This window comes from Harmonia axyridis, chromosome 4 (genome assembly GCF_914767665.1).
Source record: "Harmonia axyridis chromosome 4, icHarAxyr1.1, whole genome shotgun sequence".
Classification (NCBI taxonomy): domain Eukaryota; kingdom Metazoa; phylum Arthropoda; class Insecta; order Coleoptera; family Coccinellidae; genus Harmonia; species Harmonia axyridis.
The window spans coordinates 17297378-18160298 of NC_059504.1; the positions used below are offsets into that span (position 1 = coordinate 17297378).

Here is an 862921-nt window from a genome sequence, read left to right on the forward strand (position 1 = left end):
AGAATAACTTTATGATGCAGACACAAATCGACTAATATTTCGATGGCGTTATGTTAACAAATACCTAAGCTTATTGTAAGACTTCCACGGTCTATTTATTTTGACTTACCGCTACAGCCATCTATATTGCAAAACGGCGGAAGCAAAGTTAATTCTTGCCAAATGTCAAAAGATTACAGTTTCAAAAGTGACAGCTGCCCAGATACCGGACTATTCAAAATAAAACCTATCATTGGAAAACCCTTTATGACAATATGTGTGAGGTTTCAAATGCCGTAAGTTTTCAATGACCTTTCTTTATAGAAAATGAATACGTTGGATCTCTCAAAATAGCAGATGTCGAAATCCACAGTAAAATACTTAATGCAAAGGAACGAAAATGCAAATAAAACACATGTTCACCTCAAATTGACGTCATCATTAATTCGTCCAATCCAGTAGATTTCTCATGGGATTATAGGTTTGAATTACTCGTGTTTTTAGAGCTTTCTTCGTGCATTTATTAACATATCTTTCTTGTAAAATCGATTTATATAGTTCTTAAAACCTTAATTTATAAAGATGTCGATAAATAAAATACTGTCCAATAGCCATCACTTCATATGAATGTTTGCTTCAGTTGGGACAACAAACTTATTTATTAGCATAAAATTTATTCCTCCTCATGTTGCACCTATTTTAGTTCAAGTAGGTTTAACTTTAACGAAGCAAGCAAAATCTGCTTCTTCAGAAATTGTCACGTTACAAGGCGATAAGTTGAAAATTAACATATATCAAATTCACGTTACGGTTCTGTTTCAATGCCAGGATTCAACACAAAGCTCCTAATTCAAACGTATTGGAACCGATGAAACAACGCAGTTTGATGAGCCTGAGACTAATTGCAAATAATGTAAGAAATGAAAAATTAAACAATCAATGCGAGAAGAATAAGTCGATATGTTTTTTTTTCGAAAACATCAATTACGTGGATCTATTATGAATTGCTCTGCCAGACGCTATCATTAATTCTTTATCGTTTGAGATCTGGCTGATTTTAAGAATTCTTGAGGAAAGATCATATCCTCCTGAGAGGAGTAAATGGGAGAGGGATCTTGGTATTTATAGTTATAAATAGGAGATGATTTTGTCAGAGTTAAGTGTTAGGATATATCCATAAGAGTACCTCTTGTTTATTACCTGAAATTGTTATTTTACAAGTTTTTTTCTGAATAAGTGTAACGTCGATAGTTTTGAACATGGTGAATAGATTCATCAGTGGAATTGTGAGTCTTATTTTATTAATTGTGACAACCGAATTTTCGAAAATTTATCTACAAAATTCTTGAGAAGCATATCTTACTTAAAAGTCTTAGTTGCTTGCGCTTGAAACTAATTCAAATATACAAAATTTGTGGAAATGAATATACAGGGTGAGTCAATAGTGCTCGATCGTCAATAATTGTTGGCAATTTTGGGCAAGCAGAATGATTCAAATTTTGACAAAATCGACAGTACTCATCAGCGCATAATTTAATTATTTTTGAGTCTACAGGCTGGTCTGAATGTGGTGAAACACAATACCACCCTATTTGTTAAATGAAAATCTCCAATTTTAAAATCATATTCATAATCTCAATAAAATTATGATTTCGTATTATCCCATTTGTCATCAATTATCTTCGATACTTTTTGACGTAGGAACTTTTTTCGAAAAATTTCAGGTATATAAAAGATTAAACTAAAGATCATATATTGAAAACAATTCAAGATAATTGTATTATTTCTTTTTCATTGGATTCCCGAAAATTTCCAAGTCTTCTGCAAATTTACGTATTTACTGCAAATTTTTAAAAAATGATCTTCAAAAATGTCAAAATTTTTTTTTGCTTGTCGGATAGCCCATTTTTTGTTGAAAAATATTGTGCCGAAAATAAATAGTTTTCAAAATGCAATGATTTCATATTTTATACGTGGTCTGGTAGTAGATACTTTGAACTCATACATTTTCAAAGGGATAATATTACTCAGATCTACTAATACCTACTAATAATATCAATTAAAGATCAGCCAAATCAAAGAAATCATCAACATATTTGGAAACATTAATTTTGAACAAATGAAATTGAGACCACGTGAAAAAAAAAGAAAAATAGTCTGAATTCTCTTGATGAGTTCGAAATGACTGTATATTTTCCGCTGAAAAAGTCTCATCGATATTTTCGCTCATATAATCTTTTCAGATGTGAGCAAATGTTTTCAAATCTAACTACACATCATTTCAATCACATTGATATTATTAAAAAGTTTGCAGATATCTGAGCAGACTATATGAGCGATAAATATTGATCAGACTGTTTCAGCTGAAAATTTGCAATCATTAAGATAATTCAGACAGTTTCTGGTTTTTCACGTGATCTCCATTTTATTTCGAAAAGATTGTTTCCAAATATTTTTATTCCAAATTTTTCGAAAGTTATAGATCGATCGAGCACTATAGACTCACCCTAATATTTTTCAGTTAATTTCTAGTAAAGTTGAACGTAAGGGAGTTTTCAAAGTGTACTGAAAAGAATTGCGAAAGCATCAATTTTAAAAAATTATAACTAAAGAATGCAATTTGATGGCATTGGCTTAAGTGAATACTTAAAACCTATTGACGCTTTGAACTTAATGATAATTTGTGAATGAGTTCCATCATCAATTAATTATTTGCCCATTAATCATTTTAAGGTTGCTTTCATCAATTCAATTTTTATTACAAATCTTTATTATTTGTAAATCACATTCCGCCTATTGATGAATATTATAATATACATACTTATTTAACGTTCAGCTATTGCATATTTTATTATTCTTCAAACATTGATCAATAATTTCATTATATGTACAAGATATTTCATAATAGGTGAACTGAGTAGAATTTCCAAGACATACAATACATCGTAAACTATAGGTAGTTTGTTCTATAAAATCATTGACAAGCAATGGATATTATCATTATTCATTTTCAATAATGCATATCTTATTAAATACACCTAAACCGTCGTTTTCTATGAAACAATTCGAAGTATACCTTCATGAAATTTTGTACAAGGTCATAGCTTCAAAGCTTTAGCCATTATTTATGGGTTTATGAACAAAGATCTATATTCGTCTAGTCTTTTCGGGAAATATGTGTAGGTAATATCAGGTATTTTTTCTTCTTCGTGATTTCAATTTCAACATTGTGTTGATAATAAAAAATGAAACCCCATTCTTAATGTCTTCATCAATTCCAGAAATAGTATCAGTATATTCCCAAATAAGTGAAGAAAGTTCAATATCGATCCTTTCAGAACAAGATATTCCTAGAAGATGGTATTTAACTCATCTCAAAGAGAATGAATGAAATGCCTCAGAATGACACCTTTCCCTATACTGAAAGTGAACTTCATTCTCTCCAAATAAGGTGGAATTGTTATCATTCTTCAGTGAAGAATTGAAGCACTTGAGATTTACCTCTATAAACTCATGTAATTTTTGCTTTCAACTTACAGAAGTCAAATAAGGAAATAATTATTTTAAAGTTGAGTGGAAATGAATTTGCTTTCGTTCATTCGTGATGAGTTCCACTCAAAAAGGATTAAATTAAAAAAATATTACAGTTACAAAATAGCATCGGCTCTTTTCTCATTTTCCTGATTAATCATCTTGATAATTCTGATTGAGAATAAATACAATTTGCAGTTACTTCTGGGCGTTATATCCCTATCCCTACAAGAAGACATCAATCTACCCGATTTAGATCCACAAGATGCCCAACAGATCATCGAACAACAAGATAACTCCTTGAAATATGCCCCAAAAATAGAATCCAATGTTCCAGCTGTGAGATATCTTGGAAATGAACCACACAATGTAGTTGAAGACATCTACTTGGCCAACCAGTATCATGGTCAAGATGGTTTGGGCGGATATTTGTACGGATATTCAGTACCAGACATTTCAAAAACGGAGAAGAAAAAAGCTGGTGGAGATTTGAGAGGAGCTTACAACTACATCGCAGGAAATGGTCAGGAGATAAAAGTAAATACATTTCAGTTGGTTCGTTATCAGTCATAATATTTTATGTTTATCATTATAGGTTGAATATTGGGACGATGGTACAGGTTTCCATCAAATAGACAACGTACCAAAGAACCTTCCAGAGGATCTGCCTGCTGTTAAAGCCGAAAAGGAGCGGTTCCTGAAAAGATGGCAGGAGGAAGCTGAGAGAAATTCACGCCCTGTTGAGTAAGTACCTCGCAAACTATAGTTCAATTCATATTAATTGAGTCTTCATTACCTTCTCAGAGATCCCTACAACAGCGAAGGTCAGTACAAAGAAGGACCACTCTCACCTCAAGGACAGTTGCAACGACAACAACAATTCGCAGCTCAATTCGGAAAATCAACAGCTTATAAACAACCACAAGGAGCAGCATCACAGCAGAGTGCCATCTACCAGTCCAACTTGGAGAGGACTCAACCTTACAGCTCGAACTACCAACCTTACCAAGGAAAAGACCAACAGAACCAAGGTGCCTACAAATCTGAAAAGTTGACCGCTCTCCCTAAAGGTCCTCAAGCAGCTACTGGATATGGCCAAACTAGTGGAGGGTATGGAGCTCAACCTTCAGGGGGATATGGTTCCACTGGTGGATATGGAGCTCAACCTTCAGGAGGATATGGAGCTCAACCTTCAGGAGGATATGGTTCAACCTCAGGAGGTCAATCGGGATATGGTGCGCAAAGACCAGTAGTTTCCTCAGGATATGGTGGACAGGGTAACTCTGGTTATGGTGGTTCTACTGGAGGTTATGGTACTCAGACCTCAGCACCAGCATATGGCAGTCCTAGTACTTCAGGATATGGCGGACAATCCGGATATGGTAGTTCTGGAGGATATGGCAGCCAACCTTCAGGTGGACAAACAGGATATGGTGGTTCTGGGGGTTATGGAAGTCAACCTTCAAGCAGCGGATCTGCATACGGTGGTCAAGGTGCTTCAGGTTATGGAGCCAAGCCTTCAGGTAGTGGATCTGCATACGGTGGTCAAGGTGCTTCAGGTTATGGAGCCAAGCCTTCAGGTAGTGGATCTGGATATGGAGGACAAACTACTACAGGTTATGGAGGTTCTGGGGGATATGGAGCCAGGCCAACAGGTGCTTATGGATTGGTTTCCGGAGGTTATGTGGGACAGTCTAGCCAAAATATTAACAAATACGCAGCATTACAATCTGCTCCATATGGACAAGGTTCTGAAACTCACAGTAAATACATTTCGAGCCAAGGAGAAGAAGATGACGGCTCTTATAAACCAGAAAAAGATGAAGAACAAGGTCCACCCAGAGGTTTCTTCTACAAGTTCGATTATCCTGTTGGTATTATTGTTTCCAAGCAAGGCCCAGCACAAGGTGGTTACCAAGATCAACAGAAAAAGCTTGGTTCATACTGAAAATTATACGAAATAAATCCTGGGTTTTCCTAAAAAGTTTACATTATTGCAAACAGGAAATAAATTGAACGTTTTATTTATAATTGTACATATCATATTTTCATCGGTGTTCATAAATTAAGTACAGATGATTCCTAGTTATTTAAACACAACATTCTTGATCTTAGTAATTAAATAATAAATAAATACATTAAATTATGCAACGTTTCAATCAAATGACTAATATACTAGCGATTATGTAAAGAGAATTATCAAAGGATTAATCAATGATTGATTGGAAGTTTTGTTCTGAGGATTATTCTGATCTTTAATTTGAGGATGTTCACAATTACTCGTAATCTTGATTTTAATTAATGGTTGAAACGATAATTGTATTGCATATCACAAAACTACACTGGAAATTAAGGTAAGTATATCGAAAATTACAAAAATTAGATAATAGATGAGATCATCTCTCTCTCTTTATGATATCCATCTAAAAAAAAGTTAATAAATCATCATTTTTGTTTGATCAGTCGATAAGAATTACATTGTTGTTGCCTTCAACAACGAATCAGAGGATTTTTGCATCCTAAAATAAAAAGATTCCGTTTAAGGATATGTGAAAAGTTCAGCAGGATCTGGAATGCTATCAACATCATCTTCTGGTTTCAAAAGGAAAAACTTTTGTGGAGGTTTCGCATTATTATTACCAATTATTGGTAGTCTATTTATTATTGGAAAGCGTTGTCCAAGAGATGACATCCAATTCTGGAAGTTTTGTCCAACGTTCTGTCCAACAGTTTGAATACCTTGTCCTACATTTTGTCCGAACTGTTGAACACCGCTGGAGACGTTTGAGACTACTTGAGGAACGTTGACTTCTATTGGGAAGAATTGGGAATTCTGTATCCAGCCTGCAATTATGCCTTGTCTGGCTCCTGATTCTTGGACGCGCCTGTAAAAATAAATATGTTTCAATTTATTCATCATTTTGAAGTTTTTTTGTGACTGTAGAACGAAACAATCGCAATTTTGCAAAAACAGTTTCCTAGCCGTGTTATTTCTCGAAGAGGTGAGACGTGATCACAATGGCCACCGAGATCTTGTGATTCAACACCTTTAGACTTTTTTCTTTAAGGCCACGTGAAATATAATGCTCCACAATAGATTTAAGTATTTAAAGATGGAATTGGTGAAATTATCGAAGACATACAGCCACAAATCTGCGAATTGATCATGGAAAGGATATGATGCTGCAACCGTAGCATTGGAGGCCATTTGGCTGATATCTTTTTCCTCCGTTAATGGCATACCTTCCACTTTACAATGAAATAAACTTCCTTTGATTTTTTTTTTGAATATACTTGTTTTTTTATATCAAAATGAAAACTTTCATTGGAAAACCCTTTATAATAAAACCTTCGGTATAGGGTTACTTCTGCAACTGAGAAATTATGAGGGTTGTAATTTTTCAGTATTAATTTATATTCAGTATCACCTTATGTAAAGATCTATTTAATTTCATGATTATTTGTCCTGTTTTTTTGAGAAATCCTTTTTTTTATCAATTCCCTTCATTATCAGCTTCTAAACCAAAGCAAGCAATCTTCGCATAAAATTCTGTGTAGATAGTTCTATCATGATAATTATAAAATTGGTTATGCAAGCTTCGCAGAATTTGATCATATTCTAAAATGAAAATAAAAATAGTAAAGCAAATTTTATTTAGTTTCCTAGATATATGTAGTTACCGAAATTATGACCCTACTTTTATATTCGAATTCAAAAATTTTAAAAGGTAATATCAAATATAGGTGAATTCAATATAATGTGAAATGAAATTTGATCATACCCGATTGGTACTAAAACATATCCTTTCTGCATCAATGGCACTGCACTTGTCGTTGAACTAAGGAAAATTGAAGATAACAATACAATGAACATATTTGCGAAAAACATTTTACGCATATTACAATTAAAAGAACTTCTACTCAAATATCGATAAGATTATTGAATACAAGAGTCAAAAATGGCAGTAAGATATAAGAGTATGTCCGAAAATTCAGTACACCAATCTTGACCGAATGAATACTACCAGTTTTGGTCAAGCTACTTATCATACAAGAAGTGCTCTTCCTCAAGAGATCATTGGAAACAGTTAAGTTAAAAGAGGCGATGAGAGTCCGTAAGACCAAATTAAGATCAAGAAGTTTGTGTTTGACCCAAAAGGATGAGGATATCAATGAGGTTTTCGACCAGAGGCGTGCAACGCAAATTTTGATGTCCGATTTCGAAATTTCCCTTCGCAAAATCCATTTCAGAACATTTTGAACAACTTTAGTTTCGTGACTGTATATGTGTGCGCGAATTAATGCTAATTTTATTATCTTCGACAATATTTATCCATTATTTAGTGTTGAACCTGCCAAAATTAGAAGAAGAATCAACCAAATCAAGGATTGTTTTATAGCCATTTTCAATGTCTTTAAATAATTACACTGTTAAATACGCTAATGATTTCCGAAAATATTTCTAGATGTTTGATTTGTTACATTTCAATTATATTCAATCCCGCCAAAACTACAAAATTCACCTAAATGAAAGATTCCTCCTTTCATGTTTCGTCATTTTTGCTACTCAGATTTTCTAACAGACATTTCAAAATGTACCTAATCAATTACACAGTACATTGTAAGCTACGCTACTGATCTTCAGTATGCTACTTATTTGTTACCAACGAAAGTGTTTTAAATACTCTAATGAAGTTTTCTATTTGTTGACTTAATTTCCAATTTGTTTGAATAACAGATGCCACATATGAAGATGTCTTTTTTTGGGCATAATATAAATAAATCGAAAGAGAAAGTGATGTATTTTCTGAAAGTTTATATCAAAATTTTTTTCTACTAAATTAACAAACCAATTTGAACTCTCGTTCTTCGGAAAGAAAGGTATATTAATGATCATTTTGAAACTAGAATTTCAAAAATATCAAATCTTTTCGTTACATCAGGCTGAAATTTATTTTGTATGTACAGGATGATTGTTTATATTTAGCTACATTATAGCTGTCTCAGTTGATATTGGTCTTACAAAAACGTTTAAATGGGCAAATATGAAGTATTTTTATGAGAATTCGAAATTCAGTACTACGAAATGCAAAGAAGCATTAAAAACCTACAAATTTTAAGTGAATTGGTATTTTTATGGAACAAATATATTCTTTATTGAGGTTCTCCTTATCAGTCTACGAAAAATATATGAATGTTTTTGTCTGGATCTAAGGTAGCTGTAGAACGCCACAGGACAATACTGCGATTTCTCTTTTGAAAAAATATGTGCATAGATTAAAAAAAAAGATATCAATAAAAAAATAAATCAAATCGGATTTCTTATATCTATGAAACTAGACAAATTTCAACAGAAGATTTTCAATAAATTTTCATTAAATTTTCAACCATCAATTTTCAGCAAATTTTCAACAATAAATTTTCAATGAATTTTCAGCGAAAAAATTTCAATGAATATTATAGAATCACAGCGTTGTCATGTGGAGTTCTACAGCTACCTTAGATTTAAACGAAAAAAGTCTATATTTTTCGAAAACTGATAATGATAACCTCAACGGTTTACATACCTATATAGGTACCTATATTCAAAATCATGAGAAAAAGCTTTAGCGATAAATTTTTATGTTTATAATGCTTTTTTGCATTTCCTGGTACTGAATTCTGTATCCCTTTAAAAATACTTCATATTGATCCATTTAAACGTTTTTGTAAGACCAATATTAACTGAGATGGATATTGAGTAAAACATAAACAATCACCCTGTACATGTGAAAGAACCACAAAACTCTTCATGCCAAATTCAGGAGGACTTTGTCATTAGAACCATATATTTTTTTTTCAGAGAACAAGCATTTCAAAGTCCCAGCTTTCTAATTTCTGATTGATTAGGTATCAGAAGTAAACAACGAAATATGATGAAATAAAAACTTCTTACAACTTACCAATTTTGTAGATAACATACTGGTTGTTATTTATCGATAACGGTGGACTTCCCTCAGTAATTTTCTCGAACAACAATTCTGTAGAAGTAGAATTATCTTCGTCCACATACTCAAAATTGTCGTATTTACTGGTAGTCGTCACAATCTCATCTTCTTCAACCAAAGCTTCTTGCACAGGTGTAGTTGTTGAAGGAGTACCATAAAACATCTCCTGTTCCGCTGGACTCAAGGTGTACACAGGCTTGTCCCAGGTTTGAGGTCTGCTGAGGTCCTCGTGGACGTAATTTGAATTCGCTGCCTGAATCCTTTGCAGAAAATACTCCAAAATTGGCGGTAGCTTACTTACAGAAGTTGTGTCAGTGTTACCGAATAACTTAACAGGGCCTACTACGATCAATTTGGCCGCGGAGCATGTTTGCAACAGGAATACCCAAGAAATTATCGACTTCATTTCTGCGCTAATAGACGATATGTCTGATTGCTGTTTATTTGGGAGTCTGAGGATTTCACATCAAGTTGTAGAAGAGTGCGTGTAAAAGTGGAACAAACTTATGTTACCGGTTCATCCGGATTTCTCAACGAAGTATCTTCGTGAACATTTCCGAAAAGGGAAATGAACATAATAATAGATGATCTTTTCGGAGTGAATCAGGTTTCAAGGGAAATGAAAGATTATAAAAAGAATATACTTACACTGGACTTTTCTATTGAACTCAGATTGTTCCTGACGAATAATTATTATTTGAGTTGGGTTTCGCTCTCTATTCGTTTTACCAGATGGATTATTTTCACAAAATACTAAAAAACCCTCGGGCGCATCCACCATTTCAAATAAAAAACTAGAAGAGCATCGTCGTGAAGTTAGAAGCTTTTGCGGATTTGTTGAAATTCGTATTCATCTTATTTTTCCATATGAAATTTCTATAAATCAACTTGAATCACTTTAAATCATAACAAAATAAAAAATAATGAAAAAATAAAGATAAAGGATCTAAGACTGAGGCATCTAATAGATTTTTCACTTAACCTATTGCGAGTTATTGTAACTGTAAGACAAGCTCTGGAAAATTGTCTTTCAACAGGAACTGAAGATGCTGGCGTTGACAAAAAACCCTTGGCCATTTTGGCCAAGTTTGGAAAGATATTTCTGAAACTACCAAAATCTACCAATAGATTTCATAGAAATATGATAAAACTACTAATAAAGTCACACTGGCGAATGCTTTTGTCTCTCGGCGCTCGGGGAATCCCCTTATTTAGTCCTAGCGCGCACGAGATTGCAGAAATATATGCCATGCGACGCATACATATCAAGTTCAAGTAATATCTAGTAGCTTGATATCAAGTCAAGCAATAAATATCTAAAATCAAGTCAAGTATGTAATTTTTCACGAGCTCGATTTAAAAGTCAAGTAGCTGGTTAAAATGTCAAGCTCCTTCGCTTGTTGAATCCCTAATCAGAGAAATATCTCTTCTTCAATTTCTCTAGTGAAACCTCTTAACTCAGAATTATGCAGTACTTAAAAAATCATTTCATTTGAATAATGTATGGAATAAAATCGGTGTATTCAATAAAATTCACAAATCAAAAAAATAAATACCGCATTTTCTTGCCAAAAACTCAACGACGATAAAAACCTACGAGAATTCGGTCTTTTGTATAACCTTTTGAATCTTGGAATTTTTTCGTTCCTCCTTGCAAATAACCGATAAAATTTCAAATAAAATAAGTCAGTTTAGATATTCGTTTAGGTCAGAAAAACTTAATGATACGACACTGACGAAATTTCGCATTAACATTTTTTTCAACACTTTGCTACCGGTTCCTAAATTACAGTTCCATCGAATATTTTTTTTAAATTTTAGAAAACTAGAACCTTATACGTGTATGGCCCCGCAACAAAATATTGTATTTTACTCTTTAGCTTTCTCAGCCGATCTATTCAGATCCTGAAACTGCTCTGAAAACTTCAAGTCTCTTGGACATTCCTTTCGAGAGTTATCGATTACACGACGATGGTAGACCTAGAGCCTAGACGGACAGATATAATTTTGATTATGACGAATTATTCTTCAGTGAGTGGATCCCAATTTTTCGAATAAGTTACACTCTAAGACTTCTGTAAAGAGCATAAGTCATAGAAATATAATATAACTATATAATTATATTATATTTCTATGGCATAAGTTCAATAATATTCAACAAGTGTCTAATCCAGGATAATTCTCCAATCATTGATATCTGCAACTCCTTCTCCGCAACCAACAAAACATTTATATGCTGCGCGGATCCCAGTATAATTCGATCACGCAATTTTGGCCTTATTGCATCATTTCATTTCGCGTTTGGGTGTTCTAACTCGCGCAGAAAATGAAAAGCCCTCTCTTCAGTCTATAACTTGCATTCCAAAATGAGCATTTAAAGGTGATTGTCATTTGGAATTGGTTAAAACCTCTTTTATCGCCGGTTTTGATGTTTCAGTATTGCCACGCAAAGGGTCATTGATAATAATATCTTCAGTTGTTAATCGTGTGCATCAGCATTGAGGTGAGTGAGTTTATCTTCTTCAATTGGGAATTTTTTTTTTTAGAGTTTTCCAAAATTTGTTTAATTGGAAATATATAGTTATTTGCACTAACATAAACAAATGTTTACAGTTTTCTGTAATTCCATTTGTGGAACCGGTTTTATACATATATAAACATACATGGATCTATAAAAAAAAGGGTTTTCAAGCAGTATTTTGAATTTTTCTGACAATATATTCTATTAAGGAAGTTCTGATATGAGGTATCTTTTGGAGAGTATTATTGAAGACTTATGCATTTTTAAATGTATTACATGTTTACCTGAAGTGATTATAGCGCATCCACCTATTTGAATTTTTTTATATTTTCTAATAAAATGAAAATAGAACATACTATTTTGGTTAATGACGGAGTTTTGATTATATCTAAGACTGTTATTCGATTCCTCGAGATGAATAATGTGATTTTCAGATTAGAATTCAAACTCAAAGAAATGACCAGGCAGCAGCCTAATGGAAAAAATTGTTTTCTGAATTTTTCGTATTTTGTAGAATGAGACCTCCTGAACAAGAAAGTGTATGGGTCCCACTTAATCGACTAGTTTTCGAGATACAGGGGTGTGGAAGTTGGAAAAAGAAAAATTTCTTCAAAGTATCATTTCTCTGAGGAAAATGAAAATATCTTGAAAGAAACACGACAAATATTTTTTATCCATAAGGTATTACTTTAGACTGGTTTTTTAATAGAAATTATTCTTAGATACGAGGTGATAGATACTTTTTTCAAAATTAAATTAGTTTAGTTCATAATTCACCTTATAATTGAAATTTTTCAATTCTTTATCATTACTCTCAGTTCGAGTACACTATTATAATAATAATAATAAGAGGGGTGACCGTTATTACAAAAGTTGTCAAAAAATCGTAAACAATGAAAATTTCATTCAGAGTAACGACGGTAAGAGACACGTTGGCATAAATTTATTGTTATTTTGAAGTACATTGTACAGGGTGTCCCAAATTCGATGCTCACTGAGAGCAACTCAAGAACTATAAGACTCGGAGAAAAAACTCCCCCATCCCTTTTTTTTGGAATAGATATCAGAAAGCAAATCATAGATATCTTGAAACTGGTGAGCAAAATCAATATTGTGTGACATTAATTATAAAAGTGTACCCGAACTGAGGGTAATGACAAAAATTGGAAAAATTCCATGGACGACTTTTTCAATTGGATGGTGAGTTATGAACTAAACGAATTCAACAATATTTGTTGCTCAAATATGTTTCATTCAAGATTTTTTCCTATGAGAAATGTTATTTTAAAGATGTGCCATTTTCCAAAATTCGACACCCTGTATCTCGAAAACTAGTTATATGATTGAGTTGAACCCATAGACTTTCTTGTTCAGGAGGTCATATTCTACAAAATACGAAAAATTTACCGGTGACAATTCTTGCACTAGATTGGTGCCATTAAAAGTATTCTAAAAAGGAAAATCAACTAATCTTTATAAGAATTGACATTCTCTCCATATTAGGGTCCTTTCAGTGCTTTTTCTGTTCATTTAATGTTATGTCAATCAAAAGTTCGATGTTCTCAAATCCTTAATCGTAATATTCTTATTCATTGCTATAGAAGTTGAAAAAAAAAAGAAATATTCTACTGCTATGTATCGCTCGTAATATTTTGGTATAATAAGTATAAATACGATTGATTTGTTACAGGATTCATATTATGATATCAGAAGAAGGCTTAAATCATATCCTGCTATTCCATAGATAGACTAATCAATAATGCAATTAAAATAATCGTGAATGCTAATAATGAAATATCGAATTTCATTAATATTTACCTGTGCTCATCCATAATTATTTTACTTATCTCAGTGCTTCTGCTTTTTCATATTCGTGATTCCATAAATATGACAGCGATATAAATTATCTGCCAATATTTCATAACAAGATTTGAAGAATTGATTCATTGAATTTATTCGTTACACACTCATTGTTATACTTATATCTTATATTTTTTGCTTTACAGAAATAAAAATGTGTGGAATTTGGGCAATTTTCGGTGTAGAAAACCCACCGAAATTTTGCGCATGTACTTTTCCTAAAATTGGACACAGAGGACCCGATGCTTTTCGCATAGAATGCGATAGGATACTGAAGGTAAAATAATTTTGTCTCCATAGAAAATACATCTTGAAAACCTAAGGTCAAAGATCAATTTCAATGAGTAGGTCTGGTTTTCTTTCAAAATGATCACAGAAAAGTTTTTTGGTGGATGCGCTTCAATTGGGGAACATCTCAAATGCAAAATATATAGACGGAAGAAAATTAATAAGTACTTTTTTACATAGGATACGAAAGAATTTTTTTTCGACTTTGGACTTATTTTTAAAGAACAAATTATATTGAATGAGCATCTTTACAGAGTGCTCCTAAATTGGAGATACAAACGAATATGACAGATTCCTCGGATCATTTTAAAAAGAAAAGTCCTATGAACATAGGCTCGCAAAGGCTCTGTTTTCGAGAAACAGGATACAGGGTGTTAATGTTTAATTTTTTTTTTATTTTTCTCACAGCACCTTCCCTTCCTGAGATATTGAACTCAAATTTGGCATAGATATTCCAAAGATTTTAAATGCAGATCTACAGGGTGATTTTTTTTTGGAACATTGTCCGCTTATTTCTTCCAGAACTTCTTTTGGTGGAGCACTGGTTGATTAGAAAAATGTAAAAAGGAACTTTCCTGTACTACTCTTTTTGGTTTCTTGTAGTTTTGTCGTATCTGCTACCAATTTCGAGAACGAAATTTCTAAAAATTTCTCTAGTAATCCTCAGGAGAATGGAAATTATTATAAAGGTTCAGTGAGTAAGCTTGATGATAAAATTAATTATTTTAAGTATATCGGGTGTCCCAAGGTGAGTGGCCTATTAGATTATTATGGAAACTATTGATGGTAAAGATTTCAAATTTTGTGGATAGATATTTGGCCATGTAAGGTACATTTTCAAAATAATTTCACATTTTCAGTGTTGCCGGATGTACGACAATTTGGCAACAACTTTGTTATTTTGAATGGGACATCCGGTATTTCTATTTTTTTTATGATACTCCATAAAATATTGAATCTATTCACTCTTACTTTTCCATCCCTATCTTCGACGGTTTTTGAGTTATTAATTATTTTTCGAAATTTTAGATCAAATTGGCGTATTACGAAAATGACTCTAGTTCGCTCAATATTTGAGATTTGAGTCAGAAATTTTGCAAGTCGTTAGATAGTGATCTGATCTGTGTCACTGCTTTTGAATTATGGTTGCCAATAATACAGGACGGACCAGAAAAAATCATCATTTGCCAAGTTACAAAATTTTAAAAAAGTCTATTTTTTCAAATTAGACACCTAGTATATTTTTCAATTTTTGAAATCAGTACAACACACTCTACAATTTTTCTATTCACGTCCCTATACCTATCTCAACTGGATTCCGAGTTATATGCGTTTATTAGATTTTACATTGATTCAATAAGCGTTAATTTCTTTTATATTGTTATTTTCTCTATGTCGTTCATAGATCGATATATCAATGAATCAGTTCAATCCATAAATGTCAAAATAAACAATTATTGCCTAACAGGTGTTTTGTTCCGAGGTTTTTCTATAAATAATGGCTCAAGAAAGATATACACATATAACGCATATAACTCGGAATCCAGTTGAGATAGGTATAGGGACGTGAAAAGAAAAATTGTAGAGTGTGTTCTACTGATTCCAAAAATTGAAAAATATACTAGGTGTCTAATTTGAAAAAATAGACTTTTTTACAATTTCGTAACTTGACAAATGATGATTTTTTTGGTCCGTCCTGTATTATTGACAACCATAATTCAAAAGCAGTGACACAGATCAGATCAATATCTAACGACTTGCAAAATTTCTGACTTAAATCTCAAATATTGAGCGAACTAGAGTCATTTTCGTAATACGCCAATTTGATCTAAAATTTCGAAAAATAATTAATAACTCAAAAACCGTTAAAGATAGAGATGGAAAAGTAAGAGTGAATAGATTTAATATTTTATGGAGTATCATAAAAAAAATAGAAATACCGGATGTCCGATTTAAAATAACAAAGTTGTTGCCAAATTGTCGTACATCCGGCAACACTGGAAATGTGAAATTATTTTAAAAATGTACCTTACACGGCCAAATATCTATCCACAAAATTTTAAATCTTTACCATCAATAGTTTCCATAATAATCTAATAGGCCACTCACCTTGGGACACCCGATATTATAAATTTTGGTACTTATTTTCCCAATCTGAAGCGAAGATCAATAAAGATTCGATAATATGGTAAAATTATCATAAAAAATTAGGACTTTATGAAGGCTTTATGTTTATAGGACTATTTTTCCTAAAATTATTATAATCATAGAAGGAATCTCTCATTTTCCTTTGCACCTCCAATTAAAAACACCCTGTATATCAAGTTCGAATAAATCTATGAACACACATTAGTGTCCCAAACTCTTTCGAAGTTTCATAGACGTAAAATTTTGTTGCAGTGTTTCATTTCAGCAAATCATGATTGTTGAGTGGTTCTATAATACTATTAATTATTTTCCTGAAAATGGTATCTAATTGGCTGTTTTTTAAAGAATTCTTGCCTTGGATTCCACCGTCTTGCCATTGTCGATCCAATATGGGGTATGCAACCCCTAAGATTGCACCTATACCCACACATAATGCTGATATGCAACGGAGAAATATACAATTACAAATCCGTAAGTGAATCTTCAAAATACCTTTCAAAAACTAAAATCATCTTTTTTTCGACCACAGTTAAAAGAAGAATTCGACTTCAAATATGAAACTGCAGTAGACGTCGAGTCAATAGTCCATCTGTATGAAACATTTGGAATCGAGGGTGTTGTTAAGAACTTAGATGGAGTCTTCGCATTCTGTTTGGTGGACCTCAAAAAGAAGAAAATCTTTTTGGCCAGAGATCCTTATGGAGTTAGACCTTTATTCAAATTGATCAGCAAATCTGGCGTTCTTGGTATTTGCTCCGAAGCTAAAGGTGAGTGGAATTTCTCTTTTGAAATTCGCCCTATCAAGTATTTAATGTTTTTATTTGAACAAGGTTTGGTTGACGTGGAACACGACCTTAATGGTGAAGAAAAATCATTAGCTCCTTTTAAACCTGGAACCTTCGAGGAGTATCAAGTTTTGGATAGTGGCAAAGTTAAATTAATTCAACAATCCAATTTTCATAAGCCTGGGGATAAACCTAGTTTCAAAACATATGTGCCATACGAGAGTTTAGCTAATAATGATGTCCTCAGCAACATAAGAACTTTACTGACTGCAGCCGTTAAGAAAAGACTGATGGCAGATAGAAGAATTGGTTGTCTCTTATCTGGAGGTCTCGATTCTTCTCTTATTGCTTCTCTTTTAGTTAGAGAAGCCAAAAAAGCAAACATTCCTTACAAAGTACAGGTATGTATATCAATTCCAAATTTCAATAATTCATCATATGAAAATAATAATAAGAATAAACTGCATACATACATTGAACAATAAATCAAAAAAATCAGGGTAATATGTTGTTGTGATAAAATTTATTAGTAAAGAATTAGAAGTATCAAAGCAATACCTTCAGTCACAAAAATAAAGAACCCTTGAAATAAAAAGAAAAAAGAATTCTTGTTAATCATCATCTTTTTTTAAAAGTCATCATCATTTAGTTAGGCCACTCATTCTCAAAAGCAATATGACATTCTGATAAAGCAAGAGCACTTTGGTTTTGATCTCAATTGTTATGTCCTTTGAATTTCTTTTATCTATACTAAGAATAATTTAAAAACGTTGTGTTTTTCAGTCTTTTGCAATTGGTATGGGAGACAGTCCAGACTTGAAAGCAGCCAGAAAAGTGGCTGACTTCATAGGAACCGAACACCATGAGATCACTTTCACTGAAGAGGACGTAGAAAAAGTTTTAGACGATGTAATTTACACACTGGAAACTCCGGATATAACAACAATTAGGGCATCAATTCCAATGTACCTTCTCGCAAAATACATTCAGGAAAACACTGATACTACAGTTATCCTTAGCGGCGAAGGAGCAGATGAAGTTGCTCAAGGGTATATTTATTTCAGGGATGCACCAGATGCATCTAGTGCGCATAAAGAAAGTTTAAGACTTCTGAGTGAAATTTATATGTTTGATGGTCTTAGGGCGGATAGGACGACATCATCACAAAGGTAATGTTATCATAATGGGTATATTTTCAATGGTTCACAAGATTAGCTGATAAAGAATTCTAATGCGCTATCTTAACTCCTTATTACCCTTTTTTGTGTCTGAGCCTGAGCTTGAGATGCGCATGGCCGTCTTTTCAATACGTTTTCCTCTGAAATGTCAAAGTGCAGGTCGACCAACACAATTTAGTGTCTATAACAGTAACAAGTATTAGGTGTACAACTTTGCTTCCGCCGTTTTGCAATAGATAACTGTAGCGGTAAGTGGGAGTCGAAATAAATATATCGTAAATGTCATACAATAAGCTTAGACATTTATAAACATAACGCCATCGAAATATTAGTCGATTTGTGTCTGCATCATAAAGTTATTCTCGATTAAACATGTCAACTCACGAGCCACATTCTCGTCATTTGCGGGAGGTTCTAATTTTCTGCTTCAATATGAAGAAATCTGTGGCTGAGGCTCATCGAATGATCTCAAATACCTATGGTGAGTCCGCTATTAGTGAAAGAACGTGCCGAGAGTGGTTTCAACGCTTCAAGAACGGTGATATTGACGTCGAAGACCAGCATGGAAGAGAGAAAACGCACAATTGGAGTCATTACATGATTAAGACTCGCAACAAGAATTGGCAGGATCATTGGGAGTAACGCAACAAGCCATTTCAAAACGCCTGAAAGTCATGGAAATGACTTGCTGCTTGCAAGGCAAAGACGGAAGGGATTTCTGCATCGTAATGTGACTGGAAACGAAAAATGGGTTCATTACGATAATCCTAAGCGCAGAAAATCATGGGGATATACTGGCTATTCTTCCACTTCGATGGCAAAACCGAATATTCACGGTTCCAAGATCATGCTCAGTATTTGGTGGGACCAGCTAGGCGTAGTGTATTATGAGTTTCGATCAATGCTACACGGCCAGGCTGACCCGCACTTCCGGTCTTATGAAGAAGTAAAAAATTGGATTGATTCCAAAGATGACCAGTTTTTTCAACGCGGGATTCGTACGCTGCCCGATAGATGGGAGAAAGTAGTGGCCAGCGATGGACAAATACTTTACAATACATAAATGTATAACCAGTTTTTTACAATAAAGCCTCGAATTTCGGAAAAAAACGGCGGAAGCAAAGTTGTACGCCTATTTAGCAGAACAATTAATTAATAGACAAGAAAAAGGAGGTGAGGGGTTCATGGTTCCTTTTCCTCAATGTCTACCCTTCTTCTACTTTTACAATGGTTCATATAAATTTCATATTTTATGCTTACCTGGCTTCATTCAATCTCCCAGGCCTAACCAGTAAAAACATATTCTTTCATAAAAATTTGACTTTATTAGTCAACATAGTCACCATCAAAAGTCATACTCGTACTCCAACGCTTCTCTAACTTTTCAATAGCCTTTTTGTAGAAAGATCCATCCTTGCTTTCGAAACATGCTTCAACCTCGATAATATCTTCTTCATAACAGTCAAATTTCTCACCCAGAAGCATTCTTCTGAGGTCTGTAAAATGCTAGTGATGACTGGGGGCCATATCTCAAGAATAAACTGGGAGGTCAAACAGTTGAAAGCGCAATTCGAACAAAATGGTCATGGTGTCCATCGATTTGTTACAAAGCGAATTGCCAATACACGAAACTCGTTTTTAACTTTACTTTCAATATCTCGATCCAGATTTAACATTATGTTCTAAAATTTTGACATGCATCTTTTGAAGCGTAGAGAAAAAAAGTCATATTGCGTTACTTCCTGTGTGCCAGACCAGGGGACTCATTGAGTGATATGCTATCACACAGCATAAGATCTATTTCTGAAACATGTATTCTTCCATGTACCTAAACCAAAATTTTTCTAACTAAAAAATTCATATACAAAATAAAATTACTGAATATTGAAATAAATATAAAAGTTTATTTGATGTAGCAATATATGATTGAAAAAGAGTTAATATATTTTATTTTTTTAGTTTGGAGCTCAGAGTGCCATTTTTGGATTTACAATTCACAAACTACTACCTGAGTACAGAAGAACATTCAAGGCAACCTAAGGACAAATCCATAGAAAAGTATCTGCTTCGATCAGCCTTTGACAGTGACAACTTATTACCCCATGATATACTTTGGAGGCATAAAGAAGCTTTCAGGTTGATAAACTCATTCAATTCGAAAGTTATATTTTTCCGTTCCTAATTTTTTTAAATGCTAATATGCTTTTCCCTGTTTCAGTGACGGCGTTGCTTCTCAGAAGAAATCATTATTCGTAATTCTTCAAGAAATTGTAGATAAGAGAATGAGCGAGAAATACGATAAAAATTCTGCAGCAGAAAAATACCCACATTGTACCCCAACTACCAAGGAATCTCTTTATTATAGAAAAATTTTCGAGAAGAGTTTTGAGAACTTAGCAGATAACTTTTTACCATATTACTGGATGCCTAGATGGGTTAAAGGAGTCACAGATCCATCTGCCAGATTTATACAGCATTATGATGCCAAGGAGTGAAACATTAAACAAAAAATTAAATTATCAGGATTTTTTTTTATTTATTGAAACTGAATTTATTTTTTCTATAAATTTCAAAACTACAGTTCAAATTTTGTGCTTAGTAGGAGAATGACACATTCGAGATTCATACACAATTTTATTCCGATAGCGCTTCATCAGAACGATGAAAATTCAATCAGAATATCGAAAAAAAATTTACGTTACTACGAATTCAAGGGAGTGCAAATTTTGCGTGTAGATACAAAATGATAATTTTAAGCTCAATGCAAAATTTCGTGTTGTTAGCTGCACGAAATTCATTCAAGATATCGAGAAAAAGCCTAATATTTCATTTAGAATAGAACCGACTAGATTGAAATTTACTTTGAATGGTTTGTAAAATGAGAACTTGATTGTTTATACCAACTTTCTGAAAGATTGTGTCATGATTATCATAAAATTTCATTTCTGATTACCGAGCTCTTTCTAAGAATTTGCCATGAATTTTTTATAGCCTTTTTAACTCAATTTTTCAAGGCAAATAATATTTTTATATGAAACCGTTGTGAAATGTATAAATGTTGTTTATTCCGGATAAGCAATGCTTGCAATTTGAATGAACAAGACTATGTCCTAGAAATGTTGGCACACAAATACGGATCATCTTGTATATTAATAAAAAAGTGGGGTGAAAATTTGAGAAAGCATATGTAGGTACTAACTTACTTGTATACATACCATATGTATTATAAATACGGAAGTTGATTATTGTATCGCATATTTTGGGATAATGGTTCTAATCTTGTTTATTATCAACATAAGATAAAAGTATTTTCGATAAAAGAGATAGTGAAACAAATATACGAGGTAAGTATATGTTAACTTTTACGACGATTATGAAATATGTTGCAATGAAAAACATAATAATAATATTAATACAATTAATAATTGTAAATATCGATTTACACTCTGACTTTACCCTGTTATTTTAATTTTTATTTATCGTAAAAAAAATGCATGAAAAAATTTGTTGCCATGCTCATCCATAATTTTCTTTCATAATTGGTACATCTGAAATAATTTCGTTCAGTTCTGTTCACAAAGGAAAAATATAACAAAAATAAGGAAAGAACTTTATCATAAGGTTGAAAAGCAATCAAGAATTAAACATTAAAAATTTCACGTTATGGTTTTTTATTTCTACTCATCTCATATGATATCCCATTGCACAAGAAAAAATTTTAAAATATTTATGACGCTTTGGTATTTGAACTCAAAGGTTATGAATACCGAAATAAAAAAAATTCCTTGATCCAAAAGTATTGAGGTTACGACTTCGCGGTGAAAATATTTTATTAAATATTTTAGTATCATAACAATAGATGTTTCAAATTTTACTGATGCACGTTTATCAGAATTGATTCTTTTGAAATATTTTTGCCCTTTGAAATTGAAGGATTGAATTCTCAAAACAATCTTCATACGAAATTTCGTAAGAATAAATCATTCTGAAACGTTGAGAAACGTTCTGAACGTCTAAAATGACATACCATTTCATATATAGAAAATTTAATTGACTGACCCTGTATTTAATGAGGTTTCTGAATCATCGAATGAACAGATATTTCTACGATAATTCTTCAGACTTTACTCGGAACGCAGCGCAGTCATACATCGAAGCTGTTCGCATCGACTCTTTATAAGAGGATGTCCTTGTCAATTTCTACTTCATTGTCAAAGTAGATATCTGTGGTTGCTCGTGATTTCCGGGGATTCCCCTTTTCATATTATTCTGTGATATATAAAGTGAAGAGTGAGGTATTTGCAGAAAAACTGCCGAGTAATAATCATGTTGAAACTTGAAGACTATATAAGTGAAAGAAACAGAATTCTGAAGAAGGAACAAAACCTCTTTCTGGGGTCAACATTAGAACTAAATGAGAAAGAAAGTAAGTTGGATTCGCACATTATCCAGCTCAAGTGCGATGAACTCGATGTATCATATCAGAATAGTGAAGATTTCATTCCGAGAAGACATTTTTTCAAGTGCAAGAATGAGATTGAAAACTCGAAGATTTTTAAAATTTTGAGGGATCTACCCAAAGGAAATTCACTTCATACCCATTTACTAGCATCTGTATCTATTGATTTTATTATTAAGAATATTACGTACCGAGATAATGCTTATGGAAAAGTTATTAACAGTGTGTTCAAAATCAAATTTTTGAAGCGAGAAGATGCAGAAAAAGATGGATGGGTATCTCTGAAAGAAATGAGAAGTAAACAACTAAACTTCGACGATTGGCTTGAGAAACAACTTAGCTTAATAGTTGACTGTCCTCAAGATTCTTACCCATCCCTAGAATCTGTGTGGAAAAAATTCAAAGGAACATTTTCAGCTGTGTATGACATGCTTTGCTATAAACCAGCATTCGAAGAATATTATTATCAATCACTCAAAGAGCTTTTCGAAGATAATATAATGTATGGTGAATTTAGAGCTACTCCAATGCCACTTTATGACTTAGAAGGAACCCATTACAAGACTGAAGACTTTTTTGAATCCATGTTAAAGGTAGAGAAGAAGTTTAAAAAAGATCACAAAGATTTTATAGGAGCTCGCTACATACACTCCGTATATAGAAGAATATCTTCCGACGATCTCAAAAAAGATTTAGAAGAAATTATCCTGATGAAAGCTAAATTTCCGAAACTAATTGTTGGATTAGACTTTGTGGGATTTGAAGACGAAGGTTATAGCTTGTTGAATTTCTACAATGATTTGGTCAGTGTTAGAGAAAAGTTGGATTTCTTCTTCCACGCCGGTGAAACCAATTGGTTCGGTCATACTGACAGCAACTTGGTAGATGCCATCCTGATGAAGTCCAGGAGAATCGGTCATGGTTTCGCCCTTTCTAGACATCCTCAGCTCATGAGTTTAGTGCGGGAACAGAACATAGCCATAGAGGTTTGTCCGATTTCGAATCAAGTTCTTCTTCTCAATGAGGATCCAAGGAATCATCCTGCTGTGCCTTTGCTATCTCAAGGATTTCCAGTGGTTATTTGTAGTGATGATCCTGCAACTTGGGGGGCATCTGGACTTAGTTACGATTGGTATGTCGCATTTATGGCAATGACACCGAAGGATTGTGGGTTGAAAGTATTGAAGCAATTTGCTTTGAATTCGATACAGTTCAGTGCACTTGATGACGTTGATAAAAAGGAGGCTATGGATGTATGGACCAAGCGTTGGGATGACTTTATTTCGAAAATGCTGATCAACCTTTAGATTTTTGTTTATCATACGATTTGAATATTAGGTAGATATTACTTTTTTCCATATTTAGATAAGATTGTATCCAATTAATATGGATTTCGATAGAATGATATCTGATAGAAAAAATTTATACCTAATTTCTTTATCGAACCGATGTATGATTATTTCATTCTTTTATGAAATAAAAACAATTTTTTAATCAATAAACAGGATCGAAGGTGTAAATCTTTTATTTGAACTATGTTTTATTCAGCAATAAATAGAGATGATAAATAGTATAAAAACTTTTTACGTTGTTGTTATCAATATCTTATTGTATATTGAAATGAACAATGATTTGACAAGGTTTATTATATCAGGTCAAGAATAGGGTAATAAATATGGACCAAGACTATTTGAATTCGAGAATATGGTCAAGGATACTTGTTCAATGACCTGATGATGAATGAAATTTGGCAAGATAACATGTTTTTATAATAATTGTGTAAGAGTTAGTATTTAATTTTTGAATAGAATGCAGAAGTTTTCAATTAGTCTTTTTCAATATCTATTTTGGGAGTAAAAATAAACTCAATTCAATAATGAGTAAAATAGGTTCTATATAATACTAATCGATAAAACTCGGAAGTTGAATTTTCTGAGTTTTTTTTCGGTCATTGGCAATGAAGAAATATCAATTCACGCTTCGAAAGAAAAAATACTAAATTTTCTGACATAACATTCATTTTCTGGCAACGAAATATAGTCTAATTCCAGTTAATTTGCAAAGGAACAGGCAGCAGCTTAATGAAAAAATTTTAACCGGTAAATGTTACTGAATTTTCCCGTATGATGAAGAATATGAGCTTCTGAACAATGAATTGTTACTTTGAAGAAATGCCATTTCGACACCCTGTATTTCGAAAAATATTTCTGAATTTTCCGTATGTTGTAGAATATGAGGGTGTCGAAATGGCATTTTTTCAAAGTTACATTTCTCGTAGGAAAATATCTTGAATGAAACACTTTTGCGCGACAAATATTGCTTACCCATAAGGTAATAATTTTAGACTGGTTTTTAATTCAAATAATTGTCAGATACGGGGTGAGTCAAACGTTATTCAAAATGAAATTCGTTTAGTTCATAATTCGTCCGTGGAATTTTTCCAATTTTTGGTCATTTCCTTCAGTTCCAGTACACTATTATAATGTCAAACAATATTGGTTTTTCTATAACAAATTTCTGAGATACACAGGGTAATATACACTCATCGTCAAAAAAACCCGGCCACCTAAAATTTTGCTGAATTTTGTTATCCAAGAACTTTCGTAATTTCAATTATTTCAACGCCAAATTGAATATAAATTCTTTGGTATTTAACAAATTCCAGAAAAATATTCCAGAAATGATAGCTTATTTATACATGGCGAAAAAAAATTTGCCCTTTTTCTTATTTTTTCAGTTGTTACTTTCGGCCTGAAAGTTACTGTCAATTTTCTCGCTGCTTCGTTTATTCTAACGTTGTTAAATCCGGACTGCTAGCTGGCTACGAAAATAACACAAAATCATAATCAAATTTGGTCAACGTAAAAAACAATTGACGAAAAATGAAATACGGTAAGAAATTTTTTGAAAATCACAAGAACTCAAACAGTAAAAATCTAGTAACTAGTAAAAATCGCTACAGATGGTGTACCACGGACACCACGTCCCTCAGAAAGACTTCCAAAGAGATGGAAAGATTCGTAGTCTTCAATATCTCAGGAGAACTGATAGTTAGAGAATACAGGCCTAAGGCCTACAATACGTGGAAAAAGAAGAAGACAAGAACTCAAATATTTCGTGAACTGTTGATTTTTGGTTATCACTAAAAATCGCTCAAATGACAGCAATGAGTCCTACTAACACGTCCTCCAAGGTTCACGTCTAATTTGGAAAGATCCTATATATACCAACTGACAAAGAAACAGCAACACCCAGAAGGAGCTGTTTAAAAAGAAAAAGAAGTACAATTTCCAATAGTGTAATAATAACATACGATATTAATTATTTATCTGGTTAATGTATCAGCAAAATGCCATCAACATAACCATTGTCAGACAGAAGGTCTCCACGCTATTACGTAGGAAGCGTATCTGTTTAAATTAAAATTTTTTTTTTTGGGAAAACATAGAAAGTGTAGCAAGGAGTAAATTATTGAATTTAGAGAAAAAAGTCGTGAAGGATTTTTCATTCAAACAATTTTTGTTACTTAAATATTGTAGTCGTTTTTTGCAAGTTTTTTAAAATTTACAACGAACCAGCTGTTCGAGGTGATCCAAAGTCGATGTTTAGTTGTTGTTAAAATGCTTAGAACAGGTGTACGTGGAATTTATCGCTAGCTAAGTGAATTTGAAAGAGGTCGAATTATTGGTCTACGGGAGGCGGGGTTGTCATTTCGAGAAACCGTACAGAAATCCAATTACTGTTATGAGATGTTGTCAAGCGTGGTTTGATAATGTCCAAAATCGAAGAAGAGTAGGCACTGGACGTCGAAGGGGCACAAATGAAGTTCAAGATCGACGTCTGAGACTTATGGCCATTATATAGAGACTGATTTGCGACAATTCGTTCTTTGGCTGATGAGAGGTTAGGAGAACAAGGCCATCCTGTAACTGTCCGAACGTTTTAACGCCGGATAAGGTCTTTTGGACTGCAGCATTATCGACCCCTTCTTCTGTTACCTTTGATGGTTGAGCATCGCTGGCAACGATTACAGTGAGAAAACATTGGAATGTGGAATGGCATCAGGTTGTCTTTTCCGATGAATCTCGATTCTCCATGGGTGAACACGATGGCTGAAGAAGGGAGAGATGATATCGGGGAGAAAGACAAGGCGAACCTCAGTTTGAAGTTGAGCGTCATGTACACTGGGCAGTAGGCTTTATGGTGTGGGGTGCTTTGCACATGCAAGTAGGTCAACTTTAGTCTTTATTTGAGGTAACATGACAGTGCTGCGTTACCTTCAATAAATAGTGGAGCCATATGTTCTCCCTTACCTTAACCGGCTCGAGAATCCAATATTTCAGCAAAATCATGCCGGATCTCATGTTGCCAGAGTTAGTTTAAATTTTATCGAAGCGATCCATGTGTGCCATGGCCGCCTAGATCCCCCGTTCTTTCGCTCATAGAGCATGTTTGGGACATCATTGGTAGAAGGCTTGGAAATGTGCCTCAGTCCCCACGGACTTTGGCAGCTCTGAGACATGAAATACAGGTAGCTTGGGATAGTATCCCTAAAGAAGAAATATACCATCTTATTGCATCTATGCCGAGACATGTTGGGGAGTGTATGGATAATCGCTGTGGACAAACACATTATTAATAAATTTATTTAAAAAAATTTCTTTTTTTTTCCAAATTTCAATCATTTACTCCTTGCTGTACCTACTATCTATGTTTTACCAAAAAAATTTGAAATTTGAACAGTTCCATCAGGGTGTTGCAGTTTCTTTGCCAGTAAGTATATTATACATTGTACGGTTTCCATGAAGAACACAAAATTTCCACGTATTCGATTTTCTCGAATTCTCCAAAGAATCGAATAATTCAATGTACGAAAACGTTCGAAATGACTTTCAGCCACCAGGTTTTTCCGTTCCATCGAAGCTAATCGGAAAATTCATCTCGTTCCAACTATACGAATGTCATCCAATTTAGCACCGAAGTACAGGGGGGGCAGGGGGTTGAACGTAGGTATTGTGCGTTTAATTTGTAACTTTTATGATGATTCCGAAAGTGAGAACATTACAATTTCTAAATTAACTATCGCGAAGATTGACGAGCAGGGCCTTCGAAATTAAATCGGGAAATCTGGGGTGGGGAAAGCGGAAAAGCCACTCGTTCCTGGTCCCTCTACCGTTCGCTACTGGCAGCACACTGTACCGGCTAAATTGGTTTGTGTGTTTTTATGACTGTGTTTTAGTACCGGCCCCGCGCGCGTTTTGGATTGCTATTGGGTTAACAGGACGAAAATGGACGGTGTTCACCAAAAAGGAGGGAAGCTCAGGTCGATAGGGTGGTTTGCCGGAAAAAAAAAATAAGGAAAGCATTCATGTGAAGTAAGAAGCCCTCCTCATTCTTGTTCTTATATTCAATTCTATGTTCTCCAAGGATGAAATTGGTTCTCAAAAGCTTTCCAATTTTTTTCGATGTTCTTCTTGCTTCTCAATATTAAATAAACTGGTTTTTCCTACAAATAAATTAATCAAATAAACAAAAAATCCTTTCTACTCTGAAGAATTTTAGGTACAGAGAATTTTCGTAATTATCAAAATCATGACATCATTGTGCCCAAAACTTTCAATATTTGATATCTCTTTTTGATATATAATTTTTTGTCTAGAAAAACAATTCCAAATTGACAAAATATTGAAACCAAGCAAGGGAAAAATCAAATTATCCAAAACGGTTAGAATTGAGAAAAGGTTAATAAATTGAATAACTAAATTAACTTAAAGACACTCGTACTTTTTGTATTTTTTAATACATAGGCGTCCAACTTTGCTTCCACCGGTTTTTTTCCGAAATTCGAGGAATTATTGTAAAAAACTGGTAATAAATTCGAAGTATTGTCTGTCGCTGGCCACTACTTTCTCCCATCTTTCAGGCAGCGAACTAATCCCGCGTTAAAACAACAGGACATCTTTTGAAGCGATCCACGAATCGGTCCAATTTTTAACTTCTTCATAAAAACAGAAATGCTGGTCAGCCGGGCTGTGTGTCAGTGATAAAAACAAGTGATAGTCTGAGGGAGCTCTTCCAAGAATGTCTTTCGCAACATGGGGTCGAGTATTGTCATGCTGTAAAATCACTTTATCATGTCTTTCGTTGTATTGCGGCAGTTTGTCTTTTAATGCTCGGCTCAAACGCATTTATTACGTTCGATAACGACCGCCTGTGATTGTTTCCGTTTTAACAACTCATAATACACTACGTCGATCTGGTCCCACCAAATACTGAGCATAACCTTGGAACCGTAAATATTCGGTTTGCTCGGCGACGTGAAAGCATGCAATGCGATGCAGAAATCTCTTCCGTCTTTGCGTTGCAAGCAGCTGTTCACAAACAAACAAACGTCGTTCAACATATCTCGGCACCCAATTTCCTTGTTTCTGAATCATTCTCATTAGTTTCAGGAGTTTTGAAATGGCTTATTACGTCACTTCCAATGATCCTGCCAATTCTTTTTCAATTTTGCCTCCAATTCTGCATCTACGAAAACCTTCTCTCTTCCATCCCCATGCTGGACATCGACGTCAAAATCACCGTTCTTGAAGCGTTGAAACCACTCTCGGCACGTTCTTTCACTAATATCGGCCTCACCATAGGAATTTTAGAGCATTCGATGAGCCTCAGCCGCAGATTTCTTCATATTAAAGGAGAAAATTGAAACCTCCCGCAAATTACGAGAATTTGGCTCGTTAGCTGACATGTTAACTTTATGATGCAGACCCAAATCGACTAATATTTCGATAGCGTTTTGTTTATGAATACCTAAGCTTATTGTACGACGTCTACTACCTATTTATTTCGAATACGACTACAGAGACTCTATATAACATAGTATATAAAGTCACTGTAACTACGACTTATCGCTACAGCCATCTATTGCAAAACGGCGGAATCAAAGTTGTACATCTAATACGAAACTTCCTCATCAGTATCTTATAGTTTAAAAAACTGATTCACTTACTTTCATATTTATTTCACAAAAATTGCATTTTAGGAACCGTAGGATAATTGACAAAAACTGTTTCTCTTTACAGAGATAGCAATTACAACAGGTAGTCTTCGATCTCTCTCTTACTCTTTTCTGTAAAATATAAATACAAATCAACATTTAAAACTGAAAAACAATTTAGAGAGTTTAATTTTATCTGTCGGTTAATGTTGACTAATGACTATCAATAAATGATCTATGGATATTATGTAAGGCATCACGTTCAAACGACTCCACCAAATTGGATAATTCTTTGTTTTTGTATTCATTACTATCATCAGAAGGTTTATACAACAAAATATTTTCAAGAAACCGGAACGGAAAATGGGAAAAAAAGGCTTTCCTTTTTGCACTGACCGAGTGCAATTCAATTCAATCATATACTTTCTGTCAAGCTACCCAGAACACACTCTTCGAAGTGTCAAATTATTTGAATAGATCACAAAGTCAATCCTTACAAATTTATGAAATAAACTTCGAATTGTCCTGTTTTTCGCATGGGCGTTTTTAGGTACGCTGCATGCTCGAGAATAGGTTAACCATCTGCCCTATTTGTTTTCTGGAGAACCAAAAATGTTGTACATTATAAGGCGTTGCAATAAAGTATAATTTAAATATTTGGGTGTTATTTAATTTCAAGATATATTTTGTCAATTTGTTTTCATTATTTTAACCATTCAAGCGAAGCCACTTTAATATAATTATTAAAGTTATGAAGAATTTTCGACTAAAATTTTCACATATCATAATGAAACGAAATTTACCTTTCCAAAAAGCGTCTAAAGCTCCCATCGAACATTCCCAACTCTGAACACAGAAACGACGGTGACGTAACGCACATTCGCCTTACTGGTCGACCCCGTCCCTTTTGTAGGTGTGTAAGCGAGGATACGGCAGAGAAAGAGAAGACGAAGGGTGTAAAAATAAAATAAGAAAATTCAATCTAGTAGCCCCTATGCAACGTTTAGCGCTCATGCGGGACTTGGGGGCTCCACAGGGGCAGTCACATTGGGCTCGCACTTATTCTCTCGGAATTATAAAGATATATTTCATTATAACATAAAAAAGTTTCTGAATAACTTCTTTATGTCACCTTTACTTCTGGTCTCGTTTCTTACTTCGTAAACAGCTGGAAGTGTTCGGAAGTTTTTGTGGGTTGATTTTCGAGAGATGGAATAAAGGGATGCTGTTAACTTGGGGGAGGTGGATTATGTGGAAGTTGGGAAATTATTGTGGAAATTAATAAAACGACATTGAGGGGATCGTTTGAAAAACATGAGGAGGGCACTGACGTGAAGTAAGCAGCTTTTAATCGTTCATTTATTCATGCGACAATTGCACTCTTGGCGATCACATATTTAGTTATGTGCTCTCCAAGGGCGTTAATGGCGCCTTTTTTTCGATATTTGTATGAAATTTTATATGGTACTGACATCTCTATTAACACGAAATTTAGCTCTAAGCTTAGAATCGATGTACTAAACTAGTACTAGTAACTCGGTCGAGTCCCGATTTTTCAAAATGAGTATCCCCAAAGTTCAATCATTATGGAATACAATAACTTAATTAATCTGCAGACTAACATGCTTTAAAAAAAATTAGAATACCTATTTGTAACACAATGTCATTTATCATTTTGTTTGAACAATTTTGTTGAGAAAACGAAAAAGCGTATGAAAGTTTTTGAAAGTATCTCTCTAACTCGAATTATTTTCCTCTTTCGTTAGATAATGAACATACGTTTTAGAAATAATCATTTCTTCAACTATCGTGGTTCAAATTTTGAATCCAAACGTTTCAACCGAGATTGGAGATGGTCGCTACCTGAACCATCGATCGAGGCACATCAGCGGACATCTTTTCAGTGCTTTTTTCTGATGCCGCTGTTTGCATGAAGCTTGGAATACGCTCTATTAGTGTGAGGTCACACACCGCCATTTTTGGTTCTCCTGTCAGTGTTCGGAATCCAAACAAATAAATTGTCTTTCAAATTAGTACGGTGTCGTTGAAGGAATTGGCTTATTTTCATAAATAAGAGTATTTGAGGAACGATTTCAGTATTAATTGATAGACAGAAGGAACGAGGTTAATACCAGTGAGTTTGAATCCTGTATCATTCCCCAGATTTTGTAAAAAGCCGTGTTTATTAGTTGAACTTCAAGTTCGAACTTACTGGCATTAATCTCGTTCCTTCTGTCTATCAATTAATAGTGAAATCGTTCCTTAAATAATCTTCAACGACATAACGTACTAATTTGAATGACAATTTGTTTGTTTGGATTCCGAACACTGACAGGAGAACTAAAATGGCGGTGTGTGACGTCATCACTAATAGAGCGTATTGCTATTCTGTATATACACGCAGAATTTCAACTCTATCGGATCTGTTATTACTTAAATAGGTTTTTGTTTATCGATATTCTTCTTGAATTTTCTTTGGTTCTGGTTATGCTATCCACACAAAATTTTCCACGAAGCTTGAAAAAGGGGAAAGATTTTCAGTATTTAGCATTCAGTTATTCTTTTCTAATATTCTTCATGAATTCTCTATGGTTCTGATGATGATCTCTCTGATTATCAGCAAAACTTTTGCATGGAGTTTGAAAGACTTATTTCATATAAATGCCCAGAATCTCAACTCCTTCGTCTCTGCAGTCACTGAAATATTGGTTAATTTTTTCAATATTCTCGTGAATTTTCTATGGTTCTGATGAAGCGATCAACATATCATTTTCACTATCCTCTGAAGTCCTATTCTACATCCGAATGCAAATTTTCAATCTCGATCTAATATGCACTTTTGAAATTGACAGGAATAGAACATTTCGAACGGCTATATACAGGGTGAGTCGGGAGTAACGCGCCATACTCCAGGAGCGTATTGTACACGTGAAAATAATTCAAAAAAACTCGATTCTCGATTATACGATTCTCATTTAATTTTGAGATACAGGGTGTTGAAGTTTGAATACATTTTTTCAATGATAATACAAGTTTATCGAATCTTAATGAATCATTGGGAAAATAACCATAAAAACTAATAATGAATTTATTCCCCACAGCTTACTAACTGGATTTTTCATGATAATTTCGATTTTTTCAAGGATTTCGAAAGAATCGTTAGCAGATACGACAAAACTAAAAGAGACCAAAAGGTTTAGTATATAAATAGAGATTCTTTTAACATTTTTCCAAATTAACAGTGGCTCACCAAAAAAAAGTTCTGGAGGAAAACAGTGGAGAGTGATTATCTAGTGAAGTGTAGATAATATAAGATAAAAACTTGAAAAAAAATTACAAAAAATAAAAAAAAATTACAATAAAACACACTGTATCTCGAAAACAAATAAGAATCGTATAAGAACATAATTTTTTTTGGAATTATTTTCACGTGTACAATACGCTCCTGGAGTTTGGCCTGTGCCTCTCGACTCACCCTGTATATTTACGGAACCTTTAGTCAGATTAACGAACTTAATCGCAGAGTTCGAGATCCAACTAAACAATTACTTAGAATTGAACTCTAAATCACGCAAATTAAAGTGAAACGAGAAATGAGGGAAACCCTCACACTGTAGGTATGTCAAATTTTTACTCTTATATCTGGAAATGAAAGTCATAATATGCTTATTATTATACTATTTTAGTTATGAATTATTTTTAATGGTCAAGTTTCAGAGGAAAAATGATAGCAGATTCTTCCACAATACTAAAATATTGATAATCTTCGAAAACGTTTCGTTCAAGTTTGGAATTGAGTCTGATAGATCGAATTTTCTTAGAAGTTTTCTACTCAAAGTAGGTATGACTCAGACCAGTTCCTCACAGAAATGAATTCAAAAATTCTAATTTGCCTATCCATACCCTTCAAACTTTCAAATCAAGCGTGAGGAAGTAAATATTTGCATGATAAAAATTTCTCCCTACATCAAAGGCATCTTATACCCTGAAAAAATTGCCGCCTGGATGGTCTTTGTCCACTCTTGGATGTGAATTCGATTTACACCCAGCAATGATCCGATTTCGCAAGTCTTCCACATTTTCTACTGGAGTGGTATAAAAAAACTGGCCGTTTTTAGTAATTGGAATGTTGTTAAACAAATTTAAAAATAAATTGTACCTACTTAGTAAACACAGTGCGGTACGCATTTTTATTTAAACTATTATTAATTTTAAAAATATGAAAAATGTTGTTCGCCCTGTATCTTCGAAACAAAGAGGTTTTTCAAAAATCATCCAAGGGCAAAACATGCTTAAAATAGTCCAAGGAACAACCCCCTGAATTTTTGCCGCATGTTTAGGAAACACCCTGTATATTAATTCAAGTGATTTTAAACACGACTAGAATTTGTACCTCTTTTCAAATTTGAACGTTTCAAAGTTTCTAGTAATAATTTTATCTAACAATATGTTTTCAATCTCACCTTTTATGGTGGATGCGATAAGAGTACTAGAGACAACCGTAGACAGTCCAGACACAGAACTGCATACGCATATACATAGGCGTACAACTTCCGTCGTTTTTTTCAGAAATTCGAGGCTTTATGTTAAAATCTGGTCATCCATTTATGATACAAAGTATTTTCCATCGCTGGCCACTACTTTCTTCCATCAGCGTACGAATCTCGCGTTGAAAAAACAGGTCAACTTTTGAAGCGATTTACGAATCGATCCAATTTTTTACTTCTTCATAAGACCGGAAGTGCTGGTTAGCCAGGCCGTGTTTCATTGATCGAAACAAGTGATAGTCCGAGAGGGCAACGTCTGGATATTACGCGGGTGGGGTAGGACTTCACATTTCAACGTTGTATTGCGGCTGTTTGTCTTTCAATGCTCGGCCCAAACGCATTAATTGCGTTCGATAACGATCACCTGTGTTTCGGTCAGTTTTAACAACTCATAATACACTACACCGAGCTAGTCCCACCAAATACTGAGCATTACCTTGGAACCGTGATGATTCGGTTTGTACGTCGATGTGGAAGCATGGCCGGGATATCCCCATGATTTTTTGCGCTTGAGATTATAGTAATGAATCCATTCTTCGTCTACAGTCACAATGCAATGCCGAAATCCCTTCAGTTTTTGCCTGGCAATCAGCTGTTCACAAGCAAACAAACGCCGTTCAACATCTCTCGGCTTCAACTCGTACGGCACACAATTTCCTTGTTTCTGAATCATTCCCATGACTTTCAGGAGTTTTGAAATGGCTCCAATTCTGCGTCTTCGAAAACCTTCTGCCTTTAACCGCGATGCTGATCTTCGACGTCTATATAACCGTTCTTGAAGCGTTTAAACAACTCTCGGTACCTTTTTCCACCAATATCGGCCTCACTATAGGTATTTGAGAGCATTCGATGAGCCTAAGCCGCAGATGTCTTCATATTAAAGCAGAAAATTGAAACCTCCTGCAAATGACGAGAATTTGGCTCGTAAGCTGACATGTTTTACGAGAATAACTTCATGATGCAGACACAAGTCGACTAATATTTCTATGGCGTTATGTATAAAAATACCTAAGCTTATTGTATGACATATAAGATCTATTTATTTCGACAACCACTTACCGCTACAGCCATCTATTGCAAAATGGCGGAAGCAAAGTTGTACACCTAGATGAGATTATTTTGATATTGTCATAGTTGGTAAGTTCTGCTCTTTTTAGATTACAAGCAGAATTTCAAATCGATAAGATTTGTTGTCATGGGGATTATTTTTCCGAAATTCTGATCGATAGATATATCTTACTGCGCTTCCAAAATCTCACTTCATCTTTTGAAGATCTAACCTTTCACTCAATAATTCCCGAGTCTTAATAGGTTGCATCACTTCTTCATTAGATCCAAATTTCTTTACCTGGAGCGTCTGCAAAAAGCCAGTAAGCCATTTCAAGGTGTTACTTATTAACTACCAATTTGTTACAATTTAAGTGTAACAGAACACAACAATTAGAATATGTACCTACTGAGTACTGACAATGAACTGACAAGTGCATTTACGCTTGTTTTTAATTTAAGCATACTTTTCTGTTATTAATAAATCATATCAATAGAATGAATTAAACTTTTGAAGCTATTTATTTCCTTGAATACTTGAAATCGTTCCCATAATGGTTTTTTGTTAAAATTACATGATCTTTCATATGGAAAAGTTTTCCGGTGAGCACGCTGTATAACCAAAGAAATCTAGATATTGAATCGCGCTAGTTGATAAAATGACATTTTTCCCTTACACCCTTCAAATGAAAAACACCGATCACTTTCCTACCCACCTTATATACGCCACGAAATTCTTTTAACGAGAACTTATACATCGCCCGTTAGTCTTAACAAGCTCCGCAATATCCAATATACGTTCGAAAATTCGTATTGTCCATAGACGTCTTATAACTCAGTGCTAAACCGGCATAACATAAGGCCGTAAGCCGTATAAATATGCGTAACGCACCTCTCACCAGACATCGGGGCCCGAGCTTTAGCACGCTATCTTCGCACAAATGTGACCAGGTCCCCATAACCTATTAAGACGATATACTGCAAAGTGAAAATGTTAAGGTATGGAGGGGCGTACGTTGGAGGCATTGGTCTCAGACGATATAACGTGTAATCCCAAGGGCTCGGCCGTTTAGAAGCACCACTAGCCCCGATATTGAGGCCTCCACTCTGCCGATCTGATCTACGGCCCTACGTGGTCCTATTCACTCACTTCACCCAATTAAACTATTATGGCAACTGCGTGCTGTCTTCTGATACCCAGACGAGGATGCCCGTCCAATAACTTCTTCGGTAAGGTGTCCTTACGAAAAAACATGTTTATGGATTATAGATATTCCCCTCGGAGGCCACTTCGTTCTACCCGTGTGTTGGCCGTATATCTTTTGGATTGTTTCGGTTTATTCGTGAGTGTTTTTGTAATGGATAAATGTGGGTTTTTTTCTACCTTTGAAAGGAGAAGTATGATATTGAGTAGGTTGTTAAGTAGCTTTGGAATTGAAAATGAAGGAAGGGTTTTATGGATTTTTCATCTATCTTTTCGAACGCCAAACTTCTTCTGGATATTCCAGGTCTTCAGCTATGATATGTACAACTTTGCTTACGCTGTTTTGCAATTAATGGCTGTAGCGGTAGTCGAAATAAATAGATCATGGATGTCAAGGTATTTGTTAACATAACGCCATCGAAATATTAGCCGATTTGTGACTGCATCATAAAGTTAATCTCGATTAAACTTGTCAGCTTACAAGCCAAATTCTCGTCATTTGCGGGAGATTTTAAGTTTCTGTTTTGATATGAACAAATCTGCGTCTGAGCTGAGACTCATCGAATGCTCTCAAATACATATGTTGAGGCAGCTATTACTGAAAAAACGTGACGTGGGTGGTTTCAAAGGTTCAAGAACAGTGATTTTGACGTCGAAGACCAGCATGACGGTGGAAGAGAGAAGGTTTTCGGAAATGCAGAATTGGAGACATTACTTGATCAAGACTCGTGTCAAACGCAACAAGAATTGGCAGGATCATTGGGAGTGACGCAACAAGCAATTTCAAAAAGCCTGAAACTCATGGGAATGATTCAGAAACAAGGAAATTGGGTACCGTACGAGTTTAAGCCGGGAGATGTTGAACGGCGTTTGTTTGCTTGTAAACAACTGCTTGCAGGTTCTCGAAGATGCAGAATTGAAAGGCATAACTTGATCAAGACTCGTGTCAAACGCAACAAGATTTGACAGGATCATTAGGAGTGACGAAAGCCATTTTAAAATGCCTGCAAGTAATGAAAATGATTCATAAACAAGGAAATTGGGTGCCGTACGAGTTGAAGCTGAGATGTAGAATGGCGTTTGTTTGCTTGTGAACAGCTATTTGCAAGGCAAAGATGAAAGGGATTTCTGAATCGCATTGTGACTGCAGACGAAAAAGAGGTTCATTACGATTATCCAAAGCGCAGAAAATCAAGGGGGTATCCCATCCATGGTTCCACGTCGACGACCAAACCGAATATTCATGGTTCCAAGGTCATGCTCAGTATTTGATGGGACCAGCTCGACGTAGTGTATAATGAGTTGTTAAAACCGACTGAAACAATCACAGGCGATCATTATCGAACGTAATTAATGCGTTTGAGCGGAGCATTGAAAGACAATCGGCCGCAATACAACGAAAGAAATGATAAAGTGATTTTACAGCATGAAAATGCTCGACCCCATGTTGCGAAAGTGGTCAAGGTATACTTGAAAACGTTGAAATGAGAAGTCCTACTCCAACCGCCGTATTCTCCAGACGTTGCTCCCTCGGACTATCACTTGTTTCGATCAATGGTACACGGCCTGGCTGACCAGCACTAGTGGCCAGCGATGGACAATACTTTGAAACATATATTTATAACCAGTTTTTTTCAATAAATCCTCCTAAATCGGTCTTATGAGGAAGTGAAAAATTGGATGCAAATTTCGAATTACGGAAAAAACCGGCGGAAGCAAAGTTGTACGCCTATGTATATTCACACCATATTCCCTGTTCGGCGTTTAGCATGATTCTATCTATGTATAGCGAATTCAGAAATATATACATATGGATACATTCAATTTAAGCTCACTCAAATTTACAATTGTAGAAACATCCCCTTACGAAATAAATTGTCTATGTACTTCAAAAATTCAGTCTTCCTCATCACATTTTCTGTCGAGAAATACAAAAAAACACGTCAACAAGGCAACTACACAAGATATTCTTTTGAACATTCTATAGATCATCGAAAAATGAAACAACATAAATAATTGATATTTCAAGAGTATCAGCAATTAATATGAAACCTTCTTTCAGTCATCACCAAAGAAGTAAACAACAAAAGTAAACAATACACAAAACTAAAAATTAACTTATAGCATCCTTAACAATGAAGGAATCCCTTTCATCTTGATTTAGGTTCAGAAAACCCTCATTTCCATCCACCTCCTACTCCTCCACATACTCCTCAAATCTCACCCTTCAACCCAGCCACATTTCTTCACTAACCTGACACCCCCTACTGCCAACTTTCATCCTCAGCAACATCACCTTCTGAATAGTAATGGGCCGACAAAAATAAATCAATAAATTATGTAAACAGGCTCTAAAAAAGATATTAATACGGGGCTCATTGCCGATAACCAGCCATAACCCCCCCGTCATCCCCTCTATTATCCTCGCGTAACGAGTTCTCGTAACTTTGACCCAGATATTCATTCGGGAAAAGAATGAGATAAAAATCGTCTGGCCGTTAACTTTCTCTTCCCAAGGAAACATCCCCTTGTTGTCATGGCTTGGTCTGATCGGTTTTTAGAATTTTCCACGCTTGGGTATTGTTGCAATATGTTTCTGGATGGCGTTTATTGATGAACGTCCTTCCTGTCTTTGTTTCAGGTGTGAAGATGAGAATGATGGGGTTTACCTGAATTGGTTTTACGAGGAATAAAATATTTTGGATTTTCTCTCCTTATTATTAAAACTAGTCGCATTTCATACTATTCTGAATAAGTTTGGCGTCGTGTCTGTATTTCTGTCGGTTAATGTGTCCGAAAATCTTTGTAAAAGGCTAAACTTCAACGATCCTTATCTAAGTTCAACGAAATTAAGTCAGAGTATCTTTAGGTACGTTTTTCTCGAGCAGTCTCCGTCGACCGCCACATTGCGGCGACTTTATCTAACCAATCGCAATTCTAGTAATCGCCTAGCTCTGCCCAGCTAAGCGATTACTAGGAGTGCGATTGGTTAGATAAAGTCGTCGAAACGCGGCGGTCGAGGGAAACTGTCCGAGGAAAACGCACCTCAATTTGGATCGTTGATGGCCTCATATAAATTTCAACTAAATGATGGGAAAACTCAAATGTAAAATTCACGGTATTTATATATCTCGTGTTTTACTGGATCGATCTTGGTGAAATTCGGTATTGATTGGGTCGTAAATAGTTTTAGGTTTTCGGGTGTATATAGTGCGTTATGCATATACTCAGAAATGAAATTCCATCTTCATTATTTCGCAATCGAGGCTTTATTGTAAACAACTAGTTAAACATTTATGATTGAAAGTATTGTCTATCGCTGGCCACTACCTTCTCCCATCTTTCGGACAGCGTAAGAATCCCGCGTCGAAAAAACTGGTCATCTCCTGAAGCGATCCACGAATCGATCCAATTTTTACTTCTTCATAAGAACGGAAGTGCTGATCAGCCAGGTCTTGTGTCATTGATCGAAACAAGCTATAGTTCGAGAACGCAATGTCTGGAGAATACGGTATGTGTTTTGACCACTTTCGCAACATAGGGTCGAACATTGTCATGCTGTAAAATCACTTCATCATGTCTCTCGTTGTATTGCGGCCGTTTGTCTTTCAATGCTCGGCTCAAATGCACTAAGTGCGTTCGATAACGATCACCTGTTATTGTTTCAATCGGCATGAACTTGGAACCATTAATATTCGGTTTGGCCGTCGACGTGGAATCATAGCCGGGATATGTCCATGATTTTCTGCGCTTGGGATTATCGTAATGAACCAATTTTTCGTCTCCAGTCACAATGCGATGCAGAAATCCCTTCCGTCTTTGCCTTGCAATCAGCTGTTCACAAGCAAACCAACGCCTTTCAACTTCTATCGGCACCCAATTTCCTGGTTTTTGAATCATTTCCATGACTTTTAAGACGTTTTGAAATGGCTTGTTGTGTCACTCCCCATGATCCTGCCAATTCTTGTTGCGTTTGACACGAGTTGACTGAGAATAACATTATGATGCAGACACAAATCGACTTATATTTTGAGAGTGTTATGTTAACAAATACCTAAGATTATTGTATGACATCTGCGATCTATTTATTTCGAGTACCACTTACCGCTACAGCCGTCTTATTGCAAAACCGCAGAAGCAAAGTTGTACACAAAATATATTATTCAGGAATGATAGTCATTATTATAGACTCGTGGTATAATATACTACATATCGATTGCACCCTAACATGACATTTCTTACGGCTTTTCTTACTTGTACAACTCATTCTAGAACATTCAAAGCATTACATAAGTTATTATTGTTGTTTCGAAGTTGTAGTAGGTGTTGATGGGAAAATGATGACATTTTATTGTCAGATGTTCAGAATTCAGAAATTTTCACAAATAATCCAACGTATATTATTCAAAATTATGACAAGAGCTTGCCAAATCTTTCATAATATGATATATCTTAATGATATTTATGATTTTTATCTTGGAATACAATTCTGAAATTGACAAAATATTAATAACCATAGTATAAGGAAAGGATTCCTCATACTATCTAATAACTAACCAAAAGAAAATTCAATATGTATGTCCAAAACTATACAAATTGAGTACACGGTTAACAAATTGAATAACTTAATAACATAATGGCAGACATACGTTTCGGAATTTTTGTATTTGTTCAAATACAATTTCTCCTCATCATTGTCTTTTAGTTCGGAAGCGTACTGAATTCACCAACTTAAAACTTGTATATATACAAAAATTGCAGTTGAAATATAAATAGAAATCAATATGTACAATTAAGAAAATAATTTTAGAAAGTTTGAATTGAATATCCTTCATCGTGTAGACTCTTTTAACCTTTATAATCTGAGACATTTTAATATAACTGTATATTTACTGAAATTGTATCAGAATTCCAGTTGAATTAAGTGAAAACTTATTGTCCACGCAGCAACGTATATCTTTTATTTCACCAAGTGAAAAATTCGCAGTTATAATCGCTCAAATCAGATCTTTTCAGAATTCACGACACACCAAGATCACACCCAAAATAACCCACCCTCAGACCTTCATCCATTCTCATCGCACATCTCAATAAAACCCTGCAATATTCAACGGACACGCAGATCGCGTAAAACTTTCTCGTTGCGTTCCATAACGCATACGTCAAGAAAGTTATGTCGAATCTTCGAACGTATACATCAACCCCCCCTACCACCCCCCTTAGAAACGATTTTAAATATTTAACGTAATGTATTTTGAAGGGAACGTCCAGAGAAAATACGTGGGCGGCAGAAGGGAGAGCAAGAGAGAGGAAGAGAGAGGAGCAAGAAGACGGTATGCAGAACGGAGAGGTCCTTGGTCCAGCGGAGCAGCTTAGAATTCAATTTCAATACGCGCTCTCAATCATGCATGGAGTTTGGCAGGTGGGGGTTCCGTTGGAAACGCGGGGTGTGGGGGGAGAGAGAGTGAACATCAAAGTCCTGCAGTATTGGCGTCCAAGACGCGTCCCCGCCGCCCCCCGCAAGCGGGATTGACGCGCCTGGCACGCATATACTCAGCTCACGCATAATTTAGGCGCGCGGTCGGAGAATGGACATCGCCCGAGCTCAATCAATACCTCAGATCCAGGACTACATTACGGCCCGAGGCTTTCTAGCCGCTCTCTTGCCTTTGTGCGGACGCTGGCAATAGGAGGACGCCCGCTTGTCGGTCTTGCGTACGGCTAATGGACGCGAATTAAGGAGTATATATGAGTATATCGCGAAAAAATGGGATATATTTTTATGAGTTGATGTGGACTGGTCGTGGGGATTAATGCGGTACGTTCCTGAGGGATATGGATGGGTTTCTGGATGATAATGATGGTTTTAGACTGGCCAACATATGTGGCTGTTTTTCTTATTGGTCGGTTTATATTCTGGTGTAGAATTGGAATTGATTCTAAGACCAGATTTTCCAGATATACTTTTTAAAGTGTATCGGAATGAATATTTCATGTATGAGGTCCTAAATTGATACAAATTCCTTCAAAAATGAATAATATAATTGAAATTATCTAATGAAGCCAGAGTGGTGTGAAATATTGTTTATATTTTACTATGAAAATGTAAAAAACTCGAGTTAACTTGAAAAATCCTCTTTCTTCTGAATATTGAAATTTATTGAGTATCATTATACTATCGACCATGAAATTTTTATTTGCGTTCAACGTCGTTTCGACATCCATTTGTCATCTGTGAAAGTTTTAGTGGAATTAACTTTTGAAAAATGATAAATCGAATGTTAAAAACAACAAACAATAATTTTGTTGTAACAGAAATGTAACAGTGTTCGCTATTTTCCGTGAACATTTGTATATAAGGAAGACAACTCATCGTATAGATTCTGAAGGTTATTTCGAGCTATTTGACTGGAATAAACAAGATTTTTTTCATCGTGCTGTGATATGGAATCATCACTATACTCTTAAATCGAAGAAAGCGTCAGCTGAGTGGATATTAGTCGATGAAAGCCGTCCAAAGTGAACAAAATCTCAAACATCTCTTGGCAAATGAAAAAGAAAGAAATTATCACTTAAGAGCACAATGTTCTTGTCCCAAATCGATGATAGCTTTGAATTACAATTTCAACTACTTGACCACCCTGCTTATTCTTCAGATCTGACTTCCACTGATTCTGGCTTTTTGTAGACTTCAAAAAATGTTCCAGGTGTACAACTTTGCTTTCACCATTTTGCAATAGATGGCTGCAGCGGTAAGTGGAAATCGAAATAGATAGATCGTAGATGTCATACAATAAGATCAGGTATTTCGTCATCAAAATATTAGTCGATTTGTGTCTGCATCATAAAGTTATTCTCGATTAAACATGTCAGCTAACGAGCCAAATTCATTTTGTGGGAGATTTTAATTTTCTGCTTCAATATGAAGATATCTGCGGCTGAGACTCATTAAGTGCTCTAAAAATATCTATGGTGAGGCCACTATTAGTGAAAGAACGTGCCGAGAGTGGTTTCGACGCTTCAAGAACGTTGATTTTGATATCGAAGATCAGCGATGGAAGAGATAAGGTTTTCGAAGATGCAGAATTGGAGGCATTACTTGTTCAAGATTCGTGTCAACCACAACAAGAATTGGCAAAATCATTGGGAGTGACGCAAAAAGTCATTTCAAACCGCCTGAAAGTCATGAAATGATTCAGAAACAAGGAAATTGGGTGCTGTACGAGTTGAAGCCAAGAGATGTTGAACGGCGTTTGTTTGCTTGCTGAAGCATTATGAGACCGAAACAATCACAGGCGATCGTTATCGAACGCAATTGATCCGTTTGAGCCGAGCATTGAAAGACAAATGGCCGCAATACAACGAGAGACCTGATAAAGTGATTTTACAGATTGACAATGCTCGACCCCATGTTGCGAAAGTGCTCAATACATACTTGGAAACGTTGAAATGAGAAGTCCAACCCCACCCGCTTTATTCTCCAGACGTTGGTCCCTAGGATTATCACTTGTTTCGATCAACGGCACACGGCCTGACTGACCAGCACTTCCGGTCTTATGAAGGAGTAAAAAAATTGGATCGATTCGTGGATCGCTTCAGAAGATGACCATTTTTTTCAACGTGGTATTCGTGGCCAGCGATGGACAATACAATAATCATAAATGTATAACCAGTTTTATACAATAAAGACTTGAATTGCGGAAAAAAACGGTGGAAGCAAAGTTATACACCTATATGTAGTTTATCGAATTTTCATTTTTGAATAATTTCATTTTGCATGTAATGTTTTTTATGGTTATTATGATGTGATCTGCTTAAAATTTTGCACTGATCTTGATATTGCTATTTCATACCAACATCCAAAAGGTCAACTCTGACATGCAGCTCGAAACTGTCATTTTATATACAAATGCAAATTTTCATCTCTAGCTGCAGTATCGACATCGACAGGAGAACAAAATTTCGTTAGGAGAACAAAATTTCGTTAGACCATATTAACGGAACCCCTAGTCGGATTATGTCTATTAACAAACTTTATCATGGCATTGTCAATCCGAAATTCGAAAATTCCAACTTTCTAGCTGTTCGAGAGTTATCATGTTTACGGAGAGACAAACTTGAATTTGAGGACGGATGAGCCATCAGTGAATTGAAGCTCATCGTTTAAAACCATTCCCGGCTCAAAATTCTAAAGCTATAGAAATTCCCATGAAGTGATAGAGAAATCTGTTCGGTAAACGAGCAGTATTTTGTGCATCGAAACAAGTATGCATTAGGTTAATAAGGATAATGATTTCTACAGACTTAAATCGAGAAGAACCTTTCTCGCTCTTAAATTGCCCAACAGATCGATGCCATTCGCAGAAATAATTTCTCCCATCTGAATGATTCACGGCGACTGAAAAATTCATACGCTTAATTGCGTGCTGAGGTGATTGACGTTTGTCCCATCCCCATGGTCCCAGCTGCCAACTTGAAATATCAAGTCGGGACCTACGCATCAACGTGGAAACTTCCACAAACCAGTGTTAAAAAATTAACACCCCCATTATAACCTATCTCTGGCTTGGATACTTATCGTGAGGACTCACCCCTCATTCCAGTCGTTGCTAAAACCAATCCTCTAAATATTTCGGCAGTTTCTCCGATTTTGTGATTTCAACGTTCAAGTCAACGTGTGTTTGTTTACTCCTTTCTCTTTTGCCCACGATGCGTCGACTTTGACTAATTTGGGATGTCAGAAATTACAGAAGGATGGAGGATTTGTAAGGGAGGAAATAGGGGTGAAAATATTGGGGGTTCGGTTCGTATGTTTCCTTGAAAGCTGTAGTAGAACTGCACATCCCTCTAGGTTTTTAATTTGAGTTGCGAAGCTGCTGGCGTCGCTATAGTGGCATTGGGTTCTTGACATATCAATTATCATTGGGTCTTCATGGCGTGCTGATGTCAGCACTTTTCGTACAGCAGTTTTGGTCTCGATTTTTTCTGCTGCTGAATACTGTTTTTCAATTTGGTTCAAGAGTGCTCCTGTTCATAAAATTTATGCACAGCTTAACGTTTCTATGAGAATCATCAGTGATCAGTAGATCTGCACCTTTACTTTGGTTACTAGTGCTATCACATACACTTCCCCCTCATATTCGTAGACAGGTCTCAGTCAAGAAATCTTGGGATAAATTTCATTTCTAACCGAACTTATCTGCAATTGTATCTAATCTCCCTGATAATGGAACTGACAGATTAAAGTCACGCAAACCTTTATGGGTTAATATCTTCCTTCAATCTAATGAAAGTGACAAGGAAATTTGGCGTTCGGAATGGAGTTCTTGTAATGTCTTCAACAAAAGTCTAATCGTTGATCCTTCAGATTAAGTTCTAGGTTCCAATCTCCCAAGGAAAGTTTAGAGTATTTAAAATTGACTTAGAACTGGTCTTGTTAGTTGCAATAGTATGGTCTTCAAATGGCATTCTATTGAAAGCCCACTATGTGAGTATGGTGTAGAAGAAACCATTGACCACTTGGTGAATACTTGGTGGTTTCCAAGCTATCCATTCAGGTTCAGATTCTTCTTTAGAATGGGTCGCTAACTAAAAATCAATATAATGGAAACTAACATTTATCACACCTTGCTGGTTCTTTATTTTTTGTTTTCAGATTTAATTATAAAGTCGTCAACCGTTGTGTAGAGAAAGGATGGAAAATATTTTGTTTGGATGAAGAGGAAGCCCTTCAATATAAATATATCAGCTTTTTCTGTAAATAAATGCAGAAACCAGTCACTGCACTATATGGGGAGACTGTTGAGGTTTTTATCTTGCTCTTGTATCACACGTTGAAATGTATGATGCCCCGTTTACATTTCCTCTGCTAATACTTCTAAACATGCTTTGTTGTTTGAAGTTGATAATATATTGGTAGGGAAGACTGGGTACAGTTAAAAGCGAAACTTGCAGTATACAGGGTAGATTTCAAGGAATAAACGAAGAGAACGACAAGTCGGATCTCGAATCGTTGTAGTTTTGTGTAGAAAACCCTACTGAGATTTTAGGAGCAAATGTTAGTGCTTTGTAAATATATTTTTGCAATTACAGAATTTTTATTAACAGTTGCAGTGTTGGTATATTGATGAATTTAGAACGTCAGTAGAGAACTAGAGCTTGAGAAAACTACTACCAATAAAACCTTCAGTTCGATGCGAAGTAGAAAATGAGATTGGGTAAAGGAATCCACAATCCCAGCTCTCGAAAGAATACCCTCAAATGCTACACATATAATTCTTGAACTACGTCACAGACTGGCGTTGGAGTATTCAGGATTGGCACCAAATGCTCAATACCCTTAGGACGTTGTTTTCGAGTAGATATACTTGCAATCAAAAGATGTGTGCAAATGAACCTAGTAAAAAACTATGATATAGCGATTAATTCTGACAGTCAGGCTGCATTCACAGCATAGATCTCACATATCAATGATTCTAAGATGGTAAATAGGCAAAAATAACAAGGTCTGTTTAGTTTGGGTTCTCGGTCACTGAGGATTTAAAGGAATTGAGGAGGCCAACACAATTGCCAAAAAAGTAGCACAAACTCCTTTCATTAGCCCAGAAAATGTCTATGTACAGGTAAAAGTACCAATAAGAAGATCAGATCAGAGTTTAAGAAGAAGGAAACACTTTGGCAGAATCTTCATGGGTTGGATCAATCTGATCAATGTTTTTTTGAAACTGTGATACTGCGAGATCTAAGAATTATCTTGATCTTAGTAAGAATATACTACACCTCCTCACTGGATTCGTTATGGGTCATTGGCGCCTCAGGAAGTATCTCATGAGAATGAGTCTAGCAGAAAACGTCGAGTGTAGATTCTGTGGGTACGAGGAAGAATCTTCGTATAAAAAAATGCTATGGACAAGAGACTCATAGAAGTGAGGAAGTAACTTCTTTGAAGGCATTCCAGATGCAGAGTTCTTTAGAACTCTGGAACTGGAGGGCGCGCTATAGACTACAAAAACTAAATCTCTGATGTGGGGCAAAATATACCATAAATCGCGGTGCAATGAAAACCTCCTTAGATCAACATTTACTACATCACTGTGTAAATAGTATTTATTAGTAGTTATTGTTTTCATTTATGTGAATTATTTTGTGTAAAATGAAGACATGAGGACAGTTGAAACATCATTGTGGATACGATTGAAACAATTTAATTATTTAAATTTTTTCTTATAGGCACAGTAGAAATTTCACGGGGGTCACTATGAGAAAAAGCATGAGTAACATGGAGTGCACTAAGCACTCTTGCATTTTGGTGACCACAAATATCCAGCTATGGCGCATAAGACACACAATCCTATTTTTATTCAATGGATTCGGTCTTTTTTGGGCGGAAATTCATAATAAATAAAAAGAAACAAAATAATTTCCGATAAATTAGTTTATCGGAAATTACATTCTTTTATTTACGGTTCCTTCAATCCACCATTTGTATTTACGTCGGAATCAAAATGTATTGCGATTCTGAAAAGAGAGAAAAAACAAGGAAGTGTACAATCTATACTCATATTTAAAAAAAAATAGATAAGAAAAAAATTAAAAACAGATCGATACGAATTGATTGAAATCAACCAAACTCATAGAAAAGATGGTGAAAGAACCAAAAGTAATACCTAAAACAAAAAGAAAGTTGACAAACGTTATTTATCGCCATGAGAAAAAGAGGAATATAACTAATTTAATTCTAATTCTTGCAGTTTACAGTTTACTTGCAGTTCACCTTTACTATTTTTTTGTACAATCTGTACTGATTCACCAAAAAAAGAAAAGATGAGGAAAGGATGTGAAAACAGATTGCTACAAATTGAAGTCAATCAAGTCCTACTCACAGTAATGGCTATTATTACCTGGGACTATTTCTCGGGAATGATAGCTATCATTATTGACCCACGGTATAATCCACTATTATCAAAATTTTCCTCCCGAAAATTTTAATTCAAATTTTTCTTAACTCAATCTTTCACCAACGGTTCTTTATCTCAAAATCCACCATGTAACGCTGCATGGTCCATCGGTTTTTTCCTAGAGCAGCATCCCTTCTGCTCCTCCCGTACGTATAGGAAATTTCCACCCTTCCCTTAATCCCGGAAAACACGTTCCGCTGCGTCGTGGAAATTCGGCTCCCTTCCTTTACATATGAATTCATAAGCAAGTGGCCGAGTGTCCATCGCACAGTGCTAAGACTACATGAGGAAGCAGTGCAAGATCGATAAAGCGCCCCCTGTGCCCCTCACCGCGGGCTGCCTCGTTTTACACTTCCCGCAGGACTTTCACTTTCCTCCCGGACCTATCTGGACTTTCGGCGTTCTACACTAGGCAGTGGCGTAGCAAGGGGTGGAGACTGAGGAAGGAAGTTTGGGGAGTTGATATAAATATTGAGAATATCACAGAAACTTTGTTTACCCGTTTGATATACAAGGTGTTTCAGGATAAAATGCTGCTCTTTGAGGCTGTGAATCATTAGGTGATTTTAAGAAGATAGATTTAAGAAGACTTTCATGAAATTCTCAACTATAATTTATAATTTATTACAGTCTAGATCTATAGAGGTTCAGGGGCGTATTTTTTAGGTGAAAATAATACTTTTTTTTATAAACATGTGTCCGCAAACACTTCGTTACAGAACTACTGAGCTTTAAAATTTCAAGATTTCTTAGTTTTTTCTTCATAGGTGTTTCATTTTTTGAAATAGCAAGATCAAATTCGAAATATAGGTTCCTTACGTTCCTTTTTTTTCTGAGAAAGCTTGTAATTCAGATCATAAACTAAATACATAGAAGGAGTTTTTTGTTTTTTTTTTATTTTATTTATTGAACATAGGAAAACAAACGGGCATCTCAACCTAACACAGTACTCACATATTAATATTGAGAGTATCATATAACCGTAAAAACTTAATTTATAAAGAGTAACAATAATTTAAGCAAACTAAAAACAAATACCGGAGAAATGACAATAAACTTGAAACCTTTGCAAGACGAGAATATAAAAATTTGAACTATTTAGGAATCAAAGGAGGAATCTTAGCCTCAAATACCTTTTTTTCATAGTGAAAATAGGTTCCTATCTTCCGTTAAAAATTTAAATTAAATGTAGCGAATTAGAAAAATCGATTTTACATTTTTCTCGATAACGATCACAGAGTCAAATTAATTTCTGAACTAAATAGAAAATTCATTTTATATGTTAGAATCCACCAGCTGTATGTATGTATAACCTTAAACGTAACCTTTATTTCAAATTTGATCCTTATATCTCAAAAACTTAAGGAGCAATGAAGAAAGAACTAAAAAATCTTAAAACTTAACGTTCTGTAGTTCGGTAACCCACACTTCAAAATTTGATCTTAATATCTCAAAAGTTGAAAGAGCTATGAAGAATAAAATCTTAACATTTTGCTCTGTAGTTCGGTAACGAAGCGTTTGCAGACATTTGTTTATGGAAAAAAAGTCTTATTTTGACTTGAAAAATACACCTCTGAAATCTTGACACTGGATTTTGAAACACCCTGTAGATAACCACATGGAAACGTTTTGAGTTAGGTATTTATTAGAACTCAAACAACTTCATTGATATTTTTATGATATTGGTACATCCCATAAAATATCAATGGACATTTCTCGATGTGAAAGAGTTTTTTTCTCATTATTTCATATAAATTTGGCTGATTTTCATCAATAGTACGTTCAATATTGATTTCTAATGGCTTAGTTGTTGATGGATTATGGATTATAAGCACAAACTTGTAACTTATCATATCCTCAAAGAAAGAAATCTGAAGGTGTTAAATGTCAGGATCTGACAGGATAATCAACAGAATCAAATCTTGAGATAATTTCATCTCTGAATTTACTTTTGAATAAATCGATTGTAAGAGGGCTGTGTGAAGGTGGCACCTTGTTTGAATCACATATTATCCAGATTATTCTCAACGAAAAAAAATCATTTAATATTGTTTTGTATAATTATCCATTGACTGTTACTGTTCGACCATTATCTTCGAAGAAATATGGACAATCATTACGACAGCATGAATTGTACACTACGCAGTGTATGTATGTAACGGTGACTTAACAGTTTTGTGTAGATTTTCCTCGCTCCAATTCTGTTTGCTTAAATATAATTTAACCAAAAATGAGCTTCATCGATGACTCGATAAAATTGTTCATCATTCTCAGTTTTTTCAGTGGCAAAACCATAAAATAAAAGACTTTTATGGAGGTTTATTGGCTTCAGTTCTTGAACCAGTTGAATTTTAGAAAGATATGAAACCAAAAATTTCCTTGATATTTTCCATGTTGTTGTTTGAGAAAGATGTAATTGTTGAGAACGACGTGGAACTGATAAATTTGTATTTTCTCATAAACTTGCTGCTACTGAATCAATATTTTCTTGTGCATTGCTTTGTTGAATCCTTTCATAATTGAATGGCATAATCTACTGAACACAAATGATATAAGAAATGTCAAAAAATAATACACAGTGTTGCCATTATAACTATTCTTATTTGAAAAGCAGTTGCTATGGTTTATTCTTACATCCTTTTTCATACAATACTTCAAATCATTAAAAAACTGCTCACAAAATGAAAAGAAACCTTGATTTTTCAATTTTGTTGCCCATAAGTTCTATGTTTCAACAGGATCGGCGCATCAACTGATTTTTATACCTAATTTCAAGCAAATAGATTTAGTTGTTTACAAGAAAAGTTATTGAGAGTGGACGTACGGATTTTTCTCAACATTAAAGTTGTTTTTTGCATACTGTGAAAAATTTGTAAGAATCAGAAAACTTTATGGAATCTTAAGTTAACAACAATAATAATAAATCAACATAAAGATTAATCATTATGCAGATACAAATTGGCGAATGCGCCAGTACTGATTTAACTTGGTCGATACGGGTTATTTTATTACATCATTTATTGTTTCGTGGTTTCCGTTTGCGTAAAGAATGGGAAAAGCGTCCTCTTTTCCTGAGAAAATCTCACTGACCCTTTAAATGAGGAAATCAGTAGTAATTTCAGGCAGAGAGCCACTGGGCCAGCAGACTTATCGGAAGATAGTGTTGGCTTGCCAAGTTTGTGGTGGCGGCGTGCTGAATTGCATATTCAGCTATCCGGATCACAGAATACGAAAGAAGTTTTCGTAAGTTGGACGTGATGCAGAAAATTCTAACCAGATTATATTTTCAGGGTATCTTACCAGAATTACTTTTCCAAATTAGGGAAAAAAGGGGAGAATCACTTGCAGATTTTGGATTGTTTCAGTCTTTATTTGATGAAAACTCATTTGAATCGAAATTGAATGACAGGTATTATTCTATTCCACGTTTTAGTGACATGAATAACAATTGTTTCACTACAAAGTAGTTTTTCAAGAACCTATTTATATCATAAAAAAGTGGAAATAGAATAACTGTCATTTAATTTTACTTCCAATTTTGTTTGATAAAATGAATGTCACAAACATTAGAGGTTTGTATGTAAATGAACAAAAAAAAGAAGAGCGAGAAATAGGAATAACAATGTTGATATACAGGGTGAGCCTTCGAGGTCAAAGGAAACACTTTTTTCTTTATAATTTTTTTCGATTCGGCTTGACTGAAAATTGATAAAAAAATTCATTTTTAATTATATCTCACAAATGGAATGAAATCGAAGTAAATGATTTTTGGAATATAGTTTTTATTGATGTGATGATCTTTTCTTTTCTGTACATAAAATATAAGTCCGGTCAACTCCAGATGCCCGTTATACTAAGTGAGAAAAAATATCGAATCGGAAAAAATGGTAAAGGAAAATGGTGTTTCTTCGGTTGAAATATATGTACAAGTCTAAAACTTATCCTGTATACACTTATATTGGAAGAACAGAGTCAAATTGTGAAAAAAAATCTTTAAGGAGATATATTAATAAAGGTTTTCTCAATAAGAAGTTTAATTTTGATTAGCCTGCTATCTTGACAGCTCACACTTTCGGAACTGTTTTCTTTGGACATTTGACAAGTAATGTCATTAAAACACGTTTCAAAAACGCATTGAAATTGTTAAAATTCACAATAAAAATAGTGAAAATTTTGTAGTCACAGTTCGAAAAACTAAAGCACTTTTAGGTCGTCGTGAAGCTCCTAGGCCAGCAATACTGAAACTGATGGGAAGATTGGAGCTGTAGGGAGAAGTTAGTGATTTGAAGAATCGAAACTGTGTGCGTCTCTCGAGACCAACTGAGAATATCGCTGCTGTAGCCTGTCGATCATGGAGAATTAATAATAATAAAATAATAAACAACTTGAAGTAGAACAAAAATTGAATTTGGTCTAAAAATGACTTGTTTTCTTATGGTATAAGAAAATTTCATGGAGTTCATATCAAAAAATTTTTGAAATGGTTGTTCTCGATTAATAATTTGTTAACTTGAGACGAATATTCAATGAAAGATTCAATCAAAAGATGCTAATCTGACATACGATTATGGAGGGAGTTTAATCAGAATTTTTGTTATGTATCTAGTGGGCCGGTAGAAGATTGCTTCTTCTGTCTATTGAAGTTCCAATCAGTATTAATAGATCTGTGAATATTTTAAATATAATGTTTTCAGATTATGGAACTATTCTAGTTTGGCATAATTATATAAGAATCTGTATTTATTTAATTGATGTGATTATACGAAGATTTGATTGAAATAAATATAAATACTTTCATAATTTACGCAGTTTCATAATATAAACACTTTTAATTTTCACATTAAACGTGTTTATATTTATTTTCTTCGAATCGATATGAATTTTCATCAAGTAGAATGAAACAATACTGCCATATAAATTATTTCAAGAAATTAAACTTGGCCTTGAAAAAGTATTTGTCAGATAAGTATTTTTTTCACAATAAAAAAATCATATTTTGTTATTTCTATTCTGGAATTATACCCACGTGGAATTTCTCAATAATTGAGAAAAATACCCCAATGATCGAATATGTCATTTTGAGATCTGTTGCAGTGTACAAAATTTTGTGAGGATTGTTATAGCTGAAATTTCACAAAAAAAAATTCAATTTCGAAATCTCAAAATCTATCCAACAGATTCCACTTAAATTTCATGTAGATAAACAAAATTGAATTGCGAGCTCAAAACCACCACCCACTATACCCTCCACCACCTAAACAAACCCCTTATACAACTGCAGATTCATTACCGGCAATTGAAACCTGGAGGAGAACGCATGCAGATTTCTATTCATCCAGTCCTCCAATCGCTCCCCAAGCCAGCTCGATCAGTTATACCCGGGACACCCCCGAGAAAATCATCTATCAAGCCACCCCTTCCCTACGCCACCCTTAATCATATGCAAAAGACAAGAGTTGCCCGAACGAAATGACCAGCGGCCGTAGGCCTCTAAACTTCACAGTTGAGGGGGACGTTGGGGAGAGAGGGGGCGGCGTAGGACGCGGAGAGAACGAAGGGGCTGTAAACTTTCCCTTCTCAAAGATCAATACCTCTACTTCAGTCCGGCGTCCAGTGGATGCTGGGCCTCTACTTGGACCCGATATCCTCAAGCGTATTCGTGTGTATATATGGATACCCCCTCGTATATACGAGGGCTGTTTCACGATGTACTTCTGATATTATCTGGACTCTCATGCAGAACAAACGATCTGCTATCTTCGCTTTCTTCATAATTGAGAATCTGGGGAGGGAAAAGGGTTTTTGGAGTTGGAGGTGGCTACGAGTGGGGAGAAATAAGTGATTTAATCGTATTAGGAGTTTCCTCCCATTTTAGATATATTCTTATATGCATTTAATCCATTCAACTACCAAAATTTAAAAAAGTATATGCGTGTACAACATAATTATTGAGCGCAAAACTATTTCCTTGAAAGCAAATTCATGCAAAACATATTTTGATAGTTTAATCAATCATTATCAATGTCTTATGCATTTTTGAAGACAAGGACACTTTCCTAAACCTAAAAATACCGACCAACACACCAAAAAACAATGGAACTGATTTTTGCCACCAATTCATCGTCAGAAGAAAACCCAAAATATGTAAATATTTAACAGATTGAAAATGTTCAACAGTTCACCACAGCATTTGAAAACACTATACTATGCAGAATGAGATAAACAAAATTCTGGTAAAAGATGTATCCACTCAGTGGAATAAATTAGGAAGTTTTAACAAACTCTTAAAAATTAATTACACATTTCTCAGATCTTCTTTTTGTTTAAGGTCCAGAATTTACATTCATTTACATTTCATTTCTGCTGTTGTCTGATCGGGAGGCTTTCCTCCCTACTTCATGTCACTTTTTTCTTCTATTTAGTTCTTTGAAAGAGGTATTTCCTCTTATCGGTCTTTCTCACTTTAATTTGTATTATCTTTCTTAATTACATATTCTCGTGCTCTTTCAGCGTCTCTATTGTCTTCTTTCTTTGTTTATTGACTATTTCTTCAATAGTTTCAATTTTCAGTTCTTCTCTGATTTGTTGGTTAGTTATCTACCATGGGGCGCCAACCGGTGTTCTTATTACTGAATCTAGTGTACTTTGCAACTGATCATTATTATTGTCCTATTTTATTTTATAGCACTATTTTTATTATCTTCAGCTTGTTTTCTAAAGAAAGTTTACTTCTAGGGTTGAGCAATAAGTACAATCTGCCGTGCAATTGCCTTGTCTTTATTCTGTTTTCTTCTATCTGTTTGTTAATAGTTATTTATAATACAAGTGCGGAAGGCATTGATATTCTTCCACGAGTTCAAAATTCAAAAACGAGCCACGAAGTGGCGAGTTTTGGAATGAACGAGTGGTAGAATGAGCCTTCTGTACGAGTATTATACATTATTTTCTCTAATTCATTGCATTTTCATTGAAATTAATGAAATATTTCCATAAATATAATTTAGTGATTTTTGCATTGAAAAATGTTGGTTGGCAGAACTGATTTCTTCAAGGCAAATTGATTAATTGACAGATAAAGCCGTGGCGGAAAGTTCGGAGTTCCAACATAGAATAATAAAATATAACCATGAAAACTGTGCGTTTCTGATATATTCTCGCACGATTTTGTTCTACAAGATGTGGAAGAATGAACGGAATAACCACAGAATTAGAGAAAATTCATTCTTTCATCCAGTATCACTCCCAGATATTTTGCTTCCTTTTTCCATTCTATCGTCTGGTTTTCTATTTTGACGTTTCCTGATCTCTCTTTCTTTACTGTTGTTCCTCCGAAGTAGATTGCAACTGTTTTTGATGTGTTCACTTTGAATCTCCATTTATTGAAGTATTCCATCAGTAATTACACATTTTAGGATATTTGTCTATATATGTGAGTATATTTATCGACCACAGTTTCATTTTGAAGCTATTTGACTACTGAACCTAATGAAACTTATTACACAACTCAAATTGCACTACGTAACGCATTTTTTCGGAGAAGAATTCAGAAATTCAGACTCTAAAAGAACTTATACTTAACCAATAATTGGAACTGCTTCTTATATATGGGGTGGAAGCCTTTTGAATCACTCATTTCGATCAAACATGTGAAATCTAGCCGAAAATTTCATTTGTTGTTGTTTACAAATCAACTTGATAGGCGTCAAGTGGTTGTCAATGTAATAATAGTTATTATTATATACAAGTGGGATAAAGGGATCATTACCATATGAGTGTGAAAGTTGCAAACGAGTGCGTAGCACGAGTTATATAAGCACATGAATATAGTAATGATGCTTTATCACACAGGTATAATACAACTTTTATCTACGACTGGTTATAATTGTAACGAATTCGCAAGACCTACGCCACTGCCTCTTTCTAGAAGGTACCGGAAGCACCGAGAGCTCGATAGAAAGATCAAGACGCTTCTAGAGAAAGATGCCAGCGGTATATAACCAATCGAAGCCGCAGAGCAGGGCAGTGCGACAGAAGCGGCGGTCAGTGCCGTACACTCAATTAGATATAAGTTGTAGAAATAAATTAATGTAGTAGTGAACATAAATTAGTGTAATAGTTCAGACAATAAATCATCTGTAAATAGTTATTTATAGTTGTGTACCTGAAATAAATTAGTGTTAGCCAGAAGTACCGATTTAATTAACCGAAAAACGTTACAATTGGTGTCAGATGTGGGGTTCGCGTGTGTTTTCGAACCGAGAGTTAATTAAATCGTGAACATTTCTGTGGATATTTCTGTGGACATTATCGTGGACATTTTTTTAGTGGACATTTTCGTCAAAATTTCTGTGGACAGTAGTGCGAACACTTTTTGTGGCCATATTTTTGAATGCCAGTTACGAGATCGCAGTCAAGTAAAATGGATCAGACAACCTTGGATTTCTTTAAGCAAGCTTTTGAGCAACTAACCAAGCAAATACAGGATAACCATACAGAAATTAAATCCAACAGAACAGCAATAAAGGAAAGCATCAAATCGTTTAAAAATGAAATAAAGGATAATTGTAGAAGAATGATGGATAACACGAAAAGGTTAGAGAATACTAGAAATGAGGTTGAATCGAAGAAACTGGAGGACAATGAAAGGAACCAGAATAATCAGGAAGTGTCAAAAATGATGGAAGCTATACCAGATAGAAAAAAAGAAAGTTTGCAAATGACGGAAGCCAGAAGACTGAAACTGAAAGAATACAGGGCCCTTCAGAAATTCCTGAAGAATGTTTGCAGCGTGGAGATCTGGTTGAAACAAAAGCTTCAAATAACGGCAGATGAGAGCAAAAGGGAACCTCATAACCTGGAAAGTGAAATCCAGAAGCATTCTATATTTGAAGCAGAGGTTATGGACAGCGATGAAAGAGTGCAAAGCGTAATAAACGAGGGACAAGAGTTACTACATTCGAATCACTATGCCAAAGATGAAATAGCCATAAGGCTAGAAGAAATCAAAGAGGATTGGAAGAGACTGTTGGAACTCAAGCAGATCAAACGGGAAAAGCTGAACGAGGCATATCAAGCACTGCTCTTCAGGAGGTCCGTCGAAGAGTTTGAGGTTTGGCTAGGTGAAGTCGAGATTGAAGTTAGTAACGATTTCGGAAACGACTTGGCTTCAGACAACAACATCCTAAGATGCCATCCCGCTTTGGAAAATGACTACCAATAGCACCTAGAGAACTACGAGAGCATCAACGAGATAGATGAGGAGGTACAGTGGTTGAGCGATAGGAAATCGCTGGCAGCGTCTTTGGACATGAGTATCAGTCTTACCGCGGTCCAGAGCTTACAGAAAAAGTATCGGACGCTGGAGGTCGAGCTGAACTCAAGGGAACACATCGTGAAAAGTTTGATGGATAGGGCAGTCAACATGATGAGATCCGGTCATGAGTTCTCCAATGATATCAGTGAGAAGGTGAAGGAATTGGAGAATCGATTTGTGATGGTAAGGGATATGGCCAGTCTGAAGATGTTGAGGTTACAAGATGCCCTTGAATTGGAAAAGTTTTACGAGGAGAGTTCAGAAGCTGAGGCCTGGATTGATGACAAGTTGTTGGCTCTGGCAACAAGTGAGGTTGGTAGAGATGAGATTTCCATTCAGACGTTGCAGGGAGAGCTGAGTATAATAACTGCTGAAGTTGAAGCTTACCAGGAAACGATCGATAAATTATCCCAGAGATGTTGCCATCTTGTGGAAAGAGAGCACTACGATGCAGATAACATCAAGAAAAGAGAGGAAGAAATAGTGCACAAGTTCAAGAAGTTACGTCAGCTAGTGGCTCAGAGGGAAGTTTCCCTCTCTGAAGCCTTCCAGTATTTCGGGTTCCTCCAAGAGTGCACCAAGCTCCAAGAATGGATCAAGGACCAGATGACCAATTCCAAAATTGAAAAGCATGGAGTTGATGTCGAGCATGTGGAACTTCTAATTCATGCCTTCGACACTTTTTACGCTAGTTTAATGAATAGCGAGGCAAGGCTCCAATCATGTTTAATCAGTGGAAATGCTCTGATAGAAGCTAAATGCAGATATAGCGCCAAGATCCAGGAGAAGATGATTGAGGTCGAGACTCAATGGCAGGATCTTTTGGAGCTGGTAAACGGTCTGAATGAACTCTTGGTCGGAGCAAAACATGTGCATATGTTCGATAGAAGAGCTGAAGAAATAATCTCTTGGATAAGCGAGAAAGAAGTTGACTTGTGCTACGATACCAATAGTCAAGACTCGGAAAGTAACCAAGATTTGCTCAGAAAACCTCAGACTTTTGAAGGCGAGTTGGAAGTGATCGAGGACAAGGCGAACTTTAGAGAGCAAGAGGCCAAGAAACTTGTCGAGGAATTCCCAGAAACCAATGAGCACATTGACAGCAAGAGAGAAGATACGCTGGAAGCTTACAAATATCTTGTTGTGTGCGCAGAGAGAAAGAAATATAACTTGCAGCAATTGGAACCATCCCGAGGTTATATTAACCAAGATATTGCCGAGAAGTTCAAGATCCTGAAGCTTGGATTAGGGACTTGGAAGAAGCAAAAGGATATCTGCGATCAGAACCTGGACGTTCAGTTATTCAAGAAGGAGGTGTCCGTATTCGTGAATTGGCTGATAACGAGGGACGACGCTCTCAAGGAAGAGAAACTGGAAGATCTGATCGGGACGTATTGCGACTTTGAGGAGAGGATCAAAGTTCGAGAGAAGACTGTTAGGTATTATTCCTGTGAACGAGGAAATTGCAGAAACGGAGAATCCTGTAGATTTAGCCACCGTGCCAGATATGTTCAGGGACTGAACATCCTAGGAAGGGGGCAGTGTAACGAATTCGCAAGCCCTACGCCACTGCCTCTTTCTAGAAGGTACCGGAAGCACCGAGAGCTCGATAGAAAGATCAAGACGCTTCTAGAGAAAGATGCCAGCGGTATATAACTAATCGAAGCCGCAGAGCAGGGCAGTGCGACAGAAGCGGCGGTCAGTGCCGTACACTCAATTAGATATAAGTTGTAGAAATAAATTAATGTAGTAGTGAACATAAATTAGTGTAATAGTTCAAATAAATCATCTGTAAATAGTTATTTATAGTTGTGTACCTGAAATAAATTAGTGTTAGCCAGAAGTACCGATTTAATTAACTGAAAAACGTTACATAATGAACAAGAAGTGAACAGAACGTTGTACAGATGTTGAAATAATTTCTCTTGAGATCCTCTAAATACATTCACAATCACTTGACGTCTATCAAGTTTGATTGTAAAACAATATCTTTCAAATGTAATTTTCGACTGGTATTCGATGTGTTTGGTCCAAATAAGTGATAGAGAAAGACTTCCATCCTATATAGAAAAAGCAGTGCCGGTTATTGGTTAGTTCCAAATTCATGTATTGTCTGAATTCTTCTCCGAAAAAATGCGTTACGTAATGAAATTTGGGTTCTGTAATGAGTTTCATTACATAACGAAAATGTAGCATTCAATGGTCAAATACCTTCAAAATGAAGCAGACGTAGATAGATATATTTTGTTGATCTCAAGGCAATTGATATCAACTAGAATATTTTCTATTTAGTTTCACAAAATTTAACCACAGTGTTCACAAAGGTAGTTATAGATAAAACGTTCTACTATACATGTGTGATATTGTGATAACACATCATTAATTTATTCATGTGCTTCCATAACTCGTCCTACGCACATTCCTATGGTAATGATTCCTTTATCCCACTTGTATAGTAAATAACTATTATATTTGTCAAATTTGATTAATTCAGTAACTGTTTCAGGTAGGAACATTTTCTATCCTTTGCAGAAACCTCCTGCAAAATTTTGAGAAAATGAATTAATATGAATTAACTTCATAACTCGAGTGGTATAGGTCCTGCTGGATCATTTCCTAAATATCTCGAATTCTAACACATTCTTCTTTGTTTTTTCATAATGATATTGGACATTTCCTAATGTTGTAATTTTCTAGCTGATATGACAATTGGCTAGTTATGCTTGTCTTGATTACACATTCAAACAATTCATTCAAAAAGTCATCTGAGAAGAATTTGCAATCCTCTGTAAATCTTTAGTATTGTCGAAATATTCTTATGAAAGTTCAATCGATATTGGAGTTCTCAAAGGTGAATATCAATTCAGGTCATCCCAACATTTGAAAAATTTATATTTTTCAGAAACTTTCAGCAAAAATTTAGATTAATTGATGTAACATGATGAAAAAAAAACTAAGGACGATAAACAAAAATTAAATCACGATGGAACGGGTTTGCGCCTATTTCTTTGATTTAATATTGCGAAAAATATATTCTATTATGATAGTAGAAAAAAAATATTTTTCGCTTCGCTTAAATTGCAAAACATCGGTCTCAGTCTCGTCACAAAAGTAAAACTTTTTTCCTATTATAAAAACATACCTTTTTCCAATATTTTATCATTCATTTCTGACAATGATAATTGATAAAACAATTTTTTTCAAGAAGAATTTGTGTGTGTCCATAGAAATTGCCTGTTAAATACCGATATATTACATCCAGTTACCCCAATCTTCAGTAATAAAATAACATCGTCAAATTGACACCTCCACAACTTTATTATCCGCTTTTATTGGGGTTTTAAATTTCATTCCTTTCATTTTCCAATGGTTATACTGACCTAAAGAAATTTTATACCCCCAGGAGAAAATAAAAATTATTCGATAAACTCCGGATGATGTAGTTCGAAATATAATAAAAAAATATTTCCTCCGGTTATATAAAAACAAGGAAAGTTAAAATGGTGTGTTCATCGTTGTCACCGTCTATTACAGAAATGATTCAATAAAAAAGTACTTTTCACTAAAAATTACTATACTAAGTTTTCTATCTATAATATGCTATACTATCAAAAAATTGAAATGCAATTATAAAATTCGAATGAATACCTTTTAATGAATATTAATCGATATTGAAAAACTTCCAAAAAATTAACAGCTATTTTGTATGCTCTACAATTATTAGGCCAATTAAAAAGTCCCTGGTCTGATGCACAGGTAGCGGTGCTACTATTAAATCCATATGATTTTTAGTTAGTACCAACCTTCAAACGATACGTGTCAAAATTTGACAGCAGTCCGACCATTAGTTTGTGAGATATTGCTTTGTGAGTGTAGCTACTTTTGTTATTTAAAAAAAAGGTAAAAAAAAATTCGTGTGCTGATAAAATATTGCTTTTTGAAGGGGTAAAATACATCTGAACGTGTATCATTCACGAATATTTGTACCTGAAAAAGCAGTGTGCAAAATAGATGCCGCGCGAGCTCACATTCGGTCAAAAGCAACAACGTTTTAATGATTCGGAGCAGTGTTTAAAGCTGTTCAAGTGCAATAAACCTGAATTTTTTGTCGATATGTGACAATGGATGAAACATGGCTCCATCATTTCACTCCGGAGTCCAATCGACAGTCAACTGAGTGGACTGCACACGATGAACCGAATCCGAATCGAGGAAAAACACAACAGTCAGCTGGCAAGCTTATGGCATTAGTATTCTGGGATGCGCAAGGTATAATATTCATCAACAGCGATTATTATATAGCGTTATTGTATCATTTAAAGGATGAAATCGTTGAGCAACGGCCCCATTTGAAGAAAAAAGGGGCTGTTTAATCAAGACAATGCGCCGTGTCAGAAATCAATTAGAACAATGGTAAAATTGCATGAATTGGGCTTCGAATTGCTTCTGCATCCACCGTATTCTTCAGATCTGGCCCCCAGCGACTTTTTTATGTTCTGAGACCTCAGCAGAATGCTGCTGGAAAGAAATTTAGCGCCAATGAAGAAGTAATCGCCGAAAAATGGGGCCTATTTTGAAGCGAAAGACAAATCGTACTACAAAAATGGTATCGAAAATTTGGAAGATCGCTATAACCACTGTACCGCCCTCGAAAGCAACTATGTTCAATAATAAAATCGAATTTTGCCAAAAAAATGTTTTTCACTATGGTAGACCCGGGACTTTTTAATTGGCCCGTTATATAAAGAGATATCTATCTCTTTTCCTAAAAAATTTTATAACGAAAGATATCATTTGAAGCTTAAACTATATCTCTGAAGTTTCAAAAGTTTCTAAAATTTAATATTTAAATGTTATTTGAGAGGGCAATATAAAATATTTTTAAAACTCGGTGGCTCATTCAAACCCAAACAGACTATTTAAGAACCTGATTGGCTCAACTTAGTTGAAAAAAAGCAACTTAATACGACCAACCTCATCATGAGTGCTCATACAATATTCAAAGCGCTCTAAACTGAAGCCATTCTGAAAAAAAATACGAGCATCGGGGATAGGTGAAGAATACTGAAATTTTATCGACAATAAACCTAGCACCTCTAAATAAGAGGATCAATGTTTTCACCTTAACTTCTTCACTTATTTACTAAGTTTCCGCAGAATTGACTTGATGTTGCTAAGGACTAAGCTGGCATCATACCTTAACGGTTCCGAAGGTCCTGAGGGACGTCGGGAAGGATCTTTGTAACAGGATATCAGGACGAGTGGGGAGATTAACAGGATAATCCAAAGGACTTGACTGGAAAGGAGATCGAGTGGGCTCAAGTGACGAAATGGTGGATGAGATCTGTTTTAGATGTTACTGTTGTAGTATGTAACTCTGGGTTATAAGTATATATTATTTTAGATAATTGAAAGTTGGTGTCGATCGAAGAAAATAACGATGGTGTAGATATTAAAATTAAAAAAATTCATTATTTCTTCTCTCTACCTAAATAAGTTCAGTGCCAACCCAGAAAGGGACAGCTGTTTCTTGAAGATTTTTCTTTATTCGTCAACATCTTCAAGCGTGATACTCCAACGATTCAATAGTATTTTTTTTTAAATATTCGTTCCATAAAAAAACAATGTTTCATCAATTTTTGTGTTACTTTAATTTTCTCGAATGGCATGCCCTGAGTTTTTGATTTTATTTATTTTAGGCTTAACATCTCTTGACAAAAAATGAAGACTACTCACTAGGATATCCGACAAGCAAAAAAATTCAGGACATGCTAATTGAAATAATGAATTTATTGACATTTTTAAAAATTGCAGTGTCTATCGGACCATCTGTAGAGTGATACGTAAAAACTTCGGAAATTCAATAAAAAATAAATCGTGCAATTATATCGAATGGTTTTTAAGATTCAATATTCAGTTCAAACCATAATAACCATGAAATTTTTCGAAAAAGTGTCCTACGTCAAAAAGTACCACAAATAAATGAGGAAAAATATTTCGAAATATATTGAAAAAACATGGTGTTTTTTTTCGGATAGAGTCAAAAATATTTCAGTTTTCAATACCGTCAAATTTTGAATCATTTTTTTATCCCAAAATTTACAAAAATTATCGACCGAACGAGCACTATTGACTCATCCTATAGTACTAGGTGTACAACTTTGCTTCCGCCGTTTTGCAATAGATGGCTTTAGCGGTAAGTGGGAGTCAAAATAAATAGATCCTAGATATCAGGTTTTAATTGTCTGCTTTAATATGAAGGAATCTGTGGCTGAGGCTCATCGAATGCCCTCAAATAGGTATGGTGAGGCCTCTATTAGTGAATGAACGTGTCGAGAGTGGTTTCAACGCTTCAAGAAAAGTGATTTTGACATCGAATACCAGCATCCGGTGGAAGAGAGAAGATTTTCGAAGATGCAGAATTGGAGGCATTACTTGATCAAAATTCGTGTCAAACGCAACAAGAATTGGCAGGATCATTGGGAGTGTCACAACAAGCCATTTTAAAACGCCTGAAGTCATGGGAATGATTCAGATTCAACGAAATTGGGTGCCGAGAGATGTTGAACGGCGTTTGTTTTCTTGTTAACAGCTACTTGCAAGGCAAAGAGTGAAGACGGAAGGTATTCCTCAATCGCATTGTAACTGGAGACGAAAAATGGGTTCATAACGATAATCCCAAGCGCAGAAAATCATGGGGATTCCAGGCCATGCTTCCACGTCGACGGCCAAATCAAATATTCACGGTTCCAAGGTCATGCTCAGTATTTGGTGTGACCAGTTGGCGTAGTGTACTATGAGTTGTTAAAACTGACTGAAACAATCAAAGGAGAACTTAATCGAACGCAATGAATGCGTTTGAACCGAGCATCGACAGACAAAGTTCGCAATACAATAAGAGACATAATAAAGTGATTTTACAGTTTTCATGTTGTGAAAGTGGTCAAGACACACTTGGAAACGTTGAAATTGGTAGTCTTACCCCACACGCCGTATTCTCCAGATGTTGGTCCCTTGGAATATTATTTGTTTCGATCAATGGCACACGGCCTGGCTGACTAGCACTTCCAGTCTTCTAAAGAAGTAAAAAATTGGATCGATTCAAAAGATTACCTGTTTTTTCAACACGAGATTCGTACGCTGCCCGAAAGATGGTAGAAAGTAATGACCAGCGATGGACAATATTTCGAATCATAAATGTATAACTAGTATTTTACAATAAAGCCTCAAATTACAGATAAAAACGGCGGAAGCAAAGTTGTACGCCTATGTATATGGAATTATATCCATCAAAATAACTTTTAATTTTAGTTTGAGTTGTCTAACAGCCTTATTACCATTCAGAATAATTAAGAATTATTAAACGGCGATTTACATATAATAATAGCTGTAACACGATTAACTTACAATGAAAGTAAAATAACAGCTTGAGTTAGTCTCACTAACTATAAAATCACGCTTTCTGAATCACATGCAGTGTCATATGATTTCACATTTTCTTCCTTATCTGAGATCTTTATTATTCCAACAATGCTATCAATTTTTCACATTTTATCGCCAACCACCCATATTTTTCTCTTAGTCAACAACCCCATCGCATGAATCGAAACAATTCGAATTAAGATCATAAACAACCAACGCAAAAAAAATCAACGCCATTCGCGAAATGAATTTGCTTGGAACGCAGCCAGATTTTCCAACGATCTTTTTCTATGAATGAACCTCCATTCGAGTTTAATTCAATAGAAAATCTCCTAGGAAGCAGCAGCGCTTTCTAGTGGAATTAACGAGCTCCGCAAAGGTATCTAAAATTCGATACCGTACACTTGTGCTTTCACAGGGTTTTGTAGCCACAAATCGAGACCCTGTGAATAAGTGACTAACACGAACAGTTACCTAAGCACACAACGAGATGTTCGGTGTTATTGAATCGAAAAAAGAGGTAATTGATGCATGTGTAATTAAGCCAATTAACTGTCACGATAAGCTGGTAATTACCAACTATTTTAGTTCTGCTTTGGTTGTATTCGTAGCTGAAAATTAATCTTGGGATCGTAAATTTCAGTATTCCTCGCTTTTTTATATTTAGCAATATAGGTCGGTTTATAGTGAATATGACTTACATATGTATATGTATGTATGTATACAGGGCGAATAAAAAACGTGTACCGAGCTTTCTGGGGGTGATAGTACATTGAAGAATAAGTAAAGTTTGATGAATGAACTTATGGTCCAAAATGCATATTAAGGGAGATAACAGGCCAATTGAAAAGTCCTCGGTCTACCATAGTAAAATATTTTTTTTTGCAAAATTCGACTTTATGATTCAACATAGTTGCCTTCGAGGGCGATACAGCGATAAAAGCGATCTTCCAACTATTCGATACCATTTTTGTAGAACGATTTGTCTTTGGCTTCAAAATTGGTCTCAGTTTCGGCGCAGTTTCATTGGCGCTAAATTTCTTTACAGCGAGCATTCTTTTAAGGTCTGAGAACAGGAAAAAGTCGCTGAGGGCCAGATTTGGCGAATACGATGGATGCAGAAGCAATTCGAAGCCTAATTCATTCAATTTTGCCATTATTTTCATTGATTTGTGTTATGGCGCATTGTCTTGATGAAACAGCACCTTTTTTTCTTCAAATGGGGCTATTTTTTAATTATAATATATTATATATATTATAGTATATAATTAAATATAATAATCGCTTTTGGAGGTAATCAATGAATATTATACGTTGCTCATCCCAGAATACTGATGCCATAATCTTACCAGCTCTCTGGCCATGTTTTATCCATTGTCACATACCGACGAAGAAATTCAGGTATATTGCACTTAATCAGCTTCAAATAATGCTCAGAATCTTTAACACGTTGTTGATTTTGATCGATTGTGAGCTCACGCGGCACCCATTCAGCAACAATAGTCTCAATTCTTCTTGGGGACGCATACAGTTTCAATTTTAACATCACTGTTGTTCGAACAGCTCAAATTTTTTCACTAGTTCATTACTGCCGGACGTGAAGGTGGTTCACGACTAACAAAAAATGCTTTAGTTTTGCGAACCATTTTTGTAGCGAATTTGAACTATTTCAATGCGTTGTTGAAGCGTGTACTGTTCCTTTTTTAGTAATGTCATAGTTTTGACTTGTGTAATGTTAAAAGATGACAGCTACGTAAGTGACAGCTACCCAGATAGCAAGCTAGTTAAAATAAAACCCTTCATCATATTTATACTCATTTGTTTGCTCAAGAAAGTTTTTTCAAAGAATGTAAATTCTATCTTTTCATGCTATGGTTCACACCAGAAAGTTTTGACTTTCATGAATATGAATTTGAAACAGTTCTCATAGGATCCTGACTTCATTCATATCAGTGCTTTTTTCATTCTTTGCTTTAAAAGCAAAGAATGAAAAAAGCACTGATATGACTGATATGATCAAGACGAGAAATTAGGGAAACTACTAAAAAATTCCTATTCAATTTCTACTGCATACGCATATTGTGTACATATTGCTCGGAGAACTTAAATGAGTTTTTAATGTATGAATGAAAATCTATACGCCAACTCTATGAATGCACCTCAAAGTCCCAAACCCATTCGATATTCGATAAGTCTGAAATTTTATTGAAATCGTCGTTTTTATGATAATTTGCAGTGTTTTATAAATAGTTAAATTTTTTTCAATACCTATCTCGACATCATAAATTAATTGCGAAATCTTTTTCAGAATTCAACGATGAAAGAAGATTTTTCATTCTTTCCATTTGTTGTCTTGGACCATAGAATTGTATTGTTCTTCTTCCTCTTCTTACTCTTTTTTTGAGCCATGTGGCCAGGAATGAAATTGCATTGTTTTGAGACCTACCCAGCACAGAAAACTTGATGCGCAGTTAAATTGTTTCATGCCAACAATCCACTATTCCAATTCATATTCCGGTTTCCTGTTCCGTGACCTTCATAATATGAAACGTATTCATGAAAGAGTAAACGGATTGTCAGGTGGAAATTGCAGCCAGTTGTCCGATATAATTTGTGAGAAATCTTCAAAATTACCGGGAAATTGGATGTCTAAAGCTCTCTAATTTTGATGTTCCTAGTTTTAGGTACCAAGCCGTGGAAGGCTTTTAATTCTTTGCGGGGTAACTATTAAAATAAATCATGTCTGTCGGGAGAATTTGTTCATAATATCGTTATTTATTCAGCGCTTCGTATTTCCGTGGAATTTTTCTTTTTTCTGGTTTATGAGATATTTATTTTTGGGGGTGAAGTTGAATGACTTTTCCGTTTGAGGGAATGCGAATGCATAAATATACATACAAATACATAAGTAATATTTTCTACATTTTCAATTTGAAAGGATTTTCCAATAGAGATCATTCAATTTGATGAAAGTGAGACACAATTTTTTTTATTTGAAAGTAAACATTATACCATTTTCTTTAGAAATCATTCAACTACGTACTGCATTCTGGACCCAACGTCCATGACGTTTTCACATAAATTTGGCTGTATTTCATCAATAGTACTTTCAAAAGGTATAGATATAGGTTTTACCTAGACTCTTTTCTGTAAATAAATGAATAAAGTTTATTTTTTTATTGATCGTTTGTTGTTGAATATCAGCATAAATTGTGACTTGACAGATTCCCCAAGAAACAAATCACAAGGTGTTAAATCACTCTTCCTGGGAGGATAATCCACTGGACCATTTCTTGGAATAATTTAAATCACCAAATGCTGTTCAAGAAATCCATTTTTAAGGTGGCACCTTTTGATGAAACCACATATCTTCCAGAGTATTCTCAACAACAGCAAGAAAAACATTTCATTTAACAATGTTCTGCATCATTCTCTATATTGATTGTTACTTTTCGACCATTTTCTTCAAAGAAATATGGATCAATCACTCCACCAGAATGATAACACACCACATAGTGGCTTGATGTAATGGTGTCTCAACAAATTCGTGTAGATTTTCATCACTCCAAATTAAATTTCTTTGGTTTTCATAATCATTTAAACAATTGAGTTCCTTCACTGAATATGAATTTTTGATGTAATTGTTCATCATTTTCAAGATGTTCAAGAGCAAAACAGAAAACAAACCATATCTATGGTGGTTTAATGGCTTTAGTTCTTGAACCAGTTGAAATTTGTAAAATTTTCCATGTTGTTTGAGACAGATTTAATTTTTGAGAACGACGTGACAAATATAAATTTGGTTTTTCTCGTAAATTTGCTGCTACCAAATTAATATTCTCTTGTATACATTGATTTCTTCATCGTACTGATACTCTTTCAAGTTCAAATTTGTCTATCATGAGAAGTCCTGAAAATATTCTGAATATTCAGCTTTACCTATGTCTAGTTCATTGAAGTAGTTATTATTTCGATAACCAGTAGAATATTGATTGAAAATCAATTTCCGAATTGACATTATTAATTTCCTTGAAACTAACAATACCTATATGATAATTTCCAAACGGTGCCTTGAAGGAGGCATTACCAGTTCATTCAACAAGGATATCCTTTTTCATCAGACTTGAGCGACAACGTCAAATTGTAGGTATAATCAATTGCTTTTGTTGAATATCTTCGTAATTTGATTCATTGTCCGTAGTTAGTCTATAAGACATTTTGTTTTCTAATTTATAAAAAAAAATCCATTCCGATCGAATGTAACTTTCACAAGGAAAAAATATTAGCATATTGTATTTGATAGAATGTTTGAAGGGAGGGATGTCGAAATTACAAAATGTAAGAAGATCCGATGGTGAGGAATATCAGTCACAAGGAACAGTAAGAAGATCATTGGATCTTTTTACATTTTGTAAGAGAAGTCAGTGAGAGACCACCAGTGTCGTACCACTTCTTTCACTTAGTACCAAGTTTTCAAAAGATGCGAGTAGAAATTTCGAAAAATGATCGAATGCAGTTTTTCGAAAAAAACACGCTGTAATGCGAAATTATCCAGTCATTTTGATGCACGAGTGTAATTCGGGGGAATATTTCCCGAATAAACTGTTACATTACTTGTCAAACTGATATAGAATGGAATTGCCATAGATTCGAACTGTGTAAGATGCATAGAAACTATGCATCTATTAAAGGTGCAATTATCGCAGGGCTATTTCGCTTCCCACAATGCAATTATCGTAAGTAATTGCACAAGTGCATCAAAATTACCCATAATTTTGCATGACAGCGTGTTGTCATAAAAACTGCATGAGCCCTCCACCTTCGGTGTCGGGCTCTTTCTCCAAAAATGAAAATGACCGAATGCAGATTTTCAAAGAAAACACGCTGGAATGCGAAATTATCTGGTCATTTTGATGCACGAGTGTAATTCGGGGGAATATTTCCCGAATAAACTGTTACATTACTTGTCAAACTGATGCAAAATGGAATTGCCATAGATTCGAACTGTGTAAGATGAATAGAAACTATGCATCTATGAACAGTACAATTATCGCAGTGCTGTTTCGCTTCCTACAATGCAATTATCGCTGTAATTTTCGATAATTGTTCTCCATATAGATAGAATTTTTGACAGGAGGGAAATATTCGCTGTAATTTTCGATAATTGTTCTCCATTTGAATAGAATTTTTGACAGGAGGGAAATATTCGACAAAACTGCTGCTAAGAAACTGCGTTGGAAAATATAATTTAAAAATCACCAACTCCCCTCTATATTAATCGATTTATATGATCTTATGAGTTTCATATAAACCAAAAAAATTACTGAAAAAAACGTTTTAGAATGTTTGTAATATCTCGAACAGATATAGCGAAATATTTGAAAGCTATTCGTCAGAAACACCCTGTAACTTTAGAACGAATTGAGATATCAATGATCTGCTTTCTGATATCTTATTATTTGAAAAAATAGAACTTGAAATAGTTCCTTGAAGATTGTTTCTCTGAGTTTTATAGTTCGCGAGATGTTTTCAGTATGGATCGAAATTGGAACACCCGTATATGTAGAATTCTTGAAGGTGACTTTATTAAGAAAACATTTTTTTTACTGATTAGACCTGGGACTTATGGAGTGAAGTGTTAAGTATTGAAAAAATAAATGCCTGATCGCGTTTAGTTTTCAAAAGAAACAATTCAGAGTCTCAATATTTTTAGAGCAGGTTTGAGCTAAATTACACAGTACAAATTCTCGAATGAATTTTAAAATTCACCCAATGATTACATAGAAAATTTTATTTCCCCAATATCACCAAAATTATTGAAACGATTGTCTAGAAATCTACTTCTCGCTTGTAGAACTACGGTTCGAAGGCTTCTGGGAAATTTCTTGAATAAAATTACACCAGTGATTTTTTTTTTCATGTTTGCTAATCATTCTAGTAATTCACTAATTACGTCAATTCTATTCTCTCCTCCTGAATATCGCCATATCATGTTCGAATAAAAAAGAATCATCTGTACATTCGAGCTCATCCGTCTTCTCCAACATATCGCTTTCATGGTGGAATCTTCGGCAATAACGTGCATGAAATTTTCAGAGCAGTTGATTGCACGCAAGCAACAGACAACATATCAAATTATAACAGGCAACTGGCAGTTGGGCGTGCTGTTTTGGTTGCGTGCCCCGTAATAAGCAGGCGCTTGCACTTTTTGAAACGATACCTCGCTGGTCTAGTCGCGCCTCTCGATTCCGCGGTAGAATGTGCGAAAAAACAGACCATGCGGTTGGGAAATCTGGAAATGAGGTAGGGAAATTGTTAAAGTTAATTTTCATCGAGGGGTCACTTAGCACCTTTTTGAGATTGGAATATGCACCTTAAACACTTTGGGCTTGTATTTTTCGTTCCGAGGAAACTTCGGGAAAATACTTGATTATCCAGTGAATGATCATGACCAATGCTGGCTTTTTTTTTAAATAATGTTTTAAAAAATTATCATTTCCATTAAATGAATAGGAGAACTGCTTTTGTTGATGAACTTGCACACGAAATTTCAGTAAAAAGTCTGAGTGATATCCTAAGTTGGCAAAAATATATATTTTGAAATTTCCCAATAAAACGATCCTCAATTTCGGATGAACATTCTTCTTACTATTTCACCACTGGCCTCTAAATTTCAGTACGAATAGATGGATTTTTTTTTAATGATCGGGTAAACGAATTTTTATGCGGGTAAAACTTTCAAACTATTTTTCTTCCCTATTTTTAAAGGATATCCCTTTTCATCAGACTTGAACGACAATGTCAAATTGAATAACCAATTGCTTTTGTTAAATATCTTCACATTTTGATTCATTATCTGGAGTCATTCAATACGGCATTTTGTTTTTTCAATAATGAGAAAAGAATTTTGTGTTCGTTCATAAAGTGAGAATGCAGGGGGGATGTCGAAATTACAAAATTCAAGAAGATCCAATATATAGGTGTCAAATTCATGGAAAGACGATGCAGCATATATTTTTCAAATAATTATAAATTCCAATAAAACGTTGAAATCTTGAAAACTTTTTGTGTGTAGAAGCAACATTGATGAATTTTTGGAGAACTCCTTCTGTTGATGAACTTGCACACGAAATTTCAGTAAAAATCTGAGTGATATCCAAAGTTGGCAAAAATATATATTTTAAAATTTCCCAATAATACGATCCTCAATTTCTGGTGAACATTCTTGTTACTATTTTACCACTGGCCTCTAAATTACAGTACGATCAGATTTTATTTTTTCAATGACCGGGTTAACAAAATTTTATGTGGTTGGAACTTCTATTTTCCTTCTCCACGAATATAATCGAGATATTTAGATCCTGAAACCACCTGAAAGGATACTTTATTAGGAAAAATTACCTCCTGTCGAATTGGCTGAATTTTTGATATGTTATAGTCCAAGTCGTTCCAAACAAAAAGTTCAAAAGGCAAAAATTTTTCTATGGGCTAGTTTTGATGCTAGACGCCCCTGAAAACTTTCATTTGTTCTCCATTGTAAAACAACACAAAATGTTATCCTGGATAATCATCACTACTCTGAGTAGGTAATCAAGATGTGAACAGTCATTAATATGAGATACTATTAAAAGCATTGTTCATTGGTCATGTTTCATTTGGTCAATAATACATTGTGTTACAGCAACTCACAATTTTTAAAGTTTAATTATTCGAATATGGTTACAAACCGCCTTAGCGATGTACAATCAAAAAATGTTTAAGAATTCTTTTCTACATATTCGAAAAAATAAACGGAGTGCTCCTTCCAAAAGAAAGATTAAGTGATATTTGAAATGTTCCGTACTGAAAAATATTTTTTGACCATCATAATTTCAAGACATGGAAAAGGATAATAAATATTATATCTGTCTATCAACATTTTTGTTTGGAGTGACTTGGACTATAACATATCAAAAATTCGGCCAATTTGACAAGAGGTAACTTTCTCTAATGAAGTGTGCGGTATCCTTTCAAGTCTCTAGTATTTACCTTTCTTTTGAGAGATATACAGGATGTTCCTTAATTGGAGTTACAAACGAAAGTGACATCTTTCGGACCATCTTAAGAAAAAAGAAGTCCTATAAACATGGGGACTGCAAATGCTTTGTTTTCAAGATACGGAGTGTTAAACTTTTTTTTCTCATAGCACGTTCCCTTCACAAGATATTCAACTTGAATTCGGCATAAGTATTTCAATTTCAAGTTTTAATTATGTGATGCTAATTTTAAATGCAAATCTATAGGGTGATATTTTTTTTCTGGAACAGAGCCCCCTTTTTTCCTCCAGAACTTTTTTTTTTGTTGGACCATAAGAGAAATGTCAAAAAAAACATTGGTCCACTACTACACCTTTGGATTTCTTGTAGTTTTGCCGTATCTGCTACCGATTACGAGAAAAAATTTCGAACAATTCTTTTGTAATTCTCTGAGAAATCTAAATTATTTTGAAGATCCAGTTAGTGCGCTGTGATGAATAACTTAATTGTAAGTTTTAGTACCAAAAGTAGGACTACAAGAAACACACTGTATCTAGAAAACTTCCACCTCCAATTTGGGAACACCCTGTAGTGTACACGGTTAGACATAATTGGTTTTGATCCTCATTTCAGTCATTTCTTGATGAGTGAGACGAGATTTAGGAATATTCTCATAATTCTCTGAAAAAATTTATGATTTTTATTAAATTCATCGATTAAAATGATCATTGTCATAATTTCATAGATCTATAAGAATGATACAAATATTATGGTTGGCACATTCATTAGGGGTTGAATTTTTTCTGTCAAACTCTATTAGTCGAATGTATGTCAGGAATTCAAATAAACTTCTCAATACAATATTTCATATTTATGAACATTTCTAGGGGTATGTGAAACAAACTCTGGAGAAGGATGAAAACCACTCGAGTTTTACTGCACGACAGAGAAAACAAGAAGCCATCCTCTTTCCATAAAATATGCACGTGGGAACATCCCATACCACATTTTGGAAGTGAAAAACTTCATGGGTAAGAAAATTCAAATGATAGGTAAATAAATATTGGGTAATTAGGAACAACAAGAACCATAAATGTGGAAACAACTGGAGAATTGATCAATGCAATACACCAAAAACGTATTATTCATCCATATTGATGCATATTTTTTTTATTACATTGAAAAAATCAAAGAAGTTCCCTCAAATCAACAGAACATAATAATTTCAGAAATCAATAAGTGATTTATGTCTTTCAACTACAGAAAATAGGTGACTCAAAAAGTCAAAAATTATATCAGGATAATACGATTAAATATGCAATTTTGGATATTTGGAATACGATATTTTTCCTAAATGTCGAAATTAAAATGAGCAGAATATTTATTATTTTCTGTATTTACTGGTGAAATCCAATGTTTGCCAACTTTTGCTCTCCTAGTGTCATCGGTTGTTTCACGTCGTGAGGCGCACTTGAAATTTGTCTTCTGAATTCCTGATATATTTAGGTATTTATTTCGACATATTTGGAGTTAATATGAAACGTTGATTCACTATGGGACATAAGAAGTACATTCTTTGTGGAGAAACTCGCGAATTGAGTTGAATATCGTATCACTGATATTTTTCCATTTGCGCGCTTCATGTCAAATTTGATAGTTCATGTTGGGTAAAAAATTTGCTTACTGAAAATAACATATGCTTTCTCTATCCATGTTTATTACTCTGAGCTCGAAATCCAAGATTTTCTATATACAAATCTAGCCTTTCCTTCAAATCAAATTCTTCAAATTTAGCAACAAAATATTATATTCTTGACTGAACGTATTACTGCCAGTGAAATTTGGTTTCATAATAATTTTTTTGCAGATACGACTTCAGTCACATAAGGCTTCCAATAGAACAGTTCGAGTTTCACAAAAGAGAAGTCAAACCAACACACATCTCTCTGCCAACACCACCTGCATCTCCGGAGTTCTGGGGCACATCCCTTCAGAAATGGTATCAGAAGAAACCCCTGTTCACCTTAACCGCCAAGGGTCAAGTGAAGAGGTTGGAGAAGTATCTTCAAATACAGAAAACCTTGGAAATGTGCAAGAGAGAACACGATTTCGTAGTTTACAACGACCATATGAAACAAGCTTACTTGGATTTCGAATTCAGAGAACACCAACCTCTTCTTTACGAAGACAAGGATTATTGTTGTATTTGTCCTTGCAATTCTTCTAGAAGGCACGACATCGATTTCATACCAGCAGATTACATTGCTTGCAGGCCAGCTAAGCCCAAATTTTGCGTTTGTACCGACGATGAAGCTTCAAAAAATGTTCCAAAGAGCGCTACTAAGCCGAAATTGTACAGGGACAATTTGTTTGTAAGAAAATACATATATCCAGGTGAAGAAGGTGAAGAAGAGAAAATAATAGCTCGTACAATAATAAAAGAAGGGGAAATGGATCCCGATGATAAAGGTATATTCAAAATCGTTGTGAAGCAGAAGGAACAACCCGAAAATCAGGATAGCAAGAATGTGAGAATGGATGAAAACATCTATTACATGACTGATAATGTGAATGCTTTTTCCGAAATGCCAAAAAATAAGGTGAAGAGTTCTAGGTCCGGTGTTTCTAGAATAACGCTAGATAATATAGCTTCTCTTCCTTTCGACTATAAAAACATTTACCAGAGAAACTCAAGAAGCAGTAATAGTTACAAAAATCCTTGTCCTAGCTGTCAAAGTTATCAGTTTACTGATTTGAGCTCTTCTAACGAGTATGAAGACAAGTATGATATTAACGAGAACTACATTCTGGATGTTGATTCTTCTGAAATTAATAAATGAATCTCACTCTTTTATGTCAGTAAACCTTAAATTCCCAATGAATATCAGAAAATTTCAATGAACGTGTCATTGTATTCTCTAAGTTGTTTTGATTCAATATACTCCAAGTTGATATAAATTGCTATAACATGAAATAATATTGCTTTTTACATTTTACGTAACCGTTATTGTCTACGAAATAAACTATTTTTCAACCATCTCTAACTTTTCAAGGTTTGAAAAAAAGAAACTAAAATTCATCCTTTCCCACGTTCACAGCTGAAATAACTTTTTCGAAATCTTATATTAGTTCTTGGCGTCATAAAGGAATATTGCTCGGACGCCTAGACAAAATTTGTTGATTATAAACATTATTGCTGCCAAGGCGGCATTTTTGACCAAGCAGACCGACCACCACGGTGTGAGGTCAATTGACAATAAACATTCGAGCAATATTGTCGCATGCTTGCAAAGTGAGTGCAATAAAAACTGTTTTATTTTGGGGTCCTTTCAGACGTATCCTGGCGGTCCTTTTGACATTACCGGAATTCCGACGTTTGACGGAAGTTTATGAAGAGAAGAAAATATTTTTTTTATGAGTATTGATATTCTCGAAATATGTTCAGCTTTGTTCGGAGTTTGAAATATTGCAAAGTTATGCTAATTATACAGGGTGATTCACCGCCATGGTCTTTCAAAAGTTTATGAAAACTAATCATAATTTCGTGTTGAATATTAGCATCTTTAGATTTGAGAATGTATATGGTAGTGTCACAAAACCGTTTTCACCTTTAAACTTTGAATTTGCAGTTTTCTTCAGCTGATGCCTTCGCATTTTTTGCATTTCCTTTTATTTGTGTAACAAAACCAAAAACGAATACCTCACATGACTCATCAGACCTTTAGGGATAACTAATCATAACATTGAGCTGAAAATTTGAATATTGGGGGTTGATACAATGATATTTCTTCTTAAATATTTTTAGAATTCTACAACTTCTGGTTACACCGGAAACATACCAGTAACTTTTTATTTCAAATTGCAAACCTAGTAATTACCTACCGCATCATTAGATAGCTTATTTGATGACAATTTCAGCAATATGTCATAAGTTGAATATAAATACAGGGGTTCATGAGTTAATAAGTTTCTTATGAAAAAAAATGGTTGCGACGAAGTCACATTTTTCTTATTTTCTGCAGACAACTTTTAAAAAAAAAAAGGTTTCTTGTTTACAAAACGGAGATTATTTCGATTATCGATCTGTATTTATTTTAATCGTGATTTTCTGTTCTGTTCCTTCCTTCGGGGTTAGATTCTCCATTTGAGCCCTTAACAAGCAGTTAATTAATTTTAATTTTTATATTTTGGATGTTGATTTGTGTCCATGAGAGACTTTTTCAATAAAATTTTCATTGTTTGTGAAGAAGACTTAGAGACCTCAGCCCCCCTCTTTGATGTACTTATTTTTCGAATTTTGAGCCGGAAATTTTCAAAAACTATAAAGTTCCACTCACTAATGGCGAATAAGCGGTCACACCCAATTAGATTCATTCATCTGGTCGTAAACTCCATAAATCTTGAAAATAAGTAGGTACCTAAACATTTACGGGTAGTATTATCAAAGGTAATACCACGAGTGCTTCAAATATTATCGAATATTTCCCTCCTGTCAAAAATTCTATGTAATTGCAATGTTTATAGATGCATAGTTTATCTGCATCTTACACAGTTCGAATCTAGGGCAATTCCATTCTACATCAGTTTGACAAGTAATGTAACAGTTTATTCGGGAAATATTCCCCCGAATTACACTCGTGTATCAAAATGACCGGATAATTTCGCATTCCAGCGTGTTTTCTTTGAAAAACTGCATGAGTTCATTTTCATTTCATTTCTTTCTCCAAAAATGAAAATGAACTCATGCAAATTTCATGACAACACGCTATCATGCAAAATTATCGGTAATTTTGATGCACTTGTGCAATTATAATACTTACAATATTTCCCTCCTGTCAAAAATTTTATGTATATGGAGAACAATTATAGAAAATTACAGCGATAATTGCATTGTAGGAAGCGAAACAGCACTGCGATAATCGTTCTGTTCATAGATGCATAGTTTCTATGCATCTTACACAGTTCAAATCTATGGCAATTCCATTTTACATCAGTTTGACAAGTGATGTGACAGTTTATTCGGGAAATTTTCCCCCGAATTACACTCGTGCATCAAAATGACCGGATAATTTCGCATTCCAGCGTGTTTTCTTTGAAAAACTGCATTCGGTCATTTTCATTTTTGGAGAAAGAGCCCTCCACCTTCGGTGTCGGGCTCTTTCTCCAAAAATGAAAATGAACTCATGCAGTTTTTATGACAACACGCTGTCATGCAAAATTATCGGTAATTTTGATGCACTTGTGTAATTACTTACGATAATTGCATTATAGGAAGCGAAACTGCACTGCGATAATTGTCCTGTTCATAGATGCATAGTTTCTATGCATCTTACACAGTTCGAATTTATGGCAATTCCTTTCTACATCAGTTTGACAAGTGATGTAACTGTTTATTCGGGAAATATTCCCCCGAATTACACTCGTGCATCAAAATGACCACCTTCGGTGTCGGGCTCTATCTCCAAAAATGAAAATGAACTCATGCAGTTTTTATGACAACACGCTATCATGCAAAATTATCGGTAATTTTGATGCACTTGTGCAATTACTTACGATCATTTTTTCTTTTTCACGAAAAATTGTTTAGTTGGCAAAAACATGAAAACGAATAGATTGATAAAATCACGAGTGCGTTACGACGAGTGATTGAGATGAATACCTAAATATATCTGACATTCATAAAACAAACGCACACAAGGAGAGCGATAGCTGCCAAACCTTGGATTTCAGCAGGTAGATACGGAAAATAATGAATATTCTTCTTATTATAAATTCGACAATTAGGAAAAATATCGGATTACAAATATTCTAATTTGCATATTCAATGGAAAATCACTGGAATAAATATATTTCATTCAATATAATATACATTCATAATGATATTGTAAAATTGTGGATTTGAAAATATATCATAATCCGACAACGTAATCTAACCATGGTGGGGACACGTAAAAATTGCGTATACTCGCTCTATCTACGTTTATTACTCTATGGGGGAAATTAAGACGAGGGAAATGGTCATTAAAAGTTTTTCTCGTTGACATTTTTATATTGTTTCTTCACGAGTCGCAATATCTTTTTCATTGAGAAAGGAAACAATAAACCATAGAGTAAACTTTTAAATAACTCATTTAAATCCTTGTAAATTCAACCTTATCCCAATCCCTTCAATAACAACGCCACAAAGACTGTCAACATCATTCCAATTCCAATCAATAAATAATGAACATCCTCCACCAAAGTCCTCGGCCATGTCCAGAGCTCCCGCTCCGCAGCCGACCGCACGTTAGCCTCGAACTCCTACAATTTTTCGGCCAGCCGTTCCTCGGACGCATGCGAGGCTGTAGATCACCGACCGGAAATGAGGCGAATTCCTCACGCACCCGCGGATTAAATAATTGGAACAGCCCATTAATTTCATTGTTAGTGCAGGTGGAATCCAATGATACGGCGGGGAGATTATGGCATGCCCCGCGCACTGATTTATTCACGGAATTGCATGTGCATTATTCCTCTTCTTCTTCTTCTCTACCATGGCCATTAATTTCGCGCCCGGTCAGTCTAGACAACAAATTGTTATCTGGGTGGTAATTTGCAAATTTCGATTTGACGGTCGACGAACTGCGGAGAGAATTTTTGGGAGTTTTCCGAGAAACGGGAGTGAGAATGGTTAATTCCATCATCTTTTATGATTTCGTGCGGATCACGCGAAATTATTCTGGGAAATCTGGGTTTTCTGGCTGGTTTAGGCGCCACACTATTAGACAATACAGTCCAGGAGCACAATGGGTTTGTATCAGATAATGAAACGTTTGCAAATTAATAGCTATCCATATACAACAATAATTTTAGGTGTACACGCCGTTTTGCAATAGACGGCTGTAGCGATAAGTGGTAGTCGAAATAAATTTCTCTAATTCTGTGGTTATTCCGTTCATTCTTCCACATCTTGTAGAACAAAATCGTGCGAGAATATATCAGAAACGCACAGTTTTCATGGTTATATTTTATTATTCTATGTTGGTACCCCGAACTTTCCGCCACGGCTTTATCTGTCAATTCATCAATTTGCCTTAAATAAATCAGTTCTGCCAACCAACATTTTTCAATGCAAAAATCACTAAATTATATTTATGTAAATATTTCATTAATTTCAATGAAAATGCAATGAATTAGAGAAAATAATGTATAATACTCGTACAGAAGGCTCATTCTACCACTCGTTCATTCCAAAACTCGCCACTTCGTGGCTTGTTTTTGAATTTTGAACTCGTGGAAGAATATAAATGCCTTCTGCACTTGTATTATAAATAACTAATATCGTAGATGACATTCAATAAGCTTATGTATTTGTGAACATAACGCCATCGAAATATTAGTCGATTTGTGTCTGAATCATAAAGTTATTCTTGATTAAAAATGTCAGCTTACGAGCCAAACTCTCGCCATATTCAGGAGGTTTTGATTATATGCTTCAATATGAAGAAATCTGCAGCTGAGGCTCATCGAATGCTCTCAAATACCTATGGTGAGGCCGCTTTCAGTGAAAGAACGTGCCAAGAGTTGTTTCAACGCTTCAAGAACGGTGATTTTACCGTCGAATCTCAGCATGGCGGTGGAAGAGAGAAGGTTTTCGAAGATGTAGAATTGGAGGCATTACTTGATCCAGACTCGTGTCAAACGGAACAAGAATTGGCAGGATCGTTGGGAGTTACGCAACAAGCCATGTCAAAACGCCTGAAAGTCATGGGAATGATTTAGAAACAAGGAAATTGGGTGCGAACGAGTTGAAGCCGACAGATGTTGAAGGAAAGGCTACAACACCTTGGCTCTTGGTTTTTAAAGTCAAAAGAATTGATGAATGTAGCTCCCAGAAAGTTGATAAAGTTCATTGAGATATTACTGTGGGACTGGTAAACAGCGCACAATACTTCTTTAGGCCTTTTTTCCAATTTAATCTAATGGCCTAGATAACTTCACGAATTCCACCTTTAAGGCCTTGAATCGATTGTTGTACATTGAATTGGACCTAATCTATCAAGTGGCCTAAAAGAAAAAAGTCTAAACATGTTAAATCGAGAGAAATAACAAGGTAGGAAACTTTTCTTGCAGAATCGCGATTAATTTGTTGTTTGTGTGGCATGTAGCGCAGTATTGTTTAAAGTAAACTTTCACATCAATATCTTGAATACTGGCCATAAAAAAAAATCATAAATCATAACTCGGTAGCGCAAGCCATTCACCATTTACAGTTGCACCAGCCTCATTTTGGAATAAGTAAAGTCCAATCACACCACCAGGCCAAAAACCGCACTAAACAGTGACACGTTGAGGATGAAGAGGCATTTCAACATTCATTCTTGGATTTTCTGAGCCCCAAAATGCTTATTGACGTAACCTCCGAGGTGAAAATAGGTACCATCACTTAAGGTGATTTATCGATAAAAATCCGGATTATTTTGATGCGTTTCAAGGACCCAATCAGCGAAGATACGACGTTGCTGATGACCGACCATCTTGAGTTCTTATGTGGCCGAAGACTTTATGCAAAATACGGAGTAATGTCTTTTGTGGAATTTCTTATTCCCAAGATCGATGAGGAATCAACAAATATGTGTTTTCATCAACACTAAGGGCTACATCAGCAATATTCCCAGTTATTCTTGAGCAACGCACACGGTTTCGATTCTTCACATCACTAACTTGTATCAATAGCTTAATTTTTTCCAACAGTTTCACTATTGCCGACTGCTTCATGACGACCCAACAGTGCTTCAGTTTTTTGAAATGATATTGCAAAATTTTCACCCTTTTGCAGTGAATTTCAACATTTTCAATGCACTGTTCAAGCGTGTATCTTTCCATTTTTGGTAATGGCGTATTTTTTACTTGATGTCAAAATATGACAGCTTCAAAAATGAAAGCTGCTCAGATAGCGGACTATTCAAAATGATATCTCTTATTGGAAAACCCCATATCACATAAAATGATTTGCTATGAAGTCATTTTTGTCGTGTAGTTTATCTGAATGAGAAAATCGTCCTGGAATTCGGCATGAAGTTCCTAGTGGACTATTACACAGGCCAACACACATTTTGGTGCCTGCGATTTTTTAACTGTTCCTGACTAATTTTTGGATGCAGAGTGTAAAAAAGTTCTCAGATTTTGTCTATCAGATCTAGTTCTTGAGATTTTTAAAAAAATTGTGTATACCTATATAATTTACGTTATAACTGTTATAATATATAATATTACTATTGACAGTTAAAAAAAAACAAAGACACATGGATTTAAGTATTTATTGCAAAAACTTAATTTACATAATTACATTAGTCACTAATCACATAAAAATTTTCTTTTATACGATTTTCTAGAATGGAGTTTACTAGGGCAGTCTCGCTGAAGGCTCCAGCAGTAGTCCGCCATCATGTGGCTATCCCATCGTCCTTGATTACGATCTTCCATAGTTTTAATATCGTGGTGGAATTTTTCCCCCTGTTCTTCACTACAATCACCTAAGTTTTCTGGAAAACGATCTAGGTGGCTGTGGAGGTAGTGAACTTTTATACTCATGTTACAGCCGAGAATATTAAAATTTGAAAGCATATAGTTTCCACTAATTCTACGTAATTCTCTGCTTTATGATTGCCAAGAAAATTTTGTACTACTTGAACAAATGAACTCCAAGCGTTAGATTCAGTCTCGTTCATTGATGTGGTGAATTGTGGATCTTTAACAAGTTGCCTTATTTAAGGACCATCAAATATACCAGCTTTTAGTTTTTCCGTGCTAATGCCAGGAAATTTACGTGACAAATACCAAAAACAATTTCCATCTCGATTTAAGGCCTTCACAAATTGCTTCATTAGGCCTAGCTTGATATGCAAGGGCGGAAGTAAGATTTTTTCTCATGAAACCAAAGGTTCGTTGATCACGTTTTGTATTCCTTGAATCATGACATCTCTTGAAGGCCAATTTTTGTTAACCCAGTGCTCATTTTTAGCTCAGCTGTTCCAAAGGCACAAAAAACAAGGATATTTTGTATAACCACTCTGCTGTCCAAGGAGGAAGTTAACCATTTTTAAATCAACACAAAATGACCACTGATGTTCTTCGTATTTAATTTTTCTCAAAACTAATGCTATTGTTTCATATTCTTCCTTCATGGTAGTAGAATGACCAATAGGAATTGCGCCATATTTGTTACCGTTATGTAAAAGAACACATTTTAAACTACGTTTTGAACTGTCAATAAAAAGGCGCCAATCATCTGGAGTGTATTCAGGCAAACTCATTTTTTCTAAGAGCCCTTTTATATTGTTACAGAATACCAAGTCATTTTCCTGAGTGAAAAAAGGCAGCAGATTCTTATCTCTTTTACGATAAAATGTAATATTAGTACCTCGACAAAGTAGATTTTTTTCTTTTAATCTGGATGCAAGTAATTCAGCGGATTCCTTTGAGAGATTCAGGTCTCTTATAAGATTTAACCTGTAACTCAAAAACTAGAGCTGATAGAATAAATCTGGTGGCATTTTTGGAATCAGCACATTGAAAACATCTAAAATCAGATGTTAGATTTCTGGCACCAAATTTTTTTTTTCATTTTGTTGGCCTGTGCTATAGATCCTTAAACTCTATTTCAACCTAGTCGAATGCATTGTTAAGCCAGGATTGGGCATTTTATTTTAGATCTTCTGATGAAATTGCCGTTATCTACATGAAATTTTCAGGAAACTGTGAAGTGTTAATCTATGTACCTACGCAGAATCTCAACCCGATCGAATCTGTTGTCACAGAAATATTGAGAATTTATTTCTTGATATTCTTCTTGAATTCTTTAAGGTTCTGGTGACGGCTTCAAATTGTTATTTCATCTTCACCCTAAATATCAACTCTGATATATTTGTATTTTTTTCGATATTCTCCTTGAATTTTTTATAGTTCTGGTAACGCGATCGACATGAAATTTTGCAAAAAGCTTGATTTTACATCTCAATGCAACATTCAATTTCGATCGAATTGTAGTTTTGAAATTATTAGTTTAATACAAAAGAATTTCGAACGGCTTTATTTGCGGAACCCCAATTGATAATAATCTACCTTTTCAGTCAGCCGGACGAACAGAATCGAATTAGAGAACAGATTAGTGAGTCGAAACTTGTCGTTTGGGACTATTCCCGGTTGAAAATTTATATTAATGACATTGTAACGAAATGTTCGGGGAACGACCTCCCAAAAATATAAGCCGTATTAAAATTCTGGTGTAAAGATTTCAATACGTTCAGTGAGCGCCAAAAACCTAGGATTATAATGATGACATGTCGTTTATCACAAGACGTTTTGAATAGGCAAAGTGTGCCATAAAATGTTGGTAAGTATGTAACTGTCAATGTCATTCCTTACCTTACTTTCCTGTTTGAAAACCATAAATATTCACATTTCGTCTCACTAACGAATTATAATAAATATTTTGTCTAGATTAGACTGCGTGGTTGGACACAACTTTGACAAATATTGTTAAAGTCCCATAACCTTAAAAAGATCATTTAGCGTGACGTCAAATGTCAGACTTTCTGCGTAACGTCATAACTCTTTTTCATTTTGAACTATTCTGGACAGAGACATATGCAACAAATTGGAGGAAATAAAAATCAGTCCTGACGTTCTTGAGTAATAACTCAACTTTTTTGTTATACAGGGTTAGAACTATTTAGAGGGATACTACAGGGATATAGAAAAACCGTTAGAAATACAGGATGGCTTAAATTACAAAAAAGTTGCGTTATTTAGGGATGAGTGTGTTCGTGTGATTATATCCAAAATAACTCCAATGGTTCCTGAGATATCTCGAGAAACTAAAAATGGAGATTTCCATTTGTTTCTGGAGATAACTTCACGAAATTCAGTTTGTAGCCATTATACAATGTAGAGATTCTAACGGTGTCGTCAGATTTTTTCTGTTTTCCATTGTTTCACAGACACGATAGTCAATTTTTTTCTCATGGATGCCATATTGGTTTTTTATGGGGTGATAAAGAAAAAAAAATACGAATTCAATAATGTATAACGCTCTACAAAAATATTGAGTCTAACTACGCAAAGTTCAACTTCCTTTTAATTTTTTTGTTTAAGTATAGGCTCGTGCCAGAATTGTTAAATAACTTGTTATTTTGTTCTGTTGTTGTGTGAAAGCTCGGTCCCAAGGGAGGTGGTCAAGGGGGTCATGACCCCCTGTCCCCAAAATGGAACAACCCAACACTAAATATCCGTTTCAAGCAGACAATGTACGAAATAGTCCCATAAAAAAAACTTGAAACCCATAACGGTGACTCCCCAAAATTCAAGGCTAGGACCCCCTTGCTTGAATTTTGTAAAAACCTGAATCCTGTTTGATAAGTAACGTCCTATTAATTACATAATATGCTGATACCAACACTCCTAATACTTTAACAAAAAAACTAAAAGGAAGTTCAAATTTGCGTAGCTAGACTCGATTATTTTGTAAGGTTGGTACATGTTTTTTATCATCCCATAAGGAAACTAATATGGCGTCCATAAAAAAAATTTGACTATAGCGTCTCTGAAACAATTGACAGAAAAAATCTGAAGACACCATTACAATCTCTATATGGCTACAAACCGAATTTCGTTATCTCCAGAAACAAATGAGGAAATCTCGATTTGAGTTTTTTCAAGGTATCTCGGGACCAACACAGTCATCCCTGAATACCGCAACTATTTTTGTAATTCAAGCCACCCTGTATTTCTGACGGTTTTCGATATCCTAGTAGTGTCCCTCTAATGGTTCTAACCCTGTATACAGGTGTTCCTAAATTGGAGGTACAAATGAAAATGAGAGATTCCTTGGACAATTTCAAGAAGAAAAGTCTGATATTGAAATTGATTCAAGTTTTTCTCATAGCGTGGTGTTTCTTATTGTCAGAATCTTCATGAATTATTGGTAAAGATCGGGAAAATGAGTACCGAAAATAATAATAACACAGCTGAATTTTCATGATAAGATGATCCTGATGATTTCCAGGGAATAGTTTTGAAATTTTCGGTAGCAGATACGATAAAACTAACAGGAAACCAAAAAGTTTCGTTCTGGATCGAAGTTTCCAAGTTTCGTTTTACATTTCTTCAAACTGCCAGTAGTCCACAAAAATAAACTTCTGGAGGAAAATAGGAATCAGTGGTCCAGAAACATATCATCCTGTAGATTTCATAACAAAATTTATACATCACTTGACGTGAATCCTAAATCAGAATATTTATTATCTATGCTAAATTTCAGTTTAATATCTTCTAAAATGCAGATGCTATGAGAAAAAAACTAAAATCGAATTTTAACATCATCTATCTCGAAAACGAAGCGTCAACTTGACAATATCGACCATAACTAATAAAAAAAATTGGCCAAAATATATCATGAAATAAAATAACACCCAAATATTTGAATTATATTTCATTGCAATGCCCTATAAGGTACAACATTTCTGGTTTTCCTTTCTGGAGTGAAAACAATTAGAGCAAATGGTTGACCAACTCTCGAGCATGCAGCGTCCAACTGCCCCTGCAAAAACCAGGGCAATTCATGGTTTATTTCACAAATTTGTAACGATTGACCTTGTGATTCATTTATATAATTTGACACTTCGAAGGATGTATTTTGGGTTGCCTGACAGAAAACAGATGATTGCATTGAAACGAAAATGATCGTTTCTTATTTTATAGAGGGTTGAGAATAAATTATAACACACAGTTGTCCAGGTTTCTCGAAATCGAATCAGTTTCATTTCAATTCAATCATATAAAGGGTGTTTTTTTTCGAAGTATATAACTTTAAGTTGGCATTACTCTTCAAGATGGCGACTGATTTAACAGCTGTCAAGTGATTTATTCTCAGTTTGGTTTGGCAATTCATCATGAATAGACTCACACCTGAACAACGCTTGCAAATAGTGCAATTTTATTTCGAAAATAATGGTTCTGTGCGAAATACGTATCGCGCACTACGCCCATTAGCGATGAAGCGCACTTCTAGTTGAATGATCACGTCAACAAACAAAACTGCCGCATTTGGAGTGAAGCTTATCCTCAAGTGTATGTCGAAACACCGTTACTCCCAGAAAAACAGACTGTTTGGTGCGCTTTATGGGCTGGTGGAATCATTGGTCCGTACTTTTTCAAAAACGATGATGGCCAGAACGTTACAGTCAATGGTGATTGGTATAGAGCCATGATTACTAACTTTTTCATTTCTGAATTGAACAACCCATTCATCCCATTGAAATCGTGACACATACACGTACTTTTGGATTGTGCAGTATTATTGTGATTTTTTGGGTGATTTATTGAAAATTTATTGATTTAGTGTATTCAGGTGACAGATAAGGGTGTTCCTGTGAGCTTCAGAGTTGTTCTGAGGTGATATGTTTCAATTTATTGCTTCTGATTATTAATTATAAACAACTCAATTTCATTTTTTACTCGTAAGTGGAACGTAAATAATATCCATCTGTACCCAGTCATCTGCGTTTTCTGATAAGCATATCGAGACCCGGTTATTAAGGGAGAACATACACGTTAATGTTTTTCCATTTTCTAGCTGAACATAAATTCGATTGATGTAAATATTTTTGTATTATAACTTCCTTTGTTATTTTCCTTTGTGGGGTTACCTTGCTTTTTCCTAGGCCTACCTGTGTTTGTCTGATCGAAGTCTTTCTGGTCGGCCTCAGAAAGTGAAAAGTGTTTTTCCCTGTGTATTTATATCCGAACATCAGCGAATTTACTCAAAATGCCTGTTTCATGTCCAACTTGCTTCAAAAACGTGGGAACTAAAGAAAATAAACTTGTGTGCTCTACTTGTAATAGAACTTATCATGGAAATTGTGTCGACCTGAAGGACATCGAAGTCGGGGGAAGGGTTTTCTTGCCCCTCGTGTCGGAATACGGTGGGAAAGTTGCGTAGCTACACTTGTAATTCTGGTGGCGTTTCTGCTGCTGAAAAAGCTAGTATGTCGGATCCCTTGGCGTTGATAATTAAAAAACTTTCAAAGCTTGATAAAATCGCGGAAGACATCGAATTAATAAAAAATACTCAAACTGACCTATGTGAACAGATAAAGAAATGTTCCGAACAGGTCGAGAGAAATTCCAGTTTACTGCGTGAGCATGATTCCGCTATTTCCGAGTGTCAGCGGAGTATAACAGATTTGCACACAACTAACAATTCTGTTTTGAGTGAAATCTCATCCTTGAAGTCAAAGATTGGAGAAATTGGCAATATGGTTGTCACTGCGAAAAACTCTGTGAGTGGTGTTGCTTCAGGTAGTTCTGATGCTGTTAGTTCGAGAGAAATCTTGGAAAGGCTTAAGAGATCCTACAATATCATAGTTAAGAACATCCCTGAGGGCAATGATGCTAATGACGTCGAGGTGGTTAAAGGAATCTTGAATGCTATCGATAATTCCGCATGTGATACTGTTGTTTCAGTTACCAGGATCGGTAGAGCTAGTAATAATCGTCGATCAGTTAAGGTATGCTTCAGCAATTTTCATACACCCCTCAAAGTGCTGAAAAGTAGAAGATTGATCTTAGATAATCCTGCCCTGAAGAATTACCATATTTCTGATGATAAATCACGCGAGCAAGTTGGAAAACTCAACCGAACTCGTGAACAACTCAAAAATAGGTTGGATAAAGGTGAAAAGAATATCACAATTAAATATATAAATGGCGAACCCTCCACCGTTTCTTCTCTTGGTGTTTCTTCATCGGGGAGCTTGTAGCTCTCTTCGAGAAATGGACAATCTTGTACACGAATCTGGCCTCTATTATATCTCGGCAAAAAAAAAAATCCAATGCAAATAATATAGGTTAACTTTCAGTGAAGTGTGTCGGTGTTAATTATTTTTTGTTGTGCTCTTTACTCTCTGGGATTTTTAATTTCTGTTATTTAGTTTTCTTTTTAATTTTAGTATATTGATTCTGTTATTTCGTTGTTTAGTCAATGATGTATATGATTATTTTTTGGTGAGTTTCATAGGCTTGAAAGCCTCTACTCTGTATTCAATTGTAATAATAATAATAACCATGATGTCCAGGAGCTGTGGTTCCAACAAGACGGAGCAACATGTCACACAGCTCGTGCCACAATCTATTCATTGAAAGACACGTTTGGTGACCGCCTAATTTCACGTTTTGGACCTGTGAATTGGCCTCCAAGATCTTGTGATTTAACACCGCTAGACTACTTTCTGTGGGGCTATGTAAAGTCATTGGTCTATGCGGATAAGCCACAAACCCTTGACCATTTGGAAGACAACATTCGCCGTGTTATTGCCGATATACGGTGTTTTTTTTTAGAGCTATAGACCTTTAAATTGCAATAAAACAACGATGGATTATTCGATTGGCATGAATTTTATTTATCCACAAGATAATCTTGTGGCATTACACATTAAATATGATTTCTGGCATATGACCGCCACGGCTGGCTCGGATGTAGTCCAATCTGGACGTCCAATTTTCGATGACTTTTTCCAACATTTGTGGCCGTATATCGGCAATAACACGTCGAATGTTATCTTCCAAAAGGTCAAGGGTTTGTGGCTTATCCGCATAGACCAATTACTTTACATAGCCCCACAGAAAGTAGTCTAGCGGTGTTAAATCACAAGATCTTGGAGGCCAATTCACAGGTCCAAAACGTGTCTTTCAATAAATCGATTGTGGCACGAGCTGTGTGACATGTTGCGCCGTCTTGTTGGAACCATAGCTCCTGGACATCATGGTTATTCAATTCAGGAATGAAAAAGTTAGTAATCATGGCTCTATACCTATCACCATTGACTGTAACGTTCTGGCCATCATCGTTTTTGAAGAAGTACGGACCATTGATTCCACCAGCCCATAAAGCGCACCAAACATTATACAGATTTTATTGATGTATTGACGCCCCATGGAAAAAGTTGATGGATTAAAATTATTCACTTGTATTCATTATGAATAAAACAATAAATAGCACTTTTTTCTTAAAATAATTCGAAGACTCTCATTTTCTTTCGTACCTTCAATTTAGGAACATCCTGTATAGGTATATCTTTTTTCTTGCATTAATCATTGTGGAATCACCTATATCGTTAATTTAATATTTTTCCATCTCCATACCAGAGCAATCTCTGCAAAACCGGCAGATCAGTATGATAAATGTTAATTTCGAAGAGTTGGCTCAGGTGAACGAGGTATTTCCGGAGCTTTATTCAGCAAGTCCGGCAACCGAAAGTAAAATGATTTCCGTTGGAGATTCTTGAAATACTGTTCAATGAGTCAAGGCCATTCTCACGCAATCTTCTTAGACGTATCTTCCGACGAAGCGGTGTAACTATAGTGACTCATGGACGAACTTCATTATTCAAATGTGTGTGAATTGTCCACGTTTGTATCGTACATGTTTAATTGATGAATCCTGGTTTGGTTTATTGGTCGTGTCTTAAATCAGTGGTTATGTTTTTAGATAATGAGTTTGCAAAAAAATCTATTTCCTTTGAGAATACTTCGGTGATGGCTTCTCAGGAACACCGAGGTATATAATCGTACTCCTCGTAGATAAATTTTATATTTTGTTGTATATTTATCTATAGGGTGTCCAAATTCGTAGGTTTTACGGGAACTCTTGGTTATGAGTAGAAGTAGACGAATGCGATTTTTGATCAAACCGAAAATATCACAAATGGATTTGTTCTAGCTTTTATTGTTTCTGTGCTACAGGGTGATTTTCAAACCTTGCTAAATTCAGACATCCACTATATCTTGGCTATAGAGGTATATTGAGAAATATTTATGCACATAGAATCTGTATGAATTACTACAACGATTTTGTTATCTCTGTAGGTATATGCAACTTTTTATTTTTCAAAATGAGAACTTCGTTATTGAGATTATATTCATTAAACGCTTATGGAGATTTCGCAGATTACAACTTCATTATAATGTTGTATGTTGATGATTGTAAGTTGTTTCGCCGAATTGGTTCCATCCAGGATTGTTGGGATTTTCAGGATAATATTGATAAACTGATTGATTGGTGTAGAAGAAACTTGCTCTCATTAAATATAAAATAGTGCAAAGTGATATCCTTTGGTCGTGGGAAATCTAAAATTCATTTTCAGTACAACATTGAAGGCAGTGTTTTAAACAGAGTGACTGAATGAAGAGATCTGGAGTTTTATTTGATCAAGGGCTGATTTTTGCTTCCACATGTGGAAGCAGTTGTTTCGGAGAACTCAGGACTCTCGGTCTCATACTTATAAACTCCAAATACCTATTCGAGTCTTGAACTCTTTTTTTACTTTTTACGGCGCTTGTGAGGTCTTAGCTAGAGTATGGATGTGAAGTGTGGAGCACTGGTTATAAAATTCACATTGATAGTTTAGAGAAAATACAGAGATTTCTGGAGTGCGTTTGTTTCAAAATTGATGGCATGTATCAAAATCGTGGCATACCACAGGAATATTTATTCAATAGATTTCATGTGAACTCCCTAGAAGTGCGCCGGATTTACTTGAGATTTCTTTTCCTACATAATATTACAAGTTCTAAAATTGATTGCCCTTACTTGTTTTGTTAGACCAGTGGACTGGCACGTTCCGAGGCTGTCTGTTCGAAATGTAACCCCCTTCTACCTTCCTTTTCCGCGTACTAACGTACTTCGTTTTTCGCCTCAGTTCAGAATGTGTCAAGATTTTTGCAATGTTCAGAATGTTTTGGACATTTTTTTCTGCACTCATTTTGATATAAAAAGGGCTGTTTTAGAGTCGCAATTTCTATAAGATGCTATCTGTGTTTTCTATTTTTGTATTGTTTGTTTTAATTTTGTATTTTTTTCCCATTCTGTAATTGGCTTAGGCTGTAGATGGGTGTAGTAATTAAATAAATGAATAAATAATATTATGCCCCTTCGATGGCCACAAATACATTTATTATTATCATTATGCCCCCAACCGATAAGTCAGAGGATCCCTAGACTAGGACGAATCTTCCACCAGAAACAAGCGTCCGAAGCTTGCATTCCCTATCATATCTTTCGATGACACCTCAAAAGGAGTCAAGACTCCTTCATCCTGATCAAATTGTAAAATTACAAACAGCAGGTTAGGTTTATTGAGTAAGAGTCTTGCACTGTTCGGCCGTTCATAAGGTAATTCGACCATTAGGATTCCACATGCTTTAACGAATGAAAATAATAATTATTATATTATGTCGATTATAAACTCAAAAAACTCTGTATTGAAAGAGTTGAAACAGGTATTTATATCTGCCAAAATACTCGAAGGAACAAGTAATGGATATTTTCATACAGTGTCCCAAAAAAAATTTGACCTGCCATAACTCAGAAAGAAAGAATTTTCAACGATTTTAAAAACACAGGTCAACTTCTGTTTTGGGGGGTCGACTTTCCATCGTGAGTTTGTTCCGGAAAAATCACCCCCATGAAGGTGGCATCACCCCTAACATTTTTTGAATAGAAAAGAGATGTCGAGTGTTGTTGGTTTAAAAGTTATTTCTGTTATGTTCTGTACACAATCCAGTTCAATTTTTCAAAAACCGTTCATTATTCACGAAATAATGTAATATTGAACTTACCGTCGAAAGGTATCGTTGAACAGACAACAAAATCAAGAAACTAGGGGTTTTGAAGAACCCAAAAAGTTGTGCAAACTTAAGTACGTATATCATTAATAATCGAAAAAAATTTCCATCAGGTAAAGGCTGAATTAGTCAAATATTGTTGGCTCTCAGATATTTTATTGAATTTTCCAAATGAATACTCTATTGGTTTTTTTGTATACAATAATGATATAATTCTCATTTTTTTCTTGGAACGTCAGAAACTTTAAAAGCAATAATTTCTATCTGGCGCATCCACTAAATTATTGTTATTTTGATACTCCCCAAAGTGATTTGCGAATAACCTTGAGAATAATGATTAATGCGTAGTTGATTTCCATCAAAAGTGAGGAAAGAGTTATTTTTCTTGTATTCTTTCGTTTCCGATCAGAATCAGGACGAAATGAGGAAGGCTGTGTGAGAGATTGCGTTAACCTGACGTTTCGGTTGAGGAAGGTCAAGACTTCTTGACAACTAGGATAAATAAATACACTGAGAGCAGATAAAGTAGATGGGACCTAAATCTGAAACACACCCGGTTTCTGTACGTATCTTAGAATCGCATCAGAGGCGCAGGAGAAAAAGTAAAAAGGGGTTGTAAATATACTTATTAGGTATTGTTTTGTAAACGAACGCTGAAAAATGGTGGATGCACTCTTGCGATTCAGAGAAGGAAATTAACGTAATTCGAACCATTAATAATAATTTCATTAAAAGGCGATAAGATGCCCGTTTGCTAGAATAATATTTCAAATCTGAATAACCTATTGTAGATTTAGATGGAAATAGATATATTTTCTAGATTCTGATATCATCACATATTATTCTCAAAGACTAGGTAGTATGTGTTATTATAGGCTTTTTATTGCGAGCATTATAATAAAAAAGTACTTAAATATCCATCTCAATATTTAAAGCATATGGTCATCAATTTCGTAAGATTTTTATTTTCGAGATACCTAGTGTACCTATTTGTACTTGTGTATATTGTGGATACCTGAACTTGATGTTAAATATAATCATAATTCAACTCTTTCTCTATATATCTCCAAATTATACATTAATATACCATCTATAACTCAAAAAAATGTAATATACCATTCAAAAAAGAATTTTCAATTAGAATTAACAGACCTATTGGAGCTATACAACCTGATTACCCATTCCATCACCAAGCCTCTTTAGCTCAGTGGCAGAGCACTGGTCTTGTAAACCAGGGGTCGTGAGTTCAATCCTCACAGGAGGCAGAGTTGAGGAAATTTTTTTGTCTTTTTCAAATCCACATTTTCTGAGATAAGTAATCGTTTTGAACTTTTGTCATTCGATACTATAATAAAAAATGCTTCGCTTGCTAATACAGGGTGTCTGGATTTGGCGTTGATATCTCTTTTGAAATAAGTAGCATAGTAATAAAGTGAGAAAAAAACCAAAAAAACTGTTTTTATGTACATTTCAGATCATTACATACGTGTATTGTTCGAAAATTTCAGAGTTCCCTAATTTTGGAAAAGCAGTATATTTTATACCGTGACTCTATAGCTTATATATATATATATGTATTTGAGACTAAAGATAAGCCAACTTGTAGTCGATTACAAAAAAAGATTTATTTATCTCAACCAGAGGCGTAGTTGATTGAGAAAGTTTAATAGAACGATCCCTCATTCTGTTTTAAAGTGATAACTTTTTTCAAGAATGTTGCTTCAGAGGTGTCAGAATCGTTGTATGGCAATTTTTATTGGAAAACGAATATTTTGTGTCTACGAATTTGTGTAGTACGATAATTTTCTTAAGTAAGGTGATAAAAATACCAAAAATCTTAAATATAAATAGGGGTTGAGTGACAAATTCTATTTATGAATATTCTCAAATATTTCTATTTGGTTCTGTTTTAGTGTGAGAAAAGATGTAATGGATGAATTGTAACGGTCGATTTGTTCAACGAATTTCAATTAATATAAGCAGTTCAAATTATCTGGAATTCATTCGAAAACAGCAATAATTTTATAAGTAATAATTCAAAATTTTCTCGTATTCTGTAATTTTATAAATAAAATACTCCTTGCAGATGATAAGTCTGTTGTTATTGTTGATTTTTTGATCTAACTTATATGCTATAAAATAGTGAAAATAACTTGTACATATGACGCCTAAATATCATTTCAATACCTGAGTACTTCTTTCAGAAAGTCTACCACGTAATGCTTTCCATTCCAGCCCCTTCCTCCAACGAGTTTTTCGTTTTTCGAAAAAAACTTATATTTATGGTCGAATCTGGCTGAATCGTTTTCTATGGGCCACTCTGTAGATATAGATTATGTTCTTTGAGAGTCTATAACGAAAGGCATTTGATAAAATGTGGCATCAAGGTCTGATATACAAAACGAATATACAAAACGAAGTTGATGAAATTTCCAACCAAACTTATGAGGTTAATAGATACAATTCTACCTGGCAAATAGAAATTTTAAAGTGAATTTCGATAGTACCAGGTCGATGATTAGAGAAATTGAAGCTGGAGTTCCCCAAGTATCGGTGATAGGACTGCTTCTATTCAACTTATACATGGCAGACATACCAAAAATGAATAGATGCAAGGTAGCCCAGTTTGCAGATGACACCGCTATTTACTACCACAGCTGAATGTAGAAAACAATAACTAGGCAGTTACAGATAGACCTAGACAAACTGATGTAATACTTCAAGACATGAAGATTCAAAATGAATACGATGAAAAAAATCTACTTCGGAGAAACATCAGTAAAGAAAGACAAAGTGGGAAACATCATAATAGAAAATCAAACGATAGAATGGAAAAAGGAAGCAACATATCTGGGAGTAATTCTAAATGAAAGAATGAACAAACAGATAGAAGAAAACTGAAAAAAATGCAAGGCAATTGCACGGGAGACTTTACCCGCTGCTCCACCCAAAGAGTAAACTTTCATTAGAGAACAAGATGAAGATAATAAAAATGGTGCTAATAGCAAGCATTACGTATGCAGGAGTAACCTGGTATAATAAGAAAGCCAATAAGAAGATCAGTTGCAAAATACACTAAATACAGAAATCAGAACAGATAAGAACTAAAAATTGAAACTATTGATGAAATAGTTAACAAACAAAGAAAGAAGACAATTGGGACGCTGAAAAAGCATGAGAATGGGGAATAAAGAAAGTTACTACAAATCAAAATAAGAAAGACAGATAAGAGGAAATATCCCTTTCAAAGAACCAATTAGAAGAAAAAAGTGACATGCAGAAAAGAGAAAAGTCTCACAATTAGACAAGAGTAGCAAATCGGATAAATAAAAGTAGAGGCGTAGGGAATAAAATTCTAGTCCTTATACAAACAGAAGACCTGGGAGAGTCGTCACTTATTATATTTCTTTATTTCGTCGTCCAAAACCCTACTTATCAAACTGACGAAGATTAAAACTAATGAGGAAAAAGTTAACAAAAAAAGCAATAGATACGCTGAAAAAGCATGAGAATAGGGAATAAAGAAAGATACTACAAATCAAAATAAGAAAGACAGATAAGAGGGAATACCTCTTTCAAAGAACCAACTAGAAGAAAAAGTGACATGCAGAAAGGAGAAAAGTCTCCCAATAAGACAACAATAGGAAATCGGAAGAATTAAAGTTGAGGCGTAAGAAATTAAAGTCCAGTCCTCATACAAAAAAGAAGACCTGGGAGAATTTACACTTATTATATTTCTTTATTTCGTCGTCTGAAACCTTACGAATCAAACTGACGGGGATTAAAACTAATGAGGAAATAGTAAACAAACAAAAAAGAAAGCAATAGAGACAATGAAAAAGCAGGAGAATAGGGAATAAAGAAAGATACTACAAATCAAAATAAAAAACACAGATAAGAGGAAATACCTCTTTCAAAGAACCAAAAAGAAGAAAAAGTGACATACAGAAGGGAGAAAATTCTCCCAATAAGACAACAATAGGAAATCGGAAGAATTAAAGTAGAGGCGTAAGGAATTAAATTCCAGTCCTCATACAAAAAGAAGACCTGGGAGAGTCTACACTTATTATATTTCTTTATTTCGTCATCTACAACACTAAGAATCAAACTGACGAAGATTAAAACTAATGAGGAAATAGTGATCAAACAAAGAAAGAAAGCAATAGAGACGCTGAAAAAGCATCAGAATAAATGGGAATAAAGAAAGATACTACAAATCAAAATAAGGAGGACAGATAAGAGGGAATACCTCTTTCAAAGAACCAAATAGAAGAAAAAAGTGACATGTAGAAGGGAGAAAATTCTCACAATTAGACAACAGTAGGAAATCGGAGAAATAAAAGTAGAGGCGTAGGGAATAAAATTTTAGTCCTTATACAAAATAAAAAGACCTGAGAGAGTCTACATTCATTATATTTCTTTATTTCGTCGTCCAAGATCCGACAAATCAAACTGACGAAATGAAAACTCTCAATTCGGAAAAAAGAGTTTGTTACGCCCATGGTTTACGTTCTACTTGGCCCTTTTAGGATTTCATTCAGCCCCGGCAAACTTTTCATTGATGCTGGAGAGTACGGAGTCGCGGGACCCGCGTCCCTCCCCACTTCCACCATACTCTCACTTTTATCCACCATACGCGATCCAAGCCAGCTGTGCGCTGTTATCATTAATAAATTTCCGCGGGCTCTTTCCCGCGGATTTTTCCGACCGCTATAAAACCCGATTTAAAGGCCCTCGTCGTGATTTGTTCGCGAAAATATTTTCCGCAATGGTTTTTCGCGATGATTCTTTGTTTTGGGGACAATTTAACTTTGAAAATTTTTTAGTTAGACAATTAATAAAATATTTTATTTTCAATGATGAATTTTTTTTCTTATTAGGCGTAAAAGTGTTGAAAAGGAAAATTTAACTCTTCTGTGGTTATTCAATTATGACAGAAATGTATTATTATTTCTATGTAAGTCAATTGGATATTGGGATATTGCAAATGGTGTAACACGACATTGTTAAGTTCGGAGGGATTAATTAAATACTTAATAGAAATTCTCAATATTTTATTACAAAGTATCCTAAAACCAACATAAAGAACGCCCAAGGACTACTTGAAAACCCAAGAACCATATTAACGCCTTAATACGCAAATGCTAATTCCAATTCCCATAGAGACTACTTTAACGCCCAAGCACTACATTAACATCCAAGCACTACTTTAACGCCTAAGCACTACTTTATCCCCAAGAGCTACTTTAACGCACAAAGGCAACTTTAGCGTCCAAAGGCTAATTCAAATGCTAATTCAAATTCCCATAGAGACTACTTTAACGCCCAAGCACTACTTTAACATCCAAGCACTACTTTAACGCCTAAGCACTAATAAGGTAATAAGAAGGATTGCTGGAATAGGCAATAGAACATCTTGTAGACAATATTTTCTAAAATATGGTATCCTGACCTTGTATGGCCTGTATATTTTTGAGATGTGTGTATATGTGCATATAAATTTGAATAATTTTGTCCAAATTCATTCCTATCATGAGGTCAATACCAGACAAAGAAATAAGGATATATTACATCAACCTTTTGCAAAGCATTCATTAGCATATAGATCTCCTAATTTTGCAGGACCTCGTTTTTATAATAAGATACCGAATGAGATTAAAAATCTGCCATTGCCTCGATTCAAGAAAAAACTCAAAGATTTCCTTGTGTCAAAATGTATTTATAGTTTAAATGATTTTTTAGGGTAACTTTAGGGATATTTTGTTTCTTCTGTTTTGTTTCATTATTAGAATAATGTTCTGTTCTTGTTATATTGTTTAAATTGACCATTCCTTATACAATGATTTGTAATATTGTCGCTGAGGAAAATAAATAATATTATTATTATTATTATTATCGCCCAAGAGCTACTTTAACGCACAAAGACACTGTAACGCCTAAGGGTTACTTTAACACCTAAGGACTACTTTAACGCCATAGGTCCACTTTGAAGCCTGCCGACATTGAAATAATATAGTTCTTGCAGCTGTCACTTCTTTTTTTGTATTTAGTTCAAATGATGATGATGTATGAAGTTCGAAGCGATAAGGTAGATTTCAGTATTTGTAATTCTAACAATTAAAAAATCATGAGAGTGTTAACTTCATTTGTTGACAAGGGCGTAGAAATGGGGGGTACTGGGGTAATTACCCTTCCCCCCCCAAGATTTCCAAAATATAAAATTGCAGAATTCTCGTAAAGACTAAGAACGAAAATTTTTACATAAAATAAATAATCATTTTACTTTCCTTTGAAATTCACACGAAAGTAAAAAATCCGACCTTTTTACGGTTTATGAGTTTATTATCATTTTCAAGATGAGTACCTACTTTTATTGCACCACGAGCAAGTATATGTCCGAGGTTTATTATTTTCCTTTATCTATTCGCTTTGTCGGCCCCTTATTTGCCATCTGTGATTTTTGCATTCGTCATTGGTATACATTTACCCGTTGTTTTCGGTTTTTTGTATCATTCTTGTACAAAATTTCAATAGTGTAGTTATCAAAGAACTGAACTGAGTAATTCGCATAGAAACATTGTTTGGGATGTGTTGTACAATTTATTGTGTTTCATTCGAATTGCAATTCATTTGTGAATACATCAGTTTTGAATTGACTATATCAACACGGTAATTCTAAATTGGAGATACAAATGAAACTGACAGATTTCTCGGATCATTTGAAGGAAAAAGTCCTATAACATGAGTCACCAAACACTTCGTTCTTGAGATACAGTTGTTAAAGTTTAAGTCCTTTGCTCATAGAACATTCCCTCCACAAGATATTCAATGCCCATAGATATTCCAATTGAAAGTTTTCATCATGTGATATGCTAATTTTGAATGCAAATCTACAGGGTGATATTTTTTTGGAAAGGTGCCTGCTTCTTTCCTCCAGATTTTTTTTTTGGTGAACCACTGGTAGTTCAGAAAAATGTAAAAAGAAACTCTAGTCCAGTACCACACTTTTTGGTTTGTTACAGTTTTGTCGTATCTGCAATCGATTTCGAGAAAAAATTTCAAACAGCTCTCTAGTAATCCTCAGGACAATTCAAATTATTATAAAGTTCCAGCTAGTAAGCTGTAATGAATGAATTAACTATAAGTTTTGGTACATATTTATCCACTTTATAACGAAGATACGAAGATTTGATCTCGGATTTGATAAACTGATACAAGCATCACTAAAATGTACGACATATTAGAAACACCCTATATCTCGAAAACAAAGCGTTTGCGGGCTCATATTAATGAAAGACTTTATTCTTAAAATTATTCAAGGAATCTCTCATTTTCCTTCGTAGCTCTAATTTAGGAACACCCAGTTTAAGGTAAGAACAACCGAATTCGAAATTAAAAAAATTATTTCGAGTAATTTGGTTCAAACTTCGTTATTAAACTTCTTTTTTTCACATTACAGATATAAGTAAACGTTGACGTCAAAAATTTGCTCGATTACGATTTTTCAAAAACAATTGAAGAATTGAAGAAAAAGATGGGTCTTCCGCCAATTTTTGCAGTACAATCACAGCAGGATCGATGAAAATGGGGCTTTAGTTCTTAAATCTTGAATTATATGCAATTACAAACTTTAATCCTTGTCTTCTGAGAAGGAAGTATTCTCACTTCAGGTTGTCATGAGTCGAGTACAATAGCTGAGACGTCTCTGGATTATTGTGTGCAACAACTTCAAAATTGACTACATATTTTTCACATTTTGACACGTTCTTATCTTGGCTTATCTGACAGACTCATTTTTCATAACATTGTGAATTGTCAGTTACGACACTAAACGCAATAAATTAGAAGCAGTGGTGACGAAAGCTTTTAAAAGCAGGGGTGGCCAAGGAAGGGGCCGGTTTATGGTTCTGCTGATCTTTTAATTACTTTAGCCTTGGTATGTCTAATTTAAGGGGGTCCATCAGAATTTTAAGAGGGGTACAGGCCCCCTGGTCCCTCCCTATTTTTAGTTTCAATTAGTTAGATTATCACAATTCACAAAACCTTCAACACCACAAGAACATTTCGAAATTATTAAATTATTTTTATTCTTACGAAGGCAGTATAAAGACAATTTACGTTTAAGTGTGATGTTCGAACACCATAATAGGAATGAAAATAATTTAATAATTTCGAAACGTTCTTGTGAATTGTGATAACCTTACTTATGGAGAATGAAAAATAGTTATCGGTTACTTCTAACTTTATTTCGTTTAGAGGCATAATGCTTAGACATATCCCCTCATTTTATCATAGACCTTGAAGTACCTATAGAGTTATAAATTCCATACATTTCCTAATACCTAAAAGGTAGTATTTTGTTAACATTAAATCCATCTAGAATCCATTATTTTGAAGAATATCAGAAAAACTCACTACTAGACGTCCCAACCCAAGGAACCCTTTCTTAAATTCAAACTGAGTTCGAAGTAGGTATGTTATTATCTGAAAATATTTAGGTTAAGACATTAACACCTCCAACTCAAATTATGAGGGCAATATGATCATCGAATTCATCCACTTAGTTATTAGGTGTTCATCTGAATCAAAATGATAGTGTTTTATGAAGATTGTTATCTTTTCACGAAGAATGTTTTCACAATTTAATTTTGGGTTCATGTAAATAGGATATTGAAGCAGAATCAGTGAACTATTATCAATAGGTAAAGGACATTTTATCTGCCATGTTAAATCACCTGATCCACTTCTTTCTACAATTAAGAGCAAAACCTTTCCACAAATAAAAAACTTATAACAAACAATATCATCACATTTTTCAGTACTTTTTCAGCACGAAAAAAAAAATTTAGCTTATTATTATATATTTATACTAAAGCATGAAAAATACAGAACAACATATCACATCTTATAACAAAGTAGGAACGGAATTAAAATCATTAGCACATAATAATGTTGATGGTAAACATAAATATCTAATCCCACTCCTCTAATATAATAATAAATTGCCTTTTTCGGCCAAACTCCGGGAAGTGCTCACTTCCTGGACGCTTTTTCTCTGAGAAAGTAGCATTTCTCGGCCTAGTCCGGAAAGTACGTACTTCCCGGACTAGGCCGGAAAGAATCATAGAATCCATAGCAACCGAGATAACGGCAGACAGTTCATATGAAATTAGTTGTCAAAAATTTGCATGTTTTTTGATCGCAATCACAATAAAATATGGAAAGCAGCAGCGATAGTGTTATTTTACATGGTTGCCGAAAAAATATTGTACGCAACACGCCCGAAAATGGTTTTTTTTGGACTCACAGACTTCCAGGACGAGCGTAAGCGAGTCATATTCACCGTCGTCATATTGTTGTGCGACAACACCAACTACCCAGTGTTCCCAACGAAGAAATATTGAGTTTACTAGAAAAATTCCACAATATAAAGTTTATAAGTGAAGTTTATGTGTACCTTTTTTGGCTGCTACGTCAAATAGGCTTGTTTGGAACAATATTTCGCAGAAATTTCACCTTTTGGAAATAAAAACATTAGTGAAAGGTGGTTTTATGAACAAATGAACTGTGGCCGAGTGTATAAATGAAGGCTTCGCTCCATTTTTGGAAATAGTCAGTGGAAGAATAATCTCTATGGCAATAGTATTTTTGATATTAGCGGTATTTTTTTAGTGAACTCAATATTTCTCCGTTGGGAACACTGGGTAGTTGGTATTGTCGCACAACAATATGGCGACGGTGAATATGGTCAATTCCCTTACCGTACAAAAATTTGATCGTTGCTTTTAATCCTAGGATTTAAAACGCTACTTTTAATCCTAGGACTAAAAGCACGTCTACTGACGTCTACTTGACAATCAATATTTACCAACAATACCAGATATCGATAACTACCGACTTGCTATTGCTGTTATGATTAATAGGTGTTAAAATTTATTACCTAATCATTAACGATTTTTCAATAAAACTAAATTTATTTTAATTTCGACTTGGTTGGAGGAAAAAAAGTAAATATCATACGGACTAATGCCTATTTTGCACTTTTAATCCTTATAATATGATAAACTATTATTTGGGTGATTCCCGATTAAATATGCAAATTTTAATATTTGGAATCCAATATTTTTCCTAATTGTCGATTTTATAATAAGTACAATATTTATTATTTTCTGTATCTTCCTGCTGTCATGGAGAGCTCTCGCCTGAAGACAGGCACGGCACCGGAAAAAGAAAAGGAAGAAGACCGGCTGAAATCCAAGGTTTGGCAACTTTTGCTCGTCTGAATTTCTGATATATTTAGGATATACTTAGGTGTTTATTTCGATATAGTTTGAGTTGATATGAAACGTTGAATCACTATGGAACATAAGAAGTGCGTTCTTAGTGGAAAAACTCGCGAGTGAAATATCGTATCACTGATATGTTTTCATCTTCGCGCGCTTCATGTCAAATCTGATAGTTCATGTTGGGTACAAAAGTTGTTTATATGCTCTCTCTATCTATGTTTATTAATATGAGGATAAAACCAACTTTCTACATGCAGATCAAACGTTTCCTAAACCAACGACATCTCTCGATTACCACCAAATCCCTAACCTATATCCACAAAAATGAAATCGACTCGTTCGAAACAATCAGGTCGGAGATGAAACAAGAAAGTATGTTGTCACCCTCCGCATTTATCCCAATAACTCATCGCAGGAACCCGTCTAGGACTCTCGGGAGTTGTTTTTGTCCGCAAAACGGGAAAGTTGAAAGAAAGTTACCACCGCAAAAATGAGCCAGGAGCATTTCATCCTCAACCCTGTTGTGGAAGGTCGGGAACAAGGGTTTAGGCGATGACGAAAGGCGACCATGTGATGAGGGACGAGACACGTGCTGCGTTCTTCGGATCTTCTTGTCGGGATGCTTCTTGATTGATTTAATTCCTTCTGGGATGAGGGAATTTCTGATTTCCGCTATGATTTATGATATTTCGGTATCGTATGTTTGGAATCAGATGGCGCCACGTGCGTCAATTTATTTGGTGTCGTTTTTCAAACAACTGTCAAATTGTATTGAGGTTATGATAGTTTGAGATAAGGATTTTTGATAGCTCGTTCTCTGAACTAGGAATGTACAAAACACACAGGTCTTCTTTTTATATAAGGACTGGAATTTTATTTCTTACGCCTCTATTATAATTCCTCCAATTTTCCACAGTTGTTCATTTGGGATCATTTTCCTCTATTTGATTCTTTGAAACAGGTAATTCCCCTTGTCTGTGTTTTTTGTTGTAATGTCTATTATCTTTCTCAATTCTCGTGCGCTTTCAGCGTCTCTATTGTCTTCTTTATTTGTTTGTTTACTATTTCCTCAATAGTTTCGATTTTCAATACTTTTCTGATTCTTTGGTTGCTAATATACCATATGGCGCCAATCGATGTTTTGATTACTGTATTTAGTGTACTAGTTGATTTTTTTTATTGTCTTTTGTATTATACCAGGTTACTCGCTAATACCAAGCATACGTAATGCTTGGTATTAGCACTATATTTATTATCTGTTGCTTGTTCTCTAAGGAAAGTTTACTTTTTGGATTGAGTAGCGGGTAGAGTCTCCCGTGCAATTGTCTTGCCTTTTTTTATCTTCTTCTATCTGTTAGCTAAAGTTTATTCTTTCTTCTAGAATTAGTCCCTATATTTCGTTCTTTTTCGATTATATCGTCTGATTTTCTATTTTGACGTTTCCAGCTTTCTCTTTTTCTACCTTTGTTCCTTCGAAGTAGATTGCAACTGTTTTCTTCGTAATTACTTTGAATGAATCTCCATTTCTTGAATTGGAAGGGATAAGACGCAGGAAACTATCGATATATCGTCGCCTTGGAAGTTAATGGGTCTAATCAATCAATAAATTTAGGTGTCACTTCAAAAGCTGAATACATTGTGAAAAATATATTTTGGCTACTTAAATCCTTTATTTGGAGGAAATATCAGGCGTTTTTTCCTTCCCCATAAACAAAAATGTCATAGGACAAAGAAAGCTCCAATGTGTTTAACTCAAAATTTATGCTAAGAGGATCAGACCCGTTAACGCCCAAGGTGTTATTGAAATACATACTAGGTGGTCTAACGAAAACTACTTTGAAATGAAATTGTGTAAAATCGCTCGGAACCACTTTTTCGCTTTTTTCATCCTCGTAGCATATACCCCCTAACAGGGTTGAGCACAACTCCTTGTCCTTGATTTTGAATAGAGATGAGGGTCGTTTCGATAACTAATTTTGAAGATCGTATCAAGTACTATCTGACCCAAAAATTTCACTTCAAAATACCTTTCCATTGATAATGAAATAACAGCGAAAAAAGTGAAAGAGGCAGAATTTTTCTCGAGAATATTATTCGTATCTGACACATTTCGAAGGTTTTTAGTAGCAAGTACTCTTCTCTGATCCCTATTCAGAATCAAGGGGTTGTACTCACCCCCCGTTGCGGGGATGCGAAGAGCGGAAAAGATGTTCCCCCTCGAATCAGAAATATACAGGTCCGAGTGGTTTTCCACATTTTCATTTTAAAGCCGAAAAATCGAGGTGTTGAGTTTTTGTTGGACCACACTGTAGATATAATAAAATATGGAAATATCGATATTACGATATATTGATATAAATATAAGGAGTTCCTTAATTGAAGGTTCAAAGGAAAATAAATAAATAAGTACCAAAACGTAAAATAGTTATTTATAATACAAGTGCAGAAGGCATTGATATTCTTCCACGAGTTCAAAATTCAAAATCGAGCCACGAAGTGGCGAGTTTTTGAATGAACGAGTGGTAGAATGAGCCTTCTGTACGAGTATTATACATTATTTTCTCTAATTCATTGTATTTTTATTGAAATTAATGAAATATTTCGATAAATATCATGTACTGATTTTTACATTGAAAAATGTTGGTTGGCAGAACTGATTTCTTTAAGGCAAATTGATTAATTGACAGCCGTGGCGGAGAGTTCGGAGTACAAACATATAATAATAAAATATAACCATGAAAACTGTGCGTATCTGATATATTCTCGCACGATTTTGTTCTACAAGATGTGGAAGAATGAAAGGAATAACCACAGAATTAGAGTAATAATATATTTATCACAGCTTACTAACTGAATCTTTATAATTATTTGCTTTTCCAGAAGATTTCTCAAGGGTTGTTTGAAATTTTTTTCTCGAAATCGATAGCAAATACAACAAAACTACAACATCCCAAATAGTGTAGTTCTGAACCAAAGATTTTTTTCACATATTTCTAAACTACCAGTGGTCTTCCAAAAAAAAAAAGTTCAGGAGGAAAGAAGCGGTCGTTCTCCCAGAAAAAAAAATAATGAAAAATTTAAATTGGAATATCTATGCCAAATTTAAGTTGTGAGGGTAACGTGCTATGAGAAATGTTATATTGTTTATAAAACCTTTTTTTCTTGAAATGAGGACTCTGTCATTTTCGATTGTACATTCAATTTGGGAACACCACGTATAGAAGAAACAGAGCCGGTTATTGGTTAAGAGGGAATAATACTACGTAACTGCTAGTGCGAAAAGAAATTATAGATCTTTCCTCTTACAGCCACTAACCACCGATTTTTATGGGGGTTTCACTTAATTTCCTCAAACAATGATCTAAACTAAATGGAAGAAAGTGAATATTTTCATTTTGCGATTGAAAAAAAAATGTTTGCTAACTTTTTGGGTTTCGCATAAAATTGATGATATGTACTTTGACAAAGCACTGATATATTTTTGAAATATTCGAGCAGCAAAACCTACCAGTTATTATTAGAAAAGAGGTAAAATAATCATAATTTCGTAAAAAAATAATTGACTGTCGTACAGTGCTGCTCCGTACTTATATGCTTCGCAAAGAGAAAGAAGATAAAGTGAATGTACAACTTCGTACACCGTACAAAGTTTGATCATCGCAGGAGCGCCAGAGGGAAAATAAATGGGTGCCTAATGTTTGAATAATACGCGGAAAGCCACGTGGAGGTAATACCTCTTAAGAATAAGTTGTGTCTGAATTCTTCTCCAAAAAAAAAGCGTTATGTAATGAAATTTGATTTGTGTAATGAGTTTCATTACCTTACTCAAATGGACCAAAATTAGTAGTCAAATAGCTTCAAAATGAAGCAGTAGTAGATAAAATCAATTAATCTGGCCATATTTTTGGCTAGTTTTATTGATTCGTTATTATTAAGGAAAAATGTCGATGAGAGCAAAACGACCTAATTTGACGGGAATTGCCAGAAATGAAAATGGGCCAACCCCCTGAACGTCAGGCGACGGAGTAACAGGTTGCTGGTTGATCCTTACCCTTAGCAGAATCCTTTGAATCCCTTTTCTTAAGTCTGGTCCCGGGTGGGTCGACCCTGCGAATTCGCAGCCACCATTGATATGTATGTATAACTCGAAAAACTACAAGTGCCTGCGGTCCCGGTTTGGGGTAGGTCGGGGGTGGGAATTTTGGGACGGGGTTTGTTTGGGTGGCGGCGTCATCGCGGGATTGTTTTTGGGACCAGATGCGGGTTATTCTTCCGTGCAGACGTTCAGACTTCCATTCGGACAAATATGAAGGGTGTTGGGATCGTTGATGAGCCATTGGTTGTGTCTGATATACAAAAAATAGAACTATTATTGTTAGAATACTTTATTGTCATATAACGGTTAGCTTAGGTTAGGTAAGGTTAGGACCAGTTAGGACCGAACAAATTGCGATATTATTAGGTGTACAACATATGGCTGTAGCGAAATGCTGGTAGTCGAAATAAATAGATCATTCATTTACTCATCAACTATTTGTAAAAAAAATGTTTCCTGAATCATTATTGCTGCAAGCTACCTTCTCTTGTTTTCAACACTCCTCCTGTGTTTGTCTCTGACCTCCGCTCTGTCGTAGATGTCATACAATAAGCTTAGGTATATGTAAACATAACGCCATCGAAATATTAGTTGATTTGTCTCTGCATCCTAAACTTATTCTCCATTAAACATGCCAGCTTACGAGCCAAATTCTCGTCATTTGCGGGAGGTGTGAGGCCGCTATTAGTGAAAGAACGTGCCTAAAGTGGTTTCAACGCTTCAAGAACGGTGATTTTGGCGTCGAAGACCAGTATGGCGGTGGAGGAGAGAAGGTTGTCGAAGATGCAGAATTGGAGACACTACTTGATCAAGACTCGTGTCAAACGCAACAAGAATTGGCAGGATCATTGGGGGAGATGCAACAAGCCATTTCAAAATCCCTGAAAGTCATGTAAATGATTCAGAAACAAGGAAATTGGGTGCTGTACGAGTTGAAGCCGAGAAATATTGAACGGCGTTTGTTTGCTTGTTAACAGCTGCTTGCAAGGCAAAGACGAAAGGAATTTCTGCATCGCATTGTGACTGGAGACGCAAAAATGGGTTTATTACGATAATCCCAAGCGCAGACAATTATGGGGATATACCGGCCATATTTCTACGTCAAACGTTAAACCGAATAGTCATGGTTCCAAGGTCATGCTCAGTATTGATGGAGCCGGCTCAGCGTTGTGTATTATGAGTTGTTGAAACCGACTGAAACAATCACAGGCGATCGTTATCGAACGGCCTGGCTGACCAGCACTTCCGGTCTAATGAAGAAGTAAAAAATTGGATCGATTCGTGGATCGTTTCAGAGATGACCAATTTTTTCAACACGGGATCCGTACTCAGCCCGAAAGATGGGAGAAAGTAGTGGCCAACGATGGACAATATTTTGAATCATGAATGTATAACTAGTATTTTATAATAAAGCCTCAAATTTCGAAAAATAACGGCGGAAGCAAAGTTACAAACTTAACAAAATGATGGTTTTTTCAACCCTTCATTATAAACAATAACAAAAACTAATTTTTTGCTGTCAATCCGTACTCACCTAGTCCTTATCTGCGTTTGGTATGTACAGTTACTTCTGGGACACCCTGTATAAGTCAGATTTCACTGGAATTTTGTTCACATATAAAGTCCATCATTAATAAGAAGTAACACAAAAGTTAGCCATATATGTTTTACACGGAAAAAAAATCATTTTTTCCAGATAATCATCTGAAACACAGAGTCCTGGACTGAGATATTTTGAATTTTTTCGGTTATGTGCAAAGGAGGTCAACAAAATGTCAAGATGCATGAAGAAATGAGAGAAAATGTTACATTCATATTAAAAAAATTATATTTCAATGAAAAATCAATTTCATTAGAAATACATAAATTTGAATGCAGAATGCACTTGCAATTTGAAATTTTTGCCAATATTTAATGATATATGTATATCGAAACAAAAATAATCTAATATTCCATGATTGCATTCATCATTTTTATATACTTTTTCTTTTTTTTTAATGGTTTATACAGGGTGAGTCAAAAATGTGTACAGAGCTGTCTGGGGGCGAAATTACCATGAAAAATGAGTATAGTTTAAAGAATAAACTCAAGGCCCAAAATGCATATTAAGGGAGATAATCCTTCCAAAGCTGATAAAATCAAAAAACTCCTCCGCATAACTTCTAAATGGAGAATGCCACCAGATTGAAATTCCGTGCATAAATGTATGTTGTTAAAATACATTCTTTTATTACACTTCTACATTTCTGCTATTGTTATAAAGGGTGTTTTCAGAGGGTGAGTCAAAATTAAGAACAGAATTGTTCATGGCCTGCTAAAATATCGTTATCGATTATTTTTGCGATGAATAAATCTGCTGTCATCATGTGACTACAAAAACTCAAATATCTCGAAAACGGTTCAATTTTTTGTATTTGGATAGGAGTATCTTTTTCATGTAATTTTCTCCGATCCGGTGAATGCTCCTATTTTTTCACCAAAACGAATACAACGAAAGAAGTTGTCCCAAAAAATCATGACCCACCCTCTGAAAACACCCTTTATAACACTGTCAGAAATGTAGAAGTATAATACACAAATGAATTTCAACAACATGCATCGATTATTCTCTTTCATATATGGTTGGATTTGAGTTAAATATTGTAAGAATAGTATTCATTTTGTATAATACTAGTCGTAAGTTTTTGAAATGTTTTAAATCCTTGATATGATGTTGCTGAGCTTATATGTATTCACCCAATAACTATGAAATACAATATCTGTTCAAATATATTTATGCACGATATTTCAATTTGGTGGCATTCACTGTTTAGAAGTTATGCGGAGAAATTTTTTAATTTTATCAACTTCGGAAGGATATATCTCCCTTAATATGTATTTTGGGCCATAAGTTTATTCATCAAACTTTACTTCAATGTACTATCACCTCCAGAAAGCTCGATACACATTTTTGACTCACCCTGTATAACATTGTGCTTAAAGTCGTAATTATATGTTTTCATGTTACACATTGGCTTTGCATGAACCCCAAAAAAATCCTGATTGAACAATTTTAAGTGCTTTTCGTCGATATATTTTTAGATTTTACATATTTTGAAGCATTCCAAAGGATATTGAATTTTTCGCTAAAAAGTGTAAATTTGTAATAAGCCGAAACTTCAACCACCTTCAAATTTACACATTTTGAGTTTATTTACCTAAACCAACAAAAATTAACTATTCAACTCTAGAGCAAAACTTAATAGGAACCGACAAATCCCACCACGATCTTCCGAGCAATCTTCCCTTAATAATCCAACACAGTTTTTTTCCATTAAAACCGAAAATTCTAAATCCATAAAACGGTTACGCCACAATACCATTAAGATTCAAATTACAACCAGCAGTCATTCTCAACCGACAGAGCATCAGCGCTTTCACCTCTCGATACATATATCCGAAATAACAAAAGGGGGATGCTTCCATACCTCCGGTAAAAAACACACGTGTTTGAATTTCTCACGGTTATAGAAATCCCAAACATCTCTCTTCTAATGGTGGCCCGTAAGTGTGTTCCAATTTTTCATTGAAATCGAGCGGTATTTTTTTAAGCGGTCACCAACCACCACAATTGACTTCATGGACTCTCCTACCCCCTAATATCCCCGCAAAAAACCATCCCCTAATGTCGAAGAATATCGCATGCAAAATGTGAGGATTTATAAGTTAAGTATAAGGTTCTTTAAACCGCATTTCTGAAACTTTTCGTGATCCTTTTGATGCTGCACGCTTCCATTCATGGCTGCCCCATATTAATTTACATAATGCACGGAATGGATGCAAGAAAAGACATTTCGCCATTTTTTTTTACGTTGGCCTCTTTGACTCTGCCTTATAAACATTTTATCATGCGAGAAGTTGAACAGCTGCCCTTATGTTGATCATGTAAGATTTATACGTTCCTAAAAGTCCGTATTACGACCTATAAAAATTGATTTCTTGTAGTGGCCGTAACGTATTTTATGCCCTTTGTGGATGCGAAAAATTGAAATTTATATCGGCGAGTGGGTTTGTTGTTTCGTATAGATTTTGGCATATCTCGAAATATATGGAAGATATCATTTTTTTTCTTCTGAATTCTATTGTTTCAATACCTATTTACAAAAATAATTTAAATTGTTCTGACTATCGTAACTTACACACGACAAAATTAGGGGAATGGACAAAATCTCAACGAAGTTTGTAATTCATTTTGTCTTGAATCCTTCGGTCGATTTTAGCAATTATTTATTCACATTGTAGTTTGATTCCTCAGGAACATACATATACAGATACCGTCCTCAGTTATTCCGTTTTTTGTCATAATATAGAGACGAACAAAAAAAGTGAAAATTAAGCGTTTATTTTGAACACCCTGTGCAGTGAATCGTTGACATCTGAGAATTTTTACGTGCACTCAGATGTGTTCTCATTTTTTCTGAACACTTCTTCCTTTTATCAATAGCGATATCTTAATATTAAAAGAAATTAATTAATAATCGAAGCTCTTAATGTGAATTTCATTATTACACCTAAACAAAAGTAAGTACATGTTTCACTAGGTAGCAAAGTACTAAATTTGACTGCCGAGCGTACCGAGGCTAGAAATTCAGCCAAGGCAGTCAATCTATTTTGCTGTCGAGTTGACCATATAACTTTTTCTTTGATTGTTCATAATGATATATGTAAAATATTTTAATCGTGAGTTATTAAAATTCCCACAATCTTTTATTTTTCCTGTAGTGATAAATTAAAACGAAATTTGATAGAAATTGCAATTGCTGGAATAGTTCGTATTGTGGACAGAGATAGCGACTTAAAAGTACTTACTCCTCCAGACATAAAGGAGATGGCGAAAAATATTCGCTGTCAGAAAATGTCGAATGTTTTAATCGCATTGAGAATAATCTATTTGCTGCCTATAATAGGCAAGATAGTTGTTACTTTGCTGCCTAGGTAGAAAAAGTAATACACTGCTGATTTATATGTATCTGCAAAATCAATAGTTGCTGTCAATCGTAGAAAAACATCGTTTTCTGAATACTGACGTTCATAATCACCATATTTATATTTTTATTAATTAATTAATTAATTAATTTCATTATATTGCTTAATAATCACCATACTTGCAGCTTCGTGAATGTCTCTAAGTGTGAAGATATCTACTATCTGAACCCATTTGAATATTTCTATTGTTATATTATAGAAAAACTTCGATGCTGATTAGAGATACAAGGCTTGGCTTGATTTTCAAGCTACTTGGCTTGAGCTTGACTTGATTTCAAGTCAAGCTCAACTCAAGTAGTAGTTTTTCAATCTCAAGTTCAGTCAAGTATTTATTTATCAAGTACTTGAATCATATCAAGCTACTTGATTTTTAGCAGTTTTATTGTGTTGTGTCACATCAATAAAAAATGATGGAATGAGAAGGAAAAAAAACTTTTATTTTACAAACTTATTGTATTAAAAAACCGAAAATATCAACTTTTTTGGAATAGAAACATAAATTAAAATCCTATAAATCATAAAAAATAATAAAAAAATTAAGTTTTTTAATATTGAGAAACCTCCAGGCTTTGTTTGATATCATAATTTTCCATCCAGGATCTAAGACACATCAGGCATCTTATAGATTTGTCGCCTAACCTATTACGGGTTTTTGTAACTGTAAGAGCAGCTCTGGAAAATTGTCTTTCAACAGGAGCTGAAGATGCTGGCCTTGATAAAAAATCCTTGGCCAATTTAGCCAAGTTTGGAAAGATAATTCTGAAACTACCAAAATCTACCAACAAATTTCATAGAAATGTGAGAAAACTCAGAAAACTACTAATAAAGTCACAGTGGCGACTGCTTCAGTCTCTCGACGCTCGAGGAATCCCCTTATTTAGTCGAAGCGTGCACGAGATTGCAGAAATATAAGCCGTGCAAGTAGCTTGATATAAAGTCAAGTAATAAATATCTAAAATCAAGTCAAGTCAAGCTCAAATATGCAATTTTTCACGAGCTTGATTTTCAATTCAAGTAGTTTGCTACTTAGCTTGATGAATCCCTAATGCTGATACTCGTGGTATCGCTAAGCCTTGAAGTTTGTCGTAATAAGGATAGATACCACAGAAGCTTCATGGACCACGGTCACAAACAATAAAAATTTTACAATAGTCATAGACAACTATATTTTTTTCACTCAAACCTCATAATTGAAATTAATATTAATTAAAAAAAAAGACAATTCACTGTTCATTACACAACTACGAACTATATTACGCTTACCATTAGTTTTCCTTTGCCAAGACTTAATGACAGAATTATTACCCACAAGAGGTAATAATTTGTTCCATCCCTTCCTACAAATTACTACGTGTAATAACCACTAACTTCGGCCTACGGTTAAATAGACTGGCCTTTCCTGAAAACTGTCGAAACCTAGGTGAAATTTAGATGACCCTAACGACTCATATCATTTCACATTTAATGGAAATGGCCTATGTAAAACTCGAAATTTTCGTTTTAACAATATTTGCTGCTCACCCTTCTGATTTAGAGGCGTGTGTACTTATTTCCTGTGTGGGGGTTATGGAAAGAACTAATTGGACCTGAGGTGGCCCCAAGAGTTCTACAAATATGCGTAACTGCACACCTCTCTTGACAATTTACGCACAATTCTATCAGAACTGTTAATCTTCATTGCAATATTTCGACCAGGTTATTTGTGGTTAGTTGTATCATTGTATTTTGTGTGCTTTAGTTGATGAGGTACATAATATGTCTTTCTTACCTCTGCTTAATAATCAATGCATTTAGAACCTGTGAGGTCATGCAGCGAAGAGCATGAGGTAAAGATTTTTATTTCAGTTGGTATTTACTTAACGTATTTACCTTTTTCACACTTTCATTAGGGAAATGTTATGATTTTTAGTTTGATTTGAATTAAAGTTTCTGTTGTTTTTACCTCACTTTCAAACGTTCCAGGAATATTGAATTAATATGTTTGATAAGCAGGTGTCTCATAAAGAAGAAGCCATTTAGTATATTTCTAACATTGTATAAAATAAAAAAACATGGTCAAATTGAATGGATTGCACTTTTAACTGCTTGACCAGCCAGCTTATGCTCCAGATCTGGCTCCTGGAAGCCAGATCTGGAGCAACAAACAAGTAATCACTGGTGATTACTTGTTTGTTGCACTGTTGCAGACCTCAAAATGATGCTCCAGGGAAATAAATTTGGCTCTAATGAAGAAGTGATTGTCGAGTTTGAAGCATATTTCCAAAACAAAGACGAATCTTTCAATAGTAGTATGAAGATGCCTATGTTGACGAATTAGTCGAATTTTAAAGGAAAAATGTGTTCTTACTGGTCAGGCAAGTAACTTATTGAGTCAAGTTTTAGACACGCAAAATTGCGACCTCTATCAGAACTATGAAAGTGTGAATCTTCACTCTAACGACTCATATCATTTCACATTTAATGGGAATGGCCTATGTAAAACTCGAAATTTTCGTTTCAACAATATTTGCTGCTCACCCTTCTGATTTAGAGGCGTGTGTACTTATTTCCTGTGTGGGGGTTATGGAAAGAACTAATTGGACCTGAGGTGGCCCCAAGAGTTCTACAAATATGCGTAACTGCACACCTCTCTTGACAATTTACGCACAATTCTATCAGAACTGTTAATCTTCATTGCAATATTTCGACCAGGTTATTTGTGGTTAGTTGTATCATTGTATTTTCGTGTGCTTTGGTTGATGAGGTACCTAATGTGTTTTTTGTTACCTGTGCTCAATAATCAATGCATTTAGGACCTGTGAGGTCATGCAGCGATTACAAGAGCTTGAGGTATCTTTACCTCAGAAACTTTCATTTCAGTTTGTGTTTACGTATTTACCTTTTTCACACAAAATGTTATGATTTTTAGTTCGATTTGAATTAAATTTTCTGTTGTCTTTATCATACTTTTAGACGTTCCTGGACTATTGAATTAAAATGGTTAATAAACAAATGTCTCATTAAGAAGAAGCCATTTCGTATATTTCTAATAATGTGTAAAATAGAAAACCATGGTCAAATTGAATGGATTGCACTTTTAACAGCTTAATAATAATTATATATAACCACTCAAGCTCATGCTCCAGATCAGGTCCCCAGTGATAACTGGTTTGTTGCAGACCTCAAAAGAATGATCCAGGGAAAGATATTTGGCTCTAATGATGAAGTGATTGCCTATCGACATTGAAAACTATTTTGAAAACAAAGACGAATCTTTCACAAGAAAGGATTTTGAAATGTTAAAGGAGTGTTGGAGTACAAGTATGAAAGATGCCTATGTTGACGAATAAGATGGTTTTTAAAGGAAAAATGTGTTTCTACTGGTCAGGCATGTGACTTATTGAGTGAAGTTTCATACTCGCAAAATTGCGACTTCTATCAGAACTGTGGAAGTGTGAATCTTCATTGCAATATTTTGACCACCCGTTTGTGGTTAGTTGTATCATTGTATTGTCGTGTGCTTTAGTTGATGAGGTACATAATATGTTTTTTGTTACCTGTGCTCAATAATCAATGCATTTAAAACCTGTGAGATCATGCAGCGAAGAGCTTGAGGTAAAGATTTTTATTTCAGTAGGTAGTTATTCAACGTATTTACCTTTTTCACACTTTCATTAGGGAAATGTTATGATTTGTAGTTTGATTTGAATTAAATTTTCTGTTGTTTTTACCCTACTTTCAAACGTTCCAGGAATATTGAATTGATAGGTTTAATAACCAGATGTCTCATAAAGAAGAAGCCATTTCCTATATTCCTGATAATGTGTAAAATAGAAAACCATGATCAAATTGAATGGATTGCACTATTAACAGCTTAATAATTATATATAATAATAATAATATATAACCACCCAGCTTATGCTCCAGATCAGGTCCCCAGTGATAACTGGTTTGTTGCAGACCTCAAAAGAATGATCCAGGGAAAGATATTTGGCTCTAATGATGAAGTGATTGTCTATCGACATTGAAAACTATTTTGAAGACAAAGACGAATCTTTCACAAGAAAGGATTTTGAAATGTTAAAGGAGTGTTGGAGTACAAGTATGAAAGATGCCTATCTTGACGAATATGATGGATTTTAAAGGAAAAATGTGTTTCTACTGGTCAGGCATGTGACTTATTGAGTGAAGTTTGATACTCGCAAAATTGCGACTTCTATCAGAACTGTGGAAGTGTGAATCTTCATTGCAATATTTTGACCACCCTGTTTGTGGTTAGTTGTACCATTGTATTTTCGTGTGCTTTAATTGATGAGGTACATAATATGTTTTTTGTTACCTGTGCTCAATAATCATCATTTAAGACTGTGAGGTCATGCAGCGAAGAGCTTGAGGTAAAGATTTTGATTTCAGTAGGTATTTACTTAACGTATTTACCTTTTTCACACTTTCATTAGGGAAATGTTATGATTTGTAGTTCGATTTGAATTACATTTTCTGTTGTTTTTACCTTACTTTCAAACATATTGAATTGATATGTTTAATAACCAAATGTCTCATAAAGAAGAAGCCATTTCCTATATTTCTGATAATGTGTAAAATAGAAAACCATGGTCAAATTGAATAGATTGCACTTTTGACCAGCTTATGCTCCAGATCTGGTTACTGTTTTGTTGCAGACCTCAAAATAATACTCCAGGGAAAGAAATTTGCCTCTAATGAAGAAGTGATCGCGGAAATTGAAGCCTATTTTGAAAAAAAAACGATAAGATAAAGTTTTGAAATGATAGAGGAGCAACAAGTACAAGTATGAAGATGCTTATGTGGAGGAATAAGTGGGATTTTAAAGGAAAAATGTGTTTCTACTGCTCAGGCATGTGACTTATTGAGTGAAGTTTCATATACGCAAAATTGCGACTTCTATCAGAATTCTGAAAGTGTGAATCTTCATTGCAATATTTTGACCACCCTGTTTGTGGTTAGTTGTATAATTGTATTTTTGTGTTGTTGATGAGGTACCTAATATGTTTTTTGTTACCTGTGCTTAATAATCAATGGAGTTAGGGCCTGAGAGCTCTTGCAATGATCACAAAAGCTTGAGGTAAAGATTTTATTTCAGTTGGTGTTTATTTTGGGTATTTACCTTTTTCACACTATCATTAGGAGAATGTTATGATTTGAATTAATTTTCTATTGCCTTTACCTAATTCATCTAATTGCGGTATACTTGTCCAACCATCGAATTGCTTCAACCAATTGGAGTGAATAACAGTAGATGGTGCTTTAAACGTACCTGGTGTATTGCCAAGTGTCTCATTACGAACTAGCAATTTCTTTTTTTTTATTTCTTATAATGTGTAAAATGAAAGAAATTCTTGTTAAAATATTAACTTGAAGGTTCTCTTCAATTTTTTGAGGTGACTCACAATTCAATTTTACTCAAACGATCAGAAAATTCATATTTTTCATAAACCCTTGGTATGAATTATGAATCATCACACCAGTGCTTGCTCAATTTTTTTTTTGATATCTTTTTTGTATTTTTTATGATTCTATGACGCTATCAGTACGAAATTGCGTTACAGGCTCTAAATTCTTCATAACATTTCCAGGATGACGTACGGATGACACCACCAGTCTCGCCACCAGTAACATACACTTTTTTTCTTGCTGATCAAAAGCAGCAACACATCGTCGATTTCGAACGCTGTATGGATTTTTCTCGTTGATATATGACAGTGAATAAGACATTAACTACAGACTACACTGCTGAGTCAAAGAAAGCATCAGCTGAGTGAAAAACAGTCCAAAAGCGACCAAAATCTCAATCATCAGCTGGTAAGGTTATGGCATCCACATTTTGGGACGTGCATGGTGAATAATTCATTGACCATCTTGACAAAGGTGAATCTATAAACAGTGATTATCTCATGATGTTATTGGATCGATTGAGATCAGAAATTAAGAAAAAAATTTCCTCAGATGCAAAAAAAAAGTATTCTGTTTCACCAAGATCTCTTCATCATGAATCGATGAAAACCATAGTCAATTGAATGAATTTGCTCTTCAAACTGCTGACCACCCAGCTCATTCTCAGATTTGGATCTTGGTCATTACTGATTATCAACAGAAAATTTTGTACAAAGCTTGATTAGTTTATTCCATTATATAATTTTTATAGCCAGTATAGTATTGGTTATTTCTTTTTCAATAATCCTTTCGAATTTTTATGTTTCTGATAAAGTGATCAGCTTGAAATTGTTATTTCATGTCAGTGCGCAAAATATCAACTTTGTTTAGTCGTTACAGATATATTATGTTATTTTTCTAGATTTTCTTCTTGAATTTTCTATGATTTTCATTAAATGCTAAAATAGTTTTTTTCCTGACAAGTGCGGGAAAGACACTTTCCGCAAGAGTTAGAAACAACATTTTTTTCTACAAGCGCTTGAAATAAATTGAAACTTAAAAAATTTGATTAGTTGACATACACATGAATGACGTTCTTCTGCATGTCTTTACCATAGTTATCTCATCCTTGATGTTAATTGGGCGTTCGGTGCATAGAGACCTGAGTAATTATTCAATTAATTTCTTAATATTTGCGTTCGGAAAAATCAACTGCTTTAGTTATAATCCTGACAGGTGTGAAAAGTTATATTTTTCAGCAAGAGACTGCAGTCTCCGCTTCGCGTCGTTCGGTCAAGCTGTCGAGTGCGGAAAAGGCACTTTCCACACCAGTTAGAAACAATATTTTTCCTACAAGCTTAAATGAAACACTTTAACGGAGAGTTTTCGTCTTGATACCAACTGACGTTATAAGAAATTATATTTTTGTGGGCTCAGCCGCATAGAGAAACTTTTGAATGTTATGATTGGCGCATATAGAGACTTACCAAAATATTATGATTGATGCGACTCTTTAATATTTGCGTGCCGAAAAAACCATTGCTATTCATTTTTCGCATGCATATACGTGCGGAAAGGACTTTTTTCCGCAAGAATTTGGAAAATTACTACTTTCCAAACTTCAATGCGTGTGGAAAGTAATACTTTCGAAACGCTAGTAGGAAAACAATATTTCGAACGGCTATATTCACGGAATTCTACTCGAATTTTGCCCATTAACGAATCAACCTAGCACAAATGCTCTTCTGAAATGTACCTTCATTAAAATTGAGGAATCATTATGAGAATATTCGACTAATATTTCAAACAGCGGCACTTATTGAATTTGAGCCTGGTGCTGACCGTATAAATGATGCAATTACGTGTGCAAATGAGAAAATCATCGAGTGAGCCATGGCCGTACACTGCAATTCGTTATAAATTACATTGTATAAGGTCAGTTTGTTAGAGTAATCCGATATTCCAGATTGTATCATTTATCCAGATAATCTGCACTAGTCAAAACAAGTGCAAATAAACTCCTTATTAAAAGTTACGATTGGCAAATTCCATGGGAAATTATTTCGCGAGTCGTATGCTCAGTCGAATTCAAGGATATTGGGAGATGAAATAATTAGTGCAAGAAGGCTCTCATCTTTCGGGAGTTCTATGGAGTTAGTTGGCGGCTTGTCTAGCTTTTGCATGCGTTATACAGTATGCCAAAAAAGTCACGAAACAAGCCTATAATTTTTGTACGCACTTGTGGATTCTTATTTTCAAAAGCAGGTTACAATATGCATTTTTTAATTTAATATTTGTCATTCCTAAAATTTTTTTTTCAAATGGTAATAATTTGAATTGTGATATATCAAATTAAAGGTCATTCGATTACCCATTCAACGGTGTGACCAAAACGAAAATTGGTTATGCCGTTTCTTCATTGAAACATTAGAAATGAATGAACAATTTTTGATTGTAGCGTACTGCAATCAGGTCATAATTTTTGTACAAATGATTATTGAGGAAAATCCTCCCATATAACTATTCAGGGTGATTCACTGCAATGGTCCATTAAACGTTTATGGAAAACTAATCATTGTTTTGAGCTGAATAGTTGCATATGTTGGGGTTTGAGACAATGATCTTCCTCCCTGAAATATTTTTAGACTTGTATGACCGTTTATGCCAGAAACAGTCTACTACTTCCCTTATTCAAATGGCACACCCATTATATTATTGCATCATTATGTAGCTTATTTGAAGATAATTTCAGCAATATTTCATAACGTTGGTAACTACTCAACGGTTCATGAGTTAGTGGGATTCTAATGAAAAATTGGTGGCGATGAGGACTGACAGTTTTTTGAATATTTCTGTTGTTAGTTTTGACCAAAAATGTACGGGGTGTTAATAAGATGATCATGAACTTGAACAATCCAAATTCAGCAAAACTCAAGGTTTTCAAATTACAAACATACAAACTATATTTTTTATTCCTTTAGACAATTCTACGTATTAAAAGATGGGGTTACTAAAGCAAACCCAATACCTAAAATGGAAACTTTGAGAGTTATAGAGGAAGAACTTTGAATGAGGATAAACTGCAACTTTTAACTGAGTGGAAGGAAGCTGTGACTCCTGGAAAACAAAGAAAGAGATTGATATTCTGTGTTTTGATAACTAAATTGGGCGTTTCATGAATTGTAATTAATTCTTCGTTGAGATTGTTGAGATTCGATAGACCAGTAAAAATTTTCAAACAAAATACGAATGAAAAATCATACATGAAATGTCCGAATTTTAGTTTCTTTCTGTGTTTTTTAGAAGTCACGGGTTGCTTCCACTAAGAAATTACGGTTTATCCTCATTTATTGTTCTTCCTTGATAACTATTAAACTAACTTAATAAGTTTTCATTTTAGATATAGGGTTAGGTTAAGTAGGCCCCCTACGTAGAATTGACTAAAAAAATAAAAAATATAGATTGTAGTTTGTAATTCTTGAGTTTTGATGAATTTGAGATGTCCAAGCCCATAATATCTCATGAACACCTTGCAAATTTTTTATGCAAACCGAAAACAGTCTTATAATAATACGTATTAGCAGAATCGAAAATTAAAAAGAATTTTTCGAAAAGTCCTCCACGAAGCCATTTTTTTCATAAGAATTCCATTAACTCATGACCGTTGATTTTTTACCACAGTTTGGGGCATTTTATAGCTTCGAAGAATTTTTCTCTGACTCAATGAGTCTAATCTTTTTGTTTCTTATATTGTTTGAATTATTTTATAATAATTTTTTTGATATGATGCTTTTCCTTGGATTGTAATATCTTATAAAATCAGTACTCATTTGTTAATTAATGCTAATAGTTAATCAATCCACTATTCGTCGTATTATAGACAAATTTGAAAATAGTTTTACTCACAAGCCTTCAAAAATACTAAAGGCCGTATCGTACAAAATAAGCTGAATTCAGTCTCAGTGACAAAGAATTCTACTTCTCTATTCATTCTATTCTATATGCATTTTCTTATGATTCTTTATGAAAATCTTAATTTCCTATGAACAAATATATAAATATTTGCTAATATCTAATTCATGTTTAAATTCAGTCAAGATTTCATCATTGAATATTGACTATTCACTCTAATGAAATGTTGAACATTTTTAGTATGGTTGTCAATTCACTGAAATAAACTACTAGCAAATTTTCAGAAGTATTAATGTTTTGAATGAGTAATCAGTAAATAATTCAGTAACTTATCACCTTGTCAGTTGTCGCTGTATTGAAATCGTAATATGTATTTATATAAAAAAACACTGCAGAGATAACTGAAAGATTATATTTATGAAGGTTGGAAAACCAGATGGACGTTTTTGCGGCCTCATATTCCTGAATTTAAACAGAGTATATTTCAGGTATTTTGACGATCCCAAATAATAAAGTAGTAATGAAGAAAATTTAAAACATTGTCCCAACAAAATTAGTGTCATCTTAACAACACCAACAAACCAATTGTCTCTACAATGTTGCAAACTAATCTGAACCAACCCAAAACGGCATAAAACCATCATCATTTACGTTAGCACGATCGTTCTCGCACAAAGGTAGCTAAAGTCTATTCCACCAACAACCTGAGAACATCAACGAAATCGATTCCAGCAAACCCTAACATCATCAACGCCATTCTTCCTCCATTTCCGCTCAGGTGCCCAAAATGTGCGACCATCTTCTACCATTTAAGCATAACAACAATCACAATATTAAAAGTAACTCATTTCTACATTTTGCCGTATAAAAACACACATTATACCTTCCACCTCCCTTCGGCGTCCGTATATATCCATGGCACACCATCATCAAATTTCGAAGGGCACGTAGTTATTAATCAGGGCGATATTAGGAAGACGTGATTATTTTTGAATTCTCGTATAATTTTATGGAGCAACAGGTTTTCTCTCTCGTGGCGCTTGTGACGTCACGGGGTGAGGGGGTGGTTCGGCAAACCAGTGGCGGGGAGCGAAATTTGGGAATGTGATGGAACTGGTTTCTCATTGACGTCCCTTTAGGGGTGCGATTTCGGAGAACCAAGCGGTTTTGTTGTATCTATTTTAAAGACAAACTGTTTAACAGTTTCTTTTTGTTGGTGGATACGGTAATGATTACGGATTATGTAGGTTTCAGATTTTTTTGTCCTCTCGAGCTTGATGTAATGGCGCCTGATTCTGGGAATTTTCGACCAGGTGTAATGAATATTTTGTTGACTTGAATCAATACAATAAGACGATGATGGTTTCCGTTTTTGTTGCATGGTTTCAATAATTCATTAGACAACGAACGATGTTAGTGATTGGACTAAATAAAATGGAATTCAGCCATTAAGCCAATATTATTAATTCATTTTAATTATTACGATTTAACGATATACACGGTGAGTCAAAAATGTGTATCGATCTTTCTGGGGGGTGATAGTACCTTGAAAAATAAGTATAGTTAGATGAATAAACTTATGACCCAAAATGCATCCTAGGGAAGATATATTCTTCCAAAGTTAATAAAATTAAAAACATTCTTCGCATTACTTCTAAACTAAACGATGAATGCCACCAGATTGAAATTTCGTGCATAAATGTATGTTGTAGAAATACATTTTTTTAACACTTATCCATTTCTGATATTGTTATAAAGGGTGTTTTTAGAGGATGAGTCATGATTTTTTCGGAACAACTTCTATGGTTGTCAATGAATCTGCTGATATCATGTGATTACAAAAACTCGAATATCTTGAAAACGGATTAATTTTTGGTATTTGGTTATTATCAGTACCTTTTTCATGTAATTTTCTTCGATCCGTCGAATGCTTCTATTTTTTCGCCATCAAAAAGATGTCCAAGAAATCATTTCTCACCCCCTAAAAAAAAATCCCTTTCAACAATATCAGAAATGTAGAAGTGTAATAAACAATGTATCTTAACAACATACATTTATGCATGAAATTTCGATCTGGTGGCTTCACCGTTTAGAAGTTATGAGGAGAATTTTTTCAAATTTCATCAACTTTGGAAGGATATTTCCCCCTCAATATGGATATTGGGCCATAAGTTTTTCCATCAAACTATACTTATTTTTTAATGTTCTAGCTCGGTACACATTTTTGACTGTCCCCGTATTTCTTTCATCAGAAAGCAGAGAATTTATCATTACATTATCTGACAGTAGACTTGCCAATTTGATTATTGAAGTCAATTGGAATCAAATTTCTGATGATTACATTCTTCGTATTTCCGATGTGAAAATCCATTCTCTAAGAACAGCTTATGTAGGTATCTAATAAAAAATTCAAATGGTACCCAAAAATTAATAACGTATGTAAGCTATAAATACAGAAGTTGCTGCTATTGTTGGCGTTGAAAATTTGACAAAAAAAATACGATTATTGATTTCTCGATTAGGCCGAATAAAGGCGTCCTATGGGCCACTTCCGAGTGGTACCGGTGCCACTTGCACTTCTGGAACCACCTCCGCCCATGGCCGGTGCATCTACTGCACAAAACAGGCTTTTAGAAATAGAGATTTACAAACTATACTACCCGACTCGAAAACGTGGGGCCCTGTACGAAAAAATGCACTTCGTTTTCGGCACACAAGAAGCACCATCATCTTCCTCACCGTCAAATATGTTGTACCAGAAAATGTCAGGTGTTTCTCCGATTGGAATGGAATCAGATGCGATAGGACCGGCAATGAATTTCAATTTCCGACATTCTGAATGGTGCAAATTGGATAGGGTCGATTGTTTTGGTAGTTTTTTAATCTTGTTTTAAACCTTTTTTTTCTCGGCAGTGAGTTTGAAGGTGGATTATTCGATCGGCCGGTGGCAGTATTAATCCAATGGTTGATGGGTTACAGTTATTTTTGTGTACAGCATAAGAATTTTTTTTTTTATGAATCAGAATAATTTGAATTTGAATTAATTTCTTTAGATCTTGGAATAGGACAATCAATAATAATAATAATAAATAATAATAAACAAATGATTAAATTCTATTACCTGCAATTTTAGCTTTCGGTCATTTTCGTGCTATATGATACGAATATTGGTAATAGCTTAAAAATTTGAACCTGCCGTTTGAAGGCTAAAAATTAGTTGATTGAATTAAAAATTCTCAATGAGTACAGCAGAATATCTCATTTTCGGCCTAGTTACTACATTATTATACGCATGCAGTGTATTCAAAAAAGCTGAAATAACTATGGAATATTTAATGTCCTAACCAGAATCTTTATACTAAATTTCATTAAAATCGGACTATAGTAATATATTGAGATTCCTGGTATTTCACGTTTATTGTTTGATCATGATTTTTGAAAGAGATGAAATTTCAAAGCAACCACTTAGTGCACTGACTTTTAGCAACATCAGACTAGTAGAATGCGAAATATGAAAATAGAGAATAATTCATGTTAGCGTAATGTGATCGAGACATTATCTGGAATAGTTGAATATTCTATAGGAGTATCTACGACTCAAACTGGATATACAAAATTTCTTTAAAAATTAATGAGAATTATCGTAAGTAAAGCTGTACAGAATGTGAGACACACAGACCGACAAACATGCAGACCTAGACTAAACCAAAGTTGTTCAGGATGGTCTTCATTTTCTCAAATCAGAGACCAAAATTTTATTCATTCCACCTTTAGGAAAGATAATAATTCTTCAAAAACCTATGATATAACAGCATAAAATTTGGAACATATATTTTTAAGGTTAAAAAAATTTTATTCTCGGACCAATAACCCTTAGTGCAAAACCTACCGTACGGTGAACAATTAATTTTATTATTTTTTTCTAATAGTTTCAGATAAAAAGAAATAATTTTATTCACACCTATTCTTTTTATAGTGAAGGGGTTTCCATTAGGAATGATATGGCAATACTGTGCCTTATTTATTGATATTTCTTATGTAATTCGTGTTCAGTAGGTTATGCCATTTGATCATGGAGAGATACACGCTTCAACATCGTTTAGAAATAGTTTCATCATTTCATCAGTGATATTTGTGAATATTGAGAAAATAATTCAGTTAATCGTTTCACTATTCGTCGTATTGTAGACAAATTTGAAAGTGGTAACAACTAACAAGTACAACTTGGTACTTTTGTGTAATAGCGTCCATAAATTCTTCTAAAATTGCTTTCAGTATCCACAAATGATTTGATTTTTATAATAAAACAAATCAAAGGTTTCTAAACGTTGTTAAAGTGTGTATCCCTCCATCATCAAATGGCTTAACTCGCAAATGATATAAGAAATGAAAAAAAATAATCAGAGTGTGGCCATTATAACTAGTTTCAATTGCATAATTCCTAATGAATAACCCTATATTTACTACTACCAATATGTACATTATTTTATCTTTGAAACTGAGATTTTGGATATTTGAAAAAGCTCAAACACATCCCTCGAAATTATTAGATATATAGAGGTTTAACATTTAGATCGTTTTTTTTTTAATGAATGTCATTATGCATGATGAATTTCTGTTGCTTTCAATACCTTCAAACAAACAATAGTCAAGGTTCAACAATAATTATTACTATTCCTAATGTGTATTAATATGTATGTATTATTAAATGCATATGAGTCTAGACTCTAGTATGTAACAATTCATCAGAGGCTATGTGAAGTGAAATTTCAGTTGTGTAGTTAACTTTTTTTTTTTTTTTTCATCCTTGAAATTTCGTTTTACCCGCTCCGCTAATTCCACACAGTGAAACAATAGCATGCGATTTATTTCACACAGTTTTACAGTCATTTATCTTCTTGCACAATGCTAGAGCAAATCTTTTCTTCTATTCCTCATAATTCAAAATTCGACAATGGTTCTCTTATTCCATCTCCCGATGTTACGAACAGAGAAGAATAGCAAATACCATTGTGGAGCTTTCTAAAGACCGAAAATAGTAAAGTTATCAAATGGGTAGTATATTCTACCCTCAATAAGCGACCTTGAGGCAAGATGTTATTTCAGGGTTTGGAACGAACGGCCCAAAGCTGAAAAATGAGATGGTAGGTGACTTAAAGAATAGAGATGAGAGAGATGGGGAGGTTCCGGAATTTTTCACGTGGTTTTTTCAGCTAAGCCAGTGCAGCTTTGTGAAATGGGGAATTCACGCAGATATTCTCGGTTTTTTACTATTTTATTTTATTTAATTTTTTGTTCCTGTTGTTTTTATTTTTTCAATGAAATTTCGATATAACTGACATAAAACAACAAGGAATTCGAACGAATATTCAACATTGCGTGGAAGATCAGGTTTAAGGGATGCTTCCAAATGTGTGTCAACTATTCCACGAATAAGATGCAGTGGCGTATCATTCAATATTGAAGGAGAATTGAAAGAAATCAAAGAGGATTTTAAGTAGTATTTTCGTTTATTGAAGTCTTTAAGATAGAGAAAAATTCAGGGAATGATTTTGAACAAACAAATCAACCTCGGTTTCCAATACTATTCAAAACACTGAATAGGAATACCCCTGCATTATACTCTCTTCTTTTATCAAATATATCATAGATAGCACCTGGTTGTTTTGCAGTGTAAAACTGAAACTTTTGATAATTTTTATGGTTTGATAAGTTTATATATCGCGTTATATATTTTTCAAAAAGGAAAAAAGCGATTTTATTTGTTGAGGATATGGTTTACATTCAACAAAACACAAGTAATAACTTCAAAACTAATTGCACATAAAAAAACAAGATAACATCAATGGATTTTATCGAAAAAAATTCCTGTAGTATGATAAATTTTTTTACATGCGAGTTGCCAATTTTCTCTTATAGCTTGAAAATAGTTGAACTTATAAGGTTGGGTGTTTCACCAAATTAATTCTCTCAAAAATCGAGCCCAAAAATGTGGCACTTGGAATTCTTATAACATGGCTATACATGATTTCATATACATATAGGGTTTTCCAATATGAGGTTTCATTTTGATTAAAAAAAAGTATTTTAAGGAAATCTATGGCTGTTCATTTCATTGTGAGGAAGAATGTAAGATGGAGGAAGATATCAGTCATATGGCCGCCACGACTAGAGTTGCAACCACCTTCAAGGAACCGGACATGATTCTGACAATAATTTTGAAGTGCTCCATAAAGAACATAAAGGCAATGGACTGAACCTTCTAGAAGCACTAAAAATAAACATAAATCATAAAAAAAACACATTTTGCTTAATGACCAGACAGACTTAAGCAGATCACCGTTACTTAACCCTTTTTAAATTCAGGGAATTCCCAAAATATACCTTCTTTTGGTCACGTTTCTTTTTTCTTATTGTTGCTCAATTGGTTTTTAGGGAGACCGATATTGTAAGAGTAGTTAGTTACCATACTCAGCTGAAGAAGTCAAAATGTAATTTGACGAAACAATTGTTGAAAAATCAATAAATATAAGCGGAAATAAAGTGTTTTACTTTTTAATCTTATCAACTTCTTTGCTTTTATGACTTAAAGCATATTTGGAAAACCCATTCGTAGCTAGTTCATCAACGAGCAATTTTTGATTTGCCATATCCTATTCCTTTTTGCAATCTCTTTATATTGTATTGAGCAGCAGAAAACCTTGCTCTATTGCAGTATTGATTCAGCTGCAAGTTCGGTGGAACAACCAATATCTCGGTTAAGTTAGTAAGGGAGAAATAAAGAACATTAAATGGTTTCGATGTTATCCCCATATATGAATTTTTTTGTCAATAAGGACAAGCGGCCAAAAATGAATAAAAAAAATACTAAATATTCAAAAAAGTTTTGATGTTTGAGCTGTAGCAGCAATCTTCAATCCCTCCATTCAATAGCACCTCTCAAGAACGAAAGCTAACGGTCATCCAAAACAAATAGTTATAAATGTGCCTAATACCTACAAAAAAATGCTCTCTGTGCGAAATAAACCGCACAAAGCTAGATTCGTTCCTCTAAACGCCTCTGTAATGGAACCTGAATGTAATTTCGTTCATTTTTCCTTTGATTTTGACCGTTAAAAATTCGCGTCATTAATTTTACCTTGTCTTCATCGGCGCAGCCTGAGTACTGAAAAGATCATTTATTTAGTCCTATTGACACTTGGATCGTTACAGACTGTTGAGGCCTCGCTCTTTCTGGCTGCAGAAATGAATTGAAGAACTTTGCAATTAACTCGGGTTTCATCGGTTATTGCTTCGTTCCTCTAGGAAAATGAGCAGCTTTCTCGTAGGTAAGGGGGGTTTGGTTCTTTGAGAATATTTTTCATATATCGGGAAGTGTATAATGGAGGATTGTATCAGAGGGATCAAAGAAACTGTGACTAAAAATGTAAAAAAAAAATTTTTATGCACTCTCATTTCTTCCACACAAAGTTGATTTTCTGTGGTGTCCGTTAATATAATGAATTTCAATATAAATGAACACTTGCAATGTTTTCTTATTTTTTTTCTCTAATTTTATGTCAACATATATGCAATCAAAGTTTCTATATGTTTTCAGGACAATATTGAGGAGACTGAAGAGCATATAAAAAAAGGGTATTTGCTTCAAAGATTCGATGTTCAGCTTTCCGATGTGCTATTACACATTACAAGTTGAATCTGAAACGTCGAGCAAAAAGAGTTGATATAACACAGAAAAAAGTGGGTTTTTCTGATGATCTTATGTATAAACCGTTTTTCAAATGTGCACAGAAAACACTCCTTTGAAGATGCCTTTCAATAATGTCTAACTTTTGAAAGGAGTAACATAAGTGATTCAAATTTTGGGTATTAAATGAGAGTAGCAAAATAAGTTTTGCATTTATTACTTTGAATCTTTATATTCTCTGAGTGTAGTTTTCAAGGGGGGTTTCACCCTTTTTTGATAATAATTTTCTAGTAGAGCATATTGAAATAATATTCTCAGAATTGTTTTTTGAAAAAAGGCACTTTTGAAGATTCATCGAAGAATCAATTGAAGTTTGAAGAGAGACCATTTTTCAATGGTTTAACGTAACTAAATTAAGTTATGACATAGATAAATACATATCTTCATTTAAAACGATATTTTCCACAAAAGAAAAGGCAAAATGAAACCATCCCCAAGTTGTAGCCAAATAATCTTCAAAAAAATATAACTTTAGCTCTACTAACAATTTCTAGCTTTTAGTGTTTTATTGTATTTGTATTTGTTATATTTGTATATATTATTATATAACATTAGGCATTCAAGCAAACACAAGCCATAAGCTGCCAAAAAACCATGTCTATTGTCTCAATTTTTCTCTGCATGATAATCTGAAGCTCATATTCATTATTAATCTGAGGAGTCTCTTCTGAATATTGGAAATAGACTTCACTGTTTGAAGAATGGAAACGTCTGTTTTCAAAATTAAATTACTCGAAAACGGTTGTTTCTGATGATTCATCAAAAGAACCATACTTCAAGAAAACACTTCAGAGAATAATATTTCAATTTAATACTCTTGAAAAAAATATGGCAAAATAAATATGGCTGAAAAAGTGTAACCCCTTGACAACTACCCTCAGTAAATTTAAAGTTTCAAAGTAGTGCATGCAAATAAATTATATCTTTGTACCCTCAAATAATATACCCAATTTTGAATCGATTATGTTACTCCGTTCAAAAGGTATTTATGAAAAACGATCAAACTTAGGCCTCTTCTAAGGGTTCCAGCACCCTTAATAAGCGGTTTTAAGTTCATAGGATGAGCCATACTTATTTTTGGTGTTATATCAACACTTAAAATATTGTTCTTCATTTCAGAGTCACCTTGTAAAAATAAATTAAATCATGAAATGGTGAGTCACTAGAAATAATTATTTTGGGAGTTATTGCCCGATACTTCTTATACAGAATAAAAAACTTTCGAAGACGAAAATTTCCATACTTGCACCTCGAATTTTTCATTTACAGTTCTTGGGCAATTTTTCGAAAGAAGTTATTGCGGTGTAATTTCGAGATTCACAAAATTAGGAGTTCTGTAGACAGAAGACCTATTCAAGTGATCATCCTTTTTACTATTTTACAACTGATTTTTAAATTCTAGAGACTTTTAACAATTCATTTTCATATTGATATAACTCATACAGATTTTGCACAATAACAAATTTAACCAAAATATTCGTACCCTGGATCTACCCTGAAAATTTCATGTCTCTACTACATTCCGTTCGCGAGTTATCTTGTCCACGACGACCGGGTGCAATTGACTTTGATCTCAAATTCTTCATCACATTATAGACATTTCGGCCCACTGATTGTCCTCCGTTCCTCTGAGACCAGCTCACAACAATACATACATAATTAAAATAGATTTCAAGGATTAATCACTGCAACAATTAAACTTATGTATGCAATCCTCTATGTTCCCCCTTCCAGATTTTACCTCTTCTTCTTCTTTTTGTCCAGGGTGGCCTCAGCATCCAAATTAATTACTTTCTCACGTGTCTGGATTCGAGACGCGTTGAAGACTTGATGCACGATAGGTTTGGGATTCTTTTTCGTTTTCATTTAACACGAACAAGATTCCATTGATTCTGGTTTCGTTGGTGAATCACTCATTTGGACTCTACGTCATCGAGTCAACCGGACGCAGACTCTGATGTGACCTTCGCGTTCGCTGGGCAGATTTCGGTGGTTCACAGTTCATGGTCTTCGATGCTCGGTAGGTCAGTAATAAAAGATGGATTAAATTTGATAGGTGGCTATTTGGGTCTTTCGTTTCTATTTGTGGGTTACTATTAGAGACGCAGTGTGGGTGCTCATGATTTCTGTTATAGGCGAATTGATTTGGAATATGTGAGAGAAAAAGGTTTTAACTTGATTATTTTCCTAACAGTTAAATGGACTAAACAGAGACCACCATTTTTTTAATGAGTTCAAAACCCTTTTGTGCGTTCGTTTCCTGAACGTATCAATTTATCCATTCATCACAATGTCTGAATTTTTTTATATTCTGAGTTGAGAATGACGAAAATGCCAGATTTCTGGGATTTCTTTTAAAAAAAAAGTTCTATAAATATGCTCCCAAACGTTTTGATATTGAGGGTGTTAAATCTTTTTAAATTTTCTTTCTCATAGCACCTTCACAAGATATTTAACTTATATTAAATAAAGATATTTCATTTCAAAGTTTTCATCATGTGATATGCTAATTTTGAATGCAAATCTACAGGGTGATATTTTTCTTTCCTCCAGATTTTTTTGTTGGTGGACCACTGGTATGTATTTTAGAAAAATGTGAGAAGAAACTTTGGTCCAGTATTACACTTTTTAGATTCTTGTAGTTTTGTCGTATCTACTACCGATTTCGAGAAAAGAAATTCAAACAATTATCTAGTAATCCTCAGGAAAATACAAATTATTATTGAGATCCAGTTAGGGAGTTGAGATGAATGAATTGATAATAAGTTTTGGTACTTATTCACCCAATCCATATCGAAAATTAATGAAAATTTGATAAACTGGAACAATCACCACCAAAAAGTGGGATTGCAAGAAATACCCTGTACATCGAAAACAAAGCGTTTGCGGGCCCATGTTTATAGGACTGTTTCTTCTCCAAATGATCTGAGAAATCTCTTATTTTTCTTTGTTCCTCCAATTTAGGAACAACCTGTTCGCGATAACTTTCGAACAGAAGATCCTAGAAATTGGAAATTTGCACGATGACCTTAACTGGCAGATAAGGCTGTTCGAAGTTTGGTTTTTCTGTTAATTTTAAAACTGTAGATTCGATCGAGATGGAAATTCGTATTTGGATGAAAATAGAATAAAGATATAAACCTTAGAATATACAAAAATTCAAGAAGAATATCGAGCAAAAAAATATTCAATATATCCTTGACCACAAACCTGATTTAGAGCTTCTTTGCAGAATTTTAAGATGATGATACTCTCAGAACCAAAGAAAATTCGAGGGAAAAGAAATATCCAACATTTCCGTTTACTAGTACGATGACATTGAGATTATGCACGTACTTATGTAGAGAATCAACATTTAAAACTTCTTACAAAATTTCGTGATGATAGTGTCCTCACAACCTTATAAAATTCAAGGAGAATATAGAAAGAAAAAACAATATTTCAGTAATAACAATGTTGGATTTGCAGCCTGTTGCGAAATTTTGTACTGATCATCATATTCATAAAAAATTCAAGAATATTGAAAAAAATGAGAAAAGCACTGAAGTAAGTAGATTTTGATCGTTCTCTAATTCATGCGTCAATTTCACCCCTGGATATGAGATACCTGTATATAGGTTCACGTATTACATGTGGTCTCCTAGGGTTCAATTGGTTCAATTTGGATATATTTTGTTAAGAGGTTATTAAGTTATTATACTTGCTGGTATGTTGAATAAAGATTGAGTTCTTGTTGGCATACCTAAGTACTTTCAGTTAATTTCAAAATTTCCTTTGAATTCTTGATTTTGGCTATCCACACATCTAAGCACCGTTCGTTTCTCAATGTAAATATGACCTTGGTTTATCCGGTAATTCGTGATCATGACTAAGACTTCAGTTAATTTTCAACATATCATCGAAATTCGCGGTTTTAAAATACGAGTTCATATATTAGTTTATAAGGCAAATAAAATCTTGGAAATATTATTGAAGTCAATGTTACTGAGGTTCCTCAGGGATCAGCTTAGGGAACTCCCCTTTTCATACTATTTTTAATGATACACCACATCATATGAATATTGAACAAACGAAAATATTTGTCAATACAGAATGATGATCGCGGAGGAAAAACTACTTTTATCAATTAATCTTCAAATTAATTTAAATGAAATATGTATGATGATACAATAATAGTAAGACTCGTTGAATTATTTGAATAATTAGAAATATTTCAACTTCCAAAATTAAGAAGAGATAATAGAACTTTGGTTATGACAAATTCCTTCGTAAATCTCAACGTTTCATCTTATAGATTTCAAACCAAATTATCCTCTCAAAACAAGGTATTAACGTTATTCAACTAGTTAATATAATAGCACACGCTATCAATCTGAAGACGAATTAATCATCTCCATGAAATACCAACTTGAAATTTCACGCATGGTTGATATTTTAAGAATTATATTCATCTCTAAATAATTCGATGATGAATAACCTTCATTCCATTCTCTCTCTTCTTAGATTTTCCTCATGATCATTCTGAACCGTGTGTATCAAGCAAGTTTCCGAAGATCGAATCTAGGCGCATCGAAAAAAAATTTCCAGCTATCGAATCAGCCTCTTTCTTTTTCAGTTGTCTTCGATTCTGTGGCGGAGAATGAATCATATGCGAATACCTAGAAGAAAGAAGATGAATGACCCGAGTACAAGTTTATCGTGAAATCATTATCATGGTGCGTCCCAGCACGCTGGGTTTTCGATGCGTCGGATTCTCCAATTTCGTTTTATATCAAATTGGTCATCATTTTGGCTCATCACAAAAAGTTTATCTTCGTGATATATCGAAATAATACAAAAATTGATAATGACCATAATATATTAGGGATTCACAATGTATTTGTCAATTGATTGATTAAGTTATTATCATATTTGGTTTACTTGTTTACACATTTATTCTTCAACATATTGTTTTATTTCACGAATCAATTAATTGAGGAATTTTGTTTTTACATACTTTTCATTTAGTTACCTATTGAATGTTTATTTGATTCATTCATTCTATATTATTGATTTATTTGTTTATTAATTCAAAGTTTGGTGCTTATATGTTTAACTTATTTTATAATTAAGAAAATTCCTCTTGAAAATATTATTCATTTCTTATTCAATTCTTGGTTAATTACTTCTTTCATCATATATGACATATTCTTGATAGATATCTATAACTTGCGTACAAGGACACAATTCTAATTGAAAAAAATTTTTACTATAATATGTATCTACGAAAAATATACCTACAATAAAATTTTTCAATGCTATTTCTTAAGGTGAACCAAGTAAAAACCTTCTTATCTCCCTCTACCTTGATCCTAGAACACACGCACAGTTGAGTGACGTTGTGTTTCTAGCTCATATGACTAGATTAGTGTGTCATCACCTGTTTTGATATCGAATACCTTTCAATCTCAAAGAACCTTAGTTGAATTTCTGAAGCATATTTTCGCTCCAATAGATGCGGTCCCTTTTTGTTGTTTTTGGAATCGCCCCCTAGAATATTATTTTACATATTTAGACATTACAACTGAGAAAATTGTGAAATATTATACCCTTATGGTTTTTTATCTTTTATGCAATCAAATATAATTTATATATATGATGACGTAAAACGTAAAACACAGACGATGTTATAGGAGGGCGAAATAATTATTGTATTTTATCAAAAATTAATTAAATTGATCATTAGTTCAAGGAAACATTGTGTAGAAGGTAGATTAACTAACAAATTACCAAGAAAATCAAGTTAAGAATGACTCTCTGGCTTTAGTAGGGTAGTTTCCTGAAGGCTCCAACATTAGTTGGCTATCATGTTTATATCCTATCGTTCCTGATAGTTATCTTTCATAAGTTTACCCACCCAATTTTTCTGGAGGTAGAAAATTTTGGGATGTAACAATCGAGAATTCTAAAATTTGCAAAAATAGTTTTCACTTATTCTACATAATTATCTGCTTCTCTTGTAACCAAAGCTCGTTGATTACATTTTGATTTTCTTGAATCATAACATCTCCTGAAGGTCAATTTCTGTTAATCCAGTGTTCATTTTTTTTTCCTGTCCCAAAGGCGTAAAAACAAGAATATTCTGTATATCCACTTTGCTGTACAAGGAATAAGTTTAACACAAAAACTTGATGATCTTCGTATTTGATTTTTGTCAAAACTAGTGCAATTGTTTCATATTTTTCTTTTTTGGTACTCAAATGACCAATAGGAATTAAACCATTTTGCTACCATTATGAAGAAAATATATTTTAAACTACCTCTTGAACTGTCAATACAAAAGGTGCCAATCACCTTGGGTGTATTCTCTCAAAACAATTGAGAGTCTGCTCTTAGTGCTTTTATATTATTATATAATATTCAGGTATATACAGGGTGGTCCTAAATTCTCTAATTTAGGAACACAAATCATGCAGCAAATCTATTTTATCATTTTCCTTTGTACAGATTACAGAGGTACAAAGGAAAAAGAGATTTGTTGGAAAATTTTAAGAAGAAAAGTCTCATAAACATGAGCCCGCATATGAGATACAGTTTCTTGTAGTTTTACTTTTTTGTGATGACTATTCCAGCTTATCGAATCTTTATTAATTTTCGAAACAGATTGGGTAAAAGTACCAACTCTTATAATTGATTTACTCATCATACCTTCCTAACCGGACCTTTAAATTAATTTGGATTTTCCTGGGGATTACAAGAGAATAGTTTGAAATTTTTTCTCTTCACATTTCTTTGAACTACCAAAAAAAAGTTCTGGAGGAAAGAAGCGGGCACTGTTTCAGAAAAAAGATCACCCTGTGGAGTTGCATTGAAAATCCGCAATGTCTTGCCAAGGAAAGATGCTTTGAGAAAAAAATTGATTAAATCAAACTCTCTGTATATCGGAAACAAAACGTTTACTGATCTGATCTGGGGAATCTGTCATTATCGTTTTTACCTCAGATTTTTAATCAGATTCCAACTTTCAATTATTCAATTATTATGTTGGCCGTTGAACATATAATCATTTCTTTATTTTTGGGTAGTATCAGGACTAAAATAAATCAACGTGTATCTCAAAAACAAGCGCTAATAGGAAAAATCTGAAGGCGTTTTTTTAAATCACCACATTACAAACATGTAATAGTATATTCTAAAAGAAGTTGCAGAATGGACTCCTATTACAATACGAATGCGAAATTCGAACTCATGTGTGTTGGAATTGCCTTCCGCAACGAGTATTAGACGATATTTTCTCTATTCCAGTCAAGTTTTGTGAATTATTGTCGAAATTCAATGAAAAAGTCAGATTATACATCCTAGTGACATTTGCATTGAATTTCGGCAGTTGGTGTGACTGTTATGAAAATTGACAGATTACGGAATATGAATTAGAATCGTACGTTTCGAATTTTGAAATAATTTATAATTACACGTTACTACGTTGATTACGAATTATTTCTGCCGAAATCGATTTAACACCAACATGATTAAGAGAAATTGCGAATAATGTCGCAAATTATTTCACTTGTTCCAAATTATATTATATTGACAATTGATGTGTGTTGAATTTTGACAGGATTGTAAGTCTGTGTAGACAACCACAAAACGAAAAATATAACTTGATAACGATGCTGTAATGAGTTCATTACAGCACTGTTTTCAGAACTGTAATGATCTCATTACGATACTGAAATAGAGAAAATCAATTATTGGGTTTCCAGCACCAATTTATTTCATTTTGTAAGCCTGTGTAATTGATTGGACAAAACGCATTAGCGAAAATTGACAGCCATAAATCGAACCACCCTGTATATTCGAAAACAATTCTTGTGTGCACAAACCTCCGAAACCAGCTTAATGATCATTATATTGCATTTGGAGAACAACACTTCAGACTGGAACATAAAATTGGTCGAACAAGGCGCGAGACCGCTTTAATATCTTTTAAATCGCGATGAAAATAAATAAAACAATAAAAGACGACCGAAAAATAAATCTAGACACCGGACATAGCGGACGTGGAAGGTTAAGCGGTCAGTGATACAAAGATTCGAAGAAACGCCGCAAAATCTAATTATATGGCGCTCGACTTCATTCATAATCAACATCAAACATATCTGGCCGCACCGTCGACCGCCCGGACTCGGTATATCTCTGCTGTGGGCGCGAGAAGAAGAAGAGTAAAGGGTTGGGTGGGCGCGTACAAGTTCGCCTCTTATTCTGTGAACGGGGGGTCATAAGGGGTTTTCTGTGGTTTCGCGGAATTTCTTCTTCTTATTGTTGATGGGTTCGCCGATCCGTTTGAAAGTTTAGACGGTATCGTTGTTTAAATATTAATTGTGAGATATGGTTTTTTGTTTTGGAATGCTGGACAAAATGAGATAGTGAAGCGGGGGTGTAGGAAAAATAGCAGTCTGATTGGTTATCAGTAAATAATCTGTCTTAAAGGAACTTGATAAGTATTTCTGAAGAAGATAAACACAGTTGTGTAGAAGTTATAATTTTCCTGAAAATATCGATTATACAGGGTGAGTCGAGAGGAACGCACCAATCTCCGTATTGTACACGTAAAAAAAATCAAAATAATCTTATATGTTCTCATACGATTCTCATTTGTTTTCGAGATAAAGTGTGTTAAAGTTAGAACATTTTTCAAGTTACTCTTATAGTATCTGCACTTCACAAGATACTCAACTCAAAGGCATAAATATTATCATTGATAGTTCACACCATGTGACATGCCAATTTTGATAGCAAATCCACAGGGTGATATTTTCTCTGGAACACTATCCACTGTTTTCCTCCAGAACTTTTTTTTTGGTGAGCCACTGTTAATTTGAAAAAAACATAAAAAGAATCTCTGTTCATATACTAAACTTTATGATCTCTTGTAGTTTTGTCGTATCTGCTACCGATTTCGAGAAAATATCCTCAGAAAAATCCAAATTGTCAATTCAGTCAATTGAAAAATTCAGTTAGTAAGCTGTGATCAATAAATTCATTATTAGTTTTTATGGTTATATTCCCGATCTGTAGGAATGATTCATAAAGAATCGGTAAACTCGTAAAATCATTACAAAATATTAATTCAAACTCAAACACTTTGTATCTCGAAAACAAATGAGAATCGTACAAGAACATATGAGTTTTTTCGAATTATTTCACGTGTACAATATGGAGTTTGGCCCGTTCCCCCGACTCACTCTGTAACGACATGTAATCAAAAAATGAAGATGAATTTTAGTTCCATGGAAAATTCTCTAAATTTTTTTTGTTTCTAATTTTCGTGCAATTTTAAATTTAATACAATTTAGGAACATAGATTCTAACGTTTTTTGCCGATTTTTGGTAGGACTCGCAATTTCGGAAGTATCTAAATCGAAAATAAGAAAAAAATTATAAAAATTGAACTCTACAAGAAACTTTAAAACGCCGAAACATATCTCTAAAATGAAACATATTTTATACTAATGTACTAATATTGCAAGAGAGTATCCTGTCCCACCGGGATACTCGAAACTGACAAAAAAAATCAAAATTTCAATTTTCCTACTATAATTTTTGAAATAATAGACTGATCTTATAACTGATAATCTTCTTCGTCGAAGTGATAAATGTGATATTATGGTACCACATAAGAACCCTGACCCCTAAAAGACCTTTAAAATAGGCACAACATAGAAAAACCAGGATGGAATCATTTGCCAGGAAATTTTCCACAGAGAGAATATTAGATAGAATTAGATAAGATAGAAGGTGAACTTTGATTTCTGATGGAAAATCCTAATCAATGAACTCCCAATTAATGTTGAATCAAGACCAAATCTTGAAATTACCCAATGCGTCCTCGTTTTTCGCAAACAATGCTTTCTAGAATTCTGAATGAGGGGACTTGGAACATCAAATTACAGTAAATTATATAGTTGGAACGAGATCTATATAATTAATCTTATTTAACTGCTTATTGAGGTGCGGCGTTCATCAATGATCAAAGAATTTCACTCAGGTTAATTTTTTTTTTGGGGATTTGTTCGACGAAAGAAACGCAGTGGTGAAAAAACCTTGTGCGTGGATGTGAGGACATTAGGAACTATTATGGAACGCATGTACAACCACAAAACCGCAAAGAAACTGAGTGTTAAGAATTGAAAGCGTTTGAAAATTGCGAAATTCCTAAATTTGGCCAATGGCCATCGTAGTAGTGAATATGATAACTTTCGAACAAAATAAATGAGAAATTGAAATTTTCGATATGAGGTTCATTGTTTGAATATCTCGATTAAAAGTTCGTCTATGAGCAAATCAGTTCGATGGTTCTGGAGTCACACCACTCATACCCATACAAAATTTTGTTTTCTCAATAATCGGAAAAATACCCAACCGAACAAACTGAAATTTAGAAATCAGCTGCAAAATAGTAAAATGAATGTTCACGTTAAATTTCGTGAGTTATATAGAGATATTGTGAAATTTCGGTATCTATATACGAATTTTTTGAGAGATGATCAAATAAATGCAAGCTGCAAGAAGATATAAAAAAAATCATGAGGAGTTAATTTTATATTATTTCAACAATTTCAATACATTACAGTACCCAGCGAGAGGCAGAGAGGGGCTGCTGCCCACCCCTTCTGAAAGCAAAAAAAATATTACATTTTAATGCTGGAATACATTAAAATTTTCGAAATAACTTTTTTAATAATAAATAAAATAATTACAATATTAAAAATGATGACATTACAGTAATTTATCGTTTTTTTTTGTTACAACCTGAGTCAATTGTGCTCGATCGGTCCTTAGCTGTTGGAATTTTTGGCTAGGAATGATTCAAATTTTGACGAAATCGACTGTACTCAGCGCGTAAGCTTAAATTATTTTTGAATCTATAGGCTGGTCCGAAAGTGATGAAATTGGAATACCACCCTGTTTTTTTAAATGAGAATGTCCAATTTTTATATCATACATTTCTTTCGAAATATCCCACTTTTCATAATTCATCTGTAGTCTTTATTGACGTAAACATGTTTTTTTGACAAATTTCATGGATATAATGTTTTAAACTAACTATAATAAACTCTTATCTTGAAAACTGTTGAAGATAATTGTACGATTTTTTCATTGAATTCCTGAAAAGTTTTTAAGCCTTCTGCAAATTTATGGATCATTCTACAGTTGTTCTGAAAAACACTGTAATTAAAAAAAACCTTTTTTTGCCTGTCGGAATCACTGCCTAAAATGAATAGTTTTCAAAATGTTTCGCATTTCATGTTTTGTACTGGGGCCGGCAGTATAATCTCTATGCATATAGTTTCGAAGGGATATAATAATAATAATAATAATAAAATGGTTTATTCTGTAAGCTACAGGGTATAAACATATAGACATACAGGCGTGAGCCTGTACGTGACTTCTAAATAAACAAAATATAATGCAGTAGCCAGTATTCAAATAAATTCACAAATCAAGATCAAATTCTTTTAACATATTTCAATAAAAATATAAAAATCAACAAAAACTAGCACAAAAATAGCACAGTAATGATCACAGATAAGTGCCCATTCTATACATACAATAATATATCATAGACTCAGGGGCGCACTCATTCGGTCATGTCCACCATATGAGTACCTACTCAACTCTACTTGATAACTACTAATGATATCAATTAAGGATAAGCTAAATAAAAAAAAATCATCAAAATATTCGGAAACATGGAGATCACGTGAAATAACAGAAATATAGTCTGAGTTGTCTTGGGGAGTTCGAAATCACTGCATATGTCTGCAAACTTTTTTCAAATTGAACTGCAATCATGTTGAAATTATCAAAAAAATTTGCAGAAATTCGAACAGATCGTATGAGCGATAAATACTGATGTCAGCAAAAAATATACTATCAATTCGAATTCGAATTTAGAATATCTTTCTGGTTTTCTCCATTTCATTTTGGCAAAATGATTTTTTAATATTTTGACAATTTTTTGGATTGGCTTATCTTTAATTTAATAAGAATTTATAACTGGGGCCTCTCCATTTGGGTCATCTTTGTACTTCTGTCTTGTTTGTTCACTTACAAGTGATATTATTAGTAATCGACCAATCGAGCACTCTTGATGCACCCTGTATATACGTAAGATTCTAACCCGAACGGATCTGATATGACGGAAATTTTGGGTATTTTTTAACCAATAATCTTCTTGAAATTTTAAGGTTGTGATGATGTGATCACCTTGAAATTTTGCACGGTACTGGCAATTGTTATTTCATATCAATAGTTCAAATATAAACTCCGTCGATTTTGGGGCCACAGAAATGTTGAGTTATTTGTTTTACATATTTTTCTTCAATTTACGTCATTGCCCAAAATCCGTTCGACGGTTCAGAACTTATATCCATATCAATTACCTGAAATTCGTAAATCATAATCGAAATTAAATCACCCTAAACAAATTTTTGGAACATCCCCTTATTTTCCCCCAAAAATACCCCCTCTCGTCACTTTCACACGTGATAATGAGGTGAATAAAGATCTATTAAAAAATCAGGCCGGGCACAGTGCAGTCCCCCCACTCAGAAGGGAGGGTTGTGGTTGGATGCCCTCAGGGCCAAACCGCACTCAGTGGGTGGTGATTTGGGCCACGTAGGGTCGCTAAAAAAGAATATTATGCCCAGTTTTTTTTTTCGGCAACGCAACAGGTTATCAAAAGCTGGCATGCGAATGGTTTATGGTTCGACAATGAATCTTTTTCGGTGTTTAGACTTGGGGATTTCGCGAACTCGTGAAAATATATGGTCTGGTTTTTATCAGTGACACAACTCTGTTTTCAGGTTGTGGATTTTTCGATTTAGGCGGTGTTGATAACATTTGCGTTTTCACTTTCAACTTTGGAATGTTGTGCTCATTGTTTTGACTGTTGCTTGTTCCATATTTATTCAAAATTAGGAGGTAAATGCTCGTATGAAATTAAGATGGGTCTTTTCTATAACAAAACTTCCTCAGCCCACCCCTTTCGGCGATATCACCCTTCAAAGGTGGTGACTTAAATTCAGTTCTAATTTTTTTTCTGAAATTCTAGTGGATCTAGAATCTTGAAATTTCGTAATCAAAAACAAGGTAGAGGTGTTCATCTCCAGCATTTATTATGAATCCTTACACATTTTACATTCTTACTGTTTTCTACTCAATTTATTAAAATAATTATAAAATATGGTTTTCCTCTTCACACTATTCTTCTTTCACGATTAAAAAAAATTGTAAACAAAACAAGGATTTTAATCTATAATTTCATTTCATGAAACTTTATCTCGAAAAGAAGTTTTGATATGAGATGAAGTAAGGGTTGCTGATTTCACCCCCATGTAATGTAACAGGAATATTGGAAAAATACCCGTGGTTAGTCCTTTATGAGTGCACGAACATAAAGAATTTCAAGTTTCTAGCTATACTGGAATTTTAGAAAAAAAATTAAAACCTTTTAAGAGTGATATTTCGGAAAGGGGTGGACTGAGGAAATTTTCTTATAGGAAAGGCCCATCTTAATTTCATACGAGCATTCACCTCATGAATTTAGGAACACTCAATATATATAACAGAAAGTGGCCCTATAAAAGGAGCATATTTACAATAATAAAAACCAAAGAAAAAGATATACATCGATAATGAATCGGATAAGAAAAAAAAATACAGATATGCAATCTTTTAGTTCTTCAATGCACGGCTCACCGATCTCCTGAACTGAGATAATTATGAGAAAAATATGTCAACATTTCTGAGATTGTTATAACTCCTGCAAATTGTTGTTAGCGGACAGATAAGGTAATGATACGAATTAGGTACTTTGATATGAAATGTTGTATGTGATGTCGAATTGAAACGAGGAAGACTAAATTGCAGTGATGAGATCAAAACCATTGAAACTACCTGATTGTGTATAATTTCATTCAGGAATATCCTCAGGAATATTAAATCATTGATTACACAGATTTCTTTAAGTGGAGCGATCTCAAGCTCATTCAGAAGAGATTCATAATATAACCGTAGTTTCTATTTGTAAAAGAACTATGTTTTTTCAGGAATTGAAATTCAATGAATTATCTATGTAGTTACCTTTTCAATTAACGTATTTTTTATGACAAGGATTCCATAATACACTGCAATATGTCAATTTAGTTTCAACAAGAGCTTGATATTATTGTATTAATTACTTAGTTATTTTTATTATTTTATTTATTTATCTAAGAGAATATCTGAATTATTCGAATAAAAATGTGTTTATGAAATAATTAAAAATTATCTCCCTCCCGATTTGAACCTGCGAAATTGTGATAGGGTCATATCAAAGCAATCAATCAAAATATTTATTCACACATTTACAAACATATCATAAAAAGCAAGCATATAATTTTTGTTTTTAAGTTTATCTTACAATAATGATTTAGTTCCTTCTTTATATTAAGTGAAATCACGGTTATTACTATTTCATGATTGTGATAAGCCAAAAATCTTTAGGTAATTTTCGAATTTTGTTTTCTGTTATATTTAGGTATAATGAAAGTTAACGAGTACAGGAAAATACGTGAAAAATCGTGTTTTAATCATAGCAACGCATTGAACAATCGGCCATTAAGGCTTGCGGTAGATTTTAATTATTATTATTATTTACTCTGCGGTAAAAAAAAATTATATTCATGTGACACTACTTGTTTCACTACATCTTTTTATGATTTGCTAAGTTACTGGAATTTTTTTTCAATTGTATTTTCGACTTTTTGCCTCAAAAATTCATGGATCGTATTTCCGAGCTTGGCGGATTGGTGCGATGTTACAAGCGATTTTTTTAGTAAATTGCTTCTCTATAGCTGTTATAATTTCGGATAAAAGCTCTGAATGGCGGAAGGACTAAATTTTTCCATTCGATTTTTGGATTGTTTACATCTGAGAACGTTAACAATGAAAATTTCGGAGAGTTATAAAATTTATTCCTCCACCGATTATAAAGGTCTATCATCGGAAATAAAGAACCAAAAGTACTGATGGATGATACCGGCGGCACAATTGATTTCGAAAATAAGAACTCGACGTTCATACGTCGAAATCCCAGAATTTCATAGCAAAAATAAAATTTTCACCTACTTTAAAATGCACAATAGTATATTATTTCACAAGGAGGAGAAGTGTCACTTTTCATGGCGAGCTTATGTTTCCCCGCCGAACGGAGTGAGGCGGGGAATTTAAGCGAGCCATGAAAAGTCACTTCAACTCCGAATGAAATATGCTATTTTTTTTTCAAACGTTTTGTAATTCATACAATCAAATTCTGAACAAAATCGTACGAGAATATATCAGATTTGCACAGCTTTCATGGTTATATTTCATTATCATATGTTGGTACTCCGAACTCTCCGTCAGCCGTCACGGATTTATCTGTCACTTCATCGTTTATTTTCATTTCTGCTCAGAAGTCAAGTCGTGAACAATAACAAATACAATATCTACTCTACACCTATAGTAATATCGAAATTCCTGGAACTTGCCTAAATAGAAATATAGCAAGTAGATCCTATGTTATCTCGAACTTATCTAATAGTATAGAAGAAGTTGTTTCATAAAATGGAAGGTAGAATCAAGCAAAATTATTACATCTCGTATGACTACTATTTACATTTATTTTGCAGAATTGTTGAACTCTCCAGGGTGAAAAAAAATCGAAAATTCTGATATGTACAATCCACACATACTTATTTATATATTTAATAACTGCATTGGATAACCAAAAGGATTGAAATAACTAGAAATATTTTCGATGAAGAATATTGTTTACAATGTTTTCTTTACGGATAAGTTATGGAAAGGCATTGATGAAATATATTGTAATATAACTAACCTAAAAATTTTAGCATAAATATCATTAGTGTTCAGAAAAAATGATTGAGAGAATTATTATTTTCATCAACAATATTAATGCACTTATATTTTTGATTACTAAAGAAGAATTACTGCAATTGTGCTAATATGTGATTTTATGAAAATAAATGAGATTTGTTTTGATATGCATATTCTATTCATTCTATAATAATTTGAAGATTGAATGAACTCTCAGTCCATATCATTGAAAGTACAATTATTGAAAACTTTGATTGTTACATTAGAATGCATAATGCATCCCTACATGGAATGATAGTCCAGGTATGTAGTGGTTACGTTTGTAGTACCTTTGCAAATTGTATTTATAATGGGAACGTTCAAATTTTGACTACTCGATGCAGGAATATAGCTAGCCAAGATTTCAGAAATAACCTTATTTGCCAGGTGAGAGGCAGATGATTGATTATTTATAATCATGCTGCTCATCTCGATTCTTCTGCATGCACTAGAATATCTGATAATTAATATTATCTGCAATTTTGTTCCAAAATTATGAAATGTCAGATAAGATGTGATAACATCGAAGATAATGTACATAACTTGACATCAACAAATTCAAAAACTGTTCAATGTATTCAAATTCTAAAACCTTAGATTTTTTTGGGATATATTTTCTTTACAATAAAGCTTGTCATTTTGAATGATTTGTCGAAATCAATATAACGTTACAGGTTGAGTATACAACATAACATCGTTCTTTTTCCATAAAGCTGAACTTTCATGAATTTTGCTTAAACATTCAAAATATGCGATAACAACGTTTTCTATTGTAAAAAGGATGATTTTTCCTGGTCCATTAGTTGAATTTTGTATGTTCGTTCTCCCAATATTTTTTTGACTTCTGGGGAATTATTCTATTTCGTGCTTCTATCGCAATGCTTTTATTTCTGGAGGAATCTAGTTCATTCCAAAATCAGATATTTAAATGTATTCATTGATAATTGCGTCTTCAACACTTATTGAATTTTGAGTTTGTGATACAGACATCTGTTGTGCCAACCAACATTTTCCAATGCAAAAATCAGTAAATGATATTTATTGAAAATATTCCATTAAATTCGATAAGAATGCAGTGAATTGTGAATTAGAGAAAATAATGTATAATTTTAGTACAGAAGGCTCATTCCAACACTCGTTAGTTCTAATAATGACGTTTAAATCAGAATTATTTATTCTTGTCCATGGTAACTAATTAATCGTTTCCGTAGCAACCACTTTTCCCTCCGCCGGAGGGAAAAGTATTTTTCCCTCCGGCGGAGGAAAAGTAGAACTTTTCGATGATCCTGTCAGTCGAGAAATGACGTTATTATGGTACGTTTGAAAAAAAAAACGTTTTCGGTACTATTGCATTCCACCGCGTTCTATGATAAAGAGCCAATAAAATGAACTGACGTTAATCTGTATTTAGCTACTTGCCATCGATTGTCAAATTTGAAATATGACCTATCCTGACGTCTACTGTCAGATGATATTACGACGCCAGAGTGTTCCATGAGTTGAAATATTTTATGGTATCTCTAATTATCAGTATTTGCAGAAAGCGTAATCCTATTCCGTTCTATTATCAGCAGTCAAACTAACGTCAACCTACCTTCACCAACCTGACATTGACTGTCGAAGAATCATAAGTAAATACACTTTTGTTACGGATGATAGCCTTTGAAATATAACATATGCTGGCATCTTAAGGGCCATAATGTTGGCCATAAATTTTCTGATTATTGGAATAATCTGAATTTCCGGGAACTGTCGTTTCTACACCGTCCGGAGTCTTCTATTTTTATTGTATATTAATCCATTGATGATTGATGATGACGACTTGGTATTGACTAAAACTAGGGGTTCATCAAGCCAAGTAGCTTGACATGTTAACCAACTACTCGACTTGAGAATCAAGCTCGTAAAAAATTACAAACTTGATCTTGACTTGACTTAATTTTAGATATTTATAGCTTGATTTGATATCAAGGTACTTAATATTACTTGAGCTTGATATATATTTCTGCAATCTCTTGCGCGCTTAGACTAAATAAGAGATTCCGCGAGCGCTCAGAGACTGAAACATTCGCCAGTGTGAATTTATTAGTAGTTTTCTCTCAATTCTATGAAATCTATTGGTAGATTTTGATAGTCTTAGAAATATCTTCATAAGCTTGGCCAAAATGGCCAAGGAGTTTTATCAACGCCAGCATCTTCAGCTCCTGTTGAACGACAATTTTCGAGAGCTGCTCTTACAGTTACAAAAACCCGCAATAGGTTAGGCGACAAATCTATAGGATGCCTCATGTGTCTTAGATCCTAGATGGAAAATTATGAAATCAAACAAAGCCTGGAGGTTTCTCAATATCAAGAAATTTTATTTTTCCATTTAATTTTATTTTGTTATTATTATAGTTATTTAATTCATGTTTCCATTTCAAGAAAGTTGATATTTTCGGTTTCTTTATACAATAAGTTCAATAAATAAAAGTGTTTTTTGCAAGGTTCCTTCTCATTTTATTAATTTTTTGATGATGTGGCACTACGCGATAAAACTGCTAAAATTCAAGTAGCTTGATATGATTCAAGTACTCGATAAATAAATACTTGACTTGACTTGAGATTGAAAAACTACTACTTGACTTGAAATTAAGTCAAGCCGTAAATCCCGAACTGAAACTGATTTAGCAGTAATATCACGTTTATGCAGGATCATAACTCATGATGCCGAACATTAAATTTAATCATAAATTCTTCTTATCAAATAAAATTCTTTCTAGTCCGAGACACTTCACCAACTCCTTAGAATTTATGTAAAATAAAAATTTAACAAATATTCAGGCTCGGTCTGGCCAGGTCGGCAGGTCGGCGATCGCCGAGGGCCCCCGGCCAAGGGGGCCCCCAGCTGAATAAAACTAAACTAAAAAAAATTTTTGAAAAGATGTTTTTTGGCAAGTTTATTTCATTTAAAGGTTAAGGTAGACTTTACCAAAGATATAGGAAGCAGTTATGGACCAATTGGCTATTTTCGTACGGTATATCATTAGATAAAAAGTTTATGAAAGGCTTCTAGAAAATACTGTAGTTGAAGACTCGAGTGGACTTGCATTGTAAAGGGTGTTTTTTTTCGAGGTATATAACTTTCAGTTGGCATTACTGTTCAAGATGGCGACCGATTTAACAGCCGTCAAGTGATTTATTCTCAATTTGGTTTGGCAATTCATCAAATTCAGCCAAACGATCATCAAGTAAGGCGTAGATTCGTCCAATGGGCCCAAAAGGAGATTGCCGTTGTTCCCGATTTTCATAAGCGAATTTTGTTTAGCGATGAAGCGCACTTCTGGTTGAATGGCTACGTTAACAAACAAAACTGCCGCATTTGGAGTGAAGCTAAACCTCAAGTGTATGTCGAAACACCGTTATATCCAGAAAAACTGACTGTTACACTCAATGGTGATCGGTATAGAGCCATGATTACTGACTTTTTCATTACTGAATTGAACAACCATGATGTCCAGGAGCTGTGGTTCCAACAAGACGGCGCAACATGTAACACAGCTCGTGCCACAATCGATTTATTGAATGACACGTTTGGTGACTGCCTAATTTCACGTTCTGGACCTGTGAATTGGCCTCCAAGATCTTGTGATTTAACACCGCTAGACTACTTTCTGTGGGGCTATGTAAAGTCATTGGTCTATGCGGATAAGCTACAAACCCTTGACCATTTGGAAGACAGCATTCGCCGTGTTATTGCCGATATACGGCCACAAATGTTGGAAAAAGTCATCGAAAATTGGACGTCCAGATTGGACTACATCCGAGCCAGCCGTGGCGGTCAAATGCCAGAAATCATATTTAAAATGTAATGCCACAAGATTATCTTGCGGATGAATAAAATTCATGTCAATCGAATAATCCATCGTTGTTTTATTGCAATTTAAAGTTCTATAGCTCTAAAAAAACACCCTTTATAAGCGTGTAACTTCAGAATTAAAAATTATTCAAGAGCCCGGTTTCGTTGCTGGGGAGGTTCTCGTCTTATTTCCTGAAGGGGGGCCTCAAATCAGCATCTAGCCGAGGGCCTTCAATGGAGCCAGACCGGGCCTGCAAATATTTGTCCGTTTATTTAGCGAACTATATCAAAAAATTAATTTAATACTGTGTTATCAAAGTTTTGAATTCAAATAAATATCTGATTTTATTTATTTCAATACCGTAATGTGTTCATTACAGTTCTAAAAACAGTGCTGTATTGCTGTAATGAACTTATTACAGCATTGTTTTCAGTTATATTTTTCGTTTTGTGTTTGTCTACACAGACTTCCAATCCTATCAAAATTCAACACACGTCAATGGTCAATATAATATGATTTGGATTAAGTGAAATGATTTGCGACATTATTCGCAATTTCTCTTAATTCTGTTGATGTTGAATAGATTTCTTCAGACATAATTCGCGAATTTAATGCGTAATTATAAATTATTTCGAAATTCGAAACGAACGATTCAAATTCAAATTCAATTCTCGTAAAAGTAACACCAACTGCCAAGATACAATACAAATTTGACTAGGATGTTTAATCTGAATTTTTCATTGAATTTCGACAATATTTCATGAAACTTGACTGAAATAGAGAAAATATCGTCTAATACTCGTTGCAGAAGGCAATTCCAACACTCATGCGTTCCAAAACTCGCTCCTTCGTCGCTCGTTTTCGAATTTCACATTCGTGTTGGAATAGGAGCCCATTCTGCAACTTTTGTTAAAATATACTATTCTAGTTCGGTTTTACAAAAACCGAGATTTAAATCATATTTTCTTCTCAACATTTGGTTCATAAGTTTCAACATAAGAAGTCTTAGATTTCACTTCCAATATCTAACATAATAAATCTCGAACCAGTCGAGATTCCCCCCAAAAATCATTTCCTCAATCCCATCTAAATCCTGAAACACAAGAAATAAATTTTTTCCAGAACAATGCCCCGATAAAGAACATCGGTCCGAAAATTTAATTTAAAAACCGTCACGCAGAAAGCACCCTCGACTAATGGCAGAAACGCCAAATTCCGAACGTACAAAATGCATATATTTCTCAATATTTCAGAGAGAATTGACAAGGACAATGGATTCCCAAAGATGCAGCTTTCGGCCGTCATGCTGTGCTGGTCCAGCCGCCCACCTGGGGCCTGGCTGCGTCCGTTGCGGAACACAAAAGATTCGCGTCCAGGCTCCATCTGGCCGACTGGAATGTCCAGGGTGAGTTCAAGCATCTCATATGACGTTTGTGTGGCGTTACGGAACACCCGCCGGGGTATAACGACTTGAGGCTAATCAGATGGACAATCGCTCCTCCACTTGCGAAATCCACGGCACTCTTGGATTTCAGGAGATTCCGATCTGCGTCACTAATTGTCTCCAGGAAGAAAAAAACTTGTGACGGAACGGAACAACGGGTAGGAAGGATGTGCGTGAAATCCCCCACAGCTTCAGAAAAGTTGGTAGTATGATAGTCCATGCGCACCTTTAGAGTTAAATATGATCGTGCATGGGTACCTTTAGAAATTAATATGATCGTCCATGTATACCTTTAAAATTGAACTTGATCGTCGATACATACCTTTAAAGTTGGATATGATCGTCCGTAGATACCTTTAAAATAAACGGTACTTTTTAGATTTTTTCAGTTAATTGTTGATACTACCTTAACATGCTGATGAATCATAATTTTTACTTCTATGAGGTGTTTAATATCTATCCGAAAATGATTCAAAATTCGACTAGGGGTTCCGTAATTATCCTATATTTGAGCAATGTGGTCTCTACTTTTTTGTACGCTTTAGCTATATTTTTCTCCATTCTGCTTATTTAATATCTTAATTTTGACACTCGAAAGTGAAATTGATATATTCCTTTCAAAATTTAAATTATACTTTCAGTTCTTTTGTGAAAAGTACTCGATAAGAATACTATCATTAGGTTACAAATCACTTTTAATGCACTAACCATCAAACTGAGAAGATTCTACATTGTTTGGTCTTTAATTATTGTGGGCACTAAATACTCATTTTATTTGATTCTTTTGTTCACTTCTATATCTGAACTCTGAATTATAATTGTGAATAAAACCCATACTTTACACAACTTTCAAAAAAAATTTTGAACATCTTGTTTTGTATAGATTGAAGTCATATACTTATCAAACGTTTCTGGGGAATATTTACAAAAGTTGACGTAGATGATGGTGACACATTTTCAATGTTCGTGAAATATGGGTATAAATGATTCATGAGATAAACACGTTGATTGAAAAATTCAGAAATTAAATTCAGAAGGTTTTCCGATGATTTATCTTTTTCCATCTTCAAAAAAACAAAAATATTTCTACAAAAACAAATGCAATTATCTTTTTGCGATTATTTTATATAAGATAGCATCAATTCACACAACCCTTTGATTGTAGGATATACATAGTAATTTATTGGTTTATTAGTCCCAAATGTAAATTTAATATTGAAATAATAAATGAGCGAAGTTTCAACTACAATGCAATTTTTACAAATCACAAATACAAATTACAAATACGAATGTTTTAGTCGCTGTTCGACAGATTAAAATGAACAATTATAACTAGTTATTTATTTTCATATTAATGTTTTAACAGTTTATTGTAATCTACAAGTAGAATGAAAACATCGACAAAAATTATAGAAATGTGTATATAATTTGCTATCGTTATCGACTATTCCAACCTATCATATATTTATCATTGTAACAATTGGTCCATTCTATTCTCCTTTTCAGTCATCACATCGACAGAAACTCTAATCGCAGTGTTAGAAATTTTTGTACACCTGAGCGCTGCTGTCGGTTTTGTAGGAAACATCAAAGGAGACTAGGGCGTATCGTATTTCAACTTCGTCGCAAGATTTATATTGGCGCCGTAGGTTTATTGTACTAAAATGAGCATGTTAAAGGCGGACGTCTCTGCTTTTCCATTATCGATAATGCATAGAGAAAATGCCGCCTATTCTTTGATGCCAAAATACAAAACACTAATAGAAAATTGCGATAAGAAATCCTTCATATGATGACGGAACTGAGATAGTTGAGATTGGGAATCTTTCAAATGTTAAAACGCTGAAAATATTAGATGAATGTACTAGGACTACTAGATATATTATTATATAGAATATATTAATGTCACATATTTTTTATTTTGTTAATTTTATATGGTGCAATTTGTAGGAATAAATAACTTCTACATATTTGAGCTTACAATTGAAAGCCTTTGAAATTCGTAGACTAGTTTTTCAAGTTGGATCGTCGAAAGCTTTTGGTCGTTTGTTCTTTAATGCGCCAATTGCGCCCTTGGAGATCACAGAACTTTATATATGTTTGTTACTCCACAACATTATTAACAGGAAATTATGCACGAAACTTGTTATGGTTATTATTAACATGGAAACTTTACCCTCGAATTTACCTACCTGTAGAAGATCTGTAATGACTGAGATATTGTGTATTTTTCTTCAAATATTTTTCTTGAATTTTCCATGATTCTGATTAAGTGATCTGCTTGGAATTGTCATTTCATACCAATTCCCAAAATCTCAACACTTCGGTCTTTTAGTTAAGGAAATATACGGCTAATTTTTCTCGGTTTTCTTTTTGAATTTTAAATGGTTTTGAAATTTTGCACGTGGCTTGAGATTGTCATCCTATATCCAAATGAAAATTTCCATTTTGATGAAAACTGCAGTTTTGTAATGACAAGAATCACAACATTTCGAACTCAAGGTCTTATATACAAAATGAAGTTGATGAAATTTCCATCCAAACTTAAGAGGTTGATAAAATCGTACCTGGAAAATAGAAAATTTAGAGTGAATATCGGTAGTACCAGATCGACAATCAGAGAAATTGAAGCTGGAGTTCCCCAAGGACCGGTGATAGGACCGCTGTTGTTCAACTTTTACATGGCAGATATATCGAAAATGAATAGATGCAAGATAGCCCAGTTTGCACATGACACTGCTATATATTATCACACTAGAATGTCAAATATCTCGAAAACGGTTCAATTTTTTGTATTTGGATAAGAGTACCATTTTCATGTAGGGGAGACTGGGGAGGTTTGATACATTTTTTACAAAATTGTTAATAAAAAATTTGTTTTTAACATTTACCAATCAATTTATGTCAGAGTAAAATTTGAGGACTTCGCTTAGACATTAAGCAATATTCAATTACTGAAAATGGAAATTTCAACCTTGATTATGAGTTCTTGAAATTGTTGGTGCAAAGTGTCTCAAACCTCCCTATACATGGGAGGCTTCATACACTAAAAGGGAGGTTTGATACAATAAGAGATAAGGTACAAGCCATAATAAGACATCAATATTTTATCAACATAACACTACCTAATTCCTACATAATTCGCAAGTTAACATTTTTATTTTACTACTGACACTTGCACAGGCTGAATGCTCCAATCTTTGCTGAAGATGACGATCCAGCTTGCATCTAGGTACTGCAATTAATTATTTTCGGCGTCTCGTCTTCGAGAAACATGGATTCGTTGCCTGCAATGTTTGAAATGTCAGTTCGTAACTTCTGCTGCTGCGAAATATATAGAGAGGTTTAATACGTGTACCATCCCTCCCGACACAGATTGTATCTAATCTCCCTAGAAGATAAATTTAGAAAATATATGTCGTGAACATATTATGATATTCGATTGAAGATCTGTACTACTTGCCTATATGTTCTCAATGAAAAACGCAGAATAAAGTAACGAATTTCGTTAGTTTTTGTTGATAAAGAGATAAAGCCTTACGTTTGTTATGCAATTTCTTACATCGAATATGTAGAAAACTTACTTAATGCTTAAAAACTCTTGTTCGTGACGCCATCGTTGCTAGATTTTTACTGATACTATTTCGACACTGATAGAGGTTCTGCACGCGATTACGCCTTCTTTGGAGAACCGAGGCGCGAAATTTGACCGTGTATCAAACCTCCTCTTGTATCAACCCTCCTCAGTCTCCCCTACTATCACCCCCAGAAAGCTCGGTACACATTTCCGACTCACCCTGTATAAGACTATTCTCGACAGAAAATTAAAAGAATTGAGACATTTGCGCTAACTTATATCCCGAAAAAAATAAAAAAGAAAAAAATATAAATGAATAAAAAAAAAGAGCAAAAAGACGAATTATTAAACGAAGTTTAAAGTCGTTGTGTGTGGCCCCATCAGCATTAAAAACGAATGTTAACCTATAGCCAACGTACTTCCATTGAACATCTCAAATCTAGAAGTACGTAACGCGACAACAAAAAGTTATTTACATACGCACAAAACCACAATGTCCCGATTAGCGTAGCGAAAATCTTCGACGGGGTGTCTCGGACACGAATCACAACGGCTGCCTTCAAAAATCAACCCTCTACCCCCGACTTGTAACACCTTCAGTCGAACAGGAGGAAGTAAAAAGAGTTCCTTTCTTCTCCTATTACCGAAATAACACAGATGTGGGGCGTACGCGAGTTTATTAACAATTACGCTTTGCCCTTTCATCGAGGCTGCGTCATGTGAAATCGAAATTAATTTCAGGTTGTGAAAAGAAACTGTTGCGCTGTTTTGTTGCGGTTGGGAAAAAAAGGGTGAGCCAGCCTTTTGAATATTGGTTTTCGATTTGCCACATATAAACCAAAATTATAGCTTTGGTCGGGGTCCCGATCGGTTTTTAACGGAAACTCTAAATTTTAGAGAAGGGTGGTGGTTGGTTCTAATTCTGGAACGATCTGATTCTCAGGGGTATTACAGGTTGAACGGGCTGTGTTATTAAGAGGGTGGTTGTTTTTATATGTCTCAAAAGTTTTGAAATAAATTTAAACTGAATGAAAAAAATTGAGAAATGGAAAATTTCTGGTATGCTTTGGAAAAACAGTCATATGATTTGTCGTTTTAATGACAGTTCAGTTTACGAAATCTTAATGGCTAATAAATTGGAGCTTAGAAAAACCGTTTATAATTCAGTTGGGCAGATGCCTAAAGCTCAAATAGTTCCACTTTTGAATCGTCATTAGGTAATCTTGGCTACATCTTGGTACTATGTTGTTAACAAAGTACCGAAACTCATCATTCATCACTACTTATTAGCTGGATCTTTGTGATAGTTTTTACACGATAGAATGACTTTTGGTGTTTACCGCATTTGTTGCTAGATCGGTAGATTATTTTTACTGGTTGCTAAGATAAACAGCACAGTAATTGAATCATTTACCGTTTAGCCAACTTTAAGTGAGAATGACTAAATATTTATTGAAATAATTTAATAATTCAGACACAATTTGAATTCAATTCATTTAACATTGAAGATGAAAGTACAATTATTACAATTTCTGATGGAAACACCACAGGCTTGAGTAGTAGCTTAATTCACAGATACTGCTGCTGAATTCAACATTCGTTGTTTCAAATCACTACGTTCCGTAGTATGCAATTTTTTTCAGCAAAGTCGTGTTTATTTTCCAGGGAATCCGACACGGCACTGACATTAAAATCACGAATGACTTTTATAATTTTTTGGTAAATTATATTGTAGTAAAAAGTGTGTATAATATTCAAAAAACGCTATAAGTATCTCGAACGTTAAGGACTAACAATCTCAGACAATATTTGAAGTCGTGGCTGCGCTCCTCCTCCAAACTATTGTCTTCGATCGGTAAAATATCCTTACCGCTCTCGGTAATATACTATTGGATTTTCATAAGGATTACTAGAGAATTGTTCGACATTTTTTTCTCGAAATCGGCATCAGATAAGACAAATCTACAAGCAACCGAAAGGTGTAGAGTTGGACCAAAGTTTCTTTTTCCATTTTTCTAAACTACCAGTGGTCCAACAAAAAAAAAGTTCTGGAGGAAATAAACGGGCACTGTTCCAGAAAAATATCACCCTGTAGATTTGCATTCAAAATAAGCATATCACATGATGAAAATTTTGAATTGGAATATCTTTCGAAGGGAAGGTGCTATGAGAAAAAAACTCAAAAAAAAATCAACCTGCATCACGAGAACTAATCGTTCCCGGCCATGTTCATACAACTTTTTTTCCTTAAAATAATCCGAGGAATCTGTCGTTTTTGTTTGTACCTCCAATTCAGGAACAACCTGTAGTATACACATTGGCAAAAGTTTGTAGTTCATTTCAGATTTTAGCAATCCTTTTTTTGAATTCGAGCTTACTTCCTTGACAACGTCACTGTTCAGATAACGTCCTCAGTTTCTTGGGTTTTTTTATTATACAGGGGCGAAAAAAAAGTGAAATGTATAAGTGTTTTTTCAGAACACTCTGATTTGGAGTGAATCGTTGAAAGCCGATAATGTTTACGAATGCTCTAATGTTGCTTCACTTTTTCTGAACATTTTTTTTTATTAATTGCGACAATGATGGCATATGAACAATTATGTTCCTAAGGATTCAATTTACAATGTGAAAATTAATTGCTAAAAAAATCGGCCTGAGGATTCAAGAAAATGGACCACATCTTCGTTCAGATTTTGGCCGTTCGCACAATTTTGTAGCAAAATGAAGCAAAAATGAAAATACGAAATTTCATGCTTCAACTTATTGGAAATTGAACGATCAAATAAAGGATAATCCGAACAAAAATTCTTCACAGCCACAATTTCTTGAACTCTAAAAAACATTTCTAAGAATCACCAATTCCCGAATAAATGGAACTGAAACTCGAAAAAACCACCCTATTCATCCCCAATAATTCCTGTCGACATGTCATATCTCCAGCATCATCTTCAAACGTTCCATATCGAAGGACACACTGAAAAACGAATCAAAGAAGCAATTAAAAACAGATAAAGAGCGTAGAAGAGAACAAAGATCGACATAAACAAATACACACAATAGCACGTCATCGGAGGACACAAATCAAAAGGTATTATCCCATTAGCGTAGCATGGGAGAGACAGAGAGGGTGCAGGATGGACTTACATGTAAGAAAGAGAGTATAAATAAGAAGCATTGTCAACACATTTTGTGAACTTGGCTACCAGGTGCGTATACATAGTTCCCGAACTCTGCTCTCTGAATGGTTTCAGATATGTGAAGCTTGGTTTCACATGAATCTGGCGGCTATGGGAATAATAGGAAAAGGTGTATTGGTTCTTCCTCACAAATAACATATGCACTCACAGATCCATGTAGGATTATTCGAAATTCAACAAAATAGAATTCTATAAATCGATAGTAATTCAAAATTTGGAACGTATTAACGAATCAGTTGGCCAGAATTGCCTTCTTCATATTCTACCACTAAGTACTGATATAAAAAGTTAAATTAGACATACAGGGTGTCCCAAAAAACCGAATGTAAATCAGTTCTACCTAATGTAAAACAATCGTTTACATGAAATTCTCACAGTTTTCAAGATATTTGATGTTTTATGAAAATGTTGAATTTTATCACTTTAAATACTTTCTTTCGTGCTATAAGTAGCTACAATAAATTAATCGTTTTTTTTCATGAATATTGTGAATTGAATGACTGCTTTAATTTATGCACTGAAAATAGAAAAAAAAATATTATACCTACAGGGATTCTGAAAAAAATGTTTTAATTTCACGTTTTGGAGAAAAAGTTCGATCAAAATATTGAGTTGAAAAGTTGCGTATTCTGTGAAGATTTTGAAAAGGTAATATAAAAGTAACCTTATTCAGAAAAAAAGAAATTCAAATGTTTATCGAAAATGGATCATTTCTGTGAAAAACTGATTTTGTCACCTTTTCTACAAAATCTTTAATTTTGTACACCCTGCTGAAAATAATCAATCAATTCATTAATAAAAATGTTATTTAAGTGCTAATTCACTTTGTTACTACTTGTGATTCACAGATCCATGTAGGATTATTCGAAATTCAACAAAATAGAATTCTATAAGTCGATAGTACCTAATTCAAAATTAACGTATTAACGAATCAGTTGGTCAGAATCTCCTTCTTCATATTCTACCTCAAAATACTTATATAAAAAGTTAAATTAGACATACAGAGTGTCCCAAAAAGACTACTTCAAACGAAAACGGAATGTAAATCAGAATGTGCTCTACCTTATGTCAAAAAATCGTTTATATGAAAGTCTCACAGTTTTCCAGATATTTGATGTTTTATGAAAATGTTCAATTTTTCCACTTTGAATACTTTCTCTCATGCCATAGGTACAATTAAATACTTTTCGAATCGGTTTTTCCCATGAATATTGTTGAATGATTGCTTCAATTTATGCACTGAAAAATAGCACAAAATATTATACAGGGATTCTGAAAAAACAATTTTAAATTTTACGTTTTTGAGTTTTTTTTGTACCTAATTCTATCTGAGGTGGTGTAAAAAAAAAGCACTGGATCTTTTCTGCATATTAAAGGGTTGCCTAGTCTGTGAGGATTTCGAAAAGTTAAAATACAGGTTATAACCTTATTCAGAAAAAAAGAAATTCAAATGTTTATCGAAAATGGAAAATTTTTGTGAAAAACTGATTTTGTCACCTTTTCCACAAAATCTTTCATTTTGCTCACCTTGCTGAAAATAATAAATCGATTCATTAATAAAAATGTTACTTAGGAGCCAATTCACTCAGTGAGTTGATATTAGTTACTACTTGCGATGAACTACACATATCCTCCACGGTGGATAGAAGGGGCGGTGAAATTTTGTGGCCTCCCCGCTCACCAGATCTTCTGGATTTTTTTTGTTGGGGTTATTTAAAAAATTAAAATCATTCCAATCCTATAAGAGATGAAAACTAAGGTCATGTATTCGCGAAGGGAGTGGTCATTTTGAACGTATGCTCTAATAATAATTGCGAATTATCTTTCTCACCACATTATTCATTGTACTGATTTTTATAAAGTGACTTCACAATACACCTGTTGATATTGGAGCTCCTGTGCGCATATTATTGCAATTGATGAATAATTTCATTTTATAAGTAATTTAAGGAGTAACTAACATTTTTCAATATATTTAATATGTTACAGCAGAATGTGCAGAAAAAAAGATTTGGGGAAAAGGTGAAAAAATCGGTTTCTCACAGAAATATTCCATTTTTGATGAATATTTGAATATCTTTTTTTCTGACTAGGGTAATCACCTGATGTATTTTACCTTTTCGAAATACTAATAGAATTGGTAACTTTTCAACTTGATATGCAGAAAGGGTCTAGTGCTTTTTTTTACACCACCTCAGATCGAATTCGGTACAAAAAAACACTTTCTCCTGAACGAGAAATCCAATTTTTTTTTCAGAATCCCTGTATGATATTGTGTGCTATTATTCAGTGCATAAATTGAAGCAATCATTCAACAATATTCATAGGAAAAACCGATTCGAAAAATATTCAATTCTACCTATGGCATTAGAGAAAGTATTTGAAGTGATAAAATTCAATATTATCATAAAACATCAAATATCTCGAGAACTTTGAGGCTTCCATATTAACGATTTTTTCATATCAGGTAGAACACATTCTGATCTTCATTACGTTTTCGTTCGACGTGGTCTTTTTGGGACACCCTGTATATTTCCTGTGATATAGGAACATTATTCATTATTGAAAATGTTTCTTTAAAAAAAATTGGAATAGTAGCACATTTGGATTCAACAGTGATCGTAAGTGCTTGGTACTGAGTATTTCTAAATCTGAAATAAAAATTTGTGTAAAAATTCAGTTCAGAATTTATTGAATTCTTAACTCAAAATTGTTGTTGATTTAAGTTAAACCGATTATGGTGACATGAGTAATGGGAAGTAGATTTTCAATAATGAAATTTGAAATAGAAATAAATCCTAGAATTATTGTATTGAAAAGGGTCATAAAAATGCCAAATGACTCTCTCAAGTTGTGAATAACGATTCGCAAGTAATTATATATGACGAAGTTTCTTTCAGTTACTTTTACTGTCAGTTTGGAGTCTAAGGATTAAAGAATAGTTATTTATAATACAAGTGCAGAAGGCATTGATATTCTTCCACGAGTTCAAAATTCAAAAACGAGCCACGAAGTGGCGAGTTTTGGAATGAACGAGTGGTAGAATGAGCCTTCTGTACGAGTATTATACATTATTTTCTCTAATTCATGGCATTTTCATTGAAATTAATGAAATATTTCCATAAATATAATTTAGTGATTTTTGAATTGGAAAATGTTGGTTGGCAGAACTGATTTCTTTAAGGCAATTTGATGAATTGACAGCTAAAGCCGTGGCGGAAAGTTCGGAGTGCCAACATAGAATAATAAAATATAACCATGAAAACTGTGCGTTTCTGATATATTCTCGCACGATTTTGTTCTACAAGATGTGGAAGAATGAACGGAATAACCACAGAATTAGAGAAATATATTACTTCCTAGATCTTTGTATTTTATTGAAACGTTGAGTTTGAATAATTTTCAATTGTCTTCTCGAAAACCAACGTTTTTCATAATTATGGGTATACATTTAGAAACGCCTCATTTGGATACTATCTATATTTTAAATCTCGTTACTTTTAGGTGCTTGCGGTTACTGTCTGAATACTCAATTTTGTGGTCAATTCAAACCACAAACATTCCTCCTACTGAAAGCTGAACCTCACAAAAATGTACCAATTTAAATTTTTTCTTTACTATGTTTTTCTATGTTAAACACGATTATAGGCCTAACGATGGGAGTTATTGGGGACATAACCCCCTCATTGATTAGAAGCAATAAAAAATTGTGAGTTAAAATATAAAAAATTTTGCTTTTTCAAAATGGGGGTAAACCTCCCCTCCCTCCATGAGGCAACTCATGTTACGCCACAGAACACCTTTTTTTTTCAATTAGATCCTTTGATTTTGAACTTCCAAAAGTTAATTTTATGAGAGTATCCAACGCTAACATGATTAATACAGGACACAACACCGTAGTGGCTTTAGAGATGTTCTCTACTGATTTTCACTTTATGATTTTTTTCATGAATCTGTCTCACAGTTATATTTGTTAATTCTTGGAATGCCTACTATCTTCGGTTTTGTATTTTGTCATTCAAAATAGTAACGGGAAAAAAAGATTTAATTTCGGTGATAATGATGAAAGATCCTTCAGAGTTAAGATTTTGTGGGTTATATAAAATAACAATTTCAACTCCGTACAACATTTTGTGTTGATAACGACGTCAGAACCATGGAAAAGTCAAACAGAATATCGAAAAGAATTACCTAATAGATTAGTTTGTAAAATAATCACGCAATATCCCTAGTTCTGTGGAAGAATCCCTAAACCTGACATCGCTGCTCAAATTCTATCTTTCGCATATGCCAAACGAGAAGTGAAATCGTGACATCGTAAAAACCCAGGGCCTAAAATTTCACCCCTTTTGTCCAGCTTCTTGTGAGGTTGGGAGAATTTTCTCCTGAGGGCATATCTTCTCTGAGTTATTGCAAGTCACGCCTGAGGCAGATGTTCGCTTGTTTACAGAGTAGAAACAACTGCATCCCTTAGACTTCGTGATTCTTCATCATCAATTATTTGAACGTTCATTGATAGAATATAATCTCAGTTTTAATGCTGGTAAAGCTTCGTTTACCTACGTTTTTTCAGCGCTCGTTTCCTGAATACGTCGCTCTATAATTTCAGATAATTCTGGATCTTCTTCGACTCAAACACGCATTGCTTTCAAAATAATTACCACACTCATTATTACAGTGTGAGCTGCAAAGTTCCAAATGGATAAAAAAATTTTAAACTTTCAAAAGGCTGAATGAAACATTTTACAAATTTCAAATCCGTTTCAACCGGAAATTCTTCAACAACTTACTGTCGTTGAGTAGGAATGAAGATGACTCGAAGGAAAGATAAATAAGAAACACAAAAACAGACTTAAAAAAACACACGCAGCTTGTCAAAATAATATTCTGAATCGTCTTTAAAATGAGAGGGATTGTCAAACAGGGTGAATCAACCTTTCGTCCAAGAACTTTGTCATGGGACAGTAAATGCAATTTTGATTAAAAAGGAATGTGAATACATCGAAGAGGAAGAATGTTGTATTTTAATTCCTTACTGAAAAATGCTGATATAAAAATATAAATTGGACATATATTTTCTGAGATACAGGGTGTTAATGTTTAATTTTTAGAGCTTTTCTCATAGCACTTGCCCTTCACAACATATTCAAGTTTAATTTGGCATAGATATTCCAATTTGAAGTTTTCATTACGCGATATGCTAATTTTGAATGCAAATCTTACAAATCTACAGGGTGATAATAGTTTTTTTTGGAACAGTGCCCGCTTCTTTCGTCCAGAACTTTTTTTGTCGAATTATTGGTAGTTTAGAAAAATTTAAAAATGAACTTTGGTCCAGTACTACAGTTTTTGGTTTCTTGTAGTTTTGTTGTATCTGCTACCGATTTCGAAAGAAACATTTTAAACAATTCTTTCGTAATCCAAGGTAAATCCAAATTATTATAAAGATCCAGTTAGTTAGCTATGATGAATAAATTAATTATAAGTTGTGGTACCCATTTACCCAATATGTTGCCGAGATCAATAAAGATTCAATAAACTGGTATAATCATCACAAAAAAGTAGGACTATAAGAAACACCCTGTATCAGAAAACAAAGTAGTTGCGGCTCATGTTTAAAGGACTGCTTTTTCTTAAAATTATCATTTTCTTTCGTACCTTCAATTTAAGAACTTCCTGTATATATTGCATATTTTTTCGATATATTGTGCTTGATTTTCTTGCTGGTTAAATACTAACGTAATCGATATGAAATTTCAAATTATTATTAAACATTTACATCCAAAATTTCAATTCAGTCGGAACTGTTGCTCTTGAAATTTTTTGTTTGTTATTCCGCTTGAATTTGCTGTGTTTATTTTGATGAAGCTGTAAAATGTTAATACATCGAAAAGAGAGTATGTTGTATTTAAATTCCTTACTAAACAATTGATTACTCTGAAATATTGACAATTATTTTATTCCATGTACGGAATATGTATGGAATTGAAAGATTACTTTTTTTGCAGATGATACTATGATATATGTTTCTGGATATGATGTTGAAATTTTGTTCAAATTAATTAATGAGGATTTGGATAGGTTGTTCATTTGGCTTTGCGACAATAACTCGAAAGTCAATATAAAAAAATCGAAATATATGTTAATAGATAGTGAATATAGGACACGTAGTACCGACATAAGTAATTTCAGAATTAATATTGATAAAGATGAAATAGAGAGGGTAACTAAAATGAAATACTCAGGATTGATATTAGACGAGAATTTAAAGTTCCAGTTTCACGTGGATTATATTGCAAATAAAATGTCCAAAAAGGTCGGTTTCATTTCTAGAATAAGGGGTAAAATTGATATGAATACGTCACTGATGTTGTTTAGATCATTGGTACTTCCTCATGTGGATTATTGCTCGTCAGTAATGTTTAATTTAAATAAAGGTAGCACAGATAAGTTACAAAAAGTACAAAATAGAGGTATGAGAATTATTTTGAAATGTAATAAAAAAACTCCCATAAGAAATATGTTCAATTGTTTGAAATTGATGAGTGTCAATCGAAGAATTATTTATAGAACATTAGATTTAATATTCAAAGCAAGGAATGAAATGTTACCTGAATATTTGAGTGAAAACCTAAATTTTGCTTTTGAGATACATAATTATAATACACGACGTCGAAATGATTTTCACATAGAAAAAGTTAATACTACATTAATGAATAAATCCACATTTAGCAGGGGATTAGTTATCTTCAATAAACTACCTGAAAAGATCCAATATTGCAATAATTATAGAGAATTTAAAAAATGTTCAATGAGTTATATTCATAAAGAATTTAATTAAGTTAGTGGATTACATTTGTATTGTTTTCAATAGCCGAGTGCTAAATGAAGTTTATTATTATTGTTATTATTATTTCATCCTGTCGATCCATCTCAAAAAGAATGACTGAATAGATATCGATTAATAACGAAGCATCTTCAACTTCCTGGTTACGAATCTCCAATAGCCTGAAAAAGGTCAAGTGGCGCATAAATTAATTTTATAACCCAAATAGCGCTTCGACAACAGAGGAGAAAAAAAGGGGAACGAATTACTTGCTTTTAACGGTATCATTTCCTTTTTTAACAAGGGTTGACCGAACCATATTCAATTACACATTAGAAAGGTCGGAGAAGGGTCGTCTGGTCAGCTTTTGGGGCAGGTCAAGGGTCAGGTAACTTACAACTTAATAGTTGGGTTGAAGGAAACCGGATACTGCTGCACCTTGCACTTCCGTATCTTGATTGATTCCGGATAGCTCAACAATGATATGCAGGATCAGGTTCATTGCGAACATTTTGTAGGCAATTGAATTATGTAGTTTTGATTGGACAAGTTGTTTTTGAACGATCGTTCCCCGAACAGATTTATTGACCATGACTGTAATTTTCGAATTTTGAGCCGTTAATTCTTTCAAATGATAAGGTATGACTCATTGAAATGATTCGGCAATAAAACAGTAAGAAAAAGGCCAAATATAAGAATTTTTGCTCATTAAAAAATGGATATAGTACAATTTTTTTGATGTTTTTGTAAGGACCTATGAAAAGAATTGGACTGAAAACCGTTATATGCTTCCGGGAAACATTTTTTTCGGCAACCGTCCGGGAAGTGCTCTCTTCCCGGACGCTTTTTCTCTGAGAAAGTAGCATTTCCCGGCCTAGTCCGGAAAGTACGTACTTCCCGGACTAGGCCGGAAAAGAATCATAGAATCCATAGCAACCGAGATAACGGCTGACAGTTCATATGAAATTAGTTGTCAAAAATTTGCATGTTTTTTGATCGCAATCGCAATAAAATATGGAAAGCAGCAGCGATAGTGTTATTTTACATGGTTGCCGAAAAAATATTGTACGCAACACGCCCGAAAATGGTTTTTTTGGACTCACAGACTTCCAGGACTCGCTTACGCTCGTCCTGGAATTTTGTCTATTCGTCCAAAAAAACCCTATTTTCCGGACTTGTTACGTAAATTACTATTTTGTTGAATAAATTACAACTCCAATCTGAACATTGTATTATTTGAAATTAACTAATTTTTTTCGAAGAAATGTTTGCAGCTTATTCCTTCCTAGTCAATAATAAATATTAATACAATCTTCAGGCAATGATAATGTATATTATACATATGTATATGAAACACCAACAAAAATTTGTTACTTGCCATTATTTTGTTGTACTGATGTTTATGTTGTTAACTTTTACAATGAAAGTTACCATTGTAAGAGTGCAAAAATCTATCGTGAAAATTGGTGAAGAATTTATGTCTGCCTGTTCGTTTACACACAACCACAATAAACCACGAACGGTCAAAATATGACTAAACGTTTAGTAAATATGGCTGTTTGAAATTTTGTTTTCTTGGTGCTTTCAAAACAACCGATTAGATGGAAATAAAATGCAAAATTTCAAACTGATTGCATCATCATAATAATGTCATATCATATATTATAAAAAAAGGATAATGGAAAAATGCCCAATATTTCAGTTATAATAAATCCAAGATTTTGCATGTATATAGGGAGATTAATTAAGAATGTCCGATCTCTGGAATATGATGATCCTGTCAAATATGCTACAAAGCTGGTTTCCAAAATACTGGATCCTTAAAGATTAAACATGCATTTGGATTTTCGCAATAATTTTGTATGTTTCTATAATTTCTGTTTTGAAATTAGCAATTTAATTTAATTAGTTTTTTGGCATAAGAATTGTTAATTTAATTTAGCATTGCTCATAGAGGCACTGGTTACACTTGGTTGTGTATCATAGCAATTTTTTTTTCTGTTGAACTTACTCTTGTTTGATTTATTTAACTTTAATGGTTATCGAGTTATTTGTTTCTGAAAAGTTTCTGTTAAGTTTAATGTTATAAGAAATGTTATTCTATGAGTATCTAACAAAAATAAACTAAAAAACGGAAATAAAAAACTTCGGAATAAATGTTATAAATATCCACCATTAACGTCGATACATTTTAAAATCAGCTTTAGCAGAGATTGATTAATATTGAATAACTTTTGCCTATTATTTTTTCTAATTCTGTGGCAAATCCGTTCAATCTGCCATACCTTTTAGAACAAAACCGTGAGGGAATATCTCGGTTTCACACAGATTTCTAATTATACATTCATTTCTTCATTACTCTATGTTGATTTCAATACAAAAATCAGTAAACAATATTTATAGAAATATGGAAGAATATCAATGCCTTCTGAACTTGTATTATAAATAACTTTTTGAATGTATTCGCGGCTTTTTCTATTTTTCTGTCGTAATTCTAGAAGAGATTTAATTTTTTTTGGAAATATAAAGCTGAATTGAAAAAATGCATAGGATTGAAAGAAAGATTTATAGGTGGCAAAGCAAACTCACTTCCACGACAATCCATCGATGTGAGAACTATTTTGATTGTAAACTGTTTAGGTATGGACCAACTGGTAGAGAATGAAGTGTTGGTGTCCCATCGTGCGAAAACACATGTTCAATTTTTAGGCGAGAGGTATATCCTCTAGTGATGCGTGTATATTGCCACATTTTCAAATAGAAGTTGTGAAAACATGAAAAAATAAATGATGTAAACTTTAAACACCTTGTAGCCCAAAAACCGGCAATATTTGTATAAGGCATGTTGGAGATGATCATTATATTCTGAGGGCTAGAATCTACAATTAAGGTATTGGACCGTATGTATGTGTATAAGATGCAAACTTTATATTGAAAACGTCGCCAGCAGCTAAGAACCCTAGATCTGAATTAATAAACTGACAAGAATGAAGAATTTTCCTTCATTAGAATGAAGATTTATGACTTTATACAATTTCCTCCCTATAATCATATTCATTTAAAACATTCTTTCAAAACATCTGACTCAAGTTATGTATATTTTGGGCGGTTTCCTCCTACTTGTATCGAAAATGACAAGTTTTTCAATTACGCACATCACACCCCAAGGGAAACGACACAAGAAACAACCTCAAACTCTCAAAATTAATATTCTATTTATAGCGTATTTCCGTCAAAGCCATATATAATATAGCGGAAAATCGCACAGACAGACGTACATACCAACAGACGTTGGATATCGCTCTTATATATATTCTGTTAAATAACGCGAATTGAATAGGTACAGGAAACGTAATCTTAAACTCCCGTACAAGTGTATTGTGCATTTCTGTTTGTCTGTTCAGAAAGGACTTCCTGTTCTAAAAAAAATTGTGCTCCGAATTCGGCAGCAGGTTCATTAAATCCTTTCAGTCTCAGAGAGGAGGGAGGTGATGCGAATCGTATGGCGGAAAGATGTTTGGAATTTGTGACATTCGCAATATGTACCTATTCAGGAAGATATGGGAATATGTCACTTTTTCATGAAAAAAAAATTGTATCCGCTGTTTTTGTTTTTGATTTCTTACGTGAAGTTCTGAATTTTGGATGAGTGACAAAATGAGGATCGCTGGAAAATTCTTATTTATAATTCACAAATTTTTTTATAACCTACGTTTAAGAAAATTTGTGAATTGGGACACGATAACTTTTGAAGAAACGACTAAGAAAACTTGTGTTTTCTGGGAAGTTTAAGTTCTATTGAATGGTTTCGAAGATATAACATTCCGAACTCTTCTTCGAACTTATTTAAAAATTAATATTCGATCTAATTGGAACATAGTAGTAAGGTATATCCAAAGTCACTTGGAGGAAGCCAGAATATTTGGATTATACAAGGGTGGTCCAAGTCTCTAGAAATTCTCTTGGCGTTTGTGAATTTATTGCCTAACAATACTTTCAAATAAACCCCGGTAATAAGCGGATAGCGGTATTCATTTTAAATTCAAAGGGACATCTGGCCAAGCGTTTTTATGGACTAGTTCAAGTGATTTTGGATATACTATACCAAGTTGTAGAACAATACCTATTAAAGGTAAACCGGTACTGAATTAAAACCAATAATAGATAATGATCTATATAAAAATGAGAGTTTCCTTCATTGCATCCTGTAATGAGCATAAATAACTAGAATATTCCTTTGAAAAAGATTTAAAAAGATCGATATTCACGAACATCATTAATATTATGTGTTAACAATGTTAACAAAGAGAACCTTGAAAAAAATTACTTGTCCAAAAATTTAGCTTCATAGCCGAAAATAAAATAAAAATTTTCTGAATATTGCAATTTCTTTGTCAAGTATTTATCGACTATCTTGACATTTTCGCAATAAAGGAATAAGATGTCACTTTGTCATGTATCAACGAAATTAGTTTATGCGTAGGAATAAAACAAAGGATACATTTTCTAAATTCAACTGCAATATAACTTTCAAAATATCAGCGAAATCAACAAACGAAAGAAGTATAGTAGACTACGTCCTTTTTCAGAAGTTTCACTCTTTTAGGAATCAGATAATTTATGACCAATATGGCAATATGGTTCTGTCATATCATTTGACAGTAGACGTCCGAATAGGAATTTCTTCAATGTTAATGGAACTTCAACAATCAATGCCAACTTATAAAATATAGATAAACGTCAATTTGACAGACATGTTGTCCATAAAGTTCTGCATTCTGCATTCGAGGATTTTGACATAAATGTATCATGCGACTATTTAATGAGTTTTTTCTACATTCATGCAAAAAACAAAACTTTATTGAACTATATTTAGTGGAAAAAGAAGTTCTTTATTGCACTAGTGCAATAAAGTTTTTATTGCACTCATCTGTCATTCTACTTCAACGTGCTGTCATCATGAGAAACAAATATTTCAGCCTGAAGGAAATAACGATGTACAGTTACCAAGTACTAGTACGTTTACAGCAGTAACAAATCAAGAAGTGGATTTAAAAAGTACTTCACTATGAAATATTCATATTGAAAATTGCACCAATTGTTCATTCACTTTCAACATTGAGTGTAAAAATATGAGTTAAATTGTTCGTAACGTATTAGTTCCTGTTTCAATGCAAATCGATATTAATAATAAAGTATTCAAGTTGCGCTTTTCATTTTCCTACACCTAGTGCCGCACCTCAATAAATCATTTTTTGCTTTTTGCATGAACGTAGAAAAAATGTTGTATGCAACTCGTTCAAAAATTGTTTATTGCACTTGACGTGAATTGTCCGACGAGGCCATCAGGCCGAGTTGGACAACACGTCGAGTGTTGTCACTTTTTGCACTTGTTGCATGAACTATTAAATTTAAACTAAAAACAAATGAGTTTAAAAAAAATGCCAACGTAATCAAGAAACAGACATAAAAGTCTATAATAGGAAATTTTAATTGATATTATTCATTGATTGTGAGAAACATCATAAATGAAATATACCAAAACCAGGTTTTTTATAATTCAGAAGATTGTCGTATTTTTTGCTTTTCGACTAGTAGAATTTTTTTGGATTGTAAACTTAAATTAAATTTTTCTATTGCAACGCTCAGGCGTTTTTCTAAAAGATTCCCATGAATAAAAAAATTGCTAAAATAAATAAGACACACACCCCTCTCACTTCCGAATGTACGAAATTCACAACAAAGCCCCGAAAGCCCAAATGAAATTTCTTGATAATGATAGACGAGTCCAAATAACGGTAATAAAAAAATTCCAACCTCTATCTCTCTTTCTCCCTCGGAGATACGAAATCTTTTAATTATGATATTTTTAATTAAGGACCAGGGGCAGGGTGAATAGAGGATGTTTTGGTGGAGAGCATCATCTCATCTCAGTCTCCGAGAACAGAAAAGAGAGGGTTGCAGCTGCCGGTGTTTGCCTCAGCTACCCTTGCAGTTCCCACGATTCAACCCTTGATGTGGATCTTCATATTCCTTTCGCTCTTCTACCCCCCTCCCCCCACTTTATAGCATTCTTTTCGCCGAACTATCTACATTCTACATTTCCGCGTTTTACACCTTTCCCCATTTTGAACGTTTGATGCGTGTATTTCTTTAGAATTAGCGCATTGTGCCCCAAAATCGTTTTAGTGCACTGCATCAGTGAAAGGGGAAACTGGAAAGATTCATGTGAAACGAGAATAATCCGTGAACTGATTCTGTTTGGACCGTTATTTGCGAATTTCGTGGATCTTGACGATTTTGGGGATGGAAGACTTTCCCATACTAGAATGACGAATAACGATTTTTAGCAGAAAAATACTAGAAATGACGAATAACGATTTTTAGCAAAAAAATCGTCGTTATGCGTTATACTTTACAGTTACACCTTCTCCCTTTTTTATAATCAATTTATATAATTTTTTCAAATATTTTTTAATTCAAAATAAATAGATATTTGATTATTGAAATATTCGAATTATTATAATAATTAAAATCATTCAATAATTCTTATATAATTCATTTAAGGTTAAACATCAGAAAATATATAGATTTTAGGATTGATGATTTTCAAATTTTCATTATATGACGTCCTATATTGGTCGTCCCATATAATTTTTTCAAATATTTTTATAATTCATAATAAATAGGTATTTAATTATTGAAATATTAGAATCATTATAATAATAGAAATTATTCAATAATTCATATATAATTCATTTAGAGTTGAATATTAGAAAATATATTGATTTTAGGATTGATGATTTTCAAATTTTTATTATATGACGTCCTATATTGGTGAAGTGTAGATCGAAATAACTGTTTGGTCTCAATGTTCTGTACACCCACAAATGTGTAAACGGAATAATTTTGTATATCGAGTATATTAAATGAAACCTATATATTCATTAGAATTTAAGTTTACATCTCAAATTTTTACGAATGTTTTAATGGAGCAATTTCAAATATATACCACATTGAATTGAGCCTATATATATTTCTTGGTGTTTAATTTAATATGTTCAATATTCACATATTTCTTAATGGAATGAGTTTGTAACGTATTCAGCATTTTAAATTAAACCTATATTTCAGTTGGAGTTTAACTTAGTATGCTCACAAATGTGTTAATTTTGTATATTGATCATATTAAATAAAATCTTTATATTCGTTGGAGGTAACTTTGTAGGTGCTTGGCTCATCAATACCAAATAGTTCTTCCGATCTACATTACATCAATATAGGATTTTGAATATTAAAATTTGAAAATCATTTTAAAGTAGTGTGATATTAAGGTTGAATTTAAATTACATATTGTAATTCAACTATTTCAATGTTCAAATATTTACTCACAATTCATCGACAAAATTAAAAAAAAATTAAAAAAAGTAAATACATAACACCAAAAATATGGTGTTTTTCTGTGATGAAAATTAAGGTGGATATTTGGTATGAATTTTTCTGTAAATCACCCCCCGAAAAATTTCACGGCTCCGAAGATCAACAAAAAAAATTATCAACAAATTTTATATGTCGATTATTGTCGATATTCGACATGCTTTTTTCATTGTTTAAGTTGTAGAAGTCTTAGCCTAGTAGAATCAAAATTTGGTTGGCTCTTGTTCAATAAAATGCTATTTAAAATGAGCTTGCACATTTATGTTTTTCTCGTAAATGTTCAAGTTTTTGAAAAAACTTGTTGATAAAAAAATGTAAGTTAATAAATTGGCCTTTTCAGACATGTTGTTTTAAAAGGTAAATTTCCATCCAAAAAAAAGTTGTAACACGAAAAATTTTAGGGGTTGACTATTTCAACCCCTTCTAAGTATACTTCAAAGTTGAAAAATTCTATTGACAAATAATATTTACTAAGTTTTGTGTATTCAGCTCAATAAACATGGAAAATAAATATAAAAAATATTTTTTTTGTTAATCTTCGGATGGGTGTAACTTTTCCGGGGAAAGTTTTTCAAAAAATTTATACCAAATACGTACCTAAAATTTCATCACAGAATCACCCCTTACAATTTTTCGGTGTTATTCTTAGTTACTATGAATTGTGGGTATATGAATTTTATTTGAAACTGATGTGATCTTCATGAGTAGTATCTCATTTGATCACACTGATTTATTCAATTTTATTATAGGCAATAATTTGATATAGCTTAACGCTTCAAAACGCTTTGAATATTGAAGCTGTATTTACTAGCTACTAGAGTTCATAGAGATTACACTCAATAGATTTTAAAGTGATAGCGATATTATGATACTGTTATATAGTGGGATGACATAAATACGATGAATTAATGAGCGTTCAGAAATTACAGACTTCACGTTAATGCTTTTGAATGAAGTTTGCACGAAGCTAGACATTATTTTTCTATATATAACAAAAATTTCAACTCGATCGGACACTTATACAGAAAAATATTGGGTATTTCTTTTCCAATATTGCTCTCGAATTTTCGATTTATGATTTTGCGGTCAGCTTGAAACGGTTATGTTCTATAAACACACAAAATCTCAACTTTTCCGGTCTTAAACATTGGATAATTTATTTTTTAATATAGTTATTGAATTTTTAATGGTTCTGGTTTCGCGATCAACATGAAGTTCTGCACGAGGCTTGAAATTGGCATTTTACATCCAAATGTCAACCTCATCCTTTGAGGGCATGTCCTCACCTCAAATTCGAAAATTACAGACGTTGTAATGAAAAGATAGAAGTTAAAAATTACCCAAAAAAACTTTTAGAAATTTCGAAATATCTCAAACAGAAACGAAGTTATAGCGAAAATACCAACCACCAAAAGTGCCAACCTCATCTAGGTACACAAGATAATATGGGAAAAGGCTTTCTAGTCTCCCCCAGATGTCGTCCAAGAGTGAAGGTGTTTTTTTCGTAATTCATCAGTGTCCCAATTAAATTGAAAATTAAAATGCGCGACCACTTACACGAACGGATGATCAAGAACATGATTGAAGCGTGGGCAGCCAACCTGATGCAGCCTGTCTCGCATTGTTCCCATGAGACTGCACCGAGCGCCACCTGTTTCATCTCATTACCCCATTTCCTGTGATAAATCAGCGAAGATCAATCTTCCATGGGGTGCATCTCAGACCCAGACAATTTCCTTATTCAGGAAATCCGAAAATACTCCGACACCCTTTCTTCGATTACGTAGTCGAAAGTTCTGGTGACATCTCCGGGTGGTGATGTTGGTACTTTGTGAAGATTAATCTTGAGGAAGATGTTCAACATTAGATTTTTTATGGAGTGTTCAGATTTTCCAAGTTAGGGTATAACCCGAATAGATTCTTTATAGACTTTTTGAAACTACTTCATAATTTTGAAAATATTGATTTTATAGTAATAATTTCGATGGCTGTAGATAGTCTCATCATTTAAGATGAATTACTGTTTTTTTTTTGACCTAGCAATTACAGATTTTACAAAATTTGCCTTTTTGTGGAACACTTTTTTTGGGGATAGATACCTACAGCAATGGATAGTTGTCCCAAAATGAAAATACTGAGAAGGTCGAGAAGGATATATGACGTTCGGATTTTGTGAACGAAAAACCATAATTTATGAGATTTTCTACGCCTCAAGCAGCAAATTTCTTCAAAAAACATGGGTCGACTTAAAAAAACATTTTGCATTCTTTGATCTTCAAACTGTAATAAATAAGCATAATTACTTATAACATTTATTCAACGAAAATTTAAATTTTTATAATATTATAAAACCTTTAATAATGAATCTATAGAAAATAGTTGGAAACCGACAACAAGTGGGTATTTAAATAATAGCTTGTATTTTCTTGTTCCTAGTTATACTTTATCATCAAAATATGTATAGGCAGGTCCACCGCCAAGACAGGCAAACTGAACATTTTGCCGGGGCGCCAAATTTTATGGGCGCAAAGTCAGTTAATAAAACAAGACATTCCGTTTGACACAGAAATGTTTTCTCAGTTGTAAAATTGACAGACATGTCCATAAAGTTCTGAACTTTGCATTCGAGGATTTTGACATAAATGTATCATGCGACTATTTAATGAGTTTTAAATTTACACTAAAAATAAATGAATTTAAAAAAAATGCCAACGTAATCAAGAAACAGACATAAAAGTCTTTAATAGAAATTTGCAATTGATATTATTCATTGATTGTGAGAAACATCATAAATGAAATATATCAAAACCACGTTTTTTATAATTCAGAAGATTGTCGTATTTTTTGCCTTTCGACTAGTAGAATTTTTTTGGTTTGTAAACTTAAATTAAATTTCTCTATTGCAACTCTCAGACGTTATTCTAACAGATTCTCATGAATAAAAAAATAACTTAAATAAATAAGACACACACCCCTCTCACTTCCGAATGTACGAAATTCCCAACAAAGCCCCGAAAGCCCAAATGAAATTTCTTGATAGTGATAGACGAGTCCAAATAACGATAATAAAAAAAGTAGGTATTTAAATAAGAGCTTGTATTTTCTTGTTCCTAGTTATACCGTATCATCAAAATATGTATAGGCAGGGCCACCGCCAAGACAGGCAAACTGAAAATTTTGCCGGGGCGCCAAATTTTATGGGCGCAAAGTCAGTTAATAAAACGAGACATTCTTTTTGACACAAAAATGTTTTCTCAGTATTTTTTTTTAATCAAATTAGCGTTCTCAACTATAGTTATGAAAATACGAATAGGTACTGAAATGCTCCTTTAAGAACTACGTCATCTTTTAACAATGGAGTTATAGAATGTCGTACTTTTAAAAAATTCAGTTTTTTGATGAAATTGACAAAACGTCCTTCGATAAATTCGACAAGGTAATTTTGAGTTAAAAAAGACGATTTCATATGAAATTGAAAAAGATATCTGAGAGGAATAACAGAGACTCCTTCAAAGATAATTCAGATAAATAAGGCAATGCAGGGCGGTGAAATTTTATTTTGCCGGGGCGCCAAAATGTCTGGCGCCGGCTCTGTGTACAGGTATTCAGTGTGAAAATTGTATTTATCAACATAACGCTTTTGCAATGTTTTGAATAGTTGGAATTTCAAATTGTTGGGATATTTCGTTAAATCCCACGGTTTTTTATATATCTCATTGAAAGCAGCTTCTAGTTGTTGTGTGGTCCGAGCTTATACTCCTTTTTCCTATTTCACTTGGCTCTGCTATAATCAGTTAAAGGTTCAAATCGGAAACCATAAAATATAACAGAACAATAAAATTATCTTCAAAAAATTAGCACTCACCCACCACTCATAAACCAGTGTATGGATGGTTAGATAAGGCATCTGTACCTACCTATAAAAACCAGGGCAACCATCCTTTTGGATAGAGATAGATGCCCACGCATTTTTTATATAAACTAAAAACAAAAAAGCAACCAATTTAGATGCACACTTAATGAACCATTATATTGACGTTGAAAAAAATATGCTTATAATAATAATTTTCAGTCAGTGGGAAGTTAGGTACATATTTTGGAAATGATGCCATCTATCCGGGTTTTACTCTAATAATGCAAAAACTAATTTTAAAGGCGTACCACAGGGCACTATTTAAGGACCTATATTATTTATAATTCACATCAATAATCCACATAAATCATTCAAATTGGAAAACTAAGTTTCCACGCATATTCTAAGGAGAAAGTTGGCATAATTTGAAAAGTTTTGACGAATTCTTCTCGATATAAGAAGTGTCAAAAAACACTTGATGTATAATAATTCTTATTTGATAACCCTTCATTAGACTGATTTAGTTTCGATGAAAAGTCATTTGATATGAAAATAACGATTTAAATTTTCACAAATTATTATCTTCCAGAGTCGTTTATGATAACTGTCAAATTATCCAAATCAAACGCACTGAAAGTTCTTGTATAACAGAAAAAAAAATAGACAGATGAGAAAAGTTGTGCGTCTAATTTGAAGCCTCAATGCAAATTTTCCTACACATTTGAATAATAATCAGTATTTAAATTATAATTATACATACGCATCTCACTGCGAAGAAAACGTCCTACCATCGAATATTTTTTGCTTTTAATAATCACAAGAATTAAATCGTAATAATATCGATACTTACCTATATTTATCATAATTCTGGATTAATAATTATAGGTCCTTATCAGCATTTTGAAACCAATATCATGTATTCCCCTTCTACTTTGAAAAACGTCTAGATTTGTGTTCATATTTGTAGATCATTCAGAACGGAATAAAAATTTTACGGTAAAATTTTTAATAGAACGTTCTGCCAGTAAGTAATAGTTGATTATATGTTCACCGAATTGGAATTGTCAGTTGATTCAAGGATTTTCCGATTTGAATAATTAATGATTTTTTTCAGTATCAAGTAGTTGTTCTGAACTTTAAAAAGTGATTCTGGTTTAATAAATGGTTGGTATTTCAAATGAAGAATACTTATGAAATGAAGCGAGCAAATTTAGTTGCAATTCTACGTCACCCAGACATAATTAATTTTGGAATATTCCCATTTATGATAGCTTGAATTAATTTTTCAAACTTATGAGCGCTTGTTCAAGCGGAATATTTTTGCCTGTTATTTTTTAATTTTGATATGAGAATGATCTTAAATGATTGGATTAGATTCACTAAAGTCGAGGTCAACATCAATTCTGTCCGTCCGTCCGTCCATCTCTCCATTTCATCAATAGACATATCTGTTTGATAGTTATGGAGTTAAATTCATATAACATTTCGTTTTCAATATGATTGAAAAAACATCAAAATCAAACTCAAAAATTATAAATCAGTAGCCAAATATTGAGGAATGTTGCTATGAAATTTCTGTAGGGTGATTCAAAATTGGAGGTACAAACGAAAAAAGAAGGAGATTCCTTGAATTATTATTAAGGAAAAAGTTCTATGAACATGCTTTCGATATACGGATATACAGGGTGGTTCTTATATTCTTCCTTTTTTTCTGATGAATATGCGAGTTCATCGAATCTTCATGAATTATGGATACAGATCGGTAAAATAAGCACCAAAATTAATTTATTCATCACAGCTTATTAACTGGATTTTTATGATAATTTGGTTACCTCTGAGCGTTTGGTGAGTATTATTTGGAGTTTTTTCGAAATCGTATCACATACGACAAAACTAAAGAAACCGAAAAGTTTCAATTTAGATTAATGTTTCTTTTTATAATTTTTTGAACTACCAGTTGTACACAAAAAAACTTTTCGAAGAAAAAATTCCACCCTGTAGATTTAAAATCAAAAGTGGCATATCACGCAATGTTAACTCTAATTTGGAACATCTATGTCAATGGACCAGGTAGCAGGCTAGTGGAAAAATTGTCACCGGCTTAGTATTCTGAATTTTTCGTAGCCTAAAATTACCACCTAATGGATAATTAACATAACAATATTTGTCGCGCAAAAGTGTTTCATTCAAGATTTTTTCGTACTAGAAATGCCATTCTCCAACTTCGACATCCTGTATTTCGAAAATAACTTCTTTAAAAATTTTTTGTATAGATATATGCAGGGCTGCCGCCTGAACCGGCATATCGGACATTTTGCCGGGGCGGCAAATTTTATACTTTATAGTTAAATAAGAAATCGACTGGTATCAATTTTATTGAATGGAATAGGCGCTCTCGAATAATTATGAAAATACAAATAGGTACTGAAACGCACCTTTGAGAACTGCAACTGAAAGAATTTTTTTATGGAGTTGACAAAAAGACCTTCGATAAAAACAAGGTGATTTTAAGTTAAAAATACTATTTCATATGAAATTGAAAAGATGTTCGGGAGCAATTACAGAGCCTCAAAGAAAATTTGGATTAATTGGATAAAGCAGAGCGGCGAAATTTTATTTTGTCGGGACACCAAAATGTTTGGCGGCATTCCTGGATATATGAAATTTATCGATAAAATAATTATAAAACGTGAAGCGATTAGCTTGTTAATGAAAAAAAAAAATAATTCACTTACCAAAATGTGAACCATAAATATTTCTACCTATACCTATATGAATAACATTGATTTTTTTTCTAAAAGCGATACACAGGTGCTACCTCTCTGTTTATCAATCGTATCGGAGATATAATAGACTATCAATTTTGGGAAAGCGGATATCAAAAGCTATAACGACAGGTATATTAACAAGGTGTTAAAGGCCCGACACGTGCTGACACAGGTAAATAAAACAAGTTCAAAAACCTCACCATCAACAAATAGATGAATAAAATTACCTGCGAATCTAACTACTTACATCCTTCATCAGAGGTAGCTTGTGCCTCCGATACAATCGAAATGATTCCCACGACGGTTCATTTTAAAAAAGGAACTTACCTTTTTAGTCTGAACTATCGGTTTGCAAGGAAACTAAGGATATGCAGTGGAAATGGCTAAAATGTCCATCGTGCCAAATAAGTAGGTAATGTAACTCGTCAATAATTCTTGTACGAAGAATTATTGAGGAAAATCCTCGCACCCATCGATTTTTAATTTCAAAAGCAATTTATCGTTTACTTTTTGAATTTGATATGTCTCACACCCTACGCCTTGCACCCCTCTACTTAATTTTTTCAAATAGCAATACATGGATTGTAATACATCAAATGAAAGGTAATTTGATTACCTACTCAACGGTGCCAATGAAAGGAAAATTGGTTGCGCCGTTTTTTTTTTTATTGAAACATTAGAAAAAATCAATTGGGTATGGTTACTCGATGTTTGAAATCGATGAGTTTCCTATTCAAGAATAGGAAATAATTTTATTATATTAAATGTTCGAATCGAGCGCACACTGCTTGACAATGTGCAAGCCGTTCTTTAAAACTCCTCAATGAATCATTCAACGCAGCAATAGATATTCTTCCGACTTCTCTCTGAATTTCAAGTCGCAGGTTCACCAAATTAGCTGGCTGATTTCAGTAGACAGTACTCTTCAAATGGCCCCACAGAAAATAGTCGAGAGGGTTCAAATCTGGAGATCGGGGTGGCCATTCAACTGATCCTCTTTTACCAATCCATTTCTCAGGAAATGTACCATTAAGATACATCCTCACTCCAATTCCATAATGCGGAGGTGCACCATCTTGTTGGAACCAAAAATTGTTGAGGGTTAAGGGTATAAAGTTTATACCCTTAACCCTATACTATATTTTATACTATTTATACTATAAACCCTCAACTTCAAAACTGCATGCATTTCTCAAACTTCTAAAATAGAAATCGGCGGGCGGGTAGGAGGATACTTCTCAATATTTATTATTTCATGAATAAGAACCTGACACCAATACCAAATTGTTAATTCAGTAATAAATATATAGCTCAACAAATTCTTTTTTCAGTCACACCGCTCAATGTGCAATCGAATGTCCTTTCATTTGATATATCACAATCCATATATTCCTATTGAAAAAACAGTAGAGGGATGTGAAGCGTGAATTCAAAAAAGCATAGGGAGACCTGCTTTTGAAATTAAAAATCCATGGATTCGAGGATTTCCCTTAATAATAATTAGTAAAACAATAAATGGTCTGATTGCAGTGACTCTCTAATCATAAATTGTAAATTATTTTCTAATTTTTTAATGGAAACTGCACAATCAATTCAGCCACATCGATGAAAAGGTAACAAAATTACCTTTCATTTGATGTATCACAATCCATATATTCCCTTTTGAAAATATAAAGTAGTAGGGTTCGGGGCGTAGAAGGTGAGAAATATTAAATTCAAAAAACACAGGATACATTGATTTTGAAATTAAAAATCGACGAGTGCGAGGATAATATTTTATAATTCTTCGTACAAGAATACGTTACTTGTTTGGCACGCTGTATATCTTTCTTAATCGACTCGGCCACCTTTTTGACTTTTGTCGACTGAAAACAGGTACTAGAAAGTGGTCATTTGAGTTTTGCAAGGAGAAAAAAGTCCACAGAAGCAGATGCGGATGTACAGATTTGCCGCCTGTAGGCTACTCAACTTTTGCCGCCTTTGAATTTTGACACCCTGGTTCACAATCATAACAATTACCAGTGGCGACGCTGAGGGGGAGGAAAAGGGGTGCCCGGGCACCCCTAAAATTTGACATACTAAGGCTAAAAGTTTAGCAGAACTTCAATTAACCTTTACTTTGGTCCTACCAAAAAAATTTCGGCCTCCTCTTGGCCACAGGGGCAATGCTAGGGGGGTCTAAACACCCCCTGAAATTCTGTTGGCCCCCCTAAAATTTGACATACTAAGGTTAAAATAATTACAGAATTGGCACAACTATAATTTCGATCAACTTTGGCCCCCCCAAAAAAATTCGGCCCCTACTTGGACACCCCGGTTTTGGAAAGCTGACATACTAAGGTTAAAATAATTACAGAATTGGCACAACTATAATTTCGATCAACTTTGGCCCCCCCAAAAAAAATCCGGCCCCCCCTTGGACACCCCTGTTTTGGAAAGCTGGCGTCGCCACTGCTTGGCCACCCCTGTTTTTGAAAGTTGGCGTCGCCACTGAATGACATTTTCAAAGATTGATATTAATCTTTGAAATTAGTTGATCGGCGCCTAGTTTTGAAGATATCTACCCTATAACACACTTAATATTTTGTCATGAAATGCATTCTTTGCAATCCAAATATATTGGAATATCATTAAGGAGTCCAATTTTTTTTCAACAATTTTGAAATTATGTTTGATTATTTTGATTGGGAATACTTAATCTAAACTTGTGAAAATTAATTCATTCTCACAATAGGTCATTTTTAAGGACAGCTTTGAATGGCAACGACAAATTTTTGTATTTTGAATACCACCAATTAAATAAAAAGAGTATTCTCTTCCAATTATGTATAAGAATATCAAAATGCTGTTTGATGGGATTAAGTTCACATTGAAGTCATCAAGTGAATTTTATAACAACTAGAAAAGTTATAGAATGCCCTATAATTCAGTTGTTTTTTGAGAGAACAGTTACTACCTAGATAACAATCGTACTTCAAAGTAGAGCATAACCTTAAGAAACACTGAAAACTTTACTCATAATTTTATTAATTCTTCAATTTCCAGAAAACATTCATTCTCCGAAAAAATATACTACTCGCAATATAAGAATTTGAAGACAGTCAGACAATCATCTAATTTAAAAGATATATGTAATTCATAATTTATTCTACCCTCAAGTATTAGAAATTGTTCTTCCATCATTTCAATGAAAGAGAGTGGTAATTTTTGAAATTTTGACTAAACATTGCATTAGTGATTCCAAAATATTTCAAGCTTGAAGAGACCGTTATTAAAACACTATCCTTTTTCTGAGAACTACCTACCTCTTCTATGCACTTAAGTTGTTTCGAAATACTTCTTCCTGGAAGTACAATCTACTGAACTTGGAAAAGATAATTTACAACTTTCGGAACACTTTTACAGTTGTTCAAGAAATGCTTTAAGTTTAGAGAAATTCTGACACTGAAAAGCACAAGGTATATCAAAAAAGGAAGAAAGAAAGGCATTTTTTAAAACCAGTATAATATTTATTTGTTCATTGGTATGTCAACAGAAAATGGTTTATTAACAAAAGACCCTCGCAATTATACATTTAATATATACAATTAAAATAACAAAATACAAAGATACAAATATAAAGTCAGTCTAAGAAAAGTTTTACAATGGCGGTAACGTCTTAAATACAAAGAACCGCAGGAAAATATGCGCCAGAAAAGTCATACGAATTAAATTAACATAGATCACATATTCAACTATCAAAAAACAGAAAAGTTTTTTCTGGTAACTCTCACAGATCCTGGCGCATAACATTGAAATTGCACATTCGTTTTTTTGCCACCTTACGAGAAGTTGACACATACAAAAAATACTTTTCACTACACCAATAAAAATATCACATATCGACCAACGTATTCACCCTAATAAATCAAAGTCTTCAGGTTCCTTTTCTGGCAATTACCTAGGTAATGGGTGAGAGCATCAAAAAGTTTTTCATCGGTTAATTAGTATTACAAAGTAAGTGTCAAAGTCGTTGGTGGCAATACCCTGAGAGGGTTATAACATAAAACACTCAATTGGCACCAAATTCAAGTAATGTGGATTCGTAACTGAGGTAGATTCGTCATTAATGATAGATCTAAAAGAAAATATTTACACATTTTGTAAACGGGTTTCTTGAACAAATATCAAAATATGCGTTGTTACATTATTGCGTATTATTACTTCAATTCACGGACAAACACCCTTTTTTCAGTTGAAAAATTGGAAAACATTAAATTCTCGTTTTGAAATTTTCGTTAATCAACAAACGTTTCACAAAAAAATGTTTTCGGCAGTTTCAAAAGTTCAAGTTGAGGTTTCATATATTTACAATTTTAGGCAGTATCCTATTTGAAAATATGATTGATTCTCATCGGCAACATCACAGAAGAATTGATTTTTTCCTGAGTTGGCATTATTAAAAAAAAAACAAAAATAATTGAAGATTGCGATGGAATTCCAAGGCCGATAGTTCAAGGTGCAAATATCAACATTTTTTTGTGAAAAGCGAAAAACTGACAAAATTCTAAAATCTATCATTTATACAATATCAATATATTTCAATCTAAAGTTTTGTACATCCACTTGATAATATAATCTGATATAAATATTTAATATTTCTATTTCATCTGAGATTCTGAGGTATTGCTGTTCTGAGTTAGGTATTGAATTGAATTATTGTGAATAATCAATGTTGAGCAATTCAAGTTACATTTACTCTGTAATCCTTAAGATCTTTCGAAAATGTTAGGAATAATTCACGAGGTCTGTTATATAAAATTATATGTACAAGTAATAAAAATATTGAACTAGATTTACAACATTTAGAAAGAAAGTGCCAAAGTGCTAGAATTCTAGAAGATCACCGTCTCCTCTTGGACGATGAACCTCCGGCCTTCATCATCGCCCTACGTTTGTGAGTCTCGTAGTGTTTGAGCATGTGATCCTTCCTAATAAAACCTTTATGGCAGGTTTCACAATAATGCGGTTTGATTCCAGCGTGACAAAACATGTGTCGTCTCAAATCGGTCTTGTGATTGAACATTTTCCTGCACTTGTGGCATTTGTGCGGTTTGTCATCACCATGTTTGGATATATGGGTCTCGTAAGCAGCCTGGTCGTGGTATCTCTTTCCACACCTGGTGCACTTGAAGGGTTTTTCTCCAGAGTGCGAATTCTTGTTGTGCTGGGTCAAGTAGCAAGCTTTATTGAATTTCTTATCACACTCAACACATACAAACTCTCCGACAGGCTTCTCTTTAGCCGGCTTCGCTTTGGAAGTGCTTTCTACCGGGATTTCCTCTTTGGGCATCAAAATTTCTAGTTCGGGACTCCATTTGGTGCCCTCCAAATTGTTGTTGTTGGCCAAGTCGAGGTAAGGGGAGTCGGCAAGCACGTACAACGTATCGGCTGGATATACGTATATGCCTCCATCAGTCTCGGTCAGTCGATTGTCGTCGAACTGATTCTCCTTGTTGAAGTCCTCTGGTATGGCCACCGCGTTTTCATAACTTTCATTCATGAAGAGATAAGGGTTCGTTGCCGAAGCCCCGCCCCCCACGTTCGCATCATCGTAACTCCTATGTCCGTAGCGCAGAGATTGGATCTCGTCGAAACTCGGCAATATCTGCGAAGTACGGTTGAAGCTGGTGTTGATAAACTCCTCACCAGTAGTATTGAGGCTGTTGATAGCCATATCCTGCGTAACGTGGGGGGCCTCCTCGTTTGGGTAGATCTGAAACTGGCTGGGCTCCATAGGCATTAGATGGGGCGCCATACTGAAACCAGGGGGGATAGTGTGAGAATTGGTACTGATTGGGAGCAGACCCCTCGACTCCATGTTCATTGCTGTTGAGGGGCCTGCTTCCCCGTTTGGGGAATTGCCATTAGATGTCAGATTGTTCAAGCTTAGCATTGGGCTCACCAGGGTTGGGCTCTGGAGAAAGCTCGGTGGAACTGCGGGCTGTCGGTCGTATGGTCCATTTGGTGGTTGTTGGAGGTGACCAGACATGGTTGCCGGCCTATCGAGATGAGGCTGAGGCATGTGTGGGTTGCTTCCATCGTCCAATCTTGAATCGCCGTTAGGGCTGTTCGAGGTGCTTCCATCCCTACTGTTGGCGTTATCTCTAGCTGGGTGATGATGAGCGCTGATCGGAAGAGACGCTGGATCAGGTTGACCACTGGATTTAACTGCGTTCTTGTGCAGCGTGGTGTTGTAGTGTCTCTTTAAATGGCCAGAACTTGTGAACCATTTATTGCAAGCGGTGCAATTGTAGGTTTTTGGTCTTCTGGCTTCGTTTGACTTCCAACTAGCACTTTTTGTTGTCGGTGCTGTAGGGGGAGCAGTAGGTGGCGCAGTAGGAACTTGTTGTGACGGAGACATAACGGAAGTTGTTGGCGGAGATGATAAGTGCTCGTAGCCTCCGAAACTAGACGTAGGTGATAATCTTTGAGTTAGCGCTGATCCATTGGATAGGAAATCCGGAACATGATGAACAGCTGGGTCGAATCTCTTGATGTGTTCACTTACCATAGCCATTCTATCTTGGTGTTGAGCTTGCATGTTATCGTTAGGCTGGGACCAATTTCCCACCAACGACGAAATATTGTGTGGAATCTGGCTCTGGTTGGAACCGTTTCTCTTATCATCTTTCGAGAAAACTTGATGCGAGTCCAAATCTAAGATCTCGCTTTGCTCCTCTACTTTAATCTGACTATGCATTTGCTGACCCTCATTGCCAAACAAATAATGTGGATTTCCTTGATACGAATTCAGATGAGGGGCAGGTGTTGGCGGATGTGCCATGTTGATGTGGTCCACCAACTGGGATGCTGAGTTGCATACGTAGCCACATTTATCACAGGTTTGTGGACTTGGAGATGGGGTGGGTTGAGGAGGGTACACTTGACCGGAAGAGAGTTGAACTGACGAAATTTGGGATTGCGAAGGTCGTTGATATGGATTGTATCGATAAGAATTAAGAGAGCTGGACTGATGATAATCTTGTTCGTAAACTTGATTTTGATTAACTGAATCTAATTGAGGGATGGGGTAGAACGATTGTTGTTCATTGATATGGGGGTAGTTAGAATGATATTGATGATTGGGGGATAATTGCTCGACTTTCACTTGTTGATAATGTTGATAATGAGGGGAGAATGCTGAATTTTCGTGACTTTGATAAGGGGATGAACTATGATTTGATTGGGGTGTAGGCGGATGCCCATAAACAGGGGAGGTTCTACTATAATCAACTTCTGATTTGGCAACGGAATCAGAATTATCTGAAGAATTACTGTTATTCATTGCGAACTCACGTTTCAACATGCTTGATTTTGCATTGTTGTTTTCCTCTTGTTTAATAATACCACCACTACTCCATTTAGTGAGCACATTCTCTTTATGGGTGTACTGGAGATGGACATCCAAAGATTCGGCCGAATTCAGGAACAATCCACATTCTTTGCATTGGTATGGATTGTTAGTCTGCTGCTGTTGTTGTTGTGGTTGCGCGTAATGCACAGCTCCTCCACTAGTATTAGCCATATCACTTATGTCTTTGAAAATAAATAAAAGTTCTAAACTAAACAAACACACAAAACACTTGTACTTCTGTCATTAACTACAAGTTCGTAGTCTCGGTGGTTTACAGTTCGAAATAAACACGGATAAAACAGGTGTATACGATTGATACATCACTCGAAAAAACTTATAAGCAACGAAAAATAAAACGTCCACAGGGTTTAACTTAGCCCATGTCGCCGATCTGTGTACTGAGAGGAATAAATTTCTAACAGTTCTGTCCTCTTTTAAACACTGGTAAACCGTAACGTGAAATGTTGATCTCGGAACAAGATTATATGGAAGACAGACAACCTTCCACCAACAGAGAGCAGCGCAAACTGAAGACACAGATTCCAGATCTGTTCTAGTGAAATTACAAGCCCCGCCCTACTCGAAACTCCGACCAATCGTAGGGCACCGTTTGATGTACTCAGGGTGGAAGGGGGTAAGATGCTGCATTTTTGAACATAGATTGGTTTTGGATTTAAACTGTGTACGTTTACGTCACCGTTTTCTCAACGAAAGTGCGAATTTGGTCATAAAACAAGTCACAAATTTTTCCCTAGAAAAAACAATCATTCATAACCGATTTTCGATAAAAATGAATTCGATTTCACCACAATTATTGAATATCTATAAACAATTCGAATTTGAACTCACTAACTTTTTCAGTTTTAGTATCTAAGTATTTGCAATTCAATTTCGTATTTATTTTTGTTTGTCCCTTTTGTCATTTTTTTTTGTCAGTAGGTACAAAATATTACAATGAAATAGTATCTTCTTATGAATTATGCATGATTGATTGATTGAATATCATGGAATTCAAAAGAATTATTAATTCCTTTAATTGTCTTGATTTTTATTTCAAAGGTTTCTATCTTTCCAAACACTTCAATTTCTTTAAAATTAATTAATAATTTTCTTCTATTATTATATTCTATACCTTTGAAATATACATATAATACTTACCTATTCACTCTAAATTAGGTATTTATCGTACCTACGTAAATCAATGCTTCTGTCTCCTTAAGTAATTATAATCTCATTTTTAGTTATAATTAGCTAATACAATAGACAACCATTAAGGTGTGGTCAACAACAACAATGGATTTGGACATAAGAACTTATTGCTGTATGAATGTATACAAAGTGTTTTCTAATAAGAATTTTTCAAAACACTTTTTGCTCGAATGATAAGATTAACAATTTGATGAGTCGTTTTACCGTAATAACCTGAAAAGTTGATTCTTTGATGTTTTCATCATTTAAATTTATTATTATTATTATTATTTCTCAAAAACTGGCAGTAGGTATATATAGGTTTCGATGAAATAGAAAAAAAAGAAATATGATTAAAAAAATCCGATTAAAACTATTTTCAAACAATTCAACGTCCAATTTTTATTGTTTTCAGTCAAAATTTCATTAGGATTAGGAAGAATTATTTCAGATCAATTATTGTTGGAATTTCCAGGATTCCTTGTACCTACTCATACCTATACATAAGGGATACTTAGTTACATTTTAATAATTAAGTTATTCAAAATATCAAATCTGAAGTAGCTGGTGTGTAGCGAAACAATTGTTTTTTAAATAATAAATGGGAATAGAATACCGGTCATTCAATTTCGATTATACCTACATAAACGGTCCAAAGTCACTTGGAGGAAGCCATAATATTTCGATTATACAAGGGTTGTCAAAGTTTCCCGAAATTCTTTTGGGGCCAGTGAATTCATTGCCTAACAATACTTTCAAATAAACCCCGGTATTTAGCGGATTGCGGTATCCACTTCAAAGTGACATCTGTCCAAGCGTTTTTGTGGACTAGTTCAAGATCATCGTTTGGAATTAGGTAAGATACCTACAAGTGCAATCGTTCTTTATAAATAAGATTGTAAAAGGGGTTTAATAGAAAACTATTGAAATATGATAGATAATGAGCATTTACATGTCCACTTTTTTGCAGTCCGAGCAAGAATTTTTTTTGCAATTTTGTTCAAAAATATATTAGGTGAAAAAGGATATCAGATACGTGTAGGTTTTTTGCAATGTCGAAAAATCACTGAAATTTTTTCAAAATAATTACCCACTAACAATCTTGGCATGCAAACTTCAGTTCGCCAAGATAGGAACCAAGTATTTTTTGCCGTTGCATTTCGTTTTTTACTAATACAATTTTAATTCGTTCGTAATTAATGAGAAGGATCCTGATTATGAATTTGTGTGAATAATATATAATTACGACGGTTGTTCGAATGAGGTTTCTCAGAAACTCCAAAATCTAAAACGATCCAGCTGCATTAGAAATCGCACTTATTGGGATATTGCATGCTTGACAGGCAACAATTAAAATTTGGCGAATTAAAAGTGACACCCTAGGTCACGTCATTCGAAGATAATTCGAACAGACCAGACGTGAGTTCAGACGAAATGTCAATGCCAACTTTTCGAAATCGCTTTTAATTGCCGAATTACAAGAATTGCATCCTCAGCTTCAGTCACATGGAAACAGCACATTCTGTGTGAGGGATCTTTCGGCTTTTATCAAATGATTATGCTAAGCAGTTTTTTACGGGTTTTCGGCAATAAAAATTATGTTCGAGAACTAATTTTCGATGCGAAATATTCCGTACGACCTTATGTCTAGCTCGGATTTGAATATTTGGAAGTAGACAGTGGCGGATGCTGAGCCACTAATCTGCAGAACTATGCATTTTTTCGGGAATCGCTCGATATGTTTACGAGATGCATTCGACATGTCCTAGTTCCCAGCAATGCTGTTTTATAACGACTTTGATTTAATTAGTTTGGAATTTGAAATTGGAAACTGATTTATAGACGTTCCTGTCGTTTGGAATTGGCGGTAAAAAATATACCGGGAAAGAAATCCTTGGGAGTCAACTTTCACCTTCTGGTAATTGCCTAGTTGAAAAAAAAAAGATTCCAGAACTGTAATTAATTTAAACGAGCAAAAATTTATCTATTAAAGAAATTGACATCGACGAATTTAGCTCTCTTACCATATTGATCCAAATTTTATTATGTTTTTTTAATTCGTGAGTTAATTCTATACAGGTATTGTTTTATCTTAATCGCAATGGGAGGTATTGAAATAAAATACTGCAAATGTGACACCGATTTGAAAACTCATAACAGGTGAAATAGATATCATTAGGCAGTATAAAGTTTAAAAACGACTCAAAAAATAATCAAAATAAAAATTACACCCTAGAACTAAAAATATCGTGGCAGACTTTGAAATGTTCTTCACCTCTTTAACTTTGGTAATTCGTCTATTTGATAAAATAACGAACTTGGTAATTATACAGGGCGATTTATCAGCACACCGACAAACTTTGTCATATGAAAGGTCATGTAATTTTAACAAAAACATTATGGAAACATATATCCAATTGAAATTTTTTAAGGAAATAAATGCCTTCAAAAGTTTCATTCATTTCAATTGGTATAATTTATTAAAATCGAAATAGTATGCTTAGAAAAAAGCGTAGATACACAGTCAATTCATTGTAAGTAGGTAGGTATTCTAATCTAATTGCAAAAACCATAAATGAATATAATATTGTATACTCTTATGTAGTGAAAATATGCATTTTAAGGTGTAATTTATGAACAAAGTATCTGATCGTTTTGGAAAAATATTCACTTGAAGACATTGCTTTTTTTATTCGGCACTTTGAATTTTGAACATTCGAAGTTTTGTTCGTGAAGTAGGACGCTGTGACCGAATCTAGGTACCCTAAAATTGCATACGTACCTGAAATAAACACTATTTTTTTATCAAATTACATGACCTTTCACATGGCAAAGTTTGTCGTTTAGCTAATAAATGACCTTGAAAATTGTTTTTTATTGATGAATAATTTTTCTGTGATAATATTTCATCGTTTAACTTCTAGAGAAATTAATTTTTCGAAATCTGATTTCAAGATTGTTTCCCTTCAAAATTCTTAGATCATATTTTAACGCTTGTGGAATTAATGCAATATAACAAGTGATTTAGGTACAGAGAAAAAGACAACCTCTTCATCAATTTATTTTTAGTTTATTTTATCTTCGAACTCAATTGTTTCTGTTGTTTACCCTGGACTGGACATTTTTTCGCGGGTCGAGGTTCACCTCTTATTTCCGCCATATCTTCGATTTTTTTTGTATGTTTTTTTTATTTGAATTTCCTCCTACCTATTGTGTTCATTGGCATGATGATACCACGGTGCACTAAGGGCTTGTTTCACTGAAATATTCTGTATCGTTTTTTGATTGTTATGTTGGATGTGGATTGTTCAGTTTGCATTCTTTTATTTTTCTTGCTTTTTTGCTAATATTTTTCATATGTTCGTTGAAATTGAGGTTTCCATCCAGTGTAACTACTAGGTATTTTATGCTTTTACTCCAGGGAGTTGTCGTCTTGAATTTACAGACTTTATCTGTTGTTCTTCTTTTTGTTCTTCTCATATATATATGATATATAAGGGTTCTTTCTATGTTGTTTGCTGGAAAATATTTTTTTTTATATATTTCATAATGAATTCATTGCCTACTTTCTGTTTTTCTTGAAAAATTAATAAAACCCATTTCTTTTTGAGAAATTTGATTTATGACTTCTCCTAGGAAACTACTAGTCAATATAACTTCATAATCCTCTTGGCGTCATAAATGTTAATGGGATCAAATCACATTGTTTATCAACAATACTTTCTTGTGTGTCTTTTGTGATGAGGAAAACTGCTTCATTTTTGATTGACAGGTAATAAACTATTCAAACTGTATTAACATAATGGTTTCTTCGACTCATTTCCAAATTTTAAGGTACATTAGGTTCTAGTATTTAATGATGATAATTTTGCTGGGGCGAGAAAGATATGGAATATTGTTTTTAAATATCGAGACCATTATATCAGTCAATCATGTGATGTATGAATCAGACTTTTTTGCAGGGAACTAATACTAAATTAGTTCTCCGACGTTATTGAAAATATTTTTTCCAATCTTCAGGGCTCTGCTCTACAACTTGTAACTAATTAATAGAAATAACATAAAATAAAAAAAAGTAAAGAGCGTGGAATAGCATTGAGGTGAAAATTAATTGAACTTTACAATATTAGACAGATTTGAAAAATATCTAAAATTAGACTTTATAACACAATCAATAAAAATATTAAATTATTTTATGCACATTTACTTACAAGCTAACCTAGAAGAATATGTCTTTCCTCAAATTCATAGGCATATTAGTACACATATGTACTAGTCGTAAAGATTGGCTAAGCTAACCAATTTGTTTCTTAAGTCATACTTATAAAGATTCGTATTTGAGTAGTTTTGTTACTAAATATATCTGCGACTTTTCTTATTTTCGTTTCTAAATTTTCAAGAAATTAAGTAATTCAGGCATCGGTGAAATACTTTACCTAGCAACTCGGAAACTAAAGGGCGGATTCAGATCTGCAATGTAACCTTTCAAGTCACCAAATTTTTACCTAGTCGTGCTGTGAGGTGGTTCTCTAATACAGGTTGAACTTAACTTGATCATTGTTTTCGCACATTACTAATAGTATTATACAATATATCAATTCTTCCTAATATGCTATTATGAGAGGCAAAACCACGAAGCTAGCTTAAGAAGGTTCGTGCTGCTTGTTATTTCTCACAAATGTTAAGGTAGCTTTACATCTTTAGTGCTTATAACACCAGTGATCAGATCGAAATCCGATCGATACTTAACGCAAAATGATAAGTAAAATAATAAGACAAAGTTATTTTCACTAGTCTTAATTGAACCTTAATGAAGCAAAATTGTTGGCGTAACAATTGTCGTAAACAGTTAAAATACTAGTGGAAAATAATGCACTGTCTATCTTTTTCCGATTATGTTCCCAAATTGGAGCCACCTATTGACACTATTGATTCACAAAATGAATGCGGCTAGCGGAATGGCTTTAAGATGGAAATTATCGTTTTGTCTATTATTATCAAATAGTTTAGTGGTGTCGATTGAGTGGTGCTACATGATGACCACGGGTTTCACGAGTTCACATCCCAGCGCACTTTTTTCCTTTTACTGTCTTATTTTGCTATTATTAACAAAATATTGACATTCGTATAAGTACAAAAAGTGGTTGTTTGGACAATCATGAGCTTTATTCGCCAAAACAAATAAATTTTTTGTACTAGTGAAAGAAATAAATATTTCAAAATAAGTCGCTAACTTTTGGAAGAAAGGTGATATGAGCTTTGCTGATGTTGAGAATGTTATTACGAATCGAAATACATGAAAAAATATAGGGTGTTTCATTAAAAAAAAATATCATTTTATGAAATATTTTGACAACGCGACTGTCAATTTTTTTTCGTTTTCGGCGTCGAGAAGACCACTGAAAATACTACTAGTTTGCCCATTTAATCGACATCGTAGCATCAATAATAACGGAGTTAGCAATGATGCCGACTTAATTTGAAACACCCTGTATAATATTTGACCACAAATTCATTCCAATAGGACTCATAACTTCTACATCTTTTACTTTGTGATATCAAATATTCCGAATGAGTAATATTAAATAAAAATAATATGTCTTTTAAATATTTCGAAAACCGTCCATTATGAGAATTTGTATGAAGTATCTTTTATTCTTCATGTAGAAAACGAAAAAGTGAAAAAACCTATTTCCCAATGAAAAAATGGAAAATATTCATATTACGTAAGGCACAAACAATGAGGTAGGTAAGTCTAAAAAGAGATAACCATACGGCATGTACCTAATTCTGAGTTCCCTAGCATAACTTTGCAGGTTGTGTAATTTTAATTCAATATATCATACATCTACAAATCACGTGGAAATTTCTTTTCTCATTTTTTTTACACAATTGTATCAATTCCGTATAGTACCTACCTTTCGATGGGTCCGTCACTGGTATGTATACAAGGACCAGATGTATAAACGTTCTTTTTTGGCCTCGTGGCAGATCATTTAAATCGAAATAACATGACGTAAGCCAAATATAAATGCATCATGCAATTTGTGAGTTCTGCAAGGACAAAAGTACGTTTACCTCATCTCATGATAGACGTTCTATAATTGCCAGACTGGTAGACGATAACTTTATAGTTTCATATTATTCGATTGCCGAAAATCCAATTCGAAATGCAGGAGTAGTTTTACTGTAAGGTTCATTATTTCCTCTTTCATAGAAAATTATGTAATAAATATCAAAATTAAAATATAATAATGAATAATTTGCGGCGTGGTTCGAGCCAGGATCATCTGAAATAAAAAATAAATTATAATTGATAAATTCTTTGTCATTTTCTAGAAATACATATTCTCCATTTTTGATTATGTATCTCCAATTTTCCTGAAAAGGATTATTTTAAGTTTGAATCCTCGAGCTTTTGCTTTCAGAAATTTATTCTCTAGCAACCAAATTTCTGAATTTTTAGTTTTCAGCTCTGGCCAGACAGGTAGTTCTAATTCGATTTTTGGATTATATAATCAATACATTTCAAAAAAAGTAATCTGAAAATTTCATGGCTGTAATTTTTTTTTCTAATAATTCACCTATACCGGGTGTCTTAAGTTATCGTATTCAGGCAATATCTAGCTTATTTGACAAGATAATGAAAAAAGAGAATAATTACTTTGAATAACATCAAAGTACCTTCCCAGTGAAGTATAAAAAAGCATCTTACATTTGACAATCCTGTGTTAGTTACCCCGAAATTTTTATTCTCAAATGGCACACCCTGTATATTGTCAGTGAAATTTGCTATTTGGAACACAACGTTAGCACATACCTAATTGGTATTTTTTTATTCATAACAATAAAAACATTAACATTTTGCGAAGTATGAATTGCAAGTGGAATACCTACCACGCAATTCAAAAAACGAAGAAACATTTGAATTAGTGTTCCAAATTATTCATTATTTTACTATTTCTCGATTTTTCAAAACAAAAAATTCATCTACTTCTTATATGTGAAGTTTGTACAAACATAGGTGTAGGCATTTCATTTTAATAAAGATAATTAAATAACGTAAAATAAGTCACAAATACAGGGGGTGCCATTTAAAATTAAGAAGTGAGGGGTAGCTACCACAGAGCTGTCAAATGTAGGAACATTTTTTATATCATCATTGGGAAGATACTTTGATGTTATTTAAAGCAATTTTTTATTTTCTCGTCGAATGTGCGAGATTTTGTATGTATACAATAACTTGGGAGACCCGGTTTAGTAATTCGACAGAATTTTTGCTCATTTAATTTTTTTCCGAAATTTTCGAAAAAAAATACTGATAACCTATTTTCTTTTCAGAAAATCTGAATTGCAGAAATGTGAACCACAAAGCTGAAACAAATGTATCTTAGTAATTGTCCTTTAGTGACAGTAAAAACGATTATAATCTATCATTATTTTCCATATTAACATTAAAACTGTCAAGCAATCGCCTCATTACATTCAGATTATTCTTCCATTCGGTAAATGTTAGTTTGCTTTCCATGAACCAACTTCGTCACTGTAAATGACACATCTGTAAATGACATTTATTGTCTAATCCCTTGAGTCCTTTAACAAAAGACGGAAAGTACCAATTGGTGGCCAATAACTGGAATTCTTTTTCAAGAGTCATAAAGTCCCAGAAAGTTGCTTTACGCCAGTACCATAAACATCTGCAAACCATATTACAGCAACTGTCGGTATTTTTAGTGTGTCAGTAGAAATATTGGCTATATGGTTTCAGACTATTGTAGTCTGTTCAGTTGACAGATAACACGTAGAATTGTAGCTTGGGAAACAGTTGTATCGCCACTTTTTTCTTTTTTCAAGTTACCGAGTTCGTTCAATATTAAATGTTGATGAGATCAGAAAAGGTGACTTTGGAAAAAAGTGAAATAAAAAGTTTCAGATGCCGATAACACAAAGTAATTTAAACACAAATATCATCTCATCTGACTTTGAGCGATTTGACCCTGAAAAATGTCATTTCATATTTTTTCCAAGTAAAAACCTTGCGTCGATCGAAATAAGATCAAAATGTAAAATTTGCGTAGAAAAGAAAGGGAATTCCAAAAATATTTTTATTTCAAGAGGAAGCAGTTTTCCCATAAACTGTTATACTGTATACACTCAAGGCGTTTACCAAATTTGTATCATTGAAGTACCATGTTTTTTTAAAAGGATTCAAAAATACCCTATATAAAAACAAGGTGAATCACCACGATGGCCTATTAGACGTTTATGGGAAACCAATCATAGTTTTGTGCTGAAAATTTTCATGTTGACGTTTGAGACAATGATCTTTCTCCTTAGAATATTTTCAGATCTCTACAAATTCCGTTTATACCGGAAACAGACTACTACTTCCTTATTTCAAATGGCTTATCCAGGATATTATTGCATCATTACATAGCTTTTTTGACGACAATTTCGACACTATGCCACCTTGGATAAAAACTCAACGGTTCATGGTTCATGAGTTAATGGGATTCTTATGAAAAAAATGCAGGCGACGAGGACTCACATTTTTTCGAATATTTCTGCAGAAAAAGTTATTTTCGAAAAAACCTTTTTAATTTTCGTTTCTGCAAATATTATAAGACTGTTTGCTTTGTGGACCAAAAAAGTACAGGGTGTTTATGATAAGGTTATGAAGTTGAACTACTCAAATTCGTCAAAACTCGAGTATTCAAATGAATATTTCATTATTTCATTATTTCATTCAATCTTACGTATGATAAAGGGGGGTTACTTAAGCAAACCTCATACATGAAATGAATATTATAAGAGTCATCGAGGAAGAACTTTTAATAAGGAAAAACCTAAAATTCGATGTTTCGAAAACTAAATTTGGTATTTCATGAATTGTAATCAATCATTTCTTATTGAGAATTTCATTGGTTCACTGATTTCTCAACAATCTAAACGTACAATTAATTACAATTCATGAAATGTCAACTTTATTTACCGAAACATCGAATTTTAGTTAGTTAGTTTTAGTTATCTTTGAACCTGTAGGAATTATTTATTATTAATTGTCCAAGGTCAATATTGAAAATAACTCATAAAAAATCACAATTCTGCTTATTTTAATGGAGTAAAATAAGTTGTATTCAGAAACTTCAATTCACCTGTAGATATTAATAAGGAATGTTTAGGTTAGTTGAGGTTATGTTAGGTAGGTCATACGTATTCAGAAGCTTCAATTCACCTGTATCAATTCGAAATGGTAATAATAAAATTCAAGTTTGGCGCGAGCATAATATGTTTTATATTCCAAGGTCCCCCATTTCATTCCAAAAAATACTGCACCAATTTTCCGTCAAGTTCAAATACTTTGCATAAATTAAAAGAGTAAATTTGAGTTTAACAACACTGTGTGCCTGATAAATAAGCGAACGCAAGTTCATTGTCAAGGCCAGTGGGTTTTCGAGTCATCCATAAATTGGACGCTGAGATGAAAATCTGGTATTGCCATTTATTGTGGACAGAAATTATAGGATGTGATGTCAACAATCCATAAAAACGATTTGTTATTTTTATGAGGGGACACTCAAAAGATTCGATTTAATGATTAGTAATTAGTAGGTATTGTCTCTTGTAAAATTGGTGTGGGAAAAAAAAGGGTTTTTGATAGGCCACTGAACTTTTCTGCATCGACTTCAGAATTAGGTTGATAAAAGATACAAAAACTTCCAACTTTACAAACTGTTGCGCGTTTGTTTGGATTGGAATTTATGGAATTTTTCACGAAATTTCGAAAGAAACTTTGAACCCCTTGAGTGAAATTACTCAATTAACCTGTAAAATGATGTGTCATGAAAACAGATAATAATTTACCAATTTTATCGAAAAATTTCCATGAGGGAACAAAAAATACATAAAATAAAAATGCAGGCTGAAAAGATTTGATTTTTCGATAAATGACATAAAATTCCGCCATATTAGTATCAAATTATCGAAGAGAAACATCTGTATCTAAGTTTTTCTTCTACATCAACTTCAGAATTAGATTGATAAAAGATGAGAAAAATTCCAACGTTAAACTGGTGCACGTTTGTTTTAATTCGTATTTATATAATTTTGTTACGAAATTTCGAAAGAAATTTGAAACCGTTTAAATGAAATTACTCAATTAACCTGTTAATATAGGTGTCATGAAAACAGAATCATCATATTTCGAACAATTTCCAGGAGGGACCAAAAAAAAAATAAAGGAATATAAAAATGCAGGCTCAAAAAATTTCATTTTTCGATAAATGTCATTAAATGTCGCCATTTCAGCATCAAGTTATCGAAGAGAAACATCTGTATCTAAGTTTTTCTTTTTTTTACGAAATCGATGTTTCACTTGGAGTTAACACGAACTCAATTTTACGAAAATTTCGTATTTCATATTATTTCATCCTCTGAAAGATATTTTACAAAGGGTTAATCATTCCCGTGAAAAAGATGGTAAATTTGGATAACTCACTTCATCGTTGAACTTTATACAAACTGAATTTCCAGTGAAATTCTGATATATCGAAATTTTAACACATAAAATTGTTTTGTTCTGCCAATAATATGATTATCATGAAATTTCGTATAAGTTACGGGTTTATTATTTTACAACTAATTTTTCTTGATTTCAACAGTATCGATTGAGTTTTTTCTAATTGAAAACACAAAATGTCATAAAATTGACAACTTTGACAATGATTTTTGTTGTGGTCAGTTTTAATAGGTACATAATTTCAATTATTCTCGTTTCTCAAAGTCATTCAATGTTATTTCATTTAAACTCGGTGTGGTAAAGTCAATAACCCACTGAAATATAAATATCCAATTTGATGTTTTCAATTTTTTACATCGTAATCTATTGGTTGGACGAAAAAAACGATTAAAAATTCAATAAATAAATTTTGTACATTTGCAATAGGGAATGAAACACCACGTGATATGATCTCTCAATTGAAATAGTAAATTTCAGTAGATGCTACGTAAAAAAAGCTTGAAAAATAACCTTACTTTTACACCCTGTATCTCAAAAACAAATTGTTTGCGCGCCCATGTTTATAGCACTCTTTTTTTAATAACCCGTGAAATCTCTCATTTCCCTTAGTACCACCAATTTAGGAACACGTGTATACAGAGTGTTCTCCTATTGACGCGACGCACTATTACGGTTACAAAAGGGTTGGAAATGCACAGGATGTACCAAAAAAGTGTAAATGACCAAACATATGTTTTGCTTATGGAATACCCTGTTTGTTAGTGAATGTTCTGATTGCATGGAATAAATAAAACCATGTTCGAAGTTTATTGTCAGATGTGACAGAAAACTTCTACAAAGTACAAATTACACAATTTGACTTGGAGTACCTATCCGAACGACGCGACGTCTTTTTGTTCATTTTTTTTATTTATGATTTTATGATGGATAATGATTTTGATTTGGGTGAATGATATTTTTTAACGAATCAAGCCGTTTATTCAAGAAATGAAAAAGTTAATAATTAGGTACTAGTTCGCAATATGCATCGAGATTTCTTTTGATTTTTGACAAAAACAGGTATTGCTCCGTTTTCCGAACTGTTTGTGTGGCGTGAATCTTATTTTGCTGAATTTAATCATTCTTATATGTTTTGATATTTAGAATTTTTATATTTGGCATGTCAAATTATCGAGCAAGATCAAAAAATTTCAATTCAAAATTTATCCAAGAGTGGTGTTAAATTCTATATTCTATATAAAAAGGAGAATTATGTTTGAAATTTACATTCATTTTATCATAATCGGCCCTTATTTAAACATAAATGTCGGGCTCATTCGAAATTGAATTTTATTTTAGATTAGATTTTCAATTGAATTAAACTTAAATTACCAAATTTTATTATCTTCGAAAACATCTCTATCAAATGCAAAAATAAAATATACGGTGCGTCATTTGGAATGAACCCGATATCAACGTTTTAGTAAGTCATCAATGAATCTTCTCATTTCGAACACCCATTAAAATTCTTAATGATTTTTGAAAACACAGCACCTACTTACCTCTAATTTCTAGTTTTCACGATCATATTCTCATTCAATATAATTTATTATTCCGTTATTAGGACTCTCCAATTCATGAAAAAATGGAATTATCCCAAAAATGGTTTATTGCAAACTTGGATTCATTTCTTTGGAGCAATTAGAAAATTCAATAAGAACTAGGGTGTTCCAAATGAAAAAAAAAGAGTCGGATAGCATATAATTAAAAACTACATATCTATCCATCAGTTTTTCCACAATATCAGAAATAAATAGTAACGAAAAAAAAATGTTATAAAAGAAAGCTTGTGCAACAATTCCAAGAAACACCGAATAGAACCTATACATTAGCACGTCAGATGAAGCAAATAAATAACGTGAACTCTGCTTCCTTCTGCCATTAGCTGTCGCGCAGATTATTGTTGCCGCTCTCTAAAAATTCTTCGGAGTTAGATTGCTGTTGCCAAATAGCCCTAGGGCTCCCGGGGGGTTGCAAGACAGGGTGAAGGTCCTAACAAAAGAAATTCATGGATGCATTCGCCGTGAAGATGTTATCTCGTCGAAGAAGCTATTTAGATTCGGCTCCGATTTCGGGAATTACCCTGTATTTAATTACTTTTCATTTTCTTCTTTGCTCGCAGTATCTCATTCCAAACTTGATGTATTGTAAAAGTTTTTGCCGGAACGTTGACAAGCAATGCTCAATTTCGTTTATTGGTACTTTATCATTTTGTGATCATTACTTGCCTCAATGTATATTTAATTGAGTAGTTATATTATATTTAGAAAACTATTTAAAACTCCAAACATGTTCAACTGCTACAGTTACTTCAATCTTTTTTTAATGGTTTTTTTAATTTGCTAGTTATTGATTTAAAATGATTGAAAATCAAATTTAATGATCAATGAGGGATCTTTCTAAATTCATGCGACAAAATTCAGGAGGTGAATGCTCGTATGAAATTGAGATGGGTCTCTATCTCTACACTAACAAAATTTCCTCAGCCCACCCCTTCCGAGATATCTCCCTCAAAAGGTGGTCACTAAAATTCAGTTTTTATTTTTTTATTTAAGTTCCAGTAAAGCTAGAAACTTGAATTTATCTAATTTTGTGTACAAAGAACTAACTACGGATTTTTTTTTTTAATATTCCTGTACATTATTTTATTAATTTATTCCATATCAAAACTTTTTTCGATATGTTTCATGAAATGAAATTATAAATTGAAATTCTTGATTTGTTCACAAATTATTTTTATTCCTCAATTTTTTTTCCAAAACCAATAGCTGGAGAGAAAAACCATATTTTATAATTTTTCAATAAATTGAATGGAGAACATAAAAAATGTAAAATATGGAAGGATTCATAATGAATGCAAATGCAAAATACACGACCGTAGTCTACTCGCATATCATGGATTGCCGTACACCATCGAAGATTTGAGGTATATTTCTTAGGGTGAATTTTAGTCACCACCTATTATCTCGGAAAGGGGTGGGCTGAGGAAATTTTGTTATATGCATTCGCCTTTCGAATTTTGTCGCATGAATTTAGGAACATCCTGTATGTATTCCACCCCACCTACGGAATATTTCAAATCCACAATTTTACTATATCGTTATAAATGTATATTATATTGAATGAAAAATATTTATTTGAGTGATTCTCGATTGAACATGTAAATTTGAATATTTGGAATCCGATATATTTTCTAATTGTCGAATTTAAATTATCAGAATATTTATTATTTTCTTTATCTACCTGCTGAAATCTAAGGTTTGGCAACTTTTGCTCTCCTAGTGTCATCGGTTGTTTCACGTCATTCGGCGCGCTATAAGTTTGTTTTCTGAATTTCTGATATATTTAGGTATTTATTTCAATATATTTTGATTTAATATGAAACATTGATTCACTATGGGATATAAGAAATGCGTTCTTTGTGGAGAAATTCGCGAATTGAGTGAAATATCGTATCACTGATATGTTTCCATTTACGCGCGCTTCTTGTCAAAATTTGATAGTTTAAGTTGAGGACAAAATTTGCTTACTGAAAATGACATATGCTCCCTCTATATAGGTTTATTACTCTGAGGTAGGAATCAAGACGAGGGAAATAGTCAAAGATAAATGAATTCAAGTCATTCGAACAATCAAGAAATTAATGCTTTTTAGGAGCTGCTAAAAGAACAGCGGGAAAGGTACAATCCCACGCTTATTGAAAGGACATATTCACTTATAAATACGCCGTAACTATGAGAAATTCACGGATTCTATTGGTTCATCGAGACATACAGGGTGAGTCTTTGACTTGTACATATATTTTAACCGAAGGTTCTTGAGGTCAAAAGAAACACTTTTTTCATGTACCATTTTTTCCGATTCGGCCCTGTTTAAAAGATATAGCCATTTTAAATTTTCAAAATGAGCTAATTCACCCCTGAAAACCGGAACACTGAAGTTTTCTCAAGCATAAGATATACCTCTTGAACCTTGGAAATAAGCTACTAAATTAGAAAAACCATCATAAACTCACGTTTAACATTCCATTTGTTGAACAAAGTAGTGTTTATAATCAAATAAATGAGTTATTCCAATTTCGTTGACGCTAAAGATTAAATATTCTTCTCTTGATTTCTATTTCATTTTCGATAATTATAACGAATTGAGCTCGCTACCACCCATATTAGCTCTGATACTCATATCCATTCATTCATTATATTTCATTTATATGATATCGTTGTTTATTTTTCGTGCAAGAATTAACCTTAAAATCTCAAATAAATAATATTCATCTATGAAAGATCTAACACAGACTATAGTAATCTGTGGTTTTAAGTTTGAATTTCAAATTTCGAGTGATGCCAAATATAAACACAGCAGTTCGGTTCGAATAATCTATGTTCTAAGTTCTAACCTAAAATTTTCATTTACAGTTTACACTGTTATTGTTATAAGATATTTGTTATGAAATGAAGCATTTGATTTGTTCCAACTATCTCATAAAAATATTGAAATGCATCAATATTTTTGAAACCATCAGTATGAAAATATGGAAATATGTAAAATATTCTGGCTCTGTAATCAATGGAAAATGTTAGACTCCACTTGTAATCAAATTTGTTGTTAATGTGTACCTACATTATAGCCAACTTTACTACTTAATTCATCTTGATTTTGGCATTGAAAATAAATGAGAAGTATTCAATGTAAATATCCACAATAGAATATTTGGTTTCTTTCAAGTCAACTAATTTGTTTTCACATTAAAACAATTATGGCCCTCTTGGAAGTATGTCAATCATAAGCTCTTAGGATGAATTTATGGAATAGCAAAAGAATAAAAGTATTCAATCTCAATCACATGAAAATTTGTCTAGTATGTACCTAGTCCTAGTGATATGTTTCGATGTGAGTTTGAATGAGCCGAAGAAGAATACAGTATTGTTCGATAGCAGCAGTCTTTAGTGGGATATTGATTGTTGTCATTATAATGGGACTATTTTGTGAAAACTTTTTTAAACATGGGTTTTATGAATAATCTGGACTTTTCAAAAAGAATGTTGATTTTAGTGAAGTATCTTCTTATTATCAGAGCTGTGCCAAAGCTCAGTGATTTTTAATCAAATCGAGGAGTTGAGGTGAGCTTATTCAAATAACTTCATTTTCAAACTAAGTTGGCTAGTACTTCAATTCTTAAATCTGAGACATGACTTCATAGTAAATATTCATTTCTGTGGTTTTTTTTTCCACAATAGAACAGAGTTGCATTCAGCCAAACTACCCAATTTTTTGAATTTCACAGATAATTTTTTTTTTTTAAGATCAAGTTATTCGAAAACGGCGCTTTGTACGAGAAAATATGAAGAATACTTTTATTTTTCAAATTAGCCAAATATTCTTCAATGAACGTTCAAATTACTATTAAGAGTTGGTTTCTTTGAATTTCTGGTATTTTTATGGTATGTTATGTTCATAACAAAGAAACAGAAGAATGTGTATGGAATCTGGTGTTCGGAGAAGATGTATCACATCAAAAAAAAGCTATATTTCAAAAATCATTTCCTTCGATACAACCATTTACGAGATATAGCCGAAAATCACATTTTTTTAACGATTTTCAACAGCCTGTATCTTTTTAACCGGGCCGAATCGGAAAAAATGGTAAAGGAAAAAAGTGTTTCTTTTGACCTCAGGAATCTTGGGTTAAAATATATGTACAAGTCAAAGACTCACCCTGTATAGTCAAAGATGAATATGAATTCAAGTCATTCGAACCATCAAGAAATTCATGCTTTTTAAAAAGTGCTAAAAGAATGACGATGGGATGGTCACCTAGTAAAAAAATTAATCGCGATGAAAAGGTTTAATATTAACTAATTTAAACAGAATTAATTCGGAAAATATTAGCCTCCGGTTCATTTCACATCGAGGCAAAATAATAATACCAGCGATTTTTTTGTCATCATTTCAACTAACAGCGGAAAAGAGACAATCCAACGCTTATTGAAAGGGTGTATTCACTTATAAATACGCCGTAACTATGAGAAATTCACGGATTCTATTGGTTCATCGAGCCATGAGTTATATAATCAAAGATAAATATGAATTCAAGTCATTCGAACCATCAAGAAATTCATGCTTTTTAGTATCTGTTAAAAAGACGACGATGGTCACCTATTAAAAAAATTAATCGCGATGAAAAGGTTTAATATTAACCAATTTAAACAGAATTAATTCAGAAAATGTTAGCCTCCGGTTCATTTCACATCGAGGCAAAATAATAATACCAGCGATTTTTTTGTCGGTGTCATAATTCCAACAAACAGGGGGAAATGATAATCCAACGCTTATTGAAAGGGTGTATTCACTTATACAAACGCCGTAACTATGAGAAATTCACGGATTCTATTGGTTCATTGAAGCATGAATTATATAATTAAAGATAAATATGAATTCAAGTCATTCGAACCATCAAAAAAATCCATGCTTTTTAAGAACTGCTAAAAGAATGACGATGGGATGGTCACCTAGTAAAAAAATTAATCGCGATGAAAAGGTTTAATATTAACCAATTTAAACAGAATTAATTCGGAAAATATTAGCCTCCGGTTCATTTCACATCGAGACAAATAATAATACCAGCGATTTTTTTGTCGGTGTCATCATTTCAACTAACAGCGGGAAAAGGACAATCCCACGATCTCCCATAGCCGCGCTTATTGAAAAATAATACATATAATCGTACTAATTCCCTGCCGGTCTCAGCCCCGCTCGACACGTTATCATTTACTGTAAACAAATTTAAGACGATACGTCGGCCCGGCTCACAAAATTCGGCGCGGCAATTCAAGGTGAGATAGTCTGTCTTTTCGGCGCTCTCGCGATAGCATAAACTCCGATGAACCTATTTAGGTATTTTTATTTTGGCCGACGAGACTGGCGGACCCGTCTGCATGCATTAATTGCATCCTCGGGCATCGACAATTTCGGCTTGCAACGCGCTCAAGGTCCCCGGGACCACAGAGTGCGCTCTATACCGCGCGGTGCAACACGGTGACGACGTGCCCCACGCAGACCTGGTGCTATTACTTGACGCGGGCAACCGTGCATCCAAGTTTTTGCTGGGGGTTCCACTTTGCGGTGATTTGTCGGCGGTTCTCGGGTGCTGATTACGCGAAAATTATTTTCTGGAGCGTATTACGCGGTTCTTTGGACTTTAAAAATGTTGGTTACGTTGACCCTAAAGGTGCCTACGCTCGTATCGGCGGGTTGGCGATCCAGAACTGTCGATTTGACGTCATTATGAGAATGCGCTACTAGCGATACGGTTGACATGACAAGCACTAAACGGGCGTTTTGGCGTTTTGATGAAGCGCGTTCACCAGTACAATTTAATAGTTATTTATGCAACAAGTGCAAAAAGTGAATGTTTATTGCATTCGGCGTGAAATTGTCAGACGAGGCCGTTAGGCCGAGTTGCATAACACGTCGAGTGCAATAAACAATTTTTGCACGAGTTGCATACAACATTTTTTCTACGTTCATGCAAAAAGCAAAAAATGATTTATTGAGGAAAATGACGTTTATGTTTGTCATGATGACAGCACGTTGAAGTAGAATTACAGATGAGTGCAATAAAAACTTTATTGCACTAGTGCAATAAAGAACTTCTTTTTCCACTAAATATAGTTCAATAAAGTTTTGATTTCTGCATGAATGTAGAAAAATTTTATTTGAACTAACCCGCGTTTTTATGAAGCGCGCATTGGACGCTGCGTATAAAATGCACGTACTTGTAAGCGCGCGTTGGTAAAACGCGCGTTAGAGCTCAAATGCATCATAAGGAAAATCCAGGTCTGAATGACGGAATTGTAACCTTGAAGAAACACCCTGTATAAAACGAAATTTCGAAAATCCGTTTTTAGATTTGAAAAGAGCACAAAAACTGAACAAAGTCGCGTAATTAGAATTTCCAATCTCCACGCAGACAATTTTGCTGCATCAATTTTCAACTTGAACAGGGCCGGCGAGAGTATTTTTGGTGTCTGAATCAAAGAATTTTAGGCTTTGATTACTTATCACACCACAAGATACAAAGGACGGTAGGGCATGCAAAGTTTCAGTATTGCTTCGAAACCTAATTGGTTTTATAAATATGTGTCCGCTGAAACATTGAGCATTTAACAGCTAACTAGTTTCGAATGCGAAATTGTAGGAATATTCCATATGGTGAATGTGTCGATTAATTTGAAAGCGAAGGTAGTGTTGTTTTTCGTCTTTGTGGAATTCATAATGATTTTATTCCTCTTCCAATGAGGGTTATATGGAATTCTATTTATATTGCTTGGGCTGTTATGAGTTATTCCTTATACAGGCGGCTTAGTAAAGACGGTTTGGACCTTTTTATTGCAAGGAATGTTGAAAAAACGCAGCGGAACGGAACAACCTTATAATGTTTTTAAGAATCAAGGATAAAATATGAAAAGGCGTCCAGCAAACTGGACCGAATTGCCACCCCTCAAATAAAGGCGCCTGAAATATTCGCTTCACTTTTTCACAAAAACTAAAAAAAACCTTTTTTGCGGTTTTTATGAATATAATAGAGGTAAACAATTCTTTAAATTTCGTAGCGATAACTATCGATAACATTCATTCAAAGAAACCAGGAATACAAATGATATGACAGTTTCATGTATCGGGTACAGATTTTCATCAACTTTCTTATTTAGTTGAATATGCAATGTAAAACGCTCTTTGGATTTAAATTCAATGTCCATCTTAATACACTCATACTCAAGAACGTTTTGAAACTCAGGATAGTCGGTTAGATCTGTCGGTATTTCACCACTCACGTGTGCTTAGCGAGCATTCGATCCCGACTGAAGATTTCGACCTGACGATGGCCACAACGTGAGAAACACACAATATACGCGACAGATTGATAATTAGGAAACCTATATTTTCCATAATTTTGTTTGTGCCTTCTCACGTATCTACCGGCGACCTGTCGATCAGAACTGCCGATTTGCAGATTGTCACCGGTTGGATTTCAGCAAAAAAAAGTTATTACGAAATTTATTGAAATATATAGGAATATCAAGTGCCTCTATACGAATAGACGATATGTTTGAAGATTGAGATTCATCAAATTCAAATGTCAATCGACACTTTTAGATCGTCAGGTTGCTGGTATGTAAATAGACTCATGTCAATGTCATTTGAGTTTATGGAATTAAAAGTTCGGATTGCTATTTGTGTTCAAATACAAAAAAAGCATACATATGTTCCGAAAAATAATTAACCACAAATATTAATCTATCATTATCCCCGTAGGCTTTCCATCCATTTTCCCTCTATACAAATGTGAAAATACATTCATATCCAACTCCATCAATTTCAATATGAATACAATAACAGAACAGTTGTGGAGAGAGATTGCCTTCCAGAACCCTAGAGCGTGGTTTGAATATTAATGTGTCAACTCATTTAATTCCAGTGGACAGCTACAGCTCGACTGGAATCCACAGTTGAAGAGGAAACTATCGACTGAAACTATTTTGCAACTTGAACAGGGTGAATTTACAAGACTGGTTGATTTGATAGGATCGTAGATTTATCTTCATTCGAAGAGGGGCATTGAGATTTCTTTCTTCGACGAGTTCTTTTACAATATTATCAAAATATCAATATAAGAATATCGAGCTGTACGTTTTAAAATTCGTTTCATTATTTCTTTGAAAAGATTCAACCCCCTATAAAATTTTGTCTGTTATAAATTTCGTGTAATAAGCGTCATCAGATCCATAAAAAATTCAATCAGAATATTTTTATGATGTCAGGAGCTAGTTGATACATGCGTCAATTGCACATTTTTATATACTTACATTCAGTTATGTGGTCTCCAAGGGCGGAATTGGCGCATGAATGAACGGGCTTTCAAAAGCTTCTGATTTCTCGCCAGTGCTCATTCCTCTCAAAACTGCAGATTCGATCGAGATGAAAATTTGCATTTGGATGTAGAATGACAATTTCAAGTCGTCTGCAAAAGTTCATGTGACATGATAAATTGATATCTTGGATGTTGATAGAAGATAACAATTTCAAGCTCCGTGCAATATTTCAAGCAGATCACCTCTTCAGAAGCATAGAACATTCCGGAAGAATATGGGAAAATTCCCAATTTTTTCAGTGATCACAAATGGGATCGAATTGAAATTTCGGATGTGAATATGGAATCACAATGTCAAGTTTCATGCGGAATTTCATGTTGATAGGGGCGTCGAAACCATAGAAAATTAAAACACAATATAGTTAAAAGAATGGGGAAACCAATTACGTGAAGTCAGGAGCATTTGAGCGCTCGCCATATAGGCTTGAAGTCTGCTATCAACTTAAAATAATTTCCATAAATATTTCAATGTTAATAACAATTATTTTTACTATCCAACCACAACAACAAAGCCCAATCCCCAAATAAATGGATAAACAACAAAACAGTAAAATCAACCCCATCAATAAAATATCTGGAAATTCAAATAGACAACAAAGCTTACCTGAAACTCCACGCGAAAAATGTTAAGAAAATAAGTGTCAGTAGAGCAAAACACCTCAGATGCCTTTCATATAAGGACTAAGGAATCAAAATGAAAACAGCAGTTATTATTTACAAATCCATATGTAGGCCAATACTATAGTATGAGCATCCAAGAGTATGCGAATTGCAGGTAGTCGGTGATGAAAATCCTTGAGGTAGCTGAAACAACATCCCTACCAGCCACATTGAAAAAAGGTACCAACAAGTACAAGTGGGGAAAAATACTCTTACTAGGAACTGTTTAAAAGTGGACTTCCACAAGGATCAATTTTGGTGCCAATTCTTTTTCTGGTATATGTTAATTATCTTCGCGTGAGTGTAGAACAGGTGGATGTGGTTATGTTTGTGAATGACACCAGCTTCCTCAATACGTCCCTCAACCAACTAGAATTAGATGAGAGCACAAGAAATACATTGGCGAAAGCTCAACAATGGTTTAGTGGAAATAGAATGAGGATGAACCCCAAAAAGACACAATCATTGTCCTTCACACCGAGAGACTCTGAGACTTCGTCAAATTCCTGGGAATACAAATCCAGTCAGATCTAAAGTTAAGCTAAAAGTCTCTAGAGGAATCTTCGTCATAAGGAAAAAGAAACTGTTGGCCGGTCAACAGGCAGCAAAAGTGGCATATTTTGGCACTCGGCAATTTCGTATGGATTACTTTCTTGGGGAAGCATGCCTGAAGGGGGCCCATATTCGTCAATCAAAAAATGGCATTACGAATGATATGTAATGCTGAGAAAACATCGAGCTGTAGACAATTATTTAGACAGAAAAACATCCTCTCTTTGACATCCTTATTTATACTCGCCTGTGTCACCTACATTCATGACCATAAAAATGGTTTAGATCTCAATAACTTCAACCATGAGCACAACACCAGAAATTCATCATCACCCACCCAAGACTGGCCGCGACACAACTAAGTATAAACCACCAAGCGGTAAAAATATATAATAGGCTACTGGAAAAATACAAGGAACTGAGCAACAACAAATTACGGATTATACTCAAGATGGAATTGGTGCGAAAAGTCTACTACACAGATCCTAAAAAGTGAAAAAATGGATGTTACTCCTGTAAGAATGTCCATTGTTGTATACCTATACCTCTACAAGTGAATGTTATTTGACTGCTTTTGTATAATTTCAAGAATGTTTTGCTATTTTTGTCTTGTATTCATATGCCTGTATACAGGGTGGCCACTTTTTCAATGGGATTGTATTGGTAACTTTTAAACCATAAGAGTTAGAAGGTCGGTCAAATGGAGAAAAAGTTGCATGCATAGAACCATCATCAAGCAGTTCAAACAAATCGAGATTATCAAGGCCGGTTATTGAGATATCATAAGAAAAGTAAATTCTGTCATTTTGATTTTTCTTTTTTTCCCACTTTATTTCAAATATTATCAAAAAATGTTACAGGAATTTTTTATTCGACAGTAAATTGTTCTCAATTTGACGTAATCAGATTTCGTATCCAACGTTTCGTGCTCTCTGGGACACCCTCAATCTCATTTTTTTCAATACGGACCTGTATATTTTATGACACTTTTCGAAATAACTTTTAACGCTAAATTCAACGATATATCACACAATGTCATTCAAAGTTGATTTTCAGGTGATTTCGACCCTTATCCAAATTTCTTTGGGTCGGATCTGTATTACATTTCGGTACCTTTAGTTTAGTTAACAACAAGCAATACATTTCGATGAGAAAATCAACTTACTCATCTTGAACTAAATGGAACATATCAGAATCAAATCAAGAAACAAGTAATAATTATTTACATATTTAAAATCATAATAATTAAACGAATTATCATTTAATGAAAGAAAAATCGAATGATTATTCGAAAGTAAATGAAAATGATTGAAGTAAGTGTTCGAAATGTCCACCATTCTGTAAAATGCACTTAACGGTTCTGGAACCCATACTTCTTATACATTTGCTTATTTCGTCTTCTTGAATACCTTTTAATACATTCTCAATCTTCTCGCGACAAATCGCTATTGTTGGATTTGTCATTTGTTCCAGAATCGAACTCTATTTTGATATCATTACGATATAAGTTTTGCAAGGCTTGGTATTGAAATTTAAAATAATTGTATTCGCGTCTCTTGACTATTTTATTAACAGCAGTTTTTGATAAATTGCATTCACTACAGATCCGACCCAAAGATAATTGGATAAGGGTCAAAATCACCTGAAAATCAACTTCGAATGACATTGTATGATATATCGTTGAATTCAGCGTTAAAAGTTATTTCGAAAAGTGTCATAAAATATACAGGTCCGTATTGAAAAAAATTAGGTTGAGGGTGTCCCAGAGAGCACGAAAAGTTAGATACGAAATCTGATTACGTCAAATTGAGAACAATTTATTGTCGAATAAAAAACTCCTGTAACATTTTTTGATAATATTTGAAATAAAGTGGGAAAAAAAGAAAAATCAAAATGACAGAATTTACTTTTCTTATGATATCTCAATAACCGGCCCTGATAATCTCGATTTGTTTGAACTGCTTGATAATGCTTCAATGCATACAACTTTTTCTCTATTTGACCGACCTTCTAACTCTTATGGTTTAAAAGTTACCAATACAATCCCATTGAAAAAGTGGCCACCCTGTATACCATTGTATTTATGACACCCCATGTAATTGTAAAATTCGTTGTAAAATTACATTGAATACTATACAAATGAACATATTGTTTCGAAATGTGAATTTTAATTTGAAGAAGCTAATGATATAATTGTTGTCAATATTAGATTACTCGTTTTATTTTATTTGATAATGAATTTTCATCAAGCAAGGACCAATTCAATCAAAAACGATAAAACGTAACAATACATCCCGCCATAGCTTTCAATCCAGAACCAGGTCCTCCAATCCAGACATTTCCAGGTCTTCAGCTCTAAACAGGAAGATCAATCTTGATTGGTGTCGGTGATACGGTATTGGGACACACTCCAAAAAGTAACAGGCGATAATTAAGTGTGTGCCGCTCGCTACGCTAACCCACATACGAAAAGTTCGAAAAGATCCTTATCACCGTGAGGTGTACAACTCTCAGGTAGTTCTATTAATCCCAAACTCTGTGTGCCGCTCCCCGTGGATGGCGTCCCTGGCCCAGAGCTCGACACTTCGCCGTCATCAAGGGATCTCTGCCTCTCTTTTCGAGGCATTAATTCCATCTTTTTCCAACTCGTACGGCCTCAACCGAAAGCCGTGCGCGTAGGTCAGGGATAAGAATCTCTAATATTTTCTCGCAAACGCAGTTAACGGTTCTTCAGACCCTGGCTATGTGTTTTCGGGATCTCCCAGTTGATTAGATTTATTACGGGATCCTTGGGACGGGAAGGATACAACTCTGTGGCAAATGGGAATTATGGCTTTCCTGATTCTGGATGGCTCGGTCGATGCCCGCAAATCTTTACGTTGTTTAGTTCGTTTCCGTTTCGAGGGAAAATCAGGGGAATTTTGCCCAATTTGCAAATGATAACTTAAAATTCAATTATTATCTATATATTATCGTAACATCAATTATAATAATACTTTTATGTTCTTAAGTTTATAATAATACATTAGTTATTAGTTCCTTTTCACGCACCAGCGACCTATCGATCAGAGCCATAAAGTAATAAACATAGATAGAGGAAGTATATGCAATTTTTATATGTCCCCAACATGGTTAGATTACGTTGTCGGATTGTGATATATTTTCAAATCCACAATTTTACCATGTCGTTATGAATGTATGTTATATTGAATGAAATACAGTAGAATCCGTTTATTATGACGCCGGCTATAGTGACCAACCGCTTAATATGACGCAATTGCAGTGTTAAGTTTAGTTTTCATATAAAACTCCTTGTAACATTGTTCGGATATAATGACTTCGCCTATAATGACATGTCGGTTTTTATGACCTAATTCGAAGAATTTTTTTCGGTTATAGTGACGGCTCGATCGTTTTCGCTAACCAATCCATCCCTTTCCATAGGACGTTGAATACGTGATATAGGTACGCGTACCGACATGTTCGTTTTTAATTTTCAGTCTAGTCGATACCGTTGAGAGGTAGCGTTGATAGTGCCGAAATGACATCGCAACGTCGTAAAGCATTTAGTATTGAGGAGAAAGGTGCAATTTTAGCCAGACTAGAAAATGGAGAATCCAATTCAGCTCTCGCAAAAGAATTTGGTGTCGGTCATTCGACAATTTCAATGATTTTGAAAAACAAGGACCGAATCAAGGAATCATTCAATTCAAATGTTTTAAAACCAAAAAAGCTTCGGAAATCACAACATGATAACATTGATCAAGCGTTATTGCAATGGTTCAAAATCACAAGAAATAAAGGAATACCTATCAGCGGCCCTATGCTACAAGAAAAGGCCAATGTTTTCGCCTCTGGTTTTGGCAACCCAAACTTTAATTGCTCTGCTAGCTGGATAAGTCGATTCAAAGTAAGACATAACATTGTTTCGGGCAAAATTGTCGGTGAATCCTCGTCCGTTGATCAGAGTTCCACATATAATTGGCTGACGACTGTATGGCCAAATCTGCGAAGACAGTTCTCTAATGAATAGATTTTTAATGCAGATGAAACAGGCTTTTTCTATAAATTATTGCCAGACAGAACTTTAAAATTTAAAGGAGAAAATTGTTGTGGAGGAAAGTTATCCAAAGAGAGATTAACCGTCATGGTAGCAGCAAATCTCAGCGGCACAGTGAAAAAAAAAATTATTTGTTATTGGCCGATCTCAAAAACCAAGATGTTTCAGTAGTGTTAAGTCGCTTCCAGTTGATTATGCAAACAACCGTAAAGCGTGGATGACGTCTGAACTTTTCGAGAGATGGCTTCGAGATTGGGATCGCAACCTAGTGAAGAAGAAGAAAAAGATTCTATTGCTGGTTGATAATTGCCCGGCGCATCCTAATGTTACAGATTTGAAATCTATAACACTTGCTTTCCTACCACCCAACACAACATCAGTCTTGCAGCCAATGGATCAAGGAATAATAAGGTCTCTTAAATGCAATTTCAGAAAAAATCTTGTGCTTAAAATGATTAATGGCCTTGATTGTAATCAAAACAGTCCTATGAAAATAACAATTCTTGATGCAATTGTTATGATTAATGATGCCTGGAATACTGTTTCAAACATGCAGGACTCATTGAAACCTATGACGATTTACCAGTCCGAGAAATAGAAGAAAACGAATTTGATGATGAAGATGATTTACCCTTATCTTTGTGGGTACGAAATCTAAATTCAGATTTGTTACCAGCACCGGAAGTATGGAAGGATTATGTTGACATTGACAGCAGCCTTATGACATACGAAGAACCCACAGATGAAAATATTGTCAAAAATATAACAGAAAATGAGCAGTATGAAAGTGATGGAGAAGAAGAAATCGAAGAAGATCGAACGCCTACAGCAGAAGAAGCTCTGAAAGCTGCAGACTTACTATCGAAATTTGTTCACAGTCAGATGGAAAGTGATAATTTGAACTGGGCCATGTCTACCTTGCATAATGGTATTAGGAGCTTCTATTATAATTGCAAGAAAAAACAGATGCAAACTAAAATTACAGATTTCTTTAGTAAAAAATAAAAAAAAATTACATATTGTACATATTTAGTATTTTTGTAATAGACGATGTTTTTTTATTATTTTTTTTTATTAAAAGAATCGTACAATTAAGGGCCTTTTTTTCAAACCCCCTAGAAAAAATACCATCTATTTTTCCGAAATTCTTCTTTATATGACGTCCGGTTAATATGACGTCTTTTTAATTTCCCTTCAATGTCATTATAAACGGATTTTACTGTATATTTATTTGAGTGATTCCCGATTGAATATGCTAATTTGATTATTTGGAATCCGATATTTTTTCCAATTGTCGAATTTATATAAGCAGAATATTTATTATTTTCTGTATCTACCGGTTGAAATCCAAGGTTTGGCAACTTTTGCTCTCCTAGTGTCATCGGTTGTTTCACGTCATTTGGCGCCCTTGAAGTTTGTTTTCTGCATTTCTGATATAAAGGGTGTTTTTTTAAGAGCTATAGAACTTTAAATTGCTATAAAACAACGATGGAATATTCGATTGACATGAGTTTTATTTATCCGCAAGATAATCTTGTGGCATTACATTTTAAATATGATTTCTGGCATATGAACGCCACGGCTGGTTCGGATGTAGTCCAATCTGGATGTCCAATTTTCGATGACTTTTTCCAACATTTGTGGCCGTATATCGGCAATAACACGGCGAATGTTGTCTTTCAAATGGTCAAGGGTTTGTGGCTTATCTGCATAGACCAATGACTTTACATAGCCCCACAGAAAGTAGTCTAGCGGTGTTAAATCTCAAGATCTTGGAGGCCAATTCATAGGTCCAAAACGTGAAATTAGGCGGTCACCAAACGTGTCTTTCAATAAATCGATTGTGGCACGAGCTGTGTGACATGTTGCGCCGTCTTGTTGGAACCACAGCTCCTGGACATCATGGTTGTTCAATTCAGGAATGAAAAAGTTAGTAATCATGGCTCTATACCGATCACCATTGACTGTCACGTTCTGGCCATCATCGTTTTTGAAGAAGTACGGACCAATGATTCCACCAGCCCATAAAGCGCACCAAACAGTCAGTTTTTCTGGATGTAACAGTGTTTCGACATACACTTGAGGATTAGCTTCACTTCAAATGCGACAGTTTTGTTTGTTGACGTAGTCATTCAACCAAAAGTGCGCTTCATCGATAAACAAAATAAAATGGACGTAGTGCGCGATACGTATTCCGCACAGAACCATTATTTTCGAAATAAAATTGCACTATTTGCAAGCGTTATTCAGGCGTGAGTCTATTCATGATGAATTGCCAAACCAAATTGATAATAAATCACTTGACAGCTGTTAAATCGGTCGTCATCTTGAACAGTAATGCCAACTTAAAGTTATTTACCTCGAAAAACAACACCCGTTATTTAGGTATTTATTTCAATATATTTTGAGTTCATATGAAACATTGATTCACTCTGGGACATGAGAAGTGCGTTCTTTGTAGAGAAACTCGCGAATTGAGTGAAATATCGTATCACTGATATGTTTTCATTTCCGCGCGATTCATGTCAAATTTGATAGTTCATGTTGGGGATAAAATTTGCTTACTGAAAACAAATATATGTTTATTACTCTGAGATCAGAACTAACGATTTGCTGATCGTCATTTTTCCAGACTACCCACGTTGCGGTATTGTTAGTTTGGATCGAACGTTTGCTCACATATGTTAATGAAAAAGAGGGTCCGATTTAATCGACAGTCCTGTGTATCAAGACGTTTTGAATTTTATCTGTAGCAAATCTTCACGTTGTTGAGTTCGTTTTGGTTTCAAGGGAAATTCTATCAATCGGGGAAAATATCCTCAATTTGCAAATGCTAGATTGAAATTCAAATATAACAAGTCTTATTGTTTCCTCAATTATTATTATAATTTTATGTTATTCAGTTTCTAATAATACATTAGTAGCCAATTCATATAAACAAGTCAAAAAGTCAAAAATGTGTACCCTACTTTCTGGAGGTGATAGTCATTGAAAAATAAGTATAGTTTGATGAATGAACTTATTGCCCAAAATGCATTTTAAGGGAGATATATCTTTCCAAAGTTGATAACATTTTAGAAATTCTCCGCATAACTTCTAAACGTTGAATGCCATCAGATTGAAAGTTCGTGCATAAATGTATGTGGTTGAAATACATTTTTTATTACACTCCTGCATTTCTGATATTGTTTTAAAGAGTTTTTAGAGGGTGAGTCATGATTTTTCTGGAACAACTTCTATGGTTATCGATAAATCTCGCGAAGAATGAATCTGCTGACATCGAAAAATTTCCCTCCGAATATCCCTCCACTCGGTCATTAACATAATTTTATGATAAAATTTCTCATTCTCGTATCAAAGTAACAGTTAGCAAGTACCGAGCTCTCGATTGTCATAAAATTATCTCGTCTATTATCAATGCCCTAGGGATATTACTACAGATCGCCGATCTGTTATCAGTAGCAAGCTTTCACGCATTCGTGGAAGCTTGGAAGTCATGTTTGCTGAATCATCCAAAATTAGTAGCAATAAAGTAAAAAATACTTGGCAATGAAAAACAAAAGAAATCACCTTTAATTCTGTAAATTATCACGATGCGATTTGGCGCCCCAGCAAAATTTCCGGCATGCCGCTCCTGGCGGCGGCCCTGAATATATTGTTTAGTTAAAGTTTAATGAAGTCATAAATTTTTTGTCAAAAAATTTTCCGCCGAATATCCCTCAGGCATTGACAAATGCTACATAATTTTATGACCAATTTCTCAAGCTCGTATCTTTGTTAACAGTTACAAAGTAACGAGTCTTCGATTCTCATAAAATTATCTCATCTATTATCAATGTACTATATTACTACTGATAACACATCAGTTTCAGTCATTACATCCTTATGTTATCACTGAAACTGAAACTTCCACGCATTCGTGGAAGTTTGGAAGTTGAGTTTGCTGAATCATCCAAAATTAATAGCAATAAAGCGAAAAATACTTGGCAATGAGAAACAAACGGAATCACTTTCAATTTTGTAAATTATCAAAAGATTGAAATTTATGTTATTAATGAAAAATAATCCGCATTTCAAAGGATACAGTCATAAATGTGTACCGAGCTTTCTGGGGATGATAGTACATTGAAAAATATGTAGATATAGTTTGATGAATAAACTTCTGACCCAAAATGCATATCAAGGGAGATATATCCTTTCAAAATTTAAATAGTGAATGCCATTAAAATCTCATGCATAAATGTATGTTATTAAAATATATTTTTTATTACACAGTTACATTTCTGTTATCCTTTTTGATATTTTTTGGGAACACCGTTTTTCGTTGTATTCGTTTTGGTGAAAAGATAGAAGCATTCGATGGAGCGAAAAAAATTACATGAAATAGGTACCCTTATCCCAATACAAAAAATTGAACCGTTTTCGAGGTATACTAACTGATAAAGAACCTGCAACACCCAGAAGGAGCTGTTTCAATTTTAATTTTTTTTTAGTAAAACATAGATAGTATAGCAAGAAGAAAATAATCGAATTTGGAGAAAAAAATCGTGAAGGTTTTTTCATGTAAAAATTAGGAATAGAAGTGGTACCAAATTACTGCCCTGAGGGACGCCACTCAGCGCTGAAAAGGATCGCGATTTATGACCTCTAAATTCCACATATAAACTACGATCAGTGAAGTGAGAGTGGAATAGCAGAAGCAGCCGACGATCGAAGCCAAAGTTTTCTAGCTTCTGCAATAAAATATGCATATGAACCCAATACTTAACAACAGTCCACCGTTCTTGTTTTTCAAACTGAACTAAATCCAAAAAAAAATTGTTCGCATTCCAAGCAATTCGAAGCAAATGATCGCCAATTTTTGGCAATGACCGGACATTCGAGTTTTTTAGAAAACGTTGAACAGTAAATACTGAGTGGTATACCACTATTTGTTTAGCGAAAATTCACCATGACACGAGAGCTCTCACAATTCGGTTCGAGCAAGTGAATTTCTGAGTGATCAAAACATCGAATTGATAGGTCATGCATCGTATAGTCCTGATTTAGTATCCTATGACTTTTTCGTTTTTTCGCAATTCCCAACTCCATCGTGAGGCGAACCTACCTCCATTGAAGGAATTTCTTCACGAAATCGCTCTCAAAACTTTTGGGAAGTCGATAAAACACCCCAACAGATTAGTCAGAGACTCTCTGGACTACGACGAATCTTCCACCAGATAAAAGTGCTCAAAGCTTGCTCTTCAAATCGTGTATTTCGAAGACCGTCAGTGAATGGTGCACTGTATCATTTAGCACCCCCCAAAGAGATCGTTCAGCCCATGTATCCTTACTAAAACTCCTCGAAAGGTGACAGGCAATCCCAACTCCCGCCACAACCCACTCAGATCAGGTTAAAGGAGTCTACGACTCGTATATTCCAAAGAGCAGGTTAGGTTTAGTGAGTAAGAGTCTCACACTGTTCTACCTTCCACAAGGTAGTTCGTCCATGAGGATTCCCCCTGCTTTAACAAAACAAAAGACTTTTTCGTGTTCCCTCAAATGAAAAATGAATTGCATGGCGACCAGAAGAGGCAGTTGATGCCTTCAAAATGCATGTTTTGTAGCAACCTGATCAGGAGGGGGAAAATTATCTTGGAAATTGGTTTACACATATGGAAAAGTATATTAGTCTTCATGGACAAGGTTTTGGGATAAATAAAAAATCTGTACAAATGATATCTATAACGTATTCTCCTATACATTTCTGAAATATTAAGGCCAACCCCTGTATTTTGGCTCAAGATATTTGAATAGTCATCGACCTCTCGCACCAGCCTAACAAAACGCAACGAACACCTTAAAACACATCTCCCGAACAGACGAAGACATGAAAAATGGATCCGCAAAGTGGCTGGCTGTACCAGAACGAAAATATTCGTGCCAAATCTAGCGGGCGGCATGCCTGGAACTCCACCTGAAACATTAATTTAACATTAGACCAGAGAGAGCGGGAACATAGAACGACACGGACACGACAAGAGGGAGAATATACACGACACCGGAGCGGTCTCTGTTTAGTATGTGAAACGTGTAAGATGCCCACGGCGCGCATTTACGGATATGTCCCCCAACCCCCAAACCTACACCCCCTCCAACCCGCATTCCGGACGACCGCCACAAGGGGTTGATAATGGATATATTGTATCATCTTCGAGGGACCGATGGACATCTTACTCATCCAGCCGACGCTCACGTCACCTATCGGCGACATATTTCACAGCCGTCTTGGTCTTTTTTCCTCGAATGTTATGACAACCCGATTAATGTTTTCAATGATGGTGCCTTTTCAGAACCTTGGAGTGACAAATGTTTGACGTGGGGGTGGAGGGGTAGGGTGATTTGCATGAGGTTTGGGGATGTTGCTGATGTGCTAGATGGTGTGGAGGATTTTTACAGATTTATGGGGTGGCGATTTTTGAAGTATTAGGTTTAAAAGTGGTGATGTTGACGGTGAAACTTGGTCTGATCTTCGGTTATCTCCTTGTTAGATGAAGGGTCAGTTTCATAAACGAAAGTAAAGTTTCGTTTCCTGTGAGAAGTTTCCTTAAAAAATGAAATGTTTTTCATAAACCAATTTTGAGGTTAGAAAAAGGTTCGAAGTCTCCTTCCTCATGAAGCCCCGATCTTGGCCCTTTATGGCAAGAAAAGGATCCTTTTCTTCACGCATGCTATATGTCTAAAAAACATAACATCATTCTGTTATGTCATTTCCATCAAACATTTTTCCCTACCATACAACTTTTTCATTTAATTCCAATTTATAAACAAAATTACAATTTCTATGAAATATTACCAAATGCAGACAATAAATCACTGGTTCTCAGAGTATCCAACCCTAAGAAATTTAACTCTTCGAATAAAAGAGAGCTTTCTCCAAAAGACGGTCGGAATATGTTCATGAAACCGGAGCCACTTTCATGTTTCAAGCTCCATTTGAAGGCGACTTTTTGATGAAACAGTTTTTACCAAGGGGAGCCTTTTCGGGTGGATTATGAAACTGGTCCTAAGACTTCCTGGCTGAAATTCTCAAAGACATCTGGATCTGGTATTGTTACACTAAGCGTTTCTGAGGCTTGTTTCAGGACTAATAATTTTTAATTTATCAAAACTATCAAGAGTAATTTTTATGTTTGTTCGTAAATTTGTGAGATATTGATATTGTCACGAGAAGCATAATCTCTGAGGAATGCAAGTGATGACATTTATCATGTTAAGATTTCGTGTGATTTCATGTGAGATAAGGTATTAAGCTTGAGGCAAAATCAAATTAAATCAATTTAAGCTGAGTCTAGAGCAGTAGCTTAAAAAAATGTTTCGTGGATTCTGTAGTTTAAAAATTCTGAATGCTATTAAATCTCGTGGTCCGGATGTAACAACCGAAGCGTCATAGATTGAGTTGAAACATTTAACAATATGGATCGCTTTCTACCGCTGAACGTGTAAACTTGTGAAAACTCACTACAAAAATTATGATTCTGTAGTATGTACGTTTCTTGCAGTACGGCAGATTATTGTCGACATAAACGTCCATCTGAGCGTACAATTTGGTGAAATAGTGAAAATGTTCGAAGAGACTAGATCTTCTACTGATGTCTTAAGGCTCATACATCATCGAAATGCAAGCTCGACCGGGTAAGAGAAAGTGTTGTAGAAGTTCCAAATTTCTTGGCGCGAACAACATTTGGGCCTCTGCATCTGGATTTGCATCTTCAAACTTATTCAGATGACACAAGAACTAAAACCAGCTGACTATGGAATGCGTACAGCATATGTCGGCTGAGTGATTAAACAACAACGTTGGGATGGCGATTTTTCGTAGTGAATTTTCTATCTAAACAAGCTGAATTTTCACATAGGTATGGGGCAATGAAAATCCTCATGTAACATCCACAAAAAGTCACTATATGGTGTGCATCATGGTCTGGTGTAGTGATTGGCCCGTGCTTCTTGCAAATGAAGAAGGTGTCACTCAAATCGTCGAGTATGATAGCTGATTTTTTGGCCTGAAATTAATTATATGGAATTGGAAGCGATTTGCTTTCAGCAAGATGGTGCAATACGTTTTGTCATTATTACAAGAAAAATTCCAAGGAGGTCTAATTTCTCGTTTCGGCGATGTGAATTGGCCCCCAAGATTTTGTGATTTATCGTCTTTGGATGTTTTTTGTGCGGTTATGCAAAGAAACGTGTTTATACCAATAATACTCAGAATACTGGCGATCTTAAAACTAACATCCGTCAAGTTATTGGTTAGATATTACCCGAATTGTGCCTGCGAGCTATCGAAAATTACCTGACAAGGATCGAGTCCTGTAAGAGATGAAGCTGAGGACATTTAAATGATGTTTTATTCCACACATAATGGCAGATCCAAGCATTACATTGAATTGAAAATTTGATGGATATTCTAGACGAAAGTGTGTTTTATTCACGTTTACTTTTGTAAACAAAAAAAGGATAAACTTTTAAAAACAGAAAACATTAAACCAAAGTGTAAAATACACAGTTTCTAATGTCTCCAAAAAAAGTGACTCTCCTATAAATCTCAAATTCATCCTAAAGGCCATTTCACCCACGATTTCTCTCGAATTCGAAACAAAACTTTCTCTCTCGACGAAAAGTGACAGTAAATTTTAGAACACACGCATACTTTCCGGTAATCCGATTTCGGGGAGATAACAAGGTTAAATTGTAGATTTTCGGCAGTGTGATCGGTAAAGGGGTCACATATTCGGGATTTCGCGACTACTTTGATGATGAAAAAGAGAGCTCGACTAAGTTGATTTGATTGAATATTCTAGTCAGTGTTCTTTCTTTTAGTTCCCCGAACTGAAGCCCAGTCGTGTGTGTGTGTGTGGAGAGAGAGAGAGATGAGAGTAGGACACACACCCTACATATCAAAGGAAGATACCCTTGCTGGCAATTTGTCGATGAATTCCTTTTCTGATGATGGTGCCTGTCATGGGAAAGGGTATATTGGAATGATATGTTGGTGGAAAACTGTATTCGCCAGTTGGTGTGCTTGACAAACATATTGAAATACCTTTGTAGCATATTGAGCAATATTAAGGATCCAAATCGATGAGCATAATTAATGATATGTTGGAGATCGATAGTTCTTTTATGATGCATAAATAGCTTTTTTCACACGTTTCCATTATTTTCCTTCATTTTAGTATAGTCCGTTTTAAGTGGGATTACCACCACGAGGCATCAGTCAAACATTAGGTACACATGCATTCCGTCTCTGGCGCTCCTGTGATGACCAAGCTTCTGGTAGTTGTACATTCACTTTATCTTCTTTTTCTTGACGGAGCATATGACTAGAGGGCAGCACTGTACGGCGGTCGATTACTTTTTTCACAAAATTATAGTTTTAACTTTTTTGTGGTGATTTTTCTTTATGTTTTTCCCCATATGTTAGTGCTTTGTTCATTGAACATTTCATCAAATCCTCAGCGAAAAATGAAAAGTTACCAATAATTTCTTTCATTGGCAAATTGAAAATTTTGTCGGTCTACTATGTTGATTATTGTTTGAAGAAATTATGTGAAAACCTCACAAAATCGGTGGTTGTAAGAGTGAAAATCTATCATTTTGTTTTGAACTGAGTAATCACATGGTGGTATTCCCTTTCAACTTTAGTAGTGAAAGCGATACTTTCCCAGACGACAATGGTCGAGACCAACAAACCAGGTTTGCCATATTGCTCTATTGAAAATACCCTAGATGATGCTAAATATTCCCCCAAAATCATGATATTTTTCGAAAAATCCCTCAATTTTTCAGAATTATGTTAATTTGTAACATTACTGAACGTCAATAATTGCAGGTAATAATAATTAATTTCCGATCTTTAAAGAATTTGGAAGAAATTTTGAAAGTCTTAATGCATGAAAACACATTACCTATACAGGACTGCGATAAAGTATGGAACCAAGTAAATATCTTTTGAACGAATAGGACAAGATTTATTAAATTTGCGGGTGAGTGCCATTGTACTCAGTGAGTACAATGGCAGAAAATGCATCTGATGTACAATATTTTGTTTATAATATACTTCCGGTTGAACCGGAAATACCCTCAACTTTTCTAATTTATATGGGATATTATAGATGAATATGACTAATACGTGGAGAAGTCTTGGAGAGAATGACTCAAGAATTTGTTAGGATGGAACATTGTGAAGAGGTGAACGGTGGTCATTTTGAACATTTGATCTAATTTTGTTTGAAACATTATTCTCATTAGTCTGCAGTACATGAAATTAGCTACTCTATGAGTAATGGTTAGTTATTCCTCGTTTTTATTATTTTAGATTTTTTACACTGAACCCAGAATGTGAGCATTCGAAATCCAAGCTCTTTCAACATCTGCGAAGATATACAGGAGGTCCCATAAAAATTAAAAAGTAGAGGGTATTTCCTGTTCAACCGGTAGTATATTATCAACAAACAATCGTACATCAGATGCATTTTAAACCATTGCATTTACCTGCAAAATTTCATAAATAGGTTTTGTCCTTTTCGTTCAAAAGATATTTATTTGGTTCCATACTTTCTCCAAACAAATAAAATAAATTTTAAATTACTCTCTAATGTGTGTTTTCTAATGTAGTGGCTCTAATGTACAGTTTTCATTTTGAAAAATCTCAAATTCAAAATTCTTCAAGTCTTTTTCTAATCGGAGTGCAAGCAACTCACTTTCAAGTGAAAAGCTGGATGTTCGATTTGGGAGTCCCAGCGATGGTCCACGGATTCGACAGCTCACATCTTAATTTATTTTGTTTTATTGTTGTTAATGAATGTTAGCGAAAAATTCGACATATAAATAATATTCAATTTGAATACTTCTTTCAGAATAATCCCCAGTCAAAAAACTGAAACCCCAAAAAAATACCCAATGGAATATTTTTCCTCAAACTTCCCCAAGATGCCCTGAAAATCCCTAAAATTTGAGGGACTGTTAACAAAACCTATAATCTCGATATCATACTACTTAAAGCAATCCACAAATCTAAATTGTCCAAAAAATTGCAAAACGAATATTCAATTCAATCATATTTTGGGAGATCATTTTTTTGTTGTAATAATTTCTATATCTCAGAATATATCTATCAGATTTCAGATCAGATGTGTGTTTTTTTGATCTGATGAATAAATATCAAGAGGCAGGAAGATACCTAACGACCGAATCACATGGAGTTCATAGCAAGAAGACTCAGCCTCAATAGAAAAAAAAATCAATTCATTTCATTTAAGAATTGATAAATTTGAATGCAGAATATTTTTCTCGTATGTTTTTGTACCGAGATATAATGGGATATATCGAAAAATCTTACTTTTCAAACGTGCATTAATTATTTTAGATATACTTTTTGTTTTCCCCAAATAAAGTTTTCGATAAAAGTGATATATGTTGAAAGTATCATGTCATTGAGCACGAAGATATGACTTAATTCAATTAAATTAGATACTTACATCGAAACAAAAATCCACATGCGAAATTTGGCGAACAAATTATTAGTTACATTTCGAAAAAAACTGTGCTGTGAAGAACCTAAAAGGCGGTCACTTCTTTCGGACGATTTCAAAGAATTTAATAAAGGTACAGTTGTAAAAGCGGCGGTAATATCTATTTGTCGGCAGAGGGACATCCCAAAGTAAATATTACGACCCCATAATATGAAACAAATGATGATAGTGGGCAATATACTTTCGCATGCCGGGCAATAGGAGTTGTAAGTTGCTGAAAGTTTCTTCAGAAGTTTCCGACAAGTTTAGTAACCGAACAATAAAGTCAAGGATGGGGGAGAAAGCATATTTGAATTTCCTTTCGACAGGAATTTCGTGCGAACAGGTTTTATTTCAGGAAACTGCAGTGATCCCTAATAAACAACACTCATAAAATACATCTGTTTGAATTTTTGAAAAGTCACAATTTTTTACTGGAATTTCTTTATACCAACTCTAAAATTTCATGTTATTGATGAAGCGATGGAGTGTTTTATTTCCAATTGAAAAACACTTTTATTGTCATTAGATTTCACAAATTAATATTCTTATTACTTCCACATTCACAATTCACTTCCATGGTTTCTATTTTTTGAATTATTTTTATACGAAGTCAATAGGTATTATATTTTTTCTCGGAAAGTTTTTGAATTCTTAGTCAACAGACCTATTAGTATAAAAATTTCAAATATTGGATAGAGTAGTCCGTTACTTCACAACGTGATAGTTCAAAACTGTTACAACTTTGGTAATGATAGTACTAAATTATAGTGTTATTTCCGCTACTAGCAATTTTTTACACGATTCACTATTTACGAATCCACTTCACTGGTTATAATTCCTTCTTGATTTGTTGTTTTGAAAATAAACATACCTAATCACCTAAAAAAATCAATAACACTTCTGAAATACTCCTAAAAAAAGTTTGATTTTGACTAATAACTTTCATTTTGTATTATATTGAACTTCAAAAACAATTTTTTTTAATTTTGGTAATTGAGTGTACAACGTCATAAATGTGGACAAAAAAACACCTCTGAATAAAATAGACAAAGTCTGTTTTGCATCATTGATCCTCTCAAGAGTCTCATAAATTGAACATATATTTTAATATATTTTAATTTCATCAACTTTGGAAGGATATATCTTCATTTTGGGCCATAAGTTTATTCATCAAACTATACTTATTTTTCGATGTACCATCTCCCCCAGAAAGCTCGGTACACATTTTTGACTCACCCTGTATCCAGGGTTACATTTTTTTTACATTTCTGAGTTTGTTATGAAGGGCGTTTCTAGAGGGGGTGAGTCATGATTTTTTTGGAACAACTTCTATGGTTATCGATGGATCTCGCGATGAATGAATCTACTAACATCATGTGACTAAAAAAGCTCAAATATCTCGAAAACGGTTCAATTTTTTGTATTTGAATAATAGTTGGTACCATGACTCACCCTTCAAAAACACCCTTTATAACAATATCAGAAATGTAGAAGTGTAATAAAAAATGTATTTCAACAACATATATCATATATGATGATTAAAAAGTAAAATAACTTATTTCCGCTTTATAAAGCGGAAATAAGTTATTTTACTTTTTAATCATCAAGATGAATTTCCGACAAGTAAAGACTGAGACAATCAAACACTTATATATCATATATTTCAATATGCATTTTGGCTTTTGGGCCATAAGTTTATTCATCAAACTATCATATATTTATTTTTCAATGAACGGTACACATCGGTACACATTTTTGACTTGCCCTGTATAAGTATCCATAGCATTTGATATGGCAGCTCAGTTATTTTGAAATGAAAAATTTACAGGAAAAAAAAAACAAAATAAAAATCAACAAGAAAAGAACCATCTATTTAATGAATGCTATAATCAAATAAAAAATCATTTTATTGTTAACCAAACTTTTTCGTATTCTCTTATACTGTCTGACCTCCAATTTGAAAAGATTAATAATTTTAACATTCTTCAGAATATTTGGAATAACATTGTATAACTTCAGACCATAATACAGGAAAGACTTCTGGTTGACTGACTTCCTGACAAATTCACATGAAAGTCCATTTTAAAGCTGATATAATCTAGTTGTACCTTATGCTTTTTGTTTTAAGACTTCATTATTTGTGTATATTCTTGTGGCGCATTGATTTGTAAAAAGAGTTCTTACATTCAATGAGTTGTATTCACTGTACAGTAAGCTAGTTGGAAACAATCTGCCTTTTTTTCAACATGAACTTTACAAACTTTTATAATTTAGAGGAGTGTTTGAAGTATATTCAGCGTGGTAGAGAAAGTTCCCCGCAAAGAATTATAGAATACCTGAGTGTTGATTCAGCAAGACTATTGCATAATTGATTAATTAATTTTGCTAGTGAGAATATCTCCAACAAATGAAATTTATAGTATAATGACCTTGTTCTTTTTGTTACGTGACTAATACGTCATCTCATAAAATTATACGAAAAACGTCTAAAACGCCCATTTTTCAACCCCTAATTCGACATAACCCCCTAAAACACCTGCACGAATATTTCCCCACATAAGGGGTAACTTTTTGTCACTCCACTGTCGAAGAAAAATCTCATCTCTCCTTCACTCCAACTCAAAAAAAAAAATAGAACCCTCCAAACAAAAAACCACGCAGAACACAAAGTGAAACCGTCAAACAAAACCCCTCCAAGCGTATTACTACCTCTCAAGAGCCTTACCTTACATCACCTAAACAACATGCATATTTTTCCTGGAAAATCAAATACGACCCCCGGCTCTCCATTTTTCATCGCGGGAGGGGGTTGGTTTTGGTCAGCGGACCCCCTCAACCCCCACCCCTATCTCTGCTGAGGTAATGTTTGAATACAGAAAGGAAGGCTATTAGCGTCCTGAGTAACGTTGAGGAATTTATATGTATAAGTAATAAATTGTCAGAGCGAGAATGTCCGGCACCGGAGGGGTTGGAGGGTGAGGGGTTGAGAAGATGGGAGGAACGAGGGGGATGGGGAGCCTTGTACAACACGTGCGCCTGGCCTGGACGTCTCCGCATCCGCGACCACAGGATTAAATATATCAGGATAGGCTCAGGGGCTGAAGTAGAGAAGAGCGCAGGAGTGATTCGTGGGGGTGAATCTTTGGGGGTTTCCTGGACTTTAGGGGTTGCATTGTTGGTGTTTTGCCAATTTTGTATGTTTGATATAGTACACTGGTGATCTACTGTCATTAATTCATTAATTAATTAATAACTTGGAGAATTAAGAGCACTGATGTAAGGTCAGGAGCTTTTGGGCGCTCGTTCATTCATGGGCCGATTACATTTTCAGAGCCACACAACTTTATATAGATACAGAGTGTTCCTAAATTGAAAGTACATACGAAAATGAGAGATTCCTCGGATCATTTAGAAGAAAAGTCCTAGAAACATGAGTCCGCAAACGCTTTGTTTTGGGGATACAGGGCGCTGAAGTTTTTTTTTCAAGTTTTTTTCTCATAGAACCTTCCTTTCACAAGATATTCAACTTAAATTCAGCAGAGATTTAAAATTTTCATCATGTGATATGCTAATTTTGAATGCAAATCTACAGGTTGATATTTTTCCTGGAACAGTGCCAGGTTCTTTCATTCGGAATATTTTTTTGGTGAACCAATAGTAGTTTAAAAAATTGTGGAAAAAACATTGGTACAGTACTACAATTTTTGTTTCTTGTAGTTTGGTCCTATCTGCTACCGATTTCGAGAAAAAATTTCAAACAATTCTCTATGTATCCTTGGGAAAATCCAAATTATTATAAATATCCAGTTAGCAAGCTCTGATGATTGAATTAATTATAAATTGTGGCACTTATTCACCTAATATGTAGCGAAAATTCATGAATATTCGATAAACTGGTATAATCATCACAAAAAAGTAGCACTACAAGAAACAACCTGCATCTCGAAAACAAAACGTTTGCGGTCCCATGTTTATAGGACTTTTTTCATGAAATTATCTAAGGAATCTCACAATTTTTTTTGTACTTCCAATTTATAAACACTGTTTATAGTGTGTCAATTTGAAAAGGCATCACCTATTTTATACTAGTGGAATAAATTAAAGGATCAAAACAAAATTCAAGCTTCAAAAAGCTTTTTTTCAAATTGACATACGATCATTGTTATCGAAAATACAGCCATTTGAAAAACCGCTAAAAATTTCGAATTTTATTTTGATCCTTTAATTTATTCCCCTAGTGTATATACATATATAAAACATATTTTGACTGACCCGTTTAATACAATTACATTATATATTATATATATATTATACAATTTAATACAATTACAATATAATATTCAAATAAGCACGAGATGCAATGGTAATAGATCATCTATAGTAGGTTAAGAGCAACAACGAATCTAATGTTTAGTTAAATTGCAAATTAAGGGATATTAAGGGAGATATATCCTTCCCAAGTTGATAAAATTAAACAAATTTCTCAGCGTAACTTCTAAACGGCGAATGCCACCAGATTGAAATTTTATTTATTTTAATTTAACACTTCTACATTTCTTATATTGTTATTTAGGATGTTTTTAGAGGGTGAGTCATGATTTTTTTGGAACAACTTCTATGGTTATCAATGAATCTCGCGAAGAATGAATCTGCTGACATCGAAAAATTTCCCTCGGTCATTAACAAATGCCTAATAATTTTATGACATATTTCTCATGCTCGTACCTTAGTAACAGTTAGCAAGTAACGAGCTCTCGATTGTCATAAAATTATCTCGTCTATTATCAGTGTTCTAGGAATATTACTACTGATAATATCAGTTTCATTCATTACATTATGCGTGGAAACTTGGAAGTCATGTTTGCTGAATCATCCAAAATTAGTAGCAATAAATTAAAAAATACTTGGCAATGAACAACAGAGAAACCACCTTCAATTTTGTAAATTATCAAAAGATTGAAATTCGTGTTATTAATGAAGAATAATTCGCATTAAAATAGGTAGATAAATATAAATTGGCAACTAATGTATTATTAGAAACTGAAGACCATTTAGTCCTAGCTATCCTATATATGTTTTACTGAAAAAAATTAAAATTCAAACAGCTCCTTCTGGGTTTTGAAGTTTCTTTGTCAGTTAGTATGTCTTGGCCCTCATCCAAAATTTAAAAAATGCGAAAAGAAGTATACTGTTGTTCGTAGGGGGACACTTTAACAATTTCTATCAATCCTGTGAGAGCGATGACAACCACCCCTAAAATCTTAAATGGGAAGAGGGGAGGTTATTTGATGGTTCCTTCAAAAATGCCGTACGGCGTACATTCGACCTTTTCTGTTAGTACTTCCGAAAAATAAAACAATTAAGAATAGGTACAACGGCAAGAGTTACAATGAAACATGAAAAAAAAATTTTACCATAAAAGGTTTTCAAAATGTTGTCTTTTGTTTTGTATACAAAAATATAACCTATTTTCAAATTAGGTCCTTTCGTTTTGGAAGATTTCAACTTGAATTTGTCGGCATGCTGTGTATATTCTTACTTTCAATTCTTCTACTTCTCGGGACTGTGTTTTATACAAAACATTCTTTGAATGTCACCTGAGAAAAAAATCTGAAAGTTTCAAGTCTGGGGAGCGTGGGGGCTTTTTCATTATTTTCATATTTCATTGAACTCTTGTTATTGTAACTATTCTATATTTCCTTTTTTGATTGTTTGAAAGTACTAACAAAAAGGATCAAGTGTACTACCCTTCTTATTAATAATAATAATAATGAGAAAGTTTATTCATGAAAATACATCAAAAAAACTCTATAATACTGTAGAGTTTTATTAATTAATTAATAGTTTAGAATATTGCCTGGTGTTCAAAATGAGACGATTCACACTTATTGTAACGTTAATATCTCGCTTATTTCAAATGTAAAATTGATTGAAATATATGGTTATTAGGCACGATAGATCCAACTCATTCTTCGAAGATAATGAAATTTGCTACTTGATAAAAAAATTGAATGTAAATAATAAGCCCGAAAATAACATTCGAATAAATCCTCAATGGAATGTCTCATTTTGAACACCCTGTAGAGTTCTCAATGATTATCAAAATGTCAGAATTTACCTCCGTAATATATAGTATAAATAAATTTCGAAGTTATTAGGTTTTTCTAAAGACCTTCCAATTTAGGAAAAATACGAAAATAACTCGGAAACGATATGTTTTAAGCTTATGAATATTTGAAAGAACTCGGAATCATTTATTCTATGCAATCAGAATATTGAATAAAAACAGGGTGTTCCATAAGAAAAAAATATGTTTGGTCATTTACACATTTAAGGTACACCCTTGACCCTGTGCAATTTGAGAATGTATAGCTCTGATGGGACCTATGAAATGTCGACCCATGATTCGAAAATTTTAGCGCTTAATTATATTAGATCGTCCCGATAATGTTGAAATGCCTTTATATAAATGCAGAGAGAGAAAATTTTTTTAATTTGTTTCTTACATAACCGACTATATTGTTCCAGAATTTAAAGAATTCGCATTATTTTTCTTCCTCGATATTTTTGCTTATAACAGTTTCTTATCTTCAGATGCCGATCTTTCAGGAAGTAACTTATCAACTTGGAAGTTCGGTTATCTCGAATTTGAACCAATCCAACCAGAAAGAAATCTCCCGAAAACCCTCCCTTCAAAACACATAAGTGTTGCAATTTACATACAGCCGACAACGATAATTCCAACGAATTGTAACATTTGACCGGAGAATAATAGCAGGAGACCATTCAGCATAAGGGAAACCAAAGAACATCAAGGACCAGTGGAAAATTTGCATCTCCCTATCTCAGGCCTGATATATGGCAGTGCCTTATCTGCCCTGTCCACCCCTGCCGGCCACTGTAGCAAGTGCTAAAGTTTAATTTATGTCCCGAGCACACTGCATTGTCATGTCTTACAGATCACAGGGACCACCCTTCACTACTAAATCTAACAATTTTTTAGGACGTTCCCCCCTCTTCGTGCCATTGATTAGAATAATTTCTTAGGGGATGCTGGAAGGGCAGTTGAGGAGCGTGATTTTTCTCCAGGAGGACGGTGATTTACGGATCGAGGAGGCTTTTGCGAGCGTCTTATTTTCTGAAAGTTGGGGGTGAATCGACTTTTTTGATGTTTCGGGTTATTTTTGATATTTTGGATTGGCGATTTTGATTAACAACTATGGGAATTAGTATTACATTATTTCTTCACAGGTCCAAATCTGTCATTTTCGTGGTTTCGACTAATATCAGTGCATTATTTCAGCCAATCATTCGGGATTATACTGATAATCTTTTTTAAATAGCACAGAATTTCGGAACAATTAAAATAATAATAAATATTGGCAAGCAATATTTCCCTTGACAACCTACACTTGACTTTTAAATTCGACATTATTCGTCAACATATTCATAGTCAAGTGTGATATATGTATCGTGTATCCCAATTTTGTTGTCCAGTGAGGGAATATGTGAATCCTTTTGAGCTGGAATAAAATTAATGGCATTTGTGGGGTACTAATTTGGTTAAGGTATAAAAGAAAATTTGAAAATAGCGTGAAATGAAAATTTCTCATAACTTCTTCATTACAGGTGCTATAAACATGAAACCAAAGTATTCTACATCAGGCAATTTTTCCAGTTAGTGTAATCAAATTTTTATTGAAATTAGTTTTGAAGTTATAATACAAACTTGTGTTTTTTAAATGTAAACCATATAAATGTCTATAACAAATGTAATCACTTTTTCATTAGAGCCAAAATACTTTACCTGGGGCATTTTTTTGAGGTCTACAAAAGTCTGTTATCACTGGGGCTAGATATAGATAAATGAGCAGGATGGTCGAGAAGTTGTGAGCGTAATTTGACAATGATTTTAATCGATTCGTAACAAGAAGGAGAAGATTTTGTAATGTTTTTCATTTGTTTGTCAATTTAGTAGCAAACTAACGTATGATATTTAAAAATGAAATCAGTTTGTGCGCTCGCATTGATGTGCCTACTGTGATGTGATTCGTAATCACGGAGGTTTAAAGTATCTAATATACAATATTCTACTTCAATTTTCTATGGTCCTATCTACACCAAATTTCTTGAAATTTTACACGTAACTTGAAATTATATTTTCATATCAACACCCATTACTTCAACTTTGTCAGTTTTATAGGCTCAGAAATATGGGGTGATTGTCTTTCGATATTATTATTAAATGTTATATTATTGTTCTGGTTACGCGATCAACATAAATTTGGCACAAGGCTTAGAATACTATTTTTCATCTAAATGCAAATTTTCAACTCGATCGAACATGCAGATTTGAAATTACCAGGAAAAATAATTCAAATGGCCAAATCTACGGAACCCTTAGTGGAACGTTTCCTGGAATTTCGATCTTCTAGGTACTTTTATTTGAAAGTTATCGTGTAAATGAACGGACGGACAGAATCGAATTTGAGGGCAGATTCGTCATCAGTGAGTCGAACATTTTGATGCATGAACGATCTGATGGTATATTTATATTAGTTCTTCAAATCAGAATCACAGTGAGATCTTTTAAAACCAAATCTCCGTTAAATTAAACATCTCAAGTTGTCCCTATGAATTTCTTATCTTTCAATCGAGCTACAAATTGAGTTCGAAGAGAAATAAGTGCTTCTTCATAATCAAAAAGGGGTGCTATCTTCCATTATCTAAGGGTCGAATGATAAAATTGATTTTGTGGTGAGGCTTACGATTATCACATCGGTTTAAAAATATTTATCAACAGAAAAAAAAGGTTTCAAAACTGAAGAATTAGACATCCATATAGACAGGGTGAGTATTCATTTGATAATTTCAAGAAATATTTGAATAAATGACCTCATCTGTCAATAAGGAGATCGATATATAAAATTTGCTTCAAAAATAATATTTCGATAGCTCTGAAATTTGAAAATCGAAGCATGAAATTTATACAGATTGAAGATACAGAACGAATACACTGGTTTAATGAAATGATACATCTTAATGCAATCATGCATTATTTAATTATCAATTAGGAAGAAATTGCAACGGGATAAAAGAAGATAATGAAAACCCCAAAAAAACTAATAACTGCTCATGCATAATACCTACTCCGACTGATAAAACTGACTATCGATGAAATAGAAAGAATAATACATGATAATGAATGAATAAATACTGAATAAAGAATATTCAACTATGTAGTGATGACTGAATAAAGAGAAATAAATTAAAATCATAAAAATTATAGAGACACAAAAACTCGATTAACTTTACAGTAAATGAAGAATATTGCGCACTATATCGAATGATTTTTCTTTAAATTGTTTGAGACTTATTATTACTTATTATACCAAGCATAATAAACCAACCCTTGAATGTCAACGAGTGTGCGAGTATATTTCTCGAACGGAAGACTAATAAAGGAAGTTCATAGTGCGTAGGGGACAAACTTGCTAATTTTATTGCCGAAACGCAGGACTTACACCTGAATACTTTGTGCCCACCGAACTTGTATATTGTTAACATAGTTTCTCAAATTTTGCTTTCGGGAGATGTTTGTCCCCGCTCGCGTAAGAGCTTCAACACGTAAGGGACGATTTAATAAAGTCCTATCTCTCGGAAACTACAGTCTCGCTTCATCGTTACTTATGATATGTGGTCTTGCTTATTACACCCATGAATATTACGTTTCTATATCACTGGAACGCCTATTGTAACTCCTTTCTGTAAGGGGAGATGCAGGATTTTTACAGGCTTATGTTTCCGGTTCGTTGAGAAAATAATGAAAAAAAAAATCTTAACTCGTATGGAGTTTTGAGAATAACTTGATGTGATGAAGTGAAATCATTCTTAGGTTGCGGAAATTTGGTGTTTGGAGTGGAATTTTTGTAATGTCTTCAACAAAAGTCTAATCGTTGATCCTTCACAGAAGCTTCCTAGGAAAATTTGGTGTAATTTGAATCGACTTCTGTTTGGTTCAATAGTGCTCATGTTCGTATTTTCTATGAGAATTATCAGAACTATTAGATCTATACCTTTACATTGGTCACCAGTGCTATCAAACACTTTCGCTTCATATTTGTAGACAGATCTCAGTAAAGAAATCTTAGGAAAAATTTCATTTCTACCCGAACTTATTTCCAATTGTATTTCACCTAGAAACTTTAACTGCCAGAATAAAGTCAAGCAAACCTATATGGATTGATACCTTCCTTCAATCTAATGCAAGTGAGAAGAAAATTTGGCGTTGGGAATGGAGTTCTTTTAATGTCTTCAACAAAAATTAATCGTTGATCCTTCATAGAAAGTTCTAGGTTTCAATCTCCTTAAGAGAATTTGGTGTATTTTAAATCGACCTAGGACTGAACATGGTCGTTGCAATAGTATGATCTTCAAATGGCCTTCTATTGAAAGCTCCACTATGTAAGTGTGACGTAGAAGAAACCATTGACCACTTAGTGAATACTTGTCCAATTTATAAATTTCATGGTGGTTTCCAAGATATATCATTCCACTCTGTTTCAGATACTTTTCTAAAATGAATCGCAAACTTCAATTCAAAATAATGGAAACTATAACATGAATTACCCTTTTTCAGTTCTCTTCTTTTTTGTTTTTAGATTTAATTTCAATATATTCGTTGTCAACTTTTGGTGATAAAAAAGGATGGAAAAGATTTTGTTCCAAAGGAGAAGAAGCCCTTCAATATAAATATGTCAACTTATTCTGTGAAGAAATATACAAACCAATTACTATAACTACACGGGGAGACAGAGTTTCTGCTGAGGTTTTTATCTGTGCTCTTATATAACACGATTCATACGTTGGAATGTATGATGCCCCTTTCACATTTCTTCTGCTAACAGTGCTAACACTGAGATTTATCTATGCATGCTTTATTGTTTGAAGTTTTCCTATTACTCTTTCTCAAAAGAATACAATATTCTTAAGTTTCGTTATTTATTACCATTATAATTTTTTTTGGCACTAACTATTTACAATCGAAATTAACAAGAACTTCATATTTTTTTTCATTCATTACCGGAATTGGCGTTTGGATACACCGATTGAAGTTGGTTGCAGTGTTACATTATATTAATTTATTCCGAGTATGCTTTGTGATTTTTACAGTGTTTGAGAATATCAAAAGTTTATTCTACAAATATAAAAAGAATGCAATTCAGATCAATACAATACAATTTATTTGATTAGGTCTTAGGAGCCTGTGGTCTATTCTACTTACTTATTTTTGTGAATTGGCCCAATTTAAAGATGATAAGTTCAACAAGATGGTCTCAATATTTTAGGATAAAATCATTACATGACAAGAATCCCATCTTATTTTAACCAACCACATTAAGGCTGTAAGATCAGAGATACTCACAAAGGAATGAAAACGCCAATAAGATCTAAAGGTCAAAGAAATGTCTTTTTTAATGACATTTGTGTTCAGTAGGTTATGCAATTTAATCATGGAAATAAACAAGCTGCAACAATTCAAAAATTGTTTTATTAAAATCAGTGCTCATTTGTGAATACTGTGAGAAATTTAAGTAGAATTCATGAATGGCATTATTCAATAAATTAACTCACTTTGAGTCTTAATATAGATAAAGAAAGTGGCATTGTGGTTTACAATACGATGAATAGTGGACTCGATTAACTAAATAATGTAGTCCATGAATTCTTTTTAAATTTCTCTCAGTAGTCACAAATGAGCACTGTTGCCATTATAACTATTTTGAATTGTACCGCTCCTATTGTGAAACCTGTGATAAACGTTGAAACATCAGTAACAGGAAAGTGAGGAGTCAAGGGAATTTGAGTTTAAAACTTTTCAACTGTGCAGAAAACTCCGTTGAAGTAGTGATTAAATCAAGATGTGTGTTTAATTCTTGGGGGGCAACAGCAAATAATTGTAATTTCAACATAGATCATTATTTTACGGCAATAAATGCATAAAGTTCACCTAATATTTATTTTTCCTATTTATTTTCTTCGATTTACTCCTGTGAAAGTAAACAAGAAGATCGTTTTTGCATCTCAAATGAAAATGACGTTGATAAAACCGACATTTGTAGACGTTTGCATAAAAATTTACCTATATATAATAGACATATATTTTCTCAAGGACTTTCCCAAATTCTTCAAGGACTATACCATAACATCCACACAAAATCGAACGTCGCAAAGATAAAAAAAAAGAAATGAAAAATCCGATCATATCCTCTGTCCGAAGCCACCGCGACCAAGACAATGAAATAGTGCTACATACGCGTAAGACTCCCATCGAAGGGAGATATACCCCCCTCTAGCCCTCGGTGAGTGCGTGTCAGCACACATACACACCCTCCTAGGCCTCTAGATCAATACCTCAGGGCAGCGCTGCTGGACCCAGGTCCACCAGCCTACTTTACATTTCCTTCGTCTTTCCTCTCCTTCCCCCCTTCTTCATTCTCCCGATCTCAGTGAAAACGCAGCTTAGCTTTCTGTTCCCGTTGCTCGAGGCAGGAACGGACTGCTGGGGGAAGATCCCAGGGCCGTCAGACTATATTATTGTTTTCTGATTAGCAAGATGTGTCACATTGTGTGATTATTTGTATATAAGTATTATTAAGGTGTTGATACCTACTAGTTTGAGGCATGGGTCAATTTAGACTATTTAGAGCTATAAGGTTCTAATAGTATATTGAGTGGTAACAATGGTATGGATATTTACTGATCGAAGACATTTATTTTTTCAAAAATTATTCATTTCTCAGATCAAATTCAGACCATAAAATACATTATTTCAGTACTCTGATCATTCGATATTCAACCAACATTCCCGGATTGTTTTCGGTCTGGAAATGTTAATTTTCAGGCCCAACCCGACAAAATTTATCCCTACTACCACAAGTTTTAATGAGTACACTTTGGATAATGTGTAAATTCAATTCAATTTACAAATTTCGTAGTGGTTTATTTATTGGAAACCACCATGAAATTTTCAAATTGGACAAATATTTACCAAGTGGTCAATGGTTTTTTCTACGTCACATTTAGGAATTCAAGGGCTTGAGTTGATATTCAAGCTACTTGACTCGGGCTTGACTCGAAATCAACTCAAGTTCAAGTCGAGTAGTAGTTTTTCAATGTCAAGTCAAGTATTTATTTACTCGACCTGACATTGAACTTGAGTTGATTTCGAGTTAAGTAGCTTGAATATCAAGTCAAGCCGAGAATCCCTAGCCACATTCACATAGTGGGCTTTCAATAGAATGCCATGTAAAGAGTATACTATTGCAACGATCATGATCAGTGCTAAGTCGATTCAAAGTAGGTACACCAAATTTTCCTAGGGAGATTGAAACCTGAAACTTTCTCTGAAGAATCAACGATTAAACTTTTGTTGAAGACATTACAAGATCTACATTGTAAATTTCCTTGTCACTTAGATTGACGGAAAGTATTGATTCATAAAGATTTACATTATAGCAGTTCTAATGTCTGGGAGGTAAGATGCAATTAGAGATAAGTTTGGGAAGAAATTAAATTTATCCCAAGATTTCTCGACTTCAACCTGTCTACGAATATGAGGCCAGTATATGTGAAAACACTGATATACAATTTAAAGATGTAGATCTAAAAGTTTCACTGATGATTCTCATAGAAACGTTGAACTGTGAATCAATTTTATGAACATGAGCACTATCGAACCAAAAAGAAACCAAGGCCAAAGCTGCCAAACAAAGAGTGCTAGCATCAGTACCCCATGAAGAGCCAGCTACTTTTTGAAGAATATTATTCCTTAACTTCAATTTCATACGCAAATTTGGGATTATAATTATGATTCCAGACAGAATTATTGAAAGTAACTTTCAATATTCAAACAGAAAAAAAAAGAAACTGCTGTTTAATTTGCCTAAACGGGACCATAAGGCTTTTTTTTCAGTGCTTTGGGCTGAGTTATTGAAATTATACGTTATACGTATGAACACAGCCCAAAAGGGGCCATTAGGCTGTGATTTTGTATGGCTACATACCTGGATTCTTAGTTGGTTGAGATTATAAATACAAGATTTAATGTCATTTCACTCAGCTCGACTTTATTTTTTTTGGCGAACGTCCAAGAATTTTACTAAGGAAATGATCCCAATATGGCAGTTATGGAAAGTTATTTGACAATTCTGGCACAAGCCAATGACTCAAACAAAAAAATGAAAAGGAAGTTCAAATTTGGCAAAATTGACTATCGCTCTGGAACAATAGCAAACAGAAAAAATCTGAAGATAGCATTAGAATTTCTATCTTGAATTATTGCTACAAACCGAATTTAGACTTATCTCCAAAAAACAAATGAGTTATACAGAAGAGAAGAAAATCTCGATTTTTAGTGTTTTCAAGTTCTCTCAGGTACCATTGGAGATATCTGTTCACACCAACGAACTCATACATGAATAACGCAACTTTTTCGTAATTTAAGCCACCCTGTATTTCTAACGGTTTTCGATATGCCCATAGTGTCCCTCTACATAGTTCTAACCCTGTATTCCAACACTGAATCCATCCTGAAAATTTCAATTTATCAATTCATATCAATCACGACTACTTTCGACTCAAAACTCGAAAATACCGGCCAATTGGGCAAAACAATAGCCCGCTGTCTTGTGGAACAATTGCGCCAAATATCGTCTGCCCGCTCTAGGCAGGATCTTGAACTGTACGCAGTCCTGTGCATGCGGACTCGACAATTTCTTGCCCGTGTCCGTGGGATGGTATCCAGTGGTAACGCGCTAGGTGCTAAAACACGAATGCGAGGGAACAAAGGACAGTTTAATAAAGGGAAATAATTACTAGGTCGAGCTTGATGGTGGAACGGGCGAAACTTAAACTTGATTAGATACAGAGCGGAAACTACAAGGAACGTCCGCGTTTCTTGTGGCTTCTGTGTGTGTGTGTGTGTCTTTGGTTTTTGACTCGGTCGATGCCGCGATTTGGTGATATTCAGTTGATGAGAATAGTGGAGATTTTGTTAGATACCTTCTCTATAGGTGACTTATAAATACTGATTTTTCGTTTGAAAATAATTGAGAGAATATATGTATTGGCATAACAGACAGTTTTTAATTCCGGAAAAAGTACCTCCTCAAGCGGGTATCGAACTCGCAACCTCCGAATCACTAGTCCAGTGCTCTCACCAACAGAGCTACCGAGGAAGCTAAAAATTCCAACCGCATATCGAGAAACCCCTTCTCCCAGAATCAAATGTCAGTAGAAAGTTAATGTTGAAAGGGAAGTAATTCATTATAGGTGATCATCACTATTCTATTCACCTTTCCTCCAAGTCGTCGTCGACTTATAGCGACATCAGCAGGATTCAGGTTTTTCGAATCTCCCAAACAATATTATTCAAAAGATGAATTTGATAGTTCATTTTTGTGTTCGAAGAAATTATTTGATTCCGAAAAGACGCATTTGTTTAAAAAAAATTGTTAATCTCAATAAAATTATCAATACAATCTGAAAAGGACAAATTTAACATGACTCAATTGAAGCTATAGATAACAATGGGAGATTTTCCTGATAATTTTAAGGAAAAAGTCCTACGTGGGCTCGAAAACGCTTTGTTTTCGAGATACAGGGTGGTAAGGCTTGATTTTTTTCAGGTTTTTTCCCCGTGGCATCTGTATTTCACAAGATATTCAACTGAAATTTGGAATAGTTATTCCAATTCAGAGTTTGCATCACGTGATATGCCATTTTTTTCAAAATCTATAGGGTGAGATTTTTTCTGAAACAGTGGCCGCTTTTCTTTGCCAGAACTTCAATCACTGGTAGTTTAAAAAAATGTAGAAAAAAACTTTCATCTACATAGGAGTCAAACTTTGCGCTTTCGCCGTTTTTTTCCGAACTGCGAGGCTTCATTCTATAAAACTGGTTATACATTTATGATTCAAAGTATTGTCCATTGATGGCCACTACTTTCTCTCATTTCTCGGGCAGTTTAAGAATCCCGCGTTGAAAAAAAATTGTTAATTTTTGAAGCAATCCACGAATCGATCCAATTTTCACTTCTTCATGAGACCGGAAATGCTGGTCAGCAAATCCGTGTGCCCTTGATCGAAACAAGTGATATTCCGTCTGAAGAATATAGCGAGTGGGATATTTACAAGTATGTCTTGACCACTTTCGCAACATAGGGTCGAGCATTGTCAGCTATAATCACTTCATCAAGTCTCTCGTTCTATTGTGACCGTTTGTCTTTCAATGCTCGGCTCTAACGCATTAATTGCGATCGATAACGATCACCTATGATTGTTTCATTCGGTTTTAAAAACTCATACTACCCAGCAAATACTGAGCATGACCTTGGAACCGTGAATCCCGGTTTAGCCTTCGGGGTGGAAGCTTGGCCGGGATATCCCCATGATTTTTTGCGCTTGAGATCATTGTAATGAACCCATTTTTCGTCTCCAATCACAATGCGATGCAGAAATACCTTCCGTCTTTGCCTTGTAAACAGCAGTTCACAAGCAAACAAACGCCGTTCAACATCTCTCGGCTTCAATTCGTACGGCACCCAATTTCCTTGTTTCTCAATAATTGCCATGACTTTCAGGCGTTTTGAAATGGCTTGTTGCGTCATACCCAATGATCCTGCCAATTCTTGTTTCGTTTGACACGAGTCTTGATCAAGTAATGCCTCCAATTTTGCATTATCTTTGAAAACCCTCCCGCAAATGACGAGAATTTGGCTAGTATGCTGACATGTTCAATAGAGAATATCTTCATGATGCAGACACAAATCGAGTAATATTTCGATGGCTTTATGTTTACAAATACCTAAGCTTATTGTATGACATCTACGATCTATTTATTTCGACTACCACTTACCGCTACAGCCATCTATTGCAAAATTAAAGCGTATGTATACCTAATAGTTTATCTTTTCTAGGAGTTTTATTTTGATCGGATATTGTTTTCATCTTTTTGAAATCTACTGTAGGAAGCAAGTTAAGAGTTTTAATATTATTTGTGATTTATGTAATAATAGTAGTATTAAGAACACTAAATTGGAGACCTCGTGAGACCAGGAGAAGTAGAGGCAGATCACAAAGAAGATGGGTGGACGACATCCGAGAGATAACAGGTAGAAACTTGCTGAGTCAGGCCAGAGGTAGAGGAATGTGGAAGAGTATGGAGGGGGCTTTCATTCAGGAGTGGATGGTCAATAGCTGGAAGAAAAGAAGATGAAGTATTATTAATAATCATTTGAATTTGATGCTCAGCTTAGGAGTTCCATTCAGACAGATCCGTGTAGTATTACCCGAATAAATTCAATTAGATTCGAACTACTCTAGCCCACACATCGAACCCTGTGGAACACCACAAAACCCAATTCCGCGCCGGTCACCATCTCTAGAGCCCATTCCAGATATTAATTAAGTAGTAACAAGAATGTTCCCGTCTTCTCCCTCGCATCCAGAACGGACACTTAAACCGGGAACATTCATAAAAAATCCCGCATCCTGATTTACGTCGCTGATACAAGAGATACCGAGGATCTTCCGGCTTATTTGTCTGTGTAAGGGGTATAAATGTATAACCAGTTTTTCACAATAAATCCTCGAATTTCGGAAAGAAAACGGTGAAAACAAAGTTGTACGCCTATGTAGAATTATTGATAATCATTTGACATTGATGCTACACACCATAAGCTTTTCTCAGGAGTCCCATTCAGACAGATACATGTAGTATTACCCGAATAAATTCAATTCTTTTCGAACTACTCTAGCCCACAGATCGAACCCTGTGGAACTCCACAAAAACCCAATTCCTTGCCGGTCACCATCTCTAGAGCCCATTCCAGATATTAATTAAGTCGTAACAAGAATGTTCCCGTCTTCTCCCTCGCATCCAGAACGGACAATTAAACCGGGAACATTCATTAAAAATCCCGCATCCTGATTTACGTCGCTGATACAAGAGATACGCAAGGATATTCCGGCTTAACTGTCCATGTAAGGGGTATAAATGTATAACCAGTTTTTCACAATGAATCCTCGAATTTTGGAAAAAAACGGTGAAAAGAAAGTTGTACGCCTATGTAGAATTATTGATAATCATTTGACTTTGATGCTACACACCATAAGCTTAGCTGAGCATTTCCATTCAGATAGGTCCATGTAGTATCACACGAATAAATTTAATTCGATTCGAACTACTCTAGCCCACACATCGTACCCTGTGGAACACCACAAAAACCCAATTCCGCGCCGGTCACCATCTCTAGAGCCCATTCCAGATATTAATTAAGTCGTAACAAGAATGTTCCCGTCTTCTCCCTCGCATCCAGAACGGACAATTAAACCGGGAACATTCATTAAAAATCCCGCATCCTGATTTACGTCGCTGATACAAGAGATACGCAAGGATATTCCGGCTTATCTGTCCGTGTAAGGGGTGCATGAACCGTTCGGCGGGCTGCAATGAAACTTCTCCCGCTCGTATGGGGCGTACATTTACATCGCCAAGATAGAAGGGGAGGATAATATATAGGGGGCCAGATTTGCATCGGCCTAACGAGTTCGAATGATGGCCGGACACACGGGCAACTCGACGAACAAGGAACTGTTTTTGAGGAAGTATCCGTACGATACGAGAGATTTATTGGAGATTGCGTCGCTCGGACCTGCGGATATAGAGATTTGCTGTCGTGGATTTATTCAAGGAAATTCGGAATTTGTTTTCTCCGGTTGAGGTCTCGTTCGTTTGATGAGTTGTGGTTGATCTACAGGGTGGTTTTTGACTTCGGATTTGAGATATTAATATCTATTGTGTTTTTTCATTATTTTTTTATGTGGCTGCTCGTCAATATGTCACAAACTTAGACAAAGTTTTACAAAGAGTATTTTTATTATCAGAAATAGACGGCTAGTACTGATAGGTACTTACATCAAAATAATCTTCACACACATATGAAGTAGTTTTAGGTCCAATTAATTCACGCCTCATTAATTTGCACCACTTCTTCCTTTGATTCATGTCTATAGGTACATGAAAAAACAATTTATTGGGGTTTTTAATTGTCGTGCTTGCACACATAGGCACAATACAATATTTGTAGGATTTTTTCTTATTTCAGCCATCGTGTAACGAACAAAACAGGACACGAACGGCACAATTGATTGTACACCAATGAATTCGAAAGCACTCTGCGAATACCAGTCGCCTCGTGTAAGTGGCGTGACGTCACACACTAGACTATGAAATTATTCTTCCAAGCGCAACTTCAAAGTCCCATAACTTTTTCATTTCTAGAGATATTTCAATGATTCTTCCACATTTTTGTTTCATTTTACTTAAATTTTTAGAATTAATCCTTAACAAAAAAATGAAAACTAGTCCATTGCCTTGTGCAACGAGTATTAAACGGATAGACCTGCGCATATAGAGATTTGCTGTCGTGGATTTATACAAGGAAATTCGGAATTTGTTTTCTCCGGTCGAGGTCTCGTTCGTTTGATGAGTCGTGGTTGATTTACAGGGTGGTTTCTGACTTCGGATTTGATATAAAAATCTTATGTTTTATCATTTTTTTTTATGTGGCTGCTCGTCAATTTGTCACAAACTTAGACAAAGTTTTACAAAGAGTATTTTTATTATCAGAAATAGACGGCTAATACTGATAGGTACTTACATCAAAATGATCTTCACACACATATGAAGTAGTTTTAGGTCCAATTAATTCACGCCTCATTAATTTGCACCACTTCTTCCTTTGATTCATGTCATTTGGTACATGAAAAAACAATTTATTGGGGTTTTTAATTGTCGTGCTTGCACACATAGGCACAATACAATATTTGTAGGATTTTTTCTTATTTCAGCCATCGTGTAACGAACAAAACAGGACACGAACGGCACAATTGATTGTACACCAATGAATTCGAAAGCACTCTGCGAATACCAGTCGCCTCGTGTAAGTGGCGTGACGTCACACACTAGACTATGAAATTATTCTTCCAAGCGCAACTTCAAAGTCCCATAACTTTTTCATTTCTAGAGATATTTCAATGATTCTTCCACATTTTTGTTTCATTTTACTTAAATTTTTAGAATTAATCCTTAACAAAAAAATGAAAACTAGTCCATTGCCTTGTGCAACGAGTATTAAACGGATAGACCTGCGCATATAGAGATTTGCTGTCGTGGATTTATACAAGGAAATTCGGAATTTGTTTTCTCCGGTCGAGGTCTCGTTCGTTTGATGAGTCGTGGTTGATTTACAGGGTGGTTTCTGACTTCGGATTTGATATAAAAATCTTATGTTTTATCATTTTTTTTTATGTGGCTGCTCGTCAATTTGTCACAAACTTAGACAAAGTTTTACAAAGAGTATTTTTATTATCAGAAATAGACGGCTAATACTGATAGGTACTTACATCAAAATGATCTTCACACACATATGAAGTAGTTTTAGGTCCAATTAATTCACGCCTCATTAATTTGCACCACTTCTTCCTTTGATTCATGTCATTTGGTACATGAAAAAACAATTTATTGGGGTTTTTAATTGTCGTGCTTGCACACATAGGCACAATACAATATTTGTAGGATTTTTTCTTATTTCAGCCATCGTGTAACGAACAAAACAGGACACGAACGGCACAATTGATTGTACCCCAATGAATTCGAAAGCACTCTGCGAATACCAGTCGCCTCGTGTAAGTGGCGTGACGTCACACACTAGACTATGAAATTATTCTTCCAAGCGCAACTTCAAAGTCCCATAACTTTTTCATTTCTAGAGATATTTCAATGATTCTTCCACATTTTTGTTTCATTTTACTTAAATTTTTAGAATTAATCCTTAACAAAAAAATGAAAACTAGTCCATTGCCTTGTGCAACGAGTATTAGACGGATAGACCTGCGGATATAGAGATTTGCTGTCGTGGATTTATTCAAGGAAATTCGGAATTTGTTTTCTCCGGTTGAGGTCTCGTTCGTTTGATGAGTCGTGGTTGATCTATAGGGTGGTTTCTGACTTCGGATTTGATATAAAATCTTATGTTTTTTTCATTCTTTTTTTATGTGGCTGCTAGTCAATTTGTCACAAAATTCGACATGTGTAAATATAGAATAAATTGAGGTGAACATATAGTAGAGATTTCGCATTCGTCATACAGGGTGTAATTAGAGATTCAAAACTTGACTTGATATTCGAGCTACTTGACTCGTCTTAACTTGAAATCGAATCAAGTCAAGTCAAGTCGAGTATTTATTTCTCAAGTCCTTCTATCAAGCTTACCTAGCATGATAGAATGTACTTGATGAATAAATAATAATTTTTTGTGAAATGTGCACTTCAATGGAAAAATGATGAAACGAGAAGCAACCTTGCACAAAACACTTTTATCTATGAATTTTTTCGTATACAAGAACCAAAAATATCAACTATTTTATAAATGAAACATAACGCCTTCGAAATATTAATCGATTTGTGTCTGCATCATCAAGTTATTCTTGATTGAACATGTCAGCTTACAACTCACATTATCGTCATTTGCGAGAGGTTTTGATTTTTTGCTTCAATATGAAGAAATCTGCGGCTGAGGCTCATAGAATGCTCTTAAATACCTATGGTGAGGCAGCTTTTAGTGGAAGAACGTGCTGATAGTGTTTTCAATGCTTCGACAACGGTGATTTTGATGTCGAAGACCAGCATGGTGGTGAAAAAGAGAAGGTTTTCGAAGATGCAGAATTGGAGGTATTACTTCATCAAGAACGCAACAAAAATTGACAGTATCATTGGGAGTGACGCAACAAATCACTTGAAAACGCCTGAAAGTCATAGGAATTACTCAGAAACAAGAAGATTGGGTGCCGTACGAGTTGAAGCCGTAAGATGTTGAACAGTGTTTGTTTGCTTGTGAACAAATGCTTGCAAGGCAAAAACGGAAGGGACTTCTGAACCGCATGTTGACTGGAGACGAAAAATGGGTTCGTTACTATAATCCCAAGCGCAGAAAATCATAGGGATATCCCGGCTATGCTTCCACGTCGACGACCAAACCGAATTTTCACGGTTTCATTGTCATGCTCACTATCTGGTAGGACCAGCTCGGCGTAGTGTATTATGAGTTATTGAAACCAAATGAAAAAATCTCAGGCAATCGTTATCGAACTCAATTTATGTGTTTGAGACGAGCATTGAAAAATAAACGGCCGCAATACAACGAGGGACATGGTAAAGTGATTTTACAGTATGACAATGCTCGACCTCATGTTGCGAAAGTGGTCAAGACATACTTGGAAACGTTGAAATTGAAAGTCCTACCCTTCCCGCCGTATTTTCTAGAAGTTGCTTCCTCGGACTACCATTTATTCCGATCAAATTTCTGAAAAAATGGCGGAAGCAAAGTTGTAAGCCTATGTAGATGTTGAGAGCTGCATTAATACTCTTTAGTAACCTCCCATTTAACACTTTATCTTTTTGAGAGATCTTCAGCATTCTGCAACTTGAGTGTCTAGGTCTTAATTTCTTAGTAAAGAACAGTGTATATACAGGATGTTTTATCGAAACTGGACAAACATATATAGACAAGTTATGGTTAGTTGCCAGCAATGGAAAATGCTTTGAATCATAAATGTATAACCAGCTTTTTACAAAAAAGTCTCTAATTCCTGGAAAAACAGCGGAAGCAAAATTATACGCCTATGCCTATGTATTAAAGCAAACGTGAAGAATACCAACTCTCATCTTCATTGCATTCAAATTTGAAAGCATCATGTCATTCACGTGACATATTATAGAATTTCAATTTCATATTTGTGTTAAAAAGATTGAATTAAGTATCTTAAAGTAAAAATCACCAACCCTCATCATCCGTCCCACAATCCCTAACGTGTGTACCCAGCCTTAACCAGTAAATACCCCGGCAGTTTCTGACGACTTCCCCCGCGCTGAAGAATAGCAGTATCGGCAATTCCAGTGCGGGATATCGTCCGAAAAGTGTGCTGACCAACATCTGACTGATAAATCCGGTTGGCCATTTTTCCTTGGATCGTTTTCCATTCGACGAACGCGGACTGATCGTTATCCACGAAGTCAATTTGAATACGTCGCAGGAGGAAGTATGAGCGACGCCATGGAGATCTGCTCTTGTTTCCTCGCCCTTTTATTTCTCGAGATTGCCCGGAATGAAGGGACATTATTGAAAAAAGCGAGAAGGAGATTTTTTTTTCTCGGTGGAAGTGAGGCCATTCATTTTTATTCATAATTTTCAGGAGTTGAATGAGGTATGATATTAAATTGGGAAAAATCGTCTTGGTGTTGTGAAGAAGATGTGCGTTTACGTACTGATTGTTTTGATTCTGACCGAATTTTTCTTCAATATTGTCAGATATAGTCTATTCTTGTTATATTTTCGTAACATCTCGTTGATACTTTTATAGAAATAAGCTCCAATGTCTTGTCCAAGAAAATAACTAGAGGGGTGTATTTTATGTTTCACACATATTTATTATAATTATTTATTTTCTGTCGAATTTGAGATAGAGAAAGCTGTTTTGCCAACACACATTTTTCAATGCAAAAACCCCTGAACAATATTCATGGGAATTTCATTCATTCATTTCATTTTTATTCCATTATACTAGCAAATAATTGTTATTCAATTAATTTCAATAAAATTGCAGTGAATTAGAGGAAACAATGTATAAAACTCGAACATCAGAAGGCTCATTCAAACACTCGTTCATTCAAGTGAATTTTGAAGTCTTGGAAAAATATCAATGGCTACTGCACTTATATTATGAATAACTATTCTGGCTTTTAAGGCTCATTTTCACGATGATAGTAATCCCATGATAGTACTATCCTGAAAGTAACAATCGCAGGAACTATCACCATTCAAATTAATTGAAAGTTCTATGCCACGACAGCACTCTCGCACTATCACGATAGTACCTACCTATTATCGTGATTCGTAAGAGTTACTATCATCGTGAAAATGAGCCTTTAGATCTCTTATGAAATTGCAGTGTTAATAAAAACCCAATTTCCTCTGAAAATATATAGATATGAGCAGTTGATCCTTGGCCGCAATATCGAAGATATTTACATTTATTTTTTTATGCTCTGAAATCAGAAGAAATTAGAAAAGATAATTTAAAATATCGGATGTGCTTATTTCGAGATGACCGACTATGGAAAATGGAGGGCTAATAAATGAAAAAAAATTGAAGAATCTTTGATGTTAATGTTTCAATTCCCTAAAATGAGAGACAAGCTTAAAGGAACTGTCAGACAACGGCGCATTCGCCATTTTGCATCACCCAAAGGAACGGAATGATTTTTTCAAATAATTAAGATTCCTCTACAAGTAATGTAGAGGTTCCATTGAGAATCAATACCATTCGAAACATTGAAATTAATAGTGAAATTTGAAGCATAAGGTAGAAGATTAGGACTAGGTTGTATTTGGGACGAATAAGAAGATTTTCCGAATGAAAATTTACCAGAAAAGTTCTGTTACGTAAGTTATGAGACATAGTATTTTTCGTATGACCGCTGTTTTATGTGGTTTTAAATGTATGCGTTGGATGGATACTTCCTTTTCACTCATCAAGAACATTGCAGACATAAATCGGTCACAGCATTTATAGCTTTCCTCAACTGTATGCGTTTCCCTTGATATTCTGATATCATATTACGCCAACAAAACTAGATTGCTGCTGGAAATTCAATAACTTATTCTCATTATTTTCAATTTGCTAATTCCAAAAACGCTACCAGATTTTTTTTTATCAGCTCTTGTTTTTGAGCTACGGGTTAATAGATGCTAGCTCCTAAATTGTGAGTATAAATGAAAATGACAGCTTGGATATATTTGAGAAAAAAAAGACTTAAACATAGGAATGCAAACGCTTTGTTTTGAGATACAGGGTGCTGAAATTTAATTTTTTTTTTCAATTTTTTTATCAAAGCACTTTATTTTTTATTTTTATTTTGGCATTGGATATCACAATATGAAGTTTCCCTAGTGTGACATGAAAATTTTGAATGCAAAACTACAGGGTTATATTTTTCCTCGTAAAATGCCCGCGTTTTCCCTTCGTATTTTTTTTTTGATGACCACTGGTAGTTTAAAAAAATTATAAAGAAATTTATATGCAGTAATACACTTTTTGATTTCTTGTAGTTTTGTCATATTCGCTACCGATTCCAAGAAAAATTTCAAAAAATTCATTATCAATTCTCAAAGAAATCCAAATTATTATACACATTCAGGGAGTAAGCCGCGATGGATGAATCAATTTTAAGCTTTCCAGAAAACTTGATTCCTTTGAAAAACAAATGAAAAGATTCCATGATAGGACATTAAAACTATGAAAGATCGATAACAAAGTCTATGGGAAATCCACATGATGGTTGTGTCGGAGTCTTCAGCGAACTACCCTAGTAAAACTTGCTAGAAAGTCTAGCAAACTAGAAAAAATTGATACTCAAGCTTTCCTTGAGCATGTAGAATATTCCTGACAACTTATCGACAAAAAGAATTCAACCAATACCCCTTGGCACGAACTTAAAAAAAAATATTTTTTTCTACAACAGGAGGTATACATAGTAGGTCAGTGAGTCAAGTACCACCCTTCCTCCTTAAAAAACCTCCCAAAACCCAACCCTCTCCAGGTAAATCTTGTACCCCCTGCGGTCATCTTCCATACATACACAAGTCATCATGTCGCGCGGACGTGGTATTCAATGCTCTGATTGTGATTTGAAAGTCGATAGATCTGATGACTCTATTGAATGTTTAACTTGCAAAAATGAGTTCCATAGTAAGTGTGTGTTCCCATCGATGGAAATTTATTTGAAATTACGAGATGAAAAGAAGTTAAATCAATGGATCTGTGAGGCCTGTATTCGGCGTTCTATTTCGAGCGAAACTGATGTCCTAACTCATCAAAATTTGGATGATTCAGTAGGTACAAGAATACGGGAAAACTCTAACCCAGAGCCAAATCTATCTTGCCAGCAAAGCGTTAATGGGTGTTTAAATAAAAACGACTTATTGAAATTGAAACAAGAAATTGTCGAGGATGTTACTAGATTATTTTCCTCAGAGATTGTTTCATTGAAAGAGATGTTGGTTGCTCAAGAAAAACTAATTCGAAAATTAATATCTGAAAATAACGAGTTAAAAAGACGCGAAAATGTTTTCAAAACAAACAAATCTGGAAATGAAAAACCGCACGGTCGACCTGTGATAAATTCGGGTATATTATCAGCATCTCCACATGCGAATTCTGCGGTGAGAGTATCTCCAAGTGATCCTTGTTCTGCAAATTTCATACAAGAGAAAAAAATTATGAATGATTTGATCTACATTGAGAGGGACGTTGGGTCTGTGAGTGATGCAGGGTCTGCTGGAACGAGATCTCAGTCTGACTGGACTTTAGTGAAATCGAAGAGAGGAGTGAAATCCAACAAACCTCCTGTTAAGTCGATGGATACTGTTGACGGCAAGTCCATTTCACCACAAAAACTACAAGCGGATTCTGGAAAGCTCTACAAACCTGTTGTCGGTACAATGAAATCTAAATCCCTGGTTACGGTGCCCAAAAAGCGTCTCGCACTCATTCACGTATCTAGATTAAGTCCAACAACAAACATCGAAGACCTGGAAAAATACGTTGGATCGAGTATACCTGGTATATCTTGCGAGAAATTGAACTCCAGAAGACCTGACATTTATTCTTCCTTCAAAATCGCTATACCATTTGAGTCGTTAGATCAAGTTATGAACCCATCATTCTGGCCTGAAGGTGCTGCTGTAAAGCGTTTTTTTCTGAAACGTCGTCTGGATGCCACTCTCACCTGAGTCCAGATGCACAGTCATCGGATGACATTGAACCGTTGCCTGAACGGACTGTTCTCAATGCTGGAGTGACTTTAAAGATAATTCAACTCAACGTTCAGTCATTACCAAATAAAATAAATCTGCTTTCACTTTTGTTTTCTGAAAGATCACCTGACATAGTGAGCATAGTTGAGCACTGGTGTGATCCCGATGGGATGACTACTATGGTGATTCCTGGCTATACGTTGGTGTCGTTCTTCTGTAGAACTTCACGTAAGCATGGTGGAACCGCGATTTATGCTAGAATCGGTCTTCAGGTTAGTGACTTGAACATATCGGCAGTGTCACAGGAGTTAGAATGCGAATTCTGTGCCGTGAAGTTCATTCTTGGTGGGGTTAAGTTTGGTGTCATCAGTGTATATAGGCCGCCTACAGGAGATATCCAGGTATTTCTAGAAAAGACCTCATATATTCTCCAGCAGTGCCAGTCAATGGTGAATCACATCTTCCTTTGTGGCGATCTAAATATAGACTTTTTGAAAGATAGTTCCAGACTGAAATCGCTTCTCAATGATTTGTTAGACTGTTTTAAACTAATTGTAACCAACTTAGAGCCAACCCGAGTATTTATCGACAGAAATGGCCGTATATCAGCTACAAAGGTTGACTATATACTAACCAATGTAACCACCGAAAACTGTTCAACGTCAACTTTTGAATCTCATATTGGCGATCACAAAGCACTTTTTCTGAATTTCACCTTCAGTTGTATTTCTGTTAAGCCGCCGAACAAGAGTAAAGTTAATAAATTATGTAGATCTATTTCAGCTAACAATCTGAATGAGCTCAGCTCACTTATTTCTCGAGATTCTTTTCAGACTGTTTATTTGTGCACTGACGTTGACACAGCTTATGATTCTTTCATGGAAATAATAAATTACTACATGGATATCTGCTGTCCATTAAGATATCGAAATGTCTCAAATCGACCAAATTCGGGTTGGGTTACGTCAGATGTTCAAATGGCTAGCCAAAATCTCAAAAATCTTTACTGGCTTCATGTTAATCTTAGGAGTCAACGTTCTTTTGATATATACAGAGACGCTAAAAAACACTTTAGACAGCTTCTAGAATATGCTAAGCTTGAATTTCATACTAAACTCTTATGTTCATCGGATAACCAGAGCAAAACAGCCTGGAACATAGTTAGACGGGAAACTGGCCGGGAACCAAATTATGAGGGATTGAACATAACCTTGAATATAACTGGTGTCCAAGTTTCTGACCCTCTACTTATAGCCGAGTCTTTTGCAGACCACTTTTCGTCTGTAGCAAGCAGAAGTATTGCTGGACGATATGGGAATAATGTATCTTGTTCATGCACAACATCTTCCTTACATGAACATACATTCTTTTTTCATCCCGTAAGTCAGTGCGAAGTCTTAGATACGATCAGGTCATTAAAAAATAAAAAGAGTGTTGGTGCTGATTTCATATCCGTTAAAATATTAAAAGCGATTTCCGAACATATATCTGAGCCCCTCTCTCGATTAATCAATCTCTCGGTATCATCTGGTATTTTTCCAAATTCACTTAAACACTCCTCGGTTATACCAATTCATAAAAAAAATGATGCCGAAGATATCTCCAATTACCGACCGATCTCCATTCTGAGTGTCTTTTCCAAGGTCATAGAAAGAATAGTATTAAATCGCATGTCTGGATTCCTCAATAAGTATAACCTGTTGACGGGATGCCAACATGGATTCAGGGAAAGAAGATCGACCCAGACCGCTTCTGTTGAATTTTTTGAGAGCGTCTATGAGTCTCTCGATAGGGGTCACCACGTGGCAGGTCTGTTTTTCGACCTTTCGAGAGCTTTCGATTGTATTACACCGACGTTCATTCTGAGTAAACTCTATTCTCTGGGCTTTCGAGGAGTTTTCCTGGATTGGATTTGCAGCTTCATTACAGGGCGTACCATGTCTGTAAAGGTGGGCAGCCAGTGGTCAAGCAGGCGTATATGCGACCTAGGAGTTCCGCAGGGTTCTATACTGGGACCACTGCTTTTCATTGTTTTCATAAATGATTTACCCGAACATCTGGTATCAATCTTGATCAAATTGATCATTTTTGTTGATGACACCTCAATTGCTGTCTCTGCTTCAGACCTGAAAGATCTCAAAGCCATCTGCAAGTCTCTAATAGACCAATTTGAAAACTGGTGCAGAGAAAATGCACTAATTATAAACGTTGATAAGACTGAATGTATTCGATTTTCGCTAAGAACTGCGAGTGACAGCACATTTGATATATGCTACAATGACATATCATTGAAAGCGAAAGATGTTGTCAAGTTTTTGGGTGTTTATGTTGACGCAAATTTGAGGTGGTGTCATCATATTGAAAAGATTTGTAAGAAGCTTAGCTCATCTTTCTACATTATATACCGTTTGAAGAATTCCCTCCCCTTTGAAGTTTTGCTAAATCTCTATTATGGCTTGGTATATAGTCATATAGACTATTGCATTCTGATCTGGGGTGATTCTATTGATTTTAACAGAATTCTGGTGTCCCAAAAACGTATAATACGGTTGATTTTTAGTCTGCATCCACGCATTTCTTGCCGACCAACTTTTAAAGACAACAAAATTCTCACTGCTCCTTGTATATATATGTATAGAGCATTGATCTATGTGAAAAATAATATGAATAGATTTACCATCCTGTCTGATTTCCACAATTATTCGACCAGAAGTACTGACACTCTCTCTATTCCAGTGCATAGAACCACCAAATTTAAGTCTTCCATTATGTATAAAGGCATAATACTATACAATCATTTACCACAGAGGGTGAGGGCACTGAATGGTCGAGAGTTTGGGAAAACGGTGAAAGAAATATTGGCGAAAAAAGCCTATTATACTATAAATGAATATTTGATAGATACGAACTTGATGTAGATTTTGATGTTAGCATTGTATATCTGTATTTTTTAGACTTTTTTTAGACTATACACTTTGTGTCAAAGAGGATCAATAAATCATTTCATTTCATTTCATTTCATTTCATTTCATCGATACATACCGAACGTACACAGTCCAGCCTGGTTTCATTACCCACCAATGTTGTTCGAAGGTATAATGAAGAAATATGCAAGTAAATTTAACATAATCTTTATACATCGAAAAATCCATTGAAAAAAATTAAATATCTACTGAATATTGAAGAAGAAGAAGAAATTGAAGAATTGACGTAGAGGTTTTCAGAAAATTCTGACAATTGTGAACAAATTAACAGACAAATGATAACTCAAACTTTACGTGGACATGAAGAACAGTTCTGCCAACTTATCGACAAAAACAATTCAACCAATTCCTCTTGGCGCGGACTAAAAATAAAATAATTTTTGCTACAACAGGAGGTACATAGTGGGTCAGTGAGTCAACTACCACCCTTCCGTTCACTTCTTAAAAAACCTCCCAAAACCCAACCCTCTCCAGGTAAATCTTGTACCCCCTGCGGTCATCTTCCATCGATACATACCGAACGTACACAGTCCAGCCTGGTTTCATTACCCACCAATGTTGTTCGAAGGTATAACGAATATATGCAAGTAAATTTAACAGCTTAATCGCGTATTCAGAAGCGACCTGTCCAAATAGCCCTTGGTCAGCAGGCGGAGAAGAGGTTTTTCTGGAGAACGCAGGGCGGACAACGCAAGGGAGAAGAGCAGGAATGTCGACTAACTAGAGGGGCTAGAGAGGGGCAGAGCGCAAGCCATACATTAGGTTATCCAATATTCCACTCTGGTGGGCGAGCGCTCTAGGCATGCAAATGAAGTTAGTGTCGCTGGAGTCCCAGGGGTGGGGCGGGAGGCTTCAGGGGGGGAGGTGGACGCACACACGACTTGGCTCGTGCTATTGATTAAAGACGGCCGTGGTCCAGCGCGTAATTAGCCCCTTAACTCGGCCGCCCCGCGTTTCGGTAGCGTCCCCCCCTTCACGTATAAGATCGTTTAGCTGGGCTTCTCTCCCGCGTATGTAAACAATTACGCCATCTACCAGGTGGATATTTGATCTGGCGGTGTGCTAACGAAGTGTTGACTCCGCTGTGACTGAATGGTTGGGGTTGATGGATGCGGCCAGATCGGGAGCTAGGGGGAGGTGGGGTAGGGAGATACGGGGGGATGTTGGAGGGGGTTTAAGGTTCGATTGGAAAAATGGTCAAGGAAGTGTATACCGAGTGGTCCGCATATTCCAGCTGTATAAGTTTCAGTATGACAGGACAATTTTTATTTGGAAGGGAATAACAAAAACAGACATTGAAGAAATCAAATAGTCACTCAACACTTCGAAAACTTCTTTTCCCCGACTTTCTTGAATGTTCTTTTAAACAGTCCTTTTCAAGCTCCAGCAGTAATCTGCCATCATGTGCATGTCCTATCTTCCTTGGTAGCGGTCCTCCATAACTTAAATATCTTGGTTAATTCTTTCACCTTGTACCTCACTCATGTCTCCTAAATTTTCTGGAAAACGGTCCAAGTGGCTGTGTTAATAGTGTATTTTAATACTCATATTGCACCCTTAGGAGTTGAAACTATTAAGCATCTTGTTAACCATTTTAACATAGTTTTGAGCTTTATGTTTGTTTAGAAGATTTTCTACAACTGCAATAAATGATGTCCAATCTTCTATGATAGTTCAACTTGATTCATTGAACTTATCTCGCAAACAAAGCGGGCTTTACTTAGGGAATCTCATTTTTCTTCGTAACTCCAATACAGGAACACCCAGTATAAGGTAAAAACAATCGAATTTGTAATAAAAAAAGTTATTTCGAGTATTTGGGTTCAAAGTTTAATATCAAACCTCTTGTTCTTACATTACAGATATGAGTAAGCGTTGTCATCAAAAAAATTTTAAAAAAAAAAACCCAAGCTGGTCAAAAACCAGCATCTTCGTATCTTCGCTGATTTGTTCCTAAAAATGCATCAAAATGATTCGAATTTTCATCGAAAAATCATCTTCAGTGATGTGGCACCTTTTCATTTCGGAGGTGACATTAATAAGCACAATTGTCACATTTGGGGCTCGGAAAATCAAAGAATGAGCCTCTCCATCCTCAAAGTGTGACTGATTCGATTTTTACCTATGGTATGATTGGACCTCATTCATTCGAGAGTGGATGTTTCGGTGAATGGATTGCGCTATCGAGCTATGATTGAGGATGAATTGAAAGATACTTATGTGGACAACGTTCATTTTCAAGGAGACAACATTACGTTCCACATAAGCCACGAAACAATCGTAATTTTGCAAAAAAATTTCCTGAACGTGTTATTTCTAGAAAAGGTAATCACAATTGTCCAAATCTTGTGATTTAACATCTTTAGACATTTTTCTTTGAAGTCTCATGAAAGATAAGGTGTATGCCAGTAATCCACAATGAATTAAAGACCTTAAAGATGGAATTCGTGAAGTTATCGAGGACATATATCTGCAAATGTGCGAATTCTTCATGGAAAGTTTCATGAAAACTGAAAAGTATATGGTGCTGCAACCGTAGCTTTGACGACTTTTTGGCTGATATTGTTTTCCATCATTAATGACATACCTTTCTCTATAAAATAGAATCAACATCAATTGATTTCTCTTTAAATAGACTCGTTTTTATTGAATCTTTTTTTGGAAAACCCTTCATTAGCGGAATAACTTCTAGTGTCCTAGAAAGTTTGGGTTTTTGTAAGGATTTCTCTTCATTGAAAGCGATTTCATCTGTATATCAAGATCTAGTTAAATGTAAACTGATATATTGCAGTGTAGTATGGACACATTGTAATAAAAAATAAAAAAAATACGTTGCTCGCATTGAAAGGATACAAAGAGAATTCCTTGAAAAACCTTGGTTCTTATCCAGATACAAACTACAGTCTTCTGAATGAGTTTGAGTTCGTACACTGAAATGTGTGAAATCAATGATCCCTTTAAAAAACCGTACAAAATCAGATGAATGATATGGCAAAAATTTGCTTGTTTCACTTCGAGATCATATACAACATTTCATATCGAGGTGCCTGATGACTATGATAACTTTTTCTGCTCTCTAATAACAATGTGCAAGAGTTGTAACAATCTCAGGAATGTTGACACATTTGTCTTGTCAATATGTATGTTTTCAGGAGATCAGTGAGCCCTGCAACTAAAAGGCTTACCTAAATGATTTTTTCCGATTGGATTTATATGTATATTTTCTTCCATTTTTATAACATTATGCACCTGCTATGGAGCCACAGCCTGTTGGATATATTTTGCATAAACACACATTGAAAAAAGTTAAATATTCCGGTCCTAATCCTAATATTGGTTTCGTACAAAGGACTACTTATTGAGTACCTCCAGTTTAATTCATCATATTGGCTAATATGTCATATCGAATATTTTTTCTACATTCCCAAATCACTCCGCATTTTACAATATCTTTGGCAGTCCTTATAACCCCAAAGCTTCGTCAGTTTCATCTCCGCACCCCCTGTATACAAGCTCCAAAAGTTAATTTTATGGAAACGGTCCACACCGTCTATTGTTCTTTGTTCTATGGGATCATTGTCATTTTCTCCGCTAAGCAGATTTATATCTCACAAATCCGGATATGACTCCCGTGGACCTAAGATATACGTTGGTCTCTTAGTTAACAAAGTCAAATATTCTGCAGAGAGCAGTGACGAGCTGACATTATTTGTTAGGCAAATGCCCATTACGCAAGTGGAGACCGTGACGCACGTGAAATTTAATTTATCTGTTGTCCGAGTAGTTTAGGCCTACTGCATGCTAATCCACTTGATGCCATAAATCAATTACAAGTCCATGGTAGGGCAACTTCTTGCGCTAACGAACTTCCAGAGCAATGGCGGCCTTATATCAAGATTATTGTTCTGTTCGAACACGAATCGGGTACAGAGTGTGTATATTACGTTTCAACGAAATAAGGGTACCTATATAGGGTGTAAAAGCACGTTCATCGTTAATTCAGATTAAAAATAACCCTGTTCATATTAATATTTATATTAACTATAGAGGGTGAGTCTTTGACTTGTACATTCATTTTAACAGTAGATTTTTGAGGTCAACTTTTACCTTTACCATTTTTTACGATTCGGCCTACATGAAGAGATATAGCCATTTTAGGTTTTCATAATGAGCTATGCCACCCCTGGAAACCGACACACTGAAGTATTTCCAAGCATAAGATATACCATTTTAACCTTGGAAATAAACTACTTTTATCATTCCACCTGTAAAAAGTAGTATTTAATATAAATAATACAATAAATGGGTCATCGCATTTCATTGGCGATAAATATTGAATTTTCTTCTCTCGATTTTCTTTTTAATTTTCGATAATGATAACGAATTGAGCTTACAACCACCCATATTAGCTCTGATATCCATTTCCATTCATTTTTCTATCGTTGTCTATTTCATTTCTTACAAGAGTTACCATTCAACCTCACATTTTCATAAAAATATGTATATAAATAAATGATATTCATCTATGATTGTCCGAAGTTTGAAATTTAAATTTCTAGGCACATGCACCTCTGAGCGTCTAATTATCGAGTTAACCATGTTGAATTATTGTAAATTTTGCCTTATGGTAAGCGAAGCTCATCAATTAGTTCTAACAAAGTTTCAATCTCAGCCAAAGATAAAATCCAGACAGGACAGATCAGGTGAGCAAGGTGGCCATGGAATGAATCCATCTTCCTGGTTAGTTCGAATTAAGCCAATTGCGAACGATTCGCCCATGGTGTGCATTAAATTCGATAATCAATTATTTTTGTGCCATTAATGTCAATTTATATTGTATTTTTTCTGGAATTGGGGTTTTCAACCTATAGAAAAATAGAGCTGTTTACTATTAAAAAAATTAGGTTTTTTCTATTGAATTTCAATTTCCTGTAGATAAACTCAAAACGAAGCCGTTTTTTGTGAAACCACGGATTTGAAATCCGTGGTTGAAGAATAGCGGTTAACCCTGTGGGAAGGGTTTTCTAATAGGAATGATACAATTTGATTGAAATGGTTTCAATGGCAACATTGTGTATTATTTTTCTATATTCCTTGTGTCATTTGTATTCAGTAGGTTGTGGCAATTGATCATGGAAATATATACGCTTCAACAAGGTTTAAAAATTGTTGAAAATTCATCGAGAACTATTCTTCATATTGTAGACGGATATGAATTTTCTTTACAGGACACAAGAGTATAAGCGTCAAGTATTGAGCCGTACTTGGTACCACTTGTCTTCAATACAGTTATAGTTATAGTAAGTCGATTAACTGAATAATATCGACCATGAACTACTTGAATTTCTTTCGTTATTCAAAAATGAGTATTAATTTTGATAAAACATTTCTCCCATTGCAGACTTGAAAATCCACACAGTTGCTCTTAAGAGTATAGAGTTAAAAATAAAGTCATACAAAATGGCGAATGCGCCAATTGAATTTGTCTTTTTCTGAGTAGCACAATAACTGTCAAATTCACAAGGAAAAATTGGAAATTAGGAAACTAGAGACGTTTTCTGAAAATTCTGAATTTTCCAGAAACCAGAAAATTCATCATTAACATAGAAAACCCTTGAACAAATATTATCTGGCAGTAGACGTCAGGATATGTGATTTTTCAAAGGTTAAAGAACTTTGACAATCGATGTTGTGTTACAGATTATAGGTTCATCAAGATATAACAACTGGACCAAAAATATTGTTTTGCATCCTAAAGAAGATAAAACTTAAATTTTAGTATTAAATATTGAGTTTGAGATTTCAACTGAAAACTTCACTCACCTATCTAAATCGCGAATTTTCAATGTTCAGTTGCGTTTCTGTGAGGTCAGTACCCTTACGATAACAGTTTATCGAAGCCCAATGTTGCAACTTAGTTGGAGGATGCAGCATAATTTACCCACCTCTAGAATAGAATGTTTCTAATAGTTGCAAATTTCAAGTAACACCCAAATAATCTGACACTTCACATGAACAGCCCTGAAGCAATTCTGTGGCTGGACCCACAATATAGCGCTGAACCTGATAAGATTCTAATATGATCGGAATGATCTGTTAGTAAATTTCATCTCAAGTTCCATAGTTCCCCAAACTAGAGGAATTTAACGAACCCAGTACAATTGAAGAAATTAAATAATAATACGCAATATTACGATATCTCACCATTTCTATACAAATGAGGAGAGGTATAGAATGTATTTTAATAAATACCTAACTTCCAACAGCAATGAATTCTCTCTGATAATGAATTATTCATTTGATTTTGTTGTTTTGTGGCGTTGACAGCGATGAAAAAGTTTTCACACCAATGAAAAACCTATTGTGCTCAAATTCAATTTGCCCAAGTTTATTTGTTTAGCAACATAACATAAGGCTACCATTAAATTTGAGATTATATTATTGAAAAATCAATTATTGAAAAATCAATTAATTCGATTTCTTGAATTAATCTAGCTTGATATATTTTTGCGATCGAATAAAAAATCTCTTTCACCAAGAAAATACTCCTCGTCACAAATCGATGAAAACCATTGTCAAATTAAACGAATTGCACTTCCAACTGCTTGACTACCCAGCTTATTCTCCAGATTTGGCCTCCAGTGATTACTGGCTTTGTGCAGACCTCGAAAAAATGCTCAGGAAAAGAATTTGAGTCTTATGAAGAAATGATTGCCGCGATCGAATCCTATTCGGAAAGCAAAGATGAATCTTTCTGCCGAAAAACTAGAGGAGCATTAAAATATCAGATGTCCAAATTCGTTGTGTAGTCAGGGGATCTCACCAGGAATATTTGTAAATTTTTTCGGGTATATATCAGTGTAGCATGTTTTTGTTTTTTTATGTTTATAGAAATATTAACTCTTACTGTATGATAATAATAATCCCTCTGAGCTAGAAAAAAATGATTGGCACATTTTCGGGCTCGATTTTTGAGAAAATCTATTTGGTGAAAACCGCAACCTCATTAATTCAACTATTTTCAAGCTATGAGAGACAATTGGAAAATGGTGCGAAATGAAAAGTTCTCATAACTTCTTTATTATAATACTACTGGAATGAATATGAAACAAAAACATTCAACAGGCACTTTATTCAATAAAATCCCATGGATGCTATCAGGGATTCTGAGATACCCTGACTAGTCAACGAATTTGGGACATATGATACACGTATTACTCTTGAAGGTGATTGTCTCGACGAATGAAGTCGAATTTTTGAAGTGTTCTAACTATTTAGGCCCGGAACTTATTGAGTGAAGTGTATTATGTGTCTTCTAAGGGTTCATGAATGGAAAATCTCTCAAAAGTCTTTCAATGCTCGCCTTAACGCATTAATTGCGTTCGATAACGATCGCCTGTGATTGTTTCAGTCGGTTTTAACAACTCATTATACACAACCCCGAGGTGGTCCCAACAAAACTGAGAAAAAATTGGATGCGCTTGTAATAATACTTAAGAAAATTTATTCCTTATTAGTAACAATTGTTATGTATGTATATTTTGTATAATAAATATTCTTAAAAGAATTGTAGCCTATTATTATGTAAATAAAGTAAAGAATCCTCTTTGTAATTCCCTTAGGACCAATAAAAAACACACTCTACCCCAACTTAGTAAATATTTCTCGACATCATAATTCGAGCACACCTCTTTCAGGCATCACTTCACAATGAAAATGAATGATGCAGTGAAAAATACAGCTTAGGTCTTTCGTACAAATATACGGCAAGCAAATAACGTGCGTTATATGACCTCGTAAAATACATTTTATGGCGGTCAGCTGGTAGTCTTGGACATTAATCAAAAAAGGTCGAAAACTGACTATTTTTATTGATGGGACCTGCAAGGAATCATAGGGGTAAGAGGGAGAATTGTGTCACGTTCACTTTTTCGATACACATGCGTAAGGGGGACTCATAGGGTATGGCGAATTTTCCGCATTGATATCTTGAGAGATATGGATATTGCTATTTTATTTTAAGGGTAGGATGTACCGGGTTTTTCACCATAATTTCACCCCCCCCCCCCGTTTAACTTTGTTACTGAAAGAGGTACAAAAAAATGTTTTCTACAAAAGTTTAACGAAATCGACTAGTGTTTTTTAAAATTATTTTACAAAACGTAATATATACAGAGTGGTCAACATATTGATTGCAACTTCATTTTTTCAAATGGAGCATCCTGTATATTTTTCAATATTTGACTAGCTCTTTTTTCCTCATTTCGAATATATAACATTTAATATTTAATATTTATAATTGGCACATCTCTCTTATTCTGAGTACCATAGAGTTTCGAATTTTAAGAACCACCTGGCAAGCTCAGTTATCAGTTTTCAAGTGGAAGGCTGCGATAATTCGAAATGCCGTTTTTTGAGTTATCTCGTTGACAACGATATATGACACACGTTTGTGATTGAATGAAACTATTCATCGAATATGATGACACAGAAGCGGAAAAATTTGAAATATTTTCACTTTATGTGAAGAACAATAAAAATAAGAAAGCTACATGGAGAGAATATATGGAGTTGCATCCATATCATCGAATTCCAATTTATAGTGAAAAACGTATGTTATATTATTGCCATAACTCAAAAAGGGCATTATGACTTATCGCAGCCTACCACTTAAAAACTGATTTCTGATCATGCCAGGAGATAGGCCAAGCATATGTTATATATTCGAAATCAGGGGAAAAAGAACTAGTCAAATATATGAAAATATACAGGGTGTTCCATTTGAAAAAATAAAGTTGCAACCAATATGTTGCCCACTCTGTATATATTTTGTTTTGTGAAATCATTTAAAAAAACACTAGTCGATTTCGTGAAACTTTTGTAGGAAACATTTTTTTGTCCCTCTTTCAGTGCCGTTTGTAATAAATAAATAAATAAACAAAGTTAAATGGGGGGTCAAATTATGGTGAAAAACCCGGTACAACTTTACTCCCGTCGTTTTACAATAGATGCTGTAGCGGTAAGTTGTAGTCGAAATAAATAGATCGTAGATGTCATACAATTAGCTTACGTATTACACCTAATGTGTATTCATTGTACTACATCTATGATCTATTCATTTTGACTACCACTTACCGCTACAGCCATCTATTACAAAACGGCGGAAGCAAAGCTGTACACACTATATTAAACGACTACGGGCTTATTCAGACACGTGGTAGTTGAGAGGTGATCAGTATCAATTGCGTCAGTTGATCATAAAGTGCAAAATATAAGTAAATTAAGGACCAGAAAGGGGACTATACTCCTCGATGAAGAACATCAAAGGCTAGACAGGGATGAATGTCCAGACATAAGGTCACACCTCCCTAACGAGATACGATTCTGCAATTATTGTTGTGCCAATTTTCACAAGAAGAGACCCTGAACGAAAAAAATTAAGGTAATCATGAAATCTTCAAGAAAATATTAGCAACATAGGCTTTAAGCACCAGAATGGTCATTAATAAAAAAATCTCCTGCAACATGAGTTCTTTAGATCTGTAAAGAACATAAAATAAGGTAGCAGGTCCAGCGTTAGGGGTGAAACAGTGAAGCGATTGTTTCAGGCGCCTCTATTCGAGGTCGGCCCATTTTTTGACCGCCTTTTTGTATCTCTGAAAAATACAGACCTGATTCGTAAAAACAAGATGAGGTTGATCCGCTCCGATGAGTTTATCAACATTCCCTGCAGAAAAAAATCTCTAAACCTGTTTTACTAAGCCGCCTGTTCAATAATAAACACATGACAACCCAACGAATATTGCCCTGATTGAAAAAGGGATAAAATGTAATTCCCAATGACGAAAAACAACACTTTCTTCGTTTTCGAATTATGTTTTTTACACATTCAACATATGGAAAGTTCCTACGATTTTGCATTCGAAACTAGTTACTGTTAAATTCCAAATGTTTTTAGCGGAATACATGTTTTTGATCCCATTTAGTTTTCGAAGCTTTCAATTCCCTACCGCCCTTTGTATCTTGTATTATGATAGGTAATCTTTTATCGATCGTATACGCTGTGTATTGTGAAAGTGAATATCAGATATATTTCTTATGCATTGTTGATTGGCGTCGTAGAAATCCAGGAATAAATCAAAATACCTACAGCGTAAGTAGCTGTTTTATTCATTTGAAAAACCTAAAAAAACCCTGCATAATATTATATATTAAAATATTTCAATGTTCTTCATTCACTAGAATTTAATTCTTTTTAAGCACGATTACTAGATTCTTGATTGGAAGTAGTAGGTTCTGCATTTTCATCGGAGCAGGTGATGTTTTTTAGTAGGAGGGGGGGGTTATGAAGGTGGTCATGTTGATATTATTACTTTTTCAACAGGGGCACCAAAAAATTCTTTGCTTCAGGAGCCAAAATTGCTCGCGCTGTCCTTGTAGGGTAGTCCTTTGTATCTTGTTTATTGGTTTTAATTGAGTTTTATTCTACAATAATGTTCCTGTTTATCGTTATTAATTGATGTTATCTGTTGTGATACTGTTAAATTTGTTAATATAGGTATTTATGTATGTACATTCTCTTCAACAACTTTCAAAAAATTTTGCCATCTAAAAATCGAATTTTTCCGATAGAAATCCTCGACAATACACCTGAGTTCCACACGCTCCCTCCCTTCCGAACAACCAATTCTACTTCCAGCTGTAAAATAACCCATCCGCGTTCTTCTGGTGGCACGGTTTCATGACGGTGGTGAGACCCTAACACGCTCCCAAAATCTTCATTTAATTGCAAATCAAGTCCCCCGGAATTTTTAACACTTAAACTGAACAGTTATCCGGGCATTACAGCGGATCCAATTCCGGCCAAATCCTTTGTCAATTAAAATTCAATTTAAAGACGGAATTGACCATCGATCCTCCACATACACAAATGCGTGTCCAACGGGTTTGTCTTTCGATGTTGCGTCTGTTTGGACAAGACACTAGGTCTAGATTGGTACGGAGTGAAAACAACCACATTTCGCAGGTAACAAATTAATTTAAATTAAGTATATCGTTGCGATTATATTTATTTAGGACGCGATGTGCGCAGGCTTTGTGGAGTTTTTAGCGTGATGGATTACACATTTGGAATCGATTTGATCATCTCTTGTTAAATTTTTTTCGTTGTTTGCCCGTGAGGTTTTTTCAAGATGAAGGGTTCACAGAAAAGTATAATATCAATGGTAGGTCTTTACTTCCTCATCGGATTGTTCTTCAATTGTATATTTAATTCGTTTTTTTACGCGCTTGTTGCAGTGGATTTTGCTTAAATTTCAGACAAAACAACCAACAAATTGGAGTGACTCTGTTTGCCCGAGGGATGGCGTTATGGGTGTCGACCCGCGTTGCAGCAGATTCACCTCTCCACGATAGTGTGAGAGTGGGGCTTAGGCAGATCGCTGGATTGCCTACCTGATTACTGAAGAGTCCATCAGCGATCTCGAGACGTAACACTGGGGGCGCACCTACATAAATTGACTCGAGAAAGCCCCGCAAAAAAACTATCGGTCAATAAGCTTACTATCAACGATACGAGTAGTAGATAATATCTGGCCACTAGTTCGGACATAGCAGAGAGCTCTTACCAATACATCAACTGCTACGATTCACCGAACATATAGAGGAGGAAATTGAGATCTCCACAGACACCGCCGACACCAGTGCTATATTTTTGGATATCGAGAAGAAATTAGATAAAATGTGGCACCAAGGGTTGATATTATATGAAACGAAGAAATCCCCAACCAAACTAATGAGGTTGATAAAATCGAACCTGGATGAGAATATTCAGTGTGAATATAAATGTTTGAAGGTCAACGATATGAGAAATAGAAGTTGGAGTACCCTAAGGATCGATAAACATAGATTAACTGATGGAATATTTCAAGAAGTGGATATTCAAATAAATATACGACTAAAACTTGCAGTCAATTTTGACGGCATAATAGTAAAGGAACAGAAAGCAGGAAATACAAGATAGACAATCAGACGAAAAAATGAAAAAAAAAAAGCAAAATATCTGGGAATAACTCTAGATTGCTAAAGTTGATTTTCTCATCTAGCTAGACGGAACCAGGAAAAAGACAATACAATTGCTAGCCACTACTCAACCCAACCAGCAAACTACTCGTATGATTGGAAATAAGTTTAAAACCATAAATACAGTGCTTATACCACGCAATATAATCGAAGGAATTATTTGGTTCTACATTCAAAACTAAAAGACTAGAAGAATAAACTATTGCAAGATACACAAAACGCAGCAATAAGACTAGCATTTGGTGCCCCATGGCATATATAAGCAACCAACAAATCAGGGAAATAATTGAAAAAGCCAACAGAAACATTAAATTTTCACGATAACATTGAATTAAGAAGAATAATAAAAATTCCAATAAAAAAGACAGACAAGAAGATGTACCTTTCCTAAACAAGCGAATAGACGAAAATCATGACAAGTATAAGAAAAGGAAAAGTTCTCTCTAACGATCAATAGTAGACATTTTTTGTGAAATTTCGATATCCCAACATTCATCTATTTGTCAGATTTCACTGAGGTTTTATATGTGGGTATGGCAACTCATAGATAAAATGAATAATCCAAAACAACCTGAAAAATATCAATCAAGTTTTTCTGATAATCCTCTGAAAAACAGAATACGTTTGGAGAACGAATTCAAGTTTTTTTGAATTTAACAAATTCAAGCACTATGAACAACCTAGATTTAGATTCAAAGGGGGGTTCATTGCACTGCAACCTTATGGCTAATTGTGCCCCTATCTGAGCTATTCTTACTATAAGTCGTCGTTATCTACAGCTCGCCCTCCATTTCCAGAGTTCTAATGATCCCCAGTATCTAGGATGACTCAAAGAGGTTAGGTTAGGTTAGGTTAGGATCCCCAGTATCTAGGATGACTCAAAGAGGTTACTTCCTCACTTCTGAAAGTCTTTTGTCCATAAAATTTTTGCGTTGGCTAGCGATGGCGGGGCATTCCGTCACCAGGTGATCCGGAGTTTCTTCCACCTCCCCACAGAATCTGCACTCGTTGTTTTCTGTTAGACCCATTCTCTGAGGTGCTTCCTGAGGTGGCAATTCCCTGTGAGGGTTCTAGAGAGGAGGTGTAGCATATTCTTGCTAAGATCCAGGTACTTCTTAGATCTTGCAGTATCATAGTTTTTTGGAATTATCCAATCCAGGAGAATTTTATCAGAGCATTTCTCTTTCGGTCTTTCCTTCTCCTGGAACTCTTTCTAGCAGATATACCACAGAAGGGTTCTGGGCCAATGGAAGAAGTTTCAGGCTTTTTTTTTGTGGCATGTCTGTTGGCCTCTTTATTTCTTTTATTTGCCGATTATCTGGGAATCCAGACTTAACAGACCTTGTTATTCTTGCCTATATCGTTGAGTTTTCTTCGTAACTCCAAGACTAGTACCATCTTAGAATAGATGATATGTGAGCTCAATGCTTTGATTACAGCCTGAACGTATCTCTATCTGATAGTTTCTTATTAGGTTCATTTCCACACATCTTTCGATTACCTGAAAGACAACTAGAGAAACTTTGCAAAACCACCTATCTGCAACTTAAGCAAGGGTTAGTCTACTTCAAGCGGAAGTACAAGCAGTCTCATTCAATTCACATGCATTAGATCGAGTGATAACATTAATATCATTCCAACAAGTACTTAGGGGGGACTTTGAATACGACTCGACAAAGTAGTTACAATTCTGATAATCCCAGAATACGAGTTCCGGCAGAATCGTTAGTGAAAACTTATACGATGACATCTCGATAAGGAAAATCCTAAACTAGTCCCATTTGTAGTTAATCGTTCGTGAAACTGAACCCGCTGTTTTCCATAATAAATTCCAACGGACAACGTGTATCTTTTCAAGACTCACAACAATAAGACCGAATTTATGTGCTGTATTGTTACAATCCTTTTCCTGGCCTACCTGGCCGAATGGCCGTTCCTCAAACCCAATCGGAAATGTCCAGTGTTTGATTTAGGTCACAACGAAAAGATTACATTTCAATTCACATCCATTTACAGGTTACGCGGGTAAGTTTCGCATTTGAATTTCTAATTGAGTTAACTTCTGCTTTCGGCCGGCGGGGAGGAAATTGATTCTATTTTTCTAGGGTTGAATTGCTTGATGGGAAAATAACGGACTTATTGGCGCGAATATCGGATTCGGGATGTATGCAAACTGGAATGAGTCGTTTTGAAATGAGAGTACGTTGTATGGCCGTAGGACGGATAGGACAAAAAACTGTTCGATTTTAAATAGGGCCGTTTCGGAATATCTCAACCCGTTGACAAAAACGAAATTGAATTTGAGAATGGATATTTTCCCACGGACGACACGATTTATATAAAATTCGGATTTTATAATTTTCGCTGTAAATTCAGTTTGGTTAATACCACAGAGTAATAAACATAGATAGAGGGAGCATATGCTTTCTCCAGTAAGCAAATTTTGTCCCTAATATGAACTATCAAATTTGACATGAAGCGCGCGGGAATGAAAACATATCAGTGATACGATATGACACTCAATTCGTGAGTTTCTCCACAAAGAACGCACTTCTTATGTCCCATAGTGAATCAACGTTTCATATTAACTCGAAATATATTGAAATGAATACCTAAATATATCAGAAATTCAGGAAACAAACTTCAAGCGCGCCAAACGACGTGAAACAACCGATGACACTGGGAGAGCAAAATTTGCCAAACCTTGGATTTCAGCAGGTAGATATAGAAAATAATGAACATTCTGCCTATTATGAATTCGACAATTAGGAAAAATATAGGATTCCAAATATTCAAATTTGCATATTTAATCGGGAACCACTCTTATGAATATATTTGATTCAATATAATATACCTATACATTCATAACGATATAGTGAAATTGAGGATTTGAAAATATACTAGTGGAATAAATTAAAGGATCAAAATAAAATTTGAAATTTTTAGCGGTTTTTCGAATGACAGTATTTTCCATAACAATGGTCGTATCTCAATTTGAAAAATTTTTTTTTGAAGCTTGAAGTTTACAGTTTAGAGATCTCATAATGAAAAAATTTATCAAGCATTGTGTACCGCTCAATCCTAAATGAATACTGTATCTAAAATTTCTGCGAAATTTTTTCAGTTTTCATTTTTGGCATACAGACTTGGAAATTTTTATTCAACTTAACTACTATATGGGTGAGATAACTTGTTCATTCAGCTTCAATATCCTTTATTCAAAATTTCTATGCGAGCACTTCTCGCTGAAATATCGAACTTTGAATTGAAAAGGACCTTTTTGTATTTAACGATCAATATCTCGCCAATCAATGATGGCACAGAAAATTTAAGGGATGTTTTGGAATTATCAATTATTAATTATTATTATTATTAATTCAATTCAATTCAATTTATTCATCAAAATTCTTACAAATTACATTATCATTACAAAAAAATAACAGAAATTCAAAAGTTCTTCCCGGAAAAATGGGAAGAGATAGGCAACTGAATGCCTGTTTTACCCCTCCCATCTCCCCAAAGAGGACAATAAAAACTTAACAAAACATTTCTCCTACAACACATAATGACATGTACGAGGTGCAGAGACAGAGCAGAGGGAGAGAGAGCATTAATCTTGAATGAATTCTCTACAAGAAGTAGCTATTGGATTTTCGGAAAAAAATTCTTTTCGTTCTCTACATTAATTTGAAAAGTTGATAACAAATAGGCTTTTGGAGGTTTTTTGGATATATCACCACAAAAATCCCAGAAAATTTAAATTCAATCCATGGAGCGGTTTTTTTTTATTCGATCGATTTCGAATTAAAGGAATCATTGAAATAAGTAAGAATAACAAGATCTGTTCAGTCTGGACTTCCGATCACTCGAGAATTTTCATACTGCAAGATCTAAGAATTACCTGGATCTTAACAAGAATATGCTACATCTCTTATGGGCATTGCTGCCTCTGGAAACACCTTATGAGAATGAGTCAAGCAGAAAACAACGAGTGCAGATTTTGTGGCGAGAAGGATAAAACTCCAGATAACCTGGTGATGAAATGCCTCGCCATCGTTAGCCAACTCAAAAAATGCTTTGGATAACAGACTTGAAGAGGTGAGGAAGTAACCTCCTTGAAGCCAGCCCAGATACTGGAGTTCATTAGAACTCTCGATCTAGAAATCGGTTTTAAAGAACAGTTTCAGCTTTATATAAAGCTAAAATTGTACCTAAATGTTTATTATTTTCAATATTTATCGGAAGAGCAACACAATGACACATTTCTACCAGTTGGTAGTTTTAATACAAGTTTTCTGGATTTAGTAACTCACAAAATCCTTGAATGTGCTCCTGGAGAATATCTCCCTGATCAAATGACAATTTCCAACTGAATCTCACTGACCTTCCCTAATTGAAAAAGTCAAGAAATTCTCCAATTCAAACCTGCAGTGAAATTTGTGGCCAGAACTAATTCCTTAGTACAACATAAAACGGGAACATAAAAAAAGCGCGCAACCAACTCAACTAGCTGGAATCCTGAAGAGCCCAAATCAACAAAATCCGAAAGAAACATTCTGAATGAGTCAACTTTGAACTTTCGCCTGTAAAAAACTCGTATAATTTCTCTGCGTGTGCCCCAAGTGTGAAACATAAAAGCCCAGCAGTTGGAAATTAAGGGTGAGAGAGGACAGTGGCGCCCTTGGTCAGTCGACCTCTGCACTTGGCACGGGTCACATCGGCTATCCATCCTTTTATAAAGGGATTACAAGGCAGAGAGTGCTCTTGGAGCCCTTCACTCATCTTGTACGATTTATTAACTGACATTAACGCCACTTATGACCACCTTACAACACCGTTTTCGCTGATCGGAGACAATTAATATGCCCTCCACTGGAAAAACAAGATGCGATCCTAATTGCTACTCAGGGATGACTTGTGGAGATGAGATTAACTAACTGGTAACGATTGCTTTATTCGTATTATCTTAGTCGGTCATTTCGTACCATTGCATAAAAATTTTTATTCGTAAAGGATGATTCAAAAGTCCAGGTAATAACTTTATGTCATATTTGACAGGAAGGACGCAAAAAGTAAAATTTGGAAATTTTGTGTCATCAATTGGGAAAAATGAATTTGTTGTACCTCAGGGTATAAATTTAGGAACAATTTTATTTCTTTTGTACATGAATGATGTAGTTAAATATGTATGGAATTGTAAGATTACTTTGTTTATGGATGATACTATGATATATGTTTCTGGATATGATGTTGAAATTTTGTTCAAATTAATTAATGAAGATTTGGATAGGTTTTTCATTTGGCTTTGCGACAATAACTTGAAAATCAATATGAAAAAATCGAAGTATATATTAATAGGTAGTGAGTATAGAACACGTAGTACCGTCATAAGTAATTTCAGAATTAATATTGATAAAGATGAAATAGAGATGGTTACTAAAATGAAATACTTAGGATTGATATTAGACGAGAATTTAAAGTTCCAGTTTCACAAGGATTATCTTCTTCTTGATAGTGCCAATCCGTTATCGGATATTGGAGACCATTCTGGCTATTGTGACCTTATTAACTGCTGCACGAAACAGTCCAATTGTTGTTTCCGAGAACCAGACTCTCAAATTTCTGAGCCACGAAATTCTCCTCCTGCCGGGACCTCTCCTTTCTTCAACCTTGCCTTGTAGTATTAGCTGGAGAAGGCAGTATCTTTGTTCATTCCGCATGATGTGGCCCAAGTACTCCAGTTTCCTCCTCTTCACGGTGTCAACAATTTCAGTTTTCTTGTTGACTAATATTAGCACCCTCTCATTGGTCATGTGCTCTGTCCAACTGATTCGGAGTATTCTTCTGTAGAGCCACATCTCGAATGCAAGGATTATATTGCAAAAAAATTTCCAAAAAGGTCGGTTTCATATCTAGATTAAGGGGTAAAATTGATATGAATAAGTCACTGATGTTGTTTAGATCATTGGTACTTCCTCATGTGGATTAGTGCTCGTCAGTAATGTTTAATTTAAATAAAGGTAGCATAGATAAGTTACAAAAAGTACAAAATAGAGGTATGAGAATTATTTTGAAATGTAATAAAAGAACTCCCATAAGAAATATGTTAAATTGTTTGAAATTGATGAGTGTCAATCAAAGAATTATTTATAGAATATTAGATTTAATATTCAAAGCAAGGAATGAAATGTTACCTGAATATTTGAGTGAAAACTTAAAATTTGCTAATGAGATACATAATTATAATACACGACGTCGAGATGATTTTTACATAGAAAAAGTTAATACTACATTAATGAATAAATCCACATTTAGCAGCGGATTAGTTATCTTCAATGAACTACCTGAAAAGATCAATTATTGTAATAATTATTATAGAAAATTTTAATTTTATATTTATGAAGAATTTGATTAAGTTAGTGGATTACATTTGTATTGTTTTCAATAGCCGAGTGCTAAATAAAGTTTATTATTATTATAGTGATAGTTCTATGTATTTGAAATAAGTTCTTTCTAGTGAAATTTTTGGTACTGGAAGATTTCCAATAATTTCATGTTTCTGTCGAGTTTCTTCAATGCCTCAGTGGCGTAGCTTTCAGGGGTATCGTATTTTCTTATTTTATTTTTCTCATCTTTACGCCAATGAAGATAGGGTCTATTTCGAGTTCTCGAAAAACGTTTTTTCAGTAATTTTTATGGTTTACATGGGTTCATCAATAACTTTTGCGGTTGGATTAGAGAGGGCGTTGCTACTGGTCTAAATTCTTTTATGTTATATTGGTACACTGTTCATATGCACGTGTATGTAGCTTCATTTCAATCTGCCAATTATTTCTTTGTTTAAAAACCGCTTATTATCGACGTGCCACAGTATTTTTTTACAATGGAAAAAATCAGGTATCGTCTTGTGATTGAATTATTTGAAAGGTTTTAAAGCAGATAATCAACGAATGTTGAAAGATGGACTGCTGAATTAAATGTGGTCGTACAAGCCTTGAGGACGGACCACGTCAAGTATGTCCAAAAAGAAGAAGAAAAAATACAGGATATCGTATTGGAAAATCGTCGAGTGAATGAAAGAGATTCAGTTGTGCATATATAGAAATTAGTTCGTATCCAGAAATCTGCCAAGAATGTGTTAGCATCAGTTTTTGGGGATGCGAAAGGAATTTTGTTTATGGATTACATGAAAACTTGTAAAACAATAGATTCTGAATATTATTGTAACATTTTAGACCAGCTGAAGGAAAAAATTCGTTAAAAAAGACTCAGTTTGCAAGACAAACAAGTTATTTTTCATAAGGAGAATGCACCATGTCACAAGTGTCACAAGAGCATTTTGACAATGGCTAAAATCCATGAATTAAAGTTCGAATTATTAGAGCATCCACCGTATTCACCAGATTTGACACCTAGTGACTTCCATCTGTTTCCAAATGTGAACAAATTCATGCATGGAAAGCGTTTTCCATCAAATGATGATGTCATAATAACTGTACTAGTGTATTTTGCAACCCTTCCAGATTCTCACTTCAGGATGGAATTCATAAATTGGAATTTCGTTGGAACAAGTGTATTGATGTTCAGGGAGACTATAGTGAATAATAAAGTCTATTTCAAACCATAAAATTGTGTTTTTCTTATGGAACCGCAATACATATTGAACGACCATTCGTAACAGATCATAAAAATTAATAACTTTTTAGAGATATAGAGGAGAATTGGCGTTTTTTAAATAGGAAAAATTTTACTAGAGAGACCTTCTTATTTCAACTAGAACTTTCACTTCATGAAGTAATGACCTGGACTTTTGAATCGCCCTTAATAATTGTTAGGTATTCACGGCTTGGCTTGATTTTCAAGCTGCTTGGCTTGAGCTTGACTTCATTTAAAGTCAAGCTCAAGTCCAGTAGTAGTTTTTCAATCTCAAGTCAAGTCTAGTATTTATTTATCAAGTACTTGAATCATATCAAGCTACTTGATTTTTAGGAGTTTTATTGTGTAGTGTCACATGATGAAATGAGAAAAAAACACTTTTATTTATCAAACTTTTGTATGAAAAAAACCGAAAATATCAACTTTTTGAAATAGAAACATGAATTGAATCACTATAAATCATAACAAAATAAAAAATAAAGTTTCTTAATATTGAGAAACCTCCAGGGTTTGTTTGATTTCATAATTTTCCATCCAGGATCTAGACACATGAGGCATCTTATAGATTTGTCGCCTAACTTATTGCGGGTTTTAGTAATTGTGAGAGCAGCTCTGGAAAATCGTCTTTCAACAGGAGCTGAAGGTACTGACGTTGATAAGAAAATCCTTGGCCATTTTGGCCAAGTTTGGAAAGGATATTAATGAAATTACCAAAATCTACCAATATATTTCATAGAAATGTGAGAAAACTACTAATAAAGTCAAATGCTTCAGTCTCTCGGCGCTCGAGGAATCCCCTTATTTAGTCTAAGCGCGCAAGAGATTGCAGAAATATATGCCGTGTGACGCGTGCATATCAAGCTCAAGTAATATCAAGTAGCTTGATATCAAGTCAAGCAATAAATATCCAAAATCAAGTCAAGACAAGCTCAAGTATGTAATGTTTCATGAGCTTGATTTTCAAGTCAAGCAACTGCTTGACTTGACTTGGTTGAATGAGTCCCTAATTGTTACAAAATGAAAGACTTTTTGAGCATCAAGCTTAAACCTCTCGTCACTGAAATATTAGGTTTTCTATTCTAAATTCTGCTGAAATATCTATTGTTCTGAAAATACAATCGACACCAAATTTTGCTTTGTATTTGTTCCGATATCCTTTTGAATTTTCTCAATATCGGTATTCAAGATCCGAATCTACATTGGAAGTTTCTAGATTCCTCCGTTCGAGAGTTATCTTGTTTATGACGGATAGACAGAATCGACTTTTAGGACGTATTCGTCATCATAAAATCGAATCTTATCGTTTGAAAACATTCGCGGCTCAAAATTCGACATCATGACGAAATTATACAGCCTATTCGCCCTAAAAAAAGTAACGCTATCATCACAAGGTAGATACCGGGTGAGCCAAGAAAAAAAACCATCCGTCACTTCTCAATTTCAATACCCATCAGATCTCACAGATATCGCCAAGGGTCACTTCTTCTTCCTTATACATCCCCCACGAGGGTGTTGTGTTTGAGAAATTAATGATGGTGTCCGAGGAAGGCCATGACATGTGGTCACGTGATGTACGACCCAAGGCGGCGGATTAGCGATGACAATTTAATTATACGAGGTTTGCTTAAGAGTGGACCTTCGGAATTACTAATGAAAATTTACTCGTTTATTTCGTCCTCTACATTAAACAAGTTGTCATATTTGTTTCGTCAACATTGCCGAATCTGAATTGTAACGTGTTAGAACTTCCAGGAACAGTTTTAATTCGTTGAGGCAATTAAGTTAGGTAAATATAATATCTGGTGCCGGACTGGACGCCGCTGATGGAAATATGATTTGAATATTATCTTCCTGAGGATTTACATAGGATCTGCATAAGAATGGATTCGATGGGGAGGTTTAATAATCTGAAGAGATGGGATTTCGGCTCTATGGACAATGCGATTCTTCAATCAGATAATTGCCTGTGCGTCAGTTTCCTCAAACTAGGTATCTGGGGTTTGTGATCGTCGTTGCAACGATGGAGAGAAAAAATTGATAATCTTTGGTTTGCACAGATGTCGACGCTAAAACAAACCATGTCCAATTTAGAGAAGTGGATGTGAATTGGAGTCGATGTTTATTCAGTTCGTTTCATTGAGTGATACTAATAAAACGCTCTATTCATTTCTGCTGATAAGTCTGTGAATTTGCAAAAAAAAATGTTTTTCATAAATCAGTATGATCATAGTACAACAAACCTAAGAACTCAATGACTAAATAGCTCTCTACATTTTCCTATGTATGATAGACTATGACATCAATTGTCATGAAAATTGATTCTTCTTCTTCTTTTAGAACCTATTTTGGTGATGTGAACCAACCTTTGGACATTCTTTCCTATCTAGTTTCTTATATTTTTCATCCAGGAGAGTAGTATCTTTTCTGGTCCTTGTTTTTCTTCTATTTTACCATTTATGATCAACTGGAGCTATTGATACTGATCAACCCTCAACACATATCAGAAGTAGGTTGTTTTTCGCCTTCTAATAGAAGTTAAAAGCCCTCTATCTCATGAACATTATCTAGCACCCCCTCATTCTACACTATATCTTCATCCGTCCAGGATATCTCAATCATTCTACGGAAGCCATTTCACATTTCAGATTTTTCAATTCGCCAACTTATCCAGGCTTCTTTCGCATATAAAAAAATTAAAGAACAAAGTGTATATAGCATTTAAGCATCCGATGATCTAGTTCCATGTCTAAGGATGCGATACTCAAAAGTTTCTTCATTCACTCAAATGTTGATCTAGCGGACTCTACTCTTGATCTTATTTCGTTGTGTGGGTCTAGCCTGTCAGTTATCCAGCATCCCAAGTATTTCATATTGTTCATTTGTTCAATACCCTCTAGAAGATTGTTATGTTATTGGTGTTACTTAAATTTTTCCTCAATCAGCCTTGAAAACAAAAAAGCAGAGAACAGAATTTTCAGGAAAAAGATGGCCTTTCTAAATTTCCTCCTCATAATACTTAAAAGCTCTCAATTCAATCAATGTTACATTTAGATGTGAAATAAAAATTTTAGACTTAATCAAAAATTACATTGATCGTATTCTAGAAAAAAAAAATATCAAAAAATTTTGCTCAATATTTCCATATAAAAACTCAATCGATGGGATAGAGATTTCAGGAATAGATACCTAACAGAAGATTTTTGGTGAAGAAATACCCAATACTTTCGTGGCAGCAGATTCCATCGAGTTGAGACTTTGCGCGTATATTTAGAATAACAATTTTAAATTTGTACAGAATTTTCTGTCGATAGCGTGGTAAGAATCAGAAAAATTAAGGGGAATGTAGAAGAAAACTAATAATTCAGTGATAAAAAATCCGACCAAGTGAAAAGTTTACTTTTAGAACTATAGTAACAAATTTCATGCATATTTTCATGTTGATCTTTACCAAAGAGCCATAAAAACTCAAGCTAGTTTGAAATTCAGTTTGAATATTTTGTTAAATAGTCACTCGAATGTTCATGTTCAGGAACATCTACAGAAAATCTAGATGAATTAACTGTCACATTCAAATTTGATTATAATGTGACAAATAGTGAGTTGATTGAATGAATAACGTCATTTATGAATTCCTCTTCAATTTCTCTCAGTATTCCCAAATGAGTACTGATCTTAATATAGTTATTTATAATACAAGTGCAGAAGGCATTGATATTCTTCCACGAGTTCAAAATTCAAAAATGAGCCTTCTGTAAAAGTATTATACATTATTTTCTCTAATTCAGTGCATTTTCATTGAAATTAATGAAATATTTCCATAAATATAATTTAGTGATTTTTGCATTGGAAAATGTTGGTTGGCAGAACTGATTTCTTTAAGGCAAATTGATGAATTGACAGATAAAGCCGTGGCGGAAAGTTCGGAGTGCCAACATAGAATAATAAAATATAACCATGAAAACTGTGCGTTTCTGATATATTCTCGCACGATTTTGTTCTACAAGATGTGGAACAATGAACGGAATAACCACAGAATTAGAGAATAGTTATTTATAATACAAGTGCAGAAGGCATTGATATTCTTCCACGAGTTCAAAATTCAAAAACGAGCCACGAAGTGGCGAGTTTTGGAATGAACGAGTGGTAGAATGAGCCTTCTGTACGAGTATTATACATTATTTTCTCTAATTGATTGCATTTTTATTGAAATTAATGAAATATTTCCATAAATATCATTTAGTGATTTTTGCATTGAAAAATGTTGGTTGGCAGAACTGATTTCTTTAAGGCAAATTGATGAATTGACAGATAAAGCCGTGGCGGAAAGTTCGGAGTACCAACATATAATAATGAAATATAACCATGAAAACTGTGCGTTTCTGATATATTCTCGCACGATTTTGTTCTACAAGATGTGGAAGAATGAACGGAATAACCACAGAATTAGAGAAAAGCAATTTAGCTATTTCTAAACATTATTGACCAAAATGCCAAATGAAATTGGAAAATCCTATATTAAGTATGCAGTTCTTTAATTTTCAGGGATGCAATGGGTGCATGAATGAAAGAATGCTCAGAAGGTCAAATGCTCAAAAGTTTTCTTTAAATTCCAATTCACATATTGTCAGATTTTTTGTCAGAAATAAAAAAAAAGTTGACCATTTCACTTCATTTTGATTATGAATGTTTCGAATTAAATAACGATATTTCTCCAGAAAATTCCTCGATAAACCTGGGGATTACCATATAACGGCGCCAAACTAGCCGCAACCTAAAAAAATCACTACCTGGCCCGTAAATTTCCAACAAGCCTCATCCAGACGCGTAGAGAAAATTCGATTCCGATAAAGAATAGACAGAGTCCATCCTCGGGATAACGTATTTCCTTAACAATGAAGGGTTGAAGTAAAGGGTAACGAAGATTACCAGAAGCTTCTCTGCCTCAAGATTTATAATCCAAAAAATAGGGGTGACGTTCGTTTAAACTGGAGTGCGTATCGTAGAAGGCTTTGTATCGGAATTTGGTTACGCGGATGCATATGTGTGATTTATTTACATTCGTTATGGGGATGGAGTTGATCGGAACTCTCAATCGGGGCAATCGGGAAGTTCACATGGAGATTAAATGTAAGAATCCCTGCTGCGGAGATGTTTCATGAATTGTATGCGTAAAGAGATGCATTATGTTTGCTGGAATGGTGTGAGATGCTGGGTGGAGTAAAGCATTGCAATTTGCGGTTTGCTTGTAATATTTGTATTGTTGCAATTATGAAGACAACTTTGGAAATATAAGAAGAATTAAACCATGAAAAATGTAGCATGTACTCTTTAGGTAACGGGTATTACATAGACGTACAACTTTGCTTCCGCCACTACTTTCTCCCATCTTTCGGGCAGCGTATGAATCCCGCGTTGCAAAAACTGGTCATTTATTTTATTTTATTCATTTTCAGCGATTGGGATTATCTAAGTAAACCCAACTCGTACGGCATCCAATTTCCTTGTTTCTGAATCATTCATATGACTTTCAGGCGTTTTGATATGGCTTGTTGCGTCACTCCCAAGATCCTGCCAATTCTTGTTGCGTTTGATACGAGTCTTGATCAAGTAATGCCTCCAATTCTGCATCTTCGAAAACCTTCTCTCTTCCACCACCATGCTGGTCTTTGACGTCAAAATCACCGTTCTTGAAGCGTTGTAACCACTCTCGGTAGGTTCTTTCATTAATAGCGGCCTCACCATAGGTAATTGAGAGCATTCGATGAGCCACAGCCGCAGATTTCTTTATAATGAAGCAGAAAATTGAAACCGCTCGCAAATGACGAGAATTTGTCTCGTGATCTGACATGATGCAGACACAAATCGACTAAAATTTTGATGGCATTATGTTTATAAATACCTAGGGCTGGAAATCATGAATGGATGATTTGAATATTCGAATATTCATGAATATTCACTGAATAGTCGAATATTCAGTGAATAGTTGAGTATTCACTGAATAGTTGAATAATCAGTTACTACTTTCCTATTCATTAAGTGAATAGTCGAGTATTCACTGAATATTTGAATATTCAAGGATTAGTTTTCTATTCATGAATAATCAGTGAATAATTAGTATTCACTGAATAGTTTTCTCTTCAGTGAGTAGTTGGATAATGGATATTTATAAATATTCTTTACTATTCATACTATTCACTGGTGATGAGTAGTTTAGTTATTTGAGTAATTAATCATTTCTGAAGTTACGAATGAAAGTTTGAATGATAACTTAACTCATGATTTCGGAAATAATTGAAACAAGGTTTTGTAATTTACTATGGACAAATCGTTTCATTAATATTGAAATTACTGGAAATTACATATTTTGAAATTGATAGATACAATTAAATTAAAATTATTCAATTAATAGTAAAAACTAGTATTCATCCAAAGAAACTCGAATAGAATTGGGATTTTATCAATAAAAAAAATATAAAATTGAATATAAGATTCTAACATATGAATTTAGCATTAAAGAGTTCTAATGTAATCTAATGCCGTCTTTTTAATCGATTGCAGAGTTTTTTGATAACCTTGCTTTCCTGTTCCGTATGTCAAATTTGAGTATTCGAATATTGTTTGATTCTGAATTGCGAACTGACAAATGTTTCTATTCTTTTCAATCTGGGGTCTAAAAATGTACACATGAATCTACGATCCATTTATTTTGACTACACTTCTTCAGTATTTAATATTCTGAATGTTTTTTCAAATTTGTTATTATAAGTTTGATTTTATTGGATGTCATTACCACAATCACAATAGTACAGTAATGAATCCAAATAAGCACTAGTGCTTATTATGACATTTAGACAAGTGTCAAACCATAATCATTATGTGACAGTTGTTGAATCATTTACTGTCAGTTGTTGAATCATTTGTCATTTACTGACAGTTGTTGAATCATTTACTGTCGCCTTTATCAAAGTAACCAATGAACCAAACCGTAAACCAACAAGAAGATAAATACTATTTGTTCAGCATGTGACACTTAATTCTGCAATTGTTACGTCAAAAATATCGACAAATCAACACAATATTTATGGTCAGTATCATTAAAAGCCTTACATTAGGACTTTCGAGTTCTTGATGCTATGAAGAAGCATTACAAACTATTGTGAAAATGAGCTTCTAGATTATTTTCGTAAATTATCAAACAGACTGCTAACAACGAGTTTAAAAAAGTAGTACCTATCAATATTTCATGACGAAATCCTTATTGAAAAAATTAACAAAGAATAAATGAATCTATGAAGCTAAGAATGAGCAGAAATTAGTCAATATCACCAAAAACTCAGATATGTCATTTTTCGAATGAATTCCTGATAACTCCATAATCCAAAGGTAAACTACACAGTCATAAAAATTCAACATTTTACCCAAAAAAAAAACTGCATCGTTGCTTGTTAAATTTTCCATTTTCAAAGTAAATCCTAAATTCCTTTTGGTTCCGGCTAACCTAAAGAACATCAGCTTCAAGATGAACGACATTCGTCCGTTACAGCTACCCATTTTTTCATCAGAATCTCCCAGGATCATCTTGTTGTCCATGGGAACCTTAGTCCATCTTACGAAGTGAAGCAAAGCTCACAATAGGGCATCATCCTACTTGTCCTGCCAGAAGGGTTATCGACTGTCCCGCAATAAATGACAATTGGCGAATCTGTGGAAGAGGCTACCCTTCCTGTCCCGACATCACCGTTACTATTTAAACAGCACCCTAATCACGCTACCCTCCTCGGTCATTTCTGATTGACCAGGTACAAGCTGGGCAATTTTTTTCGAGGCATAATTCATTTTAAGTGTAGCGTCACAAATTCAGCTACCATTGGTTTCTTGGCAGTAACGATCCTCACAAAAATTTACGTGAAGTTATTTCACAACTAAATATATGAGAGGTTGTTTTCGAAAAATGCAAAAAAAATGGGAGAAAAACACTACTTTTGCAAACCGAAAACAGTCGATGAAATTTCGTTGCAAAGCTACGGATTATAACATTGGATTAGCATATTTTGTCGTCGGAACGATTTTAACGAAAAATTGTTTTCATTCTTACAGTACATTGACGAAGCTTTCTCTTCCTAATGTTGACTTGGAACCATAATATATAAATCGGAAGTTCCATTCATAGTTAGCTTCCAACACTTGGACTTCTATATTCTACCCGTATAGTACTATATTGCATCAAAACTGCAGACATTTTCACGGATTCGTTTGTCTGTGAGATGCTATCATCAATTTCGAGACATTCTGAGGAAAATGTCTTGGCACCCCATTTGTCAGATTATCGAGATTTGTGAGAAACAAATCACATATCATATGTAAATGACATCAATGGTGATCAAAATTGTTATTCCTGATTATCTTTGATTATGATTTTCCCATTTTCTCCCATTACAGCTCGCGATGCCTGGTTATGAACATTTCGGCTAACATATTTGATATTATTGGACATCAGATATATGAGGATTCAGTTATTATGGTCTGTCTTAAAAAAATCTCACAATATGTCGTTTTTCGGTCATGTGAATTATTCTGGCTCATCTTGTGGCATGACAAGATGTATGGAAGATTTTGGATTTTGAATCTCATTTCATAGCCAATGTGGTGCAGTGTATAAAAAATTATCGATGGCGGTGCCTAATATAACCAAGGATGATCATTTCTCAGTCGGGTTCTGGCCGCCGAACATCCAAATTCCATCAAAATCAGAAATGAGGGCTCCCCGATTGATGAGCAAAAACCCCGAAAATTGCAAAATAGTAATTTACGTAACAAGTCCGGAAAATAGGGTTTTTTTGGACAAATAGACAAAATTCCAGAACGAGCGTAAGCGAGTCCTGGAAGTCTGTGAGTCCAAAAAAACCATTTTCGGGCGTGTTGCGTACAATATTTTTTCGGCAACCATGTAAAATAACACTATCGCTGCTGCTTTCCATATTTTATTGCGATTACGATAAAAAAACATGCAAATTTTTGACAACTAATTTCATATGAACTGTCAGTCGTTATCTCGGTTGCTATGGATTCAATGATTCTTTTCCGGCCTAGTCCGGGAAGTATGTACTTTCCGGACTAGGCCGGGAAATGTTACTTTCTCAAAGAAAAAGCGTCCGGGAAGTGAGCACTTCCCGAACGGTTGCTGAAAAAATCCATTTTCAAAGCTCCATATCTCGAAAACTGTCCATTTTTGAGCTTTGTGGCAAAGGACACTTCTGATCAGTTCATCAAGAACTACAACATATCAAAAATTCAGCCAAATTCACGGAAAGCCATTTCCCATACTAAACGTGCGGGGTGCTTTCTTCATACTATTTAAAAAAAGCATGGTTTTACAGCAATGTTTCAAAACAGGTTTAACTGGAAGTTTCATAAACAATAAAATTTTCATTTTAAATTATATGTGAAGGTCGTAAGTAATAACATTTTGCTGTTTGCTGCTTGCAAGGCAAAGACGGAAGGAATTTCTTCATCGCCTTGTGACTAGATACGAAAAATGGGTTCATTACGATAATCCCAAGCGCAGAAAATTATGGGAATATCTCGGGCATGCTTCCACGTCGACAGCCGAACCGAATATTCACGGTTCATAACTTCATGCTCAGTATTTGGTGGGTCCAGCTCGAGGTAGTGTATTATGAGTTGTTAAAACCAACTAAAACAATCACAAGCGATTGTTACAAACGCAATTAATGCATTTGAGCCGACCATTGAAAGACAAACGGCCGCAATACAACGAGAGACATAATAAAGTGATTTTACTGCATGACAATGCTCGACTCCATGTTGCAAAAGTGGTCAAGACATACTTGGAAACGTTGAAATGGGAAGTTCTACAACACTCAGTCTATCGCTTGTTCCAATCAATGGCACATGACCTACCTGACGAGCACTTCCGGTCGTATGAAGAAGTAAAAAATTGGATCGATTCGTGGATCGCTTCAAAAGTTGACCAGTTTTTTCAACGCGGGATTCGTACGCTGCTCTAAAGATGGAAAAAAGAAGTGGCCAGCGATAGACAATACTTTGAATCATAAATGTATATTTTTTATAATGAAGTGTCGATTTTCGGAAAAAAACGGTGGAACCAAAGTTGTACGCCTATGTATCTAATTTTTATTTTTATTTTACCGGAAAGTACCCGTAAACTTAAAGCCTCGTAAGGAATTCAAATTGACAAATATCTTCGTTTTTTCACGACGAATCCAATAAAACTATCATTACATAATTGCAAAACTAATCAAAAGGAAAAAACACGGATAATATCCCAAAATGAATGGACTGATAAGCCCATTCAAATCCATCGGCATAAAACTGAATAGCAACTCTCGAATGAATATGAGCCCGCTTGATATCTCCATTTGTATACTGCTGGTCATCGTTTGGGCACGAGCTCTTTCTAATGACACAGAGAGCGCCAAAGCGAAAGGGTGTGAGCCTTCAAAAGAGGATAAATCTTGAACACACGCCAGAGGTTAGAGGCGAACTGACCACCGGTCAAGCAAATCTTTTATATCATGCTGCAATTTATTCTCCGGTCTTTTATATGAGGCCTTCTTTGTATGAAAATCCCACGATACCTATGCAGATTATATTCGGTTATGTGGTCTAAGATGTGAGGAAGATATAACGGAGTTTGTAATTTGAGAATTGTAGAGGAAATGTTTTGAAAGAACTGATATATGAATCGATGGATATAAAAACTGAAAAAAAGTTGTATTAACTGAATAGTGCTTTCTTATTCGGTAATAATAGAACTAACAGATTTCTCCCCCTTCAAATCTGCTATGTCCACTTCTATTTCTGAAGATTCCTTAATATACAGAGTTTCCCTTAAACCGATGTCTACCCGGCGCATTCTGATAGCTTAGGTCATGCCCGACTAGAATATCCAAATTTGATTTTAGTAAAAGTGTCTTAGTTTTAGAGATATTGACAATTTTATGAGAATCGTCAAAATCTACAACTTAGTCATTGTTCTGAGTACCATAGCAATAATTGTAGGTGTTTTCTTTCCTTTCAATCGAAAATTACAGACGAATCGGCCTACCCAACTAGGGATTACTCAAGCCAAGTAGCTTGACATTTTAACCAACTAGTTATTGACTTGAAAATCAAGCTCGTGAAAAATTACATACTTGACCTTGACTTGACTTGATTTTCAATATTCATTGCTTGACTTGATATCAAGCTAATTGATATTAGTTGAGCTTATATGCACGCGACACACGGCATATATTTCTGAAATCTCGTGCGCGCTTAGACTAAATAAGGGGATTCCTCGAGCGCCGAGAGACTGACGCATTCGCCAGTGTGGCTTTTTAGTAGTTTTCCCACATTTATATGAAATTTATTGGTAGAATTTGGTAGTTTTAAAAATATCTTTCCAAACTTGGCCAAAATGGTCAAGGATTTTTTATCAACGCCAGCATCTTCACCTCCTGTTGAAGAACAATTTTCCAGAGCTGCTTTCACAGATACAAATACCCGCAATAGGTTAGGCGACAAATCTATAAGATGCCTCATGCCCTCACGAGGCTCCCAGTCGGGCAGCTCAGGACACGGCCGCACGACTGTAAATCAGAGAATGAACTTGACGGCCTGACTGGAATCTCTTGGACGCCAGGCGTTCAAAGTCTCGAAAAAACGCTTCGTGAGTGCCGGGCTTTAGATCCTGAATGTAAAATTATTAAATCAAACAAAGCCTGGAGGTTTGTCAATATGAAGACACTTCATTTTTTTATTATTTTTTATTTTGTTATGATTTATAGTCATTTAATTTATGTTTCTATTTCAAATGTGTTGATATTTTCGATTTTTTTATGCAATAAGTTTAATTAATAAAAGTATTCTCTGCAAGATTCATTCTAATTGCATTAGTTTTTTTATTGATATGACACAACTCAATAAAACTGCTAAAAATCAAGTAGCTTGATATGACACAAGTACTTGAAAAATAAATACTTGACTTGAGATTGAAAAACTACTACTTGACTTAAAATCAAGACAAGCTCAAGCCAAGTAGCTTGAAAATCAAGCCAAGTCGGTAATCCCTAAACCCAACATAATCAAAGATTTTCCCAAGGTACCTATGGTATTCTCAGCATAACGGAATGGTTTCCACTTTTTTATTTTTTCAAATTTCATCATCCATGTTTCGGTAAAAGTTAACTTTTTAAATATAATTGTGGAGATTTCAGTACGGTTCACTTTTTGAGATGAATAGAATTAAAAAATCGAATCAAATTTCCATCAAGCTTGAAAACAAAATGTTTTAACTTCATTTCATAAGAACTTATTCATACACCACAGTTGAAATGTTAAAATGCACGAGTGTCACTAGCATCTTACTTTCAAAATATTTATGAGCAAATCCGAAAATTTAGATTCCATATACAGTGTAGTTCTAAATTGGAGGTACAAAAAAAAAAAAAAGAGATTCCTAGGATAATTTTAAGAGAGCAAAAGTCCTATAAACATGGGCCCGAGAATACTTTTTTTTCAAGATACAGGGAGTTTCTTGTGGTGTTACTTTTTTGTGATAATTATCTAAAAAAACTAGTAAACTTATACTAGTTCTAGAATCTTCATGAATATTCGCTATAGGTTTGCTAAAAAGAACCAAAACTCATAATTGATTTATTCATCACTGCTTGCTAATTGGATCTTTACAATATGTAATTGGGATTTTCTTGAGGATTATTAGGGAACTGTATGAAAATTGAAAGCAGATACGACAAAACTACAAGAAACCAAAAAGTGTAGTACGGGGCCAAAGTTCCTTTTTACATTTTTCTGAAATACCAGAGGTCCACCAAAAAGGGTTCTGGAGTAAAGAAGCGGGTACTGTTCCGAAAAAAACATCACCTGTAGATTTGCATTCATAATTAGCAGAATGAAGACTTCAAATTGGAATATCTATGCTAAGTTTGAGTTAAATATCTTATGAAGGGTAGTTTCTATGAGAAAAAAACTTGAAAAAAAAACTAAACTTTAACACTCTTTATCTTGAAAACAAAAAGTTTATGGGTTCATGTTTATGAGACTTTTTTTCTTAAATTGACCCGAAGAATTTGTCGTTTCCGTTTGTACATCCAATTAAGGAACACCATTCTGAGAATAAATGATGAACTATTAAACGAGAACCATTATAAGGACAATTTCCAGCAAATAGAGTTCTAAACATCCAATCAAACAGAATCTGTAACACCATCAGAAAGCCCATAAAAGTGTTCTCTAACACTCTAAAATAAAACTACACATCCAAACCATACTAAACTACCAGTACTCGTATATCCCATCAATCCAGCATAAGAAACCGCCAAATCTCCCTCTTCCTTCATTGCAGATACATCTTTTTAACCCCTTCCCTGTCACCTATCACCTAGAGCATCCTTTGTCTGAATAACGTTCGTTTCTGAATCAGAAGATGATTCCACCGACGGAACCCTTCCGCATCAAGATGCACACAATTAGACGAGGTTCGTTGCTCCTCGCATCGCGGCAAAAACTGGAGTTATCAAAAGGGTTTCCGTGTGCAAAAAGTCCCTGTGTGACGGTATACGTTACACAAGTTCCATAGGGGTTGATTGTCTAGAAAATAATTACCCATTACAGTTAGGTGTTATTAATCTCTCGGTTATGGAGGATTTTTTCTGGTAGGCTCGGCCGGCAGGTTTTGATTTACAAGGTGACCTCGAAAAGTGTTCGGTAATTTCTTGAATTTATGCGTGATTTGGGTCGTCCACTTGTGAGAGGAATTTTGATGCTGGAGGTTGGACCAATAGGCCTTTATTTTAATTATCACGTCAATACCATATATTTACCGATGGAATTCTATAAACTTTTCAGGGTATTAGATAATGTTATTTTCTTTATTTAGAATATACTATTATATCCACACGCAAAACTCAGAACAATAAAACAATGATAAAAATATACTTCTAATATTATTTGTAGGAATAAAAAATCTAATAAACAGTTTTTCAATAAGAAGTTTCATTTTTATATTAAAAAAACTTGAATATTTTAAGAAGAATCAAGGGATGTTAATTCAAAGAAAAATATGAAAAAAAAAAGAAAAATATGCCATCATCGATTTTAAACGATATCAGCCAAATGGCCAACACGACTACGGTTGTAGCATATCTTTTTCATGAAATTTATCTCTCAAATTCGTGCAATTGGGGCTGTATGTCATCCATAACTTCAGGAATTCCATCTTTATAAGGTCCTGAATCGATTGTGGAAAATTGGCATTTGATTCATCTTTCACGTTTCCCAAAAGAACAAAGTCTAAAGGTGTTAAATCACAAGATATCAATGGCCAATTGTGGAATTGTGATCACCTTTTCCAGAAATAACACGAACAGGATACTTTTCTTGCAAAATTGAAATTTTTTCATTGCTTGTGTGGCACGTTACGCAGTACTGTTGAAAATAAACGTCATCCACATCAATATATTTCAATTCCGGTCATGAAAAATCGTTAATCATAGCTGGGTAGCATAATCCATTCACCGTAACTGTTGCACCAGCCCCATTTTCGAATAAGTACACCAATAGCTGTGCCTCGTTGAAAATGGAGAGGCTTCTCAATAATTATTCTAAGATTTTTCGAACCCCAATTGCGACAATTCTGCTTATCAACGTAACATTCGAGGTGAAAATGGGCCTCATCAATGAAGATGAGTTTTTATGGAGTTTATTTTATGATCATTTTCATGATGCATTTCAAGGACCCCAATCAATAATGATACGACATTACTGGTGAAAGATCGGTTTGATTTTTTGTGTTAACTGAACTTTATAAACCTCAAGACCTAATTCTTTATGCAAATTCCGGTGTAATTTCGATTTGTGGAATGCCTTATTCTCAAAATCGTCGAAGAATCTACGAACCTGGGTTTACGTCAACACTTCTGTCTACAGAAGCAATATTCTCAGTTGTTCTTGAGCGACATACAACTTATCCCAACGGCTCAAAATTTTCACCAGTTTCTCTAGTCCCAGAAGGTGCTTCACGACGACCCAGAAGTGCTTTAGTTTGTGAGTGCGACTTAAATTTTCACCACTTTTTAGAGAATTTATACAATTTCAATGTGTTGTTGAAGCGTATGTCGTTCCATGTTTAATAATGGCTTAGTTTTTACTTGTTAAAAGATGACAGCAACAAAAAATGCAGTTTACCCAGATAGTAGGCTAATCAACATGAGATTTTTCAAGTAGTTTGTACCTACTTGTTATGTAACATCTGAAGGTTGTAATTCGATGTTTAATAATTATCAGAAAACAATATTTGGAACGGCCAATATTCCTAAATGAATATTGCTAATAAACGAACCTATACTCTGAAAATATCAAGTATAGTTTTCGTGTTTACGTACTGACAGACAAAATTGAATTTGTGGACGGATTCAACATTATTGAATCTAACCTTTTGAGACCATTCTCGGTACAAAATTCCAAAACAATGACATCGTGACGAAAAATATAACGCTCAAAAGGCATTCAGAAACAGGAACCAAACCAAAAACACGTTGGTATCTTGTTAATACATACACGAACGTGGGAATCATAGAAAGCCATCCGGAAACAACGAAACAGTAAACATATCGCTTTCGCACTTCCTGTTGGTCAAAAACGTCAAACAGAAAACGGCTCCCAAAACAAGTCGTAAACTAGAAGACCCTATTACATCAGAAATCAAGTATGCTGAACGTATTATGAAGACACGAAGTGGCAGAAGGTGAAATAGACAAGGAAATCCTGAATTTCCAGTATTCCCTTGCAGGAAATGAAAACTGGCGCACTTTTAGAGTGGCCACTCGAAAATCGGTTCCGTGCTTATTAGATTGTCACTCCAGGCATAATCCTTGCTGGCCAGAGGTCATTTATCAACGGGAGCAAGTTCTGACCGGGCTAATCCTTCGACGGGTCCTGAATTCCAAAGTTGCTCTTTCTGACCGGCCTTTATTAAATTGTCGTTATTTCATTTGGGGAATAAAACATGCACAATAATAATAATTGGGTGGCCAACACCCCTGACATGTTATACGCTTAAGCTTGACGGTTATGAAATATGATTATCGAGCGTGCCCATATGTGGATGGTCATTTGGACATTTGGCAAATATTTATGATGGGCTTACGCGTGAAATCTTTAAGTCTGTTTGCTACTCGTGCTGTTTGACTTTTTTTGATGAAGGAAACTGGTAATGGTGTTCTGTACTTATTAAAATTTCATCATTTATTCTCGCGGTTTCGTGATTTTTAAATGTGTTCTTCGAAATGGGAATTTATTCAACTTGTTTTCACTTCTTTTCTGCTTGTTTATCCTTTAACTTATGTTAAACAGCTGATTTATGGAAAATACCAATTTTTTGAACTTGTAATTGGTGAATAATACACGAATAGAGTATCATTAATCTATTATGGGTTAAATTGTGACTAATTATTTAACTTCAGTCGGGCCTCACACAGAACATTTTTTCAAAATAATATATTCCTGACATATCCTATACACTAGGTTTACACATTGTTAAGTGTCTTGAAGGATCAATAAATTATTATTATGAAATAAATAATATTTCATAATTATGAAACAAGAAATAAAAAAAATCAATACAAGATATCACATGCTTATCATGCGTACATATTTGCAATATGAAATAAATTACCCAATAATTTCAAATCAAAAATTAATTATAAGCATAACAATAAGTATAAAATAATATTGAAGAATTTTTTATATGGTAAATGTTATTATTCTCTGGGGGAGTTTTTCCTTGAAGAAAATTTTGGGGGATTATAGGAGAAAATTGTTTATTTTGTTAATTATAGAGTATTTGTTGTAAGTTTCATTTGTGACACGATCTACACCTATTGGTATTTGTAAGAAGAGATCAAATAAAGTATATAGTATAGTAGTATAGTATGATATTTTATGCGAACGAGAAGAATATTCTGAAAGGAATACCTAATATTTCTGTGATTACACATCTGATAGAGTTGAGATATTGTGGGTATATATAGAATAATCATTTCAAGCTTGTGCAAAATTTCATGTGGAAAGCGCCAATAGAACCACAGAAAGAGCAAGCAGAAAAAAAATGCAATGATTCCATAACTACATAATCGACCGAGTTTAGATTCGGCAAGTAAATATAAAATAACCATTTTATCTTATCATCAGTTATCATGATCCTTTTATGTTTTTACTTTATTCATAATTATGGGGAACATAATATTAAACCAAATAGAAAAATTCTGTAGTTTATATTAATACATACATAGTTACCTATGTAGATACGTCTTGATGCGAATTATTTTTGATTAATAACATGAATTTCAACCTTTTGTTAATTTTCAAAATTGAGGGTGATTTCTTTGTAAGTCAATGTCAGGTATTCTTTTGCTTCATTGCTACTGATTTAGGATAATTCAGCACCCATAACTTTCAAGCTATCATTTTGCACCCTTCACGTAATTCTTCATATTATATGAAGACTACAACTGATATGCTATCAACACACTAGTATTTGGCAAATTCCTTATCGAAACTTCTCCGATCTGATTCTTCTGCACAATTGCAATTGTTTTCGTCAGATTTTCTTCCGAATATCTCGTGGCAATCTTATACTTGACTCCAAACCAGAGCCAAGTGTCTCCACCAGCACTGACGTTTTTCTCTACAACTCTACAATGGCTAGTGTACATGCTTGAAATTTTGATATGAAGATATCATAGCAATTTCCTCTGGTATTTTAGAAAGGGTGTGACTTCCACAAAGCTTAACTGTGCAAATAATTTTTCTGTTGGATTTAAAGAGTCTTCTGTGTATAATGAGAGTTGATTTGATTCTTAAATATGTTATGTTTCAAGGTCAATGTGACCATTAGATAAAACGGCAAAATATCTTTTTCTGTCAGTTTTTGTGTCTGAAATAATCACAATTATCTTGTTTTTCACAAACTCGACTTCATCTGTAGACATTTTGAGAGGTTATCCGAAACTAAAACTGAGGAAAAAACTAACGTTAGGAAGTTAGAAATGCTAGTTCATTCATGCGCCAATTAAGCCCTTGAAGGCCACAATCCTATATATAGGTATTATGCATATGTGATCTCCAAGAGCTTCCCTGACTTCACCTCATTCAAGTTTTGGAAATCCTCCCAACAAATACACAAGGTGTCCAATCCACACGCCCAGCAACTTGTCACCCTATACAAAGAGCAACATTTTTTCTCTCACAGATCCAACCTAGCAACCTTCACCAGTACCAACGTACACCCTTCCCACACGGTACCATCTGATCAACGTTTCGAAAGGGTAATTTCCTTCCACATCAGCTTCCGGTAACAATACCGGAAGCCACCCCAATTCACATCTCAGCGTTAGGTGGTGCTTCGAGATCAGGTGAATGTATAGAAATGCGTATATACAGGTCCAGAGGGGAAGGGCACATCCCCGCTTGATGGGGGCCCCATACACAAGATGATAGATAACCGTGGATGACGTCCCGTACATCAGGGGGGTTGCGTATGAGAAAATCGGGTAGATATTCTCACTGATTTGTCTGATTTCGGGACATAACTCAACGAGAGAGAAGACCCCTGCTCTATTGTGTTATTAAAACAGCTTTGTCGGAATCGCTTGTTTAAGAGCTCGTTTACTGTTATACACTGTTATCGCGCTAAGAATTTATACGTTGCCGTCTCCTTTTGTGGACTGTCTAACGTTATAATTAGAGGATATTATGTTTCGTGGACTACGGAAAATTGGATTTGGAGAAATTGGTTTTGAATGGTGTTGATCAACGGACATGGATCAATGTCAACGAAACAATAGGGATTGATTGCAGGTTCAGGATTGTTCAGATGTGCTGATAATGATTTTTCCTAATTCTTTGGCAAATAACAGTGTTTTGCCAACCAACTTACATTTTTAAATGCAAAAATCATCGAACAATATTTTTTCAAACGTTTTTTAAGACAATCTGGAGGTCCAACTTTAAATAAGATTTATATTAACGATCGTTATAATTGATTGATCAATGGAAAATTTGCCTAGTTACGGTTGTCATACTAAATTGATTTTGACAGACATTGTAGCATAAGAGTTGATACATGGTTATCATTGCTAAGCTACACTTTTCCCTCCGGCTTGAAAGAAAATTTTTTCATCGTTAGTATAGCAACATTTTCCCCCCGGCTGAGAAAAAGTAGAACATTTCGATCATCTTGTCACTCAAAATATGAATAATTTTCCAAAAGGAATTATACAACTTGAAATGGGTAAAATAGCAATAATATACCAAATTATACGCATGTATTGAATTTGAGTGATACAATTTAAACTATTTTAATGGGGGAATCCGAGCATGAAGAAAAAGTGATAAAATTCTTGAAAAAAAGACACATTTGCTGGGAAAAATATGATATGTTGATGATATGCTTGGATGATTTATTTTTTCGCTTCCAATTCTAGTCATATTCAAAAGTTCTCATTCTAGTCATGCTTATACACCTTGTATTCTAGTCATATTTATACACCTTCATTCTAGTCATATTATTTATACTATTTATTCTAGTCATGTTTTTCTCATATACTGTTTTTTTTTGTGAATTTCGTCGCCGATGTGTGCATATATAGTCTTTTTGAGAAAAATCTACATATCTCTTCACTAGGCTAATGACCGTAGTAGTGAATGCCTTCAACAAAAAGATAAAAAAATGACAACACTGTGTATTATAGTTTCGGTGTTTTCTCTTCCTTGAGCCAACATGTAGAAGTTCAATTTACGGAGTAAGGACCACTGGAATTAGGCGACCAAGTTGGACAAAGTAGTTATGGACGTCTGAAAATATTTTAGGGAGAAAAATCATTGTCTCAAACTCCAACATGCAAATTTTCGGAATATTTGGTTTTGAATATTATGAAGTAATAACCAATATTATATTACAGAATTCAATGCCACTTCAATGAACAACCGTTTAAAAGATTAATGGATTCTTCAGAAAGAAGGATAGACTTGTGTATTCGTGAAAAGAGACATTTTGGACACCTACTCTAATTGAATTTCATTTTATGTTCTAAGTCTTCATTTTAATTTTCTGCTTGTGATTTCTTGTTTGATTAAACTTTATCAATACTTTATACCAGAATCGATTATTACCCATAAATTTCAAATGAAAATATTCCAAGAACGGAACATTGTATCGATTTTCAATGAGAATACCTTTTGAGTGTGAAATTGAATCATTCTTAAATTCACTCGAAATTTTTATTCATGAATCTAACCTTGAAAAAGTTATGTTCAATCCTACTTGGTATGAACCGTGTAACTAGCGTCAACTATGACAATCAGATACAAAACCAAATTCATGAGATGTATCAGCTTCCAAAACATATTCATAGAAAATTTCTTTACCATGTTGCCAGTAGTTTCAGCAAAAAATGTGAATACATTATTATCTTCAATGCCCTTATCTTGAATACGGATGGTGTTACGAAATTTTTATATTGAGCAAAACCCAATTATTTTTACAGTTTTCTACCAATCCCAGAGGCGGAATCACCTCTTTTTGAAGCACCCCGTATACACGCAAAATCTAAACATGATCGAACTGGTAATAACGAAAATATTAGTTATTTCTTTTTCATTATGTTTCTTGAGTTTTCTGATGTTCTGATTATGGGATTAGGTTAACATTCCGCACGGAGCTTGAAATTGTTATTTCATATCAACACTCAAATTTTTTGCGTCGATATGTGACAATGGATGAAACATGGCTCCATCCAATCGACAGTCAGTTGAGTGAACTGCACATGATGAACCGAATCCAAAGCGAGATAAAACACAACAGTCAGCTGGCAAGGTTATGGCATCAGTATTCTGGGATGTGCAAGGTATAATATTCATTGATTACTTCCTAAAGGGCCAGACCATCAACAGTGATTTTTATATAGCGTTATTGGATCGTTTAAAGAATGAAATCGTTAAAAAACGTCCTCTTTTGAAGAAAAAATAGGTGCTGTTTCATCTGAACAATGCGCCGTGTCTCAAATCAATGAAACAATAGCAAAATTGCATGCTTCTGCATCTACCGTATTCGCCATATCTGGCCCCCAGCGACTTTTTCCAGCTCTCAGACCTCAAAACAATGTTCGCTGGAAAGAAATTAAGCGCCAATGAAGAAGTATTCGCCGGAACTGAGGCCTCTTTTGAAGCGAAAGACAAATCGTACAACAAAAATGATATCGAAAAGTTGGAAGATCGCTATAAAGATATTCAGAAAGCAGAAGATCGCTTTGAGGGTGCTGTGCGAGGTGCATGGGTGACAAAGCTGTAGGAAATTGTTCCCGAGGGAAGGCATTCTTACCTTGCCGAGTATTTTCATACTTGCCTGCATACTATATATTTTCGACCATCAAGAAATAATAGAGAGGACAACTGTCATCATGAATATGAAACACGAAATCGTGATAACTTCAAAATACCATATCACAGAGTGAAAGCTGCTCAAGTTAACGTAAATCACTTAGCTATTAAATTATATAATAAGCTACTTCCCAACCTAAAAACGCTTAAGAGGGGACAGATGAAGAGACGACTCAGAGGGATGTTGATGGAGAAAGCCTATCATGTGTAGTTGTTTTTCAACGTGTGTTTGTAAACAATGTAGTAATTTGTCTTATACACATTTTTGTATGATTCTAGTGACTCCCCATGTAAGTTTAACGGGTCAAAAAAAAAACTTATTTATAGAGTTTTTATGTAGATAAGTGAATAAATAAATAAATGCTATATCGCTCTCGAAGGCAACTATGTTGAATAGTAAATTCGAATTTTGCCAAAAAAATGTGTTTCACTATGGTAGACCGGGGACTTTTCAATTGGCACATTACGAAACCCCTAGTCGGATTTGGCCATTAACGAACTTAACCGCGGCATTCGAGATCCGAACATTTCCTGAAAATTCTAAGATTTTAGATCCTTCCGTTCGAAAGTTACCGGGTGTACGGACTAACGGACGGACAGAATTGAATTTTAGGACGGATTCATCATCAATCTCTTCGTTTGAGACCATTTCCGGCACAAAATTTGAAAATAACTGATAGAGCGATCTGCTCGGAGAACTAGCGCTCAAAAACACATCCTTTCAATCCTCCCCAAAACGCAGTTTTCTCAAGAAACAACCGTCAAACCAATAACACCAATTACACCTCCCGCCGACGTCCAAAGTGGCAACCGTTTATCCCCCTCACCCAGTCGAGTCCCGATCATTTAATTCCTAAACAATTTAATGAACACACCTCTATACAGTTCGGGATGACGATCCGCGCATCTGCTAACAAGCGATACGCCCATTCAAAAACCCGGGCCGAGTGTAAAAAACCTATTAAGCGAGAAGAGGAGAGTTATTAAAGGTGCCACATATAACCTAACCCAACATAACAAATAAAAAATCCGCCAACAACGCGTCGTCGACGAAAGTGAAGCAGCGGGGCAAAAGGATGAAAAAAACTGGAACTCCAGACGACGTGCAGCATCTCGGCGAAGGCCAAGGTCAAGCCGGGCCTCGCGAGATGCACCGGTTCGGTTCACTGTCAAGGACGACCGCCGAAAATTCCGCGGGCGCGATTGGGACTTATTCTCACGCGAAGGGTTTATCCCGACGGCGGCCGGATTGTTCCTTAGGATTATATTACTGAATCCTCATTGTATTACGCCTTTCTCGTGACTATTTCGATGCCTACTTGCATGTCTATTTTCGATTTGATAACACCATGCCTTTTTTTAGCGACTTTCAGTCCCTCATTACAGTATGCCTTTTTTCGTGCCTATTTTCATATCTATTTCTTGGCGGAATTTTTCAAAAACGGTGACCACTATTATGCATTTTCGACGCTTTGTTAAGTCCTTATGCCTTTTTTGTGTCTATTTCTTGGGTGAATTTGCCACACAGTGTATTAAAACGCCATACTTTTTTTGCATTTTCAGGACCTCGTTCACTACGCCTTTTCTCGTGTTCATTTCTATACCTATTTCCCGTCTGAATTTCATGCCTTTCTCGTGCCTATTTTGATGTCCGTTTTTTCGCTAAATTCTTCATAACGGTGGAACTCTATTTATCGGGTTTTTCCTTGGGATTATATTCCAGATTCCTCATTATATTAGGCCTCTCTCATGCCTATTTCGATGCCTACTTGCATGTCTATTTCTTAGCTGAATTTGTCACGTGATTTGATAACTTCATGCATTTTTTGGCGCCTTTCAGTCCCTTATCACTCTAGGCGTTTTTACATGCTTTTTTCGTGCCGTTTTCATATATACAGTTTTTGGCTGAATTTTTCACAAACGGTCAACACTATTATATCTTTTTGACGCTTTTTGAATACCTCATTATACTATGTCTTTTTTGTGCCTATTTCAATATCATTTTTTGCCTGAATTTGCCACATGGTCTAAGAACACCATTTTTTGCACTCTTTAGGCGTTCGTTACACTTCTCCTTTTCTCGTATTCATTTTTATTTCTATTTCTCCTCTAAATTTATCACTTTTATCATGCCTATTTCGATGCTAACTCACATGTCTATTTCTTGACTGAATTTTTCACAAACGATGAGCACCTTTTTGACGCTTCTTCAAGAATTTATGGTACTATGCCTTTCTTGTGCCTATTTTAATATCTATTTCTTGGGTGAATTTACCACACTGTGTAATAAAATACCATGCTTTTTTTTGCATTTTAAGGACATCGTTGCACTACGCCTTTTCTCATGTTCATTTTATATCTATTTATCGTCTGATTTTCAAGCCTTTCTCGTGCGTATTTATCGTCTATTTTGATGTCCATTATTTGGCTCCTTTTCTCGTGTCTATTTTCATTATTATTTCCTGGCTAATTTTCCCACAAATGGCAAGCACTAACACTAACCATACGTTTTTTCGATGAGTTAGACTCTTAATACTTTTCTCTTGCCTATTTCAACGTTGATTTATAAGCCTCTGTCATGGCTAAATATTCCACAAATAATAGTAAACACTGCCTTTTTTTGACACTTACTCAGGTCCGTCTTACACAATTATTATTCATGCCTATTTTCACATCTATTTTTAGTTGTGTTGTGCATAAATAGCGACAACTATAATAAAATTTATAATTAATCACCTCAAGTTATTTTTGAGTTTGTGAATTTTTGAGAGTGTATATTACATTTTTGATATTCATGCAATGATACAAGCAACAAATCAGAAATGATTAAAAACAAAAAGTATCTAAAATCATTTCAGCAGAGCCTCCACCAGGTCCTGCATATCGGGCATTTCGTCGGGAAGCCAAATTGTAGGGGCGCAAAGTCATTTAATAAAACAACACACATTTCTTGACACAAAATTTTTTTTCTTAGTGAAAATACCGCACTTTGTAGTAAAATAAAAAAAATTGCCAATTTTATTGAAATCAAACAGGCGCTCTCAACTTGTCATCAGACTTCTAGTGAATCCTTGATATGTTATCACAATTTTGGTCATACAATCCCAAACCTAGTCCTACAAAATCTGATGAATAGGTTCTACTGTCTATATAGCAGGGCGGCGAAATTTTATTTTGCCGGGGCGTCAAAATTACTGGCGGCGGCCCTGCTTTCAGATAATTACACTCTTTACTGTTTTTGAAGCTGTAGCGATATTCACGAGAAATAGTTAAACATAAATTCTGCGGTTTTATTTTCTCTTTCACTTCAATATTTCCACTTGTGCAAAAATCATTCTGATAATAAAATCATATAAAAATGTTTCAATATTGAGATAAGATTTTGCAATCAACATCATCGTTGGGATGATTTTTTTTTAGTTGAACTAAATTTTCAACTATGAACAGGCGTAAATATTATAAGACAAAACTTTATTTATGTTGGATATTTGTTGTGTCTATTCAGCGGTAATGAATGCTGCTCACAAACGTTTTATGAAAGAATTAATCCTTCCGAATTGTATAAGAACGAGGGCTGTTATTATTATGTTTGAAGTAAATATGAAGAAACCGAACATAACATATTTCACAATAAGGAAACAGAATCCATCAGTGCTTCAGAGGAAGTATTGTTGACAATAAAATCATTTCAAGGCAAAAAGTGTTTTCCAATCTCGATCTTGTGTCGACCTTCGCGCCCTTCTTACCGATTTTTGCTTTTTGTGGATTCTTCTTGTGTGGCAAGAATGCTGAAAAGTGAGATTTTGCGTTTGCGATAATTTCCTTTCGACCTACATTATTTGATGCTGTGTTTACAGAATTTTACTTTATTCTTTTTTTATCAACTTATGGAAATCGTTCCACTTCATATAATTCGAGGTTCTAATATACAGGGTGATTTAAATAAGATAAGTGTAGGATTGTAGTTCATTATTGTTTGATAAAAAATTAAGTGGGATCATAGAGTAATAAACATGAATAGAAGGAGTATAAGTAATTTTTACATATCCCCAATATGGTAAGATGACATTGTCGGATTGTGATGTATATTTTCAAATCCACAATTTTACTATATCGTCATGAATGTATTTATATTGAATAAAATATATTTATTTGAGTGATTCCCGTATGAATATGCAAATTTGAATATTTGGGATCCGATATATTTCCTAATTGTCGAATTTATAGTAAGCAGAATATTTATTATCCAAGGTTTGGCAACTCTTGCTCTTCTAGTGTCATCGGTTGTCTCACGTCGTTTGACGCGCTTGAAGTTTCTTTTCTGAATTTCTGATATATTTAGGTATTTATTTCGATATAGTTTCAGTTTATATTAATCGTTGTTTCACTATGGGACATAAGAAGTGCGTTATTTGTGGAGAACCTCGCGGAATGAGTGAAATATCATATCACTGATATGTTTTCATTTCCGCGAGCTTCATGTCAAATTTGATAGTTCATGTTGGGGACAAAATTTGCTTACTGAAAATGACATATGCTCACTCTATCTATGTTTATTACTCTGAGGGCGGGATACAGGATTGACAGGTTCAGAGAAAAAAAATTGAAGAATATTTATAATTCAATAGAAAAAATTATATATTTTGGTAATGCATTGAGTAAGAAATACTCAGTTGGGGACTATTAAATAACCCCAATTTCTTAAATATAAACAAGAAATAATAAAAATATGTTATGTGTTTATGCTATATAAGAATTCGAGCAACAGTTAGATTTTCGGTGTTTTTAGCTCTGATCAAATCGATTGTGAGAAAAGTTCCAATGAGTGGCAAGACAGATGCATATTTTTTTCACACCGTTGGTCACTTCATCAATTTAATTGACTGATATCCCCAAATCTATTCAGACCCAGTCTCAGATACATATAAGACGGTTAAGTCAATCAATCAATCCAGCATCTGTTGCAATCTTTTCGCACCAAACCAGTCAGACACATAAAAAAATAAATTGTTAGAGTTCAAGGACCACAATTCAAAAATAATTTTTCAATAACCAATAATGGCCGAGCGTGCAAGTCGACCGATAAAACTCGTTAAGATTCTTCAACAAAGTTCAAACTCCTAACAGAATGAGAGAACATAAAAAAACAACCGAAAACCTTGAGACGCTCACGAAATCGACTGGGCCAAAAATACTGACTATATAGCGATGCAATTTCATGGGCCATACAAAGATCATAGACTGCAATCCTAGTATTCAAGGGTATAAACTGGAAGGTCACCTGGTTTTTTTTCTCTCGATAAAATATAGCAGTCTTGATGAAGACTTGGAGCATTTTTCACTCTCCAATTGTTTGCAAATTATCTCCGATGCGTGTTGCATTTTTGGCCGTTTATTGGTATGCATAGCGAGGACCCGCTCAAAGATTATTTTGGTCACAAATGAGAAGATCTCTTATCATTTCCGTTTATCTTTGGACCATCTAAATAAATTTGCATTATCTAATTCACTGTCTGATGAATTTTCGGATACTAAATTGTATCGAAACAATAATCTCTTTCTCTAATTCTGTGGCAAATACGTTCAGGTTCATTCTGCCATACACTTTAGAACAAAATTGTGCGGGTATATTAAGTTGCACACAGATTTCGTGATTATCTTTCATTATTATATGTGGGTGCTTGAAACTCTTCTGTCACGGATTTATCTGTCAAATTTGTGATGCAGAACAAAATTCTGCCAACCAAAATTTTTCGATGCAAAAATCACTAAACGATATTTATGGACATATTCTATAAATTTCAATTAAAATTTAGTGGATGAGAGACAATAATCTATAATACGCGTACAGAAGGCATATTCTAACAGTCATTCATTATTTCATGAATTTTTAACCCGTGGAAGAAGAAGAAGCCTTCTACACTTGTATTATAAATAACTTTCAATAATTTATTCATTAATTACTGTTACTAGAAATCCTTTGAAGAAATATGTTAAGTCCACCTCATGCTATAACTGATAGCTAACATCGATTGTTGAAGTCCCATAACCTTTGAAAAATTACCTATCCTGACGTATTTTATCAGATATTCTCTCTGGTTTTTGGAATTCTCAAAATTTTCGGAAAGCGCAGTAGGCACCTTCTCTATGGTTTTCTTATTCTGTAATTTGATTTCCTTTTAGCGGATTGTTCGATATTTCTTTAATGGGTTATCCATCCAGCCGTTCCCAGGTAACCAATGATAAGGTGTAAATAACCCACATTTGGTGTACCTATATATTATTATATTATAGGGCGTTAGGCAGAGATATGTAAACATTCAAGAGGTGATTCTTCGATTCAAAATAATATCGTTTTTCACTATATATTTTTTCAAATTTAACACAATTTTCTTCGCGTTTTTTTTTTTGCTTAAGTTTAATCGGCTGGTCACGGAATTCAACAGACCATCGCCACTGATAAAAACCAATTTTATCATGATTTGCTTTGTTAATTCTATGGAATGCAATTTTTTTCACATTTTCATTTCAGTTTTTTTAAATTATCACTCAAACTTGTTTATTTGGTAAAAATATGAATACAAACCGATTCTAAATTCGGTTTGTTTGAATGTTTTTGCCTTTAATAAACAAGTTTGAGTAATAAAAAATTCTGATAAAATTTGAGGAACGAGTAGTAATTTAGGAGAATATTTTTTCCAAAAATTCAAATATTCAATTTTATCTTGGGTGATGACATTAAATCGGTTTGTGTTCATTTTCCAATAAACTTCGAAGCACTGTAGGCATTCAATAATGACAAAATCAGAGTTAAATTTTTCCGTTTCGATGTGAACGAGGTATTATCGATGATGAAGCAGTTTTATTCATCAAATGTTTTTGAAAGCTGGAAAATTTTCGGAAATGGCAGCAACAACAATTCTTTGACTAATAAATTCGGTAACACCCAGTTGCAGTTCATTAAATTTTAATATCATTAAAATTTCAATTCTTTAGTAGAATAAGCGTATTGGCTACCTGCAGCGTTTGATGGAGGAACTTTCTTAAATTCGTCACCCTTTCTAAGTTAAGTCACTGCAAAATGCGGGTAATTCATTTTTGGTGTCAATAGGGGAAGCTAAATCAAATAATGTTAATGAGGACTGAACAGCTTAATCAATCACCTCCTAAATTATTAATAAACTATTATGAGAGTGGACTCAAACTCAATGCACTCAATATTGAAACCGAAAGAGTATTATGCTTGTAGAAGAATCCAGAAAAAGAATTAATCAGAAATTAATAATTAAGTCTAAAAATAAACACATCGATCGTGGATGTTCTTTAATTTGTTGACTTGTTGTTATAATATCTTCACCAAACTCCCTGTATATTGTTCTAATCACAAGACTAGATAAGAATTCCCTAGTCCAAACAGAGTAAAGATCTCGGTAAAGATACGTAGTCCTAATCACAGTAAATCACAGATTAAAGTTCCCTAATCTAATCAGAGGGTGTGGAGAAACAAACGAAAATGACAACATTTTCGGATAAGAAAAAAATTCTATGAACATGGGATCGTAAAAAATTAATTTTCGTTATACAGTGTGCTTAAGTTGAATTTTTTTCAAGTTTTTTTCTCATAGCACATTCCCTTCTGAACTTGAATTAGGCGTAGATATTCGATTCCAATTCAAAGTGTTCATCATTTGATATACTAATTTTGAATAGAAATCTATAAGGTGCTTTTTTTTCTGAAACAGTGCTTGCTTTTTCCAGAACATTTTTTTGGGAAAAATGAAAAAAAAACTTTGGTCCCGTACTATACTTTTTGGTATCTGCTACCGATTTCGGAAAAAAAATCAAACAATTCTTTAGTTATCCTCAGGAAAGGTGAAATTATAAAGAGCCACTTAGTGAACTGTGATGAACAAACTTATTTTAAGTTTTGGACCCAATTGTAGCATAGATTAATAAATATTCCATAAACTGGTTTAATCATCACAACAAGTGAGATTACAGGAAATACCCTGTATCGGCTGTATTCCAAAAAGAAACCGTTTGTGGGCCCATGTTAATAGGTCTTTTATTATGCAAGGAATCTCTCATTTCGCTTTGTACCTCCAGGAAAACCCTGTAGATACAGGGTGTTCTGATTTGTTTCCGACAAACTGAAATGGGTGATAGACCAAATCATTTTAAGCAAAAAAGTTCCTATGAACATGGGTCCGGAAATGCTTCGTTTCCAAGATACAGGGTGTTAAAGTTGAAAAAATAATTCGCGTTTTCTTTAATATGTTTTGACTTCTTCGCAATCCTTTCATGGAATTATTCCTATTCAAATATTTAATTTAAATTCATTTTGAAAATTTCTAAGGCGAAATGCATGCGGATTTTCTATTGCCCACTAATAAGTAGAAGTGGTATGCTATGTAATTGTTGTTTTTATGTGTTCTGAATATTTTGTTTCCTGAAATATTGAGTTGTTGGGATGCTTTACGAATACTGAGTTTTTATTTTCTTCGAAGGTCTGTAAAATCCTATTTCTCTGTAGATGATTTCTTCTTTGTATGCTTCGTTCGGGCCTTTGGTAACCAAAACCATTTTCTTGTATTTGTTGATAAGCTATTAACTTAGTTAACTATAATTATAATTAATGACATCTGAATCTGACATGATTATTCTGGTTTTCCATGGCAATCACAATAGATTTAAAATGGGTATACACAATGACAGATTTAAAGTGTGTTAGGTTTAGATGTCATTAATTATAATTATAGTTAACTAAGTTGATAGCTTATCAACAAATACAGAAAAATGGTATTGGTTACCAAAAGCCCGAACGAAGCATACAAATAAGAAATCATCTACAGAGAAATAGGATTTTACAGACCTTCGAAGAAAATAAAAAACTCAGTATTCGTAAAGCATCCCAACAACTCAATATTTCAGGAAACAGAATATTCAGAACACTTAAAAACAACAATTACATAGCATACCACTTCTACTTATTAGTGGGCAATAGAAAATCCGCATGCATGTCGCCTTAGAAATTTTCAAAATAAATTTAAATTAAATATTTTAATAGGAATAATTTCATGAAAGGATTTCGAAGCAGTCAAACATATTAAAGAAAACGTGAATTAGTTTTTCAACTTCAACACCCTGTATCTCGGAAACGAAGCATTTCCGGACCAATGTTCATATGAACTTTTTTGCTTAAAATGATGTGATATTTCACCCATTTCATTTTGTCGGAAACAAATCAGAACACCCTGTATATTGTCCTCATCACAGTAGATCACAGACTAGAGTTTCTCATCTAAAGAGAGCACAGATACATTGTCCTAATTACAGTAGATCACAGACTAGTGTTTTTCCATCTGAACAGAGCACAGATACATTGTCCTGATCACAATAGACCACAGACTATAATTCCTCATTCTTCGAATTAAGTCCTATACTTTCCTAAGGTCGATTTTACTAATCAAGAACGCGGAAATTAGTATTCCGTCCACTCAACTTGGCGCCAATTTTTGAAACAGTTTCCTTGACCCATATCCAAACGGGGTTCACTTTAGCAATCGTATCATTTTACTGCGACCTTTGGGTTGTGCCATACGTTGACAAAAACCCAGGTACCTCTGCCTGTTTTAAACGTGTACGGAATACAATTTAAATCATTCAGCACGTGGTTCCGTCCTCTGGAATACCCCTTTGCTGGCGCGGTCAACCCAGCTCGTCAACGTTATGATGGGCATCGTAAGAGTGAAAAATGGCGTTGAGACTTGTAATAGAGGATTATCCTTAGAAGGATGAAGTGCTGATGTTGAGTGATGATTATGCGTTTTTCTAGCGGTCACTGTTTTAATACGCCATTAATTTGCATTAGATTCGGGAGGCATGAGGTGTTTGTAACGGGGCCCTCTTTTCTGTTTTGGTCTCGGGTTTGATTCCGAGTTAACTAGTATAAGAGGCATTTTTTTGGGATGAAAAAAATTGTTGTTCTATGATTTCGACATTTGCACTGGCAAAATGCATTTTAAACAATCCTGAACTACTTTGATTTCGTTTATGCATGTCTCTGGGTCCGTATGTACAGAGTGTCACTCGAAACTCACTGAAAACATCTCGAGACCTAAAAGACTTGAAGAAACAATCTTCAAGGACCCCCGATCTCTTTTTTCGAAATAATAAGATATCAGAAAGCAGATCATAAATATCTTGATTCGTTCTCAAGGTACAGGACGTTTCTGAACAATGACCGTTTTATAGATTTCTGAAAAATGACCGTTTCATAGATTTCGCTATAACTTGGTTCCTATTTAAGATATTCGAAAAAATCTAAAATAATTTTTTCAGAAATTTTTATGATTTATATGATCACAACAGATCATAGAGATCAATTACCGTTTCAGAGATATAGGGGAGAGTTGGTATTTTTTGAATAGGACTCCCTATATTTTTCAACGCAGTTTTTTAGCCGGATTTTTCGAAAAGCATTCCGTTATCGGTTTGTCCAAAATGTCATCAGTTTCAAAGATATTGAGTTTTTCGAGATTTAATTAATTTTGTGTCTATTGTATAAATGTATAAAGTGTACCATTGGATCATTCCAACACTCCTTCACATCTTTAAAATGGAAATTAATTTCTATGATCTGCTATAATTACGTATGACTGAAAAAAATTATTGCAATAAAAAGTTTTTGAATTTCTCGAATATATCGAAAAGAAACCAAGATATAGCGAAATATTTAAAATATTATTTTTTAAACAACGCCTTGTAACTCTAGATTCTAGAACGAAGCAAAATATTTACTAATCGAAGTCTGATCTCTTATAATTTCGAAAAAAGAAAAAGGGACTTAGAAGATTTTTTCTCTAAGTCTTATCTCGAGAGGGCAGATGCTTCCACTGAGAAATTGGGACAACCTGCACAATTATTATCTGATTTTGATCGAATTCGTTGTGAGTATTCAGTTTGGGCTGCCCATGTCATGTGATTTCAGCTTACCAGATAAAGATTGCAAGCATTGTAGGTTCTGTACGAGTCTTAGTTAATAGAGGTTTGTGTTGTTCATGCGTAAATTTGAACTATTAATTCATCAAAATTCTGGGCACAGTTGGACTAATTTACATACAAATGTCCTACGACTCCTTTTTTACTTATTACTGTCACATAAATGTCGACAGAATTTTGACCAATACTAGCTACACTCAGGATCAGTAACAAATGATTAGACCTCCAGATTTTTTTGTAACTTTGTAAATGTCTTTCACTTATTGCAAACATACTCTTCATTTTGCTTTTTCAAATGAGATCGTAATTTTATAACACTCACTCAATAAGTCCCGTGCCTAGCATCCAAATGACATATGTACGACTGTTAGAATCAAGCTCCAAAAGATGCCTGTCAAAATTTTGTAACAAAGAGTTAATCTGCATCGAGAGATCGAAGGTCAAGTGTCGTTGCATTTGATGTTGTTTGAAAAATGATCAAAAACGAGTTTCGTGTTTGCTCCTTGTCACAAAACGATGAAAACTGTCGCCAAATTGAACGAATTATGCTTCCAACTACTTGAACTGACCCTCAGTGATTACTGATTTTTTGCAGACCACAAACTTCATTCAAGATTACTATTTGAGGAAATTATTTGTTCTGCTACTCTCTAGTAACTTTTTTCATTTAAACTTGGAGTTAACAAAACCAAGTCTATTTCCTTCTAAACCCCGCTCAAATATGCAAAAAAAACAACCCCAGCTTTCTTCCTTACGCTCGACAAATCCAACGGTTAACGAAGTACATCCTTCTTCAATTAAGGTAAGATTGACCCCTCCATTAAAATAAATTTACTATAACATTATAGCACGGTCGTTTTAATTTATAATGTAAGGAGTTGGCAAAAAAGCATCAGAAGGACAGGTAAACAAATTTAGTAGGCAGGTCGACAGGCATTCAAATTGTAATTTAGGATGTGTGTAACACTTTTTAGCGAACCTTAAATCATGTAAGTGTCCAATGTCCGGCAAGGGTTGGAAAGACCACCCCTGGGCTGACCACCACAGGTAACGTGCGCCTCACCTATGACCCTTAAGGGTTTCTCTTTCTTGGGTTGATGCAACGAGGAAATAAGGCTCTTCCTTACGGTAATTTATTTCCTCTTGGATGGCTGCATTATTGCTTTACTTGCAGTTGCTGTAGTTGGTATTCCTGATGTGGGAAAAGGAGTGCTGGGAGTATTGTATTGTTTTTGGAACTTACCGTTAATTCATTGTTCTTGAATCCTTGAATATTTGGCTGTCTTGTAGTCAGTGATATATTTGAATCCTTTTAAAAGGAAGGTTTCTCCGTTTTCCATCTGCTGTATTATGAGAAGGTTTCGGGGAGGGTCTTATAGGTGGTCACTAATTCAACAAGAGGACTAAGACTTATTCATTTCTAGTTGACAAATCTCAACTATATGTATGTTTTTCAAACCGAAATAAGTAGAACAAAAATGAAAAAGTACTGCGGTGAAGTCAGGAGCGTTGCCAGTATTTTGAAATAGGTACGTATTACTGAAATTTCATCACAGTAGGTACCTACGCATTAAAATGCAATATTTTATATTAAATCCATCATTTTATTGAAATTCACAAAAATTTTTTATCTTCCGGTCATGAACTAGATACACCAAAAATTGTTTTTTTTGTGTTTTATTATGGGTAAAAATGGAAGTTATTAAAAATTATGTATATTTATCAATAATTAACAACTTTTATATGGCATCTTTTTTATCTGGACTGCTGGTTAACCTTGTGTGAGATATTTGCAAATAATGTTCAAAAAAATTGTGGCCTTTGACCCTTGATTTTAATAGTCGCTGACACCCTAAAATAATATGTAGAATTTTGAGACAATTTTTAGGATATCCCAATACTACAAGTTCATACGTTTCCATTGCTAGAGGCACCTCAAATTCCGAGATTAGTACTTGCTTTTCACCAAGAGATGAATGGACTATTGTTTTTTTTATGTACCAAGCTTCAAAAAATGCGTGTAAAAATTTTAAAACATTGAGTTAAGTCTTGATCGAGATATTGAAGATTACGTGATGCTACATTTGATGTTATTTGAAAAATCGATAAAAACGAATTTTGAGAATTGACAATACTCCTTGCCACAAATGAAAATCATGGTCAAATTGAAAGGATTGTGCTTCTAATTGGCCAGCTTACTCTCCAAATCTGACCTCCAGTGATTATTGGCTTTTGGCAGTCCTCACAAGAATGCTCCAGGGAAAGAAATTTGGCTCTTATGAAAGCAAAGACGAATCTTTCTACAGAAAAGTTATTGAAGAGTTAGAGGAGTGTTTGAGTACATGTATGACCCTTGAAGGTGACTTTATTAAAGCATTTAGTCGAATTTTCAAGAAAACATGGGTTAAACAAGTATTAGCCGAATTTTGGGAAATTCATTTCATATATAGGGTGTTTCATAATATATGCGCAAGACTTCACTCAATACTTCCCAAAAAAATCCAGCAAAACCACATGTTCTCTTAAGAATTGGACTAGAACTAACTCTCTAAGATGTAACATTTTATTGTACAGAAAACAGCTTTCGTGAGCAATCATAATCATAATAAGCTATGTGCGGAATGTTTTTTTTAAGTATTAATTGGTGAAAGTTTTGAAGGGATAGCGGGATGTTTTTCTCTCCAACTTCTACGATAATGAAAAAACACCGTGTTTGAGACTCCCATTTGAACCGCCAATGTTTCCTTCAAAAAAAATGTAGGTACTCTTTTATGTTGAAAAACATGATCTTTACTGATAATCTTTTTTTAAACGACAAAAACTACAGGTTGACAATTTAAAATCATTTTCTGAAGAACCGAAAGCTGTATGATAAAAGATACCGGAAATATTCGCAAAAAACAATTTTTTTTTTAATTTTCAACATCCTGTAGCTTAGAGAGGGTGAGTTAACAGAAACTTGTTTTCATATTTTTGGACGAGCTATCACATCCTTAAGTCCTGCGCATATATTATGAAACACCCTGAAGAGTTCATATACTCACAACATTTCAGTCAAATCTGAAATTATATTGATATTATTTCAATTATTGCCAGAAAAAAAATTTCATGTGGGTATAACTCCGAAACCTTTTTACGAATTTCATCCACAAACAAACTTTACCGAGATATTCGGGTCACGAACCTAGTCACAAAATTTCAGGTCTAATTTCGTTCGAGAGTAAAAGTGTTCACGGCCGGGCGGAAAGAATTAACTTTGAGCACGAATCCTCAATCATTGAATCAAACCTAATCTTTCAAAACAATCTTTTGTTCAAAATTTGCAAATTATAAACATTCTTGTGTTGTTCTTTTTGCATTTTTTTTTCATTTCGTCAAAATGCCTGTATTCTTTCAATTTTGGCCTTCCATCGACTCGATGGAAGGACTCGAAACTTGAAATTTCCGGATAGGTGCAGATCTTGAATGTCACTGCTAAGTTTGTTAATTGGCAAAATCCCACCGCTCAAAAGTTCCTGACTTCCTTTTATCATTTTTTGTTCATTTTTGATCAGATAAGACCAGGAATTAAATTCACTCCTCTCCTAGAAGAGCGCCTAGTTTTGATCGAAGTGAGCTTGGAAGATGAGGGCTAAAATTCGAATAATCTCCCCTCAGATCAGATGCCATTATTACACACACAGTATATAGATCACTGGTGTCGAATAGCCATAGAGGGGATGCGGAGGAAAGCAGAGACGGATTTCTACAATAGCTCAAAGAATCTCACAATGGGACCCTTAAGGTTCTCAGGATGTCAGTTGGGCGCATCCATCATCCACGGACACAATGCACCCTGTTGCACCCCACAACAAATAATCGATATTTATGTCGCTTTCTAAGATTTTTTTAATTGCAACATCGATGAAGATTTCTCTCGGTTGATTGAACATGATCCGTCTTGTATAGATGCTTTCAAAGGTATTACTATTGTAATTTTAAATTAGTTGTATACGAATTCGAAAAAAAATGAACGCTACAATATTTTTCATTTTTTTGAAGAGATAAAAAAAGTATCACGAAATCATATATTGTTTTTCATCTGTTATATTTGAGGAAAGCATGTTCATCAATTGACGATTGTAAAACTGTTCCTTTCTATATCTTCGTCAATCTTAGGTACATCAAAGAATTAGGAATTTAGAATCGTTTATGAAAAGGTCGAGATTGGAATGATACGTAGAAACATATTTCAAAAATCATATTATACATACGATTATTTCTATGGAAATATTTGGTTGTTTGCTAAAAATCATATTATAATATTCTACTTAAGTTGTAGTAACCACACTCTTATAATGTCTTTAATTCACAATGATATTATGAATATAACATAATTATTCATGATGGCTAATAAATTTTATAACTGGGTATCACCTATGAAGTTCTTCCTAAACATCGAGGCCAAATTCAGAATCAAACTGTGGAAAACTATAATCATGGAGCACCATCTATGAACTTTTTATTGAACACATATCTAGTTGAGACATTCATTCATAGATAGCGCTATCATAATCAGACAAGAAAACTATAGTTATTTTCGCGCTACATCTATTGATATTCACTTGAATTTTATCGATTTCAATATAGAAAACTATAATTGAAAAATATTTTTAAGGAAAACCCAGGATACTTGAACAAAATTTTCAGAAAAAACATATTTTTAGACTCAATAAAAATTATAATGATGAAATCTTTCAATTCAACTTAATTAATCTGTTTCAAGAGCAGTGTGACATCACCGGCCGATGTGGTTGTTGTGAATATCTCTCTTTTTCGTTATTTGTTAGTGTTCCAGACTGTTCTATATAAACTTGATGGTATTTGTTGATAGTAATTGCTTATCAACAAGGAATGATATTATTTACCATAACTTTTACATTTCCGATTGTAGTGACACCTACCATCTCCATCACTATGGATAAGGTAACATAAAGTCAAGATGGAAAGATTATACCAGGAAAGGACTGGGATATCGTTCGAGAAACTATCCAAATATATTGTGCACTATGTGAAAAACCTTATTAAAACTTGAGAGGCCGGATGTATTATACCGGGCTGGACAATTCATAATATATTGTGAGAAATCACCTCCTGAAGTTTGTAAAAGTACTTCTGAATCACCCTGTATAAGTCTGAAAGTCTAAATCATAAAGAAATAATTCATTGATATTTCTTAAAATGTATTCAATAACGATACTTTTTAAGGATGAATAATAAAGATTCATCAAACTGCGGGTAGAAAAATAAATTGAAATAAAATTAATAAGAATTATTATTATTTATTGTTATAGTGCTTACTTGTTAACAATTAGTTAATAGAAATAGAAGACAGTATACATTTAAGTTAAAGCACCTAGGGAAATGAAAACCAAATTTCTTGGTGCTCAAAAGACCAATGAATATATTTTCACAACATTTATCATAGATTTGTGCGAGAAATTAAAATATAACTCCATAATTCAAAAATACAATTGCACAGAACTGAAAATCATATTCATATTGAAAATAAGGGAAGGGGGAAAACTATTTCCAAAGTAAGAATTTTTATAGTGTATTCTTACAAGTTTCTAACAATTCTAAAGTTACTAAATCGTATAAAACATACAAAATTGTATGACACAATGGCATAATAAGAGATCTTGTACATCAATATAAAAAATGTTATCATTGATCATAATAAAAGTACACTTACTTCTCAATAATTATGAGCTGTTCATCCTAACAGCGTACGCTTGGAACATTTTTAAACTATATACACAAATATATTACATGACAGAAAATTACAAGAAAAAAATAAATAAACTGACTTCAACCCTGTATCATCAAAAATGAGTAACTGATAGGGCAACCTTTATATAAAATTTATAAACCACACAAAATCAGCTACGTCTATTACTAAATTTCATATCTAACTATTAAGCACCATAAATGTTTGACATTTTTCAATAATTTATTTTACCAACAAAATAACCAGCTAGTCGATTAAATTATATTCATTCTTTAATTATGCAATAAATGATCTTTCATAATTCAATTTAGATTTAATCTTCTACTAAATGGCACATTAATATTTAAAATCACATTGCTTGTTTAGATGAACTTTTTACAATGCTTCTGATTTTGAAAATTTAGTATATGTATCGTGGTATTTAGTTTCGTTTATCAATTTTTGAATATTTTCTATATTTTTTACATTCGACACTGGTATTCGACAAGAGTAGAATAACATCATAAGTTGAGACTATCATGTATGCTATTCTTGCGAAATGTCTTAAAAGCTGGTAAAATACCGAGATATGAATGTAACTTTTATTCCTCAGAGTTCAATGACTGAACTTGATTGTTGAAGTGCAGCAATATCAATTTAACTTTATTCAAAACTAGACTATATTTTGAATAATATTCATGGGAAAACAAGTTTTCTTCAAGAATTCCGGAGGATGCAAGTTATCGAAATTTTCACAATTCGAATACGAAGTGAGTTAAATCAAAATTTCACCCACTGTACCAAGTGTATATCGAAAAAAAAATTCAAAATATGAAATTTCCAAAATTGATAATTTTTCAAAAATCAACGGTTATGATAACTCTTCAACACAATGGAAAAGTTATGAAGGCTACCGATGAAGAATTATTCAATTTTAGGTATGGAAACTGTATTCAAGTTTGAATTTTTAACGAGTGATATATTTCAACTTGGCAGCTAAACTTTACTGTCAATTTTGACACTCCTTGCTGTGTATATTCTTGATTGTAAATAAACTTAAATCCCTTAAAATTTGAAGATGGACATGAAAAATTGAATATTTTTTGCTTTTCGACATGTACAAGTTACCACATTCAAAATCCCGTGAACAGTTTATAAAAAATGAGATATAATTGCTAAAAATTTCAACTAGTGTCAGTTGCGACTTCTAAAATTTCCACTATTATGTAACAACTTTCATACACATACTAAGTTTTCAGTTCACATCAAAGCACAGCATCAATGCATTTTTGAAGTACTCAAATGTGTTGTCTCACTACGTTTTGGGGGAGGTGGTGGGGGCCTTTTAGACCTGCCATAATCACATGATGACCTAATGTCACTATTCCTATGGATGGGGCTAGTTGCGTATTCAACTACGGATTCAGGATTGTCCCTATATACATTCTCATAAACGTTATTTGGTCCATAATGTTCTTTAACCCAATTGGAAACATTGTGCTCTTTATAGTCAGGAAGCAGTGCCGGGGGATCCCTAAAGCCCAACACCTCATGTGGGGTTGTTGCAGGTTCCAACTTGCATTTCTGCGCAACCTGCCACTTTTTCCTCATAACCCTTTGGAGATCCTTTAAAAAATCATGTGGAGGATCTGCTAACTTTTTCGGGCTAGACAATTTGGTAGAATCAGATCTTTTCGGTGGTTGTGGTCTTTTTGGTAACGGAGGTACTTCTTGAGGAGTTAAATTGAAACTAATCTTCTTATTGCTCTTCTTAGGACTCGACGGCTCTTGGAACGCCACTTTCCTCTGCAGATGAGGAGAATTTCTGACTTGGTTTTCGTAAATGGAATTTCCCGAAGAACCAGAACTACTTGAAGCTATACTATTCGAAGAAATTTGTCTAGGTAAGGAAGACTGCCTTAGTGAAGATCTAAGTCCGTTGTTGTTGTTAAAACAAGAGTTTGGCAGGGTATTATTCTGCCTGCTACCGTATTGTGGAGGGTTTACATAAGATGGAGGTTGAGGGATATTATTCGAACCATAAATTGGCTCTGTGCCGTTTCTGTCATGGTTCTGAGCTTGAATTTGACTATTTTGAACGGTGTGGGTGGGACTTAAAATACCAGGCGGGTTCAACTGCGTGGGCGTGCTGCAGTTGGAACCAGAGTTTGAAATGGGCGGGCTGAAGCAAGGCGTGTTCAGTCTGGAGTGTGTTGGAGTTACATCTGGCGACATTTGTGTTGGTGTTCGATTCGGACTCAAGACGTTCGTGGGCGTCGATGCTGAACTGCTGCTTTCTTTCCTGCGCTTGATAGTGCCGTTGTCTTCTCCGGGCGGAGGGGGAAGTGACATAAGTGATAATTGACTTCCTGTCAGTTCTGAACCGGTCATTGGAGGGAGTTCGTTCGGGTTTGGCGGTGGAGGTAAACTATCCAGGGACAGATTTGAGTTGTACACTTCCGGCGGTGGAGGGGGTAGCTGGTATGAAGGAGAATCGCTGATCACATCTTCCGTTGCTTCGGGAGGCGGTGGTGGTGGCAGTGAAATTATTGAATCAGTCTGTAAAGAAGAATTGAGGTTAAAAATCTATCTTGGAAGGGCTAAATTCAAAAATGGTGATGTGGTCATACTCTCCAATGCCATCTGTGCTTACACGTACGGAAATGCAACTTGCTAGATGATTTTGAAATCTCTCAGAGTGATAAGCTTCTACCCAAGAACTGGGAAGAACACATCAAGATGTGAATCAACTGAATCCTAACCAAACTCTTGGACAAAATGCCAACTACATTTGATTTCTTAAGGTGGTCATTCGTACGGGTCATAGTTTGACATCAACTCCACCATATGGTGGACGTTGGATCATGATCAGATAGGGGCACATAGGCAAAGGCATAGGAGTATGTGGGCCTAAATTACGTATATCCTTGCCAATGATCTATAACCCTCTATTTTGCAGGTAGAAACTCTAGTTGTCTGCATAATATGTGGTCAAGAGTATCCCAAAGAGACACACCGTGACCTGACTGTCCGTTTTACAACAATATGGGTGAGCAAAATAGCTATTCCTCTTGGAAAGAAGACAAAGAATCTGTACATATTCTCCTTATGAATTGTGACGCATGGAAGGTAGAGAAGTGTATGTAAGATCTTTCGTAAGTGAAAATCTTACTTACCAAGATCTTAGGAAATAACATGCTAGATCATTATTTTCTTAATTTAAACTTTAAAGACTTGGCGCGAACCAAGAAGTGGAACTTCGAACCAATCTAAGGGTCAACATGCTTTTCAGAAAAGCTTACACACTTGCCAAAAAGTAGACGAAATGCCTTTCATTGGCTCAGAAACTTTGGTATGGGTAAATGTACCTACAAGAAAGAATTTTAGGAGAAGGAAAAAACCAAAAAAAAACAATCTGGCGGAATCTTCCTGGGTTGGATCACCCCAAAAGGTTCTTCGAAGCTTTAATACTGCAAGATCTAAGAAGTATCTGGATCTTAGCAGGAATAAGCTATACCCTCCTTACTGCATTCCTTACAGGGCATTGCCGCCTCAGGAGTCAGGAAGCACCTCATGAGAACGAGTCTAGTAGAAAACGACGAGTGCAAATTATGCAGGGAGGACAAGAGACTTGTAAAAATGAGAAAGTAACCTTCTTGAAGCCATTCTTGTTCATTAGAACACTGGAACTGGAGGGCGAGCTGAATACTACGATGGCGAGAACATCTGTGATGCAGGACACAATAGAGTAATAGACCATAAGGTCACGGTGCAATGAAACCCCTCTTGAATTCAATTCTAACCTAATGGATGGCACAAAAGACCGTGAGGTCGAGGGGTCACAGGGATATTATTATTCTTAAAATATTCACTCACCATTGAAGAAGGTATCTCCATTGCAGGCGACATAGGGCTCACCGGACTCCTCACAGACACCTCACTTGGTGACCTATCTTCAAAAGAAGAATTTCTTTCTCCAAAGGGTGAAGCCCTCTCTCTCACAGGTGTACCGCACAGAGGTGTTGAGTTGCCGCTGCTTCTTCCTCCCATGGATTCCATTGATCCTCTAGATTTGTAGGAGAGTTGCCTTTTGAGTGTTCCAGAATTGGAGGATTCTTCGGAATTGTTAGATTTCCTTCGACTATGCCTTCGGGTGAGTGTTCCTGTGTTGGTGTAGGTGTGGTTCGGTGAAGAGACACAAGTTGAATCTGATTCGTCCCTAGTCTCGCCTACTTCCTTCAGTTGTCTAGTCATATTGGTCAGTGGTAGGTTCGGTTTCATGGAAGGTTTTCTTTTGATTGTGCCTGCAAGTTAATTTTGAATAAGTTTTATGTTTATACATACTACAAGTGGATTATTTATGCGAATGTAGCTGAAATTTATGAGAAGATCTTTTTCTTCAATTGCAGATAACTTTCAATAAATACCCCAGACGAAAAGTTTGGAAAGTTGTTAAAAGAAAAGAATGTTAATATAGCAAATAATTTGATTCCATGATATAAAATAAGACATCAGCAGTATCATCAAAAGGGTGAATATTTGTATTGTATTTGGAAAGATATAATACGGAATTTTCAAACTGAGATAAAAAATCAATACTTTGTGACAATTTCAACAAAAAATTAATAAAACTATACCTGATCTGAACGGACAAAGGGACTTCAATGAAACTACAGATTAATTGAAATGAACTGCTATAAATTAAGTTTGAATAGAGTTAAAGGTTACTTGGAACCTATTCAATGTCTAATTTCATAACGATGTTCTCTTGAACCCTAACGCAAATGTTCAAACTAAATTAGTACTCTTACCCATTGGAAATTCAGAATCGAATGCGTTTTCACAGCTTGATGGTGCCCCATCGCTCATACAACCACTAGAACTGGAACTGCTAGCTCTACTATGTCTCCCTGAACTGATTTCACTTGGAGCTGAATAAGTTTCACTTTGTGTGCCATAGCCAGCTTCACTGCTTTGGTACCTTGAAAAAAAAATGAAAAGATTTACTCTACAAACTTCAATAGTTTATTTTCAAAATTTTCCAGAACGTTATACATACATAAATTTGAAAAAAAATGCTATTAATATAAAAAAAAAAAATTAGGAGAACTACTGGATTAGGCGAACTTTAGTAGATGTGGTGTAGTGAAATATTCATAAACTCACCCTTGGGTTGGGGTTGTAACATTAGATGGTACCGCTATCGAACTGACCGAACAACTTCTTGCATGTGCCAGCTGGTCTAAATCTTCTTGTGCTAATTCTTCCATCAGGCTTCTGTAGTTGTCCATCAGCTGTTTTCCGTATTTGGCAATCCTCATTCCAATCATCCATGCCTCAAGGGATTGCTGGTCTTCCGCGCAAAGATATTTGATATACTTCGACGATTTTGGTTCTTGCAATCTTGGGTGCTTGATAGCGAAACAGTAGTCAGAAGGTGCTTTGTATTTTTTCTTCCAACCTAGGCCATAGTACATCTGAAAAACATGATTCGTTCATAACAAAACCCCACGAAATACACAGAAATTATAGAGTAGTATAGTAGTTGTCAAGCTCGCTTTTATAATGTCTTGAATGAGATTAATTTTTGCTAAAATTTAGATTTTATATTTGGAAGATATTACATTTGCTTCAAAAACCTTTATTTTCGAATATTTCAAAAAACAAACATATTTAAATCAGATTACGTTCATTTTATACTTAAATATTACTAAAGACAACCTGCAGAGGAGATGAAAGAATCGCACTTAGTTGTAGCATTAAATGGTAAACAAAAGTTGCTTTTTCGATTTTAGAAACAGAATATATTCTAATAAGACAAAAAAACTATGAACTCCTCACTTAATGGAATCAAGAAGTAAGATTTTATGTCATATACCACTAGTTTGTTTCAGAACAACCAAATGAACATGCTATTAAGGTTATTTCAATAATCATATATTATCTGAATCAATTCAAAGACATTCATAATTAAATACTGTAATAAATCGATTCATTTATGCTAATACACCTTGGTATCTGTCGACAATGTTCTATAAAAAGTGTAAAACCTTGTGAATTGAAGAAAAATATGAAGGATTATAAGGTAATAAACTAACTACTTGAGTAATTATATTTTTGTTGCCTTGGGTACAATATCACGCTCAAAGAACAATTTATATGAAATGGAAACTTGATGATTTTCCTCAGTAGAATAACTACGAAAGTATTACTTCAAATTCAAGACAAATAGTTCCGTACCTGATTGTTGTCGAAATTGGCCAAGCAGATGAGATCCTTAGCAGATCTGACTTTTTCCTTTGGATAATAATACAATCCAGAGGCTCTAAGTACGAAGTGGTATTTCTTCCACCCTTTCTTGGATTCTGCCTTCAAGTACAATGGTCCTTCGACTTCTGGTATCACAATGGAGGTGGGCGAGAAAAAATCCTCCAACAACATATTTCTTGAGTGTTCATCGAATTCTATATTATCCCGGCGATCGGTAGAAGTTAACAGAAACCTTTCTGGATGGGTGAAGAGTTTGATTTTATCCATTCTCTCTGAGAAATAGACCTTATTTTTCGATTCTCTGGTCCACATCATGAGATTGTCCACGAGGAGTTCGTGGTCTTCGTAAACCCTTTCTGAAAAGTGAAAGGGAAGGTTAAGAAATGAAAATTATGTTATTATAACTTTAATTTTATGGAATTTGATAATTACCCATATAGAGGTCCGGTAAGTTCTCTACTATGGCCCACTTGGGGTCCATTGGTACGTGATTTTTATCAGCTAGCAACCTGGTGACGTAAGAACACAACATCTTCTCGTCTACAAGAAGGGACTTTGCGGAACCATCAACTGTGAAAACTTTCACAAACAGTTTCTGGATGTTGGCTTCTTTGATTTTCTCCATTGCCATCCTGATCTTTTCTGCTTTGATCCTTGTTGCGTCATCCTGAGCACATTATAATTATTAGAATTTTTTTCTTCAAATTTGTTGGCATTGTATTATACATATATTTATTCAGGTGAATGTGCATATGAAAAATATAGAAAAAAGAATTACGAAAAAACTTCGAAAAAAATGAAAGAAATACATAAAAAAAAACTTAAAAGGAACAAGACTTTATATAGCTATAGCAAAAACTATGTGAATAAAATTTAAAAATATCTTTTAGAATATAAATAAATGAAAAATAAATAAACATGAAAATATAATACAAAAACAGTAAACACCAATAAATAGGTTGATGATAAAATATAACATGATTTGAATTATGACAGAAATTTTATTTTTTTTTTGGGTGACAAACAGAAAAAAAGATCTAGAAGTGTATTTAACATGTTATGAACTCACTTGTGATTGTAAAAGTAAAGATTGTGGTTTGTTGCCAGCACTACCGCCACTGCTGGCCGATGATTCGCTGGACAGCATGGACACAGTATCACTGAAGGCAGAATCATTGTCGGGCGATTCTGTGCGAACAGAGTCAGTCTTTAAAATCAAGTCACCGTCACCACCCTGGTCTATTTTGAGCCTAGGGCCCTCCGACGATGTCCTGTTGTGAGCTCTGGACTGATGGAACTTTTGAGCATCTATAGCAAAAAAAATATATATATTAATTGTTTATTTTATTTCACTTCACCAGAGACATAAAAAATTTAAGAAAAATATTGGAAAAGAAACACCCTATATTTTCGTTGTTATTGATTCAATCGAGTTGAAATTTTGCATGTTCATATAGAATAACCATTTTGAGATTCGTGTTGGATTGCGTGTGAATAGCATGACTAGAACCATAAAAATTTCAAGAAGTATATCGAAAAACAAAAACCTGATATTTTATTGACAACAGATCTGACCGAGTTGAAATTTTGCGTTAATATATAAAATAGCAATTTCAAACTGCGTGCAAAATTTCGAGCGGATCACATAATCAAAAAAATAGAAAATAGACTATAGGAAATTTAACCAGAAGACGGAAAATAAGCATTGAAGTGAACTTTGCTTTAGTCCCAGACCCCAGTTGCTAGCTTGACCTTGGAGGAGTCAGGTAACGACTACCTTCCCGATCTTGGCTGAAATTTTTTGACACAAAATTTGATATTAAGAGGGAGATTCTTTCTGGAAACTGTATTGATTGTCTGGCAAAAATTGAGAAATAATATGAGAGATCGACGTAGAATTCTTGATAGGCCAACATCTGTTAATATCACTAATTATAAAATAATAAAACCCCACATTCATTTAAGAGATTGCTTCATCTGTGGTCCATAAAAACCTCAGTGGACAAAGTACATTCAACCATGCGACCATCAAGGAAAACGATTGACACGAATCCTAAACACATTTGCAGGCCTCCGATGACCATGAGACAAACATCGTATCAAAATTCACCGCAAAAAAGTATAGTTTTATCTTGTGCAACAGATACTATCGAGACGATCTCACGCAATGACAATCCAGAATTCAATATCAAACATGTCCGATAATATCATATTTCATGAGAATTCCACGTTGTATGCTGTATCGGATTCCTATGTAGTAATTTCGCTTTTGCAACTTGCAAGTGAACAAGAATACTTCATTATAGGCGCCAACATGGTGCAGGATCTTGAAAGAAAGCATTATCGATATGACCCCCTTCATTTTATCGGTAATGAGAAACGTTTCACGACCCGATATATCGGCAATTATCGATGTTTTTATGATCGACAAGGTGAAAATGGTCCATTTAATCGATTTCAAGACTGATCGGGCGTGATTTCTTCGTGCCGGTTTTGTTCTGAAGATAATGTAGGCTTGATTCTTATAAGAACAACTTTGTTGGAAGGATTCTTCTCATTTTTGTTTTGTTAGGTCAATTTGTTTTGTTGTAGTTTTTATTACCTATAACTTATTATTTTGTATTATTATTTATTATTATCATTTTATCCAGTCAACGTTACAAATATGTTGTCTACAGCTCGTCCTCCAGTAAGAGGGTTCTAATGAACTACAGTATCTGATCTTGGATGGCTTCAAGGTGGTTTCTTCCTCACTTATTGAAATCTCTTGTCAAAAGTTTTTTTGCGTTGACTAGCGATGGCGAGGCTTTCGGTCACCAGGTGATCTGGGGTCTTCTCCTCCTTCCTACAGAATCTGCACTCGTCGTTTTCTGCTTGACTCTTTCCATGAGGTGCTTCCTGAGTCAATGTCCTGTAAGGAATCCAGTGAGGAGGTGTAGCAAATTATTGCTAAGATCCAGATACTACTCACATCTCACAGTATTAAAGTTTCGAACAAACTTTTTGGAATGATCCAACCCTGGAAAATTCCACCAGATTGGTTCTCTTTCGGGTTTTTCCTTCTCCTGAAACTTTTAGGTACCTCTTCCTATACTACAAAAAGATTCTGCTAATGAAAGGAGTTTGTGCTCCATTTCCAACAAGTATACTGGCCTCTTCATTTCCCTCAAATCCTGTGTGACCGGGAATCCAGACTAAACAGGATGAGTTTTTTTCGGCACTCCTATACCTTCTTAGAACCGATGATAGAAGCTCAAAGCTTTGATTACAGCTTGACTGTCAGAATGTATTGATATAGTACATTTCTGTCAGGTTCATTCAACACATCTTTCGTTTGCAATTATCTCTGAATGAAGGACAGATTCTTGGGCAGCGGCATAACAACAGTGAGCAATTGGTGCCAGCCCCAAATAATCCAGCACCAGTCTTCGTTGTTGTTTTCGAACCATCTATGTACCATTTGATGATGTATTTTCTTTGAGAACTGGGATTATGGAATCCCTTTCCCAATATTGTGTTCTACTTAGCATCGTAGTGAAGGTTTTCTCGAATTTTTAAGAGGTATATAATGGCATCATTGTGTATTATTTTTTTAAATTTCTTAAGAACGCTTCAATATCGTTCAGAAATTGTTGAATTGCCTCATCAAAATTATTGCTCATTTCTGAAAACTAAGAGAAATTCAAGAAGAATTCATAGACGACATTATTCAGTTCGTTCACAAATGAACATTGAATTTAATGAAACAATTTAAAAATTTCGAAACTGTTGAAGCTTGTATCTCACCATGATCAAATGGCATTACCTATTGAATACGAATGACATAAGAAATATTAAAAAAGTTATAAACAGTTTTTCCATTATAACCAATTTAAATTGTATTGGAAAACTTTATAAAAACAGATTCAAAAAGTTCTTATTCATTTTTCTATATTCTAAAGCATCTATGAAGAAAAACTAATTGGAAATCCCCTTATCTGAGAGAATATAAAAAAAATTTTTTAAGCGAACATTTCCCGTGACCCATCACTGAATATAGACCAATAAAATTATCTCTTCACCTCCCATCTCTTTGATCCCTCCAAATCCAATACCGTGCCAACCTTGAAATTCGATAAACTCCGACCGAATTACCGTCAGAAATAATAAAGGCATCCTTTGATCGCTCACCTGAATATCGCTTACTGTCTCTGGCCTGTCCAATTTCCCTTTCGCATTCGTTCTCCAGGGCATTGAGCTCCCCCAGGATGGCGTCCAGGTCCACGTCTTGCGAGTCCTCAAGATTCGCCATGGAGAACCTGTAACTGTCTATCCTGGGGGCAGCTATTTCGGAGTTCAGAGGTCGCAGCTGGTTTCCTGAGTTCGTGGGGTCCAGGCCCTGGAAAGAAGAAGAAAATTAAGTCTATGTTCTCTGTGGAGTAAACACAGAACGGTTTTTAAAAATAGTGTCAATGAGTTTTAAAAAGTGCCTCATAATATGACAAAATTATAAGGTTTTACATTTGTAAATATAAAGAAATTGTACAACTAGATGTACATTTTGTTGGTCTATTTTTTTTACTTAGTGGTAATTATAAGTAGCGGAACACATTCTTTGTGCTTTCCTACTGGTCAAAATGCAAACTTTTACGATAAATAAAATAAAACGAAGTAATTTCCACTATGTTATTTAATTGTTAGCAACAATTGTTTCGCCACACTGTGGCTTCATCAGGCTACATTTCTGAACTGATCAGTTCAGAAATGTAGCCTGATGAAGCCACAGTGTGGCGAAACAATTGTTGCTAACAATTAAATAACATAGTGGAAATTACTTCGTTTTATTTTATTTATAATGAATTTCCCCCAAGTAAGGACCGAATCCATTAAACTTTTACGATAATTTATTTATTGTAGTTATTCTAATTTTGATGTTATCGTTGAATGAAACTGTTCCTCAACATGGCATATTAATACATTGGTCGACTATAAAGTTCAAAATGCCCAATAGCATTCTTATATCATGATATAACCTAACATACTTTTATAAATTTCACCCAAGACATTGACGCTCGACTTCTTCATTGAGAAACAAGCATAATTCCATAAATACCACATGGAGATACAAAAAGTCGAGGTAGTCGGTAATAAAGCGATAAAATAAAAATATTTTATAGGCCCTAAGATGTGTGGGAAGCCACACAGTTGAACGAACCTTTGACATAGACCTTAGAATTCGAACTATTTGAAGAAAGAATGAACACTATTTCGATAAAAGAAGGGACTGCAATCTCTACTGAAGGCAAAAGCACATGTGTGTGTTGCCACGTCACTTAAGGCAAATCAATGTCCCATACCGAGGATACCTATTTTTCATATATTTAGTTAATACTCGATCAAACTTATCCAATGTATACTGTCCTCATTGTTTTCCTATAAAAAATTCATGTCTCATAGGCATAGCTAAGGTATCTTTCGTTTCTATTGATTTTTTTCATGTTTTACTTTATAAATTATAAAATACTGAAATTGTGCTTGACCTATTCAAATGTGTAGGCATAGCATGTTCCAGGGTTATTTCTGGCACAATATTAAGACAAAAAAGGTTCGCAGTCTTAGTTTCAGAACTTAAATCCTTTTTGATGAAGTCATATATGAACTATGAAGAAGATTATGTTTAATTGTCTTGAAAATACGTACTTAAGAACATCAAATTTCTGGAAGACACTTCAGAGTAATATATATGTTTATTATGGAAGACACCAAATTTATTGAATGAACTCCAAATTTTTTTTTTTATTCTAATCTATCCTATCCTCCTATAGAAATAGGGGTAAATCACAGAGTAATAAACATAGATAGAGGAAGTATATGCAATTTTCACATGTTCCCAACATGGTTAGATTATGTTGTCGGATTGTGATATAATTTCAAATCCACAATTTTACTAGATCATTATGAATGTATATTATAATGAATGAAATATATTTATTTTAGTGATTCCAGATTAAATATACAAAATTGAATATTTGGAATCCGATATTTTTCCTAACTGTCGAATTTATAATAAGCAGAATATTTATTATTTTCTGTATCTATCTGCTGAAATCTAAGATTTGGCAAGTTTTGCTCTCCTAGTGTCATCGGTTGTTTCACGTCGTTTGGAGCGCTTGAAGTTTGTTTTCTGAATTTTTGATATAGTTAGGTATTTATCTCAATATATTTTCAGTTAATATGAAACGTTGATTCACAATCGGACATAAAAAGTGCGTACTTTGTGGAGAAACTCGCGAATTGAGTGAACTATCGTATCACTGATATGTTGTCATTTCCACACGCTTCATGTCAAATTTGATAGTTCATGTTGGGGACAAAATTTGCTTATTAAAAATGACATTTGCTCCCTCTATCTCTGTGTATTACTCTGAGGGGTGAATAAACCTTACATTACCCATGTATTTTCCGACCCTGACCATTTTTTGGAAGAATTTTCACCAGTTCGTAGAGTTTGAAAAGCTATAACAATGTCTCGAAGGTCATTTTGATATCTTTTGTAGTTTCCAAGATATCAAGCAATTTTTTTTTTCTGAATTAGATTTTTCTAACATATTCAACAATTTCGAATGCCACTAATGTAATAGAAGAGGGCGCAGTATTTTCTTTGCGGGATTTGACTCATTAGCTAACACTGCTTCCCCATTCCATCTTAGAATTCTTTCGAAGAATTGCTTAAATCTTACATTGTTAACTTCCACATACTCAAATATTACAATTCCACCTCAAATATTCGAAGCAGAATACCAAATTTTGCGATTTTTGAATTACATGGCGTGGCGTTGAACAAATATTGACGTGGCATGACGACACACAGGTGTGACCCCCGCTTAAACCCCTTCATCGGTCCAAGTCACGCCAATTTGACAAACGACAGCGCTGGAAAGAAAACTAAATGAAGAGTTGCTGTCCTCAAACGACCACCTTGATTTCCCGAGCTTCTAATGGACCTTCCCTTCCTCTAAATTGAATCTAGATGTCAACCCACCCGGAACAACACCCCCAACCATAGCGTGACACTGAGAAATACTCGTGTCCAAAGTAAAGGGATCGGCAGATTCACCTTCAGTTTGCAATTTATATTTTGGAGGGACTTTTTATGAAACGTCCGTCCGAACTGCTGACAGTTCATTAACTTTGCGGCATTGCCGTGCACGGTTGTAATCTTCTTTGAAGTCGACGGTCTTTTTCTATGGTCTCCTTTGTTCGCGGTGGGCGTGGAAACCGCTTTTGATGAAATGGAGGGGAGTATTATGATTTAATGTTGTTTTTCGTGATACGGGCTGCTACGTCATGCAGTTCGCGACGGGCGTGGACGCCTTTATGTAAATAAGATATTAACCCAAAAATTTTTGTTTGATGTGGAATATCTCAACTGTTAACATGTCACTCAATAGGTTCCGGGCCATGAGCACAGATAGCTCTTCCAACGTCAGATCACTTTTTTTTGTTGTTAGTAACATAGAGTAATAAACATAGATAGATTACGTTGTCGGATTGTGATATATTTCAAAATACACAGAATTTTACTATATCGTCATAAATGCATATTATATTGAACGAAATATATTTATTTGAGTGATTCCCGATTAAATATGCAAATTTCAATATTTGGAATCCGATATTTTTCCTAATTGTCGAATTTATAAAAAGCAGAATATTTATTATTTTCTGTATCTACCTGCTGAAATCCGAGGTTTGGCAACTTTTGCTCTCCTAGTGTCATTCGTTGTTTCACGTCTTTTGGCGCGCTTGAAGTTTGTTTTCTGAATTTCTGATATATTTAGGTATTCATATCCATATATTTTGAGTTGATATGAAACGTTGATTCATTACGGGACATAAGAAGTGCGTTCTTTGTGGAGAAACTCGCGAATTGAGTGAAATATCGTATCACTGATATATTTTCATTTCCGCGCGCTTCATGTCAAATTTGATAGTTCATGTTGGGACAAAATTTGCTTACTGAAAATGACATATGGTTCCTCTATCTAGCAATGACCTAAATTGGTCTTTATGCTTCTTGGTGGAGTTACCATCCCACTTAAAACGATGATCGCACTCCTATGAAGTTGCAATCACTATGTTCCATTCCAAATAAAAATTGACTTGTTTGGGAGTTTTTCGGAAAAACTGATACCTACGGTAATATTCGACTGAACTGTTCTACGAGTTTGTAAAGTCACCAAACAAATTACTAACCTGCAATTCCTACAAAGGGAATATCATCTCTTAGCAAGAATCTAAATTAACTAAGATCCCTAGAAAAGTTTCAACACCCACCGCCTACTTCACAATCTCGTACAATCGATTTCCTTCGATCGTAAAACCAAACCGCATTTATCAGCTCGACAACCTCAGCAGGAACCGTGTCAAGGCTGCCGTGGAAAATTTCCGACTAAAAACTGCCGTAAAAAATTCATAGAACGCTCGACGACAACGCGGTTGGCTTTAGATCATGTTTTCCCCGGAAATCATAAGGGAAAATTTATAGCCGCTAAGTCCTTTCGTATATTTCTTCGCGGAAAGGTGTAGGAAGAGAGCGAGAGAGAGATGGTCACGGCTGTAACACACTTCCTGAAGAAAATATCGCCGTCCGTATCGTGTTGCATACAATTTCCGATAATATTTATGCGTGGGTATACATACAGAACGGATGGATTTTATTTTAATCGATTTGCAAGAAATGGTTCGACATGAGAATGAACAATCGCCGCTTTCATGTTGAGTGAGCTTTCTGCACGGTTAAACCGAGAAAAGAAGTTAAATTTTTATACCTTAGAATAATCTCGATTCTCGATTCATGTAGATATCCAATCTCCTTAGACGAATAAGAACATGGTAGTTATAAAAATTGTAGAAAAGCATTTAGATTAGTTGCAGGAATGTTCATTAAAATTTAATGGCTCATCAAAATTTCAATCCTTCCTTAGACGATGTATTTAGCCAATAGATACCTCCTACTGGAGGATTAAAATTTTAATGACAGTATTAACTTTTAATGAACGTTTTTGCAACTGGGTGTTGTAATGGGTGTTTTTCCAAGAGCTTGAGAAATTTAAGTTATTATACAAGACAAGATACATTGTTGGAAAGAATTTTTTATCATTGCCATCTGGTAGATAATTTCATGGCATTTATTTTTCAAATACTATTTTCGCCGAGGCTACGAGTTACATAATTCCTTCGATCAGTCCAATTTTTCACTATTTTATCCAAAATTGGCTTCCAATGCTTCAAAAGTTGCTGGTTTGTCGGCATAAACCAATGACATAACATAGCCCCATAAAAATAATCAAGTGGCGTTAAGTCGCACGAATGAGGGGGCCAGCTAACAGAACTGCTTCTACAAATAAAGTTGCCACCAAATTGATTTTGCAATAAATTGATGGTTGAGTGTATCAAGTTGTGTCACCTTGTTGGAACCAAATGTCGTCGATGTTTAGCTGATTAATTTTTGCAAAAAATTATCAGTCAGCATGGCTCGATAGCGCTCGCCATTCACTGTAAACGCAGCTCCTTCCTCAATTCGAAAGAAATAAGGACTGATGATGCCTCCAGCGTGTAAACCGAACCGAAAAGTCAATTTTAATGGCGGTAATTGTGATTCGTTAATGGTTTGAGGATTGTCTTTGCTCATCACTAACACAGTTCTTCGGTAAGAATGCCAATTCTTCAGCTAGTTTCAAATTAGCCCGATCAGCAAAAATTCGACGTAAACGATGGTCATTTGGCTTTGATTCTTGCACCAGCTATATTTTATAGGCACCTATCAGGTAGAAAATATGCCGGTTAGGTAGATCTATAGCGTGATTACGTAATTGATGTTCTGCTTCCAAATTGAAAAACGTTATTTTCTAATGGTAAAACTAAACAGTTGAATTTTATCGTACACACAAAGTTTCCAGCGAAATCTGGCAAATAGTGAATATTGAAACACTTCCAATGCTTGTAATCTTAAGAGTGGCCTATAACGTTTGAGCAGCCAGTTCAAAATGAGTGAGGGCCAGTTTCATAATCGAAAGTAAAGTCTCCTTTAGAGATTAAACGTGTTTTAAATATTTATTCTAAGCTTTGGAGTGTCCTTCATCATAAGGAATAGACTCTATCGTTTATTGTACTTGTTTAAACTCCTTTCAGAAATTAAACGTGTTCCAAAAACCAATTTCAAGGTTAAAGGAAGCTTTGGAGTATCCTTCATCATAAGGAATAGAACCTATTGTTTATGAAGGACATTCCGAAGCTCCTTTAACCTTGAAATTGGCTTTCGGAACACGTTTCTTTTTTGAAGGAAAGTTTACTTTCGATTAAGAAACTGGTGAATCAGAGGAACGTTTGAGAATTCTTCACACATCCTGCAAAGTGGTGGAATCTCAAATACCCTGAGGGTAGAGGAGAAGTTAAACTTTGGCAGATCACGAGAATGCCACGTGGTAAAACTCGCTCTTTAGATTTCGCACGAACCTTTCGCCTATAAAATTATGTGCAAAAAGGCACAAACTTTACTTTTTCTCTAGACCCAGATATCGATGATCTCATATAATTTTTTGTGCACGAAGTTTTTCGAACGTCATAATCAGAAGATCCTCTCGAAGGTGCAAATCCACACCACGTTTAGTGAAGAATCGACCGCATAATGCTCGTAACTGGGCGAAAAATGGGTCAGCGATCGATATCAGCGACAAAATAAATGACAGCAGACTGAGCCGGGAGAAGCGGAAAAATATAGACAAAACACGAGTGGTGTCGACCTGCCGGGGGGGCGTTGCTTCTTCCATTATTTCCCAAATCGTGGGTGGAATTTAATTAAATCGGATATACGCGTACGGACCACACGCCGTAATGAATATTCACCACTGTTCGTTTGGAAGCATTAGCCACCCTTTGAATGTCCACGGTTATAAATTTTATACCCTGATTCGAACATAAGCTGCAGCTCCTCATATCGGTTCACTAGAGTGCCACTTTAAAACTATAGGATATAAATCAGGAGAGCTTGCAAGACGTGAAGTAAGTCGGGATAAATTAATCAACCGGCAATCATTGCGATAACTTCCGATCATTGCCGACAATTTCCGACATCGGCAGGTAGTAATTTCATAAGTACGACCATACATTATGATTATATAGTGAAAAAAATTTAGTCTTGTTGAAAATAATCGTCGTCTTTATCAATATCTTTCAATTCCAGCCAAAAAAATCATCAATCATAGCTTGGTACAAGCTAGTAGTGCAATCTATTCACCGTAACAGTTACATCAGTCTCATTTTAGAATAAGCATGGTCAAATCACACCACCAGCTCAAAAACCGCACCAAACAGTGACAAGTTGAGGATGGAAAGGCTTTTCAACAATCATCCTTGAATTTCCGAGCCCCAAATGCAACAATTCTGCTTATTAATGTAGCCTCTAAGAGTCTAAGGTGTAAATCGGCCTCATTATTGATGATGATTTTTAGATAAAAATTCAGGTCATTTTGATGCATTTCAGCCCAATCAGAGAAGATACGACGTTGTTGGTGATCGACCGGCATGAATTCTAGTGGTCAAACTTTAAAAGCCTTAAGACCTAAGTCTTTTTGCAAAACACGGTGTAATTTTTTTTTGTGGAATGTCCAATTCCCAAGATCTACAAACCTGGGTTTTCGTCAACACAACAGACCACAGCAACAATATTCTAAGTTCTTCTTGAGCGACGCACACGGTTTCGATTCTAAACATCACTAACTTGTCCCAATAGTCAGAAGTGCTTTAGTTTTGCAAACTCTGGCTGCAAAATTTTCACCATTTTTTAATGAATTTCAAAAATTTCAATGCGTTGTTGAAGCTTGTATTATTGTAATGGCATGATTTTACTTGTCAAATGTCAAAAGATGACAGCTTCTCAGATAGCGGGTTATTCAAAATGAAACCTCTTCGTGGAAAATCCTTTGTATATATCCGTTAAATCAGGCTATAAATGAAAAATAGTTCCCTGAAAACAATAGAGAATTCATTATATGTATATGAAAAATTGTTCAATGTATTCAGATAATATCATAAACTAAAATCCGTCCTGTTAAACAATTGATTCTAAGATGAATCAGAGAAAATAATAAAACAATAGTGAAACGAAAAGCATTGTATAAAAATTTCCGACAGCGCTCCAAAAAAATCCAAACTTTTTTCCATTGCCGTTCTAGATTAATTCCTTCCTGCATATTTGACACAATAACGACCTAATTCCGTTTCCGTAACTTAATTTAGGAGCCGGCGAGATAGCGAAAGAGGAGATTTTCAACTTTCCGAGAGTTTCGACAAGATATTTCACTGTATCCATTCAATTAATTACGATTCCTCTCCTCTTATCGAGACACCCAAGATGCACCTCAAGGGGGTCATGATGTTAGCCTAATTGAACCGTTAATAGCGAATTCATCGGAGAGTGCATTGAAATGGGGGAGATTTTGGGGGAAAGATTGCATATTTGAATTATATACAGCGGGAAATAGCTCGACGGAGTCGATGAATAAAGATTTCTCACTTCGGGGATGAATATAGATGTACGTTCTACCGACTTTCGACGTCCAGCGGGTTTTTCGTGATCTTAAGAGCTTCTTGCTTGAATTTTGATACGAAACATTGTTTGTATATTGCATTGATAAGAATTTGCCTCCATCTCCAAGGATTCCAAGATACACCTCAAGGGGTCATGATGTTAGCCTAATTGAACCGGTATTAGCGAATTCATTGGAGAGTGCATTGAAATGGGGGAGATTTTGGGGGAAATATTGCATATTTGAATTATATACAGCGGGAAGTAACTCGACGAAGTCGATGAATAAAGATTTCTTACTTCGAGGATGAATATAGATGTACGTTCTAACGACTTTTGACGTCCAGCGGTGTTTTCGTGATCTATGAGAAGAGCTTGAATTTTGGTACAAAACATTTTTCGTATATTGCATTGATAACAATTTGCCTCCACCTTTGGATTCTAGGCCTTGGTGGAGGCTTATCATCCAACGAGGATGCAAGAACTTAAATAAATAAAGAGCTAGGGATTCCAGGCTTGGCTTGATCTTCATGCTACTTGGGTTGAGATTGACTTGGTTTCAAGTCAAGCTCAAGTCAAGTAGTAATTTTTCAATCTCAAGTCAAGTCGAGTATTAATGTGTAGTGTCACATCAACAAAAAACGATTAAATGAGAAGGAACCTTGCAAAAAACACTTTTATTTATTAAAAGAATTATTTATAAAAAAACCAAAAATATCAAATTTTCGAAATAGAAACATAAATGAAATCACTTTAAATCATCATAAACCTCCAGGATTTGTTTGATTTCATAATTTTTCATCCAGGATCTAAGACACATGAGTCATCTTAAAGAGTTGTCGCTCAACCTATTGTGGGTTTTTGTAACTGTAAGAGCAGCTCTGGAAAATTGTCTTGCAACAGGAGCTGAAGATGCTGGCGTTGATAAAACATCCTTGGCCATTTTGGCTAAGTTTGGAAAGATATTTCTCTAATTCTGTGGTTATTCCGTTCATTCTTCCACATCTTGTAGAACAAAATCGTGCGAGAATATATCAGAAACGCACAGTTTTCATGGTTATATTTTATTATTCTATGTTGTCACTCCGAACTTTCCGCTACGGCTTTATCTGTCAATTCATCAAATTGCCTTAAAGAAATCAGTTCTACCAACCAACATTTTTCATTGCAAAAATCACTAAATTATATTTATGGAAATATTTCATTAATTTCAATGAAAATGCAATGAATTAGAGAAAATAATGTATAATACTCGTACAGAAGGCTCATTCTACCACTCGTTCATTCCAAAACTCGCCACTTCGTGGCTCGTTTTTGAATTTTGAACTCGTGGAAGAATATCAATGCCTTCTGCACTAGTATTATAAATAACTATTCTGCAACTACCAAAATCTACCAATATATTTCTCCGCGCTCAAGAAATACCCTTATTTAGTCGAAGCGCGCACGAGATTGCAGAAATATATTCTGTGCGACGCGTGCATATCAAGCTCAAGTAATATCAAGTAGCTTGACATCAAGTCAGGCGATAAATATCTAAAATCAAGTCAAGCTCAAGTATGTAATTTTTCACGAGCTTGATTTTCAAGTCAAGTAGTTGGTTAAAATGTCAAGCGACTTGTCTTGATGAATCCCTAATAAGAGCACCTAGTAATATTATCAGATACACGTATCATCCATTTCAGAGAAGGTACACAAAATACTCCCGAGCAGCCAACTCAACCAGTTCCCTCCAACAAACCTCGAATACAAAAATCCCTCTAATACAAATTTTTATTCGCACGGTAAGGCGTTACTAGACGATCCGAATTCCTTTCTACTCGTTCGCTAAAATGAAAAGAGCTTTTACCTCGGATGCTGGAGGTAATAAAAAGAACCTCGTTACCTGGAAAACCAATTTGAATTTTCCACCACGTAGGAAAGCCGAATCGGAAATATGTAAATTGCAAACGTAGCGTTGCACATTCAGGCTGCTCACCGTTAGTTCTAATCAAAATATTATTGCGAAAATGGCGCTAGTTACGTGGGGCTTCTTCTCGCCCATTGAAAGATCCGTCTCAAAGCGCTCCGTGGGCTACTGCCAGATTATAAACGTCATCTCGTATTCAATGCTTCCAAGTGCTCCGGATGTTGAGCGACTTCCATACGCTTTATGTGTCAGACCTACGGTATCCCGAGGGATGTGTATGGTTACAACGTTCCGAATACTATTATGTGACGTTATCTAAATGTATTTTTATCGTGGATTTTCATCATGTTGCTTCCGGTCTACGTGTGGCTGCTGGAGTCGTGCTTGTTCAATGCATGACGAAGTCTATTACCTGAATGTATGTAATTTGCTGAATATAGATAGTGATTTATCACAAATGATTAAGATAGACACTTCGATAAGAGAATTATATACACATTAATTCATAATATTGTTAACCCAATCTGATTATACGAGGTAATTTTAACTTTCCTTTTGATATTGCATATTACAATGTATTTATGTTGACTTTGCTAAATTGCAGGTGGCTTCTGAGGTCACTTCACTAGGTTTAAGACAATATTATAAATATTTTATGTGTAGTTGTTCCCATCAGTCTAATAACAAATCTCAACTACATTGCTATTGAAACTGTTGGTGCCTCTTCTGTATTCTAAGTAATAAAGTTTGTTTTTAAAAACGAGGTTTTCGTTCCAAAAATCATAATCACAGGGGGATGTAATTTGAAATGGTTATTATGTCAGCACCGTGTATTATTCTTTGACATACCTTATGTCATTTATGGTTAGTAGGTTATTTTATTTAATCATAGAAAAATAAACGCTTCAACAACGTTTAGAAATTGTTAAATTGTTTGAAAAAAATTTATACCACTCCAATACTGAATGATATTTGATTTTTGCACTCTCATTCAGACATGGGTTTCTTCCAAAAGGCACTTATATTCTATATATCACTGTGGGCTAATGAAAGGTCCTAGAAGGGTGTAGTTTTCAGTCTTCATCATGCCGTGGTTTAAAGAGATGTGTGCTACTATTGTACTGACTTTTATTGAAAAGGTCAGTCTATAACAGCCACACAGAGGATATTTCGCATACACTAAGGTTTATTGTCATCTGTGAGTATTCCTCACAGATACACAATTTAATCCAAACTCCGAAAAAGAGGTACAATCAGAACTCATGAAAACATCGCTAGAGTGGGGGTAGTCTCCATTTTGTTTTGCAGGAAATATATTTCTGCTCTTCGAATACATTATAAGCATCACAGTAAGGTGAATTCTATGTACTGACCTCTTCATGCACCAATAGAAAACCATGGTTGGGCAGAAATTGTCTCCAAGATACAGGTATGTTGCTTGTTGCTAGGCATACCTTAATGCAGTGTTGTGGACGAAAATAAAACTCTTATCTATCTTTAAGAGCCTGCTAATAAGCAAAATTTCCATCACTGAGTCACTAACAACTTTCTAAAGCTTATTCAAAAACCCTTTAAAACGTGAAAGCTAGCCATGACGCATCCTGTATCTTAACAGAAATTAATCGAAACAAGAACCAAATCTACCCTTCTTCGCTTCATCATCCATTTTCGGCCAAATAATAACAGACCATTCAACAGGTTGTCGATAGAGACTCAAAGATGACAGGATTTTCAAAAGCCTTCATCGTCTCCAGTAGTTCATCAGAATACCGAGTTATATTGTTCCAAAATCTCATCAATTTTGAACGAAGAAAGAGCAGCATAATTTTTATGGCTGGAACTCCATCATAAACGTTATGCTGAAGTTGATGGCACATGTACTTGAGGATTCATAATGCTCTCCCGATGTCAGTGACTTCATAACCGTGAACATGAAATTTGCATTTTCTTTGTAAAGTAGAGCTTTCAGGCTTTCACATTCGGTAATTCGCTATGATTTATAAGGGGGCTTTTGTGGCAAAACATTTTCAGACGATTTGTGACAAAACAGTCTTTGATGCAATTTACTTCTCTTCTTCGGGGGCTTATTGATCAATAAATTCATGCTGGTAGATACACAGTAGTTGATAACTACTGCATTGGTGGTTTCATATGAATAGAATAGAATAGAATATAATTTATTTGCTCTTAAAACATCACAAATAAATAAAATTAACCTTCAATAATTTACAAGGTGCGTCAAAGTTAAATATTTAAAAAATTGATACAATACATAATAATAATAAGTCACATTGAAAAAACTTCAATAATAAGTCACAATAAAAACTTCAGTAAAAAACCACAATAAAAAACCATAATAAAAAAACCACAATGGCAACTGGCTTACAGATAATAAGTGAACTGCATTATAAAATTCAAAATCTAAAATTTATAATCTAAAAATTCTTTTATTGAATAGAATAAATTTTTTGTCAAAAACCTTTTCATTTGATGGCTGAAGGAAACTTTGCTCAGTTCCAACCAGCCTTGGGGAAGTTTGTTCAGCAACTTGATACCCAAAAAGTTGAAGCTATCTTGGGTTCTCTTTATACGGTGTTGTGGGAGTATCCATTTATGTCGGTTTCTAGTGGAATAATCATGATGAAATGACTCGGTTTTGTCACTCTTGTACAAGGAACATAGACAGGTAAGTATGTATATTGCTGGTAAGGTCATTATTCCATACTGAGAGAACAGCTCCCTGCAGCTTGTTCTCTGTGATACTCCAGCAATTGCTCTTATCGCCTTCTTCTGTTGCAGGAATACTACTGAAGCATCTGGTACAGCTCCCCATAGAATAACGCCATAAGTTAACACGCTGTGGAACAGTGTGAAGTAGGTGAGTAATGCTGCTTCTTCATTTAAGCAATTTTTAATTGTTCTCACATTGTACACTGCCCATGATAATCGTTTCGTCAGCTTTCAGTGGGGCTTCCAGCAGAGTGAACTGTCCAAGGTAACACCCAAAAGAATCACTGTCTCGTCAACTGCACTTTGTTTGGTGGTGAATATTAACCTCTGGGATTTATCTACATTCAACTTCAGTCCGTTTGACTGGAACCATGTTTTTGCCCGTTTTAAGCATAACTCTGCTCTATTCCTCGTATTTTCCACACTCGAATCCCTCACACCAAAACTGGAGTCGTCAGCATACAGGCACTTCAGAACACAACCAACATCATCAAAAGATCGTCGACATACATATGGGATATCAACTCTTAATTATTTGTATTCTAATAGTTTCCACATGATTCTTTCATTTCAGTTCGATTTTTGAATCCTGCAATGTTATTTAGCGATTCTGAAAAAAACCTAAAACCTAACCCGTAATTCATTGCAGCTTCTCTAAGAGTAAACGACTTGGTAACTTGAATTTGACGTTTAGTTGATGATGCATATCAGGAGCTTTCTAGTCTACTCCATCCCAAATTGGATACACACAGCTTCCAGCTTTTGTAGTCAGTTTCATACGTCAGAAGGAACCCCTAGCTGATTAATAATTTAAGAATCATGATGCCTCATCGCCCTAGTGATTAATTTGAAAGCGTTGACAGCTATTGTTTTATTGCTTAAGGAAGGCTTTATGAATGGCTTCTTGGTAAAAGGAATTTTCCCAAGTTAGAAATGGCTTTTAGGAGTTAACAATTGAAAAATGAATTTCAGTAATGACTGCAAGCATTTGAATTGAAGCATCTGAAAGATTCTCACGAAATAAAAATTCATATTTGAAAATTGATTTGCAATTATATTGCGAAATATGACTGAGATCGAAGTTTATACTGAACCAGTTGTCCAATGGGTACCCAGAACATTTCAATAGTGAAATAAATGTCCCACATCATTTCCTCTGAAAATCACCTGATAAAACATTTCAGGAAATGATTCATTAAATTTCAATTATCATTCGATGATTCACGTGGAACATTTCTGGATCCCGAAAACCAATTGGAAGTTTCTTATTCCAATATTTATCATAGCACTTCAGCTAACAGATTTCATCTATTACTATGCAGAGGCTTGAACAGCATAATGCAGTTCTAACAAGTCCTGATTGGAACCCCTAGTTCGCATTCAATTGAACACTGGCGCGAATTAACGTGATTCCACCAAACTAACTCTAATCAGATTTCAATTACCGTCCCTGAATTCGAATACAATTGGCGTGTCAAAATCTGCTATGAATTTGAGGTAAATTGTGCTTGATTTGATGAATTCATAGAGGCATGGAAATTTATGGAAATTGGTTTTGTATATGCCGTTAAAAAGGTATGTCGAAGCCAGGGATGATTTTTTTTATTATGATAGGTGCCTCTCCTCGATTGACTTGTTGGGCTTGTGGAAGCACACAGTAACAAAGCCTACAACAAACAAAAGTGCAACTGTTTACGATTATTTCGTCACAATATCTGTAATTTTCGAATTTTTAGCCGAGAATGGTAGTTTTAGATCTCCAACGACAAAGGCTTCCGTAAATTCGACCGACAAGGTAATTTGCATTTCATGTTGATCGCGTAACGACAAGAGACATAGAAAATTCAAGAAAAATATCGAAAAAAATTACACCATATTTTCGTGATCATAAGATCGACGGAGTTGAAATATTCGGTATTGCTATGAAATAACAGCTTCAAGCTATATGCAAAGAATTGTATTGAAAGCGACACAGAAAATTCAAGCAGAATATCGAGAAAAAGCTGAATATTACGAACACAAACAAAACAACAAAACTTTAAGAGAAAATGGCTTTCCCAGATCTCATAAATGATTTATCCGAAATTCTAATGACCCCTTGTATTCAGCTATGAATTTCGTAACTTAATAATTAATCTATATTCATAACGATGCTAATCCAATTAAATTGGACAAGAATATTATTCTGATGCGAAATATTTGGCCGATTCGAATTCATGATCCTCAGCAAAATCATTAAATCATATCGTTGGCTTGACCAACCAGTGTTCAGCTGTAGATAACATGAATTTCCCACAGCGTGAATTAAACTTTAGTTAAAGCTTCAAGTTTTAATGAACTTTGTTCCAACACTCATTATAGAGTATAGTTTCCTGGGGATAATCTACTGAGGTTATTTGGTATATGATGTTGGGATCAACCGAGGGATCAACGTTAATGATCTTCACAAAATTATGTATTTTCTAGTCGAATCACAAAGTTGGGATCAATAGTTTACTGGTAAAAACTAGACTGAAATCTGAAAAAATAAGCCTATTCAGCTTACCAAACCATTTCGAACACTTTGTTTCTAAATGAAACACCCCGTATAGAATAATATTCAGCAACACCAAGTGGAATTTAGAGCTACTTGCTATATTCTAAATATATTTTTCTTGAATAAAATATTTATAATAATTTTGGATGGTGAAGTACTTCACTGAAATGCCTCCATGATGAATATTATTTTATGCAAATCCCTTGATAATAATCGAAAATTATGAACGCGTTTGGCCCTTATAGGTATTTATCATTCATACCAAATGACTCTTCTCATTTCTGTAAGTAGGTATACATCCTATACTGAAAATGCAAATGACGTTTTAGGAACAACCCTCTACTAACACGTCAAATCAAGACTTCCAGCCAAATTTGGAGTTTCCATTTAGCCAGCAAACAATTCCAAAACTATCAATGAATAAGTTGCCCATCAAATCAAAAAGAAAAAAAAAATTGAATGGAGTTCAATACGTCGTAAGTTTCAAACGTATAAAACATTGAGATCAATGTGATTCTATTGAGCCGAAAGTATATATTCGTTTTTATAGCTTTTTAAATTGAAAAAACCGAAGTATAAAGGATGAGAACGATAATTAATTTTAGAATCATGTGAAAATTTGAAATACAAAGTGTTAAATGAATTAGTTTATACTCAGATGAATAAAGATGAGAAGTATAAGTATGAACCGTTCACAATAAAGACCTATGGCTCTAGAAATTTTATAGCAGCGCTAATTTGATCATTACATACTAATGTGATTCAATTAGAGAATAAATATTTGAACAAGGATATTGTTTGTGCAGTTGTTTCATTTATTAGGAACCTTCAATATCGGAAAATACCACAACAATACTTTTAAAATTCGGTAACAAGGTTCGATGAATTATTTGATTGTCTAACAGGATACGTCTTTATGTGTATCTTTATTAAAAATCAATTATAAAGGAAATAATGAATATTGGGTTGAATGGTTGAACTTTCAAGTTCTCAGTATCAAGAATTAAATTAGAGATTTCTGTCTTGAAAACAAGTAATATCTTCACTACTTTCTATCTTGTTTTTCTATGTTAATACAGTTTGAATATACCCCAATTTATAAATCTCCTGACATAACCACTAAAAAAACAATTTTTGTAACGTAAATCACTCTCACCTTCCCAAATAACCATCCTTTGAACATAATTCAACATGGAAATAACTGTGGTTTTCCAACGCCGATCCAAGACAATACTAGACCGATCCGCACTCACTGCATCCGCCAAATTACAAAGTACAATCTAACACCGGCACCTCCGCCAAAAAAACACGACTGACCGGGATCGAAACTAGGGTTTTTACACCTACAACGTTGGTAACTACGGACGAACCGGCTCGGCACAGCTTCGACGAACGGAGGAATATCGTAGGTAAGGATGCTTCCGTGTATGACGTCACACTGCCAGGGATCCTTCCGCAGCAGCTCGAATCCTGTTCGGGTCAGGAACAGCGTTGCCAGGTCGCGCCGATTTTCCTTATGGGTGGGGGAATGTTTCCGCGACCTTGAACACATGCTACTCAGATGGAATCGGGTTTTCGTGTCAGTGTGGTGTATATTGTGCGTAAATGACGATTTTGTGGGGTTGTTGGAAATCAATGGGGCTTAAAAATGTTTTGGAATATGCAGGGATATGTGGTTTGAGTAGGAATGAAACTGGTTTCGAATTGAACTGACGAAATACAGGACTGACAACTAGAGAACCTATAGAAGACGTACGACGTTTAACGCAAATTCTGACAATTCAAAAAATAAGAAAATTTATCACCGACATGATATCTGAGGTCAGGATAGATTTCAGATTTAAATGCCCAGAAATACTGATATGTGCATTCACTTTGAGATAAAACTCATCCTAAAAACCAAAAAACCCAAAAAAAAAACATTTCTCTCTAGTACTTTGGTGATATGAGTGAAAAAATAGCTAATAGTCTTTTAAATTAAACCTGAATATTGCCTTAAAACCAATAAGAGATTCAATCCCAAATACAAGTGATCAGTAAGCACTTTTATTGTAAGGTGAAATTTGATTTTAGGGTTGTTACTGAATATATTAATTGTTTACGATAAAACTGACATTTGATAGGCAACGTTTCGGGTAGTGCTCTTTTTCAAGTCTGTAAAATATATAGAAAACATACTTAATAAAACATAAAAAAATTTACCTATATTATATACTTGTTCGATTATTGTTAGTTCCATTGTGATGTTTTATTAAGTAAGTTTTTTTTATATATTTTACAGGCTTGAAAAAGGGCACTGCCCGAAACGTTGCCTATGTTAATCCAAAATAATCAACATATTATGGACCTTCGACAATCGTTTTCAAGTTGTAGCATATAGGTTGACGACAGTTGGACAGACATTATATTGACAGTCGATCATAGAACGGTGAGGAACTACAATTGATCTACAAAGGTTGTTTCACATTCGAAAGAAATGGAAATTATTATTTTGATATGAAATTCAGGCATTTCAAACATTAAAAGTCGTACAGTTTGAATTCAAGATAAAGATTTCAACTAAAAATAAACATAACGTATAAACTTGTTCAAAATGCACATGTTATTATAATAGTTCATTTTATGAAAACTTGACTCAGATACACGCTCTGCATATTTCCGAATCAAATTATCCTACCTAAAAAAGCCAAAATTTCTATCGGTTCAAAAAAAAAAAATTGAAATTCTCGACTATCTCCAATCAAGTTACGCCCTCAAAAAAAATCACGAATTATAACAAAAAGACTCTCTCCCACGTCCGCAGTTGTAGACGATGCGGAACCGCACAACCCGGCAACGCCGCCAGGACGGTATTCTCTCAGCCCACGTCGAGCAGGATCACCAGGATTGTGCATCCAGAGAAGTGTGATATTTATTACATCAGCCGCTTCTCTGGAACAACAGAAGGAAGGGTTGAGCTTTTGTTAGCCCTTAGGCCATAGACGAACAGACTCTGAACCACAATTTCAACGGTGACCGACAACTAGTTTCGTTTGTTTGTTTCCACATTTCGGAAATTATGCTACCGTTCCAGCAAGCTTTAGGTATTCGAGAAAACTAATTATAACTATATCAATATCAAGACTATCTGATTCGCTACGTTTACTTTTGCCCGTATTCTGTTAATTTTGGTGCGGAAGGACTATAGAACTTCACATCTCTAGGTATTCGGCACTAAAAACCACTGAATATGGTGAGGTAAAAAAAATTGGCACAAAATATAGGTGAAGTGTGAGAAAAGCTTTAGCTAAACTTTCGCCTAATAAAGACGGTAATTATTATTATTATCAAAATATTGAATTGAGGTAATCTCCACATGGTTATTCAATCTACCCAAAAAAAGGTGAAACCTTCACGATTCTAGGCTAACTGAATTTATTGGTAGAAAAAGTTATGCTATTAAGTATTAATAATTCAACTTCAAAAGCAGAATCATCAATACCATAAACCATATAAGACATTATTCAAGTTATTTCAGTTGTTCTAGTTATGGGATGGAAGCACATAAGCATAGTAAGTACTAATAGTATGGTAATTGTAGCTAATATACCTATACGGTAATCGTACGGTAAGCATATTTTACCGATTAAAACAATTATTGTCGAAAGAAGAGTTTTTAACGTCTGAGAGGCTTATAGCATTTTTTGCAATATCCCATTATCGTTCAACTCGATTTGAATTGATCATAGAGTAATAAACATAGATATAGGGAGTAGGTATACGTAGTTTTTACATGTCCCCAACATGGTTAGATTACGTTGTCGGATTGTGATTTATTTTCAAATTTACAATTTAAATTTATCGTTATGAATGTATATTTTATTGAAAGAAAGAAAAATTTATTTGAGTTATTCCCGATCAAATATGCAATTTGAATATTTGGAATCCGATATTTTTCCTAATTGTCGAATTCATAATAGGCAGAATATTCATTATTTTCTGTCTCTACCTGTTGAAATCCAAGGTTTGGCAACTTTTGCTCTCCTAGTGTCATCGGTTGTTTCACGTCGTTTAGCGCGCTTGAAGTTTGTTTTCTGAATTTATGATATATTTAGGTATTTATTTCAATATATTTTGAGTTGATTTGAAATGTTGATTCACTATGGGATATAAGAAGTGCTCTTTGTGGAGAAATTCACGAATTGAGTGAAATATCGTATCACTGATACGTTTTCATTACCACGCGCTTCATGTCAAATTTGATAATTCATGTTGGGGACAAAATTTGCTTAGGTACCGAAAATGACATATGCTCCCTCTATCTATGTTTATGACTCTGAGGAATTGATTAAATTCCAACCTTAATACTGACAAGTCAAATATAAAGTTAATTCGAAAGTGATATCCCTTCAAAAAATATATGGTAATGTTCTTATTTTCGGACCTTAATTTTGAATTGAATGTATAATTATGTAGATGTCGTTAAATAATTCAGTTATTGTCTAATTGAATATATACTCATGCGAAAATACATCTTTTATTACAATTGTAACAAAAAATTAATTATAACCAAAACAATCAAATTATAATTTGTTCATTCAAAAACACAGAAGCCAAAAACCCCAAAATATCAGACCGAAACCATGAATAAATTAAGATAGGAACGGCAGAACGAAAGAAGATTAAACTGAATCATAATTATGAGATTTACATAGTAAACGCGCAATTTCGTATGAAAAATTTCCCCAAATATTGCCACTCGGAATTGGCATTTATTTTGTTCTTCGTTTACTGCCTAAAAGTTTGGTCAATTCGGGAGGAGCGACATAACTTTGTGAGGAAGTAGGCCGTGTAAGTGGCCAAAGGCAGTGGGTTCGAGTTTCTCGAGGGATTGGGAAAATCTACCCTATCCGAGAGTTTTCAGTTGAAACTTTCACTCATGGGAGAACTGTTCGAATTTTCTTCAGATCGTATTGGAAATGTGAAGTTTCTATTATTTCTGTTTACAATATATATTATATATTATGCATTCAATCTTGGGAAAGTGATCGAAATTTCAAATCAAGATTAAGAATTCAAAATTTAGTATGAAATTTATTATCTATAATATTTTGATCTTCTAAAATTCAAGATAACTCCATATAAGAAGACAGATGCAATGACACAAATATATTTAATTTTCATTTTTTTCACATGAGTGTAAATCTTACATTAGATAACAAGAACTTACTGCCTTAAGCTCAGGTTTGCAGACGTTATTTTTTTTTAGTGTTATATTTTCTTTGAACATTTATCTGTCATGTCATACTTCTGCAAATAAAGAAATTTATTATTTATTATTATTAAATAATAAACCATCAAATGAAAATTTGCAGATTCAAGATTGTCACAGGCAGTTAGGGTTCATCCCTTGTAAAAGGAGGACTACCTAATTCAACAAGCTCTATTCGTGAAATAATGACATTTAGGAAATGAAATTTGCTCTGTTCACATATGGACCCACCATCTCTCAGTTTTGAGTGTGAAAAACCACTTGACGTAGGTAAACCCCATGTCTGTTGCAAGAAATAACCTGTCCAAATTTAGTTCATAGATAATTTAGTCAACCCTTTTCATACCCGAAGTTTGACCAATTCGTTTGATACAACAAACGGTAATTGGCCAGAACTTTTGGGTGTCACAAAATACACTTTGCCCAAAAATTAACGCACCACTAAGAATTAAGCAAAAGTGTAAGATTTTCTAATTTATCGCTTTTGGATTTTTTTAGTGCGTAAACCATAAGCGCATGAAAACCTGCTTCTTTTTATTAAGTTTCGTATTTCGTTGTTAAGTTTGGATCATCATTTTCCATAAAATCTTGTTATGCCAAAATGGTATTTCTCGAGTTATAAGAAAGATAATGAAATGAATCAAAATGACCTGCCACTCAAAAAAAGTCTAAATCTACGAGTAGTTTCGACGAAAATGTATCTTGAACTTTTGCCTTATTTTTAGTGGTTCTTTAATTTATTGGCAAAGTGTAATTTGAAGCGATGAGGATGATTTTCATTGACGGCTCTTGTGATCAAAAATCCATGAATAATTCATTAGAAAGCAATGAATCCATAAAATGCCAATGGTAGGGATTCATTGTGGTTTCAACTGAAAGAATCATTATGTTCTCCTTTCTTATTGGTGTACCCCCCATTCTAAATTCATAAATAAGATTAAGAAACTTGATTAAAACCATATTATCCGCTCAGAAGTATACCTATTAAGTTGGCAATAATTACGAAGATACCAACTGTGAACTGCACATCCGGTCCCAGTCGCCAAAGAATGAATTACCATTAAAACGTGGAAATAACTAGGTGAAAATTGCACGAAATGATAACAAGGTAGATAGCAATAATGAGCCATAAAAAGCAAAGAAACAAGGCCCCCATTGTACTTCACTTCCTATATTAAATTGCTCCGGGTTCGGGTAACGAATAGGCCGAACTAACCCGAAGGCTTCGAGTCTCCATATTCAAATTTATGGGCGAAAAACGTTGTCGAAGAAAAAAACGAAACTCGAAGATCCCAAATTGGATTTCGGAAGGAAATCCGATAGGAGAAGAATAACCTCGTTTATTTGTGCCGGGAATTCACTAATTGAATTTGAAATGTCTTCGCGAGTTTTCTTCCCAGATTCGGCGTCCATTCATAAAATTTCGTTTCTATCTTAATGCGGAAGATTATCGACACCAACTTCTCTTTCGGTAAGTTCGTTTTCAGGATATTATGAAATATGAACTCAGTGACATCAGAAGTTTTACACCCAGAAGACATTGATTTTTTGACTTGATGGTATAGCGACAGAATAACTAAGGATTCACAGATTGGCTTGATTTTCAAGCTACTTGGCTTGAGCTTGACTTGATTTTAAGTCGAGTTCAAATCGAATAGTAGTTTTTCAAAGCCCTAATCAAGTCAAGTATTTATTTGAATTGAATCATTGAATCAAGCTATTTGATTTTAAGAAGTTTTATTGTGTAGTGTCACATCAATAAAAAAATGATGAAATGAGAAGGAACCTTGCAAAAAACACTTTTATTTATTAAACTTTTTATATTAAAAAACCGAAAATATCAACTCTTTTGAAATAGAAACATAAATTAAATGACTCTAAATCATAACAAAAAGAAAAATAATGAAAAAATAAAGTTTCTCAATATTGAGAAATCTCTAGGCTTTGATTGATTTCATAATTTTCTATCAAGGACACATGAGGCATTTTATAGATTTATCGCCTAACCTTTTGCGGGTTTTTGTAACTGTAAGAGCAGCTCTGGAAAATTGTCTTTCAACAGGAGCTGAAGATGATGGCGTTGATAAAAATCTTTGACCATTTTGGCAAAGTTTGGAAAGATATTTCAAAATCTACCACTAGATTTCATGAAAAGGTGAGAAAACTACTAATAAAGTCACACTGGTGAATGCTTCAGTCTCTCGGCGCTCGAGGAATCCCCTTATTTGGTCTGAGCGCACATGATATTGCAGAAATATATGCCGTGCGACGCGTGCATATCGACCTCAAGCAATATCAAATAGCTTGATATCAGGTGAAGCAATAAATATCTAAAACCAAGTCAAGTCAAGCTCAAGTATGTAATTTTTCACGAGCTTGATTTTCAAATCGAGTAGTTAAAATGTCAATCTACTTCGTTTGAAGAATCCCTAAGATAACGTAATCAATTGAATTATAATTGCAAAAAAATTGCATTGAGTGATAATAATAAGTGATTGAAATAGTAGTAATCGTAATATTTATTCACCACCAAATGTTATATGGTTCGTCAAAATAACAATCATATTGAAATTGAAACATAAAAAGTCTTCTAGAAAAAAAGAATAGAATGCACCCTTCACCAGTATTTCATTTATTTTGCTCCTGAAATTCTTTCCCGTTGAGTTCTTCATTTCATCAGGAAGCCTGTGAAAATCTTTATTCCCCAATAACTCGAAGTATTCTGAGTGTTGATTGAATAATAGGTTTGTGCCTTGAGGACAGGGCAAATCAAACAAATCCTTATTGAATTGTCGACGTTTCGATCCCAATTAGGATCTTTTTCAAGGCTTTTCAACTGGATTTATAAGGTAGCAATATGGCATTCGGAGTGTTTTTTTTTCTGTGTAGTAGAGTGAGATCATTCCTTTATCGAGTGTTAGACCTGTGCTAAGTTCCATTTCTTGGGATATCATTTCCTCTGTGATATATATATTCTCTGATGAGTGGACATGAAAAAGTTAATATTTTATGATCTATAAAGAGGAAATTCTACTTGCCACTCTATACATAAATGCTTTTTTTTGCCGGATAAATATTTCATCAGAAGCTTACAGAAGTTACAGGATGAGATGATCAGATCATTTATATAAATAAAGAAAATAATGGGCCCCAGTTCAGATCCTTGAGGTACCCATATTCAACTCCCTGCTTGGTTAAAAAAATATCATTCCACCCGACAATCTGTTTTCTTACGCTCAAATACCACTCTAGCAATGTGAGCACATTTCCCCTGAAACCATAAGCGTGGTTCTCTACTTTTTCTATAAGCATGTTGATTCTCGTGGAAATTAGAAATTTTTCTTTTCCATCCAATATAACATTCTGTTCTTCATAATCGTTTCGAAAATTTTAGATAAACATGGTGAATCAAGTGAACATAATCGAGTTAATTATGAAGAAATGATTTGAGCAGCATTTTGATGATTTCCCTTACTTTTCTCGTGTGGCTTCAACAACAGAAAAGTGAAACCTAGTCCCTGGGAAGTTTTTTAGGTGGAGTAGATAGACAAACTTCGCAGTTAAATTCTCGCTGAGAGCAGAAAAATAAAAAAAAACTGAATAGCTTGCAGTAGACATTCATAAAAACATGGAAGTTTTGCTTCATGAATGAGGCAAAACATGGAGGTAACAAAATAACAAAAATTTTCGCATCAACCGACTGAAAACGATAACGATTTTTCAACCCTTGCTAGATGAAAACCATAAAATTTAATTATTTTCGTTATGAAGAGGACTGGCTTGTTAATTATATTCAACACGTGTAAAGGGGCGCATAAAACGTGATCAAACTGGGGTGTACACTCGGGCAACAGTGGCAGTACGCGAAATCATAAACATCAGGTTCACCAGCCTTTTGAATCAATTTAATCTGGTCGCCATTACAATATTCGATGAATAATCATAAAGGCATATTCGTTTTACAATCATTTGAGTGACTGTTAGCCCATAAAATATATGGACTTAGATCAATGCAGTAAAATATTGAACCCGAATTTTTTTAACCTTCTCTCAACCGAATGTTGAAGTTAATCTTAGAGAACAATGAGTCAAAATTGATTATCTGTCAGTTTGATTTATATCGTGCATATTCTGACAGTAGCAGCAGTTATCGAGTAATCCATTAGGGCGATTAGCATCCCTTGTAACTAATTAACATTTACCACATCCCCTAAATGAGATATCTTGAGAATACAGTCAGGTAAGCCTTGCCTCCAATTGAAATGTTGCTTAATCATTCAACAATTGGGATTACTACATCCCAAGGTAGTATATGTATGAAGGAATATTCCCGTTTCCCTAGATGCTACTGCTATTAAGATATTCAAGAGTTATATGCATAACATTTAGATAGAATATTAGGGGTTGTACTGTTACTAATATATCTTCATATATGAAGTTGAATTGTTGTTAACTTAGTTGTCAAGGTGAATCTTACCCATGCTTGTCTTGAATATATAGATGCAGTACATACCTGTAACAAAAAGAGAGAATATTTAGTAAAATATTAGAATAGAAATGTAAAAGAATAGAAGAAGATAAACAACTTCAATAATAATATAATCCATGATAATGATGGGCCATTTAGACCAAATTCGGAAATTATCAATGGCAAAACAAAGGTACAGTTAGTATTTAAAGACTTCAATGAATCTAATTGAATGAAGCTTTCTCACCAAGCAATACCATGACAAATGGCATCTCGAGTGCATACCAGCGCAACATATAATTTCGCACGATCTGATAACACGTATCCCAGAGAACAGAAGACACAAGATCTATCGAATGTACTTCATTTACGTGAATATCCACGAACTTGAAACAACTGTTAAACGTTAAAGTGCAACGCTGTTCTAGCTCGAGGCCCTATAGCCAACCTATGAATAATGAATCCCACCAGTTTTTTACAAATTAATTCTCTGTTTCTCGTTTTATTCGGTTCAAAGTCGGAAAGTTTTAGAAATGCGGATCTTTATCGTTTCACGTTGTGGCTTGGAGCTCTGCTCTTCGAAAGTGTTGCGAATTTCCTTATTAGATAGATGGTGAGCATTTGGGTCAGATATGAATCGAGAATAATGAGATAATTTCTTGGTTGCCAGCAACAATATCAATGAATTTCATGGAGTACAAGGTGAAAGAGGTGCAAGTACCTATTATACTCGTAGTTTTTGCACCATAATCCCATATAATATACCCCTAGGGAATAATGACGATGGATTAATTGTACTCATTCTCTCTTCTATCGCAATCACAGAATTTCACGGATTAAGTACCACTTGGAAACGAAAGGAACTTATTCAAATACGTCAGTGACAAGCGCTGCTCATGTCCAAGCTCAACGACTCTCTTAATACAGGACTTAACAAGTTCTGCCCCTTATGCCACTGGCCTAAGACACACTTTCTCCCTGATTAAAGGAAGAAAGAAAGAAAGAATGAACACCATTAAAATAAAATAACATCCCCTGATGAGTGGGAATAGTTGGTGCTTACTACGTGTGTAGATGTACTGAGGTGGATGAAAATGGAAAATCTTCTAATTGTAAACCTTTAGGAGTAGTAGAACTATCAGCAGCAGCATCCACCTTTATGCTAGCAGTTTTGAAAACCAACAATGATAAAGCAACACAAACTTATGCTTCACAGCTGTTCTGATAGTCTATTTCTCCAATTTGAGAGCAAAGTATTATTTCTTTTTGAACATCTCATACTAGTTAAGATACGACTTGGTTCACTATAGTTTGTAACCATATTCAATGTTATTGAATGATGAATTAGAGCTTACACCAAAATGATGGCTATAATTATCTCGAAATGTTACCTGCTTAGGTTTTTTGGTAACTCTTCTTCGGTAATAATAGCTATAATTAGTGATATCTATAATCTAGTATTATTCAATAAAATCCAAACCTCACATTTGTCTTCTTCGTCATCTACCAAACCTTGAGGTCTATAAATTATGAAGACTGCCTTGATTTATTAACATCTTCTGCAATGCGCGAATGCAGTTGGTTGCATAATGTAAGTTTTCTTGAGTTACACATGGAGAACAATTTGAAATCCTCGTATTTCATCCTTGCTACTACGATATTCCCTACATACTCTTCTACCTCATTCCTGAAAATCCATAATTCATAGTTCCAATGCAGCAGAACGGTCCATACGGAATCACGTTCGAGATCGATCTTAGTCTGGAACTGAAATAGCTGGAATTCTACCCCATTGATGTCTGTCTGTTATCCCTTAATACTGCAAATCTCTCCCCTATGTCTCCCAGTTAGCAGAATTGAATTGCATTCCCCTCTTCTAATATTTCGGTCTTGCGGTTTTCTGATATCTGACTTGATTAATGTCTGCAAGGATAGTCGTGGAGTTGAAGGACATCCAGAGTTACAAATCTGATACTGTTCAGGCGTGATGTTCTAGTTGGTGGGATTGATGTTGAACGATTTGTTAACGTTGTGTTGTTATCGACGTTCCTTCAAACATTTTCTAATACTTTCTTCCATTCGCAAAACGGAATTGACCTCGAAAATAAAGTTTGATGAATGTGACAAGGAGAAATCTATTAATCTATTCCCGTACAATAATTGACAAAAATGCAATACCGATCACGACAAGGAACGTTATTTCATCTTCAACGTGGACAAAGACGAATGGATATAAATTATATTTCGTGAGGATGAGAAACTTCCTCGTGGGAGACATGCATTTTAACAGTTGTGCGAACATTTGTCTGAAGAAATAAAATGCCATCGATGGAGAACAAGTTTAGTTGTTGTCGTTCGGTGTTGCTTTGTGTTGTCTTGGTTCGAAGAGGGATACACAATGGAGCTTCGGAGCTGTAGGATGTCGAATTTTAATTAAGATGTTCTCTTTGGGTTCCGTATTGAAAAGGCACGGCAGTTGGATTCTGAATTTAAAGGAAAATTGTAGGACGGATTGATAAAATGCAAGATGGAAATCGTTTCGAATATTGACGAGATTCTAATGAAACTTGTCAAAAGGTACGGCTGTAGAAAGGTAGAATGGAAACTGGGAGACTTAGCAAACGATGTCAAGTTTTCTGTATAGGTACAGCTAATCAAATATATTGTTTTGGATGACAAGTAGGTTCAGCAGGAAACCAACATTTACCACGTAGGTGTAGATTTCTTCATCATGGTCTATTGTGCCCCCTATCAGAGCTATTCTCACCATTAGTCATCGTAATCTACAGCTCGTCCTCCAGTTCCAGAGTTCTAATGAACTCTAGTATCTGGTAGGGCTTCAAAAAGGTTACTTCATCACTTCTACAAGTCTCTTGTGCAAAGCATTTTTTTGCGTTGGTTAGCGGTGGTGAGGCATTCCATCACCATGTGATCCGGAGTTTCTTCCTTCTTCCCAGCAGAAACTGTACTCGTCGTTTTCTGATAGACTCGGACTCATTCGCATGAGGAGATCCTGGGCCAGCAATGCTCTGTAAGGAATCCAGTGAGGAGCGGTAGCATATTCTTGCTTAGACCCAGAATCTCCTTAGATCTCACAGTACCAACGTTTCAAACAAACTTTTGTTACTCTTTCGTTTTTTTCTTCTCCTGAAACTCTTTCTTGTAAGTAATATGGGATGCAACTAATACCTTTACTGGATATGCCAAAAGATTACACATGTGCCAACAAAAAAGTGAACCTTTTTTACGAGATGTTCCAGTTATGTAGATCTGCTAGACCTATACTCACTAGTTAATACTAATTGCTTTGAATTCTAAAGTTATTCTCAATTAAACTTGTCAGCTCACGAGCCAAATTATCGTCATTTATTTTGTTTTAGTTTTCTGGTTTAATATTAAGAAAATGCTCTTAAATACCTATTGTAAGGCCGCTATAAATGAAAGAACGTGCCGAAAGTGGTTTTTTTAACGCTTCAAGAACGGTGATTTTGACGTCGAAGACCAGCATGGCGGTGGATGGGAGAAGGTTTTCGAAGATGCACAATTGGAGGCATTACTCGATCAAGACTCGTGTCAAACGCAACAAGAATTGGCAGGATCATTGAGAGTGATGCACCAAGCCATTCCAAAACGCCTGAAAGTCATGGGAATGATTTAGAAAAAAAGGAAATTGGGTGCCGTACGAGTTGAAGCCGAGAGTTTTGCTTGCTTGTGAGTAGTTGCTTGCAAGGCAAAGACGGAAGGGATTCCTGCATCGCATTTTGACTGGAGACAAAAAATTGGTTTATTGCGATAGTTTTGTTCCAGAATTATCGGAAATACTAACAAACTGCAAAACTGGTACATCTCCCTCCCGAAACCAAACAGTATCGCCCAATTCCCAACTTTCAAGAGCAAGGCGAACAACCGCTCGGATCCCAAAAATAAGCAACTTGTTCGTTGTGTTCGTCGAACGAGATCCAGATGGCGGAGAGTTCAAGAGTTCCTAGAGCTCGTTATCCCGGCCCCCCCGAGCGCGAATCGTGAACTTATGATAAAATCGACATTATGCGGACAACGGGACTGCGAAAACGAAACCCGAAAGATACGGAGGGCAAATTGAAACCGAGATCTAGATCTCCAAAAGCTAGATCCGAGAGATTGCTGCTCGTCGAAAAAACGTCTGGGTTTGATGCAACTTGACGAGGCTGCTCGAATTGCCCTGGGGGAGTCAAGTGGGGTGGTGACGTTGCGAAAAAAATTTTGGCGTAGGCGGTTGGGGAATTTGGGGGAGACCGCGTTTGATTGCTACTCGAGATTTTTTCGCGGTTTCGATTATCAGTAGTGAGGTATCGGATGTACCGAATTCGTTGTCTAGTGAGGGGATCTCAGAATCTCTTTGAGGTAGAATAAAATGAGTGCCACATTTTAGGGCTCGATTTTTGGGAGGATTTATTTGGTGAAAACCGTAACCTCATAAATTCAACTGTTTTCAAACTATAAGAGAAAATTGGAAAACGGTGTGGTTATAACTTTTTTATAATAAACATTGCTATAAACATGACACAAAAACATTCTACAGGACCCTTTTTTCTGTAGAATCCATTGGTGTAATCATTTGTTTTCATTGCAAATAGTTTTGAAGTTATAATATAATTTTTTTTAATGTAAATCATAAAAATATCTATTACAAATGAAATCCCTTCTCTCCCTTCTCAAAAATAAATAAAATGATATAATATAAATTTTTTATCAAATTATAAAAATCATTAAAAATTCTAGTTTCACAAATCGAATCAACGAAATGCCTATCTATGATAATCTGTGAAATAATTAAAATATTCAGTGGTCACCAAGGTCTTTGGATTCAACAACGATAGATTTTTCCTATTTGGTCACATTTGAAGAACAGCATTTATCAATTCGAAAATGTTGGAAAAATCTAATCTCAATAAACACTGATTTTGGAACACTCGATACAGTGGCCCTGCCAAGATTTTAGTTTGAGCGGCTTAACTGAGCAATATATGTATGTATAATGTTGAAAGAATATACAGATATATACAAAAGATAAAGAAAAAGAAGAATAAAACGACTTATATTAATATTCAAAATTGAATCTTTTCAATTTCAATTGAATGTTTAGGAAGAAATGAAATTTTGTCAGAGATTTCGCATGCAGATTTTTGCTTCAATATAATTTATTTAGACTAGACTACTGATTACACATTTGAAATCAAAACTTCCAGGGGTTCTATTGTGTGGCGTATCATGAAAACGTAGAATGAGGTTATACTTTCAACACCATGTCATTCAACCACCACTTTTCAGAACAATTTTTTAGATATCAGACAGAAAATCAAATAAAAATAATAAGGAAATATTCCAATCTAGAAACTTCTAACAGAAGAAGTCACATATTTGAATCTTGGTATGATTTACTCTATTCATATACTTTATATAACTATAAATAAATTTTCAACGAAATCTGACTGATAGAACCTGAGGTATCAAAATTTTACGAAAAAAAAAATTATAATAGTGCAATGATACGATCCTCACGAATCACGATATTTAGTAACTGATTTCTAAATTTGAATTCGATAGGATTGATATTTATCCACTACATATTTAGAAAAAAAAGTTATTATAAAGTTAAGATTCTTTTGCCCATCAGTCAAGATCGTTCTCGTCCCAAAATTCTAAAATCACAAAATTGGGGCAAAATGATAGCCCTGTTTTACCCTAGATCAAGCGTGAAAAAAGAAGATAAGACTGGTGGCAACCTTCTTGAAAAGGGGAAGAATCACTCATCTCAAACGCTTACACCTCATTTCATGAATTTAAAATGAGAACACGTAAGAATTTTAAACAGAGATCGGTAGTCGGAGGGTGCAATAATAAACTTTCGGAATCATTCTTCGAGGATACAAAACTGTAACCCCCCTGAAATTATCACAGTTACGTTTTGGGATGTATAGAATTTAAATATCGAGTAAGCAATCCGTCCAACCACCGAGATTTTCTAGAAAACTATGACAGGTATTCGCATGACATTTTTATAATAATTAGTTGTGATGCCGCCTTGACCCCTTAAGCTTGTGATTACGATCCATGAATTTTAAAGGCAGAAAAATCAAGGACTGAAATTTTGAAAAATTTATATTTACAGAAATTTAGAGAAAGAGTTTTGGGGAACCCTATGTCCGACAATGGACGTGCGAGGCTGTATGATAATGATGAGAAATGCATTCCAATTCTCTATTTCTTCCTTTGAAATTATAGTGACAATAATTCCATTATTCCTCAGAACTATTTCTATATTGTAAGAAATGAAATTATTTTTGTTGAAATTGAAATGTCTCTTCAAAAAGTGTTTTCATTAGAAAAAAATACCTATATGGAAATCTCCGTTTTTATTGTACACTTTCCGTTGAAATTCTTCACACAGCTTCGGCAACATCATCCCGCATATATGATCTTTAATCTTTAAACGAATCATTTCGGAGAATGCAAATGTTTCAGAGTCGCCGTTGCCATGGGTTACGACTACATTAATTTTAATATGCATAATTGGAAGATGATAACGTTTCGTTGTGGAAAATAGAAAGTGATGAATTTCCCACAGGCCCTGCACCAATGAAGATTGAGGTAATCATAATGCAGGTATACGTTCAATTTCCGTGATTTAATTTCACCTTAGCATACCTTTCATCAATTTTCAATTATTATTTTTGGCGAAGCACGTATGAGTCACGTTGTGCATCGGTATCATTATATGGGTATAATTCGGTGAATTCAGAGATTTATGCTCTTTCTGAACTATATAAATCGTACATCATCAGATCCGCTAGAAAAAACTGCTTCGAAATAGAGGTATTAAATTAATCTATTATCAGAGCGTTTATCTAAACCTTCAAATATTCCACAAATCTTTCAACTCGTCGCTAAGATAATTCTACCGAAGCATAATAATTTTCACGTCTAACAAGATCAATTTTGGTAATTATTAAAAGATTATTTCGAATCCGACTTACCACAGTTCACACAGGAACCAAATTAAGAGTTGAAATGTATCTATGTTTATTTTAAAAACTGTTACGTTTGATTTTAAGCATTGTCACGTGCCTTGTGGATATAGTTACACGTGTTTATCACCAGAAAATTAGAAAAAACACTATTGCTTCGCATGATACATGATATTTTTAATTTTGGATGAATAAGCGAAAAAACCATATAAATCTGCCATTTTTTAGGTATTCAACGTCATCATTTCCATCCTTCTCTTAAAACAAAAACTGCCTTAAGTTGTGAATGATTCCAGACCGCGAAATATGGTGATTCTGCCGAACATGCCCCAAACAAATATTGCTTTTTTTCCGGGATATCAGGTGTTTAAAAGTTAAAATATTAATTTTGATTTTCGAAATAGTTTTTACCTTTGCTATGTGAAAATTGACCATTTTGCGTTTTCTTTGGCAAAAGTATTGTCAATTTACTATTATTCCACTCATAGCTCAGGTGAAAAAAGTCAGTTTTGATTAAATACAAACAAGTATTACCAGCGTCCTCAATTGGCAATGAACAATTGGAAAATTTGGAAATCCACATACCAAATTACGTAAAATTGTCAATTTTCAAACAAGAATTGTAAAAACATGAGAAATTATGGAGACATTCTAAATTCATTTTTAAACAGCCGGTATGTCGGAAACTACGAATATTATTATATAAAACATGTTAGGCGGAATCATTATATTTTGAGGTCTACAAAGAAGATCCACAATTCGAAGATTGATTAATGAATCAATCATGTATGAAAAATAACAATTACAAGCCTCTTGCAATATTTTGTGCTGAAAGCATCATTCGAACCATAAAAAATTTAAGAATTCAGAAAAAAAAATGAGGAAAGCAGTTCCTAAATGGGAGGTTCAAAAAAAAAGAGAGATATTCCTTGGATAATTTTAAAAAAAACCTATAAACGAGCAAACGCATAGTTTTCGAGATACACAGTGTTTCTTGTAGTCCTACTCTTTGTGATGATATTATATCAGTTTGTCGATTCTCAATTAATCTTCAATACAGATTGAGTAATAATTAAAAAAATTTATTCATCACTTCTTACTAACTGTATCTTAATAATTATTTGGATTTTCCTAAGGATCACTAGAGAATTGTTTGAATTTTTTTCTCGAAATTAGATAGCATATACCACAAAACAACAAGGACCTAAAAAGTGTAATACTGGACCAATGTTTCTTTTTAAATTTAACTACTCGTGGTCCACCAAAAAACAGTTCTGGATTGAAGAATCTTGTGAGAAAAAATTTGAAAAAAAAATCAAACTTTAGCACCCGTATCTTAAATGAAGCGTAAGAACTATTTTTTCTTGAATTGATCCAAGCAACATGTTATTTTCGTTTGTAGCTACTTCCAATTCAGGAACACCCTGTATATCTATCAACAGTTATCTGTTCTCCAAAGTAGTAATCGGAGCATGAATGAAAGAGCCCTCATAAGCTCCTGAGTTCATTTCGGTGCCTTCCCTATATTTTGTCCCAAAAGTGACCGAAAAGCTTCCTCCACTCCAAAGCCATACGTGAATAACTGTCATTTCATAAAGCAAAAATCACAAACTATCAGCCAACTCGTCTTCCGCAAAAAAAAACCCACACAACACCAGGAAGTTACGAATCAAAACACTCCCCAATGCCGGTCGAGTGTGTGCGAGCGCCCTTAGCCCGACACAATATCGTGGCGTGACAGCCTTAATTACGGCATTCTTTCAACTCCGCCAAGGAGCAATTTGGCCGTTTTGCGTTCCCGCAGAGTGTCTCAGATGACGAGTGTGCGAGCACAAACACTCCCGGCTTTGGAATCCCTTCTTCCCGTTTCTCCTAATGAGCCTCGCCGGGAACTGGCGAAAAGGGCACGTCGTCGGCTTTGTTTACGCGCGATTGTTTCGCACTTGACCCCGGCCCAGATATTCGAGCGTTTCGGAACCAGTTCTCTGCCAGGTTCATTAAAGCGCTCATCCTCATTAAGCGCTTCCGCGTTCTCTTGCGATTACGCATCTGGACAACGGGATCCATCGATCTGGATCGTAATCTGTTCCTGTATCTACATATCTTCATCCACATACCATTTGTATATCTATACAGGGTGAATCTTTGACTTGTACATACATATATTTTAACAGTAGATACTTGAGGTCAAAAGGAACACTTTTTTCATTTACCATTTTTTCCGATTCGGCCTAGATGAAAAAATTTAGCCATTTCAAATTTTCATAATGAGCTACGCCACACCTGGAACCTGCACACTGAAGTTTTTCCTAACCTAACTCTATGTACCTTAGAATAATCTGTGCTCAGAGATGTTTCCACCGTTAAGTTTAAGGTTGTTATTCATGACCTTGTTTACTAGGTAAGCTCAATTCGATGCTTAATTATATTTCTCTATTTCAGTATCGTATCGTTCATTACATTACTAAAAACAGTGCTGTAATGAACTCATTACAGCATTTTTTTCAGTTATATTTGTCGTTTTGTGGTTGTCTACACAGGCTTCCAATCATGTCAAAATTCAACACACATCAATTGACAATATATGATATATTTTGGATCAAGTGAAATGATTTGTCTTATTATTCGCAATTTCTCTTAATTCTGTTGGTGTTAAATCGATTTCGGCAGAAATAATTCACGAATTTAATGCGTAATTATAAATTATTTAAAAAAACGTACGATTCAAATTCATATTCCATAATCTGTCAATGTTCGTAAAAGTCACACCACCTGGCAAGATACAATACAAATGTCACTAGGATGTATAATCTGAATTTTTCATTGAATTTCAACAATATTTCATAAAACTTGACTGCAACTTGTTTTAGAATATATTATTAGAAAAACCCAACAAAATATTTAGTTTCCATACATAATTTCAAGAAATTTAAGATAATTGAGTACCACTACCCAAAAAATTGTGTGGATGCAAAATAAATTACCTTGAAATGTACAGTTCATACTTCATCCAGACCGAAAGCAATTCATCTATTAAATGGAAAGAATTTGCGTTGTTACATTTATACTACATAAAAATATTGGTTCACATAACGAGTTCAATATTTCAGTATGAAAATGTGGGTATGAATCGAAAGAATTCAACGATGGATGATTTGGACTCTGATTAAATTGGTTAATAAATGGGTACCTCCTCCCAGTACAGGTGTAGTGGTTGGTTTGTGTAATTTTGTTTACAACTGACATATTTATATTGAAAGGCTTCTCCTTCATCGAAACAAAATCTTTTCTATCCTTCCTTTTCAGCAAAAGTTGATGACGCATATATTATAATCAGATCTGGAAACAGACAGGAGTAATAATTGTTATAGTTTTCATTATGTTGATTCAAAGTAAACGACTCCTTGTAAGAAAGAGTCTGACACTGAATGGATAGCTTTGAAACCACCATAAAATTTATGATTTGGAGAACTATTCACCACGTGGTCATCATTTCTACTACACCACACTCACATGGTGGCCCTTCAATAGAATGACATTTGGAGAACGTACTATTGTTACACCCATGACCTAAGTCAATTTGAAGTACGTACACCAAATCTTCCTAGGAACATTGAAATCTGGAACTATCTTTGAAAGATTAAAGATGATACATCACATCATATAGGTTTGAGAACTAGACCTTGGAAGTAAATGCTCATTTTTAACTCTACTCACGTTTGATGTTAACTTAGTGGTAAATTTAATAGAACCTTTGAACTCGACGTTGTGAAATGAGACCATTCTGAAGCCCTACTAACCCTGAAACTTGACGCACCTTCTTGCAGAAAGTTTCGGCTCCAAGTGTAACAAGTAGGTTGACCATAGGTCTTTAAGAGATTTTTAACACCCTTAATGCTACAGCCTACATAGAATATGATTAACAATTCCTCAACTTAAAGAACGAAAGATCCAGCAAAATAATATAGATTCAATTCCATAAACCAGCATGTATTCTCCGCTGCCTTACTCATACCCTCGCAACTTAACGTTACCCATACCCTATATCCATCGTCTCCTCTTCCGTTACACCTCCCGTCACCTCATAAATCCCACCTCGAAGCAATCCCTGGTCCCTCCTCCATGTACCAGGAAATTCGAAACAGGTTCGCGTCTCTAGCTCTTTCTCCTATCCACAAATCGCGTATTTTTCTATCGGCTCGGTCTGGCATGACTGGAACACAATCGAGTGTTCGAAAGCCGGAGGTCTGAGCCGAGCCCCGCAGCGCCACTAAACACGATTTAATGGTTCAGAGGAGCCCATAAGGTACGGTGTAATCGGCCGGTCGGGTAGGGCTCTACGCCGTCGTGCTTGATTTCGCGTTTTGCATAACAGGACTAGCGCAGGTGGAGCTGTCGATGTATGCATCGGAGATTCGTCCCGGAAGTGTGCAGGGAAAGGAGGCAGAAGAGTCGCCACGATCGAGTACAGTTATGATAAACTGGGTAGATGATGCGATCGAGGCTTAATGGGAACGAGGATGTTCTCATACTCGCCTTCTGCGATCCATCAAGCTTTGAAGGTTCTCTGATCGTCTCAACTCATTCGTCAATGCTCATACTGGAAATCCAGAAGATGCGGCAAGTTTATTTTCTTTATTCCAATTGGACTGGACTCTAAATTATGACTAGTGGAGAAGCAGGGGTCGTTGATAAATGTTTCATAAGTTTTCGGCAGTTCAATGGCGACAAAGTTTTGTTTGTTCACTATTCTTATCAAGTGTTAATGAGCCTGATTACTTGTGAAGATGTTAGCCCTACCATCCTCCTCCAACATATGTTGAATCCCTCCAGCAAAATCATCTTGTTGTTGGTAATCTTTGGCTGGTGGGCGTAGCACATCTTTTGAGGTCTTCAAAATCCTACTCAAGGCTCAATCTAGCCATCCAGCATCAAACTATCATTGAAAAAGTTGCTGTGCTTTCAATAGTCGAGCCATCCCAGGCAACAAACACGTCATATACAAACATACGATGTTATTCGGTCCACTATCCCATTGTTACTGAAATGAGATTTCTTCTCGAAGGTTTCCTTAAGCTTCGATCCTTTACTTCTGATCACAAAACAGCCAGAGGGGATTCCCTTTATGATTAACTTTTGGAGTGAATCTTCAAAACCTCCAATCTCAGTCACAACCAAAGGGTCGTCTGACCTACAAGAAAGAGTATCAGGAGATGGTAAAAGCGAAGGAGAATCACTCTAGCGAAATCTTCCAGGGTTGAATAAGTCCGAATAGTTTCTTCCAAACTTAGATACTGCGAGATCTGAGAAATATCTGCATCTTAGCAAGAATATGCTACAGCTCCTCACTGGATTCCTTACAGATGCCGGCCCAGAAAGCACCTCAAAGAATGAGTCTAGGAGAAAATGACGACTTCAGATTCTGTAAAAGGAATAACCTGTTGACGCAATGCTTGCCATCACTTGTCAACACAAAAAATGCATTGGATAAGAGACTTTTAGAAGTGAGAAAGTAACTTTCTTGAAGCCATCGCAGATACTGGAGTTCCTTAGAACTCTGGAACTTGAGGACGAGCTCTAGACTACGAAGACATATGGCAGGTAAAGATCCGATGGGGGTAGAATTGACTATATAAGATTGCGGTGGAATAAAACCATCCTTAAATCAACAATCTATCAAGGCCACTGTTCTGCCACTGAAATGGCATTAGATCTTGAAGGTTTCAAAAAGTCAAGTTCCGGTGAGACCTCTTATCTGTATGATTAACTTCGGAAATTTCATACTTCAAAGTTTATCTACAATTTCAGCCACTACCAAAGGGTCCTCTCATTGTTTCCAGCGACAAAAACTTTGTGGATAACAAAGTTCAAAGTTCTCGATGGTTCCGTATCCGAAAGTTACGAGAAGCCTTTCAATTATTAATTCAATCGAGAACGGACCAACAGATGACTCCAACCAATTCCCCTAACGTCATAGTCGGATATTTAATTCTATTAGCATTTAATTGATTCTTCAGGGGAACAAAATGTTTTCCCAGAGGAGATAAATCAGTATAAGGAAGGATAAACAATTGGTGGTTAACCTTTTTAATAACCATGCTGCCATCTGCTCTGTCCCTCATTTTCGTTTCAATAAATCCCATTATTAGAACCTATTACGTTGGTTCTCCCGGAAAGTTTGATGAAGAAAATCTTGTCTTCGATAGAGATATGCAGCGATACGGAAGGCTGAACTGACTCCAAATGATGTGCGTCCATATCGTTAGTATGGTAAATATTGAAAGAGGCCTAATCGTTTACATTTGTCGAAATGAGTTTTCATATCGATTTATGGCTGCTGCGCTGTGCACATATTGACCAAAAAGTCAAATAACCTTCACATCAGATTACCAACATTTTCAATACTACCAAAATTTCCGTGTACACAAACAAAAACATCGTCCTACCATATTATTTGTACGCAGCTTGCAAATTACAGATTGAACGAAACCTGCCAATTCGATCTTCTCATTATACATTCACATCCAGCCTTTCTGTTGCATCTGCGCACGTTGATTTATACACACTTATTTTTAGCAGCATCTGGCTCTGACGCCGCCGAGTTGGTAACAATGATAGACCGGAAACGCAGCCTCCTAGGGGAAGAATTAGAGTACATCCGGTCGAAATGGTTGATCACACGCGTTCGCCACGATTTCAATTTGTCATAAAACTGCTGGGAGTAGAAGGAGCGAATGTTTTATCGATCTAGGTTGATTTATGGAGTTGTGGGTGTCGGAGATCAATAATTCTTGGATTTTTTCGCGACGTGCGTTCGCAAAATGACAATACCTAATGGACGTTACGTTCTCCGACTGGTTTATGAGAGTTTCGATGTGGCTTACGGCGTCCAGCATCGCTCGGACTGAAAGAGAGGCTGTAAGAAATGCACGTTATGTTGTGAAGTCGAGCCAGTTATACAAATTAGCCGGCAACATAGAAATTCTCAACAGTAGTTTTGATTAGGTATGTAAATTCGTTGGGATAAGCTTGGCGCCAAAGTCGGACGAAGTTGGTTCACTTTTAACTGGATGTAAATGAGTTGCATCTTGTTAGGAGTGGAGGATGTCAACGAAGTTGTTTCTGCGGAACATGGATGGAGTGTTGTTTTATTCAAATTTCAGGAAAAGCCAGTACTTAATAATAAATTTATTACAACAATTTCTTGTTTACAACAATTTCTTGTTTACGTGGTTAGGTTAATAATTGGAAGAAAGGTTGAAAAGGCTACGTGGTGAAAAATGAATTTTTTTTTAAGGAAAGTCATATGCATCACACTGTAGAACTTATGGTATAGAAGGTATTGCAGGTAACCTTTGGTATTCTTCAGAGGCAAGTTGTATGCCGTGCATTATACCCAGGAGGTGGTGACACACATGCTCTGCCTTCTATCAACCCATTTTACAGGTTAATACGCGACCAAATCCAAATACAGATATAAGTAATAATAGTAATAGTAATAATGTTTATTTCATGATTAGTCTACATTCAAAACAAAATACAGTCATTTTACAATGTAAGAAAATATTGAAAGAAAAAAAAGAAAATCGTGACATGAAACAAACAGAAATCAAATTTTCTCCTCGAAGGTACATTGGCTATTTTGAGAACAATCAAGTCAATTTGTTGACTTGGATCCCTAGATCTCCCGATTTTTCACGTTTGGAAAATTGTAGGGAGGAGATTATTCCGTTCACTTCATTCTCCAAAAACTCTAGCGGCACGAGGTAAAAGAATCCTGAGATACCTCAACAGGAAATCGATCATCTCATTAGGCGTTTGCCCAGATGTATTTCTGAGGGTATAAGACATCCTGAAGGTCCAGCATACCATTACTTTCTCAATTTTTCCACAAAAAAAATATATAAACAAAATTATTAGAAAAAATAAATAATGGAATAAAAATAAAATGTAACTAATTTCAATTCGAGCTTTCGCTTTGGACTTATGTAGGAAAATCATTAAGTGAAAATGAAAATTTTGCGATTCATGAAAGAGAAAAGTTCCAAATAAAGGGGCCCAGTTCCTCCAGAAGTTCCCATTCCTGGTGATACTAATTGAAAACGGAAAATGCAGTTGAATATTTCTCGAGCTTATATATTCCAACTCCTAGAAAACTTCGAAAATTGCTTTCCGCACCGAGGTGAAACAGTTTCCACCGCTACTCTCTAGCTTCGTAAGGATCTAAGTTTTACCGTAGGGATTCTCCACCTTATTATATTTGTTTTTATTTCCGCTCCAGCCGCTTACACGAAAAGGAGCATAGCTTGCAGCAGGAATTATATATTAAACTCACCCACATTCTCTGGAAATGGATTTCTAGGGCGAAATGGGAAATTGTAAGGAAAAGTGTGTGGAAAATGGAAGAAAGCAGCTTGAAATTCATGTAGTAGATGAATAGAATTGCAAATAAATGTTCAATTATGCTATAGTAAAAAAATTCCGAATGTTTTGAACAAAATTCTTTCACAACTTATTATTTGAAACTCACTGAATTGAATGAGAATAAATCTACAGTGAACGTCCATTTATTTTTCAACCTATCTTCAAAAAAAAGTATAAATAGAGTATCATATACTATTTTCGGTATTTCTTCTTTTTTTTATTCTTCCTCCTGCACGATTCTTCATTAAATTAACTCCATTCGTACCACTCAAGAGCTAGAGTTCTTTTAACGCCTGGATTAACATGCCAACACTCTTTTAATTAATCTCCTCCTAATTATGCAGATGAAAAGGCGAGATAATAGGGACTTTTTCAATTAAAAGAGCCTTGATGTCCTTATTACTCGACAAGATATTCGAGTTACATAAAATGCTGGTGGGCCCAGCAGACTTTCTTTTTGATGGCAAAATTGAAATCATGAAGAGCAAGTAATCATCAGAAATTTACTTCTAATAAACTGCCATAAATTCATTCAAGATTTGAACAAATTCACATGGATTGTTTTAACTTCAAACTTTCGAAATGCAGAACAACCTTTTTGAACCAAATCCCATCATGTTCTATGATCGGCAACATAAAATCTATTAAACTGAGGTTAAACTATATTCTGCAACTTGATATTGATTGTCATTCCATAACATAACCTTTCCTGACGTTTAATGTCAGATTTGTTAGATTTTTACGAATATTTTCGTCGCTTCATTTGGTGCGATAATAACAATATTAAAAAATGATTGTCGAATTCGCCTCAAGTTGAGTTTTAGTTACGAATTAAGCGAGGCATCGCCCCACAAACTATTTAGTCATGTGCTCGAAGACCAGGAGTTATCGCTAATGACATTAATAGGTGGAAGTGGCTCCTCCAGTGCTTTCATTATGGTATTAATAATACAACCCGACAGCCCGCATAACTTCGTAAGTGGCAGCACACTAGATCGTCGAGTGTTCTATGTTCATGAACATGTATAATTACAGAAGAAATACGAGGCAGCACACATAGCTGATTGTTGCGTCTGATAAATTACTTGAGTTACTTTGTAAAAGCGGCATTTCGAATTGCAAGAGACCCAGACGAGTTTGATATAATATGGAAGTATTTCGAGAAATAGCTGGGTATTAATGAATTGACTCGAGAAATATTCAGTTGATTGATATTTATGTTGAGATTGTAATGATGCCGACAATATGTAATTAGGAAGTTTGCTAGGGTATTGTTGATCCTCGATTTGAATTTAAAAATGAGTTTATATAAATGTAAGATGTGGGGTACCATCTTGGCAATAAGTAGTTTTAGATTTGCACCACGACCTTATGGTCTATTAGCTGTTCTTGTCATTACTCGTCGTATAGTATACATTTATACATTTTTTTTTCCTTCTTCCAACAGAATCTGCACTTGCCATATTCTACTAGACTCATTCTCATGAGGTGCTTTCTGAGGCGATAATGCCCTGTGAGGAATCCAAGTGACCAGATGTTACATATTCTGGCTAAGATCCAGGTACTTCTTAGATTTCATCTATCTATCAAACCCAGGAAGTGAGGAAGATACCACCTGAGTCTTTCTTTTACTTATATGACCACGGAAATGTTCTGCGCTAATGAAAGGAGTTTGTGCTCCTTTTTTGGCAAGTGTGTTAGCCTATTCATTTCTTTTAATACCCGAGTGACGGTGAACTCAGAATGAGAAGACTTTGTTATTCTTGCCTATTTCAATGAGTTTCCTTCGGCTCTCTAATTCCATCTCAAAATCGATGAAAGGTGAACTCAATGCTTTGAGAACAGGCCAGACTGTCAGAATGTATCGCTAATCGCTATAAAATCACATATCTGATAGTTCCTTACTAGGTTATTACAACTCATCTTTCGATTGCAAGTATCTCTTTAGCAATAAGAAATTGAGTAAACTTAATCGTGCAAAATTTTTATGATTTATGATCTTCAAAAAAACTATTGAAATTGTGGATATAAATTTTACGTGAAAAATTTCTGATGACCTCTGCTGCTTCTCTGCGGTTTTTTTAATGAATGGAAAGGAAAAAAAAGTGAATTTATAATATTACAACGGAGGACTTGATTGTTAAACTGTCTTTCTTCATTCCTCAGATACTGTTGGCTAATTTGCCAGGTAATTGCAAGTGTGGGGCAAGAATATAAAGATGAAGATGGTTATTATTAGCATACGAAATAGCTCCTTCGAAATAATGGGATATGTTTTAGGTATTCAAGTTACGTAATCTCATATCCTCTTCCGGTTCTCCAATGGAAACGAATTCCTTGCCTGAGTGTGTGCTTCGAAACATTCGAAAAGTTTTCAGGGGAAACTTCGAGAGACGCCAGACTGGCAGATGGATTGAATGTTTAAATAAGCAACGAAACTGACAAAAAAAAAGTATTTCATATTTTTCACTATTTCGAAATGAATTCTTGATATATGGTTGAAACTCCGTGGAAATTCAACTTCGAATAGGCTGTTTCATAAATTTCATACAAAGAAACGATATTTTCAATTCGCTTAGTATTTCCAAAAAAAAAAAATAGCAAATAAACATCTAAAATTCAGGCCGTTAAAATGCAATTTCATGTCAAATATGAAATAGCTTGTTTTCATTATTGATTCGATTGTTTTCTTTGGTGAAGATCATTTTGATATAAGTGATAAACATACTACTGTTTAAAATTATTCCATCGAAGTATTACCCACCATCGAAATATGTTTGAAGTTAGATTTTTCAGTGACCTTTCTAAAGAGCAAATGGATCTGTTCAGACCCCGAAAATAAGTGGTATACCCATTGTAACAAAACGCTAAATGCAGGGGATGTAAAATGCATATGATACATACTCTGTCTAGCCTTTTTTGCATTTGTTAAAATATATATTTCTGTCAAATTCTCTTGAAAATCTAATCTATGGTGATATCAATGTATAGAGTACTAAATTATAACTGAAAAATAGTTGATTGCACACTTTTTTCAGCATAAAAGTACTGTAAATTTGGGTTTGGAGGATTTGCTCAGGAAAATTTTCAAAATTTGCTTGTCCTACTTAATCACTGATCTTCATCATCATGATCAAGAAAGATACTACTTGAAGACCTTTCATCCTCCGAAATCTCAATTTCAATTCAATCCATTATGTAGTGATATCGGATATTCTCAAAACAGAAGAACCTGTAACTCCACAAACCACAAGTTTATACCTTCTGTCTTCAAGTTGAAACTCGCAGAATTCTTCGTCGATCCCAAACAACATCCAGTCCCAGCCCACTGCCCGAAAAATTAGAGCGTGATGATATGTTTTGACGTTCGCAGTTCCATCAACTAATTATCCCGATTAAAATCTACACACCTCCGTTTCAACCTTGAAATTAAGCAGGTCAACCACCGCACGCTCTGATGTTATATTTTGGCGTGACTTACTGTTGTTCTGCGTTTTGAATTCGTAGCTCGCAGACTTATGAATCGGAATATTCGATGATGTGCACGAGTAGGAAGAGGTTTATTTTTATCACAGAGAGTTGCTTCTCATTATCGGATAGTCAATTGGCCTTATCGATCTACTGGTTCGATGGCACCTGGCCATGCACATCGAATATCTCAGTGACTCACGAGAAAACTGAATGTGTCATGTTTTCTTAGAAGCAAGTACATCGATTGGGAAATGTTCGATTTAGAATTTACTGGTACTCGGGCGTATAGAATCAGGTTTAAGAGGTTATGTTCGTATTAGTGTCATTCGGTTGGAGTTTATTCGCGGAATCAATCACAAATTCATAATGACATCGCCATTACGAGTAAATACGATTTTATGGGTTCTCATGAATGATATATGAAAGTAGGTTCGTTTCATATATCTATGACATGATCTTAAAGAACGTTTACAGCACTGGAAATAATCTACCAACACGATATATCTGTTTGTTTACTGATATTGCCAAACTGGAGGGTTTTCCAATAAGAGGTTTCATTTCAAATAGTCCCCTATCTAAGCAGTATTTTGCATGACTTAGTTCTTTCGGCTCATTTTCACCTCAGAGGCTACGTTAATGAGCAGAATTGTCACATTTGGGGCTGGGAAACTTCAAGAATGATTGTTGCAAAGCTTCTCCATGCTGAACTTGTCACTGTTTACTGTAGTTTAGTGATGGTGGTGTGATTGGACCTTACTTATTCGGAAATGAGGCTGGTGCAACTGTTACGGTGAAAAGCCACCGAGCTATGATTGATGGTTTTTTTTATGACCGGCATTGGGAAATATTGAAGTGGATGACGTTTATTTTCAATAAGATAGCGCTACGTGTTTCACAAGCAACGAAACAATCTCAATTTTGCAAGAAGAGGTTCCTAGCCGTGTTATTTCTGAAAGAAGTGATCACGAGTGGCTAGGGAGATATTGTGATTTAATAACTTGAGACTTTTTTTAGGAGCCACGTGAAATATAAGATCTATGCTATCCAAGACCGGAATTCGAGAAGTTATCGAGGACCTACAGCCGAAAATGTGCGAATTGGTAAGAAAAAATTGCATGGAAAGGATATAGTGCTGCAAACGTATGTCTTTTTCCATCATCAATGGCATATCTTCCTCTTCACAATGAAATAAAAATCTCATGGATTCTCGCATAAAATTCTTCTTTGAAACCTCTTATTGGAAAACCCTATACCAATAACAAAATAAAAGCAGTAGATAGCACAACTAGTATACAGGTCATCAAATAATCCATTTCTTTTCATTATATCCACTCAGATTCTCAAGATTAGGATTGAAATAACGAATCAAAAATCTAACCCTGAGACATAAAACCGAAAAATTCCAATCTTGAAGAGTGCCACTATAATAGAGTATACACTTCATTAAATTGAACGAATCGTAAATGAATGATATCGAAGAATTGATATATCCAATAGTCTATAAATAAAATATAACGGGTAAACTTCACCGATAAGCGGATAGAGAAGCACAACAATTCTTTGTCACTTCCGACAAACTTCCAATTTTTTCAGTGTCAATTAAATATATTTGCCCAGGAAGAGATAATGTCGACGATAGCGTATCTGTCTGGAGTGAGATCAGCTTCGACTATAACTGTTCGCTACCATTTTGCGAATAGCTGATTTGAAAAAAATCAGTATGCAGAATAGAAGAATAGATTTTTCTTCAACAATCATTCCGTCAATTTTTATTTATTAAACTTATTTTATAAAAGAACCGAAAATATCAACTTTTTTAGAATAGAAACATAAATTAAATAACTATAAATCATTTTTTGTTTGATTTCATAATTTTCCATCCAGGATCTAAGACACATGAGGCTTCTTTATATATTTGTATACTGCGGGTTTTTGTAACTGTAAGAGCAGATCTGAAAAATTGTTTTTCAACAAGAGATGAAATATACCAATATATTTCATAGAAATTTGATAAAAATACTAATAAAGTCACACTAGCGAATGATTCAGTCTTTCGGTGCTCGACACAGCTACATCTTTCTGAAGTGTTTGACCATCAACCGGCCAGTAGCAGTTAATAATTATCTTGTTATTGTATTATGTGGTTCTGATGGTGATCAAATAACGAAAGAAGGACATTTCCTCAACACAATATACATACAATAATACTTATTAAAATGTTGAAAACCCCTACCCTTCTTTTTATTCGAAGAACCTGTACTGCAGCTCTAAGATGACATCCTATATCTAAAGTGAAGTTTCCTTAATTGTTGATGCGCATGAACCCAGCTTGAGCGCATTCCATTCTGAGATAGAATTCCACCCGAAATTATGCAAGTGTACTTTCATAAGTAAACAACCCTTCCTGCTGCAAAAAGCCATCTTAATCCCATAAAACCCACTTTTTTCCGATAAATAAATAAAACCGAATCTTTTCGGAAAATCCAATTCTGGCCGAGTATATTGAAAAGATAAAGTCGGGATAATCTTCCGTAGCTTTGAGAATCACCGACGACCTTAAAATCGCCCAATATCGAGGGAGCAGAGCAGCGTCTACTGCTACTGCCGAAATAGCTGAACGTCCTGCGTAAAATAAGAAATGGGTCCTGAGGCGATATTGCTTCATTCGGGTCTTCGGCTTCAACGGCCCAAATGACAGGATGAGAGAAGAGGGAAGTAGTGGGGGTAGATGCCATCGGCGGAGCGGATCGAAAGGAAGCTTCCGCCCTATCAGATTCCAATCGTGTTTTCGCCTGTTTATCCCATTTTGGCACGCCCGGGAACACAAATGGATGTGTTATACGGCTTCCCCGATTTTCGGCAGCTCGTAATAGGGGCGTTTGACGTATAAATGGACGCAGCATATACATAATTTATTGATGTTCTATACGATGTGAGTACCGTATATAACCTACAGATGGAGTCGAATTGATTATCGTTGATCGTCGATATGGTTTTTGAGGTTATTTCAATTGGCGCAGCAATTGCCAGTACCACTGCGAGTTGAAAATATAAACAATCGGGTACCTGCAGAATTTTAATAGTTACCCATGCCAGTTTAGATTTTCTGTAGAACCAGATTCTCGACAGAGGTATCGTACCGTAGAGCTGGTGAAGATAGGTTAGAATCGAGACATTCCAAAAGCACCAAGCAAGACCCACGGCATTTTTGAGAAGGTACTCGCCAAATGACTAGTTGAGAAAAATGAATTATAGAATTATTTAGGTTCAAACGGATCCCCTGTAATTTATGAAGAGCTCCTGCAAAGATTTGGATTCGTGTGATTACAGATTTCCCCAGAAATTAGTATTAGAATCTAATTGCTCAAATTCAATTAAGGTTATATTCCGTAGAAATAAATGATAGAAAGATGTTTCTTTGAGTCCCTGAAGAAAGAGGCTTCAAAGTATTTCATATCGAGGAAGAAAAAGAATGAGATTATGAAACCTGTTTAAGTTTTGATCTGTAGTCTTGAAGTTCTACATTGAATTCAACCACATATTCCTTTCATCAAATAAAGCACCTTTTTTATACAACATTTTTTCAGATGAAGGCCGTTGAAGTTTAATTTGTTGCTTAGACATGATTATTGAAATGAATTTTAGTATAAAGTTTCCTATAACTAAGACACATCCTTCAATTCTTTTTTTCTCTATTTTTAATAGTTTGCAAGTTACAGCCTCATCGACCCATGAAACTGCAGAAATAGTGAATCATTTAAGAGGATTAAATTTTTCTTTATATTTTCTCTCAAAACGCACGATTTTCATTATAAATGTGGAATCAGTGAAAAATTCGACAAATCACTCCTCAATTATAGATCCAACCCTGAGAAAAAAAGTCTTGAACAAAGTTGTCGCATTTCTTTTTCATAATGAAAGTCACAGATAATTTACTTAAAACTTAAAAATAAACGAGAGACAATCAAAAACAATCAAAGGAATTATATTATATTTTTTCCTTGATGAATAATGTAATACTGTCCTTCATCATAGATTCCATATGATAAGTTTATGCATTTACTAGGAATTTCTGAATACTATTCTGGAAAATGCATTTTCTAGATGAGTAGTTCTGCAGTATACTCTCAAGATTTTCGCTCAAACTGGAGCTTAACATAAAGATTTCATTTGATATTTCGAATATTTTGCTTTTTATTTCAGTATATTGAAACATCTGGCAACCCCCATTAAATAAATAATATAATTCGAAGAATTTTAGAACTATGTTATCTCGATGTGTAAACATGGAAATTACAGGAGAGCATTCGCCCATTTTGAAACCATTAAACGCTTTTAAGTTCTTTCCAGAGCCGAATTTGATAAATGAAATGTTTTAATTGATGAGAGCAGTTTTCGGCTACCTTATCTTCAGAATGGGATTGTCTGCCATATACAGGGTGTTTCCTAAACATGCGGCAAAAATTCAGGGGGTTGTTCCTTGGACTATTCTAAGAATATTTTGTCCTTTGATGATTTTTGAAAAACCTATTTGTTTCGAAGATATAGGGGAAACAAAATTTCAGATAATAACATTTTATTATGAAAAATTACATGAAAATTCAACTCAACCTACAAAAACTGTTGAAAATGACCACCTCTAGCCAGCATACAAGCATCCAATCTTCTCCTCATTGACTGCCGAACCCTTTCAAAAACACCAGGATCATTTCTTATTAAGTTACACCCAGCAAATGAAAACCGTGTTTAATCTGTATTCCTTTACCATCTGCACTTATCAATTTTTAGTCAAAAAACTGGCCGTTTTTAGTAATTGGAATGTTGTTTAACAAATTTAAAAATAAATTGTACCTACTTAGTAAACACAGTGCGGTACGCATTTTTATTTAAACTATTATTAATTTTAAAAATATGAAAAATGTTGTTCGCCCTGTATCTTCGAAACAAAGAGGTTTTTCAAAAATCATCCAAGGACAAAACATGCTTAAAATAGTCCAAGGAACAACCCCCTGAATTTTTGCCGCATGTTTAGGAAACACCCTGTATAAGATGGCATCTGCACAATTGCCAAACATAACGAAATATTATCTAAGGCTCAGACAATTATTGAAGTCATTTGGAGCTCTCTCATCAATCATTGAAAGGTACTGGAAAAATAAAAGATCTCAACGTTTTTACAAGGCTTCATAGACAATTTGTAAACTGTGCAGATTTTGATTCTTTTCATAGCGAAAACGCCCATAACTCAATTCAGAACAGTTTTGACTTCAGATTTGGGTTCAGGATGCCGAAGAGAGGAACGCCCGTCTCAACTTTCGAATTTCACGGTTTCGATATAGATCGACGATATTAGCGAGGTCGTTACCACGAATTTGGCATGCTTTTACCGCCGTAATCGTAGTTGAATGAGATTAGAAACTTCCTGGAGACTCCTAACCCCAGCCATTATCAAGGCTATGGGCGGAGTTCGCGAACTGCGGAGAAGAACTCCTGTTCAGATCAATTTCGGTACGGCTACAGTAATCCATTACAGTCGCGGTTATCTAACTTTGATCACAACCTTTGTTATAAAGGGCCATTATCAAACTGCATGAGAAGTTCGATGGTTGTTGTCTATGATTTGACAGTTGACAGAATGCCAAACTGTGTAGTAATTTCTGTTCAGTAAGGTTCGGCAATTCATCTTAAATCTTTTAATTCCAACATAATGCTTCCAAATTGTGGAGAATTACTTCGAAAAGATAAATCTGTTCGCAAAGATCATAGAACACTTCGCCCATTTTACTGTCAACATAATCGTCCTAGTGAGCAAACAATTAGTGAAGTTATTGATTGTTTTTGCACTAATTTTACTCTTCTCGATTCAAACCATCAACAAGACAAAGAAATGCGAATAAAATATTGCTACTGTAGCGCGAAGTGTTGACTAAGACGCCGAAATGTCCATACGTCACCGTTCTCCACTTGTTGGCCTTTGTCTTTCGACTACGTGAAAAATTTTACGTAAGGATCTTGGCTTAAGTGCCTACAAAATACAGCAAATACGTGCCAGACTTAGAGCCAAATTATCATCGCTTACTTTGCATTTTTGGTGAATATGCTGACTTTAAACTGGTCGAAGATGGGCATTATTACCGAAGAATTGTGTTTAATGATGAAGCTCATTTCTGTTCAAAAGGCTTCGTTAATAAGCAGAATTGCCGTATACGGAGCAAATACAATCCTCAAGCCATTAACATATCACCATTACATCCATTGAAATTGATTTTTTGATCGGGTTTTTGATCATCGGTCCTTATTTCTTTTGAAATGAGGAAGAAGCTGTGGTTACGATGAATGGCGGGCACTATCAAGGCAATCTGACTAATTTTTGTTTCCAAAAAATCAATCAGCTGAACATACACGACATTTGGTTCCAACAAGATGGCACAGATTGCCATACAGCGCACTTAACCATCAATTTATTGCAACTTCAATTGGTCGTGTGACTTCACACATCTAAATTACTTTTTATGGGGCTATGTAAAGGCATTGCTTCATGCCGACAAACCAGCAATTCTTAAAGCATTTGAACCAAATATTCAACCCACCATTGACACCATGCGCCAAGATTTATTGAAAAACGTAGAGAAAAATCTAGACTTATCGAATAGACTATGTAACTCGAGGCCGCGGTGGACTTACACTGCAAGTCATATTTTGAAAATAAATGCAATCGAATTATCTACCAGGTTATAAAAATAAAAATTTATTTCCAACAATATTTCTGTCTTGTATTATACTGAGTCTTAAAAAAACACACATTACTTCAGACCTCAGATGGAGCTCTGGGAAGCATGTTTGGACCATAATTTTTTTTCAAATCTCATCACTCTCATTCTGATAGCTTTCCGGATCGATTAAAATTTTTAAATTTGCACTTACAGTCTTCAAGCTACTGCTGGCTTTCAAAAGCGCCAAACCGGTCTATCTCTACTCACCATCGATGGCAGCATGTTTCCTTGTACTTAACGCTTCACCAAGATTTCGCCCAGTCCGATATTCTTATTTGAATTTAATCGTTTTGTATCGATCAAACGCTCAAATTTCATCGATTATTCGGCCGATACGTCCCTGATTCGTTCAAATAACGAACACAATTTACGACGCTTTCAAAATGAAAAACTGAAACAATGATTAACAGCGGAAGAGGTCGCGTTGTACAGCCAGGGTTGAATATTTATTAATATTATGCATATAACAGGAAAAAATGTTGCTGGAACAATGAAGTTGATTATTCTAGAGCCACAGGATATGGAACACATTTATAAGGCCTACAACTGACGGCGTTTTGATTGTAGCTGAACTCCGATGCGGTTTTTTCCTTCTTCGAATGTTGCTCGTTGAAAACCGTGATAAAACTGATCTACAAACAATTTCAAACAATTCTGAGCTTTCTATAGAGAAATTTGAAAGTGATCCAAATTGCATGGCTTTTGGCAATGTGAAAACTATTTCCATGCATAATTCCAAAATGTCCACCACATTACCCAATAAATATAACCCATTATTATTTCAAATAATTCCCTGTTTAGGAACTCGAAGGCAAAAAAATTGGTGAAATACCGAGGCGCCGAAGTCACCCGGCTGCCAGAAAATAAGTTGGCTGCAATACGTGAACTTTGCAGGGCGTTATACCCATAATTCAAGCTGGCTAATTTTAGATATGGGACTGACATTGTGAGATAGCGCTGTATAATGATTACCGAGGCATCAATTATAAATTGTCCAACCCGAACATTGATTTTATCTTGAACGATATACAGGGCAGCTCTATACTCGTATATATAGGTATAGTCGACATTTTCGATACCGCTCCCTTGTTTACTATCAAAACAGATTTGATGGAATCCCGAAATTGGCGAAAATTGATTAAGTTGTGTTATTGCAGCCCATGGGTTATTTCTGTTCTTCATATGAAATAGTTTCCAAATAAAATTTTGTAATAGAAAACAAATCTCGAAGAAACTATCTGTTTAATAGTTTCAATCAAAATCAACCCAAATGAAATATGTTATTGGAGAACTATCGAATGATCTTGCATGTTGATGTCCTGTCAACAGGAAATACAGAAAGTTGAACTTGATCCATTAACACCAATTCCAGGAGAGGAGATTCCAGTGAGTATATAATTTAATAATATACTTCCGTTTTTTCTAATTATACAACGTATTTTCTTACCTTCCTTCCACTATTGTATATTTCAATGTATATATTTTGCATACTATACTGAATTGCACGTGTGTATTTACCTCAGAGTAATAAACATAGTTAGAGGGAGCATATGTCATTTTCAGTGAGCAAATTTTGTCCCCAATATGAACAATCAGATTTGACATGAAGCGCGCGGAAATGAAAACATATCAGTGATACGATATTTCATTCAATTCGCGAGTTTTTCCACAAAGAACGCACTTCTCATGTCCCATAGTGAATCCACGTTTCATATCAACTCAAAATATTTTGAGATGAATACCTAAATATATCAGAAATTCAGAAGACAAACTTCAAGCGCGTCAAACGACGTGAAACAACCAATGACATTAGGGGAGCAAAAGTTGCCAAACCTTGGTATTCAGCAGGTAGAATTTGCATATTTAATAGAGAATGACACAAATAAATATATTTCATTCAATTTAATATACATTCATAATGATATAGTAAAATTGTGGATTTGAAAATATATCACAATCCGACAACGTTACCTAACCATGTTAGGGACATGTAAAAATTGCGTATACTCCCTCTATTTATATTTATTACTCTATGGTATTTAAGGCTCATCCCACTAATAGATTGAGATGATATTGTTATTTGTATTCATTCTGATTCAGTTCAATACGAGATATTTCAACTGTTGACGCTTTAGCGAAACCAATTCTGAAACCAATCTCGTCTTGACTTCTGGAAAAATGGATTCGATTAACTCGAGACAATCGAACCAAACCCACGATGCGAATGTTTGAAAACGAGAAGAACTGTGAGCAGTAATTGTAGCAGAAATCCAGTTAGGATCCACCCACCCAGAGAGAGCCAACGTACTCGCAGCCAGCCATGGTCTGATGCCATGTTAATATTATGCATACGTAAATATAGCTGGAATCAGTGAACGTTTCTGGTGAATGCAGGTCCAAATAACGCTAATGCGAAAACATTTCAGTTCGTGAACACGAGTAGTTGGCTTTGTTTTGATAACCATACGTGGAAACTGGGTGAATATTTTTCGTATGTAGATTGTAGATAGATGTGTATATGTACCAGAAGACCTGATTTTAATGTTTCTAGTTCGTGCTCCGACGGAAAAGATACACCAGAAGCATTGTTGAGGAAAGCGGTACAGCCAAGTGAATCACCATTTATTTGCATGTTATGGTTCACTGAACATGTATATTTTGATGGTAAATCTAAGCATTCACGTATTTTCTCTGTGAAAAAAAAATGAAACTATCAGAATATTGAGGAGAAAGATTGTTTTAATTTCTAGAATTTTGGATTCAATGGAAAGGTGCTACGTGCTGTACTATTGAATTGCAGATGATTATTGAGCACATAAGAAGTGCTTATTGTCACTTCGTAAATGTTTCTCGAAAATGTATAGGTGTACAACTTTGCTTCTGCTGTTTTGTGATAGATGGTTGTATAGCAGTTAGTGGTAGTCGAAATAAATAGGTCGTAGATGACATACAGTGATCTCAGGTATTCGTAAACATAACGCTATCGAAATATTAGTCAATTTGCGTCTGCATCATAATGTTATTCACGATTAAACATGTCAGCTTACGAGCCATAATTTTCACCATTTACGGGAGGTTTTGTTTTTCTACTTCAATATGGAGAAATCTGCAGCTGAGGCTCATCAAATGCTCTCAAATACCTATGGCGATGCCGCTATTAGTGAAAGATCATGCCGAGAGTGGTTTCAAAGCTTCAAGAACGGTGATTTTGACGTCAAAGACCAGCATGGCGGTGGAAAAGAGAAGGTTTTCGAAGATGCAGAATTGGAGGCATAAGTTGATCAAGACTCGTGTCAAACGCAACAAGAATTGGCAGGATCAATGGAAGTGACGCAACAAGCCATTTCAAAATGTCTGAAAGTCATGGAAATGATTCAGAAACAAGGAAATTGGGTGCCGTACGAGTTGAAGCCGAGAGATGTTGAACGGCGTTTGTTTGAAAATCAAGGGGATATCTCGACAATACTTCCACGACGACGGCCAAACCGAATATTCACGATTCCAAGGTCTTGCTCACTATTTGGTGGGACCAGCTCGGCGTAGTGTTTTATGAGTTGATAAAACCAACTGAAACAATCACAGGCGATCGTTATCGAACGCAAATAATGCGTTTGAGCCGAGCATTGTAAGACATACTTGGAAATGTGAAAGTCCTATCCCACCCGCCTTATTCTCCAGACATTGCTCCCTCGGACTATCACTTGTTGCGATCAATGCCATACGGCCTGGCTGACCAGCACTTCCGATTTTATGAAGAAGTAAAAAATTGGATCGATTCTTGGATCGATGATGACCAGTTTTTTCAACGCGGGATTCGAAGGCTGCCCGAAAGATGGTTGTGCGCATATGTATGTAAAGATTAATTCGATTGATTACATTCTCATGGATGCAATGAGTGTGAGGTTAGAATTCAAGAATGTTTTGAATGTACTAAGCCGAATAGCATGTTCTAGTAGTATATTATTTAAAAAATATTCATTAATTCTTGAAAAAAATGTCAAAGTTCTAGATTTCTTTGAATATCCCGATATTCGCAAGATCTACTAACTATTCAAATTTCGTTAATCTGTAACATTACCCATTGCATTCCACCAGGTCTCCATCAGATAAAACGCTGCAATCGAGCGTTGGCTCCTGAAGCTTCTAACATGCATAATTAACCTAATTAGACGGGCCATTAGAGCTGATAAAATTAATTAATTACGATACAGTCCGTTCGGCTTACTGCTCCTACAGAAACAGGCTTCATTTTCGAAAACTTGCCAGAAATCTTCGCTTTTGTAGCGTAGAAACTAAACGGCGGAATCTTTACATGCAAACTAATAAAAGCAATTGAAGAAATAGCCGATGTCGCCTTGGAATTTTATTGCATCAAACGCCTTGACACCGAACTAACCGCAATTGAACTTTTCTCCCAGATAAGAGAATAATCTTATGTTACAGCTAGTTCGATCTATCGTCCAATGGCAAACAGAGAAGAAGAGACGATAGGAAAACATTGTGTAGCCAAGTATTGAGTAAATAAGGGAATGTTTTCTTCCGAAAGAAAACATTTTGAAACATTTCGTTCTCATAAAGAAGCTGTAAGGCACGGCAGATAAGATTGATGACTTATTCATCTCATTGCATATTATTAAATAATATATTGTATTGAATTCAGGTAGATCATAAATCTTTTAGTTGTATTTGATCTAGTCTCTGATGAAACTCGATGGAAATTAAGAGCTAAAATTATATACTGTTACCAATACATGTTGATTCTCTTTATCCTTAGCTATGTTGGTGGTACATACCTGTAAAAAAAGAATACCATTAGAAAATCACACATCGATGACACTTATGGAAGAAAATATATAATATTCGAAATTGATATCGAAACAAAACAAACGCTTTTTCAGTAAGATATCAAGCTTTCCTGTTTCTTGGAAAGAAATATTCAAACTATGATTTTATAACATCTTTCGTAACATATGGTACGTTGAAGTTTTAAAACTTCAGCTGCATTGAACTTTGTTGGCAGCCAACGTTATACAACTGAGTTTTTCAACAACTGATATTTCCTCGACAATTGTATTGACCTGTGACCTCTCCCATAGGGTTCACAGGAATTAGAAAGCTGTCACGAGTGAGAAATACTGCAATCTAGAATACATTTAATCATTCGTTTCGCTTGCTATTTGTTAACAACGATCTCGACAATGAGGCGTATCGTGGTATTCGAATGAACAGTTCGATGTATTGAGAATATAAAGGTTCCTTTGTTTTATAAAGACATACAGTTCGCGGTCAGTTAAATTAATATAATAATTGACATAACTTTTGGAACTTTCGATATCAAAATTTTGCAATACCAAAAATTCAATGTGATGAAACATTTTCAACGTTCTAAAAATACGTCCCTGAATATCTTGGTGCATCTCCACTTATAACTTGTAAGTTTAAGAATTAACGCGTTTGTTTAGCGCATACTTGTCTGCCTACTCAGAAATACAATTCTACAAAGCTAGTTGAACTCTACTTAACAACTTAGTGTGTTTGCATTATTTACGTTGAAGATAAGGGTTATTTCAAAAGTCAATAAAAACACCATATGTTTTGAATATTTTCTTACATATAGTTCCCACTCGATGGTACCTACCATCTTCGACCCAAATTTCATTGAAATCAGATGAGCATTATGGAAAATGAAGTTGTTATAAGGATGGGCAGAAACATATACAAGGATACGAAACGAAGTTGTTGAAAATCTTGAATGCATTTTGCGAGCAGAAATTTTGAAATGTTTTTCATCTCAAAAGTGATCACAATGCACAACGATCAATATCTTATAAAATGTTGCTGTTATTTCTTTGTGATTTGAAGTATTTCAACGAACAGAAGCATATTAAGAAAATACTTTGATTCGAGCAGTAACCAACTATTTAAATAAAACACACGAATAGCTATAGACGAACGAATTCAGTCTTAATGTTGAAAAAACAAACCTTTCAGTTTTCAGTGCAGAAGTAATGAAATCAAACTAAGCAGCATTAATTTAGAAAAGAAGGTTATCAATATTGAAGAAAGAACTAAATTTCTAAGGGTATTGATAGACTCTGTCATGAATTTTAGAGCACATGTATATTCAAGTCAGATATTGAACTTGAATTATTTTCCATTGAAAGATCCAGAAATTACCTAAATGCTAAATCATCAAAAATGATATATGTACTATGCAGATTTGAAATCTAGATTTTGATTATGAAATTCAGAAGAAATCTTTATAATACCAAAAAAAAAAATAATAAGGGCAATGTTTGAGCGGAAGTATAATAAAACTTGTAGAGAATTGTTCAACACAATAACATTTTCACATTTTGGTGTATTTTCATATAAAAACGAGAAATTCATTCAAGATGATTCCGGTAATAATTTCAATAGGAACAGAATACTTGAATTTTCCAATTCATATATTGACCATAAGTTCATTCAATTCGTTCGTTAATTCAAGGACATTAAAAAGCAAGGTAACATCTTTGAATACGGAACTTGAGCCTTATTAAATGGGAGATTTCTTCAATAAATTGTATTCAGACACTATTTCATCTCAGTTGAGCACCCTATTCGCAAATTTTATTTGAAATAAAGAAGTATTATTATAAAAGAATTGTACAAAGTACTAACATTTCTTCACCAAATATATATTGCTACACGACATAGAACAGTAGAGAAACTTGATAACTAGAGAACTCGCTCCATAAGTAAAATTATAATGGAGTTAAAATAAGCCTTACTTTTCGGAGACCACCCTCGCTTTCAATGAATAACAAAGTTTTCTTCACAAAATTCCTCGAACAACAACAAAATACCGCCCCATCCATTAGCAATATCATTTTTCTAACCTTTCACAATAAGTCATCTCGTCTTTCAACATTCCAGGAATGAGACATCGGCCTCGCACGCCACTGCTCTCCGCCCCCGACGTCGGTGAGTCATCGAATTATTAACCCCTGAGGGGTGTCCGAGGGGGACCTATGCATCATCGTGTCTGTCGCCATGTCACCCCTGCGTCCAACCGATACTCTTATTTATTTTGGAAGAGAATTGTTAAAATGGGTCGTATAAGTTCGAATCACCCACTAAAGCAAGGCTGAAGCACTAAATTTAGAATGCAGGATTGAAGAAGAATCTTAGGTGGAGAGAACAAGAGCAGGGCACGAGGATGCAATTTTAGATTTATTTCTGGTACGTGTTGCAGCAGCTGAAGGGGGAGGCACCCATGGATTCCACAGACGGGCAAGGATGGAAAAAAATGTTAATAGATTTCTGAAGTGTGGAAGATTGGAATGAGGGGAAGCGATAATGAATTCGGTTGATGGATATCTTCATCTTCGAAATGGTGTAAGAGAAAATTAACTCGGAAGAGCAAGTAGAATGCTTGTGTTTCATAGTTTTGATCATATTCCTTTTCACGAAACATAGTTGGGGGGTTTTGTGCACTCAATTACTTATTAATTTCGATGACAAAGTTTCACAAAAAAAAGCTGAAGAATATTCGATTAATCCATAGAGTAATAAACATAGAAAAAGGACGTATACTCAATTTTTACATGTCCCCAACATGGTTAGGTTACGTTATCGAATTATGATATATTTTCAAATCCATTTTACTTTATCATTATGAATGTAGGTATATTATATTGAATGAAATTTATTTACATACCTGAGTGATTTCCGATTGAATATGCAAATTTAAATATTTGTAATCTGATATTTCTCCTAATTGTCGAATTTATAATAAACAGAAGATTTATTATTTTCTGTATCTACCTGATGAAATCCAAGGTTTGGCAACTTTAGCTCTCCTACTGTCATCGGTTTATTTCACGTCATTTGGCGCGCTTGAAGTTTGTTTTCTGAATTTCTGATTAGGTATTTATTTCAATACATTTTGAGTTAATATGAAACGTCGATTCACTATGGGACATAAGAAGTGCGTTCTTTTTGGAGAAACTCCCGAAATGAGTGAAATATCGTATCACTGATATGTTTACATTTTGGCGCGCTTCATTTCAAATTTGATAGTTCATGTTGGGGACAAAATTTGCTTACTGAAACTGATATAATATGCTTCCTCTATCTATGTTTATTACTCTGAGAGTGAGCCAATTTGTGCCCAAATCATGAGTTAATTAATATATTCACACTAGAGGTGAAAATCTGAAATGACTAAATCGGACGATTGAACCTGAAGATTGTGATCTGAAGGCCATGGTGAATTCCACTACACACAGTTCAGATCGTCACGTGTAAAATTCTACAAAATGAAATTAAACAGGAAACAAATGGGCGTTTTTCAATAATTTCATAATTACATAATAATGAAAGAGAAACAAGTTTTTGGGTTAAGGAATGATTCTATTCGTATACTCGTCACTTTTGATCTTCCTATATATTTCAATGAATTCTAACACTTCTAACAAATATAAATCAGAGCGTCTAAAATGTCAGGACTGTCGACTAGATCCACCTCCATGTTTAGCAACGTTCCGAGCAACGTTCGATCCGAGGGGGTAATCACTCCGTGAAAAAATTACATCGATTTCGGAAATCATGATGATTTCCGAGGATTTCGGGCGATTTCGAAGGATTTCGGGGGATTTCGCACGATTTCGAAGGATTTCGGGCGATTTCGGAGGATTTCGAGCGATTTCGGAGGATTTCGGGTGATTTCGGATGATCAGAAATGATTTCTTGGTACTGGTAATTATATAATTTAGAAAATTATTAATTTCAATATTTATTTATTGAAAGGAAAAACCAAGCGAGTAATCACTCAAAAAGTGAAAAAGGTAAATCGATTTCGGAAATCATGGTGATTTCAAGGGATTTCGAATGATTTTTGCGAGAAACTTTTTATTACTTGAAAATATTGGAGGTATGAAAAAAGACTTTATCATCACCATTACTGAAAGGTGACAAGCTCATTTTTTTTTTAATGATTCCTAAAAATGTTGATATTTTATATATAAATATTCCTAACAAAAACAGATACATTCTATAAAAAATATAAGGAAATCCTTCTATCCTGAGTTAAGCAGTCTTTTTGATTTTGTAATCGACATTTACATATTTGGTTACGTTAGTCATACGCTAGTCGGCCGTTTTCGAGAAAAATCAACTTTTATATTGAATAACATGGTCTTTGCTGTTAAACTTTTTTTGAAACGTCAAAAACTACAGGTTAACAATTCAAAATTATTTTCTAAACAACTGAACAATCGAACTCGTGAACAATGCTTACTGAAGCTGGTTTCTGTTCGATAAAAGGTTCCGAAAATATTCGCAAAAAACGATTTTTTTCATTTTCAACAACCTGTATCTCGAAAATGGTGCATTTTTGAGGGTAAGTTAATAAAAACTATTTTTCATATTTTTGTCGAGCTATCACATCCTCAAGTCCTGCGCATATATTATGGAACACCCTGTATATCTTGTGAAAGGGGGGTGCTATAAGAAAACTTGAAAAAATTTAACTTTAACACCCTGTATCTCGAAAACAAAGCGTTTACGAGCCTATATTTATGGACCATTTTTTCCTAAAATGATTCAAGAAATCTGTCATTTTCGTTTGAACCTCCAATTAAAGAACACTCTGTATTGATATGTCTCGAAATTCAGCATCAATATTTCAAGGAAAAAAGTAGACCTCGAAGTAGACTATGTCCATAAACACATGTCAGCAAATATTTCGATACCACTGAGATGCTAGCTGAGATGTATATCGAGATGTTCGTTACCGATATACAAATAATTTCATTCTCGCTTTCATTAAAACTCAAGTTCCGTTAGATTTTTTATTTTTCAGGTAATATGTAAGGAAACCTGCAATCAAGATCATAAACAGAATTCAATAAATAAATGATTCCCAATAACCTTCACAGAAAGGCAAAAATTACAGGGAACAAGAAATATATAAAAAAAAAAAATTATTTTGTATTTCAGAATCCCCAGCAGCGCACCACAAAAAAGTTCAGTGGACGAAAAAAACTTTCCCTTCCTATGCACGTTATCGAAATCCTCGTCGAAATCACTCGGCAAACTGGATGTAAATCCTAAAACGCATGCTCGAATGTATGCTAGCTTTTAAATAAAATATCTTTGAAACTATTCAAAACAGAATGAAATCTTCAACGCTCTGTATATTGGTGACGAAACTCGGTAACAGAAATTGCGACTTATTTTGACCTGAAGAATATAGGTAACCCCAAAAATCTTATTTCTGAATTTTGAAAAACTCTGTATATAAAGTATGGAAATACCCTGCGAACTATTTGCTCGACATTCGTATTTGTGAATTTCATTTTTGATACAGGCAATCATTTGATGCATTAGTTCTATTTAATCGATAGACTCATTTGAAATGAGGAATTTTCAATACTTATTTTATCATTAATTCACACACTTTTTCTGAAAAAGTACTTTATTCACTCGAAAATCGCGGTAAAACTATAACCTGACTTGAATATAAAATACTGGGTATAACGAACGTAGAGCATCGATAGCACGCACGCGCGAGATGGAATAGGTCAGTGCCTATGCCTGTGCGCACACTCCATTGATTGCGAGAAATGTGATTTCGACGGCGCGGCGATTGCGAGATTTCGACAGCGATTGCGAGATTTCGACAGCGATTGCGGGATTTCGGTAGCGATTTCGGGATTTCGACAGCGATTTCGTGATTTCGGTAGCGATTTCGGGATTTCGGAGATGATTTCGTGATTTCGGTGGCGATTTCGGGATTTCGGATGATGATTTCGGGATTTCGTGTTTCAGAATTACATCGATTTCGGAAGTGGTTACCCCCTCGGTTCGATCCAAAATGAAGATCTTGGATTCACGATCGCAGCAGCGTGAGTACTATAGTACGATATGAATATGAATAACTGAGTCGTACTTGGTATTTTCAAATTAATTTGGAATACGACAAATATTGAGTCTATTAAAGAACAATGTCGTACATTTTTCTCAAATATTCCCTTTAATACTCCACAAATGAACTCTGGTTTTGATGAAACAATTTACCAATCCAGAACCTCGTTGGAGCGTGAATTTTTTCATGATTAAATGACATAACCCACTGGACACAAATGACATAAGAAACGTCAAAAAATAACACGCATTGTTGCCGTCATAACCATTTTAAATCGTGTATCATTCCTATGGAGAAACCGTTTACACACAACATCTAAAAACTCTCAAATCCCGTATAACCTACTCCTCCAAAGTAGTTAAAAGATTCCCTAAAGCACCTCTTCAGGACATCCATTAGTCCTCGACACCTCAGAGCTATCCTTCTATACGGAGAGCACCCTGAAGGTGTCTGCCTAACGATATAACACGCCTGTTTGGACTCGATTTCCATATTTCACCCGCTTGTGCTCTATCTCGGTGGTGAGCTCTAAAATCAACGTCCTTCTCGCTTGTGCCGTTGTTATATTTTGGCTGTCATGCGTTCGAAACCCTTTCTATCAAGTTCATGGATTTCGGATGGGGGGGCCAGAGAAGCCCTGGACGTGTCGGGCAGAGTCGTATTCCCAAAAGTGTGTCGAGAATTATGTGGGTTTTACATCATAGCGGTCAGAACTGTTCGGAGAGACAATGGGAATATGAACAATCGAGATATTATTCATGACTGGATATATCCCACACTTGTTGGTTTTGTATGCCATCGTAGCATCGGATTCAATTTGTCGGATTTGAATTTGGAGGTTGGTTTTATGTTTTTTTTTTTCGAGTTGTACAGGATGCTTCGAATTCGGTGTCTAATGAGGGGATCTCCTAAACTACAGCAGTGATGGCTCTTTTTATCGATAAACCAAATAAACTGAAAACCACGTGTCGATAATTGCTTTTATGTACATAATATGAACGTGATATGAATTGAAAATTTCAATTTCTTAAGTAACAGTTGCACCAGCCTCATTTCTAAATCCCAGCAAACTACCAGCCCAAAAACCTCATCGAACTGTGACACGTTGAGGATAGAGAGGCTTTTCAACCATCATTCTAGGATTTTCCAAGCCTCAAATGCTACAATTCTGCTTATTAATGGGCTTCACCTCTGAAGATGATTTTCCGTGAAAATCCAGATCATTTTTATGCATTTCAAGGGCCCAATAGGCGAAGATACGACGTTGCTAGAGATCAACCGGCTTAACTTCTTATGTTAACTGAACTTCAGAAGCCTCAAGCAAGACCCAAGTCTGCAAATTGCGATGTACCTAATGTAGTTTGTGGAATGCCTAATTCCAAGATTGACGAGCAATCGACAAACCCTTGAATAATAATATGCTACAGTTAAAAGAAATTAATTTTCGTATGAAACACGGGAAATTGAGAAGTAAACTAAAGAAACAAGTTTTTGTTCTGTTGTTGAAACTAGCGAAAAAAGTCATCTCTATTTTTCAAATTGCTTCCTTATTCCTACATGGTTGTATTTCTGAAAATACCAGGTAAGGTAAACGAAATATAACTCAGTTAGACTAGATACGCATTAGCATTTTTCAAACGAAACTAGTTTAATTTTAGGTCGAATATCTCCAACTAGTTTTTCGTACTTTTTATGGGAAATGAAGTTCGAGATAAGTCCAATAAACCAACGGAGTTTATGGTCTCGAAAACTGGATCAGCTCTTCTATTCAAATGATCGTGTGACAGATTTTATTTGCTAGGCCATTGGCAGGCAATCCTAAAGAAATAGTTAAAGAAGTTTTTATAATCTACGGAGTACTAAGAGAGCGAATTTTGTGATTCAATGTACGATTCATGTAAGAATCACCCTGTGCATCTGTAGCTGTAGCGAGTATGAACAGTGTAATTGGTTGGCTGTGATACTCTGTGCTTTATTCTCCAATTTTGCTTTACAGGAGGAGTACGCACCCAGCTTTTCAAGGAGACAAATAAAGAAACATCTCCTCTACACAAAGAAGACTCCTAAATTAGCACACACATACGAATAACACACCTTTCAAGCCCATTTTCCGGATCACGCTCATCCTCCTCGTATCGGCAGAATGGAAAAGGAAGATTAATATGGAGCTGAAAATGCTCTTAGATCCCCTTAAGGTTTTTCCTTTCAGGCCATGAATGCGTGCAGGCCAAAATGAGCCCATTCACAGCGCCAGAGTCGGTTTTTGTCCGTTTGAACGTTCAAAGGGAACCGGAAATTCGATTAAAGGTACGAGAGAACGTGAATTTTGAGCTCGAGCATGGTGGATATGATGGCGATTCGGGAAACAAGGTTTATCACTGAATTTATGCCTTGTTAGGGCCGTTTCCAGAGAGCCGTACGCTGGGTAATTTGCTCGCGTTTGGGAACGCGGATTATGAGTCCTTTTTTGCGGGATTAATTTCACTTGTAAATGGATTCTTCTGGTTTCGATGGCTGTATATTCTGCAGTGGAAGTGCTCGTGTTACAACGTACTACGTTTTCGTTTATTGAATCTCATTTGTCCGGTGAAATTGCGTTCAGCTTTTGTGATGGTATGCCATTCTACAAAAATGAAACTTGCTAGTTTTTTTTTTCTTTCGTCTAGGTGTAATGTGAATAGAGTCGTAGGCTTGTGGCCAGTTCAACTGCAAATAATAATCCCTCAACGATTAATAATCCTTTTACATAGATGATAGGATAGAATATAGAGAGTGCAGAAATCATGTTTCATACATGGTGTAAAGAAGTATGATCCTAGTAGTTATAAAATCAGGGATGATGAGAGTCTTTTCATGGAGTCGAGGAGAAATTATCACTTGAGTTCTTTCACCTGTGAGCATCTTTTGAATGCCAATGCTTCCTCAAGAACAAATTCGTTCGTCCTATGGTTCACCCGAGGGTTACAAGATTTCAGGATAAATTTGAAGTGCCGAGACATCTTTATTTCAAAGAAGTTTCTGGTTTGTGGAGGATTGGGTTTGAATAGCAGTGTGCTAGACTTTGCCTTCCGCTGCTAGATGATGGGTTCATGTATTTCTCCACTTTTCTGAGGAATAAAGACGTCTTTTATTTATGTATTTGTCGGCTCGCATAACATGTGGTCCTCTCTTACGACACGTTATCGTGTATGTTTCATCTGGATTCGTATCGCCGTCCTTCCCAAGAACCAAAACCAGCTGACCATGGAATGCGTAGAACATATGCCGATTGGGTGTTTGAACAACAATGTTTGGAAGACGATATTTTGCATCGGTGGCTATGTAGAAAAGCAAAATTGTCACATATGAGACAGTGAAAATCTTCATGTACCTAACTGCTGAGAGATCATTACATCCACAAAAAGTCACTGTGGGCAATTTGGGCTGAGTGATTGGTCCTTACTTCTTTGATAATGAAGAAAGTCACTCAAACCGTCAATTCCCATCGCTATAGCCAAATGATCACCGTTTTTTTGGCCTGGAGTTAATGAAAAGGAATTGAGAGAGATGCGGTTTTAGCAAGATGGTGCAACAAGCCACACAACACGACTAGTTTTGGCTTTATTGCAAGAAAACCCATCAAAATCTTGTGACCTTTGGATTTTTTGTAGAGTTATGCGAAGGATTATGTTTATGCCGATAATGCTCAGGCTATTGACGATCTGAAAACCCATATCCGTCAAGTTATGTAAGAGATCACTCGGAGAACATTTGAAAGATGTTGTATTCCACACATAAAGGCAAGATCCAATCATCATATTGAAATTTAAATTTTTTAAATGAAAATGTCTTTTATTTACTTCCGGAAGCACAAAGTAGATAATCCTTTACCCTGGAAGGAAACTTATTCAACAGTATAAGTCAAAAAAAGTGCGACCGATTAAGTAGACCTATATACTAGGAAGATCTACTATTTAGCTAGGTCTGCCGACTAGGTTTTATCAGCTAGGTAGATAAACGTACTCAGAACGTTTTAACGTTCTAGCGCAAATTTCTTTGTTTGCAGCGCCTTAAAAAATTTATTTTGGCAGGGAAAGTAAATTACTTGAATGAAGCACCCACCAAATCAGCTAGGCAGATCTGCAGACTATATGGATATACCAAAAAAGTGACAAACAAAAGGAATTATGCTAGGTTCTCCAAGTCTCCAGAAATACAATCGAAAACATACTGCAAAAGAAATATCTATCTACCACACAATCCCATCAAACATCGTGACTCCATCAGCATCTCGCAACAACAACATCCATCAAATATGGTCATAATTACATAAAATTTCTTCTACCTACAAGCCATATCCACCAATTTTGGACAAAAACGAGTACACAAAACTGACCCAAAGACCCCAAACGTATCCCATCAGCCGTAATTGCATACGCTGGTTCGTTGCAATGCCTATTTTCGCTAATGGCATTTTTCAATAAGCAATCTACGTAGCGCAGATAACAGCGGTCCGTGTAATACTTCATTACGCCATGCTGGTAGAAAATTAAAGTGGCGAACTTCATTAGGATACCGCGCAACACAATGGAAAAATGAAAAGGCCTTTGACCTGCAGATTTACGATTGTCACGATCTTAACAGGAGGCTGTTGGGAAATACCTTCCGTTGTGAAATCGATCTGCCGGCCAAATTGGATATTCCTAAGACCAAAGACGAAATTAAGCCAGTCGACGAAACGATATTTATCGCTGTGATTAGAGAAACAATGAGAATTGAGCCAGCGTTGTCTTTGAAGAGATACGACGGGCCACCTCGATCAATAAGTTCTTTTAAAGATATGTCGTAAGGTGTGTTACAATCGCTTTAATCTATCTGGGTATACGAGGTGCTTCCGGTTGAAAAATCTAATCGTGTTTATTTATAGCAGTTGGATTTATTGCCCTTTATCTGAGAGACTGATAAGTAGTATCATTGGCTGAAAGTCCATTAAAAAGATTGGGAGTTTTTGAACCTTTCTCTATAACAAAATTGTATGCGACAGCTATTTCTTTGACTTTGATTTTTTATTTTGTGAGAAATGTGAAAACCAACCGTAGAAATTGAAGCGTTATGAACGAGAAATGTCGGAGTATTGAAATCTAAGGAGAAAACGTTCTTCAAAGTTTTCCAATAACAGGTTTCATTTTGAATAGCCCCCTATCTGGGTAGCTGTCAGCTTTTGGGATTTGACAAGTAAAATCTACGCCATTACATGAAAAGAAACGATAAAAGCTACAACAATGCATTGTTAAATTGTTAAAATTCAATACAAACTGCTGATCATTTTGCAACGAAACAACGGCAATTTTGCAAGAAATGTTTCCTAACGGTGTTATTTCTCGAAGAGGTGATCACAGTTGGCCACTTAGATCTTGTGGTTCAAGACCTGTAGACTTTTTTCTTCAGGGCCACGTGAGATATGTGGTCTATGCCAAGGCTCTTCAAACGATTCAAGACCTCAAAGATGAAATTCATGTGGTGATCTAGGACATACATCAGCTAATGTGCAAATTGTCATGAAGAATTTCAAGAGAAGGATATGCTGCTGCAATCGTAACCATGGCTAAAATCGTTTTTCATCGTTAAGGGCACACCTTCCTCTTTGTGAAGAAATAACCATCCATTGATTTTTCTCAAAATATTTGATATAATTTTTTCATTAAAATGATATCTCTTATTGGAGAATCTTTTATATACAATTATTAAATAGCATTGGAAATATTGAATTCCATGAGGTTTTATGGTGAATTCTCTTGTAGGAATTCTTTCATCTTCTCCATACTAGAGGAAGCGTTTTGGTCTCGGTGTTAGTGCAGTAAAATTTTCTGATAGTAATTTCTGGCCGAGTTCTTTGGATCTAAGTAATATGATGAAAGTCTGATCTCTACTCATATACATTCTCATTTTTAGCAACTTCAATCAATAATTTAATCATAAGTTCAGCAGTCATAGTCCAAATTTGATATTTAATGAAAATTGACTTAAAGAAAGTTCTAACAGCCGCACCATATATTGCTGTAACACGAGCTGTAACAGCTTCTTTTAGAGTTATTAGAACATGAAAGAATAATGCATAAAGGGTTTGGAAGGTTGTTTGGTGATTGAAAATGACATATAATTTTTGTTTGTGCATTGTTGTTATGTCGAGAGATCAGGTTTAGTCCCACGTAGAGGTACATAGATTTGGGTTAAATCGTTTAATAGGTAAAAAGTTGCCTTTTCTTCATACAGTCGGTGTCTCTGATAGACTACGACATCTGTTTCATCTCAGCAATATAAAGGTCGATTCACCAAGATACCGCGAAGGCTTATCTGTTCCCAGTTTCCTAATCTTTCAGCTTAGAACACCCATCGAGACGAGAGTTCCAAGTAACACTCTCCTATTTCGTTCTGGCCTCGTATATGTATAGTAAGACAAACCGATATCACAGCCGACTTCCTGTAGGGAACCCGATAACACTCGTCCATTATCTGAAACGCGCTGAGAGGCTTTCAAGTATCTCCGAGAGCTGTATTTTCATAAGTATGCGTAGTTGCGGAGCCGCTGACCCCCAATTAACTTAACTACATAATGAATATTCGCCCGCTCGTGGAAATGAATGGGCAGAGAATAATACGCTTCGAATTGTCCCATGAAAATTGAATGCTTTGCTATTCAGGTTATGGGAACATTACTACATGTCTTCGGATTCCGATACCGTTCTTTGTGCGGGGGACGTGGAAGTAAGAGAACAGTTACGCCACTGAACCTTATTGAAATTTTGCCATGGTCGCGGCATCGATAGTTGTCTTTTTATATTTTGTAAAGAATGGGGTTCCCCAGGGTGCGATTTGAGGGCATTTATTATTCTACATTCAACGTCAAAAGCGACGTTACCACCATGAAGTATAACATTTTTTCGACTTGAAAATCCCATCTTGGCAAGGAAAGAAAATTAATTGAATGAAACCCACCAAACCCACTGTTTATCGCTGGTATAGTGAGTATCGTCGTCGCCATTTGCTCAAGAACGAATTTCGTGAAGGTCGTCTAAAATCAGTTGTTGCGTCAGAAATCATGATTGCTGTGCAAAAACTGATAACGCAACATTGTCGTGTAACATGAGATAGAATCACCCTGTAGAAAAAAAATTGCTGGAATTGGATACCTCAAACTTCACAATTTCTCATAAAGAGTTTCGTGTCAATTGGTGCAAAGAAATACCCAATTTCAAAAGATCTTTTTAAGATCGTGATTGGTGACGAACATTTGATATATGAATATGAACCAGAAACTAAACAGCAGTCGACTGTATGGGTCTTCCAAGATGAACCAAATACAATAAAAGTTGTTCGTTCTTGAAGCACTACGAATAAAATGGTCGCCTGTTTCTTCAGGACAACAATAGAGCAATGTTGAATGGTAAATTCACCAACAAAGGGTGTACATGGAAGAAATGAGGAATATTAAATGAAGTGTTCCACAAGGATCTGTTCTAGGATCCATACTGTTCAATATCATTGTTCAGAAAGTTGGAATAATGAAGAACTTAACTATGAAATTAGCGAGGAAATCAGTATATGGAAAAACGTGGAAAACTCCACATAGGTAATAAAATAATTGGAAATGCCATTGTACGTTTGCGATAAACAGTTAAAAGACGATTTGAGGAACGAAATACTTAATAAAGAGATGATAAAAAAGAAGACAAATAGTTTGTTGAAAGGGATAAAATAACATAAAATAGCAAAATAACCTGAATATTGAAAGTCCTGGTTAGAAAGACCTGCGGATAATCAAAAAAATCCAAAAGAAGGAAATGCCAGTAAAGTTCTAGAGGCCCTCCGACACAAGTGCATCAATACACAATTCTCAAATTAAAGTATTCAAAACAATAATCATGAAAGCCAATTGAGACATCGAAAAACGAAACCGACGAAAAAATTTATATCACTTAAAATAATGAAAAACTGTGGTAATTGTCACCAATTGCCATGAAGGGCGAGCTCTGAAAAAATAGAACAAAAACCCTACTGCCATCATCAACAATAGAAGTCAGAGAGGGGGTGTCTTAATGGTAAAACCACCTGCCGTCTCATTATTTTTATTTCATTCTGATATTAATTTACTTTATCAACTGTTCTTCTATATCTTCCTTTCTATTGACCTGAATAATTGCATAGATGGAACGAAAAAAAAAACCCCCAGTTGTTATTGTTCGTGTTCAGTAGTCATGAAGTTGATACCTATTCACTAGGGTGTCATCGCCCTTCAGTTCAGCGAATACGACCCAAGTCGAATTAACAGTATGGCACCGCATCAAAAGCTTTATTATATCTAGATTCCCCCGCTACAGTGACATCATTATACACCCCGTATTTCCCTGGATTTTTAATTCATGTGCAAAAGTGGAAAACGTATCATCCCCCGATGATCAAATGGGACTGACTGCATTCCGGGCTGACTTGCCCTTATAACTCGCTTTCCAAAAGGTCATTAAACCCCCATGACTAATAATGGGGTGTCATTTGAAACTATCAGCGATCGCCTGAATACGACAAATGTACACGGGGAAGAAATGCCCGAAAAAAAGGATGGCCTTTGGAATGGTGATTAATTATTGTGTCAGTTTGACGCGCATGCCTTGGTTGAGGAAGATTGATAGTCCATTTTAATGATTTTCGGTTGTTTCGATGCTTTCGGGTAAAATGGAATTATATCCGTGAGATGATGCACAGGCGGCTAGATTTAGAATAATCTTCAATTATATTTGGGGGAATCTTTTTGTTACAAATATGCTAGAGATAATTTTCGTTCACGGCGACTTCGGGCGTTCCTCAAGGTTCGAATTTGGGACCACTTTTTTCCGATGACTTCAATATTTTTAGCTAAATAAGGCGTTTACCTTAATTTTTTTTTTGCAAAAAGAGCTCGATAGACTTTACAGATGTCGTGTTGAGAATTAATTACTCCTAAATGTGAGGAAGTATAGTTCACGAGGAGATTGACACCAATTATATTTGATTCAAGTTAATGACTTGGATTTGATGAGAGTAACAGAGGCAAGAGACTTAAGATCGATCAGAAACTAGCGTTTTCTTTCCATCTAAGAGGTATGACTGCTAGTGCCATGAAAAGTTTGTATTTTGAGATACTCAATTCTCAGGAGTTTTTCTTCGTTGAGAGCGATTTTATCCGTATATCATATCATATATCATATATATCTTGTAAGAATTGTAAGAATTGTGACTCGATTTGTCACAAGTTTTTGGTGATCTCCAAGTTTTCATGGAAATGAATGCGGTTGTAGAAAAAGTATAGTAAACAACTCGAGTTGTAAGACAATTGCGGACTTCTAGAATTACTGTGCCCAAGCAAGTAAATTCAATGGCTTTGCTCTCATCACTGCAATCAAGTGTTCGTTTCACTTCACATACAACATTTCATATCGAGGCTTCTATCGATGTATCTAATTCCTATCATAACTTTTTCTGTCCGCTAACAATAATGTGCAGGAGTCAGAAATGTTGACATATTTTTCTTATCTTTCTCTCATATTTTTTTTCTAATTCGATTTACCTATCATCAAAGATGTATAATTTTTATTCGATTTTATTATTGCATGCACCTCCTGTTAAGTCTCGGCCTGTTGTATTTATTTTGAAGGAATGCGTTAGTAGAATGCATGCAATAGAGGTTTTATTACACTCATTGCTTCAACCGAGGATTCAACCAACGGTTGATATTACTAAGAAAAAAAACATCTATCGATATTGGTCCAATTTCAGAATCTCCAAAATCACCAGATCTCAATGCCTTTCGTGTTCATTATTCAATACACTCGAGGATCAATTGGTTGTATTTCGGCAACAAACAAGTACTCCGAATCCAATTCCATAAATCTCCCAAATCCTTCACCTTTAATTGTATTTATTGCAATCGCATCCAAAACCGAAAACAAGTGATATTTCCAAGCCATCTCGGCCGACTAAAAGACATAACTCAAGGTGATTAGCTTGACCCTTTTATCCCAAAAGCCGAATTTACTGCATCCGTCCGATCTGGAGGTCCCATCAAAGGATAAGCGGTAATCCTAAAAAAGACGAGACACACTGTACAATCAAACGCCGGCATAAATCACAATCAACTTCTTCCAATTAATCGTCAACTCTTCTACGAGTTGTCAACACGAATTATGTTGCTTGTACAGCCGGGTCTGGAATAATAAGATTACCTAAAAATACCGCCGACTTATATCGGCCCCAGATTTATCTGGCATGGGCCATCTGAGGGTCTTGAGGGTCCTGGAGCACGTGCTTAGGCAAACAGCTAGATCTCCGAGGCGTGTCCTTCGGGGCTACATAAGCACCTCGTGTAGTAAAGTCAGGGTCGTACGGTTCATGGAAGCATTGATTTGCGGAATCACACAAGAAATCTCGGATTAAAGGTTTCGCAGAATATTCATACAGGGTGGTCATTTGAAAACGAAACAGACGAGATTACAGACGAAATAAAGTTTTTCGATAGAAATGCTCGGACAGGTCGATTTCTGTTTCGAGGGGGACAACTTAAGATGTAGGTTACGGACGCATAGCGCTTCAACCCTTGCTACTACAACCCTCACCCCCAATTTTTGAATAGGGAAGATGGGGTGAGTGATACCTCAATTTCAAGGTATTTTTCTACTGATTTCATTCAATTCCTCCTAAATAATTTCGAGATTTGGGGCTGTTTCAGCGTCGATATGTGGCAGTGGATGGAACATGCACTCATCACAACACACCTGATTCAGAGAGAGTCTCAGTAGAAGGGAAAACAGTCGGCGAAAGCCTTTCAAAGCGACCAAAACTCAAACATAATTTGGCATGTAATGGCATCCGTATTTTGAGAGATGCGTGGTATTCACGTGCATTGACTGCCTTGACAACGGAAAAACCATCAATAGTGAATATAACATAACGTTAATGGGTCAATTCAGAGCAGAAATTAAGGCATAAGTTCCTCAAGTGAAAAGTTATCTTTCACCAAGACGAAGCTTATTGTCACAAATCGATGAAAGCCTTGGTCAAATCGAACGAATTGGCGCTTCCAACTGCTTGACCATCCAGCTCATCCTTCAGATCTGGCCCCCATGATTACTGGATTTTGCAGACCTCAAATGAATGCTCCAGACAAAGAACTCTATCTGTTATGTGATGGCTGAAGTTGAAGCCTATTTTGAAAGCAAAGACTAATCTTTCTACAGAAAAGATACTGAAAAGTTAAAGTAGCGTTGAAGTACATGTATCACTCTTGCCGAGTAATGAAGTTGAATTTTAAGAATTTTTACTGGTTAGGCTAGGCACTTATCGAGTAGAGTATTAAGCATTGGTAATACCACACTTGATGTAAGTTTGACTTATGAGGTCTTCATATCATAGTAAGGGGTGGGATTACAATTGGTGCTCAAATATTGTTCTACAATTTTTGAATCATGTATTCCAACCAAAGCTAAATTTCTGGCAGGACAACCTCTGTTAGGTTTGAAGCCAAAGTTATTCATGTAACGATTGACGCCTCGTAGAACGACCTTATTAGCGAATTATCATTTTATCTTTAACGGAGCTTCAAACGAGTTGGAAAAATTATAGAAGACTCAAACGAAATTATAAAAAAATTGTTCCCTTCATTTAAAATTTCTCCGCGCGCCACTGAAAGGCGTCCCCTATTGCTTCCTCCGATCCCGACTTGAAATATCGAACAAACTGAACGGGAACGAAGTGAAGATGAAACATTGAAGATGGTGGAGAACGATGCCGAGTTTTAGAGGTATACAATGTTTTTTTTTTTGTCGGTATAGCACGTACACTTCGGGAATATAGGTTGCGGTCGTAAAGAAGTATAGGTTAAGATGGGTAGTTATTTGACAGTTTCAATGTTCCCCAGTCTTTTGTATGGATAACGTAGTTGTTTATGGAAATGGCTTCGTGCAAAGAGAATACTCGTTGAGTGTGGAACTAAATGATGCGCGAAATGTGGCAACAATGAACTTCGTGAGGTGCAGATATTTTTCAGGATCAGTTTGAAACTTTTGCATGAAAGTTATTTTTGCAAAAATAAAAACATATATTTTTCTTCGCTCAGCAATTTCTCGAAAAATCTAGATGCATTGAATGCCTTCTTCTTTTTAGACGTCTGACTGTAGAAATGCAATCGATTCCTTCATTTCCTTCTTTTTAGTTGTTTATACTGCCACTTCATCTTTTGTTACTTGTATAATAAATAGAATTGATATTAACAAAAGCATAAAACAAAAAGAAATTGTGAGAAATTTCAAATCTTGTGGGTTGCAGCTCTGAAATTAGACATGAACCAAGCATCAGTAAAGACCAAATGATGTAAAAGTACAAAACATTTGTGAAAAATTCAGCCCAGTAGTAAACATGCCAATAGGCTTTGAAATAGACACGAAAAAGGTATAGTGTAATAAGGGCTTAATATTAAAATAAACAGTAGAATGAAAGCAGTTTCATAGTAGTACACCCTCTAGTACACCCAATTCCAGCTTTTTGCCAATAAATGTTGAAATTCAAGTCGACTGTTATCTAAGCTTTTCAAATGTGTATTGTTTTTCATGGTTGTTGCGTCGCTTGTGCTCAGTAGGTTATGCCATTTAATTAGGGAAATATACAACGTTCGGAAATTGTTGAATTGTTTTAATAAAATCAATGCTCATTTGTGAATACTGAGAGAAATTTAAGAGGAATTCAGAGACGACAATCAATTGATTTACTATTCGATGTATTGCAAAGAAATTTGAAAATGAATTTTCTTTACGTATGTACTAAGAAGTTAGTCGTGCTTGGTACCACTTTAAAATATGTGTACCTACAATACAACAAATAGTGAGTCAATTAACTGAATCATCATGAATTCTTGATTTTTCTCTCAGTTCTCACAAATGAGCCCTGATTTTGTTAAAATAATTTAACAATTTCTGAATGCATTAATCGGCATAATTTACTGAACGCAAAATAATACTACAGTGTTGCCATTATAGCCATTTCAAATTACATCATTCCCATTGTAAAACCTTCTACATAAACCTATTGACATACTCTCCGAGCACTCCAGTCCTAGACAACGGTAGGCAGTCTAGAGAACTCTATTTACGCATATAACCTAATTTACCAACCGGCGCCATACTCGAACTCGAACACGTGTTACAATTCCAAGTACATCAATCAACCCGGCATTTTTTCGCAGGAAACAACCAACGCAGGGCGCGTTCACACACAAGCTAAAGCCCGTCGCACAACACTTTCGCATCATCCGAACCGAACCAGGAACGTCGGATGAGATCAACTTGACCTATTCATCGAGCGTGTCGAAATCGTTTCATCTTGTGGATATTATTATAACCATTTGGCGCCAGTTGCTTGGTGTTAACGACTCCGGGAGATATGTGAATCGTTTGTATCGTGCGGAATGCGCCTAATGAAAAACAGGCGGACGGACTGTTCGTCCGAAGAGAGATCCTACACGTCGAGGAGGTTATCTCTCGGCCAATAAAAGTTATGTCTTGTGTATTGAATATGTGGGAACAGTTTACGACTATCAATTGAATATTGTATAGTGAGATGCGTGGATGTAAATCGACACCGGTGCAGGTTGTCTTCCAGCGGCTATGGTCTTCGGGATTTCGTGATCTTTAGATTGATTTATGATGTATCTGTGGGGATAAATCAACACGTTTCGAATCGACTTGTAGTATTGCAGATGCACCTGATGATTCGTACGTCTGACTGAGATTAACAAAGAAACTAAAGGGTTTCCCAATATGAATTATACAATTAAAAAGTGTTTCAATGGCAACACCGTAAATTACTTTTTTGACATTTCTTGTGTCATTTGTGTTCAGTAGGTTATGTCTAGAGATTCACGGCTTGGCTTGATATTCAAGCTACTTAGCTCAAGCTCAAGTAGCTGGAGCTTGACTTGAAATCAACTCAAGTTCAAGTTTAGTAGTAGTTTTTCAATGTTAAGTCGAGTGCTTAATAAATAAATACTTTTCAATACGATGTCAAGTTTCAGAATATATGTTGACTTAATTTTGACAGACATTATATTGGTTGTTGACAGTGGTGGGATTACAATTGGTCTGAAAAAGCTGTTGTGTAGTGAAATTATAAATTCGATATAAAATTCCAGGTTCCCAACATTCAAACGTCGCATACATCAAACTCAATATGTATAAGCTTGAAATTTTGACTAAAAATTGACATTATTATGAATTTCTTCAAAATTGTCATGCTGGGAGTCAATTGAAATTAAATTCGTGATTATATCTCTCTTTTATCAATTACCTACGTCACTGTGATCAAAGACAGTTTTCCCGCAGGGTTTTTTATTTTTTGATCATAAAATCTAGAATTAATATAACACAAAAAAGTAATAATTTCATATCCATAGTTCAATTCAAGAAAATTGTCCCTGAACGTAACCTGATGTTCCATTTCTATAAATATCGAGTCATCAAGAGAACACAGCGAATAGAGAAAGCTTTGAGTAATGTTCAAAAAAGAAATATCGCACCCTAATCTATATTTGAACAAGAACGAAATTTATGACCTCGGTCGAAATGTCAAAGGAAAAGAATGATGCGATAGAGTGGAATGGAAACAGGAAGAATAAGCGATGCAGAAAAAACGTATAAATATCCGGATAAGGTAAATTTGAATGAGAGCGCAGGAAATTTTTTCCTGATATAATAGACGGGACGAATTCAATTTCTAAATGAGAAGAAACTTCGACGAAATATCCTAGAATTACAAGGACAAACACATAATAAAGGAATTTTCCCGGTTTTATACCGATTGGAGGCTTCCTTTTAGATATGAAAGGGAGAAATGAAACCAATGTAAATGTTAAATATCAAATAATTGTGAAATATCGAAAATTGTTGGTTGAATGAAATGCATGTGATAAGTTTTTATTTTATTCTATTTTAACTGAAGCCTTGAACATCGTCAGCATCGAGGTCAGCATCTAGAAGGCTTCTTTTTATATTTGAGCTGGTTTGGGATGAAAGACATCTGTATACAGGGTGTTAGTGAATGAGTGCGACCAACTTCAGGGGGTGATTCTACATGATAAAATTGTACGCCAATGAGATATTTCAAGCCAAAAATCATTGAAAAATCGTTGAATTTCTCGTTGAATTCGTAATAAAAAATCTCTCACGTTTTTTTTGTATAGGGGGCCTTTTCATGAAAAAAATTAAACATCTCAACGCGTATTGTTCATTTTATTCATTAGATAGTTCTTGATAATGTACTAAAGTTGAGATGTTTCCCTGATAATTATTCCAGAATTTATCGCATACATGACCGACTGAAGTCCCGTAATGCAATCTGACAATAAACGTCAGGATATATAATTTTTTAAGGACTTTAACAATCGATGTCAAGCTGACACTCGAGTTGAGGATAAAGGTTGACAGAAATTGTTTCTAAATTATGAATGAACAAACAGAAGTGTGTTATTCAAATACATATAACAAGGCATTCGAATAATACTTTCAAAACACGACATTTGCATAACGGTGAAAAAAATTTTTATTCCGTCTTTACCGCATTTAAGCCATTTTTTGTACCTGAATTCATATAAATACTAGATCTGTAGAACCTTCACTTTCTGAAGCTGAAGATGAACTTGAAATATATTCGAAACAGCGCGATTATACACAATGTTATCCTCTAATTGCCAATATCCAATTTCATTGGTAGTAAAAAACATAGGAATAATAAAACTTGTATTAATTATGTCAATTAAAAAAATATGCAAATGTAATCAAGGGAATCCATTTCTATTTTCCAAATCAATTGTGCCATCGATACGAAAACCTGCCATAACAAAGTCCGCCGGTTCCTCTAGTAATCGAAAACAATAAATATTTGTTAGATATATCAGATATATGCAATATATCGACCAGCAAGAACATCTATTTGGAATGGATTCGCCAACAAGTGGACTTTCACCTGCCAACACTGTTGCAACCGTTGGATCGAAGATCGCGAAAAAGTGCTGGTCATAACTCATTTTCGAAATGTAAATAAAAGAGCACGTTGTAGGTTGCGATGTTATGAAATCTTGTGATTATATTCCGTTGTAACAACAAACACATGTTCATCAAATTCCATGTCAGGTCCCACCAAGAAGTTCCAAAGTTCGTTGTTTATATTTGGGCTATCGACAACGAAAATGTGGCCTGGCGGAGGTGGAAGCCAGTGTGAACTTCGGCCCCTGCTCTCGTTATCAACTGGTAATCAAAATAAATTGTTTGGGATCGGGTCTGGGACTTCTTTCCGTTCGATATTTATGTGAGAATCTTCGATGTTTTGGAAAGGGAATGTTTTCTTTGATCGAACAGCTGTTTTCTATGATCGGGTAGTATGTCGAGAAATGTCAAGAATATTTCATCTTCTTTTTGGTATTCCCTTCCTTTGAGGTTGGAGATCCATAATGCTAGCAAATATTTTGAAAACTACAATTTTTACAGAATAAATATTACGGAGTATATACAGGGTGTTTCCTAAACATGCGGCAAAAATTCAGGGGGTTGTTCCTTGGACTATTTTAAGCATGTTTTGTCCTTGGATGATTTTTGAAAAACCTCTTTGTTTCGAAGATACAGGGCGAACAACATTTTTCATATTTTTAAAATTAATAATAGTTTAAATAAAAATACGTACCGCACTGTGTTTACTAAGTAGGTACAATTTATTTTTAAATTTGTTTAACAACATTCCAATTACTAAAAACGGCCAGTTTTTTGACTAAAAATTGATAAGTGCAGATGGTAAAGGAATACAGATTAAACACGGTTTTCATTTGAATTCGTTTTGTGATGTATTAGCAATTTTTAGTCAAAAAACTGGCCGTTTTTAGTAATTGGAATGTTGTTAAACAAATTTAAAAATAAATTGTACCTACTTAGTAAACACAGTGCGGTACGCATTTTTATTTAAACTATTATTAATTTTAAAAATATGAAAAATGTTGTTCGCCCTGTATCTTCGAAACAAAGAGGTTTTTCAAAAATCATCCAAGGACAAAACATGCTTAAAATAGTCCAAGGAACAACCCCCTGAATTTTTGCCGCATGTTTAGGAAACACCCTGTAGATAATTATGATCCTCTAAATGAACTATGATATCGACTATTATCATTATAAATTTCATAGCAGAGCAAAAAATGTATGTTTATATGGACTACAGTTTTCTTTTAATATTTATCAAGTCAAGAGTTAAACAAAAAATTCAAAACTCCTGAGATCAAACTCATTTCATTTTGTGTCGAGATGTTTGGTGAAAAAGGTTCAATGATCATTTTCATCATAAGTTTTGTAGTCCAAGTAGGTACTCATCCAGTAATGAATTCGATATTTTTACAAATTCATATTATATCAACTTCTCAAAATCAATGCGTAAATGCATTAGAGTAAAAATAGTTATAGAGGAGTCATGTCATTCACAATTTCACTGACCTCATTATAGATTTATCCTCGGATTTATCGCTCGAAAGTTGAGTCATACATATGTTGATGAAAATTTCTCAGGTTTCCACGAAAAGAATTAAATCAAAGTGTATTTTTATACTGGTGAACGTATCCGAAAAACAATTCAATATATCACTGCAAGCAACACAAATACCCAGAAAAATGTGAATGGTGAACGACAATACAACTGCAAATATAGAGCGCTAGATAATCAACAAATTCTTCAACGACGATTCGCCAATTCCCATCGATATCTTCTAATCCTAATGAGTTTTATCCTAAAGACACTTCCATAATTGATAATATATCAATTTGAATATACCCGAAATAGTAAACTAGACAGAAAACATAAATAGGCATTCATTCATGCTTCGTTATGCACCACACAATTTTGAACGAGAAACAAAAAGTAACAATGAAAGCTATCAACCTTCCAGACAAATAGAAAATTTAACAAAAGCGCCTCTGGAGAACCATTGAAACTCAAGTCGACAACCCACAGAGATAATATACATACCAAACATTTACATAATGGGCATTATCACTACAACAAGCACTGAAACACATTCAAGACTTGATTATGCCAATAACCAAGAATATTTCTGTTTTAATGAGATTAGAAGCAGAACCTCCTTATTCTAGAAATGCATATTATGCTTTCAATTCGCTGCGAAAAAATCTTTATATAACAGGCCAATTGGCAAAATTCGATTTTATTATTCAACATAGTTGCCTTCGAGGGCGATACAGCGATCTTCCAACTTTTCGATACCATTTTTGTAGTACGATTTGTCTTTCGCTCGGTCTTTCGCTTCAAAATAGCCCTGAGTTTCGGCGATTACTTCTTAATTGGCGCTAAATTTCTTTCCAGGGAGCATTCTTTTGAGGTCTGACAACAGGAAAAAGTCGCAGGGGGCCAGATCTGGCGAATACGGTGGATGCAGAAGCAATTCGAAGCTCGATTCATACAATTTTGCCAATGTTTTCATTGACTTGTACACGGCGCATTGTCTTGATGACACAGCACCTTTTTTTCAAATGTGGCCGTTTTTTAACGATTTCATCCTTTAAACGATCCAATAACGCTATATAATAATCGCTGTTGATGGTCTGGCCCTTTTGGAAGTAATCAATGAATATTGTATCTTGCGCATCCCAGAATATTGATGCCATAACCTTGCCAGTTGACAGTTGTGTTTTTCCTCGATTTGGATTCGGTTCATCGTGTGCAGTCCACTCAGCTGATTGTCGATTGAACTCCGAAGAAAAATGATGGAGCCATTTTTGATCCATTGTCACATATCGACGCAAAAATTCAGGTTTATTGCACTTAAACAGCTTCAAACACTGCTCAGAATCATTAACACGTTGTTGCTTTTGATCGATTGTGAGGTAACGCGGCACCCATTTTGCACAAAGCTTTCTCATGTACAATCATTCGTGAATAATATGATCTCGGATATGATGTACACGATCAACTTCACTTTACCGTCAATCCCGCGCCAATCAAAATCAATTTGTGAACTTTTTCGATTTTTTTGTTGGTGACAGCCTCTTTTGGGCGTCCACTGCATTCGCCGTCTTGGGTGCTCATTTCACCACGTTTAAACTTAGCATACCAATCAATGATGGTTGATTTTCCTGTTGCAGATCCCAGAAACTCTTCATCAAGCCAAGATTTTGCGTCAACTGTATTTTTTTTCTTCAAGAAGCAATATTTTTTCAGCACACGAAATTCTTTTTTTTTCATCTTTCTTCGAATAACAAAAGTAGCTATACTCACAACGCAATAGTTCACAAACTAATAGTCGGACTGCTGTCAAATTTTGACACGTATCGTTTGAAGGTAGGTACTAACTAAAAATCAATAAAGTCCTTTATTAGTATTATTATTATTTAATTCTCGTAACGCCATCTGTGCATCAGACCGGGGACTTTTCAATTGGCCTAATATATGCAAGAGTATTCAAGGCATAAAATACCTTTTGAAATCAAGCGGCAATGTAGACAAATTTAAATTCGTGGTCAATACTTAGAGCAATCACTTTCCTTTCAGTTTTGTAACATGTTTAACGATTGAGAATGTTGAATTGAATCAATCACAGATTACACAAATCGACAATTCTTCTGAACTGCTTCAACATTGCTGTTAACTCAACAGTTTCGATAGTTTAACATCACTTTTTTGATCAACCATTCAGACCATCATAAGTGTCATGAATGTGATCCTTAAAATTACCGTGTTATTGATAGCTTGGAATTTCTGGCTGCCATAAGCGATCTTTCCTTGAATCAGTCCCTTGACACCCCTCGACGTCAGACATACGTGTCAATATGCCATGCCAGACGATCTTATTTCGAACAGAAATGGGGACCGGTCACAAAGAAAGACATCGTCCGGCACATATTTGGACCGACACAATTCCTTAAACGGCCCTTCCACATGTGCCATATATGGGAGAATCTCATAAGAAGCAGCGGGGTGGCTTCTCTGAAATAGATTACGATTGAGAGGCATGAGGGGAATTCTTTGTCGACGGTTATTTTTTCAGCGACTCTGATTTCAGGAACGACAGTGGGAATGCCGATGAGATATAATTGGCTGAAAAGGTAACCGACCCCAGAATTGATAAGACAGATCTCTCGGCGAGATGATTACTGTAAAGAAAAAGGAGATGAAGATTGGAACAACCTCGGGCATAACGTACAAGTTGATTGCATTAGATGATCTTGAAATAGGATTTCCTCAAATTCTGAGGCAAATCCGTCCATTCTGCCATATCTTGTAGAACAAGATGATACGGGAATATCTCAGTTTGATACAGATGTCATGGTTATATTTAATTATGTATTATACCTATGTTGGTACTCGGGACTCTCCTGTAAGAACTAAGTTCATTCAAAAACTGGCCATTTCGAGGCTTGTTTTCCAATTTTGAAATCGTGGACGTCGAGGTGGACGTATATCAATGCCTTCTATACTAGTAAAATGAATAACCATTGCAGTATTCCTATTTACGTCGATTTCTAGATCCTCCAAATGTAATCTACAAAACTCCAGAGGTGAAACCTAATTTTACTGAATTCCATTATTGGTAAAAACGTAAATTGCAATTCGACCTTAGCTGAACCCAAAAACAGGGTTTTTTATACCTGAAGTGAAATATGCAAACAGATGTTGCCCATTCAAAAAGAAAGGGCCTGTTGTAAACAAATTCAGTACAGCCATTGTAATTTGACCTGCAGTTCTAAGGATATTCACACCCCCCTTTCAACAATGTAAGTGTAAGGTTTTACAGCTTTACTTTTTCCAATTGCCTATTCTCTTAGCACGTTCATTTTCGAAATCTTTCAACTTTTCAAAATACAACATGTTTTGACATGGGTTTGGTTTTGTTTTTCGCTTTTTAACAACGATAAGGCTTTAGTTGTGAAAGTTTGCAAATAGCATATTCCCATACTTCAACTACTGTTTTACAATTGATAATGGCATAATATACCCATTTTTCGATAAAACATAATGTCTGTTAGACAAGTCATAGGTAACTACAATACACCCAATTAGGTTATGAATTAAGAATTAAGATTTATGAAAAGCTTTCAGTAAAGGAAGATTAAGCGCTAGTTCTTTAACAAAATCTTGGATTAGTTGGATCTGTTGTTAAGGAAGTATTGAGTTCTTTTTTTCGGTATATGCTTGAATATTGTAATTAAATTTTGCATGAAGCTTGTAAAACAATATTTCGAACAGTTATATTGAACCCTTCTACAGATTTTGGCCATTGACAAACTTAACCGCGGCATTCGAGAGTTGATCCTACCCTGATAATTTCAAATTTATAAATCTTTTCATAGAGAATTATCGTGTAAACGGCCAAACATACTTGAATTTGAGGAGGAATTCGTCCTCATTGAGCCAAACATTAATGTTTGAGATCTTTTCCGGCTCAAAATTTGACAACTACTGATATAGCGACGCTCAAAAACGCATGTTTTGCATCAACCCATGGAAAACCTTGAATTTAAGTGGAGTAAATCAATTGAACCTCTACAAAAACCGATCGTAAATACATAACATTCAACTGAGGCTGTTTAAACGACAGGCCAATTGTTCTAACAAAGTGTTTTCAACTCCGCTCAATTGATCAGCTGTTCTCCAACCATCGTCCTTACCGAATCGTCAGAATACGTCGAAATCACATCTTCGTAGTTCCTGCCAGCGTCGTACTCCTTATTCCTAAGCTTGACAGGCTCCGAAGATCGCCTTATCCACGACATGCTCAAATTCAACACCTGAACAGCACCAAGAAACACATACGGCACCAAACAAAAAAAAAATCAAACACTCACTATGTGTTACCGGCGAAGGAGACTATTACTTATGTGTCACTCACGAAAAAAAAATCGATCAGACGGTGACAGAGCCGAGTTGTTCGAACATAAGGCGCATAGCAGGCTGAGACGGCTCTCGCATGCCTCGCTCTTCATTTGTTATAAGCGACGACGCGCTCAAAAGTCGACTAAAACCCGAAACTAAAGTACGACAACAAGATCGGTCGTCGTATAGAGCACCGGGCTGGATGTGCATTAGTCATCCAGGACCGTGTTCGTCATTTTGATGAGTGTGCCGGGGCATTCGGTGGAGGGGGTGCCCTGCCGATCTTATGGGTTTTCGGGGCCCTCGGGGGACGTCCCATTGTTATTGAGACGTTACGGGCTACTTATCGAATAATTCGTCGATATACTAGACGTTTTATTTATTTTCTCATATAGTCGATAGGTCTTGGGAAGTCCGCTGTAGGTCGGATGAAATGTATATTTTCGAATGATTTGACTGAACACTTTGGCGTCCTGGCAAGGGCGTATATATGGGAGATTTGGGGTTTGGAAGTTGTCTGTTAAAATATATTATTTCAGAATTCAGAATCTTGGCTTGATGAAGAGTTTTCGGGGTCAGCACCAGGAAAATCAACCATCATTGATTGGTATGGTGAGTTTAAACGTGGTGATATCAGCACCGAAGACTGCGAACGCAGTGGACTTCCAAAAGAGGCTGTCACCAACGAAAAAATCAAAAAAGTTCACGAAATAATTTTGAATGACCGTTAAGTGAAGTTGATCGAGATAGCAGACATTGTGAAGATATCATCTGAACGTTTACATCATATCAATCACGAATATTTGTACATGAGAAAGCTGTGTGCAAAATGGGTACCGCGCGAGCTCACAATCGATCAAAAGCAACAACGTGTTTATGATTCTGAGCAGTGTTTGAAGCTGTTTAAGTGTAATAAACCTGCATGTTTGCGTCGATATGTACCAATGGATGGAACATGACTCCATCATTTTTCTTCGGAATCCAATCGACAATCAGCTGAGTGGACTGCACACGATGAACCGAATCCAAATCGAGGAAAAACACAACAGTCAGCTGGCAAGGTTATGGCATCAGTATTCTGGGATGCGCAAGGTATAATATTCATTGATTTCCTTCAAAAGAGCCAGACCATCAACAGCGATTATTATATAGCGTTAGTAGATCGTTTAAAGGATGAAATCGTTAAGAAACGACCCATTCGTAAAAAAGTGCTGTTTCATCAAGATAATGCGCCGTGTCACGAATCAATGAAAACAATGGCAAATTGCATGAATTGGGCTTCGAATTGCTTCTGCATCCACCGTATTCGCCAGATCTGACCTCCAGCGACTTTTTCCTGTCTCAGAACTCAAAAGAATGCGCGCTGGAAAGAAATTTAGCGCCAATGGAGAAGTAATCGCCGCAACTGTGACCTATTATGAAGCGAACGGACAAATCGTACTACAAAAATGGTATCGAAAAGTTGGAAGATCGCTATAATCGCTGTATCGCCTTCCAAGGCAACCATGTTGAATAATAAAATCGAATTTTGCCAAAAAAATGTGTTTCACTATGGTAGACCGGGGACTTCAATTGGCCGGTTACTTGTCACACATTCAACGAAACAATCGCAATTTTGCAAAAAACGTTTCCTGACCTTTGTATTTTTCCAATAGGTCACAATTCGCCACCGAAATATTGTGATTTAACACCTTTACACCTAGTTACAGAAACGTTGAATTTTCAATTGGTTACCTGTGCCGTTTAATGGAGGATTAAAAATTCAATGAACGTTTGTGCAACTGGGCTGGGTGTTAGACTTCTTTTTTGGGGCCACGTGAAAGGTAAGGTCTATGACAATGCTCCACAATCGATTCAGAACCTTAAAAAGGAAATTCGTGATGTTATCTAGGACATACAGCCACAAATGTGCGAATTGGGCATGAACATTTTACTGCAACCGTAGCCGTGGAGGCCATTTGGCTGAATCGCTTTTCATCGTTAATGGCATAACTTCTACTTTACAACGAAATGAACATCCAATTATATATCTAAATTCTTATAAACTTATTTTTTTCAATGTCAAAATTAAACCTATTATTTGTTGGAAACCCTTTTCATACACTTAACAAAACGTGTTCTAAAAAACGACGTGCATATAAACCATTATCTTCCCGTATTTCCGCAAGATACAATATTTCCAATCACAGAGACTCAAACACTTCCTGCTTCTTCTTCTTCCCATCTCCGTACCGCAGCTTCATTTTCCGTACCAGCGCGCCCAACAGAGCGACGCAATGATGCATGTGTGATCGATTTGCAATAATGCAATGCGCGTCTTGCAAACCTCCGGATTCCCGTGCAGATCTCATTATATACCTTTCAATATATAAAACACGTCGAGCCCGGGGAGGTGATTTCCAAGATGAACGGATTTAATAGAACATTAATCATTCTTACCGAACAGGTTGGGAGGAAGTTAACGTACCTGAAACAAGAAGAAAATGTGAGAAATTATACCCGCAGTGTATTAGATATATAGGTAAAGCAATAAAAAAAAATCATAATCCGATATTTAAAAGTTATCATTAAAATTATGGTCGGGCATGAAATGGAAGATATAATTCTAGATGTAGTCATAATATTTACTGGGCAAGTTTTCTTCAAAGACTAATGGATATCTCGTGTAGGTACGGGTAATTATAAAAGGAAATAATTGTTCAATGAAAGCAGTTTAGAAATATGATGGGACACTAATACATTAATAATAATAAGTGAAATTATTCTGAAAATGATGGAGATACAGAGATAAATACCTAAAAACTCAATAAATTATTCAATAATTTTATGTATACTGTATACAGGTTATTCGGGTAATCCAGGATGAGTGGTCAAAAATATTGGGGGAAATTATCAAGTTATCAATGAAGATGGTTATATTATAACTTATTTTCCCTGTTACTGACCCAGCAAATTCATGGAATTTGCTATGACTCTTACTTAGGAGCTCTAAGTAGGATTGTGAACATAATATAAAATTTCAATCGGGTGCGTCTCAAACTATGAGCTTTAAGGATGCATTTTTCGTTCATCAATACTTTCAAATTCTGAGTCAACCAAATGTTTTGTACTGAAAAAACAAATCTACTCTTTTTACCTCAAAATTAGAAAATGTTGAAGTACGGAAAAGTTGATGTGAAATTTACCCCTAAAATATGAAAACCTCATTTTGAGGCGCAGCTCAAAAATATTCATAATAATAATAATCCTTTGGGACACAACAATTTATAGATACATAGGATAAGTCAAAAAATAGCTTCTTAAATAATTAACAATTTTTGCAGCGGAGAAAATAAAGATAATCTAATTTAAACGTCGTACATTTTTCGAAAAAAAAAATCTGAACTTTCTCCCATAATTTTTGATAGAAGAACACTGGGGCGAATTATTGATCATTGATTCTGGGACACTCTGTATGATGCACTGATAACGTTGCAACTTTCGAATGAAGAAAAAGAACGTCATGCAGACGGAATAAAATTAATTCGGAAAAAAATGACCTAGTGAATAAATGTAAGTACCTACTCGTATGATTCTGCTTTCTTTTCAAGACCTTATCTCTTCGTCTAAGAAATTAAACATGATACAGACCATTCAAGGAAATGAAACTCCATGATAAGAATTTTTTGAATAACACTAATGCTCCTTATTATTTGAAATAATCAAATTACAGTAAAATCCCCAAATCTTCATACTGTATCAATTGATATTAATTCAGGCTGAACATTGTATCATTTATGACATCTAACTACTAAAAAAACTGAATTCAATTTTCTACTTCCAAAATAGAATTTCTCAAACATTTTCTTTTGTATGAGAAAGTGCGCGGTTATACAATATAAACCACATATTGTTAATATTCAATTTTGGTAGTAAAAACATGGAAAATATAAAACTTGTTTCTCCATTTCAGTATCGTAATGAGTTCATTACAGTTCTGAAAACAGTGCTGGTATGAACTCATTACAGCTTTGTTATATTTTTCGTTTTGTGGTTGTCCACACAGACTGCCAATGTTATCATAATTCAACACGCGTCAAATTGTCAATATAATATAATTTGGATTTCGTGAAAGGATTTGCGACATTATTCGCAATTTCTCTCTATTCTGTTGGTGTTAAATGGATTTCATCAGACATAATTCACGAATTTGATGCGTAATTATAAATTATTTCAAAATTCGAAACATCAGTACAATTCAAATTGAAATTCCGTGTTCTGTCAATTTTCGTAACAGTCATACCAACTGCCAAGATACAATACAAAAGTCACTAGGATGGAAAATCTGAATTTTTCATTGAATTTCGACAATATTTCACAAAACTTGACTGAAATAGAGAAAATATCGTCTGATACTCGTTGCAGAAGGCTATTCCAACACTCATGCGTTCGAAAACTCGCTCCTTCGTCACTCGTTTTCGAATTAGGCATTCGTGTTGGAAAAAAAGTCCATTCTGCAACTGTTGCAGAATACAGCATTCAATCATAATAAACAATTTCCAGTGTTTTCAATTAGATAATAAATCATTGTGTATTATTAAAAATTGGAATCTTTTTCTCCTTCGATCCAATGAACCCGAATTCCTCAGTTGTTTTATCAATTTATCATTCGCAAATGAACCCAATTAAATATCTTGCATGATAAACTCAAATGAAACGAGGCCATCTAAGATATGGCACGACTGGGATAAATGTTTAATCATCATTCTTCGGTTGAAGGTGAACAGCAGGTTGGTAAGCCTGCTTTGCATTTTCGCATTGTTCTCGCGACCAGATAGATTTTCATGAAAAATTATCTAGAACGGAAATGGAGATGACAACAGGATCTACCGCATCATAAACAAGATTAGAGGACTTCGATAAATTTTCGCTGTACTGAGTTCACTTCCTGTTGGAGATCCAAGGACTGCTTTGATGCGAGCAATTTCGCCGGATAATTAGATTTGCAAGGCTATCCACTTCCCGTTAAAATTGTGCTTTTGACACCTGAACAACGACAACAATAATATTTTTGAACTCATTACACCATTGTTTTCAGTTATATTTTTCGTTTTGTGATTGTCTACACTGACTTCCGATCTTATCAATTTTCAACACACGTCAATTTGATATAATTTGGATATAGTGGAATGATTTGCAACATTATTCGCAATTTCTCTTGATTTTGGTGGTCTCAAATCGATTTCGTCAGACATAAGACATAAGATTCACAAATTCAATGCGTAATTGTGAATTACTTCAAAATTCAAAACGTACGATTCAAATTCAAATTCCGTAATCTGTCAATTTCCGCAACAGTCGCACCAACTGCCAAGATACAATACAAAAGTCACTAGGACGTATAATCTGAATTTTTCATTGAATTTCGAGAATATTTCATAAAACTTGACTGAAATAGAGTAAATATCGTCTAATACTCGTTGCATAAGGCAATTCCAACACTCATGCGTTCGAGAACTTGCTCCTTCGTAGCTCGTTTTCAAGTTTTAATATGGCCCCCAAGATCTCCAAATCTCAATCTGGTAGAATATTGTGTTCGGGTATTCAGAAGAACCTTATGTATCCATCTCCTCCCGATTTTTTCTTTCGTTAAAAGAAGAATGAATTTTCGACTTTCATTGAACACATATTCTGATACAAGTTTTGAATAAATCTGAGTTCGGTCCTGTCTCGTCTTTTTTGATAGGGTGCGGGTGACATGAGAAGGAAGGGGTCCTTCGTAGATATTTTAAGACACGACTCGACAACAGTCATAGTGGTACATAGACAGTGAAGGGGAATATATCTGCAGAGAACACGACATAACATCTTTTATTAATCACTTTATGAGATTCTCAATTGAAACTGAACGCTGGCATGTCTGCAAAACAGATAAGAATAGAAATCTCCATGTGAAGATTCGAAAAGATATTCCTAAAAGAAATGAACACCGACAAAATTAATCTGAAAAAAATGAGAAAAACTATGACAAAAATTGAAAATTCCCAAATTACCTAGCATTTGGGCAAAATGTGCACCTGTGGAACATGTGCGAACGAAAATAATATAAGTATATCTACACTCACCGGCAAAAAGACTCGGCCATCTCAAATTTTGCTGAAGTTCATAGACCAAGAACTTTCGTGTTTTCCATCGACTTCAATTGTTTCTAGTTACATTAAAGATTAAAGAAAAATTTTTGGTAGTAAAACAAACTCCCGAAAAGTTTTCCAAAAATATGACACCTTATTCATATAAGATGGAAAAAACCATGTAGTTATAGTTCAATTTCTTAACACCCCGTGGAACAGTTCGGAAAATTTGTAGAATTTACGCTCAGTTCATGACAAATACCATTCTTTTCGCCATCTTTCAGTTTTCATTTCACCTTGATATCTTGATTAATTTTTTAAACATACACATATTCAAATAAAAACCTTAAATATCAGTTTTTATTTCACCTTGATATCTTAATTTCTTTTGAAGATACACATATTCAAATAAAAACCTGAAATTGTTTTAGGGAGAAAATTTAATTGGTAATGTTTTATCAACAGAAATTCGAAAAAAAAAAAACTTAATGGATTTTTCATTGTTTCGTATGCCCACCGCTAGAGGAAATAACTGCACGCAATCGCCAAGACATCAAATTGATAAGACGAATAATGCGATCTTGAGGAATTGCGTCATATTCAGATTGAAACGCAAAACTCAGTTCCTCAAATGTTTCGGGTAGTAAAGGACGACGACAAATTTTCTTTGAATTTCTTTGAATGTTCAATTGGATTAAGATCCGGGCTACATGGAGGCCATTCTAATCGTTGGATTTCAACCTCATGCAAATATTGGTTTACAATATTTTTCACATGCTGTCTTGCATTGTCGTGCATTAAAATGATGTCATCTCCAACAAATGGAGCATAGGGAACAACAGCTTCCTGAAGAACGTCTTGTATGTAACGTTGAGGATTAAGAGATCTGTTATCAATAAAAAAAAGGGTACGTGCTGCTCTTGATATACCGGCCTGTTCCTCAATAGAGCTTGGCGTGTTTATAAAATTCCAGGCTTTAATTTGAATACATGAATCTACATAAGAAATTAAGATATCAAGGTGAAATAAAAACTGAAAGATGGCGAAAAGGATGGTCTTAGTAATAAACTGAACGTAAACTCTACAAATTTCTCGGTCCACAGAATATTAAGAAATAACAAACTACAAATACAAGGTTTTCTTAAACCTGTATAAATGAGCTATCAACAATTTTGAAAAACTTTCTGGAGTTGGTTTTAAAATCAAACAAATTCTTGGACAACAAACTTCAGCAAAATTTTGGGTGGCCGAATTTTTTTGCCGGTGAGTGTATAATGTGATTCAAAGCAGATATTATATCAGGATATTCTTCGAAATCCTTGCCACAACTCTGTCTCAATCCGAATGTCCTCTTGAATAGGAGGATTTCCAGAATCTTACGCCTAAACAAACAATAAAGATCGGTATAAAACGAAGGAGGTATTATTTAAAATGACAAACCACGACATTAGCATATTCTATGGGGATGAGGGAGCTAAAGTCGAGTATCAAGTAAATAATAAAAACGTCATTTGTAGTCGTAACAACAAACCACCCACATTCGTGGAATTGGAGGAAGACCGATAGATAGACTCTTTTACTGCTTCAGGTCATGAGGTAAGCTGACATCTTCCATGCTTTATGGTCGTTCTATGGCCTTTTTCGGGTATACGGCCGCTTTTGTGTCATGAATACTTTATCAAGTTGGGGAACAATGAAGACCGGTAATTTTTTATTGTAGTTTGATTAACGCGGCGTTTCCCGCCCAAGTGGGGGTTTAAATGGGTAAATTGACCCCTTGTTGAACGTTGGGAATCCTTTTAATGTGGGGGTTTTAGGTTAGAATTACCGAGAGTGGTTTGACTGATTTCCAGAGAAATTGGGAGATAAAAAGGATTTTTTCATTCAAATATGCGGAAAACAACACTGACCATTCAAAAATTGACCCTTCATAAAACTGATTATATACAGGATGAATAGAAATTCGACGTGATCCTTCGAACGGGACATACTAGAGATTATTTGCAACAAATTAGGCCCAGTCAGCTAGGGGATGTAAGGTTGCTTAACTATGACGGTTTTCTTCATTGCGTGAAACTTTTATAATTGCAAGTCTAGTTCTTCGATTTTGGTAGAATTTGTCTGAGATAGACCGTAGATTCTAATGACGTATACCATTTTTCCGTAGCTTTTAGAGTTTTCGATATTCCAACCAAAATAGTTTGAAAAAAATTGGTAAAAAATTCCAAGTCCATATCATGCCTCATCAAAAAATGACGGTCTGACGAATATAATCAAAAAATTTTCGAAAATTCCAGTTTTCAAGCTGTAACATCTGGAATAATGGTCTGATTCCATAAACAATAGCATTTTCCTAATCTACAAAATCGAATTAATGACAAAAGTGATATTATAGCATAGAGTAATGAACATATAGATAGAGGGAGTACCTATACGCAATTTTTACATGCCCCTAACATGGTTAGATTACGTTGTCGGATTGTGATATAATTTCAAATCCACAATTTTACTATATCGTTATGAATGTATATTATATTGAATGGAATTTATTTGAGTGATTCCCCATTAAATATGCTAATTTGAATACTTGGAATCCGATATTTTTCCTAATTGTCGAATTTATAAAAAGCAGAATATTTATTGTATTCTGATCTACCTGCTGAAATCCAAGATTTGGCAACTTTTGCTCTCCTAGTGTCATCGGTTGTTTCTCGTCGTTTGGCACGTTAGAAGTTGGTTCTCTGAATTTCAATATATTTTGAGTAAATACGAAACGTTGATTCACTTTGGGACATAAGAAGTGCGCTCTTTGTGGAGAAACTAGTGAATTGATTGAAATATCGTATCACTGATATATTTTAATTTTCATGCCAAATTTGATAGTTGAGGATAAAATTTGCTTACTGAAAATGACATATAATAATAATAATAATATGCACCTTTTATCCATATTCATTACTCTGAGTATTATAGTGTCATGTTGGAACTTGTTATATCAATAGAACTACTTGTCATAGGTCAAGAGTTGATCTTTAAGAAATTTAAAAAAAATTCACAACCGTGTTTTTCCCCATCAGGGGAAAATTATCAAAATATTCTCGAAAATTTCAGTTTACACTCTATAACTTGTAGAACAATAGACAGGTCTCCTAACTGATAGTATGTAATCTCCCACATCGAATTAACTAATAAAGGGGATATAAAGTCCTAAGCTGGAACTTTCCAATGGTACTCATTTTATAAAAAACTGAATTGACAAAAAATGTTGACAAATTTTCATTGAATAGTGTTTGTTTTGATTAAATTATAGTAATCATGAACTTCCAATCCCTATGAGAAAGTTATTTTTAAAACGAAACAAATATAAACGAAGTTAGACTCCAATTTTCAAGTCAAATTTAGTTGAAAAAGCAGAAACCACTCAATAATTGCTATGATAAGAAACCATTAACTATGAAATAAAACGCAATATTAAAATAACGGTAGAAACACTGTAAACAGATTATCATCATCTCGACATTAATTTTCATTGACTTTATTACCCATAAAAATACATAATTTATAAATCAATTTATTTCCCCGACATGCCTTGTTGCCTCAATAAATTGTCAGTAGGTACCACCTCTTCGAATCCAAATCAGCTTGAGTATGCCTTCGAATTTCGTACTACTACTCCGTCTACTTCACATGCACACCCTGTATACGAACTTGGAGGAGTAATGCAGCGAGAAGAGGTCACGTTCCAGATGAAAATTACCGTTGAGGGTGTTCACGATGTCATTAATATCAATAAGCCTCGTATTGGTGAATGCCGTCGGGATTTTTTTTTTCAAGATTGTTGAGCGTTTCGCGCTAAACGTGGGAGTAGGAACTAGATCATTCCGATTTGTAATTCGTCAAGATATTCAGGACGAATTTGCTGCCTACGCTTAGCTCTAATGAATTGATTGCTGTGGAGCGAAATGATTATGAAGTACGCCAGAGATTTCGCAAGCACTTTTCACATAACACACGTGATGCGATAATGGTACTGCCAATCATTACTAATGATACATAGGACTGGTAATGATACCAGGGATATTTTCTCAGTTTATTTTGTGCAGGTTTTGTTTTCGTAAGCAATTCTGATAGAAGGGAATGACAAAAAAATATTGAGATAATATAGGTTGTTACTGAATTCAAGTTACAAATGAAAGTGAGAGATTCCCTGGACGTTTTTAAGAAGAAAAAGTCCTATAAACTTGAGCTCGTAAACGCTTGTTCTCTAGATTCCAACAGATTGTTAAAGTTTGATTTTTTTCAAGTTTTATGCTCATAGCATCTGCAAAACTCAAAGATATTCAACTGAAATTTGCCATAGTTACTCCAATTTAGAGTTTACATGACGTGATATGCCAATTACGATTGCAAATCTAGAGGGTGAGATTTTTTGGAACAGTAACCGCTTTTTTCCTCCAGAACTTTTTTATGGTTGACCACTGGTAGTTTAAAAAAATGTAAAAAGAAAATATAACTGTATACTAAATTTTTCGGTTTTCTGTAGTTTTGTCGTATCTTCCACCAATTTCGAGAAAAAAAATTTCAAACAATTCTCTCGAAATCCTCAGGAAAATTAAAATTATCATAAACGTTTATAAATAGATGGGTTATTAATTTGGTGCTTATTTTCCCGATGGGTAGCACGAAAAGACATTTATCTCGAAAACAAAGCATATTCATAGGAGTTTCATTCTTTGAATTATCCAAGGCATCTCACATTTTCTTTTGTTCCTTCAAATTAGGAACACCCTGTATACGGCGTGTCCCACTCTAAGACAATTGATTTTTTTTGGAGATGGTATCTTGGGATTGTATATTCGTGGGTGTACTATATTAATACCCTTGAGAGGGGTGGCAACCCCTAGAATCTAATGGCAATAGGGTTCGAGTAACACATAATTCTGAAGGCTTCGCAATTATTTTTTTGAAATATATTTGCAGAGTATCATCAAATGGTCGAGTTTTGAACAAATCTCAAGTATGTTGATATTGTGTATCATTTCTTTCTAGATAGTAAATTATTTCTTATTCAATTTATAACAGATTCTTCAATAGGAAGGTTGCAATTTATAATGGCAACACTGTGTATTATTTTTTGACATTTATTATGTCATTTGTGTACAGTGAGTCAACAATGTTGAGAAATTGTTCTATCAAAATCAGTGCTCATTTGGAAATACTTCAATCAACGTTGAACATTGATGAAATGCAGCCAAAGTAATGGAAAAAGTTATGAAAAATTGGGTAGACCACCCTGTTTCAAGAGACAATTGATTTCCGAATAATTATTTCAATTTGAAACCCAAATTTTTTTCTCATATTCTTCAATAAACAGAAATATAAATTAACGGTTTGTTATCAGATTCGAAAAGAGGATCAAAATGTGTTTTATGGAAAATTTTCACTGACAGTTTTGTGCCTGAGTGCTGTTTATTTTTCCACTAGCAATTCTCAAGAGGATACTATTACGAAATGAAATTCGCGAACTAAAAATTATCGTTTTTAACGTGATCCTACGACCAAAACCAAGGTAAGTTGATATATCAATATTTACGAAAATTACATATGCGATATCCTTGTGAACATTGTGAATTGTTGTGATGACGAATATCTGCACATTAACAATTCTAAGAATGGCCTTGCCTGACACTTCATTCCATAATTTAATTGCAAACCTGCTATTTCGCTGGCTACTGTTCATTTTTACAATACTCGATTATTTTCCAAAATCTCATTACGTTTTCATTCTCTAGAGTCTAAAATGAATACGTTCTTTAGAATTTTTGATTCATTTACAATAGTTGACAAGGAAATATAGTTTAGATTATCCCACTTCATTGAACGAACAATAAGAATATTGTTTACGAAATTATTTAGCCATATTCTAATCGCTCAGTATACAGATAAGAAAGATTACTTGCAAATATTAACAACCACTTGTTGTTGATATAATGCTCAGTATTGAATAATTGAAGTAGGAATTGACGCTACCAATGATGAAGATTGTACAACTTTTGAGAGAAATCTCTAGGATTTTCTTCAAATAGGAGCTCCAAAAATAGAGCATACCATTGGATAACGGAATGTTACTTCAAATACCATATTCGGTATTGTAATTCAAGTCGTCTTGATGATTATACCAATATGAATATACGTACTACTTTCTTGGTAAAAATGCAAGGAAATCATTATTCAAGAATGAGGGGAAATCGGAAAAATATCATACATGAGAAGGGTTGCTATTTAATGCAAGTATAAGATTGATTGCACTATGCCAATTTAAAACAAGTCTTATACATACTATATTTTTACTATTGGATATTTCTAATTTGGAGATTACATTGTTTAACCGCGCTGTTTTGAAGTTATTTCAAGTATGTCTTCAGAAACTGAAGGTACTACGAATGGATCAGGATATTATATGAATTCAGGTAGAAAAAAAATGATAAGAGAAACTAAAAAAGAACTATAAAAGGAGAAAACATTTTTGACGGTTATGCAAAAGTCTTGGATTTCAGGTGATATTTGAAATCGTAGAAAATTTTTGAATAACACAGTTCTGTTTGTTCATTAACTATTTCTGCACACAAGCTTATAAAATTCAAGGGAGTCTAAATTGATGAGTCTCGTGCCTTTTGATTCCACATGTATATAATTTTCATGTTGTCATTTGTGGGAAAAGGGTGATCATTTTTTATGCAATATATGTTGTAAGATAGAGAATCGCTATCCTATCAATACACACAGGTGCAAAAAAAAGTTGATATTTGGTGAAATTTTAAGTTTTATAGGTTTCATATTTTCAGCTCAACTTCAAAAATTATTTCGATAGACTGTAGATAAAATTATTAATTTCAACTTGCATATTTTGTAATATGGCTTATTAGTCACTATGCAGGGTTAATCGGAAGTTTGTTGTTAAATCCTTATTTTCAAACCTTCTGTGGAATAATTTCGTAGTGACATTTTTTTAAATTACCAATTTTCGTCAATAACCATTCCTTTTCAGCATATTGTTTTTATGGCTAGTTCATTTTTGAGGGACAAATATAAAGTTTACCCAATTTGAAGAAATGAAGAAATTTTTACGATATAGCTTTGCTTATTGTGCCATAATGATTCAGTAAAATTTGAAGTCTCATAGTGTTCTTATTTTTAGCTCAATTTTTAAAATTGTATACAGTGAACTGTAGATAACATTATTGATTTCAGCTTGCCTAATCAATCTTCTGTTAAGAGCTGGCTAGTCACTATACAGGGTTGATCAGAAGTTTGTTGTTAATCCCAAATTTTGAAACATCCTGTAGAATATTTTCAAATGACTAATTTTCATCAAGATACATTTTTTTTCAAAATTTTGTTTTTGTTTATGATTTCAAGAGTACTAGTTCATTTTTGAGACAGAAATGAACTTGTCATAAACAGTTTACTTTGAGAGATGAAATATAACAATAATAACAGAGATTTATTGATTTCCCATATACATATACAAAGTAGGAAGCAAAATAGGTCATCCAAAATCACACCAAAAAACTCAATGTATTCGGCCGAAATGATAGCCTCTTACTCCCTATTCCAGGCAGATTTAGTATTATATTCTTCATTTCAAAGCTTGAATGAACATCAACAAATCAGCTCATTAGTCTACAATGAAAACATCACGCACTCGATAACACAGATGTCCAACAGACTCCATTCATTCCAGACCATCGAGCCTGCAAAACCTGAAACGTGAACCTCAACCGGCGTAATATTCACAGAATCCGAACATGCGAGCTCAAACACAAACTATGTCGTAAAACGTTTTTCCAAGAACCCCTTTGTGTACCAGTCATCAATGAACTTTGCGGCGTCCGAAGACCGTGGGCGAAACTAAAACGACTTCAAAGCGGGCACGGACGGACCCGACATCGACAGGATTTTACGAGCCGGAGGAGAGAACCTCTAGATTCTAGAAGATCCACCATAACCCATTTTGCGGCTTTGTTCTTCAAGAAGACAGAAGAAACATAGTTGTGTGTTGCCACGCCACGCATCGCTACGCGACGGCAATCTATCTGGTTCTGGTAGCTGCAATTTGGCAACCAAGAAAAAAATGATGAGCCATGTTGAAACTTTTTTTCAGAGTTCTCCACCTCTTCCGATTGATCACTCAAAAAAACTCTGATAAGAGCATAAATCGCAACTTCAAAGGTTATACGTAAAGCTACGGTCTCCTAGGACAGTTTCAGTCGATCGCGGCGGTCGACGACTTTCATCTAACCAATCGCAATTTTAGCAATCCCGTAGCTGGGCGGAACTACGCGATTGCTAGAATTGCGATTGGTTAGATAAAGTCGTCGAAACGAGGCGGTCGACGGAAACTGTTCGACCGCCTTAACTGACGAACACAGCAATAGAATATTGCTCAGAAATGACGTTGAACACCATATATAGGCTGGAGCCAGAATTGTCAAATAACTTTGTTGACAATTGTAACGTGAACTATCACTCGAGTTTTTAAAATTATGTAGAACAATTTCTACAGACTTTGCCAGTTGTACGCTATGTAGAGTGGTAGTATCAGCATGAATATGTAATTAATAGGACGTTACTTATCAAACAGGATTCAGGTTTTTACAAAACTCAAGTGATGACTTCGAATAACAACTGAACAAAGTAACAAGTTATTTGACAATTCTGGCACCAGCCTACCTCTTAAACAAAAAATAAAAAGAAAGTTCAAATTTGCGTAGCTAAACTCGATATTTTTGCAGAGTATGATACGTTGTTGAATTCGAAATTTTTTTCTTTATCGCCTCATATGGAGAACCAATTCATCGTTAATGCTCCAATCACAGCGTAGGAGACCACATGTAGAGAGGCTCCTGGCTTCACGTCAGTACTCTCTTTCATCATTTCGAAATTTCTTTCTTTTATAAATTATTGAATATCTCAATTTACGCTCGACTCATTCTAACGTAAATATGGAATTCATCAACATATTTCGATCTTTCCAACACATTCACCTGGTTGTGAAATTCTCCTATACGCTATCTTTCACGAACAGTGAAAGACAGCAAAATTCTTTGCGGAATTTGTCTCAATACTGCTAGTTTCAGCAGTATTATTCGAGAAGGAAAAAGAACCTGTTTAGGTTTTTTTTCCTTCTCGAATTCATCCGCAGAATTGTCAATGCTCATCGACTCTCTTGGCAATAGTAAAAACCATCAATGGTGGATATTACATAACGTTATTGCATCGATTGGGTGAAGAAATCAAGGCAAAACGACCTTAAATGAAAAAGAAAAGAAATTTTCTTTCACTTTGATAATGCTCTTTTTAACGAATCGATAAAAACGACTTAAGTCCAATCAAAAAAAAAAATTGTTCTTCTGGTTAAGCCCGGAACTTATTGAGTGAAGTGTTGTGCTCACAAGAGCAACCTGACGGTTTGGCTGACGTGTGTCTGAGTGGCTTAACTGCACTCAAGTGTGCCGCCGGCCGGGACGAAGATTGGCCGCGATCTTCGCGAGTCTCGTCGGCAATTAGTTCCATTATAGCGAGTCGCAAAGCGGTAAAACGAAATTAAGTCTTGCAAGAATTCGAAGAGCGTTTCGGAATCCTTTCGGAATCGGGTTAGGGCTTTTTTCGGAGCGTTGACGGACAAAGGAGTCGGATCGGCGATACTGACGTTAATTTTGTAGTCGATTAACTCTTCAAGGGCAGCGTTCGAGGAATGCACACGATTGGGAAAGGTTTAAATTGTCTTTTCGAGTTGGAGATGGACACTCGATATGGAGCTCGACAAGACTGGAAAACTATTGAAAAACTAGAGAAGTGAAATGATTATCTCGCCTGAAAGAATCGATAAAAGTACTAAAGTGGGATTAATTCATCATGAAATTAAAAAAGCTACAGGGGGCGTTTTAACCGAGTTAAGATACAGTGACTTAATAAAAAACAGTACACTATACGTTCAAATTGAGCCTTAAAATGGCTTAGAACTCAAGAATACGATTGACTGAACTGAACTGTCATTTCGTCAAAATTAAAATTATTGAGCCTGATAGATTTGTATATAGACCAAATTAAATGAATCCCAAAAATGAGGAGAACGCAGAATGTGAGCAAAAAGTCGACATATATTGGCTCAGAAACAGTGGCGTACCCAGACATAAGCCTTGGGGGGGATAAAGAAAAAAAAAATTCAAATTTTCCTTCTTTTGAAGAAGTTTTCCAAAGAAGTTTGCTTACTCATAATAAGATTGTGATATATTAGGGTGTTACATATAATGGATATTACTCCGGGGGGGGGGGGGATATATCCCCCTTATCCGCCCCCCTTGGGTACGCCAGTGCTAAGAAACCGACAGCCAATCAAAAGTGAGTCCGTTCGTGTCACCACTGTGTTTTATTAGGTCACTCTAGTTATACGGAACTATTATTGAGAGAACTATGATGTTAAGGTTATTTTTGAAATTATACAAATTATTGTGGTCGGAAAAAAATGCATTTATGGGGTTCCCCAGGGTGCAATTTGAGGGCAGCTATTATTTATTTTAGAAGGGTTTCGAATTATATTTCGGAAATTGGCGTATCTGATTGTAAAACATGCTTTTATTAGCATAAACGTACTCAGAATGTTGCAACATTGAAGCTGATTTTTTTTTATTTGCAGTAATTGAAAAAAATATCTTTGCAGAGATGGAATTAACTTGTGAAGATTTTCGTGCAAAGATTTTTTATAACTTTCGACGTGGTTTAACACAACAATACAACTTAATTCTACTTTTGGGGATGAAGCTCCAACCAAAACAACTGTTTATGGCTGGTATAGTAAGTTCAATTGTGGTTGTTGGGTCAAAAAATATGTATGCTGAGCAAACAATAATAATACAAGATTGTCGTGTAACATACCGTGATTTAGAGGTACGTTTGCCCATTCCACAAGTAAAAACTACGCCATTACTAAAAATGGAACGATACACTCTTCAAAAACGCATTGAAATAGTTGAAATTCACTACAAAAATGCTGAAAATTTTGCAGTCACAGTTCGCGAAACTGAAGCACTTTTGGGTTGTCGTGAAGCACCTTCTAGGTTTGTTAATGCTTCCTCTACTGAGCTATGACTAATGTTTTTTCAAGGCCAGAATTGAAAGTTGTTGATGTGGACGACGATAATTGCCAACAAGACGGTGCTATGTGCCGCACAAGCAACGAAACAATCACAATTTTGCGAGAAAAGCTACCTGTTATTTCTCGAATTGACCACCAAGATCTTGTGATTTAACACCTTTAGACTTTTTTCTTTGGGACTACATGAAATATGAAGTATATGCCAATGCTCCACAATGGATTCAAAACCTCAAAGATAAAATTCGTGAAATCATCGAGACATATAGCAGTAAACAAGCGAATTGGTCATGGAAAATTTTATGAAAAAGATAGAGTGCCACAACCTTAGCCATGGCGGCCATTTGACTGTTATCGCGTTTTGTCGATTATATTAAAGCATAACTTCCTCTTCACAACGCAATAAACATCCGTTGATTTCTCCTGAAATATATTAGTTTTCTTATATCAAAATGGACGTCTTATTGGAAAACCCTATACAAATAGCTTTGAACAATATCTGGGCAGCAAGTCTCCAAACTAAACGGACAACCCCCGTATCCGTTGGAATCCGAAGGAACGGACCCCGGTCTGAGAATACCTCAACTCGTTGCACAGCAACAAGACGACAGGACCATTCGTTTGACAAATTCCAGCAGGATATCGTTGCCTCTAGTTCGGTGGTCTTCGGTAATTAAAATGGAATGCCACTCTGATTAAATTCGCAAAAACCTGCTGGTCCTGCCTCGAAATTCCAGATATTTGGGATTATTTTTTATTTTCTAGATCGTCCTTTCGTTTCAAATGGGACCACAAACGGTGACGTTCTAAGGCATCCACATATCCCAGGGTTTTTTATGAATACTTATTGTCTTATTTGAAGTTTTCGATTGATCTATTCGTCTTGGGTTCATCTCTACGAGATTTTATTATCATGAATTAGCGGGTGCATTTGATAAAAAATCTTAGAGGTTGTTTAAACTGAAATTTCCAATGGACCAATTATTTCTTTATCATCTTCAGTAGTAAGCCATGACAACTTTCTGAGGAAGCTTGCGAACATAAAAAAAATTGCGATACATGCAATTATTCATATAGTACCTATGTAACACCCGAATACTTTTTTTTGTTAAAATGACCACAATGGTGTAGGTAACTATGGACTCTGGTGCAAGCCACTACCTCGTTCTTTGATATCTATTACGCACTTCATTAAAATTCTACGTTAATTCAACCGTATTGAACTTCAGCCTTTTGAAAATATGATTTCAGGACAAGTTTTTTTTTCGTTGGGAATGACTATTGAAACCTAAATTTTCTCTTGATCTATTTCGTATGGAAAAGGTCCGTTCTATATAGGGTCTCCCAATAAGAGGTATCATTTTGAATACCCTGCTATCTGGAAAGCTGTCACTTTTGAAGCTGACATCTTTTGACATTTTACAAGTAAAACTACGCCTTTATAAAAAATGGGAGGATACTCGCTTCAACAACGCATTGAAATTGTTAAATTTCATTACAAAAGTGGTAAAATTTAGCAGTCATATTTCTCACAACTAAAGAACTTCTGGGTCATCTTGAAGCGCCTTCTCGGCCGGCAATATGTAACACTGGTGGAAAAATTTGAGCTGTTCGGACAAGTTAGCAATGTGAAGTAAACAAAAACTATTAAGACTAATGCTGCTGTAATTTCCTGGTATTTCTCCAACAGCTTATCACAATTGGCTTCCGAGATCTTGTGATTCAACACCTTCAGACTTTTTTCTTTGAGCCATGTGAAAGATAAGAAATATGTCAATGCTCCACAATCAATTCTTGAAGATGGAATTCGTGAAACATCCATTGATTTATCGTAAAATATACCTTTTTTCAATATCAAAATGAAATACCCTTATTATCATATTAATTTCACCACCAGTAATCTATCCTTATTAAAACGATTTTCGCAAGATCTGAATAAATTCCTGAATGATCTAGAATAACGTAGATAAGCACGAAAAGATTAAAAAAATTCTACACACGTAGCGACAGAACTCTAGACGTGTGTCCCCACCTTTACGTGCATACCCCGAAGTGAACAGATAAAATAATCGTAATTCAGTATTATCTGAAGGACAGCCTACATGTCTACGTAATATTTACGACACACTTAACCCAGTTTATCCACTTTCCAATGAGTCACATGTATCGGAAGGGTTGCTCACCCTCGATGTTTGAATTGTCATGATTTCGTGAAGGGCCCACACATGCGCGGGCTTGTTATTGGTACGGGGCGGTACAAAAGGCATTTCGTGGAAGAAACCGCCAAAAAGAAACTTTGGAATAAAGGAAAAAATGTGGATTGTTAAAAATGAATTAACAGGTCTTTAGTTGTCGGGTAGGATAATGGCTGTTGACCTGAATGGACCTATAGGGTGATTCAGAGAAAATGAATCACGTTGAGAACGAAAACAATGCATTATTTCAGTGATTGCTTCGACATTCCGTGGTGAATAGGAACACTTACCGATTTGGTTGGCTCAAATGCGGCTTTTGCAGATCCCTCAGGAACTTTGGGCGGCTGAACAAAAACTTTTTTTCCATTAAAAACCTTGTCGTATCCCCTGAAGCTAAGCGATCGGAAAAGTTTCAACTGTCGATTGTTAACTTCGACAATTTTGCAAACGTCATTTTTCTCGACAGTTTTTGCGCGGAAACTTCCGCCACAGAACAACATGTCAAAACTTCTTGAAACACTGAGAAAAATTACTCGAGGAAACTTTGCGTTGTCACACGCGGGTTTGGTAAAGGCGATTTTAGCGCCAGCATTGACCTAACTGTTTAAAGTCACCGAACAAAACAGACACTCGCGTTAACTAAAGTCGACTCTGATTCTGAACGATGGACAAATCTGTTGACCGTGTGGACACGGCGAGTTCCACGGAGCTATGAACGTAGGTACGAAACCTCGACGGCTCTAGCACCGCGTTCTACCTTTACTCCGGCACACCTCATACCTGTGTCGACAGAGGCGTAGATCAGGCGAAGCGCGGAGGATTTCAACATTACGTACCTCGATCGATTTTTAATGGTTTGCAGATTTAGACGTCGTTAAATGTGCATTAGAAAATGCGGGGACGTTTTTCAGTGCGTGAAAAATTCATCGAAAGTGATTTTCGCTTTCGTTGACATCTTTGGATGTTCAATGGATCGTGCAAGAAGTGAAATGGTTTAGGTTTGACAACTGTTATACAATGAGTTGATTACTCAATTGAGGGAGATACGCTTCATTTTATGGAATGATGGATCGTTCCAGAATGAAAATTTCGTAGCAAAATCGTATATTCTTTTTTCTATGAAAAAAAAATGGTGGTGTCGAGGAATATTTCAATAGAAAAAGTTTTTTTCGAAAAATACCTTTAATATTTTCGATTCCGCAAAGACGTAGTAATATAAACCTGTTCGGGGTTTGAACGTAAAATGTACAGGATGTTTATAAGAATATCATGAATTTGGACAACTCAAAATCATTAAAACTCAAGATATTCAAATTAGAACCTATATTTTTTATTATTTCAGTCGATTCTACGTACAAAAATAGTGGGTGTTCCTCAAGCAAACTCTATACTTAAAATGAATATTTCAAGAGTTATCGAGGAAGAACTTAAAATGAAAAAAAACTAATTCTGTGGAGTATAGTTTGTGACTTCCAGAAAACACAGAAAAAAACTAAAATTCGATGTTTCGATAACTGAATTTGACATTTCAAGAATTGTAATGAATTATTGGTATATTATATCCAAAGTCACTTGAACTAGTTCATAAAAACGCTTGGCCCGATGTCCCTTTGAAGTGGATACCGCGATCCCCTAAATACCGGAGCTTATTTGAAAGTATTGTTAGGCAATGAATTCACTGGACCCAAAGGAATTTCTGGAAACTTGGACAACCCTTGTATAATCGTTATATTTTGGCTTCCTCCAAGTGACTTTGGATATAGGTACTATAATGGATAATTGTATTGGTTTATGGATTTCTCAACAATACAAACAAAAAATTAGTTTGCGGTTTTTCCTCATTCAAAGTTCTTCCTCGAACTTTCGAAGTATTCGTTTTAAGAATTGGGCTCGCTTAAGTAACCCCCATTATTTTTGTACGTAGAATCGATTGAAATAATAAAAAATATAGGTTCTAATTTGGAAATCTTGAGTTTTAATGAATTTGAGTTGTCCAAGTTCATAATCTTCTTATAAACCGCGAACAGGTTTATAATACAAGGTCTTTGCAGAATAGCAAAAATTAAAGATTTGAAAACTCATTCTGCAGGAATATTCACAAAAATGTGAGTCCTCGTCGCCACCATTTTTTCCATAAGAATCCCATCAACTCATGAACCGTTGGGTTTTTACCCAAGATATGACATATTGCAGAGATTGTCATCAAAAAAGCTATCTGATGAAGCAATAATATACTGGGTGTGCCATTTGGAATAAGGAAGTAATAGTATGCTTCCGGTATAAATGGAAGTTGTAGAGATTTGAAAATATTTTAGGAAGAAAGATCATTGTATCAAACCCCAAAATGCAAATTTTCAGTATAAAATTATGATCAGTTTTCCATAAACGTCTAATAGGCGGTGAATCACCCTGTATATTGTTTAATACTGCTTCTTTACAAATGAATGTATCATCGAGTAATATTGTGATCTTCGAAATGTTTTACACTTTTCAATAATAATGGCAACTATTTTACATCATAAAATTTATAAATTAACAATCTTAAATTGGGTAGGTAGATATTATCAATTCTTATTTGAATTTTTTAAATTCTCTATTTCCAAATCCGCGATAAATAAATCAAAATATAACGACTATGTTACAATCATTCACAAGGACCATGGATTTGATCTACGTCTCCCGCTTTCAATACAAAACATTTCTATTCCAAGACCCACAATTTCTGAACACCCCACCGATACTCTGTATAAAACCTGTCAACACATCATCGGTACCACAAAAGTATACACATTTCGACACTAAATGCAGATTAGCTATGCTCGAAGCCTTAAGGCCAATGCACGCCACTGCCTCACAAGGGAATCTTTTCCATCTCACGGTGGTGAGAAGGAAATAACCTCATATTCTACAAAACGACGAAAGGAGATGCCCAACACGTCGTTCAATCTGGAAAGAAACAGAACAGGCACTACTTGAAGCATGAACCCATCGTGAAGTTATTCGCCAACGGGGCATAAAATTTGTAGAATGCAAATTATATATGCTAGAATTTTCTTATATTCACTCATATTTCATAGGGATTCCTCAGGAATTTCCGCTTTTTTTATTGGGTTTGAAGAACCGCTACCCATTGTTGTTTAATCGGCGATGCCAAGTTTGGAGATTTGTCCCCAGAACTGAAGAATTTTTATGTGATTTGAATACCAAAAAAAAGAAGCAAAATTTGGGGCAAATTAGAAATAACTTGAGAAGAAAATTTCTGGATATTTCGAACGGTAAAGCTGTTTTATTTATTTATTAGATTGATATTTCTTACACAACAAAACGAGCATGTATACATACATACATAATTCATTGTTGTTTTAAATTTTAGTAATTGCATGATGAGTATTGAAACTAAGATATTAGGTGTAGGTGTACAACTTTGCTTCCTCCGTTTTGTAATAGATGGCTGTAGAGGTAAGTGGTAGTCGAAATAAATAGATCGTAGATAACATACTAATAGCTTAGGCATTTGTAAACATAACGCCATCGAAATATTAGTCGATTTGTGTCTGTATCATAAAGTTATTCTCGATTGAACATGTCAGCTTATGAGCCAAATTCTCGTCATTTGCGGGAGGTTTCAATTTTCTGCTTTAATATGAAGAAATCTGCGGCTGGGGGCTCATCGAATGCTCTCAAATACGTATGTGAAGGCCGATATAAGTGAAAGAAGGTACCGAGAGTGGTTTCAACGATTCAAGAACGATGATTTTGACATCGAAGATAAGCATGGCGTGGAAGAGAGAAGGTTTTCGAAGATGCAAAGTTGGAGGCATTAATTGATCAAGACTCGTGTCAAACGCAACAAGAATTAGTAGGATCATTGAGAGTGGTGCAACAAGCAATTTCAAAACGCCTGAAAGTCATGGGAATCATTTAGAAACAAGAAAATTGGGTTCCGTACGAGTTGAAGCCGAGATGAACAACGTTTGTTTGTTTTTGAACAGCAGCTTGCAATGTAAAGACGGAAGGGATTTCTGCATCGCATTGTGACTAGAGATCCCAAGCGCATAAAATCATGGGAATATCTCGGCAATGCTTCCACATCGACGACCAAACCGAATATTCACGGTTTCCAGACCATGCTCAGTATTTGGTGGGACCAGCTCGGCATAGTGTATTATGAGTTGTTAAAACGTACTGAAACAATCACAGGCGATCGTTATCGAACGCAATTAATGCGTTTGAGCCGAGCATTAAAAGAAAACCGGCCACAATGTAGATAAACATCGATATGGAAAAATAAATGATCAGGAAAGATAATAAAAGTTTGTAGTATAGTAATCCTTGTGAAAGAAATAAATGAAACTAAGTATATCGCTATATGAGTTCTTTTCATTTTCACTCAGAGATGAAAATTTGGTGAAGCCCAAACAGAAACTTTAGAAATATATTCCGAGAAAAATATTTTTTTAGGTCTGGCAACGCTGTGTTGAATATTGAGTTGAACTCGAGTGTGAAAAAGGTTGTAACGGGCAATAAAAATTCATTGAAGACGTGCGGTCGGCAAATTGTTGAATTACCAGTAAATAAAGTTGTCTTTCGTATGTCAACCTGTTCGAGGTGAAATTTGAAGTGCCTATTCAAATGTTGCAAATATGTAAGATCACTTCATCTTGTCAACAGAGTCAGAATTAACACATCGAGGATGAATTTATTGCTTGTTCCATAGAATGTGGAATTTTGATGATCCTGCTCGTAGCTTCTTTTTAATTCATCATTTTGAATGATTGAATGAGATCTGAATATTCAAAATTTTTTCGTTTGTTACTTCATTTTTCTTCTGAAATTAGTTCGTGAAAATTCAATAATGAAATATTTTTGTTGATTTTTTACCGATTTTTTAGGTATAATTTCTTATTTTATATTTTACAGAAATATTTCAGCACATTTTAAATAGTGAAATGTTTCATTTGATATTATATTTTACTTCTACTATTATTCGACAAAAAATTTGTACTAGAGAGTATTCGAAATTTTTTCCACTTTATTATTTTTTTTTTAAATTATATCTCATGGCACATTATTTTACATTCTTTCGTGAAAATATTGTAACATATTCGAGACAAAGGCAAAATATTCAGATTATTCAAATTCAAATCCTCTTGAAAATCTTGTTTTTGCTTTCCGTTAATCCAACTTCCGTTCTGTTGTTTATACAGAGCGATTATAAATTATACGGTTACAAACATAAAAAATGAGTATGACAGTTATGAATTTCGGTCAATTTCGTTGCCGTCCTCTTATACAATTTCGCAGAACTGGTTACGAGCTCTAGAAATTAAAAATTTATGCAAAAATATTCATCAATGTATTGATCGTGGATCTTTATCGAAGTTTTTTTTTGCGAAAATTGAGGTTACTTCGACAGGATTCTAATGGTAGTGTTATTATCTATTATTTTCGTTCGATGACATTATATGTTGAGTAAGGAATAAGAATTGGAATTCATAAGAGAAAGTGCAAGCGACATAATATATAATTGCAAATATTTTTTAGTTTTGGACACACCTCTGTGAACTGTTTTGCTTATAAGATTCTTGTAATTAGTAATTGCAATGAAAAAATATTTTCATTATCATAAATTTTTGAATTTTTTGTTTTCTTTTGTTTAAAATTCCAGTGGATACTTAAATGCATTCTCTATATCATCTTTTTGTGAACTGAGAATGATCTTTGGTCATCGACCTGTCGCATTCCTTTCTTTAGTGGAGAAATGATAATTATTTATTTGTATAGGTCGTAAAGAAAGCATTTAGCACCCGCTGTGTGGGAATAATTACATACAGAGGGCGCCACACATAATTCAGTTTATGAACGAAATGTTAATGTACGATATTTATGTATATACGGCCACCTTCTTGGCTGAAAAATCCTTTGAGTTGTTGAAAATTATATATATTTGACAGTGAATTCTGCTCCCAGAGTAGATAGTGTAAAAAATACATCGAATAAATTGACTGGATGTGTGAACTCAAAAATCCTAAAGAAACTTAATTGAGTTCTCAACCAAGTTTATTGTCTTCGCTTATATGTACATCTTTCGTTAGTTCTACATCTAAACTAACCCATCACCTCGTTTACTCAACCAATTTCAAATTGAAGGCTCCACAAAGACCATTAATTTTAGAATAAAATTAGTGTACTCTTGTACTTATTCAAAACTGATCTCTCAACGTCGTCCCAGTATACAAGCATGAGAAGAATTATGATGGCCATAAGCAACCCTTCCAATTGCCTAATGGACAAGAAAGATATATCATAATCAAGTCTGCATCATGCATATCAGACATGGTAATTGGTCCTCCTCATTCGGATCGAGCCTATTCAGATGGTGGAATCTACTCACAGCGTAATAGGTAACGATGATCATTGGCCAATGACCGAGCGGTGTTCATGAATATTGCAATTTCGAATATTAAGTCCACAAATGATTGGTTGGTGAATCCCAAATGAGCGGATTCAAATGTAATTCCATCGAATGTGTCTGTTTCGATTGGGTTTAGCTGCTGATAATGGGGATTCATATTCAGTAACAGGATGTATTCATTATTGAAAATGAAGGGTTTTCCATTAGGAGGCTATGAATAGCCCGCTATCTGGGCGACTGTCTTTTTTGAATTTGATATTTGACAAGTGAAAACAATACACCCATCAAAAACGCATTGAAATTGTTTAAATTCACTACAAAAATGGTTAGAATTTTGCAGACACACTGCAGTAAAACTAAAGCACTTTTGGGTCGTTTTAAATACACAATCGCCAACAACATCGTATCTTCGCTGAATGGGTCCTTCAAATGCAACAAAATGATTCCAATTTTCATGTGAAAATCATCTTCAGTGAAGTGACACATTTTCACCTAGAAGGCTACGTTAATAAACCTAATTATCGCATTTGGCTCAGAAAATCCAAGCATGATTGTTGAAAAACTTCTCCATCCTAACGTGTCTCTGTTTGGTGCTGTTTTTGAGCTGCTAGTGTGATTGGACTTTACTTATTCGAAAATGAGGGTGGTGCAATGGATTGCGCTATCGAGCTATGTATATTGATGAGGTCGACGCTTCTTTTCAACAAGACGGCGCTAGGTGCCACACAAGCAAAGAAACAATCGCAATTTTGCAGGAAGAGTTTCTTGGCCGTGTTATTTCTCGAAGATATGATCACAATTGGCCACAATTATCTTTTGATTCAACACCTTCAGACTTCTTCTTTAGGACCACGTGGAAGATAAGGTCTATGCCAATACAACACAATCGATTAGAGTCTTAAGAGGGGTCTATACCGTTTCGGCGGACAGTTCAAAAATGAGAACTTTTTTTACTTTAGAGATCATCGATTCATATGAGGTTTTCACTATTATTCATTTTGAGTCTGTCATTGCGGAAACCCCTCATTTATAATTTTGTTGGAATGAAAAAAATCATTAGTTTTATTGAAGAATAAATATATTTATCTACTCCTATCGAATTATATTTTCATTATTCAACTGCTTTTGAGCAATTAATAATAATAATAATAATAATAATAATAATAATTTATTGCCATCAATTTTACATGGTTCGTCAATACAGCAATATTAAAATTGAAAACTGAAAAATTCCTCCACTGAATAAAATTCATTTGCAATCAAGAGCCCATTGATAATGTAAAAGTCATTATTTCCGGTGATTTTAATATAGATTTACTATCCGTATCCAATGATTCAAGGCTTTTTTTTTCAATTTTGGAAACATATAATTTGAAAGTATCTTTATTGCAACCAACGAGAATAACACCAAACTCAGCAACTTGCCTAGATAACGTTATTTCAATCACAACTTTAGTTGAAGGTCATTTATCTGACCACTCTGGACAAATTTTCACATTTTTTCATCAAATTAATGAAGTTAAACCAAAAGAAACTAAAACAAATAGAATATATAATGAGCACAACCATCAGGTTTTTGAGTCGCTTCTATCGGACATAAATTGGTCGAAACTCTATGATATTCCTGTTAATAATATCAATGAAATGTGGAACTTTTTCGGGAACAGGTTTGATGAAACTTTTCAGAGATCATTTCCAGTGCAAACTATTGAAATTAAGAAAAATAAAAAACCGGTACTTACAGCAGAAACTCGATCCATAAAAGAACGTTTGGACTTACTGTTTATATTATCTAGATATAAGCCGGAACTCTTACTTGATTATAGAAATATAAAACGCCAATACGACGCTTCTTTAGTTGAAGACAGAAAAAGATCAAATTCATCTATCATATACAAAGCGGAAAACAAATCTAAAGCAGCATGGAATGTTGTCAGGGAAGCAACAAATACATATAAAAAAACGGAAAATGTATTCCCTACTGTTAATGACAAGGATGATCGTGAACTGTTTCTTTTAGCAAACAGATTTAATGACTTCTTTATTAATATATCAAACCCAAATCATGGATTTAACGCCTGCCCTACCACTGACTGTAATAAACAATCTACAGTATTGAACTCATTTTGTTTGTTCGAAGTCCCAGAGAGTGAGATTTTTTCTGTTGTCAAAATGATGAATAATAAACGCTCTTTTGGATATGATGGTGTTCCGATGACATTGATCAAGCGCCATTTCATACATATAGTGAAGCCAGTTTGTTTTCTGATCAATTCTGCTTTCCGGTCCGGCATATTTCCTGACGCTCTGAAGAAATCAATTGTCATGCCTTCCTACAAAAAGAATGACAAAAATGATCTATCTAATTACAGACCAATTAGTCTTATCACCTCATTCGCTAAAATTTTTGAGAAAATTCTGTCAAATAGGATTCTGAAATTCTTCAGGAAGTTCAATGTTCTCACTACTAAACAACATGGTTTCACTGAAAACAAAAGCACAGACACAGTCATTTTTGAATTTCTCCAATGTATAACACTTTCTCTGGAAAGAGGGGAGATTCCTGCAGGACTATTTGTAGACTTCTCTAAAGCATTCGATTGTGTCGATCATAAAACATTATTATTGAAACTTGAAAGATCTGGTATAAGAGGAATGCCACTTAAACTATTCGAAAGTTACCTCATCAATCGAAAACAGGTAGTTGTATTGCGAAATGGGAAAAGATGTAATATGTCTCAAGAAGGGACAATAGTGAGGGGCGTTCCGCAGGGGACCATATTGGGTCCCATTTTATTCATAGTTTATATAAATGATTTACCTAATATTTTTCAACCACAAGAAGAAAGTCAGCCACTACAGCTCAAACTGACAGCCGAAGAAGTTGTCGATACTTATCTTTATGCTGACGATACCAACATTATAGTATCTTCCAAAGTTATTGAAAGAGTGATGACCAATTTAACAACATCTATGTCTATGATCGAGAACTGGTGTGATGACTGCGGCTTGCGGCTAAACTTGAACAAAACAAGTGTTGTAATATTTTTGAGTAGTCGTTCTAACTTGAAAGTTCCGGACAATATAACTTTTGATAATGGAACAGTTCAGATAGGCTCCCAAACTAAACTACTCGGAGTATATATCGATAAGCATTTGAACTGGTCAGTAAATTGTGAAACGCTTACAACCAGATTAAATTCAATTATATATATGATAAGACCTTTAAGAAACCAAGTGGATCTCAACACATTGAAGATGATATATTTCGCTATTTTTCAATCGATTGTGTCATATGGAATAATTTTTTGGGGGGGCAGTTCTTCTGCGGAGCGTGTTTTCCTCACTCAGAAACTGGCTATAAGAACAATTTTTCACATGAAATTTAGGGAATCTTGCCGTGGAGTATTCAAAGAAAATAATATTCTTACTTTGCCTGGTCTATATATTTATAGAATCTTATTATTTTTTCACAAGAACAAATTATATTTCGAGAGTTGTAAGAATGTAAATTCAACTCGGAGAATATACGAGTATTTTTTTCCACCTCACAAACTGTCAAGTACTGAACATAGTACTTTTTACATGTGCCTTAGACTATTCAACTATCTACCGAGAATACTAAGAAATATATTCGACTTCAAAATTTTCAAAAAGACACTTTTTTCAATGATTATGGATTGTGAACCCTACTCTATAGCAGAGTTCAAGGAATACTGCATATTGAAGTATATTTAGAATTTTGTTGTTTTCTCTTTTTTTGAATTAGGAATTATGGACCTGTTTTCTCTTTGTTATTTATAACAATTTTGGAAATAAATGGATGTTATTATTATTATTATTATTATTATAACCTTCCTGAAAGCTAGCTCTGGTAAATTCTTCATATCGTTGGGTATCTTGTTGAACATCTTAGCACTCCAGTAATAAGCAGCAGAATTCTGAGTGTTTTTCCTTCTATGCAAAGGAGTTCTTAGATCATCTCTATGACGTGTGTTGATCATGTGATAAGTCCCATTTTTACGCAAGTTGACGCCACCACGTCGTATGTACAGCAGACACTCTCTGATATAAAGTGATGGAAAGGTGAGTATCCCATATTTTTTAAAAACAGTTCTACAAGAATCTCTACTACCCATTTCATGCATGATACGCATCGCTTTCTTTTGCAATATGAAAACTCTCACAGCATCTGAGGCATTTCCCCACAGTAGAATTCCATACAGCAGGACACTCTGAAAATTGGCAAAGTATGCTGTTCTACACATCTCATAAGTACCACATTTCCTCAGCTCACGCAACAAATACAGAGATTTAGCAAGTCTATCACAAATATAGTCTATATGTGCAGCCCAATTCAATCTATTGTCTAGGACCACACCCAAGAATTTGGCACTAGCTTGGCTCTGTTTACCACCATATTCCAACTTCACAGTTTTATCTGCATTCAGCTTGAGCGAATTGGCAGCAAACCATGTTTTCACCTCTTCTATGGCTAGTTCTGTTCTATGGGAAAGTTCATCTTTATTTTTAGATTTCACGATGATGGATGTGTCATCACAGTACAAGCACAAGCAGTTACAATGTTTGATTGTGATGTCATTGATGTAAATAATAAAAAGTATCGGTCCAAGTACGGATCCCTGGGGTACACCATATTCCACTGCATGTTCCGTAGACGAGACACCATGCAAAAATACTTTTTGGGACCTATTTTTCAAATAGGACTCCAGTAATCTGAGTACAGTTCCTCTAAACCCATGAGCATATAGTTTTTTAAGCAAGATTGTATGAGAGACTGAATCAAACGCTTTGCTCAAGTCAAAGTTGAGCATCTGCATATATTCGCCATTATCCATTCCGTCTATGACCTCATTTATAGCATTCATGAGGGCTGTAGTGGTACTCCGACCTTTTCTGAATCCATGTTGATTCTCGTTCAATAATTTGTGCTTTTGCAACCATTTCAACATTCTATTTTTTATAATGGACTCGAAAATTTTTGACAGACAAGGAAGTATTGATATGGGTCTATAATTATCACAGCTCTTCTTGTCTCCTTTTCCTTTATAGACCGGAATTATTTTAGCTAATTTAAGTTCATCCGGAAAGTAACCTTCTCTCAAACAGTTATTCACCATTAAGGATATTGGGTTGGCAATTTCTTCACATAGACTTTTCAAAATTTCAGTAGTGACATCGTAAATATCCGCTGTTTTCTTAGATTTCATCGATGTTATTATTTTCTTGACCTCATTTTCTGTACAATCAAAGAAAAAGCAGGATTTTTCATTATTCTTCGGTACGTTTTGCGCAACTTCAACTGGTTCTTGCGTTGTAAATAATTTTTCAGAAATTTTCTTGCCAATGCTAGCAAAGTGTTCATTGAGTTCTTCAGCTTGTAGTTGTTCATTTATTTCTACTTTCTTATTTTTTGAGTTTTTAGATCTTATCACTTTCCATAATGCCTTTTGCTTATTATCCGCCCTTTTTACAAACTCTTCATTTTTTTCTCTAATAGTTTTATTTATTTCTTTCCTGTACTCGTCCTTGTAGGATTTATAAACTCTAAAAGTAGAATCATCTCCCATTGATATAGCTACAGTGTAAAGAGCATCCAAGTTTTTCTTCATTTCTTCAATTTTTGGAGTTTTCCATATTTGCTTCTTTCTTTTATTTATCTTAACTTCAGTTTCCCTTACCGGCATTGTAATGTTCAGAATATTCATAAAATGTTCATGGAATGATGAGAATGATTCCACCGCATTTTTTTGTTCGAAGAATCGTTCCCAAGACATTTGTGATAGGTCTTTTTTCAGCATGTCAGTATCAACTTGAGTTATATCTCTCTGTATAATCTTCTTTTTCATTTCAGGTTCCACTTCAGAAGCTGGAAAAGTTAAAATTTGAGCTAGATGATCAGAAACATGTAATTCTTTTGTTGTACTGTGCGAAGATACACAATTTGTGAATATATTATCAATACACGTTTTAGTTGTTTTGCTGATCCTTGATGCTTCAAAAAATTTCCCCTTCACACCAAACGAATCGCATAAATTCATTACAGATTTACTCTCTTTATTATCAAGCATAAAATTTATATTAAAATCACCGGATACAATTATTCTCTGATTAACAAAATTCTCAGCCAGGAAGAGCAAGACTTCGGTGAACTGACGTAAAAACACATCCATTGTACCTGTTGGTGATCTATATACTCCTACTACTACAGTGTTAATGTTAGTAATGTACATTCCAGCAAATTCAGCATCTTTCTCAATAGATAAGTCTTTTATCTTATCCAATGTAGTCACCTTCCAGTTCTCTCTCGTTGCTAAAATTATACCACCATGTTTATTAATTTTTCTACAGTATTGACCTCCTATCTTGTAGTTACTCAAACCAATATAATTCAATTGATTTTCCCGTAGCCAAGTTTCTGTTAAGCAGATAATGTCTATGTTATTTTCTACCACTTGTAAGTTCAGTTGATCGACTTTATTCAGTATGGATTGTACATTTAAATTCATAATAGAAAATACTTTACCATTTCGAGAATTAAAATTTTCCTGTGCTAGGTTTTGGGTATCGAAAAAATCTATAAGGCCGCACAATTATATTTTCCGGCCATATATCAGGTTGATTTATTCGATCAATTAACGAATAATTACATCCAAGTTTGAAGGATTTATTTTTACTAGTGTTGGAATCATGCTTTCGTAATTCCTCCACCTCAAACTCTTCATTTGTAAACAAGGACTTCAAATAGATGTTCAAATTATCACAGGTGGATTCATTTGATGCCCTACCTATGTAGAACCACGCTTTTTTGCAAGCTCCCTTAAAGCATTCCTCATTTACTATTTTAGCTTTACCTTTAATTACATTCCCATGTCCTTTTTTCATAGCAACAGGGTCTCGGCCAGTATTACCATCTCGCCTCTTCACGTCACCTTTCTTCTCCGCCACTGGTTGCATTGTACGACTGACTTGAGTAGTTTCAGCATACGATGTCGACTTTGATCTACTCCTTTCTCTGTGTGATCCGTCAGTATCAACGTCAATTATTGTTTCTGACTTCTTACTGATATCTTTTATTTTGTTTTTATTAACCTCACTTTTTGAATTTACAGGTTTATATGAATTTTTATCAACATTTCCTTTGCTGAGTACTCCTATTAACATTTCTTGTTCTTCAGTTCTTTTCTCCATTTGGAGTTGAAGCTTTTCCATTAACTTGATAGATGTTACCAAGTTGATATTTTCCATCCGTAGTCTTTGACAGATTTGGTTTGTGCATTCACCATCCTCTTCAGATTCATCGGGAAGTTCCTGGCCATCCACATTCAGTGCTGCACTCAAGGCACTATTTGTTTTTACACTATTTGGTAACTTTTTATTCACTATAAAATCAATTAGTTCGTCCTTTTTCCACTTATTTAACTCGCTATTTAACTGCGCTTTTGACATGGTCGCCATCTTATCTTGATCTGAATAGTATCTATTAACAAACAGCGTGAGTTATAATAACTCACTACTATAACTCACTATAATAAATCGGAAAGTATGAATCTGTGCTTCTATACTTCTCTGCTTCTATTCGATTGGCCGAAAGGGAACATTCCATTATTGTTATTGAGGGGAGGAATGTCCGAGGGAATGTCACTTTAATAATTTTGACGTTTTCAAATTAAATTATCTAATAATTGTGAATATTTTGCTGAAAACGATTAATTCAGATAGTGAAGATGAAATATTATATAGGTATACATTTCCAAAAGACAAACAGCTAATGTTACCATACAGAATTAGTTGCCCGAAAAAATATAAAGGAGTTGAAAAAATTTTCAAGATTGGTGTAGCAGTAAGGTCATTAAGTCATCGTTTACAGGGAATGTTTTTTGGTATAATTTAATACATTTTTATAGGCAACTATTAAGGTTTTTCAATATAGTTCTATGTCTGTATTCTGTACTGGATTCGATCTAGCCGAAGCTAGTTCGATTGTGATTGGCGACACTAAGTTTCCATCTCTCTTGTACTCGGGATCGAGCACATATGTTCATTTCCCGTTCCTTCTGTCTATATTCTAAGTCTGTTTTTTTTTCTTGATATTTATTGATATAGTCGTAAATAAAGTATAGTACCTATTCAACTTGCGGTAATGGTCATAACTCACTTGATGAATTACAGCAAACTGCAAACTTCATCTGCGTGAGTTATGACCTACATTACCGCTCGTTGAATAATATACTAGTATATTTAACTTTCCGAACAAACATTTCCTTATTCATGAATTTTCATAAACATAGAAATAATATAGGAACAGTCTTCTCAAAAGCTGAAAACGCGGTTTTTATAAAATTGAAAATAAAGACGTAAAAACTTATTTTGAATTCTTGCATATGAAGAAAAGGACGGTAAATCAGAGGAATGTTTGAGTTTGCTTCACTCATCCCGAAAAGTGGTGGGATCTCAAAAATGCTGGGGGAAAGGAGTAGTTTAACTTTAGCAGATCATGCAAATGCCACGTGGTATAAACCCCCCTTAAAGATGGAATTCGTGTTTGGGGACATAAGCCTAAGAAGTCGAGGAGCAATGATTTGAGTGCAAAAGGTATACATACCCCTTTGAACAAAAAATGTTTACTAGCTTGTTGGTTTTGATATTATATTATATTATTTTGATATTTTAGTTGTAACTATTCCCCTCGTCTTTATTTCCACCAATCACAAACGCTCAATTTTGAATTAATAGTATATTGTGCAACAAGTGGGGAAAGTCCAACTTTTCTCGCGAGTGTGGAAGTTTGTGGCACGAGCCTGAAAGGCGAGTGCCGCAAACACACGAGCGAGAAAAGGACTTTCTCCACATGTTGCACACTATACTTTTCCTACAACTGCACAAATTTCAATAATTTAAGTAATGGACTTGATTCAAATCAAAATGGCCTTCGTTGACAGTATGTGCTAATTTATTGCGTTTCTATAGAAACGACTCAAATGCCCAATTTCATTGGTCTACCAAGCGAGGTGTGGGCAAAGTGCCGTGGGGAATAATATTTCCCACAGTATGAGCAATACATAGTTTTGGAATTGAGTAAGCTGTGGAGAATACGCTACTTTTCATAGCAGTTGTAGGAAAAAATTGTTTCTACATGGGAAAACTGTATGATAACATCTGTCATTTTCAAGGTTACCCACGGCAAAACTTGACAGATGTTGCCATGAAAAATTATAATAGCTTCGAAGTAACTTTGGTTCCATGAAATAGTTTTGTCAAATACCATTTAATTTTTCCTGTGAAAAAATCGAAATAACGCAATGCAAGTAATATTGTTCAACAAAATGCATTCGTGCAGGTGCAAAATCCTCGTCGTCAATTCGCATTTTTGTTGCCACCAGCACTCAAGCTTTTTGTTACAATATTACTTGACAACGTGTTTTTTCGATTTTTTTCGGAAAAATTAAATGCCCTCATGATATTACTTACGAATAAATATTAAATAGCAACCTATGTACTAAATGAAAACAACCATTTATACCTTTTTTAAGAGACGCTCAATTCATCCAAAAACAAAAGTACATAATTCGCGGCGCAATACAAACCTTTTTTTTTCTCCTAACTCAATCTTCCTACAGCTGACGCTTTTATGAATAATTCATAGGACGAAAATTATACTCCCGGAGCCATTACAATGTATTTCTCGAATTTATCTTCTCAGTTGCACGAAACACACGACCGGTAGTATTTATTTTCAAGAGTGGCTCACAAGATTTTTCGGACATCTGCTCCGTTCTCGGTCTGGCAGCTTGCGTACTGTCTTCTCTCCTCTACCTGACTCGCTTATCATCGCACCTGCCCTGGTTGATTAAGTCCAGAATACACACAAAGTCGAATCACAACAACTGCGTTTAGGTCGATAAAAGGTCATTGTGGGATAATGAAATGTGAAAGCTATGAGGTGGAGATTATAATTGGATGCTGGACGCCCATCTGGGCAAGATGCTGAGTTGCAATTTGCGAAAATTTTGCTGTAACATGAGCGACGATGACACGAAAAATCAGCGATGATTACGCAGTGGTATGGCACATAAAACATCTGCGGAGGACTACAAGTTATCAGATAATAATAATAATAATAGTTTATTGATCCTTTTAGACAAACAAGGTATGTATAGGACAAGTCACAAATGCAAAAATAATAACAATTCAGACATTTTCTAAGCTATCATTATAGTACTCATTAACACTATAAAAACACTTCTTTAGAAGTAAAGACTTAACAACTTTCTTAAATTTAAATAAATTGAGCGACTTAATGTTACTAGGTAGATGGTTAAATAACTTAATACACTGGTACTTAAGTGACATTTCAAATTTTGATGTCTTATGTTTGGGAATTGACAATATTTTCTTATTCCTAGTATTATGGGAATGAAAGCTTGACAATTTTACAAAACTTTCCTCATGTTCCTTTGCAAGAACCAAACATCTCAATATGAAAATGGAAGCCAGTGTCAATATCCTATTTCCTAAGAAAACTGGTCTACAAGAGGATCGTAGAGATACGTTGAATATCATACGTAAAATTCTTTTTTGAATAATAAAGACTCTATCAGTTTCTGTCGAATTACCCCATACCATGATATTATACGATAGGTGACTAAATACTAAACTATAGTATACATTCATAAGTGAGCACAAGGGAAGTAGATACATGACTCGACTTAAAGCATAATAAGAACTGTACAGCTTTTTACATACTTCATCAACGTGTGAATTCCACTTTAAGTGCCTATCGATATAGATACCTAGGAACTTCGTGCAGTTCTTTGATGTAATAATAGAATCTGAATCTCGAACTACAAGGGTACTATCATTATTCGAAATCGAGAAGTAAACGCATTCAGTCTTGTTCACATTTATCATGATAGCATTAACATAGCACCATTCAACGAAGCAATGAACCAATAAATCGCACAACCCCTGTAGCTCCTCCAAAGTATCCGCAGTAACGGCTAATGAAAAATCATCAGCAAACAAGATTGCTCTTAGTATCTTCATTAGATCTGGACAAGTTATAGACTTATTAATAAACAACCTCAACAAATTCTCAGGCAGATCGTTGACAAATATCAAAAACAAGAGCGGACCCAAGACAGAGCCCTGAGGCACACCTAACTTCAAATTATGTTTACTGGATGAAGAATTCTGAACTCTGACGGATGCAACTCTGCCCTCAAAATAACTTCGAATCCAGTTATGAAATACTCCCCTAAATCCAAGATTGTAACATTTGTCTAATATGAATTGAAAGGAGATACTATCAAATGCTTTAGAAAGATCAAAAAATAATCCGGCAACATATGAGCCATTATTCATTATCATTATTCATGATAAATGTAGGTTATTTCCGTGCAAATTTTTTGAAAATTCAAACAACCAATGATTTTTTTTTCCATTTTGTGTCATGTGAAACAATTTCACCCAATCAACATTACACTGAATTTTTCCCTCCTGTCAAAAATTCCATGTAAATGGAGTGCAATTATCGAAAATCACAGCGATAATTGCATTCAGTGCAATTATCAATCCCTATGACAACACGATTGAGTTTGACAACTTAATTTCAAATAAATTTCAAAACGGCATGTTTTGGCAATGCATGTTCAGAGTATAACAAAGTATAAAAGCGCTAATCAAAGAAAAATTCCCAGAAATACATCATAGAGTCACTAATATATTTGGGGAATATTTATGAATTTTTGCTACGAACAAGAATATAAATTGAACATAGGAGCTTAAAAGAATTGACGTTGATACTAAAATACTGGGCGGTCAATATGAGAAAGAACGACGGGACCGAATATAAAGAAGCAACAGTGAAGGCAATGTGAAACGTTTTGTGAAAACTCTCGCAAAATAGTATATTGTGCAACAAGTGGGGAGAGTCCAACTTTTCTCGCTAGTGTGGAAGTTTCGCAAACACACGAGCGAGAAAAGGACTTTTCCTACAACTGCTATGGAAAGTAGCGTATTCTGCACAGCTTACTCAATTTCAAAACTATATATTGCTCATACTGTGGGAAATATAATTCCCCACGGCACTTTGCCCACACCTCGCTTGGTAGACCAATGAAATTAGGCTTTTGAGTCGTTTCAATGGAAACGCAATCAATTAGCACATACTGTCAACGAAGGCCATTTTGATTTGAATCAAGTAAATTACTTAAATTATTGAAATTTGTGCAGTTGTAGGAAAAGTATAGTGTGCAACATGTCGGGAAAGTCCACCTTTTCTCGCGAGTGTGGAAGTTTGCGACACTCGCCTTTCAGGCTCGTGCCACAAACTTCCACACTCGCGAGAAAAGGAAATTCTCCACATGTTGAGGTGTGGGCAAAGTGCTGTGAGAAATAATATTTCGCACAGTATGAGCAATACATTGGTTTGAAAGCTATGAAGAATACGCTACTTTTCATAGCAGTTGTAGGAAAAAGCATTATAATGACTATAACGTTTTGATTGACCCGTTTAACAATTCAGTATTTATATCAGCCCGAGATGACCAAGATGCAATGATAAGAGATCTTGTAACGAATCTAATATTCAGTTAAATTTTTTTCGTCAAAGAATTTTCTGCCGAATATCCCTCGGACATTGACAAATACGTCATAATTTTATGCCAAATTTCTCAAGCTCGTATCCCTAGAATCGAGGAACGAGCTTTCGATTATCATAAAATTATCTTGTCTACTCATCAATGTATCTAGGGATATTTCTACTGAAAACAGATTTGATCGGGTTGAAATTTTGCACGTATGAAAACAGTCACCATTTTGAGCTTTGTGTGAAATTCTTCATTTCATATTTATATTACCATGTTTCACGATATTGTTGATTTTATGTACCTTAATTCGTAGTAAATCCCTGATATTGGGTTTATCCTGTTGGGGTCCAGTAAATAAATTGCATGTCGATAGTGGCATCAAATCAAAGAAATTACAAAAGCATGATTTTGACCAAAAATGACCTGAATCTCCGTAGTTACTCATCCAATCAGGATGAAACTCTGCACATATGATAACAATCTTCCCTCAAAGACTCACTTTCATACTTTTGGCACCACATCCAAAGGAAATATAATAACTCGATTTGGACAAAAAATGTCCTAAATCTCCACTACTCAACTACTCAATCGATCAGGATAAAATTTTGCACATATGATAACAGTCATCCCTAGAAGACTTGTGCTGAATTTCATTTTTTTTGTGGCAACCGAATAAATTAAAATATAATAAATCAGAATCAATTTTAAAGGGTTAAGATCAAGAAAATATTCAGAACTATTATGAGAAATTTTTATAGATTCATTATTTCATGGTGAAAAAGTCATGTTTAGGCGATAAAATCATTAACTAGGGGGACCTTAAATAAACACCCAGTATTTATGCACTTCACAGTGACATAACCTTTCTCATCAGTCAGATAATTATTTGACTGACTGACAATAACTCACAAAATCCATATGATGTTCTCCGACTTAAAACTGTCTTATAACTTCCAAGTTGATGTTTCAGCTGCTGCAGCTTTTAAGAAGAGATGAACAATTTGAACGTGATCCTGCTCAAGGGTATTATTTTTATCGAGTGAGTAACAGCCGTTCCAGCCACTTCAATTCTAGGAGGAAAATTCTAGTTTCATACAGAGCGACATGCTTTTATTTCCTATATTAACCCTATGAAATTTCAGAAATTTTTCAGAAATTCGATAAGATCGAAGGATTTTAAAAGTACAATATGTTTTCTTTACTATTCGATGGGGGTACCAGTGAAAAGGCTGGAAGATGGTAATAATAAATTAAATGTTTACCTACGATAGAATTCATATTCAGAATGTAAGGCATGTATGGCCATAAAAGATTTTGCAAAGTTTTGAAAAAAATCGAATAATAAAATGGTTAACCTCAGCCTTCATAGCAAAGATGGTTATTCAAAATATCCTTTTTATGCCTTTGAGACAACAAAGCTAGAAATGAACACTGGATTAACAAAAATTGGTCTTATGAAAAACAAAACGTAATCATGGAATCTTCACAGCCATTGTTTCCCGAAAACTTGGGTAATTTTATTGAAGAACAGAGGGAAAGATTCCATCAGGACATCAAATCTATGGAAGATCGATATCAAGGATGATGGAATATCCTTCAGCAAAACTATCCTACTACACATTTCTTTGCTAGAAAGTCATATAAAAGAACATTTTTGAATGATAAGTGTATGTGATTTTGAAATAAATATTTAAATCCATGTGTTTTTTTATACTGATAATAGTAATTCATAGTTATGGCGCGGAATATCTACAAGATTGAAATACAAAATGCCAAATTTATTAATCAATTTCTCAAAAGATAGATATGATAGACAAAATTTGAGGGCTCTTTCGGATTCTGCACTCAAAGTGGACCAGGAATAGCTGAAAAATTGCTGGTTCAAAGTTCTAAAGTTCAACTTGTATTCATTTTACCTCATCTTAATAGTTTCATTCCATAGTTGCAATTTTTCAAAAACTGCTTTTTCAATCAAGGATAGAAATCAATGTTCGCACCAAATTCAAGACGAATATATAATATGGATATAGTTGTCTAGAAAAACTCTAGACGGTCGTTTATATTTTGTTTTCGATCCTGGATAATAATAATAATCTAGTATAGTGATAGGGACAGATACTGAACACCCAAAAATTATTTCCTAGAAACCCCATATGAATTCTTAGAAGGACAAGTCAACACATCATCAAACCCTAGGAATTGCTCGAAAGGCAGGTACAGGTGTTCCTATTTAAGTACAATAGAGGGCATAAGTGATATGTTCCTGAAGTGAAAAGGCTTTGATAAATTGAGTATAGGTCATAAATATCGCCTTGAAGACATCCTTCGAGGCAAATAGAGCTGGAATGAATAACTTGATGAGAATAGAGTTTTTAGACCACATAATAGAATCGATTTTTTCTAATTATTTTTTTATGATGATGAAATTTCGTTCAACACTTTAACTCTTTTGGAAATATCACAAAATCATTTTAGGAAGTCTATAATTCAATATCATCACGTTTTCGACCATTTTTATTCCTTAATTCTCAAGCTAGGAAGGCAATAAATTCAATGCGGTATAGCAGCCAATACCTGTGCAAAATTTCAAGAAAATAGCCCATGCAGTTTTTCAGAAAAGGTATACCAACGATTTAAAACTATATTGTGGAAATTCCACTCAACGTATGATAATTTCCATTATTGAGCACAAAAATCGTAGTCTATTATCGGCTAAAAAGGAAGGAACAGAAATGCAAATGGATACAAAAATCAGATAAATGACGTGAACGTTACCAACACTAGAATTTATTGTTCCCTTATCAAGCGTTGGGCGTCTCATCAGTTCGGCAATTGTAAATGTCAAAAACAGAATTAAACAGCAAATTATATTTCAGTGAGTATGTCGAGTTGACATATGGAATAGTTATTTGTAATACAAGGCAGAATGCATTATACATAATTTTCTCTAATTCACTGAATTTTTATTGAAATTAATAGAATAGTTCCATGAATAACGTTAGTGATTTTTGCAGTAAAAAATATTGGTTGGCAGAACTGTTTTCTGTATCACAAATTTGACAGATAATAGATGAAAGCATAACAGGAGAGTTTCAGGCACCAACCTATAGTAATGAAATAGAACCATGAAATCTTTGTGAAAATGTGATAGCCGCGTACAATTTTATTCTTTAAGGTAAGACCGATTAAACAGATTCGCCACAGAATTAGAGAATAGTTATTTATAATACAAGTGCAGAAGGCATTGATATTCTTCCACGAGTTCAAAATTCAAAAACGAGCCACGAAGTGGCGAGTTTTGGAATGAACGAGTGGTAGAATGAGCCTTCTGTACGAGTATTATACATTATTTTCTCTAATTCATTGCATTTTCATTGAAATTAATGAAATATTTCCATGAATATAATTAAGTGATTTTTGCATTGAAAAATGTTGGTTGGCAGAACTGATTTCTTTAAGGCAATTTGATGAATTGACAGATAAAGCCGTAGCGGAAAGTTCGGAGTCCCAACATAGAATAATAAAATATAACCATGAAAACTGTGCGTTTCTGATATATTCTCGCACGATTTTGTTCTACAAGATGTGGAAGAATGAACGGAATAACCACAGAATTAGAGAATAGTATATTCTAAAACAAGTTGCAGAATGGGCTCCTCTTCAAACACGAATGCGAAATTCGAACACATGAGTGTTGGAATTGCCTTCTGCAACGAGTATTATACGATATTTTCCCTTTTTCAGTCACGTTTTGTGAATTATTGTCTAAATTCAATGAAAAATTCAGATTATACATCCTAGTGACATTTGTATTGCATCTTGGCAGTTGGTGTGACTGTTACGAAAATTGACAAATTACGGAATATGAATTTGAATCGTACGATTAGAATTTTGAAATGATTTATAATTTCGCATTAAATTCGAGAATTTTGTTTGCCGAAATCGATTTAACACCAACAGAATTAAGAGAAATTGCAAATAATGTCGCAAATCATTTCATCATCATGTTGAATTTTGGTAGGATTGGAAGTCTGTGCAGACAGCCACAAAACGATAACTAAAAACAATGCTGTAATGAGTTCTTTACAGCACAGTTTGCCTTAACGAATAGCTCAGATCTAGCAGCATATATTTTACGATTGTTATCTGATACTGTCTTATAATTATGTAATTTAACTCTATCTGTTCTGAAACTCTAGCTCTAGCTACGCTCTCGTGATTTTGTCAGAACAACTCTCGATAAATTTACAAGAAAATAAGTATTCGAAAGAAACCGCAAAATTATCCTGCTAAATCTGAGCTCTTATGTTAAACCCCGAAAATTAGTTTTCCCCAATTTATCCAAAACGTTTATCATCAGTAATAATGAAGCAAGGGGATTATCCAAAATAATAAACCAGAAAAAGGGGCAAAAACAAATTCTGATCGATTTCTAAATTGAACTTCTCCGTTTGGCAAATATCTATAGGCAGCATGGTCCATCGATGGGGATGATTCGACAGATGCTAGTCCCCACTCTCTAGCAGCCACATCTTGCGGTTTCCATATGGTTCGACAGCTGTGTTGGATCCCAAACCAAGCCCATTTATATGAATGAGCGAGGCGACAGAAAAAGAAGCTTTGGACTCGTGCTCGATAAAAGCAAATTTCTCCATTTTATGCATAAAACTGTATTAGAAAGAAAAGGGGGGTCGAGTTACTAAACTCGACCCCCCTTTTCTTTCTAGAGGAAGTCACTAGACTTCCTCTTCGATGTCAAAGCAGAGGAACAGGTATAATTACCGGTAAATCACTTGGTACCTGTGCGGTATCATTTGTGAAAAGGAATGGAATGAGTTTCGATCGAAAAATTCTTTTGGATGTTGATCGTAAGAAAGATAACGAAAGAATGTTGCTTTGTTTAGGGGAGGAATTCGTATTATGTTCGTTGACATAAAATACTGAAGATAGTTATCTTCAGATTGATCTCTGCCTTAATATTAAAGGGAGAAAAAACTGGAGACTAACCTTATACCTCAAACATATAATGCATTAAATCATATATTTTTTTCATGTTATGTTTTCTTTCGAAATCGTTTAATCGTTTAATCGTGCTCTAAAAATTACGTGTTGATTTATTTTATTTCAAGAAAATTTTTGCAGGATCTTGTAAAGGCATATATTCATTAACAAAATTATTTGGATACATGTAACGCAATGCATAATCTTTTGTATTCATGAAACTGATGAAGCAGAAATCAAACTTTATATAGATATACTTATGTCATATTAATCGAATTGAAAAGACAAAATAAAATTATGCATAAGCTCCATGAAGGTTAAGAACTATGGATTTCAAACGATTGTGTTCAATGAGTACTTTTTTGATATGTAATATAAAGGGTTTTTCATCAACATGTTTCATTTGGATATAAAAAAACGAGTATATTTTGAGAGAAATCAATGGATGTTTATTCCACTGTAATGAGGAACACGATATCAGCCAAATGACTGCCACGGCTACGGTTGCAGCACCATATATTTGTCAATAAATTTTTCAGAACCAATTCGCACATTTGCAACTGTATGTCCTCGATAACATTACGAATTCCATTTTTAACATCTTGAGTCGATTGTGGAGCATTGGCTCAGAGCTTATCTTTCACGGGACCCCAAAGAAAAAAATCTAAAAGGTGTATAGAATCACAAGATCTCGGTAGCCAATTGTGATCACCACTTCGAGAAATAACACGTCCAGGAAACTTTTCTTGTAATAATGCAATTGTATCTCTACTTATGTGGCACGTAGCGCCGTCTTGTTGAAAAATAAATGTCATCCACATCAATATCTTTCAATTCCGGCCACAATAATATTTAATTATAGCTCGGTAGCGCAATCCATTTGCAGCAAGGTCCAATCACACCGTCAGCCCCAAATCCAAAACGACCATCTAATACACCTAAGTGTGAAGACCTTCAATAAAATGAAAAATCACGTAAACCCCCTTATAAGGATGGCTTGCAACTATGACGAAAATGCCCAGAGGCAACACAAGAGACCAAAGATGGCACTTCCCTCAGCCATACAACAGATTCTGTAATTATTACACAAACACTTTTATTGGCATATTGCCACCTGCTAGAGCAGAACACAATACTTCACCAGAGGTGAATTACATTGAGAAGGAGCAGTAAAATGCTGATAGCCTTACTGCAAAAGAAAAAGTTATTCAAAGTTCATCAGCCCAAAAACCGTACCAAACAGTGACACGTTGAGGATGGAGAGGCTTTTCAATAATCATTTTTGGATTTTCGGAGCTCCAAATGCGAAAATTCTGCTTATTAACGTAGCCTCCAAGGTGCATTTCAAGGATCCAATCAGCGAATATAAGACGTTACTGATGATTGACCGGCTTGAGTTATTGTGTTAAGTTAACTTCAAAACCATAATAATAATAATAATAATTATAATTATTATATTATAATAATCATTCCGTCTGCTAGACATCATGGAACTTGCCCATGGGCAAATTGAATGCCCACGAACATACTTCAAAGACAAATCAGGCACGTCAGAGATCTACAAAGCACTGTTTGAAGCAGACGAATCAACACCTTTACAACTGCACAAGGAGCAATTGTCATACAACCACCAGACAATCCAAGAAAAACTGCAAATATGGAGAGAAAAGCCCCTACATGGACGACATTTCAACGAGGTGAACCAGGATCATGTCGACATTGAAGCGTCGAAATATTGGCTCACATCAGGTGCGATGTATCCAGAAACGGAAGGATTTCTTTTAGCCATCCAAGATCAAGTGATCTCAACAAGAAATTACTGCAAGCATATCATAAAGGATCGAACTATTACTGACGATCGATGCCGTTATGGGTGTCCAACGAATGAGACAATCCAACATATCACGGGAGGATGTCAAATGTTTGCAGGCAATGAATATAAAGAGAGACACGATGCAGTAGGAAAGATACTACACCAAGAGATGGCAACTAAATTAACACTAATTCATTCTGAAAAAGTGCCATACTACAAATACCGACCGGAAACCATCCTGGAAAACGAACGCTATGAACTGTTCTGGGATCGTACAGTTTTGACTGATAAAACAGTCCCTCACAACAGGCCAGATATATTGCTAGTTGATAAACATCAAAAGGCAGCAATACTCATCGACGTAGCAATACCCAATAACAACAACATGCGTCAAAAAGAGGTCGAAAAAATTTCAAAATATAGGGACCTCGAATTTCAGGTAAAGCGCCAGTGGGGAATGACATCAACGAGAACTATTCCAATTATCATCTCAACAACAGGAATAGTACCCAAAAATCTCAAGAGAAATATCAAGCAACTAGGTCTTAGTGAGTATATATGTAATATAATGCAAAAAGCTGTTCTTTTAGGTACTGCAAGGACGGTGAGAAAATTCCTAGGAAGCGAAGGACAGGTCCAAGGATCACATGTGAGAGGACCGGAAGTTCGACGAGAACCAGAGGGACCACAACGACCGGACACGACCGAGCTCTGCCCTTCTGATATTTTAAATATCTGGGATTGAGTGAATGTTCCTCTTAGCGAGGAGTGAGAAGCCGACGGCGAGGAGAAATCCTACGCGTATAGGCAAAAGAGAGTTGAATCTTTAATCTTTATGCAGAATTCGATGTAATGTCGTTTGTGTAATGTATGAATTGCAAGAATGATGAAGAATCGACAACACTACAGGCTACTGCATCAACAAAATTCTCAGTTGTTCTTGAGCGACGCACACGGTTTCAAATCTTCACATGACTAGCTTGTCCCAACAGCTCAAAATTTGTCACCAGTTTTACTAATGCCAGTCGAAAAAATGACTCAAAAGTGCTTGTTTTTCGAACTGTGATTGTAAAATTTTCACCGTTTTTTGTACTGAATTTTCACAATTTCAATGTGTTGTTCAAGCGTGCATCGTTCCATTTTAAGTAATCACATAAATTTAACTTATCAAATGACAGAAGTTTCAAGTTTCAAAGCTGCCCAGATAACCAGCTATTCAAAATGAAACCTGTTATTGCAAAACCCTTTACTATAATGCCCTTTTTAACTTGAATTTCAGACAAGGTTAATAGAGAAAATACAAGTAGCAATTTTTGAATTAATCAAGTAAGTCTAATAAAATTTTGAAATAATGAATTCTGCATCAAAGTAGACCACTCAGCAGAGTTCTAAATGAAACTGCCGCAGACTCAGAATAGATTTTTATGCTTCGCGAGTGGTAAAACCGCATTTGCAAGCTTAGATTTTAATTACCATCCCAGCGTCTAGACGATTATCTATTCCAACAAAAGGATTTCTTCGTTGGATGCCACAAATGGCAAGGATTTGAATAGAAAAAAGTTAAAAAGCATTGATGTTCGCCTAACATTCAGAAGATTAATTAGATCGAACCACATTCAAGGCGAAGTATTCAATTTTATACTGACATCAAAGTTTTATTTCATTACTATACATTTCAAAATAATAATTCCATAATCATGAGCCACAAACACTTTGGTTTCGAGATTTTTATGGTTATAGTTGGATTTTCCTGAGGATTTCGTGGGAAAATTTTTCTTGAAATTACAAAGAAACCAAAAAGTCTAGTACTGGATCGAAGTTTCTCTTTATATCTTTCTAAAGTCAGTGATCCACCAAAAAAAGTTCTAGAGGAAAAACGCGGGCACTATATTCTAGAAGAAACATCACCCTGTAACCATGCCAAATTTCAGTGCATGTGCTAGGAGGAAAGAACTGAAATAAAAATGTATACTCAAACATCCTTTATCTCGAAAACCAATCGTTTGCGAGTCCATATTTATAGGACTTTTTTTCTTAAAATTATACGAGGAATATATCATTTTAACTTTTACCAGCAATTTGGGAACATTCTGTATAAATGCAAAAGATTAATTCCGTTGTGCTTGTGAAATCGCAAAACAGACATATAAGATAATTTGAAAAATGAAGTACTGGAAACCAATTAAATGACAGATGAAGCTGAAACTGCCAGTTAATTTTTTTAATGATCTTCTCGTAATGACAGATTCCTTTTATGTTGAGCTCATCAATTTTAACCTAAAAGTGGAACGGACCTTGAATTTTGTCAGATTTCCACGAAAAATAAATTAATCAGATCAAAGAAAATGATTTCCAATCATCGGAAAATCTATTCACCCCCCTTTTGTCCTCCTGTCAACAAGACGTCACAAAGATATCATTTCATCTGACATTTCGACTAACGGATCAATTAGCCTGTCTGGGCTTTCGACCTTTGCTCCCGAATGTGTTTTAATAGAATAAAGGGAATCAATCAATCGCATGGAAGAGCACGATCAATGACTTCGACATTGTTTTTTGCCCTTTCGTTAGGGTCTAGTGGGCTGCGCACGTGACAGAATGCAAAAACAGGAAACAGCAGCATGGGTGACAAATTCGGATCAATATGTGACATATCGTCGGCTAAGAGTGTAAATCTGCTAAGTCCATTTTGAACAATTTCACAGGAGACCAAAAAAACCGTACAGTACAGTGTTATAATAATAATAATAAGAGAGTTTATTCATGAAAATACATTCAATAAACTCTATTGAATGTATTTTCATGAATAAACTCTCTTATTATTATTATTATAACACTGTACTGTACGGTTTTTTTGGTCTCCTGTGAAATTGTTCAAAATGGACTTAGCAGATTTACACTCTTAGCCGACGATATATTGAAGTGGAAATTAGGAATTTCTGTCAATCGTTGTGATCCAGATGGATGAGATGGATTATATTTTGCTCATATAACGAGGGTTGGGTTATTTGGTAATTACGTCATATGAAATTTTGGGGTCCTGAATTTATCGATTGGATTTTTGCGGTACTTCAGTCCCCGAATTACAAAACTTCAATTGAAAGATTCGAATTTGTTTCAATTTGAAAGTTATCAGCTCACAAAGAGATAGATCCTTATTATCTTTTTTCGCTATAATTGGCTCTACATACTTTCATTGTGGTGATTTTCAGGATCAAATAATTCCGGTGTTCAATTTCAGGTCATTTCTGGATCCACTTTAAAACAGCAAGGAGTAATCTAAAATATCAATAGAAAAAAACCAATATCTCCAAGACGACGTCATTCTCTGCCTGAAAACTAAAAAATTCCCGACAAAAAGTTACTGTCAGAAGTGGGATTCGAACCCACGCCCTCAGAGAGGACCAGAATACCCGTGAACCTGTGTAACAGGCAAGTGAACCTTGAGTCTGGCGCCTTAGACCGCTCGGCCATCCTGACATTGGTGATAGTTGCGAATTTTGTTGTACTGATTCTTAAACGATAACTCAAGTTCGGTATTTCAATATTGAATATGTGCTTTTCTTCTCGAATAACTCATTCGGAAAAATGAATGTGAGTGTATAGTTGTATTTAATACGATAAAAATTCATGATAACAGAAATTGAACAAAAAATTATCAATTTCGTAACAATTGGAGAATGGTTAATCAATTAGCAATAATATACCCAAAGAAAAAACAGTATCGAGGAGCCATTTGTCTTCCAAAAAAATTACTGTCAGAAGTGGGATTCGAACCCACGCCCTCAGAGAGGACCAGAATACCCGTGGACCTGTGTAACAGGCAAGTGAACCTTGAGTCTGGCGCCTTAGACCGCTCGGCCATCCTGACATTGGTGATTTTATCGAATTTCGTTTTAGTGTTACTCATTTGTCGATTCAAAATCGGTATTTCTTTATTGAATTCTAGCTGCCCGCCCGGCTTCGCATGTTCTCTCAGGCAATTCAAAATATATCCTTCGAAATGCCAAATTATACTCTATGATGGAGGAAATAGGAAAGGCTTTTTTTCTTTTCCGTACAATTTTTTCGGAAATATTTTGTTGTATAAACCTCCTCATGACAGAAATAAACACAACAAAAAAAGAATGATCCAATTTGGTGCAAACGTTTGAACGTGATGCCCTAACATAATATCCTTAGATCCTCTTTTATATATACAGAGTGTTTCATAATATATGCGCGTCAGGATGTGATAGCTCGTCCAAAAATATGAACAAAAAGGTTTTTTTTTACACACCCTCTAAAATGCACCATTTTCGAGATAGAGGATGGTGAAATTAAAAAAAAAATCGTTTTTTGTGAATATCTCCGGAACTCTTTATCACGCAGAAAATAGCTTTCGTAAGCATTTTCTAATCATAATAATCTATGTTTATTGCGGAATATCTTTTAAGTCTCAATTGGTGAAAGTTTGGAAGGGGTACGGGTAGTGGGTGATTTTCTCTACACAAATGGTAAAAGTATCGGTAAAACGCCCATGTTTGTAGATAAAAAACGTAATCTTGATCATACGCTTAAAAGGCGACCGTTTTCGAGAAAAATCAAGTTGTATGTTGAAAAACATGGTTTTTACTGTCAACTTTTTTTAAACGTCAAAAACTACAGATTAGCAATTTAAAATTATTTTCTGAACAACCGAACAATGCTCACGAAAGCTGTTTTCTGTACGATAAAACGTTCCAGAGATATTCGCAAGAAAAGATTTAATTTTTCAATTTTAACATCCTGTATCTCGAAAATGGCGCACTCTCTTCGCTGAAGAAATCGATGAATGGAGAAGGTTATCAAATCAAACCCATGAAGAAGAATGTCTAGAAACTATTCATCTTCTAAAAAAATTACTGTCAGAAGTGGGATTCGAACCCACGCCCTCAGAGAGGACCAGAATACCCGTGAACCTGTGTAACAGGCAAGTGAACCTTGAGTCTGGCGCCTTAGACCGCTCGGCCATCCTGACATTGGTGATGGTTGCGAATTTTGTTGTACTGATTCTTAATCCATAATTCAAGTTTGGTATTTCTTAATTGAATATGTTCTTTTCCTTTCAAATAACTCATTCGGAAAAGTTAATGATACTTTAGTTGTATTTAATACGATAACAATCCGGAGATTGAACAAATATTATCGATTTCGTAGTAACCTGAAAAAAAATCGATTGATGGAGAAAGGGTAATAAAAATCAATTAGCAATAATTTACTCAGAGAAAATAAAATATCGAGGAGCTATTGGTCATTAAAAAAATTACTGTCAGAAGTGGGATTCGAACCCACGCCCTCAGAGAGGACCAGAATACCCGAGAACCTGTGTAACAGGCAAGTGAACCTTGAGTCTGGCGCCTTAGACCGCTCGGCCATCCTGACATTGGTGATATTTGCGATTTTTGTCGATAACGAGGATTCTTAATTCGTCATTTCTTCACTGAATAATATATGTTCACATTTTCTCCGAGTGAATAAATCAGAAAAATAAAATATTTATTCGTTATTGTTTTGTTATGTGAATACATACTATAGTCATAACCATTTCGACAATGCTGATAAAAAAGTTGCATACATATAATCAAAGGCAATTAGGTATTAAAAAATTAGAAGCCAGCATAATACAAACAAAAGCAGTACAACTTATCGCGGGTTATTCGATTCTTTCTGACATACATACAAAAGATTCCGCATTTTCTCATAACAGAAAATTATCGTCAAGCGCGCAAAATAAACAAAACCACACAGTTCTATTTTATGCAATGGTATTATTCCTCGTATTATTCCACTCAAAAATATCGACATTGCTATCTGAGTAATCTTCCACTGGGACAAGATACGCACTTGGAATTTCACTTAATATGTTTTGGCTTCAATTCGAAAATATAACGTTTCTTGTTGAGGTCTGATTTTTATCAATTTCTTCATTCATTCAAGTTCAATATTACGAAAACTATGAGAGTTATGAAGGAACGATAATCGGTGCTAGAATCTATAATACTTGATTAGTCAAATTTTGAACTTGATGTCGAAAATCGAAGACACACGATAGTATGAAGCTGCTCCTTTGCATATTAAAATTAGACAATTCAGGTGTGTCCAGATGAAAATATAAAACGTAGGTAATTAATCAGTGGGAAGGAAATGAATACTCATATCAATAATATTATCCCTACATCTAGGTACTGCATGGGTGTTTAATGTTTATGTTATCATAGAATATAAATGGACGTATATTTTGTCGGCAGCTTTGATGTGAAATTGTGAATGCCCTCAGGGATAAACATGCAAAAGATGGGGAATTAAATTGTATTACGAATATGCTAAAACAATTCCGTTTGGCGTTCGTTTCGGTTCAAAAGACACGTGGAATTTTGATTAATAAGATGTTCAAATTGTCTACCGTTTATTTCTGAAGATTTGTATATTTGGATATAAGGGAGGTTTCATTGCACGCATCAGAGCTATTCCCACCATTAGTCATCGTAGTCATCAACTCGCCCTCCATTCTAATATTCTAATGAACTTCTTGACGAGTTCCTTGTCCAAAACATTTTTTTGCCTTGGCTAGCGATCTCGAGGTATTCCATCACCAGATGATCCAGATTTCCTTCTCCTCATTAAAGGATCTGCTTTCGTCGCTTTCTGCTGAACGCATTCTCATTTGGTTCTTCCCGAGGCGATAATGACCTGTAAGGAATACAGTGAGGAGGTGTATCATATTCTAGGTAAGATCTGGATACTTCTTAGATGTTGCAGTATTAAATTTCGAAGAAACTTTTTGGTATGATCCAACCCAGGAAAATTCCACCAGAGGGTTTCTCTTTTGGTTTTTTCTTCCTCCTGAAACTCTTTGTTGCAGATACCTTTACCTGTACCACACAAAAGTTTTGGGCCAATGAAAGGAGTTTGTGCTCCTTTACTGGCAAGTGTGGATGGCGTCTTTATTTCCTCTAAATCCAGAATAACCGAGAACCCAAACTGAACAGACCTTTTTATTTTTGCCTATTTTGTATAGTTTCTTTCGGCTCTCCAATACCATCTTAGAATTGATTTGATGTACAAATGTGAGCTCAATGTTTTGATTGCAGCCATACTGTCAGAATGTATCGCTATATCACATTTCTTATAGTTTCTTAGATTAAATTAGATTTTATTAAGGATGTTTCGTTTCACTGCGACCTAATGGTCTTTTGTGCCCCCCATCAGAGCTATTCTCTCCATAACGTGATTTACAGCTCGCATTCCAGTTCCAGAGTTCTTATTAACTCCAATATCTGGGATGGCTTCAAGGAGGCTAATTCCTCACTTCTACAAGTTTCGTGTCCAATGCAGGTTTTGCGATGACTAGCGATGGCGAGAAATTTCGTCACCAGGTGATCCAGAGTTTCTTCCTCCTTCCCACAGAATCTGCACTCGTCATTTTCTGTTGGGCCCATTCTCATGAGGTGTTTTTTAAGGCGACAATGCACTGTGACGAATCCAGTGAGGAGGTGTAGCATATTTTTACTGAGATTTAGATTCTTTTTGGATCTCGTAGAGTCAAAAAGAATCTGAAAAAACTTTTTGAAGTAAGCCAAACCAGGAAAATTCCGCCAGAGTATTTCACTTTCAGTTACTTGGTTAGTTCCTTCTTCGGAAACTCTTTCTTGTAGGTACATTTGTCTACGCCACAGAAAAGTTCCTGGCAAGTATGTTGGCTTCTTCATTCCCTCTAATTCCCGAGTGGCCGGGACTCATTAAAAAAATTTCTGTCAGAAGTGGGATTCGAACCCACGCCCTCAGAGAGGACCAGAATACCCGAGAACCTGTGTAACAGGCAAGTGAACCTTGAGTCTGGCGCCTTAGACCGCTCGGCCATCCTGACATTGGTGATAGTTGCGAATTTTGTTGTACTGATTCTTAATCGATAATTCAAGTTCGGTACTTCTCTATTGAGTATGTTCTTTTCTTTCCGAATAACTTATTCGGAAAAATGAATGAGACTGTAGTTGTATTCAATACGATAATAATCTATAATAACAATAATTGAACAGAAAATGATCAATTTCGTAATAATTGGAGATGGTTAATCAATCAAATATCCAGGAGCTATTTGTCATCCAAAAAAATTTCTGTCAGAAGTGGGATTCGAACCCACGCCCTCAGAGAGGACCAGAATACCCGAGAACCTGTGTAACAGGCAAGTGAACCTTGAGTCTGGCGCCTTAGACCGCTCGGCCATCCTGACATTGGTGATAGTTGCGAATTTTGTTGTACTGATTCTTAATCGATAATTCAAGTTCGGTACTTCTCTATTGAGTATGTTCTTTTCTTTCCGAATAACTTATTCGGAAAAATGAATGAGACTGTAGTTGTATTCAATACGATAATAATCTATAATAACAATAATTGAACAGAAAATGATCAATTTCGTAGTAATTGGAGATGGTTAATCAATCAAATATCCAGGAGCTATTTGTCATCCAAAAAAATTTCTGTCAGAAGTGGGATTCGAACCCACGCCCTCAGAGAGGACCAGAATACCCGAGAACCTGTGTAACAGGCAAGTTAACCTTGAGTCTGGCGCCTTAGACCGCTCGGCCATCCTGACATTGTTGATAATTGCGATTTTTGTCGATAACGAGGATTCTAATAATTCGGCATTTCTACTGAAGAGTATGTTCACATTTTTTTCGAGTGAACCCAGATTAAAAAGACATTGTTATTCTTGCCTATTTCTTTGAGTTTTCTTCCGAACTCCAATACTATCTAAGAATCAATGATATTTGAGCTCAGTGCTTTGATTGCAGTCAGACTATTAGAATGTATGGCTATATCACATTTCTGATAGTTTCTTGTTAGGCTAATTTCTACACATCTTCCTAATGCAAGTATCTATGCCTGAAAGATACTTAGACAGCGGCCTAGCGATATTGAGCATTTGGTACCAGTCCCGAATACTCCAGCGCTAGTCCCCGTCGTGGTTTTGGAACCATCTGTGTACCATTTGATGGTATTCTTTCTAAGAAGAAGTTTAGCTTTCTACTAGGTTCATTTCTACAAACTAATCACCATCCAGAAGCGAATGAAAAATATTTCAACATCCTTTAAATTCAAGAATGGGATGCCAAGTAATGAATGGTATCGTCCACTTTGCGGCGATGGACGATGACATATTTATTTCATCATGAATAGTTCTTTCTGTCAAACAATATCGCTAGATAAAAGTAACAAAAATCATGTAGGTTTATCCCTCAATAGTGTATAGGGTTGAAGAATTCCAAATATTCACGGAATTCTATGTTAGTGAGCGTTCACCAGATGGCGCCTTCTAACCCATATCAAATTCATTCCTCCGAAAGAGCAACCAATAAACTTTCGTGAAAAATTCTCAGTTTTTTTTAATTCCCAGCCCAACTAACAACCCCTCATTATATAAAACTCCCATCAATCCGATCGGGCACCTGGCAAAAAGAAACATAATGAAATCAGTGGGCCACATATCAAATATGTTATTACAGGCCTGGTGCAGAGCAAAGGTGCAATTATAAAATTGGAACGATTTTTGCATAATAATCCGCGCAGAATGGCAACAGTATTAATTAGTTTTTGAGCGAGTGTGTGCAAAATGGAGACGACAGGTGCCAACAAAATCTGCAAATCAAGGAAAACGTGGCACGTCGTTTCGAGTGAAATACGGAATCGAAATATCCGGAATTTTATATACCTTATTTTGGTAGTTTAGAAAGTCCCTCAGAAGGTGAAAACGAGTTTAGAATAGGTAAAAATACTGATTTTCTAATAATGTTGCAATAGGATGAGAATTTTCTATTTTAAATTTCGTTTTCAAGTTCATGATGCCTTTTTCTGATATTAACTTTTTTTTTTTTTGAATTCATGAAATAATGTCTTTCTAATTACAAAAATCAGAAGTGAGTTATCTATAACAGGTCAATTGAAAAGTCCCCGATCTACCATAGTAAAACACATTTTTTTGGCAAAATTCAAAGATTTTATTATTCAACATAGTTGCCTTTGAGAGCGATACAGCCATTACCTATAGCTATCTTCCAACTTTTCGATGCCATTTTTGTAGTACGATTTGTCTTTCGCTTCAAAATAGTCCTCATTTTCGGCGATTACTTCTTCATTGGCGCTAAATTTCTTTCCAGCGAGCATTCTTTTGAGGCCTGAGAACAGGAAAATGTCGCTGGGGGCCAGATCTGGCGAATATGGTGGATGCAGAAGCAATTCGAAGCCCAATTTATCTAATTTTGCCATTGTTTTCATTGATTTGTGACACCGCGCATTGTCCTGATGAAACAGCACCTTATTTTTCACCTAATGGGGCCGTTTTTCAACGATTTCATCTCCTTAATGATCCAATAACGCTATATAATAATCGCTCTAGATGGTCTGGCCCTTTTGGAGGTAATCAATGAATATTATACGTATCGTTCGAAGGTTGGTACTACCTAAAAATGATATGGATTTAATACCAGCACCGCCATCAGTGCATCAGACCGGAGACTTCTCAATTGGCCTAATAGTGCCGCCTTGTTAAAAAAAAATCCGTCCACATCAATATCTTCCAATTCCGAGCAAAACAAATCATTAATCATAGCTCGGCAGCCTAATCCATTCACCGTAAAAGTGGCACCAATCTTATTTTCGAATAAGTAAGATCCAATCACACTATCAGCCCAAAAACCACACCGAACAGTAACATCTTGAGGATACAGAGGCTTTTCAACAATCATTTCTGGATATTTCGAACCCCAAATATGCGAAGTGTCTCCGAAATGAAAATGGGCCTCATCACTGATGATGATTTTTCGATGAAAATACGGATCATTTTAATGCATTTCGAGGACTTAATGAGCGAAGATACGACGTTGTTGGTGATCGATTGACTTGAGTGCTTGTGTTAACTAAACGTTAAAAGAAAAGCCTCAAGACCTAATTCTTTATGCAAAATATGATGTAATGTCATAGCAATGCCTAATTCACAAGATCAACGAGGAAACGACCTGGTTTTTCGTCAACACTATACTGGCTACAGAAGCAAATTCTCAGTTGTTCTTGGGAGACGCACACGGTTTCGATTCTGCACATCACTAACTAGTTCCAACAGCTAAAATTTTTCCATCACTTTCACCATTGCTGGTCGAAAATTTGCTTCCCGCCTATCCAATTTTGAAAATTGTGACTTCAAATTTTCACTATTTTAATGAATTTCAACAGTTTCATTGCCTTTCTGAAGCATGTATTGTCCCACTTTCATAATGCCGTCAGTTTTACTCTTGAAATGTCAAAAAATTACTTCAAAGTGGAACTTTTTATTGGAAAACCATTTACAATACTTAAACATAGAGCTAGACGCTCTAAATGTATCCATTATATTCATGTGTATTAGCAAAATTTTGAAAAAAGTTGCAGGAATCTGCGGAAAATTGCCAAAATGATGTATTTTCTGTACTTTGACTATGTATTTACATTTTGAAGAAATAACAGTAACTTTGAAACTTTTTCTGAGGTTTTTTTCCTGTGACAATGTGACAGAAATAAATGAGAAACCATTGTGCAAAATTCGCAGTGTTTTTTCCAGGAAATTCACTCGATCAAATTAGCAATCCATGGCCGAATCTCCGAAGGTTCGATATCGATGAGAGAACGCAAAAAAAACGGGGTAAATTGTTATCTCCAGCCATGCAACACCTGCCGACAGCTGGTCCTGAAATTGGTTCCAATCGATGTACGTTGTGGTCCTATTTTGAATCGAAATATAGTTAATTGGTTGGTAATCCTGCACATTTCGCTTTCTTGCGTGGCTGCACTGGGCCGAGAGTTGAATATTGATCTGATTTTGTTGGTATCTTGTGGAAAGGTGTTTGTTACTCCCATAGAGTAATAAACATAGTTAGAGGGAGTATATGCAATAATACTGTTATGAATGTATGTTATATTGAATTTGAATGAAATATACTGGGTGATTCACCGGGATGGCCTATTAGACGTTTATGGAAAACTAATCATAATTTTATGCTGAAAATTTCCATGTTGGGCTTTGAGACAATGTTCTTTCTCCCTAAAATATTTTCAGATCTCTACAACTTTCGATTATACTACTACTAAGTACTTTCTTCTTTCAAATAACTCATACCCATTTCGTACATTTGATGAATTCTAATTAATCATTCGTAATTAAAAATTTTTTCAGTTTATGGATTTCTCAAAAATCCCCACGAACAATTAATTACAATTCATGAATTATCAAATTTAGTTCTTTCGCGATAACTCTTAAATATTTATTTTAGGTATAGGGTTTGCTTAAGTAACTCCCCATCTTTGTATACGTAGAATTGACTAAATAATAAAATATATAGGTTCTAATTTGAAAATCTTGAATTTTCATGAATTTGAGTTTTCCAAGTTCATGATCTTCTGATAAACACTCTGTACATTTTTGTTCCGAACCGCAAACAATCTTATAATTCTACGTATTTTAGAATTGAAAATGAAAAAGGTTTTTTCGAATTTACATTTTCTGCAGAAATATTCAAAAGTCTTGTCGCCACCATTTTTCCATTAGAATCCCATTCACTCAAGAACCGTTGAGTTTTTATTCAAAGTATGGCATATTGTTGAAATTTTCATCGAAAATGCTTTCTTATGATGCAAAAATATATTGGATGTGCCATTTGAAATGAGGAAGTAGTAGCCTGTTTCCGGTATAATCAGACGTTGTAGAGATCTGAAAATTTTGTAGTGAGAAAGAAAATTGTCTCAAACCGCAAAATGCAAATTTTCAGCACAAATATATGATTAGTTTTCCATAAATGTATACAAGGCCATCGCGGTGAATCACCCTATATAATATGTTTATTTGAGTGATTCCTGTTTAAAATTAAAATTTGAATATTCAATATTTTCCCTAATTGCCGAATTTATAGTGAGAAGTAAGTCTATACCTATCTACCTGCTGAAATCCAAGCTTTGGCACCTAAGCGTTATTATTCCGATCCTCCTATCATCTGTTATTTCAAGTGGTTTGAAATTTTTCTGATATGTTTAGGTAAACTTTGATTTACTATGAGTATGAGAAATAATGTGTTCTTTGTGGAGAAATCCGCGAATTGTCTGAAATATGGTATCACTGATAAGTGTTTTCATTTCCCTCCTATTGCAAATTTGATAGTTCATGTTGGGGACAAAATTCGCTTTCTAAAAATGATGTATGCTGCTTCTATCTATGATTATTACTAGGAGGTTACTCCACTGATAAAACACTTCAAATTTTACACTATGGTTTATTATTTATTTATTTTCCAAAGTGTAACAATTTGGGAGGGAGTTAAATTTTTGGCCTTGGCCGATTCTGAAGGCTTATTATTGAAAATATTAAACCAATATTAGAATGATAGGAGGCAAGCTGGACCTAGAAACTGTTCGTCTATTACGATACCTATCATTATTTTTTAGCCGATGGTGCTGTAGACACCTCAGGTGCTATAATCTTCTCGTTGCTTGATTCAATATTGTTAAGCACTAACCATACCTTTCACAAATGATTGGAGATTTCGCCGTAATTTTATTGAAAAATTCCATGATCCTGATTTTTATCGGAACCAGTACTGCTCCAGGTGACAATGAATTAGGCATTTATAAAGCTATAGACTATAGAGGTATAAGAAACAATAAAATATTACGGAAATTCTACATAAACCCTTAAATTGTTATATTTCATGTTATATACATATTTATTTGCTCCTAACTATATTTTCATGAATGAAAATAATTATTCTAACAGTCAAAAAAAAAATATGCCACAAAACTGGAATTCAAGAAAATATCTGATAAATGGAATAACTTCATCAACAATAAATGCGAAATTGATGTGTTTTTTAAACAATTTTCTATGTCAAAGCTTAGTAGCTCAAAAATATTACCAAATATGTAGACTGAAATTTGTAAAGAGTAAGATCATCAACTCGAAATTGTGCGATAGAGTATTTCTTTCACTTTTCAATATTGTGAACATGCATGTTAATATTTTCAGGTATTTATCGTCTGATTTTTTAATAATATCGATTTATATTTTCTGAAAAATAGATAATTTCTAATAATTAGTATTTTATCTAGTTGTTCCATTGACATTTGTTCTCAATAATTAATATCCATAAAAATCTGAATCTTCAGTAAATTTATAGTACATATTCAAAATTTATCATCAGCGAATCTACTCTCAATTCTACTTGCATATTTTCTCTCTTCAAACGACACAATATTGGTTTGCTTGTTTCAATCGACCTTGAAACGTAGTTGTTTATCTATTTATGTTCAGAACTTCTATCCATCATTCTAGCGTTGAGAAAGACATATGTTTCTCATATTGTAAATTGAGTTGATTGCTCCGATGATGAATGATAAAATTTATTGAATTTAAAATTCACACGCGTCCATGGTCTTTTTATAGCTTTCAACTTCGTGAATATTGACTGTATCTGTATCGATATACTCAGTCTCAGAAGAAAGGATTGTTTATTTATTGTTTGGGGTGATGAGATTTCCTGAATCCTTGGATTTTTTGCAAGGAAAAGTTTAATTTTTACAAAAGTATGTTTAATTTCTTAAAACAGGTGCTTATAGCTTACATTACCTGAATTTTTGCGTCGATATGTGACAATGGATGAAACATGGTTCCATCATTTTACTCCGGAGTCCAATCGACAGTACGCTGAGTGGACTACACACGATGAACCGAATCCAAATCGAGGAAAAACACAACAGTCAGCTGGCAAGGTTATGGCATCAGTATTCTGGGATGCGCAAGGTATAATATTCATTGATTACCTCCAAAAGGTCCAGACCATCAACAGCGATAATTATATAGCGTAATTGGATCTTTCGAAGGATGAAATCGTTAAACACGGCCCCATTTGAAGAAAAAAGGTGCTGCTTCATCAGGACAATACGCCGTGTCACAAATCAATGAAAACATTGAATTGGTTTTGCATCTACCGTATTCCCAGATCTGGCCACCAGCGACTTTTTCCTGTTCTAAAAGCTCAAAAGAATGCTCGCTGGAAAGAATTTTAGCGCCAATGAAGAAGTAATCGCCGAAACTGAGGCCTATTTTGAAGCGAAAGACAAATCGTACTACAAAAATGGTAACGAAAATTCGGAAGATCGCTATAATCGCTGTATCGCCCTCGAAGGCAACTACGTTGAATAATAAAATCGAATTTTGCAAAAATAATGTGTTTTACTATGGTAGACCGGGGACTTTTCAATTGGCCTGTTAGGCGGTATAGTGCATTTATACGAATTCAAGATGAGATGGAAGATGGATGAAGAAGCAACATCCGCTGATTGGTTCTTTGAAATGCATCAAAATGATTCGGATTTTCATCGAAAAATTATCTTGAATGATAAGACCCATTTTCACCGTTTATAAGCAGAATTGTCGCATTTGGGGCTCGGAAAATTCAAGAATGATTGTTGGAATGCCTCTCTATTCCTAAGGTGTCACTATTTTGTTCAGTTTTTGATGGTGGTGATGAGATTGAAACTTACTCATTCGAAAATGAGGCTGGTGCAACTGATACAATGAATTATTTTTTAGGCTTTTTTTAGATTTTGATGTGGACGTATGCGTATATGCCACAAAAGTAACGAAACAAGAAAAGTTTCCTGACCGTGTTATTTGTCGAAGAGGTGATAACAATTGGCCACAGAGATCCTGTGATTTAACACTTCTAGACATTTTTTTTTGTGGCCGTTGCCGTGGCCACAATATCCATAAATATCCATTGATTTTTCTAAGAATATGAAGGATGAATGTTGACGGCCTAAGCTGAGGTATCAGAATACTGGATTAGCGTATTTTCTGGTCCAAATTCGCTCCAAGTTTATAAAATAATATCAGAGATGAAGATAAAAAGTCTTTCTGAAATTAAACGTGTTTACAGTTTCTCGAAAACCTCAAACAATAATTCAGAATTCTCTTATAAATAAAAATAAGAGAGGGGCTCTATAATTCAAGACAGAAAGGTCAACTTAAATTTATCTTGGAACATCTGGATTAAAAGGAACATCTTAATAGGATAAACATCTCTTCCTTCAGAGACTAATATCGCGAATATGTCAATAAACATATCAACGCAATGTGAACTTGCAATTTTGCATATGCGAATCAAGTCAGCTATACAATGAAGCAATGATGCCAATTACAGATGGCGAAAACAACGGTGGTCCCACAGCAGGAAATTATAAATCATTACGGGTATATATTTATTACTGATATAACGGTAACGATTATTGCCTTTTAGTGACAAAAATTTTGCATAAATTAGAATGAGCATAATCGAGTTCGGCAAATTACAGATGGCCATTCGTACGAAATAAGAATGAAGTTGTGTATAATGTTGCAGCTGCCGGTGTTGGTACACCTGTTCGGTTGGCGTCGGTGCGAAGGTACAGATAACCAATCGGGGATTCATTTGATTACGTCAAAGCCACTTCGTATAATTACAAGGCTGCGAATGGAAGGTATAAGCAAAAACACTTATGTAGAAATGATTTTGTTGAGTGTTTCTCACTCAGATAATATGAGTTACAACCAGAAGCAATAGGGATTCACGGCTTGGCTTGATTTTCAAGATACTTGGCTTGATCTTGACTTGATTTCAAGTCAAGTAGTAGTTTTTCAATTTCAAGTCAAGTATTTATTTATCAAGTACTTGAATCATATTTGATCTTAAATAGTTTCATTGTGTAGTGTCACATCAATAAAAAAATTATGAACTGAGAAGGAACCTTGCAAAAAACACTTTTATTTATCAAATTATTGTATAAAAGAACTGAAAATATCAACTTTTTTGAAAAAGAAACATAAATCAAATCACTATAAATCATGACAAAATGAAAAATAATAAAAAAATTAAGTTTCATGATATTGAGAAACCTCCAGGTTTAGTTTGCTTTCATAATTTTCTATCCAGGATCTAAAACACACGAGGGATCTTTTAGATTTGTCGCCGAACCTATTGCGGTTGCTGTAACTGTAAGAGCAGTGAGCAGCTCTGGAAAAATGTCTTTCAACAGGAGCTGAAGATACTGGCGTTGATAATAAATTCTTGGCCATTTTGGTTTAGTTCGGAAATATTTTTGAAACTACCAAAATCCACCAATAGATTTCATACAAATGTGAGAAAGCTATTAATAGAGTCACACTGGCGAATGCTTCAGTTTCTCGGTGCTCGAGGAATCCTCTCCAAGCGCGCACGAGATTGCAGAAATATATACCGTACGACGCGTGCATATCAAGCTCAAATAATATCAAGTAGCTTGATATTAAGTCAAGCAATAAATATCTAAAACCAAGTCAAGTCAAGCTCAAGTATGTAATTTTTCACGATCTTGGTTTTCAAGTCAAGTAGTTGATTGAAATGTCAAGCCTCTTGGCTTGATAAATCACTAAGAAGCAACTCGTTCGAATTTTAAGGATATATTGCAGTTATACAGGGTGTTCTTAAATTGGAGGTAGAAACAAAAATAATAGATACCTCGGATAATTTTAAGGAAAAAGTCCTAAGAACATTGTTTCGGAAAAGTTTTTTTTTTGAGGAAAAGGATGTTAATGTTTAATATTTTTTCAAGTTACATTCTCATAGCACCTTCCTTTCCCAAGATTCAATTTGAATTTGGAATGGATACTACAATTGGAAGTTTTTATCGTGTGATTACTAATTTGGAATGCAAGTCTACATGGTAATTATTTTTTTGGAACCGCGCCCGGTTCTTAACTCTAGAACTTTTTTTGGTTGACGAATTGTAGTTTAGGAAAATGTTAAAAAAACTTTGGTCCAGTACTACACTTTTTGGTTTCCTTTAATTTTGTCTTGTCAGTTACCGATTAAAAAAAAAACTTCAAACAATTCTCTAGTGACCTCAGAAAAATTCAAATTATTATGAAGATTAGGTATTATTATATGATGAATAAATTAATTATAAGTTTTGGACGTTTCATTCTTATCCACCCAATCTGTAGGAAAGATTAATAAAGATTCGATAAACTGGTATAAGAATCCTAAAAAAGATGTACTACAACAACACCCTGTATCTCGAAAACAAAGTGTTTGCGAGCTCATGTTTATAGGACCCTATATTGTTATATGTATGCATATGTTTCTTTTGAGATCTAAAATTCTCAAAGTGGATGGTAGAAACTCAAAATAAATATAATCCCTTGAAAAATTCTTTTTTACATCCACGAGAGTCTTGGCTGGACCTCTTCGTTTATTATTTTCCTTTCGTCTTTTCATCAATCATGTAGTCTATCTATAGAATAACCAACATTATAAGAAATAATGAAAACCGGGGCTAATCGAATTAAAGCCATCTTTCCACCAGCTAAAAGGATTCGCAAATAAAGGATACCAGTTCAATACCCTTGCAGGCAAAACTGAGAGGGGTCCCAACGGTGGCGCCCTCTATACCTGACCTGTCGAACTAAAATGCATCGCACGTCGGTAAGGCAGAACCCTATTGGCAATATACAGCAACCGAACTTCGTATTTCTCGTTTTCATTTATAGAGGGCGATACGTGCAAAAATCGATCCATGAGGTTCGAGGGTTGCGTTATTTTCAACTGAAAAGGATCATTATGCGCACTTCCACTGTTTTGAATACAAGTAGACAATTAATTTAATGAATTCAAAATGTGGTTGATATTGTCCACAGAAAACTCCAAATGAATGTCATAAAAAATTTACAACGGGATGGGATTCAATTTGAATGGTTTGGTTTCGGTTGATTTATTCGCTACAAAATTTATGGTGGAATTATTCCCCTCAATTAATAATAACGGTCATTGTGATGACTTCTGATATTTGAGAGTTGCCATGACCAATTGAATATTAAATGAAATGAACATTTCACAATTTCCTACTATAACTGGTAGTTATTTATAAGTTGCCACAAATAATATCAAAAATTGAATCCTAAAATTTCACTTAACTCACTCTGCTGAAGAAAAGACCCTGGTTTGTTCAAAGCAATGTAACTCACCTGCAAAAAAAAACAGTTTCAGTGAAAGAAATTTGTCGACAAAAAAGTTGAAAAAAGGATATTATTTTTATTCACAAATATGGCAAATAAAATATATACAAGTAGACTTAATGCACTATAATGTACTCTTTCTACTTGACAAATGGAAGTCACGACGTTATTGTAAAACTGCAGTGTTCAAGAACACTTATTATGGTAACATTTACAGTAAGTAATCCACTCAAATATAAAAAAAGTGCCATGCAATATAACTATTTTCTGTATAAATGGTATATGTTTCGTTTTCTGAAAATGATCTTGGGTGGTCCGTTTTGTAATAGGCAATTTGGATTAAAAGCTTAATTCTAAAATCTTCAATATCATTCAGATTCAGTTTTAATAGTTCATTCTGGTGACATGTTTCCGCAACACCAAATGTTCAGGCCACATAAAAAGTAAGTCCTATTTAAGAGGGAATGCTACCACTTGACTGCCCAGTTCAAAACTTAAAGGAGAATAACTATTCTTGCAGATCACCGATTTGTATGGGGTTTTCTGATAATTTCTTCAAACAATGATCTGAAAGGCAGGGACGGGCTATTTTTAATTTGCGAATGAAAAAACAAAAAAAAAAGTTGGTAACTTTTCGTTTTCCGCAAAGGAATTGATGATATGTATGAAAGGGCTTATCACTGATTTATTTTAAAATTATTCGTAAAAAAAAAACTACAGAAAAACATTTCAAAAGAGCTGAAATCACTTCGTAATAAAAAAGAATAATCGACCGTCGTATAGTGCTGCCCCTACTGTATAAATTCGCAACGAATCACCAGATTCTTCAATACTACCTACAATTTGATAATTCCGGCAACGTTGCTGCGTTATGAATCAGTTCTCAGTTAGAGTCGTAAACAGTATTAGGTGAATAGAAAGATTTCCAGCTTGTTCGTTTCTTTTCGAACGGTTGAAGGTATGAACAGATCGACGCGGGACTTCGGGAACGGGAGCGATGCGTTCAGCGGGCAGATTGCATAGCATGCACACCTACGCGAAAATAATGAGACACGATTATTAGTATGAATCTAAAATTATCTATGAAAATGACAGTTTTTCGGAGGAAGAAGTTTTACTGCTCAAAGCCGTTGATTTCCATCCCACAAAAGTTTCTTTCCCGCTCCCGCAGTCACGCGTCGGTCTGTTCATACCTTTATTCAGTTTAGTTAGCTGTCAATTCTTTTCGATATGGGTAACAAGAGATTCAAGGATTTATTTATTCTGATCCTATTACTTGCTTTTTGGGAGTATCATGTAAAAATATCAAATTTGATTTCTACAGGAAAACAAGAAAAATCTTATTAGTTCATGGTCATTCTTATGATGATACTATTAGTTTTTTAATCATGCATAATCTGTGTCATCTTTCAGTGTATGGGAAAGAGATTATATGTTCATGCACAACATGATATAACATTTCAGTTGAAATGGTAGATAATTATATGGTAATATTGAAGTTCAGTACTACGATGTTACGATGTGAGTCAATTTCTGAACATGAGAATTTTTTGAAATTTGAGAACCTTTTATTGCCTTCAAAATAAATGGATCGCAATTCTGAGCAAGGAGAATCAATGCGATATTGCGATATAACAACTGATTTTTGTACGTGGTCAATTTTTGAAAATAGGCTTTTTTTTCAAATTCCAGTACTTTTTATGCCTTCAAAATTCATGGATCGTAATCCTGAACATGGAGAATCAATGCGATATAACAACTGTTTTTTGTACGAAGGCAGTTTGTGAAAATAAGAATTTTTGAAAATTTTAGTACTTTTTTTTTGCCTTCAATATAAATGAATCGTAATATTCAGCATGTTGATCAATACGATATAACAACTGACTTGAAATGAATATTGGTCATAAATGACCATGTTCCATCATTCATCCGATATCATATTTGGATGACCATCATATTGATGGTTCATTTTGATTTGGCTAACCATATGTGACCCGCTTATGTGAAAAGTTTCGGTGCATTTGTTTTGATTTTTTTTATTATTCCACTAAATACGTTTTTGAATCAAATTAATTTTCGTAAGAATGAAGGAATCTGAACAAATTTAGCATATACATTTTTTCTCGAACCCATCTGATAATAGTCGATCCTAACTGATATTTCTCACAACCCTCTCTAAAATCGGTTTTATTGCCCATCATAAAAAGCGAGTTATTCCTTTCAAAACATCTGGTCAATCCGTCCTAGAAGATACCTAATACCATCTCTGTACCTGTCTTTCGAGCTCGAAGTTGCTGCATTGCCAAATGTTCGAACAACCGTTCGTACAGTTCACTGCGATTTCATTGGCTGGCGTGTAAGAATTGAATGCCGTCAAACGTATCTGAATTCTTAGATGTGGTAGAAAAGGACGGAAAATCATAAGAACGTTTGAGATTGCTCCACTCATCCTTAAAAGTGATGGCTTCTCAGAGGGGCTGGAGGGAGCTGAATAGGTAAACTTTGACAGATGCGCTCAAACGCACGTGGTACCATTCCGTCTTAAATATCAAGATAGGTAAATTTTTAGATTTTAAAACGTACCTCATTCGATAAGTATTGTTTGTGATAGGTTGCTTGTGTAATAAGTGTATTGATCAATCAAGTGTATCATCAAGCAAAATTGATTTTTTCAGTTCAAATTGGTCATTCTGGACCATTCGAGTGATATATTTTATCCAAATGAAAAGAAATCCGTTTCACAATGAACTTAAATTGAGAAAAAATGCTCATTTTATTAATCCACCTACGAACCGCAATGGTCTTTGTGAATTATTAGAAAGATATTAAAGAAGAAGATAATAAGACAGCAGTAGCCAATGAAATTAACCAAATTGCCATGCGGTGGAACGTGGACTATATCAGCCAAAAGAAATAACCAAATCTACACATTCTGGTTCCAGAGACAAGCCTCTACAATACCAGGGTTTATTTGAAAGTATTGTTGGGCAATAAATACCCTGGCTCCTAATGAATTGCTGGAAACTTGGAAAACACTTCTATAATCAAAATATTCTGGCTTCCTCCAAGTGACTTTGGATATACTATTCCTCGTATTAAAATCACATTTCCGAACTCCAACGTCTGTTGGCATTGGCCTAATGCCTCGCCCAAAAATTTACATTGTTGACAGGGAAAGAATCGCTTTTACTACTAGATAAACAATGCTCTATACTTTCACGACAAATTTTTGACAATTATTGGAAAAGGCTTCATTTATTTTCGAAAAAGTGGCGCTGTTAACTTTACAATGGTAATATTTTAATATTATTATGAGATCCACATCGACCGAAACAGCACAAGTCAACATAATAGAAGAAGCTCGGCCAACGCCGTTCTTGGAAATGTGCGCGATAGTGCTGATGTGCAAATTCTCTCTGTGAACTCATAAAGCTTTCTTTGTAGATTTCAGGACAGACTTTAGTTAGTTATGAATCAGATTTAGAACATCAAGCTTCGTTTTGTAACTCACGTTTTTCCCAAATCTTAATCTGTAGAATTATTAATTATTTATCCAAGTGTTGTAATTCTTAATTCAAAATAGAATAAATCCTTTTTAAAAACAGACTTTAAGATACGGAAAACATAATTGGCGCTGCGAACAGGATATCGCAACGGGGTTTTAGTTCGAAACTGAAATAAGTGTCCGCTACGGATTGTGTCCAAGGAACTCCCGTTGAGTTTCAACTCTTGATGTGATATCCAGAACCATCATCAACCACTTCGATCCAGAAGGAAGCACCACCCCTTCAACACAGAAGGAAGCCAACCACTTCGATCCAGAAGGAAGGACCAACCACTATAGGATGCAAATCTTGGTGTAAGTCCATCAACCCCTTTTTCCCTCATTCTTTCCTAATTTCCTAATTGAAGTCCTAATTTCAAATGACAGATAACTCATCTCAAGAATTAGAAATTATCGCTGAAGACTCAGAAATTCTAGAGCTAGGAGCAAATTTTTTACAAAATCAATCGTTTAGAAATAATAGATTTCAACCTTATCGTAGAAGAACTTTAACACATTCCGAAATGAATAACCAAACTTCTTCTAACGTTATACCTACCGAAGTAATGTCCAGACAGGACTTACAATTACTATTGAATTCCATACCAGAATATTCACCTGGTCAAAATCTATCGATATTCATCAATGAAGTCGATAATTTACTACTACATGTGCAAGGAAGATTAAATCCTGACTTGAACTATGCGTTTAATTTTTCTATAAGATCAAAATTGAAAAATGAAGCCAGAGATTTCATTGCTTTCCAAAATGCCTCTGATTGGCCTACAATCAGAAGAGTTCTCTTGCAAAGGTACGGAGACCAACGTAACGAAGATTTATTAATTTCATCATTAAGTCAATGCGTACAACATAGAAGTGAAAATTATTTAGATTTTTACAGTAGGCTATCAAAAAATTTAAATGATCTCCTTCAACATCTGACCTTAAATATTCAAGATCCAAATTATCTCTTGTACAAAAAGCAGGACATTCAAAAGTTAGCCCTCAAAACATTTCAAATTGGAATTCTAGAACCTTATCGATCCTATCTAAGTAATTTCGATTCAAATACCATCGAAGAATGTATAAATAGATGTAAATTTTTTGATAATAGAAAACAAGAATGGGAATATTGTGAATTCCTACGAAAATCACAAGAAACGCCTAAAAAACCAATTCACATACGCCCACAACCATCAAATTATCCAAATCGTTCAAATCATTACAATAATTTTACTCCAAATTATTTTAATAACCCACCAAATTTTACTAATCCAGCAACAAATTCTCAATTTAATAACAATTCTAGAAACCCACCAGGTTTCCCCCACTCAATAAATAAACCGATTTCAAACAATCAAAGATTCCCCACGAATCGCGAAGTTTTTGGAACCAAACCCGGTTCAAATATTTACAAAAATCAACCAAAACCCACGCCTATGTCAATTTCGACTAGGAATACTTCTAAACAACCACAACAAACACCCATGTCAATATCAACCAGAACATTCCAAAGAAATCCAAATCAATCACAACAACCAAAATTTTATTCGGAAGAATTATTTAATGTTCAAACCGAGAATGACGATCCAGAATGTTATGAAACGGAATATTATAATGCGGAAATTGAACAACAACCTGATTGTGAGAATTATTACGAGGATGACGAAAATTTTCAGATGAATGCCTCGGAATCCCAAGTAACTTAGACTTAAATTGTGTAAAAATTATGTCAAAATTGCCCTATATTTATCTACCCAAAATTGATCTTAAAATTTTAATTGATTCAGGAGCAACAAACTCCGTCATTAATTCGAAACCTGCCTTCGAAAAATTTTTTGAATATTTATACAAAGAAGAATTCAGTGTTTCAGGCTTAGGAAATACTATTAAAGCTGACAATAATTTGAGCATTCCACTTTTATACGAACTAGGAATCTTCGATAATATCCATCTACATGTAGTTGATTGGCATCAGAAATTCGACGCTTTATTAGGTACATCAGATCTACAAAAATTAGGTGCAAACATCGACTATAAAACACATACTTTAGAAATTAATAACATGAAAATTCCATTCAACCTTGCATATTCTTCCACAAAATTAAAACCGAAAAAATTCGAAGCAAATAATTTTGTTAAAGTACCTGTCACTATAGAAAACGGTGATGTTTTATTACCAGAATTAAATTTTCAAGAATTTTCAACTCCAGAATGCATTGCTCATGCGAAAAACGGATTTTGTTTTATACCAACTTCAAAACCAAATCAAAATAACATAGAAATAAATTTTTCTGAAAGAATACCTGTGACATCTCTTTTAGAGACTGAAATATCTACACCTCCATTAGAAAGTCAAAATTTTAGAATTGCTAAAAATATTAGAACCTCACACATGAATTCTGAAGAAAAACGAGAAATTTTGAAACTCTGTAGTAAATTCAAAAATATTTTTTATAATGAAAATTCCGATCTTTCATTCAGCAATAATGTAAAACACAAAATTCGAACAAAAGATGAAGAACCAGTTTATGTTAAATCTTTTAGACACCCCCATCACATGAAAAAAATTATTCAGGAACAAATTCAAAAATTATTAGATGACAAAATTATACGTCCATCGATTTCACCCTACAGTGCCCCAGTTTGGATTGTTGATAAGAAAAAAGACGCATCTGGACAAAAGAAATACAGAATGGTCATTGATTATCGACGTCTTAACGAAAAAACCGTAGAAGATAAATACCCTTTACCGCGTATCGAAGAAATTTTAGATAACTTAGGAAAAAGTTGTTATTTCACAACAATCGACATGGCAAAAGCATTTCATCAAATTGAAATGGACCCCGAATCGATCGAAAAAACCGCGTTTACAGTGAATAATGGCCACTTTGAATATGTTAGAATGCCTTATGGTTTGAAAAACGGCCCAAGTACATTTCAACGTTGTATGGATAACGTACTCAAAGAATATCTCCATAAATTCTGTTTTGTATACATGGACGACGTTGTCGTATTTTCCAAATCCTTACAAGAACACATTAATCACTTAAAATTAATATTTCAAAAAATAAAAGAATTCAACCTAAAAATCGAACTTGACAAATGCGAATTTTTAAGCAAAAATGTAGAATTTTTGGGACATGTGATAACCCCGGAAGGAGTATCCCCCAACCCCTCAAAATTAAACACTATAGAAAATTACCCAATACCTCGTACAGTGAAAGAAATCAAATCATTTCTAGGTTTGGTAGGTTACTACCGCAGATTTATTCAAAATTTCGCACATATTGTCTCACCTTTTACTAAATGCTTGAAAAAAGGCGCAAAAATAAACCCTGATGATCCCGATTACGTACATGCATTCCACTTATGGACAAATGCCCCAATTTTAGTATATCCAGATTTCGAGAAACCATTTAAATTAACCACCGATGCTTCAAATGTTGCTATTGGAAGTGTTTTATCACAATCAAATCGACCTGTAGCTTACTATTCAAGAACTCTAAATTCAGCTGAAAGAAATTATTCGACTAAAGAAAAAGAATTACTTTCAATCCTAGATTCTACAAAACATTTTAGGCCTTATCTTTATGGACAACATTTCACAATTGAAACCGATCATAATCCCCTCGTATGGCTCTCTAAAATCAAAGAACCAAATTCTCGACTCATACGTTGGAAACTGAAATTAGAAGAATTTGATTTCAAAATCATTCACACCAAAGGCAAAGAAAATAAAGTTGCCGATGCTCTTTCTCGTATAGAAATACATAATCGAGAAAATGAACCACTTCTATCTGATGTTGATTTAAATGTAGAACTATCCTCTATTTTACCAAATGTGAGTGAACTCCCTGAATTGGGCGATGAAGAATTAGAAAATATTCTCAATTCCCAAAACGATGAATTATCTATTCCAAATAATAGTGAACAACAAAATTTAAATGATGATCAAAATTCTGATACTGATGCTACCATTCATTCTACCCAAGAAGATAATGGAAAAGTCATTCCAATTACAGAAAAATCAGTCAATATCTATCCCAATCGAGTTATTTTAAACATCGGTGAACAATTCAATTTGAAATTTAGTAAACCCTTCGGAAGAAACACGTATAGCGTATCAATACGACAAAATTGTATTACAGATGATTTTTCTAAACTTTTCAAAGAAATTCTCAGACCAAATGAATCTTACGGAATTTATTTTAGAGACAATAAGCTGCGTTTACCTCTCGTTAGATTTTGTAAAGAATCATTTAACTACTCTGCCAAACTTTTTATTAGCAATATCTACTTATTGGATGTAATTTGCGAGGAAAATCAAAAAGAAATTATTTCCGAATATCACGACAAAAATCATAATGGAATTTCAGAAAGTCACAAATTTTTATCAAAAAAGTATTATTGGCCGAAAATGAAAAACAAAATCACTGAAATCATAAATAAATGTGAACTATGTCTTCAGTCAAAATACGAAAGACACCCTTATAGATTGAAATTTTTTGGCCCTCTTCTTGCAAAAAGACCATTTGAAGTAATACACATCGATACTTTTTCTTTTCTTAATTCCAAATTTTTGACAATAATAGACCTCTTTTCTAAATACGCCCAGTCGTATCTCGTTAAAGATGGTACAGCATTAACAATCCTCAACAAATTACGCCATTATTTGGCACATCATAATATTCCTCAAAAAATTGTTTGTGACGAAGGAAGAGAATTTCATAATAAAACCTTTTTAGAGTATTGTAAGTTGAATAAAATTGATTTACACTTTACTACTGTGAATAACCCAAGTTCAAACTCTCCTATTGAGAGATTTCATTCAACACTATTAGAAAAACTCAGAATTTTGAAATTGAAAAATCCAAATGAAAATCCTTCAAATCTTATGATCACTGCAACTTTGATCTATAATCAATCAATACATTCAACGACCGGATATTCTCCATTTCATTTACTTTACGGTCCGTACGACAAATTACCAGAATTTGACTTGAACATGACAGTTTACGAGCAATACAACGAAAAAAGAAAGAAAGAAATATTACCATTTTTTGACCATATTTACGAACGGAATAAAGAAAAAGGGCAGAAAAATTTGAATAGAATAAATGAGAATAGAAACGATCCCCCAAATCTAGCACAAAGAGAAGTCTACGTTGAAAGAAATAGACCCAGAAAAACTGACCCGCCTTTTGAAAAAGTTACAGTTGAACGACAACAACAAAATAAAATTAGTGGTTTAACTCAAAAATCTAGAGAAACCACAGCTCATATCAAAAAAGTCAAACGACTAAGAAAAAATGTTTGTTCTTTTCAGGATACCAATGATCCTCCTGATACAGACCCAAATCAACCAGGCCCTTCAGGTCAACAAAATAATCAGTAATAGATACTTTGAAGAACCCTTAAGTCAGGCAAAAATTCTTGATCATTACCATAATTTTCTCTTTTTTATAAACATCACGAATTTACAAATCAATTATGATCAACTTAATTACAACTTTAATGCACTGCAGAAAAATCGAACTATTGATGAATTATCTCATAGAATTTACCTTCAATTAAAATCGAATTTAGCCCAAATTGAACAAATACTACATAAATTCATTAACAAAAAAGTTAAAAGAGGTTTGGCTAATTTTATTGGCAAAGGCATAAAATTTATCACAGGAAATCTAGACGACGATGATCTGAAAACTATTAACGAGAACATAGAAAGTCTCCATCAAATTAAAAACTCTGAAATCGAAAGAATTAATAAATTAACTTCTTTTGCAAATCATTTAACACAAAGGTACTCAGAAGATTTAGCTTTATTGAATGATAATATTCAACATACTAAATTACTTTTTCAAAACATAAAATCAACGGAACAATTCAGAATGACTGTTGAATATCAAATACTTCAAGCAGAAGATCTATTGAATACTTTCTTGATGCTTGAAAGAACTATTAGTTTTGCAATGAAAGGAATACCAAATTTAGAACTCATAAAAATCGATGAACTTCTTTTGATTGGAAAGTATCTCGAAAAAATTTATAAACCACAACAATTATCTCCAATCGATCACGTTCATCTCTATAAAACTATAGAGTTTGCTAAAATATCTGTCATAGGAACGGATGAATCCATCACCTTTCTCCTCAAAATTCCTATTCTCAAACAGATCACCACAAACTATTCCAGAGTGTACCCTCTACCTAACCACCAAGATATTGCTGTAATACCTCCGAAAAAGTATTTGGTCAGAATCAACTACGAAGAATACTGGACCAATGAAGCCTGTATTTCCACATTAGGCAGTTCCATTGTCTTATGTCTTCAACCACCAGTCAAAGATGCCTGCATCCTGTCATCACCAGACCAGTGTCAAAAAGTGCTCATCAAAAACAACTATAAGATAATCCATACACTTCAGAACAAACAGCTTCTCACCCTGTTTAAGAATACGCAGACAATACTAGAAGATTGCCATGGTATAATTATGAAGAAATCCATACAAGGAATAAACCTGCTACATTCAGATTGTACCATCATCATCGACAATTCAATATTTGAAAACACTGAACCAATTTTTGAGATGAAATTTGAAAATATTTCGAAACTCCCATTGAGTTACGATTATAAAATGGAACTTCAGTTAAAACACTTAAGAGAACCTACATCAATCCTGCAAGAAGCTGAGAAACTTCAAAATCAACCAATTTATCTACACCCAATAACTCAGCTCACGCATTATACCATAAGCGGAATTTTACTCTGTTTCATAATCATTGGAACAATCACTGTCATGATAAACAGAGTAAGAATTAGAGACCTGTTATACAATCCGAGGAAAATCATTCGCATCGACCTCGAGAACAACCCAGGTGATCCCACTGATAACGAGGACGTTATCTGAACTAAGGGGGGAGGTATTATGAGATCCACATCGACCGAAACAGCACAAGTCAACATAATAGAAGAAGCTCGGCCAACGCCGTTCTTGGAAATGTGCGCGATAGTGCTGATGTGCAAATTCTCTCTGTGAACTCATAAAGCTTTCTTTGTAGATTTCAGGACAGACTTTAGTTAGTTATGAATCAGATTTAGAACATCAAGCTTCGTTTTGTAACTCACGTTTTTCCCAAATCTTAATCTGTAGAATTATTAATTATTTATCCAAGTGTTGTAATTCTTAATTCAAAATAGAATAAATCCTTTTTAAAAACAGACTTTAAGATACGGAAAACATAATTATATAACTCTCCTCCCTAACCTAACCTCACCATTTTTGTTCATATCCTCCGACCACACCACTTTCATATCTGCCAATAATCCGCTCTCCTTCAAGAATGAAACGGTGCAGCACTTTCAATCTCGCAACCCCAAACCACCCCTTCCTTCGTTTCGTAACGACGTTACGCGGAGTGTATCCGCTACAAAACGGATGTAAATGGAGATGGATGACGCGAGCGAGTGGAAGGTGCATCCAATCCGGCCGCGATATTGTTCCAATGCCAGAACCATTGTTGACGTATAATGAGCGGTTCGACCGGTGTAATCTTTGTGGATTCATCCCTCGAACATTAATTCTCTTGTTCGGGATTGACGTGACTAAACTTTCCTCGATTCCCGTAGGAGGCTGGGGGAAGATGGATCGATCGTTGAAGACAGAGTTGGGTTATTGGTGGATATCTATTTGGTAGTTTTGATAGAAGATTACATAGACCAACAAATGTACAAAAAATTAAATGTTACTAATGTACTCATTTCAAAAACGCCAATCGCTTTTTTTTATCAGACCTAGTTTTCGAGACACAGTTTAGTTGATGTAGGTTCTGATACTAGCCAAATATAAAGAAATAAATATATCTTTGATAAGTATAAAGTAAAAATTTCCCAGTTGTAATTGGATTCTTCTTCTCCACAGGTTATGACTTAGTCTTGTTTTTTATAATGCTTCTCATATTTGGGATCCCAACTTTTGGGCCAGCGTTTTGGTGGGCTTCCTGGGAGTCTCGAGGTGTTAGGGCTTTTCTATATTTGCTTATTTGGGTAGTTGGTTATCTGGCATCTTATCTAAGTGGTCTCTCCAATGTCTACGTCTTGTTCTGGCCCATCTTACCGCATCATGTAAACCGCATCTCTATCGTTCTTAGCTGTCTTTTGGTTTAGACCCTTTCGGCTCTTTTATCACGTTTTATTAATTGAAACCTTGCTAGATGTGCTCAAGTGTTTGTCCCTTTCTATAATGGTAGGAATCCTGATGTGACAAAAGCTCTTGCGCTTCTCCTGACGGCATGTCCAATATTCATTTTTCTTGCTTTGTAATTTGACCCTCGATAACCTTTCCACAAATCTTTACCAGGAGTAGGTTTTCACGCAGGTAGCTATAGCTTCCCACGTGGTGATGTTGGTTGTTGCCCGAAAACCCATTGGGTCTTCCTGCGGAAACCATAAATGGACGTCTGGCTTCTGTTGTGGACTCCGTTTGTTTGTTGTTTTTCTTCAAGTGTTGCTCATCTAACACTTTTTCACCGTACTGATGAGGGTCGAAAGCCCGAAACACGTGTCTACGGTTAGCGCTTCTCCTGAGGGCATGCCCAATATTCATTTTCCTTGCTTTGTAATTTGACCTCGATAACCTTTCCACATATCTTTACCAGGAGTAGGTTTTCACGCAGGTAGCTATAGCTTCCCACGTGGTGATGTTGGTTGTTGCCCGAAAACTCATTGGGTCTTCCTGCGGAAACCACAAATGGACGTCTGGCTTCTGTTGTGGACTCCGTTTGTTTGTTGTTTTTCTTCAAGTGTTGCTCATCTAACACTTTTTCACCGTACTGATGAGGGCCGAAAGCCCGAAACACGTGTCTACGGTTAGCGCTTCTCCTGAGGGCATGTCCAATATTCTTCTTCCTTGCTTTGTAATTTGACCCTCGATAACCTTTCCACATTAGTTATTTTGGAACCAAGGTATTCAAATGACATTACTAACTCCATACTCTTGGTATGCGCTGCTAGTTTGCATATCCTCGCTTCTCTTGATATAGAAAGGCATTGGGTTTTTTTAATGGAGGTAATGTTGTTGAAACAGTATTCCTCTCATTCTAAAACATACAGTAGTCTTTGAAGGTCATCTTCCTTTTAAGAAATTATCGTGGTTTTGTTCGCCCAGAAATGTAATTTCTTTTTTTCCATTTCTGTATCCTTGGCCGTTGCTCTTAACCTGTCTTAACAGTGAATTGAAACATAACATCCACAAGCAGACATAGCTGCTGTGCGAATCATACCGATGTTATTCGTTACCTATGTGGAGGATACATTTTGAAAGAATGCAGAAAAATGATTCTTGAGCTTATGTTGCTTGTTTTGACATTCATTTGGGAGATCAGCATAAATCTTGGACCCCACGTAAAATATAAGTTGGGAAAATTGTAGACAATGGACAGTTCGAAAGAGAGAGAGCCTCAAGTTTGGTTTACCAATGTGCATATTCTTCTTTTCACAAATTCCAAAGATAATTGAAATCACGAAAACAAGATGAACTTACTCAAAAACGCCAGTGACAAACGCGTGGATACATGTCTTTGTATTGAGTTGGATGGAAATGGAAAACACTTGTATATCTTTCGAAATTGTATAACTAGCTGCACCAACAACGTTTACCTTGTTACCAGAAAAGGAAACAACTCGAAATATTTTTTCAGAACTGTTCAGTTGGCCTATTCTCATATTAAAAACAAATTTAAAATCCTGCTGGTCGATGCAAAAACTTGTTCACGATAGTTTATTGATTCTGCTATTATAAATTTTGATATTAACGTCATCAAATTGATTATGAATAATCTCCAATAAAATTTGCTCATTGCTATCCAAACAGATGGCGTCGTTGGCTGCGCTTCTCTTGGAAGATCGACACCGTTTGGGATATAAACCCAATCGTTTTACAGCAAAGTCACTGTGCTTCGCTATGGATGTGTATATGACAGGGACAACTGAATGCTATACTGATGATTCCATCAGTCTTCCCAGGATGAACCTCCTTGGTTGACTCAGAGAGAGCGCACCTTCAAAATTGGCTGAGATAGCTACGCAAAAAATTAAGTTGTTTCTAAAGAAAGTAGAGTATGCTACATGCAATAATAGGTATTTTTATCTTGTATCAATTCTTCGGGAATAATTGCTTCTATTATTACAATCGCAATAAACGGTTTCAACAACATGAAATCGAATAACTAAACCACCAATAAGCACAAAATTTTCAATTGATGCAAACGATTAGTCGTAGAACGCCAATTTGTCATAGAAGCTTAGGCACTTGTGGCATGAATATTCAACCAAACATAACCACTATGTCATCTCAACCCAGTTCATCATCTTAAGCACACCCCCTTAAAAGATTAAGCAGAAACTACACAGCGGCGTACACTGACATATCAAAATCGATTTATCAACGTGTTAATCCTCACCCAAAATTTCTATCGAAGGTGTCACCCGCACACTTCCTGGTGTGGCACACGAGCCACTTCAATTTTCTTGAAACCCATTGCATTCTTGATGCAACCCCAACTATCCGACCGAATGGAAACATCGAATAAGACGCCAAGGGGTGGAATTGACAATCCCCTCAAATCGAGGAAGACAGGGGAGGACTTCCGGTGACAGAGACGGGTGGGGGCGATTTTTCTCAATATGCGCTAATTAGGTAAAACCCCGGATTTATAACCTCCTCCGGATGGACGATCGGAACTTAATTGGAGCAACACTCGAGGGAAATTTTCTTAATGGAGGGGATGTGAATGATTGTCTAGGTTTTTCTGGAGAGGGATGATAACTTTGGAAATATGAGGTCAGTTTGTCTGTCTGTCTGGAAGGGAGTTGGAATGGGATAGGAGTTGACACTAAGTGTGATTGAAATAGTGATTGTTGCTTCTTATAGTATTCTGTTTTATTTTCATGGGGGCCTTATCTGCATTTCCAGTTTTTGAACGAATTGAACTCAAGAATATTCTCTTCTTTCGTATTGGTTTTCTTCATCAGAATGATGGTGATGAAAAGATTCGATGATTGTTGTCTATGGTTTGACAGTTAGGAATGTCAAACTGTGTTAACATTTCTCTTCAATAAGGATTGGCAATTAATCATGAATCGTTTAACGTCAGAACAACGCTTTCAAACTGTGGAAATTTATTGTAAGAAAAATAAATCTCTTCGAGAAGTGAGCAAGCAATTGATTGTTATTGAACGTTCTTAATTTTTCTCTTCTCGGTTCAACAACATCAACAAGAGAAAGAAATGGGCGTAGGTACCATAGAATAAATTGTTGCTATAGTACGAAGTATTGAAGAAGAGGTCGATACATCGTCGTTCTCAACTTGTTGGCCTTTGTCGTTCAACTACGTGGATCTCGGCTTACGTGTCTATAGAATACAGCTTGTGTATGAAATGAAAATGACCGTCGTTTACGTTGCATTTTTGCCGATTGGGATAAGGGATTCAAGCTAGCCTATTTGGCTTGAGCTTGACTTGATTTCAAGTCAAGTAGTAGTTTTTCAATTAAAAGTCAAATCAAGTATTTATCAAGCTACTTGATTTTTAGCATTGTGTAGTGTCACGTCAATAAAATATGATGAAATATAATAATAAACTTATTGTATAAAAGAACCGATAATATCTACTTTTTTGAAATAGAAACATAAATTAAATTTACTATTAATCATAACAAAATAAAAAATAATAAAGTTTCTTGATATTGAGAAACCTTCAGGCTTTGTTTGATTTCATAATTTTCCATCCAGGATCTAAAACACATGAGGGATCTAATAGAATAGTCGCCTAACCTATTTTTATAACTATAAGAGCAGCTCTAAAAAATTGTCTTTCAACAGGAGCTGAAGATGCTGGAGTTGTTAAAATATCCTTAGCCATTTTGCCAAGTTTGGAGAGATATTTCTGAAACTACCAAAATCTACCAAGAGATTTCATAGAAATGTGAGAAAACTAATTATAAAGTCACACTGGCGAATGCTTCAGTCCCTCGGCGTTCGAGGAATCCCCTCATTCAGTCTAAGCGCGCACGAGATTGCAGAAATATATGCCGTGCGAGTATCAAGCTCAAGTAAAATCAAGTAGCCTGATATCATATCAAGCAGTGAATATCTAAAATCAAGTCAAATCAAGCTCAAGTATGTAATTTTTCACGAGCTTGATTTTCAAGTCAAGTAGTTAGTTAAAATGTCAAGCTTCTTGGCCTGATGAATCTCTAATTGGGATAATTTGTAACTGACCAAAGATGAGCATTATTACTGAAGAGTTGTGTTTAGTTATGAAGTTCATTTCTCCTTGAATAGCTTTGTTGATAAAAAAAATTGCCGTATATGGACTAAAGAATTGCAATTGTCTCTTTGGTGTGATTTACACGTTGGCGTCATCATCGGTCCTTATTTTGGAATGAGGAAGAATCTGTGGTGAATGGCGAGCGCTATTGAGTCATGCTGACTGGTTTTTTGTTTCCAAAAATTAATCATTCAAACATCGACCAAAAAGCAGAATGCAGAATGATTGCAGTCCACCCTTCAGCCCCATTTGAGGAGATGACTGCCGATCGAGGCATGCCTCAAATCTATTTTATAAGCCGCCTTCAAAGGTGTAGGAATTTTCTCGATTTCTCGTCGCGCCAGACAAGGAAATGCGTTAGGCATGATTCGAGCCGTTTATTTCTCAAAGAAGAGTAAGATTGAGGATGGAATGAATTTATAAAATATTCGATTAATACATGAAATTTTTTCTCTTCTTCTTCCTCTTTCATATATGTCGTAACCTGTTCTTCTTCACGGTGTCTCTGTTGAAGTCGAAAACCAGCTTTTCCTTGGTCTTCCCCAGTCTTTGTTTTCTATTGGTTTCCGATCTCGAGCTATTCTTATGAGTCTCCTCCTGCTCTACTGGATGTGGTCATTCCATTCTCTGCGTCTTTTCCCCACGAATTTACTGATGTCCACTACTCCGCATTTATTACGTGTGTTTTCCAGAACTTATTTGGTGAGGCACTGCCTCACCTACAGGACAAGCCGTCACTGGACCACATACCTAGACGGTGAAGTTCTTAATCTTCACGATTTGATAGCTGAGGCTCCTAAGGTTGTTGTCAGATTTGTCAACATTATAGAAGATTTGCTTAGGTCTGATTGAATAGGGTATAAGAAAAAGAGATCACAGCTTCGTAGTACTGAAAGTCAGAGCCCTATCCACTAGATCCACATTCTAATCTAATCTATAATATGCATTAAACTAAATAGTCTATTACGTATAAACAACAAGCTATAAGAAAGAAAACTGTCCAGAAGACGAAATGAGGCACAGCTTTTTCTATATGCGGTGAATATTTTGAGCTTCATATATTGAAAAAAGTGAATTGAATAGCACAGACATAATTTCAAAAAACGAACATATAACATTTCGAATACACATGGGAAGATGAATTCACCAATCTTCTCACAAAATCGACAACACTCCCAATACATATAAAACGTCCAAGCAGCGAAATAGTAAAAATAACACCGAAGCAACTTCAAAGTCATTCAATTCGAAAGGCTCTACTCTTCCGTCACGTAGAGGAACTATATAGAACGATACGCGATACCGAAAGAGGAGGGTAAATAAATAGGAATGAATAATGCTGTCCACTTCAAGTGATTGCGTGCATCCTCAGGAATTGTATATTTACACGGGCGAGAGAGAAGCCATGAATATATTCAGTTGTTCGGAACCGCCAGCGATTTTTTAGAATTCCCATTGAGCTTTCTATATCACCGACTCATTCGAGAATTCGACTTATGCAATATTTACACTGCAGGTAACAAGATATCACCTTACATAGATGGAGCAGCTTGGTTTAGTTGATCAGATGGCGAAATGGTAATGGTAGAATATTTATAAACAATGTAAATCCTAATAAAGTGATAATTTTCAGAGAACAATGAAATGTTAGTATCCTGATGAGTCACATTCATCACCCTTTTTGAAGGGTTTTCCAATAAGAACTTTCATTTTGAATAGCAGTCCGTTGAAACACAATAAACATCATCTGGGAAATATTGTGAGAACCGTATCGAACAAAATAATGAGATGTTGTCAAGCGTGGTTTGAAAATGTCCAAAATCGAAGGAGAGTATGCACCGGACGTTGAAGGGGCACGCAAGGTGATTTGCGACAAATCTTTGCCTGATGAGTGGTTGGGAGAACAAGGCTATCCTGTAACTGTTACCGCCGGATAAGGTCTTTTGGACTGCAGCATTATCGACCACATCTTGTGTTAACTCTGACGATTGAGCATCGCCGGCAACGATTACAGTGGTGCAAAGAATGTCAACATTGGAATGTGGAGCATCAGGTCGTCATTTCTGATGGATCTTGATTGTCCTTGGGTGCACATGATGGCCGAAGAAGGGTTAGACAACGTCAGGGTGAAAGAATGAACCTCAGTTTGATGTTGAGCGTCATGTACACCGGGCAGTAGGCGTTATGGTATGGGGTGCTATTGCACATGCAAATAGGTCACCTTTAATTTTTTTCCGAGGTAACATGGCAGCGCTGCGTTACCTCCGAGAAATAGTGGAGCCATATGTTCTCCCTTACCTTAACCGGCTCGAGAATCCAATATTAAATGAATAAATAAACTTTATTTAGCACTCGGCTATTGCCCGACCTCATGATGACAACTTTTTCGAAGCCACCCATGTGAATCTTTTGCCATGGCCACCCATATCCCCCGATCTTTCGCCCATAGAGCATTTTTGGAACATCAAGGGTAGAAGGCTTGGAAATTTACCCCAATCTCCACGGATTTTGGTGGCTCTGAGACCTGAAGTACATATAGCTTGGAATAGTATCCCTCCAGAAGAAATAGAACACATTATTGCATCAATTCCGTTGAGACGATTCGTTTTCGAACAGTGATGTACTACCCATGTGAACCTAGCTTTACGATGATAGGATTACGCTTCCGAGCTATGATTAATGATTTTTTATTGCCGGAATTGGAAGGAATAGATGTGGACGACGTACATTTTCGAAAAGATACAATTCCTCAAAAAAGTAGTAATAAATAAGAAATAAACTGATGATAATGATGGATGATCATTTTTCATTTTAACTTTGCATATATTGATAATTGACAATTGAATAATTTTTCATTTAAACTGAATATTTATAACGTAAAGACCGAATAAATTGATGATAAAAATTAAGAATGAAATTCTATATCCACGTTCCTCAATGACAAGTATTATTCCAAATGAATTTTCAATTGCTAATCAAACAATAACAATTGATAGAAACGTCGTTTGAATGAATGCCGAAATCTACAACTTCATTGCCATCCCATTAATGAAGCCCAATAACCACATCAATTCTAAATACTCCTCATAAAATTGGAACAATAAAGTTTATTAGAACAACAAATTGACAACTCAATTATCGACATTTAATGTTTGTCAATTCACCGAATAATCCAGTCATCTATGGATAATCAAAGATGTAAAACATGACCCATTTTGTTTCTCCAATAACATAAATTGAAGTAGGAAAAAAAATGCAGTCGTTACTTCTGAAGAAAAGTGTGAAATTACTTCATAAAAACGAAACGCTTGAGAGGAACGGAATATATGAATAAGTCTTGGAATTAACTGACGGAATGAAATATGGATTCAATTCCGAATCTTGTAAAAAGGGCAAGAATCTGCTTTACTGGAGACTGACGATAAATTTAAGGTTATAACGGGCATGAATTGTAGCTGTTCGAGTTATTTCAGCTTTCACGGACTCGACGAAATGCTCCAATAAGGTGCGAAATTTTATGTGAGAGTCCTTCATCGTGAGTTAAATTAAACAGGTACTAGAGAACAAAATCGTAAATTCAACACTGGCGTTTATAGTTTCGTGTTTCTCACGGAATATATAAACTTCAAAAAAAAAATATTGGGGTAGGAGTAAGCGATACCGAATAGTGAGAGAAATTTCTATGAAAGCATTCGGAAAATGTCAGAATGAGCAGAATTAACAATCTTTTGTGAGAAAAACAATTATTGAACTATTTTCTATAACAAGTGAGATCGAATAAACTGAAACACGTGGGAGATAAGTTGAAAACGTTAAAGAGGGTGGAAACGGTTTTTGAGAATGTACAATAACAAGAGTTGACAAATATTAATAAATTCTGAAAAATAAAACTATAAAATTGTTGTCTGCACCAGGAGAGAAAAAGCTGAAAAACATTTGTTCACATTGAACCCCGAAAGAGTCTCTAGAATATTGAAACAAGAACCTCGTTTGATTCTTGCAATCTGAAGTCGGAAAACACAATCCTGACAATCCAATTATTTTTAAGCTTGTAACCAGAAAGATCAAACAGCAAATATTGGATAACTTCAATAAATGGATGGATCTTGTGTGTTTATTTTTGATGATCTAACAATACAAGAGAAAATTGTTGAAGGAAGCAAAGACATCCTCGGAAATGAAAAATGTTTGGACTTTGAAATGGTGTCCTCTACGATAAAATAAAGAGAAAAATTTCTGAAATAAGTGAATCTGAGGATGTTGTTCGAGTTGTTGCTTTACTGAAATAATATCTTTCATGATGTTTATTTGTTTGTTATTGTCATATTTTGATTCGAAAAGTTAGTTTAACTTCTTTTAGGAGTTTTCTTATCGGATATTGTTTTCAAATATAGTCTAAGGAGCAACTTAAGATGTTTATGTTTTATGTAATACTAGTAATAATATAAATTTTCAAAGGTACTCATTTGATCGTTTCGATTGATGTAACTGTTTAAAAGATGATCCACAACAAAATCTAAGCTTCGTAGTTTCATTCGGACAAATCTGTGAAAACACTGAACAAAAATTCACTCACAATGTTTTTACTTGCTCTATTTAAACTAGGGCTGTGAATCTGCGATCGAATTTACACGACAAATCGTGTTCATAAAATGAAAAATGATGATAATTTAAATTTTGAATAGAATAGACCAAGAAATTGTTTCTAAGTTTCCAGTTGTGCTCTTCGATGCTGAAGGTGATGCCTCAGAAGTAATACCAAGGATGAAAGGTTTAAATGGATTAGTATAGTCTAAAATAAGTTCCAGAATAGGCTCCTATTTCAACGCGAATGCGAAATTCGAGAAGAAGCGAGTTTTCAAACGCATGAGTGTTGGAATTGCCTTCTGCAACGAGTATTAGACAATTTTTTTTTATTTCAGTCATGTTATGGAAAATATTGTCGAAATTCGATAAAAAATTCAGATTATACATCTTTGTGACTGTTGTATTGTATCTTGGCAGTTGTTGTAACTTTTACGAAAATTGACAGATTACGGAATTTGAATTTGAATCGTACGTTTCTAATTTTGAAATAATTTATAATTACGCATCAAATTCGTGAATTATGTTTGACAAAATAGATTTAACATCACCAGAATTATGAGAAATTGAGAATAATATTGCCAATCATTCAGAGTAGACAAGCACAAAACGAAAAATATAACTGAAAACAATGCTGTAATAAGTTCATTACAGCACTGTTTTTAGTTCTGTAATGAACTCATTACGATACTGAAATAGAGAAAAGCATATTACTTCCAAACCAATCCAGTAGATGATGAATTCCCCTCAGCAAGAATTGACTCACAATGCCTTTGGTCTATTTGAACCAACTAACAGTACCAGAATAAATTTGATTTGATTTGAAAATTACCAACTTCGTCAGATGTTTTTCATCTAGTTTGATTCCTATTTTTTTTATATTTCTATTATTTGACTTGAATTATTTTATATTATGATTTTGTTGCCAGCATTTTTTGGTTCAGATTATTTCATTATTTCATAGCAAAGCCACTCACATCCAATGAAAAACGAACCCACCGAAGGGTTCATATCTTCCAATCTGACTTGAACAGAACGTACGATGATTAAAACGCAGCGTATGTATCGAAACACATCGTAAATCGAACAACAATTTCACATTTCATCGTACGTTGTAATAGAGAAAATGACGTTAACCACTATGGATGCGACGTCTGCCTATTGAGTTGAATTATTGCTTCACAACCTTCTGCGATATTGAAATTTGCAGGATTCTGCTGCTGTATCAGAAACTGAATGAACGTGGCTCAGGCTTATTTGCTCCTGGAACCTGTACACATTGTGGTGTAGCCACAAAGAGATTTACGATGTAATGGGATCGTGCTTCAGAATTTTAGGTGAAATTATCACGTGTCACAATTGTACTGATAATGAAGTGCAAACGTTACATTTGGAATTGTGATGCGGTGAAGTGTAATGAAACAGTTGTGATTTCAAATACATATTAACTAGTTTGGATTTATTTCGTCGATAGGAATATTTGATTTACGATTGTTTTAATGTTTGGACATGACATGACATATTATCCAGAAGAAATGTTTCGAGTGTTTAATTCTTTCGAAGAAGTAGCTATAGAATGAAATGAAAATACGAGTTCAGTTTTCTTAGAAACTACGATAAGTTGAGGTAGTACTGTTTTTCAACTTGAGCTGCTCCTACCAAATGATTGTTTCAGTCGGTTTTAACAACTCATTATACACAACGCCGAGCTTGTCCCATCAAATACCGAACATGATCTTGGAATGAAATGAAAACACGAGTTCAGTTTTCTCAGAAACTTAAAAAGTTAAACTATGCGTTAAATATTAAATAAAAGAATCGAATAGCTCCAAAGTTATTCTTGTTTAATTATTTACTGCTAAAAAGTAGAATGAATTTCAATTTAATGAAATAATTCAATTTCTGAATCCGATTCCGCAAGATCTATTCGACGGACTTTTTTGTCAGGTTTTTTTTTCAGTGTCTTTTTAATCAATAGGGCTTATGTTTGATGAATATCGGTATAAAATTGTTTTTTTATTTATTACTTCATTTGTGGGTAAAGAAGATTTTCAGGAGAAAACACTTTTCTGGGTTGCATACAAATTAGTTCCATAAATTGAATGATCAGGAAGTATATCGGAAAATAGACATGAGAAAAAAACAACTGAACATCTGCTGGCACATCACATACCCCAGATAGAGTGAAAATTTCCCGACGCCGACGCAGGGAAAATAGACATTTTTTTTTCTGTCAAATGAATTTTTCTTATAATAATCTCCCTCCCTCAAGTCAGAAAGTGGAATATTGTCATCATCTCACTCTAAGAGTAATACCATTATTTCTTATTGAACTCTGACTTCTGTTTCATTGATTTTAATCTAATTCAAATGATTCTGCCTCATCGAAATTGATCTATATATTTCCAGAAAAAATATTTTCAATTATTGTCAAATAATCTCCATAATCATAATCAATCTCATGTCTCGAAAGAGAAAACAAATAACGTATGTCTTGCTATGATTTACTTTGATTTGAGCACAACCAAGAGTTACTAACGCTATCCAATAGTATTGCTCGATTATAGCTCAAATTGGTAGTCTCTGTGCCAAAAAACGTGAAATTGTCATTTTTCAGATATAAGTTTCATAAAAACTATGACGGAAATAGAAATGAATATTTTGATTTCAACCACCCGGTATCTCGGAATATTTTTTTTTAGGCATGTTTGGAAGAATCATCATATCTTAAACTTAAACAATTTAGACATTTTTGGTGAATCAGTAGGTTTAAATTACTTATACAGAATTAATACCACGAACGCTGATTGTCCTTCTTGAATTAATGAATTCTTAATAGATTTCAGCTGAAAAAAATTACAGAAAGTGCATAAAAAAGTTTCAAACACCCAAAAACGATACTAGTTCGAATAACCAGCGCATTCACCATTTAGCACCTTGACGATTGTTGCGAAATGGCGAAAGCGCTCTTACTCCGCCTCGACCTCTTGATTCTCCTAATGGACCTCTCCTCATTGATGAGATGAAAGTACGGCAAATCAAGCGGAAAACGTTCATCCAAGCGAAGAGCAAATAGAGCCTCTTAATTTTTCAACTCGACGGCAAGGATAATCCGGCGAAAAGCTCTTAATTCAATTAGCCAACCTCAATACGTTCGAACGACGAACAAGCAAGAGCATTACGTTGTTAGTGATTTTCAAGAAAGAGAGATCGAACAACAAATTAGAATTCTTGTCGATCTTTCCATGTTTAGACTTCTTCTCTTTTTCTCGAGGCTGTTGGGATTGAATCGATGAATGGATTCATTTATCGGGTGCCTATTTAGATATTTGGCATGAAGGAGGAGAAAAAGAGGTTTTTATTTTCTCTTCATTTCTTTTGGAGATTACTTTGTATCCAGACCGAGAATATTCTCAGGGGATAGCATCAAAGCACCCCCAATTCGCATGAATAATATTTGAAGATATTTTAGTATTCCACGACGAACGTTTGGGAGAGAATATTTTGAAGTAGATATCTCCAAACATACTAAATGAGAATGAAAGTATGCATCCAACTATAATCCCATATACTTTAAACATATTCGGAAATAAAAATGGTGTTCCCCATTGACGCGATGTTCTATTACGGTTAAGTGCTGAAATTTTCGAATTTACTTTCCACACAGTATCAATAAGATCCAATAGAACTACAATCTCAAATAATTCGAAGATACATACGATGTACCTACCAAAACTGTGTAAATGATCCAACATATGTTTTTTCTTTGAACACCCTGTTTTTTATTGAATTTTCAGATTGCATGGAATGAAAGAACCCAAGTTTGTTCGAAATTTCATATGCTTAAAACTTACCGTTCTCGAGATATTTCGTTTTTTCATAAATTGAAGGATTTTCTGAAAAACCCAAAACTTTGAAACGAATGAATTTATTGAAATGAGATTTAGAAATTGAAAACTAGATGAACGAAGGTAATTACAGACTTCTTGATAATCATTGATAACTCTATTGGGTGTACAAAATGAGACGATTTATTGATTACTTATTCAAACGTTAATAATTCATACCAAATGGGATATATTTTATTCCCTCATCTGGTAGAGAATTTATCGCAGATAATAACATTCACTACCTAATATATATATATATTCTTTTGAGAAAGAGCAATACAAAATATTAATTTCAAACAATCAAGCATATGTGTCGATGAATCTCAGTATTAGCAGAGGAAATGTAACGGGGCATCATACATTTCAACGTATGATACAAGAGAACAGATAAAAACCTCAGCAAAAACTCTGTCTCCCCGTATCGGTGTAGTGACTGGTTTGTGTAAACCAGTAAATATAAGACACAGAGTATGCCATTTGGAATAAGTCCTATATAAACGTTTGAATAATCAAATAAATGAATTACCTCATTTTGAACACCTTGTAGAGTTCACCTTCGAAATCCCATTCAAATAAATTCATTCGTTCCGAAGTAGTTAGGTTTTTCCAAAGAGACTTCAATTCATGAAAAATCGAAATATCTCAATTTGAGGATGAAACTTTGAACAAACTTGGGTTCATTCATTCCATGTTATCTAAAAATTCACTTTTCATGTAGACCACCTGATTTTAATCCCATAGATTATTATATCTGAGGTTATCTAAAATATGTGGTATATTCTACTGAACCTCGGGATAATCTAATTTCAAGAGTACAAGAAGCTAGCAGGAAAATAAGAAACAACTCCAACGTAAATCGTAAGTTAGTTCGAAATATTCTCAAACGAGTACAAAAATGTATTAACCATAATGTTAATGTTGTATCTTTTTGTTCTATTCAATGGATCCTTTCATCATGATGTACATTATTGTATGAACTGGTATTAAATCGATCTTACTCTTTTCATTTATTTCAATGATATATTCGAGCATTCTATTTTGAATTATGTACCGGGTATTTTCACCATAATGTGACCCCCCCTTTAACTTTGTTACTGAAAGAGGTACAAAAAAATGTTTTCTACGAAAGTTTCACGAAATCGAATAGTGTTTTTTGAAATGATTTCACAAAATGAAATATATACAGAGTTGGCAACATATTGATTGCAACTTCATTTTTTCAAATGGAACACCCTGTATATTTTTCTATATTTGACTAGCTCTCTTTCCCCTAATTTCGAATATATAACATGTGTTTGGTCTATCTCTCTTATTCTGAGTACCACAGAGTTTCAAATTTTAAGAACCACCTGGCATGCTCAGTAATCAGTTGTAGTGGTAGGCTGCGATAACTCAAAATGCCTTTTTTGAGTTATCTCGTTGGCAGTATAAGCAGTATCTTTCAATTTCGGATCCCAGATGAAACATTGAAGTAAACGAAAAACCCAGCCAGCAATCTTCTCCATCCTATAACTCTCCGGAACAGATTCCTTCCGGTCCAGAATCAACTCCGCCCAAAAAAAGCCGAAAAAATACAGCTGATTAAAACCCTAAATGACACCCCCATATTGAACCCCCGACGGGCGTCGTTTATACCGAAACCCGAATGGGCGCGAAAAATGGAACTCGTTAAAAAGTTTCTTTACCGCCTCCGCGTCCGTAATTCGGAGTTTTAACATAAAGCATTTACGAGAGTTTCCCACGAGTGCACGACTCGACGACAAATGTGCTGGCTGCTCTTTCTCAATTTTTCAGCCGGCTTGCAGAATCCCCGACAACAACTTTTCCAATACGAATTTTGTTGCACGAAGCGCGAAAAGTTGGAGGTTCGAACATCTGGCGAAAAATTCGGGAAGCACTCGAGTCGATCGTTTGACGCTTTGACGGTCTTAAATTGGGTTGTTTGAAATTTGTCGGAGTTTTGGAGGACGATTGAATTGGTTCGTCATATTCGGATTTGATTCGGTAAAGTGTGAAATGTAAATAGTCGGTTCTTTTTATTACGGTTTGAAGTTTTAAGAGGACGTTTAAATTTTACCTTTCATTTTGTACGTAATCAAACGGTCGGCGCATTCGCCATTTAGAGCCATTTTTAATTTTATAAGAAAGCGGTGTTCGCCGAACCAATCGTTTAATCATTTCGTCACAATGTCTGTTATATTTTGAAATTTTGAGCTGAAGATAATCTCAAACGATAAGGTTACTTACAGTTAAAAAATTCGTACTCAAATTCTATTCTGTACCTCCGTCCATAGACGATAACTTCAATGGAATGAATTTGATATAAGTGAAACTACAGTGATCTTATAGAACACAGTGACGACGTAAGGCCTATTTATTAAGTCACTGTATTAGGTATTCTTCAGTTGAATAAATTAGTTCTATATACAAATCTATCAAGCCCAATAATTTTAATTTCGGTGAAGTGTCAGTTCAGTTCAGTCAATCATATTCTTAAGTTCAATGGTTAAACCCCACATTAACTGCCATTTTTAGGCTCAATTTGAACGTATTGTCTGTCACCACTGTGTTTTATTAAGTCACTGTAAGTAAAACTATAGTGACTTAATTAAACATAGTGGCGACACTTCGTTCAAATTGTGCCTTAAAATGGCAATTGGGGACATAGAACCATATAACTCAAGAATACAATAGATTCAACTCAACTGACATACGTCAAAACCAAAATTATTGTGGTTTATTAATTCACTGTGAGTAAAACCATGGAAAGGCGCCCTCTGATGATCGCTCGCTAATTTATAATTTTGACAATATTAAGGAATAAATTTGGATGATTTTTTTATTATGAGCTAGCGTCGTTAGCGTTAATGTTTGAAACTACTCCATCCATACTTATACTCATTTATTTCACATGGTGTATAAAAATATCAATCAATCAATTTAAAATATTTGTCGAGAAAAACGACGCCATTACTAAAATGGATACACGCTTCAACAATGCAGTTACAAAACTAAAGGATTTTGAATCGTCCTGAATCACCTTCCTGGTCGGCGATAGTTCAACTGGTGACAAAGTTTGAGCTGTTGGGACAAGTTTGTGATACGAAGAATCGAAACCGCGTGAGTCGTTCAAAAACAACTCATAATATTGCTGCTGCAGCTGGTAGTGTTGCCGAAAACACAGGTTTGTCGATTCCTCATTGATCTTGGGAATTAGGCATTCCATGAAAGATATTTCACCTTATTTTGCATAACGACTTAGGTCTTAAGCCTTCAAAAGTTCAGTTAACACAAGAATTCCAACCGATCGAACAACAGCAACGTCGTATCTTCGGTGATTGGGTCCTTGAAATGTATCAAAATGATCTGGCTTTCATCGAAAAATCATCTTATAGATGAGACCATTGTTCACCTCGGAGGTTACGTTAATAAGCAGAATTTTCACGTATGGGCTTCAAGAATGATTGTTGAAAATCCTCAACGTCTAACTGTTTGCTGCGGTTTTTGGTTTTAGGCTAGTGGTGTGATTGGTCCTAACTTATTCCAAAATGAGGGTGGTGCAACTGTTTCGTTGAATGGATTGCGCTACCAAGCTATGCTTAATGATTTTTCATGACTGAAATTGAAAGATATTGATGTGGATGACGTTATCATACAAGCAACGAATCAATCGTAATTTTGAAAGGAAATTTTACTGGCTGCTTTATTTCTCGAAGAGATGATCATAGTTGGCCACCGAGATCTTGTGATTTAATACCTTTAGACTTTCTTCTTTGAGGTCACGTGAAAGATGAGGTATATATCAATGTTTCACGATCGATTTAAGAACTTGAAGATGGATTTTGTGAAGCTATCGACGACATTCAGCTGAAAATCTGCGATTGGTCATAGAAAATTTCATGAAAAGGATATGGTGCTGCAATCGTAGCCGAGGCGATCAATTGGCTGATATCGTTTTTCATCGTTAATGACAGACCTTTCTCTTTGTGATAAAATACACAAGCATACATTTCTGTTAAAATATACTCTATTTTTCAATATCAAAATTAAACTTTTAATTGGGAAACCCTTCATTCATTATTTGTTTTGAAACGAAATGACTTTATTTAATATATGGTACGATAGGCAGTCTATTCCAAGTGGAGGATGCAAATACCCACTTAAATACATACCCTGGCTCGTAGTCACCTGATAAATACAATCAAATCTTGTTCGGACTGATATCAAAGAGAGAAAGAGGCCTAACGGCACTATTCCGTTCTTCAAAGGAATACTAGCCGATTTATCTCCCCTTTCGCACGTTTTCCACCCACTTGAACCGACTATAAATAGGATATTGGGAGGGACAAGCTATATTTTCTTTTTGAGAACGTGAATTTATATCGCCCGTGGGTAACATTTTAACATTTACACGGCATATCACACGACAACCATCTAAGTGATTTGGCGATGCTCGTTCTCTTGGGATGTGCGTAGGTGTACAGTTGCAGCGCATTCGGGTAGGGCGAACAAGCTATTTTTCACAAGAAATGGATTTTTTGTACTTCTTTCAAAAGTGTATATGATATTGCCGTTAACTGTCCTTTTATCATTGATAAAAACTTTTTTTTTAATTTTTAATATTATTAAGTGTACAACTTTGCTTCCGCCGTTTTGCAATAGATGACTGTAGAGGTAAGTGTTAGTCGAAATGAATAGATCGTAGATGTCATACAATAATAAGCTTAGGGATTTGTGAACATAACGCCATCGAAATATTAGTCGATTTGTGTCTGCATTATAAAGTTATTCTTGATTAAACATGTCAGCTTACGAGCCAAATTCTTGTCATTTGCGGAAGGTTTTGATTTTCAGCTTTAATATGAAAAAATCTGCGGTTGAGGCTCATCGAATGCTCTTAAATACTTATGGTGAGACCGCTATTAGTGGAAAAACATGCCCAGAGTGGTTTCAGCGCTTCAAGAACGGTGATATTGACGTCGAAGACCATAATGGCGGTGGAAAAGGAAAGGTTTTCGAATATGCAGAATTGGAGGCATTACTTGATCAAGACCCTTGTCAAACGCAACAAGAATTGGCAGGATCATTAGGAGTGACGCAACAAGCCATTTCAAAACGGCTAAATGTCATGTGAATGATTCAGAAACAAGAAAATTGGATGACGTACGAGTTGAAGCCGAGAGATGTTGAACGGCGTTTGTTTATTTGTGAAGACGGAAGGGATTTCTGCATCGCATTGTGACTGGAAACGAAAATTGGGTTCATTACGATAATCCCAAGAGCAGAAAATCGTGGGAATATCCCGGCTATGCTTCGACGTCGACGACCAACCCGAGTGTTCACGGTTCTAAGGTCATGCTCAGTATTTGGTGGGACCAGCTAAGCGTTGTGTCTTAGAATGAGTTGTTGAAACCGACTAAAACAATCACAGGCGATCGTTATCGTTATCGCAATTAATGCGTTTGAGCCGAGCATTGAAAGACAAACCGGCCGCAAAACAACGATTGACATGATAAAGTGATTTTACAGCATGACAGTGCTCAACCCCATATTTCGAAAGTGGTCAAGACATACTTGTAAACGTTGAAATAGGAAGTCCCTTCCCCACCCGCCGTATTCTCCAATCGTTGCTTCCTCGAACTATATTTTGTTTCGATCAATGGCATACGGCCTGGCTAACCAGCCCTTCCGGTCTTATGAAGAAGTAAAATATTGGGTTGATTCATGGATCGCTTCAAAAGATGGCCAGTTTTTTCAACGCGGAATTCGTACGCTGCCCGAAATGGACAATACTTTGAATCATAAGCAGTTTTTTACAATAAAGCCACGACTTCGGAAAATAAAAGGCGGAAGCAAAGTTGTACGCCTATGTGCTTGTAAACGTTGAGTAATGCCGAGTTCATTATAAATAGTACACATGTCACATATGGTTCTAAAACCACAATGGAACTGATTCTGGAGTATTAGGGGCTGGCACTAAATGCTCACTATCGTTAGGCCTCTGTCCAAGATCAGAGATAGTTGCAACCGAAAGATGTATGGAAATGAACGTAGTAAGAAAATATCAGAAATGAAATATAGCAATACATTCTGAAAAACAGGCTACAATCAAAGCATTGAGCTCACATATAATTGATTCTAAGTTGCCGAACTTGATGAAAAAGGCAAGAATAATAAGATCGATCACTCGAGAATTAATAAAAATGAAGAGGTTAACACAAATGTCAAAAAAAAGCACAAAAACACGTCTTGTTGGCCCAGAACCTTTGAGTGGTATAAGTAAATGTACTTTTAAGAAAGAGTTTCAGGAGATGGAAAGAACCGAAAGAGAAACAATTTGTCAGAATCTTCCTGGGTTGGATAATTTTCTTAGAACTCTGGAACTGGAGGGCGAGCTGTAGACTACTACGATTAATGGCTTGAACAACATTATCAGAAAGAAGCTTTTTTTATGGTTCTATACTAAATTGTTCAACTTTCAGTCTAACAAAAAGATGTCACACTTTACACATATTGAAACGAAATACTCTCTTCATTAATTCGTATTATGATGTTTTTTGTTCATTTCATCTATATGAAAAATTCGATATTAATATTGTGAACTTTCTGAAATTGTTGATATTCGTCAGAAATAGACACATATGGGAAAAACTAAAAATAAAAACAACTAATTGAAGAGACAGAAATATCCCATTTGATAACAATCATAAAAATTTCTACAAACATTTTACCCGATAATAACAGCGAAGGCACGTCCTACCGCTTATGTAATATTGCGTGTATATCATTACCTCATTACATAACTTTACACGACGCGGTAACGCGGTCCGGGACCGTTTCCTCTCTCTCCGAATCACGCTAAAGGGTGAGCCCCACCTCATAAACTTGCCGTACGAGGCCGGCGCTCTCGTGGGGGTCCCGCCTAACGATCGAAATTTCGACGTTCAAGTCCTTAATCGCGACGTAATCGACCATAAGGAGGATGGATGCATTTGGCAAGACGGTAGAACGTGCGGGCGATCGAGCGGAACGATTATTCTAACATAATCAGGAAAATATCACACGATTATGGTTTGTCGTGCTGAATTCAATGAGAACAGATGTGGTCGTCGGGCGTTGTTGCGTTCCATTCGGCCGGTTGGAAGGGAACAGAGTGAAACAAATGGATAAGGCGATTTATCACGAGATCGATAAAATATGTGCCGCCATTATCGATCGGCTATTAGAGGTACTTAGGGTTACGAGGGTGTTTCGAGAATAATATCACAGTAGGCGACCAGATGAAACTTTTCAATTCTAGAAATGACTCGATTCGATGAAACCAAAGTGCAAAATAAACGCATGACGTTCATTGCTTTGTTAAAATAACTGAGACATGTTTGAGAAAAAAAATTAAAAATCCTGAAATATTCACATGACGTCTTAAAAAAGTTTATAAGGTATTTCGACAGTTTGTTCTGACAATGATAGCAATTTTATAGCAGACTTCATTTTTTACGATTTATTTTAAGCGTACCCAAACTGACAAAGAAAGTACACACCCAGAAGGAGGTGATTCAATTTTAATTTTTTTTGGTATAACGTAGATAGTGAATGATTAAGTTTGGAGAAAAAAATTGTTAAGGTATTTTCATGTAAACAATTTCTGTTACTTAAATATTATATAGTCGTTTTTTGCAAGTTTTTTAAATTTTACAACAGCAGTATCGAACCCATCTTTTGTCACCTCTGACGGTTGAGCATCGCCGGTCACGATTACAGTGGTGCAGAGAACGTGTCAACATTGGAATGTGGAATAGCATCTGGTCGTCTTGTCTGATGAATCTCAATGCTCCTTGGGGACACATGATGGCCGAAGAAGGGTAGGACGACGTCGGGGAGAAAGACGTGAACCTCAGTTTGATGTTGAGCGTCATGTTCACCGGACATTAGGCGTTATGGTATGGGTTGCTATTGCAAATGCAAGAAGGTCACCTATAGTCTTTATTCGAGCTATCATGACAGCGCTGCGTTACCTTCAAGAAAAAGTGGAGCCATATGTTCTTCCTTGCCTTAACTGGCTCGAGAATCCAATATTTCAGCAAGATAATGCCCGACCTCATGTTGCCAGAGTTAGTTTAAACTTTTTCGAAGCGACCCATGTGAATATTTTGCCATGGCCACCCAGATCCCCCGATCTTTCGCCCATAGAGCATGTTTGGTATATCATTGGTAGAAAGCTTGGAAATTTACCCCAGACCCCACGGATTTAGGCGGCTCTGAGACATGAAGTACAGGTAGCTTGGGATAGTATCCCTCAAGAAGAAATAGACCAATTTTTGCATCAATACCGAGACGTGTTTGAGGAATGTATAGATGACCACTGTGGACAAACACATTATTTACAATTTTATTAAAAAAAAATGTAAACTCGTCGTTTTCTCTACAAATTTCAACAATATACTCCTATATTATCTATGTTTTACCAGAAAAAAAAAATAAAATTTAAACACCTCCTCCTGGGTGTTGCAGTTTCTTTGTCAGTTAGTGTACCGGCTTTTTCAACATAATTTGACCCCCCCTTTAACTTTGTTACTGAAAGAGGTACAAAAAAAATGATTTCTACAAAAGTTTCACGAAATCGACTTACGTTTTTTAAAATGATTTCACAAAATGAAATATATACAGAGTGGGCAACATAATGATTGCAACTTCATTCTTTCAAATGGAACACCCTGTATATTTTTCTATATTTGACTAGCTCTTTTTCCCCTGATTTCGAATATATAACATATGTTTGGTCTTTCTCTTTTATTCTGAGTACCACAGAGTTTCAAATTTTAAGAACCACCTGGCATGCTCAGTAATCAGTTTTCAAGTGGTAGGCTGCGATAACTCAAAATGCCTTTTTTTCAGTTATCTTGTTGGCAACGATATGACATATAGTCAAATTGCAAACGAGATAACTCAAAAAAGGGCATTTTAATAACCACCTGGCATGCTCAGTAATCAGTTTTCAAGTGGTAGGCTGCGATAACTCAAAATGCCTTTTTTTGAGTTATCTCGTTGTCAACGATATGACATATAGTCAAATTGCCAACGAGATAACTCAAAAAAGGGCATTTTCAGTTATCGCAGCCTACCACTTGAAAACTGATTACTGAGCATGCCAGGTGGTTCTTAAAATTTGAAACTCTGTGGTACTCAGAATAAGATAGATTGGCCAAACATATGTTATATATTCGAAATCAGGGGAAAAAGAGCTAGTCAAATATAGAAAAATATACAGGGTGTTCCATTTGAAAATATGAAGTTGCAATCAATATGTTGCCCACTCTGTATATATTTCGTTTTGTGAAATCATTTTAAAAAACACTAGCCGATTTCGTGAAACTTTTGTAGAAAACATTTTTTGTACCTCTTTTAGTAACAAAGTTAAAGAGGGGGTCAAATTATGGTGAAAAACCCGGTACATAGACAAAACGTTGGCTTAGTCAAAATTGGTCGCATGCTTTTAGAGGTAATAACCCTATTATTTGAACAAACAGAATCGAATTTAAGGACGGATTAGTCTAACCTTATCGTTTGAGACCATTATCGTCTTAAACAATTAGGAAAATACAGAGATTGTGACCCATTATGCAGATGAACTAAGGCTCAAAATATTATCACTTCTTCTTTCAATTTACTTACCCAATCTTGCTATCGGTTTTCGTACCCCAATTCGATTAAACCGAAATAATTATCTGAACGAGCAAGTTTCTTTCTACTCGAAGTAACAACCAGAAAGGTTGAACATTCCTGGAATTCCTGTTGTACGACTCCCCATCCAAATTCCTGGAAACTTGGAACATTACAAACTTTTTTCAAGACCAGCCGGTTAAATTGAGGTAAGCCCGTGGAAATGTCCCAAATGACTTCTTCCTTTATAGGGAAATGTTTTACCCTTGAAAAAAGCATTAATTACGAATTCAAGAACGCATTAAGGAGAGGAAAACAGGTAATACCATTAAAAATTCATCAAATACGCCGTAGGCTACTCTCAGCACAGATTTATTTTCTAATAAAGCGTAACCACAGATTAAACATTAGATTTGTAAAAGGAATAAATTGCACACTTATATGTTTCATCCAACAATATTTTCGATAATAAAAATGTTAATAAGACGATTCCATTAGGTTACTCCGCCAATGGTCAAATTCTCATTTTAAAAAACTTTTGATTGGCTGTTTGTCTTCAGAACAAAGTCTTCCAAGATCATTTATTTCAGAAACAAAAAATTGTCATTGTATTTCTTTATGTGGAAAGAACACCTTGTTCGCAGATTGTTACGTTATAGATTTTCGACTAAATATTATCATTCATGAATTCAAAATATATTACCAATTTTGCATTGGAATAATTGATTTTCATTTTCAAATTTCATATAGTGAAATTTAGATATAATTGAAACATATTGGCAATCTGGAAATTGGCGTATTTATTCATTGAGTGCATAGTCGTATCACTAGTTTTATTTCTGCTTAAACTTTCGTTATTTCATATTCCACTTATTTAGTTTAGAATCTTTTCGAATTATATGCAGATATACTCTTCCATCAGATTTTTCATTGTGATTAGTATTTTTGTGATGAAAAAAAAAATGAGAAAGATACGTTTTGTTGTGAATAAAATCTTACGGTTTAGTACGCCATTGATCATGAATATGTGTGCATGGTGATATTGAAGATATAATATTGGCAGTACGTACCGACAGGCGACAACTAACGATTAATGACGATTGATTGTTTTTTTTTTCTTGAAAAACGCTGCTTAAATACCGATCGTTTCAATTCCTTCCTTCTTTCACATTTTATGCTGTTAGGGTTTGAGAGATACGACACTTTCGAAGTGAAAAATTATACGGAATTGAGTTATTGAAAAGTATATTAATTTCGAAAGTGTGCTGTTTTAGTTTATCGGCTTTGCGGGATTTACCATTTGTTTTCTCAGATTATTATCACCTTCCGACGAGAATTGATACCCACAACTTTTCTTGTTTCTTCTATATAATTGCTACTTTCTATTTTTTTTCGACTTCGAGTTTAGGTAATTTTGAACAAGAAACAAAGAAACAAATTATTGTATTTTTTTTTACATATGACTCTGGTCAGAATTGAATTGTATATATCACAAAATTTATTGTACATATTGATTTTGATCATCTGGCTCTGACTATAGAAGTATTTTTTCAATAAAATAATTGCTAAAACTTTTTTTGAGTATTAGAAATTGAATGGTTGATCAAACGTATCATTTGGCGCCCAACGTGGGGTTCTGCAATATTTTTTATGTGAAAGGTTTCATTTGGATATTGAAAAACTGAGTATATTTTGAGAGAAATCAATGTATGAAACGATGTCAACACAATGACTGTAACGGCTACAGTTGCCTCGATATGAATATGAAAATATATTAACTGGATTTGGTGTTTTCATGTCCTTGAGTGTAGTTGTAGTATTGCAGTTCAAAACACAGGATTAGGAGTGTTAGGACCATTCAAATCAGGAGACCAATTTAGACCCTAATAAAATTGAACATATAGACGAAACGTTAGCTTAGTCCAAATTGATCGTCTGAATTCAATGATCTGAATACTGTAATTCAACATAAATATACAGGTTGTTAGGTAAACATGCAGCAAAAATTCAAGAGGTTAACCTTTGGACTATTTTAAATATTTTATTCTCTAATGATTTTTGAAAAAGTGCTTTGTTGTGAAGATATATGTAGAAAAACATTTTCATTGAATCCAAAATTTTGGTATTTTCAAATTGTTATACGGAGATCACTGGATTGGTCGAGATGGACCTCACGTATGGCCTGCTCGATCCCCGGACCTAAACTCCCTGGATTATTTTCTATGAGGCCATCTAAAGTCATCAGTTTATACAAGGCCCATAGAAAATGTGGACGATTCAAGAGATCAGTTAACTGCTGAGTGTAACTCAATAAAAGGAGGAGAAGATTGGATGTTTGCATCCGAGCTGGAGGTAGCCATTTCCAATAATTTAAAGAAATGTTACATATAATAAATTATTAATATATTACTAGTTTAAGGAATAACCTCTTGAATTTTTGCCGCATGTTTACCTAACACTCTGTATAACCAATAATCATCAATAATACTGTGGCCGTTCCCCTCATGTACATTCTTAGATATTCAAAGTAGAATTTCCATCTATCAAAACGAATATATCTCCCGGGATCATCCTATTTTCAGTCCCGATCTTATCTGGAAAAATCGCAACTTGATGCAAAGCCTGGAAAATGGCATTTTCGAGCGATATGCCCCGAACCGATCTGCGGAAAATGAAGCGAACACATCGAGGCTGCGGAATTTTATTTGAAGATCCGATTCGATGCGTGCAGCACAGAGAAACACCCCCTAATATTGAACTTCCCGTTTCTGATGAAACGTCAAAACAAGGGGTGGATTTCCTTTTGTCTGCGACGTTCGTTTTCTGTGTGTTCACTACGGTTCTGTCGGATTTTGGTATCGAAGAACGTCACGTTCTTGTGTTTACAGTGATTCGTTTGTAGGAAGAATGGGAGTATAATGGGGTGGATTATCGTGAAGGGAAGGATTGGAAGCTTGCTTGGAAAATTATTGAATATCGTGTGAATACTACACTACGTCCAAAATAATACTGGAAAGGAGAAATGGCGGCTAGGCTTGGCTTTCAAACTAATTGGCTAGAGCTTGAATTGATTTCAAGTCAAGCTCAAGTCAAGTAGTAGTTTTTCAATCTAAAGTCAAGTATTTATTTATCAAGTACTCGAATCATATCAAGCTACTTGATTTTTAGCAATTTTATTATGTAGTGTCACATCAATGAAAAAATGATGAAATGAGAAGGAATCTTGCAAAAACCAATTCCATTTATTAAACTTATTGTACAAAAGAAACGAAAATATCAAATTTTTTGAAATAGAAATATAAATTGAGTCATTATAAATCATAACAAAATAAAAAATAATAAAGTTTTTCAATATTAAGAAACCTCCAGGCTTTGTTCGATTTCATAATTTTCCATCCAGAATCTAAGACACATGAGACATCTTATAGATTTGTCGCCTAACCTATTGCGGGTTTTTGTAACTGTAAGAGCAGCTCTGAAAAATTGTCTTTTAACAGGAGCTGAAATGCTGGCGTTGATAAAAAAATCCTTCGCTATTTTGGCCAAGTTTAGAAAGGTATTTCTGAAACTACCAAAATCTACCACTAGATTTCATAGAAATATGAGAAAACTACTGATAAAGTCACACTGGCGAATGCTTCAGTCTCTTGGCGCTCGAGGAATCCACTTATTTAGACGAAGCGCGCACGAGATTGCACAAGTATATATCGTGCGACGCGTGCATATCAATCTCAAGTAATATCAAGTAGCTTGATATCAAGTTGAGCAATAAATATCTCAAATCAAGTCAAGCTCAAGTAAGTAATTTTTCACGAGCGTGATTCTCAAGTCAAGTTGTTGGTTAAAATGTCAAGCTACTTGGCTACTTGATGAAACCCTAGTAACGGCAGAAAGAAGGAATCTAGGCTGAGGAATATCCGAGATTGGACGCATAAACTTGGAAATGAGTTAAAACAGAAAACTTAACATAGAGAAGGTTATGCCATAATGATCGCCAACCTCAACTAGAGAATGCTAGTGCATTCTTCTAGATGGATGAATCACTACGTCCTAGAATCCAATTGTGTCGGTATGGCCGGTCGTAAACATGATAAGTCTCATACAAAAAACTCTTTAAAATTGAAATTTTCAGGGTAGGTAGGTATATAGAAGATGAGTTCATCAATGTACAGAATCGAATAGGGATTTCGTAAATATGGACGTTCGAATTGTTTTTTCTTGATAATTTAGAAACTTAAATTCCATCAGCATAAAGTTTTGCAGTTGGCTGTCAAATAACAATTTCAAGCTTCATGCGAAATTTGATGTCGTTCAACTTAGTAGAACCATAGAAAATTTAGGAAGAAAATCTTCCTATTCCTATTCGTGCCACAAATTTCCACACTTGCGAGAAAAGTTGGACTTTCCCCATTTGTTGCACAATATACTATTATTGGAAAACCCTTTAGATGAACAATATTGAAATTCATGCAAAAAATTGTGTTGTTAGTGTCGTCAAAACCATAAAAAATTCAAGTAGTGCATCGAAAAAAAATAGACAACCACTGACTTGAATTCCAGAGTTTTCAAACGCTCTTTTATTGTTGCATGTTGAAATGTAAGTGAATTCGTTCCTTGAAGTCGCAGAAATTATCTATTGGTGAAGAGTAGGTAAACTTAGAGGGATTATTACCACGTGGTTTTTCGCGTATCAGTCAAACTTCGGTACCCATTCATTTCCCCTCTGGCACTCCTGTGCTGACTAAACTTTGTACGGTATACGAAGTTGTACATTCACTTCATCTTATTTCTTTTCTCGTAGCAAATAAGCGTGGGGTTCCAATTGTACAACGGTTTTCAAAAAATTATAGTTTTACTCCTTTTGTAATGATTTTTGGTAGGTTTATTTTCACGAATATTTTAAAATTATATGAGTGTTTCGTAAAAAGTGCATATTATCATCAATTTTTCAGCGAAAAACGAAAAGTAACCAAAAAAATGTTCTTCCATTCGCAAACTAAAAATATTTACTTTCTTCCATGCAGATTATCATTAAAAGGGGTGAAAACCTAATAAAAATCGGTGATTTTTAGAAAGAAAAATCTCTAATTTCAAATTGAACTGAGCAGCCACGTGGTGGTGTTCCCTCTTAAGATTAAAACACCCTGTAAAAACTCACAAACGACCCCAAATATCCGCAGATTAACAAAACAATAATTCGCTACGGATTAGACAGTTCGTACAGTTTACCGCAACGTATTATTTATACGATTATCCTGATTCGAAACGGTTGCGTATCAGAATAACGGCAGTTATTACCATGCTGTTATTATATTACTTCGGCCCCGTCTGCATCATTCACTCGGATTCGCGTGCAAGATTGCGAAACATGGTGGAAGTTACAGTCGAAATAAATTTGGATGTGTTCGTTCGGCTGCGCCCATTAAATGCCGGAATGAGGTACGGCCGTCTCGATGGCTGAATAATGCACCAATTAATCACGTTAGTTCTGGTGGATCCTCGCCACTGTTACTGACAGTTGTTTGGACAACAGGTCTTGCACATGGCGGAGCTGGTAGTCAATGTAGTCGTTGTGTATTGTTCGAGCGAATCGTTTTCCGGGAGATTATTTAGTCTAAATATAATTTTATGTACAGGGTTTTCCGATAAGAGGCCCACTATCTAGGCTACTGCCAGTCTGAAGTTGTTATCTTTCGGGATTTGAAAAGTAAAAACTACGCCACTGCGGAAAATGGAATGAAACATGCTACTATGAAATGGGAGGAATTTTGCAATCACAGTTAGCAAAACTAAAGCACTTTTGGATCGTCGTGAAGCACCTTCTCAGCCGACAATAGTGCAGCTAGTGTACAAATTTGAACTGTTGGAACAAGTGAGTGGTCTGAAAAATCCGAACAGCGTGCGTCGCTCAAGAACAACTGAGAAATATGCTGTTCTACTTGTAGTGTTGACAAAAACAAAGGTTTGTCGATTCCTCGTCGGTTTTGAGAAATAGGTATTCCACAAACGACGTTCACTGTATTTCGCATGAAGATTTAGGACTTGAGGATTTTAAAGTTCAGTTAACTCAAGAAAAGCTCTCTGGCTGTGTTATTTCTCGAAGAGGCTACCGCGATTTTGTAATTCAACATCTTTAAATTTGAAAGCCAACGCATAAATGCGAAAAAAACGTGAGAATCTCTTTGAAGCCATCCAAGATATCGGAGTCAATCAGAATTCCAGCTGTGAATGGTGTTGATAGCAGCTCTGATAGGTACATGATAGACTTCAAGGTCGCTAGTAGTACAAAGTAACCTCTTACACAAGTCAAGACGCCTCAAAAGTTTATAACTTATGAGCCAACAGGCTTTAAACTTTACAGATTCAAATAATGTTCCTGACCACCAGAGTGTCAATTCTGACCCAACAGCTACGAGTATAATGTTCTAAAATAATTTAATTCTTTTTTTTATCATCAAGGTCCCTACTCTCAGAGTGGTTCTTCATTTTCTGTTTGGTCTTATATTCCCGGAGAAGAGCCCAAAATAGAAGATAGAATGCTTGGACAACTTGTTGGATGCCCTGCAACTTCAAGCAGAGAATAGATTGAATGCCTATCGAAAAATCGATCTTATGGTTTTCGGGAAACACGATAGAGATTTTATTTTTCAGCTATCTTTTGCTTCCAGCTACACTACTTCTTGTAGGAAATTGGAAGTGACGCAACAAGCCATTTCAAAACGCCTGGAGGTCATGGGAATGATTCAGAAACAAGAAAATTTGGTGCCTTACGAGTGGAAGCTGAGAGATGTTGAACCGCGTTTGTTTGCTTGTGAACAGCTGCCAAACTACAGCTGCTCGCGAGGAAAAGACAGAAGGGATTTCTGCATTGTATCATGACTGGAGACGAAAAATGGGTTCATTACGATAATCCCAAGCGCAGAAAATCTTGGCGATATCCCGGCCATGCTTCCACGTCGACGGCCAAACCAAATATTCACGGTTTCAAGTTCATGCCCAGTATCTGGTGGGACCATCTCGGCGTAGTGTATTTTGAGTTGCTAAAACCGACTGAAACAATCACAGACGATCGTTATCGAATGCGATTAATGCGTTTGAGTCTACCATTGAAAGACAAACGGCCGCAATACAACGAGAGACATGATAAAGTGATTTTACTGCATGACAATACTTAACCCCATGTTGCGAGCCATCATTTGTTTCGATAAATGCCACACGGCCTGTCTGACCAGCACTTCTGTTCTTATGAAGAAGTAAAAATAGTATCGATTCGTGTATCGCTTTAAAAGATGATCAGTTTATTCGCACTCTGCCCGAAAGATGGAATAAAGTGTAATAGCCAGTGATGGAGAATGCTTTGAATCATAAATGCATAACCAGTGTTTCGCAATAAAACCTCGAGTTTCGGAAAAAAATGGCTGAAGCAAAGTTGTACGCCTATGTAAGTGAATACACGAAGCAATAGATTCAATATGTTCTAAACGTCTCTATGTACAGGGTGGGCAAATTTCGATGTTTTAGCACTACAACTTTCAAACCAGAGGAGATAGACAAAATCTGATACCCCATTCGCGGTCTCTTTTTCTGAGAAACTAACAAGGGTAGTATTCATTTTGGCCACCTTCTTTTGTTTTCGAGTTATAAGCGAAAATTGTAAAAATGGCGATATCGAAAAACATTTATATCTCCGCTAATACTGATGATAGAGCTCTGAAATTAAAACATTATACAGGCACTTTTTTACGTAGAATCCAGTGGCGTGCTCGTATTTTCAAAAGGGTTTTTAATTACGAAGCTATGACCCTAAGTTATGTTTTTTCAAATGGGAACACTAGATTTCTGTACCATTTTTTGAAAGCTTAATTTTTCCTGATTTCAAAAATATATAACATCGTATGATTCGTATCAATATAAATAATAAAAAGGGCCAAAAACTTTTTTCACCTAAGAGTCTCAATATTTCTATGGTTTCGACTGTTGATGAGCACAGAAAAATTGATCTTTCTATAACAAGAACAGTGTCCTTCCGTTAATCTGATATTTCTATGTTTTTAACTAAAGGTAAAAAAAGGTTTTCGACCATTTTCAGTTATTTATTTTGATACAAACCATACGATGTTATATATTTTTGAAATCAGGAAAAATTTAGCTTTCAAAAAATAGCACAGAAATCTAGTGTTCCCATTTGAAAAAACATAACTTTGGGTCATAGCTTCGTAATTAAATACCCTTTCGAAAAGACGAGCACGCCACTGGATTCTACGTTGAAAAGAGCCTGTATGATATTTTAAATTCAGAGCTCTATCATCAGTACTAACGGAGATATAAATGTTTTCCGATATCGCCATTTTTCCAATTTTCGCTTATAATTCGAAAACAAAAGAAGGTGGCCAAAAATGAATACTACTCTTGTTAGTTTCTCAGAAAAAGAGACCTAGAACAAGCTTAAGAATTTGCTGTCACTAGGATACAATTGAGATGCTACACCCTGTATATACTCCCCCGCATTGAAATTTATTCTTATTTGCCCTCTTCCCCCTACATGCTAAATGACCTCCAGACAAATCCCCTCTCGTTGTTTTCAAACGATGCCAGTCATCAATATCGAATAGGAATCGAAGTTTTCCGTTCAGACGTAATGCCCCGACCGGCTTATATCCCGAGCGGAAATTCCCAAGATCCCGGGAAATTCTATTGAGGTATTGTCGTTCTAAATCACCGGCCACACTGGGGTGGGAGCATCCGCATATTTCCTAAATAAAAACACAAAAGAAAGAACTTCACTTTCTGCACTTGCATCTGGATATGGCGCAGGGGTGGCTGGAAATGGCGTTTCGATAAGGAAAACAGGAAATGTTGAGGGGCAGGCGCGTATTAGGTCCAATTTTTTTATATTTCGATATAATTTCACGAGTATCTACCAGTAAAAGAGATAATTTTGAATGACGTTGGAGCTTGGGAATGTGCTTTTATTACGAGGTATACATACTTTTCTGAAATTGCAATCAATATTACCATAAATCGGTTTGTTTATAGTTATGACAAAAGTACGATAATGGACTAGTTTTCGTTTTTTTGTTAAGGATTAATTAAAAAAATTAAGTAAAATGAAACAAATATGTGGAAGAATCATTGAAATATCTCTAGAAATGAAAAAGTTATGGGACTTTGAAGTTGCGCTTGGAAGAATAATTTCATAGTACGTGTAAGTGGCGTGACGTCACACACTAGACGACTGGTATTCGCAGAGTGCTTACGAATTCATTGGTGTACAATCACTTGTGCCGTTCGTGTCGTATTTTGTTCGTTACACGATGGCTGAAATAACTAACTATATACATACATATAAATTACTTTTTTCTCTTTTTACTTTTTACTCCTCACATAAATATGTTTTGCCATTGATAGACTTCAACAACCAGTACTCAACTACAAACTGTTTATGAAACGTTTTTCAAATAAATCATCGTTATAAGTTGAACTATGATGAAGCAAACTCAAAAGTAGATACTTACTTGAAAAGTTTAACTCCTTTTATTTCAGCACTGACATAAAATGGATTTGAAGAAAAAAACTCAATCACTGCGAATATATCTATTTTAGGCAAATTGTCACTTTGTCCTTTCACGAAGCCTTCTTCCATTATGGTGACATAAAAAAAAACTCAAGTTAAAACTAAACTGTACAACTACAAACGGCGCGAGAGCCTTGGCGCGGCTAAGTATTTAAACGTAATTTATGGTGTAGCGATCACAGGCAAGTTCCGTGACGTCACAGACCAAAGATGTTCCGCGCTAAAATACGTAAATTTAAATAATCTATTTCCCAGTCATTTATTGATGGATTTTCAAAATTTTTTCACTGATTTATCAGTTTTGCTCTATATTTTTATTCTATCATGTCAAATATAGTATTATCAACATCACTGAACTAGTCCATTATTAATATTTCGGTTTGATATCTAGTAATCGACTAATATTTGAAATGTACAGTGAAGGCGATGCTGAAAATGTCATCTCGAATTTGTTGTCGAATATAATATCCAACAAAAATACAAACGTTCCATGGAATATTGTTAAAAGAAAATTACCTCTCAATCTGAAATGTTATGATTTCATACTTCTCCCATTTGTGTACGAAGTTGACCGCATCTGCATTAAAGTTGAATTAGATAATGCTGAAAGCTCCATTCAGTACAAAAGAAGATGCTGATATTTTAGGATATTCTAAATGAATTGATATTTTGAAACGCCCTAATGATGAATATAAATCAAAAATGTATCTGCCTTTGTTAAAAAATCACCCGATCACATCTACTATAAGTACGTTTGAAATTTCAAAGTTACCTAGATATTTATGTGAGGTTTTAGGCATTTTAAGGTATAAGGTAGCACTAATATTTGTTGTGGCTGGAGCATGTCGCCATGATGAATTATATAAACTTTTGATCCAAATACCCTATAATAAAAAAAGCAAGATCAAAGATCATTTGTAATAAACGAAACTTATATGCCACTATACAGATAATATCTTGCAGTTCGTTCGGAAAAGTTTATTCTTTATATATTCAAATGGGATAGGTTGCGAGCAAGTAGAGGAAATACATCGATTTGGCAAAATTCTTCAAATTGTTGCTTTTTTTAAATTCACGTGACACACAACAATTTTTGACAATGCTAGGGCGGATTTAATTACTTTGATGAGGAATGGTAGATGGAAATCCTCAATGCTTGCCGAAGGATATATTGAAGAAAATTTTAGATTTGAAGCTTACATAACAGATAACATATTTGAAAGGAAACAGAAATCCTGTTGACTATTCAGGTAATATAATTGAGTGACTAGCGAAAAAGATAATTACGTTTCAGATATAGGGTTCATTCAAGTTTAATAATTATACAAACTGAAACATATACAGGGTGTTTCCAAATTAGACGTGAACCTTAAAGGAGGAGTTAGTATAACTCATTTGCTATCGATTGAGCCATATTTATTGATTACTGAAAATCAACAATTTCCGAGATAATAGAGTTCTTGAGTTTTTTAAAAAATTTCTCACTTTACTCCATTTTTTGTCATTTTTTTTTATGTTGACCAAGTTTCATTTGAATTTTGCATTATTGTCGTCAAAAAAGGACATGATATGTATGAAAAAAGCAAAACTCTGCTGTATTAGATGATGAAAAAAAAAAAGTATGATTTGAAAGTTGGTATATGAAGAAAAGAATAGTAAATTTCTAGTATAAATTTGTCCGCAACTCTCGAATTCCACAATTTATGTGTGACAAAATTATTTTGAAAACGTGCCAAATACCTTCTTTATTTCCTAAAAGAGTTTTCGTTAGAATACAGGCATTACTTTGTTTCAGCAGATTTTTATTTGAAAAGGAAGAGAAGCAAAAAAAAAGGAAGGTAATGAATTAAATATTTATTTTATCAGTAGAAAACGTAGTCATGAATATAATGTTGGAGATCAACTTCACCATTCCTTATACAAGCACTTGCCCTCTTTCTCATTTCTTCAGTTCTTACTTTCCGTCTGGAATTCACTCTCAAGATTCTAGCTGTTTCATCTATTCTAACGGTGTTAGATCTGGACTTCTCGCTGGCCACGAAGCCATGGCCTCATGAGGTATTTCCTAAGGCGACAATGCCCTGTAAGGAATCCAGTGAGTAGGTGTAGTATATTTTTACTAATATCCAGATACTTCCTGGATCTTCCAAAGTCAAATTTTCGAAGAAAGTTTTTGGAGTGATCCAAACCAGGAAGATTCCGTGTTTCACTTTTGGTTTTTGCTTTCTCTTGAAACTCTTCCTTGTAGGTATATTTGTCTACGCCACAGAAAGGTTCCGGGTCGATGAAAGGAGTTTCTGTTCCTTTTTTGACAAGTGTGTTGGCCTCTTCATGGCACTCCAAATCACAGGTATTCACAGTTCCTCGCCGATAACGTACAAAGTGATAGTGATTCGTGATCACAGTTTACAGCTGTGATATCATATCCTAGTCGGCTCGCGCTAGTACGCGAGACGTACTATCTAATAAGATTTTTCTATATGACGCGCCTTATTGCGAATTCTATTACGATCTAGCCCATTCCCATTTTCCTTACTGAATACTGTGAATAGTGAATCGTGATATTGTGATTGATACTATAAAAAAACAAGTGACCAGATACTCAGTTCTTCATTAAGATTGTGTGTTTTTGGAAGTATGAATAGGCGCAAAACTAGCGAACTTTGGACTTTCTTCACACAGGTCGATGGAATTCTCCTTCCTATTTATCATTAGGGCATTTGTTCTACAACTTTAAAACTCATTTATTCATATGTTCATCATTGATACAAATATAACCAAATCAAGAAATTCTTCGATTTTCATCATTTCCTAAAACCAAAACCTAGGTAGGTGTATCAGAAATTATTTTGAAACCGTGATTTAATCATGGTTTAAAATCACTGTTATTGAAAAATCACAGTCACGATTCACAACGTGATTTTCAAATCACGATATCGCTCATCACTAACTTCGGCTAGCACCATATAATATCGAATTTCAACAGAATGGATTACTCCGGATTCAATTATTCCATCAGTCTCTGCTACCACCCTGTTTATCCAGTTTATCCCGAATCTCCTCTCTCTTTTCATCCCAATCCTTCGGCAGCAATGATGCATGCAGCATCCCGACTTCCGGGATTGCAATATACTATGGGAGAAATTTCTGTGCGTCACTTGTTTTGCCAGACTACGTATAGTATTTGGGTGTTATTGAACTCTTCATGTCCGGTCATTGCAATAAAAGTGCGAGAGGGGTTGCGGTCTGGAAAAAGTTGATCGATAAATTTCGAAAGAGATCCGAAGAATGTTACAGGGAGGGTTGATAACGTCGAGTGCGTTGAGTGGGGTTGAAAGATTTCCACGTTTATTGCATTGCATGATGAATTTTTAGTGGATATTAGTTTGTACGGCTTTAGGTAGAGGTTATATTGCCTTTTTATGTACATGCGCTTTATGAGATGTCGTACACGAATAAGGTTTCGTCATGCATGTTTAGGAATATTTCTATAAGACGTGTACTTGTAGGTTTAATACTTTATTTGCTACGAGTAGGAATGTAATAAATCTTGCAGAATTTTTCATGCTTTGGCTAATATTATGAAGGAGATTGATCTTGAAGTTATTCTTGATGGAAAAAAAGATAAATTTTATATCAAGTGGGATAGTGTTTCAATATTAAACCAGATTCAGATGAATAAAAATTGGTTTTTGAAGTTTTATATATTTTTGTTCAGAGAAAGCTTCGAATCTTACTTTTTTTATTCTTGGAGATTTGCTAGAATGAACATTATGCATATTTCACGTTATAACGAATACTATTGGCAGTTAAAAGAACACATGAATTCTATTGTCAGTAAAATCATGAATTTCAGTATAAGTATTCATTATTAAGGTCAAATGAGTCTACTTGTAGAAGGCAATCTAATACAAATATAAAATTCATTTTGCGAAAATTGTTATTTCAGTTATAAATGATGATTTGCATATCTTTTTCACAGAAGAGTAAGAAAGAAGGTCTATGATTTTTCCTGTTGAGATTACCATCTCTGCAAATATTACCAAAGAATCCTTTCTTTCAGTTAGCATACACTGTTTTGTAATACAAGTTAGTGAAATGAATATACAAGCTGAAAGATTGTGAATTCAGTTGAACTACGAGCACATACAAGGAGCTATCTATCTATTTTTTATTTATTTATCTATTAATTTCTATAAAAAAATACAAATATCTCGAGACGCACGTCTGTCTTCATGTTGATTTAGTTATTCAATATATGAGCCGTTCACTCTATCTTACAGTTTTGGGTAATTTATAATTTTTTGGGATGGTTTTAGTATTTTGCCGGTTGGAACGGTATATCTATACAAAAAGCACAAAATTATATAACAGATTCTGAAGCTGTTTGCACAATTATGTCATCGTTTGGATATTAATATTGATATATATATATATATTTTTTTTTTTTTTTACCTTCACACGCAATGTGGATCAGTCAGATGACCCGGGCATCGCTGCCAAGAGCCATTCCATCTGTTAATGAGGGAAAAGTACTTGCCGTATTATGTTGACCGTTCCCAAAATTACGGCCTTCTGCATCCATGCAATGGTGTTATGGGGGAGATCCATCTCAAGTAGATGTTTTATATATATATATATATATATATATATATATATATATATATATATATATATATATATATATATATATATATATATATATATATATATATATATATATATATATATATATAGACCCTCATTAACAGACGGGGTTGTCCTTGGCGCACGCGTGCCCGGACGATACCAGATAATCCCACGAAAGTGTGAAAAAAAAAAAAAATATAGACAGAAACACATGGATTTGAGTATTTATAATAAAATGTTCATACATTAATCACTTATCACCTGAAAATTGATTTTCGTATGAATCAATCAAGGATGTCTGTGTAGGAAGTTAAATTTTAAAGCATAGTTTTGACTAATTCTATATAATTCTCTGCTATTCGATTCCCAAGCGTTAAATTCAGTGTCGTTCATCAATGTTTATCTTAAACGAGTTGCCTCATTTGAGGGACATTAGGTACATATACTGGATTTAATTATTCCATGCTAATTCTAAGAAATCCTACTGAAAATTATTCAGAAACAATTTCCACCTCGATTTGAAGCTTTCACAATTTGCTTCATCAGCACCAACGTAATGTGCAGAGGCGGAAGTTATTTTTTTTCTCCTGTAACCAAAGTTTCCTTGATTATGTTTTGTTTTAGTTGAATCATTACATCTCTTGAAGGCCAATTTCTGTTTATCCAATGTTCACTTTTAGTTTTGCTCGCCCAAAGGCATAAAAACAAAAATATTTTGCTTATTCTCTTAGCTGTCCGAACAGAAAGTTTATCATTTTGAAATGAACACGAACGATTTTTCAAAAATCCAGTGCAGTTGGTTTATATTCATCCTTTATGATTATGAAATGGCAAATAGGAATTGTACCATATTTGTTACCATTATGTTAGAGAACATATTTCAAACTTTACGAATTGAACTATCGATAATGAGGCGCCGATCATCTGAAATGCATTCTATCAAACTCATTTTTGCTAAGAGTTTTTTATATTCCTACAGAATACCAGGTATTTCAGATATATTTATAGTTATAGAGGGTGAGTATCAATGATAATATTTATGCCAAATTTCAGTTGAACATCTTGTGAAGTGTAGATACTATAAGAGAAAAACTTGAAATAAATTCTAACTTTAACACATTGTATCTCAAAAACAAATGAGAATCGTATAGAAACAAATGAGTTTTTTTGAATTATTTTCACGTGTACAATACATTCCTGGAGTCTGGACCGTTCCTCCCGACTCGCCCTGTATATGAGTATATTCTAATTTTGAGTGTGAAATTTTCAGTTTAGCCGTTGAAAAATATTGATTTGTTTATTTTTGTCTTATTTCTGAACTGTCATCTCAAAAACTGAAGCCGATAGAAAAATTCAGCGATGTTTTTGAAATAAGCGCATTAAAAACATTTAATACAATTTTCGGCTCAACTTTTTTTATTTTGTAGACCTGTGTAAGCTATCTAACTATGAAATGAAGTCAGGTTAGTTAAACAATTTGTAATTGAAAACCAGCTGGACTGATTTTAATATTTGATTTGCTAGATTTTCTCTCGTCCCAAATAACTATTAGTAATTCGTATTCTTTAAGTCAACGGAAGCTAAATATATTGTAGTAGGTACAAAGAACCTTATTTATCTCTGTAGACTTCTGGATGCATTTAGGAACGTCGAAAGAGAAAATAGATTTCTTCGATACATTCGATCCATAGCCATAGTAAATCTACATTAGCCAACCGAAGCTTTCGTAATCCACCAGAAACAAGAAAAGTATCGTAACCATAATAAATTCTTCTTGAGTTACTACGTCTAGAATGATGATTTTTTTCATTCCATGGAGTTCCCATCCATACGAAAGAACCATTTCAGCGTTAGCTGTGATAAATTGACCGTGAAAGAGTGGTTGGAAGAGGCAGATATCAAATGTTTATAAATGGAAGGATGTGGGTGATGTTCACAAATAGATCCCACAGTCGTCTGAAGACATATGGAACGTATTTGTTGTTGATGGCCGTTTTAGATTTAATCTTGACCGCTTTTCTTCCGCGGTCGTAGGCGAAGAAGAAGAAACGGAGGAGTCCTCAATGATGTACCGTTTCATCTTACAGTCTGTTCATGAAGATTGTACAAAATCATCGACTGAAATTAAACAGAGTTAGTCTTTGACTTGTACTTGTATTGCAGCAGTATATTCCTGAGGTAAAAAAAAACTTTTTTCCTTGTTCGTTTTTTTGTCGATTCGACTCGGTTGAAAAGATACAGTAGAAAATCCCTAAAAAAAATATTTTTCAGTTATATCTCTCAAATAGTTCTTTCGAAAGAAATGATTTTTGATTTCATTGACATGGTAAATGTTTCCCAAGACAAAACTCCATTGAACTCTTCTAGTTTATTCATTCTATTTCCATTCAATTCCAAAAAATTTCAGAAATTCAAGGAACCAAATTCTTGAAAGCAATTTGAAAACCCATTGAAGAATATTTGGCCATTCCGAAAAATAAAAGTTTATCCTATATTTTTCTCGTATAATGCGCCATTTTCGAGTCATTTGATCTTAACAAAAAATTATCTGTGAAATGCATAAAATTGGGTATTCTATTTTTCTAATATAGTAGCTCAAGTCCAAGATTGAAATCGTATATCTTATGTTTGGAAAAATTTTACTGTGTTGGTTTCCAGCTCATTATGAAAATTAAAAAATGGTTATGTTTTTTAATCTAGGTCGAATCAGAAGAAATGGTAAAGGAAAAAAGTTTTCCTCAAGAATATGATGTTGAAATATATGTACAAGTCATAGACTCACCCTGTATATGTTTTTAATATACCAAATTTTGAATATAATGTAGAAATTGAAAAGCGGTGCATTCGCCATTTTGTGGACGCATTTCGAATAATACTTAAACTTGAGTCCTACAAGGTGATCTATAGATTATTTTCTCTTTTTGAATATGGAAAACTCAATATTATGTGGAAGATTCTCTCAAGTCACCTTATTCGACAGAACTAAAAAATTTCGTTTTTTCAGCTGTAATCTACGTAGTTGATTTTTCACTTTCGCTTACTACTGTGGTAAGAATCTCCAGAAGTTTCTAGGTAGATTGTAATTCGACGCTGGATTTCCCCGCTGAAAATATCCAGAGAAATCCAACTTTCTCTTATATTTTCAGCGAAGAAATTCAGCGTCGGGTTACAATCTACGATCTAGAGGTGCAATTAATATGAATGAGGCAATGAGCGAGCACTCAAAAGCTGTAGGCTTCACGTCTGTGCTCTTTTTGGATAGTCTACTCGATTTTTTCTATGATTTTACGCTTATAACAGGAAATTTGGCACGAAGTCTGAAATTGTAATTAAATATACAATAAGTTACAATAAGAGGTTCAATTTTGATATTGAAAAAAATAGAGTATAGTTTAAGAGAAATCAATGGACGTTTAATCCATTGTAGAAAGGAAAATATGCCATTTTTGATGGAATAAATATCAGAATGCTACGGTTACGACGGTGGCAGCACCGTATTTTTTTCTGGGGTTCTAGTCATCCAATCAACATTAAATTCCGTTTGAAATTTCTCTCGCTCAAACAAGCAGTTTTGAAGTTGAACAGTAAGACGAAATTCACAGAAATCATAGTCAGATTATGCTTATTAATTAATTCAATGGCGGCAATCGAGATCTGAACCTATCCTTGAAATTTGAAATTTCTAGGACCTTCTGTACGAGAGTCATCGAAACTTATAGTTTCCAATTCAAGCTCAAAATTCGAAAATTACAAACTCAGGTAGGGCGATATGTTCGGAGAACTAGAAAAATGAGCAAAGGATCAATAAAAAAAAAGAATATCTACATCACAATTCACGCCAGAAATCGAATGTTCGAATGAGTTTATCCCTTAGAAGACGGGGACTACCCATTGTCATATCTTCTGCCGTCTTTGATCTGGTGTAAATCTGTGAGGATTAGGGAAACTGAAGAGATTTCGGCAATAAAGGACCCTCCAATGGCTATCAAGACTAGAGGGGTGAATTTGTCGTAAATGTATTGGGTTGTTTCGGTGTTTATATGTCAAGAAGGATCCACAAGAAGGCTAGAAATGTGCTAGAACAAAAAAAGAAATGATGATTTGATTGAGAGAGAATGTGAAGTTTGAATTGAGATTTTCAATTGAATAGTCACAAGGTTCATTAAAAATGTTTGTGGAATCTACTATTTCAATTAATTCCTTAAATGGTGAAATAATATGTTTGAAATGGAAAATTATTATTAATTTTTATTTCTACCCAAACTTATTTACAATTATATCTCACCTCCCAGATACTAGAACTGCCAGATTAAAATCACGAAACCTTTAAGAATTAATACTTTCCTTCAATTCAATGAAAGTGACAAGAAAATTTGGCTTTCGGAATGGAGTTCTTGTAATGTCTTCAACAAAAGTCAAATCGTTGATCCTTCAGAAAAAGTTTTGGGTTCCAATATTCCTAGGAGAATTTAGTGTATTTCAGATCAACTAAGGTCATGGTCGTTGTAATAGTATGCTCTTCAAATGGAATTCTATTGAAAAACCACTAGTGAGTGTGGTGTAGAAGAAACCATTGACCACTTGGTGAATAACTGTCCAATTTATAAAGAAAGAAAAAACCTCTTCTTTGGTACCATTTATAAATTTCATGGTGGTTTCCAAGCTATCCATTCAGTTTAAAATTCTTTATTACAATGAGTCGCCAACTTTAAATCAATATGATGGAATCTATAATATTTATTACTTCTTTCTGGTTATTTTATATTTTGTTTTCAGATTTAATTATAATATATTTGTCATCAACTTTTGGTGAAGAGGAAAGATGTAAAATATTTGGTATGGATGAAGAAGAGGCCATTCAATATAAATATGTCAGCTTAATCTGTAAACAAATACACAAACCAATCACTACACCTATACGGGGAGACAGAGTTTTTGCAGAGGTTTTTATATACAGGGTGGCCATTTGAAAACGAAACAGACGAGATTACAGACGAAATAAAGTTTTTCGATAGAAATGCTCGGACAGGTCGATTTCTGTTTCGAGGGGGACAACTTAAGATGTAGGTTACGGACGCATAGCGCTTCAACCCTTGCTACTACAACCCTCACCCCCAAATTTTGAATAGGGAAGATGGGGTGAGTGATACCTCATTTGAAAGGTATTTTTATACTGATTTCAGCACAGTAATTGTTTTTTCATTTTATGCATTAGTTCTCGAAATATTCTTAACTAAGTATTTGAAAATGAAGTGGTGTTTTCATGGCACTTGTAGTGTTTTGTGAAAAATCGACATTTTGAGCTTCAAAACAACCATGACTGTGGCTTCCTTCCTAACTAACTAACGCATGAATATTTCGAGAACTAATGCATAAAATGAAAAAACAATTACTGTGCTGAAATCAGTCTAAAAATACCTTTAAATTGAGGTATCACTCACCCCATCTTCCCTATTCAAAAATTGGGGGTGGGGGTTGTAGCAGCAAGGGTTGAAGCGCTATGCGTCCGTAACCTACATCTTAAGTTGTCCCCCTCAAAACAGAAAACGACCTGTCCGAGCATTTCTATCGAAAAACTTTATTTCGTCTGTAATCTCGTCTGTTTCGTTTTCAAATGGCCACCCTGTATATTTCTTTAAATATGTGTATATTTTGTATCTATGACATATGTACTCTTGTATCATACTTTGAAATGTATGATACCCCATTTAAATTTCCTCTGCCAATACAGAGATTTTATCTCCACATGCTTTATTGTTTGAAGTTAATAATTTTTGGTATTTCTCTATCTCGAAAGAATATATTAATAATTGATGAAAAAACACTTCATTACTCGGCGAATTTTTTCATTACAGACGTGTTGAGTCATCCGAGTCCTATACTCATAATCATCATTAAAACCAACATAAATCCGGTATCCCAATATACGATGATACGAGTCCTCACATCATATTTTTACGACTGACACATAAAATTCACAATAGCGCTCCACATACACTTCTGTATCATCAAATCCCCTTGATATATGACATACTCGACCAGTGAATGTGAGTAAATTGAGAGTGAAAACCGACGTTGATAGAGTATCTGTCTTTTTATGAACTTCCCTTTGAGGATAAAATGGGGACAGAAGCACTAGAGGAAAGGTGAGAAATTGATGAACAGCACTCGGTTTGAAAATGTTGAAGGTTTTGCTTTGTTGGAACGGCAGGTGGAATTTGGTTGAAAAATCATTGCAAATATAACACGATGGCTTTTATTCCAGAGGGTATTTCTATAGATATTAATGAAATCCGAAAAGAATTTTCATTAAATATTTACAAATATTATTAGAACCCTCCACTTTATAACCAAAAGGTAGAAAAATTTTATTTATTAGGTAATTCAAGATCAGTAGCCAAAACAGTAAAAACTCATGGTCGCCTTCAAGAGTGGTACACTGGTACATCCATTCCAATACTCATCTAACTTTTCAATACCTTTTCTGTAGAAAGATTCATCTGTGCTTTCGAAATAGGCTTCAACCTCGGCAATCACTTTTTCACTAGAGCCCAATTTTTTTCCCTGGAACATTCTTTTGAGGTCTACGTAAAGCCAATAATCACTGGCGGACAGATCTGGAGCATAATCTGTGTGGTCAAGCAGTTGGAAGTGCAAGTCCTTCAATTCGACCATGGTTAACAACGATTGGTGCCAAGCAGCAATTTTACCTTAAAGAACGTTTTTTCTTCATTTCTGCACTTAGTCGATCTATTGTTATGTATTTTATTATTCAATGTTGATAGTTTTATATTTGTGAAGATACCCAAAATACGCTATAACCTTGCCAGCTGATGTTTGACATTTTGACCACCTTGGACAGCTCTCACCAGCTGATGATTTCCATTCAGTTGATGCTTTCTTTGACTCAGAAGTGTAGTGACGAATTCCTGTTTCATCCGCTATCACAAATCTTCTTCGATTTACTTTAGAACTTTTTGTTACATTCCGCTATTTTCTGTCCACTATTTCTTGGGACAGAGAGGTACAACTTTTTTGTAATATTTCAGGTGGTCATTTGGCGTCTGATGGTATTTCTACTTTGGCCAATTTTGCTAACCGTTCGGGGCTCATGAGATATAATTACATGATCTATTATCCACTCTTTACTTCTCACTCTAGCCCATCTTACTACATCTTGAACTCCCACTTTTCTTTGATAATCCCATTTCTGACTCTGATCAGAAGTGCCACACCTTTTATCATTCTTAGCGTTTTCATTTTAGATGTTCTTAATATGCTCACAAAATGACGCAAAGAATACTGTTCACTGATTATTCACAAAATCGATTTGGACATTTTTTGTCTCTGATTGGATCATTCTAAAAAGAGGGAAACAATCCACCAAATCATTCAATTTCTAAAATGATCCCCCAACCAGTGAATAAACTAAAGACAGTTTCCAACTTTTTAATAACTCCCATTCATAAGCTTCAAAAACACCAACGATCAGACATTATCAACTATTCCTCATCTTTGCGAGTGCAACCATTAAACGAGATGAGATCATGAAGTGAAGAAGTAAGAGGGGAGGGAAAATTGGAGTTGGGTAAAGATGGACGAAAATTGTTTAGGCTGTGAGAAATTTGGAAGTTAATAGTAATTAGGTTCTGAGTTTCTTCGCATCTTTCCTGTAAATTATTTTGGTAGATAAGGAATCTGACAGGGTCGTTTTTTGCTTGAATTATATTCAATTGGAACACTCACGGAGGGTGGAGAAAAATGATTTACGATGAAGTTTTCTCAGAGATAAGGCTGCAATGAATATTTTCTTCAGACTTAGAGAGCAAATATTTATGGACTTATGGGATATGTTGATTTGTTGGCTATAAAGATCTATCAGCCATTAATTGAATAAGTAATGAAATATTCATTCGCATTGTGATACAATCCATCATAAAATTTAGAGAAGATTTCACTATCCAATAAATAGTGAAAAAACAAATTGGTTCGAAGCATGTAAAATCAAAGAACCAACATATTTATTCACTGGAACAGAGAGCGTTTCATAATAATGAAAACAACAAAAAGTATTTCCATGGATCAATATTCACTAAATCAGCAGGATCTGAACGAACGTAAAATGAGCAATTTGCTGTTAGCATTAATAAGAGTGCTCCCTTATACCCAATAGTCATTCAATAATTCCCCTAGCAATATAACACCCATAATATTGAATATAACCCTCGATATTCCGTGTTATTTCTACATTTGATTGTGTTTTTCCATTTCCGAAACACATTATCGAAATGTTTCTGAAGATATTCGATTTATTTTTGTTGTATATTATGAGCTTAAGTATATTGTTCATTAAATTGGATAGACAGCTGGGTACCTTTCAGAAGAATATACTTATTTTCACAACTTACAATGTTTTGATGGAAGTACACAGGATGATATAGAAGGTTTGCTATTTACAAGAGCTGGATAACTATAAAAATATCGGAAATCTTAAAAAAAAATTGATAATGATAATACCATTATTATTAATAATTAAAATCAGTACCAAGCTTCAAAAGATGCGTCAGAATTTCGGAACATAGAGTTGAGTCTGTATCGAGATATTGAAGAATTAGAAAGTTAAGTAACGCTACATTTGTAATTGTTTGAAAACTAGATGAACCAAATTCACAATGCTTTTTGTAACAAATCGATGGAAACAAATACATGTTTCCAGCAATTCATTTGGATTTGGTTGTTTCTATTGGCTGATAAAGTTCACTTTCCACCTCATGCTGATTTGGTTACTTTCATCAGCTGTAGCTGTCACTTCATTATTATCCCTCTAATGATTCGCATAGACCAGTGCGGTTCGTATAGGTAGATTAATTTAATGAGCTTTTTTAGTTGGTTTCAGTTCGTTGTATGACTAGTTTTTTCTTTTTATTTGATTGAGGTATATTTAATCTCACTTGATTAGGCCAGAATATTCCTAACATTTGAGAGTTTTCCAAGTCAGCATTAGGGATCAGGGTCCGCAGGGAATGTATTGTCTTACAATTCCTTTTGAATAGATCTCAGTAGGCTAGTTGATCGTCAGATTATATTATATGTCGATTTGATTACTTTCATTACCCAAAATAGTACACGTGCTGTCTCCTGGTAAATTTGATCGCCCTTATTGGTAGGAGATGTGCTCATCTTCCACATCTCATCCTTAAAAATGGATTTGAGAGTTACTACAAGCCATTAAAATAAATTTAATCAAACACAGACGAAAGTTCCTACAGTCATCGAGAAAATGAGAAAGGTTTTAATGATTTCGACCATTATGTTTGGCAAAATTCGGTGACACATGTTAAAAAACTGAAGACGAATATTTTGCGATCAAATATATTTCTCCAGTTACTGTCAAAGTCGGTGATGATACGTTAATGATTTCACATCTAAAGGACCGTCGAACCATAGAACAAAATATTTTTGTTGGAATATAAAAAGCATTAGGTCCGATTAGGCATAAAAATTTCCACTCCATTTCCTGACCAATTTTATTACTGATATTTCTAGTTTGCCCCAACTTTAGACAGAACGACAAAATATTTCCAAGTTGATATAAAATATTTTTTTGCGCTCATTATTTTATGCAATGATCGTTTCATCATAATTGATAATATTTCTTGCTAATATATTAATGATGTGGGAAAAAAGCTATTCACGTCGCAAATCATCTGAAAAAATCGACATCAGAATTCAATACAATCGCATAAATATTATTTTTCGGCAACCGTCCGGGAAGTGAGCACTTCCCGGACGCTTTTTCTCTGAGAAAGTAGCATTTTCCGGCCTAGTCCGGAAAGTACGTACTTCCCGGACTAGGCCGGAAAAGAATCATAGAATCCATAACAACCGAGATAACGGCTGACAGTTCATATGAAATTAGTTGTCAAAAATTTGCATGTTTTTTGATCGCAATCGTAATAAAATATGGAAAGCAGCAGCGATAGTGTTATTTTACATGGTTTCCGAAAAAATATTGTACGCTACACGCCCGAAAATGGTTTTTTTGGACTCACAGACTTCCAGGACTCGCTTACGCTCGTCCTGGAATTTTGTCTATTCGTCCAAAAAAACCCTATTTTCCGGACTTGTTACGTAAATTACTATTCTCTAGTTCAGTATCGTAATGAGTTCATTACAGTTCTAAAACCAGTGCTGTAATGAACTCATTACAGCATTGTTATCAGTTGAATTTTTCGTTTTGTGGTTGTCTACACAGACTTTCAATCCTGTCCAAATTCAACACACACACAATATGATATAATTTGGATAAAGTGCTATTCGCGACATTATTCGCAATTTCTTTCAATTCTGTTGGTGTTCAATCGATTTCGGCAGAAATAATTCACGAAGTTACAGCGTAATTATAAATTATTTCAAAATTCGAAACGTACGATTCTAATTTATATTCCGCAATCTGTCAATTTTCGTAACAGTCACACCAACTGCCAAGATACAATGCAAATGTCACTAGGATGTATAATCTGAATTTTTCATTGAATTTCGACAATATTTTACAAAACTTGACTGAAATAGAGAAAATAGCGTCTAATACTCGTTGCAGAAGGCAATTCCAACACTCATGCATTCGAAATTTTGCATTCGTGTTGGAATAGGAGCCCATTCTGCAACTTGTTTGAGAATACACTATTTCAACGGTAGGACATTGAATGAAAACTGGACAAGCGCTTTTATAGAGTGGTTCAATTAAGATTGGAAGAACCTTACAATTGTCGTTTGGTCTTTATACATTGGGTGAACAAACCCACCCGTTCAAGAAATACTAAAAGAAAATCCTATTAGAATTTTACGTCTCAAAACCTACGAAACGATTATAATAAGACAGCAAACCACGCAGAATAATCCATTTCATTCAAATTTTCCTGATCATACGGTTATAAAGCATACATCATTACCCCAAACCTTTTCTTCCATCACAAACCAGCTTTGGCTTTGTGTGCATTATGCAAACAAATTTTACTATTAACCGGCAGGTTCATACCGCACATTCTGAATGCATCTAACGACTATAACGCGATGGAATTCTTTATGTAGTCATAAATAGAAGACGAATAGGAACGCATTTCTATGCTCCTCAATAAACCATTATTATAAAATCAATATCGCATGCTGAAGACCTTGGGATTTCAACATACGACAATGCATACATAGCCCATCTATTTACATGCTTGTTTTCGTTTCAACTATTGTTGTCTCATATGTTTCCTTTCCTATTTTAGTTGCAGACAATGATGAAAAGAGTATATGTTTATACAATGGGGAATATTGTGACTGGGTTGCTATAGAAAAAAAAACTAACCCATTACATGAGATGACTTTTAGTCGACACATATGTACTATATTCATTCATTCATGCAAGAATCATTGACCCAGGATGTTTCGGTGAAACATAAATTTCAGCCAGGAGTTGTTTTTTTCATGAAATATAATTATTGTAATTAACATGACAGGGTAAAACTACTACTACTAGAAATAGGTACATCAGGTATTAGGCCTATAAAGAAGAAATATAAGCATTTCAACATGAATGAAACCCTTCATGATTGAGTAAATTTAAATTCGCATTCATAGTAAATACTCGAAACTAAGAATTCCCCATTGTATATTGTCTGAGATCAGCATTTCCCAACAATGTAAATATTGTAAATCTTATGGGTTTTTTTTATAGTAGAAATTAGGAATATTACAATTATTTCAACTTTTGTCAAAAGGAAATATTCAACGAGGCATTTTATAAATTTCCACAAAATTAGAGTTTGGCCTCTTTTTGTTACAATTTTTTGAAGAATTCTCTCAGAAATATTTTTGGAATACATCATTGCTTTGTGGGGATACTATATCATCTATTCTTCTGAGTAAAACGAAAAGTAAACGAAATTATAATTCCTTTTTTCATTCGCAAAATGAATGAATAGATGTAATGCTGTCCCAACAGTTTTGCGTTGATTTTCATTACTCCAAATTCTGCGATTCTGTTTGTTTTCATAATCATTCAACTTAAAATGATCTTCATCACTGAATGGAATTTTTCGGTAAAATTGCTTATGATATTCAAGAAAATAAACGATGTTAATGGTGGTCTGATGTAAATGAAGAATTTTTTTTTTTTTTTTTTTTTTTTTTTTTGATTGATTGCTTTGGAGACTTATATGTTTTTTTTGTGTAGTTTGTAGTTGAATTTCAGATGTCTGACGTGTGTAAATACTTTTGTATATTAACACCAATAAAGATGAATGAATGAATGAATGAATGATTTATTTATGGTTTCAATTCTTGTAAGGAATCCAAAAGTTGAATGGAGCAAAATATATATTATTCATCTCTCAACTGATCAAATCAACATAACTTTATTTTTTCAAATATTTTCTTTTCCATAATTTGCATTCTACAAATTCTGAGAAGGGAACTGAAAAGACCTTATGTACGAAAATCTCAGTATTGAAAATTAAAAGCTGAAAACTCCGAGTACCTATAGAAATTAATGATTCAACATCCAAAAACACAAAGGAAAAATTTTTCACCGAATGTTTGGAAAGACATTCAAAGCAAATGACATCAACAAATTTCGGTACCCATAGTCGAACAACGAACGAACTCCAACTCCTCACAATGTAGTAAACTTCACAACTTCAACTCAATGAACTAATCCCTAACTTCACTTACTATTCATAAAATAATTGCTAATCGAACCCGAAGGAATTCTCAAGCCCAAACTCCTATTGTTGCTCCTCTCCTGGACGCTCATCCCCCACATTATCTGGTTAATTCTGAAATCCCGAGGCCCCCGCTCTCGAAGAAGAAGAAGAATAAAGAACCCACAGAATCGCTCGATAACTATGCATCTAGATAAGCGGATATTGCCTCGTCTTGGCGCCAACCGATTATTCCGATAGGCTTGCCTTGATCACATGTACAACGGAGCGTCTGTTAGCTGAGTTAGCTCTGTGTACTCGCTGGATGTTGTACCATCTGTTCGATGTAGTTTGGTCTTTATGGAAATTCGGGAAGCGAGATCACAATTACTGAAAGCTCGAGCTCGATTTGTGCTGGGAAATTTGAATATGGCTCAGTTTCTGTGGATCTTTTCTTACATAAGTGCAAAATTATTGACGACGTTAATTCTGATGAATATAAGATTGATGTTAGTATTTTCAAAATTTGTTTTAGGACGTTCTTCATACTATTAATAATTTCCCATAATCAAATCGCAAATTCGCGGCTGTATATCCTAGATACCTCAACGAATTCCATCCTAAAGGTCCTAAATCGGTTGTAGAGCATTGGCAATGGCATAGACCTTATCTCCACCCAAAAGAATAAAGTCTGAGATTGTTAATAAAGTTTGATGGTCAATTGTGATCACTTCTTCGAGAAATAAAACGGCACGAAATACTTCTTGCAAAATTGCCATTGTTGCACCTATTCCACCTCAATATAATCCAATTCCGGTCATAAAAAAATTATAAATCATGGCTCGGTAGCGCAAACCATTCATGGTAACAGTTGCACCAGCCTCATTTTCAAATAAGTAAGGTCCAATCACGCTACCCGCCCAAAAACTGCACCAAATAATAACAGTAGTGACACGTTGAGGATTGAGAGGCTTTTTACCAATAATTCTTGGATTTTCCGAGCTTATTAACGTAGCTTGCGAGGTGAAAATGGGCCTCATCACTGAGATGACTTTTGAGGGTACATGTCAAGGAAACAATCATCGAAGATACAACGTTGCTGGAGAACGACCGACTTGAGTACTTGTGTTAACTGAACTTTAAAGACTTTATACCTAAATTTTTTGTCAAAATATGCTGTACTTTGGTTTGTAGAATGCTTAATTCCCAAGAGGAACGAGGAATCGACCAAATTGGGTTTTCTTCAACAATAGATGTTACAGTGGCAATATTCTCAGTTGTTCTTGAGTGATGCACACGGTTTGGATTCTTCATATCACTAACTTGTCCCACTAACTCAAAATTTCCACTAGTTCAACTATTGTCGACCAAGAAGGCGTTTCCCCTCGACAGAAAAGTGCATTTGTTTTACGAACTGTGACTGCAATATTTTAATCATTTTTGTAGTAAATTTCAACAATTTCGTGTGCTGATAAAATATTGCATTTTGAATGTCTTGCGTATATGTATTGCAACGATTTTACACGCTTCAATTCATGTTATGCTACTAGAATTTTCGAAGACGTGGTAATTTGTCAATTCATCGTATGCGATTGGTCGCCGAGGAAACGCCAACGGATGCACGTAGCCAGATGAAGAAACAGAGAGAATTTTCTGGAAGATTTTCAATTATTATCGAGTCTTCAGGAAAGATACGTACCTTGTTTTAGATTTCAGCCATAACTAGTTTAATTTGAGATTCAGAATTTAATTTATCGGCGAGAATTGTGTCGGGATTCTCGGTAAGTGTTGACATGAATATTTGCATTCAATAAGTAATAATTTCCAATATCGTTGTTAATTTTCCCAAAGCACCTCCCGGATTGGAACAACAGAAACCTCTTGGGATTGAAAAATATCAAGAAGTACAACCTCTCTTGGGATTAATTAATAGAAATCTCCATTGGGATTGTAATATCGTAAAGAAGAAATTCCCTAAGATATAGAAGTTAGAATAGTACGTACGTTAAACCACTTTAGATCCTGAAACTGAGAGAATACCTGCGTAATACCTGGCGTTATTACAACTTTGCTGGATGGGAACTGGAGTACTATAGCTTCCTGCTAAGGTCTGGTGTTCAGAAGGCAGAAAATAATCTACAGAAGAGGTTCCATCCTAATAGCGCAGCAATTCATTGAAAACTTGTTTAAGTTTTCATTTCAATGCTATTTGTTTAGAATGAAAAGGATCGATCTCTGTATATTTAAATTTTATTGAATTTGTGAAAACCTAGGTAGGAGTTTTGTTGCCAAATAAGCCAAACCACCCCTAGAAGTCAGTCTTAGAGTCTCATGGGCAATAGTAGCGTTGCAGTATATCATTCCATTTTAAGTAATGACGAAGTTTTTCTTTGTCAAGTGTCAAAAGACTATTATTATTTTTTCAAAATGAAAAGAGTTTTCACTCATAAATTCAAAATTTTAAAATGAAATGAAATTCATAAGCTACTACCTATAAATAATAAAAAAAACCCGTACATAAGAACAGTTGCTGAATTAAGTTAGAGACGAATCTGGTCTCGACTGAACTAGTCCAATCGGATTTTTATGTCAGCATCAAAAGCGACAGTTGCCTAGATAGCAGGCTATTCAAAATGAAACATCTCGTTGGAAAACGCTTTACTAGAACTATTTTATTAGCAATAGACAGCACAATAAATAAAAAAGTATCTAGTAATAGAGCAGTACGAAATCGAATCATTCTGAATTAAGTACTCTTATACAAAGGCACCCATAAAGAATTCGTTAATCACAAAGTCAATTTCAAGTTCGATTGGACTCCAAAGACGGGTTCATTTGGATTATTTCGTAAAAAGACGTCTAACCCTACTCCTTCAGTTTACATTATCCATTCTTTATAGACAGAACCCCGTGAATTAAAATTAGAAATGCATAATTCATTCGTGTGTACTTTACCCGAATGAAAAACGATCTTACTCGAAGTTCACCAGAGTTGACATCCCAATATTTCCACTCGAATGTCTGAGTGCATTTCACTTGTAAGTTATGCACCCTCTTATAGTTTCTCTCTGAAAATTTCATATTCGTCCTCGGCCTGTCCTGCTCCAATCCCTTTTTTTTGTTTTTCCCGGAAGTCGTTATGTAAATAGTATTCGAATTTTCGTTCAGACGCAATCCAGGTTATTACGTTTTGATGTAAATTCGGGAAATATTATTTGTATATCAAAAATGTAATAACCGAAGGTCCGTTTTCCTGGATTCACCTCATTATAAGGGGTAAAAACTTTTGATACGGTAGGAATTCTAGCACAAAATGTACACGAGAATCCCGTCGCATGTTACACAGTATACTGCATTTTAAATTGAACCATTTAACTCCGGCTAAAGTTGATGTGATAATTATGAATGTCAGGAAAATAAGTTTCAGCATAAAAAACAAAATCGATATAAAGGGCGAGTCTTCAATTCACACGGTTATTATGTGATGAATTCACTCAAACACTGAAATAATTCTTCTGAATAATAATGTCCTCTACGCTTTGGCCTTTTGTCATTTTGGAATCGACTAAAAGATATATGTTTTCAGAAGGATTAAAATCTATTAGACTCAAATTTAAATGCCTCATTCTTTCGAAGTAACATCTCATACTGCTTTAATAAGAACATTCATTTTAACTATGGAATGACGTCACCGATGACGAAACACAGTTGCTTTGCTAACGGTATCCAAGCACACAAAACCGGGCAATTTTTAGAGTTGTTGTTTTCAACCCTTTGCAGTGTTGCCGATGTACTTATTCTGATTGTGTGTATATATATCTTTGTATTTAAATTTTCCTCTTTCAACTCATGTTTATCAGCATTCATATGAAATATATATTTTATAAGAATTTGGATGAATCATAATCAATATGAATCTATTCCCTTCAAAAGAGAATCTCAATTTGTTTTGTTTTTGCTAAAATGAAGTATAATTTTGAATTTGTGATAAAATCATAGAAAAATGAGATGTTAAGGAAGCGTGAATTCATCTAGCGACTAGATCTTTTTTTGAGACCGGATAAATTGCTATCTTTCGACTCAAACTAGATATCTTTTCTTCAAATCATCTCGAACAAACGATATAAAATAAGAATACCTCTGCTTCACTGTAATCCTATTCGTTCCGGTTGAATTTCCAAGCAATTTTGTTTTCGTAGATGAAAAATTTTTACCTCAAAATTTCTCTATTGTAATATGAAAGTTTGTTTCTTGGCAATTTAGCGAATGATATTTGTATCAAAATCCCAAGCTATCAGGCAAGTGATTTTGGAAGAATTGTCAGAAGAGATTCACCGAAAAGCAACAGATTAGAATATTACAATCGAATTACAAAATTGAAATTTTCTTTACAAACCTTCTGGCTTTTCTTTATCGTAACAGTTGACCATTTTCAAACATTTTTCGGTGGAATAAGCTTTGAAACTTGATTTTCTTTTGTCTGGAAGAGTTTGTAGCTTTTGCGCTTTGAATATTCAACCAAAAGTGCCGATTTGAAAATTAAGCCCAGGAATGGATAAATCATTCTATCATATTTTTTGAAGAACTTTTCTTGAATCAACTTTGCAGTGGTGTTAATCATCAATATTTCACACTGGATTTTTTATAATCTTCAGTGTTTTTTCAGGATTAAAAGCTTAGACTTCTCATTGCTGCAAGTTTTTCTGGATTATTTTCTCAATCTTTTTTCTGTTCAGCAGGAATTCCAGAAACTTATTCCACACAGACGTTCTTGTTTTCTTGGTAGTAAAAAGCAATTTCATTCTGAATTTTGGTCGAGGGAATATTTCCTAAACTATTCTCTTCCTGGTGGCTCATTTTTCTAATGAATAAAAGACAAACATATTTTTGATGCCATCGTAGAAAAATAACAAAACTTTATCGCTGAAAAATCAACTTGTTGGTTTTGACAGCTTTCATGTTTTATCAATGTTAAATGAGCGTCGCCATGGAAACTTCCTCACCGACACTGTATGGAGTGAAAGAGTTTTTACTTTTTACATAATAAAAGTATACACCGTCAAGAGCCTTGCACCTTTCATCTCCCCCTATCAATTCTGAAACCCACCGGGATGCGACAAAGTGCCGGGTTCGAGTCCCGGCGGCTCCCGATAATAATACATTTCCCAAGCGTCTGTGACACGGCACACACAAATATACCAAAGTCACACTGATGAGTCCGGTGTGTGTGCCAGGGACGAAACGCATAAGTAGGCATATGTGAAATCCTACATTGGTGACCCCGACGTGATGGCGGAAAGCTGCGGCGTTGGAGCGCAGAGGTGACTCACTGCCCCGCTCAATGTTACGGCTCCTGGGGTGTCCATCGGACACTAGAGCCGATGGCACGCCGAGCCTCGTGTTTCCGTCGTCACAGCACGCAAGCCCGACGTGATGGGAATGGCCGTCTTAACGATGTGTCCTGGAAAGCAGAAGGTTGATGTGTAGCTCCCATATATCTGCAATTTCCAACGAAACTCTAGACGCCCATTCCCATGACGTGCAATACGTGCTCCTTGGTCTGCCTCGGTATAGCGGACCTGAATAGGCGGCATTCACCGTCCGCACGATGCCGCGAGGTGCAGCTCAGATTAGGCGGCAATCACCCGGCTGCACCGATGACCTCGTAACACGCATAATTTTCGTTCCTCCGTCACTGGGGAGGTAGTCATGTGGCGGCTTCTCATAAAGCTCCACGTAGCAACTATAAACACAGCACTCGGTGGCCTAGTGGGTAAGTGTGTAGACTTACTCACCGAGATGCGACAGGTGCCGGGTTCGAATCCCGGCGGCGCCCGATAATAATAAATTCCCCAAGCGTCTGTGACACGGCACACACAAATATACCAAAGTCACACTGATGAGTCCGGTGTGTGTGCCAGGGACGAAACGCATAAGTAGGCATATGTGCAATCCTACAATTTCATTAATGACTTGATTAATGGGATATGTTTGTGGTTGAATCGATCAACTGTAATTCTATTAAATTGGGATAATGAAACACCGGATTTCTTAACTAATATATTGAATTTGGCTGTACAAGTTATATGTTTACAAGGTAACAGCTACGAGCGTACTCGGCATATGGTACCCCGATTTCCTGGGGATGTTAGGCTCTCTTAGGCAAGACGATATTATAAATTTCCTCTAACCCGAACAATTCATAAAATCATCAATTTCAACACAAAGTTTTCAGTTCTACATCATCACTTCCAGCTCTAATTCGTTATTCTCCTATATCCTTCAACTTTTGTCCACAATCCTTGCTCCAACCCAGAAGTCACGTACCATGCGTCTCCTATAAATCTTGTTTCATTTTCTGTACAGAATTAAATGACGAAAAGCTCCATTCGTTTCGCGAATTTAATTGAGTTTGAATCCTATTAAATTCCCGAGTCACTAATTGAGACATGTGAATGAGTTCATTTCGTGAAATGAACTGTTGGAATTATGAAGTTCCGAACTGATATTTAGGGCAGACTTTGCTGTTTCGAAGCTTTCCGGGGTTTATTGTATGAGAGTTCAAAAGTACCTAGAGCGTTACACATACTGTAAACAAGTGACGAAAAGTTTGGAAAGCCATCTGAAATTCTTTCTGTGGTGATGTGATTAATCCTAATGGAATACCACTTCTCGTGATGTGTCAATACAAGAAGGAGGACAAAAATAATGAGATGGGGAGAAAAAAAATAATGTGCGCTGTTGTCAGAGCGATTGAATGATCAGTAAATTTAGGAATTTCACACGAGTTCCAACTTTCGTTGAAAAGAAGTCATTTACTAGTTTTATTGAATATTTCTCTCCTGTCAAAAATTCTATGTAAATGGAGAACAATTATTGAAAATTACAGCGATAATTGTAGGAAGCGAAACAGCACTGCGATAATTGTTCTGTTCATAGATGCATAGTTTCTATGCATCTTACACAGTTCGAATCTATGGCAATTCCGTTATACATCAGTTTGACAAGTGATGTAACAGTTTATTCGGGAAATATTCCCCCGAATTACACTCGTGCATCAAAATGACGGGATAATTTCGCATTCTAGCGTGTTTTCTTTGAAAAACTGCATTCGGTCATTTTCTTTTTTGGAGAAAGAGCCCTCCACCTTCGGTGTCGGGCTCTTTTTCAAAAAATGAAAATGAACTCATGCAGTTTTTATGACAACACGCTGTCATGCAAAATTATCGGTAATTTTGATGCACTTGTGCAATTACTTACGAAAATTTTCGCAAAATTTCAATTTTGTCTCATTTGCAATGCTTTTTTTTGTAGATTTTTTTTCACGAATATTTTTTACATAAGTTCTTTGTAGGAATACAATAGCATCAATTCTCTTGCGAAAAGCGAAAAGTTAGCATAATTATTATTTTTTTCTCAGTAATTCTGCATCTTCGAGAACCTTCTTTCTTCCACTCCCATTCTGGTCTTCGATGTCAAAATCACCGTTCTTGAAGCGTTGAAACAACTCCAATCACGTTCTTTCACTATATCATCCTCACCATTGGTATTTGAGAGCATTAAATGAGTCCCAGCCGCAAATTTCTTTATTTTGAAACAGAATATTAAAACCTCACCCAAATGACGAGATTTTGGCTCATAAGCTGACATGTTCAATTGAGAATATCATTATGATGCAGACACAAATCGACTAATATTTTGATTGCGTTATGTTCACAAATATCTATAAGCTTATTGTACGGCACTACGATCTATTTATTTCAACTACCACTCACCGTTACAGCCGTCTATTGCAAAACGGCGGAAGCAAAGTTATCCACCAATACAATGTAGATTATTGATGGATGAAATTATTTGAAAATATGATAAAAATCGGTGATTAGTAACAAGAAATATCTCTAATTTCGTTTTGAGCTGAGAAGTCACGTGGTAGTAATAATAATGTTTATTCATTTAAAGAGAAATAAAGTGTGCCCCTTTATAGATTATGGTTGAGCGACTAGAAAAATTTCGACGTTCCTATTTGATATTTTCAAATTAACTTTTTCCTTTTCACTTTTAACGTAATGTAGGTATAGCTTTCTATACTTGAGGTCGATTTGAAAAAGTCCCTGAAAACTGCTATTCAATTTTTTCGTTTCATAAATTCAAAACGTGATATTTAGTTACGAATCATTATTTTTCGAGAGATACAATACAATGGTATTTCACCCGCTCTATAACAAGCTTTGAGGAATTCTTCTGCATTTTTCCAATTCCTTTTCGTGTTGTAACAGTCAAAAATACGATTTTGTTTGAACTTTGGAAATTGAATCAACCTTCGTCCACAATAAACAATAAAAATTGTTCGAAATATCCACCTTCTCTGGCCCGAACGCAATTTTAACATCGAGGAAGGAAAGATTCCATAACTCGATGGATAAGATTTTGGTTGTTTCTTATTTGGTTCGCTGCATCTTGAATTATATCATTTAATTGTTGATGAGATGTGATTTCAATATGACAAACAAGCTGCTTCATATGTTTCCAAAAATAAAAATCTTACGGATTGAGATTCGGTGATAAAGGTGCCATGGCATCACTTCACCTTGACTTATCTATTTTTTCGGGAAATTTTTATTGAACCAAGAAGCTACGTACATTATTTTCAATAGTGTTGAGCTCTAGACCATTATTTAAGTCAAAAAATCTGCATTTAAACATTGATTGGCATCAAATCATTGCTAATAATCCTACCTCAAACGTTTACCCTACAACGTTGCCAAAATCGTGTTGTTCTAATGGCATATGAATTTTGCAGTGCCCATACATGTTTATTTTGTTTGTTGATACCGTGATACCTAGTAAAACAAGCCTCGTAAGAATACATGACAAACGATATAAATCTATTATTTTGTGCATGGTGTTGGAGTAATCATGGAGAAAAATCTATTTGTCAATTGGTATTTTTATTATTCAGAATACAATCAATTCATACTTGAAAATAAATTATTCAAATTCATGTAACTTCTAAACGAAAACGAATTGAATAGGTTATAGGTTCAATACTATTTTGTGTCAAAGTTTGTCATAGAGCAGAGAGCTTGAAGAACACCCTGTATTTTTTATTGAAGGATATGTTCGTTAACACTTGACAACCTAATAATTCTTCCTAGTAATTGTGTTTTTATTACTACAAATTGTTATCGACTTTATGCATCATTTTCGGTTTCGAAATAGATGTCGATACTATTTCTGAAAAGTTCAATGCCCAGCCATCTTACAATATATATATTTACATATTTCGCTAAATTTAGCTCTCCTCGTATCTGATCGAAGTTCACGATGTTCCCTGAGGAGAATCTGGAATCTCCTCTTGTACTTTGTTCCTTTCTGGGATTCCCATGTCTTATAATTTTCAAATGATTTGAAATGTAGAAAATGTGGTTGTTTCGAATTCGAAGTAAAAACAATTCGTATTATTTTCCATACAATGAATAACAATAATCTAATGAAATATGGAATAATTTCCAATTCGATTTCCAGGAAAATTTCATATATTTTGGGTTTTCCCAGCACTATCTATTGAAAATTCTATTCTAATCACAATAAATAACTTGTCATAACTTACTGGGTTATTATCATTTCTTCGATGTGAATAAAATGGAATATCTCCTCATGAAACAGGCTGTTTTTATCAACTTGAATATTTAGTATTCTCATAATATGCAATATCGATCTTTCGGCCAATACCTACCTATTATTTTCCAGGGTAAAAGAAACGTTAATAAACTCTTTCCACTGTGCATTTGTATTGATTCAGCTTACGTTCTTTCTATACACTCTCTCAGAAAGCTCATCTATATTCATGAACAGCCTCATAAAGTTTCGCTTTCATGTATGGGTTCTTAGATTCCGACAAAGGAAGTGCATTGATGCAATACACTAATGCATTGATTGTTTATGAACTTACCGTGCATTTTGCATTGTCATGCCTTCAACAATGGTACTGTCTTAAGTTCCTCGTTTTCGCAGAGCATCTTGATGGATATTCCCCTCTTTTCGAGATACAGGATCACTCTATTTTCGCATTTGGCAAAATCTTGTGAATATATTACTATTGATTCTTTGTTTGTTTTTACCACATAGTGACACGTGGGTAACTGTAATATTATATATCAAAATAGCATTATTATTTGTTGGATATATTTAATCGAATGGCTATGAAATTCTGCAGATATTTACCTCTAATAAAGGCCAATGTTTCAACATTTTTATGATTCATTCTAATATTTCTTCGGGGTGTAACCGCTTCTTCAACCGACATTTTGTACACCCAGAAGGAGCTGTTTAAATTTAAATTATTTTTGGTGCAACATAGATAGTATAGCAAGGAGTGAATGAATGAATTTGGAGAAAAAAACCGTGAAGGTGTTTTCATGTAAACTACTTTTTTTATTTAAATATTGTAGTCGTTTTTTGCAGGTTTTTTTTAATTTAACAATAAACCAGCTGTTTGAGGGGATCCAAAGTCGATGTTTAGTTGTAGTTAAAATGCCTAGAGCACGTGTACGCGGAATTTATCGCCAGCTGAGTGAATGTGAAAGAGGTCGATTTATTGGTCTACGGGAGGCGGAGTTGTCCTTTCGAGAAATCGCTAACCGTACAAACAGAAATCTAACTACCGTGATGAGCTGTTGTCGAGCGTGTTTTGATAATGCCCAAAATCGAAGAAGAGTAGGCACCGGACGTAGAAGGGGCACAAATGAAGTTCAAGATCAACGTCTAAGACTTAAGGCCATAAGAGACCGATTTGCGACCACTCGATCTTTGGCTGATGAGTGGTTAAGAGAACAAGGCCATGCTGAAACTAGCTCAGCAGTGCAAAAAGTAGTTCATGAGCAGTGCTCGTCACTACGCTTAGGCACATTCACATCATTGCTGTCCGGGGAAGAAAAATCTCAGATTAGGCCGAATGCCAGGAGTTGAGGCGACATATAGCGTCAGCCGCGAATGCAGATAAAGGGCCAAAATTATTTCGAGATGAACAGAAATCGTCTATTCTGAGATCCGGCGACTCGAGAATGAATAGACCGTAAATGACCCTGAGGTCACTAAACAAGGGACAGTTTCCAAGGATGTGGTCGCTGAACTGTGGGCGACCACATGGACAATGTTCCTCTTCGACCAGACCCAGCCTGAACAGATTACCTTTGAAGGGACCATGGCCTGAAATGAAACAGGCCAGAGGGAATCTTGGGCGAAACTAAGGGTTATTGGAAATTAAATGAACAGAGGGGATCCAGTCGAAGGTACAACGACCCGAGTCAGACGTCTCCCAGTCCGACTGCCAACAAGAAAAGAAATGGCGCAATTCATCCTGAAACTGTCTGACTGGTTTACCGCCGAAATAGGAGTTTTGAACTGCAGCATTATCGACCTCATCTTGTGTTACCTCTGACGGTTGAGCATCGCCGGCAACAATTACAGTGGTGCAGAGAACGGCAACATAGGAATGTGAAATGGCATTAGGTCGTATTTTCTGATGAATTCCGATTTTCCTGGGGTGCACATGATAGCAGAAGAAGGGTTAGACGACGTCGGGGAGAAATACATGAACCTCAGTTTGATGTTGGGCAATAGACGTAGTGGTATGGGGTGCCAGGGACAATTAAGTCCCTTTAGTTTTTATTCGGGGTAACATGATAGTGCTGTCTCCAAGAAATAGTGGAGCCATATGTTGTCCATTACCTCAACCAGCTCGAGAATTCAATATTTCAGCAAGGTAATCCCTTACCTCTTGTTGCCAGAGTTAGTTTAAACTTTTTCGAATATTTTGCCATGGCCGCCCAGATCCCCCGATCTTTCGCCCAAGGTGCATGTTTGGGACATCATGGGTAGAAGGCTTGGAAAATTACCTCAGCCCCCACGGACTTTGGCGGCTCTGAGACATGAAGTACAGGTAGCTTGAGAAATTATCACTCAGGAAGAAATATACCACCTTATTGCATCAATGCCGAGACGTGTTGGAGAGTGTATAAATAATCGCGGTGGACAAACACATTATTAACAAATTTATTGAAAAAAAATTGTAAAATCTTCGTTTTTTTCTTCAAATTCAATCATTTTACTGCTGCTTCTGGTTATTGCAGTTTCTTTGTCAGTTAGTATAAATCAAAAAAAAAAGCGAATTCGAAAAATGTAATGTTCCTTGTATTTAATTTTTTCATCAATAACAATTCAAACGAACTAACCTCAATCGACACACAGTTTACTGATTTTCATTGATTTGTACTTGATCGACCTTCATTTAAGCATTCATTCAGCAATTCTCGACCTTTACCACGTGTATTACTGTAGCAGACGGTTCTATCGACCGCCAACTTGACATTTCGCTATCATTCGAGGCAATTCAGGCCCTATTGTCGATCATAATGTATTAAATTGCGTACATCCAATTGAATTATCGTTTCGTGCACGTAGGGTTAAATGTCCGATCTGAAGTGGTCATTAAAGCGACCTCTTCCGATTCTGCGAGGCCATTAGTCGCATTCAGTCGCTCAAGGACTCGAATTTATCTGATTGTGGTCAATGGATTGGGTGGAAAAGTGGAGACTTGTTGTCGACGATCGCGTGGTGCTCTATGGTTGAGGATGCTTTTATTGTTAAAGTTAATAGGAGAAGAAGCTATATCGATAATATTTTCATCAATGATCAAGTTTTTGGAGTGTGTTTTCAATATTCGAACATTGTCAAATCTGACGTTGTAAGGCTAGAATCTTGGCTGAGATGCATAGAAAACCTGGTGTATCTACTTATACCTTTAAAACTTTCAGACAAAACGGGAGATTTCTCAGATGTATACCTACTTAAGTTCGAGGGATCGCGTCTGTTTCAGATGGCGCATACATCATTTATATTTGACATTTTTCGCGATTCTCGGCTCTTGTTACCTTTGAATATAGGAACAATAAATTTTATATATTATTCTCGTAACAATATTCTATACACTGTCATTATATTCCATTCATTTCATTAAAAATTTGGTAGGAACTGAATTGTAATTCATTGTGAAAGTTTGTAAAGTCTAAAATCAGTATTTCATTTTTAAACGGCTTCAAGCAGATAGCGGGAATTCGAAAATTTCTGAAGAGCGCCACCTTATAGAACTCTGGTGAAACAGAAAACTAAAGCAATAGGTGGATATATCTCAAAAAGTCTGAAACAAAATCGAATCAATACACAACCCAAGGAATTTTATGCATCTTAATATTGGCTAGCTATATTTCGGAATCAAAAAATAGTGGCTTGATGAGTGTGATTCAAATGTTTCAGAAAACATAGTTGTACACAGTTGTCATTGAATAACTTCACAGTTTTTTCTTTAGTTTATTTGTAGTTTTCGAACCAATGAACTTATCCACGACTTTAGCCTATACGCGTACGATAGAAAAATCTCCTCGCCGTCAGCTTTCTCGCTCCTCGCTATAAGAATCCCTCAATCCCAGATATTTAAAATATCAGAAAGGAAGAGCTCGGTCGTGTCCGGCATTGTGTTCTCTGGTTCTCGTTGAACTTCTGGTCCTCTTACACGCAATCCTTGGACCTGTCTGTCGCTTCCTAGGAATTTTCTTACCGTACCTAAAAGAACAGCTTTCTGCATTATATTACATAATAATATAAATCCGCCAAGTCCTAGTTGCTTGATACTTCTCTTGAGATTTTTTGGAACTTTTCCTGTTGTTGAGATGATAATTGGAATAGTTCTCGTTGATATCATTCCCCACTGGCGCTTTATCTGAAATTCGAGGTCCCTATATTTTGAAATTCTTTCGACCTCCATTTGACGCATGTTGTTGTTATTTAGTAGTGCTACGTCTATGAGTACTGCTGTCTCTTGATGTTTATCGACTAGCAGTATATCTGGCCTGTTGTAAGGTACTGTTTCATCAGTCAAAACTGTACGATCCCAGTACAGTTTATAGCGTTCGTTTTCCAGGATGGTTTCCGGTTGGTACTTGTAGTATGACACTTTTTCAAAATGAATTAGTTTTAATTTGGTTGCCAATTCTTGGTGTAGTATCTTTTTTACTGCATCGTGTCTTTTTTTATATTCATTTCCTGCAAACATTTGACATCCTCCGTGATATATTGGATTGTCTCCTTCGTTGGACACCCAAAACGGCATCGATCGTCAGTAATGGTTCGATCCTTTATGATATGCTTGCAGTAATTTCTCGTTGAGATCACTTGATCTTGGATGGCTGAAAGAAAACCTTCCGTTTCTGGATACATCGCACCAATTGTGAGCCAGTAGTTCGACGCTTCAATGTCGACATGATCCTGGTTTACCCCGTTGATATGCCGTCCATGTAGAGGCTTTTCTCTCCATCTCTGCAGTTTTTCTTGCATTGTCTGGTGGTTGTATGACAATTGCTTCTTGTGCTATTGTAAAGGTGTTGATTCGTCTGCTTCACACAGTTTTTTGTAGACCTCTAACGTGCCTGATTTGTCTTTGAAATACGTTCGTAGGCATTCTAATTGTTCCATGATGTCTAGCAGACCTCGGCAGTGTCGTCCTTTCAATGCAACTTTTCGGATGGTGCTTGTGTGCTTTTGTCATTTTGCGTTTCAGTTTTTCTATATCTGTTTTACTCCATGGAATTATACCGAGATAGTATGTTACAATTCAACATGCATATGTATTAATTGCTCTCGTTATGTTCTTGTTGTTCAGGTTTGTTTTTGAAATTTTGTTGATTCTCTTAATGAACTCAGTTGTTAAGTCTTCCTTCATTCTTTGGTGGTTTTTTCGTCTGTTTGTTTCATTCCTAGGTATTTCTAAAGATCGTCGTATTTCATTGCTTCTATCTCCTCTCCATTGGAAAGAGCGAACCGATCGCTCTTGAATTTTTTCTCGCTGTACGCTAACAGTACGAGGCTTGTCCAGTCCAAATATTATTATTATTAACATAATCGAAAAATTACACGAAATGAAGAAACAGTAATTGAAAGTGATTTGTGAGGAGCATTGAGTTGTCAGATTACTGATGATGGATTACCAGTCTTTATTCCATCTTCTCCAATCGAGACCATCGATCATCTTCCAGAACATTCTTGAAATCTTTTTTTCTCTCGACTCTCCTCTACACCTCACTAGGCCACAACATAAAGACAAAATTCTCATATCCCCCCATCTTCCCAGCATTACATAACAGCTTTCCCATCTGCAATCCAGCAAATCCCCCAATAAAAACCGAATCTTCATATTCATCCATAAAGGGTGGACAGGGCCAATTCAATTTCCTCGATGAGTCTAGCAACAACAACTGAGACAAAGAGATGACAAACTCCAGCCGGGGATCGTGGAAAGCTCCAACGGCCTAATGCAATTTCAAAACAAAGGATCAAAGGAAAATTCCATTTCCACTGACCCCTCTGCATCCCCGGACGTCGCCCCGTTCGCCAAACGTATATATACGGGTCGTGTATATTTTGCGACTGTTCGCATATTTATCCATTCAGAAGGCTCGTTAAGTCCGTCGTTTTTGCAATTTGTTCCGTTTGTCAGTTACGAATGGGGTACACGGGAATCTGTTGATTCGTTCCCTGGTTTCTTTATGCGATATGTCGGATTGTATGCCATCTCGTTTTTTTTTTCGGTTGATATTTTAATTGATCGTTATTCTAGTACGGGTTTGAAGGGATTGTTATGACTCTTTGTATTGTGGATCGGTGATAATTAGAATTGAAAGAGATAATTTCAAGATTTTCTGGGCACTGGTTCTCCTAAATGAACGTCCATTTCGTTATAATTTTAACGTTGTAAATGTGACATAGATAGTTATGGTTGTTTTTTGACTGTCAGAGCAGCCCTTCAGCTGATAATTCGTTAGGTAGATGGCGGTAGTGTTTTTTGTTTGATTACATGTGTCAGCATTTGAGTATTGGTTTAATCCCTCAATTTTCTAGCTTATTATTAGAGGTGTGTGGTATATCTGGAAGAATTAACAGTAAAGAGTTTCGATCTTTTTTTTTATTTCAACATTACTTGGTAGGTTGATAATGTTGAAGGAAGTCTGGGTAGTCTAATAGGGTATTTGTTGTAAATCTTAATCAACCTGGCACCCATTGAACATCTCTTAGGAGCTAATAGGTATCCACTCCTGTCTCCACTGTTAAGCTCAGCCGACAAATAACCACCTGATTTGACAGGATAGTTGACAGGTGAGCCTGTGACCTTGGTAGTGTTGTAGAGTGAGGTCGCATAATGTCTGTAATTTTCGAATTGAGAGTTCTATCAGTGCTTTCTTTTTTTTTGTCATACCTGCATCATAATCCTTGTTCTATGAAAAGAAAGGCACATGAAATGGCGTGTTTTCAAGGTTGCAAGATAATAAAAACAGGTCCAACTTTTTATTTTGAGTCTTCATCCTCATCCATTGCATTTACTTTTCGTTTCATTCACATCTATAGTTTTTTTGGTATCCATTTCGATTCAGTATCTTCGTCTGAATTTCAATTGAGAGTATCAACTATGAACTGCCGAATAAGATTGTCAAGAATTATAAAGATGATCTGAAATCAATTTCTGACATTGTTATTGTAAAGTGTTTCATTTTGAATAGCCCTTCATATAGACAGCTGGCACTTTTGAAGCTGTTATTTTTCGACATTTGACAAGTTAAAACTACGAAATTACGAAACATGGACGGATACACGTTGCAAAAACGCATCAAAATTCTTAAAATTCACTACAAAATGTAAAAATTTTGCAGTTGCAGTTCGCCAAACTAAATCACTTGAAGGACATATTAGTGAATCGAATAGTGCATCGCTCAAGAACAACAGTGAATATTGCTGCTGAACCCCGTAGTGTTGACGAAAACCTAGGTTTATCTATTCCTCGTTGATTTTAGGAATTAGGCATTCCAGACACAACATAACACTATTACACCTTATTGTTCATAAAGACTTAGTTATTGAGGCTTTTAAAGTTCAGTTTACAATAACTCAATCCGGTCAAACATCAGCAACGTCATATCTTCGCTGATTGCGTCCTTGAAATGCATCAAAATCTGGATTTCCATAAAAAAATCATTTTCAATGATGAGGCCCATTTTAAACCTTGGAGGCTACGTTAATAACCAGAATTGTCTTATTTGGGGAACGAAAAATCCAAAAATGATTGTTGAAAAACCTCTCCTTCCTCAACGAGTCACTATTTGATGCGGTTTTTTGGTCTGGTGGTTTTATTAGAACTTAGTAATTTGAGAATAAGACTAGAGGCAACTCTACGATAAATGGATTAAGCTCAAATTAATGATTTTTTTAACGCAGGAAATGAAAGATATTTATGTGTACGGCGTTTAGTCTAATCAAGACAGTGCTACGAGCTACACAAGCAACGAAACAATCGCAAGAGGTGATCACAATTGGCCATCGAGATGTTGTGATTTAACACCTTTAGACTTTTTCCTTTGGGTTACGAGGAAAATGAGGTCTATGCCAATGCTCCACAATCGATTCAAACCCCCAAGATGGAATTCGTGAAGTTGGTCTTGGAAAAATGTATGAAGAGGATGAGGTGCCGCAACTGTAGCCGTGACGGCCATTTGGCTGATATCGTTTCACATTGTTAATGGCATGCAATGAAATAAGCATTCACTGATTACTCTTATTTCAATATTAATAACCTCTTATTGAAACATTTTTACTACTGAACCAAGATATTTCCTCAAAAATATCAAAAAATGCAAAGCATGAAAGTAATTGGGTAATAAAATAAAAACAAGATACTGAAATCAAAAGGATTGGTCCAAACCTTAAAGCTTCCTCTAACTATAAAATGAAAAAGTCCTATCCTAGAACCTCATTTCCTAGATGTTCACATCGGAACTCTCTTCTACACAAAAATACAGAAATACTTTTCTACCCTAAGCTCTTATCAGTTTGAATTATGCCTGAAATAAACGTACCCGCTATGTTCGAAGTTTTTATCTCGTAAGGGGGACTGAAAATAGTCTGTTCCATTGAATGAAGTAGCTGATATTCTCAACAAGAATCTGAAACTTTTTCAAACGAGCACAAGGTCCACATCTACGCTGAATGAGTTTTGTTTTTCATTTCCTCCAATCGATATTTTCGTAGATAAGGAATAATGTTTGGATGAATTTTGAAATTGGAAAGTTATGAATGAAGGTAATTCCATAAAAGCACTGACAGATAGGAGCTACATAAAGAACGCATTTTATCGATGAACTTTATATACACAAAAAGTTTAAGTGAAATCTAATAGATCGAGTCTGACAAATTATATCAATTAAGGGTGAACTCTATCTTTCTTTCTAGGTTCTTTTGCATATTCATTTTGACTATGTGCGGATAGTTTTTGTTCTATATCACTCGAAATTGAAAGTTTTTCGATCGTATTTTAATTATTTCAAATATGAATTTTAAAATTTTTGGCATTTTCACATTCTGCTGAAAAAGTACCTACATACAATCTATTTATAGTTTTTCAAAAGAAAGTTATACGTTCTGGTGTATTTCAATTTGAAAATTCAGAATATCAATAATTGGACATATTACAAAATCAGGGAGTGATAAATGACAATTGGCAGTGAGGAGTTTCATAAAAATTGGTAATTCCATGATAATGAACAATTTTTGAAATTTATCGTTGAAATAATTGAGATACGAAAACTAAAGATTTTCTTGTTGAAAAAATCAGTAATTCACTGCCATAGGATCGTTTCTTTCAAAAATTGGAAATAATCGATAGAGCGATTTCCGCACAGAATCAAAATGAATTTGCACTACAGATCCCACTGAGAAAGGTAGAGTATACCCCTCGGTACACCCTCAAATGATTTTTTTTATGAATAGTACGATCTGAATTTCTTCTGATATTGGAAAAACGAAATTTCATATGGGTATAACTCTGGAACCATCAGTCGGATTTTTCTCATACGAGACATTCCGACACTGAACATACCCTGAATTGATTGAGATGATTCACTCTGTTAGTACTGAAGATGCCAAAATCGTTGTCATGACAGCGTTAAACGCAAATAAAAATTTCTTGAACAAGAAAGTGAGTTACTTCAACCTCAAATAATATAAAATGTCATTGATTTATAATTTGTCGCCTAAGATTACTTACTTTACAGGAAAGTCATCGATATTTCCCAAGAATTGAACATATCCACTCACCTGCAACAAAAAAGAAAATATTAGAAAATAATTATTTACATCAACTAATAAAAATAGAATCAAATATTTTTTTCTCCATTTTTCCATACCATTAGTGTAGTTAGGTTAGATAATCACAATTTTTTCTATTCAAACTAAAATATTATCCTAGTCCCTCTCTCAATATGCGAGTTTTGTGCCTTATATAAATGCACTACCAAATTTGACCTAAGGAAGGAAATGAAAATACATATCAGTGATACGATTTTTTTACAGAGAACACATTTCTAATATCCCATAGTGAACCAAAGGTTCATATTAGGTAACTCAAAATATATTGAAGGGATCAGTGAATATCTAAAAATATCGGAAAAATTTCAAACAACGTGAAACAATGCTGGCAACGATGTCCATAGGATCGAAAAAATAACGCTAAGGTGCCGACTTACTTTCTACTATAAATTCGACAATTATGAAAATTATCGAATTCCAAATACATTCACATTTTTATATTCAATCGGGAATCTCTCAGATATCTATATTTTATTCAATATACCCAATATACTAAGTAAATAAAAATGGCTGACACTTGGTAATGAATAAAAAAAAGAAAGATAAATACTATATCCAAGTGTGTAAATATCTTATCTATCTGGTTAATGTTTCGGCAAAATGCCATCCACATAACCATTGTCAAACAGAAGATTTCCACACTATTACGTAGGAATCCGAATCGAAAGTTACCCAAGGAGAATGCACGCCATCGAAGGAGAGTAGCGATATACCGGTCTCACCCTTGTTAGGGATCATCAGTACCGCATAACACAACCCAAGATGACGAACAAACGAAATAGCAGGCACCTCATTGAACGCTGGCAGACGCAAAGCAGTATGATTACTGTGATGCGCCACCCAGTGGACAAAAACCTAACTACTTCCTCCACGGGTACCTCGAAAAAGTAGACTCCCACGTCAGCTAGGAAAATCTTCTGTGGTTATCAGCCTAATCAACTTACAGCGCGAAATATAATAAATAAAAAAGGCTGACACTTGGTTATGAATGAAGAAAAGAAAAATAAATACTATATCCAAGTGTGTAAATATCTGTGGTGGCGCCTCACAGTAATCTACTGCTTTGCGTCTGTCAGCGTTCAAAAAGGTGCCTGCTATTTCGTTTGTTCGTCATCTTGGGTTGAGTAATACGGTACTGACCCTAACAAGGGTGAAACCGGTATATCGCTACTATCCTTCGATGGCGTGCATTCTCCTTGGTAATTTTCGATTTTTATTCCTACGTGATAGTGTGGAAACCTTCTGTTTGACAATGGTTATGTGGATGGCATTTTTCTTTTCTTCATACCTTATATACTTTCAATATATTATAATGAAATTGTAAATTTAAAAATATATCTCAATCCATTATTCACTAGTCTATGTTCAAGACGTATTACTTTTCGTCAGTAACTCGAATAAGAAAGTCATTTTGACAAAATCTCTAAATTCTCCTATATTCTCTGATAAAGGGTTGATAACCACATCACCAATCCCGGATATTTTCACACCAGGAACAGGAAGCCAAACCAGCCGTGAAGTGAAAGAAGAGGAAGCGTATATACGCTTATAACATATTCAAATTCGCGCGGAATGCAGCAGCGACGACAATCAATAACAAACTATACCGATAAGTAGAGCAGCATACACGCTTCCTGTAAATAAATTAAATTTCGCAAGCCCTCCGCGCACCACAGAGCCACGTTATTATCTCGCCATATGATCGACCACAGACGCCGCAGACACCGGAGGCGCCAAACGATCCCGCGCGCCCCTCTAATTTAATTGGCACGAGCTTTAAACTTTCTTCACCGCTGTTCTTCGACGGTTGCGCCACCACGCAAACAATTATTGCGCACCATAGTTTGTTTATCGACGGCCGTTGCAGGCGTTTAATAAATACGCATCGAGCGTATTTTTAGGGTCCGACGACGTTGTCTGTGGTCTGGGTTTTATTTTCGGCCTTGGTATTCCGGTCGGCTCGCCCAGCTCCTTGTAGGGCAATCGTATATCAGTGAAATTCGACTGTGTGGATTTTCTGATGGGGACGGTGATGAACCGGAGGAGCAGATGAGAATACCAAGTGGTTCGGATGGTCCGAATGGTTATACGGCTGTTTCCGGAAACTATGTTTGATTCTGTTGAATTCCTGACGATATCTAAGATTCCAAGGAATGACGCTTTGGGCGTGATAACCTCACTTTATTCAATTTTAACCACGCACCAATCGATGTTACTCAATTCTGAAAATTTAAATTGAATTTAATTCTTAAAAATATTTAGGTGTACAGCTTTGTTTCCGCCGTTTTGGAATAGATGGCTGTAGCGGTAAGTGGTAGTCGAAATGAATAGATAGCTTAGGTTTTTTAAACATAACACTATCGAAATATTAGTGTATTATTATGTGTCTGCCTCATAAATTTGTTCTTGATTAAAGAAGTCAGCTTACGAGCCAAATTCTCGCCATTGGCGGAAGGTTTTGATTTTCTGCTTATAATGAAGAAACTGCGACTGATGAGGCTCATCAAATGCTCTCTAATACCTATGGCGAGATCGCTATTGGTAAAAAATTTGACGTCGGAGACCAGCATGGCGGTGAAAGAAAAGTCTTCGAAGATGCATAACTGGAGACATTACTCGATCAAGAATCGTGTCAAATGCAACAAGCCATTTCCAAACGCCTTAAAGTCATGGAAATGATTTAGAAACAAGGAAATATTATTGTTTTTGTTGTTGAACGGCGTTTGTGTGCTTGTGAACAGCTGCTTGCAAGGGAAAGACGGAAGGGATTTCTGCATCGCTTTGTGACTGGAGACGAAAAATAGGTTCAATACTAAAATCCCAAGTGCAGAAAATTATGGGGATATTCCGGCGATGCTTCAACGTCGACGGCCAAACCGAATATTCACGGTTCCAAAGTAATGTTCAATATTTGGTGGGACCAGCTCGGCGTAGTGTATTATATGAGTTGTTAAAATCACTGAAACAATCATAGGCGATCCTTATCGAAAGCAATTAATGCGAGAGACATGATAAAAAGATTTTACAGCATGGTCAAGTCATACTTGGAAACGTTGAAATGGGAAGTCACCGTATTCTCCAGAAGTTGCTCCCTCGGACTATAACTTGTTTCGATCAATGGCACACGGTCTGGCTGTTCAACACTTCCGGTCTTATGGAGAACTAAACAATTGGATCGATCAGTGGATCGCTTCGAAAGATGACCAGTTTTTTCAACGCGAGATTCGTACGCTGCCCGAAAGATGGGAGAAAGTAGTGGCCAGCGATGGACAATACTTTGAATCATAAATAAATAGCCAGTTTTTTTACAATAAAGCCTCGAATTTCAGAAAAAAACGGCGGAAGCAAAGTTGTACGCCCTTGTAGTTTCCGGACTTTTTAGATAACCCAAGCATACTATATTATACTCATAGTTAAAAAAGATGAACACATGAATACATCGGAAAAAAGAATAGATTGATGGCTTTGAGAAATTTTTTATCACACCTGTGGATCTAATAGGACTCACGTTGAGCATTCGCAAATGTGAGACTTCAAGGATATTCTCATTTCGTGCTCTAGTAGTCCGATCTTGAAGAAATTTGGTATGGATATGTTGATTGGCTACTAAGTGGTCCTAAAGGAATTTAAACTCTTTGGACCTCTGTCTGAGGAGTTAAAATTCATTGTTGTTCAAATCTGACTCTCGGGCATTTGGAATGAGTAATCAGGAAGGGACATGAATCAAAATGACGTAGTATGGAGAGGACGAGAAAGCTGAGTGTCACACCCACTGGTAGAGTATCAGTTCTTCAAAACAGATTATTTTATTTTGAGCCAGAAGTTTCATGGGTTCCGTAATTTCCCCTGCTCCAATCATCACCACAAATGGAAGAAACCACTAAAAAATAATCAGAAACCACCCCTTATCCAACACATATTCCATACCCGAAAAGATGAAAACCAATTCAATAGGAAAGCGAACCAAAACGGGAAAATCCTCAAACTCGGCCACATAAATCCAAGCCGAACGACAATATTGTTGTATCAATAAGAGCCCAGTTGACACCGACTGATAAATCTGCACCCCCTCGTCTTGAGAACCCTAACGTGGGGAAAGGAACACAATGGAGGCAAAGTGATTTTTTTTCACGCCGTTTTTACAGGGTGCCGGCCTCATTTGGTCCCTCGAAAAGCACTAATGACCTGCTATTATTAATGTAAACCTGGAACACGATAAGCCTCTCTGGTTGTTGAAATACTTCGTGAGATTTTGATCTTTTTCAGTTTGTGATTGAGAAAATTGAATAAACACGTTGTATGTTGAATATGTTATACTTTTGTTTTTCTGTATGTTGACCTTTGAAGACGTAATGCAAACATCATGTTTCTCTACTATTAATTGTCACCACCACTCAGTGTTGCTGCTACTTCATTTAGTTCATTTCCACGCATTTTTTCAATTATTTCTTCATAGTGACGTTGTTTTAACTGCAGATATGGTGTGTAGATTTAGTGTTTGAATGCTCGAAAATTTTAATAAGCTGCTCCTCACCGACACCTTCATTACTAGACTTTAGAGTCTTTAGACAGTTATAGATCATATCGAATGATTAGTTAGTTAACTTCACGTTTTCTGTATTCAGGTCGATTTTTGCTGCTTGATGGGATGTGCAACAGATAATTGTATTCCATCCTACAGGAATATTATTCTTATATCATACTCTGCCTGACTTTCAATAGTGGTTTACAGTTGAAGTGAATTCCCTCTCTACAGAGCTTAAAAACAGTTATCAAAATCCTAGAAGTTTTAAGATCGAAGTGAAACAATTTTTATTAGCGCACCAGAGCTTTTTTAATGAACTTTTCTAGAAATAAAAAAATTTATTTTATATGGTTTCATTCTGGTTTCATTTCCTCCGATCCGTTCCTGCCGCCGGGCTGTTGCCTTCATCTCAAAGCCTATGAATTCAAAGGTAAATTTTTTGGGAAGAGAAAATTGGCACACAAGATACATTTCATTATGTAGCTTAGGTCGATTTTTCTTCCTCAATATATGCTCATAAAATTTTGTTTTATTTTAAAATTTATAAGAGTTTGTAATTGTTGTTACCTACTTCTGAATAAACTTTTCTTTCTTTCTTTCTTTCTTGCTTCTCCTCACATTTTTGTCCAATCGTATAGTGGTATCTACCACTCATGCACAAGATGGGTTTCTACACCTAGAGAGCCTTTGAATACTTGTCGAATCATGCAACAGCGGGTTTTGAACACTTCTGGTGTTTCGGTCGCAATTGAAACATTTCGTCGAAGATTTCGAGGACTTTTGAGGAGAATTTCATTAACTCAAAATCATATGAGACTCCAATTGGAATTGTTCATTGCTGCTTTTCGGCAAATACCCTTGTTTTTGGACAATAATGCATTTCCTCATTGTGCGGAAATTGTCGATGAAGCTATGGTATTCCGCATTTGGCCTCGCCCCTTGACCTCAATTCCATTGAACACGCTTTGAATCATCTACAAAGAGCTTTAGAGTCTCACCAACCACCTCCTCATACGCTTCAAGAACTCAGACGGCTTTTACTGTAACTCTGGAGAGAAATCGATCAAGGCTGCTTCAACAATCTAATCGAAAGTATGCAAACGCATTGTCAAGCTGTGGTTGATGTTCGAGGAGGCCATACTATTCACTGAACTTTATTTTTTCAATTTATTGAATAAACTGATCATATATTGCAAATACTGAAAATAAATTTTCAACTGAATCTGTGAAATTCATAATGAAATGGGCAAAAATGATTCGGATAAGTGAGTAAACATCTATTGTATTCGAAAAACTGCTGAAAAAGTGGAAACTTTTGAACCAGTGTCAAAATCTCTGAACTTCCTAGACTTTTGTGAATCAGTATATATTTCCTCGATCAATTCAATTTTCTGCAGTTAATCTGAAATTTTTTACTATTGTTTGTGGTGCCACAATGAGAAATTCTATGAAATTCCGGGAAGTGCTCACTTCCCGGACGCTTTTTGTCTGAGAAAGTAGCATTTCCCGGCCTAGTCCGGAAAGTACGTACTTCAGAGACTAGGCCGGAAAAGAATCACGTCGTTTGTGTCATTGTGAATATGAAAATCTTGGTAGGTATATTTTTAATAAATGCAGTTGATCATTACCATAGCAACCGAGAAAACGGCTGACAGTTCATATGAAATTAGTTGTCAACAATTTGCGTGTTTTTTTATCGCAATCGCAAAAAATATGGAAAGCAGCAGTAATAGTGTTATTCTACACGGTTGCCGAAAAAACATTGTACGCAACACGCCCGAAAATGGGTTTTTTGGAATTAAAGACTTCCAGGACGAGCGTAAGTGTTATTCATCCAAAAAAAAACACTATTCTCCAGACTTGTTACGTGAATTACTATTGCCGTTCGAAGACTTTGTTTGAAGGAAGAGCGTAAAGATGACTTCTATTGGTAGTTATGAATGTTAGTGATCCTTGCATTTACATTTTGTTGTATGGAAGAATTCCCACCTGATTGCTTAGAAGACAAAAATGGCGTAGTCATATATAGAAGTGATATTTTTGTTACCTCAAATTCAGTGAATATCATTTCCATTAAGACATTACCATGAACAATTATATTAAATATACGATGTGTCCAGGAAATTTTGTTAATGAATGTATCGAATCTTTTGTTCATTTTCGGTCCTTAATTTTTGTGAATTCGATTGTTTTATGATGGAGAGATCGGTAAGTGATTAAGGCGTCGGTAAAATCACCAACCAACGTTTTTGGCCCAGCAACCAAGAACCAAAACTTATCGCCTCGACAACAGATACCGTAAGTCATCCAGAAAGCTGTATACAGCAAAAAATGAGGTTGCTATCCCACGGTAGGACAAGACCGAACCAATTGCCCCAGCATTTCAGCAGATATGCACATGACCCCACAATGGAATCCTGTTTTTGTTCCAATTACAATTCGTAGCCGCCAATATCGGACTTTGTATACACTCCACGTATCAGCGGCCGGACATAAATCAATCATTATTAATTAACGTCAAATTCCATCAATTAGTGTCGCGAAAGAGAAGATAATTCGAGTCATTCTTTCAGGCGGCGTCATTGTTTCTCATATACGAGACAGACGCTCCCGTCTGGCGCACCAGAAGCACAGAACCGGGACATAAAATCGATTTTTTGCGTCGGTATATATATATATACGCAATGAAATAATATGATAACGTAATTTATAATACGCTTATGGCTACAAATTGAAATGCTGGCAGCCTCTGGGAGTCCTGTCGGTATCATACTTGTGTCCGGGGGTAATTTTATTGGCTTGGAATTATACGTGGACGCAGAATGAAAATTGCGTATACGTAGGTTTTCGTTCGTTGAACTGTCGACACATTTTGAGAATCGAGATGGTACTTGATATCGTATCCTACAAGGACTTTTTCCGATAACGTCAAAATATTGGCCGTATTCATAAAAAAAAGGTTATGCTTATACTTACAGAATATAAAGGAAATCCTTCAGCTCGCATTCATAATATTCCGAGTAAAACACTATACTAATAGAGTATGATCATATCCTTCACAAAAAGTATTTGGTTATTCATAAACGTTACCTTTTACTCTGAATGAAAAGGATATCCTTCAATAGAAATAGAAAGAAATACCGTCAAAAAAAAACCATCGAAAATTTTGACTCCTACCGCGGCACAGTCACAAGCCAACATGCCACCAACCATTTACTTATTCTTGGAGGATATTCTTGCAAGTATGAGGTTATCATTATGAATACGAAAAGATAAAATGCTTATACACTTACTTTTTTCTTCAATTCAAAACCTTATACTTACAAGGATATTCTTTAGTTTTATGAATACGGCCCATTGGAATGACTCCGTTGTCACTCGATCGAAATTCATTTCAAATCAAAAATGAAATGACTGTTTTGCTACTTCTTTTTTTATTTGATAAATCACAATTGTTTCGCTATACAGGGTGTTTCCAAATTAGAAGTGAACCTTGAAGGAGGCAACACTCAATTGCTGTCGATTGAACTATATTTAGTGATAACCGAAAATCAACAGTTTCCGAGATATTTGAGTTCTTGTGCTTTTTACATTTCTCACCTTACTTCATTTTCGCCAATTTTTTATACGTTGGCCAAATTTGATTTGAAATTTGGATTATTTTCATCAGAAAAGGATATGATATGTATGGAAAAAGCAAAACTATGCTGTATTGGAAGTTGAATAAGAATCAGTATGATTTAAAATTTGTTATATGAAGAAAAGAATAATAAATTTATAATATAATTTGTCTGCAAGTTTCAAATTTCACAATTTATGTATGACAAAATTATTTTAAAAACTGGCCAAATTCCTTTTTAATTTCCTCAAAAAGTTTTCGTTAGAATTCAGGTCCTAGTTTTGTTTCAGCAGATTTTGATTTTAAAGAGGAAAGAAGCAAAGAGAGGAAAGCAATAAATAAAATATTTTTATTTCAAATAAAATTTTAAAACTTGCCAAATTCCTTCTTTATTTTCTTAAAAAAATTTCTTTAGAATTCAGGCTCTAGTTTTGTTTCAGCAGATTTTTTTTTGAAGGAATCAAAGAAAGGGATTCATTGAGTTAAATAATTTTATTGCAATTAAACTCGAAATTTCAGTAGAAAATGTATCCATACATTATGTTTGAAATGACCTCCACCATTCCTTATAAGAACACGTGACCTCTTTCTTATTTCTTCAGTTGTTGCTTTCCGCCTGAAATTTACTCTCAAACTTTTCGCTGCTTTGTCTATTCTAACGGTGTTAGATCTGGACTTTTCGCTGGCCACAGAAATAATCCAAAATCACAATCAAATTTGGTAAATGTAATAACGTATGAAAAATTGATGAGAAATGTAAGTAAGGTGAGAAATTTATTAAAAATCACAAGAACACAAATATCTCGTAAACTGGTTATTTTTGGTTATCACTAAATATGGCTCAAATGACAGCAAATGAGTCATACTAACACCTCCTCCAAGGTTCACGTCTAATTTAGAAACACCCTTTATACAGTAGCTTCTTCCGATTTCACATTTTGAATAACATACATTCTTAAAACTAAACTAACACTTCTTTTTAATAAATGATTTACCGAAAGGAACTTAAAAGCAGGGAGTAATTTGTTTCCACTCGGTCATTCAATAATATTCCAATTTTGTAGTGAGTATTCATTTCTAGGGTGTCTAGAATTGAATTGAATGTGCCATTGTTACGCTACTGATTAAGCTCAGAGAGTCCTACAATATACGACTTATCATATAACAATGTCTTCCCTTAAGAGGACGTGGTAATTGTTGGAGTACAGTAAGTCTCATTTTCTCTCCTTATTGTTTCAAATGTTTATTTGTGTGTTCCAGTCACGTCCCACGAAGTTCAAATCAGGGGTGTTCTCATTAGATAAAATTACCTACAGCACCTGATGTCATCAAATTATTCTCTTTTTTTTTGTGATTTCGGATATGACTTCAAGATGAGTTTAAATGATAGACACAACATTAATGTATTCGAAATATTCACATTTATATAATAGTTATTTATTGTATAAGTGTTTTAGATACCTTTGTATTTGCGCAAGAATGTTTAAACGCGAGAGCGAAGCTCGAGCGTTTAAATTTCTTAAGCAAATAAAATGTATCTAAAACACGCATGCAATACAACGTTTTATTCACAATCACATTCATTTAGAATCAGAATCGCGGAAATTTTTCATCACAAAATGATTTGACGTTTTGCTCTAACAGCGGCTGTCACCTCAAAAATCATTGAAATAACATACAAAAATATCGGGAGGTGTTGAATGGTTGCTATGTATTTTCGATTGTTTATTGACTCCATTTGAAAAAATTTGCGGAGTTGGTGAAAAATGCAAGAAAATAATTATGTTCCTGATATAACCCTTGAGGAAGCTGAAGAAGCAACACGCCAATTATTGCCTGCCAAGTCCAGGGAACATGATGAAAAAGTATTTTCCGAATTGAATGAATCGAAAGAAGAACGGAGGGTAATGGCAATAAGTGAGGAAGTCATGCTATCGTATTTTTTTAAATTTGAAGAAGAAGAATGCAATTTCATCCATGTGGTCGAAGTACTCGATGCTGAAGGCAGCTATAAAGGTCTATAATAACATAGACATTGGGAAATACAGTAAACTCACTGCTTATCTGAAGAGTGAGCCGAGAGGATACAAGGCGAAGAAAGCTGCAGTATTGAAAAGAGCACACGTGATTTTTGACGAGGTGCTGATCTTACAACAATTAAACGACATGGTGGGTGGAAAAGCTCAGCTGTAGCAGTTATATCGAGGATTCTATATCTAATAAGCTTGATATAGCAAGAAAAATCCAAGGTTCTCCTGGTTTAATCGTTCCTTACAAGAGGATGCATCCATTGATTTTAGAGATTTATCAAAAATTTCGACTATGCGTTCTGGAACCAATGACAACTACAAGCTTGTTATTAATGGAAACGAAGTGGATTATGATAAAACGAAGAACGAAATGTCTATTAATATAAAATTTATCCACAATCATCTTATAATTGAAATTTTATCCACACTTATGAACCGTATAAAGTACCACTTTATCCACTAGTGGAATAATGAAAATACTTTATTCCACTAGTGGAATAATGAAAAATACAATCTTGAATAATCACATTTAACTTATTCATTATTAATATTAACATTAAATAAATATATTTTCAAATAGGATATGACATAAATTCAAGTTCTCTATGATATGTCAACAAGTTGTCATTTTTTCTTGGTATTTTTGTGATGTTTTTTTAATGGAATACAATCAGTATAAATCTATGGGAGATGATTCACCAATATAAGGCATCTATAGCGATCCTAGTAGGTACATCTGAGAATTCGAAAAATCATCATTTAAAAAATCGGTACTGGTTGAAGAAACCCCTCTTGATTTCTGAGCAATATTTGGTACTGGCGGCCTGTCGATCCAGAACTGTCGTCATATGAAATCGTATTTTTGAACTTGTCAACCTTGTCGATTTGATCAAAAATCGCCCTGAATCATTTGAAAGTATCAATCTCTATATTAAAAAGATATCGGGGTATTGAAAGACGTATTTTAGTACTAATTTGTATTTTCATAACTGGTTGAGAGCTCCTATTAGATTTCAATTAAATTGGCGCTTGGCAATTTTTAAATTACTACAAATAGTTGTATTTTCACTAAGAAAATGTGTCTTGTTTCACTAACTTTGCGCCCCTACAATTTGGCGTTCCGGTATTCCGGTCGTGGCGGCAGCCATGTATCCTTCTTTCTTATATAGATATAGCCTTTCCCATAAGAATCCAAGTATGTAGGTTCACCAAATCACAGCCTAAACGGGACCAGCTAGAGCAAAAATGACAAGAATAAGACCCCCCTCGAAATCATCTCGAAACCCCAGGAAAACTTCCAAACTTACGATTTTCCTCGAGGTTTTTGAGTATCAAGTTATTTGCGAGTTATTTTGAAATTCAAGTCTCACTCCTCTATGGGCAATTTGAAATTCCACGACGAAAAATCTACTGGAGGGTCACAATCTCATATTTGAGGTTTGATGTTTTCTTTAATGATAGAAATTTTGATACTCTTTCTTTCAATCATTTTGTCATAATGAAAAGTTATTTGCATGACACATTCTCATGTGGGCAGGGGCCAAACGGTAGGTCCTAGGAAAAAAAGTCATATGGAGTACCCCTCCTAGAATCAAAGGAGTATACCGGGTAGATCGTGTCCGAAAAAAAAGTTTTTCTTGACAGAGTCCAAGGAGCGGATCACCTTCGGCGAGCAAAGCGAGTAGTCAAATAAAGATGATTTGCTGGAAATTAACAGTAACACTGTTAGATGAAGAAAATTGAAGAAAGAACGAAGTTGGCTCAGTCCAAATTGGTCGCATAATTTCAATTCAATGGACTTAACCCTATAATCTGATCTTCAAGTAGTCTTCATCTGAAATATTAAAAATTAACAAGCAAGAACTTTATGTTATATTTTTAACAGTTTTGATTAACACAAAACCCTCTTCAACATAAGATGACTTGCAATATACCGCCTCTCAAGGCTCTGGACTCCAACATCGTACGTTATAAACGCAAAAGTGAATTTTGATTAGCCTTATCGACTTGGAGAAATTCGATCAGAGATTCTTATCTCTTCTCGCTCTCGCAGCAAGTCACGTCCTGCTGCAGCGACCTGCATTACCGACAGGGTTCGGACATTCTCATTTCCTGGTATTAACCTGTCACCCACAATCTGTTTGTGAGATCGATAATGTCTGTGTTACACATTATTCGGCCGGAGTCCTAATAGGAACCCGGCTTTATCGGTTGCATTTTATCTCACTGGAGGGATTAATGTGATTGCTCATCCGTAATACAGATGTAGCCGGCGATTGAATTCTAATGGGTATGTGTGGAATAAAGATCTTGGTTTCGCTTCATGCGTGCACGCCTGTTTCTCTGCTTATATCACTTCGATCGATCGGAAAAGTACCAAGACCAAGATTGAATTCAGACAAAGATTTCTGATAAAATTTGAAATGGTTGTAAGGGCAACACTGTCTGTGTGTTACTTTTGACATTTCATATGTCATTTTTATTCAGAAGGTTATGCCATTTTATCATAGAGAGATACATGCTTCAACAACGTTTACAAATTGTTGAAGTGTTTTATCAGAATCAGTGCTAATTGTGAATACTGAAATCAAGGATCAGGCAGCAGTCTAATGGAAAAATTGTCACCTGTTAATTTTTCGTATGTTGTAGAATATGACCCCTACTGAACAAGAAAGTCAATGGGCCCAACTCAATCCTATGACAAATTTTTGAGATACAGGTTGTCGAAGTTGGAAAATGGTATTTCTTCCTTGAAGTAACATTCCTCGTAGGAATATATCTTGAATGAAACACTTTTGTGCGAAAAATATTGCTTACTCATAAGGTAATAATTTGAGACTGATTTTTTATTGAAGTTATTGTTAGATACAGAGTGAGTCAAACATCATTCAAAATGAAATTTGTTTAGTTCATAATTCACCCTGTATTTGAAAAAGTCAACCGTGTTTCATTTTAGATGATTTTCTCCGATTAACAGCAAATATTAATTTTGCAGACACGAATCAATCAGCAAAGTATTACTTTTCCTGCCTAGACAGAAGAATGATTCTCCTCAATGGGAATAAAACATTCGACATTCTCTGAAAATCAATATTTTTTGCCTCCTCCCCTATTTTTGGAGGAATAAGTACTTCTTAATCGTTATCACTGTACATAATATGAATATATTGGATATTTTTCCAAAAAACTGTCAGATATTTCATAAGTTGTCATGGTTCCATGGCAACTAAGATGCATAGAATATTCTATGCATCTTGATGGCAACCAACCATTTCAACAATTGCGATTTCTGTCAAATTTCGTTTTAATTCATCACTACATGAAAATAAAAATATTGTGGGATTGGTAATGATATATATTAAATATTATTGTAAACAATCGAAGAAAAAATTATATGTTCAACTCGGCAGCAAACTAGATTGACTGCCTTGGCTGAATTATTATCAGCCGCGGCTGTCAATCCACTACTTTGCTGCCTAGAAAAAAATATAACTATTTCCTAAAGGAATGCCATTCAACACCCTGTATCTCGAAAACTAGTCATGATTGAGCTGTCCCATAGACTTTCTTGTTCAGCAGGTAATATTTTACAAAACAGGAAAAATTAACTGGTTACAATTTTTCCATTAGGCTGGTTCCTGGTGTTCTAAGAAGAATTCATAGACGATATAATTCTGTTTTGGCGAGTTGTTCTCGAGTCAAATTACGAGGTGCGCCCTCTTCCAGGGGTTTTATGTTTCGTCCCGAGATCGCTGGTGGACTAATCAATTAGGCAATCCAGCGATCTCTGCCTAAGACACACTTTCTCACAACATCGAGGAGAGGTGACTCTGTTGCAACGCAATGACCACCGGGATCAAAGTACGTGTGGCGCGAAACCCATAACGCTATCTGTGAGCAGACAGAGTCACTACACTGTTAATCGACTCTCAATTCGTCGTATTATAGACCAATTTGAAAGTGGAAACAAGTACAGTTCAGTACTTGATACTTGCATTGAGTACAGAAAATTTCACTTTCAAATTTGTCCACAATACGACGAAAAGTGAGTCAATTAAAAGAATAATGTCGTCCATGAATTTTGACAGATTTGGAAATTGAATTAAGACAATTTCGAGAGACCCAATGACTTCATGGACGCCCCTGATATCCACTTTCAACTCTTTTGCCTTTAATCCCGAAAAAACTCTCCAGATCAATTTTTTCTAAGCCTTTCCCAAGCTTTATGGGAATTACCCTTCCATACGATCATTTCATCCGTTGCTTAAACCGGTCGATTGTCGTGAGATTACCTCGGACGAATGTTTGAGAAGGATCAGACTTTGATTCTGTCTGAGAACGGAATTGGCATAAGCCCAAGAGAACTTCGGCAAATATTGTTTCACCCGATCTCGTCTGAAGGCAAATACCAAGGATTCGACTTCATTTTATAATGAGAGCTTTTTCGGTTTTGAAATGTTATATTTACAGATCGATGAGTTTGCTTGTCACTGTTTTCGATTGTTGTTTTTTCTTCTTATTTTCACGTATAGTTTGTAGTGCATTTATTTTATATACCCTAGCACAGCTTTGCTGGAAAATCTTCGAGAAGCCATCATACGAAACACATTGGAAGACCTTCAAGTTGATGGCAATAATAAATTATTAAGAGAGAACAAAGTTAACCATCTCAACTTTGTAACCGACGATACTGCCTGGACTCCCGCTTCAGAGCAGATAGACTTGCTGGATAGTGTGCCATTCAAGAATGCTGTTATTATATTCTTTTTCCTTTAATATTCCAATTAGAATAGAGAAATAATAAATCAATAATAAAAATAAAATATTGTATTAGAAAAACAGCTAAGTAGACACGTTTTCCGAATAGTCATGTAATTCATGAGTAAAGACGATAAATACTCCTAGAAAAGTTGAAACAAAGCGATCAATTAAGAATTGCCTTTCCAGCTGCAAACTAGCGAAAATATTATTCAAATATGTTCCCTGGTTCAAAAGTTATGGTAATTTTTATCTTAAATCGCTAAGTCTACTTTGAACGCCCTACAAATTATGAACCAGCGTTGACCAGAGTCTTGTGATCAGCTTTTCTTATTAGAGACCTAAAGGTCTAAAAAAAAACAATACTATCATTTGAAATTAACCGGTAACCATTTTTCATATACATTCAGGTGCCTGGTCCTTTAATTACAAAGATATTCGTATTGTTTAGGTACTGTATATTTCCAATTAGTATTAGTGTCTGTGTTCAAAATGTTCTTTCACAATCTGTAATTATGGAAAGCACTACTTTAAGTGGAATAGTATGTTGTTATTGTTGTTTTTTCTGTGTGTTATAAAATTTTGATTCAAACAATAACACAATTTAATATATCGATACCTAGGATTCATTCGGAAATTCTACCAATAACTAGCTTTTCATCCATCATGTTCTTAAAAAAAATTGTATTCAAAATTATATTGCACTTGAACCTTGTTACAATATAGACATTATTTACATAATATTCATCTTCACTTGTATTAATACCGAATAATAGCTTTATACCGGTTACAACGTCTGGAAAAGACTTCCTGTCTGAGTGGTAGCTTCAAACTAAACCCTCCTCAATACAACTTGTAAGAGTATTGCTGGGGGGGAATTGGGGGTGAATTCACTTGAAAGGAAGTAGAGGAAATGGAGTGGCAGCTTCGGCAAAGTTGTTTAACTTGTATCTTCTTCATATGACATGCTGATAAATACGTCTAAGCCCTTCTCCGATTGCACTGAAGCCAACCTCCTCTTGTGACATTATCGAATGGAGGTCTTTAATTGGTACTTTGATGAGACGAAATTCGGGATTACCTCTTGAGGGAATCTATTTGTGAATTAATTCATCCGAGGTAAACGAGAACAAATAAGGCTGCAACCCATGAAATAGGTTGTTAATCATATACTGTAGAGAGTGCCTTCAAATGGAACATTCAGTATCAAAGACGGGAATTATACAAAACTTTAGGGGAACACAGAACAACAAAAAAAAAGGATATTGACTGGAAGAAATATATACATGGTATCAAACTGAGATTTAGCTTTCCTATGCATCCGGAAATATGAACCTTTCTTGTATTACAGAAAAGTGCAATAAGAATGCTAACCAACATGAGATATGACCAGTCAAACACAGGTATGTATATTCAAGGAAACCGGAAAGCTATCCATTTATGCAAAACTATTGCATAAATATAAGAACAGACTATTATTAAACAAGAAATAACAACTTTATATACCCCAAGCCAGAAACAAGCTGTGTAGTGATACCTGGAAATTTACAACTCTTTTCCAAATGATATGACTGTAATTCATCATATTAAAACCCTCAAATCGGTAAGAAATTCAGGAAACTTGGCAATAGATAAGTCATACAGAAGACCAGCGCTGGTTTTCTCTCTCTTCTACCGCCATGGTGGAAGGGAGAAGATTATCGAAGATGCAGAATTGGAGGCATTACTTGATCAAAACCAGTGTCAAACGCAACAAGAATTGACAAAATCATTGACAGTGACGCAACAAGCCATTTCAAAACGCCTGAAAGTCATGGAGATTAAGAAAAAGGAAATTGGGTGCCGTACGAGTTGAAACCGAGAAATGTTGAACAGCGTTTGTTTGCTTGTGAACAGCTGCTGGCGAGGCAGAGACGAAAGGGATTTTTGCATCGCATTGTGGCTGAAGATAAAGAATAGGTTTATTACGATAATTCTAAGCGCATAAAATCATTGGGATATCCCGGCCATGCTTCCACGCCGACGTCCAAACCGAATATTCAGAGCTCCAAGGTCATGCTCAGTCGTTATCAAACGCAAATAATGCGTTTGAGCCGAGCATTGGAAGAAAGACGGCCGCAATACAAAGAGAGACATGATAAATTGATTTTACAGTATGACAATACTCAACTCCATGTTGAATGTGGTCATGATTTAATTGGAAACGTTGAAATGGGAAGTCCTACCCCACCCGCTGTAATCTCCAGAGATTGCTCCCTCGGTCCATCAGTTGCTTCGATCATTTGCACACGGCCTGGTTGACCAGCACTTCCGATTGTATCGATTCGTGGTTCGCTTCAAAAGATGACCAGTTTTTTCAACGCGGAATTCGTAAGTTGCGCGAAAAATGGGAGAAAGTAGTGGCCAGCGATGGACAATAATTTGATTCATAAATGTATAACCAGTTTTTTACAATAAAGCCTCGAATTCATAAAAAAAAACTGCTGAAGAAATATTATACGCCCATGTATAATACAATACCAGAAGGCACTTATATTCTTCACGGGCCACAAAGTGGCGAGTTTTTGAAAAAACGAGTGGTAGACTCAGCCGCCTGTACGAGTATTATACATTATTTTCTCGAATTCACTGAATTTTTATTAAAATCAATGAAATATTTCCATAAGTATCGATTAGTGAGTTTTGCATTGAAAAATGTGGTTTCTTCTATATCACAAATTCGACAGATAATAGTCCGTGGCAGGACAATTCCGAGTATCACCAAATAATAATGAAATATAATCATGAAATCTATGCAACTCTGCGATAATCTCGCACGATTTTATTCTACAAGATGTGGCAGAATGAACGGATAAGCCACAAAATTAGAGAAATCCTATTCTTACGTTTGGCGCCATCTACAATAGCAATATTTGGCGGAGATTTGGCGAACTACATAAACAAGTACAGAATCACCCTGCTTGGCCAGTAAGGTATATTCCGGTAGGCGATACTCGATAAAAAAAAATAACGAGAAATTTCGTCTCGAAAGGTCAAGTAACAACCTTCCGGAACATCTTACATAAACCCAAACGCGAATAACGTGCAACATCAGATCGTGTTCCCGTCGTAAAAAGTGAAACCGTATTCATGACATCACCGCAATCCGAAATAAAGCGAGCAATATTCGTCGCTGGTACAAGACGATACATTATGAATGTTGATGCAAAGAGAAAATACCATCTCCCATATTACATCCGCCATTTATCTTCCTCGGATGTCGCGCGAGTACGAAATTGAATCGAAGAATTCTGACTAATGTCCCGAACATGATCCGAATCGGGGATAGAGCCAGAAATTCCGCGCACTGGGGATATCTATTGGATTCAGGAGAGGAAGTGAGTAATGGTCAGCAAGTTATATCCGCGAGGTTCGTTAGTTTCCAATCTTGCGGAACCGGGAGATACGAAGCGATAGAGAGATTGGATCTTGTCGGGCTTATCGAGTTGCATTTTGCGATTCAAGGAACAGTCCGTTAGTTGCCAATTTTGAGAACTGCTGGTGCTGATTGTTAGAAACAGAGTATTTCACCAAAATGTAGATATTCTAATTAAAAGCTAACATTACCGTTTGTGAGAGCTCGTTCGCCAAACAAAATCAATTCTGACTGTCCGTCCAGCCCTAAACTCGATTAATTTGGCATGGATTTGTCTGCCTTGTTTCCACTTAATACCAACAATCTGAGGGGTCATTGCTACAAGTTACAGAAAGAAAAGTTCAATATCACCCCTCTTCAGATCCTCCTGTTTACTCGAGTGTTCGACTCCTGGAACCTTCGCAGGTCTTTGGTGCTTCTTCTGTAAACATCTTTAAGAATATGTATGACTACTTCATTCGGAGAATGAATTTGGGTTAGGTGTGTGATGGTTTCTAACATTTACCTCTTCGTTTTTCATATTTCTCTTGCTGTGGAGTGTACTATCAAATCAACTGATTATTTAATGTGATTTTGTATATTTAGAGCTACCTATAGGCCTAGCCTCAGCCCCTATCCATAGTTAATAATAATAATTCTTGTAGTAATATTTAAGATGTCTACAACAGTGGTGTGCTCACTTCCTCTTGAAAAACCTCAAGATTAAAGTGGCGACTGTCGAAGAGACTAACATCTTGGATTTCAATGGTATTGGTCCCTTTTTACTTGATTTCCGCACCAGTATTTTAGACATCTTAGTAATATTATAACGGCATCTTGACATCTAATTTTTCCGAAAAAAAAAAACACGCTGCTAAAATGCTAAGTAATATTTCAACGAGAAGCACGAGTGCTGGTGGCAAATAATATCCGAGTCAAAGAAGAGGATTTTTTCACAAGAAGAATTAAAGGCCCTAAAAGTATTTCACAAGACTATTTCATGAGACCATAGTTATTCGTATTGTTATTTTTGGTAACAACAGCTGTCAGGTTTTTCCGCGGGTGTATTCGAAAAAACTGCTGACAGGTGCTGTCATATAGTTTGTCCATCTAGAAACCATGTGTAATTCAAAAGTGAGCGTTTGCGATTGGTGGATATTAAGACGAGGGAAATGGTCTAATGAAAAGTAACATTACCCTTTGTGATCGCTCGTTCCCAAGACAAAAACAATTGTGACTGTCCGTTCAGCTCTAAACAATAATGGTTTCTGTTCAATGAAGGGCAGTTCGAGTCTTCAGTGATGCTTCGCTAACTAACTTGCTTTCTACTCTTGAACGCCGTAAAAAAGTTAGAGGTTCTATAGATATTTTATAGATATTTTCACGGGCAGTGCTCTTCTGAAATATCAACAATCGTTCTTCCTTTTGCGGTCTCTTCGAGGTTGACCCGACAAGTTCAGTCTTCACACCCCTTTGTGGTTACTTTGGAGACCTGCAGAACATCTCTTTTCAAAGACTCGTTCATCCAATTAACCCCGAGGCACTGAAACACATTGCCTAGAGAGGTGTTCCCCGAGGCATATAACCTTCAGAAATTCAAAAAGAACACCAATTCCTACCTTCTAGCTTCCCGTGGTTCTCACAATGTTCTCTGAACCTAACAGGATATCTCCTTTCGTGGAAACCATAACATAAAAACAGAAAATCTCTACGAAAAATACTGAAAACTCGAAATTTTCAAGGAAGTTCGATCTCGAATGTCCCTATTGAATTCATCAATGGATAAAACTCGCCTAGTGATTCCTCAATATTTTTTACATAATGAAAAAATTCAAATAATTGTTGGATGTAGCAAAATCATCTGAAAAAAATTCATTACTCAGGTCACACAAAATAATATCTAGAACATCTTTCATATAATCGAAAAACACAAACGAAATTACCGGCACAAAGTTTATTAGTAGATAAAATGATTGAATTATTGTATCAAAGGTACAAGTGCGATGTCTCAGCATTATACTAGGACGTTTTTACTCAGCAAAAGCTTTTGTCTCCCTTCCTCTCGAAATACAAAGTTGGCCTTATTGATCCGATTCAGAATTTTTTTCCTTTTAAAGTGATATCATAGGGGCATCTCATTGTTTCGAAAAAAATCTAAAAAACTTGCTTAGTAATATTTCAAATGATTCGACAAAAAGTAACCTGATGAAGCCATAGTTTTGGTAGAATAATTGTCGTAAACATCAAAAGACTGGTGGAAATTACCTTGTTTTATTATTTTATCGATAATGAAATTCCATCAAGTAGAAAAATAACCTCTTCTCATTAAAGAAGAAAACATTAATTGGTTTCTTTAATTTTTTTATTATTGTACGTTAGAATGAAAAAATATGTGACAGCCGGGATTCTAGCGTTGCATCAATATCTATCTACCTTCTATCTAGGTATCTCACAAACTAAATATTATATTATAAGCCATACTAACTATACCCAATTAAACAACTGATGAACGTCATCTACTTTGAATCAGACGAAATATTTACGGATTATTTGATGGAAAACTCTTCTCAAATTCTCGAAAGCTCGCCAGGAATGAAGTTGTCAGTGCTTGCGTTAGTTCGAACGCTTTCCTTCGAGTCATATTTATTCATTTTGGTCCATAGTATCATCATTCAATATGCCAAACACTTTTTGTTATCTCGAATGCTTCCAAGAAAATTCGCACCGACGACGTAAAAAATCATTGCAACCTACCCCCCTTTGGTTTGTTGACATACATCCCCCTCCCAAATGAGCAAGTACATTCCATTGCGAGTATATCACGCGGAAAATGGCCGGGGTGGAAAATGCACAAAAGCGCAGCGATAAACTTTTCCACACACGTACGCCTGGGCTCTGTGGAGCCACGCGAAAGCACTCGTCGGTCCACGCATACATAGAAAATGAGGAAAGTCCCCCTTGCCGATGTTGGTAAACACTCGCCCGAAGAGTGGATGGGTAGTTGAGGGTAGGTATAAGCCGGTGAGTATCTATTATAATTCTAAAGTGTTGGGGAGACTTGAAAAGTGCACATATTGATGTTGCCGTCGCGGATTTGTACGACATGGCTGTTTGAGGGAGAAGCGAAAGGAATTAATTTGGGATGAAGGCTTTTGGCCGAGTCATATAGGATGTTTTTTTTTTCTGTGAAATTATGGCATGAAAAGAGATTCCGTTTATTTCTGTAAATACATGGTGATAAGTAAAAAACCGGTTCGATGCAAACTCAAACTGGAAGGAACCGTCATTCAACAGACAATGAGCTCAAAATAACTCGGAGTGGAAACCACCAGCTTTAAAGTTCTCTATGCAGAAGTCCAACAGCTAGCTATTGAGGGAGAGCAAATACTGGAAACCTGAACACAATGCTTTGGAAAAACAAATATATACTCAAAGAAAGTGAGGTGAGAATTTATAAAGCAGTGGTACGCCCAAGTATGACCTACGCCATAGAAATCCGTGTAGAAACAGAGAGAACCAAACAGAAGATCAGACGGTAGAAATGAAAATCTTGAGGAGATAGACAGGCCAGGAGGTGAATAAGAGAAAGGTTAGGTATACAGGATGTTGTCAAATGGAGTAGGCAAAGAAGGAGGGAATGGAGAGGCCATGTTGATAGGATGGCGTCAGATAGAATTGCATATACATCTGCAAACATGAACGACCCAAATACCAGATTTTTTACCCATATGTCAGATGACATATTGCTGAAATTGTCATAAAGAAATTTGAATGATTCCTTAATATACTAGGTGTGCCATTCGAAATAAAGAAGTAGTAGTCTGTGTCCGCTATAACCGGAAGTTGTAGGCATCTGAACATATTTCAGGGAACTAGATCATTGTCTCAAACCCCAACATACAAATTTTCAGCACAAAATTATGATTAGTTTTTCATGAACTTCAAATAGGCTTACATGATAAATTACCATGTTTAAGGTTCTGTAGAAAATTGAATCAAATAATAACAAAAACAACTGTTCTTCATTTATTGTTTTAATGAGAACATGTCTGAATGCAGACCTGCTTGTCATACTTAGATTTCACTCATATATGCCAGTTTGTGGCCGCTTGACTGATCTAAAGCATTATCTCATTCAAATGAAATTATCTCAAATCTTATAACTCCAACAAAGTGGTTTGGTAGGAATCTGTTACAAATTATTCAGAAAAACAATATGTGAAGGTAAATGGATAACTGAGTACCTCAGGTTGTCGATATTGGTATACCACAGGGTACGGTTCTTGAACCGACATTGTTTCTGGTTTCCATAAACAGCTTTTTGAGTAATTCAAATTCAGATGTCGTTTTATTACGCTGAAGTAATTGTGATTCTATTTTTGTCACCATTGTCTTGGTGAAGTAAAATTTTGTCTTTTGAATTTGAGGAAGTTTCTATTGATTTCTTCACTCCAACAACGTTATGTTATATTCACTGTTGATGATTTTGCCTTTATCAAGATAGTCAATGAAAAATAAACTACCCACGTCCCAAAATACGAATGCCTTACAGGCAGATTTCACTTTGGACGGTTATCACTTAGCTCACACTATTTTTGACTCAGGAATGTAGTGATGATTCCATATCACATATCGACGCAAAAAATCCAGTTTATCTTGCTTAAAAAGCTCCATACGGTATTGGAAATATACGATGCATAAAAAAGAGCGACACCCATTTCGAGAAAAGCTTCCTCTTGGGCGACGTTCACGCAAAATAGTGAATAGACGGCATTCTGATATCTTCATTTCTACCGCCATCATACGCAACTTCAATTTACGATGGCTCAAAACCATTTCGTGGACTTTTTTGATATTTTCTGAAACAACTGCCAAATTGTTTCGAACTTCGAATTGTTGCGACCAGAGCATTCAGCATTGGATCTTCCACCACGTTTGAAATCAGAATACTACCTTTCAATCGTTGTTGCCGATGTAGCAGACTCTGAATAACACTTAACAAACTATTGCTAAGCTGGTAGAGTATCTTCTCCCATGAAAAAATAACAGTTTATCAATACTCGAAACTCGTGTTTATTTTGAAGCTTGGCAAAAAAAAAGTTGTATGGCACTGGCGATGGCATCTGTCACTCATTGGGTTCTCTGGCCATCAGTTGTGCCACAACCGACATACATGTCACTTCATTAAGAACTTCAGATTGGACAGACAAAGTTATATCATCAGCAAACAAAATATCCAAATATTTTATCGATTTGATCATTGAAAAAATTATTTCATAATAAGCATTTACGCACACACGTCGATTCTAAATATACTGAGGTATGCGAATGTACGCCGAAGGAGGAGGGCTCTTTCTCCAAAAATGAAAATACAACTGCAAACTAACAACTAACTAACAGCAAATTGAGGGTCTACATTGTGCAGCATTTTTAAGATGTGGCTAGGGATACTCACAGTTAACAGCACTTTGGATCTAACTCGAGTAATATTCTGAAAAGCTTTTTCCCAATTTGATTTTCACTTTCACACATTCCAACCAACGAAAACCAGTACCCAATCCAAAGGAAAGTCTGGGATTATCCTAATTGAACTTCTCGGAAATTTATGTTCCAATCCATCGCACCACGCTGGCGGTTTTTCGAGAAAGTGGCGAACAACACGTCTCATTATTCTTTGAGTGCGTTCATCCTGCCGGTGCAATAATTCAACTGCCATCCTCCCAGTAGACGCCATCATTAATCCATTACCGGCAGCGATGAATATCAAAGAGACAGCTCTAGGCAAGGTAGTCGGCCGATACAACTCTGTGTTCAGTTTGTAATATGGCACTCTAAATCAATTCAGACTTTTCCGTATTGGTATAGGTTTTTATTTATCGACGCTCGATAGTTGTAAGGTAACGGCATTTAATTGTTGTTGAATGAAGTGGATTCGACGATTCTCTTCTCTTCAAAAGTTGTACTTTACAGGTACATTGGACATTTGCTGCCTGGGATTTCCAAACTATCTGGAGTATTGAATGAGTATTCAATGATGAGGATAAGATAGCTAAGGAGGTTTCATTTCACTGCGACCTAATGGTCTATTGTGCCCCCCATCCGAGCTATTCTCTCCATAACGTGATTTACAGATCGCATTCCAGTTCTAGAGTTCTAATGAACTGCAATATCTAAGATGGCTTCAAGGAGGCTAATTCCTCACTTCTACAAGTTTTGTGTCCAAAGCCAGTTTTGCTAGCGATGGCGAGGAATTCTGTCACTAGGTGATCCGGAGTTTTTCTTTCTCCCCACAGAATCTGCACTCGTCAATTTCTGTTAGACCCATTCTTATGAGGTGTTTTCTGAGGCGACAATGCCCTGTGAGGATTCCAGTGAGGAGGTGATGATGAGGATGAGATATTTTCTATTTTAAAAAAGGAATTAGGAATCAGAGAGCTTGGTCCTCTCTGGCCAATTACCATCATCTGACCTTCCCAGCCAGGAGATGATGAAGAAAACTAGCATCAAGAAAACCTTCACTCCGATGCTAAGTAGAGAAGAAAGAAGATTGGAAAAGTCAACAATCCCAGCTCTCAAAAAGAATACAATCAAATGGTATACAGAATTGAGTATTCGGGGCTGTCATCAAGTGTTCTCAATCGTTATAGGCCGCTATTTAAGTGTTTTTCAGACTGAGATCCTGTGAAGTGTGGAAATGAGCCTAGTAAAAAACATCAATGTGATATAGAAATACATTCCGACAGTCAGTCTGCAATCAAAGCATTGAGCTCACATATCATCAATTCTAAAATAGTATTGAAATGCCGAAAAATCTCAACGAAATGCAAAAATTACAAAGTCTGCTCAATCTGAGATCCAGTGACTCAAAAGAAATGGAGAGGCCAACACACTTACGAGAAAAGTAGCACACACTCCTATCATTGATCCAGAGAATTTCTGTGGTATAGATAAATATACCTACAAGAAAGAGTTTCAGGAGAAGTAAAAAAGAAAAATATTTTGGCGTAATCTGCCTAGGTTGGATCATTACCAAAAGCTTCTCTTTAACTTTGCGATATCGAAGAAGTATCTGGTTCTTAGCAAGACTATGCTATATCTCATGAATCTCATGAAAATGATTCTAGCAGAAAACGACGAATTCTGTGGGGAGGAGGAAGGAACTCCGGATCACCTGGTGACGGAATGCCCCGCCATCGCTAGCCAACGCACAAAATTCTTTGAATAAGAGACTTGTCAAGCCTCACTTTGTTGTCCTATTTGGAAATTCCGGTCAATCAGAAATGTGATTCATTCATTCAATGCAACAATGAATTGACGTTCATATGACGTAACATCCGAGGTAACATCCTGATCATCAATTCACTATCAATATGGCATTCCACAGACAGAGGACCCAAAAAAGAAAGAAATATTTTGACGTAGTATTCACTCGCCTTGAACAGATACTTCCATTAATCTGAGCAGAATATTCGACTTTTAATTGCAGGGTTCAACGAATCAATAATATATTCGGGTTTTGTTTGTTTTGGTCAACGAATACAAAGCCGCACCTTATAAAGTAACATTATGAATAGGGTGATAACCGATGCATTCTCATTCTTGACCTGTATCTGTGTTCAAAACTGAACATGCCTGCAGCATTGCCTTGTGGAGTTAGCATTTTACTTTGTCATATTGATTGGTGTTGACTCAGATGCTACAAAATTGATTTTACACCAGAATGCACTTAGGTAGCCAGGAAACAAAGGAATCGAGCAGATATATTTGCCATTAATCAAATACAAATATAAGAAGGTCATGCTACTTATTACTGTTCAACGGATATTTTAATGGTTGGACAAGCCTTGGAGTTAGTCTTCGGGAAAATTGAATATAAATATGTAGAAATGAGCAGTTACTCATCCAAATAATAACCCCAATCGAGAGCTTTTCTTTTACAAGACATAATTTGGCTATGGTCAATACCAATATATATATATATATATATATATATATATATATATATATATATATATATAATATAGGACCATTATTAATAGTGAATTAAAAAGACCAAAGATATAAAAATGTTCTATATGAGAAATTGTATAATCTGAAAATGAATTACAAAAATAAAGCTATCCTTTCGCGGTTATGATATTAATATTGTACTCTCCCATTCACAGGGTGTTGTACAAGCTCTGTGACAAACTTTGACAGATTATAGTAGGGCTCATTTCAATTCGTCTGATTCGTTTTTGTTTTGAAACTTCATGTTTTTATTTCATTGATGGTCTTGAGCTCAGCACTGTTGGAGATACATAGATTGTACCAGTGAGATAAGTAGCTGCTTGGTTAAATGCAAATTTCTCGAATAAATGGGTAGGTTCAAACCTCGTTCACGGGATCCCAATCTCTTAGATTTTTATTCATACGGACATATGAAGGTGGACATTTCGAACAGAAATATTTTTCTTTGTTGAAAAAGGTTGCTACAATATTTAAAGTCGAACATATTTGTGGTTTTAACAAGAAAAATTTTTTTTTTAATTCTTGTAACTTCTAAACGAAAACGAATCAACCCTTCATTCATGGGAAGAAATTTTCGTAAGTAATTGCACAAGTGCATCAAAATTATCGAGGAAATTACCGATAATTTTGCATGACAGCGTTTGTCATAAAAACTGCACGAGTTCATTTTCATTTTTGGAAAAAATGAAAATTTTTTTTTCAAAGAAAACACGCTGGAATGCGAAATTATCTGGTCATTTTGATGCACGAGTGTAATTCGGGGGAATATTTCCCGAATAAACTGTTAACTTGTCAAAGTGACATAGATTCCATAGATTCGAACTGTGTAAGATGCATAGAAACTATGCATCTATGAACAGAACAATTATCGCAGTGCAGTTTCGCTTCCTACAATGCAATTATCGCTGTAATTTTCGATAATTGTTCTCCATATACATAGAATTTTTGACAGGAGGGAAATATTCGCTGTAATTTTCGATAATTGTTCTCCATATACATGGAATTTTTGACAGGAGGGAAATATTCAGAATGAATGCAGCTATCAGGCAATAGAACTTGTACAACATCCTTTATAAGCTGTTAATCGAATGCAACTACGATCTCAACTATTCATCATAACACTATACGACCCGTTTCCAATCGAAATGTAATAACATCACTACATGACAAATATTAACACAGCTCCATATTGATATTGACGGAAACAATGAAGTTCATCGGTTGACAATAGGCTTATGTCATCCAATTTCGGATGATTTATACTCAGATAAGGTCTATAATATTTCACCGTACAGGAGTATGTTATGAGAGATATATACTGAAAAGGTACGTCGAACATTGTGAATTATGTTGTTATGAAGCTACAACGGGGCCTATAAGCTATTAAAGCAAACTGTTGTTTATGCGTTCTCTACCTATTGATCAAGATATTTGTTAGTTTAAAGTTCATTATCACTCTATGCGAATATGTGCGGTATAAAATAACGAATACCTTATAACAATTATAAGTATATTTCAGTTGAAGGTAATGTTCATGATGCCAAACGACCATTATGAATCAGCAAATTAAAGAAAAGAGCGTGTTCAATATTTTCATAAATTTAGATTATATTATAGGTAGAACTTTATTTGTTTATATAAAGTAATTACTGAAATGTTTATACCACCATTCAAATGGATCATTAGATAAGAAATCCTCATCAGATTATAATAATCTCATTAAATGAAATATCACAAAATTCTGTGGTCTCAAATAGGTGCATAATGAACACAGGTTGTTGAAAAAACTTACCCCTGATAAAGTTTTCAGTTCGCCTAACCATTCATTGAGCAACTGTTCGGGATCAGCCTCAGGATCTGAATCAGGATCATCATCGTTGCTGATCTTACTCATCTGGAATGGAATTTGAAATCAGTAAAACCCAGTATCAAATGTGAAATTGTGAAGAAAAACTGCTATAGGGAGAGATTAGGTTGTTTGAATATTATCATCGTATACGGAGATAAAGGGTTTTCTAATAAGAGGTTTTATTTTGAATGGTCCGCTATCTAGCACTACGCCATTTATAAAAATGGAAAGGTACACGCTTCAGCAACTCATTGAAAATGTTAAAATTCACTTAAAAAATGGTGGAAATGTTGGAGTCACAGTTTGCAAAACTTTTGGGTCATAGTCAAGCATCTTCTTCGCCAGCAATAGTAGAACTGTTGAAAAAATTTGAGCAGTTGAGACAAGTTAGTGATGTGAAGAATCTGAATTACTTTTGAGTCGTCGTAAAGCATCTTCTAGACCGGCAATTGTGAACTGGAAAAAAATCTTGAAGGTTTTTCATATCAACAATTTTTGTTACTTAAATATTGTAGACGTTTTCTGCGAGTGTTTTAAATTTTACAACAAGCCAGCTGGTCGAGGTGATCCAAAGTCGATGTACGAACAGAAATCCAACCACTGTTATGAGATGTTTTCACGCATGGTTTGATAATGCCCAAAATCGAAGAAGAGTAGGCACCGGATGTCGAAGGGGCTCAACTGAAGTTCTACATCTGAGACTTATGGTTTTAGAGACCGATTTGCGACATCTCGATCTTTGGCTGATGAGTGGTTAGGAGAACAAGGTCAATCAGTAACTCTTCAAACGATTAACTGCCGGATAAGGTCTTTTGGTTTACAGCATTATCGACCCCATCGTGTGTTACCTCTGACGGTTGAGCATCGCCGGCAACGAATACAGTGGTGCAGATAAAGTCATCATTGAAATGTGGAATAGCATCAGACCGTCTGTTCTGATGGTTCTCGATTCTCTTTGGCCGAAAAATAGTTAGACGGAGAGAAAGACCTAAACCTCAGTTTGATGTTGAGCGTCATGTACACCGGACAGTAGGCTTTATGGTATGGAGTGCTATTGCACATGCAAGTAGGTTACCTTTAGTCTTTATTCGAGGAAACATGACAGCACTGCGTTACCTTCAAGTAATAGTGAAGGCATATGTTTTCCCTTACTTTAACCGGCTCGAGAATCCATTATTTCAGCCAAATAATGCCCGACCTCATGTTGCCAGAGTAAGTTTAAACTTGTGACCCATGTGAATATTTTGCCATGGCCGCCCAGATCCCCCGATGTTTCACCCATAGAGCATGTTTGGAACATCATGGGTAGAAGGCTTGGAAATTTACCCTAGCCTCCACGGACTTTGGCGGCTCTGATACATGAAGTACAGGTAACTTGGGATAGTATCCCTCAGGAAGGAATAGACCATCTTATTGCATCAATGCCGAGACGTGTTGGGAGTGTATAGATAATCGCAGAGGACAAAAACTTTATGAAGAAATTTATTGAAAAAATAATTATAAACCCTTCATTTTTTTCTGCGAATTTCAATCATTCACTCGTTGCTATACTATCTATGTTTCATCGACAAAAAAAAATTTCAAATTTATACAACTCCTTCTGGGTGTTGCAGTTTCTTTGTCAGTTAGTATATTTTTATATCACACAATTACATTATTTTGTTCAATCGCTTATTTCTAATGTGAAGTTTATCCATACTTCTTATAATATAAAGAGATATATCAATACACAATTGACGTAATGGGAAATAACCAGAATTCCTCAGTTCTCGCTGAATAATGCAGCAATTTTCCACTCCGACCCAACACCAGAACGCCATAGAACATTATCCCGATCCGTCTTCATTTCTCGCTCAAATTTTACGATTCGAAATAAAACCCCAGGCCAATATCTATAAAAGATCCATATCATTCTAACGCCGTGTCACATCCATCTCCCATTCTTTCGGAACAAAGACAGTTACGAGTACAATGTGTTTAAACTGTGGTATAGTTTCACACACACTTGCTCCAAAGTTTTCCGGTTTAATATGACATCGTAAAAACTTATATGGAGGCTATTTATGTAAGCGTGGATTTCGAATGTACCGGGAATTTCTACGACCAAACCGTAGTTTTATTTCTTTGGAAGTTGGGGAGTTTGATATTATGCGCTCTCCTGTGCATCGGGATGGTATTCGATACATTCAGATTTTACATTAGTTCCAGTGGTGTTAAGTACAGAAAAAGTATTAATGAAAATTGAACTTAGTTTTTTAGTTGCCACATTCCCACATAAGGTTGTACACCACACTTTGACTTTCCATGCCAAGCAGAAATTAACTTTAAAGCTCCGCATAGAAAAACCCTATTCGAATGAAAAATTCAATGTTTTTTTGTTTATAACACTTGAAGAAATATTGCATTTTATGAATGCTAAGGTTTTTCAATTAAAAATTTTACAATTTAAAATGTTTTTGATGGCACAACTGCGTTTTATTTTTTGACATTTTTTAAAGTCATTTGTGGTCAGTAGGCCATTTAATCATGGAAAGATACACGATTTGATGAAACAATTTAACAATTTCTGAACGTTATTGGAGAATGTATCTTTTCAATATCAGATGGCAGAACATGCTGAAAACAAATGACTAATGTAATATAAAAAAATAATACACAGTGCGTTGCCATTATAAGCACTTCAAATTATTCAATTCCTATTGAAAAAGCCCTAACTAACCTAACCTACTAGACACAAATGTCTTCAGAAATATCAATTATCCTATTGAAAACCCTCTACATCAACTGATCTGAATTTGTTTGTTTCTAGTGATAAAAAAATTTCGAACAAAATCATTCATAAAATTTATTTAAACCATATACCATTGGACTAAGGAATAATAAATAGTATTCAATTCAATTTTAATGAAAATAATAATAATAATTCATTCACCATAAAAACAATCATCAATATAAATCTAAAACAATGTTATAATCGATTGAATAACTAACTAATTTCTTATTTGTTCTAACACTGTTATCTTTACTATATGCCAATTTTCCCCCATATAACTGATAACAAACAAATTGTTGAAAAATGGAATTGTAATTATGTAAATTCATTGGAATTGAATTTGTGATGATCACAAACTCTTCCTATTTTCAAGTTCACATGTACCAACAAAATGAAAGTCGAAATTTCTGTAGGACGAACTATGAAACATGAAAACGATATTCAAGCGAATGAGTTCATGTCTCAGACCAGAATAATACAATAACAGAACACAAAATAACAGATTCTGACTATCAAGTGAAAAGGAGCCTCATCACTCATAAAGATTATTGCGTTTTTACACTCTTTGTCCAGTGAGGGGATCTCAGAATCCCTTCAGGCTAGAAGAAAATTTATAGCACATTTTCGGACTCGGTTTTTGATAGAATCACCCTGGTGAAAACGGCAACCTCATAAATTCAGCTGTTTTCAAGTTATAGATTGGAGAATACTATAATAATAGTCGTAGTCAATTGGAACGAAATCTTTCATGAACAAGCTCATATCATTATCGAGGTCACATGTGCCAAGCAATGCCAAGCCAACGAAACAATACCGATTTTTTTCAGGACAAAATAAGAAACTTAAAAATAAAATGAAAAGTGGATAATATGTGCTAGGACCACAATAACAGAATAATAGATCAAAAAATAACAGAATAACAGGTTATTAAAAACGGTCAACAACAGAATGAAAAATACCAAAATGAGGAAATAGCAAATAAGACATGACTTATAAAAATTAAATCTATACCCAATTTTCAAACCGAACATTAGGAGAACCGAACTTCTCCATAATTGTCATTCTTCCAAAAATTCCTTACCACCCAACGAACATTTCGCTTATTCATCACCGAATCACGTTTCCCATCGTCTATTGTTCGAAACTTGTAAACGCTATTCCTGGAAACACGACCATATGGTCATCGGTATCATCGCCCATACTTTTTCGAAAAGTTCCCGAGCTCTCTCGCTCTCCTCACCTCTCCTCGGCCTACTCCGTTATATTTTTACGCATATCTGCCCACGGCCACGGGTGTGGGCACCTTGATGTCGTTTCATGAATGGGACCTGAGGTGGCTCGATCTATTTTGTTTTATGGTTGTCACACTGGTCAACGTTGATGGATGGAAGTGATTCGCGTACGAATGTAGCCGGTTCTTTTGCACAGACGCGTCGTAAATCACTTTCGCTCATTTAAGTCCTAATGGTCCATATGGAACACAAGAGAATTTATTTCAAGTGTAAGAAGGGGCTGGAAAATGTAGAGTCATCTGATGGTGGAATTGTCCGATTGAATTCATGAAGGAAGTAACTGGAGAATATATGGTGTCATTGTTGAGATAATCTACGATCGATAGAGATCTGTTTGTATTGGGATGGCAGTACTTCATTAGATGGGATGTCTTAAGGTTGGCTACAGAACCCACCGTTTCTTCAAGTCTTCGATGCTTTTTTCTTTATTATGGGCCCGTAACCTACTGACAATAGGCTTGTATATATCATTAGGTTTGGTAGAATACTGTTGAAACAATCTCCAATCGAGAGCGATGTATGTGTCGTTTTCAGGTTTGGTGTTATTCACGCCAGTTATTCATTAGATGAGATGTTCGAAGGTTGGCTACAGCTTCTTTAAGTATCTTCGTTGATATCCTGATTTCATTTGGAAAATCTTTTCTCTTTAATATGGGCCCGTAACCTTCATGAAATAGACTTCTATCAACACCTTAAGGTTGGCAAAAATGTTGATAATAGGTATACAACTTTGCTTCCGCTGTTAAGTAGTAGTCGAAATAAATAGATCGTAGATGTCAAACAATGAGTTAGGGTATTTGTAAACATAACGCTATCGAAATATTAGTCGATATAAGCCTGCATCATAAAGTTATTCTCCATTAAACATGTCAACCCACGAGCCAAATTCTCGTCATTTGCGGGAGGTTTTAATTTTCTGATTGAATATAAAGAAATCTGCGAATGCTCTCAAGTACTTATGCTGCTATTAGCGAAAGAACGTGCCGAGAGTATTCACAAGTCAGGAATTTCTGCTTAGACAGTATTTAATTGAATAAATAGCATTATATGTTTTGAAATATAACTAGATCTAACCAACAACTGAAGTGTTTTCATCTGGAAAATCATGCTCAGGAACTTCCAAATTTAAAGGTGCTGGGCCTTTTTTAATACGTCCAGAAGCATCATAATTTGATCAGTGACAGAGATAGTAGTAGCCTCCAAATTCACCAGAGTTGGCAATAGGTACACATCCTAAGAGGGTACATACCCCAAGAACAACCAACCATTCAGGTCTCTTAACTCTATAATTATCGTGTTGTGGTTCTCTAAGAGAATTTACAGTAACACTTTGTTCAGCTAATATTTCGGAACCTGTCCTATGCCTCACGAAAAGTGGTTTACCTCTCCATTTGAAAGTAACTGATTTTCCCTCAGGTATATCTGACAACTTGATTTCTATCTTTGCCGAGGCCAATACATCGCACTCATACGAATTGAGTTACTACAGCTTTAGCAGAATATGCTCCAGAGACTGCGGCAGCTCCTGCTATCAAATAAGTTTTTCTAGATACTTCAGAGTTTTCACTTTTTACATTAGGATCTTTCGTAGAGGTCCTTCTGTAATCAGTGAAATCTGGAACTTTTATATCAGTGTGAGCCCATCGTAGTTGCGATGACACAGTTGGGCCGCAGGTAACGGCAACGTTTCCATCAAGTAGTACATTCCCCAAATTTAAACCTTTGGATGGTAGGGTTGTAGCTTTTTTAGAGATCCTCCTTTTTTCAAATTGTTAGAGACCAGCAGGCTTGCACTTTTCAAATAGGAGGATACGTTAGGCTTTAACATTGTGGGATTGTATAAATATTTTACAGGTGATCTAATCTGTCTGAACGCTTCAATTTATGACGTCGAAGACCAGTATGAAGGTGGAAGAGAGAAGGTTTTCGAAGATGCAGAATTGGAGCCATTACTTAATCAAGACTTGTGTCAAACGCAACAAGAGTTGGCAGGATCATTGGGAGTAACGCAACAAGCCATTTCAAAACGCCTGAAAGTCATGGAAATGATTCAGAAACAAGGAAATTGGGTACCTATGTAATACTGACAGTTCATTCATGAGTTGAAAATTCATAAAAATTTGCTGAAAAGTACTAATGCAAGAGAGCTCAATAGTAGAGTAGTAATATAAGAGGAGGGATTTAGCCTAATAACCAATTGAAACATTTCCTGAAATTTTTAAATTTCAGGGTCTTTACTTCGAAAGGTTTCTGTCCAAAAGTGCTCAAAAAAAAGCAAGAAAAAGTAGTTTGTAAAACAAAACACAAATATACTGTCACTAAGACAAGATAAACAATGGCCAACATCAAATGAGTTAAATGTTACAGTGCATGCCAGGTCAGATGATTAAAGGTCATAGATCGTCTCGAATTAATTTGGATAAACAGAAACGATCAGATCTACTCGATTTACACCGTGAAAAATGTGAAAATATCACGCGAAACTCTGTGGTTTAACCATTTGGGCAGTGACGTTCTGTTTATGATTAATGGCGTTATTTATTTTCTAGATATATACGGCAATAACGACAGTTTATGGGGCTGAGCAAGCAGATTGATTATTTTTTTCTGAATGGAAATACGAGTTTAACTCGGAATTACTTCCGTGCTATGTAGTCGTAAAAATTCAATTCTGTTTCCTAAATGACATTTTCAGACATTATGGAAATTTACAGGATAATCGTTACTTCAAAAATTAAAAACAAGTTATTTTCAATTGGTCGATATCTCAAAATGTATAAGCCAGATCAGATTCAACTGAAATGTTATGTCGACATAAAATGAAGCCATTTCAGTTCTGGTATCCATTCGATTTTTAGCCCATAGAATGATTGAAAACAATTATAGTTGAAACCATAGACCTATATATCATGGACTGGGCGTTAGAGAGAGACCATTGATATCGGTGTATTGTGGCAAGTATAGAAGAGTTAATGGCAAAACATTGGTTTCGTGAATTGTTTGTGTAAGTTTTCCTGTGGTGATTACAGAATCCTTAATGATTCAATAAGTGTTTGTTGTAATTCTTCTGCTTATTTTAGTACTAATAAACAATTTTAAGTAAGTCATATTCGTGAGCTGCTAATAATTGTGTAGTTAGATCTAAAAAAGGTTGGACGTGTCATTTTATGGGTAAGAAAACAATAAGTGATTTATCGTTTATTTTATTGAATATTTAAATAGGTTTCCGAAAAATTAAATGAAATGGTAAAGACAAAAAAACCTGCTGTCACAGTCGTAATATGTAGTAATCACTTCAAAACAGAGGACTATTATGTCAATCCCTAAGGAACCCTAACAGAGTTTTGAAGGAAGGAGCCATACAATTTTGATATTTAGAGCTGACAACCAAAAAACTAAAAATATCATTCGAACAACTGAAATGAAAATACTAAGAAACATCTCAGGATACACACTAAGAGATAGGAAAAGAAACACTGACATAAGGCACGAATGTCAAGTAGAAGACATTTTCAGGTGGGGACGTAAGCGAAGAAGAGCCTGGAATGATCACGTGGACAGGATGACTACGGGAAGACTGGCAAAAATCGCTAGGGATGGTATACCACGGACACGACGCCCCTTAGGAAGACCCCCAAAGAGATGGATGGATTCGTGGTCATCAATATCTCAAGAGAGCTGAGAGTTGGAAAACACAGGCCTAAGGCCTATGTTATGTGGAAGAAGAAGAAGAAGAAGAACATGTGTTACTACAATAATAATGAATACTATACAGCAAATTTCTACTCTTCAAAGATCAAGAGTTATGAATTGTTGACCATGTTATTCCAGTTTCGAAGACCAGATTCCCTAAGAGTGGATGTATTCTCCAATAAATTTATTATCACTAAGTGTCCCTTTTCTATGTCACTTAATATAGGTGGTCTCTTTTCTTGTTTAACCTTCACTAGGGATTCACGGCTTGGCTTGATTCTCAAGTACTTGAGGCTTGAGCTTGACTTTATTTCAAGTCAAGCTCAAGTCAGGTAGTAATTTTTCAATCTCAAGTCAGGTCAAATGTTTATCTATCCAGTATTTGAATCATATTAAGTTACTTGATTTCACCAGTTTTATTGTGTAGTGTCACATCAATAAAAAGATGATTAACTGAGAAGGAATCTTGCAAAAACATTTTCATTTATCAAACTTATTATATAAAAGAACCGAAAATAGCTTTTTTTGTAATAGACACATAAATTGAATGACTATGAATCATAACAAAATAACAAATAAGTTTGTTAATATTGAGAAACCTCCAGGCTTTGTTTGATTTCATAATTTTCCATCCAGAATCTAAGAACCATGAGGCATCATATAGATTTGTCGCCTAATCTACTGCGGGATTTCGTAACTGTAAGAACAGCTCTGGAAAATTGTCTCCCAACAGGAACTGAAGATGCTGACGTTGATAAAAAATCCTTGACCATTTTGGCCAAGTTTGGAGAGATATTTCTGAAGCTACCAAAATCTACCAATAGATTTCATAGAGATACGAGAAAACTACTAATAAAGTTACACTGGCGAATGCTTCAGTCTCCCGGCGCTCGAGGAATTCCCTTATTTAGTCGAAGCGCACACGAGAATGCAGAAATATATGCCGTGCTACGCGTGCATATCAAGCTCAAGTAATATCAAGTAGCTTGATATCAAATCAAGCAATAAATATCTTAAATCAAGTCAAGTCAAGATCAAGTATGTAATTTTTTACGAGCTTGATTTTCAAGTAAAGTAGTAGCTACTTGGCTTGATGAATCTTTACGCACTAGTGCGGGAAATAGATCTCATTTCTGAATACAATTGTGGCGTCGGCATCATTCAAACCTTCCAAAAGATAAGGAAACCCCCCCTTCCTGATTTACATACCAACATCTCACCAATTTCACGGTGCCACGTGAAGGTGCCGCCTATTTCCTTCACTCATTTTCCCAATTATGTTCATACGCGTCCGAAAGGACCGTTACGACGAAATTGAGTCGTAAAGCAGATTATGGAAGCAGATAAAACTGTTCGAGCTATCTGAAAACTGAACAAGTTCATTAGAAACGCGGAGATTTAATGACGGTTCACAGCGAGACACTTGAACACAATCGATTTTTACGTCCACCCAGAAATTTATGATTATATGCCGACCGTTCAGCTGACTGAAGACTCGAAAACCACTAAGGAAACATCGTGTGTACAACTACGTAAAAAAACAGAACGACACATAGTACAACTTCATGCGGCTTGATGGAATTCATCGAGTGTACGCGATGTGAGATGAATTACAAGGAGGTTGAAGAATCTTAGATACTACTGATCGTAGTGAGAATGATACGTTAATAGAAAAACTTATTAATTCATCTCTATCTATATTAGACATGTTTTTAAAGGTCTTTATCTCTTACAAATTCTTTATGATGTCATGTCATGACACATATAGGGTCATACAGAAATGTTGGTACATTTGATATAATTGTCTGAGAACTGTCAGCCATCCTGTTGAATGCATGTTTTTACTAGTACCGCAAAATACTTCATAATTCGACCCAACACGCAGAAGGAACTGTCTAAATTTTATTTTTTTTTTGTAGACCATAGATAGTATAACAATGAGTGAATGATTGAAACTTGTAGAAAAAAACGAAGGGTTTACAATTTTTTTCATTAAATTTGTTAATAATGTGTTTGTCCATCGCGATTATCCAAACACTCCCCAACACATCTCGGTATTGATTCAATAAGATCTATTCTATTTCTTCTTGAGCGATACTAACTCAAGCTACCTGTACTTTATGACTCAGCACCTCCAAAGTTTGTGGAGGTTGGGGTAAATTTCCAAGCCTTCTACCCATGATGTCCCAAACATGCTCTTTGGGCGAAAAATAGGGGCATCTAGGCGGCCATGGCAAAATATTCACATGGGTCGCTTCGAAAAAGTTTGAACTAACTCTGGCAACATGAGGTCGGGCATTATCTTGCTGAAATATTGAATTCTCGAATCGGTTGAGGTAAGGAAGAACATATGTCCCCACTATTTTTTAAAGGTAACGCAGTGCTGTCATGTTACCTCGAATAAAGACTAAAGGTGAAATACTTGCATGTGCAATAGCACCCCATATCATAACGCCTACTGTCCGGTATACATGACGCTCAACATCAAACATCTTTCTCCCCGACGTAGTCTAACCCTTCTTCAGCCATCATGTGCACCCAAGGAGAATCGAGATTCATCAGAAAAGACGACCTGATGCCATTCCACATTCCAATGTTGACATTCTCTGCACTACTGTAATCGTTGCCGGCGATGCTCAACCGTCAGAAGTAATGGGGTCGATAATGCTGCAGTCCAAAAGACCTTATCCGGCGGTGAACCGTTCGGGCAGTTACAGGATGGCCTTGTTCTCTTAACCACTCATCAGCCAAAGATCGAGTTGTCGCAAATCGGTCTCTAATGGCCATAAGTCTTAGACGTCGATCTTGAACTTCATTTGTGCCCCTTCGACGTCCGGTGCCTACTCTTCTTCGATTTTGGGCATTATCAAACCACGCTTGACTATATCTCATAACAGTAGTTGGATTTCTGTTCGTACGGCCTCTTGTGGACCAATAATTCGACCCCTTTTAAATTCACTTAGCTGGCGATAAATTCCGGGTACACGTGTTCTAGTCATTTTAACAACAACTAACATCGACTTTGGATCTCCTCGAACAACTGGTTTGTTGTAAAATTTAAAACGCTCGCAAAAACGACTACAATATTTGAGTAACAAAAATTTTTTACATGAAAAAAACCTACACGATTTTTTTCTCCAAATTCAATCATTTACTCCTTGCTATACTATCTATGTTTTACCAAAAAAAATAAATAAATAAAATTTAAACTTTTAATAGTTTCTTCATCAGTTAGTATATGTTGTAGTAATCGAGAGAAAATAAGCCTCAAAATTTGTGAAGATAAAAACCTCTTCTTTTCATCTGCCTTGAAGTCAACTAGATATTGAACAAAACTACCAGTCTTTCTCAAATTTCGACTCTAGTCAAAATTGTTCTCTTACTTGGAACAATCTCACAACGTCCAAAACTGAATTCTCGAGAAAAAATTAACTGAACTGATATAATCGAGCCAAATTGCGAGAAAAAAAGCCTACAGAAATAAGCGCACTGTCCACTTTTCCATGGTTACTGAAATGGCATTCCATCCAGAAGATAATGACCCAACTATCGACATGCTCTATCCACTACCCTCCCTGTCACTATCAATAAGTATTCACTGCATATGATATAATGCAAAATTTAATTCTCAAAAATATACCAACGCTTTGCAACAGAAAATGAATTTCTAATTGACGCTTCAGGTCTTGCATTCTTATTGAGTCTCCCCCAATCAGGAAGGAATACACGAACTCCTAAGAACTACCGTTATTTTTGTATTTATACAAATCCCCTAGTTTCCCCAGTTGAGCTAGTGCTACGAGTATTTGAAATATTTCCTTCCATAAGCAAGTGAAGTCGCTATCTGGAGATTTCAGGTCACGAAGAAACCCTGTTAAGGTGAGATAATGTGCAATCTATGCAAATACAACCGACAACACATAAGTACTTCATATTAAATTACCTAATTTATTTCACACTTAGTCTTTGCCAGAATATGATACGTTCAAGAGTATTATCACTTTCCAGTACACCACCGGTGTCCAACATCAACATGGCTTTAGCGGATGATAAATGGCTCATTATTTATGGATCTTTCTAGATTAACACGGCGATAGAACACGCTTGAGTACATGAAGACTACGGCGAAGAACTTCATCGCTAGGCAGAGGGTTATTGATGGTTGTATCATGTTCTCAAAAATAAATGTGAAAAAAGAATATTGTTTTGATATCTGTATTTTATATACTGATGATGCACTTCAAGTTCTTTTGCATATAATGATAATCAAGAGTGTATGAATATGAGCGAAAGGATAAGTAGACATCTGATTTTGATATTGACAACCGTAAAGGTTGACGCTCATCTTAGAAGCGAAGCGTCATTTTGTGAATGTTCATGCACTTGCGCCCATGCGTCGCATTGAGATCGAAAATCTAATAGCTATTTACTATACAAGTGGGATAAATGCATACTTACTATATGAGTGTGTATGTTGCAAACGAATGCGTATAACAAGTTATATAAGCACACATGTAGAGTACAACGTTTTATCTACTACTGCCTATAATGAATGACAAATGAATACAACTTTGTACAGATGTTGAAATAATTTCACTTGAGATCATCGAAATATGTTTATTACATTGACAACTACTTGACGTCCATCAATTGGTTTGTGAACCATGCTTTATGACAGAAATTTTCGGCTGATATTTGATGTGTTTGGTCAAAATTAGTGATTACTTCCATCCTAAAGAGAAGATGGTTATTGGTACAGTATAAGTTCTTTAGAGTCAGAACTCGTCAAATGATGAGTCTATTCTCTTCGGGTAAACTAGAGATTGACGCGTACTTGGGCGAAGCGTTGTGAAGAAAATATTATAAAAGCTTCGAGATTTTTTTACGGCTAATAGATTAACACTGAATTGAATGGGAACTACTCGAATAGAATAGACGCGTTATTTGATGCTTGGATGCTCAACAGATCAAGTTCGAGATTACATGTTTTCTAATCTCAAAAAATTATTGACTTGCAGCTCCTTGCCAGATGCATAATATGGCAGAATCTTCGAAGTATGTTTTCCATTAAGTCGATTATCGAAATATTTTTGATGTTGTCAACTGGCTTATTCAGCAAGTATCAACAATACAATCTTTTCATCGCTTCCTCGTCAATTGTCGTCAGGCTTCGGCAAGTAAAATTTACTCCTATTTGCCCTGTTTGACACAAAACGTCCAATATAACGCTTCTGTTTTCTATGCGTTGACTTAGTGATACAAATGCTTCATCATCAAACCCTTTATTGTTTACTGTTAAGAGGGAACACTACCACATTGATGCTCAGTTCAAAATAAAATTAGAGATATGTCTACTTACAAATCATCGATTTTTATGAGGTTTTCACATAATTTCCTGAAATAATAATCTACATGGAAGCAAGTAAATATTATTAATTTGCGAATAAAAAATTGAAAAATTGTCCGTTTTCCGAGAAAAAAATTGATTATAGTGCTCTGTACAAAGCACTGTTATATTTTTAAGATATTCTCAAAATATGCTGCCTTCTACTTATTTGCTACGAAAAAAGAAAGGTGAGATAAATGTACAGGGTGGGCAAATAAGCGAAAAATCACGTGGTGGTAAACCCTCTTAAGGGGTTATATTGCAACGCTACTTCCAAGTCTATATTGTTGAGTTGACTCCCATCAGAGCTTTCTCACACATGTGTCATCTACAGCTTGCCCTCCAGTTCTATAGTTCTAACGATTTCCAGTATCGGAGATACCTTCAAGAGGGTTATCTACATCATCACTGCTACAGTTTTCTCTTCAAAATATTTCTTGCATTGAAATGCAATAAAGAGGCGTTATGTGATGAGTAGATTCTTCCTCCTCGATGCAGAATCTGCATTCGTAAATTGCTGATTCATTAGGTGCTTCCTGATGAAGTGGCGATACCATGTAAGGAAGCTAGTGAGTATCTAGCATGTATCTACATACTAAGATTCAGATACGTTTTGGATCTCGCGGCATTTAAGTTCCGAAGGATCACATATTTTCCTTGAAGTATCCACCAGAATGTTCCTCTTTCAGTTTCCTCCTTCTTTAGAATCACATTTCCTCACACCACACCCTTTATTGAGTTGTTGTTCTTCAGTTTTAACATTTCCTTACCCTGCAAACTCAACACTCTCACACCAATCAACACAATCACCGTAAAAGGCGTTAACACCAATTTCCAAGTCGACAAATTGCTCCCTAAATTCTAACTAATAAAAGCGGGGTTTAAAATTTGCCAACTAACTCATAACTTCAAAAGTGTAACTTCCACCCCCTCTCACCATATCTCACTCTCGAGTACGTGGCAAGAAACGATATCTAAAATTTCCACAATAATTGAAATTCTGCGATGATGTAAATTCAATTAACAAAAGGGTCGAACGCTTGATTGTTAGGGGAGGGCCAAAGGGCCGGTGCGTAATCGACTAAAGCGTTCGAAGGGTTGGAATCCAGCCCATAGGCCCGCACTTCGTTGAACCCTTCAGTCTTTCGTGTCCACAGTTCATCAAACGGGCAGGCTGGAGCGGAAGAATGCGGAAACAGGAAGTGACGAGACTGTGTCACGTGACAGATATATGACGCGACGTGGATTATGAAGAGCCGCGCTGGCAAGCTGTTGCAGAATCGTTAATTTAGCGGACCTCGGAAAGCGGCGTTAAGAGCAAGATGGGATTCTGTGGCCGACCCCTGTAAATGGGTATTTATATTACCTACTTGATGCCGTATATTTTACCGACTGCGCGAACACGAAGAGTGCATTTTATGGCTGAAGAGCCACGCATGGAATGAACGTACGGGGTGTATTCAAGACTGAAAAACTTAAGAAAGCAGAAAGACTTGGAATCATGAGGTTCTGTGGTGGGATTCTGTAACGGTAAAGCGAAGCGAAAACGTGACGAAACGACAGTTTTGCTCGGTTCGGTATTCTGTAAAGGGATTCGGCAATAGTCGTGTTTGCCGAAGCAAAGAACGACCTCATGACGATAACGAAACATTTTAGGGTTCGTTATCATTACGAAAAGTCCGACGACGTTTTTGATTGGTTTACTTTTACCACGTGACCAAGTCTTAAGCGTCATATTATGACACTTGAATGATTTCGATTTCGAGGTTATAATTTTGAATGTTTTGCTTCACAATATCACAATTCTTAATATTAAGTTTGAAATTCATTCTATTAATTATTGAAAAATTGCGTTATGAAAGTTATCTTCAAGAAAAGAACACACACATTTCTCAAAAAATTTCCCTTTATTTTGGGTCTTCTCAGAATCATTAGGGAATTTAATTCTTCCTTGGAATACATGGTTAATCAATTTAGTCACTTCACTAACACAACGACTGACCATGGGTTGACTTACTGCTAGCAAATATTCTTGTCCAATACCGCGTTGGTAATTTCCACTGGCAAAAAATCTCAGAGTTATCAATATTCGCTGTTCAAATGGCGTTCTCGTGTTCCTCCAATAATTATCCATAAATGGTTCAATTCATCGAATAGAACGTGAACTAAATGTTTCGACAAACGGAAAACGTCCATGAATCTCTCATCCGTTAAGTTAAATGGATCACTTCTATCTCGAAGAAATCTATTCTCCTCTCTTGTAAGAGTTAAACGAATTCTTCTTGAGTTTTCCTCGTCGATGATCAGAATCATTGAAAACATGATGAATATTTCTTTATACCTATACACACTATTAGTTGACTCCCCGAACTTATTTTGTAGTATGGGTAGGTTTTGTAACTGGAATAAGAATGAAGGTTTTAAATTATAATCCATTGAACGAGGTTCCATTTCGAATTTCTTCCAGTGCTCAAATAAGACTTTTTGTAATACTCAATATTTGCATTCAGGTGCTGTATTCAATTAGCTAATTCATTCTTAATGATAAACTAAACAGTTTAAAATGGTATGAAACCCTTTGTTAAGTAACTTCCAATGAGAGTCATAAATCAAAATATAATTTCTGACAATACTCAAGTTAAATACTGTGGATTATTCAAAGGACATTACAGCTAGAGTCCATAAAAGGGACTCTTATCTCATTGCTCTTATTAGAGATTATCTCAGGTACCTCATATGTCAAAACCTGCAGAATCCTACAGTAGCTTAAATATCTACTTATTTGCAAATTGCAACGTTGCCAATGTTCCTTCGTGTAAAGTCGGTAAGCTCCGACAACGAAACTAAAAGCGTAAAGATAACGAAACGATAAAGAAAAAGACGCTTACAGAATACCGCATTCGCTTCGCTTAGCTTCGCTTCGTAACGTTATCGCTTTCGTTTGCTATGATAACGAAAGTTACAGAATCCTACCCCTGAGCGCTTGTAATTCATACGACAATCGCACCCTTGGAGGTCACATATTGACGAATCAATTAGTGATCGCTTACCAACACCTCAGTGCTATTCTCATTTTGTTTTCATTATTCTTCCTGAATTACATAGGCGTTCAACTTTGCTTCCGCCGTTCTTTCCTGATATTCGAGGCTGTAAAAAACTGGTTGTATACCTATTCATGATTCAAAGTATTGTTCATCGATAGCCACTACTTTCTCCCATTTTTCGGGCGGCGAATCCCGCGTTGAAACAACTGGTCATCTTTTGAAACGATCCATGAATCGATCAAATTTTTCACTTCTTCATGAAACCGGAAATGCTGGTCAGCCAGACCGTGTGCCATTGATCGACAAGAGTCTAGACTTCCCATTTCAACGTTTCCAAGTTTAACTAGCCACTTTCGCAACATGGTATTGAGCATTTTTATGCTGTAAAATCACTTCATCATGTTTCTCAACGGCTCAAATACATTAAATGCGTTCGATATACCGATCGCCTGTGATTGTTTCAGACGGTTTTAACAACTCATGATACACTACACCGAGCTGGTCCCACCAAATACTGGGCATGACCTTGGAACCCTGAATATTCGGTTTGGCCATCGACGTGGAAGCATAGCCGGGATATACCTATGATTTTCTGCGCTTGGGATCATCGTAATAAACCCTTTTTCGTCTCCAGTCACAATGCGATGCAGAAAACCCTTCCCTCCTTGCATTGCAAGGCAGCTGTTCACCAGTAAACAAACGGCGTTCAACATCTCTCGGCTTCAATTCGTACGGCACCCAATTTCCTTGTTTCTGAATCATTCCCATGACTTTCAGGCGTTTTGAAATAGCTTGTTGCGTCAGTCCCAATTCTTGTTGCGTTTGACACGAGTTCGATCAAGTAAAGCCTTCATATTTGAAAACCTGCTCTCTTCCACGTCAAAATCACCATTCTTGGAGCTTTCAAACCACTTTCGGTACGTTTTTTCAGTAAAAAGGGTCTCACCATAAGTATTTGAGAGCATTCAATGATCCTCAGCCGCAGATTTCTTCCTATTAAAGCAGAAAATTGAAGCCTCCTACAAATGATGAGAATTTGGCTCGTGAGCTGGCATGTTTAATAGAGAATAACTTTATGATGCAGACACAAATCAATTAATATTTCGATGGCGTTATGTTAACAAATACCTAAGCTCATTGTATGACATCTACGATCTATTCTATTTATTTCCACTTCCACTTACCGCTACAGCCATATATTGTAAAACAGCGGAAGCAAAGTTTTACACCTAATAGTTATTCTTAACCTCGAATTAGTTATTCCTCGAAATAAAACATTAATAACAGAATGTAGATCACAAATAATCATTGACAACATAATAACAAATTATGTATTAGTAATTCAACAGTGAATTTCAATTTTAGCTACCTTATATAGTGGAATTTGACCTCAACACTTGATGAAACATTTTTATTGACATGGAAAATAATATACTTGACCATCCTTATTAATTTTTGATATAGCAATTAATATCTAGTTCACTTTCATGTTTCAGGAGTTAAACCATTACCAAAACAGATTCACCAAATCCTCAGAGTAATAAACATAGATAGAGGGAGCATATGTCATTTTCAGTAAGCAAATTTAGTACCCAACACAATGAACTACCAAATTTGACATGAAGCGCGCGGAAATGAAAACAAATCAGTGATACGATATGTCCCTCAATTCGCGAGTTTCTCCACTAAAAACGCACTTAAGTTCCATCAAGAATCAACGTTTCATATCAACTCAAAATATATTGAGATGAATATCTAAATATATCAGAAATTCAGAAAAACATTCAAGCGCGCCAAACGACGTGAAACAACGGAAGACAATAGGAGAGCAATAGTTGCCAAACCTTGGATTTCAGCAGGTAGATACAGAAAAAAATAAATATTCTGCATATTATAAATTCGACAATTAGGAAAAATATCGGATTCGAAATATTGAAATTTGCATATTTAATTGGGAATCCCTGAAATAAATATATTTCATTCAATATAATATACATTCATAACGATATACTAAAATTATGAATTTGAAAATATATCAGAATCCGACAACGTAATCTAACCATGTTGGGGACATGTAAAAATTGTGTATACTCTCTCTTCCTAAGCTTATTACTCTTTGACCAGATCCAAATTCCAAAACAAGTGAAAGTCAAGGCGAATAGCCAAACAAATCCCAAATCGATACATCCAAACCAAAACCACCCGTAGGCAAAAACCCGCCAAACACAATTCATCTCTTCGTCAGACTAACCGTATCAACTCTTCACGAATCCATCCTCAGGTAAAGCCGTGACGTTTCAGAGATCCCGCAGAATAAACCACACATCATCCAGAAAATTGGATGATAAATGGAAACAGATATTACGTTAGCTCGAGACGCGCCGCGTCCTATGCGAAAGACGTTATTGCGTCATGACGTCTGAACTTGTGTTTATCCGCGATGACATTGACAAAGGATGCCTTCCTCGGGGAGCTGCATGAACTTGGCACCTGAGACAACTAAAAATAAGATTGCGAGCGGAAAGATGCTGGAGGTCGTGGACCTTGAGACGCGGAACGATCTAGGTCCTAGACTATAGTTGTAGTAGGGGATTGGGAACAGGGGGAGAAATGAAGAAGTGTTATTGATGAAAAAATGACTGCTACTCCGTTTGGACACTCACGATAACTGGTAGTTTACGTGATTTGATGTAGGGTGTATGATTCCGTGCTGAGTTTGAAGTTTTGGTTGTTTGTTTCTATAGATTATTGGTAATAAATGACACAAACAGAGTTTAGGAGTGAGAGGCATTCTCTTAATAATTCACTCTACGGTAATTACAGAAAATTTACTATAGTAATTGAAGATTCAATTGCGTGGTTCCAATAGAAGTGATTGGGGAAATATTAAAATACCGATGGACGACAGACTAGAACTTTATTGTAGTACAGCACTTGGAAACATCCTTGAACACTTTACTAACTTAACTGGTCATCACCTCATAACTTACTCCCTGAACTCCCCTTTTCCCAGTTTTATACCTGAGTTACAAACATAAAATCATATTGTACACCGTGAATTTCTTCTTCCTTTTATTATTCTCTAAGTTGTATGCCTGCCCAATGGTATCGTGGTACTTGCACACAAATTAGGGTATGTGAAAGATATTCTCTATTGTATATTTCTGAGAACCATATGAATGAGAGAGTTGTATGCACAAGTACCACGAAAGAATATTGTTACACTAATGCAGGTACATTTATATTAAGTATTGTCATGACAAATTCGGCTAGAAAGAGACATTATGTCTAATTGCTTTTGTCTCCACAAATTATTCCAATTATTTGAACTATTACCACTGATAGGTATCACAAAGCATCGGGGATGAATCAAAACCAACTTGAATCAGAATGAGAGCCAGAAGTTTTATTGTATTACTGCAATTCCAGATCAGCAAAGAGCTCTGCTTACAAGCAGATCTTAACTGTCTAGCAATAAATATGCAAATCCTTATAGAACAGACTTTTCTGAAAATATATGTATATAAAATGATTATTATATCATAGAAGAAGAAGAAACTTCTGCTTAATGCTGAAACAATCACAAGTGAATTAATGCGTTTGAGCAGGCGTTGGAAGGATAACGGCCGCAATACATGAAAAAAAATCAGACAGAAATAAAAGTCACAACTTGGAGCACTACAAGACACTTAAAAAAGCATCTGCATAATCTCTGAATATTCTTCATGAAAGTGAAAGTTATTATTCCATTCCTTCTTCCCCTTTCCATCACAGCCCTTCAATCTAAAACTTTTTTTTTTCGTATTGAAAATTTATCGGTAGTCAACCTCAACTATAACCGATTTCCAACAAACTCACGACTTCGCCAATCTCCAAGAATCCAACTTTTTGATCCTCTAAATAGTTCAGCAGCCATTCTGTAAAGCAGAGGCGTCCGTCAAACGCGTTTCAAGAGTTTTATCACGTACGATAGCCGTGTCTGGGTCTTGTCAGACGCCGTTCGTGAATTTTCTATCGGCTTGGCCTTTGCCACCGCGTTATATGCAAAAGCCATTTGCACCAATGGGATGATGTAGTAATATAACGTGACCAGAGATGGTGCGGTGGAGTTCTTTTCGCTTGCATTACGGTAATACGGATAAGCAGTCACGAGTGGGTTGTCAGACGGTGGAAAGAAATTATTTTAGCCGGTGTAGGTATATATGGTCGAAGCCTACTGCCTTTTGTACGACTCTAATTGAATTCTGAGAGAAAAGGGTCAAGGAACTGGGACTGTTGGAGGTGTAAATCGGTCAGGTTGGAAATCTCGGGTTTCAGACGACGTTTACTATGCGTATATACAGGGTGCCACTCGGGATACGTGTACAGTTTGTAATAATTGCTCTTGATGTTGAGGGTTTTCCAATAAGAGGTTTCATTTTGAAGATCCCGCAATGTAGACAGCTGTCACTTTTGAATCTGTAATTTATTGACATTTGAAAAATGAAAACAACGTCAATACTAATAATAGAACGATACAGGCCTCAACAATGGATTGGAATTGTTGAAATTGGTGAAAATGTTGCAGTCGCAGTTCGTAAAAGTAAAGGACTTTTGGGTCGTCGTGAAGCGCCTTTTCGACCGGCAAAAGTGAAACTGATGGAAAAATTTGAGCTTTTGGGACAAGTTAGTGATGTGAAGAATCGAAACCATGTGTGTCGTGTGAGAATATTGCTGCTGCAGCCCGTAGTTGTGACGAAAACCCAGGTTTGTCAATTCCTCCTCAATCTTGGGAATTAAGCATTCTTCAAACGATATTACAACGTATTTTGCATTAAAGACTTGGGTCTCAAGGCTTTCAACACCAGAAAAGTGATATCTTCGCCGATTGGGTCCTTGCAATGCATTAAAATGATCCGGACTTTCATCGAAGTATCATCTTCAGTGAGGAGGGCCATTTTTGCCACGGCGGCTACGATATTAGGCAGAATTGTGTTATTTGGAGCTCGGAAAATACGAAAATGATATTTGAAAAGCCTGTTCCCAACGTGTCACTATTTGGTGCGGTTTTTGAGCTTGTGGTGTGATTGGACCATACTTATTCGAAAAAGAAAAGAGAAGAGTTCACTGTTAGATTCGTGTTATTTTTTGAAGAGGTGACCACAATTATTGTCCACCGAAATCTTGTAATTTAAAACCTTCAGATTTTTTTCTAGAAAAGGTCTATATCAACTCTGAGCTATTTGGTATTGATATACAAAACGATAATTTCCATCTTAAAACCATTCCGCTAGCCGCATTGATTTTGTGAATCAATAGTGTCAATAGAAGGACCCAAATATGTGTTCAACAAGAAGGCGGTGTTTTTGAACATTTTCTCGATATTTTATAGCGCTTCATCAATTCCGTTTATTATAAATTTTTCGTATTAATACAACTGTCTTATTTTCACCTTTACGAAAAAAAGGCAAATGAGCTTTGTTATTGAGAATGTTATTACGAATCGAAATGCATGAAAAAATATAGGGTTTTCCATTGAAAAAGATTTCATTTTATGAAAATTATGACTGTCAATTTTTTGTTTGTTTTCGGTATCGAGAAGATCACTAAAAATGCTACTAGTTTGCCCATTTAACCGACATCGTAGCATCAATAATAACGGAGTTAGCAATGGTGCCGACTTAATTTGGAACACCCTGTGGCCTGTATATACTTGGAATATATCAAAATGAAACTTCTTACTGCAAAACCCTTCAGAAGAAGACTTATTTCATATTTCTAATCGATTGCTGTAAAATATAAAGGGTGGTCATTGAAAATCTTGAAATATTTCAACTTTTTGTTTTAGATAAGAATCTTCGAAAAACCTTAAGGGATATCAAAATACTGAATCAGCCTCGTGAACTCTGGAATTTCAGATTATAACATAAAAACCGAAATATCGATGTCTCAAAGACCTTATACAGATTTCAAGATTCCCAACAATTAGTTTCATAAATCAGCAACATTTATTTTCGACGTTTTTGATTAAATACAAGTGAAGAACACACCAAAAGTGTTTTGGTTTTCCATTGCTAACAAATGTATCACAGCTCTTTGCACTCCCAATGGTTTAAGCCAAACACCACGCTCAACAAAATCCAAATGAATTGCAGGCCATGTGGTTTATTATCGTTTGTCCTGTCTGCCTTAATTGGCCCGATGGAAACAATAGCCGGTCGTATTTACAGCACCCTACGTCGAACTTTGCGCCTAGATTGCTTGGTCACGACCTACCTCATGGTAATTAGTGGAAACTTTGTTAATCTAAAGGTGTTATCGGCTAAGAATAACGGTTTGGAAACCGACTTCAGTTTGTGCTCAAGGATTCATTATCAATTCAGTCGGCGGAGTGTTATTTGCTTGCAACAATGAGAACGAAATCGGTATGTCGTATTTTACGGATAGAAGGTATTGTTTTTGTTTCCGACTGTGGAGTGTTTTCAAAGCTTCGTAATCCAGAAAGAAAATACTATCAATTCCACAAGACAGTTTGTTGGTTCTGATATCTAACGAAATAACTTGAATGGTTAGTTGTTTCGAACATCAAGTTCAATTATCAAACACAGGATATATTAGGAGTAGAATATTGCAGTATCATAACATTGAATGTTATATAGTTTACATCTAAGATCATCAATGAAGATAAGTTAGATTAGACTCAGATTTGAAGGGGTTCTCTTGCACTGCTACCTATTGTTCTATTGTTCCCTCCATCAGAGCTGTTCTCGCCATTAGTCATCGTAGCCTACAGCTCAGCCTCAAGTTCCAGGGTTCTAATGAACTCCAGTATTTGAGAAGACTTCAAGTCTTTTGTTCGAAACAAATTTTGTGTTGTCGATGACCATTGGTTTATTTATGAACAATAAAGTACTGTTACTACTACTACTTTTGTGTTGCCTAGTGATGGAGAGGTATTCCTTCACCAGGTGATCCAGAATTTGTTCCTCCTCCCCACAGAATCTGCACCCATTGTTTTTTGCTAGACCCATTCTCATGAGGTGCTTTCTTAAGCGACAATGCCCTATAAGGAATCCAGTGAGGTGGTGTGATATATTCTTGCTAAGATCTACATACTTCTTAGATCTCGTAATACCTCGATATCTCAAAGTCTCGAAGGAATTTTTTTGAATGATCCAATACAGAAAGATTCTGCCAGAGTGTTTTTCTTTCGGTTTGTTTCCCCTCTAAAATTCTTTCTAGTAGGTACATTTGCCCATACCACAGAAAGGTTCTGGGCCAATGAAAGGAATTTGTCCTTTTTTTGCTGGAAAATGTGTTGTTGGCCTCTTCATTTCCTTTAATTCCCGAGTGACCGGGAACCCAGATTGAAAAGACCTTGTTATTTTGGCCTATTTCGTTGAGTTTTCTTCGGTACTTCATTACCATCTTAGAATCGATGATCTGTGAGCCCAATACTTCGATTGCAGCCTAGATATCTGCCAGAATATATCTCTATATTACAATTTCTCACTAGGTTAATTTCCACACTTCTTCCTATTGCAAATATCTCTACCTGATAGACACTTAGACAGCGCCTAAGGCCGCACCTACATTAGGTCCGCATTTCTCCCGATCCGATCCGATCCGACGTTGTCCGATGGTCGGACGACGTCGGAAGAAAAACAAACACCTTTATCTTAATGTTAGTGCCTACAATTGAAACGAAGCTTCCGAATTTCGGAAGCGTTTCCGGAGTTCGGAAGCTTCGTTTCAATTGTAGGCACTAACATTAAGATAAAGGTGTTTGTTTTTCTTCCGACGTCGTCCGACCATCGGATCGGATCGGATCGGGAGAAATGCGGACCTAATGTAGGTTCGGCCTAAGGATATTGAGCATTAGGTGACAGTCCCGAATACTCCAGCGCCAGTTCTTGTCATGGTTCTAAAACCATCGGTGTACCATTAAATGCTATTTTTTTCGAGAAATGGGAATGTGGATGAGTAGCAAAAGCTTGTACTTTCATGCATTTCATGAAGAATACAAACCCTAGTGTCCAAAAAACGCCTAGGACCTCCAAAAGGGAGTAGAAAAGCAGGACAAATGCTCTTGAGCCAGGACTTCTTGCATTCGGTTCGGAAGTCATAATTTTAGTATTTCTGATCCTAAAACCTTTCGGAAATCTACATTTTAAAAAAAGCGACAGTAAGAGCGTCGATTACTTAGTCTTCATCCTGATTTGTGCAGAAAGATATCACTAAATCTCACATTAGATCTTCATTTACATCCTATAGGGCTTGCGCAGGAATTGAACCTACAGGAAAGACATAGTGATAATTACAATTCTATCCAAGTGATATATCTCTCCAGCACCCAGCACCTTAGTGTGGACTATGATTTTGTGCAATAAAAACCTTGATTACAAATCTTGAAGCATTTAAGATTTCTAGTTATACTCATGTGCCCATCAACTCTTGAAAGAGTTTGAGATTTGCCTGAAGACTCTTGTAGATGCCAGCTCTCTTGGATTCAGAGAAGATTGGCCAAGGCTCACTACATTTTCATATCGTTTCCTATGGCGCTGACATCAAATTCCACAGTTTTTATAGAATCATGGTCAATTCCTCATGTTGCGTTACCAAATGAAGGAAAGTGTTGAGCTTATACAAAATTAACTGGTTGGTTCTGTGTTCCATCACACCGTTACTTCAGCCAGACTATGAAATTAATGGTAGTCAAAGACTACAGACCAAAGAAAAAATCTCCAGTGAGAAAACAGTCTGAATGAAGATCTCTATGGAAAAAATTGCATGAATCCTTCCTGGCACAGGATCCAGAAAATGTAGAAAGCAAGTTGTATGATTGGAGTGTCACCAAGGGATCAACGACTTTGTAGATTTGACGAATCATCGGAGGCATCAGTATTTCTAGATATCCTAATACTGCCCCGCCCTGTAAAACCCTCCCCTCACAACTCTTAATTCGACCATAAACGAATAATTTCCCAGCCTGTCAACCTTCACATCTCAAACAACAAAGCCAACTAATACTCCCTTCAAGAAATGACAGACGCCACGACGAAAAGTCCCCGGAAAATAATTGCCTTGCCCTCAAATCATTTTCTTCCAGATCCTCTTCCTCCTATCCCTGCTTGTCTATGAGAACTCCTCTCCTTGACCCCTCCCACCCCGGGAAATTCCCTCTGCCGTCTCCGTGACCCAAAAATTTCCAATTAATGGAGTAATTCCGATCCAAGAGGGCCCATTTTTCGAACAATCGCGCACGGGCATTGTCTGGAGAAGGAATGAGGTCGATCGTCCCACGTTCTTTCTGGGTTATATTCAAATGTACGTCAGGCACAAACGACCGGATATATACGTGGGTTGGTGCCGGGGAAGGGAAGGGGTAACCGGAAAATGGCTTGGCTGCAGCCGGGACTCTTGATTGCTATCTTGGCGAAAGAATGCTGGAAATGCAGCGGGAAAAGGCGTAATGCTCTTCATCGAGGATTGTGCTGTTAGTGATGAAAGCTGTATATCCTGATGGCGGATATGACCTCAATATTGTACGTTTTTATTTTCCGAATGAATGCCATGATATTTTCGAATATAACAACATGAGAGAGCAAATTGGTTGCTTTGGAAATTCAGCAATAGTTTTCTCAGACGCATATTGCAGCTGCCACTGCCAAACGTGGATTTTAGACCTTCCATTACTATAAATTTATCGCTCAGTACACCTAGATATTAGGCAGAATCGATGTTCTATTCTAATAGATTTAGTATCCCCATGAATTCCAGGACATCCCATAAAAAACCTGGAATGCATATTTCTGGAGTAGAATAGACCGGAAGTTTTACTGCTAATATTCTTTTAATGCTGGTAATTTAGTGAGCTGTAGCCATGAATAATAATGATTATATTTCACTGAACGGTTTTTTTGAATATGACGTTTCATAAAAAATATGACAAAAATAAAGAAATCTTTATTGAGAGGAATTATGTATTCGAGGTTTTCATTAGTTCGATTAACCAAAGGTTTACAGGAAAGAATAACGAAAATAAGTTATTACGCGCGTTTACAAGTACATACATTTTATTCGCAGTGCCCAACGCGCGCTTCATAAAAACGCGCGTTAGCATGTGTACCCTTTGAATGAAATGAATGTACTTGTAAACGTGCGTTGTCAAAACGCGCGTTGATCGCTAGTCATGTGAAACTGGTCTTATGCGTCCAGAAGCATGTCTGAGATACCCCTTAGGAAATGATCGATTTGCTCTTGAGGTATCTCATCTTCGTGAAGTGGCTCAAGTCAAGTATTTATTAATCAAGTATTTGAATCATATCAAGGTTCTTGATTTTTAGCACTTTTATTTTATCGTGTCACATCATTAAATAAAAGATTAAATGAGAAGGAATCTTGAAAGAAAAAACTTTTATTTATTAAACTCATTGTATAAAAGAACCGAAAATGTCAACTTTTTTGAAATAGAAACATGAATTGAATCACTATAAATCATAACAAAATGAAAAATAATAAAAAATATAGTGTCTTAATATTGAGAAACCTCCTGGTTTTGTTTGATTTCATAATTTCTATCCAGGATCTAAGACACATCTTCTAGATTTGTCGCTAACCTATAGCGTATTTTTGTAACTGTAAGAGCAGCTCTGGAAAATTCAACAGGAGCTGAAGACGCTGGTGATTAAAAATCCTTGGCCATTTTGGCCAAGTTGGAAAGATATTCCTGAAACTACCAAAATCTACCAACAGATTTCATAGAAAAGTGAGAAAACTACTAATAAAGTCACACTGGCGAATGCTTCAGTTTCACGAATCCCCATATTTAATGTTACCTTGGCCCACTGGATTTCTTGAACTCTCACCCATTGAACAAGTCTGTTACATTAGATAGAAGACACTATTTGTTTACCTATCGTCCACAGACACTAGCAACACTTCAACACGAATATGAGATATCTCAAGAGGAAATCGATCATTTCATTAAGGGTATTCCCGGACATGCTTCTGGATGTAATTGTACATGTTTAGGAAAGACGGTGACATCGTTTAGCCTATCATCAGAATATAACGACACCTAGGCAAATACAGAAAATTGATAATTTTATTAGAAGTGTACCAAGACGTCTTTCTGAGTATATAGGACTTAGTGAAAGCCGAACACCATCAATTTTCTCCAGTTTTGGATATTCTGGGTTATATTCAAATGTACGTCAGGCACAAACGACCGGATATATACGTGGGTTGGTGCCGAGAGGAGGGGAAGGGGTAACCGGAAAATGGCTTAGCTGCAGCCGGGACTCTTGATTGCTATCTTGGCGAAAGAATGCTGGAAATGCAGCGGGAAAAGGCGTAATGCTCTTCATCGAGGATTGTGCTGTTAGTGATGAAAGCTGTATATCCTGGCGGATATGACCTCAATATTGTACGTTTATATTTTCCGAATGAATGCCATGATATTTTCGATTATACCAACATTAGACAGAAAATTGGTTGCTTTGGAAATTGAGCAATAGCATTCTGAGACATGCTGCAGCCGCCACTGCCAAACGTGGATTTTAACCTCCTATTACCATAAATTTATCCCTCACGCAGAATCGATATTCTATTTCAATAGATTTAGTGTCCTCGTGAACTCCAGGATATGCCATAGAAAACCTGGAATGCGTATTTTCGGAGTAGAATAGACCGGAAGTTTTATTGCTAATATTCCTTTAATGTGGGTAGTTTAGTGAGCTGAAGTAATCAATTATTTATTCCTCCTCTAGCCATGAATAATAATGGTTCGTTATATTTTACTGAACGATTCTTTTGAATATGACATTTCATAAAAATATGACAAACATAAAGCAATCTTTATTGAGGGGAATTATTGGTGTACAACTTTGCTTCCAGCGTTTTCCAATGAACGGCTGTAGCGGTAAGTGGTAGTCGAAATAAATAGGTACTAGATGTCATACAATAAGCTTAGGTATTTGAAAAAATAACGCCATCGAAATATTAGTCGATTTGTGTCAACATCATGAAGTTATTCTCGATTAAACATGTCAGCTCACGAGCCAAATTCTCGTCATTTGCAGGAGGTTTTGATTTTCTGCATAAATATGGAGAAATCTGCTGCTGAAGCTCATCGAATGCTCTCAAATACTTGTGGTGAGGCCGAAATCAGTGAGAAAACGTGCCGAGGGTGGTTTCAACGCTTCAAGAATGGTGATTTTTCACGTTGAAGACCAGCATGATGGTGAAAGAGAGAAGGTTTTCGAAGATGCAGAATTGGAGGCATTACTTGAGCAAGACTCGTGTCAAACGCAACAAGAATTCGCAGGATCATTGGAAGTTATGTAACAAGCCATTTCAAAACGCCTGAAAGTCATAGGAATGATTCAAAAACATGGAAATCGAGTGCCGTACTAATTGAAGCCGAGAGATGTTGAACGGCGTTTGTTTGCTTATGATCAGCTGCATGCAAGGCAAAGAAGGAAGAGACTTCTGCGTCGCATTGTAACTGGTGCGCAAAAAATCAGGCGATATCCCGGCCATTCACGGAATATTCACGTTTCCAAGGTCATATTCAGTATTTGGGTAGACCAGCTCGGCGTAATGTTTAATGAGTTGTTAAAACCGATTGAAATCACCTCGAGCGATCGTTATCGAATGCCATTAATGCGTTTGAGCCGAGCATTGGAACACAAACGGCCGCAATATAACGAGAGACATGATGAAGTGATTTTACAGCAAGACAATGCTAGACCCCATGTTGCGAAAGTGGTCAAGATATAATTGGAAACGTTGAAATGGAAAGTTCTACCCCAGACGTTGCTCCCTCGTACTTTCATTCGTTTCGATTAATGGCACTCATGAAGAAGTAAAAATTTTGATCGATTCGTGGATCGCTTAAAAAATAACCAGTATTTTCAACACGAGATTCGTACACTGCCCGCAAGATTAGAGATAGTAGTGGCCAGCGGCGGACAATATTTTGAATCACAAATGTATAACCTTTTTTTCACAATGAAGCCTCGAATTTCTAAAAAAACAACGGAAGCAAAGTTGTACGCCTAGGTATGTATTCGAAGCTTCCATTAGTTCGACTAACCAAAGTTTCACAGGAAAGGATTACGAAAATAAGTTATTAAACATTATTTGGACAAAAAAAATGTGATCGTTGAACAATTCCTCTTGAAAATATTGTTCAAATGATTTCAAATGTTCGCTTTATGCAGTTATGTCTGGGAATACCCCTTTGAAATGATCGATTTCCTCCTGAGGTATCTCATCTTCGTAAAAAAGTGCCGCTAAGCTCTAGAGTCAGGATAAACAGAATAATCTTCCCTATCTTATGTTACAGACTTGTTCAATGGGTGAGAGTTCAAGAGAACCAGAGGAACAAGGCAACATTATATCTAGGGGTTCGTGAAACCACATTTTCTGCCTTCGCCTATTGAACATGTTTAGGACATTGTGGGAAGAAGGTTACTTTGTGTACCCTATCCATCAGACTATAGCGGCACTTCGACAAATACAGGAAATCTATTATTTCATTAGGAGTATATCCAGATGTCTTTCCGAGTCTTTAAGACTGAAATAAGATTAAAAGCCTGACGCATTATGAATTTTCTCCAGTTTTGGATAATTTTGAAATTTTGATCAATTATAAACCTAACTTTAAGCGCCACCTATACAAAAAAAATTGATGTAATAAATTAATTCTCACTAGATTCTTTTAGTTGTCGTAAATATATTCTGTTTTTCACTGACAAATTCCTGGTATATTCCCGACACACATGTATATCAACTGAAACCTCATAAATTCCATGGCAACACCATCCATAAGTAGCCGTGATGTTTCCATCAATAAAGACACCACCTACTCCTCTTCCTTTCAACGATTACACCACGTTCGTCTGTTTAATAATCCCTATCAAATTTCACGTTGATTGCTCCTTGTCTCGTCTTTCTCAGGCTGGTATCCAGCAATATCAGGAGCAGGATTATTTGGTTGGCGTAGTATTCCATGGCAACCACAACGTAATACGGTAAATTAATTGAACCTGCCTATCAAAGCTGACACAATACATCATTACGCAATTTACTCCCTAGTGGTTTTTCTTCATTATCAGCTCCACATCATCAGGCCGCCGCTGCTGTGATGTGAATTAGTGATTTCTCTTGAATTTTTCGCTACGTATGTCGTTTTTTAGGGTGAGGTTTCGAAAACAGACGAAATTTTCTTTTTCGCACGTCACATTTTTGATTTGAACCAATGTGACAACACAGCTGGTAAACTGTGTTGATCTGTAGGCTCTATGGATCTATCAGCCCAATTCATCTACTATGTGGATCTATTGATTTTAATGTTAATAAGACAAAGTCCTCAGTTCTTACAGTTCAAATCTGCCAGAGATGGGAAGTCTTGAATTTGAGGATGGCATATTGATTACAGAAACGAAAGATGTCAAATACTTAGGAACCACCATTGATCAACAGCTGATATGGAATAAACATATAAAAACCTCGTCAACAAAATAAGGGGCCTACATTTCAAGTTCAAACGTAAAAACATCAGTGACACGAAACAATTGGAAATATTTTACCAAGCCTTGGTAAAGTCCCAAATTAGCTATGACATAGTTGGATGGGCATATCAAAACCAGATTAAATCTCTGGAAGTAATTGAGAAATGGGTCTTGAAAATCATCCACATGAAAAAACGTACATTTCCCAGCCAAGAGCTATTCGATATAGCAGAAGTCCAAGATGTGAGATAGTTGTATGCTTTTAAACTTCTATCTTATATCAACTCAGAAAAAATAACAATTGATAAGACGCAACACCAGTATAAGAGAAAGAGATTATTATTGCCAATAACCCAAATGCAATAAGAGTTTGGGACAAAGAAGTCACACCTTTCAAGCAGCAAAAATCTTATAACATCATTCGCGATCAACTCAAAAATTTGAAAAATTTAAGATCATTTGAAAAGCGATTAAAATCATGGTTGGATGGTAAGAACAGGAGGATGATTAGTGAACTAATAAATAATACTTAATTTGAGACCCCAAATTTCTTTTAGTTGTTTTCACTGATCAATTTTCAGAATTCTTGATTAAGTTAATTCAATATCACGTACAGATTATATTTATATATTTTTATAATGCCTCTGTGATTCGAATTGTTCATTTGTGAATAAACGTTGTTATTATTATTATTAATTTGCGGACTATGCGCGAGTTCAATTCATCAAGAAAGATTATTTATTTATTCAACAAAAACTGGAATTATTAGAATTCACCAAAATAAAAAAGAAATTAACAGTTGAAAATGAACATAAACAATTGGATATAAATTCTAAAATATCAACAATATCACAAAAAATGAAATTTAGTATTTTCTACATAGATACAAGTGAATTATTTCCCTAAAAACAAAAACGAAATGTTGGAAATATCAATAAAAAAATTAAGGTACCACTACCATTGTCAAAACAATGGAGTTATAGTGAACTGTAACTCCATTTTTTTCACTCACTTCATGACCTGTGTGCTCTTGTGACAGAAAAAAGTTCTCTACGACACGACGACCGGTAAAAAAAGTATTCAAATAAATTTCACTGATCATTATTCATTTATTATTCCATTCAAGAAAGTTTGTCGAACATAATCCTTCTTTGCGTTAGACTAATCATTCTATAAAGTCTCAAACTTGTACAACTCAACGTGCATATTCCCAAATCAAGGCTCTAGTGAATTTCTATTGTATTATTTTGATCCAATTATTGTTTATGTAATAAAAGAGATTACAAAACGGGTATGCATATACGACTTCACTGCAAAACAGTGAATTTTCAAGGTTTCCTCACTTCTGAAAGCACGCAAAATTCTAAGATTGAAACATAGCATTCTGAAACCTCTGGAGTAAATGCAAAGAAAACATCTGCAGATATCATTGATATATAAAATGAAATGAGAGGTCCTGAATAAGAACCCTTAGGAACTCCCGATTTAAGCTAGTAAACGGACGAAAAAACATAATTTATATTGACGAATTCTATTGCACATTTATGACTAAAACTCAACAGATTCGATCCCACGCATGATTAACTTTGGATAAATCTATATATTATTCACCCGAATTCAATTTTTCATGCTAACCAATTATAATTTCTGTATACTTTGAGACGTTTGCCTCCAAATATTGATTTGAATTTTGGAAGGAATAGGAGAAAGGTAGGAGTCACATCAAAAGTATAAAGTGATAGTTGAGTTTTTGGCCAGATATAAGCTCGTAGTTGTCGTAACGTAAAATCCAGGAATTCGTGATGGTATATCCATGAGATTTCTATTAATTGGTCTCCTCCGGAGAATTTGCTGCTCAAAAGAGGTATAGGTGACGCTCTGATAATCTTTTTCATTCACTGTCAGCATCACTTTCACTTTAAATCAAGTTCAAGCTGATTTTTTCAGATTCCGTTGTGTGGAAAGGTGCCATTCTAAAAATTTTTTGTCAATCTTGTAAATCAGAACTAATAACCAGTCAAAATACGCATGGGATTGTAATGAACTTGTTCTAACATCAACCTTCACCCAAGGCATTGTTCTCAATAATGGGAACTTAAGTCTACAAATTTTGCCAGGACTCAGGACTCAATTTCACACAATTCTTCCTCGAACCTCCTTCCACGTGACGGGCCATTAATATCCCATCAACGCAAAATACAGGGTAGATTTGAATTCCATAGGCACAGGGAGATTTCACATAAAACGTGGTACGTTTAGTTGGATTTATCGATTGCTGATGAAATTTTCATATAGACAGGTTGGGGTAGTTTCCATCCAGGGGGTTGTTAATAAACTGGCTCAGTCTCGCTCGGAAAATTGTTAATATACCCCGTGTTTGAACGATCAGATGGCGCGATGGGAGTTTCATAACAGGGTTTTTTATTTTTTGTCGGTGTTTCAATATCCGATATTACGGAAAGAGTTTTTGCGAAAATTTATCTTCAATATCCAACAGCATCAAGTTAGTTTGACGTTCACAAATGTACAGGAAGATAAAAAGTCCAAGATTTTTACGAGAGGAGAAGTCAATTCATTTGTAGACCCCAAATGAGGATTTTTTGATGATGAAAGTTGCTTTATAGTTGGTCAAAATGTCTACAAAAGATGTCGCAATTATGTGAAACAAGGTAATTGTTACTATTCCAGACACAACAACTGGCAGAAATAGTTATTAGGATTATTAAACAGCAAAATAGTTCGCTACACTCTGCTAGGAATTCAGCTAAGGCAGTCAATCTACTCTGTTGCCGAGTTAAACATATAATTTTTTCTCCGATTGTTCATAATGTTATATGTAGGATATTATTGTATTTGTAAATTACTACAATTCCAACAATCTTTTTTTTTTGTAATGATAAATTAAAACGAAATTTGATAGGAATCGCAATTGTTGGAATGGTGGATTGCTATATGTCCATGATAATTATAGTTTGACTGATTAAATATCTTACATTTTGTAGGAAAATATCGGATATATTTATATTATAGACAGTGCAAGCGACTTAGAAGTACTTACTCCTCCAGAAATGAGGAATGTGGCAAAAAATCTTGATTTGTCAAAAAATGTCGAATGTTTTATTCCCATTGAGAATAACCATTTTGATGTCTAGGCAGGAAAAGTGATACTTTGCTGATTGATATCTGCCTGCAAAATCTATATTTGCTGTCAATCGAAGAAAATAGTATATTATTCAACGAGCGGTAATGTAGGTCATAACTCACGAAGATGATGTTTGCAGCACGAGCCGCAGGCGAGTGCTGTAATTCATCAAGTGAGTTATGACCATTACCGCAAGTTGAATACTATACTTTATCTACGACTATATCAATAAATACTAAGAAAAAAATACAGACTTAGAATAAAGACAGAAGGAACGGAAAATAAACATAATGTGCTCGATCCCGTACAAGAGAGATGGAAACTTACTGCTACCAATCACAATCGAACTAGCTTCGGCTAGCTCGAATCCAGTACAGAGTATAGACATAGAAATTTATTGAAAAACCTTAATAATTGCCTATAAAAATGCATTAAAATATACCAAAAAATATTCCCTGTAAACGATTACTTAATGATCTTACTGCTACACCAATCTTGAAATTTTTTTCAAACTCCTTCATATTTTTTCGGGCAATTAATTCTGTATGGTAACATTAGCTGTTTGTCTTTTGGAAATGTATACCTTTATAATATTTCATCTTCACTATCTGAATTAATCGTTTTCAGCAAAACATTCACAATAATTAGATATCAACTTAATTTGAAAACGTCAAAAGTGACATTCCCTCGGACATTCCTCCCCTCAATAACAATAATGGAATGTTCCCTTTCGGCCAATCGAATAGAAGCAGAGAAGTATAGAAGCACAGATCCATATATTCCGATTTATAACAGTGAGTTATAGTAGTGAGTTATTATAAATCACGCTGTTTGTTAATAGATACTATTAATTGCTCAAAAGCAGTTGAATAATGAGTTTATAATTCAATAAGAGTAGATAAAAGATATTTTGAAGTTGAATCTAATAGTGAAATTGATCCTGTGATGTTATTCAAAAAATATTCAACTTTTCGACCATCTATGTTTCATACAGAAGACTTTTTATACCCTACAGAAAAGGTAAATGCAGAGTTCAGCCTTGTGGTATTCACTCCGTCTCTAAAATACCTGAAAAATTGCAAGATATCTTAATCTCAATGATCCAAGCTTGTACACTGGCCATTGTACACGAAGATCGTCAGCAACATTTCTTGTCAACGGTGGTGGAGATAACTTAGATCTGCAAGAACTAGGTGGATGGAATTCAATTCAAGTAGGGCATCCAGAGGTTATTTAGAAGAAAATCTGACAAAAAAAATGCAATTATACAGAAGAAGCAGATGGGAGATTTGTCGATAAGAAATTCGCTAGTGAGTGGATAACAGTTCTGTTTCAGTCATCACATAAGAATCACGTGGAGTGTGCAAGTGACAGCTTGCTTGCATGACTTTCAAGTCATGGGTGCTGAATCATCCAAAATCAGTAGCACCAAGTAAAAGAATACATGGCAATGAATAACAAAGAAATCACTTCCAATTTGGGAAATTGTCAAGAGATTGAAATTCATATTATTAATCAAAAATAATTAGCATGAATACTGGAAACCTAATGGTCTTATAAATTAGTAAATAATGTATGTTTTATTAGAAACTAAAAACATTTCCCATTTGCTTCCATAACAAACCGGTTCACACCATTTTCTGATGTCGACAGATATTGAGACTGATCTGAAACTGTCTGATCGGATAATCTAGATCAATGCAGGAGGCCATCTGAACCTTGTATTTTTTCTCCTTCCTGTAAGTATATGCAACGGATTTGATCAGAAGAAAACTGATGTAATGAAGTTAGGTAGGTGATGCAGTACTTTTTCATGAACAATTGGTGATATTTATGATCTTCAACTCAGGTAAATCGTTTTTGTATGCAAAATTTGCATGAAAATACTTGTCCATAGATTAAATGCGTGGTTTTATTGTTAACCTTGAAAAAATAGTTTTATGGACAGAATTGTACAAAAATCTTTTAATTTCACGACCAAGAAGATTTTTTGTATAGAAGTGACTTTCTTGATTTTACACTGTTAGGTTCAGATTGGTTTACCTAGAAGATGTTCTTGTGAATGGCCGAAAGCTTGGCCATATTTAATGAAGATCCCAAAGTGACTTTCTACCCGAATCATATTTCCTTTGATTAGAATTAAACAAATCACGTTATTGTAACTTAAAAATCCATAATTTCCTACGGAAATGAAATATTTCCATTCTATTCAAGACAGGAAGTTGGTTTCATGTCCGCCTTCCTCGAAAAATGTGGGAAATCTCGAGTTGCATAAACTTTTATTATCACATCTATCATGCAAGATCAAACCTGTCACGGCAGGGTCGAGCACGTAAGGCACTAAATCTCTCAAATCCTCGATAATTGTTGAAAGAACACCGAATTTCCATTTCATAATCGAGATCGACTTCAAGATACAAAGTGGCTAAAAGAACCTTCTGTTTTTCGTCCGGCTTATTCCTGAATGATATATGACCTCATCAATATTCCGAAATTTCAATATGGCCATCGGGAAAATTGGCCCTGGAGACCGATGGGTTTTACGAACAACTTGTTTCATCCCAGATGTAATGCGAGGAAGAACACGCAAAATTATTTATGAAAATTACAGTAGGCCTGAGGCATTGGCATATTCCAATCGAATATTGGTTATAAATTTTCAAATGAGCTGACGTCTCATATTGAATCATGAAAGATGAGCTCAAGAACCCCGCTAGGTGGTTGAACTGCGAAAATGAGTTAATGCTTATGAGGGACCGAGTGAGGGACTACTATCACATGGTTTTTCGCGTATCAATGAAACTTTGGTACCCATCATTTCCACTTTGACGCTCCTCCGTTGACCAAACATTGTACGGAGTACGAAGTTGTACATTCACTTCATCTTCTTTCTTTTTCGGAGAAAATAAGAAGAGAACAACACTGTATGACGACTTTCACGAAAATTGTACCTCTATTGTAATGATTTTTTGTAACTTCTTCACGAATATTTAAAAAAATATATCAGTGCTTTGTACAAAGTACATATATCATCTATTTTTTCTCGAAAAATTTCCTGAATCCTTGGATAATTTTAAGAAAAAATCCTATAAACATAAGCCTGCAAACGGTTTTTTTTCGAGATACAGGGTGTTTCTTGAAGTTCTACTTCTTTGTGATGATTATACCAGTTTATCTAATCTTAATTAATCTTGTCTACAGATTGGGTAAATGAGTACTCAACCTTATAATGATTCGATTCATCACAGCTTACAAAATGGATCTATATAATAATTAGGATTTTCCTGAGATTTATTTGATTTTTTTTTCTGAAAATCGGTAGGACATACTCCCAAGCTACAAGAAACTAGAAAGTGTAGTACTGGGCCAAAGTTTTTTTCACATTTTTCTAAAATAGCAGTTGTTCTCCGAAAAAGAGTTCTGGAAGAAAGAAGCGGGTAGTGTTCCAGACAAAAATTTTGGGGTATCACGTCTTCGTGGGGATTAAACACTGATGGACGTCAGACGAGAACTTTATTGTGGTATAGCACTTGGAAACATCCTCGAACACTCTACTAACTCAACTGGTCATAACCTCGTAACTTCTCCACCGAATTCTCTTTTTCCCAGTTTCATACCTGGGTTACAAACATAAAATCATATTGTACACCGTGAATTTCTTCTTCCTTTTCTTATTCTCTAAGCTGTATGCATACGCAATGGTATCATAGTGCCTGCACGCTAAATAGGGCAGGGGAAGATTTTCTCTATTGTATATTTCTGAGAACCCTATGAATGAGAAAGTTGTATGCACAAGTATCACGAAAGACCATTGTTACACTAATGCAGGTACCTTTATATTAAGTATTGTGACGACAATTTCGGTTAGACTCAGATTGCCTAATTGCTTTTGATGCTGTAAATTTGTATTTGAATCATCGCATATGATTAAAACTTGAAATTAAAATATCTTTGCCAAATTTGAGTTGAATATCATGTGCAGGGAACGTTCATCGAGAAAAAAATCTGAAAAAAATTAAACTTCACACTTATATCGGAAGAAAAGGTTTACAGGCCCATGTTCATAGCACTTTTTCTTCAAATCGATCAGAGAAATCATTTTCGTTTTTACCTCCAATTTCGGAACACCTCACCATGTATCTATGAATTTAGTATTGAAAATATATAATTATTTCTGGAGGAAAGCAAAAAAAACAATATATTAACTTCCGAAGATTGTTTTCTGAAATAGTTACTTTTGATTTATGAATTACTACAGTTTGGAAAATCGAAGCGACATCAGAAAAAGTTGCTCAAGGCTAATTGATGACCAGTGACCACATAATAGTATGAGTGGCCTCCAAGGGCAGGAGTGACGTATGAATGAACGAGCGCTTGAAATATCCTTACTTGACATTAGTACTTTCCTCATTGTTTTAATTTAAAATGTTTTGTATATGAAATATTCATCTTTTGTTTATGATTGTTACAAAAAATCAGTATTCCAGTCACGAAAATATAGCATATTATGCAATGCATTCTCCTCCTACCGCAGCACCGCGTCGAATGATCGCCTCTTGCACCATGCTAAAGAAACAATGACCCTGAAAACACGCCATCGCATCGCCAAATATCGATTTAGGAATTTCCCAGATTTCCTAGCACGTATTCCGGATGTAGGAGCCACGAAACTCTCCGGAAGGCCTTGTTGGGAAAAAGTTACGGTGCTAATAAATAAGGATATTTCCTGCTGAGAATAAATTCCTGCAGAGATGGAGATAGCGCCGAAAGTTACAGCTCCGAAAAATTTGATAAGGCGACAAAAGTAAACTGAAAGTTGTCGTATCACAATTTTTTAGGATGATTATTTTTTTGATACATAGGCGTACAACTTCCACCGTTGTTTTTTCGGAATTTTTTGTCTCCAATCACAATGCGATGCAGAAATACCTCCCATTTTTGCCTTGTAGCTGTTTACAAGCAAACAAACGTTGTTCAACATCTCTCGACTTCAACCCATACGGCACCCAATTTCCTTGTTTCTGAATCATTTCCATGACTTTCAGGAGTTTCGAAATTGTTGCGTCAATCCCAATGATCCTGCCAATTTTTGTTAGGTTTCACACGAGTCTTTATCAAGTAATGCCTCCAATTCTGCATCTGCGAAAATCTTCTCTCTTCCACCGCCATGCTGGTCAAAATCACCGTTCTTGAAGCAATGAAACCTCTCTCGGCACATTCATTTACTAATTGCGGCCTCACCATAGGTATTTGAAACCTTTGTATGAGCCTCAGCCGCAGATTTCTTCATCAATTCTTCTTTATCAATCATATATCCGGAGCGTGGTGTTGATCTTTCCGGCATAAGCTGAGGCTTTCAACCTTATTTGAGCGGCAGGTTCAGCAGTGCGCGAGATTCGCCCAAAATCTCTTAGGTGGAAGGATTGACTGCCCATTTCTACTGTCTCTGGTGAACATTCACGTCCCGAGGATGGCAGCCAGAAGTTCTCCAACATTCAGTCTACCCACGCCTCGGACCAACATACTCCAGCGGGCACCAGTGTATATGCTTTGTGATTGTGCTAACAAAGTCAATATTAGTCTATTGTAGTTGTTTATTTTAAGTTTTTTTTTTCCTTCTTCATCTATCTATCTATCATTTTTTGGAGTACTTGCCATTTCGTTTAGTTTTTTAGGGAGTTCACATGTATTTTCTTTAAGTTGATGTAATTTGTTACCCTGTTACTGGGAACTTTCCTGTTGGGTAAATAAAGTTATTATTTATTTATTTTTATTATTATATCAAAGCAGAAAATTAACACCTCCCGTAAATGTCTCATTAAATGATGAAAACTACGAGTTGGAAGAAAATGTGAAATTTCTTGGGGTTCATATCGATAACCAATTAAAATGGGAAAGTTATATAACTCATGTGAACCAAAAACTCAACAGCACCTGTTATACAATCAGAGTTCTGTCCAAATATGTGAATCACGAAACATTAAAAACCATGTACCATGCTAACTTTGAATCTCACATTATATTCTATGGAAGCAGTAGCGAAACAGAGCACCTTTTCATTACTCAAAAAAGAACCTTGAGACTACTTGCCAGAATCAACTCTAGACAATCTTGTAGGGGTAAATTCAAAGAAAACAAGATCTTGACTGTGTATGGAGTATATATTCAGGAGTGTGTTCTCTTTCTATACAAAAATAGACATTTGTTTGAAGCATACCTTCCTCAAACAGTTAGAAACACCAGAACGCTGGATTATAATTTCCCCAAGCACAGACTAACGCTGACAGAAAAGGGAGCATTTTATAGTGCTATAAAATTCTACAATAAATTACCCAGGTCTGCTAAACTTAGCCAAAATTTGAGAGAATTCAAGAAAAATGTTTTCAATTTTTTATTAGAACTTGAACCATATAATATCAAAGAATTTTTAGGTTAACTATTCCAAATTGACGTTTATTGTGTTTAATGTTACTGAAATGTAATATTCACATAATAAAAACACATTATTATTATTATTAAATGACGAGAATTTGACTCTTAAGCTGACATGTTAAATCGAGAATCACTTTATGGTGCAGGCAAATCGACTAATATGGCGTTATGTTTACAGATACCTTTGCTCATTGACATCTACGATCTATTTATTTCGACTACCACTTACCGCTATAGCTATCTATTGAAAAACGGCAGAAGCAAAGTTGTACACCATACTCTACTTAGTGATTTTTAAATTGTTATAGAAACTACATATAAATTGTCAATACAGGCTGAAGGGCTTCGATCGATGGCTATTGTGTGAATGAAGTAAGGTGTTGTTTTTTTTTAGGATAAGTTTAAAGATGCTGGCCTTCTAATTCACATAAATTCTACTGAATAATCATTAATATTGTCGGAAGTATATCCCAAGCTTTGACCATGAGGCTTTAATCCAACTTTTCGAGCTTTCTCATTCTCTCACCAGTTATCACGTTCAAGAAATATGTTCTTGGTCATTGATATGGACCATTTTTGCCTTCAAATATGCTCATTAGACAATCATTTTGATAATTGGGGTTTTGGTTATTGAATACACTTTTTCCACCAGTTTCAGAATTCTAATGAATTCCAGTGAATGTAATAGCGTTTATTACAGCATTTGTGCCTATTATTATTAACAAATCATTATTCAAACATTACTTCTCTTGTGCCTTCGACTTACTCAACAAAAACGGCCTTATTGGAAAACGTGTCAATGGCTTCAGTTAATCATAAAGGGTGAAATCGAGGGAAAACGAAGAACAGGAAGAAGGCAACGCTCTTGGATTAAGAATATAAGAGACAGGGATGAATGTTGCAACGTTAGTTTACACCACTTAACAGAAGAGCGAATGGACTAGTTTAGTGATGTTGATAATACTATATTTGACACGATAGAATTAAAATATAGAGCAAAACTGATAAATCAGTGAAAAATTTTTGAAAATCCATCAATAAATGACTGAGAAATAGATTATTTAAATTTACGTATTTTAGCGCAGAACGTCTTTGGTCTGTGACGTCACGGCTCTTGCCTGTGATCGCTACACCATAAATTACGTTTAAATACTTAGCCGCGCCAAGGCTCTCGCGCCGTTTGTAGTTGTACAGCGTAGTTTTAACTCGAGTTTTGTTTTTATGTCACCATAATGGAAGAAGGCTTCGTGAAAAGACAAAGTGACAATTTGCCTAAAATAGATATATTCGCAGTGATGGAGTTTTTTCTTCAAATCCATCTTATGTCAGTGCTGGAATAAAAGGAGTTGAACTTTCCAAGTAAGTATCTACTTTTGAGTTTGCTTCATCATGGTTCAACTTATAACGATGATTTATTTAAAAAACGTTTCATAAACAGTTTGTAGTTGAGTACTGGTTGTTGAAGTCTATCAATGGCAAAACATATTTATGTGAGGAGTAAAAAGTAAAAAGAGAAAAAAGTAATTTATATGTATGTATATAGTAAGTTATTTCAGCCATCGTGTAACGAACAAAACACGACACGAACGGCACAAGTGATTTTACACCAATGAATTCGTAAGCACTCTGCGAATACCAGTCGTCTAGTGTGTGACGTCACGTCACTTACACGTACTATGAAATTATTCTTCCAAGCGCAACCTCAAAGTCCCATAACTTTTTCATTTCTAGAGATATTTCAATGATTCTTCCACATTTTTGTTTCATTTTACTTAAATTTCTAGAATTAGTCCTTAACAAAAAATGAAAACTAGTCCATTTTCCATGGTTGTCACCAATGTTCACTAAAAAGGGCATTAAAAAAAAGAAGAAGGGTATTATTAGGTCTCTACACATTACATTCGAGTGCACACTCATTTAAAGCATCCTCTAAGGGGCCCGCACCCATTCCTTCAAGACTCCCGGACCAGATGTCCAACAACCAATTAGGCCCTCCTGTGAACTTTTCGGCAGCGATCTTATCGCGATCGCCGCCGTATTAGCAGCCATTGTCCAGTCGATGCCGGCGATGGCTAGATTCCCGCGACATGGTCTCCCCACATGGACCTCCGTTTTTTTTTTGTTGCCCCCGTCGACGTCAGCGGCGGGCAACTACAATCTATCGCCGAAACATGCACAAAGCCGACCGCCCCATGTATGGCGATACTGGACTGTCGGACATGTCGCGATATCGTTCCCAGATTGCGGCAAGGGACACGACGGAATACTAAAGGATCGCGCCGGTCGATTTGAATTTAATGTGGAGAGGCCGCCGTGAGAAAAAGCGGAAAAGAGGCGGAGGGTTCCGCGGAATCTGTTGGTTTTGTGGTGTGAAAGAGGCTTCAGAGACGGCTGAATAACATATGCAGGGTATTGCTGAATCTGAGGAACGATTTCTCTGGTGATTTTGAGAAGAAAAATTCCTACAAACTTGGGCCCGCAAACGCTTTGTTTTCGAGATATTAGGCCAATTGAAAAGTCTCCGGTTTGATGCACAGACGGCGGTGCTAGTATCAAATCCATATGATTTTTAGTTAGTACCAACCTTCAAACGATACGTGTCACAATTTGACAGCAGTCCGACCGTTAGTTTGTCAGATATTGCGTTGTGAGTGTAGCTACTTTTGTTATTTGAAAAAAGATGGACAAAAAGAATTCCGTGTGCCGATAAAGTATTGCTTTCTGAAGGGAAAAATACATTTGAGTTAAGATATCATATGTTGTCAGCAGAGAAATATTTGTGCGTTAATTTCGAGAGATTTTGAGGTGAAAATTGGAAGTTTTTTTTTTTTTTTGCATTTTGTATTGGCGGCTGTATAAGTGTATCCACGTGTGTTTGGGTTAAATTTACGAAGAATCGCTTTTGAATAACCGATTTTTTCCTTTTTCTATATTTATTTCCGATTGAATATAAGATCTGTTTTCACATCAATTAGATATCAGTAAACATACGTTGTCATTACATGTTCTGATAAGCACATTGAATCGGTATTCCCTGAAGAGAAGCACACACGTTGAGATATCATACAATCTCCTAAAGGGAAGTATACACGTTGATATTTCATTGTACTCATATTGTATTTATATTCTTATAAAAAAAGAACTGTAGAGTTGAAGGTACCATCCTCTGTGATTATCCTCTGTGGGTTGTTCCTCATCTTTTCCTAGGCCTACCTGTGTGCGTCTGTTGCGGAGTCTTTCTGGTCGGCCTCAGAAAGTGAAGAGTGTTGATCCTTTGTTCTAATTATCCCAATTTCATATTGATTTGGCTTCACTGTTCAGGATGCCTACTTATTGCTCAGTTTGCTCAAAGAGTGTGGGAGCTAAAGATAATAAGATAACGTGTACTATTTGCTGCCGTACATGTCATGGACAATGTGTCAACTTAAAATCTGAAGATATAGAATTTATGTCGGAGCATAATGAAAAATTTGTATGTCCCTCGTGCCAGGGCAATATCAGAAAACTGCGTAGCAACTCATGTAGTGATGGCAGTTCTCAGTCCGCTGGGGTTGAGAGAAAAACTGGTCCCTTGGCACTCATTCTGGAGAAACTATCTAAACTTGACAAAATCGCGCAGGATATTGAATTGATCAAGAATACTCAGTCAGACTTATGTGAGCAGCTGAAAAAGTGCTCAGAAAAAATCGAACATCATTCTGAGCTGCTTCATGCGCAGGGAGTTGCGATTGCTGAGTGTCAGTGTAATATAACGGACTTGAGAACTGCTCAAGAATCCGTAGCGGATGATGTGATGGAGCTTCGTATGAAGGTCTCTGACATTGGAGGTCAGATGGCTGCTTCCGCTGTAGTTGCCGACGGTATGGCTGTGGGCCGTCCCGAACCATGTGGTGCACGGGAGATGATTGAGAGGATAAAGAGGTCATACAATATTATTGTAAGGAACATACCGGAGGTGAATGATACGGAGGATGCCGTAATCATTGAAAAACTTGTGAACGAGATTGAAAAATCTGCCTCTAATAACATCACAGCTATATCTAGAGTTGGTAAGGTGAAGAAATCTGCTGTTCCCCGTCCAGTAAAGATTTGTTTCAACAATTTGAATACCCCTCTCAACATTCTGAAAAATAAGAAGGTGATCGCCTGCAATCCTGTGCTGAAGGGTTTCCGCATTTCCGACGATAAATCACACGAACAGCTTGAAACTCTTAATCGCATGCGAGATGAACTCAAGAGCAGGATTGCCGGGGGTGAGAAAAATTTAACAATCAGGTATATGAGGGGCGAGCCTACAATTGTTTCCTCTACTGCACTTGACAATTCTCCTCCAAAAAACTAACACTACCTGAAGAATGGAAGATAATGTATACAAACCTGGCTTCTCTATCGGCAAAGAAGAATGAATTAATGGTGCTTATTGATGTTGCTAAACCTGACTTTGTTATGATCGCAGAGACATGGTTAAATTCAAACATCCCTGATGCTTCGTGTAATATTCCGGGATATGTCATTTACAGGTGCGATAGTGTTACAACTCCAGATCATGGGGGCTGCTGCATATATATTTGTGTTAATATTATAAATAAATACTCCATTGTTTCATATTCTTATCCTTCACCTGGTATAGATAATATTTTCCTTGATTTGTCTACTTCAGATTTCTCCATTACATTAGGATGTGTTTATCGTCCTAGACCATGTCCGTATGACTCCTTCTTGTTCAAAGCGATTGAGGATTTATCGAACTCAAAGAAGAATGTTTTCATTGCAGGCGATTTCAATTTAAATGACTTGAGGTGGCCCGTCATAAATTCACCATCTAATGCCTCACCCTCAGCTGGGTTCCTTGACATGATCAATAAATGTCATCTCCAGCAGCTTGTGAGCCAGCCTACGAGATTTCGCATAGGTCAAAATCCGTCAATTTTGGATTTGATTCTTGTGAATGACAGAAACTTGGTATCCTCCTTGGACTATGAATCACCAGTGGGCAAATCAGATCATGTTGTTCTGTACTCAAAATTACAATTCCATGTGAAGAATAGGTCGTCAATGTCCAGAAAGAAAATAAAGATCACCGATTTTCAGAAGGTTGATGAGGAACTTATGTTGGTTAGCTGGGGCACACTCTGGGATGCTAATGATGTCGAGGATATGTGGAAAAAGTTGGAGCATATTATTGTAGAGACTGTTGAAAGACACACACGCTCGGTCACAGTGAGGCAGAATACGGTCAAACCTTGGATCGACGAGAAAATCATTTGTCAAATAAAATTGAAAAAATCTTTGTGGCAACGCTATATTAGGAGTGGGCGTGAGGCTGATTTCGATATCCATAGGCGATACTCAAATAATCTTTCTCTTACCATAAAATCAGCTAAAAGAATGTTCGAGTCGAAGTTGGTGTCGGGTAGTGACAAGAAAAGTTTCTTCAAATATGTCCGTCAAACATTTAATACCACTGTTTCTGTTCCGGTAATTCGTGATGAATCTGAAAATCTTTGTGACGACCCTTTGAGTACTGCTAACACCTTTGCTGATACTTTCGCTCGTGCTTTTTCAAGAGAGCCTGATGGTGCTCTTCCACAGATTGCGACCCCAAGTGCCCAGCTATCTTTTGAGTCTGTTGATATAACTCCTGAGGCAGTACAACAAGTCATCGGATCCTTCAAGACTGGCACTGCACCTGGTGTGGATGGCTTATCTATGAAGCTATTTAAGAGTTGCGTGAGATCTCTTGCTTGCCCACTTTCTGATATAATGAAAACCTCTCTCACATCTCACCGCTTACCAAGTTGTTGGACAATGGCATCTGTAACACCTATATACAAGAAAGGTGATCGACTGTCTACTGAAAATTATAGACCTATCTCTCTAACTTCAATAGCCGTTAAAGTAATGGAGAAGATCATTTCTAATGCTATGCTGCCCTTTTTAATGTCCAATAATATCTTACCTCAGGGTCAGCACGGATTCATTCCAGGTAGGTCTATAATCACTAATTTGTTGGAATGTCTCAACGTGTGGACAAAGGCTGTTGATGCTGGTGAATCGGTTGATGTAATATACCTTGATTTCGCCCGTGCCTTCGATCGAGTTCCTCTGAGAAGATTGTTGCATAAACTGTGGCATGTGGGCGTTCGAGGCGATGTGGTCGCTTGGATTGGGAGCTTCCTTTCAAACAGGAAGTTTTCGGTCAGAGTGGGCTCAGCTAGGTCTACAATGAGGGATGTTTTGAGTGGCGTGCCTCAGGGTTCAGTACTGGGCCCCATTCTGTTCCTTGTATATATTTCGGATCTACCGGCATCTATGAGTTCCCAGTGTTGTTCATACGCGGACGATACAAAGCTGTTCGGTTGTCCAACCCATCGTTCTGTCCTACAGGAGGATCTCAACACCCTGGCGAGGTGGTGTGATGACTGGCTGCTTCCGTTAAATGTTCAAAAGTGTAAGGTGTTACATTTAGGAAAGAAGAATCCAAGACTTTCTTATTATGTTGAGGGGCAGCTGATTGAAAATGTATCCGCTCACAATGATCTGGGTGTGATTGTGACGGAGGATCTGTCATGGAGTCAGCATATAGCACACTGCACGAGCAGAGCAAGAAAACTTCTCTATCTCTTCGGGAGGTCCTTTGCTGGTTGCGATCCTATGACTGCAGCGCAATTGTACAAGACATACATTCGTCCAGTTCTGGAGTTCGCCGGTCCTGTCTGGTATCCCTGCCTCATCAGGGATGCTACTCTACTAGAATCGGTTCAGCGGAGGGCCACCCGAATACCGTATGGCTTTGTGCGTCCAGATTATGAAAGTAGGTTAGCCCTAATGAATATCTCCAGGTTCTCGTTGAGGAGGTTGAGGGGCGATCTCATAATAACTTATAGATCGCTACATAGTCTCTTCGGTTGTGACCTCAGTCATCTTTTTGTGCTCAACTCAAATAATCTCAGAGGACATATGTTCAAACTCTCACGTGAGAGATTCTTTACCACCACCAGGCAGTACTTCATCTCCAACAGAGTATTCGAGGTTTGGAACAGATTGCCGACCGAGATAGTTTGTGCGCCTAGTGTGAACAGTTTCAAGAACAAACTTGACTTGTGGGCCTCACAGAATGCACTGTGTTTGTGAAATTGAATTGTTTTTTTTTTTGTGATCTTTTTTCATTCAATAGCACGAATTTTGTTTTCATCCCTTTCTTCTTATAATTTTTTTTTCAATATTTTTGTAAGCTTGTAATTTGTGACAACATTACTTATTTTAACATATTTTAGAGTTTATAGGCTAAGCCTCAACTCTGTATCACGTTATAATAATAATAATAATAATAATAATAATACAGTTAAAGCAAAATCTTGGCTCGATGAAGAGTTTCCGGGGTCTGCACCAGGAAAATCAACCATCATTGATTGGTATGCCAAGTTTAAACGTGGTGAAATGAGCACCGAAGACGGCGAATGCAGTGGACACCCAAAACAGACTGTCACCAACGAAAAAATCGAAAAAAGTTCACAAAATAATTTCGAATGAACGTAAAGTGAAGTTGATCGAAATAGCAGACATTGTGAAGATATCATCTGAACGTGTACATCATAAGATATACGAATATTTGTACATGAGGAAGCTGTGTGCGAAATGGGTGCCGCGCGAGCTCATAATCGATCAAAAGCAACAACGTGTAAACGATTCTGAGCAGGGTTTGAAGCTGTTTAAGTGCAATAAACCTGAATTTTTGCGTCGATATGTGACAATGCATGAAACATGGCTCCATTATTTGACTCCGGAGTCCAATCGACAGTCAGCTGAGTGGACTGCACACGATGAAACGAATCCAAAGCGAGGAAAAACACAGCAGTCAGCTGGGAAGATTATGGCATCAGTATTCTGGGATACGCAAGGTATAATATTCATTGATCACCTCAAAAAGAGCCATACCATCAACAGCGATTATTATATAGCATAGGATTGTTAAAAGGATGAAATCGTTAAAAAACGGCCCCATTTGAAGAAAAAAAGGGTGCTGTTTCATCAAGACAATGCGCCGTGTCACAAATCAATGAAAACAATGGCAAAATTGCATGAATTGGGTTTCGAATTGCTTGTGCATCTACCGTATTCGCCTGATCTGGCTCCCAGCAACTTTTTCCTGTTCTCAGACCTCAAAAGAATGCTCGCTTGAAAGAAATTCAGCGCCAATGAATGTACAACGTCTCCTCACTCGATTCCTCATAGGACATTGACAACTCAAAAAGCAACTCATGGGATCGAGTCTAGCAGAAAACGACGAGTGTATATTCTGTGGGGAGAAGGAAGAACCTCCTTATCACCTGGTGACAGAAAGCCTAGCCATCGCTAGTCAACGCAAAAATGCTTTGGATGAAGGAGGTGTAGAAATTAAGAAGTAACCTACTTGTAGCCATCCCAGATACTGGAGTTCAAATTAGAACTCTTGAACTGGTGAGCGATATGTAGACTACAACGACTAACAGGACATTAGACCATAATAGTCTTGAAGAAATGAAACCTACATTCTACTTCATAATCGGATGCCATGACTACTATGAGCAGTTTCGTGGTAGGTTCAAATCAAATAGAAAAAGTGGCATAATTTGCCTTGAAACTTAAGTTGATTGCCGAAATGAGTTTTTTTAGGAAATAGTAGCCGTATTCTTGCATTAAAGCGGATTCCATCTAGCCTATAGACCCGACTTATCCGTCTACCGGTCCCATCTCCCGCAACTCGCAAAAACTGTCTCTGCCGCGTTTGAAGCGACCGAAATGCGGTTCCGCCGTCCATCCAACATCGCCTTTTACGGTAGGCGCCTTCGGACACCTTTCGGCAGCTCAGACCGGCCAGCGCTGAAAAACCGAACGGATGTAAATTCGAACACAATCGCGACTTGTATCGTTTGTTCGATGCAAACGAACCAGAGAAGTGGAGATGGAGAGAATGGACGCGCGGTGTAACTTGCGAATTCCGCGGATTCTCCCGTGCCGACGACGGGCTCCCGAGGACGGGGATTTGCGGGGGGGTATTTTACGGCCGTGAATATTCGACATTTTTCACGCCATTTGCGGTCGCTCATCCGGATAAGGAAAAATTATGAGTAGCGATTTTCGCTGTTTTATGCTCATGCGATGCCGGATTTGCTTGCTGAGGTATGTTGATGGAGAGAGGGGATCGGGCTGTATGTTCAGGGGAACGGAGGATATGCAGATATATGGGGACATATGGGTAGAAATTGTGTCAGTTTAAATGCTGAAAACGACATACAATATGGTGCAAATGTATAGGATAAATTCAATTTCTCCCAAAAAAAAATTGTGAAGATTGCTGAAACATTTCAATTTATTTTTCTGATTATTCAATTTTTGATATTCATGCGAGTGAGATGACGTCATCGGCTGTTTTTTAAATGCGAAAGTATGTCATGTGACATCTCAATTTGAAGGTCCTTCAATTACCTATTCAATGGTACAAATCATTGTGAGATCCATTTATAGTATATCTACTTTGTGAAGCTTGAAAGATTGTGACTATAAATTTTGACTTGTTCATCTTGTTCTTTCTAATGCATTATTGAAGAAATTTACAAGGAATTTTGTTGCTGGGGTAATCAAGGCTCTCCTGATACTAGTGTTAGAGTCTCATGTTCGAACACCCCACAGGTAAAAGTGTACGTTACAAAATTGGCACCCAACGTGGGGCCCGATAAACCTAGCTACGTTTTTGGTCAATTTGAAAAAACCTACCAGTCTCTCAGACTTGCACTCTCTTTCTATATCATTTTCATTTTCTCTGCTTCGATTAATTCCGGAACCTTTGCTATTTTTGTGTCTTTTCATCATTTGTTTGAATTATTGGAATTATAATCAGCGATTTTTTGAAATCTCATGAACTCGCATATGAGGTTGTTATATGTTTAGGAAGGGATGATAGGAATAATAAGTTTTTGCAATATAATCCCGTATATCTCTCCCTAAGAAAATAATTCTCCTCCAAACACAAAATATCTCGAAATATTTTTATCCAGGAAACAGAGTTAAGGAAAGAAGTGAGTAGTAGGTAGATTGTAGATTTAACGTATGTTTCATTGCACCGTTACCTTATGATCTATTGTGCCCCAATCAAAGCTGTTCTCGCCATTAGTCGCCGTAGACTGCAGCTTGCCCTCCAGTTTCAGAGTTCTAACTTCTAAAGAACTCCCTTATCTGAGATAGCTTCAAGGAAGTTACTCTAACACAAGTCTTTTGATCAGAAGATTTTTTTCGTTGGCGTTGCAATGGCGGGGCATTCCGTCACAAGGTGTTCTTTCTTCCTACCCTCAGAATCTGCATTCGTCGTTTTCTGCTAGAGTCATTATCATGAGGTGCTTCCTGAGGTGGCAATGTCCTGTAAGGAGTGAGTGGAGAGGAATAGCATATTCTTGCTCAGATCCAGATACTACTCAGATCTTGCAGTATCAAATTTCAAAAAAGGAAATTACGTCAGAGCGTAATTTATCTTTCTGTTTTTTCCTTCACCTGAAACTCTTTCTTGTTGGACTTTGAGCTCCTTTTCTGGAAAGTGTGATGGCCTCTTATTTTCTTTTATTTCCTTAGTAATAGTAAATCCAGACTCAACAGACCTTTTCATTCTTGCCCATTTGGTTGAGTGTTCTTCGACACTCCAATACCATCTCCGACTATATGACATGTGACCTCAATGCTTTGATTCCAGTCTGTCTGTAAACTGTTCGGAACGATAAGTCATAGAACGCTCGAATGAAACGTTCTGTGTAGATTGCAAGTTGATCTAGAACATACTCAAATTTTAAATCCGTATCTTACCTCACCGTGAAATGACATATCGATATAATTATCAAAATTTTTTCGAGAATTTTAGTATTCATTCCATAAAATAATTAAATAATCAGATAAAAATAACGGGTGTTTTTTTTCGAGGTATACAACTTTAAGTTGGCATTACTGTTCAAGATGGCAACCGATTTAACAGCTGTCAAGTGATATATTCTCAGTTTGGGTTGGCAATTCATCGTGAATAGACTCACGCCTTAACAACGCTTGCAAATAGTGCAATTTTATTTCGAAAATAACGGTTCTGTGCGGAATACGTATCGCGCACTACGTCCATTTTATTTTGTTTAGCGATGAAGCGCACTTCTGGTTGAGTTGCTACGTCAACAAACAAAACTGCCGCATTTGGATTGAAGCTAATCCTCAAGTGTATGTCGAAACACCGTTATATCCACAAATACTGACTGTTTGGTGCGCTTTATGGGCTGGTGGAATCATTGGTCCGTACTTCTTCAAAAACGATGATGGCCAGAACGTTACAGTCAATGGTGATCGGTATAGAGCCCTGATTACTAACTTTTTCATTCTTGAATTGAACAACCATGCTGTCCAGGAGCTGTGGTTTCAACAAGACGGCGCAACATGTCACACAGCTCGTGCCACAATTGATTTATTGAAAGACACGTTTGGTGACCGCCTAATTTCACGTTTTGGACCTGTGAATCGGCCTCCAAGATCTTGTGATTTAACACCGCTAGACTACTTTCTGTGGGGCAATTTAAAGCCATTAGTTCATGCGGATAAGCCACAAACCCTTGACCATTTGGAAGACAACATTCGCCGTGTTATTGCCGATATACGGCCACAAATGTTGGAAAAAGTCATCGAAAATTGGACGTCCAGATTGAACTACATCCGAGCCAGCCGTGGCGGTCATATGCCAGAAATTATATTTAAAATGTAATGCCACAAAATTATCTTGCGGATAAATAAAATTCATGTCAATCGAATAATCCATCGTTGTTTTATTGGAATTTAAAGTTCTATAGCTCTAAAAAAAACACCCTTTATAATATTGAACTGCCCTCGAAACTGCCCTTATCCGAAAAAACCCGTAGTCACGAAAACTGTTTTATAATGCCCTACCCTGAATAAACATTAGTGGATCATTACCGTCCTAATCCCAGAGAATTCGCAGACAGTTTATAGAGATATTAATCCCATTTTACGTTCGGCAAAACGAATTTCGTTGCGGTATGGCTCTTTCCAATATGTGCATCGAATAAACTCATCGTCTTCGAGAAATCGAAGGAAGTTATCTCAATTCCGTTGATGTTTCCATTTCTATTTGGTCACGATTCATATCAAATATCATTCTATTTCTCTATTGATGGATTTCGCCAAGTTTTCGCCACTTTGGCCGTCTGAGAAAACCCGCCGATAATCCTGTTCCCGAGGCACATCCTGGAGGCGAGCATTTTGCGATATTGAGGTCAGCGGATGATTTGATGAAACGAGTTCCGACTACTTTCGATATGGCTGTGGGCAAAGTGCACTCTATACAAGTTTAGTTTGCACCTAGGAACGCCCACTGATTGGCGTAATTGAAGGTTTGTTACTTGAAACAATAAATCGATACCACATCGGTTGATCTAAGTTGTTTTCGAATTTCTGCCAACCATTTTGTTGGAAAGGTGATGTTAACGATGATAATAATATTATTTTCTTTTGTGGAATGGAGGCGTGTTTATTGATTTCTAGTCTGTTTTTTCCAAAACAGTTCAGAATGTTGAATGATACATCGATTATTCTCAATTTTCGCGAGAAATATACAAAAATGTTTGTTTTCGTATTCTTGAATGATAAGTTTCGTCACAATGAGAATTCGAGGTCAAATTCAATTCTGTTCAGCGTTCTCACTAGCTGGCCGCCATCTTCACGATAACTCTCAAAGATAATAATATCTCGATTGGGTTCGTTAATGAGCAATATTTATTCGATAGCTGTGTGTCTATGAGCAATTCAACTGTTCGAAGCTGGTGATCGAACAGAAGCGGTAAGCATTGGGAGGAATTGTGTTTCATCAGCCAGGCTGCAAAATCGCACATCTTTGATGACGCGCCAGAAGCTCCAGCAGCTTGAATATTCTTATGCATCCACCTAGGGATTCACGGTTTGGCTTGATTTTCAAGCTACTTGACTTGAGCTTGACTTTATTTCAAGTCACTAGACTACTATTTGAAATGAAAACATAAATTGAATCACTAAAAATCAAAACAAAATGAAAAAATTAAGTTTCTTAATATTTAGGAACCTCGAGGCTTTGTTCGATTTCATAATTTTTCATCCAGGATCTAAGACACATGAGTTATTTTATAGATTTGTCGCGTAATCTATTACGTCTTTTTGTAACTGTTAGAGCAGCTTTGTCTTTCAATAGGAGCTGAAGATGCTGGCGTTGATAAAAAATCCTTGGCCATTTTGGCCAATTTTGCAAAATATTTCTGAAAATGTCAAAATCTGCTAAAAGATTTCATAGAAATTTGAGAAAACTACTAATAAAGTCACACTGGCGAATGCTTCAGTCTCTCGGCGCTCGAGGAATCCCATTATTTAGTCTAAGCGCACACTAAATTGCATAAATATATGCGGTGCGACGCGTACATATCAAGCTCAAGTTATATCAAGTAGCTTGATATCAAGTCAAGCAATAAATATCTGAAATCAATTCAAGTCAAACTCTAGTATATAGTTTTTCACGAGCTTGATTTTCAAGTCAAGAAGTTGGTTAAAATGTCAAGTTAATTGGCTTGATGAATCCCTACATCCACCATATAGTCCGGACCTCGTACCAAGTGAATACCATAAGTTCCTATATGTGGCAAAATTCGTTTAGGGGTACAAATTTGGCCTGAATAGAGTCCTGTGAAAATTGTTCGAACTGGTTTAATTGCGAATAGAAACGAGAGCTTCTACGAGAGAAGCACTATGTAGTTGGATTCCTGTTGACAACAGGTTATCGAAAACATGGAGCATATTTGAATTGAATTGAATTATTGTAACACTTTTAATAAAGCATTGAAATAAAGCAAAAATATTTCTCTCCCAACCTAATAGCTTTCACACAGAAAGAATTGAGTTTTTCTAAACTCAAAACAGTGTGAAAAACAGAATATGTATCGAATTTTTTCAGTTATTTTCAGAGTCGAAGAAATGCAGATGTGGAAACAAATTTCGTTAAAAGACTCAACGAAATTTCTTGTAAACTCACCTGAATACGAGTCTGAACGTGCCTTCACGTCAGAAATTTTTCTTCATTACATTGAAAAAATAATTGAAACTCTAACGAGTTAATCCCAGATACACAATTTTTCTCCTACAACATACGCAAAAAGACCAACAACCATACAAACAAAACTATAAGCATCAATTATATCCTCGGCTATTTATTATTTCAAGAAGACAAGTACACGAAAACCAGATCTCATCAGCGGGAACGCTCTTTACCCGATAAGATACAATTACCGGTGTATCGCTTGTTAATCAAGGCGCTTCTGCAACTCGTTGACTGACATGTGTGTGCACTTGACATAATTGACCACAAAGGGGAAGTGGGGGGTATGGTTCCATACGCCGCCTACCAGAGCTTGTTGTAAGTGCTCATTAATGCTACTGCTTGCTACAAGGTGCGTTTCTGATATCACACTATTAAATACCGGACATGCTCTAGAGGTTTTACAGCTCATCACCGTAGAAAAAAATGAGCAAGGGTGTCAACATCATATTCTGCACACTCGTAAAAGTTTAATGGTTGATCTGGAGGCGGAGACTTTAATGATCTATTCAAGTGTCTGTTTTGAATATATGCTTAATCAAGAACACCGTTGAAAGTTGGTAGACTTATTGGCAGAAGTTATAGAGTTTTCCAAAAAGAGATTTCATTGAAATAGCCCACTATCTGGGCAGCTGTTTCTTTTGAAGCTATGACATTACTAAAACTCGAAGAATACTGAAGATCAATAAAAACAAAAAATGAAAATTGATAAAACAGAATGAAACGAGTGCACTCTTGGAACCAACAATACGATTAATTTAAACATTCTCTGGAAGAATCCATGAGTAACAACGACCCCCTATCCAACTCTGAAAATATCTCAGAAGACACTGACTCAATAAATCATACAATGGCAGAAGCGGTTAAAAAGAAAGAAAAATCAATTGCAACAAGAATAATTGGAACTTTCCAGTAACATTAGTATAAGCTCACACGACATTGTAGATGATTCAGACTGAACATCTGTTCGCCGTTCTGCACCAATACAATATCTCACATCAATGAGACATAAAATTAATTGAGTAAAAAAAATATTTAATCAGTTTAAAAATTTGATTGTATAAACGATTGAATACCATGACATGTATACAGGGTGAGTCTTTGACTTGTACATATATTTTAACCGAAGGTTCTTGAGGTCAAAAGAAACACTTTTTTCCTTTACCATTTTTTCCGATTCGGCCCTGTTAAAAAGATATAGCCATTTTAAATTTTCAAAATGAGCTAATTCACCCCTGAAAACCGGAACACTGAAGTTTTCTCAAGCATAAGATATACCTCTTGAACCTTGGAAATAAGCTACTAAATTAGAAAAACCATCATAAACTCACGTTTAACATTCCATTTGTTGAACAAAGTAGTGTTTATAATCAAATAAATGAGTTATTCCAATTTCGTTGACGCTAAAGATTAAATATTCTTCTCTTGATTTCTATTTCATTTTCGATAATTATAACGAATTGAGCTCGCTACCACCCATATTAGCTCTGATACTCATATCCATTCATTCATTATATTTCATTTATATGATATCGTTGTTTATTTTTCGTGCAAGAATTAACCTTAAAATCTCAAATAAATAATATTCATCTATGAAAGATCTAACACAGACTATAGTAATCTGTGGTTTTAAGTTTGAATTTCAAATTTCGAGTGATGCCAAATGTAAACACAGCAGTTCGGTTCGAATAATCTATGTTCTAACCTAAAATTTTCATTTACAGTTTACACTGTTATTGTTATAAGATATTTGTTATGAAATGAAGCATTTGATTTGTTCCATCTATCTCATAAAAATATTGAAATGCATCAATATTTTTTAAACCATCAGTATGAAAATATGGAAATATGGAAAATATTCTGGCTCTGTAATCAATGGAAAATGTTAGACTCCACTTGTAATCAAATTTGTTGTTAATGTGTACCTACATTATAGCCAACTTTACTACTTAATTCATCTTGATTTTGGCATTGAAAATAAATGAGAAGTATTCAATGTAAATATCCACAATAGAATATTTGGTTTCTTTCAACTCACCTAATTTGTTTTCACATTAAAACAATTATGGCCCTCTTGGAAGTATGTCAATCATAAGCTCTTAGGATGAATTTATGGAATAGCAAAAGAATAAAAGTATTCAATCTCAATCACATGAAAATTTGTCTAGTATGTACCTAGTCCTAGTGGTATATTTCGATGTGAGTTTGAATGAGCCGAAGAAGAATACAGTATTGTTCGATAGCAGCAGTCTTTAGTGGGATATTGATTGTTGTCATTATAATGGGACTATTTTGTGAAAACTTTTTTAAACATGGGTTTTATGAATAATCTGGACTTTTCAAAAAGAATGTTGATTTTAGTGAAGTATCTTCTTATTATCAGAGCTGTGCCAAAGCTCAGTGATTTTTAATCAAATCGAGGAGTTGAGGTGAGCTTATTCAAATAACTTCATTTTCAAACTAAGTTGGCTAGTACTTCAATTCTTAAATCTGAGACATGACTTCATAGTAAATATTCATTTCTGTGGTTTTTTTTTCCACAATAGAACAGAGTTGCATTCAGCCAAAGTACCCAATTTTTTGAATTTCACAGATAATTTTTTTTTTTTAAGATCAAGTTATTCGAAAACGGTGCTTTGTACGAGAAAATATGAAGAATACTTTTATTTTTCAAATTAGCCAAATATTCTTCAATGAACGTTCAAATTACTATTAAGAGTTGGTTTCTTCGAATTTCTGGTATTTTTATGGTATGTTATGTTCATAACAAAGAAACAGAAGAATGTGTATGGAATCTGGTGTTCGGAGAAGATGTATCACATCAAAAAAAAGCTATATTTCAAAAATCATTTCCTTCGATACAACCATTTCCGAGATATAGCCGAAAATCACATTTTTTTAACGATTTTCAACAGCCTGTATCTTTTTAACCGGGCCGAATCGGAAAAAATGGTAAAGGAAAAAAGTGTTTCTTTTGACCTCAGGAATCTTGGGTTAAAATATATGTACAAGTCAAAGACTCACCCTGTATAATGCTCAACACCCTGTATACCAAATCGAACTGAATCCGCTAATGGCCTAGATGTTGAAGCGGTAATAAAATGAATAAAGAAATAAACTTCAAGGATACACACTTCAACAACGCATTGAAATTGTTGAAATTCACTACAAAAATGGTAAAAAACTGAAGCACTTTTCGATCGTCATGGAGAATCTTTTCGGCAGGCAATAGTGAAACTACTGGAAAATTTTGAGCTGTTGGGACAAGTTAGTGATTTGAAGAATGGAAGTAGTGTGAATCGCCCAAGAACAACTAAGAATATTGTTGCTGTTGCCTCTGTGTTGACTAAAACACAGGTTTGTCGTTTCCTCTTCGATCTGGAAAATTAGGCATTCCTCAAACGACATTACACCGTATTTTACATAAGACTCAGGTTTTAAGGCTTCAAAAGTTTATATAACACAAGAACTCAAACCGGCCGATCACCAGAAATGTCGTATCTTCGCTGATTAGGCCCTGGAAATGTATCAAAATGATCTGGGTTTTCATCGAAAAATCATCACATCACTGATGAGGCCCATTTTCATCTCGGAGTCAGAATTATCGCATTGGGGGCTCAGAAAATCAAATAGTGATTGTTGAAAAGCCTCTCCATCCTCAACGTGTCATTATTTGGTACAGTTTTTGTACTGGTGGTGTGATTGGACATTATTTAAGTATTCAAAGATGGGACTGGTGCAACTGTTAGGTGAGGTTAGGAATGGGCTACTGAGCAATGATTAATGATTTTTTTATTACTTACTATTTTGGGGTGATCTTGTTCTTCGTCTTTAAGGTCTACTATCAGAGCTGCTTTCACCACTGAATATCTAAGTCCAGAGTCCATAGAACTCCAGTAGCTTTTAGTAGCTTAGATGTTCACTCCTATGAATTTTCTCGTCCAAAATATTTCTGCGCTGGCTTGCAATGGAAAGGCATTCTGTGACCGGGAGTTTATTCCTCCTCCTCACAGAATATCTGCTCTTGTCAGTTCATGAAAACCATATTCCTTTAAAGGCGTCAATGTCCTGCAAGGAAGCCAGTGAGGAGGGGAAACACGATCCAGAAATTTTTGGGATCTTACAAATTTTTCGGGACTTTTTTGGAGTGACCTTTCACTGGAAGATTTCTTCAGCTATAGCAACTATAAGGCTATCGTTATAGGTAACTTTCATGTAGTTTAGGCTCATTCCAGAGTCATAATTGAGCCCAAAGTCAACAATATCTACGAAATGATATACTGTTTTATTAGGAATCAAAGTGAGATTTTTTGAGGTGACAATGAATATTCGATAATTTGAATCATACCACCAAAAATGCTATTCCATGATGAAACAATTATTGAAAGCAGCATTAAGATCATACTTTCTCAACCGACATCCCTCTAAAACCACAAGATTCTTGTTTTGTTGGAAATATTAATAATCAGTTGCTACATTGTCATGTTACGTAGATTATTAACGACAAATTGTATTCTTAGAGCCTACTCGGAATTAATTGAATAACTCAATCTCTTATAATTCCATTCCAATATGCTACAGCCGAATTCCAAATTGAGGGACAGCTCCAAAATACCATGATTCAATCCCAAATTAGTATTCAGATCGCTTGGCCATCAACCGACCGGAATATTAAAGTTCGATAATGTACATACACATACCTCTGAATTGTTCAGAATTTTGGAAACAAATAGAAGCAAAATGAGAATAAATTCCTCCTCTCATGAAAAAATATATTAGTTTGAAGTATTTCACATAATATAATAATTTCATTGTGATCTTCTGAAAATCGCTGTATCTTCCACACAAACATGAATTGGGCATTTGAAATGATGCAAAAACTACAATAGCAGGTTTTTGTAGACAATGAATAAATGCCTCCTTCCTAGAATTTTGCCAAGAGTTAATTTCTTTTGATAATTGGTGGTAATAAATCATGAAACTCCTCCAATATTCGAAGAATTGAAACAACATCCTCACCCAGATTTCTCAAGAATTAAATCTCACCAAAACACAATAATTAAAAGCCACACAATTCGTAGAAACCAAGAATAACAGCAATCGACGTGAAAGCTCAATCCAAACGTTCAAACTATGGCCAAGGGTCCCTATCGTGATTTATTACATAATATCGTTATTAGGGGAATGTGATTTAATGTACCGATATCTTGGAAATAACAGTGATCTCGGATTGTAGGCGTCCATGTGAGTGGGTAAAGATCTTGTTGGCCACCCAGGCGCCATGGGAAGTAATACACGTAAATGTTAAGTGGTTCTTCGGAAATTCGAAAAAAAATAGTAAACAACATGTTGGTAGTTGCGGGGAAAGTTGAATTTGTTGTGAAATGGTTTACGTTCGTGGAATTGGCGAAATTGTGTTCGGGGACATACGCTGAAAGTGGGTAGATAAGTATGGAGCAAGGCTTCGAACCGAATGAATTTGTCAGAATGAGCAGTACCTACCTATAATGAAGAAATTGCAATCATTGACGTCAGGTCTCATGTTTTTGCGCTGGCTGTCAGCAGTCGTTCAATAAATTTCACTCATTAATTCAAAGAATTCTCTGAAATAGATGGTTTCGAGAAACGCGGTTCCTGTATGTTTCAATGGAAATATTGGTTCATTCCATTTATTATGTTCAATTATAAATTGACACCTGATTCAAAAATTCAATCAATTTTGATGTCACACGTCAATGTGATGTTTTTTTTTTCAATCATAGAAAGGACGAAGTTTTCAAGAGATTCTTATTTTCTTTTCTCTTAAGTGAGGTATGAAGGTTATTTTCTCTCAGAAGCTTAGAACTAGAACGAGTTCTACAGATTTTGTTCTGTCAAGGCTTTGTTACTGTGTCTTATCGCCACTTTTGGCAGAACAGAGTTAATATTTTCCGAATAGCGAATGGTTGGACAATCTCACATACATATACCATTTAGGTGTACAACTTTGCTTCTGCCGTTTTGCAATATATGGCTGTGGCGGTAAGTAGTAGTCGAAATAAATAGATCGTAGATGTCATACAATAAGCTTAGGTATTTGTAAACATAACGCCATCGAAATATTAGTCGATTTGTGTCTGCATCGTGAAGTTATTTTCGATTAAACATGACAGTTTACGAGCCAAATTCTCGTCATTTGCGGGAGGTTGTAATTTTCTGCTTCATTATGAAGAAATCTGCGGCTCAGGCTCATCGAATGCGCTCATTTACCTATGGTTAGGGTGTTCTTAGTGAAAGAACGTGCCGAAAGTGGTTTCAACGCTTCAAAAACGGTGATTTTGACATAAAAAACCAGCATGTCGGTGGAAGGGAGAAGGTTTTCGAAGATGCAGAATTGGAGGCATTACTTGATCAAGACTCCTGTCAAACGCAACAAAAATTGGCAAGATCATTGTGAGTAAAGCAACAAGCCATTTCAAAACGCCTTAAAGTCATGGGAATGATTCAGAAACAAAAAACTTGGGTGCCATACGAGTTGAAGCCGAGAGATGTTGAACGGCTTTTGTTTGCTTGTGAACAGATGCAAGACAAAGACGGAACATATTTCTGCATCGCATTGTGGCTGAAGACGAAAAATGGGTTCAAAACGATAATCCCAAGCGCAGAAAATCATGGGAATATCCCAGCCATGCTTTCACGTCGACGACCAAACCGAATATTCACGGTTCCAAGGTTATGGTCAGTATTTGGTGGGACCAGCTCGGCGTAGTGTATTATGACTTGTTAAAACCGACTTTAACAATCACAGGCGATCGTTATCAGACCCAATTAATCAGTTTGAGCAGTTTTTTCTACGCGGGATTCGTATGCTGCCCAAAATATGGGAGACAGTAGTAACCAGCAATGGACAATACTTTGAATCATAAATGTATAACCAGTTTTTTACAATAAAGCCTCGAATTGCACAAAGTAAGCCTATGTATGTATGTTGATACTTACCAAATTTCAGCAGAATTTATCGGATAATTATCGAGATATCTAAATTTGAGTTTACAGAATCCAGAAACTGCACAGAAGTCAGGAGGTAAACGTTTTTCGAAAATACTAGAAACCGATCAGTTGATGTGATGAGTTCTTGTGATAACTTAACTGAATTTTATTAAGAGCCTCAAGTCCCAGTTTTGATGCAAAATGCGGTTCAATGTCGTTTGCCTAATTCCTAAGATCGACGAGAAATCAACAGACATGGGTTTTCGTCAACCCTACATGCGATAGCAGCTATTCGCAGTTGAGCGACGCACACGGATTTAAACCGTCACATCACTAACTTTTCTAAAAAAACTTGAATTTTCACACCAGATTCACTATTGCTGGCCGAGAAGGTGCTTCACGACGACCCAAAAGGGCTTTACTTTTGCGAACTGTTACTGCAAAATTTCACAGCTTCAAAAATGACAGCTGCCCAAATAACGGACTATTCAAAATGAAACCACTAATTGGGTAACCCTTCACATCTCAATGCAACATTTTATCTCCATCGAATTCGTCGTTGAGTTATATCATGTACTATACATCCTTATTCATTTGAAAAAATCATTACATCCATCTCATATCCCTAGGGCAACCCAGCTCCAATTGTCCAAACCAAAACCAGTCAATAAATTAAGCCAAAATATCCCAACGGATCCATTTGGAATAACATTCAACCGAGTAGCTGTTCCATTTTGATTTACAACCTGGGTAAAAGCAGTAGTTACTTTACACGCGACTACAATCCATCAAGCATGGAGTAGACTTATATCTGATTTTATAATTAGAGGATGCTAGATGGTCTTCTGCTCTCTAGGTAAGTATAATTATCACTTTAGATGCATTGCCCAGACGAGAACGATGAGTCGGGAGATGTATAACTGAAATATGGTTTTTTATCGAGGTCGTTATCGTTGGGAAAGGTTCAACCTCGGGTTCAACTGTTACAACTGCTCAACTTCTGGTTATGGCGGTACGTCGGTGTTTCTATCTGAATTAGTAGAGATTTAGATCTTTGCTTTGTCGGAGACCGACAGTTGGCTTGTCTTAATTTTGATTTATGGTATGTAGTCGTTTTGGGATGATTGTTTTCCGAGGTGATACCTGATCGTTTCGTTTTGGAGGTTAGATTATTTTGGTGTCGAAATAACTCTTTATCTTTTCACTTTTTTCTATGTCGAACTATCTCCGAGTTATGTAAATGGGGGCTTTAGGTTTAGGAGTTGAATGAAGGCAGCATTAGTACATGTGAAAATAAATTATGTAACAGTAGAATTTAGTGGACCCATCAATCTTTGTTCTTCAACACAATTGATATCGAAAATAAGAAGAGAATGAAAGCATCACAAATTCATAATGTTCAATTTAATTTTCACTTTTTTTCGGATACAAAAAATATGATATGCAGCTAACATAATGCAGGTAAAACTGATGTCAATCTATATTCTGCAATTTGATATCGATTGTTGAAGACCCTTATACTTTGAAGATTCACCTAAGAGGTTTCATTGTGAATAACCTGATATCTGGACAACTTTGATATTTGAAGCTGTCATCTTTTGTCCAATCGATAGTCAGCTGAGTGGACTGCACACGATAAACCGAATCTAAAACGAGGAAAAACACAAGTCAGCTGGCAAGGTTATGACATCAGTATTCTGGGATGCGCAAGGTATAATATTCATTGAATACCTCGAAAAGGGCCAGACTATCAACAGCGATTATTATATTGCGTTATTGGATCGTTTAAAGGATGAAATCGTTAGAAAACGTCTCCATCTGAATAAATAAAATGTGCTGTTTCATCGAGACAATGCGCCGTGTCACAAATCAATGAAAACAATGGCAACCTCAAAGATCTCAAAAGAATGCTCGCTGGAAAGAAATTCAGCGCCAATGAAGAAGTAATCGCCGAAACTGGGGCCTATTTTGAAGCGAAAGACAAATCGTACTACAAAAATGGTATCGGAGAGTTGGAAGATCGCTATAATCCCTATATAGCCCTCGAAGGCGTCAATTAATAAAATCATTTTTTTCAAAAAAATGAATTTTACTATGGTAGACCGAGGACTTTTCAATTGACCTGTTACACCGTATTTTGCATAAAGAGTTAGGTTTTAAGTTTAGTTAACACAAAATCGACATATATTCTATACGCATTCTATGGTGAGCAGGCTTTAGTTCTTGTGTCAACCGAACCTTATAGGGATGGAGTGGAGATACAAATTTAGATGCAAAATACGACATGGCGTGTCGTTAGAGGGGCCCAAATATTGTGCGCACCGAGGAATAGATTAATTTGGATATTCTTCAACTCTTGCAAATATTTTCGGTCAAGCGTGCATTTCGAATTGTTTCATTATCTTGCAAATTATTATTAAATGGCTAATCTTCAACTGAACATATGACGTTTCGGATGAGAGTTTTTTCTGACATATATCATTGAAGTAGGGCTGTTAAATCCAAACCACGACATGAATAACTCTTGTAGAATATGTTTTAGAGCCTCATACAGAATTTTACGATGATCTAGTTACCAAAACAAGAAATATCGTAAAAAATACCCAATATTCGATAGTATTGAGATTTTTCGGTTAGCTATACTTATAATACCAAATTCATTTGAGATTCGTTTCATACAAATTCCAGATTTCCGAAGTATAGGGTTCAATGCAAGATTCTTCAATCGTCTCTTGGCTTTTTAAAGACAAAAGCGAAACCCCAAAATACTATAATAACAAGCTCTCATCTAGAAAATTATCCATCTCGTAATTTCTTGCTTTCCTAATTCGTTCTGTTCTCAGCTGACTAATTTCATTCAGTCAATCTCCCAGAACCTGCAATGAATGGAACGAAAACCAGGAAATGAATTGATTATACCCCAAACTTCTTTCCCCAGAACAAATACACAATGGGTCCACTGTTCTGCAGTAGCAATTGATTGAGTTACAACAGCGCTGAACCCTAAAGCTTGCTGATATTAATCTACAAGGCTCTGTCAATCTAATGGAAACAAGAACAATACGCGAGTTCTTATGTTAGGACCGTATTCCGTTATTCTCAGGAAACGAGCTGATCGTGAAGGGACTTGTATAGACTTTGTGACCTCCCTTGTTATTGGCTACAGTATTCTGCAATTAAACACTTATTAAAGAACTCAGCGAATCAGCGAATTCAGATCTCAAATATATCTTGAATTACAGGCAAGCCAGAATGAGTACAGAAAATTTAACAGCTCTAATTTCGAATTAATACCAAAGTAAAAAAAACAGGAAGCTCTAAGTTGGTTTCAAGAGATTTCGAGCACAGCTTATTAATATACCTGTTGAAGAGGCACTATTTTCTTAAACATTGTCCATGAGAAAACTTTGACCGAAATTAGTGCCTCGCTTGCTCATCGCTGATCAAGCTACAATGCATAGTCGATTCCGAACTGTCTAAGATTTTAAACAGGATTTTTTGCAATTTTGTGAAAATGGTTGAGACATGGATTCATCACAATTCTCCTAAGTGAAAGTGGACGTCAGCTGATTAAGTAAAAGCATAGTATAAGGAAAGGATAGTAAGCCAACCGCCGTTTGACGGCAAGGAAATAGTCACCAGGGGTCGCTACTGTAGTTGGATTTCGTGACTACCCAAAGTGGAGAAGTAACTCGATAATAGATGGCGCTGAATCATGAGCTATAGATGGCGCAGAAATAATACGATAATTCATTCAGTGGCGTGGTTGAAAAGGGGTCGCATGACATTGCCAACAATTTTTATGTTATTATCAAGTTACCACTACATTTGAATATTCGAATATTCATTGAATATTTACTCAAAATATAGAAATCTTCTGACCACTCTATTTCAAATATCTTAGTTCTTCAAAATAACACCAATTTTTTCAGAGGGCTCCACTTTACGGACCAATATTTGACAGTAAATTCGAGTTAAACTTGAGTACAACTAGATGGAGCTCAACATCAACAACATCGAAAAAAGCACTACACTGGCTTACTATACTTTCCTTATACTATGGTAAAAGTAGAAGTGAGCTGTCGGTGAAAGTAGTCCAAAGCGACCAATATCTCAAACATCAGCTAGCAAGGCTATGGCATCCGTTTTTCGAGACGTGCTTTCTAATTGTTCATTCACTATCATGACAAAGGTGAATATAACTTAACGTTATTGGATAGATTGAGGGCCGAAATCAATAAACAACGTCTTCAGATGCAAAAAATACAAAGATGAACAACTTTGCTTCCGCCATTTTGCCGAAATTCGAGGCTTTATTGTAAAAAACTGGATACACATTTATGATTCAAAGTATTGTCCATCGCTGGCTACTACTCTCTCCTATTTTTCGGGCAACGTGAATCCCACGTTGAAAAAACTGGTCATCTTTTGAAGCGATCCACGAATCGATCAAATTTTTTACTTCTTCATAGGACGACACGTGCTAGTCAGCCAGGCCTGTTTCATTGATCGAAACAAGTGATAATATGAGGGAGCAACGTCTGGAGAATACGGCGGGTGGGGTAGGACTTCACATTTCAACGTTTCCAAGTATATCGTGACCACTTTCGCAACATGGGGTCGAGCATTGTCATGTTCTAAAATCACTTTAAAACTTGTCTCACAATGCTCGGTTCAAACGCACTAATTGTGTTCTATGACGATCGCCTGTGATCGTTTCAGTCGGTTTTAACAATTCATAATACATTACGCCGAGCTGGTCCCGAGGCTGGTCCCGTCAAATACTGACAATGAACTTGGAACCGTGAATATTTGGTTTGACCGTTGACGTGGAAGCATGACCGGGATATCCCCATTATTTTATGTGCTTGGGATTATCTAATGAACACATTTTTCGTGTTCAGTCACAATGCTATGCAGAAATCCTTTTCGTCTTTGCCAAGCAAGCAGTTGTTCACAAGCAAACAAATGCCGTTCAACATCTCTCGGATTCAACTTGTATAGCACCCAATTTCCTTATTTCTGAATCATTCACATGACTTTCAGGCGTTTTGAAATGGCTTGTTGTGTCACCCCAAATAATCCTTCCAATTCTTGTTGCATTTGACACGAGTCTGGATCAAGTGCCTCCAATTCTGCATCTTCGAAAACCTTCTCTCTTCTACCGCCATGCAAGTCTTCGACGTCAAAATTACCGTTCTTGAAGCGTTGAAACCACTCTCGATACGGCCTCACCACAGTTATTTGAGAGAATTCGATGAGCCTCAGCCGCAGATTTCTTCATATTAAACCAGAAAATTCAAAAAATTAAAAATCTTTAGTAGTTTTGTTATCAACGAACTTCACTACGGTATTCGAGATCCGAACCTAACCTGTCAAGAGATTCCGTTCGAGAATTATCATGTTTACGAACAGACAAAATCAAATTTGACCACTGATTCCTAATCAGACCTTATCGTTCAAGACCATCCGCATCTTAAAATCCAAAAAATGCAAACATCCTAACGAAATGATAGAGTGGTCTGTTCGTGGAACGACCGTTCAAAAATACAATTCTAATTTGCAAGCTCATCCAATCACATTACTAAACCACGCATATCGTTATTGCCATAATTTGAGTGTTATTGATCAACTCGGTGCTTCAGAACGTGTGATAATGGTCTTAACCGAGGACATCAAGAACTGACTCGGAATAACAATTTGAATGTCGATATCAACATCGAGGATGCTGCGAACACATAAAAGGTACTCAGTCATCATTGACATTCATTAGGATGCAACTCAGGGCCGTAGCCAGGGGGGGGCATTATGGGGCAATGCCCTACCTTTAATTTTCAATGCCCTACCTTAAAAAATAGTAACAATTTAAATAATATTCAAAGGAAATTTCATTATGTGACGTGAGGAAAAAATTATCACTCGCAAATCAATTCTGAATTAATCACGAGTTGTTAGAGATTGCGAACTACATCAATAGAGTGCACCGTGGTCATTGTATATATACAGCACGCTGTATTTTCAGAAGCACCTCATGTGCTTATTTTCTTGATTCCGCACATAGATGGCATTTGAAGTATGTATGGGACCTGTACTGGAATATACGCCCCTTGGTAGGGGGATCCCCATATAACCCAAAATAGAGTTTAGCGAAATAATTGTTTGTTTATTGAAGTGAAGTGAAGTGTTGATTGACTCATTTAGCGATGGATATAAGGACTTTCTTTACCAAAAAACGAAGAGTTGAAGAGGGAATTCATCACGATGAACCCCATTGCTCAAAACCCACTCCTAGTTCTATGGAAACTAGTTTGGCAAAACAGGTTGGTAGAAATAGAATTAACTATGGTATTCCTTCGGATATTGCACGAATCGGAGAACCGATAAAACAAATTATTTTAAATATATATCCCAAAGAAAATAATAGGGCCTTTGTTGCGGATTGGTTTAAGCGATATAAATGGTTGCAGTATTCGGTCGAGAGAGATGCTGCTTTTTGCTATCCTTGTCAACAATTTTTACCCCATGGAAGCAAACAAAGTTCTTATACTTCCACAGGATTCAGAAACTGGAAAAATGCCAGTGATACAAGAACTGGGTTTCCAAAACATGAGAAATCAATTCCTCATACACAAGCCATGGCGATGTGGCAAGACAAACTACGCAGAATATCTACAGGTAGCAGTGTCGAAACTTTGATAAATCATGAAGTTTTAGAAAAAAACCGGTATTACATGAAATCAATTGTTGAAGTTATACAATTTTTAGTTGTCAACGAGTTAGCTTTGCGAGGAAATTATGTTTTGGAGGAAAAAAAAGAACAAGGATTATTTCAGAATTTATTTGAATACACGTGCATGAAAGATCCGAATTTGAAGGAGGCTTTCAGCCATATACCACAAAATGCGACATATCATTCACCGGAAATTCAAAACCAAATAATTCAAGCAATGGTTCAAGTAGTACAGAACTCCATTGTCAAAGATATCAAGGAATCTGACGTGAATTGGTTCACTCTAATGGAAGATGGAACGAGGGATAAGAATAATCGTGAAAATATTGCTATAGCAATACGTTACGTTAAGGATGGAATCGTCAATGAGTCGTTGCTGACAGTTACAACAACTGAACATCTTGATGCAGCAACATTTACCGAATTAACTTTAAACACTCTTACGAAAAATGGCATTGATCTCTCCCGTATGCTAAGCCAATGCTATGATGGAGCAAGTGTTATGAGCGGAAAAGTTTCAGGAGTTGCGACTAGAATAGAGAATCAATTGGGCCGAAAAATTCCTTATGTCCACTGTTATAACCACCGCTTACATTTAATAGTTATCAGGACTATCTCTGAAATGACTTTCATCCGTTTATTTTTTGATCAATGCATCATGTTACATGAGTTCTTTCATCATGGAAAAATAGCTGCAATGTATGGTGGAAAAATAATTGGCAGATTACTCGAACAACGTTGGTCAGGACACTTGGCGGTTACAAAAGTTGTAAACGATAATTATTCAGAGATTTTGCTAACTTTAGATAAAATGAAAAATGACAGATTCAATGGTGACGACGTTGCCAAGAGTGTCGGCATCAAAAAAATTATGCTTAATTTGGAATTCCGAATGGCTATGGTTGTGGCCAAAAAAATACTATCCATGCTTCAGCCTGCAGATGCAAGTTTACAAGCCCGAAGCGCAGGATTGAAAGACGCCCTAATAATCATAAATTGCGTCCAAAATGAAATCACAAAATTGAGAACAGATGAAATGTATCATCAAATTTTGGAAGAAGCTAAATCTATGACAAGCATTGATTCTGAAAATAGGACTCACACCCAAAAAAGGCAAGTCAGAAGATCTAATCGCATGGATGACTACTTGATGTTTGACTCTTCCTGTTCCTCAACGAAACAAAATGAAGAAGATCAACCATTTAAATCTGAGTATTTCGAAACATTGGACATACTAGTTGCTGAATTACAGAGAAGGTTTTCAGACAACGATGATCTGTTAAATTCTGTAGCGAGTCTCGATGAGTTGGATGTGAACAAAATGGAACCTTTGAAAAATTTAGGTGAGTGTAAGGCAATTAACAAAATGATGTTGCTGCTTCTAAAATATTACGCTTGTTTATTCATATTCAATTCACAATTTAAATTAACTTTTCAGGTATAACAATTCCATCAAATGAAGAGGCTACAGTGGTTAAAGCTTATTTGAGTCGTCGTGAGGATAAAACAGAAGACATAGTGCAAGTTTTGTACAGACAGCGAGAGGCTTTCAAAGATACATATGAACTCTTTGCATCTGTGGCGACCATAGGATGTAGCACTGCTGTTTGTGAATCTACTTTTTCAACCTTAACTGCAATCAATAGACCTCAGAGGCTGTCAATGAGTCACGAAAGAATGGCAGGCATGGTATTTCTGGCCTTTGAAAAGAGAAGGACTCAGTCTGTTGATCTGAATGAAGTCCTTCGCATATTTAATAATATGACAAATCGAAGGATTCAGCTGTTTTGAGGAAGTTTTTTATCATCATTATATTAATCACAACATGTTGAAAGAAATAATATAAACTGAAGAAATAAATATTTTTATATATACATACTACCATACACTCAAAAGTAGGTACGATGAAAATTGATTCATCAGATCACATCGAGTACAATTTTTTACTTCTGCCCTACCTGTAACCTTCATTGCCCTACCTTAAATTCATTTCTAGCTACGGCCCTGATGCAACTCCGCTGGAAAATACGCCAGTTGATCCATATGAATTCGTGAATAGAGCTATAAACAATGGATCTAATATCAACGATATACATTATATGAATAATATTATTGTGTTCCATTAAACTATAGGAAAAGACATTGGAACGAGATATGAATTCGTTGCATATTAAAGAGATACAAAGATTGCGTCTTGCTCAACATATCAAATCGATATCTGAAGATGAAATCTAAGATTAAACTGTTATTTCATTACTGCTTAGAATCGTTGGACAGCAGTCTAATTAGTATTATATCGATATTCAGTCACAAGTGCCACGGATTGAAAAATATATTTTAGAATTCCTGTCATACTGTCACATTTCAAGAACTTTCAAACACGCCGTCTTCAAGAACACATGTAATTTTTTACAGTGTCTTCCAAATTCGATGCACACTGAAAGCATCTCAAGAGAAAATATTCAAGGGCCCCCGATCTCTTTTTTCGAAATGATAAGATATCAGAAAGTAGATCATATATATCTTGATTCGTTCCCAAGTTTCTGACGAATGACAGTTTCAAATATTTTTTTGGTTTATGTTCGAGATTTTCGAAAAATTCTAAAACGTTTTTTTTCAATAATTTTTATGATTTATATGATAGGTATTCATAACAGATCTTAGAAATAAATTTCCGTTTTAAAGATATGGAGGAGATTTGCTGTTTTTTAAATGGTACTTCCATATATTGCAACGCATTGTTTTACCTGCAGATTTATCGAGAAGCATGTTTCAATGGGACATCATACATATCAATATTTTTCATTTATTTCGAGATTTAATTAATTTTTAAGCAATTTTCATTATTCATATGTTTCGCATAACATATCGTAGAAATTGATTACCGTTTTAGAGATATAGAGGAAAATTGGTTCTTTTCACCCTATATTTGAATAGGTTACAATTATACAATGGAGACGAAATGAATTTAATCTCGAAATAAATGAAACAAATTTATCAATAATTTGCCATATCTCAAAAATTAAGACGAAAAAATCAATATCTTCGAAAAATCGAATACTGCGTTGCAAATTATAGAGTGACCCATTTAAAAATCACCAAATCCCCTCTATATTGCTAAAACGGTAATTTATCCTTATGATCTGTTATGAGTATCATAAAAAACATAAAATTACTGATATCTGTAGTCTACTTTCTGATATCTTATTAGTTCGAAAAGAGAGATCGAAGTTCCTTGAAGATTTTTTCTCCAAGTCTAATAGTTCTCGAGATGCTTTCATACAGGATGGAATTTGGGACATCCTGTACATTCATACAGCATACAATGAAAAATAGGACGTAGCAATGTAATATTCTGGGTGAATATTGTGAATTTAAGAAGGTAAAGAAAAATAAATTCATCAAGTGTTATTTAAACATAATGCATTGAATAGGTTTTTACTTGATGAAATCTTATTCAAATCGAAAATAAATGATAGTTAATCTATTTTCACTAATATAGGATTTTCCACCAATGACGTAACACTCTTTCACAGTTGAATGCTCAAATTTTCGATTTTTTTTTCGACATCACAGGGCTACGTTAGAGCAACATTCTCAAATTATTTGAAAATACACAGTAGTTCGAAATGCCTGTATATTTTCAGTTGAAAATGTTTCATCGATATTCACCGCTCATATAATCTGCTCAGATGTCTGCGAACTTTTTCAATAATTCCAGTAAAAGTGAAACGAAGTGCACTTTGATTCATTATTTGATGGGACATAAATGCACTCTCAAAAGTTGTACAGTTTCTATCTGATATTTGTTATTGTTCTTCTTCCTACAACTAGAAAAATTTTCCTGTTTGCTTGGCTTTGGCTTCTACTCAGTATTTGTTATTTGATGATTTTTATTTGGTTATACAAACAATGCTAGTAAAAAAAAAAAGACATTCCACTCACAATTGTTATATAATAATCAGTATTTGTTATTTGATATTGCATACATACTAAAATACAAAATTCTCCAAGCAGACTTCCTTTCATGAAAATCTCAGAGTAATAAACATAGACAGAGGAAGCATATGTCATTTTCAGTAAGCAAATTTTGTCTCCAACATAAACTATCAAATTTGGCATGAAGCGCGCGCAAATGAAAACATATCAGTGATACGATATTTCACTCACTTCGCGAGTTTCTCCACAAAGAACGCACTTCTTATGTTCCATTGTGTGTCATCGTTCCATATCAACTCAAAATATGTTGGGATGAATACCTAAATATATCAGAAATTCAGGAAACAAACTTCAAGCGCGCCAAACGACGTGAAACCACCAATGACACTAGGAGAGCAAAAGTTGCCAATCCTTGGATTCCCGAAGGTACATACAGAAAATAATAAATATTCTACATACTATAAATTCGACAATTAGGAAAAATATCGTATTATAAATATTCAAATTTGCATATTCAATTGGAAATCACTGAAATATATTTCATTCAATATAATATACATTCATAATGATAAAGTGAAATTGTGGATTTGAAAATATATCACAATCCTAAAACGTAATTCAACCATGTTGGGGAGATGTAAAAATTGCGTATACCTCCTCTATCCATGTTTATTACTCTATGGTGAAAATCAGACATTTATTTCCTACCATATCAAGCAGTCTGTTGAAAGCATATTTTTAGCGCCAAACAAAACGAACTAAAATTTTCGTTTGGCCCAACAGAAGAACCTTCCTCCAGTTACCAAGAAGAGAACAATGTCGTTCTACGGCAACCACTTATTTGTATGCACCGTAGCAACCAGCTAAAGGAATCTATCCGAGGGTCGTATAAGGAAACTGAATAATAAAATGTATTATCGACCAACAGTCGAATTATACAATGGCTTAAAAAACAAGTCAGGAAATTTGATGTTCTAATATGGTAGGATGTGACGAACAATAGGCCGTTTGAGAGGATTTCTTACCGGAGGAGATGGGGTATCTTTCAGCGATAAAGTCAGGCGGTACACGTGCTCAGTTACCTGCAACAAGAGAACAAAGAATTATTAGTGTATTCAAGATGCCGATGGAAGAAACCAAGTGGTTAGAAATAAAATAGTGGAAAAGTGCGATATGGTTAATTTTTTACTTTTTTAATAACAAATAAATTTCAGATATTGGATTGACAAGGTTTTCACTTAATGGAAAAACATTTAAATTGAAATTAAATGACATTTTCATTTCTTAATCATATGAGTAACAATCTAAAGAAGGTACTCCGTGAAATAACTAACATTTGTTTCCAAATTTCGCAGAAAATCTCAATTCAAATGAGAAATAATGATTACTAAAGTTGGAATTCCAAAAAAAATAATTCATTCAGTAGTTGATTTTTTTCTTTATACTTTATTTTCAAATGAACAAAATTTGGAGTTCACAAGAAACATTCATTTTACTCCTGTAAATATATTGAGAATTGACAATTCATCGAATTCTTTATCCATAATTGTTACTAAGATTTGAAAAACTTCATACCTAAACTGTTTATGTCGAAATATCATGGTGAACGACTTAAAACAACATAGGACAGGCATAGTGTCGGGCATAGTATAACAAAATTCGCAGCTATCACCAATGTCAGGATGGCCGAGCGGTCTAAGGCGCCAGACTCAAGGTTCACTTGCCTGTTACACAGGTTCTCGGGTATTCTGGTCCTCTCTGAGGGCGTGGGTTCGAATCCCACTTCTGACAGATATTTTTTGAAAGACCAATAGCTCCTCGATATTTTATTTTTTTCATTGCTGATTGATTCTGATTACCCTTTCTCCATTAATCGATTTTTTTTCAGCTTACTACGAAATTGATACTTTTTGTTCATTTGTTGCTACGGATTTTTATTGTATCAAATACAACTACATAGTAACTCATTCATTTTTTCGAATGATCTATTCGAAAAGAAAAGAACATATCTAATAAAGAAATACCGAACTTGGATTATTGTTCAAGAATCAGTACAACAAAATTCGCTAGAATCACCAATGTCAGGATGGCCGAGCGGTCTAAGGCGCCAGACTCAAGGTTCACTTGCCTGTTCCACAGGTTCACGGGTATTCTGGTCCTCTCTGAGGGCGTGGGTTCGAATCCCACTTCTGACAGAAATTTTTTGAATGACCAATAGCTCCTCGATATTTTATTTTTTCACTGCTGATTGATTCTGATTACCCTTTGTCCATTAATCGATTTTTGTTCCGCTTACTACGAAATTGATAATTTTTGTTCATTTGTTGATACGGATTTTTATTGTATCAAATACAACCACAAAGTTACTCATTCATTTTTTCGAATGATCTATTCGAAAAGAAAAGAACATATCTAATAAAGAAATACCGAACTTGGATTATTGTTCAAGAATCAGTACAACAAAATTCGCTAAAATCACCAATGTCAGGATGGCCGAGCGGTCTAAGGCGCCAGACTCAAGGTTAACTTGCCTGTTTCACAGGTTCTCGGGTATTCTGGTCCTCTCTGAGGGCGTGGGTTCGAATCCCACTTCTGACAGAACTTTTTTTAAGTGAAAACTATACTTTTGTGAATATATAAAGCCTAAAACTTTCAGCAGATAAGAACAAAACGAAAAAAATTATGAGTTAGTCTAAATAGCGTGGTACTTCACGAAAAAAGAAAAATAAATCCAAAATTTACGAGACAGTTCCCGGCGCCAGTCACACTCACAACGATGGCATTGAATCCATTTTCGAACGGTTCTAACCTCTCCGTACATGGAATAAACGCAAGTCGGGTATAATTATAATGCGATCTGATAATAACACACTCCCATCAGGGATTGATTAACGGCGCCGAATCGAAACGAGGAATATTTCGCTAATTGAGCGTAGGAGATGGCGAAGATAACGCATTTTAATAAACGGCTTCGCTTTCGCGCTATAATTTCGAACGTAGAGAGAGATCTAGATGGCGAGTCGAGTGGCGATCGTAAACGGACTCCTACGCCAACTCGGAATTATCATGGCTACGGCCGGTGTCGTTGAATATTCATCGCGAAATTAAAACATGATTTACGTTGGGATCTGCTGTGGCGGCGACCTTATCATTTGGAAAATTCTGAGCGAGATGGGGTGAATTTCTCGTTGCTCTGTTCGTAGAGATAATATTGAATGTTGCGGAATTTCATTCAAAACATGTCGATAAGTGTTCAGCTCCAACAATTATTCGGGAGCTTGAGTTATAGGGCCAATTCGCTCATACAATAATCACCAAAAATATCAATAATCACCAAAAAAATTACTGTCAGAAGTGGGATTCGAACCCACGCCCTCAAAGAGGACCAGAATACCCGAGAACCTGTGTAACAGGCAAGTGAACCTTGAGTCTGGCGCCTTAGACCGCTCGGCCATCCTGACATTGGTGATAGTTGCGAATTTTGATGTACTGATTCTTAATGGATAATTTAAGTTCGGTATTTCAATATTGAATATGTGCTTTTCTTTTCGAATAACCCATTCGGAAAAATGAATGTGACAGTATTTGTATAATATCATACAAATCCATAATAACAATAATTGAACAGAAAATTATCAATTTCGTAGTAATCGGAGAAATATTAATCAGTTAGCAATAATTTACCCAAAGAAAAAACAATTTCGAGGAGCTATTTGTCACCAAAAAAAATTACTGTCAGAAGTGGGATTCGAACCCACGCCCTCAGAGAGGACCAGAATACCCGAGAACCTGTGTAACAGGCAAGTGAACCTTGAGTCTGGCGCCTTAGACCGCTCGGCCATCCTGACATTGGTGATAGTTGCGAATTTTGTTGTACTGATTCTTAATGTATAATTTAAGTTCGGTATTTCAATATTGAATATGTTTTCTTCTTTTCGAATAACTCATTCGGAAAAATTAATGTGACCGTTATTGTATTTGATACGATAAAAATCCACAATAACAATAATTGAACAGAAAATTATCAATTTCGTAGTAATCGGAGAAATATTAATCAGTTAGAAATAATTTAGCCAAAGAAAAAACAATTTCGAGGAGCTATTTGTCACCAAAAAAATTACTGTCAGAAGTGGGATTCGAACCCACGCCCTCAGAGAGGACCAGAATACCCGAGAACCTGTGTAACAGGCAAGTGAACCTTGAGTCTGGCGCCTTAGACCGCTCGGCCATCCTGACATTGGTGATAGTTGCGAATTTTGTTCTACTGATGCTAAATTTATAATTCAAGTTCCTCGATATTTTATTTTTTTCATTGCTGATTGATTCTGATTACCCTTTCTCCATTAATCGATTTTTTTTCAGCTTACTACGAAATTGATAATTTTTGTTCATTTGTTGCTACGGATTTTGATTGTATCGAATACAACTACATAGTTACTCATTCATTTTTTCGAATGATCTATTCGAAAAGAAAGGAACATATCTGATCAAGAAATACCGAACTTGATACCGTGATAGTTGCGAATTTTGTTCTACTGATGCTAAATTTATGATTCAAGTTCGGTATTTCAATCTTGAATATGTTTTTTTCTTCTCGAATAACTCATTCGAAAAAATGAATGTTACTGTAGTTGTATTTGATACGATAAAAATCCTGTAGTAACAATTAACCAGTGAATTGTCAATTTCGTAGTAAAGTGGGACAAAAATCAAGTATTGAAAAAAATTTATTAAAAAGCATTAGCAATTACATAATTTCTAATGGTTTTTGATGAACTTTTCTTTAACTTTGTACGTATATACGTACGAAGAAAATAGATTAGTGAGAAGCTATTTGTCTTCAAAAAAGTTACTGTCAGAAGTGGGATTCGAACCCACGCCCTCAGAGAGGACCAGAATACCCGTGAACCTGTGTAACAGGCAAGTGAACCTTGAGTCTGGCGCCTTGCTTTTTGCTTTTTTGCTTTTATAGTCTTTATTATATTTTAATATGTACATGTTATAATGGTTTACATCATTTGTTGTTTGATATTTTAGTAGTTCCTATCTATACATGATTTACCTACAATAATAATAATATTTTGGCTGGACGCCTTTAGATATTCAGAGGTTTTGTTTTTTTTTATGTTTTAAGTTATCACTAAAATTCAAAGTATTCACAGGAAAATGTAGAGAAAAACCTGTTTTCATTGTTTCCCAGTATCCTGGGCTTAAGCAGTATCAACAATATATAAAATGAGATATAAAAAATAACATCAACAATAACAACAACAAAAACAACAATAATTACAGTAGCAATTACAGTAGTAAATAGCTAAAATGTTAGCTATTTTTGTAGCTAATGTGTTTTCTATTGAATATGGGTAAATGCTCGTAGGGAAGGGCATGTTTTTCATTGACGTTTTTCGAGTTCTTTCTAGTCAAAGTTATTTTGTTAACGGGATCGCTCAGGTATCTCGTTTTTTCGTAAAAGTTCGCGGAAATTCTATCTATGTGATTTTTCATTGTTTCAATACCTGCTAATTCGTGCAAATCTGTGATTCTTGTGTATCTATCCTTGTTAGTGATAAGCCTCAGCATTCTGTTTTGAAAAATTTGTAACGGTCGTGTCGGCCATGATTTCAAGTGACACCAGGCCGGTGCCGCATAAGTTATGATTGGTCTTATTAAGGAGGTGTATATTAATTTTTTATTTTTTTGGTTCATACGGCTATTCTTGCACATTAGAGGATACAGGATTCTGATTGCCCCGTTGGCTTTTATTAAAGTTTTTTCAATGTGCTTGTGAAAATTAAGTCGGCTATCTAGTTCCATTCCCAGATATTTAACCGTGTTATTAACTGTGATTGGATGGTTGTTGAGTTTAAGAGGAATTGAGATTTTGTTGTCGTTTAGTTTTCGGCTAAACACGATCTGTTCGGTTTTTTTCTCGTTTACTCTGATCTTCCAGGTTTTGTAAAATTCGGTTAGTTTATCGACGTTATATTGTAGCAATCTGTTCGCTATTGCCGAATGAAAGGAGTGAGCGTATAATGCAGTGTCGTCTGCGAATAGTGCCATTTTTGTGTTTGGAAAACCTGGAAGGTCGTGTATGTAGAGGTTAAAGAGTCTGGGTCCAAGGACGCTTCCTTGAGGTACACCTGATTTAATTTTTTTGATGGACGATAGTTTATTGCCGATTTTTACTACGTATTTTCTGTTCGAAAGGTATGAATTTATTAGTTTGATGATAAAGTAGGGAAGTCCGAGTTTTATAATTTTGTAAGTAAGACCTTGGATCCAGACCCTGTCGAATGCTTTCTCTATGTCTAGAAAAAGCATGGCTGTGTTCTTTTTTTTGTTGAATTCGTTGATAATGTCTATTACTATTCTACAGATTTGGTGTGTGGAACTATGTTTTTCTTTGAACCCAAATTGATACGGATCATGCAATTCCGTGTGTTTGAGTGTTTTTGTTAGTATTTTGAGAATAATTTTTTCGGAGATTTTACTGAGCGTTGATAACAGACTGATCGGTCTGTAATTAAGTGGTGATTTTTTGTCGCTACTACTTTTATGTATTGGAACAACTAGTCCAATTTTCCATGTATTCGGCCAGTGTTGCAAGTCGATTATGGCGTTGATTATATAATTGAGTTGCACGATTGCCTTTTTAGTGAGGTTTTTGATCAGTTTGTTATCAATTTCGTCTATTCCTGGGGATTTGTTATTTGCTAAGTTGTTAATAATGTTTTTTATTTCTAGTGGGTTGGTATGAAACTTTTTCGATTCATTATTAGTACTGGTATGGTTACTTAAGTAATTTTCTACAATTTCTATGATTTTTTTATCTTCGGAGCTGTTTGTCGGACCTATGTCATGTATCTTCTCATAGGTTTCTGCCAAAAGTTCCGTTTTTTGTTCGTCTGTTATGTAATCGATAGAGTCACTTGAAAGAGTTGGTATTTCTTGTGGTTTCTTTTTCAAGAATTTCGTGAATTTCCACAAGGAACCATTTGATGGTTTTAATTTGGATAGTTTCTTTCCCATTGTTTCATTTTTATATTCGCCAATTTTGATTCTTATTCGCGATGTTAAAAGTTTGCTTTGGTCGTTATCATGAGGGTTCCGATATCGCTGCCAGCGTTTACGTGTTCGATTTCTTAATTGAATTAGGTTCTTTATTTCTGGTGAGAGGTCGTCTTTGTATGGATAAATGATCTTCAATTTAGTGGTTCGGTTCCTGGTGTGAATTAAATTTTCCGTGAATTTTGTTACCTCCTCCTCAAGTTTCTCTATCGAGTCAATATTGTTATTTATGACGATTTTATTGTTAAGAATTCTTCGATATTCATTCCAATCTGTGGTCGAATAATCAAAGATTTTCTTGGAAATATCAACTCTACAGGTACTAGTTAAAGTGAAAGTTACTACGTTATGATCTGAGGGAAGGTCAGGTAATGATTCAGGGGTACTTATGTTGGGTACCATTCGGGCTACTATGAGGTCAATTATTGAAGGGGTATTATTGTTAGGCGGATAATGCGTAGGTTCGGAAGGATGATGGATGATGCAGTTTTGTTTATTTTCTAAGTATTCGAAAAGAGTGAGTCCGTTGGTATTGTTTGAAACACAGCCCCAGAGTCCGTGTCTAGCGTTGAAATCTCCTACAACAATGGTTTTATTAGTTTTTAATAGTTCTTCGAGATCGCTTTCACCGAAGTTATTGGTTGGTCTGTTGTAGATGGAGATAAGTTTAAGACCGTTGGCTAATTGTATACCGGCATTCTCTAATGTGCAAGAAATTTCCGGGAGTTCTTTGAACGGAATATCTTTTCTAACAAGGATAAGGATACCCCCGTGTCTAGTGTTACCTGAGCGATCCCTTCTAACAACGTGGAATTCCTTTATCTTAAATTTGTCTGTTTTTATCAGTCTAGTTTCATTTATGAAAAAAATATCTATTGAATGTTCTTCAAGAAAATGTGCAATTTCATTATGTTTGTATCGAATTCCATTGGAATTCCAGGTTGCTAGATTTAACTGTTTTTGGGATTTAAAAACCATGACTAGGAAGATTTCCTAGGAAGTCGTTGAATATTAAGAATTTTTCTTTGAAATTAGTGCATTTATCCATTTTTTGGTTAAGTGCGCGGATTTCTAGCAAGAATTTATTTATATTGATATGTTGGTTTAGTTTGTCCATTTCATTTTTTAAATCTAAAAGCGGGCTTTGAGCAGTATTACCCATATTCAAATTATCTGTATTAGTCCTAGCAGCATCTGGTTGGGAGCTTCTTATTTCGTTTATTTTTTTTCTTCTCTCTTCCCATACGTTTACTGCTGGTAGTGGAGCTTCAACGTATGTAGTTTTCCTCGTAGGTTGTGGCTGGTTCCTGGATATTCTGCTTTGTAGAATTCTCTGGTACACTTCACATTCAACACTATTTGCCCGATGTTCGCCTTGGCAATTCGCGCACTTATCTTTCTCTCCCGCGGGTTTGGTTTGGTGCATTCTGCTGTGGCATGTTCGTCCGCACACAGTAAACATTTGTATGCTCTATAGCAGTTACTTCTTGCGTGTCCCCATTGTTGGCACCTCTTGCATATAGTCATTTGTTTGGTCCTATATTGCCTTTCCCAATGTATCACGGTGTAACACAGTGTTCGCACTTCTCTTTTCAATTGTTTGAGTGTCACTTGGCTGCTGGTTATGACGAGGAACATCGGATTTCGTGTGCCTCTCATTTTGTAGATGTCTTTCACGTCTATTTCATAGATGTTCTTCAGTTCATCTATTATTTCTGGGATTTCAATATTGGAATTTAGTCCTTTGAGTACATGAGCATGAGTTTTTTCATTTTTCAATGTGTACGAGTGGAACTTTTGTCCAAGATTTAGGAAATATTCCTTTAGTTTTTTATGATCTTCCAATTTATTTGTATAAATCGAGGACTCCCGTCCGTATCTTATTTGGAAACTTTTGTTTCCAATTCGTTCCGCTATTCTTTTAACGGTTTGGTTATGATCTTCAATAAGTCCTTGAAGAACTATAGGAGGAGGTTTTATTTTTGTTGATTCGCTGTCATCTATTTGCATCTTGGTTTCTTCCACGTGCAGATTTTTAAATCGATTAGTAGTCGCTATTGGTTCTTCTGCTTCTACTACTTCGGTTGATGTGTTCGAAGGTTGTTTAGCACCTCCGGGGTGGGTTTGCGTCGGATTTATCATATCCTTTATCTTCTTCCTTCGGTTTTCCATTTCGGCTCCTAAGTTCGTTTTTCCATCAACTTTTTCAGGGCTTAGAGAAAATACGGTTATTTTTCTCTTTTTTTCGTTGTCCATTTTAGGGGGTTTGGTCCCCATTTTATAAGGTTTTCTTTTCAGCACTTTACTTGAAGTAATGTCACTGTCACTGTTCACTTTAAACTTTCGTTTGGAATTCAGGTTGGTTTTCTGACTATTCACAATGGATACTCAGGTACTTACACTACTGGCTCAAGTACTTACGGAGCGTTCAAGACACGTCTTACCTGTTCGGTGTCTCATTGGATGTGTCTGGCGCCTTAGACCGCTCGGCCATCCTGACATTGGTGATAGTCGCGAATTTTGTTGTACTGATTCTTAATCGATAATTCAAGTTCGGTATTTCAATATTGAGTGTGTTCTTTTCTTTTCGAATAACTCATTCGGAAAAATTAATGAGACTGTAGTTGTATTAAATACGATAAAAATCCACAATAACAATAATTGAACAGAAAATTATCTATTTCGTAGTAATCGGAGAAAGATTAATCAAATAGCAATAATATACCCAGAGAAAAAACAATATCGAGGAGCTATTTGTCATCCAAAAAATAATTCTGTCAGAAGTGGGATTCGAACCCACGCCCTCAGAGAGGACCAGAATACCCGTGAACCTGTGTATCAGGCAAGTGAACCTTGAGTCTGGCGCCTTAGACCGCTCGGCCATCCTGACATTGGTGATACTTGCGAATTTCGATGTACTGATTCTAAATGGATAATTTAAGTTCGGTATTTCAATATTGAATATGTTTTCTTCTCGAATAACTCATTCGGAAAAATTAATGTGACTGTTATTGTATTTGATACGATAAAAATCCACAATAACAAGAATTGAATAGAAAATTATCAATTTCGTAGTAATCGGAGAAATATTAATCAGTTAGCAATAATTTACCCAAAGAAAAAACAATATCGAGGAGCTATTTGTCATCCAAAAAAAATTTCTGTCAGAAGTGGGATTCGAACCCACGCCCTCAAAGAGGACCAGAATACCCGTGAACCTGTGTATCAGGCAAGTGAACCTTGAGTCTGGCGCCTTAGACCGCTCGGCCATCCTGACATTGGTGATAGTTGCGAATTTTGTTCTACTGATGCTTAATCGATAATTCAAGTTCGGTATTTCAATATTGAATATGTTTTTTTCTTCTCGAATAACTCATTCGAAAAAATGAATGTTACTGTAGTTGTATTTGATACGATAAAAATCCTGTAGTAACAATTAAACAGCGAATTGTCAATTTCGTAGTAAATTGGGACAAAAATCAAGTATTGAAAAAAATTTATCAAAAACCATTAGCAATTACATAATTTCCAATAGTTTTTGATGAACTTTTCTTTAACTTTGTACGTATATACGTACGAAGAAAATAGATTAGTGAGAAGCTATTTGTCTTCAAAAAAGTTACTGTCAGAAGTGGGATTCGAACCCACGCCCTCAGAGAGGACCAGAATACCCGATAACCTGTGAAACAGGCAAGTCAACCTTGAGTCTGGCGCCTTAGACCGCTCGGCCATCCTGACATATGTAATATATCTGTACGCCAACAATGTTTTAATGCATCAAACAACGATGTTTGATATTTTTAGTTCGAATCTATTCTCGTCCATTCAAGAACTCGAAGCAACGAATATTTATAAATGTATTCGAATCAATAAAACTTATAAGGGCGTAGTTGAACGATCATATTAATGATTGGACAGAAATATATCATAAAAAACGGTTAGAAGGAATCATACAATCATACATACAAACAAATCGGGGAACGTGAAGCTATTTCTACCAAAATATTTATGTTCATCCTGGCTGGGATAATAGTTGCGAATTTTAGTGTAGTGTTTCTCAACTGGCGAGAATATTAACATCTATTTAACTGGATTTTCAAACTGTACTTATACTTTTCCTTTCTAATTAAATCGTCGAGAATTTCGGATATGAATACAATTTTAAATTCTTAAATAAAATCCTGTAGCGATAATTGTTTAAAATCGAAATATCATAATTTTGCGAAATCATTAGGTAGAGGAAAATTACAAAAATAATTCCAAATTAAGCATGGTCAATACGCATATAATTTATGCGATTCTATCCCAACAAGACCTTCAATACAAATTGCAAACCTCAACAGAATTCTTAGGAGTTCTTCCAATTCGACTTCAAGTTTTAATTCGAATTATTGAAGTGATACCATCATTCCCATTCTCGAACATCTTCATTAGGATCAGTTTATCTTCTTATTATTCGATGGAGGTTCTCCTATTACACCAGTCCAATACTCAGCATCAGACGAGAAAAAAGTTGGAAAAGTGAAATGGTCACAGCATACCAATAAGGAAACCCAATGATCCGATTCGCTTTCCATCGTTTAAGAAGTCTTAAGTGATTGCAATCACGAAGGCGATTACAACACTAATTTAGGAAAGTAATTTATTGTTATTGTAGGGAATAACAGAGCAATTAGCATAATATCGGTAGGTCCATTACTAACTCGACTGTTCCGAGCATCACAAAGCTCTTAACCATTCCGTTTTTCATTCTGTGCGTAAATTGGCAAAAAATAGTTGGGAAATTATGGAAGAAATAGTCACGCGATCATTTTATAACGAAATAAGGCACCTACAAATGGAAAATTGTATTTGAGTTTATTTTGATATTTCCGTGTAATCAGTATTGTATTATCGGTAATTAAAATTTCATAAATTGTAATTAGAATCACTGAACTTAGGGTGGTTTTTAAATGCATCATGATTCCGAGTAACATAAGTAACATAAAATTTTATATAGTTTACTACTTAATGAATCAAAATTAACGATGTGCTATTCAAGCCCAGATCAAAAATAAAAACAATTAACATAATGATTAATAAATATTTACATTATTCATTCATTGTATTCATACTAATGGATTTCAATTATCAACTTAATTTTTAATTGTTTGGTGTATCACTTCTAGCCAGGCACACATATCATATTTATAGCTTGAGATATACCATGTGTTTCCAAATTGATGTGAACGAATTTAGGAAGTTATTCAGCGAAAAATGAATATTTTTTTGCCCTAAACAGTCCTTCTCCATATCGTGTTTTAGAAGGATGAAAAATAAAGTGAAAGTTTTTTTTGCAAATCTTTTTGAAGCAAAAAAAATTATTGCTATTTCATTAAATATATCACTTCTCATTTGCTTCGAAAGAAAAGAAGATAAAGTGAATATACTACTTCCTACACCGTACAAAGTTTGGTCATCGCAGCAACACCAGAGGGGAAAGTTTGACTAATACGCAGAAAGCCACGTGATGGTAATCCCTCCCAATAAGTAGAACAATAAATAGGTTTGATAGAAAATATTCAGTGTTTTTCTTTCGGGCATTACGACCAAAACCTATAGTTACACACTGAAGATATTTGTGATCAATACAACAAGTGCTCATCATCCTCTCGACCTAGAGCAGAGAAGACGGGCTTAGGGTGCGACCCCACTATCATATTAATGAGTAATGGACCACCTTTCCGATTGACCGACCCCAAGACTCGCTCATGTGGACGTTATTGATTCAAACCGTCAGAGGTGGATGGCCACAAACCGGAAATTCGTTGACACCAAGCAGAGACGATTTGGACGAAATTGCCCACGCCCTTAACACGCGCGACCCATAAATGACACTTATGCCAGTCTTGTCTAAACGGCGTGATACAATCAGAAGAGTTTACGTCCAACCTTGTTACTTTTAATTGGCGTTGTAAATTATGGCTGGATGTTTTGGAGATCAGGCAAAAAAAGTGAGATGCTGTGAAGAAATGGTCGTTAAACTTGGCGTACAGAAGTTTCGACGATTATATATAGCCCAATTCGTTTGTTTATGTTTATTATATCTCTAATTGATGTTATATTGTTTGAGTGGTATAAGTTCGGATTTATATTGTAATTAGTGTCATGTCTTCGGAGAAAGAATGTTCTTTAACACAGAAGCACATTGGATTTTGACCTCAAAATACCATCAATTTTTATTTCACACGGTTAGTATTCAGGTTGGGGCATAATCGAATGATTTCAGTAATTCGAAATTTGAATAACGAGAAAGGTTCGAACGATTAACTGAAAAACTGAATATAAAAGGTTTTCAAATAGGAAATTTAAAGTATTTAATGGCAACACTAGTCTTTCTTGACATTTCTTATGTCATGAATTTGTACAGTTTTGGTTATTTTGAATTTTCTTTTAGTTGGTTATTGATGTTTTGTCACTATTAGAATTGTATATCAAGACAAAAACCGAATATATCATATCATAAAGATATATTATTTTGAAACCGAAAGATAAATTTATAAAATTGTTTTTCAACTGTAAATGTCGATTTGTATTTGTATTTCATGAGAAGAACAAGGAATAAATCATTGGCTACCGAGTTGGCTACCTGTCCTAATTGTTTTTTCTGCGAATTTGACCTAGAGAAACATTTATTGTCAGTTATTTTTGAGATTCCTCAATTGCAATTCTTGTGAAAGAGATATACAAGTTGTAAGTTGGTAAGTTCAGTAAGTTTTTAAACTATAAGGAACTGTTGAAGAAAAATTGTATTATTAAATACCAAAATTCCGAAACGTACGTTTATCTCCATGTTAATTCAGTATTCAATTTGTTAACCGTTTTCTATATGTGTACAGGGTGGGCAAATAAGCGAGGTAAGCGGCTATATCTCAGGATCCACTCATCGTAGAGACTTGCGGTAAAAAATTTTACCACTAAAGTAAACAAAAGAAAACACTGGAAATTGTTTTGAAGTTCATACCTCCACCGCTAGGGGGCATAATAGCTATCGTCGAGTAGAAAAATGCATTTTACTCGAAAAATTTTCATATTAAGTTGAAAAAAAAATATTATCACTGTAAACCTTGGAAAATTCTCTATCTGATTGAATTGTCACTTTCGATTTTGCGACATCAAATAAGGGTGGGGGAAAGATAGAAATCTGACTGATTGAAATGTCTGTAACTTCAGTTTGGCTTAACATTTTTGAGCAAATTAGATCTTATTTGAGAGACAACATCTTGTTGATTAAGGAAAAAATATACTCATGATGAATTTGATTCAGCTGCTTCCGATAGGGAGCGCTAAGTCAGAAGTTCATTGTTTTGTTCATTTTTCTCTGAAATTTCAAATGTAATGATAGGATTTCCTTAACAGAAACAAAAATTTCATTGAATTTGCATGAAAAAACCTGAAGGTCGCAAAGAGATAATTTCAGGCGTTCTGAAGTTATGGCTGAAAGAAGATATTCTTCAACTTAGCACTGCGAAAAACCAAACTGTGTCTTTAAGTTCTGACAGAAACAGAAATCCCATCAAATTTGTATGAAAAAACCAAAAGGTCGCAAAGCGATAGCTTCAGGCGTTCTGGAGTTATAGCCGAAAGAAGACACAATTTAGTTTCAGTGCATCAGTTGAAGAATATCTTTTTTCGTCCATAACTACAGAACCCCCGAAGCTATCGCTTTGCGACCTTTTGGTTTTCTCATACAAATTTGATGGGATTTCTGTTTCTGTTAGAACTTGAAGACTCAATTTGGTTTTTCGCAGTGCATCAGTTGAAGAATATCTTCTTTCAGCCATAACTTCAGAACGCCTGAAATTATCTCTTTGCGACCTTCAGGTTTTTTCATGCAAATTCAATGAAATTTTTGTTTCTGTTAAGGAAATCCTATCATTACATTTGAAATTTCAGAGAAAAATGAACAAAACAATGAACTTCTGACTTAGCGCTCCCTATCGGAAGCAGCTGAATCAAATTCATCATGAGTATATTTTTTCCTTAATCAACAAGATGTTGTCTCTCAAATAAGATCTAATTTGCTCAAAAATTTTGAGCCAAACTGAAGTTACAGACATTTCGATCAGTCAGATTTCTATCTTGCCCCCACCCTTATTTGATGTCGCAAAATCGAAAGTGACAATTCGAAAAGATAGAGAATTTTCCAAGGTTTACAGTGATAATATTTTTTTTCCAACTTAATATGAAAATTTTTCGAGTAAAATGCATTTTTCTACTCGACGATAGCTATTACGCCCCCTAGCGGTGGAGGTATGAACTTCAAAACAATTTCCAGTGTGTTCTCTTGTACACTTTAGTGGTAACATTTTTTACCGCAAGTCTCTACGATGAGTGGATCCTGAGATATAGCCGCTTACCTCGCTTATTTGCCCACCCTGTACAGTTTTGTTTATTTGGAATTTTCTTTTGGTTGGTTATTAATATTTGACATTTGTACAGTTTTGGTTATTTTCAATTTTCTTTTGATTGTTATTATTATTTTATCACTATAGAAATTGTGATTCAAGACAAAAAACCGAATATATCATAAAAAAATATTATGTTGTGAAGGAAAGAGAACAAAATGTTGTAAATTTTTTATATACTTTTAATGAGCACTGATGTTGATAAAATTTTGAACAATTTCCGAATGTTGTTGAAGCGTATACCTGCCCATGATTAAACTACTGAACACAAATGACATAAAAAATGAAAAAGAAAACACGATGTGGCCAATATAACCATTTCAAACTATATAATTTCTATTGGAAAGCTTTAAACAGGGTTTCCTCGAATGGGAGGTACAAAGGAAATTGAGAGGAAATGAAAGGAAAAGAGATAAATTCAAGACCTCTGATTATGGCCCGCAAACCTTTTATTTTTGAGATACAGGATGTTTCTTGTAGTACTACTTTTTTGTGAAGATTATAGCAGCATAATATCAACTCTTCATTGATCTTCGCTACAGATTGGCTAAATAAACCCTGGGGTACTCTTCCAGAAAAAATATTATCCTGTAGATTTGTATTCAAAATTAGCATATTACATGATGAAAACTTCAAATTGGAATATCAATGCCAAATTTAAGTTTAATATCTTGTGAAGGGAAGGTGCTACGATATTGGGATACTGGGGGTAAGTACCCCTCCTAAGACTTCCAAAATATAAAATTTCAGAATTCTCGCCAAGACAAAGAACGAAAATTTTTCCATCAAAATCAAGTTTTTTCCAACGCCCTCAAGGAGAATAACTGGTTTTGTAAACCTTATATTTTCCATATTTCAAATGGAGATGAAGTGTTTGTTACATGCTTCATCGGCAACGAAATACATTAAAACCCTATCGGAACAATTCGGACCTGTCGTAACCACAATTTTGCTCAATTCCTGCAGCTGCACCTGAGCTCTAGATCCTTTTCGATCCAACCAAAGCCATCCCCTTTTATGGCCACTGACCTCACTTTAGCCAGGGGGCCACAGACAAATTATGTCCCGCCAATTTGAAGCTTATGTATTCCTGTTCGCATCCTCAGGGTGATGGGGTGGAGTTACCTTCGTTTGCCGTAGTTAAATTTACCCCATAAGAGTAAACTTTGTTGGATTTGAAGGCCTTAGGGGGTGGAATTCATTTAGGGGTTAACCTATGATAAATTGAAAGGAAGATTCAGTTAGGTAGATTGATACACCACTTTCATCGTTAAATTGAAAAAAAAATTCCTAACCTTAACCTAACCTATAATAAATTGAAAAGAAGATTCAGTTAGGTAGATCAATACACCACTTTCGTTGATAAATTGAAAGAAATATTTCTGGAAAAATCTGTGACTATGATCATTAAATGAAAAATAAGTGTTCTACAATAATACTTTAACAAATTATTTTTACCGCAAAGTAACGGGTGCTTTTTTTCGAGGTATATAACTTTAAGTTGGCATTACTGTTGAAGATGGCGACCGATTTAACAGCTGTCAAGTGATTTATTTTCAGTTTGGTTTGGCAATTCATTTTAAATAGACTCACGCCTGAACAATGCTTGCAAATAGTGCAATTTTATTTCGAAAATAATGGTTCTGTGCGGAATACGTATCGCGCACTACGTCCATTAGCGATGAAGCGCACTTCTGGTTAAATGGCTACGTCTACAAACAAAACTGCCGCATTTGGAGTGAAGCTTATCCTCAAGTGAATGTCGAAACACCGTTACATCCAGAAATACTGACTGTTTGGTGCGCTTTATGGGCTGGTGGAATCATTGGTCCGTACTTCTTCAAAAACGATGAACGTTACAGTCAATGGTGATCGGTATAGAGCCATGATTACTAAGTTTTTCATTCCTGAATTGAACAACCATGATGTCCAGGAGCTGTGGTTCCAACAAGACGGCGCAACATGTCACACAGCTCGTGACACAATCAATTTATTGAAAGACACGTTTGGTGACCGCCTAATTTCACGCTTTGGACTTGTGAATTGGCCTCCAAGATCTTGTGATTTAACTCCGCTAGACTACTTTCTGTGGGGCTATGTAAAGTCATTGGTCTATGCGGATAAGCCACAAACCCTTGACCATTTCGAAGACAACATTCGCCGTGATATTGCCGATATACGGCCAGAAATGTTGGAGAAATTCATCGAAAATTGGACTACATTTGAGCCAGCCGTGGCGGTCATATGCCAGAATATTAAAAATGTAATGCCACAAGATTATCTTGCGGATAAATAAAATTCATGTCAATCGAATAATCCATCGTTGTTTTATTGCAATTCAAAGCTCTATAGCTCTAAAAAATAACACCCTTTACTATCACCCCCAAAAAGCTCGGTACACATTTTTGATTCACCCTGTATACAAATAGTTTCTGTCTAGATTACGTTTCAAATGTCATTGTACTACTCGCAGAACTATGGGTACATTCACTCCCCATGTATTACATATAAATAATAATGGCTTATAAAATGAACCAGACTGGTGTAGATGGAATAAAAACTAGGAATTACAATTGAATTTAAATGAATACGGTTTTATTGATTCGTTTAATTAACACATGCTACTGACTCCGTTTTATTTACATACTTCTCAATAATCAAATGTTGGTTTAATTGATTATAAATGGAAAACAATAATATAACTACTGTCCATCGATTTATATTTGCACTGATCTTGAATATTGAATTTCGTCAGTTTTCAATTCGAATGAATAGTTTCACAAACTACTACTGTACGATGATTTTATTATCGAAAACACAGTCTAATTGAAAATCAGTTTATCTGTATACCTATCAACTGACCAGTGTTGACCCCCCTTTATTTAGCTTACGAGTCTAACGAATGTAAAGAAAAGTTTTTAATCATTTATGAGAATAAATTTTAGTCTGTGTTTGTGAAATTTTCACCCAGATAACTACTTTTAGAACATTCTGCATAAGTTTAGTCCTATCTGTCTCTCTGAGTGTCCGCACCTCAGAGGAAAGAAAAGATAGAGGTGCCTTATAGCATTTGTTGACATCGCTATAACATTTTTGTTTACAAACACTTATAATGTACTGCGTTGCCATTCTGAGGAAGAAGTAATCTTTTCTCCGTTCTGTGGCATAGATGTTTTGCGAATATTCTGAGGATTTGGCAACACGGTTCTGTTGTTGTTATTGCACGTGTCAACTAGAGGTGCGTTAAGAGTTAACTGTTCATTTTAATTTCACGTTTGTAATCGGCGTTATTTCATACAAGTTTGTGAATTTTAAGTTACATATTGTTAATTTTAATCATGGTAAATACTCGAAAAACATGTATAGTGTGTGAAACATCGGAAATGAAAACCTAACCTATCATAGGTTAGTTCACGTTTTGAGTCCATAGGCGTAGAATATATCTCGTCTATGGCGTAGTATTTGTGAGATATCGAAAACTTAATTCAATGCTAACATTTCTAGGTTTCCTTCAAATAGAGAATTTAGCAAAATATTGTGCCACGTATTAATATTGCAAATGAGCAATTTGCCGAAATATGCATATGTTTGTTCCAAACATTTCAGCACCGAAAACTTAATAAGAGGCAGTAAGAGAACCATTGACTACGCCACTGAAATGTTTACCGCCCCTCTAATTGTCAATTTTGCAGGTTTGTTGTTGTCCTATCTCACTTTATCATCATGCTGTTGCAATTGATTACAATACAACGCTATTTACTTCTAAGGGCACCTATATCTTTTCTTTCCTCTGAGGTCCGCACATCCTAGTAACAGCCTCAATTTCTATAATTCTCATTCGATTCTAATGATTTTTGGTAAGATTGTATTTGAGACGGTCACGTAAAAATTAAAGCTTCTCCTCCATATATACTGACCTGGAATGTACAGTACGTTTTGCATATAAATGAATTAGAATCTTTCGGGAGATAATAGCCTTACAAGACCCAAAATAACATTCTATGGAGTACTAACTTTCAAGGAGCAAACGACGAGGAAGCATAATGCCAAACCCATTAGCAGTATTTTAATTAAATTCAAAACATTTTAGGGCGTGATTCTAAAAGTCATACTATGGAAAAAACATCATATGTATATCCCAGAATGTACCCCTGGGGAGCCATACCCAAAAACACTGTATTTCTTCAATCCTGACTGTTACATAATTACTGTCGCCTTTCGAATGAAAAACGAAATGTATTTTTCTACCCGAGAACAGTATGAGGGGGGCATCATTTCAAGGAAGACGACGATTACTACAATCTTTAGGGAGGTTCCCCCAAGTTTGAATAATTAAATTTGTCTTTCTTCAGGCCCTTCTTTCGCTCTAATTTTATGTGTATTCTTAGGGGTGGATTATAAAATCGGGACGAATTACATTTGGGCTGCAATAATGTTAACCCCTGCTGTTGTCGGATGTTATGATTTTTTATCTGGAGAAAGTTTAGGAAGCGAGCTGAATATTTTGAATATTTTAATCGTTGAGGAGCTCTGGAGTTCTGATATTCTCGCCATAAAAAGGGTTTCCCAAAAAGAGGTTTAATTTTTAATAACCCGTATTGATTCGTTTCTTTAGTTTTTCATTTATTGTGCGTTAAAATGAAGAAAATTGCTTGAAAATTCTAGCGTTACAAATATAAGAAACATTGAAAATTTCCCAAAAATGTTGGTTAGGTCCTTAAATTGATATATCTCCATTGATATCAATATTTTCCGTGAAATTAATGCATATTAAATTAACCGAAAAAAAATTAATAACATCCCGCGTACATTTCGAAATTTTTCTATTATATCAATATATTGTCTCAATATATCGGGATTTGGGTGTCCCAAAATCGTTGTCTAGTAAGGGTATCTCAGAATCCCTTTGATCGAGAAAAAAAATGAGTAGCCCATTTTCGGGCTCGATTTTTGAGAGAATCAAGTCAGTGTAAACAGCAACAGCAACATTATAAGTTCAAATATTTTCAAGCTATAAGAGAAAATTGGAAAATGGCATGAAATGAAAAGTTCTTATAACTTCTTCAATACTGGTGCTATAAACATGAGACAAAAACATTCTACAATCACTTTTTTCAGTAGAATCCAATTCAATTGCAATAAGTTTTGAAATTATAATACAAACTTGTGTTTTTTAAATGTAAACCATACAAATTTCTGTACCGAATATCTAATTGCTTAATTTTTTCCTTTTCAAAAATCTATGACATGATATATAAATTCCTCATCGAACTATTAAAACCATCAAAAGTTTGAGTTTCATCACACGCCAAATTTAGGAATTGCCTAAGGAATAATTTATTAGGTATAGAGTCACTCAAAGATCTTATTTAGCTCTTCATTAAATTTAGGAAGGGCCTACTATCACTATTTGTGAATTTCAGAGAATTAAAATATACAGTGGCTACTAGGGACTCCGGATTTAACACCGATAGATTTTGTCAACAATTTCAAATCGTTAAATGTTGTTCTTTGAGTGTGAGCAAAGAAAAAATGAATATTTTAATTATCTTAAGTTCACAGGTTATCATAGATACGCATCTGGTATCGCATTTGGTTGATTCAACAGGGGGATCTGAATCTTTTGATGATTTTTTATGGTTTGATAAGAAATTTGTATATAATATCATATATTTTTGGAAAGGGAAACAGTCAGTGATTTTATTTGTCACAGAAATTTCTGTGGTACATGTTTGTATATATATGTTTGTATATAGCACCAGTTGTGAAATAGTATATTCTAAAATAAGTTGCAGAATGTTGGAATTGCCTTCTGCAACGAGTATTAGACGATATTTTCTCTATTTCAGTCAAGTTTTGTGAAATATTGTCCAAATTCAATGAAAAAGTCAGATTAAATATCCTAGTGACTTTTGTATTGTATCTTGGCAGTTGGTGTGACTGTTGAGAAAATTGACAGATTACGGAGTTTGAATATGAATCGTATGTTTCGAATTTGAAATAATTTACAATTACGCATTAAATTCGTGAATTATGTCTGACGAAATCGATTTAACACCACCAGACTTAAGAGAAATGGTGAAGGATATAACTGAAAACGATGCTGTAATGAGTTCATTACAGCACTGTTCTCAGAACTGTAATGAACTCATTACGATACTGAAATAAAGAAAAGTTAGTTCATGTGGTTTATTCAATTTTCTCTTATATCTAGCTTGCAAACAGTTGAATCTATGAGGTTGCTGTTTCCACTAATTCCACAATTAATTCTCTCAAAAATTGATCTCGAAAATGGCCCATTCGTTTTTTCCAGCTCAAAGTATTCTGAGATCCTCTCACTAGACAACGAATTGGGGACACCCGATACAAAAATTTGTTTTTTTTTTAAATACGAATTTTTGTCACCGAATAATCAGTACTTCGAAGCAAATAACCTAACCGTATAGTATACAATGACACTCTTACGTCACTCCCACCGAACAGAAACCACCTGAAAAAAACTCTCCCTGAAAAAGTATCAAATTTCCAAACCCGAAAGTACCTGAGATCCACCCCCAACCAAATTCTTTTCCAATCCCACCTTAAGCCTGCCGTAAAACCTTTATTAGCAATGTAATTAAACTTCCTGGAAGGATTATAGACTCAATCCTCGATTAATTCCACCGTGTTCACGTGTGCGTGGCTATAATCTACTATGCGATCGGGCATGCACGAGACCATAAAATTAAACAGTGAATGATGCTACGCCCCTGCGAATTTCGTATATACGCCAGCAATGTGACGTCCCTAAAATGCATACCTGTGAAAGTTGGTATTGTCACTGAATCGAGATGAGGGGGGGAAAGGTTTATCATTGTATGGAACTGATAATCTCATGTTTTATCCGGGGATGGTGGACCAGTGGATATATGTGGGGTAATTTATTAAGAATGTCCAATCTCCGAATTGTAGATTAAGCATGCCTTATACAAATATTTCTGGTTTCCGAGATACTGGTATTAAAACATAATTATGGATTTTGATTTTCGTAATAATCAATTGTATATGTTTCTCCAATTTTTATTTGAACTTTGGTTCACGTTTTTGAGCATGGGAAATGCCAAGTTTGACAGATTTGGCATTTCTATATGTAATAGAAGGCGCCAGTTACAAGAGTTGATTCTCTCTATTAGCATTGCTAAATTGCTAATTAAATTAAAACAATTTTTTGTGGCTCAACTATGAGTGAATAAATCAAAAATGTTTCATATAAAAGGAGTTCGACATATCATTTAATAAATCTGAAATGAAAGAAATAACAAGTATTGCCAAGTACAGCTGATATTGCAAGGAAAAATAGAAGGTAGACGTGGAATTGGCAGGAAGAAACAATCATGGATGCGAAATATCAGGAACTGGACAGGCTTGAACTTTGAGAACCTTATTGAAGCCCATACAGATAGAGAGACATTTAGTGACGTAGAAGGCACTAACAGAAGAAGACAAAGGTCATGGTGATATCGAAGGCCAATAATATAATAACCAATATAGTTCTAGAAGGCCAGTGCATAGAACAAGTATAAAAAAGACATAAGATCAAGAATAGAATATGCTAGATCAACATTTGAGCGAATGAAGAGTCTTCTAAGTAACGCATCCTTGGACATGAAACTAAGTCATCGAATGGTTAAATGCAATATACAAGGCTTCGACTTGTAGATATTGTTCAATCGAAGCTTCCTGAGCTCAAAAGCTCAGCAGTTTTTTCCTTTACTATTTTTCCCGATTCGACTTTTTTTATCACTTAGTATAGCGGGCATTCTGGAGTTGACTGGACTATGGAATTTTATGTTCGGAAAAGATTCGTCGCAACAATTAAATTTTTTTTTATGGATTTTCAACAGCCTGCCGAATGGTGAAACAAAAAAGTGTTTTCTTTGACCTTAGGAATCTACGGTTGAAATATATGCACAAGTCAAAGACTCACTCTGTATACTTTGTTTTTTCATATGGAATGAAACCCTGGACAATCAAGGTGGTAACTCTGAGGCGAATAGAAGCATTTGAAATGTGGATCTTTCGCAGAAAGTGGATGTCGAATGAGAAAGTGCTAGACAGTATTAATGCAGCTATTAAAATCTATCAAAAAGGCGAAAAAACGGTCTACTTTGGACACGTGTATAGAGGTGATCATTATCAATTGCTGCAGTTTATCATAAAAAACAAAATAAAGGATAAACGAAGACCAGGAATGAGACAACAATTCTGAATGAAGATCATAAGAGACTGGATAGGGTTGAATTCCAAACCTCGATTCGCAGTGCCGAAAAGAGGAACGAATTTGCCATGGTTGTCGCCAATATTCACTACAAGAGGCACTGACAGAAGACAAAAAAAGTTGGTCTTGTTTGACTCATGAAACATACTTTTTGTATAAGGCTTGTTTGGCAGAATCATCTTATTTCAAGATCTAGAATATGCAATTCAGAAATTGGACATTCTTAAGGAATTATTTTGTTAAGATAAAATGAAGCAATAGAAAACAGTACCTAGGTCTAAAAATTCCATAAATTCACGAAAAATTGATCGTGGGCAATGAGAAAAGAGAAAAAAACAACAAAAAAGCCTTTTCAAGATTTTGTCTATTTGCCTGCATATCTCTCCTTTTTGTTTGTGTGTTCTCTCACGCTAAACCACCGCACTTAAACCACCAAACAGATTTTATCGTGGTTTTCACAAGTGAATGATGCTTATATTGAAGAACATTTCATAAAAATGAAAAAGCGCTGACTTTAAGTAAGACATTTTGAAAGTTCATTCATTCGTGCGGCAATTGATTTCTTGGAGTCCAATTGACGTATTATTGCGTGACCGCTCAAGAGCTCCTGACTTCGATATTCTGCTTGGATTTTCTCCTCTGGAGATACTTACTATCAACATAAATTTACGCACGAAGCTTGAACTTATTATTCTGAATATGCACGCAAAATCTCAACACAAACAACTAGTACTGTCACAGAAATATTGGGTGTTTCTTTTAAAATATTAATCTTCCTGAATTTTTTATAGTTCTGTTGAGGTAATCAGCTCGAAATTTTGCATGAGACTTGTTATTTTCTCAATTAACAATTCAACCGCGTTAGTACCGAATTTCTAAAGGTTGAGTAATGCTACATTAGTTATTTGAATAATGGATGAAATAGTAATTTACGTAACAAGTCCGGAAAATAGGGTTTTTTTGGACGAATAGACAAAATTCCAGGACGAGCGTAAGCGAGTCCTGGAAGTCTGTGAGTCCAAAAAAACCATTTTCGAGCGTGTTGCGTACAATATTTTTTCGGCAACCATGTAAAATAACACTATCGCTGCTGCTTTCCATATTTTATTGCGATTGCGATCAAAAAACATGCAAATTTTTGACAACTAATTTCATATGAACTGTCAGCCGTTATCTCGGTTGCTATGGATTCTATGATTCTTTTCCGGCCTAGTCCGGGAAGTACGTACTTTCCGGACTAGGCCGGGAAATGCTACTTTCTCAGAGAAAAAGCGTCCGGGAAGTGAGCACTTCCCGGACGGTTGCCGAAAATAGTAATTTACGTAACAAGTCCGGAAAATAGGGTTTTTTTGGACGAATAGACAAAATTCCAGGACGAGCGTAAGCGAGTCCTGGAAGTCTGTGAGTCCAAAAAAACCATTTTCGGGCGTGTTGCGTACAATATTTTTTCGGCAACCATGTAAAATAACACTATCGCTGCTGCTTTCCATATTTTATTACGATTGCGATAAAAAACATGCAAATTTTTGACAACTAATTTCATATGAACTGTCAGCCGTTATCTCGGTTGTTATGGATTCTATGATTCTTTTCCGGCCTAGTCCGGGAAGTACGTACTTTCCGGACTAGGCCGGGAAATGCTACTTTCTCAGAGAAAAAGCGTCCGGGAAGTGACCACTTCCCGGACGGTTGCCGAAAAAAGAATTTTCCGTATTGATAAAAACTGTTTTTTGACAGGAAAAATACTGTGCAAGCAACGCAATGACTTGATAAGTATTTTTCAGACTTTACTCCAACGACAAAAGCGATTTATGAAGTTCCAGGAAAAAAAACTAGTTCTAATGAAGAAGAAAAAATTGCAAGTATCTAGATAGAAAATTTTTCAATCAGCGAAAGATCGACCAATAGCGAAAACTGGAGACGAAAAAAACTAAGCCAGCAGTAATAATAATTGTCCTTCTTGAAAGAGCACTAAGCAAATTCATTTCTTACTAAATTTCATAAATGTGAAAAACAAACTATTATTTGAAACGTGCAGGACTTCTGTCAGAAGCCACCACGCACATCTGTTCTCTCAAATTCCTCGAACGAATTCTACATTAGAGAATCATTTATATTCGAATATCCACTAATCCAAGATCGATGCTCTCATCAGCAGTGTGGGAGGTTCATGCATCATTTATTTGCATTTAACGTTGTCTTGAAGCAGTTTTATCAAGACAGGTCATACCTTAAGTTAGATAACCAGTTATTTGAATCCATGAATAGTTTTTAGCGAAACTCATGATTAGATTTTCAAGGAAAGTGTCTAACCAAACAAACCATAAATTAAGTGGTATTTTATCTGCAAGGAAAATTTCTGATATTTTCGTAGTATGTAAGTAGTAATGGATCGATCTTTGTGGAGAAGGTTAGAGGTAAGTTTTTGGAATTTGATGAGGAATACAAGGTGCTATCCAAAGGAGAGAAGATATTAAATAATTATGACTTCTATCGTCATTAGCCTACGCAGATTTTTGTTTGATTTATGAATCACAATTTATTCTATTCCATTCCTTTATATTCACTGATATTTGCAAGGAGTTTCACGCAATATGGTGAACTAGTTTTTTCAATGAGTCGAATTGAAATTGCTTCATTTCAACTCTAATGCAGTGTGAAATAAGTTAAATAGAAGAACCTCCAAGATTTCACATATTATAAAACCCAATTTCATCTGATTCAATGTTGAGCTTAGGATAATGAAGCAGTTTTTGAGTTGACATTCAGTATTTAGTTTTTCCAAATTTTGTCCTAGTTTCTCTCAATTCCTCTGACCTCAACCACACTGAGAGAAGTGTTTATTTGATATTATGGAAAATGCATTATAGTTAATAAATCATTTATTGGATATATGGACAAACTTATATTAGTTTCATGGAAATAATAGTATATAACATTACTAGCAAGGTAAGAGGGTTTTTACTGGCGAACGGAGGATATAATTGACGAGCCGCAGGCGAGTCAGTTACCTCCTTGAGCCAGTAAAACCCGTTACCTTGCGTGTATTGTTTTATATTTTATTTGTTTCTCATTTGTAAAATGGTTAGATAAATTCCAAAAAAATCTCAATAATTTGTCTCAAATGTCGTAAGCTATCATAGACATATATTTATATAAGTCTATAGAAGCGTTGTCATGAACATGTCTGTTTATTTTTCTTTACATTTGTTTTGGCGAAAGCGAGAATGAATGTATCAAAAGAAATTATTGAGGCAGCCAGTAGTGTAGCTTCAAGTTTATTACCTGCAAAATCAGCTTCAAGGTACGAGCGAGAATACGACGACTTCAAAAAGTGGCAAAACAAAAATAGTGTGATTGGGGTAACTGAAGATGTTTTGTTGGTCTACTTGAATCAACTATCAGCTAGATTCAGCCCTAATACTTTATGGGCAAAATGGTCTATGCTGAAAAGCTGCTTGGAAATGAAAGAAAATGCCCCTGTTCGCAGGTTTGTTTTCCTTAAAAAATTCATTGAAAAATATGACGTTTAGTTGTCATTTGCAGATTTCAAAAGATAATAGCGTTTCTGAAACGAAAAAATGAGCGTTATACGCCAAAAAAGGCCAAGGTATTAAGTAAAGAAGAGGCTGAACAATTTCTTTTACATGCTTCTGATGACCAGTGGTTGCTGGCGAAAATTGTAAAACAATATTTGGGATTTTTGAATGTTGTCGATGTGACGAAATTCTCTCCTTAAACATGAATGATGTAGAAGATATGGAAAAATACGTTATATGACGATAAAAGAAAATTTTCTAATGTAAATAATACTACTAACTTGTAAAAATTTTGCAAGTTAACTGTCAGTTTTACAAGTTAGTGACTTGATAAAATAAACTTTCTTGATTAATATTGTGTTTTTGGAAACTGACGTTTACAAATGAGAAACAAATAAATAATTTATTTGAAATCCCACCAATAATCATCATTTATTATTACACTTCATTTATATTATATTAATAATGCTGAAGAAATATTCATTTGAAGGAAATAAATATAGTTGAGGTTAATATATCATTGAGTAATAATTAATAAACCTTATTTATAAGTAATATGTATCCATGCTGAATAAAAAAATATATCAATTCAGTAATGGTTAACGTATTTCTCAGATAATTATTTTGGTTGTTTCTTTTATCCGATTGTAGGGGTCTGAGAAGAACCGTTTGCCAAATTAGGTAATTATTTAGAGTTTATATTGAGAGTATCCGGGTTTGAATCCTAGTCATCTTGATCGAATCTGTTCCCTCTAACCATACTGTTCTACCATTATCACTAACAACTAAGTAGGTTCAAACGATCTAAACCCAAAATTCAGTACAGATGTGCTAAGCGGCGTTCAATAAGCCCATAGAAACACAAATTTTATGTTTAAAAAGGAAATTCAAATCAAAGGAGCTGTTCAAGGACAGATCCTGCAAGGAGATGCGCTTCTCTTTGAGGGATATGTCATTAAACTTTTCCACAGATTGTATCGCTAGAATTATGTTAGTTTGTTAATTATTAATAAATCCTATATTTTGAATGATTAAATTATTGAATTCTTGTGAAAGTTTATTCATAAATAGCAAATGTTCGTTAACTATCAGTCGAAAATTTGTTGATAATGAATTTATGTTATTTGTGGAGATACCGTAGGTTCATATAAATTATTTATAACCGAAATATATCAAATATCATCAAATACTTTGTAAACAAATGTTTTATTCTCTATTAATAAACTTTTTTGAATGCATCATTTAACTATTAATGAATATATTATATATAAATCTGCTGTATTAGTTGTGAATAAATAACCTCCAAATAAGTGCTTTATTAATAAAAAAATTTGGATTTCTCTCAGTGCAACGCCATGAAGTGATCTACTGTGAACGCCTTCCAGTATGACATAATATCTAACGGTAAGTAAGATTTATAGATTCATTACAGTTATCGACAAGAAACGAAATTGCTTTTCTGAATTGTACGTTCTATTAGTTTTTGTAGGGGAACGAAAGGAAAACGTTTAACGGTTACAAAATAATTACTGGTCGATTTGAAACGTGATTGCCATTGCGGTTGAGTAATATACTGGGAAACTTTAACGATTATTTCATTATCCTTGCATAAAACTTTTCCTGGGATTAACGAATAGAGAAATTTTTTTCCAGGAAAATGTGAGAATTGTTATACGGTTTTGATCCTCTTAGAACGAAAACCAAGAATTTTGAAGGAGAAGAATCGAGAGAACAAAATTTGAAAAAATAATTTCGGAAACTCAACATTTAATAGTGTAATTGAAAACATGTATACTCGGTCTCCCCACTTAAATTTTCAAGCACTTTCCTGAAAAAACCATATACTTCTTCGTAAATATTGTTGATTATAGATTCACTACATATGATGCTAATATGAATAGTAAAAAAATAGTATATTATTTTATAAAAAGGAGAAGTGTCACTTTTCCTCGCACTTTTCATGGCGAGCCTGGGTTCACCTTTATTGTTTTAATGCGTTTTGGGATTCATAAAAATCAGGAGATCCAACTTTAAATAAGATTTATATTAACGATTGTTATAATTGATTGATAAATGGAAAATTTGCCTAGTTATCATGCTAAATCAATTTTGACAGGCATGAAGTATTGATACAGGGCCGCCATACTGGACATTTTGCCGGGGCGCCAAAAAGTAGGAGCTCAAAATCAGTGAATAAATCAGAAAAATGTTCTCTTAGATAAAATACTTTTCTTCGTAGTAAAATGAAAAAAATTGCCAAAAGCCAATATTTCACAATCCTCAAATGTAAAAGTGCATGCAGCATGCAATTTTTTACCTCCTAACCTCTGAATGAATGAATCTCCCAACCACAGAAAAATAGAACCTTATCTGTCAGCAGTCATAGGCGTACCACAAGAAGGTTACATATGTAACGATTTTGCACGCTTCAATTCATGTTACGCTACTGGAATTTTCAAAGACGCGGTTATCTGTCAATTCATCGGACGCCATTGGTCGGGATGCGGATGCGCGTATTTAGAGAAGGAAAACAGAGAAAATTTTATGAAAGATTTTCAAAATTTGAGATTTAAAATCTAATTTATCGGCGGAATTGTGTCGGGATTCTCGTTGTGCTGACATGAATATTTGCATTCAACAAGTAGTAATGATCTCATAGGACGAATTGATTAGTTTTGAAACAGTAGTGTTTTTAGAGTCATCCATCTTGTAGAAACGTATTTCAGGTTTGGTAGAATTTTTTTTGTGTCGAATAATTTCTACGAAACTCCTTCTCGGGTTTATTTTATGATAAATGTTATCATTTCTTTATAATGTCTTGGTTAGAAATCCGAGAAGGAGTTGTAAATTCAGGTTAACATATTCTAATATCGTTGTTCATTTTCCCAAAGCACCTCCCTTGGGATCGGAACAACAGAAACTTCTCTTGGGATTGAAAAATATCAAGAAGTACTTCCTTGAGATATATAAGTTGAAATAGTACGTACGTTAAACCACTTCAGTTCCTGAAACTGAGAAAATACCTGCGTAATACCAGGCGTTATTACACCAACTTCGCTGAATGGGAAATGGAATACTATAGCTTCCTGCAAAGATCTGGTGTTAAGAAGGCTGAAAATAATCTACAGAAGAGGTTCCATCCTAATAGCACAGTAATTCATCAAAAACCTATTTAAGTAAAGTTTTCATTTCAATATTATTTGTTTAGAGTGAAAAGGATCGATTTTTGTATATTTTTATTAAATTTAAATTTAAATTAATTTTATCAAATATGTAAAAACCTGGGTAGGAGTGGTTAATGGCCAAGACCACTTTTGCAACTTTTTATGTAATGACCACCTTAGCCTGGACTTGAGGCAGAGAATGGTCAAATGTTTGGCCGGTGCTTTTGTATGGTGTCGAAACATGGACCTTCAAGTTGTCAACATTGAACCGCATTGAAGCATTCGAAATGTGGATACACAGACGTATGCTCAAAATTCCCTGGACAGCACACAAAACAAATGAAGAAGTTTTAAGAAGAGCCAACAAGAATAGAGAATCGCTTAATGTCATCAAGCGTAGGAGAAGATATCCTATCTGGGCCATGTGATGAGGGGAAGTCGCTATCGAATTCTGCAATTGATAATCAGCGGCAAAATAAAAGGAAAGAGGGGTGTAGGAAGAAGGCAAGCCTCCTGGCTCGGAAATATCCAAGAATGGACCGGAATAAAAAAATGCAGGTCATTTTTTGCAAATGGCACAGGATCGAGAAGCATTCTCAATGGTTATCGCCAACGTCGGACAAAACTGACAGGGCACATGAAGAAGAAGAAGAGGAGTTTTGTTGCCAAATAAGCCAAACCACCCCTAGACATCAGTCTTTAGAGTCTCATGAGCAATTGTAATGTACAGAGTAATGATTTTCTTTCTTGTAACCTGACGTAATAACGATGTAATTCTAATAAATCTCCCTATCTATTGTTTCAATAAACGGCAAATCCACCTTTTCGGCCGGATCCCTATTTCACATAAACTTCGAGTAACTCGCACGATTATTATCTAGCATTGTCATCTGTGGACCGTGCCGCTAAACAAAAAATAAGGTACACGTCTGACCCCCTTTGTCTCCGCTGCCGTGATTTATGCCGCTTTTTCGCCAAAAAAAAACAACAACGCCATCTACCTCGGAAACGAAGTGCATGTAAACTGTCACCAGCACCCTGTTAACAGCCCGCGTTGGAATTATAATGGTGGCAGTTAACAATGATGTGCAATGTGGATTCAAATTTGTAAGCGAGATAAGATCTCGGTCGTGAGCTGCCTTTCGCGACTACGTGCATAACGAAGCCATTACCGCGTTATGATGGTCCCTTGGGGTCAGATGGGGGACCTCTGGGTCCAGGCTGGAGGACTGTCCCAGCCTCGTTTCGATGGAAACAGTCTTTGGTTGAACTGTGTCAAGATTCGTTTGAATATGAACTCCGCAAATTTTAGATTTATTTTTTCCCCTTAGAATATCGGAAATAATTCAAAGAAATGAATGAAAACTTTATCTTAGATCGACTGAATGAAAGTTTCAGCGATAATCACAGAGCCATAGCTCTTCTGAGGTAAATCCGTAATTGTAAAGATCATACTGAAAATTTACAACAACGAAACTTACAGGTTTTCCAGTGGGAATGAAACATTTTAAAATGGTTATAATGGCAACACTTTGTTATTTTATGACATTTGTGTTTAGTAGGTTATGGTATTTATCATGGAGGGATACACGCTTCAACAACATTCAGAAATTGTTGAATTGTTTTATCAAAATCAGTGCTCATTTGTGAATACTGGGAGAAATTCAAGAATAATTCATTGACGCCATTTTTCAGTTAATCGAAAGTGAATTTCCGATAAAGCAATGCAAACGCAGAGGAGAATATTGATTCGGTAGCAGCAAAAAAACAGTAAGAAAATATTAATATTATCGATTCGACATCAATCTACATTCCATACATCATTCCATACGACTTTTTTCCTCGTCTTAATTTTCACCGATTTCAAAGGTAATTTTGAATTACAAATTATATTTAGATGGAAAACTGTACAGTTTCTGTCAGCAGTAGAGTTACTTTACCTTTGATAACAAGTAATTATGGTTTCATGACATAGTCTTGTCAGATACCATTCGAGCATTTAATATTTCCTGTGAAAAAAATGGAAATAAGACAATGCAAAGTAATATTTTTTATCAAAAAGCATTGTCACCATCACTCATGCTTCTTAAAGATACAACGCGTTTTTTAAATTTTTTTCAGAAAAATTAGATGCCCTTTTAATATTACTTAGGACTCAATCCTTCTCAAACAATAGCATGGAGAATTTTAAGGAGATATTCAAGTTTATATCTCCACAAAATCCAACTGGTTCAAAAACTGAAACCATTAGACTGTTTATTTGTTTACTACAGGGATTTCGAAAACCGTTAGAGATACACGGTAGCTTAAATTACACAAAAGTTGCGTTAATTAGGGATAAGTGTGTTTTTGTTAACAGATCCAAAATATCTCCAATGGTTCTTGAGATATCTCGAAAAAACTGAAAATCGATATTTTCTTCTTTCTGTATAATTCATTTGTTTCTGGAGATAACTTCACGAAATTCGGTTTGTAGTCATCCAATATAGAGATTCTAATGGTGTCGTCAGATTTTTTCATATCTTGTCATATTTGTCATATAGTTGTCAACGAGATAACTCAAAAGAGGGCATTTTGAGTTATCGCAGGCTTCCACTTGAAAACTGATTACTTAGCTTGCCAGTTGGTTCTTAAAATTTGAAACTCTGTGGTATCGAAATCAGGGGAAAAAGAGCTAGTCAAATATAGAAAAATATACAGGGTGTTCCATTTGAAGAAATGAAGTTGCAATCAATATGTTGCCCACTCTGGATATATTTCATTGTTTGAAATAATTTTAAAAAACAACAGACGATTTCATGAAACTTCTGTAGAAAACTTTTTTTGTACCTCTTTCAGTAACAAAGTTGAAGGGGGGTCAAATTATGGTGAAAAACCCGGTACATAAGTCACTCCTCAGTCGGTATACACGAAAAAAGTATAAGAATTCCTTCGCACATCTCTTCATCTTCCACAAGCGCGGATACCAAAACATTTCAACCATACACCCCCCAGCTCAGCCTCACTTTCCGCAAACTAATTACCACGAGTGTTCTCTCGTTCTCACGAGGCACACTAAATCATTTCATCCGGCAGGTTCGCTGTGCGGGAAAAGCTCCAACATCGAATCCCGCTGAGGTTGTCCGTTCTTTTATCGCAATCCCACCGGAGGAATAAGAAATCGATTGTCTATTTGCGATTTTTCAGCGGCGCCATAGGGGAGGTGAATGATCGAGAGAGAACAGAGAGATTGTTGCGTCTTCCAGTAGCTTTATGTACATCCGCGTGAGCGTGGAGTTGAAAAAGTCTGCCAGAGGGTATAAGTCCTTGTTGTCCTTTTCTTGCCAATGTTACACAATGATGTATTATTTTCTCATATCTCGAAAAATATTCTAAATCCAATTGATTTTCAATAAAAAATGATTTATGAATTGATAAAACTATTCAACGTCTTTGGAATTGTACCTTAAGCTGCCAAATACAGGCTGAGCTTTCTAGCAATGGACTAGTTTAGTGATGTTGATAATACTATACTTGACACGATAGAATCAAAATATAGAGCAAAACTGATAAATCAGTGGAAACATTTTGAAAATCCATCAATAAATGACTGAGAAATAGATTATTCAAATTTACGAATTTTAGCGCGGAACGTCTTTGGTCTCCGACTCGTCTGTGACGTCACGCCACTTGCCTGTGATCGCTACACCATAAATTACGTTTAAATACTTAGCCGCGCCAAGGCTCTCGCGCCGTTTGTAGTTGTACAGTGTAGTTTTAACTCGAGTTTTGTTTTTATGCCACCATAATGGAAGAAGGCTTCGTGAAAGGACAAAGTGACAATTTGCCTAAAATAGACATATTCGCAGTGATGGAGTTTTTTTTTTCGAATCCATCTTATGTCAGTGCTGAAATAAAAGGAGTTAAACTTTTCAAGTAAGTATCTACTTTTGAGTTTGCTTCATCATGGTTCAACTTATAACGATGATTTATTTGAAAAACGTTTCATAAACAGTTTGTAGTTGAGTACTGGTTGTTGAAGTCTATCCATTATCAAATATTATTGGGGTTTTTAATTGTCGTGCTTGCACACATAGGTATAATACAATATTTCTAGGATTTTTTTTTATTTCAGCAATCGTGTAACGAACAAAACACGACACGAACGGCACAAGTGATTGTACACCAATGAATTCGTAAGCACTCTGCGAATACCAGTCACCTCGTGTAAGTGGCGTGACGTCACACACTATACGCTGCGTACTATGAAATTATTCTTCCAAGCGCAACTTCAAAGTCCCATAACTTTTTCATTTCTAGAGATATTTCAATGATTCTTCCACATTTTTGTTTCATTTTACTTAATTTTTTAGAATTAATCCTTAACAAAAAAATGAAAACTAGTCCATTGTGATCCGTGAGCTTAGGCCTTTGCTATAAAAAAAAATGCGTTCAGCATAACTATGACGGTACTCGTTTGAAATCTCATGATTATGTGTAGTCAATTTCTGATCAAGATCAGAATATTTGGAAATGTGGTTCTCTGATTCAATCATTCAGAAATTATGAATCGTGTTATGGTGTAAGGAGGATCAATACACTAAAACAACTTATTATGGGATGCCAAATAATGTTTTATTTTTACCACGGATTGGGATACCCTTAGATAATTTTTTTCTTTTTTGTGAAGAGATCATGTATTTTGAATTGGTTTTTTTGATCTATTCAATATTTGAAAGATCAAAATATCAAATGTCACTATACAGGGTGTTTCCTAAACATGCGGCAAAAATTCAGGGGGTTGTTCCTTGGACTATTCTAAGAAGATTTTGTCCTTTGATGATTTTTGAAAAACCTATTTGTTTCGAAGATACAGGGCGAACAACATTTTTCATATTTTTAAAATTAATAATAGTTTAAATAAAAATGCGTACCGCACTGTGTTTACTAAGTAGGTACAATTTATTTTTAAATTTGTTTAACAACATTCCAATTACTAAAAACGGCCAGTTTTTTGACTAAAAATTGCTAATACATCACAAAACGAATTCAAATGAAAACCGTGTTTAATCTGTATTCCTTTACCATCTGCACTTATCAATTATCATGGCTGTTTTTAGTAATTGGAATGTTGTTAAACAAATTTAAAAATAAATTGTACTTACTTAGTAAACACAGAGCGGTACGCATTTTTATTCAAACTATTATTAATTTTAAAAATATGAAAAATGTTGTTCGCCCTGTATTTTCGAAACAAAGAGGTTTTTCAAAAATCATCCAAGGACAAAACATGCTTAAAATAGTCCAAGGAACAACCCCCTGAATTTTTGCCGCATGTTTAGGAAACACCCTGTATATGTCTGATATAATTTCATTATTTTATTTTCGATTAGTTATTTTAAACCTGCGTACTCCAATATGTCTGATTATGCAGTATTTATAATTTTTTGCGAAATTATTAATATCACGCGTATAAATTCGACAATCCATCCATTTCATTATATCAATTTTTTTAGTAAAAAAAACTGATATGAGTGATTACTTAGCATTGGCCCATAATTTTAAATCGAAGAGAGCTGAAAATGATTGCTTATCGAATGTCACTCGAAAAATCATAGCTCTAAAATTCTCGATTATTTGGAATTCGATAGAATATCGAGATTTTAAAGTCTAGGATTTCCATAAATTTCTGATGACATAACTTCACTTGTTCAGGAATAAGTTTTTGTCCTCAGAAATGTACTTTTTGGTTTGACCGTATATATCTCAATCAAATTCTGAAGCGAGAACATCAATCATCAAACAATATTGTTAGTCGCCAAAAAACATGATTAAGTGACTGATTTTTATATACTTAAAAAACATTCACCACTAGAGAATAAACTTAACTCGGTTTTTATACTTATATTGAATAAGAACAAACAATAATAATAACAATGTGAAATGAAACAGGTTATGAACTAGCGGACTGTATTTCTATGATTATGCATCAGCTGATTGCTGTCTGTACAGCTTAACTTACTACTGTGAACACAGGGATGTGAAAGAGAGAGTGATTGTAACGATCGGCGATATTGAGTTGGGACCACAAAACGACATATTTTCCATTTCTTGTTCCGTTCGAGCTGGCCCCAACCATTATTGAAAATTGGAAATTAATTTAGATGAATTACCTTAAATACAACTTTTTGTTACGAATTTTATGAGAAAAGTTCTTATAGTTTCAGAAAGAAGCTAATCTATCGATTCCCTCGAAATTTAACTTAACTCGAAAATTTTCGAGGGAATCGATAGATTCCCAACAAGCTTAAGGACGGATTTCATTTTTGGATTTCTAAACGTAAAGTGAGAAATTTCAAAGGAGTTCAACAATTCCAAAAATCCATTGCAATATTCAGATGTTGCTGTCTGTTTTGATATTGAATTTATCCCTAGACTCTAGAAGCATGTTTTTATACTGAATTCCTATTTCTCAATTCGGATGTGTAGTCAAAAAAGTTTGTCAGTTGTGATATTCGGTTTTTTGATCTTTTTTCCATAAGTAAAAACGATGAACTATTCGATAAGTTTTTTGAACCAACTTGGGAAGTTTTGGACAGTATGAGGTTATAAGTATTCCGCCAGATCAGTTCTCCACAAGATCATACTCTTTTCGAAAGTAATGAATTGAGCAATTAGCTGCCCATTGCCACACCAAGCGAAATTGAGGAAAGATAATATGTATATAGCATTTAGTAATTTATTTTGCAACCCATCTGGGTTGATTACTCTTAGGTCGAAAAATTTTTGGAACTTGATTTTCTAATTTCTGGTGAAGTTTGTAGCTTTTTGCGCTTTGACTCTCTAACTAAACTATCTGACTGGAAAATTAAGCTTGAAAGGGATCGGTCACTCTATCGTATTCTTCAAAAACCTTTCTTGAATCATATATTCTAATAACTTTTAAGAAGTAGTTTCTGTTCAGCAGGATAGTCATTTCAGTGGATGAAACATGGATTCATCACTACACCACTGAGTTAAAGAGAAATAGTCAGCTAAGTGCTAAACTATTGGCAAAAGCCGTCTAAAGCAACCAAAATCTCAAATATAAACTGAAATGGTTATGGCATCTGTATTTTGGAACGTGCATAGTATATAATTCATTGACTATCTTGGCAAAAGTAAAACCATCAACAGTTAATATTAAATAACGTTATTGGATCGATTGGGAGCAGATATTTAGAAATTCTCTTCAACCGAGACACAGTTCTTCTTGTCACATCGATTAAAACCATGGTCAAATTGAACAAATTGCAATTTCATGCTCAACTACCCATCTTATTCTTCAGATCTGACCCCAGGAATGCTGCCTTGTAGCAGACCTCAAAAAAATGATGCAGGGAAATATGGCTCTAATGATGAAATGGTTGCAGAAGTTGAAGTCTATTTAGAAAGCACAGACGAATCTTCTTACTACAGAAAATATATTGAAGTGTTTAAGAAGCCTTGAAGTATAGGTTTCATTCTTGAAGGAGGCTATGTTGTCGTGAAAATTGAATTTTCAAGAAAAAAAGCTTTTTTCCTGGTTAGGCCCAGGACTTATTTTGTGAAGTGTTTGTCATCTCAAAGGTATACCAAGAGCATCTTCTACCTTCAGATATCATTTCAAAGGCATACCAAGAGCATATTTTACCTTCAGATATCTCGTAAGCAAAATCCTCCACTCATTTTACTAAAAACCACATCAGTAGTTTCGAAATATATGTATAGGCCATTCGAATCGATCCCCACTCTAACCAATCAAGACTTGGCTATCTCCGAAGCTTTTCAGACCGAATCCTCTCGATAGCGAGAGAAGTAAATAAGGGAAATGACGGAAAATAATTATTCGATTGGAATTGGAATTCGGAAGCGCCAAATCCGGGGCTATCTTCCTAGAGTACCCGGGCAGACTTGGATTACACCGCTAATGGAAATTTGATATTTAAACGGGCTCCTCTTCGCCGATAACTATCGATTATTCCATCGGGTATAAACGGTCCGAATTTGTGAAAAGGGAGTAGCATTTTCCGATGCAGGGATGGAATCAGATAGGAAAGAATTATGAGATGAAAGTTTGATGGATGGGAGAAGCCGAGGGAGAAGCTGTAAGGTGATGAGTTGACTGGGAAAATTTGGGTTCGAATCTCTAAATGGGAGGTGATTTTTTTCTGATTATGTTCACGTTAACGAATTAGGCATTACTACAATATGTAATAAAAGAAATTGTACAAATTATACATAATTGTTCATTCCTTCATACTATATTCAAATATTTTCTCAACGAAAAGCTACTTATAATGACAATAAGGATTCAACCTTTTCAGAAACGCAAAAAGACCTCATGGACCGAATGGCGAATCGCTACTGAATCTCAACAAAATTGATCAATTTCTGAAGCGGATGGTGACTGGAAATGAAAAATGCTCACTTAGGACAATGTCAACCAACAGAGATCTTGGTCGAAAGCCAACGGAACTTTCCAGACCGTGACCATGCCAGGATTCACGATCAAGAAGGTGTTGCTGTATGTTTTGGTGGGATTGTCAGGAATTATTCTACTATAAGCTGCTTACCTATGGTCAAATGATCTATTCTTGCCTCTACTGTGAATAACTCGATCGTTTGAAGCTGGCGATACAACAGGAGGGTATTCGAGAATAGGAGAGAAATCTTGTTTCTTCAAGACAACACTAGGTCATCTTCGATGAGAAGCCATCAGAAGCCATAAGTTTAGATGCGAAGTTAATTTGCCTCCATTCTATAGCCTACTCAGTGACTACTACCTGTTTCTGTCTATATGGCCAACGCACTTGGGGCCTCAATACTGCCCAGTGAAAATTGGTTGTACGAGTGTTTTGCTAATAGTGACTAGGGCTTCTACGAAAAAAATAAATTATGAAGTTGGATTTTCTTGGTAACAGGTCATCGAACAAAACGGCGCATATTTGACTTGAATTGGATGATTATAACACTTTTTATAAAGCATTGAAGTAAAGCGCAAAATATGAAATACTTTTACCTCAGACTACCTAACAATCAATCAAATACTTAGGCGTTCACTTAGATCAAAAACTCAAATCTTATCCAAAAATAAGAAGAATTTATAATATGACCATTGGAATACTATTTTTTTTTTGCGGATAGAATAAGGTGTATGTTGATTGTACTGAGCTGAAGGACCTAAGGTCGATGGCTCTTAGCTTTGAGTCAATAAAAACATTTTAACTGCCTATCTCTTTTTCCTCGACCAAATATGAGAAACATCTTCAAAGGGGGGATATTTTAAAATTCACAACTCAGAAAAACACAATCACCTAGAATTTTGCGGTACAAATATTGCATTCGGTACAATTACAACATTAGACTTTCGCAATTTCATAATTCTGCTCAGTCAATTTCTGCAAATATGAATTTTTAACAATTCTTGGATCATAATCTCAAGCTAAGGGGATGAATGCGTACCTAGAAAACTGATTTTCAATATTTTTTTTTTCACATTTCAGGCGGAAAGTTCTCATAATTGACAAGAAAAGCTCTGAATGGTGAACGGACGGATTTTCTCTCGAAATTCGTATTTAATACATTCCAAAACGTAAAATGTGAAAATTTCATAAGGGATTAAATTTTTTTCTTTTCTCAACGATTCTCATTGATCAAATAGTAAAATCGAATGAAAAAATCCATCTGTCCGCCATTCAGAGCTTTTCTGGGGAACTATTAGAACTTTTTGCATGGAATTCGATACAAAAATCAAGATGCTATTCCACATTGATACTCCTATCCCGAAAATATGATCAATAAATGCTTAAAACAAAAACCAAGTCATAAAAAATTGAAAAAATGTTTTTTGAACACTTGAGCATTACATAATCATGAAATCAAAAGCAAACATCGCTACGATGATGCTGAATATATTTTTAGTCACAACTCAATGATTGGCGTTCTAACCTATTGCTCGGAGTTCTTGGGTTCGAGACCACTACGTTCCGAAAATTTTTTCATTTTGTTAATCCGTTTTTAAATGATTTCAGATATTATGTACCCCGTTGTAAATTCCGCAGTGCTTTAACATGGAATATTATGAAGACTGAATCCGCCGGATAAGAATTCAAATGGAACATTTATCGCAAAGGAGCGTGATAAAATTTTGCGACCGAGCAAAGAGCCTTATTCACTTCAGGGGATTTATGCGGCGATTGTAAGGGCAATAAAAAATTACGATAGTAGCCGCAGTTTACGAAAAACAATTTTTCATCAACCTTTTACGATCGTGTAGCTGGCAACGAGCCTGTTCAACTGAAAACAGAGCCCAGGGAAATTTCGCTCAGTTCAATAAACCACCACCCCTGCAATCAATTTTTTCTCATTTCAATGGTTTCTTTCCGTACACATAAAAGGCAATGCGCCATGGAAGGTACCAAGAAACTGCATCAGGTCAAATCATCTTTTATGTTCCTCTTTACTGGCATTTTATTATTTGGATTCTAGAGTAAGAATAAATTTCAAGGGTGTTGTGAAAGTTCAAGCTCTCAAAGGTTTTTTTGTGATGAATAATGAATCATAATATCGTCGGCTAAGAGTGTAAATCTGCTAAGTCCATTTTGAACAAATTCACAGGAGACCAAAAAAACCGTACAGTACAGTGTTATAATAATAATAATAAGAGAGTTTATTCATGAAAATACATTCAATAAACTCTATTGAATGTATTTTCATGAATAAACTCTCTTATTATTATTATTATAACACTGTACTGTACGGTTTTTTTGGTCTCCTGTGAAATTGTTCAAAATGGACTTAGCAGATTTACACTCTTAGCCGACGATATAATGATGTTAATTTAGAAAATTAACTTATAGAGTGGTTTTTCAGTGGTTTCGAAGTGAAAAGTTTTCAAAATAACCATAGGTTGAAAATTATACGGAAATATACTGGTTACGTTATTTCTGGAAGAGGTGATCCCAATTGGCCACGAGATCTTGTGATTTAATACCTTTAAACTTTTTTTTCTTTGGGACCACCTAAAAGATAAGGTTTATGTCAATGCTACAATATCGATTCAAGACATTGAAAATAGAATTCGTGAAGTTATCAAGGACATACTGCGGAAAATGTACGAATTGGTCATGGAAAAATTCATGAAAAGGATATGGTACTGCAACCGTATCCCTAGCGGCATTTGTCTGATATCGTTTTCCATCGTTGATGGCATACCTTCCTGTTTATAATGTAACAAACTTCCATTGATTTATTTAAAAATATACTCCCTTTTTTTATATCAAAATTAAACCTATAATATGAAAACCCTTCACTCATGATTGAATCTGTTGTCACTGAAAAATTAGATTTTTTTTTGATATTCTGCACTTCGAAATTTCTTTGGTTCCGGTGGAGTGATCCAAACCAAATTTGATATCGTTATTTTATAGTCATTGGTGAAATATCAAATTGATCGAATATGTTTTCACGGAAATATTGCGTATTGAATTTTCTCTTGTTCTAGTTACGCAATCAACATAATATTTTGGATGAAGGATGATCATTTTGTTTTTCATTTCTACAACCTTTTCTAAAAGTTTCAACCTTTTAGGTGATCGTATTTACTGATGTACCTGATGAACGGACATAATTGAATTCGGTCATAGAATCGTAAAAGAGAGTTGAACCTTATCGTTCAAGACCATTCGCACCTCAAAATACAGACATCGTGATGAAATGCGTCTGTTGGGGGAACGAGCACTCAAAAATTCAAAACAACGAGAGAAATTCAGGAAATTCTCATTGACCATATTACAATCCTTCTTGAGAATGATTCCATCTAACAAACTAGACTGCACAAATCAGGTTCTTTTATCGCACTATAAATATTGACATTGAACAACCTTGATAAAAACATTGATCTCACCATATACACATTGAAAATATCGAAGTCTGGTTGAGAAAGTAATAAAGCAGGTTCAGTCAATAATTTTGGATAAGTACTTTTTTTCGCACTATAACTGACTATTATCGCCAAGATAAGAAGTCTAATGGGTCATAATGTTTGAAAACATAGCAAATATTCAGATAGCATTGTTGGCGTTTTTCCCATTATTTCGGAGTGAAAAGGAATATCATACGTGGAAAATTGCAATGCGCTCATTAGGCACTGTCTTTCTTTCTGCATCAATGCGTTTATACAATCAACAGAAAATTTGTGAATGCGACATTCACAAAAGATAGGCCAACAAAAGCATAGGGACAATACAAAATGGAAACATTGGCCCAATTTTCATTATAAATCAGGTTCGCTAAAATTTGTATCGATTGATTTCCTATTTTCTATTCCAAAATTACGCAATTAACTCATGGTTAATTCATAATTTGCATGGATGGTCAGAGGAAAATTAGATTTATGGTTACATAATTCATGTGTTTCAATGATTTTATGCATTATTAAATATTGACGGGATTAGTTGTCCTTGTGTTCATAATATTTTATAATAATTCAGGTCCTAAATGTTAATTTTAACATTATTAAATCATGTCGAATGTCGAAAGGTGAACTGAAATTGTTCGTTTGGTGTGGGATGTTCACTATCGTCATAACCCTCCTGGTCAAAAGTAGAGATCAACATCAAAAATCTTTTCCTATTCACTCTAAGTCTAGTCGATATGTGTTTTTCACAGAGAAATTTTGGGTTGTTTCGATTTCATATGTTTTTGGAAGGCTGAATCCGAATCTGAGGTTTGCCACCAAAATGTTATGACGGAACATTGAATAAATGCGGAAAATATAATTGTTTTCGTGAATGACCTTCCCATACAAAAATTTGAATTTGAGTACTCTATTGTATAAATACAACGGCAGAATCATTCCATCAATTGAAATGAATATAAAAAAGAACTAAATTTCAAAAAATTATTTTGAAAATGTTTTTTTTAAAAAGTGGTGATGGCTTTATGGGTTGAACCCATCGGGATTGGATTGAAAGGAGAAATTATTGAGTAGAACATGTCATTAATAGTAAATTTAAGTTTCGGAATGGAAAAAGTGTGTTTTCGTAGAGACAGATGGAATACGCCAATTTTCAATTATCGTTTGAGCCAGAACATTTTTCGGAGAAAAAATAATAATGAAATGAATTTTATATACTTTATTGTATATGTTTGGAAAGGTCATTCACGAAAAATTGATATTGATATATGCAAAAAAACTTTTTTTTTTTGTATTTTTTTCAATTTCACGTCACCAAATTTCGGTGGCAAACCTCAGATTTTGATTGAACATACCAAAAAACATATGAAATCGAAGAAATCAGAATCAAGACTTGTCAGCTGTTAACACCTAAAATGACAATACCATAAATAATTGAGTTTGTAGTATTTTGTGATAAAATAAATCACTTATTTTTCAGTTTTCAAATTAATACCTTCCTAAAGGTGCAACTATGTGTATGTCATGTCAAATACCTTTCGGGCATATAATTTTTATTTTGAGAAAAATTAAAAACACAATGCAAAGTGGTATTTTTTTTAAATGAATATTCGTTCAGGTGCAAAAATCCTCGTCTTCGTCTCGAATTTTTATTGCCACCAGCACTTAATATTACTCAGCAACGTGTTTTTTCGATTTTTTTCTGGAAAAATGAGATGCTCTTATGATATTACTTACAAAAATCTCCAATAATTTTTGAGAAAAGCTTCAGACAGTGGACGAACATAATTTTTTATTGAATTTTTAGATCTACGCATTCCAAATCCTAAAGTCGAAAATCTGCGAAGGTTTAATACAATTCTGTTGAATTCCACAGGTTCAATTTCTTAAATGATAAAACAAAAACATCGAGGAGGTTTAGCATGTGTCTTAAAGAATTTTATCAGACATTCAAACAATTCAGTCGTACATCTAGATATAATATGTTTCAGACCAAAACAGATACAAATAAAAAACAAAATAAATTAATTATGTGAATCTGATAATATTAAGAAACTCAATTTCATGGTTATTGATGCGAGCTTGGAAATGCCACTATTATTTTGAAATGATTCGTCTTTTTATGAAGTTTCGGTTTAACCTTTGAAAAATGATATTATTTTTTCCGACCTGCCTCAATATTGTCAACGACAGACCAATTCACGTGTGGAAAATAATTTTTCAATAAAACAATAAACGAGAAATATGTGAATGTTTATTGTATAGAAAGAAGCGTTAAAAACTCCATATCAGCTGTTGAGAAGAAGAATATTCCATTGCTAAGATCAGTATGAAAGTATGTTAATTTCGTCGTTAATTATTATTTCAATACAAAATTATTTTCATCTTTTCAGCAATGTTTACCATTTTCGAAATTTTCAAACTATTTTGTTAAATTTTCAATCCAGCCTTATTTCATCTTTCTAAACATTATCTCGATCTTCCCAAAGACAACACTTAAAACAACGATGAGACACGTCTATTCTCAACAAAACAAGGTCCACCTTGACACACGTGAACATTACTCATCCTCATACATAAACAACACAGAAATTTCAATATTTTCAGTGTCGGTATCCCTACATAACCTCTCTCGTCTTCCAGGGTAGCAACTGTCAAAATAAACGCGCATAGAATCGCAACACCGGCCTACCCCTATCCAGAGGTTCGTGTTCGAGACGTACCTTGTCAAAATTGTTGGGATCCTCCACACAGAACATAGAAAACACGGTATCCTGTCAGGCTGTCATGAAAAACACGGAACGGACACCGGCGCACAGACCGACAACACCGCACACAGACGGACGTTCCGAAACGAACTGAGGCTGAAAAGAGGAAGACTGGCGGATTCCTAAATCCGAATTCTCGCGTTGCGCCTGTTTGCTGGCTGCATTTCGGCGTCGTCAGGCATGCGTCGGCACGCGGTGCATGGAGATGATGCGATTTTTTTTTTCGCGATCGGCACAGCTGGGTGCATCTCGAGGTGAAAATATGGATTTTCTGTCGATCGCGAGGTGAAGAGATTCGGCCTGCGACAAGGTGGATGGGTGAGTCTATGGTCTTCTCTTGAAGACCATAGAATCGCCTATAAGGCTTGAGCATAGAGGTGGTTTTCAAGTTTTTTTCATAACTAATGGCCGATACTATTCCTTTTCAACTTCAAATTGAGACTCAAAAAATTCGAATTGAGAATAATCAAATTGGACGAAACACTTTCAAATTGGGACAACATCCATTTCTATGTGAATTCATTTTATTTCTTCTGTATCTATAGAAAACATGAAATAATATAATTTTGAATATATTTTGTATCTTTCATTCTGATATAGATTTTTGAATTTAAACTTTCGTATAGATTCGTTCGCTACTCCCTTTTGACATACAAAGGTCCATGAATCATAGAAAAACTCAAATTAAAAGCAATCCATTTCATCCCAATTTGAAATTGATTATTCATATGTCATTTTCAGTAAACAAAATTTATCCCCAACATAAACTATCAAATTTGACATGAAGCAGGCGGAAATCATTGAAATATCATTGATACGGTATTTCAATCAATTCGCGAGTTTCTGCACAAAGAACGCACTTCTTATGTCCCATAGTGAATCAAGGTTTCATTTTAACTCAAAATATATTGAAATAAATACCTAAATCTATCAGAAATTTAAAACCAAAATTCAAGCGCGTCAAACGACGTGAAACCACCAATGACACTAGGAGAGCAAAAGTTGCCGAACCTTGTATTTCAGTAGGTTGATAGAGAAAATAATAAATATTCTGATTATTATGAATTCGACAATTAGAAAAAATATCGGTTTCCAAATATTCAAATGTGCATATTGAAACGGGATTCACTCAAATAAAAATATTTCATTCAATATAATATACATTCATGGATTTGAAAATATATCACAATCCGACAACGTAATCTAACCATATTGGGAACATGCCGGACATGTAAAAATTGCGTATACTTCCTCCATCTATGTTTATTATATGATTATTCCCAATATGAATGTGTTTAGTCCCTATTTGAATCCGATTATTTCCAATTTGAATTTGTTTAATTCCAAATCTGTTTTTTTTTTAGTGCCAATTTGAAGTTGAAAAGGTATAGAATGAGTTCATTTTCATGTAAATATATCAAACGATGATTTCGCCACCAGAAACTAGGAGGTACTGAGTACCTTCTAGTTTCTGAAGATATTGTCTAAACTTTCGTTGAACGTTTTTGAAAATTTTAAGGATTAGAGCGTGGTTTAATTGATAGAAATTCGTTTAAATCGATAGTAATTTTCATATTCTTTTAATCATAAAAGGTTTTCCTATAGGGATGATACATTTAGAAATGCTTATAATGGCGAAACTGTGTAATATTTTTGACATTTCTTATGTCATTTGTGTTCAGTAGGTTATGCTATTCAATCGTGGAAAGATACACGCTTCAAAAACGTTCAGTAATTGTTAAATCGTTTTGTCAAAATCAGTACTCAATATGATTATTGAAGAAAATTTAAGGAAAATTCATAAAAGACATATATTTCGGTTGATCAACCAACTATTCCAACGTCCTCAATGCAAACGAAAAAAATCAGTTTCATCAACACAACGCTCCTTGCCACAAATCGATAAAAACTATGGTCAAATTAAACGAAATGAATCCAAGGTTGAAGCCTATTTTGAAAGCAAAGGCAAATCTTCTTAGAAAAGTTATTAAGAAGTTAGAGAAGCCTTGTAGTATATGTATCACCCTTAAAAAAGACTATGTCGTCTATTTTTAGGAAAAAATGTATTTTTACTGGACTTATTATGTGAAGTGTTAAGTGCACATGTGTCCTTTTCTCCTTCCAACCACAGAAATGGCATGAACTGTCATCCTAACCTCTAATTAATCAAATTTACGTTAAATTATCGTGTGCTCTCAAATTTTTCCGTATCTTTTCAGGGTCTCCAAAATCATGAGTAGAAAGTTCCGTAACGAGCAACTTAAGCTGCGTAATCTCAATGCCGAGGTACAAGAAGAGTTGGATAGAGTGAAACTACAGAGAGAAAAAATTTTCGCTCCTATCATTTGGAAAGATATGCCGGAACTCAATCTTCAAATCCAAGATTTGAAGCTACCGATGTTCGAGGAAGCCATGAAACTGATTGAGGTATGAGATGATGTTTCTTCATCATTCATGTCTGAGTGGTTTTGCAGAAACATTATCTGGATGAGGATCTTCTTTGCCGCAACGTCAACATGAGCAAGGACCCTGAGTCGGTGAAGTCTTTTCTTGAGATTGTTCATTTCAATTTGAAGTACAAGCAGTCCATTGCTCTTGTAGATCTTGGTGAGTGTCATTTCTCTTCAGATCGCTAGTTTAATTGGTTGGTCACTCATACTTAAAATTTCATATCTCTGAATTATTACTGTTTAGGAAGGTATCCAAAACAGTTGACCATCCAGTTACTGGCTCTACACATCAGTGGCTTCAAGGGAGAACGAACAGGATCAGAAATATCGAAATAAAAATCTTTTCCAGAAAATGAGATTAAATCTATCATTTTTGGATCAATGTCGTTACCTACATAGAGTGAATAGAATTGTAGTAAACGAATTCACAAATTCACACAATTTTAATCATATAGCGCGTAATGATTTATTTTCATTATGAAATGATAATAAAAATAAATCATTACGCGCTATATGATTAAAATTGCGAGAATACATTCTAAAACAACATATCAAATGAAATATTCTCCGATCTCTCTGGCATGATATGTATATACTTTCAGAAACCCAGTAGCTAAGTGGACTAATTTAAATATCTGCCTACAAGCACCAATTAGATGAACCGAATCAATGATAAAATGCCTCAAGCTCATACTAATAACCTCAATAAAATGAACCTGAAATCAAGAACCGGAAATAATTAAAATTAATTTTATAGGGAAAAAACAAATTGTTGGTGTTTTAATACTGAGAACGGTCCAGAAAAACGACTGTGGTCGAGTCTTTGGTAGAGTGCAAATCATCAATGGAGTAGCCTATAAAGAAATCACCAGATTTCTCGGTCAGATAACAAGAAAATTTGACATATATGAACATTTCAATATTGATACGTACCTAGAATACTTGTTGCTGTGTGTCAAAAGGCATTATCGACATAAAGGTCAGTATTGAAACCTGCTTACGTCATTCAATTCACCTTCGAAAGCAGCCACTGATATTGTTTTAATTCCGGAAAAAGTACCTCCTCGAGCGGGAATCGCAGCTGAAAATTCAAACCGCAATATTTTTTCATTCTACATTTCTTTCTACTATTTTTCCTGAATTCGAGGAGCAAACAAGAATAAGAGAATCCTTGTTCAATTTTAAGAAAAAAAGTATCATCATTATGGGCCTGCAAATGCCTTGTTTTCGAGGTACTGGATGTTGAAGGACAATTTGTTTTCATGTTTTTCCCTCATAGAATCTGCAGATATTCAACTGAAAATAGGCATAGATATTCCAATTAAATCAAGTGATATGTCAATTTCGATTACAAATATTTAGGGCCAGTTGCACCATTTGCCTAAACATTGATTAAAATTTAAACGTTGATTACTCCATGATTTCTCAAGAGAAATTAATCAATGTTTAAATTTGAATCAATGTCTAGGCAAATGGTGCAACTGGCCGATAAAGTCGTAATTTTTCTAGAACAATGCTCTCATTTTTCTCTAGAATTTCATTTCGGGGTAGACCACTAGTAATTGAAAACAAGATGAGAAGAATTTCGATCTTTCACTTGACTTTTTGGTCACTCTGAGTTTTGTCGTATGTGATACCGATTCTTCGAAATAGGTACTCTGGAAAATCTAAATTGTCATAAAAATCCAGTAAATGAGCTGTGATGAATAAATTAATTATTAGTTTTGGTGATTATTTTCCTGATACTTAGTTATTATTCATGAAGTTTTCATAAACTGGTATAATCATTACAAAAATGTAGGAAGACAAGAAACAGCCTGTATTTCGGAAACAAAGAGGTTTGTGGTCCATGTTTTTGGGACTTTTTTCTCATTCAAAGGTCGCCTATTTTCATTCGTGCTTCCAATTTAGGAACTCTCTGAACAGCGCCATCTGCTGAAGGAAAGGTCGAACGGAATTCTGAAACAAAACCTAATTGATTGATACACCAGTATTTCTAGACTTCTTATGCAATATTCTAGACCTCAAACTGAAACTGAAGGATCATTTCAAGATTCTTCCTTAACCCCGAACCAATGAATGTAATACATTTATAATTTTTTTCTGAAATGTTGGCAATAATTTTCAGGTCTTGGTTGTCAACTGATGGATTGTGGGTTGAGTGTAGCTAGAGCTCAAAACTGCCCGATCGTTTCAGGCATTTTTGTGACACACAAAGTTCAGAAACGCGCAGAGAAGCTTGGCATGAAAGTAAGCGATTCAAATTAATTATTTTTACAATGAAACAAATTTTGGTTATCAACTACCCCTTCTTTCTTTTAAAATAGTCACGAAAGCTCTGTCTATGTATGTGGCATTATGTAATTATGTATCCTCGTTCTTCGCCCCCAAAATGTCAGTATTCCATTGCACGTTGTTTCTCTCACCGTATGTTCAAAAAACTGAATGGTTTCAATGGAACCTGAATACCCATACGAAATTTCATCAAAAGGCGTACGAAAAAGCTAAATTTTTTTATGGAAACACTTACTACCTCTTCTAAATATCCATACCAATTTTCATCAACATCTGCCTAATTGAACTCTCGGTAGACTTGAAAGTTAAAAAAAGGTTTTGTCTACTGAAAGCATTCTTGTTGAACTTACCCGAAATATTTCAAGATTAATCTAATGAGTTGAAAAGTATGAAAACGTGGAAAAGATCACGGGTTAGATGAAAGTTTACGATCGTGAAACATCTGAAAGGGAGAGAAAAGATGGAAGAGGGAGTAATCCAATGTGCGAGAATGTAATGAAGCAAACCCTCTGAACATGTCAGCACGTATAGGCGAAAAAGAAGATTAAGAGCTTTATGGGGTTCGTTATCTATAGCGTGAATAACGTAGGTTTACACCCGAAATTTATTAACAACTTCATCAAGAGTATTATTGATTGGACGAAGGATAAGCATTCAGTGTTGTGATATTATCCTGCTTGTTTTGACATATTTGTTTTAGCAAATACAGGGTGATTAACCGGGATAGCCTATTAGACGTTTTTGGAAAACTAATCATAATTTTGTGGTGAAAATTTGCATATTATGGTTTGACACAATGATCTCTCTCCCTAGAATATTTTCAGATCTCTACAATTCTAGTTATACCGGAAACAGACTACTACTTCCTTATTTCAAATGGCACACCCAATATATTATTCATCATTATATAGTTTATTTGATGACAATTCCAACAATGTGCCATACCTTGGGTATAAACTCAACGGTTCATGAGTTAATGGGATTCTTATGAAAAAAATTTGGTAAAGAAGACTCACATTTTTTTAATATTTCTGCAGAAAAAAGATTTTTCATATCAGATTGTGCAAATACGTTGTATTATAAGATTGTTTGCGATTTTTTCCAAAAATGTACAGGGTGTTCAGGTGTATCAGAAGATTATGAAGTTGGACAACTCAAATGAATCAATACTACAGATTATCGAATTAGAACCTATATTTTTTATTGATTGAGTAAATTTTACGAATGAAAAGCGGAGGGTTACTTGAACCTACCCTATACCAAAAATGAATACTTTGAAAGTTATCGAGGAAGAACTTTAAATGAGGAAAACCGCAATTGCTGTGTGGAGTAGTTTGTGAGTGCCGGAAAACACAGAAAGTAACTAAAATTCGATGTTTCGATAACTAAATTTGACACTTCATGAAATGTAATTAATTGATCGTTGGAATTGTTGAGGAATCCATAAACCAATAAAATTTTATTACGAATACTTTATTACAATTCATGAAATGTCCAATTCAGTTATCGAAACATCGAATCTCAATTACTTTCTGTGTTTTCAGGAAGTCACAGACTACTCCACACAGTTAGAAATTGCGGTTCTTACTCATTCACAGTTCTTTCTCGATTAATTTTAAAGTATTCATTTCAGTTATAGGGTATGTTTATGTAACCACCCTCTTTTCATACGAAGAATTGACTGAAATAATAAAAAATATAGGTTCTGATTTGAAAATCTTGAGTTTTGATGAATTTGAGTTGTACAACTTCATGATCTTCTGATAAACACCCTGTACAAATTGGTCTAAACACCGTTACATCCAGAAAAACTGACTGTTTGGTGCGCTTTATGGGCTGGTGGAATCATTGGTCCGTACTTCTTCAAAAACGATGATGACCAGAACGTTACAGTCAATGGTGATGGGTATAGAGCCATGATTACTAACTTTTTCATTCCTGAATTGAACAACCATGATGTCCAGGAGCTGTGGTTCCAACAAGACGGCGCAACATGTCACACAGTTCGTGCCACAATCGATTTATTGAAAGACACGTTTGGTGACCGCCTAATTTCACGTTTTGGACCTGTGAATTGGCCTCCAAGATCTTGTGATTTAACACCGCTAGACTACTTTCTGTGGGGCTATGTAAAGTCATTGGTCTATGCGGATAAGCCACAAACCCTTGCCCATTTGGAAGACAACATTCGCCGTGTTATTGCCGATATACGGCCACAAATGTTGGAAAAAGTCATCGAAAATTGGACCTCCAGATTGGACTACATCCGAGCCAACCGTGGCGGTCATATGCCAGAAATCACATTCAAAATGTAATGCCACAAGATTATCTTATGGATAAATAAAATTCATGTCAATCGAATAATCCATCGTTGTTTTATTGCAATGTAAAGTTCTATAGCTCTAAAAAAAACACCCTTTACATACTACATACTTGTAGAAGCAGAAATGAAAAAGGTTTTTACGAAAAAAACTTTGTCTGCAAAGATATTCAAAAAAATGTGAGTCCTCATCGCCACTATTTTTTTCATAAGCATCCCATCAACTCATGAACCGTTGAGTTTATACCCAAGGTATGGCATTTTGTTGAAATTGTCATCAAAAAAGCTAACTAATGTTGCTATAATATACAGGGTGTGCCTTTTGAATTAAGGAAGTAGTAGTATATTTCCTGTATAACCGAAAGTTGTAGAAATCTGGAAATATTTCAGATAGAAAGATTATTGTCTCAAACCCCAACATGCAAATTTTCAGCACAAAATTATGATAAGTTTTCCATAAACATCTAATAGGCTATCGCATGAATCACCCTGTATACATGTACGTACACTAATTCATGAGAGGAATAACCGCATAAAATGGCAATCACCATATCCACATTCTCCCAATTCACAGAAGATATTACAGATTTTCACTGTGCAGAATCGTTTTGCAATGAATGCGAAACTAATGTTGATTGATCAATTTGAGCCGTGAAATTGATCGAGTTCTATAAACTAGCGGCCGTATGCAGGTCAAGCTAAAAAATAAATTAACACTATCCAATCAATTTCAAACGAAATTATTGTTGTGTTCTTGCACTGATCTTTGAGATGAACAATGTGAAAAATATCGTACAAGAAAATGAATGAGATCATAGTTGTTATATGAGTTCTTATTTTATTTGATTTATTCGATTTGCTTTTACATCCTCGTATCTATTAATCTATATAATTAATGTTTTGAATAAAAAGATCGCCTCTATTGAAGCTCACGTTCAACTTCCATTGAAAATTAAATGTATTCTGGATTTTTCATATAGTTCAACTTTTCATTTGAATTATATGAAAATTCCAACGTATCCTCACTTTTCCGAAAATACGTTGGTACAGAGTGACCTGCGGAAACATTATGTTTTTCAAATAATCGTAACTGAATAGATTTAGTATTATCACATCCTTGAGTGAATATATTGGAATTCAAACAGGGTTAGGACCATTGATATAAGGCGTCCACTTTGGAATAAGCGAACGATTCTTCTATACATGTAGACTTTATAAAGTTGATTCAGTCGACAAAAAGTAATTTGTTTGGGTACAGAGAATATTTCAAGTTAACAGTACCAGTTTTTCAATGAATATAATATAATAAAGAATGACATATACATCAAAAAGTCTATTATAAAATTGCATTCACTCTCAGAACAGAATTTTGAATGTTATACGAGTTCAGAATTTTATTCTGACATTGATTGCACTTTTATAATAGAATTTTCAATGTGTATTTCGTTAGAACATTTCCAATATTTTCTGTACCCAAAAAAATAACTTACCTTGCTAAGACTAAATATATAGAGAAACGTTGGGTAAGTCCAAAAGTGACGCTTAATTTCAATGATCCTAACCCTGTAATTTCAACCCAGACAACAATTAGTAATTAGTAGTTATAATTCATTGACAGAAGGATATTGATACTTTTTTCATTTGGGAATTGGGATGATCGACTTGAATTATCAAAAGTGACATCGTTCGCAGTCATCCTGTTCAATACAAGTTCCACTCGTAGCACAAAATCTTCCATAAGACAACCCAACATTTCCAAGTGGATTCTAGCAATTTTCCTTCTAATTTGTTAGAAATGTTAGAATGGATGGTTTATGGAAACGTCTTTTAGGTAACTCCACCATAATCTTCTGGTAGTTGGTAATCTCTTGGTTGTAGCTATTGCACGATGCATATCTCATAAAGGTGGAACTTCAAATCGTTCTGCAAGATCCTAGTTCTTTCCTGTGTCGTCATTCCGAACTTCTAGGATATTCCTTTGTGTCCTAAAAGTGCGTGAAAGTCCAGGTGGTTTTTTCACGATGCTACCAGTCTTTATAAAAAATCAAACCATTTCAGTATTGTATTGCGATTTTTAAGATTACTGCAAATGAATTCACGATTCATACGATATTACACGATCCACTGCTTCTTTTGTTACTGAAATGGCATTTTATCCAGAAAGCAATGATCCTATATTTCCCTCACTCTCTCCACCAGACTTCCTAGAGTACCCGTCATATTTCCTTGGATCACCCCGTATATTCATAAAAATATTTTGTGTGAAAATTGCTTTTGGTTTTGACTTCTCCTTCAGTCTATTGCATATCTGTTGAGAAGTATATTATCTGATAACTTCTGATTACGCTTGCAGATCCTTTACAAGCTGAGTTATCTTGACTGGAAGGACGAAGATGGAGAAATGATATTTCCTGAACCAGGAGCCGGTAACTACTATTGTGCTCTGATGGGAGGGGAGGTTCCACCTCCTCCTCCACCACCACCACCTCCGCCAGAGGAGGAAGTTGAGGTTGTGGAGGAAAAAAAACTAACCCGCGTACAGAAGCTTGCTCTAATGGAAAAGTCAAAATCACATAAGCAAACAAGTTTATTGAGTGCTTCATGAGTGTGAGGAACTTACAGGACACCTTTGTGAAAATTTTCATTATCATAACGAAAAACTGTAGTAGTCAATAAAACTGTACTAGGATTTGTGTTGGATTATAATAAAGTAAGAGTCAGATTTACGTCATTGAAGCTGAAATTTCTGGATGTAATGTCCTGAATAGGTTCAAGTAGGAATGAAAATTATTTATATTGATAATAGTGGTGTAGGGAATCTATCGATTTCCGCGAAAATATTTTAAGTAGAAAGTTGAATTTCGAACGGAAATCCTATTAACGGAAGAATTCTGTGTAAAAACTGAATTATTGAAGTCACACCCCTAAGGGATCTGTGGCAAGGCTTTGCTAACGGTCGGATGGAAAACGGCCTGAATGCCCAAAAAAATCGGCATTTCAGGGCAATTCAATCGAGTTCAGACCAGTATACGAGAAAATACATCTACAACATATGTGCAACACTTGCATCGACAACGAGAGAAGATTAAAGATTTTCACATCTGTTCCCGAGACCGGCAAAAAAGTACCTGCTACTGAGCTGCAACGATTCTAGTGTCCAGCGACCCTTAAAAACGATTAGATCTTAATATCATCTTCTTTACACATTTTTAGTGGGTTGGAAATAAATTGAATAAGTGTTTTTATCCCGTTATTTTATTTCCCTAATTTGTCCTTGGCCGTGAACTACTTTAGTGGCAGTATAAGGACCACAACACACAGTGGCTTTGGCGGGAGGCGGATGTAAAAGGTGCATAATTTGTCTTCTAGCTTTTAGACCTACTTTTAACATAAATTAACTCTAAAATGCGTCAGATTTGGGGGTGTTTGGCGAAGTTTTCACTATGTAAAATGTATGTCATTCGAGATAACATCTTTTGATAGTTGTCCAAAAATCATATGAATTTCAGCTTTTATATTTATGACACAAGTTAACCTTGAAATTTATGGACTTTCGGGGTGACTGCAGAAGGAGTTTCCTCAATGCAAAGTGTCTGCCATTCAGGAAAACATCTTTTGATAGTTTTCCAATAACTTTCAGCTTTGGTAATTATAATAGAAAAGAGACATTTTAATTCATATTCAAACTATACACAATTCTGCCTGGTCTAAATAGGTTTACATCGACGTGAACTTCAATGGTTCATCTATACATCTTGTCTATATCTATCTGCTGTGAGGGTTGCTTAAGGGTTAATTCTTACTTTTTCATGCTTTTCCTTTTGGTAACCATCGATTTCTATTAGAAAGTTTGTAACCATCTTTACTTTTGAAAACTTGACGTAAATTGATTTGTCACTAGAAAACTTGACAAGTAGTGATCTTTCCGTCCAACTCATAGTATATAGCAAAGTAAAAATGAATCCTTTGTCTCTTATGAAAGAGAAACAAAAATTGGACGAGATCTACAATACATTGCACAAAGAGCTCAGAGACTATGAAAAATTGAGAGATACTCCGTACCCATACCAGCTTTGGCAGAGAATACCACGATGTAACTTGAAACTACAGGAATTGAAGCCAAACTACTATTTCGACGCTATAAATGTTATAGAAGTAAAAGATTATCATATCTTCTATTTGATTTACCTAATTAAAAAAAATATTTTAGCAATATTACCTAGATGAAGAACCCTTATTCAGAACTATGCACCTGATAGAAGATCATGATTCATCAATATCATTTCGATTGAGGGTACTGAATAATCTAAAGAACTCCACATCGGTGATAGCATTGAACGAAGGTAACAATTATGTTTGTGAATAAGATGGTGATCCAAAAACAAAGTCGATGTTAAGTTGTTGTTAAAATGCCCAGAGCACTTGTACACGGAATTATCGTCAGCTGAGTGAATTTGAAAGAGGTTGAATTATTGGTCCATAGGAGGTGGGGTTGTCATTTCGAGAAATCGCTTACCATACGAACAGAAATCCAACTACTGTTATGAGATGTTGACAAGCGTGGTTTGATAATGCCTGAAATCGAAGAAGAGTAGGCACCGAACGTCGCAGGGTCACAAATGAAGTTCAAGATCGATGTCTTAGACTTATGTCTATTAGAGACCGAATTGCGACAACTCGATCTTTGGCTGATGAGTGGTTAGTAGAACAAGGCCATCCTATAACTGTCCGAACGGTTTACCACCGAATAAGGTCTTTTGGACTGCAACATTATCGACCCCATCTTGTGTTACCTCTGACGGTTGAGCATCGCCGGCAACGATTACAGTAGTGCAGAGAACGTTAACATTGGAATGTGGAATGGCATCAGGTCGTGAATTTCGATTCTCCTTGGGTGCATATGATGGCCGAAGAAGGGTTAGACGACGTCGGGAAGAAAGCTCTCAGTTTGAAGTTAAGCGTCATGTCACCGGGCAGTAGGCGTAATGGTATGATGTGCTATTGAACATGCAAGTAGGTCACCTTTAGTCTTCATTCGAAGTAATATGACAGCGCTGCGTAACCTTCAAGAAATAGTGGAGCCATATGTTCTTCCTTACTTTAAACGGCTCTAGAATTTTAAACTGTTTCCAAGCTACTCATCTGAATATTTCGCCAAGGCCGCACAGATCCCACGATCTATCGCCCATAGAGCATGTTTGGGACATCATGGGTAGAAGGCTTGGAAATTTAGCTCAGTCCCCATGCACTTTGGCGGCTCTGAGACATGTAGTACAGGTTGCTTGGGATAGTATCCTTCAAGAAGAAATATCTTATTGCATCAATACCAAGACGTGTTAGGGGGTGGGTAGATAATTGCGGTGGACAAACACATCATTAACAAATTTATTTAAAAAAAAATTGTGAACCCTTCGTTTTTTTCTTCAAATTTTAATCATTTACTCCTTGCTATACTATCTATGCATGGTTTACCAAAAAAAATGAAATTTAAACAGCTCCTTCTGGGTGTTGCAGTTTCTTTATCAGTTAGTATATATAGGTTTTCTTCCTCCTAGCTCAACATTCTCGATTATGTGAAGTAAAGTGCTTTCCACGATTGGAAACTATACCTGTTAATTCGTCAAGTGGTGACCTCTATCACAGACCTGATAATCCAGTTGGTCTTGGCAGTTTTCTGTTTAAATGAGTTGGGGCCCCTATTCCTTTCCAAAGGTCTACATTAATATGTTTATAAAGCTATATTCGGGTCCACATATTTTTCAGCACCTTCTTTTCAAATTACTTCGTTTCAGGCAATCTTTTAGAGATAGCTGGAGTACTAGTGCTGGTAGAAGTAACAAGGAATTATTTTAGCAGAACTATGAGCAGAGAAGACCTAGTACAAGGCCACTGCCACAGAAAATATGTGAAACTAACCAGCAGTTTGGCCTATGATGTTGACCTTTACTCTATGTTTGAATGCTTCATCTTTCTGAGGATATACGTTTTGTGTATAAAACCAAATTATAGGCACATGGGTAATGAATAAGTATATGATGAGACGAGGATGACATCTACAGTGTTTTTGCAGGACTTGGATTGAAATTTTTTGAAACTGCATTCTACGTAGCTCAGTCCTTAAGAATCCCTGTGATTATGGGGGTGTTCACTGATTCTTGCTTGCAGGTTTTAGCTAGAAAAATTGGTATGAAAGTAAGTCGTTATTGACGTACAAATTTGTAGAAGTATCATCAGCAAAATTTGTGTGATATTATTTTTCTCAATGCTAATATGATTTCCAAAATACACAAAAAGTTTCTAATACGTGAAAGAGAAAGGCAAAAAACTTATTGCAATACTTTGGTGGATGCGCTGTCTTGATATATTCTGTACACATCCAGGTTAATTAGTTGAGAACCAAACAAAATGTTTTTATCTCCTAGCTATGTAACAATTGTATGACGCACATTCGCGCCCCAAACCTTCTCCGATAGAACATTCATATTTTTTGAATTCTGGTACAGAAACTATATACAATCGAGAAGAATGCATCTTTGAATATTTCAATGTTAATAGGAAATAAAGAAAATTGAATACAGTGACTGGAAAGATTGCGAGGAAAATGAAGTATTCTCAAATCTCAGACCCGATCACACTTGTTGTTCCTTGATGGCCGGTACTGTACCTTTACCCCCACCACCCTTGGAAGCTCCTCCTGTTGTCCAAGAAGAAAAAGGGAAAAAGAAGAAATAATTCATAGCACTTTCAGTGGAACCCACCCAAAAAATTATTACATGATTGATTTATCATTATTTGTTAATTATAGATAATAGAATAAAATTATATATTTGAATCGAATACTAATTCTTGATTCATGATATTCATGATATCCCCATCGAAATTATGCAACAACAATTAAAATATTATATTTTTTTACAAGAATAATTTCTGACATAAATAAAATCTAGTTCAATTTCTTATATCTTCATTTCACTTCAGAGCTCGTCTTTTACTACTACTTTCTTCGGTTCTAGAGGTAAACTTCGCCAAAATTTCACTCTTTCCTTGAATAAAGCATCTTTCATCTCTAACGTGTTTCCATCTATATGTAAGTACTCGAGGTTTTCTGATTTTATTGGTGTCCATTTCGTTGTAATCAAGTCATCGGTTACTGGAGTAGGATTTCTGTAAAAGTTTACATTAAGTCATTCTTCGATTTTTTCTTCTAACCAGAACTAAATTTAATAAGGGTGGCTTTAGTGAAATCGATAGATAATTTTTCAAATAACAAAAAACAAAACTTTGAATGGTGTATGTTCAAGATAACATTGTAGTTTACCCAGTTTTTGCGAAATTCTCCCACATAGTTGTCATGAGTCTTCTCACTCTTCTATCTTCATCTGTTACTTTCTTGTGCGGAAACAGTCCATCACCAACTGGGAACAGGTACTGTAATTCATCAGCATGGCAAACTCCTAAGCAAAAACAGAAATTAGCTTAAGGACGTTGTGATGAAAATTAGTAAGGATGTTTACTTATTACTGGTTATTTAGGCGTCGGTAAAAAAACCTACCGATGCCTTAGGCGTAAAAACCACTTGACAAGCCCTATCGTCTTGGCAACAGATATATAAGATACATAAGAAATCCCTTAAGCTAAATCATGCAAAGAAATATGCTATCACAAAGTCATTTAAGGATGCAAAGTAGAGGCATCAAAGTACCAAATATTTACTAACCATGAACTTCTCCTGGAGCTCCAAATATTTCACTGAAACTTGCACCACTTCGATGGGCAAACAGATAATTATAAACTGGTTGTTTTGATACTTTCAAGTGAATTCTGATAGCATCATCTATACATTTTGTGAACCAACCATCAGTGTACATCTAAAAAACAACCTTGAATAAGGTATTCGTTCGTAAAAATAACATGTTTTTATTTATTATTTCTTCTTAATATAGTCATGTCATTTTGACTAGTGCGTACAAGCTATAAATTTTAAGCAACTCTCATTAGCACAACCATACAGGGAGTGCAATTTTACGTCAGAGGGATAGTTAACGCAAATAACTGCATGATGAAATAAGTCAAAGTAATGTCGAGTAGTTTTGGCAAGATTCACAGTAATGTTCACTTACGTCAGTCAAGTCTTTGAAGGAATTCTCGAAGTTCAGTTTTTTCCTGTCTCCAAAATAGAATTTTCTTATTTTCTCGCTAACAAGATTGGGGTTTTCTGCAAACGGCTCGTACATCAAGGAAATAGCGGTTTTGTTGTTGAAATCTTCATCCAATTCTTCGAACAACTTTGGTACACCAACATAAGCTGTAAATGTCTGACGAATGAAATACAGGTACTAAAAATGGAGAATCATTTAGGAAATAATCACCTGCAGACCGTAAAAGTCCATCTTCTTTGTTAACTCCCACAATCCATGGAACATCCGCAAATTTGCCAGCTTTGAAGAGATTTGCTGGAGTATCAATCAAGAAGGCTTCTTTTGAAGGAGGCTCAACCACTGGTTTGAAGGGAATCATTGGATCGAAGTCCCAATCCTAAAAATTTAATAGTGTTCATTATAGTCTCACATTCCCTGCAAGAAATAATGTAGCTAAAAGCATTAGAAAGCTAAACTAAAAGTGGCAACTCACCATAAAATCTCTATCGTGTTTCACGAAAACCATAGGATCGATACCTCTAAGACATTCAACCAATTCTTTGCTTGAAGTTGTAGGGCATCCAACAAGTTGGCCAAGCTTTTTGGCTTTAATTTTGTTCTCACCTGCGGGTGCATGAGACCAAACACAGAATGAAGTACCACTTTGAGATATAACGCCTTTGAAGAGACCTGGATGAAGGACAAAATCAAATTAAATTTTTTTAGAAGATTAAACTCGTAGTTATTGGGTGAAGAATTGGGAGTTATATACATTATTCAAACATATACAGAACACAGTTTGTCCTCTCCTAAGCTACGAGAATTTGAGGGATCTTGATTGATTGATTGACTTTTGACCGAGACCTAAATGTTTATTGTAACACCCTATCAAAGCTGCTTTCAATATTATCTACAGCTCGCCCTTCATTTCAAGATTTCTAATGAGCTCAAGTATCTTATTCTTAGCAATTTTGTTTTGCCTTTATTATTACCTTTTATAATTATTTGAACTAGGGTCGTCGTGGCTCGGTAAGCCTTCCGGGAACTGCGAACATGTAGATATTTTGTTCTGTACCCTACGCATGCAAGGAAACCGAAGGAGGTCGTCAATGGCATTGAAAAAACTGACAACCTCCTAAGAAGCGTTGGCCTCTCGGGTATCCAGAAACGGCTTCCCCATATGAATGGTTCTTAGGCCAGCCAGCTGCAAATCTCATTTGCTGACTTTCCCATACGGTACAAATGCTGTTTGTACCGACAGTGCCCCTCCAGAAGTCCTACCATCACCCAAAGCTCGGCTCGTGACATCTTCAAGTGCTTTCTGACACAGGTAGGTGAAATCATCACGAATTTCTTAGCTTGAGAAAGACCAGGAGTGTATGTCCAGTGGGTTATCCAGTTATTCAACTACCATTGCTGGACTGCTGACTTATATTGGTATTTTCCTAGCCCACAGAAAGGCTCAGGTCCAGCAGGTGTTAACATTGATGCACTTTTCACAAGTTCATCGGCTTTTCCGTTTCCTTCAACACCACAGTACCCTGGTAGCCATAGTAGAGTCACTTCATTGCCTGTTTCCAATTAACTTATGGTGTTACGGCACTCCCAGGTCAACAGAGACCCTGGCAGTACGATTCCAGGGATCTCAGCGTGGTCTGGCTGTCCGTGGTGATGGAGACTTGCGCCCCCTTGTGGTTCATTTTAAGACACTCCTGAGCACATACGTAAACAGTCAGTATCTCGGTTTGTAAAATAGAGGGCTCACTTCTCAGGGCTTTAGAGATAATTACCTATGCATTCTGTGACAAGGTAATCAAAGAGCTTCAAAGAGTCTCTGATGAACCCATCCCCATTAGATTAGTTGATTTCTGAATCAGTACTACCTTGTTAGAGAGTCTGAAAATTCGCTTGTTTTCATTGAGATTTAGATGGTTTTTAGATCTTTCAGTATTAAAGTTCTTGAGGAACTTTTTACAGTGATTCATCCCTGGAAGATTCTGGGTATTTTTCTTTTGGTTTTTTTTTCTGGAAGCTTTTTTTCATAGTTGCTTTTGTCAATTCCACAGAAAGGTTCCGAGTCAGTAAATAACGTCCATGCTCCCATTCTGACAAGTGTATTCATTGTCTGCTTCGTTTCTTTTGGTTCACGCATGAGCAAGAACTCCAACTCAAAAGACACAACAACTTGGATTGAAGAGTAAAATTTCTGTTAGATTCTCTGTAGTCACAGATAGATAACCACAATGCAATAATCAGAAAGATCTATTCATATTTGCTATATGCTCTTGAACATCGTAAGATTTCTCTGAGTATTGATTCAACATCAGCAATGATCATTGGGTTCTTAGACTTTTTTGAATTATTCTGGAATATGATATAATCGTTATCAACACCAACTAATATTACGCAATAATGTTAAATTTGAAAAGTATGAAAGACTAATTGATTGAAACAATGTAACCAATAATTCCAAACCCATAGCAAACTGCATTCCCAAAATCATTGAGTCATTTATCATTATCATTCATTATTATTTCATAAACAGCAAGACAGCTGTGCATTTCTAATTTGATCTTCCACTCCACTGAAATCCTTCAAAGATAAGAAGTAAAAGAGAATATTACAGATTGCAACTAATTGATTCAATTAGACACTAAATGAATAATTCTCATACATCTTATGTCGTTATTGACTACAAATTGTGCATTCTGAGCAAAGCGACAACTAATTAAACCAATAAATGATGGGATAGGACACATGCAAAATTTTTACTATTAGTTTCAGTATGGTAAGTCAACTTATACTTGCAAATCAATGTGGGCATCGGACAATGTGAAACCGATAATCAACGAGGTCAGACAATAATTAATTGGCATTAATTCTACGGAATTTGTATGAAAATAATCGAGCAGATAACCAAGAAGGTGTTTTCCAAACCATTGGTTACTTGACACATGATGTAATAAGGCTGAAATTGACTGACGAAATGAAATGGATTATGGAGTAAATGAGTGGCTGAAGAAAAGTAAATTCTGTGAAATAAATGCTCCTTCATTTCAATATAATTTCGATCGACTACTGAGAAGCATTTACTTCAAATAATCGAAAATATAAATCAGGAGAATGGATAATGTTAACTGGTTTTTGATTTGAATTCTATTCAAATCATTTGTACGGTATAGGAGTTTAAAGGTATTCTTTTGAATAAGATTCCATCATTTTACCATTGGCCCAGAGTGTATATACTGTGTCCGTAAAGTATAGAACAAATTCATTTTTAGCTAAACAGACCATTTTAAGAAATAATCCTGAAACACGTCGATTTTTTATTTTAATTCACCGTATTTTAAAATAATAATCTAATATCCAGGGTGAATTACTTTCGAATAATGACGTCATCGTAATTTTTTTTCAAATGGAACACCGCCATTTTGTCTCAATTTTCCGATTACTCTAGCTGAGCTGATTCCAACAATGTATCACATGTTGATTCCAATTGGTACAGAGTGGACAAAAATACAATTGTTTTGTGTATGCTTATAAAGTAACGCGTAACATCCTTCATTAGTTAAATTAACAATATTATCAAAAATACTTATTGTCTAGCGGCAATTGGTTTGAATGTAACACCCTGTAGTTTGTTACAGTTTTAGATTAATAAAAATAAGCTGTTTCCAAACATGTTTGGTACTTGTGGTCTAGCAGACAGAATATGAAAGAAATTATTTCTTATCAATTTAAAAAAAACATAGTCGTCTAGTTTTTTATGAAATATCATTATTTGTCAAGTAATTTATTGGTGTTCAATGACAGTTCAGTACTACAATATTTTTGGTATTCGTGAATGTTTTAATTATTGCTTAGATTTAATTTATTATTTTTGTCCACCCTGTACCAATTGGAATCAACATGTGTACATTTTCGAAATCAGCTCAGCTACAGTAATCAGATAATTGAGACAAAATGGGGGTGTTCCATTAAAAAAAAATGAAAAGGACGTCATTTCTCGAAAGTAATTCACCCTGTATATTAGATTATTATTTTTGAGAAATAATCCTGGAACACGTCGATTTTTAATTTTAATTCACCGTCTTTTAAAATAATAATCTAATATACAGGGTGAATTACTTTCGAGTAATGACGTCCTTGTCATTTTTTATGAAATCGATTTCTGTTGCTAGATCTCCCATTTCAAACAGATAGAATTCAGAACATTCCGACATTCTTCCATCACTTCACTGTGTTTAGCGACTGAAGATCTTGATCTGACAATCTGCGAATCGACTGTCCTTTTTAACAAGCCCCACTAGGTATACTCTTTAACCTTAACCAATATCATGAAAAAAACTGACTCAAACTTATTTAAAAAAACCTGCTGTAATTTATTATTGAATATTTTATGGTACCTTTACTCAGTGGAGAAAGCATATGGTAATTAGCACTAGCACCTCCTGCGGATTCACCAAAAAGGGTGACACTGCTCGGATCGCCATTGAAGTGTTTGATGTTCCTCTTGATCCACTTCAAAGCCAAAGATTGATCCTTGAGACCATAGTTTCCTGGAGACACTTCATCTCCGGTGCTCAAGAACCCAAGGGCACCTGGAAATGCAAGGATTTTGCATATAGAATAAAACGTGTAGGCATGATATGCAAAACATTGATAACATACATGTAAATTTCCATAATTAGATTAGGATTCATTTATTCAATTAGATTACCTTGGTTTCTCGAAATGTCAAACTGTCTGGATCACGGATGATATATCTAAAAATTATATTCCATTTGCAGACTCTCCCAAGTCCCAGTGGGGAATGCAAAACTTATCAAGAAAAATACTTCGTGGGATTATATCGCGCAAAATTAATTTCACATTATACATTGTAATTGTAGCGAAATATTGGTCGATGTGTGTCTGCATCATTAAATTATTCTCGATTAAACATGCCAGATTACGAGCCAAATTCTCGTCATTTGCTGGAGTTTTTAATTTTCTGCTTTAGAATGAGTACATCTGCGGCTGAGGCTCATCGAATACTCTCAAGTACCTATGGTGAGACCGCTATTAATGAAAGAACGTGCTGAGAGTGGTTTCAATGCTTTAGGAACGGTTATTTTGGCGTCCAAGACCAGCAGAATTGGCAGAATCATTGGGAATGACGTAAGAAGTCATTTCAAAACGCCTGAAAGTCATCGGATTGATTCAGAATCAAGGAAATTGGCTGCAGCACGAGTTGAAGCCGAGAGATGTTGAACGGCGTTTGTTTCTTGTCAACAGCTGCTTGCAAGGCAAAGGATTTCTCATCGCACTGTCACTGGAGACGAAAAATAGTTTCATTACGATACTTCCAAGCGCAGAAAATTATGGGGATATCCCGGCCATGTCTCCACGTCGTCGTTCAAACCGAATATTCACGGTTTCAAGGTCATGCTCAGTAGTTGGGGGTACCAGCTCGGCGTAGTGTATTATGAGTTATTAAAACCGACTGAAACAATCACAAGCGATCGTTATCGAATGCAATTAAGGCGTTTGAGCCGATCATTGAGACAGACGGCCGCAATACAACCAGAAACATGATAAAGTGATTTTACAGCATGGCAATCCTCGACCCCATGTTTCGAAAGTGATCAAGATATACTTGGAAACGTCTCCCCCCACCCGGCGTATTCTCCAGACGTTGCTCCCTAGGACTATCATTTGTTTCGATCATTGGCCAGGTTGAAGAAAAAAAAATTGGATTGATTCGTGGATCGCTTCAAAAGATGACCATTTTTTTCAATGCGGTATTCGTACGCTGCCCGAAAGATGAGAGAAAGTAGTGGCCAGCAATGGACAATACTTTGAATGATAAATAAACGTATAACCAGTTTTTTACAATAAAGCCTCGAATCTCGGAAAAACGGCGGAAGCAAAGTTGTACGCCCATGTAAATAAAGCATAAAAAAGCTACAAAGCCTACAAATATATAAATCTTAGCGTCATTGTAGTTTTTTTTGGTATTCAACTAACTTATTGATCTTAGGAATGACAAAATGGCGAAAAACGAATTTTGTAATCGAATGCCTAATTTTAAAAATTTTCCACTTGTGTTTGAAGGCCGATTTTTACCGAAGTAGACCATTAAGTACTCCTTTTTTCAATCAGTATGAAATCTGAGGTCTAGAGTGTAGACAATTCTTTAGACCTACTTAGTAACCATGAAGTCACCTATTCAGATTTTTAATTGAAAGTTCAAGTAATAATCCACCGAACATGAATTTTTCATTTTCAGCCAATATTTTCATCATTTCCTTCAGAGTAACGAAGCAGATTGCCTTCTCCTTTTCTTTTTAGAAATTTTTCAAATTGTTCAGGTCGAAAGTTTTCAAAACGTCAAAACGAAGTATTTCAACCAAATGTATTATGTGCGTTAGTAATGAATTAGGTAATATCTTGCCTTTTTCGATAAATGAATGAAATGCCACATCGCAATTATTGAGCTTAGATATTCATGGAGTCCTCTTCATGCATCAGTTTGATATCTGACACAAATGAGTAGATAGCATCAAAATTGAAATATAATGTAATCGCGTTAAAATGTAAGTTTTTATTAGGATATTCATCTAGAGTGATTCAAAATACAGTATCAATATTTTAAAAGTGTATTTTTTCAGGTCAAAATAAGACTTTTTTTCCATTAACATGTGTCCGCGAACGCTTCGTGAAAAATGCGCCCCTGATATCTTTATAATGAATTTCGAATCATCCTGTATAGTATGTATAACCCAAATCACTTGGTTAACGTAATGAAACGCTAATGAATTAATTCGAAGTTTCGCTGCAATTTTGGAGAGAAACATTATAGATTCAATATATTTCTGTCATTCTGTGCAGACTGAACGCAGATCAAGTGATTGTAAAGGACTATTATACTCATACATAGATAGAAATAGAAGGGTATGTATCATTGCGAAATACATGCAGGTAAACTTTTTATTGAAAAAATAATCCAAAATTTTAATTTCACAACCTATCGACAATATATCCAGAAAATAAACAAAGTATTTAAAAAGAAGTGAAAAACAAATAGCCATGTTCATTGAGGAGATGGCTGATTCAATTTGTTGTTTGGTAAATATTCAGTCCCTTGCACCACGCTGTGATTGAAGATCATATTTTCTGTAGAATCACTACACACGACCTCGTCTATGGACAGTAAAGCTTTCCTCTTGAAACTCCTCAGCTGAAAATCATTCAATTGAACGAGATCGGGAACTAGACTCATTAGAAAATTTTTAATCCCTTCCTCTCTTATAATGACCTCTGATTTTTTCTGTTTGAGTTTGTTTAATTTTGCTGTAAAATAGGCTACAATGACTTCGCTACCATCGAGTCTTTTTGGTTCCGACTGATCATGGCCATCATCCATCGGCTGTGGCGTCCCAACTCTATCGCCCTGAATTGACGATAGCGTTGACATTGTGGATGGAGATCTCGTAGGTGGTGAATTTGAGCTGTTATCTTCCAGTATTTCTTCCTTAATGTCTAGGTGTACCTCTTCTGGATTTGGCATCTCCCCACTATCTTCCATTGAGGAAGAGGTGGAAGGCATTATTTGGGATTGAGGTGAACTAATTCTGGGCTTTCGGGCGTTTTGCATGAAGGGTACAGTGAACTTCATTGCCTCCATGAGGTAGTACGGCTTTTTCTTTTTCCTCTTCTCTTTGGCCTTAAAATTTTTCACAAATGTACTCCTTAGGTTTCTCCATTTCTCCTTGCATTCATTCACTTTAACAAAAAAATTGAATGGTTGATTGACTTCATTTCCAGAGCTGATATCGAAGTTATGTTGCAGATGTGATAAAATAATAATAAGTGAATACTTTACCTGGCAAGTGTACTTCTTTTGCTATAATTTCCCAAGCCTTTGTGGAGGCTTCCCTACTTGAATATGCCTGGAGTGTATAATCGTATAATTCGGGATGTTTTTCTACTTCGCCCACAAATTTCAAATTGAAGGGCTGCAAATTGAATGTCCTAACAAAGAGGAAAGTAATTGAAAACCCATTATGTACATACCTGAAAGATCTGAGCTGAAGATAAGATTTAGGATATATACAAATGTATATTGAAATATTTGATGTTACGATCTTAGGCCCAGTTTCACCAAATGCTTTAACCTTGACTTAGCTCTTAAGTGAGGCCTCAGATCACGATTAATGTAATGTAGCGTTTCACCACACTCCAAAGCGCCATTAAATCGACCAATCGCGATTTAGCGCTAATCGGCCATTTTTGGAGGATTATAACCTTTCAAGTTGAGATTAATAATTATTTATCAGTATGGAACTCTTGTCTATGTTATTATTTTTCCAGAAATTTCTAATTTTTGGGTAAATTTTATCAAAATATGACTATATGTATAGGCTCAATATTTCCCATTTAAAATACACGTAAACTTTGTTTTTGTGTTTTATGAAATTTGTTGCAAAGAATAATTTATTGATATGTTTGATTGAAATATTATTTAAGAAGCAGTTAAACTTGTCAATAAAAATAAATAAGTTAATAAAATTACTTATAAAGTTTTTTTTCCAGAATGTGTGGTTTTGTGAAATGGGATAATTTCTTTTTAACTTCTGCAAGTTTCCGACATTTCGAAGCACATCACTCGACATTTTCAGCAAAAATTAACTTTGTTTTTTGTTTACAAGATGACAAATGTTTTGAAATGTTATGAGTTATGAATGAATGACACCTGACACCTAGCGCCAATGGTGGTCATCACTGCTAATACGATACAGAACACTATATAACTTTTTGTTCACAACGTTGTCAAATGGTTTGACTATTTAATCGCGATTTGGTTAATCGCGATCATCTTCGGACGGGTTGATGCATGGTGAAACAGAAAACACTGTTAAGCCTGCTTTAGTAACAAGCGGAGTTTAATCAATCTGGGATCAAGTGCTGTTTGGTGAAACTGGGCCTTATTTAATGAAACAGTAGGAAAGCTTTTCCTTTTACCACTTAGGCCCACGGCCGGAGGGAACAGTGAACTCTATAAAATCAAATTCCAACATCAATAAAGCTGACGTTTAGTGATAAAACATAATTCATCAACTATAAAACAATAGCCAAGAAATTATGCGAAAATTGTAGCTAAGGACTAATTTAGAAATGTGGCAACGCCCACCTTACATTTCACTACAATCCAATCTCGATCATTGAACGTTGGTGAAATAGATAAATTTTCACGAACGAATATCGGTAAACATCTGTCCAATAAACAAAATTATCTCAGACCTTCCAAATACCTACTTAAAAATAATAAATAAAAAAACTATTCAAATAAAATATTAGGTGTAGTAAAAAGAAATCCATTATTTTTCCAATAGATGGCCTTTGTATAATTCCCATCGAGATCCACTAGATGACGTTAGAAAGATCAGATTTTCTACTACGAAAACTTTTTTGACAGTTTTGTGATTAGTTGAATCAGTTTAGTTTGAGCGCGCTCCTAAGATGGACACTAGCAAAGAGAAAATACGCTATATTTTACTGTTCTTCTTCGATAAAGGCGAAAATGCAAGCCAGGCAGCTGAAAATTTGAATAGTTCATGGTCCTGATACAGTAACAACCAATCACGGGCAATTTTGGTTTCGTCGATTCCGTTCCGGTTCCGGTAACCTCGATGTCAAAGATGCACCACGCATTGGGAGGCCAATTGTCGAAAATTTCAATAAAATCATGGACATAGTCGAGTCTGATGTGAGCACTGTTTCTCTTTTCCAAAAGCTGAAAATTGCACAAAAACCGTTTAAAACTATTTGCTCGATGTATGGGTACCCCACGAGTAAACGCAAAAAAAACTTCATAGACCGAATTTCCATCTTCGAATCGCTGCTGAACCGCAACAAAATCGACCCATTTTTAAAACGGGTTGTGATGAAAAGTGTAGTTTGGTAATATTGGCAGGGAATTATCTACTATGAACTGCTCCCCTACAACTGTTAATTTGGAACTGTACTGTCAACAATTGGACCAGCTGAAGGAAGCAATCGCCTTGAACCTGCCAGCATCGACCAATAGGAGAGGAATTGTATTCCATCAGGACAACACATATCGATAGTGACTAGCCAGAGGCTATGGGAGCTTGGTTGGGAGGTTCTAATGTATCCACCATATAGTCCGAACCTGGCACCAAGTGATTACCACCTGTTCCTGTCCATGGCGAACAATTTTGCTGGTGCAAAACTCTCTTCAACAGAGGCTTGTGAACATCGACTGTCTCAATTATTTGCCAATAGAGACGAGGGCTTCTATGAGAGGGGCATAATGATATTACTTTCAAAATGGCAACAAGTTATCGAAAAAAACGGCGTTTATTCGACCTAAATCTGATTATTTTTACTATGGTTAGTAAAGCCATGTTGGATTTCTTTTTACTACATCTTATTTTATTTAAAACTAAGCAAACTTACCTCCATGAATTGAAAATGGGGCTAATGATAAATACAGGTTAGGACTAGAGCGAAACTTGAGCTTGACCAGAGTCACGCGATCACTTGCATTTACGCTTTTGCACAGTACCAGTTCGTTACATAAAAATGTGTAAGAACGAGAAATTTTTTTAAATAATCAGAATATGACGATAAAATACAATATTAGGATGATAATTGGATGAGCATTTCGAATTTTATCATCTTCTGGTAAATGTTTAAGACAAATACCCAGATTTTTAGCATGTTTTATATTGATAATTAGGTAAGATTAGGTTTTCTAAATTTTTCATCACGAGGAAGACTCAATAAACTGCAAATTTTTGAGCCACTTCTGATGTCAGAGCTATAGTTTGATATACAACCTAAAACACTGCAACAACTGGTCATAACTCATAGGTACCTAATTGCTAACAGAATGAGTTATACATTTTTATCAATGAAAATCAATCCATGAACAAACAGATCTAAGAAAACTTGGGTTGAATTATCAATTTTTCAAACAAAGTGAGATTTAAGGTAACGCCTCAATCATCTCTCGGAAACGGATAGCACAATTTTTATAGATTTTGGTGTGCAAGGTTCTTATCATATGGCCGATATTATGTAGTATTTACATTGTCGTCAGATCTCTCCTTTTTCCGGAATAATAATGATTTTTCTCATTTCGAATAGATCACCCCATAAGTTTTTTGCCTTTTGAATTCCTTAAGAATTACTGAATATTTTTCATGTAGTGGACCTATACCTAAATTTCGGAATCATATCTACATTTACATGATCTTCGCCAAAGTTAAAATTATATCTGCAGATGGCTTTAACAATAACCACTTTGACGTTTCAATTAATTAGTATTGCAGAATTTATAAGGTGTGTGAATAAGTCTTTCCCGTTTTTTTTCAAATTTTGAGCCTTTATTGTGAAAAAATGGTTACAAATGAATTATTGAAAGTATTGGCCATCGCTAGCTACAACTTTTCCCCATCTTTCTGGCAACATACGAATCCCGTTGCGAAAAAATTCGACCGGTTTGGCCTCTATCCAGTCATCCACCCATTTCTTGGCTTCCTCGTAGGAATGGAAGTGCTGGTCAGCCAGGCCATGCGTCATCGATCTGAAGAGACGGTAATCAGACGGAGCAATGTCTGGACTATTCGGCGGGTGGGGTAGGACTTCCCATTTGAGCGTTTCTAAGTATGTTTTCACCGGCTGTGCAACATGTGGGCGAGCATTGTCATGTTGCAAAATAACTTTGTCGTGCCTGTCGGAGTATTGTGGCCGTTTTTCTCGCAGTGCGCGGCTCAAACGCATCAATTGTCGTCGATAGACCTCGCCTGTAATCCTTTCATTCGGTTTCAGAAGCTCATAGTAAACCACACCTAGCTGGTCCCACCATATACAGAGCATGAGCTTGGCGCCATGAATATTTGGCTTGGCCGTCGATGATGATGCATGGCCGGGTAGTCCCCATGATTTTCTTCGCTTCTGATTATCGTAACGGATCCACTTTTCATCGCCAGTAACGATACGATGCAGAAAACCCTTTCTTTTATGTCGCTGAAGCAGCTGTTCGCAAGTGAAAAAACGCCGTTCGACGTCTCTCAGCTTCAGTTCGTACGGCACCCAATTTCCTTGCTTTTGGATCATTCCCATGGCTTTCAAACGCTTGGAAATGGTTGCTCGGTCAACTCCCAATGCTTCAGCAAGTTCTTCTTGCGTTTGACACGAATCTTCATCAAGCAAAGTCGCCAATTCTTGATCTTCAAAGATTTGCGGCCGCCCGGAACGCTCCTTGTCTTCCACGTCGAAATCGCCACTTTTGAAGCGTCGAAACCATCCGCGAACACTTGAATCATCGACACAACCTTCTCCATAAGCTTCCTGAAGCAACCGATGCGCCTCGGCAGCAGATTTCTTCAAATTGAACCAATAAAGTGAAACTTCCCGCAAATGACGTCGACTCGGCTCAAATTTCGACATTTTCACGATTTCAAAAATTTATGATGCGAAAAAATTTCAACTAATGTGTTAGTGTGGAATTGTTGACAGATGAATAAGCTTTGATTATGACATATGTAACCATTAAATACTCGCACAGTATTGGTGGCGCCATCTCTTACAAAAAACGGGAAAGACTTATTCACACACCTGATAATAATTTCCATTATCTGTTGTATTGAAGAAACGAACAATATTTTGAACATCTGATGTAATCGCGTTCACTGAATGTTATTTGAAAAACATAATTTTTCGACTACTCACACTAATATTTGAAGATTATTCTAATTTACAGTTTATTCAATCATAGCCATCGCAATGTATTACTTATTTTAACTTCTGTAAAAGTAATATAAATGTAGCTAAAACTCCGAAATTATAGCATTTAGGTATAGGAGAATTCACATGAAAAATATTCAAAATATATAAAGATTTCAAAAGGCAAAAAAGAACAAAGTGTTCCATTTGAATAACAAACTTCTTCATTATACCGGAAAAAGAAAATATCTGACAACAATGTAAATACCACCATAATAATGGGTATCGGCCCTATCATAAGAATCTTACACATTAAAATCTGTAAAGATCATGCGATCTGTTTCCGAGGGAAATAAGGCATTCCATAAAACTCTGTATGGCTAACTTACCGTGCTCACTTGACCATAACCTGTATTTATCATTAGACCCGAGAGACGAGACGCAGGTGACGTACGAACCACACGACTTCTCTGACTTCACTTCGACCACGTGAAACGAGAGAAAACCGAACGTGCGTTCCCAAACAACCCAACTAGATCGCATGCTCCCTTTGCCAAGGTTGCCGGACTTACTCATTTTTCGGTAGATCTACCGAGTTTTGGAATTGTTCTGAACAATATACAAAATCTCTAACCGAAAAACATTGATTAAAAATGCCGCAGTAGTTGGCTGTGCTAAGGGCTAAAATCTCATCTCGGTTTCGTGGTTGTGGAAATATTGGGTAATTTTTTTCGATATTCTTCTATGGTTCTGATCAAGAGTTCAGAACGTAATTAACGATGCTCTTAACTATTGTCAGGCAATAAATCCACTGGCCCCAAAAGAATTTCTAAAAACTTGAACAACCTTTTGATAATCGAAATATTCTGGCTTCCTCCGAGTGACTTTGGATATACTATACAAATAAAGAAGAAATTAAGTTTTTCTCCGATTGACAGCCTGGGCAGCAAAGTGATTATTCTTAATGCGAATAAAACATTCAATATCTTCTGACAATCAATAACCTTTGCCACCTTACTTATTTCCGGAGGAGTAAGTATTTGTAAATCGCTATCACTATCCATAATATAAATATATCCGATATTTTCCAAAAAACGTCAGCTATTTCATAAGTTATCAAACTGTAATTATTATGAACATATACATTTCCATAGCAACCTGCCATTCCAACAATTGCGATTTCTATCAAATTTCGTTTTAATTTATCACTACAGGAAAAATAAGAAGAATGTGGGAATTGAAATAATTTGCAATTACAATATCCTACATATATCATTATGAACAATCGAAGAAAGAATTATATGTTTAACTCGGCAGCAAAATAGATTGACTGCCTTAGCTGAATTCCTATCAGCCGTTGCAGTCAATCTACTACTTTGCTGCCTAGTAAAACAAATAGCTCCGGCAAAGCTTTATTTCTCATATTTTTAGATCATTTGTCATTTGAATATTGAAGAAAATGCTTGATTTTTTGTAGTGTTCTATTATTCTTATTTTCAGTGTTATCAGTATGTCATTCGAAATACCTATTTATTTTTGGGTTTTAGTCATATTCCTTCTAATATTGAGAAGAATAATGTATTTTGTGTTTTTATTAGTAATAGTATTTTTTTCACTTCTCTACTTTGTTATCGTATGAATGATAAAATTTTAAAAAACGGTATTGGATTTCATCAATTTTAGGCAATAATTTCTAGCGATATTGCTTTCTAGAGTACGGCAACACTGCGCTCTGCATAAAGGGAAAGAAGGGGATTCATGAGATTCGAAACGCGTCGACCACATCTCCGATCGACCGTTGAGCAGACGCTTTATTTTCTCCATAGGCGTAACTCACAAAGGGGCCGGACTAATTCGATAACTATATTTTTCAGCATGAGAGTTTCTCCTCGCCTTGAGATCTATAAAAGGGTCATATAATCAGTTCCATCATGGCAACTTTTCAATGTCAATAATTATACTCTAATGAAATATCCGTTGCATTTCATTTAAAATTTTATTGGATAGTAACATTGAATCGTAACCACTTCATTTCGTCGCAGTTAGTTATTTTATGCTACACCATTGATGAATTCCATCAAGTTACTTGATTTCATGAATGATAACCAAGAAAACCATTAACAGCGAAATGTTTTCTTATCATTACAACTGACTCACAAGAATTTTTCAATTGACGAGGTACAATATGCAGTTAGAATAATTATTTGAAATAAAAAAATTATAATTGAAGTTTTCCTCGAAGATTGACTAACGTTCAGAAAAAGCAGAACGAGATATATATAGAAATTCGAAGCAACCAGTATATATCAATAATTCGCCACTGAAATTTGATATTATAAATGTAAATTTTCACCTTTATGATAGGTAATCACCTAATAATAGGTAATAATATGAAATATTTGGAGCTCTTAAGACTAGACAATAAACTTGAAAGATTTAATAACTCAACACACTTCTTTCGTATACATTTTCAATTGCTTTTAAGGCAGTTTCGACAACAATGCTGTCATCAATGTTTAGACGCTGACATTTTTATTTATGATAAAACGTTTTTACACTTTTTATCATTGAGTTGAATATATTCGTACTTGGTGCAATACTGCTAATATCTTATTACTGACATCCTATACTGCTTAACCCGTACAAAACCTTTCTTCTAATAGATTTACTTATCCTAGGAAGCAAATTCTTAAGTGCCGTTCAGCGAAAAAGCTTGAAAGTTCTAATTTTAATAAAACTCACCTAGTCTATAATTTGTAACAACCAAAACGACATCCCTATCGAGCAGATATTCTGGTCCATACCAATATGAGTTTCCTGCACCACAATGGAAGCCACCTCCATGGAAGAACACCATGACAGGTAATGGTTTATCGCCTTTGGAGGGTAACTAGAAGGAAAGTTTTACTCAATATTCTTTAGAATATGTTGTTTTTAACTTTCTTAGGCCCCTGTGAGACCTATCAGAAGCTCATAACGTGTGGTTGGTTTGAGCCACAGGCCAGGAAAGACATTTTCTAGTTTTGGAGAATGTGTCAAACATTTGCAAATGGATGAAAATTAACTAATTTTAATTTTGTTTTCTTTCCCTTAAGAAAATTTCTATCCCGGTTCGATCCACAAATTATTTCATTATTGCACTCACTTTTGGAGTATAAACATTCAGGTACAAACAGTCTTCATCACCCTCAACTAGGTCAACCCGCCTGTAGGAATCTCTTTGAGGACATACTGCATGAGGCTGTGTTGCGTCTAGAACTCCATCCCATGGTTCGTTTGGTCGAGGAGACTGAAAGAAAAAAAAATGTTCATCAGTGAATTATTTCTCTGGTTCACACTTCACACAATAAATCCTAGGCCTAACCAGTTAAATACGTTTTTTCTCAAAAATTCGACTTTATACGTCAGCATTGGCTTCTTCAGGAGTGATACATGTAACCAACACTCCTCTGACTTTTCAATAATAATATACTTTATTGTATGTAAGGCACATAAAACTTATGCATATACTCGTCAATTATTTATATACATTGGCGTATTATTTCCGTGTCATAAGTGCTGGTCAGCCAGGCCGTGTGCCATTGATAGAAAGATAGTCCGAGGGAGCAACGTCTGGAGAATACGGCGGGTGGAGTAGGACTTTCCATTTCAACATTTCCAAGTATGTCTTGACCACTTCCGCAACATGGCGTCGAGCATTGTCATGCTGTAAAATCACTTTATCATGTCTCTCGTTGTATTGCGCCCGTTTGTCCTTCAATGCTCGGCTCAAACGCATTGATTGCGTTCGATAACAATCGCCTGTGATTGTTTCAGTCGGTTTTGACTACTCATAATACACTACGCTGAGATGGTCCCACTAAATACTGAGCATGATCTTGTTGTAACCGTGAATATTCGGTTTGGCCGTCGAAGTGGAAGCATAGCCGGGATATCCCCATGAATTTCTGCGCTTGGGATTATCGTAATGAACCCATTTTTCCTCTCCAGTCTCAATGCGATGCAGAAATCCCTCCCGTCTTTGCCTTGCAAGCAGCTGTTCACAAGCAAACAAACGCCGTTCAACACATCTCGGCTTCAACTCGTACGGCACATAATGACCTTGTTTCTGAATGCTTGCTGGCAATGATCCTGCCAATTCTTGTTGCCTGTGACACGAGTTTTAATCAAGTTATGCCTTCAATTCTGAATCTTCGAAAACCTTCTCTCTTCCATCGCCATGCAGATCTTCGACGTCAAAATCGTCGTTCTTGAAGCCTTGAGGGTTGAAACCACTCTCGGCACCTTCTTTCGCTAATACCGGCCTCACCATAGGTATTTGAGAGCATTCGATGAACATCAGCCGCAGATTTCTTCATATCAAAGCAAACAATTAAAACTTCCCGCAAATTTGGCACGTTTGCTGACATATTTAATCGAGAATGATTGTATGATGCTGGCACAAATCGACTAATATTTCGATGGCAAATATCTAAGCTTATTGTACGACATCTACGAGCTATTTATTTCGACTACCACTTATCGTTACAGCCACATATTGCGAAACGGCGGAAGCAAAGTTGTACAGCTAATATATGGCTGATATCCGGCATTTTATAATTAATTATCGATGTTTTGTTTTGTTATAGGGAAATTTAGTGCCTACATATTTGGACAAATAAAACAATTAGATATAAATCTAGGAGAAAAGCCAAATGCACTGCTGCTTGATTGAAAAATTATGGGTTCCTCTGATCAAAATTCTGTATCATTATGGAAAATCTGTATCATAATGAATCTCATTATGAAACCGATTATGGGCATATAAAGTACCTATATTATTATAGCATAGGTGTATAAAGAAAAAAGTTATATTATTCCGAAATATTTTATTCAAATTCTCTTGACACCGTCACTTTTTCAATCAATAATAACCATTCTGGATTTTAATAGACATGGTTTCAAATTTCAGGTGTTATTTTTAAGATTTTTCATTTTTAATTTTCATATTTGACTTACCTACTATTCTGTGATATGAAAATGAAATGATAAACAATAATGAAGAATTAGCTGTAACTATTTTGATACGTAACATTCAATGTTTCGATGTCTTAACATGAATATGTATGAGTTTAAATTGCTCATTCACAACAGATATCTGGGGATTTACAAAATACCACTGTTTCCTCTATTTGTCATGACACTGTTGAACTTGAACGGATGAAAAACTTGATTGTGAGGTATGTAATTAATAAGGATTTGCATACATATGAAAAATATTTCCCAGCTGTTTATTGTCATGAATGGATGGTTTTTTAATGAACCACAAATTCAACTTGACGCTTGATGGTAACTACATAAAAATCTCAAACTCAGAACTCAACCCAAACCAATGGGGAATGCTCCTCAATTTGGGTTATTACAACTAATGCAAATTCAAACTCAATTATAGGTTTCATTCAGGATTTTTTCGAATTATCTGTCGAAACTATTGAAATTCAGTTTTCTAGCCTAATTCGCTTCTGCTGCACAAAATGACAACAGCGTATTGTATGAAATTTTGTACAACCAATCCAATGCAAAATAGGATAAGACATATTATATGAAATATGTTTCTTTTTTTTTATACTATTCTAACCTGATCAAAGTTGACCTATATTTATTTACCCTATCAACGTATAAGTTTGTTTACTTTTTTCATCCATATAATCTATTTCCGATGTTGCCATATCGTGCAATGGCAACGAAACGCTTGAAATTTTAAATATCAATATATATTTTAAATTTTTTTTTTTTTAATAAAAGGGTTGAATGAAATATTTGAAATGTGACCTCTCAACGATATTCATTAGAAAGTATTCATTAGAAATACTTAATTTTGGTTTGAAGATAAATTCCCATTAGCAATCTCAAAAAAAAAAAATTAACGACCGTCATCAAAAATTCTCTTTTTCCATTTCTACTTGTTATTTATTATAAATATGTTCAACTAGGTTTAAAACTTGTAATGTCTTCAATAATATCTAGATAGAATTATGCAACTTGCTTTTAATATTCAGCTCTTGTTAAAACGAAAAATGTTTTATGGATCAGTGTGAATGTCTCAAGTTCGATCTGTATAAAAGACCGTTAGAAAATGTAGATTAGCCTTCCCAAAGCATAGTAGAAGTTACATCTGAAAACTCGAATCTGTAATGATATTCCAAGGTTGTAGATTTCAGCCGAAATAGTGGCTAGATTCTAAACTTTGAAATATATAATATATTATTTTGTTGTTACTTCTAACAAACAAGTTGGTGCCCACAAAAATTCTCATTCGATTTCAACCTCTACTCTCCTCCATAGATTCAAGGTCACAAAACAATCCGAAGATAAACATACTCCATAACAAGTAGGAATATTCTTTGTGGATAGACGAAATTTAAAGTGATGAAAAGATTGAAATAGCTTGGACTTGTGGTGAGGGGTTATATGGTTTTATATTCACTGAGTAAATATGAATGGCAAAGCATTTGATTGTTCTGAATAAAATGAGAATTGATCAAAAGACCCTAACTACAAATAACTTATTATAATATATTATAATAAATTTCAAAAAATCTAGAAAAAGCAATCCAATCCTTGAACAACAGCAATATCACCCAAAAAATATGCTTTCGGTTCATAATTTTTTTTATTAACAATAATCAGACTTTGAAATCGTTGAAGAAAGAAAATAAGTTATCGAATATATAGCAATACATATTTTCAACTTCATAATTATATTTATATTGTATTAATTTTATTCCTTGATTTTTAATATTGAAAATCGCTGGTATGAATGTATTTCTCCACTGTGGAAGAATTCTGAATGAAAAGTAAAGTTTTTTTCATTTTATACCAAAAAATTATTCACATACCTTAAACCTCAATTCACCTAAGGGTGGCTCAGCATACGGTATCCCTTGAAAAGCAAAAAAATCCCTGCCTTCCTTAGACTTCAGAACTTTACCCTCCAACTTCCCATCTGATATTTTCACTTGAGGATTATCCTGACAATTGATTGCCACTATTGAACAAAAACAAAAAACAAATAATAAAGATGGCATAATTGAATTTTTATTCAAAACGCGATGACTACAACAAATAAATAAATTCACTGTCGAGGTAGTAAACGTCTTACTAGGCTCGTGCCTAGATTTGTTGTGATACGATCCTCAAGTTTAGAAAGGTAAGTGATAATGACCCAAAGAATAGTAGCGCAGATTCAAATGAGTGGGGATTCATTCAAGATGAAGAGGCTGTTAAACAGAAGTTGAAAAGAGTGACTAATTATCCATCTCCTTGAATAAATCGGTTGAATATTTCTTAAGATCTGTAGATTTTCATCAGGAGTAGTTGTTTTTGTATCTTCGATTTATTTATGGAACTAAAATTATGAATAACTCGGTAGTTTTTTGATCTAGCCGTAATGGGATTTCTCAAATCCTTTCAAAGTATTCAATTATATTTATTGAGCACGTGAGAAGAGAGAATTTTCAGATAGCATAAATATTTCTAAAAAATATGTCATTCAAAAAAGTTAAATTGGGTTAAATCGCCAAAATACAATTTTAGGCAACATGGCGTAACTGTTGTCATATGCGAACTCACTGGTTTTTTTATTATAAATTCATACGTTTTCTTTTGATGTAGGTAATAAACTCATTATTATGTAATAATATTTCATTGGCTTCTGTATTCAATAACCAGAATTGAACCAATTGATTCTAGATTTTGTATATATTTATGTTATGTTATGTATTTTGTATAAGAGAAAGTTTTTCAACAAACTAAAAGAACTCGATGACAGAGCTGGCCTCTATCACGTGGCTCCTTAAAAAGAAAATCTAAAACAGTTGAATCACAAGATCTCGGTGGCCAATTGTTGATAATTAACGTAAAGACCTAAGTCTTCATGCAAAATACGTTGTTATGCTTAATTCCCAAGATCGACAAGGAACCGACAATCCTGAGTTTTCGTCAACAATACAGTCTACGGCATCATTATTCTCAGATGGTTTTGAGTGACGCACACGGTTTCGATTTTTCACATCACTAACTTCTCGCAACGGCTTAAATAAATTTTTCCATAACTAACTTCTCCGAAAAACTAGAATTTTTTCACCCAAATTGCTCTAGCTCTGCCAGGTGAATTTTAACAATTTCAATGCGTTGTTGAAGCGTGTGTTGTTTTATTTAAGCAATGGCGTAATATTATTTGTCAAATGTCAAAAGATGATTGTTCAAAAGTGACAGCTGCCCAGGTAGCGACTATTCAAACTGAAACCTCTTATATTGGAAAACGTTTCATTATCTCAATCCCACAAAATCTTTATAAAAGGTGAACAAATCGTTTCGACAACGATGTTGTAATATTCAGAAACTAAAAGTTACTAGATATTTCGGTAAATTGATTACAAACGATTAGTTTATTTCTCATAAATATTCTTTGGTTACTAACGGGTGTTTTTTTTCGAGGTATATAACTTTAAGTTGGCATTACTGTTCAAGATAGCGACCGATTTGACAGCTGTCAAGTGATTTATTCTCAGTTTGGTTTGGCAATTCATCATGAATAGACTCACGCCTGAACAACGCTTGCAAATAGTGCAATTTTATTTCGAAAATAATGGTTCTGTGCGGAACAAGTATCGCGCACTACGTCCATTTTATTTTGTTTAGCGATGAAGCCCACTTCTGGTTGAATGGCTACGTCAACAAACAAAACTGCCGCATTTGGAGTGAAGCTAATCCTCAAGTGTATGTCGAAACACCGTTACATCCAGAAAAACTGACTGTTGAGTGCGCTTTATGGGCTGGTGGAATCATTGGTCCGTACTTCTTCAAAACGATGATGGCCAGAACGTTACAGTGAATGGTGATCGGTATAGAGCCATGATTACTAACTTTTTCATTCCTGAATTGAACAACCATGATGTCCAGGAGCTGTGGTTCCAACAAGACGGCGCAACATGTCACACAGCTCGTGCCACAATCGATTTATTGAAAGACACGTTTGGTGACCGCCTAATTTCACGTTTTGGACCTTTGAATTGGCCTCCAAGATCTTGTGATTTAACACCGCTAGACTAATTTCTGTGGGGCTATGTAAAGTCATTGGTCCGAACCATCCGAACCAGCCGTGGCGGTCATATGCCAGAAATCATTAATCAAGATTATCTTGCGGATAAATAAAATTCATGTCAATCGAATAATCCATCGCTGTTTTATTGCAATTTAAAGTTCTATAGCTCTAAAAAAACACCCTTTACAACTTCATTCTGTAGGAAAATGAATCTGTTCAAATTCTCAAAATAGCTAAAATATTTTATCGTTGAGAATGTCGAAATTTGCTGCAAAACACTATACCCAAAGGAACGAAAATGTTATAAGTGACTCAGGTGTTAATTTTAAATCGACGTCATCATAAGTTCATCACTTCCATCAGTTTGTTTTCAATTATTCAAGGTTTCAGGACTTTTTTTGGGCATTTAATAACATTTTTTTTTGTTTAATTAATGTATGTTCTTTCTAAATATGATTTCAATCTTTCCAATTGAAACTTGCCGAACAAAAATAAACATTAGATTCCTGAATAAACTCCTTTTGAAATTATGTATTTTTGCTTCGAAAAACAAGCTTGAACAGAAAGCAGGAAATCATTGAAAAATATTTTTAATTACACCGTTAAAATCAAAGTAGTTGTAGTAACAAGGTATGAGAAGTCGTAAACATCACTTATCTCATCTCATGCATTTTTACGTCTCCAATCAGAAATTAGACATTATAGAAACGTTCTGGAATCTAAAAATTGTATATTGTTCTTCGATCCCGTTTCTATTAGAACAGAGCCAGTTCACCTTCGATTTCTTCTTCTCAAATCCAGCTTCAAATTATTTGAACGCAACAGGATCAAAACAACAAACGTGCATTCATCTGATTCTGATTATATTTGGTCGATCCCATCACCTACGAGGTGTAGCTCAAAAATATTCTTACCATTCCCAAATTGAAGATTATTGAAAAGGAGAATAAAGTTTTAATTGGTTAAGCAGAATCAGAATAACGATACTATTCTTCAAATCAAAATGTAGATAGACATAAGACAATAATGGGTTAATTACATTATTTATTACTAAAAAATTGATAGACCGATTTGTATGGACTTTTCTTCTTCCCTTAATAGCAGACAGGGGCGCCGCCATGACCGGCAAACCGGACATTTTGCCGGGGCGCCAAATTGTAGGGACTCAAAGTCAGTTGATAAAACAAGACAAACTTTTTGACACAAAAATGTTTCCTTATTAGTAAAAAATAATAAAATTTCCAGGAGCCAATTTTTTTTTATAATCAAATAGGCGCTCTCAAATATAGTTATGAAAATACAAATAGGCGTTAAAATGCACCTTTTAGACAACGTCGTCTTTTTACTATAGACATATAGAGCATCGTACCTTAAAAAAATTCAGGACTTTTTTCGATGAAATCGACAAAACCTCCTTTGAAAAATTTGACGAGTTGATTTCAAGTTGAAAAAGACGATTCCATATGAAATTGAAATAATGCCTGAGAGAAATAGCAGAAGCTCTTTCGAAAAAAAATCCGGATAAAAACAACGGCAAAACAAGGCGGCGAAATTTTATTTTGCCGGTGCGCCAAAATGTCTGGCGCAGATAGCAGAATAACTATCAAAACATCGAAAAAACTTGCGGAATATAGGTTGGTACGTCAGTTTGACAAATATGATGTTGCCGAAGATTATTGAAGAGGAATAGAATTACAATCGGCTCACAAAAGTTGTCCTACATACGAAAAAAAGGTGAAAATTATAATTTTGATGTGGAATTCTGGGGTTTCTACATTCAAAAACTGATATATCAAACTTTATATTTAGCAAAAACTAGCAGAAGGGAAACATTTGTTGGAAAACAAGCTATTACAGACATTACAGTTCGGTTTTCCACGAATAATTCATTGTGCAAAGAAAAGAAGAATCAGTAGGAATATTTGCCCCGCTAACTATGCAACTCACATTTATCAACCTAAGTAGATGAAATGGTGGAATACCTTTCACCTGAAATTTTAAGTTTATTCCGATATACCGTTTGCCTTGCTCTTGCACAAACAATACTGGAAACTATCAAATATATTTATTTCAAAAGTTATTAATATATCGTGTTTTGGTGAATGCTCAATATGTTCGAGAAAAGTAATGTTCAAAATAAACCTGGAAATTTCAAATCCAACAAACACTAAATATGGCGGCAATTGGATTTCGAGAAGACAAAAAAAAATTTCCTGGATAAAAAGAAAATATTAAAGGATTGGGCATTCAATATGCGCAAGCAGAATAGTGAGTAAAATAAGTTCACAGTGAAGATAATCTGAAATGTGACCACAAAACAAAGACATACTTTTTTCACACACATACTATATGAGTTCAAAACTGGAATACCAAGCTCAAATAATGATGAGATTCTTCAGATCACTTCATCCTTAGAGGCACCATTTACATGAAACTGGAGAAAAGTTGAAAATATAGGGTTTTTGCAATTGGTAATCAATGAAGAAACCAGTTATGTCGACGTTATATAACTTGTTTTTTTGGGTAGACATATTGGCTACTTCTATGCAGGAAAAAAAATTTCAACCTGAATGTTATAGAGTGATTATAATTAATATTAATAATATAAAGTCTAGGTTGAGAAAAACCTAATAAAATTCGTTTCGACATTAATTTTTACCTTCAATAAATTATAAAAAAAACAGTGTGTGCCCTTTGAAATAAGATTTTTTTTGCTATTATTTGTAGTTAATGTTTGAATATTAATTATGATCACTCTGCATAATCCAGAGTTAACTTTTTTTGCATAGAAGTAACTAATATGTCTACCGAATAAAAATGTTCTGTATCGGCGTATTCATTAATTACCAATTGAAAAATCTCCATATTTTCAATTTCTGCCACTTTCCCGTAAATGGTGCATCTAAGGATAAAGCCAGGGCCGCCGCCAGGACCGGCAAAGCGGACATTTTGACGGGGTGCCAAATTGTAGGGGCCCAAAGACAGTTGATAAAACAAGAAATACTTTTTAACAGAACAATTTTTTCTCAATAGTAAAATATTTTTTTTTGCAATCAAATAGGCGCTCTCAACTATAGTTATGAACAGGGCCGCTGCCAGGAATGGCATACCGAACATTTTGCCCGAGCTCCAAATTGTAGGGGCAAGTCAGACATACATACTTTTTGACACAAAAGTTTTTTTTATTGAAAATAGCAATCTTTGTAGAAAAATAGAAAATTGACAATTTTATTGAAATCGAATAGGTGAATAATGCAAAGCAGAGCGGCGAATTTTTATTTTGCCGGAGCGCCAAAATGTTTGGTGGTGGCCCTAGTTATGTAAATACAAATAGATACTAAAATGCACCATTAAGAACTACGTCGACTTTTTATTATAGACTTATAGAGCGTCATACTATTAAACAATTCAGGACTTTTTTTGATGAAATCGACAAAACGTCCTTTGATAAAAAATGACAATGTGGTTTTTAGTTGGAAAGGACAATTTCATATGGAATTGATAAGATTCCTGAGAGGAATAATAGAGGCAACTTCAGATAAATAAGGCAAAAAGGGGCGGCGAATTTTTATTTGGCCGAGGCGCCAAAATGTCTGGCGGTGGCTCTGGATAAAGTGATTTGAAGAAACTCGTTAATAGAGCTTGCGATTCCATTTTTTAATTCATATACAGGGTATTACAGTAAAAAAAGTGTAACTTTGGTCGATGTCTTTGTTTTTGAACAATGAACAATGAAAATAATTTTGAATTGTGCTTCTAACTACCCTTTACAACACAAAAAAAAAAATTCAAAATATTTTCATTTGCTCCCTCAAATCAGATCCTCGTCTTAGATGGGCCACCTGGTATAAACATCAAACGTTCAAATAATTCGAAATTTCTAAAAAGCGAATCCTGCAATTAGCCTCGACACACATGCATAGAAACGTACAATTGCGGAACTCGATAATAGCACATAATACGTGCCTTCAATAGACCAAAAGAGCAATTCTCCAAGAAGAATTAACAAATCAACGAATCAACCTGCAAACGCGTTAGATTACACCTCCATTGCAGCAGTCGTAGACCGGTTTCAGAAAAGTCTGTACATTCGCGACGTCGTATACAGAATGTTTATAAAACAATAAACAGCGTTTTATTTGTAGAAAGCGAATGAACGGAATCTCCAAGTAATTTGTATACCAGAGGGTATAAACAATAAGTGATAACAATGGTTATAGATTGATAGGGAATGTTCGAAAACTGGTAATCGAAGTCATTCAAATTCTGGCCTGGGAACGGGTTGTAGTGATTGCTCTTGAGTGATTTGGTGACGAAGAGTTGTTCAGTGTTGACTATGGGTAACTTAAGGTAGGTGAATGTTGAATTTTGCTGCGCATATATGCGTCTATGTGGAATCTTCTGTGATTACTGATTAATAGGTCTGACAGATATTTGGGTGAAAGTTTACCATACAACTAGGAAAGTTTGTTTTTTTTCGAAAGGAGATGCTGTGCTCCTGCCATTGAAAATATTCACTGAAATCTTGAGGTTCTTCCTGCTTTTATTCTTTTTTTTTTCAAATTCTAAGACAGGATTGCTCCCAAACAATTGCATGGGGTTGTGCAAAATCCAGTTATCATCTTAAATATTAATTTCCTGATCATTTGAAAACTTCTAGTGCGATTGAATTGAAATCTTGTCCTTAGATGAAGAATGTGAATGTTGTATTCAAAATGCATCAAAATTTTATACCGAATACATCAACGAAACCATAGATAATTCTAGTAGAATATCGATAAAATACCCAATATTTCAATGAAATACTTGTACAAATTTTACTCTTCCAACAACAATAAAAATTTCAAGAATATTAGAATTTCTTCCCAGAAAATATCATACCAAAAAATGTCACGAAAAGCCCGTGCATCATAACAGCTGCAATTAAAAAAAAAAGTTTTCTGATTCTATTGAAAATCCTGTTAAATTCGGCTTGAATATCAAAATACCTAATTATTTTACATCACACAACTAAATTGCAACCTAGTCGGGTCTATTGTTGTCACTTTTTTCGATATTTTTTATATTTTATACAAAGCTCAGTTCTACTTATTCTATATATAGGTACAGGGTGTCACCGAATTGGAGATATAAAAAATGACAGATACCTTGGATCATTTTAAGAAAAAAACTGCTATGAATTTGGGCCCGCAAATTGTCTGTTTGCGACTGGGTGTTAAAGTTTGATTTTTTTCAATTTTTTTCTCTTAGCACCTTTCCTTCACAAGACATTTTACTTAAATTTGGCATAGATATGCCAATTCAAAAGATTATATCTAATGATTTGCTAATTTTGAATACAAATCCACAGGGTAATATTTTTTTGGAACTGTGCCCGCTTCTTTTCTGCAAAACTTTTTTTGTTGGATCACTGGTAGTTTAGACAAATGTAAATTGAAGCTTTGGTCCAGTACTACACTTCTTGGTTTCTTGTAGTTTTGTCGTGTCTGCTATCGATTTCGAGAAAAATCAAATGAATGAAACAATTCCCTACTAATTCTCAGAAAATCCAAATTATTGTGAATATCCAGTTAGTAAGCTGTGATGAATAAATTGTTTATAAGTTTTCGTACTTATTTTCCCAATCTGTAGAGAAGCTTAGATGAACTGGTTTACTCATCGCAAAAAAGTAGAACTACAAAAAAGACCCTGTATCTCGAAAACAAAGCGTTTGCGGACCGAAATTCATAGGACTTCTTTTCTTCAAATTATCCAAGGAATCTCTCATTTTCCTTTGTACCTTCCATTCTGGAATACCCTGTATATAGAACACGCAAAATATCGTGGTCGGATCAGTTTTCTATGGCTTTGATGATGCATGAAGTTTGGAATTTTATTTCAGAAACGGGGTTTTCCAATAAGAGGTTTAATTTTTCATAGCCCCCTATCTGGGCAGCTGTCACAGTTCGCAAATTTAAAAAACTTTTGGGTTGTCGTGAAGCACCTTCTCTGCCAGCAATAGTTAGTGAAACTAGTGGAAAATGTTGAGCTATTAGGACAAGTTAGTCATGTGAAGAATATGCACCGTGTGCGTAGCTCAAGAACAACTGAAAATCTTGCTGCTGTAGCTCGTAGTGTTCACAAAAACCCAGGTTTGTCGAATCCTCGCCTCGTCGATCTTGGTGAATAGGCAGTCTATAATTTTTGATGGCCGGAATTAAAATATGTTGATGTGAATGGCGATTATTTTCAACAAAACGGCGCTACGTGCCACACAATCAACGCCTTTTTAGCCTTTTTATATCTCGTACTCGTAGAGGTGATCACAATTGGCCACCGAGATCTTGTGATCTAACACCTTTAGACTTTTTCTTTGGGCTACGTGAAAGTTAAGGTCTATGCCAATACTCCGTAATCGATCCGAGGCCTTAAAGATGGAATTCGTGAATTTATCGAGGACATGCAGCCATAAATGTGCGAATTGGTCATGGAAAATTTCATGAAAATGATTGCTGCAACCGTACCAGTGGCGGCCTTTTGGCCGATATCATTAATGGCATATCTTCCTCTTCGCAATGAAATGAACATCCATTGTCTTTCAAAATTTTCTCGTTTTTTATATCGAAATGAAACCTCCTGGAAAATCCTTTATCAGTTGATCAAAAACATCAAATTGACAACCAGACTCGTAAAGAGCTCAATTCATTCAAAGTTTCAATTAATCATCAAGATATTTGAAAAAATCAATTAGTAAACTACGATAACGACCTTCTTTATGAGGAGCCGATATGTTATGATTTCGAAAACCAAATCCGAAAGAAGTCGGAAACACAGTGGCGCAGCAGTTAAATATAAAGATTTGGCTGGACCATTTGAGAGCTATTCAACTTGTTTATTCGAACAGATAACTCAATCGGAAAAAAATATTTTCGGCTGAAATTCGAAAATGACAGTCATTTGGGTCATTAGATCAGAGGCTCAAGAATGTAATTTATTCTCGAGAATCGCTAATGCAATATAGGAGAATCTAATGAGGTTATCAACATCAAATCCTCTTTATTGGCGAATAGGATTGAGTAATATTTCGCTAAAATTTCTTGACCTCATAAAAAAATGAATACACAAATGAAAGTTATTTATTTTTCTTTTGATATGAGATGCTACAACCTCAATAAATTTGTAACAAATACGATGGTTTGAAAATTTTATATGATAATTTACCTACCTTCATCATTCAACAAACAGATTTCCATACTCAAAAATGAAAATTATGAACTCAGACATCAAGGTTATTAAATAGAACACTTCTTTCATTCATTTTGATAACGGCAATGAAGTAATCACTGCAGCTTATTGAACAAGCTCTTTGTCGGTAGATTAAAAAAATATATGTAGTTGTTTTAATGATTTCATAGAATTTTTTATTCGATTATTATTATCATTTCATTTTACCGACTTAGGCTATCATTCAAATGTATTCAGTTGTCAATTGAGTTTACGTTTTGTGTAGTATAAAATCAAAAAATTAGATGGTAGTAAACATATATTGGTAGACTCCATTCTGTGAATTAAAAAAAAACGCTTATAAAGCCTCGAATTTTGTATTTTCAGTATCATCATAAAATAATAAAAGGTTTTTCAATAGTAGGTTTAATTTTGAATAGCCCGCTAATTCAGAAGCTGTATTCTTTTGGCATTTGACAAGAAAAAACTACACCATTACTAAAAATGACCGATAAACAATAAACAACAACGAAATTGTTTGAATTAACTACAAAAATGCTGACAGTTTTGCAGTAACATGTTGCAAAACTAAAGCACTTCTGGATCGTCGTGAAGCACCTTCCGGTCGACAATAGTGAAACAGGTGAAAAACGTTGAGCTGTTGGAACAAGTTAGAAATGTGAAGTATCGAAACCGAGTCTGTAGCTCAAAAAAAACCAAGAATATTGCTGATGTATTGTAGCCCTTAGGCCCAGTTTCACCAAATGCTTTAATCTTGACTTGGCTCTAAAGTGAGGCCTTAGATCACGATTAATGTAATGTAGCGTTTCACCACACTCCAAAGCGCCATTTAATCGACCAATCGCGATTTAGCACTAATCGGCCATTTTCGGAGGATTATAACCTATCAAGTTGAGCTTAATAATTATTTATCATAAATCAAATAATTTGACAACTTTGTGTCTAATCCTTCACAATAATATATCTGTATGATATATTCAGTTTATTTTTGTCTTGGAATATATTCCAATTCTAAAAATGACAAATTTAATAATCAACCAAAAGAAAAATTCAAAATGACTAAAACTGTACAAATTGAGTAAACGGTTAATAAATTGAACAACTAAATTAACATAACAGTTTTAGTCATTTTGAATTTTTCTTTTGGTTGATTATTAAATTTGTCATTTTTAGAATTGGAATATATTCCAAGACAAAAATAAACTGAATATATCATACAGATATATTATTGTGAAGGATTAGACACAAAGTTGTCAAATTATTTGATTTATATTAAATATCCTTCATCAAGAAGACTCATTAAACTTTTATAATTATTTATCAGTATGGAACTCTATGTAGGTAATTATTTTTTCGGAAATTTCTAATTTTTGGGTCAATTTTATCAAAATATGACTATATGTATAGGCTCAATATTTCCTATTTAAAATACACGTAAACTTTGTTTTTGTGTTTTATGAAATTTATTGCAAAGAATAATTTATTGATATGTTTGATTGAAATATTATTTAAGAAGTAGTTAAACTTATTAATAAAAATAAATAAGTTAATAAAATTACTTATATAGTTTTTTTTTCCAGAATGTGTGGTTTTGTGAAATGGGATAATTTCTTTTTAACTTCTGCAAGTTTCCGACATTTCGAAGCACATCACTCGACATTTTCGGCAAAAATTAACTTTGTTTTTTGTTTACAAGAAGACAAATGTTTTGAAATGTTATGAGTTATGAATGAATGACACCTGACACCTAGCGCCAATGGTGGTCATCACTGCTAATACGATACAGAACACTATATAACTTCTTGTTCACAACGTTGCCAAATGGTTTGACTATTTAATCGCGATTTGGTTAATCGCGATCATCTTCGGACGGGTTGATGCATGGTGAAACAGAAAACACTGTTAAGCCTGCTTTAGTAACAAGCGGAGTTTAATCAATCTGGGATCAAGTGCTCTTTGGTGAAACTGGGCCTTTTAGTGTTGACGTGAACCCAGATTTGTCGATTCCTCGTCAATCTTGAAAATTAGGCTTGAATTGGAAGTTATTGATATATACGACGTTCATTTTAAACAAAACGTTGATACGTGCTATTCAAGCATATAAACAATTGCGTACCAAAAATTTCCTGGTCGTGTTTTTTCTCGAAGAGGTAATCACTATTGGACACTGAGATTTTGTGATTTAACACCATTGGACTTTTTTCCTTGTTGCAACGTGAAAGATAAGAGCTATGTCAATTTATCACAATCGCTTCATCACCTTGAATATGAAATTCGTGAAGTTATCGAGGACATACCTACATCTGCAAATGGGGAATCCCGGAATTTGTTATGGAAAATTTTGTGAAAATGATAAGGATTGATTGATTAAGGTGCTGCAACCGTAGGGGCATTTGGCTGATATCGTTTTCCATCGTTAATATCTCATTGGAAAACCCTTAAGAGGGAACACCACCACGTGGCTGCTTATTTCAAAATGAAATTAGAGATATTGCTTCTCACAAATCAACAATATTCATGGGGTTTTCACATAATTGCCTTAAACAATAATCTACATGGAAGAAAGTAAATATTTTCAATTTGCGAATGAAAAAAATTTCTTTGGTAATTTTTTTGTTCCGCAAAAAAATTGATGATATTTACTTTGTACAAAGCACTAATGTATTTTTAAAATATTCGTGAAGAAAAACCTACCAAAAATTATTACGAAAGAGGTTAAATCATCATAATTCCATGAAAAAATAATCGAACATTGTACAGTTCTGCCCTGTACATATTTGCTTCGAAAAAAGAAAGAAGATGAAGTGAATATACAACATACAGTTTTGTCATTGTAGGAGCGAGCCCCAGAGGGGAAATGAATGGGTACCAAAGTTTGACTGATACAAGAAAAGCCACGTGATTGAATTTACAATTTTAGGTCTTCATTATTTTTTGATTGTTACTCTTATTACATTTTCTACTAGAAATTTTGAATATTATTCCATTCAATATGGAAATAATAAAGTTTTATGCGAAATTTACTGCGTTTTTCAGTGAAGATAAAAACAGACAGATACAAATTTTCGGGTTGATCGCCTTCAACGTACTATCAAATTATTATTGAATAAATGGATTACCTAATTGGTTTCGATAACAAGCTCTTTTATGTGAAGCCGATATGTTATAATATTGAATGGACAGTGGCGTGGTATATTATAGAATGAGAAGGTAAAAATTCCACGCAAGGTAATCAGTTTTACCATTTTATTACTTCTTGAGCTGTGGGAACTGAAGTTCATATTCATTTTGAACATACTAAGATTATTCTCAGATCGAAGCAGTTTTCTTATGAATTCATTTCATGAAGAAACCTTGAAATACCTCTTAACTGTTAGGTATTAACAAACAATGATGGTGTATATTCTCCCGAGTCTGTATATGAATACTTCTCATGCAATAGAAACTAAATTGTACGATATTCATCTCAATTCGAGATAATAAAGAATAGGAAAGCTCTGACGTTAAATTAGGAGCTTTTGGGCGCTCGTCATTCATACGCCATTTACACCGTTGGAGACCACCAATATACCTAATAACTATTTTGTGGCGGAATTGACGCAGGAATTAACGAGCGCCCAAAAGATCAGGACTTCACGTCAATGTTGTCATATGTTTTTTGTCTATTACTTCCTTCATTTCATATTTCAGTAATGATCAACGTTTTTTAATTTTGCACAAATTGGAAATCTATACTTTCAATATGTGCCTTCGAAGTTCAATAATTATGGAATACAATTATTCAGTTAGTCGGCACAAATACCTACATGCCACAAAATATAGAATTACAGTATCTATTTGGAACTCAATGTCATTTATCTCTTCGTTGAAAAAAAATTGTTGAGTAAATAAAAAGCTTATAAAAAATGTCGGTTATCTCGTATCATTTCTCCTCTTTCGTTAGAAAATCATCACATGTTCCAGAAAGAATCATCTATATAACTGTCATGGTTCAATTTTTTTTTTGGATATTTCATCCGAGATCAGGGAGATATAGTAACTAACTGATTATTTTTTTTTCTCGTTCTTTATCACGCTTCGGTCTAAATTCATTCAAATAATTAATAATTTTCCATTTTGACCAGAGAATGCACAAAATTGATTGAATGCTAATATACAGGGTGTTTCCTAAACATGCGGCAAAAATTCAGGGGGTTGTTCCTTGGACTATTCTAAGAATATTTTGTCCTTTGATGATTTTTGAAAAACCTATTTGTTTCGAAGATATAGGGGAAACAAAATTTCAGATAATAACATTTTATCATGAAAAATTACATGAAAATTCAACTCAACCTACAAAAACTGTTGAAAATGACCACCTCTAGCCAGCATACAAGCATCCAATCTTCTCCTCATTGACTGCCGAACCCTTTCAAAAACACCAGGATCATTTCTTATTAAGCCCCGGTGCACACATCCGACATTTACAGTTGCGACACCGTTGCGGTGTCGTACGCTAGTGTGCATGCTCCCATTTGATTCTTTGTACCACAGCCCGCATGATGGCAGTTACGACGTCGCAACGGCACGGCGGGTAGTGTGCATGCTCCCATTTGATTCTTTGTACAACAGGCCGCAAGTACGACACAGCAACGGTGTCGTAACTGCAAAAGTCGGATGTGTGCACCGGGCCTAAGTCACACCCAGCAATGATCCGATTTCGCAAGTCTTCCACATTTTCTACTGGAGTGGTATAAACTAATGATTTTAGATGGCCCCATAGGAAATAATCTAAGGGTTTTTAGTAATTGGAATGTTGTTAAACAAATTTAAAAATAAATTGTACCTACTTAGTAAACACAGTGCGGTACGCATTTTTATTTAAACTATTATTAATTTTAAAAATATGAAAAATGTTGTTCGCCCTGTATCTTCGAAACAAAGAGGTTTTTCAAAAATCATCCAAGGACAAAACATGCTTAAAATAGTCCAAGGAACAACCCCCTAAATTTTTGCCGCATGTTTAGGAAACACCCTGTATAATTAAGAACACATTAATGAACAAAATCTGTTGAATGTGAAACTTTTCTTCGAATGCCTATCCGATTCATCTGAAATTCAGAAATCAGTTGTTAAATAGTGGAGCTTACGTTCATGAAAACTTTCGAAAGAATGGTATTAGGTATTGGTACCTAGATTTTTTTTCAATTTTGATATCTCAGATGCAACATTAATTTCTCAAAAAAAAAGGGAATTTCAATGAAAAGTTCGATTTCATTCAAAATCAATGACATTATGTTGAATAACCATGTTATTTTATTTTCAAGGTATGTCAATGTGCGGCTTAGTTTTGTATTTATTCATTGTGTGATTTCGACGATTTCGTGAAAAAATTATATGAAATCGCACAAGCTCCTGACTTCAAGCCAGTGTCAGTCCTTTCCTCATTTTATACACTAGGTATATAGTTCCTAAGTTCACTTATGTGTTATTTGCAGTGATGTACAAACAGTTTCACGTATTTCTTTCTAATATGGCAATAACATTTCTTAAAACTTTCCAACGAATTCATCATCAAGTTTTGCAAAACAATTAAGTTGTAAATTTCATTGTGTTTTCGATAAAGGCCATTGAATCTGACCGATATTCTGAGAAGACTCGTGCATTGGATATGCTTGAAAAATACTGAGATGATAAATAAACAATTAGGATGATATGCAGTTTTATGAATTTATGAATGAAGTTCATGATTATTAAGTGCGTGAACCTATGTTATCGAAATTTCAACTCTACATATAGTAGTTGTATTATGATCAAGATACAAATAATTGTTTTGACTATGTTAACTTTCCATTTTTATGCTGAATCCGAGTACCTACAAGTTTTTATCAATTATCTGAATTCAGTTTGTCAAAATTAAAAATATACCTATATTTCTAGCAAGTTTTTGCTTCGATTCCCAATACTTTATTCGAAAAATAAAATGAAGGTAATATAAACTTTCTAGAGATAACGCACAGTCAACTCCTTTATATTCAATCAATTACCTACATAGTTTTTTTGAAAGTTTATAATTGGCCAAATTATTGGTTTTTTATTCTCAGTAATAAATGTTCAGAATCGTTGTTTGAATCTTTGTTTTTCAATTGAGAAAATATCATTCTGGTTATATTTATTATAATATTTTTTCAATAACTTGAGATATTTTGTGAGATTTCCAAATCTTTCCTTGAAAATAATAGACATCAAAACCACAGTATAAATTGAGAAATACGAATGATGTGATTATTCTTAGTTTGTCAATGAAACCGACATGTCACCTCTTTCTCAACTACAAATGATACCGATAAGGTTTTATAAATTCATTGGACAGTATTCCCATAAGTAAACTCTTTTATATTAAGAGTTGTTTGCCCCAACTTAATCAGATACCAACCATTTATAGTTTCTAATTATAATATCTGATTGACATAAATGTAAACACGATATGAGTTTTTGTTATTCCATAAACCATAGGAAAATTTGTGTATTATCTTTCTTTTTAATTTGCGTACATAAAAATATATGCAATAGCATTTGTACAAAATAAGGAAATTTATTGAAAAATACCACCAATAAATGTAATGTCCGTATTATCAGTATTTCTAGAATATACTGGTAAAAGTACTGGCGTGAAGTCAGCGTTCTTGAGCATTTGTTTATTCATGCGGCAATTGCGCTCTTGGAGGCCACAGAGCTATATATAGGTAGGTATATCGAAGTGCAATTGGCGCATCAATAAACTCCCAACTTCAAGTCAGTGCTTTCTTATTTTTCTTTGTCGATATTCTTCTTTGATTTTCTATAGTTCTGGTCGTGCTAGCAGGTGTAGTAAAAAGAAATAAATTATTTTTCCAATAGATGTCTTCAGTTATCTATATCTCGCATTGTATATGTCAGATCGCGTTCCACGAATGGCGTCAGAAAGTTGAGATTTCGTACTATGAAATCTTCTTTGAGAGTTTTGTGATAAGTTGACTCAGTTTAGTTTGAACGCGGGTCAAAGATGGACGTTAACAAAGAGAAAATAACCTATATTTTACAGTTTTTCTTCGATAAAGGCGAAAATGCAAGCCAAGCGGTTGAAAATGTAAATAGTGTATATGGTACTGATACTGTAACATCCAATCACGCGCAATTTTGGTTTAGTCAATTCCGTTGCGGTAGTGTCGATGTCAAAGATGCACCATGCACTGGAAGGCTAATTGTCGAAAATTTCGATAAAATAATAGACTTTGTCAAGTCCGACCGTCAAGTAAACGCTGTTTCAATTATCCTTAATATTAAAAAAAAACATTTGTAACTATTTGCATAAGACTGATATCAAGGAGAAACTCGATGTATGGGTACCACACAAGTTGAACAAAACGGCGCATATTTGACTCAAATCAAATGCCTTGTTTTTCGTGCAAAAATAATGGTTTTTTCTTTTTACTACAACTTATATAAACACCAATCTTAGCACCAAACTTAGAATTGCTTTTCTAAAATCCAACATATACTTCCACAAAAACCTTTTTGTTATAATGATTACTAGTTTATTTAGCTGAAACTATTTATGTTGCAATAGACTATACAACAGCATGCTACTTTTTCCAAAAAAATTGATACACAAATTGAAATTGAAGGCAAAATTGTTTACCGTGAGATTCACAAAATATTTGATATCTATTTGTATTTAGTATCATTACAGAAAACTCAGAATTATTGATATTGAATTTCTAGTAGATATTTGAATTCCAAGTACACTAATGTACACATAGTAAATATTATTTTGGTAAATAACTGATAACAAGAATTATTCCCAAAAATTTTTATTAATTGATACAATAATTGCTCTGATTGATCAGATTTATTTCCCGATTATATACATATAATAGTAGTTTTACTCTAGTCTTCATACAAATGCAATTCAAGATTATGGCAAATTTCCCATATATTATATTCTCTTGCAGTATCTATCACCTGTTTGTTAATCGATGTATTCACCACAATTGTCTTGGTTTTTGACAAACACGTGAGATCAATTACAGCGTTAAGGATAATGATAATTCGCAACAACCATCAAGTGATTATTACCTCTGGTTTACTGCAAATTTGGTATTTCAGTTCACAAAGAATTATTCGATAATGTTATCTGCATTTGAGAACAATGACTTAGTTTATTGTTGTAACGAGTATAATCTAGAATCTTGATCGTTATTGCATAAAATGAATTATAAATTGCCATTATTATGCGAAAGAATCGAATCAACAAGTTCAATTCTTTCTTTGATTTCAGCATTCCTTATAGCCACCTTAAAATTATAAATAATAAATCGCTCTATTGTACTCAGAATGGTTATTTATCTTTCAAGTTTTTCGAAACGCAGAAAAAAATTCAATTTAGTTCTTTATCCATAAAAACTAATGAATAATCTCTATTATATTGAGAAATGCAACACGGTTGTGATACATACGGTATCATCAAGTGCTATTTGCACAATGAAACGGATCTTCGCTATTTGTTTAAACATCTGACCTATTCTATGTAAATGTCATTATGCTGTAGAAACAGTAGAAATTCCAATTGATCACGCAATACCATAATTTATCAGAAAAACCAGGTGAAAATTGACCAAAGTAAACTAACAATTTGCAAAAAAAGTTCTGCTCAAAATTGACACAACCACAATAAAATATTTTATGACCAATTCTTTAGCATTTATATGTAAAATTGGCTTTTTTCGATTTGCCTATCGTTTAACCTTTTTTTTTACTATCTTTGAGTGTGGCGAAAATGTTAATGACTACTAATGTATCAGATTATTTCACATCGATAGAGTAGGTATTCAGTTTTGAAATTGTTTTTCATACGCCTTTTATTTTGGATTGTATCAATTTAATTATATTTCAACTAGCAACTTTGATCACGTCATTGGACTGATACGATTTTGATTTCAGAGGGAATAAACAAGCAAAATCTTTGGCATGGAGATCTTCCCTATCCCAAATACTTGCAGTATCAGTAAAAAATGTTGTTCTACTTGGATATGGAATGACTTTTGGCTTTCCAACCTTGCTCATACCAGCATTGTCCAAAAGCAACAAGGATGAACCTTTTTCACTGGATGACGAAGGACTTTCTTGGGTTGGTGCGTAAAATTTTAACTTTCAAAGATTTTTAAAAATGTTCAACTTTTTTAATGATTTTAAAATTTAATACTCGTGGAAGAATATCAATGCCTTCTGCACTTGTATTATAAATAACTATTCTCTATTTCAGTATCGTAATGAGTTCATTACAGTTCTAAAAACAGTGCTGCAATGAACTCATTACAGCATCGTTTTCAGTTATATTTTTCGTTTTGTGGTTGTCTATACTGACTTCCAATACCATCAAATTTCAACAGACGTCAATAATTGTCAATATAATATAATTTGGATATAATGAAATGATTTGCAACATTAATCGCAATTTCTCTTAATTCTGGTGGTGTTAAATCGATTTTGTCAGACATAATTCACGAATATAATGCTTAATTGTAAATTATTTCAAAATTCGAAATGTAGGATTCATATCCAAATTCCGTAATCTGTCAATCAGTCACACCAACTGCCAAGATACAATACACAAGTCACTAGGATATATAATCTGAATTTTTCATTGAATTTAATATTTTTTAAATTGAAGAAAAAAACTATGGAAAAGGAAAATAATAGGGTATATTATATACAGCATGCCAAAAAAGTAAGTAATTCTTGTACGAAGAATTATTAAGGAGAATCCTCGCACTCGTCTATTTTTAGTTTCAAAAAAAATTTATCGTATGCTTTTTGAATTTGATATTTCTCACCCCTTAAGCCTCGCATCCCTCTGCTTAATTTTGTCAAATAGGAATATATGGATTGTGATATATCAAATGAAAGGTAATTTGATTACCTTCTCAACGGTTCCAATGAAAGGAAAATTGGTTGCGCCCTTTTTTTTTTATTTAAACGTTAAAAAACAATCAAGTATGGAAAATAGTTTTGATGTAGTGAATGTTCGAATTGAGCACCGAAGACTGCTTGACAATGTGAGAGCCGTTCTTCGAAACTCCTCAATGAATTATTCAACACAGCAACAGGTATTCTTTCCGTTTCTCTCTGAATTATAAAATGCAGGTCTTCCAAATTATCTGGCCGATTTTGGTAAACAATACTCTTCAAATGGACCCACAGAAAATAGTCGAGAGGGTTCAAATCTGGAGGTCGGGGTGGCCATTCAACTAATCCTGTCCTACCAATCCATTTCTCAGGAAATGTGCCATCAAGATACCTCCTCACTTCAAGTCCATAATGCGGAGGCGCACCATCTTGGAACCAACTTATTTGCCATCTGTAATTTTTGCATTCGTCATCGGTATACACTTACCTACACGTTGTTTTCAGTTTTTTTATCATTCTCGTTACAAAATTTCAATTCTGTAGGTATCAAAGAACTGAACTGAGTAATTCGCATCAAAAAATTGTCTGGACTGTGTTTTACATTTTATTGTTTCATTCAAATTGCAATTTATTTGTGAAGACATCAGCTTTCATTTGCCTATATATACAGGATGTTCCCAAATTGGAGGTACAAATGAAAATGACAGATTTATCGGATCATTTCAAGAAAAAAAAGAAATATGTATTCCAATTTAAAGTTTTCATCATGTGATATTCTAATTCTGAATGCAAATCTACAGGGAGAATTTTTTCTGGAAGGGTGCCCGCTTCTTTCCTCCAGAATTATGTTTTTTGTGAACCACTGGTAGTTTAGAAAAATTCAATAAGAAACTCTGGTTCAGTACTACACTTTTTGGTTTGTTGAAATTTAGTCGTATCTGCAATCGATTTCGAGAAAAAAATTCAAACAACTCCATATAGTAATTCTCAGGAAAATCCAAATTATTATGAGAATCCAGTTAGGTAGCTATTATAAATAAACTAATTATAAGTTTTGCTACTTATTTAACAACTCTGTGGCGAAGATTAATAAAGATTCGATAAACTGGTGAAGCCTCGGGTGAAACCTCGAGTGAATCATTACAAAAAAGTAAGACTACAAGAAACACTCTGTATCTCGAAAACAAAGCGTTTGCGGGCTCATGTTTATGGGTCATTTTATTTTTGAAATTATGCAAGAAATCTCTCATTTTCATTTGTAACAATATTCAGGAACACCCAGTAAAAGATAACAACAATCGATTTGGTAATAACAAAGAGTTATTTCGAGTGATTTGATTCAAACTTCGTCATCATACCTCTTTTTCTCACATTATATAGATATGAGTAAACAATGTCATAAAAAAACATTTTTTCGATTACCCACCCCAAGAAAAAAATAAGATCTACGCCCTTGATAATAATTAGTAAAAGAATAATGGTCTGATTGCAGTTACTCTCTAATCACAAATTGCAAATTATTTCCTAATTTTTTAATGGAAAACGGCACAACCAATTCTACTTTTAGCTACATCGTTGAAGAAGTAATCAAATCACCATATATTCCTAATTGAAAAAATTAAGTAGAGGTATGCGAGGCGTGAGGGGTGAAATATAATCAAATTCAAAAAAGCACTGGATGAACCGCTTTTGAAATTAAAAATCAACGGCTGCGAGGATTTTCCTTACTGATTCTTCGTACAAGAATTATTGACGATTTACTTCTTTGGCACGGTGTTGTTGGAGCCAGAAAATAATAATAATAATAAAGGTCTTTATTCAATTAATTACATGAAAAATAATAACAAAACTCTCACAACTATAGAAATAATTGAAAGGGCGAATATCAACCTGAAAATTTTAAGGCGGCAAATCTGGAATTTTTTTTTTCGGCAACCGTCCGGGAAGTGCTCACTTCCGGGACGCTTTTTCTCTGAGAAAGTAGCATTTCCCGGCCTAGTCCGGAAAGTACGTACTACCCGAACTAAGCCGAAAAAGAATCATAGAATCCATAGCAACCGAGATAACGGCTGACAGTTTATATGAAATTAGTTGTCAAAAATTTGCAAGTTTTTCGATCGCAATCGCAATAAAATATGGAAAGCAGCAGCGATAGTGTTATTTTACATGGTTGCCGAAAAAATATTGTACGCAACACGCCCGAAAATGGTTTTTTTGGACTCACAGACTTCCAGGACGAGCGTAAGCGTCTATTCGTCCAAAAAAACCCTATTTTCCGGACTTGTTACGTAAATTACTATTATGTGTATCATATTCTGATATTACTTTCTACATTTCAGGATCCATAGGCCTGATTTGTGTACCATTCGGCTGTTTCGTGTCCGGAATAGTTACGCAACCTCTTGGACGTAGAAGGTCAATGCAACTCATTAACATACCTTTTGTTGCTGCCTGGTTGTTATTCTACTTCTCATCAGAGATATGGCACATATTTCTAGCTCTCATCTTAACAGGACTCGGTGGAGGTCTAATGGAGGCACCCGTAAGTAAATCTTGAGAAAATAAACTGCTCCACATGAGTTAGGGATATTGACTTAAATTGCAAAAAAATATAGTTCAAATGAGATTTTTGTGATGAAAATTCATATTAACATGATTTCAAGTTGCAGGAAATAAAGTTAATTTAAGCCTGTAGGTCTGCAGCGTATACAGGGTGGTTAAGAAAAATCGAGTAAAAAAACGAAATTTTATTCTCAGAGAATTCAAGCATTTTAAGGCTATCAATACAACGTATGGCCTCCGCGGGCATCAATAACAGCTTGACATCTTCTTTGCATACTACACACGAGGTTATTGAACATTTCTTGTGGAATTTGGTTCCATAAACGGGGCAGAAGCTCTCTCAGATCATTTAAGGATTCTGGGGTAGGTTGATGATTATCTAATCTTCTTTGGAGCATATCCCATACATGTTCTATGCAATTCAAATCTGGTGATTGCGGAGGTATTGGTAAATGTGGAATACCAAGCTCCTCGCGCGCATTCTCAACTATGGCTGCACGGTGTGGTCTAGCATTATCGTCTAGAAACTGAAAAGTTTCACCCATAGCAGCATGAAAATTTGGCACAACATTGTCAATGACATGCTCCCTATAGTGTCATATTTCCAGGACAAATGTGTAGATCTGTGCACCCGTTGAAACATATCCCGGCCCATACCATAACACTACCCCCTCGGAATGGATGGACTTCTTGGACATAGCGACGATTGCAAGGTATGCATGGGATTGTCCATACCCTTATTCTTCGAGAATCTGAAAATCGTCCATATCTGGATTCATCAATGAAAAGGACACTACTTCCAATTGATATGATTTGACGCTTATGGTCACGTGTTAATAGAATTCCTCTTAATAGACGTCTAGAACCTAGATCCACCTCTCTCAAACGTCGTCTGATGGTTTCGATGGAAACTTGGACCCCATCTGCATTTAGAAGAGTATTCGTAGCATTCTACACGTAGATGTAGGGTTTCTTCTCGCCGAAACAATGATGAAACGATCCTGAGCCTCCATTTCAAAATCATGAAGCATATGCAAAGAACCAAACTACAGAAAAAAGGCGACCAGATGGACGAAATGTCTCATACTGATTTTTATTGGATCGATTCAAGTTGTTATTGAGTTTTAAATGATTTTACAGCGATTTTCTTGAAGATTACATACTTTTCAAAACGATTGAATACAAGATCCCTAACTTTTGTGGAGCAGTATATTTCAAAATTTGCAGTTATAAATCCAAAACAAAGCTTTCACGAATTGTTCATCAGCTTCTACTCAATATGCAAAGACGCAAATAATTTTCTTTCTCTCCAAATCAGAGCTTCGTTGATCCTTTTTTTTCTCCTTGAATCATGACATCACTTGAAATCCAATTTCTCTTAATCCATCAGTGTTCATTTCTGGCTCTGCTGTCCTAAAGGCATATTTCGTATCCTCAGGAGTAAGTTTACTATTTTCAAACCAATACGAATTGCCCATAATTGTTATTATTACACAAATGATTAGAGAGAAGTTCTAAACCAATAAACTCTCAGAAAAAAAAATACATCTAGGTAGACATCAATATAAGCAATACTAAAGTTCAGAAAAGGGTTTAGAATAACAACAGTTTGAACTGTTGATACAAAAATGCCAACGTCTGGATGAATTCTGTGGAACTTATTTTTGGGCCTTTTATATTGTTACAGAATACCAGGTTATTTTGATTCAGGTATATACGTGGCCAATAAGTTTCTAATTTTGAATAGTTAATATCTATTTTGGCCGTTAAAGAGATATTTATTTTTTTACTTTTGACTAGTATCAGAACTAACACCAATTAAGCTGTATCTCACAAACTAGAGCTGATTCAGGTTTAGTAAACTAAAAACTTATTTTTCCAATAGTTATCTGTATCTCACATTGTTTAAGACCGATCGGGTTCCACTAGATGGCGTTAGAAAGATGAGATTTCGTACTATAAAATCTTCTCTGACAGTTTTGTGATAAGTTGACTCAGTTTAGTTTGAGCGCGGGTCAAAAACGGAAACCAAAAAAGAGAAAATACGGTATATTTTACATTTCTTCTCCGATAAAGACGAAAATGCAAGTCAGGCGGCTGAAAATGTCAATAGTATTCATAGTCCTGATACTGTAACATCTTATCACGCGCTATTTTGGTTTTGTCAATTACGTTCCGGTAATTTCGATGTCGAAGATGCACCTCGCCCTGGAAGGCTAATTGGCGAGAATTTCTATAAAATATTGGACATTGTTTAGTACGACCGTCATTAAAGCACTGTTTCAATTACCTAAGAGCTAAGAGCTTAATACTGCACAAAAAAACCATTTGTAACCATTTGCATAAGGCTGGTCTCAAGAAGAAACTCGATGTATGGGAACCACACGAGTTGACGCAAAAAAACTCATGGACCGAATTTCCATCTGCGAATCGTTGCTGAATCGCGACAAAATCGGCCCATTTTAGAAGCGATTAGTAACAGGTGACGAAAAGTCGATCACTTACGACAACGTCAAGCAAAAACGGTAGTGGTCGAAACGCGGTGAGCCAGCGGAAACGGTGGCCAAGCTGGGATTGACGACCAGGAAGTATTTGTTGTGTGTTTGGTGGAGTTGGCAAGGAATTATCTACTACGAACTGTTCTCCTACGGCGCAACTGTTAACTCGGAACTGTACTGTCAACAATCACCCAGAAGAGGTCACATTTGGCCAATAGGAGAGGAATTATATTCCATCAGGAAAACGCCAGGCCACACACATCGATAGTGACTAGTAAGAAGCTCTGGGAGCTTGGTTGGGAGGTTATCGTACATTCACCTTACTTCGGACCTGGCACCGAGTGATCAATTCCTGTCCATGGCAAACAATTTTACTGGTGACAAATCCGCTTCAACAGAGGCTTGTGAAAATCGGATGTCCCAATTTTTGCCGATAGGCAATTGGCTTTATGAGAGAGGCATAATGACATAACATTCAAAATTGCAACAAATTATCGAACAAAACGGCGCATATTTGACCTAAATCGCATCATTCTAACTATGGTAATTAAAGCCTTGTTTTTCATGAAAAAAATTATGGATTTCTTTTTACTACACCTTATAGAAAAAATCTGGTGGCGTTTTTGAACATATTAAAAACATTAGTTATTTGTTTTCTGGCACTATTTTTTTTTCATTTTGCAATATTTATACATAATTATTCGTTTTCCCAAGAAAATTTTTACAGAAAAATGATGAATATTTTGAAAGCATCACATAATTAAATGTTTTCATATCGTAGCACCTTTACCATTTGACTTTTGTAAGGTAAAGCACTATTCCCAAATCAACAAATATCAAATACTTTCATAAAATTCCTACAATATTTCAAGAAATACCTTTTTCAGGTCCTCACATACGTCGCTGAAGTTACTCAACCACACTTGAGGGGAATACTATCCTCAACGAGTTCCATGTCTGTTATAGGGGGAGCCATGATACAATTCATCCTGGCAACATTTTTAAATTGGCGAACCGTAGCCTTAGTCAGCGCTTTCGTACCAATAATACCCTTCTGCCTCCTCTTCTTGGTACCAGAGACACCTCTTTGGTTGCTATCGAAAAAAAGGTATGCCGAAGCAAAAGAAAGCCTGGCCTGGTTGAGGGGTTGGGTCTCCATCGAAGACGTCGACGAGGAATACAAAGAACTCTTCCAACAAGTCCAGACCAGTAAAGGCATCGGAAACCAAGGGTTCCAAGCAGACAACGGTACCACCAACATCTCTGTAGACCATGAAGCTGCTAATGAAAAAACCAGCAACTCGGAAATCAGGAAACGAACCAAATTAGAAACTGTTAAACTGTTCACGAAAAGAAACTTCGTCGTACCTTACCTATTGGTATCCTACATATTCTTTCTATCTCATTTCAACGGCTCATCTCCACTTCAAACATACGCAGTCAGTATTTTCTCGTCTTTCAAGGCACCCATAGACAAATATCACGCTACTGCTTTGTTGGGAGTTGTTGAAGTGTTAGGTTGCATAACCTGCGTTTCATTGGTGCATCACTTCGGTAAAAGACTGCTTACTTTTGTTTCTCTTGGAGGGACTGCCTTGTGTTTCTTGGTAATAGGAACCTACGCTCATTCCTCCCACATCACAACTTTGATAGGGTCCAACAACAATGCGTCAATCTCCAACATAACATCGCACGTTATAGAAATGGAGACCACCGGTGTGAAGGCTTGGTTTCCTATGATTCTTTTCATACTTTCCGCTTTTTCGTCGCACATGGGAATAAGGGTGTTACCGTGGATTCTGACTGCTGAAATTTTTCCTAACGAGACTAGATCGATAGCTTCCGGTATTTCAGCAACCAGCTTTTATATATTCGGGTTCATATGTAACAAGATTTTCTTGTCTATGGTCTCGAGTTTGACAGTGCCAGGCACTTTTTGGTTTTTCAGTTCTATGAGTTTCATTGGACTCGTCGTATTATTTTTTACTCTGCCAGAGACTGAGGGTAAAACACTTCATGACATTACCAATCATTTCGCTGGTAAAATAAAGCTAGATAACAATGTCCTTCGTAATAAGAAGGCGGATCAAAGTTATCACAACGGGGGTTTCGTAGATGACAATAAAAACAAGTCTGATATCGAAAGTAAATTATGATCACAATTTTAGGAGAATACGTTTCTATAAAAATATACTTTCTGACGAAAAAGGTAACGCTAAGCTAAGGGCAAGTTATTAATTAGAAATTTTTGATACTTGAAGGACAATGAAATATCAACACCAGAAGCATTGTTTAAATAGATACCTTAGTAAATCTTAGATTGAATATACAGGGTGAGTCTTTGACTTGTACATATATTTCATCAGTAGATTATTCATTTCAACATTTCGGCCTAGAAAAAAAGAAAAGATAAAGCCATTTGAATTTTAATAACAACCTATGCCACCCCTGGAAACCTGCACATTAAAGTTTTTCCAACAATAAAATATAGCACTTTAACTTGGAACATGAGCTACTATATAAAAAAAAACTGAGTTGCATTTAGCCAAAGTACCCAATTTTTTGAATTTAACAGATAAATTTTTTTATGAACAAATTACTTAAAAACGGCGCATTATACGAGAAAATATGAGGAATACTCTTATTTTTCAAAAAGGTCAAATATACATTGTTGACCATTCAAATCACTTTAAACGGTTGGGTTCAAAATTATTGCCATTTTTATAGAATGTAATGGACATAATGAAGAAAGTAGAAAATTTTTCATGAAATTTTGTATTGAGAAAAGATTCATCATATCAATGAGAAACTATATTTCAAATATAATCTCCTTCGATGGAACTATTTGAGAGATATATCTGAAAAATTTTCTTTGTTATGTATTTTCTATAGCCTGTATTTTTTCAACCGAGCCGAATCGGGAAAAATGGTAAAGAAAATAAGGGTTTCTCAAGGAATCTACTATTAAAATATGTGTGTGTACAAATCAAACACTCACCCTGTATGTAATCATTGAATTCATTCACATTTTGAACTTTTCTCTTATATTAAGTGAAAAATTGTAGAATACTCTTGGATAGCATTCCAAATATTCCAAAGAATAACTTTTTTACGGTATCTACTAGTCAATATCTAAATCATCTATTAAATTGGTTATAAATCATGGAATAAAAAACTCGTGGTTCTATGATTGCCGAATATTTTGATCAAATATTTCAAATACCCAACCTTTGTGAGTAAGATCAGAGACAAGATTGTTGTCTCTAGTAAGATGTCTAGAAATACATTCACTATTGAAAAAGTATCAAAAACATTAGCGACTTTTGAAGCGACCAACGACATATTTGTATGGCATTTTCATGGAAATTTTCATTACCTCCAGAAGAAAGAAGAAAAGAAAATGCAATCAGTAGAAACACGAGTATTTTAATAAAACTTATTTGTGAGCTATACGTATTATCATTTGTGTGAAGATTAATTTTAAACGAGTACATATAATAATACATATTAAGCACAAGGGCGTAGAAATGGGGGGGGGTACTGGGAGTAATTACCCCCCTCCCCCCTCAAGATTTCCAAAATATGAAATTTGGGAAATCTCGCAAAGATGAAGAACAAAAAATTTTTCCATAAAATTAACCAATACTCATTTTACTTTCTTTTAAAATCGACACGTCAGTAAAAAATTGGACCCCCTTACGTGTGTATGGGTTTATTATCGCTTTCAAGATGAGTACTTTTATTGCACTACGAGCTCGTCTATGTCTGAGGTTTATTATTTTTCTTTATCTATTCGCTTTCTCGACATCGCCCCTTATTTGCCATCTGTGATTTTTGTATTCGTCATCGGTGTACACTTACCCGTTGTTTTCGCTCTTTGTATCATTCTCGTCACAACATTTCAATACTGTAGTTATCAAAGAACTAAACTGAGTAATTAGCATTAAAAATTGTCTGGTTTGTGTTTTACAATTTATTGTGTTTCATTTAAATTGCAATTTATTTGTGAAGACAACAGTTTTGAATTGACTATATCTACAGGTTGTACCTAAATTGGAGGTACAAATGAAAATGACAGATTTCTCGGATCATTTCAACATGAGTCCGCAAGCGCTTTGTTAGGAATGTTAAAGTTCAAGTTTTACTCTCATATCACAAGATATTTAACTTGAATTGGCTAGATATTCCAATATAAAATTTTCATCATGTGATATGTTAATTTTGTGTGCAAATCTACAGGGTGAATTTTTTCTGGAAGGGTGCCCGGTTTTTTTCCTCCAGAACTATTTTGTGGTGAACCACTAGTACTATAAAGTAAAGATCCAGTTAGGTAGCTGTGATAAATAAATAATTTTAAGTTTTTGTACTTATTTACTAACTCTGTAGCTAAATTTAATGAAGATTCGATAAACCGGTTAAGCATCACAAAGAAGTAGGACTGCAAGAAACCCTGTATCTCGAAGACAAAGCGTTTGGGGGATCATGTATATTGGACATTTTATTCTTAAAATTATCCAAGGAATCTCTCATTTTCTTTCGTAATTCCAATTCAGGAACACCTAGTATAAGATAAGAACAATCGAATTGGTAATAAAAAAATTATTTCGTGTAATTAGTTTCAAATTTCGTTATCAAACCTCATTTTCCCACATTACAGATATAAGTAAACGTTGTCGTCAAAAAATTATTTTCGATTACACCACCCCCCCTCCAAGAAGAAAAAAAGATCTACGCCCTTGATTAATTTCTTATTTTGTAACCGTTGCCGGTATAATTACTCAAAAACTGCCTCAGAAGTTTATTCCATCTAGGTACGCATTCCATATTCATGATAGGAAATACATACAAAAGAATAATGCTACAATTTTCTTTTCATTATTCCTTGGATATTTCCAACATTTTAGTTTACAATTCACTATATCAAATGTGATATTAGTCATATAGAGTTCAATTTTTACGATGTCTCCATGATAATGATTTCCACATATTCAAATTTTAATGTTTGTTATAAATGTTAGATCCGATTTATTGAATGAATTGTTTTTTACTAAATGATCTAGTCTATCATTTAAAACCAGAGCAACAATATTTCCTATTTCCCATTATATTTCTGTTTTATAGTTGAAAGTGTTAGTAGAAAATTAACAAGAAAAAGTTATTTCAACAAATAATTTCTTACATTTCAGTATTATTATTGCCCAATAAATCCTCAGAAAAAAAATACAGAATAATGTACTGCAAACTTTATATTACGATCAAATTCAACACGATTATTGTACCTAAAGCTGTTTGTTTAAGTAAGTTTGTTGATTCCAAAAGTTCATTATAATAAGATATTTTGAAGATCAACTTCACAAGAAGGGTGGCAGTTGGCTAGAAAAGAAACATTATTATCTTACTCCCCTCGTACATAAACAGGCGATGAATGATCTACCACTACCAGTAGAACCAGTAGATCATATGTACAGGAATATTTGAATTTTGAATTTTTTATTGTTGGGCAACATATGAATTTGGCGATACCGGTAATATTCCAGCCTTCGTTGGATTTTGTTAATTAATGTGGTATGTTAGCCTTCTCTAGTCTTATGTTACTTCCTGTGAAACGTTGATGTTGATTTTAATTTTTTGTCTTGAAAATGGTCGTTGAAGTAGAAGTGGGTATGTATGTAATAGCTATTATTGAAACATTTATTTTAAATGATATTGTTTCAGGAGTATATCTTCAACCAAAAACTCTATGTCCGATAGTTTTCAACTACCTAAAAAAACTCACTGAATGTCTTACTTCTGGACAAAGGGCAGTTATATTGACTTTCAATGAATTTCCTTTTCGCTATTCCGCTCATGCCAACTCAGGTGGAAATAGTTATGAAGAAAAAGCACCCACACATGTGCTACTTCCATGTATCAGATTTGTGCACAACGGGATGTTCCACTTGCTAGGCAGCTTATTCTTTTATTCAAGTTACAAGGAAGAAAATGAAATGAAATTCAGTAAGGATATATCTGAGTGTATGAGACTTTATATATTAGCACTTCGAAATATTGATTTGCATGTAATCGCCACAGTATCACCTTACACACCTACTTTTTCTCAAGCTATTCGAATTTTGGGCCAAGTAAGTTATAGCTTCTCTTACAGGGGACTTTTATAATTTTATTTTTTTAGCAATCAAAATAACATTGTATTCTATGAGCTCTATTTATATATTTCTATAATCCTATTTAGCATGGTGAGGTATTTACCACAATGGTTTCTATCACGTCTTTATCGATATTTATATTTGAGTTGAAACCCCATAGTTAAACATCGTAATATCATATGGGAGTGATCACTGTTATAATGATTTTATTGTCTAGTGTCAATTTAGATTTTCTTCGTAGAAGCCAGTTTAGTTTGCGGAATCTCAGGTCAACTTGTGTTCTTTTTGTGTTATGTGTTGTTTCTAATTTAGTTTTTCGTCTAGTATGGTACTGATGAAATTAGCTGCACAGGTTCATTATTGATTTATAATGTAGGACACTTTCTTCTTTTCAATGTGAATGTTTCCTTGATTTATTTAAACTCCTCAACCTTTATTCTTCATCTTTTTAATCATTTTTGCAGTATGTGTAGATAGTTTTTTTAGGATAAGTGTTGCTGCTGCAGGATCTTCATCAGTAGCTAGTATATAGTTATATCCTGCTCAATTGTCGTAAGGTCTGCAGTATATAAAAGGTATAATAGAGGTCCGAGTACACACCCCAGGAGCTAATTGCTTCATAGTTTGAATATTCGTTTATCAATGAATACCTATAATTATCAGTTTGCTAAAAAACTCATTCAGTATAAAAATTGTTCATCCCTGATATGAATATACATTTATGATTTGTTTCACAATCCATCTCTTTATATTACATACAGTATCTGTTGCCAAGACATAAGACTTTTTTACAAAGTTTAGACAACAGTTGTCTTTGAATGCTAAAATATGCTTGATAAAGTTTCATGTTATATTTTATTATTATAATTTATTTCATATCTTGATTCGTGTGAGTGAGAATTTGCAAGCTCAGAGTTATTTGATAGATTAATGGAGTTTTATCTCTCTTGAGTGGGAAAGATTAAAAAAACTTATCATTTTATGCATAATTCTCTTTATGTTTGTTTTGTTCTTTTACTTTTCTCACTGAAGAAGTAATACTTCCTTTTTATTTGGATTATTATATTTCAGTTTTTGATAGTTCAAAAATCTTTTGATTTATCATATTCTAGAAACTAGAACATTGCTAATTGTGAAGCATGATATTGAGTAATCAGAGCTAAATCTCATGCTCTTTTCTTTCTTTGCAATAGCTCCTTCCTATTTTTTTATTAAGGACTTTTTTTAGGTACCTTACTTGGAAGAGCATGTTGGAGCTATCTGTTATGACGTAGGAGACAGCAATATTGTACATATCCTTGATCCGACCCATACTGAACAAACCTGGCTGCAGTTTTTTCATGACCATGATTTCTTTTTTTCTTTTGAAGGAAGTGAACTTAAAGCATCATTAGAATGTGTTATGGAAGCTTTAAAACTTGATAATAAGCCACTCATTAATAATGATACCTCTGAACAGATAGATACAGCACTCGATTATTATTTTAGTAATGAAGTGGGTCAAATAATAGAAAAGCTTCAGAGCAGAGGTATATATTCTTTTTTTTATTAAAGTTCTTTTTGAATCAAATTAATGAACGGATATTGTTATTTCATTAGTTCATGTACAATTTGGAAAAACTCACTTTATTAATGAACTTTATAATAATAATAATTTATTTTATACCCATAAAAATTCAGTGAAATGCTATTGGTAGATTATGACATCAAGTATTTTCCAATTATAAGGCAGAAGTCCATTTAATTTATAACTCCGGATCCATCAAACAGATTTTACTCATTAACAATCTTAATGTTACTCTGTACTCGTGTACTGTCAAATGGACAGACAGAATTGAGTTCGACCTCAAATTCATTATGAGTCAAACCCAATAATTTAAGACCATTCCTGTTTCAAAATTCGATAATATTATAAGATGGTTGCTTTTCTATTACTTCATTTTTGAAATGCTTATATAATTTGTATATTCTTTATAGGAATGTTACCACTGGAAGCCTGTGGGACATTAGGTTTCATTAGACTTCGCGATTTATTATTTAAGGACTACTATGGTAATGCTAGAAGTGCAAGAGATCTTGTCGAGAATAAAGTATCAATCAATGATGTTATTAAATTGATATTGTCATTCAAAATAATTAAGCATAGACTATCTAAACAAATTCCAGTTATGTATAGCGAGGCAAATGTTAAGTACAAGAATGCAAAAAATAATGCACTTGATCTCTCTTATGATGTTAATGATGCACCTGACCTTGTTGAAGATAAAGTTACTGATGATACCACATCAAAATCAAAAAAAAATAAAAGGAAAAAAAGAAATTCCATATCAACCAACGCTCCAGAAATGTCAACTCCTACTAAGAAAACAGAAGAGATGAATAAAATGAGTCCAGCATCCACAAGTAAAAGTAAAACTCCTGTCTCCACTAAAAAAAAAACTCAACTAAAAGCAAAGAAAGCTTCATCCAATTCAGGAATAAAAAAGGAAAAACCCCAAGAAAATAAAATCAATAGAGAAAAAGAAAGAAACATGAACGAAAAGAATGATGGCAAATGTCAACAACATACTAATAAACAAGCAAATTCCAAATCATTAAATGTTAATCAGACAACCTCAGACATAGACAGTAAAATAAAGAAAATTGAAAAGACAATGGAGGATGAAATATATAATATGAGCGAATTAATGAAAAAAAAAGAAGAATTGGATGCAAATATTGAACAGGTCATGAATGAAATGAATTTATTGAAATCTTCAATAAGTTCACATGAAAAAGATATGACTGAAATAAAACGCAGCAGAACACCTGAAGATGTAGAAATATCTGAGGTTCTGATAATGCTAAGTGGTCAACCTGCGACAGACAAAGAAGTTGGGAATCTAGATATACCAAAAAAGATTGATGAAGGTTCTGGTTTCGATAAAGCAAAATCTATTTCATCAAAACAACAGATCACTGATGACATTGAGATCTCCCCAGAAGATTCTGCTTTGACAAAAACACAGATCAATGATGAAGTTAAAACCACTACTAACACAAAAATAAAAGGAAAATTTTTGATTGACCTTGAGGAATTGAAATCTACTTTGGCAGAACTACAGGTTACTGGTAAAGCCAAAAGCAATGAAAGAAAGGTTGCAGATTCTGATAAAAATATTCATAATTCTTTGGTTGATACAGAACCCATTTTAGATATGGAATTTTTTAAGAATATTAAGAACATAACAATTACTGAAAAAAGTACAGCTGAAACACGTGAAGTTCCTACCTTAAACGAAAATTCAAAAATGATTGTTCCACAAATAGAGAATGATGCGATTCAAGATAATGATCCAAGTGACTCAAAATTCATTGTAACAGAATCAGATATAGGCAAAGTTATTGTTGAAAATGTTCATAATAAATCTAATAGAGCTGAAAAATCAGGCAAAAACCCACAACATCTAGATAAAATGGTAATTGGAGCAGTGAATAAGAGCAAAGATAATGTTGGAGATGATGGACTCAACAAAAAAGAAATAGAAATATTCAATGAGAATGAATCAAGTGCTGGCAAGGATAAGTGTAGAACTAATAAATTTGGTAATTCGGTTGATGATGGATGTAATGTGATGACTTTACCTAATTTCAATAAAACCAATGATGGTTTCGCTAAGGATCAGAGTCTAACAGATGTAATTCCTCAATTGGTTGAAGATGATGAGCTCAATGAAATGAAAATAAAATTTGTGAATAAAAAAAGAAGTAGTGTTGACAAAAATGAGTTCAATGAAATGAGAACAGAAATGGTGAATGAAGGCAAAAATACTGCTGATAAGGATGAGGGTAAAACAGATAAAATTTCTCATTTGGCAAAATCAGACGAGCTTCATGAAATGAAAACGGAAATAGAGAATGAAGGCAGGGATAGTGCTGACAAGGATGAAAGTAAAACAGATCAAACAACTTATTTGGTTGAAGATGAAGAGATTGGTGAAATGAAAGCAAAAATGGTAAATGAGGGCTTAAATGAAGATTATGCTGACAAAAATGAGAACATTGTAGATCAACTTCCTCATTTAGTTGAATCTGAAAAGCTTGATCAAATGAAAACAGAAATAGGGAATGAAGACAAAGATACCGCTGATGATTATGAGAGTGAAACAGATCAAATTCCTCATTTGGTTGATTCTGAAGAGCTTGGGGAAATAAAACCAGAAATAGTGAATGAACGCAAAGATACTGCTGATACGGATGAGGGTAAAACAGATCCAGCTACTGATTTATTTGAAGATATTCGTGAAATGAAAACAAAAATGGTAAATGAAGGCAAGAATAGTGCTGAAAAGTATGAAGGTAAAACAAATAAAATTACTCTTTTGGTTAAATCTGAAGAGTTTGATGAAATGAAAACAGAAAATGATAATGACAGCAAAGTTACTGTTGATAAAGATGAAAATGAAACAAATCAGCTTCCTCATTTGGTTGAAGATGAAGAGATATGTGAAATGAAAACAGAAATGGTATATGAAGGCAGAGATAATGCAGATAAGGATGAGAGTGAAACAGATCAAACTACCAATTTGGTTGAATATAAAGAGATTGGTGAAATGAAAAAAGAAATTATAAATCAAGGTGAAGATATTGCTAATGAGAATGAGAGTAAAACAGATCAAAATCCTCATTTGGTTGAATCAGAAAAGCTTGATGCAATAAAACCAGAAAGAGTGAATGAAGGCAAAGATACTGCTGATACAGATGAGGGTAAAACAGATCAAACTACTCATTTGGTTGGAGATGGAGAGATTGGTGAAATGAAAACAAAAATGGTGAATGAAGACAGGGATAGTGCTGACAAGGATCCGAGTAAAATAGATAAAATTCCACTTTTGGTTGAATCTGAAGAGGATGAGGAAATGAAAACAGAAAAAAGTAATGACATCAAAGGTAATTTTTATAAAGATGAAAATGAAACGAATCAGCTTCCTCATTCGGTTGAAGATAGAGAGATTTGTGAAATGAAAACAACGATGGTGAATGAAGGCAGGTATAGTGCTGACAAAGATGAGTGTAAAACAGATCAAACTACTCATTTGGATGAAGATAAAAAGAAAACACAAATAGAAAATGAAGGCAAGGATAATGCTGACAAAGGTGAGAGTAAAACTGATCAAATTCCCCATTTGGCTGAATCTGAAAAGATTGATGAAATGAAAACAGAAAAAGGGAATGAAGACAAAGATAATGCTGATATGGATAGGGGTAAAACAGATCAAACTACTCATTTGGTTGAAGATGGAGAGATTGGTGGAATAAAAACAGAAATAGGAAATGAAGGCAAGCATAGTGCTGATAAAGATGAGAGTAAAACAGATCAAACTCCTCATTTAGTTGATTCTGAAGAGCTTGAAGAAATGGAAACAGAAAAAGGGAATGAAGGCAAAGATAATGCTGATATGGATACGGGTAAAACAGATCAAACTACTCATTTGGTTGATGATGGAGAGATTGGTGAAATGAAAACAGAAATAGGAAATGAAGGCAAACATAGTGCTGATAAAGATGAGAGTAAAACAGATCAAACTCCTCATTTAGTTGATTCTGAAGAACTTGAAGAAATGGAAACAGAAAAAGGGAATGAAGGCAAAGATAATGCTGATATGGATAGAGGTAAAACAGATCAAACTACTCATTTGGTTGAAGATGGAGAGATTGGTGAAATGAAAACAGAAATAGGAAATGAAGGCAAGCATAGTGCTGATAAAGATGAGAGTAAAACAGATCAAACTCCTAATTTAGTTGATTCTGAAGAGCTTGAAGAAAAGGAAACAGAAAAAGGGAATGAAGGTGAATATAATGCTGATAAAAATAGGGGTGAAACAGATCAAATTCCCCATTTGGCTGAATCTGAAGAGCTTGATGAAATGGAAACAGAAAAAGGGAATGACGGCAAAGATGGTGCTGATATAGATAGGGGCAAAAATGATCAAATTCCACCTTTGGCTGAATCCGAAGAGTTTGATAAAATGAAAACAGAAAAAGGAAATGAAGGCAAAGATAGTACTGATATAGATAGGAGTGAAACAGTTCAAATTCCTCATATAGATAAATCTGAAGAGCTTGATAAAATTAAAACAGAAATAGAAAATGAAGGCAATGATAGAGCTGACAAAGATGAGAGTAAAACAAATCAAATTCCCCATTTGGCTGAATCTGAAGAGCTTGATGAAATGGAAACAGAAAAAGGGAATGACGGCAAAGATGGTGCTGATTTAGATAGGGGCAAAAATGATCAAATTCCACCTTTGGCTGAATCTGAAGAGCATGATGAAATGGAAACAGAAAAAGGGAATGACGGCAAAGATGGTGCTGATATAGATAGGGGCAAAAATGATCAAATTCCACCTTTGGCTGAATCGGAAGAGTTTGATAAAATGAAAACAGAAAAAGGAAATGAAGGCAAAGATAGTACTGATATAGATAGGAGTGAAACAGTTCAAATTCCTCATATAGCTAAATCTGAAGAGCTTGATAAAATTAAAACAGAAATAAAAAATGAAGGCAATGATAGAGCTGACAAAGATAAGAGTAAAACAAATCAAATTCCCCATTTGGCTGAATCTGAAGAGCTTGATGAAATGGAAACAGAAAAAGGGAATGACGGCAAAGATGGTGCTGATATAGATAGGGGCAAAAATGATCAAATTCCACCTTTGGCTGAATCTGAAGAGCTTGATGAAATGGAAACAGAAAAAGGGAATGACGGCAAAGATGGTGCTGATATAGATAGGGGCAAAAATGATCAAATTCCACCTTTGGCTGAATCCGAAGAGTTTGATAAAATGAAAACAGAAAAAGGCAATGAAGGCAAAGATAGTACTGATATAGATAGGAGTGAAACAGTTCAAATTCCTCATATAGATAAATCTGAAGAGCTTGATAAAATTGAAACAGAGATAGAAAATGAAGGCAATGATAGAGCTGACAAAGATGAGAGTAAAACAAATCAAATTCCCCATTTGGCTGAATCTGAAGAGCTTGATGAAATGGAAACAGAAAAAGGGAATGACGGCAAAGATGGTGCTGATATAGATAGGGGCAAAAATGATCAAATTCCACCTTTGGCTGAATCTGAAGAGCATGATGAAATGGAAACAGAAAAAGGGAATGACGGCAAAGATGGTGCTGATATAGATAGGGGCAAAAATGATCAAATTCCACCTTTGGCTGAATCGGAAGAGTTTGATAAAATGAAAACAGAAAAAGGAAATGAAGGCAAAGATAGTACTGATATAGATAGGAGTGAAACAGTTCAAATTCCTCATATAGCTAAATCTGAAGAGCTTGATAAAATTAAAACAGAAATAAAAAATGAAGGCAATGATAGAGCTGACAAAGATGAGAGTAAAACAAATCAAATTCCCCATTTGGCTGAATCTGAAGAGCTTGATGAAATGGAAACAGAAAAAGGGAATGACGGCAAAGATGGCGCTGATATAGATAGGGGCAAAAATTATCAAATTCCACCTTTGGCTGAATCTGAAGAGCATGATGAAATGGAAACAGAAAAAGGGAATGAAGGCAAAGATAGTGCTGATATAGATAGGGCTAAAACAGATCAAATTCCTCATTTGGATGAGTCTGAAGAGCTTGATAAAATGAAAACAGAAATAGGAAATGAAGGCAAGCATAGTGCTGATAAAGATGAGAGAAAAACAGATCAAACTCCTCATTTGGTTGATTCTGAAGAGCTTGAAGAAAAGGAATCAGAAAAAGGGAATGAAGGTAAAGATAATGCTGATATGGATAGGGGTGAAACAGATCAAATTCCACCTTTGGCTGAATCCGAAGAGCTTGATGAAATTAAAACAGAAAAAGGGAATGAAGGCAAAGATAGTGCTGATATAGATAGGGGTAAAACAGATCAAATTCCTCATATAGCTAAATCTGAAGAGCTTGATAAAATTAAAACAGAAATAGAAAATGAAGGCAAGGATAGAGCTGACAAAGATGAGAGTAAAACAAATCAAATTCCCCATTTGGCTGAATCTGAAGAGCTTGATGAAAAGGAAACAGAAAAAGGGAATGACGGCAAAGATGGTGATGATATAGATAGGGGCAAAAATGATCAAATTCCACCTTTGGCTGAATCTGAAGAGCTTGATGAAATTAAAACAGAAAAAGGGAATGAAGGCAAAGATAGTGCTGATATAGATAGGGCTAAAACAGATCAAATTCCTCATTTGGATGAGTCTGAAGAGCTTGATAAAATGAAAACAGAAATAGGAAATGAAGGCAAGCATAGTGCTGATAAAGATGAGAGTAAAACAGATCAAACTCCTCATTTGGTTGATTCTGAAGAGCTTGATGAAATAAAGACAGAAATAGTGAAAGATGGCAAAGATAGTGCTAAGAAGGATGAAAGCAAAACAGATCAAATTTCCCATTTAGTTAAAGTTCTCCATGAAATGAAGACAGAATCATTGAATGAAAGCAAAGATGGTGCTAATAGCAAGGATCAGAGTAAAACAGATTCAATTAATGATGTGGTGGAAGAAAATGAAGTGGAAATAGTAGAGATTGATTACAATGAAGCCAATACTATTGAGGAAGACATTGAAATACCGGATTTGATTGTTGACTCTTCGTTAAGCGAATCTGGTGGGGACATTGATGAAATTCCCGATTTGCTTGATGATTCAGAATTCAATACATCGGAAAGTTATATAGAATATGAACCTGCGATAGTGAGGAATACAGGAATCGATTTCTCTGATGCTGTATCATTGAGTATGACGGTATTAGGCGTAAAAAATAAAGCAGTAGAAGATAAATTTGCCGAAAGAGAGCATTATGAAGTCAATGTTGATTCATTTGAAAAATTTGTTGTACCTCGTATTGTCGCAACCATTATTCCAACTGAATATATATCAACATCAACTCCCAATGAAGAAATAACTCAAAATGTAACTCCTGAATCTATAGATACTCAAAATGATGGAAGTGGATCTCTCTGTAATTCTAAAATGAAATCTTCAACAAGTGAAAGGGATGATGTACTGAAACCAAGCTGTAGTGGAAATACTAAAGGATCTAATGAAACAGCACCTAGTAATAAAAAAATTCAAAGAAAGCACTTATCAACCATTGTTCCAAGTGAAAATATATCAACATCAATTCCCAATGAAGAAATAACTCAAAATGTAACTCCTGAATCTATAGATACTCAAAATGATGGAAGTGGATCTCTCTGTAATTCTAAAATGAAATCTTCAACAAGTGAAAGGGATGATGTACTGAAACCAAGCTGTAGTGGAAATACTAAAGGATCTAATGAAACAGCACCTAGTAATAAAAAAATTCAAAGAAAGCACTTATCACCACTCAAAACTAGCGATCCTGCAGCTGGAATTACCAGAGTACTAAAATTGCATTTAGATAAACTGAAAAGTCGTAGATGTGATGATGGTTCTGATAAGGAAAATACCGATGGTAATGAAGAAAACCCTTTACATGAAGAATTGATGCCTTATGTGAACGACATAGTAGATAAATATGTAAATGGTATTCTGGATAAACACGATATGGACGACATCATCGAAAAAATGTATCATTTCACTGATGAACATGATGAGTCATGTCAAAAAACTGAACCAAATGAAGACAAAAAAGTTAAACCATCAGATGTCATCAACAAAGATGCTATAGATTTACTAGTGAATAAATATCTCACTCCTGAACAGTACAAAGAAATATTGGGACCAGATGGACAAATAGATACAATCTCCACATTTGATGCGGTGGTTAATTATATAAGAAAAGCTAATACTGAAAAGTTGAAATCTGTTACAAACGAAAATAAAAGTGATAGTCCAAAAACGAAAGAACCTAAAGGCCTGATAAAAATTAGTTGGAAAGATAGTAACACTGTCGGTTTCGAAAATGTGAGTGCTGATAGTGTTAATCTTCTAACAAAAGCTCCTTTCAAGATGACTGATTTAAGAGATACTGAGAATATAGATGGAGAAGAAAAATCCACGGATTTCGTTGAAATTGTTCCTAAGAATTCTACAAAAGAAGACGTAAGACAACCTGATAGTTTTCTGAATATTCCTGAAGGTGTTGAAGAAGATACCGTCAGCATCCAGATTAAAAATTTCATCAACTCATTCAATGAACCTTCATCTGGGTAAGTAAGCACACTTTTTACAAAGACAAATTTAACTATACCAATGAACAAAAAAATCCGGTAAATATTGTAGGTGTTGAGTGCTTTGAAAGGGGTGAAAGTAAACATTAATAATAAAAACCGTTTATTCATGACAATCAAAAAACAACAATGTGGAAAATGAGTGAAGAAAAGAGAAACAATTCAACAAAAAAGAAAAGATTTTCATAATACTCCATTGCTTTTCCTTAACTTCCAAACCAATATTAGTATCGAGTATAGAGGACTATAATTTCAATAGGCCTGGGCATACTTTCAAATATTAGGATTTTTTTTGTCCAGGAGTGTATTTCATTTTTTTTATTTCACCATGATAGAAAACAAATAGAGAATTAACGTTTTTATTCCTTGCTAATGTTGCAATGTTTCATTTGAGAATATTCATACATTTTTAGTGCATAAACTCAAAAATCAATTTCCAATAGGTCAATCAAATCTGCAAGGAAAGAAGACTCTCCTCTCTCAGAATCAGGTCCTCAGGATACCAGCGCCAGAAAGAAAACCACTGAAGCCAAATTCATGTACAAACCTGAGGACATAATTAAGCTGAAAAACTGGATTGTTTTCAAACAATTTGCCAATATGGTTGCCTGCTTCCTAAGACAGATCTCAAAAACTCATGTTCTTCCTTATTCTAATTTTGAGTTACTACAACAAATAGAAAACAAATGTATAGAATTCTTTGTCAACAGATCTGACAAATCAGAATATAGTGCTAAACAGGCTTATGTACTGCTATTTCTTAACTTATTAGGGAAAGATGTTTTCAAAATGCCAGACGTTACAAATGACTTGTGCGTTTTTATGGAAGAACTGGATTTGTTGATAACTAAGGATAGACAGAATATTGCCGGAATGAATCTTATGGAGCCTCAGGACAAAATCGTAAGAAATTTATTGATATATAACCTATATGGAATCAGGTACGCTTATTTGCGTATGAAACCATGGAATCTTAGTGACAGAGTATCTCCTGACCTTTTCAAAACTGATCATGTAGGTAATATAATGAAACATGTAGCTGAGAAAGGAAATGATCCGCACACATTTTTAATTGATAATGAATGTCCACCCTTAGATATAGAACGGTGTTTTAATAACCTAAAACCACGTGGAAGTATACTCCTGGTTGAATGAAACCTTGCAATTGAATAATTTCTGTTTGTTTTATAATACAGTGATTTTTTGAGTTTAAATAATCTATGTTTTATCTCTAGAATAAAAGAAAACAATGAAATGTGATAATATTTATGACTGATTCTTAATATTAAGAAAGTATTATAAATTTTTATAAAAAGCACTCTTGTACCTGCTAATTTAGAATAACTATTCCAATTTTTTTTGGAAATTTATATTGATGTTGACAAATAATATTGGTGATTTTTCAGTAAAAATTCAATTTAATTTTTTGAAATGAAATAGATACATGTTAAAATATTGAAAATATTTTCTTGTTATTTTCATATCAGTGTATGCATCTTAAATTGTGCAACAAAATCCACCAAGACTGTTATTATATTTAATAAAGATATTGAAAAAATATTTTTTTGTTGATTGAATGATCATTTTTTCGTAACTACTGATTAAATAAATATATATATAATCTGTATCCCATTTATTACCTTTCGGTGTATGGGTTTCATTATCTACATTTTCTAACTTAACAACAACTTAAGAATAATTCTAATTTGATTCAATAAATTTCTTCCATTCTGTCCTATTTGATGTCATCATCTTAGCTTCTCTGACGTTTTTCCCTCTCTTCTTTATTTCCTCTTCTACCATATCCTCCAGCTTACTAACTGCATTTTTATAAACAGATCCATATTATTTGCATAGGTAGTAGACTGACAAGTTCTTAGAACATTAATAATCTATCTATATTCTAAGGACAAGTTTTACAGAATGTTCCTAAATTGGAGGTAGAAAGGAAAAAGTGAGATTCTTTGGATAATTGTAAGAAAAAAAACTATTAACACAGTATAGGAACTATACATACTATATAGTTCCTATGCTGTGCTACTAACAACATGGGCCTTTGCTTTTGAGATACAGAGTGTTCCTTTGTAGTCCTACTTTTTTGAGATGATTCGTACCCGTTTATCAAATCTTGAGCAATCTTTGCTACAGATGGGGTAAATAAACACCAAAACTTATAATCAATTTATTCATCACAGCTTACTAACTGCATTTTTATAATAATTTGGATTTTTCAGAGGATTACTAGAGATTTTTTTTCTCAAAATCAGTGTCAGATATACGACAAAACTACAATACGAAATCAAAAAATTTTGTCCTAAATCAATATTTCTTCTTCAAATTATTAAAACTACCAGTGATACATCATAAAAAGTTTTGGAGGAAAAACTAGGCACTGCTCCAGAAAAAATAACACCCTGTAGATTTGCAATCAAAATTGACATATCACATGATGTAAACTATGAATTGGAATATCTATTCCAAATTTTAGTTGAATATCTTGTGAAGTGCAGATCCTATGAGAAAAAAAAACTTGAAAAAAAAACAAACTTTAACAGCCTGTATCTCGTGAATACCTAATAATTCAAAAAAGGCTTTTAATGCAATTCATTGGAAAAGTAGTTCACCATTGCAACAGAAAACTTTTTGTCTATTGAAATTAGGAAAATATTGAAACAAATTAATAAAAGTTGAATATTTTTTTCAAAATTTTGTTCCCAGATAATTTCAAAACTGCATATTCGATCGAATGAAATTTTACATTTAGACTTGAAATAAACAATTGCAAGCTTGTAGTCAAATTTCATTTTAATTGCACTACCTCACAATTGTAAAAAAATCGAGTAGGAATATCGAAAAAAATATTGCAGATAGCAGATATTTCCAGATCGAACTAGGATTAAAAGTATTTCGCAGAATTTTGCGGAACTAAGGTCATTTTACTTTTTTCAATCAATCCAAGATGAATTTCCGAAAACAATCAAACAAGTTTCCATTAGGTTGAAGTTCTTATATCCAAAATACCTTCGAGCGCAATATGCGCATGGCTGAAAGTTTTTTTTTAGCCCAAAAACTATTTCTATGTTAATGATCTGTATTTGTGAAAACAAGAAAAAGAATCAATTTTAGTAAATAATGCTATGGTTCGGTCTATTTCAATCTCTGATTTGTTTTTGCCGGTACGCTAGGGTCGATAGCTGGTCTAGACATTCATTTATCAGAAAATATAAACTTCTTATCTCGTCGTTTTTGAATTTTGGATAGGAATACACAACAAATTAAGTCGAACATGTCAGAAAAAGCCCTTTCAGCTGTTGAAGCAGAATTGTACGATCGTCAAATAAGGTTATGGGGAATCGAATCGCAGGAGAAGTATGTTTTGCATGACTGTTTTTACATTTTTAAAGGGGGAACATTTTCAGATTACGGGCAGCAAATGTTTTATTAATCAACTGCAGACAATTAGGATGTGAAATTGCGAAAAATATACTGCTCTCTGGAATTAACTCTCTAACTATTCTGGATGATGCTGTTGTTACAGAAGAAGATGAGATCAGGAATTTTTTCCTCTCTAGTGATGCTATAGGAAAGAAGGCAAGATTTTTCCTGAACTCAAGAAAGTGTCAAGAACTATAAATTCAATTACTTTTAGCTGGCTGAAGCAGTACTCCAAAAAGCACAATCGTTAAACCCTCTGGTGAAATTAACTGCAGACACACAAAATCCATCAGAAAAAGATGTTGAATTTTACAAATCATTCACCATAATCATAACAACTATAATTAAAACAGATCTCCTATTAAAATTAGATAAAATATGCAGAAGTAACAATGTTAAGCTGATTTCAGGAGATGTTTTTGGAATGTTTGGTTTTAGTGTTGCCGATTTTTTAAAGCATGATTATTATGAGTGAGTTGAAAAAGAATTGACTAATGAATTGAATAATAAATTTTCCTAAATTATAGGGATCGTGTTCAAATGTTGGGAAAAAAAAGGAGCCACGATGGTAGTGAGAAGTCCACAGTTCAAGTTGAAGGTCTTATTGAATATCCCGAACTCAATAAGGTTTTGATATTCCCTAACACTAAACAAAGTGTTGAAGCGATAAAAAAAACCAGGAGGAGAAATGAATTATTTTTCCTTATGCTAGGTAATAAATCCTGCATACTATAATTATAATAAATTTATCAATTAAATTTTTCAGTATTATTAGAATTTAGGAATGAAAACGCAAGGAATCCTGAAATAACTTCAAAAGAAGAAGATATTCAAAAATTAAAAATAATAAAGAATTCCATAGTGGAATTATACAAGGTAAAGGAAAATGTTTTTGAAGATGCCTTGTTTGAACTTATATTTGGAGAAGTTGTTCCTGTTTGTGCTATTTTGGGAGGAGTTATAGCACAGGAGGTGATAAAAGCTGTTTCTCATAAGGAAGTTCCAATCAATAATATATTTTTATTGGATCCTGTCACATATAATGGAAAAGAAGAATGCATTGGGGCCTGATTCAGTGATCATATCTTTAGTTCATATCATCATACCGTTTTATGTTAAATCATGTATATTTCTCCAGTAATAAAAGAAATTATTTTACTCTAACTTTTTCACTTATTTACCTCATAACAGCAGTTTTTGGAACGAAGTAGTAGATCTAAATTAACTCGCAATATAATTTTCATCCTAATATGTATATTCATATGTTGGTCACAATTTAAAATTTTAAACTTGTATAAGTGATAGGTCATAAACCTATTTTTCAAAAGTTTCTCAATCAGACAGTATCTGACTTATGAAATTCTATTTAAACATGGTTGAAAGGTTTCTAAAAATATTGTTAATCAATTGCAGGATATCTCCTGGCTAAATTTTGTATTGTTATTTTCCATGGAATGAATACAGTAGTTCTATAATATTAATTAAATTAACTATAGTAGTTCTATACTCTTAATAAATGAATATTCTGTAGGTCCAATAAAAACATTACAATTTAACCAAAATTTAAACGTCAAAAAGATTACGTACATTTCGAAAATTTTTCGTTTAATAATGGAATTCTGCAAATAAAATGCAATATGGCTTTTAGTAAAATTATAACTTTGGGCGAACTATGGTAAACACGAGATTAAATTTTTTATATTTTTCACGAAAATTTTGCATTTCAGCACTATAAAACCGGTGTTTTTAAGTAGACAAAACTCTAAAAATTTCCTACAAAGATCTTTCAGAAATCTGCGAAATAATAGAAAAAATGTCGAATCGAATACTGATGTAAATGCAAATAGCCTTGCAACTCCTTTTCAATCAACTAATTTTGATCCATCCAAGTTGAAAATTAACAATATCTGGAAACCTTTAGGTTTCACGGTTGTGGTAAGTTAATAAATTTCATAAATAACTGATAATTCATTTGTAACAGTTTAGTACTGCTTGTTATGGAGGTGCAGCTATTTGGGAATATGAGAATATGAGAGCTCATGCAGCTTCTATGCTAAAAAGACCTCTTTCTCTATTCAGAAGAAGAAATGAAGACAGATCAGTAAGAACTGTAAAGGTTTAATATTTATTGTTAATTTTAACCGTTCGAATCGAAGTTTCAGCATCCATATATTAAAGAAATAACAAAATGGTGGAACAGTTTAAGTGGTGGAGAAAAAGTATTTGTTCCAATATGTTTCTTGAATATATTGGTATTTGCAGCATGGAGAATACCAAGATTTCAGCCTTTCATGTTGAAATGGTTCTGTTCAAACCCTGGTGGTAGCCACGTTTGTTTACCTATGTTATTATCAACATTTAGCCACTATTCAACTTTACATCTTTTAGCTAATATGTATGTCCTACATAGTTTCAGCACAGGTAGGTTAATAGAGAAGTACTAATGATCAATTCTATGAAAATTAATAACCATTATTGAACATACTTACCATTTTTAACCTAGGAGCTGCCCAAGGCTTAGGAAAAGAACAATTTTTGGGTTTATACCTCAGTGCAGGTGTTTTCTCTAGTTTGACCAGTCACTTTTATAAAATGGTTACAAAGCAACCTGGATTATCTTTGGGTGCTGTGAGTATTTCACTAACTATTTATTTAAAACAGTAATTCACTTTTATATTACAGTCTGGTGCTATAATGGGTATATTGGGCTACGTTTGTACACAATATCCAGATACAAGATTAGGCATAATACTTATCCCTATGTTCACTTTTTCTGCTGGAACAGTAAGTATTCTGATGAATAGTACTTCTTAATTGTTTCGTCTAATTAGTCATGAGCATAGTATAATTTCATTGTTCCAAGAATATTTATTGATTGCATAAAATTGTTAATAATTTTTTTTCAATTTCCTATGACTTACGATTTGTTTCAATTTAGGCTATCAAGTTTATAATGGGATTAGATACTGCTGGTGTACTTCTGGGGTGGAAATTTTTTGATCATGCGGCACATTTAGGAGGAGCTGCTTTTGGAATGTGAGTTAAACTTCTGGCGGAAATCTAATATTTTTATGGGCATAAATGTATATATTCTCTGTAGGTTTTGGGCCCTTTATGGACATCAACATTTGTGGCAAAAACGGGAACCATTTCTCCAATTATGGCATTCAGCAAGAGGAGCTGTCAAGTAGTGTTGAAAACATTTTATATATTATATTTTGATTTTATTGAATGAATAAAGTGACAATTGATTAAAGTTGTTGACTTTTGAGCCTAAACCTACATCACACAAATTAATTTTGGATATAATTTTTTTTACTTTAAAAATTTTAGAAAATATACAACTAGCAGTTTCTGACAATACAATCAATATTACCTTTTGAATTGAGTTTGAAACTGTTAATTTTCACATGCTCATAAAAACTCAACTTAGTTGGTTCTGTATTCTTTTTGAATTTTCTCTGGTTCTGATTCAATACGAAATTTTGCATGAGGCAAGGGCGTAGAAATGGGGGTATACTGGGGGTAATTACCCACTCTCCAAGACAAAGAACGAAAATTTTTCCATAATATGAAGTAATAACCATTTTATTTTTCTTAAAAATCGACACGGCAGCAAAAAATCCGGACCTTCTACGGTTTATAATAATAATAATAACTTTATTTAACCATCAAAAAAATATTACATGGTAAGTCAATATGAACATGTATATATAAGAGGAATTCGCAGAGCCTCTTATAAACATTATTGAAACAATCACAATAACACATTAAAATTTTTAAAACTGGAATGACATAAATTCATCAACAGAATAAAAGGTTTTTTTAATGAGAGTCTCCTTCATCACTTTCACGAATTGATTTCTTGATAATATCTTCGGGATCTTGTTGAATAACTTAATGCACATATGGTTTGTCACTACCTGAGTTCTTTTAATACGGTGATTTGGAATAAGCAAGTCACCTCTTTTCCTCGTTTCATACTGATGGAAGTCCCCCAGAGCAGCAAATTTTTGGCCATTCTCAAGTGTATATAACAGGCTGTTCAGTATATACACAGATGGTAAAGTGAGTATATTCTCTCTTTTTTGAAAAGGTCCCTGCAGCTTGTTGTTCTTGAGACCCCACATAAGGCTCTTATTGCCTCCTTTTGCTTGAGAAATACTCTCTTCGCTGCAGAGTTTATGAGTTCATCATCGCTTTCAAGATGATTACTTTTACTGCACTACGAGCACGTCTGTGTCCGAGGTTTATTATTTTCCTTTATCTACCCACTTTGTTGGCGTCCCATTGTTTTGACATCTGTGATTTTTGCATTCGTCATCGTTATACACTTACCCAGTGTTTTCGGTTTTTTTGTATCATTTTCATCAGAAAATTATCAAAGAACTGAACTGAGTTATTCGCATTGAAAAATTGTCTGAGCTGTGTTTTAAAAATTAATGTGTTTCATTGATATTGCAATCAAGACATCAGTTTTAGTTTGACTTTAAAGGGTGCTCCTAAATTGGAGTTACAAACGAAAATGACAGATTCCTCGAATCATTTTAAGAAATAAAAGTCTTATAATATGGGCCCGCAAACGAGTTGTTTTCGAGATAGAAATGATAAAGTTCAAGTTTTTTCTCATAGCACCTTCCCTTCACAAGATATTTAATTTAAATTTGTTATAGACCAATTTAAAGTTGTTATCATGTGATGTGCTGATTTTGAATGTAAATCTACAGGATGAAATTTTTTCTGGAAGAATGATGTCCTCTCCTTTTCACCAGAACTTTTTTCTGGTGAATCACTGGTAGTTTAGAGAATTGTGAAAAGAAACTCTGGTCTAGTACTACACTTTTCGGTCGGTTTTTGTCAAACAATTCTTCAGTAATCCTAAGGAAAATTCAAATTATTATAAGAGCCAGTAAGCTGTGATGAATAAAATTAATTATAAGTCTTGGTACTTTTTTACCCAATCTGTAGAAAGGATTAATGAAGATTCGGTAAATAAAAGAAAAAAAAACATCACAAAAAGTAGGGCTACAAGAAACCTATTTATCTCGAAAAAAGAGCGTTTGAGGGCCCATGCATAGGACATTTTATTCCTAAAATTATTCAAGGAATCTCTTATTTTTCTTCTTACCTCCAATCTAGGAACAACCTGTATATGTCAAGAACAATCGAACCGGTAAAAATGCTATTATTTCGAGTAATTTTTGGTTCAAACTTCGTTATCAAACCTTTATTTTTTACATTACAGATATGAGTAAACGTCGTCAAAGAATATTTTTTTCGATTAAACTGAGAAAAATATTGACCTTTTTGAAGCACGATATGATTTTCCATAAATAAATCACATTTTAAACTATTTTTGAGAGTCAATGATTTCGGAATAAATCAAATTATGCAACGCTACTGACTATAGTGTTCGGTCAGACAAGGAGTAACGAATTTTGTAATATTAGTGTTCTGTGGTTCGGTTGTAATCAAAACAAAATGTATCAGTTACAAGGCAATTTCCGTTCCTGTTATTGATGTTCTAAGATTATTACCATATTCAGTGGCAGGGCCGTCGCTAGCTAAACTGCCGTCCTAGGCAGAGACCCATTTTGCCGCCCTAGGCAGAGACCCATTTTGCCGCCCTAGGCAGAGACTCATTTTGCCGCCCTAGACAGAGACCCATTTTGCCGCCCTAACAGAAGCTAACTCTGCAGAATGCTAAAAATTAATATTGGATAATCGAGGTCCAGCGCCTGCTCAAGCGTTTCTACCGTTCCATTTTTTATGGATTCGAATTTTAATCCAATAGATGATTTAGGATAAGTGGAATGTAATAAACAATAAACGTGCTCAACTGAATTCTAATGAATAAATGATAAAATATATGAATTGAGTTCAGGTTTCAGATCCTTCTTTTTTTTCTTCGATATGATGAATATTTATTCACGATGCAAAGATGTTTAAGATGAGTAAATTTGATAACAAAAACCATCAGTGAAATTCGTTCATATAAAAAAAAATATTTAATTCGTTTTTCCAGTAAATGTAGATAATCGCCCTCTATTATTTGCTGCCCCTTAAGAGTGGGCCCTGCAGTTTCAGGTTGCTAGCTCAGTTTCGATTTTAGAAAAATTTTTTTGTTTGTTTAAGGTTATCGAGTGAAACAATCGGATGATGCGGATCAACCATTATCTAATTCGAATGCGCCCACGCCCAACACTAGTTAATTTGATATAAAAAATGAAGAATATTATAAATTAGTGAAATATGTTGTATGAAATAATAAAACTTCTTATTATTCTTGAGAAGTATCAGTTGGAAGTGATGAAATGGAATCGTTTTCTTATATTTTGCATTCCATCCTCAATCCTGAGGAATCAACATTCTGATTAGGGAATTGAAAAGAAAATAATCCAAAACCCCAAGTGGCCATAAAATTCGGCAACGTAGAGGGAACGCCGACAAGCCTGATGAGTGCATGTGTTTTTTTAGCGTCAATAAATCGTCAACAGCACTATGAGGGGATCACGCCACATCTGGATATTTATGAGTACAATGCATAATGCGGACCATTTTTTGGTTTTTGATGTCATTTAAATTTGTCTGTATTCCTTCCTGTTGTTGATGACTGAATTAAATCTCATTTGGTACTTTGAATTTCTACACATGTAATTTTTGTTGATCAAGCTTGAAATGCCGCCCTTGTATTTTGCCGCCCTAGGCGATCGCCTACCCTGCCTACCCCCTAGCGACGGCCCTGACCATATTCTTTGTTGTATGTCAAATATTGTAATTTCTGTACATACTACTCATTATTACATACGAGCATTTAATGATAATATTACTTGTAACATTTTCAATCTATTTTTAGCTATAACTTCGATCAATTCATTGCAGAAAAAGTAATTTTCATAGAATATAACTTAAATATCATATACAGTGCCTTCCACGACTAATCCAGGTGCAAGTTCCAATTTCACATATTCGCCTTTTTCACATACTTCCATTCCGTCTTCACAACTTTCCTTTTCTTCTTTGCAATTTTCCTCTTCATTTTTACAATTTTCCTTAAGGTCTTTGCAATTTTCCTTTTCGTTTTTGCAATTGTCCTCAAGGTCTTCGCAATTTTCATTTTTGCAATTGTCCTTAAGATCTTTGCAATATTCCTTCTCTTGAGATTTCAAAGAAAAACGACGAATGTTGACCAATGTTTTCATAGAATCTCGCTTGAAGTTTGTTTTTCGCAACATGCCTTGGAAATTGAAAGGAGGACTGTCATCATTGGTACTGTCTCTCCTACCGATGCTCTTGAGTTCAGTTATAGGATCTGGACCTCTGACTTTATTCAGTGCTGGTGCTTTGATGTAATCGAAATCCTTATTAGCAGGCTGGGTGTTATCCAAGGCAAAATTGCTTTTATAACCAGCCGGTTTCGTTGTCAACGAAACAACTTCTCTACCGGGACTTTTGAATTGCTTGTAAGTGATTTCGTTTTGGGTGTTCTTCATTTTCTTCAGGTTTTCTGGTGGTTGTTTTTCTATTTCGGGGAGGGTTTCTTCAGTCTCCTTCAGTTTCTCTAAGGTTTCATCGGGGTTTCTTCTGAATGGAAGGTTTATTAGATTTTCGTTTGCTTCTGCTGCCTTTTCATCATGTGCTTCCTTGTGTTCTTTCGTAGAGCGGCATCTCCATTGGAGTGGCATATCCCAAGGTTCACTGTACTCTTCGATTAACCTGGAAATAGTCCATTTTAAAACAAGCGTCTCAAAGAGAAGATTCATTTTAGATTAGATTTAGATTTAATTAAGGAGGTTTCGTTTCACTGCGACCTAATGATCTATTGTGCCCCCCATCAGAGCTATTCTCTCCATAACGTGATCTACAGCTCGCCTTCCAGTTCCAGAGTTCTGATGAACTCCAATATCTGGGATAGCTTCAAGGAGGCTAATTCCTCACTTCTTTAAGTTTCGTGTCCAAGGCAGGTTTTGCGTTGGTTAGCGATGTCGAGGCATTCCGTCACCAAGTGATCCGGAGTTTCTTCTTCCTCCCCACAGAATCTGCACTCGTCGTTTTCTGTTAGACCCATTCTCATGAGGTGTTTCCTAAGGCGGCAATGCCCTGTGAGGAATCCAGTGAGGAGGTGTAGCATATTCTTACTAAGATCCAGATAATCCTTGGATCTTGTAGAGTCAAAGTTTCGAAGAAACTTTTTGGAGTGATCCAAACCAGGAAGATTCCGCCAGAGTTTTTCTCTTTCGGTTACCCCCTTTTCCTGAAACTCTTTCTTGTAGGTACATTTGTCTATACCACAGAAAGGTTCCGGGCCGATGAAAGGAGTTTGTGCTCCTTTTCTGGCAAGTGTGTTGGCCTCCTCATTCCCTCTGATTCCCGAGTGGTTGGGAACCCAGACTAAAAAGACCCTGTTATTCTTACCCATTTCATTAAGTTTTCTTCGGCACTCCAATACCATCTTAGAATCGATGATATGTGAGCTCAGTGCTTTAATTGCAGCCTGACTATCGGAATGTATCGCTATGTCACATTTCCGATAGTTTCTTGCTATGTTAATTTCTACACATCTTTCTATTGCAAGTATCTCTGCCTGAAAGACACTAAGACAATATCTAGCGATATTGAGCATTTGGTACCAGCCCCGAATACTCCAGCGCCAGTCCCCGTCGTGGTTTTGGAACCATCTGTATACCATTTGATGGTATTCTCTTTAAAAACTTGGATTGTGGAATCCTTTTCCCAATCCTCGTTTCTTCTTTCATTCTGCAACAATACAATCTTCTCATTGTCTGTTCCTCAGCCATTTTCTGAACTTATCCGATATTATATATATTTTCTTTTTTATTACAAAAAAACAAGCATAATCATAATTAACTTTGAGCTAGTACTCTTTTAATAATAATAATTTTACAATTTTCTCATGTATGTTGAAGATGTGACTGTCGATTCAAGGATAGGTGTCGATTTAAGGATATAATGGTACCCATGTCCATAAGTCGTGGGGATGAACAGTTAGCTCCATAGAACTGTCTAAGTAATTGCACGGCCTCCAAGATCCCCTGACCACAATCTACATGATTATTTGTGGGGAAATACGTACCTATTATATTTCTAACTTACCTCAAAGTCGTTCTGTCTGAATCCATATCGGAAACATCATAAAAAGGAATTTCATTCCAATTATAATTTATCTTCATATTCAATGGGGTAAATTTTCCATTCCAAGGTGGTTTAGTGCTTTGAGAATCAATTTCTGTTATATCAACATTTTCTGTGAGTAATGAATCCAAGTTAAATACTGCTTTTTGGTTGAAAATAAAGATCTGGAAGTAAAAGATTATCTATTCTGTGACAAAAAATTAAACACCAAGAAGGCTTTGAAATGTATCGACCTAACTTGGCAGATATATTTAACTGGTGAAAAGTAGTGTAGTAACTCATTACTTGTCCGAGAGATGGCGTTGTGGACTACGCATCCCTCGGAAGATCGGAATCGCCATCTAGGGCTCACCTTCGAATTTGGCTTGAGAATGCCTCGCCTTGTAGTAATGGAATAAAATTTCAAATGAAGAGGATTGGTTACGGTTAGAAAGATTAGCAAAAAAATTTCAAGGCCTTTTTGGTGTTGCATTTTTTATGTCACAGACTATATAGGGTGAGTCATTGACTTGTACACATATTTCAACCGAATATTCCTGAGGTCAAAAGAAACACTTTTTTACCTTAGGTCCTATTTTTTCGATTCGAATTATTTTCTCACTTAGTAGGTATAGCGGACATTCTGGAGTTGACCGGGCTTCGATAGAATTTTATGTTCGGAGAAGATTCATCGCACCAATAAAAAACTATATTTCGAAAATCATTTCCTGCGATTCCATTCCATTTGCGAGATATGACTAAAAATTACATTTTTTCATTTTCAATATCCTGTGTCTCTTCAACCGACCGAATCGGAAAAAAATGGTCAAGCCAAGCAAAAAAGTGTTTCCTTTGACCTCAGCAATCTTCCTTGTATAATGAATGTGGAAACAATAAACATCTTCGAAATAATCTTTTTGGGAACTACTAACCTGTAAACTCAAATTGAAGGTATCGAAAATTTTCTTTGATTTCATCTTGAATAACAAATGAAGAAAACTACTTTTTTTCCACCTCATTGCGTATTTTTTGACCAGGCTAAAATCCTTGCTCACTTGCACATCACCTTGTTCACTTTGATCTTTTTTGGCACGTCTTCTATATGCTGAAATTTTTTTGTAAATGGGAATGTGGAGTTCAGGTCTTTACGGAGAAGAGTTTATACAACTAGGATTAGAAAGGGTTTAAATAGGGGATCGCAAAAAAAGAAGCGTAAGAGTAGGGTTATACTAATATATTGAGGAATTAGGTACATCGGATTTTACTGCTCGATACCTTTTTGTATTACTTGTGCAGCTTCTTCTTCTGTCAATTCGGGTTCCGCGGTCTGTTCTTCTACTCCTAGAAATTCAAAGGGTGATAAATTGAGAGAAATATTATCTATATGTTCATTGAAAGGGAATATACTAACTGAAAAAGAAACTGCAACACCCAGAAAGAGATGTTTAATTTTTTTTGGTACAACATCGAGAAATATCTAACCTTACGAACAGAAATCCAACTACTGTTATGAGATGTTGTCGAGCTTGGTTTGATAATGCCCAAAATCGAAGAAGAGTAGGCATCGGACGTCGAAGGGAAACAAATGAAGTTCAAGATCGACGTCTAGGACTTATGGCCATTAGAGACCGATTTGCGACAACTCGATCTTTGGCTGATGAGTGGTTAGTAGAACAAGACTATCCTGTAACTGTCCGACTGGTTTACCGCCGGATAAGGTTTTTTTGGACTGCAGCATTATCGACCCCATCATATGTTACGTCTGACGGTTGAGTATCGCCGGCAACGAGAACAGTGGTGCAGAGAACGTCAATATTGGAATGTGGAACGGTATCAGGTCGTCTTTTCGGATGAATCTCGATTCTTCTTGGATGCACATGATGGCCGAACAAGGGTTAGACGACATCGGGGAGAAAGACGTGAACCTCAGCTTGATGTTGAGCGTCATATACACCGGACAGTAGGCATTATGGTATGGGGTGCTATTGGTCAGTCTTTGTTCGAGGTAACATGACAGCGCTGCGTTACCTTCAAGAAATAGTGGTGCCATATGTTCTCACTTTTTCGAAGAGACCCATTTGAATATTTTGCCATGGCCGCCCAGATCCCCCGATCTTTCGCCCATAGAGCATATTTGGGACATCATGAGTAGCAGGCTTGGAAATTTACCCCAGCTCCCACGGACTTTGGAAGTGTGACATGAAATATGAAGTACAGGTTGCTTGGGATAGTATCTCTCAAGAAGCAATAGACCATCTTATTGCATCAATGTCGAGACGTGTTGGGCAGTGTATAAATAAACGCGGTGGCCAGACACATTATTAACAAATTTATTGAAAAGAATTGTAAACTTTTTGTTTTTTTCACTCCTTGCTATTCTAAATTTATGTAAAACAAAAAAAAAATTGAATTTAAACAGCTCCTTCTGGGTGTTGCAGTTTCTTTGTCAGTTAGTATAATTCTTCTATAAATTTTCTCGTCTACTACTCCAATAAAATACGTAATTAAGAATTATTACATTTTTACATGACATAAATACGTTGTGAACCACGGGAACTTGACGTTTTGGCAGGAGGAAGTGATAGACTAATGGAGGTGAAAGTAGGGTTATTGCATTCAGAATTGAATGACATTTCACTCATTTCAGTAACAATGAAACAGTGGACCATGCTCGCGTATGATACGTCCATTCGCAGTAATATAATGGCCCGATTATAATAGTACATCGACTTTTCTAGAAGAATTTGAAATTAAACTGCATCAGGCTGTTCCAAGCAGCGACATAATTTCAAAATTGGTTGATATCTGAGAGAAACTCATAGCTTGATTAAAAAAAGAATTTGCGCGTGTTAGAATTTCAGCGGCAGAACTCAGATTGAATCATAAATGTACAGGGTGGGCAAATAAGCGAGGTAAGCGGCTATATCTCAGGATCCACTCATCGTAGAGATTTGCGGTAAAATTTTTTAACACTAAAGTGTACAAGAAAACACACTGGAAATTGTTTTGAAGTTCATACCTCTACCGCTAGGTGGCGTAATAGCTATCGTCGAGTAGAAAAATGAATTTTACTCGAAAATGTTTTATATGAAGTTGAAGAAAAAATATCATCACTGTAATCCTTGGAAAATTCTCTTTGAATTGTCACTTTCGATTTTATGACATCAAATAAGGGTAGGTGAAAGGGAGAAATCTGACTGATTGGAATGGCTGTAACTTCAGTTTGGCTCAACATTTTTGAGCAAATTAGATCTCGTCTGAAAGATAATATCTTGTTGATTGAGGACAAAATATACTCATGATAAATTTGTTTTTGCTGCTTTCGATAGGGGGCGCTAAGTTAAAAGTTTATTGTTTTGTTCATTTTACGCCGCAATTTCAAATGTAATGATAGGATTTTCTTAACACAAACAGAAATTCCATCAAATTTGCATGAAAAAACCTGCAGGTCGCAAAGCGATAGTTTCAGGCGTTCTGAAGTTATGGCCGAAAGAAGATATTCTTCAACTGATGCACTGCAAAAAACCAAATTGTGTCTTTAAGTTCTGACAGAAACAGAAATCCCATCAAATTTGTATGAAAAAACCAAAAGCGATAGCTTCAGGCGTTCTGGAGTTACACAGAATTTTCCAAGGATTACAGTGATGATATTTTTTCTTCAACTTCATTTGAAACATTTTCGAGTGAAATTCATTCTTCCACTCGACGATAGCTATTAAGCTCCTAGCGGTAGAGCTATGAACTTCAAAACAATTTCCTGTGTGTTTTCTTGTACACTTTAGTGGTAAAAATTTTTACCCTAAGTCTCTACGATCTATCTATCTATCCTGAGATATAGCCGCTTACCTCGCTTATTTGCCCACCCTGTACATAGGATCTTGAGAGACGAATACCTGTGGGTACTAACATTTTTCTTTTTAAGAGGATAATTTAACGAACGACACATTCCAGTGGATCACTCTGTATTTGGAGAATCAGATTATCTCATAGAATTTAATCGAAATTTTCTATTATAAAAGTATTTTCTGAACATTGTTGTGAATATTTCAAAATAATATCAAGATTGATTTTTATATTTTTTGAAATCAATGTACCTATACCTTCACCTTCAGTCTTGGCTCCATCCTTCTTCATCCTACACTTAGCAAGAAATCCTCTGAGTATACTCTGGATCTTGATGATTTTCTTCACTTGATATTCGTACAATCTTGCCAAGTATTCTTCATTATAATACTTGAGGAATACTCGTTTTTTCCCTATTATCCAACCTTCCATTTTTAGCCTTATCAATAGGAGTCGACAATTATCCGGCGTTATTTCTACATTTTCGTCGAAATCGAACGCCAAAAATTGATATCTAGAAATCAAGAGGCATTTTTAAGAGTATCGTCAAAAAAGTCCACGAAAATCGTTTGTACATTGTCTATCTTGACAGAGGTAAAAACTAACAACAGCGAATATTATGTAGTGGCTTTGCATGCCCGAAAGGTGGCGTTGCTGGCTTCGCGTCACTCTCTAGCGAGGCATTGGTGGGTTCATAAAGAATCCCCGAATTGGTGTAGATTGCAGAGTTACCTCTCCACGATGGTGGGAGAGGGTGAGTCTTGGGCAGAGATCACTGGATAGCCCAATTGAAGAGTCCACCAGCGATCTCGGGACGAAACACTGTAATCCCTAGAGAGAGGGCGCAGTTACGTTACTTGGTTCGAGAGAGCCTCGCCAAAATTACATACCATACTTATTGGATCGAAATGAAGAAAACGCGTCGTCAAATGCAAAAGGAAAAATTGTCTTTCATCATGACAATGCTCCTTGTCACAAATACGTGAAAACCATAATCGAATTGAACGAATTGCCTTTCTAACTTTACTGCTTACCAGCCAGTTCATTCTCCAGACTTGGCCACCAGTGATTACTGGTTTTTTGTAGATCTAAAATAATGCTCCAGGAAGAAATTTTGCTATAATTAAGAAGTGATTGCCTCTTGTTACGAAAGGGTATTGAAAAGTTAGAGGAGCGTTGTATTATTTATGAAGGTCACTATGTTATCGACTAAAGTCGAATTTTCAAGAAAAGATATTGTGTTTTTATTAGTTAGGCCTGGAACTTGAGAAGTGAATTGTTATTTGCCTACCTCTTCAAGAATTCTGCGAATTGAATTCTGTAGGCATAACCTTCCTTGCGTATATTAGCTGTCTGTGGAATTGCCATTGCTCTTATTTGCTGTTTCACCAATTCCTTACAGAAATGATTCGGTTTTGCCTTCAAATTCGTCTTGATACACCTCACAAAGTGGGTACCACCAGATGTACTTCCAGTGGACAGAGCAGTTATGGTCTCTAGGCAAACAGCTCTAAAGATTGTGGCCAAAGTTCTCAGTTTCTTCGATTGGGAGAATTTGTTCGCATTGGCACCCTTCAAAACATTGAAAATGAATTAGTTGTTCAATGAGAATGGTAATAATATACTCTCAAAATAATAAACATAGATAGAGGGAGCATATGTCATTTTCAGTTAACAAATTTTGCCCCAACATGAACTATCAAAGACATGAAGCGCGCGGAAATGAAAATATATCAGTGATACGATGTTTCACTCAATTCGGGAGTTTCTCCACAAAGAACGCACTTCTTGTGTTCATAGTGAATCAACGTTTCATATCAACTCAAAATATATGTGATGAAAACCTAAATATATGAATCAGAAATTCAGAAAACAAACTTCAAGTGCGCCAAACGAAGTAATAATAATAATAAAGTTTATTTGCTTTCAACACAACCTAATATAATATTCAAATAAATATTGCAAATAAACACGATGAACAGAGGCTCACTAGAGGTTCGCCTGTTAGTTCTGAAAAAAAATACAAAAATTCTCTTCCTTGAACGTCGTGACAACATTATACAAAAAAAAAATTTCGTTCGGTATGAACAATAATACAAATGGAATCTTATAAAATCTAAAAGTCTATTATCGAGTTGAAACTGTCAAAATCTGGTTCTTAGTTCTGTCCAATTCGGGGAAGTGAAACAACGGATGACACTAGGAGAGCAATAGTTGCCAAACCTTGAATTTCAGCAGGTAGATACAGAAAAAAATCATTAATAGATATTCTGCATACCATAAATTGGACAATTAGGAAAAATATCGGTTTTCAAATATTCAGATTGCATGTTTAATTGAGAATCTAACCAAGTTTGGGTCATATAAAAATTGCGTATACTCCTTCTATCTATGTTTATTACTCTATGATTATACTCAACCTTTTGTAAATCAGTAGATAGCGTGTTTTTCGTTGTCAAGTCTTCTTCAAGTTCAACTATTAAATTTCCGCATTTGTTCAATTTACCAGTAAACAAAGCCTTTATAAAAGAATTGTTAGAACATCTCATGGTCTCAACGATTTCAGGAGGTAAGAAGTCCCTGTTTTTGTCAGGCATTTCTTTAGCATTGTAGTTCAAAGTTCCTGTATAGTGGCTAATGGAGAACTCCATGTATTTTGAGGTTGTAATATGTCCACAGTCCATATTCGAAATATATTCTTAGAAAAAAAAATCAAAATAATAGCGCTTTAACGATTATGAAATAGTTCAGATATCAAACATATTTGAGGAATGTAGATATTTTTGCTTCAGCCTTAAAAAATATGTTAGAGCGAATTTAAGTAGTGTTAGTACTATTAGTACTTTTAACACTTCAATCTGAAGACAGAAGAGTTCTTCAAGAATTGTTAATTGTCATTAAGTATATTAAAATTTCATTACGCACAGAATGCAACATGACTAAATAACATATATTTGTCTTAAAGTTAGTTCTTAATTCAATTTTTTTTTCACCTGTAATATATTTTCCATTATATTCCAACTTCGAAGCTTGACCAATTATATTGAAGATGCCATCACTTCTTCCTAGCAATGTATCTAACACCTTCTGGTTGTTGTAATACACGATCGGTTCGTATTCTATAGAATCTTCGTTTAAATCTACCATCTCCCACTTGAAGATCCTCTGAGTATAGTAGTGCTGCATTTGCTCGTTGAATATATTGATGAAGAGTTGCCACAACTCGTTGGTTTTGAAACATTCGAATCCTGAATAATCTAGAAGCTGAATGAGATACTTTTCTCCGCTGAAATTGAAGATTCATTGGCTAAATTGAAATAATAATTGGAGTAAGAGAAAATGCCCCCCTTCTGATGTCCAACAACTGCAGAACTAGAACAAGTTTGTCTTGAGTGGACGCAAGTGGGCGTCAAAATACGGTGAAATGTATCATAAAGTTTTGTGAACCAAGGTTTTAATGCTGATTAAAGCAGTGAAAAGGAGTATTTTCTCAAACTTCGTGTTTACTACTTACAAAATGGCTTTTCCTAGAGAAAGCTTCTGGTTGATGCGGGCAACAACGTAGTCTACTAATCTTGAGTATAGATTGTTTGCCAAAACATCTCTAGTATCTCTAGCTTCATCGCAGGTGTTCTTCCTGGATACTACAGCTCCATCTTTCAGCAGACAGTAGTTAGTCAGAGCCCAACAAAATTTCTTCTCGTTCGTATCGAGCAGTTGAGCAACAGATTTGGCCACCTCAATATTGGCTATTGCGGCAGATTCGTTATCCCTTTCTTGAAATCTTACCTCTCCCAAAATCAAAATGGCTGACAAGCATTTGAAAATGGCCTCTCTTTCTTGGTCAGTGAATTCGAATTCTTGGAGTATTTCCTTGATTCTGTTATATTTGATGATGTTTTTGTTTATTTCGACTCTTGGTCTTTCGGATCTTTCCTCTTCTAATATTCTTAGATATCTGTAGCCTCTGTTTGAGTCGAGCTGGTAGTCTTCTAGCAGATTTTCGCTTACTAACCCATCGTAAACATAATAGAAAATGTTGAAATTTGCTTGATGCCTGGAAAAGTATTCCATACTCCATATTAAAAAATAAATTATATTTATATCTTAATGTACTGTACTTCCAAGAAATTTTGGTGAACATTTATAAAACACTTGAAAGGGACATAATAAAAATTATAATACTTAATTGGCATGATTTTGTTGTCGCAACTTTTATTGAATAATTTCGTTCTGTGAAAGTCACAAAGGGGTTTTACTGGGCAACTGATAACCCTTGAGAGTTTCTCTAAAGACCCTTCCACAGCCAAGTCTCATCCCTGGGTTTTACTCTCACGAAACGGAAAGTCTCACAGTAATAGTGAACTTTTTTGAAATGCAGGACCTTGCAGTAGCACACCCTGTATCTAAGAGAGTTATTTCACTCGATACTTACATGTTAGTACTGGAAACCCTAGTTTTTTCCAATAAATTAACAAGGAATGTAGCCCCTGTCACTTTTCCAGTCCTCCCATAAGACAAATCAGTCTTCAATATACATCTGGTTGAAAAATCATTGTAAGGCGTGGAAGCATGCGTAAAAGCATGTATTAGATCGATGGCACTCCTGAGCCGTGTCATTTGAATGTTCTCATTATGTCCAATGAAGAGTAAATGCTCCACGAGGTTCAGGAAGTTCTTAGTTTTTCCTGATCCACTTTCTCCAGAGAGTATTATTTTTTGAGGCGCAACATGGTGCAAAGCGTCTTGGTAGGCACTATCAGCGATAGCGTAGATATGAGGAATGTTGTCGGATTTAGATTTCATGCAGTATTTCGCATGGTGCTGAAAGTAGTTGAAATTATTCTAATTTAAAACGGACGTCACTTTGTTACCTTACCTCATCGGTGTATATATTTTCTTCAACATTGGGATTCAGAGTGATCAATATTTCTCCAACGAATGTCTGATATTTACCGTCGTTGAACCTTCTTTCGATATGTGACAGAACAGTCTTTTCGTTACAATCATCAAGAGCTGCTAGGTCCTCCACGTACATCGGCTCCTCATGTCTTTTTTCTCCTTCCCATAGGATGTTATTGAGAACGTGGACATCGTCTTGAGGTATTTGGGGTTCCTCTTCGCCAGAACTGAGTAGACTGGTCAATTCCGTAGATAGCTTGAAGAGAGGTTGAATGAGATTAAAATATTGAAATGAAATGTGTGAAAAGAAGGCTTACGTGGTAGTTATTTTCTGGAACTTCCTCCATGAATGGATGACCAAGCAGTTCTGTCATATATGGGCGATGTTCAGGATTCTTCACCAGGCATCTTGAAAGTAAGTAAACTGGTATTACATATACATATAATGAGAATTGAAAGAACTTAAAGAATTATAGTGAAAATCTATAGCTAGTGTCATTAGAAGCAGCCCCAAAGAATACCTAATTTCTTCAATTGTTCAAACTCTAATTGATTGATTGCTACTACATAGGCGTACAAGTTTGCTTCCGCCGTTTTTCCCGAAATTAAAATCTTTATTGTGAGAAACTGGTTATACATTTATGATTCAAAATATTGTCCATCACTGGCACTACTTTCTCCCATCTTTTGGGCAGCTTACGAATCTCGCTTGGAAAAAACGGATCATTTTTTGAAGCGATCCACGAATTCGATCGGAAGTGCTGGTCAGCCAGGCCGTGTGTCATGGATCGAAACAAGTGATAGTCCGATGGAGCAACGTCTGGAGAATACGGCGGGTGGGGCAGGACTTCCCATTTCACCGTCCAAATATGTCTCGACCACTTTCGCAACATGAAGTTGAGCATTGTCATGCTGTAAAATCACTTTATCATGTCTCTCGTTGTATTACGATGGTTTGTATTTAAATGCATGGCTCAAACGCATCAATTGCGTTCGAAAACGATCGCCTGTGATTGTTTCAGTTGGTTTTAACAACTCATAATACACTACGCCGAGCTGGTCCCACCAAATACTGAGCATGACCTAAGAACCGCGGTTTGGCCATCGACGTGGGAGTATGACCGGTATATCCCTATGGTTTTCTGTCTCCAGGTACAATGCGATGCAGAAATTCTTTTCATCTTTGCCTTGCAAGCAGCTGTTCACAAGCAAACAAACTCGGTCAACATCTCTCGGCCTTTACTCGTATGACACCCTATTTCTTTGTTTCTTAATCATTCCCATGACTTTTAGGCGTTTTGAAATAACTTATTGCGTCACTCCCAATGATCCTGCCAATTTTTGTTGCATTTGACTCTATTCTTGATCAAGTAATGCCTCCAATTCTGCAAGTTCGAAAACCTTTTCTCTTCCACCGCCATTCTGGTCTTCAAAATCACCGCTCTTGAAGCGTTGGAACCACTCTCGGCACGTTCTTTTACTAATAGCGGCCTCACCATAGGTATTAGAGATCATTCGATGAGCCTCAGTCGCAGATTTCTTTATTTTGAAGTAGAAAATTAAAACCACCCGCAAATGACGAGAATTTGTCTCGTAAACTGACATGTTTAATCGAGAATAACTTTATGATCCAGACACAAATCAACTAATATTTCGATGGTGTTATTAAAAAGCTTATTGTATGACATCTACGATCTATTCATTTCGATTACCCCTTACCGCTACAGCCATCTATTGCAAAACGGGGGAAGCAAAGTTGTACACCATTATAACAATGTTAGCCTAGCTATTGTAAAAAAATGTATCCCTTATTTTTGTGAAGGAACCGGTTCATGAGATCTGGCAAGTGTACTGGGCGTTTCATCATAAACTGGATAAACATATACATAGTCGCGTAAACGACATCGGGAGAATAATGTTTGCCTTATTTGCCTTATTTTCGAAGCATATGCGGATAGAGGGTGTTCAATCTCCCTAATCCCCTTGGCTACGCCTGTGTTAGACATAGCTGACCACACTCAATAGAATATCGCTCAGAAATGATGATGGGAAACATCCAGTATTTCGCATAAGCTTCGAAAACGAGATATATGTCATACGGCAAAAATGATTCTGCCGATTTCATCTACCCGATTATATATATTTGTCTAGGTTATGATGAAACACCAGGTAGATATTTTTATTGTAGTTCCCCTGTTAGTCGTAACCAAATTCCTCAAGTTAGAAAGTTTAAAAGTTGAGAAATGACTTACTCAGCAATAAAATCGTTGTAATTTTCCGACCAATTAGTTGTTCTATACAAAGTAGGCGGTGGATTCCTCACAACATGAAACAGAATCCTTGTGGGGTGCATATCTTTGAAAGGAGTCTGGCCATCTCCTAGTTCTATGGCTATCATACCAAGAGACCATACGTCGTATCTGTTGTCGTAGCTGATTTCATCACCATTAGTCCCTTGGATCGATTCTGGAGCCATCCATGCTGGAGAACCTATGGCTGAGCTACCTCTTCCAAACGTGCTGGCTAAGGAGATGCACAGGCCAAAGCCTGCAACTTTGACATCACCTGCTTTCGTTAAGAGAACATTCGATGCTCTCAGGTCTCTATGCATGATGTGCTTTTCATGAAGGTAGCTGACGGCCTGAATAAAACAAGTCCTTTTTTAATTTTCGGATTTAGAGTTAAATGATAGGGTTGGACTCAGTGATGACGAATCAGGCATCAAGGTGCTATCCAATGAGGATCTATTGTATGTGTGCTATGAACTAGAGAAAGAGAGAACGATTCATGTTCAGGACATGTATAGATCACTCTGAGGAAAAAACTAGAATACGTTTGAAGACACAGTGCTGCTAGTTGAAAATGAACGTTTTGGAGAAAGTGATTAAACATAAAATTTCCACTTTCTAGAATTCTGAAACGTTCAAAACTTAATATCGTCATAAAATCATACCTTTATGATTTCCTTCAATATATGAGCTATGTGTTCTTCCTTCATCCTCCTATTTTTCGCCAATAAATCATTCACTATTTTCAATATATCTCCTCCTTCACAATACTGAAATTCAAATAAAAAAAATTAATATCATATAGAAAAGGGAATAGATATTAATAAGTTCTTCTTCTTCTTCAACCACGACAGTGGCTACTATGGGCCCGCTCGAGCATGTACCCAGATTTACTGTTTACTCTGTGTAACTTGCGATAGTATTCTTCTTTGCAAGAATCAGGTACAGTCACAGGCTAATATTATTATTTATGTTTGATTAACAAAATAAAAGAAGAAGAATATCTCTTTATCCCTATTACTCTGTGATTTATCCTTCCAAAATATAAATGTAAGATCTACTCACCTCTGTGACCAACATCAATTCGTTCTTAAGACAGTACGCTCCATAGAAATCAATGATATTAGGATGACTTGAAACGTCTCTCAGAAGCTTATACTCATCCTTCAGGTACTTTTCATTGTAGGGTGTTATCTCATGTATTTTGACAACTACAAGTTTATCGGAAGATTCACTATCTTTAGCTGTGTAGGTTTTCCCAAAACTACCAACACGAATAACGTCAATCAGCTTGAACCTATCACCTGGATCTGGAAAAGTATCCAGCTTTACAGGTCCGTTAGAAGACATTTTTCGATATCGAAATCTGGAAGAAATCAGGAGGAGATGAATTGTTAGAAACAGGATGATTCAAATTTTAGATGGCAATGGATAATTTATGTAATTTCTCAGGAAAACATGTGAATGAAACCAATTGCGTATTTAGCTTCCTATTTAGTTATTAGAGGACTTAGCAGGTCTTGATTTTATGTTATTTCTAATTCTAGGTGACATATTAAACTTATATTATATTCTGAGGCGAGCTATGTCGAAATACCAGAGTACCATGTAAAATTTTCACCTTCCTCCGAATGCAGAACAACCTTTCTGGTTCAATTCTTATACCCCCCTTTTCTATGAACGGTAACCATCGAAATGTTTGTCAAACTTGAGTTAACCTATATTTTGCAACTTGACATTGATTGTCAAAGTCCAATAACCTTAAAAAATTACGTATCCTGACGTCTACTGTCAAATAATAACACGGGAACCGTGTCGGCAATATTGATGATAAATTCTCTGGAATTTCCGGAAAATATCGTCTTTTTAATTATAAATTCTGAATTTTCCGTGAATTTCTGCTATGTTTTAATATCGTCCCAGGCGATTAATTGTTTTCTCTGCATTTTAAATAACTTTGAATGGCTTGTATATTGAATTGAAAACCTTCAATCAATCATAATCAGTCGAAATAGTTGAAAGAGAGAAGTGAGTCAGAATCAAGGAATTGCCAAGGCCCGAGACTCAAAGGATAGATAGGTAAGTTCCCATTCAGAATTCGAAGTCGAAATAAAATTCCATAAAAAAATGTTCGATTGAACTTGGTGACTTACTTCAGAATTTTCACCAGTCGTAACCACTATAGAGTTCTAACACAAACTGTTCCCTTTCTAATTGGAATATTCTGTTTATGAAACCCTCAATATGACTAATAGGATCAGTTAACGAAAACCTATCGGGCTTCCTTAATAAAAAAATACAATAATGGATCAGCTCAGGAAGAACTGATGGACAGGAGTATTATTCATTTTATAGATCTTGATTAACTCGATTATAATTTCAGTATGTTATTGGATTATACTTGGCAGGGCCCCCGCAACCGCGCGTTCAACGCGTGCACCGCACGCGGGCGCCACTCTTAAGGGGCGCCAAAATCTCTTATAGACCGCATGAAAATCCGAAAGACCAAAGGTTTTTGAAAAAGATTTTTTTTATTTTTTCAACAATTTTAAACGTGCAAAGACATCTTTTACACATCCAAACAAGTTCCCGAACGTCACAATCCCTATAAAATAACCTCGGCCACAGATTGCAATTATACGATTCTTTTCGAGTAAAAAAATCATAAATAATCATCCCTTTGTCGGTACGGGATTTCTTTATGGACCACCTTGCACCGGACGGCGGGCACCATTTCTTCGATCATCACTAAAACGCATATGGTACACATAAACAATCATAAATACCGAAGCGATAGCTTTTAGCCAGGGGAATTACTGAAACTTTCGCCACCATGTGTAGGAAATATACTACATGTTACAGAGAATTTCTGAAACTACCAAAATCTGCTTGCTATGCTATAACAGCAGAAACCTATCCAAAGAATAGTTATTTTGTTTCGAAACGTTTAGGGGTTGAGGTCAAGACGCAAAAAATTAAAATACTCAGATAATTGGAAAGATTTGTATTTTGTGTAATTATGGTTTGTTTCACTGTTTCTTGTTGTGATTAAATTAAATTTTATGAAATGGTAAGTACCTATCCACATACAGTATTAGCATTTCTATTAGTCTATAAAATTCGATATTTTTTTTCTGTTTAAAATGGTGCATATCCTAAATTATATATATAAATATATACTATAATATTATTTTTATTTGCTTCAAATAGGGAAGTATTGTTTGTAATCGTGAAAAAATTGAATCGACTTTGATATTTTGCATTTGTTACCTGGGGCCACCATCATATTATACTTAATTTTTAATATGCACCCTGGACCTGTATTATTTATTTGATGTTCGTAGCCGTTTGACATTCTAAAAAAATTATATTTCTCCTTTGCCAAAAATTAATTATTATAACAGGAACAGGGTATGTGCTTCAGATCGGTCTTAACTTATTATTATTATTAATATTAACTCCGTTTAGGTTTAAAGGCTCGGATTTATGTTTAAATTCATAATAATGAAAACATACGGGTTATTCTCAAAGGGATGGCGCAAAGTAAATCATGGGTGAATGTCCTTACCAATTTTGGATCCAGTTTTTCTTAAATTCTAGGAGCCATACAAGAGAAAACGACCTTCTGATGCAAAATTTCGAGAGCAAAAAGAAGCTAGACTTCAACAAAGGGAGAAGATGGCTGGGAGTATGGAATAATATTTAATAATTATTAATAATAATATTGATATTTTAATATAATATTATGAATAATTTAAAGAAGAATAAAGCTCAGGTTTTGAAAACTCTGCAGTTTCATTACAAAATTAAAATAAAATGCGGTTTTGATCGAAAGCTTGAATAAAATAATGAAACATTTAAAAAATGTATTATGCAACAACTGACAGCATAAAGTTCTTAAGGCATTCAATAAAGGTTGCTGATAGTTTTTTTAACCCTTCTACAAATAAATTCCTAACAAAAACTGAAACATTTTTTGCCGATTATCCTGCGACGTTTTTCTCCACTTTCCCCCTTTAAGGGGCGCCAAAATATTTTCGGCACGCGGGCGTTGATGACCCTTGCGGGGGCCCTGATACTTGGTAAGGCGATAAATTGAGAGCAATGTTGAGGTAGCACCACCATTTTGGAATAATTCATCAAAACTATATCCCTAACATGAATTATGCGAAAATTCAAAACTTGTTACTCACTGTAGGCTCACCTTCTTGGCTTTTATCCTAATACTTTATAATATCTCACTCAATTTCGAACGAATTTATTTCAATATAGGTACAAGGTGTTTTTGAATTAATTTTAACTAGGATTTTTTCATAACTAAATAAATCGTGTTGAAAATTTTCGTGTTGTATTGTATGTACAAATGAAAATGGGCCCGCAAAAGATGATTTTTATTTTCAAGTTTTATTCTTATAGCATCTCCACTTCACAGGATATTCACCAGCAATTCGGAATAGAGGTTGCAATTCAGTTCTCAAAAGCCAATTTACAGGGTGAACTTTTTTTGGAACAGTGTCTGCTTTTTTCCCCAAAACATTTTGTTGGAGGCCCATTGGCAGATTGAAAAATTGAAATCATAAACTTTGATCTAGTGCTAAACCTTTTGGTGTCTAGTAGTTTTATCATTTGTGCTACAGATTTCGAGATGAAAAAATTCTCGAATTTATTTCGAAATTCTCAATGAAAATCCAATTAATCATAAAATTACAGTTAGTAAGCTGGAATGAATGAATATTTAATTTTGGTACTTATTTGAACGATCTATAGCAATGATTCATAAAGATTCGTATAATCCATCTAATCATAAAAAAGGAGGACTACGAAAACACCATGTATCTAGAAAATAAAGCATTTTCCTCAAAATTATCCGAAGAATCTCTCATTAAGGAACACCTTGTATATGTAGATATAATAGTGATATCAAATTTCGTGTTAATTTCTATGACAATTTGCAGTCTTCTTATAGTACGTTGTAATTTTTTATCTATTTAATTTTGGCGAGCCATTTTCGGAGGCTCTATGAGAATTGCGGTGTTACTGTTTAATCTAAAGATAACCGATGGAAGAATCGGTTTGGCACTCAGTGAACACCTTCCATTTCCATCATAGAATATAAAAATTCTGTACTCAAAGATCTCCATAGTGAAGTATGAGGTCTATGCTGTAAGGCGGTGGGTTATAATACCCAGCGGTGTCGATTAAGAGAGTTATGTGCAGCACACGACGACATCTCTCGGGCTAGCACAGAGTTCCTACAGGTTAGTAAGCATAAAATGTACATATTGGATTGAATTAGGAATTACTTGAGAGCCAGTCTGAATATTCAAAGAAACATCAAAACAGATTTTTTTTATTAAATAATTAATCAAAATATTTACATCTTTTGTACAATCCCATGATTTTCAAGACTTTATTTATTTGTTATCTTTCTTATGAACCATTTTGTAGAAAATTCCATCTACATTGTTGAGTAGATTCTGAGGACTATCGAACTCAACTACTTCTCCTTTGTCCATCACAATAATCTTGTCACAATTCAAGACGTTGGCCAGTTTATGAGCGATTGTTATTACAGTGCACGATTTGAAGAGTTCATTAATTTTTTCGTGAATCAACGTGTCCATTTCATCATCCATATTTGCAGTCGCTTCATCCAATATGACAATTTTTGTCTTTTTAGTCAAAGCTCTTGCGATGCAGATCAGTTGCTTCTGTCCTATACTCAAACTGGTACCTTTCAAATCATCCTGAAGACTTTTTAATTGGTCTTTTAAATTTACAATTTCCAGGACCTTCCAAATCTCTTCGTCAGTCATAGTTTCGAAAGGATCTATATTTGTCCTGACAGAACCAGTGTATATCACTGGGTCCTGCGGTATTATTGCAAGATGGGATCTGAGAAACTCAAGAGAGAGTGTTTTGATGTCGATACCATCAATCAGTAAGCTTCCGGTATATTCGTACAGCCTGAAAAGTGTCATGATTATGGACGACTTTCCCGCACCTGTCCTACCAACTATGCCAATTTTCTGTTCAGGATTTATGACGAAGTTCAAGTTCTTCAGTACAATTTCATCTTCAGAACGGTAGCTGAGGCTTAGGTTCTTGAATTGTATTTGTCCCCGACTTGGCCACTGGTCTATGGCTCTTCCTTTGGTGCGAGTCTCTTTTGGTACCTTCTGGTATTGAAGAATACGTTCTACGTTTGTCATATTATTTTCCATTAGCATTCCAAGGAATAGAATGATTTCTATTAAATGTGTCAGCGTGTGAGTTTGGTTGAGCAGCAAACCTGCATCTCCCCCCAAAATCCCTGTAATACAAATGTGATATAAAGGTTGATCCAACTTAAACCCCCTGCTCGGAGCTTCCATAATTTTTTCATTATTTCTCACCTTCCGTACAAAAAAGAAGACTGATAATGAAAATCACATAAAACATTCCGGCAGCATGACAATAGAAGTTCATGAATGCATTTGAAATTTCCTTCAAATGTAGGGCAGTCATGTTCAAATCCAAATGCTTATCATATTCATCTTTGAGTATCTGCTGTGTACCATGGGTCCTTATGATTGTCAATCCTTCAAGTGTGGCATTAACATGTCCTAATACAGGGCTCAAAGCTGAAAAATAATCAATATAAATTTATTGTATATTACACATTGGTGACACTTATGACAGTATTATGAGAATTCTAACTTACTAGAACTGTTGAGCCGTGTTAAATTTCTGGAGGTGCTGAGAACGTAATTAGTAATACTGTAAAGCACCAGAACCATACAGAACGACATACCAAGGAAGACAGGGCCAATAGAGGCTATCAAAATAAGGCACATGCCTAGGGCAAAAAAAATCTAAAAAATATTTTTCCGCTACTTCAGCAAATCAACTCACTCTTATTCCATTCCAGAAAATCGGCAATCTCTCATCTAGGATGAATAAATCCCTAGAGAATCTCGTGAGTATGCTTCCAATCAAGTGTGTATCGAAGAAATGCATGCAGCCATTCAGCAAGTTGGTGATCATATCCTTGAATAAGTTTCTTGCTATTTTTTGACCGTAGAAAACACATACTATGATGCCACAGAAAGCTACAAGAGAACCGCTAAAGGTGAAGCTTATAGATAAATACAACCCGAGATTTTCTTCTTCGGATGTAATGTTTTTTATATTTCTCATTAAATTCATAGATGAATTGCTGTGATATGAATCGAAAGATGACGTAGTAAATTGTACTTCTGAAGAATAATCCGAAGCAAATGTGGTGATTGCTTCTAATGGAATTGCTGTAGTAGATTCATTGTAGTTTGTTAGATTACTTGCAGTTATATTAGTTGCGTTTCTATTATTTACCCTGAAAACGTAATGATGAGGGAAAATAAGTAAACTTCACTAACTAATGTAATATTTTTAACTCACCAACTACTGAGCATTTTTTCTCCAGCTGAGTGTAGTAGTTCCGAAAAAAAATAAATGGATGCAATTGCAGCTATCATAGAGTAACCACCACCATAATTGAAATACTGTTTGTAAATTTTAAAACTAACGTTTCCAGTATTACTGCTCTCTTTATATATGTCATCTCCTTGATCGGGTTTTTTCTTAGAAATGAGAGATGTATCCTCTTTCACCTCTGTTTCATCATTTTCTTCTACATCTTTGTTTATCATTTCAAACTCTTCTTCAATTTCTTGCTCAAGGCTCGGCAATTGCTCCGGAAGGTTCAAAGGTTTTCCACAATACTTGATCGTTCTATTATCCATTATAATGACGTTGTCAGCTTGTTCTATGATTTGTGTGTTGTGTGTCACCAAGAGACACAACTTGTTACTTAAGTATCCTTTGATGGCGTTTTTGAAGACATGTTCTTTGATATTCACATCTAAGGAAGCGAAACAATCATCCAGTAGGTATATATCTGAGTCTTTGTATAAAGCTCTTGCTAAATTTAATCTAGTTTGTTGGCCACCACTCAAATTAGTACCACAGTCAGTCAATATCACTTCGTCTCCTGACAAAAATTTACTTACATCGTATGTTAAACCACACATATCCAAAATATTTTTATATTTCTTTTCTTCCATTTCTTGACCAAAAAGGATGTTTTGTTTCAGGGAAGACGGAAACAACCAGGGTTTTTGAGCCACATATGAAATACTGCCTCTAACGTTTCTTTTGCCATTAAAACAAGGGTATTCCTCTAAGATCGCTTTCAACAAGGATGTCTTCCCAGAACCCGAAGGTCCTATAAGTACGTTCAGACCTACCTTTAATTCTAATCCGATATTTCTCAGAACCGTAGTGTTGTCAACTACTACGTCGATTTCTCTGAAGATGATCTCAGGTTTTATAGATGATGTTTTCTGGGATAATGTAGCTGGGTTGTCTTCAGCTTGGAGGATAACATCCAATCTTTTGGATGCCATCAAGAATTCGGATGTTGCTTGTAATCCTATGGGCAGCCAAACTAAAGATTTGGCTGCTCGGTGGAAGCAGGAACTTGCGAAATATATCACATCAGAGTCTAGTCTTTGATTGAGACCTAGCAGCAGCAGAAGGGTTGAAGAATGGGAAAGTTTTGCCGTTGACGATGCAATTATTCGGGATAAGCTTTTCAGGATGAATAAAACCAGCAGTGCTCTCAGCTCTATCCTAGAACATAAGGAGTATTTGTCATTTCAAAAAAAAATTTCAATCACCAAATCAGTCCATAATGAACTTATCGAGAACTGAAAGTGCTAAAGGTGAAATCCGAAAAAATATATTTCTTTGTATACATTTGTATTGATTGCAACAGTGTAAAAGTTTATGCAAATATTGATAAATAAATATGAATATGTTATGTGCATAGAGTTACCTTAATCTTTCCTAATATACTATCTCGTTTGAATGTCGGAATGTGCGAAAAGCTCGTCTTTCAAATTAGAAACATTTGTTTACTTGAGTATCCGCACTTCGAACCCTTGATTTAAGCCTACGTTTTTATATAGAGTGTCCCATGGTAGATGTTACAAACTGAGGAGCTAGATAAATCTGATGAATATAGGAACTAATTTCCTGACAGTTTTACTTCCGGGACACAATAAGTGATATGTTAGAGATTTTTTCCAAAGGTCCAAGTGTAAAGAGAACTCTTTCAGAATTTATACTAACTGACAAAGAAACTGCAACACCCAAAAGGAGCTGTTTAAATTTTTCATTTTTTTGGTAAAACAGATAATATAGCAAGGAGTAAATGATTGAATTTCGGGAAAAAAAAGAAGGTTTTAAAATTTTTTAAAATAAATATGTTAATAAAGTGTTTGTCTACCGCGATTATCTATACACTCCCTTAACAAGTCTCGCTATTGATGCAATAATATGGTCTATTTCTTCTTGAGGGTTACTATTCCAAGCTACCTGTAACTCATGTCTAAGAGCCGACAAAGTGGGGTATATGGCCATGGCCACATTCAGATGGGTCCTTTAGAAAAAGTTTAAACTAACTCTGGCAACATGAGGTCGGTCATTATCTTGCTGAAATATTGGATTCTCGAGACGGTTAAAGTGAGGGAGAACATATAGCTCCACTGTTTCATGTTACTTCGAAGAAAGACTTAAGGTGATCTACTTGCATGTGCATCAGCACCCCATACCATAACGCCTACTGTCCGGTGTACATGACGCTCAACATCAAACTGAGGTTCACGTCTTCCTCCCCGATGTCGTCTAACCCTTCTTCGGCCATCCTGTCCACCCAAGGAGAATCGAGATTCATCAGAAAAGATGACCTGATGCCATTCCACATTCCAATGTTGACGTTCTCTGCACCACTGTAATCGTTGCCGGCGATGCTCAACCGTCAGAGGTAACACAAGATAATGCTGCAGTCCAAAACCTTATCCGGCGGTAAATCAGTCGGATGACGTCGATTTTTATCTTCATTTGTGTCTCTTTGACGTCCGGTGCCTACAGTTCTCCGATTTTGGGCATTATCAAACCAAGTTTGACAATATCTCATAACAGTAGTTGGATTTCTGTTCGTACAGTTAGCGATTTCTCGAAATTACAACACCGCCTCCCGTAGCCCTTTCAAAATCACTTAGCTGGCGATAAATTCCGCGTACACGTGCTCTAGTCATTTTAACAACAACTAAAGATCGACTTTGGATCACCTCGAACATCTGGTTAGTTGTAAAATTCAAAAAAATTGCAAAAAACGACTACAATATTTAAGTAACAAAAAATTGTTCACATGAATAAAACTTCACGTTTTTTTTCCAAATTCAATCATTTACTCCTTGCTATACTATCTAGGTTATACAAAAAAAAAAAAAATTTGAATAGCTCCTTCTGGGTCTTGAAGTTTCTTTGTCAGTTAGTATAATATTATCACCTGATAAGAAGATACGAGGAAAAAGCTTCTTAAAAGGCCTAGGCTTCAAGGTATCGCTAAATTTTTTCTTGTTAACGTTCTATTCGCCTACAATGACTTATCTGTTAGTACATATTGATTATATTTCGCATGTGAAAAAGAACATATGCATTAATAATATCAACTTACTTTCGGAAATACAGCAGCCTCTTTTCAAAAAATTTCTCCCATCCATACATTTTCACCAACCTTATAGAGCTCAACACTTCTTGAATTTGGCCTAATCTCTCATCGTTTTTCTGATTGCATATACCTCTCCATTTGTAGGTCAATTTCGCGAACAAAACTAAGAAGAAACATTTTTATGTTGATCGATTCGAAACAACCTATAAATTTTTGGAAATTTTGATATTACTAGCTCACCTTGAAGGCCTGTGGTGGAGAAGACTATCAAAACACCACTGAGAGAAGCAATTCCAAGCTTTTGGTATAGAATATAAATAATAAAAATCAATTGTATCACATCTGTTACATTTTCCATGCCAATCACCACAACTTCTCTGATGTTGCCAATATCTTTGGTCAGTCCGGTAATTACAGTACCAGCATTAATTTTCTTGTTTTTAGCATGATCTAAAGTGAGCAGTTTTCTATACAAAAGCGATGAGACAGAAGTCTCTATTCTGATACCCAGTTCAGCTTTCAATAGATTGTAATGTTCTCTCCACAAGTTACTTAGGGCTGTTGAAACTAATAAGATGACAGCGTATGAGATAGCTTGAGACAGAGTGATGCTTGTTTGACCTTTTTCGAAATAGGATACAAATTTTCCGATTGCCCATGGATAGGTCCATCTGAAAAAAATCCAATTCAATAAAAAAATATTTTAAGAAATGTGAAGAGAATTAGTGCCCATCATATCATGTTCTTTAAGTTTTGAAAATTTATTGTGTATTTTCTATCACTTAAGGAATTGAGTTGAATAGCTTGCTAGCCTTCGCCCTGTTGTGATAATGATCTGCAAATAAAGACCAGCTAACATGTCGACAGCTAAAAAAGGTTTTTGCTATGTTTCTCACTGAACACTAACGTGTGGATATTCATTCGTGATCATCCTCTTATATTCTTCATCCAGTAGTGTTGTATCTTTCTTGGTCTTCGTTTTCCCTTTATTTTGACCTTTATGATCAACTGGAGCAAATTCTACGGATCACTCCCCAACACCTTTGCTTAGATATTAAGCTCTTGATAAACATAAAAAATGTCTAGGAAAGATCTGGGAAAGATCCATATTTCAAAAGCTTCGATTCGCCTCAGAGTTGCCAACTTGACTCTTCAGGTTTCCATCCCATATAAAAGAATGAGTATATTTAGCATTTAACCATTATGTAGTTTCATATACAAGGATGCGTCAAATGCTGATATAGCATAATCTATTCTTGATTTCATTTCAATGTCTGGGTCGAATCTTTCGAGAAAAAAATTGAAGCAAACAAAGATAGAGGAAGATAAAGAAATAGATAGGCATTAAAGAATTGACTCGCATCCAAATTTGAAGAGGAAAATGTGAGAAAACGCAAAATATTTGTAGATACTATGGTGATAATGCAATCATTTACATTTATGGATTAAAATTTTCTGGATCAAAATTAATACAATCATGAATGGTATATCGGAGAATTTTAGAGATCAAATTATAATATTTTCATGTGAAAACTTATAGAATCAACTTACGTTAGTAGGAGAGAAAACGTTAGATTGGTGGATAAAAGCACTATCATTGTAGATCCGAAACATCTCAAAATAGCTCTCAGTAGTGTAAGCTTAGATTTATCTTTTTTTATTTCCATCCAGTGCATTTCCAACTTATCAGCCAATGGTTTTGTTTTCATCTTTCCCATAACACTTGTCAAGTCATCCTCGTTCATCTGTTGCTTTCTTCCTTTTCGTAGAAATTTGAAAATATAACTGAAAATTTTTTTTTATGTACCTAGGTCTTAGTTGCTTTAAGTAGAAGAAACTCACGTGAATAAAATGATGGAAAATATATTGGCGCAATCCTTTGGATGTTGCTGTCTTTGTTTGCTTAGACCTCTATCCATTCTTAGTTACTTATGGCATCACAACTTGAATCGAAAAAAAAATTATTTTTGCTTGAAAATTATTGAACTTAACTTGAAGAGCACAAAAATGTATGTATTCGCCCTCAATGTATTGTATAGAATACGGACATGCAGTGATAAAGCATTTCTAATAGACATATTTGTTTTGATCTTACAATAAGACAAATACCGTTTGTCTAGAATCAAGAGAAACAATTAAGAGATTTCTACTGTTTGGATTTTGATGAGCAAACAAGTGATATATAAAAGTTTATTCTCAAGAACGTTACATGTTCTGAATGATGGAAGTAAATATGCAGCATTAACTTTCTGGAAGCAAAAGGAAGAACTTGTATATCTTTCAAACAATGGTTTTGGATGTTTGAACTGGAAGGTGCATCAATAAAAGTACAAAGTTCTCAAGATTAACGAATCATGATTTTTATCCGGAAAAAGCATTGTAATATCTATTTGGTTATGATCTAAATATATGAGAATTATTTATAGAACAGCACACCTGGTAAGAGGCGTAATCTCTTGGCGAAATTTTCAATAACAATATTCCTACATTTTGTTGGTTGGTGCAGTGTCTAATTTCCGTCTTCAATACTTCGGTGATAACGGGATTGCTACAGATTTCTTCAAATAATCCAGCGCCATAACTTCAAAAATCGCATTGCAAGATCGTTCTCTTTATCATCCTTTCTTCCTCTTTTGTCCTCCAACCAGGAGAACACACGATCATCAGGAAAGGACTCTTGCTAGACCGTCAAAGGTGGTTAGGCAAGTGGTACAATCCTGCTGAAACTACTATCTGATGATCGATTCTTGTTTCGGACTAATTATTTTTAAATTAGAAAATCGAATACAGTCTAGTTTGTGGTTTCAACTAATATGTTAATCTATCATATGTTTTAGTGAAACAATACATTTTTTCAAAGCCAAACCGGAAATGTAATCTACAGTAAAATAGGTCTAAAAAATTCAGTTGAGCAGAATGGAAAACAGATTGAAATATTCACATAGTTTGAAAAATAGAAGACAATAAAATTTTATATCATATTATTTTTTTTCACCTAAAAAATACAATTGGGGATTATTATATCCCATCAAAATTTACATGGGGTGTCAAATGATTGCTCAAATAAAATGAAAAATAATATCTATATTATTTTTATACAAGATAAAATGATAACAAATATTTTTACATGAAATTTATTTTTTTTATTTATTTATTCAGTTTCGGGATACAAACAGGAATACTCCCAGAAAAGTATCCTCTAATACATAAGAAACTATTTTAAAAACATCCTATGCTGTACATAAATGCAACATAACATGAAACAACAAAATAATCACTGAAAGAAAATTCCTCTGATACTCCGCTTAAATGATTTCAAATTCACATCAAATGGGTCTAAATCATTACAATATTGATTAAATAAACTACACATTCAACATAGCGAATTTCTGCCAATATTCGTATTGAATCTATTGTGAACAAGTAATTTTTTATTTCTGAACGTTCTCGTAGGAACGTGATAAAGTATCATTGATATCAAGTCGGATGAATCATGAAAGTAATTCGCATTTCATAGTCTTTAATAATATGACAAACTATCACATCACCTGAAGTATGCGACTATGCTGGAATAATTATTTCAGTTTGGTTTTGAGTACTTTTCTTTTCATATTTTTAAACTCTGAAGCTTGTTATATACTTTTTTGCACGATAGAACGACTTTTGTTACTTTGTTGTTTGTTTGTTGTTGTTGATGGATCGGTAGATCATTCTTACTGGTTGCTAAGATTAACGGAACAGCAAGTCAATCACTTACCGTTTAGCGAACGGTAAGTGAGAATGAATATTCATTAAAATAACGAAATAATTCACAAACAATTTGAATTTAATTAATTTAATATTGGAAGTGAAATTATCACAATTGCTGCTGAATTCAACATTTGTTGTTTCAACTCGCTACGTTCCGTAATATGCAAAATTTTGTCAGCAAAGTCGTATCAATTATTGTCGCTTTGTAAATCTACAATCAATAAGTTTTTCATCATCAAGATAACGCCTTCTTTTATATTGCTATACAGCATTGATAGTAAAGCCACGAATGAATATTTTAATTTTTAGGATAATTATTTTGTAGTAGTGAAGATTGTGTCTATCGTTCAAAAAACGCTATAAGTATATCGAACGTTGAGGACTACCGATCTCAGACAATAATTCGAGTCGTCCTTGTGCTCCCCCTCCAAATTATTGTCTTCGATCGGTAAAATGTCCTTACCGTTCTGAATATATTATTATGGCTTTTTACGGTGCATATATCAATTTTCTCTTTTAACATTTTTGTTCCGTCTAGATTTCTCGAAAAGTGTTATTTTCATCACTTCGAATAAATATTGACGAGCTTTAATAAAAGGTTAAAGGTGGTGCAATAAAAAACAACATAGACAGATCACGGTAAATTTCGTCCAATGTCTGAGAGTAAAGCAAATATATAAAACAGGAAATGAGCACTTAGAAATTGGAAGTATAATACTCCTTCAGAAATCAACTCAATGAAAGATAATAAAATCAATCAATGAATTGAGGAAACCAACTGTTAATGAGGTCTTTAAATCAATATTTGTGTGTCATAGGGAGATAATTATTGACCCTTCCACTTGTCAACAATAAGTTCGTTCACTTTTGATTACCATGTTCATGTTATACTGAATATAACGTTAGTCATGTTTCCTAAGTGATAATTGTAATAAAGAAAACTGCAACTTTGTTATTTCATTAGAAAAAATGAACTCAAATGGCATCCAGATATTCAATAATCGTAAAATACACATTCATAATTTTTGGAATACTCTTGAGAAATTCTCCGGAATAATTTAAATCGATTATTTTTTTGGCATTGCCAAAGGTTCGGAAAAAGTAACAAATTAATAATAAAAAATTCCATATGAAATAAAAAAAATATACTAAATCCGAAATTTCATCGAAAGAACTGAAACAATAAATATAGGTACAATTTCAAATCAAAAATCATGTGGTCTTTATCGAAATCCTGAATGAAAATCTGTTGCAGCCAATTCAAAACAAAAAAGCAACTTTTCTTCGAAAATCCACAAAACATACCTCATAACCTCTCAAGTATTCGGAACACAGAGAAAACTAAACTATCGTTGGAATCATCAAGGAGGCCTTCGATCTAAGTTAGTACCAGATCGAAATAAACCATTCCTAACCTTACTATCAGCTCCGCTACTCCACTATAGATAGAAAGCAAAGCAAACACTTCATTATCCAATCTCATTGAATTTCTGAGAGTCCCTTAACTATGGGAGACTGTACCTACTTTGCGTTGAAAGATGCTATATTAGGAATCATCATATTGTCCGCCTCATTGATATTAAATTAGATTGAATACATTATTTGGTATGAAATTAGGAAATTTAAAAGTTGGTTTCGTTGAAAGAAGTTTTCAATCTTTTTCTTTGGTTAAGTCTTTCATCAGACATGAATATTGAAAACTAGATAGGTACCTACCAAAGTTCATGAATGCACCAATTAAATTCAAGGTAACACAACATGAGAACTACAACAACTACAACAAATCTTATTTACTCCTATTACAAAATATAATTAAAATATTCACGTAGAAGTATCGAGTACATTCGGCATATACTTTCATCTCATACTAAATTCCATTCATTCTTTCTTCTTATTCTGTCTTTTTGTTTTGAGATTCATGTATTTTTTCTCTTTTCTGGTGCACCATTTGATAAAAGAGTCCATTAGGATTTCCTAGTAGATTTTGAGGTGTGTCGAATTCAACAATTCTTCCTCTATCCATAACAATTATTTTATCACAGCTTTTGACAGTGTGCAATCTATGTGCGACAGTTATAACAGTGCAGAATTGGAAGAGATCCCTGATTTTATTTTGAATGAAAGCATCCATTTCTTCGTCCATATTTGCAGTGGCTTCGTCAAGTATAACGATCTTACAACGCCTGGTGAGTGCTCTGGCCAAACAGATAAGTTGTTTTTGACCTATGCTCAAATTTTTCTCGGCTATATCTTCATCAAGACTCTTGAAATATGTTTTCAGGTTAACTGTTTCTAAAGTTTTCCAAACCTGATCGTCAGTGATAGTTTGATTAGGATCTATGTTAGTCCTAACAGTTCCTTTGAAGATAACAGGATCTTGAGGAATTATTGCAAGATTGGTTCTTAGACATTCTAGCGATAATGTTTTGATATTCACATCGTCGATCATAATATCACCTGAGAAATTGTATAATTTGAACAATGTGACGATAATTGAGGATTTCCCTGCTCCAGTCCTTCCAACTATTCCTATTTTTTCTTTTGGAAGGATGTTGAGGTTAAGATTTCTAAGAACAGTTTCACCGTTCTTTCTGTAAGTTAAGCTAACGTTTTGGAACTTGACACGACCTTCGTACGGCCATTGTTTCAGCTCACTACCACCTTGATTCTCTTGTGGCAGCTTCGTATATTCCAGTACTCTTTCTACACTCGTCATATTGTTCTCCATCATCATCCACATCATTATTAACAGTTCCAAGAAGAGACAGAGTAGATTAGATTGCGATAGGACTAACCCAACATCTCCAGCCAATACACCTGAAATATTTGATTTTAATGAGAAAAGTTTTGAAAGAACAGCACATTGCATTTTACCTAAATCTAAGAAGATTAGTGCCAGAGCTATGGTAGTAGTGAAGCATGTAGCTAATAAATGTGTGTAGAATCCTAATGTTCTTGCTGCAATTTCCCTCAAATGACTCGCTGAAACATACAAATCTTGATGTCTATCAAACTCTTTCTTCAGGATATCTTGAGTGCCATAAGCTCTTATGATGATGAGTCCCTCCAATGTTGAGTTAAGGTGGCCAATAACTGGACTAAGAGCTGAAAGATAAAAAAGATTAATAGACAATAGCCTAGCCAAAGATAAATCAGAACTTACTTGAATTGCTCAGACGTTGAGTACTTCTGGTAGTACATAAGAAAAATCTACAGACTAGATAAAATGCAATACTGAGTATTAAAGTACCTACAGCTAATACATAACTCACTGAAGCAATAAACAATATTGCAAAAGGAAGGAGAAAGAAAAGCTGAAATCAAAAATTCAATGTAAGTATGATCAAAATCATTTTTTTTTTGGTCTCACCCTGAATCCTTCCAACCAAATGAATGGTACCATTTCATCCATTATGTAGAGATCTCTGGAAAATCTGGTGAGTACATTTCCTATGAGATTTGTATCGAAAAATATCATACTCCCTTGGAGAATATGTGTTACCATAGATTTATGAAGATTTTTTGATACTTTTATAGTGTAGTGATATGTGACGAAACACCTGACAACCACAAATATTGTAGAGAACAATATAGCAAAAACATATAAACTAAACATATTTATTTGTATGAGCTGTTTAGTTCCTGAAGCCCATGAACCTGCTTCTGTTGTAGAATTATGATAGTCCAACCACGTTGTAGTGTAAGAAGATTCTGTTGTAAATTCAGGAGTACTAATTTCTGTATCATGTGTGAAGGGACTTTTATCAGACAGTAAATCATCAATAAATGTTGTAATGTTGTTCTCGAATAAAGGAGAACTAGTAGTTACGTTGATTGTATTGTTGCTAGTTTTATTGAGTCCCTGTTGATTCACCCTGAAAATGTGATTAATATAATCATTTCAATGAAAAGAGAAGAGCTCGCACTCACCATTGACTCAAGAATTTATCTCCCGCTCCGCTAGATACCTCACAAATGATATGTAGCCCTATCAACATTACAAACATTGATAATCCTTCACCAAACTTGAAATAACCCTTGTAAGTTTGGAAGTTGATGGCACCAACATTTTTCTTTTCCTCATAAATATTGTTTTTTTGTGCTGCTGGTATAAGAGCGCTATCTTCATTGATTTCTTCGCTTATTTCTTCTTCGTTATGTGGTTTAACAGTTGTTTCATCGACATCATCATTCTGTTCTTCTTCTATCTGTTGGAATAGTTCTCTTGGAATATCTGATGGTGTACCAGAATATTTCACTGTTGAGTCTGACATTATGGTAACAGTATCAGCTTGATTGACGAATTGGGTACTGTGAGTAACGAAAAGGCATAATTTACCTTTCAAGTAGTCTTTTATTGCGTTATTGAATACTTGATTTTTAATTTGAACATCAAGAGACGCTAAACAGTCATCAAGGAGGTATATGTCGCTTTCTTTGTATATTGCTCTAGCCAAATTTATTCTACATTGTTGACCTCTACTGAGGTTGGCACCACAATCGGTCAGAATTGTTTCGTCACCATTTGCGAAAGTGTTGAAGTCGTATTTTAAGCCGCATATTTCTAATACTTCCTTATACCTTTTTTCCTCATACCTTTGACCAAATAAAATATTCTGCCTCAAAGTTGAAGGGAACAACCAAGGATTCTGATTGGCGTATGAGATCGTTCCTTTAACATTCAATTTACCTCTGCACGTGTTATATTCTTCCAAAAGAGTTTTGAGTAGCGTACTCTTTCCACATCCTGATGGTCCTATCAGTAGATGCAATCCTGATGACAGTTTTAAGTTGAAGTTTTTCAAAACTTTCGTTTTTCCAAATTCAACGTCTACTTCCACTAGATTTATTTCAGGTTTTAACATTTGAATGGTGCTCTTGTACACTATGGTAGTTTCTTCGGAGTTAAGAATTTTGTTCACTCTTTTCAAGCTGACCATGAATTCAGCCATGGCTTGGATACCGAGAGGTATGAAGATCATGGCTTTCGAGACCTTCTGGAAGAGGTCTTGCACATAATAAATAATAGCTGCATCAATGCCGTATCCCATATAGACGTATAGTACGAATAGTGAAGCTTGAGCAAGTTTTGATGATATGATTCCAACTATTATAGAGATACTTTTCCATACAAAAACTCCGTAAAGATTCGAAAGTTCGACCCTGCAATAAGATCAGTACTCAATATACATATAAGAGGCTGAAGTCATGATTTAACTCACCTTCTCAACTTCAGGAGCTTTTCTCTGAAAAATGATTCCCATCTATACATTTTGATCAGTCTTATAGAACTGAGTACTTCTTGGGTCTGTTGGAGTCTTTGGTCTGATTTCTCATTGCAACCAGCTCTTTTCACATAGGTCAGAAAAGAAGCAGATACTTAAAAGAAGATTAACCAGATAAATATGTTGTAATGACTTGAAACACTTTTGCTCACCTTGTAAAATTACTGAGAGCAGCATTATCACCAAACCAGCAACACTGGCTACACCCATTTTATTATAGAGCAAGAAGCATACTAAGATCACTTGAAAGGACTCCAGTAAGAAATCTATTCCATACAAAATAGCCTGATTAAGAGAATTTACGTCCTTAACAATACTTGTGACAATCCTGCCTGTGGATATTTCAGAGACCTTCGACTGGCTCAAAGATAGTACTTTTCTGTAGATCAACGAAGATATGGCTGCTTGCATTTTTATCCCCAGTTCAAGTTTCCACAATACAAAATGTTGCTGCCATAAGCCATTAATAAATGTTATGGAAGCCATAAACAGAGCATAATATACTGCCGTTTGTCTGGTGACTTCTGTTTGATTTGGGGTGAAGTAAGACACGAATTTGCCAGTTGCCCAAGGCATAGAGTATCTAGAATAATTATAGATTATAGAAATATGTACTTATTGTCCTTAGAAATGTTAGAACGGTACTCACGTGAAAATAATTTTAGAAATAGTCTGGGCCAAAGCTAACAGCAATAAAATCTTTCCATAACATGATAGTAACGATTTCATCAATGAAGGATTACTCGTTTTGACCTTATTTCGATGCCAATGGCGTTCAAGTTCATCACCCAATCTCTGAGATTGAAAAGTATCCATTACATCGTAAAGATCTCGTTCTTCTATATCTCTCTGTCGTCCTCTTTTTATGAATCCCAATAGGTATCTACAAAATAACAGAAAAATGATCGATTAGTCATCGATTAATAGTAATTTTCTTTTACTAACAAGTACACAAGGTGATATCATCATGACGACCCTTCATGAAATAATTTTTTTTCTTTCTCTTTTATCTTAGAGTTTTGAGCCACAGGTCATTCAGACCTTTCGGAGACCATATATATTTCATACCATTAGAAATGAGAGTGAATAATAGTATATTATTCAACGAGCGGTAATGTAGGTCATAACTCACGCAGATGAAGTTTGCAGCACGAGCCGCAGGCGAGTGCTGTAATTCATCAAGTGAGTTATGACCATTACCGCAAGTTGAATACTATACTTTATCTACGACTATAACAATAAATACTAAAATACAAGAACAGAGAATGAACTTTATTGGCAAACTTCAGAAGTTACCTATAAACGTCAAAATTATCAATGTGATCTTCCTCCCCCAAAAACAATAATGGAATGTTCCTTTTCGGTCAACCGAATAAAAGCACAGAAGTATAGAAGCACAGAGCCATCTTTTTTGATTTATTATAGTGAGTTATAGCAGTGAGTTATTATAACTCACGCTGTTTGTTAATATATACTATTAATTGCTCAAAAGCAGTAGAATAAGGAATATATAATTCAATATGAGTAGATAAAATTATTTAAACACTATCATTCTGAGATATATTTATCCTGACAACTACATTCAATATAAAATTGAAAACAAAATTTCCTCTTGAAAATCCATACATAAATCAATAAATCCATCGATAACAAAATAAATAATCGTTGTTATGTCTGTGAATCTGTATTATACATGGAACAATATCCCCCAAATCGATTTTTCCTGCAAAATCATCCTCTCTCAGTCCATCAAACAATGGAGATGGATTTTATCAATATCATCATTCAAACAATGATGAATGAAATTTTGTCACATCATTCGATAATCTGTTAATATGAAATATCCACAGTGGATACAGTATTCTACTTAGTTCAATTATTTTTTTAAACACGGACTCCACGTTTAATGTCGTTTAGACAATGATGTCATCCCCACAGAATAAAAAGTCTAAAATTTAGTATTAAACTAGTTTGTAAAGTGTAGTCAATTCAAATTCAGTATAATCTGTTATTTTTTGAGGCATAGTTTGATTCGAGGGAGATACAATTAATTAAAGTTTAATTCAAGCTGGTATTGAGTGGGTAGTTTTGAAGATTATGCTTTTGAATCAAGGCTGTCAAATATATTTCTGAAAGTATCTAGTTATTTTGGGAGTCTGTTTGAAAACTGTTTAAAAAACCAACCTATATACTTCTTTAGAAGGAAAAGATACCATCAATATATATTTTGAAGAAGAAAATGTTAGTTGAAAAACCTGGCGATTCTAAAAATGTCCTAAATATCAAATATCACTATTTATTTCAAATTGTGGTTGAAATTCCATGTGCATATCAATTTTAGAAAAAAGTATTGTAATGTAAAATATAAAAAAAATGCAGCATAGTACTTTATAGTCCTACCAATGAAAATAACACATTACAAAAAATATAAATATACGCATTAAATCTTTTTTTTCCATTTATTTTCTTCTTGATACTTACGAGAAAACAAGTAATGAGAAAAACCCAGCATTCTGCTTAGGACAGGGCTTCCTCTTGAAAGAACTACCTTTGTCCATTTCGATGGGTCAATCCGTTGGGACTAGCAAACCATAAATTCTGTCACAAATCAACACTCAAACCGGCTCTACTGTTGTGATGATACCGTAAAAATTATCCAGTTTCATCTTCAGTTTTCTAATCGAAAATTGTTGTAGAGATACCTTATCGATAAGTGAGAGTGAATCGAATTGTTCAAACCATCCCTGAAATAGAGTGTGGGTTCATTGATTCGAAATGCCTAAGCCTCTCAATTGTCTGCACTTAATCTAGAATTATCGTTAAAATAAATACAACAAAAGCTGAATGACTGCTGTGGTAGTAAAAATGCAATTTAATATCACTTCACCCAATAAGTCCCGGGCTTAACTGGCAAAACCAGATTTTATCTTAAAAATTCGACTTTATTCGTCAACATAACAGGCCAATTGAAAAATCCCCGGTCTACCATAGTAAAACACATTTTTTTGGCAAAATTCGATTTTATTATTCAACATAGTTGCCTTCGGGGGCTATGCAGCGATTATAGTGAACTTTTCGATAACATTTTTGTAGTACGATTTGTCTTTCGCTTCAAAATAGGCCTCAGTTTCGGCGATTACTTCTTCATTGACGCTGAATTTCTTTTCAGCGAGCATTCTTTTGAGCTCTGAGAACAAGAAAATGTGACTGAGGGCCAAATCTGGCGAATACGGTGGATTCAGAAGCAATTCGAAGCCGAATTCATGCAATGTTGTCATTGTTTTCATTGATTTGTGACACGGTGAATTGTCTCAATGAAACAGCACCTTTTTTCTTCATATAGGGCCGCTATATAATAATCGCTGTTGATGATCTGGCCCTTTTGGAGGTAATCAATGAATATTATACCTTGCGCATCTCAGAATGCTGGTGCCATAACCTTGCCAGCTGACGGTTGTGTTTTTCCTCGCTTTGGATTCGGTTCATCGTGTGCAGTCCACTCAGTTGACTGTCTATTGGACTCCGAAGGGAAATGATGGAGCCATGTTTCATCCATTGTCACATATTGACGCAAAAATTCAGGTTTATTGCACTTTAACAGTTTCAAACACTGCTCAGAATCACTAACACGTTGTTGCTTTTGATCGATTGTGAGCTCGCGCGGTACCCATTTTCCGAAATATTCGTGAATGATATGATGAACACGTTCAGATGATATCTTCACAACGCCTACTATCTCCATCAACTTCACTTTAGGATAATTCAAAATTATTTTGTGGACTTTTTGATTTTTTCGTCGGTGACAGCCTCTATCGGGCGTCCACTACGTTCGCGTCTTCGGTGCTCATTTCACCACGTTTAAAATTAGCATACCAATTTTGCAGTTTTTTCTGAATAAGATCCGTACCGTTGGAAAATATCCCTAATATTTTGCATCATGATAGAGGTATTGAAGAGCATTGAAAATATGCAAAAATATAAGGGGTGTTCCATTTAAAATATCACTCATCTGTTGAATAATTTTATTTGGGAACATCCTGTATATCAGAAAATAATTCCCTGAGATGCAGAATTGAGAGTACAAAGGGAATGCTTTTCAACTGAATTCCTAAAACGTCTGGTTTAGCAGCTATGGAAGCCTAACGCACTATTGCAGGACTCTGTATATGGGTTTTTCCGTACGTGTTATCATTTTATACTGGCGAAGTTTATTTTGATTTTATTCAAAATAAAATAAATGAATAACTGTATTTGAGGCAATTGTATAAGTCCTTCAGCCCATATTCAAAATATTTGAATAATATTTGCTTGATGCTGTGGATGTCGAAGGCATGTATTTTCAACATGATGGGGCTGCACTTCATTTCAAGGCCATTTTGACAAATTTCTAGAACGCAAATTATCCGAATTTATGGATAGGTAAGGGTTGACCTCATAACTGGTCTGCAAAGAGCCCCGACCTGATTCATATCGATTATTTTCTTTGGGGTTATTTGAAATCAGAAGTTTTCTCGACACGAATAAACGATAGAATGCAACTTCTTCAGAGAATCGGGGACGCTTGCAACAAATTGAAAAATGATAAGAAAATCAATAACTTGTCTGATTAAATGAGCATAAATGAATTGATCCCCATAGTTTTTTCTCCTTTATTTGGATATCGTATCAAATTCAAGAAATTTTGATATACAGGGTGTTTTTTGAGTTGAATCTTATTTATCAATATTTCCTAGGCCGGACCTGAAAAAGGAGTTCAGTATGTCTGTATGAAGAAGTTGTTGCAGATGATAAACGTACTAAATATCATGGAAGTACATAGGGCGGTTCGAAAGTTATGGGTAATTGTAGAAATTGACAAAATCAATAAAACACTCTGTATCTTGATTATAGACAGAGAGACCCTTCAAATATAAGTTAAGTTTTACGGTTGCGACTGCCAGGGCCATTAGCCGCCTTCAAATATAGGTTATTCTGACTCAATTCAGTGTCCCTTAGCTTACGCCCATTTACCAATGAATCACCCTGTATATTTCTGAATATCAATTTAGGAATTAAGTTCTTAATCTGTTCATTCAGTATTTTTTCATTATAGTTAATCTCAATAAGCTAATCTTGACCTGTCTTCGAATTTTCGAAGTAAAAGAATGTGGAAACATCGCGTCGTGCAAATTTTGTATTCAAGAAATATAATCATAGGGTGTTACAACATTTTGTAGAAAATTGTGGAGAGAATTCTACCATAACTTTCCTTCTTACCAGAAGTATTTAAGTCACAGAAAATTTGCACTCAATATATACTTGATTCATCTCACATCCAGTATATATTATTTGAATAACTCAAAAATCACATTTTAAGTCGTTTCATTTTTTCTTTTGAAAAACAAAAACACAAATGTGCAAAGGTCTTAGTCATTCATATTTCTCTTACTCCTTGGATACATGTCGAAAGATCGAGACACTTTGCTGTTATTAACTCAATAAGGAAACGATTATCTGTTTAACTGTAATCGTTATTAATTTGTTATACATGCTGACCGTACCACATATGATTGACACAGAGAAAATTTTCATTTTAAAGCTTACATACACTTGTAATTTTCAAAAAATCGTTTTTTTTTGTATTTTCTGAATATACATATATTCGAGCATACACACTCAAAATTTTATGTCAATCAGACGAATATTTTCGAAGTTATAGACACATTTATGAAGGCTCGTTTACCACATGTAAAACGCTTTTGGAACTTAACTAGATTTTTTAGTAATTAATCGAAGATTTTTTTTCTCCGATAAATATTTTCCATTTTATAAACAAATTTTCGTTCAAAATCGAGTCTTTTATTTTGAGAAGTCGCCATTTTGTCAAAAATTATTTTTTCGCTGATTCCTTCGATTAAATACTAGATAATGTATTATATTAACGAAATTTATTTGGTTTTTTCATTTCAGATAATCCGGTCCAGAGATATCGTGATCACCGCAAAATTGTTTTTTTTGCGGAGCTCTAGGAGATCGGCGATAGTAACATTCGCGAAGATTATTTTGACAAATAAAAAATATGTTAATATATTATAGGGTTATTATAATATGTACACCAATTTTCAAATTAATAAATTGGATAGTCTGCGCGAAAAAAATTCTTGAAAATCCGTCTTTTTGAAGCCTTCTAACTGTATGTAAGCCCTTAAGATTTACTTTTTTCATGTTTTTTCAATAAGTTATGAGTTTCAAATATATTTTATCTATGACCGTATGACCTTAAATATAATTTATTATTTATTTCATTTTAATCTTCCAAAATAAATCTAATGATTCGAAGTTGTGCACTATATCGAACAAGTATTTCACCTATTCTTTAATCTGTTTTTCAATAGTTGATGTGATTGCATTCAATTAGATCACGGTGATTTTGATCAAAAGCAGACGCCACTAGACTCAATGAAAATATTTTTTATGGATTATTTTGCAACGTAGGTAGTCGAAACCAATAACATAATCGAATTAGGACACCTGCTAATATTATCTTATCTATCAATTAATTATCTTCCAGGATATCATATCTGAGGCATATTTGATGTGAGTTTACGAAAAAAAAACGACTTGACATACTTGAAAGCGAAAATAATGACGTAATATTCAAATTTCCATTAAAAAAATAAAAATTGAAGGAATTCATTAATTTGTTGAGTATCAATCAAAATAAATGGGATCGAAAACTTTTATTTGAGAAAAAAAAACATTTTTCAACGATATCTAAATATCTTCAAAACGACATATAACTACATCTGATTACATAATAGGTTCAGTCTTTTCAGGTACATCGGTGATTCATATCGCCAATTTTGTAATACATGGAATTTAGTTAGGAGAAACAATTGATTCAATCCCTTCTTCATTCAGGTTATCCAGGACAACTATTAGTCTCCTTATTGGGTTGACAGCATATCCCTTATTTGTTATTTATAACTCTGAACAATAAAACAGACTTGTTGCTTGCTTGTGGGATTACTTTCTCAAAAGATTACGAATTATCATGATGATGCACCATTTTATAGAATACACTATCTTTATTCTCCAAGAGAGTATTTGGACTATCAAATTCGATAATCTCTCCTCTGTCCATCACAATAACCCTATTGCATTTCATCACAGAATTTAATCTGTGGGCAACAGTGATTGTTGTGCAATTTTCGAACAACTCCTCGATTTTGTTGTGAATGAAAAGATCGGTTTCTTCGTCCATGTTCGCTGTAGCTTCATCCAGAATTATTATCTTTGTTTTCCTGACAATAGCACGAGCTAAACATAGCAGCTGTCTTTGACCAACGCTGTGGGTAAGACCGGATTCGTGAATATCTTGGTTCAGATCAGTTATGGCCGATTTGAGATTTACAGCATTCAATGCTTGCCAAATATCGTTATCAGAGAATTTTCCTAACGGATCAACATTAGAACGAATCGAACCACTGAAAATAATAGGATCTTGAGGTATTATACTGATGTGATTTCGAAGATGATCTAGTGATAAAGTTTTGATGTTGACGTCATCTATGATAATATCACCTTCAACGTCGTAGAGTCTGAATAGTGTTACTATTATCGAAGACTTGCCGGCACCAGTTCTGCCAACTATACCGATTTTTTCTTTGGGATTTATGGTGAAACTCAAGTTCCTCAAAACTGTTTCGTTTTTTTCTCTGTATGTCAAGCTGACGTTCTGATATTTGATACATCCTTGAGAAGGCCAATTGGCCACACTTTGACCAGTCTGTATTTCTTGTTTTACATCAGTGTAATCTGCGGCACGTTGGAAGTTTGTCATTATGCTTTCCAGCATAACCCATTGACGAACTCCCCAGTCCAAGAAATTGCTGAGAACAAACGATTGGGTTATGGCCAAACCTACATTGGAAGATGAAGCATCTGAAAAATTCAAGATATATCAGTTTTATGGTCATGATTGCAGTTTTAGAGCAAGAGAAAAATTGGTCACTGAAAATCAATAAATAGTCCATTGTGTTTTTCGATATAGACGGTTGTTCATCTAATGACTATCTATTTATTTTCAATGATTTGAAATAACACATGTCTTACTGTCTTCTCCCAAAAATTTCAAAATGATAATGGCGATATACACCGCAGATAGCATGTGTAGGGAAAAGGACAAACATCTCATCAAAATTTCGAATAAATGATGAACAGCAACAAAATTGTCCAAGTGTTTATCAAACTCCTGTGCCAGGATTGATTGAGTGCCGTATGCTCGTATTGTTGTAATTCCTTCTAGAGAAGCATTCAGGTGACCAAGAAGTGGACTTCTGGCTAAAAAAAAAATGAATTTTAATAAAAAATGAATCTTTCAATATGTCAATGTCTCTACGACTACTTACAGGCCATATCGATACGTCTGAGAGTCCTCGCTGGTCTTATACAGTAACGTGAACAAACGAAAAATATTATCACCAGAAGGACAGTCATGATTGTGAATGGTAAGTTGATGGTAGCAATCAGTAATGCTGTGGATGTCATCATAGTTAACATCTGCAAGATCAATTAATTCATTATTCAAGACTAGTTCAGCTTTTGATCTGAATAAATTCGTTAAGAATGACAAGACGTGCCGAAGACGAAACCGTCAGTTTAACCGAGACTATGCCCTGTTGATATTGCAATCTAGAACTCAAAGATACTAACCCTCATAGCCTCGTTGATGATGTACGGTATCCATTCGTCCACATTGAACAAATCTTTGGCGAACCTGTTTATAATATTGCCACTCATGTTCACGTCGAAAAACGACATGTGTGAACCAAGAACGTTGGTAATCATAGATTTATGCAGATTTTTCGACACTTTCAGACTGAAAATGAAGAACAATATGTTTGTGACGAAACCAGACACACAGGCTCCTATTGTCAGAAAGCTATACCAGTTGAGATAGTAGGCTCGTTGGTTTAGCAGTTGTTCCAAGGGCACGGAAACATTATTTTTATTTTCGAAGATGGCTGTTGAATTCGTAGATCGTTTGAATATTATCGGTACGGATGACGATTCAGGATCACTTGAACTGCCATATTGGTAAGATATCGTGGACATACTTTCATACAGATTTTCTGAAGTGAATTCCGGATATTCCGTCGAAATTGAATAACTGGAGTTTGTCATTGATTGGTTGCTTATTTTTTCTTCTACCTCAATCCTGAAATATAAAGGATTTTTATATGTCAAGTGACCAAGTATGAAGATTCCTCTTCAACTCATATTTTCTGGAAATGCCTTGAATTTTATGTTATTTTCAAAATTTTCTTTTAGTATTCATAATTTCATTTCAATCCTACTCACCAGTAAGTCATTAGTTTCTCGGAATAACCAGAAAAGCATTCTACCATTATGTAGAGTCCAAAGACAATGAAGAATACGGAAAAGCCACCTCCAAACATGAAATATTTCTTATAATTTCTCCAACCTATTCCACCTGTCGCTAAGGTTTCGTGGTAAACGTTTGCCTTTACGGATGTGCACATCTTTGCTATCAGTTCAGTATTTTCATTACATGGTTTTTCTTCCTCCATTTCCTTGTTTTCTTCATAATTTTCTTCGTCTGACTCGCATAAATCTTTATCCAGGCTTTCGAGACTTTGGGTGAGTTTTGCAGGGATATCCATTGGTTTTCCTGAATATGTCACTGTACCATCTAACATTATGATAACATTGTCAGCTTTGTTGACGAATTTCGTATCGTGTGTAGCAAGGATAACAAGTTTATTTTTCAAATAACCTTGAATGCTGTTCTCGAATATATAATTCTTAACATGCCCGTCTAAAGAAGATAGCGAATCATCGAACAAATATATATCACTATTTTTGTACAAAGCTCTAGCTATATTCACTCTAGTTTGTTGTCCTTTACTGAGATTGACACCACAATCATTCAAAACTGTTTCGTCACCTTCTGCTAAACCATCAAGGTCAAACTTTAGAGCACAAACCTCCAAAACTTGCTTATATTTAGCCTCATCCCATTCTTGACCAAAAAGAATATTCTGTTTTATAGATGAAGGAAAAACCCAAGGGTTCTGTGGAGAGTATGAAACTGTACCGTCAATATTCATTTTTCCAGAAAGAAGCTCGTATTCTCTTAGCATCGCTTTGATCATCGTACTCTTTCCACATCCAACTGGACCAATAAGAACATTCAAACCCGGTCTCAGTTTCATGTTAATATCTTTCAAAATTGGGATTTTAGCAAATCCTATATCAGCCGACACAAAATCTACTTTCGGTAATATAATAGATTTGGATTGTTCATCTGGCTCTATCTCTTCAGCAGTGAGGATGATTTCAACTCTTTTCAAGCATGCTATGAATTCAGCGATGGAACCACAGCATATTGGTATAATGAAAGCTATAGCTCTTCTCAGCCTCTGATAACATGTTGATGCGAAATAGATTGTCCCGGCTGTCAAGTTTTGACCAGACCAAAGTAGTACCACGATAATGATAAGGTACGACAGTTTGTAACAAAGATGTCCTAGAAATCCGGAAAGAAATCTAAGTATTGAGAGGGTCCTTATCTTACGTATTTCTTGCCTGAAAATAATGATGGAGTGAGAATTGTGTTAACCAGTAACTTCAAAATTAAGGAGAGAATATTATATCAAGTATAAAGAACGTTGAGTATACAAAGAGATTCAAAAGTCCAGGTCATAAATTTATGAAGCAATATAGTTCTAGTTGAAATAAGGCTGTTGAAGTCAATATTGTATTTCAATTATTTTTATGAATTTCAACCGAGTTAGGAAAATAAGTATTTGAATTAATGTTTTTGTTGAGATTCTAGAATCCCTCAGAAGCTTAGTTGTCGGGGTATCGTGTCTTCAGACACCAATGAGTAGAAGGGACTATTTAAAGCGAGGTTTTCCCAACTTTATTCCCAAAAAAAATTATCCTTTTTGAGAACCGCTAGGACGTTCCGTTTTCGAGAAAAAGGACTTTAAGGTTATCGAGATATTGAAATTTTTTTTTGTGGAGATAAGTTGGGAAAACCAGGAAATGGCTCTGAATAGTTCCTCTCCTCATTGGCGTGGAGGTGAGAAGTGACTGAAGAATCCGCCACTCCGCCACTGAGGTATTGTAGAAACTCAATAAAAACGTAGAAATATTGGAAATCCTCCAAGTACAAGATCCTCCGAAATGCTTATTATCCCAACTTGTTTTGAATTTATAAAGATTAATGAAAAAAAATTAAGTATTTCGAAGGGATTCGAAAAAAAAATTACTTCAAAGAACTTCTTAATTTAACTAGAATTAGATTATAGTTAATTAGGGAGGTTCCGTTTCACTGCGACCTAATGGTCTATTGTGCCCCATCAGAGCTATTCTCTCCATAACCTGATCTACAGCTCGCCCTCCAGTTCCAGAATTCTAATGAACCCCAGTATCTGGGATGGCTTCAAGGAGGCTAATTCCTCACTTCTACAAGTTTCGTGAGCAGATTTTGCGTTGGCTTGTGATTGCGAGGCATTTTGTCTCCAGGTGATCCAGAGCTTTTTCCTCCTCCCCACAGAATTTGCACTTGTCGTTTCTGCTAGTCTCATTTTCGTGAGGTGCTTCCTCGCAGTGTCAAAGTTTCGAAGAAACTTTTTGGAATTATCCAAACCAGGAAGATTCCATCAAAGTGTTTCTTTTTCGGTTTTTTCCTTCTCCTGGAACTCTTTCTTGTAGGTACATTTGTCTATGCCACAGAAAGGTTTAGGGCCGATGAAAGGAGTTTGTGCTCCTTTTCTGGCAAGTGTGTTGGCCTCTTCATTCCCTCTAATTCATGAGTGGCCGGGAACCCAGACTCAAAAGACCTTGTTATTCTTGCCTATTTCATTTAGAGATAGGACTATCTCTTCATAAAGTTATTTTATGACCTGGACTTCTGTATTACCCTGTGTATATTTTTGCCGTTCCCAATAGTTTTCTCCATATATTAATTAAATTAACATTGAGCGAATACGGATTTAATATTCATCAATGTTATAAGATACTCACTTTCGTAAACCAATGGTTTTTGTGGCAAAAAATTTCTCCCAAGCATACATCTTAATCACTCTTATAGCTGTGATTATCTCTTGTGTGAGCTGAAGACGTGCGTCAGACTTGCCATTTGCGGCTTTTCTCTTTTTGAAGACGACAAAAGCTATATACACTGCAGAAAAATTAGATTTAGTTTAGAAATGCGCTCAATTTGATCTGAGAAATACATATAGCATGTTTGGGCAAGCAATCAGAAGAATTATTCAACCAATTGTTATGTTTGGAAAATTCTTCAAAGCAGACTGAGTTGTTGAAATCGTCACGAAAGGAAAAAACGTTATGATCCCTGAAGTTGTTTTGTCTTTTTTTCTGTATTTTTCCATTCAATGAACTTGGAGAAAGAAGAACCAAGATTAAATCATTGTCTGAATTAGCGGAGAGTTCCTTCTTTGATATCTTAAGAACAATAACGAATTCTGATACTCACTTTGTATAATCATCACAATGAAGACTGTTCCTAAACCAGAAGCCGCAGACATCCCAATCTTCGAATATAGCATGTATATTACCACGATGGACTGTACTACCTCCACCCAAAGATCATTCACAAAGTATAGGGCATCCTCTATTTGGACGATATCTTTCACCAAGGCCGTGTTTATTTTCCCTATTGAAATCTCCGCCAGTTTTGTAGGACTCAATTTGAGAGCCTTCCGATACATCAGAGAGGATAGCGAAATTGCTAGTTCGATACCGAATTCGCTCTTCAGCAAGACATAATGATGCTCGTAAAAAAGATAGGCACTGTTGGTGAAAATTACTATTGCACCATTGAACCATGCTTCGTTCTTGGTTACTTCAGTCTGATTCTTATCAAAGTACTTCACGAGTGTGGAAACAGCAACTGGGGTGAGAATTCTACAAAACAAAAAGTGAATAAAAAATAAATAACTGTATTTAGGCAATGGACTAGTTTAGTGATATTGATAATACTATATTTGACACGAAGAATGAAAATATAGAGCAAAACTGATGAATCAGTGGGAAAATTTTGAAAATCCATCAATAAATGACTGAGAAATAGATTATTTAAATTTACGTATTTTAGCGCGGAACGTCTTTGGTCTCCGTCTGTGACGTCACGCCACTTGCCTGTGATCGCTACACCATAAATAACGTTTAAATACTTAGCCGCGCCAAGGCTCTCGCGCCGTTTCTTGTTGTACAGTGTAGTTTTAACTCGAGTTTTGTTTTTATGTCACCATAATGGAAGAAGGCTTCGTGAAAGGACAAAGTGACAATTTGCCTAAAATAGATATATTCGCAGTGATGGAGTTTTTTTCTTCAAATGCATCTTATGTCAGTGCTGAAATAAAAGGAGTTAAACTTTTCAGGTCAGTATCTACTTTTGAGTTTACTTCATCATGGTTAAGCTTATAAAGATGATTTATTCAAAAAACGTTTCATAAACAGTTTGTAGTTGAGTACTGGTTGTTGAAGTCTATCCATTATCAATGGCAAAACATATTTATTTGAGGAGTAAAAAGAGAAAAAAGTAATGTTTACTGCCCGTATAAAATTCGGTATGAATCAATTCTATCTAAGTGGACTTGATATTGACGGGCGTCATATCGTCTTGTTTATGTTTTAAAACATGAAGGAGATAGTTCGCAATGTCAGTGGTGTAGTATGTTGTTTTTTGTGTGTGAATTTAAAGATTTCAATATTGTCGGTAAGGGTTCGGAATGATCTGAATAGATGTCTCCTGAGACAACGCGATTTTACACGACACGAACGGCACAAGTGATTGTACACCAATGAATTCGTAAGTACTCTGCGAATACCAGTCGCCTCGTGTAAGTGGCGTGACGTCACACACTAGACGCTGCGTACTATGAAATTATTCTTCCAAGCGCAACTTCAAAGTCCCATAACTTTTTCATTTCTAGAGATATTTCAATGATTTTGACTGTACAGGCTAGTCCGAAAGTAGTGAAACACGATACCATCCTATTCTTTAAATGGAAATGCCCAGTCTTTATATCATACTCATAAATCTTAATGAAATTTTTATTTCGAAATCCCCATTTGTCATCATTTATCTGTGGAACTTTTTGACGAAGTACACTTCTTTCGAAAACTTTCATGGTTTAAACTGAAGATCATATCTTGAAAACCGTTGGAGATAATTGTACAATTTATTTTTTATGGAGTTTTTGAAAAATTTTCAAGTCGTCTGCAAACTTGCGGATTACTCCATAGGTGGTCCGAAACACACAACATTTTTTTTTTAATTACATTAAAAAAATATCAATAGGTTAATTTTTTCAAATGGCATTGCCTGAATTTTTTGCATTCGTGCAGATGCAAAAATCCTCGTCTCCGACTCGGATGTTTGTTGCCAATAGAACTCATGCTCCTTGTTAAAATATTAGTTCGCAATGTTTTTTTCGATTTTTTTTTTCGGAAAATTAGATGCCTTTATGATATTACTTACGAATAGATCTGATCAAACTGAAATTTGAAAATCGAATAGTCATGACAAATAGTTTCGTAGGGAGATTGGAATCAATTTTTTCAAATTATTTCCTAATTTTTTAATAAAAAACGGCACAGCCAATTCTTCTTTTAGCCACCTCGCTGAATAGGTAATCAAATTACCTTTCATTTGATGTATCATAATCCATATATTCCCATTTGATAAAATCAAGTGGGGGTGAGAAATATCAAATTCAAAAAAGCACAGGATAAATTGCTTTTGAAATTAAAATTCGACGGTTTCGGGGATTTTCCTTAATAATTCTTCATACAAGAATAATTGACGAGTTACGTTACTTTTTTGGCACGCTTTATAATAATCTATATCGAAAGGAGAGAAATAGAACTTTCCTAGCATTCATTTATTATTTTTATATGATATTTCATTTTCCTCAAAAAAATTGTTGGAAAAATGTGATACCTAATTCTAATTGACATTTTCAAATTAATCGAGTAGGTGGTAGACTTAAGTTCTATGTGTTATGCAAAATTTATAAATGATTATATAAATACAAATTTTAACAAGCGCCTTTAAGCGTTGAACTTCACGTCAGAGTGTTTCCCTAATTATTTTTACGTAATGTTTCATGATAATAGAAACACGGAGTTACGAAAATCAGAGATGATGTAAGAAAGATTTAAAATTTCATAGATTCAACTGGAGTAACTGCGAATTCTTTGTTATTATTTTATTAAAGTGGTGATCACCACCACGTGGGTGCTCAGTTCAAAAAGAAATTAAAGATATTTCTTCTCGCAAATCAACGATATTCATGTGGTTTTCACATAATTTCCTTAAACAATAATCTACATGGAAGAAAGTAAATATTTTTATTTTGCGAATGAAAAAACAATTTTTGGTGAATTCTCGTTTTTCGTGAAAAAATTGATGATACCTACTTTTTATAATGCACTGATGAATTTTTGAAATATGTGAAGAATAAATCCACCAAAAATCATTTCAAAAGAAGTAAAATTATAATGATAATTTATAATTGAAAGTCGTCGTACAGTGCTGCAGAATATGGAGATAATGTACAACTTCGTACACCTTACAAAGGTTGGTCATCGCAGGAGTGCCAGAGGGGAAATGAATGGGTACCAAAGTTTGACTGATACGCGAAAAACCACGTGCTGGTAATTCCTCTTAACTACATGGATTCTTATTAATATCGAAACTTTCATTCACGATGATATCGTTTAATACACCTTCTCATCAATATCAAAACTTCTAGCTCTTATTTTCATCAGGATATCTCCCATTTAGTAAATTAAGCTTTGAAATATCATTTTATCACCTGCAAATTTTATAGATACATGCCATTTTTCCAGACATTTAATCATTCACCATAGACGAGACAACAAATACATACATTACTGTTTACATACAATTGCTGTTATCAATATGAACCCATTATGAGCAGACGAATGGAATACATCACTCTTTAGTGCCTAGTTTGCAGGGGAATCTCCACTTACGATGTATATTTTTTATTTACTACGTTAATCTTGAGACAAACAGGGGTTAACTAAGGATCAGGATATAAAAAAGTTGATAAGACCACAATGCGAATTCAGGAATTTCCGTTATTCATTTTGAAGATCAACAACATTTGAGACTATTTTCTTCACAAAATTTGAAAATTACGCAACAACACACCACCTGTTTCTTGAAACAAAATTGCAAAAATAACCTCAAATGAAATTATTTATTGAACAGATCTCTATAGATATTGGACATTAATAGTTATTTATGCAACAAGTGCAATAAACAATTTTTGCACGAGTTGCATACAACATTTTTTCTACGTTCATGCAGAAAACAAAAAATGATTTATTGAGGTGCGGCACTAGGTGTAGGAAAATGAAAAGCGCAACTTGAATACTTTATTATTAATATCGATTTGCATTGAAACAGGAACTAATACGTTACGAACAATTTAACTCAAACTTTATTTTTACCCCCAATGTTGAAAGTGAATGAACAATTGGTGACAGCACGTTGAAGTAGAATGACAGATGAGTGCAATAAAAACTTTATTGCACTAGTGCAATAAAGACCTTCTTTTTCCACTAAATATAGTTCAATAAGTTTTGCTTTTTGCATGAATGTAGAAAAAGAAAATTTGTATTTAATTTAATGGATATTTTATGCCTATAAAAGTAAAAACTGCAGATACTAAACATCGTACTGGTTGGTTCATATCATAAAGATTACGAAATATGAATTATCAATTTGCAGCAAAAAGGTAGAAACTGAAATTAAGAATATTTTTCTTAGCTGAATTATCTTGATTTTTAAACAAAAATGACAAAACAAAATGCTGTAGGTACTTACGAATATGCAACTTTCACAATCAACTGGATGATTCCAAGGAATAAATATCTCTTCCAAAAACGTTGGACCAACAACCGGAAAACTGATTTCTGCTGACCTTTTTTCACTTTTTGGTTTTCCCAAATTTCTTCCATTTTATCACCCAGAGGTTTCGCCCTGAACTTGGACCAAACTTTACAAATGTCATCTTCATTCAGATCTCTTTTATTTCCTTTCCGTATTATGGGGTGGATATATCTTCAATAGAAAATAATAGTTGTTATCGATTATGTCTAAATTAATCGGTATATTTAGTGTTAACATTCAGTGTTACGTCATATAAAAGACAACGAAGGCATATAATTTGAGTGATTAACATCAATTTAGTTTCGGAAGAGATTTTGTTGGAATTTTTTTATTTAATTTTAAACCATTAAACCAATATTGCAAAAAGGTGTATAAGATATTCGATAAATTACCCCAAATAAGAATCATGAATTGAAAAAACAGAAAAAATTATAGTCAAAGAAAATCCATCAGGAGGAGAAATGTAACTATGAAAGAAAACCGAATTCTTTAGTCTTCAGGATACTATTGTGAAAATTTCCTTATATTTTCCAATTGAAGAGAATGAAAAACTTACGAAAATGATAACAAGGACAAAATACCGGCAGTATCTTTAGGATGTAGTTTTCTGTCTACCACAAAACCTCTGTCCATGTTGAAGAATTCTCAAAAATGTTCACTTGTGTAAAAAGTAAAATAGTACTACATTGGTACTTAGGCGCCTCAACACATAGATATTTCTAGATATTGAATTAATTTCATTGAAACTAAGAAAGGTACATATTTATATATGATTCTGTAACAAACTCAGCAGATAAGGTATCAATAACAATAAAAGACAATGGCATCCAATTTAATTTATTGTATTTATTATGAAAATAGGAATCGTTGAGCAAGCTGTAAGACAAACTCAATATTTGTCTGTATTTTAGCTACTGTTTTCATGACGTTTACGTTTACGTAAAGATTGACTTTGAGAAGATATAATCCTTTGATTCTTTAAAGTTTTGAGCATTTTTTGAAGGGTTTTCCTCATCTTCGCCCAAGCAAAAAAACCATTATTGTCTGGCAATATTAACATTACATCTTTCAAGGTAATTCAACATCTTTTAACCTTATATATTTTAGATGTCTGCATTCCTCTCCTGATTTTTTTTTTCTTAAAACGTATTCTTACGCTAAGCGCAGGTAGAAGAGAAACGAAAATCAATATCATTAATTTTCAAAATATATATTTTTTTGAAATAGAGCAATAAAAAAAATGATTACCTTCAAACAATAGGTAAAGCTTGTGAATATGAAATCTCAGTATTAGCAGGGAAAATGTAAACGAGGCATCATACATTTCAACGTATGATACAAGAATTTAGATAAAAACCTCAGCAAAAACTCTGTCTCCCCATAGAGGTGTAGTGTTTGGTTTGTGTATTTGTTTACAGAATAAGCTGACATTTCGAAGAGCCTCGTCTTCATCCAAACAAAATCTCCTCCATGCTTTCTCTTCACCAAAAGTTGACGACATATATATTATAATTAAATCTGAAATCAAAAAAGAAAAAGAACAGAAAGAAGTAATGGATGTTATCGTTTCCATCATATCGATTTAGAGTTACCAACCTACTCTAATAAAGAATCTGAAACTGAATTGATAGCTTGGAAACCTCTATGAAATTAATAAATTGGACAAGTATTTACCAAGTGGCCAATGGTTTCTTCTACGCCACACTGACATAGTGGGTTTTCAATAAAATGTCAATTGCAACGACCATGACCAGTCTTAAGTCGATTTAAAATACACCAAATTTTCCTAGAGAGATTGAAACCTGGAACTTTCTTCGAAGGATCATCTATCATCTTTGTTGAAAACATTAAGACAACTCCATTCCGAACGACAAATTTCCTCGTCACTTTTAATAGATGAATACGAGGCGGAATTATATGCGATAGTACTGGTGACCAATGTATAGGTGTAGATCTATTCGTTTCACTAACTCTCATAGAAACGTTAAGGTGTGCACCAATTTAATAACATGAGCACTATTCCAGCTTTTCAATGAATCTATATTTAAAACATTCATATCAAATAGTTGATCGAAAGTACAACATTTCGACACAAGTATTCATTAAATTTTACTTGTCGTACTAGAGTAGATAATAAACGTAGGTACTTTTTTGAAATTAGTTATTAGGTATACTTTCTTTTAGTTCCTCAATACTTATTTATATGTGGTTACATTTGAATAAGGTCAAAATATCTACTAATAGACCAGTTCGCACAATTTGTTGAATTTGTACTTTACATTGTCATAAAAATAGGGTTATATGGTTCCCAATAGGAAAGATATATTATATAATTAAAAATATATGTAATGGCAACACTATGTATTATTTTTTGGCATTTCTCATGTCATTTGTGTTCAGTACGTTATGCCATTCAATCAAGATACAAGCTTCAACAACGTTTATAATTGGTTAGCAAAAATCTGTACGTATTTGTGATTACTGAGAGAAATTCAAGAAAAATGCATGGCCGACATTATTCATTAATCTGAAATCTAAAAGAAGGTACGTATCTTTTTTGAAATCTCAACAACTATCGAAGATCTTTCAGAAAATTATCTCTGTTCTTTTCTCAAGATACGTGCACCTGTAGCCGCTTCATCGGCGACCTGTCACGTACGATGAATTGACAAATTACCGTTAATCAGTGTTTAAAATTAGTGTTTACTTCATACTAGATTATCTCGAAAACGATACATTCTATTAAAAAATTCAGGAGTTTTTTTTTTAGTGAAACTCCTTCAATTACAGAAATGAAATATTTTTTTCGATAAAAAGACAGTGGAGTATATTTTGAATAGGCAAAGGATCATGACATCCCTATATCCACGCCAATGGATAATTTTGGCAGGTTTCCCTAATTCCAAACATTACATTATCTGTCTAGATAATGTTCAGAATTAGAATACCTAAGACTTAAAAAATGAATGTAATAATAACAGAGTTATGAGTAAAAAACTGATTTTTATTATACTTTAACACCCCGTATCTCGAAAACGAAGCCTGTTGGGATTTATGTTTATATGAACTTTTTTCATGAAAAGAGTTTTTCTATATAAGGCCGAAGTTATTGAACTATAATCTGGACCACCCTGTATAACATGTAGATACACAATAATTAAATATTTTCAATTTTTATTAGGAATATACATATTAGATACCTACATAAAGTTACCAATAATAATCATTATCATATCATATGTATAATAACTTCGTAAAATTCGACAGGTAGTAGCTCAATTATCATGATGATGCACCATTTTAAAGAAAACACTATCTTTATTCTCCAAAAGACTATTCGGACTATCAAATTCGATAATCTCCCCTCTGTCCATCACAATAACCCTATCGCATTTCATCACAGAATTTAGTCTGTGAGCAACAGTGATTGTTGTGCAATTCTCGAACAATTCCTCGATTTTGTTGTGAATGAAAAGATCGGTTTCTTCGTCCATGTTCGCTGTAGCTTCATCTAGAATTATTATCTTAGTTTTCCTGACAATAGCACGAGCTAAACATAACAACTGTCTCTGACCAACGCTGTAACTTAGACCAGATTCTTGAATATCTTGGTCCAGATCGGTTATGGAAGATTTGAGATTTACAGAATTCAGTGCTTGCCAAATATCATTATCAGAGAATTTTCCTAACGGATCAACATTAGAACGAATCGAACCACTGAAAATTATAGGATCTTGAGGTATTATACTGATGTGATTTCGAAGATGATCTAGTGATAAAGTTTTTATGTTGACATCATCTATGATAATATCACCTTCAACGTCGTAGAGTCTGAACAGTGTTACGATTATTGAAGATTTTCCGGCACCAGTTCTGCCAACTATACCGATTTTTTCTTTTGGATTTATAGTGAAACTCAAGTTCTTCAAAACTGTTTCGTTATTTTTTCTGTATATCAAGCTGACGTTTTGATATTTGATACATCCTTGAGAAGGCCAATTGGCCACACTTTGGCCAGTCTGTATTTCTTGCTTTATATCAGTGTAATCTGCGGCACGTTGAAAGTTTGTCATGACGCTTTCCAGCATAACCCATTGAAGAACTCCCCAATCCAAGAAAGTGCTGAGAACGAACGATTGGGTTATGGCCAAACCTACATTAGAAGATGAAGTGCCTGAAAAAAATTCAACAATATTAGATTTTTGATATTGTCACGAATGCATTATGTAGTATTATTATTGTTTCTATGCTAATACCTCCCCTTATGTATGTATATCTTGGAAAAATGTACATCCTGAATTACTCACCTTCTTCTGCCAAAAATTTCAAAATGATAGCAGATATATATACAGCTGATATCATCTGGAGCGTGAAAGACAAACATCTTATCAAAATTTCGAACAAGTGATGAGCAGCTACAAAGTGGTCCAGATGTTTATCGAACTCCTGCTTTAAAATGGATTGAGTGCCGTAAGCCCGTATAATCGTTATTCCTTCTAAAGAAGCATTAATGTGGCCAAGTATTGGACTTCTTGCTAAAAACCACCAAAATTATTAAAGATAATCATTGGAACAATTTTTTACAAATATTTATATTATTCAGATCACTAAAAGGAACTCAGAATGGATACTCACTGGCATTATCAAGACGTCTCAGATTTCTTGCAGGTCTTAAGCAATAATGAGTTATCAGGAAAAATATTATCACCAAAAGGACAGTCATTATTGTAAATGGCAGGTTTATGGTAGCAATCAACAATACTGTAGATACCATCATTGTCATCGTCTGATCGAAAATTAATACTAAGTTATTATTTTATATCATTGATATCGTCTTGTTAATGTTAATCGTGTTATTCCGGTAATAAGTAAGTGGGAGCTGACAAAAAAAAATTTCTACTACCCTGACTATAATGGTTTTCTTTATTCCACTGACCACTGGTGTACCTCAAGGTTCGCATTTGGGCTCACCTATATTTGATGTACGATGTATTTGCTGTTGTCGTGCACAGAAACTTAATACTTCTTAAAACTTTTAAAACTCTCATTCCTTTTTTTCATTTGAAATCAAATTGAATTCACTGAAATTAATTTCAGTTTTGTTCGACAACATGTACAAAAAAACAGTTATTATAACACAATTTGTTGCAGAGGGTATAATCTCCTGTTCTTTCTCAATATTATGTATGATTTAATAAAATGGTCAAGGGCATAGAAATGAGGGGGCTAACGGGGGTAATTACCCCCCAGGATTTTCAAAATATAAAATTTCAGAAATCTCGCAGAGAATAAGAACGAAAATTTCTCCATCAAATGAACCAATACTACTCATTTTACTTTCCTTTGAAATGGACACGTCAGTAAAAATCGGACAACTTTATGGTTTATGACTCTATTATCGCTTTCAAGATGAGTACTTTTATTGCACTACGAGCTCGTCTTTGTCCGAGGATTATTATTTTCCTTCATCTATCCGCTTTCTCGGCATTGCCCCTTATTTGCCATCTGTGTTTTTTGCATTCGTCATCGATATACACTTACCCGTTGTTTTCGGTTTTATGAATCATTCTCGTCATAAAATTTTGAATATGTAGTTATCAAAAAACTGAACTGAATAATTCGCATCGAAAAATTGTCTGGGCTGTGTTGTACAATTAATTGTGTTTCATTCATTGCAATTTATTTGACATCAGTTTTGAATTGACTTTATCTACAGAGTGTTCCTAAATTGAAGGACAAATGAAAAGGACATATTTCTCGGATCATTTCAAGAAAAAAAGTCCTATATCATGAATCCGCAAATGCTTTATTTTCGAGATACAGGTGTTAAAGTTCAAGTTTTCTCTCAAAGCACCTTCCTTTCACAAGATATTCAACTTGAATTGGCATAGATATTCCAATTTAAAGTTTTCATCATTTGATATCCTAATTTTGAATGCTAATCTTCTCTGGAAGGGTGCCCGCTTCTTTCCTCAAGAATTATTTTTGAATTATTTTTGTGAATCACTGGTAGTTTAGAAAAATATAAAATGAAACTCTGGTTCAGTACTACACTTTTTGGTTTGTTGTAGTTTTGTTGAATCTGCAATCGATTTCGAGAAAAAAATTCAAACAGCTCTCTATAGTAATTCTCAGGAAAATCCGAATTATTATAAAGATATGTAGCTATGACAAATAAATAAATTATAAGTTTTGGTACTTATTTACCAACTCTGTAGCGAGATTAATAAAGATTCGATACTGAACTGGTTAAGCATCACGAAAGAATAGTACTACAAGAAACACCCTTATCTCGAAAAACAAGCGTTTTGCGGGATCATGTTTATGCCCCATTTTATTTTAAAAATTATCCAAGAAATCTCTCATTTTTCTTCGTAACTTTGTAACATCCACTATAAGATAAGAACATTCGAATTGGTATTAAAAAATTTTTTTTTTCGAATTTTCCGGTTCAAACTTCGTTATCATACCTCTTTTTCTCACATATGATATGAGTAAACAATGCCGTCAAAAATGTTTTTTCGATTACCCCTCCCAAGAAAAAAAAAGATCTACGTCCTTGAAAACGGTGGACTCTTTCGAACCAAAAAATGAATGCACTCACCTTCATGGCTTCGCTAATGATGGACAATATCCATTCATCAACATTGAACAAATCCTTGGCGAATCTATTTATGATATTTCCACTCATATTCACATCGAAGAATGATATTTGTGAACCAAGTACTTTGGAGATCATCGATTTATGGAGATTTTTCGACATTTTGAAACTGAATAAGAAGAAAATAACGTTTCCCAAAAAATCAACCAAACATGCTGCTATGATTAGAAAACAATACCAGTTCCGATAATAGGTTCTTTGGTGTAAAAGCTCATCTAGAGGTAGTGTTGAGTTAGCTGGTTCTCTGGATGTCAAATTTGTGAATGACGTGGATGATACAGTGGACATTGCATCACTAAAGGTGCTAGGCTGGTAGGAAAACGTGGTCATACTTTTTGGAATTGAATCCGCAGTGTAATTTGGATTATCTTCAGTGAAAAGTTTGCCTAGTGATTTCATTGAGTCATTCTGAGTAAGAGATAATTTTTCTTCCGAAAGTACCCTAAAACATACATGGTGTTCGTGACTACAAAAGTGGTATAAAGTTATACATATACATCCCTAATTTTTCTTTCATAATCTACATACTATAACCTATTGTCATATTGAATCTACTTACCAATAAGTCATTAGTTTCTCGGAATAGCCAGAACAAACATCTACAATAATATAAAATCCAAAAACGATGAAGAATACAGTAAAACCTCCCCCAAACATGAAATATTTCTTGTAGTTCTTCCATCCAACTCCTCCAGTTCCTATGGTTTCATGGTATACGTTTGCTTTCACAGATGTGCACATCTTTGCTATCAGTTCAGTATTTTCATTACATGGTTTTTCTTCCTCAATTCCTTTGTTTTCTTCATAATTCTCTTCGTCTGACTCGCATAAATCTTTATCCAGGCTTTCGAGACTTTGGGTGAGTTTTGAAGGGATATCAATTGGTTTTCCTGAATATGTCACTGTACCATCTAACATTATGATAACGTTGTCAGCTTTGCTGACAAATTTTGTATCGTGAGTTGCAAGGATAACAAGTTTATTTTTCAAATAACCTTGAATGCTGTTCTCAAATATATAGTTCTTAACATGGCCGTCTAAAGAAGACAGCGAATCATCAAACAAATATATATCGCTGTTTTTGAACAGGGCTCTAGCTATATTCACTCTAGTTTGTTGTCCTTTGCTCAGATTAACACCACAATCAGTCAAAATTGTTTCGTCACCTTCTGCTAAACCATCAAGATCAAACTTTAGAGCACATACCTCAAGTACTTGTTTATATCTAGCTTCATCCCACTCTTGACCAAAAACAATATTCTGTTTTATAGATGAAGGAAAAACCCAAGGATTCTGTGGGGAGTATGAAACTGTACCCTCAATATTCATTTTTCCAGAAAGAAGCTCGTATTCTCTAAGCATCGCTTTGATCATCGTACTCTTTCCACATCCAACAGGACCAATAAGAACATTCAAACCCGGTCTGAGTTTCATGTTAATATCTTTCAAGATTAGAATCTTACCGACTCCTATATCTGTCGTCACAAAATCTACTTTCGGCATTATAACAGACTGCATTTGTTCATCTGGCTCAATCTCTTCAGCATTGAGAATTAATTCAATTCTTTTCAAGCATGCTATGAATTGGGCGATAGTACTTGTACATGATGGTATGATAAAAGCTATGGCTCTTCTCGCTCTTTGGAAACACGTTGTTGTGAAGTAGACCAACTCGGCAGTCAAGCTATGACCGGTCCAAAGAAACACTAGGATAACGATAAGAAACGATAGCTTGAAACATAAGAATCCCATGAATGCTGAAAGTAATCTGAGGACGGCGAGTGTTCTTAACTTCTGTATTTCTTGTCTGTAAAGTGAAAATTCATGACACTAGACAATTCACATAGCTGACATTGATATAAGCATTTGAATATTTTGTATAGCACTTACTTTCGGGAATCAATAATTTTGTTGGCGAAAAATTTCTCCCAAACGTACATCTTTATGACCCTTATAGCTGTAATGATTTCTTGAGTCAGCTGAAGACGTTCATCAGACTTTGTGTTCGCTGCTTTCCTCTTTTTAAAAATAGCATACGCTATATACACTGAAAAAATAATGCCTTTGATATCTTCATTCTAACAAAATCAAACGTCAACAAATAATTAATTTTCCTTACGCTGTCCAATCAAAACAACCAAAACAGTTGCAATACCAGCAGCTCCAGATATACCCATCCTCGAATACAGCATGTACAAAACAACAACCATCTGAACTATCTCCACCCAAAGATCGTTCAAGTAAAGAGCAGCTTGTTCAATTAGGACAATATCTTTCACTATAGCCGTGTTGATTTTTCCAACAGAAATCTCTTGAAGTTTTGCAGGACTCAACTTGAGAGATTTGCGATAAATCAAAGAAGACAACGAAATAACTACTTCTAATCCAAATTCAGTCTTCAGCAAGGCATAGTGATGTTCGTAGAAAAGATAGGCGCTGTTCGTGAAAATCACTATTCCACCGTTGAACCAAGCCTCGTTTTTCGTTGTGTCCGTCTGGTTCTCTTTGAAGTAGTGCACAAGTTTGGCTACAGCAGTTGGGGTCAAGATTCTGAAAGAGTTAGTGTTAAAAATTACATTCATTCAGTTGAAAATGATTCTCTTTTAATTTGTCAAATTTTCGTTCTAGGTAATTAGGAGGGATTACCACCACGTGGCTTTTATTAAATTAACCCATTTATTTCCCCTCTGGCTCTCATGCGATGACCAAACTTTGTACTGAGAACAGGCCAATTAAAAGTTTCCGATCTATCATAGTAAAACACATTTTTTTTGGCAAAATTTGATTTTATTATTCAACATAGTTGCCTACGAGGGCGACACAGCGATTATAGCGATCTTCCAACTATTCGATACCATTTTTATAGTACGATTTGTCTTTCGCTTCAAAATAGGCCACAGTTTCGGCGATTACTTCTTCATTGGCGCCAAATTTCTTTCCAGCTAGCATTCTTTTGAGGTCTGAGAACAGGAAAAAGTCACTGGGGGCCAGATCTGGCGAATACGGTGGATGCAGAAGCAATTCGAAGACCAATTCATGCAATTTTGCCATTGTTTTCATTGATTTGTGACACGGCGCATTGTCTTGATGAAACAGCACCTTATTTTCATTAGAATGGGATCATTTTTAACGATTTCATCCTTTAAACGATCCAATAACGCTATATAATAATCGCTGTTGATGGTCTGGCTCTTTTGGAGGTAATCAATGAATATTATATCTTGCGCATCCCTAAACACTGATGCCATAACCTTGCCAGCTGACTGTGTTTTTCCTCGCTTTGGATTCGGTTCATCGTGTGCCAACTGTCGCATTGTCACATATCGACGCAAAAATTCAGGTTTATTGCACTTAAACAGCTTCAAACTCTACGATGTGGGTTATTGTTTAAAAAAATTATGTGAAAACCCCATAAAAATCGGTGGTTATAAGAGGAAAAAATCTATAATTTCGTTTTGAACTGAGCAGTCACGTGGTGGTATTCGCTCTTACAGATTTTAAATAGATTATTAGTCCTAGAATAGATATTCTTTCTATTTCCGAACCTGCTTCTACACTAATTCTGGTGTAAGCATGAGGATTTGGGTTAAAATAAGTCAGTCAATTCAAAATTTTATCAACTTTTGAAGTTACAGGCTTCGGCATTGTGCGTTCCTCTTCATGTTTTTATCCATGAAGGATGAAACTATTCTGCCATCGTACAAATGTTCTCTTGTATTGGTATCAAAACTTGCTTTTAATGTTCGTTTTTATTGCTTACAATTTAGATTTAGGAAAATTTCGTTCTCTTCCAATACATCGGATATTTAACAACTAAACATATTTCCATAAATAATATCTACTATGATATACAAAAAAAAATTGAAAGAAATACCTATCTGATGTATACTTACGCATATGATACTTTTACAATCATCTGAAAAATTCCAAGTAATAAATATTTCCTCCAAAAACGGTCAATTAACAACCTCATAACTGATTTTCGCTTTCCTTTTTTGACTGTCTGGTGTTCCCATAATGTTTCAAATTTATTGCCATGATTGTTTGAATTGAACTTTGAATAAACTTCGCAGATGTCATCTTCATTTAGATATCTTTTATTTCCCCTTCGTATCAAGGGATGGATGTACCTTCAATAAGACATAAGTTTTGTGTTTTGATTTTGTAAAACAAAACAAGAAGCATTCATCTTTCTATCTGTGTGTCGGGGTGTCGGCAAATCTTTGTAACAGCCTTAATTTCTACAATTCTTATTCGATTTTGATGAAATTGGAACCTAACAGATATTGAGCTTGTGCAAATGTGAAATTCACGGGATTTTAAAACCTCCAATTATTCTAGTCTGTTGTGGGATCCTACTAATTTATTATCGATTGATACGTTAATATCACAGGGCAAAAAAAAATTTTTTTTGGTGCCTGGGATTTTAGAGCTGATTTTAACTATATTTGGTACGCTTAATCTGTACAGGCAATCCGTTTTTCTCTATCCACTCTACTTTTTTAGATACATCAACTTATCTACCAATGTGGGTTTCATTCAGTATATTATTCATTTATGAGAGTTCTGACATTATTATATATTCATTAATGTAGGTACCTACAATGGTTTTAGTGTCAGTTTGTAATTGAGTAATTCCAGGTATATCTATAATTAGTGGAACCATTGCCTATCGGGTACCTGAACTGGCTTTTTTAATCACCTAACTCAGGTAAATAAGAGAAAAAACATACTTTCTCCGTTACATATAAATTTGGGCTTAATGAAGCAATTTGTAAAGGCTCTTGCTAAGAATGGGTCATGTTTTGCATATATAGGGTAAGAATGCATCAGTTAAGCACAGAAAAACTCAAAACAGGGATATTTGAAGGCCCACAAATAAGACAATTAATTAAGGATCCTGCCTTCATAAATCCAATGAATCAAGTTGAATCAGAAGCTTGGACATCATTTGTTGCAGTTGAATAAAATAATACAAACATAAAGCTCATCACTATGTTGAAATGGTTACCAAGATGCTTAATAGTTTCAAATCCTTATCATGCAATATGAGTATTAAAATACACTATTTACATAGCCACTTTCCGTTTTCCAGAAAATTTAGGAGACATGAGTGAGGAACAAGGTGAAAGATTTCACCAATTCGCCATTAAAGTTATGGAGGACCGCTACCAAGGAAGATGGGACATGCACATGATGGCAGATTACCTACTGCTGGAGTTTGAAGAGGAGGTGTTTAAAAAAACATTCAAGAATGTCTCGAAAAAGTAGCTTTCGAAGTGTTGAATGACTATTTGATGTTTTTTTTTGTTTGTAAGTACGGATTAATATTGTACCTATAACTAAAATAAAATTATTTATCTATTTTTGTTTACTACACTTACGGATTTGAGTTGAAATAATGTATATTATTACGGGTGTTTTTTTTCGAGGTATATAACTTTAAGTTGGCAATACTGTTCAAGATGGCGACCGATTTAACAGCTGTCAAGTGATTTATTCTCAATTTGGTTTGGCAATTCATCATGAAGAGACTCACGCCTGAACAATGCTTGCAAATAGTGCAATTTTATTTCGAAAATAATGGTTCTGTGCGGAATACGTATCGCGCACTACGTCCATTAGCGATGAAGCGCACTTCTGGTTGAATGGCTACGTCAACAAACAAAACTGCCGCATTTGGAGTGAAGCTAATCCTCAAGTGTATGTCGAAACACCGTTACATCCAGAAAAACTGACTGTTTGGTGCGCTTTATGGGCTGGTGGCATCATTGGTCCGTACTTCTTCAAAAACGATGATGACCAGAACGTTACAGTCAATGGTGATCGGTATAGAGCCATGATTACTAACTTTTTCATTCCTAAATTGAACAACCATGATGTCCAGGAGCTGTGGTTCCAACAAGACGGCGCAACATGTCACACAGCTTGTGCCACCAATCGATTTATTGAAAGACACGTTTGGTGAATGCCTAATTTCACGTTTTGGACCTGTGAATTGGCCTCCAAGATCTTGTGATTTAAAAACGCTAGACTATATTCTGTGGGGCTATGTAAAGTCATTGGTCTATGCGGATAAGCCACAAACCCTTGACCATTTGGAAGACAACATTCGCCGTGTTATTGCCGATATACGGCCACAAATGTTGGAAAAAGTCATCGAAAATTGGACGTCCAGATTGGGCTACACCTGAGGCAGCCGTGGCGGTCATATACCAGAAATCATATTTAAAATGTAATGCCACGAGATTATCTTGCGGATAAATAAAATTCATGTCAATCGAATAATCCATCGTTGTTTTATTGCAATTTAAAGTTCTATAGCTCTAAAAAAAACACCCTTTATATATCTTATCTTTATATTTCTCTAAAATTGTATATCTTAAAAATTTGAGCTGCTAGGTGAAAATGAATAAGTACGTTATTTGAATTCAGGAGATCAAAATGATATAGAATCAGCCCAAAATATCCCGGCACCAAAAAAGCTGTTCCCTTGTGAATCGGTACCTCACCATAGTTACTATGGTGAGGGCAAGGAAGAGATTCCGATTATTAACGTATCAATCAATTATCCTATACTTATTTGTTATCGATTGATACGTGCTTGTTTGCACAGTATTATTTTTCCATAAAAAACTCGTTTTCGTCCTTTTTTTTTCAAACAACAAATGTAGCGACACTAAACCTTCAATATCTTGATCCATACTTAACTCTGTTGATATGCATCTTTTGAAGCATTGTACTCAAGACAACAAAAAAGTGGTAATGGTCGAACATATTATACCTTTGTCGCGAGACATTGGTGAAGAACTTACGAGAAGGTCAACAATGACCAAATACCAGCAGTATCTTTGGGATGAGTTTTTCTGTCTACCACATAACCTCTGTCCATTTCAAGAAATAATAATACTTAATCTTCACTTCACCGGAAATCTATGTAAGTATAACTGGTAGGTACTTGTCAGACGTATATAAATATATACCTTTAATTGCATCGAAGCTAAGAAAGGTACATATTTATATATGCTTCGGTGAAAACCCATCAGATAAGACACCAATTGCATAAAGTGATAATTGTTTCCAAAATAATGCAATCATTTACTTCGTTAGATTGGAATATTTGAATAGATTATTTTCCATTTTCAAGTTCACGGAGCAGGGAAAACACCGTCTACCTACAATAAGATCTATCAATAGTCAATAAAGAAATTAAGAATTGTAGTAAATGGAATTTGGTACATTAAAAATAATGATTAAATGCCATTTGCTATGTTCTAAACGAAATTGAAATTTTATCCTTTTTGGAAAGTACGAAGATACTAGAGATATTCATGATCATTATTATCAAATCAAAAAATTGAATATCTAAAATATAATGGACTTGATTTTCAACTATGAATTTCTTATTTGATACTTATGAACATCGTTCATATTGTTATATAAATAATTTTATGTGTTGGATTTGGTTCTAGGTTCTACTAATAAGAACATTAGTAGTTACAAATATTTCAATAAGAGAAACACGCGGTATATAGGTACATTAGAACAATTCATTAGTTCCGAATGAAAAAACACGAAAACATGTAATTTTGCAGCTCTTATTCACTGACACTCTATTTTCAAAGGTACCTCGAGAACATTATTTCAAAATGCCCAAAAAAAAGTATAGTTTTGGACAAGGACTGTCCACTAGAGACTACGTCTTATTCATGCTACATTCATTAGATGGCAGCATTATAGTGATAGAGTTTTCTATTTCTGGTTCATTTTAACACTACTAGAGGATAGTGATAGTACTGTAATTTTCCCTCAAGTCTAGTTAATGCTGTCGCCACTAGAGGCAGCACTATTTTTACCTTTTAGACTAGTTTATGTTATGGCCACTAGAGGGCAAAGTAAACTTAGTTTTTTAATTAATTAATTTATTATAGATTATATTATCATTATTGCCTTATGAACATCTTTATGCATTTTATATTTCTGTCACAACATTAACAATAAATGTTAATTTTATATAACCTCTGAAGTTTTCTGTCAGTAGTTCTAAAGTTCAGAACATATGATTTTGACAATTGAACATTTTGTGTTTTCGACATTTTTGTTCAAGGTTTACTTTTCTTCAGAAACTCGTTTTGCCTTGTTATGGGTGATTCATTAAATCATAACGTATTTTGTCAATAAAGAAGTCAAACGGAAGTGCTCAATTTTCATATTTCTGCAAATTAATTTATATTCAACTGAACAATGAAACGAGGAGGTGGAAAAAAGCCTGTAAGTAATGATATTGTTACATCAAAATAAGCTTAGAAATGACTTCTATTATTTTTCAACAGAACGGCTTATTCAATATTGATTTCGACACTGGTGTAAATGCAGATATTGATGAAAATGATAGTGATCTGGAAGCAGAATTGATGGCTTTAGCTGGTAACAATGCTGTCAAAAGACCACAAAGGAAAAAGCCTATTCCACAAAAAAATTTTGATGCAATGGTAGCAGAAAGCATGAAGGACGTTCCATCTGATGATGATATTTCTGTAGATGAAAACGATCCAGATTTGCTGAGTGAACTGAATGAAATTGTTGGTAAGTTTATAATTACACTATGGTGTTCTGTTATGATTGATACATTTTAACTTCAGGAGAAGATGAAGTTGAAGATAGTAGTCCACCAGAGGTTGAGCCTCCAAGTGCAGAATCTCCACCCTCAGCAGATCTAGAATTATTGGAGAAGAGATTTGAAATGTATGAAGCTGCAGAAAAACATGCAAAAGAAACTGGTGAAACAAGTAAAGCTAGACGATATGCTAGAGGAAAGAATACTGTTAAGGATATGATTAAACAAGTAAAAAGTGGGAAACCAATTAATATAAATGATATTCCACCTGAAGTAAAAATTTCCAAAGCACAACCTGCTGAAAGTGAAGCAACTCCTAAAGAACCTAACATAATGGAAATTGAACATGCAGAAGCACTCCCAACACCTAGTAGCCCAGAAAAAATATCACCTGAAAAGGAAATGGATACTTCTCTGCCGTCTGTGGATGAAAATCTTTTAAGTCTCCTGAAACAAAGACACATGCAATATAAAATGGCAGCATTGAAAGCAAAAAAATCAAATGATGTTCAATCAGCAGTCAGCTATCTGAAAACAGCTAAACAATTTGAACATGTTATGGAGGCTGTCCAGAATGGGCAAGCAGTAGATATTTCTCAAATGCCTGGACCTCCAGAAGTAGAAAGTCCCAAAGTAGAAGAAAAAATGCAGCAAAGTACAGAAGTACATGGTAAGTAGTCTTTAAATTTTAATTAATGTTTATATGCTTTGAATATTTAGGTGGGATAGAAAATTCTGATTTTTTGTCTATAAATTGAAATAAAATGGTTTTTAGAGTCTAGATTATAAACTGTTACTGAAATTTTTGGAATATTTGATAAACTTCAAGAACTGAATGAGAAAATTTAGTTTAAAAATTAGTTGGTTAGGAATGTGCTTCATGATTTCAAATGATAAATCTGAAAATCAAGTTTGAAATAATTTATTACTAAATTGAACAATACGAAACAATGATGTATTATCAGTATATTTACTAGAAAATTTTTACTCACATTTACAGTTAAATAAGGATAATCATACCTTTTGAGTTGGATGAATTCTCAATAATTTTTTTGATTACATAGAAAGTACTCCTGAGGAGAATGCACAATCTCCGCCAGCATCTCTAGGAGAAGCTCTTGCTCAATGTGTAGATTTCTATAAAAAGCAGGAGGAGAAAGCCAAATCCGAGGAAAATGCTAGTAAAGCTCGTAGAATCGGTAGAATTATCAAACAGTTTGAGCAAGCCATAAAACAGAATAAAGCGGGACGACCTGTTGCGGTGGATGAGTTACCAGTACCACCTGGTTTCCCTCCTCTACAAGGTCCTAAGCCTGCGCCAGTATCTACTGGTCCTGATGCCTCTGGACCATCATCTGAAGCGTCATCTCCTAAGCCATCAGCTCCTAAACATCAGTCAACTCGCAATACAGGTAGAATGAAATGTTCTATATGTGTGCTTTGCTCTTCATCTCACCTATACGTCTCATTTTCTGCACATTTCATTCATTTTCTACATAACTTGAAAATAATCTTATTATTGAAGCTTGGCTATCGAAATTTTTGGTTTTGTTGAACCTTTGAAAGTTGAAAATTTATGATTTTCTTTGCAATTAAAATTACTAGATGCATGTGCTTATTTGGAAATTTCTCTCTCAATAATGAAGGATAAATTAGATTTGAAAATATAATAAAAGGTAGGAGGAAAAACTCTTTCAGAATGATGTGAGAAAAATACCATACTTTTGATATTGAGTCACTGAAATTATTGCATAATCTTGATTTCCTAAAAAGGTTATTTTTAAATTATTTGATATTTCTCCGGAATCTAAAAAAATTTTTGACACATTTTCAAAGCTTCTAATTAGTTGTCTTTCACTTTTGTTAAATTTCTTATACATTCTCATCATTCTTGTGCTTGTAGAAATTTCATTGTAACTAATAATCAAAAGGAAAACTTACTTGGCTTCTCTGATAATAAAATGATTACTTCCAATACCGTTTCCTCAAGATAATTCATGATAAGACATTTTCATTATTACGCTTTAACATTCATGTAGCTTGGAAAATGGATTTTTCAGATTCTATCGAATATTATTCTTTCAGAGTGAAAAAAAAGTGTGAGTTGGTGCACAATTAAAAATATTAATTTTAGAGGAATTTTAAAAATTGATGATTTCTTTGGCAGGCAATCAGATTCCAAACAGTAGGGCCGATCAACAAATGCAAATTCTCCTACTGAGGCAGAAACAGTTCAAGCAAGCTGCCCTGAAAGCAAAGAATAAAGGTGAATTAACGCAAGCTAAGGAGTTTCTACGCACTGCAAAAGGCTTCGATAAACTGATAGAAGCTGCTTCTTGCGGACTGCCTGTAGACTTCTCAACTTTGCCTTTGCCTCCTGATGAAAAATCGCAGCTTGATAAAGAGTGAGTAAAACTGTTGATTATATTAATTTTTTACAGATATTAAAATTATTTTGAAAGTTGGTTTTGGTTCATCCGCACATCAATGTTTTTCTCAATAAGCTATTTGACAAATCTTTCAAATTTATCATTCTTTAAAAAAAAAATAGGAATTATACAACGCCACGCGTTTACTTCAAATTAAGTTATCGCAAGCTCTCTCAATCCAATTTGCTTCTCAGTGATAATAAATATAGACTATTTTTCAATGCTTAAAAAATACAATCAATGAAGACGTCAATAAATAGGCCAATATTTCTTTATAATGTCAAATAGCCTGTTCAATGTTATGGGAATATAAGTTTGGTCAACTGTTTATTTAGAAAGAATTGGAATCGTTGAAACACAAGAATTTTTAGGCATCTAAATTTTTATTTTATGTGATTGGTCTATTTATAGTAAGAGTCAAATTTTGATTAGATTTGACATGGTCAGTGCCGATGACTGCCTAGATGATGATCCGTCCAGCACAGACATCCTCACCCGTCTCGAGCATCAACTGCAAAAACAGCTAAAGATGTGTCTCACCACCAGAGACCATAACAAAACTCTTGGAGATGTTGCCGGTACCAACAGGTTCGAACGACTCGCTCTTAACGTAACCAAAGATTTAGATGTGATAAGGTTGGCTAAAAAGACACCAGGAGCTGGCGTTCCGAAGTTTCACTATGAAAATAAAGACTTTTCAGTTGTCAAGTCATTCACAGAACTAACAGACAACGAATTGGAAATCGCTATACTTAGAGGTATCAACTATAACACTGAGACTCCGAAAGATATTGATACCTATGTGAAATTCTCGTTCCCGTGGCCCCAGGAATCCCCTTTTACCGAGAAAACTGCAACCATAAAGGACACGAATAATCCAGAATATGATGCTACTTTCATGGTGCCAATAAATAGAACTCAAAGATCTTGCCAGAGGGCTTTCAAAAGACATGCCGTTAAATTTGAAGTTTACTCCAAAGGGTAAGTAATGTTTGTGTTTGTATGTGTAGAGTTCAGGTATAGAGCATTTCTCGTCTGCTGTTTCCTCTCTGTCTACATTTGTTATGTGCTATTTCTTCTTTCTATATTCAAAAACATCAGTTTTTCTATAAAAAAACCTTTTCAATATAAGGTTTTCCAATTGGAATCATATAATTCAAAATGGTTATTTGGGCAACAATGTGTATTAATTTTTGACATTTCTTATGTCGTTTATGTTCAGTAGGTTATGTCATGCAATCATGGAAAGAAACATGCTTCAAGAAGTATTCACAAACAAGCAATGATTTCGTTAAAACAAATCAACTATTTCTGAACTGTTGAAGCTTGTATCTTTTCATGATTAAATATAGCCTACTGAACACAAATGACATACGAAATTTCAAAAAAATTACAGTGTTGCCATTACAACCATTTTGAATTGGAAAACTCTATATATGTTAGCTATAATGATTTTCTCTTCACGAACCATTCATAGTTGATGGTTCACCCTGTATGTGTTTCACACTACTAACTAGATAATACCATGGAAAGACGAATTAACAATATAACCCAAGTATTTCTTTAATTTTAAGAATACTGTAGAAATATCTAATATCTTCTCTATTTGAAATATTTTGAGGAAGTTTTCTTAAAAAATGTGTGACTAAACAAAACTAGAAAACTGATTTTTTTTCAGCTAAAAGTTACACAGTACTAAATTTTTAAATTACTCTCCATATAGTTGGTGTGTGTTATTTCTGCATGGTTCATTCTTGTGAGATTTCAACTAATTTTCTGATTAAACTTTGAATTTTGTGTGTTGAATTCAAATTCACCAATTATTATTTGTCCTCATTTTCGACTTTTCACTTGTGCATGATCGGAAAATGTGATTTTGGTTGTTAAATTTATTTTTATTTGGTTCCAAAAGAAAGTTTGTTAATAGTCTTGATTTAATTTCTATTTCAAACACTAATCTCCCTTCAATGGTACCAACTATTGCTGAGCTAATTTTCAATCTAACTGAATATTTGAATCATGCCTGTTTTTATTCACATAAAGCGATTAAATGAATTATTTTCATGAAAGTCCCTAGTACTTCACATAAATATTTTTTATTTCAGAAGATTGAAGGAGGGTAGGTTCAAAATTCAATGATTTCAATATAAAAAATTCCATTTAAAATGTTATGAGTTGTATTTTTTCTTTCTTTTTTCCAACACAACATCATCAAAATCATCAATTATCAAAATTTTTCCATCAGATAACAAATACATGAAACTTCAGAATTTTTATTATTCTTTTGATTCATTTCAAAAAATTTATTTTTTATTATTATTAAATTTATTATTTTTTCAAGTTTTGAATAATCTACATATTATGATGTGAATATGAAACTGCTAGTAGTTTTTCTTTTTGGTATCAAATATTGAAATTGCCCTAAATGTATTGCTGCATGTTTTTTCTGCAGAATTTTTGAACTTACCCCCTCTGAATATTACCGTATCAATTAGCACCTAATCATAGCTTCTGCTTTTCAAGCTTAGTCGACGAGATAACCACTGTATATTAGTTTCATTTTTGCTTTTTAAGTAGAGGGTGCCATTATTGGGTGTGCTAGCTGCTGTTTGGGCGCTAGCGACTTTTGTTGTTGTTTCAGTGGCTGGTTCAGGAGTGATACTCTGCTCGGCACTGTCACAGTCAAGTTGCAGAATTTGGAAACTCAGTGCGAGCTCCACGAAAGCTACGATGTAAGTTTTATATGGTATATTTAATTTAGTAATGGCGAATCCGATATGGATATGCTAACTGTATCCACCTTGGAAACGCATAAAAAACCAGGCAATCCCTAAAGTTTGTGTTGTCAACCCTTTGCTGTGTTGCCAGTGTATTTATTCTAATTGCGGGTTTTTTCTTTAGAAGTTTACGATAAGAATTCGAAAGAATCGTAATTAAGAATTTGTTTTTTTCTGAAATCGTTCAGAATGCTTACTTTCTTGGAGACCACGAAATACGTAATTTAGTCGAACATTGACCAACTGCTAGCAAGTTAAAATTCATCCCTACAGGGACTGTATTCTCGACAAGTGATCTTTCAAAACGTATACGTTCATTTAGTGTTCAGAGCATTGTAAGTACGTATACGTTTTGAAAGATCACTTGTCGAGAATACGGTCCTTGGTTTCTATATAGGTACAATCTGGATAGTAAGCGAATTTACGATTGAAACTAACTCATATCAAGAACATTCATTAACTGAATATATTTATTATCATTTAAAGGGTTTTCCAATAAGAAGTTTCATTTTGATATTAAGTAAAAAATGAGCATATTTCAAGAGAAATCAATGGATGTTTATTTCATTGTGAAGCACCATATCCTTTTCATGAAATTTTCCATGACCAATTCGCACATTTACGAGTGTTTGTCATCGATAACTTCACGAATTATATCTTTAAGTTCTTGAATCGATTATGACCCCAAAGAAAAAAGTCTAAAGGTGTTGAATCGCGAGATGTCGGTGGCCAATTGTGAACTTCCTTTCGAGAAATAACATTCGATTGTTTCGTTGCTTGTGTGGCCGTCAGTTGAAAATAAACGTTGTTCACAACATTTTCCAATTCCGGCCATAAAAAAATCATTAATAACAGTTTGGTAGCGCAATACATTTTCCGTAACAGTTGCTTCAGTCTTACTTTCAAATGAGTAAGGTCCTTAGATTTATATAGTTTAAGGTAAGGTCGAATCACACCACCAGCCTTAAAACCGCATCAAACAGTGACACGTTGAGGATAGAGAGGGTTTTCAATAATCATTCTTGAATTTTTCGTGTCGCAAATGCGACAATTCTGCTTATTAACGTAGCATCATAGGTGAAAATGGGCCTCATCAGTGAATGTGGTTTTTCGATGAATATCCGGATCATTTGATGCATCTAAAGGACCCAATAAACGAAGATACTACGTTGTTGGTGATCGAACAGATTGAGTTATTCCGTTAACTAACTTTAAAAACCTTAACACCTAAGTCTTTATGCAAAATACAGTGTGATTGAATGTTGTAGATTGTAGAATGTCTAATTTCCAAGATCGGGTTTTCTTCAACACTACAGGTTATGCATCAATATTTCAAGTTGTTCTAGAGCGACGCTCACGGTTTCGATTCCTCACATAACTAACTTGTCCCACCAGCTCAATGTTTTCCAGTAGTTTCACTATTGCTGGCCAACTAAGTGCTTCAAGTCGACCCTAATGTTTTTAGTTTTGCGACTGCAAATTTTCACCATTTTTATAGTAAATTTCAACAATTTCATTGCGTTGTTCCATTTTCAGTAATGGCATAGTTTTATTTGTCAAATGTAGAAAGATGTCAGCTTCAAAAGTGACAGCTGCCTAGATAGCGAGCTGTTAAAAGTGAAACCTCTTATTGGAAAACCTTTTATATTAATTTTCAAATGCTTCAATGCCTGCATATTTTGTGAATTAATCGATCGTCCCATAATTTCAGCTAATGGATGGTAGAAAGAAAACTGGAGGAAAACTAGAAGTACGGATGCGCCTTCGTCATCCAATTGTCACTCAAGAGGTGGAACAGATCCACGAAAAATGGCTGGTGATTGGTAGTTGAGGATGATACCCCAATATTGAAACTAGTCATTTATAAATTTATAACCATTGGTTGAAAGTATGTGCGCATATGTGTGCAGATATCAATGCTACTGTATAGTTCTTTATATGAAATCTTAGCTTTATAGATAGGTGCATACATTATTTTAAACTATAACTATTTTCGATATTTATAAATAAACTATTTTTATGTTCATATGGTTTTTTTATTGATTTCTCAAGGAGGTTTCAGATAATTTTTACTATTGCAAATAGACCAAAAGAGTTGTAACAAAGTAATAATAAAACGGTAATTCAATCTCATCAAAATGCATTGAAGGTTTTTGCTACTGTGAGCAACTGCAGATGTAGAATATCGGGTTCCATCATTATATTTCATCCTTATTAGAAACTAATCATTATAGATATAAATAAAGAAGCTGCGTCATTACGTTGGTACAACTTTTGGTAATCCAACCTCAAATGTTATCGATAATCAAACTCAACATTTGGAGTCGACAAAAAATACCATTCGAAGTTAAAGCTATGCAAGTACAGTCATATTTACCTACTACATTTATTAATGATACCCAGGATGTATAATATCTGAATAGTCTTTCAATGGTTGATCAATTTCACTGGACTATTCGTCGATTATATTCTTTATATTAATTGAATTAGAATATAATAAAACTTAACCGGTGCCTTATTAAGACTTCAAACCTAACCTGACAATTGCACCAAAATAGTATTCTTTATCAGTTTATTAATTCCTAGCATTAAATAAACCTTTTTTGCAATGAATCTCGCCATTGTACTTATATCCAGAACAATGAAATATCCTAAATTCATGTTATTTCGTGAAATCTATTTTAAACCATAACGATATTGAAAAAACACAGGCACCATTGTATACGTTCATATATCTACCTTTTTTATTTAACTTATAGAAACATTAGCAACGGCAAATCTAAAAATTTGATATTAACTTCTTATCAAAACAATGTTTCGAAAATTCAATAGATATTTCGTTCACTTGATTTGTACTCTTTGTGATCATCTTTTTTGGGCATGCATTTGATAATGTTCAGAGCCGGAAATGTTTCAACGAAAAATGAAACAATTCTCGGAAAATAGGACAATAGATCAATTTTTGAAATTTTATATGAAGTAGGACCTAGTTATAAGAAACGCATAATTGTAGAAACAAGAGAACTATGACGTGAATGCTTGTCCATGATGTTTGATCGTGATAGAAACCCATATTTATTACAGAGATTATTTCCTCCTTTGCGCGCTATAAATACATTTCGAATTGGTGAAATGGCATTGAAAATTATGATTTTTTTATAAATGAATCGCGTATTATTTTGGAATTGATTGCATCTGATGGTTTCTTATTTCCTCCTTTGGCATAGTCGAGTTCATAAAAAAAACATTTCAAAAGTGATCAAAATGTTTCGGTAAACTCGGAAAAAAGATCTATATCCAAATATCATGCATCACAGTAGCTCTTTCCTAATAATTTCTTTGAACTGAAATACCCGCCAAATCCACTAATCTACTCTATCGAACTTGTTCAGTCTTTTTACTTTATTTAGTTTATGAACAGTGGCGACTCTAGGAGGAGTCAGGGGGTGCCCGGGCGTCCCCTAAAATTTGACATACTAAGGCTAAAATAATTACAAGATCAACAGAACTATAATTTTCGCGTATTATTTCGATTTACTTTGGCCCCTCCAAAAAAAAAAATTGGCTCCCCATGTTTTTGAAAGCTGGCGAGCCAGCGTTTATGAATAGGTCTGAAAAAAATGTATATATTTTTTAAAAGATTTAGCTTTCGGTGAACGAGTGATCAATAAAAACGAGATGACACAATAAATTATTGTTTACTTATATGGAAGCACGTATACCATGAGTGATTGAAATGTTGCAACTTTTAATATGTTTTCTCCAAATATTAACGAGTTCAATTCTAATGTCATTTTTAGTATGTACAGTCATTAATTTCCTGAAAGTTCTCAATAGACCTATACGGAAATATTAGTTTATAAATAGATCCAGGCCTGATAATACGTATTCCAAATGACCTCATGTTGAGTATGTACAAATGGAAAAACAATTAATTACATACTTCAATTCAGAACCGATTTTCTTTGAATCGATCATTAGCATTCTAAACGTTTATCTCCTACCACATATATGATAATGAAATGAAAGGGAAATTAAATATAAAAATAGTTTTATTCAAACAATAATAATACTCTCGTACATAGTTTCAGGAAACTATGCACACAATAATACAAATTCGTAAAGCTAAATAAATAAAAAGTAATTGGTAATCACAGATAAGGGAGATAATGGAAATGGGAATGTACAATGCTTTCAGTCTGGATAACAATCCTTTCAACCGTTCAACACAGAACTGTCGAAGGCCTTAACGATGGCAAAATCCTCAACCTCTGGTTGGAGGTAGGTCTTTCTTTAGCATGTCGCTTGACGTGTTTCGCCAAATGGTCCGACCTCATAAACTTCCTCTGGCACACTGAACACTCGAACTTTTTTTCTCCAGTATGCGTTCTTTTGTGTCTGGACAACTCATCAGACCTGCTGAATTTTCTACCGCAGTCTTTCCACTGACATATAAAAGGTTTTTCCCCGGTGTGTGTCCTGTTGTGGGCTTTAAGATGCGATGATTTGAAATAATTTTTGCCGCAGCCTTCGAAACTGCATTCGTAGACTCTTCGACGTTCTGGTGGTGTTTGAACCGGCGCAGGCGCAGCAATAACCACAATATGAGCTGGGATCACCTTACCATCTGCTGACAAGAACAAAGCCCGAGATTGATGCGTTGGTTTTATCAACTTTGGGGCTATTGGTTGCAACAGGTGGTTTTTTGGGGGAATCACAGAGACCAGTTGGGGTGGTTGAAAAACCATGGGGACGCTGGGTGTAGTAGGAGGTTCAGGCACATCGCAAGGGTTGATTGTAGGTGGTGACATGATGGTTAGTTGGGGTACTTCGCTAGTCGGAGCAGGATCAGCAATACTCTTCGCTGTAACTTCTTCTTCCCTCTCTTTATCCTTAGTTTGTACCAAAATTCTTTCTTTTCTCGTTCCCATTTTGTATTTCAACAACTTCAATATATTCTGTTCATGTGGTTGCTCCAAAGGTATTGAAGTGGAAGAACAAGAACCATCTTTGTTGGCTTTCATGATGACAGACGTTGTTCTGTTGGTGGTAGAATGTTCTGTTTCTTGTGGTGGTAGCGTTGGTTCAGGTGGTGGTGTAGCGTTGTCTAACAGTCTTCTTTCAAGCTCGCATTGTTGTCTTCTGCAAATGCGTTTTTTGAGGGGGTATTCATGCTCGTCGTTTTCAGAGTCTGAATTTTGAGGGGTCAGGAGATTCCTCAACGGTGAAGTTGCAGACTGGGAGGTGGTGAATGAACCATGCAGGGATTCATCATCGGACGTCTGAAAAGAAAAAAATAAATAAATAAAAACAATGAAAAAACACGAAAAAATAATAATTGGTAGGTTTCAAAGGAGTAGGTAAACATGCGAAAATTTCGTAAAACACTTACATTAACGTCTTTATTTTGGGGGCTGTTTGGAGGAGAAATCAGGACTCTCCAGGGTTCTTTAGCGAACATCTTCAGGCACTTAAAAATTAAAAAGTCTCTACACAATAAAACTGAATATCTGAAGCGGATACTTCACTGTCAGCGAAAGACTAAACACTGATGATTTTATTTTGAACGGAGTCGGTGATGTTATTGTGCTAGCACTGCTCTGGGGTGTGTTTGCTGGTGCAGGAGGCGAGCGAGCCAATAACGATTGGGGGATCGCCTCCGCCGACCAATCAGGGTCGACTGATCACACACAGACAGCGTGATCTTCTGCGTGGTGTTCACGTGAACACCGGCTGATATCAGACACTACGACCGTGATTGTGACGTCACGAAGCGTGCTCTGTTATTTTACGTCATCGGGCCAGGCCCCGGTACGGACGCCTGCATGCGTTTGGTCACGCCGGTGTTGCCGGGTTGACAAGGTTTTCTTGAAGTGTCCTGACTTCTAGGGAAACATTGGAATGAAAAATTATCTTTACTTTTGCTACTTGCGTTTTTTGATTTTTCGATTCATTTTCATCGGTGTCCCATTCTCAATTGAAATTTATAATGTTTTTGTTCGAATTTGATACCGAAAACGATATTCGGAATCATTTCCAGATGGTGCAATAATTTATTAAATCGAATCTTTGAAGTGTGATATTTTTAGCTTTTCACGAGCGGAGAAATCATAATTTTTGTCTTTTGTGATTTACAAAACAGGATGCTGTAAATTCATCTAAATATATTGGAATCAAAATGAAAATGAGGACATAAGGTCTGACTCTGTGATGAAAAATTCATACTCCAATACAATTTATTGTATCTAGCATTCCTCGGTACGTAAAAACAATGATTTCCTAAAAAAAATTTTTGGTAGCATCAGAATAGGTATATCATCCTCTGTTTAATTTGGTTTGATTTGAATTTCGATCAAAAAGATTTGCATCGAAAAGAGGTTGATCATGAATTTATAATAGGTACCTACATCAAGTTATCTAACATGATCTACATTAAATTTGGTCTGCGATACCCAAAATTGCTTGCAAAATGCATTTCAGATCATTCTGAATCATTTCAATTTTATGTCTGTCTGTCCGCACATTCTTTTTCTTTTCCCTTTTTTTCTCCATTTGCTTTATTAGTAGTTATTATCTTGAAAATTGGTGAAAAATGTTGCTGTTGGCATTGTTTCTCCAGGCTCTAAAATACAATTTATTAAATTCAAAAGTTGAAAATGAAAAAATTGAATTTAAAAAAAATTATATTTTCCCAACATGTTATCATGAAATAGAATTCTATATAAGAATGATAACTTTGAATGCAATGTTTTTTTTTACCCAAAAATTTCTAGCCTGTATAGTTTCATAGTTACGAATTTTCGAAAATTTCCATCGAAATTCGAAACAAACAAATCCAAATTCATACTCTGCTTCATGATATTGATTGAAGAAATGTTATTTATTACTTATAATTCAATTGCAGAAGGCAAGAGGTGGCGAATTTTTGAATGAAGGAGTGTTAGAATGAGCATTCTGTATAAGTATTATGCATAATTTCCTTTTTATTCTCCTAATTTTCATTGAAATTGATGAAATATTACCATAAATATCGTTTAGTCATTAACAACTGTTGGTTTGCAGAACTGTTTTCGGTATCACATCACAAAATTGACAGATAATAGATAAATCTGTGACAGGAGAGTTCCGAATACCAACATATAATAATGAAATATAACTATAAAATCTATGTGCAACTGAGATATTTCCACACGATTTTATTCTACAAGGTATAGCAGAATGAACGGAATTGCCACAGAATTGAAGAAAAGACTTTTTTGGCACAAGTGTTGACTAAATCCCTCAAATTATTTTTTTGAGATCGCAGATTTCAAGATTTCTTCGTTTCATTTCAACACCAACAAGTCATCCTACAATTATTTCAAATAAAAAACCCAATTGATATCGAAAACAACCAATATACTCGAAAGTTTCGGATCCTCACGAATTCCAACGGTTTCTCCTGAATTTCCCGCGTAGAAGCGGCAGCGTCGCGTCCGGGAGAAACTCTTTCATCTCCTGCATGGCCCAATTACGTATTCCGGTATTCGTATCAGTGTCAAAGTACACGGGGTCTAATTTTGTTTGTCGAGAAAACGGACTTGGGAATTGTTGTGAACCATTTGAGCCGGTTGAACTGAAGCAATGAGGAAACAATTCGTTAAAAAAAATTGTGTGTAGGTCATTTCGATGGTTGGGGTCGTGTGGGAGTTGTTTTGCGCAATGCAATAAGTCTTGGGAAACCTCCTAACAGTTAACAGATGATGTTAGTCTGAAAATAAAAGTTTCTGCTTGGAATTTGAGAACTATTGACGCAAATTCGCAGGTATTTTTTTAAAGCGCTTGTTCTCCGAGCAGATCATTTCTTCACAATCTCTGTAATTCAAGAATTTTCAGCGGGGAATAGTTTGAACTAAATGATTAGGTTCGACTTGTTGATGACGAACTGTCTCTAAATTTTTTTAATTCTGTCCGTCCTTAAAAACGAAAATGTATCAAGGGCGTAGATCTTTTTTTCTTGGGGGGGGGGGGTAATCGAAAAAAAAATTTGTTGACGACAATGTTTACTCATATCCGTGATGTGAGAAAAAAATTTTGATAACGAAGTTTGAACCAAATTACTCGAAATGATTTTTTTTATTACCAATTCGGTTGTTCTTACCTTATACTGGATGTTCCTAAATTAGAGTTACGGAGGAAAATGAGAGATTCCTTGGATAATTTTAGGAATAAAAAGTCCCATGAACATAAGCCCGCAAACGCTTTGTTTTCGAGATACAGGGTGTTTCTATTGTGTCGTACTTTTTAGCGATGCTTACATCAGTTTATCAAATCTTTATTAATCTTCGATACAGAGTGGGTAAATAAGTACCAAAACTTATAATTAATTCAATCATTACAGCTTACTAACTGGATCTTTATAATTTGGATTTTCCTGAGGATTACTAGGGAGTTGTTTGAAATATTTTTTTCGAAATCGATAGCAGATACGATAAAACTATAACAAACCAAAAAGTGTAGTATTGGACCAGAGTTTCTTTTAACATTTTTTTAACTACCAGCGGTTCACAAAAAAAATAGTTCTGAAGGAAAGAATCAGGCATCCTTCCAGAAAAATTATCTCCCTGTGGATTTGCATTCAAAATTAGCATATTACATGATGAAAACTTTAAATTGGGATATCTATGGTCAATTCAAATTAAAAAAACTAAAACTTAAACACCTATATCTCAAAAACAAAGTATTTGAGGACTCATTCTCTCAGGAGTCTTTGTCTTTGTGAGAATTTGCGATTTGGTAATTTGGAAATCTTGGGGGGTAGTAATTACCCCCAGTAACCCCTATTTCAACGCCATTGAATGGAAAGACCAATTGCGCAGTTAGGTAATGGGAAAAATCCGACTAGAGGTTCCGTCTCGGGTTCCGTTAATACGGCATTTCGAAGATTTGCTTTTTAGTTAATTCCATGACAAAGTTCGATCGAGATTTAAATTTGTATTTTGATGAATAATGAAAAATTTTAAATTTTAAAAACTTTTTAATAAAAAGAATATTTCGAAATTTCATGTTGATCGCATAACTGGAATCATAGAAATTCCAAAAGAAGAGTATCAAAAACCAAGATATCCAAGATTTTCGTGACCACAGAACCGACAAGTTTGATATTTTGAGAGTCGATAATAAAATAAAAATGTCGTGCTACAAACAAAATTTCAAGTTTATCCAATCCAATGGCGTTACTAGAGTTTACTCATGGAGGATGGGTTTACTCCACATTGAACAGCAATTTTTCACGAAAAAAATTTTTTTTAATTATTGGAATTTTTTCCAATCAATAGAGGGGTTATGTCTCCAATAACACCCCCTGTCGTTACGCCTATGATTAAATCATCGAACCATATAAAAAAGAAGAATATTGGAAGAAAAAAATCTGATATATCCGTCATCACATATCCGATCGAGTTGAGATTTTGCAATATATATGTAGACAGGGTGTCTCATTTAAAAGTGTCCACCCTCAATAACTCCACAACGAATCAGAATTTGTGAAAACACTCAGACAGGTTGATTTTTGATGACAGGGGGACATGATCTGGTAAACAAAGCTTTTTTTCTATTAGCAACCCCTTGGGGAGGGTTGCAACCCCATCATGAGTTCGAATAGGGAAAGTGGGTAGTTTTGTATCACAATTGTATGCATGAATTCAAATATGTATGAACCTGCAGTTTGTTTTCTATCAAGTGAATATTCATAAAGTTACAGGGTGTTTTTTATGGAATTATGTTACCGATAAAACTAAATGAAATAGAGATGTTATAATTGATCGTATAATCTCTATTGAAAGAAAAATATTTTTAAAAAACAGTATTAGTAAAAATTTACCGCAAATGCTCTAAGTGCTCGCCATTAGATTGCATGCAACGAAGAAAATCGTTCTTCAAAATTATTTCGTACATGCTGTAGCATTCCAAAAGTAATGACATTCTGCCACAATTCGTGCTCTAAGGTCGTCCGAATCTGCAACTCTGGTTTTATAAACTTGTGAAACAAGTGGCCTCAAATTATGGTGTAATGTTTTCTCTGGACTGCCTAACTCCCAAGATCGATGAGGAATCGACAAACCTGGGTTTTATGAAGCAATATTTTCAGCTGTTCTTGAGCGAAGTATAATTTTTCCACTATTTTCAATACTGCCGGCCGAGAAGGTGCTTCAAATTTTTGAGAACTGTACCTGCAGAATTTTCACCATTTTTGTTTTGAATTTTGACAATTTCATTGCCTCGTTGAAGCTTGTGTCGTTCCATTTGTAGTAATAGCGTGGTTTTTAGTTGTCAAATGCCAAAAGATGACAACTTTATAGTGACAGCCGCCAAGATAGCGGACCATTTAAAATGAAACCTCCTATTGGAAAACCCCATAGATAAAAGTGATTGTTATTGATTTTGCATAATTTGCATAAATGTTTACCAGAATTGTGAAAGTTTACAGTTAATTTATTCAACTCGATTCCTGATATTGGTGTCTAATTGTCTATTATGGATTTTTGAAAGCAAAATTAAAATTCTTCTGTATCTCGAGTGCCTGAAAATTGA

The 862921-nt window shown here is 35.0% G+C and overlaps 21 protein-coding genes, 3 long non-coding RNA genes, 17 other non-coding genes and 1 pseudogene across 57 annotated transcripts; 18 read left to right on the plus strand and 24 right to left on the minus strand.

The window, feature by feature from the left end:
* The first annotated feature begins 1107 nt into the window (after positions 1–1107).
* On the plus strand, positions 1108–5658 carry LOC123677978 (keratin, type I cytoskeletal 9-like). Its single transcript, XM_045614735.1, has 4 exons — positions 1108–1265; positions 3709–4047; positions 4106–4254; positions 4315–5658. Exons 1-4 carry the CDS (start codon positions 1239–1241, stop codon positions 5456–5458), a joined length of 1659 nt encoding a protein of 552 aa, XP_045470691.1. The 5' UTR covers positions 1108–1238; the 3' UTR covers positions 5459–5658.
* LOC123677979 lies at positions 5519–9997 on the minus strand. 2 transcript variants are annotated; one of them, XM_045614736.1, is made up of 2 exons: positions 9453–9997; positions 5519–6395 (listed from the first exon to the last, which is right to left on the minus strand). In XM_045614736.1, the coding sequence occupies exons 1-2, from the start codon at positions 9901–9903 to the stop codon at positions 6361–6363; spliced, it is 486 nt and encodes a 161-aa protein (XP_045470692.1). In that variant the 5' UTR covers positions 9904–9997; the 3' UTR covers positions 5519–6360. The 2 variants fall into 2 exon arrangements, with proteins under 2 accessions (XP_045470692.1, XP_045470693.1); XM_045614737.1 differs by lacking the exon at positions 9453–9997 and adding an exon at positions 7293–7554.
* Positions 9998–11772: 1775 nt separating this feature from the next.
* On the plus strand, positions 11773–20799 carry LOC123677519 (asparagine synthetase [glutamine-hydrolyzing]). 3 transcript variants are annotated; one of them, XM_045614086.1, is made up of 9 exons: positions 11795–11877; positions 11935–12000; positions 14025–14155; positions 16660–16785; positions 16844–17081; positions 17145–17500; positions 17883–18268; positions 20237–20413; positions 20496–20799. In XM_045614086.1, exons 3-9 carry the CDS (start codon positions 14033–14035, stop codon positions 20770–20772), a joined length of 1683 nt encoding a protein of 560 aa, XP_045470042.1. In that variant the 5' UTR covers positions 11795–11877; positions 11935–12000; positions 14025–14032; the 3' UTR covers positions 20773–20799. The 3 variants fall into 3 exon arrangements, with proteins under 3 accessions (XP_045470040.1, XP_045470042.1, XP_045470041.1); XM_045614085.1 differs by having other exon boundaries at positions 11860–11877; positions 11927–12000; XM_045614084.1 differs by having other exon boundaries at positions 11773–12000.
* A 1245-nt stretch (positions 20800–22044) lies between these two features.
* LOC123677520 (adenosine deaminase 2-like) lies at positions 22045–24263 on the plus strand. The gene has a single exon (XM_045614088.1). It carries the CDS (start codon positions 22604–22606, stop codon positions 24041–24043), a length of 1440 nt encoding a protein of 479 aa, XP_045470044.1. The 5' UTR covers positions 22045–22603; the 3' UTR covers positions 24044–24263.
* Positions 24264–56907: 32644 nt separating this feature from the next.
* LOC123677868 (spectrin alpha chain, erythrocytic 1-like) lies at positions 56908–60311 on the plus strand. Its single transcript, XM_045614601.1, has 3 exons — positions 56908–57624; positions 57709–59240; positions 60308–60311. Exons 1-3 carry the CDS (start codon positions 56908–56910, stop codon positions 60309–60311), a joined length of 2253 nt encoding a protein of 750 aa, XP_045470557.1.
* A 13702-nt stretch (positions 60312–74013) lies between these two features.
* LOC123677521 lies at positions 74014–76277 on the plus strand. Its single transcript, XM_045614089.1, has 3 exons — positions 74014–74064; positions 74126–74269; positions 75106–76277. The coding sequence occupies exons 2-3, from the start codon at positions 74154–74156 to the stop codon at positions 76076–76078; spliced, it is 1089 nt and encodes a 362-aa protein (XP_045470045.1). The 5' UTR covers positions 74014–74064; positions 74126–74153; the 3' UTR covers positions 76079–76277.
* A 17816-nt stretch (positions 76278–94093) lies between these two features.
* Positions 94094–94165, plus strand: Trnat-ugu. The gene has a single exon. It is a non-coding gene; the product is annotated as a tRNA-Thr (tRNA).
* Positions 94166–181722: 87557 nt separating this feature from the next.
* LOC123678115 (transcriptional activator/repressor GIS1-like) lies at positions 181723–186164 on the minus strand. The gene has a single exon (XM_045614926.1). It carries the CDS (start codon positions 185802–185804, stop codon positions 183120–183122), a length of 2685 nt encoding a protein of 894 aa, XP_045470882.1. The 5' UTR covers positions 185805–186164; the 3' UTR covers positions 181723–183119.
* A 124799-nt stretch (positions 186165–310963) lies between these two features.
* LOC123678824 lies at positions 310964–311845 on the plus strand. The gene is made up of 2 exons (XR_006747306.1): positions 310964–311139; positions 311214–311845. It is a non-coding gene; the product is annotated as an uncharacterized LOC123678824 (long non-coding RNA).
* LOC123678819 (ras-associated and pleckstrin homology domains-containing protein 1) lies at positions 311582–696274 on the minus strand. 5 transcript variants are annotated; one of them, XM_045616055.1, is made up of 11 exons: positions 696111–696261; positions 652021–652077; positions 578907–579008; positions 322470–322677; positions 319369–319607; positions 318732–318966; positions 318270–318655; positions 317196–317506; positions 316841–317010; positions 315906–316333; positions 311582–314588 (listed from the first exon to the last, which is right to left on the minus strand). In XM_045616055.1, exons 1-11 carry the CDS (start codon positions 696144–696146, stop codon positions 313308–313310), a joined length of 3453 nt encoding a protein of 1150 aa, XP_045472011.1. In that variant the 5' UTR covers positions 696147–696261; the 3' UTR covers positions 311582–313307. The 5 variants fall into 5 exon arrangements, with proteins under 5 accessions (XP_045472011.1, XP_045472012.1, XP_045472010.1 ...); XM_045616056.1 differs by lacking the exon at positions 652021–652077 and having other exon boundaries at positions 696111–696274; XM_045616054.1 differs by lacking the exons at positions 578907–579008; positions 652021–652077; positions 696111–696261 and adding an exon at positions 426017–426434.
* On the minus strand, positions 434152–434728 carry LOC123678823. The gene is made up of 2 exons (XR_006747305.1): positions 434532–434728; positions 434152–434474 (listed from the first exon to the last, which is right to left on the minus strand). It is a non-coding gene; the product is annotated as an uncharacterized LOC123678823 (long non-coding RNA).
* Positions 454932–455046, minus strand: Trnal-caa. The gene is made up of 2 exons: positions 455009–455046; positions 454932–454976 (listed from the first exon to the last, which is right to left on the minus strand). It is a non-coding gene; the product is annotated as a tRNA-Leu (tRNA).
* Trnal-caa lies at positions 455323–455437 on the minus strand. The gene is made up of 2 exons: positions 455400–455437; positions 455323–455367 (listed from the first exon to the last, which is right to left on the minus strand). It is a non-coding gene; the product is annotated as a tRNA-Leu (tRNA).
* On the minus strand, positions 456451–456565 carry Trnal-caa. Its single transcript has 2 exons — positions 456528–456565; positions 456451–456495 (listed from the first exon to the last, which is right to left on the minus strand). It is a non-coding gene; the product is annotated as a tRNA-Leu (tRNA).
* Positions 456855–456969, minus strand: Trnal-caa. The gene is made up of 2 exons: positions 456932–456969; positions 456855–456899 (listed from the first exon to the last, which is right to left on the minus strand). It is a non-coding gene; the product is annotated as a tRNA-Leu (tRNA).
* On the minus strand, positions 459340–459454 carry Trnal-caa. Its single transcript has 2 exons — positions 459417–459454; positions 459340–459384 (listed from the first exon to the last, which is right to left on the minus strand). It is a non-coding gene; the product is annotated as a tRNA-Leu (tRNA).
* On the minus strand, positions 459703–459817 carry Trnal-caa. Its single transcript has 2 exons — positions 459780–459817; positions 459703–459747 (listed from the first exon to the last, which is right to left on the minus strand). It is a non-coding gene; the product is annotated as a tRNA-Leu (tRNA).
* On the minus strand, positions 460066–460180 carry Trnal-caa. The gene is made up of 2 exons: positions 460143–460180; positions 460066–460110 (listed from the first exon to the last, which is right to left on the minus strand). It is a non-coding gene; the product is annotated as a tRNA-Leu (tRNA).
* Positions 584098–584871, minus strand: LOC123678822 (annotated as a pseudogene).
* LOC123678820 (zinc finger MYM-type protein 1-like) lies at positions 646108–648930 on the plus strand. The gene is made up of 2 exons (XM_045616059.1): positions 646108–648399; positions 648495–648930. Exons 1-2 carry the CDS (start codon positions 646530–646532, stop codon positions 648845–648847), a joined length of 2223 nt encoding a protein of 740 aa, XP_045472015.1. The 5' UTR covers positions 646108–646529; the 3' UTR covers positions 648848–648930.
* On the plus strand, positions 652672–652786 carry Trnal-caa. The gene is made up of 2 exons: positions 652672–652709; positions 652742–652786. It is a non-coding gene; the product is annotated as a tRNA-Leu (tRNA).
* Positions 653076–653190, plus strand: Trnal-caa. Its single transcript has 2 exons — positions 653076–653113; positions 653146–653190. It is a non-coding gene; the product is annotated as a tRNA-Leu (tRNA).
* Trnal-caa lies at positions 653479–653593 on the plus strand. Its single transcript has 2 exons — positions 653479–653516; positions 653549–653593. It is a non-coding gene; the product is annotated as a tRNA-Leu (tRNA).
* Positions 654342–654456, minus strand: Trnal-caa. The gene is made up of 2 exons: positions 654419–654456; positions 654342–654386 (listed from the first exon to the last, which is right to left on the minus strand). It is a non-coding gene; the product is annotated as a tRNA-Leu (tRNA).
* Positions 654729–654843, minus strand: Trnal-caa. The gene is made up of 2 exons: positions 654806–654843; positions 654729–654773 (listed from the first exon to the last, which is right to left on the minus strand). It is a non-coding gene; the product is annotated as a tRNA-Leu (tRNA).
* Trnal-caa lies at positions 655117–655231 on the minus strand. Its single transcript has 2 exons — positions 655194–655231; positions 655117–655161 (listed from the first exon to the last, which is right to left on the minus strand). It is a non-coding gene; the product is annotated as a tRNA-Leu (tRNA).
* Trnal-caa lies at positions 660839–660953 on the minus strand. Its single transcript has 2 exons — positions 660916–660953; positions 660839–660883 (listed from the first exon to the last, which is right to left on the minus strand). It is a non-coding gene; the product is annotated as a tRNA-Leu (tRNA).
* Trnal-caa lies at positions 661226–661340 on the minus strand. Its single transcript has 2 exons — positions 661303–661340; positions 661226–661270 (listed from the first exon to the last, which is right to left on the minus strand). It is a non-coding gene; the product is annotated as a tRNA-Leu (tRNA).
* Trnal-caa lies at positions 661687–661801 on the minus strand. The gene is made up of 2 exons: positions 661764–661801; positions 661687–661731 (listed from the first exon to the last, which is right to left on the minus strand). It is a non-coding gene; the product is annotated as a tRNA-Leu (tRNA).
* Positions 696275–698321: 2047 nt separating the features above from the next.
* On the plus strand, positions 698322–705909 carry LOC123677816. Its single transcript, XM_045614531.1, has 5 exons — positions 698322–698582; positions 698630–698762; positions 699363–699584; positions 700734–700855; positions 705574–705909. The coding sequence occupies exons 1-5, from the start codon at positions 698388–698390 to the stop codon at positions 705823–705825; spliced, it is 924 nt and encodes a 307-aa protein (XP_045470487.1). The 5' UTR covers positions 698322–698387; the 3' UTR covers positions 705826–705909.
* Positions 705910–707124: 1215 nt separating this feature from the next.
* LOC123677817 lies at positions 707125–710057 on the plus strand. The gene is made up of 5 exons (XM_045614532.1): positions 707125–707375; positions 707431–707563; positions 709013–709237; positions 709291–709412; positions 709776–710057. The coding sequence occupies exons 1-5, from the start codon at positions 707178–707180 to the stop codon at positions 709950–709952; spliced, it is 855 nt and encodes a 284-aa protein (XP_045470488.1). The 5' UTR covers positions 707125–707177; the 3' UTR covers positions 709953–710057.
* A 52-nt stretch (positions 710058–710109) lies between these two features.
* On the minus strand, positions 710110–731270 carry LOC123677815 (juvenile hormone esterase-like). Of its 2 annotated transcripts, XM_045614529.1 has the most exons (10): positions 730975–731270; positions 727242–727385; positions 726839–726986; positions 715765–715959; positions 711852–712048; positions 711590–711755; positions 711341–711525; positions 710938–711088; positions 710539–710674; positions 710110–710384 (listed from the first exon to the last, which is right to left on the minus strand). In XM_045614529.1, exons 1-10 carry the CDS (start codon positions 731161–731163, stop codon positions 710195–710197), a joined length of 1701 nt encoding a protein of 566 aa, XP_045470485.1. In that variant the 5' UTR covers positions 731164–731270; the 3' UTR covers positions 710110–710194. The 2 variants fall into 2 exon arrangements, with proteins under 2 accessions (XP_045470485.1, XP_045470486.1); XM_045614530.1 differs by lacking the exons at positions 726839–726986; positions 727242–727385; positions 730975–731270 and adding an exon at positions 724486–724687.
* A 5958-nt stretch (positions 731271–737228) lies between these two features.
* LOC123678472 (facilitated trehalose transporter Tret1-like) lies at positions 737229–760447 on the plus strand. Its single transcript, XM_045615507.1, has 4 exons — positions 737229–737531; positions 749367–749557; positions 752672–752874; positions 756280–760447. Exons 1-4 carry the CDS (start codon positions 737518–737520, stop codon positions 757546–757548), a joined length of 1677 nt encoding a protein of 558 aa, XP_045471463.1. The 5' UTR covers positions 737229–737517; the 3' UTR covers positions 757549–760447.
* Positions 760448–760847: 400 nt separating this feature from the next.
* Positions 760848–773033, plus strand: LOC123678471. Of its 2 annotated transcripts, XM_045615505.1 has the most exons (5): positions 760848–761053; positions 761108–761514; positions 762767–763067; positions 763516–771709; positions 772174–773033. In XM_045615505.1, the coding sequence occupies exons 1-5, from the start codon at positions 761032–761034 to the stop codon at positions 772883–772885; spliced, it is 9636 nt and encodes a 3211-aa protein (XP_045471461.1). In that variant the 5' UTR covers positions 760848–761031; the 3' UTR covers positions 772886–773033. The 2 variants fall into 2 exon arrangements, with proteins under 2 accessions (XP_045471461.1, XP_045471462.1); XM_045615506.1 differs by lacking the exon at positions 760848–761053 and having other exon boundaries at positions 761254–761389.
* Positions 773034–773348: 315 nt separating this feature from the next.
* LOC123678475 lies at positions 773349–776600 on the minus strand. Its single transcript, XR_006747255.1, has 2 exons — positions 776347–776600; positions 773349–773659 (listed from the first exon to the last, which is right to left on the minus strand). It is a non-coding gene; the product is annotated as an uncharacterized LOC123678475 (long non-coding RNA).
* LOC123678474 (SUMO-activating enzyme subunit 1) lies at positions 774822–776329 on the plus strand. Its single transcript, XM_045615511.1, has 5 exons — positions 774822–775099; positions 775150–775321; positions 775380–775636; positions 775693–775877; positions 775932–776329. Exons 1-5 carry the CDS (start codon positions 775017–775019, stop codon positions 776234–776236), a joined length of 1002 nt encoding a protein of 333 aa, XP_045471467.1. The 5' UTR covers positions 774822–775016; the 3' UTR covers positions 776237–776329.
* A 79-nt stretch (positions 776601–776679) lies between the features above and the next one.
* LOC123678473 (presenilins-associated rhomboid-like protein, mitochondrial) lies at positions 776680–778421 on the plus strand. 2 transcript variants are annotated; one of them, XM_045615509.1, is made up of 8 exons: positions 776680–776840; positions 776893–777100; positions 777147–777266; positions 777322–777586; positions 777669–777793; positions 777848–777949; positions 778104–778201; positions 778266–778421. In XM_045615509.1, exons 1-8 carry the CDS (start codon positions 776803–776805, stop codon positions 778354–778356), a joined length of 1047 nt encoding a protein of 348 aa, XP_045471465.1. In that variant the 5' UTR covers positions 776680–776802; the 3' UTR covers positions 778357–778421. The 2 variants fall into 2 exon arrangements, with proteins under 2 accessions (XP_045471465.1, XP_045471466.1); XM_045615510.1 differs by having other exon boundaries at positions 777328–777586.
* Positions 778422–781962: 3541 nt separating this feature from the next.
* Positions 781963–797621, minus strand: LOC123678230 (neither inactivation nor afterpotential protein C). Of its 3 annotated transcripts, none has more exons than XM_045615133.1 (16): positions 797484–797621; positions 796396–796696; positions 795996–796100; positions 795295–795683; positions 793360–793450; positions 793020–793298; positions 792576–792964; positions 791655–792197; positions 791134–791426; positions 790561–790838; positions 789432–789712; positions 788404–788654; positions 785573–785638; positions 785230–785402; positions 784280–784482; positions 781963–782881 (listed from the first exon to the last, which is right to left on the minus strand). In XM_045615133.1, exons 2-16 carry the CDS (start codon positions 796678–796680, stop codon positions 782074–782076), a joined length of 4434 nt encoding a protein of 1477 aa, XP_045471089.1. In that variant the 5' UTR covers positions 796681–796696; positions 797484–797621; the 3' UTR covers positions 781963–782073. The 3 variants fall into 3 exon arrangements, with proteins under 3 accessions (XP_045471089.1, XP_045471088.1, XP_045471087.1); XM_045615132.1 differs by having other exon boundaries at positions 788398–788654; XM_045615131.1 differs by having other exon boundaries at positions 788392–788654.
* Positions 797622–800666: 3045 nt separating this feature from the next.
* Positions 800667–807924, minus strand: LOC123678112 (ATP-binding cassette subfamily C member 4-like). The gene is made up of 9 exons (XM_045614923.1): positions 807710–807924; positions 807419–807652; positions 806108–806538; positions 805874–806030; positions 802750–803982; positions 802225–802684; positions 802034–802184; positions 801726–801953; positions 800667–801643 (listed from the first exon to the last, which is right to left on the minus strand). Exons 1-9 carry the CDS (start codon positions 807784–807786, stop codon positions 800745–800747), a joined length of 3870 nt encoding a protein of 1289 aa, XP_045470879.1. The 5' UTR covers positions 807787–807924; the 3' UTR covers positions 800667–800744.
* A 3468-nt stretch (positions 807925–811392) lies between these two features.
* LOC123677872 lies at positions 811393–845494 on the minus strand. The gene is made up of 26 exons (XM_045614602.1): positions 845342–845494; positions 842420–842656; positions 840646–841076; positions 840417–840573; positions 839086–840333; positions 838470–838968; positions 836501–836651; positions 836167–836400; positions 835179–836039; positions 832422–832509; positions 831800–832036; positions 827411–827841; positions 826939–827095; positions 824245–825492; positions 823597–824101; positions 823293–823443; positions 822997–823224; positions 821928–822825; positions 815552–815785; positions 815055–815485; positions 814840–814996; positions 813548–814780; positions 812988–813492; positions 812781–812931; positions 812492–812722; positions 811393–812434 (listed from the first exon to the last, which is right to left on the minus strand). Exons 1-26 carry the CDS (start codon positions 845416–845418, stop codon positions 811509–811511), a joined length of 11706 nt encoding a protein of 3901 aa, XP_045470558.1. The 5' UTR covers positions 845419–845494; the 3' UTR covers positions 811393–811508.
* Positions 845495–846603: 1109 nt separating this feature from the next.
* On the plus strand, positions 846604–854375 carry LOC123678818 (coiled-coil and C2 domain-containing protein 1-like). Of its 5 annotated transcripts, none has more exons than XM_045616048.1 (8): positions 846605–846797; positions 846860–847112; positions 847169–847813; positions 848208–848555; positions 849311–849548; positions 849984–850553; positions 852175–852304; positions 854061–854375. In XM_045616048.1, the coding sequence occupies exons 1-8, from the start codon at positions 846771–846773 to the stop codon at positions 854178–854180; spliced, it is 2331 nt and encodes a 776-aa protein (XP_045472004.1). In that variant the 5' UTR covers positions 846605–846770; the 3' UTR covers positions 854181–854375. The 5 variants fall into 5 exon arrangements, with proteins under 5 accessions (XP_045472009.1, XP_045472004.1, XP_045472007.1 ...); XM_045616051.1 differs by having other exon boundaries at positions 846606–846797; positions 852214–852304; XM_045616049.1 differs by having other exon boundaries at positions 846606–846797; positions 850005–850553.
* Positions 854376–856383: 2008 nt separating this feature from the next.
* On the minus strand, positions 856384–857967 carry LOC123678228 (Krueppel-like factor 6). Its single transcript, XM_045615128.1, has 2 exons — positions 857742–857967; positions 856384–857631 (listed from the first exon to the last, which is right to left on the minus strand). The coding sequence occupies exons 1-2, from the start codon at positions 857808–857810 to the stop codon at positions 856573–856575; spliced, it is 1128 nt and encodes a 375-aa protein (XP_045471084.1). The 5' UTR covers positions 857811–857967; the 3' UTR covers positions 856384–856572.
* Positions 857968–862921: the final 4954 nt, after the last annotated feature.

Bases quoted from the DNA above. Each gene is read 5' to 3' on its own strand.
- LOC123677978 (XM_045614735.1), top strand. From the start codon at position 1,239: ATGGTGAATAGATTCATCAGTGGAATT. The intron at 4,048-4,105 runs GTAAATACATTT...TTATCATTATAG, and splicing joins GAAATGGTCAGGAGATAAAA to GTTGAATATTGGGACGATGG. The intron at 4,255-4,314 runs GTAAGTACCTCG...TTACCTTCTCAG, and splicing joins AGAAATTCACGCCCTGTTGA to AGATCCCTACAACAGCGAAG.
- LOC123677979 (XM_045614736.1), bottom strand. From the start codon at position 9,903: ATGAAGTCGATAATTTCTTGGGTATTCCTGTTGCAAACATGCTCCGCG. The intron at 6,396-9,452 runs GTAAGTTGTAAG...TTATTTTTACAG, and splicing joins GTATGTTATCTACAAAATTG to GCGCGTCCAAGAATCAGGAG.
- LOC123677519 (XM_045614084.1), top strand. From the start codon at position 14,033: ATGTGTGGAATTTGGGCAATTTTCGGTGTAGAAAACCCACCGAAATTT. The intron at 18,269-20,236 runs GTAATGTTATCA...TTATTTTTTTAG, and splicing joins AGGACGACATCATCACAAAG to TTTGGAGCTCAGAGTGCCAT. The intron at 20,414-20,495 runs GTTGATAAACTC...TCCCTGTTTCAG, and splicing joins AGGCATAAAGAAGCTTTCAG to TGACGGCGTTGCTTCTCAGA.
- LOC123677520 (XM_045614088.1), top strand. From the start codon at position 22,604: ATGTTGAAACTTGAAGACTATATAAGTGAAAGAAACAGAATTCTGAAG.
- LOC123677868 (XM_045614601.1), top strand. From the start codon at position 56,908: ATGGATCAGACAACCTTGGATTTCTTTAAGCAAGCTTTTGAGCAACTA. The intron at 57,625-57,708 runs GTTAGTAACGAT...GACTACCAATAG, and splicing joins TAGGTGAAGTCGAGATTGAA to CACCTAGAGAACTACGAGAG.
- LOC123677521 (XM_045614089.1), top strand. From the start codon at position 74,154: ATGAAAACCACTCGAGTTTTACTGCACGACAGAGAAAACAAGAAGCCA. The intron at 74,270-75,105 runs GTAAGAAAATTC...ATTTTTTTGCAG, and splicing joins GGAAGTGAAAAACTTCATGG to ATACGACTTCAGTCACATAA.
- LOC123678115 (XM_045614926.1), bottom strand. From the start codon at position 185,804: ATGGCTAATACTAGTGGAGGAGCTGTGCATTACGCGCAACCACAACAA.
- LOC123678819 (XM_045616054.1), bottom strand. From the start codon at position 426,226: ATGTTGTTCTGTGGCGGAAGTTTCCGCGCAAAAACTGTCGAGAAAAAT. The intron at 318,656-318,731 runs GTAATTATCAAA...TTCACTTTTCAG, and splicing joins CTTACCGGACCTCTATATGG to AAAGGGTTTACGAAGACCAC. The intron at 317,507-318,269 runs GTACGGAACTAT...CATGTTTTTCAG, and splicing joins CCAATTTCGACAACAATCAG to ATGTACTATGGCCTAGGTTG.
- LOC123678820 (XM_045616059.1), top strand. From the start codon at position 646,530: ATGGATATAAGGACTTTCTTTACCAAAAAACGAAGAGTTGAAGAGGGA. The intron at 648,400-648,494 runs GTGAGTGTAAGG...TTAACTTTTCAG, and splicing joins GGAACCTTTGAAAAATTTAG to GTATAACAATTCCATCAAAT.
- LOC123677816 (XM_045614531.1), top strand. From the start codon at position 698,388: ATGAGTAGAAAGTTCCGTAACGAGCAACTTAAGCTGCGTAATCTCAAT. The intron at 698,763-699,362 runs GTGAGTGTCATT...TTAATTTTATAG, and splicing joins CATTGCTCTTGTAGATCTTG to GGAAAAAACAAATTGTTGGT. The intron at 700,856-705,573 runs GTAAGCGATTCA...TTACGCTTGCAG, and splicing joins CAGAGAAGCTTGGCATGAAA to ATCCTTTACAAGCTGAGTTA.
- LOC123677817 (XM_045614532.1), top strand. From the start codon at position 707,178: ATGAATCCTTTGTCTCTTATGAAAGAGAAACAAAAATTGGACGAGATC. The intron at 709,238-709,290 runs GTAATGAATAAG...GTGTTTTTGCAG, and splicing joins ACCAAATTATAGGCACATGG to GACTTGGATTGAAATTTTTT. The intron at 709,413-709,775 runs GTAAGTCGTTAT...CAATGTTAATAG, and splicing joins CTAGAAAAATTGGTATGAAA to GAAATAAAGAAAATTGAATA.
- LOC123677815 (XM_045614529.1), bottom strand. From the start codon at position 731,163: ATGCCATCTTTATTATTTGTTTTTTGTTTTTGTTCAATAGTGGCAATC. The intron at 711,089-711,340 runs GTAAGTGAACAT...GTTGTTTTTTAG, and splicing joins CCTTCAAAGACTTGACTGAC to ATGTACACTGATGGTTGGTT. The intron at 710,675-710,937 runs GTTAGTAAATAT...GTTTTTGCTTAG, and splicing joins AGCTCCAGGAGAAGTTCATG to GAGTTTGCCATGCTGATGAA.
- LOC123678472 (XM_045615507.1), top strand. The intron at 749,558-752,671 runs GTGCGTAAAATT...TCTACATTTCAG, and splicing joins CGAAGGACTTTCTTGGGTTG to GATCCATAGGCCTGATTTGT. The intron at 752,875-756,279 runs GTAAGTAAATCT...TACCTTTTTCAG, and splicing joins GAGGTCTAATGGAGGCACCC to GTCCTCACATACGTCGCTGA.
- LOC123678471 (XM_045615505.1), top strand. From the start codon at position 761,032: ATGGTCGTTGAAGTAGAAGTGG. The intron at 761,054-761,107 runs GTATGTATGTAA...ATATTGTTTCAG, and splicing joins GGTCGTTGAAGTAGAAGTGG to GAGTATATCTTCAACCAAAA. The intron at 763,068-763,515 runs GTATATATTCTT...TATTCTTTATAG, and splicing joins AGAAAAGCTTCAGAGCAGAG to GAATGTTACCACTGGAAGCC.
- LOC123678474 (XM_045615511.1), top strand. From the start codon at position 775,017: ATGTCAGAAAAAGCCCTTTCAGCTGTTGAAGCAGAATTGTACGATCGT. The intron at 775,100-775,149 runs GTATGTTTTGCA...GAACATTTTCAG, and splicing joins GGAATCGAATCGCAGGAGAA to ATTACGGGCAGCAAATGTTT. The intron at 775,637-775,692 runs GTGAGTTGAAAA...CCTAAATTATAG, and splicing joins TTAAAGCATGATTATTATGA to GGATCGTGTTCAAATGTTGG.
- LOC123678473 (XM_045615509.1), top strand. From the start codon at position 776,803: ATGGCTTTTAGTAAAATTATAACTTTGGGCGAACTATG. The intron at 776,841-776,892 runs GTAAACACGAGA...TTTGCATTTCAG, and splicing joins ATAACTTTGGGCGAACTATG to CACTATAAAACCGGTGTTTT. The intron at 777,950-778,103 runs GTAAGTATTCTG...GTTTCAATTTAG, and splicing joins TCACTTTTTCTGCTGGAACA to GCTATCAAGTTTATAATGGG.
- LOC123678230 (XM_045615131.1), bottom strand. From the start codon at position 796,680: ATGTCTTCTAACGGACCTGTAAAGCTGGATACTTTTCCAGATCCAGGT. The intron at 793,299-793,359 runs GTAAGCCTTCTT...CCTCTCTTCAAG, and splicing joins TTCCAGAAAATAACTACCAC to CTATCTACGGAATTGACCAG. The intron at 792,198-792,575 runs GTAAGTATCGAG...ATACTTTTCCAG, and splicing joins AGGGTTTCCAGTACTAACAT to GCATCAAGCAAATTTCAACA.
- LOC123678112 (XM_045614923.1), bottom strand. From the start codon at position 807,786: ATGGATAGAGGTCTAAGCAAACAAAGACAGCAACATCCAAAGGATTGC. The intron at 803,983-805,873 runs GTAAGTTGATAT...CTTATGTTCTAG, and splicing joins AGGCTGCTGTATTTCCGAAA to GATAGAGCTGAGAGCACTGC. The intron at 802,185-802,224 runs GTGAGTTGATTT...AATATTTTTTAG, and splicing joins TTTTCTGGAATGGAATAAGA to ATTTTTTTTGCCCTAGGCAT.
- LOC123677872 (XM_045614602.1), bottom strand. From the start codon at position 845,418: ATGGACAGAGGTTATGTGGTAGACAGAAAAACTCATCCCAAAGATACT. The intron at 836,652-838,469 runs GTGAGTGCATTC...ATTTTCGATCAG, and splicing joins TCATTAGCGAAGCCATGAAG to ACGATGACAATGATGGTATC. The intron at 814,781-814,839 runs GTGAGTTAAATC...ATCTTATTGCAG, and splicing joins AAGCTCCTGAAGTTGAGAAG to GGTCGAACTTTCGAATCTTT.
- LOC123678818 (XM_045616048.1), top strand. From the start codon at position 846,771: ATGAAACGAGGAGGTGGAAAAAAGCCT. The intron at 846,798-846,859 runs GTAAGTAATGAT...ATTTTTCAACAG, and splicing joins GAGGAGGTGGAAAAAAGCCT to AACGGCTTATTCAATATTGA. The intron at 848,556-849,310 runs GTAGAATGAAAT...TTTCTTTGGCAG, and splicing joins TCAGTCAACTCGCAATACAG to GCAATCAGATTCCAAACAGT.
- LOC123678228 (XM_045615128.1), bottom strand. From the start codon at position 857,810: ATGTTCGCTAAAGAACCCTGGAGAGTCCTGATTTCTCCTCCAAACAGC. The intron at 857,632-857,741 runs GTAAGTGTTTTA...TTTTCTTTTCAG, and splicing joins CCCAAAATAAAGACGTTAAT to ACGTCCGATGATGAATCCCT.